Source organism: Lepidochelys olivacea, assembly GCF_965140295.1.
Source record: "Lepidochelys olivacea isolate rLepOli2 genome assembly, chromosome: 6".
NCBI classification, from domain to species: Eukaryota; Metazoa; Chordata; order Testudines; family Cheloniidae; genus Lepidochelys; species Lepidochelys olivacea.
The window spans coordinates 18,894,614-20,048,046 of NC_140416.1; the positions used below are offsets into that span (position 1 = coordinate 18,894,614).

Here is a 1,153,433-nt window from a genome sequence, read left to right on the forward strand (position 1 = left end):
GCAAACCGCTGACCTCTGGGGAAATTCTGGCTGGGGCTGCAGCTAGCCTGGGACTTTGAGGGTTGGATTTAGCTCCCGTTGACACCAAGCTACCAAACACCAGTGGGTTAGGGCCTGTGACAAATGCAGAGAGCTCTGCAGCCCTTTTGTGCCTGAGGATATGTGGCCGCTGTCCCGGGGAGACGCCTGTCTGTCCCTTGCTGGGGGCAGCTCCCGAATAGCTGAGGAGGGGGTCACCTCCTGACTCCTGAATAGCTCTAGTTGTTATCCCTATAGAGCACACACCTGGGACTAAGACGCTTGTCCCCTGCTTCAGGTACCAGTGAAGCAGGAGCCGCAAGCAAACAAGAGGCTTGCTGTGTTGCAGTTGTGTCAAAAGCCACCATTGACACGTTTTGCTTCCACAGGCTAATCAAAGGATCGGGCGCTTGCGTGTTCCTGTATTTCCAAGTCATGAATGGTTTCAGTGGGAAGGGTGGGCTCTCACAGGTGTAGCTCAGCATCATACAGCGAAGGGATGAAAGAACAGGGAACATTTTCAAGAGCGCTTTGGCGGTGGCCCCATTTTACAAAAGAGACTTAGGAGCATAAGCCCCCTTTCCATTCAATGAGACTTAGGCTCCTCAGTGCCTCAGGTCTGCGCTGCACACTGGTTTTGTATCACAGTAACTGCATTGGTTGGGGCGGGGAGGAGGGGAGCTCGTTATTAGTACACACAAATCAGTATAACTCCTGGTATGGTCCCAGGTACGCTGGGATAAAGGTGCTTATACCACTACAGCTGTTCCCCTTCCTTTCCACGACTAAGTTCTGCTGGTTTAAAACCTTTATCCTGGTATAACTGCGGCCACACTATGGGGGTGGGTTGTACCACCTTAAGCACGAGAACGGCACAGCTTGTGTGTGTGGACAAGGACAAAGTCACTTTTGACAATGGCTCTCAGGCTCCTAAATCACTTTTGGAAAATTGACCAAACATGGCTAAATCCAGAACTCAGCCTGCCCCCAGCGGTACAGAACCATAATACGTTATGTGCCCCCAAAGTTACAGCTTGTGGTTGTAATATCTGTCACAACCACATCTTTTAAATGTGATGTATAATAACAACAAGCCAAATCAGCCCACCCAAATGGCCCACCTTGATTGTCATACACATTGTAGGGAGAGTGGTCAGTTTGGATGAGCTATTACCAGCAGGAGAGTGAGTTTGGGCGGGGGGGAGGGGAGAAGACCTGGATTTGTGCTGGAAATGGCCCACCTTGATTATCATGCACATTGTGGGGAAAGTGGTCGCTTTGGATGGGCTGTTACCAGCAGGAGAGTGAGTTTGTGTGTGTATGGGGGTGGGGGGGTGAGAAAACCTGGATTTGTGCTGGAAATGGCTTATCATGCACATTGTAGGGAGAGTGGTCACTTTGGATAAGCTATTACCAGCAGGAGAGTGAGTTTGTGTGTGTGGTTTTTGGAAGGGGCGGGGGGGGGGGGGTTGAGAAAACCTGGATTTGTGCTGGAAATGGCCCACCTTGATTATCATACACATTGTAAAGAGAGTGGTCACTTTGGATGGGCTATTACCAGCAGGAGAGTGAGTTTGTGTGTGGGGGGGGGGGAGGGTGAGAAAACCTGGATTTGTGCTGGAAATGGCCCAACTTGATTATCATACACATTGTAAGGAGAGTGATCACTTTAGATAAGCTATTACCAGCAGGAGAGTGGGGTGGGAGGAGGTATTGTTTCATGGTCTCTGTGTATATAATGTCTTCTGCAGTTTCCACAGTATGCATCCGATGAAGTGAGCTGTAGCTCACGAAAGCTTATGCTCAAATAAATTGGTTAGTCTCTAAGGTGCCACAAGTACTCCTTTTCTTTAAGCCAAATCAGGGCAAGCTAGTCCACCCCACTTTGTAGGGCGACACAGAAGTTTTGAACTCACCCTTTGTCTTTTATGTTTCCATCTGAATTTTACTAGTGCATCCTGCCATGTTCTTAAAGTCACATCAGGGATACCAACAGAAATGCACTGAAATAAAAACAACAACTTTAGGAGGCCATTCCTCTTCCCCTAGGATACCCTGCTTAGCCAAAAATTTCATATTTATTCTGTTCCTTCAAAATCTTTTATTATTTTATTCCACATTGGAGGGTAATTTGCCTTTAAAACCTTTTCATGTGTCACCACAGTAGTGTTTCCTAAATATTGTAAAGATTCCCTTTACACATTGAAATGTGTGCAGCTGACATACATTTGACCCTTCTGGGAATATTAAGTCCAAAAATTTCAGATGTATCATAGTTTATTTTGAAGCCTGATACCTGATCTTTGTTTTGTTTCCCCTCAACAACCTACTTCGATTTAGCTCTATGCAGTCAGACAGAATAATATTAAACAGGTAAACTGGGGTGTAGATGATATTCATAAACAATAATGCAGCTGTCTCCCTCAATCTCTACAAGGCACATCCTGCCAGGCCCATGGTACACAATAAAGGGTGGATTGGCTGCCATTAAAAGTGTGTCACTGAGAAACCACAAGGCAGAACAGTGCTAAGGAAAATACTCTGGAAGAGGGGCAAAGGAGGGTCCTCCATTATGCTGTTATTATGGTGCCATTGGAAAGACTCCCACTGGCTTTGTTAGGCTTTGGATCAGGCTCTAATTTCTCAAAGGAAATCCAGCCTTGATTTGCCAAGAATGTAGCTCACTAATTCCGTATGAGAAAATGACTTTTCTTAGCCATCAGCCCCAGTGGCAACGTTAGATTTCCACTTTTTAATTAGCCTAATGAAGCTTTCATACTTGTTGTGTGCTCTGAAGGCTGTTTACAGCCTGTAGAGCTGTTGCTCAGAGAATCGAAGCTTGCCCTTGTGCTGCTAACACTCATTGTTTTGTGACCGTTCTTTGCTGCTGTTAAATAACACAAACTGATCGCACTTCAGGCCTATCCTTCTGTTTCCTCTCTTCCTGCCTTACCCTTCCCTTTCCTGGAGATGTGGGAACTGCCCATCCTGAGTTATTAGCAGCTCTGAAAAAAATCTTACCAAGCAGTAGAAGATCCTGGTCTTATGTCTTGGTTGTTGTGACATTTTAAAACTTAGTTGGTGTGTGTAATGAGTCTTTTCAGTTGTGAAACTTACTTATATAGTGAAACGTGCTATTAGCACACTTTGGGCCTGGACCTTGCTCTAGGGGATGGAGAGAAAGGGGGTTCTAGTCAGATAGCATTCATGTCTGATCTAATTTCTCAAATCTTTGTTTCAGAGAAGCAGCCGTGTTAGTCTGTATCCGCAAAAAGAAAAGGAGGACGTGTGGCACCTTAGAGACTAACCAATTTATTTGAGCGTGAGCTTTCGTGAGCTACAGCTGAATGCATCCGATGAAGTGAGCTGTAGCTCACGAAAGCTCATGCTCAAATAAATTGGTTAGTCTCTAAGGTGCCACAAGTACTCCTTTTCTTTTTTCAAATGTTTGTGTGGTGGACTCTTCCCTTCCTCTTCCGGACTGCTCCGACCCATCTCCCCTCCCACTCCCATTCATAAGCCTGTAGCATCTCTGGAGTGACCATTGCAGTGGCTGATGTAGAAAAAGCAAGGTAAGGAAAGTGTTTTTTAGCTGCTTTTAGTACAAGGTAGCAGCTAGAAACAAGGCTGAACCCAGCACCATGTGACCAGTCTGTTCTCTGCAGATCACCAGCAAGTGTTTCTGTTTAGGGACCACACATCTAAGAGTGAAGCTCCAGCTGCAAGGGACCTTTCTGAACAAACTTAAAGGCTCCCTTACCAGGAGGCCAACCAAATCTCCCCTTCTATAAACTTTAAAAATAAATAAATGCCTCAGCCCTAATATTTGGTTGGCCTGATAGCTTCCTTGCTAATGGCCTGATCCCTCCCACGCCACGGCAATGACTCAGGCTTCTGTGGTGACTGCTGGTGATCAGAACTCCCCAGGAACGTCCTGGGTGGGGAATGCCTTCTGAGTCACCTACAACACAGCCGCAGAACAGGCTTTCCCTAGAAACATCTCTCTGCATTTGGATTCTGGAAGGAATGAGAACATTTATCACTAAGGAAATGGAAGCTGTGACTTGAGGGAGTAGCCAAACATCTAAGTCTGCTGGAAAAACAACGAGGAGTCCAGTGGCACCTTAAAGACTAACAGATTTATTTGGGCATAAACTTTCGTGTGTAAAAAACCCCACTTCTTCAGATGCATGGAGTGAAAATTACAGATACAGGCATAAATATACTGGCACATGAAGAGAAGGGAGTTACCTTACAGGTGGAGAACCAGTGTTAACAAGGCCAACTCAGTCAGGGTGGATGTGGTCCACCCTGGGTACCTCCCTTCTCTTCATGTGCCAGTTTATTTATGCCTGTATCTGTAATTTTCACTCCAGGCATCTGAAGAAGTGGGTTTTTTACCCACAAAAGCTTATGCCCAAATAAATCTGTTAGTCTTTAAGGTGCCACCGGACTCATTGTTTTTGTGGATACAGACTAACACGGCTACCCCTCTTAGTCTGCTGGGTATTTTCCCCACCTCACTGCCAAGGGAATTCATGCTGTTTACTGAATACACTGGAACTTGGGTGCCGTGGCACTTTGATAGGCCAGGTGTCCCAGCTGATGCAGTGAGCCAGAGACTAGTGGTGCAGTGACCACTAGGGTAGCAGCTACTCTGTGCTCAGTAATAGCAGTCCTGGGGCCCTCTCTTCATCTTCAAAAAGCATCTAATAGCCTTAACTGCCTCCCCGATGACCTCCAACAAGGAAGGTCTCCTCCAATAGGCACCTGTAACCATGTAGTACCCCCTTGTGTGGCACTGTATAATGATCCATGGCCTCATACACAAAAACAGCCATCAGGTTCATTAGCTGACCCACAAAGCTAAGTGGCTTTGTGAGTGGGGTGAGGGGGGGAGGCTAGAAACCATGAGTACATAGTCAAAGCCCCTTACCTGAGCTGCAGGAGAAGCTCCCTTAGCTGTTGTCGGTAATGAGACTCGGAGATGCCTTTTTGATCAGCAGCTGGTACATGATACAGTTACAGGCTGATCAAAACTTGAGGAACTCTTTTCTGTCTCATCCAGCACAGAGCATATATTGCAGTATATTGCAACTGCAGTGTGAGCCTGTGCCATGGGGCAGGATCTGAACCTGGGCCATTCGCATTCACTACCAGTGGAAAAGAGCACGTCGCAGATTTGCTAGCAGATAATGAACTTACACCTCTTGTGCTCTTTGTACAGAATCAACAATGTAGAACAGAGCTGAACACAGACTGCATGTACAAAAACATGGGCTAACACATTTACTACTTACAATATAACATTGTTACGAGAGGGATCACCACCTGATGCTGTTACACAGGGTCTTACAAGTTCTTTTTCCTTTTGCGGAAGCAGCGTACGGGCTTGGTGGAAATGCTGCATTGTTGGTAGCTTGGTGAAGTCAGTTCTTTGGGAGAGCTGTTGCAAACAGCAGGGGCAATTTCTCACAGCCTTAATCTCTCTACTGATTCCAGTCAACTGGAAGAAGGGTGACAATACATGATATATTGAAACTATTTATACAACTGTATATTGGTTATTCCTCTAGCTGTGAGGGCCAGGATAGTTCTCCACTCCTAACTATAATAACCAGGATTTTCACTGGTATTGTAAATGAGCTATAACCAGCCAGAAATGTAATCATTGTCACTATCCTGCACCTCAGCTGCTTGAGGGTTATAGCAGAGATCGAGCCCAAGTTCTCCTGATCGCCCCACATAAAACAAGACCCTACCGCTAGAGTTAAGAGAAGCTCCATTACCTGTAACCAATATCAAGCTTCTAACACTCAGACGAGTGGTTCCATTTCCATCCAGTAAATAGCAGTGGCGAACTAGTGTGTACATTACCAGGTGGAAGGGGTCAATGCCTAAGAGGCCGTAAACTTATCTGTCCCATACTATGTGTAGGTACATAGAGCCCTCAAGCTCTGTTGAGGCCTCTAGTGTAATACTAAATAATAAGAGGCGGGTTAGTGACAAATTTAGTTTGGGGAACATTTTCAAAGAGAGCGTCCTTTTTCTTAGGTGTAGAAGAGAATGTTAGGTACGAGAGCGGTGGGCTCGGTGCTGGAGACGGTCTCAAAGGCTCCCGACAATGCCAGCCCTTTGAGTCTGGGCTCATCTTGTTTCCAGGTGAAGTGAGAAAACCCCATATCGTTAGACTGGAGAGTTTAGTTTGCCTCTGACTCTCATGTGGCTCTTGCTGTATTTCAGCTAGAATCCCAAGCAGCTAAAGTATGGGGGGAGAAGGAAAACATAGACGTACCTCAGCCCAGTGCTATTTCCCAGAGATTTACCAGCTGTATTTTGCCCTCATGTTGTGGTCCCTAGAGGGGAGATGTGTTGTATAGAAGGCTAACGCCATGCAGCTGGGCTATGACAGCCTGGTGTATAAGGGGGTGAACACACAATCCTGCCATTACAAGCAAACTGCACTTTTCCAGCTGCCAGTGAGGGACCGAGCAACTCAACGGCCTCTCCCTGAAGCACAAAAGCAGACAGTGGGGGGGGGGGGGGGAGGGAGGAGAAAACCTGGATTTGTGCTGGAAATGGCCCACCTTGATTATCATACACATTGTAAGGAGAGTGATCACTTTACATAAGCTATTACCAGCAGGAGAGTGGGGGGGGGGGGGGAGAAAACCTTTTGTAGTGATAAACACCCATTTTTTCATGATTTGTGTGTGTAAAAACATCTTCTGTATTTTCCACAGTATGCATCTGATGAAGTGAGCTGTAGCTCACGAAAGCTTATGCTCAAATAAATCGGTTAGTCTCTAAGGTGCCACAAGTACTCCTTTTCTTTTTGCGAATACAGACTAACATGGCTGTTACTCTGAAACCTGACAGTGACAGAGGAACTTAGGGACCATACAGGCAAACCTCTACCCATATCAGTCCAAAGGCGCCCAGACCCTTAAAATTTGGCTGCCCTAGGTAATTGCCTGTGTGATAGAGAGCAGCCAAATTTTAAGGTTTGCCTGTATGCTATGCAGGTTACATCCTCTGGAATGGAAGCTGAGAAGTTTGCAACTGGTGGAGCGATACAACCAGGTGGCTTTGAAAACGCGTGGAGGGTTTGGCTCAGGACACTCATCTCTGAGGCAGTACAGGAATGTTGGGTCCCGCACATTCATCTTTAAAGGTTAGAAGTCATGGTTTAGATCATTAAGAGGGGCAGACCCTATTGTGGTGTTAACAGAGCAAGACCCCCAGAAGTGTGGAGCAATTTATTGCTTCATGCATGGCACGTGGTTGCGTGTCACCCTTGGGTCTAGTTTTAATAATATTTTAAAAATCCCATGCATTCTTTTGACAGGAATTAAGACATGTTTTTCATAGTGCCCTGGCCAAATTCCAGCTTGGTTATTTACATTGTGTACCACACAGAAATTCCGTCTGTTATTCAAATGGAGACGTTATTACTCACTTCCATTTCTAGTGCAGGAAATGTGTTAATGGGTCTTTATCACATCCTAGCATTCAACACAGCCAGGCAACATTGTCATGTCAGACATTGTGAGGTGGCACTGGGGCTGTATGAGGCTGCATAGGTGGTGTAAGTACCAGGGAGTGTTTCACACTGTGTATGCAAATACAGCTGGTTGGAAAATGGATTCTTTCTCTGCAGAATTTCAACTTTTGTGGTGGGGGGGAAACAACAAAAAAACCCACCCCATACCTGTTGAAAACTGTAACCTTTTTTGTTTTTTTGCTGAAATTCTAAAATTTGGAGGGAAATAGACACTTTACACAAAATCTCTAGTTTCACCCAAAACCCAGATTTTCATCAAAGACATTTCAATGGAAGATTTTCTACCAGCCCAATTTGCAATCTGTTACTGGAAGCTGCAGCACAAACGAATGAAAAAGGGGATGACCCCAATTTTGAGTGACACAAATGGGGATCTCTGCCCAGAGCTGTTCCACCATCAAACTGACTGCATTTTCCTGGTAGGGGAGTGACCCATGCGCACAACCTATAAGGCATTTTAGGATCATAACACTAAAAACCCTTTCTCCTTCAGGCTGGGAAATATATGTTGTCTCTTCTAAGAGTGCAGTTATGTACACAAGTACAGGCAGAGAAGCATGAGGAGAAAATACAGTAGCTCCAATGAATAGACAAGGTCACACAAACTTTTGTACATTGGCAAGAAGAATTTAAGAGTGTTCGGCTTCTTCCAGTTTAATAACCTGATGATTAAAAAAAGAGGATTATCCTGACAGCATCCGTTTGAGAAACCAAACCAGAGGTTAAGAAAAGGCCCCAGTTTTTAAATTTAAAACTAGAACTTTCCCATGAGACAAAGATCATCATCCCGAAGGTTTGGGAAATTTTGTTCTCTTCCGTGGATAAAAATGATGCCGGAGAGATGCAGACTAAGCAACCCCATCTTGGGAGTTTGGGAAATGGTGGGGAGTAGAGGGCTGTATTTACTACACTAATGTGAAACAGTGCAAACACTGTCCCACGGGCCCTGATTCCCCAATGCCAGCACCTGACACAGTCACGTCCACCTGTGCAAAGCAGGTGTCACAGAGTATCATTCTGACATAGCAACATTCTACCTCCCTATCACACTCACTCTGCCCCGGGGGTACGTGGAGTGGAGACTCAGGCCCCAGATATACTGAGATTCAGTCCTCTCACTCTGAAGTCAAAATAATTATTTAGAGAGTGCGGTTAGGTGGATATAACTCTTAAAAAAATAACCCTGTCCAAAGCAGCTTAAATCTAAGCTCCCATTCCTGCAAATACCTGCATTCATCTGATTAGTCCCTCTGAAGTCAGTGGGACTAGACATGTGTGTAAAGTTATGCATATAGAATCATAGAAATGTAGGATTAAAAGGGACCTCAAGAGGTCACCTAGTCCAGCCCCTTGCTGAGGCAGGACCAAGTAAACCTAGACCATCCCTGACAGTTGTTTGTCTAATTTGTTCTCAAAAACCTCCAGGGACAAGAAGATCACAGCCTCCCTTGATAACCTGTTCCAGTACTTAACTGTCCGTATAGTTAGAAAGCCTTTCCTAATCTCAAACCTAAATCTCCTTTATTGCAGATTAAATTGACTACTTCTTGTCCTATCTTCATGGATATGCAGAACCATTGATCACCGTCCTCTTTGTAACAGTCCTTAACATATTTGAAGACTGTTGTCAGGTCCCCTCTCACTCTTCTTTTCTTAAGACTCACCATGGTCAATTATTTTTAACCTTTTCTCATAGGTCAGGTTTTCTAAACCTTTTATTATTTTTGTTGCTCTCTTCTGGACTCTCTTCAAAAAATCCACATCTTTCTCCAAGTGTGGCCCCCAAAACTTGATGCAATGCTGCACTGAGGCCTCAACTGTGCTGAGTAGAGCAGGACAATTACCTGCTATGTCTTAGATACAAAACTCCCATTAGCCTTCCTTTTCATGGCATCACATTGTTGGCTCATATTCAATTTGTGATCTACTGTAACCCCCAGATTCTTTTTGGAAGTACTACCACCCAGCCAGTTATTCCCCATTTTTCATTTGTGCATTTGGTTTGTTCTTTCTAGGTATAGTACTTTGCACTTGTCTTTATTGAATTTCATCTTGTTGATTTCAGAACAATTATCCAATTTGCCAGGGTCATTTTGAACTCTAATCCTGTCCTCCAAAGTTCTTGCAATGCCTCCCATCTTGGCGTTATCTGCATGTTTTATAAGCGTACTCTCCAACCCATTATCCAAGTCACTAGCAAACATATTGAATAGTACCACACCCAGGACAGACCCCTGCAAGACCCCACTCAATACAGTCTCACAGTTTTGACAGCAAACCACTGATAACTTCTTCTTTCCTAATCAGCAAATTGACCAGCTCAGTCTGGGATTTTTAATGTTTTCCTCTACTTACCATCTCCCTTTACCTCTCCTAGAGTTGTGGGGGATGAATGGATAGTCAGTAATCCAGGTGCTGGTTTTAGAAGTAAGTATTATGGAAGTGGTGCTAATGAGGCTCTTACTGGTGAGAAAGTTAAAAAGGACCAGCTGCAGGCTACTACTTGAAATATTTGTTGGCTCAGAAACAGGCTGCTAGGAGGAAATGGTGTGAAAACCTTAGAGGTGATATATTGGCTTATTCTTTTCTTTTGTATGAAGGAATTGTGCTCTCTGGGGAGAGGATTTCTGTCCTGGGGTAGTATGATGTTGGGAGGGATTTAATAAGTAACAGGAAAGATCTAAAGAAAAGGATGTGTAAGGGGGACAGCAACTGCTGTGGATTGCTATAATATTCTTTGTTGCCAAAGGGGGCAGGCAAAGCATTCTTCTCTAAACTTTGACTTGGGATATGGCTGTCTCTCTCTAGCATGAGTTTAGGCTGTTAGTGTAAGTCTCCTGGGTCAGACAGAACTTCACCTCGACACTAGTGAACCAGTGTAAGTGTGGTATGCATAAAGGTGAGTCTGTATGGTGGCTGGAGAGATGGTACTAAGTGCTTGCTAACTGACCAGCTATCTTGCACTGAGTCTGCATTTCAGACTTATGCTCTTATGTTGAGTGCCTAAATAAGTGGCTTGGCTCTGTCTTTCTGTCTACCTTCAATTAATTCTCTTTGGACCCAGTGAGCTCTGTATAGGCAATGCCTCTAATAGCCTGTAATTCTCAGCTCTGCTTATGAGTGCTCGGAGTGAGGTGCTCAAATCCATACAAACCTGAAATTTTCACCTTGGTTCATACTGAGTATGCTCCCTGGCTTAACATAGGCCTTCACAGAGGTCCCCCCGCCAAACACAGAAATTGTTACCCATCTTTATCCTATAACTAGTTCCCCATGTACTAGGGGTCTCTCTGTCACTACAGCAGATGTCAAATCAGCAAGGCCCTGGGGGCTTTCAAATTCCAAGGTGTAGGGTGAGACCATGGTTTTTAATATTCAGTCTCATGGTGCCCCCTCCAACAGGTGTTAAGCTGATTAGTGGCTCCTAATGTCTGCCTCTGGCAAAGTGAGAGCCCCAAATATAGGTCTGGAGCTCTGCTCCAAGACAGTGTAAAGAGTGGCACCCCCAGGTGTCACAAATGAGCCTTGGTGTGGTTTCACCTTGCTCATTGCTGGGTGCAGCAGCTGAAACCCCTGAAGCATCTGTCCCCCTTCCATAGCAAAATTAGGCTACTGATAAAGAGAGACCACGGGGCAGGGGTACCTCTTCTCAGGCCATCTGCTGTAATGGAAAAGCCCCCCTTACCCCAGATGGGTCAGCAAAAAGCACTGGAAGGCCCAGTCTACAACTTTCCAAGAGCTGTGAGTCTGAAATAGCCTTAAATATGGCTTGTCTGGCTAGTATGGATCTGGGATGGGGAGGGATGTAGGCCCTTGGCTCATGGGAGAAGGAGAAAAACAGATAAAATCTACAGGAAGAGCCTAACCCCTCAGCTTTCTGAGCAGACTCTTCCACCGCTGTGGCTTTGTTGTCCCTGCTGATAGCCTGTTTGCTCAGCCACATGGGAAACTGTCCCCAGCAAAGGGGAAGGCCTTCAAAGTATGAACGTCACAACCTAGCTGGGCTCCTCTACAGGAGAGTGGTGCGGTAGGTGTTCAGAGAAGCTGTGAAAAAGAAGGGTGGGGGCAGATTAAACTAGTTCTCCTCTGCAAAGGGCACAGACCAGAGAAGCAATATCTGTTCCTTCACATACTGGACCAATAGCTGGCACCCAGCCTTGGACACCAAAACTTCTCTAATGCAAGCTACTGCCCAGGACGCTTACCCTTTAACTTCCTGTGCTATTGACCTAGGCTCTCATTTATTGCATAGGCTACAACGAGTTGTGACCAACATGGTGTACAACATTTTTCCAGCTTCCAAGGTATAGAGCAATCGTAACTGTGCTGCTACATTGTCCTTGGCTACCCCTTTCACCGTGTTTAGAGTGTTGGAATGCTGGTTTGTTCCTACTGGGGCTTCTATCTAGCTTAACACACGTGCTCGCAAGTCTCCTGGCAAGGGCAGCTGTGGGTGACTGTTCCCTCTTTCTTGTAGCCTCGTGACAGAATGTCTGGACGCAGCAAGAGGAAGGCAAAGCCCTGGTCTTCAAGATCCCAGTCAAAGAGGGCTGGCTTGCAATTCCCTGTGAGCCGTGTCCATCGGTACCTGAAGAAGGGGCACTATGCCGTGAGAATAAGCCCCAGTGCTGCAGTCTACCTGGCCTCTGTGCTGCAGTACCTGAGTGCCGAAGTGCTGGAAGCAGCAGGGTACGTGACCCAGGCAAAGGGCTACCACCGCATCATGCCAAGGCACATCCTGCTGGGCATTAAGTGTGACGACGAACTGCATAAACTCTTCAACCAGGTGACTATTCCACAAGGAGGTGTCCCGCCCAGAATTGAGAAGCCGCTTCTGATCAAGAAACCCAACAAAAAGTCTGCAAGTAGAAAGAGAGCTTCCCCTTGCTAGCTCCCCTCCAGCTGCAGCTGAGCCTTGCAATGAGGGGTGAGGTCTGGCTCACCGAGACTGGGTTCTGTGCTACAGGCTTCACTTGGTGCACTTGGTTTGTGTATTGCTGCTAAAGAATATTTATTCAGACTGGTGATTTGTATATGCTTTTTGGTGTATGAAATACAGGTTTATTAGACTATCTGGCTCTTGTGATTCCTATTTATGCAGTAGATTGTAATAAGGAATCCAGCTCTGGTTTGTATGATTTAGAGAAAAATGGTCTTCTGCACTGGTCTAGTGTCTTAGCCACAGGAGACGTGGTTTTAGTCCTGATTCTGATACAGGCAGAGCAGTCCCTTGGGTATGGCAAATTGGGGTGACTGCTCTGGGCCCCCTGTTTTGGGGGGGGGGCCCATGGGCCACCAGTGTGATTGCCCAGCACTGGGCGTGCTTGGTCCCAGAAGTGACAAATTATCATTTCTGCCCTGGATCCCACACCTCCCTAGGTATGGCCTGGATACCGGCTTCATTGTGTTATCTTGAACGAGTCATTTAGGCCCAGATCCTCAAAGGCATTTAGGCGCCTCCCTCCCTTGAGGATCTGGGCCTTAGTTCCTCCCCCATAAAGTAGGGATAATTCTTCTTCTTTTTTTTTTTTGTCTACTTAGATAAGTGTCTTGTACAATGGGGCCCTAATCTCAATTGCTCCCATAATACAACCACTAATAGGATTTGGAGGAAGGGAGGCCCTTGCAGAAAACTTCCCTTCCACAATCCTACAGCAGGGGAGCAGTGAGAAGGGCAGTCCTGATGCAAGGCAGGCAGAGAACAGAAATGCCTTATGTGAGAGGCGTCGTGGTGGTCTTACCCCCGCAACTAATGACATCAATGTGCTACCCCAAACCTAGGGGAGAATGTTCAACTGGCCCAGAACTAGGCACAACTCCTATGTCCCCAGTGTCGAGACTGAACCATGTGGTTACTGCCTTAAGGGAGTCTGGTGTGAGATTAGGTTGTCTCCTCACTGCCTTGTCCTAAGCTTGTACAGAGGGTGTATTATCACTACCTGTTCAGTCTGCTGTATTCAAGTATCACGGCTACCTCCAAAGCGGACTGGATCTGACCTTACCCAAGTACTGAAATATCTGTGTGCTCCTCTTTCCAGTTGGACCTAGTGTACCCATTTATTTATTCATTATTCCCCCACTCTTCCCTTCTCCTTCAATTTCTTCATTTCATGCTCACTTCTGCTCTGGCCCTAGACTCTGACCTCCTCCCACAGTGCTCTCTGCTTTATTTCAACACTCTTTTCCCGCCCTCCTCCTCCTCCTCCTTCTCTCCCCCTTCCACCTAGTGCTGATCTGAAAGAAATAGAGGATGGTTCTTTTCTTCCTGTCACATACACAGTGATTCCAATAGGTTGGACAGGAAGGGGACTCTACCTGAATCAGGAAAGGAGGTGAACCTGGCTCCCCCAAGCCAGGGAGAGGACAAGGAACTCTTCCTCAGTTCCCTCCCCGCATCTAAGAGCAGTTCTCCCCCCTTACTTTGACAAGTGCGTGTACACTTAAAATCTGCCTCTTCCTTCCCAGTCATCACTTCTTCCTTACATTTTACTACCCCTTTGATATGTGCATGGAGAAGGCTCCCTCTTTTCTCTCCTGTAGACCACTAAGACCCTAATGTGCAAGGCTGCCACCCTCAGTCACTAAGGGCTGGTCTAGTGTCTGGCTGGCAGCCAGTTTTCCAAATAAATATCATCCCATGGAGATACTATATGTTGAAGAATGAATAGCAATGAAGCAAACCAACTGGATTTATTCTTTTACAAATCTAGGTAGGTCTTGATAAGATGACTTGGGCCATTGCCTTAGGTCAAGTGTAGTATGAATTTATTCCACTCCTTGTTGGGAGGAGGGATACCTCTATTCTGACTCAGAGGTGGAGATCCAGATAGGAGGTGCTCCTTGTACGGAGGCATGTCCTAATGCTGAGGCATTTAGGTTAAAGCTTATGGGAAATAATGGAGGGATGAGGCAATCTACTAGTCTGACAACTTCTAGGCTGCACTGTAGAAACCTCCTTCGTGAGTGTCTCTTAAACAAAAAGTATACCTGCGACTAGAGTCTCGAGAAGGGCACAACCTTTGGCTAGGCACTATTAATTTTGCTGATGTGATGCAAAGGGGGATGGTGCTGTAACTTGTATGTATGACAACAATGCCTTTACAGTATTGGCAACCCCAAGCATCCAAAAATCATGCTTTAGGGCCCCCCTCCCCCGCCCAAAATCATGCATGCCTTTTTAAAAACTAAAAGAAATCATGAAACTGTTTTGCTTGCTTGCTTTGTTCTTCTGGTTTTTAGCCTTTAGGGGGCACTTGAGTAACCTCTTCAATCTTTTCTATCTAACTGAGAGGGCTAGAAATCACTTGGTAAGGGAACTCCCATCTTTTCATGTGCTGTGTATTTATCCCCGCCTACTGTATGTTCTACTCCATGCATCTCATGAAGTGGGTGATAGCCCACAAAAGCTTATGCCTAAATAAATTTCTTAGCCTCTAAGGTGCCACAAGGACTCCTCATTGGTTTTGTGCTTTTTTTTTTTTTTTTTTAATAAAAGGTGAGATTCTCTTGGAATCCCATGACTTTAGGAGCTGGGGTTTTAAGAAAAGCACCAAATAGCATAAGATACAGATACAATAAAATACAGGAAGTTGGCAGCCACAAGCCTAGGAAGGGAGAGAAGGGGTGCAATTGTAGCAGGACCCCCTACCCCTAAGAGCTGGGAGTTGGTGAAGATCCCTTGGAGAAGCAGAGCTACACTGAAGGATGGGGATAGCCAGCATTGGTGTGGGGGCTGCTGGGGTGTGAGGTTCCCCTCTCGTTTTATCTGGACCGATGATCTGCTAGGTCACTCCAATTTTTGATGCTGGGAGCCCGCCTTGCTCTGCTGTGAGAACCCCCATTCCTGGGCTGTTCACGCACAGTCTCTGGCATGTAAGCTGCTCCCAGCTACTTGCAAGTGAATGACACTAGCCAATATCTCCGGTCCCAGACACAACCCAAGGAACTTCTGTCTTGCAGTGTCTAGGTATGGATGCTGCAAGCTTATATAAGTTTGTCAGTTTAACAAAGAAACTGATATGTACCAGGCTTGGTCTACAAAAGGGAGCCTCCGACACACTTCAGACCAAAGGCGCTGCTTCAGGTAGAATAAACAAACAGATTTATTAACTATAAGGATAGATTTTAAGTGATTATAAGTCAAAGCGTAACAAGTCAGATTTGGTCAAATGAAATAAAAGCAAAAAGCATTCTAAGTTGCTCTTAACACTTTCAATGTCCTTAAAAACTTAGATGCTTCTAACCACAGGCTGGCTGGTTACTTTTCAGTCAGGCTCTCCCCTTTGATCAGCATTTCAGTCCCTTGGTGGTGGTGTCTGTAGATGTAGGTAGGAGAGAGAGAGAGAGCATAGCAAAATCTCTCCCTTTTATCGTGTCCTTTCTTTCCTCCTGGCTTTGCGCGCGTGCCATGCTGCCCCCCTCCCCCCCAGAGGCAGGTGAGCATTACCTGATTGCAGTCCCAAACTGACCAAAGGAAGAGGGTGATTCCCTCGAGGGTCTAACCGATTCTTTTGTTGCTGCCTAAGCCAGTGTCCATTGTTCCTGTGAGGCTGAGCTAGGTTTGTCCCATCCATACCCTGACGAGGTGTGAACTGCCTCCCTGTTCTTGGAGACTTTTTGCATGGGCTTACTTTAAGCCAGGAGGATACATTTTCAGCCTCATAACTATATACATGAAATTATAACCTTACTGTAACAGTTACTATAAAAACCATGCTCAGTGCATTATGAGCCTTCTGAAGACACCCAACATGACAAACTTTGCATTGGATACCACATAATCATTTTATAAAGATGAACATGGGGGTATAGGGTGTCCCCCTGAGGTACAGAGCATCACATGGGGTGAATAAGTCTTGGGGTGCAGAATTAACTGGAATCTTGAGACTTGGGGAGAAGTAAGGAGCCCTACAGGCACACAGGGAGGAGAACTGTGGGGTGAGTGGGTGTGCATATGTGTAAAAATTGTTACTCTATAAACTTTGGGAGAGTTGGCAATACTGTTCTTGCCAGGCCTATGGGGAAGGTCACTGGACAGACCCCAAACCACAATCTATCTCTTTAAAAACAATAAAAAACAACTCTCAATTTTGGGGGCCTGACTCATGACATTTGAGCTCCTGCAGCTGGCAATATTGCACACGGGAGTATATAGGTTATTAGGTTCTTACAGGGTTCAGAAACTTTTCTGAAGTGCTGAATGCTGACGGCTCCAATTGGGCACCCACAACTGCCGTCAACGTGTGTCCAAAATCACAGGCTAAGCATTTTCCTCCCACCTCTTCTTTATCTCCTCCTGCCCCTCCCTTCTCCAGCTGTTTGGACGGTTACATCTGATCCTCAAAGTGTTCTGGCCACTTAGGAATGTGGCAGAAAAGTGTGTACAGGTACACATGTGCACACACACACAACTCAGAACAAATGTTTTGTTGTACAGCTGACTTTTCTTGAGGCTGAAGTAGCTGGTAACTTTCAACGACCAGTTTGCCTTGGTCTTTTGAATAAAAAAATAAGTTAAAATTAAAACAGAAAGAGGGGGTGTGTCTTATTTGATTATTACCTGGTTAGGTTCACTCCCTCTGGGGCACCTGGCTTTGGCCACTATGGGAAGACAGGCTGCTGGGCTAGATGGACCTTTGGTCTGAGCCAGTAGGGCCTTTCTTATGTTCTTATTCGCTGACTCAGGATTCACTGTCTCTGTGGTGCTGAGTGCAGTGTTGTTGCAGCCACGTGAGTCCGATGAAGTGAGCTGTAGCTCATGAAAGCTTATGCTCAAATAAATTGGTTAGTCTCTAAGGTGCCACAAGTCCTCCTTTTCTTTTTGCGAACACAGACTAACACGGCTGTTACTTTGAAACTAGGCTATTAGAGAAACAAGGTGGGTGAGGTTATAGCTTTTATTGGCCCAACTTCTGTTGGTGAGAGAGACAAGTTCTCAAGCTTACACCGAGCTGCTCTGCCTCCAGATCACAGTAGGCTGCACCCGATGAAGTGAGCTGTAGCTCAGGAAAGCTCATGCTCAAATAAATTGGTTAGTCTCTAAGGTGCCACAAGTCCTCCTTTTCTTTTTGGGAATACAGACTAACAGGGCTGCTCCTCTGAAACTAGGCAGTTATAGTCCCTCTGCCCACTAGGGGTCTCCGGGAGAGAAGGATCAGAGTTTATTCAAACAGTTAAGCCTTGGAGCAGCTGCTGGCTGGAACTGCGGGGACTGGGAGGGGTCTGGAGCAGCGGCTGCGGAGCAGGGCTCGCGCTGCCGGGTCTCACTGCGGCGGCAGCTCTGCCGGAGGGAAGGTGGGACTCGCTCTCCTGCCCCAGGGGTTCGGGACTCGGCTCGCCGGGACCAGGTAAAGGGAGGCGCGCGGGGCTCTGCTCAGCCTCTTCGTCTGTCTGCAGGGGAGAAGCGCGCAATGGCCAAAGCAAGGAGCTGCTGGCGCGGGGACCGGCAGGGGGACGCGCACCTGAAACAGCAGCAACAAAGGAAGCCCTCTGCCCCCCTCGCCCCACCCCTTCCCTTCCCAGGGCTAGCAGAGGAGGAGCGGAGCCTGGGTTTGCCGGGCTGAGTCAGCGACGGGCACATGAAAGCATGCCGGGGATTTCCCCCGAGCTGGGTATTGTTAGAGAGGGGGCCCGCGGTACAGCACGTTCCCGTGGGTGTCCCCTTGCAACCCAAGGCGCGTTTTGTTTCCACGGGGGTGGCTAAACTCTTCTTCCACCCCCAGCTCCTCGCCTTGCAAAGGGTCTCCAGCTTCTGAAAGGGCTGGTTGGGAAGGGCCGAGCTCTCCCTGCTGCAAGGCAGCTTTCACTGGCGCTTTAAACTGCAACAATCCCAAACTCGGCGAGGTACAAAAATGCCGTGGGTTGGGTGGTTTTTTTTCTTTTCTTTTCACCACTGCGTGACTCAAGAGGTTGCTGGCTCAGACCGTGACTTCAGAGCGTCCCTCGCCAAGAGCGGCCTAAATCCCAACCCCCTGGGGCAATGCCCCGCTGTTCCCTGGAAGGCCACGAATTTCCATGCAGCCTAGGCGGTGCCTCGTGCGAAATCCAGACGTCTCCCTTTTCATTTCTCTAGAGCCATCGGAGGCATAGAGCAGTTTGGGGACTTGCCCCAGGGCGCACACGTTGTCGGTGATCTCCTGTGGCCAGCTCTAGGGCTTTAATCGCCAAACCCTTTTCCTCCCTACTGAGAGGCCAGTTTCCTGAGTTGTGGTTGCCTTTTTTAAAAACGCGACTTCCTCTATCGCCAGCAGATCCCTAGGGATCGCCTCGCCACAGGGCTTCTGTGTCCTCTCTTGACTTAGTTGCACAGAGCTTCTCTCTCTTCACTTCTGGCTTGTCTGAGGCTCCCCTTCTGGATAAATAAGATCTGGGCTTTAGGTTGAAATACTGGTGAAATCCGTGGGGTGGGGTGGGGAAGAGAGAACATATTTACCGGGAAATCCAATCAACTGTTCTGCTTGTTCTGCTTCTCTGTTCTCCCTGTCTCCCATTTTGAAACTGGCAGGTGCTGTGCTGGCTGGGTATTACTGTAGCTGCACCACCCTGTTCCTTGACATGCAGAGCCTTCCCCAGCAGGCTTTGCTTCATGGCATCGAGTGTAAAGGGTAGACAGCCTTCAGCATGTCTTGATCATAGAAGCCCTTGATCATGAATCCATCCCATTGCAGCAGCTTGTTGGTATTGAGGAGGAGTATATTTAACGGAGAAACCTCTGGATGCCCTATTAAAATCCCTGTAACTTATTCTCCTTCCCCCCCTTCTTGCTCTTGGGTTTCACAAGGTGCTAAAGATCAGCCCTTCCCACGGATCAAGGGTTTAATGAAAGGTTACAGAGGTGATGCATGGTGGCAGAAGTTTTGGTAAAGTTATGCCATACAAGACAACCATTTGGGACCCCATTTCAGAGTAGCAGCCGTGTTAGTCTGTATTCACAAAAAGAAAAGGAGTATTTGTGGCACCTTAGAGACTAACCAATTTATTTGAGCATGAGCTTTCATGAGCTACAGCTCACTTCATCGGATGCAAAAGTGAGCTGTAGCTCACGAAAGCTTATGCTCAAATAAATTGGTTAGTCTCTAAGGTGCCACTAGTACTCCTTTTCTATTTGGGACCCCAGTTCAGAAAACTGACTTCTACAGTCTATGATGTTTTAACAGTGGCCTAGGTTCTGAGGGAGGCTTCTAGCGTGACAAATATCATCTAGTTAACATGCAGACCAAAAGTTCTCTCAATCGTTTAAATCAACATGAAGATAGAGCTGAAAGGTCTGCCCGGTCCCTGGACTTTGGCATCACTAAAACTGGTTGCTGCAGATGGAGGAGACTCTGAAAAGCCCTTTCTGAGTTAAAACCTCAGCCCCTGGATATTAGTTTGCAGTGAAAGTAGGAGGACAACACCTTATAGCACCTAGCACATAGTTTGCCTTTAGGCTCTGTGGGTTACCATAGCCCTGCTGTCAGGGTGGATTTGATTTAGTGAGGGAGACTCGATTTAATCATGGATTTCTACATAAAAGTGAATTCTGGAATATGCTGCTCAAACAGTTTCACTTTTGTTTGTACTGCCTGTCCCTCCCTTCTCACATTTATCTCCAGACTTTTTCTCCTTGTCCAGATCTATTCTGCCCCCAACAACCTTCTGTTCATTGAACTTTTTGAAACTTTGCACTTTTAGAGAGAGGTAAGGGATTGACTCTGTGTACACAAATTTGCACAGGGACAATAGGGTTAAGGTCTGTTATTTCTCACCTCTATATATTATTTATTTAAAAACATTTTTGCTCTTAACAAGTATGTTATCTCTGGAGAGACAAATCCACAGTTTGAGAACTGCAAACTAAGCGTCTCTGATGGTATCTTCTAGACTGAGCCCCATTGGTCGATAGAAAGATTAACCTAAATAATCTGTACGGAAGCCCTTGGCACCCCATAAGATTGGGTCCGTAATCCATGAACTATTGGAACTCATTTACAAAACTTTTCTTAAACATGACATGAATATATTGTCTCATACTATAGAATTTATAATTCCTATTCCATATTATCTTTGAGCCATAATGTATCTTAATTAAAACTGTCTTTAGATTGCTTTTTGAGGAAAAAACCTTTTTATCCAAAAAATCCAATTTAAATAAAAAAAATCAGATTTTTAAAATTTTTTTTTTAAATAATTAATTTTTATCCACCCTGGCTGCTGATAACCTGCCTCTTACCATAGGCTAGGGAAAGTGGAGTTCAGGGCAAAATGGGCGCAGCTTTTGTGTGCTGTGACTGATCTGCTGCTCTACTTGATCTAACAAACGTAATAAGGTTTCATACACTTTGATCACAGTGGTGCCTTTTTGACTTTAAGCTATGCTGACGTAGGCTATCAAATGTCACATCTTCTACTACTGTGTTTATACGTTGCTAGCCCAATGGGGCTGCGTTCTTGGGTGGCACTTTTATGCACTACTGTAAATCAACATGATTAACAAACCCAGTGCCTCCAGCAGGAAAGGGAATTGTACTTTTCTGTTACGGAAGTGAACGCTACTGAGCTCAGCAGATCCCTATGGTAACAGACTACCACACTGTGACCAGGAGAGCTAAGCTGTTTTTTGAGATCTGCAGCTTCTGACCCCTCTCATACCACTTCCTTTTCCCTCCATAGTTTCAATATTCTTCACTGCCTCACCTGAAATTGTTGGGTATTATTGGTATAAGCTTCTGAAACAGCTTCTGAGCTTTCTCTAGCTGGCCACTTTACAGTGCCAGATCAATTAGTCCATGTCTCCCTGTGTTTGGTGTCTCAAAAGGCAAGAGAGAAGTCCAAAAGAGCCTATTAGTTCAGTCTCCCAGAGTCACCATGAGACTTTCCACTCCCACTGGTACAAAGGCCTTGCAGCCCTGCTGTAGTTTTGAGATAGGTTACTCCATGTAACAGCCCTCCCCACCTCATTCTCCTCTTCTCTAGGCTCTTCCTCTGAGCTCTTCTTACGGTTCTCAGACCGGTTCTGCATTCACTCATTCCTGCTCTGCTCAGTTCAGCTGCACCCCTCGTGCTCTCTAATTCCTACCCCATGCCCTCTTTGCCAGAATGGGTGGGCATCAAAGTCTCTCTTCCCCTAGGTGTTGTTTCTGCGGAGGCCAGGTGTGTTTCAGAAATGCTTGTTCTAATGGTTTCATCTCTGTGCAGCCAGTATAGAGGGAGCAGAGCACTGTTTAGGATGAACTCCCTAATAGCAAGATTGGCCTGATTGCACCCTGCTCTGGGGGTTGTGGGGGTTAAAGGAACCACCTTATGGGTATCCCGTACTGAGCATTTGTATGGCACTTGCCATCTTCAAAACACTTTGCAAACACTTAAGCCTGCTGACGCGCCTGCAAGATAAGGAAGTGTTGTTGCAATTTTATGGATAAGGAAAATGAGGCAGACAAATTAAGTAACTTGCCTAAAGTGGCTGCAAAGTCAGTGTTAGAACTAAGATGAGAACAACAAAATTCCTGGCTTCTAGAGCTGTGCTCAGAGAACATCTCTGAGACGACATTATCGTGTAAAATGTGTGGCAACAGCGCTCATGGTCACCAGCATCCTTGCAGTGCGGTGGCCGGAGGGGGTGATATTGTATTGCTCTCATGAAACCAGTGGTTTTTTGGACTGTGGGTGTCTCACCTCCGTCAGGCTCTCTGGCAGGCCCAGATCTCCCTGCACTGTCTGCTCTTGCTGATCAAATGCAGTAACTGTGGTGATGACCTTTGCTAGCACAGACTCTCTCTCTCTCTCTCTCTCTCTCTCCCTTGCCTAGATGCAGCCTGGGCTGTTTCTCTGGGTGTTATTTCTCTTCCCCCGCCCCCATCTCACCAGGCTGGAAATGATTACAGAACCGGCCTTAGTGAAGGCACGCTCCCACTCAGCCTGGCGCTATGCTGACACACTGAACGTTGACGGGTTTCAGAGTAGCAGCCGGGTTATTTAACATTGCCTCTCCTGAAGTATAATAAGGTGCTTCCTGTCTAAATCCTGGCTCCACAAGGGACATTTCCAGTGTGGCCTTCCTAGGCTTAAGTGAGAGATTCTTTGGGAGGGGATGGAGAGAGGCTGCCACCTTTCTTTGTAGAGCAGAACAATGTTTCTGCCTTGGGTGGCTGATGCAGGGCTAATATGGCTCTTGAGGCAGATTGGATTATACGAAGCTAATAATAATTGTAGCTCGACTGCTGTAGCTGCTCACTCTGTGAGAATGTTACAGAGTCTGCAACTATGTATTTGCTCACCCTCAGAAAAGCCATCCCCTTTATGATGTCCCAAGCTAGGTGGCCAAAAATCAAGGTACCTAAAAATCTCTAATTAGTTCAGAAAATGTTGGCCCTTGCTTGCTGCAGGGAGCTACTTCCTTCTTCCTCTGGCTAAATATGCATGTGTTATGGTAAATGTGAGTGTTACTTTAAAACTCCCCTCAGTGAGAGTTTTTGGGGAAGGAAAACAGCTGGATATCTCTACCCTCCGTGCATCTTTTAGCAATATTAGCAGAAAACAAACTGTCCTGTCAGATCTCGCCATGCATCTCATTGTAGCTTCTTCACCTGGCTTCCAGCTGTGGTGCGGTCCCCACTGCCCTCACCCCTATCGCATGTTAGTTTCTAGCAGGTAGAGTCCAGTGCAGCACTTCCCATAGGTAACACACACAAGCTGAAGAAAGAGTGGGATCAGAAAGGAAAAGAGTGGCACTTACACGTCTCCCCTTTCTTGCTCCATGCCCTGCAAACCTCTGTCGGCATTTCTGCTATTCTCTCTTTGCTTTTGCTCCCCCATCTCCTACCCGCCCAATTACTTATGGGAGTCAAGAGCCTTCTACTCTCTACCTACTTCTAGTCTCCATGCCCAGTTATCTCCGGGGGAGGGGGCTGCTGCTGCAGCTGGGCCATGTGTCCCAGACAAGTTAGATTAGAGGACTGGTGTCAGCCAGAATGAATCAGGGTGCTCCACCAATAAGTCAGGCCCCTCCCTATCATAACAGTCCCAATGGGCTCCCACCAAGACCAGGAAAGTAAGTTAGTCTTGATAGTTTCAAAACTTCAGGAACCTGAGGGTTGATCTCCCTCCATCTCTTGCATTCCCTGACACCCCCTCCTCCGCCCCTCCTCCGTGTCCTCTCAGCTGTTGGGACCCACCGTACACCTCTTAATCTCTTACACCCCATGTGTTCCTTTCCCTGCCGCACCTTCTGACTGCAACCAAGCCTAATAAACGAAGCCAGTCCTACTTTGCAACATGGCCATGCTTTCCCTTCCTCCCGCGTACGTCCTTTCTGGGAGCCTGGTGACTGTGTGTGCATAGCCATCCTGGATGGGGGTTTGCAAACTTCTCTATCTGGGGAAATGCCCCCCTCCCCCCTGCCATCATGGTGCCCTGAGTTGGGGTTCACTCACATGGAGGGTGGGACGAGGCCTGGAGGGGATGGGGAACTGCAGACTGAGAATGAGGTTCCTTGGCAATAGAGCAGGTAGAGTCTTAGGTCTTCCTTCCCTGTGACGTGAAGGGAGTTCACACCCAGCCCCTGTTTAGAAGCGTCAGAGCTCTGTTAAGAGTAAGTGACAGTATGTTCTCGTTTCCTGCTCCATCCCGGTGCCTAAGTCTTTACCAGTAACCTGCTCGTACCAGCATGTTGGATTGTTCTGTTCATGATCTCAGCAGCTTGACATGCAGAGGAAGCTACTTCAGTCAGTCACATTAACCCCGTGCCCTGGCTACTGTGTAATAAACTACTGCACAGCAAAGGAAAGACAGCAGGACTATGATTATTAAAGTATTGCACTTTTTGCAAGAGTCATGGCCTTCACTTTGGTGTCACAGCCACATTGCGCCATCCTCATTTCCACCCTAAATTCCCCTTGCAGGTCTAGGTGATGGGATTCTTCACTTTCTGCTGTAAACTGTTGTGGGATGTTGCTGCTTGGTTCTACTCTAGCAATGGTTACATTTCAGCAGTTGGTAAAATAATCCTTGTGGGTGACTGAAAGTGCTTTTGGGTCTTGGAGGCATATAATAAAATGTAGCTGTCATCTTCTGCTTCAGGACACACGCCAGCCACTATCTACATGAGCTAAGGTTATTCCATTCTTGCATCTTTCTTGGATGCAGCTGGTCCTGTCCAGCATAGGCTCCAACTCCGGGGGTTCTCTGGGACTGGAGCACCCATGGGGGAGAAAAATAGTGGGTGAGCAGGGGTCGGAAAGGGCGGGGCCGTGGGGCTGGGGCCTTGGGGTGAAGCATCCCCGGGAAAAGTAAAAAGTCAGCACCTATGCTGTCCAGTATGGGAGACAGGATACTGGACAGGATGGGCCATCAATCTGATCCAGCAGGGCAATTCTGGTATAGGATAGTACGTACTATGGAGGCTAATAAGAAAGTTGCCCCTTTTGCCCAGTGGAGTTGGGTCACCCACCTATACCACTGTCAGCTGTGTGTTGCACCTTGGCCACTGGGAAAAAACGGAATGAGACATACAGTAAGTGCAGCACCAGAGCGGGTGTTAGCCAGACCTGTGGGTTGATCTTGGCAACAGTATCTATGATCTGCAGGAACAAACAGAGCTGAAAGCTGGGAACAAAGTAGCTGCTTGGCATTAGATGCTGGGTTTTTTTTTTTTTTTTTTTTTTTTTTAATCTGGTGCTGGAGCCTAATATTAAACATGCAAAGTCTGCTTTTGTTTTCTCTTTTCTCCCCCTCCCCCCCACCCCAGATGCGTAAGATATTCAGTGCACTTTTCTCATGTCCCCCAAGGGGGCTGAGTGTGCAGAGCGCGTGTACTCAAGGGAGGAAGGGCACTGAAAAAGATGTTGGCCTGTGTGCGTCCATTCATTCACTGATGCTGCTCCGGGAGGGGCAGCGTGAAAGGCTCCTGTTCTCAATAAAGATGTAGGTGTCAGTGTATGCTGTTGAAATTACAACTGCGGCGCCCCCCTCCTGGGTGAGTCTTTGCAGGGGCAGAGTGGGCATGGAAGAAGAGAAGAACTTCGCGAGACGTTGTCACTAATGTATTCGAAATCTGAGTCTGAGAAATGAGCACAGTGAATGCGGCTTATGTCAGCCAGCTCTGTTACAGGCCTCTGCTACATCACGGTGCCACATTCCTTGTCTGTATCTGAAGCCGGGTTTGGGTTGTGTTGAATGATACTGAGCCATGGAAAGCTGGGGCAGGGTTGGGTCCTGTGTGAGTTGAGGACCGTTCTCCCTGGCAGAAGGTCAGCGCCATTAACAGACCAATCAGCATCTTCTCTGAAAATAATTAGCTGCTGTAAAAGGTTTTTAATAAAAGTGGGAGTCTGTAAGCTGCGGAGACTCTTGTAAATGTAATGACTTAAGCTGCTGTGAGATGCAATCAGAACCTTTTCCTGGGCCTCTTTGCTCCTCAGTTACCAAAGCATTATCCTGCACTAAATCCCCTTCAGTGTACAACGTGTATACCTGCAGAAGGGGATGTGGTTAGATGTTTGGCTGCATGTGTGTCTGTTCTCTGTGTGCTGTCACAGCTCTGCGCAGCGAACTGCCTAATGACCACAAGATCCATTAAGGTACGAAGGCATCCAACCAGGTTTTTTGCCAACAAAGCATGTTCCTAGCTCCCCGGATCAATGTCTACCGTTACACTAGCCCATGTATGCCCGTGACAATGGACACAGCTCAGTCAGTGGCGGTTCTTCCCACTGCCCCCTCAGGAGGCGAAAGACGCTCCCTCTGAGATACATCTTTATACACCAATACAAACAAATTACGTATTGCCCCATACGTATCAGGGTGCCACCCTCTGACCTTTTAGGTTGCCACCCATTACCTTGTACCTGTAGATTTGATCAAAACATCTCTATCCATCATGCTGTCATCCTGACCTTATCCTTAAGATGGGTCAGCGTGTTCCTGTTATCTTTGGGGAATGTGTTTGGTATTGAGGTGTTCTGGTGCCACCTTTCTAGAATGTGGTTGCGTATATATTCTTGTGCCTAGCACTACTTAGGAATGTGTGTTTCTGCAATAGCAGCCCTGTGCTTGCCAAATTCTGTGAGCTGGGCCTGCCTCTTGTTCACAACTTAACTTTGCTTTATATCAGCAAAGTTTTCACTACTTTAGCTCAGGCCTCTGATACGTGTTTCAGGGCCTCTTCTTATTATAGGGGGGCTGAATTGATGATGGGATCTAGAGTCTTTAGGCCATTGGTTCAGATCCAGTCCAGGTGGCATTATTGGCACTCTCAGCAAATTAGCAGAGAGGCTGAGCTCCCTTCTCAGAGCTAGGGGTGATCTCTCCTGCTTATCACATTACTGGGGGCAGAGGGTATCAGTCTGATACTACTGCTTATATTGTATGTGTTAGTCTGGGACTCGGGAAATCTGGGTTCAATTTCTATCTCTGCCACAGACTTCTTGTGTCACCTTGGGTGAATCACTTAACCGCTCTGTGCCTCAGTTCTCTGTCTGGAAAACGAGGATAATAATACATTCTGTCTTGTCTATTCGTACTGAAAGCTCTCCAGGGCAGGGACTGTCTCTTACTCTGTGTACAGACAGCACCCAGCACAATGGCACAGTGAGCTCAGATACCATATACAAATGATAATAGACTACTGATGTCAGTTTAGCACATTTAACCCACACAGAATGCAGTGAAAATTTGGGACAGGAGGAACTGAAGGCAGGAATTTCTGGTGACTTTTTAAAATTGTGTGTGTGTTGTGGATCTTTTTTTTTTTTTAAGTGGCTGATTAGTAACCCCTAAGTTCTAAAAGCAGATGTTGCCTTTGGTGTGTGCCGAGCTGTGTTTCAAAGGTGCTTTTGTCTCCAATGAAGGTAATGCAAGAGTGGAAGAAATATAGTGGAAGAAAGACTTCAGCAGAATCTCCATGCTGGGTAGGCCCAAGCTATGCAAACAAAATCATGCCAGGATTTTGGACATGCTGTCCAGCCAGCAGCATAGTTTAGGTGCCAGGAGCAGTGGGAGTGAGTCATGGGTTGTGAATCTCTCTTGGTATCTTGCATTGGCCTCTGTGGAATCCGTAAGGGAAGAATTAACATCCATTTCCCCTGACAACAGTGCCTTGCCCCATGTTTAATTGTTTACTTTCTTGCTTGAGGGCTGCACCCTGAACTCCCCCAGATGCCAAGGGGAGCTGTGCATGCAGTCACAGAGCAGCGTCTGGGGCTCTTAGTTTGTGCAAATGCTTGTGTTCTTAGTGCCATCGCTGAAGGAGGTGCTTTAGATAGAACTGATAACACAGTGGATTGAGGTGCCACAAACATTCTGAGCCGTGTTGTCTTTAAAAAAAACCAAGACCCTGTTTGGATTCCTACCCTGTTTGGATCCCCACCCTCTTCCCCCTGTTTGGTTCTCTGTCTTCTGATTAGGTAACTGCATAACAACAGGAAAACATTTGCCTTTGTGTTTGCAGACTTCTCTGCAGTGGCAGTAAATCAAGCCCTGGAGTGGGAAGGGATGAATTCAAAGGTGTATTGAAATGCAGCCTAGTAAGAGGCGGAGCTGCCCTCTAGACTGAAGCTGTATTTTGGGTTCTGTAGCCCCACTGACACCAGTCACCTTGTAATCCCAGGAAGCCCACACCGTGATATGCAAGGGAGTTTAGGAACCTCTCCTCCTTCAGGGGGCACATCAGTTTGAGTCCTCTCCCACACTTGGCCTTGCCTACACTGGGGATTTGCCAACCACTGAGGCAACTGCACCAGTGCAACCCCCCCAGCTTCCCATGTCTACTGTAGGGGTATCAGCTGCTCAGATGGCTGAAGTCAGGGCAAATCCACACTGTAGACAAGGCCTTTCTCTGTGTTTGGGGAGGAGAAACCATTTGACTGCTTTCCCTTGAGTCTGTGGCTGCTGTGTGAGCCCAGAGGTTGGGTATCAGTACTGTAGGAAACCTGCTGCTGTAGTGGCTGGAGAAGGGTGCAGGTCTCCCTGTGCCTGGTCCTCAGATGCAAGCTCTGGGATGTGTAGCAAACACTACCCGTCTTCACCATCCACTCTTGAGGGATTGTTCGCACCGGGAGTTACACTAGTGTAACTCTTTCAGTGTAACTATACTGGTAAAATTCTACCTGTATAACGGGTGACACTGTCCAGTATAGACAAGCCCTGAGAGTGTTAAATATCTCTGGCCAATGGGAGGGGAGCCAGCACACAGCCCAAGGCCATTAATATCGCAGCAAGGTTGTATTTCAGCCCCCACCCCCCTTGGGCCAGCCTGTACTTGTGTTCCTTGTAGCTCCCTGTTCAGATTCTTTCCTTCTCTGTGTTTGTGCTGCGATAATTAGAGTCCAGGTTGATTGTATGGGGCCTTCTAGCGAGATGCTGTTTTGTAACTCGTGTGAGGCTGATGTGAGGAGTTTGTTCAGTTGCACTCGTACGGCCCTGATCTTGCTGCCTTTGCAGTCAGTAGCAACCTACCCGTCAACTCATTTCAACAGGAATGGAATTAGAGCCTAGTGAGGTCGTCATGGCTACTTTCAGCATGACGTTTAGATTTAAGCCAACCTTTGCAGACATGACTAGTGGCTTGGGGTTGTTGTTTTTTTTGTTTGTTTTTTATGAGCCTCATTTTTCAGTTGCTCAACTTAAAAGGGCCTGACTTTCAGAAAGTGCTGAGCTCCTGCCCTCTGAAAAATAGGCCCCTTCAAATTATCACCATGTTGGGCACTCAAAAATGGAGGCATCTAAAAATCACTGGTCACTTCTAGACACTTTGGCCGTAGCTTTCCTGAAAATTCTCACTATTTCTGTTAAAAACGGAGGACTGGAAAGATCCCATTCTTAGTGCTGAGATCTTAAAGGTCGAATTTAAACACCACAGCTCTGGTTGTTCCCCCAACCACACTGATGCCATGGGGATGATTTGGGAAGCAGATGGTGAGCCAGCGATACCTCGGACAGTTGTCACATTGGCATCTTCCCTTTGAACTCTGCTAGTATTGAATGAACTTAAAGAAGCAGGCAGAGCCATCTGCAAGAGCGGAACCGTTGGAACAAGCTACCAGGCATGTGGTGGATTCTCCATCTCTTGATGCCTTCAGGAAGGCATCCAGTCTTCACTTGGAAGATTATGCTTTAGTCAAATCAGTTATTGGGCTCAATAGAGGGTTACTATATGAGATCATCTGGCCTGTGTTATACAAGAGGTCAGACTAAATCAATAGTCTTCAGCCTGTGGTCCACGGACCCGTGGGGGTCCACAGACTGTCTTAAGTTTTCCAAAGGGATCTGCACCTCCATTTGAAAATTTTTTTAGGTGTCCGCAAATGAAAAAGGGTTGAAAACCACTGGGCTAGATGATCTAATGGTCCCTTCTGGCCTTAAACTCTATGGGGAGAAAATAGAGGGAGTGAACCCAAAACTGCTTTTATACTTCGTCTGTGATGAGGCTACCTCCTTCCTTCTGGGGTAACCAGAGAGATGGAAGGATGGAAGAAACCCCATGTCGGCTAGCTGCAGAAATCCAGTCCAGGATTTCCCAGCCATAATCAGAGTGCTGACTAACAGACAGCGCTGGAATGCAGTGGATCTCTTCTCTCAGCTACAGATCAGTGGTGTATTAATTCTCAGTAAGGATCGTGATTCGCTGAGGTGGCTTCAGAGTCTACTTTGCATACTGCTAAAACTGCATCCGCTCTGCGAGGCGTGGCACCACCTTAACTGTACCGATATAGTTAAAGCAGCACGAAGTTGTGTGTCGACAGTTCCTTAGTGACGAAGCATTCACTGGTACCTGTAGGGACAGTGGAGTATGAATGGGGGCAGAGAAGGAGTATGGCATCTTTCAGAGGAACCTGATTTACAGCTTGAATGGTGCCAAGTATCAGAGGGGTAGCTGTGTTAGTCTGTATCCACAAAAACAATGAGGAGGATGCCTCTGAAGAAGTGGGTTTTTAACCCACAAGAAAGCTTATGCCCAAATAAATCTGTTAGTCGTTAAGGTGCCACCGGACTCCTCGTTGTTTTTGATTTACAGCTTGTTTGAGTGTGCTGTTCCCCCGCCCCTCCTAACATTGGCACTCAGCCAGCTTGTAATTGCCTTTAAACAGCCCATGCCTTCCCCTTGTTTATTCACATGCTGATACTTCCCTGTGATGTTTGCAGGCTGCTCTACAAACAGCTGAGTAAATGGTTTTGTCGATCCATTAAAGTTTGCTGCAAAAGAGAGGGGGAGGGAGGGATGGAAGGAACTTCTATTTCTAGCAACGGGGTGTTAATTTTGGTTCTAAGGAGGATTATTTTAGAGGCAGCTCAGTCCTGAGTTTGCTGCACATAACATGTTGCTGTTGCTACAGCAGCAGAGAGAGAGGCTCCCACTGCTTCAAGAAATGAACTATCATTTAATTTGCCCTTGAACAGGCTCAATATTTGATTTAAAATTTTTTTTTTTTTTTTTTTTTTTTTTAGTAAATGATCTCAACTGTGGAAAAAAGAGAGAGAGAGAGAGAGAGAGAGAGAGAGAGCTACTCAAAGCCTTAATCATAGCCGGAGATACTCAGGCTTCAAAAACGGAGCCCTCAGAGAAATGGAAACCAGAGACATGTTGGGCACCTGCGAGTCTATCCAGATAGGAGCAACTTTAGATTGCTTTTGGCATTCACAGAACAGCGCAGTGGGTAGACGGTCGCTTATGGGCTTGGGGAAACAAGCACTGAATGGTCGGATTGTGTTATCATGTGGGTTGGTATGACGAGCAGTGGCTACAGCACTTCTGGATGCGGAAAGCCACCTTTCTGGAGCTGTGTGTGAAGCTCACCCCTGCACTGCGATGCAAGGACGCCAGAATGAGAGCCTCCCTATCAGTAGAGAAGCGTGTGGCAATCGCTGTGTGGAAGTTGGTGACTCCAGACTGCTACCGGTCGGTCGCGAACCAATTTGGTTGGAGTGGGGAAGTCAACCATTGGGGCTGTGTTAATGCAAGTGTGCAGGGCAATAAATTGCATCCTGCTACAAAGGACTGTGACTCTGGGAAATGTGCATGAAACAGTGAATGGGTTTGCATAAGTGGGTTTCCCTAACTGTGAAGGGGTGATAGATAGCACACACATTCCAGTTTTGCCACCAGACCACCATGTAACTGAGTACATGAATAGGAAGGGGTACTTCTCCATGGTATTGCAGGTGCTCATGGTTCACCATGGGCATTTCACTGACATCAGTGAGGTGTGGTCCGGGAAGGTGCATGATGCACGCGTCTTCAGGAACACCGGCCTGTACAGAAAGTTGCAAGTGGGGACTTCTTTCCAAACCAGAAGATTACAGTGGGGGATGTTGAAATGCCCACAGTGATTCTGGGAGACCTGGTATACCCCTTACATCTGTGGCTCAAGTGGCTTACACGGGACGCCTGGACAGCAGTAAGAAGTGGTTCAGCAACAGGCTGAGCAGGTGCTGGATGACAGTGGAATGTGCCTTTGGCAGATTAAAGGCACGCTGACGTTGCCTTTAGGGCAGGTTAGACCTTAATAAAGATAATATTCCCCTGGTCATAGCCGCATGTTGTACATGGCATAATCTCTGTGAAGCTAAGAGTGAAAGGTTTGCTCGGGGTGGAGTGCTGAGTTAGACTAGTTAGCTGCCAGATACCAGGGCTATCAGAAGGGCCCAGAGGGGGGCAGTTCGAATCAGGGAGGCTTTGAGGCAACACTTTGAAAATGAGAACCAGTAATATAGATCTCTTTGATGGGTGCTGCAATGTTACATTACGTGTAGTTTTCCTAGGAAGCAATGGTGACATTTTGGGCTTTACATTCTAGTAAGCAAATGATTAAACTGTCTGTGTATGTACTGGTAGTGCCTACTATCTCAATTTGTAGAGATCAAATAAAGATATTATAATTCAAAAACTTTGCTTTTATTGCACAAGAAACAGCACACACAAACACCCAGATGTCTGCTGGGAAAGGAGAAACCAAGGAAGGGCAGACTTTCATAGCTGTGTGTAGGTCCAGCCGTCATTGGGAAAGTTCTCCAATGGGGTGTAGTGAAGGGGAAACCTAGAAGTCCCAGATCGTGGAAAGGACTGTGTGGGTGGAGTTTGGAGGGGGTGGGGGGTGGCATGGAAAAGTTCTGAATGTGCTGCAGGGGAGGGCGGGCTCAGATCTGCTCAGTCTGCAGCATTATTAAGGACTTCAGCACCTGCGTTTTCTACTCCATTACTTTAATCATCCACTCAGTAGCATCCTTAATAAACTCCTGATTCTCTTTTCTGTCCTGCTGTTTAGCTTCCAGCAATCCTGGTATTCCCTTTTCTCTGCATTGGAGTAGTGCAATACCTCCCAGAACATGTCTTCTTTGCTGCATCTTGGGCACTTTCTTATCTGGCGGAGACGCTCAGCAGGGGTCCGTGGGGTGCTCCTGAAGGCCACATCTGCCAAAACACAAGGGACAATGCACAGAAGTGGGATTGTTAAACTCACACACAACATTGAAATATTTCAGTTAAATACATCTTTTGCAACATAACAGTCACTTTCTCACTGACCCTTGGCAGGCACACATCTCTGTGAACACCCAAAGCACGGTGAGTGTTGGCGGGGGTGAGGGGGAGTGGCGCTGCACATGGGGGGGAAAAAAGCACACACTCTGCAAGGGTCGTGGTGCAGCCGACTAGGGAAAAAATTCTAAAATTCCCCACACTTTTCCACAGGCGGGGGTCATTGTAGCAGATATCTCGCTGCTAAAGGGAAGCAGGGAAATGAGGGCACATCTACTCCACGCTTGTGGCTTCCGCCCTGCTCCTTATGCTGCTCGCCTGTGTGCCGCTTTGGTCCTTGCACAAGTGATTGCCAAATGGCGCGGGAAAGTTTCCTGCAACAGGGGAAGGAACAAAGCAGCAAACCTTCGGCAGAGGATTGCTAGTACCTCCCGGAAACTTTCCTGGAGACCTCTGGAGGATTCCCGAGAAATGTCAGTATGCATCAACACCCTGTTCCGCCGTACTGATTAGCTACACAGGGAAATGTCCAGCTCACAGAAACACAGCTAGCCTCCCACATTTCTAGACCCTGAACCCACCTCCACACTACACAAACCACAGCCACTTACCAGGCCTCTCCTCTTCTGCTTCTTGCTCGCCAGAGAGCAACTGCTGAGACTGGCTAGTCACCTCTGGAGTGGAGAACCATTCCTGGCTGCCCGTCCCATCGGGCAACCCCGCTGGGAGCTCCACATAGTCGTCTAACTCCACCTCTTCATCAATAACTTTGTCCTCCAGGTTAGGTCCTCTTTCCGCCACCTCCAGGACCGCCGAAGTATCTACGGGGCTCTTGGAAGTGGAGTCGCCACTGAGGATAGCATCTAGTTCCTTATAGAATCAGGAGGTCTTAGGTGAAGCACTGGAGCAACAGTTTGCCTCCTTTGCCTTATGGTATGCCTGCCTCCATTTCTTTATCTTTACTCTGCACTGCAGCATGTCCTGATCATACCCTTTTCGCGCAAGCCTCGAGAAATGTGCCCATTGGTATCCAAGTGTCTACAGTTCAAGCACAGCTGTGACTGCACAGCCTCCTCTCCCCATAAACTGACCAGATCCAGCAGCTGCGCAGTGGTCCAAGCAGGAGAGTGTTTGCTGTGGTAACCTGCCATGGTCACCTGGAAAGATGTGATGAGACTTCTTGGAATTTCAAAAATTCCTGGGGCTTCTAAGGGGGAGGGACAGATGGTTGTTTATCTGGCTGCAGGGCAGTGGAATTCAAACTGCTGACCAGAGCAGTCGCGGTGGGCATTGTGGGACACCTCAGGGCGGCCAGTTAAAGTGATAAAATCAAGCGTGGTGTCTACACTGGCACTTTGAGAAAAATGTAGAGGAAAAAGATTTATGTCTCTCATGGGGGTGGGTGTATTTTGTTGCCAAAACCGGGCATTTTTCCCGACAAAAGTCACATCGCAGTGTGTATGCGTTCATTGGGGGGAGCGATAGCTCAATGGTTTGAACATTGGCCTGCTAAACCCAGGGTTGTGAGTTCAACCCTTGAGGGGGCCATTTAGGGATCTGGGGCAAAAATTGGGGATTGGTTCTGCTTTGAGCAGGGGGTTGGACTAGATGACCTCCTGAGGTCCCTTCCAACCCTCATATTCTATAATTCTTTTGTCAACAAAACTTGGTAGTGTAGACAAGGCCTTAGTCTGCCTGTGCCTTAGTTCCCTTTCTGTTAAATGGGGACAGTGCTGCACTACCTCACAGGAGTGTTGTGAGGATAAATACACTAATGGGGGTGTGGTGCCCTGCCCAGTTGCTATGACGACTCTGGGGGCTATAGAAGCACCTTAGCAGCTATTGCATCTTCCAGTGGTTCTTGAAAATATGTTTTATTGCTCTGGTTAAAGTCTAATAACTGTGAATTATCACTGCATGATAACTAACTGCCAGCATTGGCGTACACCTAACACTGCATGTAGATCCAAAAATATGCCTGGCTTGGGGACCACCCCTGCGTCTCCCGCTGGCGCATCTGGGAATTAGCGCTGTCCATTGTGGAGCGCCCTCTGCCGGTGGTGTCCCGTCCATCATCTGCTCCCCCATTGGTACCCGGACTCGTGTTGCTCCCCGCTCGGCAACATCTACTTCAGGACACTGCCCTCCGGCAGTGCCCCCCTTGTCCATCCTTACCCCTTTAACAGCAGGTTTAACAGCAGTCTTCCAACTTGCCCCTGCCGCAGTGGCCAACCACAACCTCCAAAGTCTAGCCCCTCTGCTCAAGAGCCAGTTGCAGTCTGTCATGGCCACTCTTTCATGGCCAGGTACAGTACCGGGGGGGAAGGAGGGGACCCAGGCCTGCCCACTACTCTGAGTCCCGACCCAGGGACCCTCTAGTGGCAGCCTCTCTGCCCTCCTTCTCTCCTCTTGTCTGTCCATCCTCCCAGGGTCACTTCCCTGCTGACCCCTTGCACCCTCTAGGCCCTTCTAGTCAGGGTCTGCAGTCTGACAGGTATGGGGCTGGAGCTTTCCTCTGCTCCCCCAAGCCTGCGCTGCGCTGCGCTGCGCTGCGCTGTCCGAGGTGCTGGTCCCCTTAGCTCCCTCTGAAGGTCTGGGAGAAACTGACTGCTTCTCTCCTGGACAGCCTTTATATAGGGCCTAGCCTGGCCCTGATTTGCTGCCCTCTGCTCAGCACTGATTGGCTTCCCCACAGGCCCTCTCTGATTGGCTGCCATTCTGTGCAACCGCTCTGGCCAGTTGTAGCCCAATCTTGCCTGGGGGTGGGGCACCACCCCACCACAGGAACTAAGATGATGATGAGGGATCTGTGAATAATAAATAGAAAGCACCTTCTATAAGAGCTCTGTGGACTCAGTTCAGCTAACAGTGTTTACCTGCTGAGCTTAAAAGTTACAATGCCGTTTGGCTAGCCAGTGTCGATGAGGTGAAACTGTCTTGTAAAAAGAGCTTGATGTACACTTGAGAAATTCAACTGGTTAAGGCCCTTAGAATATTCGTTGAGCACTGCACCCACACACACACATTCCCCTAACTGTCTGCAGGTCTGTTACAAACCGTCTAACCAGTTCAGTTTGAACTGATTTAGTGCCATCATGGACTCAGAGAAGCTGAAAGGATTCAACGAGTCCTACCACAGTCCACCGGGGACCTTGGGGAATGGCCCCAATGCGTCGTCTGTGGGAACTGAGTGGGAATGATCAGGGAGTTGATCAAGACAGCATCAGTCTCGTATGGAGGGGCGCATAACTTCCATGGATTCAGCACGGTCAATGCAGATGCACTAAATCGCTTGTGATTAAACTGGCATAATGCACTGGATCCAGTTCTCGAGTGTAGACAAGAGCCCTGCTCTTTAAATAAGGGCTTTGAGTGGAGATGGATAGCATGGTGTCGAAAACACCAGAGGCCAGACTACCTAAGTGCTCCCTGTCTAGGCTACCACTGCCACCACTGCGGAGCTACACCAGCAGTAGTAACTACGGGGAACTTGGAGGGGAAAAGGAAGTGTCCTCACAGCAGGTTTGTGGTGTCTGTCAGCTGAGACTGACCTAACTCATCCACTGTTCCTCAGGTCCGGATCTCAAGGAGCTCTTTGCAAACACACAGCAGGCCCTGAGCTCTGGCACTTCTCGTGAAGAGTGAAAAGCCTTTTATTATCCCTCTTTTCAGCTCAGTGGCTGGTGAAGTGGTTCCTGTGTATAAATAGTATAAAGTGCTCTGAGATCCTTCTGGATGAAAGGAGCTTTCTTTCAGACATAAGGATGCGGTTTGCATGGAAGAGCTTTCATTAAATCCACGCGTGGAGTGCCCATCTCCAAACCTGCTCTGTCTGCAGCCCTGTATTTTTGCACTGTGTACCACCTTCAACTGTTTTGGAATCTGTTTTGAGGGACCCATTGCTTTTCAGAGGATCAGGTTCAGGGAGCTGTGGCCTGTAGCCTCCTGGCCTAGGGTTGCCAATCCTCCAGAATTGCCCTGGAGTCTTCACAAATTGAAGATGAATCTTTAACTAAATCTTTAACTAAAGGCTATGTCATGTGATGAAACCTCCAGGAATACAGGAATATGTCCTGCCACGGCAGCCGCCAGGAGCTGGGGCTGGGAAGGAGGGGAGTCTCTCCCTGGTGGCCGCAGCTCTGGAGCTGGGGAAAGTCACCTCTTTCTCTGGCCGCTGCAGCCCTGCATGTCCCAAATTCCCTTCACCCCCTCTTCTCACCCCACTGCCCCCTCCCACCTACCTCCTATTCCCCCCAAGGCCACCACCTCACTTTCCATGTGCGTCTTCTTGGGCCAGGCACCTAATTAGTGGCCCTTCATTCTCTCGTGTTCAGCCGCCCCGGCTTGCACCTTAGAGCGAACTATCTGTAGACCACCTGAATGGAGCTTGTGGACCACTGGTGGTCCGTGGACCACAGTTTGAGAATCTCTGCACTAGAGCATGCTTCCATTCAAAAACCAAAGAGGAATCAGAAGATGGGGAGGGGAGTTCAGCTCCATGTCCATTCCATACGCCTGCCCTTGAGTAGCTTCCTTGTCTCATATAGTTTAAGGTTTTGATCACACTCATGCTTTTCACCACCCCATTGGTGGTTTGACTTTCAAGCGTGTTCTAACTGGTTGAAATGAAAAACGCATTTTGCATCCTGGGGACAATTCTCCTCTTGCAAGGGGAAAGGGCATGGGGGCAGGCAGCACCATGATGAGCTTCAACAAAGGGCAGAACACAGCTGAAGTTCCTGAAGATTTCAGGCCCAGCATGTCATGGGGAGGCAGGACTGGACATTTGGCTCATGAGTTGCTGCACTGTCTGAGCCTCAGTTAAGAGTCTGAGAGCTCTTAGAGCTAATGAGCGCTGCCAGGAGTGCAGACAGCCAGGGGAAAGATCTGGTGGAGACCTGTGTACACATGTAATGACTCTGAATCTGGCTGAGCTAGACTGAAGGGCTGGTCCTAGGAAATCAGAGCCCTTGTCTGGAGTGCTGGGCTTTGAGGCTGGCAGCTTTACCTCAGGGAGGAGGAGAAAGCAGACAGTGGTGCTCTGTCACTCAGTGTCGGTCAGCTGGTGTAGAGTGTGTCTGGAGAAGAGGTTGGCAACCTTTCATTACTTTTTTTTTTTTTAAACATTGCTGACGTTGCCCATTTGTTTTTAAATGGCTCTCCTAGGAACACAGACAGTAGAGGTAGGAAGGTCCCTCCTAGCTCACCCAGCCCAGCTCCCTGACAATTCTAGCTACTCTGAAACCTGATTTATATTCCAGTGCTTTTCCCAGGTGACTTGCAAGCATCTTAAATGTTGGGGCTCCTCCCACTTATCTTGGGAGACTGTTCCATGATCTAAGACTTTGTCTATATTACTGATTACTTCGGTATAACTCATTTTGCTCAGGGGTGTGAATAATTCACAACCCTGAGCAACGCAAGTTATACCGACCTAAGTACTGGTGTGGATAGCACCAGGTCAGTGGGAAAGCTTCTCCCACTGGCATAGCTACCACCTCTTGCAGAGGCTGCAGTTACTAAACTGACAAGTCTACCGTCCGCTTAGATCATCTCCATCACAAGCGCTCCAGCCTTGCAGCTGGGCCACTGTACATGCTGCATTGTAGATGTGGTCTAATAGACTCTTCGCTGCCAGGAAGTTAACTCTGCTTCTTCCAGGGTTTTTTTGTTTTTGGCAGAGAGGGGGAGGAGGAGAATAAGGGATGTTGGAGGTACCTGAGACTTTATCCCTTGTACTTCCCTGTGGGCCATATTCAAACTCCTAGCAACTTCAAGGGGCATCTGCCTGACTAAAAACTGGGTGAGAACCTGGGGTTTTGGCCTTTGGGTAATACTTACCCCTTTTCTTCCAGGTGTGTCACAAAGACCAATCCTTATAACATCCCAGCAAGGCAGGTTAGTCAGTATTAATGAAGACCAAGAAGTGAAGTGACTTTCCCCAAGCTTCAAAGTGAGTTAATGACACAGCCGGAATAGAATGCAGGGAGTCCTGATCCTGTGCTCAGACTGCTGGATCACACCACCTTTGCAGGGGATAAATCAATGCCAAAGCCCCATCCTCACCCCCAGCAGCATTGCCAGCAGGGGCAGAGATTTCAGGAGAGAGAGAAACTCTTGCATGTGGAATCCGCATGTGTCCAGCATTTTGAGAAAAATCTCAGACTCACTTGTTTCCTGTTGTTCTGCAGCTAGGAGTGTGACTTTAAAGACAACAGAAGTAAACAGTGTTCTATTCTGGGGTGGGGAACAGAAGCAGTGGGAGTAGAAACAAGTCAGCTCAGCCATTAACACTATACTTCTGCTCTCCTTTAACTCGCAGAACCCCAGACAATATTTTTGTTTGAGGGGGATGTGTGCAAACTGCTTACAAGTAGGAATTCCAGTTCCCCAGCTGAATCTCCACAAGCAGCTAAAGGGCAAGGCAAAGGGTGGGGTGGGGTGGGGTGGGGGGAAGAAACTGTAGCATTCACACTGGGAGGATACATTAATGTTAGCTTTTCAGAGAGGCAGACTGATCATGGGAGGATGGGGATTTTTTAATTCTGTGTTTTGTACGGTGTTTATCACAGGGGGGTCCTGGTCTGCAATATAAATAAGTGGCTTTAGGTGAATTCCTGCCCCCTTCTCCCCTTTCATGTCCTGCGGTTTGTGACGAAGGATTCCCAAACCTTGCCAAGTGCAGATTATCGGGAGCCTCAGGGCTGCACCTGATTTGGGCTGTAATTAGTTGTAGCCATTCTTAGTCTTTCTGTGAAGATGCAGCCCATGGAGACTTCAAGTCCCCGCATGCAGTGCTCTCTCTGGAGAACAGGCAAGTTGTCTAAACTCCTCCCCATTTCCTCCCCTTCCAAAAAAAAAAAAAGAAGAAAAGAAAGAAAAGTTGGAGCTGGCTACCCATTTGACTTCAGCGAAAGTCCTGTAGGGTTTCATTGCGAAGACTCCAGGAGAGGGCTACAGAAATGCAATAGGCTTGTATAGAAATTATTCTCAAAAGCCTGTAATATTTAGTGGAGAATGAGATCCTTTCTGTAGGTTTGTTTTTAACCCGGAGGGCTAGTCAGTTCACAATTGGGGGAAGAGGCCTTAGGCAGGGTGGGGAGGCAGTGGCAGGTAAATCACAACGGTGACCTATGTCCAGGCAGTACTGCTTGGGCTTATGTCAGGTTTGAGGGGCCTTTTCAGCTGAGAGAGACACTGTATTGCTGAGCATGATACAAAAACCTAGACAGGCAGGGGAAGTCAGACAGGAGCCAGATCTGGATCAGCTGTTCTGGGCTGTCATTAGCCTGTTAATAAGATCACTCGCTGATAACTCATGGTTGGACAGGGACTGGCTTGGCATATAGGCCCGAATTCTTGGTCCCCCAACTCCTGTGCTTGGGACAGAGCTGGGGGCTGGGAAAAGGTGACTTAAAACCACGGTTGTGCGCTGCATGTTTTGGAGCAAAGCTGGGGGCCCTTCCTGGCTCTGGGTGTCAGCCTCAGAACTGTTCTATCTCTGTTGGTTTCTGGAGCTCCTGATGAGCTCTGGCAATTGGTGAATAATGGTAGAACTGTGAGCTCTGGCCATGTGCCCCATTTCCATCCCTGCTTGCCCACTTCCGCCCACTCCATACCCCTGGCCCAATCCTGACATGCCCCCTATGCCAGGGGCTGGGAGCAGAGCTGGCTTGGAGTCCTTATGCCAGCTCTACACTGGCTGGGGTGTCTTCCCGGGCAGGGCATATTCTCCATGGGCTTTCTCAGGGAGCCATTTCCACCCCTTCTTAGGCTCCTTTGTGTTGCCAGAGTGCACCTGTGCTGTGGTTTAGGCAGCCTTGACAGAAACAATAGCTGGGTTTACTTGATGTTACAGACATGTGAATATAAACCCAATGACTGGCTGCCCCTTTCTGGGAGCTTCCGACACTAGAGGGCTACCTATCATATCTCCCAGAGCTGCAGCCTGGGCCTTCCTCTTTTCGTCCTTCCAACGCACACATGTAGCATGCTTTGTGAGCAGACGCTCTGATGTTACAGAATGAAGGTTTGATGGAGATGCGTGCTATTAGCTTTTTAATATAGGGAAAGGGAATATTTTTTTGCTGAGGGCTGTCTTCCTTCTTTTTCAGTTGTTCTCTTCCCTGTATCCCATTGAAGACGAGAGCAGGTGAAAGAGAAAGACATCCCCGTGGAGAACTGAGAGGTCTCATTTGTGTTCCAACTTTTCCTCCCCCTGAAAGGTGAGTGAAGCCGTGTTTGTTTCCCCTTTGAGCATCCCCTTTAGGCAGATAATAGCACTTAGCATTTATGCACTACAGAGCACTTCACAAGCAGCCCTTACAATGCAGCTGGCGGGAAGGCTGTATTTAATGGTTCATAGCTGTTTTCAGTGTCATAAAGCACCCAAGGGCAGAGGTGATAAGCAGCAGGATGACATTTTTTAAAATAAATCCTAGCTGGTAGATCGGGGAGTGCTAGTGGGATTTTTGTTTGGCACAGAGAGGTTAAGGGCTGGATTTTCAGAAGTGCTGAGCACCTGTAATTGCCCTTCAGCTTCTCTGAAAATTAAGGCCTTAAGTGATTTATCCAAGCCCAGCAAGTGGTTGGCAAAACCAGAACTAGAATTTAGTTCTCAGGTGAGACTATCTTGTGCATTACATATGTGGGTGAAGATGGGCTGTGAAGTCCACTATGGACCTTACAGTACAGCTGCACTGCATCTGTCCAGCACTTAGCTACTGTGGCCATGGGTGCCACCAAAAGGTTGAACAGCTATGAACTCTATTTTCTGCCTGACTTGTGTTTAACTGGGGAGAAAATAAAGACACATCATTGGGCACACCCTGGATGCTGCTTGCCTCCTAGTTGCTATTCATTAAGTGTTGCCTTTTATGGCCTGGGAGTTATTTAATTTACTTAGGTTAAGAAACAATGCCTTACCTCCCCATCCATTAGACATAGCTTCAGGGCAGGTTATGCAGAAAAGTCTTCAGGACCGGCTTGCTTTCTTTGCTGTCTAATTGACTCCTGGTACGGGGCAGGTAGAGGCAGATTCATTGAGCCACTTTGTGTGTGTGACTAGACAAGTGCCTATAACCTATTTGAATGCAGGAGCATGTGCTTTCATAGCCTTGGCATGTGCACATACATAGATGAGCTAACAAAATCCAGTGGGCTGGGGTGGGACCCCACAACAAGATCTTGAGACGCAGGTGCCTCAGCCCAGGATAATGGATGCTACAGTACCATGTTTAGGGCTGGACTGTCAAGTGCCACAGTTGGGGTTATTTTCGAAAGTGCTCAGCTCCTACTGTGTTACTTAAGCTATGGCTACACTTGCAGATGTAGAGCGCCGGGAGTTGAACCAGCCCTCGGAGACAGCAGTGGGGAAAGCACTGCTGTGTGTTCACACTGTGCTCCTTGTGACTGTGGAGCGTGTCCACATTAGCAGCTCTTGCAATGCCACAGACAGCAGTGCATTGTGGTAGCTGTCCCAGCGTGCAAGTGGCTGCAGGGTGCTTTGGGAAGGGTTTGCAATGCGTCATGGGGCAGACACAGCGTCACATGATGCCGATTTCCCAATCCCCTTGTTCCATGGGCATCCGACTAGATTGCCAGCTGCTTTTCAAATGAGGGAGTGGGGAGTGTGACAGGGAGTGTGTTGTGTGTATGTGGGGGGAGAGACAGTGTGTTTTCGGGGGCTGAGTGTGTCAGCATGCTACCTTGTAAGTTCAGACAGGGGGAAGGGGAAAACCCGACATCAGCCCCCACCCACACTCTCTCTCTCTCTCACACACACACACACACAAACACACACACACCTCTGCAGCAGGAGCATTCCACAGTAAGGGTTTGCTTTGTGTCCCTGGGCTGTCAGAAACGAGCTTTGAAAGGGGATATCCGCATGCCTGCAGTCAGAGTTCAAAACAATGACCAGAGTGCCCACTGGACTTCAGGGGATTATGGGACGTTTCCGGAGGCCAATCACAGCACAATAATGCCACACGTCCTCCACACTCACACCCCTGTGCTCCAGCCGGGGCGCAGCAAGCTCTATGCTTCTCATGGAGGTGGATTACCAGGAGCGCTGCAGCGTCCAGGCGCTCGAAGTGCCTTGCCAATGTGAACACCTCAGGAGTTATGGCGCCTGGGCCTGATTTAATGTGCTCTAACTTGCAAGTATAGACAAGGCCTTATGGCCATATTGTCGGAGGAGCTCAGCACCCAGCATGCCGAGGCCCCAAAGGATCATTTTAATGCTCCACATCGCTCCAGGGCTTTTCCAGCAATGATGCAGTTAAACATCATGGAAGGCATGGATGCTTACCACTGCTCAGGATCAGCTTCTTAGGTGCTTGGGCAAGGGGTTCAATACAAATGTATCTTTCCTTTGTCTATTTCCCTGAAGATGGGTGTTGCTCCCTACAGGGCAGCCTGGAATAGCCTCTCGCAAAGAGCTAGTCAACTCTGTGTGGTACAAGGAAAAGAAAATGCATTACACACACAAGGGAGGGTCCAGAAAGAACCACGTGTTTCCATGAATAGTTTCCTTGGCTAGTCACCAAGCATTCAGGAGCAGCCTGTACTGGCTAGGAGGAATAGATCAAACGAAGACAGCCATGATTGCTCTGTGATTCATTGGCTACCACCCTTCCATGAATCATCTGTGCTTCATAAACCTGCAGCTGTTCTCTGTCTGCTCTTTGAAAACACACAGAGAGGAGGACCTCTTGTGTGCTTTTACTGCTCCTCTTGTCAGAACAGCTGAGCTTAGTTCTGCAAGATCCTCTGAAAAGTCCTTACCTGAGGCTTGTTAGAAACATCTGTGTGTGAGAGAGGGAATTTCCCAGGAGGCCTTGAGCAGTGGCAGAGGTTTTGGTGTAGAGGGTATGTAGTGACTGCCTCACCCAGGGTTGATTAGAGCCTAAGTTGAAAGTCCATTGCCCACCCCCCACACCAATGCACAAGATTATGGCAAGTCTGACATCTCCCACTTTAAATACATGGGACCCTTGGGAGGTGTCAATCAGCAGGGGATCTGGCCCAGGGCAGGGAGAGTGAAATACTAAAAAGGCAACCCAGCGACAGTAACAGGCTGTACTTTTGCTGTTTGGCAGTGAAGATGTCATCAAAGAGCCCCTATTTTTTGTGGGGGGGGGGGTCAGGGGGGATGGAAAAGTGCGGTCACCTAGTTAGACTGGGAGATTGGGTGAAGTGAAAATCTGATCCCATGGAGCTTAGAGGAAGTGGGTGCATTGTTCAAGATACACGGCAGATCCTCAGCAGGTGTCAATCAGCCAAGGGAGCTATACTGATTTACACTCACTGAGGATCTGGCTCACAATGATAACTTGCCGGTACTCAATAATGACAAAAATCAAAGTCGCCAATCCAGATCTCATTATTAATTATTGGTGTTACAGTAACACCTAGAGGCAGCAGTGAAACTCAGGGCCCCATTGTGCTAGGCTTAATGTGTGTGTGTGTAGAGAGAGAGAGAGAGTTTACAATCTAAATAGACAAGACAGGCAAATGCTGAGAGGAGACACAGAGACACTGAGCATGACTTGCCCAAGGTGTCCCAGTAGGACCGTGGCAAAACCAGGAATAGAACCATGGTCTCCTGACTCCTAGTCCAGTGCATTAGCTACTAATCCACAACACCCCTCTTCAAATTATGCTCTCCTCAGGGCAGCCCAAAACCATAAGCCGCTGTGTTATTCCTCTGCCTTAGCCAGTGTGCTTTGTGGGCGATTAGACTGTGTCAGCTCCCTGCCACACCAGTCTGTCCTCTTCAACCACAAGCTCCTTGAAAATCCTCCAGTCTTAACCTTGCTTTGCAGGTAGAAGTCAGTGAACCCCAGTAATTGAGTTCCCCAGAGATGTCTGTCTGTAGTTTCTAGTCCCTCTCACTGGATACTCGGAAATTACTACATTTGCTGCCCCGAAAGAGACAGTGTATACACCAGCCTGCTAGGTTAGCTGTGTACTCTCTATATTTAATATAATAGCACTGAGATAGTTTAGAGTAAAACTAAGAATAAGTTTATTAATAAAGAACAGAGATTTAATTGATACTAGGCAAGTATAAAAGAGAGAAAAAAGGGTTAAAAAAATACCATATTTTCTAGAGCCTAAAATGTAATTCCTTAAAAGTTATACCTTTGCTTAAAACAGTTTCTCACTTAGAGCAAGTTAGCAGCAGCTCCTGGTCTTCAGGCCAAGAAGATCTACCATTCACAGGCTCAGAGGTTGCTGTTCCCCTAGTGATGAATGACTAGAATGTCTTTTTGTTTCCTCTATATTTTCTGTTGTTCATTGTCTTTGTCTCAAGAGCCAGGAAGACTTCCTGGGCATGCAGACTCACTAAACTGTTTCCTCCTCTACTTGATTGCTTTGTTTACCTTATATGTAAATGTACTTTCATTGTTCTCTGCCTGTAATCAAGCCAGTCAACAGTGAAATCCCCATTCCTTTGGCTAGGGCAGACATGCTGTATACACTGCCTCCAAAACACATTTGAAGAATGTGTTTCTAACACACACATACCACACACCTTTATATACAACCTCTACATACATCACACAATGATTTTTGGGACCAGCGTGTCACCAGTTTACATGTGATACCTTACACAGACATCTTTTAATTATATATCATCACAGCGTGTGGGGGTAATGAGTGTGTCAGGCCTGACACAATTTATGTTATATTGGGGCCTTTACCAGCGAGTATTGGGGGCTCTTAGGGTCACACCTCATCTCCCACTCAAGCTTATCTCTTCCAATGATATCCCGTCCTGGGGCATCTGACTGTCTCTTGGGAAGGGAGGGGAAAGGCTTGCCTTTCCCCCGCCTCTTCTCTTTATTAGTTGCTGTACATACGTTATAAGGATACACCGTAAAGTGCTGTATGGGGTGAGGACACCCTGCTGCGCCTCTCAGGAATCTCTTACTCCCAATATGTAGCAAGCAGAAGAGCAATTCGCCGGTACCGTTTACACTGAGCGCTCAGCATAGGCTTTGGCTTCAGAGGGAATTAAGAGCTACACACACCCCCTTCCTGGAGACACCTCACTGGGGGTAGGATGCTGATGAGGACAAAGAACCAAAAGGCTCCTCCTCGCTACATGTTGTTGTCATAGTGGTTTGGATCTTGCGGGGAGTGTAGGGGAAATCTAGTGCTGGTGGAAGTAAATCACTGGTAGCTTGATCCAGAAATAGCTGGGATAATTGCTCAGCAAGCTTCCCTCTCACACAGATCTGCCTGCACCTAAACCTTAATCCACCACGCCCTGCTATTTCATTCCTGCATCCCCTTACACAGCTCAGCCAGTTCACCTCAACTTTAACTCCTCTTCATCTCTTACTCTACTGTTTCTAGTTTCTCTCCTTTCTCCTGCCCCCACCCCTACCCCCCGGGTTGTGTTATTAAACCTCAGACCTAGCCTGCTGCTCCTCCTCCTGTCTTTGGTTTGGATCTTCTCTTGGGGAAAAATAGCCACTTGTGTTGCCTCATATCCAACTGTTGGGTGGATTCACAATGTGAATAAATATCTACTAGGGACTAAGACGTATTTCCATCACTGATTTAATGTACACTTACATCCAGGTTGCTGTATGTGAAAGACCAATGCACCAACCTACCGTGGTTGCACTTTCTAACTAAAGCTGATGCAGTGTCAGGTGACTGCATAGTGCGGTTCTTTGTGGGAGCAAGAAAATGTTGCGGGGGGCATCTGTATCCTGGGATCCTATGAGGGTAGGAGTGGGCTCCAGTGTTGGGTGCTGGATGGTTCAGGGGATTAGCAAGGGTCTATTGTAGACTTTTCACATCTAGGTTGCTAGTTCAAATCCTATACAGCTTGGCAGTAACGGTTACAATTTCCTGGTTATTTAGTTAAATGAGTTTGTTGATCTCAGGAGGGTTCACATCACAATTTGCACTCCATGGCCCCCTTCCTGGCAGTCTTGGGCAATAGGTCAAGGACAGCATGGGCCCTAGAGACTGAATTACGTAGAGATTGTCTAGGAAGGTGTAGGCTGAGCCACACGGATAGCACAGTGTGTAGAAACTAGCCCCGCTGCTGCTGCTAAGTGTCCTGTGGTTAAACAAAGATTTTGGGACTTTAAATCTGTCACCTTCCAGGAACCTGAAATTCATAGGACCATTGTTTAAAAGGAGGGAAAAAACCCTCTGATATTACAAATCTGTTCAGAGCAGATGACGGCACTATCATCCGCTCCCTCATGCTTTTGCTCAGCAATGTGGTAATTAATCTTCTCTAAGGGCATGTCTATGCTGGCAGAGTTACAGCGCCGGGAGTGACAGTGCCGCTCAGAGAGCGCTGAAGGGAAACCGCTGTTGTGTGTTCACACTGTCAGCTGCCCGCATAATAGCGTGTTCACACTTGCAGCACTTGCAGCGGTATTCGGAGTGGTGCACTCTGGGCAGCTCTCCCACAGAGCACCTCTTCCTCTTCTGCCGCTAAGAGTTGTAGGAAAGCGGAGGGGGTCGTGGGGCATCCTGGGTCCTGTCCCAGTGCCCTGTGATGCATTGCTTCTCATCCCAGCAATCCCTGTGCTTCCGTCTGCATTTGGCGCCTTCTTTCAACGGTTTCTGTATTGCGCGCCCTGCCTCTTCGGGCTGCAGGAATGGATCCCGAACTATTGACCAGTATGCTACTCGCTCTGACCAACCTGTCACGAGTGGCAGTGGAGTTATACCTTAAACTACAAAGACAAGAGAAGTGTGACATTGATCTCACCACACGTAGTAGCTATGACACAAGATTGCTTGTGGCATTCACAGAGGTGCTGACCACAGTGGAACGCTACTTTTGGGCTCGGGAAACAAGCACTGAGTGGGGAGATCACATCGTCCTGCACATCTGGGATGATGAGTAGTGGCTGCAGAACTTTCAGATGAGGAAAGTCACATTCATAGGACTGTGATGAGCTCACCCCAGCCCTGCAGTGCAAGGACATGAGAATGAGAGCTGCCCTACCATTGGAGAAGCGTGTGGCGATTGCATGTGGAAGCTGGCTACTCCAGACTGCTACCAATCAGTCACTAATCAGTTCAGAGTGGGAAAGTCTACTGTTGGACTCGTGTTGACGGAAGTCTACAAGGCCATTAATCGCATCCTGCTCCGAAAGACTGTGACTCTGGGCAATGTGCGTGACATTGTAGATGGCTTTGCACAGATGGGCTTCCCTAACTGTGGAGAGGCGATTGATGCTATACATATTCCAATTCTGGCACAGACCACCTAGCCACTGAGTACATTCATTGGAAGGCGTATTTCTGTATGGTTCTCCAGGTGCTTATGGATCACCGTGGGCGTTTCACAGACATTAACGCAGCCTGGTCCAAAAAGGTTCATGATGCATGCATCTTTCAGAACACTGGCCTGTTCAGGAAGCTGCAAGCAGGGACTTTCTTCCCGGACCAGAAGAACACCGTAGGGCAAGTCAAAATGCCCATTGTGATCCTGGGAGACCCCACCTACTCCTTAATACTGTGGCTTATGAAACCATACATGGGGCAACTTGACAGCAGCAAGGAGCGGTTCAACAACAGGTTGAGCAAGTGCAGAATGACTGTTGAATGTGCTTTTGGCCGCTTAAAAGCCCGCTGGCGCTGCCTCTGTGGGAAGCTGGACTGATGACAATATTCCTATGCTTATAGCCGTGTGCTGTACGCTCCATAATTGTGAAGGGAAGGGTGAAAGCTTCACTCATGGCTGGACCGCAGAGGCTCAGCACCTGGAGGCTGAGTTTGAACAGCCAGAGACCAGGGCTATTAGAGTGGCACAGCGCAGGGCCATAAGGATCAGGGATGTCTTGAAACAGCAATTTGAAGCTGAAAGACACTAATGCTCGTTGCTATGCTCGGGATTGCAGTGCTTGTAATGCTAGGAGGTGATTGGTGCAGACAATGTGGGTTTAACGTAATTGTATGTTGCTTTGCAGTGTTCTTTTTGCTTTCAATTAATAGAATAAAGATTGCTTTCAAACCAACACAATTATTTTATTAAAAAACGACAACCGGAGGAGAGAGTCAAGCCAAAAAAAACATAAGCAGTGAGGTGGATAAGGGAAGGGAAGGTTCCAGGAGATGGAGGGGTCGCAGGATGGCTAAAGATTTGTGTATGTCCAGGGGTCATATCCAACCTTCTCCTTTGGAATACAATGCAGCGGGTACTGTGCTTCAGCTGGGCCAAATTGCAGAGGGACAGGTGTTGAGTGCCGTGGGTAGTGGGAGTCCGCAGTGCTGGGCTGTGATGGGGGAGGAGCGGAATGCCGCGGGTATAGACTGGAGTCAGGAGGTTGATAAGAGTGTGTTGGTGGTGTCTGGGGGGAGCATGAGAAAGAGTTTTGTGACAGCGGCTGCAGGGGAGGGCAGGCGCAGAGCTGCTTGGTTTGCAGTGCTAGTAGCACCTGGAGCGTGTCTGCTTGGCGCTCCATAACCTTTAAGAGCCTCTCCGTGGCTTCATTCTGGTGCGCTGTGTTCTCCTTTCGGCCCCTCTTCTCGCTGTCCCGCCACTCCTTCAATTCCTGTTTCTCGGCACTAGAGTGCATCATGACATCATGCAGAAAGTCCTCCTTAGTTCTTGGCCGCTTTCTAATTCTGCACAGCCATTCAGCCGGTAACAAAGGGGGAGGCTGGACTCCCACGGTCATCTCTGTGAAGTTTAAATGCAACATTTTACAGAAGCAATATTGTTTGCAACACATAGAACACTAATTCAGGGATTTAAAACACAGTCAATACTCTTACACCTCTCACTAACTGGCTGACTCCAGGCAAGCACACATGAGCCACAAGACCCCCAAAATGATGAGTAGCGGCAGGGCCAGGGTAAATCATGCGTCCCGGACCCTGCTGTACACTGGGCACGTGGCTCTTGGGGAGAGCCAGCACTGTAGGGGGTCTTGATAATCATTTCTGTCCCCACACTTTCCACAGGATGTGATCGTTATGGAAGAGGGTGAGCAGGGAATTAAGGGAGGGTCTTCTCCAAGACTGCATCTTCCGCCCTGGCCCTAATGCGGCTCGCCTGTGTGCAGTAATGGTTCCCCCACTCCCTCTCGTGATGGCACAGTGGTGCGGGAAATTTACCGTTAATGGGGCAAGAAACAAAGCAGCTCTGCTGAAGAACCTGCAGCAGTGGATTGCCCAATATCTCCACAAGAGTTTCCTGGAGATCTCTGAGGGAGATTCCCATGAAGTGACGGAGTCAATCAACAGCCTGTTCCGCCACTCAGACTAACGTGGTGGGAGACATGCCTGCTTTCTGCAACCCTCCTTCCCCCCACATCTCGCTTCAGCAATTCCCAAAATCAAATCCACTTACCAGGGGCCTCCTCTCCTGTTTGTGCTTCACCAACAACTGACAGCTGTGACTGGGTAGTCTCCGGGGTAGAAAAGAGCTCCTGGCTGCATGCATCTCTGACCTCCGAGTCATCCTCTGCCTCTGGGTCATCCCCCATACATCCTCATCTAAGATTTCCTCCTCCTGGCTTGGTCCACTTTTGACTGACACGTGAGCCACTGAAGTATCCACAGTGGCCTTCGCAGTGGAGGTGGGGTCACCGCCGCGTATCGTGTCCAGCTCTTTGTTGAGCCGGCAGCTCATGGGCGCAGCACCGGAGCGGCGGTTTGCCTCCCGTGCCTTGTGGTAGGCGTTCTGCAGCTCCTTCACTTTGACCCTGCACTGCAGTGTGTCCCGGTCATGGCCCCTTTCTGTCATGCATCGTGAAATCTGTCCGTAGGTATCATAATTCCTCCGGCTGGAGCGCAGCTGGGACTGGACAGCCTTCTCTCCCCAAATGCCGATGAGGTCCAGCAGCTTGGCATTGCTCCAAGCCGGGGATCGCCTGGTGCGTGGAGCAGGCCTGGCCACTTGGAAAGGTGCACTGAGACCACTGCACGAGTCAGCGAGCAAGCAGGAAGCGGACTTTCAAAATTCCCAAGGAATTTATAGGGTGGGGATGATGGTTGGTCACCTGAGAACAGGGCAGCAGAGTTCAAACCGATGACCAGAGAGGCAAGAACAGGCATTGTGGGACACCTCCCAGAGGCCAATTGCAGCACTGTAACCGACCACGGTGTCTATACTAACAAGAAGGAGTCCGGTGGCACCTTAAAGACTAACAGATTTATTTGGGCATAAGTTTTCGTGGGTAAAAAACCACTTCTTCAGATGCAACACTGGTCTACACTGGCACTGCAGCGTAGTAGCCCCGGTGCAGGAAGCTGCACGCCTCTGGTCGGGGTGTTTTTTTTTTTTTTTAACAGCGCCGTGCAATTTCCGCACACGAAGTGAGTTGGCAGTGTGTACACCTCAGGCATTACAGCACTCAAAGCTGCTTCACTGTGCACAAACTTGCCAGTGTAGACAGGGCCTTGGTGACAGTGGAGTTGCCCAGAGGCCAGGGGAAAAGAGCCTGATAGTTATTCTCCCCGATAAATACCTCCATCTCAGAGCCACTCCCATCCCACGTGAAGTGACTTTCTCTTGCCAGCTATGGTGTCATATCCTCTTCTGGGCAAAATGTTTCCTTGTAAAATCAGGACAGGCTGGGGCAGATCAGCTTTGGGGATGGGTGCATTCCCATTACTGCATTCCTATGGCTGATTTGCTGGCTCCTAAAACACTGGCCTATCCTGGATGTTTGCTGACCAGAGAAAAGCAAAGGGAAATTTCTCCCTGCAGTGGGCTGACCTGCCTTTCCGAAGGGCTTGTCTACATGTACAGCGCGATAGCTGCACTGCTGTAGTTCTTTAGTGAACACACAACTATGCTGATAGGAGAGCTTCTTCCATCAGCATAGTCAATCCACTGCCATGAGAGGCAGGAGAAACCCTCCTGTCGACACAGCGCTGTCTACACCAGGGGTTAGGTCGGTATAACTGCGTCGCTCGGGGGTGTGCAATGACCAGCAGATCATATGAAACCAATTTGCATGTGCTCTCCCTCCTAGTATTCGTTAAAACTGACCTTGGGAGCCAGAGCTGGCTCATGGAAAGGGCTTAGGGCCTTCATGATCTATAGAAGTAAGGGATAACATACAATTAGTAAGGCTATGTTGTAGTCACGGGTATTTTTAGTAAAAGTCATGGACAGGTCACGGGCAGCAAAAAAAAATTCATGGCCTATGACCTGTCCATGACTTGTACTATACCCCTCACTAAATCTTGGGTGCTTGGGGGGGAGGGGCTGCCCAGGGGCACCACAGGCGCTCTGTGGGACGGGGCGACCCGTGACCCCCGCTGGTGCTCGGGGGGGTGGGGGTTGGCGGGCTGGCAGGCTCCCTACCTGGCTCTGTGTGGCTCCCCGGAAGCAGGGACATGTCCCTTGGTTCCTAGGCTCAGGGATAGTCAGGGGGGCTCCGTGTGCTGCTCCTGCCCTGAGCTCCGGCTCTGCAGCTCCCATTGGCTGCAGTTGCAGGTGGAGGCAGCGCACAGAGCCCCCAGTCCCTCCACCTAGAAGCCAAGGGGCATGTCTCACTTCCGGGCAGCCCCCTGAGGTAAGCGCCACCTGGAGCCCTCACCCCTTCCCGCGCCTGAGCCCCCTCCCACACCCAAACTCCTGCTGCTGTTGTGGGGGGGAGGGAATGGTGGCCCAAGACTGCCCTGAGCTGCTCAGGTGGCCCCCGGGCCAGCCGCACTGGCTGCTGCAGAGGTCTCAGAAAGTCACAGAATCCGTGACCTCCGTGACAGACTCACAACCTTAACAATTAGCCATTGGAACCCATTGCAACAGGATATCTCTTGGGCCAAATGCTTCGCAGGATTCCAAAAAAGAATTGGATATTTGTTAGGCTAACAAGTCCAGAGTTATAATAGTCAGGATTAAAAATAGGCAGGAGTTTGGAAGGATTATAAACTTTCCTGCTTAAGGGTTTAAGGCAACCTCTATTAAGTTATGGAGGTTAGGAGGGAACTTTTCTAGGGGGCAGATACCCCACAATTGTGAACTGCGGGATTTCTTGCTCCTTCTTCTGAAGCAGCTGATGCTGCCTGCTGTTGGAGACAGGATACTGGACTGAATGGACCAGGGGTCTGATCCAGTTTGGTGATCCCTAAGAGAAGTGTTGACATAAAGGATTTAGGCTCAGGCAGAAGGGGAAGTGGTTGGTACAGGAGTTCGTGCTGGTGATGGTTGTTGAGTGTAAGGAAGAATTTCAGGGAAGGGACTGAGTGTTCTGGACAATGTCTAGGATGGGAGGATTTTTATCCTGAGGGTGAATCACACTTGTATAGCGCTTACTCTTTCCTGTCCACAAAACTCCTCTCCGTTCCCTGATTTCTTCTCATGGAGTGATTCCTGTTTGATCTGGATAGTGGATGTAGTTTTGAACAGGCCTGGGACTTGCATTTCTTTTGTTCAAATAGTGGGGTGGTAAAATGAAAAGGGGGAGAAGCATGTGTCCATTTTCTTCCTGAGATGTTTCCGTACTGTGATGTTTGGGATTGCTATTATAGTAGGCAGTACAGTGCCCCAGTCAGGATTAGGGTCCCATTGTGCTAGGCTCTGTGCAAACATGTGGGTAGCCTGGTCCCTACCCCAAAGAGAGTACAATCCAACTGCAGATGAGCCATAAGAAGTGTGCCTAAGAAATAGCGGGAGGAGTGGGTGGGTGATAACACAATAAGATGAGATGATTACACAACCTCTCTCTGATTCTGTCAAGGAGCGATAGAATGGCCATCAGGATGCAGGGGGTTCATTTTACAGCAATGAGACTCTTTCTGGAGTCCCATCACTCACCATGCTGGGATTCCTTGGTTGGCCACCTCAGGGCCACCTCAGCACAGGCTTTGAGGAGTGGTTGCTGTTTGCAAGAGGAGAGCAGTGATGCCGCCCTGCTGGGAGACAGGAAAACTAACAGGCTTTTCTTCTTTGTGTCACGTTTCAGAGACCTGCTGAGCCGGGAAGATGCGCGAGTACACGGAGAAGAAGGAGACGTGCGGCACTATCTGCCTCAAATACCTGCTCTTCATCTTTAACTTCTTCTTCTGGGTAATGTGCCAGCTTTTGTGTGCCTCAGCCCATTTGTGTGCCTCACTACATCCCTCGTCGAGGGTTCCATCTGTTGTTTCAGTGGCCAGGGTGGTGGGATGGATAGCATGGGTGAAATCCTGGCCCCACTGAAGGCAATGGCAAAAATTCTGCTTGACTTCAGTGAGTCCAGAATTTCACCCCAGGTATCTGACTAGACCCATGCTGCCAACACTGGGGAGAAGGACTATAACCTGCCTAACCAGGAGTAAGCCCTGAAGTGATCAGCTATCGACAGCAGTGGGTGGCCTGAAAAAGTGCTTTTTGCCCACTTCAGGGGATGGTGACCCAGGGCACAATTCTTAAGGCATCAGATACTCCAGGGCAGCCCATAGACACAGGACATCATTCAGTTCCTCTCTCATTCTGCCCAGCAACATAGCACAGGCTGGCAGTGGAATGAAGATGGCTAGGCTGGGATTATGGGGGTAATAGCTGCGGTTATGTCTACACTAGAATTTTTACCTCAAGTTAACTGCTGGCCAAGGGATCAGACTATTGTCAGCCACAGACATTCGTGGGCTGGAAGAAATGATTGGGGAGGGTCCAGACTAGCCTTTACAGAGGAATGAATTATGAACTGCCTCAGTGAATTGGCAACCAGGTAAAAACCTCTAGGGAACACAAGGCCCATAAAGAGGAAGGGGAGCCTGAAGGAGAGATGTTGGTTCACCCAGTGTGCCCCGACTGCGGGGGTATTCCTGTGCTAATGTTCATTCTCACTGGAGTTTAGCTAACCAGGATTCCCACCTTTTACAGCCTTGCCCCGCAGTGGTTCTGTCCTGGAGGGAGGTAGACACAGCTGTTGTTTAGAAGCAGTCAGTATCACTCCTGGATCAGCCAGCAAGGGTGCAAAGCAAAGCATCCCCTCCCTCTCCTCATCTTCATTCCCTGCCTCTAGGCGGCGCTCAAGCAATCGTGAGAGCCAAGAGCCTGGTTAAGGTTGGAAACTTAGAACTCCAGTTACAAAGTTCCCCACTCGGTGTGGGCAAACCCCCAGCCAGCTGTCATCCCCTTCCAGCTGGAATATTGTGCCTTGACGCCCTGGAACCTCCCAGGGCCCTTGAGAGACTGGGGAGAGAGGAAGAATCTGCTTCATTTAAGGCCTGATTCAAAGCCCATTGAAATCAGTGGGAGTCTTTCCATGGACTTGAATAGGTTTTGGATCAGGCCCTTGGTCAGCGAGCTGAAATCTGATCCCTGTGGCCCAGCAGGGGATGCCACTTCTGAAAAAGAGGAAGTGCCCACCTCAGATGCATCTCACCGGCTTGCCTCTCTCTTTATTAAGCTGGCCGGTGGGGCGGTGATGGCGGTGGGGATCTGGACTCTGGCCGAGAAGAGCGACTACATCAGTCTCCTGTCCTCCAACACGTACATGGCGACCGCCTACATCCTGGTGGTGGCGGGAATTGTCGTCATGATTACTGGCATCCTCGGGTGCTGTGCCACCTTCAAAGAGCGGCGGAACCTGCTGAGAGTGGTAAGGTTTCCTATTTGCCCTAGGACAGCACGGGGCACCGAACGTCTTGTGTGTATGAGGAGAGAGTTGCATCTCTGTTCCTCTGGACCTGGGAGAGCTGTACCAGTGACTTGCCCGCTCTCCCTGTTGGGAATGGATGGCCTCTATTACAGAGGAGACTCCTTTCTTTCTGTCCCACCCAGAGAATTTATTGGTTTCTGTGCATTTCAAAAGGTGCTAAATAATAAATATACGGTGTTTTTCATCTGAGCATGTCAAAACATTTCCAAGCAAAGGAAAAGTTCAGGCTGGTAGGGAAAAAATGGGAATAAATTCAGGAGAGAAGGCAGGGTGGGACAGTTTAAAACCAAAAAATAAATAATTGTGTTTCCACTTGATTCAAAGCAAAACATTTCTTTTGATTGGTTTGTTGAGCCAAAATTTCGAACCGTGCAAAAATTTTCACACATACATCCAATTTTTTTTTTGGCCCAAAAAACAAACAGATGAAAAAGCACTTGAGATTTTTGACCAGCCCTCATAAATCTCAGTTCTGGGCTAAATTGCAGACCTATATAGGTGTAACTACGTCGCTCAAGGGTGTGAAAAATCCACACCCCAGAGTGACATAGTTATACCAACCGAACTCTCCATGTAGACAGCGCTATGTTGGCAGGAGAGCTTCTCCTGTCAATATAACTACTGCCTCTCGGGGAGGTGGATTAGACTAAAGAGCTCTCTCCCATTGGCATAGAACGTCTTCATTAAGATACTACAGCGGCCCATCTGCACCGATGCACTGTTTTAAGTGTAGACTTGCCCTAATTCTCACTCGTGCTCTCTCAAATCTCCTTTGCGGTCCGGAGGGTGGCAGTGGTTCATTAAGCAGCTCATCTGCAATGGTGAGTGTAGTGACTGAAAGCAAAGGGCCATTAATTGTCATTTCATAGTAACAAAGGGGGACACTTCCACTCGGGCCTTAAGCATTCCTTCAGTTTTACAAGCTGCTGCTGGCCTGAATGTCCCATCCCCTTTGTCCGAGTGGAGTGGAGACTGGGGTGGGGATAGGGAAAGGAGCCATGATGAACAATACCTTCTGACTGTGATCCCACTTTGTGGGGAGTGGCTGTGAACTGAAACTACAAGGTGGTGGAAAATGCCCCTAAAAGGCCTGTGATGAGCACTCAGGAGCTCTTGTTAGTGGTTCATTCATTTGGTTCTGAGGGGTGGTATTTGGCCCCTGGCCCTTAGCAGTTCATTTTGGTATAGCACAATTACTCACTGTTCTAAAGAGCTCTATTCATCTGCCTTTGTCTCTCTCTCTCCTCCCCCGCCCTCCTGAAAGTTACAGATGAAAATCTGGTGGGGTTTTCTTTGTTATTCTGACACAGAAAACGAACAGTTGTCTCATGGAAACAAAAGGTTGTTCTCTGTCTTTTCTTTCCCCCTCTGAGTGGCTGCCTGTGACAGATCTATTGTCTCGTCCCTCCTCTGGTTTATCTGATACTAAGTAATCCACAAAAGAAATATTTTGTGCTGGGCAGGGCTGAGTTGGTCTGGCTGGAGGCTCCTGCCAGCTCTGAGCTCAGCCAGTAATCCCAACATCTTCACAACAAAGACAAAGGTGTCTGTGCCAGTCGGTCCCAATTTCTCTCTGTACCAAAGGGCCATGTATTATACAGAGAGACGCTGTGATAGGGAGTGTCCTGTAATTTTCCAAATCCAGAGGCTCTTTAAAGCAAGTTGCAAGAATAATTTCAGATGGGGGGTGGGGATGTATGTGCATTGGGGGGGTGGGGGTTTGAGCCCGGAAGGTATATTCTAGCTACTTTTATAGCTACTGGTGAGTTTTCACTCCCAGTTCAAGGCTTTCCCCTGTGTTTTGTTTCTCATTGCTGATTACCAGGACATTTGTGTGTCAAGAGCATTTTTCCTCTTTCGCAGCCAGCCTGATTCACTCAGGGATGCCACAGTGATCCAAGCACTTGTGATACCACAGTTGCTTCTGTGGGTTCCAGGCCTGCAGCCTGTTGACTTCGGTGAGAGACACTCCCATGAGCAAGAGCTGCAGGATCAGGCTTGTTATAGTTCACCCTGACTCTGAGTTTCAGACTCCCCACCAATGGCACAGCAGGCCAGGGAATCGTCTGGTCCCTAGAATAGGCTGGAGCAATCCCAGGGCCTACTCTAACTGGAGCTCAGATGCTATAGCCATTCTAACAGTAAAGAACAATCAGGGCACAGGGATGGTGAGGTTGCACACCCAACACACCCTGAGATGTCCCTATCCTATGGACTGCAAAGGTGTAGGGTTGCCACCTAGGATCCCCCCTTTGCCAAGGAAATGGCCGTTAAGCCAACTTTCATCATACTTTACACTGCTGGGATAGCATAAAGTAGGGAGAAACATAACTGAGAATCAGGAACATAATGTATATGTCACTGTTGGTGTACACAGCTCATTACAAGCAGGTAGGGTGATCATGGGTCTCTTAACAATCACGTGGAAACAAACATAGTGCACATGATAAAAGCAGGAGCCAGTCGGGGGTCACCAAATGAAATTAAGAGGCAGTGGGTTTAAAACAAACAAAAAGAAATATTTCTTCACACAATGCACAGTCAACCTGTGGAACTCCTTGCCAGAGGATGTTGTGAAGGTCAAGACGATAACAGGGTTGAAAAAGGAACTAGATAAATTCATGGAGGATAGGTCCATCAATGGCTATTAGCCAGGATGGGAAGGGATGGTGTCCCTAGCCTCTGTTTGCCAGAAGCTGGGAATGGGTGACAGGGGATGGATCACATGATGATTACCTGTTAGATTCATTCCCTCTGGGGCACCTGGCACTGGCCACTGTCGGAAGACAGGATACTGGGCTGGATGGACCTTTGGTCTGACTCAGTATGACAGTTCTTATGTAGGATAGAAGAGCTGAATATAAAAGATAGCCCTTGTTTTTCCCCACATACACATGCCTCTCTCAAATATTTACATACATTGGAAAAGAGAATTGGTGGAAAGCATTTTGTTGTTATTATTTGGATTACAGCTCTGTCCAGAGGCTACATCTAGGCTGGTGGCCCATTGTACGAGGTGCTGTACATACAGAGTAAGAGACCGTTCCTGCCCCAAAGAGCATAGTCTAAATAGATAAGATGTGACAGGTAAATGAAACAGCCAGGCAGGGCTAACAATAATAACAAGATGTTTTAGCACAGTCTAGCTGAATGGTAGCTGTAGTAACCTTCACTCTATATAGGCTTTGATAAAACCTGTTTGCTAAAACTTGGGAGGGCTCTTTAAGATAATATGGTGAGCTGAGGCCTTGTGATACATGCCAGCTGCACTGGAATGCCTTTGACATCAGTGCAGAAAATACTCTGTATGTAGAAAATAGATGAAGGAAAGAGAAACTTTCCAGTTAATTGGTTGTTTTCTTTCCCCTAAAACAGCAGCCTGACAGCACCATGATGTCAGAGAGGTATTATGTAACCAGGCTCCAACAAAAGAAAGAAACCTTTTGTTTAGGAGTGTTCCTCTCCTTTTCTGTCCCTTTCAGCCTCCCATTAGTGTGGTGCCCAGCCTTTGGTTATCCAGCACTCTATCGGGTGACTCATTCCCGTGGTATGAATGGGTACCTTGTACAAGCATGTGCAGACACTTGCAATGTTCAGCTGAGAGCCAGTGGGGGGAGTTTAGGGCTGGGAGTGAATGCCTGAGATTGTACACTCCTATTAAAGCCCAGCCTGCAGATAAAACCCAGTTGTCCCTCACAGGCAGCTGCTGAATCCTAGCAGAGGGTGAAAGAGGAAATCTGACCCAATGGACAAGGATTCTGATTTGGCATAATCTCACTGGGGCAAGACGTTTTGATTACCTGTGTCTTCTGACAAAGAGGGGAAGCGCAGTGAGAAATGGAGGTGTCGCTCAGCAAAAGACAAGCTGTGATGCAAAGGCAAATTTGTTGTCTCCAGTCCTTTGCTTTTCCTAGCAGGGTGTTGTGGTGGTCTATTTTTTGTAACATACAGATGCATTTATTTGATGCCAACCATGGATTTTTGGAGGGGTGTGTAGCTCCTTTCGTGGGGCCAGGGTTGTAATAATAGATGGTGTGCTGGTACAGCTAGATATCAAATCCGATAGTGAGTGTGTTTCCCATGCAGAACCGCATGAGGCTGCAAAGAGAACAGCCATCATGGGTGGGGCAAAGATGGGACTTTCCAGCATGACTTCTTTCTGTGAAATAAGCTTGTGTGCATGGGGCAGTGTCTCTCTCCGGTTCCTAGTGGAGTAAATCACCATCAGAACTGACGCTACCTGACAGTCTTTGCAGAAGAGCCACAGTTAGAATGAATATGGAGCCATGACAGTCCCTAGAGGTGGTGTCTCCAGCTCTAGGCAAAGTTCTCTGGTGGGGCAGTGTGTGGGGAAGACGGCATTGCCAAGTGCTGTGCTGTGATGACCTAGAGTATTACGGGATGAGCCCGAATTTAGGCCCTTAGAGCTGTAGAATGACCTGGCCGTAGCCGCTTAGGTGACCATCACCATGTTGACATGACAGTCAGGATAGTAGCTTAAACGAGGACAGGGCATAGCCCTGTTTTCTGAGAAAATTGTACATGATGCGTAGATCCTACAGCACTGGATGCTTTAGAAAGAGAGCATTGGGTGGTCTTCAGGGATGGCAATTTGATTCCTTCACCAACTTTAAAATTACATTAAGAGCATTTTTTGAAATTTTAAATAGACACAAGGACTGCAAAAGATTAAACAATATGCCCAGATTCAATTCATCCCTTCTGTATCTCAGTGGACTCCACAGAGTTACCCCAAGGGTGGAGGTCAACTCTCCATGGTTAATTGTTGTGGGTGAAATTCACTTCTCGGGCTTACGTACCACTGTGACCAGTACAATGTATGCACTGCTTAAGGTGAGGCTCTCTTATGAGGGTTACTTGGGACCTGTGTGGTGCATAGGGATGAATTTCACCCTGTGTGAGTAACAGGCACATTTCAATACAGAGCTCCAGTGCTGACGTTGCACTCTGCATTCTGCTTGAAGGTCCCCAGAGCAGGGAATTTCCCACCCCAAATCAGGAGGCATTGCAATTGCCAAATAGTGCCACCTTGTTGCATTGTTTCCTCCTTTGAACAATTGGCTGACTATGGAGTACAAAGTCCCTGCACTTGCTGTCTGTACTGCAGCCTCATCCTTGGCTTCTACTCAGTTTTGAGAGCCGTCCCCATAGGATGCATGGTTATTCTGGGACTCCCACCGCCTGGTGCAGTCAGATGTTCCTCTCCTATTTAACAAGCTAGTGTTGAGTTTCTACACAGGAACTGGTGCAGCTGCATTTTGTGGTGGGTGGCATCAGCAACTGAGCTGTTGTATCCATGGAATCTAGTTAGTTGCATTTCATTAGTTATACGTGACGGCTCATATGAACGACCTTACCAGATCACACCCATGGTCCAGCTAGCCCAAAATCTTATGTCCATCGCTGGGCAGTACAGGCTGCTTCAGAGAATGATGCAAGAGCCCTCAGAGAATAGACAATTATGGATTAACTTGCCCAGAGTGATAGTTTCCTCCTAACACCTTTGAGCTATGCCCTGAAACATGAAAATTTAGTTCTCTTATACATTTTCTTTATCCCACCTAATGTGACTGGGGATGTTCTTAACCAAATCAGTGTCCTGACTCTTTTGGAACCATGCTGAACTCTTGCCTTCATGATACATTGTAGCAGAGAGTTCCTCCCGCTAAGCGTGCATCATGTAAAAAGAAAAATCCTGATATCAATAAATGTTACTTTTCCATTTCATTGGATACCCCCTTGTTCTTGAAGTAGGAAAAAGGGTAAATAGGAGCCTGTCTCCTCCAGTTCAGCTGTAATTTTTGTCTTGCCCTTCACTAGATACATTTATATCACTATTACTCTCATCTGTCCTTCCTCCTCCACTTCCTACTCTTTGATAAGCCCTCTTGTTGCTGCCTGTCTTAAATGACATTATAACCTTTTCCATGCCCAGCACCCAATACAATGAGCCCCTCATACCGATCAAGTCCTTTGAGAGCTGCTGTAATACAAACAATAATACTGACAGATTTAAGGCTTTTTCCTGATAATCTAAATTTAACTTCTAGGACTTCTCTCCCACCCTTCCTGATGCTCTCTTTTAACACAGACAATTTTACCATTGTTTTGCAGTACTTCATATTGCTGCTGTGCATTTTCCTGCTTGAGATCATTGCGGGTATCCTGGCCTATATCTACTACCAACAGGTAAGTGGATGTCGAGCTAAGAGGATCAATCCAGAGAAAGAGGGAGCAGCTACTTATCACCCAATTTGTATTTAGAGATGGGGCCTAAACCAACATTTCAAGGGCTTTGAATCCGTTGTTGGGTTTGGGCCCATCTATTCCTCACCCCAGCTTGATCCCTCCTTACTTACATCCCTCCATATACAAAATGCATGAGGTTATAAGCCATATTTGACAAGGTATTAGTCTGTTATGTGTGTATTTGGGAGTCAGATACAGTTCAGCTCCTTCCTGCACATCCTCTTTTCTCCCCCTCCCTCTGTGATGCCTTATGAAGAGAGCTGCTGGAGTGAATCGTCTTGTTTCTAGTACAGAGGGTCAGCCTGAGGATTTTTCTGACACCCAGGGAGGTAACGGAGGCAGTTGTAATGACAGTTGTGCCATCTAGCATGTCCATGAAGCAGAACATAGGAATGGCCCATCGAGCCCAGTATCCTGTCTTCTGGCAGCGGTCGTCAATGGCGGCTGCTTCAAAGGGAATGAACAGAACAGAGCAATCATCAAGTGATCCATCCCCTGTTGATCGGTCCCAGCATCTGGCAGTCAGAGGCTTAGGGATGCCCAGAGCATGGAGTTGCGTCCCTGACCATCTTGGCTAATAGCCAAGCAGAAACGCTCCCTGCTAAATCCAGCAAGCTCATAGACGAGAAATGGTCTAACTGGGGATAGAGCACCACCGGCGTAGCTCAGAATATCTCTGAGGGTCTGCGGCAGTCGTAGACAGCTGAGCTTGAAATCCCCATGAGGGAGCGATGGGGGGGGGATTTGATAGCTGCTTTCAACTACCTGAGAGGTGGTTCCAGAGAGGATGGTTCTAGACTATTCTCAGTGGTGGAAGAGGACAGGACAAGGAGTAATGGTCTCAAGTTGCAGTGGGGGAGGTTTAGGTTGGATATTAGGAAAAACTTTTTCACTAGGAGGGTGGTGAAACACTGGAATGCGTTGCCTAGGGAGGTGGTGGAATCTCCTTCCTTAGAAGTTTTTAAGGTCAGGCTTGACAAAGCCCTGGCTGGGATGATTTAATTGGGGATGGGTCCTGCTTTTGAGCAGGGGGTTGGACTAGATGACCTCCTGAGGTCCCTTCCAACCCTGATATTCTATGATTCTATGGCTTCATGTTATCACACTGGATATGGCCGATGAGAGGTATACCGCTTGGGAGGCTCCCTCAGACAAGGCTGCCCACATGTCTTCTCTTCCCCCATCCTTTGAGGAAGGCTGGGTGTCTGAAGAGGGCAGACTGTTGGAGATTGTCTGAGGAGGTGTGTCTGACAGGGAAGTGTACATTGCAGAGGGCTGCAGGCGTTTTCAGTGGCTCTGTGTTCACATACTGTAGGCTTCCCTGGATTACACCCTTAAACTGGGAATTTTCATCCTGCCTCAGGGCTCCCAGGCTTTGCCCCTCCTCCCCCAAGGGTGGCATTAGCAGTTTGCCTGTAGCCAGAGAGCTACGCCTCATTTGTATCAAGTGGAATACATTCCAGCTGCCTCCATCTTTAATATGGAGGGATAGGCCCCATGGAGGCTATGGGACCCAGAAAGCCATGCTCCATGTGGACCTGAGCAAAGACTAAAGTAACACTTGGCAATCAGTGAAATGGTGGAAACTTCCTGGATTAAGGTGGAGCGTGGCATGCTGGTATTGTAGTCTGTCTGGCAGAGCCGCAGGCTGCTTTGTAGATCACCCACTGGCATTTGGCTTACTAGCTGCACTGATCCCCCCACGCTCTTTTATGTAAAAGTCCTTCCTTCCCTGGGCTCCGGCTGCTTTCTCTCTTAGCAGTTGGTTTTCTTTCTCCCCTTCCCTTGCTGTCCTGTCCAATGCGTGCGTGTATATAAACTGTGTGTTTCTTTTGCTGTCTTTGTTCCATGCTGCAGTTCTTCCCCGTGAGCCTGCAGGTAACTGCTTTTCTCCTGAGTAATATTTCCACCAGTAGACTCTGTCTCTTTGTTTGCCTTTGGTGCCCATGAGCTCCCAAACTTTTCTTCTTGTCTTTGCTCCCTAAATATTTTGCGCTTCTAAAGAGCCTCCCATCCCAAGATCTCAAAGCACTTTGCAAACGTTAATGAATGAAGTCTCGCATCACCTCTGCGAAGTAGGTGTTATCCCCATTTGACAGAAAATTAAGACCCACTGCTACATTCAGCAGATTTGAAGTGGGGGAGGAAAACTCAGGCCATATTCCCCCAAACCAGTGTAACCGAAATTTTCTTTTCCTGCATTCCACCCCACAGTTATTGCTTATTAGTAAGAAGTACATGTACATAGAGAAGCTTTTCCCTATCTGGCCATCTGGCCTTTCCCCATTTGGTTTATTCAGTGATGCCATTTACACCTGTGACGACATTGTTCAGGAGCATGGGAGAATTGTGATTTCACAGGCACTGGATTATGGCATCATTACTGAATGGATCAGGCAGGAGGAGGCTGATTAGAAAGGAGGCAGACTTCAGCTATATTTTGTGTATCAGCAGGGATGGGCAGGAAAATACCAGGAAAGGACATAGCAGTCGAGTGGTGCATCAGCCAGCTCAACAGAGAGAGACAGTTGTGGATACATTAGTGTGTGTGTGTCACTGTAAAGGACACTTTTATGCTTGACATGCTCCAAATATCAGACCCTCTTTCTGAGCAATGTCATTCTTGCTTTCTGAACCTATCTCTAGTATCACAAGGGCTGCAGCCAGGGAGGCAAGAGTCTTAAAATCCCTCCTCATGCTCTCAATCTCCTTGTGCGACGTCCCATTCAATGATATAAAAGGTATTTAGACTGCACAACTTCAGCCCAGCAGGCCCAGGGCTCTGAATTCCTAATACTCCTCGCCAGATCCTTTTGGATTTAGTGCTTCCAGAGGCATGAGAGCCCCTTTGATCCTAGAGGCAAGAATGAGATTTTTAGAGAAGGGCAATCCTGTTCTGGGGCAGGCCTGTCCCTCTGGATGGTATCCCTTTCAATGTGGAGGCAGGCCCATGCTGGGACCATTGCAGTGCAGCATGCCACAGACGGACACAGATTTGGCCCCGTGAGAGTCTTTTGCACTTTAAAATGGGAGAATGATGTTTAAAGAGCCAGGAGAAGCAGAAATAAGCAAATGTGCTTTCTTGGAACCAATGGGGTCTACATTGGAGGCGGGGTTATAGCTTCCACAAAGTTCTCTGCTGTTCTCCAGGAGTGAAGATGATAGAAAATATAAAGGGGTGATGATAAGGAAGGTGTCCGCCTCATGATTTCACCCCCAATGCCCCTTTTGTTTAGCTGAGTATGGAGCTGAAGCAAAACCTGAAAGAGACCATGACCCAGAAGTACCGGAAGGAGGGAGAGGAGGGCGTGACCAGCGCGGTGGACAAACTGCAGCAGGAGGTAGGCTTCAAAGACATGGGGAGAATTAAACCTATGATAGAGATAAAAAGTATACCATCCTTAGATCACTGGCTCTTTATCATTGAAGAGATAAAGGTGTTCCCGATGTCACACTGTCTGGAGTGGTCCATGCACACCAGCCTCAGGCAGACTGTCAAAAAGCAGGGCAGAGACCCCAAACTTGTGGTGTGTTCTACAATTGGATTTCACCAAAGCAGTAACAGATGTGAACTCCTGGATCACTGTGCTAGTCTTACCATGAAGTAACAGATAGTCACCTTGGGCACTCCAGTCTGTCTTGCCGCCCAGGCAAGCCAGACTTAGTGACAAAAGGTCACTTACACCAAAAGTCACAAAATATTCAGGTTGCTTCCAGTCCCAAGAGAATGCTTTTGTTTCCTAGGTCCAGCCCTTGCGAAAATCCAAACAGCAAAGATATAACCATTTTTTCTTATGAGCATCTTTATATGTCCTTCCCCCAGAGTTCAAACTGATGGGATGAGCGCTCCTGCACATAACTTCTTCATGGGTGGATGGGATGATCAACAAAGTTTTTGTCCTACATTGGCCCATTTAGTCTTGATAGTCCTCCTTGATGGGCGGGCGTTTCCTGCCTAGGTTCACCTGTACTGAGCAGGCATTTTTATAATTATAAATCAAGACTTTCATATTACCGTATAGCATGGGATACAGGCATTACAAATAAGATTAATATATGCAGCAACTTACAAGCATTCTATTGAGTCCAAACATTAAACACATCCTTTCAAGTCTAACGCCTACCTTGAACAATATTAACATACAAGATGCGCTGGTGTGGTTTCCAGCTATGAATTTGTCAGTGCTCAGCTGACACCTCCAGCCTTGGCAAGAGCTGGCACCTGGCTTACCAGCATCACACCCCACTTCCCCCAGCTCAGACAGGATGGATGTGATGCTGCGTCTGCTGTCATAGAGACAGGGACTCCTGCTCTCTGAGCAGTGTGATTGCTTGAAAGGGGAAGGGGGACATTCACATCACTTGTTGAATGAACTAGTGCTGGCCAGTTCAGTATTGATAGCTGCTTCCAACAGGTTGTCTACCAGAGGAGTTTGGGAGGAATTACTAATGTTAATTAAGCTTCCCAATACCCTGGAGAGTGAAGTATAATAACTGAAGTGCCCTGTTGCTCCAGGCACTGCCAGAGAGTTGGGGGACTGAGCCATCGGAATGGCTGAATAGTCCTGATAACTTCATAATCCAGTACCTCTCAACCCCTCCCCAGGAGACATGCCCTTTGCTATAGACCTGAATTTACCTCCAACCCACACCAATCTGATGTCCCACTGCCTGACTCTCACTTCTGTTATGATACATGTCCATGAGAAGTGCAGGATCACTGACGTGACATTCTCGGGAGGGTTGTACAGGCTTTAGAACTGACTCCCACGTCGCTGGGGTGGCCTGCCATGGCGCTTTCTCACGTTCCCCATTCTGCTCTGCTTTCTCATGCCCCATGTTAAGGTGTTGAGCGTCTCAGTGTGTATTCTAGTGCTTGGTGTCTCCTGATTCTGTTCTCAAGGTACGGAATCCATAGAGCTGAGGGCTTGTGGCTTGTTTAGGTCACAAATAGAGAGAGGTCCAATCTTCAGCAGTCAAAGCAGTTCTGTTTGTAAATGAATAATACTAACCGGCAGCTCTGTAGTGCCTCCTGTCTGAGGACCCCAGAGCAATGCACAAAGGTTAATCCGGGCCTTGTCGCTATCAGGTGAGTATTTTACAGATGAGAAAGCAGAGGCAAAGTGCAACTAACAACGCAGTGCCCTCTGTGACGGAGATCAGAATTGAACTCTCCTCTCCTGATTCTCAGTCCTTGGCCACAAGCCCGCCTTTCCCCTCATCATTGCCAACAGGATCTGAGTGTGCCGAGGGCACACGGATGCAGCCCTTTATGGTCTGAGGGCATGAGTTGTTCCCAAAAGTGGGATGAGAGACAGACAGCTGTGCAGGGACCCACACAGGGAACAAGCTCATTCTGCCTACTACAACTACCCCCTAGGCTGTGGGTGTGCTGAACAGCTAAGTTGCCCACAGTCGTCTGTAATTTGATTCAACGTGCGCATGATTGGTGCTGTTCAGTTTTGTTGTCAAGACCACAAGGAGCTGCAGACGAAGCCCATCTCCGTACAGAGAAGTAAGTGGCACTGAGGCACTGCAGATCTTTAAGGGACATTTTTAGGAACCTTAGGCACAAAGGTCGCTCATAAGTAGAGCAGCTCATAAAAACACAGGCAGACATAAGCAGCTGGACTCGCCGATCGACAATGCTCTGCGGGGAGTGTCACTAGGAGCTTGGTGCGGTGAGGATGGATGTAGGGGATGGCGCTGTGCTTTCTGGTGACAAACTGCAGGCTCACCCTTTGCTTTTGTGCGCATACAGTTCAAGTGCTGTGGCAGCAACAATGCTACAGACTGGAGCGAGAGCATCTGGATCAAATCCGCAGAGGCCGGAGGGCGGAAATTCCCAGACAGCTGTTGTAAGACGATAACAGAAGGGTGTGGCCGGAGAGACCATCCTTCCAACATCTACAAGGAGGTAAAGAACAGGCTGACGTCAACGTTCCCAGGATCACACTGGGGGGACCTGCTGGCAGGACCGGCTCTAGGCACCAGCAAAGCAAGCACGTGCTTGGGGCGGCCCATTTCCAGGGGCGGGCACATTCATAGGCGCCAAGTTTACCCGGCGCCGGTGGGTGCTCGCGCCGGCCCTGCCCCAACTCCGCCCCTTCCCTGCCCCTATTCCAACCCCTTCCCCAAATCCCTGGCCCCGCCTCCTCTACCAGGCGCGCTGCATTTCTCCTCCTCCACCCTCCCTCCCAGGCTTGCACGCAGGGAGGTGGGGGCTGCAGGAAGTAATCTTTGGTGGGGGGCAGAGGAACCGCTCCCCGCCCCAGCTCACCTCCATTCCGCTTCCACCTCCTCCTCCAAGCGCGCCACTGCTCCACTCCTCCCCCCTCCCTCCCAGGCTTGCCATGCAAAACAGCTGTTTCACGGCAAGCCTGGGCGGGAGGGAAGGGGGAGAAGCGGAGTGGCAGCAGTGCACTCAGGGGAGGAGGGGGAGCGGGGTGGGGAGCTGCCAGTGGGAGCAGAGCACCCACCAATTTTTCCCTGGGGGTGCTCCAGCCCCGGAGCACCCGCGGAGTTGGCATCTATCCAGGGGCGACATATTTCTGGGGGCGGCCAAAAATTTTTTTGCTTGGGGCAGCAAAAAACCTAGAGCCAACTCTGCCTGCTGGGCAGACTGGTTTGGCGCTTCCGTAGTGCTGAATACAAAGCCTGTGGAAGTCAGGGGGTGGGCAGGGACTTTCCATTGAAGACTTGAGTTCTCGAACTTTGTTCCCCACCTCCAATCCCAAATGCTGTACTAATCACAGCTGTCATGGGTGTGGGATCAGAGCTGATGTCCTGAGTAAGCGTGGTACAAGTTACCTAGGCAGCATCTTGCAGATGGGAGTGTGGATTGGGCAAGTAGTTCATTTAAAATCAGTGCAGAAATCGCCTTCCAAAGCTCGAGGAGCATGTTAAAGAATCCTGTGCAGCAGACAGCAATATCGACTCGCAGCACAAGGAGCAGGAAACTTGGTTGTGGGTGGGGAACGTGACGCTGACAAGAAGTGCACCCCAGGAAATGGGGAAGGGAAGAGTAGGAAGCATGTTGCTGATGGGGGAAAAGTGAGGCTAGCCTAGTGCTTCTCCTCTTCAGTTCTGGGCAGGAAACCTGGGTTTGAGTCCCACAATGCAAGTGGTATCTCAGCAGCTTTGGCAGGCTTTGAATGGAGTCTCATCCAGTCCTCATCTGAAAGGGTGGTAGGATGGTAGGGAAGATGGATTTAGCCTCCAGCATGAAGGAAAGAGGTAGGAAGAGGAGGGAAATGGGGTGTTGTAGAGTCAAATTAGTAGAGTCCCCGTTGGCTAGAGCTGGGTTAGGCAGTGTTTGAGTAGAGGGGAAACCCCGCTTTACTCAGACAAACAAAATGGGTAGCTAAGCAGTCATTTACCTGACTTGAGGAGGGGTGAGGTCTTGCAGGGGGAATTGTGGCACCCACCATATTGTTGCCCTTTTTGACTCGAGCAGCTAGTCAAATTTTGGGGCCCTGAGGATGTTCCAGTTAGAAGTGGGAAGCAATGGAGTCCGGTATTCTCTTTAATGAAATCTTATTTATTTTCAAGGAGCGCACCAAGTCCTGCTTCTCGGGAGGAACCAGGAACAAAAGGAGCCATTTTTTAGTTAACCACACCAAGAGACCCCAAAGCTCTCTCTAGCTTTCCCCAAGATCACACAAGCTACTGCTTGCTTGGATTTCTTGCTTTTGGCCTCTGCTTCCCTCTCCATTCTTGTTTGTTCTCAGTTTCTATTTTTTTCTCAGTACCGAGTGTAACCCTGCTCCCACGTGGGGCTAGTTTCTGGGCAGGCTCTAGAAGGCCTTGTTTTAGGTGTGTTCCCTTAACTGTCTCTTACAGCTATTGTTCACACATAGGTTGAACAAGGTTTTAACTAAGCCTATAGCAAAGTTTCACCTGACTCATAACAGTATAAATACATTTGCCTCAACCAAGGGACTGTTCACTGGCTTTCTAGCCTGATCTTCCCAGCAGCATAGCCAGCGCTCTAACCTGTGGAGTCAGCACCTTGCCTGGCTGCCTTGAGACTGGTAATTAGAGGGGTGGGGAATGCCTGCTGGAGTCTTTTCTTTGTTTATAATTTCCCTCGTTAGAGACACTGCAAATGAAGAGGTGGCCCCTTTAAGTCCGATATTCCTCTCAGAGGGCATGTGCTTTCAGCAGGGCTCACGTGAGGATTAGACAGTTTTAGGAGCTTGAGTAACATTTGCCGCTAAGTTGAGCAGATCAGACGGATATAAGGGAAATCAGCCCTCATGCCTCTGGGCATGAATAGTGAGAGTGGAAGCGGAGACTCTCTGGTTCAGCACAGTCGCCTCAAGTTCAGCTGCGTAGCCAGACTGCTCTGAGCTAGGAATGTCAGGAGAAAAGGGCGAGCTCAGGAGATTTGTGGCTCTGGGCTGGTTGGCTAGAACTGGGTAGAGCCTCTTGCCTGGCACTTCCCCCACATCTGCTCCTGGCCCCAGCAAGGAAGTGCAGAAGTGAAACCAATGATGGAGGGCCCACAAGGCAACCCTGGGACAGTGTAACGGAGGAACCCATGTCAGAGATGGAGTTGGGGGCTGCCTTTTTTGCCTCTCACTGCCCACACAGCTGCCCATTTGACCTACAAGGTGGGTGCGGTGATATCTTTCATTGGACCAATTTCTTTTGAGCTACACGGAGCTCATCTTGTCTCTCTCACCAACAGAAGTGGGTCCAGTAAAAGATATGACCTTAACCACCGTGTCTAACACCCTGGGACCAATAGGGCCACAGCTGCACTGAGAGTGAGCGCCCAGGGCTTGGAGGCTGGGTTAGCTGGCAGGAGAGCCCATCGGTGGTGGGGGCCAGGTAAGCTGTGGAGAGCAAGAGACTGTGGGATAGCGGGGGGCTGGGTTAGTTCTGAGGAGAGAGAACCTATGGGGTTTCAGTGGCTGGGTTAGCTCTCGGGAGAGAGAGCCTGCACGGTGCCCCCCCAGGGTTTGGCTAAGAGGGGGTAGTTCAGGCAAGATTTTAGTGGTTTTGAAAAAATTAGACAAGGGTTGGGTAATGAAGGTAATAATGGCTCCAGAATGGGGCAGCTAGGGGTAGTTTAGATTTTGAAGTCCAATCACGGAACAAGCAAGGTCTGGGCCTCTCCACCCCAACCCCCTCTGCCTGTATGTTACACTCCTCTCCCTTCCCTCTGTCTCTCTCTGTAGGTTGTAAGCTCTCTGGGGCAGGAGCCTTGTTACCCTCTGTTTGGAAGCTGCCCTTCCCCACAGAAGATCTGCCTCGCTAGATTAACCCACTTAATCATTTAAAGACCCTTGGATCAATATTCAACCAACCCTGTTGCTGCTTCTGTGTCAGCAATGGCTTGGCAGGGCTGGGAGGGGAGCAGGCTGCCAACCACGGACACAATTACAAGATGAAGGCGGGCAGTGCCTGACCTTTTTGGGCCCATGCCGCCCCACCTCATCACTCTTAGAAACAATCCTACATGGAGTTCTCCTTTAAAGGGCTTCTGCTGTTTTAGGAGACCTTGTAGCTGGTGCAAACTGCAATTCCTGGAGACCCGGCAAGGGCTTCCATGTTCTTTTTCAGGTCAAAGCCGTTACAGTCGTCGGGTGGAGCCTTTGGGGTCACTGGGTATCGATGCAGTATCCCCTGCAGGCAGGTTCTGGCAAGGACGAGGCTTTCCACATAGCTTGGGGTAAAATTTCCTCCCTGCCACCAGAACTCAACTCAGCCCCAGGCGTATGGGAGGTCATGGTCTCACCCATCTCTGGCTGCAGGGCTGATGTTAGTTTCTGTGAGGGCACTGCCTCCCCATCACCTGTGCCCAGCTGGGCTGCTGTCTTAGCCTAAGCTCTGCGGTCACTGCCTTGCTCGCTTGCCATTTGTAAGTCTGTTGCCCTGGACCTGTTGAAGCCTGCTTGCCATTTCTGGGGAGCTGCCAGGCTCCCTGCTATCACAGTGGTTACTGTCCATGCTGTACTGTTACATTTGGTATCTGTAACAAGGGTGGAAGTTTCAGAGTAGCAGCCGTGTTAGGGTGGAAGTGTAGATTATGAGCTCTCTGTGTGCTGTCTGTACAGCACCTAGCACGATGGGACATTGATGCCTGACTGGCGTTCCTGGATGCCACCATAACACAGATAAGAATAAGTTGTATCAAGGAATCCATCCTGTTAGTTTTCACTGCCATTCATTCACCCGCTTTACAGGGTTACAAACGTTGTAATGCACGAGGGGCAAGGGATTAAACCAAAACTAACTCCCATCTATCCTTCCTGTTCTCCCCCCCACACCCTTCCAGGGCGGCTGCATCACTAAGCTGGAAAACTTCATTCAGGAACACCTGAAAATTATTGGAGCGGTGGGGATTGGCATTGCTTGTGTTCAGGTAAAGGGACTGACTGACTTCTCGGGATTGGGGAAGCTTGGCTCACGTTAGAAGGACCCTAGGCCAGTGAAGCACCATCTGCTGAGCCCAGAGCATGGCTAGGGAGTTATGGCACTGACTCATTGGAAGTATGGTGTGTGGGTCTCCACAAACTGTGCTAATCTAAACTTGTGGGATCCAAGGTTCAGATGCCCTGAGCTAGTTCCCTTTCCTTGTGTCTGTGAAAACGGAGGCTTCAACTATGCTTCCGAGAGAGAAATTCTGATGCTAAAACCCAGTGCAGTGGGCTGGGGAGAGCTGAGTTACGCGTTTGCTCTGAAATGCGGACATAGCATGGGTTCTGCTGTTCTCTATTGCAGACTGAGGGAGACCTCTAGCGGGGACCCCCACAATTGCCAGCATAGATGTTGCCGATCTGGAGTAGTTTTGTGCCCTGATTTTTCCTTTTGCTTTGTCACCAGAGGTGAATGGTGCTGTGGTCTTGATACCTCTGTGAGGATAATGTGAAAAAGGGACACACATTCCAGGGGCGGTACATGTCGTCTTAGCCTGCCTGTATCTTAGAGGAAAGGTGCAGGGTATTCTCTCTGGTTCAAGATTCAGGCTTTCCCAGGGGAACGACAGCGGGATATGATCTCAGTTCCCTTTTTTTCTGGCTAGTAACTCAATGGCACCAATTGGATGTCTGTGACTGGTTGTAGGGGGAGACACCCTGCTTTGCTCATCATCTCTTCTGCTGTTTTATTGAAACACAGAGCTTGGGTTTCCCAAATGCTCAGCTCATCCATTGAGCACCCATTGCAATTAAGGTCCGGTAGGAATATTACAAGCTGCTTTCTCCTCATCCTCTCTACATCCAGAATGACCAGCTCCCCTTCCAGAGCTCCTGGAAGTACAGTAAATTCTCAGATGCTTTAAATCCTAAGGGGCCTGATTTTCTGGAGGTGCTGAATACATGCAGCTCCCAGCGACTTCAGCTGGAGTTGTGGGTGCTCAGCACTTCTGAAATCAGGTCCTGCGTCAGATAGAGGAGTCAAACTGGCCTCTGTGAGAAGACCCAACTGGCGGATAGCTGTTAACCCATTAGGGTACATAGACCCATCTTTACACAGCTGCCCCTAAGCACATGTCATGTTTCTCAGTCTCTTATCTCCTCACCCTTTAGATCTTTGGAATGATCTTCACCTGCTGCTTGTACAAGAGTTTAAAGTCAGAACCGTACTAGGAGTACCAGGAAATCCATCAGATCCCCCTCTACCACCACCCTCAGTGTCTCAACCCCACCAGCTTCTACCCAGCAGCACAGAAACATCAGTAACCCGAGGACTTGCCTTCCTTATGAAGTGACTCTTGGATCATCCAGCACCTACCCTGCCTCTGCCAGAGAAGGCCACCCTCCTTAAGGTGGCCCAGGACGGCCAGGAGTTCAGTGGGTTCCCTGTGTGTTCTAGAGCAATTCAACTGCAGATTCCACTCCGCTAGAAGCTTTAACAAACCAGGCCCATGTTGCAACCTCAAAGAGAAATCATCCAAGCCCTGCCGTGAGATATCAGGATTCCACACAAGAACAATGGTTCGCTCTGGCTGATAGACCACTCAGCAGCCTGTGCACCGACCATGAGAACAGATGATGTCTCTGTGCTGGGTGGGAGCCCACACCAATTCTTACATCCAGATGGTTCTCCTTGCGCCGTGCCCATGCCCTGACAGAGCTATACTCCATCTATACCTGCTCTTGGCAGTTGCTGCCATCACCTCTCTCAATCTCCCCAGCAGGAGGGTGACCTGCCAGAACTCTGATCTTGCCTGAGGTGTGACCGGCTGGGGTTACACAGCAACCTTGCCCCTTCTTCCTCAAAGCCTCCATCCCCATCAGAGCCCATTGGGGGCACAGGGGCTTTTTGCCTTCAGTGACTGGAGAGGGATGTTCAATCATTTTCTGATTCTCGCGATTTATATTTTATTTACAAAAAAAAAAGGAGGACTTGTGGCACCTTAGAGACTAACCAATTTATTTGAGCTTAAGCTTTTGTGAGCTACAGCTCACTTCATCGGATGCATTCAGTGGAAAATATTTAGTGGCTTCCAGTGTAAATGGGAAAAATTAACTTGTCCCCCCTCCTGCTCCCTGTCTGACAGGCCCTACAGTGGGCCATGAGGGGAATGTGTTGTACCTTGCCACATATGGGTGTTTAAATCCTTTGCCTTTTCAGCTGCGGGAACGGCCTACTGGAACACCACTCTCCAGAGAAACCCTCTTATGTGACAAGATACTCCCCAGCCATATGGATTAATTCTTGCCCAAGAGAGACAGATGTGGAGGCTGCAAAGGAAATGCACTAAGGGTTTTGTACAGGCCTCCCCGGATCTCATTAATCAGTTAGGCACTCTCTGGCGCTAATTAAACCTGTAACCCTGCTTTTTCATTCCTCTCACCTAATAACCTGCAGAGTCAGTTTCATGTGATCGCAAAATATACTTGGTAAATTGGTAGTACCAGGGGATGCTAGTTAACTGTCTGGTTAGTGTAAATGCATGGTGACTTCACTAGTCTCCATGGCACTTTTCAGGGCAAAAGACGTCTATTGCCACCATAGTCTCTCCCTATGGCTGTGGACCATGATGCCAGCTGGGTGCTAGCCTGAATTCCTGGCAGCTGCTGTGCCGTCCCAGGTATGTTACTCTGAATTGCCAGTGTTCCATCAGTGCTTCCAAAGGATAGACCTGGCACATGGGCATCTGGCAGGCTTTGCACACACAAGTTGGTGCAGCTGTGAAATTTACATAGCGCCTTTAGAGACACATGGGTGAAAATTTGGTCCTCGAATGCCTAAACTGGCAATTAGCTCTGAAGTGAAACTAAATCAGGATTGGATGCCTTTCTAAAAGCTTAACCATCAGAGATAGGTTTGATGTAGGAGTCACTGGGTGGAGTTCTCTGGCCTGTGTTATGCAGGAGCTCGGACCAGATGATCAGAATGGTTCCTAGTGGCCTTGAAAGCTAGCTCAGGTCTGTAGAGTGGGTGGCTAGTTCCTGAAGGGAGCAGCGTGTTCTTGAGGCTGCAGTATGAGAAACATCCATGTGGGTTATGGGAAAGTGCTTTTAAAACATTCCAGGCCTAGGGGAGTCGGTGAGCTCATCCTTAGGGGTTGGTGCAGGGCATTGTGTTGCTCAAGAACAGCCTCTTTGGCTCACCGAGAAGCAGGTGGGATACTCAGAATTGTGTGTGGCTGGGTCCTGTCCAGCCCACTTTGGTGCAGGGCCCTGAAGTATAGTCCTTGTGGGAGGGAGGGCTTCCCATTCTAGCCACCTTTGTAGAAATCCAAACTCTCCTTGGGCTTGCCCCTGAATATTCCTTTCCTTTCGGAGCCCTCCAAGCTCTGCAGGGTGACCATGATCCTGGTCCTCCCCAGATGCTGCAGTGCTGATCCCTGTTTCACCACCAGTCACTCCTGGCTCCTTCCCATCATAAGCATTGTCAGTGACGCCCTTCCATCCCAGGAATTCACTATACGCACCTAGCACAGCGTCCTGTCTATGGTGACCCCTGCTCCAAAGGATTTACATTTACAGCAATAGATTCATGGGATTCCATGGAGCTGGATCCTATACCCTTCCATGCTCTGATTAAGTTCTGCTTCACAGAGATCTCTGTGGTCCTGGTGATGGAGGGGAGAAATCACAAGCTACTAAGGCACGTAATTTATCCCTGATGATCAGCAACTGCAAATCCCATCCCCCAAACTGATCATACTCCCCTCTCAGTCCCTTCAGAAGTTGGCCAAGGACAGCAGATCCAGGGTAAAGTGTTGACTGAAAAGCACACGTTGGGTTGTGCAGTGAAATGAATAACTCAGGGCTGCGTGGGTTGGCTTTCTTGAGAGTCCCAGCCAAAGAGTGTCTGAGGGTCCTTGGAGATGCTTCCTTTGTCAGTAAGAGTGAACAGAGGTGGGGTGTGGGTTGGGAAAGTCCGTTCACTGCAGGAAGACAGTATAAGCTGAGTGACTTATTCCCTTTGTTGGCCTTTATGGAGTTTGTTGTCACTCTGGGCACATACTGAGCCCGGCAGCCAGACAGTTAACAGTTCTGGAATCTCCCAGTGTCCCACAGGGCCTGTTACACCATCAGGAGGCTTTGCTCCACATACCAGAAGCCTCCCAGTAAGCGGTTAAAAGGTGATGAGGTGAAAAAACAAATAAGGGCAGGTGAAACTGGGAATCCCCAGTGCAGCAGCATAATGAAATAATTCTCGATGCTAACACAGGCAAAGAGTGTGGTGGAGGGGCATTTTTGCCCCTGGGGTGGTGGAAGGGGGAAAGAGAACCTAAATTATTACAGAACGCTCTAAAGGATAAAACTCTAAATTATTGCTCGTTTTACTCTTCAGTTCCTGAGAAGTTGACTGTTAACAAAAAGGAAAATACTGAGCACATTGCTTGAAGCAATATTTTTAGTTACTTAAGTGTGTATTGCCAGTTGTCTGTACCCGCTCCCTGGAAGACGTACTGTCCAGAGGGAGGGAGTGACCAGGCAGAATGGCCAGGCCTTTGTCTTCTGAGCTGTTTTATATTTCCCCCATGTAATATTCATGCTTTTTTTTATAACTCAGTTTAAGTTGCTGGTCAATAGACAATAAAGCTAGAGACTCTCTACTTATCCTTTGTAACCATACCAACGAGATAACATGCAGTAGTGGTTTAGCAGGGTTGCAGCGACAGAAAGGGTCTCAGAGAAAACAGGCCAAAGCTGGAAAGCAGAGGTTCTAAGTCTGGGGGTTCACGATCCTCAAAGGGGTTGCAAACAACTGTGAGGAAATCACAACGACCCTGTCCTTCCCATGTTGCTAAGTGGGAGTGGGGGTCTCCATATGGAAAAGCTTAAAAAGCGCTGATCTCCAGGAACTGGTTTTCAGCGTGCTGAGCACCCGCGGGTCCTGGGAGCTGTTGATGCTCAGTACTCCTGGATAGCCGATCCTGCAAGATGCTGAGAGCCATTAAGCCCCATTGAAGCCAATAGAAGTTTAGGGCATTTGACACCTCCTGTTCCCCAACAAGAGGCCTGATCCAGAGCTCATGGACATCTATGGAAAAACTCCCATTGGCTTCACTGGGCTTTGGATCAGGCCATGCTGAAGCCTATGTCTCAGGGCATGGGCACGAGTGTGCATAGTATACAGTACATAGTGTAAATAAATAGCGAGCATGGGAGGGAATAAAAAATCCCGCTGGACCCAGCTAGTCCTTCTAACCCGAACAAGTTGATCTGGGAGAATAGAGTGGGAAGCAGGAGACAAATTAGTTCCTTGGCACTGTTTAGCCAGCTTTATAGGGATCCAGACCCACAAGGTGCTGAGCAACCACAGCTCCTATGGTAGCTGAGGACCCAGGATCTTGTGGGGTCAGGCCCTGAGTGAGCGCACACAGAGGTGTTTACACACAGTGTGCCGCACCATGTGTATTACAGTATTTTTCAGGAGGCTCAGCTTCACGTTCATTGCCGGAGTGGGAAAGGCCCTGCTGGCCATGACACGTGCAAAGAGTGGCAGCTGAGGCCTGCTCAGTATGGCTCCCACAGGCTCTGCCAGGGGGCAGCTCCTATCCAGCCCAGCTGCTAGTGTTGCTGCCTCTGGCCTGCCAGGGGCTGTGTGTTCAAGTCCTGGCAGCAGTAACAGGCAGGATGTGCGTGAACAGTGAGTCCAACCCCTGGCCGGAGAGCCCGGTTAATTCTGCTCTGCTGTCTGCCTACCAGTTGCACCCACGCACCCTAAACTTAACCGAAGTCCTCCACATCCAGTACAGGGGCTTGCACTAGCTACTGCAGGGCAATGGAAGGCAGTGCCAGGGTCGTGCCATATGATGAGCTCTACTTCTGTCCTGGGGCCTGTGCTGCAGGGATGCATTCCTGTGTCTGTGGCCTGGGCACACGCGTGCCCTTGGCGTAGCTCACAGCAGTCGAGCCTCAGCCCTGGACGTGTGCACGGAGAATGCCGGAGCGGATGAGTCTGGCAGCCTCTCTGCAGTCCAGCTTTGAGCTCACTCTGTGTTTGCCTTAGGAATTAAAAATGACAACCATAAACACAAGTGTCCCCCTTATTAGCCCTGTGCCAATGTGGTAGGAGCAAAACCCTTGGGGGAAATGTCCTCCTGCCGTCAATATATCTGACCACAGAGTGGCACTCTGCATGCCACAGACAGTGCGGCGTATGAAGCATTGCTGCATCCCAGCTACCTGAGCTGGGCCTAATGCAAGTGCAGCTTTCGGGGCGGGGGGGGGGGGGGGGTGCATGCCAGGTGTCTCGCCGGAGCTGAGAAGAGCCTATTGCATGTAACTCCAGAAGAGTCGAAGTGGAGAGGCCTCTGCTCCCCTCCTCTGACGGAAGGAAGTTAGTCGCAGCTCTAGAGAAATGTGCATTTTCACATCATATGGTAGATTTTGTTACCGTAGACTGCGTTGAGGTTGGCCTGGGGAGTGGGGAAATGTTGCAATGTACTCAGGCCTAAAGCGGGGATGTGAGAGCAAAATCCTGTTCAAACCACCTTATGTAATAAATGCAGTTCTTGGTTCATCCTCTCCCTGTCCTTCCCTCCTGTTCCTAGCTTTGTTTCCTCCCTTGACAGTTCACATGCATTGGTATGGGTCCAGCCAGAAGTGTCACACAGCACTTCCTCCACTGAGCACCATCGGCTTGGGATGAGCTCATTCACTTGTATGTCCTGAGCTCACTGCGGGCCAGTTACACTTTATTGTTACACCCATCACGGTTCTAATTGGCTTAGCTTTTGGAGCCCAGTGGGCACAGGACAAAATCTCTGGTCCCTTTAGAAAACACAGCACTCCTCCTGGGATAGTCCTCCTCACTTTCACACCTCAGGATAACCCCACTGCCCCCTCCTTATTGCCGTATGCTTCACACTAACCCAACTGCCCGTTCCCCAGCCCCATTGCCCTCTCCCCATTGCTGTCTGCCCCACACTAACCCAACTATCCCCTCCCCATTGCTGTATGCCTCACACTAACCCAATTGCCTTCTCGCCATCTCCAAGGAGATGCCAAGCCAAGAACATGCATTGGGATCTCTGCAGAGAGCCCCATTCCTCCCATGTCTCCTATTTAATCTGGAGGGTTTCCCATGAGACCTTTGTTTCTTTTGCAGCCTGTGAATCCCCTCCTTGGCATTGTTCCTGGCTGCTGGTTCCCCTGGCGCCTGTGCACAGACCCCGTGCCCATCCCCACTTACTCCCTCTCTCTGATCATGGGGCTGCCCATAATATCGTTCATCCCCTTGATCAAACAGGAATTATTTTGTGGAAGTCCAAGGGCTCGTGTTATACAGGTCAGACGAGGTGATCACAGTGCTCCCTTCTGGCCTTCGAATCTATGAGTCTGCCTCATGCTGCTCTGCCCTCCTCTCAGTGCTCTGAGCGGGGTTCAGCAAAGCACACTGCTTCATGGAGAACATAATATTTGCGAACGCCTTAGTTGCAGAACGGTGCTTTTAGCCATGACTGATTTTTTTGTATAACTGTTTTTGTACTAACGTGGAGGGCGGTTGACACTGAAATTGGGATTTGCGAGATGTTAGCCCATTACCAGGGCACCTGTTAGCGTTTCGTTGCCAGCCGCCTGTCTTTGGTTCCCAGTGCCCTGGCTAGCATGGCTGGTGCAGAGACCGAGGCGCTGCACGCACGTCACGCATTGGTTAGCCCTGGCCAGGTGCGTGCCGGTGAGGTGCACATGTGTTGCTCACTGCACCGCTGGCTAACGTTGCTCGCACGCGGCCCTGGAAGCTGCTATAAGATGCTAAACAGCAATTGGGGTTTTACTATTCTGCTATTTGTAACTTGGCCTGTTTCCATGCTATTAAAGTGCAGCTATTATAACCTCCAACTGTGTCACGTTCCTCTTTGGGGAGAGGTTACTGCAGGAAAAACACCAGCTAATAAAGCTGCTCTGTTTAAAAGCCGCGTCATGACTAGGGGCTGTGGCTGTGTTGGTGACATCTCCTGGCTTGCGGGGAGGGTAGGAGGAATAGACAACAGAAAGATCAATGCAGAGTCCCTAGAAAAGGTAAGTTGGAGGGGAGGGGGCGGATTATTCACTCAAACAAGGTATAATCATGAACAGCAGGGATGGCTGGTGCCCAATGAATGTATTCAGTGAATCATTGTTCAACCATTAAGCATACAGGGGTTTAAAACCTTCTTATTCACTGTAAAGGACGCCTGTCCCCTGGCATCGTAACCAGGGCCTACATTAACAGAAAGTAGTTCACACACTGAGCCTATTAAGATCAGTTGCTGTCTCTCTTTATAACTGCTGCTCCTTGGTAACGACAATAGCTTTTCAGTGCTCGGCATTTCCAGCACTCATTGCTAGCAGAAACCGCTATTATTCGCACTGAGGGAAAGATTCCTGTATGGCCGGGAGAGTGAGCTATCTTCCCCGTGTGAAATGCTGGTCCCTCTCAAGTGCTAACACTCTTGCAAACATACCCCGGGGCAGGATTTCCCAAACTCTGGACAGCTGAGCCAGCACCAGGAAAACAAATCCACGAGCATCCCCTGTCAGTTTGGCCAGGTGCTGTAAAAGGCCTATCCAAAACACCAGCTCACCGAAGCAGCTTGTGTAGGTCTTCACAATATACGTCCTCTCTATTGTTACACGTTTTGGAGAGCAGTGATATAGTTAACAGTGGTGGTATGTAAAGTACCATCACTGGATCTGAATTAGAACCCAGTGAGGTGAACAGAACAGCTTGCTCTTCAGCACTGTTGTTTCAGGCTCTCTGCAGACTCTGGCAGATATTGCAGCATCGGTTACACTTAGGTTATGTGTTGAAGGTTTTCTTTGCAATTGTAACAGCTGGAGATGCACCCTTTTTTTTTTTTTTTGTTTAAATGCAAGCTGAGACTTTGGAGACAAATTGAGAAGCAAGACTCACCCAATGTGCCTTCCGGGGAGGGAGTGCCCTTAGTGCCATGCTGGGGCATTTACTCAGTACTGACTAAAGAGGGAAGAGTGCCCTGGACTGATTCACAAACGTTATTTCTTGCAGCACCTGGTGTTCTTGAAGGTCTCCATCCAAGCACTGGCCTTCCTTGACCCTGCTTAGACAAGGAGGTACACAAATAAGATATGCAACGTGTAGCCTATTTCCGTCCCCCAAAATGCTTCCCGAGTTAATTGAATGAGCTGGCTGGCTATGCTGTCCTGATTCAGAACTGCTCAGCTGTGTGTCCTAGGCCATATACTGGTAGCAGCTAATGGAGATTCTTCTTCAATATGGGGAACACAGTCCTGTGATTTGAAAACAGGCGGAGGATCTGGGTGAAATCCCTGCTGCCGTTGTGAAATGCTTGTGGCCATGGTGTGCAGCGGAGTGACAACCACGCTGTCCCAGGCCGCCACAGATTTGTGACAATACAGTAGCAGAGGCAAGAGGGGAAAGCGACGTTTTCAGATCAGCTCTTCTCCTTCTTCTCACACATGCAACGCCGCCAGCTCTCCTGCCATCCAGCCCAATTTTCCTTTACTCTGGCTGGCCCATCAGCAGGGGCAACCCACACCTGCCGTGCTGCTGCGTGAGGAAGCTGGGGGAAGGAGTTTGCAGTGGAAGCAGAAGAGCAACTTTTACAGATTGGATTTTTGTTTCCTAATTTGCTCAGAATGAAGGTTCCCACTAAAATGGCTCCCCACTAACTGGTCACCATAGAAACCTGCTCGGGTTCTCAAAGAAGCACTGCTCCCTGCAGGGAGAGGGCCTCTCTTCTACTTGACTGCCCCTGGAGTTTTAGCTGACCTGTTCTCACACATTGGCAGCGACAAAGCACCAGCTGCTCCCCTACCTGAGGGACGTCTAGGCCGAGTGCCTCTCCCAAGAACATCCAAGCTTGTTGGCAGGTCATTCCACAGCACACAGATTGCTTTCTCTACAACCTAGATGGGCCCAGTTTAATTTTCAAGTCAGGGCTCTGGCCGCTCTGAGGCACTACAAGTAATCCTGCCCTATATCTTTATATTAAAACCTTTCACACTGGTAATGGTAACATTACCCTAGCTGCTTGCCGAAGCCCTTTCATTGAAGGGAATCTTATACTCATGTATTAAGGCTCACAACTCCCATGTGAGGTATTATTTCCATTTTACTGATGGGGAAACTGAGGCAGCAAGAGGCCAAATCTTGTCAAAGACCACACAGCAAGTCAGAAGCAAAGCAGGCAATGGAATCCAGAGGTCCTGAATCACAGCCGTATGTGTGGATTTTCTGAATTTCCAGTATTATAAAATGCTGTACTCAGTGGACCACATGCCCTCAGAGATACTGAGCTATTGCTTAGCTTTAGTATGTCTCTCTGCTCCTTTTCCTTCAAAATCTGCCTATTTAAGCCACACTTAGGCCCCTCTTCACAGTTAAGATCTTCTACACCTTTAACCTCCTTGCTTTGGATTCTCTTAAGTTGTTAATGCCTGTTCTGTAATGTGGGACACCAAAACGTACAATGAGAGGAATGACAGTCTTATGGGTGAGACTGAGCTGGGACTCAGGAGATTGGGATCAGTTCCTGGCCCTGCCACAGACTCCCCTGTCTTGTCTATTTCGAGTTCTGGTGTCTATCTGTATGTGTACGTGCAGTACCTGGCAAGCCGAGGCCGCTAGGCACTACTGCAGTACAAATAATAAATCCTAGCTAATCAAGGTAGTAAAAAGAGCCATCCTTACCCCTCTATTCCTACAGGTGCTAACCCTGGTTATATACCGCAGAAGGGCATTGTTATCTTTTTTTTCACCTGTGTCACATTGCAGGCTACTCCCCCTCTTCCCCCCCCCCCTTTCGCTTCCCACATTGTTCCTCTTGAGACAGCACTCTCCTGTTATATGTGTCTACGCTTGTGAGTCACAGAGTATTTTACATTTAGCTGAATCAGACCGCATCCCATTTAGACTTGTCCGTCTCTCCTGGGCACGCTGTCATTTCCATTCATCCTCCTGTGTTTTTTTCAGTCCCTTCTAGTTTTGTCTGATTCGCAAATGTGATCAATATTGTCATTTACTCCCTCCCCATCCCCCAGGCCATTCATGAAAGTTTTAAATAATATTCCAGCCCAAGACTGATCTGGTGCTACTTTGCTTCATACCTAATGCTATGTTGAAGGGGTTTGGCTCAGGGTTAATTTATTTATGGTCTGTCAGGTCTATATCCATGTGACAATCATCTCAAAAGGAATAGTTCAATGATTTATCCAGACTTCAGAATCATACAACCCTGAATCAAATAGAATGGAGCTGGATTTTTAAAATTCAAACCTCCCCCAGTAAAACTTTTTATTTAACTGTGGCTAAAGCACTGGACTGGGAGTCAGGAGACTTGAGTTCATTTGCCAGCTCTGCCACAGATTTGGCCAAATCAAAAGAGTTCTGTGCCCATTTATGCACCTAGAAGAAGGGGCCAGATTGTCAGATGTGCTCAGCACTTGCCAGCTTCCTCTGTTTTCTATGGAGCTGAGTAGGGTTCAGCACTTTAAGCATCTAAAGCCAGATTTTCCCAGATGGGAGCTAAGCTCACCCAAAAATCTGGCCCCACTTGTAGATGCAGCTGGGCCCCTTTGAAAAATCCAGTCATTAGTCTTTCTGTGCCTCTGTTTCCCATTTGTACAAACAGGGCTATGAATATTTCCTTTGGCTTGTCCCTTTAGCTTGTAAGGTTTCTCTTACCGTGTGTATGCACAAGGCCGAGCACAACTCTTATTCATCTGGGGATCTGAAAGTGCTCCTGTAACATAAATAATAATAATAATAAAAATTATTGCACCAAAGTGGTTATATGTCCATGAAAATGCTGAATGTCAACAGCATTTCTATTACATTGATTTCAATCGGGAAAACAAATCTAGTTTCAGCAAGTATTTCAATTTTTGTTCGGTGGCAAATATAATTTTGCTTTGAGGTAACTCAGTTCTGTTTGTTTTATAGGCAGAAGGTTTCTGGAATTTGTATATGAACACAGATAAGCTGTATTCTCCACACACCCTTGGAAAGTGCTTCTCTTTCTATTGCACTAGCACTAGTCCTCAGCTGAGATGGGGTCCCATTGTGCTAGGTGCTGTGCACACATATTGTAGCAAAGTGTCATCTGCAGGTATCTAACAGGAAGTCCTGCAGGTGTCTAACAGGAAGTAGGCTAGAGACAGAGTAGCAACAGTTTAGAGTTTTTCCGAGGAAGATACTGACTCCGTCATCATCCATTATGTTACAGATGCAATTGTTAAAGAAAGGAAATTGCATTGACATCTGAGACTCATTGCTTCTCAAGAACTCTACTGGTAAAGCAAATGACAGTCCATACCCCAACAGCTTACAGTCTAAGTTAACTGCTTTCCTGTTATCTAAAGGTGCGAGGGGAAAGTAGAGATCTCCCTGTTCACCTGCTTGAAAACAGGCTAAGGAGAATAATATTCCAGGTGTGGCACATTCAGGTGATTAGCTTGTCTTCAGTACCCTCCCAAACAGGAAGTTTCTCCCAGCCAGTTATCCATATGCTCTAATGAGCTCCACGCTGGGGCAGGGAAGGGCCTGCTTATGTTGAGCTCATTGCCAAGGCTTGGGAGAAGAATAGAGTGAAGAAGCGTGTGTGTAAGGAGCATTGAGGAGGCAGGAGGGAGAAGAAGAGGGGATGTAGGAAAGGGAGAGTAGGACTGGGACGTGACACAAGCGACCTGTGTGATTAGAACATCCAGTGAAATGGGGCCATAAAGGGGCTTTTCTGCTGTGATGTCCTGTGGTGCTTCCCAGAACCAGGGGGAATGAGTATGTGTTGCTTTTCCTTGGGAGGATGATTTTATTATTCTCTGGATAGGTGCTAATTCTGTCTTCCACCCCAAGAGCAGGGTAGGGGAAGAAATGAATCTTTCCAGTGACTCTCTAAACATCTCTGGTATAAGGTAAGTGCCTTTAAGCCCTCTCTTTAGAGACGGGGATGGGGGTCTAGAAACTTTCCTCCACGGTTCAGCTATGTGATGACTTTGCAGCCAGTCTCTCCCATGGAAGTGTTGAAACATGTACTTGGATCTTCTTAGTAACTTGTTTGTTTATATGACTATTTCTCTCTACAGCACTGGATAACGGGAAACTCTCCAATGTCTTCTGATTAGAAGACATCTCATCCCAATCTGCTATTTTTCCACTAGGGACTCTGCCTAAAGCCTGTCTTCATCTAGCTATATTAAATTCTCTTCTTTCCCTTTGTCAGCTAAATCTGCAATTTTGTCGAAGTAGGCAATCAGGTTTGTCTGGTACAATCTGTTCTTTATGAACCTGTGTTGCTTATCGCTTATCGTGTTGTTCTTTCATAAGGGGCTGACACATTGATTCCCTTACTATGTTAGCGCGTCTTGAAAATGCACTTGCTGACAACAAGTGAGTGAAACTGACAAGTGGGTGTGCAGACCTTGCCAGAGATCAGTGACCCCCGCTGGCAACACCGTTGGCAGAGTGAGGAGAGAGCTGTTCGTGTATCGGGGGGAACTCTGACTTCCTCTTTATTAGTGATCGCTTCTAAGGGCCTGATCCAAAGGCCCATGAAGTCCATGGAAAGATTCCCACTGACACCAGCGAGCTTTAGATCAGGCCCTAAATCCCCTAGTGCCTCGCTTCTTAACTATTTAAAACAGAAAAGGAGGACTTGTGGCACCTTAGAGACTAACAAATGTATTTGAGCATGAGCTTTCGTGAGCTACAGCATCCGATGAAGTGAGCTGTAGCTCACAAAAGCTTATGCTCAAATAAATTTGTTAGTCTCTAAGGTGCCACAAGTCCTCCTTTTCTTTTTGCGGCTACAGACTAACATGGCTGCTACTCTGAAACCTATTTAAAACAGGGAATTTGTTCTCTTAGCAGTTGCAAGTCTTGCCCTATTGTTTCTTGTGTGTTCGTCGGTAGATGTCCTGGTAATTAACACACCACCTGTGAGCAGCTTGTCTTGAGGGCAGGTCATACATTAAACGTGGTTCATCTTTAGCTTCCTTCCACCTTTGTGGTTTATAGGATGCCAACTATTAATTCTCTTCCCTTTTGCTCCATTTCTGCTCCACAGAACTTCACGGCTGACTCCGCTGCTGTTCTCGGTCTGTTTTCCACTGCCAGCATCAATATTTCTCTGGTACAAGGCCCATGTGCAGGCTATTGCTGTATAAAAGGAGAAACGTAAAGTGAGGCAACATCGGCAACTGCAGTATTGAAGCAGTTCTTAGACCAATCTAGGAACTTTTAATAATATCTTAGCGGTGTGTAGTGCTTCAGAGCATGATGGGCCCACTTTTTGCAAGGATAAAGCACATTGGGGGCTGTGCTTTCAGTGCGGGGGGGAGGGATAGCTCAGTGGTTTGAGCATTGGCCTGCTAAACCCAGGGCTGTGAGTTCAATCCTTGAGGGGGCCATTTAGGGATCTGGGGCAAAAATTGGGGATTGGCCCTGCTTTGAGCAGGGGTTGGACTAAATGACCTCCTGAGGTCCCTTCCAACCTTGATATTCTATGATTCTATGACCATCTGGCGACGAGCATCACAATGGGAGCTCCAATAGCACTCAGTGCCCAGAATGCCTGGCCCTGATTTATGCGCCTCCACGGGAGCGGAGATCTCTTGACTGTCAGGCCCTAATTGTGAATGATGAGCTCTTGGAAATCTGGCCCCCCACGAACACTGAATAACAAGTCTCCCGACATCTCCGGGGAGGGAGGCAAATGGATGTAGTCCCTCCATAGACTGGAAAAGCTGATGCAGAGATAGGTAAAGTGACATGCCTGAGGCAACATTATCAATCGGTGACAGAGCCAGTTTTAGAATGCAGGGGTTCCCGTCTCCTATGCTTCAAGCATGCCACCTCTCGGATCAATTCACAACCATGCTGCACCTTAAATTCTGGGTCTCTTTTTATGATTTCTTTCCAGTTACTACAGCCCCCTTCTGCACGCCACCCTTCCCGAGTCAGCAGCTGTCAGAAGCTGGGCAACTCAGCTGCTTTCTTGTCAGCTGGTCCTGGCCGTGCCATGGGACTAAATCCAATCTGTACAGCATCTGTCTACAAGTGTCTCAGGGACCCAGGGCTCAGTCACTGCCTGAAGTAGCGTCTCCTGGTGCTGGTGTAATTTGGTCACTGACATGACTTTAATACAACTCTTAAGTATGCATTTGTTTCCAGAAAGCCCTTGAGTACTGCCAAGTCCTTTTTATATTGAAATCCAGGCTCCTCCATAACACTTTATTATGAGGTTTGCTATTTTGGGAGCTGCAGTTACCCTGTTATGAGCAAGGCACATAACATCTTTTGATATGAAATTATTAAGGGCACAGCAGAGTTCATTACAGGGGCATTTCACTGTATTAAGAACAAATCAATACCACGGACTAATATAGCAACAGGATACCTGGCTTCAGTTATGAATAGTGCAGCTAGAAATGGAGACGATATTCTCTTGGCCTCAGTGTGCTCCCCTTCCAATATATTACCTGTTGTGTTTTCCCTAGTTGTTGTGATGGGTTTATATTTGGACATGATCCAATAGCTGTTTTTTTTGAGAGAGATCTGAACACTATATTTTTAAAGCATAGAAGAAAGATGTATCCAATGTAACTTCCTGATCAAGCAAGGATGCATGTAGACCCCACATTGATTTCAAGTGAGCTGCATGGGGGTCCTTCCAGAGAGAGATCATTGGTGCTTTGGGCCCCAATGCTCCATCTTTTCATGCTTGGCTCATGCACGTTTTCCTAAGTAATAAAAAGTACAGAACAAGCATTAGAAACTTCAGCCTAGGAGAGGATTTTGAAGGGAGGGAAGAAAGGAAGTTATAAAACATTTTAAGCAGAAAGGAGGGCACTGCTGACAGCAAATTCTCTGGAGGGTCACTTTCCTTTGGAATGATCTGCCCTGGATCAAGATCTGAATTAGCTGTCCTTCTGGGCATGCTGCATAGCCTATCTAGTTGAGTCGGCATTGGTGGAGGGCTGAGGTGGTACAGGGTGGGCTTTCTGTCTACTGGGAAGGTGTTTGTGGGGGTGGGGCAAGGGCATTCTAAACTATTATTAACGTGACTAAATGATGGGCAGAATTCTTTCCAAGGAAATCAACAGTGAGTCTATCCCATAAATAGGATTGGAACTCTGGCCTCCCCCAGCGACCTGCCTTCCAGAGCTTCTCTGTAACCATCAAGCCCTGCTCTTGTGCATCTTGAGACATTCCCTTTTGCTACTGACCTGGTGATTTCCCCCTCCCTCCTCACATTTCTTGTGCCCATCACAGTGTCTGATGTTGATGTGAATCTCCTTCAGCAGTAACTTGGTTGGGGTAACTCAATAATCCCCAGAGGATGATAGGGGTGGCTTTGTTTGTCTGGCAAACAAACAATTATTCAACTGTGGATTTTAATTTTTTTTTGCCTCTTGAAGTTATGCCTAATGGAGAAGAACAGCCATTTGTCAAGGCCACGCTTAACACTGACTGGAACCAAAGGGGGTTTTCTTAAAGCCACGCTGACAATAAAAAAATCAAGTTAGCAGTGCTTGGTGCTGTAGGCTTTCTCCATAATGATCTGACTTGCTCAAGCCATTATTAACTTAATGCTTTCATTTACTAGATCATTCCTGGAGGAAGCCCTCCTGGTCTAACTGCTATTGCTAGTTAGAAAAAAGTACAGTTAATAGCTTGAGCTGCACTGGGAAAGGCCTACAGCTCAAGACAAAGTGAATTCAGTTTCATTTTGTTAAATTTCTAGCATGAACTTAAGCAAAGCCTCTTGTTCTACACTTCAGCCCAGGTGTTAAGTATTTCATTATTGTGAATTCGTTTGTAAGCTTAATTATAAAAGTACTGAACTTCCAACTTTTCAGGGCACAGCTAGCTTTAGGACTTCTGTATATTAGGAAAATCCTACTTCATTTAAAGACAATTGGTAAGAGTCGTGTTAGCTGGCATGGTACTGACTGGTCAGTGTAGACAAAGACAAGTTCTGTTTCAGCAACCCAAAATGTAATCGTGAGTAGCTGACACAATGCTGAACATAGTTTGCCCTGTTCTGTGATGACTAGTCAGTTACATTTAGCACCACTCATCTTGTCTCATTTCTATCTGAACAAGGCTAACACTAGTAATATAGACAGGCTTTAGTGGAAAACCCCCATAGCTTGTAGTAGTCACAGCAGTCTGTGAATAAACAAGTTGAGATCACTAGACTATAACTTGATAGATTTTAGACTAGCAAGGACTACTGTGGTGATAATATAATCTGAAATCTTGCATAGACTTTCAAGCACAACAACTACTCATTGAACTTGAGTATCTCTTCTAGAAAGAGATCCCATCTTGATTTAAAGACTCCACCTGTTGGTGAACTTATGAGATTTTTCTCCCTTCCCACTAGCAGTTCTTGAACAAGTTATTTAATAAGGGAAAGCAGGAAATATAGCTAGAAAGTGATGGTTAAAGTGGTTAACCTACCTGTTGTGTTCTGCTCTGTGTGACTGTCTGTCAGTCCAGGGTAGGGTTTCTGTACACAATTAAATTCCCAGTAAAAGCTCCATCCAATATTGCAGGAGTGCACAGTACGGTGCCCGAGGGCTAAACGCAACCCATAGAGGAATAATAGAACCTAGTTCCTGGCTGTGCTGTCCATGTAACTGCAGAATGAGTATGAAGCTGATCAATTTACTGCAAGTGAACTGCGGTCTCCAAAAAGCCACTTCTATTTATCAGTCTAGAAAGATAGAAGTAGAAGCAAATGTTAGGGACTATTACATCATCTGAAGACTTTTCTATGGTGCTTGTCACAATGGTGTCTGAAAGCCTCATTAGCTAGCTAGCTGTCTCACAAGTGGGAGAAACTGAGGCACAGAGAAATTAGGTGATTCGCCTAAGCCCACTTGGGAAATCTGTCCTTGGCTCTGCTACTGCACTCAGATCTTCTGAGACCCAGCCCAGTACCTTACCTACAAGCCTGTCCGTCCTTCTCTATAGCTGTGCATATTTACTGCTTGTTTTTCAGCTGTGCAAATGAGTGTGCTAATTAGGTGGGGTCTTTCTGCTTCTGGGCAAGTAGTTAACGTGGCCTTCATTGGGGCAGAGATATGGGAAACATCCCAGGTAAAGCAATGGGAGTCCTGCCTGTCAAGGGAGGATCAGATGGGGCTGTTGGGCCAGATTGGAAGCTCATTGAGTTCAGTATCCCAGATCAGGTCCCTAAAGAGAGGTATAGATGGTGATTTTTGTTTAATACACATGGCATATTTAAAGCATTGAGATAGCATGGTATTAAGAAGAGCATAATACTGAGGTAGAAGACATTCAAATCCAGGGGTCTAGTGCAGGCCCTTGTCTAGTTGTTAGTTTAAAGTAGTCAGGGTGCTGATACAGAGCAAAGTGTGGATCCTAACTTTTTCGCTCAGGTCCTTCTTGTTTAAAATCACAGGCCTATATTTTTCAGAAGCAACTGGTGACTTTTGGGGTGCCAAACTTAAGACGCTTTGTAGAAGGGTCTGAAATTCAGAAAGTCCTGAGCGTCTGCCCTCTGAAACCCAGACCCCTTCAAGTTGCCTCACGTTGGGCATGCAAAGTCACTTCTGGAAAACTTAGGCCATAGCCCATAACATACATACTTACATATATTTTTAGGAGTGTTAACTATCTTTATTCCTTACACGCCCAACAGCTGATGAAATGCTTCCTTTGATCACCATTAGGTCTGCCCCCAAAAGCAGAAAATAACCAACCGGTTTTATTAAAGCGCTTACTCTTACATTTGGGAAGGATTTTCCTGCATCTATTTCTGATTCAGCTCTTACAAGGCATTACGATTACATTCAGCACAGCACATGTAGAGTAGGTACCACAAAAAAAGTGGGTCAGGCTATGGAAATCCTGTGCACTGCTCTGGGGTGCTGCATCTTAGCTATAGTTATAGAGAAGGGCATTATGAAAGGAGGTGTCTGACTGGCTCACTGAGGCTTTGACAGTGTGTATCACTCTGTAAATAGGGTGCCAGATCCATAGCAGGTGCAAACTCCTCTACAAAGTGCTGGTATGTAGAGATCATCCTAGGAATGCTCCCGTGTTAATCTCTGAGCCAGCGGAAGCGCAGATCTCTAGCATAAAGGGCCATGTTGTATCTTCATTCATCAACAGTATTTGAGTATCAAAGTCCAGGTTGAATTTGCAGGACTGGTAGCTGGAAAATCCAGTAAACTCAGGATCTGGAGTCACTGACGAGACAGTAAACATGGAACCCTCCAATGGGATCTTTACAGGCTCACTTTTCAGAGAACTGCCCTTGAAGGTCTGAGGCCCAAGATTTTGTGAGCATCTGCACTAAACGTGTTTCAGTTCATGTGCCGCAAAAGCGTGATCAACATTATCTTTGTAAAAATTGCTGTTTCAAAGAACTATAAAAAAATGTTGCAATAATATTGATGCCCCATTGTGCTAGATCCTCTACAAAAGCATTAGACACAATCTCTACTCCAAAGAACTTAAATATCTGTCACATATTGCTCACTCACCATTTTTGTTAGTCCTAAAAACCCAGTCAAAGATCAGGCCCCGTTGTGGTAGGCACTGAGCAGCCGCCTATAATTCAGGTTGCTTCTAGTTGTTTAATTCTTTCTATTAAAGTTTTTTTTTTTTTTGATTTTGTGTCTGTTCTAGTTTCAGGTTAGTATCATCTCAACCACATCCTTCCACCATAGAATTCCAAACTCCACTTGAAAAATAAGAATGATTATGAAGCAGGTAAGCGGCTATGCTGTAGCGAAATCTCTGTGATATCTACAGGTCCCCGTATCCAATAAGATTTCTGCATTTAGTTTAGTGTTGCTCCAATAGCATGATCTCTTCCTGTAGTGTGTTTCTGAGTAAGCTAAGCTGAAGTGAAAAGTTCTCCTTTTGTGAAGATTCTGGGCGGATGAGGTTTGCCTAAAAAAACCCCGAACCCACCATCTTAGCTTTCAAGGGTAAATATTGATGATTTCTGCTGTCCTGTGCATCAGTTTGATGACTCTTTTCAAATAGACTTGGTGTCCTAGAAAGACAACCTGATGTGCTCATGTTAGCCTCTAGCCTTTTTCCCTTTTAAATTTTTTGGGGATTCAGAACTGTATTCAAGAACTCAGGTGTCCTGTTTACGTTTAAATTCACTTCTGTGTAATGACAACAGCCTAACACAAATGCTGACTACGTGCAACAATAATACAAGATGTGCGGGAGATTCAAGTTCTTGTAAACACATGACTGCCTGCTAAGGCCCTGATTCTGCAAGGAGCACTATGTGGACACAGGCAGGGGAGTTTCTTACAGGTTTGGGATATTTATTCTTTAGTGCAGATAATTTAATATCTACTCAGTAGCACACAGAGCCAGCGCCAAATTCTTCTCTACTACGTGGGAGCAACCCCAATGAAATCAGTGGCAATGCACCCATTATCCCAGAATGATAATTACTTCCATAGCCTGTAATGGGTTGTGCACTGAACACTTAGAGGGTTTTTTTTCTAAAACCCACCCCTAAAATAAGAGAGACCACTGGATTAATTAAATCTGTGCTTTCCCAGTGTAAACATCACTCTTTCCACACAGCTTAAAGAGATAAGAATGGGGGGAGGAGGGTGTTCTTGAAAAACCTGCATGTTGTATTTTAGAAATAGAAACATGCCCTCAGATGCTTAGAACTCAAATTACTGTGTTGTTTTGATTACTGGAATGAACTGAAAGCATGCTATACACCTATTCCACACTCAAAAGATACAGACTGTGTTGGTTTTTCATCTCACCAGTGCCATGGAAGGTTTGACATTCTGTTTCTGAACTCCAAACACACATTACCCGACATATTTCAGAACATGTCTGTCCCTATGTGGGTACACAAGTGTTCATCATACAGTCTTGGTCCAGCTCAGCTGACGTAAATTGGCATAGCTCCATAACCTGTCATTCCAGTTTATACCAAATGAACAGCCAGCCTTTGGACTCAATCCACATTATCCAAAATCTAGGGTTTGGGGGGAGAGTGAGTGTATGAGTAGCCTAGTGGTTAGGGCATCCACTTGGTAGGTGGTTCAGTCACTTTCCAATTGTTTATCCCCAGTGGAACAACTTCAACAGAAGAGACTGAGGGAGCCCCACATCAGAAATCCCAGAGGTCAGTTGTTAAAGCATTAAAGAGGTAGGATCTGAACAGGGGTCTCCCTTTCTCCCACTCAGGCAGAGGAGGGACTTGAACAGCTGTGCTCAAACAACCTCCTCTGGCTGTTTTCTGTGGAGCAAGGGAGGTGCCTAACTCATTCCTGCAAGAAACTCTTTAGGCACCGGATTCCTCTCTGTGGATTATTAAATAGATTGGGGCCTCCCTGCACCCCAGACTTCGATACCTGCTGCTTATCTCAGAAAGGGGCAGGGCCTAGCGCACACCCCTGTTGTCAGCATCTCCCATTGCCTAATTTAGGCAGCTCCCCACCTAGCATGCTAGCCTTTGTGGATCACATTCTAAGTCACCTCTTCTCTCCCCATTCACTGTATAGGGAGCCTAGGTGTCTAACTGAAGCTTTCCGGATCACAGCGTTGTTCCTGTGATTCCCTCCCGCTGTCCCTAAAAGTTAGGCATGGGGATGCTCAGTGTGGCACCACCTAAGTTCCTTTGTGGTTCTGGGCCTTAGTGTCTATGGCACAACTTCACAAGCTGCTGCTGCATTATATTCTCAGTCTTTTTGCTGCCTCACAGTCCTCTTATTGTCTTGTCTCTTACATTTTTTTTTTTCATTTGGCTAGGTCCAATACAACCTTAGCTTTCCTTCCTAAAAAGCTTTGCTTCAGAGGGATAAAAGCATGTCTTTGTCTGAGTAGCTAGGAAAACACTACAGACGGCTCTCAGGCCACAGACTGTATTAAGAGCAATATCAGAAGAAAGTTGGAGAACTCTTTTTCCTTATGTTATGGCTTTGGTTGTATTTCATAAGGACTCTGTATACTAGTTTCTTGATACCGATGAGATCAGCCTCTAGGTTTTCCAACTAGCTAACTAAATACAGATTTCAGAGTAGAAGCCATGTTAGTCTGTATTTACAAAAAGAAAAGGAGTACTTGTGGCACCTTAGAGACTAACCAATTTATTTGAGCATAAGCTTTCATTCAATGAAGTGAGCTGTAGCTCACGAAAGCTTATGCTCAAATAAATTTGTTAGTCTCTAAGGTGCCACAAGTACTCCTTTTCTTTTTGTAGATACAGATTCTTCCTTACCTGTAGTCCCCAAATTAGCCATGTATAGGTTGAGAGATTGAGCTAAGACTTCAATTTTGTAGCTAAGTACTTCATGTGCCTGTTGCATCTTCTAGTGTTTTGTGCTCATTCCTGCTCAGCACCTTCCACTTTCTTTTATTCCTAAAGCTCTTGGGTTTGTGGTGTTGAGGCGAGCATTAGCCTGTTCCAGTACATTGTCCATTTGTGTGATCTCCTGACGGGTCATTTTCTGTGCTGATATCAACTCTCAGGATGGTTGACATATCCAGGACCTTAGCTAGGACTCTGGTGCGGATAGGTTGTCTGATGTGCTGTATTTTTTTTTTTTTTTTCCCCCCAGTGCTTGTTTACTGTGACTTACCATTCCCCCACTTTTTTTTTGTTTAGCATAAGGTCCAGTCTCTGACTGGAAGACTCAATTTGGAGTCATAAGGTAGGAAAGTCCAAGATCTAAGCACAAACACAATGGGAGCCCGAGAGAAGCATGTCTTTTGAACTAGATCTGTGGTTTTAAGAAATAAATTACTACTTCCATTGTAGGACCTACACAGAGCTCTAGAGCTACTGCTGCTATTGTCACACTACCCTGTGTTGCATCTGTTCTGAAAGAGAATACACTTGTGTCCCCAAGATTACTTTTTTTTAAAGTGTGTGTAAAACAGGGCACTTGCTTAATATCATGGAAATTACGACCTGAAAAAGCCTTTAGCTCATCTAATCTGGCCACCCCCAACACAAGTGTGCAGGATTGCTCTCTAAGGGAAGAGTACTTTTGAAAAAGTATCTAATGTATGTGACAGTGTCCCTTTAACCATGAAGCCTTAAACAATGTTTTTAATGCATTTTCCTAGATAATGTGGCAGATGTGCAGAACATAAGCTATCCAACTGTGACACACAAATGCCAAACTAATCACTTAATGCCCTTTCCATTAGGATAAAGCATGTGTTTTAAAATACAACATTCCGCAGTTCATTTGGAAAACTGTCAGTAATAAACTTAAAGGAAGTTTAAACTATAAAGATTCCTGGGACTGATCAATATAGCTAGAAACTTGATAACTTTTTTATAGAAAATTGTTAAAGCCCAATGAAAGGTACTGTGGCAAAACTGGACCACTGTATAGAGAAGCAGTTGTGCCCAGTAATAGTCCTAGTTATTAAACAGCACTCATCTAGAAACCAGATTTTGTTTAACCCAACTTTGCAGTTTTCTTTATGGGGAAAAAAATCCAGTTACTACTTGCTCAGCAGCTGAGCTCTATGTGCCAAGAAAGTGAATGTTGCCAAGGAATATGGTCTCCAAATTAGAGAATTATTGTATAATCTGCTCCAGTTTATCTTCTAGCAACACTGTGGCTACGAATTATGTCTAAAATTTGCATGTAGGCTGAAGCTGCATTCTCAAGGGGAGAGTTCTGGGCATGTACACAGTGCAGGACCTGTGCCTCTTACTCTTTGTGGGTGGTGAGGAGGGGAATTGCATGTGGAAACTAACTCTTTCAGCCAGTAGAGATACAGGTACCACATGTTGGGAAAGGTGCAGTGAGAGAAGTATAGTCCTTCCTTTAGCTATAAGACTAAATTGATGTCTCTTCTAACAGCACCCAGAAGTTAAGGGGTGACTATCCTCCAGACTTGTGGTGGAAAGAGTCTTACCTAACACACACTCTAATAGCCAAGATTTATGTGAGAGTAACTGCTGAGGACCTAGTGTTCAGTCCTGCAAGCTGTTGAATATTCTGGCTCTGAGCCAGGAAAGCAGTTAAGTACATATGTTACATTAAGATGTGAATAGTCCCATTGACTTCAATAGAACTGCTCACGTACTCTTAAGTTGAGCGCCTGACTATGTGCTTTGCTGAATCAGGTGGAGGGTGCTCAGCATCTTGCAGGATCAAGGCTATAGACCTCTGTCCTGCCAATACTAACATGCATGCTCAACTTCACTTAAATTGTTAATTGGCTTTAGAGGGACAGCTCACAAGTTAAGCATGTAAGTGTGTACAGGACCAGGGCTATAATCGCTGCTCCCTTTGCTTTTTCCACAGTCAATGTTCTAAACTAAGTTCTAGCAAAAGTCATCTGCTTCATTCCCTGAGGTAGGAAATACCCCCTACTATCACTGACCATGAAGAGGAATATCTGCTCTTACAAAATGACCTCTCTTCTTACATAGTAAGGAAAGTAGATACTATGTTGGAACTCAGAACTTCAGACCCAGCCTCTTCCCTGTACACTAGTGTAGACAACTGTTCAAGAGAAGGAACAATTTCTTTTCAGTATTGACTGGTCTTTTAACTTTAACACCAGGAATAAGGAATTTCAAGTTTAGTGGACACTAAAACCCTATCCAGCAACTGAAATTGGATTGGGGAGAGAAAGGGGACAATACAAATCTGTAATAATCATGAAACAACTTGGCTACATTTCATAAAAAAAAACTTTATTAAATACTGTTACTGGGTGAAAATTTCTTAAAAGTACTGAAGGAAAGAAAAGAGGGAAGGAAAACTGCCTACTTGACTGTCAGGCTGCTGCAAAAAAATCTTCCGTCCGCATTTTAATTAAATTCCAATACTGGACTGTAAGTGGATTTCATCTTTCAAATGCTTCCTTGGAAGAGATCAGTGGCTGGGGCAGTACTGTGGCTGGAAAGTGAAATCCTTCATTGGCTGGTGTATGAATGGCTTGCATCTGTCTAACTCCTGAACAGTACAGTTGGAGGCTTGCTAGTGGTGCCTTTTTGGCCCATATGGCTGCAGTATGAAACCTTCCACCCACTGCTTATTTCTCCAGAGGGGCATAATTCAAGAGCTTCTCAATCAGATCCACATGGGCTAGCAGCATGCGACGGCAACAGTATCTCTTCAATCCTAGGGCGTCCAGGGCATCCCTGACAATGAACAAATGACACAGTGAAAAAGCATTCCTTAGAACAGTAGCATTGAAAATGGTCGTAAGCAACATACTTGAGACTTTAAACTAGAGTGACAAGAGAAATATAGGGGTAGTCGGCAGCTTTTAAGAACCCCTGCTCGGTCCTGGATGGGTATCTTTATTTCTGTTAATGTTCTTTTCCAGTGTTGTTGCTGAGCAGGATATGTAGCTGAAGCCTGCTCTTCCTGTCAGATTAAATCAACAAGGGGGTCCCACTCTTTCTGTGGAACTAAAGTTAAATACAGAATCAAACTGACATTGATATTTCCACCTTGTTCTTACAGGTGGTAAATCTGACTCTGCCTAATTCCCATAGGACACAATTAACTGCTTTTGGAAATCCAAAAGCTCTATGTATAGTTCCGAAGGATTCTCTCCACTATGAAAGACAATGTCAAACTCAACCCATGACAAGTAAGCTGAATGCAAGTTTATCCAGCTAGGAAACCTGTTTTTAGACTTCATGGTTGTGAACATGACTTTTAACTAAGCCCATGCAGCCTGTTTAGGCCCCATTTACATTATTATAACTGAGAAAGGGGACTTGGTTTCACCATTGTTGCAACTGGTACCATAGAGGGGGACCTACTCCGGTTTAAAAATCCGGATGACCAGAGATGACAGCCTGGTAACAGGATGCTGTTTTGAACCTTGTACTGTAACAGCATCCCCACTACTGTGATAAGTCAAACTGTCCAGGATTTTAAGCCAGTTACTTGGATATAGTCTGGTCACATCTATACTAACTAGGAACCCTGCTACTGTTACAGTGGAAGAAAGGACAAGTGTGTGGTTAAGGCACTTGAAAGATGTAGATTAGTTTTCCAGCTCAAAGAATCTGCCAGTTTTCTATCTGTAAAACTGGGGATAATGCTTGCCCACCTCTGAGATGTTTAAGGGTCAATACATTAAAATATGAGGCACTCCTATTGCAAAGATGAAGGCCAAAAGTTACCTGAAAAGAAGCATAGACAAGTCTGAAGCTATCTTTTAATGGGTCACAAATGTGAACTACCTCTGTTCATAAATGGGATGCTTTAGTTGAACCAGATTTTCTAATAATTTAAGCATATGCAATTGCATGTGTGAATTGGGTAATAAGGCAAATGGCTCAAACAATACACACACTTAAAAGTGCCCTGTATTATTTTCCACCTTTTACCTACTCTTAAGTGATGCTAAATGTAATTACAAGTTTGGTCACTACCTGAACCATATTCTACCCTCACTCACTGTACACATCTCCCAGTGGATGTAGAGTAGCATCTGAACATTGTAGCCCCAACCCATGGATTATAAATAAATGTAGTTCAGTTTTCTTCAAAACTGGTTTATCCTCAAAATATATGGACTGAATCCTAGTAATCTTTAGACTTGCATTATTCAGTGCTGTAATAATCCAGTATTTGATTCCCAAAATGAACTTAAAACAAAACTGTGACACTGTATATGGGATTGAATGGGAAGAGCTGCTGTTCATGAACTCTTTGTAATCACTGAACAAAGTCCAGGAAGCTTTTACATTAACTGGATCTTGGTCAACTGTTTGGGTGGATGTGATAAGGACTAAACAATGTTCTCAGAATCATAAGTTCCAGAAATTAAGTCAGCTAGTCCTTCCACCTGTTGGCTTAGGATTGCTCCTACGGTTTTTGCTAGTACTTTATTCAATTTATTTTAAGGTTTTAAAGAGGGGGGCTTCAACAGCAAGTATGTTTTCCAGTGCAAAACAAGTATGTGCAGAAGTTACTCTTCAAGTAGTACATGAGACAGTTGTTATAGTAAATGCATATTTTTGTGATAAGGGCACAGGAAGTGTGGTTTTTATGACTAACGCATCACACTGCATCTTCATACTTTTACAAAGCAGAACACTTTTCAAATGGGAAGAGTTTAAGTCTGACAAGTAACAGTTACTTTGGAAAATTCTGACCTCTCAAGTCATACTGTTCTGACAGTCAGAGCTGCAGAATACAAGAATGAGCTACAAGTTTAGAAATAGTATACACTGTATAGTTTCAGCTAAATCAGTACTCAGAAGCACCAGTTCCTTAGATGTTTCCCTCTCTTCTTCAACCTTCCACAAACCTGTGCTTACAAGGAAGGAAAACATTTTTTTAGTGAGACACCGCAGTTTCTGCCACTACACCAGGGGTGGGCAAACTTTTTGGCCAAAGGGTATGGAAATTGTATGGTGGGCCATGAATGCTCACGAAATTGGGGTTGGGGTGCAGGAGGGGGTGAGGCCTCTGGCTGGGGGTGTGGGCTCTGGGGTTGGGCCAGAAATGAGGAGTTCAGGATGTGGGAGGGGGCTCCAGGCTGGGGCAGGGGGTTGGAGTGCAGAAGAGGGATCAGGACTGGGGCAGGGAGTTGGGGCATGGGAGGGGGTCAGGGGTACAGGCTCCGGGTGGCACTTACCTCAAGCAGCTCTTGGAAGCAGCAGCATGTCCACTCTCCGGCTCCTATGCAGAGGTGTGGCCAGGTGGTTCTGCACGCTGCCCCATCTGCAGGCGTCGCCCCTGCAGCTCCCATTAGCTGAAGTTCCTGGCCAATGGGAGCCGTGGGGGTGGCACTTGGGGCGAGGCAGCGCGCGGAGCCCCCTGGCTACCCCTAAACATAGGAGCTGGAGGGAGGACATGCTGCTGCTTCCGGGAGCCTCGGCACATGCGCTCAGAGCGGCCTCCAACCCCGCTGCCCCAGCTGGAGCGTAGGAGTAGGGCAAGCCCCAGACCCCACTCCCCAGCGGGAGCTCGAGGACCAGATTAAACAAGTTGGAGGATTGGATGTGGCCCCCGGGCTGTAGTTTGCCCACCCCTGCACTACACATTGTTCCATTTTCCTCACTCATTTCTTAAGTTACAATAAGTGATTTCCGTTGCATCTGACATTTATCTGCCCAGACGATTGTCAGAAGGCTGCACACCATTACCTAAAATTGTATGCAGTTTCATTGCTCATGGCACAGTAGAGAAGAGCTTGCAGAAACTCTCCTCACCTTAGGGGATACAGGAATCCATACACCGAAATGGTACAAAAAAAAAAATCAATGTGCGCGCCTAGGGCATGCTCTATTTCAGGCTGCATTTATCATTTGAGCTTCTTTGTAACTCTAAAGCTATGTTTATGCTACAGCTTATGTCAGCATAACTTATGTTGCTCAGGGGTGTGAATAAACCACTCCCCTGAGTGACATAAGCGCCGGTGTGGAAAGCACTATGGCAGCAAGAAAGCTGCTACCACCACTCATGAGGGCTGGAGTAGTTAAGTTGCATCAGTGCAGCTGTGCCACTGTAAGCTCTCTTGTGTAGCTGTAGCCCAAGTTTTAGTGCCAGAAGCCTTGCTTCTGATATTACAATGGTGTAACTTCACAAAGTTGAATTGCTCCCGATTTACACTAGTGAGCTCAGAACCAGGTCCACAATATGTCAAAACAATCTTATCAAGTCTCAAATGTACATTTCTGCCACAAATAGTTCATGGCTTTGGCATTCCTCTAAGTAGAGTTACTTAAACTAAAGACTGAAAAAACAAATACCCTATCTAGGAACTGAATGGTCGTTAGCAAGCTGCCACTGAAAACAGCCATGATAAATAGCTATTAAAATGAGCATTACAAAAAAAATTCTTAGAACCCTGCTCTGTATTGTTACTATAAGCTATAATTAACTCTATACGATGAAGCTACAGCACAAATTGCCATAATTTCCTTCTTGGACCTGCAGTATCTGAGCTCAACAACATCCATTGGTGTGATCTTTCTGGAAGGGCACTTACAAGTACGCACTCCAGGACAGCAATGGGATTTAGGAAAAGTAGTGACTGGGTCTCACTGCACATTCATCTAACACAACTGACAAATGAGAAATAAAATCTCAGTTGTGAGATAAGTCTTTTCTACAACCTTGGCAAAAAGCTCTGAAGAGAATAAAGGGGTGGATTATGAATCCCCGTGTGTTTAAAGCTAGGCAAGGGAAGATTTTAGTTTTGTTTTTTTTAAAACTAATCTCGGCTTCATAGTCTGTCTGGTAAAGCTGGGAGTCTTAAGCCCCAAACCTCATAGAAAGCTGGATTTGTTATAAATTGCCTTAAAGGGAAACTGACTGCAGAATAAACACTGGAAGTAGCAATACATAATGAATTGTCAAATGCACAATACATTATTTTTTTCTGATCTGCCAATTGTACATAACAGTTGGTAAAAAAATTACAAATGATTTTGTGATTTACTTTTAAATGACTTATGAAAGGAAAGCTTATTTCAACGCACAGTGTTATGCTTCCTAATGTTCAAGCAGACACTTAGGATCTGTCTGGTGCATAACTGAGATTTATAGTGTGACTTGAGAGAAATTTCCAAGTTACAGGATAATTCTAGTTCTTGGGCAGCTCCAAGTAGACTATGCTAAATGTGGAGTAGTGTTTTGGTTATCAACCAAATATTGAGGGACAATTATGTGATTAATCATTTCATCTGAAGGATAGAACATACTCCCAAAAACCCCTCAGTCATCTCTCCTAGATGACTAGCAAATTTGGGTGCCCAACCTGAGACACCTTAAAAGGGACTTGACTTTCAGAAATTACGTGCTCTGGCACACAGCTCAAGTGGGTAGGTACCCAAAATTACTAGCTACTTTTGACAATCTTGGCCTCCACTTATAATCCCCTCCTCTTTCATGTATTTTCCAGTTGCAGTCCTGATGTAACAAACTGCTGGCAAAGTTGAATTCAGTTTATTTTTCACCCCTACAGTGTTCATCTAAGGGCATGGCTACACTAGCAAGTACACAGGGGCGCTAGTGGCTGTAAATGTAGCCGCTCTACGCCAATGAGAGAGAGCTCTTCCAGTGGCTTAACTACTCCTACCCCCGTGAGTGGCAGTAGCTGTGTCGGCAGGAGAAGCTCTCCCGCTGACATAGCGCTGTCCACACCAATGCTTATGTCGGTATAATTTATGTCGCTCGGGGGTTGGTTTATTCACACCCTGAATACACTACAGCTTATGTTGGCATAACTTACGTCAGACAGCCTGAGATTGTTTGGGTCTTTACTCAAGCCTCCGATCATCCCTTTGGCGAGGTGATATAACGGCTTTTTTCTGCCTCTATAGCTGAAGGAACAGTGGTGCAGGCTTTGTGGTGAAGTCTCCCCCCTTCAGCTATTAGAAAAAGCGCTGGACAGAAAGGGTAGTTTTTCTAAGTTGCTGAACACTTACTGGCTTCAATAAGAGATGTGAATGCCCAGTACCCCTGAAAAATCAAGTGGTGGGTGCCCTTGCTCAGTTTACAGACAAGACGTAGGGGGTAGGGCTGGTGAAAACTCCTATACCCCTGCGGGAAACTTAACAGGCAGCGAAAGCAGTCAAGTGGCAAACGAGGGCCTGTGAATATTTACGCACATACTTAAGGCACTGCCCCAGCGAAGTCAAAGCATGAACACAGAGGACCTGTCTACACTACAAAATTAGGACAACCTACAGCCACCGCAGCAATTAAATCGGCTCTTGGTGTCCACGCTACCCTCCTTCTGCCAGTGGTGCACATCCTCACCGGGAGCGCTTACTCCGACTGCAGTGGGGCATTGTGGGGCACTGACAGCTGGAGCAAGGGGCATTGTGTGCCCAGGGTGGGGATCAATTTCACAGCAGGGAGCTTACCAGAAGCGAACTGACATTTTTATCAGTTTCATGGCTGCTATTTCACATTTCTTCTCCAGTTCCCATTGAGTCCAATGCCCTGCTGACAGTGCTGGGGGCACGGGAAGAGCTGTGAACCTGGTGGCCGACTGTCTGTGATGGGGCCGGGTCTCCAGTGTCTATATAGACACTGGGCTACCCTAACTTCATTGACCTAAGCACTACATCTCTCATGAAGGTGGCGTTATTAAGTCGATGTAGTGGGCAATTTACATCCGCGGGAGCACCATTGTAGTGTAGACAAAGACAGAGTTAGGTCAATGTAAGATGTCTTACATCAATCTACCTCTGTAGCATAGACCAGGTCTGGCTAAGTCTTTGCAAGATCAGGGCCAAGGAGCATAAAGAAATACTTACCCTTCTGTGTACTCTGCTTGCAGAAGGCCAAGATATGCCTCCCACTTATTTCCAACTATTTTGCCGCAGGTGAAGCATCTGACTGGGATAATCATTTTCTTGCAGTAACTGTCAAAACATTAACCAAATAACGTGCTTGCTGCTTGCGTTTACATGTCGGAATGCATTTGATGCATCTATAAAATATCACAATGGAAGTTCTTCACATAGGGCAAAAGGGAGGTGGGAACTCCAGGACTGCACCACAGCTGGAAGGGTCAGCTCCACCACCCAAGTATAAACATTCTCCTTTTGTTTATTTTAATGATACTACTGGATTGATTAACTTATTATTAGTATAGAGCAGCTGTACATTAGCCTTTCAGTTCAGACACTTATGTTTTGTTGCTTAGAAGTTTCAGTCCACAAGCAGTTTTAACACAACCCCCCTGAGGCTATGTCTGCACTTACCACTGCGTGCAGAGTACAGGCATTACACATCTAGCTCCGCACTGCTGTGAAAAGCAGGCTGTATCCCCATTCCTCACTGTGGTATGTATGACAGGTTTCAGAGTAACAGCCGTGTTAGTCTGTATTCGCAAAAAGAAAGGGAGTACTTGTGGCACCTTAGAGACTAACCAATTTATTTGAGCATAAGCTTTCGTGAGCTACAGCTCACTTCATCGGATCCGATGAAGTGAGCTGTAGCTCACGAAAGCTTATGCTCAAATAAATTGGTTAATCTCTAAGGTGCCACAAGTACTCCTTTTCTTTTTGTGTTATGTATGTATGTACGTACGTACACAGCGCAGTGAAAGGCTCTGGCAGCTTCCCTGCTGCTGGAACATATTCCTATTGCAGGAGAGGAAAGGCTCTGGCAGCGGGATGGTAAACTTGCTAAAAAGAGCCATGTAGGAGACACTGTGGGGCGCCTAAAGAGCCTGTGTGGGGCCCTTTAGGGTACATCTACAATGCCCATGTTACAGTGTGGCCATAGCAATGCTGTGACATGGGCAGCGTAGGGTATGTCTATGCTACCCACGTTACAGCGCGGCCACTGAAGCGCTGTGACGTGGGCAGTGTAGACGAGCTTTATCGCTGCGGGAGAGCTCTCCCGGTGATAAAACCGCCCCACCCCTAACGAGCAGTGGTAGTTTTATCGCCAGGATAAAGCGCTGTCTTTACTGCCGCTTTTCAGCACTAAGACCTTTGTTGCTCAGGGGTGTGTTTTTTCACACCCCTGAACGTCTAAAGTTTTAGCGCTGAAAGTGGCATTGTAGACACAGCCGTACTCGTTTGAGCAGTTTACACCGGTGGCAGCTAGGGAGCCTTGCTCGACATACCTTGGATTAGAAATTAAAAAAAAAAAAAGGGGGGGGGGCGCAGGCGCAGCAGCTGAGTGGATCAAGTGCCACCGAACAGCAGCTCGGCGCTGCAGCCGTGTTAGACCCAAGGGCGGGAGGCAGCTGCTGGGGGGCTGGTTTGCTCAGAGACAAGGTGGTTCACTGTGGGGGCCCGGGCTGCAGCGACGGGGGGAGACGCTATTTCACTGGGCGGGGGGTGAAGCCCAGGTATGGGTTACCTAGGGAGGTGGGGGAATCTCCATCCTGAGAGGTTTTTAGGGCCCGGCTTAGCTCGAATGATTTAGGTGGGGCTGCTCCCGCTTTGAGCGGAGGGGTTGCACTCGGAGGGTCGCTCCCAACCCTGATCTTCTCGGATTCCGCGGGACCCCCGGGCCCTTCAGCTCCGCGCCGCTTCGGGACAGCGCCTGGGCCCCCGCCCCGGCCGCGCACGGGGGCCGGGCCCCGCCTCACACTCACCACGCCGATGCGCTGGCCCAGGACCGGCTCCCCGCCCCGCCTGCTGGGACGGCGCGCGCCGGGCGCGCTCGCTGCAGGGGGGGGCTCGGGGCTCCCTGGCCAAGCACTGGGCGAACTGCGCGCGGGAAGCCGGGGGGGGGGGGCGGCTACGGGTCGCGCGACGCCGGGGCGGGGAGAGACCCCGGTGGGTGTCTCCAAGGAAGAGGCGGGGGCTCCGAGCAGGGGAACCGCTGCTGGGAAGGCGGCGGTGACTGAAAGAGGGACCCGGGTCGGGGCAGGGGCCCGTTGGGGCTCTCACTCGCCCACAGCCCCCCCTCCCGCCCGAGTCACTGGTTCCCGTTACCTCAGCAGGGCCTGCACCGCGCCCGGTAGCTTCACCCCCCACGCGCCGCTACCGCTGCTCCAACGGCAGTTGCCCCTCTCCGTGGGTGATACCACTATACCTGATTTGGCGGGGGGGGAGGGGAGCAGACACAAGGCGCAATGCAACCGGTGATGATAGCAATTTACGGCCTAGCGCGCGCGCGCGCGCGGGGAAATAAATAATTCAGCCCCACCCCGGGCTTCAGGATGGTACATCCCAAACCGACGGCGTCTCGGTTGGCTCAAGAAGGCCTCGTTCAGGGTGGGTTCGCGATTCGCGTGCGCTGAGTGACAGCTGGTGCTCTGGGAGCGTAGAGCGCCCAGCAGCAGCAGCTGGAGCAGCAGAGCTCAGAGGCTGGAGGCAGCTGCAGTGGCGGTGCAGTGTCAGGTACCTCTCTTCACTCCTAATGATTCCCAGGCGCTCTCTGCAGACACTTGTTGCTTGGGCTTTACTAACGGGATTTAAAAGAAGTCCGATTTCACTCCCCCCCCCCCTCATCTCCCACCCCAGTTAGTGCTTGGGTTTGTGCATGAGTGGAAAGTGCAACTGGTGGCTGCAGCTCAGCACCAACAAGTTGTGCTTGCTGCGGGGGGAGCAGGGGGGAGAGGCAGAGCTGAAGAGGGGCTTCTCTCGGTTGCTTGAGGGCATTCACCACCTACTGTTGTTTGGCGGGGGGGGGGGTGAGGTAGGGCAGGGCACGGGTGGTTTCTGTTCTGGGCACCGCTAGTTGTGGATTCCTTTTTTGCAATGCAAGAAATGCCCCTAGATCTCCCGTAGTGGTTTGCAAGGACATGCCCCCAAGGCTGCTTGGAAGCCGTAATGGCCAGCTGAGATTTAGAAACAAGCAAACAAACAAACAAAAAAACACCCCAGAGTGCAAAATCCCGTATCCGAACGTGGAGAGACTTAAAAGATACCCACACAGAAACTGCCCTTGGAAATTAATCCGATCTGATTTCACAGTGCTGTCTAATACTTGGTTAATATAGTGCTTTTGATTCGAAAGGGAGGGAGTCTCTATCCAAGTGAGTGAGACCTGAGAGAGCTGATACTTGATGTACAAAAAACTTACTCTGTACCAATACAAATCTCTCACGCTGAAGTAACCATCTCAAAGGTCAATGGAGGTGCGCCCCAAGGCACCATACCTTTGCAGGAAGGGAATTCGGATGTACTGCTATGCATTTTAATAATTTTTCTATTAAATGTGAAGTTTCTGAATTTGGTTGCCTGCAAACAATTGTGGAGGTATTTGCACAAAAAAGGTCACATACTCTGCCAATTTAAAAACAGACATCAATTATTGTTTGCAAGCAAATATATTTATCTGTGACTAATAGCACATACAAGTTTTAAAAGAGAAATCATTTAAAAAAATCCAAGTTACTTGTCATTCTTTGTTTAGTTTTTACACTTCTCTCCACTTGTGTGAAGAAAATCACTGTGGTTTGTTTTACTTTTGTTTATTGTCAGTTTCACTTCCCTGGTCTCAGTGGTGAATTTCTCATACAGCAGGGGCATGTTCACTGGTTTAAAACAACTGATTTCATTGAAATTAAAACAAAATGGGGGGAGTTCTAATTATTTTAGATTGGTAAGAGAGTTTATTTTTACATAATCTAAACTAGAGCCAAATTAAACTTGAAAATGGCCTTGTAAGGGACAGATGTTAATGTGACTCATGTTGTTAATGTAAATTTAAAAGACAATGTGTGGCCAAAGCAAGAATGTTCCAATTTAACATTGGCACTACTCACCAGTGTTGGCTCATTTCCTTTGTGCCAAGGCAGTAGAGCTCCATCATACACTGTTAGAAAGGCGTTGCAATATCTAGGGAGAAGGGCAGGGAAAGAAAGGGTCATGCCCCACTGAGAAGGAGTTGAGGGGTTGCTGTAAACAAGGTGACAAATGATCTCATTGCGTACCCCAAAAACTAAGAGAATTTTGGTAATGTGTAAATATGGATCTTAAATTGTTTTGTTGTTGTTAGAGGTATTTCATTAGACTAAGTTAAAGATGTGAGGAAGTGTATGTGCTTAAAAAATGTAAACAGGTGTGGCTGCTACCAGCTTTGGGGGCACATCTAGTTGTTTTGGGGGGTGAGGATCGTAGGATAGAGAATCAGTCTGACTCTGGACAATTCTTATTGTTCACTTGTTACAACATTAACATTATGCTAATTTTCTTTATTTAAAGTGGTAATTTTCTGAAGTATCTGAGATTTGATACAATTGTAAGCAGGGGAATAGTCCCGCTATTGTGGGGAACTTTCCTGGCTTCTGCACTACCTCGGTGAAGTGGGCCAAGTGGGCTAGCGAAAGGATCTGAGTCCTCACTCCTACTTCCTTTACCCAGTGGCCTCCCTGCCCTTAAGGACTCCCCTTCCACTCTCCTGTCTGGCAGAGTCCTCGTGACCCCAACAAGGCTGGGCCCAGGATTCCTGGGGGGCTCAACCCCCAACCCTGCTGTGGTCACCTAGGACAGGGGCTAGGGTGTCCCCACTCTGGGGTACTCTCTCTGCACTGGGCACTTCTCTGACCCACTGACCATTACATACAATTTAAAGCAAATGCAAGTTATTTAATCAACAATTAATTTTAAAAACAATAAGGAAAAATGGGAAAGGTTAAAGGAAACACATCAACCCGTTCTGTGGCAGGGACCACCACAAACAGTGTCTCTGGAACATCAGGGCCATTGACAGTCTGTTCCTTGTAAGTCCCAGGCCTCCTTCTCCGGCCCTGGCTGTGCTTCAGGGATGCTGTGGGTTGGACACTTGCTCTGGTAGTGGCCACACGCTCTCAGACTCTAAGTGGTAGGACCCTTCTTCCCAGTGTCGCCCCTGCCCTGTCCGGGTTACGATCCATGTCTGGCCTGCAGAGCCTCTTGGCTGAGGTGTCTCCCTGTACTGGGCCCGCTGCCCAGGATCCCCCTCGCTCTCTCCAGCTCACCGCACCCAGCTCCGGACTGCTCCAGCCCCAGCTCCACCACTTTGTCTCAGCGCTGCTGCTGCTTTGCCTCCAGCTCCCTGGGCTGCCTCTTTGGCCCCTCTGCCTCTGGTTGCTACAGCTCTGCTCCCAGGACAGGTCTGCTCTGCAGGCTGCTGCCCACTTTGTCTGACCCAGGCGATTCCAGCTCACACGGAGGACATCCCTGGCCTCCTAACTCCCTGATGAGCCTGCCCGCCCTGTCATTCAGGCTGACCTGGAGCATTGGCCTCTCCCCATTGTTCCTGGGGACTATCGGTCTCAGGGTCCTGATTTCCCATCAACGCTTCCCCTTTGAGTACTGGGAGCTAGCAACTAAAACACTCCCACTGAATGTTAGTAAGGGGGCAACAGTCCCCTTACACAAAGGAAAGCGTGGAGCCATTACTGCCCGGCATATAAATAATTGTCTTAATGCACAGCTTATGTTAATACATCTTACATGACTCTTATTTTGAAAACACAGATTATTGACCCAATGCGCAGAAACTCCAGACCCAGTTTGAACTGTAGAAGAGCAAATACTTCCATTATAACAAATGAGGTTTGGGATTATAAAACCACTTATAAACAATTCTAAGCACCAACGAAACGACTATGATTTTTGCTGTCCCAGGAACAATAATTATCTTTAGCTGTGAACAGAATGAATTGACTTGGCATCAATGGCAGATGAACTGCTGTGAGTTGTAGATTCTGAGGCCAATGAGAACTGTGTGCGTGTTCATTATTTATTTTTCTCCTTTGATTTTTTTTTTTTTTGGTGAACTTCGAGATTGTGATTTGATACCTGTTCAGCGAGAGAATTTCTGTAGAGCCCCAGTCCTGAACTGCGAAGTGAAGTGTTTGTATTTGCAGGCAGAAAGTAGGAAGTGAGAGTGAGAAAGGGAGGTGCTGTAGCTGGGGGTTCGTGACAGAGAGGTAACCCTACAGGTAGATCAGGGCTTTGCTGTTAAGTTGTGGAAATGTGTTTATTAATTTTAAGGAAGACAAAACTGAATTTTAACCTGACAGCAACTTTCAGACCTAAATTCTCAGACATTTCTTCATTTGTATCTTCATCAAGAATACATTACTATGCTTTAGACATGGTATTAATTTTAACATCTGATCTGTCCTGTGTACACAACCTACCCTGGCTGGGTGAGTGGCTTAATGGTCTAATAGATTTTATGTCCTTTTTTGATCCTGTGAAATTTAAGGATTGTTATGTTCTGGGAACTGCAGAGATTGTTACATCTGAGAACATTTTATGCTGCCTGTTGTGTATCCTGTTGTTCTGAGCGTATTTTCCTGCCAAGCCACAATGGGCTGTTTAAACCATTTGTGTGTTTTAAGAAGCAGAGTTAGTAATTTATGAACCTTGGCACATTCTTATTAGGGTGATTCCTTGCTACTTCATTGGGTGGATAGCTGCATCCCATGGGATTTCCAGCTTCCAGCTTCTCTACACTTAAATATTTTATACGTTCTAATACCAACCCATGCTCTTTGGCACTAAATTGAATTGGGTCCTACTTGTAAAATATCTCCTTTTGCAAGTATTGGAGTTCTCTATGCCCCTAGAAGTGTGTAGTTATATCTCACACGCCAAGAAGTTTTCACACTATACCATTCCCCAGGCCTTCCACCACTTTCAGTAAGTGGCAGCCCCCTGATCTTTGTGTCTTTGAACAGTTATTAGAGGTTGCAGGATGCTTCATATGGCTCACAGCTAATGACCCTATCAGAGTGCTCCTCAACAATGAGCATAAGAGGGTCGTCTAGAACAGAGGTGGGGAAACTACGGCCCGTGGGCCACATCCGGCCCACTGGACCCTCCTGTCCGGCTCCTGAGCTTCTGGCCTGGGAGGCTTGCCCCGGCCCCTCCCCTGCTTTTCCCCCTCCCCCGCAGCCTCAGCTCACTGCGCCGCCGGCGCAATGCTCTGGGCAGTGGGGCTGCGAGCTCCTGGGGCAGCGCAGGTGCAGAGCCGTGGCCTGACCCGGTGCTCGGTGCTGCACGGTGCGTGGCTCACTCCAGTTGGGTTGGGTTGGGGCAGTCAGAGGGAGGGGAACAGGGGGATTGAATGGGGGCAGTCAGGGGCGAGGGTTCTGGGGGGGTATTCAGGGGACTGGGAGAAGGGGGGGTTCAATGGGGCAGGGGTCCCTGGGGGGCAGTCAGAAAGGAGAGGGGGTTGGATGGGGCGGCGGGGGGCAGTCAGGGGTGGGGGTTCCGGGGGCGGTCAGGGGACAGAGAGTGGGGGGGGGGTGGATGGGGCAGGAGTCCTGGGGGGGGAGGCGTCAGGGGGATCGGGGGCCAGGCCATGCCACGCCTGGCTGTTTGGCCTAACCGGACCTCCATACAATTTCCAAAACCTGATGTGGCCCTCAGGCCAAAAAGTTTGCCTGCCCCTGGTCTAGAACTAATGGAATTGGAACAGGTGGGGGGATTGTGGACTAGTTTCTTATTTTTGTTTGATTCGATAAGTTGCTTCACTATGATGAGTAACAAAGTGTGACGACCCTCCCCCTAAACACATTTTTGGAGGGGCATCTCTTAAAGCAAACTTTGCCATTAGTGCTGCTTTGTTGTGAAATTGCAGCCATCTGTATAACGCACTCTCCGATTAATGCACTAGACATTAGGTACGTATAGATTCTCTTTGATGCTGGCGTAGCTTTCGAAGGCTACTTGTACTTACCTTGGTGCCGACACTGTAGGGGTTGAACACATCTTGAGGACTTGGGATGGATGTAGACCTGCAAAGTACAGCTAGGCTTAGGGTATAAAACAATCATAGCGATGAATATTTATATTGTACATTTTTGTTTAAAAGGCAGATGCTCCTTCCTACTCTTTTGCATAAAGTACTTTCTGTGGAATACTGTAGTCTGTTGTTCCAGCAGCCGCTCTGTTGCCCTGGGGCACCTTTGCCTCTCAAGTAAGAGGGTTAAGTATATTCAGCCAATTAAGTGACCTGCCTGGCTGAACCATCCCCAAAGTGTTTTTATAACGTGTGAGGGCAAGTGACTTTCTGCATCTAGCCATGTTGAAAGGCTGCGTCTCCTGTGACCTTCTCCTTTTGTAGTTTGTACTGCAGAATGGTGGCTTGATAGATGTGTGCTCCGCCTGCAGGTAAAGCTGAGAAACTGAAGGCGTGTGTCTGGAGGCTTCCTTTTCGTAATCCCCTGAGGAGGGAGGGAGGGTGTGTGTGTGACAGAGAGATTGTGCTCTCTCTTGCAGATAGAAACTGATTCTCTGCTGCATCGCATGTTGTGTGAACATTTATACCTGTGCAGTGAGGTTGTATTTCTGAATTTACATTTATTTAACTCGGGGTAAATGACCACAAAAGGTGCAGAGCAGTGGTGAATACAGCCTGTTGTGACCTGATTTGCCCAGGCGTGGGAAGCTTTGATTGTATCTCCATCACAACTCACGTTTGGTGAAAGGCAAAAGGAATCTTTTTTGTAAGTGTTCCTTTGAGAGAGGTAAAATTTTAGACCTGTTAATCTTGACCGGTATCCTTTTTAAAACCTGTAGACATTTGGCCCCTTGTCTAGTTAGAAGCAGAAGCTCCACTTCCTGCTTTCTCCGTTGGTCCTTCAGAGAAGAAATATCTTTATTGAGGTGCTCGGTCCATCTCAGGGAGAGTTGGTTCATCAGAAATCTCAATCTGATGCCTTAAACACTGGTGGTATCCTCTCAGTGCCACGCTACTGACCCTTAAATGAATCAAGGACAGTGAAAAATCATAAAGGAAAAAAGTGTGAATTTTAGGAATCGGAGTGAATGGGAAGATTTTATGGATCAGAAGTTGAGGACAGAGTGGTTGAGGGGAGAAAAGGAATTGCTGGTTTCTTCTTTCACTCTCCCGCCTCTGATTTAAGCAAGTTGATCTTGCATGTCCACACTACACTCATTGTGTCGGTGGAGTGCATCCTCACTAGCAGGGCTTGTATTGATGCATGGAGCACTGCACTGTGGGTAGCTATTACCATAGTGCACATAGCCAAGTGGAATTTTGGGTTGGCTTGCAATGCCTTATGGGACCAAAACATTGGCGCAGGTGGTTATGGGAACATGGTGTTAACCTCCCATGATGCACTTACCTCCCTCCCTGAAATCAACGACAAACAAACCAAGCCTTTTTCACGTCTTTTTTTCATAAGCCTGGGTTACCCGTGCAGATGCCATAGCACAAGAAGCATGGACCCCGTCAGCTGTACACTGTTGTTGTAAGCATTACAAACAACTTGCGCCTTATCCTGCAGTATTTACGCAGCTGATACATGAGCTGCCGCACAGAACAATATGATGCTACGCAAGCAGCCCTGCTGGAAGACCTAGAGCAGAGCAATTCACAGTTGTTGTCGGCCTCTTGACATGGTTCAGCACAGTTTCTAGGCCTGGGAAACCAACACTGACTGGTGGGACTGCATCATTATGCAGCTATGGGATGACGAGCAGTGGCTGCAGAACTTTCGAATGCGTAAGGCCAGTTTCCAGGAACTGTATGAAGAGCTTTCCCCAGCCCTGAAGCGCAGCAATACTAAAATGAGAGCTGCTCTGACAGTGGAGAAGCAAGTGGCAATAGCTGTGTGGAAGCTTGCAACGCCTGACTGCTACAGGTCAGTGGGGCTTCAATTTGGAGTGGGCAAATCTACCATGGGATCTGTTGTGATCCAAGTTTGCACGGCCATTAACAGACTTCTGCTAAGAAGGGTAGTGACTCTGCGTAACGTGCAGGACATAGTGGATGGTTTTGGCACGATGGGGTTCTCTAACTGCGGTGGGGCTATAGACAGAAGGCATATCCCTATCTTGGCAGCAGACCACCTTGCCAAAGAGTAAATAAACTGAAAGGGGTACTTTTCAATGGTGTTACAAGCGCTGATGGATCATCGGGGCCGTTTCACCGACATCAGTGTGGGATGGTCGGAAGGGGTGCATGGTGTGTGCATCTTTAGGAACACAGGTCTGTTCAGAAAGCTGCAAGCAGGGACTTTCTTTCCAGACTGCAAAATAACCATTGGTGATGTTGAAATGCCAATTGTGATCCTGGGAGACCCAGCCGACCCCTTGCTCTCATGGTTCACAAAGTCATACCACGGCAGCCTGGACATCAGTAAGGACTGGTTCAACCACAGGCTGAGCAAGTGCAGAATGGTGGTGGAATGTGCCTTTGGATGTTTAAAAGGTCGCTGACGATGTTTGTGTACAGGTTAGACCTCAGTGAAAGCAATATCCTCTCTCCATTGTTATTGCTGCCTGCTTTGTGTTCCATAGTATCAGTGAGCAAAGGGAGAAAAGTTTCTGCTGGGGTGGAGGATTGAAGCAGATTGTCTGGCAGCCAATTTTGAGCAGCCAGACATCAAGGCAATAAGAAGAGCACATTGAGGGGCTCTGCGGAGGCTTTGAAAGCCAGTTTCAGCAATGAGCCAGAGTATTGTGACACTTATCTGTGGTGTTCCTTGCCAAACTGTCCCCTCCATTGCATTTTCTCCGCCTGTAAACTCCACCCGCACCAACCAAACCTTTTCTCCTCAGTCCATTAAGTTTTCTATGCACACAAACACACTGAGACAGCAAAGAAAAGTAAGATAACACTGTGTGCGGGGGGAGAAACAAATAAAGCTTGCTTACTGATGCACTGCAATAACACTCACTCAAAGATGTGGGAATGGGCACCTTCTGGTGCTTGTACCGTCCCCTGGTGTTGAGTGCAAGGGATACCGAACTCCGCCCTGCCTCATAGGATGTTTGGGGAAGGAGGATGTAGAACTGGGCAAAGATGGCTACAGAGGGACTCTAGTGGACGAAATAAGGCAGCCCTTCCCAGAAATCTTCTGCAAAGGATTGCAGAATACCTCCATGAAAGCTTCCTAGAGATCTCCGTGGAGGATCCCCATGCACATAAATAGTCTTTTTCAGAGAGCACCCGCTGTGTAGCTGGAGTGGCCACCAATACCCACTACACCTACTTTTTTTGTTCAGATTAAATATAAAAAATAATAGAAGGGACTTGGTAGTGTAGACAGCTACATTATTAGATCAACTTAAAGTGGCTTATATCGACCTAAGTTTGCAGTGTAGACCAGTCTCTCCCTACAAAGGATTTACCTTTGGTTTCCACTAGTCTTCCTGTACCACACAGTAGTGCCTGTCACTCACTGACATTCCATCCAAGCAGGGATGCATTCCGTCCAGTGCACTGCATGTGACTTCTTCTGCAACTAGTCAACATTGCTTTGGAAGGAGCCAGGAGAGTTTCTGCACAGTAAGTACCTTCCCCGAAAAGGGGTAAGAGTACTATTTTTTTCCCTCCTCCTAAGCACTCTGCCCTCTTCTGGTTAAGGGGGCTGAGCTGAAATCTTCACTGGCTGCCCTTTACATCAATGGCTGAGTGGGAAAATTGCCCTTTTTGCCCTCACTTGATGTACCTTTTGCATCCGACAATGGAGAGGTGGCAGAAGGTCAGAACAAAAGAAAGGGACGATGATAGGATGAAAGAATGGTCTACTCTTCCGGGCTGCTTAATGCATTGCATTGTTTAACAGCTCCATCAGCCCTGCAAGTGCTGTTTAATACCTGTCCAGGCCCCTGGATTTAGTGAAACAAATTCAGAAGCTGCTGAACCGGTAGAAATGAAGGGAAATATGACTTTAAGCTAGGGAACGTAACTGCAGATTTCACAGTGATACAGAAAAGCCTGATACTGCTGATTTCATTAAAAGCAACATTTGCAGCTTCAAAGCAGGGTTTAATACTTAGTGTATTTTTAAAAAATGTGTTGACCTTATCTGGTAAGCCTGTAATATTTGTTGCAATGAAGAGCAGCTGCTGAATAAATACGTATAATATCCATTGCCAATTCTGAAAGCTTTGCCGAGACCTTGACTTGTTTGAAGTGGGGCTGCTATTAAAGGCAGGTGGCAGGCTGTTTATTCTACACCTTGCTAATTGCATTTTTTTCCCAGTGTAATTGGCTTTCTAATGGGGGCGGAATGAACTCAGTTTTGCACCCATAGACTTCATTAGTGACGACCGATGGAAAGGATTCAAAGAGTTGCTTTCTATTATCGGCATAACGTCCTTTTATATACAAATATATGTTGAGTAACAGATGTTTCTTAAAATCCCCAGTTTTTAGGAAAATAAAACGTGTGACAGTCCCACCAACACATCCCAAATACATATACAGTATTTCACCGTAATACTGTGTAAAACATTGTGCTGGATGTAAAGTTTGTTCTATTGTTCATGTAAAGATTTATTTTATTTTTAGATTGTAATCTCTTTGGGGCAGGGAGTGTCTCTTTTTTTATTTTTATTTTTATTTTTTGTCATGTTAGTACAGCACCTAGCACAATGGGGTTCTGGTTTATGACTGTGCCTTCTACGTGCTACTGCAATACAAATAATTAATACTAATTGTTCGTGTTTTAAAAGATCCCTTTGGAAAGTGGCAAGAATTGCTGCATTTCTTGTCTATCTAGTCAATCTGTGGAGACAAGGGTTCTGATTTGGGGCAGGAACAGAGGTGGGGAACAAAAGTGGCATTTAGCTGTGTTCTGTGGCAAGTTGTCGCCTCTGGTGTAAGTCCAAGCTGCCTGAGGGCTGCTGTAATTTGACTTGCTTCCCCAGGCCCACAGTGGGTCTTGGCCCTGGAAGTAGAGAGTAGCTATAGAGCCGTATACTCTGCCCATGCCCCTCCCCAATATGTCCCCTCTGCTGGGAGCAGAGCCCTTATGCCAGCTTTATTCTGCCTGGGAACACCTTTTGCACAGGGAGCATTCTCAGGGAGTACTTTCCATTCATTTTAATAAGACTTTTTTTTTATTTTGACAGCGTCGTAAAGGGGCCTTAGCATAACTGAGAATCAAGAGATGTCCATTGGACATCTGACATCATAAAGAAGTTTGTCTCACAGAAACTATTGTTGTATTGTGAAGGGGCACCAGCAAAAAGTGCCATAGATAGAATGAGTGTGAGTGTATGTAATATATATAATTCTAGACCTGCCTTTCCCTGCAATGGTCTGTCATTTCTCACAGAAGAAGTGAGATGGGAAAGGACACAAACAGAACTCCATAAGGATCCCACCTCCACTCCTCAATTTCCCCAGGTGCAGATATGTAACCTGTTAAATGCTGCATTGATCTGATATGTTTGGTTTCAGCAAGGTTGTTTCAAGGCAAAACTAATTTTTGCCTCTCTTGGTCCTGTTTATGCAGTGAGCTGATTGACCCACCTCACGAGAGAAAAGTCTTGATGACATGAATATATTGCTAGCTAATTGACCATTTCATGTAAAAAACCCACAGACAAAATCTCAGTAATATCCCATGGCAGCATTTTAATCAATAAGACTGCACCAGCTGTCTATCAGCTCTGCCATTTCCTGCAAGTGTCCTCAGATGTCATAATAATTATTCTCCTTCTTGGGGTTACTTTGTTACATTTTCCTTCAAAAGGACCCAAAAGTGCTTAGCAACTCATGGTCTTGGCTTCTGCCAGGCAGGAGTAAGTGTTTGTAGGATTGATCTCCAAGAGCTTGATTGTGTTCCCGGTTAAAGTCAGAAACACATCCAATAGAAGCAGAAACATTCATACAGCACCATGGAACCATGGCCATCTTCTGAGTGGAAAGATCCTAGCCACATTAATAACCAGTACATACAGTACTGAGGGGAGAGAAACATTTTGGTTAAGGATACTGCAGCAAAACACGGCTCTTTTAAACAGGTGTTCTGGTTTTCTGAGTTCATTAATGACTACACAAAAGATCAAAGCTTTGCTGATTTCTTTCAAGATCTTATATGAGAGACCCCTACACGTGATAGTGAATTTGTGCCTTGGAATGATGAATTACTGAGTCCCTGATGGGATTGAACCTTGTGATTCCAGAGCATTTTTGTGGTTGCATTTCAAGTCTGATTTTAGGCTGTCCTCTCTGCATATCTTCTGTGAAGGATCTCTCTTGCTCCTTGCAAGACTGCATAGCAACATTAGGAGTAGGAACTCCAACTGTAAGTAGGAGTCAGTTTTGGCTGAATCCATGGATCTGGGATTGGGGGAGGCCCCTGAACCCTAATATTTGGATTCAAGCTCCCGGGACTAGGGAAGAAGTAGCAATGGTAGGGCAAGGAGCTAGGTAAGCAAATTCCCCTTGTTAAATGTTCACATGCCGTGCTCAGATTGTGATGCTGTATGGAAGGTAAACATTCTAAAGCAGCCCTTCCCTGCAAGAGGCCTGTCACATCTTGATGAGAGACGATCCTCTTTCTAAGCAGCCATCCCTGTCGGGAAGCAGAGCCTGAAGTCTTGTGGTGAAGTGGGATTTCAGCAATTGGCATGAAAAAAAGGTGTAAACACAGAGGAGATAATGTATCACTTGGATGAAATGGGCCATTGCACGTCCAGGATTGTTCCATCTAGAAGGAGCGTGCCGTCTCTGTTTACTGAGTTGCTGTTTTGTTTTTTAAATTAAAAAACAACCAAATGGTTCATAAAATATTGACAGGCACTGCTTCGGCATCACTCATCAGATTAAGCATGTTACTTTGTGTGCCCTTAGGGTGATAAAGCTGCTCAGTCTGGTGGTTCTGTCACTTTAAGGATGCATTAAGGCGACATGCTTGGTCTCACAAGCGGCGCTGAAGCTATTGCATTGCAGAAACAGTAACTGTAGGGGTCCAACACTTAAAGTGCAGATATTAAATTGTAATTTAGCAGAGAGTTCATTGAATCACTCTTTATTATTATTTTTTTTTTAATGAACTTCATGGTATTCAAGTGGTGGCTACACATGCACAGTAACTACTCTGCAAAAGGGTTTTTATTGCACTTATTTATATGATGGGCCAGGAACTGTTATGTTCTAATGGGTAAAGAGGAGGAAAAAAAGCCATTTAATCCTTCCCACACCTTTATAAATATGGATTCCGAAGCTGGTTTGGTCTCTAGTGAGTTTCTCTCCCTCCGCCCCCTTTCAAGTGCCACTTCCAGGATTTTGTTCACATTGTAATAGTGGCACTGGTGTAACAGAGGGCTGCAGGTCAGGATATGAGATGCTCTGGGAGGGGAGAGGCCCTGGAACTGTAATAGTACAGGGAGGGAATTTGACAGCCTACTGGTGAGCTGCATTTGGGGCCTCCGGGGATGTTGCATTAGGGATTGAGATGCATTGGCAGAGCTGTTCAGGGGAAGCTTTCACAGAGCTTTCCAACAGCGTCATCAGCTTCACCCAGTGGTACACACCCTTTTTTTGAACAAGTGTGGTGATATGGTAGGGGGAGGGAATGTGCTGAGTTATATACAGTACCTTGGGTAACTGTGTCAAGTATCGGGGGGTAGCCGTGTTAGTCTGCATCCACAAAAACAACAAGGAGTCCGGTGGCACCTTAAAGAATAACAGATTTATCTGAGCATAAGCTTTCGTGGGTAAAAACCTCACGTCTTCAGATGCATGGAGTGAAAGTTACAGATGCAGACATAAATATACTGACACATGAAGAGAAGGGAGTTCCCTCACAAGTGGAGAACCAGTGTTGACAGGGCCAATTTGATCAGGGTGGATGTAGTCCAGTCCTAACAATAGATGAGGAGGTGTCTGTTAGGGGGCTTATTCCTTCACCCACTTACTTCCCTGGTCCTTCTCGCATGAACAGAGAGCAACAATACCCGAAGTCCAAAGGTGCAAACAATTCGATGTTTATTGGGATAAACTTCCAGCAAGCATGTTCCAGTTTCCTTCCTTAGTGTCCCCCTTCCCAGCTCTGACACCACAGAGACTTGCTTACCTGTGTCCCTGTTCCCATTTCCCCCTTTAGCTAAACATGATTCCAATTTCCCCACCCACTCACTTCCTGATTGACTGTAGACTATATAGTAAAACTTGAGTTCTGCTTAGCTATACCTTAACCAATCATTTTACTGAAATTTAACTAACCAATCCTAACATATTGTAACATGATTATTTAACCAATTATATCCCACCACCTTAATTAGTTTACACCCAGCAAAATTAATTATACAGCAGACAGAAACCATCACAGAACCGGACAGAGATTATACAGACAAACAATAGGGAAATGAGGACTACAGTGATAGAACAACACAGAAATGAGGATTTCACATCCCAGCTATTGATAAGTGAGTTCTTGCCAGACAGGATGCTATCAAACTAAGTTTCCTTTTACATCTTCTAGGCACTTCCCTTTCTCTGGAGGTGATAGGCATTATCAGGACAGGATTGTATTCCTAACAGCCCCATCGCACCTTATTTCAATGTGACTAGTTTGGAATGTGAGGATCTGACCGTTCACTTCCCAGCTTATGGCTGCCTCTACTGCTTAGCCAAAGGCCTTAGCCTAAGAACAGGGCCTCAGACTGTCACAGTAAGAGAAGGCTCTTACACCAGCAGACAGTGATTTTGATTCTTTCTTTTATACCTCTATAACTAGCCAAGTGATAAGAATACACCTAAATTCTTAGAGTATAGGCCTTTACAGACAGGCCTGAATATCTATATCCTAACCGTGTCAATTCCAGGAGAGGCAAAGCTGCTTCTGTAATGAGCCAGCCACTCCCAGACCCTATTCAAGCCCAAATTAATGGTGTCAAATTTGCAAATGAATTTTAGTTCTGCTGTTTCTCTTTGAAGTCTGTTTCTGAAGGGTTTTTTTTGTTCAAGCATAGCTACTTTCAAATCTGTTATAGAATGTCCAGGAAGATTGAAGTGTTCTCCCACTGGCTTTTGTGTGTTGCCGTTCCTGATGTCCGATTTGTGTCTATTTATTCTTTTACATAGGGACTGTCTGGTTTTGCCAATGTACATGGCGGAGGGGCATTGCTGGCACATGATGGTATATATCACATTGGTAGATGTGCAGGTGAATGAGCCTCTGATGTTGTGGCTGATGTTGTTGGGTCCTCTGATGGTGTCACTAGAGTAGATATGGGGACAGAGTAGGCAATGAGGTTTGCTACAGGGATTGGTTCATGGGTTAGTGTTTCTGTGGTGTGGTGGGTAGTTGCTGATGAGTATTTGCTTCAGGTTGGGGGGCTGTCTGTAAGCAAGGACTGGCCTGTCTCCCAAGGTCTGTGAGAGTGAGGGATCGTTTTCCAGGATAGGTTGTAGATCGTTGATAATGTGCTGGAGAGGTTTTAGCTGGGGGCAGTACGTGATGGCCAGTGGTGTTCTGTTATTTTTCTTGTGGGGCTTGTCCTGTAGTAGGTGATTTCTGGGTACCCATCTCCTTCTGTCAATCTGTTTTCTCACTTCCCCAGGTGGGTATTGTAGTTTTAAGAATGCTTGATAAAGATCTTGTAGGTGTTTGTCTCTGTCTGAGGGATTGGAGCAAATTCAGTTGTATCTTAGAGCTTGGCTGTAGACAATGGATCATGTGATGTGTCCTGGATGGAAGCTGGAGGCATGTAAATAAGTATAGCAGTCAGTAGGTTTCTGGTATAGGGTGGTGTTTATGTGATCATCACTTATTTGCACTGTAGTGTCCAGGAAGTGGATCTCTTGTGTGGGCGATCCAGGCTGAGGTTGATGGTGGGGTGGAAATTGTTGAAATCCAGGTGGAATTCTTCAAGGGCCTCCTTCCCGTGGGTCCATATGATGAGGAGGTCATCAATGTAGCGCAAGTAGAGGAGGGACACTAGGGGATGAGAGCTGAGGAAGCGTTGCTCTAAATCAGCCATAAAGATGTTGGCATACTGTGAGGCCATGCGGGTACCCATACCAGTGCCACTGACTTGAAGGTGTAAGTTTTCCCCAAATCTGAAATGGGGATAACTGTGTTGTATCATATAATTAATTCTAAAGGAACTCTTGCCTGGTCGAGTGAATTAAGGACTGAGAGTCAACTTTGAATTTCCTGGCTGTCAGTGTATGTCACCTCTTTAAACATTCTAAGTAGTGTTGTATGTGTGGCATGTTCTGACTCTTGCATTCCCAGGGTGTGTGATTAAATCACATATCCCGGCACATCAGGGAACAATTATTCAAGAGTTTGTACTGAAAGGCAGCCTCTACTCCATCTGATCTGATATGCTGCTGCAGCCTGTGGTGAGTGGGAATAATAAGAGAGCCTTTAATCATATGATCAGAGCATTGTCTGTAAAGATTGATAACCCCTTTCAGAACAGTAGGCTGCTAGTTGGTAGCCAGCTATGCTCAGGAGCTGAGTATTTTGCATTCATGTTTGGTCTGAATAAACATAAAATTTGATCAAGGTTACCGTTTTGTCCGTTAGCTGCCTTCCCCCCATGCCTGGCCGAAACTGAGGCAAGATCCCTTTCTTCTTCTCACCTGCCCCTTCCAAAATTAAATATGAAAAGCCATTGAAATTTCTTTGGAGAGTATTTTCTTCATCTCCACCCAGGATATACCGGGCATTGTGAGTAACCCTGAAATTCTTTCATGTCTTAGTCAATTTATGCTAGATCAGTGAAACTCAGACTATGGCTCACAAGCCGCAAGTGGCTCTTTAATGTGTCCCCTCAGTGCACGATATTAAAACAATGTGATTTAATTATTAACTCAACAGGATGCTTTTACTCTTAACTAATTAAGTTATGGACTTGTGCTAAGTTATTAATTTATTTGTTGTCAAAATAATATATAAATAGATATAAACTAAATAATTTTCCTGTCATTCACACTACTGGGGCTCTTTTGGGTAATGTTGACCATTAATTTGGCTCCTGAACTACTGAGGTCTGAGTATCACTGTGCTAGCTAGACTGTAAATCCAAGGCAGCCTAGGTCAGTTTTTTAAACGGAGGCAGTGGGTATTCTAATGAATAGAGCCCTGGACTGGAAGTTGAGACCTGGGTTCTGTTCCTACCGCTGCCACTCACCTGCTTGCTGTGTGACCTTGGGCAAGTCACTTCTACTTTGTCTTGGTTTCCCCAACTCTAAAAGGGAATAACATTTACCCTGTAAAATGCTTTGAGATCTAAGGATCTAAGTATTAATAATAAATACTGCTTTAATATAAAGAGAGGATATTTTCAATATGTGTGTTGGTTAAAGATCAACAATGTGTTGGTTTTTTCGGCACTTTATTCTCAGACTAACTATTGACTTAATTTTTAAATAACTGAATTGTGCAGTGGGTTAATTTGCTGTGTGGAATAAGAAGCCTTTTTGGGAAGTATCTGGTACCCATGTGCAGTAGATACCTGATATGCTGGTATCTCCTCACGGCTGGAGGGCAGGAGCAATCCCCCTTACAGGTTCATTTAAAGCAGGCTCAGGAAGGAAGGAAGAAACCAGTTCCCAAAGGGGCTCAGTTCAAGGCAGCAATTTTCAACCTTTTGTTGTTTGGCGGCCCACAAAATAAAAAACTTCCCATATCCCACAATCCTCTATGGCTGCCGAAAAGTGTAGGATATGGGTCACAAGATGATTTTTTTTCAGCCATTTTGTTGGAGGGGCTTGCAGTGTAGGGGAGCTGGAGGTGATCCTGAGTATTGGGCCATATCAAGAGGCTGCAGAGCCGGCTCCAACGCCCCTTGGAGCATTGTTTCTCCCAGTCTAGAGCTGAACTGTATCGAAGGGAAACCTCACCCCAGGAGAAGGGGGCATTTGGATGACTGGGCATCTGAGAGCCAGAGCCACCTGAAGGGCAAGGTTAGCCTGACTACAGCAGGAGGGGATGTCGTTTGGATAGCCACTTGGTCTCAGATCAGGCTCTGGAGCACAGTTTTCCTCTCCTGAACACCATGGTACACTTTTGAAATCCCTGTGATTCTTGGAGCTCATCTGCAGGCTCTAACTGTTCTGTTAGAATAGTTTTGTTTGCTTTCAATGTTTGTAAATGGCTGTTTTTGCAGCATCCTGCATTTTTAACTTGTTTAGGGCCAGGTAGTAGGGCTATGTTTCGGGGCAAATTACATCTCCTATCCACCATTATGCTCTGCTACAGAGTTGCAGTTGCACTGCCTTCTGGGTATCCCGCTCTCCGTCCTTGGCACAGCTCCTAGAAGCAGTTATTCTGTGAGGCTTCAGAAGGCCTTTGGGAATTCCTTGGGGAGCCCAAGAGAATTGTAGGAGAAGAGGTCAAACTCCCATAAGTCCCTGGGAAAACTCTCTCTTAAGCCCATGCATGCTATTGCCATATTACATCCAAGTCATTTTCTTAAAATGGCAGCTAGGATGAGCTCTTAGTTATTGCTCCTTGCTCAGCTGGGAAGGTTTTATGTTGTTGTTGATTTGTATTGTGGTGGCAGCAAAGATCCCCAGTCAGCGCCCGGGACCCTGTTGTGCTAGTTGCTGTAAAAACACAGAACAAACAGAGGTCCCTGCTCCAAAGAGCTTCCAATCTAAGTGTTGCTTGTTTTCCAGCTCCCTTCCCTGTCCCCTCCAATCCGGCTAATCCAGGCACAATCCGGGGATGTTGTTTATTTAACATTTATATTGCTGTAGCACTTGCAGAGACCTCAAGCAGGCCACGGCTCCATTTGTTATGTGAGATGTTGGTTCTGAAGTGGAGCTGTGTTACATACCAGAGCTGACTGTGTTTTACGGACTCACTGGTTGGTGGTTAGGGTGAGGAATGTTGATTTGCTGGCCTCTTGTTTGTTTTTAGCTGCCTCTCTCATAGGTGATTGGTGTTATGAGTCAATTTTCACATCTCCCAGAGAGGTCAGCTCTGATCTCTTGTTTGTACTGTATCTTCAAACTAGAGGCTGGTTTCTTATTCACTTTTCTGCATGTCTAGTCAGTGGTGCGAAGTCAGAAGGGGATTATTTGAATCACAACAATCCGAGAAAGAGAACATTCACTAATTTTCTTCTGCTGTCAGTTCAGGGCTGTTCCCTTCAGCATACTGTGTGGGTTTTGTCTAGTCTTATTCTGAACATCCAGCGATGAGGCTTTCACTTCCCTTGGCAGGACTATTCCACAACTGAATGATGTACATTCTTTGGATGTCTTTTCTTGGTAACTAGTCCAAATTTTCCTTTTATTAATTTCTTCCCATTACCCCTAGTTATAATCCAGTGATACTTCAGACTACGGCTCTTTGCAGCGCATGATATTAAAACACTGTGTAACTTAGTTATTAACCAATCAAGATGCTTTCAGTTTCTTATTGACCAATTAAGTTATCAACTAGTGCTAAATTATTAACTTCTTTGCTGTGGGACTATAGATATATAAACTAAATATTTCCCCTGTCATACTGTTTAAACATGGATACTACTATAATAAATTAAACAATGAATTCGCGCTGCTGTGGCTTTTTTTTTTTTTTTTTTTTGTTGATCGCTCATTTGCCTCCTGAACCACTGAGCTCTCACTGTTATAATCCATTGTAAATCTAGAGGGGTTAAAAAAATTTCTGATTCTGAATAGTTGATGATTAAAAATCATTTGAGTGTGCATTTAAAAAAAAAAAAAGAAGAAGTTGGTGCACGATACATCTTTCTGTCCGTCCTTGGGGATTCAGCTTGGATCAAATCCAAGCAAAGCCACGTGAGATCCCTGTAGGGAAAAGTGCAATGTAAATTGGAGGTAGAAAAGTTGGTCTAAGCTTGAGCTTGGCTTTGGCTTTGACTTTGACTTTGAATACATGCCAGCAATGGATGAGCAGAACTATGATAAACATTTAGCTTACTGCCATACAGTCCATGGAGGAAAACTGCAATCCTACTGTGACAGATATGGCAATTTCCTGCAATATCTTTGGGAAATCTTACTGTATTAAGTTTATGTATCATTGTGGGCCAGGGATTATATGTAATTCTGTAGGGGAGGGTGACCACAGACCTTCCATAAACTAAGCACGGTGGTGGTGGTGGGGCATTAGGCAAACTCACTTGGGTTGTAACAGCTCCGGAGAGGTACCATTGCATGGGGAAGCTCATGTATAGAAGTTCAAACTGGATTCTCCAGAGACCAACAGACACAGAGGGACATTTGGATAAATAGCATGAAATTAAACACACTCTGGGCCTTCTTTCTGATCTAGAAAATGGACAGAATCTTCTGCCCAAGGGTGAGGGGTTGGGGGCAATCCCCATGGAAGGGGTAGAAGGACTGACACTGACCGGAGCCCTACTGGAATCGGGGATGGTGGTGGTTTCTGGTAAACTTTTTGGCGTGTGTAGTTTCTTTCACGATTTTAATGTTTTTCTTTGTAGTGCTTTCACCTTAGGAATAAATATGCTTACTTAGAAAGGGTTGTGTTGTAGCTTACAATTGCTGGCAGCTGCTTGTAGCTTCTGAAGAGAAAGCAAAGTACAGATGCAAGCTTGTTTAGACAGCCTGGCTCGCTGGGCATATCACAGTGTAGACCAGAAACTGTGCAGCCTGGAAAAACATCGGGAGGGAGGGAGAGAGATTTGGGTCTTCCCCCTCACACCACCAAGAGGTGATGGCTCAGGAGCCTAGGGGGGTGCCCTTGAGGGATCATGGAAGGGGAATACAGGTGCAGTTGCCCTGAACTGTGGTACCTGTGACATGTATTGCAGCTGTCAGTGTTGGAAAATTGGGTGCCAGTTGCAACCAGGCTGTGCGGTTCAGCAGCATCATTCTGCCAGCACTGTAATGACTCTGCTCTTGCTTGCAGGGAACTCGTTTGGCCCCAAGGCTTGGTTCTGCCTGTGTCCCACATTTCTCTGATATAGTAGCAACTATACTTGAAATATTTAAAATCCAAACAAAGTTTCTAACTTTTTGGAGACTTACTTTGCGTTCGGGCTACCATAGTGATAAATAAGGGTTTGCTCAGTTAAGTGAACATGAACAGCAAAGCTGTATGTAGTTCTGAATTTCTGTTCAGGACAAGGAGTCAGGAATTGATTTAAGAGCAAGAAACGGAAGTGAAAACTTCAGAGAATTTGTGATGCCAAAAACCTGAGTTGAAATCTGAAGTATGGTTCTGCCTGTCATGGAAATATGGGAAAGGAAGAGAGAATCAAAAGTCTGGGAGAATGCAAAACACCAAACCAGTGTTGAACTCTTCTTTGGGAGGTAAATAACAAGAGCAGATCATGTGTTGTGATTAGCCCCTAGATTCAGTGGGTACAGTCCTACGGGGCACTGAGCTCACAATGGGGGATGCAGGCAGAAAGGGGCTCCACATCTGTCCTGAACTGACTTGTAATGGCCACTTCTGAGCCATTGTGCCAACAAGAGTCACTGGAGCACAGTGCACTTTGATGCCAATTTCTGCCTTGCTGTGATGTTATTGACATGAATTGTGACCATATAGATCATTGTTGCAACCAAGGTCCTGTAGTGGCACCAAATCTTGCACAAAGGAGGTCAGGTAAGGTGTCTGTGAAAAGGTTATGATTTGCTGGTTATGATTATGCTATCTGTATGCATGTATCACTTTTGTATTTAAAGTTATAAGTATTGGCTCTGTACTGTTTGTATTTCAAACTTGGGCTATGCTTCTGGGTGACACCCCAGTCAGTTTGTCATCAGCACTGCCTAGCCTGCTTGATGGCCTGTTAGGGACCATCAGCTATACAACTGACCCATTGAGAGAAGGCAGATACACCTTGTGACTCAGCAAGACATGCAGGCACATGCCTATGGACAAAACTCTAAGGTTTTTCCATGCCATGTGCTGGGCAACTTGTGTTTGGAACAAAGGAAGCACAAGCCACATGGCAAAAGGACTATAAAAGGCAGCTGCATCATCTCCATTTGGTCTTCAATCCTGCTTCTTATCTCTGAAGAAACTTTGCTACAAACTGAAGCTCTGAACAATGGACTGAATGACCCATCCAAGCTGTGGATGTACTCCAAAGACTTGACTTAAGCTAGCAGTTTATTCCATCACTGCTACGAGCCTGAACCAAGAACTTTGCCATTGCTGTATGTAATTGATTACTTTGGCTAATTCTAACTCTTATTCATAAAAAGAAATATAGATGAATCTTTAGATTTTAGATTCTAAAGGATTGGCAACAGCATGATTTGTGGGTAAGATCTAACTGGTATATTGACCTGGGTCTGGGGCTTGGTCCTTTGGGATCGGGAGAACCTTTTTTCTTTTACTGGGGTATTGGTTTTCATAATCATTCATCCCCATAAGAAGTGGTGCTGGTGGTGATACTGGGAAACTGGAGTGTCTAAGGGAATTGCTTGTATGACTTCTGGTTAGCCAGTGGGGTAAAACCAAATTCCTCTCTGTTTGGCTGGTTTGGTGTGCCTTCATAGTGGAGGAACCCCAGCCTGTAGCTGTAACTGCCCTGCTCTAAGCAATTTGTCCTGAATTGATACTCTCAGTTGTGTCCCACCAGAGGCCGCATTGTTACACATGCCCCCTATGCTGCTGAGTGAGAAGCAGGGGGGCACAGGATGGGCTGCACAGAGATAGCTATGCCAGCTTGACAGCAGCCGAGAATTCTTCCATGGCTGGGGGTTTCCTTTACTGCCCACATTTAGGGCAGCTTAAAGTCCCTTTGTGCTGCTCTGATGCTATGAAATGCCATCGGGGCTGAGGGTCTGGTCCTGTGTTTGGAAACCCAACCAGGATCACCCAGTTCAAGCTTTTCCTTTTCCTGGAGAGTCAAATATGCTTGTTGGCCTTGAAATTGTCAGGTGCCAGGGAGCTCCAACATAGTCAGGGCCATCCCTACCCATACGCAAAGTACGCAGCTGCATAGGGCGCCAGGAAATTTGGGGCACCAAATTTCCTGGTGCCCAACACAGCTGTGTGCTGCTCCAGCCCCAGCCCCAGCCTCTGCTCTGCCTCTTTCCACTCCTGCTCTGCCCCAGCCCTGCCCCCACTCCCCTGAGGACTGCAGCAGGGGTCGGACCTGTACTCACCGGCAGCGGTAAGAGTGACCTGGCCTCAGCTCGCTCCGCGCCGGCACTCCCAGCCGCACCACTGGTGAGTGCTGGGGGGCGGTTCCCAAGGCGAGCAGAGTGGAGCAGGCTGGTGCCAGGTCACTCCACTTCCTGCCACCCTGTGAGTGCGGGGTTGGGCCTGGCTGCCCTGCACTCACCGGGCAGCAGGAAGTGAAGCGACCTGGCTCCAGCCCGGTCCGCTCCACTGGCTTGTGCTGTGGGGCAGTCCGTCCCCCCCCCCCCCCCCCAGAAGCCTGGGGCCTCGGGTGACCAGACGTCCAGATTTTAGGGGACTTGTCCCGCGTCCCTATCTTACATCGGTCGGGACACCCTTTGTCCCGATATCGGGACCGTCCGGACCGCAGCCACGGCGCCGCTGCTCACCGCTTCCTGGGGCAGCTCCTGGCGCCCGCCCACCGGCAGGAGCGCCACGTGCTGCAGGCGTGGGGCTTGCAGGCGCCGGGAGTGGGCAGAGAGCCCTCTGCCCCCATGACCCTAGGAGCCAGAGGGACCTGCCTGCCGGATGCTTCCCAGGGCGGGAGCCGCCCCATGTAAACATTGCCGGAACTCCCCACCTCGCCCCCTGGCCGGTCCCTCTGGCTCTTAGGGTCGGGGCGGGGGGCAAGGGGCTCTCTGTGCGCTGCCAGCACCTGCAAGCCCCACTCCACAGCTCCGGCAGCTCCCACTGGCGCTTTTCCCGGCCAATGGGAGCCACGGAGCTCGCGCTTGTGGCAGGCGCAGCACGTGGAGAGTCTGGTCACTCCCCATGCTGCTCTCACCCTAGGAGCCAGAGACCTCCCAGCAGGGCTGGTGAGTACGGCCAGGGAAGGGGTCAGGGTGTGAAGGTGAGTGTCTGGGAGGTGTGTGTGGGGGTGCTGGGCTGTGAGGGTGTGGAGGGCGCTGGGCAGTGGGGGAGGTTTGTGTGTTTTGGGGTGCTAGACAGTGGGGGCCTGTTGAGGGGTGCTGAGAAGTGAGGGAGATCTGTGTGTGTCAGGGCACTGGGGGTCTGTGTGGGGCATTGTGTAGTTGTGATGGTGGGGCTGTGGGGAAGGGCACTGGGAGGGAGGGGAAATCTGTGTGTATTGGGAAACTAGGGAGGGGGGGTTCTGTGTGGGGTGCTGGGCAGCTTTGGTGGGGCTGTGGGCAGGGGGGCTCTGGGCAGGGGTGTGTGTGTGCACAGCACTGTGCATTTGTGGTGGAAGGGTTGTAGGGGGGCTCTGGGCATAGTGGGTCCAGGGGGCGCTGGGCAGGGGAGCTGTGTGGCGCCGCATGGGCCCACCCCCAACAGGAAGGGGCACGCTGGTAGCACAGGGCCTGGTGGACCAGTGTGCCTTTGGCTCCAGTCGGGCCTGTGCACCTGTGTCTGTCTCTTCTCTACACCCCCTCCGCCCCGCTCACCCAGTGTGTCCTGATATTTCAGTCTTGTGATCTGGTCACTCTACTTGGGCCACACAGCCCCCCCAAGTGGCTAGGGACGGCCCTGAGCATAGTCCCCCAAAATGGGAGGTCTCTGATCTGTGGCTCTCCTGCCAAAGGGGGTGAAATTACCCTCCATCTCCCATCCCACAGGCTGAGAGTGGGCCAGAGTGGCTTTCACTGTCTGCGCCAATGGAGAGACATTGGACTGGCCCCGTACGGGGAGGGGAGGCGAGGCAGTGTTTTGTAACCTTTTACATAAGGCTAGTGCTGTTGAAAACAAAGTGAGGCACTTCTATAGTGTTGGATGCTGCTCGTAGGCAGATCCGAGAGTGAGTCAATATGCGAGGCAGCGAAATTGAGAATGACGTAACTCCCTTACAAACCTGTTTGAAAGGGAAGGATCTAAGCCAGAGGTGGGCAAACTGCAGCCTGCGGGGCCCTCCTGCCCAGCCCATGAGCTCCTGGCCCAGGAGGCTAGTCCCCTGTCCCTTCAGCTTCAGCTCACTGCGCCAGTGCTCTGCGCCAGTGCCCAGGGGGGCTGCGAGCTCCTGGGGCAGCGCAGCTGCAGAGCCTGGCCTGACCCGGTGCTCGGTGCTGCGTGGTGCCGCCAGCCACTGGCACACCAGGCAGCACAGTAAGGGGACAGGGTGGGGGGTGGTTGGATAGAGGGCAGTTCAGGGGGGGCGGGGTGTGGATAGGTGTCAGGGCGGTCAGAGGGCAGGGAGTGGGGGGGTTGAATGAGGGCAGGGGTCCCGGGAGGGGGGGCAGTCAGGAAGGAGGATTGGATGCGGTGGCGGGGGGCAGTCAGGGAGGAGGGGTGGTTGGATGGGGCTCAGGTCCCGGGGAGCCATCAGGGAACAGGGGGGTTGGATGGGGCAGGAGTCCCGGGGGGTGGTGTCAGGAGACGAGAAGCACGGGGGGGATAGGGGGCAGGGGCCAGGCCACACCTGGCTGTTTGGGGAGTCTCAGTCTCCCCTCACTGGCCCTCCATACAATTTCCGAAACCGGATGCGGCCCTCAGGCCAAAAAGTTTGCCCGGCTCTGATCTAAGCCATCCCTCTCTTCCCTGCCAGAACGGACAGGAATCCCATCCCTCTGTCTCCCCTCCAGTATGTTCATAATGTCATGGGCAGCGTGCAGCAAACCCACTTGTTTTCAGTGAGGGAAGGTGCTGTTTTCTTTGCACTGCTCATGGAAAAGGAGGAGAAATCGTGCACATCTGTTACTTTGCCCCAGAGACCCTTTGGGCCGCCCAGTCCCATTTCTCAAATCTGTCTTTGCTTTTTAAAGCCTTCCCAGCATTCAGACCAATAAACAAGCCAAAAGACAGGGCCCTGGCGCCGTGTAGAAAGGAGCCTTCCCTTCTCCCATTCTTTGCTGCTCACATTCCACTGGCGAAGCAGAACGGGGGCTGTCAGGGGAAGGGTGTGCACAGTGGCAGAGAGCAAGTGCCTCAACTTTGTGAGTCACGGAGTGTGGTTGATAGAGATGGCTCAGTGAGGGCTGACCCAGGGAAGCAAACATGAGTGCAGAGAAACATGCTCTATAAACAGCTGGAAAGGGAAGACATCAGGCAACCTAGCCCTTCCTCTTTCCTGCTTTTGCTTTACCATTAGCAGCTGCAGAAGCAGATTGGGCATGTGATTGAGGAGGATTAGCGGGAGAGATTGCTCAATTGGTTTTTCTTTTCCGTGCTTAAGACAAGACTCCCTTTAGTGACCCTGAGAGGTCTGGGCTGGCTGTTTACTTTCTCTCCCATCTCACTTCAGAGTCATGTGGTAAGTTGTCACGAGACAGCCTGTTTCACTTCTCTCTCACACATTTTTTTTGCCTTTACTTTAGTCCCTCCTCTGTGTTTTATTAGATTTATACAGCTGCTGCTATCTCTTGCTGTGAGTTTTCAGCAGTACACTTTCATCTTTCTTCACTGGTTGCCCAGTAGAGAAAACGAGTTCATATGGGGGAAGGAGAGAAGAAATATGAAATCCTCAGTGGCTTTTCCCCATGTTGTCAGCCAGACTTAGCCAGTTCATATAAAAGAAAAATTATACCTAGCTTTTGTATTGCACTTTTCATTTATTTATTCATTTATTGAGGTAAAGTGATTTAACCAAGGTAACCTAGCAGGCCAGTGGCACAGCCAGGAATAGAAACTCGGGTCTCCTGAGTCGCAGTCCAGTGCTTTTATCCACTAAGTCACACTGCCTCCCTTACGTGGTCGTTCACTGATTTCCTTCCAATCTATGTATCTGAGTTAACTGCAGGGTGAACACAAGCAAAATACTATGCTGGTGCTTGGGTTACTCGCAATATTGTACTGCTGAGCTTTCTAGTGTAGGGAAGCAGGAAATGAACCTTCTTAAGTCTCCTATGATAGAAAGATCACGGCAAGGTCATTGATTCATGTTAGATCTATTGTTTACCTTGATGTTTGTCCCTTGCTGTGATGCAATTGCAGTTTCCCAAAACCCTTGAGTAAATTACATCAGCAGCAAAAAACTAGACTTAGCGCTGCTGAGACTTGGCTGCAGGGCTGGCTTTGCTTCTGCATAGATGGCATGCATGGGTTTAAAACAAAAAGGTTTTTCCCACTTGCAGGAGTAGAGGGGCCAGAAAGGTGCTCAGAGTGTTGGGCATTTCTGTATCCATCTGGAGGTGAATGTGAATTGTGAAGGCAGGATCATTGGAACGAATAGCAGCATTCAGAACATAACAAATCCCCAGCTAAGCAGGACAGTGTTACATTGGTATTAAACATCTGGCTGTATCTAAGACCTGGTCTACACTATGAGGTTAGGTCAAATTTAGCCGCATTAGGTCGATTTTTATAAGCAATGCGGCTACACAACCAACCCCATTCCACCGACCTAAAGGGCTCTTAAAATTGACTGCTGTACTTCTTCCTGATGAGGGGAGTAGTGCTAAAATCAACCTTCCTGGGTCGAATTTGGGGTAGGGTAGATGCAATTCAATGGTATTGGCCTTTGATTGAAGCCTGGTATTGAGCTATCCCAGAGTGCTCCAATGTGACCGCTCTGGACAGCACTTTCAACTCTGATGCACTAGCCAGGTACATGTAACCCTTCTGCCCGTCAGAGTTGGCAGCAACAAGGGCCGGGTTCAATATCTAGGGGTTCCATTCCAATAACACAATGCAAACCGGCTCGAGCCCCCACCCAGTGACCTGGGACAAATATATACCACCCCCCGCTGGGCGCCTCCAAGAGGCAATACTTCCCCTCTCGCAAGCACATAGTCTGAGTGTAGCAAAAGTCTTTTAATAACAGAGAGAAACAATGTGGCATTATGTTGGGGAAACACCACCAACCGGATTCATAACACAACCCATGAGCAAAAAACAACCCCACCCCAGGCAAATTGGGGCATGCCCTTTTCCCTTTGGTTCTTGAGTCCAGCAACCCCAAAAGTCCAATGCCCCAAAAGTCTCTGTCCCTGGTCAGGGCAGCCCCAGAGTTCGAAAGTTTATCAGTGGAGCTTTACCTCCCAACCTGGGTGGAAATGGGACGGGGGTAAGAGGCACCTTACGTGATCTGAAGCTGACCGCCCCATAGCTCCATAGCGGCGCTCCGCTCCGCCAGCCGCCCCACGAACTCCTTCGCTCAGCTGCGCTCCGCTCCGCCAGCCGCCCCACGAACTCCTTCGCTCAGCTGCGCTCCGCTCCGCCAGCCGCCCCACGAACTCCTCCGCTCAGCTCCACGGCCCACAAGCAGCTCCTGCCATCCACACACTGCTCCGTGTTGAACTGCTTCACCAGCCGTCCCGCAAACTGCTCCACAATATATCTTCAGGCTCCCCCACTACTTAACACAACACTCAGTGATTTCAGCGCTTAGGTGAATTCAGCTTATAGTAGGGGAGCCCCAGTGCTGGTGCACTGTCAGCCCAAAGTGAGCTCAGCAGCCTATAACTAGACTTCTAATGAAATCAAAATTAGCTCTGATATTCCACAGTGGAGAGAGGAGGAAGTGCAATCAGCATGTAAGGCCCTCACCAAGGGGCCCATGCCACCAAGTATTAATACTTGTCCCCAGCCTCTCTCCATTCACACAGTTTTGGAACCCATGACCCTTGCCTAGCGAGTGCTACTTAGATGATGGTGAATCCCTCCATCGTAACAAAAGGCCACGTACAGTTCCAAGCACAGTTCCCATAATCAGGGTAATAACAATTTATTCTTCCTGCCCCAATAACAGAGACACTGGGGATCCCACAGCAGCCAAAGTGACCATTTGGGCAGCTGTGGCCTCATTCTAGGCGGGGTGGGTGTGCCTATGCAAATGAGATCGGCCCCTGAAGTTCTTTTCCACAACTTGCCACACCTCACCACCAGATGTCAGGGTGGAGCTCATCCTGACACTGCTTACATACACAGGAAAAGCACGGGGAACTTCTGAATTTCATTTCCTGTTTGGTCAGCATGGTGAGCTCAGCAGCACAGGTGACCCTGCAGTCCCAGAATCACGAACAAGCTCTAGCATGGAGCAAATGGAAGACACTGGATCTGATTGCTCTGTGGGGAGAAGAATCTGTGCAGGCAGAACTCCGATCCAGCAGAAGAAATGTGAATATGTATGCCAAAATCACACAGGGCATGGTGGAAAGAAGTTACACCAGGGATGCACAGCAGTGCCGCATGAAAATTAAGGAGCTCAGGCAAACCTACCAAAAGACAAAGGAGGCAAATGGTCGCTCTGGGTCAGAGCCCCAGACATGCCGCTTCTATGATCAGCTGCATGCCATTCTAGGGAGGAACACTACTAGTACCCCAACACTCTCCGTGGACATCTGCAAGGGGGGAGTCTCATGCAACACGGAGGAGGCTTTTGTGGAAGAGGAAGAGGAGAATGTGCAGCAGGCAAGCGGTGAATCTGTTCTCCCCAGCAGCCAGGACCTTTTCCTCACCCTGGAGCCAATACCCTCCCAGGACCTATTGTTCCCGGACCCTGAAGGTGGAGAAGGCACCTTTGGTGAGTGCACATTTGTAACTACAGTACAGGGGTTAAAAGCAATTGTGTTTAATGTTTGATTTGCCCTGAAGAACCAGGATGCATTCGTGGTCAGTACAGCTACTGGAAAAGTCTGTTAACGTGTCTGGAGCGGGAATACTCCAGGGACATCTCCATGAAGCTCTCCTGGAGGTACTCTGAAAGCCTTTGCAGAAGGTTTCTGGGGAGGGCTGCCTTATTTTGTTCTCCACGGTAGGACACTTTACCACGCCAAGCCAGTAGCAAGTAGTCTGGCACAAAGCATGGCAGTGAATGGTCCTGGGTTTTGGTCGCATTCATGCAATGTTCGGTCTATATCTTTCTGTGTCAGCCTCAGGAGATTGATATCATTCATGGTTACCTGGTTGAAATAGGGGAAGTTTTGTAAGGGAAGAGTAATCCCCTCTGTTTTGTGATCCCTGACAGATTAGACGCCTGGCATGCTGGGCTGTTTGCACTTGGCTAAAAGGGATCATACCGGAGAATAGCCATGGGGAGGGGTGTGCTGCACATCCACCTCAAAACTGCAGTCCCTCCTTTTAAATGGCAAATACAACCGGCACTGGTTGCTATGGGAAAGGAGGGCGTTGCAGTTTGAAACCATTCCCACATATTAAATGTGGAAGAAGCCAATCCTGTGTACCCTTTGGCTTAGCATGGCTGCCTGGAAACCGAATTCTGTTGCCCAGCCATGTGTGATGTGTCACCATACCAGCAGGCGCTCAATATAAAAGGCAAAATGTGATGACCTTGTACCTAAAACACATGTGCTGTCTGATGTGAATTGCTTGATTCACTGTGAAAGAGTCTCCCTTTTGTTCTCCGAAATGTATCTTCTTAAAAGTCTACTCTCCTTTTTTTCCTCCCTGCAGCTGCAAAAGCTTCTATGCTCCCCACATCAACTCCATTCCTGAGGTTATCATAGATTAGAAGGCGAAAACCCCCCACTCGCAATGACATGTTTTCAGAGCTCATGCAGTCTTCCCGCACTGATAGGGCACAACTGAATGCACGGAGGCATTCTGTGGCAGAGGCTAGGAAAACATACAGTGAGTGTGATCGGAACATGCAGGAGGAGATGCTGAGGCTAATGGGGGAGCAAACTGACATGATGAGGCGTCTGGTGGAGCTGCAGGAAAGGCAACAGGTACAGGCCCCCCGCCCGCATCCATTGTGTAACTGCCTGCCCTCCTTGCCAAGTTCCATATCCTCCTCACCCAGATGCCCAAGAACACAGATATTATGGAGCACACAGCAAGCAGCAATAACAATGGGAATATTGCTTTTGCTGAGATCTAACCTAGTCAGCAAGCAGCGCCAATGCCCTTTTAAATGTCCAAAGGCACATTTTCTATGAACAGCTGGAACAGATTTATATTCTGCACTTGCTCCTTACTACTGTCCAGGCTGACTGTGTACGGCTTCATGAGCCATGAGAGCAAGGGGTAGGCTGGGTCCCCAAGGATAACTATTGGCATTTGAACATCCCCAACGGTAATTTTCTGGTCTGGGAGGAAAGTCCCTTCTTGCACCTTTCCCAGCCATCCCACACTGATGTCAGTGAAACATCCCTTGTGATCCACCAGTGCTTGCAACACCATTGAGAAGTACCCCTTGTGGTTTATGTACTCTTTGGCAAGGTGGTCCGGTGCCAAGATAGGGATATGCGTTCCATCTATTGCCCTACCACAGTTAGGGAACCCCAATGCAGTGAAGCCATCCACTATGACCTGCACATTTCCCAGAGTCACTACCCTTCTTAGCAGAAGAGTATTGGTTGCCCTGGCTTCTTGGATCACAGCAGCCCCCATGGTAGATTTTGCCCACTCCAAATTGATTCCTGACTGACTGGTAGCAGTCAGGCATTGCAAGCTTCCACAGGGTTATTGCCACTCACTTCTCAACTGTTTGGGAAGGTCTCATCTTGGTATTCCTGTGCTTCAGGGTGGGGGAAAGCAACTCAGAGTTCCATGAAAGTGGCCTTAAGTGGCGGAAGTTTCACAGCCACTGGGAATCATCCCATACCTGCAACACTATGCAGTCCCACCAGTTTGTGCTTGTTTGCCGGGCCCAGAATCGGCATTCCATTGTATCAACCAGCCCCACTGCCGCCATGCTATCCCAATTGCCACATCTTGTGCTTTCAGGAATGTCTGTGTCCATGTCCTCCTCACAGTCCTCCTCGTGCTGGCAGCTCCTAGCTAGGCTCTGCACATACTTCAGGATAATGTGCGAGGTGTTTGCAATGCTCACAAAAGCAGTATGCAGCTGAGCGGGCTCCATACTCGCCATGCTGTGGTGTCTGTACAGATAACCCAGGAAAAAAGGCACGAAATGATTGTTTGCTGTTGCTTTCAAGGAGGTATGGGAGCTAGGGAGGGGAGACTGATGACATGTACCCAAAACCACCCACGACAATGTTTTTGCCCCATCAGGAATTGAGAGCTTAACCCAGAATTCCAGTGGGCAGCAGGGACTGTGGGATAGCTAGCTACCCACAGTGCACCATTCCATGAGTCGATGCTAGCCATGGTATTGAGGATGCACTCCGCCAATCTAATGCGCTTGGGGGGACATGCACGATCAACTGTATAAAATCGCAAAAAGAAAAGGAGTACTTGTGGCACCTTAGAGACTAACACATTTATTTGAGCATAAGCTTTCATGAGCTACAGCTCACTTCATTGGATCTATAAAATCGGTTACTAAAGATCGACTTCTATAAAATTGACCTAATTTCATAGTGTAGACATACCTTAATATCGCTGTTTCTAATACACCTACTGCTCTAGAATCTAGGTGACATGCACAGTATATACTGTCTGACTGCGACTTCTCAATCTCTGTGGAGTGCAAAGCTAAAGGAAAGCTCACTTATGCTTAAAGGGGCATGTTCAAAGTCGATGAGTTCCAAATTAACTCTAGTTATATAGTAGAGCACCATCTAGCTACACGGCTGGTAAAGTGAAACTTGGCTCTATCCCCTGTGTTTTGCAGGCATATCTCACTAAATGCTGGGATTGGACACTTGGAGTCCTTTAAGCCTTCTGTACATTAGGAGACTTACCTGTTGCTGACTGACAGCAATGAATGCTGATGAACCAGTGCTGAAAACTGTTCATGGCAAGTGTAGACAGGACCAAATTGCATTCTGCACCGTTTCAGAAACTGCACTTGAGTGTTGCCCTGAGCAGAGCTCAGTCACAGACATCAGATAAGCCAGGGTCTTATCCAGAGGGGCTTACATTATAAATGGGGAAAAAACTGAGCCTAAGGGAGTGAGATGAAGTGTGGCGTGTGGCTTATCAGATTTTTTTTATTTTCCTTTCTCTACATCATCTTGCCATCTGTCCTTGATCCACCATACTTCTCAAATCCAGCATCAGTTGTCCTCACCTCCCTGTCCCTCTCCCCCATCAGAGATCACAGATCTTGGGCCCAAGAAGGTTATGTCAGGAGGGATTTAAAGTAAATAGATAATCAGGAACAGTTTTTGGCATTTCCAAATGTCTGGAGTGTCTAAAGGTGGTGGGGCTACTGGGGGTAGGGCTAAGGCTCTTATGCCCTCCCTTTCCCTACATTTTAATGATATATGCTAGTGATTATATTATTCAGCTATTAGATGTCTCTGTTCTGTATAGAACTCCAGCCAGGATATGGTTCCTGGTAAACAAGGGCAACAAAGCTGGGGCTAAAGCTATGTGGAAGCCTGCTTGTTTGTCTGTAGTTTGTAGCTGTTCTGTTTAATAAATGCCTCCTGTTTTAAAAAGGTCTGTGGTTTTCTATATCATGACAACTCCCCAAGAATCCCAGTGGGGCTATTTCCCCACTCTTGGGTGTGGGAGTGGTTAGCTGTGTGGTTAGGTTATCTAGGGGCAAAGCAAATAGTCTGCTCTTGGTGAGTATTCTGAATCCTACCCCTCTCCTAGTCTTGTTCAGAGGAACCTGTATTACCCTGCCTTGGTTTGACCTTAGCATTGTTTCTGAATACTGTACATCCATCTTCTAGCACTGAGCTGTGCAGAAGTTCCAAGAAAGTGGAGTGTTAGCCTAGCAGCTTTGCCACCTTCCTCTAATTGATTTTGCTTTTCTCTTTTTCTTTAAACTGTGACAAGCTGGCTCTCGCATGCAGCCTCGAGTAGATAATTAATCTTTCTCTCAACTGGGCTCAGTTGGCCACGTTATTTTCCTTGATTGTTTGGAAAGAGAGGTGCTTTTCCATTACATTCGGAGAGGTAGAAGGCTACCTGTGACAGGCATCCCGTGCTCTGCCTAAGAAGTGCCACAGCAGATGGTAAAGCGTTCCTTACAGTTGCCTGACTGTATCTGTACACTTAAGATAAATTTCTCACGCACTGAACTGCAGCTAATATCTAATTAAAGAGGGGGGGAAAGGCTAGCTTTCAAGGGCAGCATTTTGTGTGTGTGTTGTGCAGTCTGTACAGGGAAGAGTTGGACTCTCACTTCTTCACATTCATGCTGAGGAAAACATAAAGGCCCAGCCCATGCTACAGGTTTTCAATGATTTTTTTTTTTAACCATTTAGGGGCATGGTGGTCATAGCTGTTTACAAGTAACATGATTTAGTTTGACTCCACATAGTGGTGTTTCCTGCCATTACAGTTGTATTTGTGGTCAACAATGAACATGCTGCCTGACCGTATTGTATTAGTGCATTCTGGGGAAATCAGGGCCACCCTCCCACAGTATGTCATCTGAGAGTAAAGGACATGCAGACAATGGAACCAGCAGAGCATTCTGGGATGTCCTATCACACAGTTGGAAGGAAAGAAGATTGGCCAGACTTCTTGCACATGTGATTAGCAGGTCTGCTTGCAATGCAAAAAGAAAAAAAAGGCAAAACAAAAAACCAGTATGTAGGACTGATTGCACGCCTAGGCTTCTAGCAAGAGTGACACACTGTCAGGTGCCATGGTTACTAACAACCATGTGTTGTGTGGACTCACACCACATTTAGAGATAGCCATGCGAGTCGCTGCTTACAGGCTCAGTTGAAAGTTGAGGACAGAGCCATAACGTTTGGCATGGATAAGTGTCTGTATGTCTGGTGGTGGTAATTTTTCATTCTTTATTTGGATAGACTGGTTCTTGGACAGAGGTTCTTAACCTGGGGCAAATGACCATTGTCCCTGACATCTGATCTGCCAGCCATTTCCATATTACAGCATGAGGAGGAGGAGGAGTGGGGTTCCTGACTAAATGACAGGTTTCAGAGTAGCAGCCATGTTAGTCTGTATCCGCAAAAAGAAAAGGAGTACTTGTGGCACCTTAGAGACTAACAAATTTATTTGAGCATAAGCTTTCGTTAGCTACAGCTCAAGCTCACGAAAGCTTATGCTCAAATAAATTTGTTAGTCTCTAAGGTGCCACAAGTACTCCTTTTCTTTTTTCTGACTAAATGCGGTAGTATTCCTGGGGCTCCCAGTATGGAAAAGATTGAAAACTACTGGTTTGGAACCATGGTCATCAGAGTTTGTTCCTGTTGTGGACCATAGAGACAGATTCCTTGTCATGGGCCCCTCTGAATCTCTGTCCCATCCCTTCCCCGTGGAAACTCTTAACACTTGATTGCATGAAACTGTAATAGCAGGACTAGAGGAAATTGCCTCAGTCCTTGCGTGGTTTCCCTCTCTCTCCCATTTTGAATCTGCACTGTTTATTCCCTTTCCATGGATCCAGGAGTTTATATTTTAATAGTACCAAATCTCGCCTAGCTGTCTGCAGCTAATGAACTGGTTGCAGTGTTGCTAAAATACTTTGTGCCACCACCCTGTCTCAACTAAAGAAGTGGTTTGGCCATTGAAAGGCGTAATGTAAACTCATTAAAATTCTTTTGTTTTTATGGTTGGGGGAACGAAAAGAGACATTTACAAGAAAAAATATATGATTTCTATAGCATCCGCCAAATACATGGTGACCGCAAGGGAGCTGTCATGGATATAGATGGAAATTATAAAACCCCCTTACCCATTGTTAAGGAGGGGAGAAGAATGGAAAGCCAGAGGGAAGAAGCTAGGTGGGGAAGAAGGGAAGGCTCATGTTCCCCACTCTTTGTTATAAAAAATAAGTACCCGGCTTTCTGATGATCATGCAGCTGGTGAATTGTTTTATCACTCGGGCTTCTATTCAGAAAGTGCTTCAGCACATGCTTAGCAAAGCACTTGGGGTCAGATTTGCAAAGGCATTTAGGTGCCTAACAATGAAGATAGGCAGTGAGTAGGATTTTCAAAAGCCCCGAACCAGGTTAGGCACCAGGCTCTCATTAAAGTCAATGGAAATTAGGTGCCTAACCTGCTTAGGGGTTTTTGAAAATCCTACTAGTCGCTTAAGTACCTTTGAAAATCTGGCCATTAAGCACTTGCTTGCTTCTGTCCCTATTTAGCAGAGCACTTCAGCACATGATTCAGTGCTTTTCTGAACCATGGCCCTTTTGGGAAAACAACTGGCAGATTGTAGGATAAGAAATATGAAAATATGGGGTCCATATGTACTACCTGGAAAATGAAGGGACCGTTGGGCTTAGTAAGTGCTTTGCTGAATAGGGATGGGGAGCTGCTCATTCGGAGCCATGGGGCCTGGTCCAAAGTCCATTGACGTCCCTGGCAAGACTCATGTTGACTTCATTGGGCTTTGGATCAGACCTACGGGGACACTGTTCTTCAAAGCACTTTGTGGCTCACGCGTTCTAGTGAAATGTGCTCTAGAACTTGAAGGTGTGGTGGTGATGATGATCAGATAGATGGGCTCTTGAATTACAACATATCATCATTGCATTGCTAACATAGATGAATCGGGGAGGGACTTGGTGGATGCCACAGTGCCATTTAAGTTTTACAGTGGAGCAGAGCTGTTGTGAGCATCATAGATCATGGGTAAGTGGAGCCTCAGCTAATGAAGAGCTCTGTTTTATTCCTTTCCCTCCAGTGTTTCCTTCCAAACTTAATTTGCTTTGATTCTGCATGTTATCTGTCATTTATATTTACTGAGGGCTTGGAGTTTTGTGCTGGCAGGTGGCTGTTTTAGTGGATGGTGGTGGTTGCTACTACTTTGTGTTGACATAATGCCTGGAGGCCCCAACTGAAACCAAGTCCCATTGTCCTTGGTACTGTATACAGAGAGAGAGAGAGTGTGTGTCTCTGGCTTCAAGAATGTACAGTCTAAACCAGGGGTGAAAGTAACATTGAACACTTACTGGTACGGGGGCGTGCTGCCTGGCTGGTGCCACCTGGGGCTCCAGTGGTGATTTCAAGGGCCCAGGGCTGCTGCCGTGGTAGCAGCAGCCAGAGCCCTGGGCCCTTTTAAATTGCCAGCCCTAGGGCAGCTGCTCCTTTTAGCCCCTCCGTCCCCCTCCCTGTCGGTGGCGGCAAAAGGGGCAATGCAGTGCTTTAAGCTGGGTCCTTAAAGCGCTGCCATGCCAGCCGCTTTAAAGTAAGCTGCGTACAGGCAGGGCCTGGCGGCCACTTTTTACTGGTACACCATGCCGGGCCATACCATCTTACTTTCACCCCTGGTCTAAACAGGCAAAATTTGGGTGCGGAAACAGGCACACAGAAAGAGATGAGGTGACTTGCACACAGCAGGTGAGTGGTGGAACTGGGACTAGAACCCAAGTCTCCTGAGTCTTAGCCCAGTGCCCTGTTCACCGGGCAGTGCTGTATCCCAGCTGTGAATAGTAAATCACAGCTGCTAGGAGAGGGATAACTTGAGAAGCAAACATGGCACCGGGCTTTTTTTTTTGGTGGTGGCTGGCCAGTTGATCTTGGATTTCTGGCCCCTGGTCTCAGTGTGTAGCTGGTGAGCACTCCATGGGAATGAGTCAGAGGATCTGTGAACCTGGGCCTACAAATAAATTTAAAATAAATACGACTATAAATTACTTCATGCCCCTCTTAGAATCTGGGAACGTATCCAGATGCTTGTGGACATTCCAGGAATTCACATCAACAAAGTTTGGAGGAGGAATGCTTACAACTATCCTGTTGAGGTTTCCAAAATTGTGCCGGGCTCTGGATCTGGTTCAAATTAAAGAATGTCTCTCTGTGTTTACTTCTTATATGGAAGGGTTGTTAGTGCAACAGAAACCCATTTCCCCCAAACTATTGAATTAGTTGAGGAAAACCAGAGAAATGCTACATGCAAGTAAAGGGATTACTTCACCATTGGCTTCTTCTTGCCCTTTTAACCAATAATCACTTCTCTTTGAAAAACAATAGCTCCACATTCCTCAGAGTGCTGCCATGAGTCACTTTTCCCCAAGGGGTGGGGGGCGGGGAGGATTTGCTGCTGCTTGGGCTTACAATTGGATGAGGCCACTTGAAAAATAGCTTTCCTAGCCATCGGTGATCTTCCTGAAAACACCATCCTGGCCACTATGGATGTAGAAGCCCTCTACACCAACATTCCACACAAAGATGGACTACAAGCCGTCAGGAACAGTATCCCCGATAATGTCATGGCAAACCTGGTGGCTGAAGTTTGTGACTTTGTCCTCACCCATAACTATTTCACATTTGGGGACAATGTATACCTTCAAATCAGCGGCACTGCTATGGGTACTGGCCCCACAGTATGCCAACATTTTTATGGCTGACTTAGAACAACGCTTCCTCAGCTCTCGTCCCCTAATGCCCCTACTCTACTTGCGCTACACTGATGACATCTTCGTCATCTGGACCCATGGAAAAGAAGCCCTTGAGGAATTCCACCATGATTTCAACAAGTTCCATCCCGCCATCAGCCTCAGCCTGGACCAGTCCACACAAGAGATCCACTTCCTGGACACTACGGTGCTAATAAGCGATGGTCACATAAACACCACCCTATACCAGAAACCTACTGACCGCTATGCCTACCTACATGCCTCCAGCTTTCATCCAGACCACACCACATGATCCATTGTCTACAGCCAAGCTCTACGATACAATCGCATTTGCTCCAACCCCTCAGACAGAGACAAACACCTACAAGATCTCTATCAAGCATTCTTACAACTACAATACCCACCTGCGGAAGTGAAGAAACAGATTGACAGAGCCAGAAGAGTTCCCAGAAGTCACCTACTACAGGACAGGCACAACAAAGAAAATAACAGAACGCCACTAGCCATCACCTTCAGCCCCCAACTAAAACCTCTCCAACGCATCATCAAGGATCTACAACCTATCCTGAAGGATGACCCAACACTCTCACAAATCTTGGGAGACAGGCTAGTCCTTGCCTACAGACAGCCCCCCAACCTGAAGCAAATACTCACCAGCAACCACACACAACTCAACAGAACCACTAACCCAGGAACCTATCCTTGCAACAAAGCCCGTTGCCAACTGTGCACACATATCTATTCAGGGGACACCATCATAAGGCCTAATCACATCAGCCACACTATCAGAGGCTCGTTCACCTGCACGTCTACCAATGTGATATATGCCATCATGTGCCAGCAATGCCCCTCTGCCATGTACATTGGTCAAACTGGACATCTCTGCGCTAAAGAATAAATGGACACAAATCAGATGTCAAGAATTATAACATTAAAAAACCAGTTGGAGAACACTTCAATCTCTTTGATCACTCGATTACAGACCTAAAAGTTGCAATTCTTCAACAAAAAAAATTTCAAAAACAGACTCCAACGAGAGACTGCTGAATTGGAATTAATTTGCAAACTGGATACAATTAACTGAAGCTTGAGTAGAGACTGGGAGTGGATGGGTCATTACACAAAGTAAAACTATTTCCCCATGTTTATTCCCTCCCTCCACCCGCCCACTATTCCTCAGACGTTCTTGTCAACTGCTGGAAATGGCCCACCTTGATTATCACTACAAAAGGTTTTTTTCCCCCTGCTCTCCTGCTGGTAATAGCTCACCTTAAGTGATCACTCTCTACAGTGTGTATGGTAACACTCATTGTTTCATGTTTTCTCTGTATATAAATCTCCCTACTGTATCTTCCACTGAATGCATCTGATGAAGTGAGCTGTAGCTCACGAAAGCTTATGCTCAAATAAATTTTAGTCTCTAAGGTGCCACAAGTCCTCCTTTTCTTTTTGTGAATACAGACTAACACCACTGCTACTGTGAAACCTTTCCTAACCAAGTCTCTCTTAGTCAGGAGCTTCTTTTTGCCAACAGGTTTCCCGTTGCTTCTCAAGGGCCATTTCTAGATATCCTTTGACAACGGTCATGACTGAGCTTGGGATAAAAGAGGGATTGTGTTGGTCACCAAATGGGACTTTAAATACATTCTGGGGATCCTTCATCACTTAAAAATCACCTCCCTCTTACAAGGCACGTGGACCAGATTTTCAAAAGGGCTCTGCTCCCATTTAGTAATAATTTAGGCACCTAGCTAAATGGCCAGGTTTCCAGAAGAGCTCGGTACATTGGGTGGTGGGTTTTTTGTTTAAATCTACCCATAAGTGTCTCAATGGGAGCGGCTGGGCATTGAGCATCTCTGCAAATCTTGCTCTTGTTGGGGAGTTGTATAGTTATAGGTTCTCTAGCTATGTAATTCCCCTGGGCAGACGCTTTCCATGGAAATTTTAGATAGACTTAACACCGGCTGAGATTTCAGACTAGTGTGGGAAGCTTTAAAAACACTTCCCCCCCCTATACAGTGTGTTCATTTTCATTTACTTGAAACAATAAGATAAAACCCAGCCTTCGTCTTAAAATAGCAAAGTCTTTTTGGCAAATTTTCCTGCAAAGAACCCAGGCGATGTTGCTAGTCGGAGAGAAGCCAGAAGGCAAGATCAGACTCCATGCATGCTAGAATCAAAGTCTTTGTGCTCATTATGCCATTACTAGCTTTGCAAATAAAACTTCACAGACTGGGCCCCAAAGACTTTTCTTTATTCAGCCTGGTTTGTTTTGTTTCTTGCCCACCAATCCCTGGGTCCAATGTCCTAATTTAAAGGGAGACACTCAGTTTAAAAATAATGCATGTTAAAAAACAAAAATTCTTATGTGTGTTACCAATAGTGTAGATTAGTCAGAAGTTATTCATCTTGAACAATGGAAAATATGCTAGTTCAGTGTCCCTTTTTAGGGTCACTTTAAGTTTTGGAAGGGATATAAGTCCTCATGCTTCACGGTTTAAACCGGTCTCTAACTATTTGGAATTGGGATGGGATTTCCATGGGGGAAGATTATCCCACATCTGCCTTCTGCAGGGTGTCTTGAACCTTCCTCTGAAGCAGCTTGTACTCACTTGCAGCAGCGATAGACGATGCTGGACTAGGTGGACTGTGGGTCTGATCAGTATGGAGATTCCTATATCCCCTTTCGGTTCTCATGAACTGTTACAGAGCTGAAGTGTCTTGGATGCTGTTGCTACAAGGCAATGTTTAAATACAAAGTTTAAACCACCCCCCCCCCCAAACACATCTGTTTCCATTTAAACAAAAACAATCAATTCTAGTAACAGGTTTTTGTTTAAAAACATTTTGCAGATAAAAGGATTTAGAAGCTGTATATACATACCAGACCAAAACAGCGGCATATCAAGGCCAGTGTGAAGAGTATGATGTTCATACTTAGCCCTGGTCAATACTGTGGGGTTAGGTCGAATTTAGCCGCATTAGGTCCTTTTAAAACTAATGCGTCTACACAACCAACCCTATTCCATCAACCTAAAGGGCTCTTAAAATCGATTTCTGTACTCCTCCCTGGCGAGGGGAGTAGCACTAAAATCAACCTTCCTGGGTCAAATTTGGGGTAGTGCAGACACAATTCGATGGTATTGGCCTCCGGGAGCTATCCCAGAGTGCTCCAATGTGACCGCTCTGGACAGCACTTTGAACTCCGATGCACTAGCCAGGTACACAGGAAAAGCCCTGGGAAATTTTGAATTTCATTTCCTGTTTGGTCAGCACAGGTGACCATGCAGTCCCCCCAGAGTCGCAAACGAGCTCTAGCATGGAGCGAATGGAAGATACTGGATCTGATTGCTCTGTGGGGAGAAGAATCTGTGCAGGCCGAACTCCGATCAAAAAGAAGAAACGCTAATATATATGTCAAAATCGCACAGGGCATGATGGAGAGAGGCTACAGCAGGGACACACAGCAGTGCCGCATGAAAGTTAAGGAGCTCAGGCAAGCCTACCAAAAGACAAAGGAGGCAAATAGTTGCTCTGGGTCAGAGCCCCATACATGCCGCTTCTATGATCAGCTGCATGCCATTCTAGGGGGGGACACTACTAGTACCCCAACACTCTCCGTGGACACCTGCAAATCAACCTAATTTCGTAGTGTAGACATACCCTTATTAGTGCATAACTTTCTTTTAACATGTACGTTTTGCCTATAACAAACCTGTTGACGATGTCTCTCTAAAGGAAGATTGAGCAGTTTGTACCATAGGCTCCTATCCTACAGTGAGCTCCCTGAGAGTGGATCCAGTGCCCAAATGGAGTGCTACTGAAGTCACTTGCTTTGGCAGGGTCTTAGATGTTATTTACTGATGAGAGCATATAGACGGTCATAGAATATCAGGTTTGGAAGGGACCTCAGGAGATCATCTAGTCCAATCCCCTGCTCAAAGCAGGACCAATTCCAAATTTTTACCCCGGATCCCTAAATGGCCCCCTTAAGGATTGAACTCACAACCCTGGGTTTAGCAGGCCAGTGCTCAAACTACTGAACTATCCCTCCTGTACAGGAGAAACTGAACTTTCAGAACTTTCATCAGCAATAAGAATATCTACCTCTGTTTTAATATTGTCATAATGCCAAATCATCCTTGTGCCTCTCCTTGGGCATTATCTTCTTACTGCTGTTTTCCAGCAGGAAAACCAGTTTGCAATTTGAGACAGAGGACATGTATTTCCAGGGTCAAATGTAGCAATGAGGCTGAAGACTTTCACAGTTGCTAGGATGAATTTATATTGTTACACAGACAGAGGAAATCTTGTCTCATGAGTGTGGGAAAGGTCATGTGACAAATCAAAATGTTTCTCTTGTTGTGGTTTGATGTCAGCAATAATGAGGTCTTAACATAGTTGTTGGATCAGATTCTATATATAAATTTTTGCATTGTGATTGGCTTCGGCTGAATTCAGTGAAAAATATTATTTCCCTGTCAGCCAATCAGATAGCATGTGGCTCACTCATCAGAGATGAATAATTTTTATGTGAGGAAAATATAGTCCTGATGAAAAAATTATAGCTTTCTTCATGAACACCACTACTTGCAAATAAGTTTTATTAAATGAAACAAATTGTGTGCTTCAGGGAGGAGACATCTAGCTCAAGATTTTTTAAAATATACCAAATACCCTATAAAATATTGTGTGTGTACATAGAATCTTTGATGTTCTGCCAGTCTCTGATGCAAGTGGATTAATCTTCCATATGAATCAGCACAGAAGTCTCTTCCTTGAGCTACTACCTCTATTGCTGCTTTTTATCTTTCTGCTCAAGAATTTTGGACAGAGATGTGAGGCAAAGCAGCTTCCCTTATCTCTTAGGGGATGTTGCTGGAGCGCAGAAAGGGCAAGGAGTTGTAAAACTTGTCTTCTCTCTCGGGATTCTACCATCTGCATGCCAGGTTTCTAGACAATCCATTATGTTTACTAGTCAGTAGACTCACTAGGGGCTAATTGTCTGCATTTTGTGTCTGGAGTAGTGTACAGGACATCCTATTTTTCCCCCAGTCCAAAAAAGCCACCCCTTCTTCAAGAATTTCTCTTGCTTGCAATTTGAGAGAGTTTGCGACACTATCCAAACTTAACTCCTCCAGCGGCCTGCCCCCCGGCACAGCTGTCTTTCCTCTCTAGTACTCTGGAAGATGGCAGTACCCCTATTGCGTGTTTTCTTGTGTTGCTTTCATTTCAGCTATCACACACAGTCCTGTCATCATGGCATCTTGTCAGCTACCATACATTTAAGGCAGAAGTTGCAATGGGGCAGTAACTAATAACTTAACCCACTGAAATGACAGCAAATTTGCCTTCAATCTAACGTCTTTTATGGAGTCAAAGTCTGTTTGTGATCCCCTATGGTTCCGGAAAAAGTAATCTGGCAAGATGAAAGTGACATGTCATCTGATTTGCATGTGGGCAATTAAAATGCATAACAAGCTATACTCCTTTCTTCTTCCTGTAGCTCTTCATCCGCGTGGTACTTTCTTGCCTTCAATAACGTCACTTGGCTTCGAAATACAGCTCCAGCCTTGCAGTGCACAGACTTATTGGGTCCCTCACATTTTTTATTTCCCATGGAACTCCCATGTACGCTTTGTCTAAAGAGTGCTTGCAGTGCCCTTAGGGTTTTGAGCCTGTACCCTTGCATCTCTCTCAGACAGTGTGCCTTAAGATGCTAGTTCATTTGGACTCAGACGGGCCTTTGCTTTGGGTGGGGGCGGGGGAGGAGAAGTCATTTTCAAGGCTGTTCGGATCAGAAATACAGCAACCCAGAGATGGAAAAGAAAAGCTCTTAGGTAGAGTGATGATGAGAGTACATTTGATGGGTATAAAGGAGTTCTGCAAAGGGAAAACAAATTGGCTTTTTGTACCTTTTTAATGATGTAAATATAAGGTCATTTTTTTTTAAACAGTTGGAATGTAGGTCTTGCCTATGCTGTTTTTCCTAGAAGACTTTGTGGATGACACAAACTGTTAGGATTATAAAAGTACAGAGATCATGCAAGTGATCTTTATTTTAGGCTATTGGGAACTAATTGCTTTTATTAACACATATCTAACTCTAATGCCTAATGAACCATTAGGAGAAGAATTATCATTGTTAAAGTTTGAATATCCCTGCTTATAGAATCATAGAATATCAGGGTTGGAAGGGACCTCAGGAGGTCATCTAGTCCAACCCCCTGCTGAAAGCAGGACCAAGAATTCTTGGATTAAGGGCTGAGAAAGCTCCTAACATGCATCTCCAAGTCCTCTAATGAATACCATGGTAAAAGGAACTTGGCATTCTTGGTATTTTGAAGGTGAAAACAAAGAAAAACTTTTTATTTATTAAAAATAAAGAAAGAAAGAAGCAACAAACAAACAAAAATGGGGCGTGGGGACACACAAACCAGTTTCTTCCCATCTGTTTGAGGACATGAGTGGTGGTTTATTTTCCAAAGAGCACTCTAAGGATGCAGATCTTTGATCTACAAAAATGATATCTTGATAGACAATGTTTTCATAATTGGTTTAGTTTGACTTGCTCATTTGCATGTGTTTTGGGGGTGGAAAGAGAGGAAGGGGCTTTTTGCAGCTAAGGAAATGGAAAACAGTGAAATTTCAAATAAGTTTGCTGCATATAAAGGTGGCCAGCTGCTTTATATCCCTACTTTGTCATGAGATAATGGGGCTGAAGAAGTGTTAATACCTACTGCCATTTACAGATTTGTTTTCAGTTACTGTAACATGTAAGGTCACTGGAGCTCATAATTGAAAAATAGATTCCTTTTATGAACCATAAAAGCAGAGTCCACAAGTGGTATTGCTCTAAGGCTACTGCTGTATATACCAGCTAAAGAAATGTTAGGACTTCAGTCACTGTTTGCTTTTCTTTGGAATCACTATAGTTTGTTTCAGTAGAGGTCCAATGGTAAAACATTGGCCCACTGTTGACCCTTTTAATTAGTTGATCAGTACAACACATTGGGAATGGCAAGGCAACGCCCAAGTTCAGTAACATTACAGTCTTGCTGTATTAAAAATATACAGCTTCTTAGGCTGATCTGTCTATAAAAGAACCGGTTGTCATTATAATGACCTAAAGCGGGTGGGATTATTTCATATGCAGAATGAAAATGCGTGATTTAATGTTTTCATTCCAGTTAACTTTCTGTGCAGAGAGAGATTCTGGAATACAGCTTTTGCTTGCTCATTCCACCACCCCTTTCCATTTTAATAATGTGCTTTGTGCTTCAGTTAGTTACCAATTCTCTAGGCCCTTCAGTTGGACAGACCAACTCAACAGCATAAGCAGTGTGCACGGCTATTATTTCATTGTTTTTGTACACAGGAATTTTGAGCTGGTTGCCATTTTAGCTTGGTACCTACATTCAAATATGCATGTTTTTAAAAATAATTCCATTAGCTCCTCTGATCAGAGCCAAAGATGCCACCTGGGGAGTTGTTGGCATAGAAGAAATTTTTGGCTCCTATTGTTTGGACTGTTCATAGTCCATTCCCCTCATTTCCAAGTGATGGCAAAGTACCAGGTTTGTTCAAAGGCTTCACTGGTCAATGAATTTGTTCTTTTATTTTCTTAAATGGTAAGCTAATTGAGTACTCGCAAAGAGCACCAAATTGACGGCCCGGGAGACTCAAGTCTTTAAATCCACAATGCAGGTGTAGTATAGGCGGCTGCAACAGTGTAAGCTCCCCAACGCTGCCCTGCAAAAGTGCTTCAACCCTGATACAGGGGGACCCCCGCCGGGTGTTAGGGACAGTACAGTGTGCATGCTTTTCTGCTCAGAGGTTCCACGGAGGATGCCTCCTTCTCTCCCCAGTTTTAATGTGGACACCTGATTGGTAGGAACAGAACTGAGACTAGAGCTGGTCAGAATCCTCCCAATATCAATTTTTTGACAATTTTTTTGTCACATCTTTGACTTTTGAGGAGGGGAGAACCCTCAAATTTAGATCCCAAGTTTTTTTAAAATTTTGAGTGTGGCGGCGGGGGAAGAGGGGCTTTGACCTGCTATTGGGCTGTTGGAATTTTTTTTTTAATTTGAATTTTGTAAAACCAGTTCAAACAGCAATTTGCACAGGTTCTTAACCCCCCCCCCCGCCCCCAGCTGTAATGGAGATCACCAAACTTGTTTCACGTTGACCACTGAACAGTAGTCAATATAGTGACTTTTTGTTATGGGTCTGAACTGGTGATTCACTGTCCCACTATCAGTCCTCTGAGCTTCCCAGTTGGAGCTAGAGAGAAGCGTTAGCTCAGTGACCAAACTGTTTAGTTTTAAAGGTATATAGTGTTTACCATGGTAATGATGAGTGCAGTGTTGTTGTAGCCATGTTAGTCCCATGTAGCAACTTAAGTCCCCTTTGGCCCCATCCAGTGCGTAGTCAACCAAGGAATTGATGGTGGGGTATATGATGCAGCACACTTGTAGCCCTGTTCGAAAGCAGGTGCCAAATCACACCACGATGGAGTCAAAACCTCCCCGATGGTGAGATCTGTTTCTTTGGCCCATAGGATTTGCTCCATCACAAGCTTTGTGGGAGGTGGAGGGAATCTCTGTTTGCTTTTTTCTTGTAATCTGGCATCAACTTCCAGTTCAGTCTTTGGTGGATTCTCTGCAAAAGATCCTTCTGAGCCCAGGACATGTTACTATAGGACCAGGATTCTGTCACCTCTGAAACTGAAAGGTGACCTGTTCTAGTCCTCTTTTCTTTCTCACTTCATCTGCTGCTGCTCTTTCTGTTCCCAAGTGTGCATTTGCCCAGTGGAGGGAAGAAAGCATGGCTAGATTTTCACAGTCTTGAGGGTTTGCCAAGAAAAGAAGGGAGTTTTTTAAATAAGCGTCTTTCCTCTAGAGCTGTTGGCATATATTCAATTTCCCACAAACAGTACGGATCTCATGAGACCTGCAGAAATTTGTTCCTTTTATGCTGTATTTCCTTTTCTCCCGCTAGCTGCAAAATTGAATCTTGTTTTGCCTTTGTGCTCTGTACAAAGTCTGAACTGTTGTTTTTTCTGCATCTGATGTAAAGCCGTTCTTTTACTGGATAGTTTACTACTATTATTATTATTACTTCATGCAGGCTTGAAAAATTTGTATAGTTCCTACTTGCCTAAAGACTAAACCTACAAAATCCTGCTTCGCCACATCCTCCCCAAACCACACCACTGTAATTCACGTTGCTGTATCTTCACTCCCCCACCAATAAATCAATTCTAGATGCCCTCCCCGCATCCAAGAAAAAAAAAAATCTGCTGAAGCCCCTTCTCCTAGGTAATAATTTCTGGGCTCCACCTCTTAAATATGGCCTCCCTGCTATTAAATTGTAGGCTTCCTCCCCCCCACCCCATACCATGTAATGAATTTTTGGCTTTGCCCACTGATAAGTTCTGGGCACCCCCAATCTCTATTAAATTCTGAACTCTTTCATATCCTCTGAGAGAATGCACTGAAGGCCCTTCCCGGCTATTAATGAATGCTAGGTTTCCATCCCTCTTTGCAGGCCACTTCTGGGGTTGCCACTCCTGAGCACACAGGAGGCGGTCTGCCTTCCAGTTCTTCCACCCAGACCACTTTTCTTCTTGTTCCCCTCTCCTCCAGGAAAAGCAGTGGTAGCCCCTGTTCCCTCCTTTCTGCTCCATTTCCTTGCTGCCCCCTCCCCTCATGAAAAGGAGCATGTATTTCTTTGTGCTGCTTCCTAGCGGGGAAAATGGAGGGGATCTTTGAAAAATAAGAAAACCGGTCTCTTGAGGCTGTAGTGTCTGGTGGAGTCACTTTGCTGTGCTGCAGGAATTCTGTTCTGCAGGGCTAGTCCTGTGTCAGAGTGACCTCACCGGTAAGACATCCAGATGTTCAAGAGACTGACTTGCTGACTTTGCCCAAGTTTCCTTTGTTGTCTTTGACTTTCACCTTCCTCTAGAGCAAATCCACCACTGCACCTGTAACAGGAAGGGATGCAGGGAGCAGAGCTGCTCTTTCTCTTTCAGAAACTAGTGCATCAGAGACATCACTTTTCCTTTGAGAGAAGGGGAGAAGGAGCAGAGCTGCCCAACATGCAGGCAATGCTGTGGAGATGCTTCAGTATGGCTTTAGGAATGGGTAGGATGCGTGCCTGCTAGAGGAGCATATCTTCCCAGCTTAGTGTCAGAAAACTGCTTCAGAGGAAATTACTTTCCTGACTTGCACCCCAGATAAGTGTTGGGGGTTGACTGGGCCTTCAGGAACAGGATGGAGAAGGTTATCAGGAGGTGTTGCTGGCATGAGGCAAACTGAGAAATAAGTCTCCTTCTGGATCATCATTTCTTTCTTTTCAGTCTGTATTACTAGCAGCACCCGAGTTTGTCACCCCCTGCTCTTCATCTGACCTCTGCACACCTCCTCCTCTGTCTGTAACATTGCTACCCATACCCGTGTTCACTTTCACCAATGGCATTGTGCAACTTGTCTGTATGCTGGCTGATCTATGCTTCCTTCCAGAGACCCATGAGCATGGGTAGACTTATGCCATCTGAACGCCAACATAACGTTTTTAATTTCCTTGGGGCAATATTTATTATACTTTTTTGCTGGTTCTTCATAAAACCTTTTATGAACACATTCCTGGATCTCTCTGGCGAGCTGTCCCAGGTATGTTAGTGGTTCTGTTTGGTCAAATACTGATCTTGGTTACACCAGAGCAAACCCCACTCATGTCAGTGGGGTTGGATCAGTGTAATCGAGAGCAGAATTTGGCCCATTGTATATAATGCCACATCTACTGTGTGAGATTATGGTTCTGTTGAGAGCAGAGGGCAACGACAGATTGGCCATTCTCGGTAGAAATATTACATTGCTTGTTTCATGGTTATCCCCCAAGGCAAACAAGCTGTTGCATGCCATCTGACCACTAACCCAGCAGGGGAAAACTGTTGATGACAAGTGTTGATGTCTGTGTTATTACAAAGCTGGGAGAAGAACCTGCCCATCACTCTAAAAAAATGTTGCCCCAGGAAGCTAAAAGTAATATATCATGATGGCATATATGGGGTAATACTTGGCTACCACCACCAGTGTAATAGATAGTAAATGACACCACAAAAATTATGGCTTTTTGAGGGGATGGGATATGAAGCAGGACTGATGAACTCCTAAGAAATAAAGATCCTAGGCCCTGATCCAGAAAAGTACATCCTGCGAATATCCTTAGTGCAAAGAACAAGGGAAGAAAACTCCAGGAAAATGAGCTGTCAGCAGAAATCACAATATTTGTTTTAGTTTTCAGTTTTTCTGATGGGATTAAAATAATACAGGATGCAAGAAAATAGTCAAGCTATTCATTCAGGCCCTTACCTGAATGGTCCTGTTTTAGATCATATATAGAAGTAAATAGAGCCCCATATTCTGTCAGCTGGACAGGATATGAAGACCTTCTCATATTCAGAAATCTGAATCTAAAAATACTTGCCACTCACATAAGTATCTTTTATCTAGGCCCCTCAAGGCAAAATCAAAAATGGGTTGCCATTAGGACGTAAAGTTTGTTAGATATTAAACAGTATTTCTGTCTGAGAGAAATAGGTCATTAAACCTGAAGTAGAATTATGTCTCATCATTTCTAAAGGACACAGGGAAAAACTAGTTGCAATACAGACCTGAAATAAAACTCTTTTTTATAACTCTGAGGCTGCTGTCATATTTACGATACTGTAATTTACCTCTTTTTGTCCTCTGCCTCCTCTCTAGAGGTCTGTTGATCTACAGGAATGTGTTTGTCTGGAAGAGGAAAGGGGTTTGATTTACTGAGGTACCTTCTGTCTTGGAGCAAGAAGCAGTTCTCCATTTTCTTGCCTTATACCTGAAAAGCATTTCCTTCTCTTTGTTATGGCTTTCTCTGTCTCAAGCTACCCTTCTGTTCTGGCACCCGTTTAGAGACAAGCATCCAAATTATGACCTCCAAGCAAGCTACATTGCGGAGTCATAATCAGGTTTTTCTTTAGAATTGTAATTTTCACAATTGACCATTTGAAGGCTGGTTACTTGAGACCTTAGGATGATATGTTTTGATGGTCTACCCTGCAAAGGTGATGGAACTGTGGAGTCTCCAGAGAGAGAATATTGGGTTATCCACAAACTGCTCAGGAGGGCTTAGAGAATTTGGCAGAGTGTAATTGCCCCATGATCCAGGGCTAATGTGAAAGTGGTATGGAATCTTTACTAACCAAGTGGCAAGGGCTTTGGTCTTATGTCTTCCTTAAAAAACAAAACAAAAAATTCAACCACCAACAACAAAACCGGCATGCCCAGTAACATAGTACCCTCAAGACCAGCCTTGGATATTGGTTCAGCATTGGTGGTTGTTTCCTGAATAAACACCACTCCTTGAGGGTAGTGACTAAGCCAAGTCCTGGCTAAGATGAAAGATGTGATTGTTCACCAGTGGAGATAATCAAGGCAATGCCTTGATCAGCAATGTGGGGATGGTGAGGACTGGCCTGATCCTGATGGTATAGTGATTAATGCTCTATATCGGCAAGTTGGAGAGTCAAGTGAGATTGTTTTTCAGACTCTGGTTCATGGGTTTGAGAGTGCTGCAGCAGCATGGTACCACCAGGATGGAATGCCCTGTGTCAACCCGCAGTGGCTGTCTCTGTCTGATTGAGGAAATTCCTTAACATTGGCCTCTTCTGGGAGTCCCCCCAGAGTCATCAGCCAGAAACATAATAGCCACAGATTGCAATACGTGGTCTTGAAGACTGGGGAAGGAGGCACTAAGGGGGTGTCAGTGAGCAGAAGGGCCCTTCAGGGTTCTGCCAGGAGTGTTGAACAACCCCCTGAAGGGGATATGAGATAAGAGACCCCTGTGTGGATATGAGAATTGCACACTGGGCCAGATACTCCTCTGGTGTAGCTTCATTGAAGTCACTGTCTTGTGTAGAATGGTATTCACCTTTCACCAGTTCTAGCTGACTGAAAAATATGCCATCACAGACTAGTAGAACTTGGTACACAGAGGCCAAATGACACGTCCTTTATTTAATCCAGCTAGATAGAGTAAAAAGGAGGGCCTTGATAAGGAACAGATACCTCCACATTAAATATCCTGAGTACACATTACAACTAGGCTGACTTTGGTGTTATGGGGGAAGGGAGAACAATGTTTACGCCCCACTGGAAAGCCCCTTGCTCAGATCTTGGGGGAGGAAGTGACTTGTGTTGCTGTGTGTTGACTTCTGAGGCCAAGCAAAGGAAATGCTCATCTACTCAACCCAGTTAGGCCAACAGAAGACACTGTGATGGCTAGGTTAGGCTTCATGTTTTGAGGGAACTTAGATGTCCTCCTGTTTTATCTTTAACTTCCAGGCTAGACACACGCTCATTCTAGTTGGTGTTGTGGATGTGTGTGAGAGAGAGATCTCTCAGGAATTCTGATGTCATGGTTGCTATGACAGCCAAATCTTCAGTGGTTTGTCATGTCCTAGGAATCCTGAAGATGCGGGCAGAATCAGTTGTGGTATTTTTATATATTTTGGGGTCACTGAAAATTTTACAGGGAAAACACTTGTATTATTTACATGATAATTGTAGGACTGGAAGGGACCTCGAAAGGTCATCTAGTCCAGTCCTCTGCACATTTCATAGCAAAGGATCCCAAAGCACCTCGTACATAAAGCACTACTGAAACCCAGCTGCCTTTGAGGTGGAAGGCAGCAACCAACCAACTGTAACACAACACAGCAATGGGTGGAGGAAGGGGAATTCTGACCAGGAACACCAGGGCACAATTTCCTATAATTGTGGAAGTGTTATGGGATCTTCCCTGTCTGCTCCCTGCATAGGCAGTACTTTTTTGTTTTTGTTTAAATGTAACTTGATTTCACTTATGTGCTACAGTCAGATCAAAATTCATGATGAATTCTTCTCATATTTCTATCCACTTCTCTCAATCTTCCTGAATGTGTTGCCTGACCCCATCATGTACTACAGTTTGTGTTCTCCTCCAGAACAGACTCCACCAAGACTTTTCTTGGAGAGGGAGAAAAGTTGGGTGAGGTGGTATCTTTTATTGGAGAGGGATTCATTTAATGAATACCACAGTGGTAGAGGCAATGTGAAGGGCAGTACATCATGGACTTGTCACCTGTGCAGATAAGATGGTTACTGACAGTGGACCCGGTGGGTAGCAGATGTTTTAAACTGTAGAGCTTCTTCAGTGTCTTTTGTGCTTAATGGCTCAGGGCAGAGGTCTAGACCTCCCATGGTCTCCCACTTCCTGCACTTACAATGCCAGTGCCGTTCATAGGATCTTTGTGCTCCTATACAACAGAGATAGTAGATGTGCTCCTGTGAACATCTTTTCTGTGAAGTCAAGTCCTTAAGTTTTCATTGTCAATGTGTTTTTTAAAAAAAAAAATTATCTAGCTCTGATCTCCCTATGGAGTTCAACTGTAACTTTAAAAAAAAATCTTGTTAATGTTAAATCTGGAGCCAGCATTAAAACTGCTGGAGCCCCAAGGTCTTTTCTGGCTATTTCTTTCCATCAGTAGGATGGGTCGATATCTTCCATGTAGTAACTACATCACCTGGCAAATGTATCCTACAGTCACTTATGCATACTATTTCTCAGGCTATCCACTGCAGGCCTGGGGGGTTCTAAAGAAGTAGTATGTTCAATAGAGCTTGTTGTAATTTTTTACCCCTGTGGAAAATTTCAACTTTTTAGTGAATGTGGCGGGGCGTCGACTAACTGGCGCAGCACCTCCTGCTGGTTGTCCAGGGAATTAGCTCCTTCCAGCTCTGGGATGCCTCCTGGTGGCTGGTGTCTTGCCTGCTGCGGGCCCCTGTGTCCCTTCCGGACCCCAGTACCCTTCTAGATCAAGGTTCTGCCCCCAGCAGTAACCCCCAATCTGGGTCTCCCCACCCGGGGAACCCCCTAACCCTCTATCTTCACCTTGCCTCAGTCTTTGGCTACAGCTAGATGGTGACTGGGAGCGGACTGCAGTATAATTGCCACTCATCAGCAAGGAGGGTCTGGACCTGCTGCTTCTGCCTACCCTTGGGCTGCCCTCTGCAACCCTAGTACCCTTTTCCTAGGCCTTCATCAAGGCCTGCAGCCTGGGGGTTTCTCAGGCCAGAGCTCCACAGCTCCTCCGGCCTTTCCCCAGCCCGGCTCCACTTTAGGTACCCTGCTCAGCTCCCAGCAGTCAGGCCCCTCCCTCTCAAAATCTAGAGAGAGACTGGGTCCTCCTGGCCCACTGCCCTCTTATAAAGGCAAGCTAGCCTGGCTGGGGCATGGTCGCAGCTGTGGCTGTTTCCCCAATCAGCCAAGGCTTGCTGCTTTCCCTAGCAGCAGCCTGCTTGCAGCCTCTGCCCTCTCCCAGGGCTGATTTCAAGCCCTTCAGGGCAGGAGCGGGTGACCACCCTGCTACAGTGAAAAACTGGAAATTTCCAGCCGAACACTGGAAATTTTCTGTCAAAAAAAAGAGGTTTTGGTGTTCAAGTTCCTGTTTTTTTTAATGAAAATTTAAAATTTTCCATGGAGCGCAGATTTTCTTTCCACAAAAAAATTTGATTAATTGAAAATCCATCTATCACAGAACAGTTATGATGGAAAATTTTTGACCAGCCCATGTGTTCTGTTCTTGGAAGGAAGTGCATTGTGTCCATCAACAGTGCTAGATATTGGGACATCATTTGCTATTGACACTTCGTAGGGCAGGAAATATTCTAGAAGCTCTTTAGAATTGACTGGCCTGTTTATGCTGCAAAAATGGATTTATATTTTTTACATTTCATACGAGCATCCTTATATTGTTTCATTTCCCATTTTTAGAACTTAATTCTTTATTTTACAGTCTAGATTGAGGATTTTCATTTTAAAGACCTATTGAAAATCCTGGTTTACATGCACAATCTAATATTACACTAAGATACAATCCAACATTTAATTTAACTTTTAAGAAGCATTATATGCTTGTCTGCCTCAAGGCATGAATGTGGGGATAAGGATGTGAGCAGATGGGGAGCTGAAACAAAGATAGATAAAGACAACATTATGGAGGTGGAGAAGGGATAGTTCTAGGTCAAGGAGAACTTCAGAGTTTGGTACACGTGGCAAGAAAATCAAGAGATGGGGAGAAGAAATTAAGTGGAGGGAAAATATTGATGTTACATTAATAGTCTTACCATATAATATTCCTGTAGCCTGTCCAAGGATCCCAAAGCATTTTGCAAACATTATTACATTATTTGTACTACAATAGTGCCTAGAGGCCTTAAAAACAAAAAGAAACAGACTTGACAAGCTCTGGAGTGAGGACTGTGGTCAACAACTCTGCTCCTCTGGTCCAGTGGAACTCCTTGCCACCAGGGAGGGTAGAGCTTATCTGTGCATGTCCCACAGGAACTAAGAATCATCACAGTAGTAGTAGTTATACCAGCTACCTCTTACATAGGGCCTTTCATCTGCACATCTCAAAGCACTTTACAAAGGGAGTGCCAGTATCACCCCCATTTTACAGATGGGAAAACAGAGGCATGGAAAGGGGGAGTGATTTGCCCAAGGTCACCCCACAGATCAGTGGCAGAGCTGGGATAGAATCCAGATCTTCTGAGTCCTGCAAATCTCACCACCATCATGGCGAGTGCCAGGTGAAGTTCTTTGGTCTGCCTTCTCCAATAGAGAGACAGAGCGGATTTACATTTAAAAACTAAAACCCAAAACTGTACCAAAACACCACAACAAAATGCTCCGCTGCATATACAATTCTTCCCCTGGGGAGTGGAATAAAATGAACCACACGTGTCAGATGTTAGTCATGGCACTTAATGCACTACCAAGAGATCCTTGGATACTACAGTGATGTGAGCACAGTGTAAGAACCTGTATAGAGTAGAACAGACAGGATTGATGTGCCAGCAGATTACATGTTTGATATTCAGTGCAGGACGTCTCGAAAGCATAGAAATGTATAATCCCTGGACCAAAGGGATCAGTGCGTAACGGCCTGCACCATATTTATACATACATAGAGCATCTTCCAGCTCTGTACAACACAGCTCCTAGGGATCCAGCTGCAGGGAGGCAGCTCCCTTTTGGATTGCCTGACATAAGTGGCCTGTCACACAGCCCACTGCAAAAAGGATAAGCAGTTGGTACATATCTTCTCTCCCCACTTTAGTCACTGATCCTCGTTTTTCTTCTTCTGTGAATAAAACTTGTTTTAATATAAGATAGAATTTTCAGGGAGGCCTATGGGGTTTAGGCACCACAATGTTGACTTTCCTTGGGATTTGAGCACCTAACCTTCAGGCTCCTTTGAAAATCCCAGCCATAACGTTTTGTTCTCTAGCACCTTTCATCTCAGGAGCACAGAATGCTATAGGAGTAACTTCTGAAGCCTCACAGGTAAGGGAGATGCATGGCTCACTTCATCTATTGCTGAAGAGTTGCTGTCTCTGTAGTTGGCTAGTGCAGCTGTTCAGCAATAACAGAGAAATACTGTGTGACAATGTAGGACAGGAAGTGGAGAATACTGTATCTAAACTTGGGCTGAGGAAGCTGGGTATGCAGAACGTAATTACTAGGGTTGGAATTTGCCCAGGACCATAAGATGAACATCTTTTGCAAAAAGTGCTGTGGGATCTTTAATAACCCCAGGCGGCCAGAATCTGTGTTTCATATATCATTCACTAGAAATCTATTTTATATGCTTTTTCCATGTTTAAATTGAAATTAATGTTAATTATTCGTGTGCTGAGGGCTTCAGTGCCAGGTAGGTCAAGTTTGGTCTCGTCTAGGAAACAGGTTTTCTGTCCCAGTTTTCCCTAACTCGGGCAACCATGTTTACCTTGTGGTTGTGTGTTTTAAAAAATGGTTTCCTGAGGTATGGTAGAAATGAATGGAAGTTTTATACTGGAAATGAATGGAAGTTTATATATTTAATGGCATTATATTGGGAAAACGCTGAGCTGCCACAGTTCTCATTAAATTAATGGACTTGGGTTACTTAGCATATTTGAATATCAGGCCAAAAATGTCATCTTGCTGTCACCTAAGCAGGATTTTTTATTTAAATAACCATTTTGGTACTGAAGAACTTGTAAAAGTGGCAATTAATGTAGGTCCTGTACATAAAGGTGAACACATGCCATTTATGCCCACAAATGGCACTCACAGCATACCTGCACCAGTGATCAGACTGTGGTGTGTCATAGCCGTTCACCACACTTGTTCCATCTAAGTTTTATTATGAAGTGTAAAGGCCCACCCTTGGTGCTGTAGATCATGTCCTATTTGGAGAGAGAAGAATCCCATGGTACTCTTTCTGCAGTGATATTTCATCTGTCATGCCTCTCCTAATATTCACCAGCAGTTCAGTTCTTTTCCTGCGGGGCTCTGAAGAGCAGAGATATGTGCTAGGGCATGGGATAGGGATTCGGGAGACATCCATTCTAATCCTGCCTCCAGCATAGACTTGCTATGTGATTTTTGGGCAAGTCACTTCACCTCCCTGTGTCTTTCCTTTCCCTCCTATCCTTTGCCTGCCTTGTCTCTTTACGCTGTAAGCTCTTCATGTCAAGGCCCCATCTCTTACTCTATGTATGTGCAGTGCCTAGCATAATGAGGCCTCAGTCTCACTTGAGACCTCTAGTCACTGCTGTTATAATAATATCTTAGCACATATAAATTTGTGGAGGCTCTTTGAAGAGAGCTGGCTGGTTGTTTTTTTAATCTCCTGCACACCCGGAGAGAAGGCAGCAATATTGTACGTAACTACATTGCACTCTGTTTGATCACTATTTGATGGCAGGCTTCCTTTAAAGGTCACTGTCACACATTAGGGCTTGGGCACATTGAGACTTGTTCTACTGAAGGTCAGTGAAAAGATGACAAAGGCAGTAAGATGAGACAGAAGAAATAACTGGTAAAGCTTTATTTAAGGCATCAAACAAAATGACAGAAGGTAAAGTTTTTTTCTTTTAAAAAATGAACAAAGAATTATGTAGGTAATCTTTATAACTCAGTAAAACATCACAGTATGCTGAAATAGGAGTAAGAAACTGGGTCTGACACGCCAATCTAAATTGGCATCTAATCTTAGTCACTACGATAAACAACATTCAAGGATGTTGTTTATAGTGATTGCTTTTTTTATCATTCAAAAACAAAGTGGTGTTTTGAAAAGCTTTGTGATCTGTAATCAGACAAGGTAATTCCAGTAGCAACCCACTTCTTCAAAGATCAAGGAAACTCTCCATACGATTATTTATTTGTTGAGTTAGGCCAAAGAAACCAGCTACATCCTTCTAGGACATAAGTGACCTAAACAATGTATCTAATGCTTCTGATTTTAGAGTCTGGGAGTCAACTCTGGTTCTTCACAGCAAGAATCAAACCTTTTACCGTGTAAGAGCGGTTCATGTATTATCCAACAGGCTCTCTGAAAGTCTCAGGTTAGTTTTCATCCACGAGAGAGACTCTGCAGTAGTTGGGATGGTTCCTGTAGCAGTAGGCAACACCCCAAAGTGAAATTCCCACTCCTTGTAGCGTGGAGTCATTTTTCCTGCACCATAATAGACATTCTTCAGCTGTAATACAGACTGTGTCTGTGGCTTAGACCTCTACATCAACTACCCTGCTCCTCATTACAGTGGTATGGAGGGTGTCGTATTAATTTACTGCTAGGGACCCCTCTAAATGTACTATTAAAGCAGCCAAGAATGCCACTAGCCGTCACCGTCAGCCCCCAACTAAAACCCCTCCAACGCATTATCAAGGATCTACAACCTATCCTGAAGGATGACCCAAACACTCTCACAAATCTTGGGAGACAGGCCAGTCCTTGCCTACAGACAGCCCCCCAACCTGAAGCAAATACTCACCAGCAACCACATGCCACACAACAGAACCACTAACCCAGGAACCTATCCTTGCAACAAAGCCCGTTGCCAACTGTGCCCACATATCTATTCAGGGGATACCATCACAGGGCCTAATAACATCAGCCACACTATCAGAGGCTCGTTCACCTGCACATCCACCAATGTGATATGCCATCATGTGCCAGCAATGCCCCTCTGCCATGTACATTGGTCAAACTGGACAGTTTCTACGTAAAAGAATAAATGGACACAAATCAGATGTCAAGAATTATAACATTCATAAACCAGTCGGAGAACACTTCAATCTCTCTGGTCACGCGATTACAGACATGAAAGTTGCGATATTACAACAGAAAAATTTCAAAACCAGAGTCCAGCGAGAGACTGCTGAATTGGAATTCATTTGCAAATTGGATACAATGAACTTAAGCTTGAATAGAGACTGGGAGTGGCCAAGTCATTGTGCAAGGTAACCTATTTCCCCTTGTTTTTTCCTACCTCCTCCCCCCCACATTCCTCAGATGTTCTTGTTAAACCCTGGATTTGTGTTGGAAATGGCCCACCTTGATTATCATACACATTGATTATCATACACATTCATATTCTCTGTGTATATATAAAGTCTGCTGCAGTTTCCACGGTATGCATCCGATGAAGTGAGCTGTAGCTCACGAAAGCTCATGCTCAAATAAATTGGTTAGTCTCTAAGGTGCCACAAGTACTCCTTTTCTTATTGTAAGGAGAGTGATCACTTTAGATACTCTATTACCAGCAGGAGAGTAGGGTGGGGGGAGAGAAAACCTTTTGAAGTGATAAACACCCATTTTTTCATGGTTTGTGTGTATAAAAACATCTTCTGTATTTTCCACAGTATGCATCCGATGAAGTGAGCTGTAGCTCACGAAAGCTTATGCTCAAATAAATTGGTTAGTCTCTAAGGTGCCACAAGTACTCGTTTTCTTTTTGTGAATACAGACTAACATGGCTGATACTCTGAAACCTTTTAAATGTGGCCCAGGATTACGAACAGGAACACATCTTACAAATAAAACTGACTTCCAACTGGTAGGGATTCTACTCCATGGATCTTAGAGGTTGGGGGTTAAAACTAAACATTTGCTTTTATTTTTAAAATGCCATTTGTGTGGTCCAGTGTTTTCTGAAATTTATTGCCCTTAATCCTCTGACTGGCACTTTGACAAGATGCCTTATCCTTCAGTTGGAAGAGTGGTACATATAGGAGCTGATAGTCATCCTCCTGTATTTGCTTAGAGGAATCTGTCCCCAACATTGATCCTGTCTAACACAGCCAGTTGAAAAATAGGTGGGAGGCCATTCATCAGATATCTCTTGCAAATTCAAAAGCATTTTCTGTCCTGTTTTGTGTTTTGAAATGGCTTGTTCATATTCCAGTGTTTTTCCATAGATTTGTTTTCATAACTGGGATTTTTCAATTTTGAAATTGTGAAAATGTCTGAGAAAAATCTCTTCACTCTGCTGCAGATTGTGTGTGTGACCTTGAGCAAGTCACATAGTATCCCTCTGCCTCAGTTTCCCATTTGTAAAGTGGGGTAAATAGCATTTCACTACCTCACAAGGGTGTTGTGAGGATAAATGTTAATTGTGAGGTGTTCAGATACTAAAGTGGTGGGAGCCATATAAGTACCTAACAGGAAAGATAGTGGAATATTTCTCTGTAGGTAAAATAGCCACTCCGACGTTATGTAGTGGTAGTACAGAAACTAAACAGACATTGAGTGGAACAACCAGCCAGCTCTCTTCCCCCCCTCCTTTAAAGTTTGTTTGAAATTTTTGAAGACAGTAAATATTTCAATGTCTTTAAATAAAGGCCAGATTTTGACAAAAAAATTTTTTTTTTAATTTAGAAAAACTTGGACCAGCACCACAGCCACATAAGCTGCTAAATTGACAAAAGAAGGATCTGTGGGAGCAAGAGTTTCCCCAGGCAAGTTTGCTGCCTTCATGCTGGGTTAGGATTGTGGACTGTTTGTTTTTGTTTTGACAGCAACAGAATAGGAAAACTGGACTTTTGCTCAATTGGTCTCAGCAAATAGGTCCAGTGTGTGGCCTGGGATAATGTAGTGAGTCTTGCTCTCAAGTTGCATCAAATATATATGACAGGCATGGGGTAAATACTTCAAAGTGCCTCAGTCAAGTGCTGAGAAACTTAAGTTTAGTACAGAAATGGCCAGACCCATAAATTTATTTGCCTAGTGCCTGAGATAAAGCGCTCATCTCCCTTCACTTATTTTTTTTGATGGGTGAATTGAATGTCTAAAGATCTTCAGGCTGGACCTATAATCTGTCTAGTCCTCCTCTGTCCCTCTGCTCATAGATTGCGCCTTTCGATCGTTGTAAAGCTAAATCTGCTTTTCTTGTGGATAAGAAGTTGTGCTGAAGTTGCACCAGGTCATTGGCTCCATTTACCGCTGGGGAGCTGGTATTAATGTGTTCCCCTCTTAAAGCCTATTATAATTCCTTCTGTTTGATTAATTTCATTGCAAAGCTCTTTACTCTGCTTAAGATAAAAGTATGATCAGTAATGAACACTTCTAATATCTCTCTCCCTTGGGGGGGGGAGAGGGGGGAAGTGAGGTAAAGGGACTATCAATTTATATAGAAAATGAATTTACAAGGCTTAAAGATAGGGCCTGCTTCAAAGCTCATTGAAGTCTGGTATAGGTGTGTATCCAGTAACTTGTTGCTTTGCTGCACAGCTGCTGTCTGTGTAGTGGTGGTGTTTTGTTTTTGTTCCTCATTTTTGAAAAACAGCAATTGCTATCAGGGGTGGCAGGTTTGTAGAAATTTTGGTGGTGCCCAGAAACGCACCCCCCCCAAACTCTGCACCCCACCTGCCTAAGGCTCTGGGATGGAGTTTGGGTGCTGGGTTCAGGCTCCGGGGTGCGGGTGCAGGAGGAGATGAGGGTTGCAGGCTCTGGGACGGAGTTGGGGTGTAGGCTCTGGGCTGGGGCAAGGGGTGCAGGCTCTAGGCTTGGGGTGGAGGCTCTGGGAGGGAGTTTAGGGGTGCAGGGGTGAGGGCTGAGGATGAGAGGGGCTTAGGGCTGGGACAGAGGATTAGGATACGGGCAGGGGTGAGGACTCCGTCTGGGGCTGGGGTTGGAGAGGCTCAGGGCAGCCTGCTCTGCCATTAGTGAATGGGGGCACTAGGACCCTGCGGCAGCAGTTGATGTGGGGAGCTGGCAGAACTCCGGGGAGGTGAGCGGGGGCAGCAAGTGGGGGCCAAGGGAGGGACAGGGGGTAGCAAGCAGGACCAGGTGAGAGACCTGGCCCCAAACATTGGTGGAGCCAGGCCCCCTGGGCCCTGAATATTGCTGGAGCCCGGGCACCACAAGTGTATATAACTCGCCGCCCCTGATTGCCATATGGAGCCTCCTAGATCTTACCCAGTTCTTGCCTCATGTGATCATTGCCTACCATAGCTCTGAGCCTGCTGAAGCTCAAATGTATAATAAAGACTTATGGTGACCATATTTCTCAAAGTGAAAATGGGACACCATGTGGCACTCACCTGAGCCTCTCCACCCCCCACATGAGGTGGGCGTCAGTGCTCGCCCAAGCCCCCTCCCCATTGAATGGAGCTGGTGTTGCCAAGCTCCCCTTTGCCCCCCTCCCTGCACAGGGATGGCCCAAGCTGCTCACCTGAGCCCCTCTATCCTGTGTAGGGCTGGCCCAAGCTGCCTGGCGTTGCTGCTTGTCCGATCCACGCCATGTGGGGCTGACATTGCCGCTTGCCACCTTGAATGTTCCTCTGCTCACTACAGGGAAGCACACCCCACTTTTTTGGGCAAAACTGGGCATTTATCCCGTTTGGTTTTGCCACCTGATCATCAGTTGGGAAGAGCAAACAGGACAAATGCCCAGTTTTGCCAAAAAAGTTGGGATGGCCGGGACAGGGCTTAAAAAGCAGACTGTCCCGGCTAAAGCGGGACGTATGGTCACCCTATAAAGACTCATAATGAGAAACATAACCCTAAATAGCAGAGGGGACAGCTTTATGAACACTAAAGGAATAGTCACTGCAAGCTTTGTACAACCTCCTTAACGAATCAGCATTTTAGATAAAATATAGTAACATCTGATTACTGTAACAGGGAGATCCAGGTATCGTATGGAGACCTTGGAAACAGCATGGAGGTAAATTTTGCCTCTAAAATTAATGACCTAACTCTCAGTAAGGAGATACATCTCCCATAATTTTCTTCAAAGCCAGACCAGTTCCGTCCAATGTTGATTTCCCCCCCCCCCCCTTTCCTCCCCATGACTTCTAATTAACTGGGACTCCAGATCAACCAAGCTTGGCTACTTCTCTCCCCCCAGCCCCGTTGCATGGCACTTCAGATCTGTGGCACTCCTAAGTGCCGCAAGGCCAAAGCTAAGCTTGTAGTGAGGTCAAGACTCACCGGTGCAGCACCTCCTGCTAGTCATCCAGGAATTAGCTCTTTTCAGCCTTGGCACACCCTCTGCTAGCCGGTGGCTCATCTGGCTCAGGCCCCTGTGCCCCTCCCAGACCCCAGTGCCCCTTTGCCTCAGGGTTCTGCCCCAGCAGTACCCCCACACTCTGGATCTCCCCTCCCAGGGAGCCCCCAACCCTCTACACCCACCTTGCCTCAGTGGCTACTGCCAGTCATCATCTAGCCCCCTCTCACTGAGGCAAACTGCAGTCTGTAAAGGCCACTCATCATTGGCAAGGGGGTCAGACCAGCTGCCTCTGCCTATCCCCAGGCTACACCTCTTTAGCCCCAGTACCTGCCTTGGGCTTTTAACAAGGCCTGCAGCCTGGGGAGTTCCCCAGCTCCCCTTGCCTTTCTACAGCCTTGCTCTGTTTCAGGTACCCTTTTCTCCCAGGCAACTAAGTCCTTCTCCCTCCAAGGCTGGAGAGAGACTCTGACCCAGTGCCTCCCTTAAGCCTTCTTATACTCGCAGCCCGGCCCTGATTGGCTGCCTCAAGCCCTCTCTTGACTGGCTCCCAGGGCTGTTTTTAACCCCTTCCACACCAGAGTGGGGTGACTGCCCCGCTACAAAGCTGTACAGGAGCTGAGCTCTTCTACACACTTCTCTTGCAGAACTTACCTTTTTAGACTGCTTCCCTGCAGAGTGTAGGGCTCAGATGTTCATCTGGAGTAAATTGGCATGACTCCATCAAAGTCAGTGTAGCTGTGTCCATTTACACCAGCTGAGAATCTTGCCCACAAGTGGGGGAAGGGGGAGAGAGATGTTATGTACACATTTGATTAATTTTTTTCATGTTTTAATTAACATTTCAGATGTCTGCAAGACATTTGTAAAGCTGGGGTTTATTTGTGCAGAGCGAGAATAAAGCAGATTTTCAGAATTAAGGCTCTGGTACTTTTTGGAAGTCACTTTTGTTTGTCAAAAGCACAGAGTACAGAATACAGAACGTTGGCTTAATTTTTAGAGAATGGGCATAAAGAACTGTTCTGCTGTGTTTAAAAAATGGAACCATTTAAAGTAATGGAACAAATAAAGCATCAGTGATAAATGGGAATGGGCTCTACCTAACTGCTCCTTGTGAAATTATTCATCCATTACCTTTTGTTTAATAGTCATTCTCTTCTTTTAGTGTATATGTGCTAGCTATCCCCACAAGTCTACTAGCAGAACTGTAAAAACAACAAGGAGTCCTTGTGGCACCTTAGAGACTAACAAATTTATTTGGGCATAAGCTTTCATGGGCTAAAACCCACTTCATCAGATGCATGGAGTGGAAAATGCAGTAGGAAGATGTATATACATAGTACATGAAAAGATGGGAGGTGCCTTACTAATTCTGTGTTCATCCAGATGAACTTATTTTCTTCCAAGGGCAAACAAGTGAAAACCTGCAGGCCAGGTGAACTCCCAGCACAGTGGCTGCTGAACCACCTCATTACAACTCAAGAAGCAGCAGCTGTGTTGGGGAGGGGCTGAGGAACAAGCAGCAATGCTGAGCTCAGAGCAGGAGAGCACATCACAGGTCTATGTGATGGCACAATTCCCAGGTCTGCCTAGGGATTGCATTCACGTTCCCCCAAAGGGTGAGTAATGTGGGCGTCCAAGAAGATCTACTTAATCCTGAACATGCTGGCAGTATTCAATGCCAGAACAGCCTTCGTCGCTAGGAAAGTGTTGCAACTCCTTCATCCTGCGGCTCTCAGACCTGCTGAGGATCTGAGACTGTGTGTGCTCCAAGCAGACTGACTGCTGGGTGAGTGCTGCCAAGGTATTTTACGCTTAAACACACATGGATTTATAAAAGGGCCCTGTCACTTACTAAGGCAAACCACTCATTCACAGGAGTCAGAGGCTTGTCCCTTCTCCCCTGGGTCATAACTACTGTAGCCCAAATCCTGCCCACCTAAAGAATAAAATGTAAACAGTTTTATGGACTACTAGATCACTCAGGACATTTGGACATTCAAAGTTTGTAGAGCCCAGATAATATATTCTAGGCATTGCCAGTGTCTGATCCTCTTACGCTGCTGCAGCCAGTCTGTCTGGATTTGTAATGTTTGTGTGGTCAGGCCAATATGCATACATTAATGGATCATTATAATATGCAAATATGACAAGGCAGGATGTGGTCTAGAAGTCTGTCTTAGTGGTGGCTAATGTCTGAAAGCTTGTTTGTAAGGAGACTGCGCTCTTGGGTACTCTCTCCTGAGTGGTACCTGCACTCTCCAGGGCCCATACATGGCAAATGGAGCCTGCATGCATAGTGAGGGTTGCCAGGTGTCCAGTTTTTGACCAGAACACCCGTATGAAAAGGGACTCTGGTGGCTCGGGTCAGCACAGCTAACTGGGCCACTAAAAGTCCAATTGGCTGCAGCGGGGCAGGCAGGCTCCGTGCCTGGCTCTGTGTGCTGCCCCTGCCTGCAGGCGCCACCCTGAGTGCCAGCTCCGCAGCTCCCATTGGCTGCGAACTGCGGCCAATGGGAGGTGCGGGGGCGGTGCCTGTGGGTGGAGGCAGTGTGAGGAGCCCCCTGGCCACCCCTCTACCTAGGAGCTGGAGGAACATGTCGCTGCTTCCCGGGAGCTGCCTGAAGTTAGCTCTGCCTGGAGCCCGTGCCCCAAGCCTCTGCCCCAGCTCGGAACCCCCTCCTGCCCCCAAAGTCCCTCCCAGAGCCAACACCCCCTCCTGCACTCTGAACCCCTCAGACCTAGCATGGAGCCCCCTCCTGCACCCCAAACCCCTCCTCCCTGGCCCCACTCCAGAGCCCACACCCCCAGCCGGAGCCCTAACCCCACCCCACCCCCCAGTCTGGAGCCCCCTCCGAACCTCTTGGCCCCAGTCTGGAGCCCCCTCCTGCACCCCAAACTCCTCATCCCCAGCCCAGTGAAAATGAGTGACTAAGTGAGGGTGGGGGAGAGCGAGCAGTGGAGGGAGGGGGAATGGAGTGAGCAGGAGCAGGGCCCCAAAGAAGGGGCAGGGGCGGGGCCTTAGAAGGGGTGAAGCAGAAGCGGGACAGGGATGTTTGGCTTTCTGCCATTAGAAAGTTGTTAACCCTAGGCCAGCTGTGTTTACACAAACTGAGCACATAAGAGGTTCTCACTTGTCAGTAGATGCAAAGTGTCTGCTTTAAAGTAGCATGTTGCAGTTCTAAGGAACCTTGTAGCAGTAACTGCTTTCGAGTGAACAGTAATGTCAGTTTCCATTATAGCTGTGTGTGTCCTAACCCCTTCCTCCTCCTGACAACTTTGCCTTTAGCAGGCCCCCCCTGTGGAAATAGTCATACTTGGCCCAGAGAGTCGCCTCATGAGAGGATTGTGAGAGAAAAGAGGTGGAGTGGTGGAGCTTCTAGATCCCCAGCAAGGCCTTGTTTCACCCATTAGGAAGCCCTTTGCAGGAGGTACAGTGATCAAACATGGTGCGGACCTGTGCCCTGCAGCAGTGAGGAGTCTGGCCTGTTTAACTTGTGGGTCATACTGTGGGGCTGACTGGTTCAACTCAGGGAGTCCACCCCGCTGCACACTGCCATGTCTGTAGAGCTGAGGAAAGGAGAACCCCTGGGGCAGGGATGAGCCTGCTCTGCCTCATTCTTATTGGGGTTGTGGTAGAATGGTGCTTTTATACAGGTAACAACACTAGGGTTGGAGGCAGAGGGTGGAAACCTTAAAACGAGAAACTGAAACAACATCTAGGCCTCCAAAAACGCCAAAGCAATTCTTTGCCTAACCATTGTGCTGCTTGTCTCTTGCTCCTGGAGGGAACCTACTGGTTGCTGAGGCAACGGGAGGGAGAGAGCGTCTAGCACATACAGGAATTAATTTGGATTTTGCTCCAATCTGATATTGTCAGGACAGCGAAGTACTGTCTATTCCAGCCCTGCAATGTAGACCATGAGGTTCCTAGGCAGCCTGTCCTTTCCACAGCAACCATTGTAGTGCCTTCAAACACTCCACAGCTCCAGGCTGTCAGTGGGTAGCATCCATTTGAAATGGTCCAGGGCAAATGGACCTGTCTGTGGACTTTGGCTGAGGACTGCATAATTCAACAGACTGGTATCTGGCAGTATGTTCCTCGCCAGGATATGTTTCACATGTCTGAATGAGGGATCATTTGACCTCCATTTCTAGCCACACCAAACCCTATTTAAAAGTTTATCCCTCCTGCCCCCAGACTCCCTGCATCTGTGGTACATTGCTGAGCACCTTCTCCTGAGGTGCTGTATGGTTGGTGTGAAGTTCAGAAATAAGTACCTCTTCCATGGGAAGCAGACAGCATTTGAGGTGTAAAGGTAGATTTTAACAATATAGGCATATCCGTTCTGGCTGTCTCCTCCCTGTTCTAGTATTTGCAACTTTCAGCCAGCGTGGGGTTAAGACTGTCCTTCATATTCATCTGTTTTTCATCCACTTGTGCCCAGTGGTGAGGTGCTCCTTCACATGTGTCCTTTCCAAGTAGATGGGAAAAGGGTGATATGACACCTGGAGGTGCAGGTGAAGAGGAGTGTGCCATATAGCTGACGGTTATGCAGAAACTCCTGCTGGGTGTGCAGCCAAAACTTGTGTGAACGACCATGCTGTTGCTATTTTGGTCTAATTTTCCAAGTGTCTAGGTGCACACACAACTTTTTGAAAACCTCTTTTTGTAGGCCCCTGGAGAGCTCCACTGTGAGCCATGGCAAGGGTCTTGGATAACTATGCCCCAGATGACTTGCCCAGTGTCCAAGTGAGTCAGTGGCAGAGCCAGGAATAGAATTCAGAATGCCTGTCTGAGTTTTAGTCTGCTCTCTCCACTAGGCCATACATTTTATGAAGGCTTCTTTGCTAATCTGGTTCTGGAACTATAAGGTTGCTAGATAGTTGGATACATCTAAAAATCATTCACTTGTGACTTGCAGTATTCATATGCACACTTTTTAATACCTGAAGGAAACAGGCAGGGAAGTGCTTATAAATATGTGGTTGATTCCCCCCCCCCCCACACACACTTAATATGCACCATCTAAACAACGCATCTTCTTAAAAACAGTATTATTCTTTTGAGCATTTACGGGTCAGAAGTAAATTAAATTATATAGGAACCAGAGAGAGCTTCACTTTTTTGTTCCCCTACAGTTTGTAATGTACATCTATTTCCTTGCCATCAAAGTCTCTGCATTAAGAACTATGTCGCAAATCAGAATTTATGATAATGATTTGCTTGTTTAAAATGAAGGAGATGGAGAAAATCAACCAACAAAATCCTGTTTTTTTCACTCTGTGGCTTTTCTGTAATTTGTTTGATAAATAAATTTTTTGACACAGTTCTTTCATTTTGATGTTTTAGCATTAATCTGATAAGTGTTAATGAAATGGTTCTTGGAATTATCATGTAAAAATCATTTCACAGGTAACAGTTGCTGAATATTAAATGCAATTGTATAGATATTTTTGAAGTGTAAGAAACTTTAAAACATACTAGGGATAGGGTGACCAGATGTCCTGATTTTATAGGGACAGTCCCGATATTTGGGGCTTTTTCCTATATAGGCTCCTATTACCCCCATCCATGTCCCGATTTTTCACGCTTGCTATCTGGTCACCCTAACTAGTGAGTGCCAGTGTTGGGACATTACCTTAGAAAGGACATGATCAAACTTAAAATCCTTAACCCTGTCTTGTAATAATGCCCATTGAACTCAATAAAAAAATTAAATTGGGCACTAAAACAGGAAAGAATTTTTAAAATCTAATTTTCTGGTATCATTAATGCTGTGTATATATATTTTTGCATATCGCTCACTTTGGACAGTGAAACCAATCTGGCCCATTTAACTTTAAAAAAAAAAAAAAAGCGCTTCACTTTGTGGGTTTTTTGACACTTTCACTACATTGTTTGAGTTTCCAACATGACAGGTGTGTCTGTGCTGGATAATCCTTTAATCAACCTCTTTTCACTGTTTTTATTTCATTTTGTAAGCCGGTGACATTTCTTTCTTATAACAGGATTTGCAAAACGTTTTCCTTCATACAGTTGATGTTTTGTATATAAACAATTGGAATGTCCCTTTAAAATTAGCCAGGCATGATGCAAACACAAAATGTCCCATAGTGTACTCACACATGAGGGGAAGCTTTGGTCATGGCCAACTCTTATGGTGGTTGGGATGACTTGGGGGGTGCAGATGGAGAAGGTTAGGTTCGCTTCCCTTGTGACTCATGTCAGGCTCGACTATGCAAGCTGCTGAGTGCCCTCGACTTCATTGAACTCGGTGGCAGTTCAGGATTCTCTGCACCTCCAGAGAGGATCCAGCAGAATGTTAGATGAAGTCTTTAGTCACTCGGTATTTCAGATGCGTCAGTGAGCTTTATCACAGCAAGGATGGTCTTGTGGCTAAAGGTTTGGCTGTAGGGTGATTCAGTGAACAGCAAGCTGGGGTGAAAATATACAGCGCACCAGCCTGCTGTGCAGTTCGTGGCACAAAACGTTCCCTGATGCACTTTGATCTATTGCTGTTTCAAACCGTATAATTGCTGTGTAGACAAGCCCTTAGGCCCTGGACTGTGACTTCAGAGGTGAATCCCTGACTCTCTCCCAGACTTCCTCTATGACCCTGGACAAGTCACTTCCCCTCTCTCTACTTCAATTCCCTCTGTAAAATAGGAAGTATCACTATCCCGTTTGCCCACTCTCTCTCTTTTGGCTGTAAACTCTGTTGGGCAGGGACTGCCTCTTACTATATGTTTGTACGGTGCCTAGCACAGTGGGGATCTGGTCACAATGGGGCCTGTATAGATAAAAAATGTTAGTATAATATTTTTAAGAAAGATAAGGGTTTAGGCCAAGAATATAAAAAATAGGAGCTTCACTTTGACCTTGCTGGGTGCTCAGTGCTTTTGAAACTTGGGCAAATATCCAACTATTGATTCAGGAGCCTAATTTTAGGTTCCTGTTCTAAATCTTAATCCACAATATATCTGGGCATTTTTTTCAACTGTGACTCAATCCTTTTTATTTATGCGTGCAAGTTGGTGCCACTTTGCTGCAAAGTTTCAAGGATAGGCACAAAAGGTCAAGAGTTTAACATTTGTTTACTCATCTTGGGTAGAGCATCTTTCCAGAAAGCTGCTCATCCCTGTGGGATCATTTGTTGGCCCTTATTGGGATCCAGGATCCACTGCTAAAGGATCCCCCCCCCAGCCTAAGGGGGGGGTGGGTGGGTCCACAGGACCTGGTTGGCAGTAGGCAAAAGGCTCAGCTCTGTTTCATCTGGTTAGGAATGTAACTTCAAAATATCATGTAGTAAATGAAGCCCTGATTCTGCAAAGCACTATCCATGTGCTTGACTGGAGACAATGGTAGTTAAACATGTTTAAGTGTTTTGCCAAATCACAACCTAAATGAACTGTTCTATTACCTGAGTGACACAGCTTGAGAACCTCTTAAATGGAAAATGGTTACCTTTGATTTTAAGGACGGGTTTATTTGAAAGAAATAGAGAGAGAGCATGAAATCCTGGCTGTATAGAAGTTAGTGGGGGCCAAGATTTCACCCATATTCTTTTTCTACATTCTGTTTTGTTCTTGCTATACTACCCCTAATCACCATAGAGTCTGAGTGCCTCTAGGGAGTGCATTAAACTAACATCTGTTTTGTGTGTGGTTCGTTCTCTCTCATCCTCTTCCCCATATCCCTTCTCAGTTAGCAATGGAGGAGGAGGCAAAACTGATCCTTACACCAAAATGCTGATTGTTGGAGTCAGTCCCCTGTAAAATTTGCTTTGCTCTCCCCTCGCCATGGATTTTGCACCAAGTATCATCAGAGAGGCTAGAGTGTCAGCAATGTAACATTAGTATTCCCAATGTGGAACAACATAACAAAAAAATGAAAGTGTATCTTGTAAACCCTGTCTTTGAACATCAGAGATGATATTTTTCTCTTGTCTCTGAGACGAACATAAAATTCTTGTGACTACGTGAGCTTGAATAAAAGAATTCTTGTCCCAAGAAGAAATGAGAGGGCCAGATCTTTAGCTGGTGTAACTTGATGGAGGTCCATAGAAATCAGTAACGTGCTTGACTGCAGCAAGGCCATGGAAGTGCATGCTTAATTTTAAACATCTATGTAGTCCCATTGACTTCAATATGTGAGCTTCAGCACATTGCCTTGCTTGAATTGAATATGTGTGGCCAGATCTTCATGTTGTCCTGGGAATTTGAGGTGTAGCATAACATATACAGTATTGGCTAAAAAAGCCAGAGTGGGTCGAGAGAGCTTTGGAGAAGACATAAGGGACATCAGAAGAAGTAACAGGAGCCCTTGTCTTTTGCTTCTGAAATGAGTCCTTTTAGCTGTGCTCTTCCTTTGAGAGGAAAAGGTGGATGTTGACGTTTTAGACAAACAAGGGGACAGAGGTATATTCAAAGATGGGAAAGATGAGGAGATGAGAGAATGTATATACCTATATCTTATATTTTAACAACAAACATTTATTGGAATAAGCTGTGTGTGGCAAAACTTTTTTTTTATTCTTCCCAAACAAACACAACTATCCTTTCTTAAAATCAAAGATACTTGGCCAAATCAATCTCTATTGCGACACCATTCAATTCTGTGGAATGAATTTGAACAAATCTGTGGTTTGTAGTTGGTTTTTGTTATTCTGGAAATCAGGGAATGAATGTATAATTTACTCCTCTCCTCAAGGCAGAACTATCTGATACTAAAAGCCTGCAGCTTGCCAAACTGCATTGACCCATATTTGAGGTAGATACATTGGACTTGAAAAAGGATTAAGAATGCATCTTTCCTTCCACTGCTTTCACGTTTGGGAATCTCAAAGAAGAATGTTGGAGTTTTGTGGTTGAGCTGGCAAACATTCCCCTCTGAAGATTCTCCACTGGTATTTTAGAGATGAGTCTATACCTGGCTACAGATGCGAATATCTCTGTTCATGGAAGCTTCTTTTCACAGGAGTTTGTCCCTTGTCAAGACTTTTTTCTCACATTCTGTCTGTTTTATGAATGAGCTGAGTGGTGAGGCTATACTTCCCATAGATATATCTATAGCCAGAGTGGCCATCCATTGCAACCTAGGGCCTCCCAGTTGGGTCAGGTAAGACAATATTGTGTAATCTGACATACCGGAATCTGGTGCCTAGGTGGTTGTGCATATTGCTTAGGGCTTTGTGGACTGTTAGGAGCTCCAGCTTTTCTTATACTGTAAATAACCTTGGATTAGTCCACTAATGGTCTCTGTTGCATTTCTGGAGAGGCAGCTCCAGGAGGACATAAGTTGGAGGTGATTTTGGCGTCCCATCATTACAGAGGGGATTAGCTGTGGTGTTTTGGGGTCAGTTCAGTCAACAAGAGTGGACTCCTCTCTCATGTGAGAAAGCTGGTTAGATGCGTGGAACTGGCAGGGGGATTCAGTGACAGGGTGAAAAGATTTGCATCCCATGTGGTCAAAGGCATCCAGTGAAGAAACCAGTCATGAGGAGAAGGTAAGCCCTATATAGAGCAGATCCCAGCAAGCCTTCTGGCACAAGGATTTTCTCTATCTTACTTGACAATGTAAGAGCAAAGTGAACAATGCAAAGATAGCAGAATTGGCCCAAATCCTTGGCTGGTGTAAATTGGCATGTCCCCATTGAAATCGGTGGAGCAACAATTATTTAAATGAGCTGGGGATCTGGCCCACCATGTGGCTTTATTGCCTGCTTTATTAAAACAAAGGGCACTGATCCAAGCAAGGTCTCTCTTTAAGATATTTATTTTTCTGAACAAAAACAGGCTCTGCTTTAACAGGATTGATTAGGCAGGCTAGTTAGACATTTGACTCTTATCGATGTGTCTCCCTCTAATAAAATCTGGAGCAGGAAACCTATTTTTAATTTTGTCTTTTTGTCTTTTAAGAAGCAGCCTGTTTCCAACAATAGCTACTGCTGCTATAACGCTAATTTAAGCTCTCTAAATTAACCTATGTGCAGATCATAGACCGAGCCCTGGTCTACACTAGGAGTTGAGGTCGAATTTAGCAGCATTAAATCGATGTAACCCTGCACCTGTCCACACGACGAAGCCCTTTTTTTTTGACTTAAAGGGCTCTTAAAATCAATTTCCTTACTCCACCCCCGACAAGGGGATTAGCGCTGAAATCGGCATTGCTGGGTCGAATTTGGGGTACTGTGGACGCAATTAGACGGTATTGGCCTCCAGGAGCTATCCCAGAGTGCTCCATTGTGACCGCTCTGGACAGCACTCTCAACTCAGATGCACTGGCCAGGTAGACAGGAAAAGGCCACGAACTTTTGAATTTCAATTTCCTGTTGGCCAGCGTGGCAAGCTGCAGAGGAGGGCAGAGCTCATCAGCAGAGGTGACCATGATGGAGTCCCAGAATTGCAAAAGAGCTCCAGCATGGACCGAACGGGAGGTACGTGATCTGATCACTGTATGGGGAGAGGAATCCGTGCTATCAGAACTCCGTTCCAGTTTTCAAAATGCCAAAACCTTTGTCAAAATCTTCCAGGGCATGAAGGACAGAGGCCACAACAGGGACCCGAAGCAGTGCTGCGTGAAACTTAAGGAGCTGAGGCAAGCCTACCAGAGAGGCAAATGGCCGCTCTGGGTCAGAGCCCCAAACATGCCACTTCTATGATGAGCTGCATGCCATTTTAGGGGGTTCAGCCACTACTACCCCAGCCGTGTTATTTGATTCCTTCAATGGAGATGGAGGCAACACAAAAGCAGGTTTTGGGGACGAGGAAGGTAGCTCACAGCAAGCAAGCGGAGAAACCGGTTTTCCCAACAGCCAGGAACTGTTTCTCACCGTGGACCTGGAGCCAGTACCCCCCGAACCCAACCAAGGCTGCCTCCCGGACCTGCCAGGTGGAGAAGGGACCTCTGGTGAGTGTACCTTTTAAAATACTATACATGGTTAAAAGCAAGCATGTGAAAGAATTAATTTGCCCTGGCATTTGCGGCTCTCCTGGATATACTCCCAAAGCCTTTGCAAAAGGTTTCTGGGGAGGGCAGCCTTATTCCATCCACCATGGTAGGACACTTTACCACACCAGGCCAGTAGCACGTACTCAGGAATAACTGTAGAACAAAGAATTGCAGTGTATGTTTGCTGGCATTCAAACATCCGTTCTTTATCTCTCTGTGCTCTCCTCAGGAGAGTGAGATATCATTCATGGTCACCTGGTTGAAATAGGGTGCTTTTCTTAAGGGAATGTTCAGAGGTGCCCATTCCTGCTGGGCTGTTTGCCTGTGGCTGAATAGAAATGTTCCCCGCAGTTTGCCACAGGGAGGGGTAAGGGGCTAGCCACATGGTGGGGGGAGGCAAAATGCGACCTTGGAACGAAAGCACATGTGCTATGTATGTAATGTTAACAGCAAGGTTTACTGTGAAAGAATGTACCCATTGTTCTATAAAATGTGTCTTTTTAAATACCACACTGTCCCTTTTTTTCTCTCCACCAGCTGCATGTGTTTCAAGGATCACAGGATCTTCTCCTTCCCAGAGGCTAGTGAAGATTAGAAGGCAAAAAAAACGCACTCGTGATGAATTGTTCTCTGAGCTCATGCTGTCCTCCCACACTGACAGAGCACAGACGAATGCGTGGAGGCAGACAATGTCAGAGTGCAGGAAAGCACAAAATGACCGGGAGGAGAGGTGGCGGGCTGAGGAGAGTAAGTGGCGGGCTGAAGCTGAAAGGTGGCAGCAGTGTGATGAGAGGAGGCAGGATTGAATGCTGAGACTGCTGGAGGATCAAACTAATATGCTCCAACGTATGGTTGAGCTGCAGGAAAGGCAGCAGGAGCACAGACCACCACTACAGCCCCTGTGTAACCAACTGTCGTCCTCCCCAAGTTCCATAGCTTCCTCACCCAGATGCCCAAGAAGGCGGTGGGGGGCCTCCGGCCACCCAGCCACTCCACCCCAGAGGATTGCCCAAGCAACAGAAGGCTGGCATTCAATAACTTTTAAAGTGCTGTGTGGCCTTGTCCTTCCCTCCTCCACCACCCCTCCCGGTGCTTCTCTAATCCACCACCCCTCCCGGGCTACCTTGGCAGTTATCCCCCTATTTGTGTGATGAATGAATAAAGAATGCATGAATGTGAAGCAACAATGACTTTATTGCCTCTGCAAGCGATGATGGAAGGGAGGAGGGGAGGATGGTTAGCTTACAGGGAAGTAGAGTGAACCAAGGGGCGGGGGGTTTCATCAAGGAGAAACAAAGAGAACTTTCACACCATAGCCTGTCCAGTCATGAAACTGGTTTTCAAAGCTTCTCTGATGCGCACCATACCCTCCTATGCTCTTCTAACCGCCCTGGTGTCTGGCTGTGCGTAACCAGCAGCCAGGCGATTTGCCTCAACCTCCCACCCCACCATAAATGTCTTCCCCCTTACTCTCACAGATATTGTGGAGCGCACAGCAAGCAGTAATAACAGTGGGAATATTGGTTTCGCTGAGGTCTAACCGAGTCAGTAAACTGCGCCAGCGCGCTTTTAAACATCCAAATGCACATTCTACCACCATTCTGCACTTGCTCAGCCTGTAGTTGATCAGCTCCTGACTACTGTCCAGGCTGCCTGTGTACGGCTTTATGAGCCAGGGGATTAAGGGGTAGGCTGGGCCCCGAAGGATAACTGTAGGCATTTCAACATCCCCAAAGGTTATTTTCTGGTCTGGGAATAAAGTCCCTTCCTGCAGCTTTTGAAACAGACCAGAGTTCCTGAAGATGCGAGCATCATGTACCTTTCTCGGCCATCCCATGTTGATGTTGGTGAAATGTCCCTTGTGATTCACCAGTGCTTGCTACACTATTGAAAAGTACCCCTTGCGGTTTATGTACTCGCTGGCTTGGTGTTCCGGTGCCAAGATAGGGATATGGGTTCCGTCTATGGCCCCACCACAGTTTGGGAATCCCATTGCAGCAAAGCCATCCACTATGACCTGCACATTTCCCAGAGTCACTACCCTTAATATCAGCAGATCTTTGATTGCGTTGGCTACTTGCATCACAACAGCCCCCACAGTAGATTTGCTCGCTCCAAATTGATTCCCAACTGACCGGTACCTGTCTGGCGTTGCAAGCTTCCACAGGGCTATTGCCACTTGCTTCTCAACTGTGAGGGCTGCTCTCATCTTGGTATTCATGCGCTTCAGGGCAGGGGAAAGCAAGTCACAAAGTTCCATGAAAGTGCCCTTACGCATGCGAAAGTTTCGCAGCCACTGGGAATCATCCCAGACCTGCAACACTATGCGGTCCCACCAGTCTGTGCTTGTTTCCCGGGCCCAGAATCGGCATTCCATGGCATGAACCTGCACCATTAGCACCATGATGCCTGCATTGCCAGGGCCCATGCTTTGAGAGAAGTCTGTGTCCATGTCCTCGCCACTCTTGTCACCGCGCTGACGTCGCCTACTCACCCGGTTTCGCTTGCTTCTGGTGCTGCATATACTGCTGGATAATGCGCGTGGTGTTTAATGTGCTCCTAATTGCCAAAGTGATCTGAGCGGGCTCCATGCTCGCCGTGGTATGGCGTCTGCACAGGTAACTCAGGAAAAAAGGCGCAAAACGATTGTCTGCCCTTCCTTTCATGGAGGGAACGGGGGCCTGACGATATGTACCCAGAACCACCCGCGACAATGTTTTAGCCCCATCAGGCACTGGGATTTCTACCCAGAATTCAAATGGGCAGCAGAGACTCTGGGAACTGTGGGATTGCACCCACAGTGCAATGCTCTGGAAGTCGACGGTTGCCTTGGTACTGTGGACACACTCTGCCGATTGCATGCACTTAGAGCATTTGTGTAGGGGGACACACAATTGACTGTATAAAAACGCTTTCTACAAAATTGACTTCTATAAATTTGACCTAATTTCATAGTGTAGACATACCCCCAGTTGCTTTTTGTCAATGCTTATTAGCTGAGAACAGCTGGGCATCCGAGGAGACAATTTGTACTGGGTTTTCTGTAACTGGTGAAAGGCGCTGACTGTGCCCCTGGGCGCCACTTGAAGTTCATTACAAACCCAGACCTTTTTATATAATATGCACAAGAACAATCTTAAGAAGAGGGGACATTGTACGTCTGGTTATTAACTATCTTCCCCATTGCTGCTACTCAGGAGGACACTGAAGGTATAATTCAGTGCTCAGAGTAGGAGACGGACGGGGTTGGGGATTCAGACTGATTGAGCTATTGACTCTCACTGTGTAACATTGGTGCCTCATTTAACCCAGCTGGAAAGGAGGGTAAGAAACAGCAAAGACCACACTCTAACCCTGTGGCTGCAATGGAGCTGAGCCCTGACAATAGATTGTGTGACAAAGTTCCTGCTCTACCTTGGTGATTCTTGCGCTTATTGGCGGATTTGCTCACCTTGGAGCTTCACGGCAGCCCTCAGCTTGGCCGTTTTTCTGAATTCACAGTCCAGGTCTACTCTTCCTGTGTCTGACCGGGAGTTGGGAGGATTTGGGGGGAACCCGGCCCCGCCCTCTACTCCGGGTTCCAGCCCAGGGCCCTGTTGAATGCAGCTGTCTAGAGTGCCTCCTGGGACAGCTGTGCGACGGCTACAACTCCCTGGGCTACTTCCCCATGGGCTACTTCCCCATGGCCTCCTCCCAACACCTTCTTTATCCTCGCCATAGGACCTTCGTCCTGGTGTCTGATAATGCTTGTGCACCTCAGTCCTCCAACAGTCTGTGTTCTCACTCTCAGCTCCTAGTGCTTCTTGCTTCCAGCTCCTCACACGCACACCACAAACTGAAGTGAGCTCCTTTTTAAAACCCAGGTGCCCTGATTAGCCTGCCTTAATTGAGTCTAGCAGCTTCTTGATTGGCTGCAGGTGTTCTAATCAGCCTGTCTTAATTGTTTCCAGAAGGTTCTTGATTGTTCTGGACCCTTCCCTGTTAAGGAGCCGGAATCGTTCTTCACTCGCTCCTGAGCTATTTGCTTTCCTTTCTTTCCTAAAGCCCCCCGGCCCGGATTTTTCACACTTTTCCCTTTGCTTAGTTTCCCCCCCCGCGTTTGGGCCGGACGCTTTGTTTTTTTGGTTTCGTTTTTTCCCGTTTTTTTGAGCTGCGTCAGTGTGCTGGCCGGTCGCCAGCACCCCCCCCCCCGATGCCTGCTTTTGGATTTTGCTCCTTGCTTACTTGAAACCCTCGGAGGAGGGGGGGAGGACTGCCAACCTGCTGTCCGGAGAGGGGAGTGGACCCCCCCAGGCCCAGCTGTTTTGCTTTTTGCCTGGACTTTTTCCGAGAGCCTTGGGACAGAGCCAACAGCTGTAGCAGACGCCAGAGGCCGGAGAACTCCCGGGCAGCTATGAATCATCGTGGAGAGAGGCCGTAAGACTGAGGGATTTCTTTTGAATTTCTACCCTCGGGGGGGGGAGTTGACTGCATTTCAGCTGCGCCTGCGGCGGCACAGGGGTGTAGCAGGGAGCTACCCCCAGATCCATCGGTGCCCCCAACCCCCCCCACCACTATTACAACTATCACGGCCCCCGCTGCTTCGTCCCTGCTGGCAATCTGCCATCTGCCTTCGGATCCAGCTGTTTGCTTTGGACTTTGCCTTTTGGACCAGGCATAACAACCAACCAAGCGAGACTCTTTGGACACTTGTGGTGGGTTGTCCTTCCCCCACCCCCCCCCCCGGATTGTTTACCCCATAGCCTACCCCTACTACCGGACCCCGATTTTTGCCCCCCCCCCCTCCCAGTGTTTCCCTGTCTCTCCCTGCTTACAATGGCAGAGAAGGAGGGACGCAAGGCCCCTCCACCGAAATTGGTTGCCCCTTCCCCATCTACCCTCCTGCCCACCCCTCAAGATTTCCCCACCGCCTCCATTGTTAGAACCCCTGCCACCGCCCCCGCTGGGGCATCGGCAGTGGGAGGCACCGGGGCGATTACTACTGCTGCTCTGGTTCCTGCCCCACTAGATTCTAGGAACCACCCCCCAGTTAGACGGAAAAATCGAAGCGGGCCAAAAGGGAAGGGCCCCGCTAATGCCGCTGGACCCTCCGTGGCAGAGGCCGCCCCCACCACAGTGGCCTCGTCATCGATCGCGGCACCCCTCCCAGCTGTTCCCTCCACCAGCTCTGCGACCATCCCTCCCCCGGCCCCCAGGACGTATGCCCGGGTGGCGACAGGCCCCCCCTCACCTGCCGCCTCCTCATCTCGCCCTCCCACTGCCTCCGCTGCCATTACTAGTAGTCGGGGCCCTTTTCCCGCCCTGACCAGGAAGCACGGTGTTCGTTGCCTCCTAGTACCCGCCTCGCCCCACGTGGAGGCATACGTGCAGGCGTTGGCGAAAGTGGTAGGACCCATGGCCATTGTGGCGGCCTCCAAGATGTATGGGAAGGTCGTTCTCTTTCTGGCCTCGGAGACTGCCGCCCAGGAGGCGGTGGAGAAGGGCCTAGTGGTGGGGGGGGTGTTTCTCCCCCTGGAACCGCTAGAAGATCTGGGCGTTCGCTTCGTCCTCACCTCCGTTCCTCCCTTTTTACCTAATGTTGCCCTGTTACCTGCTCTTTCTGCCCTGGGGAAGCTTGTTTCTGTTATTAGCCCACTCCCGTTAGGCTGCAAGGACCCCGCCCTCCGTCACGTCCTATCGTTCCGCCGGCAAGTGCAGATTTTACTGCCGGCGGGGGTGCGTGACGGAGAGGCGCTCGAGGGGTCCTTCCTAGTTCCCTACCAGGGAGCCCGCTATAGGGTCTTTTATTCCACCGGAGAGGCCCGGTGCTACCTCTGCCGCTCGGCAGGGCATGTCCGCAGGGACTGCCCTTTGGCCCGGGGGAGAGGGGCACCTGAGACCCCCGAGACCCGGCGGGATATCGGCCCTGTTGTTGCCGACACCCCTGGCCACCCGGCACCCGACACCACCCCCCCTCCCACCCGATCCACCGCTGCCCCCGTCCGGGCCCAAGAGGCACCCCTCCAACAACGCCCGGGCGACCACGGGAGTCCCACTCTTGCCGTAACCACCTCGGCAGAGCCTATGGAGGGGGGTGTGGCAGAGCTTTTACCGGGTGCAGGAGAGGGCTCGCCCCAAGGAGAACCCCCCGCCCCTAATGCTGCCTTACCGCTACCCCCCCAAACCCCTGAACCTCTGCCTCCGCGCCCCGCTCCGTCCCCTGCTACTCCACCCCCGGACGACGCCATGGAGGGCTGGACTGTAGTCCAGGGGAAGCGAGGCAAGCGGAGGGCTCGAGCTCCGCTGCATTCATCTGACGCGGAAGCCCCCCGGAAGACCAGGAAGGGAGGTACCGACCCTGAGCCTCCCGCCTCGGCCACGAGTGAGATCCATTCGCTGGTGTCGGGAGGTGAAGATAGACCAGCATTGGAGGGTGGAATCCCCCCTCCGCGGGGGACCCTCCCCTCCGAAGCCCCGGGGGAAGCCCCTTCTAACCAGATACCACCTGAATTCCCAACGAACCCCGACGTGACCGCCGAGGCGGGCCCTAGCGGAGAGGCCCCTGGGGTGGTGGGAGTCGGCCTCTCCTCTGTGTACGCAGAGATTGAAGCCCTGGATTTGACCCCGGTCACCCAGGGAGGGGATGATTTACTGCCGGCCGGCCTCGATTTGGGCAATCTCACCCCAGGCCCCCTCTCCCCATGCCCTTTCCCCCTGACTGCCTTTCCGGGTGAGCACCCCACGGAAAGTGGTTTACCGCCTGGGGCCATGGCTGCCACGACCACCCCGGAGCCAGTACCTAGCATTCCTCGGAGCCCCCTCCCTTGCCCCTTCACCCCCGACCCTGCTCGGGAGGCGCCTTCTTTTCGCTGTGCGCCTCCTGAAGCCCAGGGCCTTACCTCTGCCCCTGCCCCCACCCCTATTCCGGTTCAGTCTCCCTCCTCCTGCAAGGCTACCGCCGCCCCTGGGGTTATTTCTTTTCCGCCTTTTGCAGATTCCCCCCAGGGAGCAGTCTTTATGTTTTCTAGTTGCGACTCCCCAGGAGTTGCACCTTTCCCCCTGCCATCCCCGTCCGCCCCAAGGCACGAGATGGAGTTAGTAACCCCAGCCTGTCAGACACCCCGTCGGCGGTCCGCACCCTGCCTACCCGCCTTAGCGGACCACGAAGCTGCATCAAAAGCCCCACCAGGGACTGCTCTGGGAGTTGTAACCCTACCCCCCCATGAGCTGCAGCATGCATTACGGGAGTTCTTGAAACGATGCCGTGGTGCCCGCGATAGGGCACAGCTGGCTCTCCAGCAATGGGGGGACTTTGATCGACTCCTTCGGGCCGCGAGAGCCCTTATGAGGGAGGGTAGAGGGCAAGGGAAGGGCGGTGCCGCGGCCTACGAGCGGGCCCGCAGCTTCCGGAAAGAGTTACTTACTCACGGGATGGGACACGGGTTGCTACGCGACCCGCCGGGGGCCATGAGTACCCCCACCCCTGAGAACTCCCCACCCCCCCAGCCCTCCGCATGACACCTCTCATCATTGTAACCCTGAACACCAGGGGCTGTAGGATGGCTCTCCGCAGGTCCCAGGTGCTCTCCTACCTTCGGGAGGGGAGGTACTCTGTGGTTTTCCTGCAGGAGACCCACACGGACCCAACCGCCGAGGATAGGTGGCGGCTGGAATGGGGGGACGGGGTATACTTTAGCCACTGCACGGCTTGGCAAGCTGGAGTGGCGACCCTGTTCTCCCCCACCCTGCGGCCCGAGGTGCTCGGAGTCACTGAGGCCGTGCCGGGCCACTTGTTGCACCTCCGAGTTCGTTTGGAGGGGCTTGTGGTCAATTTTGTTAATATCTATGCCCCGCAAGTGAGCTCACAGCGGCCGCAATTTTACCAGCAGGTGTCCGAATTTCTCGACACCCTGGATTCACACGAGTGCCTGATCCTGGGAGGGGACTTTAACACCACCCTCGAGGAACGGGACCGCTCGGGGGCCGAGCCGAGCCCGGCCGCCGCGACCATTCTTCGAGACATAGTCGACTATCACTCCCTAGTGGACGTCTGGCGTGACCATCACCCAGATGATACTTCCACGTTTACCTTTGTTCGGGTGGAGGCCCGTCGGTCGCACCGCTCTCGGTTAGACCGTATTTATCTATCCCGTCTCCATCTTTCACAGGCCCACTCCTCCACCATTCGGCCGGCCCCTTTTTCCGACCATCATTTGGTTGCCGTCACGGTCTCCCTCCGTGCAGAGGGACCGGGGCCGGCCTACTGGCATTTTAACAACAGCCTGTTGGAGGACGAGAGCTTTGTGATGTCCTTCCGGGAGTTTTGGCTGGCCTGGCGGGAGCAGTGGCGTGCCTTTCCCTCGGTGCGGCGCTGGTGGGATTTAGGGAAGGTGCGCGCCAAGCTCTTCTGCCGCAACTACACTCGGGGCACCAGCCGACGGAGAAATGCGGCGATAGAGCAGTTGGAACGGGAGGTCTTAGAGCTAGAGAGGCGCCTGGCCGCCAGCCCCGGGGACCCGTCCCTCTGCGGAGCGTGCCGGGAGAAGCGGGAGGAACTTCGAGCCCTCGAGGACCACCGGGCCCGAGGTGCCTTTGTCCGGTCCCGCATCCGCCTCCTTCAGGAGATGGATCGCGGCTCCCGCTTCTTCTACGCCCTGGAGAAAACGAGGGGGGCCAAAAAACACGTCACCTGCCTTCTAGCGGAAGACGGCACCCCCCTCACGGATCCGGAGGAGATGTGTGGGAGGGCCCGTGACTTCTACGCAAATCTTTTCTCCCCGGATCCGACCGATCCTGGCGCTTGCGGGGTGCTCTGGGAGGAACTCCCCACGGTCAGCGGGGGCGACCGAGACCGGCTAGAGCTGCCTCTCACCCTGGCCGAGTTCTCGGACGCCCTCCGTCGCATGCCCACCAATAAATCTCCGGGCATGGACGGGCTGACCGTGGAGTTTTACCGCGCGTTCTGGGACATCCTTGGCCCAGACCTAGTCACTGTCTGGGCTGAGTCCTTGCAGAGCGGGGCCCTCCCTCTCTCGTGCAGACGAGCGGTGCTCGCCTTGCTGCCGAAGAAGGGGGACCTCCGCGATTTACGAAACTGGCGTCCCCTCTCACTCCTTAGCACGGATTACAAAATCGTAGCGAAAGCAATCTCGCTGCGGCTAGGGTCCGTGATGGCGGACGTGATTCACCCAGACCAGACCTATACTGTCCCGGGTCGCAGCATTTTTGACAACCTCTTTTTAGTCCGAGACCTTTTGGAACTCGGGCGGAGAGACGGTCTGTCGTTCGCCCTCCTGTCTCTCGATCAAGAGAAGGCGTTCGATAGGGTGGATCATGGGTACCTCCTGAGCACCCTGCGAGCGTTTGGATTCGGACCTCAGTTTGTGAGTTTTCTCCGGGTGCTGTACGCCTCCGCGGAGTGTCTGGTTAGGCTCAACTGGACCCTGACCGAACCGGTCAGCTTCGGGCGAGGGGTGCGGCAGGGGTGTCCCCTCTCAGGCCAGCTGTACGCTCTGGCGATCGAGCCTTTCCTCTGTCTCCTCCGCAGGAGGTTGACGGGGTTGGTGCTGCGGGAGCCGGAGCTGCGACTGGTCCTGTCGGCGTACGCCGATGACGTCCTCCTCGTGGTCCAGGACCCGGGCGACTTGGCGCGAGTGGAGGCATGCCAAGCCATCTTTTCGGCAGCCTCCTCCGCCCGAGTCAACTGGGTCAAGAGCTCTGGCTTGGCGGTGGGGGGCTGGCGGCAGGTAAGCCCCCTCCCACCCGCGCTTCAGACCATCCGGTGGAGTGCCGGCCCTCTGCTCTATCTCGGCGTTTACCTTTCTGCCACGCACCCTTCTCCGCCGGAGAACTGGCAAAATTTGGAAGGCGGCGTGATTGAGCGGATCAGGAAATGGACGAGGCTACTCCGATGTCTCTCCCTTCGGGGGAGAGCACTGGTGCTTAACCAACTAGTCCTGTCCACGCTCTGGTACCGGCTCAACACCCTAGCCCCGGCCCCGGGTTTCCTGTCCCACCTCCGGAGATTGATTCTGGAGTTCTTTTGGTCAGGATTGCACTGGGCCCCTGTTGGAGTTCTCCACTTGCCCCTGAAGGAAGGAGGGCAGGGCCTGAAGTGTCTGTACACTCAGGTCCGCGTTTTCCGCCTCCAGGCCCTGCAGAGGCTCCTTTATAGTGCAGGTAGTTCGCCGTGGAGCATATTGGCGCATGCCTTTTTACGCCGCTTCCATGGGCTCCGCTATGACCGACAGCTCTTTTATCTTTGTCCGAGAGGTTTTCCGCGAGACCTCTCTGGGCTACCGGATTTCTACCAGGACCTCCTCCGGGCCTGGAAACTGTTCTCAACGACCAGGTCCGTGGCGGCCATCGTGGGGGCAGATCTCCTCACGGAGCCCCTGCTACACAACCCCCAACCTTGTGTGCAGGCGGCGGAGTCCCGCACGGTGCGCCAGAGGTTGGTCCTGGCGGGAGTTACGAGGGTCGGGGACCTCCTGGACTACGACCGGGGGGACTGGCTGGATCCCCTGACGCTCGCTCGACGCATGGGGCTCTCCAGCCTTCGCACCCCCCGGCGCGTGCTTCAGGAGGTGGGGGCCGCTTTGACCCCCGCCGCTCGGGCTTATGTTAGCCGAGCCTTGTGCGAGGGCGCGCCCCGCCCATCCCTTACCCCAGGCCCGCCGGACCTTTCCATCGGGCCCCTACCCTGCCGATCCCAACACACCCCTCATCCTTTCACTGCGAGCCGGCTGCATGAACTGCAACCGGTCGGTTTTCAAGTTGCATCACGGAAATATTTATATACACTCACGCTCCATACCCTTCATGCCCGCACCCTGGTGTCCCGCCCCGATACAAAGTGGCGAGATCTCTTACCACCTTTGGAGGGTGAGCAACCTCGGTGGGCCAGCCTGTACTCCACCTTGGTCCCGAGGCCCGTCGGGGACATCAGTTGGCGGCTCCTTCACGGGGCTGTGAGCACGGGCGTGTTTTTGACACGTTTTACCTCCCTTCCGGAGACTTGCCCTTTTTGCAACGTGAGGGAAACCCTGGCGCACGTCTATTTAGAGTGTGCCAGATTGCAGCCTCTTTTTCGGCTCCTCACAAATATTCTTTTGCGCTTTTGGCTTCATTTTTCTCCCCACCTCTTTATCTATACACTCCCCATCCGTGGCCCCACCAAGTCGCGGGATCTCCTGGTTAGCCTCCTCCTAGCCTTGGCTAAAACAGCCATTTATAAGACCAGAGAGCGGAGGTTGGCTCATGAGGCGTCCTGCGATTGTGAGGCCGTTTTCCGACTCTCAGTACATTCACGTATCCGGGCGGAGTTCCTCTGGGCAGCGTCCACCGACTCCCTTGACACCTTCGAGGAGCGGTGGGCGCTGTCCGGGGTTCTCTGCTCGGTGACCCCGTCCGGTTCCCTCCGTCTGACCCTCTGATTGAGGGAAAGAGCGAGAGCCGCCAGTCACAGCCGTTAGTTGCTGTGAATACCATCATTACTGTCTTCTAGGAGGGGTCCTATAATACATGGGTGTACCCCCCTCCCTCCCAACCACCCACCCCGCAGCCGTGCCCATCTTGTCGGGCACTCTCAGGAGAGGGAGGGTCGGTGACCCTGGGCGCGGCACTAGGTAACTCGAGAGGGTGGAAGACCACGAGTGTCGAGGAAGCCCCCCCGCTCTAGGCCACCAGGTAACTCAGGAGGGTGGAAGACCACGAGTGTCGAGGAAGCCCCCCCGCTCTGGGCCTGGGCTAACCTGAACACCTCTCCCTCCTGAAAGCTGTTGTGTTATACCTTTTGATTGCGTTGTTTTGTTGCTAAGTTTTTTTTTATCCTTTTGTATTCTTTGTAACTGTTACAAATAAATTTCCTTTCTGTTTCAAAAAAAAAACATTCCCTGTTACCTTACCCAGGGAAAAGGGACCTACTTACCCTGGGGCTAATATATCTGCCTTCTATTACTCTCCTATAGCCATCTGGCCTGACCCTGTCATACTAGATTTATCAGAAGAACCTGTAACCTCCTTGAAATGTGGTGCCTTCTGGATGGCCTGTCTGATACAGATCTTTTGATGGATTTTCCTCTAAGGCTTTTGACAAAACATCTAACAATCAGGATTTCTGGTGCCTTATCTGGAGCACTTGGTCCCGCCACTGTCACAGGATCCTGTACTAGATGGTGCACTGGGCTGATCCCACATGGCATCTCCTATGTTCCTAATCACACAGATGATAGTGACAGGTAGATAGATATAGGACAATCTTGAATGGATGGAGGGTTTTCACTGTTCTGTTTGTAGATTGTCGTTTCTCATTTTTGTCCAGGGCAAGGAATCGAATTAAACTTTTGTCCCTTCCCCACAGAATTTTGCATTCATGACAACAGCACTTGCCTGCTGGTGCCCCCACCATAGGACAACATCTTTCTTTCTTTTTTTCTTTGTGTTTCTTTCCTAGGAACATCATGCCACAATACTGCATCAGATTCATGTCCTGATGTCAGTGTAGGACGTTGCCGCCACATGTCATGACACACACACATTGCTTGCTGACACAGTATCAGTATGCAGAGGCACAATAGTTGTGATGCTGCATAAGGAAGTCTATCATATGTTGTGGTATTGATTAACTTTCAGACTGGCTTGCAGGACACGGGGAAGCCCTGTGAAAATGGGGGCTGTCTATGAATTTTATATGTGGGAACGCCTCCCATCCTCTTCAACTCAGGCAGCCACTTCCATGCAGCCATCAGTCCTTGCTTTGTTTGGGAGCTCCTCCCATAAGATGGTAACGTGCTGCACTATTGAGTGGATCTCTTGGCTGTCACTTTTTTAATGCCCGTCATTGTTTGCTAATGCACCAAACCTGCAAGTTTCTATGCATGGTTGCCAGAGGCTCCCTGCCCAGAGGAGTTTGGAGGCATGAGGCCTAATTAAGGCATGTAATGGATGTAAAGAAAAGGAGGATTTGTGGCACCTTAGAGACTAACAAATGTATTTGAGCATAAACTTTTGTGAGCTACGGCTCACTTCATCGGATGCATGTAGCTCACGAAAGCTTATGCTCAAATAAATTTGTTAGTCTCTAAGGTGCCACAAGTCCTCCTTTTCTTTTTGCGGATATAGACTAACACGGCTGCTACTCTGAAAACTATAGAGTATGAGACAGAATCAGATACAGGTCTATCATGGCCACAGAACCAGTTACACAGAATGTGTGCGTTTTATGCCAGATGAATTTAAGAAAATCATAAGCTTCCCACATGCTTCCCAGTGATCCTATTTTGTTTCATGCTCGCAGCATGCACCCACTAACATAATGGCTGAAATTACTTTGGCCTTTGACAGGATTCAAGTTATTTTATTACTGTTGGAATCCTTCTGCTGTGCATGTGTTAATACCCATCAGCACAAAAGGTCCCATCTGAAAGGCTATTATTGCCATCATAAGGCCTGTATAGTCTGAGGCATGAACAGTTGTTATTATTCATGAGGTTTAGAATGCTTCTAACAGGAGGCATTCAGCATTTAAGTAGTAAACTACTCCCAATATGGTAAAAAAAAACAAAACAAAAAAAAAAACAACCCCCCAAACCTGTGAGGGAATTTACAAACAAAATATGCACAATGCAGCCACATTTCTTACAAGCCCCAGATGACCACATCCTCAAAATGCTTCTAAAAACACTGGCTGTTTACAGATGTTAAAGCACTTGCTTTGGAGAATCTGGATTCATGTTCAATATAATTTAATTAACTTTCAACCATCTTTTCCTCTATATGAAAGGGTGACCTTTATAAAATGCCAAAGGCACACCTTCAAGCCTGCTGCTTGCATATTTTTGTTTTAAAAAATGATTAAATACGTACAATGTATGATTTAAAGACTCTACAACTCAAGGGCTGATGCTGCATATAGCCATGCATGGGAAAACTCTCAGCAAATCCTCCAAAAATCATTCAATTAACCAAACTTGCAACAGGAGTTGGGGAGGATTTGGGAGGCGCGGCCTAGAGATTGATGGTGGTGGTGAGGGGGCTGGTCTGCATTTTTTGTTTGTATTACATTAGTTCCAAGAGGCCTTAACAGAGATCAGGGCCCCATTGTGCTAGGCACTGTACAAACACATAGTGAGAGACAGCCCCTGCTCCAAAGAGTTTATAATCCAACTAGACATACAAAGGAGAGGGGAGGGTAAATGGAGGCCTAGAGGGTATGTTTACACTGCAGCTGGGGGCAAGTCTCCCCGTGTGGGTAGACAGATCCCCTGGTAGTGGGGCTCAAGCTAGTGCACTAAAAATAGCTGTGTGGATGTTACAGCCCATCCCACTCCCGGGTCCAAGCTCAGGTGGCTAGCCCAAATTACCACCCCAGCCACGCTGCTATTCTTAGCGGGCTAGCTCAACCCTGCTAGTGGGAGTCTGTCTACCTGGGTTGGGCACTCACTCCCAGCTAAGGTGACCAGATGTCCTGATTTTATAGGGACAGTCCTGATGTTTGGGTCTTTTTCTTATATAGGCTCCTATTACCCCCCACCCCCGTCCCGCTTTTTCACATTTGTCATCTAATGTAGACCTATGCAGAGGGAAGAAGTGAATCCCTTCCCAGATCACAGCGCACGCCAGTGGCAGAGCTGGAAATAGAACCCATGGCTCTTGAGTTCCAGTCCTGCGTAGTGTCCACTAAACCTTGCTGCTGCTCATAGCTTCTTGATTACCAATGACTCCTATGAACAGCCTTCCCTATGCAGATTGTGTTTACTCCTGGTAGATTGTGTGACAAAGTTCCTGCTCTACCTTGGTGGGTCTTGCGCTTATTGGCAGATTTGCTCGCCTTGGAGCTTCACGGCAGCCCTCAGCTTGGCCGTTTTTCTGAATTCACAGTCCAGGTCTACTCTTCCTGTGTCTGACCGGGAGTTGGGAGGATTTGGGGGGAACCCGGCCCCGCCCTCTACTCCGGGTTCCAGCCCAGGGCCCTGTTGAATGCAGCTGTCTAGAGTGCCTCCTGGAACAGCTGTGCGACGGCTACAACTCCTTGGGCTACTTCCCCATGGCCTCCTCCCAACACCTTCTTTATCCTCGCCATAGGACCTTCGTCCTGGTGTCTGATAATGCTTGTACTCCTCAGTCCTCCAACAGTCTGTGTTTTCACTCTCAGCTCCTAGTGCCTCTTGCTTCCAGCTCCTCACACGCACACCACAAACTGAAGTGAGCTCCTTTTTAAAACCCAGGTGCCCTGATTAGCCTGCCTTAATTGATTCTAGCAGCTTCTTGATTGGCTGCAGGTGTTCTCTAATCAGCCTGTCTTAATTGTCTCCAGAAGGTTCCTGATTGTTCTGGAACATTCCCTGTTAGGAAACGGAACGTCTTTTGCTTGCTCCTCAGCTATCTGCTTTCTATTCTTTCCTAAAGCCCCCTGGCCCGGATTTTTCTTACTTTTTGCACCTGCCTTAGTCCCCCCCCGACCGGGCCAGACGCTTTTTTGTTTTTTCTTTTAATTTTTTGCGTTTTTTTCCGTCTACGTCCTTCGCCAGCTACCCCCCCCCACGCCTGCTTTCGGGCGCAGCTATTTGCCTCAGCTGAGCCCCCGGAGGAGGGGGGGGAAGATTGCCGATTTTGCTGTCCGGAGTGGGGAGTGGAAACCCCCAGACCCAGCCGTTTCGCCGGTAGCTCGGACCTTATAGCATTCTTAACATACCGGAGGACTTGGAACACAGCCAACACAGCCGGAGACGGAGATTCCATCGGACAGAAGAAATAATATAAATCATCGTGACGGAGGCCGTAAGACTGAGTAACTTTCTGAATTATGCTCTCGTGGGGGGGAGTTTGACTGTGATTACTTGCGTTTGTGGCGGCACAGGGGGTGTGGCGTGGAGACCCCCACCCCCGATCCATCGGTGCCCCTACCCCCCCCCCATCGTTATTACAACTGTCACGGCCCCCCCGCAGTCTGTCCCTGCTGGCAATCTGCCATCTCCCTTCGGATCCAGCTGTTTGCTTTGAACTTTGCCTTCCGGACCGGACCTAACAACCGACCAACCGAGACTCTTTGGACAAACGTGTGTGGGTCTGCACCCCCCCCCCCGGATTGCTTATCCCACAGTTTGCCCCTTTTACTGGACCCCGATTTTGTTCCCCCCCTCCTCCCAGACCCCCTCCCTCGGCATTTTTTCCCTTCCCGTCCGCAGCCAGCGGAGGGAGGGGCTATTCTGCCTCCCCCTCCCTCCTTCCGGTGTCTCCCTGTCTCTCCCTGCTCACAATGGCGGGGAACGAGAGGGGTGAGACTGCTTCAATAAAATTAGTTGTCCCTTCCCCACCACCACCCCAGCCCAATCCCCAAGGTCCCCCCCCTACTACTATTGTTAAGGTACTTGCCACCCCCCCTGCTGGGGCACCGGTAGCAGGAGGCACCAGGGTGATTGCTGCTGCTGCTGCTGCACCCATCACCCCCCCAGATTCTAGGAAACCCCCCCCGGTTCGCAAGAAGGGCCAGGGCGGGTGGAAGGGAAAGGGCCCCGCTAAAACCACTGAGCCCTCCATGGCGGGAGCTGCCCCCACCGCTGCGGCCTCGTCATCAACCGTGGCGCCCCTCCCAGTGTTTCCCTCCACCAGCTCTGCGATTGTCCCTCCCCCGGCCCCCAGGACGTATGCCCGGGCGGCAGCGGGCTCCCCGCTGCCTGCCGCCTCGTCATCTCGCCCCCCCCCCCGCCTCTGCCACCATCACCAGCGGCCGAGGCCCTTTCCCCGCCTTGACCAGGAAGCACGGCGTCCGTTGCCTCCTGGTGCCCGCCTCGCCCCACGTGGAGACATACGTGCAGGCGTTGGCGAAGGTGGTGGGACCCACGGCTATTGTGGCGGCCTCCAAGATGTATGGGAAGGTCGTTTTCTTCTTAGCCTCGGAAGATGCCGCCCAGGAGGTGGTGGAGAGGGGCCTGACGGTAGGGGGGGTGTTTGTCCCCCTAGAACCGTTAGAAGACCTGGGCGTTCGCCTTGTCCTTACCTCCGTTCCTCCCTTCTTACCCAATGCTGCCCTGTTACCCGCTCTTTCCACCCTGGGGAAACTTGTTTCTGTCATCAGCCCTCTCCCGTTGGGCTGCAAGGACCCCACCCTCCGTCACATTTTTTCGTTCCGCCGGCAAGTGCAGCTTCTACCACCGGCAGGGGCGCGTGACGGAGAGGCGCTTGAGGGGTCCTTTCTAGTCCCCTACGAGGGAGCCCGCTATCGGGTCTTTTATTCTACCGGAGAGGCCCGGTGCTACCTCTGCCGCTCAGCGGGGCATGTCCGCAGAGACTGCCCTTTGGCTCGGGGGGGAGGGGCACCCGAAACCCCCGAGACCCGGCAGGACATCGGCCCCGTCGCTGCCGACGCCCCTGGCTGCCCAGTACCTGAAACCAACCCTCCTCCTACTCGACCCATCGCTGCTCCCGTCCGGGCCCAAGAGATACCTTCCCTACAATGTTCGGGCGAGCAAGGGGTTTCCACCCTTGCTAGTACCACCCCAATAGAGCCCATGGAGGAGGGTGTGGCAAGGATGTTATCGGGTATAAGAGAGGGCCCTCCCCAAGGAGAAGCCCCCGCCCCTCATGTTGCCCCACCGCTACCTCCCCGAACCCCTAAACCATCGCCTCCGCCCCCCGCCACGACCCCTGCTAACCAACCCCCAGATGATGCTATGGAGGGCTGGACCCTAGTCCAGGGGAAGCGAGGCAAGCGGAAGGCTCGAGCTCCGCTGCATCCACCCGACGCGGAAGCCCCCCGGAAGACCAGGAAAGGAGGCACTGCTATCGAGCCTCCCGCCACGGCCGCGAGCGAGATCCATCTGCCGGTGTCGGGAGGGGAAGATGGACTGGCATTGGAGGGCAGAATCCCCCCTCCACGGGAAACCCTCCCCTCCGAGACTTCTGAGGACACCCCTTCTGCCTGGACGCTACCCGAACCCCCCGCAGACCCCGAGGCGGCCGTTGAGGTGGGCCCTAGAAGAGAGGCCCCCGGGGTGGCAGGAGTTGGCCTCTCCTCCGTGTATGCGGAGATTGAGGCCCTGGATTTGACCCCGGTCACCCAGGGAGGGGATGATTTGCTGCCGGCTGGCCTCGAGCTGGGCAGCCTTACCCCAGCCTCCCTTTCCCCATGCTCCCTCCCCCTTTTTGCCTTTCCGGGTGAGCACCCTGCAGAAGGCGGTCCACCACCTGATGCCGTGACCGCTAAAATCACCATGGAGCCAGCACCTAGCATTCTTGGGAGCCCCTCCCCTTCCCCCTTAACCCTTGATTTTGCTCAGGAGGCACTTTCCTTTAGCTGCTCGCCTCCTGCACCCCAGAGCCTTACCCCTGCCCCTGCCCCCACCCCTGCCCCTGCCCAAGGTCCCTCCTCCTGCAATGTTAATGCCGCCCCTGGGGTTATTTCCTTTCCGCCTTTTGCAGACTCCCCCCAGGGAGCAGTCTTTGCACTTTCTAGTCGCGACCCGTTGGGAGTGGCAATTTTTCCCCTGCCATCCCCCTCCACCCCAAGGCGTGAAATGAATTTAATAACCCCAGCCTGTCAGACGCCCCGTCGGTGGTCCGCACCCTGTCTACCTGCCTTAGCGGACCACGAGGCTGTATTAAGAGGCCCATTAGGGAATACCTCGGGAATTGTAACCCCACCCCCCCATGAGCTGCGGCATGCGCTACGGAAGTTCCTAGAGCACTCCCGTGGCGCCCGCAATAGGGCACAGCTGGCTCTTCGGCTATGGGGGGACTTTGATCAACTCCTCCAGGCCACAAAGGCCCTTATGAAGGAGGGCAGGGGGCAAGGAAAGCGCGGTGCTGCGGCCTACGAGCGAGCCCGCAGCTTCCGAAGCGATCTACTCACCCACGGAATGGGTCATGGGTTGCTGCGCAACCCGCCGGGGGCCCTGAACCCCCCCGCCAATACAAGACCCCCACCCCCCCAGCCCTCCGTATGATGCCTCTTATTATTGCGACCCTGAATACCAGGGGCTGTAGGATGACTCTCCGCAGATCCCAGGTGCTCTCTTACCTTCGGGAGGGGAGGTACTCTGTAGTTTTCCTGCAGGAGACCCATACAGACCCGGCCGCCGAGGACAGGTGGCGGCTGGAGTGGGGGGACGGGGTATACTTTAGCCACTTTGCGACCTGGCAGGCTGGAGTGGCAACCCTATTCTCCCCCAACCTACGGCCTGAGGTGCTAGGGGTCAATGAGGCTGTGCCGGGCCACGTGCTGCACCTTCGAGTCCGTATGGAGGGGCTCGTGGTTAATTTTGTTAACATCTATGCCCCGCAAATGAGCTCCAGGCGGCCACAATTTTATCAGCAGGTGTCCGACTTTCTCGGCACCCTGGATTCGCACGAGTGCCTGGTCCTGGGAGGGGACTTTAACACCACCCTCGAGGAACGGGACCGCTCAGGGGCCGAACCGAGTCCGGCCGCTGCGAATATTCTCCAAGGGATAGTTGACCATCATTCCCTAGTGGACGTCTGGCGTGACCATCACCCAGATGACACCTCCACGTTTACCTTTGTCCGGGTGGAGGCCCATCGGTCACACCACTCTCGGTTGGACCGTATTTACTTATCCCGTTTCCATCTTTCACAGGCCCACTCCTCCGCCATTCGGCCGGCCCCATTCTCCGATCATCATTTAGTCGCTGTAACGGTTTCCCTCCGTGCAGAGAGACCGGGGCCGGCCTATTGGCACTTTAATAACAGCCTGTTGGAGGACGAGAGCTTTGTGATGTCCTTCCGGGAGTTTTGGTTGGCCTGGCGAGAGCAGTGGCGTGCCTTTCCCTCGGTGCGGCGATGGTGGGATCTCGGGAAGGTGCGCGCCAAGCTCTTCTGCCGTGACTACACTCGGGGCACCAGCCGACGGCGAAATGCGGCAATAGAGCAGCTGGAACGGGAGGTCTTAGAGATGGAGAGGCGCCTGGCCGCCGATCCCGAAGACCCGTCCCTCTGCGGAGCGTGCCGGGAGAAGCGGGAGGAGCTCCGGGCCCTTGAGGACCACCGGGCCCGAGGTGCCTTTGTTCGATCCCGCATCCGCCTCCTTCGGGAGATGGACCGCGGCTCCCGCTTCTTCTATGCCCTGGAGAAAACGAGGGGGGCCAAGAAACACGTCACCTGCCTTCTTGCGGAAGACGGCACCCCCCTCACGGGTCCGGAGGAGATGTGTGGGAGGGCCCGTGACTTCTACACAAGCCTTTTCTCCCCGGACCCGACCGATCCTGACGCTTGCGAGGTGCTCTGGGAGGAACTCCCCACGGTCAGCGTGGGCGACCGAGACCGACTAGAGCTGCCTCTCACCCTGGCCGAGTTCTCGGAAGCCCTCCGTCGCATGCCCACCAATAAATCTCCGGGCATGGACGGGCTGACCGTGGAGTTTTACCGCGCGTTCTGGGACATTCTCGGCCCAGACCTAGTCACCGTCTGGGCTGAGTCCTTGCAGAGCGGGGTCCTCCCTCTGTCATGCAGGCGAGCGGTGCTCGCTTTGCTGCCGAAGAGGGGGGACCTCCGCGATCTACGAAACTGGCGTCCCGTCTCACTCCTTAGCACGGATTACAAAATCGTAGCGAAAGCAATCTCGCTGCGGCTGGGGTCCGTGATGGCGGACGTGGTCCACCCAGACCAGACCTATACTGTCCCGGGTCGCAGCATTTTCGACAACCTCTTTCTCGTCCGAGACCTTTTGGAACTCGGGCGGAGAGATGGTCTATCGTTCGCCCTCCTGTCTCTTGATCAGGAGAAGGCGTTTGATAGAGTAGACCATGGGTACCTCCTGAGCACTCTGCAGGCGTTTGGATTTGGACCTCAGTTTGTGCGTTTTCTCCGGGTGCTGTATGCCTCCGCGGGGTGTTTGGTTAGGCTCAACTGGACCCTGACTGAACCGGTCAGCTTCGGGCGAGGAGTGCGGCAAGGGTGCCCCCTCTCGGGCCAGTTGTATGCTCTGGCGATCGAGCCTTTCCTCTGTCTCCTCCGTAGGAGGATGACAGGGTTGGTGCTGCGGGAGCCGGAGCTGCGGCTGGTCCTGTCGGCGTACGCCGATGACGTACTTCTCGTGGTCCAGGACCCGGGCGACTTGGCGCGAGTAGAGGCATGCCAAGCCATCTATTCGGCAGCCTCCTCCGCCCGAGTCAACTGGGTCAAGAGCTCTGGCTTGGCGGTGGGGGACTGGCGGCAGGTGAGCTCCCTCCCACCCGCACTTCAGACCATCCGGTGGAGTGCGGGTCCACTGCTCTATCTCGGCGTTTACCTTTCCGCCACGCATCCTTCCCTGCCGGAGAACTGGCAAAATTTAGAGGGCGGGGTGATAGAGCGGATTCGGAGATGGACGAGGCTTCTTCGATGTCTCTCCCTCCGAGGGAGAGCACTGGTGCTTAACCAACTAGTCCTGTCCACGCTCTGGTACCGGCTCAACACCCTAGCCCCGGCCCCGGGTTTCCTGACCCATCTCCGGAGATTGATTCTAGAGTTCTTTTGGTCAGGAATGCACTGGGCCCCTGTTGGAGTTCTTCATCTACCCCTGAAGGAAGGAGGGCAGGGCCTGAAGTGTCTGTACACTCAGGTCCGCGTCTTCCGCCTCCAGGCCCTGCAGAGGCTCTTTTATAGTGCAAGTAGTTCGGCGTGGAGCATACTGGCGCACGCCTTCCTGCGCCGTTTCCAAGGGTTTCGATATGACCGGCAGCTCTTTTATCTTTCTTCGAGGGGTTTTCCGCGAGACCTCTCCGGGCTGCCGGTCTTCTACCAGGACCTCCTCCGGACCTGGAAATTGTTTCTAACAACCAGGTCCGTGGCGGCCACCGTGGGGGCAGATCTCCTCACGGAGCCCCTGCTACACAACCCCCAGCTCCGTGTGCAGGTGGCGGAGTCCCGCTCGGTGCGCCAGAGGTTGGTCCTGGCGGAAGTTACGAGGGTCGGAGACCTCCTGGACTACGACCGGAGAGACTGGCTGGATCCCCTGATGCTCGCTCGGCGCATGGGGCTCTCCAGCCTCCGTACCCCCCGGCGCGTACTTCAGGAGGTGAAGGCCGCCTTGACCCCCGCTGCTCGGGCTTATGTTAGCCGAGCCTTGTGCGAGGGCACACCCCGCCCATCCCTTACCCCAGGCCCGCCGGACCTTTCCATCGGGCCCCCACCCCATAGATCCCAACACACCCCTCACCCTTTCACTGCAAGCCGGCTGCACGAACTGCAGCCGGTTAGCTTTCAAATTGCTTCACGGAAATATTTATATACACTTACGCTTCACACCCTTCACGCCCACACCCTGGTGTCCCGCCCCGATACAAAGTGGCGGGATCTCCTGCCACCTTTGGAGGGTGAGCAACCTCGGTGGGCCAGCCTGTATTCCACCCTGGTCCCAAGGCCCGTCGGGGACATCAGTTGGCGGCTCCTTCACGGAGCTGTGAGCACGGGCGTGTTTTTGACACGGTTTACCCCCATTCCGGACACTTGTCCTTTTTGTAATGTGAGGGAAGCCCTGGTGCACGTGTATTTAGAGTGCGCCAGATTGCAGCCCCTTTTCCGGCTCCTCACAAATATTTTATTACGCTTCTGGCTTCATTTTTCCCCCCACCTTTTTATCTATACACTTCCCATTCGTGGCCCCACAAAGTCGCGGGATCTTCTGGTCAACCTCCTCCTAGCTTTGGCTAAAACAGCCATTTACAAAACCAGAGAGAGGAGGTTGGCCCATGAAACGTCCTGCGATTGTGGGGCCGTTTTCCGCTCCTCAGTACACTCACGTATCCGAGCGGAGTTCCTCTGGGCGGCGTCCACCGACTCCCTTGAAGCTTTCGAGGAGCGGTGGGCGCTGTCTGGGGTTCTCTGCTCGGTGACCCCGTCCGGTTCCCTCCGTCTGACCCTTTGATTGAGGGGAAGAGCGAGAGACGCCAGCCCCAGCCATTGCCGCTGTGGATACCATCTTTCCTGTCATCTAGGAGGGGTCCTATAATACATGGGTGTCTACCCCCCCCCTCCCTAAACCGCCCACCCCGCAGCCGTGCCCATCTTACCGGGCACTCTCAGGAGAGGGAGGATCGGTGACACTGGGCGCGGCACTGGGTAACTCGAGGGGGTGGAAGACCACGAGTGTCGAGGAAGCCCCCCCGCTCTAGGCCACCAGGTAACTCAGGAGGGTGGAAGACCACGAGTGTCGAGGAAGCCCCCCCGCTCTGGGCCCAGGCTAGCCTGAACACTTCTCCCTCCTGAAAGCTGCTGTGTTATACCTTCTGATTGCGTTGTTTTGTTGCATAGTTGTTTTGTTTTCTTTGGTAATTCTGTAAGCGTTACCAATAAACTTTCTTTTTGTTTCAAAAAAAAAAAAAAAAAAAACCTTCCCTGTTAGGAAACGGAACGTCTTTTGCTTGCTCCTCAGCTATCTGCTTTCTATTCTTTCCTAAAGCCCCCTGGCCCGGATTTTTCTTACTTTTTGCACCTGCCATAGTCCCCCCCCCGACCGGGCCAGACACTTTTTTGTTTTTTCTTTTCATTTTTTGTGTTTTTTTTCCGTCTACGTCCTTCGCCGGCCATCCCCCCCCACGCCTGCTTTCGGGCGCAGCTATTTGCCTCAGCTGAGCCCCCGGAGGAGGGGGGGGAAGATTGCCGATTTTGCTGTCCGGAGGGGGGAGTGGAAACCCCCAGACCCAGCCGTTTTGCCAGCAGCTCGGACCTTACAACATTCTTAACATACCGGAGGACTTGGAACACAGCCAACACAGCCGGAGACGGAGATTTCATCAGACAGAAGAAATAATATAAATCATTGTGACGAAGGCCGTAAGATTGAGTAACTTTCTGAATTATACTCTCGTGGGGGGGAGTTTGACTGTGACTACTTGCGTTTGTGGCGGCACAGGGGGTGTGGCGTGGAGACCCCCACCCCCGATCCATCGGTGCCCCTACCCCCCCATCGTTATTACAACTGTTACGGCCCCCCCGCAGTCTGTCCCTGCTGGCAATCTGCCATCTCCCTTCGGATCCAGCTGTTTGCTTTGAACTTTGCCTTCCGGACCGGACCTAACAACCGACCAACCGAGACTCTTTGGACAAACGTGTGTGGGTCTGCACCCCCCCCCCCCGGATTGCTTATCCCACAACTTGCCCCTTTTACTGGACCCCGATTTTGTTCCCCCCCTCCTCCCAGCCCCCCTCCCTCGGCATTTTTTCCCTTCCCGTCCGCAGCCAGCGGAAGGAGGGGCTATTCCGCCTTCTCCCCTCCCCCCTTCTCCTTCCGGTGTCTCCCTGTCTCTCCCTGCTCACAATGGCGGGGAACGAGAGGGGCGAGACTGCTTTAATAAAATTAGTTGTCCCTTCCCCACCACCACCCCTGCCCAACCCCCAAGGTCCCCCCCACTACTATTGTTAAGGTACTTGCCACCCCCCCTGCTGGGGCACCGGTAGCAGGAGGCACCAGGGTGATTGCTGCTGCTGCACCCACCCCCCCCCCCCCCAGATTCTAGGAAACCCCCCCCGGTTCACCAGAAGGGCCAGGGCGGGTGGAAAGGAAAGGGCCCCGCTAAAACCACTGAGCCCTCCATGGCAGGGGCTGCCCCCACCGCTGCGGCCTCGTCATCAACCGTGGCGCCCCTCCCAGCGTTTCCCTCCACCAGCTCTGCGATTGTCCCTCCCCCGGCCCCCAGGACGTATGCCCGGGCGGCAGCGGGCTCCCCGCTGCCTGCCGCCTCGTCATCTCGCCCCCCCCCGCCTCCGCCACCATCACCAGCGGCTGAGGCCCTTTCCCCGCCTTGACCAGGCAGCACGGCGTCCGTTGCCTCCTGGTGCCCGCCTCGCCCCACGTGGAGACATACGTGCAGGCGTTGGCGAAGGTGGTAGGACCCACGGCTATTGTGGCGGCCTCCAAGATGTATGGGAAGGTTGTTTTCTTCTTAGCCTCGGAGGATGCCGCCCAGGAGGCGGTGGAGAGGGGCCTGACGATAGGGGGGGTGTTTGTCCCCCTAGAATTGTTAGAAGACCTGGGCGTTCGCCTCGTCCTTACCTCCGTTCCTCCCTTCTTACCCAATGCTGCCCTGTTACCCGCTCTTTCCACCCTGGGGAAACTTGTTTCTGTCATCAGCCCTCTCCCGTTGGGCTGCAAGGACCCCACCCTCCGTCACATTTTTTCGTTCCGCCGGCAAGTGCAGCTTCTACCACCGGCAGGGGCGCGTGACGGAGAGGCACTTGAGGGGTCCTTTCTAGTCCCCTACGAGGGAGCCCGCTATCGGGTCTTTTATTCTACCGGAGAGGCCCGGTGCTACCTCTGCCGCTCAGCGGGGCACGTCCGCAGAGACTGCCCTTTGGCTCGGGGGGGAGGGGCACCCGAAACCCCCGAGACCCGGCAGGACATCGGCCCCGTCGCTGCCGACGCCCCTGGCTGCCCAGTACCAGAAACCAACCCTCCTCCTACTCGACCCATCGCTGCTCCCGTCCGGGCCCAAGAGATACCTTCCCTACAATGCCCGGGCGAGCAAGGGGTTTCCACCCTTGCTAGTACCAACCCAATAGAGCCCATGGAGGAGGGTGTGGCAAGGATATTATCGGGTACAAGAGAGGGCCCTCCCCAAGGAGAAGCCCCCACCCCTCACGTTGCCCCACCGCTACCTCCCCGAACCCCTAAACCGTCGCCTCCGCCCCCCGACACGACCCCTGCTAACCAGCCCCCAGATGATGCTATGGAGGGCTGGACCCTAGTCCAGGGGAAGCGAGGCAAGCGGAAGGCTCGAGCTCCGCTGCATCCACCCGACTGTAAATGCTACTGTAAATAAATCTGATATTTCCAGAGAGACATCTTTTTTGCTGTCTGCATCCCCAATAGCTGTAAATAACTTCCATTGGAGAATACTGATTGCAGTGCCAGTATGAAAGTTGTGCACTAATTTAGTCTCGAAATCAAACTCTTTCAGTCACATATGATTTGCACAGATTGCTCCCCTTTAAGGTGCCAGTTGATGTACTGGGATACCACTGAGCCCTCCTGTTCCGCCAGCCTGGGCCCCCTTTACCCTGTTTTGCTAAGCCAGGCTCTTAAGCCTCCTCTAGTGCACGCAGAGTCAGGGCCACACCCAGCTGCAAAAAGACACCAACACTGAGATCAGCTCTGGGAAGACTCCTCTTAAGGAATGTGCCCCAGCACTTAGGTGCCCACCTCCCTTGGAGTGCAGACCCAAAGGTATATTGTCTTGCGCTGTATAGAAAAATCTATACAGCACAAACTCCATAAAAATTCTCCCTCTCCCTCAATGTGAAGAGAGATATGCACACCCCACCCCAGATATGGATTGCACAAACTGGGTTATGTTATAAACAAGAAATAAGTTTATTAACTATAAAAGACAGATTTTAACGGATTATAAGGGATAGCAAACTGAACAAAGCAGATTACTAAGCATATGAAACAAAACACACAAACTAAGCTTGATTCACTAACGAAACAGGTTACAAAATGTAATTTCTCACCCTAAATATTGAATTAGGCAGGATGCAGAGTTTCTGTAGCTTAGAGTTCCAGTTATCTCTTCTTATGGACTGGACCCCTCTCTCAATCTGGACTCACCCCTGCCTTTCCCCTCAGGAACTTTCAGCAGTCTTTCTTCTTGGGTAGGCAGTGGAGGAGAGTCCAGATCAACCTCCTCCTCAGCCCTTAAAAAGGATTTACCTAAGGTGGGAATCCTTTGTTTGATCCCCATCTCCCTACAGTGGCAAAGGGGGGACACCAGCAGTGTCCAAGGGGGTATTTTCCATCAGGTGACATTATCACCTTACCTTGTAGTGTCAATACAGCATCCCAGGAAGGTGGGAGATTTGTATCTTCAGAGTTCTATTGCCCTTCTTAAATGGGTCATTCAGGAGGATTGCCTACTATCTGGAGGGCATTTCCCTCCACCCCACTGCACACACAGTTGTAATTGTTACATAGTCAATATTCCTAACTTTAGATACAGAAATGATACATGCATACAAATTGGATAATCTAATTTAGTAAATAATAACCTTTCCAGTGATATCTTACATGAGCCATCTTGCATAAAGTATATCTTAGTTATGCCATATTTGTATCATAACCATATTTCTGTGAAGAATATGGGGTATAACGTGTCACTGTTCTTTTAGGATGGGGAGGTAGAATCTATCTGGTTGCTGGGAAAATAGCAATGAGCAAGATGCAGGTAAAGCACTGTGAATAGTTTCAAGTAGTAGAAGTAAGTAATTTCCTCCCCTACAAAAAAGGTGCAGGTTCAGAATATTTTATGTATAGTTGGGACTGCTCTTTTTAGGACCTGATTCAAAGCCCACTGACTTCAAAGGGCTTTGTATCAGAGCCATAGAGTATGGTAGTAAACATAGAAGGAAAACCACAGGGTAAACAATATATATATTGGAAGTTGGTTTGATCACTGGGAACTTGTCTGTTGCATTAGGGAAGCCACATCTTGTCTCCAAAGCAGCCCCACAGCTGAGCTGCCTTCCTCATTACTGAATACCAAATGATTTTCTTTCTCCTCCAGTAAATGAATGGGTATAATGTCACCCCACTAAGACTGTTGAGGGAATTTTAACAAAGGTATTGTGTGTGTGTGTGTAAAATAACTAACTGTATAAAGTGATTTTTTTAAATTTTAAATGGAGTTAAGGACTAAGATGTCAAACAGAGGTTGTGTAGATAAATCTACTTTAGAAAGATAATCCACCAATTCACTTTTGTTTCGCAAAACCAGCAATGATGTTACTTTGTTTTCCTAGGCATGGTTGTTTTTTTTTCCCCTTTCTTTTTGCACTTCATATGGCTTGAGGGGTATAAGAAGAAACAGCTGTTTGACCTATGCTGCGAAACCCTGCAAATGATAAAATGATTGCTAGGAAATAATTGCCATTGAAATTTGTACCATTAGTTATAGTGTTCCTGACATTTTCTCCATCATATCTTACAAGCCTTTCTTGTAGGAATGAAATTAAACTGAGTCTGCTAATAGTAAAAAGTAATGCATTCCTTGTCCAGAACATACACTAGATAATTAAAGGAGGAGGAGCCTTTTCATGGGGACTGAATTCAGTGACACTTGAATTTTTATTTTCAAAAAAGGCTTCTTTCTCTTTCTGAGCAGACAATACCATAAGTGTCTCCCTCAGTTTTGCCAATACTACACGCCAATTCTGATTCACATGATCCTTTGTTCTTTCAGCACTTGGCCTCCTTGAGCAAAAAGAATGTTACTTGTGCCAGATTTCAGTGAAGTTAAAGGGCCTGAGCCAAAGCTCATTGGAATGGAATCTTTCCATTGACTTCAGTGGCTTTGGTCTGTGATGACATGGAGGTCACCCAGGTGTGCCCCCTTTTGGTCAGGCATGGCGCCATAGGTAAGCTTTACTTTCCATCACCTGGGTTATAAAAAAGTCTAGACAGATCTATTTTTTTTTAATCTAAAGCCCTCACTCTTTTTTCCCAAAGGTCTCATTTATTAATGACAGCCATAAGCATAAGAAGGACCTTACTCAGATATACCTAGGACATTTGTCTTCTCTGGTTCCTTCCTTCTTCCATATGTGTGGAAACAGCCTTTGTTTCTGGAACCCTCCCCAGTGCCTTTTCCGGTTTATTCCTTTTCAGTCCTTCCTTAAGCAGGAGTCCCAGCTCTCCTTCTTGGAAATGGACTGTATTAATTAGTCCTTCGCTTCCTTCTTACGCACGACCCCTCAGCTCTCCTCTCTGGAGCTGAATAATGGATTAGCCTCCTTTGGCTGACCCCTTTTCCTTAATCAGGCTGCTCAGCAGGCTAGCCTTGCCCTGCTGATGTCTTCTGGTGTCTGCCTTGCTTTGAGGGAAGAGGCAGTATTTATGCTGGTCCCCTTCTCCGAGCTCATCCCCAGTTATGTGAGGGAGGGGCCCTGCCCCATCCTTTCTGCATTGCACCTGGCCCTTTGCCCTTAAAAAAAAACAGTAACAGGATTCTCCCCCTCCCGCCCGAACACATTTTTCTACTGAGACCACTACCTCTCTCCTCAGTATCTCCCAGGTCTGTATATAAAACCTTTCAGACTCTGAAAGAGCAATGGCACATGACTGGGCAGGCTGACCAAGAGGCCCCACTACCCTTCAGGAGCAGACTACCCCCGGCGCAGAATGAGGCCCTAAATTGGGAGTAGGAGGAAGCTATCAAACTCATTTTTTGTGTGTGTTGCAGAAGGTGGGATTTGAACCCCTAACTCCTGCTATAAAAGGGTTTTGGACTATGCCATTGCATCATCTGGCCTTACTACCTCCTAACTACATATGTCTTATTGTTAACTAAATCAATAAACTGTCTTATACTTATTAGGACATGTGGCAGTTCCTCAGCATGGCAAGAATTACATGTAGCTATTATGGAGGCAGAGGGTGTAAATCTGATGGGAAGGGGAAGGTAATAAATGTAAGACAGTGGTGTGAGGGCTGTGAGTATGAGCGTCTGAGAGGCAGGGAAAGGTATATAAGGAGGTTGATTGTATCCTTTAAGTGACCTGGGGAGTCCTGGATGTACCATAAGGCAGTATTATCAGATCAGAGCCCTGGGAGTAACTCAATCAGAGCTTATATGGAGAAAAGCCCCTGTACCTTAAGTTGCAGCTGTGTCCTCCACCTCTCACCAGATTTGTGGTGATCCTACATCCTGTTTCGGTACTGTCATTTTGCATCTCTTTATTCTCTTGCCTTCTACTGTGTGTGGTTTTATTGCTTTGTTGTGAGATACAATTGCAAACCAAATACCTAAATCATGATCCATTCAGGCAGCTGCACAGTTGTCCTGTTGTTGTTCTTTATGCTGCATTGTGTCTTAAAGCAATTGGGAAGCATGTGGTACTTATTTAATATTTCTTCATTGGTCAACTACAGTCATGACTCTTTCATGGGCCTGCGGTGATGAAACTTATCACAATATCAGCGGTTGCCAAAGCTGACCTCTTTGCTGAGTGGGAATCGGCCAGCTTTTCCTTCTTTGCAATTGCAAACATCAGTCCCAGTGACTTGAGAGAACAGTGCAGCACACTGTAATTTGGGATGCTTAGGGTTGATTCTTGTTTCCACTCTTAATGTCACTGCTGGGAATGTTGCAGAATACTGGAGGCAGTGTGCATTTAACCCCTGGGGAAGTGGAGGTTGTCTATACCTTGTTACAGGAGATGAATGCCTGATTTTAAAAAGTAGCAATGACTGAGTCTTAAAGGAGCGTCGTTCTTCCTTCCCTGCAGTAAAAGGCTGATGCCTGCAATGTGGAGCAGGGGGGATTGATTTAAATCTGACTCTAATTATGATTTAAATCAGTAGGCAGGAAACTTTGATTTAAATCATCTACTTTAATCTTGTTTTGCTTTTGTACTTTAGTTGTATTCCTAAAGAGGGGTTCATTCTCATTGGTTGGTATAACCATTCAAACACACCAATTTTCAGCTATATATAGCCTTTATAGTAAATTTGTTACTTTTTTGTTAACCAGGCGGATACACCATATCTACACACACTGACTTATTTAAGCAATTATATAATTAACATACATTTATTTTTCATTTGATGAATGATTAATTTCTTATTTACTGAGTGATAACTTTTTTCCTCGTGATCTGTGATGAACTGTGTTTGGATGAAAATGGGAATTCAATTAAAAAGCACAAAAACAGTATTTTAAAAATAATGTTGATTAATTAAACGAAACTACCTTAAATGGTAGAATACATAAATTTACTTTTTTCCCCTATCAAAACACATTAAAAATTAACTGATTTATTAAACAGCTGTTAACTGAATGTTTCTGGTCACTATGGGCCAGATTTTTAAACTTATTTAGGTATCTAAATATACAGATAGGCACTATGAGGGAAATGGGCCTATTTCAGCAAGGCCTAGTCTATAAAGTTCAATTTTCTTGTTCTGCAAACTCTTACTATTTCTTTAGCTTAAATAATTTTAACAGAATTTGACAGCTGTTTTGCTTAGAGATGACCCTTTCCAAGTCCAGAATAGACCATTCTGATCCTCTTTTCTGACCTCCCATATAACATAGGCCATAAACTTCCCCACAATAATTCCTAAAGCATGTCTTTTTTAGAAAAAAAAAAAATCCAATCTTGATTTTAAAAATTGTCAGTGATGAAGAATTCACCACAACCCTTGATAAATCGTTCCAATGATTATTTACTCTCGCAGTTATAAATTTATGCCTTATTTCCAGTCTGAATGTGTCCATCTTCAACTTCCAGCCTTTGGATTGTGTTATACCTTTCTCTACTAGACTGAAGAGACCATTATTAACTGCTTGTTCCCTGTGTAGATACTTGTAGACTTAACCTTTTCTTTGTTTGATTCAAAAAGTTCAATCTATTTAGTTTATCATTGTAAAGCATATTTACTAATCCTTTAATCATTCTTGTGGCTCTTCTTTGAACCTTCTCCAGTTGATCAACGTCCTTGAATTGTGGGCACCAGAACTGGACACAGTATTCCATCAGCGGTTGCACGAATGCCAAATACAGAGGTAAAATAACCTCTCTACTCCTACTTGAGATTCCCCTGTTTATAAATCCCAGGATCACATTAGCTCTTTTGGCCACAGAGTCACATTGAGAGCTCATGTTCAGCTGATTATCCACCAGGATCCCCAAATCTTTTTCCGTGTCACTGCTTCCTGGGATAAAGTCCCCCATTACATTAGTGTGGCTTACAGTCTTTGTTCCCAGATGTATACATTTATAATTAGCCGTATTAAAATACGTATTGTTATTTTGCGCCTAGGTTGCCAAGCAATCCAGATCATTCTGAATTAGTGACATGCCCTCCTCATTATTTACCAATCCCAAAGTTTTTGTGTCATCCTCATATTTTATCAGTGATGATTTCTGATGATGTTTTCTTCCTGGTCATTGATCAAAACGTTCAATGGCATAGGGACCCCACTGGAAATACATGTGATAGACGATGATTCACCATTTATAATTACATTTTGAGATCTATCAGTTAGCTAGTTTCTAATCTGCACAGTGTTAATTTTATATTGTTCTCGTTTTTTAATAAAAATGTTGTGTGGTATCAAGTCAAAGTATATTACATCAGCACTATTGCCTTCATCAACCAAACTTGCAGTCTTATCAAAGATATCAAGTTAGTTTGACGGGATCTATTTTCCATAAACCCATGTTGATTTGTTTTAATTACATAACCTTCCTTTAATTCTTTATTAATTGAGTCCCATATCAGCCGCTCTGTTACCTTGCCAGGGATAAATGTCAGGCTGATAGGCCTATAATTACTGGGTCATCCCTTTACTCATCTGTCTTCCAGCCTTGTAGAATTTCTCCAGTGCTCCAAGACTTAATGAAAATCAATATTAATGGTCCAGCAAGATCCTCAGACAGGTCTTTTAAAATTCTTGGAAGCAAGTTATCTGGACCTTCTGATTTAAAACTGTCTAACTTTAGTAGCTGTTGTTTAACTTCATCTGGGATACTTGTGGAATAGAAAGAGTGTTATCACCCTATGATGAGACTATATAATCTGTTTTTTCCTTAGAAATGGAACAGAAATATTTTATTAAACACTCTGGCCTTTCCTGCATTATTATTGATAATTCTGCCATTTCCATGTCATAGTGGAATAATACCATTGTCTGGACTCTCTTTGTCCCAAATATATTTTTAAAAATACTACTTATTGTCCTTAACTCTGCTGGCCCTAAATTTCTCTGTCCCTTTTCTTCTCTTATCAATTTTCTACAATTCCTAACTTCTGATTTATATTCATTACTATTAACGTCCCCTTTCTTCTGTTAGTTATATATAATTTTTTTATAGCTGTCTTCACTTCCCTTCTAAAGCAGGTTGTTTTTTTAAACTAGTATGGCCTCCTTTCTCAATTGTGGCTTTTTGGGCATCTAGTAAGGTGTTCTTAAATGATTCCCAATTATCATTCGTGTTTTTCTGATTAAATTTTTCCTCCCAGCTGATTTAACTTGTAATTGTTTTCAGCTTTGTCAAATGGGCCCTATTAAAGCACCAAATATGTATCAATTACCAGTCTGCTTGCGCATAACATATGTGATCAAGTCATGATCACTTGTTATCTAAGCCAGGGGTTCTCAATCTTTTTCTTTCTGAGCCCCCCTCAACATGCTATAAAAACTCTAAGGCCCAGTGGGATGGCGAAGGGGGGTTGCCTCTGGGCTTCAGCCATTGGGTGGGGGAGGCTTTGGTCTTTAGCCTTGCAGGGAGCTGGGGGGCTTGGGCATAGGAATAGTTTGACTTCTATTTTGGGGGGTGGGACCCAGGGAGGGAGCACCACATCCATCTCCTGACTCACCTCAGCAGGCACCCAGCCTGTCTGGTTTGGTGGGAGGGGGGGATACAAATAAAAATTATAAATCAAAGCGGGGGCTCAGCTCACAAAGTTTAAAAACTGCTCAGGGTGCAGGCAGGATGGTAGCTAGGGGCTGTGGGCAGTGAGGGGTATAGCTCAGGGTGCAGGCGGGGCGGGGGTAGGTAAGGGTGCATGGAGGGGAACGCTGCTACCTGCTCCATGGCACCAACAAAAGCAGCCGCCCTGGAGTGCCTGGCTCTGGCTTCCTGCCTCTGACCTGGCCAAGGGGCGGGGCCTTAGGGTGGGGAGGGAAGGGGTGAGGTGGAGCTGCCCCCAGGATTGCCCTGCCCTGGCACTGCAGTTTGGGGGGTACAGCCCCTCAGTATCCTCCCAAATCCACCCATGGGCTTGGGGCTTCTGCCACACATTGATCCATAAGCATTCAAAATTATTTTCTTTCAAGTTATCAGTGACTCGGAAAAAGGTAATGCTATTTTTGACATAGAGTGCCACTCCCCTTCCCTTTTTGCCCACTCTATCCTTCCTAAATAGGGTTTATCCATTGATTTTAACATTCCAATAGTGTGAATTTTCTCACCAAGTTTCAGAAAAACTAACTAGACTGAATTTATGCTCATAAATGAGCAATTCTCATCCCTTTTGTTTTCTACCCAGAGTCCTAGCATTGGTGCACAGGCAATTCAGGAATTTCTTTTCCTCTTGTCCTTTGATTCCGTGGCTAATTTTGTTCTGAACATCTCAATTTTGTGCTGAGTTCTCATATCTTTCCTCATATTGCTCTCCCTCTTTGATATTAGTTTAATGTTCTCCTGATTACTCTAGACAGCACTGTCCCAAGGAGATTGGTCCTCCTCCTACTGAGGTGGAGACCATCCAAACTATATAGCCTCTTCTTCTTCTTCTCATAGAACAGAGGTGGGCAAGCTATGGCCTGTGGGCCACATTCGGGCCACGGGACTGTCTGGAGCTCCCGGCCGGGGAGGCTAGTCCCCATCCCCTCCCCCGCTGTCTCCCGTCCCCTGCAGGTATGCCACCATGCGGGTAGTGCAGCTTGTTCCCGCCCACCTCCCAGGCTTTCCAATAAGCCTATCCTGCCGCTCTGAGCGGCCTGGTAAGGGGGCGGGGGTGAGGGGGAGTTGGATAAGGGGCAGGAGGTCCCGGGGGGCAGTCAGGAGACAGGGAGCAGTGGGGGTTGGATAGGGGGTGGGGGGTTGGAGGGTCCCGGGAGGGGGGACACAGGGAGCAGGGGGTGTTGGATAGGGGGTGGGGTCCTGGGGGTGGTGGTCAGGGGACAAGGAGTTCGGAGAGTGGATGGGTTGGGGGTCCCGGGGGGCCTGTCAGGGGGCAGGGGTGTGGATAGGGGTTGGAGCAGTCAGAGGACAGGGAGCAGGGGGAGGTTGGATAGGGGGTGGGGTCCTGGGGGGACGGTTAGGGGCAGGGTTCCCAGGAGGGGGTGAACAGGGGACAAGGAGCAGGGGGGGGTTAGATGGGTCAGCAGTTCTGAGGGGGGCAGTCAGGAGGCGGGAAGTGGGAGGGGGCGGATAGGGGGCAGGGGCCAGGCTGTTTGCAGAGGCACAGCCTTCCCTACCCAGCCCTCCATACCATTCCACAACCCTGATGTGACCCTCGGGCCAAAAAGTTTGCCCAGTCATAGAAGGTGGTCCAATGTTACACAAAACCCAAACCCAACACCACTTATCTAGCCAGCAGTTCACTTCTAGACTCTTCTGCCTTCTTTCGCCCACAGGAGAGGAAATTCCTTTGACAAATCGCGTGGACAGTCATCTTCTTCAGCATGTTTTCGAGGTCCCTTAAGTCATCTCCTATCTGTGAGATATCCTTGACACAGTGTTGTTAGGGCTCATATGAACCATCGCCAATGGATCCTTGCCAGTTGACTTCAGAAGCCTATCCAGCCTTAGAGTGAAATCTCATGTCTTGGCTCCAGGAAGGCAACACACCATCCTGTTGTCTGCCTGTCCCTTGCAGAACGTTCTTTCGAGTCTTCTGACTATTGAATCTCTGACAAGGACCAGCCATCTTCCTTGGATGGTTGGATAACTCTTTGCAGGCAAGCTGGGTTTTGCAGGTTGCACCACGCTGCCATCCACATGTGTGGCCTTGCACATCTCTTTCCCTTTGGACCTGCTGGATCTTGAGCGGTATCTTCCATAGTTTCCATTTTGAGTATCTGGTATTGGGGAGGGAAGTGGTTTGAGCATTGGCCTGATAAACCTAGGGTTGTGAGTTCGATCCTTGAGGGGGCCATTTAGGGATCTGGGGCAAAAATTGGGGATTGGTCTTGCTTTGAGCAGGGGGTTGGACTAGATGACCTCCTGAGGTCCCTTCCAACTCTGATATTCTGTGATTCTGATTTGAAACTTCTAGCTGTGTGCAATTCCTCCTCCTTCTCTTCTCTGGTGGACACACTCTGCCTGTCCTCATCTCTCTTCCCCTTCACCTGGTCAGACTATGAATGGTTAGTTCTTTGATTCTTTACCAGTAAAAAGCCGAGAATATTTAAAGAAGTGCTGAGAGAGTGAAGTATGGATGAGTGGAAGTATGTGTGAAGTAACAAATAATAATTGGGTCATCCATCATGTCTGGAGCATGTAGGGACCTACAGGAACTTGGATCATTTGTACTCTGTAAGTACCCCAGAACCTCATCCAGGGAGTCTTCTCCTCTGAATCCCATATTTTCAAAGCACATCTGTGTTTGTGGTCTGCTGACACATATTGTTACAGAACTACCAGTAAGAGATGGGACTTACCAGACTGACCAAAGGTCAAGTTTGCCCACCTTCAACCTGGAGTGGACCATGTTATTGGATACTAGACCTGTGATCCTCTGATTTGCTCAGATCATCTCTGGGGAGGTGCTAGGGGGTGAAGCAAATCAAAATCATAACCTTGAAGATCCAGGTAAACGCAAAAGAAGGTGCAATCCTCCCTGGCCACCACAATGCCAAGAAGGGACGATACCCCTCCCTCCCTCAGGAAGGAGGAGACAAAAATTCCATTGGCTATGCCAGCCTGACCAGCCAAATGTCCAGAGGAAACTCACTGGCCAGCCTACAGTACCCAGCAGAGATACCATCATCTGGTTTCCTGAACAGCAGTCTTGACACTAAAACCTGAGCCCCCAACTAAAACCTCTCCAGCACATCATCAAGGATCTACAACCTACCCTGAAGGACGATCCCTCACTCTCACAGACCTTGGGAGACAGGCCAGTCCTCGCTTACAGACAGCCCCCCAACCTGAAGCAAATACTCACCAGCAACTACACACCACACAAAAAAAAACACTAACCCAGGAACCTATCCTTGCAACAAATCCCATTGCCAATTCTGCCCACATATCTATTCAAGGGACACCATCGTAGGACCTAATCACATCAGCCACACCATCAGGGGCTCATTCACCTGCACATCTACCAATGTGATATATGTCATCATGTGCCAACAATGCCCTTCTGCCATGTACATTGGCCAAACCGGACAGTCTCTTGCTGTGCAGGGGGAGGAGGGGCTAATGTCAGGGTATCCCCCTCCCCCCTGCTCCTGCACCCCACTTACCCCTTCTTACAGTCTCTACGCAAAAGAATAAATGGACTCAAATGAGACATCAAGAATTATAACATTCAAAAACCAGTTGGAGAACACTTCAACCTCCCTGGCTTAAAAGTGGCAATTCTTCAACAAAAAAACTTAAACAGACTCCAACGAGAAACTGCAGAACTGGAATTAATTTGCAAACTGGACACCATCAAATTAGGCCTGAATAAAGACTGGGAGTGGATGGGTCATTACACAAATTAAAACCTATTTCCCCAAGCTAATTTCCCCCCTACTGTTACTCTAGGGTGACCAGACAGCAAGTGTGAAAAATCGGGACGGGGGTGGGGGGTAATAGGAGCCTATAAAAGAAAAAGACCCCAAAATTGGGACTGTCCCTATAAAATCAGGACATCTGGTCAATATGTTACTCACACCTTCTTGTCAACTGTTTTGAAATGGCCACCCTGATTACTACTACAAAAGTTATTTTTCCTTCTGCTGATAATAGCCCACTTTAATTGAATTGTCTCATTAGAATTGGTAAGGCAACCCCTTCTTTTAATGTACTCTGTATATACATCTTCCTACTGTATTTTCCATTCCATGCATCTGATGAAGTTGGTTTTAGTCCACGAAAGTTTATGCCCAAATAAATTTGTTAGTCTCTAAGATGCCACAAGGACTCCTCGTTGTTAGTCCTGACACTGATGTTTTGAAGATCAAGTTAAACAGCCAGTCTCTTCTCTAAGTAACCCTTTTCACCTGTTCACTTTTTGGAACCTTCCTATGAGGGCATCCACTGTATTCCCCCCAACCCTTAAGGTGTGTGTGTGTGTGTGTGTGCGCATGTGTGAAAGAAATAGCACATGAATATCCAAATTCTAAGTAAATCCTATTTTAAATCATCACGTGTTACCTTGGGTTGTAAAACTGTTTAAAGAAACCACTCTCCCCTAATAAGGGATGTTAGAGGTTGTTGATCACTTGTTACAGTAGCAGAGAGAATTTACTCGGTGAAAGAGTCAGTTGTAGAAATGGCCTAGTAAATGTCAACCAGGAAGGCGGGTAAGTACTGCTTCATAGGGCTGAGAAGTAGACTATGCTTTCTTAGGTTTCCAGGGCTAGTATGTATAAGAATTGATCATGTTGTGACATTGAACTCCATACGATTTTATAAAAATATGCTAATGAGTGAGAATATAATGTAACTGGAATATGCTTCATGCAAATGGTCTCTTGTAAGGTATCATTACAAAGCTTATAATCTACTGAGCATGGTCATCCTATTCGTATAAATGTATCACTCTTGTATCTGAAACTAAAAATATGAAATATAACTCTGAGGTCCTGCTGTAGTTCTGCAAAATGTGGGCCATTAATGGTGGTTTGGAATCTTAATGGCTCCCATTAACCAGGACAATTACCTGTAGATGGCTCTGTTTACTAGTAAGTCTTCCTGTATACGTGTGTTCTGGCAAGTGGGTAATGAAGTCTTACAGGGACATGTGATCATGTCATCTGAACTGGAATCCGTCTTGAACCTGGTGCTTTTCCATTGAGAAGAGGGGTGGGAACCCAGAGGGACAAAGGATTCCCACCTTATGCAAAAGATATATAAGTGGGTGGAACAGAACAAAGGAGGGAGACCATCATGAGAAATTCCCTAGCTACCACCTGAGCTGGAACAAGGGCTGTACCAGGGGAAAGGATTGTGCCCAGACTAGGAAGGCGTCCAGTCTGTGAAAGAAACTTTTATTGAAATATCTCTGAGGATGAGATTTTATCTGTATTCAGTTTTATTACTGTACTAGACTTAGACTTGCATATTTTATTTTATTTTGCTTGGTAATTCACTTTGTTCTGTCTGTTACTACTTGGAACCACTTAAATCCTACTTTCTGTATTTAATAAAATCACTTTTTATTGATTAATTAACCCAGAGTGTGTATTAGTACTGGGGGGGTGGGAAACAGCTGTGCATATCTCTCTATCAGTGTTATAGAGGGCGAACAATTTATGAGTTTACCCTGTATAAGCTTTATACAGGGTAAAACGGATTTATTTGGGGTTTGGACCCAATTAGGAGTTGGGCATCCGCGTGTTAAAGACAGGCACACTTCTTAAGTTGCTTTCAGTTAAGTCTGCAGCTTTGGGGCACGTGGTTCAGACCCTGGGTCTGTGTTGGAGCAGACTGGTGCGTCTGGCTCAGCAAGACAGGGTGCTGGAGTCCCAAGCTGGCAGGGAAAGCAAGGGCAGAAGTAGTCTTGGCACATCAGTTGGCAGTCCCAGGGGGGTTTCTATGATCCAGCCCGTCACACATGTATTTAAGTCTTGCTTGTGTTCATCCGATGATTTGGTCTCTTGTTGATTTTATTCCATAGTGTTGTCAACTCATTGATTTATTATCTCAATTGCAGTTGTAATCTTGTTTTGATAATTGTGCTGTTTAATTCTTAATTAGTGTAAAAGTTATAGTAGTTTTAGTGAGAATCTAAATTGATTTTAAATTTGCCTTTTAATCATGTATTTTTTGTTTTGTTTGTTTTTTATTACAAAAGCTTTTTTTTCTTTCAAATTTGCAAGAAGGGTCACAGCGTTCTCCCTAAGGGCCAAAGTGAAGTATTTCAGAGGGACTCAGGTATTAATTTAGGGTCAGAACTATGTTCCTCATGGCACTTTCCCACTGGACACCTATCTGCATCTGTAGACACCTAACTACTTTTAAAAATCTGGCTCCTGTCCTTCATGTTTTTAGAATTTGTAGATCTTAGCCTCTCCCACCTTGCTTTTATTTCAGGTTGGAAGAGGAAAACAAGCTTCCTTACTTTGTCAGTGTCTAGCTGATTTATCAACTAAAGTACTGCAAATTGTAAAAATGGAAAATCATATAGATACATACTTAATGAAGTATATGACATTGTGATGTATTTATAGAGCTTGAGTTGACCTAAAAAGTTAATTCCCCCGCCCTTTAACTCGTTAACATTTGTGGGCTCATTGATGCAGCAGAATTTTTGTAATTTAAAAAAATTATTTTAATAGATTATAGTTAGACATACCATAGTTCGTCATAATTTCATATTTTATTTTAATATGGCTGATTTTTAAAAAGAAAATGTATTTAATTTCAATTTAAAAAAATCGGATTAAATAAAAACATCTATTTTTAAAAAAATACATTGACTTTTGTTCACCTTGTTGTAGAGCCTTGACTTCTTCCAAGATGCTAGTGTCTATATAGAAGTGCTGAAGGAGCATCATATACCCCTCACTCTGCTGCGCTCCAGCAAGATGTGTAGTGCCAGGTTTATAGCTGTGAATCTGGATGAAGATCCCCATCAGATTATCATTCTTTAAATAAAAATATCCAACTCTGCAACCCAAAAATTAATAAGGGGAATCCAGTACAGCAATAGCCACTATTTATGTAGGACCCACACAATTTTTTGTGCTCTATGCTGCAGAGCCAGTAGGGGGAGAACAAGTTAACTAATAAATAATGAAACACAGATTGCTGATGACTTTCTGCAATCAAGGAAAGTAGTAAAGTGAGATGACAGCATTCAACTCCTTGCTTTGTTAAAAGCTTTGAGGTACCTGGAATTTGAAAGGCCCTGCATGCAAACAAATTCAGGAGGAGTATTGTATCCATTTCGGAGCATAGGGAAAACCAAAAACCCAGTGTGTGCCTCAATGGTAAATGACCCTCTCAGTAGGGAAGGAATTTTTCCTGCAAGCATCTGAGAGCATGTCATGAACAACTGCATTGGTAGGAAGTAGCATGGAAAAAACTTTCTATTAAAACAAGTAGATTGTGCTTCTTATTTAATGGGGCGCCTGTTAAAGGAATACAGTAACTTCTCGCTTAACGTTGTAGTTATGTTCCTGAAAAATGCGACTTTAAGCGAAACAATGTTAAGCAAATCCAATTTCCCTGTAAGAATTAATGTAAATGGCAGGGGGGGGGGTTAGGTTCCAGGGAAATTTTTTTCACCAGACAAAAAACATATATATACACAGTATACGCTTTAAACAAACAATTTAATAGTGTACACAGTGATGATGATTGTGAAGCTTGGTTGAGGTGGTGGAGTCAGAGGGTGGGATGTTTCCCAGGGGATGCCTTACTGCTGAATGATGAACTAGCTTTTGGCTGAGCCCTCAAGGGTTAATGCATTGTTGTTAATGTAGCCTCACACTCTACCAGGGGGCACGAATGGAGAGAGGGGAGACAGCATAGCAGACAGAGACATACACCCTGTGTGTGTGGGGGGAGAGAGAGAGAGATGCACATTGCCCCTTTAAGTACGCTGACGCCACTCTTAAGTACATCGTCTTTTTAAGTTGATCAGGAAGTTGAGACAGCAGCTGTTGCCCCAAGCTCTCTGTCTTTGTCCCCATCCTGCTCTATATGGAGAAGGGGTAAATGGGGTGCAAGAGCAGCGGGGAGGAGGACACCCTGACATTAGCCCCCCCTGCACAGCAAGCAGGAGGCTCTGGAGAGCAGCTCCAAGGCAGAGGGCAGGAGCAGCACATGGCAGTGCGGGGAGGGACAGCTGAACTGCCGGCAATTGGTAGCCTGCTGGGCAGCTGCTGCACAGGGAACTTAGGGGAGCGGGGAGCTGACGGGGGGGCTGCCAGTCCACCCTGGTTCCAAGCCCCCACCACTAGCGCTCCAACGGGCTGCTGTTTCTGCAAGCAGTGGACAAAACAGGCGGCTGCCAAACGACGTTATAAGGGAGCATTGCGCAACTTTAAACGAGCATGTTCCCTAATTGATCAGCAACGAAACAACGTTAATCGGGACGACTTTAAGTGAGGAGTTACGGTATGTTGTCTCTGCCACACGGTTTTTCATTTAACAGGCACATGCCATAGTAAAGCATCTGCTCCCTGAGTTATTTCAGCTAGTGCTTAGCTCCCGGGAGGCAGAAGTTCAGTTTCCCTTAAACCGTTTGTTTTGTGATGATCATGTAATCCTGAGCTCCCCATAGCATGGAACAGCTGGAGACCTGGCTGCAGTATGGAATGGAGAAGTCTCAGTTAAAGGCTTGCCCTTCATGCCCTTGTGTAATTTGCCTCCAGTTAATGGGAGTCACGCAAGTGCATGGAGGGAAGGAATAATTTGAGTGACTGAATGTGAGGATTTGGTTTAGTGAAGCTTTCTGTGCAAGGTGATGGAGAGGAGGCTCTCGGTAATGGAGAGAGCAGGTCCATCCTGTCATACCAGCTTGCAAGCAGCACAGTGTTGGTTTTTGTTTTGTTTTTAATTGTGCTGAGGTCTCCACCACCAAATGGGATCTGGAAATGATCAGGCTCACCAGATGTGGAACACTGCAGCAAAGTGTTGTGAAAAAAGGTGCTGGCTTCAATCATCAGCACGTTCTTTGGTCCAGTGTCATAGCCCCAACTTCCTGCTGCTATCAAAGGTAGTGACTCTGGGAAGTGTGCAGGTCATAGAAGATGGCTTTGCTGCAATGGGATTCCCAAACTGTGGTGGGGGGCTATAGACGGAACACATATCCCTGTCTTGGGACCGGACCACCAGGGCAGCCAGTACATAAACCGCAAGGGGTACTTTTCAATGGTGCTGCAAGCACTGGTGGATCACAAGGGGCGTTTCACCAATATCAACGTGGGATGGCCAGGAAAGGTTCATGATGCTCACATCTTCAGGAACTCTGGTCTGTTTAAATGGCTGCAGGAAGGGATTTACTTCCCAGATCAGAAAATAACTTGGGGATGTTGACTAAGAATTGTTCGTGCTATTAAAAGCTGGGCTCCCAGTGGTACATCACTCCTTGCATAAACTAATCTTTATTATTATTGTTTCTATTGTGGCAGTGCCTAGGAGCCCCAGCCATGGACTGGGACCCCATTTCATTGTGCTGCACTCTGTCCAAGCACAGAACAAAGAGACTCTCCTTTCCCCAAAGAGCTTACAATAGCACTCTTCCAGGGATCTCTCTGACCCTTCAAAATCTTGCCTCTTTCCAAGTTAACAAGTCATATATGTAAGATCCATACAGGTACCTTCTAACCATACGATATAGGCGAGGCCAAAATAATCCCGTGTTTGGCTAGACGTTAGGGGAGTAAATCTCACAGGTGTTTCCCTTAAGCCTCATTTCTGCACCTACATATATTCAGCAAACAGGTGTAATTTGGTGACCAGGCTATAAAGTGTGTGTTGCTCTCTGGATGGCCAACAGATGTATAGTAATAAAATGGAAATGAGAAAATCCACCTACACTACTAAAATGGTTTCACGAGATGAAGGCTATTATACTTCCTGAAAAGGCCATTTAGGTCTCCAGAGGGAAAAAGCCAATTTTGACTTTACTGGGACTTACTTATCAATGTTACACATGAAGTGTTAACAGAAGGGAGAGATTAATCTGAAATGGACTTAAACTTTCTGCCTTGCAGGGCATACTCTGACAACCACAGCTCCACTGTAAGGATGTGCTCTTTAAAGTAAGGAAATGAAGATAAAGAACACAAACACATTCTCTCTTCTTCTCCCTCCCCCCCCCCCTTTTGGGAGAATAGCTGTTCATACGCATGCTCAGCCTTCATATGTCTGGCAAGTTTCTAAGGGTTAATACCCCATAGTGCAGTGCTGATGATTACATTTTTGATCTAAGGATCTCTTTATCCTTCATGGAATGGGTGCGGCTGAGCCTTATTTGGGTCTATATAAAAAAGCTGTATGGCTCTACTTAAACCGGTATAGTTAAAGTGGTTCGCTTCCCACTGTGGATGCAGTTATACTGGTGTAAAGATACTCATACCCATATAACTTATTCTGTAGGGGAAGGAGAATAAGGTCTGCTGGTATAATTGCATCCACACTACAATTGTATTGGTATAAATACTAAGGTAAAAAAATCACCCCCCTAAATGACGTAGTTATACCAGTGTAGGCCTGGCCTTGCTGGTTTCTTAACTGAGGTTAGAGCTTTATTTAAATATTTGAATATGTGGCTAGAAGGGCTGGCAATGAAGGGGAAGTTTTCCCATTTGAACCCTGTCCTTTTATCCTCCTAATTTCTAGTTGTGAGGAGGTTTTATATCATCTTCCAAGCACCTCCTACATGTAGTTCATTTCTATAACTAACCTGGCTACGAAAATGTTCTGTCTGCAAATATTCTTGTTCCTCAGTAAATCTGGCTGAGAGCTGCTCCCTTTTGTGTTAATGCCCTGCCAGGTGCCACTGACCAAGCTAAATACAGTTCATATGTTATAAATAAAGGGTGGGAGAGAGGCAGTGATTTGTTGTAAACATTATTGATTCTCTGCCCCCACACTGCTTTTTAAATAGACAGCAGTGACCTAGATTGGGGACCGGGGGAGGAATGTCAGTCCCCCAACTAGGTATTTTGCTTAAAAACAAACAACCCCCCCCCCACACACACACACTACCTAAAATTCCTGCATTCTCCTCTTAACAAGTTTCTTTGGCATCTCTGTCATTTTTATACAGGTGCTGAGAGAGTAGCCCTTGAGCACCCAGGTGATGAGTACAGTGCAATGTCTGGGTAGGTGAAGAGTGGAGGGCCCACTACTTCCAGGAACAGGGCCTGCCTATTGAAGCAGACTGCTGTGCCCATGCAGTGCCCCCATTTAAATCACTGGGGTTCGGTGCAGGCACAGCAGTGAGGGACCACAGCTTTAGTTAGTTTTCCTTCCCCTCCCACAATATGTAATCTTGCACAGATAGCGAGCGTCACTGCAAGGACTTCATGCCTGTAGTGGGGTTGGTCTCCTCTCGTGCACCCCTCATGGCCTAAGCAGGGTCATGCTACAGGCAACCTGCCTCTGTTTCCCTCTCCTCAGGGCCCCTTGAGAACTTGCTCAGTTCAAAGGTAGTTCAAACATGCTCTCCTGGGAGTCCAATGTATTGAGTCCTCAGGTACATACTGGCCCTCTAGGTCCCAACCCTAGTTCAGTCTCTCTCTTCTGGTAGCCCAAGATAATGTCTTTTGAATAAAACACAGACTCCCACATCCTTCATCCCAGTTGCAGTTGGGCACAGCCGCTCTTCTCTGAGGGACTGTCTTTCTGCTTCCCAGCACCTTCTGCCTGGAGTTTGCCCTTCTCAAGCTTTCTCAGCTGGGGCTTTCCCCCTGCTGACTCAAGGTCCTGCTGGAGACCTTCTTCTGGGCTTTCCCCCTTCTCTGCCACTTCCTGCTCCTTTTCTACTGGAATCACCTGATTCCTCTTAGGTGGGGCTCATTCTGTAAGCAGGGTTGGTTTAGCCTCAGGCTCTTCAGGCCCTGCGGCATGCCACCCTGTTACTATGCCGTTTGTCTTAAGCATCTGGCATTGGCCACAGTCAGAGAGACTATGCAAGGCTAGATGAACCATTGCTCTAGTCCAATAAAGCAATTTCCATGTCCCTATAAGCATTATAATAAAGTGGAGATGCTGGGGATTATTTTTTGTTTGCTTTTACCCTTCATTTGTCTTTTGCTTACCAGCCTGGCTGCATCCTCCATCTGAGATGTTATCTCCCTTAAGCTGCCTGCAGGTAGTTTCTGCCAGTGGATAAATCCATGACCTGTTGGGTGTTTGCTTTGCTTTATTATCCCCACCTTCTTTTTCCTGGGCTTGTTGACCATGAGATTATTATATTTTGCAAAGATACAATTGAAACCGTTTTCTGGAGGGGATTGGCTGTCAGGCACTAGTCCTCCTGCCAACCTCCCCATTCCTTTTCTTGTATGTTTTGTACTGAGGTTGGCAAATGTGCCTAGCGTGAAGTATATTAACAAGCGATGCTAAGCCATTAATTCATAGTGCCGAGCAGCAGACTCAACTGCAAGATCTGGGGCTCTATTAATACATATTTTTTTAAGAGGAGGGAGGTTTTCATAATAATTTATCCCCCAAAGGTGCATTACTACAAGTCCATCTCTGGCACAAATGCGTGAATTCTATTTGATTGATTGCAAAAAGAGCTGTATATGTTTGACAGTGATGGAAAGAGTGGTGTTTTCCTGAGCTTTTGGATAAGTCTTAGGAGAGAATTTGGTTGGGGGGTGGGGGAAGCACCACTTTTCCCCAAGTCCATGATTCTTTGCTGGGGAGGGGAAAGGGAAAGGTGGAGTAGGTTGAGGGTGGCTTTGCCTGCAATGAGAATTTTTCATGACTCCTTTTAACTGTTTTAGATTTGCAAATCTAAAATCCCAGGTAAGGAATGACTGGAACATGGAACTGATTCCAGGCCTCCTGTGTATTAGAGCACTAATTCTTGAAAGGAAGGATGGTCTTGTGGTTAAAGGAGTGGACTGGGACTGAGGCTTCAATTTCTGATCTGGCTTCAATTTCTGTGTCTGTCACAGACCCCCGATGTGGCCTTCTACAAGTCTCTGCGTTCTCTTGAGTGATAATTCCCCTTCTGTAAAATTGAGTTAATTATCCTTTCTTTCTCCCACCCTTTCTCTTATCTGTTTGGCTGTAAGCTGTTCAGGGTAGGGTCAGTCTATTTCTGTTTGTCTTAACGGTGCCTGTGTCAGTGGGCCCAAGTGATGCTTTCATTGCTGTGACATGATGAGGAAGGGAGAAGTTGCCCCGAATATTTGGCTTTTGAGGCACCTTGATGATGCTGAATGTTCCTGTAACCTTTAACATCTCCATACATTCATCCCTCTGTTGCTTTGTCTGCCTCCTTATTCATGTCCCTTGTGAAAAGGCCGAGAGTTAAAGGCAGCATCAAAAGGGCGGAAGGGGGAATCAGACAGTGAGGGGATGAGTGAGGGTGCCTGGCTTTGGCCATGGAGGGAGGGATGAGTGTGATAGGGCACGTGGTGTTGCAAAGGAGGGAGAAAGCAAGCCGGGGGAGGGGAGATGGTGGCATTAGGGGGGTGTAAGTGAGGAAGGATTATTGTTAGGTGACTCTTTAGTTCCATGGGAACTAGGGATATGTTGGGGAAGATAGGAAGTATTGATGGGTTTGCTTAGATTTCATGCAGCAAATCTAATCTAATAATCTGTATTAGCAAAGCCCTCTCAGCGCAAGCATGTCAGCTTCTTAAAAGCTGGGAAAGAACATCATTATGGGCATTTGGGGACTGCTTGAGAATACAACTTTGAGTACAGTGCAGTGATCTATAAAACTTCTTTGCTTTGTGAAGAGCATGGTGTTTGCAGGCTACTAAAGCACAGGGGAGAGACATTTTCAAAGCGTATGATTTGAAGCGGTTTTACTGTAATAAAATGTCTGGAATAATGGAAGAACGTTTTACTGCTTTGGCTACAGCCCCGTCTTTCACTGGAGAACAAGGTGGATGTGTTGGCCATACAATCCGCTTATGTAGAAAATCAGCCCAGCCCCTTGAAGGTGAATGAAGTTACACCCATTTCACGCCAGCTGAGAATCTGATTGACAAAGTTTTAGGACAGTGGAGAAACTGAGGTTCTTGTTAATTGTAGCACCAGGTTGGAGTTATGCAGCTGAATCCACAGGGTGATTCTCACTTTCCCTAGTGAGAGTGTCTTATCTTGCACTTGGATTGTAAGATCTTTGGGGCAGGGCTCATCTTTTTTTTTTGTGTTTGTACAGCGCCTAGCACTGTGCGGTCCTGATCCATGACTAGTGTTCGTAGGTGTTATGGTAATACCCATAAGAAATAATGGTGGCTCGAGTCCCAAGAGGCATAGTTTGTTCCCCAAAGGGCGTGTGTGAGAGGAACACGATGTGTTGCTTGTGCAGGCAGTGGTCACTGAATGAGATGCTGGTCAGCAGCATGCTAAGGAAACTTCGTGGCTTGACAGGAGGAAAGGTGAGCATGTTACCTGCCTGCTTGGCCATATGCAGTGTTGGTCTTGCTGACAAGCGTGCCCTGTTGAGGGAGAACCCAGTGCTGTATCAGGAACTTAGATGTAATTTTGGGCACCCACAGCATCTTAACCATTTAATCATGTGAAATGAGTCTGGGTGGGGACAGGTGACAGTTGCTGGAGGTCACCTTTCTTCTATTAAAGAAATAAGGTGCAGGAAGAGCCACATGGACCAATGATGAGCTGTTAGGCAGGAACTGAGTTGAGTGGATATGGACTTCTAAGTCTCAGCCACTAACACTCACTGCAGACTAGTGAGATGAATTAACTTCTGAATAACACTGTTGGGAATCTCCCGGTGTGACAGGTCAGATGCACGAGAAACAACCCATAATTTAGAGGTCAGAAGGTGGTTTCGTAAGTCTGGTTTCCTGCTCTGCTCAACCTGAGAGAGTGACTCCTAGTAGTTCACTCTTTACAGCCTCTCCTGAGGGACTAATTTCCTTCAGCCAGATCCCAGTCTTTGTCTGACTTCCTGTGGTAGATATTCTGCTCCTGCTTCCTACTAACTGTGAGTCTTGATCTGTACAATCCGCCACACGTGAAGAGTCCAATTATAGCATTCACCCTCTATTCTGTTCTGTCATATCCTATTGTTTTCAATTTGCTTATGCCTTAAAGCCGAGATCCAGCAAAGCACTTAAGCACATGCTTAACTTTTAAGCATATTGGTAGTCCAACATCACTTCTCAGATGCTTAAAAGTTTTAAGCATATGCTTAAACGCATTGCTGGCTTAACACTTTTTAGAGTGTAAACTCTTTGTGGCAGAGCCCTGTTAAGAGTTTAGCCGCAGGTCAGCCACAGCACAGTGCTATGTGGACTTATGGCACTGTATAGATAGATATATTCACACAGCAGCTACAGTACTTGGATTCTAGGTAAACTCAAAGGAGAAGTTGTGTTGATACCACAATTCAGCACTATGGGATACAGAAAGGGAAGCATGTTCCTTTCACTGCTCTTTTATAATCATAAAAATGCTCTATTCTTGTTATGCATGAAGGCGCTAACGCAGGACAATATTTATGCAGGTACTTAAGTGCTGTCTCGAGCAGGTGTGTGTTCTTGAATCGAGTACTTGATCACTGTACTGATTCCCACGCTTTTTCTCTTGTCTCCTATGCAGCAGAAACTGAGGTATGCTGGGTGATCTGAGTTCATGCTTATAAATGACATGCATCCGACGAAGTGGGTGTTCTCTCACGAAAGCTTATGCTCCAATACGTCTGTTAGTTTATAAGGTGCCACAGGACTCTTTGCCGCTTTTACATGCTTATACAGTCATTTTAGCAGCTCCCTCCATCCCTGTAAAGCACAAAGGCATTTTATTTTCATTTGAGCTGCGTGTGCAGGTTTTCGAAAGCTGGCATTAAACCAAGCTGCCTGGGAAGTGTTTGCAGGACAGCATGACGCTAGCTGTACAAAGTTAGTTATCAAGAAGGCTCAAACTGGGGAGCTGTTTCGGAATAGAGAGTGAGGCAGACTGAAGATAAAATAGAGAGGGAAAGGAAAGTGGCTGGGGTGGGTAGCTGTGTTATTGGAACGACACCAGTGTCCAGGAGTTAGCAAGAAACATGGAACTATTACAATACCAGCAGACCTGTGAGTGACCCTTATCCTTCCCGTTTAACCTCCACTGGCAGTGCCTCGTTTCCTTAGCCCTGGTCTACACTAGGACTTTAGGTCAAATTTAGCAGCATTAAATTGATGTAAACCTGCACCCGTCCACATGATGAAGCCCTTTATTTCGACTTAAAGGGCTCTTAAAATCGATATCCTTACTCCACCCCTGACAAGTGGATTAGCGCTTAAATCGGCCTTGCTGGGTCGAATTTGGGGTACTGTGGACACAATTCGACAGTATTGGCCTCCGGGAGCTATCCCAGAATGCTCCATTGTGACCGCTCTGGACAGCACTCTCAACTCAGATGCACTGGCCAGGTAGACAGGAAAAGAACTGCGAACTTTTGTATTTGTTTCCTGTTTGGCCAGCGTGGCAAGCTGCAGGTAACCATGCAGAGCTCATTAGCAGAGGTGACCATGATGGAGTCCCAGAATCGCAAAAGAGCTCCAGCATGGACTGAACGGGAGGTACGGGATCTGATCGCTGTACAGGGAGAGGAATCCGTGCTATCAGAACTCCGTTCCAGTTTTCGAAATGCCAAAACCTTTGTCAAAATCTCCCAGGGCATGAAGGACAGAGGCCATAACAGACACCCGAACCAGTGCCGCGTGAAACTTAAGGAGCTGAGGCAAGCCTACCAGAAAACCAGAGAGGCGAATGGCCGCTCCGGGTCAGAGCCCCAAACATGCCACTTCTCTGATGAGCTGCATGCCATTTTAGGGGGTTCAACCACCACTACCCCAGCCGTGTTGTTTGACTCCTTCATGGAGATGGAGGCAACACGGAAGCAGGTTTTGGGGATGAAGAAGATGATGATGATGATGAGGTTGTAGATAGCTCACAGCAAGCAAGCGGAGAAACTGCTTTTCCCGACAGCCAGGAACTGTTTCTCACCCTGGACCTGGAGCCAGTACCCCCCGAACCCACCCAAGGCTGCCTCTGGGACCCGGCAGGTGGAGAAGGAACCTCCGGTGAGTGTACCTTTTAAAATACTATACATGGTTTGAAAGCAAGCATGTGAAAGGATTACTTTGCCCTGGCATTCGCGGCTCTCCTGGATGTACTCCCAAAGCCTTTGCAAAAGGTTTCTGGGGAGGGCAGCCTTATTTCGTCCTTCATGGTAGGACACTTTACCACTCCAGGCCAGTAACACGTACTTGGGAATCATTGTACAACAAAGCATTGCAGTGTATGTTTGCTGGCGTTCAAACAACATCCGTTCTTTCTCTCTGTGTTATCCTCAGGAGAGTGAGATATCATTCATGGTCACCTGGTTGAAATAGGGTGCTTTTCTTCAGGGGACACTCAGAGGAGCCCGTTCCTGCTTGGCTGTTTGCCTGTGACTGAACAGAAATGTTCCCCGCTCTTAGCCACGGGGAGGGGGAAGGGTTGAGGGGGTAGCCACGCGGTGGGGGGAGGCAAAATGCGACCTTGTAACGAAAGCACATGTTCTATGTATGTAATGTTAACAGCAAGGTTTACCCTGAAAGAGTGTAGCCACTGTTTTATAAAATGTATCTTTTTAAATACCGCTGTCCCTTTTTTTTTCCTCCACCAGCTGCATGTGTTTCAATGATCACAGGATCTTCTCCTTCCCAGAGGCTAGTGAAGATTAGAAAGAAAAAAAAACGCACTCGTGTTGAAATGTTCTGAGCTCATGCTGTCCTCCCACACTGACAGAGCACAGACGAATGCATGGAGGCAAATAATGTCAGAGTGCAGGAAAGCACAAAATGACCGGGAGGAGAGATGGCGGGCTGAAGAGAGTAAGTGGCGGGCTGAAGAGAGTAAGTGGCGGGCTGAAGACAGGGCTGAAGCTCAAATGTGGCGGCAGCGTGATGAGGAGGCAGGATTCAATGCTGAGACTGCTGGAGGACCAAACCAGTATGCTCCAGTGTATGGCTGAGCTGCAGCAAAGGCAGCTGGAGCACAGACTGCCACTACAGCCCCTGTGTAAGCAACCGCCCTCCTCCCCAAGTTCCATAGCCTCCACACCCAGATGCCCAAGAACGCGGTGGGGGGGCCACCGGCCAACCAGCCACCCTACCACAGAGGATTGCCCAAAAAACAGAAGGCTGGTATTCAATAAATTTTAAAGTTGTAAACTTTTAAAGTGCTGTGTGGCATTTTCCTTCCCTCCTCCACCACCCCTCCTGGGCTACCTTGGTAGTCATCCCCCTATTTGTGTGATGAATGAATAAAGAATGCATGAATGTGAAGCAACAATGACTTTATTGCCTCTGCAAGCAATGATCAAAGGGAGGAGCGGAGGGTGGTTAGTTTACAGGGAAGTAGAGTGAACCAAGGGGCGGGGGGGTTCATCAAGGAGAAACAAAGAGAACTTTCACACCATAGCCTGTCCAGTCATGAAACTGGTTTTCAAAGCTTCTCTGATGCGTGCCGTGCCCTCCTGTGCTCTTCTAACCGCCCTGGTGTCTGGCTGCATGTAACCAGCAGCCAGGCGATTTGCCTCAACCTCCCACCCCGCCATAAACATCTCCCCCTTACTCTCACAGATATTGTGGAGCACACAGCAAGCAGTAGTAATAGTGGGAATATTGGTTTCGCTGAGGTCTAAGCGAGTCAGTAAACTGCACCAGCGCACCTTTAAACATCCAAATGCACATTCTACCACCATTCAGCACTTGCTCAGCCTGTAGTTGAACAGCTCCTGACTACTGTCCAGGCTGCCTGTGTACGGCTTCATGAGCCATGGCATTAAGGGGTAGGCTGGGTCCCCAAGGATACATATAGGCATTTCAATGTCCCCAACAGTTATTTTCTGGTCTGGGAATAAAGTCTCTTCCTGCAGCTTTTGAAACAGACCAGAGTTCCTGAAGATGCGAGCGTCATGTACCTTTCCCGGCCATCCCATGTTGATGTTGGTGGAACGTCCCTTGTGATCCACCAGAGCTTGCAGCACTATTGAAAAGTACCCCTTCCGGTTTATGTACTCGCCGGCTTGGTGCTCCGGTGCCAAGATAGGGATATGGGTTCCGTCTATGGCCCCACCACAGTTAGGGAATCCCATTGCAGCAAAGCCATCCACTATGATCTGCACATTTCCCAGAGTCACTACCCTTAATATCAGCAGATCTTTGATTGCGTGGGCTACTGGCATCACAGCAGCCCCCACAGTAGATCTGCCCACTCCAAATTGATTCCCAACTGACCGGTACCTGTCTGGCGTTGCAAGCTTCCACAGGGCTATTGCCACTCGCTTCTCAACTGTGAGGGCTGCTTTCATCTTGGGTATTCATGCGCTTCAGAGCAGGGGAAAGCACGTCACAAAGTTCCATGAAAGTGCCCTTACGCATGCGAAAGTTTCGCAGCCACTGGGGATCGTCCCAGACCTGCAACACTATGCGGTCCCACCAGTCTGTGCTTGTTTCCCGAGCCTAGAATCGGCGTTCCACAGCATGAACCTGCCCCATTAGCACCATGATGCATGCATTGGCAGGGCCCATGCTTTCAGAGAAATCTGTGTCCATGTCCTGATCACTCACGTGACCGCGCTGACGTCGCCTCCCTGCCCGGTATCGCTTTGCCAGGTTCTGGTGCTGCATATACTGCTGGATAATGCGCGTGGTGTTTAATGTGCTCCTAATTGCCAAAGTGAGCTGAGCGGCCTCCATGCTTGCCTTGGTATGGCGCCCGCACAGAAAAAAGGCGCGGAACGACTGTCTGCCGTTGCTCTGACGGAGGGAGGGGCGACTGACGACACGGCTTACAGGGTTGGCTTCAGAGAGCTAAAATCAACAAAGGGGGTGGCTTTACATCAAGGAGTATTTCAGGCAGGACTTCACGGAGGGTTCCAATAAGAAATGGTGCACCTAAGTTATGGTTCTTATTGGAACAAGGAGGTTAATCTGGCCTCTGATTGATACATGGCTAGATTTACCTCGCTGCACCTTCTCTGTGAGTGACTGCAGTGTGACCTAGAGGAATGAGTCCCCTAGATGGGGGAGGGGGGGGAAGCAAATGAGTACAAAACAAATCTGGTCTATTTCTTGTTTTGATCCACTCCATCTATCTTTTACATCTTTGGCTGGCAGCAGACGGTGCAGAAGGATTGTATGCCATCCACATCTCATGGCTGCCCGGCAGAAGATGATGCAATAGGACTGCTAGCAATCCGTATCGCCTGCCTGCTCACCATGAGACAGTTCAATAGGACTGACTGCAGGACTAAAGAGAATGACCTGGTCAAGTCACTCCAAATTTAGACCCTGCGCCCATGTCTGCCCAGGCACTCCTGGCCAACATGGCCAGGAGCACCTCGGACATGACGATGACGGCTACCAGTCGTACTGTACCGTCTGCTGCCACAAGGCAAGGGGTTGATGCTGCTGTGTAGCAATGCAGTACCACGTCTGCCAGCACCCAGGAGACATAGGGTGACGGTTATCTGAGCGGGCTCCATGCTTGCTGTGGTATGGCGTCTGCACAGGTAACTCAGAAAAAAAGGCGCGAAACGATTGTCTGCCCTTGCTTTCACGGAGGGAGAGAAGGAACGGGGGCCTGGCGATATGTACCCAGAACCACCCGCGACAATGTTTTAGCCCTATCAGGCATTGGGATCTCAACCCAGAATTCCAATGGGCAGCGGAGACTGCGGGAACTGTGGGATAGCCACCCACAGTGCAACGCTCCGGAAGTCAACGCTTGCCTCGGTACTGTGGAAGCACTCCACCGAGTTAATGCACTTAGAGCATTTTCTGTCGGGACACACACAACTCGAATATATAAAACCGATTTCTAAAAAAACGACTTCTATAAATTCGACCTAATTCCGTAATGTAGACATACCCTTAGTCAGCATCTGTGTGATTCTAAAGGGCTCTGATCAACCCCCCACCCCACATCTTCCTCCACTCTCCCCCTACCCCCAGATGAAAGGCGAACAGGGAAATGAAACACTTTTTATTTAATTTAGATTGTTTTGAGAGAGCAGCCGCTCTACCTTGGTATGTGACTCTGTCATCATCAGTGACAAGTACTATTGTCATCGCCTTCTTTCAGTTATGACCCCCCAGAAGGGATCCTTTTTGCCATAGCTAGGGCCCTACCAAATTCAGGGTCCATTTTGGTCAATTTCACGGTCATAGGATTTTAAAAAAATGGTAAATTTCATGATTTCAGCTCTTTAAATCTGAAATTTCACAGTGTTGTAGTTGTGTGGGTCCTGACCGAAAAAGGAGTTGTGGGGGGGTCGCAAGGTTATTGTAGGGGCGGGGGGGGGGGTTGCAGTACTGCCACCTTTACTTCTGACTGCTGCTTTCAGCACTTCTGCCGTCAGAGCTGGTCAGCTGGAGAGTGGTGGCTGCTGGCTTGGAGCCCAGCTCTGAAGGCACTTCTGCGCTGCTGCTGGCAGCGGCTCTGAGGGTGGCATGCTACGGTATTGCCACCCATACTTCTGAGCTACTGCCTGCGGCGCTGGGCCCTCAGGCCGCAGCCGCCGCTCTCCGGCTGCCCAGCTCTGAAGGCAGCAGCAAGGGTGGCATGGCACGGTGTTGCCACCCTCACTTCTGTGCTGTTGCTGGCAGGGCGCTGCCTTCAGCGCTGGGCACCCAATCAACAGCTGCCGCTCTCCGGCCGCTCAGCTCTGAAGGCAGCGCAGAGGTAACGGTGGGAATACTGCTTTTGCCCAGGGAAGAGGTAACAGGGAGGTGAGTATTAGTTTCCCACAGGGCTACAGTGGGCACTTGTGAATAAATCAGATTGTTTAGTGAGAGCCTCAGTAGTCTGTGTGTGTTTTAAAAAAAAAAAATGAAGAAAAAAAGCTGCAAAAGCACCATGAAAATGTATCCGCTTAGGCAGGAATCTACTTTTTGACCCTTAAGGCCTGACCTGATGCTCATTTAAGTCAATGGGAAGATGCTGATTGACTTCAGTGGGCTTTGGGTCAGGCCCTGAGGAAAAGTATCATCATTATCCTGTCTGTCAAAATTTCACTGGCTCTAGGAAAAAAGAACCAAGTCCGACTGCTGTAGGAGACCTTTAGAGCTTGGTTTTTAGAGGTGCTGAGTGCCCGCCCCATCTATCATTGATTTTAGTGGGAGTTGTGGGTGTTCAGCACTTCTGATAATCTGTCCCTAATTCTTATTCATGAGTAGTTCCATGTTATAGCCCCAGTGCAGGTCTCATAGGTAAGTTTTTTACATTGTACCGTTGCTACGGTTACCAGGTTAACTGCACCGCTGACCCCTCCGGGTCTCTGAGTGCACCCCCCCTTCAGTTCTTGGGCTTTGCGCTGTCTTGGGATGAAACACATGATTCTCCTACTCAGACTGTACCCTGGCTTGCAGTTCTCCCTGTATATCAACTGTAATTACCTCAACAGGTTATTACCTGTAATTACCTGCAAGTCTGTTTTCTTTGGGAGCAATGACAGTGTTAAGTAGCAATCAAACAGCAAAGTCTTATTTGTTTAGAACAAAAGCATGTAGGAGAAAACTGACTTTAAAGCAATGAAACAGCCTATATGCATGCCTGCACCTCCATAAGGCTTGCCGTTCCCTTCAGACTACTTGTGTAGTCCCTCTTGGTGTCAGTCTGTCCCCTAGACAGCGCCTGGCAATCAACTCTCCTTCCTCTACTTGTCCTAAGAGGGGTTTAACTGTTGCCTGGCAAAACAAGGTTTGTGTCTTCCTTGGAGACAGGATAAAAGATCTTGGGAACTAATAGCTCTTTCCCCATTGTTCTTCAAATGTGTGCTGGAGGTTGCTTATCTAGGGGACCTTGTGTTGCTCTCCTGCTTGTTCTTCCAAGGGGTTCCTGTTAAGTGAGATCAAGACACTCATCCAGGAAATTCTAATGCCCACTTTAGTTATACAATAACTTCACCTCACTGACCAGGTTGCATGCAGAATCCGTACCATTGTTTCACAGCAGTATTTTCAGTAATTACATTACGGTATTTATGCCATTATTACATAGCAGTATTCTTAGATTATGACATAGCAGCTCCATGTCAGTCGCACTATTCATCTTACAATGCTTGCCAGAACTGCAGCATCTTATGGTGATTCTGGTCAGGAAAGATAATTTCATAAGGCTCCGTGTTATTACAAATAGATGTCTGCTGTGCTGGTGTGTGATAGCTCATTGTGCTGTCATGCAGGGGTCCATGTTCAGGCCCATTTACTCTCCGAGCAGGGGAGCATCATGGAAGTGTCTCAGTTCTGGAGTGAAAGGACCTCCTTTCCGCTGGCTGGTTTTGGTGAGAAGCAGGACTCCCAAAGCTGCTTTAAATTGGGAGGTGCTGCCTCAGCGCTGGCCTGATTACAGGAAGGGGCAGGGATAGAATGATTATATCCTTGCCACCTCTTGAGGGGTGCGTGCTCTGGCAAAAATGTTGCAGTGCAGTTCACCACGGTTGCATCTGGCTTTTGCTGGTGTGGATGCCCTAAGGGCGGTAGCCACTAAGGGCGGTAGTCAACATGGTTTCTGTAAAGGGAGATCATGTCTTACTAATCTATTAGAGCTCTTTGAGGGGGTCAACAAACGTTGACAAGGGGGATCCAGTGGACATAGTGTCCTTCGATTTCCAGAAAGCCTTTGACAAGGTCCCTCACCAAAGGCTCTTACGTAAATTAAGTTGTTATGGGATAAGGGGGAAGATCCTTGCATGGACTGAGAACTGGTTAAAAGACAGGGAACAAAGGGTAGGCATAAATGGTAAATTTTCAGAATGGAGAGGGGTAACTAGTGGTGTTCCCCAAGGGTCAGTCCTAGGACCAGTCCTGTTCAACTTATTCATAAAAATGATCTGGAGAAAGGGGTAAACAGTGACGTGGCAAAGTTTGCAGATGATACTAAACTGCTCAGGATAGTTAAGACCAAAGCAGACTGTGAAGAACTACAAAAAGATCTCACAAAACTAAGTGGTTGGGCAACAAAATGGCAAATTAAGTTTAATGTGGATAAATGTAAAGTAATGCACATTGGAAAAAATAACCCCAACTATACATACAATATGATGGGGGCTAATTTAGCTACAGCTAATCAGGAGAAAGATCTTGGAGTCATCATGGATAGTTTTCTGAAGACTTCCACGCAGTGTGCAGCGGCAGTCAAAAAAGCAAACGGGATGTTAGGAATCATTAAAAAAGGGATAGAGAATAAGACGGAGAATATCTTGTTGCCCTCATATAAATCCATGGCATGCTCACATCTTGAATACTGTGTACAGATGTGGTCCCCTCATCTAATGCCAATATATCTTTTTTGAGAAAAAGTTCAGAAAGGGCAACTAAAATGATTAGGGGTTTGGAACAGGTCCCATATGAGGAGAGATGAAAGAGGCTAGGACTTTTCAGCTTGGAAAAGAGGAGACTAAGGGGGGATATGATAGAGGTGTATCAAATCATGAGTGGTGTGGAGAAAGTGAATAAGGAAAAGTTATTTACTTGTTCCCATAATTTAAGAACTAGGGGCCACCAAATGAAATTAATGGGCAGCAGGTTTAAAACAAATAAAAGGAAGTTCTTCTTCACTCAGCACACAGTCAACCTGTGGAACTCCTTGCCTGAGGAGGTTGTGAAGGCTAGGACTATAACAGGGTTTAAAAGCAAACTGGATAAATTCATGAAGGTTAAGTCCATTAATGGCTATTAGCCAGGATGGTAAGGAATGGTGTCCCTAGCCTCTGTTTGTCAGAGGGTGGAGATGAATGGCAGGAGAGAGATCACTTGATCATTACCTGTTAAGTTCACTCCCTCTGGGGCACCTGGCATTGGTCACTGTCGGAAGACAGGATACTGGCCTGGATGGACCTTTGGTCTGACCCAATATGGCCATTCTTATGTTCTAGTCTCAGTGTAAGGTGAAAAGGGGTCTATAAGGGTAAAAATATGGCCTGTCCTAATACTGGGAAGTTAAATACTTAGTATATTTCTACCCTGGCAAGTTTCTGCACCACAAGTTACACCACTTTTATTAAAATGCTGGAATTAAACCGCTGTTGCATGTCCACACTCTGTTCCTTGTTATGCTGGAGCACATCCACATTAGCAGCTCTTGCAACAGCAAAGACAGCAGTGCATTGCGGTAGCTATCCCACTGTGCAACTGGCCGCAGGGTGCTTTGGGAAGGGTTTGCAATGCGTCATGGGGCAGACACAGCGTCACATGATGCTGGTTTCCTAATCCCATTGTTCCATGGGCATCCTACTACATTGCTGGCTGCTTTTCAACTGAAGTGGGGAGGGGGGAGAGGAGAAGAGTGTGTGTGTATGAGGTAGGGAGAGAGACAGTGTGTTTTGGGGGACAGAGTGTCAGCATGCTGTCTTGTAAGTTCAGACAGCGGCAGGAAGCAACCAGTCCTGAGCCAGGCGGAGGGGGAAACCCCGACATCAGCCCCCACCTCCCGCCCTGGGTGCTCTGCACAGCTCACTCACTCACACTTGCCTCTGTGTTCAACAGCAGGAGCGTTCCACATTAATGGTTTGCTTTGTGTCCCGGAGCAGATCAGCACAGCACCAAACTGCTGTCAGAAACGGTGCTTTGAAAGGGGAGGGGCGCATGTCTCCAGGGTGCATGAGTTGAAAACAATGAGCAGAGCGGCCACTTGGGGCATTATGGGACAGCGCCAGAGGCCAATTACAGCGCAGAAAGCAATCAAGTGTCTACACTGGCAATAGAGCGCCGGAGCCTGTGCGCAAATAGCTTTACGGCTCTCGCCGAGGTGGTTTTTTTGCAGTGCTGCAACGGAGGAGTTTCTGCGCACAGAGTGGCTTGGCAGAAATGGGCGCAAAAAGCTGCTTTACTGCGCAGAAACTTGCCGGTGTAGACAAGCCCAAAGTCATTAACCAGCTGCCTAAGTGCTGTGTGTGATTGCCTAGTTAGCATGTTGAATGACACAAGGATACAAGGTGGCTGTGATTGTGGGACTGGAAGTCACTGTGGTGAAGGTGGGCTGTTTTCCCTCTTTCCCTCTATCAGCACCCCAAATTGTACATGTTCCTGGCTGCGTGTGGATTGCACCTAACCTACTTCTGTCTGGGGTAATGTTGTGCAGCAGAGCTGGCTGCTCTCTGGTATCTAATAAGAGCCTGGTACTTTATTGTAATGGAATGAGAGAGCAGCTGCCTACACACTTCTCTTGTAGGCTCAAGCTGTCAATCTCCTTGTTTCATGAGCCCCAATGCTCGCAAGGCATAGACAGGGAAATGTCAATTAAAGACACAAGTGGGAGACGGTTCTCGGCTTGCAAGCGTAAATTTATTTTCCTTGGGGTGATGAACGATTCCTGGGACACCCATGTGTACCCCGTGTGTGATGTGCAGAACTTTCCAGCTGTCATTCAGTTGGGTATAGGAGGCCTGAGTTACATTTTCAGTTTCTCCTGATTTCTACCTAAAAAATCAGCCTAGATTAACATAGAAAGTCTGGAAAACTTGGCAAAGCTTCTGGCAAACCAGAAAAGTAAACATAAATAAGATGATTTTTTTTTAAGGCCAGAAAAGGCCACTCTGATTATCTACTCTGATTTGCTGCCATAGAATATCACACAGCAGTTCCTGCACTGAGCCCAGCCATTTGTGGTTGAACTAGCTGAGAGTAAGAATGGTCGGTGGTTAGAAAGCTAGCCTGAGATTTGGGAGACCTGGGATAAGTCCCCTGCTCTGTCCCCAGACTTCCTGTGTGACCTTGGGCAAATCTGTCTCTCTCTGCCTCAGTTCCCCATTAGTAATATAGGGATAATAATACTTTCCTACCTCATTCATTGGTAATCTGTCAGTGGTTAATTACCTTCATTGTTAAAATTTGTGACTTATTTCCACGTATTGACCTGACTTTGGAATGGCCGTATGAGTCATGAGTGTGAAAGTTATGAGTGAGTTGTGCTGGTCATCATCTCAAACAAATGCCAACATAACCATTATCCCACATCACACTGTAAAGTTTTGTTTATGCCATGTGTTCGAGACAGACCATTTGTATTGGTGGTGTGTTTCATATTCCTTACCCAGTAAGGCCAGGCTCGCTTAATGCTATGAATCTAACTGTACAGGGCAGGAGGAGAGAGAAATAGCTAAAAATGTTTAGACACTTCTAAAAATGATCTAGAGCAGCTTGCCGTGATTGTTAAGGTCACTTAACAATCCCTGGCCCCCAAATGGATCCTTCCTCCCTTTGCCCACACTGTTCTCCATGGTTTTCTGACATTCTTCTCTGGATGAGGAGAAGGGGGCGGAAACTCGAGCACCCATGGTGAAAAACAAAGGCTCATACAGACAGGATGAAACATAACAAATGCCTCAAAGCCTATGCTGAGGCTGTATTGCAGGCCAAGAGAACCTTCCTATCAGCCTTCATTGAAATTGCCATATTCTATCCCAAGGAGCTATCCAGAGTGATTAAAATACTTTCAACTCCAAGTGCCTACAGTCTGCTTTAGAACCGAGCACCAACCACTGCAAAGAACTGTTGTCTCAATTTGCTGAGAAAATCACACATGTTCGGGAGGCTTTCTCAAATGACCTAGATCTGCTCTGCCTATACCTACCCACCCACCCATCAAGTAACAGCCCACCTGCATTCACAGAGTTCTGTAAGTTCACTCATCAAGGAGTTCTGAACACCCAAAAGGAGTCTTCATGCAAGGCTTGCAAATCTGACCTAGGCCCTTCCTGGCTTCTGAAAGAGAGTCCTGGACAACTGGTGCCACTCCTGACTGAAACAGTCAATGCATCATTCAGAGAAGGAATCTTCACTTCCTCCTTCACACTGAAGAAAACTATTCCGGGTACATCAGAACTAGCCAACTACCACCCTGTGTCAAGCCTCCCGTTGGCTGAGCAAATTCAGAGAGAAGCAAGCTAGCCAAAGGCCAACTACGTGCTCATCTAATTGAAGTTAATATTGTAGAACTGGCACAATCTAGATTCAGCTTAGTACATGGAACTGAAGCCGCTTTGGTGGCACTGATGGATGATCTTCTCCTGTCAATGGATAGAGTATAGACTGTCTGTGCAGACATTTAAGACTGTTGACCATGAGGTACTGCTATCTCACTTGAGTGAAGTGGCAGGGGTCCATGGTACTGTGCTAAAATGGTTTGAATTCTTCCTGGAGGGAACTCTTCCGATGAATAGTAGTGGGAAACTGCTTAACCACTAGACTACTAACTTGTGGATTCCCCTGACGATCAATTATTTCTCCAGTCATTTGCAATATCTACATGTAGCCATGAGATGAACTTGTCAGACAACATGGACTCAAAGTGCCATCAATATGCAGATGACAGAGCTCTACTTATCCTTGTCTACATATGACCATACCGCTACCACCAAGATGGCCCTGTGCTTGAACAAGATAGGCTGATGGATAAACAGCAGCTGGCTGAAGCTGAACCTGAACAAGATGAAGGTGATATTGGTGAGTAGAGGAAAGTGTTTTGAAGAATTTGCCGCCATGGTGCAGTCTCCTTTGGTTGAAGGTACACACCCACAATTCAGTTCTGTCCATAGTTTAGTGGTACTCTTGAATTCCTTGTGGATGCTAAGCTTTCACAAAGCAGCATCCCTGAGTAATGTGTTCCATCATCTCCCGGTCACTAGGAGACTCCATCCCATCCTGGCGGATGACGACATGGCCTTGGTTAATCATGCCTTCGTCATCTCTTGGCTGGACTACAGCATTGCACTATACTTGGGTATGAAGCCTTCAGCTCTTAGAAAACTCCTACTAGTACTGAACTCTGCAGTGCATCTCCTCACAAAACACAGGCTACTGCAAGCTCATCAAACCTCTCCTTTACACTGGCTTCCTGTAGAATTTCAAATTAAGTTCAAGGTCTCAGTCCTTATCTTTAAGGCATACCAAGGCCTGGGTCTCTAAAAGATTGACAAAAGCTCCAGGCTGAAGATTGTGGTCAATATCTCATGCTTCTCTGGTGCACTGGAGCCTTCTACAATAAAGGTAAAACTCTTTTGTGTGGGAGACAGAGCTTTCTCTGGGGCTGGTCCAAGACACTGGAATGAACACCCCCAGAAACTCAGGGCTATCACAAACCTCACCACCGCCCACTTCAAGTGCAAGGTGCTTTGCTTTGACCTGCCTTTTTTAACATAAACACAGAGCGGTGTGTATATTTTCAAAAAACATACCTTACTAAAACAAGACACTCCATTGTACACACTTCTCCCTCTGAGGAAATGATGGGAGAACAAACAACAGATGATAAATGTTAGTCATGTTGCTTAGTGGACTGCTGGAAGGCACTCTGATACTACGGTGGTAAGGGTGATATAAAACCTATATAGAACAGATTAGATATCTCATAATTTGCCAAGTCTATCACTCTCTGTTCTGGGTCAACTGCTTTTGAATAAACAGCAGCACTAGTCCATTCAGATGGTTCTGTCACTGTAGTGTGGTGAAGCAAGACTAGGTGAAGAACGTTGTTCAGTAACCATAGTCACTTTCATTTGCAGTTTTGTGGATTTTGAACGAGAATATAGCGTCCCAGTGAGCTAATAGCTAAGTGAGCCAGTGTTTGCCATGTTATTGGGGATGTAGTTATGAACGATTGGAGCCTTACTAGATCTGCTGTTCACCAAGGGCTTGATCCACCACTCACTGAAATCCATGGAAGTCCTTCAATTGACTTCAAGGGTCATTGGACTGGGCCCCACTTTTCCCACTGTGAGTTGAAGAATGGACGTACAGTGCAGCTGGTTACTCAGCGCAAATTAATAACTGAGCTTTCAGCTGCTCTTGCACTAGCTCCATGAAAGCTCAAACCCACTACTCCAGTTACTAACAGCGGTACCCATGTATATAGCAGATGATTCTAGGGTTCTTAGTCATGAAGTTTGAAGTTCAAGAACAGTCCGGTGTCCTCTGGAGATACTGTTGAGGCAGATGTTGATGGAATTCGGCCGTTTCCACAGGTGAGGATGGGATGTGAAAGGCAGAGAGTTCAGGAAGTGTTGGAAGAGGTGAAAGATGAGGGAGCATCAGTGCTGAAGATGGGAGAACCCAAGAGGATACTTCAAGTGCTGAAGCAGATGTCAATGGGAGATAGCTTGTCTGTTATGATGCCAATTCTATAGCACGTGTTGATGGGACAGTTTGGCAGACAGTGAAGCATTGCATGTCTTAACCTTCTATTAGGGCAAGGTAATATTTTGTAGCATTCTACGTGAATTGAAGGAAAATAATTTGAAATAAGCAGCCTGGAACCAATTGAATTCTCACTTGAAAAAATATACAGGCAACAAGTAAAATGTCCCTTTACCAACAAACTACATTGAATTTTTTTTATTATTTCCATTTAAAAAAAAATCCTGCTCACAAATCTGCTTTTATTTTCCTCTGAGCTCCACGTTCAGCAGGATGTCCCAGACTGGACTTTCCCACGTGCCTCTTTTTGTGTATCTCTGGATACTGAATCCCCTATGGAGGCCCAAGTGGTGAGATGACCGGATTTGTCCAGATGTGCTAATAAAGACCTGTTCAGGCAGTATGTCAGGCGCAGAGTTACAAACATGACTGTGATGGCGGGAAAGTGGGAGGCAAACTGAACCACGTCACTTGCAACTAGTTAAGGCAGTTGTGTCTGATCTGGGGGTGAGAGATAGCCACCTGCCTACCTTCCAAGACCATCACTCTGTGTGCATGCTCACAGATAGGACTTAATAATGCCACTCACCAGCTTTCATGGGAGGAGTGGGGCCTTTTAAAATGGCCTCTGCTAGTAGACCTTGTCTTCTGGCTAATAGAAGTCTGGTAAATGTCAAACCATGAGTGTATGTCAGATCCTGGGAAGGAACATTGCTTTACGATGGCTTCTGCCAAGAGATGCTCAGTGAAGCAGTAGGTTAGCACTCCAGCCTTTCTCTTCCTGCCAGGGTCACACAGCTAAATGTATTAGGTGATCTCATCCCACTCAGGAATGTATTTCTGCATCAGAAAGTCTCCACATAGTTCAGTGCAACTTACTGCATATTTTCCTGAGAGGCCCAGAACTGTAATCGCAGGGTGGCTGGGGTTATTTTCTGGTCAAGATTAGGATGCATTGCCAGAGTTGTGTTTGTGGAAATCTAGCACAACAGCAGCGCACATTATTCAATGCGGACCAGTGCAAAGTACTTCACTCAGGAAGGAAAAGTCAAATGCACAGCTATTAAATGGGGAATAATTGGCTAGGTGGTAGTACTGGAAAGGATCTGAGGGTTATAGTGTACCACACACTGAATGTGAGTCATCAGTGTGACACAGCTGCAAAAAAAAAAGGCTAATATCATGCTGGGGTTTATTAAGAGGAGTGTCATATGTAAGACATGATGGGTAATTGTCCTGCTCTACTTGGCACTGGAGTACTGTGTCCAATTCTGGGCGCCACATCTTAGAAAAGATGTGGACAAATTGGAGTGAGTCCAGAGGAGAGCAACAAAAATGATAAGATTTAGAAAAAGTGACCTATGAGGAAAGATTGAAAAAACCTGGGCCTGTTTAGTCTTGAGAAAAGAGGACTGAGTGGGGAACTGCTAAGTCTTCACATATGTTAAATGGTTTAACAGAGAAGATGGTTATCAGTTTTTTTCCCATACACACTGAAGATAAGACCAGAAGTAGTCAGCTGAATCTGCAGCAGGGGAGATTGAGAGGTTAGATGTTAGGAAAAGCTTTCTAACTATAAGGTTGTTGAGCTCTGGAATAGGCTTCCAAGGGAGGTTGTGGAATCCCCGTCATTGAGGTGTTTAAGAACAGGCTGGACAAACACCTGTCAGGGATGGTGTAAGTGTGGGTCTGCTACAGCGCAGGGGACAGGACTCTGACTTCTCACAGTCTCTTCCAGTCCTATATTTCTATGATTCTGTGCCTCTGTTTTCGTAATCCCCAGCTTTTAAACATTCCAGCAAGCAGCAACAAACGATGCTGGGAAATGTAAGCTATGTTGCAGGTGGAAACCAGATTCCTTACCCCAGTCATAGAGAAATAAAATGCAGGTTCTGACAACCAAGATTTTGGAAGAAGGGGGGGAAAAAGGGATTCCTGCTACCTGTCTTTTTAGTTCAAGGTGTCCTGGTTCTAGAGAACTGGTCTGTCAGTGACATGTCTGTAATCTGCCATTTTGAATTAAGGTGCCGGTGCTCAATTTGCTATCTCACTCCAGGATGCAATTCCTCCACTCCAGATCATGTCTGTGAATAGGCTAAATAACTGTGAAGTGAGCCAGAGGAAATCTGCTAAAGAGTTAGAAATTGTCAGAGATTTTCCGTTAGAGCAACTGGAGTGCACTGGAGTGCGACTGTATCTGCAGGGCACGCCAGAGGAAGAACAGGAAACATTGAAAACAGACCAGAATCACTGGAAAATAATAAAATAAAACACACCTCTGGTCTGTAAAGTAAGATATATGGTATTAATGAGTTATGAGAGAAACCCTATAGTATTAATCTGAGGCATTGTGTAGTTTGTTCTTATTACTATTAGTAGAAGCATTAAAATAGCACATAGAGTCCCTATTATGTTAGCCAACTGTACAAACACATGGTAAGAGACAGTCCCTGCCCCAAAGAGCTTACAGTCTTAAGAGGGTAGACAGACAAAGGGTGGGAGGGGAATCAGAGGCATAGGGAGGGGAAGGGTCTTATCCAAGATCTCACAGCAGATTATTTCCATAGCCAGGAAAAAACCTCAGGTTTCCTGAGAAGTTTACTATATGAACTTCAGTGGTGTTACACCTGTATGATGGGAGATTTAGGCCCAATGTGTGTGAGAGCTGATTCCCTGAGAGATCGGTCATAGGTTTGCCACCATTCAGGGCATGGGGGCAGATGATGGCAGTCCTGTATCGTCTGTTTGTTTTTTTAATAAATAAATAAAAGCAAGGGAGAGGAAATCAGAAATCCCTTCATCCATGATTCCTGTGACACTGCCCTTGCCTTGGGAAATGTGTTTCCAATGTGTTTCTGGTCAAGAGGAAGAATAGACAGCTCTCTGAAGCCATTATTTAGCCCCACTGGTTTCACTGACTGCTCCTCTCTCTTACTCTCCCAGTCAAACACCTCCACTCCCTGTCCCCGCACCCCCGAAAAATCAGAGCTACAGACTTCAGTGCTGAGCCTTGAAGCCGCATATCCAGTCATATCCATGTTAATCCAAAGGGACAAAACCCACATCAGCTGACTTACTCCAGCTGTCTAAAATGTTGAGAAAAGAGGGATCCTTTCTCGTCCTTATCACACAGGCGCCTAACTCATTCTTTCCCAGCCAGTGAATTTGTTTTTAGTGAAGGGCTCTCTGTTATGACTCAGGCATGCCTAAAAACTAGGGCTTGGTTTTCAGCTTCCTTCTGCCTTAAAAGGTGCTGCTGCTCCTTGTATTTGTCATTGTAGGGTTTTTTTTCTTTTAAAGACTTCTAAAAACCATCAGACAGCTATATCTTCTCAAGAAACACTTGGTGTCAACTTCATTAATTCTCAGTTTAAAAATAAAGCAACCTCTATGGAAAGTATTACTGATTCTCCTCTGGGCCAGGTAGCTTTATGTGCCAGTGAAATGTCAGACAGAAACATTCCTTCACATAGCAAGGATCTCCTTTGTTTTGCCTGATTTCCTTTTTTGCTGGATTTGGGGCCCATCTGGAAATTATTGGCATTCAGCACCTGGAGCCACTAGCTATAAATGTGAGTTAAAGTATGGTAAACCAATCTGAGTGGTGGTGACAGACTACCCATGTCCTGAACAAACCTTATGGAATTAAGGTAAAGTTCGCTGAATTCAGTTAAACCGTATCAAGTTAAGGTTAATACCTTTTGGGTACATCGTATTAAAACACAATTGTGTGTGTGTTGTTGTGGCATTGTGTGTACTTTTTCTGCTAGGGAAGGGGGACACTTATGTACTTCCTCTGTTATCAATCTTTTGAAGCCATCCCCCTGGAGAGGTCTGCATATATTACTTCAAACTGGAGTCTCCGGGAACCATTGGACAAAGAAAGGGTTTTTGGATAAATAGTCTGGTTTTAAATTGTCTCAGAGCCTTTTTCCTGGTCCAGAAAATGGACAGGACAACTGGGTAGGGTTGGAAGGTCTCGGTGCTTCTTCTCAGCTGAAACTATGATGAACTGGTAACCCCCTTGGGTGGGGTTTGAAGGACTGTTCCTGATGGAATCCATATTAACATTGGGGGTTAACACTGCTAATCTTATTAGCATGCGGGTATGTTCTTTTATTGTTTTTAAATGTTTTCTCTCTAATGCTTTTTACCCTAAGAATAAAGTAGGCCTGCATAGGAAGTACTGTGGAACCGTTATAACTGTAGCAGTTACAGCTGTTAGCCATCCCTAAGGACAAAACAAGCAGGTTCTGTTTGGGCAGCCTGTCTCTGTTGGGGAGAACACAGCGTAGTCAAGGAACTGTGCAGCTTGGAAATACTGCAGTCAAAAGGGGGAGGGAGCAGGTCTCCATCGAAGAGCAACGACAGCTGGGATCTGGAAGCCTGAGTGTAGGTGCCCTGGCTGATCCCTGTGGGGAAATAAAGGTGCAGTTACCCTGAACCGTGATGCAAACCAACCATCTTTCAAATGTGATGTTAAACCAAGGTTGTGACCGCTGGTGGTGAGTGAAGATGCTGTAGAGCTTTCCTAGGAGTTGTCATGTTAACTCTGATGATCTGGCCAAAGTACTGCTAGGATGATTGGATTGTGCTTAACTAAAAACCCTTTGCATTGCCATATGGATACAGCACACTTCTTCTTTGCTAGGGCCACATCTGTGCTGGCAACAAAGTATTGACCACCTGTGGTAGCAATGATGGAAGCTGTAGTGTAGGAAGCAGAGCTTGGGTACTGTTTGTGAGTCCTGTCTACACTACAGCTTCCATTGTTGCTACCATAGGCAGAACTGCATTGTTGGTGAGTTATGTATGTGATTTTTGCCAGGATAGAGATGTTCTTTCTTCTTTAAACTGTGGTGCAGAGTTGCTGTACAGTAGCTGTCATGTTCCATACAGAGGATGTCTGTATTTTGCTAAGGGATGAACTGATCACAGTAGAACCTTTTCCCCACTTCACACGCTTAATCCATTGAGGTTTATAAAACCCTTTGAGCAACTCAGATAACTGGTCTTAGAAAAACTTCAAATTGTTACTGTTTCTGGCCATGATCATCCTCTACAGGGGGCATATTTGCACACTTGGGTTCCTCTTGCTGGTTTTCCTGTGTATCATTCACTGGGACCAATAGCAGCTTGTATCTTGGAAGGATGGCAAACCTCAGTTACTACTTCTGTAATTCTGGGGTCTGAGATATGGCTGGAGTTGCTGCCGCTCCCCCACTCCTACCACCATCACATTTCCACAGCAGTTTTCTTATTTTATATACAAATTTGCTTAGACAAGAAGGTCTTCCCTTGTCTGATAATGAGTGGGAAATCAACCAGCGAGGTCCTCCCCTCCATCTGGTCACTCTAGGGTGATTTTTATAGTATGAATTTTGCTTTCAGTAATTTATTTTGGTACCAAGCTTTTACTGAGGTTTTAAATATGTGGATAGGAGCAAAGATGAGGGGTTGGGAGCTATGGGGTAAGGTGTTAGGCATTGTTTAATTTGTGCCAGGGCTCAGCCCTGGCACCACTAGGTTTGGCAGTATATTACCCCAACACCTCAGGGCTTGCGGCATCAGTCATGAAAGTAAAGAAACTGTTCGAACCCCAGCACGTCTTTCATTACAGATTACGCACTGGTGTTAGGGTTTTAAAAGTGACTGGATTGAAAAGAAATCACCTCTCTTGCACTTCCTGCATTCGTGAAGTGTCTCCTGAGTCATCATCTGTTTAGTTTACTGATATGTATGTATGTATGTTTGTTTGTTTTACAGTGGCAGCACTGAAAGGCCATTATTGCTGTGGGAGATCAAGGTTTCATCGTTGTCCATCGTGTGTGGCATCAGCAAAACTACCAGCCCCGGTAAGTTTCTGCACTTGGAATCCTTTTGGGTGAGGCAGCGTGACGCAGAAAGCGTCTTTGTGAAAACCACCTCTTGGTTATTCCACATTTATGCTCCATCAATTTGATTTTCTACATGAGAAATTGTTCAGTTTGCCAGTCTCAAACCCAGGGGCTATATTTGTTTTTTCCTGAATGTAAGCACTGGAAGCTCAGCATGATGCCTGGAATGTTCAAGCAGCATTGTCTTCTGACTATATCCACACTTTAAACTGAGGCCAATTCAATGTGTGCGTATTTGATCCTTCTCTTGCTAGCAAAATCCAGCATCAGGTATATCTTTCACCTTGAGTCGTGCCATTTATCCTTTGCATCGAGATGCATTTCATTTGAATCATGAAGGAGAAGAAAACATTGGTGGGGAGAGCTGGGATCAGAGCCCTGTAGTGAGAGATGATTCCGTTAGATGCTTTGAAAGTGGACTGGACCAAGCACTCAAGAATATAGTATAGGGTAACAAACCAGCCCTAGCATGTGGGCAGATTAGATGCTTTGATAGGCCTTTTGCATCTCTAGTGGTTCTATTAATGCTTTTGAAATTGATGCCTGGGATAGTCAAAGGCATCTAAGGGTGCTAGGTGCTTCAATGCAGGTTGGGTGCCTAATTCACTCCATTAGGCCCTTTTGAAAATCCGAGCTAAAAATACTATGAAGAAAACATTTTCCCCTTCCAATCTCAGTACAATCTTTTCATGACTTTGCTGCAAATCTTCTGCTTTCCCTCATCAGTAACTCAACAGAACATGTTCACCTGATCGTGGAGTTTGAATACCTTTTTAAAGTAGGGTGTAATAAGTATTTGCAACAGTGCTCCTCTTATCCACGAAATGAGATGCCTGCATGTCATTCCAATCTGGAGAGCTCAATGCATCTATGGTGTGTCTCTATATGTTGGGCACATATGGGGAGAGCGGTGGCGGTGGAGGTGGAGCCCTGGAATGAGTCTTGTGTATAAGCATTTGTTTTCAGGAGAACCTGAGAACCCCACCGACTTGGGATGGAATTTTCAAATGCTCAAATCCCATTGAATTTCAGTGAGATTTGGGTGCCGAGCCTGGATTGTCCTTGTTGGGTCAGGGGCAAGAGAAGGGAACAATCTGTGTTCAGACTGCTGTTGAGCTTCCCTTACGTATATATAATACAACAGACGAGAATGGGAAAACGAACAAGTAGCACTGTTAAAAAGCCAAGAAACTTCAGTTGAAAGGATTTGACATATGAGCACGGACGCAGTATGTCTTCCTAGCCGTTGTTGGTATTGTGAATACATAAATAATATCTGATTTGGGAAATAGCAGAAGATAGCCCTTGCAAACGAGTGAGCTTGCAGATTGCATGGCAGATGATGGTGCTGTACCTGTCACAAAGGCAGCATTGAGCAAAAGTGATTACTTTAATTAAAAATAATTAAAACAACGGCTCAAAGTCAAAGAAAACACAGCTACTCAGCTTGAAGGCTAGTTCCAAATGCCACACACAGCTAAGCCGTATATTTGAAGTATTAGGAATACTGATCAAGGCTATGGCTGCACGTTGTATCAGTGCTGTTCTTCCCAATCAGCTTAACTGGGATTTCTGAGCTCTTTGGATACTGCTGGTTCCTTTTCTTTTGCGAGCTGGAATGTAGAGATCACTTGAAAAATAGGAATGGTGGAATGTAGGGGTCTGTGCAGTGTGCAGTGCTTGGAGCCAGCTAGCTGGGCACTTGCATTTCCTTTGATTTTGTATTGAACATAAGTAATTATTTTATTCACAGGAAGTTAAAAAGGAGGCTCAGTCTATGTGACTGATAAAACACTCTTCAGAGATCCTCTGCTATGTACAGAATCCGAGAGTTCACTCTGCCTTTTCAGGAGACAACAGAATCTTGTCATGGATGTTTCCTTTTGTTTCTCCCCATTAATCTCACAGATTGTAGCCTTTGCCTATAGAGAATTCACTTTATAAGCAGACTTCAGTGTAGATTATGAGTTTAGGCCAGGTGCGCCCCAGGAGGAGAGGCCAACGGTATGAGCGAGAAGGATCCTCTGTTAACTGATAGACCACATCACCTGGGACAGAGGCTTCCTGACTTTTTATGTGGCTAGTTCCTCAGCTGATTTTAATCAGTGTCACTCCAGAGGCTTCAGTGGAGCAACACCAATGCTATTCAACTTATTCATAAAAATGATCTGGAGAAAGGGGTAAACAGTGAGGTGGCAAAGTTTGCAGATGATACTAAACTGCTCAAGATAGTTAAGACCAAAGCAGACTGTGAAGAACTTCAAAAAGATCTCACAAAACTAAGTGGTTGGGCAACAAAATGGCAAATTAAGTTTAATGTGGATAAATGTAAAGTAATGCACATTGGAAAAAATAACCCCAACTATACATACAATATGATGGGGGCTAATTTAGCTACAACTAATCAGGAGAAAGATCTTGGAGTCATCATGGATAGTTCTCTGAAGACTTCCACGCAGTGTGCAGCGGCAGTCAAAAAAGCAAATGGGATGTTAGGAATCATTAAAAAAGGGATAGAGAATAAGACGGAGAATATCTTATTGCCCTCATATAAATCCATGGCATGCTCACATCTTGAATACTGCGTACAGATGTGGTCCTCGCATCTCAAAAAAGATATATTGGCATTAGAAAAGGTTCAGAAAGGGCAACTAAAACAATTAGGGGTTTGGAACAGGCCCCATATGAGGAGAGATGAAAGAGGCTAGGACTTTTCAGCTTGGAAAAGAGGAGACTAAGGGGGGATATGATAGAGGTATATAAAATCATGAGTGGTGTGGAGAAAGTGAATAAGAAAAAGTTATTTACTTGTTCCCATAATTTAAGAACTAGGGGTCACCAAATGAAGTTAATGGGTAGTAGGTTTAAAACAAATAAAAGGAAGTTCTTCTTCATTCAGCACACAGTCAACCTGTGGAACTCGTTGCCTGAGGAGGCTGTGAAGGCTAGGACGAAAACAGGGTTTAAAAGAGAACTGGAAAATTCTGTGGAGGTTAGGCTATTAATGGCTATTAGCCAGGATGGTAAGGAATGGTGTCCCTAGCCTCTGTTTGTCAGAGGGTGGAGATGGGTGGCAGAAGAGAGATCACTAGATCATTACCTGTTAAGTTCACTCCCTCTGGGGCAACTAGCACTGGCCACTGTCGGTAGATAGGATACTGGGCTGGATGGACCATTGGTCTGACCCAGTAGGGCCGCTCTTCTGTTAACAACAGTTTACACAATCTGAGGATCTGGCCCATAACATTTAGCTGCCCAGCACTATTTTAAAGAGGATTCAGATTAGATTCTGAGTGTTTTTGTTTGCAAATAGCCTGAAAGGTCAGGGATTAGCACTGTAAACCAGCCCATGGTTTTCACTCCCAGCAAACTAAAATCCCACGGCTGTTCTTTTGACATCGACCTGTATGATTTCTCATGTTGATTGCAACATCAATCCCCCACATTCATCTTTGATCTTAAATCTGTCTTCTGAGACTGTTTTCAGAATCCCTTCCCCCTTTGGCCCTTAGATGCACCAGGATTGTTGCAGGATTGGGAGACCTGCTGTGTCACCAAAGGTATCTCCATCAAAACTAACTTGGGACAAAGTGTGGCTTTGTGGGAGGCGAACATCGAAGCCTTGTCTACATTACAGCATTTCACCTTTGCACCCCCCTAGCAACTCTTTAACACACCACCCAAACTCATTCCCCACCATTCACCCGGGGAGAGTTCTTCTGGGCAGTTTTCACATACTCCTTAGATGACTTTGAGAGCAGTGGGTGCTGTGGTGGGGGGGAATTCTCTGCTCTGTCCCCTTCAGGTTCCCTAATTCTTAACCTATGAGCTCATTCCATTTCTGTTTTTCTCATTTATTGCCCCACAAATTCTTTTGTGGTCTTCGTTTAATGGTCCCTCCTTCTTGGTTGAAGGTGTGGGGCCTTTAGTTCTCAGCGGGCCCAAGCCTGACTGCCCCAGTACCCACAATAGATCACTTTCATGCAGAGGCATTCACAGCTTCATTGGGATTGCACTTGTTCTGAGCAAGGCTCACTAGAGCATCAATCTGCACTTGTGCAGTGCTAAAGTAGACAGCAGGCATTGCTGTCTCAGCTGCCCCACTTCATTTGGTCTTACCCCTAATATAGTGCACTGGTCATTCTTCCATGGTTGACCTCCTCTACTCTGTAGTTCTGGTAGAAAGTCTTCTAAATGCTCCACACAAGTACAATCTGGACTGCATGCATCCAGTGGTTAGAGTCCTAGCCTAGCACTCAGAAGACCCATTTTCAATTCCCTGCTCTGTCCACATACTTCCTATGTGACCTTGATAAAGTCACATAGCCTTACAGTGCCTCAGTACCCCATACGTTAAAAGTATCACCTCTGCCATGGCTTTCTGCATTAGCAAACATTGAACCTCCATATATCCGCCAGCATATAGCCACAACACAGAACTTAAACGTTGTGAAGACTACCCAGAACTTCCCATCTGGCAGATTATGGATAACATACCCCAGCAACACCTGGAATCGCAGAAACCACTCTGGACCACACGTGACCAACTCATGTCTCTGTATCTGGCCAGGGAATGGCAAAGTGTCCAGACCTCATCTACTTCTCCAAACAAGCATATTATTACACACCCAACAAGCCACCCTCCTGGTTTCAACCTGCCATGCAGACTTTGGATCGTGTTGAAGTGTATCCAAACAAACCATGGAAGATACATCTACTTGATGCACAAGTGGAAAATCAAAGATTCCCCTTTGTGCGACTGAGGTGAGAACATCCAAACCATTGAACACATAACACAGTGCCCCAAATAGGGTGTCAAGGCTGATTCCCCATTTTGGCACTTAGAGTGCGGAGGCCTGCAAGGATTAAAAATTAATACTTGCCACTCCGGGCTTGTATTAAACTCCCAAGGTTACAGCTTTTTCTCTGACCTTGGCTTGGTAAATGTTGCCACTACCCAAATGGAAAACCCCTTTTGGAACCCAGGAAGGTGCACTAAACCCAGGGTTGTGAGTTCAATCCTTGAGGGGGCCATTTGGGGCAAAAATTGGGGATTGGTCCTGCTTTGAGCAGGGGGTTGGACTAGATGACCTCCTGAGGTCCCTTCCAACCCTGATATTCTATGAAATTACAAGGGGATTCCTTCGTGTGGGGTGCCCTCAAGCCCTTCAACCTCGGGGAAGAGCTGAGAAAGAAAACAAAGGCAATTACCTGTTGCCACCAGCTAATTAATATATGCACAAACCTCTTAGGACACCAAAAATCCAATCCTCTTCTTTAAAAAAAAAAAGGTACCTTTTATTAAAAACAAACAAAAAAAGAAACGTAGGTTTTTGCTAGGTTTTAAAAGAGAAATTCCAAAAATTAAGCACCCCAAATAGCTTTCTTGCGGGTTCATCTTAAAGGTTACAAGCAAACAAAAGCATCTGGGGTTAGCACAGAGGAGTCCACTAGCCATAAGAAATAAACAGAAATACACCTAATTGCGTCTTTCTAAACATTCCTGATCTACTTACACATTTGGGAGTTCCAAATAAGTAGCTCTGGGATCTGATGATTTATGATCATACCTGGCTTAAAGCTTCTCATAGCGTAACTGCTCCCTGTTCCCCTCTTTCCCAGAGAAACAACAACAGAGAGAAAGGGGAAGTTTTTTCCCCATTTTAAAAAGTTCTAGCCTTCCCATTGGCTCTTTTTTGGTCAGGTGCCCACTCCCTTTCCTTTTACTGTGGGCTTGTTAACCCTTTATAGGTAAAGCAAGTAGAGACCCGGTTCTAACAGGGGTTTTTAAAGCTAACTGGTTGGCTGGGTGTCCATATAAGGGAGCTCCCCCCTTCCCTCCCATTTATCACATATGGAGTCAAAGATGATTGGATGATCTCCAGTGTCACAGAGGAGGCCTTGAAATGGTGTATGGACCTGCAGCTACATTGATATAGCGTTGCTGTACAGATGCCATACGCGTGTAAGAGAGAGTACTCCATTTGTAAAATGGGATAATAACACCTCATTACTCTCACGGGTGTGTGTTAAAGATTTTAAGGCACCTAAATGCTATGATGATGGGTGCCATATAAATACCATAGGTAGATTGAGTGCATTTCTTCACAAGCATCTGTTTCTGTACAATTGCTGTGCTTCAGTGCTGGCTTCCAAAGCTGCTTTTGGATCATAATTAGAAGAAGACTTCGTATGGGCATGCCTCAGGCTGGCCTCAGTGAGGGTGCCTGCCCAGTTCTGGGGCAATGAGAAAACTTTGATACCCTAGATTTGTATTACTTGGCCAGTGCCTAGGAATGGACAGTGATGTGTGATTTTCTTGGTTTCTTTGTTTTGTGCCGTTGTGCTTATGTAGTGCAGTAGGTGTGCATATTTTGTGTTGGCTTTCGGCATGGATCTCTTTTGTCAAGAAAATTCACTAACTTACTGAGACCACTAAAATCTATTCAGTGTCCAGCTACTTCACTGCCAAATAACCTTCTTCAAAACAATCACTTGCCCCAGATGGGTGGGTGAGTAGAGTTGTGCCAGGGCGACAGATATAAAATTCTCTCTCAGCCCTGAGAAAAGTGATGCATTTGCTCTTTCCTTCCTGATTGCTCAATCGCTCCAACAGCCACTGAAGTGATGTATAGCACTGGAGTGGGAATTTTAGCACAGCAGAACAGCACTCTCCATGCCCGCTAAATAGAGGACCTACACTTTCCTTTGTCTTTCTCTTGCTCCAAATGTATTTAATGAACCTTCTCTTATTGCCTTTTAAGTCCCTGGGAAGGCACAACTCAGTTTGTTCTTTAGTCTTTCTGATTTTATCCCTATATTCTTGTGCTGCTCTTTTGTACTCCTCCTTATCAATCTGTCCATGTTTCCACTTTTTGTATGATTCCTTTTTGATTTTCAGGTAATTAAAGAGATCCCAACGGAGCCATACTGGTCTCTTACTATTCTTCCTATTTTTTGTTGCATTGGGATAGTTTGCAGTTGAGCTTTTAATATTGTCACCTTGAAAAACCTGCCAGCACTCACTGACTCCTTTTTCCCTTAGATTTTTTCCCCCATGGGAGCTTACCTACCTGTTCTGAATTTGTTAAAGTCTGCTTTTTTTGAAGTCCGTTGTCCTTATTCTGCTGGTCTCACCCCTTCCTTTCCTTAGAATCATGAAATATATCATTTCATGGTCCAAATTGCCTTCCCCTTCAGACTTGCAACCAATTCCTCCCTGTTGGTCAGAAGCAAGTCTAAAATGGCTCCCTCCTCCTCACCCGGGTTACTTCCTCCAGTTTCTGAAACAAGAAGTTGTCCCCAGTACATTCCAAGAAGTTACTGGAAATGTTGTGCGAGCAAACAAATGGAGGGAAAGGCAAATGTAATTAATTTGATTCTATACTGGATAGAATAGTATAAGCAACTCGTCTGCCATTCCTCAACTCTTTGCTGCAGTTGGGTGAGCAGGACGGGAGCGGAGTAAATTAGAATTTGACTTTAAGGTTCAGATTTCAAGTATATTCCCCAGAATTTGGCAAGTGAACAGGTCAGCTGCATCATGCAGGGGACCAAGCTAATTGAAGGAATGTATTTGGCTCCACATTGCAAAGAAAAAAAAAAAGTCTCACTTTGGATCCCAGCCCGGGGAGACCTGTATGGCTGATCACCCCTTCCTCGGTATCAGCCGCTGTTGTTGTCAAGGGAGAACTGTGACTTGCGTCTGTGCTGTGGGTGAGATGTGTGCATTTTGGGGGTATTCCAGGAGAGAACATGGTTTCTGTTCCACAAATGAAGTGGAGGCAGAGGGAATGAACCACAAAGGGCGATGTGTTCCCCTTTGCATGTTAGTCTTAGCAGCTTTGGTGTTGGTTTGGGGAACATAATAAGGGGAATGACTGAAAGGTTCATAGGAATATATGAATAGGATAGGAATGTAGGAACTGGCAGATTGGATCAGACTCATGGTCCATCCAGTCCACTGTCTTGTCTTTGACAGTAGCCATTAGCTGCTTCAGAGCAGGAAGGTGCAAGAAACCCTGAGGTTAGAGAATAACCTGCCCACAGGGAATCTTTCTTCCTATTTAATGTTTCTGAAATGTTTTTAAAAACTGAACAGGGAAGCACTGTAGCAATTCAGTGGTCAGATTAATCACATTACTCTTTCAAACGGTTTATTCAAAGCTTTGACTTGTTGGAGGCAAAAATCTGGATTATTCTTAGCTTTTTATTAACCCAAACACACTTCCCTTCTGGGAGGTGAGTGGGACTGTGAGGCAGGAAGGGTGGGATAGAAATGGGTTCAGTAAACCAGTTTGGAGATTATTAGCACATAAATCTTAGACAACAGTCCCATGTGCAGCAGAACTTGTGTGTCCTCATCGGCTTTCCAAAGAGGGGAAGCTTTGAGTGCAGAGAGGTTTTCCGAGGTGCTAAAATGGTGAGAGTAAATCTCTGCTTGCTTCTGAGATCAGAGCAGGGGCTGAATTCCCTCCTTGCTTGGTTTTGCTTCCTGTCTCCATTAGCACCTGTTCAGTTCTTTCTGTGAATGTCCTGGTGTACCCCAGTGAGTGTTTGCTCTGTCTTTGTGTGATGCGAGAGCTAACCATGCCCTGCTGAGGGCACATCATGTTGTAGGATGCAGGAGGTTAAAGGACTGATGCAGGAAAGATGGTTATTATTTGTAGTGTAATAATGATCAGAGGTCATAGCTGAGGTCCCCATTGTGGTAAGCACTCTACCCACACCTAATAAGGGACAGTCCCTGTCCTAAACAGACAAAGCGTGGGAGGGGAAATTGAGGCACAGAGAGGTCAGGGGACTTGCCCAAGGTCGCACATCAGGCTAGTGGCAGAGTGGGGAATGGACCCTGATTCTTTTGAGTCCCAGCACGGTGCACAATCTGCCAGGCCACATTTCCTACCTTTTAAAATGTGCTTTAGGTTTTCATAGAACAAGCGTGTGAAGAAATTGCCCTCTGACCCAGAGAGAACAAGAAGGGCTCCCACAGCCTTGCCGCTCAGTGTGTGCACACAGCTTTAGTCACCATTACTAGAAATGGCCTGTACATATTGGGCTTAATCTAAAGCCCTCTGAAGTCAATGGAGAGACTCCCATTGATTCCAATGGGCTTTGGATAAGCCTCGTAGAAGGGAGAATGAACCCTTTAGAATTAATTCAGAATTAAACACCCAGTGCTGATGGGCCTGTGCAAAATTCTCCTGACATTTTGGTTTCCAAAATCTTGCCACTTGCTCCAGATCGGATTCTTTGCTCAATACCTATTAAAATTTCTCCTGCTTGGAAATGGGAACTGCAGAAGCTTTGATAAATGGATTTGATAGATTTTTATTGTTTCACTGGAGCCTCTGACAGTACTGCTGCATTCTTTGAAATGCTGTGTGTCGCTTCTTAGAGCAACACCCCCTGCAAATCTCATCTCTAAGCAAACTTAATAAATATGTTACATCCCTGCAGTCACAAGCATTCTTTCTGTTCTCTTGTCACCTAACAAGTTCCTAGATTTTAATGCCAGGTGGTACCACTTAGTCAGACCTCCTGTACAACACGGGCCACAGAACTTCATCCAGCTATTCCTGAGTCAAGCCCACTATTTCTGGCTGAGCTGGAGCGCATTATTTAGACAAACATCCTGTCTTGCTTTAAAGATTCCAAGTGATGGAGAATCTGCTTCAACACCAGGAAAGTTGTTCCAATGGTGGATTACCCCTTGCAGTTAAAAATGTGTGCCTTTTGTTTCTTGTTTGAATTTATCTATCTTCGCTTTGAGCCATTGGATCGTGTTATGCTCTTGTTTTCTGAGAGCAGAAAGCTTTTTAACCTAGCAGTCTTCTCCCCATTTAGTACTCCTTTTGAGTTAGTAGAGCACAGAAAACAACTACTATACCTGTAGCCATGATTTTTGAATGTGACTACTGATTTTAGGGGCCCGGCTTGAGACACCTCAAAGGGGCCTGGTTTTCACAAAGTTCTGCCCTCTGAAAAATCAGGCCCCTTTATGGTGTATTAAGATGGCTGTCCAATATTAATAGTCCCGATTGAAAATCTTGCCCTCCACCCAGAGAAGAAGCTGACACACTGTACCAACAGTAATTATACAAAGAGTAGTATATATAGTTCATAATTAATGACCTCCTCTCACAGAGTTCCTCTGGTTTGTGTGAAGAAGTGAAACTGCTTGTAAGCTTCTAGCCTCCACTGGGTCTCTGGATTCTTTGAAGGTTTCCTCATTATTGGGAAAACCCCTTGGATGATATGCTTGACTTCATGCTAGTGATGTCGGTCTGTCTGTCATCCACATTCCCTAAGCCCTTGTGCATAATGAAGGTTTTAAGGAATTCTCCCACTGTTGGTCTAGTACCAGTGCAGGTTCGCCAGTGCTAGGGAATGAAGAGAGGCACTTGTGATTTGGGCTGTGGCCTGGGATGCCAGAGATCTGGGTTCAGTTCCTAGCTTTGTCAAAGGCTTCCTGTGTGATCCTGAGCATGTCATTTAATCTCTCTGTGCCTGTCTGTAAAGTGTGGATAGTAATGCCTCCCTTCCTGTCTATTTAGATGATCAGATCTCAGAGACTGTCCCCTTACTATGTGTATGTACACGGCCTAGCACAATGGGGTCCTGGGACTGGTTGGAACCTCTAGACCTGCGTTTCTCAAATGCGGCCACTGTGGCCACATGCAGCCACCAGGGACTTTTCTTGTGGCCACAGCCTCCTGGACTGTTATGCGGGGGAGAAGAGCAAAGTAGCGGCCCCTTCCCCTCCCTAGTGCTCATGGTGTTGGTTGCTGGGGTTGCCAGCAGGGGTTCTCCTTCTCCTGTTCCACATCCCTCCCGAGACACCTTGGACACAAGGCTGGAGAAAGAGGCAGCCGGTGAGTTCCCCACCTTCCCAGGAGTGGTTTGGACTTCAGCCCTGAGGTTGAAGGGGGGCAGGCCCTGGTCTGTAGCTTTGGGCTCCGGACATGGGGCTTCAGGCTGCAGCCCCCTGCTGCCTCCCTTGGCCCTCCTCCCTTCCCATCCAGAGCTTAATTTGTCCCCAGGCTTGCTGGGGCTGAGTAAGTCGTCTGTGAAAAGTGATACAGTACTTGCATGTCTGTTAAGATCACTTTTCACAACAGGCTTATTAGCTAGTCCTAAATAAAAATTACAATGATTTGGAAGTGTATATGTGCATATTTATTTTTTTCCTAAAGCTAATTAAGTATTTTAGGGAAAAGTGTGAGAGCGGCCACCAGCACGAGTTGGTGGCTGTACTCTGAGGCCACCAAAAAATGAGTCCCGAGAACCCCTGCTCTAGGCACAGTTGTAAGATAAATAACACAAGGAATGCTAGTACTGATTGGCTGCTGACAAATACAAACAAAAGCAAAACACGGGCGGCCTGTCAACCAGCACTAGTGCTAGATGGCTGCCTATCCAATCAGTCGTCTGATTGTTTCCTTGTGCTCCCCCTGCCTATTGTATCCATCTGTTGTCTCTTGTCTTAACCTTAGATTGGAAGCTCTTTGAGGCAAGGACTGTCTTGTTGTCCTGTGTTTATACAGAGCCTAGCACAATGGGGTCCCGGTCTATGACTGGGGCTGCTAGGGAGGGCCACAATACAAATAATAGATCAACAGTGAGAGACATTTTTTAAAATTCTCAGTGTAATGAACCTTAACTGTTGAAAAACAATGTAGATGAGCTACTTCAAGATTTCAGCTCAAAACACGTAGCTAGAAAACAAATTGCTCTTTTCTTCTCCCTCTATTAGAGTTCTAATCCAGGGCTAAATGCTTTTGCCAAATTGCTCTTACAGGATTTTAACTTCCATGCTCATAATTTCATTCAGATTAATTTAAAAAAAGCCCTCTCCATTACAGTTTGACTGAGGAAGATTCATCAGAGCTAGATCTGCTGTGTTGCACATCCCATATGTGATTTTTATCAGAGCTATTTTAACAAAGGCACAGATCTTTACATTTAATCTTATTTATTTAGCTTTAATAAACATGGCATCCATTCATATGCTCTATGCACCCGGGGTGTCATTTAAAATATGTCCTAACTACAGCAGTGAAACTAACCTACCACAAACCTGCCTGATCTTGAATAATTCTCCACCTCTGTAATTACAGTTCCCTTCACCTCACTCATTATCAAATGTCATGGGGGGCTGAAGGATGAACATCTACTTTAAATGTCTAGTTTGTCGGCTGTATGAAACGCCTCGTGTGTAGTGTAGCCAAGCTGACATTCCTGTTGCTTTTGTTGCACTGACCCCTTTCAAACTTTGCTGTAGCCCCTCAGAGAAGCGTGACTCGATTTATTTTTTTAGAAGTATTTTTATTTATTTTACACGTATTGATTTTTATTTTTTTACGATGAGGAAAGTTGGGAGTTTCTGTTGCCCTCTCCCATCGTTTATTTTGAGCCAGACGCTAAGCATGGAAAGTCATGGCTGAAACGGCAAATGTTTGAAACAGGTTTTCTACAGTAGAAACTGCTTTCCAATCTTACTATGTATTGGTGCTCCTGTGAGGGTGGTCTCAGAGCATTAAGGAATTACCTTTCAAACCCTGCTCTTATGTGACTTCCATTGTGGGGTGAAAGAATGGCTGATGGCCAGTTCCTAAGGGGTTCAAAGGGTAGCACTAATTACACCATATTGAACCTGTGTGGGGGGCCAACAAATGTCCTTTTATTCAGAGGTGCCCTGATTGTACGCCATTATTATTTATAGTTTGGCAATGCTTGGGGGCCCATGTTATGGATCAGGGCCCCTTTGTGCTAGGGGCCGTACCAATACAGAACAAAAAGAGAGTCCCTGCCCCAAAGAGCTTACAGTCTAATCAGGCCAGATTCACTGCTGGCATAAGTAGGTACAGTTATCATTGCAAACAGTTGCACATGCGTACTTCAGCCGAGGATCTGGCCCATCAAGGTGTATATCATTCAGATTTATTTTGTGCTTTTTTTTTTTTTTTTAATGTATGTCCTTTTTCTTCCTCCTTGAGTGAGGGTGTGTTCTAATAGTTCTGTCCATGCACTGGGAGCCAGGAGATGGCTCTGCTAATGTGAATTGACAAGCTCTGATTTTTGGAGCAGCAAAATTGATGAGAATCTTGTTCCTATCATTTCTCTGCAGTTTTTCAAAGCTATGACCAGCAGCAGAAGCACTGAAGCTGCCAATCTGCAGACTCAGAAAGACAGCCCGGCATCTGTCTGTATTTGGCCCCTATTTGGAAGATTTTCTTTACGGCTGTAAAGGCTAACTCTTAATTTAACTGGACGTACACATTTAGACTCCACCCTCGCAAGTGAAAGCTTTCATTCATGCTGGATGAATAGGCGAGTGAATTTTTCAAGACCTGGTTCTGCCTTTTGAGCTCCAAACTCCATGCTAATATTGCTAGAGACTAGGTGCTCTTCTAGAACTGTTTATTAATCACAGCTAATTATAAGTTACTGGTTCAGATTAGTCTCTGGGTGTTCTTCTACCTCCATGAATTGAGTTTTCCTCCCTTAATTTTTTCCTGCTTATTCTCCCATTCTGTGTTTGGGGAGTGGAAATTTCTCCACCAAAACAACAACGTTGGCCTTCAAAAACCTTCTGTTATCTACACAAACATTTTTCTTTTCTTTTTTTTTTGCTGTATCTTTCTACCAGTGTCAGCCTATCACTTATCCAACTGAGTCCTAGATTAACTTCAGAAATCCGAAGAATGTCTTGTATGGAAGTGCAAGGCACATTTCTCTGTCCAATAAATCAGTATTATAGTTCTCTGGGGACAGAAGAAGAGGTATTCTAATGGAGTCCACACACTCAGGTCCAATTTCACAAGAACTACATTTCCAAGGAAAAAGTATAAATCGTCTGCTTTGCAAGGGGGAGAACTATATGAAACAACAGAGATTTCAGAGCCCTTGTTTTTTTTTCCATTTGTGTGGTTCCCCCTCCCGATTTTACCGTATGTTACTTAATTTCTTTTGTAGCAAGGGTAGCTCCTTTTATTTTTCTGCATGGAACAAATTTGTATTCAGGAGGATCTTTTCCCTGTGTCAAGCCAATATTTTGTTCCTTTTGTAATACTAACCTTCTTGGAACTCGCTAGGTAATATTTCTCATTCTTTTTTTATTGAAATGATGTTGGTACTTGTTCAGTATTCTTTTACCACCCCCCAGCCCCCCACCCCGAAATTTTGGCTAGTTTTGCATGTTATGCTTTGTATCCATAACTTATATATATATTTTGCTGAGTGACAAAACACACACAAATAGGAAAGGGAAGGTCAACCCAGAGGGCCCAAAGGAAGCAATTCTCAGTTCGTTCTGGTTTATTTTAGGCCTTGTCTACAAAATACAATGTACTGTGTTTGTGCCTTATGCTTCCTGTGATCTGGGGATGACCAAGTTTGAACACAGATTCATCTATTCAGGTTTGCTTGAATGGAACTAAAGCATGCTAGAGGCAGTGTGGTTCAGCGGATAGGGCAACGGGCTGGGATTTGGGAGGCCTGGATTCTGTTCCTGGTTCTGTCATTAGCTTGGTGTATAAACTTTAGCAAGTCATTCTGCCTCTGTGCCTGTTTCCCTGCCCATCTCTCTTGTATTTGGACTGTAAGCTCTTTGAGGCAGAAACTTTCACGATGTGTATGTACAGAACATACATTAGAACATAGGAATGGCCATGCCGGGTCAGACCAGTGGTCTATCTAGCCCAGTAATCCCATCTTCCTACAGTGGTCAATGCCAGGTACTTCAGTGGGAATTAACAGAACAGGGATATTAATAAGTGATCCATCCCCTGTTGTCCAGGCCCAGCTTCTGGCGGTCAGAGGTTTAGGGATACTCAGAGCATGGGGTTTCATCCCTCACCATCTTGGGTAATAGTCATTGATGGACCCTATCCTCCATTAACTTATCTAGTTCTTTTTTGTACAATGTGGTAAAATAATGCAGTGGGTCCTGATCAGGACCTTAAGGTGTGACTACTGTTGTTTATGTACTTGAATGTGTTATAACCATATTAAAGTACCGGTGCTGGAGTCCTGTTTGCTTAACATAGTTATATTATTATTTTTGTTTCATTCATGCAGGCAGGACCAAACCTGGTTGTGACACGTATGGCCTCCATATATTTTATGGAAATATGCTTATGAGTGTGATATGATGCAACAAATATGCTTTATGCAAAAGGTCTCTTGTAAGGTATCATAACAAAGGTTATAAGCTACTGAATGTATTCCTCTTATTTGTATGCATGTATCCTTCTTGTATCTGAAGCTAGAAATATGACCTATACCTCTGAGGTCCTATTGTAATTATGCAAAGTGTGGACTATTAATGGTGGTTTAGAATCTTGATGGCTCCCATTGACTAGGACAATTGGTTGTAAATGGTTTATTTATGTGCAAGCCTTCTTGTGTACGTGTGGGCCAACCCATGGGGAATGGAGACTAGGGGTCTTACAGTGACATGTGTCCATGTCACCTGATGGTGAAATCCATATTAAATCTGGTACTTTTCATTTAGTAGGAGAGGTGGGGACCCAGAGAGACAAAAGATTCCTGCCTTGTGCCAAAGCTATAAAAGGGGTTGGAACAGGACAAAGGTGTCCAGTGATGATAAAACCCCTGCTTACCACCTGAGATGTCTGCTGGAACTAACAAGGACTATACCAGGGGAATGGATTGGGCCCAGACTAGGAAGAAGTCCAGTCTGTGAAAGAAGCTTATTGGAACATATCTGAGGGTGAGATATTACCTGTAATCAATTTCTTAGAATATTACGCGTAGACTTGCGTGTTTTTGCTTTATTTTGCTTGATGACTTACTTTGTTCTGTCTGTTATTACTTGAAACCACTTAAACCCTACTTTTTATATTTAATAAAATCACTTTTGTTTGTTAATAAACCCTGGGGGAGCAAACAGCTGTGCATATCTCTCTATCAGTGTTATAGAGGGTGGACAATTTGAGTCTACCCTGTATAAGCTTTATGCAGAGTAATACTGATTTATTTGGGATTTGGATCCCATTGGGAACTGGGTTTCTGGATGCTGGAGATAGGTAACCTGCTGAGCAGTTTTCAGTTAAGTCTGCAGCTCTGGGGGCATGGACCAGACCCTGGGTCTGTGTTGCAGGAGGCTAGTGTTTCCGGCTCAACCAGGCATGGTTCTGGAAGTCCCAAGCTGGCAGGGAAAACAGGCTCAGAGGTAATTTCAGCACATCAGGTGACAGTCCCAAGGGGGTCTCTGTGACCGATCCTGTCACACTTGTTATAAACGTTTAAAAAAAAACAAACCAAAAAAAACTGGAAAAAGAGGCACAATGGAGCATAAGTGGGAGGAGCCTGACAAAGGACTCGCCCACACTGGGAGTAGAACCATGCTAGTTACCAACATGTTTGGACATTTCAAGTATGGCCACCTCATCTGCATGGGCAGGGATTTTTTTTTCCTTGAAGATCATTTTGAGTACCTCCATGGGGAACAAAACTTTGATAATGGGCTCTTCAGTCTAGAGACAATAGTTGGAAACTGAAGCTAGGCAAATTCAGATAGGAAATAACGTGCACGTTTTTAATGGTGAGAGCAGTTAACCATTGGAATGACTTATGAAGGATGTGATCGATTCTCCATCGCTGGCAATTTGTAAATGTTGGATGTTTTTCTCAGAGATATGCTCTAGTTCAAACCGAAATTAATTCAGGAAAGTCCGAAAGCCTGTGTTATACAAGAGGTCAGACTAGATGATCAGAATGATCTCTTCTGGCTTTATAATCTATGAATCATACTTTAGACTCCATAGAAATATGGTTTGGTTATTAGGAGGAGGGATAGTCTAGTGGGTAGGGGACTGAGAGATGGGGGGGTTCCGTTCCCTTCTCTGCCACTGGCCTGCTGGGTGACTGTGGGCAAGTGATTTAGTCACGCTGTGCCTCTGTTCCCTGTGTGTAAAATGGCATAATAATACTTCCCTACCTCCTAGGAGTGTTGTGAGGATAAATGCACTGAAGATTGTGAAGTGCTCAGATACTATAGTAGTGGGCGACAATGTAAGTGGCTAGATTAGTGTAATTATCAGAAAAATATCCTGTTCTCCTTGTCTGGAAAAGCATGCTTGAACCCTGCCAGTAATGTGCATAGTGATTTCCACTCTCTTCTGTCTCAGACTAATGGGCCTTCTCCTCCACCAAATACAGGTCTAGAATGACCATATTTCTGCTGCTTGTAGATTTCTCAATCATCAGAGATAAATTTATTTGGATATTTTCATTTTCCTTACTGCTGCTTGTAGCTTTTGGAAGCAGCAGGGAAACTGATGAGTGGGGGTGGTTGTTTTGTTTTGTTTTTGCTAATTTCACTGGGCAGAGTATAAGCAGCAAGAGCAGATATATTACTTCTCTTCTTTCAAAAGCAGAGAATCAGGTCTTTACTCTGTTGCTGCGTTAATAGCAGCAAACACAGTGCATTATGGGAATCCCTGGATATCATGCATCATAGAAGATGTAGTCCAGTTGGGAAACCCAGCTGTAGAGAACTGGGGGCATGAGGAATCTGCACTACAATTCTCCTGGGGCACTATGGTGGCATTTCTAAATTGAAATATGTTGGGTTTTGGATGTTCAGTTTTTCAACAAAATTGATTTGTGTGTGTGTGTGCGCGCACGCGCAAAAAGCAGCCCTTTTTTGAAAACATTTGTGTCAAAAACCTTTTTTTCTATGGGAGTGCAGTTTTGTTGGAAAATGTTCAGCCTGCCCTAATGAAACATCCTCTTCCCTGAAACAGCTCTCTGCCTTCATTCTGTCTCCTGTTTGTTTTCAAGACAGGAGTGGGAGAAGGCAGCTGACCTGGCGCGCATGAAACTTCCTTGCTTCGTGGTGGTGTATGCTCCAGAGCCAATGAGATTTTTAATTAAGTGGGAACCAGGGCCCAGTTGAGAGGCTGCCAGGATGACTGCATTTCACAATTAGATCCAGAAAGTTAAGGGGATTCAATAAGGGCCTACGAGGGGATTTTGTGGGGAGGAGAGTAGTGGCAGTAACATCCAGGTTGGAGCTCCTTTCCTTTGGGAGTTAGGGAATGGGGAAGGATTTGTTCCCTAAACTTTTTGAATCTCTGTCAGTGCACCTCAGTTTGAGCCACTTTCAACACCACTTGCTTCCTGGCTCTGAGGCTATGCAAAAGGAGGTGCTGAATTTTAGTTGTTGAACTTTTGGGATGATTTTACTTATTTGCATCCTAATCAGATTGAACTTGCTCTTAAATAAGAGGCACATGAGGCTTGGGGATGCTGGAGGGGCAGGTGCTCTAGGTCTAGAATACTATGATGAAGTCATCAAACTTGTGACTCAAGTCAGAATTTTTACCAAGTTTTCTGAAAGCTAGCGGCCAGTTCAGTATACTGGGCCTATGAAGACAAGATGCTTAAAAGTAAAGGTAATATAAATCTGTTGCTCTTCTGATTATGACAACAGAGGATCTGGCTCAAAATCTCAGAATAAGACATTGAGTTCAGTGGTGGAGAGAAAATGACAATTCTAATCTGCATTTCTCACCAGGAAGAGCAGCATCCTAGTACTCGGGTTGTGATTGGCTCACATTTCATTCACCCCAAGAGGCTTAAACAAGGTTCTCTGCAACTGATCAGGATTCAGGCAACCTCACACGCTGTCAGGCATATCGATCCTCTGAGACAGAGCAGTGCAGTGATCCAAGGAGATGGGGACCTGGAAAAGTTAATTTTGGAAGAGGTTTTAATTATATAGGGTGGGGGGAAAGGAAATGGAAGAGGAGACTGGCAGCAACATGTCACAATGTCCTGAGAAGCGGGAGGGAGAATAAATCTAAACATGACCAGCAAAAGAATCTGCTTTATGAGCAAATTCCATTTAAATGTAAATTACCCTCAGTGATTTTTTTTAAAGTAGAACTTTTAGCAGCGTGGTGCAGGAAGGCAGAAGTATTTTTCCTCCGGTTTAAATATGTGACATAGACAGCTCTAGATAAATGTAAGACTCCTTGCTGCTCCTCTTCCTTACACCTACTTCTTTCCTGTGGGCTCCTCAGGGCTATTCCCTGCAGCAGTGCCTCCAGGTGGTGATAGCTAGGATGTTTGCGTCAGTCACCAGAGGCCTGCTGGTGTCAATTAGCATCCAAATGACTGGCATGTACCATCTTGGTAACATTCAGTCTGTGCTTCCCGCCAGGGGACCAGCCTCTAAGAACGTATCTCATCCCCTCTGACCTGGATCAACCGTCTAAACCTCGTAAAAATCTGACAGGGAACCCACCCCCACCAAAGAAAAAAGAAAAAAAAGAATATTCATTCCCTCTCCTGAGGCTCAGTAATTTCTGCAAAGAGCAAATACAGAATCATTTCCCTTAAGCTGGAAAATGAAAAGCACTGAACTGTGGGGGGTGAGAGCTCCGCTGAATAGTTTTGGTGATACATAATGAAGACTTGGGGCCAGATCCTCAGCTGGCATTAATCAGTGTAGCTCCACTGACTTCCATGGAGCTATGCTGAATTAGATCAGCTGAGGATCTCGCCCCACTGCTTTTAACCTCTTAGGATGCTGGTCAAAATCCAGACCACGTTGCTGGCATTTTAGTTTCTGCCATCTGTGTTTGGGTGCGAAATGAGTTTGGTCTCAATCCATTTCCTAGTGGGAAGCATCACTCGTTGCCATTCTTGGATCAGCCAGGAACTGAATTGGCATGGAGACTGAAATATTCCTCTACCTATCAGAGACCCCCTTCACAGCACTACATTGGGTACATTGGTGAGGAGGCATGGGGATGCTTTCCCAGCCGCTTGTGTGTTCAGTGAATACAGAGGACCTCAGCTTCCAGGGCTGTAAATCCATCAGTCAGGCAGTGGTGTTAAAGTTCTCACAAACCCCAACCCTGCTGAACTAGAGAAGGAAAGCTGGACTCCAGCCATTCCTGGCGAAGTTAAATGTGGGTTGAAACCACGTCAATGTTTTTTCTAGAGACAGGAGAGGGGCAGTTTCACAAAGCAGCTGACTGTCAAATCCCATCTTTTGCTCCTAAAAGGCAGTGCCTTCCCTTGTGAATGAGTCATTGAGGTGGAATCCTGCCTTGCCCCTGACTCCATAAAGGTACTTATAAAAGTTCTCATGGTGTCTATGGTCTCAATCTGGTTGTCAGGTGCCACATGATAACTGACCAAACCATTGGACACCCTCACTGACCGGTTCAGCAAAGAGGCCAAGGAATTAATGGTTCTGGGGGACTGAACCCATCTACTCTTCCAGATCAGTTCAGGATACAGCAGATGGCATTGTGCAGGGAGCATGGGGACAAACAGAGGAGTTCAGTCTCCAGAGTGGCACCTTTCACTGGCACTACATTAACATTAAAATATGTATTATTGAAAAGGACACCATCAGGTTATTTAGGCTGAAAATGTTCTCTTTCTTGGAAGGGAAGGGAAATCCCAAGAATTAAACCTGGAGACTGAGCAAGCAAGGGACTTTTAAAGGCGTTAATAAGAAAAAGGATGATCTGAATTTCAAGTAAAAGCCTGGCAAGATTTAGCTATTAAATGTATTACAGTGTTTCTAATAGACCGTATGCACCACGGGGATGTGTTGATAGCACTGCGAGAACTTTCATTCCCTGGCCTTGTTGTGTGTCTTTAAATGTGCCATTTGAATGTTGCAATAACATTGTGATTGCCTTTTTAATTACATTATTTGTTTTGATGTGATCTTCTATGATGACATAAAACAATGGTGGTAATGAAAATTGTGGGTAAGGTTCTGGCTGGAATATTCTGGTTCACGAGCTGGCTATGGAAGCGTATGTGTTTCTCTCGTGGCTTTTGAAGCAACCCTTTTCTCCCTTATAGCTTTTTGGTTTTATGTGTATGACATTTCACTGCATATTGAGTCGCCAACCCCAAACATTAAAAAATCATGAGTCGCCCCTGCCCCCCACCCCCAAATCATGATATATTTTACAAATAATAATTTGCGATTCTTGTTTGCCTGCTGGTTTTTGAGCTTTTAGGGTGTGTTTTTCTCCACAACCATGGGGCTAGAAACTTACTTTAAAAAAGATTCTTCTGTAACAGATTTATCTTCAGGAGCTGGAGCTTTGAGGTAAAACATTAAATACCGTGAGAGTTGCAATAAAAGTGAGAGTTGGCAATGCTGATTGGCAAGTTTCTTCACACTGCTCTGACAGTGTCTCTTGCCTTGAGATGAAGGAAGAAGGGTAGTTCAGTCTCCATCGTCTGTTAAAATCTTGGACTCTCTCCTCCGACTGCCCCTAAAAGTGTCCCAATAGTTTTAGTGATGTGAAAACGTATTCACTAGGAACAGCTTGAGACAAAGATCTTCACTGCCAAACAGTCATAATTTGGTGAAAGCTTTAAGAGGAGGGATGGTCTTGTGTTTAAAACAGTGGTCTAGTACTCAAGAGACCTGGATTTTATTACGGCCTCTGCCACTGACTCCCTGTGTGACCGTGGGCAAGTCACTCAGTCTCTGTCCCCCATTTGTAAAATGGGGATAAGAAAGCTTCATTTTCCCCACCCTTTGTCTAGCTTGCCTATTTGGAATGCAAGTTCTTTGGGGAGGGCCTTTTCTCACTATGTGTATGTACAGCATCTAGCACAGGGGTAGGCAACCTATGGCACGCATGCCAAAGACGGCACGTGAGGTGATTTTCAGTGGCACTCACACTGCCCGGGTCCTGGCCATCAGGCCGGGGGGCTCTGCATTTTAATTTAACTTTAAATGAAGCTTCTTAAACATTTTTAAAACCTTTATTTACTTTACATACAACAATAGTTTAGTTATATATTAAAGACTTATAGAAAGAGACCTTCTAAAAACATGAAAATGTATTACTGGCACACGAAGCCTTAAATTAGAGTGAATAAATGAAGACGCGGCACACCACTTCTGACAGGTTGCCGACTCCTGCAACACAATGGGGCCCTGGTCTCAGCTGAGCCCTACCATAAAACAAATAATAAATAACTATAACAATATAGTGGTGTTGGAGTTGAGGTTAAAATGATGTATTCTGTCACCAGTGCCCAAGTTCTCTGTACAAATAAGTGTTAAAAAGTTCTGTCTGTTTGGAGAGATTGTAACTCAAAATAACATGTGGTCAAGTGAATAATTTGAACAGTCTGTCATTTTCTGTAGTGTACGACAATTCCCGGAAAAGGATGAAAAATTGAAATTCTTCCCAGTATCAGACGTTTGAAATGATTATGCAGAGATGTGCAAATAAATATTTCCAAAGGATATATTCTCTGCGCACTTCAGACTGTAACTAAGTGATGAATTACCTTAAACTAGAAAGTGAACTACTGTCCCCATGTCAGGATGGATTATAATCTTAAAGGTGACCTGAAATGAAAACAAATTGGGTTGTGCCTTTTTGCTTAATGATGTATGTGTGGTGGGTTTCATTAAGCTCACACCCAAAATTTTTACCGTAGGTGTCATCTGAATTTAACATCAACCAGGTTATCCACCTTCCAGTTTTTTCCCCCAAGCCTCACTGGTCCAGAGAGGAGGCTGTTTACCACACTTCGGACGTTAGGACAGCATTAACCTTTTTATTTGGAAAGAACTAAGTAATTTTAACAAGTCACCCAGACAGTTCATGACTATTAGTGACTCTCCAAGGTAGATTTCTGATTGTATACGGCCTCCCTCTAGGATGTTGGCCCATTCCACAAGATCACTGTCTACTTCTGTGGCATTACTCAAGAATGTTCCTATTCTGGACATTAGTAGGGCTGCCACTTGGTCTTCCATATATGCCTTTTCCATATATGCCTATGTGCAGTGGTCCAGTCTCAGATGCTGCTGTTGGAAGTGCTGTGTTGTCTTCAGTCTTGGATTTGGCTCCAAACTCCTGCTCTCCCTTCCCCCAGCTGGGGGTACTGCTAGGAAGTCACCTGAAGTGGAGCACTCACAGGGACAGTGGTGAGCTGGAGCCAGTTCACAGTGGTTCGCGTGAACCGGTTGTTAAATTTTGAAGCCGGTTTAGAACCGGTTGTTAAAGGGGTGGGCAAACTCCAGCCCACGGGACCGTCCTGTCTGGGCAATCTGAGCTCTCGGCTGGGGAGGCTCCCCTGAGAATGCCTTTTTAATTTTTACTCACCCGGCGGCGCTTCAGGTCTTTGGCAGCACTTTGGGTCCTTCAGTGCTGCGAAGACCCGGAGCGACTGAAGGACCTGCCGCGGAAGTGCCACTGAAGACCCGGAGCGACTAAAGGAACTGGTTCTTCAGCTTTTGGCAGCTCATCACTGCATAGGGACACTACTTAAAGAAGGAGAGGTTACTCACTTCATGCAGTAACTGTAGTTCTTTGAGATGTGTCCCCCCCACCCCCCATGGGTGTTCCTAGAGGTGGGTATGCTGCTGCAGCCATGCTATTTTCAGTGCATTTGCTTGATCAGAGGTAGCGCATGTGTGTCTGCTTGAGCTGTGAATTACACCTCCCTGCTACGGTGTAGATATATCCTGTAAGACTGCCCCTTAGCATAGTCAGTGGCTATATGAGCCTATATTCTGCTATAAGACTCCTGATTACTATGGCAGACAGGAAGTTCTGCTGGAGCCGCAGGGGAAATTAAAAAATGGAGGTTTTTATGGAGTTAAATATGAAACAGGCAGTGCAATACAGTAGCCTGGTGTGTTATTTCTGCTGATATTCAATTCCCTTTACTTTACCTACTGTTCCAACTATTTTCAGTTGTCAACTGCCAGCAAATCTGTGTACTGACAGCTGTAGTGTGGAAAATTTTGGAGGCTGGGTAGGGGACCCTGGCACTTTTTGCACCTGGGGAGGCAGTTTGGATGGTGGGATTAGCATGTTAGCTGGCTGTCTCTGCTAAAATCATCAGCAGTGTTAAGAGTGTTGCCATTTAAATTCTGCTCTTCTGGTTTGTGGGTTAACAGCTGTTGAGATAGGACCATTCACACCTCTCGCAGTTGTTGGGGCAGATCCTTTGCCCTTTTTTGCTGTCTTTGTGCCACCTAAGCCAAATTCCCTGCTGGGTATTCCTGTGGCATGGGGGAGAGCCCAGCAGGTAGAGCCAGGGTAGCCAGCTCCTATGTGCCTCCCTTTTTCCAGCCTCTGTCACGGAAGCAGACCAGGAGCAGGGAGGAGGAGTGGCCAGAGATGATCCTTGAGGGCTGTAGTCAGCTGGTGCAAATTAGAGGAGAACAGTTTGGGTGCAGCTCAGTACTATGAGGCTGGGGCAGAGAATCGGGATGCCTTAAAGTTTTGACGTTCTTCTTTGTGACCTTGGGGGCTCAAAAAGCAAATTTTAAAAAAGGGCTCAGGTACTTCAGCAGAGTTGTGCAGCAAGAGGCAGTTCTCGAACAGGCCCTGAGGAAGCTCTGTTTCCCGCACAAATTATCTTTACCATGTCCAAAATATGAAAATAAGAACATAAGGACAGCCATATTTGGTCAGACCAATGGTCCAACTAGCCAAGTATCCTGTCTTCCAACGTGGCCAATGCCAAGTGCTTCAGAGGAATGAACAGAACAGGCAGTCATTGAGTGAGCCATCCCCTGTGTCCGCTCCCAGCTTCTGGCAGTTCGAGGACACCCAGAACTTAAGGCTGCATCGCTGGCCATCTAGGCTAATAGCCATTGATGGACCTGTCCTCCAGGAACTTATCTAATTCTTTATTGAATCCACTTATACTTTTGGCCTTCACAACGTCCCCTGGCAACGAGTTCCACAGATTGATTGTGCGTAGTGTGAAGAAATACTTCCTTTTGTTTGTTTTAAACCTGCTGCCTATTAATTTCATTGGGTGACCCCTAGTTCTTGTGTTATGTGAAGGGGTAAATAACACTTCCTCTTCACTTTCTCCACACCAGTCATGATTTTATAGACTTCTATCATAGTGCCCCTTAATCGTCTCTTTTCCAAGATGAAAAGTCCCAGTTTTTTTAGCATCTCCTCATATGGAAGCTGTTCCATCCCCCTCATCATTTTTGTTGCATTTCTCTGTACTGTTCCCAATTCTAATATATCTTTTTTGAGGTGGGGTGACCAGAACTGCATGCAGTATTCAAGGTGTGGGCATACCATGGATTTATATAGTGGCGTTATATTTTCTGTCTTATCTATCCCTTTCCTAACGGTTCCTCACATTCTGTTAACTTTTCTGACTGCCACTGCGCGTTAAGTGGATGTTTTCAGAGAGCTGTTCACAATGATTCTAAGATCTTTCTTGGGTGGTAACAGCTAATTTAGACTTGTTTCTGGCTTGTTGCTTTGAACACATCACCGTCTCCCCTCCACTGGATCCCCTTTGTCCACCACATAAAACACAAAGGACTTTTCTTCACTTTTAAAGCCTTTCACAGCTTATTCTCACCCTTCCAATCCTGTCTTACATCCTACTGAGATATAACAAGGAGTCCAGTGTCACCTGCAAGACTAACAGTTTTATTTGAGCATAAGCTTTCATGGGTAAAAACAAAGCTTATGCTCAAATAAATCTGTTAGTCTTTAACGTGCCACCGGACTCCTTGTTGTTTTTGTGGCTACAGACTAACAAGGCTACCCCCGATACTTGATCCTATTCAGATGTCATCCCCATCTCTGCTCTGCTGATGGTGCTAGTCTTGATTGCTCACTTGTCAAATTTTCCAACAAGCTCCTTTGCTTTTTCTCCCACAATGTCACGTGAGCATGGGAGGCACTTCTGTAGAAAATCCCCAAAGCCACTCTGTTGTCATCCTTCAGATCCCCCTCTTAAAGCTATCCTCTGTGGTGGTGCCTACGGAAAATTTCAGCTGTGGTTGAGCAGCAAGTGTGCTGTGACTGCTGCTAGCCACACCAATCATGATTGTCTCTCTGTTACGTTGTGTTCCCCGCATCCGTTTTGTGCATCCAGTGGTCCTATGCTGAGACCATGTCTACACTCAGAGCTAGCTTTTTGCTATTTGTAAGTAGAGCGCTTAGCACAATGGGGCTGGAGCCTTAGGCACGACTGCAGAACAAATCATAGATAAAGACTACAGACTTTCTCCATTGGCCACTCTATGCCAGCTCATGACTTCTGTTGTATTACCCCCAAATAAACCCAGTTAATTTATCGTTGCTGTATTATATAAAATGTAAAATTACATTTAAAAGCTAAAGCACATATCTCATGGAGGACCTTTCTTCATCAGCAAAAGAAAATACAGCTCAATGCATTTTCAGTGTGTCTATCAAACAAAGCCTCCTTAAAAGTGAATTTGTATTTTCTCCCTGGCTGATAATTTTGTGGACTTATTTTGTCTCCTCTTGCTTTTGTGTGGCTCAGTTGTTTATGTATTTTATAAAGCTTGCAAAGCTGGAGATATTGTATAAACACACTGTAATATTGGTCCATGTGTTTCTAAGTGCTGGCTTCACACTGGCTCTATTTTTTTAATCTTTCTTTCGCGAGTCCAGTATGTAATGCCCTGTGGGATGCTCGTGACAGGGTCTAAACTGTAGGCCTCTTGTTTTGGGCTTTACACTGTTTGTTTTCCTTTGGCTGACTGCAGCCTTTTCATTGCCCCGGAATTGACTTTCTGCTACTGCCTAGCAGTGAATCCAGGTGTGCTAGCCACACATAGACTAATGGCCTTTCTCAAAGTCTGTAAATTCAATGCAAGTCTTCCCATTCAATAGGCTTTGAATCAGGCCCTACCAGTTTAACGTTCCCAGTGATCCTACACTCTACCAGTTTCACTGTAGGAGGTTAGAGAGGTTTCTTGGGGGTGGTGGTGGAAAACATTTTATATGTATATGTGTGTGCATGCCAAATGTACAGTTTAAACTCCCCACCAACGTTTCCCTTCCAGGGGAAACACCCTCATGAAAATAGTTGGCACTTCAGCAGTGAGAGGGATGGTAGAGTAGCCTCTCACTTAAACCTGATCAATAAATCAAAACTTGTTTACAAACCTACTTTTCAATCTGGGTTACTATTTAACTACTTGCTTTCTGTTTTTAGAGACATGATGCTCGAATAAATACTGTAGGTCTAGCTGTGCTTTAGAGCTATTAATGGGTGAGCTGGAGAGAGTAAAATATACTGTAGGTGCAGGGGGGTGAATTCCATTTTTAGTGAACCAGGGTATAAATGTAGGACTGTGTACTGTTCTCCACCCAGATTGGAGCTCCCACTGAGGTCAGTCTCAAGGGTAAACTGCATGTCAATATGGCCTTTAGGTAGGAACGAAAATGTTTATTTTTACATTAATCATCACTCAGTGCTCACGGTTAGGATGCCTGGTTTTTGAGCCCTGTCTTTTTCTTCTCTCTCTCTCTCTCTCTCCTTTTCTTCCTCCCCCTCTTTAGCAACACCCAAGTACTCCTGTGAACTTCAGTCTCTGCCTTTCCCCATTCCATCTGTTAAGTTGGTCAGCAGTGAAATAGTTAATGTTGACACTTAAAGTGGCGTCTGGGCTTGGGAGTAAACACCCCAATGATATGAGTGAAGGGGGGGGGCGGTGTTCACCCCTCTCAGAGCCATTGCTCCAGGCTCTCTGTTTGCAGACTGTGGCAGACAGTACTGCATCATTTTGTGCTTGGGGTCTGTCAGGGTTCCCTCCCCACTCTGAACTCTATGGTACAGATGTGGGGACCTGCATGAAAGACCCCCTAAGCTTATTTCTACCAGCTTAGGGTAAAACTTCTCCAAGGCACAAACTCTTTGCCCTTGGAGGGTATGCTGCCACCATCAAGTGACTTAACAAAGAATCAGGGAAAGGACCACTTGGAGTTCCTATTCCCCCAAAATATCCCCCCAAGCCCTGACACCCCCTCTTGATTTGAAAGTATCTTGTCCCCTTATTGGTCCTTTTGGTCAGATGTCAGCCAGGTTACCTGAGCTCCTTAACCCTTTACAGGTAAAAGGTATTGTGCCTCTGGCCAGGAGGGATTTTCTAGTACTGTATACAGGAAGGTTGTTACCCTTCCCTTTATATTTATGACAGGGTCACATTTGGATGGCTTCCTATGCAACCATGAGGGCTATGAAAACTTTTTCAAAGGGAAGCTTAGCTTCTTCTGAATCTGAATACGCTATGTTGGCCCCATTAATAGCAGGCAGGATTTAGGCTGATGCCCCCTATCTGGAGAGATGGTTTAAAAATATTAAATATCCTGGATGGAGATTAACACCTTTTTTGGTCAGTATTTAATATTGCTTTGCCTGCATTGAAAATGGAAACTACAGGTGTTGAATAAAGTAATCGAAAGTTTCCTAGTATAATTGTAAGAGTGTTGCCTACCTGTGACACAATCAAAAATCACAAGTCAGGGCCCTCAGATCATGAGGTTTTCTTTTATTGAAGTAATGAAATTTAAAAATATATTTTGGATTCTTTTTGCCTTCTGGTTTTTGAACCTTTCCAGTCATTTCCAAACTTTTCTCTACAACAAGGAGGGGGAGGAACTTAATTGTGTTTTTGTCTTAAAAGAAAGCTGAGATTCTCTTGTATTCACATGACTCCAAGAAAACAGCATATCAGAAGATTCCTGTTAAAACAGTGCGAGCTGGCCGACCTTCCGTAAATGCCAGAGTACCCTTTTCTTCCATTCTAATTTGAAACTCCTTAAAGCAACATCTCCCTGTGAATAGCGACAGATACCTATCGCTTCAGTTTCTTGGAGCAATTATATGCTTGGGGGACACTTTTTCTACTCCTCCTCCTATGGGGAAAGCTTAACAAATCCAGAAGTTGTGTTACATAAGGATTTGAGCCCTCTGTAGACTAATCCCAGTAGATTCTGATCTTAAAATGGGGCGCGATCTAGTGCTCAGGAAATGGGAGTACAGCACAGTCCAAAACCCCAGAAACTTTCCCTATGGGCCAGTTACTCCATAATCGCCATTTCAGTTTCTTGCACTTTCCCCTGAATCATTTGATACTCATCACTATTAGATCATTATTACTAAGATAGCATCTCCATGCCACAACCGTGAGCTGAGCCTCATTGTGCTAGGCACTGTAGAAACACACAATGAGAGAACAGGCTTGCCTTACATAAACTTACATAAAATAAGCAACCAAAAACAAAATGTATCTGGGCTACCTGGGTGCTATTACCAGTAAGGTAATAAACAGCTCAGTAGAGTATTAATAGGTATATATGATGTTTGTCTGGCTTTCTTCTCCCAATCCCTCTATAGAATTATATGGTGTATATTTTATTGATTTGAATTAACATTTTGATACAAAAAGAAAAGGAGTACTTGTGGCACCTTAGAGACTAACCAATTTATTTGAGCATGAGCTTTCGTGAGCTACAGCTTCTGATGAAGTGAGCTGTAGCTCACGAAAGCTCACGCTCAAATAAATTGGTTAGTCTCTAAGGTGCCACAAGTACTCCTTTTCTTTTTGCGAATACAGACTAACACGGCTGTTACTCTGAAACCTGTCATTTTGATACAAATGGTGTTGTGAGGGGAAATCCATGGAGATGCAGTAATAAGAATCTCCCACTAGTTGTCACTCAATCCCCATTTTAAAGCTGACTTTGTTTAAAAAAGACTAAAGCTCTTTTTAGCTTCTGCAATATATTCAGACCCAGGATAACAAATGTCATTTACAAATGTTGCTATCCACTCTTTCTAGAGGAGGGGAATAGGAGCTACAACAGCCTTCAGTCCAAGATGTGGCAGCCTCTGCATGCTCTGGTCTTTGAGTTCCTGCGTGGTTGGATATTAAAATTCATTATGTTCGTTAGTCGTGCCTAGGAACCAAACAGAATTGTGGTAGGTGCTTATACAAACACAAAGTAAGAGACTGTTCATGCCTCAAAGAGATTAATCTAAATAGACAAGACAGACAAAGGGAAGGAGGAAGGGGCTGAGCAGGCAAGCAGAGTGATGGTTTTCAAATGTCATGTTGGTGCCATGATTTTTTGTTTGTTTTTTTAATTTTTGGGTGAGGTTTTGTTGGGAGGGGATGAGCTCAAAGGAAAGATCAGGGAAGGGAGGGAGGGCGTGATCAGGACAGGGCCACTGGGAGGAGGTGGGAAGCTTGTTCCTAGCACTGTTTTCTGTCTCTTATTTCTTTCAGTTGGGCACGCATGTATTTATTTGCTATACAAGTAAATGTTTCTTACAGATCAGCTTTGCCCGAAGCCTCCAGGTGTCTGACAGAAATGTAAATAACCCCCCCCCACCACCACCACCACACACACACAACCTAAAAGGTAGCCTAATGGATTTTTATTTGTATTGGATTAATGCCCAGAAGCCCTAGGTAGGAGCCCTGCCCCTTTGTGCTAGGTGCTGTAGAGACCTACAGTCAGAGAAGCTCCCTGCTTGGACAGTTTTAGTCTACAGAGACCAGAAAGCGAGAGAAACAAAAAGGCACAAGCACAAGTCTTGTTAGTCACCTGCTTTTTAAGCTAAGCTGCGCTGATCCATTCCCCCCTAGCCATTGGTCGGGCACCGCAGCCAGCCTGTTACACCATTGCTGAGCCAACCATTGCTTCCTTCCATCCCGCCTCGCCCCACGAGAGAGGTACAGGGAGATGGTACCCTACTCACTCATCTAACGATGACCGCAGGCCTCCGCCTTCAGTCCAGGCAGCTCTAGGCCCTCCTTCCCTTAGAGGGAGGAAGTAATGGGAGGTTCCTGTCCCCTTCTGCTTTTCCCTGGGGGTCCAGCAGGGCGTTTTCTGCTCTGTTCACACTGTGTTTCCCCCAGCCACTTTCTCCCCTGGGGGAAGGGGAAAGGCTGGTGTGCAGAGGACAACTAAGATGTGTGCTGTAACCACGTCACGTACGCACAACTTGCCCCTAAATCAGATACTACGCTCCAGCCCACCCAACCCAGCACTAAACATACACAAGGCTACACTACAGCCGTGCTCCCGGCGATGTGAGTGTCCTACTACAACAACATTAGGGAAAGGTTGCACTTTACTTCCCTGCTCGGTCCCTACAAAGTCTATTGACTTATTCCAGTCAGCCCTAGAAGTACAGCTAGAGCAAGCCTTCAAGATGGGGACCAGAGGAAAATAGGAACAGAAGGCCCATTAAGTTCACACCAGCGGGAAGGGCATATGTACTCAAATCCCAGTACTTAGCAGGATTCATTTGTACTGATCTCAGATCAAGTGAGATGTGTATTTTACTTTGCTGTTTTTATGGATTGCTTTGCATTAAAAATGTATGCCTCTTCACTCATGTATCTGTCATGTCATTCTGTTATCCACGCTCTACAGTGAGTCTTTACCACATATCGCTTACTGCTTGTCCAGTGTTTTGTTGGTGCTTCCACAAAATCTCATAAACAAACAAACAAAAAAACCAACAGCCCCTTAAAAGGGAGGGGCGGGAAATGTAATATCCTACAAAAAGGTATGTTATGTAAAAAACAAAATGGGGTGGGCAACAGAAAAAACTATATTGCCTTTAATTGGCTTTTAAAGACTCTGCATGTAACTAAATCTTAATATGCTATATAAAAAACATCTTTCAGGAAGGATTTTAATAAACTTTCACATGCAGTGTCTGTGCATTAGGAAGCTCTAGGTAGCAGCTATTTGGACAAAGAGCATTTTCTTTACGTAAGTAAATGGTACAGGACAAGGATTGCTGCTCTGCCCTGCCCTCATATATGCAAGCCTTGAGGGAGCTATGAGGCGGAAGATGGAAAGCCAAGTGTTTCCACCACCTAGGAAATGAATACATGATGCTGGAGCAGAACAACCTGGAGGATATTATTGTGCTCTTAAAATGGCTCTTTTAATATTTCATGCTTACACAGCTCAGAATCTGTATTAACCAACTCAATGGCTTCCTTCACCAAGTCATTTTATAATTAAGCCATAAAGACGTACGAGCCAGTGGTACTTTCTAAGAGCTTAAATCATGATGACTCTCATGGTGTCATAAGGCTTGAGGCCAAGGACCAGTACTGTATACTGCACGATGCATTTAGATTGTGTAGACATACAGATGTGAGGAAGGCTGTTCTTATAGTTAAGACACTGGACTGGAACTCAAGAGGTGTGGGTTAAGTTTTTGCCCCTGCCACAGACTTCATGTGTGGTCTCAGGCAAGGCCCTTAATCCTGCTGTGACTCAGTTCCCCCTCTGTAAATGGGGATGCTAATTCTTTTCTCCCACGCTTCATCTTTTCTATTTAGATTGTAAGCTCTCCAGGGCAGGGACTGTCTCTCACTAGGGATGTGTGTGTGTGTGTGTGTACACAGTGCCCAGCATAATGGGGCCCTGATCTCAGCTGAGGCCTTCCTGTGTTATTGTAATACAAGTAATAATTAATATTAATTAAGGGTGTGGGTCACAGCACTTTACAGTAAAATAAGCAAATCAGGAAACTTCAGCTGAGAGCAAGGTTGAAAGAGAGCTACTTAAATGAGTCTTAAAAATGGAGAGAATTTCCAGACTGGGAAGATTCAAGAGTAGAAGATTTTGCTAATGAGGCACACAAATAGTGACGCAAGCTAACATTTTCAAAAGCCCCTAAGTGACTTAGGAGCTTGTTGTATTTTCAAAAGTGACTTAAGTGCTTAGGGGCCCAAGTCCCATTGATTTAAGAAGAGCTTAAGTCACTGATATGTTTTTGAAAATTTTATCAGTAATGCTTTAAATTACATAAAGGTCCAAATAATAGTCCTAGCTCAAGGGAGTATAGTGAGCATGAAGGAGAGAACACAATATGATTCATTACAATATACCTTGGTGCCCCAGATCACAAAGTTTTTTAGAAGTAAAAACAAAAACCATTTTAAAGTCTAAGTGAATTGATACTGGAAGCTGGTGCAAAATATCCTAAGATTGGAGTTGTAAATAGTGCTGACTTGTCCTAGCTGATATTCTGGGTATTCATTATGAATAAACTAGAGACCGCCAATGAATTAATCAGGGAATGCAGCAAATGAAGAACTACAGTAATTAAAATCTTGATATTGTAAAATACTGTTGAAAATACTTAGGACTTATAGTGTCTTTCATCCAAGGATCCCAAAGCACTTCACAAACCTTAAACCTCCTAATACCCTGTGTGTGGTAGGTAAGTGGCAGTATCTGCTAATTTGCAGATGCAGAGAGGTCTAATGACCTTGACTCAAGGTCACATAGTATGAATTAGAGTCAAAAATAGAGTTCTATAGTTCTAATAGATCAACACTTCAGCTCAGATGCAGAGACCCTTCTCCAATACAGTAGCACTTTACTCCAAGGACAGCCCTATTTGCTTCAGTAGATCTACTTGTAAAGCATTACTCATTGTGAGTAAGGCGAGCAGAACCTGGCCTTTTGTGAATCGGTTTGCCTAAGTGGAGGGCCACTGCAATCTTGTTGGCTCTTTCTCGTGGGAGGGCAGAGTTGGTAAGTGTGCCTTTTGAAGAGAATGTTTGCAGCAAGCACAAAAAGTTGAACAGCGCTCTCCCGCCATGAGAAGAGAGAAACTGCTGGGATTTAAATTCACTTGTTCCTGACACAGTATTTTTGCAGAGCGGGAAAGCAGAACTGGTGCAGTTAGACTTCTGAAGGGAGAAGGATGTTTGTTTCTGAATCAAAGCTATAAGGGAAAAGTCTTTTTGGAAAGAGGGTAAATCCTTGCTTAAGAAACACTTAAACCCTGCTGGAACACTAAGTTAATTAGTTTATTGCAGCAGGAAGATGCTTATAAGCTATCAAATAGGTAATAATCTGTAATTGGACCAAAAGTTGGCAGAAAAGGATACAGTATTTGTAACACATCATAAAGAATGACTAGGAGCCAGCAGGCACACACCTTCGTAAAAGTTTAACAGTATTTCATACAAACCTCTACAGAGTTGTTCCAAGTGCCGCTGCATACTATAAAACAAGCATCAAAGCCTAGGGATGGTGCCAGAGAAAGGGACTTGAAGGGGATTGTGTTGTGTAGCACAGAACTGCTGTCAAAATGTGTGAGGAACTGGTCATTGGTATGGAATATTTTGAGAGGCTAGGTGAACCAGGGCCAGACTACACAAAAATAAGGATGCTAGTTAAACAGAAATTAAAAGGAACAGTCACGTGTGAAATGCCTGCAAGCTGCATGTAAACTATATAAACACACTATAATAAAGGCTCAAACTAAACGTGTATCTTAAATTGAAAAGAAAGAGGACCAAAAAATATGCACTATGGCTAAACAACAGAGTAAAAGAGAGAGAGGGAAAAAGGCATCCTTTAAAAATTGGAAGTCAAATCCTACTGAGGAAAAGAGAAAAGGGCATAAACTCTGGCAAGTGCAGTATAGAAGTATAATTAGGCAGGTGAAAAAAGAATTTGAAGAGCAATTATTAGAAGATTCAACATTTTTTGATAAGAGCAAAGTAATGCATGTTGGAAAACATAATCCCAACTATACATATGAAATGATGGGGTCTGAATTAGCTGTTACCACTCAAGGAAGAGATCTTGGAGTCATCGCGGCTAGTTCTCTGAAATCACCGCTCAGTGTGCAGCGGCAGTCAAAAAAGCTAACTATGTTTGGAACCATTAGGAAAGGGATAGATAATAAGACAGAGAATATCATAATGCCACTATATAAATCCATGGTATGCCCACACCTTGAATACTGCATGTAGTTCTGTTCACCCACCCCATCTCAAAAAGATATATTAGAATTGGAAAAAGTACAGAGAAGGGCAACAGAAATGATGAGGGGGATGGAACAGCTTCTGCATGAGGAGAGATTAAATAGACTGGGACTGTTCAGTTTAGAAAAGAGATGACTGGGCGTGGGGGATATGATAGAGATCTACAAAATTGTGAGTGATGTGGAGAATAGTGCAATTTACCCCTTCACATAATATAAGAAACAGAGGTCTCCCAATGAAGTTAATAGGCAGCAGGCTTAAAACAAAGATAAGGAAGTATTTCTTCACAGAGTGTGCAGCTAACTTGTAGAACTCATTGCCATGTGAGGTTGTGAAGGCTGACAATATAACTGGGTTCAAAAAATCAGGTAAGTTCCTGCAGGATAGGTCTATCAATGGCTATTAGCCAAGGTGGTCAGGGACGCAACTCCTCCCTAAGCCTCTGACTGCCGGAAGCTAAGACTGGACAATGGGATGGATCTCTTGATAATTGCCCTGTTCTATTCATTCCCTCTGGAGCAGTTAACACTGTCCACTGTAGGAAGATAGGATACTGTGCTAGATGGACCGTTGGTCTGACCCAATATGGCCATTCTTATGTTCTAATTTGGCTAGAATACCAGTGCTAATACCTGTATTATAAATTTTTATTATTTTTTGTATCTTTCTGTAATATTCCCAGGTAGTTGAATTTTAGGAGATTTGGGGCCCCTAAAGAATTCAGTCTGGAAATCAGGAAATGTGTGGCCATGATCCGTCAGATGTAGTAATTGCCAGTAAATTTTTGACCGCTGCAATCAGGGCTATGCACCTTAGGAACATTTTTCTTAACCACGGGTCAACATCCTTTCTATTTATTGAGAGCTGTTTCCTCTCTTGAAGTAACAAATGGTGCAGGACAAATATTTCAGAAGTAATGTCGATTTCGGTATCCGTGTCAGGAAACATTTTCACGTGAGGTGAATGACTGTGTCTGTCATGACTGATCTCCTGAACCATCCTTCCTGCACTCCTTAATTTTTCTTGTCTTGTAAAATAACATACATTTGCAAAAGAGTCTAGCCAAGGAATGTGTTTTCTCATCAAGCCCATGGCAAACGTGAGACATCTCAGCAGGCACCCTCAGGAATTAGCAATTGATTGATTGTCTCTAGTAATTATCTTTTCAGCCATCCAAAAGCACAAAAAATGATTTAGTGTTGATGACTGGAGTTATTTAAAGTAACTGTGTTTAAAACACTGAGCCTTTGGGGATTGTGTTGATTAAGAGAGAGATCTGCCAGATGTTTCAGGTATAGGGGATGTCGAGAAGGGATTAATTAATATTTTGACAAAAATTGTATTTTTCTGTATCTATGGGTTTGGGGCATGGAAAAGTCAATAATTCCTAATGAGAAGGGTTAGAAGAAAAAAGCATTGCTGGAAAAGTTGTATTAATGACTTTGAACAGCACAAGGTTTCGGACTCTAATCAAAGCGATGACAGGAGTTAATTTTCAAAGTACCGTGTGAGATATCCTGACATCACACAGCATCTTTCCCTACTGTGTATCTGAGATACAGATAGGTCCCCCATTACCGCAATATATGAGCACGTCACAATCTTTAATGTGTTTTAGTCCCAGCATCCCTGGGAGGTAAAGAAGTTCTGTTGTTCCCATCTTGCAGCTGGGCACAGAGAGATTGTGACTTCCCCAAGGTGACACAGGAAGTCTCTGGCAGTTCCCAAGTTCCAAGCTAATACCCCTAACCACACATTACTTGATGGACTTACTATGTGGTGTGATGTGATATCCTGTGATAACCTGCACTACCTCCTGCCATCACTCCCCATCTCTTTAGTTGGATTCTGGGTCTCAGTGGGAGAACTTAGGTGCTGCATTTTCAGGTGTCCCTGTATGTGTTTGAACGATGCATGTCCATGCAGTGTGGCTGTTATTAAAATGTGCACTATTAGCTACAACCATAGTTACTCAAGATCTGGTACTAAGATTGATCTTTGAGATGGACTGACTGCCACAGGACACTGGGAAAGGTATTTGAACTTTAAATCCACCAGATTAATTTGCTGGGTATTCTTTTTTAAGCCTTCCTTCTTCTATGTGAAGTGTTCTCATTTGACAGTTGCCAGTCTTTTGTGTATGTATGTGTGTGTGTGTTAAATATCACATTCCCCTGCTGAGCTTTCATAGTCTGGGAAACTGTTCATAGGCTCTTGGAGTCTTTTGAGTCTAGACATACCTCTTTGGTATGCAATGTCGTTGAGTCCAGTGGTATCATTAGGGAAAGTCACCCTGTGATGGTGGATTTCTTAAATGCCTCCTCAGTGACTCTTTGAAAACTGGTGTTACTTTACCTCTCTGTCATTTGTCTTCACTTTATCTGATGCAAAGGACTATTCTGCAGAGGGCAGAAAATGTGTTTCATAAAGGATTTTGAAAGTTGGTTTCATGCCAAGTTGGAATGAAACCCAAAAATTTTTAAATCTTCTGTGATCAAAATGTTTTGTTTTGATGGAATTGAAATGTTTCATTTAGATTTTGAATTTTTACAAATGTATTTTATAACTTCAAATGTTTTAAAATGGAAACAGTCATTTCAAGACAAAAATATGAAATAATTCTTTCTGAAAATGTCAAAACAGGAGGTTTTAATGTAGTCAGAACCTTTTTCCCAACACAAAATGATGGCGAATGTTTTATATCAGCGGAACTGTATCTGCCAATGGAATGTGGTTCAGTCAATTTTTCTCCAACCAGTGCTAGCTGCTATTTATTTATTTGTATTATGGTAATGTCTAGAACTCCAACTGAGATTAGAGTCCCATTGTGCTAAAACAGGCCTTGACCCAAAGAACTTATCTAACAAGACAAGATAGCTATCCCGCAGTTTCGAATATCAAAACATAGAGGGTGAAGTCCCAGCCCCATTTAAGTCAATGACTGAATTCCTGTTGATTTCTGTGAAGACAGGAATTCACCAGAAAGTAATTAACTTAATCATATTTCTTGATCTCTTCTTAATCAGAGTTCTGTGTGTAGCCCCACAAAATAATTAGACGCTGTTTTGTTTAGTTTCAGAGTGGTATCTGTGTTAGTCTGTATCAACAAAAACAACGAGGTGTCCTTGTGGCACTTTAGAGACTAACAAATTTATTTGGGCATAAGCTTTTGTGGGCTAAAACCCACTTCATCAGATGCATGCCTACTGTATTTTCCACTCCATGCATCTGATGAAGTGGGTTTTAGCTCACGAAAGCTTATGCCCAAATAAATTTGTTAGTCTCTAAGGTGCCACAAGGACTCCTCATTGTTTTGTTTAGTTGTGGTCTTTGTTTTAAGCATGAACTTCATGCATCTCTTACATTCCTTTTTTCCTTTTCTTATATGACATCTGTCAGTGGAGTTTCTGGGCACAACATATGTGACTCAGGAACTGACTGAAATAATAGTTACCCCCAAACATGTATCTCATCCACCTCCACTATGCTGATGGATGCAGTTTTCCCTTCGGAAATCAGTCTGTTTCTCTGAATGAGAGAGGATTCTTTTGCATGAGAACAGCCCCAGCCGTCAGCTGCACAAGCACTACCCACAGGACAGTGTCTTAAAAATAAATCTCTTACAAGGCAACACTTTGCACTCTCACTGGACCACCTCTTTTTAATATTTAGAAGCTGTGGATATTATTTCTCTAGCACCAAAAGCATGTTGGTGCTTTTCAGACAAAGTCCCTGCCCCGAGGAGCTAAGAATTTTAATAGCTACCATAGCTATATAATAAAATTCTTTTAGAGCTACTTGCAGTTGATTGGGTTTCTGGTCACCTGTACTAAATTCATGACTCACTTCATACTTGCTTACAGCTCTCATTGAGATCCTCTTGCGCAGGGGACACTATTAAACCAGAGTGCCTTCTCGTTGGACTTTGGAAATCCAGCACAATGTTTAGCATTAACTGGCCCCCTTGTTGGCTGTCTCAGAAGAGAGGCCCCAAGGGGGACTGGGCTATGGATTCTGAACTAGCCTCTTGCCTCTGGAGTTTCACATTAGAGAGAAGAGCTTGTTGGACGGGCCACTGTAGTGACAACTTTACTCCTGCGCCAAAAATTAAAAATTCTGCGCCAAAATATTAAAAATTCTGCACACAATATTTTAAAAATTCTGCAAGTTTTATTTGTCAATAATTAAATGCAGAGGCTCCAGCATGGCCGTAGGGAGTAGAAACCACTGGCTGCAGAAAGTTGGGAGATCACCCTGCAGCTCCCCTACCCCTGGGACACTGACTCAGTGGTGAGGCTGCACCCAACCCTGACCTAACACAAAGTCTGGGCCTGCCCCAGAAACACCGTGGGGCCCTGCATCTCTGTGCCAGGCACACCAGGTGTGGGGCAGGCAGACTCAGCCAGGCAGGACCCAAGTGTGGACGGGCTCAGTGTGGGGGGATCCAGGTGTGGAGTGAGAGGATTGTGTGTGGGACAAGCTGGGTGCAGGAATGATGTGCAAAAATGATGTACCTGTGCTGCTAGGGAGTGGCACATGACTACTCTTGCAGCTTCCCATTGCCTCCCAGTCAGAAAGTCATTTTTCTGTAGGCAAGCAAAGAAATCTGTGGAGTACATGAATTCTGCACATGCGTAGTGGCGCAGAATTCCCCCAGGAGTACAACCTGCACTTGCACTGCCTGTGCAGTACCTGTTCCATGTACAGCAGACATCAGTCTTCAGGAATTAGCAATCTGGCACCTTTCACCTGTACTAAATTCACATTAAAAAAAATCATTTTCAACTGTTCTCTCGTTTGCTAAGACCCTGTCTGCCTGAGGCTTTCAAACTTGTTTAAGAGCTGTATTTGAGTAGTAAGTACAAGTAGTTTAGAACCTGTTGGCAGGTGTACCTGGTAGTGACATGGGCCAAACAATGTTGCATTTAAGTTTAAAAAAGCATGCTTGAACACTCAACTCAATTTGGATTTTGGAAAGGAGATAAGCTGGCTGAGTGCTAGGGTGAGGAGGAGGTATTCATAGGGAAGAGTGACTTGTGTCTGAGCATATGAGTGATCAAAGCTGGTCCTTGATTTGTGCAACATATGACAGTGGTGAAGCAGATCATTTTTATAAAGACAACATTCCGACTCCCCTAGCATGCTGACTTCTGCTTACTTGTGAAAGTAAACACAATGAGAAGGTGAGCTCTCTGCTCTAATCTGTGCAGGGCTGTGTGATGGGGTGTTGGCCACACACAAGGTAGAACAGGTTAAATTAAGCTAATTAACCTGACAGCCGGCACCTGGGGCAGGGCCAGGGATTGAAAGGCTGATGGATGATGGAGAGCAGCTGAGAAGAAGCAGACAAAGCTGGCATAAAGCCAGGAAGTTAGCATCAGACAGGTACTGCAGGGAAGGTAGTCTGCAGTCATTTTCTGGGAGAAGGGAGTTAGAGCTGAAAAATTCAGGGGGTAGGGCCGCACATAAGAGCAGAGAAGTAGGAAGGAGTCTAGGGAAACATCAACAAGGTCTGGGTACAAGCAGACCATAGTTGCTGGACATATGGTCCTTGGACTGTAACCGGGAGTAAAGAGTCGACCCACGTTCCCCTACCAGCCCCTGGGAAAGTGGCATAGACTGGACAGTGGAGCCAAAGATGGCCTGGGATAGTCAGCCAATGGAAGGGGAGAACTGTACAGTGACCTGGCCGGAGGGCTAAGTGACAAAGGAGGAGTACCCCAGGTACCAGAGAGAGAGAGACCATGGGGCAGGGAATGGGACATTGGACTGGAGCGAATACCCAGGTGCAGCAACAAGGAGGCACCCTATCAGTGAGTGTACCCTGTGACAGGCTGAAAAAACCTCACGGGGAAATAGGGAAGAAACATTTTGCATGGAGATCAAATTTGCCAAAGGAAAATGTAAGTTCTGCTGGATCTGACCAATAGTCCCTCTCCTCAGGGATCCAGGCTCTGACAGTGATGCATGCCAGATGCTTCAGAGGAATGTAGGTGTAAAAGCCCATTAATGCACCACATTGTATCACAGCATCTCATGGAGAGTACACCTTTCTGGCCTCAGATGGTAAAAAGCTTATGCCCTGAAAGAGGAATCATAACCATTCCCATGTTTATCCTAGCTAGCATAACTGCAGCTACTTTACTTATTCATATAAATGTGGTATATGATTGACAGTGTTTTGTGATGTCATAAATACATACTTATTGGGCATCTGTTACTTGTATGTTCATGTAGACTGTAACATTTTATATAAATCCTCATAATTACTAATTTCTAACTCTGGAGCTGTGAAGGACCCACCTATAGTAAATTGCATTGTTTGTGTTCTTTGAAACTTGTTTAGAAAGGTTCTGTTAGAGGCATGTGAAGTTGCTAAATTGCATTCAGTGAGCTAAATGAAGTTGCTATACTTGCTGATGCTTCTTACTGTAGACACACTTAAATAGAAACAGTTACAAGAGGGTTGGCTTTAATTATCTTACATATTTTCTATACCTACTCTCATTAAGTGTCACTTTTTTTTTCCTCTTGAGAAGTACCTCAGTTTTTTATAGCACTGCCATTGAACAACGCCCAGTGCATTACTGGGGGTGGTGGTGAGGGTCTCGTACTGGAACTGTAAGTAACTGTAAGTTGTTCAGACGATCAGATTCCTGGACTATCCAAACACTCCTACAGGCATAATTCAGCATGTGAGGGCACGGGTGGGGGGAATCTCATTCCATTGTAACTATTAGCAACTGTTCTATCATAACTTTACAGTTACTATTTTTCACTTGAACAGCTCAACTGAGAAGGGCCCATTTGGCTAGGCTCTATAGAGACATAACGTAAGAGACCCCGTAACCCTTAGCAATCCACATAGACAAGACTGAAAAGAAGTATTACAATCTCTTCATTTTACAAATGAGGAACCAAGGCACAGAGCTTAAGTAATTTGCCCAAAGTCACACATGGGGTCTGTGGCAGGGTAGAGAATTAAACTTGGATCTCAAGGTTCCTAGTCCAATGCCTCAACCATAAGACCATCCTTCCTTTAGGGCAGCGGTTCTCAAACCATGGGTTGGGCCCCCATTTTAATGGGGTTGCCGGGGCTGGCTTAGACTTGCTGGAGCCGGAGCCCCGCCACCCAGGGCCAAAGACAAATCCAGAGAGCTTCAGAGAGCCCTGGGTGATGGGGCTCAGGTTACAGGTCCCCTGCCTGCAGCTGAAGCCCTTGGGATTTGGCTTTGGTGCCCCCCACCTGGGACGATGGGGCTTGGACTTTGGCCTCCGCTCCTGGGGTGCTGGGGCTCAGGTGGGCTCAGTCTTCTGTCTCCCCCTCCTGGGGTAGTGTAGTAATTTTTGTTGTCAGAAGGGGGTTGTGGTGCAATGAAGTTTGAGAATCCCTGCTCTAGGGAGATGAAGAGGAACATTCATAATTTTGTGGAAATAAAGATGTTGTCATGACATTGTTCTTTCATGTTATAAAACGTCAAAGTGTATTCAGTCAGTCACGTTGCTTAATGTGCTGGGCATTCAATGACCCTTCTGTTTAGTGATGTCACTGTCTATAGCGGCAATGAAGGATCGTTCCACTGCCACTTTTGTTGGGAGTAGAGGGGTTGGAGGTATTAAATATGGCTTAGAGATTGGAAAAAATGGTTTCAGATCCAAACTTTATTTGACAGTACCTTCTTTACCTCCTGCCCTCTGGGAGGGCTTGTTCAGACACCCCTGTAATACAGTTTATGTATCGTTTCCCAGTTGTTTGTTTTTGCTACTGGATTGCAAAGTATATCCCAAACCCATTCACATATTTCTCCTTCTTCCTCCTCACCTAAACCTCCCTTTTGATCTTATGGTCGCAGACATAAGCAGGAGGGAGAAGTTCCTTAGAGATAGCCTGTTCAAGCTGCTCTTCAAATGGCAGGAGGGAGCTGAGCATGTTGTCAGGCAATGAAAAGACTGGGATCAGAATTCAAGCCACAGTTGTCATAGGCAGGAAGGATGGTTTTGTAGTTAAGGCCTGGATTCAGTTCCTGTCTTTTGCCAGTCTTCCCTTATGGTCTTGGGCAAGTTGTTTAATCTCAGTAGCCCTCAATTCTCCCTATGTAAAATGGTGCTTAATCTTTCTTACCTCACATGGGTGTAATGGGGGATAAATTCATTAGTAGCTCAAACACTATGAGGATGGAGGTCATATAAGCACCTACATTTATCACTAGCCACTAGGCCACGTGCTTAGGCCACATTTTCTAAGGGACCTCAACTTGGCCTTTAAACTTATGCCTGTAGTCTCTTTTTTATTATTATTGTTATTTACTATTTGTATTGCAATAATGCTTAAAGGCCTCAGGCCTGTAGTACTAGATGGCATGCAAATGCATAGCAAGAAGACTGTCTATTCCCTGAAGGATTTACAGTCCAGGTGTAAGATGAGAGACAACAGGTGGATTCAGCAACCAGCTCTGGGGAGTACAAGGTAACAGTGAGATGGTTACAGTCAGTGTGGTTAGCGGGGATCCCAGCACAACAGCTCTCCAGGCACTGTCAAATTTTTTTTTTTGTAGGCATCTCAGCAGCAGAGAGTTTTAAGGAGAGATTTGAGTGAGGATAATGAAGTGGCCTTGGGAATTTTACACAGAGCGGCATGGGAGAAAATGTGAAGGAGGAAAATGTTGAGTAATCGGGGCTGGTATTGTTGTTAGAGTAATGTTGGGGTTTATTATCTTGATAACATAGACATGAGGATTGATAGGGTGGGACTAAACCATCAAGGGCCTTAAAATGAAGGTGAATAACTTGTGTTTTATGCTGTGGGGAAGTGGAAGGCAGTAGAGGAATGCAAAGAGGATAATGTGGTGGAAGGAACAATCTAGGTAATGATATTTGCTGCAGCATTTGGAATAGATGTAAGTGTGACAAGATGGCACGTGTCAAGGGGAGAGAGGAGGAGGTTGCAGTAATCAAGATGTACAAAGTGGATAGTCTGATCTTTGCCAGATTTGTGTGCAGAGATCTGGCTTTTTGTGAACTGCAAAGTGTTTTTCCTCCCTTTAAATTGAATTATTTTAACTGTCAGTGAGCACTTGATAATATAGTGATATGTGCTCCAGAGATTCGCTCTTCATATTAGCATGCTGTTGCATTCGATGTTGAGGCTAGACAGAACCACTCATCTTTGCCTTACAGCCCCTATGGACTCACTTAACTCGCTTATGAGTGGGTGATTAAATAAGAAGAGAGACCTTGTCAGCTGCAAATACTAATGTAAATCTCAATGCTTAGTATTACGTTTACAAGGGTCACTGAGGGTCCCTCTAAATTTGTAGTAGACTCTCATTCACAGCTTCTCTGGGATAGAACTACTTGGTTTTGCTTCACTGTCCCCTAGCCTGAACCCAAACTGTCCAGGAGGTACCCTGCGATATAGTTTTTTGGCACGTAACCTGTCAACTTAGAAACCCCTATTACCTACGTCTGTATAAAATATTGCCTCGCACTCTGCTGGGGAAATAATGAATCGTGATTGTGATGTCATTGATTCTGGGCTCGTTCACCTCGAATGAGCATCTCAGGTTGGTAGCGACTGAAAGCTGTTACCATCTAATGACTCTTGGCCTGTGTGAATTAAGTTGGTGGTCTCATTTCAGTTCCTAGTGAACATGTGTCCCCATCACAGAATCCACAACTACAGATGCTACTTGGTGTAACAAACGTGTGTCACACACAGGAGTGCAGGTAAGAGACTGCACCTTATTTCTTGGCGCAGTCACATGCTGTGGGGCAGGATTACAAAAGTTTATACCACTGTCACGTGGCATAGGATAATCTCCACAAACTCTAGCAGCATCCCTTACACCTGACACTTCTGAATGGACCATGGAAACCGAATTATCCTCTCACCTGAGAGTAGGTTTCTCAATGACACGTTGGAGGGGGAAGATGAAAGGAAGTTTGTACTTGTTGCCACTTGCACTCTTTTCCCTGTATATAAACAGAAGACTTCAGTCTTCTGAGTTGGCGAGCCAGTGCCTTTAACCAACACTAAATTCCTTTTATTTAAAAATAAACAGAGACCGATAAGCATGAATGGGACTGAAGAGTGTTTTTCTAAACGTTAGAAATGATACAGTGTATCAGTCTTTTGATTGTTAAAGATTAAGATCTCTTCATATGTCCTTATGGAGGCAGAACCATTGGTTTTTTTCCCCCTCTCTCTTTCTCCCATGTTAAGAAAAATGCCATGAAATAGTTCTGCAAACTGTTGGCTTGGAAAATTGGGGGCCAAAGGCTTAACCCTAAGTCTCTTATATTGGAGCACATTGAGCTGCCACTACGCTGCTAGGCCAGCTCTCTGGTATTCATGTTTAAAGCCAATTTTGCCTTTAAGACTTTTTACTCTTAAAATGGGGAATTTTGGAATGATCCATGCAGGAGGCATGGATGTGTGTCTTTAGTATAGAGGTGTTGTGAAATCCAAAATATGTTTGTGATCATGTCAGTGAAATTGAATACTGTTAGAGAATGTCTCCGCTGCTAGATAAAAAACACTGCAAAGCCTTGATGTTTATTTTTAAAGCAAGAGACATTGATCCTGTGACAGTATTCTGATAAGGTGATTTTATTTCTGCTCTATGAAATGACTTGTGTACATTTCTTCACTTCTTCTGATGAATGTTGGTGCAAAATAAGAGATGTTGCCCACTGTGTTTTCATTGATGCTATGTTCTGACACATTTTGAGAACAAATTTATGGCGGGTGGCATTCAGTTAATTACTGACTAGCTGATCGTGACAGTACAGGGTTCCTAGATGTATGGAAACTAGCCAGTTTCTGATGGGTTTTGTTTTTAATATAACTTTTATCAGTGAGGCATCCATTGTTCTGAGTGGCTGGCACAGATAGTCTGTATGTGGGCTTTAGGCCAATTTCTGGCCTCATACGAGTGTGCACAATTCATTGTGATGAAGCTCGTGGAAGTTGCACTCATGACTGTAAAATTAGAATTGCTTCTCATGTCTGAGCTAAAGCAAGTAATCGGTGAATGGTGACAGCATTCTGGTCCCTATTATGAGTCTCTTTCCTTCCACCATCTTAATATTGATTCTAAGTAGAATTCTGTTATAAGTGCCACATACAATCTGCTGAAGCCTTCAGGGAAAGTGAGAGAGCAAATGCAGCGGCTGCACTATAAATTCAAGGCACAGCATCAAAGTTGAAGACCATCCAAACTGATGTAGGATGTGTGTGTATATACCTCTGTTTCCTAGGTGATATGGTGGACATGCACTGACTGATAATAGCCCACCTTCATCGATTGGTCTCGTTAGAGCTGGTACGGCAACCCCCCTTGTTTCATGTTCTCTGTGTCTATCTCTCTCTTCCTACTGTATTTTCCACTCCATGCATCTGATGAAGTGGGCTCTAGACAACAAAAGCTCATGCTCAAATAAATTGGTTAGGCTCTAAGGTGCCACAAGTCCTTCTCATTCTTTCGACTGTCTGCTGTTTCTGTTATTATAGAGGCAGTATTTACCTTTGGAACTTTTAATGTAACACACCCATGATCCTACAGGACTTCAAGGTTGTCGCTACGGTGGATACTTTGACCTTTTGAATCTTCATGGTAGCAGCATGCATAGGGCTCTGGCGTAGGTCCCTAATGCTTTCGGTCACACAGAATCTGTGTGTATTCTACTGGGCCTTTGACATACTGTTGACAGGGCCGGCTCTAGGCACCAGCCTAGCAAGCAGGTGCCTGGGGCGGCAAACGGGAAAGAGCGGCACTGCGGCGGCTTTCGGCAGCTCCTCCTTCTGTTTCCTGTTAGGTGGCACGCTGGCGGCAGCTCCTCCACTTCCCTCTTTGGTGACATTTTCCTTCGCTGCTTGGGGCGGCAAAAAAAGGTAGAGCCGGCCCTGGCTGTTGAACAGTTCTGATTCTCTCTGGTAGAGGGTAATTGTGCATGTACACGCTGACTGGTTAATTGCAAAATAGGTTCTTAACCTAGGGTTCATGAACAGGTCTCGGGGGATCATGACTGCTCTGCTCTTCCCATATTTATCTGGTTTGTAAAAGAGGATCCTACTATGGCAAAAGTGGAGAACCCCTTGCATATATTAAAAAAACATTAGTAAGGTTGCAAGGTCAAGCACTGAGGAGTTAGAAAAAGCCAGATTAAGGTTGCCTGTGCAACCTTAATTTGGCCCGCTTGAATTCTGCTATGGGCTTTAATTACATGATCCCATAGCCCTGGTCTACACTACAGGGTTAGGTCAAATTTAGCCGCGTTAGGTCCATTTTATAATGAATGTGACTACACAAGCAACCCCATTCCGTGGACCTAAAGGGCTCTTAAAATCAACTTCTGTACTCCTCCCCAGCAAGGGGAGTAGTGCTAAAATTGACCTTGCTGGGTCGAATTTGGGGTAGTGCGGACACAAACCGACATTATTGGCTTCCAGGAGCTATCCCAGAGTGCTCCAATGTGACCGCTCTGGACAGCACTTTGAACTTCCATGCACTAGCCAGGTACACAGGAAAAGCCCCAGGAACTTTTGAATTTCATTTCCTATTTGGTCAGCATGGAGAGCTCAGCATCACAGGTGACCATGCAGTTCCCCGGGAATCACAAACGAGCTCCAGCATGGAGCGAACTGGAAACACTGGATCTGATTGCTGTATGGGGAGAAGAATCTGTGCAGGCAGAACTCCAATCAAAAAGAAGAAATGCTAATATATATGCCAAAATCGCACAGGGCATGGTGGACAAAGGCTACAACAGGGACACACAGCAGAGCCGCATGAAAGTCAAGGAGCTCAGGCAAGCCTACCAAAAGACAAAGGAGGCAAATGGTTGCTCTGGGTCAGAGCCCCATACATGCCGCTTCTATGATCAGCTGCATGCCATTCTGCAGGGAACCCTACCACTACCCCACCACCGTCCATGGACACCTGCAAGGGGGGAGACTCATGCAACACGGAGGAGGCTTTTGTGGATGAGGAAGAGGAAGAGGAGACTGTGCAGCAGGCAAGCGGTGAATCTGTTCTCCCCAGCAGCCAGGACCTTTTCATCACCCTGGAGCCAATACCCTCCCAAGGCAGGATCCCCGACCCTGAAGGCAGAGAAGGCACCTCTGGTGAGTGCATGTTTGTAACTACAGTACAGGGTTTAATAGCAATTGTGTTTAATGTTTGATTTGCCCTGAAGATTGGGATGCATTTGCGGCCAGTACAGCTACTGGAAAAGTCTGTTAAGGTGTCTGGGGATGGAGAGGGAATTCTCCAGGGACATCTCCATGGAGCTCTCCTGGAGGTACTCTGAAAGCCTTTGCAGAAGGTTTCTAGGGAGGGCTGCCTTATTTCGTCCTCCACAGTAGGATGCTTTACCACACCAAGCCAGTAGCAAGTAGTCTGGAATGATTGTAGCACAAAGCATGGCAGCAAATGGTCCTGGGTTTTGGTCGCATTCAAGCAACATTCGGTCTTTATCTTTCTATGTTAGCCTCAGAAGGATGAGAATCCCATGCCACTGCTGCAGCCCCCTCTGCGGTCTTCTGAGAGAGGCAAAGTCAGAAGTGTGTTTTGTGAGCCCAGACTCGGGTTGTTAATGGCCAGTTCAGGACATGGGGATGGGAGGTCAGATCCTCAGCTGGTGGCCTGCTGATTTACTGCTGGGACTGATTGGCACCAGCTGAGACTTAGTTTTGGGGTGGGAGTGCAAGAACTGGGAAAAGGTTTTAATCTCCATTCAGCCTCCATATGACTGCAGACAGCCTGCTTAGTGCCTGCTTTCTGGGGCCAGCTGTATTTCACATACGTGCCTGCCATGGCTGGGGAGACCTATGTTAGAGACCAGCAGCCAGTTCTATACTGAAAAATACTTTTTGTTTTAATCAGAAACCCTTCTCCCACAGACAGCTTCTCAGCTAAGTGAATCAACAGTGACCCTTAGTGGCTGAACAGATTCAGTACCTGCTGGTCTTCACTGCACAGCCCTCGCTTTACTAGGATTTTAATTTCACATCAGCGCAGATTAAGATTAAGGATGAAAAGATCCCTCTCCCACTGCCATTTATCTGCCAGTTTTTAAACGTGGTCATCTTAATAGGATGCTCAACATTTGCCTGTGGACATTTAGATAAGCACTCTGGCGTGTAAACGGTCATGGTGCTAATCTAAGCATAGATATGATGCATGGATATCCTCATAAGGGCCCCACACTTGAAAATCACCCACTCCGCCAACACAAAAGCAAATATTCCCCCTTTAAAAGGAGAAATAATATGGAGGTCTTAGACTCGCACCTTTGTCTTTGTTGACATGTAAATTAAGATTCTTGGGATCCTTGAAGTTTAGCATCTACATGCAGCCTATCAGTGTATATGGTGCACTTTATATGCATCACTGCAGCATACTTTTGTCTATCCCTGTGTCTAGCTGGAACTGAAAGCCAGAGCTCACGACTAGAAGTAATTATGATTCGTATAATTGATGATGATGTTGTGTTTTTTATGGTTCAGCGTTCATCTGTGTTTGCTCTTGAACCAAGGCCATGCTTCAAAATAGGTTTTAAGTAGAGTCCACACCTGTTCATTTTTCAGCCAGACAATCTGCTTTTTTGTGTTTTTATGTTTAATAAAAGAACCTATTGGCAGAAGTCAGTTTATTTTCTTGGCTGGCATCTGATTTCTGCCTGGTTTTCTAGCCATATGGCATCTTCTCCTCCCACTCTTAAGGTTTGCACTCCCAGCTGCTCCTCATAACCCCTTGGGCATGAAGTGGCACCCCCGGAAGCTGTGGGTAGGTCATTTGGGCCAGGGCAGTGTAAGAAGAGGGCTGAAGACTTGTTCTAAGAAGACAGGGTGGGCAGGGAAGAGATGTTTTAATTAAATAAATCATCGACTTACGCCTGTTCCTAGCTCTCTTTTGCTAAAATAAGTTGATGTATCTTCTGTGACGTCCATCTTTTATGCGTGTGTGCGTGGCCTAAATTTTCAAAAATGAGTAGTGATCTTGACTGCTTCAGTTTTTGGGTGCTCGATTTGACACACCTTCAAGGGTTCTCACACTGGGAGTCAGGACCCCTCGTGGGTCATGGGGTGGTTATGTGGGGGTCACGAGCTGTCATCCCCCAGGCGACAGAGCCATGCCTGGCAGGGAGCAAGGATCACACTCAGAGGCTTGTCTTGTGAAAGGGTCACCAACATAAAAAGTTAGAGAGCCGCTACCTTAAAGGGACCTGATTTTTCAGAAAGCGTTGAGCACCTTCACTCTGAAAATCAAGTCTCCTTAAGAGTTTCATGTTGGGCACTCAAATCACTAGTCACTTTTGAAAGCGTGGGCTGTACTGTGTCTGTACAGTGGGAGGGAGCTGGACAGGATAATATAATAGGTGTAATCCATCCATAACTTCTGTAGCGCAGTAGCTGCTACCTGTATGTTGACTATATATGGCGATAAAGAAATGGGGAGGTGAGGGTGAGAATCCACTTCTTTTCCCCAAACTCAATTATTGGTTGATTTTTGTAGTAGGAAGTCCTGGTGCTGAGCTCTGTGCATCTACCCTGTGAATAGGTTGCATTAAAAGAAAGAGAAAGGGGAAAGAGAGAGAGAGAAGGAAGGTGTTTAAAAAACACTTTGAGTCAGGTGGCTTTTGGAGTAATGTTTTGGAGAGCTCTACCGGGAGCCCATTAGGCCCTGGTGCCTTGCCACTTTATAATTTGCACAGACCTCCATTACTTCTGTTTCTGAAATTTCTCGATCTAACCAGTCTCGGCTGGACCTGGCTGCAGCCGATTGATCGTTGGGAGAAAATTATGAGTTTGGGGACTTGGGTTCTTGAGATTTGTATCGTGAGCTGAAATTTACAGTGCTCCATAAAACGCAAGCTTATTTCATGCGGCTCTGAAACAGTGGTTTGCAGAGAGCTCTGAATGGGTAGGGGCCTGTGTTATGACTTGAATTGTGCTTTCCAGTCTTGTCACTTGGAGCATGTAAGTTTTTTATATATGCTGTGCTGTCCGTACAATAGGAAAACACTTGCTCCCTGCTGAATGCTCTCAAATACATCACCTCATTGAGGTGGCACTTAGAGCACAGGACTACATTAAGGTAGAAAGGAAATAATGTGCTTTCACTTGAAATTAACCAAAATAAACTTTAGAAACCCTGCAGTGGTGACAGATAAATCCTCCAGGTTAGGGGTTTTTTTTTTGTTTTTTTTTTTTGTGGTGGTGGTTTGAAAAACTTATATGAATGGTGCCACATGTTAATAATAATAAAAAAAATACTTTGGACTTGCGTAGTGCCTGTTGTCTGAGGATCTAAAAGCACTTTACAGAGGTGGTTAGGTATGATTACTCCCACTTTATACGTGGAAAACTGAAGCACAACAGGAGGTTGTAACTGCCCAGGGTCACGCAGTGAGTCAGTAACAGAGTTGGGAACAGTCAGCTTCTCCTGATTCTCAGTCCCTTACTCCTACCACTGAACTAGACTGCCTTCATATTAGTGACATGCAAATCCCCTTCCACTGCATACCCTGTTAGTTCAAGAGCTCTGGGCAAGTGTGGATGAATAGCCAATGTAACAGCTATCAAATGGGATGGTTCTGTCGTATTAACTTAAATAGAATAGTTAACAGTGGTAAACAAGGTCTGGGGCTTGGTATACAGACCTCAGCCTGCTTAGCACCAGGGCAAACACATCATTAAAAATCTTTGTAATCTTTTATTAAAGGTACAGAAAAGAAGGAAACACAGTTAAAGCATTTGAAATGTAAAGTACTAAATAAGACTCTGATTTTAATAACATCCCTTGTTCCTTTTCTCCTTAGCTGTAGACAAGTTTTAGTAGGAACTCCCTGTTGCTCCCCCAATTGTTTGTCTCTTAGATGGTATCAAAGATGGTAATAACATGGTGTTTGGGATTCTGCTGGAGCCAGTAGGGGTGGTGATGTCATCCGGGTTGGTCTCTCTCTCTGGCCCCTCTTGGTCAGGACACCTCTCAGGATCAGTATGATGAAGGCCCGGAGTCGCAGGAAACAGTGAGAGTGGCAGCAGTGATGGTGAAGCTAACACCAATAGCCTTTGTCTGTTCTTACTTTCTGTCTTTTCTTTTTGTTCTTTCATACTCTTCCCCTCCCCCTCCTCCCCTCCCCCCACTTCCCCAGTCTATTCTTTTAAGGACCTAAAAAGGGAGCGATGAGTGGAATAGCCCACCCCTTATTATTTTGTCTACTGATTAGGCCTAATATCTACCAATTTTGGCTCATTAACTTCTGGCTCAACATCTCCTGTTTTAAACAAGCATAATTGCAGCACAGTCCTTGAATCATATTAAGTTGGCCTTTTTGTTTAGACTAATTTGGTTATTCTGTCTCACTTTTGTATCTTTTCCCATCAATATTTGTTGTCATGGGTTATTGTAAAATCTTATAAACTTGTACATGCTTTTTACAGGCTCGGTCACAATTCGGGTAAATTTGTAGGCCCAGTTGTCACAATAGTTCACGTTTAGGCATTTATGCTCTGTAAGTCATCCTGTAAATTTTGGAACTCTCTGGCTAAATGATTAGAGCATGCTGCTGCCATGTGAAACAGGTGACTTTGAGGAAAAATCACCAACTTGGCCTCTTGCCTCAGGAATTATAGGGACAAACTGAACGAAGGGCAATTGTAATATGGATATTTTACCCTTGAATGGTCACTGTATTTAGGGGTGAGATGTCATGAACTGTTCCAATTGAGTCTCAAGGTCTTCAGTTGAATGTGACTGGATGAAATGTGATGAAAGAGAAGCTTCTTCAGGGCACCATTTCTATTCATTTCAAGGCACTGAAGTAAAACATAACAATACTATAATTGTCCATAAGTGACCCATATCCTAGGTGAACATCCATAAGCATTTTAGCACAAGGGTCGTGATCTATAAGGAAAGAACAAGATCTTATTGTTGCTGACCAGAATAAATGAATAGTCTATGGGGCATAGTATTTTCTCACCTACTGACTAGCAATTTTGGGTGTCCAAGTTTTTGAGGGCCCAAGTACGACACCATAGAGCATCTACCCTTTGAAAATCAGGTCCTCTTCAGGTGTCTCAAGGCGGATACTCATCACTAGCACTTTTGAAAATTCAGGCTTTTCATCCTTATGTGTTGTGACTTATTAAAAGTGGGAACATCAACTGGGTTTTTCTTGAACATAAGATATTAAATAAACACAAAAGCAGAATATGAGATTGCGACATATGAGAGCACAATTCAGACTAATGACTAGCTGTATCACCCCTACACTGTAGTCTGGGGTGCCCTTTAGAATGCTTTGCTGCTGTAGCCTCCAGCCTGAATTACTCACACAGAGCCTCCAGCATGCAAGTCACTGCCAGCTATGTCTGTATGCATGCTGCAGCTAGCCAGCCACACCTTGGCTCTTACCAGCCTTGTTTATAGTGCAGGGTGACCCCAACACACTCCGTCTTAAATTTCCCCCCCAGAAATGTATGTCCTACACTGCCCACCATCTCCTGGACAATACAAGTTTATTTATAAAGTCCATTATTTCTTTAATAGAAATAATATGCACACAATTTGGCACCCTAAATGGAGTTTCTCAGATCCTTCAATTTAAACACACTGGATTAGATAAAACACTTTTATTTACTACAAAGTGAGATTTTAAGTGAGTACAAGTAATGAGGCATAAAGGTCATAAATGGTTACAAGAAAAATAAAGATAAAATGCAACTGATGCCTAACTTTGCTTTGAATTTAACATAGTTTGTTTTCTCACCACATGCTTTCAGCAGTCTTACTGACCAAATTTCTTCAGTCAGGGCCCTTCTCCCAGAATCCAATGAATGCTTCCTTTGTCGTTTCAGGTGCAGTGAATTTGAGGGGCAGGAAGGTGGTATGGCATAGGGTGATGCCTTGGGCTGTTTGTCCCTCCTTTTTATAGTGTGCATACTCCTCTTGAAAAACATTTCCAGCTGAGATTCAGGAGACACAAGGTGTATGTGGAAGGATGTTCCCTGCTGCTTTTTCCTCACCTGTTTGAGCTTCCTTTGTTTCCCTTCCTACTTCAGGACTCTGTTTACTGCTTAAATACAAATTAAGCAAGCACACATTCCTTCAAAACGAACCTGTTTGCTAGCCTCAGTTTGGATGTGTTAATAACACCATACAGGGGAATCATATAGCTTCACATACAGTGTTGCTCCACACATTTTACCAGGACAATAATGACCAGCAAATTATGAGTTTTCAAATGATACCCCACAAGGCATACTTTGTACAAAGGTTATTACCATAGGGTGTGGAAACCATAGGGTACATTCTGTCACAGAGGTACAGAAAAAGCACATCCATCCATTCAAAATAGAGACATGCTGGATCAGAAACAGCTGTCCATTACAGCTCCCAGGGGAAAGAGTGGGACGGGGAGAATAAAGAGATGGGAGGAGATGGTAGTGGGAGGGAAGGAAATAGCAGTGATTATTTGTCTCAAAGAGCATCATTCAGTGGACCAACATTAATGATTCTACAGTTAGGTGCCATTCCTGGCTCATCATTATTGGTCCATTCATATTTGCACCGAGACACTAAAAGGAAAATGAAAGGAGTAGGGGACCACTAAGCAGAAAATGTTCTAATTAGTATGTTAATGTCTCAGCACAAAGTTGGTCAATATCAGCATGAATAGTTTCACTGGTGGTTTTTATAATACACTCTTAATAAGGGTGGCACATCATCAAGATTGTAAAAAACAAGCATAGGATCATGTATCCCCTTATAAATTAGTCCTCCCATGGTGGAAGAAAATGGCATTTATTCTTCTGTGATTCCTTTGCTATTTCTCCCTGTGGTTCTTTTCTTTTTCCCAGTGGGAATTTGTAAAGGGATTTTTTTTCTCTTTTTTTAAATGAACATGTTATGTGTATACGAAGATGCGTGTTTATATTAAGAAAGGCAAAAGTGACACATGGTACATCTTGCCCTTGCAGTGGAAGGTTGAGAGGTTTGCAGTGGCTCTTAGGGCCAGTCTACATAACAAGTTACTATCCGGCAAGTCAGTGTATGAATCTACAGAGTTCAGAGTAGCAGCTGTGTTAGTCTGTATTCACAAAAGAAAAGGAGTACTTGTGGCACCTTAGAGACTAACAAATTTATTTGAGCATAAGCTTTCGTGAGCTACAGCTACAGAGGGCTAGCTTACCATGCAGTAACTCACTGCGTGGTCACAAGTGTCTACACGGGAGTCCTGGAGTGTGGCTTGGCATATGATACTGTCATGCCACACACTGGGACTTTTTTGGTTCTATAGCAATGTCCATGCAATATATTACAGTACAGTGTTGGTGCGCTACAGATTCTCACCCTGGCTTGCTGCACAATAGTCTGTCCTATAGAGAAAGTCCTCAGTTGTGTCTAATGACCAGTTGCCTCTGTGGAAGTGTGGGAGAATTTTGCTTTTCATTTCCTTGCTGAGTGCCTGGCTCTAACCAATGCTCGTTCTCTTTGTTCGCTAAATTCTTTCAAGAATTTTATGCATGAAATGGTGGAGTGGTGATGGTGGAAGGTTGCATTGCATTGCATTGAAACAAGTGAATTCCCTACAGTACCACTAGATTTATTACTGCTGGGACCTCACAGAGAGAATGTAAGTCAGAGCAAGGTTGCCAAAGACAAATAAATCAACCAGACACACTGAAATTTATGGTCCCCTCCAGAGAACAGAATGGGAGCTGTGATTTATATATTTATTTACTTTAATAAATATAAAAAAATAAAGTGTGACATTATTTATAGGGGATTTTGGCAGTGAGCGATGACCATTCAATTTCTTCCTATCTACCCAGTCAACAAGTCTTTCCCTGGAAGAAGCTCTTGTAAAATGGGCAGGATTTTAAAAATACAAAACGTACGTGTGTGTGTGTGGCGGGGGGGAGGGGGGGATGAGAGAGAGAGAGAGAGAAAAAATGCTGTTTTGAAAGTTGGAAGAAGTGATTGATCAAAGGATCAATGAGAGGCCATAAGACAAACAAAAACAGACTTTTTGCCATTTACTATCAGAAGACCAATTTTGCCCCAGGAACTATAATATACACATGTGATATGCACCAGCCCACCAACGCTTACACGTAGGACGGGAGAGTTCAGAGAGAGTAGTTGGCTAAATGGGATGCTGGAAGGCTGGCATCCAGCTGGTGCGCGGGGAAGGTTTTGGGGTGTGGTTTGTAGTCTGTAGTATCTGTGGCATGTAGTGATATGGTGTGTTCCTCTTGACAGAACAGCAGAGAGATATGCACTGTGAAATAGCTTATCTTATCCATTCCTTGCTCTTCTGTCAGTTTTGTTGTGTGAAGCAAAATGAACTGTTGCACAGCAAAGTTCCTTGTGTATGACTCCTTACTAGGAGACTGTCCATGCAAAGCCAACAGTATGTTGACCGTGTTGCCTTATTGCAGTGCTGTCTGATTGTGAGTGCAGGGATATGTGTGATATAATACCCTGAGAAAAAGATACTGTAGTCTTCCTCTGTGACCAGCATTTTGGAAGGATATTCTTTCCTCATCCTTTTCCTGTTTTGTGGGACAATCAGTGGATTCAGCATCACTGGAGAATATCTTTCGCATCCTTACCTTTCTCATGCCTTTGGTTTAACTACTGATGGCCGATAAAAATACCTAGAATAGGTTTGCCAACCCTATTTAGAGTGACTTTCCCAATATATAAGAGGCTATAGCATTTCTCTCCGCTCTTCTGCCTTCATATCCATTCTGTCTGAGAGGGAAAAGAAGGGCAAGGAAGCCCAAAGCTGCATAAGGAGGTGGCTGAAGAAAAGTTGGACGCCAGGTGCCATTTTACAGGGAAGCATTAGGTTTTGAATGAAATCTTGGGCCCAGATGCTCAGCAGATGTAAATCAGCATAGCGCCACTGAAGTCAATGTAGTGATGTTGATTTACACCAGCTGATAATCTGGTCCCTAATTTTTTTTTTTTTTTAAACAAGATCTCCCATTTCTTTAAAGGGGAGGCTGTTTTGGTTAAAGTGGGTGGGATGGCTAAAGGCCGGCATCTCACACCCATCTCTGGACAACCTTTGATTTTCGTTTTCAGGCAACGAACACAGACAATCCCCTCTTAGCTTTTCCAGCAGCTCTTTCAGAGAGCTGCCCATTATTGGAGTGCCTTCAGCTGAGAAATTAAGCAGCATAACGTATGTAGAGACGGTGCAATGCTCCAAATGCTAATACTCTGCTGATATGGTTCAGTGGCAGGCTTGATATAATACTCAGCCCTGTCTCTCACTCAGAACATGTAACGGGGGAAATATAACTATTCATTAGCAAACAAAAGGGAGGGATTGATACTTGGAGAACAAATCAGGTCATGGGGATGGTTTCTTTCAGTTGTGAGTCAGCCTTCAAGTACTTATAAACCTTCTACTGGTACACCACATGGTTCTCTTTAATGTGCATAAGAGAATTGTGTACTCGGCTCTTTTTTCCTCTCCATGTGTTTCTTCTTTTGCTCTTCTGTGTGGTTGGCCTCCATCACTGTGCACCGCTTACCCTTCTGACTTCTGAGCTGAGAGAGAGAACTCTACTTCCTTTCCCGCTGGGGTAAAAAGCGCTTGTTGCACAGGCAGTTTCCATTGCATCGTTGGGTTCCTGGTTTAAGGAGGAGAGCGTGTATGTTGTTTGCTCACTGAATTCTAATGGTTTTTAAGCCTGGTGGTTTGTACCACATGCCACATACAAAAAATAATAATGAGGGCATGTCTACTTTCTCCAGCCACACCCAGGCTAAGAGTGTATTCTCTTCTTACAGCATTTACTTCCTGGTTACCTATTTCCATTGCCTTGATGGTTCTTGTGGTAATTGGTAATTAGGGAACAACCCCTAAGAGCATTTATTACATGCAAAGTATCTGACAAATTGCAGGGAGGGGAAAATGGACCCTTAGCTAGAATTTTCAAGTGACTAGTATGTTTGAATGACCAGCTTGAGGGCCTGATTTTCAGAGGGCAGGTGCTCAGCAATTTCTGAAAATCCTTTTAAGGCATCTCAAGTTAGGCACTCAAAAATCAATCATCGCTTTTGAAAATTTGGGCCTATAAACTGAGGCCTATTCCTGTAGCTACGTAAGCATGTGTCACTTTGCTCACTTGAGTAGACCTATAGAAGTATACTGGACTGCTCCCCAGAATAAAGCAATGCAAATGCTTAAGTGCTGGTAAGATTGAGCTGTAATCCATGTGTACAGTACATGGTACCTCCTGCTTCCGTCCTGCCTGCTATAGCAAAGTTTTTAAAACCTTGAGTAGACCTGCCCAGCTTCTTTCTCTGTATCTTAATCTGATGGCAGCTTGTAAAGTACCTTCCCTTTTGCCATGGAGCTTACAAAGTGATTTAATGAGACATTTACAATCTCATTTCTTTTTGTCTCTTAATTTAAATGTTCCTTATTCAAATATTCACAGCTTGATGGTCCCGCTCAAGGCAAAAATCCACCATAAAACCCTAGGCAAAGATAATGCTAGACAAATGGGCCTTTTGGAATGGTCTGTCATCCTTTTTCCTGACTTGTCACCAATGAGGCCTTTATGTATTTCAATAGATTTTAAAGTCTACGTTCCTCATCTCCTTTAATCGTCTCTTATATATCTTCCATTCCGCTCTCATCTGTCCTTTATGTTGCTCATCCCTGCTGTTGTCATAGTTTGAAGAATTAACCAGAATCTCTAAGGGGTGGGGACAAGGGCAGTTAAGGATTGATCTGTTTTCACTGCTAACCCTGGGCCAATACCCTTATTCACACTGTGTCCTACCTCGTTCCTCAATTGGCCCGGTTGACTCCAATGGGACTATTCCTGGTGTAAGGTACCGTGTAATGCAAGTAAGAGCATTGCAATCAGGGACTGTGGTTCTTGGCCAATGGGAGCTGTGGAGGCAGCACGCAGAGCTGCCTGGTCATGTCTCTGCCTTGCAGCTGAGTGAGGGCGTTGTCGCCGCCTCCAAGGAGCCCCACCATGCAAACGCCGCCCAGAGCCTGCCTCACCCTGTTCTGTGCCACCAAACGCCTCCCACACCCAAACTCTGCTGCTGCTGGGAGCAGGGTAGGGGGCGCGGTGGCCTGAGACTGCCCCAGCAGCGGCCGGTGTGCCTGGTGCAGGGACTGCCTGAGCTGTCCCTCAGCCAGACACACTGGCCGCTGCAGAAGTCACTGAAAGTCACGGAATCCATGACCTCCATGACAAACTCGCAGCCTTACTGATTATCCATTGCCTTTCGCCTTGTGTGGTCATCTGTGTGTGCTAAGTGGGTATAAAATGCTACCATACTGATTTTGCAGCTCATAAAGATGTATCTGACTCTCGGGATGACAAGAAAGTGAAAAATCGGAGCCTGCTGTCAACAGCTCTATTTTTCATGACTCCCTCGCCCTCCCAAGGCTGTTCTTGTTGAAAATGAAATTGTGGCCACGAGGCTACCATCAGATTCTGTTACACAGTGGTACAGCAGGGTATATACATAGGCCAAAATTGTCAAAAGAGAGGTTACATGATTTCCCCAAGGTCCTACTGCAAGATTTTGGCACAGCTGGGAATAGAACCCAGATCTCGTGACTTCTCATCTAGTGTCTCACCCACCAGGCGCTTGTTTAAGGCACTGCCCTGTAGCCACTTAATATGAGGGATTCCTCAAATAGGTTCCCTCCCTTTGGCTTTCGCAAAGACAGTGCAGATATATCATTTTGAGGTGACATTTTCCTAAGGGAGTGATGTGCTCATGTAAAGGGCTTCATTAGGCACTTGCCTCTCTACCTTAGTATTTTTCTTCTGAACTACTGTCTCCCCTTCCTGTCAGTGCAGCTTTGTCTTCACTAAACCGTGGCAATGATGACTGAATGCTCGTTGCTGTGGGATTTGCTAATCCTCCTCTCAGAACCAGTGTTGCCACTTGTGCCTTTTGGGTGAAAATGGTGTGGTGATACCATTCAGTCTGGTAAAAAAACAAATGATCACGGTTCCCCAGATTTCCTCCTGGGCAGCATTATTTGTGATTGTCTAGACTCTCAAAGGGCACAAGTACTTAACAGCCCAAGTAATGGAAGGACATTTTTTAAATACACTGCTCCTCATGAACATGTTAGGGCTTTGGCTCGTAGTTCAATGACTAATTTCCACACTCTGCTGTTCTTCTTGAGGGGTTGCTGTTTATCTAGCCACACAAGTTGTTTTTCATTGACTGCAAAGCTCTATCCTGTGCTAGGAAAACAAACTTGAAAAGGAATCCTTCCATGGTAGCTCTGGAAATTTTCTAGAGTGCACTGCGTGGAGATCTATATGAGGGGACAAGACAAAAAGAGAGAAAATAATGAGTGGCATGGAGAAGGGAGACTGGGAGCTTTGGTTCACCTTAGGTTATAACACAAGGAGGGAACAGGCACTAAATTGAGATGTGGCCAATTTGAAGATGATAAAAGGAACTCCGTTATTTTCAGAAAAATACCATTAGTCTGTGAAGCTCATTGCCACAAGATATCATGGAGGCCAAATGCTTTGGAGGATTCAAAAAGGAATCAGACACTTATGTAGATAACAAGGACATCCAGAGTTGTAGCAGTAAATACTATGACAACCGCAAGAGTACTAGAAGTACTTCATGCCCTACAGCTTAATTCAACCTTTGGTATTTTGGGTAACAAGGGGAACTTTCCCTGGGAGCAGGTTGTCACATAACTGCAAAGTGCAGGCTTCTTTGCCCCTTCCTGTGTAGCCCCTAAGTGTTGCCCACTGTTGGATTAGACAGGAGCACTGGTCTGATGCAGTGTGGCAATTTGTATGATCCTCTGTTAGCACGGGTGAGGAGTTGGTTGAATAAACCTGAGAACAACTCTCATCTCTGACACAAATACTCGTAACAATGTAGGATCCAGGCCTGTAGTTTTGCCTGAGATAGTATTTTGAGTTCTGTTTGCCTGTTTGATTTTTGATATTTGTACATTTTTACTAATATGTGTGAACAAAGGGATTCTTACTAAGGACATAGATGGACACTGTAAATGTTGCTTTTGCCTAAGCCAGATGGGTTTGTTAGTATAATGGGAACAGATAAGAGCAGCTGAAGTGTTACTGAGCATGGTGGGAATGTAATGGTGTCAGATGCCATCAGGTGGTCAAGGGACATCTACATAGAACACATCACCGGACATCGGAAATACCAGGAGGGATGAGCTGGAAAGCCGATGAGAAGCACAGTGGGAAAGTGAGATACTGAAATACTTTCCTCATGGATTGTACTTTCTAAATGGATAACCTATCCTAAATTCTCAATGACTGAGGGACATTCTTCACTCATTGCTATGTTTGCTTTCCACAGTCAACTCTCTATCACTTTTCATGAGTGATGTACCTGAATTCTTGGATGCTAATATCTAAATTGTATTCTTACAATTATTCACCTAAACTTGGGTTATTGCTGATTATGCATTATATGTATCTTATGACTTTAAAAACAAACTTTGTATTTGTGGATAATCTAAGCACTATACCCAGATGTACAGACACTCTTTTCTCAGCCTGTGTACTATATAATTTTTTAACATTAGCTTTAATAAAAATTTTAAATATATGAGCGCACACTTAAAGACTGGGTCAATTTCTTATCTTAAGGCAAGGTCAAGCAACCAGTTGGAAGGGACAAGGGAAGATTTGTGTGGGGGAGGTAAAACACTAAAAGACCAGAGAAACTCCTGCCCATGACTGGAGCACAACCTCACTCCTTACCCCTCCCCTGGGGTACAAAAGGGGTGGGAATGAAGACCCCAGACCCACGACCCCCCAGAACAGAACATGATCATAAGTTGTAAGGGGTGGGACTGTGGGCATGTATTTCAGGCATAATTATGCCTGCTGAGGAGGGGGGAGTCGGAACACTGGGAAACAAGGCTCTGCAGCATCAGAGTTATGGGACACATTTGCTGGAAACTGACCCCAATAAACATCGCGTTGTCTGCACTTAGGACTCCTGGTCTTCTGCTCTCTGCTTGTGTGACAAATTCCAGGGGAGAGGGTGAAGGGAAAGCCCTCTAACAATCTCTACCACCTTCTGAAAGTGTATCAGGGAAAGAGGGCCTCCTTTGAGTAGTCTCCATGCTGGGCACCAGAATTTAGTGCTTTGCATTCTGTGCTGCCTGCACGGCCTGTCAGTTTCTTTTAGTCCTGCGCTTGGCAGTTATGGGATAACCTGCCCCAAGAGACTGTTCCTTCCTAAGCCCTAAGAGTTTGAGATTGGCAGCTGCCATAAAGCAGGAGAGTTTTTATCCCTGCCCAAACTCTTGTTTTAAAATTTTTTTACTGCTATAGCTCAGAATAGTGTCACTATCCATATAAATAGCCAATACTGTTTTGCATCCTACTAAGCTCTTTGCCTCAATAATATCTTGTGGCAATGAGTTCCACAGACTATTTTTTCATTGTGAGGGGAAGTTTCCTTTTATCAATTTTAAATTTGCCTCCTTTCAATTTCATTAAGTGTCTCATTATTCTTGTGTTCTTACACTGGTTAATCTGAGCTGTTCTCCCTATGTGTTGGTTTGATTTATAGTTTACAAGGAGGTAGTGGCTAGAGGCCCTTGTGTGTTAGGTGCTGTACAAACATATAGAAGATGAAAGTCCCTCTCTCAAACTGCTTATATTTGAAAAGACAATACATGCCCTGGATGACACAAGCAAAAGTGTGTCAATGTGCGAGGTGGGGGAGCCAGGGTACAAAAGTAATAGTATAGGCATAATTCTTAGCCAATCAGAAGCCATAATTCCCTATTGATGCTCCTTTTTTTTCTTTTTGCCATTTTTCCTCCACCTTTGCATTTTATCTACTTTTTCTCTGACTGATTTGTCCATATTTGCCACCTTCTGTGACTTCACCTCATCCTTCATACTTGTGTCCTTCATACTTGTTGTTATCTTTGCTACATTCTCCTTTATCTTCCTCCTCCTCCTCTTGCAGTCCCTCCACTCTCTGTATCCTCAGGAATTCTTCGGCAGCTCCTTCATCTTCTTTGCAGTATGACAGCCAGCTCCCCGCAGCCCGAACAGTTCCCTGCTCACCTCTTCTGCTAACTTGAGCTTCTTTTTATTATAGCCAATAAAATGTATGGGAGGAATCCTATTCACCTTTGGAAATTACTGTGGTCTATAAAAGGCACGACTGCGTAATTTTGGCTGGAAATAGAGACCTGAGAGATGTGTCGTTCCCAGAAAGGAGTCTGTCTATGGAAGCAGCTAGTATGTATGTTTAAGTAGATACCTTTTCACTGGATGGTGAAAAACTTTGGGACATTTTCTCTTGCTGCAGCATATCAAGATAATATGCAAAAGCAATGAGCTAGATTCTCTGCTTAGTAACACTGGGGTAAAGGTGCAGTATTTTTATTTAAACCGGTAGAGTTACTTGGGTATAAATGAGCTCTGAATACAGTCAGGTATATTATGACCAACATTTCCAGTCTTAGATGCCTGCCATGACTCTAATGGGGAGCTACAGGTGCTTAGCACCTCTCAAAATCAAGCTTCTTATTAGGTGCCTAAATGTATATTTGGATGTCTAATTTTAGGCACTTGAGTTTCAAAAGTTTGGCCCTTCTTTCTGCTTCACACCACAGAAAATAAATGCCTCTCAGTCCATTCCTCCCACAACAGCGCACTTCAGCCTGTGACATAGTGTTGCAGCAAATCATGCCACACAAAATAGGTTACGTACTCTTGGTATGTTGCATGATGGCACATTTTTCTGTTGTAAATCGGTATAATCAGCCTTACAGTACCCAGGTTACCCACTGTATAATAAACACACAGCAGAAAACAGGTAGCTTTTCAACAAAGGTTTGAAAGAAAAAAAAATTGGCCTTGCTGAAGGTACATGTGCACTGATCACAATCATGACTGAGAGCGGATATCTATTCAGTTCTTTCTGTGTGTGCACCAGGGGAGAACTTGACAATGGTTTTCCTGCATTGAGATTCTGAACCAGGCTCACAGCAGTTGCAAATGGATGATCCTAGTCTCTGACTGTGCTGGCAATGATGAATTGAAGCCCTTAAGATACAAGACTGAGCAGATGCAAGTGACCTTAACTGACACAAAAATGAAGCCTTATCTGCATCAGAGGGGATGCTCAGCTTGCCAACCTCTCCTGTCTAGAACGAGAGAAAAGCCAGAGATTCTGGCACAGGTTGTCATAAGAAAGCAGCTATGAAAATGCCTGACCAATTATTTATTAGGTTTGCAGAGCACTAGCAAATAATAAAAATGTCACATAAGTAAATATTATTTAGCTTTCCTTCCATCAGACAGCCCTTCCCCCATGGATATTCCTTGCTCTTGGAGCCAAAATGTACTTGTCTGGGCTCTGTGCTTTTCCTTTCTTCCTCCCATCCTCTTTGAAATTTACACTGTATTCCCCTTTCACCCTAATATTCACCAGGGATGTGCTCTGAAATCCATTTCTGAATGGAAAGGGCATTCTTCAGGATTTTCTGGGTAGCCGTAAATAACAATCAGTTAATCGATGCTGGAAGCTGAAGACCACCTTTTATTCACAGAGAAACCAACTACCCCATCATTCTAGACCTTACCTGTAAAAGCTGGTCCTGCAGCTTTTAGCAGGAATTCAACCACATCTTTTCAGAGACCAACACTCAGGGTCCTGCTCATGTTTGAGGCCTCTAGGTACTAATGTGATACATCAAGTACGTATTTATTTTTATTTGTATCCCCTTCCCATCACCACATGCTTGGATATTTTCATCTGAACTCCAGCTCTGTGTGTAGCACAGATGGACATGAGTAGTATGGTTTGCTAAGGAAGCATTTTGGAAGAGGGGATGGGTGGGCTTGTGGTTAAGACACTGGACTAGTTCTTGGGTGATCTAGGGTCAAATCCCTGCTCTCTACTGGACACTGTGGGTATGTCTACAATGTGAATAAAAACCCATAGCACCCAGTCTCAGAGCCCGGGTAGCTGACTTAGGCTCACAGGGTTCGGGCTGCAGGGCTAAAAATAGTAGCGTAGATACTCAGGCTGGAACTTGGGATCTGAGACCCTCCCCCCTCGTGGGGTTTCAGACCCTGGGCTCCAGCCCTAGCCTGAACATGTACGCTGCTATTTTTAGCCCTGCAGCCCGAGCCAGCTGACCTGAGCCAGCAGTGACCCTGCTGTGGGTCTCTTACTGCAGCGTAGACATACCCTGTGAGGCCTTGAACACGTTGCTTTCTTTCTTTCTCTGCCTCCATCTGTGAAATGGGGGTGATACTTCTGTTCTCCCACCCTTTTGTCTCGTTTGTCTATTTAGACTGTGATCTCTTCAGGGCAGGCATGGGTGCATACAGCACCTAGCACAATAGGATGCTAGGAGCTCCTGTAATACAAATAGTTGTTGTTAACAATAAGTATCACCATTTAGGCCGGCGATTGAGTCTACTGCTACCATGACACGTGTGTTTTTAGGAGGAGGCTGGATGCTGTTATTTCTTCCACTAGGTACTGCTCCTAATCTAATACTGCCCTCAGCTCTAATAGAAATGTGCTACCAGGGATTCCCATGGGAAACCCCATAGGAAAGAAAACACAGCCTCAGGCTGGTGAAGGATGGATGGTCCAGTGCTATGTGGGATGCAGGAGTCCCAGGTTCAGTTCTCTGCCCTACCAAAGACTCCTTATGTGACCTTGGGCAAGTCACTTAGCCCCTCTGTGTTTCAATTCCCTATGCGTAAGATGTGGATAACAGCACTGCCCTACTTTACAAAGGAATGATGAGGACAAATGCATTAGCAATGGTGATACCCCAGTAAGGGGGCATGTAAATACCATAGATAGATAGATGTGCATCTCACCCAGTCTCCACCCCCTCAGGAACTCCAGACTCTGCGGAAAGTGTCAGGAAGGTGGCTAAGTGCTTTGTGTCATGTTCAGCTTTGGGCACATGATCTGGCTCTGAAAAATTTAGGCGAAGATAATGCACTAGGGTTTCAGGACACGTTGGGTTCAAATGTGGATTGTCACAAGCAACTCAGTCCAGTTTGGATATTCATCCACCTCCCAAAGCCCATCACACAGCTGATAATATCCCCAGTGAGATTTAGGGGAGCAAGTTGAGTTTTGTTGCATCATCAGGACTGAAGTTCAGTGGCATGGTAGCAGGGAAAGTACAAAATCAATACTGAGATGCATTGATGGAGTGGTCTGAGGATCTAGGACTGAAATAGTGTTTGTGATGAGGGTGTGGATTGTTGCAAGTCTGCAGTGAAATGTTTTGGCAGAGCTGCATGGTAGGCCTAGGATTTGAATAGTCTGTCAGGGTTCCTTCCCCACTCTGAACTCTGGGGTACAGATGTGGGGACCCACATGAAAGACCCTCTAAGCTTATTCTTACCATCTTAGGTTAAAACTTCCCCAAGGCACAGATTTCTTTCTTGCCTTGGGATTGCTGCCACCATCAAGTGATTTAACAAACAATCAGGGAAAGGACCACTTGGAGTCCTATTCCCTCCAAAATATTCCCCCAAGTCTATATACCCCCCCTCCTGGGGAGGCTTGAGAATAATATCCTAACCAATTGGTTACAAAATTATCAAAGACCCAAACCCCTGGGTCTTGGAACAATGGAAAAATCAGTCAGGTTCTTAAAAAGAAGGATTTTATTTAAAGAGAAAAAGGTAAAAGAATCACTTCTGTAAACTTAGGCTGGTAGTTAACCTTACAGAGCAGCAGAAAATTCAAAGAGCACAGAGGAACCCCCTCTAGCCTTAGTTTCAAAGTTACAACAAAACAGGGATAAACCTCCCTCTAGCAAAGGGAAAATTCACAAGTTGAGAAAACAAAGATAAACTAATACTCCTTGCCTGGCTATTACTTACAAGTTTGAAATATGAGAGACTTGTTCAGAAAGATCTGGAGAACATGGATTGATGTCCGGTCCCTCTTAGTCCCAAGAGCGAATGGCACAGAAAAACAAAGAACCCAAAACAAAACCTCTTCCCTCCTCCCCCCGCCAGATTTGAAAGTATCTTTTGTCCCCATTGGTTCCTTTGGTCAGGTTCTTAACCCTTTACAGGTAAGGAGGAATTTAGGCTACCCCTATGGTTATGACACAGCCTCTACCATTTGTATAAAAGATCAGGTGCATTAGTTAGAGGTCTGTAAATTGCCTCTTATAAACTTCTCTTTGTGGTTTAGCTACTAGAGAGACACAAGTCACACTGTGTTAGTTATACATTCCCCATCCTTTGCTTCAGATGCCTATGGTAGCTCAAATCCCCATCCCCACTTTGTACTGATTCCGCTGGTTCAGCTGTCTGCAGGGATGAAACCTGGGCCCTCTGAATCTTAAAGCGGCATGAGCCTCTCCTTTCTGAGCTAACAGACTAGACCTGTTAGTTGAAAGGTAGTAACTGAGTCATAACCATCTACAAGTGGTCCAACCACTAGAGGGGGACAAAGAATTGCACTGTGGTTAGCATGGGTTACAATGGCACCACTTTTTGAGATACAGTTCTAGTAAGTATGACCCCTGAAATAGAAGTTGGGTAGGAAAGGAGGTATAGGGACCCTGTAATCCCTAAAGAGGGATTAGGAAAAGTCACTCTGGCAGTATATCATCAGGAGCAACTGTGAAGATATCCCACATAAATGAACTTCCCTCTTTTTCTCTCCCCTGCTGTGGTGACGTTTGGTGGCTGATAGCGTGACAGCCAAAGGATAAGACGAGCCCAAATGCAGAGGGCATATTGCATACATACACAGCTTGTTGAGCCTATAAATCATTTGGTAGAAAAACAAAGTCCTCATAACCCACCTGAATCTTTTACTCATGTGGAACATTTCCATTCAGTGCTGGGGCTGCCAGCGTTCAGTCTCTGGCTGCAGTATTATCAGAAGACTTGGGGATCTTACTAGTACATTTCTACACAGAGAAGCTCACGCCCTTGATGGGGAAGCACTGGTGAGGCAGTGTGGTCTATTGGCTAGGGCACTATAGTGGGAGGCAGGAGATCTGAACTCTATTCCTGGCTAGGACATTGATCTGCCATGTTAACTTGGGCAAGTGCCTTCATTTGTCTATGCAGCTTTTTCTCCTCACCCTCTTTGTCTTGTCCATTTAGACTGTGAAGTCTTCAGAGAATGGAGAGTATCATACTTTGGTTCTGCAGTGCGTGGCACAAGTGGAGTCTTGATGTCCATTGGGGTCTAAGAAAGGAGCCTGTCAGAAACCTCCCTACTTTTTTAGTTAATATACTTTCTTTTCTGTCTTTGAAGGGGAAAAATAAGTTGCTATTTTTTTTTCCTTTTAAAAGAAATGAGGCTTGACAGGTCGTGGAAATCAGTTTTGTGGAGTTATTTGGTGTGCTGAGGGGCCCTGCAGGCTCATTTATACACCCACATACTCCACAGCCCAGATATTTCATTAGTTCCGCGTATGTCTTTTGTATGCTGTGACAGACACACGAAAGTATAATGGCAACAGGGCTGGGGGAGAGATGAGGATGGGAAACGCTGCCTCCTGAAAAATCTGTCTAAATGTTTTATTCCTTGTATATTCAGAAGAGACAGACAAGTCTAATCTTATTTTTACTCATTACTGTTTGTTTACGGTTTCTTTTGTGGATGGGAGGCTAATGCGGGTTCAGATGGCTCTCCTCAGAGAATGCACTGCAGCCTGGGCTGCTGAGTATGCTGCTTGAACAGGTTTCATCCATTGTCTTGGGAGATAAAGGGAAAGGAACCGGCAAAGAAGTCTCTGGCAGGGAGTGGTGTGGAGGTCCCACAGGTCAGAAAAGGGATGTGCACTCAAGGTGGGACAAAATGAGAAACATTTGTTTGAACCCCCCCAACTTTTATCTAGTTGCTGGCTTTGGGGCAGGAACCAGGAGGGAGGAGAGACGTGTGGCTTTAAGTCACTTTTGTGTGCTGCATTTGGGCTCCAGGTGGACCCACAGCAGCCTCCATGTTGTTCTAACTTATGCTGTGTTTCCTATGGCCTTCTTTGTGCCCTGGGAAGCAGAAAGTAGCCACCGTACAAAGCATTCTGGGCACACCCTGCTCCTGACAAGCCTCCAGCATGCCCCATCTGCCAGCGTCTGGGAGCTGGGAATTCAGAGCCCTTATGCTAGGCCTGCACTTGCAGGGGAGGGCTCCTGCCCTGGGAGTATTCTCGGGAGTTGGTTTCTACCCACTTTAAGGTGCCTTTACGCTGCCAGAGTGTTATTAGCCTGAGAACCTGATGGGTCAGAAGCAAATCACTCCCGGTTTAGCCCATCTTTAGGATGTGTATGTTTTCAGCTTGGCTGCCTACACCCTTCTCTGGGAGTGAGCTCTTGCCTCCTGCTAGATCCCCAAGTGGATTTACCCCTCCCCAGTAGTGGCCAGTCCCAGGAGAGTGCACTCAGAGCTGGGTGTGTATGTAGAAGCTGAATTGTTGCTGGGGATTTCAGAAGAGCAGAAGGGTATTTTAAACATGGAATAATAGCTACGCCGCCTCTCCCGAGCCTCAGCCCCTCCCCTGTTATGGCTCCCATTGGTGCTGCATGCTGAGCTTTCCAGGAGGTCCCAGCCTTGCTAATGCAGACCTGTGTAGTCCCTGACCCTGCACACCTTCAGATTTTCCTTCCTTCATTTCCCAGGCTGCGAGGTTTGTCTCCTAGGTGATCGGCTCTGTTCCCAAGCTCATTCATATACCTGCAGCTGGATGACCCTGAACTACTCTCCATTTTCAGAGGTGCAGAGCTAGGCCTTCTGCCAATGCCTGTGCCCTGCTCCCTTCTCTCAAGTAAGCCTCTTAGTTCTGTAGGAGGCAGAGGCTTACAGATGTCTTTGCTTCTGCCTGTGTCCCTGCCCCATCCTTAGAGACAGAGAATTCAGCACAGACTGATGCAGTTCGTCTGATGGGATGGACCCAGGGTCAAATGAGGGGTGTGAAAGAAATATGAGTACTCTCTCAATCTCACGCCCCTCCCCACCAACCTTGAGATGCTAAAATGAGGCGCACTCACAGTATATTGTGCAGATCTTCATAATACGATCCTCCTTGCATATTCTGCATGCCGTGAAACTAGCTCATCATTGTCACTCATCTCATGTGCTTTGGTCAGCAGTGAAACAGTTAACAATATAAACATTTAAGCAACCTAGGCTTTAGGATTAACATATCACTGAGAGGAAGAGGGACAGCTCACACCTGTCAACACACTGTAGGGATGACTGCCATCTTAGTTGTCATTGAGAATTGAACCGGGGACCTCCAGAGCTAAAACATGAACTGCCCCAGCTTGAGCAAAAAGTTTTGTAGCAGAGAGCTGCCAGGAAACTCATTCACTGTGGATCGGGCATGGAGGGGGACACATGACATGCAGTCAACGGTGGGTTGCGCTGTTGTTTCAGGCTTTGTGCAGGATCGCTGCAGCGGTTTACGTTGGTTCAGTTTGCAACCAGAACTAGGGTAGCCACCTGTCCACAGGGTCATCTCTTTTTTTGAACTTCTGTACGCACTTATTTCAAAACATTATGCAGTAATCCATGATTCAGCTTTGGATGCTGCTTTTGGGACTGCAGTATTATCTACAGTATTCAACTCAACTCTGAAGCTCCCTCTTCCTGCTGCGGGTAATGCTTGGTAGTCCCCTGAAGTAGAGCACCCAAAAAGACACTATTTGGAGAAGTGCAGTAACCGCGGTTCTTTGAGACGTGTGTCCCTATGGGTGCTTCACTACCTGCCCTCCTCCCCCTCTACTTCAGAGTTTCCTTTATGGGACTTGGCGGTGGAGAAGAAACTGAGGCTGATTCACTTGCGCAGCACTGTCTAAACTTGATGCAGGGCAGAAGGATGTGTCAGGCGCATGCACGGACTGAATAGGCATTGCTACCAAAGTCTCCAATCAAAAGCACATGGGGTGCAGTGCAGCAGAAGCGGAGCACCCGTAGGGGAAATCCCCAGGTACTGCACAGGGGATAAGAGAATTAATGAATGTTGTTATATATGCAGGACCACAGATTATTTAAAGTGGTCATGCCTCTTTAAAGCCATTGGTAAATTGAATGCCAAAGAGAGTTATAGGCTTGCTCTGCTACACACAAATGGTTTGATAGTTTTTATTTATTTTACTGGTTTAGATCTCTGCCTCTGGTCATGTTTATTGGATTAGTAGCTAGTTGGTTGTTTTACATTTGGTAGTTAATTTCCTGTACTACACTAACTGCAATGGGGATAGATGGCATTTTTAAAATGCCCCTCCCTGCCCTGCACAGCTTTCTGTCCCCCTCCTGCACTCTAGTGGCTGCTCATTCGCTTCAGTGGACTCATTGCTGCGGGGAGAAGTGTGTTCTGAAGATTTAAGGCAGTGTTGAACTGGAGCATTGCTGCTGCCTTTTGGTACTCTTTCTTCATGGAACTAGGCAATGGTACTTAAAACACGGCACAGAGAGTACACTTGTAAAGTTTGAGGATGATACAAAGCTTGGAGGCGGGGAGGGGGATTCAAAGTGTTTTGTAGGAGAGAATGAGAATTCAGAATAACCTGGACAAACTGGAGAAATGGTCTGAAATAAATAGGATGAAATTCAATAAGGACAAATACTAAGTACTGTACTTAGGAAGGAGTAATCAATTTCACAAATACAAAATGGGAAATGTCTGCCTAGGAAAGAGTACTGCAAAAAGGGCTCTGGGGGTTACAGTGAATCACAAGCTAAATATGAGTCAAAAGTGTAATACTGTTGCGAAAAAAGCCAACATAATTCAGGGATGTATAAGTCCAAGTGTTCTAAGCAAGACACGAGAAATAATTCTTCCATTCTACCAGTCAGCACTGATAAGGCCTCAGCAGAAGTCTTGTGTTGAGTTCTGGGCACTGCACTTCGGGAAAGATGTGGAGAAATTGGATAAAGTCAAGAGGAGAGCAACAAAAATGATGGAAGGTCTAGAAAACATGACCTATGAGGAAAGGCTGAAAAAAAGCGGGTTTGTTTAGTCTGAAGACAAAAAGACTGAGGGGGGACAGAACAGTCTTCAACTATGTAAAAGGTTGTTACAAAGAGGAGAGTGATAAATTGTTCTCCTTATCGATTGAGGACAGGAAAAGAAGTAATGGGTTTACATTGCAGCAAAAGAGATTTAGGGTAGACATTAGGGAACGCTTCGTAACTGTAAGGGTAGTAAAGCACTGGAACAAATTACCTAGGGAGGTTGTGGAATCTCCGTCATTGGAGGTTTTTAAGAACATGTGAGACAAACATCTGTCAGGGATGGTCTAGATAATACTTATTCTTGCCTCAGTGGAGGGGACTGTACTCAATGACCTATCAAGGTCCCTTCCATTTCTACATTTCTATGATTCTATGTTCAGGGAGAGATTTTCAGAAGTGCCTGAGTGATTTAAGAGCACAAATTGCATTGGCTCAAAAAGCACCTCAATGTTTTAGGAACACAAGTCCTAGTGAAACCACCCCATTAAATGTTTTGCTGAGTCCATCTCTCTTAGACCCTCTATGTGGGCCCTAGGATGAAAGTATCCGAGTGTCTGTCTTCAATGTATATATCTTCACAACACCATTTTGAAGCAGGTCAAAACGGTTATCCCCATTTTACAGATGGGGAACTGAGGCAGAGAGAGACTAAATGACTTGCCCAAGGTCACCTATGTCAGGGGTTCTCAAACTGGGGTTTGGGAGGTTATTACATAGGGGGTCGCGAGCTGTCAGCCTCCACCCCAAACCCCGCTTTGCCTCCAGCATTTATAACGGTGTTAAATACATAAAAAAGTGCTTTAATTTATTAGGGGGGGGTCTCACTCAGAGGCTTGCTATGTGAAAAGGGCCACCAGAACAAAAGTTTGAGAACCACTGAGCTAGGTAGTCCGTGGCACAGAAGACACTTTAACCCAGGGCTCCCCAGTCCTGGGCTAGTGCCCTAACCAATAGATCACCATTACTCTATATAGGGATAAATAACGGTGGATTTAATACCTGCTGAAATGCTTTGCTGAATTAGGGCTCTGGTCTCTTCCTGACCTGGCATATTGGCATGCAGGCAAGTGTCTGCCCATGAGCAGGTTTAAGTTTTTAAATCAAAGCATTGCCATGGACATGTGTGCTGCTGTCAAGAAGGTGCAGCCCCCAAGTCATAAGGATGGGCAATGCACAGGAGATTATGAATGGGTTTGCATTGTTAAGGTTCCTGAATTGTCTTGGGGCCATTGATGGGAGCCCAGGTGCCTACTCTTTGCCTGCCATGCTAGGCTTTGGCATTTATCCGCAGAAAGAGAGATTTCTCCATGGTGCTTCAAGGCCTGGTTGATCACAGTGGAAGGTTCACCAGGATTTATGATCTGTATTATCATAGCGCCAGTGAGCCCCAGTCACGGACCATGTGCTTGGCACTGTACAAACTCTGAACAAAAAGACACTGCCTGCCCCAAAGAGCTTACAATCTAAGTATAAGACGAGACCACAGAAGGATACAGAGAGATCAATAGGGGAGTACAGGGAAATAATGAAAGTGTATTGGTGAGTAGGATAGGTAGTGCTTTCCACACACCAGGCAGCAGGATCTTTAGAAACTTTGGGCTGTTTTCTGCAATGAGAAAAGGAATTCTTGCTCCCATGGTCTCTATGGAATTTGATGGTGTTGCCATTCCTCCAGTCATTCTGGGAGCCCCAACTTACTCCAGCTTCCCTGGCTTATGAGGCCTTTTCCTGGACAGTTGGGTAGCAGAAAGGAACTGTATAACTTTACCCTGAGTAGTTACAGAAAGACCTTGGAATGTGATTTGGAAGATTAAGAGCTAGGTGAAGGAGTCTGATCTCAAGGCTGTATACAGGTGAAAAATATCTGACTCTTCTGATAGCTGCTTCCTGTGCTTTGCATAACTTTTATGAGAGTAAGGGAGAGAGCCTTGCAGATGGATGGGAAGAGGAAGCTGGCAGACTTGCTGACCATCTTAAACAGCCAGACAAGGGACCTCTATATATTGCTGCAACTCTTTGGGAACAGAGTCAGGGATGCATTGTGCTCCTACTTTGAAGATAAGAGCCACTTGTGAGCAATGTATATTTGCTTTTATATAAGGCTTTAATCAGGATCACTGTAAATGTCCATATGCAGTGGTGCAAAGTTTTTATCATGCTTCATGTGAGGATTTTAGTATACTTTATGTGGAGATTTTAACATAGTGCATGTTTGGATTTTATTGTAGTGTATTTGAAGATACAGTGAAGGTGGGCATTTAATTGAATTAGTATGGGATATCGCAGTAGACAGAAGTGCTGACAAAGCAGTAAGAGTAGAGGAAAGAGAGTGTAATCTGTAGAAAAAATGGGAAAAGGGAAACTGCACAGAAATCAGACACGAAAGACAAGTAGTGCGGTGGCTGAATTATGGATGCCGGTGTTAATAGATGAGACATTCTCTTTTCTGAGAAATGTTTTGAATTGTGCCTATCTGGATTAAAATCCTAGTGCTTTCAGTTGCATTCCCAGTTGAGGCATCTTTTGAAGCTTATCGTTCCTAAATCACTGCTTTCCCTGTAATTTCACTGCCTGTATGCATGATGTGAAAATGCAGCATGGCCAGTCCCTCTATGGCAGGGGCGGGCAAACTTTTTTGGCCTGAGGGCCACATCGGGTTTCCAGAATTGTATAGAGGGCCGGTTAGGGGAGGCTCTCCCCCCCCCCCCCCCGCCCCCTGACAGTTCCCTCGGGACTCCTGCCCCACTAACCCCCCCGTGCTCTGACGGCCCCCCGGAACTCCTACCCCATCCACCACTCCCTATCCCCTGACCCCCCCAACCCTGACAGCCCCCTGCCGCCCCATCCTACCCCCCTCTCATTCCTGACTTGCCCCCCAGGACCCCTGCCTCATCCAACCACCTCTTCTCCTTGTCCCCTGGAACCCCTGCCCCTGACTGCCCCCCACCGCCCCAACCCCCCCTTCCTGAGTGCCCCCCCGGGACCCCTGCCCCATTCAATCTCCCTGTTCCCCGCCCTCTGACCATCCCGCCCCCTATCCACACCCCTGCCCACCACCCCCAACTCCCCTGCCCTCTATCCAACCCCCCCTGCTCCCTGCAGGGGGGGTCTGCAGGCCATAGTTTGCCCACCTCTGCTCTATGGGTATGTTTAAAAAGCTTTTAAAAAAGGTATTTGATCTGGAAAGCAAAAGTAACATCAAGTTGTTGTATTTATTGAAACAGCTTTTATTCCTAAACATAGAAAATTCAAAGGAAATTACAGAAAGAGGAAAGCATGAATGTAGTTTAATTTACGTCATTGCAGTTGGGAGCCAGAGTTCCATAATGTGTCCTGGTTACTTTGAAAACCCAGCATATTTCCTTTTCTCCACACACGTAAATTGGAACGATATGAGGCAAAGAAAATCACCAGTTACTAGTCCCTCCCTCTGTGTCTCACACACAATATGTCTGTGGGTTCAGGACAAATGTATGAATTAGTAGTAATAGAGTAGTGCCTAGCTAGAGGCCTCAGCGAGATCACAGCCCCATTGTGCTAGGTTCTGGACAAACACAGAGTAAGAGAGTCCCTGCCCTGACGAGCTTGGTCATAATAGACAGGTCAGATAAGGGATGGCAGGAGGCTTTGAGGGATAGTGATTTTCCCACAATTACACAGCAGTTCAGTGGTTGAACCAGGGATAGAACCCAGATCTCCTTAATCCTAGTCCACGCCACATTGGGTAGGTCTGCACTGTCATAAGAGACCCATGGCATGGTGGCAGCTGGCCCAGGTCAGCTGACTTCGGCTTGCAGGACTCAGGCTGTGGGTGCTGTAAAATGGCTGTGTAGACGTTTGGGTTAGGGCTCCAGCCTGAGCTCAAACATCTACACTGCAATTCTTAGCTCCATAGCCCCATGAACGTAAGTCATTTGACTGGACCTCTGAGGCTCGGTGCTGTGGGGATTTTTATTGCAGCGTAGACGTACCCACTGTGTCTCAGCCATGGTAGTCTCTGAATTCCTCCTAAAATCACCAGTTCACAAACTTGTTGGGAGCCACGTGGCCACATGGTGCTTCCCTGTTTCCAGCTGAGAGAACTAGAAATTATGAGCAAAAGAAGAGTTTTTTTTCAAACAAGACAAAATACCTGTTGCATTGGAGACAGCTCAGTATCCATTAAACATTTTCCCAATATTGCTTTTCCATGGGTAATCAATCATTATACTTGCCATAGGAATGTTTTTCGATCAGCAAATGAGAAGGGAGGTAGCCCTGGCAATTGTGAATGGGATGGGATGTGGTCTGTGCAAATCACAGTTTGGAAGGGATGTGTCCATCAATAAACCTCTTTATTGAGATGTGGGCCACACTATGCAAAAGTTTGGGGACCCCTGTCCTAGGCTACTTAAAGATGAAGGTTGTGCTGTACGTCATTGCAAATATCATGGTCCCTGGATTGACAACAAGGTCATGAATTTGATCTCTGCCCACAGCGCTGTGAGAGGTTAATGATACCCAGGCTGATGTACAGCTAAAGAATGAGCCGTTTTTTGTGGAAGATTTGATTGAATTTTATTGATTTACATGCATACGGTCAATTAGTAGATCCTGCTAATTTCTAAAAATTAGTTTAACTCTCAATGTTATTGGTGCCTTCATTAGTAATTCATGTAGTATAACATCACATCAGCAGTAATGTACCCTTGGCTTTGGATTATAGAATAAAAATCCATTATGGGCCAGTTTCCCAGTTTGAGTAAGTTGGTATAGCTCTGTGGACTTCAATAGTGCTATGCTGGTTTACACCAGCTGAGGTTCTGCCCCATCAAAAGAAGTATACTTAATATATAATATAAAAACAAACGTGATAGATTTCAAGGCCAGAAGGTACCACTAGGGTCATCAAGTCTGACCTGTTGTATAATTCAGGCCAGAAAAATTCACTCAATGATTCCTGCATCAAGCCCATTACTGCTGGTTGAGCTAGAGCGTATCTTTTAGAAAGACATCCAGCCTTGAATTAAAGTGGTGCAAATCCACTATATCCCTTGGTAATTTGTTGCAATGGTTAATTACCCTCTCTGTTAAAAACATGTGTCTTTTTTTACTCTAAATTTGTCTAGCTTCAGCTTCCAGCCACTGGATCTTGTTCTGCCTCTGCTAGTTTAAAGAGCCCTCTCTTATCACAAATCTTTGCGCTGTGTACGTACTTATTTGCTATAATATAGCGTTTTGGCAATTTTGAAAATCTCCAACAAAATAACTTTCAATAGGACTGCTTCTCTTTAAATCAGGGGTGGGCAAACTTTTTGGTCTGAGGGCCACATCGGGGTTCCAAAACTGTATGAAGGGCCGGATAGGGAAGGCTGTGGCTCCCCAAACAGCCTGGTCCCTGCCCCTATCCGCCCCCTCCCATTTCCCACCCACTGACTGCCCCCCTCAGAACCCCCAACTCATCCAACCCCCTTTGCTCCTTGTTCCCTGACCGCTCCTTCCTGGGACCCCCTGCCCCTAACCGCTTCCCCCACCCCCCGAACTCCACCCCCATCCAACCCCCCCGACTACCCCGACCCTATCCACACCCCCACCCCCTGACAGGCTCCCCGGGACTCCCACTCCTATCCAACCACCCCCTGTCCCCTGACTGCCCCCCGGGACCCCTTGCTCCTTATCCAACCTCCCTGGCCCTTTACCATGCTGCTCAGAGCACCAACACTGGCAGCCACGCCGCCCAGCTGGAGCCAGCCACGCTGCCGCACAGTCTAGAGCACCGGGGCAGGCCAGCGGCTCTCGCAGCCATGCTGCCCGGCAGGAGCCAGAGAGCTGGCGGCATGGCAAGCTGAGGCTGCGGGGGAGGGGGGACAACAGGGGAGGGGCTGGGCCTAGCCTCCCCAGCCAGGAGCTTAAGGGCCAGGCAGGATGGTCCCATGGGCCGGATGTGGTCCGCCGGCCGTAGTTTGCCCACCTCTGCTTTAAATCCTCCAGCACACCTTTGAAAATCTCCCCCTTTGCTTTCAGTACAGTGGATATACCCCTTGAGCTCCCTTCTTGTGGCTTTTAATGTCACCTCCTCATGGAGCATTACCCAATATTATGTGGTTGATTATCCACTTATTTTATAGTTGTACATTGTGAGGTGTCGTTCTCCAAACATCCCTGATCTTGCTCGGGACAGTCACAGTTGTTGTGAAACTGTTGAGCAGGAAATGCACTGGGCACCATTGACATGTAAAGGCCTGGTTGTTTTAAAACCTCTTCTGCAGCCAACACACCAGGTCTTATCTTTCCAACTCAAAGAAAGATATATGGATGGGAACTCTAAAGAAAGAAAATAAATCCTCTGACTCCACATCCCCCATTTTCTGTGCTGGGAGCTGCTTTAGTTATTGAAGGTGGTAAAGTCTGTCACCTTATAATACAGTGTAGAATCTTCTCTCTTCCTTTTTTTCCACTTTGACATTTTATAATTATTACCTTTCTCAGGAAAACAAACAAAAGTCATCTGGTTTCCTTTGCACTCTCTATTACCTGACAAGTCAGTGTAACTTCACCTGAAGCGAGTAGCCTTATTCCGAAGGAAGTGTTAGTTCCTTTAGTTTGGCACCTTCCTTTTTCTTTTTACGAAAGTCTTCTGTGTTAGGCATAACATGTACTTGGAACTAACCGGTCTGAGTGCCCCAAAGATGCTTGGGAAAGAACTTTCATTGTGGATGGCTTGGGCTCGTATTATTAGGAGCAGACTAAGCTATGGTGAGGCTGCTGGAAACTGATGTGTGTTACCAGGTGGGCACAACTGGTGGAAGATTTGGAGTGGGGAATGAGAGGGATTTAAAGCTATAATCTCCACCATGGCCAAGCTCTGCTTAGGTGCAGAGGAGATGGGAGCTACAAGTGAGCAGTTTATGGTTCGGGGATTGAGCACTGGCTGGCACGGGTGGAAGTTAGAGCAGCTGAGAGTCTGCTCTCTGAACTATGCCAGTAAAGGATAGACATAGAGGGGCTCCACTCTACTATGATCCCTGCCTACCCCTTCCAGCTCTCCCTCCCACCCCTAACAAGCCCTCTATGCCAGGGTAGGATGACTGCCTTGCTCAGGAGCCAGCTCTGCCAGCTTTACACCAGCAGAGAGATCCCCCGTGCAAGGAGAATTCTCCAGCTACTGCCTGAATCTGGCTACTTTGCACTGCCTGAGCAGCAAGGCTAAGCTTCACATTTTCAAGAGACTAATAAATGTGGATGACTCATTTTTGGGGTGCCTGGGTTCTGAAGCCTGTGAAATCTGATGATTATTTATTCAGGTGCTGAGCACCCACTACTCCATTTGAAATCCATGGGAACTGCCCTTGCCCTGCATACCTGAAAAACTGGGCACCAATAGCCTTTCTGTAAATAATGAGAAATAGGATATTGATGTCCAAAGGTTTGAGGCTGGTAAGAAGACAGACAAATGAATTGGTTAGATAACTGTGGTAGTCAACACTGTGTTTACTGGGCTTAATTTTGCCCTCAGCAAGATATATATTGCTGTCACATTGAAAGTTTGATAGGAATCCTACCATAGGAACCAGAATGTCGTCTTATTTCACCCCTTGGATTTGGAGTCTTCGTTTTATAGGCTGGACTATGAGGTAGCAGGAAATATGGAACATTCTGTTTTGAAAACCAGTGTTTAAAATGGTTGGATCTCTCCCAGACAGTAACGCTGATTATGAAGAGGTTTGTGACACTTGGATTCTGTGTGTGTTTTGTTTTTTTGTTGGGTGTTATTAAAAATAAAATAGAAACAGCTGCACAGGTGGAAAAATCCTCATGAAATTCAAATGTTTTTAAATGTAGTAAAACTGTATTGGGAGAGGAAGGAAAAGTCAACCCACTGGTATTTGTATTAGGGTCTGCATCTCCAGGTCCCAGCTGAGATCGAAGCTCCATTGAGCACGGTGCTGTACAAACACTATCTCCACCCTGAAGAGTTTACGGTATAAAGTCCTAATTTTGGAAAGCACTTAAGAATAGATTTAGGTATGTGCTTATTCAAGACAGTGATGTCCCGGACAGGCATGGTTTCCTGAACTGGGGTCTAGACAGACAGGACAGAAGAAAAGGAAACAGAGGCCCAAAGTCACATGGTAGATCAGTGGCTGAGCTGGGAATAGAACCGAGGTCTCTTGCATCCAAGTACACTGTCCTATCCACTGCTTCCCTGTGCCCCACTGCAAACATCATCTGTTGTATCGTTCCCTCCAGGTGGATGCTAATGTTGACATCAATTTTGGTTTGCATGGCTGAACGAGCCTAGCAGTCAAGGGGTATTGGATATTTTTGGCAGACATACTTGGTGACAAGGAGGCCTTTTGATAGGGCAGGACATAGAGGAGGGGGGTCATCATCTGGAAAGCTTCTGCACCGTCGTCATGCTTAGGGAACACAAAACAGGTGGGCTTGATTGGTGGAGCAGGTGTGAGCAGTGTGTGTGTTAAGGAGCAAAAGTAACAGATTTCAGTTTCTGGACAAATCTTGTATAGTTTTTTTTGCCTCAAGCCAAAGAGTGGTAGGGCCATCAACACCTTAATCTTTTCCCCCTTTTAAAGAAATTAGGAATGCTCACAGCCCTATTAAATCCCACATTTAACTTCATTTCTCAGACTTTTAGTCACAGCGATGGTGAGAGGGACAGTAATGGTCTATTTAGTTCTGCCAAATGGATTTTCTATTAGATTGACAGTCGCTGTCAGCGTGTAATTGCAGATTAATGGGATGTAGCATGTCATCATGGCAGCTCAACAGTACAAGTACTGGAGCAGCACAAGAGTCTGAGGTTTCATTTCTCACTGGGGCAGGTTACTTTGACCTGGCTGAGCCCTGCATTTTCACAATTCTTCTCCAGAGCTCAGGTGATGAAGAGTAATATGTTTACAGCTCAGATAGTTAGTGATGCTGGGAATACGTTGCGTGAACTAACAGTGTAAAAAAACCAAACAAACCCAAAACCAAATTGGAATGACAGAATCTAATAATCAGCGAGGAGGTGTCTAATGTATTCAAACAGCGTCACATTCTGAACGGCTTATATTTTGATATGCAACATCCACTAGCAGTTGCAAGACTTCAGGTTGTTGTCATTACCCAATGAATAAAATAGTTATTTGGAGACTATTTCTTCCCCCATGTACGCTAATATTTATTATCATGTATTCGATAGACTGTTCTAAAATTGGCTTAATTGCTCTGGGGTACAATAGACACCCCACCCTTCAGTTGGCCTTGAACTTCAATGTCCCTTTGCTAATTGGAGAGCATCTCAGTGCTGTTTCCCTGAATGCTGTACTTGGTATGTACTTGGGACCCACGTGTCCTTGGGACTTGTGAGAAGTGGACCTACAAATTTACCCTAATTGTGAACTCAACTGTGAAAAGTGAGTGAATGTTTATGAAGTTACACCATAACCTATATTAATAAGTGTTTGATGGAAAAAGGTGCTAAAGGGTGACTGACTGAATTAGTACAAACAAAAAGGCCTCCAGATATAACTCAAGAACTGTGTTAAGATCATGCCTGGTAAACAAGAGATGTGTGGGACTGGAAATCAGTCAGCCACAATTGTTGTCTTGGAAATTAGGCCTAATTCATCGACAGAATAATTAAGGGATGAGCTCCCCCCATCACTCCCCCCTGGGGTCCTTCAAAAAAGAGACCGGCTATCGCAACACTGGGTGACTGAAAAGTGGAAGGTGTGAGCTTCATCATCATTGCTGCTACCCCCGATGTCTTCTGAGACTCCTGGACCTTTTTTGTCCTAATTTTGAGAGAGGTCCTGACCAGACCGGGCCAGTGAGAGGGAGCCAGATGATACTGCCACCTCCACCATCTCCAGCTAACTCCTGACAACCACCTGGGATGCGAGACTTTGTCTGCCTGACGCTCCCATGGGTCCTTTTCTTTCCCTATCTTATTTCTTCTCTTTCATAGCTCTCTAATAAGAGTCTGGCTTGGCTGACTGAAATTCTTTTTTGCAACACTGCTATAAGCCTGTGACCAGAAAGGCTGCTAAAAGCAGCGTTCTAGACAGCCGGATGCTGGTACCAGTTTGCCAGGGTCTCGGAGTGGCTGATAAGATTGTGTGCTGTGCCTATGTTTTTCCAGCAGTGAGATTGGAGGCTGCATTTTGCTTTCTTGTCTTTCCCATCTTCTGTGTGTTTGCCTAAAAGACAAAACAAGACAATGAGATTGGACTCTAACAGTAACAGCACTGATAGCTCTTTTCACCAAAAGGACAGTTATTACCATCTGTAATACCACCCAAGAGACTGTGAAACAATGGGAATTTTCCTTCTAGAGACTGCCTACAGCTAAAGGGAAAGGGATGTTGTTAAAATGAAAGCTGTACTTAATACTTTACATTTCAAATATCTTAACTGTTTTCCCTTCTTTACTATAACTTTAATAAAAGGTTGTTGTTTTTTTAACGGTGTGTTTGCCACGGTACTAAACAGGCTGAGGTCTCTGTATCCCAGCCCTCTTGTTTAAGACACAGTCCAGTGTTGGACAGTGACAGGGTCCCATTAATACCTTTGACTCTTTGGGCCCATTTATTCCATCTAAACTAGTGCAACAGACTCTGTTGCTGACAAGTTCACTACATTCATTAGTGTGTGCGGTTGGTCTGGCAGGAACGTGCCTGTTTTTGCAGAAGCAGAAATGGTAAATTAGATCTGCATCTAGAGTCTTCGTAGCTATCATCTCCCCAGGTGGCACTGCAAAATAGTACTGTACATGCAGTAGCTGTGATGATTAGTGCTGGTGCCAAAATGCACCTCCTAGCTCTCCCTATGTGTTCCTGATCCAATGTGTTTCAATCACAGCAACCTCCTGCTCTGTTCTCTCTTGCATCTGCCTTACATCTCCTAGAAAGACATGGTGAAGAATTAGAGTGGCGACACAAAGGACTAACATGGTGCGATTTAGATGGGGGGCAAAAATTGCTTTTGAAATAATTTAAAAGTTTTTATAGAAGCTTCCCGCCTCTGTAGGGTTTTTGGATTAAATTTCAGTTTTAAACTAAATTTAATTTTGTGCAGGATTATTTTGTGTGCAACATGGAAACAATTTCCATGTTGCACGCAAGATAATCCCAATCACTTTCATCTGACTTTGATTAGGCAAGTGGTGAACTGAACTTTCTGCTTTTCTATATGTAGTTCCCCCTCTCCACCCAGTTACCTTCTTTAATGCTAATCTGTTTACCGGTTTTGATGGACAGGTCTGGGTTCTTCTGGATCCCGCCACCCACTGAGCAGGGTGTATCTTCTTTATTTTTTCCTATGAATTTATTTGGCGGTGCCTCCAATTCTCCCCCCCCCCTTGCTCCTTCCTGGCAGGGTCACCAGGGCAGCTTGGGAGGAAAATTCTAACCACAAGGTAATCCTCACTTACTTATCTCCCAGATAGTTGGAGACGTCCAAGAAATAACACAAATACATACAATATATTCAATACAATAATTATATTAAACAGGAGACAAATGTAACATAACAGGGTAAAACACTGTTTTTAGGTTTACCAGTGCCCACGCTGCTAATATCTGTTAGCAGTCACGTGACTTGATATAGCAAATGTAAGATTAGTGACCCATTGGTATGCGTACTTTGTTGAGGCCCTTGATGACCTATGACCACAAAATTCTTCTCTGCAGTGGTTTAGCAGTGTGGCTGACTGGGTTCAGTACAGCCCAAAGGACTCTCAAGTGGGAGAAGGTGGTAAAATCCCCCCCCCAGGTTTAATATGCAGCAGGTTATAAAATTCCAAAATCCATACTCCCTGGTTTGAGGACACAGTTCAGGGAGTAGGGGGTCCCCAAAACAAATTCCCTGACTAACTAAAAGATGGTGCACTCACAAACTCCATGAATGATCCTCAGGTTCAGAGATGACTCTGGACTCTTCAGTCACTGCAGAGGGGCCGATCTCTGCTGGCAGGGATCCCCTTCAGGCAGGAGTCAGGCTGCTTCGGTCCCAGGATTTACGCTCACCACAAAGGGGTGCAGAGCTCAAGGTGCAGATTACACAACTGTACTAAAATCCAAACTGTAGCCTCCTAGCCTTGCGTCCAGACACACACAGAACAGGCAGCAGCCCTGAACTAGCAGACAGAGCAGAGCTGACCATGTGGTGACTGGTCTCACCTAGGGAGCTGGGGGGCTAACTCAGTCTGGTTGGGGAAGTTTCCCATCAAAAGTCTACAAACTGGGAATCATCAGTGGAGAAGGAAAAGCCCAGTTTGAGGGATCTTGCTTTCAGGTCCCTAGAGGCCAGTTCTCAGGGGGAACCCTGCATGCAGGCCTGGGACTTACTAGATCCCCACACAGCCAGTCCTGCCCTTGCCCTGGCTGGCTCCAGACTGACTCAAAAATGGCTTCTCCCCTTTCCTGAGTTCTTTGGGAGGGGCATCTCATTCCCTATTGGCTGCCGGGCACACTCTGAGTTTGCCTTGGCTCCCGCTCCCTACCAGGGACATTGTGCCTCTCCCTGAGCTGCCAGCAGACAGAGCCCCAGGAATCTAGGTCATCTCCTTGGGGGTTACATATACAATGTTTGCTTTATTGTTACCACATCCTCCCAACCTGTCTGCACTCTATTTGTCTGTTTCATCCACACGTCATGCCCTGTCTGTTGTGCAGATCAGTGGGGCATGGGGGACTGTCTTTTTCAGTCCAGGCCAATCAGTACTTGGTACAACGGAGCCCTGATCCTTGATTGGAGAGCCTACATGCTACTGTAATAGAATTAAATAATAATTAATCTTTGGTGGCCTAATAGCACTGCCTCCTATGCTCCTTTGGATGACCAGATATTAAAGGGGACAGGAAGTTAATGTGGTACCAGAACCGTTGCTGCACCTGTATAGTTAGCATGCAGAGGGAGACGTTTTTAAACAAATGACTCATTGAGAACGAAATATTCCTTATTGTAAATGAGAATCCAAATGTCCCTGTGCTTTCGCGTGTGGAAGTGAGCCTTGCACTAGAAGGTGCATGAGGTCTGTGGTGGAGCTTAGATCCTATGGGAATTCATTCTTCTGCCTTGGGCCAACCTCCAAGAAAACTCTGCCTCCTCGTCACTTCTAACTTTACCTTTATGATACACGGTGTCATCGTGCCAGAGGAGGAGTGGAGCTATTGACAGTTGTCCTCGTCCCAGGAGCTTTAGGTACCTTGGGCCCAGACTGTTAAGGACTGAAATCCTTAACTTCATGTGATAGTCTATGGGCAGCCAGTGTAGCAAGCTGGGGACAGGCTGGCGGGACTTGCTGTAACCCATCTCACTGAAGAGTCTTTTGTCAACTCCTGAGGGCTGCTGGTCTCATGTCCAGGCAGCATTGTATTCAGCATATGCAGCCCCTGCCATGAGAAGGGGAGTATCCATATCACTCAGCATCCCTGTCATCTGTCAATGTAGGCATTTGTATGCGCCTCATCACCCTGGGATATGAGTGCCTCAGTCTTTAGCGGATTTTATCCTTATCACATCTCTGAGGTGTTGTTCTGCATCCCCCCCACCTTTTTTTTTTTAATTAATGGGAAAATAAGGCCCAGGGTAAATTAAGTGATTTAACTAAAGTCACACAGAGAGATTGTGATTGAGCTGGGAATTGAACCCAGATATTCTGAGTTCTAGGCCAGTCCTCTATCGATTTGTCCAGGCTTCCTTCTTAGTGGGTATTAAAAGGAGTTCCACCCAGTTCTTCTTGGCTGGCAGAAAGGTGGTTGGTACAGGGAAGCCACCAGTATGGTGCAGTCACAGTGAGGCACATAGGGGATAGAGGTGTGTGGGTGTGATCCTTACAGGTCTGTGAGAGTGATGTAGAGGAAACAAGGTGGGGAGGGAAGAGAAATAAATCCACCTTAGGATTTTTGTGACTAGACTACAATGGCATCTTTAACACTGCTTCTCTGTGGATCCAATCACATTGATCCAAGTATGAGAGGGCGGGGGAGAGACGGATAGCGATCCATGGAATACAGTACAATACAATAAAATGGAATCTCTTCTCTAATGAGGTAGAAAACATTTTTAAAGTGGAATTGCACAGAAAGGATGTCTCTCTCTCTCTCAGTCTGATCAGGGTTGAGTGGAGGAAATATTGAATTTCATAGGGTGAAAGAAACGGATTGGATTTCTTAGGATGACAGGCTCAGAACTATGTCTTTCTTGACAAGTTTCAAAGTAGCAGCTGTAGCACTGATTGAAAGCAATTGAGAAAAAACAGGAGAGCCTGTAGTTGGGGCTCTCCAATTTACCCAACATATCCTTGGGGGACTTTTCCTCTCATGGTAAAAAGCCTGGCTCCTGCCATGTTTGCTTGTGATGCCCCATATATTTATGCTCCCTTCCTGATAGCAGCATAGCGACTGGGATAAATATTTATTATTTCAGAATGGCAAGAGAGAGATGTTCCCCTTTGTTGTAAAACTGAATGCTGGCAGAGTTTAACAAGCATTTACTTAGAGGATACCAGATCTGTTGTTGATGGTACTGAGTTAGAGAATCAGGGAAGATTTTGAGGCAGAAAAACTAACTTCTGGTGGAATAACAACAATGGACCAGATTGGGATTGTGGCTTCGTTCCCATTTCTTATTCCCCTGTGCCAACCAACTGTATCATAGGTAGCAGCACAATGGGATAACAGCCTTTCTGGAGGTGCTACTCCCTCTGCCACAAAGTGGCAGGGTGGGGAGTGGGCAGGCCAGCAGTAGGAAGTGACCTAGCCAAAGCTCCTACACCTGGCGTATTGGCCAGCACAGCTAAAACAGCACACTGGGAGAAGTCTTCTGAGCTAGGTATTGGACTGAAGCAGATTATGATGTCCCTCTTCCTGGAGCAAGGAGAGAACCAGGTTGGGACTCAGAGTCACAATTCCTGATCTCTTCCTGGCTACAATTGAGCTATATATTTGCACATATATAACACTGCTTTTCTGAGAATATGTTTATAAATGCTTTCAAATAGACCAATATGATGATAAATACCAAAGAATAACTAACCTACTTAAAAAGAGTTGCAAGATCCTAAAAACCTTTTCATTTAAATGCAACAAGGTGCAAGTTCACCCCTAGAATTGAAAAGTATTTATCATTTGCAACAGGCTGCCAGGATTAGCATTATGAGAATAATGCAAACGCTGTCATCTCTAATGCAAATGTTGATGTGCGATTAATAGAGAAAATAAGATGAACGATTAATCCACTGTGGAATAGATCATCATAAATGTAAATTAGATCATCAAAGGATAATCCACACAAAAAGAAAACTACTGGAAAACATGATTAATTATTGAAATTCTAGTAAAAAGAGATCTTCAACAATAGGTTCCTTGGAGGATATGTCGTGCGCTTCATTAAGATTCGGAGCGGGGTTATTTTACAATAAAAAAATTGATTAGCTTCATTATAAACATAATAAAGACGCTTATCCCACCCAAGAGATAATATGCTGTTCTGAGGGATAGAATACAGAAGCCCTTGCACTGAACTGACAGATCTGATTTATGCACACCCAGTTTTTGCCAACATATCAAGTTTTGCTTGGATAAGTCAGGAAACATCTGCGTGCAATTCTCTGAGGAAAAAACAGCTTCCATATTAATCCTTAATTTTGCCTAAACATGATCTTGATCTCTTAGGAATATGAAGATGGAGGAAGGATTGTCTTGTGGTCAGGGCATACAACTGTGTGTGGTTTATTGAGTTTCTCTTCCTGCTTCTAATATAAACTTCCTGTGTGAGCTAGGGCAAGTCACTTCACCTCTCTGTGCATCCATTTCTCCATTGTGTAAAAAAGGGGTCCAAAATTTGTCAAAAGTGATCTTGAGTTCCTCAATTTTTGGGTGCCCAACTTGAGGTGTCTTAAAAGGGCCTGATTTTCAGATAGTGCTGAGCACTTGCCCTCATTGTAGTTCTCACCCAAAATCATTAATCATGTTAGAAAATCTTGACCATGGATATTTCTCTTTCCCAACTCAAAGGGGGCTTGGGAGGCAGTACATTTTATGTGCCAGTATAGTATTGTCATGCTCGGGGCTGGGTGAAACCTCACTGAAGCTGACGGGCACTAGCCATCCTTCATTCAGGATAAATGTATGAAGTCATTATATTCCTTTATGGAATAAAGTGGCTGAAAAAATTGGAGTTACTGCACCAAGCCAGGCCACATCCAAGGCTGGTCAGGCATTTGAGCTATGTTCAGCAGAGGGGTTTGACTGGGGGCTGAAAGCAAATGGAGGGGCCTAGGTATTGTTTGAGGGAGCTGTATGTGTGGAAACAGCAGGAGAAAAACCACAGAAGTAGACAGAGAAGACAACAAGGAAGCCCAAGAGAAATCTAGGGAAGCACTTGGGTTTGGTGATCCTGAGAAAAAGTTGGGAGAGCTTTTGGGCAGAATGCTGACTGGAAAGAGGCTTAGAACTTTGAGCAAAGAAACTGGCACCTGCTATGTTCAGGGAAATGGGACCTTGTAAATAAAAAAGATTGCATCAAAGAAATGTCTTACTGCATCATCAGTTTCTCCTCCTAATAGAAACAACATGCAAGCCCCCAAATATTGGCTACTTAGTATGAATTGTGCATATTATTTTATTTAGATTTGATGTGTTTTGGGCCTGGGTCAACATCTTTTATTATACATGTTTGTGAATACAGCACCTAAAAACCTGGCCCTGATCTCTGAAGGGGACCTCTAGGTGTTACCACTATATAAATGAATGATTCTGACAATCCTATCCACTCTTTTTATGTCCTTCACTTCTTTTAACTAGATTATCTATAGCCTCTGCTTCCCTGGGGTTTGATAATTCAGATCAGTGAGAGGGGCTGTCTTTTATGAAGAATTGCTCTTGAATCACCCAGACTGATGGCAGACTTTCAACACTGTTGGAGCTCCGTATGGAAAACCAACTTTTCAGTACTGATTTGAAGAATTTCTCCAAAAGTTTTGCATTCAGTCTGATCTAGTTTCATTTTTCTGGCTTCAGAATATTGATTCCAGTGGCAGCAGAGACCACTTGATGATAAGGGTTCCTGCCTCTTGAATGACTTTTCTGATAGACTTTCCTTGCCGGAATGTAATGGAATGTTGTATTATGCATCTTTGGGCATTAGTGGCTCATCAGCTAGATTTAGCTGCTGTCGAACATGCAGAGAGAACCCAGTGAATGAGAAATAAATAGCTGCCTTGAGAAAACAATTTTGTACCAGGAGTAAATGTATGACTCAGATCCTGTAGCATATATTTACTCTTCCAAAACCAGCCCACTGGCCTGGTGCTTAGGCACTGCACTGCTGTCGGGGAGACTTGGGTGTGACGTCTGATCCTGACCTCTCATTTTCTGCATCTGGGACTGTGGTGGTGATACTAAACTATTTATGTTAGCTGCTGGAGACACCTAACATTAAAGAATAACTCCTCTGCCCTGCTAGGAAGCGAGTCACAGCTAGTTCTCCTCAGCCTGAAGACTGCTGCGTGCATTGCTAAAAGATAGGGAGATGGGGGTTAAAATGGAGGGGGAAAGGTGTGCATTTCCTGGGCTCCATCAAGGATGTGCAGAATGCCCTGGGGAGAAAGGCAGCAAGAAGGAATGAATCTTGGTAAATAGTACTAAGAACTAGCAGAGGAAGATATATTAGTGCTGGAGAGAGATGCCTGTTAAATGAAGGAACAAGCTGTGAACCCAATTTATGCCTGTGGCATGAGGAATAAAACAGGAAAGGTGGCACTCCATCTATTTGCTCAGCTCCTCATAAATTTCAAGGTGTCTGCCTTTCCTTTTTAAGTAGCCTATAAAATGCAACCCTGGGACCATTAGAAGACACACTGCTGAAGGTGATATGAAATTAGAAGAAATGTCCTCGCCCCAGCCTTCTTTCCCCAGATCTTTTAATGATTTTTCATTCAATTAATTGGAGGTCACATGTATGAAGGCAGTTAAAACATCACACTCCAGTAAACCATGTTATCAAACTCCTCTGGTCAGTTTCTCCAGAGATGGGAATGGGGTGGTGATAGTTTTTGAGGGTGGATGTCGTGTGTTAGGGTTACAAACCCTCAAGCCTGATTTGTGTAGAATGACACCTGTTCTTTTTAATGGAAAAGAAAAGAAACGTTATTTGAACTAGTTGCTGCGTTTTTTGTTTGTTTTTGGTTTTTTTAAGGGTCAACTAATTCTGGAAAATCATTTCGGAAAGAAATGGAGCCAGTTTTTAGTATTTCCACTGTGATCAGTTGAATTAACAGCTAGGCAGCTGGCGTGTTGTGACTGCTGGTTGATACACTGGTCATAATCATCTCCCCATCACTTTGTGCTCCCTCCATTTGTTTGTTGAAGCCACCTGTTTCTTGTTACATATGGAGACTGTAGGTAGTTTGGGGCTTTGGCTGTCTTGTAGTTGTGTGTGTACAGCTCCTTGCACAGTGGAGCCCTGGTTCTTGATTGGGGTCTCTAGGTGCTCCTGCAAAGCAAATTATGATGATAACCTACCATTGGTTGCAGGGAGTTGCTTCCCAAAGCAGGGGATATGCATTACTTTTGAGCTTTGCCAATCCTGGAAAGATCTTCATTGACTAAAACTGCTCTTCCAGTTTTCCCCTCCTTACTTATGGACTGCTGTGTTTTCCCCTCCTTACTTATGGCCCTGTAAAAAATTTTTGGCTGGCTTCTTCCGGGTGGAATTCTTTCGATTTTAGTAGAATTACACCAGGGGTGAATTTAGCCCACCGTCATTTTAATTCTTATCACACACTCGAATGTCTCTGCTTGAGAGGATAAAGGGAGGGTAACTAAAGCCCCGTGGGTTTATTCTCTTCCTGCAAATCTATAAATATAGATTCTGCTTGTTTATTTGGGGGTGTACATTTTGCAGAATTTTGACTGTCATCTTGTCCCTTTCCCAGTGAGACTCAGCATGGCTTTTGTCTCAAACAAGTTTCCGTTACTGCCAGATTCCAAGAAACCATCTGACCATACGAGTTGTAACCTTTCTTCTCCTTGCCTACCTACAATCTACACCGCTGCTTCCACTCTTTACAATGTACCGAGATGAGGCCTCAATGCTTTGACCGTCTGTACACTGTACTGTCCATAACACAAGTGAAACCAAAAGCAGAGCCTTTGGCTGAATGTTTTTGACAACTAGTTTGAGCCAATGGATTTTATTCATACTCTTTGCCCCACTTTATTTAGGGAGCTGTATTTAATGTTGTTGGTTCCACTTCAGACTATGGAACGGCATAGTCAATGGCACTAATAGGAACGGAGGCATTGGACCAAATCTTAGTCCCCAGTGAAGTCCATGGCAAAACTCTCACGGACTTCAGTGGGACCAGTTTTAGCTCTGATTTCACTCTGTCACAACACCATCTGGTTTACTAAGGGTTGCCTTTGGGGTCTGTTTCAGTGCTTAGTAGCATGCTGTGTTTCACTTGGGAAGTCTAAATTCAGTGATAGAGTTAGAATCACGACTTTCACATTGATGATGTCAGGGTGGATCCTCCAGTGGAGGAACAATGGAAAAGAGAAGAGAATTTTCATACCAGCTGGTTAGGAATGATGTTCACATTAGTCATACAGGCATTGGTATATGTTGTATTGGTAACAGCAGGACTGATCGGAATAGAACATCAACAAGCTCTTCAGGACAAGAAGCTGGGATTCAGGTCATCTGAGTTCAGTTCCTGGCTCTGCCACAGACTTTTTGAGTGACCTTGGGCAAGTCATTTAATTTCTCTGTGGCCCAGTTCCCCATCCTTAAAATGGGAATAATAATATTTCCATTCTCCTGCCCTTTGTCTTGTTTAGTTAGATTGTAAGCTCTTCAGGGCAGGGACTGCCTCTTACTCTGTTTGTTCAGTGCCTAGCACAATGGGATTGTGATCTTGATTGAGGTTTCTTGGCTCTACCCTAGCAATAATAATTATAATAATGCCAGTCAGTCATTCGTGGAAATGTTTTGGTTTTTTGTGTGTAAAGTGCTGAGACCTCCAAACTAATTTTATATAAATGCAGGTGTTTTAAAGTTATGAATGTCAACCCATCTAACTTTACTACATTAGCACCTTAACTTTCCAAAGGTGAAAGTTTGCACTGCCTAGAGATTTTTATGTTGGATTTTTAATGCTTTTGTAATGAGTTGTTGTAAAATTCATCAGGTAAGTGATCTATGTACAACCCAAAATATCCTAGCCAGGGTATGCAGGTGAACAACAATTAGTAATAATTAAATGATTGTTTCCATTAAACCGAGCATAATTAATGAGATTTAGATAATGCCACAGAGCAGTAGGTTTGCAGTTTAACCATTTGTGGGACTTGGATATAACTTGGAATGGTTTATTTTGGCAGCAAAGAAAAAGTAAAATGATAAAATATTCCCAGACAACTCAAATGCAAAGGGATTGTTCTGCAGTTGTCTGCTTTAGATACTTATATCACAAATGCGTGCATGGATTAATATTATACTTGTGATGAGATTTTGTGTTGCACTTCAAGATCATGGAATGGCTTGTGGTACATACTCATTGTGGCTTACAGTAAACTTACAGATGTGAACTGCATCCCAGTGTCCTATAATAGCAACATTAAATTGTCTCTCTAATCTTTCCCCCACATTTCCCATGCACAGAGTAAGATAACTTTACCTCTCTGTTCTCCCACTCTTCTCGAGTGGCCTGTATACTTTAGGCAAAAATGTATTGTTACAAATCATTGGATGGAGCTCCTTGATCTTGAAATGCTTATATCCCCTGTCATGCCGTCTGGTGTGACTCACGACTGAGTGCCTACAACAGGACAGACACCCCAAACTAGTAGTATGTTCCATAATTAGATTTCACCAACCCAGTAACAAATGTGAACTCTTGGATCACTATAAGAGTCATACCATGGAGTCACAGACAATCCTATTAGACCAGTGGTTCTCAAACTTTTGTATTGGTGTCCCCTTTCACACAGCAAGCCTCTGAGTGTGACACCCCCCCTTATAAATTAAAAACATTTTTTTATATTTAACACTATTATAAATGCTGCAGGTGAAGTGGGGTTTGGAGGTGGAGGATGACAGCTCACGACCCCCCATGTCATAACCTTGTGACCCCCTGAACGGTCCCGACCCCCAGTTTGAGAACTCCTGTATTAGACTCTCCTATCTATCTTGGAGTTCGTGATAAATGGTCACTTACATACAAAAATCACAAAACATTCAGGTTGCTTCCAACCCCAAGAGACCAGTCACTTACCCCAGATCAATTTGTATCGTAGATCTCACACCAAAGACACCTGTAGCCAATCCTGTAATAAACTAACTTAAAGGTTTATTAACTAGGAAAAAGAAAAAGTTATTTACAGGTTAAAGTAAGCAAACATATACACAAATGAGTTACCATCTAAATCCCAAGAGTGACAGTGTGTCTTTCTGGGCAGACCCAGGGGTAACCCCTCAGGATCTCTGGTTTCAGTTTGGTGTCCCTGGCCCTGTGAAAGTTCAAATAGCAAAGAGATGGACAATGTTCCTCTGTCTTTGGTTTATTTCCTCCATTCAGTCTCCAAGTCCATAGGACAAGCTTCCTTGCACATACCGTTTCCAATGTGTGACATGGCCATTCGTCAATTCTTTGTATTGCCATGTTCCTTGGTGGCCTATCTGATTTTGATAGTTCTTCTGGATGGGTGAGGGGAAACACTCTTCTTATCTGAGTTCACAAGTTTAGAGCAAACATTTTCAAAGTTTATAAAGCAAAATGTACATATTTTCTTCTAGCACGGAACACAGACATTACAAGTGGGATTCATGCATGCACCAATTTACAAACATTTTATAGAGTTTAAACACTAAATACATTCTTATAAAGGTAATAGCTGTTTTGAGCACCACTAACACATAAATGAACTGGTCTGGTCTCCAGCTATGAGTTTGTCATTTTTTAGCTGATGCCTGCAGCATTGGCAAAAGCTGGCACCTGGCCTGCCAGTGTCACACCCACTCAGAGTGCATACACAAAACAGCTAAACCAGGTGTTAGTTGCAATGCATGAAGTGGGATGAGCTCTTTGTCTCAGGTCCAGTTGAACTAGTGCCATCTATAAAGGTGTCTTCCCAGTTTGGACAGGAAGTGTAGCAACTGCACTGGTTCATCAATGTGCCTAACTCCATTTTGCAATGCATTGCCTTGTGTTTGGGGAATTACCAAAAGCCCCTGCTCCTAGCAGTGGTGCTGGGCATTCTGGAATAGATGCCTCAGGAGTCTCAGAATGCAGTGGTTCTGTTTCTCATTTGTGTGAATGCATCAAAAGAATTCGGTCATAAAGAGAGTTGCAGTGTGGAGATTCTACACCATGGGAAGGAGTACTGGGCAATCTATTTCCTTTCACTGGTTTTCTTGCTTAGTTTCACCCGCCTATTTCTCCCTGATGTTGGCAGTCTGAAGTTCTGAAGTCTGCATTACCTGCTCATGTCCTACGCCTTCCCATCACCAGCACCAAGTAAGGAACAAAACAAAACAAAACAAAATCAAATTGCTCTGACGTTTTATAGGCTTCTTGTTTTCAGATATCTGAGGCATGTGATCTATTGCAAAAATCTCCTGTTATTTTTTGGAAGAGTGTTTTGCTGCTTCAGTGATGCAGGGATTGATGTCTTAGGACACTCACAGTCGCCTTTCTGTATCTGTTCCTGAGACTTCTGTATGGCTGAAGTAAGCTTTTGTTTTCCTCAGGATTGCGCTGGCTCCTAACCAGTTTTGACATGCCCTTTACTAAATTATATATGACCAGAGAATACGAAAAGATCAAATAAGGTTTTAATTCTCTGGAATTATCTGGAACATGAGCTGTGTCAGGAGGGAGCTGGGTGACTTCTGGATAGACAATACTGGCCTGTTCTCCATGGGGCCATAGCTTATCTCCATCTGATGGATTTTATTGTTCTTGCAGTGAATTTGGCAGCCTTAGCTTATACCATGACTAGATAGTAGTCAGCAGCTCCGATGCAGGACACAAATCATTTCAGGACAAAACTAGTGTCTGGTGTAAGGGGGAAAATGACAGAGATTAGCTTGGCAATGTCAGTAAGGCTCTGCCAGATTTTTGTCTGTCTGTGAAGCCTGCACTTCTGGCCTCTTGGTGTCAAGTTGCCAAGGGCAGCATTCTTGTGCTACATGGTCTCTAAGGGGCAGGTGTGCTTCCAGTGCAGACATAGCTAAACCACTGGCTCTTCCCTCATGCCCTGTAGCTATGCAGGAGGCCTAGAGATGAGAGTTGAAGATAGTAGTAAGTCAGCAGAGGGTACAATAATGATGGTGAAAATGAACAATAAGGAGGGAGGGAGGCTTTACCATCAGGGCACCCGCTGTTGTGATAGCACTGGAGTAGGACAGGACACATACCATAGCTTCTCGTGGTCTCTCTAGCTGACATTCAGGAGGCATGTCGAGAGCTCTGTCACTCTTGGCTGGCAAAGGGCATTAGGGAGGCCTTGTCTCTGCTCCTGAACAAAGCCGCTGACTCTCCACTACTTCCTAGATCAGGGGTGGGCAAACTTTTTGGCCCGAGGGCCACATTGGGCTTGCAAAACTGTATGGAGGGCCGGGTAGGGAAGGCTGTGCCTCCCCAAACAGCCTGGCTCCAGCCCCCATCTGCCCCCTCCCACTTCCCGCCCCCCGACTGCCCCCTTCAGAATCCCTGACCCATCCAAGCTCCCCCCCACTCCTTGTCCCCTGACTGTCCCCTCCCGGGACCCCCACCCCTAACGGCCCTCCCAGGACCCTACCCCCTATCCAACCTGCCCTGCTCCTTGTCCCCTGACTGCCCCAACCCCTATCCACACCTCCGCCCCCTGACAGGCCCCCAGGACTCCCATGCCCTATCCCACCCTCCCTGTTCCCCATCCCCTTCCTGCCCCCCCCCCGAACCTCCGCTCCATCAAACCTCCCCCTGTCCCCTGACTGCCCCCCCGGGACCATCTGCCCCTTATCCAACCACCTCTCCCCACCCCCTTACCATGCTGCTCAGAGCAGCAGGAGCTTGCAGCCCAGCCGGAGCCAGCCATACTGCCGCGCTGCCTGGTAGGAGCAGCGGGCCAGAGTGCTGGTGGCGCGATGAAGTGAGGCTGGGGGGGGAGGGGGCGAGCCTCCCCAGCCGGGAGCTCAAGAGCCGGGCAGGACGGTCCCGTGGGCCAGATGTGGCCCGTGGGCTGTAGTTTGCCCACCTCTGTCCTAGATGCCGGGAGCTGGCTGCAGCCCCTGCTCCTCGGTCGCCCAGCCCTTAGAGTAAGTAGCCTGCTGCTCCAACTTCCTCAACCTTTCCCCACTGGCATGTGGTCTGTAACAGGTCTTACATCAGTAAGGTTCAGGCGTAGTGGAGCTCCATTCCACTGTGCTCCCTCCTGCCCCCCTCCTGCCCCAGACATAAACCACCCCCCCCCTGACACTGGGGGTAGGGGAGGAGGCTGGTATGAGAGGCAGTGAAGACCTCTGCCAGTGGAGGGCTCCTTTGCTGCCCAGTGTTCAACGCCTGATTCAGAGAGGGGGGTTGGGTTTGAGCACATGCACGAGATAGCTCTAAAAAGAATCTCCTGATATGAACATCCAATCTAGTCTTTAACCTCCCTGGGGTTTTGGGGGGGATGTGGGGGGGCGAGAGCTGATGGCTTGACACTCCAGCAATTCTAGATTCAATCAGCTGATTTTTGATACCTCATGTGCTAAACTATCTCATGGCACTGAAATTGCACTCGCTCATATAGATGATAACGGTGTTCTAGCAACGGACAGCACTGAGCTGCCCTTGTTGAAAGTGAAGAGCACCTGGCCTCCTTCCATACCAATGACAATCCAGTTTTAGTGATGAGTGTCATCCCTTGGTGGGGGGTTGGGAAGAGGAGGGGAGGGTACTCTGGTTGTGCTCACTCTGGGAACGGAGTGGAAAACAAGGTTCAGAATACATGCTCCCTCTACACTTAAAGGGTCCTCACTGTGTGATGCTGCAGTATTCCATTCTGTCCCAGGATTCGTCTGCTCAATATGTTTCTGAGATTAGTGTGGGAGATCACGCAGAGAAATGGGTTGCAATACCAGTAGTGTGCTAATGATGGAAAATCAAATTGCTCCATTTCAGAGGAATCATTGGGGACTGATTCTTAACTATTAAGGGGTCTATCCAACATTTTTACTCAGATGAAACAATCTGGTTAAAACTCAGACCACATAAAGTGGTAATGTTTGTGTGTCAGGGAGAAACAAATTGAGGTCCCTGGTGGTTTATGCATGCCTATTTTCCAAAGATGGCCTTTTTCACACTGAATTTTTCTCAGTCTCAAAATTACTGACATTTTTATTTCTTGCAAAATGTTTTAATTGAACTTTTAATCAGTTATAGAAAAAGTTATAGAAACTTTTAATTGAACAAAATTTGGATAAGCATTTTGATTAAAAACAGACCTGGAAATATTTTTCAAGAAAACAAAAAATGGATCAGTTCTGTATCCTGTGAAAAGAAAAATAACTTGGAAATTTCATATTTTTTCACAAAGTTTGTGTTCTCATTTTTGACCAATTCTGTTCTTGAGATTAAGTCCCAAATTGCAAGCATAGTTGAGGATCTATTACCATTCCTGTGCTTTTGTAAAATACACCTTGATAGACCTTATCCTTCTCCTCTACACCATTGTCATCCGCAGGCTATGCTACTGTGTGATGCTCCTTGTTGAACTAACTATAAACACTGACCCAGAAGCTGCTACAGCTTCTTACTTAGTACTCACAATAGGAATGAAGATGTCTCTCTTATGCCTGCTCTACATGATCTCCACCAGCTGTCAGGACAGCAAGAATGCAGCTCAGGTTGTTAGTATATAAATTCCGTCGTAATTTAGGCTCAAAATACTTGATCCCTCTCCTCTCACCATATATAGTTGCCTGGCTGTCAGGCCTGCTTTTAATTCCAAGTTTCAGTCAAGAACAGGACTTGGGAGAGGGGTCGCCTCCTCCACAGGAAGTTGCCTGACTCCCTTGGTGGCTGGTTTTAGGGCATGATGGAAATCTTATTTATTTAATCTGGTTTACGTCTGGTCGTATTGTGGGCCCCCCTCTGTGTCTTACTTTTCTATTTTGTATTTATTACCCTTGTGTCATCCCTGTTCTTTGTATTACATGGAAGATGACCCCTGTCATCTCCTGGAGTGGCTACCTGAGGGCTATGAATTTTGCCCTTGTGGCAGCCATGCTTGCAGAGATTGGGTCTATATCTGATCTGGTTGGTTCTTTAGTTTGGTTTCACTGTTGAGTTTCACCTTAGCTTTGATTCAGAAAAGCACTTCAGCATATACTTATGATGCCGACTGATAGGCACCATTGTATAATGTATTAAATAAAACCTGTCAATCTGCTTATGAAAACCTCCACAGCTCTCATTTCAAGACGAGCAAACCTATAATAAATACTGAGCAAAGTGAGGTCCTGAGCCTGCGAACACCTACGTACGTGCTTAACTTTACACGCTTTCATAGTCCCATTGACTTCAATTGGGACTACTCACAAATGTTAAATTCCGTGTATGCATAACTGCAGAGTTGGGGCCTTAGTTTGCATTGAGAATATCTAAATATCTAAAACAAAAAATGGAGCACCTGCAGCTCTTACTGACTTCAGTGAGAGTTGTGGGTGACCAACCCATCTGAAAAATAGCCACAGAATCAGGAGATCTGGCACTTTCACCACTTTTTAGTGTGGTGCTCTCCCCCCCCCCCCCCAACCTTTTAACATTCATCTGGTTTGGGAAGTCTCTGCCTTTTTCTTTTTCTTTTTTTGTTTCACACGAAGAGTGAAACTGCAAGCACAATGACTATGCACCATTTAAACCCTATTTTGAGAACTTAAGTAGGACTTAAGTATTGCCTAGCCCTTGTGCTGGCTTTCTACAAAGGGGAAACTTTCATTTTTGGTGAACAATCAACAGCCTTATGTTCTGATCAGTGGAATCTGAGATAAAGTAATAACTGATGGCTGTCTTGGCTAAAAAAGAATTCAGGATTAAAAAGATGATGATAACAGGTTTGTTTGTTTTTCTTTGCATGTTTTGAAAGTTTGGGGTGAAATGTTAACACAGCAAATATTATTTTTAAAATGTGGCAGTTTTGCAGCAAAACTGTCACTGGACATAGCCCATCATTCTAGTGTCCAGGGGTGCATGCAAATAGCACATCCATTAGGTCTGAAAGAGCAAGGCCATGAAAGGGCAAGAAACCATTCCAGCAATTTTGTGATTCATACGTTGCATTAGCTGCAATGAAGCAATTAAGAAATAAGCAATACAGCTGTTAGCTCTTCTGATTCAGGCAAGAAAGTCCCGTTTCCCCCCCCCCCCCCCCGTCCCCCCGTTACTTCTCTGATCAACTCTATCTCAATTTGGAGATTTCTGTGCTAAATGCACAAGGCATTTATTTCCTTTTACTCAGCCTTCCCCTCTTTTATTCCCACCTTCCCCCTTGCCAATTGAAATTGGAGCTCAGTTGTAGTTTCACAGCCATGGTAGGATTGAAGGTAGGCTAAAAACATTTCCCCTGTTCCTGTGAAGTCCTCCATGTGCCTCTAAAATTCCACCAGATGTTCTTTCTTTTATGCTGCTTGTCCACAAAATCTGCGGTGTTCCTAGATCTGGGATTTAAGAATCAGGCCTGGCTTCCTTGGATGGTAGCACAGCCTCTGAGCCCAATGCAATGTGCTTGTTTAACTGCAGAACTGTCCAACAGTAGCTAAAGATTGATTAGGGCAGTCAATTGTTCATTGTGTCCTTTCTCTTAAAAATTTAAGGTGTATCACCTCTTTGAAAGACTTTTTACTGTTGTGCTTAAATTGTTTCATCTCTGCCCCTACTCATCCTAAACTGAGAATGTGCTTGAATGGGAAAAATGTCCTTATTAGTCCTTATTTCTTCTCCCTCTTTCTGTCTATAGATCATCATCATCATCATTATTATTATTATTACTACTATTATTATTATTGATTAAGATTTTTTGTCACAAGATAGAAGGAGGCTGTAATTCTGAGTGGCTTCCTTTGTTCTGTAGAGACATTTGAATAAAACGTCCTTTGGAGCAGAGGACCAGAGAACCCTCCTCACTTGAAACAGGGGTTTGAAGTTCACCTCCTTGGGTAACTTTGATTTTGACCTGAAGACAGGGAATGCCTGATGGGAAGATAAGGGCTAAAGGCCTAAAAGAGTTAAATCACTTGAATTCTTGAAAGCATTAAATCCCTCTGTGGGTTCCCTTGTTTCAGACAGGACATTAGGTATGTAAGTATCCTGCTTTTGAGGATTAGCCTGAACTGTAACAGTCCATTACTAATGGCTTCAATTGGCCAAAGTGCACTAATCCTGCTCTGAACAACAACAGCTGCTGCAGCAGCCAGTGCGTTTGCATCAAAACTTTCAGCCTTTCCTGCCACCCTGCTTTTAAAATCTTCTTTCAGAAGTTTTAGCTGCTCAATGTTTCATGTCCTCCATAGCAGGGCAGATGGAGGTAAGAAGGGCAGGGACTGTTATCACTAGGTTCATGAATCAGTAAAGCCCTGCTTTGTTCTCATGCGCTTTTCATGACCATACCCTCTAGTCTGTTGGGAGGAAAGGAAGTGTCACCAAGCCCTATTTGTACTACATGCTGCTAACAGGTCTGTGGAGAATTTAAGATTCATTGATTCCTAGGCTGTCTGGTGTCTTATCAGGGTGTAACATCAGCACATACCAAATGTTCCACCGCCTCTGAAAAGATAGCTGTTTCTTCCTTGTATTAGCAGGATTGCAAAGAAAATAGATTAGGAGATGAAAGGTGGAGCATAGTTATGACTGGGGTTTTTAAGCTGGTCTTTAGACTTGACATCTTCTTTATCTAGAAATGTGTAGCTTGGGTGCTGGAACAATTTGTATAGTGGGGGAGCTGAGAGCCATTGAACCAAACTGTAAATCCTGTATATGATGGAAACCACTTCAAGCCAGGCTGTGCGGTAACACCCCCAGCACCCCTCGTTCCAGCACCTGGGATATGAAGTGTTACCGTATGTGGTTCTTTAAAGTTTGCATACACACACGTAGCGGTGTGTTTGTGTGGGTGTGTAAGCATCTATACATCTGTTTGCAGAAATGAAAAAGCTGCTTTTATTACAAAGAATATGACATGCAATAAACGAACTGTATGGCATGTCATTTTTATTCTCCTTCATCATACAGACCTGAAATACACTATTGCCTGAAATTTCTCTATCCTTTTGGAAAGAGTGATTCATTACTAGTGTAGAAAACACCTTTCTTTATTGAACTATGAACTTATTTTGTATTGTTTGGGTCAAGGAATGTTTTTCACTTCCTGTCCTCCTACAATTATTTTCACTTTGTGAGGTCTGCCTTCTTCTACCTTCCTAACCCCATGGACTACTCGGTATGATCATCCTTCCCTTCTGTATTGTGTAGTCTCAGCGTTGCCACCTCTTCCAATCCTGTTGAAAATCTCACGGTATTTTTTTTTAAAGCCCCAGCTCCTGCAGTTGTATGATAATGGGATAATCTGAGCTTTCCTTATACAAAAAAATATAAAAATTCTAGTTCTTGTGGTTGTAGAGAGAAGCTGGGGAACCGACCCCCAAAAGGCTGAAAAACCAGAAGGCAAAGAAGAAGACCCAACATCTATTTTCTGTAAACCTCTCATGATCTTTGAATGCTTTGGGTTGGCAATACTGTAATCTGCCACCCCTTTCCTCCTTGGCTGACCAGGTCTTTTATGCAGAATAATGGATTAGTAAAATGAACCTGTGTAATTTTTAACTTTTCTGTTTAAAATAAGTAAAGGACTTGTATCCGGATCAAAGTTTAACGTGACTCAGGTTATACAAAGAGGCTGTTAATATTTCCCTGAGTCAATGAAGCATTTAAACATGCGCTTAATTTAAAGCACATGGGGTGGGATTTTCAAATGTACCTATGAGACTTAGGAGTTTCAGGTCCCAATGAAAGTCAATGGGACTTGTGGTCCTGAACCCCTAATGTGCTTTTGAAAATTGCACCCATGCCTAACTTTCATTAATTTCAGTGGGACTTAACGTGCTTAAGTGTTTGCCCAGTCTAGCAAATTGAACACTTTTCCCTCTTCGGTAACACTTCTGATAACTTCTATCCCCTCCCCAGAATAAGCAATATTCTTTCTGTACAGGGGCCTGATCCAGTACCCTTTGAAGTCAATGGGAGACCTTCCGCTGGGCATTGGATCAGGCCATTGGCCCTTCCTTCCCGGCATGGAATTGTTACAAAGTAGCTTTCCTGTTTTACAAATGACACCTGGCATCTGACACCCAGACTTTAAATTTTTTTTTCCAGTGTCTTTTTCCTGAGACCTTGCCGGCCACTTCATCTTTCGGAATCTCGTAGGCTGGTGTGAGCGCCCATCCCTGTGAAAGGTACTGTATTGATTGATTTATAGGTTCAAATCAGAGTTCAAAGTGGGTAACTGGACTTGTACTTAAAGAACCCTTACAGAATTTCCTAGGGAGAGAAAATTCAAAGCTATTACAATTAAAGTCGTGAATCAGTGTGGCAAGCTAGTTGTGCTGTCCACTGCCACACTGGAAGATCTAGCTTTGATTTTCTGTCCTGATCTTTCTCTGCTTGGGCTGGTTAATGCCAGTTAACACTGTGAAGGCAGCCCTTTGGACAAGGAGGTGATGGGTGGGGGCACCTCACATCATTTGAGTATCCTGTATGGCTGATTTAAAGATGGGTCCCAAAAGGAATCCCCACCAATGCTCCCCTAGGAGAATGATGGCTGCAACACAGGCCCTGAATGCTGGAGCTATTAAAATGGAGGAATCACCAGAACACAGGAAACCTTCCATTCCCTCCAGTATTATTCTTGGGCAGAACTGCAGAATAATAAGAACCATAGCTCCACTTGGGGTGGAAAGTAAGATTTCCCACTAGTGGGTAGTAATCAAAGGTGAGTCTGAGGTGAGATCGCATCTCATAGCTTCCCAGTGCCGCTGGCATAGGCTTAACATTAATGCTGACAAAAATATAGTATGGGTAGTTGTGTGTAAGGGGGAAACGGGATTCTGAAATCAATGTGACTTTTATACGTGCAAAGATCAGGAGCCGTCAGTTATTAGGAAACCTGTTAGGCTGCCATACCTTTTGGAGGATAAAAGGAGATGCTAGCTGACGCTGTTCCTTCAAAGGTTGCATAGGAAAAGGCTCCCACAGGCTGGTAGAGCCCAGGAATGTTGCAGAGTCTCAGTTCCTGGGTAGAGGTGAGAGCACGACCCCCTCACTCAGAGGTGGTGGTGGCTGGTTTTAGATGGTGCAGCATCTAGTCCTTCTCAGCCAGAAGTGCCCACACCTGGAGGAGAGCCACGAGGGGATAAAATGAATCGAAAAGATATTGAGGAGAGGGGCAAGTGGGGACATGGAAGATCCTACCTGACAGCAAGTGGGGGAAATTTCTCCCCTGTTCTCCAAATATTACAGATAATTTGCTGTATTACTCAGCCAAGGAACATATTGGCACACTATGCATGTGTTGACCGCAGTTGAAAGAAAACATACCACCTGCCTAACTTTTCCCATCCAAAATACAGAGTCTACTAACACTGGGAAAACTCACCCACCAAAGGAAACAAAGACCGGGGGCTTAGTGGTGTGGCCACCATTTATTGAATATGTTGAGCAACTCTGCTGTCCAGCAGCCAAAGCCTTTCTCTTCCCCGCTCTTTGCAAATTGACGCACCCTGACATTTCAGGTAATGAAAAACCTGTAATTAATACTGTCCAAAAATGAATGCCTGAAAGTAATCCATCCTGAGAGGCTTTGAGTTGTACATGGTTCCCTCCCCCTGCCTCACTGCATCCTCTTCCACATTCTTTCCTTCCACGCTGCTTTTTCTTGTGTGTATTTTGACTAGAGAGAAATGTAATGGACTCTACTTAGACAAGTGGTCAGAGAAGTGGTGGGAGTCAGTGACGGGTACTGAAGCTAGGGAAGGGTAAAGTCAAAAAATGGAAAACATGCCATATAGTGATAGTCTTAAGGAGCTCAACCTATGTAGCTTAACAAAGAGAAGATGAAGCGGTGATTTGATCACATCTTATATGTAACTACATGAGGAACAAATATTTGATGAAGGGCTCTTCAGTCTAATAGACAAAGATATAAAAAGCTCCAATGGCTGGAAGTTGAAGCTACACAAATTCAGACGGGAAATAATGCGCAATTTTTAACAGCGAGGGTAATTAACCATTGGAACAACTTATCAAGGGTTGTGGTGGGTGGATTCTCCATCACTGGCAATTTTAAAATCAAGCTTGGATGTTTTTCTAAAGATACGCCTTAATCTAAACAGGAATTATTTTGCGGGAGAGCTGTGGCCTGGGTTATACAAGAGGCCAGACTCGATGATCACAGCAGTCCCTTCTGGCCTCATAATCAATGAGTCTATAAACAAATTAAAAGTAAGAGGCTGTTGGTATCCAACAGAGTTGCAGTAAGCATCCTGTTAATCTCCTAGTGATAGATGACTGAAACGTCTGGCTATATATAGGGTAATCTCACAGAGCAAAGCCCCTCAAGTATGGGGAAAAGGAAAAAAGATTAGATGGTAGAGTTCCTGTTCTAACATTTTCTAGAGGGGACAACATTTATGAATATTCTGAATGAATAAAAACAGAAGTTGGCAGAGCAGAGAGAAAGGTCTGAGCAGTGAGATCATTGGAGGGATAAGAAGAAAATAAATCTTTTATTTCTTATTCATTTAAATATTTCTTCCTTAAACAATTACAATGAACATGCTGAGCAAACACAAGCTCCAGTTTAAAGAAGGATTTGGTCAACTATCTAGAAGAAAATATAAAGCAATTGCTGATGAAGTTTGTAGATGTCACAGGATTGGTGGGGTGGCAAATGACAACAAGGACAGGTCACTGATACAGAGCAACCTGGGGTCACTTGGTAAACTAGGCTCAAACAAACAACATGTGCTTTAATACAAAGAACTGCAGGGTGATTCATCTGGGAACAAAGAATGGAGACCACACTTAGAGTGACGGACTGTATTCTGGAAAAGCAGCAACTCTGACAAGGACTTGAGGGTCATTGTAGATTATCAACTGAACATGAGCTCCTGGTGCAATGCTTTGGCAAAAAAAGGCTAACCTGGATGTATTGACAGGAGAATACTGAGCAGGAGGTAACATTACCTATGTGTGTGGTAATAGTGAAACCACTCCTGGATTACCATGTAGGGTACTGGTGATCATACTTTAAAGAGGATGTTGAAAAATAGGGGAGGATTCAGAGAGAGCTACAAGAATGGCATGTGGTCTAGAAAACATCGTATAGTGAGAGACTAAGCCCTGGTCTACACTAGGACTTTAGGTCGAATTTAGCAGCGTTAAATCGATTTAAACCTGCACCCGTCCACACAGTGAAGCCCTTTAATTCGACTTAAAGGGCTCTTAAAATCGATTTCCTTACTCCACCCCTGACAAGTGGATTAGCGCTTAAATCGACGTTCCCAGCTCGAATTTGGGGTACTGTGGACACAATTCGATGGTATTGGCCTCCGGGAGCTATCCCAGAGTGCTCCATTCTGACCGCTCTGGACAGCACTCTCAACTCAGATGCACTGGCCAGGTAGACAGGAAAAGAACCGCGAACTTTTGAATCTCATTTCCTGTTTGGCCAGCGTGGCAAGCTGCAGGTGACCATGCAGAGCTCATCAGCACAGGTGACCATGATGGAGTCCCAGAATCGCAAAAGAGCTCCAGCATGGACCGAACGGGAGGTACGGGATCTGATCGCTGTTTGGGGAGAGGAATCCGTGCTATCAGAACTCCGTTCCAGTTTTCGAAATGCCAAAACCTTTGTGAAAATCTCCCAGGGCATGAAGGACAGAGGCCGTAACAGGGACCCGAAGCAGTGCCGCGTGAAACTGAAGGAGCTGAGGCAAGCCTACCAGAAAACCAGAGAGGCGAACAGCCGCTCTGGGTCAGAGCCCCAAACATGCCGCTTCTATGATGAGCTGCATGCCATTTTAGGGGGTTCAGCCACCACTACCCCAGCCGTGTTGTTTGACTCCTTCAATGGAGATGGAGGCAATACGGAAGCAGGTTTTGGGGACGAAGAAGAGGAGGAGGAGGAGGAGGAGGTTGTAGATGGCTCACAGCAAGCAAGCGGAGAAACCGGTTTTCCCGACAGCCAGGAACTGTTTCTCACCCTAGACCTGGAGCCAGTACCCCCCGAACCCACCCAAGGCTGCCTCCTGGACCCAGCAGGCGGAGAAGGGACCTCTGGTGAGTGTACCTTTTAAAATGCTATACATGGTTTAAAAGCAAGCATGTGAAAGGATTACTTTGCCCTGGCATTTGCGGTTCTCCTAGATGTAGTCCTAAAGCCTTTGCAAAAGGTTTCTGGGGAGGGCAGCCTTATTTCGTCCTTCATGGTAGGACACTTTTATCACTCCAGGCCAGTAACACATACTCGGGAATCACTGTAGAACAAAGCATTGCAGTGTATGTTTGCTGGCATTCAACCAAAATCCGTTCTTTCTCTCTCTGTGTTATCCTCAGGAGAGTGAGATATAATTCATGGTCACCTGGTTGAAATAGGGTGCTTTTCTTCAGGGACACATTCCTGCTAGGCTGTTTGCCTGTGGCTGAACAGAAATGTTCCCCGCTGTTAGCCACGGGGAGGGGGGAGGGTTGAGGGGGTAGTCACGCGGTGGGAGGAGGCAAAATGCGACCTTGTAACGAAAGCACATGTGCTATGTATGTAATGTTAACAGCAAGGTTTACCCTGAAAGAGTGTAGCCACTGTTTTATAAAATGTGTGTTTTTAAATACCGCTGTCCCTTTTTTTTTCTCCACCAGCTGGATGTGTTTCAATGATCACAGGATCTTCTCCTTCCCAGAGGCTAGTGAAGCTTAGAAAGAAAAAAAAACGCACTCGAGATGAAATGTTCTCCGAGCTAATGCTGTCCTCCCACACTGACAGAGCACAGACGAATGCGTGGAGGCAAATAATGTCAGAGTGCAGGAAAGCACAAAATGACCGGGAGGAGAGGTGGAGGGCTGAAGAGAGTAAGTGGCGGGCTGAAGAGAGTAAGTGGCGGGCAGAAGACAGGGCTGAAGCTCAAATGTCGCGGCAGCGTGATGAGAGAAGGCAGGATTCAATGCTGAGGCTGCTGCAGGACCAAACCAGAATGCTCCAGTGTATGGTTGAGCTGCAGCAAAGGCAGCTGGAGCACAGACTGCCACTGCTGCCCCTCTGTAACCAACCGCCCTCCTCCCCAAGTTCCATAGCCTCCACACCCAGACGCCCAAGAACGCGGTGGGGGGGCCTCCGGCCAACCAGCCACTCCACAACAGAGGATTGCCCAAAAAAAAGAAGGCTGTCATTCAATAAATTTTAAAGTTGTAAACTTTTAAAGTGCTGTGCTTAAAGTGCTGTGTGGCATTTTCCTTCCCTCCTCCACCACCCCTCCTGGGATACCTTGGTAGTCATCTCCCTATTTGTGTGATGAATGAATAACGAATGCATGACTGTGAAGCAGCAATGACTTTATTGCCTCTGCAAGCGGTGATTAAAGGGAGGAGGGGAGGGTGGTTAGCTTACAGGGAAGTAGAGTGAACCAAGGGGCGGGGGGTTTCATCAAGGAGAAACAAACAGAACTTTCACACTGTAGCCTGGCCAGTCATGAAACTGGTTTTCAAAGCTTCTCTGATGCGTACCGCGCCCTCCTGAGCTCTTCTAACCGCCCTGGTGTCTGGCTGCGCGTAACCAGCAGCTAGGCGATTTGCCTCAGCCTCCCACCCCGCCATAAACGTCTCCCCCTTACTCTCACAGATATTGTGGAGCACACAGCAAGCAGTAATAACAGTGGGAATATTGGTTTCGCTGAGGTCTAAGCGAGTCAGTAAACTGCGCCAGCGCGCCTTTAAACGTCCAAATGCACATTCTACCACCATTCTGCACTTGCTCAGCCTGTAGTTAAACAGCTCCTGACCACTGTCCAGGCTGCCTGTGTACGGCTTCATGAGCCATGGCATTAAGGGGTAGGCTGGGTCCCCAAGGATACATATAGGCATTTCAACATCCCCAACAGTTATTTTCTGGTCTGGGAAGAAAGTCCCTTCCTGCAGCTTTTGAAACAGACCAGAGTTCCTGAAGATGCGAGCATCATGCACCTTTCCCGGCCATCCCACGTTGATGTTGGTGAAACGTCCCTTGTGATCCACCAGAGCTTGCAGCACTATCGAAAAGTACCCCTTGCGGTTTATGTACTCGCCGGCTTGGTGCTCTGGTGCCAAGATAGGGATATGGGTTCCGTCTATAGCCCCACCACAGTTAGGGAATCCCATTGCAGCAAAGCCATTCACTATGACCTGCACATTTCCCAGGGTCACTACCCTTGATATCAGCAGATCTTTGATTGCGTGAGCTACTTGCATCACAGCAGCCCCCACAGTAGATTTGCCCACTCCAAATTGATTCCCAACTGACCGGTAGCTGTCTGGCGTTGCAAGCTTCCACAGGGCTATCGCCACTCGCTTCTCAACTGTGAGGGCTGCTCTCATCCTGGTATTCATGCGCTTCAGGGCAGGGGAAAGCAAGTCACAAAGTTCCATGAAAGTGCCCTTACACATGCGAAAGTTTCGCAGCCACTGGGAATCGTCCCAGACCTGCAACACTATGCGGTCCCACCAGTCTGTGCTTGTTTCCCGAGCCCAGAATCGGTGTTCCACAGCATGAACCTGCCCCATTAGCACCATGATGCATGCATTGGCAGGGCCCATGCTTTCAGAGAAATCTGTGTCCATGTCCTGATCACTCACGGGACCGCGCTGACGTCGCCTCCTCGCCCGGTATCGCGTTGCCATGTTCTGGTGCTGCATATACTGCTGGATAATGCGTGTGGTGGTTGATGTGCTCCTAATTGCCAAAATGAGCTCAGCGGCCTCCATGCTTGCCTTGGTATGGCGTCCGCACAGAAAAAAGGCGCGGAACGATTGTCTGCCGTTGCTCTGATGGAGGGAGGGGCGACTGACGACACCGCTTACAGGGTTGGCTTCAGGGAGCTAAAATCAACAAAGGGTGTGCCTGTACATCAAGGAGTATTTCAGGCAGGACTGCACGGAGGGTTCCAATAAGAAATGGTGCACCAAAGTTATCGTTGTTATTGGAACAAGGAGGTTAGCCTGGCCTCTGATTGATACATGGCTAGATTAACCTCGCTGTGCCTTCTCTGTGACTGACTGCAGTGTGATCTAGACAGGGGAGGAGGAAAATGAGTACAAAACAAATCTGGTCTATTTCTTGTTCTGACCCACTCCATCTATCCTTTACATCTTTGGCTGGCAGCAGACAAAAAAGGCGCGAAATGATTGTCTGCCCTTGCTTTCACGGGGGGTGGGAGGGTGGGAACGGGGTCCTGACGATATCTACCCAGAACCACCCGCGACAATGTTTTAGCCCCATCAGGCATTGGGATATCAACCCAGAATTCCAATGGGCGGCGGAGACTGCGGGAACTGTGGGATAGCTACCCACAGTGCAACGCTCCGGAAGTCGACGCTTGCCTCGGTACTGTGGAAGCGCTCCGCCGAGTTAATGCACTTAATGCACTTAGAGCATTTTCTGTGGGGACACACACACTCGAATATATAAAACCGATTTCAAAAAAACCGACTTCTATAAATTCGACCTAATTTCGTAGTGTAGACATACCCTAAAAGAGCTCAATCTGTTTAGCCAAAGAGAAGATTTTAACATGTGGCTTGATCATGATATATCAATATACAGGGAGAAGATATCTGATAGAAATCTAACAGGCAAAGGCATTATAAGATCCCTGTTGGGTTTTTTTGGCAAAAATAGTTCCACTTCTATTTTCCAATCTGGTGATTTTTGTACCTCGTTATTTCAAAGATTTATGTTCTAAAAAGGAAGGTTAGGAAGTCTAGTGTGATCACTTTCGCTGAGAGAGACCATTCCGTGCAACGGCAGTTTATAGTCAAATGAGATAAAGATTAATTTGGTGGTTGCAGAATCCAGATTTAATTTACCATCTGATACAATTGCTGCAAATCTCCCGTGGTACAAATGACTTCTGAGATTGAAGCCCATGATTGTCTTAACTCCATGAAATACAAAGGTTCCTGAAATTCAGAATTGGTTTCTTTTAGTGCCTTAAAATTGTTAGCTACATGTACATATACAATACTGGTGTAAGAACACACATACCACTAAAGGTTTGATTTTGTTTTCTAAATTACTCACCAATACCTGACCAATTTTGCCTTCACTTCTGGAACTGAGTTTTAATATTAGGACAAAGAGCTTTAGCGGACACAGAAAGTGGCCTTTATGTGTTTGAAGCAACCCGCTTTTTTTGCATTTCAAGTGTTGCTTGGTTTTTGTTAATATGATTATGTATTTAACTCAAGCAGAGCCTCTTGTAACCAAGGAAAGGAAAACAGGAGACTCCATGAAGTCCATTAGTGTCCTTGCTATGTAGATGTAATTTACCTGGGAAGTATTTAGACATTATTGTGATGGACCCTCTACAAAACACTAAGGTAGATAGTTTATTATGCACTAGAGTCTTGCAGTAATGATGTAATACCAAGCAGCTGGGTTGAAATGATCCATTATTAATAGAAGGGCCATCCTAATGGTAGTTATTATCTCCAGAATGCTTTGTTTCATGGGGCAGGCAGAAGCAATAGAATGAAAAACAGAAAACAAGAGAAACCTACTATCAGATGGAAGACCCTTCTGGAAATCTTTGGGGGGGCAACGTGAGTCACAGCAAAGAGATGAAGAACTGGTCTCCCTACCCAGGGGAAAGAGGGAGAGGAGAATTTTTCCTTTCAAGACTGTGTTCTAGGACTAGGGAGGAGAGTTAATGTATAATGTGAAACTCTAATTTGAATAAAGGCATCTCCAAAGCAGGGCTGGAAATGGTGGGTAACAAGGGTTCGAACCAGCTCTACTTTTGGTAGAAATGAGAAGCGGGTCAGGAGACTGAGCCTAAAATTCAAACTGGACATCAGGGTGATGGTCTTCTCTCCACTGCTGATTTAGAAACCCTGCTGTCTGTACCCCTCTAATGAGTCGTAAGCTGACAGGTGCGATGTTTAGTTCAGACTTGGATGAACCTAATAGCTTCACGCAAGAACAGTATTCAGAATGCTTATTTACTGGTGCCAGCTTCTGATGTAAAACTCAGAATAAATGGCTTTATTCTTTTCCTACCACCAGCATCACATTACTACGAGACTGGTAGGGGTCTGTTTGGGATCGTGCTCTGGGGGCCCAGTGTTCAAATGTGGGCACCTAAATTGGGCATGTAGTTTCTGCATTTGGATGCTCAAATGAGCGTTGATGTGTTCAAATACCTGTCTCAAGGCCTTGATCCAGTGCCCATTGAAGTCAATGGAAAGATGTTTCTTGACTTCAGTGTGGCCTGGATCATACTTTTATACTAAGTGTCCCCTTGAGTTTGATGATGTTTGAGTACCTGATTTAGGTATTCAGGTTTAAAAATTGGTCTCTGAGTGTTTATTTCTTCCTCTGTCTTCCCTTAGTTCTTCAGGACCCTTTAGAAAAAGGTCATTTGAAGAAAGCTTCTGCTTTTGATAACTTTTACCCGGGAACAACATTTCTGCTTGGAATGGTTATTGTTTCCTCCCTGCCTGTGGCTTGTTACACTTTCTTGCTCCTTCTTGCCTTTAAATTAAAGCATGTTATATGGATTAAGAACTGGCTAACTGACCTCAAAAAGTAGTTGTCAATGGGGAACCATTATCGAATGGGGGTTCTTCTAGGGAGGGTGCTGCATAGGATGGTACTAGGCCCAAAGCTATTCAACATTTTTGTCAGTGGTCTGCAAATCAATATAAAGTCACCGCTGATAAAATTTTCAGATGACACAAAGGTTGGTGGAGTGGTAAATGATGATGAGGGCAGGGGTGTCATATGGTGAGATCTGGATTGGTTGGGAAGCAGATCTCATGCATACAAAATACATTTGAATACAGCAGAATGCAATTATACATCTAGGAACAAGGAATGCAGACATACATACAGAATGCTAGTCTGTATCCTGGACAGCAGTGATTCTGAAATGGATTTAGGGTCATAGTGAACAAGCAATTCAACATGAGTTCCCAGTGCAAAGCTGTGGTAAAAAAGGCAAATGCAGTCATCGGATGTATAAAAAAGGAAGTAGTAAGTAGGAGCAGAGAGGTGATTTTACTTCTGTGTAGGGAATTGGTGAGACTGACACTGGAATATTACATACAGTTACAGTGTCTGCATTTTAAAAAAGATATTGAAAAGCTGGAGAGGATACAGAAGAGAACCACAAAAATGAATGAGGGCTGGAGAAAATGCCTTACGGTGAGAGAACCTAAAGAGCTCAATCTGTTAACTTGTCATAAAGGAGTTAGAGATTACAGTATATAAGTACCTTCATGGGGTGAAAATATTGGGTACTAAATAAAGGGATAGCAAGAAGCAATAGCTCGAAGTCGGAAGCCAGACAAATTCAAATGAGAAATAAGGCACATTTTTTAACAGTGAGGGTGAACAGCCATTGGAACAAACTACCAAGGAAAGTAGCAAATTCTCTGGCTCTTGATGTTGTCAGATCAATATTAGATGTCTTTCTGGAAGACATACTTCAGTTAAACACGGGTTACTGGTCTCAGCACAGGGGAAACTGGGTGAAAATGAATGGCCTGTGATATTGGGGAGATCAAACTGGATGATCTAATGATCTCTTCTGGCTTTTAAGTCTATGCATCTATGAAGTTAAGCTCCAGTTTCGCAAACACTTAAGCACATGTCTAAATTTACTCACAAGAGTAGATCCCATTGACTATGTGTCTGATTAAGTGCTTGCAAAATCTAGGCGTTAGGACCTGATCCGCCCACTGAAGTCAATGGAAAAACTCATATCAAAACAACGTGCGAAAAATGTTTCTGAGCAAAAGACTTTTATTGCCTGACTTCATGAAACTTGTGTGCCAGCAACAGCACCGATGCTTTTGATCAGTGGTGTCAGGACAGTTTGCAAAGTTACTGTTAGAGTTGATGGAACATAGTGAGAGAAAGCTCAGGACACCTATTGGGATGCATGGTAGATGTAATTGAGTTTGAAGGTATGTAAATGGTATATGGAGTGAGAGTGGGGTTCCCAAACAGCACTGTACTATTAGACATGCAGTATAAAATTTCCTATTACATTTTAAATTCAGTAAGGGATGTGATTTAACCAAAATGTTCAGACTCTGCTATGGTGACTGTGGAATACGAGCTAGAGAGAAAAGGAAGAAATGGAGAATATTTGGATCAAGAGATAACATCTATTTTTTCTTGATGGGAAGTCCATATGAGAGATGCTTAAGCACAAGCAAGTTTTCTAGCAGCTGCCAAGGTATAGGACAGCTATAGGATTTAAAATGCTCCCTGGGCTGTCTAGAGACCTTTTGCCTTTATGTAGGAGGGGTAAAAATTGATCCACTATGAAGGTGAATAATCCTCTTTGTTCCCCACCCCCACATATCCCTGTTCTTCAACTCTTGCTGCTTGTGACAGCAGGCTGGCATTCCATATTGAAGACCCCCTGGCTGACAAAAGGGAGTGATCTGCAGGCTCGTTTGACAGCAGTCATCAATAAGAAACAGAAATGTCACTCGAAAATCCCTTTTTTTCTGCCTACAAAGGGAAACAAAACTTGTGAAGGTGAAATGCGGATGAGAGAGAACTCTGAAAATATACGAGCAGCAATTTGAGTCTATGTAAGAGCTTTGAGAACCAAGCATTTCCCTCTGCTGCCTGCGGCATGCTTGCCTTCTGAATAAATGGACACAAATCAGACGTCAAGAATTATAACATTCAAAAACCAGTTGGAGAACACTTCAGGACTTCAGTCTCTTTGGGCACTCGATTACAGACCTAAAAGTTGCAATTCTTCAAGAAAAAAACTTCAAAAACAGATTCCAACGAGAGATTGCTGAATTGGAATTAATTTGCAAACTGGATACAATTAATTTAGGCTTGAATAAAGACTGGGAGTGGATGGGTCATTACACAAAGTAAAACTATTTCCCCATGTTTATTCCCCCCCCCCCACCGTTCCTCAGATGTTCTTGTCAACTGCTGGAAATGGCCCACCTTGATTATCACTGCAAAAGGTCCCCCCCCCGCCACCCTTTGCTGGTAATAGCTCACGTTAAGTGATCACTCTCGTTACAGTGTGTATGGTAACACCCATTGTTTCATGTTTGCCCTGTATATAAATCTCCCCACTGTATTTTCCACTGAATGCATCCGATGAAGTGAGCTGTAGCTCATGAAAGCTTATGCTCAAATAAATTTGTTAGTCTCTAAGGTGCCACAAGTACTCCTTTTCTTCTGAAACTGGTGTCAATACTAAATGCTGGTAATATACTTAGAATCTTAGAATATCAGAGTTGGAAGGGACCTCAGGAGATCTAGTCCAACCCCCTGCTCAAAGCAGGACCAATCCCCAATTTTTTTTGCCCCAGATCCCCAAATGGCCCCCTCAAGGATTGAGCTCACATCCCTGGGTTTAGCAGGCCCGTGCTCAAACCACTGAGCTATCCCTGGCACTGATGGTGCCTGTAAGTCTCTAGGGAGACTCCTTGTCTCATTCCGCCCTCTTGCAGTCTATAGTGTCAAGTCACAATGTTGCTAGTGTCCATAAACAGTGTTTCAGAGAGGCAGAGAACAATATGGTCATAAATTTATTTTGGGTACGTAGCACCTAGGTAGCTCAGTTATGGATCAGAGCCCCATTGTGCAAGAGGTTGTATAAACAAGTAATAAAGAAGTTGGTCCCTGCCTCAGAGAGGTCACAGTCTAGGCCCCGGTCTTGTGCTGATCACTTCTGTGCTCTCCCAGTGAAAGATTAGGGCCTAGGCAAATGCTTTCACTGATTATCATGGGACTTGCTGTGGGAGGGTGCTGATTGCCTCCTGAAGGATGTTGAGCACCCTCAGCTCCCATGGAAGGGAAGCGGAGATGCAGATAATCAGTTCCTCACAGGATCGAGCCTTTAATCCTCTGTCTTAATAGATATGCAAAGGAGTGAGCAGAGTTAACTTTTTAACCTAATCAGACTACGGATGTTGGCTTTATTTATTTTTAGGAACAAATAAATTCATCATTTCTCTAAAAGAAATAAGTCATTATTTTCCAAATAGACTTCACTGCCCACATGTCTTTATAGAAAATAGGAATAACAATGTTTAATTATGATTAAGGATGGACTGAAATTCCCATAGCACCTATTTAATCAAAAGTAGATGCTCTCTGTGCGGTGCAGTGTTTTCATGCTGTGTTATAGTGACAGTAGCATGTTATTAACAAAACATAATAGGAAAAGTTTTATGTATAACTAATGCACCCTTGTTTTGTAGGTTACAAGGCTGGATAACTATTGGAATTGGCTCTTACTAGCATCATTCTGCAAGAAGCAATCGTATAAATGTGACTATAGTGTGTATTGCTTTACTCACTCTTCAGCTTCTACTGTGGCTGAACACCTCTTCCAATTACTCACTATGTGGCTTGATGCTATAACAGGGCATTTCATAATAATAATAATACCTAGTTCTTTTATAGCACTGTTCATCAAGAGAGCTCAGAATGCCTTACGAAGTATCATTAACCCCATTTTACAAAAGGGGAAACTGAGGTATAGAGAAGCAAACTTTGTCCAAAATCATCTGGCAGGCTAGTGGTAGAGCTGAGAATAGAAGTCGTATCTCCAGAGTCCCAGCCCAGTGCTCTGTCCACGAAGTCACACTGCTTCCCATTTGGTTCACCTCTACTTGGGGTTCATTAGTAGTGCTTGCTTTGTCTGTGCATGTGCCAGAGGGTTTTCATATCAGTGATGTTGATCAGGCACCTTCTGCCAGAACTAAATTAATTTTAAATAAGAGATGCACAAATATAGTGTCTTTTAGGTTATCAGATTTCTTCTGGTAGCATCTTTGCCAAATGCATAAAAGTCTGCAATTAGTGGCAGCACATGAGATATAGTCTGTTATTCTGAATAGTTTATTTCTAAAGTAGCTTGACATTGTATTCATTTGATTTATCTGTTCTACAAATATTTTGTTTCATTACCCTTGAGAAGAGTGAAATGTTAGTGAGAAATATTTCATTCCTTTTTTTCCATAAAATGGGAACTGCATAAGTGAAGTGTCATGGTAGAGAAAAAAACGTATTCTTGTGGCGAAGGCACAGGGATGGTGCTTAGGAGATCTAGGTTTGATTCCCAGCTCCGTCTCAGACTTTCACTGGTAAGCTACTTATGGCTCTATTCTGCAAAGCGCTTAAGCCCTGCAAGTTCAGCCTAGAATCTGAAGGTCAAGATGCACTCTATTCTGCCCCACCAGAGGCAATCAGAGTTTAAAGATTCTGTTGATGATGAGTGAAGCAGAATGCAAACCAGCTCTGTTCCCAAAGCTGTATTGGCTGTTAAGTACTAACAGGAGTGAAAAGTAGCAAAACCATATTTCTGTTAGATGGATACTGTCACAAAAGTGAGCAGATTTGACGCTAAGTAAGCAAACAGAAAGCCTATCGAACTGATTTTTTCATTTTTACATAGTCTCCTTTCAAAGTAGGACAGCAAGTTAAGTGCTAGGTGTCTTTCAAAATAAATTCTTAGCCTTCTAGTTGCCAATCAAAAAATGTGTTCCTCACTGATCCAGTCTAGATGTGCCATACACCAATTAAAAGGTGCACCAAAATGGCTTTGGTTTTTCAAATTGGTCACTTGGTGTCCAGTCCTTAGGAAATGCTTTACAGCTCCTGCTAGGAGTCACCCAGCCTCCACATGTACAAATCCAGGGAATGTTAGTAAGATCATCCATCTGATGACGGTTGTTGGGATGAAGCACAAGGTGCTCTTTGAGGTAGCCATGAGCAAGCCACATGAGGGCTTACAGATCAAACCCAATACTTTGAATTGCCATGAGGAACAAACTGGAGGTGGAGGCTGAGTTTACTGCACAGATGTAGTATTCTCCATGCGAGAGATACCTCTGTCATTCCGCACTATCTGAAGTTTGAGTGATCTCCAAGGAAACTGCACTTCACTAATCCAGTCTAGAGGGGAGGTCACGAGCTGCTGTGGTCTGCAAAGGTCGGTAATGCACTCTGTGTTACCGGTACTACTGGGGAATTACCTTTGAGTAGAGAACTTGGTCAGAGTTTTCAAAAATGGGTGTCCAACGTTTGGCTTCTAAATTTAGGCACCTCATTATGTGGTCTGACAGTTCCTGCTGTAAGGGGGGTTGCAACAACAGCAAATTGTTAAACTTCTAAAATTAAACACATTTAATGAGCTCCAGCTGGCTCCTTTCCCTCATGGCATGTGGAATTGATACTGTTCCTTGTTAACAGACCCCAAATGACCAAGGCTTGATTTCACCAGGCATCACTGAGGTCCTTGACAGGCTACAACCCAACATACTCTGAGGATCTCTGCAGGCAAAACTGGTTGTACCATCTGAAACTCACCTAGAAAGCACCAATCTCATAGAGAAAAATTTCTAATAGGGGCCAATCAAAGTGAATCATTTCCCAAATTCCACCCTCTTCCCTTTTTTTTTTAAATAGCTGTGAGAATTCGGCCCCATTGTGGTTCTTACACTGTGCCCATCATGGTACCTAAGCATTTTCCAGTAGTCAATTCAGTTCTTTCCATCTTTCTCCATTCTTGTTGGAGGAATATTGCATGTGGATTTTTTATTAGTAGCATTATTTTTAGTATTTTATTTCATTTACATGCACCTTGTTGCTTGTTCTTATTCGTGGAGGCCAGGTTGAAGTGCACTGGATATTGCGGGGGTTCTTATGTCCGGAAGGATTTTGCTTGAGAATCTTGACCCAGGGCCTTAGAAAACTCTCATCTCCAGCTTTCCCTCTTTGATTGGGAACAACCAGATGTGTGAGGCAGGCATCCCCCAAATGCTGAGGGCACAAATTTACTAACTACTGATTCTATAAATAAATTAACTTACAAAGTTCAACAAGAGAAGTGTAAAATGGGGAGCGCTGCAAAGACTTATCTCGTCAAAGCTGAGGCAGTCTACAGAGTCAGCGCGGTGGTGACTCAACAGCACCCAGAGAATCTTTTCTTCCTCGGGAGAAAAAAAAAAAAAAGCAGGGGAAACTTTAGGCCTTGAACCAGCAAAGTGCTTAAGCACATGCCTAATTTTAAGCGCATGTAAAACAAATGTAAGGGAGAAGAATATCAGTTCAGTATTATGGATTCTCAGCTTCCATTTACACATATAAATAAAGTGCTCAGCATGTGGGGTTCACATTGGGTGCTGTGAAAATCTGGCTCTTGGTGTTACCACAGGAGCGGCTGCATATGGAGCATGTTTAGAAACATGTCCCTTATTTAGTTGCCCAAATGGCAGCGGAGCTCTTCTAAAAATCCATCCCCTATTGTGAGCGATGAGCTGTTTTGAAAATCTGTGCCCTAGTGCTGAGACGTGACATGGAGAGCACCAAGAGGCAAAATTCTGAAACCTCACCTCCCAGGTCACGCATAGGTCAATTTGTCTCGGCTGACTTTGCTCCATCCATGCAGAAATACATTAATTTAGTAGCAGGAGAGGCTACCTGCTCTTTAAACAGTTTCCTAACCTACAAAGAAGTGTGATTATGCTGAACACACATGAAAAATCTAAGAAACCCCTAGCCCCTTCAGCCGTGTCTTCACTAGAGATTGAGCTCGAGGGCTGCATCAGTTGTTCCCACCCCCATCCAGATGCCAACCCCCTTGATGGTGTGTTACTCATGGTATTAATTAAGGTAGCATGTTGGTGTGGCCTAGGGCAGACTTTGAGTCAAGCTGCCTTGATTGCAGCTGCATTGTGGTCTCAAGTTAGTCCTGTGACAGAACAGTCTCTGGCCACTAGTCCTTCAATGCCTCCTCCACTATCTGACTGAAAGTGGGATGGAACTGTAGACTTGGAATGGAAAGGAGATGGGGCCTACTTTTCCCTTTGGTGTTGGCCCCACGGCTCTGAACAGGAACCTGTATAAGGATCTGATCCAAAAATTATTGGAGTCAAATAGACTCTGTTGTCTTAAGTGGTCTTTGAATCAGGCCCTAAGCCCAGTTACTGTTTAAACCGGTTTATAACATAGTTGGCTGTCCAGTCTAGAAGAAAAGGATTTTTAAAATGACTTTTATATGATGTGTCCCTATCGCATTTTAAGTCTAGCTTAATTAGAAAAGTGCTTAGTGGATACTACTCTTATATATGGCTTATACATGCTTAGTGGATACTGCTGTTCTGCATGGCTGAGTGGATACTACTGTTATGCATGGCTTATACGTGCTCAATGTGTACTACTCTTCTGCTCCACCTCATCTAAAAATGGACTTCACCGTTTTAAACTTTGCTGTAAGGCGATGGGTTAAAACAAAGCAGGAGCAAGAGGCAGTGCACCTTCCCTTCCTTCGCTGAAAGCAGAGGGAGAGCTCCCTGTCCTCTCTTTGGCTTTGGGAAGCAGCATACCCGTAGGACTGTTAATTAAAATTAAGCTTCAAAGCTCCACTGTGAGGTAGGTCAGTATTATTATATCCATTTTGTGCATGGAGGGGCAGGGGTGCTGGGACTAGCGGTGCTGGGGGTGCAGCAGCCCCTCCTGGCTTGAAGTGGTTTCCATCATGTACAGGGTTTGCAGTATGGTTAAATGGCTTTCACTACCCCCACTACAGAAATTGTTCCCACGCCACTGAAGGGCGAGGGGAAAGGAGGCGGAGTGAGTCACACAGTAAATGTCGGAGGCAGGAATAGGGCAGGCTTCTGGGCCCTGTCACCTGGGCCACACTTGTGGAGGCAGCACACATAGCGGCCTCTAGATGTTACTACATCAAAGGATCCACCCAGAGCTGATTGAACAGCCTTACTTTTACAGTGTTGTACTTCCCCTTCCCCGGGGATACATACTTGAGGCGCGGCTCAGCACCTGACTTCTGTTGTTTCCGGGTTCACTGCTTGCGGTTCTAGTGAACTAGTGCGGTTCACTTGGCCTAGAGCTGCACTAGCTTGTGTGTGTGCACAAGTGCCCTTGGCTGAAAGCTAACAGACCTGCTCTGATTCCACACGGCAGTGCCTTCTACTAAGGGAGCTGGTGAAATTCACAGGGAACTGACTGCCTTGGATTTGAATGGCACTTGCTTGTCTGCTTGAAGCCAATGGAGATGATCATAGATGGTATCTGGAACAGTGCCCGATTAAGCTTCAGTGGGAGCCCCTACCCCTTCCTCTCCATGCCTTCTTCCCAGCATCCGGGAGGGGAATGTAGGGTGTTTTCCTTTTCTCTATCTCCTGGTGTGGAAGGAGGGACTTTGGTAGCTATAGTTAATTGGCTCATCACCTTGTGTGCTCCTGCAGTTGGCATCCTACTTTGTGTGAGGTCAGGCTCATTTCAGACATGGACTCCAAAGAGGTTTGAGAACCTTTAGAGCCCCATACTGAGGTTCGTTATTCAGTGCAGTAGTCAGGGGCCAGCTACCATCCCGTTGACTGGGGGAGAGAAAATTAATGTATCTTTGTGTGCTCCTGATAATGCCGAGAGGCCTCTCGGATACCCCATGGTGATGGGCACTATATAAGAACCTGGATAGGATGGGGCATGTTGAGAAGCCTTAAGAGTTGGCATCAGCTGCCAGGTTTTTGGTTGTCAGGGATTCACCCACCAAGTTACAGGAACTTGGTTGGGTTTGTGAAGAACCAAGCCATTTATAATCCCATACACTAACTTGGATGGAGAAATCTTTCACAAAAACAGTTTGACCTATAAGCCTGTCCAAATTCTACATGGGCATGATCCCAGTTCCTATCAAAACCTACTGAAGATTCCAAGGCTTAAATTTGGAAAAGCAACTAGGGGAAGAGAAAGTGCAGAAGCAGTTTGTCTGATGCATGTCAGAGACCATGACATTTTGGATGTCCAATTTGAGGCACTTTAAAGGGGCCTGACTTTCAGGAAGTGCCAAACACTTGCCCTCTGAAAATCAAATCCCTTTGAAGTGTCTTAAGTTGAGCATCCAAAATCAGTAATTTTTGAAAATAGAGGCCCCATTTACTTTAATGGGAGTTGGATCAAGCAATAAGTCACCTTTCATTGCCAAGAAACTGGCCACAATTAGTCTTGGGGTAAGTGAATGCAGCTGCTTGTGAAATCGGTGGACGTTAAACCTGCTGAATTTGGTCCAAGGTGACTGTCATCTATAATTTTGTGTTGCCATGTAATAAAAATAACCACTAGCAGCTAAAAACAGCTTCCATACAAGGAGAGATTAAAAAAAATGGGGACTCTTCAGCTTAGAAAAGAGATGACTAAGTGGGGGTATAATAGAGGTTTATAAAATCTTGAATGGAGTGGAGAAAGTGAATAGGGAAGTGTGATTTACCCCTTCACATAACACAAGAACTAGGGGTCACCCAATGAAATTTACAGGCAGCAGGCTTAAAATAAACCAAGGGGAGTACTGCTTCACACAAGGCACAGTCAAACTGTGGAACTCCTCACCCGGGGATGTTGTGAAGGCCAAAAGTATAACTGGGTTTACAAAAATTAGGTAAGTTCCTGGAGGACAGGTCCAACAATGGCTATTAGCCAAGATGATCAAGGAAGCAACCTCATGCTCCAGGTGTCCCTAAGCCTCAGACTTTCAGAAGATGGGACAGGACTACAAGGGATAGCTCACTTGAAATTGCCTTGTTTTGTCCATTCTTCTGAAGCATCTGGCATTGGCCACTGTCAGAAGACCAGATTCTGGAATAGATGGACCATTGGTCTAACCCAGTATGGCCGTTCTTATGCTCTAAAAAGCAGAGTAGGGGATTCTGAGATCTATCCCTGTTGTTGCCATGAATATCTGAATATTTGATCTATAAGCCTATCCAAACTCTCCTCATCCTGGAAAAGTTCTGCGTTGAAAAAAAAAAATCAGTTTTACTATATGTTGCCTTTAATTTTTCTCTCAGAGGGCGAGGTAACTTTTACATCTTCCAGTGCAGGCTTTAGAATATAATGACAGAATCCTTTCGTCATGGTGAAGTATTGGTAATTTAGTTCCTAGCTCTTGTATTCTTCTCATGTCCTGTTGTGCTCAATATTCTGGATGGCTCAGAAGCTGCAGTATAAATCCTTGACTTGGCAACAGAAGTTCCATCCAATTATCTCACTGACTAGTCTTTATTACACTTCATCTACTTTTCTGATTTCATTTCAGATTTGCTATCATCTGTTCCACAAGTGGTAAGGACAGGCATAGGTGTTTGTAGATACAGATATATGTGTTCATATGTATACATATTAAATATGTACACAGCTATGCTTTACTGTGAAGTACAAAGCCCACTTGTCATCCTCTGCGGGAGTGGGCTGCCACTGCTTTTTCCATCGCACCCACTCTCAAGGTGCCTCAAAGAAACAAACAAACAGAAATAAATGGATTCAGAAAGCATGCATTCCTGCAATTGTTCAGAAGTGAACCGGTTGACTTGACAAGTTCAATTTTGAAAGCAATCTTTTTCGGTGAACGGAAAGATAACGAGTGAGAAATCCAGCACGGGAAACAAAGGAGACTCAATTTACCAACTGTCAGACATGTGGCATTAACTTTGAGCAAAAGGAACACCAAATTCTGTGATGCTTGAGACTTCAGTGGATCCCAGAAGTGAGATACACGTGTTGGAAGGAGGAAGAGGAGGGGCCCTTGGGCTGCTAGATTTTGTTTAGCTCCTTTAAAAAAAATTTCTCCATTAAGGAGACTTTTCTTGCATGGAGGGAAAGCTCACAGCATAGACATAGGAACAAACAAGTTAAAAAGGATGGGGAGCAATGAACCTTAATGGAAGAAATTCTCTTTCTCTCCTGTTAAAACCTCCTACTGGATTGAAGGCCCATTTCGCTCCAAGTGCTGTTCCTTTCAGAGAAAGTTACGCTTGCTGATTCCTTCCAGTCTTGTTTGGAGGAAGAAGAGGGAAATGATGGGGAATGGACATGGTTCCCATTTACAGTTCTGCTCCTTTTACCTGTTCTTGATTATTACAATTCAAAATGGCATTTCCCTTAAGAAAAGCTGGCAAAGTTTACAAACTATGGAAAAAAAAAAAAAAGAAGATGGACTACCCACTGGCTTGTGTACAGATTTGGCTGTGCATAGCAACTGTTCAGCCACACCATGCCATATGCCATTTGTGACAAAGTTCCAAGCCTGTAATTGTGGGTCCCGCGCTTCCTGGCGGATCCAGGGGCCTCAGATACTCACTAAGGCCCCAGTGTGACCTTCCTTTAACAGTGTAGTGGCCAGTGTCACAGCCTATTGAGTTACTTTCATCACAGGCCAGTATGGGAGATGGAAAGGGAAAATACCCCACAGTCTTTGTGGCTCCACAGAGCTCAGTAGGCACAGTTTGCCCTCCTGAATGGACCGAGTCTTGCTTCCCCTCTCAAGGGGATTTCTGTAGAGTATTGGGGCAGGGGAACCCAGGCCTGTCCTCTACTCTGGGTTCCAGCCCAGGGACCCTAAGGGTAGCAGCTGTTGGTGGCTTTCCCTCCACTGCTAAATGCTGCTTTGATTCCCTGGGCCACTTCCCCCGTGGTCCCCTCTTCCTAGCTTCACCCTTACCTCAGGATACAGCAATGCTTCCTCCTCCAGCTCCTTTAACCTGGGCTCTCCTGAGGGAACTGGAAAGGAGAGCTTTTAAGCAGTCTGAGTGAGACCTTGATTGATTCCACCTGTCTCCATTAGCCTAAGACCTTAACTGGTTAATTGGCATCAGGTGTCTTGATTGGCCTGGAGTAGCCTTTGTTTGGCTATCCAGGGAACCAGGGACCTGCTCATCCTGAGGCTGATATACCTGCCTTCCACCACTCTCTTATATACCTGGTGGGCCAGCCTCTATTCCACCTTAGTGCCGAGGCCCGCCGGGGATATCAGTTGGCGGCTCCTTCACGGGGCCGTGAGCACGGGCGTGTATTTGGCGCGGTTCACCCCGATCCCGGACACCTGCCCCTTTTGCGGCGTGAGGGAAACCCTGGCGCACGTCTATCTGGAGTGCGCCAGGTTGCAGCCCCTATTCCGGCTCCTCACCAATCTTTTGTTACGGTTTTGGTTGCACTTTTCTCCTCACCTTCTCATCTACGCACTCCCTGTCCGTGGCCCCACTAAGTCGCGGGACCTCCTGGTCAACCTCCTCCTGGCCCTGGCTAAAGCGGCCATCTATAAAACCAGGGTGAGGAGGTTGGCCGATGGAGTCTCCTGCGACTGCGGGACCTATTTCCGCTCCTCTGTCCGTTCACGCCTCCGAGCGGAGTTCCTCTGGGCGGCGTCCACCGACTCCCTTGACGCCTTTGCGGAGCGGTGGGCGCTGTCCGGGGTTCTCTGCTCGGTGTCCCCGTCCGGTTCCCTTCGTTTGACCCTTTGACCGCACTCCCGTCCCTGTTTTTCATTAGTTGTCCCCCGTAATTAGTTGGTTCTCCAGGCCCTGTGGATCTCCCCCTTAGGCTGTGGGGGGATCCTTTTGTAGTGGACGAGCTCTGCCCGCCCACGTCCTGGATTCCCAATAGGACCACTCTCTTATATACCTGGTGGGCCAGCCTCTATTCCACCTTAGTGCCGAGGCCCGCCGGGGATATCAGTTGGCGGCTCCTTCACGGGGCCGTGAGCACGGGCGTGTATTTGGCGCGGTTCACCTCCATTCCGGACACTTGCCCCTTTTGCGGCGTGAGGGAAACCCTGGCGCACGTTTATCTGGAGTGCGCCAGGTTGCAGCCCCTATTCCGGCTCCTCACCAATCTTTTGCTACGGTTTTGGTTGCACTTTTCTCCTCACCTTCTCATCTACGCACTCCCTGTCCGTGGCCCCACTAAGTCGCGGGACCTCCTGGTCAACCTCCTCCTGGCCCTGGCTAAAGCGGCCATCTATAAAACCAGGGTGAGGAGGTTGGCCGATGGAGTCTCCTGCGACTGCGGGGCCTATTTCCGCTCCTCTGTCCGTTCACGCCTCCGAGCGGAGTTCCTCTGGGCGGCGTCCACCGACTCCCTTGACGCCTTTGCGGAGCGGTGGGCGCTGTCCGGGGTTCTCTGCTCGGTGTCCCCGTCCGGTTCCCTTCGTTTGACCCTTTGACGGCACTCCCGTCCCTGTTTTTCATGAGTTGTCCCCCGTAATTAGTTGGCTCTCCAGGCCCTGTGGATCTCCCCCTTAGGCTCGGGGGGGATCCTTTCGTTGTGGACGAGCTCCGCCCGCCCACTTCCTGGATCCCAACAGGACCACTCTCTTATATGCTTCTGGTCTGACTCTTCACACATTGTAAATCCATGCCCGCCTCAGTTGTTTGCTGGTGGCTTCTCAGATTTACACCAAGTCACTTCCAAAACTACCCACTGGCTTACGAATCTGGGACCAACGCGGCTACAACGGCACTACATACATGATCTGGATTTGGTCATTTGAATGTTTCTAATCTCCTCGCTTGTCATACGACAGAAGCAGCAGCAGCAGCATGACAGACTCAATAGCCGCCGAAGTTTACAGAGCACTCTTTGGGAATACAGGTGCGTGTTTTCCGTTAACTCCAGTGGGAGATTATGCCACAAATAGCTCTACCAAAAACAGTAATTCTGCTGGTTACTTCCTTTGTGGCACAACTTCTGTGGACAGCTATATGGAGAAGTAATAGATTTACATGCAAAGGACTAGATCCTCAGCTGCTGTAAATAGGCATAGCTCCATTGAAGTCAGTGATTGTATGGAAATTTATACCAGCTGAGGATCTGGCCCAAGAACTCTAAGAGGTGGAATATTACTGTTCGGGTTATAAAGAAAGGGTTCCCTCTATATATGGTACAGATATTTTTGATTGCACTCCAATATTACTTTGAAAATGACATTTCCAAAAATTAGGTTTTATTTGTTTTTAAATGGGAGAGAAGAGGCATCAAATGAAAGCTTAGATTTGACCAAAATTGAAAGCTTAGGTCTCTGTTCTCAACAGGAGATGCTTCCTACTCACTGTGAGTAAATGTATTTTTCAGGCCCTGCCCTGCATGTTGGAAACCTTGAGACAACATCATTTGGATGTGGGTGACACTAAGAAAGTGAAATGGGACCTTAAACAACAAGGGAAATTGACCAGAGTAAGTTCTGCCCTAATTGAGCGATGTGCAAGGAGGAAATGGCATGTTGCTTGGTGAAAAGTAAGACCCTGATCCTGCGAATTGTCCATGGATCTCCTCACCAACAGAGATCAGTCCTTAGATATTATAACTTTTGTATCAGATTAAATCTTATGGATTTTTATTCATGCTTAGTAATTAACAACAACAGCAACATAAGATTGTGCCTCATATCAGCATTTCCAGTTTTGGTGTGGCAATAGGAAGTACAGAACCATTTTGTCAGATGCACGTTAGAGACATGGCATGTAGAGAAGAAGAGGAGAATTATTAATTTGTAATATACAGAGAGTGGCTTGGAGAGGATTCTCTGATGTGGTTTACAAACAGTTAGTAGTGTGCTGGCCTTCCGATGGAGGCAGAAATGCATTTACAGGGCAGGAGCAGCCAGAGCAAATCAATAGCAAATTCACGGCAAGATGAAAAAATGAAGTGTTAAAATGGTTAGGGTTTCTGCCTGCCTCTCAGAGTAGGTCTGAGTTGAAGACTGTGATAAGCGTAAGTACTGGGGAGGTATTTGGACTAGTGCTAGTAATTCATAGTGGCACTCTGAAGAGCAGCTCCTCTAATGTGGTATTGAAATTTGCATATGATGCTGCTGAGAACAATCGTGTGTTGGGAAGGAAATGGACTGTAGGAGAGGTGAGGAGTGTAGCTAAATAAATAAGAGACTCTTCTGGCGCACGCTGTCTTTTCTCTCTGAGATCCTAAAGACAGACTGGGTACTTGAAATGTAATTGGGGTGATAACAGGCCAAATTCTTAGCCTTACAATAAGGGTTTTTTTTCTTGTAGCAGGTCCATGCCATCCAGTATCGGGGCAAAACTCATCATTATTCTGTGTTTGTACAGTGCTTAGCACAATGAGGCCCTGGTCCATGATTGAGGCTCCTAGGTGCTACCATAATACAAATTATTATTATTATTATTATTAATAATAATAATTAATAATGTTTTGTGATGCCACATACAAATCTCTCTACTTCGGCTCTGCCACCCTGACTAACATTTCCTGAAGTCTTGATTTGAAATGATTCTTTTCACAATAGCACCTTGAGGTCCCAGCCAAGATCAGGGCCCCATTGTGCTAAGTGATGTAAGGCATAGTCCCTGCCCCAAAGAGCTTACAGACTAAATAAGTGAAGGCAAAGTTTTCCAAAGCACTTGAGTTACTTAGGAGCCCAGGTCCCACTCACCTTCATGTACCTAAGTCACTTTTGAAAATGGGACTTAGGCTCTTAAGTCACTAGGTGCTTTTGAAAATTTTACCTTAAATTTAGGAGAGTCAAAAGTTGGAAACAGAAGCATAGAGAAGAGAAGTGATTTGCTCAGGTCACACAGCTGGAGAGCAGATGAGCCAGGAAAAGAAGAACCCAGGTCTCATGGGGTGCAGTCTAATGCCCTAACCACTCGGTTATGCTGTCTCTCTGTAGCGTTACCCACAATTCCTTTGCTCAGTCAGGCACCTGATTCAGTGCTGCACACATGTGAGAGGATTTAAGAAGCTAGGAAGCAGATTTCTTAAATAAGGAGCAGACACTGTACTTGTATCTATGACATTGTAAGTGTGAGGCTTTTTCACCACTCTTACTTTGCATTTGTCATACAAGTGCGGTAATTTCATGATCTAAAAGATGTAGGAGGTTTGTGTATGTAGATACCTTAGCTCGGTAGCAAGTGGCACATAGGTTCAAAGGAGAATGTGGTATGATGACTTTGTGAGAGGAGAAAAAAATGCAAATCAAATGGTGGGAGGATGTCAGTGATATATATGGCCAGTGAACCAGTACAATAGCTTTTTCAAACTTAAGATACCCACAGCCAGTCTATGTACTACATAAATCCCCTAGAATACAGTCCCTGATCCAAAAACTTCTTTCAATGTAGTGGCCTAACCCTGCAAACTCTTAAGTATACTTCCAAGTATCAGGGCTTCTTTTAAAGTTCAGTCCTAAAACTGAATTTCCCGGATATCTATTATTTGTGAAATTGTGTTGTGTTGCTCTTTTCAGTAAGTACTACATTATTGTATTTGGGTTTTGTTTTGTTTTTTACACACTCAAATTACTGTGAAGGAACAGCGAAAGTGTGATGTCTGTATTTGGATCCTGCTAGAGTGCAATACAGGTTATATGAAAGATTGTGGTTCCTGGGAGGAGGGGTGTGTGTGATCCATTTTCAATGTTGTGTTGTGCAGTAAAAGTTCCAGATCAGCCATCATGCTTTGTCCTCCCCCCACCCCAGCCCCATTTTCATTTCATTCATTCATTCATTTATTTTAATATCTGTTTTGAGAGCCCATTGCTCGTGCAGCCCCATGTCACAGCCATCTATTTAAAAAAAGAGTGCTTTTACTGCAGTGGCAAAGGAAGAGATGTGGAAGCTGATGGAGTAGGGTTGAAGTGTGAAAACACCTCCATGCCTCATAAACCCAGGTTTATTATTAGCTGGCTGAGTTAGATCACAAGGTGTCAGCTGGGGAACTGGAGAGTCATTACACCTTAATTCCTCTTTGCATTCTCCCGCAGAGAAAAGAGAAAAACCTGGTCAGCAGTTTTGTTAAATTGTTTTTTAAATAAAGGAAACACACCGAGAGATTGAGAGTGTGCATTTTCAGGATTATTCTCAGAAATAAATTGTAATGTATGCAGCTCAGTTAATCAGTATTTTTACGTCTAACCACATTATAAAAGTAAAAAGCCCAGCACAGAAATCAAGATAGATTAGTACAAAGTCATTAGTGAGGTGAGAACCTGTTTAATATAAATTGGCTCAATATCAGCAGTTTTATGGCTTCCAGACCAAAGAATCTTCTTCTTCTTTATTTATTATTAAATGAACATGGAGGGTGTATGGCAATTTTGACATTGTATCATGAAATATAATTCCTAGACTTCTAACCTTGCCTGTGAAGGGGGGAAAAATATCCAGCCAGATTTATGGGAAAAATGCCTAAAGCTGTGGGTGACATTAGCAATGAAAATGTCAAGCTCAGAAGTGTCATACATAAGTGTGCTGTAATTTCACTGTATTTAATGTTATGGGACAATAACCAGGAGATGGGCACTCAGCCATTTGCAACACGGCATTTGTGACAGCGTTGAAGTTTGATGTTTATAGAGAACAAAGCCCGCAGCTGTGTCATCTCTGTGATCCTTGGTCCTCTTTCCTCGCTCTGCAGGAGTGAATGGGATTTATTCCTATTCTGCAAAGAAGAGTAGGGCCCCCAGGATCATCTAAGGTGGGAATTCTCAGTGGAAAAAATGAATTTGATGGTTTCAGCTTGGTTCCCCTTATAAGAGATGTTCCTAGCACTTCTGTTTAGTTACCTGCCGGATAATCTCTTTCATGTTCCTCTTTTCAAGGGATAGTGCTGATTTTATCCCCAACGTAATCTGCGTTCCCTGCAGAAGTGTTGTGTCCCTCCACTTTTATTATTGACTGTTATTTACATCAGAAATGAAATCTGATGACACTGCAGCTACAGGAAGTGTGTTTTACACTAAAGGAAAGAATCCCACAGCATTCCTGCATGAATTATTATTTTGTGTTGCCCATTTTGGTGCTTCATTCCTCATTTGAGTCCCACTCTTAGGTCTTGGCAAGCTGAAAGGTATGCTACTAAATACCCCTGTTAATATGCAGCTGATCAACAATAATTGATGAGCCAAATAAACCTCCATTTCCCCTTACAAGAACCTTTCCTGTTCCTGAGCAAAGCTTGGAATAGCTGGCATGAAGAAAGCCATCATAGAATCCATCCTACATTTTATATAAGACCATGGTTGGGACTGGCCACTTCAGCAATTTTACTTTGAGCATTACCTCCAGCAAAGCTGGGTATACTCAGTAAAACTTCTAGTCCTTTGTTTTTAATACGGAGGGCCAGACCTTCAGGTGGTGTAAACTGGTGTAGCTCCATTGAAGTCAGTGAAGTTAGACTGTATAACTATTGTGGGAAGGTTTATGCCTTGTTTGGTTTAATATTTTTCGTTCAGGTGGCTTGCTGAGTCACCACTAGATTTGTTTTTATTTCTGCTTTAATATTTGCACACTGTTTCAGTTCTGTTTATTCATTAAACACAAATAAAAGCCAGGAGCTCAGTTCTAAGGAGCAATTTTCCTGATGCAGTAGTGAGCACATTTTATGGAGGGGGCAACAAACCTTTGAAACAGCTTTCAGTTTCAAGCTGCCCAGGAATTATCCTTTAAAGATGTTTAAAAAAAAAAAAGAGAGAGAAAGAGAGAGAAATGTTGTGACATTTCCCAGTGGGTATCTGTGGAAACTCAGAGAAATGCGTGAATTATTTTTTATGAAAAGCATTTGTGCCTCAGTTTGCCTGTGTGATATTATCCTGCCTGACTGCCAGGAGTTAAATCAGAGGAGGCTGTAGGGAGGAAAACAAACAGGAAATGAAAGAATGGCAAAGATAAGACACCTGGAGTAAATCCTTTCAAAGTGGTTAAGATAACAATGGCTGGGCCATCAGTTGGGAAGGTGCTGGTTTCCAGGTGCCAGGCAGAGTTACACAGTTGGGGTGCCAAGGCTGCAAATCTGGAGATAGAAAAGCCATACGCTATTGAAGAGCCCCATAGAACCTGGAAGGGGGAGTGGGTTGTCAGCAGCTGCCCAGGAGGTGAAATCTCTAACAGAGAACATGCGGCAGCAACTCTTTCTGTCTTTTGCAACCAGAAATGGGAGATAACTGAGGTGAATCCAACTTACCAAAGCTTGCAAGGAAGGATTAATGTTTGTGTAAGGAGAACTATTCATACTGGGCTGTATTGTTTTTAGCCGCCTCTCTGCATGCTACATATCCTTTGGGTGAAAAAATAATGCTTTCTTTTGAAGAAGCTGTTTGTGAGTCACTGAAACAGCTCTCTGGTCACAAGACTCCAGAGGAAAAGGGCTTACAGGTGCTAAACCTAGTTGTGCTGTCATAGTAACATGGTTGGTAAACAGGGGGGCTGCCACCCAGAGATCCGGTGTAAGGGTGGTGGGACTGGGAGGTTTGAGAGAGGTGCAGGAAGTCAGGCCTTTGGGGTTGTCATAAATATAAAGGGAAGGGTAAACACCTTTAAATCCCTCCTGGCCAGAGGAAAAACCCTTTCACCTGTAAAGGGTAAGAAGCTAAGACAACCTCACTGGCACCTGACCAAAATGACCAATGAGGAGACAAGATACTTTCAAAGCTGGAGTGGGGGGAAAAAAAGGGTTCTCTCGGTCTGTGTGTTGCTTTTGCTGGGACCAGAGCAGGAATGCAGGTCAGAACTCCTGTAAAGGGTTAATAAGCAATCTAGTTAGATATGCATTAGATTCTGTTTTGTTTAAATGGCTGATAAAATAAGTTGTGCTGAATGGAATGTATATTCCTGTTTTTGTGTCTTTTTGTAACTTAAGGTTTTGCCTAGAGGGATTCTCTATGTTTTGAATCTGATTACCCTGTAAGGTAGTTACCATCCTGATTTTACAGAGGTGATTCTTTTACTTTTTCTTTAATTAAAATTCTTCTTTTAAGAACCTGATTGCTTTTTTATTGTTCTTAAGACCCAAGGGTTTGGGTCTGTATTCACCTATGCAAATTGGTGAAGAGTTTTATCAAGCCTTCCCCAGGAAAGGGGGTGAAGGGCTTGGGGGAATTTTAGGGGGAAAGACATTTCCAAGCGGGCTCTTTCCCTGTTTTTTTTGTTAGACGCTTGGTGGTGGCAGCAAAAAAGTCCAGGGGCAAAGGGTAAAATAGTTTGTACCTTGGGGAAGTTTTAACCTAAGCTGGTAAACATAAGCTTAGGGGGTTTTTCATGCAGGTCCCCACATCTGTACCCTAGAGTTCAGAGTGGGGAAGGAACCTTGACGGGGTGCACTCAGGAGGGACTGAAAGAGGTCTAACACACAACTTGCCTGGTAGCTGTAACAGAGCCTAAATCCTGTTTTCAAAGGGACTCGGACAGAGTTACAAAGGTATTTATCTGCCAAAATATGCAGATAGAGGCCTAATGCTATTTGCAAAAGCAATTAACTAAGTTCAGCGCCAAATTCCCATTGGCAGTTAGGCGCCTAACATGCTTACGTGCTTTTGAAAATCCCCTAGGCATCTACCTGTGTGTGGGTACCTAAATACCTTTGTCAGTCTGGCTCTTAGGCATTTAAGAGCCCAAATCTTATTGAAAGTCAGTGTGGCTTAGGATCCTAAGTACCTAAGGCCAAGATTTCTAAAAGAGACTAACGATCTGACTGCCTAGCTTGGGGCACCTGAAAGGGATCTGATTTTCAGAGGTGGTAAAGAGCACTTCCTGAAAATCAGACCTCTTCAAAGTATCTCAAGTTGAGAATCAAAATTTGAGACACCCAAAATCACCAGTCATTTCTAAAAATCTGGATCTAAGTCCGTTTTGAAAATGAGGGCTTTTGCACCTAAATCACTCAGGTGCTGTTGAAAATTTCACCCAGTTGGAAGCAGAATTAGGCTCAATCAGAATTCCCATGGACTTCAAGGGCAGTAGGATTGGTTTCACTGAAGATGAGATGTGGATGAGATTTCCTCATACCTCTCCCTCTAAATCACAGGGATTTCATTACATGAAACCAAATGTGTTTGATTTTTTTTTAAATGGACTTTGAGGGTGTTTTCTTCTTTGTTTTGAGCTCAAAATATGCAGCATAACCACTAAAAAGGAAAAAAAAAAGTAGGATAATGTAAATGAGGGAGCCCTCCCCCAAAGAGCCTTTTGTAGCCAGCTCATATAAGCATTAAAAGAAGAAATAAAGCAGATTTCAGAGGTTCACTAGAGCATCCAGCAATGAAAACCAATCAGACTGAACCAGACTCCGAATATAAAAACAAACTATCAAATTTTACTGGGAACTAAAACGGAAGCTGCAACATTGACAGAAAGAGAGTACGAGAATGAGCGAGCAGATTAATGGGAACATTTTTAATGTGATTTTTTGTGTGTGCATGTGCTTTCATTACAAGGGTAAATCTACTCTATAAAAATTAAATTTATATTGACCGGTAGTAGTCCAGTCACTTACTACATAGTGGGAGTGTTGTTTAAGTGGTTAAAAGCAGAGGACAGGAAGCCAGTGTTGTTGTTCTTATTCCCAATCCGACCTGCAAGTCATTTAACCTTTTTGTTAGTTCTAAATGATACTTATCTGTAAAATGGTGATAATACTTAATTAGGGCCTCATCTAAAGCCCATTGGCGTCAGTGAAAAGACTCCATTGGCTTCAACAGGCTTTGAATCTGGCCCTAACCTCACAGGATGGTTATGAGGATTGATTAATTAACATCTGTAAGATGTGCTGTGAGATATTCAGATGAATAGTGCTACATATAGACATATAATGTATTATTTTGTTTGTTGTTTACTGTATGGAGAGCCTAGATTCTTTACCTTGGCTACTACAGGAGACAGACTTCTTTAACAAATCCATTTGATTTCCTGGCAGAAGTTAGCATTGTAAAATACACACAAAGTTGCCCAAGGGAATTTTGTATGCAATTCCCATTGAAATTAGTGTGAGTTGTGTGTTGAAAACCTAAGCCAATACGTATATAGCATACACACATGGAAAATTTTTTTGCACTGCCTTGTTCTGGACAGTAATGCACACTGACATTCTGCACAACAAATCTCAGTATATCCCTTTGCAATTACGTATTTAGGGACATATCTCCCACACAATAAAAACACAACTCTTACACAGCAACAAAAAACAAACCCTCATCTCTTAGCCTGCTTTCCAAGCTGTTGAAAAATGGCAGCAATTTTCCTGGCATATGCTGGAATTCCAACATCACTTCAATGGACTGAAAATCACCAGTAAATTCATCTCTTGCCACTGAGTTTTGTTTTTTTTTTGGTCTGTTACTTTGCAATGAGAGAGCTGAATGGAAGTGTGTGGGGGGGTGGGCTAGGCCCAGAGGCCCCTTGCTGGAGGCTTCAGGATCTTGCCACACCCTGTCCCAGAGAGGAGCAGAAGAGAAGTCCTTCAAGTAGTCTAAAGTGACTGTAGGGGAGGCAATCAGAGTGGCCAATAAAAGGAGCAGCAGAGACAGAGTTAGTTGCTGCCTGGAGCTGGAAGAGAAAGAATCGTGTTTCTGACTGGCTGAAAGAGCAGCAGGGCCACGGGTAGATCAATGCAGGCAAGGACTGCGGGAGTTAAGAAAAAAGAAAAGGAGCACTTGTGGCACCTTAGAGACTAACAAGTTTATTTGAGCATAAGCTTTTGTGAGCTACAGCTCACTTGGAGCGTCTGGCTGGCTGCTGGGACTGAGCAAGGACTGAGCACAGAGAGGGCTGCAGGAAGACAGAGAGGAAGCCCTGGGTGTATAGCTCCATACCAGGGCCGGAACAAGGGGTTTGTTCTGTTCTACCTACAGACAGCATGTGTGACTTGGGCAGAGGGCTGAGTCACTGAAAACCTGCTGAAGAAACCATTGATCATGGTGTGTGTGTACTTACGAGAGGTGGATGCCACCCTGTTCCACGAACTGACTGATTGCAGGCACGCACTCGACCAAGGGGGTGCTTGCGAGAAGCAGGTGCCACCCCATTACAGGAAGCTTCCCATTGTTTCTTGGTTTGAATTAAGTAATAGTTTAGTACCCACTGTTTTGATTGCAATGATGAGATATTCACCCCCCAGCATCTAACAGAAGCTGAAGTCAGTTTGATCTCTTCCCCCAAATGTAACTTTTAAATTTTAAACCATAGGCTTTGGTTACTCCTTTGAATTTGAATTACTCCTGATCTTTTTCAGCTTACATAGAAATGTTACCCTGGGCCTAAATGTATAAAAATGACTCGTGATCTTTAGTCCCTCCATTTTTGGACACCCAACTTGAGACACCTTAAAGGGGTCTGACTTTCAGAGGGCGAATATGCCATAACTTTCTGAAAAACAGGCTATATTTTAAGGTATCTCCAGCTGATCTCTCAAAATCACTAGTCCCTCTTGAAAATATAGGGTTTGGTTCTTTGTATCATAACTGTTTCTACAGAATGGTAGTTGAGGTTTTTGGTCCACACGGAAATGTGCGTGAGGCAGTATGGTGGCTGGATGTAAGGTGAGGATAAATGTACAGGCAGGGAATAGAAATTGACAAATATTCAGAGTGAGATTGTTTCTGGAACCTAAACTATGAATTTCCTGATTTTTGTTACAACACTTCTGTTCTTAAACTTTAACCTTAACTTGGTTTTTAAATGTTTGAATTTTTTCCTATAATTACAATGTTCTAATAAAGTTTTTACTTGAAATGATATCTGCTTCCAACATTAACTATATCTTCATTAATATTCTTGTATTGGAATTTGATAAAAGTCTGTAATAAACAGGGGTTGGTGTTAGCCTTTATTGAGTAATTCTCACAATGCTGACAAATATGGAGCCATTGAGAGCTAAGAATTGTCTTTGTATCATATCATTATTAATGTCTTATTCTTGCATGCAGGAAAGATTTGTGTATTTTAAAGTCGATATTTCAATTTCTGTTTTCACATTTTCCATTGCCTGAAACAGTTAAGTAGCACAGTGAACCTTGGACAGGATATTTATTGGCAATATTGGAGAAGTCCTGTAGTTCTGTGTAGATAAACACCATTCCAATTGCCTTTGAATGCCCTCTGTGTGTCAGAGGTAGGTAAATAAACTAACTATATTAATTGCTTCTAAGTCACTTGGGTGCCTCCATTCACTGGATTGTACACTAAAGTTAATGTAGTGTAATCCAATATTCTCTGCAAAATTAAAACTTTCTCCTAGTGCATAGGACTGCCACTATTAGTTCTGAACCTCTAATAATGCATTTAAAGAGGGACGTAATAAACAAAAGGAGGGTCCCCCTGGAACAGTATAATTTCAGTTTTCATTGTGCCTTTTTCTGCTGGGGTGGGAGAAAAGGAAATAGTATATGTATGTAAGGAATCACACGGCTAAAGGGAGCGTACAAGATAAGGCAGCGAAACTTCTCTGTTGTGGTAGTTGTTGCTGTTAGGTTTAGGGGAACAGCAAGGAGGAGGATAGATTCTGTCACTGCAGTGATGAACTGAAGTCAGAGGTTGAAATTCCTCCAAACTAGTTGCCCTCGGGTGTGTACTTCTTGAGCAAGTCTCATGTCTGTTTCAGAGTAGCAGCCGTGTTAGTCTGTATCCACAAAAAGAAAAGGAGTACTTGTGGCACCTTAGAGACTAACAAATTTCTTTGAGCATAAACTTTCATGAGCTACAGCTCACTTCATCGGATGTATGCAGTGGAAAATACAGTATGGAGATTTTATATACACAGAGAACATGAAACAATGGGTGTTATGCACTGTAAAAAGAGTGATCAGGTAAGGTGAGCTATTACCAGCAGGAGAGCGGGGGGGAAAAAACCTTTGTAGTGATAATCAAGGTGAGCCATTTCCAGCAGTTGACAAGAACATGTGAGGAACAGTAAGGGGGGAAATTAAACATGGGGATATAGTTTTACTTTGTGTAATGACACATCCACTCCTAGTCTTTATTCAAGCCTAAATTAATTGTATCCAGTTTGCAAATTAATTCCAATTCAGCAGTCTCTCGTTGGAGTCTGTTTTTGAAGTTTTTTTGTTGAAGAATTGCCACTTTTAGGTCTGTAATCGAGTGCCCAAAGAGACTGAAGTGTTCTCCAACTGGTTTTTGAATGTTATAATTCTTGAAATCTGATTTGTGTCCATTTATTCTTTTACGTAGAGACTGTCCAGTTTGGCCAATGTACATGGCAGAGGGGCATTGTTGACACATGATGGCATATATCACATTGGTAGATGTGCAGGTGAACGAGCCTCTGATAGTGTGGCTGATGTGATTAGGCCCTATGATGGTGTCCCCTGAATAGATATGTGGACACAGTTGGCAACGGGCATTGTTGCAAGGATAGGTTCCTGGGTTAGTGGTTTGGTTTTGTTGTGTGGTGTGTGGTTGTTGGTGAGTATTTGCTTCAGGTTGGGGGGCTGTCTGTAAGCAAGGACTGGCCTGTCTCCCAAGATCTGTGAGAGTGATGGGTCGTCCTTCAGGATAGCTTGTAGATCCTTGATGATGCGTTGGAGAGGTTTTAGTTGGGGGTGAAGGTGATGTCTAGTGGCGTTCTGTTATTTTCTTTGTTGGGCGTGTCCTGTAGTAGGTAACTTCTGGGTACTCTTCCGGCTCTGTCAGTCTGTTTCTTCACTTCAGCAGGTGGGTATTGTAGTTGTAAGAATGCTTGATAGAGATCTTGTAGGTGTTTGTCCCTGTCTGAGGGGTTGGAGCAAATGCGGTTGCATCGTAGAGCTTGTCTGTAGACAATGGATTGTGTGGTGTAGTCTGTATGAAAGCTGGAGGCATGTAGGTAGGCATAGTGGTCAGTAGGTTTCCGGTATAGGGTGGTGTTTATGTGGCCATTGCTTATTAGCACTGTAGTGTCCAGGAAGTAGATCTCTTGTGTGGACTGGTCCAGGCTGAGGTTGATGGTGGGATGGAAATTGTTGAAATCATGGTGGAATTCCTCAAGGGCTTCTTTTCCATGGGTCCAAATGATGAAGATGTCATCAATGTAGTGCAAGTAGAGTAGGGGCATGAGGGGACAAGAGCTGAGGAAGCGTTGTTCTAAGTCAGCCATAAAAATGTTGGCATACTGTGGGGCCATGCGGGTACCCATAGCAGTGTTGCTGCTATGGGTACCCACATGTCTGTGTTTGAGCAAGTACCTGCCCAGTGGGGCTCCATGGCTGAGTCATCCTCTCAGGAAGAGGGATAAACAAGGAGAAATGCTGAAGCAGAGGAGGGAGCGGGAAGGAGCATGGAGAAAAAACTGGCAGTGGCGCCTGTCCTGTCCACTTTTCGCTGGGGGAGACCCCACCCTCTTCCCCCTCCTCTTCCCGCCGGGTCACCATCCCCTTGGCTAGGCCAGCTGGGCAGTTGTGGGAGCCCTGTGGACCCTCCACCTGCCCATGGTGTGGGAGGCAGGGGGAAGCAGCACCCAGCCCATGTCCCCACCCCCCTGGGCTTCCCACCTGGCCCAGGGCAGGTGGAGGATCCACGACTCCACACCGGCTCACCACAGCTGCCCACGCAGCTCTCCCCAACCCGGCTCCACCTGGGGGCGGGGGACTCGGAGCTGCAGCCCGGCCATGGTAAGAGCCACGCGGGCAGCTGTGACAAGCTGTGGCACAGACCCTCTACCTGCCCTGGAGGGGGCAGGGACGTGGGCCGGGGGCTGCTCTCGGCGGGCCCCCTGCACCGCGGGCAGGTGGAGGGTCCACCGCCGCTCCCCCCAGCTGCCTGTGCGACTCTTATCATGGCCCAGCTGCGTCTCTGAGGCCTCTCCACCTGCCCTGGGCTGGGCCCCTGCGGGGCAGGGACCCGGGTAGGGAGCTGCTTTCAGTCTCCGCACCCCAGATGGAGGCCGGGCTCCCCGCTCCCTTTCCAGTTTGGCTGGAGGCAGGGGCCTCGGGCAGGACAGCCTGCCTCTCTTGGGAAGGCTCCAACACCCTTGAAAACTGGAGTAAGCAAAGAGACCTCCAAAGGTCTGAATTGTCCCTATCAGGCTCTGTGCCTCTTGTCACTCCTCAGCATGCTGTGTGAATGGGGGCTGTGTGTGTCCCCATCTCTCCCTGCCCCTTTTGGGTGCCAGAGGGCATGAGCAGAGAGCCATCCCCGGGCTTGTGAGAGGGCAGGGACTATGGTTAGGGAACAGCCATTGTGGTGTCATCTGGTGTAAGAATTGCCTGGCCTTAAGGAGAGGAATGGAGTGAGGGAGAGAACAAAACAGCTGATAGGGAGGGTAAAGGGGCAATTGCCCAAGTGGTGGGAGCGGGAGCAAAGAGGAAAATCACTGAGTGGAAAGAGAGGGAGACGCCTGCTGAGACCCACAAGGATGAGGGGGAAAGCAGGATAGCAGAGGGACTGCTAATGGCCGGGGAGGGGCCCACAGCACGAGGGGAGGCTGCTAGTCTTTAAAACCGTGCAAGGAGGAACTCGGCAAGAGAATTTGAGAGGGGCCCAAAACAGAACAGGCGTGAAAGAGAAGCAGGGGAGATGGAGTGAGAGAAGGAAATGAAGAAGGTGAAGGAAAGCCTGGAGGGGAGCAGGGTGTCACTGAGGGAGGGGAATGTGCTTTATTTACCTCGGGTTACATTGGGCTGTGTCACCTTGGGGAACTCCACCCCGCTCTGCCAGTACGGCTGGAGGGGAGGTGAAGGTTCGTCAGCACCTTCATGGCCGAGGAGACTTCAGCCTAATCGGCAGTCCTGTTTTGTTTTTTTTTTTCTGGGACAGTCTCATTTCCCTCACCGGGAAATCTTGGCACCTTAAAGCAGAACGCACAGGTGTCCCATTCTCTACTCAGCAGCTCGCCTCACTCATCAACCCAGCGGGGGCTGCTGTGGCAGGCTCTGGGGTGCCAATCTCCACAGCCCAGGGAAAGCAGCTGCAGCAGCCGTTTTCAAGCAGAGGCTGGCTTTACCAGGGCAGCACTGCCACTGGGCCTGGCAGATAGTGCTTGTAAGAGTTTGGGATTCAGCCAGCAGCGGCAACACTGGCCTCTGAGGGGAGGGAAGAGAGCGAGTGTGTGGAATGGACTCTCCACTGGCTAGAGAGTGTCAGATGTCCTGTTGTTTCAATCTGATAATCTACTCACTTTAGCCTAATTGCCTTTCTCGTTCTGGCTGAGTAGGCAGATTAAAAAGGCAAGAATTTAAACCAAAAATTGCATGCCACCGTGGCTGGCAAAGTTCCCTGTGCCGTTTCAAATGTTGAGCCCTATTAAATGCGTTGGTGGGATCCTCGTTTCAGGAGGTGGAAAAAATTAACTCTGTTCTTATCCCTGTTTGTGGGAACTAGCTGTGTCAGAACAAATGTAAAGGAGGAGGAGTGGAAGTTGCAGCATATAATTTCCCTGCTGTCACAGTCACTAAACAGAGAAAGGGAGGGAGGATGTGTGTGTGTTTGTAAGAGAGATAATATTGTGTTCTAATATACATATTTATGCATGAAAATTAGGTTTGATTTGACTTGCTGGTTTCTGAATGGTCAGGGACTCTATCCCTGGTATGCTTTCTAGAAGGAGAGGATTCCAGCCCACAGTTGCTAGGGTGGCTTCAAGGCCTATGACAGAAACGTAAAATTCAGTGGTGCTACTTTGCTGAAAACTTGAAACCGTTTCAATGAAATAAGAGCAGTTTCTTTAGTTGCACAGATCTAGAGATGCACATTCCCAGAGGGACAGAGATCCCCGCTGGATTTTGTTACTTTCATCACCATCTGACTCAGTTGTTCCATCAAAATCCTTTATGGAAGGGACTGGGTTAATTATTTATAAGAGTTATGTAATCTAGTGGTTAGAACAGAAACTAGAATTCTTTGCCTTGGGCAAGTCCCAGTCCCTTTATGCCTCTGAAATGGGCACAGGGTTTTGTGGGGTATAATAAATGTCTGAGTTGCGAGGAAGAAATGGTACCGTATAAATGCAAAGTACTATTCATTTATTTCCTGCTTTTTATATCATGGTGTGTCCTCATATGTATGTCAGGGGTCAGGCTGCATGGTAGTTTATTGGGCCATTGGTATTAACAACAAGTTGTGGAAAGGGAATGGTAATAGGCAAGAGTTGATAAGTTGTACATGATTGCTGTGTGGGTAGAGAAACAGAAGCGTGTTTGTTGATCGTAACTGGGTATTTGCTAGCTTTTCAACAGTCTAAGGAAAATGCTATTTAAGCAGAACAGAGCAAACTAAATGAACATTAAACAAAGTTTTCCTGTGGGAATAATATCAATATCTGAAAATAAAGACTGTAATGACGCCCTAGAAAGTAATGCTACAAAAATACACACATACTTTGCTACTCATGCTCTGCATTCATAAAATCATCAAATGCTGCTGGTGCACTATCATCATCTGTTTTCTGAGATCTTATTAGTAGAAGCTGATCCACATTTAGTTACATTGTGTGTCTCACTTCCAGAAACCTTAGATTTCTGCTCCTTTGAAGAATGCACCAGCAATGCTTTTGATTTCAGCACTGTGCTTTGCAACTCTAAACAGTATCCCTCTCCCACTCCCATACATATGCTGGAACTTGTTTCTCCCAAGTGCGACAGCTATGCTTGGTTTACATGCTTCAACGAGGAGTAGCATCATGGAGATTTTAGATAAAGGGAATGCTTAAAATAATGGGGCTCTAATTTGCAAACTGAGTCTATAAAAATGACATCCTGGGGTTCCATATTTATTCTTTTGATGGCTACTTGGTTTTTCCCAGTGAAAAAACATATTTGGGCCTGATACCATGTTATACCATTTTTATGCCAGCGTAACTCCATTGTATTCTGTTGATGTAAAAGAAGTGTAATGTAGTGCAGAATGAGGTCTGTTATTCCTATGTTACCTGGCAAACTTAACCTGCAATCTGAGTGTCAGGCTGGGAGCTTTCTGTCTGAAGCATCACCAATGATAAAGATTCTGCAATTAGAGCTTAATTAATGATTCTGTTGATTATATACAAGATGTAATAGAATCCAAGACGCTCCCGTAGCTGTGCTGATACTAATAAGATTACACTACGAGTAAGTAGTAAAAACTTATTTTAAGTAAGTAAAGGCAGCAGATCATGAATTCATACAGGGAACTAATCTTTTCAGTAAGTTGGTAGCATTTTTGGATAGCGACTTTCTGAAGTAGAAATTTTTAAAAATATTTTTTATAATATACAGTTGGTTTCCGACTGAAATCCAACTCTGGAGGCTGTCGGGCATAGGCCAATACACTAACTTTTCACCTCTGAAGACATGGGTTTGTTAAAGTAAGGCCATGCAAAATTGTAGAAAAGATTTCACCAAATCTTCAGTGAGACTTCATTTTGCCCATTTCAGCATCACTGAAATTTCAAATGAATGGTTATTTGATTGAGCAAATCTAGAAAGATATTTTTATGGTTTTGAAGCAAAAATAATTTCACTCAGTGGTGATCCTATTTTACATGAACATTTTGTGAAAACTGAACCAACTTTGAATTTCCCACAATATGCAGACATGCTCAGATTTTGAGTATTTTGTTTGAAATCCTAGCACTGCTGAAGTTAACAACAAAATTCCCATAGACTTCAACATGCTTAAGATTTCATCCTTTAAGTTTTGGGTTAGTTTTAATTCTGATTAGATAACAAATGACAATTTAGATTACTTTGCCTGTGCTGAATCTATTCTGTGGATAAATAGGTCAACTTTGCACCTTCAGTTGCAGTAAATTACCTTTTAAGAGCAGTGAATTCATTTAATTAATCTCTAGAACATATAAATGTCATTTAGCGTGTATCAGTTGGTGGTCTTTATTTGCCTGTGTACAGTGGGATTTTTTGCAGGTTATGTGCAGTGTTCTGTATTTGTCCAATAGAATAGAATTGCATGAATGTTAAAATCCCATTGCATTCATATAGTGATATATATTTAAATTGCTACACAAAGATTTGCTTAAAAATATTAAAAAAGACGGGGAAAAAACACCACCATCCTTCTGCCTGCTAAGTCCACCATCTGGTCATGTAGCATGTTGGGCCTTGATTTGTATTTAGTCTCTTGAAGGCCCAAATCCTACTTAGGTCAGGTCTACTTTAGAAACTTTTGCCACTGTAGTAAATTTGGTCAGGAGTTGGATATTTTTATGACATTTCTATGCTGTCAATAGCCCTAGTGTAGATACAGTTATACCAGCATAGAAGAGCTTTTGCCCATATAGCATATTTTGCTCACTGAACCATTGTAAGCTGTATCGGCAAAAGCATTTTTTTTTCTGTATAAGGTGCATCTATGCTAGGAGAATGTGCCTGTATTGTTATACTAGAAAAAAAAATTCTTCTTTTAAACAATTTTATTTATTTATTTATTTTGGAAGTTTTAACAAGTTTACAAATCCTTGCCATGTAAATATCTGAGATAAGCTCGCTGTTGTAATGATTCTTGTTTTCTATGTAGAGAAACATTAAACAGTAACATAATCATTGGATCTCTCCATTTAACAGGGTGTTCCGTGTTACAGAATGAGCATCTTTACTCTACCTGTGACATGTCATTTCTAGTGAGTGAAATCTCTAATAATATGTGTGGTCTGCTAAATATGTATAAATATTCAAAGAAATAATTGGATGGATGTGCTGGAGTTTTTGAAGGTGAATGTATTTTGTCTGCATATTGAATAAATAGTTACCAAATATCTGAGTATCTATTTGTTCTCTGTTTTGCAAGGTACATAATTGGTACATTAATTTTTCCATAACAACAACCTCATATTTTTCATAAAATATTTTTTCATGTAGACCTGGCCTTAGTTATGTGCTTAACTTTTTTCGTGGTGTGAATAGTTCCACTGACTTTCGGAATCCTGGTTCCACTGAAGACAATGGCAAAAATCCCACCAATGTGGGGGGTCAGGATTTCACCCACCGTGCATAATGTTAAGCATTCACAGAATCAGGGCTACCACTTGTAAATTCTTTGGAGCAAGCACAATGTTTCCTCTGTTTTCTCTACAAAATAATTATTACTGAGTTGCAAATAACATGAAAACATCTATAGACAATATTTATAAAACCTGCATCTGTGCTTTTGCTTCTTATCACTTCCACATTACTCCCTTTGCTGTTCTGATGATGTGAGCCTTGCCATTTATATCTTTTTCTTCTCCCATTTTCCTCATACTACCCCCAAGTCATAAAACAACCTCCCTATTCCAGGGTGAAAAGCAGGACTCTCCTAAATTCAAAGCCTTCTTGAAAACCCACGTAATCTGAGAAGCCTATATATGCTAATTTAACACCATCACCATTCCTTTTTAAACCTAATATAGAAGTTCTGAGTTTAATACCATTCGGTGCCAGTCCTACTGTGTTCTAGTGTGATCGCCATCTGGCTTTTGTGGCAAGTTTACACTACAAAATTTAAGTCGATTTAAGTTACGTCGACGTACAGCCATCACAATAATTAAATCACTTTAACATGTCCACACTACGTTCCTTGTGTCGGTGCGGCGCGTCCTCACCAGGAAGCGCATCAATTTAACTCACAGTGTGGGGCATTGTGGGATGGCTTCTGAAAAGTGGCAACAGTCGATGTAAGCAGCGCAGTGTCTACACTGGCACTGCATTGACCTAAGTACTATGCTTCTTGCAGAGGTGGAGTTATTAAATTGGTGTAGTGAGTCAGGTACATTTTAGTGTAGATGCTCAGAGAGTTAGGTCAACATAAACTGCCTTAGAGTGTAAGGTCCTTGGGGGCAAAACCTGTGTCCACACTTGTCTACTATAGCTCCCCAGCACACTGAGTCAGTGTTTAATTGATAACTATTTAAAATGACTGTCATTGAACTTCTTAGAGCCTGTGCTTTGTTCCCTGCTGTTCTGAGTTTTAAATTGTGTTATATAAATAACATAGCTGGGGAATTATGACAAACGAAAAAGTAAGTCTAAGATTAGTACACAAACTGAGTGTAGCTGAATGTATCTTAGAAATGTGTGTTATTGGGCTGATTTGCATAAGATGTATGGATATGACTTCAGTAAAAAGCTGCAGTATTAAAAATAATTTGAAGTGACTGAATGCAATAGTAATAATAATCAAACTCAAAGTCTTACAGTATATAGCACTTTTAGCATTTTCAAAGTATTATGATGCAGTCATTAACTAGTGAGTTCTCCACGTACCTCTGACAGGTAAGTAAGTAATACAATCCCTGTTTTACAGATAAACTGTCTGCCTCAGCATCCTTAAGCGATTTGACCATTGCCATGAGTCAGATTCTCAGCTAGTGTGAATCAGTATAGGTTTGTTGACTTCAGTGGAGCTGCACCACTTTATACCAATTGTGAATTTCGCTCTGTGAGTCTCTCTTGTGGTTGGTCCATTTTGAGAAAATCTGTGTGTAGTTCCTGGTACATTTAGAAGACACTTATAATGGTAGAAGGAATGAATGGTGGAAATGTACACATGAACCTTGGGGTTGAAGAGGAGTTAGAGGAGTGCATTGCTGATATCATCCATCAAATATCACACCGCATTCTGAGCTGCTGTGAATGCCACATTGAACTAACCCAGCTGGGAGCTATTCCATCTCTTTCTGGTAGCTGAAGCATGCATTCCTGTCCTAGAAGGCATTCGTTCCTGTCTTGCTCTGTGTCCCAGAGGACATATGCTTTTGATCCTTCACAGTCAGAGCCTCCTGGTACTATGTCTTTGTTGCAAGTTTTATTACTTGTTTTCTGTTTTTGTCATTTTGTTTATGATTTTACAGTTATTTAGCCATAGATCTTGCTGCCTGCTAATGTAATCAGCTTGCCTTATTCATGTAGACCAGCTGAGGCATGAATTAATGCAGATACAGATAGGGACTTGTTGAATGATGTTGTAATTGGCACCTGTTTCTCTTCCATTTCATTTTCTCCTAGTGAACATGGTAATGGACTCTCCCTGAAGGTGTTGGAGGAAAATTAAACAGCATGTGCTTCCCTCCCCTACAACCTAGTGTGAAAACAGTGGCTCTGTTGTCTTCCTTTTTGTGCATGCTCAACTCCCATTAGCATTAATGAGAGTGAGGCACTGCCCATGCTTGTGTGGACACGTGTTCAGCGTACAATGTACCCCTTAGCCCCTGGGTGTTGCGAGTCCTTATCTTTCATTTCCATATTGCTGGGGTTTAGTGAAAAGTCATTTTAGAATCAAATCCACTCCTCCTCTCATGGGTGTTTTCTGTCTCTCACGTCTCTCTGGATGAACACTGATTTACAATGAGACAGCCCTGAACTAACAAAGGAGATGCTTTGGGAATTTCTGCCCTCTGAGAAGGAGGAATAGACTTCTCATCCCCCACATCACCCAGCCTGCCCTTTCCAGGTTTTAGCTCTGATGTCTGCAAAGTTAGTATGGTAAAAATCAACTATCCTAAAAACTCCATAGTGTCTCCGTGTAACAAAACCATCAGCCAGGATTGGATCTTACCTCCCTAATTTATGAAAACTTGCAGGTTGTGGATAGTTCAGAGCATTCTACATTTAGTGAGGCTTTCATAAGTTAGATGGAAGTAAGAACAGATAATCAATTATTTAACTTAATGCTACATAATTCCATCGAGGGATGCTAATGACCTCCTAAATCATGAGAGCCTCCTGATTCAGGGACCATATCACTGACAGTCCCTAGACACAGATTTAAAACCCTAACTCTGAACTTCCTTTTGGTTGTGGATTGAAGCCCAAACTCTTCTGTTGTAACATGACTTTCTCTGTGAGAATGCCTCTATTTTTCAGTTACTCTTGCAGCTGGTCTCTGTATCCCCAGTGGCTGAGGTCAGAGTGTCCCTCTATGCCTGTAAGGGTTCCTTACAGTCATTTGTGGTATGTTTTAGGTCCCTGGTTTCTCCCATGCCCTCTTTCTGTGACCTTGGCTTGCCTAGATTGGTGGATTTTTTTTCTCTTCAGAAGACAGAGCCTGTATAATCATCAGGCAGTACATGTTCCTTCTAATATTAAGGCACAAATCCAAATTACAGCTACAGGTTACACAATGTGCTGTTTATTTAAGGAAGAGAAGAAAGGAACAAAGAAAATTATTTACTCTATGTTCTTGTGGGTACGTGTATGGGGAATAGTACTGCTATGGGTCAAGGAACATAAGTGACAAAGGTTAAATTGTGGTAGCTGTATTTTTCACATGCAAATCCACTTCTGCCTTTTCCTTGGTCCTTTCCCTACATCCCGGTTCATAGCAGGCTGTCCTCGGAAGAGCAGTGTGCTCTAGTGTCCCAAAACATCTGTGTCACTTCTCTCAACGGGGTTGGTCTCTCTTGTTCTTTTGCCCCCACATCATTTAGTGCTGGTCTCACAGAGTATTGTCTCCAATATGTGTTATGAAAGCGTATCTGAACTTGTTTCTTCTACCCTTTTGGAGAGTGTGCCTTAGGGAAATCTTACAGTTTCTCCCTATAGTGACCTCATAGCAGATTTCATGAGATTATGAATATTTTCAGACAATGATAATTTATATATTTAGGTGTATCCAGCTGGGACAGTTACCTTAACATGTGAAGAGGATATATCTCTCTAGCAAAATACATGAGAGGCAGATTGTTCATAAAATGCATGTCAGTTGCCCTTCATGGATCCATTATGGAGTGTTGCCAACTTTCATGATTTCATTGCAAGTCTTGCAATATTGGATAAGTTACTTAAAGCCCTAGCTCATGGAGTTAAATGATTACATGAGAATTTCAGCTTTTATTAAAATGCAGATTTCTGACCTTTGTGGTTGCAGAGAAAAGCTTGAAAAGGTGATCCAAGTGACCCCTAAAGGCTCAGAAACCCAGAAAGCAAATAAAAATAAACCCAAATTTATTCTTTTTAAAAATAATCCCATGGTTTTTAAGACAGATTCTATGGTTGGGGGTGGGGGTGCTGATTTATGGCTTTTAATGTTTGTGGTTGGCAAAACTACTTATCATCAACTGTTTAGTAAGTACAAACATTGTATTGTTACCTATCAGCTTTGTGTTCTTGGGGAATCAGGGCACAGTACCCAGCTTGTCTGACTCACAGAAGACCTCCCTCCCTCCCCTCCTCTGCTTGAACCAAAGCTGATCAGAAGAAAGACTTTCAAAAAGCAATGAAAAGGCAGTGGAAGGCACACTGAAACCCCTCTGGACAAGGGTGACAGGATTAAGGAAACTCCCCAGCCTTATTTGCATCAAAGATGGGACAGGGAGGCATCTGCAGCATCATGCAGAATGGAGAACAGAAATTCCAAGGCAAGAACTGCACTGAACTCTGGGACCAGGAAAGCACTGCATTATGGGCAATCTCTGCTCCAGATGTTAATGAACCCACACTTGCACACACTCAGCTCAGTAGTTATCAGACTAATTCTAGTAATAAATCCTTTATTGGTATCCAAAATACTGAAGCTGCCTAACTGCATTTTGAGCTCCCCTGAATGAGCAGTTCCTATTGTCTAGCCTGAACAAAGCAACTTTGATATACGCCCTTGAGCCATCATCAGTTTACCTATAAACAAATCTAGTGTTCTCCCTTGAACCATTGTTCTTTCCCTACAAAAATCCCTACCCATGCTCAAGAAAGTGTTCTGATGCTGGATCCAAAATCTGCATCAGTTTCATTGGGACTTCATCTTCTCCTGACTGATCGTGGTGGAGGCTCTGCCTGTCTCCAGCACTCCGGACCTTCAGCTATCACCACCACCTGGGAACCCCGATCGATTCAAGCTTCATGGAGTGGTGAGAACCCAGCTCTCTCTCTCGGTACAGCCTCTGACCCTGACTTGTGTGATCAGTTACAGTTTTCTAAAACTAACTTTTATAATCAAATTTAAGTTAGATTTAATATAACTGTTTTGTTTATTTGGGTCCCCTTGTATGGTTATTACCTGGCAAAAAATAACTTTAATGGTTAAGCTGGTTATTTCTATTCTCTTCCTCCCCCTGCCCCCGTGGGTGTTTTCTGGCTTCCCTATTCGCTCTGCAGCAACGGTCCTCGTACCTAAGCTAAAGATCCATGCAGCGCCTAAAACTCCTGTGGGGTTTGCTCATCTAGTGGGTTACTACCAGAACAGTTGTAATGTGAATGTGGGGATAGGGACATGCTGAACCTGGGACATATGAGGGTGACAGCTTGGAGGTGCTGTTCGACCCCGGCCTGCTGTGTCCAAGGGCCTATGAGGGTGACAGCTTGGGAGTGCTGATTAACCTGGTCCTCTTAGATGCGCTCTGTTAATGTGTGTGTGTGTTCGTCTGATTCTGGGGCTGAAAGAACCCAGCCCTAGGGAACACAGGTCCTGCAGGATAGCTCCATTGGGAGGGAACTTGCAGAAGGGAGAAGTAGAGCTCCGTATGAGGATACAAGTGATACAAGCAGTACATTGATAGAATTGCAGATACCCCCCCCCGAAGAGTAAACCTCATGAATGAGTGTACCCCAAAGTAACAGGCAAATCTGGTAATTGGTAGAGGAACGCAGGCAGCACGTGACCCTAATCATGTGGTACTTGTTGAGTATTTGCTGTGGATTGGGGAAACTGAGGCACAGACCTGAACAAACGGTCTCTTCCTTTTTCATACTAAGCTCCTTTAGCAAGGGGTCTCTCTCATGGAATATTTGGTAATGTCCTGTAACTTTTAAGTTAAGAATTGTGCTTAGAATAACTGTAGGACCGTGCAATAAGGAGTTAAGAGTTGTGCCTTAAAAGTAAAGATTTTAGCTCAGTACTGTGACTGCGTGACAGGGCTTTTGGTAGGGATCATTAGTGAGATAAGGGAAGTAGAGATGCTGAAAAAAACAACAACTGTAAAACCCGCCTTGGCTGGTGGCTTGAGACAGGAGAAAACCAACTGGTTAGAGAGATGGATAATGAAGAAAGGGAAATGCCTCTGGGAAAGGCGGTGCTCTAAGGGAACCAACTCCAGGAAACAGCCCCAGGATCGGCGCTGCCAGACCGTGGCACTCCACTGGTGGCACCAAGCAGAGGCTGGAGTCCCCCAGATGAACCTGAGCCTGGCTGGCCATCAGGAAGGGTTCATCTGTCTTGTTGGGAGTGGGGAGCATTGTGTGTATGGCATGTACATTCTGTTCTGGTGGTGGTTGTTAGGTGAAGATTGAGTGGGGTATTGCTGTGTGAGGCTCTTTTGCTGGTGGGAGACCCCATAAACCTGCAAAAGATCAAGCCCTGAGTCCACGGGGAAAGAGTGTTTGCTCTGAGTCCACGGAGGAGTAGATCCCGGAGTCCACGGAGGAGTAAAGTTAGGTGCCTTTCGCCTGGAGTCCTATGAACTGGGAAAGGGTCGGGGGTGCCTAAATTAAGAGGGTTACGCCTTGAGCCCTAGGAACTGGCTAAAGGTGAGTGCCCTTAGAGTGGGTGAGTAACACAGAATTTTGTGCAGATAACAAAGGTACTGGATAGTCCCCAGCCAGGTATGGGGGGACCTGATTCAGTTTGTGCATGAGCAAGGGCATAGAGGAAAACAGGATACTTTAAATAGGGTTAACGATACAGGGTGGTGGCCAGGCATGAAAGCGGATATAGATCAGTGGTGTGATAATTATCTGCAGTGTGCCATGGTTAATGCTGATCGCCAGGTTAAAAAAATGCATTGAGGCACCAAAGAATAGAGGGTTCCTGGTCCTGGCTTCAGACACATTACATAGGCCGTTTACCCACCATCAATAGAGGGAATAAATACTGCCTGGTAATAATAGATCCCTTCTCCAAATGTGTGGAAGCCATCCCCACTAAAACCAACATTGCCTCGGTCACTGCTAAGCAGCTGTTTAACGAAGTTTTCTCAAGAATGGGAATTCCCAGAGTAATTGATTCAGATTTGGGATCCCATTTTGTGGGAGGTGTTATGCAAGAACTATGTAAATCTTTAGGCCTTAAGCAACGTTTCCAAGTAGCTGGGCACCCTGAGTCCTCTGGACAAGTTGAACGAACCGATCACACACTAAAGGGAGCTTTGAAAAAGCAAGTAAATTGCTCAGGGAGGGATTGGAATGAAAAACTACCAACCATCTTAATGGCCCTAAGAGGCTCTAAGGCGATACATGGGTACACTCCCTTTGAAGTTATGACCAGAAGGCAAATGCGCATTCCTGAAAGTTGGTGGTTGGGAGTGGAACTGCCTAGTGCCTGGGAAGGAAAGGGGGTAACAGATGAATGGGAACAAACCTTAGTAGAGACGATAGCTGCTCTACACAAGTAAGTGGCAGCACAGCTCGGCATAGTACAGCAACAACTGCACAAAAAACGAGGCTGGGGAAAACCTCCTTGGATATGGGAATTAGGCCAACCAGTAACTTACAGAAGGTTTTCAGCGAAGAAGCACTCTTTCACACACACACACTTACTTTATTGTGAATCGGGCTAGCCCCAGTGTTTATTAGGTAGAAATCCTGAATGGGAAAAATGGGAAACCTTGGCGGAAATGGTTTCATTCCACAGAGTTCGAAGAGTGGAAGGGTAAACCACCTGACCCACAAGGAATAGTATAACTGTCTTCTCCATCCTGCCAGCCACCCTTCTTGGCTCGCAAGAAGGAACGGCTTCAGGCCGTTGGAAAATACGCGTCCGGTGGGCTTGTCAGTGCCTACCCAGATGTTGAGGCAGGAAAAGGCCAGAGAAATCCTCGAGTTGTTATTATGGCCACCCTCACGTAGGTCACTGCTTCATGTTCACCCTGCAATATTGGTCCCAGATTCTCCCAGTATATACGGTGTGTGTGTGAGTTTGTTCTCTCTTCTCTGCCCCCTCACAGGTCCCGAACACAAGCCATGACATCCCACTGTTGCACCAGCACCCTGCTTTTCATAAGTGTCTGGAGTCTGATGCTATCCAGGCTCTATGCTGAATCTGTGATCCCTCTGAACCTCTGGAAGTGCTTGCCAGCTGGAGCCCAGGAAGTAAAATTGCTGTGCCACATGAATGCATTCTATGGGAATGGGAGCAATCCCCTGGCCCTGCAGTGTCGCTACTAGTCCTATGCTGTTGGCAACTCCTCGGGTTGCCCCTGGAAAAGCGTTGCCAATTGCACGCAGAGTGCCATCAGGGAGTCATTCAAGTCATGTTATGAAACTAAGACCACACTAGATTCCATCCCGTTCTTCTGTAAGCCGTTGTGGTCTCAAAAGGGATGTACACCATCAAACAGAACCAGTGACAGCCTCCTGGGTGGCGGAAGGTGCAGGATAGTCCTGCTTTCCTCCGCTGTTTGGGGGGCAACCATGCCCCTAAGTGTCATCATTGTCATAGGAACCCAGATGCCTCTGTTACCCGCAGATGAACTGTAGCGGTCTCTGATCACGCCAGCAGGCAAGAATATCACGCAGTTCCTTGTAAACTGGGAACCACTGAACTGGACTTTAGCTGGACACAACCTGATTCAGCAAGGTTCCCCAGACTGGGTAGTTCCACTAAAGGGCACACATTGTGACAAGCTCATGCCAACAATTTGATTTAAATTCTGTAGGCATGTTGCCATTTTGGAGAGATTCCATGAGCCCGGATTGTACAGAATGGAATTGGGCCAACAGGAAAAAACAGTTTTCAGTTTTGACCCTCTGATCACATACCTCACTCCCCTCCGACGTTTAAGAGCCCCAATTTCAGGACCCCATGTTTTGTAATTGGCTCCATAAGAACATTTGGTTCTCCAACCTCAGACTTCTCTGAAGGAGGTTCAAATCCACTTAGAAGGCATGAATATTTCTCACATTGCACCTATATGCACTCCCTTGATTGGAACTAGTCATAAGAGTTGGGATGAATGGGTAAGAATGTGGCAAGGGGCCGACCATGTCAATAGAGTAAAAAGGGAATTAAGTGATTGGATTGCACCTGTAGGAACAGGAATCTCTTTAGTTGATGCCGCAAACATAGAAGTTCTAGCTAATAAACTATCATATGCCACCAAAAATATAGGAAAGATGGGAACCCCATTAACAGCATTTTTGAAACAGTTAAGTGAGGAACAGCAGTTAATAAGTAAGGTATTTCCTGGGTGGGAAAGACTCATAGAAAAAGATGAAGAGTTAATGATGTCTGGTGTACAGTCCCTCCAGAATAATTTCTCATTGACCTCAGCATGTGAGCAAACTCAGGCTCTCACCCAGAACGTAATCATGGGAATGATTTGACAAGCCATAGCAGGACAAATTCCCATAGAGGCAATCAACTTGATTCGACCTCATATAACGGAGGAAGAATTAGTCCTCCAGCTCTGGTAGAAACTAGTTAATGCTTCATATGATCAACACCACCAAAACTTGCAGTTATTCCTGATAACTGTGGCAGGCAAAGAAATCAAAGTAATCCACCTAGTAGTCCCACTGGGCATGTAAAACGGTTTAGGAGAAAAGAAGGTTTGGGCTATATCTGTGAAGACCAAGCATTGGAGGAACATGATGAATACTTCTTCCCACAACCTGGGAATAAGTCTCACCGCTCCTTCGATGTTATCCAGGAAGAGGGGTCTGTTATTGTCTATGTTGATGAAGCAGGTGTATGTGTAAGAACAATGTGTAATATTGTATTGATTAATGGACATTGGATTCAACCCATGGTGCCTAACTTTAATCACTGTTTCTGTAATGTAACCACTATTGTTAGTTGTGATATTAAGTTTACTGTGCCTATTTGGACTGTACAACATTTAAAAGCCTTTCTTGAGCTCTACAAGTAGGTTTCCCCCATTTCACTGGGAATGGGTCTCACTGCCATTAAGGGACTATTAACTCATCCCTCATTACAAACTGAGCTGCAGAAGCGCCAAACTGTGGTGGAGAATGGCAAACTTGAGATTCAGCACCACAACCAGGAGATCTCTAGGCTGGCAGCAACCGTTAAAAACACAGGCCATCACTCCTGGTGGGAGACTTTGCTTGGGTGGAACTCCAGTGCAACAGGTCTTTTGAATATCATGCTTCACCCCATTGTGCTGATCGTTGGCTTCCAAATTATACTAGCAATTGGTCTGGGTCTACTGGTTTGCTGGATCCAATGACTGATGCAGGCGCTGCAATGGATTGAAGATCAGACCTGGTACCATGGAGTAAGGGTGTGATAGGGATACTCTCTCAGTGAAAGCACCTCCTGAACGAGGGGACTTGTTACCTATCAGCTCTGTGTTCTTGGGGAACCAGGGCGCAGTAGCCAGCCTGTCTGACTCACGAAAGACCCCCGTCTCCCCCAGCCTTTGCTTGAACCAAAGCCAATCAGAAGAAAGACTTACAAAAATCAATGAAAAGGCAGTGGAAGAGACACCTAAACCCCTCCGGACAAGGGTGACAGAATTAAGGAAACTCCCTTAGGCTATGTCTACTCTATGAAAGTACGGCGATGTTACAGAAGTCGATTTTTGGGAACAGATTGTATAAAGTCGACTGCATGCGTCCACACTAAGCACATTAATTTGGCGGTGTGTGTCCACAGTACCATGGCAAGTGTCGACATTCCGAGCAGTGCACTGTGGGTAGCTATCCCACAGTTCCCGCAGTCCCTGCTGCCCATTGGAATTCTGGGCTGAGCTCCCAATGCCTGATGGGCCCAAAAATTTGTTGCGGGTGGTTATGGGTAAATGTCATCAGTCAACCCTCCCTCCCTCCATGAAAGCAACAGCAGACAATCATTTCACGCCCTTTTCCCTGGATTGCCCATGCAGATGCCATAGCACGGCAAGCATGGAGCCCGTTCAGCTCACGGCAGCAGTTATGACCATTGTAAACACCTCACGCATTATCGTGCAGTTTATGCAGAACCAGCACCTGAAAAACCAGGTGAGAATGCGACGGCAGCGTGGTGATGAGGACATGAACACAGATTTCTCTAAAACTGTGGTCTCCAGCAATTTGGAGTGCATGGTATTACTAGGGCAGGCTCATGCCGTGGAACGTTGATTCTGGGCCCGGGAAACAAGCACAGAGTGGTGGTTGCAGGTTTGGGATGATTCCCAGTGGTTCTGAAATTTTCGCATGCATAAGGGCACTTTCATGGAACATTGTGACTTGCTTTCCCCTGCCCTGAAGCGCAAGAATACCAAGATGAGAGTAGCCCTCACAGTTCACAAGTGCGTGGCAATAGCCCTGTGGAAGCTTGCAACACCAGACAGCTACCGGTAATCAATTTGGAGTGAGCAAAGCTACTGTGGGGGTTGCTGTGATGCAAGTAGCCAGCGCAATCATTGAGCTGCTGATATCAAAGGTAGTGACTCTGGGAAATGTGCAGGTCGTAGTGGATGGCTTTGCTGCAATGGGATTCCCTAACTGTGGTGGGGCGATAGATGGAACGCATATCCCTATCTCGGGACCAGACCACCAGGGCAGCCAATACATAAACCGCAAGGGGTACTTTTCAATGGTGCTGCAAGCACTGGTGGATCACAAGGGACGTTTCACCGACATCAACGTGGGATGGCCGGGAAAGGTTCATGACGCTCGCGTCTTCAGGAACTCTGGTCTGTTTAAATGGCTGCAGGAAGGGATTTACTTCCCAGACCAGAAAATAACTGTTGGGGATGTTGAAATGCCTATAGTTATCCTTGGGGACCCAGCCTATCCCTTAATGCCCTGGCTCATGAAGCCGTACACAGGCACCCCGGACAGTAGTCAGGAGCTGTTCAACTATAGGCTGAGCAAGCACAGAATGGTGGTAGTGTGTGCATTTGGATGTTTAAAGGGTCGCTGGCGCAGTTTACTGACTCACTCGGACCTCAGCGAAACCAATATTCCCATTGTTATTGCTGCTTGCTGTGTGCTCCACAATCTCTGTGAGAGTAAGGGGGAGACGTTTATGGTGGAGTGGGAGGTTGAGGCAAATCATCTGGCCGCTGAATATGCGTAGCTAGACACCAGGGCGGTTAGAAGAGCACAGCAAGAAGTGCTGCGCATCAGACAAGCTTTGAAAATCAGTTTCATGACTGGCTAGGGTACTGTGTGATACTTCTGTTTGTTTCTCCTTGATGAAAACCCGCCCCCTTGGTTGACTCTAAATTCCCTGTAAGCCACCCGCCCTTCCCCCTTCGATCACAGCTAGCTTGCAAAGGAAATAAAATCACTGTTGTTTAAAAAACATGTATTCTTTCTTAATGGATTATAAAAATAGGGAGATAACTCACAAGGTAGCCCGAGTGGGATGTGGGAGAAGGGAAAGAAAAGGCCACTTCAAAACTTGTTGAATGACAGCCTTCTGTTGCTTGGGCTGTCCACTGGGGTGGAGTGCTTGGGTGCTCGGAGCCTCCCCCCTCCCCCCGCATTCTTGAGTATCTGGGTGAGGAGGCTATGGAACTTGGGGAGGAGGGAGGGCAGTTAAACAGGGGCTGCAGTGGCAGTCTGTGATCCTGCCTCCACCATGAACCTCCACCAGATGCTGGAGCATGTCCTTTTCATCCCGCAGTAGCCACAGCGTTGCCTCATGCCTCCTCTGATCTTCCTGCCACCACCTCTCCTCATGTTCATCAGCCACTTTCCTGTACTCTGCTATTGTGTCCCTCTACACATTCTGCTGAACTCTGTCAGTGCTGGACGACTGCATGAGCTCAGAGAACATTTCATCGTGCATGCGTTTTTTTCACCGCCTTATCTAAGATAGCCTTTAGGACGGAGGAGGGAGGCTTGAAACATTTGCAGCTGCTGGAGGAAAAAAAGGGAGTGAAGTATTTAAAAAGATACATTTTACAGAACAATGGCTATACTCTTTCATGGTGAACAATACTATTCACATTACATAGCACATGTGATTTTGGTACAAGGTCGCATTTTGCATCTTATATTGAGTGCCTGCAGCTTTGGTGTTAGAGATCACACACGTAGTGCTGGGCAACAGAATTCGGCTTGCCAGCGGCCATGGTAAGCCATAGTCTTTTGGCTTCAGCAACCTTCATAACAGGAGTGCCCTCCTCTCCCATACCAAGCAAAGCGCGTTGAGTTGGCTATTTAGTGCTGCAGTTTTCCTGTTAATGTGCAGCAGCAGAAACCAAACTAACCCCCCCTCCCCCCAATCCAATTCTCTGGGATGATGGCTTTTCCCCTCCCCTCACCCCCTGGCTGGTATCAGGGAAGAACCCAGCTAGCCAAATGCAAACAGCTCAGCGCCAATGGACCCCCCCCCACTACCACGTGGCTAACTGCAGGGAGGATTTCTTTTCAGCCACAGGCAAAGAGCCCAGTAGGAACAGGAACCTCTTAATGTCCCCTTAATTAAATTCCCCTATTTCAACCAGGTTACCATGAACGATATCAATCTTCTGAGGATAACACAGAGAGATAAAGAATGGATGTTGCTTGAATGCCAGGCTTTGTCATGCAGTAATACCAGATTACTTGCTACTAGCATGGCGTGGTAAAGTGTCCTATCATGGAGGATGGAATAAGGCTGCTCTCCCCAGAAACCTTCTGCAAAGGCTTTTAGAGTACCTCCAGGAGAGCTTCATGGAGATGTCCCTGGAGGATTTCCGCTCCATCCCCAGACACGTTAACAGAGTTATCCAGTAGCTGTACTGGCCACGAATGCATCCCAAGTCCTCAGGGCTACTTAATCATTAAAAAACGCTTGCTTTTATAACATGTATTATATTTTAAAAGGTACACTCACCAGAGGTCCCTTCTCTGGCTTGGTTGGGTTGGGAGGGTATTTCAGTCAGTGATAAAAAGATCCTGGCTGTCGGGGAGAATGGTGTGCTGTGTGCTCTCCTCAAGCTCGTCCTCCTCCTCCTCATCTTCCACGTCTGCAAAATCCTGAGGCATGGCGGAGAGTACCCCATCATCGGAGTCCACAGACAGGGGTGGAGTAGTGGTGACGGCCCCCCCCTAAAATTGCATGCAGCTCATCTTAGAAGCAGCATGTCCGGGGCTCTGTCCTGGAGCAGCCGTTTGATTCTTTGGTTTTCTGGTACGCTTGTCTGAGCTCCTTAAGTTTCACATGGCACTATATTGCATCCCTGCTGTAGCCTCTGTCCCTCATGGCCTCTGAGATTTTTTGAAATGTTTTGGCATTTCGTCTTTTGGAACGTAATTCTGATAGCACTGATTCCTCTCCCCATACAGTGATCAGATCCAATACCTCCCGTTCGGTCCATGATGGAGCTCTTTTTCGATTCTGAGACTACATGGTCACCTGTGCTGATGAGCTTGCCTGGCCAAACAGGAAATGAGATTCAAAAGTTCCCGGGGCTTTTCCTGTACACTTGGCCAGTGCATCCGAGTTCAGAATGCTGGCCAGAGTAGTCACAATGGTGCACTGTGGGATAGCTCCCGCAGGCCAATACCTTCAAATTGCGTCCACACTAACCCTCATTCGAAACGGCAATGTCGATTTCAGCGCTAATCCCCTCATGGGGGAGGAGTACAGAAATCAGTTTTTAGAGCCCGTTTTTGTTGAAAAAATGGCTTCACTGTGTGGACGGGTACAGAGTTAATTCGATTTAACGCTGTTAAATCCGACATAAACTCGTAGTGTAGACCAGGCCTTAGCCTCATCTGCATCAAAGATGGGGCAGGGAGGAAACTCCATTAGCATACAGAATGGAGAACAGAGATTCCAAGGCAAGAATCGCACTGAACTCTGGGACCAGCAAGGCAGGAAAGCATTGCATGATGGGGGATTTCTGCTTCAGATGTTAATGAACCCATGCCTGCACGCACCCAGCTCAGTAGTTATCAGACCAATTCTAGTAATAAATCCTTTATTGGTATGCAAAATACTGAAGCTGCCTAATTGCATTGTGAGCTTGGGAGTGCTGATTAACCCAGTTCTCTCAGACGCTCTCTGTTAATGTGTGCGTGTGTTCATCTGATTCTGGGGCTGGAAGAACCCAGCCCTAGGGAACACGGGTTCTGCAGGATAGCTCCACTGGGAGAGAACTTGCAGAAGGGAGAAGTAGAGCGCCGTATGAGAACACAAGTGACACAAGCAGTACATTGATAGAATTATAGAACATCCCCCCCCCCCCCGAAGAGTAACCCTAATAAATGAGTCTGTCCCAAAGTAATGGACAAATCTGGTAACAGTATCCACCTGTTGACCATAAACTCTGTGGGGGCAGGAACTGTCTCTTATTATACTGGTTTGCATGTACAGCACCTAACACAATACGGTCCCAATACTTGATAAGAAAATGTAGGGGATCGGCAAAGCAAGTAAGCAATGGCTATAATAATCCCATCCACTCTTTTTTTTATTACTTGTATATGCAGCACCAAGCAAGAGTGGGGCCTGGATTGGGGCCTCTAGACACCATCAGAATACATCTACTAACTAGCAGTGTCTAATAAATAACTATGCAGGTACTTTTAAAATGCAGATTTGTAATGTAAAGTTGTCTGTAACTGCATCTTTTGGGTACATCAATGCAACTGCAGCTTCCACATCGTGGAAGGTGCTTTCTTCACGGATGAGCTGTAAAACTAGAATTTTTCAGAAGTATCAGACTTAATCTATTTACCTTTCACTTTGTCCTCAGAATGTTGTTGCTGTATTTATACTGACTGAAGAATGGGTCCTGTCTATTACAAATTCATGGGCTGGCGGAATTGTGACATCAGAGGTAGCTTCCTTCCTTCTCCCATTTTTTCTTCTCTACCAGCAACCTGTAAAGAGATCATAGATGATTGGCATCATAGTTATAGGACCTAACGTTTTGTCCTTGCTCAGGATTGTTTTCAAATGTTTGAGGGTATACTGGACTTTGAATTCTAAATCCAAAGATAAGATCTTACTGCACCTATATAGGCATTGGCAATCTTTGTGTGTAGTAAGTAAAAATTGTTGCAGCAATGGAAGAACATTTCAGTGGAAATGTAATTTATTTCTGGCAGGTTTGAGGATATTATAATACAGGTATGTGTTTTTAAACAAGGACTTGCCTTTCCTAAACATCTTCTCCTATTTGATTATTAAATAAAGTGTCTAATGTTGAATTTGCAATTAGGTCGAAATGGTGAATTTGAATAACAATAGCTCCATGCTATTACAGATGCAATTCTGAGAGTCTTACTGAAAGATACACAGGGAAGAGACTCTGGGTGTTGTGAGAAAGTTCCTCCTCTGCTTTGGTGGGTCCTGCACTTATTGGCAGATTTGCTCGCCTCAGAGGTTCACGGCAGCCCTCAGTTTGGCCACTTTTGTGGCTCAAATCTGCTGTTCACTCACTCAGTTAGCCTCATCACTGGCCAGCATGCGGAAAAGGAAGAAGAACAATTCCCGCAGTCTCTGCTGATCCACTAGTGGATTGGGGAACAAGCCAGAGACCTTTCCCTCTGGTGGTACCCACAGTCCAGGTCAACTCTTCCAGTATCAAGTAGGGAGTTGGGGAAATGGAGGGATGGGGGGGGACCTGGGCCCACCCTCTATTCCGGGTTCCAGCCCAGGGCCCTGTGGATTGCAGCTGTCTATAGTGTCTCCTGTAACAACTGCATGACAGCTACAACTCCCTGGGCTACTTCCCGGTGGCCTCCTCCCAACACCTTCTTTATTCCCACCACAGGACCTTCCTCCTGATGTCTGATAATGCTTGTACTTCTCAGTCTTCCAGTAGTACTCAGCTTCTTGCACTCTCAGCTTCTTGCACCTCTTGCTCTCAGCTCCTCGCACGCACACCACAAACTGAATTGAGCTCCTTTTTAAACCCAGGTGCCCCGATTAGCCTGCCTGTCTTAATTGATTCTGGCAGCTTCTTGATTGGCTACAGGTGTTCTAATCAGCCTGTCTGCCTTAATTGTTTCCAGAAAGTTCCTGATTGTTCTGAAACCTTCCCTGTTACCTTACCCAGGGAAAAGGGACCTACTTAACTTGGGGCTAATATATCTGCCTTCTGTCACTGTCCTGTATCCACTGACTCCCTTGACGCCTTTGAGGAGCAGTGGGCACTGTCCGTGGTTCTCTGCTTGGTGTCCCCGTCTGGTTCCCTTTGTTTGACCCTTTGACCACACTCCTGTACCTGTTATTTCATTAGTTGTCCCCCCTATTTATTTGGTGTCCAGGTCCTGTGGATCCCCCTCTTAGGCTGGGGGAAAAGCCCGCCCACTTCCCAGATCCCAATAGGATCACTCTCTTGTAGCCATCTGGCCCGACCCTGTCACAGTGTCTGTTATTACAGTTGAATTACAGTTGCTTCTAGAGGCCCCAGTCAAGATCAGGGCCATATTCTTTGAAGTGCTGTACATGGATCTAGGAGTACTAGTGGCACCTTAGAGACTAACCAATTTATTTGAGCAGAAGCTTTTGTGAGCTACAGCTCACTTAGCTTATGCTCAAATAAATTGGTTAGTCTCTAAGCTGCCACTAGTACTCCCTTTCTTTTTGCGAATACAGACTAACACGGCTGCTACTCTGATACATGGATCTAGTAAGAGCTAGTCCCTGCTCTAACAAACAAAGGTGTGATAAAGGAAGTGCTATTATCTTCATTTTACAGGTGAGGAAGTGGGGCAAAGAAAGATGAGGCAAGTAGCTTGCTCAGGCGGACACACAAAGCCTGTGCTGGAGCCAGGAATTGAACTGAGATTGCCTGAGTCCCAGTCCTGTGCCTTAACACCAAATCATCTTTCCTTCCTTGAATAAGAAAAGCTTTTATTCACACAGAAATTACGTCAAAAATAATACAGGCATAGGGGAAATGATTGGCCATATAAATGGCATTTTGGGTGAATAGTCTCCGTTTTTAAATTAGCTTCTGTGTGTAAGAGAGGCTGTGAAATGTTCCAGTGGATTGACGTTCAATTTAGTTTCTCAGTTAAAAGTCTGTTACCTAAAAGTTTGCAACACTCCCATGTTTCTCCTCACAGCTTGCGCAATGTGGCACAGACAAATTAGGGTGATGTCTTTAAATGTCAGAATCTGCTTGTGTATGTGTGTGTGAAACTCTGCAATATGATAATATATATTATACAATATGACAATATATTTCCTTGATTGCCATCACTCTTTAAGATGAACTTATGGCTGTCAAGAGAGATTTGCACTTATACAAATGCCTGAAACCTGAAGAGAAGGCTTTATCAGTACTCAGTTGGAAAACTTATTGCATCCTTTTTGGATGTAGCAGGGCTGATTTTAGCACGTGCTTTGGAGTGCCCTATGTTGCTTGATGAATTGTGTACTGGGAGTTATTTCATGCAGTCCTTTATTTCTCTCATTTTTATGAGTGAATTTTAATGCTCATGGAAACAGAGAACTGTTATCATTGGCTATCGATAACAGTGATGCTCTAGACTGTGTGTGCACGATCTGTTTAGGAACTCTATCTCTGCAGTAACTGAGCACCATGCAAACATCAATGAATGAATTGTCATAACACCTGTGTGCAGTTGGGAAATCGTGTTATTTCTATTTTAGAATAGGGAACTGAGCTGCACTGTTTTAACAGCTTTAACCAGCTTAACACACATTAAAGGCACACTGCCTTGTCTATACTGGGATGTTAACACGTATTAGTTAATATCTTCCAAGTCCTAGATAAGGACAGAGAATCAAAGTGATTTGTCCAAGATCAGTCATGAAGTCTGTGCCAGGCCAAGGAATTGAACCCAGATCTCCTGTGTTCCAATTTAATTCCTTAAACATAAGCTGATCTTTCCTCAGTGCTAGCATGCTGCATCACTGTTATTTCAGTCCCAAGCAGAAGCTGTCAATTGTACCAAGCTGTGTAATGGCATTTTGTGATATGTGGAATTGTCTACTGGGTCCACTAAGAGAATTTTCCCTTGTGACCAAAGACAGTAATTTGAATCCAGGCTGCTAGAGATAAAAGGACAGTACACCAACTCCACACACAAATTACACTCCTTAGTGTTCTTTAAAGTGACACTTTCAGTCTGACGAGTAGCTCAAGTCCAAATTTTGGCCTTCCCTCTGCTCCAGAGGGTAGAATCTGATGGGGAAAAAAAATCTCAATTTTTAAATGTATTTTTATTGCTGTTTTGTTTTTAAAACTCAGTATAGTTGCCAAGAAATTAAGAATAAAACGGTGTCCTCTGTTTAGGCAGCACAAGTATAAAGACACAGAATTTAACAGAAAATATCTGCTATATTAAAAAAAAGATTCTTTGCCAAGCATAAAAGGTCACAACTGGTAAGGAAATGTCTTTTGCTCTCACATATTTGAAAGTAATAAAAGAATAAAAACAGAATAGTGAAAACAAACTGTGAAAGGTGATTAACGCCCAATTAATATTTAATCAATAGAGTTATTTTTCCAATAGCAAACAAGAGAATGTGAGTTCTTTCTTTATGGTGTGTGGATGTGTGTGGTAGGAAAAATGTGATGAGAGGAACATGAAAATGAATGGATTCAGGGTGATGAATGACGAAGGCTTGGAGTTATCAATCTTCTGGTGGTGCCACAGTCATTTTTGGGTAGCCTCTCTGTTCGTGGGGCAGCATAACACCACTGCTATATTATTCCTAAGTTATATGAGTGCTGATGCAAGTCAACATGGCAGTTACGGTATACACTGACGGACATAATCATGGTTGCTCTCAAAATGGAGGCTGAAATATAGCACACTGAGGTATAGCCCCCAAATTGTCACAATTTGCTCAAGTCCCATTGACTTTGTAAACAAGGTTAAACACATGTATTCGTTGGTAGTAGCTGGGCCTATACGAGTTAAATAACCTTGAAGTGATATTTCTTTTGCATCTGTGGAGTTTGCAGTCACTTCGTGGGCACGCTTTTCTTATCTAGTGTATGTATTTATGATTTCTGTGCTCTCACAGCTTTCTCGTATTTTAACTTCAGATTGTGGATAATGTTTTTTTTTCTCTCTTTCCCCTCCTCACCAGGTTTTCCTGGGAAACATCATAAGACCTAAACAAGCAACAGAAGTGAAGGTGAGTGTCTTCTCTCTTCATTGATGGCATAATCTCTCTAGTTTCTGTCTTGTTTTTAAACTGCTTTTATCATCAATACTGGTCTGAGTTAATGCACTGTGTATATTGTGATAGACCAGTGTGATGTAAAGGCTGCCTTGTAAGGCATTTAAAGGGGTAACATGGCATCTGAAAGTATGCATCTCCCACATACTAGGAACTGCAAGTACCATGGAATCGAGTCCCTTACCAGAGCATAAGTGGATTGTTTAAATTCATCAGGAATTCATAACTGTTAAAAAGAAATCTGTGCACTAGGCATGACTGTCCAATGAATAGCTGTCTGCAAAAGATGCAGTGGTTGAGCTAGGGTACAGACGTGGGGACCCGCATGAAAGACCCCCTAAGCTTATTTCTACTAGCTTAGATTAAAAATTCCCCAGGCACAAATTCTCCCTTGTACCTTGGGTTTAAGTACCGCTGCCACCACCAAGTGATTTAACAAAGAACCAGGGAAAAGGACCACTTGGAGTTCCTCTTCCCCCAGCAATCCCCCCACGCCCTTATACCCCCTTTCCTGGGGAGGCTTGAGAATAATATCCTAACCAATTGGTTACAAAATGATCAAAGACCCAAACCCCTGGGTCTTGGAACAATGGAAAGATCAGTCAGGTTCTTAAAAGAGGGATTTTATTTTAAAAAGAAAGAAAGAAAGGTAAAAATCATCTCTGTAAAATCAGGATGGAAAATACTTTACAGGGTATTCAGATTCAAAACACAGAGGATTCCCCTCTAGGCAAAACCTTAAAGTTACAGAAAACAGGAATAAACCTCCCTCTTAGCACAGGGAAAATTCACAAGAAAAACAAAAGATAAACTAATCTGCCTTGCCTGGCTTACCTATACTGGTTGCAATACTGGAGACTTGGATTGGGATGGGTTGGAGAAGATGGGGATTTCTCTCTGGCCCCTCTCAGTTCCAAGAGAGAGTCCCCACACAAACAAAGAGTAAAAGAAAAACCCTTCCCTCCTTCCCCGCCCCCCCAAGATTTGAAAGTATCTCCTTTCCCCATTTGTCCTGTTGGTCAGGTGCTAACCCAGTTATCTGAGCTTCTTAACCCCTTACAGGTAAGTAGGAATTCTAGGCTACCCTTAGCTGTATGGTTATGACATTGCTATTAGCATTTTATTAAACTGCTATATGGAACTATAGGAGGAGCATAAGAAAGGGAGTTATGGAATAAACTGAGGCCAGTTAGAACAAAAATGTGATTATCTTACTTCAAATGTAAAACTGAATGATTTCTGGCTAAGACAGAGAGAGAATGTCTCCAACTGTTCTGGGTAACTTTCCTACATCTTTTCTTGGGCACTTTTCTTCTTTGGTTACTTAATACCTTCTCACATACTGCTCATATCTGAAGCCACATAGGAGATGTTGGTCACTTACCATGATTTAAGACACTAATGTGGGGAGACTGGAAGCATCAGCTCCGGCATTAACTTCTTCCATCAACCTAATGTGCAAAAGCTCAAAGCCTCTCCTCAAACCCAGGCCTCCGAATACAACAGTTTGTGTTTCCAGTTCAGGTATGAATTCACTGCAGCGTTTGCAGTAGGTTAATAGAAGCTGAGTGACAGCTGTCAATAAGTTCTCCAGCACAAGACTGCAACATCATTTCAAGGTTCTGTTTAGTATGGACCCTGTCAAGGTTAGTCACTAATGCAAAAGAGTATGTTGCCAAAATCAAAGATTGCTCTCTTTTCCACCTTTCAGTTTATCCACTGTGACCGAATGCACCTCTGTATTCACATCCTACACACTATTGTTATAATATTCGTACACAATATGCCTTGCGAGGTATCATTTAAAATCTAATATCTCATTGGTCAATAATATCATGGTGAAATGTGTGTAGCAACATTATATGTAAAGTTATAAACCTAAGCTAAAATTAGGTCTGAATGTGTTTACCAGACAAGTCTGGGTAAACCATTTTCTAATAGACAAAGGACAAGCTGATGCCTCTAGCCAGGTGTCATCAAAGCTAATGGGCAATCACCTATCAAATGGCCATTCTTTGGCAAGAAACGGGCAGAAACAAACAGATCTGCATCTTAGCAAACAACAGCATGGAACCTCTTTCACCACTGGACTTCTTGTCTCTGTCCTCACAGTGGAAATGAACTTTACTTAGGGGTAACCCTCAGGAAAATACATTTGAAAGGGCAAATGAATGATAAACGTGAAGGGCAAAACACTGCAAGTTATCTCTTCCTATCCATCTCTCTCTCTCTTTCACCAAAGAAGACAAAAAGAAACAGCTGTTGGATTTGGGAGCACATCTTGGCTTGAGAGTTTGGTCAGCAGTGTTACTGGGAACATGGGGTAAGGGACTTCACCTTGAACCAAGTCTAATTTGTTTAAGTTTTAGTACTAGGAAGCATTTTATCTTTATTTCTTTTGTAACCATTTCTGACTTTAATGCCTTATACTTGTGCTCACTTAAAATCTATCTTCTTGTAGTTAAATAAACTTACTTTATTCTTTAATCAAAAGCAGTGTTGTGAACTATGTGGGCAACTCCATTTAAGGGACCAAACAGTTGTATATTGATCCCCTTAGAGGGGCAACAAACCTAATATATCTGGACTGTCCAGGAGAGGGCTGGACAGTGCAGAAAATACTTGTTGACAGAAAATCTGGATCTGGGAGTGTGTTCCGGTCACAAGTGGTAACCAAGGCTGGTGGAAGCCAGAGTGTCTGTGTGGCTGCATGCAGCAGCTAAACACAGACACTCAGGGTGTGACCAGTCTGCTATTAGACTGTTTGTGAGTGGCTAGGTGGGAGCTATGGCAACAAAGCATTGTGAGGCACCCAAGTTTGCAGGGCAGGGGTGACACAGCCTCTCACCAGTCTGAATTGCACCCTGGAATGTAATACCCACTTCTCTAGAGATGAAAACTATGAAATAAATGCCAACCATAGGAAGTATGCAGTGGTGTTGTAGCTGTGTCGGTCCCAGAATATTAGAAAGACAAGGTGGTTGAAGTATATGCTAACTACTTATGCTAAGCTATCTGTTTGATCTTGTATTTAACTGTGACGCTCTGAGTACCTTTCCCAGACCTGAAGAAGAGCTCTGTGTAGCTCAAAAGCTTGCCTCTCTCACCAACTGAAATTGGTCCAATAAAATACATTACTTCATCCACCTTGTCTCTCTAACCATTTATGGGTGCATATGGTTGTCCCATTTATCTCCTTATTCTTCCCATATATAAAATGATGTGCTAACAAACTGGTGGCACACAGGTGAGTCTCCTGCTTCTTTGGATGAGTGTCAAGAGACCAGCTTTGATTAAAATGCCGCCAGAACCACTGATGCTGTAATATTAATAGCCATGGTGGCATCTACAAAAATAGCTGTTAAATGGGGAGTAAAAAGCTTTCTGTGTTGCCAAAAATGTAATGAAAATGGAGCTGTCAAGTATATAATGTTAACCAGAATGATTGTGACTTTACAATTTTCCAATGCATTGGGTTTATGTGATGTATGGGATCGGAGTGTTGTAAAAGGTTAATGTAAAACCTTGACTGGGAGGCTTTAAAAGTGACAGCCATAGGGAAGAAAGTTTTCACTCATCCATGCACATGCAGGAATTACAAGGTGAGGTTCTTTGGACATTGCTATACAAGATGTCAGAGTAGATTATCATAATGGTCCCTTCAGCCTTAAAAATATATGAACCAGTTCCTCAGCAGGTAGAAATTGGTGTAATTTTATTGAAGTGAATGGAGCTATGCTAATTTACATCTGCTGATCATTGGGCTCTCTAAATCTCTGGTAGCATTCATGCAAATTATTGGTATTAAAAATAATACAGCATTTACAAGGAATAAGTCACACATGGGCTAATCCCAAATGATGAAGAAAGGCCAAATGCTAGTCTGTCCTCTTTGAGAGATTACAATCAACCTAAGGGCTGTTGAAATATATACAGTGGTGCTGGAACAATTTTTATTGTGGGGGTGCTGAAAGCCATTGAACGAAACTGTAAACCTTGTACATGACGGAAACCACTTCAGGGCAGGGGGTGCTGCTGCACCCCCAGCACCCTAGTTCCACCACTTATCAATATATACCAACCCTTGTGAAAGCAATGGAAGAATACCATTTGAGGAAATGTACAGGACTTTTTTTTATTCCGGATGACAAATGTCTAAGGTGGTTCATCTAGGGTACACACCGCTGGAAGATATGTTCACTACAGCACAGTCATTATCACAGTTTGTGCTTTGGTTTACTAGCAGAAACGTTATTACTGAATGCCACAAGCTTTCATTAATTGTGGACTTTACTCCTTCCCTGTCTCGCCGAACAAACAAAGCAGATGTAAGTTCCTTGCCACACTTTCACTATCCCTTGCATGCTTCAGAACTGGAGGGACAGATAAGAGTTCTGCGAATTCTCATTGCCTCTTACTGGCCGAGGAGACTAATGTTTCCCTTTTCAGCTTCCATGTTCCAGACAGAGCAGTGTTTACAAAGATGACTAAAGGGGGGAAGCTGTTCAGCATTGGATCGTTGAAGTGGTTTCCATCCTGTACAAGGTTTACGGTTTTGTTCAATGGCTTTCAGCACCCCCACAATAAAAATTGTTCCCGCACCACGGTATATATTTCAACAGCCCTTAGGTTGATTGTAATCTCTCAAAGAGGACAGACTAGCATTTGGCCTTTCTTCATCATTTGGGATTAGCCCATGTGTGACTTATTCCTTGTAAATGCTGTATTATTTTTAATACCAATAATTTGCATGAATGCTACCAGAGATTCAGAGAGCCCAATGATCAGCAGATGTAAATCAGCATAGCTCCATTCACTTCAATAAAATTACATCAATAGCTGTACGGACACCATTGTGGCTTTATGATCTGTGTGACCTGAATATAGAACTCAGTGTGTTGCTGATATCGTTTGTGTTTAACTCCTTGCTACTGTCAGAGGAGATGCTCTACCACTGGTTCTAGAGAAGAATCTCCATTAGCAGTCAGTCACGGTAGCATGAAATATCCTCCGTCATCTCTTTGGGAACTCCTTGTCTTATTTTTAGGGAAAAATGCAGAATAGCATTCACTAGCTATGCAAGACATGACTAGAAAGGCCTCCATCTCTGGCCCTTATTCAGTAAGGTACTAAACACGTGCTTAAAGTGGACCTACTCGCATGTTTAAACTTAGGCACATGCTTAAGCACTTTGCTGAATCCTGGGTCCTTTGTGCAGATTACAGCTCACGCTGTTTAGTGAAGCCTTGTAAATGCCTTTTCCAAAGGAGATCAGAGTGTATCCAGACAGGACAATTAAGTGGGTATTTATTTCACCAACCATTCACGGTCGGATTTTCTAAAGCGCCCAAATCAATATGATTTAGATACCTAAGTTGCTTAGGTGCTTTTGAAAAACCCCTGCTAAATCCATTGTGTTGCAGACAGATGGAGTTTGACAGATGAGTGGGCAGTGGGCAAATACACACAAATATGCACGAACTAGCTGCCATATTTTATTGATATATGTCTAACTGGTGACTGATTCTCAAACACAAAACCATTTCTCTGTCTCTGTCTCTTCTCTTCTCACTTGGGGGCGGGAAGGGGGTGTTGAAAAATATCTTATCCAGGGGAATGGTCTTAAAAGTGAACCTTGTAAGAAGGCAGACATGCTAGTGCTCTTCCACACAAGCCATGTGGCTTTATTTTTATACACTGCTCAAAATGTAATTAAAAAGGCTGGGGAAGTAAGGGTGATTTATCTTGTTGAGTGGTGTTGTGTGCATTGCAGTTCCATTTAGTAAAGTTAAAACACTGAACATCTACATTAGTCTGGTAGATGTAGTGTACAATCCTCCTGTTCCTACCCGTTTATCTACTAAGGGATCTGACCGGGAATTTTTACGTTAACAGAGGAATACAGGAGATTTATTTCTCTCAATAACTTGTGGTTTCTTTATACACATATTTTTGGTGGAGGTTGCTGCCATTTTAACCCCATGAATACAGACGGATATGAATTTCCATTTCATACTAGCAACCAAGGTGCTGCCTGGGATGAAGTACTCTACGACTTTGACTTGGGGATTCTCTGTGGGAGGATTAAGGAAGGATCCTTGAGATGTGGGCCTCTCAGAGGACCCTGACAAGAACAAGGAGTCATTAAGAAGCAGGCAGCGTGACATACTGCTGAGTTCCACTGGCTGGCCACAGGCTGCCGATGGAGGAACCAGAAGGAGCAAATGAATTTTGGATCCAGGTGCCATCCCTCAGTTCTGCAGGTGACATTGCAATGGATATGGCATGGGCATAATGAGTGAGTAAATTAGGAGGCCTCACCACACCCAGAAATTTTGAACAGAGCTGGCATTTGGTATCATGGGCAGCTACCCGTAATGCCAAATTATTTGCGGGCACTATTCGCCCATCTTGTCCTCCTCCTGTTCTGGTGAGCTGCCCTCATGCAGCCCTGGAGCTGACCTGGAGGCACCAGCATTAGCTGTTTGGGAGCTGGAGCCGCTGTATGGAACCCTGATATACTACTTCCTCTTCCCACACAGGTGACACTGTGTCCAACAGATAGTCCAATAGATCTTCCTTACTGAATATGACATTAGCAAATCAGAGCAGAGAGGAGAATGACTCCTGTATGCAGGAGACTTGCAATGAGAATGGGGGTGGAGGGAAGGGAGTAGTTTGAGAAGGAAGGGATAAAGAGGAGAGAGACAGGAACAGATTGGGTAAGAACATGGGGCTTAGAGAAAAATTAGAGTTTGTACAAGAAATGCCAGTTTTCGTTGCATGTTGCATTTTTCAACAAATAATAAGTAATGATACTGTGGCAAAGGGACTCACCAATTGGTGCCCCTCCTTGTGGTTAGGTGTGGTGTTTCAGGGTGTCTACAGCAGTGGCTCTCAACCTTTCCAGACTACTGCACCCCCTTTCAAGAGTCTGATTTGTCTTGTGAACCCCCAAGTTTCACCTCATTTAAAAACTTATAAAATCAGACATAAAAATACAAAAGTGTCACAGCACAATACTACTGAAAAACTGCTGACTTTTCTCATTTTTACCATATCATTATAAAACAAATCAATTGGAATATAAATATTGTACTTACATTTCAGTGTATGGTATATAGAACAGTATAAACAAATCATTGTTTATGAAATTTTAGTTTGTACTCACTTCGCTGGGGCTTTTTATTAGCCTGTTATAAAACTAGGCAAATATCTAGTTGAGTTGATGTAGCCCTGGTTGAGAACTACTGCTCTACAGTCCAGCTGGCCAGGTCTGCTGGTCATTCCCCTTTCTCTTGGCCCACCAGCCAGGTCCATCTTTGGTCTGCAGGCATCATAGTGTCTGGAGTGGCTCACAACCATGAGTGCCTTCCTCATGGCAGACTGTTTTATTTCCTTCATTCAGCCCACAATGTGATCGTCCTTACACGTAACATTTCCCAGGTGGGATAGGGCCATTAACCAATCCTTTGTATTTTGATTCTCCTTGATGGCCCATCTGATTTTGATTGTCCTTCTGGATGGAGGGGTGGGATGATTCCCATGCCTGAGTTCATGAGTTCAGAGCAAACAGTTTCAAAGTTATAAAACTGAACTTTCCTATTTCCTTCTAGCATGGAATACAGATGTTACAAGTGAGATTAATGCATGCAGCAACTTTCAAGCATTTCATAGTCTAAGTATGAAATACATTCTTATAAGACTAATACCTGTTTTGAGCAAAACTAACATGGAGGTGACCTGATCTGGTCTCCAGCTACGAGGCTGTCAGTTCTTAGCTAATGCCTGCAGCGTGGGCAAGAGCTAGCGTCTGTCTTGCCAGCATCACACCAAGGTTTTCACCCAATGGTCCCAGGTCCAATAATCTTTCTGGCCCCTTGTATCTGGAGTCTTCTGGCTAGTCCTACCGGTGTGGCTGTAAGGGAATCCGTCCCTCCCTCTACCCTGGGTTTCAGCCCAGGGACCCTTGTGGTGGGTGGTTAAGGTCTGTGTGGCTAGAGATCTTGCTCCTCCCCTGGGTGACTTAACTACAATGTGTCCATCTTCTCATCAGGAGGCTCATGTTTTCAGCAGGACTCTGTCCTGGGGCCCAGCCCTTAGTCACAGTCCACAAGGTAATAAAGGAAAAGAAGCTAAATTAATAGAAGCTCCAGTTTCTCTGTCCTACCCAGCTCCTCCAGTTATCGGTCCTACCATTCTATATTCACAGTTAGCTTAAGGTAGCTTGGCTTGTTACAGTTCTCATCTCTGGGAGCTGAGTGTGAGAGGTCTGACTTGGGCCTTTTGAACTGAGCAGCTTCTTGAAGGTTCTTCCACCAAGATTGGCATGCCTCACAGTTGTGGTGGGGCAGAACTGCCTGAGTCCAAAGCTGCTCTTTAACCCCTTCTTGCCTGCTGGGTTTTTTTAATACTCTGTCACAGATACAAATAGACCAGAACTGAAGGCAAACCCATCAGGAGCAGTGTTAGAGTGTTGAACCTAAGCTTCTGGGATCTCCTGAGGTTGATTTCTCAGATTTGACTTTAATGCTAGGATTTTCAGGTTTTTGTTTTTCATGGAATTTTATAGATGTTTTCTGCCAAACAAGTATATTCATATGTGACAACTCCACACACACACCACTCCAGATTTTCATTAATGGACAACATTTTGGCGCACACAACAATTTGTGCCCATAATGTTATGAGACCAGTTATCAATGGTTAAACGTCGAATGGTTTGTGCTTACAAGTTAGATAACACTACTAATTACTGATGAGCCTGATCTTGCAAAAACTTAAGCAACTCCTGAGATGCGCCGTGTGTTTTTTCTGTGCTTGGGATTCAACAGTCAGTGACCAGCAATCGGTGTACCTGCTTCGGGGCAAGCCACAAGCAGAGGCTAGAAAAGGCACAATTTGCACTGGGTGCCCTCACTCTTTTTTGAAACTGAAGTTCAACTAGTGCAAATTGCGGCTTTCCTTGTCTACCCTGTAGGTCTGCATAGGGGCAAGCTACACCAGTTCCTGGACACTGACTGCTGAACCATGGCTAATTCCAAATAGTCAAGGCCTCTAAGAAGTCAGTGAGAGTAGAGGGTACTCAGCACCTTGCAGAATTGGGCTCAATAGTGGCATCTTTGTGGGCACAGATCATGCCCACAGTACAGAAGCTGGCTCCCAGAGTCGGTTTGAAAATCTGCCCCACTATAGTGTGCTCTCTCTCGCGCTCTCTCTCATGTTTGTCACTTCAATATATGTGTATTTTTGATGGGCATTGTTGACAACTAGTTGCGGGCACTGGACCTTGAGTCTACCTTTCCCATGGGGAAATGAGTGCAAGTGTATGAGTACCTGTGTGTGTTTACATTTGTATACGGACAAAAATCATAGAGATTATAAAACAATTAATTTGGGGACTAAGCGTGGAATAAAGCTCCCGTTTTGGAATCTGTGCTGTTTGGTTTTTTTCCTCTCCACTTTTGTTTTCAATTCCTGTGAGAGATGGCTGTGCTGTGTCCTCTGAGCACTGTTTGGAAGTTGTGGGAACTAGGGTAGCTGTCAAATCTTTTCCCTCAACCCCTCCTTTGTAGCTGGAGCCCACAGCTTTGCCATGCATCTTAAACAATGAAAGAAAACAGTAGAAAAACTTTCTGGGTTTGGGCATTTGCATTATGTTGTCGTGGGTTGAAATTTTTATTGAACATTAAAAACTAAAATTTTGTAAACCAGTCTCAAATTCTCTACCTGTTTCTTTATGTTGGTCTCAAAACAGTGGGATATTATTCAATGACATGTAAGGAAGATACGTTGTTTTATTATATCTGTCCCTTTCTACATAAAAATATAGGCCAAGATTTTCAAAAGCAACGCACGATTTTTGGGTGCCCAACTCAAGATGGCTTAAAAAGGCTTGATTTTTAGAAGGCAGTCTGTCATTATTTTCTGAAATCCAGATCCCTCTTTAAGTTGTCTTAAATTAGGCACCTAAAATTACTAATTGCTTTTGTCAGTTCTTCCTTTCACCCCTCCCCCCCGCCATCTCTGTTTGATATATTAAAATCTCCTCTGGTCACTGAAATTATTCTTACTGCATGACATTTGTGGATTTCTTCCTCTTTATTTTGAGACTTAAAAGCTTGGGGAAGAAACAGTTGTGTGTGGGTTTGGGTATTTTATGTTTTCTTTTTTGTAAATATTATTTCTAAACCATTGCTGTCTAGTGATTGGATCACAGGCAATTTCTTGATCAACTGGGCTGTAAATAACAGAATAATAACTGGTTAATAATACTCCTAAGCTGCTACTTTACTTTCATTAAGGCATAAAATTTATAGGGGGGGAAAGATTTGCTTTTAACTACTGTGTTATTATTTTTTTAACCTTCAGTTTACAAGGAGTTCAACAGACTTTGTATAGCGGTAACAGACAAGCTATTCTTAAGAAAGCCAAAGCCAGTCTGGTATCTGATCTCTCACCTTGATCTCTCACCCTGATCTCTCACCATGAAGAGCATGATAGACAAATGTTCTCCAGCACAAACTGCCTTTTGTATACCTTGTTTGTTTCTTGCTTAACATAGAACATTGTTTGGTGCTTTCCCTTAACACCTTCCCTGCCCAGCTGATGCTGACTATCTGGATGCATAGCTTCGTACGTGCCCAATGTTGGGTGAGAAGTTAGACCTCAATCCTGTATTGGGAACTGCTGGTGTAGACCACTGTGCCCATGTGGATGACCAATGAAGTCAGTGGGACTCTGAAGATCTGGTTATAAACCCCATTTTAGGATATCTTTCTGTGCATCTTACACTACCACAGAAATTGAGCATCTTTGTTACAGAACTTAGGTGCTGCAGGTCACATGGACTTCGCATTATAAAGATTAGGCATATTATCCTTTCATTAAACTATTACCCATTCCAAGGGGGAAGAAAGTTTCTACTCCGATTCCTCTGCATATCTTGGAGGACAGATCTCCTTCTCTGGTGATCACAGCATGTGGACACACTGTAGCCACCAATCTAGCCTTATTGCGTGATGTCACAAAGGCTTCTCAAATGAAAACAAAAATACTTGCTGTCCTTGGGCATCCTAGGTATCCCTAAATATCTAGGAACTAATTCACCACTGCCTTATTGCAGTTATACTCCATAGATTTAAAGTGAGTTACACTGAGGGAACAAGAACTGGAGTAAGGTAGGAGTGAAACAGACAGCAGGGGTCTGATTCCAAATCCATTAACTTTCAGTGGACATTGCATCGGGCCCATAGTGATCAAATTAGACAAGCCTATTATTTGAACTTTGCTACAGTCTATTTAGTAGAATACGACTGAGACCCAAGAGTTGCCGCAGAGCACAAATAAGATTTTTTTCGGTGCCTCTCTTAACCTTTCTCTTTATTGTGGAAAGTCAGTAATTTGAGACATTGTTGGTGCCATCAACAGAACCAGCAGGTGATTATTGCTTGAATGCCTTTTCTTCATAATTCTGATTATAGAGAAGTGGCACAGTTGCTGTAATGCTAGTTGCGTACGGTCTTTTTTAGGCGGTCTTATTCTCCTCTAGATTTCTGCAGCTCACTGAGTTTCTGGTGGCTCATTGCAATTTAGAAAGAGCTGCTGGAGAGTCAGCTCATTGTAGAAATAGCAGGAGTGTGCTTACTAGGAATACTCCCTCATGGAGAGAGACATTTACAGTAACAGCATTTCTTCCACTTTATTTCCCACAGCACTAGGTTAAAGTGGCACGAACTTCAAGACATTACAAACTCACATCATTCCTTTGTTTATTTAGTGCCCTTTCCAAGTGCTAGGTATTTGGTGTCAGATAATGGGCCCACTGAAGGTATGTTTCATGTTCTCATGCACAGAATCGAACTGGAACTTGCCCCTTCTCCCAAGGTGCAGCATGCTCTCCTCTCCCCAACACCAATCCTTCATTCCTTAACCAACATACTGAATGCACTCAGCCAGCAGGGGGTAGAATTCTGGCACCAGACTTACTTAAAGGGGCCACATCCTTCTGTGCTGCAGAAACATTGCATCCGGTGCCTGAGGGACTCTGCTGAAAAGCGAAAAGAGGTGTCCCTATGAGCCAGGATTATTCTTTTGCCTTTTTGTGTTTCTTACAAAGGTCACACTTTTGCATCTTCAATATGTTGGGTCAGGCCTACATCACTGTGTCACAGGATTGCATTTTATGTCATTAAACCAGGGCATTATAGGTCGCATTGCAGCTGCTTGTTGAAGGGACACTTCAGGGTTGTGGTACCTAAAATTGTCCCAGAAGCTGGTAGTTTGTGACAGCTGCTTATTAATGCTAATCATAATTGCCTCCCCGGTAACTTGTGCTTCCCCCTTTCTGTTTGTTGTATCCACCTGCTGTCTTTCCTCATAAGATGAGAAACTCTTTGCGGGAGGGACCATCTTCTTAACTGTGTGCATAGCGTCTATCACAGTTGAGTCTGGACCTCTTACTAGGGTCTCCAGGAGCTTCCATAATACAAATAATAATGATTTTAATAATATTTGATCTTTACTGACAATTGTCCTACAATTTTGGATCTCACTTTACACATTCTGTGTGTTCCTTATAAATGCTTACAGATTTTTGCCACTGCCTAAAAGGATCTGAGCCAACCAAGGCTTTGAATTATTGAGCTCCCAGTGGTGAATATGACCCATTGTGTGTGTCCAGTTACGCAATTGTTTATTTGTATGCTGTCCTCTACTAAAGTACAAATGCACAGGTTTGAGTATAGTAAGTTATGCAGTAAGTAGGTATTTGTTTTCTTTTTGTTTTGTGCTGTATTTCCTTCTGCCTCAGAGAGATTTTATTTTCTCTTAAATACATGGCTGGAATCCTTAGGAGGTAGAACCACCCAATGTGTGCCAGCTGCTAATGTTTATTCCTTTGAACTTCGACATAATGGCCAGTGTAATCTTTATGATTTAGCTCTTGTAACACAGTCTGACTGTGATTGGATACTGATCATGAATCTGAGACAGTTCAATACGCTTAGCAATGTCCTTAATAAAAGGTCAGACAGCTGAGATTCCCTGTCAGTTTTGTAGGATTTGTGTGGGACTTGTGGTTGGGTTTTCTTTTAAGAACAGAGCTGAGAGATGTAGTGGTTTTATCTGCGACCAGAATCTGAAGGTCAGCCTAAGTTGTTGTTACATACCTGTTAAATACAGGTAGTGTGTTTGGTGCTGTACAAGATAGACAATATGGCTAGTCCCTGCCCAAGTTAATCTTGCCTCCTGAAGTGCAGCACTGCTGAGGAATTTCTCATTTTGACAACAGAACTCAAACGCTTGACTTGTCAGGGCTGTCAATAATGTCAGGTTGTGAACTGCTTTTTCTTGTTAATAGCAACTGTGCAGCTTAAAGCCACATTAAATGCCAAGCAGCCAGTGCTTAATTTGTAATGAAAGAGGAGCTGGGGATCAAGCAATATTTTTACATTCATAACTGATGCAGCAAGCCCAGAGGTGCTGGGGCTATGAACTGCCAAGCCTAGAGGTGCCGGGGCTCATACGTGGCAAGCCCTGGCACAAATTAAGCACTGGAGGCAGCCATAGATCCTAGCTAGTTAGGAGGGTGTGTATCTGTGTGTGTGTGCTTAGAGTAAGGCTTTATCTTTAGAAGTCTTTATAGGACAGAAATGCTGCGGCTGGTTAAGGGTAAAAATAGTTCTGAGTTTTCAATGGCTGCATTCCATGGCTGGAGCCTGAAATCATGAATCAGGGCTCAACGCTCAGTCTGTGTGAGACCAAGTGTGAGAGCTCTGCAACTGGAGGCAGGAGGGGAGCAGCTAGCTGGGATGAGTCCGACCTCGGCATCACTAATATTTTGGGAGGGACCTGTGCTGCTTGTACAGTCCCAACAAGGTACCGTATGTTAATATCTTGGGTTCTGGCAGTTTATCTAATTGTTTTCCCCTGTATAATTAAAAATGTGCCAAGCCATGCAAAATTTCTTGCTGAAGAGAGAGCGAGATTTTTTTAAAAGTGGTTCTACTGTGTGAATTCATTCTGTCAATGGTCTGTAGCTGTATACGTTAAAGCTGCCTGAGATCTAGGATGTCCTGTATTGATTTGAGGTTTGGTCGCAACTTCTGGCTACTCAATCCCCATCAGAATACAGTGTTGGTCCCAGGATTGTTCCTGGTTCTTTGGAAAAAAATTCTCCTTTTGTGTTTCAGAAATTTTCCAACATGCATGCATATCCCTGCCTGGAACGTACAGGTATTTAAATAATGATTGCTCTCTTTAAGTCATTCTGCTGAGAGTCATTTTAAAAATGTTATCGAGCACATGGATGCTTCATTCATGCATCCTGTCTCAAGACTAGAGCTCGGTGACAGTGAAGCATAGAGTACGTGTGAGTCAATACCAGATCTGACTATTCTGAAAGAGAGAGTAATTATCTACTAAATACACTGTTTCACAGGAAGAATCATTTTGTTCTCCAAGCAAGTTCATTGAGAGGGCCATTAGGATGCTGTCCAGGTTTCAGCCCCAGCATTTTCCCTTTAAAGCTGTTTTCTCTGAGAGGCTTTAACCCTTACATATTTCGTAGGCCCTTGTTAGTAGGACCTTGAGAAAGAAAGTTACCATTTTTTTGGGTAATTCTTGACATGATGCATAAATCGAGTTGTGCGTATGTGTTCTCTGCTGTCATTGCACCTTGGGCAAAGCTGTGCATTACCCACAAGCCTCGCAGCCGTGCACAACCGTGCCAGTGCAGTATCCTCCTGTTCGCTAGCGTCCTGGATACAGCTGTGTTCACCCCCCCCGCCCCGCTACTCATTGGGTGCCCTAAGCTATGCTTGCAATCCAAGAACTGCTGTTTGTCTGTGCTATGCCATCCTGGCACCCTGGGTGCTGCTGCATGGGCGTATCCTATAATATCCTAGCACCCTGACACAGCTGTGTGCCCCTATGCTGCGCCGTCCTGGTGCCCGAGGAGCTGGGGTTGCCACCTCTGAGGCAGAAAAAACTGGAACATCAAGGGTGATCCTTAGCCCATAAAACTGGACCGCTGGCAGTGTGTGCAGAGCACCCTTACAGATTTCACAGGACAGCTGCCTCCAAAAAGGGACGATCCTGGGAAAACTTAGACAGGTGGCATCCCTAAAAGGTACTGGTGTGTGGGTCTATTGTATACTATCCTCGGACCTGTCCTTAACAGAGCTGTGTGCATCTGTGCCATGCTATCTTAGGCCATGTCTACACTCACTGGGCATTGACGCTGCTGCGATCGATGCAGCAGGGGCCGATTTAGCAGGTCTAGTGAAGACCTGCTAAATTGATGGCAGAACACTCTTTGGTACTCCACCGGAACGAGAGAGGTCAGGTAAGTCGACGAGAGAGCATCTCCCATCGATGTAGCACAGTGAAGACACCGCAGTAAGTTGACCTAAGCTACGTCGACTCCAGTTACGTTATTCATATAGCTGAAGTAGTGTAACTTAGGTCGACTTACCCCGGTAGTGTAGACAAGGCCTTAGCAATCGTCACACAGCTCTTTGTGTCTCACTTATTCCTTCCTAGCGCATTGCTTCTCAGGAGCTCTTCTGACACTCCAGGTGCATCATGTTGTTTTCATCTGTAGTTCCCAACTTGTAAGGATGATTTGCAAAAGTAACTGGGAACCGGGAGGTCTGGAAGATAATTCTCACAAGCCAAAACGACTTTTAATGTAAAAAGCATTTTAGTCTAGAACTTGGGTCCCGGGGACCTTTTGGAGTAAAGTTTTAAAAATCAAAGTAGTTCCACTGCAGTACGTAGTCTCTTGTTTGGACCTGGTGAGCAAGGGGTTCAGGTACCTTGGTATGTAAAACAGTAAGCATCTTGGACTATGAGGAGCTAATTGTTTTTATTTGAATCAAGAAGAAAATACAGTAGTGGGAAAATCAGGGTAGTACCTGGGGCTGAAATATTTCACAGCTTCTACTTCTCTTTATCCATAAGACAGGAAAATGGCAGTTCAAAACTACCCTTGGTGGTCATGTTGCTTGCTTGTAGCTTTGCTTGGCCACTGCTCAGAACTGCCTGGCCACCCTGGTTGTATGTGCCAGGAGATGCCAACTCCAATTGCTCAGGGGTTATCAGACTTATTGTCACAGACCCATTTACTGTCAGGCCATGTCCGACTTCGGAATCAGAAGATCTGCTAGGAGATACATAAAATCTTATTATTATTATTCCCCTTTTACAGATGGGGAGAATGAGGCACAGGGAATCTAAATGAGATAGCTAAATGTCACAAGAAGTCAGTAACAGGGACAGGAATAGAATGCAGTAATCCTGCCTCCCAGCGCCCTGCCTAGCCATATGCTTCCCTTTTGAAAAGTTCACTAGGAGTTGAATTTTGCCTAGTGGGTTAGGTTAGTCGTCATCATGCTCTAAAATAGTTTGAGGGATGTTTTAAGAAGTGACATGGCAAAACTGTTGGTGTAAATGTATGAATACCACTATTGAAAATCTCAGCAATGTGCTGCAGTTATTTCCAGTAACTGCAGTTTAAATGTGATACATTTGGCCTACTGCAGATAAAATAAATATATGCGTATGAAGCACCAGAGTGATGGGCCCAGCTACTGTGCATTGTTTGTGTTAGCTGTTAGAGAACCGCAAAACGGGTTTTGTTCAGCTCAGAGATACATCCAAAGGGTCAGATGCTGCTCTGAACTATCCAAACCTCATCATCCTGAAAAACTGAATTGTAGATAAGCCTTAAGTGTGACATGGGTTCAGAATACCCTCTCAGCACCCCCCAGACCCTAAAAAAAAAGCACTTTGGAGATGGTTGAGATCCAGATTCGTGGCCCTGTCCATTTCTATAGTGTATATTGTGTGATTGGGTCTTCTCCAAGAAACTCCACGTTAGCTTGAGATGATCTAAAATGTTCTATTAGGGTTTTGAGACTTGGCGAACTCAAGACTTAGAAATAAGTAGTGTTCAGCCTTGGTCTGATTTTCTTTTTAATTTGGGGGAGTGAATTGGGGAGAGGAGGAGGAAGGGACCCTCCTGCGTGTTGCTGTGTAAAATGAGGCATTTTTGAACAGAGGCCAGCTTCCTTAGTCCTATGGTGATGAAGCGCTGTTGAAGCCCCACGGCAGAACTTGTGTTCACACTCTCAGTGCTGATGCTGCAGTTGGGTATGTGGGTCAGTAGCAGGGAAGAGGTTGGAAGTAGGCACTATCTTTCAGATATATTCAATCGAGGACACTTCTGCCTTATATCTCTTGTACAAGTTAAGGATCCTACGGTGTGTTTGAAAAGAATAGGGAATAATTATCTGCTGGTTTTGTGGCAACCCTTTTGGGTCAATCTATTGGTTGTTATGAATGGAAATGGATAGTTGAAGGTGAGAGGTGAAGCCAGAGCTTACTCGAGAAGGATATTCTCCTTCTCCATATTCCAAAGCGTACATGCTGCCTGCGGGAGTCTTCCTGACCCTAGTGTGTTAGGTAGTTTTTTGCCTGCCACAGTCACAGGGGGATCCACACTGGGTTTTTTCTGTGCCCGTCTAAAGTGGATTCTTGGTGCTTCACTTCTCCTCAGCTTAGAAGTACAGTGGAAACAGCTGCTAGCAAGAGAAGAAGCATAAAAATGAGAAAATAAACAGTATCAAACTGAGACATCAATTGCTCTCCCATCCTCACTGGGAATTCCAGAGCACGTGCTTCCCAGGCTATTTCCAGCGAGCATAGCCCGGCAGAATAGCAAGTCACTGTTACGGATCATGAGCTAAGAAGCCCATAATGTGAGAGATGCATGCACAGTACATTTCTAAATACAAGGCTTGGCACAGCCAATAAGTGGAGGTTCTTGTTCCAAGGTGAGATGCCCAGCAGCTAATATTAAAAAGCAGCAGACTATTTCTTTTCTCATCATGGATAGTTCTCCTTGCTACCCATTGAGTTAATGAAATGTTAAGTTGCAGGAGATGAGCTTTTCTTGAGAGGATGAATAATTAATAATGGTGGTGATTTTGCCAAAGTGAATCAATCACATTTCAAGTTTAAGTTGCAAGCAGAATTGAAAGTTGATCCCCTTTGTGAAAAGCTCATGCAGAATCCTCTCAAAGGGGATGCTCAGTAATTACTTACGCTCCAATCATAAAAGGCCCCATAAAATCGGAAACATGAGCATCATAAATCTAGAAAGCTGGTAGTAAGATAAATAAAATCTTTACAGGGAACTTATAGGATAAGACAATGAAATGCAACTAGCCAAAAGATGTGTGCTCAAGGTGAGACAGAGACAGAGTTGCCACATGTCCACATGTTTTGGCTTTCCCCAAGATCATTTTTTTAGAAGGAGTACTGGGGGCAATTGTCATGTAGTTGGTTTCCATTTTGTTTCCCATCTAGAATGAACCATACAGAGAAGGTATTAGATCAAGCAAACGTAAATAATTAAATATATAAGACCACCTGGTTAGGTTTGTCAGCAGAGATTGAACCCGCAACCTCTAAATTTAAAGCACAAGGCTCTACCACTTGAGCTAAAGGACGAAGTCCATAAGCAGGGTGCAGTTGGAGACAACTGACCTGGGTCAGCCACAGTGTGAACATAGTTTTCTCAAATTAAAGATTGCATACTGGCATTGGGGCAGTGTTACTTTGATAACAACATGCATTTCTGTAATGCATTTCATTGCAAATGATCCCAAAGCACTTTACAGAAAAGATTCTCTTCAACCAGCTGGGAAAAGCATGTTTGAGGTGAACTGTAGCAACTGTTTAAAAGGGTAGATAATAGGCAGGATACAGGAATTGCCATACCAGAGCAGACCAATGGTCCATCGAATCCAGTACCTTCTCCCTGACATTGACCAATACCAGATGCTTAAAAGAAAATCTCAAAATAGACAATTATGGAATATCCTGCTCACAGGGAAAGTTTCTCCCTGACTCATTAGTGGTTGGCTTAAGCGTCAAATGATGGGAGTTTATATCCCTTCCTAAAAACATTTTTAAAATCCTTCCTTATATAACTGGATATTCTCATTATCCATATACATTTCTAATCCTGTTATGAATCTGGCTGAGGTCCAGAGGAAGAAGTGAAGAATACCCTATTCAAGTGAATATGCACATGGAATGCAAGGAAGCAGAATATAGTTTTCTGAGTTTGAATTTGGCCAAGCAATGGGATTGTAGTGCTCTGCTGGTGCAGTGCTTCGGTACTGACTCAGAGGGAAGGGTGACATCTGTTGAATCACCAGTACTCCTTTCTACCACCCACCACCCCATCCTCAGACTTAGCTTATTTACCTGGAGAACTGACAGAACTGCAGCACAAGATGGAAGAGCTACAGCTAATAGGTCCCAAACCTCTTGGGCTAAATCCTGAGCTGTAACCATGGTCTGCTCTAAGCCACCCTTCTACTCCATTGATCCTAGGATTGAGAGAAAGTCATTTCAGCCCCCTCCATAACTTTGCGTAATCTATGGGCTACTTTAAATTATGCCAGCTATAATGGAATGGCCTACTTGGTTCTGCCCCACTGGTTATGGATTGCTGTAGCATAAGGCATTTGGCTACCTCCTCTCCTGTCCCTGGCATGCTCCCTCCTTCCTTTTCCCTGCCCCCGACACTACCCACACCAGATTTGTGCTACCTTTGAATTACCTTATGCAGGAGATTCCCTAACTGTATTTTTGGGGCAATTTTCCAACTACATTGTATAGCATGGTTTCAGAGTAGCAGCTGTGTTAGACTGTATTTGCAAAAAGAAAAGGAGTACTAGTGGCACCTTAGAGACTAACCAATTTATTTGAGCATAAGCTTTCGTGAGCTATAGCTCACTTCATCGGAATGCATCCGATGAAGTGAGCTATAGCTCACGAAAGCTTATGCTCAAATAAATTGGTTAGTCTCTAAGGTGCCACTAGTACTCCTTTTCTTTTTATTGTATAGCATGAGCAGCACAAAAGAACTAGATGAGGAATCAAGAATCTGGCCATTTGTGTTGGATAATGTATGTCTCAGTTCCTGGAAAACTCACTATGAAGGTAAAGAACTAGCATCTTCATTAAATACATCCAGGTGTCCCTTGTGGAAGTGACTAAAGCATACTTATTAGTGCCTTGACTCCGCATGGACAGGCTATTGTATATAATTTAGGATGGGTTCTCCAGTGGCCGTTTTTACTGTAGTTATTCCAAAATCCTGGACAGAATCACAGAAGTCTTTCCTGGACACTACATCTGGGTCTCACTATAATTCCCTCTGAACTTTGGATCTACCTCGCTGAAATGGAGCTTTCCCCAGAAGAATCTGCCATGCAGAAATCTATCTAATCTAATGCATGCTTCCTTTTATTTTAAGGTACTTGTAGATATTGAGTGCAGCACAGCTGGGATGTTGTTCAAGTGAGAGATTTTGCCATTGTGAAATGCTTGTTGAGAGAGATGAGATTACTCTGTTTTCATGCTGTTTTATTTATCATTGTTTTAAATGTAATGTTTCCATTCAAAATTAATGACAGACTTTTTTCTATATTTAAAATGCAAACAAATCCATCCGATTTCCCCATTTCATTAATGAGATTTCTATTAAAACATTTTAAGGTTTTTTTAAGCCTCTCTGAAAATGTTCAATCTTGAGTAAAAATGGTGTTCCAGATGCGAAGAGAAATATGTAATATCACGTATCTGTGGCCATGCCGTCTGCTGTATAGACAGATGCCTTTTAGTTCACCTTGTACATCTGTATCCTTAGCAGCAGGTGCCACTGCCAGACAGCTGATCAATGCTGTTGTGATTTCTGAGAAACACCAAGGACTTTCTTTTTTTATTGCAATGAGAGGGGGGGTTGAAGAGGTGAGCCGGAGAGTAGGGAGGAGATCATGCTGACAAGCAAGCAGGAAAGGTGGACCTTTCAACTCTACTTGTTGAGGAATAAAGACAAAAATAAAGGAAGATGTCCTCCCTGCAGCTTGCTGTAGGAATGGAGTGTGGGACATCGTGTCTCATAAAGAGACAGGAGCACAAGTTCACACTGAAAGGGGCCATCTGGTAGTTGTTATGGAATACGTTTAAGGAAGGAATGGGGGTGAGGAGTGAATAGGGATTTCTCCAGTTGAAATTCTGCCAACTTAATCAGTCTGTCAGCAGAGGTCATACGTTTGAATTCTTTCCTTAGCATGTGTCGTCAGCTTTAAAAACACAACCTGCACTGATTCCCAGACTATATCAGGCAGCTGTACCAGTTTGTCATACTAAGACTTCAGCTATACCACCTGGTGCCTGCTGCCTCCTTTTAGTTATTATCTGGATTTGCATTTCATATCCAATATTTGGTACCTGAAAATGGTGAATTTATCACTTACCATTGAAATACGTAAGAAGTTACTCTAATCAGTGTATACTGGTATACTGAGACAGAGTCCAAAGTCCACCGAGGTCAATGGAAAGAATCCCACTGATTTCAGTGGGCTTTGGATGCAGGCTCTTGATTACAGCATTTTGCTACCAAAGTGATTTCTCATTTGCATTGCTAACCATGTCAACTATATCAAGACATATTAACTTCCAGATATGCCCATCAGAATTGCAAACAACAGCCATCCGACTTTCAATTAAAGGAAAATTGTACATACACTGTGTACAGACTCCACTGTATATGGTATTATTTCTTTATATTTTAAGCTTGATCTCACTTGATTTCCAACAGACAGAGAAAAGAAGACATGTTGGCAGGGACTCTAGACTGCCCTAGAGCTGGTGACTCTCCAGACTACAGTCTTACATTGACAAGGCGAGAGCTTGTAGACCGGGGTCTATGGTGGATTAGATTATGCACAATTGAATGGGAAGCAGTAGTGTCCCATGAGAAACAGAAGCTAATCTTTAAGGCAGGAAGGGAGTGGGTCTAGAGTTCTAGTCATCAGAACCCTGAAGCATATGTACTGGTAGATGGGTGTACAAGTAGCACACACAGCCACTGGTTTATTCCTATCAATGCAGCAACCAGGGTGTGTCTGTCTTTCTCTTTGGATGGGTTGTTGCATTAGGGAGGGAAGTCAGAAAGGGAATGGTGAGTTTCTCAGCCTGATATACAGCTGCTATATCTAGCCCATAAATAATATGCAGTCCTGCTATATAAATAATCTTTACTTTTGTTTTAACTGCTCTTGTCAAAAGGTTGGCCCTGAGAGTGATGTCCTCAAGAGAGGCTGAGATCTCCAGATATGTAAGGTATATGGGCTGATCAGTCAAGAACCCTCTTCCTTGTTTGTTGAAACTCATGACCAGAAATACAGGAAGTGCAATTAAGATACTTAGCCTACAATAAGTGGAATGAAGTTTGGAGGCTTAATTTAAGTTCCCCAAAGAAAAATAAAATAAAATAAACCAACAGCAAAACCCCATCATCTAGTTCACATGAGCCTAGCAGATGTTTGGCACTGTTCAGCATGGCGGACATTCAGTCTGTGCTTATCATAGATCCAGGACTATATGCATCAATGCCACATTCTTCTATTTGCCTTCATCTCAGAGAAACTAATCTTGTCAAGAAAAGGAAAGTGGGAGGGGGGAAATGTATCATTCCAACACATGCCGGATAGTGGTGGTGTGCTTGATAGTTTGTTAGCATGGGTAGGGCTGGAAGAGTGCCTTATATTTTACAGACTGCCTATTACAGATAGGAATTTCAATCTGTCTTATTTTATTTTTTTACATATGTATGAATTGTAGGGCTGTTTTCCTCTGCACACCAGAATCAGGACTGTTTTGCTTCAGAGCCTCTCTCCTTTGTGGGGGGTAACGTCAACAGTTTGTTAACCACGCAGCCATGACTTCTATTTTATCTCAAACAAAGGAGAGAAGGGGAACATTTGGAACAGAATCTGCCTATAAGACAATCTATCCTGCCACTTTAAAATGGTAATGAGAATGTGTGCATTGGCTCTGGAAGTTGGTTTTTCTTTGTCTTCCTCACAAATGAAAGAGTTTGAGTACTGACCATGGAGTAACATTGTGCCAATGTTCACTGACTGACTGACAGCTTTGTTACTCTGCACAATATTTAACTGACCTGCTGAGGTAGGTGGGGTAAATGATAAATCCCTTTATCCTACCACCAGGAATAGACGTGGGAGAGCATGTGTGCAACAGAGCGGGGAGGGCTAGCTCAGTGGTTTGAGCATTGGCCTGCTAAACTCAGGGTTGTGAGTTCAATCCATGTAGGGGGCCATTTAGGGATCTGGGGCAAAAATTGGGGATTGGTCCTGCTTTGAGCAGGGGGTTGGACTAGATGACCTCCTGAGGTCCCTTCCAACCCTGATATTCTATGATTTGAATGGCTTCCTGTGGCTGGGGAGGGGAAATCCATCTATCTTTGGGCTGATTCTAGCTTGAAAGTAAGGAAAAATGTGGAATGTCAATAATGGTCTGGGCAAACTTTGGGATTGCAGAGAGCCCCAAAAGGATATGGTGACAAGAAAGCAAAACATATTGGTCATGTTGAATGCTAAGGCACCAAGGGAGGGAAGGTTTAGTTATAAAAACAAACTTTCAATGGCAAATTAATATTCTGCTACTTTCAATGGAGATTGGAATGGCTGAGTACTGCAGAACTCATGGGTGGAATTTTCATATGCTTTCATCATTCACCTAACTGTGCTCCCATTGAAGTCAAAAGTAAAACTTCATTGACTTGTGGAGCAGAGTTTTACCAATGGCAACAAGTACTTTTGAAAATTCTACTCCATACAAATATTGGTTTATGCCATCTCATAAAAAGGTGGGTGGGCTATACCAGGAATCAGAGTTGGACTAGACAGACCAATTGTACATTCCTCCTATCATGGCTGTGGACGGGGGGAGACTCTGAGTGAATAGGAACAAGTGTAGGACTCTTACATAAAACCAAAAATATACATATATATTTTTGCCCTGAATGCAGGGGACTGGACTAGATGACCCATTGAGGTTCCCCTTCCAGTCCTATACTTCTATGAATCTATGAAATATTTCATCATCATACCCATTTTTTAATGTTTTCCAGGTGGAAAAAGCTCCATTCCCTCATGTTGAACAAAAAGGTTTGACTCTCCAGAAAATTAAACTCTTCACTTCAGTATTGCTGGGGCTGTTGTCAGAGCTAAATGCAGGAGCAAGCTTATGAATATAGTATGTACTGTGTGGGAACTATCCCCATGCCCCCTTTTGGCTTTTCTGCTAATTGCCTAGCCCAGGGAGAGCAGCTAACCAATCAGAACTTCTGAGGGGCAGTGAGGCTGCAGGGGTGGACAGTTTGAGGGCAAGCCTCCATCGCCTATAAGAAGGAGTCTGGTATTAGACAAGCAGGTGAGGTCCTCTAATGTATATGTAAATTAGGTGCAGGCCTTGGACTCCTGGGATGTTACCTATGAAGTCTTCTGTGCCCCAAAGTTTGGAGTGTCTTGTGTTGCGTTAGAAGTACTAAGGCCAAGTTGATCTGAACTACCTAGTTAGTAGCCTCCTGTGTCAGGGCTCTTCATGTTTGTGTTGCATCATAGAATCATAGAATATCAGGGTTGGAAGGGACCCCAGAAGGTCATCTAGTCCAACCCCCTGCTCAAAGCAGGACCAATTCCCAGTTAAATAATCCCAGCCAGGGCTTTGTCAAGCCTGACCTTAAAAACCTCTAAGGAAGGAGATTCTACCACCTCCCTAGGTAACGCATTCCAGTGTTTCACCACCCTCTTAGTGAAAAAGTTTTTCCTAATATCCAATCTAAACCTCCCCCACTGCAACTTGAGACCATTACTCCTCGTTCTGTCATCTGCTACCATTGAGAACAGTCTAGAGCCATCCTCTTTGGAACCCCCTTTCAGGTAGTTGAAAGCAGCTATCAAATCCCCCCTCATTCTTCTCTTCTGCAGACTAAACACCTAAACAGGGTGCTGGAGCAGGAGCACCACATCTGTAAACCTCACACTTCAGTGGGTGCTTGGTTCTTGAGGCTGCCAAGTGAGCCTGTCTGCAGTGATTTGAATGCTTGATTAAAACTTGATTTGATGCTGATACTTGATCTGAATATTCAGCTAAGAATCTGAAGGCTCCTGATGGGCTGACACAAGGGATGATGTGGCAAAAGGGAGAGAGAAGTGCGGGGGGAAAGGCAGCCGTTACATTGCCAGTCTCTCCGCAGCTGCTTGGAATTGCAGCTTAAATTTAGTATCATTTCAAAGCTCAGAATAATCTTGTGCACGACTCTGAGCTTAAGCTCCATTTCCCATGCAGTTGTGAATAATATTGCTTTTTAAAGAGATGTCAGCATATCTGAGGGAATGGAAAGTGAGTTGTACAGAAAGTGCGGAGCTGGAGATGGCCAGGGCTGTGGTAATGTACAAATCTACAGAACAGGAAAAATGTTCTTTTAAAAAATATGATTATCTTTCAAATTTTGACTTTGAGAAATGTTTTAAAGTTCCTGCCTTCATGGCACAATTTCTTGGTAGTGTCTTTCCTATCAGGCTGACTTGTTCTACCAGTGGTTTTTCCACTCTCTTTTTCTTGCTTTCTTGTTTTATGAGTGTAGAAAATAAATAAATGTTTTCGTTTAAAATTAAAGGCACGCTGTTGGAATCAAATCATACATTTATTAAAACACCCCAAAAGCTCTTCCATTCTTGTTACTAATTACATGTCACATTGATAATTGCAAGGGATTTTTTTTTAAATCTAATATTTCTCATGTCCTTTGGATGACAACCTTGGGTCTAATCCTCACTCACATTAATGCCTCCTTTATGATTCTCTTCTGCCATAAAGGGCCTTTAAGAGGGCGGAAAAAGCCCTTTGACAATACCCCCTGCAGACGCTGGTTTTAATTTTGTTTCTAGCCATTTTCACTTTCTAGCTCCCTTGCACTAGTGCAGTGTTGGGCTGCCTCCATCAGAGCAGGAATGTATAGATCCCAATGAAAAACCATTTCCATTGGAAATAAAAAAAAATAATCATGCAAATATTGATCTTGGTCATAAACTTCGCAAAGTTTTGCACTTGCAAAAGCGTGTGTGTTCCTCTTGAACAGATCTGACAGAGCCCCTTTAGAATGGGTATTTCTACATGGATAGCAAAAAATAGGATCCTCAGACCCCCAGATGAAACAAACTGGAGTAAGGGAGGCTGGGAAGTGCATTGGTGAGGAGGGTTTGCCAGGGGAATGAGGAAAAGAAGAGAGGAGTCGGGGGGCTGAGAGTGGGGCAGGAGGCAGTGGGGCTGGTCAGTGGTGGTGGGGTGAGTGGACAGTATTGGCAGAGAGATGGTCTCAATGAGCCGAAAGGTCTCTTCCACCTCTAGCATTTGTGATTCTGCGAATGCACAGTTGGGGAGAAAGAGATTGCACAGAGCAGCTGGGGGAGAGAGGAAGAGACGGAGTGGCCTGCAGTGTGGAGTGCTGTGGTCAGCCCAGAGGACATGTGCTGAGTATGCTCGTCCTCAGTGTGGCACTTGTCCTCCATCTCAACTCTGCGTTTCCCCTCTGGTTTTGCAACCAGATCCCCAGCTCCTGTTTCCTTTATCTGACCAAAACAGAACCCGTTCCCACTTCCCTAGCCCTTCCATGAGCAGGGAGCGTTATACTGCTTGCAGCTGCTAGCTTCACTTTGTGTGTGAAACTGACTTGGCTTTTTCAGCCTGGGCCTCAGTTGCTGATGCTTGCCACCTCCCACTCCAGCATTAGGGGTAGGCTACACAGGCAACTACCTATGGTGCCTAAATTTTAGGGGCAGCTCCCATCTAGCTTGCCCATTCCTCACTAAATTGGGACAACCTAAGGGGAGTCTGCCCTTGTGTAGGTCCTGCCACCTCTACAATACTAGATAACAGCAGCCTGATTGTCATGCACCAACCTTTCCTGGTGCTGAAGAGTGGTTGGGAACTGGCAGCCGGAGGAAACAGATGTTGCCAGAAGAGCCGTGATGGGGAAGAAGACAGTGATGTAAGCTCCTTGTGGCGGAGGCCATCTTTTTGTTTTGTATTTGCGCATCACCTAGAGCAACAGGGCCCTGGTCCATGACTAGGGCTCCTAGGCGCAACTGAAATACAAATAAAAAATAATAAATAAGGCCTGGTTTTGGACTTACTACTCCAAAGAGCCCATGCTGTTGTGAGAAACCTTTCCTGCTCCTTAGCCCGGCACAGTGCTACAAAAACAAATAGCAACCGGATGGAAACGTAGCCAGCTCCGAAGTGGACACTGCCTGGCAAGGCGCTGCTTTCCAAAGGGTTAAGGGAGGAGTGGGCCATTGCATGTGGTGCACCGGTTGTGAGGCATGCAGAATGCTCTGATGATTCGTTATAATGTTGTAGAAAAATCCCAGGCCTTTGGAGCTGATATTAATGAGCAAACAAGTTAGAGACATTACACCTATAAAAGATTTAAACTGTGGGGCTCCTTGCGGTCTTGATGCACCTCAGATCTTTGACTTTTTGAGTTTATGCACCAGGGAGTTTATGCACCTTTGTGAATTAGCTCCTAGGCCTCTGATTTTCACTCTGCTGTGGTTGAAGTACAGTAAGCTGAGTCCAAATTAGCTGCCTGCAAATGGCTAGTGGAAAGGGGCTAAAGCGCCAGTGTGAAATCCTGTAACACCATTAGCAGTGAGCCTGGAGCACCATGTCTAAGCCATTGTGCTGTTCACATCCCAGAGCTTCTGTGAGCCATCCCAGTAACACTCTTAGTCAGGCTTTGCTGTGCGTACTCTAAGGATCAAATCTAACTCAATCAGCCCTGATAGTATGTACTGAAATTTCAGCCAGCAGCACCAGGAGTTGCAGTTTCCCTAGGAACTTGGATATGTGGGCAATGTGGCATTGATGCTTGGGGTAGCATGGGAGGGTATGGGGGTACCATCACGTCTCCCAGATCCTTGTCTCATAACAATAAAGTACAAGAGCCAGGACAAAGAGCGCATTGGTGAGCACCCATTGCAGAGACAAGCCAAGAGTCTATTTTCTTAACTCCGGCCATCTCTCTCCCTCCCTCCGTCCCTATCATGTAGTGAAGGTGGCAGATGGGCTGCCCTGTAGATGACGCACACTCACCTGTGGGAAAGAGGAGCTCCTGCTCTGAGTCCCTGGTGGAAGCACTGCTGCTGCTGGCAGGCTGGCAACTCTGTCTCTTGGCAGTGGGCCTCCGAGAGCAGATGACTTTGTCCTTATTCCTAGTTCCACTTGCCAGGTTCCCTGCTGATTACCAGACTGGTAATGCATGGGGGAGATAACCCTGGTTCACTTGACAGCAATTCACTCTGTCATCAGACAGAAAATACTGGGATGAAATTAACAGAGCCATGAAATCAACTAATTCGATACCGGGTTGAACGGGACTTTTCCCTTGGCAAAAAAATAAAATACAAAATAAAAGTACAGTAGTCATTTCAGCACAGGAACTCTCTCTGTCCCCTTCATGCCTGTGCACAAGCTAAAAGCAGGCAGGGCTCCCCAGTCCTCCCGCTTGCCCATCAACTCTGACACAGGGTTCCCGTTTCTATTCCAGTTTCTAATCAGGGTTCCTGTCTGTGCTCTGCTCCCCTCCCCACCAGCCCCCTTCTCGTCAGCCTCCACGGTAGTGAGGGAACTGCTTGTGCTCCCTTTGCTGAGCTTCATGGGGACTCTAGGATTGTTCCTCTCCCCCTCACCTCAACCCTTGAGCTTGTGAGCAAAACAGATCATGTCATTGTTGCTGGTTGACTGAGGTCCCTTTATGGAAACCTTGTGGAGTTCGTGAGGCCGCACATGGAAAAGAGAAACACAGCTGACTCTTTCCACTCCCTCTTCCCACCTGGTTACCCATTTCACTTGAGCCTAATGATGGCTGTGATCATGCCTCTGAATTACTGCTGATACCAAGAGGTAATTTACCAGGAATCTGGTCCTAACTAACCTGGACTAGATTTATGTGTTTTATCCCACCTGGGCTCTGTGCCTTGGTGCAAAGTTTTCTTGGACATCCAAGAGAGATTTACTGCACCCTACATATGCTGTTGGACTTCAGTGTATGTAGAACCCAAGAAATGCAAGTGCTGTAATCAGTACTATAACCAAGGCGTGATCACATCTCTCTTGCAAGGACAACGTGCATCCTTTATCCCTACCTTCCTGTGGCAAATAGTGCAGGCTGCAGGTTTGTGGTCCATTGCCTTTACAAAACACTGCCTGATAAATGCTTTCCTCCCCACAACCTCTCCCCACCCTGTGAACACAGCATGTGAGAGACATGCTGGCATTTTTCAAAGGGTTTGTACAATATGTGTACAGAGTAATGAACTGTTCCGATCTTGCTGGGTAAATTACCTGGTACAGTGACCATGTAAAGACATGGAACTTAACTAGGATAGCAACACACCAGGGGTTTACTGCATAGTAAGTATAGAAAGAGCCACATTTCTTTTTTCTCCCCCTCTGATTTGGATGAGATTCCAAGATAAACATTTTCTCTGGACTTTTGATTTAAGATACCATTTAGCCAACACTACATTCCTGAAGGAGTTAGCCTTCTCCTCTACCCCACTCAAAGGAGCCACCCTCCAACTCCCACCCAACATACTATATGAGATTCTTCATCTGATATATCAGTGCTGGCTACTTGAACATGACACATACTTGTTCAGTGGCAGCTACTGGCCTGAGTAGCGTTTAGCGAGTTCTTGTCAGAGACCTTTTCTCAGCCAACACTGACAGTGCCTGTGTGTGTATCTGTCCAACTCAGGACTTGATTCACTAGGCATTTGTTCAGAGTAGAAAGGAACAAATGAAGGACATGGCATAAGGGGAGGAATGCAAAACGGTTGTGATGGCGGCATTGGGTGTGATAGGCAACAGCAGAATTCCAGAAAGAGAGATGTTTATAACACAGAATCATAGAAATATAGGACTGGAAGACACCTCAGTAGATCATCTAGTCCAGTCCTCTGCATGGAGGCAGGACTAAGTATTACCTGGACCATCCCTGACAGGTGTTTGTTAAACTGCTCTTAAAAACCTCCAGTGACAGAGATTCCACAATCTCCCTAGGTAATTTGTTCCAGGGCTTAACTACCCTGACAGGAAGTTTTTCCTAATGTAAAATCTAAATCTCCCTTGCTGCAATTTAAGCCCATTACTTCTTGTCTTGTCCTCAGTGGATAATGAGAACAGTTTATCACCCTTTTCTTTATAACAACCTTTTACATACTTGAAGACTGTTATCATGCCTTCGCCCCTGCCTCCCTCAATCTTCTCTTCTGCAGACTAAACAGACTCTTTTTTTCAATGTTTCCTTGTAGGCCATGTTTTCTAGATCTTTAATAATTTTTGTTGCTCTCCTCTGAACTTTATCCAATTTGTCCACGTCTTTCTGAAATATGGTGCCCAGAATTAGACACAATACACCAGTTGAGGTCTTATCAGTGCTCAGTAGAGTGGAAGAATTACTTCTCGTGTCTCGCTTACAACACTTGCACTAATACATCCCATAATGATATTAGCTTTTTTTGCAGCAGTATTACATTGTTGACTCGTATTTAGTTTGTGGTTCACTGTAACGCCCAAATCCTTTTCTGCAGTATTCCTTCCTAGGCAGACATTTCACATTTTGATTTTTGTACAACTGATAATTCCTTCCCAAGTATGTAGTACTTTGCATTTGTGCTTATTGAATTTCATCCTGTTTATTTCAGACCAGTTCTCCAATTTAAGATCATTTTGAGTTCTAATTCTGTCCTCTAATTCTGCAATCCTTTCCAACGTCGTATCATATAAGTGTACTCTCTATGGTTTATGCCATTATCCAAATCATTTGTGAAGATATTGAATAGAACCAGACCCAGGACAGATCCCTGCAGGACCCCACTTGATGTGCTTTTCCAGCTTGACTGGGAACCATCGATAACTACTCTGTAAGTATGTTTTTCCAACCAGTTGTGCATCCCTTATTGTAGGTTTGTCTAGGCTATATTTCCCTAATTTGCTTATAAGGTCATGTGAGACATTTCAAAAGCCTTACTAAAATTGAGATACATCACATCTACAGCTTCTCCCCATCCACAAGGCTTGTTACCTTGTCAAAGAAGGATATCAGAGTGGACTGACATGATTTGACAGCCCAGCTGCTGGCTGCATTATTCTACAAGTCCAAGCCTGGGTGGAAATCTCACAGTGCTTTTACCACCCTCATTGCTGCTGAACTTTAGAAAGACAGCATGATCACAGTCACTTTATTTATATACGCATACCATGCATTGAGAGTTGATGAAGTTGCTAATACAGCGTGGGTGTATTAAAACAGATTTTGCCCTTCTAGTTCTCCATCCTTTAACAGATTGATAGTGGGGTTTATTTTGTTGTTGGGTTATTTTTTAATCATTTGTTGCTGGGTAATTGAGATTCCCTGGTGCTATTAGCAGCAGCAGGATCTTTAGACACAGTGGTGCTGGGAGTTTCACTCCAAATGCCATCCAGGGGCTAGTCTACACTGATAACTTACATTGGCATATTTGCGCCTCTATGGGGTGCAAATTCTACCTCCTCTCGGGGGCATAAACTAGCTATGCTGAAGCACTGCAGCTGCACCCCTGTAGCATTTTAAGTGTAGACATACCCTACATTAGCCCACATTTGCCTACCACATAGCTAGGATTACACGTGATAGAAATTCCCCTGGGCAACAGAATTCCTTTCAGCCAGTAACTTGCTATTTTGGCTCAAAACAAATGTAACAAACCAGCATGATTCCACTCTTGGGACATTGGCTATAATTGGCTCTCTTTAATATACGGTAATAACTGTGAGCTCACAGTGAGCTTGGCCAATATCTACAGAATGCTATTTTATTCCATTACAGTGTGTATTTATATATCGTATATACTGACCATACGATTAATTCCTGTCAGAGAAATCCCAGGGCGTGGGAGTGCTTAGGCTTGGGAAATTGGATATTCTCACCTTTTGTCAGAAATGGTTTGTTTTCCCTCAAGTGTTTTACCAATTCCTTGCAGCTACTGTTGATTTGCTATCTCCACCAAGCTATTTATTGAAGGGTGACATAGACCTGTTACTTTGACCATGACCTTAATTTATTTGTGCATCTGAAAAGAAATGCTATGTCAGAGGTAATGGATAGGCTTAGGGAGCTGCTAATGAGATATGGAGCCTGTCACTTCAGCTGGTTTGACTCTAGCATGGATCAGCAGGGGCTGAAAGTTTTAACATCAGATGACTTTTCAGGAGAGTGTGTAAAGGTAGTCCCATCATAGTAGGGTTAGGGCATGTTAGGAGATGTGGGTTTTTTGGGGTTTTTTTGAACAATGTTATTTAAAGTTAAATGTCCTACTTCAGGTAATACAACAGCAAAGGGAGAATATGTACAGGTACACACAGCTCAGTGTTTTCCTCTTAACGGTCAGGGCATTGCTTCCTCTGGAGTGATTTCCTGAGAGTAAAGTTCTGTAAAGAGAGCAGCCAGCCAGTACTGAGATTCCCCTGGAGCTTGTGTGTCAAGCCAAGCCATGACTTCCTTCAGCAGGTGTTCAGCATGTTCCATCTCCCACTTTAAACTGGACTTGATCTCGCTGACCGTTACATACCTCTTTTTCTTGGCCAGCTGCAAAACCACTGTGTGATCCATGTTCAGTTCAGCTGGTACAGACTGGATCAGATATGTCCCTCCAACAGGAATAATCCCAAAGCCACTGCCCAGAACTTTCAGCTTCTTGATAGCTCGGATGAGATCGTCCTGGCTGACATCCTGGGCAAACTTCCCTCTTCTCTTTAGCGCTTGCTGATGAAGTTCCTCTAGGGTTATGAAACCTCCATTTCTGTGTTTCAGAGCCAGACAAACTTCAATAATCTGAACACCCAGCTCACAGTAGAAGTCTTAGTGGGTAGGGAACTTTCACAGCAATTGCCTTTACCGTATCTATTCTGTGTATAAACATAGAAACCAGTAGGTCCTTATCTGTCTCATGCATTTGCACTATTGCTCTGAGCCAGGTCAGATGACATGGTGGTTAATCACTAGTAGCTGGTCTATGTTAATTTTCCCACTGTTGCTACTGCTGGTAGAGCTTCACTAGTGGCTCTGCAATGTTGAAATTGTGATAAATCTACTAGTCAAGGACTTGGGCTGTCAATCTGTCACTTTTCAACAGTAATACATTCAAATTAAATGTTTACAAATGTTGACTTTTTTTAAAGTATCTGAGACACAGAAAACAGCGGGGAAATGGATTGAAATTCCAGAGGCTGCAGTATCATTGAATTGAGCAAGGGAACACAACAGTGGGACTTTGACTGACTGCTTCTTGTCTACACCACCTAAACTCCATCTGCTGCTCACACACCTGTTATGCCAAAGAAGGGTTTCCCCTTGGCACCAGTTTCCTTGGAACCTAGAAAAGAATGGTCACAGTCTTTGCATGATGACATTGAACCAGTTCAGATTCATCACAGGTAGTTATGAATGGTGAAAAAAAAGAAAAAAAGTGTGGCAATCAGCTGATGCTCTGAAGCATGGGATTTGCTCACCTGCCAGGGTCAGAATACGTACAGAATACACTTGGACATTTGCATTATGGTTTTCTTTCCACTTTCCTTGAAGCAACAGGTAGTTACCAGGCTCCTATGTAGACAAGAAACTTGAGGGATCAGTGGTCTGATCTAGTATGGCAAATCCTACCCACCCAGAGTTAGACAGAGACACCACCACCGTTGGTAACTAACATCTTGCCCCTCTTGGGCTCCTCTCTGTTCAGGATTGTGAGGTCAAGCTCCAGTTACTAATGCACCTAATTAAATATTGCCCTTTGTGTCCCAAACCGGGGTTTCATTTAAAGCACATCCTTTCATAGTCTAAATGTCTGGTGTTTATCCACCATAATCCCTTTGCCCTTTTCTCTGTTTTCATTCCACTCGTTATTTTGGCCATCAGACTTCTACAGCATCTGCCACTCTGTTTCTTCTCATTGATGCTGTTACCAAGCAGATGCTATACTTCCCAGGAATGTGAAAGCATCACCTCTCAGAAGTGCTTATCCAGGGGTATGTCTTTCTGTCGTAGTATTGGAAGGCCCCTCCCAGATGCCACATACCTTCCAAGATGTCTCTTCATGGTGATTACTCTGGGGGGGGGCAGGACATGCTGCACATGTTGCACTGATTTTACAGTAAAAGGTGGTTCTAAAATGTACCAAACTGTATAATGCTTTGGAGCGTGCAGATATACATATAAACACTCATACTCCTAGACCTCCATTTTGCTTCCTTGTAATGGAAAAAGCTTGTGTACTAATGGTAAAATAAGAAAATTCCTACCATGAGCAGGGTGGTGATTGGTGCATTTCCTCACCCTGGCAAATTCTCTTCCTTTCCAAATGCTAAACTCAGAAACGTCACTATGCTCCCACCCTATTGGCTTACACTCTGCCCTGTATTTGAACATAGGGATGCAGAACTGGCTTCCTGCCTACTTCAGTTGCTGTTATAAGCATTTGTTTTAAAAGTCATACATTTCCCCCCGACTCAGATTGTTATTTCTTTAATCGGGGATAATGCTGCAGAAGCAAATGCTGTGAATGACGCAACCTTTTTTAAAGTCACTTTTCTGACTAGAGGATCATCTCCCTCATCAATCAAAAGATAAGCTGGTGGGGTCAGTAAAACTCCTTGCTTTTAACAGTGACCCCATCTGTGTGTGGTGGATATCTATTATTCTCTTCTCCATCAAAGCATAGGGGATTTTTGTAAGTAGTTCCTGCTGGCATCATAGAAGTTGCTTATATAAATCCCCCATGCATTAATGAGACAATAGAACTAAATGACAGAAAAAGCATTTTCTGTGCCTTATGGACTGGTGGAGGCTCGGAGGTGATACTTTGAAGAGTTAAAAAGAAAAGGAGTACTTGTGGCACCTTAGAGACTAACCAATTTATTTGAGCATAATCAAGGTGGGCCATTTCCAGCACAAATCCAGGTTTTCTCACCCCCCCCCCACACACACACACAAATTCACTCTCCTGCTGGCAATAGCTCATCCAAACTGACCACTCTCCTTACAATGTGTATGATAATCAAGGTGGGTCATTTCCAGCATTAATCCAAGTTTAACCAGAACGTCTGGGGGGGTGGTAGGAAAAAACAAGGGGAAATAGGCTACCTTGCATAATGACTTAGCCACTCCCAGTCTCTATTTAAGCCTAAATTAATAGTATCCAATTTGCAAATGAATTCCAATTCAGCAGTTTCCACAGTATGCATCCGATGAAGTGAGCTGTAGCTCATGAAAGCTTATGCTCAAATAAATTGGTTAGTCTCTAAGGTGCCACAAGTACTCCTTTTCTTTTTGTGAATACAGACTAACACGGCTATTACTCTGAAACCTCTCCTTACAATGTGTATGATAATCAAGGTGGGCCATTTCCAGCACAAATCCAGGGTTTAACAAGAATGTCTGGGGGTGGGGGAGGGGAGGGAGGAAAAAACAAGGGGAAATAGGTTACCTTGCATCATGATTTAGCCACTCCCAGTCTCTATTCAAGCCTAAGCTAATTGTATCCAATTTGCAAATGAATTCCAATTCAGCAGTCTCTCACTGGAGTCTGGATTTGTAGTTTTTTTTGTTGTAATATCGCAACTTTCATGTCTGTAATCGCGTGACCAGAGAGACTGAAGTGTTCTCCGACTGTTCTATGAATGTTCTAATTCTTGACATCTGATTTGTGTCCATTTATTCTTTTACGCAGAGACTGTCCAGTTTGACCAATGTACATGGCAGAGGGGCATTGCTGGCACATGATGGCATATATCACATTGGTGGATGTGCAGGTGAACGAGCCTCTTATAGTGTGGCTGATGTTATTAGGCCCTGTGATGGTGTCCCCTGAATAGATATGTGGGCACAGTTGGTAACGGGCTTTGTTGCAAGGATAGGTTCCTGGGTTAGTGGTTCTGTTGTGTGGCATGTGGTTGCTGGTGAGTATTTGCTTCAGGTTGCGGGGCTGTCTGTAGGCAAGGACTGGCCTGTCTCTCAAGATTTGTGAGAGTGTTGGGTCATCCTTCAGGATAGGTTGTAGATCCTTGATAATGCGTTGGAGGGGTTTTAGTTGGGGGCTGAAGGTGATGGCTAGTGGCGTTCTGTTATTTTCTTTGTTAGGCCTGTCCTGTAGTAGGTGACTTCTGGGAACTCTTCTGGCTCTATCGATCTGTTTCTTCACTTCCGCAGGTGGGTATTGTAGTTGTAAGAATGCCTGATAGAGATCTTGTAGGTGTTTGTCTCTGTCTGAGGGGTTGGAGCAAATGTGGTTGTATCGCAGAGCTTGGCTGTAGACGATGGATCGTGTGGTGTGGTCAGGGTGAAAGCTGGAGGCATGTAGGTAGGAATAGCGGTCAGTAGGTTTCCGGTATAGGGTGGTATTTATGTGGCCATTGTTTATTAGCACTGTAGTGTCCAGGAAGTGGCTCTCTTGTGTGGACTGGACCAGGCTGAGGTTGATGGTGAGATGGAAATTGTTGAAATCATGGTGGAATTCCTCAAGGGCCATTTACAACACACACTTTGCTTCTCTACAAAAGAAAAAGGACACTAAACTTTCTAAACTATTACATGCCACAAGGGGCCACAGCAATGGTTCCCTCAACCCACCCAGCAATATTGTTAACCTATTCAGCTATACTCTTAGCCCAGCAGAAGCAGCTGTCCTATCTCGGGGCTCTCCTTCTGCCCCTCTACCCCCACGAACATGATACAGTTCTGTGGTGACCTAGAATCCTATTTTCGACGTCTCCGACTCAAGGAATATTTCCAACATACCTCTGAACAACATACTAATCCACAGAGACCTCCCTACCAACACTACAAAAAGAAGGATTCTAGGTGGACTCCTCCTGAAGGTCGAGACAGCAGACTGGACTTCTACATAGAGAGCTTCCGCCGACGTGCATGGGCTGAAATTTTGGAAAAGCAGCATCACTTGCCCCATAACCTCAGCCGTGTGGAACACAATGCCATCCACAGCCTCAGAAACAACTCTGACATCATAATCAAAAAGGCTGACAAAGGAGGTGCTGTTGTCATCATTAATAGGTCGGAATATGAACAAGAGGCTGCTTGGCAGCTCTCCAACACCACTTTCTACAAGCCATTACCCTCTGATCCCACTGAGAGTTACCAAAAGAAACTACAGCATTTGCTCAAGAAACTCCCTGAAAAAGCACAAGATCAAATCCGCACAGACACACCCCTGGAACCCAGACCTGGGATATTCTATCTGCTACCCAAGATCCATAAACCTGGAAATCCTGGGTGCCCCATCATCTCAGGCATTGGCACCCCGACAGCAGGATTGTCTGGCTATGTAGACTCCCTCCTCAGGCCCTACGCTACCAGCACTCCCCGCTACCTTCAAGACACCACTGACTTCCTGAGGAAACTACAATCCATCAGTGATCTTCCTGATAACACCATCCTGGCCACTATGGATGTAGAAGCCCTCTACACCAACATTCCACACAAAGATGGACTACAAGCCGTCAAGAACACTATCTCCGATAATGTCACGGCTAACCTGGTGACTGAACTTTGTGACTTTGTCCTCACCCACAACTATTTTACATTTGGGGACAATGTATACCTTCAGATCAGCGGCATTGCTATGGGTACCCGCATGGCCCCACAGTATGCCAACATTTTTATGGCTGACTTAGAACAATGCTTCCTCAGCTCTCGTCCCCTAACGCCCCTACTCTACTTGCGCTATATTGATGACCTCTTCATCATCTGGACCCATGGAAAAGAAGCCCTTGAGGAATTCCACCATGATTTCAACAATTTCCATCTCACCATCAACCTCAGCCTGGTCCAGTCCACACAAGAGATCCACTTCCTGGACACTACAGTGCTAATAAACGATGGCCACATAAACACCACCCTATACTGGAAACCTACTGACCGCTATTCCTACCTACATGCCTCCAGCTTTCACCCTGACCACACCACACGATCCATCGTCTACAGCCAAGCTCTGCGATACAACCACATTTGCTCCAACCCCTCAGACAGAGACAAACACCTACAAGATCTCTATCAAGCATTCTTACAACTACAATACCCACCTGCGGAAGTGAAGAAACAGATTGATAGAGCCAGAAGAGTTCCCAGAAGTCACCTACTACAGGACAGGCCCAACAAAGAAAATAACAGAATGCCACTAGCCATCACCTTCAGCCCCCAACTAAAACCCCTCCAACGCATTATCAAGGATCTACAACCTATCCTGAAGGATGACCCAACACTCTCACAAATCTTGAGAGACAGGCCAGTCCTTGCCTACAGACAGCCCCGCAACCTGAAGCAAATACTCACCAGCAACCACATGCCACACAACAGAACCACTAACCCAGGAACCTATCCTTGCAACAAAGCCCGTTACCAACTGTGCCCACATATCTATTCAGGGGACACCATCACAGGGCCTAATAACATCAGCCACACTATAAGAGGCTCGTTCACCTGCACATCCACCAATGTGATATATGCCATCATGTGCCAGCAATGCCCCTCTGCCATGTACATTGGTCAAACTGGACAGTCTCTGCGTAAAAGAATAAATGGACACAAATCAGATGTCAAGAATTAGAACATTCATAGAACAGTCGGAGAACACTTCAGTCTCTCTGGTCACGCGATTACAGACATGAAAGTTGCGATATTACAACAAAAAAACTACAAATCCAGACTCCAGTGAGAGACTGCTGAATTGGAATTCATTTGCAAATTGGATACAATTAGCTTAGGCTTGAATAGAGACTGGGAGTGGCTAAATCATGATGCAAGGTAACCTATTTCCCCTTGTTTTTCCTCCCTCCCCTCCCCCACCCCCAGACGTTCTTGTTAAACCCTGGATTTGTGCTGGAAATGGCCCACCTTGATTATCATACACATTGTAAGGAGAGTGATCACTTTAGATAAGCTATTACCAGCAGGAGAGTGGAGTGGGGGGAGGTATTTTTTCATGCTTTGTGTGTATATAAAAAGATCTTCTACACTTTCCACAGTATGCATCCGATGAAGTGAGCTGTAGCTCACGAAAGCTTATGCTCAAATAAATTGTTTGGTCTCTAAGGTGCCACAAGTCCTCCTTTTCTTTTTGCAAATACAGACTAACACGGCTGTTACTCTGAAATTTGTAGAGTTAGGAATTGGGGGTGGTGGTTTACTCCTGGAGAAAGATGCTGTTATAGGATGAGGCATTAGAATAATATATCCAGATGGAGAAACCAAGAGGACAGAATAATGTTCTTCACACCTCACCACCTGCCCAGCTATTGTACTAAGTCACTGCCTCATGTAGGTGACAGACCCGTTGGCGTGTGTCCTGCATTGCTTTGGAGGCAGGGAACACACCAGGTGTAGCATCTGATGTACGCCCAGGGGATTGCACGGCCCCAAGCTCCTGGAGGGCTGGTCTGAGAAATGAGTTGCCTTCCCCTCTGATCCTGCTGTTGGAGGGGCAGATTAGACCCCTGTGTCGTCACTTATGCTTAAGACCAGATCAGTGCATGGACAAATCATGTTTATCTTTCATGGAGGGGGGCGGGCAAGTGTGGAGAAGGAGCTCCGTTAACTTGAAATTGTGTGAAAGAAGATGTTATAGGAGAAGCGTTAAATGGAACTGTAGGATGGGCATGTTGTAGGACAGGGGTGGGCAAACTTTTTGGCCTGAGGGCTGCATCTGGGTATGGAAACTGTATGGCAGGCCATGAATGCTCACGAAATTAACAATTCAGAGATATTCAAAGAAACTCTATTTAATAAGTATACATTTTAGTGGAAATAAATATAAAACCTTCATTACTCTTGTAAATGTAGCATCATAACAATGCATTACAATAATTAAACCAAACTTAACCCCTTTCCATGCCCTCTTTGATTAATGTGAACAATGCAACTGGTCACCCTTTTTTACAATGGCATCAAAGTCCAGTGTCATTCTTGTTGTGGAAATCTGCAATACCAAGCTGAGATGCTGGTCAGTTAACTGGGATCTGTAGTGAGATTTGTTGTAATTCAGCAGGGAAAATGTTTGTTCACACACATAGGTGGAGCTGAACAAAACAAGGATTTTGTGTCACCTTGCGGATATTTGGGAACTTTGTTTCACTCAAGGAGGCATAAAACTCGCCCAGTTTTTCTGAATTGTACTTTTCCTTCAAGGTGGAATCACACTGAAGATCAATGAGCTCCAGTTGTAATTCTTGCAGGGCTCTCTCGTAGTCAAATGACACTGGGCATGACACCAGCTCCAGTGTCTTCTCTATCTTCTCAAAGTCAGAGAATCAAGAGAAAATTCTCCATGCAAGTCACTCAAAATTTTGCTGTACTTTTTTGTCTGCTCTGGTGACACTTCCAAGTATTTCAGCATTGGAAAGTAAACGAACACTTTGTCCTTAATTTGTTTTGAAAACAAGACTAACTTGGCTTTGAAAGCTGTCACCCTAGAATACAATTTGTGTACGAACACATTCTTTCCTTGCAGCTTTACATTTAGTTTATTTAAATGTGCCAAGATATCCACACCAAAAGCGAGGTCTCACACCGTTTGAATTCTTTAATTCAGGGAACTCATTTTCTTTCCCCTGCACTTCCAGAAAACTGTGAATTTCATCTCTGAACTCCTATACTCGCTGCAATACCTTTCCTAGGCTGAGCCAGCAGACATTTGTATGATAAAGTAAGTCCTGGTGTTCAGCTTCAGTGTCTTAAAGAAGGAATGAATTGCCAATGATTAAGTCCCCTCGCTCTTACGTAGTTCACTATTTTCACTACTGTGCAAACAACATGATCAATGTCCAGGACATTTTTGCAGAGGGCCTCCTGATGTATAATACAATGCAGAAAAATCACCTCTCTATCAGGGTCATCTTTTTTACTTTGTCCTGAATTCTTTTTAAAAGTCCTACATTTTTCGCAGTTAAATTTGTTGCTCCATCTGTGGTTACATTTGCCAGTTTACTCCAGGGGAGCTTCAGATGTTCAAGGCAGCCAGACACCCTCTCGTATAAACACAATCCCTTAGTTGTGACTTTCATTGATTCCATTGATAAAAATCCCTCTGTGATTTCAAATTTGTCGTCAATTCCTCTGACAAAAATCAGTAACTGTGCTGTGTCCTTAATGTCAGTGCTGTCATTGAGAGCTAATGAACACAACGTAAAGCCCTGTGCTTTCTTGTTCATCTCAGAAGCCGAATGTTCATCAATCACTTTTACATGGCGAGTAACAGTTCTTCGTGACAAACTAACGTTCTCAAATTTGTTTTGGTATTCCGGGCACAGCATGCCAGCAACATCAGCCAGGCATTCTTTCAAAAACTCCCCTTCAGCAGAAGACTTATTTTGTTTAGCGATTTTAAACACCAGAACATAACTTGCCTTTGTAGTGGCTTCCTGAACTGCAGCTTGTTTTGCACAAATATTTTGCTGAGTTTTTAAGTTGGTGGCGAGTTTCTCAGCTTTTCTTGCCCTTTCCTCAGTTGTTAAACTGCTGCCATAATTAGGATGTTTTGTTGAAAGATGACGATTCAAGTTATACTCCCTGAACACCACGATGGTCTCCTGACAAATCAGGCATACAACCTTCAAGTTCACCTTTGTGAAAACATATTTTGCATTCCATTCTTTGTTGCAAACCCGACACTCACTGTCCACTTTTTTTTTCCCCAGCACTCATTTTTGAGAGGGAAAAGAAAATCCGAACTGCTGCCCTTATTTCAAACTGCTGTTTCACAGGATGGCACGCACTGTGAAAAAACCGGGCCCTCTCTCGAGCCTGGATTTGTCGGGCGTCAGTGCCCTGACAATTTTGAGCCATGGTGCTCTATCCCAGAACCCATGTGGACAAGAAGAGGCAGAGGCAGGTGTAAACTCACCTGTAACTTTAGGCCCCGGCCTCCTCCCCAAAAATGTTCTTACTGTTGTATTTTGAGTTCTGTTTGCGCTGTTGCGTTCATTAAAAGTTTGTATATAGTAAGGGATGTTACCAAGGCGGGGCAAGAGGACTCATGAGGTGTGGCACGCGGGGGGCTCTGCAGGAGCGGTACCAGGGACTCTTAGGGGCCCTGCTGGCAGTGTGAGACCAAGGCAGCTGTGCCACGGGCAGAGGCACCTAAGCTAGGATGGGTGCAACTGCGGCCCCTGGGCAGTTTCCCTCCGCTTGAGGCTCTCAAGGGTGGGGCCATAGGAGACCGGGAGGGGATATGGCGCACTGCCACTTAGAGGTGGTGAAGTTGTGCCTGCACATTGTGGCTTTTCTGCGTGCCGGAAGAATCTTTCAGGAAGATGGTGCTCAAAGTCAAACTCCTCATCACTGGGAGCGCTGGGCAAAGCACGGCAAGCCCCCGACCCCACTCCCTGGCGGGAGCACTGGGCAAGGCACAGCAAGCCCCCAACCCTGCTAACTGGCGGGAACACCAGGCAGAGCACGGCAAGCCCCCGACCCTGCTCCCTGGTGGGAGCTTGAGGACCGGATAAAAATGTCTCATGGGCCGGAAGTGGCCCCCAGGCCGTAGTTTGCCCACCCCTGTAGTAGGGTGAAGACAAAAATAGCACGTGCCACAAGGTGCACAGAGAGACAAAGGCTGGGACTCCTGCATGGGTGCTCCACCCTGACTGCCCATTTAGAACCTTGGGGGTTTGACTTTGAAGGTTCATCAGTTGGCTCCTGAGGGGAGAGGGGGCAGGATCCGACGGGGTCGGAGAGCTAGACTGTGATGAGGAAGGGAAGCGCTGCAGGGCCCTTATCAAGTTAGGCATTCTCTCTGGGAATAAGTACAAGGGTTACTGAATGCTATTGTTATCCTGATGTTACTTTTACTCTGGTTAAATAAGAGTTTTAGTGGTTTTTCAAACCCAGAAGTTGATGGGACCCTTGAAATAGAGTTAGGGAAAGCAGCCAGGATCACCTGCTCTGCACAGGTAAGTGTCCTGAGAAGAGTAAAGGGATGTACTAGCGACCCAGACACTGGTGCTGGACAAGGTGTGTGCCCAGGAAGGGGCAGGCTGTGACAGGGTTAAAAAGCAATAGCCGTCACAGAGATCACAACATCAAGCCCACCCACTCTGAAGAACACATAAAGAGAAGATGGACTAGACTGCTGTGCTGTATCACTTCTTGTCATTGCATGGAGCACTCCGCTGATTCAGCAGCCACGCAGGCAATCCCAGGAATTAGCATGTTAATGTGATTTGGCTTATGAAGAAAAATAAAATAAAAATAAGCAATTTATTGCTCTAGTCACCGGGGAGCCTTTCTCCATCAAACACATAACAGCTGATGGTAATGGAAAGAGCCTACAATCAAATGGGAGATAACGTCAGGTTGGATGAAATGGCAATTCTGAAGAGCCCAAGTGGTGTTCTCTTATCTTGGCCTCCATCTGAGTTTCCTGGAGCTTTTCATCTTGCCCTTATGTGGTGCTGAAATCAGTACAGCTGCGCTCTGAGCACTCTGCAGTTCTATGGCAGTGACGAAGTGTGGAACAGTTTGTGTGACAAATTATAGCGTGAAATGTGCCATACTTGTGGCCTAGGGAATAGGGCTCTGGACTGGGACTTAACAGACCTAGTTTCAGTTCCCAGCTCTGCCATCGGTTTACTGAGGGACCTTGGGAAAGTCACTTCCATCTCTGTCCCTCAGTTTCCCTATCTGTAAAATGGAGGTAATTATACTGACTTCCCTTGCAAAGTGCTTTGAGATTTATGGATAAAAAGAACTATAAGTTTATAATAAAAAGAATCTAGGTATTGTTATTTTTATTCACACCACCACAGAACAAAGATATTGTGCTAGTCTGATAATCTTCTGCTTATAATAACAAAGTGATGTACTACTGCTGGTTACTGGTGGGCACTCTTCAAGAGGTCTGGGAGGTTCAGAGAAGCATTCAATGTTGCCTAAATTGTTTAAGGTGCTTAGTGATTTTGGGGTGCCTCAACATTTGAGTACCCAGCTTGAGACAACTTAAAATGACCTAGTTTTCAGTACTTGTAAAAAAAAAAAAAAATCCTGGTGGTAGAGCATAGAATCTCTAAGTTTTTACTGCTATTATTACTGCAGAACCAACACAACTAAAAGTGAGTGAGCTAGATTCTGTTCCATCTCATTATTTATTCATAGAATTTTTTACTAAATTCTTGTCCCTTATTTCTGTGCAAATCCATTGAAATTTGCACAGGCGTAACTGAAGGCATAATTTTGGCTTTTTATTACCACCAGTGAGGTGTCAGAACCATGCTTTAAGCAAATTCTTTCTAAAGGGTTTGGTTTTGGTTTCTGTTTTCTTTGAAATGGTTCATTCCAGATCCATACCATTACAGTAACTCCTCGCTTAACGTTGTAGTTATGTTCCTGAAAAATGCGACTTGAAGTGAAACGATGTTAAGCGAATCCTATTTCCCCATAAGAATTAATGTAAATGGGGGAGGGTTAGGTTCTATGGACATTTTTTTTCACCAGACAAAAAACTATATATATACACACACACACACACACACACACACACACACACACACACACACACAGTATAAGTTTTAAACAATTATATACTGTACACAGCAATGATAATTATGAAGCTTGGTTGAGGTGGTGAAGTTAGAGGGTAGAAGAGGGTGGGATATTTCCCAGGGAATGCCTTACTGCTAAATGATGAACTAGCATTTGGCTGAGCCCTCAAGGGTTAACACATTGTTGTTAATGTAGCCTCACACTCTACAAGGCAGCACGAATGGAGGGAGGCGAGACAGCATGGCAGACAGAGACACACACCCTGGGTGTGGGAGAGAGAGAAAGATGTGCATTGCCCCTTTAAGTACACTGACACCACTCAAAGTACATTGCCTTTTTAAGTAGATCAGAAAGTTGAGACAGCAGCTGCTGCCATCAAGTTCTCTCTGTCCTGAGCCCTGTCATGTCCCCCCCTGCTCTATATGGAGAAGGGGTAAGTGGGGGGCAGGAGTAAGGGGGAGGGGACACCCTGACATTAGCCCCCCTCTTCCTTCCTCTCCTGCACAGCAAGCAGGAGGCTCCCAGGAGCAGCTCCAAGGCAGAGGGCAGGAGCATCACATGGCAGTGGGGGGAAGGACAGCTGAACTGTTGGCAATTGGTAGCCTGCTGGGCGGCTGCCGCCCAGGGAACTTAGGGGAGCGGGAAGCTGATGGGGGGGCGGGGCTACTGGTCCACCCTGGTTCCAAGCCCCCAGCAGATAGCTGCAATGGGCTGCTCTTCCTGCAAGTAGTGGACAAAACAGGCGGCTGCCAAATAACGTTATAAGGGAGCAACTTTAAATGAGCATGTTCCCTAATTGATCAGCAATGTAATAACGAAACGACATTAACTGGGACGACTTTAAGTGAGGAGTTACTGTACTATAATTCTCTGTCTTGTCCCATGGATGCAATTCTAGGAAACTCCTGAGATACCACAATGGTTTGAAAAAAGTTTGACAATAGCACAGCTTTGCAGCTGAGGAAAAGCATGTTGTTTTGTATTAAAGGGTTTCTTAGAAGGTGGTATTATCTTGCTTCCCCAGTGCCTCACTTACTAAAAGGGAAATGGTACATATGTGCTAGACAGAAGGAGCATTGCTCTTATCTGAAGGCGTCAATTTCTCCCCGCCTATTTCCGTGTCAGAAAGTAAATGCCTTCCTAATGTGATGCTAATGGCTGCTGATTATAGGTCCTATCTGACAAGAATGTGAAGGTCAAGTTAATTTCCTCCGCAAGCAAGGTAAGATGTGAGTTTCTATGGCAACCAGAATTCTCCCACCACCCCATCCCAAAAGCACTTGAAATGTGAATATATGAAAAGATCACAAAGTTAAAAACTCTCATTCATAAAATGTTAAACTAATATAAAATGAAAGAATAAACCCCATAGCAATTGTATCTATTCCACATAAGTAGCAGTACAGCTTTTCAGGGTTGCCCTGAGTTTTTTAAACTGTTCTCCTGTTGGTCTTGTGTCACATTAGGTGTCTCCGACCCAAATGTTCAGTAGCAGTACTAGAATGGCCTAAAGCGATAGTCTGTTCTAAATTTTGGAGCAATTGTAGTCTGAGGATATCCATCATAGACACAGCCATTGGTGGAATTCTAATATTCAGGTGGAGATCTTCCTATAGCTGTGTCTACACTGATAAGTTAATGACCTCTAATTCTCCGTTGACACTGGTAAAACCACTGGTAATGTTAGCAGTGACTTAGTTCAAATGGTGAATGATGAATCCTCAGTTTGCCAGGGTAGCCGCAGTCGTCAGAATAGCAATTTAGCATCACCTTTCCACCAATGGAGTATGACCATAATGGATAGCCATAAACTATTGTTAGCCCCACGATGTGCCAAGTTAATATTATAGCTAAACCTTGTTAAATTAGGAACCTTGTGGCACCTCGGCTGCACTGTTCTACAGAATATACTTTGGGTTTATCAGATAGAGCCTTAGAGCTTCTGATCTCCTGAGTGAGATTATATGATAGGGCCTTATATGGGTACAGTGGTGGATTTTTAAACAAAACAAAAGCTGCCTTATTAAGCTTGACTTCAAAGAAAGGATGCCAAGAGAGGCACATCGTCTCATTGATAGTCAGCAGAGATCTGATTAATGCAATCTGCCTGCATGTGTAGCAAGCTGGAGGGATCTGGAACTGTGCCTCTATTTGGTTAAAAAAAACCAACATAGGCAATAAGTATATGCCAGTGGGCTGAGACTGATTTTAAAATTAACTGCTTTGATCCTGCCTGAAATAGCCGATGTATCACCAATAATATGCCAGTATTCTATTCTTCTTCTGCAGAGATACTGCATTGGGCAGGGATGGTGTCCCTAGCCTGTTTGCCAGAAGCTGGGAATGGGCGACGGGATGGATCACTTGATGATTACCTGTTTTGTTCATTCCCTCTGGGGCACCTGGCATTGGCCACTGTGGGAAGACAGGATACTGGGCTAGATGGACCTTTGGTCTGATCCAGTATGGCCGTTCTTAAGTGGTTAACATGAGAGAAGGGAGTAGTTGCTTCTTTTGTGGGAAACAAGTATACTCACAACATACTAGCCACATGAATGTGAAGTGGGTTTTAGCCCACAGAAGCTTATGCCCAAATACATTTGTTAGTCTCTAAGGTGCCTCAAGGACTCCTCATTTTTGCTGGTACAGACTAACATGGCTACCACTCTGATACTTAACACCCAGGTACCTCATGCAGTTGCTTATTCTTTGTCTCCCCAGACTAGTCTGGTACCACCATTGTCTCCATCAACCATTAATTTGCATTATTATTATTTTAAATAGGTCAGATTTTTATGGCATTGTCCCTTTCGAAACACTGGAAGGTTTTTCTTTTCCCAGATTCATCCCTTTATGAGTTATTTATTTAAAAGGCTTTCCTTTGGGGTTCTTGCCACATGGAAAATGCATTGTTTTGTCAGGCCCGTACCTCTTCAGCTATTACTAAAAGTGATCTCTAATGTGTCACTATACATTTTGTCTCTTTCTAGGACCCCAATGTTCCAATCTGCAACCTGTGTCCTAGATTTACAACATTAATTGTTTTTCCTTTCTGGTGCAAAAGCTTTGTTTGTTTGTTTGTTTGTGTGGACTTAGATAAATGCTACAATCAGTGCCCACCCTCTAGGTGTAACTTGATATAACTTAAAAATATCATTGAAAATAATTTCCCAGCATAACTAAAACTCTCTAGGAAAATTCATCATAACTGAACACCAGCAACTTAAACTTAAAAATTCAAATCTCCCTTTTACTCTAACACTGCCCACCAGCACCCCTCCCAATTTCAACGGTGGTAAAGGCAATAGGATTTGGGCTGTTTTGGACCAATGAGGTAAACAAATTCCACAGCTGCGGGGCACCACAGAAAATGCCCAGCAAGCAGCTTTTCCTCATTTATACCAATGGGTCTCTAGCTCAGGTGCCCCTACTGATCTCAGGTTGCGATAGTATGACCCTGGTGAGATAGGAGAAGAAATCTTCTTGCTAGGTAGTTCCTGGATTTGATTCTAAGCTATATTTTGGGTCACTACAGTGGTGTTCTAATGGCAGAGCTGCTGAGCAATAGGCAGTGGCATTGGAAGATAACCCAACACTGTTAGCAGTAGTGAGTTGTGACCACAAATCACTGTTTTCAGTGTAAACTGAGAACTACCGCTGCAAGCTAGTGCTGGATCTCACCGGCTGGTGACCAACATGTTGCTCCCATTGTATCTGGTAGGAAAGCAGGCAGAGCTTCACAGGTGCTGCACAGTGTGAGGGAAACCAAGTGGCCAGAAAATATAGACATTGTGGTGTGGATCCTTAGGTGAAAACTTTATTCGGCCCGTTCTCCAAGTGGACACAGACACGCACACTCTTGTTCTCACTTGTCTCCCAGTAAGCGGGACAGCGCAATTGGCAAAACAGATCACCCTCAAAACAAAAAAAGAATGGTGTGTCGTTCTGTGAAACAAGCTGGATGAGGGATTATCTTTTATTGGACCAACTTTTGTTGGTGACAGAGAAGCTTTCAAGCTTACCCAGATGAAGAGCGGCTCTGCGTAGCTCATAAGCTTGTCTCTCTCACCAACAGAAATTGGTCTAATAAAAGGTATTACCTCACCCACCTTGTCTTTCTAACATCCTGGGACCAACATGGCTACAACAGCACTGCATAAAACAATGGAAGATGTCATTCTGTGCCAAAAGAGTAGTTAGCAACAGAGTGAAATTCTTAACAATACCAATAGGTGCCACCAAAAGGCTTTTGGAATGTTGGCTTTGCTGCTTATTTGTCTTCCTAACAATCAGATTTATGTATAACTGCTGTGTGAAACTGATGTTCGCAAATCAGATTGCTGGCTGTTTGTATTCTGATATACGTCTGGGGGAACAAACCAATGTCTATCAGACAAAATGTTGCTACTGAAACACTGGTATATAACAGAAATATCCAGACATGAGCTATGTAGCAAGGGTCTCGGTACAGAATAAAATGGATTCCCCATAATTTCTGGGATAATTATTGCAAATGACTGATTTTCATAACTTATCAGGTAAGTGAGCAAACACAATAAAACATAAGGGCATTAATAATACTTTGCACTGTGTGGGGCAAGATCCAAAGCGCACTGATGTCAATGGGTATCTTTTAGTCAGCTTCATTGGGCTTGGATCTGGCCTCTATAGTGTCTTCCCCACTAAGGATCTGAAAGCACTTTAACCCATAAAGTATGAAGGCATTAGATTTGAGTATTTGATATGGCCACTTCTGCTTCAGTTTTACAGACTGAGTCTCAAAGAGATTGTGACTTACTCATTTGGATCTAAAGCCCATAGAAGTTAATGGGAGTCTAATACTAGATGGAAATGGTAGAATTGTCAATAATAATGCAGAAAAGGCAGAAATGTTCAATAAATACTGCTTTTCTATATTGGAAATAAAAACCCAGTTGGCATAGTTACATCCTGCTGAGGACGATGGTGATGAAACACTTTGCATTCCACTAATAACTCAGGAGGCTGTTAAACAGCTACTAAAGTTAGACATTTAAAAATCAGCAGGTCTGGATAACTTGCATCCAAGAGTTTTAAAACAGCTGGCTGAGGAGCTTGCAGGGCTGTTATGTTGATTTTCAGTAACTCCTGCAACATTTGGGAAGTGCCAGAAGTCTTGGAAGAAACTAATGTTGTGCCAATATTTAAAAAGAGTAAACAGGGCGACCCACGTAATTATAGGACTGTCAGCCTGACATTGATCCAAGGCAAATTAATGGAATGGCTGATATGGGATTAATAAAGAATTAATGTAATGAATACCAATGAGCATGGGTTTATGGAAAAATAGTTCCTGCCAAACTAACTTTTTTGCTGAGGTTACATAGTTTGGTTGATAAAGAGTTTGGTTGATAAGAGTGTTGCAATATTCTTAGACTTCTGTAAGGCATTTCACAAGGCATCACATGACACTGATTAAAAATGAGAATGATATGAAATTAACACAGTAGAGCACATATTAAATGGATTAAAACCAGGCTAACTGATCGGTCTCAAAATGTAATTGTAAACAGGGAATCATCATTGAGGGGGTTTGTTTCCGGTGTAGTCCCTAAGGTATCTTGGCCTTACGCTGTTTAACATTCTTATTGATGACCTGTAAGAAAACATACAATCATCACTGATATGTGTGTGTAGAAATTCACTTCACTGAAACAGGGCTGAAGTTTCATACAATTCTATCTTCTGCTCCAGCTGATGTACTATATGGGCCAAGTAGAAACTAATCAATGTTAGGGTGACTGGTAACATGAAATTGCTCTTCTAGTAAAATCACGAAGCACTGTAATTAAGGCTGTGAGTTGTTATAATGGCAATTAGCAATGCATCTGACCTTTGGCTCAGGAAAGCCCTTTGCTGGGACCTATTGGTGCTGTTATAAAAGCAGCTTCAGACCAATTCTGTCTTGGCAATTCACCTGCACAATGTTAGTGGCTCCAAGTCCTTTTCCTCTGTGTCTTCACTGAACTCTCAGATTTGTAATGGTACTACTTATCACTAACTATATTGCAGGAGTGCCTAGAAACTTCTGCTGAGATGGACTGTGCCCACTATATGCATATCTAGCGAGGGAGTACCTATCCCAAAGGACTTGTAGTCTAAGAAGATTAGTCAGAAAAAGGTGTGCGGGGGGAGGAAGTAGAGGTTCAGAGAGGTGAAGTGACTTGTCCAAGGCCTCACAGCAGGTCAGTGGCAGAGACAGGAGTAGAACCCAGGTCTTCTGACTCTAGTGTACTAGGCTACACACTTCTCAAGGGAGACAGCTCTCATCAGTCCCAGTTGTTTCCCACCCCACTAACCAGGCACATACACCACTTGTTAGCTGCCTTTGGTGAGAGTACAAGCCAGAAGGCACCATTTCCTTAAATTCAGTGACAGCAGACAGTTTGGGTTTTCCTAAACACAGGCGGTTTGTTCTCAGGCACACTAGGGAGGGGAGGCTGTCAGGGGACGGTTGCGGATCCTTGATACCCAGCTGCCCAGCCCCAGCGCAGGAGGCAGCTTTAACTGATGCCGCTGACATGAGTTCCCTCAAGGCCTGTATGCCACTGGAGATTTAGGCATAGAGGATCTTCATGCTGTCCCAACCCTTCTCCCTCCCCACCTCTGTCCCCATATGGCAGGGTGTGGCAATTCTAACACAGGAGGCTGTAAGGGCCATTTACACCAGTTTTGTGCTGGCAGAGATTCCTCCTAGATGGGGAATTCTCCAGCTGGAATCTCCGTCTGCTTTAGGTTTGCTTTGTGCCATATAAACAATAGTACAATGAGGGGAAGTGGAGAATGAGGGTGGGGCTTCAGGAGGGATCTAGTTATATGTGGTAACTGCTTAATAAGACAAGCCAGGAATAGGCTGCTAGCACTCAAACAGTACAGCCTCGGCACGTAAGACTGGCCTCTCAGTATGCTCAGTAAAGATCTCTGTCCTACAACTATGCCATGCCTACCTCATCGCTTATTGCTAAGGAAACCTGGTGATGGAGATTTGGTAACGGAAGAAAGCAAGAGCAGCGCAAAGTGAACTTGACGGATCAGAGAAACCACCCCACAGGGTCCAATTCACCACTGCATTACCCTAGTGTAACAGCCTAGTGTGGTATTCTCATTTTTGCAGAGCCCCCATCTGGTGCTACCAGGGAGAAGGCTGCCAGGGGACAGCATTTCTGTGGAATCACCAGGCCTCTGTACACATCATTCATGGTGGTTTGCAAGCGGGTGAAGGGAATCACTTAATGGGAAGATGGGTGGGGAAATTTTCTCCCTTTAGAGCCCCTCAAGCACATTTTACAATAGGAGGCGGGACCTAGCCCTAAGTAGCTTTTTGAGGACTACATGAAACATTGTAATTTACCCACTTTGTTACTTTGATGCACCTCCACATTTCATTGGTTTATCTCTTAGCTCATTTTCTTTCTCTCCTCTCCTTGGCTGGTGCTCACCTGAGTGTTTAGGGACATGACAATACATGGTAGGATGGTTTGGCCATTTCTGGTCCACCAGGCCTTGACAATTTGAATAGCTGAGTTAATCTTGCAACTCTCTGTGTGACATGACCCAAGCATGAAGGTTCTCAGCAAATTTACTGTTGCCAGCTTTTGTGGGTTGATCATGAGCCTTGTGATATTCGGTATTGCTTTTAGAATCCCAGTGGCTGTGATTACATGGGAATCTCAGCTTTTTTTAAAATTTTTTTTCTTTAAAGTAAGTTTCTAAACGTCCTGGTTGTGGAGAGAGGCTGCAAAACCAGAAGGCAAATAAAAGGAACCCAAAAATATATTTTTTAAAAGATTATTTTTAAGCCAGTCTCATGATCTTTGGGGCTGACTCATGATTTTTAAATGCTTGCGGTTGGAAATGCCACAGTTTATGATACGACATGAAGAAACAGAAGCAGCAATTAATTAGAATGGCTTCATCACAGCATACATCACCCAGGGTACTTTTTGATTTTACTTTTAAAGGAAAACTTCAGCATGGTATGGGTGGATGTGGGTTTTTTGTTGTTGTTGTTGTTAAAGGTCATCTAGAGTCTGAGCCGACACCCATCAAAAATCAGTGGTAAAGCTCCCATTTTTAGTGGATGCAGGATCAGACCCATAGACTAATAAAATATAATTCAGATTCCAAAACAAACACGAGCTGAGTTAATAAATCCCAATACAAGCTGCAGCTGTTTCATGGTCGTGGGTTGCTCTGACCTTGCTTCATGGAGCCATGTTGTCCCTTCATCTCTTTCCCTCTCATCCAGACTCTTTTGGCCAGAACTCTATGCAACATTCTGCTGCTCCCTTCACCCACCTGGGCCTCACTCAATGAGGATCTCAGCCTAAAAGGTGCATTTTAACCCTCCCCCCCCAAAAAAAGCCAGCTGAAAGTGGGGTTATAATGAAACTCCTGACAGAGTTAACTGCAGTGTTCAGTACCAAGCAAAGGCTATAATAAAAATGTAATTGGCAGCAGTATCCTGCTACCCATTACTGCTGAGAAGGAAATAGTAAACCTAAAACCTGGCTTCTGTAGTGCAACTGGCTTGCGCTGTATGGATTGACAGGCAGTAGATGACTGTAAGGTGATCTCTGGCCTGCATCGGCCGTTTGCCTTTGGGAAGAGAGAGGCCAAACTTGGTCAGAGATGCAGCTTAAGAGGGCTCCTTCAGAGTCCAAACCCCCTGAGGTTCCCTCACATCCATTAGACCAAAGTGAAATGAGGAGCTGCTGCTGCGAGGCTGGCTAACGGCTGAATCGTCTGTGTGGCTGGTGCCAGAGCTGAGGAAGGATGCCTCGCCTGCTTCTTCTTCTTCTCACCAGTGTGAGCTGCATGAATCAAGCCTCTGCACTTGCCACTGAATTGAAGAAGGGAAACAAAACCCACCCAGAGGAAGAGAGAAGGCAAAATCTACCTAAATCTAATCTGAACTCTAACTAAAGCAAATGCTGCCGCAGACGTTTTTCAAGGTATCAGCAGGAATGAAAAAGCCAGTGTACCAGGGTGCACACAGGGGAAAATATATCCTCAGTGTCATTGTTTGTCTGGCTTTCTGAAGCCTGAGCAATTTAAAGGCCCGTGGCTGGACCCTCACCTTGTGTAAAGCTGCATAAATCCATTGCCTTCAGTGGTGCTGTATTTATTTACATTGCCTGAGGATCGGGTCTATAAATCTGAAGCACGACTGAAAATGTGCGCATCTGAACAGTTTATTTCAGAGCCTGATGATTAATCAGCGTGTGGCATTAAAGGTAGATTTGGGTTAAGCAAGTACCACTCTGGTGAATCCTGCCAATCCATCCATCTAGATGGATAACTGGTCTCTGTCACTGTAGTATCAGAGAGGTGCCAACTTACAGCAGATGGGAACTTGGTCATGATGTTCTTCTCACTGAAATTCAAACCCGACAAAAACAGTTTTTAAAAATAAACATGTTATTCATCTTTCACCAATGTTTGTCAGTGAAATTCTGTTCACCAGAATGCTTGCGTGAAGAGACAATACAATGAATGCGTTCAGACACACATGCTCATGCAGAGCTGTATTCACATAAGTATTTGTACTGGTAACATTCACTTGGCCATCTTGAAACCACTTGATGGACTTGGGAGTCTGGTCCAGTCAGGGAGTAAGAAAAACACTGTGTGACTTAGGGGAGCAAACAAGGTGAGAATAGTAAATTGGAAGGTGAATACTGAAAGCAACAGTCACAGTGAACAGTTTACAAGCTGCTATGGCTGAAATATATTTCCATTAACCAATAATGAGTTAGAGGAAGATTTTCAAAGGTATGAAGAGCAAGTAGGCACACAACTTCCATTGAGTTGGGTGCCTAACTTCCATTTGAGCCTTTAAAACACTTCTCTGTATATTTTTAATAATGGCTACGTTTGTAAAACTCAAAGTCAGCTCGAAGATGATTTGCAAAGCAATTTCCTGAGCACTGAAATGCTTTAGTGTAATTGAAGTCTTTGGGCTTAATATAGTGGTAGCTGCAGGAGAATTAATGTTCTGTAATATACAGGAAGTCAGATAACATGATCTAATTCTTCCTTCTGGACTCTAAACTGTGAAAGGGGGATAACTTAATTGACTACATGAAAATTTGCACAGCTGTAGAATAAATACAGCTGTATTTTTCTTTTGCTTCATTAAGAGGTAGATAAATTGTTCCCAGTGTCTCTTCTGCCCTGCCCCCACAAAAGAATGACCATTTAACTCACTGAATCCTGTATCTTCAAGTCCTTTTTGGTATTTACCATCCTTCCTCATGACCCCTTGATCTCTGCCTCTTTTTGCATAGGCGAAACCTTTTTGAAGGCATGGAGTTCCTTTCTTAATGAAAAGATGCCAGGTTTATGAGAATAAAGTATTGATTTCTACTAGCCCTCTGCTCTGCAGAGCCAAAGAGGGAACTCTGTGTGTGCTGTGGTTATTGCTAAAGTTATTTGCCAAAAAATCCATTAATTGTAGTGGGGGAATAGCATCACTTGTGGCTGCTGCCGCTAATGGACATTGAGTGAAGAGCATGCCTGTTTTGCAAGAGGAGGCTACTAGGTCCCTGGGAAGAAACCCCACTACCTCGGCTTCTACTACAGAGGTTTATCTTGGAGCAGGAGGAGATAAACTACTGCATTCATTTGGCAGCTGGGCCTGGTTAATCTGCCATTTAGAAACTATTAACCTTCTGCCTTTGGCCCAAGAACACAGAGACAAGTCATGAAGCCCACAAATAAGGACTCTTGGAGATGCTCTCCCCTCACATTGCTCTGCTCATCCGAGTCCTTGCAAGGAGGAGAGGGAATTCCAAAAGAGCCGTTAACTTTGCTATTATTAGGGAAGGCAGAATTGCACCCTGCTGCCCTCCCCCTTACTTTAATCCCTATGTGTGAAGGTTTTATGAGTCTGAGTTTGACATGGCTGCATTACTAACCCTTACTGACATGTGACCATCTCTGGGTAACACCTCCACCCAGATGGGAACATAGCTCTGTGACTAACGCCTGCCTATACTGAAGTGTAAATATATCCCTATGAAGACCTCTACCACCACACCCTCTCCTTTACTGATGTATGTCTAGCTCTCTCCAAACTGCTGAGGTTGGAATAACCCCCAAAGAGCCTCATCCATCTTGCAAAGAATGAAAGTGTAACCCACCCCCCCCACCCGGGAAAACTGCCATTGTGCTGCCGCTGGTTTGGGGCCATTGCCCTCCAAGGTACGGTCTACTGAGTTTTTTTGTTTTTAAAGCTGTATTATTTTCCACATGGAAAGTGTTTTTTATTTGCAGTATAACAAAAAAAAAAAATCATGTAAGCCTCCTTAGTGTTTGAATGTTATTACTGCAAAGTGTTTTGCTTTGAAGTGCTGTGTGCTACACCTCTGTTGCCCTGAGCCATCTTAGGGATTCTGTGTAACATCTGATGGCAGAGCAGAGCATGTCTCTTGCTGGAGCCTCTGTCTCCTGACAGAGCTTAACATGGTCAATAAATTAAATTAAATGATGGCAGTGATGTTGATTTCAATTCCTTTGGTACGTGTCTCCAAACTGGGATTAAAGTGGTGCTTTGGCACTAGAAAGCCCAGTGTTTTACCATCTAAGGAGTCATGGTACATCAGAGAAGATAATCAGGATGGAGCAGAGACTGAAATGGATGGTGGTGTGTATTTCTGCTGTCGTTAATACAGACACATGCACCATGCACACTGGATGCAGGAATGGAAAGGAGCGATAAAAAAAAAATTAAATTGGTAAAATGTGACAGCACCATCCGAACCCAGCAATTTCAGTTTTTATTACATACTCATCCCTTGCTAAGTCACTGCTGTCTCTTCCTCCTCTGTCTTCAGGTCTGTATGTTTCCCCCCCGCAACTCCTTCTAGGATGCAGGATCCTCTGCTGGAAGAATACTGCACTGCACCCCCCTTCTCCAGTTACTCTGCTTCAGGGGGCTAAGAACTGCTCTCTGTGGCTTTCTCCTTCAAAGCCTACCTTCCTTTTCCTCCTCCTCCTTCCTGTTCTTGACTGCTGCTTAAGGATTTCCAATTGGGTACCTTTCAGAACAGCCTGGCGACACTTTGCAATTTGTTGTTGTCCATGTTATTTGTGTAAGGGCTTGTACGCTCAGTGGGGTCATGTGCATTACGCATGTGGGATTTCTAAAGTGCACTAATGTGATGCACGTTATTTGCTCCCTGTAGACACTGCTGGCGCACACTAAAGATTTCTTAGTGCACTATAAGGTAGCTAACGTACGTTCTAGCACACTAGGAAATCATTAGTGTGCATCAGCAGGATCTACATGGACCAATTAATGTGCATCACAGGAGAGCGCTTTAGAAATCACACCCCTGTAGTGCGCATTACCCCATTGTGTAGACAAGCCTTTAAACAAGCATCTAGAGGGCCCAAACAAGATGTGGGCCTCATTATGCTGGGCATGAACATATGGAGAAGAAAAAGTAGAACCTGCACCAAAGAGCTGACAATCTAGGTAAACTATGTGGAGAAAGAAACAATTTGTGTCCCATTTTACCCCTGGGAGGAGCTGAGGCACAGAGAAATTTAGTGACTTGTGTCTGTGGCAGAGAAGAGAATTGAACCCACATTTCCTGAGTCCTAGCCAGGTGCATTAACCACAAGGTCATCCTTCCTCTGTCTCCAAGGCAGCCTGTCCAGTAACAGGGGAGCAGCTGCCTTGATGCTCTGCTATTTTCCCTGTTCCTGAAAGTGTTTTCCCCTTTCCTTCAATGCTCAGCATGGATCAGTGGCTTAAATCCCTCTTAGAGCACTTACCAGCCAGCTCTTGCCCAGCCTGCTCTCTCATTTGCATGGTAGAGTTACTCTTTGGGATGATATTACATTCTATTCATTTTATTTTTTAATGAAAAAGAACCTTTAAAATGTTGTCTGCTCTGATCTAGAAGCACTTGGACTCTGCAAACAGATAGGTCCAACAGAGGCCTGGCCAGCCTTGAGGTTATCTTTTTGACAAGGTGGATCAACCCCGACCTGCTTTTTTGGCAGGAGAAGTGGAGAGCTACAAGCAAGTGTGTGCCAGGCAGGCTTGCTGGGGAATGCAGCCATGGGGGAATGTTGCCAAGTTGAGCTAAAGTCAGTTATCTTATTACTGGGAACCACTAAGACGACGAGAAGAGAAGAGGTTGTTTTGAAGTCTGTCTGTTGCTGAGCTTGAATAAGCAGCTGAGACCAGAGTATCCCTAGGGCCAGAAAAAGGGGAACCTTCTGTGTAATTCCTCTGATTTGTGGTTTTTGTTATGTGGATTTTGTGATTTGTAGTTTGGAATTAAAAAGACCAGAAGACATGTAAAGTGTGCATTTCTTTGTGCCGATTGTGCCGCTCTCCATAGATTTGGAGCCAACCAATGTGTGATGAACCCTTTATCATCTAATTGACTCCAGAGTTGTCAAGCTGCAATCAATGAATGTCTAATATTTAAAAAAAGAAAAAAAAACCTCCCTCTGATTTGAAGCTGTGGTACACTGGCTTCCAATGAGACGACACACTAGTTTATAAGGTATGCAAATAGCTATGCTCAGGGAAATCAGATAATCAGTACATTAGCCTGGGCCAAGGCTGACTGTGGCATGGTTCCCTTTTTATCAGAGTTTGACACCCAGGAACTGGTGAGGCTGAGGAGAGATCATGCCAGGACCCAGAGTGCTTATGGCTGCATTCGGAGTTGCCAAATAGAGCATGTTGCAATGGTGAAAAGATACCAGGGTGAGAATCCTTGGAGCAATTTACCCATGTAGTGCACGGATTGTGGACTTTGTGCCCTAGGTTTGTCAAGGAAAATGAGGTTTGTGCCATTAGAGCAAGTTTTAACCATAAGGAATCTTGTATGATAAGGTGAATTTTAATGGGGGTATGTTTCTACTGAAGCCTTCCATATGGTTTTTATGCAGGGGCTGAGGGGCGATGCAGCTGTCATCCTAGTACAGTATCTTACATCTGGCTGAAGCGGGAGGAGCGGACACATGGCTCCTCTGGGAGTGCTGTCAGTTCCACGCTGTCGGCAGGCCATCAAAGAGCACTCACAAATAGAGTAACAATTCCAGCCCCTCCTCTCCTTTCAACCCCCAGGCTTAAGAACTTGTCACGTCTGTCACATGACTGCCGGATGTTCACCAGTCCTGTGAGTATCCTGATTCTGTGGCAATGGGGTGAGCCTCCAAACTCATTCCTTCTGCCCCCAGGCCACATGCAGAGGTTATACCCCCAAATGGAATCTTGGGAGCAGACGACTGCCCTTCCTGTTGAATTACAAGGCTTGTTAAAATGCTGCCTTTATCCACAGTAATTTAACTGCACAGGCATCCCTGGGGCTGCCTGACTGTTATAAACCTAGTCTGATAGTTGTGTAACTAATCCCAGTCTGATACGCTTATACCACACCCTGGCAGTGAGATCTGAGTGTCTAACTGAGGGGAGAATTCTGCTAAGGGGGTTGCACTGGTGTAACTGAAAGTTGAGTTGATTAAACCTGATCTAGAGCCTGTTGAGGTAAATGGATAGACTCTCATGGACTTCAGTGAACTTTGGGTTGGGTTCCTAGTACAGTAGGTTTTTTGTCCTCTGTGATGTCATAAAAGATAGCCACTGTCCCTCAATTCTAGATTGCTAAGAAACCAGGGAAGGTTTGTTCCTAGCATCTCTATAGCTGGGTCCTCAGAGAACTGGAACAATTGAGATGGTCTAGAGGGCTATTTGCTGTGTTTTTTTTATTCCAGAACAGATGGACGCAAGTGAAGATCAGTTTTAGCTGATTTCAAATTGACTTTGGCCAAGGAGTTCTCATCATATCAGCACTTTCACCAGTCTTGTGTTGCCTAAGAAATACTTTCCAGCCTTTGCCATAACAAATCTCCTTACACAGAGTAGGGACAGCTGTAGCTTTATGATAGTTTACCATGGGCCCAGATAAAATGCGTGAACATTAACAAATAGTAATTTAAAGTAAGCAGGTCTTCCCCCAAGCACAGGCTTGGGTGGCCCTCAGAAAAGGCCATCAGGCCATTAAAGATTAATAGGCTCACAATTATACACCATTTTATAGCAATATTATTGGTACTGCTAGACCTATATGGCAAACTTCAAAGGTCTGGAGATGGTTATGCATATTAGGTGCCCCCAATCAAATCAGAGATTCTGTCTTGCCCTAGTAAAAACACCTGGGCACTGTAATAAGGAAAGAGATATGGTCTGAATCTTCTACGGAGAGATCACTATCTCCGTTTTTATATTTCATATACCAGCTTGATATTCTTAGAAGTTATTTTTAGATCATCCACAGTTTTATGTCCCTGCCTTCATTAGTTTCAGATATAAGGATCAATCATCAGATGCACCTGAGCTAAGCTTGCTGAAGTTTTCCATCCCTTAGCAATCTAGGGGCTAGTCAGGAGAAGATGTAGCCCCTGGCATATTTTAGAGCAGCCTCAAGTCTGCTGTATTTTGTGGTAACAGGAACGTCTCCCTAGGAGATGGGCAACAAAAATGATTAGGGGACTGGAACACATGACTTATGAGGAGAGGCTGAGGGAACTGGGATTGTTTAGTCTGCAGAAGAGAAGAATGAAGGGGGATTTGATAGCTGCTTTCAACTACCTGAAAGGGGGTTCCAAAGAGGATGGATCTAGACTATTCTCAGTTGTAGCAGATGACAGAACAAGGAGTAATGGTCTCAAGTTGCAGTGGGGGAGGTTTAGGTTGGATATTAGGAAAAAACTTTTTCACTAGGAGGGTGGTGAAGCACTGGACTGCGTTATCTAGGGAGGTGGTGGATTCTCCTTCCTTAGAGGTTTTTAAGGTCAGGCCTGAGAAAGCCCTGGCTGGGATGATTTAGTTGGGAATTGGTCCTGGTTTGAGCAGGGGGTTGGACTAGATGACCTCCTGAGGTCCCTTCCAACCCTGATATTCTGTGATCCTATGAGCCATTTTGCTGGCCGAGGATCAGCTGGCTCTCACTCCTTCCCACTCCTGACATGCCTCTTATGCTAGAGGGTGAAGAAGTAAGTGGCATCAAGCTATACCAGGCTAGGATTCTCCCACTTTGAGGAGTTCTCATCTGCTTCATGGTCAGTTCGTGCTGCTGTGTCAGTGCAATGTGAATTTACAGGGTGCCAAGAATCAAGCCCAAAGTGTTGTATGGGTGTTTAATTGTGAAGGATGGAATTACTGTTCCACAAGGAAAGATGAGAACATTCAAGCAATCCAGCTGGTTGAGCGCTCCTAGTTACTTGCTTGCTTTATTTATTTATTTTAATTCTTAAAAAGCTATAGGAAAGCTTGCCTACAAGTTTGAGAACAGTTAGAGAAAAACTCAGAATTACACTCCTTAGGCCAAATCCACTGGAATCCACAGAGCTGACTTTGCATTCATTGGCATCAATGGAATTATGCTATCTTATGCCAGAGATGGATCTGACCCATAACGTTTAACTTTCAGAACCATTACTGCGATGTCCTGACTGCGTATTTTGCTGTGGGAATTTTGGGAGACTTGATAACATATAAAGTTAGAGAAGGGAAAAGTTGTAGATCAAGGAAGTGAATGGGTGATCACTGTGCATTCTTCAGTCTCCATTCCCTGCCATCCCTGAAAACTGATAGTGAAAATGTCATTTTCAGGGAAACAACCTCGGACAACTTCCTTGTTTAATTCATAATGGTCTGATGAAGACAAGTAATAAACCGACCTACGTATGGCCAGCCTGAGGAATGGCCATACATATAACAAAGTAACAACTGTGGTGTGGTTGGGGGGTTGACCCTGAGAGTGCAGTGGCTTAGTTTTATATACGCTACGTTTGTTTTGTTTTTCTATCCAAATTCAGAATTTCAGCAAATACTCAAGATGGGGGAATATTTTAAAAATTGAAAATTCCTCTTAGACACCTGTTTAATAAAAGCATAAATGTATATGCTTTAGCTCTTCTCTAATCAGCAAAGCATTTACATATGTGCTTAAGATACACTGACTTCAATTGATACTTAAGTCTGTGCTTAAAGTTAAACACAGGCTTAATGGCTTGGGTGAATAAGCATGGACATAGTATGCATTTTATTTAACTTACATTTGCAGAATTGAGGCCTCATTGAGTAACAACATAAAAGTCTTTAGTGTCTAACAGTCAGGTAAGAAATTTCAACAGGGGAGTATAAGGTTAAAGGTCAGACTGTATGCTGATGTAAAGAGGTTGATGCTGATCCAGTGATTTAAATGTAGCTGGGTCTGTTTGTTTTGTTTATATTTTATTGATTTTTTTTCTCCCAAAAGGAGAGGGAAAGACAAAAAGAACAATAATAATAATAATTAATAAAGGAATGGAAAGAAAAGGAAGGAAGGGGCAAGGAGAGTGACATCTCAGCCTCCATCTGATAGGAATCAATTAAAGATTTCTAAAAAGTCAGACCAGATCTTTTCAGATTTGCCTGAGGAGATACTCCTGTTGCTTAGGTGGTAGAATACATTGCCTCCAGGGTCAGAAGCTGGGCTCAGCAGCTTGGCTGACCTGGCAGCTAGAGAGTAGATTACATTTAGGAGAAGAGGGACCTCAGTTGGGTCAATTTACACCAGCGGAGAATTGGGTCCTAAATATCTTTGTTATAATTAAAACTAAATGTTTTGTGAATTTAAATGTTAGTTTTCATTTTTAGGCACTTACATTGTGCAGTGAGTTGCAATATTTTATTCTGAAGCTTCTCTGCTGATTGAGTCTAAAGCCGAATCTGATTTCTCACTGTTCTGTGTGCTAGGTATGGGGAGTCAGAAGACAAAAGCTTGTGCCCCTGCCTGCACATAAAATTTCTCAAGTAGCAGGAGTTCCCCCTTTTTGGCTCAAGTGGCTACAGAGATGTCAGGGAAAAAGAACCCCTGCTGTTTACTGTCAGTGTTTTGGATGAGATAAGCCTCCATTGTTCCTTATACATCAAGAAGAAAGGAATAATAGCTGATGGCATTGTATATATCTGGCTAGTCACATTTTCCTTAAACAGGTGCATTGCCTTTTCATATTAAAATTTAATAGTCACCTAGTGTTTTTGTTTATTATTCCTTTCCAAATACTCTGTTTAAGCCATTTAATTTGCTGCAGATTTCAATTTAATTTTAAACACTCTGCAGTGAAGCTTGCTTTATAAGGATTACATTTTGGGTAGGTGCTGTCGAAACTCCATAATATTTTGGCTTAGTTTCCTATAAAAAGTAATGTTCTTTTACTTATCCTCAAAAGGTAATGTCTTTCAAATGGGAAAGACCGAGTTAAAAAGAAGCTGCAGCTCCCCACAGGAGTTTGTCTTTTCAAAAACAGAAGTTTATGTTTATATTTCAGCTGGGATTTTCAAAGGAACCTAAGGGAGTTAGGTGCCAGCTGGACTTTTTTGAAAATCACAACCTCACACCCCTAAATATGGCCCTGGTTCAGAAAAGCATTTAAGCACACGCTTAACTTTATGTACACAAGTAGTTCCACTCATGGGCGGCAGGTACCATAGACTGGGGAGGCTGTGCCTCCCCAAACAGACAGGCGTGGCCCCACTCAGGCTGTGCCCCCAGGTTCCCACTTCCTGCCCGCTCTGTGTGCGGCAGTATGGCTCCAGTCTCCCTGTGCAGTGGCCCTGGTGTGTGAACTGCAGGCTGGGAGAGGCTAGCCCCCAGCCCTACCCCTTCCACTTGAGGCCCTGTCCCTTCTATGCACCTCCCCCTGCCGGAGCCAGGAGCCCCTCGTCACCGACCCCCCGCCCCAGGCTAGCCCCCCCACTCAAGGGCTGGGGGGGCTAGCCTGGGGCAGGGACCAGGGGCCGCAGTGGGGAGGGGCTTTGGGCTCCAGCTCTAGCCTCCACCAGCCTGCAGTTCACACACCACCCATGGTTCCACTGAATTACAAATTAAGCTCATGCTCAAGTGTTTTACTGAATTGGGGGCCTTGTAGCAGGGCAGTCACCCTGCTCCGGTGTGAAAGGGGTTAAAAACAGCCCTGGGGAGCCAATCAGGAGTGGGCTTGAGGCAGCCAGGGCTGGGCTGGGAGCATAAGAAAGCCTAAGGGAGAAGCTGGGTCATAGTTTCTCTCCTGCCTTGGAGGGAGGAGGACTTAGCTGCCTGTGAATAGGGTATTAGAAGCAGAGCTGTGCTGGGGAAAGGCAAGGGGAGTGGGGGAGCTCCAGCCTGGCAACACCCCAGGCTAAGGCCTTGATAAAGGCCTGTGCAGGTACTGGGGCTGGGAGGTGCAGCCCAGGAATAGGCAGAGGCAGCTGGTCTGATCCCCTTGCCAATGATGAGTGGCCTTTACAAACTGCAGACTGCCCCAGTGAGAGGGGGCTAGATGATGACTGGCAGCACCCACTGAGGCAAGGTGGGTGTAGAGGGTTGGGGGTTCCCCTGGGAGGGGAGACCCAGCATGTGGGGGTACTGCAGTGGGCAGAACCCCAGGGTAAGCGGTCCGGGAGGGACATGAGTGCTTGAGACAGGCAAGACGCCAGCCAGCAGAGGGTGCTCTGAGGCTGGAAAAGAGCTAATTCCCAGATGACCAGCAGGAGACGCCACTCCGGTGAGTCTTCCCTCTGCTACGGGGCCTAGGTGACCTGATCTTCAAAAGTGCCAAGCACCCAGCAACTCCCATTAAAATCAGTGAGAACTTCTGGGTACTTATTGCTTTTGAAACTTATTTTAGGAGCCTGCGTGTGGATGTAGGAGCTTAACTTTTGGCTTTTCAAAAATTTTGGTTTAAAAGTAAATTTTTGAAGATGTGTGGAAGCAAACAGTTAATTTTGAACTTATTGTTCTGCAGCTGGAGTATTGAGAGTAATAAAAATTAGATGCTGGCTAAGATACAACAAATGATTATCTTTGTTAAAAACCAACGGTGTGTCTTTTTCCCTTTTCACAGCTGCTTTAAAATATCTGCTATCTCAAGTTACCATGCCTGTGGGCAGTTACAGTGATTTTTAGGGCTGATCCATCACTTTGTCCTAGACAGCAAGAGCATGTGTACTGGCTGTGTGTTTGAAGTGCTATTTCTTTGAACCTCAGCTGATCTTTCAGGTTCGAAGATGCAACCTAATTTTAAGAAAGCTACCACATAAATCACACTGCTGCGGTACGGTGCTGCTGACTCTGCATGGAAATGTCTGGCAAAGATTCTCTTTGGGCAACAACTCATCTTATACAGAATGTCACATGTGATCTGCATTTCTATTCCTTTGTTCTTTATTACTGAGGGCATTGGCAGTTTAACTGGTCTTTTGCTTCTTAAGAGTTCATCTGCTAGAGCTGCTTATCCCTCATCTGAAGCAATAATCCGCTCTGCTCATGGCATAAAAATAAACAGTTATTCCTAGGGAAACTGTGGAAGCTCCTCACTTGGACCACTAAGTATTATACAGGACAAAGCACTAAAACACCCAGGGAAAAGTCCTGTGTTAACAGAGAAAGGTACAACAAACTTAAAGGGCTCAATATGGAATAGGAGGCCTCCAAGTTGTGCACGTAGAACTTTGAGCCTGATCCAAAGACAGTCTTTGCAGTGATTCCACTGGGCTTAGGAGCAAGCACTTTGCTTGTGCACACACACATCAGCTCCTCTACTTTCTTTGCACTGCTGTTGGGGTTTGCTAGAACTGTCATGAGCAAATCCCCTGTGCCCAGCTGAGTTTGTGTGTGTAAATTCCATCACATTTGCACTTCACCTTTGCACATAGGTGAATGCGCATAAAAAGTGGGCCCATTCCTGCAGATGCAACTTTGCACATGCATAAATAAAGGCCACTGCACATCATGCCCAAAATATCTTCTCTCTATCTATGATTTTATTATTTCCATAGCAACTAATTATGCCATCTATGTGGAAATCTATGTGGGAGAAAGGGAGGAGAGGGATCATTTGAGGACCAGTACACCCATTAAGGCTAGCGTACTATGACAGTGATTCACCAGATCCTCGACTTCTTGTCCTATAGATGGGTATGCTGCTCTCCAAAGCAAATAATTAATAATAATAATACAGCTGTCTGTCAATATGCTCCCATATGTCTGATGTTCACAGTAGAGAGCTCTCTGCCTTTTGAACAGAGACTATGTACCTTAAATGGCTGTGTTCCACCATTAATGTTACAAGTATATGGTCAGATCAAAAATCATAGGCCTGATTCTCTGTTGTCCTACACTTTGTAAAATCATTTACAGCTGTGCAAAATGAGAGTAAAATGCTTCCAAATCAAAGCATGCATGTTGTCCCCACTTTGCCTCAATGTAAACGATTGCACACCGTGCAGGTCAGTGGAACACCAGGACTCCCCATATTGTGAAAGAAGTTAGTTACTTGTGATTTTGATAGCTGTGGATTATTAACACCAAAAGAACTTTAAAAACCTCAAATGCATCTTTCGCTGTTGATATTCTTTGGTTACTTTTTGCATTTTTCTAGGCTTGGACAATGAAAATACACTAGTCAGCTTCATGAATTTTTTTTTTCTTTTTCTTTTTCCAGTTTCACTCTCACAGTAGTGGAGTTGCAAACTGGCCAGAGGAATGCTGGTTTAGATTTTTTTTTTTTTTTTAAATTCTGTTGTAACCTTTAAAAATATAATGGAAACATTTCTATTAGGCTTAGCCTTTGGAAGAGCTTGTTTTTACAAAGCCTTACATTTTTGGGCCAAATTTGACCTCACAGCAGCTCTTAAGGTGTTACATGTGCATTGGAAAAAACAGCAGAAAAGAGGTTTGTTTACTAGTTTTCTTGTTGCAGAGAGAGAAGCACTGCAATCAGTTTTAATTAATGCTTTAATGTGAAGCACTGAAGGTCTCTGTGTATGTATATTTAATTAACATGTTTAAGTATTTACTGTGTATTAATAAACCCATAATTAATTTATCATCATACTAAGCCATGGAACCGTCACAGTAACCTGTGAAAGAGACTTTCGTGTGGTAGTATTAGATCTTAGAACCACATACGCTTGAGCACGTCATTTTCGATCTAGTAGAGTGCTGTGCTGCATGTACACATGGTGCAAAAATAGAGGGAGACACCTAAATATACTATTTTTTTGCAGTGGTTTGCCATTTTTATTCAGTGGGCCCACTTTGTAATAGATTTGACTGCTCTGGAATTGTCATCACAATTTAAAGTGAAAATTATTGGAAAGAAAGACAAGGTAGGATTCTTGCAGATGAGCAAAGGAATATTGTGTCATATGCAGGTGGCAGCATGGGAGAACGCATGGTAGGGTTTATGCGAGAAGATCACAAATGGGCTGTTGAGGGTAGGAACATTGCTAGAGCATAGGAGAGGGGGTAATGCAAGTTGAGACAGGTTGATTAAGGACAGGAACAGTTATCTAGAGCTTTGAAGACAGTGACAAGAAGCTTAAAGATCCAGCAATAGTAAACGGGGAGCCGTTGGAATGATTCAAAGAGTCCAGCAGGAGAGTGGGGTGTGGGGAGGTATTTTTTCATGCTTTGTGTGTATAAAAAGATCTTCTACACTTTCCACAGTATGCATCCGATGAAGTGAGCTGTAGCTCACGAAAGCTTATGCTCAAATAAATTGGTTAGTCTCTAAGGTGCCACAAGTACTCCTTTTCTTTTTTCAAAGAAAGGAGTGACATGAACAAACTGATGAAGAAAGAAGATGAGTTAAGTGGTTGTATCTTGTATGGATTGAAGAGGGAAGTGTGTGTATGCGTTAGAGAGAGGTCATAGAGGAGGGAGAATGTAGTAGTGAAGGTGGACACAATGAAGGTGATCCAAAACCCATTGGTTTCAATTGACTTCAAATCTGACTCTGCAAGATTTACCCATAGTGATGGAAAGGAAAGCATAGACCTTGGAACTCTTGAGGAGGAAGAGGGAAGAGAATTTAGAGGTGGCCTGGATATGGGCCAAATATAACCAAATATAACCCCCATGTGGCAGGAAAGATGGTAGTTTGGTTAATCATGATAGAAAAAGGGGTAAAGTTGAGCAAGTTTCGGAAAGGAAGATGAGGAGTTTGGGTTTCACCTTATTAAGGGTAAGCAGAGGATGAGGCAGCTAAGAGGAGTTGTCAAAGAGACAGACCAAGACGTGGGGTTGGATGGAAGGAGACAGATTAGGAGTGAAGAGTTGTTAGTGTGAGTTGTTAGTATAGAGATGATATCTGAAGCCATGTAAATGGATGAGATTGCTCAGAGAGGATGTAAAAGGGTAATGGAGTTGTTACAATTCTGCCTTTAACATCTAAGCCTGTTACAGTATCGATCTGTGGCCAGGACTTTGTTTTACGTTATTACCGTGCAATCTCCTTTACTCCATGGGCCAGGATTTTGTGACGCAAATCTGCTCCACCATGACATGACACTTCCACTCACACCAACGTGGACGGAGCTATCACAACACAAATGTTAGTGTACCACTGAAATCCACACCAACTGAATCTCTGTTAGTGAGACTGCACAGTGGTTTCTTTCTTGTATGTGAGAATCAGTATGAACTGGCCAAAGGATAACAATGTGCAGATGCAAATGAGAATGTGGAAAGTGGATGGGTAATAAAGATTAATGTGGGCTGGTTTGGGATTCCTTCTCTGTTTTTTCCTTGCTCGATGGGGGAATTAATTTATTGCTGGCCTATATCAGCAGAAAATTACTACATCCCTCCTGGACTGGTTCAGCTACTCTGGCTGGAGACTAAGGCTCTGCCCATTCCTTGCTTTTTCCTGCCCACTTGCTCCAAGGAGGGAACAAGTGAGTAACCCTGTTTACTCATAATCACCCATATCTAAAGTCCAGGTAGCCCTTGGATAGCAGTTAGGAGGGTTTTGATTGCCTTGCGGGCACATAGTCCAAGTCAGAATCTAGCCCTTTGTTGGCAATGTTGTTTCTATAGGGCTCTGCATTTGAGGTGCAAAACTTCTTCCCGTCTCCTGCAGGAATTTCTAATTTATAACAGAACTGATCAAAAAGAGGTGGATTCTATATGTGCATGTTATCAGCCACTGAATTACTGTATATTGATAGTGAGCAACAGATAGATATTAGATGGAAGAGAGAATAGTAAGCTCCCTGCCAAAATGATGCCTTAAAACAGGGGTTCTCAGGACAAATTTTTTGGTGGCCTCATTAAGAGTTGGTGGCCACTCTCACGCTTTTTCCTAAAATATTTAATTAGCTTCAGGAAAAACAAATAAATATGCACATATATATGTCCAAATCATTGTAAATTTTTTATTGCTAGCTAGTAAGGCTGTTGTGAAAAGCAATACTTGTATGTCTGTTAATATTACTTTTCACAACAGACTTACTCAGCCCTGTCAAGCCTTGGGACAAATTAAGCCCTGGATGGGGAGGTTGGGGGAGGTAGCAGGGGCCAGGAGCAATGGGGATGAGTGGGGGGCTGGAACCCAAAGCCCTGTGGCCAGAGCTTACTGCCCCACCACTCCAGGGTTGAAGCCTGAGCCCAACTGCCCCGGGAAGTTGGGGAACTCAGTGGCTGCCTGGTTCTCCACCATTGTGCTCCAGGTGTCTCCAAAGGGGGGGCAGGGCCCAATCCCTGCTGGTGCCCCAGCCATCAACGCCAAGACAGTGCATCCAGGAGCAACAGTGAGGGGGAGGGGCCACTCGCTACTCCCCCACCCCCACCCCCACCACCTCCCCATAACAGCCCAGGAGGCTGTGGCAGCAAGAAAAGCCCCTGGTGGCCGCATTTGAGAAACACTGCCTTAAAAGAGCTACCATTACTGTGAGCCATATTGTCCCTGGAGTGGTGAAGGTTGAGGTGGAACCATCCTTCATATGGGGGTGCACTGGAGCCTCCCCATGTCTGGCCACCTCAGTGTGGAAAGACTCCTGTGTGAGAGGTGGCCTTGTATGTTGTTTTATTATTTATTACCCAGGAGCCACTTTTAGAAACTCTTTCTTCTGCTTCATGTCTTGGCTTTATAAATAAATCCACACATGTGCATTAAGGACTGATTGTGTGGCAGGTTTTAATATCTGTGCTGTACCATCCTCTCAAGAGTGTCAGGTTCCTTCCTGTTCCCCGTGACCTGATGGGGGAAGGGGGGGAAAAGGTGGAGGAGGGAAAAGAAGCTTGAGAATTTTCTGTTTAATTTTATTGGGCGATTGATTTCTTGCCATGAGGGAGGGTCAGTTCTGTTTTAGTGAATGGCATTTGCACATAATGTGACATCTGGAGGCCAGTAAAAATGAACTAGTTTTGAGCCCCTCAGAAATAGGGTTTATAATGGAGATGTTAAACTGATCCCTTTTGCACTCTGGAAACACTGTGGGGCACCATTGTTGTTAATAAATGGTGACATGAAACTATTTCAGCAGAGTATGAGACTCATTATATCTAGTGTTTCTTTATATTGCTTCATTTATAATCGTGTGCATTTCTGTAGGCTCACAAGGGGTGTGTGCTAAATGGTGTGAATCCTCTCTCACATCGTACATCCTGGAGACACGTGGGTTTTTGCTGACCCCTAAGGAAGGGGCAATGGTTAGCAACCTACATACACCACTCCATTCTTTTAGTTTGCTAGTTCTTTTTATTTGCATATTGTGAGGGGCTTTGTCACTCCTGCCCTGCAACCTGGGGTGCCTCACAATGCTTTGCTGCTGTATCTCCCAACCTGTGCTCCTCCCAGGCAGCATGCAGGTCACACCCTGAGTGTCTTTGTATAACCACAACCACAGCCCTGGTCCAGCAACTCTGACACTAGCAGCCTGTCAGCAAACACCAGCCACACTCTGGCTTCCAGCAGCCTTGGTTACTTGTTGCAAGATGACCCAAACACACTCCTAGTCCTGGATTTCCCCCCAAAAATGTGTGTGCAGCCCTCTCCTGGACAGTCCAGATCTATTAGGTCGGTTGCCCCCCTAAAGTGCTGAAAGAGGTTCCATGCTGTTGTTTGCTAGGATGCAGATCTGTTTCCATCTGTTAGGTGATTGCCTACCAGCTTTGATAAGGTGTCAGCTTGTCCTTTTGTCTTTGAGAAGCAGGTTTACTCATTCTCCAAGTGGTGAATGCACTTTGGTCATGATTTTAATTTATGTTCATAACTTCACATATAATGTTGCTACACACATTTCACCATAATTATATTGACCAACAAGTTGTTACTTTTCAAATACCTCACAAGGCATATTTTGTACAAAGGTTATTACAGTAGTGTGTGAATACAGGGGTGCATGCGATCACATATATGTGGCCCCATCATAGCAGTAGCTGAGTGCCTCTCAGACGTGATTTTAATCTCACAGCACCCCTGTGAGCTTGGGAAGTATTGTTACCCCTGTTTTGCAGAAGGTGAATTAAGCTACCAAATGACTTGTGCAAGGTCACACAGGTAGTCTGTGGAAGAGCTGAGAATTGAACCCAGATCTGCTTCTCAGTCCCCTCCCTTAACCACAAAGCTAGTTTTTCCTCCGTCCTACCCTACTCTCCCATCCCCCTGTTTCGGTAGTGATGGGGATTGTTGCAGAAGTACTTCACTCTTTCCCACAGACTTCTTTTTGGGCTGTTTTAGGTGAAGTCATGGGTTTCCCTCCTTGCAGAATGGAATTTGCTCTATGCAGCAAGGAGATGGGAAGTAGGGGAGATTTAATGATTAAAATCCGAGTTTCCTCAGGACCCCTGTGAGGATAAACTTGGATTGCATGGGCAGAGGCACAGAGAGCCTGCTTCTAAAATGAATGGGGAAATTCCTTTTTGGATTATCATTCCCTTCATTATCCTCATTCTGGGATATTGAGAGATGCCAGGTACACTGGGCTGCACCAAGTGGATGTGTGCATCAGAGGCACCTACCTATGTTTGGTATGAGCAAAGTGGTTTAAAAAGAAACAACCAGAACTAAATGATGATGCAAACAGTGTGTGTTGAGATGGCCATGCAGAGGCTGTTATCATACTTAAGTCCTCTATATCTTAAAAAAAAATCAAACATTAATTAATCCCTATCATCCCTTTGTGAGGTGGGTCAGTCTTGTTATGAACAGGGTATACTACCGATCTGTGTCTTAAGAAGACACTGGGGCCACCTCATAGAAGTCAGATAATTCAATTTTTCATCCTCTCCTGGGCTTATCTGCAGCAATCAGGGGTCAGGTAGGGAAGGGTTAAGGTTCTGTAAGGTTGAGGCAGCTGAGCTCATCAGCTAAATGGGTCTGCCTGCCTTACGTACCTAGGTGGAGGCGGAGAGGGAAGCTACAGAAGAAGTAAGTGGTGAATCAGAAGCTCAGAACTGGAAGGATGGATTGTTTTGGACTGTGTTTGTATCCTAGATGAGAAGGACTTTGTATGGGGGATGGGAGTTTGTATCTGGAAGGAAAGGGAAGGACAGCTGCTGTAGGCCTGGAAGAGCGCCCCCCTTGTGAAATATCTTTGTTTTTATAGAAAAGGAAACTGGGGTACAAACAAATTATGACTTTTAAGCAAGGCTGTAGAAGCATGTGGGCTAAGAGCCAGAGTTGGAATGTTCTTAGAACCTAGTGCAGTGCTTTCTCTCTAATACTAGCAGCTGGGGTGTGCTGTATATTTATATATTGGGGAAGATGATGAATGAAAGTCTTAGCAATTTATAAATGAACTGAATCAGGTTTGTTTGCAGGAATGAACTTAGAAAGGCAACTTTGCTGTTAAATAAATTGATTGCTCTGTGGGTGTGTGTGTATAACACCTCTTCAGCCTGCCCCAATATTCATAGTAAGAGACAGTCCCTGCCCCAATATAAATTGTTAAGACAGACAAAGGATGGCAGAAATGAGGTGTTAATATTATAGATGGGGAGCTGAGGCAGATGGAAATCAAAAACATCTTGCCAGGGTCACACAGGGAGTAGTATGTGGGAGAGCCGGGAATTGAGTCTAGCTCTCCTGCATTCTAGTCTAATACTTTAGCTACAAGCACATCCTTCCTCTCTGAGAAAGTTGCGTTGTATGAAAGATTTTTCTACTAGTTGCTGAAGTGTTAGAGCAGCTTGGGCCAGTTGTGGGGAGGTGAGCCCCACACGCAGAGCGTGAAGCCAACCCAATAGATTACATGGTATGGAAAAACAGATAGGTAGGGAGAGAAGCAAATGTAATGAAATAGCATTAAACCGAGTGATGATACTGATTTGAAAAAAAGGAAAAAGAGAAGTCCCCACAGTGAGTAAACATAATAGATAAGTCAGACCAGTCTTCAGGCAAGTGAATTTCAATAGCATCTCCTGCAAAAGCAAATACATGCATGGGACTGTTATGATTTTTTTGATCTAAAATCTGATTGATAGTCGTAAGTGGATTAATTACTACATTTGCTGTAATCTATAGCACTCTCTCTGTGTATGCCATATGCAGCACATTCTATGTGTGTGCCTGTGAATCTGGATGTGTAATGTATGCCTACCCAATCCTTGCAGGACCAATTGCACGTCAGACCAAATCTAAATTCAGTTGCTCTTTGCTGAGAACTGTAAATCTGAGGAGCCACTAGCAGCTAGGATGATTAAAACCCGCGCCAAGCTTTGATGTACACAGGACTGATTGAGAATAGAACTACCCAGGGGAATGGGCCTGGTTAAATCTAAGATAAATTCTGTAGCCCCTCCACCTGTGCAGTGATTGGTTAAAAGCAGCTTATGTTGGATTTGCTGAGAAGAAACCAAGGGGAGGTTTTTATTTTAAACAAGGTAGTGGTGGTGCGGAGTAATGTTGTCTGAGGGTAATTTTGATTGGCTGGGGGAGGGCAGGAGTCAGAGAGAATGCTGAGCAGGCATTCATGAGATACAGTAAGAACGCTCATTCTCTCTGTCGCTCGCTTCAGATGCAGGGATGGACCACAGAGCTGTGACTGTATACTAGCAGAGAGCATGATTGGACTGGAGTCTCAGAGGAGTGTCAGCAGCACTGTGAATGAAGCTTCGTGGCTCACTTACCATAGGTTCTGTCTGTGTGAGGAGAAACAGGGATCTTTAAAGTGAGCTGAGCATCTCAGGGCAGAGCAATGTGGCAAAGAGGAATGGGGCATGGGAGCTGCTTGCCTTTTGGATAATTTCTGTTCTTGCCCACAAGTCTGTGCACCATCCCTCTTGCGTGTGTTTAGCATGTGGAGCCAGGGTTTTATATGGCATTTGCGACAAAAGCGAGATCATACATCCTTTTTTTAAAATTAATTGCTTTGGGTACAGTATATCTCTGTCTCTTCTTTTGTTTTTTGGTAGTAGGGCGGGCTGGGGGGGGGAAAGCGTGAAACCAAAGGGAATGTTTACTTGTTCAGAAGTCTCTCTCACACGGAAGCACGCTGTTCCCTAACTCCTGGCTGAGCAGACTCCAGTTTGCCAATCTCTGCTTTTCAGCACACTTAACTCCTTGACAGAATGGCAGACAAAAGAACAGCTGGTGCAAAGCAATAGGGGGATAAGGAGACAGGAAAAAAATAAATAAACATATTGCCCCCCATCGCCAACATCCAACAACATCACATCAGTAGTAACCGTGGAACAATCGGAAGTCACCATGCGCAGGTCTAGCACCGATGAATCGACCTATCACAGGAGTCCTTCTTTGGACAGCAAGGATTACAGTTTTCCAAATGGCGCCTTCCGTCGCTACAGCAGCATGTATGGCGGCCAGTTTGGGGCCGCCAGCAACTCGTTTTTCGGATTCCACACCAACCCGGGCCCTAAAGCCACCAAGGCTAAGTACACATCCCCCAAGGGGAACAAGTACGTTGTCTTTTACCTGGATCTCTCGTTTATTTTTCTCCTAGAGCTGAAGAGGTGTAGCATGGCTCATAACTGCCTGCAGTGCATCAAGTACCTAATGTTTGTCTTCAACCTTCTCTTCTGGGTGAGTACGCACCTGAGACCGAGAGCTGTTTGCCTTTGCGCCCCCTTTTTTAGTAAGAGGTGGGGGGAAAACATTGGGTTTTGAAAGTTTTTTGCTTTATTGTTTCCTCCAATTTGTGAGCACTGAAAGTTGGATGTAAGCGAGGTCTAGGCCAATCTTTCTTTGGGTGTGCTAAATCAGGATCATAGGTACCCTCCCGTTTCCCCGTGCTCTACACAGGTAGGTTGCAATCCCAATATAGGGCAAAATATACCGAACAGAAGGTCACTTGTATGTATGTCTTTGATGACCTGAGTACAGTGGTTAACGTTAAGTTCCTGAATAGAGTCATTGAAGTCAGAGGGATTATTCACATCGCTAAAGTTAAGCATACGCTTAAATGTTCTTTTAGATCAGCACCTTGCAGCATTAAGCCCTGTATCAGAAGCCTGCAGGTGATTTTTCTTCCCCGGCAGTTGTGAGTCCTTGTGTGACTGTCTCTGAGCTGTGGGTATACTGCAATACCTGCCTCACCTAGTTTGGATTATCTGAGGTTGCTATTCTGTGGCCTGGATTTACCCAATACTCATGCGTCACCAGAACACACATTATGACATGTACGTGCATGCATTTCTACGTCATCATTTTAATAGATAAAGCAGCTGGTAAAAGCCAGCTAGTGGGTGTTTCTCTGCCAGGCGCAGGACAGTGAGGGGTTTGGAGGCTGATTGAGGGAGCACGGTCAGGGATGTGGATCATGAATGCTGTTACCCATGTGAAAATGAAGTGACTTGATTGGCAAGGCAGAAGAGAAAGGGAGTTCCTTCTGTTTCAAAGTAGCCCCATCCAGATCTCTGCATGGGAAGATGTTTTGTTGGAGTGCTTATCTTCAGTAACTCAATCAGAATTTTCCCAGGGTGGAACATCAGCAGGGAATGGAAGGATGAGGTGTTGTAAAACGATGGCAGCACCATGTTGGCATTTGGGGGTGGTTGAGGGGGGCTGTGGTTGGAAATTATGCTTTGCTTACTACAGACTTTCCATTCTCTCATGCGTTGCCAGAGATGTAAGGAAGGGTGTGTGTGTGTATGTATGTGACAGTGTTATTCTCTCTATCAAGCACTACTGTACAATTGTCTGTTTCATGCATGGTGCAGTGCCTTGTGCATCAGAAATCACTGAGTGTAGGTAACCTGCTCCGGCACTAGTCCAACGTTCTGATACCAAGAATTCAGGACACGATAAACTAATGCGAGTCTACCGAGTTGGCCTCGTACTAAGAGGCGCTATGAAATACACAGAGGGTTCCCTTTTAAAGCTTCAGCTAAGCTGATAGAAAGCGTCTGAGTAGGACTGTGGTCTGTTTTCCAACTCACATTCTCACACACACTGCTGGGGGCAGAAATATCTCCTCATGTCTATCCCAGCTTACCCCCAAAGCTTCCTGAAAAGATGGGAATGCTGGCTCTCTTGCCCTTTTAAGCCTTTTGCTTCTTCTAAGGCTAGCATCCGTCTCCGACTGAGATTATAGCGCAATCAGCCAGCGGAAGCCTGTGCTGGAGAAATCCCACAGAATGTTGGCATGAACAGCCCTTTGTGAAACTAGCCATGGCAGCCCCTCAAGGGATATTCTCTGTGTGCTGCTTCCTTTTATTCCATTCATCCTGCACTAATGCATATACGAATATTTTACAAGGTATTTCTGCATGTAATGTGCATGCATTTACAATGGGCTGATGGCAGACTGTTTCTTTGGAGTGTTTCACAAAGGCAATGCCTTAGCAATCGTTCAGAGAGACAGATAAAGAGGGTTTGCTTTTCTCCCCTGAAGACATCAAAGCTTTCCCAAGCATTGGCTGGTGGTGATGGGGGGCTGTTTGAAAAGAGAATACCATTGAGCCAGGAAGGCTCTGAACTAACTCAGCCATGCAAGCAGGGGGAGGAGGTGGTGTCGAGTGCTGCAGTGCATTTTGTTTCCCTTTGACATGCTTCCCGCACAGGAGGGATGATTGACGATGACAGTGTCCAAATGAGGTTTGCATGGAATGGAGCTGTAACTGTTGCAGATCTCCGGCTTCTCATGCTGAAGAGAGTAAATAAATATAAGCTATTAACAAGCATATAGGTTTAAGTGGGTTATCGCTAAAGAAAAGCAAAAAGGGTCTATTTCCAACACTTGGAAATTTTGCAATTATTGTGGATTGATGGTTTGGGGTTTGTTTTTAAAGCTGTTGCCAGCCGTATGGCTACTGCATTTGCTGAGAAACCAAAGGAAAAGAGTTTTCAGAATGTCTGTGCAAGCAGGATTCAATTTTGTATGAGTACCTGCCAAAGCTTTTGCTATCCCCTTATGCTGTTTCTCTTCCCTCAACTTTTCTAGATGGTTATCTAGTGGCAGGCAATAGAAAGCCAGAAAAGAAATAGTATTTTGATATCATTTGCCTTTTAAATAGAAACGGCAGGGTTCTTTCCAAGAATAAAGAGAAGACATTGCATTAAATGACAGAAACCTCATGTCTCTAGTAGACTGTTCTCATTTTATGTTCTGGTATGAGCAAATGCTTAGATTCTCTTTTTCTAAGGTATAATGCTACGCTCTTGTACCTTCCCTCTGTTCCTATTGATAGGCTCCATGCCCGCTGTACCTCTCCATTCACCTGTGGTGATCTCCCACCTAAAATGGGGGAAAGGGGAGAATGGTACACCAGTGTGTAGCTCCAGTGGGTTCAGGATTTCCTATCTCAGAGCCATTCTTGGTTCTAACTGTGGTGCATATATAGAAGAGGAAATCCCAAAGGCCTGGATTTTAAACATTTGTGGCATGCTTTGTTGGATTAAGTGTTGTACTCGCATTGTGACAGTACAAGTTGTTGCACAGCTTGTGAAATTAGAGTGAAAATCTCCCCTCTCCCATTGCTGGGTAAAATACTGGGAATTTTTGCAGGTGTCAGTGACTGAAGGGCCTGACCAATGCTGGGAACGTGAACCACTCTGCTGGTAGTTTAAATGCTATTAAACTGTGCCAGAAGTTATTTACATAGGGCTAGATTCTAATAGTCTGAGTCAATAGTTCCTTCTGTTTGAAATCAGCCCTTACTCATAAAGTAGGGTACTACTAAGCTGGACTTCACGTATCAGAATCTGGCTTATAATTTATTAGAAGGCATCACTGTAAAGGAATTGCCATAGTGTTATCAATTCCCTGAGAGTTGCTACAGTAATTATTGTATCACTTCATTGGCTTGTAAATGCTCCCAACTTTGGGCAAGTGTTACATAGCATGTGTCTACATATATTTTTGCTATAGAGACCTGCTTTTTCCCCAGAATCTCCATAACTCTGAAGTCTACGGGTCTCCTTCTGCTACTGATCACTAGGCAGAACATTCTCCTTGTGAAATATCCAGGGAAGACCAAATTCTTTCCCTTCTGCCCTTCTCACTCACTAAGTTTCCTCATGAGTCAGTGAAATGAACAACTTGCTTTTGTGCTTATAACCCCAGACACTGTTGTGCCTGTTCCTTTCGCAAGGGGCTCTCTCTTGTTTTCCAAGGTTGGATATGTTCTTAAGGCAGTATGAACGCTGCTAAAAGATGAATATGGATGCTGTTTTACCCTCTGTAGCTCCCATGTTCCCACCTTCTTTTCCCAAAACTCATTTAAGATGTATGGTTCTGTGTGTTTCCCTTTTCTGTTTGTGTTTTCAGCGTCTCTTGCTTTTCATATAGAGTCCTTTGCTGGAGCAGGGACAGGATTGGTAGCACCTCTGCCATCAGTAAAATTAAGAGTTTTCTTTGAAGCAACAGATAATGCACTAGCCAATATAAAACATCAATAAAGAAAAGAATCTGCAAAACCAATGATTTGGAAGAAGTCTCACATAGAGAACAAACTGGCAAAAACCAAAGGAAGAAGGTCAGAGGCAGAGAAGTTTACTCGTTATCATGGATGATCTCTATGGAAATGTCCCCATGTTTTTAGGTCATTTCTAATATTAGTTCCACGGCTTGAAATCCCTATCTTGTGAACATTTTCTCTTGGACCGGTGAGAACACTGGGAGGGGTGGGGAAGTACTGTAATTTGTGTTACTGGTAGACTGGCACAGTGCTACCTACTGGACACATCTGAGCTGTGATGAGTAACTGGGAAGCCTCAGAGCAAGAAACTCGGTTTGCTTTGCTAGTGCTGAACAAATCCTCCTTTCGTTTCAGTTTCTAACCCATATAAAGTTTTTTTTTTGACTGATACGGTTCTGAAAAGTTTGGCACTGCTTCACCGTGGCTTCTGAATCAGAAAAACGCAGTTCTTTTAAACACTGAACTGCAACAACCCGAAATATGGTTTATCTGATTGGCGTACAGCACTGTTAGACACTGTGTGACAGCTGCGGGGGTCACTGCTTTTAAAAAAAGAGGTAATTGTTTAAAACTTCCAGCATTGCACCACCCATCTCTCTTTGCTGGGTTGCCACATTAGCCGTTCACCTCTGAATAGATTAATTCCAATTCTAACGTAAGTCATAAGTTTAAAAAAAAAAAAGACACTTGGCATCACCTCCTAGTGCTTAGAGGACACTGGCCCATGTCAGAAGTCAGCATAGTTTAGGGCTAGATTGCAAGGCTGGCTGCACCCCTATGTGGGGTTCTAAGACCCTCCCCTTAGATCTCTGTACAGGATGTCTGGAGCTTTCATCTGGGTTTGCCTAGGTAAAAGCACAGCACAAGCTTGCCCCCTGAACATGCGCATGGGCACATACACACAAGAGCAGATGAAGAGATGGGTGGAGCCTTTGTTCTGTCCTCTTCATGCACTAGCCAGCATAGCCGAGCTGGTATATCAGCACCCCCTAGGAGCAACCAGGGAGGAAGAGGAGATGGGAATTCAGCAGCAGTTCCCGCCTTGTATAACTCCTTAGGAGGCACAGTGATGCACCACCCTTTATTAAAAAGTGTGTTCTACAGCAGTGCTTCTCAACCTATTTACCATTGTGGGCCACAGGTTGGGAACCACTGCGCCAGACACACATTGGCTTGCCCAGCCCTGCACTGCCAGTCTGCCCCTTCCCCTCAGGGGCAGATCCGCACCACATGCTCCCCCCAAAGCCCTCAACTCCCTATACCAAGCGTTCCCCTGCCCAGGGACCCCCCCCCCACACACAGACCCCTATGCCCAGTGCCCCCCACCCAGAGACCCCTCCACAGAGCAGGGCCAGGAGCTGGGACCCCACAACGTGGAGCCAAGAGTGGAACCCCAAGTAAAACCTGGGGGGGGGGTGCTGCAGCATCCACCCTACACGCTAGTTCCCAGGCCTATGCTGCCCTGCACCACCCACAAACCCTCCACTGCCCAGACCCGTGCCCCCCACCCCCATTGCCTGCCCCTCAGCTGGCCCTGCCCCCTGCCAGACCGGAGTGGCAAATTTTGAATTTTTTTAGCACAGTTGGACCACAGCAGTGCACTAATTTGGGCTGTGGGTTGAGAACCACTGTTCTAGACACACAAGTCTAGTCCTTGGCATGTTATGTCTGGAAGAGGAAAATATTCCAAATGTACAGGCAATCCTGTATGGCCCCAACAGTTGCAAACGAGATGGAAACAAATGTAGTATTGTGTGGCTGCTGTGTAAACATTTCAATCTATGCACATTGACCTCCCCTAAGCATGATCGCTGACACATTTCTTAGATTCTGAGCGAGCACCTCACCAGAAACCTGCCGACAAAATTAAATTGGAAGGTGCGCTTTTGGCTGAACCCAGTTTGCTGCCCTAGTTGTGAATGCTGAGAAAAGGTGATATTGCTGAACCAGGCTCCCCACCCCTCTGTATATGTCATTCCCTAGAATGGGACTGAGAATAACTAAAATGTCCAGGAATCTCACTGAGTGTTAAAGGCTGAGGATCAGCAACATTTCCCAGTTGTCCTAGGCAGCCAACCTTAAATCACTGATTACCTGGCAAAAAGTTCCCCCTTCTTCCACTAGTATCAGCTCAGGCCTTGTGTCTTTATTCCCTTACAGAATTTCTTGTAGCACTAAAATAGAAGGAGGAATGCTGCTGTTGCAGCTCTTATGTCATAAGGGAGTGTTATGTTATTAATACCTACTTCTAAGGGGACGGAGTCGGTAGAGAAATTGGTAGAAAACTAAGGGTTGGATTGTGGAGCTGTTACGCAGGCTGGTGTGAGCCCTTATGTGAATAGGCTCATTGATTTGAACAGGATAACGTGTGTAAGTGCGCATCCAGATGAATTAAGGGGTGCAGCTACTGCCATGAACCTGAGATCCTGCAATCGGGGGAGTTGTTCCCTTTTCTGGTAAAGGGATATGGACACTTATTTACCACTTGTGGTCTTGCCCTAAAATTGAACCTTTGGGGCAGAATTTAACTGGAAAGAAAATTAGGCTTCTTAACAGTAGAGAAGGATTTGTCTTTATATCCAATTGCCTGTTTGTTAGGTACCTTCTTCCCTTACTCATGATGAGTAGTGCCTTACTCCACGAGTAGTCCCATTGCTTTACATGGGACTGCTTGCATAATGAAGTACTCTTTAACATGAGTATGAGCAAGGGCCAAATCTGGCTGTATGGGTAGGGATGCCAGATTTAGTTGGACATATTCCTGGAAGTTTCGTCACATGACATAATCTTTAATTAAAGATTAATCTTTAATTCCTGGAGACTCCAGGACAATCCTGGAGGGCTGGCAACCCTATCTACTAGAATTGCTATCGGGTAGATCCACCACATCTCATTTTGCCTGATTAAAAAAAAAAATAGTGAAAAGAATTGGGAAATCCCGGTGACTGATGGAATGGACTGTAGAATATGGCATGGTTTGGTTATGGAAAAGTTGGTATGCCTAAAATGATCGGTATAATGGTTACTGCATATTTTCTGTGCAGGCCAATGAAAGATATAAAATTCAACACATCTGGGCCCCATAATTGTATAGAAAGGGAGTCAAAAATCAGGATGAGATCGTTTCCAGTCCCTTCTCTCTGCTGTACTAAATTGGGAAATTTTGGTGGTAGGCCTGTGCTTGCAACTCATGTATAATTTACAATCCATGGAATTGTAATTCATCCGAGGGGAACATTATGTCATCTGCCATCACATAGTTCACTCTGTTTGTGTTATACCCCTTTCCTCCAACCTGGGCCTGCGTTTTTGCTTAGTCCCTACCTAGAAGAGTTAACAGTCTTTCTGCCACTCTGTGTTTGTGCAGTGCCTGGCACAATGGGGCCCCATTTTGGGGTGATCCTTAGAAATTATTGTGCTAAACATGATTCATAATAAGAACAGTACTGCTATTTGATTGCTTTGTTTTTATTAAATACATAATTTTTGGATCACATGGCATATTTGTATAAGAAACATTGTGGATGGTGCTGAAATTATAAAATGAGCACTGTTTGGTCTATAAAAAAAAGAAAATACGGAACTATATGATATGGCTTTTAACCGAAGAATACCCGTGAGGATTGCAATCAATAGATTATATTTGTTAACATTGTCCAACAATTGTTTCTGCTGAAAATGTCAAACTGTTACAAGATGCCATAGAAGTAAACATAATTAAATTGTGAGCTGTAATTGGACTGTGAGACTGTGATGCATCTTGAAATCTCTTCTAACTAAAAAACCAAAAACTTCTTTGAAACACACCTGGGGAAAAAAATCATATTGTTTGACAAAATTTAGAACAATTGTCTGAGATTGGCCTTAGACTCTGTGCAATTGAAATAGCAATTGTAGGGAAATAAGGGGTTTATATGTTAGGACTGAAGACCTGTGATCTAAATCTTGCCACTTCTTCCACTCCGCATGTCAGAAATATGATCTTTTCTTTCTATCCACAGTCACAAAACTCTCATCCAAGCCCTGAACATCTCTCACCTTGTCCTTTCTCAAATCTATTCAAAATATTGCTGCTAAGATCATCATCCTAACCCACTGCTGTACGTCACCCCTCTCTTTGCGTCCCCCTTCTCCCTCACCTCAACCATAAACTTCTTGTCCTTACCTTCAAGTCCCTTCCCAATTCAGGCCCACCCTATCCTCCTATCTGATTTATTAATTTTTTGTAATGTCAACCCCCATTTTTACTCTCAATTATGCCAGCTTTGATCACACTCTTATGCTACAAGCCTCTTTATGCTTTATCCAATACCATCCCGTACATGTTGGGGGAAAAACTCGCCATCAAGAGCTGTACCACTCCCCCACTGCCACCTCACACACAACCCATATCCTCCAGATCCCGCCTTAAGACTCAACCTCTGCTGTGTTGTCTCCCCATGCTGCTATCTGATTACAGCTAGGCAGATGGAGGGTAGTGGTTACAACTACTGATTTGCTTGTTACACCTATTAATTGTGCATACCGAAAATCTACGTTAGCTCGTATAACTGCGCCCCCTCCCTTCCAGGTTTGCTTGTTTGTTTCACCTTCTTGTTACATCGTGTCTTGTCAATTGTAATTTCTTTGGAGTAGGGACTTCCTTTTCTATGTCTGTCTTGCACCCACCAGAGTCCACCCCTGACGTCACTGAGGCCTATAGGCATTACAGTAATGCCTATCATTGTTTGCAGTGAGCTTGCACGATGTTGAACTTCACTTGCTGTTTGTCCTATGCTTTCATTAGTACCACATTCATACATCAAACTTATAAGTGCCTGATACAACTCCTATTGAAACTAAGGGGAATCTTTTTTCTCTGACTTTAATGGAACTTGGTTTGGGGCTTAGAAAGCAAGGGAAAAAAAATGAGGAAAAAAATCATTTAGATGAATGTTCTTACTTGGTATTTTTGTTTTTGTTTTGTTTTTTCCCTGTAAAAATTCACCGTTCTTCTTTACAAGACTTTTCTGTGTCGTACACTCTTAGGGATATTAGTTATCAAACACTAATTTATTAATTAGTTATCAAACACAAACGACACAATTTTCAAAAGCACCTAAATGGCGAAGCCTCTCTTGAAAATGGGACTTAAGGTGCTTTGGAAAATATCTATCCAAAATGTTTATAATGCTTAGTACTTAACAGCAAAGTGTTTTTCAAACACTAGCATTCAAGTGAGGTAGGCAGTTAAGTATTTATGATTAATGTGGGCAATTTTTTTTTCAATTTCTGCAAAAAATTTCATGAAAAATATGACACCTTTCTGAGTCAGTGTGGGAGGTGGGATTAGAACCTGGGATCCTGGCTCCCAGTCCTTGTGCTCATCCTGTTATATCTGTTAACATGAATTTCTTTAATGGAAGAATAAACTCTTGAGAACATGAACTAGTTAGGTTTTATTTTTAAGCAAATTGTAAACTAAAATTCCTATGGAGTTCATGTGTTCTTTATGAGGATACAGCCAGATCTTTTGTTGATATGATGTTGGTTAGGGGTCTGATTCTTTACAACATTTTTAAACCAACAAAAATCCCTAGTGGAGATTCAGTTATACCAGCAAAGAAGTCCTTTTGTTGGTATAGCTTATTTAGTTTTGGAAACTGGTATGAGCATTACTGGGGGGGAGGAGAGAGCGGGGAATCTCTTGCCTGTATAAGCTGTGTCTCCATGCCATGGGCGGGGGCGGGGGGGCAGTACAGTTATACTGGCAAAACCTTTCTTTTTGTAGACAAGGCCTAAGAAAAACAATGCTGTCTTTTTTCAGAGTAGCAGCTGTGTTAATCTGCATTCACAAGAAGAAAAGGAGTACTTGTGGCACCTTAGAGACTAACAGATTTATTTGAGCATAAGCTTTTGTGAGCTACAGCTCACTTCAAGTGAGCTGTAGCTCACAAAAGCTTATGCTCAAATAAATTTGTTAGTCTGTAAGGTGCCACAAATGCTGTCTTTGTTCATTTCAGACAGTTCTGAAACTGAAGAGACAGAATTTGATTGATACTGGGGGAGGATTAATTTATGGGAATTTAGAAAAGTCTGGTTTAGTCTTCTCCAAAGATGACTTTGAACCCTTTGAGGTCTTTGTATATCTGAAATTTGGGACTCTGACTCCAAGAGTTGTCTGGACTAAGAGGTTTCACCGCTTTGGATATTAGCTACATGAAAATGAAATGGAGAAGGCTTTTTGGTGTGTGTGTGTGTGTGTGTGTGTGTGTGTGTGTGTTTAAATGATGAGACAGCAGTAGATGGCACTACAAACTTAGCCTTCTGCACAGACAGGTTTCCAAGTTGCTGGCTGAGAAGCTGGGAGTTTAATCTCCAGGGAAAGATACCAGCTGATGGCTGAGGCATAATGAGATAATGGCTCCAGAAAGAGCTGCAAAGATTGTCTACTGGGAGTGCAGGGAGAGGCAAACACCAATTTTTTTTTTTCAAGCTCCTCAGCTTCAGGAGAATTTTTGGGGTGGACATTTGATCATTTTGTGAGAAAAAGACAATGTTTGAAAAAGGGCTTTGGGCAGATCTGCAACACAGAAACACCTTGCATTCTTGGGAAAACCGCCCAAAGCCCCAAACTATCCTAACTTTGTGTTTTACAAAGAGAAAAACAATTGAAAATTGACATGTAGTCTTCCATTGTTTCCTCACACTGGCCTTTCCTCCTTAGCAAACTCTCCAGTAACTCTTTTTTGCAGGGGCAAAAACTTCCCTCACTCCCCCAAAATAGTTCAGCTCCCATTTAATAAACTCTTAAGGCCAGATGGGACCCCACTATATGTTTATCTGGTCTGGATTCCTGCATAACATGGACCATAGAATTTCACTCAGAGATTCCTGCAGTGGAAGGAATTATTCTGCCCTGCTATGCAAGTAGGGTTGCCAACTTTCTAATGGCACAAAACCGAATACCCTAGCCCCGTCCCTTCCCCGAGGCCCCATCTCCCGCTCTCTACATTCCCCCTCCCTCGGTAGCTCTGTCTTCCCCACCCTCACTCACTTTCACTGGGCTGGGTCAGAGGCTTGGGGTCCGGGAGTGGGTGAGGTCTCTGGCAGGGGGTGCAGACTCTGGAGTGGGGCGAGGGATGAGGGGTATGGGCTGGGGCAAGGGGTTGGAGTTCAGGGGGGGATGAGGGCTCTGGGGTGGGGCCAGGGATGAGGGGTTCAGGGTGTGGGAGGGGGCTCTGGGCCGGGGTTGAGGTACAGGAGGGGGTATAGGCTCTGGGCTGGGGGTGAGGGCTCTGGGCTGGGGCTGGGGGTGAGGACCTTGGGGTGCAGGAGTGGGCTCCAGGTTTGCGGGGGGCTCAGGGCTGGGGCAAGGGTGCAGGAGGGGGTACAGGCTCTGGGCTGGGGGTGCATCCAGGGATGAGGGCTTTGGGGTACAGGAGGGGGCTCTGGGTTGGGTGGGGTCTCGGGGCTGGGGTAGGGGTTGGGACTAGGGGTTGGTGCACGGGCTTACCTGGGGCGGCTCCCAGTCAGCGGCGCAGCGTGCCCAGAAGCGGCTAGCAGGCCTGACGCCAGTAGGCGGGGGGTGGGCAGGAGGTTCCGTATTCTGCTCTCACCCACCGCAGGCACCGCTGCCTCTTTCCTCCCCCCCTCAAACTCCTGGCCGGTTCCAGGGCGCAGCGCAGTGCCAGCAAGGACAGATAGGGACTAGCCTGCCTTAGCGCCGCTGACCGGACCTTTAACGGGCCGGTCGGCAGGGCTCACTGGAGCCGCCAAGGTCCCTTTTTGACTGGTTGTTCTGGTTGAAAACCGGATGCCTGGTCACCCTATCTAAGTGATCACAGTCGAGTCCAATAACTTGCGGTCGAACTCATCTGTTTAATTACCAATTAGCAGCCCTTCAGAAGGCGATTGTGCATGTCATATAAAAGATATTCTTACAGCAGTGGGGGTAGGAGGCTAGATATTGTACCTCTGCACTGGATGAGGAATCAAGGAAGCAGACTAACGGCAATGCAGAAAGAACAGGGACACATGAAACTGCCAAGCTGTAAATGTGCAGAGCTAGTGAGATTAAACTAGCTGTAAAATATACTTCCCTTTCTGCGCCTCTTGAACACTGTTGTAATACCCTCCTTTCTTCATTCTCTCCGGGCAAAGCTTCCACCAGGAAGAACAGAAAGAGGACTGTTTAATCTTAGCTGGGACTCTGGGGTCCTTTGCCTGACATTGCTGAGATCAGAGCACTTTGTTCTGAGCCTAGAGCTGAGTTTGCTTTTATCTCTCAAGAGGGTTAAATCATTTCACTGAGGGGACAGAGGGCTTTTGGAAGAAAGTACAGTTCCTTTCTTACCCCAGAAAGCAGAGCAAACCGGAGAGCTGAGCTTGGTATCCAGGTTACTGAGAGTTGAAATGATCTGCCCTTCTCAGTAGGCATCAGTGCAACCACTGGGAAGAGCTATTGTGGATTGCAGGGAATAATTGAAGCCGTGAAGGCAACAGAGGAGGGACAGGCAATAAAACCAACATAAAACAAAAAGAATCAATCTAAACTCCATCAGAGGCCAGCTGCATTTCAGTAAACACCTATGGTACCTATGTTCTTGTAGCTTAATCCCACCTCTTATTGTGTTACCCCCTTGTGATGCCAGCCTCCACACCCTCTTGTCGACTTCTCCCACAAACATGCTAGTCCTTTGTAACATGTAAACCCTTAATGCACGAACACTGCCCCTTAACTGATCCCGGAGGCCACTGAAAGCAAATGTGTATTTGTACCTAACAATTTGTGTGTGTATTTTTTATACACACACACACACACACACACACACACACACACTTATCTCCTATTCCTCTCACTGTTTGCCTGCTTAGATGATGAGTTCTACACTGTTTCTGCCTGTGTAACTGTACAGTGCGTAGAACAATGGAGCCCTGTTCCAGAATGGGAGTTGGGGATGCTAATGAAAATACAAATGGAATATCGTTGTTTTGTTTGTCCTTGTCCATACAAATACAAAGAAGGGATCTCAGAGGGATGGTATGGATGCATGGCCTATTGTCATATATTTCAGCAACATTTGTCATCAATGGAAGAACCCAACAGCGAATGCAAATCCAGTCAGCATGCTGCTCTTTCTGACACATTTGGCCTCATTCATGAACATTTTCAAGAACTGCTGCAATGTAAAGGTTTAATCCAAAACCCACTGAAATCAGCGGAAGGACTGCCATTGACCTCAGTGGGCTTTGGATCAGGCCCTAGTGGAGATGTAGGAAAGAATGTAAGTGTATGAGTTAGTGTGGGAATGTGTGTGAGTGGTATGGGAACACACAAAGGGATGTTTCTATGTGCAGAAAGGTAAAGGTAGGGTTTTATTGAATAAAGCATGGTATGTAAGAATGGGGGATAATGGGCAACCTTTGAAAGGTTTTCAAAGGCTTGGGTGCTTGTTCTGCCAGTTGGAACCTGATCAGCCCTGAGATCAACCTAGTTCCACTGAATGCATCCGATGAAGTGAGCTGTAGCTCACAAAAGCTTATGCTCAAATAAATTTGTTAGTCTCTAATGTGCCACAAGTCCTCCTTTTCTTTTTTCATAGAATCATAGAATATCAGGGTGGAAGGGACCTCAGGAGGTTATCTAGTCCAACCCCCTGCTCAAAGCAGGACCAATCCCTATTTTTTGCCCCAGATCCCAAATGGCCCCCTCAAGGATTGAACTCACAACCCTGGGTTTAGCAGGCCAATGCTCAAACCACTGAGCTATCCCTCCCCCTTCCATAGCTCAGGATTGTGACAAATGGCATGAACTGAGCATGCCAGTGTAGATGCAGCTAGGTTGACAGAAAAAAATCTTCCGTCAATGTAGCTACTCCCTCTTGGAGAGATGGGTTTACCTACATCAATGGAAAAACCCCTTCAGTCCATGTCGGAAGTGCCTATACTACGATGGCATAGCTGCAGTTCTGCTGCTCTAGCATTTGTAACATGGACATAGCCTCAGTCTATCAAGTTTCTCTGGAAACCTTGCAAGGACAGACTTTCTTGTGATATGTTATTTCTTCTGGTTCTGTCCAGAACCAGGAAAAGCAAGAGACTGAAAAAGTGAAAGAGATTTGAAAAACTGCCAGCCGTCAACAAAGAAATGGGGTTCAGCTCAGATGTAGTTTGTGTTTTATGTATACTGTAGAATTGGGCTGGTTGTTTTATCCAAATGGTTCCATCACGTACGTGTGTGTGTGAGTGAGAGAGAGAGCTGGCTTTTTGTGGAGTGGGTGTTCAATTTTGGCTAACAAGATTCTGCCTCAGTTAGAATTCTAAATAACAAGCGACAGCTGTCGGACTTAAAAATGTGCCAGGTTTGGAAGCCATGTTATGAGGATTACATAAGAACAGGAGGTGTACATGTTGAACAGACTGATTTTGTCCCATGGCAAAAACATATACCTCAGGTTGTACGAGGGACTTGAAACGCATGTTCAATCAACTCTGTTGAAATAAATACAGATAGATAAGAGCCAGAACTCAAACAACACTGTGCGAAGAGCAACTTAATGAAAATAATTAAATCTCCAAGACCCACAGATGATAAAATAGAAACCTCTTGTGACTTTTTTTTTTGGGGGGGGGAGGGGAGGAAGAAGGACAGAATGTCTTCTGAAGAGAGAATTCACAAATCAGATTGTTTATCTTTTGCAGAACTATATTTGAAACCGCTTTTGAAAAATAGCAAATGAGATCTAACGTTGTTGGGGAGGTCTCCAGGGGGTTGAAAAACCAATTCCCTTTTATTATCCAATGTAAAAAAAAAAAGCAGCTCAGAAATAAACACAGTTGTGCTAAGAAAACCACTTGAGCATTAAAACAATAGCAGCAGAGCTAGTCCCCTTCTCCACTCAATTGCTTTATCACAAATTCTTAGGGCAAGTTCCTGGGCTAGAGATTGGCTTGACAGGGATGTAATGAGAGAACTCTCTGATGACGAAAAACCTAGTGCATCAGAATGCATAGTAGAGGCACATCTGCCTGGCCCTAGTTCAGGCTGCGCCAGAGTATCCATTAAAACTTCCTTTGTTTAAAAGTTCATACTTCAGAAGTAAAAAAACATTCTTTGGCATAAGAGGCCTAAATATCTGTTTGAGGGCAAATATTTTTAAGTTTTTAAATATGCAAGTGTGAAAAAGAATAGCTTAGGGCTGGTTGGTGTGAACCCTTTATATCTAACAATGGTTAGCAGTTACTCGCATAAGTAGTCTAACTGCAGTCAATGGGACTACTTGTGTAAGTGACTGCTGGGAGTCATGGGAGTCGGAATCATGGGGGGTTTTGTGCAATTCTAAACAAACTCCATGTATGTGGAAAGGGGAATGAGGTTAGTTCATAACATGGTCTAAGTGCAGTTAGTTTTTTAAAGGAAATTAATTCAAAGCAGTGGGGAGACCAGACAGGCTGTTCTGACTTGATCCTGCTCCCTTTGAAGTACCTGGGAGTTCTGGCACCATCTTCAAGGGGAGCAGGATTGGGTCTTGAATTCGAGTTGTGGCTTTATTGGGAAGTTTCGCAGGTAACCAATTTAGCTTAAAGTGACACTCAAAAGTTGCACTTTTCACTGAAACTTTCTTTGCTATTATAATCAACACCCAATATTACAAAAAACATTATTTTTCTCTATTTTTTGGTGTTCATTTGTCAGCCCTTTGTGTGCAATCATTTTCACCATTTACTCCTTTTGTATTGTGTGACAGTTTCTCCTATTGTTTGTTTGGGTGCTCTTCATATTTAATTTTTTTCTCCCTTGTTGCTGTGTAGAAGTGATTGTAAAAAAACGTAGTAACTGGCAGGGGGCCCTGAGGCAGATGCAGTAGCTGAAATTACTTTTGGCTAACCTTTTCAAAATGGCACTTAGGTTCCTAAGTGACTTAGGTGTTTTTGAAAATGTTACCCTTGTATATAATTTGTCAACTCAATTTTAAGCTGGTATCCCATTAATGATAGTGAATGGCAATGACTATTGTTTAACTGGGACAGTGTTAATAAAAATACCATGAAATGAGGGTATATTTAGACTGTCATATAGTGATGTGGTTTTTAACTCCATGTGAAATAGATGTCCAATTCTAAGCCCCAGTCTTCTGATACAAAAGTTGCCAAACAGAGGTTAAGGGGAGAAGAAATAAAGATGAAATGCAATGATTATGGTATTCTTATTCCACAAACAGTTTTAAGTCTTAGAGAATTTTTTTTTTTAAAATAGGCTCTTCATTTAGTTGCGATGGCTGCTGTATCAGGACAATAATCAGGATTTTAGGGTGTCCTTAATTACCAATATTCTGCACTCAAAACTAGCTACTACAGAAAAGCGCTAGTGACTATTATTAAAGAATTTCAGCATGCATTTTCAAAATGCATCCTAAATATATGTACTACACAGTAGAGTAGCTATTATAGCCTTTGTTGTAAACAATTATTTGCATACTTATTTATCTAATCTATGCTATTCCAGTCATTTAAGTACTTAATTCATTAAAAATACTCCCCCGCTCCCATATATTTTTAGCTGGATGAATTCCAAAGGAGCTGTTTTGGATCTCTTGGGCAAACAGTACACACACACACATACATATTTTGGGGCATAAAGGCTAAGGTTGGATAGACCAGGTGACTGGTAATGGAGTATGAATTCTTCCTCCTCTAGGTCGTCAGTTAAAACATATCCAAGGCTGACTGTGACAAAACCACCTCTGTTGATGAGGGTTCTGCTCTAGAGAAAGTACTTAAGACTAGGGTTTTCAAAGGAGTCTGAAAGACTTAGGTATTCAGCTTCCTTTGAATTTCAGTGGGAGCTGGGCACCCTAGTTCCCTCAGGCCCTTTGAAAAATTCCAGCGTCAAGCTCTGCAAGGATTTTTCTCTTTAGCATCTTGCAACAGTTATCTTCTTCCAATATGTGGCCCCTGGCTTTGTCCACAGGAGCTCTGAAGAGCCTTTGCCCTTTGGATGGGGTGAGGGTGAGAAGGATCCAGGTGTTTTTATCTCCCTTCTAGCTCTGAGCCAAATTATTCTCTTGGTGAATATAGAGACTGAACAGAAAAATGAATCGTATCACATGCAATGTCCTCTAATGAATAAATTACATGGAAGTCTGGAGGTCGGGGTGATTTTTGATAAACCGAGCACTAGCTCTGTCTCTAATCATCTGATATAGTCTCTTGACCCAGGTAAGTGAAGCCCGAGCAATGATAATACAGGACATGAATTTGTGTAGGGCTGCAGTAATCCTCCTGTGAATTGCATTTGGTGTATTTATCTGCTTGCTCGTGGAGTGCTGCAGCACCCTTCAGTGAGTTTTCTTGATGGGTGAGGCATCTGCCTTAAGGACAGCTTCACATGGTTTCAGCCATGACTTTATGTACCTTGTGTAACTTGAATCAAGTATTTTTTCTTTACATGGTGAAACCTGTCTGAGGTCTAAACTGACTAGTGGTTTTGGGGTCCAATTTGAGACACCTTAAAGGGGACTGTTTTTTAGAAAGTGTTGAGCAGCTGCCCTTTGAAAGTCAGGCACCTTCTCAAATAGGGCTCCCAAAATTGTGGCACTCAAAATCACTAGTCACTTGTGAAAATTTAATCACAATTTTTTTTAATAAGGACTCAAGCATAGGGAATCTGTGATCACGTTTGGATTTCTTTTCCTTGTCTGATGTCTTTCTTTTAACTCCAGCATATAAACAGTTCTTCTATTAATCAGTTTTATCCTCAGAAAGGTGCTCGTGCTTTTGGAGTGAGGGAGATGAGGAGGATGAACTGTACTGATACAACATGGACACCTTAGAATCTTTACGGAATAATTTTTTCTGCTTTTTGACCATGTTTTTAACCTTCCCTGGGCACTTTGTTTAAAATTTGCTGAGGCTGACCAGGTGTTTAGCTATGGACTTTAGTTCCAGGATTTTGGTCTAGGAGTCTGTCACCTCCAACGCAGAAGGAAATGGACAGAAGGTTGTTCTGTGCAAAAATCATGGGAAAGGGAATGGGAGGCCTGTGTTGTAGGTAGTGGTAGAGCTGTGAGCAAGCAGTTTCCTTGGGTAGCTGCTGAAAATCCTGGTATAGGTTTTAACAAGTGTTCAGAAAAGATTCACTGGTCTCGGAGCTGATCAGCCGTGGAGATGCTTAAATCCAGCTCAAGATTTTGTAAGGCTGCCGTCTAGGCATCAGTTTACTTCTGTTTTTGTTTGGATGTCCGGTTCTTCAATCTGTTGCTTCTCTTTGTGCCCTAATTGTGTCCAGCCCCCTGTTTTGGCACAAGGACACTCCCCACCCTTGTTATGCCCCTGGATACCTCTCCTGAGGCAAAGACTGCTCCAGCCTAGCACCCCCATAGGTGTGAGTCTCCTAGGGGGAGGCAAATAGGACATGTTGGTCCCATTCATCCCGTCCATGCAGACCAGTAATGCTGGACCCATGCAGACAAACACTGCACCTAGCTGTACTGTCTTTCCGTCTCCTGCTGGGGCCGTGTGTATCCTCATCACCCCTTCCAGGCTTAGCACCACAGGGGAACCTTTACTCCCTTGCTTCACTTTTCACCCTTCCATTGCTGTCTCATTGCTTGTTATGTCCCTGGAGGGCTTATTTTCAGATTGATGAGTGCACTCTACAGGTGAATGTAGCCATTTGGTGCGTGGATGAACAGTTAAGACAAATTGGGGGAGGGGATTATTTCTGTTTTGTTTTCCCTTTCTCTGTTTGTACTGACTTTACCTTCCCTGCATTTGCCAAGTCCCTGAAAGCATCTCCTGGGACCACAAGACAAATTGACCTGCTTATTCCCAGGTAGATTCAGTGCCAAGCTGAATGAACTGCCTGCATGTACCCATGTACAACTGATTCCACCGAACAGTTCCTGACTCCTGACTGCCCTGTTTTTAGGAAGCCCAATTTACAAACTGTCTGCTTGTTTTGGAAACCTCATTAATTAGCTGCACAGTCTTCTTGTGGGTCTGATCTTTGTTGCTGCCTCGGTACTCGAAGGGGTTTGTGCGATGACCTGAACGTTGTTCATATGTAGCAATCTTTTGTGTTTCATAACCCCTGTTGCTGGATGTGTGACTCTTCCCTCTAATAAGATGCATTGTGAGTTTGACAGAACAATCACATAACCAGAAGAATTTAATCCAGCGCTGAGTATGCTATAAAGCTGTTTGATAATCTATTATTTGACCAAGTTCATCAAATCTGAAGGTAGCTTTATCATTTGCACAATTAAGATCAGGATGTGGCATTTATTTAGCAAACCAGTTCTCTGCTGCCCACTTCAAATGCAGACTCTCAAAGGGCAGATGTCTGGAAAGTCATCTGCCATGGTGTCAATGATCCTGTTCCGATGGGGGAAAAGTCAGTGGAAACCTTCTCTCCGTGTCTAGTGCTAGTATCTCTAATGGGTGTGTCATAAATATAAAGGGAAGGGTAAACCCCTTTAAAATCCCTCCTGGCCAGAGGAAAACTCCTCTCACCTGTAAAGGGTTAAGAAGCTAAAGGTAACCTCGCTGGCACCTGACCAAAATGACCAATGAGGAGACAAGATACTTTCAAAAGCTGGGAGGAGGGAGAGAAACAAAGGGTCTGTGTGTCTGTCTATATGCTGCTTTTGTCGGGGATAGAACAGGAATGGAGTCTTAGAACTTTTAGTAAGTAATCTAGCTAGGTATGCGTTAGATTATGATTTCTTTAAATGGCTGAGAAAAGAATTGTGCTGAATAGAATAACTATTTCTGTCTGTGTATCTTTTTTGTAACTTAAGGTTGTGCCTAGAGGGATTCTCTGTGTTTTGAATCTAATTACACTGTAAGGTATCTACCATCCTGATTTTACAGAGGGGATTTCTTTACTTCTGTTTACTCCTATTTCTGTTAAAAGTCTTCTTGTAAGAAAACTGAATGCTTTTTCATTGTTCTCAGATCCAAGGGTTTGGGTCTGTGGTCACCTATGCAAATTGGTGAGGCTTTTTACCAAACCTTGTCCAGGAAGTGGGGTGCGAGGTTTTGGGAAGTATTTGGGGGGAAAGACGTTTCCAAACAGCTCTTCCCCAGTAACCAGTATTTGTTTGGTGGTGGTAGCAGCCAATCCAAGGACAAAGGGTGGAATATTTTGTACCTTGGGGAAGTTTTGACCTAAGCTGGTAAGGATAAGTTTAGGAGGTTTTCATGCAGGTCCCCACATCTGTACCCTAGCGTTCAGAGTGGGGGAGGAACCTTGACAGGGTGTTTGATTTGGCCCTCTTCGCAGCTCTTGAGGTGACTGACCATGGGCTGTTTGTGGCTTCTGCAACTAAAGGAAGTTGATGGTATGTTTGGAATTCCCCCCCAGTGGCTTCAGGAAATCCGAGAAGACAAGAATCAACTGGTTTTGATGGACAATTGTGTCACTAGCAAGGGGTTAGAAATGCAGATTCCCTCAAATATCTCTCATGTTGCCTAGTGTCTCTGAAGTATTTTTTGTGAGATGAGTCTAGATAGGAGTATCATCCTAGGGTACTTAAGGAACTAGCTGAAGCAGCCTCGGAGCCATTAGCAATTATTTTTGAGAACTCCTGAAGGACAGGAGAGGTCCCAGAAGACTGGAAAAGGGCAAACATAGTAACTATCTTTAAAAAGGGGAACAAGGAGGACCTGGGGAATTATAGACCAGTCAGCCTAACTTTTGTACCTGGAAAGATACTGCAGTAAATTATTAAACAATCAATTTGTGTGCTCTTGAAGGATAATAGGATTACAAGGAATAGTCAGCATGGATTTGTCAAGAACAGATCATGCCAAATCAACTTCATTTACGTCTTTGATAGTATTACTGACCTAGTAGATAGGGGGAAAGCAGTAGACATGGTTTACCTTGATTTTAGTAAGGCTTTTGAGACAGTTCCGCATGAGAGTCCAGGGGAATGTGATCGAGAGGAATTTACTATAAGGAGGGTGGACAACTGGTTGAAAAACTGTACTCAAAAAGTAGTTATCAATGGTTTTCTGTCAAATTAGGAGGGCATATCTAATGGGTTCCCGCAAGGGATATTCAATATTTTTCCTAATGACTTGGATACCAGAATGGAAAGTAAGCTTATAAAATTTGCAGATGACACCAAGCTGGGAGGGGTTGCAAGCACTTTGGAGGACAGGTTTAAAATTCAAAATGACCTTGACAAATTGGAGAATTGGTCTCAATTCAACAAGATGAAATTCAGTGCACGTGAAAGACAAGTGCAAAGTACTTCACGTAGGAAGGAAAAATCAAATGCGCAACTACAAAATGGGGAATAACTGTCTAGGTGATGGAACTGCTAAAAGGATGTGGGGGCTATAGTGGACCACAAACTAAATGAGTCATCAATGTGCTGCAGCTGCAAAAAAAAAAAGGCTAATATGGTTCTGGGCTGTATTAACAGGAGTGCTGTATGTAAGACACAGGAGGTAATTATCCTGCTCTACTTAGCACTGGTGAGGCCCAGCTGGAGTACTGTGTCCAATTCTTGGCACCACAATTCAGGAAGGATGTGGACAAATTGGAAAGAGTCCACAAGAGGGCAACAAAAATGATAAAAGGTTTAGAAAACCTGACCTATGAGGAAAGGTTGAAAAAACTGAGCATGTTTAGTCTTGAGAAAAAGAAGACGGAGGGGGAGCTCATAACAATCTTTTACTATATTAAAGGCTGTTATAAAGAAGACAGTGATCAATTGTTTTCCATGTTCACTGAAGGTAGGACAAGAAGTAATGGACTTAATCTGCAGCAAGGGAGATTTAGGTTAGATATTAGCAAAACTTTCTAACGTAAGAGTAGTTAAGCTCTGGAATTGACTTCCATGGGAGGCCGTGGAGTCCCCATCAGTGGAAGCTTTTAAATACAAGTTGGACAAACACCTGTCAGGGATGGCCTAGGTTTACTTGGTTCTGCCATGCAGCGGGGGACTGGACTTGATGACCTCTCGAGGTCCCTTCCAGCCCTACATTTCTATGGTTCTGTCATCAATACATCTGTGGTACATAACTGTACATCTCTAGCTCCATGTAACCTGCCAGTTTAACCCCTGATTAGGAGAGCATGGCCGATGTCATTGGCTGGGTGTTCTGGAGCTCCCTCGTACTCGTCACAGAGAAAAGAGAAGTGTTTGCTCCTGCCTTGTCTGATGGGACATATTTTGAGCTACTGAGGCAGGATAAGAAAGCTGGCATCACTTTCTGAAAGCCACGTGCATCAGACATGATAGGAAAGTGTTATTGTCAGTTGTATATTTTGTGTCAGCTGCACCCTTATGTATCCTTCACTAACCCGTAACACAATAACATATGCACTTGTTATCATGAAACTGGATCATGTGGCAGCTTCCTGCTAGCAGAGCACCTACACCCCTTGCAGTTTGTTCAGAATGTTTGCTCGCTGATTTGAGTAACTCTAGTCCTATTGCTCTCACCTCGCACTCGTCACACTGGCTTAAAGTTGGCAATCTAAAAATTTTTCCAAGTGTGGGCTCTGGCTCTGAGACAGCTTCTTGCAACTTAGTCCTGATGGGTAACTGCTCTGGCAGTACCCACCTTTTAGGTAGGCATCTCGCCATCCCATCTCAGGTTTGCCGGGGATTACGTCTGTGCAGTGGTGAGTTGTAGACCTGAATATTTTTTTGGGTGACATCCCTCTTAGTCCACATCTTCCAAGCTTTAAAAATCGTATTGCAGGTGGGTTTATTACGATCACTCTTGAGTCCGTACTTACTACCTGCATCCCTGCCCCATCTCTCCTTTTTGCATTGTATCACTTGATTTGGAACACAATTTGCCATATTGGGTTAGACCAATGGTGTGTCTGATGCAGTATCACGCCTGCAAACAGGCAGTACCAGAGACTTCGAGAAAGGAGCAGGAAACTTATAAACCTCTCCCAATGGGAGAATTTCTTTCTAATCTCCATTAGCTTGTGGTTGCCTTATGCTTTGAAACCCGAAGGTTTATTTCTGTTTTTTTTTAGTTTTATCTGATGCAATGTGTATGTTCTTGTTATCCAGATAAATGTCTAGGGTGGCATCCTGATTCCAGCCAAGTCACTAGCAAAACTCCCATTGACTTCAGTGGGGCCAGGATTTTGCTACAAGTCTTTTTTCCTGCTCTGGAGTTTTGTGCATAACCCTACTAATAGATCTATGTTCTTAGGACTTGGGCTTCGTATCCATGCAGTTTCTACTGTGTAGTCCCCTCCACTCGGTAACCTTCTCAGTAGATGCTATGGAATTTTTCAGATATAGCAATGTTCTCTTGTGCTTGTGATCTATTCTGTCCTTTCTGTATAGTGTCCCATTGCTTTTTGTCACTCCACTATGTTTAGGAAATGACTGTTATGTCAAAGTCCTCTTCCATTGCCAGGCATTCCAGTTCTACCTATTTTAGCTTTTAAGCTTCTCGCATTATTATATAGACATTTAAAACATTTATTTTTGGCTGCATGTCTATTTTTCTTTAACTCCCTTGTCTGATATGCGAATACTATTCCAGAATGTATCTCTTTGATTTCTGCCTGTCTTTCGTCCAGTTCATCTGTTATTGATTTATCCTTGGCTACTGGGTACAGAGTTACCTTTTTATGAATGTTTTTGAATGTTAGAAGGTGGTTTTTAGTGTAGCCCAGAGTGTCTTGGCAAGGAGGATGCTTTATCAGTAATATTATCACTACCCACCTCTGTTGATTTGCTTTACAACTTCCTGCCAATTTGGCCAGCAGAAGTGAGGTCCCATTTTAGCAGGAATTTTATTGACCCCTAAATACCATCTGTTTTGTCTTCAAACACATAAGTCAGTATCTGAAGCACTAAACTATCAGGCACAAGTGCTATTCAGACAGTGCCATTAATCACATGATGCCTTGCCTCAAGTCTAAGGATCTCAGACCTGATTTGCAATAAACTTTACATAGCTGGACCTGAATTTGGGATGAATTTTTTAACTCCAGTAAGGATGAACAATCCTGCCTATCCAGGCTTTAGCTCTAATATGGACTCATCATCTTTTTCAGCACTGTTCACTTCTTAGCAGTAGACCCTGAGCAGTATCAATCCAGGGTAGAGGCCATACCAGTTAGCACATCTCCCTGTTTATCAGAGAGCTGGTCTATCACAGCCATTTACTGCTTGATCTTTTTTATAGTCGGACCCCTCCATATTATCAGAGGCAGGTTTTTTTTAAACTGATGTCAGGGCCCATAAAAGGATGGTTTTGCCTAGTGGTTAGATCTGGGGGGGTGACCTCAAGGTTGCAGTCAGAAGTCATGCCAAGGGTCAATCCAGAGTCAGTAGTCCTGCCAAGGGTCAATCCAGAGTCAGTCACTGGAATCAGGGTGAGGAAGAAGGAACAAGGAGCAGTAATGGGAGCAAGGAGTGGGAACCCAGGCAAGGAGGGAGGGACTTAGTCTCAGAGATCTGGTCAGTAGCAGGCCTAGCAACTAGTTGCTCAGACATGGGATGGGACAGGAGCAGGAAGGTGAGTCAGTGGGTGTAGCTTCTGGCAGTGGGGTGTTAGCTGCAGTTTCTTTGTCTGACATTGCAGTGTGATGGTGCAGAGGGTGAGGCTCTAGCCTGGTAACCCTACAGGCCTGGATTCAAGACCCACAGCACCTGATCAGTACAACAGAAGAATATCTGAATGATTTATTCAGTCCCCAGTGTTATGTTTGACATTGTGCAAGAATCAAAGTAGCTTAAAATCTAGTCAGGCTAGTCATCCATCGTGGTATCAGATCGCATACCTTAATCCCTCCAGCAAGTATCCCTGATATGTACGCACCGCAGCACCCCATATATGTACGCACCGCAGCATGTATTCTACTAGGCATATTGGGTACAGCTTCATATTTACAGCTTCATATTTGGTAAGAAAATTAGTTGCTAATAAAGCACAGTGGTGTGCATATCTGCAATGTGCCAGGCCACGTGAAGACAACCACTCCCTATAACAGCACCCCAGGTTATGGTCAGGTGCTGTCTGCCACTTTGACAGTCACAGAATACCACTCCAGAGCTTGCTCTTATTTCCATTGGCACTCCTCATTCCATCTCAGCCTATTGTGCATATGAGAAACTTGGGCTCCAGTGTGCACAAGAATGTCATGAAGTTGAAATGTTACAGGACATATGTTACAGGACAAATGTTACAGGACAAATGTTGCAAACATAACTTGAAATGTTACAGGACAGATAAATCCCATTCACAGTGATGCTGCCTGTAGCCTTGACATGCTGAATAATTAAGGCTCCCCTTGCGGTGATGCATTATTGTTGCTTTTCCATAGCAACAATTCCATCCACTTTGTCTAAGGAAGCACAATCCTTCCTCTCTTCCCCCCTCCCCGCCCTATTAAAAATGCAGTAGACGCACAAATACCTGGTGAAGTGTCATAGTTGGACTTTGACCTCATTGTCAGAGTTTGGTGTTGTATGTTTGTTCTTAAAATACGCCTGTGTGTATTTGTATAAAACTGACAGTAATGCGCACTCACTACTGTAAAACTAAGGTTGTATGGAAAACACTTGGAATTAATCCTTGCTTGCCAGGAACACATTTTACAATATCCAGGGAAAGCAGTTACCTTCTCCTTTCTCCCAGTTTAATGCCTGAAAGGTGACCCAGGAAGAACCTAGCAAATGCTTGCTGCATTAAATAAAGAGCTTACCCCATGCCTTTAAATCACCTATAGCTCACTTTTTATGATGAAGCCATGAATTTTGTTCATTTTACATTTTGTAATTAGAGGGCAGAACAGATGGTAAAGCTTGCACGTAAAGTAATGTGCCCATTAGGGTAAGCCACAGTATGTGCTACTTAGTGCCTGCTCACTAGAATGTGGAGGTTTGTTCCCATGAAAAGCTTTGGAAGGAAATGGGGCAGGCAGCCACAGATGTTCACCATTTATCAGGGTATGTCCCACTGTGTCCTCCTGCAGCCTGGGCTGTGGTCAGATTTCACAAACTAAGCAGGGTTTGGGGTAGGTGGGGAGAACATCATGGAACGTCTAGATTCTGCAGAGGGTGATGGTGCTGATGCAGGAGTGCCACTTTTCCTTCTGAGGTGATGCCAAACCAGTGGCTCAGCCCAGCATTAGGGAGCATTGTGCTGCCGGAGGTGAAGTCTTTCAGATGAGACATCCAACAGAGGTTCAGAGCATCTGTGGTCACTTTTAGTAAGAGAATGGTGTTAACTCTGATATCCTAATCAAATTTAAACATGCAGTAATTATAGTCCGACAGCCTATATTTCCCCTGCAGTTTCAATTGGATATGGAATCCTTCATTCCTGTCTTATTGCTGTGCTGTTTGCTTTGTGCAGAGGTGACTTCATTTCATTTATAAGTGAGGTACCTTTTTCTACTTCACAGCCTGTTATGAGACTTCTTTAATGTTTATAAAATAATTGATGTTACTGTAATGAAAGTCTATAGAAATGCAAAGTACTATTATATTTTTTTACTTATAAAAACTGAAAGGTAAAGTAGGAGAAACAAAAGGAGGAATATTAATTGATCTTAAGAATATGCAGTAGATTTCTCAGGTTTCCTTGATGTGAAAATCCCCCTTCATAAGGAACATGTTCCTGGAAGCGAAGTGAGTGAACCTGCTGTGCTATTATCAGAACAGAGCTGGATGGGAATGAGATGCCGCAGAATATTGGTTTTGCTAGATAGCGAAGCTGCCGGGTGGACACGCTTTCCCTTTTAAAGTAGGTAGGAAAAATGGGTGGAAAATACGTCTATTGTAGAGTTCCTTGTTGACTCTCAGGCTCATTTCACACCTCACCCATTTGAAGAGAGTTTATCTGACTTTTGCCCTACATCTGGACAGGTGAAAGCACCAGCCGACAGGCAGAAGTTATTACTGAGGACGCTTACAATTCAGAATTTACCTGCGAGACACAATAATAGAACAGCTCAGAGCTTTGTGCATGCGTGCTTTCTCTCTCTCTCTCTCTCTCTCTTTCTTTGAATTCCCTCCATGAAACCAAAATACTTCCCATACTTATGATTAAGAATCTCCCAAAGAATTCTCAGCCAAACATTTCTTGTTACATCACAGCCCCATCCTACTTAGTACCATCATTCATTCTAGAAAATACGTCCCTATGTACTGCTTTGGTATTAGACAGAAACCTTTTAGAAAAAACACATGAGGGTGAAGATGTTAAATGGGAGTCAGTTGACTATCCCCCTGCTCCCATTCCCAGCAGAGCTGCTGTACAAAAGTCACAGTGCTATAATTGTATGTTCACATGTTGCATTGGTGCCACCAAGCTGATATGCCTTTTCCCAGCATTGCTACACTCACTGTCCCCTTTTTTGTGGGGCAGAGAGGTTGAAAAGGTTAGCAGCATTTCAGACTGGCATTTGTGCTGCATTCAGAGCTGTGTTATCAACTACTTTCTGAGCTGCAGTCATTTTGCATAAGAAATCCACAAGTTCAGAGGGGATGAGGGGGAGAGGAGTGTTTCAATGATTAATACCACTGCAGGGCACCAGGATGTCAGATCCCAGCTGCCGAAGAGGAAGAAATAATACTTTGCTTTTAGGAGAATAAAGAGGAAAGATTCAGACCAGCTTTCTACTGCATTACCCTACAGGCTGAGGGCTGGATTTTTAAAGATATATTTAGGCACCTAAGGATGCAGATGGTTGTTGAGTGAGATTTACAAAATGCTGAACTCACATTTATTACAATGGGAGTGAGGTGCCTAGGTGCTTTTGAAATCCCAGTAGGTGCCTCGCTGCATCTTTAGGCACATAAATACCTTTAAAAATCAGCCCCACAGCCCTTATTTATTCCTTTTGGAAGTCATTTAAGCAATACAGCAGCTACAGAATTTGGGAATGCCTTTGACTTAAGAGAAAGATGGCCGCATTTGGTGGTGAGGATTCAGCAGCGACCACTGGATATTTCATTGCCATAAAAACAGCATCACAAAAATCCAGCAGAGTTACCTGGAAAAAAGAATAAAGCAGGGCAGATCTTTGGCTGCGTAAATTGGAGTGGCACTAGGGAAATCAATGGAGCTATGCCTTGTTACACCTGCTGAGGCTCTTGCTTACAGTAGGAGTGAAAGGAACAGACCTGTCTAAAATTATAGACCTGTGACAGCATTGATTTAAACAAATACCTCTTTGTAAGTATAGTCAGCAAGTCAAAGAGACAGGAAAGGGCTTGTAAGTTCACATTTCCTTTGTACCACAGCAATTTTCTCATGAAATAGTTGGGTCAAAGGTTAAATTTGTGAGCTGCTAGGACCTCAGAGTTACCTCTACAGATTCTGCTGCCCTCCTCAAAGCAGCAAATCTCTTCCCCCTACTCCCCTCCACGCATGCAGCTCTCCAAATAGCCCCAATTATGAAACGTTTTGCTGCTTCCTTATACGTTGCAGGCTGTTTCACAGAGCCAGCCTTTCTCTTTAACTTATGTTGTTAAAAGAATCAACCAACCAGATTTTGGATATGGAGAACCAGATTAATTAGTGTTGTGTAAGAGGGTGTAAGTTAGACTTCTTGAGACAATTTCTGCTTTCTGTTACATTAATATATTAGAGAGTAACACCACTGAAGTCACTAAAGCTACTCCAGATTTCAATCAGTGTAAATGAGAGGAAAATGTGGCTCCCTTACACTAGATTTAGATCTACTTATGCACACTAGCTATGGGAGTCTATACTAGTTAAACTTACGTGCCAGTCAGAAGGTGTACTCTAAAACAGGTAGGAGACTGTTTTTAATGTACACTTCCTTCCATCTTCTCAGCAGGTAAGATTCAGCGGTTTGGACTCCTTTACAGTCAGGAGGTGGGAGTAAGTAGGCCAAAGGGAGGCTAAGTGTAAGGGGAGGTAACATATGCAATATTGCCAACCCCAAATGTTCAAAAATCACAAGTCAGGCTCACCAAAAATGAGATTGGCATCACAATCATGAGATTATGTGAAAATAATAGATGTGGGGATCTTTTTATTTGCCTTCTGCTTTAGGGCGCACTGCGGTCTCATTTCGAAGCTTTCTCCACAGCAACGAGGGCTAGAAACTTGCTTTTTCTTTAAGAATAAAGGCTGAAATCATCATGTATCCGCTTGACTTTAAGGAAAACAATAATTGTCATGAGATTCATGACAAAATCATGAGAGTTTGCAACACTGCCGTGCACATCATCCCTGAAGTGGGCCTGGAGCTGCATTTATTTAACGAGTTTTGTGCAGTTTCCATTGGCTATGGACAGGCTCCGTGGGCTAATAGACGATGTTGCTATAACAGGGGCAAAAATTGGTGTGTGACATAAACCCAGCTATGGTCTGAGCCACAAGAGTCTTTCCCACTGGCACCTTTTCCCCAAGACACTGTTCTTCAAATTGGACTGATCTGCTGAACTCTCAGACATAAAATCTCCAGCCCGCGTTAGGAGAGCCTTGGGGTTTTTTGGTTGATGATGAGTCTTTTTCTTTTAATGGCTTGGTTACTCATTTGATGTCTGCAGGCTGTAATGCACCTGGGTGTTTCTGTTCCCGATTCCATGGGCCATCTGAAGCTGTTCGTGGGTGGGATAAACGCAAAACCAAACAGCTGGCTCTGCAGTTCTGCATGTACATAGATGCAGTCTGCCCAGTTTGCTGGAAAGGCACAAATTCTGTTCTTTGTTAATTCATTAAAACTCCACTGCAGACCCTGAGCATCTGCAGTAACATTAGAGACTCAATTCCACTCTGCACTTTCTCTGCCAGGGTTCTTTTTCTGAGCTGTAGTTTACGCATAGGGTAACGCTGACCCAGTCCAAAGGGGAAAAATAATTAATCTGCCCCTCGCTTTCCTCCCCACATCTCCATCCCTCCATGCTAGTCATAAAGACAAACTTTATTTGCAGATTAAAGATGAAATGCAAATAATATTTCTCTTGGAATTCAGCTGCTAGAAGATGGAGATGGGGATAGATTTTATTTAATCTGGCCTCCCATCCTGCAGGATACTGGACTCCTTGAATTGCCAGGATTTGACCCTGGCATAATTTTAGCCCTCTTCTCCCTTCCAAGCCCCCAGCCATATACCAAATTGGAAAGCTCTTCACTGCCATGATAAATATTACTGCCCACAGGCTACAGCTTTCCCCTATCCATCTAATAAGTAGTCACTTAGTGCTAAAGGCAGGAAAGCTGCCTAAAGAAATTGATTGCTGGTGAGGGCAGCCTTCTTCAGGGGAAGGCAACAGTGAATACAGATGAGGAGGAGGATGGGATTTCCATGTGGGGAGAGAATCCTTCGATGTACAGGGGATTTACCGGAGGTACATGACTCACAGGTGCACCTTGAAAATAGCAGGCTTGAAAGAGGCGCTACACAGGAAGCGAAGATGGGAATATGGATTGTTAGCAGGTGGAAGGGGTGTGCAAACACAAAGGCAATGTAGACATTATGTTACTAATCAGCATGTATGCCATGCCATGTTTTATCTGAGGATTTCAACATGGGAGATGACAACATTGCATGTGTACATGTGCATTAGTGTTAGGACCCTGGGCGGGCTGGCTGGACTTATTTTATGGGGGTACGTTCTTAGCAGAACCGCTCGCGTTTCTGTCATAATCTGAAGGTCTTGAGTTTTGCCTTAGAGAGCACAGCACTTCCCCCACCCTGTGTGTTATGCAGGAGATCAGACACTAGATGCTAATGAACCCTTCTAGCCCCAAACCAAAACTATTAATTTAATTGACAACAATTTTTAATACTAGTTAACTACTGGGTGGGTCTGGATGGAAAGCACCAGTCAGCTCTGATTGAATTATTTCCATCGATAGTCAGGTGTCATCTAATTAATGACTGTCCAACCAGACAGAAATATCCGAATGAAAAAACTTCTATTTTTAGCTTTCCGAACTCTCCACAGACAGATGTGCTCAAAACTGCTTCTCTTTGAGCTCATACCCAGCTACTACTCCAATCTTGACCTCCTTTCATTCCACTTCCCTTGACTTTCCCTGGTGACAGAGCTACTCTTTCCCCTTGTGTTTCCCTGTTATACATGCTTTCTCCCTCCTTCTCACTAAGCAAATTCCTCTCTACTTATCTTGCCTTAAAACTTTACTGTTTCATTTTTATGATTGACTCAAGGCATAGTGTTTTATAATTCTCTGCGGTGTGGATTTTATTTAAAAATTTACTTGTATTCTTTACTCCCCTCTGACTTTTGTCCCTCCCCCCACAATTTTCCATTTTGTTCCTTGACCTTTTAACATATTCAGTTGTACAGAAATAAACTCCAACCAGAGTGTGCATCGTGCACTCCAGATAAGATGATATGGACTTTTTTTTTTTATCTCTAGCAAACTATTCTTACATTCTGTGCAGCATGGATTGATTTTGTTATCTTTTGCTTCTCTTCTAGACTGCTCCTTGACTTTGGGATCAATCTTATCTCCCTATAACTTTTCTGGTACTCTATATTTTTTTCTAGCCACTTGATTGGATCTGACATGGGCATTGCTGTACAGTGATAGTGTAATTTCATACTCTCCTTTCAGATGCAGCATAATTTTCTGTGAGATTTTAAGTGTTTTCCATGCTGTGAGCGAATAATTCAGATGGAGATAAGAATGCCCCAGTTTAATTCCTAATAATGCATGTTATAACTACCAGAAGGTCCCGTGATGTGAGGGTAGGCATTTTAAACCACTCTCCAAATGTCAGGATGAGCACTCTCCCATCACATGAGTTATTGTCTGCAATGCCGCCCCACAGTCACTTAGCGGGGAGGAAACCAGGCAACGCTGGTGCCTGGTTGTGGCAACTCTGGAAGAGCCAGAGAGGAGCCTGGTCCAGGCTCTATGATGACAAGGAGGCACGGGCAAGCGATGGACTCGTTAATGTATTTAGTTTGTTAGACTCTTTCTCACCAATGCTCCCTCTCTGTAAGGAGGTAGCTTTCACTCCCTGGCAGCGCTGATCATCTGTGTGAGCTATTGCAAGTTATTCCTTGTAGGCCAATGGTTTGGTTCATTCAAGAAATGATTAGCTATCGAAGCTTTATCCTGCAAGTTGGGGAGAAAATCAGTCACCTTAAATGCCTCTGCAGTGGCCTTCCACAAGGGTCACTCTTGGTTACTCTTTTGTTCAATATATTATACATATACAACCTTCCTGAAAAGCAGGCCAAGAAGTATGTGTATGCTGATGACATCTGTATTGCTGACACTGGAAATACTTCCACAAGATGGAAGGGAATCTCAGCCAAAACATGGATACTTTGACCACTTACTTCCAGCAACGGAGACTAATTCTCATTGAAATCAAGGAAGAGGCACTACTTTCTCTCTAAACAGTCGTCTTGCCAGTCAACCCATCTTGGTCCATGCCCAAGTATGGCTACTGCATTCTATCTGGCTGTCACATACTTGGGAGTAAAACTCGACCATAGCCTGACACGCTGGCCTCACCGGGAACACTTGAAAGTGAAGATCTATAAATTTAGCTTGTCAACACGGAGCTGAATTCAGCCACTTGTATTGTTACTGGATGCTTGAATTATGCACCAACCACCAGTCAGTATGTGTTTGTGCACATCGCTCTGTCAGACCTACTATTAAGTTTGCTTGGAGAGCTGTTACAGATGAAAACAGCCTATTACACCTCTGATTGACTGATGTCCCATTCTCAGACAGAAAACAACACTCAATGCCAACTTGAAGGTCTGCTCTTAATTCAGGGGGAAATCCTATTCCTGCAGATTGGAGTGTCATACCATGGCTGATCTCTCAACACCCCTTTCCTATGGCACCTCGCACACTTAGATAAGAGGACTACTGGCACTTTCCCATGCGTGGACGATCAGGGATGTGTGGTATAACCATAGGATATGTTCTGCATTATGCTTTAGTGACTGGAAATCATGTGGCCTAGGGTGTCAGGTTATATGGGATCTTTTAAAACAACTGCAATACAAAGTTTTGGTCAAGGGGCCCAGTGTACCTGTCTAGCTGTGCTATGTTTAGTACTGGAGTGGGGAAGGCAAAAATGGCTGTATTTCACTTTATGCCCTCTGCCCCTCATCCTCAGGGTGTCTCTAAATTATATGCAGCTGCAACAGCCCCTTAGTGGCTGTTCTGGCAACTAGGGCTAGCCAAAGCTCAGCATTGCTCCAGCCACATCCCCTTTCCTCTGGCCATGCAGGAAAAACAAGACTCAGAGTGAAAATAAACAATCTTTCCATCCTTTTTCTAAGCATTTATAGTTCCTGTTTCAAGGAAGGTAAAATCAATAGTATGTTGTTTAAGAACTGAAGACAGGGCCTGAGCCAAAGCATATTGAAGTAATTGGAAAGAATCTAATTGACTTCAGCAAGCTTTGGATCAGGTGGTTCTTCTGCATCCAGAACTACTAAGTAAAACGTGGGAAAAGGGACCAAAAAACCCAGTGCAGATTGTTTGGCTCGTCAGTTGTGTTTTTCTTTTTCTTTTGATACGTCTTTGCTTTAGCGGCACTGTTTTTAGTGTGTGCCCAACCTCCACCTTGCCATCAGCATCATCTATAAGCCATCATGTGCTATACCAGGCTTGAAGTTAAGTTAGGCTGGAATAGCTTGTTACTTGTGCTGTGCAGTTGGACTGCAATGCAACTGTAACACCCATAAGATGTGCCTTCTGGAGGAAATGCTTTTCCTTTCCTCCTTCTGATGGTAGGAGGATTGCAGCATTTTATGCCTACTTTGTGTTTACTGTGTAGTGGTGCAAAGCAGACAGGCCTCTAATGAACATGTGTGGTGGGGCAGATTTTCCAAAGCTCCCAGCATTGGCCCAACCCTCCTCCCACTGAATTCAGCAGTAAGAATTAGGTCAGTGCTGAGCACTTTTGAAAATCATACCCATGGTACATATAAGGTTTGTGTCAGGTTCTCAGCTGTTGTACTGGAGTAGTGCTGATTATGGGGCTTTTGGGGCTCCTTTATGCCTCTTCAGCCCTTCTACATGGTGTAAAGGGGCTGGAGTGGGCGTGAAGATCTCACCTGTGCTCTAAAGAGATTACGGTCTAATTTTAGACAAAACAAGTGATTGTAACAAACAGCAAAGAGTAATATGTACAGTAATGTGATCATTTGGTGTATAGACACTTGGATTCCAGTACTGTTGTATTATGTTTGTGCTTAAACAATAATAGTAATAAAGATTCTGCAGTCAGAATTCTGCTGATAATTTGGTTGATGACATGCAAGGCAGAAAAAAATCCACTGTGCTCTTTGATAACTGTACTTGGCTGTGCAGTGTAAATGAATAAAGACATGTTTGTGTTAGTGAAGTAAACAGATGTGCATCAAAGACACGCAAGGAGAAGATACGTGGAACAGCTTTACATAGCAACTATGAAGAAACTAAGGGGATCAGAATCCAGCCATTATTTAGTATTTGTAAGCCTCCCAAAATGTGCTCGACATCAGATATACAAAACTAGATTGACACACTGCTATCTCTGGTGACAACCTTACTACTGTTCTCCCCATATTCCTTTGTCAAGGGAAAGATGTGTTTTTAAAAATTCCATATCATAGGCATGGCCATTTAAAAGTGCTGCATCATTGTATATATCAATCTACCACTTGGATCAGTGTCACTGGCCAAATGTTTTAGGAAAAATGAATGGGAGTGGCACTGGCAATTGGCTTCAGTATGGAATGAACATACTATCCAGGCTTGTAGTGAATCCTACAAAGGTGTCTGTTGGTCACAGTGGGTTGACTGTCATGCGAGATCATGAAAGAAAAATTGCCTGCGCAATGCACACTCAACTTCCAGCAATGGTAGTTTTTCAAGATGGGTAGAAAGACTGTCACAGATAGGTGGGGGGACTAGCTGAATGATACGGATGTCTCCAGTGGGACTGGATCGGTTGTCCATGCTGCCTGAGAACTGGTTCACTGACCCCAAATATCACCAGGTAGTTCCCCTAACAAAAGTAGAAAAACAAAGAAGAATTAAGTACTATACAGAGTATTGAAGGAACAAGTATTATGTAGAGCAATAGTACTGAAAATCCTACAGTGATCTGCAGAAAGTATCAGTGCATGTGGGGCCTAATCCAAAACCCATTGAAATCAGTTGGGAGCCGTTCCATTGACTTTGGTGGCCTTTGCATGAGGCACTTATTCTTCAGAGGAGAAGAATAACAAAATCACTGGAGAACCACCAGAGAAATCATGTGCAGGCTAGAGAAGTCGGGCATTTTCCTGTTGGCAGGAGTGGCTGTAGGGACATCTAGGCTCAAATTTTCCAAGGTGCACCCCAAACTTCACATGAGTTGTTGTGCTTGCCTGACATAGGACTACACACAAAAAATGATGCACTTGCACAGCCCTGATTTGTGTGCCCACATCAAGGGTTTTATGCATCTAAGTCTGACCATATGCACTTAATTGCTCACCCTTTGCAAAGTCTGGGCCCTAATGGGGAAGGATGATCTGCTTTGTATTTTTACAGGAACCATGGTGTCCAGCAGATCTAAAAGGACTGGGCTAAAGGAGATGAAGGTGATCAATAATACAGCCTGGAGTGGTGATAAGAAAGAAGGGGGTTAGACCTAGGCAGAATAGATTAGTTATCAACGACTCCATTAAAAGAAGGATGCGAAGCAGATGCTGATGGTAGATAAGATGTTTTGCACGTGTCCTCACTCAGCTGCTTAGAGACAAGAACTTGTGACTCTCTGATGGAATCTAATTAAACCAGTGCTCTTAAATGGAATCATTTAGCAATTTGATTTGAAATCAAGGAACTGGCAACAGCTGTGTTTTGTTTTGTTTTAAAAGATTGGAAACCACAAAATGCATACGTATTCCTGGCATCATTAGCAATTCCCTCAGCTTTGTTTTCCCTGCCACCTGTAATGAGCAATGAACCAGGCTTAAGGAACTATTGCTTTTAAAATTACAAAATTGTTTCAATACGTCCCTCTCTTTTTTTTTTTATTAAATTAATTTTAAATAAATCCCATTTTGGTAGCTGCCTTCCTGCTTCGTAATGCATTTGCATCATGTTTCTGCTGACACAAGCAGAATCCTCTCTGGTGCACTGAGCAGACCCTCTGTGTTACCAAGTCCCATCATACAATAAGAAAATGCACACTAGGAAATCAAAGCACAGGAAATGTGGAACTCATGAAAGGAAATACTGCTTTATGAAGTGAATAGTCAGTCTGTGAAATTCCTTGCTGCATGAGGTTATTGAGTCAAATACAGTGACTGGATTTTTAAAAGGACATGACGACTCCAAGGCCATAAATAACATTTGTATCTGTGCAGGCTAAGATAAAGAGAAGGATAAGTTAACCTTATGCCTCCAGGCATCATGAAGAAGGGTTGCTTCTCTCCTGATCTTCCTTGAAATCATTGGGTTCTGACCATTTGTGGAAGCATGTTACCAGGGCTAGCTGGATCACTGGTCTCATCCAGTTTGGCAATTCTGTACTGGTCACCCTATCTCAGAAAAGGAGGGGCCCATAGATGGGCAATGTGAATTACTAAGAGGCCTGGAAAAAGTTTGATATGAAGAGTGATTGCACAGAGTCAGATGCGTAGTTTGTAGGGGAGACAAATAAGAGGGAAGGTGATAAGAGGTCTACTTAGATTAAGTCACTTTTGAAAGTGGGCCATAGGTTTCTAGATCACTTAGGCACTTTTGAAAATTTTACCCCAAGAGCTGTGTAGGATTCATGAAAACTTCCATGACTGCATCCGAAAGAATTCTTAAAATGTTTTAATAAAGATACAAATCCTCAGGCTTCCAGGCTTAAACCAACCAGTAAATGATAGGGACAAGGCAGAAATTTCCTGTATGGAGCATGTTATTCCATAATTGTTACGTATGGGTTGTTTTGCACCTTCCTCTGAAGCATCTGGTACTGGCCACTGTCAGACTGGATATTGGATTAGATGTATCAATCGTCCTATCTGAGGTGGCAGGTCTCACGTTTCTATCTAAATAAGTGGTGGTGGTGACAGTCTGAAAAAAACTATGGCATCCTCTCTCTCTCACTCATTAATCTAAATACATTAATTCATGGTCAAGACATTCAAAAGTGACTTGTCCTTTTGGGCGTCTCAGTTTTTACTATCCAACCTGAGACACCTTAAAGGGCCCAGATTTTCAGAAAATGCTGAGCTCCCAGCCTCTGAAAATCAGACCCATTTGAGATGTCTCAAGTCAGGCACCCAAAATTGAGCCCCAAAATCACTGGTTGCTTTTAATCATCTTGTCCTTAAGATTATAAAAGGCCAAGTTTTGTTGCCTTTACTCACATAAAGAAGCACTTTAGCCTCATTTATTTTAGTGGGACAGCTTGTGGATTGAGGAGCTACTTGACATGAGAGTACAGGCATCAGAATGTGGCCCTCACATTGGTTGAAAAGTAGAAGAGTGTATGCTAATTGCCCTTGTGGTCTCAGTTGTTCCATTTTGTTCTCAGTGTGAGTGTAAGAACAATTCCACCTAAATACAGTTTTACATGACACAGCTCCAAAGAGGAATTATTGCAGTCTATCAGGTAAATAACAGCTATTTAGAGGGAAAACTCCAAAGCTTGTGTACATATTTACCTGATGCTTTAGTACATGTAGGCAGAGGAGGGTTATCCTGTCAGGATTCCCATGCTTCTGTTGTCAGTGTGTTTTCTGTTCCCTTGTGTACATATTTAAGACTTTACACAAAAGAGCTATTGCAGGCAGAGGTGTGTTTTCACTCCTAGGTACCACGCAGCGCTTCCAGCAGAAATGTCTGTCTTGAAATAAAAGCACTTCCCTTTAAAATATTCACAGCACAAACTTGTTTTGTTTTCACACATATAGGTGAATGTGAAAGAGGAAGGTTGGGTTGTTTTTTTTTAAGTTCTTCTTGGGGTCCCTCCTGGCTTCTCACACTCCGTTGAGCCTAATTTAATGGAGCTTTCCCTGCTTATTACTGAGCAGTCTGAATACTTACGCCGGCTCTGTAGCAAGGACTGCACAGCAGCCACTGTTCTGGAGAAAAGCCCTTCGACCAAAGGCTTCCTCAAGGTAGGTCTCTGTCGTTGATAAGGTTTTGAAGACTGGTAACGAGACAGCATTTCTCTGTTCAGAAGCAACTGACTAGTCAGGCTGTAGTATCTGACCACAGCGTAGAGTGTTCAGTGTGTGCAGAGGTTGCAGGGGTAGAAATGACGGAGAAACTGGATTCTAATTATTTATTTGCACGAGGGCAGCAGAGGGATGCCCCATCTGAGATTGGGGCTCCATTAAGCAAGGTGCTTCACAAACGCATAGTAAGAGAGTATCCTTGTACCTAAAGAAATTACAATCCAAATAGACAACAAAGACAAAAGGTGTGAGAGAGAAAGTATTACCCCATTTTAGAGCTGGAAAATTGAGGCAATTGAGAGGTTAAGTGACTTGCCCAAGGGCACATGGGAAATCTGTGCCAGAGCCCGGTTTACTACACTGTATATGTCAGATAAAGCAAAGGCATGCTCTGATTTCTACATGTTTGTCATTTGGGTGCAGGCAGGCTAAGCTTGCTGCCAGTTTGATAGCACCACCACCAATCTAAGCGTCAGCATTTGTCACAAATGAACTGAGTTCTATGGACTCAACACAAGTCCTGGTGTCCTCTCCTGCACGCTACACATGATTATTATATAGGTTGACATGAGTGGCAGTCTGTGTTGAGATGGGCCCCCATACCTGGAATAGCAGGAGGTGCTGCAAGCCAAGACTGAGGAATATCAACCAAACTGCCTGGAGAAGGCAATGCTTGCTAGTACAGAAAAAATATATACATTAAACAATGAAGAGTGTAAATAGGTAGAAATATTCTAGCTTTGAAGCTGCTGCATTGCTGTATCCACCATGCCACCTCTCAATCCAAAGGCTGTATCAGATTGAATTTGTAAGCACAATGCTGCTGCTGTGGGACAGCAATGAAAGCAATCGGTTGTGTTGCCTCACAGGAAACGCTGCTGTTGTAAGGGGCTCCGACATGGACACTCCAGCTTCAAACCAAATTGTCCAGTGCTAGTTCAGTTGTGTCTGCTGTACTTGAATAATAGGGGAGATTTCAAAGTTTTTCTTCTTTTTGTTTTCTTCCCTGTTGTCATAGGACTTCACTGACCTTTGTTTATTGACTTTCTGTACTGCACAGACATTTGCATGTTGCTCCACTAACTTTGTACCACTCTTGTCCCTCATGAGCTATTTGCTGTCTTTCCATGAGTTTTTTAAAGCCAGGAAATGTATATATGGAAGTGTGGTTTTGGTCAGAGAGGTGACTAAGTGAAAACGACTCCGTCCATATGCCTGAATCTGTCCCCAGTGTGTTTTCAAGTCATCTGCGTATTTTGACAAATACAAGTCTTTCTTCTTCTTCTCCCCGCAGAGCCCATAAAACTAGGGAAGAGCGAGCTGGATTCTTTTCTGCCTCGTGCATCTTTAACATCAATCATCAGCTGAGTCCGGGATATGAAATCTGAGTCTTTATTACCCTGTGGCCCGGTAATAGGCAGGAGGAACACAACATGATTTTTCCACTTCTTGGATGAGCTGGGTGACGATGGGCTGACAGGAAAAAAAATTGCTATCTTGAGTTACAAACTGAGCACAAATTCGGTAAATGCAGGGCCCACAATGTCATTTATATGGTCACTATGCTGACTGGGCTCAGTGATGTCTCTGGGGCCTAGCCCCACAATGAAAGATTGGGACTGGAAACACGGAGGGGCAGCTGCTCCTACAGGAGCTCAAAGCAGAGCATAGCTACTGTGTCACACTGTTGCAGTATTTACTTCTTCCTGTATCTGGTCCTGGCCCTGCTATCTCTTTGTTCCTGGTGTAGAAGGTAGTATTTCTGTGCGTGCTAGTCTTAATTGGTCTTTGTGCTCCTGGAGCAAGCTCTGCCATTATGCCCAGCCTCTGGGCAGGCAGAGCATGGGGACTATCTGTACCCACCATGCCTATGCGATGGCTGGGCACAACTTGGCTCGGTAGTTGCATTTTCAGTTGAAGATAGATCTGAAGTGTAAAACTTGGGTTGAGATCTACATTTGCATTTCAGCCCCTCCTGACATTTGAGACTGTTTTGATTAAGAGTTTTGACCGTTATATAAAGAAGGCACAGCTGTAAGATTCTGATCTGGATTCTGCACCTTAGCACCTTTGGAAATCCCAGGGTTTTTTAGATTCATGCTTTTGGCTTGGTCCCATTTCTACCTTTTATGTAAGGAGTGGGATACTTCTTTTTGAGTCATTGACAAATGTAGGTCCATAGCATCCTGTAATTATAATGACAAATACTCATTCTAATTCCATACATCTAATGGAAGTTTTAGGCCTTTCACTTCTGATTTAGCAGGCTGGTCCTACTGTTCCTGAAGATTTAATGGAGACTAGGAAAGAAAGGATTATGAAGTCCTAAATCCTGTTTAGAAATAGAGCAGACTCAAAACTGTAACTGAGGGTATCTGGAATTGGTAGCTGGGGGAAAGCAGTGTTAAGTGAACATAGGGGGCTGCTTATTTTACTCTTACCTAACTGGTTACTTCTACTTTGCTGGTCTATCTGATCCGCGAGCCTTTGACCTCAGCAACTGATTGGCAAAGAATGCTTTTGTTGTTTGGAGACTCAAATAACAACATCTTCCCAAGCTATACATTTGGGAGCATCTCGCTGCCATCTCCAGGGGTGGTACAGTTTTCATGCCATGCTCATGTCTTATAATTTTCCAACATCGTAGGATATGGTTTGTTGTTACGCCCAGTGGATCCATCAGGTTTCAGAACAGGAGTGAAATTGACTCTGCATTGCTAGTGTCATCTTTTGATTTGAAGAAACAGGACAAAGAAGGGAATTGATTTGCATCTGTATTAGCTGTCACGCTTAGTGCTGCTGAACAACCTAAAACAGCAAAACAAAACTAGGTGCAATCACACAAAAGGACACAGATTCCCCAGAGAAAATTGACACCCCACCTGCCCTTTCTGCTCTGATGGGCCAATTATTCAAAGGTGTTTTCAGGAATGGCTTTTTCCCCACCAGTGAAAAATTTCAGCCCAAGCAAAAAAGTTTTTAATCACAGATTTCAGAGTGGTAGCTGTTAGTCTGTAACAGCAAAAAGAATGAGGAGTACTTGTGGCACCTTAGAGACTAACACATTTATTTGAGCATAAGCTTTTGTGGGCTAAAACCCACTTCATCAGATGCATGCAGTGGAAAATACAGTAGGAAGATAGATATATACACAGAGAACATGAAAAAATGGTTGTTGCCATACACACTAGAACGAGAGTGATCAATTAAGGTGAACTATTATCAGCAGGAGAAAAAAAAACAAAAAAACCCGAAACCTTTTGTAGCGATAATCAGGATAATCACAGTTTTCCAGCTTATGCTCAAATAAATCTGTTAGTCTCTAAGGTGCCACAAGTACTCCTTTTTTTGAGAAAATGTAAAGTTTTGGGGGTTTAGCTGAATTTCAGAGTGGCCAAAAATAGTGTTCTTTATCATGCAAAAAAGTTTTGGCTCCAAAAAACCATGAGATTTGACTCTAAAATGATGGAATTAAAACATTGAAGTTGGGATCTTTAGTTGCTTTTTGGGTGCACTCAGGTCATGCTTTAATGCTTTTCTCTACAACCATGAAGACCAGAAACTTCCTACAAAAACGAAAGCTGAAATTGTCACATAATCACAAGATTATGATGGGACTTTAAGAAAAAGCCCCAATATCTTGAGATTTGTAATAAAATGTTGAGTTTGCAACACTGCAGAACAAAATGAAGAAACCCAAACCCCAATGATGTGTAATGCATACACAGGCATTTGTCATCTGCCATGTAGCAATTTGTCCTTTTTGTTCACAGACTGTTAATTAGTGTTGTTTTGTTTTTGTTAGAAGATGCTGCTTTAAGTGCAAGAGATTTGACATGCAGATAAATGCAGCTAGTCACTTCTTGAAGGCTGGAGTTCCATTTTATTATAGCACAGGGAAAAGTGTCTCCATAAATTCACACACTCGTGCACACTTGAAAACACGTGTTTGTGCTCTGTCACATACATCCACACGCATGTGTAAACACACATATATTTATACCTGCATATTCATCCAAATGCATATCTATGTTGAGAAGTTATGGAAGTCAAAAGCAGACAGATCCACTAAGCTAGAAAGGTTTCAGAGTAGCAGCCGTATTCGTCTGTATTCGCAAAAAGAAAAGGAGTACTTGTGGCACCTTAGAGACTAACCAATTTATTTGAGCATAAGCTTTCGTGAGCTACAGCTCACTTCATTGGATGCATAAAGTGGAAAGTACAGTGAGGAGATTTATATACACACACAGACCATGAAAAAATGTGTGTTTATCATACACATTGTAAGGAGAGTGATCACTTAAGATGAGTATTACCAGCAGGAGAGTGGGGTGCAGGGAGAGAAAACCTTTTGAAGTGATAATCAAGGTGGAAGCTGGAGGTATCAGGTTTCATAAGTGTAAAATCAAAAGTTTTCCTCTTCCTTTGCCCTTATTCATATAGGGCACCAATTCGGCAAGCACTTGAGCACATGCTTAACTTTAGACACTTAAACTAATGTTAAAGTTGAGCATGTTGGTAAGTGCTTTGCTGGATCAGGGCACTAGTTAGACACTCTCTCCTATGCACATTCCCTGTCTTACTCATACAAACATATGCTATTGTCTTAATACTCTTATGTCTATACTTTCATGCATAGATACGTTTCCATCTCACGTAGTTATGCATATCATGCGCAAACTTGAAAGTATACTCATCATTTGATAGTTCTTGGCTTCTACTCTGCCACAGGAAGTTACTAGAAAATCTTTCTCTGGTAGGAGGTTTGCAGGTTCCAGCACTCGGACAGCTTCATCTACACCAAGGGTGGCCAATCTGCGGCTCTGGAGACATTAATATGCGGCTCCTGGTATAGTCACCGACTCCGGGGCTGGAGCTTCAGGTGTCAACTTTCCAATGCACCGGGGGGGGGCGCTCACTGCTCAACCCCTGGATCTGCCACAGGCCCTGCCCCCACTCCACCACTTCCCGCCCCCTCTCCTGAGCCTGCCATGCCCTTGCTCCTCCCTCCCCCCCCCAAGCCTCCTGCATGCCACAAACAGCTGATTGGGAGGTGTGGGGAGGGAGGGGGAGGTGATGATTGTTGGGGCTGCTGGTGGGTGGGAGGCATGTGGGGGAGCTGATTGGAGGCTGCTGACTTATTACTGTGGCTCTTTGGCAGTGTACATTGGTAAATTCTGGCTCCTTCTCAGGCTCAGGTTGGCCACTCCTGATCTACACTCCAGTCCCTTGGGACCATTGGTTCAGCAAAGGGGCCTTGCCCTCATGGACAACAGTAAGTGCTGCACCCAAACTGCAAACTTCCACAAAGAGGAAAGATGAAAAATGGAGGCCAATATTTTCCAAAGGGGCCTCTGAATTTAGGTGCCCAATTCAAACCATTTTGGGCTTGATTGTCCACTGGCTTGAGCATCAGCTGCTCTCATGGACTTCAGTTGGAATTGTTGAGGCTTAATGAGGTTCTATATGTGTCACTGCTGGGCCATCAAAATTAGCAGGTAGTCCTGAACATTTTGGCCTCAAGTCACATCTTTTGATGAAGACAAGTGGTTGTTTCTTTATTTCTTTATTTTTAATACTTCCATAGGACATGAATGCCCAAATCCTTATGCAGGCCTTTTCTGCTCAGTTCGTTGTCCACTTCTGACATCTTTTTATGCTGAATGACACCTGGCGAAAGGGTGTAATTAGACATCTGGACGTCTGGGAGCACACACTGCGAATGGTGAAGGCCAATTGCCAAACAGATAGAAAAGCTGTAGAATTTTCTCATTTCCCAGAAAGGCTGCTGAGCCAGTATCTTTTGAAGGTATTTATGTAGCTCCCAATACCATCGTATCTGTCATCCTCACAACACCACTCTGAGATAAGGAAGTACCATTATCCCCATTTTACAGGCAAAGAACAGAGGTAGCCAGAGACTAAGCGACTTGGCTAACATCACGCAAGAAGTGTTTGGCAGAGCAGAGCACTGACCCTGGGTCTCCTAAGTCCCTGGCCAACACCTTACCCCTGGACCACTTGTCTTCTCTGTACATTTTGCTTTCCTTATGTACTGTTTTGTATTGTGGATAGCGAAAATGCACAGGATCGTCCCTGTAAGGAAAAAATAAATTTGAAAGAGACTGTGGCTGAGTCTGTAGGTGCAGTCTGCCTCAGCTATTTTAGAGTGTGTGTGTTTTTAGAGTTGTACTTATCTCACTTTGTTAAACATAATCAGAGTGATTCTGATAGTAAGCAATGACCCTCCTGCAGTGTGTCCTGAGGAATAGACTAGACCTTAGAAAGACCCTTCTGGCTAGAGTTAGCCTCAACTATGGGAAGGAAAAAGAATGATCTGAGGAGGGTTACTCATGTCATGTGATAAATATTAAAGGGAACCTTGGGAGATGGTTTCTGGAAACAAGTCCCTGACACCTCTTGCTTTCTGAAGACCACTGAGCACAATGTTCTGTCCGACTGGCCTCTCACAGGGATATGAGGTGGGCTGACGGGGCACAAATAGCCCAGATGCGCAAAGGCTTGCAGCTGGGAATTTCAGTGGTGTTAGCATCTGTCTAACATCCTGCATGCCAAAATGCTGTGCACTCTTAAACCTTGCCTGCGCTTAGGGCAGCATGGGGTACGGGTAGCTACATGCCACAGTGAAAGGCAGGCTCCGTACACACTTACTACAGTGTGGAGCTATACGCAGCAGTGACAGGCTGTGGCAGGAGGGAGGCAGCTCTGCTGACAGAGCCTTTCCTCGCAGCCTCCCCCCTTCCAGAGTCTCTCCCCACTGCTGGAGCCTTTCACTGCAGTGGGGGAAGGGCTGTGGGTGAGGGAAGTTGCTGGAGCCTTTCCCCACCACAATGAAAAATAGCCGTGGGGAAGAAGCAGAAAATTCTGGATCACTGGAGTGGGAGCTGCCACTCATGATGTAGCCCTTCCAAGAAGTGAATTTTATTACAAGTACCAGCTAGTATATTTTTATCAATAAATAGTTTCAGCCTTATGTTCACTGTATAGTAGGGTGGTGCCATGAAACCGAGGCAGCCAAATATACTGGGTATTCTGTGGGGTTGGTTTTTTCCAGAACAAAAATGAGAGAATTTAGAAAGCAAACAAAACTCACCTCGAACCTGTTTCTTCCCATTATTATTAATTCATTATTTGTACTTGTTTGTATTGGTAGCATCTTCAGGCTCCAATGAGGGATAAAGACACCATTGTGCTTTGTTCTGCGTACACATATAGCAAAACCACAGTCCTTGACTCAAAGAGTTCACAATCTCAGGGCTTGACGACACTTAAAACACAACAGCGGCACAGCTACGTCGCTGCAGCTGTGCCGCAATAGCACTTTGGTGTAGACACGACCTGTGCTGATGGGAGCTGTGAGTAGTCAATATCGCCCATTTACTGTCCGTCAACGAGAGCAGCTGGTGCTCAAGTCATTGCACAGTCAAGCCCAAAGTGATTCTCATTGACTTCAGTTGGAATTGTGAATACTTAGTGCTTTTGACAAAGAAGCCCTGCGTGTATCACTGCTGGGCCATCAAAATAAGCCACTGGTCCTGAATATTTTGGCCTCAATCTTTTGATTAAGACTGTAGGTGTAATTGTGGGAACTTACCACCTCTGGAAACTAGATCCTAGATTGCTAAAATTGGACACCCAAAGTAAGAGGCTACTTTTGAAAACCCCGAGTCTTTATTTTTTGCATTTTCCACATTCTAATTTAATGTTAGTGAACGTGAGGGGCCAACAACCACTGACTTAGTGAGGAGAGCGGGGAAGGAGGAGTGACCAGCTACATAACTGCTACATGCTCTTGATTCGGCTTTTCTCTGTCGCTGGCTTTTTGGCATTGCAGTTCAGGAAATAATTGGAATTGAAAGAAAAAGACCAGTGAAATGGGGTAAAAATCAAGTAAGGATCTACAGCCATAAAGTGTTGAGTAATACCAGAAGCAGGTGGGAAAGAGGACACTGCAACCTGAGCACTTTAGTTTACTCAACCAATTAACTGACAGCATTAATGGAGAGAAGCATCCATTGTATATTTTCCAATAAACCAGAGCGCTGAAAGCTCTTAGTTCAGCTATTTGGATGATCAAAACAACTTAAGCCCGTTGCTCATAGGTTGAAATTTATGAGTGTAAAATAGATATTAGCAATAAGCCCTAACACGTCGTGCAATAAGGGCCAGATCCAAAGAACATTAAAGTCAATGGATAAGAATTCCCTTGATTTAAGAAGGTGCTGGGTTGGACCCCATATAGCTTATGTCTGTGCTGCTCTGCTGCATGCATTGAGTCATGAACTTGAAGACCAAGGGCTGGATCCTCAGCTGGAATAAGTCAGCCTAGCTCCATTGAAGTCAATGGATCTGCTGGTTTACAACAGATGAGGGCCTGGCCTCAAGTGACTTTGATTAACAAAAGTGTGCAGCTTGTAGCTATTTGATATAACTGAACTGATCAGATGGTTGTCGCTTTTATCATTTTTATTTTTGGTTGCACTTCTGAAAAGTTGGCGGATGAGTCCCAACTTGTGCAACTGTTATACCAGAGACCTGCACAGTTGGAACCTCTGCTCTTCAGAAGGAGGAATTCTTCCTAAAGTTCAGCGAGGCCACAGGGGATCTGTAATGAAGCCACAATGTCTCCAAAGCAAGAGCAACCTTTTTTGTTGCCAATAGTGGAATCTGTCCTGGCCTGAAGTAGCTGAGGGCAGCCTCCTCAGCTGTCTCCAGCCCAGAGAGCAGGAGATGTTTTTGCACAGTGGCTCAGCAGGGGATGCATCTCAGGGCAGAGTAGTTTTGCATTTTTTTCTCCTAGAATAAAATTCTCTTCTCTGTTTCAAACCTTAGTGCTCCCCCCGCCCCTGTGGATCTCTGTTGTGCAGGGGTGGCCAACCTGAGCCTGAGAAGGAGCCAAAATTTACCAGTGTACATTGCCAAAGAGCCACAGTAATACGTCAGCAGCCCCCCATCAGTCTGTGCCCACCCTGCTCCCAGCGCCTCCCACCCACTGCCTGCCCCACCAATCAGCGCCTCCCCCTTCCTTCCCACACCTCCGGATCAGCTGTTTCGTGGTATGCAGGAGGTTCTGAGGGGGAGGAGCGAGGGCACGGCAGGCAGAGGGGATGGAGCGGGGGCAGGGCCTGTGGCAGAGCCGGGGGTTGAGCACCCCCCGGCACATTGGAAAGTTGGCACCTGTAGCTCCAACCCCGGAGTCGGTGCCGGTACGAGGAGCCGCGTATTAACCTCTGAAGAGCCGCACGTGGCTCCGGAGCCACAGGTTGGCCACCCCGACTACTGTGTTTCCTGTACTTATTCAGCATGTGGAAATCTCATTGTAAGAGAGAAACGCAAGGCCTGATGCACCATTGCACTGCACTTTAGGTTGATCACTTACACCGGGCTACTATATCAGAAAAATACTGTTTCATGATCACTTTGCTCTAGAGCAGCGGCTCTCAACCTTTCCAGACTACCGGACCCCTTTCAGGAGTCTGATTTGTCTTGCCTACCTCAACTTTCACCTCACTTAAAAACTACTTGCTGACAAAATCAGACATAAAAATACAAAAGTGTCACAGCACGCTATTCCTGAAAAATGGCTGACTTTCTAATGTTCACCATAGGATTATAAAATACGCCGATTGGAATATGGTGTACTTACATCTCAGTGGGATACTTGAGCCTGTTTTTCACTCGTGAGCCTTGTCTGAAGCCGGAGCCCCAAGTGGCAGGGCTGAAAGCCCCGCCGCCCAGGGCTGAAGCATGTAACTTACTTTCTCTGGCCCCCCTGTGGTGTGGGGCCCTGGAAAATTGCCCTGCTTGCCACCACCTAACACCAGCCCAGCACTTTCAACCCCCCATAACCTGTCACGCAACCGCCAGGTTGAGAAACTGATCTAGATGTGTTGAGTACCCCCTGCAATACCTCTGCGTACCCTCAGGGGTATGCATACCCCTGGATGAGAACAACTGCACTAGAGTAAATGACTATAGAAGGTGCAGGGCAAAAGAGAATCAGGACTTTGCAGTCAATAAGAGATCTGCAGTACAGATCAGAGAAGAAATATTTACTGCCAGAACTGAAGCGCATCCCCACATGTGGCTTGTCTGCTCACTACAATCTCAGGCAAAGGGAAGGGCCCTGTTGTCTGACTTGAACCTTGTTCTCTGCTTGAATTTTCATATCAAAACTCCTCCTGAAATCCTTGCTGTAGGGACCAGAGTGTGGGTGGTGATGCCTAGTGGTCAGAACTGGTGTTGGAAGCCAGGAACCAAAGCCAGAGTGAGAGGCAGAACCCGAGTAAGGATCGTGCCAAGGGTCAGGGCCGGAGGTGGGCTCAGGAGTCAGGCAAAAGGTTGAGCTGGAATCTGTGCGAGGAGTCATTGTGAATGTCAGGACTGGAGTCAAAGTCAGACAGTTGTGCCAAGAGTCACGCCAACATCCTGGACTATGATGGTCATGCCAGCTGGCTTTGAAGGCTGACAGGTTTTAAGGGGGCCAAACTAGTTTGTGTTAGTTCAAAACCATCTGGCATTCTCATCCAGCTCATCCTCAGGGGCGATAATTCAACTTCAGTTAACTGGAGTTGTATTGTATAGATCCTTAAAGAGAGATCAGCCATAAATGATTTGATTTCCCTTTAGAGAGAAACTGCTTTGTGTAAAGCTTTCTAACCAGCTTGGAATGGCAGCTTTGGGCAGAAAGAGAGAGGAGGAGGGGAGCTTTTCTGCACAGTTATTGCAGCAGAGAGACATCTTGCCCTTTTCAAGACTAAAATGCCAACTTGCATTTCATTTTGCATCATTCAGGAACTATCTGCATGACTTGCAAGGGCACAGTGAGGGAAGGAATATACATAGGCAGCTGACCTTGAAAGAGTCAGTTTGACATCTCCTTTGCCTGTGCCAGCTACATGCTTGTTGCTGGGCCACATTTCCTGCTTATCGTTACGCGTATGTCCTTTAGGGCCCCTGACGGATCCCATTTGCCTTCAGGGCTTTGCTAGGTGGCAGCCTGGAGGTGGAATGAGTACCGGGGAGAGTGGGAGCTTGATGGAAGAGAAACCAGATGCCATATTATCATCTGTGCATGGAGGGCGAGTGTTCAGGTGACAACACTGGAACCAACAAACTGACTTTGCCTTGGACAAGGAGCTCAGTGTCACTCCTGAAATGTTACCATTGAACCAGAACATACTGGTGGAGCCCTACAAATCCGCAGATATCCACGGATCATTGTTACGGATTGGATGCAGATACAAATTTTGTATCCATGCAGGGCTCTACGTATTGGGCCAGACCCTCAGCGGGTGTAAATTGTACAGCTCCATTGAGTGAAATGAGCTCTCTGTGTGGATTTACCCAGCTCAAGATCTGGTTTATTTCTAAGTGTTTGTCTGATATGAAGTTATTGTATGGTGTAGATGTGTAAATTCATAGTATAAATAACCTTTAATAATGATAGCTGTATTTAAGTTCATTTACTTAATAGCCTTTCTCCTCACTAAGGGATTCTGTGTCCCAGCAGAAGTTGTGATAATCTCCTATCTTCCTCTGTTGTTCTGTATCACACACCTCAAAGTTCCTCATTCCAGCCAGTCAGGGCTAGTTAAGAATGAAGGGGGTAGCAGTTGCATTCCCACAGCTGGGTGTGCAGCCTGTATAATAGGCACAGTTAATACTAGCTCCAAGAAACAGGAGACTCTGTGGCAGAGGACTGAACTCCGTGTTTTGCACAGCACTTCATAGAATCATAGAATATCAGGGTTGGAAGGGACCTCAGGAGGTCATCTAGTCCAACCCCCTGCACAAAGCAGGACCAATCCCCAATTTTTGCCCCATATCCCTAAATGGCCCCCTCAAGGATTGAACTGACAACCCTGGGTTTAGCAAGCCAAAGCTCAAACCACTGAGCTATCCCTCCCCCAACCACCAGTCCCCAAATTAAAACCCATCTCCTCCTTTAAAGTAGACACTGCCAAGGATTATTTTTAAATCATCATTTCTTTACCCTGTTGATACTTATCAATTTGTTTTCCTCCATCATGTGCGCACAGGCCCCCCCGCGCACACCCTGAGTTGTTGCTGTAGGGTTGCTTGCGAGCATTCTCCCCACCAATAAGAAAAAGGAGACACTGAATCATGTTTCTAAAAACCAGTTGGATCTTAGCGAATTAGCACACGGGCTCTGACAGGATGAGAATTAAAGCACCACCCTACAAAGCCCCTGCAATTGGGGTGGCTCTGCAGGTGGTCTTTACAGGATTGCTGCTGCTGCAAGTTGGCAGCGGGCCGTAGTTAACTGAGGGACTTACTTAGTGCTTCTTTAGCTTTCTCTGTCCATAGATATCTCAAAAGTTTTCACATAGGAAAGGCAGTATCATTAGCCCCATTTTACAGATGGGGAGACCTGGAACAAAGTGAGGTAAAAGGACTTGCCCAAACTCACCCGGAGTCAGTACTGGGCCGTAGGCATCCGGAGCACCCTGGTCAGCTGCTAAGTTGTGATCGGGACATGAGTTGCGGATCAGGAGTGAGCCAGGCCAGAATGCCAGGAATTCAGGGTTAGGCACCAAGTTGCAGGTCGGAGTGCAGCCAGGTCAGGATACCAGGAAGTCACGATTGGGCGCCAGGTTATAGACAACCATTGAATAGCCAAGTCAGGGACAAAGAAGGGTCAGAAGCTGGAATCTAGCACCTAGTAGAAGCAGACAGGTAATCTGTGTTGTTGCTCAGATAGCGCCTCATGAGAGCTTCCTGGTTTAAATACTGGCATCAGCCAGTCAGTGGGCTGTGAGCGGCCACCACTCAGACAATGCTGGGTGGAATTTCCTGCCGCATCTAGCTCCATAGGGTCCTCTTGTGGAACCCAGCGTAAGCCTCCAGTGGTGATGTAGGGTTACCAGGTATCCGGTTTTCAACCAGAACGCCCGGTCAAATAGGGACCCTGGTGGCTCCAGTTAGCACCACTGACCAGGCTGTTAAAAGTCCAGTCAGTGGCGCAGCAGGGCTACAGCAGGCTCTCTGCCTGCCCTGGCTCCATGTAGCTCCTGGAACCAGTCGGCATGTCTCTCCCGCCCCTAGGTGGAGGCGTGGTCAGGCGGCTCTGCGTGCTGCCCCTACCCCGAGCGCCAGCTCCGCAGCTCCCATTGGCCAGGAGCTGTGGCCAATGAGAGCTGCAGGGGCAGTGCCTGCGGGTGGGGGCAGCACACAGAGCCGCCTGGCCCCGCCTCCACCTAGGAGTCGGGGGGGGACATGTCGCCACTTGGGGAGAGCTGCCTGAGATGAACGCCACACAGAGCCTGTGCCCTGCACCCCCTCCTGCACCGCAACCCCTGCCCAAGCCCAGTGAAAATGAGCAAGGGAGGGGGGATGGTGTGAGCGGGGGCGGGGGGGCCTCAGGGCAGGGAAAGGTTCCGTTTTCTGCAATCAGAAAGTGACAACCCTATGGTGATGTGTAGGCAGCCGCAGCCCAGAACCCCCATGGTCACAGGTTCTATCCTTGCAGGTTCATACACCCAGCATATCCATGGCAAAGACAGGAATAGAAGCTGACACCCAGTCCAGAGCCATATCACCTGGAACATGCTACCTGGAGAGACCCACCTCTGCCCCCACATAAAGATAGTCCACTATTTGATGATTCAGTCATTGGTGCCCCTGCTGAAATTGTCCTCAAGGTTGCCATGATAATTCATCATGTGGATACCTGTCAACTAGAAACTCAACCCGAACGAACAGCTCATTTCATGTAGGTACCTTACAGCAGTCAGGTGATAGTAACTGGAAAGTTACCATCAACCCCACCTGGATTCTAATAATCAAAACTAGAAGGAAAAGGCCATGGTTCTCAGATTTTGGCCATTGATTTCACCCTAAAAACAACGAGGAGTCCTTGTGGCACCTTAGAGACTAACAAATTTATTTGGACATAAGCTTTCGTGGGCTATAACCCACTTCACCAGATGTTCATCATTACTATCTATTCCCTGTAAATGTAAATTTCCTGTTATAATGTGCTTACTCCATTATCACAGTGAAGAGCTGTTGTCAGTGATAGGTACTTTCATAAATAGGTTATACAAAGCGTTAAGAACTTCCAACTATAATCTGATCTTGATTAGGAGTAAAGATCAAACAATATTATTCATTTAAAAGCTAAAAACTAAATGCATTTTTATATAGAAAGGGTTTGTGTATGGGATGTTTTTATACTGTCCACATTTCATCAGGCCTTTTAAATTATTCTGGGTCATCTGAGTAATTCCTTTGGGGTCCACTGCTTTTATCATGGGTTAATGTTTTTAAATGAGTAACAGTTGCATGGCTATCGGGTTTAAATTGCCTGATTCAGGATGGCAGGCAGGCTCTTTGCTGTCCTAACTCACCATCATAGGAACATAATGACTCTATGGATTTAAGTTTAGTAGACACAAACTATTCTGTTATGTTAGCCATTAAGGAGAAAATCAAGATGATATTTCTGGATCCCTTTTTGCAAATGACCAGTAAAATGAGAGGAGATATATAAGAATATGCTTCTGACAATCTAAAATGCAAAGATTTAGATGCGGCAAAGAGTCCTATGGCACCCTATAGACTAACAGACGTATTGGAGCATAAGCTTTTGTGGGTGATATCCACTTCCTCGGATTTAGATGACATTTTTCTCATTGATTTCAGAAACATCCTGAGTGAAGATTAAATTAAAATTACCTGCCTCGTACATGATTTCACTCGCTGCACGTTTGTAGAGTGCTAGACATTCTGTACTTATGGGAGGCTCCATTGATACAAAATTTAATAGGCTAGGCCTGTATTTCTGGAAGTGGATGTAATAGTGAGGCTTATCAGTAGAAATGCAACATCTTTTGGGAAAGCCTCTTTAATGCTTCAGTGATATACATTTTAAACACTGGCTGCTTGTGTTGTTTTTCTTGCTTTGTAGCGTGTGTCATTTGAAATTGGATGCTGAGTCTTTGACTATGTATGGGGACGTTCCTCTGAGTTTTACACACCAGCAATAACTATTAGTATCCATATGGAAAATAACTCTTATTTTACTTAGGGTGATCAGAGTCAATGCAAGGAAAAGTATAGTGGTACATTGAGGGGAAGGAAAAGGACAACAGGAGGTATTTTGCTTGAAAATGGTTGGATTAATGTTGTGCACTGGCTGCTATGAAGTTTGCCTGAGGTTGCCCACACCTCCAATTAGTGAGCAGTAATATCTTCCTTTTCGGGGGAAGGGCACTGTACCAGTGTGGTGCTGCCATTTCCTGTGGAGCACAGAGCCAATTTCTGGAAGGAAAATAGAGACGGTATCATGCTGTGTTTGGAGTCTTTTGGATACAAAGCCTAAAGGACAGACGCTGTATGCCTCTGGTGGGTGGAGGCTCTAAAACCAAGGACTGGTGTATAATCAAGGGGCGTGCACTATCCGTCCAGCATGGCGCTTAAACAAGTGTAACTTTAAGCACGTGAATAGTCTTATTAAAATCAATGAGAGTGCTGTCATGTATAAAGTTAAGCAAATGATGAAGTGCTTTGCTCGATCAAGGCCACAGTGCGGAGCACCTTGCAGGACTGAGCCCTTACAGACAAGCACCTCAAAACTCTCTGCAAATATTAACTAAGACTCACTAGACCCTTGTGAGATAAACGTTATATAAGGGTAAACTAAGGCACAGAGAGGTGCAATGATTTGTCTTAGTGAGTCAGTGACAGAGCCAGGAATGAGACCCATGAGTCCTGACTCCCAGTTTTCCTCCTCTAACCTTATGCAAATTACTGTTGGGGACCAGGAGGCTTCAGGCGAAGGAAGCTGGCTATATATAGGAAGGGGACATCTAGCTGTTCAAGGTGGTTCTTTGAATCTATTGGTGGACAATACAAAGGTGTATTTCTTCTTTGGCATCTTTCCTTTGTTTAGTTGATACACTCCAAGGTCATTGCTGTCTGCCAGATAAGACATCGTTAAAAACCACTCAGCTATAAATAGACCATTGTAAGACAAGACTCTCCCAATTCATCTCTCATGCCCTACTTTCACCTCTCACCGGCAGCTGTCCTTTTCCTTTTAATTAAAAGTTTTTTTTGTTGATTTCATTTCCATACTATAGGGCTGGAGTTTTTCTGGGCTTGTAAAAATAAGGAGTTATTAGCTGATGCATAGTGATTCCCAGTGGCTTTGATGAACCACAGTCAAGGTCTGATGTACTCTTTAAAGTTTTCTGAGCCTTTTTGCTTCTTGAAACTTCCAAGAAACTACATGGTTCAGGAATAGAATGAATGACATCCTTCTCTTCATTTTAGCTGGAGTGCTCAACTATTTAATGATCAGCTATGACTAGCTCTTTCAGCATGAAGCAAAATGTGTAGTCATCTGTCAGTTAGACTCTTAAAGTGCTTTAACAAATAATTTTCCTTGGTTTAACAAAAATACATAGGGCCACTTTCTGAGCTGGCGTAAACTGGCGTAGCTTCATTGACTTCAGTGGAAATATGTGGGTTAAAAAAAGTAACTTTCTTTAGGTCTGCACAGCATTGTGCAGGTACATTGTGAATGGTTCTAAAACCAATTAATAATGGTTGCAGTATATCTTTATTGTAGTGAAACGTTTGGTACAGTGCCTCAGGAAAGCTTACTTGCAAAATTAATTCCAGTTGGTTTGAATGTGAATGTAGTCACTCAGACTGAAAACCGGACAAAGAACCACGGAAAAAGGGAAGTAGTAAATGACAATAGAGGGTCTGATCCTGCACCCCAGTGCCTTAAGTGAGATTTTTATCATTGGCTTATTGAGTTAGGTAGGAGGTGTGTAGTGGAGTAGCACAGGGATCAGTATTAGGGTGTAGTCTTATTTAATATATTTAATTATCTGAAGGGAGGAAGTGGTAAAGAGAATATTAATTTAAAATTGCATTTGCAATTAAATTGGGAGGTCTTGTGAATACCAGTAAGGACAGAGAAATATGACAAAGGCACCTGGAAAGTTTAAAAATAGGAGGAAATTAAATGAAATTCAACCTTGAATTATGTAAGCTAATAATTCCAGTAATATAACTCACATCAGAAGTATTTGATGGAAGGATGGCACTTGGAAAGCTGTCACAGTGATGGGAGACAGGACACATTAGATTAGAGAGGATTAGATTTGCAGTGTGGTAGGGCAGTAAAAACACCAACGTGGATTGAGGCTATTTTTGCAGAGATATCGCAGGAAAGTGACACTCAGTCTCATGCATACGCTTCAAATAAGATTTCACCAAAGTACCAGGTTTAGTTATGGGCACTTTGATACCAGAATGTTGTCAGCACACTTGAGTGGATTCAGAGATGACAGACAAAAATTATAAAGAGGCTGGAGAAAGTGACTTAGGAGGAAACTATTAGATGGGTTAACTGCGCATCTTGATTAAAGAAACCAACAAATTGTGGCAGATAGGGGTCATGATAAAAACTACAAGTATTTTAATAGTATACATGCAAAAGAGGGAGAGGAATTAGTTTGATATCAGGAGTGTGTAACTAGAAGTGAATGGATGAAATTCAGAAAAGGAAGACAATGTCAGGAAAGGTCTCCTTTGTTAAGTGGTGGAAGTCCTAGAAGAGTGGTGAAGCACTGGAATGGGTTACCTAGGGAGGTGGTGGAATCACCTTCCTTGGGGCGGGGGGTCTGAATGGAAAAGAAGGATCTGAGTAAGTGAAAAAGAAGGAAGTCTGGATGTAGGAATTGTTAGTTATTGATAAGAATTGGCTGTGAGGTGAGTCAACTGACGTAGGGTTTGTCTACATGGTGTGGCAATGTGCACTGGGGCGTGTGAATTCTAAGGCACACCAATGTGTTGCACAATAACTGGCCAACATCAGTCTTGCTGGTGCACACACTGAAAGTTCCCTAGTGCATGTTAACGTAGTCCTCTTGAAACAGTAACATGTGCTAGGGAACTTTTAGTTTGGGGTAGACATGGGCCAGTTACCAGGCAACATGTTGCTGTGCTTTAGAATTCACATCCTTCTACAGTGCAGTACACATTGCAGTGCAGTACACATTGCTGCATTGTGTAGACAAGCCCTTAGTTAGTTAGACTTTGACTTTGGGCTGCAGGGTTTGCCTTTTTCCAGTAGAAGGCAATAAGAGTTGAATGAGAGTCATTAATGTGCCTTTCAGATAAAGTCCTTATTCCAGTCTGTAATGTTCTGAACCACTTCAGGATTTGACAGGTTTAAAATGGCTTCCCGTTCATTGTGTGCTTTTTGGTGGTCACTGGTCCTTGGCTAGGAGTGTTCACCCTTATCTGAAACTCCTGCAAAGAGAAACTTGACAGGCTAGATGCATGCATTGACCTTAAGTTCTCTGACAAATTTTCATGCATTGGAGATTGTCTGAGGAAGTATCATTGGACTAGAAGATAAAAATTCTTTAAAAAAAATAAATCGCTCCAGCTTTGCTTCCATGATAAATTTTCCCTTATTGTTTCCTGGTTTGTGGTGTTTACAATGAATCTGAAGAGAAATAATAAGGATTCACCACTTAGTCTTTATACTTTTTGCAGGCACTTTCTTTAGATTATTCAGTCTCGTTTTCCTTCAGTCACATAGAAGGATCAGCATACTTCATTCTCCCCTGGAAACTGTGTCCTCTGGTGGCTATAAGGGAGGAGTCAGAGATTTAAAATTTGGGTCCTGATTATGTGCAGTGCGTGCAAATCATTTCACAATTAGGGGTTTGATTCTGATTCTACAGCTTGGATTTCAATGGAGTTGCTCCTGATTGACTCCAGCGTAAGGGAGAAAATCAGGCTGCATGGGACACAACATCATGGCCTTATTCAATGTGTTGGGCCAGATCTTCATCTCGTGTAATTCAGTATAACTCTGTTGCAATAATGGAGCTATGCTAATTTACCACATCTGAGGATCTGGCCCTCAAGTAAATACAGAATAAAAATGAAACCAGGTTGATTTTGTAATATATCATATCTTAGTCCTAGCTTTCCAGTGCTTTGGTTCTTTGAATTAATAGTAGGAAGATCATAAATTTAACCCCTATACTAAATAATGTGATTTCCTAGCAATGGCTTTCACAGTAGTCTGGCACAAGGAGGCACTCGTTTTAATGACTTGCAAAACCTAATTCCTCCTTGCCCATCTCCGGGGCCTGTTAATGGCTTCAGTCTTGTCTATCGAAGTCATTGAACGTTTTGCCATTGACTTCAGTGGCAGCAAATTCCATGTTTTGTTTTATTTAGGGGCAAAATCTTGGTCTGACTGAAGTCCGTGATAAAGTGTTTATTGAGTGAAGTGGGACTGGGCTTAGGCCCTTAAAGCATAAGAGGTAACCTCAGGGCCCTGACAAAGCGCTGTTCTGTTTGCCTACAGCAGTAATTGCAGTGCCAGCGTCCAGCTGATTGCTTAGGGAAATGCTTCAGGATACCTTGGGTCTGAAAGGCACAATATAATATAATCACATTCTGTTCTGTGTCTAGTCTATAAATGTACAAGGGGAAAAAAAGTGATGCAGACAGAGAAGCTTGCTCTGAGATGTTGGAAAGCCTAATGAGAATGGAATGACTTTTCTCTCTCTCATCATTCCCCTGGTATAAACAAGTAGTAACAAGCTGGCTACGAGGCATTGTGAAATGTCAGAATATTATTATCTTATGTAAAAAGAAAAGGAGTACTTGTGGCACCTTAGAGACTAAAATTTGTTAGTCTCTAAGGTGCCACAAGTCCTCCTTTTCTTTTTGCGGATACAGACTAACACGGCTGCTACTCTGAAAATTATCTTAAGTAACTCTTTGCTGTAAAATGATTTTTCTTTTCCACATCATTTGGCAGTGGGGAAAAATGTGTTTGGATGATGGTGACAGTCAGTGTTTTACTTTCCCCTCCCACCCCGCCCCCCAAGGATTCATTTATGCTGGGAAAGGAGAGGGGGTGGACAGGGGAAGGAAAGAAGATGGTTTGGGGCCAGTGCACATAAGTTGGAGTCAGAGGCCTGGGTGCTGCATTCCTGACCCTGCCAGGAACTTCTGTGAAACCTTGGGAAAGTCACTCAACTTCTCTGTGCTTCAGTATCCTCCTCTGCTATATACAGATAAATAGCACTTCCCAGCGCTCTTGTGAAGATTAGCTCATTCATTATTCACAGTCGTAGATTTTTAAGGCTGAAAGGGAGTGCTTGACCATCTAATCTGAACTTCTGTATAATACAGGTGACAGAATTTCACCCAGTTGCTCTTGCATTGAGCCGCAATATAATATAATCAAATTTCTTGTGTTTGACTTTGAATTCTTTGTGAAGCGCCTTGCACTGTTTTCTGGGAATCACTGTAGAAGTTCTGAATATTTCCCTCTCTAGAACATACTGACAGCACTGCTGTGTGTGCTATCCTAAGATCTTAAATGTGATAATCTTTTTATTATTCTTGCTTCTCCATTTCTCACCACTCTCTCTCTTTACCCCTCCTTTGAAAAACTTTGGAGCACATTCCCTCATCCCTTACCCTTCCCCATATGTAGCTCCTAGACTTCCACAGGCTGTTCATCCTGGGTCAGTGATGTAAAATTGACTGATTTCCCCACCTCCTTCCACACAGCTTGGAAGCGATCTGCATACATATTTGGGGAACAGTTGGTCGATAGTGTTGTGAGTCTATTGTTAGCCTAGTAGATTGGGTTCAGCATGTAGTCTCCAAGTTGGTATGCTACTATGCCTGACTGGAGCATGATGGACTTTCTTTTACACTTAGAGAGACTGGGGGAGGTGGTGGGTGGTAAGGGTGGGAGGTAATATCTTTTACCTCCCCCACCTTCTCTCTCTAATATTCTGGGACTGATATGGCAATAACACCACTTCCTTAAGCTATACTATTTATCTTTGTTGTCTGAGTCAAGGAGGAACTTGTACTTTTATGGACAAAGATCCAGTAATGATTCCATGTGTGATTCTTCATGCTTATTGGCAAATTCCTAATTAGACAGTGACCGGAAGCCTAGATGCCATTACATAGGAGAGGTGAATCTTGACAGATAAGTGCTTCACTATGACATAGATAGCATGTGACATAAATGTGCCATATGGGAACCAGATGGCCGTGGTTGCTACTTAGGAAGTTGACGGTGGAAAAGCTAGTGGGGAGCCCTGCGAAGATTCTTAGATACCAGGTGTCTCACTGTTCGGTGTGAGGAGAGGATTCAGTGAGTGATATAAATAGGAAAATGAAGAGCCATTAATTAAAACCAATAAGAAAACAAACAAAGCCAGTCTCTCTGTTGGAAATTAAATAGGTTTTCTTAAAAAATATATATTATTTCTAGGATTTCTCTATTATCCTTACCTTCTACATGATGAGTTTTTCTGAGATTTGCATTTGGAATTATCTTGTCCATGCTTCTCCCATGTGCATGTGGAGAAGAAAAAGTATTTAATGCCATGGCTGGTGATGTCTGATAGTGGTAAGGAAACAAAAGGCCCTGACTATTTGGTTTGATGTTGTTTTCTTGGTGCCTGTTCTCTGCTAAAGTCAAACATTCTCACATGCGGACACAGGGAGTGTTGGTGAAAGGGAGGCTTTCATAGATGTGACTTAGAGTGGGATCAAACTGTGCTCTCTAACAATCCAGGGTACTGTGATTTGGTTAGCTGAAACTCCAGGTTAATTTACATTTCAGGTATGCTTTCCCTGCCCAGCCTCACAGAGCGATGAGATTGTCAGCTAGGTGTAATAACAGGGCTGTGCTCTAACTCTTGTGGCTTCTTGAAAATGTGGTTCTGTTCTGAAAAGTGGCTATGTACAAATGAAAAGGAGTACTTGTGGCACCTTAGAGACTAACCAATTTATTTGAGCATGAGCTTTCATGAGCTACAGCTCACTTCATCGATGAAGTGAGCTGTAGCTCATGAAAGCTCATGCTCAAATAAATTGGTTAGTCTCTAAGGTGCCACAAGTACTCCTTTTCTTTTTGCGAATACAGACTAACACAGCTGTTACTCTGAAACCTATGTACAAATGGTACCACCTTATCCTTCCGATCTGGTTCCTGTATGTATTCAGACTCTGAGGTGCTGAATTCAGGGACAAATAGAAGATTTTACTTCCTTTTGCCCTATTAGCCCTGCAAAGCCATCATAGCTAAGGGACAGTGCGACAGTTACCAATTCTTGTAGTTTTAGTCAGAGTCTTGCTCTTTTTCTTAAAACCCTACCTGGAGTCATGTCATTACTTCAAATCTTAGCTTTCGTTTTTTAAAACCATACATTTTTAGCCTTCAAAGTTGCAGAGAAATGTGAGTCAATAGTACCTTAAAAGTTCAGAACCAGAAGATTAATAAAAAGAACCATATATTAGTCATGATTTTAAAGTAAATCTCATGATTTTGAGGGGCCTGACTCGTGGTTTTTGTGTGCATGAGGTTGGCAATACTATATCGAGCTGGATTTTGTTCCTTAGTGTGCTTCATCATCAGACTTTAATGTTATGGAATTCCAACCCATTATATACCTTGGCAAACCGAGTAAAGCCAGTGTGGTAGCACAAGGTTCATTCAGGGCATAATTTGGAGACCGTGGGACCATAGAGGTGTCACTGAGGGCCTAATTTGGCCCTCAGGAATGTTTTTCTCGGTGATGTTATGGGAGCTGGAAGGAGAACAGCTTGGTTCTCAGCTCCTTGCTTGAGTTTGTAGGACTGGCAGTTAGGAGGGGGGAAAGCATCTCTTGAAATCTGAGCTCATTTGTAAACTGGTCTCTGACTGGAAATCATTCACACAAGCATGCCCAGGTTGCCATTTTTCCAGCGTCACCTTTCATATCAGAACTAGATTTCAAAGCCAGCTGGTCTGCCCAGCCAGCGCACATTCTCTTCTAGAGTGCAGAGTGAAGCTCTTTCAAAGCCTGCTGGCCATTTCCTCCATTATCCGAAACCCTTCTTAACCCAAACTGGTAGTTTTAAGCATCCCTCAAGCTTTGTGGCAGCAAGAGATAGCTCAGGGGTCTACTGCCATGAGGAACTGAAGGCAAGAGCCCTTTAAAGATTCTGTTGGGCCAGCTCAGCTGCTGCTTGTGCTGAAAAAAATAAGGCTGGAGAATCTTTGTCAAGGGCAGAGGAGCAAATGGCCAAACAAGCTGCACTTGTACATATGCAATTTCTGTTTGCATACAGGCTAAGGGTTTGCTCAAGCAAAACTGAGTCATGCATGTACACAGATATCAGCTTTGCCCTGGGCTGGACATTTAATGTATTTAGCTCTTCAACAATAGTTCAACAACTGGGCTCTGCAAGCACCACTCAGCGATATGCAGACTACATCATACGAGAGCAGAGCAATCCGAAGTGATAGGAATGTAATAGTAACATAAGTTACCATGTATTTAAAATGAATTGTTTGGCACTAATTTGCCAGCATCATGTTGTACAAAACCATCCATGAACACGTATATGTAGTTTTAATTGCACGGTTAAACAATAATAGAATACCAATTTAAATGTATTATAAATATTTTTGGGTGTTTTGCTACATTTTCAAATATATTGATTTCAATTACAACACAACTGCAATGTGTACAGTGCTCACTTTATATTATTTTTATTACAAATATCTGTAAAAAAGATAAACAAAAGAAATAGTATTTTTCAATTCACCTCATACAAGTACGGTAGTGCAATCTCTTTATTGTGAAAGTGCAACTTACAAATGTAGATTTTGTTTGTGACATAACTGCACTCAAAAAATAAAACAATGTAAAATTTGAGAGCCTACAAGTCCAGTAGGTCCTACTTCTTGTTCAGCCAATCACTAAGACAAACAGGTTTGTTTACATTTATGGGAGATAATGCTGTCAGTTTCTTATTTACAGTGACACCTGAAAGTGAGAACAGGCATCCACATGGCACTGTTGTAGTGGGCCTTACAAAGTATTTACGTGCCAGATATGCTAAACGTTCATATGCCCTTCATGCTTCAACTTGTAGATTGCTCTATCTTTTGTTTATCTTTTTTACAGTGAAAATATTTATAATAAAAGATAATATAAAGTGAGCACTGTACACTTTGTATTCTGTGTTGTAACTGAAATCAATATATTTGAAAATGCAGAAAAACATCTAAAATATTTTTAACAAATTTAAACTTGTATTTCATTATTGTTTAACAATGTGATTAAAACGGCAGTTAATCACAACTGTTTTTTAAATCGTTTGACAGCCCTACAAAAGGTGAAAAAGTTATTTTTGCCTGATTTCATTGCAAATCTACTTTTGTTTAAAGATTGACCTAACTTCCCAAAAAAGTCATTTTCAACTGCAATTTCATGCTCTTTGGCTAGAAAATGGGTCTGAAAAATGCTTATTTTCAAATGGAAAATATTTTTTCATTTATTTTATCAAAAATGGGGTACTTTTCAATTTTGTAGCAAAATGCAAACAGCACAAAAAATTTAGGATTTTTTGAATTTGCAAAAATTTCCCAGTTCTATTAATTAAATGTATCTTTCTACTATGGCCCCAATCCAGCAAAGGAATGAAGTGTGTGTAATTTTAACCATGTGACTCATCCCAGGAGTACTCACATGGTTGAAGTCACACACATGGTCAGTTGTTTTGCTGGATCAAGATATATACTATTTCTTATATTTCACTTTTCTCGTCCTTTTTCTTCTTGTAAATTTTTTGCTGCATTCATTCAACCAGAAAACTCCTGTGTGCATGTGATACGCCCAGATATCTTTGGCTTTAGCCATTTTCTAATAAAACAAAACAATAATACTCATGCTGCATCTCTTCTCCTACCATGTGCTCTCCTGCTCAGAGTAAACTGGCCCAGAGCTGGTTTTGATCTCCTGCAGAATAGTTAGCATCCCTGAAAGTCATTAAAACAAATTAATCTCTTGGATTAACAACATGCCTCCTTGCTTTTGTCCTGCCTCATCTAACAAGTTTTGACAAGCAAATTATTGGGTCAATAGCCCTTGTAAAATGGGTTGGGTTTGAGAAGCTGGCATAACATAGCAGATCTGTAGGGACGCTGAACCGAATTATCTGTACCCTCCTTGGGTATTGCCAAGCTGTTGCAGGCTAATTACCTGGAGTGTTGCCAGGTTCTAATCAACTTTTTTCTTTGGCTCTGCTCATCTCTAATGCAGCGAATTTCACTTCTGCATTAGTGGTTTTCATTAAATTGCACAGCACCAGTCTAGTTGGTTAGCTTGAGAATTGATGATTAATATCTTCATACTGTATATTATTAGTGCTGTTGTTTAGTTTTAGGTGATAAGGGAATCCAGGAGATTATCTCTTCGGGCTCTCCATCTTCTGATTCAGGTTCAGTCTCATATTACTTATTGCCTGATCCAGCTGCTGTGAAGGTCTGTAGAAAGACACCTACTAACCTGAATGGAGAGCTTGATCAGACTTCTACAGAGACACTGATTTAGGTCCCAGTCTAGCAAAGTTGTTACGCGTGTGCTTACATCCCACTGATTTCAACAGGACTTAACCACATGCTTAAGTTCTTTGCTGAATCAGGGCATGAGAGTGGATCATTTGTTCAGTAATCTTTTCATTACTGGGAATATAAACAAACAAAACTATTCCATCCTTGCTTTAGAAAATGTTGAACAATTTTCAGAAAGAGCTGAGATTTCAATAGCTACTTTTTTCTTGCCATTCTGGTTTTGAAACCGTGTCTGGTTCTTCATCTGCCAGAATTGGTGATGGGTGAACCTCCAATTTCAGTTTCAGTTTGGACACTTCTCTATTCTACAATAGCTTGAATTTTTAGGACCGGATTCTCACTTACACTGATTTTTCAGCCATTGGATGAAATTTTGGCTCCATTGAAGTAAATGGGAGTTTTGCTCTGTGGAGCTGAGATTTAGCCCATTGAATTCAGTGGGTTACTCTTGGTGTGCATTGTTGTGAGATCAGAATCAGGCTTCTCTGAGGGATCAGTCTAAAAGATGATGAGCACCCTGGCTCCATCCATCAAAGCACTTAGGCCTGGATTCAGCAAAGCACTTAAGCACCCGCTTAATGTTAAATACATCAGCAGCATCATTGAAGCCAGTAGGACTAGTCACATGTTTAAAGTTAAACACATGTTGAAGTGTTTTGCTGGATGGGGCCAAAGTACTCAGCATATTGTAGGACTGAGTTCTAAATATGCAAAGTAGGCTGGAGACCAGCCCTTCTCTTGACACTTCTGATGCTCCCTGCTTCTGGTCATTTTGAATTTTAGAGTGATGGTGGTTTCTGCCTGTTCCAGGATTACCCTAAATGGTTTTTGCTGTCTTTTGCCTGAATCAGTCAAAATCAGTCCTCATTTGACTGTAGGAAATCCCAACAAATGTCTTTTCTGTGGCTTTGAGTATGCTTATGCAACTTTTATGGAATTCAGCTTGTACAGAGCCTGTCTTGACTCAGAAAAGTTTCATGGATCAATTTCTAATCCGTTAACCTTCCTATCTCTCACTGTCCTTCAAATCAAGTCTTTTTCTTTCATCCTCATAATTGTATTCAAGTTCCAGCCACTAAGATCTTGATTTATAGGGAGAACTTTTCTTACTATGATTCAGTGAACTATGTAATGGTACTTTATATTAAACCATCTGAGATAAATTCTGCATTTAGTTCTTTCAGGGCATTTGTTTTTAACTAAAGGAGAAATATAACGACAAAGTTGCATTAGGCCAAACCATATACCATAATAATTTGGGTCTACACAGCAGTCAGGGCTGTAACATAATTAATATTTAGCATTCAATAGCTGTGTTTTGAATTCATTCATAATTATATTTGGTTTTGGGAACTATATTTTAAAGTTTCATCCTGGATTTCTATGGTTTAAATGGATATTGCGAAGATAAAAATAATTTCCTTAAATTCCAGAATCATCCCCTGTATTACTAGCAATATCTTAGGTTATTACAACAGAAAGTTTAAAAAGTTCTACTTTTATTTTCACCATTTGTGCTCAGTTTATTTATTTGCTGCATTTTGCTTAGCCTGGGATGATGAAACCGAGTGGATCACTTTTGGTCTGTAGTTATTTTCACTTTATGGTTCTCATTGACTAACACAATGCTATTAAATTTGGATTTTCAGTGCTGGAAGAGACTGTTTACTTTTTTAATAATCCTATCATCAGTAATTGGAAAAAAGTTAATATTTCTATTCATACTAAGTTGAATACAATTTTGCATTGAACCCCATCTTCCGCCTAGAGCACACGAGAAAAGTTAAAATTCAGGGCTGTGATAAGGGGCTTTTAGCCACCTTTGTGCTCCCCCTCTCCTTGGCGTAAGTTAAAGTTAGATGTGGCTGGTCCCCAGAGTAAGTTAAAACTGCTCTAAATTACATTGATTACCAGTCCTATGGCAGGTTATGTGGGTGCTAGAACTGCTTTGTGCCAGTGATGTGGCATGAATACAGGGGAGAATGTGAGCCTTATATTCCAAACCTACCTTCTGGGTCTAAACTACTTGATACTATCCATTTAATACAATCATCATAATGGAGAGTGTATGAAGCCAGGCTTGCAAATACTTTCAGGTGTTTTCATTCTGATTTCTTGCTATCTAGGATCAGATGTGGTTAAAATAAAAAAGCAATTGAACTGAGCTGCCCTCAAAGCCGTGATTGAGTATTAAAGATGACTATTTAGCATTTTTTTCATTTCTCTCAGAAGTACAAATAGACTGGTACACATGAGATATAATGCTGCGCTGTAGAGTTATTTCAAATAGGGGGAAATATGAAAGACTAAATTAAAAGTTCTATATAGCCAAAATGGCTTCTCTCAGACATCTCATGTCAGGTAATTCTCTGTAGCAAATGCAAATAAATCCAGATTAAATGGTGATCGGTAGTTTATTGAATGGGGCATAGGGCACAACTGGTTAGCCTACAGATAAAGCATCAGTTCAACCTCAGGAAATTTGCAGCATGAGTTAATGGGCAGTTAAGCACATATCTATAAGAAATCCATGTACAAATATGGGTTTCTGTTAGAAACACAGGTGCACCCAATATATCCAGGTCTGAAAATGCGGATATACTGTGAAATGGTTATTATATACATATATGTGTATGCATTCTATTTATAGTATAGATATTAGGGTTGGTTGAAAATTTCCCTTCAAAAGTTTTTTTGATAGGAAATTGGGGATTTGATTAAATGAAGCTCTTCACAGGAAGTATCTCCTTTCCATGGGAAAATTAGACTTTTTGCTAAAAAAACCAAACACCTGAAAACAAAATCAATCCAAAACGTCAAAAATCCGAATTCAGAAATGTTGCTGCGGTGCCTCATGGATGTTGTCGTTCAGGTGTGTCATTACCCTATTCCCTCCTCTATGGGCCAGGTCCCGCAGCTAGACTACATCTCTCATAGTGCCCTGTGTCTCGGCACTCCTGTGATGTATGTAGTTGCGAGCAAGAGGGCAGACATGGTGCATCATTGGTTTTCAGCCCCAAATTTTCCACTTTCAGTGTTTTGTGGAAAATGTACTTTCAAAGATTTTTATTGAAAATCAGCACAAGTACATAGATGTCCTTTGCAAGCCACCTGTTAATGACCAAAAGCCAATATATACAGTAGGAATGCATCTAAATCAGTTGTGTTAACTGTTAAAATGTTTTCTAGAGGATGGGTTAGGAGGAAACCATGCAAAATTCCATAACCAGTGAATCACAGATGTAAATATACACATTGGAACTGACATTGGGGTCCCATTGGATTTGTACAGACATAGAAGGAGACAGTCCCTGCCTTGAAGAGCTTACAGATACTGAGCTAAACATGGTGATTAAGTGACTTTTCCAAGGTAACATGTCTGTGGCAGGGCTAGGAATTGAACTGCAATCTCTTGACTCCTAGTCTAGCCCCTTAACCACACAACCATCCTTCCTGTCATTACATTTTGTTGTCCATTGGGTACTTCAGGAACAATCCCTGGGTTAGCTGCATGCAGCATCAAGGGGAGTGAAGTCCCCCTCATTTCGTGTTGAATGTCTTTTTCAAAGTATAATGTTGGTAGGAAACAAACATAATTTTCACCACAATTGCAAATTCAGTGATATTGCTTTACATTTCATTCAGCCCTAATTTGTATTGAATTAGAAGAAAAGTTGAACCATTCCCCTACCTTTATTTTCTTCTAGTATAAAGCAGCAGCAGCAGGTATAATACATGTGCATTGACATTTAAAAAAAAAAAAGAGGAAAATAAACCATTGATGAAAGAAACAAGCCACTACGGAATTTCACGCCAGGCTGAAAATCCTGTAATTCTGCAGTTATTCTAAATCAAGTCAGGTTTATTTACAAGGATTATTAAAATAGCAGATAGAATAGCTTCTTGTGTGGCCTTCACAGCTTGACACTGTTTAAGAGTCAGAGTAATTATGGACATAAATATTAAGCATGATCCTGTAGGGTGAAAGGAGGAAGGAAAGGTAGAAAGCAAAGAGTTTTTAGAGTGTTCAGGAATGCACCCTATTATATTATGGGGCTTGAGGGTCTGACCCAAAGCTTGTTCGAGTCAATGGAAGAACTCACTGACTTCAGTGGGCTTTGGATCAGACTTTGAATGGAAAAGCCAGAGTTGCATGGAATGTGATTGCTATATTTTTCTTTTTTGAGGGGTTTTGGAGTTGGTTTGGGTAGGGGTGACTTAAAGTAGTAATAATAACCAAAGACATGGTTTCCATCATGTACAGGGTTTACAGTTTTGTTCAGTGGCTTTCAGCACTCTCACAATAAAAATTGTTCCAAATCCCCTGGGTTTGGGGAGCAATAATTCCTCTGTTTGGCAATAACAAATGGTGTATTGAATCATCTTATGATTTAGGTTTAGCATCAGCACTTGGGATTGTTCTTCTAAGCCAGATGCTTAGAACTTAAAAGACTGGGCCAGCCCCTTGGATGTAGTGGCAACATGCTGCCATTTATGAGATCCAAGTTGTGGTCACAAGTTGGGCTCCTGGCCTCCATGCCAGTTGACACTTGGAGTGCTGGGGTAGTTGTGCGATTAGCCCTTAGGATTTTTTTTTTTTGAGGAATAAGAACAACCTTGTTATTGGCAACTTTTTCCCAAACAAGTGACTGAAAAAGCAGTGCTTAGCCTGTTCTGAAGTAAGCCATGTTCCATGCTTTTTTTAACAGAGAATTTTGCTACAACACATGTAATTTAAGCATGGGAATAGACAGTAACATTTAGGGGGGAAATGAAAATCTCTAGGACTTCATGGATTTAATAGAAGAAATAAAAGTCTTATATAAAAAGTAGCAGTTTGAGAAATGTGGCACTGATCTAAGAGTATGGGTTGTCCAATGGTCCCAAAAGGTGGAGTGTGCAAATCAGAGTGGTATACAAGTGTCTTGCATCTCCTCCTTGCACCACTCAGATCCCGATGCTGCTCTGTGTGTGGCCATTCCCTCTGCACTGTATTAGTGCTGCCTGATAGATACTCTAATGCCTGACAGCAACAGCTGCAAGAGTCTGAAAATTTAGCCCTAGATTGGCATGGCAGATGAATAAAAAGACCATGCTGCCTTTTCCCTGTTACATAGACAACAGAGAGTCTGTATGATGTATGAGCTTCTACGTTGGCTGAATGCCATTGCAGAATCACCCACATACTGGAGTGAGCCTTCCCTGCACCATGTTAAAGAGTATCTAGTTCTATAAATCTACAAAGACAGGATATTGAGTGGTTCCGGGGATAGAGGTCTGGAGTCCTTCATCAGTTTTCATTTCAAATCCAGGCCAGTTCATTAGAGATCAAAAGTTGTCACCATAAGATGGCTGTTCGGTGGCCTTTACAAAATGAGTTAGTGGTCTCAGTCCAGTTCATATTGGACAAATGTAAACACTGCAAAAATCACCATTGTTATATTTGGACCTAGCAGAGACCAAGATAGACACAGGTGGAGCTGACAGAAACACAGCTGTCTGCTGTGGTAGCTTTATTGTTCCAACAGCAAAACAGAAACCAAAATCATAGTGAGGCTCTGTGACTGAGAGCAGAATGACCAAACCATTTAAAGGCTCAGGACATCGCGGTACTCCACACTACTTTAAAATACTTTCCAAATATATATACATTATCGTTTACATGGCTATCATAAAACACTGTGTAACCTAACTAAAAAGTTACAGGTGGACAACTGCAGACTCTGAAACTGCAAGGGATTAATCTGGTTTGGAATAGCAACTCACTTAGCTAAACAATTTATAAGTTCAGGCGTACCACGGGTTTTTGCAGGATAATGTGGTTATACGCCAGTGGTGCTGAGTGATAAGAGCAGTCGCTGGTAAGGCATCAACTGGATCTAGTATGGAATCAATTGGATGTGGTACCAAAAGTTTCTTCCAAGTGGTCAAATTAGGAGTTGTAATGGAAAGAAGTTCTAGCAGAGGAACAAAGTCCTACTGGAACATCCCTGGACCCTGGTACTTGTCAAGGCTGCAACTGATCCATGTGTTGTTTCTATAAAGTACTGCCAGATAGTTTAACCATTAATGAAACAGATCCCTGGCATTTTACAAGTTCTCCAGGTACCCATTTCACTCCACAACCAGAGTTGCAAGTCCATGCAAAGTTTCCTACTTGAAAAGAATGATGACAGCTTGGGATTTGGCTACATGTGAGGCAACATCAGGACATAGTAGGTCCCAACAGGTATGCAAAGATCTCCTCAAAAAAAGAGTTGCAGATGACTCCTGTGTAATAGCATGTGGTATGTTCCTGTAGACAAACAAGAAAGGATGGTATAGAGCAGAACAAATGTGCTGAATTCCGTTTGAAGCTAGGAACCTCTGACATTCTTCAGAACAGAACTGAGGTCCATTGTCTCTTACCAACTGTAATGGTAGACCAGATTGGTTAAAGAAGGTGTGAAGATATCCAGTGGTCCTGGTAGCTGTAGTAAAAGTTATTTCTGAAAACTGCTGGCCATTTTGAATGGGCGTTGACTATGACCAGAAATGTACAAACTTCTAATCACATGGCAAAGTCCATGTGAATTTGTGTCCATGACCAAGGATGTGGACAAGCAGGGCCAAAATCATGCTGAATTTGCTGACATATAGTACAGTACTTCGCCTTTCTCTCAATATCTTATGTCCATCCCCAGTCACAACTCTGGGCTATATATTATATTATCTGTGAATCAAGGTTACATTTTATGGGGAATGCGATCATTCTGAAATCAGTTCAAAGTCAGTTTATAAAAGCTCTTCATAAAAGGTCATTCTGGCATTGTGTGTGTGTGTGTGTGTATATATATATATATACACACATACAATGTATATATAATGTATATACATATATATATATATATATATATACACACACACACACACAATGCCAGAATGACCTTTTATGAAGAGCTTTTATAAACTGATTTTGAACTGATTTCAGAATGATCGCATTCCCCATAAAATGTAATCTTGATTCACAGATAATTCACATTGACATGACACAAATTGTGTAAACTGGGGAATCTTATGATCGAGCATGATAACTTGTTGTACTATTTCCTTCACAAAGAAAGCACATCATCCTTAGTGGTTTTCTTGTTGATGTCTGTGCTAGTGATGGGTAACATGTCCATCAAATTGAGATGAAGTACTTAATCTGAAGTTTCTGTGGGTTGATGGGAGCTTGGGCATGGCATCAGCATTGCCATGTTGAATCCCTTTATTAAATTGAATAGTATAGGAATGAGCTGAAAATAGCAATGCCCATCATTGCATATGAGCAGCAGCTATTGATGGAATTCCATGGTTCAGTACAAATATTAAAATTTATTGTCAGCAAGGTAAAATGTCTACCATACAGATAGGTATGGAACTTATGAATTCCAAAAGTAATGCTGAGAGCTGCTTGCTCTATTTGCACAAAGTTCTTCTCAAGGGTGGTGAGTGTCTGTGAAGCAGAGGTAGTTGGAATCTCTATGTCATCAAGAAAAATGTGTGAAAGAACTCCACCCATTCCAAGTGTTAAAGCATCACAAACTCACTGCCAAAGTAGTGAGATATCAAAGTGTGCAAAATGTTGGCTGATGTCAACAGTTTCTTTGCCTCTTTAAATGGACATGCAGATTCTTTAGTCCATTTCCATTTTTTCTTTGCTAGTAACAGATCATGTAAAGGTGCCAATACTGTTGCCAGATTAGGCAGAAATGTACCATAGTAGTTAAGCAGTCCTAAGAATAAATGTAACTGTGACGTGTTCCCTGGTGGCACTCAAAGAACCGCCTTTTCTTTCCCTGGGGATTTCCTTAAGCCTGTGGCATCAATTACATGCCCAGGGTATTCAGGTAAAGGTTTGAAAAACTCACATTTGTCTCAATGTACTGTCAGTCCGTGGTCTCCTAAACATTGCAAGACTGTATCCAGATTTCAAAACTGATCCTCTTGATCCTTTCCTGTAATAAGGATGTTATCTGAATAGCATTGTACTCTGGTCAGTTTCTTCAGACTCTCACTCATGGCTTTCTGGAACAGAGCAGATGCTGATGTGATACTAAAAAAGCAACCTGTTGTAGCATAATAAGTGTTCTTGTGTGTTGATTGAGATATATGTGAGGTGCTGGATCAATCGCCATTTGTAGGTATGCATTGAGCAAATTGAATTTACTGAAACACTGCCCTCCACTAAGAGTAGCAAACAGATCTTGAATATGAGGTGGTGCATACTGGTCTGCACATAAAACTGGATTCAGTGTCACTTTGAAATGCCGACAAATTCAGATGGAGCCTGTGAAGGAGCAGAGAGACAGCTGCCCGGCACAGCAGGGGCTAATGAAAACGTGTGGGTTCAGCTAGCCCCGCCCTGTTATACCTGCAGCCAGTGCCAGGCCTGGAAGGGGGAGAAAAGAAGTGAGCCTGGCTCAGTCAGGGGCCGACTGACCAAGAGGCAGGAGCTGTCTGTGTGTCTGCCTGAAGGTACAGGCTAAAGGCACAGGCTATAGGCTGTCTCTCTCCCTATCTTGCATGAAAACAAATATGGTTGCTCTCTCCTCACTGCTTAGTCTCTGGCAGCTCAGCAGCAACAGCAGAAACCCTTCCTTTGTTCTGCTTTTAATTGCCTACTCCTTCGCTCATGCTGTCCCAGCAGCAAAAAGCAGCAGTCTGCCACTTTTTGCCTATAGATGAACTTTTCTTGTATATATAACACTTACTTTCTCATTTTCTGCATTCAGGCAGTGGGAGCACCTGGACACTCATGGTCCTCATTGCCAGTGTTATAATTGGACTCAACAGAGAAGGAGGTAGATATAGCTGATAGAAACACAGCTCTCTGCTGTGGTAGATTTGTTGTTCTGGCAGCAAAACAGAAACCAAAGTGAGGCTCTGCAAATGAATGCAGAGTGACCAAACCATTTAAAGGTGCAGGGCATCACATCCACCAAGATCATACTGATTGGTATGTGGCTGTCAATCTCAGCAAAGACACCATGGATCAAATGGAAGTGAAGAATGATCTACCCTTACATTCAGGTCAGGGCTGAAGCACATTCGCAGGGTGGAATGGGAAAACTTTCACTGCTGATACTTAGCTGCCTGTGTTGTACCTGTCCTGTGAACAGAGACTTCAGTCTCCAAGACTGTCATTCTATCACCTCCCTATACGAATGCCAGTGCTACAGTCTGGGGGTGAAATCCTGTCCCCCACTGAGTTAATAGGAATCTGACCATTGACTACAGTGGGCCCATGATTTCACCTCAGAAGTGTTATTTTGACTAATCCATGACTAGCACTGGTTGAAGGTTTTCAGACAAAAATTTTTTTGTCAAAATTGGCCTTTCTCCTAAAACAATTGTTTGCCAACTTTTTTCATTTTTCATAAAAAAATAAGTGCCTTTTTATCAATTTTTTTATTTTGTTTTTATCAAAAACATTGCTGAAAGTCTTGTCAAGAGTTCTCAATTTTTTGTACTTAAACTGGTTTTGGCAAATGGAAATTTCTTATAACATTTTTGATGTTTTCAATATTAAAGAAAATAATTTTAAAGGGGGGCAATGTGACTTAGGGATAGAGCACTAGACTGGGACTCAAGAGACTAGATTCTTTTGCTGACTTTGCCACTAGCTTGCTAGATGACCTTGAGGAAGTCATTGCACCTCTCTGCCTCAGTTTCCCCTTCTCTAAAATGGTGATGATACCTCCTTTGTAAAGCATTTATATCTGTTAATGAAAAGTACTCTAGGAGTTAGGTATTATTATTATATTTTTTTATTAAATACATTGAAAAAATGAGACATTTTGGGGGGAAAAGATCCATTTCGAACACTTCGAAGTGAAAGCAAGTTTCAAATGTTAGTGTTTTTCACCAAATAGTTTTTCATACTTTTGGCCACTTCTTTCTATGATATGTTTCCAGAGAATCTTTCTGTGACCACCTCATGTGCATTTTGGGAGGTGAAGCAAATCTTTGTCGATAACTTGTTTCAGAAGTACAGTACTGCATAACATCGAGGACAAGGTAGCAGGTAGCTGACATTTGGTGCTCTGCAATGTAGTGTAATTTCCAAGACAGGCACTTAATTCTGTAATGGTTGAAGGTAACTATTAAATTACTGAGCAGCTAATCCAATGGCTACATTTTTGCTGTTCCTGTTGCTCTTCTTGTTGCCAGTTCTTAACAGGATCCTCCAACAAAGGTAGCTCATTTTAATATAACAACAGTGAACTTTGGTCAGACTATATCAGTATAAAATGGAAACAAATTTGAATGTCTCCCTGTCCATCCTGTGCTAAACCTGAATCCCATGACCGAAAGTTTCTAGAGATACCATAGAATTATAAGGGTGAATGAGACCTCAAGAAGTCATCAGGCCCAGCCCCTTGCCCTGAGGCAGGACCAAGTAAATCTAGACCATCCCTGACAGGTGTGCATCCAACCTGTTCTTTAAAACCTCCGATGTTGCAGATTCCACCGCCTCTCTTGCAGGCCTATTCCAGAATTTAACTACTTTTATAGTTAGAACATTTTTTCTAGTATGTAACCTAAATCCCCCTTGCTGCAGATTGAACACGTTACTTCTTGTCTGACCTTCAATGGATGTGCAGAACAATTGATCACAGTCCTCTTTATAACAGACCTTAACACATTAAAGACTGTTATCAGGTGCCCCCTCAGTCTTCTTTTCTCAAGACTAAACAGGTCCAGATTTTTTTAACCTTTCCTCATAGGTCAGGTTTTTTAACTCTTTTCTCATTTTTGTTGCTCTCCTCAGGACTCTCTCTAATTTGTCCACATCTTTCCTAAAATGTGGCATCCAGAACTGAATGCAATACTCCAGTTCAGGCCATTCCAGTGCCAAGTAGAGTGCAACAATTACCTCTTATGTCTTACACACAACACTCCTGTTAGTAGATGTCAGAATGATACTAGCCTTTTATGCAACTGTATCACAGTGCATTTGTAGTTGTGCATTTGATTTTTCCTTCCTAAGTGAAGTAGTTTGCACTTGTCTTTGATTAATTTCATCTTGTTAATTTCAGACCAATTCTTCAATTTGTCAGTCATTTTTAATTCTAATCCTCTCCAGCAAAGAGTTTGCAGTCCCTCCCAGCTTGGTGTCATCTGCGCATTTTCTGAGTATACTCTTCATTCCATTATCCAAGTCATTAATGAAAAAAAAAGAATAGCGCCAGACGACCCTGCTAGATATGTCCTCTCAATTTGACAGGGAACCATTGATAACTACTCTTAGAGTTTCAGAGTAGCAGCCGTGTTAGTCTGTATTTTCAAAAAGAAAAGGAGTACTTGTGGCACCTTAGAGACTAACCAATTTATCTGAGCATAAGCTTTTGTGAACTACAGCTCACTTCATCGGATGTTGGACCTGTAGCTCATGAAAGCTTATGCTCAAATAAATTGGTTAGTCTCTAAGGTGCCACAAGTACTCCTTTTCTTTTTACTCTTAGAGTATGATATTTCAATCAATTATGCATCCACTTTATAGTAAATTAATCTAGACCTCATTTCCCTAGTTTGCTGATGAGAAAATCGTGTGGGACTGTCAAAAGCCTTACTAAAATCAAGATATATCACATCTACTGCTTCCGTCCTATCCACTAGGCTAGTAACCCTGTCAAAGAAGGAAAGTAGATTGGTTTGGCATGATTTGTTCTTGACAAATCCTTGCTGGCTATTCCTTAATCCTGTGCTTTACATGGTTTGTATGTTGTTGCTAATAATACAGAAAACCTGCTGGAATTAGCAAACCAAGGGTCACCTTTGTCAAGCTCAATAAACATCAAATTTAGAATACATCAGGTGATCATAGCAAACATCCTGTGTATATATATGAGACCCAGATTTTTAATAGGCTTCAAATCAGGAAAATTAATGACTTTGTATTCTTGGCCTCAGATTCTTGGCACCAACTGGTATGACTGTTTATAGCATCAAAGAACATTATAAAAGATGATAATCAACTACATTTTGAAGCTTTGGTCTAATGCTATTGATTGTTTTCAGAAGAAAGTATTTTACAGCCAGTTGCCAGGAATGCACAGCTAGTCAGAATAACATGTCTCTGTGTCTTTGAGGGAGCAGTGGTTTCAGGGAATCCAGGGAAACACCCTTAAAGAAAGAACATTCAATACAAAGGAAAAACAAAGGCCTACACTGCAAGCAGCCACCAAATAAGAATTTCTGAAAGAGGTCAGCCTTTGTGGGTTTTCTTTCTTGTTTTGTTGTCCCTATAGTTTTGCTGTAGCTGGACTGTGTGACAGCTCTGTTGTCCTAATATGAATATTTGGTTTGGCAGGAAACAAGTTTTCCACAATGTATTGCATATTAATAACATAACTAGGGAAGCATAGGAAATTGTAAGGAGGAGAAATATCCATCCAGTTCAACACGCTTGTTGGTTTATAGCCTCCTGCTTTTTCATAAGGATCTCCTGATCCTCAGTGCGTTGAAGTTAATGGGAGTGTTTCCATTAACTTTTTTATCCCCTCATTCAGCTAAACCACATCTACATCACATAAGCTTTATTATAAAGTACTCATTCAAATCACATTCCTCAGTAGCTTTATTATGTACTTATAGTCTGAATGAGGCATAGAAGTTTTGGCTGTTTTACCCCCTTTACTTGTAATATATTTGAATGAACCAAAGCTTAAAAAAAAGTCCTCAGTTCAGTCTCTTACTACAATCATATTTAACTTATGTTTCCCATTTCCTGCCCTACGTTCCTTTTGAATGCCTTCCTTGGTGCTTTTTAAGCTATTGTTGGAATTTATTGGCTGGAGCTGAGAAACATTAAACATCTGAGTGCTGTGATATGTGGAATTAAACTTTTCTTGTTTCCTTGGTCTTCAAAAGATGTGAAATGTAACGTTAATTTCATTTGCTTCGATCCTGAAAGTTATCCTTCTTTTGCCTGTTAACTGTATTCCTCTTGAGACTCTCGCTGGCATACATGAAACTATTCTTCCCTCTCCTTTCCTTTTAGAGCAGTGGTTCTTAACCTTTATTGCAGCCTGCACCCCTGTGGTTCTCAAAATATGTTCTCGCATCCCTTATCAAAAATCAAAATATGTTCTTGCACCCCTTATCAAAAATCGTTGAAGTAGGTCGGTTCTTTAAACCTAGATATATTTTTTGTTTGTATATTACAGTAATTGTTAAAAAATGTATAATGTTAATAAATACGTAGGTTTGATGAAACAAAGTAGTTGTACTTACATGCCTGTGCTTAATTTGTGTTTTCGATGATTTACCTTCTAAAAACAATCTGGCATGTCTCGCACACCCAGAAAGGGCAGCTCGCATCCCCAGGGGGTGCATGCACCCCAGGTTAAGAACCACTGTTTTCGAGCCAATTTCTTACCCCAGCACACAGATTGCTGGACTTCTCTGTGGTTCATATGCATGATGCAATGGGCACTGGGACTACTGAGCAGTTGGCAGGTTTTGGCACTTAATTCATTTAATTTTTTGAATGAAATAGATATGTATAGACTGAAGCAGTTCTGGCTTCCCCCGTGATCCTCTGCCAAGGTGTGGCAGCCTTGTTCTGGAGGCACCATTATTCTAGGGGTTTGAGGATGGTTTAAATTCTGTGCTCATTTAGGATCAGATGTAAAGCCCATTAAAATCAAAAGAAAGACTCTCTTTGAACAGGTGTGACAAAAATTGGGAGAGAGGTAAATAATGAAGAGGAGACAGGTTGCTGATTCTGGTAAACTGGAGGCAAGCAAACACTGTATTTTAATATGTCTAAATGTTAATATATACACCTAAGAGCAAAAAATGTAGGTGAGACTTAAAGGATGGCGGGACTCTATCCTGGGAAGCAGTGACTGTGAAAAAGATGTGGGTGTCATGATGGATAATCAGCTGAACATGAGCTCCCAATCTGACTTTGTGGCCAAAGAGCTAAAGTCATTCTGGGATGCATAAACAGAAGAATCTCGAGTAGGAGTAGGAGTAGAGAGGTTATTTTATCTCTGTATTTGGCACTGGTGTGATTGGTGCTAGAATACTGTGTCCAGTTCTGGTGCCCACAATTCAGGAAGGATGTTGATAAATTGGAGAGGGTTCAGAGAAGAGCCACAAGAATGATTAAAGGATTAGAAAACATGCATTATAGTTATAAACTCAAAAAGATCATTCTGCTTCTCTTCATAAACGGAAGGGTAAGGGCCACTTAATTACAGTTTATAAGTAACTACATGAGGAATAAATATTTAACAATGGGCCCTTCAATCTAGCAAAGAAAAACATAACATGATTCAATAACTGGAAGTTGAAGCTAGACAAATTCAGTCTGGAAATAAGTTTCAGAGTAACAGCCGTGTTAGTCTGTATTTGCAAAAAGAAAAGGAGTACTTGTGGCACCTTAGAGACTAACCAATTTATTTGAGCATAAGCTTTCGTGAGCTACAGCTTACTTCATGAAAGCTTATGCTCAAATAAATTGGTTAGTCTCTAAGGTGCCACAAGTATTCCTTTTCTTTCTGGAAATAAGGTGTACATTTTTTTATAGTGAGGGTAATTTAACTATTGCAACAATTTACCCAGGGTTGTGGTGGATTCTCCATCACTGACCATTTGTAAATCCAGATTGGATGTTTTCCTAAAAAATCTGCTTTAGGAATTATATTGAGGAAATTCTATGGCCTGCGTTATACAGGAGGTCAAATTAGATGATCACAACAGTCCCCTCTGGCCTTAGAATCTATGGATCTGTGACTTGATTAGACATTTAATTTTGGTTTCTATAGCCACACTGTAAACAGAGGTGCTAATTTTCTGCAACACTTAATTCTAGCATTTGGTGCCTGATGATGCATGCATTAGAGATTAATATAGAAAATTTCATTGTAATTAAATATGGACACTAATCCTTTAAGAACTGAAACCACTAACCCATTTCACAGAGACCACTAAATAACCTTCAGAGAATAATGACTTTCAACTACTATTGACTGGGTTGGGTTTGAGCTGGTGATGGTAAGTTGAAGGGCTCCTACTTTCCGTAGTCTGATTCATCCATTTCCTGTCTGCATTCTATAAAGATGGTGAAGAACCTCCTGATGTTTTTGTTCTTACTAATTGAAGGCCTCCAGCTTCAATTTATTGATACTCTTATCCTCCTATGGCTGATATCAGTTTGTGGTAGATGTTTTTGCCTTAAGATTTATGTGGTCAACATGAAACAATTGGGCTACAAAAAGGAATAGATGGAAAATTTCTGAAATAATGTTCTTTCTTGTGGTATTTTCTGAGAACAGCCTATCACCAGAAATTGGCAAAGGGGAACCTTCCATATAGCTATTAAAATCCTGAAAGGAATTTCCTTAAAACCAGAAGAAGAGTCTTCTCTAGACTGCTAAGTGTGTGACAAGCTGTTAATGGCTTTATCCCCTCTCTGATGATGCAGACTTATTGAAAACTGCAAATCTTAGCAGTGTAAATTCTTCAGGGCATAAGCTGATTAAAAGCTACGATCGGGTGGAACTTTCCCCATAGGTTAGTATTGTACAGTTCAGTGCTGAATGAGGGTTTTACATCCTTCTCTGAAGAATCCCACATTGGTGACAGCCAGAGACTGGATTCCAGGCTGTATGGAGAATGGAGCTTTTCTGTTATGTTACCATGGAAATGTTCAATCATGGAAATTCCCATGAGGATAGTCCTAAGGATACAGCATTTGACTCACCAGTGTAACCTGGGCACTTTCCCCTATTCCAGTGCACAAAACCACTGCAAACTCTGACGGCCCCCAGGATTCCTTTTACACTATATAGGAAGCATAGCCAGGCAAAGGTGGATGGGGCTGGAGTGCCCTTGTGATCACCAGAGTTGCTGCCTATGGGATGGGCAGCCTAGGGCAATGTTTCTCTCTCATCTTTTTCATTTCCTTTGTACATGGCTGCAAACCAGTAATGCTGAGAGAGATTAAAAATGTCACAACATCTCCTAAATCCCTGTGGGTAGCAATTCTTTTGGGGGAGGGAAGTGGGCCATTGTGCACCTACCTCACATAGGTGATCTATGCATGAAGACTAGTTAAACAGAGTCCCTGTGGTGGTGCTTGGTATTGGACTAAGGCTGGCTGTGTCAAATTGTGGGGCTGAATCCCCCTAGACAGAGGCTGAATAGGGCCTAAAAGTTTTTATTCACAATTTGGAAAATAAGAAAATGCAAATGGCTGCCTAGGATATTCTGACTCTGCCAGCTCTGACTGTGGTCTCTCATTAAACCAGCCCAGCAGGGTTCCCCTGAAGAGACTCCTTCTGGCATGTAGAGGCTGCTGTGGTGTCGGCACTGAGGCAGGGAGACTGTCTCTTCTCTTCCTCACTCCAGGCTGCCGCAGCTGGTACCTAGTACGAGTGTACTGTACAAATGCCAGGGGGATGGTGATCTCTGGCTGCCTCAGGGTGCTGCTGGCAAGGAGATGAGAGGAAGAGTGAGGGGACAGGCTGGGGAGACACGGGTTCCCCTTGAGCCCTTGTCCACCCCTTCCATGTGTGTTCTCTCTTGAGCCAAAGGGAGATTGGCAGGTCACTCTCCAGTTTCAGTCTTGGTCATGTCTCCAGTCTGGATAATCTCTCTGTGCACCCAATAAGAAGAGCCCCCATTTTAGTGGAGTGAGCCAGGGTAACTGTGGGCTGGTATAGCTACTTGCACTTTAGAATTCTCTTTCCTCATCAACAGCTGCTCTGTATGAACGTTGTCTCCAGCGTACAGGAAAGTGGGACCCTGAGCTCACTTGCTGTCATAACAGTGTGGGCAAACAATGGTAAAAAGTTTTGAGAAGCACTGGACTAACGTACAGCCCAAGGTTTTAGCACTTCAGCCCAGGAAGAAGAGGATGCTAACATTTGCCTTTTTAGATAATCTGAGATTGAATGTGTCACCTCTAGAATACCTGCAGATCGAATAGAGGCCAAGAGAGAACTGTCAACCTGGAGTTTGGGAGGAGCAATTTGAAACATATGGTCCAGTAGTAGAGCTCTCTGGCCCTTGCTTAAAAGAAAAAATCATAGGTTGTCTCTGGAAATAATAGAATCTGACTGTTCCAGCCTTTCTGCTGGGAAGTTTTATTTCACACTAAAGAGGCGTTTGCTGTTAGTAGTGTGAAGTGCGGAAAAGATTAGTGACTGGCTTGAGGAGCTGGCATCTCTCCTTACTCACCTGTAAGAAACATGTAATGCCACTTCTCCTCCCTGAAATCAACATATAAATGTTTCATTAGGAACAGTCAGAGCTTTTCATACATTCCACAACTCCCCTGCAGCCACTGCCCTCTCCATAGCCATCCATTTGTGCTTGATTGCCTGTCACTGAGATTTACTCAGCCCAAGTCATTGGGCATGTGATTGAATTCACATATGTACATGATGGCAAAAGGGAAAGGACTGTTTTCCTGTGTGTCACAGGATGGAAAATGATTTCATGTCTCATTGCATGGTGGTGCATACACAGTTCAGAATACAATAGGAGAGAAAAAGGTTAGACTACGTAGCAGTTTCATTCAAAAGCTGAAGAAATTTCTTTTTTCTGCGGTGCATGAGGTCAACATTTTCAAATTTGGGTGACTAGAGTTGGGCACCTAGATCAGTTTTTAGGTGTCTGACTAAAAGTAGTCTGATTTTTTTGCACAGTTTTTGGTCTTCCACTGGGCTCAATGTCTCTAAAACTCTAGCCACTTTTATTTAGGAGGCTAAATAATGGATTTAGAAGCTTAACTTGAGGCGCATAAGTTTGAAAAATTCGCTTTATTTTCTAAATAAAATTGAAATAAATAGATAACCATGCACCTCTGCTCCCAGGTTCACTATGCCCAGGGGCTAAAATGGGCAAAAGAAAAAAGTAGTGGTTAGAGCTGAGTGAAATTTTGAATTTCCATCTTGTCAGAAGTTCCAGCTGTTCAACATTTGATGATCTGGGGGTACCTTCTGGCATTAAACTCCATGACTATTTGGTTTTGTTCCAAATTGTGATGAAAAGTTGACATTTTGAAGTTTTTCACAGCAGAGAAATTCTGAAAAACTTCAATTTGGAAATGTCAAAATGTTTCACTTTGATGTTTTTGACTGGAACAAAAGATTTTGACATTCCCCAAATGGAAAAGTTTTCCTTTTTGTTTATTGAAGTGACCCAAAACACTTAGGTTCAAGTCAGTTCAGTATTAAACTGAATTTTCCCATGGGGGACTCATGAGAGCTGTAGTTCAGGAACCTGATGCCTCCAGTCTCCCCTGTGGACCAGGCTCCCCGGCCATCTCCCATAATGTGCACAAAAACGTGGCTCCCTCGATGCGCCATGCAAATTGGTCAGAGGGAAATCTGCATTGCATTATGGGAAAAGTAGCTCTCCAGGTACCCAGCCAATAGGAGAGAGTAGGGGCTTGTCGACATGCATTACTCTGCACTAGAAGGGTGTAAATTCCAGTGCACACTAGGGCATTGCATACTAACAGGCCCATTTGGAGCTTGCCGGTGCACATTAAACATTCCCTGGTGCACACGAATGTAGTTCTGTTTGAAATGGGATTTTATTAATGTGCGTTAGGGAACTTTAATGCATGCCAGCAGGGCCCAAACAGGCCAGTTACTGTGCAAATGCTATTGTGAACTAGGATTTACTCCCCGCTAGAGCGTACTAACACACTGTGTAGACAAGCCCCTAGGCTGTGAAGTACACCTCCCACGCTGCAACACACTGATAGGAAAATGAAATGGTTCAAGTTATTTCCAATACCCAAAACATAAGGATCCAACTGATCCAAAATGGAATAGTTCATTTTGGTTTCCCTGACAGAAAATTCAAAGAAACTGCATTTCCCATCAGAAAATCGTTCTGATAGGAGTCCCATCCAGCTCCAGTAATGGTAGTCCTGTAAACTCCATCCCCTAGTCAAGCCCCACCCACTTGAAATGCCAACAAGACAGCCACCTTCTTATCAAAGTTCTTATCAAAGTTGTTCTCTAAATCCCGTCCCTACTCTTTTTGTGACCTTTATGCTTTTGGGGGTAACCTAGGGATATAGTCCTTTTTTGGTAAGACAACAGTTTAGTGTTTTTGAAACCAGCACACGACATAGAGGCTCTCAACAGGGTGCTGAGACACTGGGGACATTCTTGTCTACTTTCCCTGCAGGTGGAATGCAGGTTCAGCGTATCATGTTAAATGAGCACCCAGGGTCAGGTTGATGGGAGGGAAGGCACAAGAGCAGCAAGTTCAAACAGAGCTTGCTTAAGTTTCTGGTAACCTCTAGTTCATGTTAGGCTTGCTGAGCTTAGCCACAAGCATTATAATAGTCTCTCCTATTCTAATAATGTGGGGTGGGATTTGTGGACATCTGTGAAATTACTTCGGCACTTCTGAATATGCCACCCTTGATATCCATTCTTAAACTAGGTGGTGGCTATATCATGGGCGAAGGATGGTGAATAAACATTTAGTAAAAGTCTTTCAGACTGTGTAAATAGCTGGGATGAAGCTTCCTTTTTCTGACTGTTCTGCAGTACTGCCAGACTGAAACTGACTTCCATCGTTGTCCGGACACTAGTCTTCAAGTGAGAACAAAAGAGAGCCTTAATCTGAAATGAAATATCTGCAAAGAACTCCCCCTTTGACTAGTCTGGTCTCTCGCCTCAAAATGTGAGCTTCAGTAGTTAGAGATGTGTCTCAAGGACTGTTAGGCCAGAAATGCATGCTCTTGATGGATAGTTATTTTACTTCAAAGATGTCCAAGGTCATCAATACCATAGAGCAGACCAAATTTTGCACTCTCCCTCTCTGTTGTAATGTCTTGGGGAAGATGATGAATGTGTTCCACTCTTCACAGGAATATAACAGCAAACATGATGTTATGGGAACATAGAATTTGTCCTCACTGTATTAGACCATTGGTTCATGCAGTTCATGTGAGAATATACAGTATCTAACAGTGATTAGTACCTGACCCTTCAAAGCAAGGTGACCGCAAATCCCTTTCAGTAATGTACCTAACCACTTGTACAGTACTGTCTGTGGTGTTGTGGCTGGGAGGGTTCTTTCCTGGCTTCTGAAGCTGGCAGTTTACACCCCAAAATATGACTTTTATTTTCCTATATTATCTTCAGTTACATAGTGACTTACACTGTTAGGGGCCATGAAAATTATCCAGCCCTGTTTAAAATCCATGCCCTGCATCTGTCAGGAGGAATTCCGGCAGCAGTGAATTCCACATGCTGGCTATATGCTTAAGTTTATGCTTCCTTAACAAGTCTTTCTTTGTATTGATTTTTAATTTGCTGCCCTGTAACTTCATTGATTGTGCTAAATATTTCAAATTATGGAAATGCAGAATAAAGGCACCAAACAAACGTAGCATTGCCCCTGTAGCAATATCCTGAGAGAACTCAGAAACACTGTGTCAACCTTATCCATCCATGATAAACAGCGTAATTTCATCAGTGACCACAAAACTGGAACACTTTGCCCTTCATCCGATAATGGTTGCAGAACTCTGAAATTCTCCATGGCTATGCAGAGTCCACAGAAAAATATGCTTAACAAATTCCTGATTACGCAAGTATCAAGGAATCATTCCTTAGACTTCATTAAGATTCCACATGCCACCAGTTATACAAGTGTTATTAAACCCAGAGCCAGTGTATCGACTTGGACAAGCCTCCTACACTAAGATAATTAAGTTAAGGGCACTTACACAAAGGCAAGAAAGGTTAGTGAGCTACAGAAACATCACACTCAGTCCCCGGGACAAGCAGGTATGAAAACAATGCTTTGGATTGCATATTTTCAATATTCTGTGCTCAAGTATTACAAGTACATGAGTGCTTTTTCTTAATACAAAAAGTTTGCAGTCGTACGCTGTAGACTTTTTTTAGAGATGTAATGAAAAGAGGGAATGTGAGGATTCTGATGTTCTGTTTATCCAACCAGTACAATGCCTATTTCAAGTTTAAGAAGTCAAACTAGTTGTTGAAGACTTCTTAAAGCTCTTAGAAGAAGTCCTTGATCCAACAATAACCCATTTTACAAAGTAAGTCTGATGGGAACAAACGAGATAATATTGGGCTCTAGTGTTGTTACAAGGAGTGGTGTTAAGTGTGTTTTCATTTGGGTGTGTTAACAGTGTTATACCAATAAAATAAAAATCAGCAGGATCTTATTAAAGGGGAAAAGGCAAAATACCACATTTATTGTGAATACAGAAAGAATCATAGTAAGCAGTTAGTTATAGCTATAACATTCCATTCAGTTTCATATTTATTAACACCATTTATTCATTCATACACACACACACACACACACAGAGGTTCTGCAAGGTTGTTATCATAGTTACCAGCCTTAGAGTTGCTCATGCCAAGCCACTGGCCAGGTGGCCTGGACATGAGGAGGGAGCAGGGCCTTGTCAGATGCTCATCTGATGCTCCTGGAAGTCGGTTTGCAGAATCAGACCCCAAAGTTCTCACTTTCTAGAGTCCATTTTTATAGGAATTTCTTCCTATGCCAGTCTATGGGAATTGCTTCATCATGCTATTGCTGAATCAATCAGCAGATAGCACATTCCTGACGGCTCTGTGCTGCCAGATGTTATCTTGTTCTTTGGTTCTCCCATTCTTGAGGCTGTTGGGTGGATTCCAGTCTGCCCTCCGGGAGCCCTCTGGTTATTTCCACTTGACGCCTTCTTCAGCCAATGGACACTGGATTCTTAGGCTGGCACCTCCCTGATCATTCAGTTATTATCCACACCAAGCATCCATCCACATACATTCTCTATCTCTAGTTTAATCACAATTGTTAACAAAGCGAGGTGAATACAACAAAAGGGCGGAGAGTCTCTGGGTGCTGTTTCTGTTGTTACAGAGTAGTGCTTTGAGTCTCTCTCTGCGTGAGTAGTTGTTGTTACAAAGAATTGCTTTAAGAACAGACTCTGTCTTAGAATGTACTAACACAATTAGCAGCTTGCAAGTTTCACACATAGAGGGAGAGAAACAGTACCAAAAATCAAGAGACCTCTTAATTAGTAATACCCTGGAATTTAAACTGTGGGGAATCAAACTCATTTGTGATTTTAATACAGAACTTCTTTAATATGATCCAGCAACAGTGCACGTCCATATTTATAAATGTTTGGGTTTTCCTTAAATTTAACTTTATTTCTGAATTTCCTGGCTGTCTCAAGGTTGCTTTTGGGTAATTGCAATGTTCTTCTAATTTCCCCCCCTCTTCAATTAGCGTAATCTGTCTTAAAAAACTTCATTAAACTGGAATTGTTTTGCCTTTGTTTTTCATCTGTGAAAACAACACTTTGCACTTCTATAGTGCTTTTAATCTGGGGATATCAAAGTGTTTTGCCAACATTGATCAGGCCTCACGGATAGCTGTTATACTCACTTTATAGATGGGAAAATAGAGGCACAAAGATGTTAAGAGACTTGTCCAAAGGGGCCCAATGACTGAGTCAGTAGCATAGGCAGAATAGAATCCAGAAATCCTGAGCCCTAATCGTATGCTCTAATTACACTTTCTTTGGTGACCTTCTATTTCTATATGTTGTGCAGCGCTGTTTCGATTTCTTCTGGCCAATAATCTTCAGGGTGTGGGTGTTGTGTGTGCAAATATATCATAAAGCTTAGGAGGAAATGATTAAACAGCCATAGCAACATGCAAAAACATTACAAATTACTAAGATTGTTGGTAGTATAAAAGCTCTAGAAATTATTATTGTTAGTGGGTGACTTGTATTTAATGCCTTGGGCTAGTTTATCATTTCTACCAAGAAAAATTGGTTATTTAATTTAAATCTTATTCCTTCCCCTCCCCATTTCTGCAACACAGGATCTAAGATGAGGAGTCTGGGCAAGATTAAAGTCTTTTGTTCTTTTAGAGAATTCTGAACTGATATCTTGTAATATATGTGGCTTCCAAAGGGAGCAGATACTCAGCACAATCGTACAAGGTCTCTGATGCTGTCCTCTCCACTGTGTACAAATAACTTACCACAAGACAATGTACTGTTGTCATGAGCACAGTCCCTCTGTGGCTTAATTGGTACACTGTGGATTACAAAGGTATATATATATATATATATATATATATATATATATATATGAGTACCTATCAAGTGCAGGACTGTGCCAGTGACAACAGTAGGTTGTCTTGTGGTGAGTTGGTGGAGCACCATGGAGAATATATATACGATTAATGCTTTAAGTTACAATGCCCAGATTTAATACAAGAGCTTCTGCTAACCCAACATTTCCCATCAGGTGAGGTGCTTCTTCTTTAGGGAGGATGAAGGGGTGTGAGCACAGATGTGTAAATAAAGATCAGTAGGCATTTAATGATACCTGGTATGGGAGCACAAGTTGCTTCATTTTCCTGAAATGGGGGCTCAGTTGTATGAAGTTTACAAAAAACTATACTAACCCTTTCCCCTGGTGTCTTCCTTGGCTTTGATCCCTCCAATTATTATATGTAATGGTAAAATGAAAAATAAAACCAGGAACTAATAAGATCTGTGTGCCGCAAAATCAGTTTTTTACTCCTTTCAACAGCTCTAACCCTTCTTACGCAATTATGTCTGATTTAAATTGGAGCTTTTGCCTTTTGAATTTTTGAAACTATGCAGATGTATGCAGTCTGCAATAAACAGAAAAGAAAATGCATGATTGTGCCACATTTCCATTTCTGGGATGGTCAGAGGTGCTGGGCTGACTCTGAGACTGATGCAGCGTTGGGAATCTGTTAGTGCCTTGCTGTGCACTTCTAACGTGCTCCCATTCTCCCATTACAGCCAACAGTGAAGGTTATTGTTCGTGATAAACATTAGCCTCTCACTTCCTTCCTCCTTCCTTCCTCCTCCTAAAGGCTCCATAAAATGCATCTCATCTGACCAGAATTTCTCACACCTGAGGCATTCATTGACCTCTGAGAGTGAAGGATGCTCAGATGCAGCTGTCTCTAGCAGCCCATATAACTAATAGCAACATTGATGCCATGCAAAACTCTGCACAGACGGCATCTCTCTCCCGTATCTCCCCCTTCTGTCTTCCATCACCCACAGCTTTCTGAGTGTTTAATGAGCATAGGATCTAACCAGAGATAGCCTCTGTGCGTTCACTGAAGCTAAACAGCTCCTCTCTAATCCAATCCAGCTTTGATTTAATTTGGTTCTGACAGTATTGGGGAACAATGGCTTTCACCATCAGAAACAATTGGCTGTTAGAGGGCTCTGCCCATCAGTGTTGTCCCAGGGAAGACCTGCTTTGGAATATTTCTATCAAGAGGTGAACAGGGTCACGTCAGTTTTACATACTATACTGAAAGGGCTCCTGTACCTGCAGGTGGACAGTGGTTAAAGATATCAGTGGAAGGACTGCATATCTGGCTGTATTAGAAGCCTGATCACTGAGCGGTATCCAGGTGTGTATCTGCACTCTGACAGCACCTACTTATTAGAGGTTTCTCTGTCACTGCTGTGCCAATTTCTAGAATGTAACTTTTGACTCCCCAGATTCCATCTGTCTCAGTTTGCTTCTCCCAACTTTTAAAATACCTTTTTGTTGTTATTGCAATTAATTAGTGTTTTATGGTAGTGCGTTCAGACCCCAATGGAGAACAGAACTTCATTGTGGTACGCACTATGGACAAACATGGTCTCCCAGGGTAAGAGAGAGTCTCTACCCCAATGAGCTAACAACCTAGTATATGTAATAATAGTATTAATGTGGGGTGTGACACAATACCCCATATTTGTCATGGTGATATTATTATGATATGATTATGGCATAATTATGGTGCATTTTGTACAAGATGGGTCATGTAAGGTGTCATTGGAAAAGTTATAATGTGCTGAATACGATTATCCTATTTATATGCATGTATCATTTTTGTATCTGAAGGTATAAATATTGACTATGTATCTGTATTTCAAATGTGCTTACTCTGGGAACACCCACAGCTAGTCTTTCAGGTACAACAATGAACAAGCTAAACAATGCTGAGGGCCCATCAGCAAAGACAATGGGCTATGGAAGAGTTTAGCCTTCCTGTAAACGTTTCAGCCAGTCTTTAAGTAATGGCTGCTATGACTCAGTAATGGTTGCTATGACTCGTCTGTGACCAGACCACATGATACTGAACTCCACTTTGTATACCTGTATTTTTGCACAAACTGGGCTGGGATCTGTTTTTGGAACAAAGGGTTCGCACCATATGTTAAAGCTATATAAGGTGGAGTCTGACATCATCTAGGGGCCTCACTCCCCAAAAAAGAACACTCTTGAAAACATCTTAGGAACAAAGACTGAACTGGGGGAAGCGCTGGTCCCAGGCTAAAGGAATTTCTAGCCTGTGTTTGGAAACCTAGTGGACTGCTTGTATCATCAGCCAGAGTGAGAGTTGCTAATTCATATCCAATCGTCTAGTATGTTAGGCTTAGTTTGTGGTTTTGTTTATTTGCTAAGTAATCTGTTTGCTATTACTTATCACTTAAAATGTATGTATTGTAGTTAATAAACTTGTTTTTTGCTTTATCTAAACCAATGTGCCTTTGAGTGAAGTGCCTGGGGAAAAATATCAGCTTGGTTAACACAGGCTTGTTGCATATTCCTCTCCACATCGAGGGAGGGCGAACTGAGTAATACATTCATACTGGTTGGGGTTTTGACCAAGGCAGGATGGTACAGGGTCTTAAGCTGGGGAGCTGGGGGTTATCTTGGCTGTAGCCTCTGTATTGTTGGTTCATGCAGTGGCTGGTCAGAGCCTTCATGTAACTGCAGCTGGGTGTGCCCCAGTCTGTTTGAATGCTGGTGGGAATTGTGACATTACACCCCATATTCTTCATATAAATATTGTTATGATATGAATATGGCATAATTAAGATATGTTTTATGCAAGAGGGGTTATGTGAGGTATCATTGAAAAGGTTATGATCTACGGAATGTATTTATCCAATATGTATGCATGTATCATTTTTGAATCTGAAGCTAGGAATATTGAGCATGTAGCTGTATGTCAAATGTGCTACTTTGGGTGACAGCCACAACTAGCCCTTCAAGTACAACAATGAACTGTGAAGGAGCTTCGTTTTCCTGTGGATGCTCCAAACAAGCTTGTGAGTAATGGCTGCTATGACCCTGCAGAGACATGTGACTGAGTCACCTGGTACTGAACCCCACCTTGGAATGCCAATGTTTTTCCACTGGAAGACAAAGGGTTCCCGCCATATACAAAAGCTATATAAGGCAAGGAATTGACGACATTGTGGTTCTCCTCTGCCTCCCCGCCCAAGGAGACACGGGGAAACACCTGGAAACAAGAACTGAATTGTGGGGAGAAGAGCTGAGCCCAGGCTGGAAGTGTGTCTAGCCTGTGAGTAATAATACCTGAAGTTTCAAGCTGCAGGCCAATGCAGTTCGCTTTCAAGAATCTTTGAAATCTGCCTGAAACAACATTTAGGGTGAGAAATTACTATTTGTAGCCAATTTCTTTAGTGTATTAACTTTAGTCAGCGTGTTTTGTTTTATTTGCTCAGTAATTTGCTTTGTTCTGTTTGCCATCTCTTATAATCACTTAAAATCGCCCTTTTACAGTTAATAAATTTGTTTTGTTTTTTATTAAACCCAGTTTGTGCAATTTCTAACTGGGGGGAGGCAAGAAGCAGTGCATATCTCTCTTCACATTGAGGGAGAGGGTGAATTCTTTTGAGCTTGTGCTGTGCAGATTTTTCTATACAGTACAAGACAATATACCTTTAGATCTGCACTGCAAGGGAGTTGGGCATCTTAGTACTGGGGCAAGTCCCTTAAGCTGAGTCTTCCCAGAGCTGATCTCAGTGTCTCTGTCTTTCTGCAGCTGGGTGTGGCCCTGCCTGTGTGTGTGCTAGGGGAGGTTTAAGAGCTGGGCTCAGCAAGACAGGCTACAGGGGGCCCAGGCTGGCAGAACAGGTGGGCTCAGTGGTATCTCAGTACATCAGGTGGCACCTTAATGGAGTGGGCAACCCCTCACAGGCTGAAGGATTTGGAGCGGTCTACAGCTTGTCACAGCAGCACAGTGTGAGAGGGAGCCCAGGCTGGTGAGGCAGAGGGCTCGGTGGTACCCAAGTTCCAGGTAGCACCCCGGGGTGACAACCCGTCACATGGGTTTTTTTAAATTGCATTTTAGTATGTTTACTCTTTAAGACACATTAAAAGTGATATGGGCCAGATTTTCAGAAGGGCTTTAAATTAATGTCTACATCATTTTTTGCTCCTGTTTGTTAATATTGCGGTAGTCCCCAGAGGCCCTAGTCTCTTCCAAGGCCCCAGTGTGTGATGTACTGGATAAACACATGGTCCTTGCTCATAAACACAAACTGTCTGATAAGAAAAAAGCAGACAAAGGGTGGGAGGTAGTACAACATATGAGCAAAGTGATCAGGGTGGTCTTGATCCTATGATGTTTATTACATATTTAGTTGTATGGGTTCAGGGGTGAGATGAGGGTGAGAGGCAAGAAGGGATAAGCAAATAGGAGCCAGGGTGTAGGAAAAAAGAAGGGAGGGGAATGGAGGGCTAAGAGAGTGAGGCTGGTAGCGGAGGGACAGTGAGGCTGGAGAGTGGGAGAGGGTGGGGCAAACAACAAATCAGCAGACAGAGTTAGACTTGGGAGCAGGAAAGGCCATCAGTGCCTGTGGAGGGTGTCGCCCCCATAAAAGGTTTGCATCCAATAGAGTCTCGGTCAGGGGGTCTCTCTCCTACCTGCTGCTCCAGGCCCTTTTCATGTGAAACCCTACAATACCTCTTCACATGTGGTGAGCACTTGTGAGGGCAAATTGAGTAGTTAGCTCTTTGGTTTACAATTGCAGGTGCAAATTCATGGGTTTTCTTGCAAAAATTGAGGGTCCAAATTAAATGCAAGTTCCGCCGCACTGTCATGGATCCACGGTGCATCCCATAGAGCAGCTTGCAGGATGGGGGCCTATGAGGCTGTATTTCAGAATTTGGCCTTACATTTTCAAATATAATTTAGAAATGCATAAATTGTATTTTAAGTGCTTCAAGACTGGCTGATTTCCATTAATGGTTTAATATTTTGAGTCACTCAAGGGGAAACCGAGCACCAAGCATGTTATCTTGCTAGCTTGGAGTACACTTGGAAGTTTTGGCATTTTCATTGTCTACTTGTGATGTGTGTATGGGGAAGAGCAATGTGTTTGCATGATCAGAATATAATGGGAGGATTTCCACTATTCTGTTACTTTAGGATCTTGATACATTTAAATACCATATGTGAGAGTAGAGACTGCTTCAAAATGTTCTTATACATTAACTATTATGGTTGGTATTTTCAAAGGAGACTAACAGAGTTAAGGGTCCAAATCCCATTGAATTTCACATAACACCCTTTAGCTCCTTTGAATATCTCAACAAGGGCATGGGTCTGTCAATCCTCATGGGTTTGTCGGTCCTGCTACATGTTTCATTGGGGGGTGATGATGATTTTACTCCTAATGGATCAAGGGATCATTCACTACATGAGCTATGTGTTGGTGCAAACTAAACCTTGGAATTAAAATAATTGCCTGTAGGATGGAAGTTGAGATGCAAACACCCATGTGTGCTTTTTTTTTTTTTGGCTTTTTTTTTTAACAGTGAGCGATTAATTATAGGATTATACTAAATAGACATTTTGTTTCATTTTTATGCTGAAAGACTCCCAATTCAGTCTTCAATGCCCTTAGCTAGGCTGCCGAAAGAGGAAATACAACTTACGCAACGTACTTTTCAAACTGAGACATTAGCAATTTACTTGATTAACTACATGTACTACTTTTTGTTCTGCCTTTGAAATACTCACAGTAAAAGGAATTTTTTTTAGAATTAGCTCTGCAGTGGCAAAAGAAGCCAAGAATTTATCCTGTGTTTTTGTGGAATTGAAGGCTAGTTGTGCGATTCCTGCTTCTGTTTAGTTCAGTTGATAGATTTCTCTGAGCAAAGTGTGTTCCTGGTCTGTGATAGAAAGTTGCTGCCATCTACATACCTCTTTTTACGATGGAAAAGATCATTGTCATTTGGTTGGTTTCTTGGATGCCATTTAGATTTTTCTCTTTAATTAGTTCCATATTAAAGTGTTACAAAAAATCATGTCTCCCATGTTCTTAAGCTCACATTTGTGTGGGATGCTGAGGATTTTTAGTTTTTCTTCCTCTCCTTCTCTCCTCCCCATGTTTGCCAAGGATGTTTCAAAGGCAAATAGCATTAAATAGAAAAAAATACACTGGAAATATTATTTTAAATATATCAACAGCAAACTGAAAATAAATACAAGTTCAAAAACACTCCAGTATATTCTGCTAGGGATCAGTTTTGCTCTGTGGGGTCTCTGATCTTGCAAAACTATTCTTGAGAAGCAGTCAGAAGTGGACACATAGCTAGTGCTCAGATATATAGTGGGGAAAAAGTGGCACTGGACTGTATTGACCCTTGGATGCTCATGTCTGTAGTTTTATTTTCCTTGGTCAGGATACTTGCAGATTTTTGAATTACAAGAGATTGGTCTGGAAGCAAAGCTTAGAGTTTTTAAAGGGAGCTGTGTTTTCACTTGGTAAACCGGATCTAACCATGATCTAGATTCTGCTATCTCTATCCCAGGCAGTGTGCTCCAGTGGATAGGGCACTGGAGTGGATCTCGGGTGACCTGAGTTCTGCTTTTGGCTGTGCCACTGAATTACTCTGTGGCCATAGAAAAGTCACTTCATCTCTCTGTGCCTATAGTTTGCCCCTCCCATGCTTTGTCTGTCTTATCTGTTAAGACTGTAATCTCTTTGGGGCAGGAACTGTGCCTTTCTGCAGTGCCTAGCACACTGAGGACTACTGTAACACAAATATTAAATAGTGGTAAGAGTATTTTCCAAGATTTAATGAGTAATGATGCCATGAGAATCTTTGGTTTCAGAGTAGCAGCCGTGTTAGTCTGTATTCGCAAAAAGAAAAGGAGGACTTGTGGCACCTTAGAGACTAGCCAATTTATTTGAGCATAAGCTTTCGTGAGCTACAGCTCACTTCATCTGATGCATAAAAGTGGAAAATGCAGTGAGGATGTTTTTATACACATAGACCATGAAAAAATGGGTGTTTTCTCCCCCCACCCCACTCTCCTGCTGGTAATAGCTTATCTAAAGTGATCACTCTCCTTACAATGTATATGATAATCAAGGTGGGCCATTTCCAGCATTATCAAGGATCTACAACCTATCCTGAAGGACGACTCATCACTCTCACAAATCTTGGGAGACAGGCCAGTCCTTGCCTACAGACAGCCCCCCAACCTGAAGCAAATACTCACCAGCAACCACACACCACTCAACAGAACCACTAACCCAGGAACCTATCCTTGCAACAAAGCCCGTTGCCAGCTGTGCCCACATATCTATTCAGGGGACACCATCACAGGGCCTAATCACATCAGCCAAACTATCAGAGGCTCGTTCACCTGCACATCTACCAATGTGATATATGCCATCATGTGCCAGCAATGCCCCTCTGCCATGTACCTTGGTCAAACTGGACCGTCTCTACGTAAAAGAATAAATGGACACAAATCAGATGTCAAGAATTATAACATTCATAAACCAGTCGGAGAACACTGCAATCTCTCTGGTCACGCGATTACAGACATGAAAGTTGCAATATTACAACAGAAAAACTTCAAAACCAGAGTCCAGCGAGAGACTGCTGAATTGGAATTTATTTGCAAATTGGATACAATTAACTTAGGCTTGAATAGAGACTGGGAGTGGCTAAGTCATTATGCAAGGTAACCTATTTCCCCTTGTTTTTTCCTACCCCCCTGTTCCTCAGACGTTCCTGTTAAACCCTGGATTTGTGCTGGAAATGGCCCACCTTGATTATCATACACATTGTAAGGAGAGTGATCACTTTAGATAAGCTATTACCAGCAGGAGAGTGGGGTGGGGGGAGAAAAACTTTTGAAGTGATAAACACCCATTTTTTTCATGGTCTGTGTGTATAAAAACATCCTCACTGCATTTTCCACTTTTATGCATCCGATGAAGTGAGCTGTAGCTCACAAAAGCTCATGCTCAAATAAATTGGTTAGTCTCTAAGGTGCCACAAGTACTCTGTTTCTTTTTATGAGAATCTTTGCTGAACATTTTTTAGAAACCATGTTTATCCAATATCCCGCATTAGTATCACAGTTCCAGGGTAAATGCACCTGCACTTCCCCTCCCTGGTCCCTCAAGGGCACCCAGTTAAAGTCTCCATACATCTGTCATCACCTGTTTTTGGGTATGGACCCTTGTCCCATGCTCCTCTGATTGGCGTTTTTGTAAGGCTTCACAGCTACTGTCTTACACTGTGATATCCGTGGCAAGCCAGTCTGCCTAAAGGCCAGTACCTGTGCTTAGCTTTCTCTCTCTGAAAGCTGTGAACAGTGTATTGCCAGAATTTACAAGTTAACACAGAGCTCTTTCTAAGCCAAGCACCTTTATTTTTGGGATAAAAGCAATACAGAGAATACCTAATAAAAACAATAAATAGATTTAAACACACACTAAACATGCCAGGAGTCACTAGCAGACCAAAGTCGTTCCAACCCATCTTCAAGGGTTGGGGGTCCCCATTGGGACAGAAGCTCCTGTCCATAAGCTGAATCAGAAAGAAGTCCTGTGTCAGTTCAGGCTCATCCCTTTTATACCAGAAGCTATTTCTTTGTCTTCTAGTCTCTGGAAAACCCATCACGAGCCAGTATATGCAATCCACTCTTGAGGATGATACCTTTCTAGGGTTGTTTAGGGTGAGTCACTGAGACTAATCACCCACCACTGCTTTTATTTCCTGAAGGAACTGTCGTAACACTCTGTCATGGAGTAGAATGTGATCATACATAAACCATTCATAAATTTAATACAGTGCCCCCCAAAGATACTGTATGGAATTGTAGTGTCTGTCACACTTAGTTTCTCTGTTTCTCTTCCTTTACTCTTTCCTGCTAAGGATATTTCAGGAAAAATAGCCTTTATATCTAAAGTGTTTGTGACGTTGCACTCTACATGTTTTATGAAAACACGCTTATGATAATGAATATGATGTAACTAGAATATGCTTTATGCAAGAGGTCTCTTGAAGGGTATCATTACAAAGCTTATAATCTTATAATGTTCATCGTATTTGTATGTATGTACCATTCTTGTATCTGAAGCTAGAAATATGAAGTATAACTCTGAGGTCTTTAAACCACAATTTGAGGACTTCAATCGCTCAGCCAGAAGTTAGGGGTTTGTTACAGGAGTTGGTGAGTGAAATTCCGTGGCCTGCATTGTGCGGGAGGTCAGACTAGATGATCATAATGGTCCCTCCTGACCTTAAAGTGTATGAGGTCCTATTGTAATTATGCGAAGTGAGGGCCATTAATGGTGGTTTAGAATCTGGGTCCCATTGATTTATTTACCTGCAAGCCTTCCTCTGTACGTGTGGGCCAGCCCATGGGTAATGATGAATGAGGTCTTACAGTGACATGTGACCATGTCACCTGGTAATGAAATCCATCTTAAATCTGGTACTTTTCCATTTAGAAGGATGGGTGGGGACCCAGAGAGACAAAAGATTCCCGCCTTGTGCCAAAGCTATAAAAGAGGATGAAGAGAACAAAGGAGGGCAGTCATGAGAGAGCCCCTGTTTTCCACCTAAGAGGTCTGTTGGAACTAACAAGGACTGTACCAGGGGAAAGGATTGGGCCCAGACTAGGAAGGAGTCTAGTCTGTGAAAGAAGCATATTGGAATATCTCTGAGGGTGAGATATTATCTGTAATCAGTTTCTTAATGTATTAGGCTCAGACTTGCATGTTTTTGCTTTATTTTGCTTGATGACTTACTTTGTTTTGTCTGCTATTACTTGAAACCACTTGAATCCTACTTTTTATACTTAATAAAATCACTTTTGTTTATTAATTAACCCAGAGCAAGTGATTAATACCTAGGGGAGCAAACAGCTGTGCATATCTCTCTATCAGTGTTATAGAGGGAGGACAATTTATGAGTTTACCCTATATAAGCTTTATACAGAGTAAAATGGATTTGTTTGGATGCTGGAGGCAAGTAATCTGCAGAGCTGTTTTTAGTTAAAATCTGCAGCTTTGGGGGCATGGACCAGACCAGCGTCTATGTTGCAGCAGGCTAGCATGTCTGGCTCAACAAGACAGGGTTCTGGAGTCCCAAGCTGGCAGGGAAAACGGGCTCAGAGGTAATTCTAGCACATCAGGTGAAAGTCCCAAGGGGGTCTCTGTGATCGAACCTGTCACCGTGTTCATTTGTTCCTTCTGCTTATATGCCTAGTTGAAGGTCCTGCTTATCTACTTGTGATGTCATAATCGTATATAGGGACACATTTTGCCACCATTTACAGACCTTAAGTAGTAGCTTATTCTGTGGGTAGTCTCACTGAGATCAATGACTAAGGGTGGCAAAATTGGACTCATAGTCAGTGGAAGAACCATGGGGCCTGTCCAGTTTTACCCCTACATATTTATGTTTTCAACCTACAGGCTCTAATTTAAATAATTTATTCAGGGTATTATTCCAGTTTTAGTACCCTCACAAGTGGTGGTGGTGAGAGAGAAAGAGAAGGAATTTTAGGAAGTTTTTGTAGAGCTTTTTTATTCTGTGTGATATTAGACCTCTGAACAGTTCTAGAGCACTTTAGAACTTAGAATTAACAAAGGTTCTTTCATCTTCTCCTCACTATCTCAGAAAAATAACACCATTGTTTGAGGAGGGTGAGGCATGTCCTGCAATAATATTACTCCCTGGAGGAGGAATATTTAATATCACCTAACTCTGAGTCTCTAACTTTAGCTGTAGTTGAGGGTTATTTTTTGTTGTCATTCATTTTAATGACATAATGTCATTTCAGCAGAATAAGAAGAACTAAGTGCCTCCACTTTGAAAATCAATAGCAAATTTCGAATCCTATCAGCAAGCATGCAAGAAGCTGCTGTTGCTCAAATCCCTTTTATTTTCACCTTTAATGAGGTAGAAAGTCATCCAATTGATATAGTATGCCCTAGCCTTTTTCTGGTAATTGACCTGGACTTCTGGGTCATGCCTTAATAAACCTGTTGTTCGAAGGGAGAGGAAGAAGAGAATGTTTGGTCTAGATCCTCTCCTATGAACCTTGATTCCCTTTGGTAATTTCAAAGGTCCTTGTTCCAATTCTTTGCTAGCTGAACTAGTTGCTGTTGTGGCACCAAGATATGATTAAGAGATCTTTTCATTTGACATCTGGGATGTATTTCTGCTTTTCCTAACAACTGTTGCCAGAGACCTCAGCCTTAAAGCACTTCTTCATGGCTTTGTGAAGCCATGGCAATGTCCTATTCAGTTCTGGTACATAGTTGTTGGGCATTTCCCATGCAACTGACTGCAGAACTCCTTATAAGAGAGGATACTGTGGTCCCTGATTTTTTGACTAAGGATCTTGAATAGGTAACTTCCTACTCTGTCTCCCTTTCTTAGAGTTCATTCTGAGGTCTTTTAATCTCTCTGAGATGGTCTATATGTAGTCATAGACTCAAGCCACCTTATTTGTAGTGAACCATTATTTATTAAGAAGAAAGAAACAAACTCAGAGACGACATTCATCCAGTGGACTGATCCTTGTTCTGTTTCAGGGTGCTGGTCAAGGGATCATCAAATAGATGCAGCAAATCCTTCCCTGTTTCCTCAGTAATGTGTAGTATTTGCTCTGAGAAACTTCATATTTGGACAAATACAGCTGTTCTTGTCAGGAAAGAAGCTGCTAAGAAATAAGCAATTAATGGGAGCTCCTGGGTGCTCAGCACTTTTGAAAATCAAGTCACTTACATTTAGATATCTACCGATGGGCTAAGCAGCTTAACTATTGGCATGCTGGCTATAAATTTCAAAGGTGCCTGAGGATATGTCTACAGAGCAATAAAACACCCGCAGGACTGTAAAATTGCTGTGTAGATGTTCAGGCTTGGGCTGGAGTCAGAGTTCTGGGATCCTGTGAGGGAGAGGGTCCCAGAGCCCAGGCTCCAGCCTGACCCCGAATGTCTACACAAAAATTTTTAACCCTGCAGCCTTAGCCCCCAAAGCCTGAGTCTGCTGACCCAAGCCAGCCGTGGGTGTTTAATTGCTGTGTAGACAAATGCTAAGTGACTTAGGAGCAAATCACTTAGGCGATTTTGAAAATTTTATCCTGTTTTGAAAATCTTTGTGAGAGAAAGAGAGAGTATAATATATAATTTATATAAGCAACATGTGGTTTGACTACTATGTTAAAAATAAGCAGTCTCTGTGGCTGCACGAAAATTGTCATTGGCTGTTTTGTGCACAGCTGAGTGCTGAAAAATATTAACTCAATGCACTCGCAAGTTCTCATATACTATGGAAGCCATATAAGTATTTAGATGACAGAACACAGATTTGATAGCTGCAGAAAAATGAAAAGCTTGACTTCTTCAAGTCTCTTCTGAAAGTTAGTGTCAGTGAGTCTACTGTCTCGTTTTTTAAAAACCAAATGTATACAAGGCAATTACAGGATGTGATATTTTTACTGTTTCACACCTTCTGCTCTTATAAGAGCTTTCAGCAACTGCATCTTTCACATCAGCGCCAGGTGTTAGAACCATAGGGTGGGTGAGTGCATGTGGCCAGCACACGAGAGGAATTGGGTGCTAGACACCACCAGATGAGCTTGAGATAAGTTTGAGACAACTAGGTTTCCAGTTCTGTAAACATGTGAGGAAAATGTTCAAGAGGATGTCCATATTCCTTGGCCTGGAATTTAACTGGGAAACAAGTTCTAATTCTCTGGAATATTTCCCCTTTTGTAAGGTGCTTATGTATCCCGGTTTACTGTAGTATCTGAGCACCTTGCAATATTCAGTGTATTTATTCTCACAACACCTCCATGAGATAGGGAAATGCTATTATCCCCCTTTTAAATATGGGGAACAGAGGCGCAGAGAGACTAAATTACTTGTCCAAGATCAAACAGAGTTGGTCTTAGAGCAGGGAAATAGAACCTGGGTCATCTGAGTCCCAGGCGAACATTGTATCTACTGGGCCATCCTTCCTCTCTTTGGTTTGTTTGTTAGACGTCATTAGAACTAGAACCCTGATGACGTGCATGGTTTTTGTGAGTTTGCCCCTTGGATATTTAAGTGTTCTCGTTAGCAGCATAAAACCCCACATAAATAATTTAAATCACACTCTGTGTGTGTTTGCATTTATATACATATTACATACACAAATGGTTAAAAACGTGTTAAGTCAAGCACTTAAAACTTAGGAAATGTCAGAATTAAGGTTGCCTGTGCCACCATAATTCAGCCCCCATGTGTGTTTATAAGTCAGTCTTTAATTACACGATCACATATTTTTTCCACAGGATCCCTGCCTCATTCAATTCATAGGATGGACTATGCTCACTTAATGAGCATCTGTTCAATATTTTGTTTTATCCGTATTTTTCAATGTGTGGCCCTAGCCTTTGTTTACTACACATTATTCAAATCCTGCTCTGAAGACAAGCAGCTGTAATTCTGGCATTTTCTAACTTTTGACTGCTTGACTTTGAAATCGTCTTAGCCCTGGTCTACACTACGAGTTTAGGTTGAATTTAGCAGCATTAGATCAATTTAACCCTGCACCCGTCCACACAACAAAGCCATTTTTGTTGACTTAATGGGCTCTTAAAATCGATTTCTGTACTCCTCCCCGATGAGGGGATTAGTGTTGAAATTGATATCACCCGGTCGAATTTGGGTTAGTGTGGATGCAATTTGACAGTATTGGTCTCTGGGAGCTATCCCACAGTGCTTCATTGTGACCGCTCTGGACAGCACTCTCAACTCGGATGCACTGGCCAGGTAGACAGGAAATGCCCCGCAAACTTTTGAATTTCATTTCCTGTTTGGCCAGCATGGCAAGCTGATCAGCACAGGTGACCGTGCAGATCTCATCGCAGAGGTGACCGCAGAGTCCCAGAATCGCAAAAGAGCTCCAGCATGGACCGAACGGGAGTACTGGATCTGATCGCTGTATGGGGAGACGAATCCATGCAAACAGAACTCTGTTCCAAAAGATGAAATGCCAAAATATTTGAAAAAATCTCCAAGGGCATGAAGGACAGAGGCTATCACAGGGATCCGCAGCAGTGCGTGTGAAACTTAAGGAGCTCAGGCAAGCCTACCAAAAAACCCAAGAGGCAAACGCCTGCTCAGGGTCAGAGCCCCAGACATGCTGCTTCTATGACGAGCTGCATGCAATTCTAGGGAATGCCCCTACAACTACCCCACACCTGTACGTGGACTCCTGTAAGGGAATCTCACACAACAGGGATGAGGATTTTGGGGACAAGGAAGATGATGAGGAGGGAGAGGTTGAAGATAGCGCACACCAGGCAAGCGGAGAAACTGTTCTCCTCGACAGCCAGGAACTGTTGATCACCCTGGGGACAGTACCCTCCCAACCCTCGCTCCCAGACCTTGAAGGCGGAGAAGGCACCTCAGGTGAGTGTAGCTTTGTAAATATAATACACGGTTTAAAAGCAAGTGTGTTTAATGATTAATTTGCCCTGAAGACTTGGGGTGCATTCACGGCCAGTATAGCTAGTAGAAAAGTCTGTTAATGTGTCTGAGGATGGAGCAGAAATCCTGCAGGGACATCTCAATGAGGCTGTCCTGGAGGTACTCCCAAAGCCTTTGCAAAAGGCTTCTGAGGAGGGCAGCCTTATTGCGTCCTCCATGGTAGGACACTTTACCACAGCAGGCCAGTAGCATGTAATCTGGAATCACTGCATAAGAAAGCATGGCAGCGTGTGGTCCCGGTGTTTGCTGGCATTCAAGCAACATCCGTTCTTTATTTCTCTCTGTTATCCTCAGCAGAATGATATCATTCATGGTCACCTGGTTGAAATGGGGAATTTTATTAAGAGGACATTCAGAGGTGGTCGTTCCTGCTTGGCTGTTTGCCTGTGGCTGAAAAGAAATCATCCCCACTTTTAGCCACGCGGTGGGGGGAGGGGTGAAGCGATCATCCCAGAGAATTGGGGGTGTGTATGGGGGGTTTAGTTGGGTTTGTGCTGCATGTTAACCTGAAAACATCAGCCCCTCCTTTTAAATGGTCAATGTGTCTTTTTCAATTTTACTCTCCCTTTTTTTCCTCTCACAGCTGCAAATGTTTCAACGCTGCCACTAGTATCTCCGTCCCAAAGGCTAGCGCAGTTAAAAGGTGAAAAAAACGCACTCGCGATGAAATATTCTCTGAGCTCATGCTGTCCACCCAACTGAAAGAGCCCAGCAGAATGCATGGAGGCAAACAATGGCAGAGTCCAAGAAAGCACAAAATGAATGCGAGGACAGGTGGCGGAATCAAGAGGAAAGGTGGTGGCAGCATGATGAGAGGAGGCAGGATGCAATGCTGAGGCTACTGGAGGATCAAACTGATGTACTCCGGCATATGGTTGAGATGCACGAAAGGCACAGACCGCCACTACAGCCCCTGTGTAACCAACTGCCCTCCTCCCCAAGTTCCATAGCCTCCTCACCCAGATGCCCAAGAACGCGGGGTGGGGGGGCCCCTCCGGCCACCCAACCACTCCACACCAGAGGACTGCCCAAGCAACAGAAGGCTGGCATTCAGTAAGTTTTGAAGTGCAGTGTGGCCTTGTCCTTCCCTTCTCGCCACCCCATCTGGTGCTTCTCTCCTCCCCCTACCCCTCCCGGGCTACCTTGGCAGTTATCACCCTATTTGTGTGACAAATTAATAAAGAATGCATAAATTTGAAACAACAATGACTTTATTGCCTCTGTTTCAGAGTAGCAGCTGTGTTAGTCTGTATTTGCAAAAAGAAAAGGAGCACTTGTGGCACCTTAGAGACCAAGCATCCGATGAAGTGAGCTGTAGCTCACAAAAGCTTATGCTCAAATAAATTTGTTAGTCTCTAAGGTGCCACAAGTACTCCTTTTCTTTATTGCCTCTGCAAGCGGTGATTGGCGAGGAGGGGAGGGCGGTTGGCTTACAGGGAAGTAGAGTGAACCAAGGAGGTGGGTTTTCGTCAAGGAGAAACAAACAGAACTGTCACACCGTAGCCTGGTCAGCCATGAAACTGGTTTTCAAAGCTTCTCTGATGCACAGCATGCCCTGCTGTGCTCTTCTAACCGCCCTGGTGTCTGGCTGCACGTAATCAGCGGCTAGGCGATTTGCCTCAACTTCCTACCCTGCCATAAACATCTCCCACTTACTCTCACAGAGATTGTGGAGCACACAGCAAGCAGTAATAACAATGGGAATATTGGTTTCGCTGAGGTCTAACCGAGTCAGTAAACTGCGCCAGTGTGCTTTTAAACGTTCAATTGCACATTCTACCACCATTCTGCACTTGCTCAGCGTATAGTTGAACAGCTCCTGACTACTGTCCAGGGTGCCTGTGTGTGGCTTCATGAGCCATGGCATTAAGGGGTAGGCTGGGTCCCCAAGGATAATAATAGGCATTTTGACATCCCCAACGGTTATTTTCTGGTCCGGAAAGTAAGTCCTTTGCTGCAGCTGTTCATACAGACCAGTGTTCCTGAAGATGCATGCGTCATGTACCTTTCCTGGCCATCCCACGTTGATGTTGGTGAAATGTCCCTTGTGATCCACCAGTGCTTGCAGCACCATTGAACAGTACCCCTTTCGGTTTATTTACTGGCTACCTTGGTGGTCCGGTCCCAAGATAGGGTTATGCGTTCCGTCTATCGCCCCACCACAGTTAGGGAATCTCACTGCAGCAAAGCCATCCACTATGACCTGCACATTTCCCAGAGTCACTACCTTTGTTAGCAGCAGCTCAGTGATTGTGTTGGCTACTTGGATCACAGCAGCCCCCACAGTAGGTTTGCCCACTCCAAATTGATTCCCGACTGACCGGTAGCTGTCTGGCGTTGCAAGCTTCCAGAGGGCTATCGCCACTCGCTTGTGAACTGTGAGGGCTGCTCTCATCTTGATATTCTTGTGCTTCAGGGCAGGGGAAAGCAAGTCACAAAGTTCCATGAAAGTGCCCTTATGCATGCGAAAGTTTCGCAGCTACTGGGAATCATCCCAGACCCGCAACACTATGCGGTCCCACCAGTCTGTGCTTGTTTCACGGGCCCAGAATCGGCATTCCATGGCATGAGCCTGCCCCATTGCCACCAGGTTGGCCAAATTGCCGGGGCCCGTGCTTTGAGAGAAGTCTGTGTCCATGTCCTCATCACTCCCGTCACCGTGTTGCCATCGCCTCCTCTCCTGCTTTTGGAAGTTCTGGTTCTGCCTGTACTACATGTTAATGCTCCAGGTGTTTACAATGCTCATAACTGCTGCGGTGATCTGAGCGGGCTCTATGCTTGCCGTGGTATGGCGTCTGCAGGAGAGCAGAGTTGCAGGGGAAGCGGTGGTTGGATGACCAGTTTTGCAGACCTACTGCACCGTCTGCTGCCAGGACACAACAGCTGAGCGAGCTGCATGCTTGCCGTGGTATGGCAAGACAAGAGCAGCCGAGCAGAGTTGCAGCGGAAGTGGCCCTGCGAGATCACCAGGAGAGCAAAGTGCCAGCGGAAGTGGTGGACAACGACAGTCATATAGAGAACCTGCGAGATGCATTCATAGCATCAGGAGAGCAGAGTGGCAGCAGAAGCGGTGAATGACGACGACAGTTAGCAGTCCTACTGCACCGTCTGCTGAAAGCAGTATGGCGCCCGCATGGAAAAAAGGTGCAAAATGATTGTCTGCCATTGCTTTCATGGAGGGAGGGGTGACTGACGACATGTACCCAAAACCACCCACGACAATGTTTTTGCCCCATCAGGCATTGGAAGCTTAACCCAACCATAATGGGCGTAGGAGACTGCGGGAACTGTGGGATAGCTACCCACAGTGCAATGCTCCGAAAGTTGATACTAGCCTCGGTACTGTGGATGCACTCCGCCAACTTAATGCGCTTAGTGCATTAGCGTGGGGACGCACACAATCGACTGTAAAAAATCGCTTTCTAAAAAATTGACTTCTATAAATTCGACCTAATTTCATAGTGTAGACAGACCCTTAGTGTTCTTTTTAATTTAGTGTTTGTATGTGTTATTTCCTAGGTTTTTTTAAAAAGCAAACCTAAAAAATAGAAATGGCACCATATTGACACTCACATGAGTCATCAGCATAGTTGGAACCTTTAGATCCACTGTTCAGACCTTTGCCATTTGAGCTAATAGAGTAACTGATAGCAATAGTAGGTTGTCATCCTCTATGTGTGAGATGAAAAAACACACTTTGCCAGTGGGTTTCACAGATATTTGCTGATCATAGAGGAATGGTGATAATTATGGGTTCCATTTCAGGCTCTGGAGGAGAGTTTGCTTCAGTGGGTGCTTTAGCACTGACTCCCCTGCCTGACTCCCCAGAAACTTGAACCTCTGTGCTCATCCTCTCCAACCGGTCCAAGTCCTGTGTGTTCCCCATTCCTGTCTCCACATTCTAGTCCCATTTTTCTCACCTATCCATTCCCTGAGGCAGATACCTGGCCTGAAAAATGTCAGCCTGAATGGTTTAAGTGTGACAAAGTTATAAGCAACTGAAAACAGGATCTTATAATGGGGAAGTGTCAGGTAACTTTAAAAATAGATGGTACTACCATCCCTCTGTGTGTGTGTTTGTTTATGTAATATTAGACATACATATATATTTTAAAGTTATGAATTTGATGTTCATGAGATTGAAGGACTAATAGTACTAATGCCATGCAGACAGGCAAGGAAGGTCTTAGATCCCCCCCAGACTTGAACAGTTCCCTGATGCTTCCTGCTCTTTCTTGGACACCCATACAATACTTGATGTGCTGTCTGATTCTCCTGAGACCTTAGCCCTCTGATGCTATTCTCCTGAACCACCAAACATGGTCAAGTGAAGTCCCTGGCCCTCTGTACCTGCACTGCCAGTTGCTTGATTGATTCTGTTTCACTTGTTGAAATGATGGCCTCAATCTGGCCCTCTCCTTGGGACTCAAGAATGACTCTTGCAACAGTGGTGAAAATAGTGTTGCCCTATGCATACTAGCCTTTAAACAGCTTTCAGCATTGGTTCCTCTTGACCAGTTGCTGATGCAGCTTGTCAGCAATGAGTCAAGTTGTTATTGCAGATATGGCTTAATAGAACATGATGGGTTTTAGATAAAGTTGTTACTCACGCTACTATAGGCTTTTCTATTTCGGAGGTTAAATATCACATTGCCCTTTCACAGAAAGCTATAATTTTGGCCTTTATCAGTTCTCTATTCCCAGGCTGTTAGCTTGACGTACTGAAGGTTTTGCAGAGGATACAAGCAGAGGGATTAAAAGGCAACATTCTGACTGCAGGACATTGTTCACTACAGAGTCAAGCAGGTTTTATTAGATACCAAAGCACTAAGCTAGCAAAAGGACAATCACAACTATTAAGAACCAAGTACAAGTCCCTCCCTCCTGCTCCTATTCATGTAACTACATTCTCTGTGGATCCATTTTTTAAGCATTGCATTTCAGTAACTTTGTGTATGTTTTCATTTGTTTCTATTCTATTTAAATTATTATGCCTCACTCATCTCCATGGTATGTGAATGTCTTTATTGGCTTATATTGTGATGTTGTTCATAGGGGATTTGTGGTTTTCTTATACCAATGCCCATTCTTAAATGTCAGCTATAGAAATTTTTTTCCTCTCGACATTCTTCTGAAAGGAACTATGGCATATAAATGTGATTGAAGAAAGGACAGTGTTAGTGGGGGAGCAACTGGGGCAGAAACTTATAACTTCAAAATATACACCAGCCCTTGGGCTCCTATTCATTTCTCTCTCTCCAGCACAGTCCCAAGTGTCTGAGCATGTGTGCTGCACTGTTACTTTGAAGTAATATTAAACTGAAGTCCAGTCTGTCCATTGCTGGATGTTTAAGCTCCTATGGCACATTTAAAATTGGAAGGTTTCATCCTGACCAACACTTCCCCTCTCAGTAAAAGAGATTCCATGCTGATGAGTCGGCTCCTCTGTTACCATAAATTGGTGTAATTCCGTTGACTTCAGTGGAGCAAGGTATGCTTATTTACACCAGTTGAGGATGTGGCCCTATGTTTTTATGTCGGCTATTGCTGAGTAGATAATGGTTTCAAAACTTGTCTGAACAGTTACTGCACAAATTCTTAACTCATTTTGAAATACATTACTTTGAGTTTCAAAGGAACAAGACTAAGTAAAAGCAAATTTTATTATATTGTATAGATATGACTGTATTCTTTAAAGGGATAGATATGCACATAACAAGTGCCTGATCTATTACCCCGGGCATTTAGTCTACTGCATGTTTTTTCTCAATTCTGTCCTTCAAAGTTGTTGTTATATGTGTGATTGATAGTTCTGTGGTATAATATATATATGAAAAGGACAAGTTTTAGTCTTTATGGTCACATAAATTTTGCCCAGATACTATGATGAAGGCCTTATAAATGTGTGTAGCAATAATAATAATAATTAATACCTATATTCATTAAAAGGTGAAAGTAGATGAATAACAAATGCTATTGTTGATAATTTACTGATTTTTGTAACTTCATGAAAACCTGCCCATAAGGTAGATATTACAGCATTTTAATATTTGATGATAGAGTGTTCTGTAAATAAAAAAAATGTGAGAATTATTGGTAGAACTATTCTACTATTGGTAGAGCTGAGCTATTTTCAAATTTTAAGAAACAGGAATGCTAATGTTCTTAAAAATGGGAAATAATTGTGTGATCCTCTTTGACTCTAGCTCATAGAGGGTGAAGGGCAACACAAGGCCCATGTGTCAAGCTGTTTGGGTGGCTCACGAGCATGAGTACCAACCTCAGGGCAGACATTCAACAGCACTTTTATATTGCTTTGGTAGAAACAGCAGCAGGTTCACATGTCTGTGATGGTGCGTAGAATAGACTTCCATCTTGAACAGTCTTTTGCAAGTCTTCTCCTTTCAGGAAGAGTCAGTATGGGAGGATTTAGATTTCTTAAATCCCTCAGAATTGCTCCCTCCAACCTCATTTGTGGTTGGTCTCGTGCTCTACTTTCTTCAGCCTCAGCTCTACAAACCTTCTGTAATAATGGATATGACCCCACCATTGTAGTCATTGTGTTCTTAATTGGTGCAAGACTGCAACTTCCCAGGATCATATAAGTATCTTCTTGTTTGTGACAAAAATCAAGCCAATGGATGTTAAGAATACGCCGTAACTTTTGACACTGAAAACTGTTTCGCTTTCTCTCTTCATGTGTTTTTAACAGCCATGTTTCTGCTCCATATAACAGTGTTGTCATCACTACTGAGTTGAACACTCATATCTTTTTTAAAAAGGGATGATGCTCCCCCTTTCCCAATCTACTGGAATGTGGCCATTTCCCCAAACTTTTAAGACAACTCTGTGAAGCCAGTGAACTAAATCTGCGCCTCCACTCGTTAGCAATCCTGATGAAATATTGTCAAGATGCAGGTGCTTTATCATTTTGTAGCTCTTAGAGAACGTTAGACTTACAGTCAATCACAAGCTTGTTTTCTGTTGGGTTCATTTTTGGATTAAGTTGTCTTTTACACCTTGGTGAGATTCTGTTCATTAATTCACAAAAATGCTCACACCAATGCTTAAATTGTGCATATATCCTGGCAGTATTTTCTATTTTTATCCATTACTGGCAGAAGCTGTGAGAATGGACATCCAGCTGGGACCTTCAAAGTCTCAAATACACATTGCTGGTTATGTCTTTTAGAGGCTTCCTCAATACTCTGCACCATACTTTTCCACCACTGATTATGATCATTCCAACAGGCCCTTTTGACTGCTCATCCAAGACATTTCTTTTCCTCTATTGCCTATGTCCTCTTCTCTTCAATGACTCTACTTTGACCTTCCAATGCTTTGATAAAAAAACATGTTTTTATATCCCTTCTTTGTTAAAACATATACAGGTCCTTTGATACCCAGAGAAAACAAAAGGAGTGTGTAAGAAAGAGAGAAGGAAATAAAAGTTTGGTATATTTCTGATATGTATTGTTTGTACAGGTTTCAGAGTAACAGACGTGTTAGTCTGTATTCGCAAAAAGAAAAGGAGTACTTGTGGCACCTTAGTCTCTAAGGTGCCACAAGTACTCCTTTTCTGTTTGTACAGGGAATCTCGCAAGAAAATTGTATCCTGAGGATTTTCAGATTTTTCTGAGCTGTGAGTTTGTCCTGCCTGCCAGTTAACACTACCTACTGTTTGTAGGAGCAGGCAGTGTGAGCATCAACTTTGTGTTTTTACAAAAGTTTCTTAAAAAATTAATTTGAGACAAAAGGTTTCTTAAAATAAGAAAAAAGGGCTTTACAGAGATAATTAAAAGTAATCAGTCCCTAGAGCCCAAAGAATGTAAAACCTGAGATTATTAGTATATGTCACACAGTGCTGTTTAGACATATTCTGCATAACAAGAGCTTTCTAAATCTATTTAATCAGTTTAACCCAGATTCTAAGTATTTTTAGCAGTATTTTTTTTAACATGAAGATTACTTTGTATTTTGTTATTTCATTGTTCAGTTTGTTTTCTTCTCTCTGCTTCCTGCAAATTTCAGATAATATTGGATGGGGAAAGGGTATTGGATTTTCAATATATCGTGGGCTTCTGTCCAGTTGGAAGTATCTTGTGATGATTATTACTTTGCTGAATAATGGCACATAGCCTATTTTTGTGGGGAATGAAGGCAGTTTTAAGGCATCAGCTGCCATAAAGATACTGTGCTTGCCTGCACATTATAGAAGTCATCAGCATGTCTGACCTGAGTTTTGTCCATTTTATAGTAAACCTGCTGTATGTGAACATTGTAATAAAAAAGGACTGAGCTTGTTATGGGGAATAGATATGAAATTTGCAATGTTGTTTGGATCTAGATTTTAAAATAGTCAGTACCCTAGTGATTTATAATCCAAACATACAATTACTGTTGTGTGCATCTAGATTACAACTTCTGTGCATTGGGTGTTTACTGGTTTTAATTCTGAATTAAATAAATAAGTGCTATGTAAATGCTAACTTATGAATTCCCCATGTGCTTGTGCTGTGCCAATCAGGATTGTGGATTCTGCACGTGCTAGCAGGGTAGCAAAGAATTTTGCCCCTGACATCTCATTTATGCATTTGTATGTTGGTGATGATAATACCTCCTCCCCTTACAGGGGTATCACGAGTATAAATCCCTCAAGGTATGTGAGGCGCTCAGTGATGGTAACAGTTACAGCCATATAGAAGCCTGATGCTTTCTCCAGTGCAGGGGCTGGATTGTGGGGCAGTAATGAGATATAGGGCCACACCTTGACCAATAAAGTTTAAAAGGATATTGATAAGATGCCTGTCTTACTCAGCAGAGTCCATCCTCTGCACTGAATGAGAGAGGCATCCTGCAGAAAAAAAAATAGTTTGTGATTGTAACAGGGTTTACTCACTGTCGAATCGCCTCCTTGTGGCTGTATCTCCTAGTGGCTCTTTTCAGGTCAGATGCTCCCATCCACTGGTTGCTCATACTGCATCCCTCCTTATTCTACAGGACTCACAGACAGTGCTCCCTCTTTATGACTCATCCGTCCAGCCAGAACTATGGTCCTCCCCTTCCAGGGTTTCAAAGTCCCCCTGAATCTGCTGTTCACATGCTGTTCCAGACAGTCTTCTGGTCCAAGGCCAGGTCCTGTGCCACTTTCCCAGAAGCTGATAGGAGAACCCGGGGCCGCCCACTGCTCCAGGTTCCAGCCCAGGGACCCTGTGTTCAGCAATTATGGTCTACTTGCTCCAGAGCCTGTCACTATTTTCCTGGACTTCTTCTTATTTCCCTTTTCTATCTTCTCCTCCTGACTGGGTTTACCGACCCAAACTCCCTCCTCCCAGGGAGTAAGTGTAGACTGCCTCCCCTCTTTGATGCTTTGCCAAACTCTGTTGCCCTAAACAAGCCTCCCTTCTCCCAGGAAGTGACTGCAGACTACTTTCCCTGCAGCCCCTTTCTGTTCGCAGCTTTATCTCTTTACACAAGCCCAACCTGCTCCTTCCCACCCGTACTTCATCTTTGGTTAGGCTTTATTGAGCTCTGGATCTCCTCCAGGTGCTGCCTATAAGGTTAATTGACCTAATTTGACCTAGTCTGCCTCGTGTGGGGTGGACACCCCATCACAGTGGTCAATTAATTAAATTATTCACAAGAGGGCAGACTGGCACAGGCAACCTTCATTGTTTTCTCTCCAGACCCTGGAACCTTACCATTCTGTAAATGTATTAGTTGTGTGTACTTTGTATTCTAATTCAATCATGGATTATATTATGCTGTTATATTATTTAAGCCTGCGTTTCACGCGACAACAGTTTGTCAAAGAGAATATTCCGTAACCATTTCTGCTTTCGAAATACAGTCTTATAGAGCATCTTACAACTCAGTTCTACAGATATATTTTGAACTGAATCCAGGTTTTTAACTGATATTTTGATTCATGAAATCTAAGCTTAACCATGGGGTCCTTTCTGGAGCCCACATTGGAGTGTTTAAAATCTACATACTTCATATATCCAACTTTTTATTAGTGCTAATTCTGATTAGAAGAGATACAGGCCCTCAGAGTACACAATCTCTTTCTGAGACTTATTAATTGTGCCCCGTTTACACAGCTTGATCTGTCGTTTTGCTGGAAGTAATTTTGGCTGTTTCAGTTAACTCTGAAATTTAATTATTAAGACCCTTTTCCTAAGACTTTGTACATCGACAAATCACAGACTAAACAGAACAGACTGTATTTGGATTCAACACAATGTTTCAAGGTGGTAAATAATTAATGTCTTTGGAAATTGGTAACACTGGAATTGCCTGTTTCGAATCATATGTTAGCTAGATGGATGGTCTTGAGTTTTAGAGAAGCTTATCAGGTTCATAATGAGTCATTCCTCCCCAGCCTCATGCCATCTTAACAAGAGAAGTAATATTTTTGCGAGCTATGTTCCCTAAAGTCCTGTTATTTAACATCTGCAAGGGCACATAATGGCAATCCTATAAAACGGGTATTTATGTTCTAGAATTCCTTTGGCTGGTGCAGAATCCTTAGTGGTTGTCAAAACAGCGCCTCCTGCTCCCTAGACTGTATGACAGGATGTCTCAAGTCACCTAAAGACATGTCCTTTGCAAATCCACCCACCAGTTCTGCATGAGAAATTGAAGATGATGGAAACATGTCTCTTGCATTTTCCCCATCCTAGAGCATATCTACCTCAGCCACCCCACACCTGCTCTCCTTTGTCTGAAACAGGCTGCAGGATGTCTCCTTTGCCAAACTCCTGTCGAGCACGTCACCCTTTCTGAGCCATTATGACCTTGTCATGACTCAGGGCAGGGTTCCTCAGTGTTTTGTCCTTCTCAAGGCAGTACAGCCTCAGTCATGCTGAAAAAACTGCTCTTGGGAAAGAAAACTAGGACACCTCCATGGTAAAGAAACCTTGATTTAATGGGACTGCATCAGCAGTTTTAATGCATTAGTATTTTTATTGGACTGTATCATGAAGTAAGTGCATTAGTGTGGATCAGCGGTTCTCAGTTATATTTGTATTTTATACGGGTTATCAACAAGTCAGTGTGTTGAAAGCTCTCTTGGTCTGGATCAGCAAGTCAATGCATTAGTAGTTCATCGAAATGCCTAGACCCTAGAATCCAGGAATGCTAATGAAGTGGTGTTGTGTATCAGTAGTCTGAGTATTAGCCTTAGACTTTGGTTAGAAGCTAAGGTTCTGAACTTTGATGAGTATTGATTATCAGACAAGAAGATTATCTTCTGTGTAATATGTTCAATAGTGCAAGGAGGGGAAGAGAGATGGCAATGAGTTGGTTTTTTTAACCTGTTCCAAACTTAATGTATTGAGGAGGTCTTTTCTGTGGAGGGTAGATTTGACTTCAAATAGCAGCTATAAAATCCCATTCAGATTTTAATGACAGATATATGGCACAGTATCAGCTGGAATGTAGAACAAATAATACAGGGAAGAAGGGCTTACAGATGCTGAGGAGTCCGTGTAGAGTCCTGGGTTTTGGCTCTTTTCTCTGGGCCCCCTCTCTGGCTTTTCTGGACTTCCCTATGCAATGGGCTGCTGTAAGCTGGATAGGCTGCCTGTGAAGCTGTTCAGACAGGCTCTCTCCCTAGCTGCTCAGAGTTCTATCCCCTGGCTTCTCTTGGCTCTGCCATGCTTTCCGTGGCCTTCCCAAATCAGTGTCCAAGAGCCTTCCGAAGGTTACTGTGGCTAGGGCTAGTTAAAACTTTTCAAATTTCAAGAGAAAATTTCATCAAAATTTCAACAGGACAAAAATGATTCCACTCATTTTTGCTATTTTTTCTTGTTTCAGCAACTTCATTTTTAACATTCGTCTGCCCATGTAGCATCTGCACATTTTGTAGTTTAAAGTTTTATTTTGTTGTCTCAACACAGCAGCACAATTTCACCTAGGTCCCAGTTCAGGAAATCACATAAGCATGTGCTTAAGTCCCATTAAAGTCATGGGACTTAAGTACATGCTTAAATTTAAACACATACTTAAGTGCTTTGCTGTATAGGAGCCTCTCTTCCTACATTGCTCACCCCTAGTTTATTGTTACTTCCATACTTCCTTTATAAATACCCAGAGAAAATGGGATATGTTGTTTAACTTGTCATTTATCCATATTCCAGTACAGTAAGCAGGTGAGAAGTCCCTGAGTTGCCTACTGATAGAGGTGAAATGAAAATGTGTAGCGTTTATAGCTGTCACTGATCTCCACACACTGGAACCCATAGGGGATATCATCAAATGATTACAACATATATTTGATGGGCTCCCCATCTTGAAATAAATATTTCCTGAACCCCCTTTTCTGGCCTTCAAACCAGTGGCTCTCAACCTTTCCAGTCTACTGTACCCCTTTCAGGAGTCTGATTTGTCTTGCATACCCTCAAGTTTCACCTCACTTAAAAATTACTAGCTTATAAAATCAGACATAAAAATAGAAAAGTATCACAGCACACTATTACTGAAACACTGCTGACTTTCTCATTTTTACCATAGAATTATAAAATAAATCAACTGGAATATAAATATTGTACTTACATTTATATGTACACAACATGATTTGTGTGGAGTAAAAGAAATGCACCAGCCAATGAGCTCACCAGCCTGATGAAGAAAAACTCACATGCATGTGTTCATACACGTATACTCCACACATGGACATGCCCATACAAGCTTACACAAACTAGATAAAAGCCAAAGGATTTTGTGAGGGCAGACTAGAGTTAGTCCTTGCTAATAGATCAAAGAAGACCATACTACTCCAGTCTGTAGGTAATGATTCTGACCCACAGGCAGCTGTGGGACAGCAGGCTATAGAAGAGTGTAATCCTGTGGGACCTATGTGGACATCCATGGTTGGCATGCATGATCTGAACCATAGAAAATGATGTTGATCTTTAACTTACCTCCTTGCTCTTCCCAGCTCCTTTCTAATGGAAAGAGGATAAAAGTCCCCTTGCACATTCTTGTAAGCCAAAAATGCTGTGTGATTTAAGTCTTGAAGCAGCAGATCTTCAGTACATATACGAAAACCTTTTCTAATCCAGTAAGCTGCCTCTGCCCCCCCAAAATAGTAAAGTCTTGTATATTGTTGCAATTATCTATCTCAACATAGCCTGTTCTCCATATGGTCAGTCTGCAGTAGGTGGACCTTTAGAACTGGAGTAGGCAGAGCCATTGTTACAAAGAGCATAACAAATTTGAAGCACAGCTTCAGATTTGTTCTGAATGCTTCAGTCTGTGCACTAAAGAAAAAGGATATTTTCACAAAAATGTCATATAGGTCATGTTATCCTTTATTATTTAGGTATTATTGCAGGAGCCAGACGGTGGGGGCAGAAGAGGGATGGAGATAGGGTGGGTTTGATTAGAACAGGGACATGATCAGGTCAGGGTGAATAGGTGCAGAGGAGAGTTGGCGGGGGGACTATCCAGAGTAGGGGTAGAGAGTTGGATAGGAGAAGACAGGAGGGGGGGGCAGAAATCAGAGTGGGGGTAGTATATAGGAGCAGAGGGGGACAGTGACAGCCTGGGGGACAGGGGCAAAAGGGTCTATAACAACTAGGACATAGAATCTTGAATGGAACCTCGAAGTCCTGAGTCTCTACATTCTTCTGCTCTCAGCAAATAACTGAAGCCCACTGGCAGCGTATATCTCATTCCCCAGCTAGTGACTGGTCCATATAGCAGATAACAGCCTACTACTGCTACCATTTACTTTATTAGCTTAAGTGTGCTGTGGATCTAAAGGTTGGAACCTAGCTGGGGGTCAGTTGGGGGTCAGTGTGGTTCCAAATGATGGAATTTCAGTTTTTTAATAACTGAGGGGCTGGAAATAAGAGGGGGGGGGCGTGCTGCACCCCCTGGCTTGAAATGGTTTCCATCATAACAGGGTTTACAGTTTGGTTCAATGGCTCTCAGCACCACCACTATATAAATTGTTCCAGCACCCCTGAACTCCAGTGAGCTATTAATAAATTTCTCAGGCAGTAGGAGGACAGACATTCAAGATTCAGTCCACATTAATTAAAAAAACCCGCGACATTAAATAATGTTAAGGTTGCAAAGTCAAGCACTCAGTTGTTAGGAAATTTCAGAATTAAGGTGCCTGTATAACTTTATTTGGCCCATTTGTACTAGAGCATTATGATGCAGTCTTTTGTGATTATTAATTTTCATAAAGAAACAAATGAATTCCAAAACTTAGACAACTTACAGCTTGTATATGTTACTAAATGCCATACATTTCACAGGATATCCAATAAAATTATGCAAGTACACAACTTTACAAGTTGGTGCTGTGTAAGACCAGACAATACAAAATCAGACAATATTACACAGACACTACATGTCCGAGTATGATGCAGTTTTTCATTTCGTAGTCATGTACTCTTTTTTTCCCACAGGACCTCTACCTCATTCAGCACATAGTATAGATAGTGCTCTAGGACTCAATCAGGGATGTGTAGTTAATGAGGCTGTGTCTGTCGAACCTCTGCCTCATTTGCTGCACAAATTGGAAGGCGTGTAATGAATGAGGAAGGATATTGCCAGAAGAAAAAGGATGGTCTCCTGGTTAAGGAAGTTGATTCTATTCCTGCCTCTGCCATAATGTTCCTATACGATGGTAGACAAGTCACTTCCAGAAAAATGTTCATTTGGCCACTAATTGTGTGTGCTTAATTTTCTGGGTGCCCAACTGGAGAGACCTGCGGCCAGATGTGCCTATGCGCTGAGTGCTCACTACTGCAACTGAAGACCCTGCATCTTCATAATACCCAGGTGATAAATTCATTAATGTTTGTCAAACACTCAGCTACTGTGGTGAGAGCATCATAGAAATGGCCTGGAGGAAAGTAATAATGCTGCAATGAGTGTAGGGTTCAGGTGGTGTGCATTAAATAAGGCCACACATTGCATGTGGAGGATAAGAAGAAATATTGAACACGTTCATTAAATGAGTCAGGAGTTCTATGGAAAACAGTATATGGCCATATATTATAATGCATGTGCACTAGGGGGCAAATTAAGGTTGCACAGGCAACCTTGATTCTGGCATTTCCTGACTTTGCAACCTTAATGTTCATTGAACATAGGGCTTTTTTTTTAAGGTAACCTGAATATATGTCTCTTTACTGCACTGGCTAAGTGTTTGAGAGGAAGCAAAGACAATTGAGTAATTAATGCCTGAGGCAGGCCAGGTTCAGCTGGGAGGAGGTGATATTTCTCCATAAGCGTAACAAGTCATTAAGGGAGATTACTATACACACTGCCATTCAACATCAATGCTGATGCCTCATGGAATTAATAACACTATTTATATCAATAAGATTAGCAGCAGATAGTCTCAGTGTTATTAATAGTATAATTAGCAACACTAATTTTTTTCCACTGTTGTGGTATCTGCCATTTTAGTATGTCTTGAAAGCTATCAGTGTTATCAAGTGGATGGCAGGTGTTGATTCAGAGAAATATCTGTCTCCAAATATATTCATTTAACCAGGCACATTTAATTTTGCAGGTAGGGTGTTTTCTTTGTCTTTTTCTTATTTTATTATCGTTGGGGAAATGTTTTGAGACAATGCTGCACAGCCCAAATTTTTCATGATTCTCCTGATTTCAGTGGCATGATTTTTACATTCTGCACGTTTGGCTTGTAGGGCTAATGCAGCATCCCGAAAATTGTTTGGGGCTGTTGCATCATTAGGGAGTATGAACACACAGTGCCAAAGTACTGAGATGCAAAACACCCTGATGATTGTAGAGGAGGACAAATGGCAAAAAGTAGCAGCAAAATACTAGTTGAAGACTTGAGAGAAGGATGGAAAGGGAAGACCTAGTAACTGTGCTATTCCTTTAGGCCCCAATTTAGTAGACCATTCTTATTCTTCAAAACACTTACGCATATATTTAACTTTTAAGCACTTGCTTAAGTACCACTGAGCATGTGCTTTAAGTTGAACATACACTTGAAGGCTTTTCTAAAGAGAGATGGACTGCAGCCTATGCTTAAATGTTTTGCTGAATTGGTGTCTTAGTGTCCTCTGCTGTCTGACATGTGAAGCTAAAAAGGCACTGGTTTCAGAGGAGGTTGCTGTTCATAGTAGTTTACAAGTAAAGTAATAGATGTCTGCACATTTTCAGACATGCTAGGCTCTCACAATGGTTGACTCAGCACACCTGACTTTGTTCAAGAGAACTCTCCATGTAAAATTTACCGCAGAGTGTAAAGTAACTTCTTGACCCATGGCTGTTGTACAATATTTCTTGCACGGTAGAAGAGTTAACTCAGTTGTGTAATAATCAGCTTGGTGGAATAACTACTGTTATAATCTCGGTAGTTTCATTGTCCCTCAGGCAAAAACAACTATTGCTGTGAAAACCATTCACAATCTACAATGTTCACACGGAATAATGGTTGGTAACTGCCCCAATAATTTATATGGTGGTGGTTTTATTATTGTAATTTAAAATAAAAGGCCAAGGATCAAAATGTTGAAATAAAGACCTTTGGTCTTGTCAGCTAATTCTTTCAGTATGGTGTAGGTCCTCAGTATTTTGACTGGCAACGTTGTCCCCCAACTCACTATCAGGGCTTGTGCTTTAAGGGTTGGACTGAGTGGTAGGCCAGAAAGGGCCAGATTTCTGATTCTATACAGCTTTTATGACTGGTGTTTTATCAACATTAGAGAGAGAGAGAGAGTAAAAAAGAGTCCTCTTGGGGTACTGTTGCCGGCACCCAGTGCCGAGAGGCTGTACAACAGCTTGAGTGGTTTGTTACCCGGTTTGCTACACCCAATAATCACAACGGGGTGGAGAAGCAGAAAAGTTTATTTGAAGTTTCAAATAGGTACAGGGAGATTTGAATCTCAAATCCTGTACCCAGAGCAGGAAGTTACACAGGCTTTTATACATCCTTTTTCCCAGCATACTTATCCAATAGCAAGCTGCCCTAAGTATCCATATAGCCAGCCAATCCAGTTCCCAGCTAGTTCCCTGGTTCTCTGTATCATTTGTTAAACTATACATAAAGCTGCTTTATTCAGCATTGTTCTTCCATATCTGCCCTGTGTGGCCTTGCTTAGTTTCAGGCAGTCTGACTCTGCAGCATATTGTTGCAGATTCTCAGCATAACTGCTGTGTGTGCCTCCAGGCGGGGGGGGCCAAGGACACTTGGGCCTAGTACGCAGAGCTGCTGCGAGTGCCTCCAGGCGGGAGGGGGGGCCAAGGACACCTGGGCCTAGTGTGAGGGGGCTTCATCGACACTTGTGGTCTTCCATCCCCTCGAGTTACTTCGTGGCCATGTCCCAGTGTCCCCAACAGTACCATCAATATAGGGATATTAGTTGTGATTCACTGAGAGGATATTTGGAATTTCAGCAGGGGATAGAGAGATACTTACAGAAACTACAGTGAAACTAGAGAACCTCTCTATTTATTAGTCAAAGAGCTTGCAACTCCCATTTAAAGGCAGATGAGACACAGCATATTGAGCCAAAAAGTCAGTCCATGTCCTCAGAACATTTTAATCTATAAAGTGTTGCAAAGAACAACTACTATAGCCCCTCTTGATAAATCTTGTAATAGCTCAGGTTTTGCTGGAACGTTAATCTTCATTTCTTTAGGGATGAGTTGTCACAACATACAACTGAGTGTACGCATGAATGCTGTTGTCATCAGCACATAGTTAAGTGTAATGAAGAGGATAGGCAAAACATACATCAAAAACAAACGTGACTCACCCTGTGGACTTCCTCTATCGTGTATTCATTTATTTTCTCTGTTGCACTACGTGTGTGCTGATTCTGAGTTGTGCCACACAGAATTGCCTTCATAGGAAAGAGACCAGTGAGTGATAGGATTCCACAGGAAAAACACCTGACAGCAACTAATCTCCCCTGGTGTCTTGAGCACATGTAACATGACATAACAGAGTCTCGTTCTATGTCTAATACCTTTCAAACAGCAGTGTCACAACACTTCCCAGACAAGAATGTTCTGTGCAGACAAATGTTTTATTTTTAATGTTGATGTTTAAAAAATGCACTGTGACCTACCAAGGTACAATCGAGACTAATGACCAGCTGTGTCACCATGCCCTGCAACCTTGGGTGCCTTACAGTGCCTTGCTGAAGTAGCTCCCACCTGGGCCGCTCACAGTCTTCCAGCATGCATGTCACATACTGCCTGTCTGTGTGTAACTGCACACTTGGGTTACTGTCTGGCTCTCACCAGCTTTGGTTATACTGCAGGGTGACCCCCAACAAACCCCTAGTCTCAGATTTCCCCCCAGAAATGTATGTCCTGTAGTGCCCAGTCCTCCCCTTGACAGTACAAAATATTTTGTTGTTCCTTTAAGAGAATAAAAAGCACACAACTTGTTATTCCAAATAGCGTTAACCAGACATTTCAATTTAAATACACTGGCTCAGATAAAACAATAAAACAAGTTTATTATCTACAAAGAGAGAGATTTTAAATGAGTAAAAGTAATAAGGCATACAAATCAGAAATGGTTACAAGAAAAATAAAGATAAGACATTTACTAATACCTAACTTAATTCTATCAGATTCAAGCAAAGTTTCTTACCGCATGCTTTTAGCAGTTTTACTGACCAAACTCTGTAGGTCAGGACCCCACCCAGAGTCTCTAATAAATGCTTCCTTTGTCATGTCAGGTGCAGCGAATGCAACGGGCAGGGAGAGGAAGAGGTGTCCTTTGGGGTGTTTGTCCCTCCTTTTTATAGTTTCAGTCCCCCTCTTGAAAAACATTTCCAGCTGGGTACTAGGAGACAAAGAATCCATATGGAAGGATATTCCCAGCTTCTTTTTTCTCACCTGTTTGAGCTTTCTTTGTTTCATTCCCTGCTTGATGACTCTGTTTGCTGCTTAAATGCAAATTAAGCAGTGCACACATTCCTTTCTTAGGACAGACCTGTTTGCCAACCTCAGCTTGGGCCAGGCTGTGGGGTTTGGAACATGTGTTAATAACACCAGAGAGTGGACTCTTATAAACGTTGCCACAAATTTTGTCAGGATGATACCGACCAACAAAATATGAATTTTCAAATGATTCTTTACAACATATGCATTGTGCAAAAATGATTACAGTAGTGAGTAGGGTGTGAACAGAGAGGCGTATACAGTCACATACACCTTAACCTTTTTTTAAGACTGCCTATCCTTACACCTCTCCGTTCAAATACGTTAGCAAATTTTACCAATATTAGAAACAAACATTTTGATCTCTCTATCAGCCTTCCCCTCATCAAGATTAATACAGACCCACCATCCCTTTAACAAAATGTCCCTCTTCAGACAAGCCTGGGAAAATAAATGGACTTTGTCGCATTCCCTGAAACTCAGCTGGGAGTCGGTAAGGGGGCATTTGAATTCTAGAGTTAAGGGCTCCTTGCTGAAAAACAGTGAAACAATGTACTTGTGCTGTCTGATTTGGGAGATAGTGATGCCACAAATATTAATTTATAATTTTTGAAAATCTAACTCAGGAAAAAAAGGGGTTGCTTCTATTTTTTATAACTGCACTTTGATAGTACATTCCAACATTTTGATTGCATTTCCAGTGGAGGACCTTAAGGGCGAATAGGACATAAAATGCAACATGTTGAAAATTAAGTCACCTGTATTTAGAATACACTCGCTTCTGCTCTGATATCCTAGGATGCAGTGCTCTTAGCCATGGGATGTTTTTTCTGAAGGAAGTTGCAACAGTAGGGAGTGCCCATCAAAGTAGCAGGCCAGCGCAGCCTGAAAGAGAGGAGCATTGGCTAAGGAGGAAGGTACATGGTGATCAACCAAAGGAGGTGGCAGTTCAGTGCAGTCCAGTGGCAGCATTCAAAAGCAGGGCTCCTGTGAATCCCCAGATGCAGTTTAAAGCTGCCTCCCCTTGGCAGCAGCCCTGGGCCTGGTGGTAATGTGCGAAGGGTGCTCTGTCAGCCATCCACCCACACACACACCAGAAGAGGTGAATCAGGCCCCTAATGTCTATTTGTTTTCTGAGCCGATGGAAATGTTTGGCACGTTGTAGCTTTCTTCTTGCCTTGTGATCAGAATTGCCTTTGTTCTCATACTGTCCAGCGTTAATATTTCCCATAGTCACACCTTACACAGAGAAATACTCTATGGGATATTAGCAACACGAGTGTATAACAGTAAATGACCATATACATAACAGAACATGGTCATTAGCCAGCTGTGCACATACAGCATCAAATGGAGGCAGCAGTACGCAAACCCAGGATCTTCAGCTCCTAAGGCACAAGTCTTTGCACAGTGGTCTAAGGGAGCAGATCTTCTTCACTGTCTGTTTTAATAGAGAGTGCTGTCACATGAGCCCATCCATCCCAAGAGTATTTTATAGAAGCTCAAATGTCTGTAAGCCTTAATGTAGCTCTGTGAGAACAACTAATTGCCATAGCAGGCAACAGCTCTTGTATGATAATCACAGATATATTGGCCATAATCATTTTTAAACCTCCCTGATTTTACTGCTATTTGGATTTTGACTGGTTTATGTCTTCTGATGCATCTAACTTAGAAATGGGAATATCTCATCGATGTCTATGTCTGTTCATCACATTATTTTATTTCTATCTATATAATTAGCCACTGAGAGAGAATACTTAAGGGCATGGCATAAAAGATTTTTATTGCCATGAGTTTTATTGGCAAAAGTTTTATAGTAATATCAAGTTATGTATATCATCCCAAACAAGCATAAAATCTTTATAAGGTACTACACTAAACTATCATGTATTCTGCATATGCCTCATATTTTACAGAAGAACTATTTTAGAAATATCAGAGGTTTTTTTTCCAAAATACATACTTTTTTATACCACTGTGCCCATACATCCAAACTGCTATAGGTACCATGAATCTAACTATATAGTTCTGGGCACTACATTTCCCAGCATGCTCTGCTGTCTTGCTCTGGTGAGATGGAGACTGGCTGGAAACACACTAGACCAGTTTGATTGGATACCACTGAATGGGAGAGGGGAGTTTCCAGCCCATCATCTAGCTTTAGATCTTACACACACAGCTGTCTAGGTTTCTTTCCAAACTCTCCACCTCCTCTCCTTCACCAACCATGTCCCCTCTTCCACAGATTTGCCTTTAATAGGAAAAACCTGTACTGAGAATAATAGTGTCCTTAAAGCTTCTCATAAGGGCTGGCATGCCACCTTTTTCCATTCTTCTAAATGCCCCTCCCCCATCAACAAGCATAACTGCTGGTGGTGGTGGTGGCGACAGGGGTTTTGGGGAGTGGAGTTGCAGGCTGTCAGTTTAGGAATGTACAATTTACCATTCCCTGCTAGTAGCTTGCGACAGACAGACAAATAAGGAATGTGTGCCAGGCAGGTTGGTCAGCAAAGTAATCCCCTAGTGGCTTCTAGGTGGCAGAATTCCCACTGATATGTTCAAAGGGAAGACTGGCTTTGCATGGATGAGGATGAAAGAGAAATAATTTTATAGTGAAGATGCTTGGAAGTGAGATGAACAGAATGCACAAGTAAGGCAAACTGTGGGGTGGGGGGAGGTTAATTTTTTAAAAAGGAATTTGGGGCTTGTGAAAGATGTCAGATTGAAAGCCTTAGCGAGTGAAGTCCTCTATTGATCTAGGGGACACATACAGCATAGGCAGCAAGCGTATCAAACTCCCTCACTTTTCCCCACCAGTATGCCTCACCGCTGTCATGAGGGGCCACCTTGGAGTGAGAAAGTAATAGCTCATATCTTGTGCCCATCTTTGACTTCAAACAAGGATGTGATGTAGTGCCCAGCATGCTGATGGATCTTGTGTTATGCTCTGGACCAAGACCACTAAAACCTATTGCACATGGGTCACCAAGCAGCCATCAGATGGTAACTTTTGACTAGGTTGGTTTCAGATCAGTGAGAGAACTATCTATCGTAGGTACCTTATGCTCATCATTACTGTAGTGTCTGAGTGCATCACAATTTTAATGTATTTATCCTCACCTCACTCCTGTGAGGTGGGGAAGTGCTACTATCCCCATTTTACTGATGAGGAGTCAAGGTGCAGAGAGGCTTGCCCAATGTCACACAGGGAATCTGGCAGAGCAAATAATTCACCCCAGGCCTCTCAGGAGCCGAAAATAAACCAAAGTGTAGTTGTTTCTCCTGATTGTTTGCAGTTAATTATAAACACTGGCAATGCTTACATACCTTTTCACCTTACTCCCATGCATTAAGTCCACATATAGCACATAAGTTCTCCTCAGCACTTTCCTCCTGTATCTGTGATGATGATGATAATCTGCAATAGTCTGATGATGAAACAGGTTTCCTAGGACAAGGAAATAAGAGCCTTTATTAACTAAAGGAGCTTGGAAGTTACACATGCACTCCAGCCTGCTTACATGCTCTCCCTGTTTCTCCCTATATTCACGTGTATTTTACAAACAGAGTAATAATGATGATCATGAAAAGCAAGGGACCGTAAAGCAGTTCTCATCTTATGTGCTGTGGGTCAACAGGGCTGACGGTCCATTATGCGTGACTGCAGCACTGATAACCCTTTTCTGTCTTGCTGAGCAGAAGCACTCTCCATTGGAGCATCATTAAAACTACTTAAACATCCCACCACTGTCTTTGGATAACAATGACAGCTATCTAGGACACTTCCATACCAAGTAGTTTACTAGGGGCGCAGTAACTGCATATGCTAAAAAGAAGCCTAGCTAGCTTTATATAGAAAAAGAATAGAATTTATTTAAAGATCCACATATACTTTATAACAGGGATCAGCAACCTTTGGCACACAGTCCGCCAGGCTAAGCCCCTCTGGCAGGTCACGTGCCAAAGGTTGCCGATCCCTGCTTTATAAGAAGCTTTGGAAAAAATTCTGTTTGAATATAATGTAAACTAAGTCATATCTTCTCAGGGTTTTTTTTTAAAATGTTCTCATTTGTTGTTTTTTTTAAATACGGAGGATGTCTTCCTATTCTTTGCCTGAGGAGATGGCCCAAAGGTTTGGGTTTATTTTATCATTATGTCAGGTGGTTGGCATTCATTTATTTCTGTCTCATGGCAAAATGAATAATCATTGACTAATGAATAATCAATATCTTTATGCACATGAGAAGTTTCATTGAATTTGTGACACTAGTCACATGTGTGAGGGTCTGCATGTTTGCAGGCTCAGGGGATTAGATAGTTTTATTTGTGTTGTGTATTTTAATTTATGCAGAATCTGGTTACTTTATTCCTGCTGCTTACAATTGAAGTTGTAATGTGCTTTTGTTGACAAAATTGTTTCTGCAGCTACCAGTGCATGTCAGAAAGGGAACATTATGGGGTTGCGGGGAAACGGGACTTGTCTGAAAATAATAATGGTGGACGTGTTTTCTTTAGGTACCAAGCCCACCTTCTGTAGTGGAACATTCATGGCTGTGGTGCAGTGGACTGAAGCAAAATCCATTTCAGGCATATGGCTTAAAGGGAGCCAGGTGACTTAAAGGGGAACAGAATCTGACTTTATATGGGTAGATACCAGAACTAGATGAGTGCAAATTAGAAAGTGGGCAAAAATCACACTGGGGAAGAAAACTACTAGCGCCTCCCCTGTGATAGTGCTTGGGGTGTGCTATAGACTGCCAGGATCTAATTTGGATATGGATAGAGCCCTCTTTAATGCTTTTAATGAAGTAAATACTAAAGGAAACTGCGTGATCATGGGAGACTTTAACTTCCCAGATATAGACTGGAGGACAAGTGCTAGTAATAATAATAGGGCTCAGATTTTCCTAGATGCGATAGCTGATGGATTCCTTCATCAAGTAGTTGCTGAACTTGACAAGAGGGGATGCCATTTTAGATTTGGTTTTGGTGAGTAGTGAGGACCTCATAGAAGAAATGCTTGTAGGGGACAACCTTGGTTCGAGTGATCATGAGCTAATTCAGTTCAAACTGAATGGAAGGATAAACAAAAATAGATCTGCGACTAGGGTTTTTGATTTCAAGAGGGTTGACTTTCAAAAATTAAGGAAATTAGTTAGGAAAGTAGATTGGACTGAAGAATTTATGGCTCTAAAGGCAGAGGAGGCCTGGGATTACTTCAAGTCAAAGCTGCAGAAGCTATTGGAAGCCTGCATCCCAAGAAAAGGAAAAAAAATCATAGACAGGAATTGTAGACCAAGCTGGATGAGCAAGCATCTCAGAGAGGTGATTAAGAAAAAGCAGAAAGCATACAGGGAGTGGAAGATGGGAGGGATCAGCAAGGAAAGCTACCTTTTTGAGGTCAGAACATGTAGGAATAAAGTGAGAAAGGCTAAAAGTCAAGTAGAGTTGGACCTTGCAAAGGGAATTAAAACCAATAGTAAAAGGTTCTATAGCCATATAAATAAGAAGAAAACAAAGAAAGAAGAAATGGGACCGCTAAACACTGAGGATGGAGTGGAGGATGGAGTGGATAATCTAGGCATGGCCCAATATTTAAACAAATACTTTGCCTCAGTCTTTAATGAGGCTAATGAGGATCTTAGGGATAAAGGTAGCATGACAAATGGAATGAGGATATGGAGGTAGATATTACCATATCCGAGGTAGAAGTGAAACTCGAACAGCTTAACGGGACTAAATCGGGGGCCCCAGATAATCTTCATCCAAGAATATTAAAGGAATTGGTACATGAAATTGCAAGCCCATTAGCAAGAATTTTTAATTAATCTATAAACTCAGGGGTTGTACTGTATGACTGGAGAATTGCTAACATAGTTCCTATTTTTAAGAAAGGAAAAAAAAAGTGATCCAGGTAATTATAGGCCTGTTAGTTTGACATCTGTAGTATGCAAGGTCTTGGAAAAAATTTTGAAGGAGAAAGTAGTTAAGGACATTGAGATCAATGGTAAATGGGACAAAATACAACATGGTTTTACAAAAGATGGATCATGCGAAAGCAACCTGATCTCCTTCTTTGAGAAAGTAACAGATTTTATAGACATTGGAAATGCAGTGGATCTAATTTACCTAGATTTCAGTAAGGCGTTTGATACAGTGCCACATGGGGAATTATTAGTTAAATTGGAAAAGATGGGGATCAATATGAAAATTGAAAAGTGGATAAGGAATTAGTTAAAGGGGAGATTACAGCGGGTCATACTGAAAGGTGAACTGTCAGGCTGGAGGGAGGTTACCAGTGGAGTTCCTCAGGGATCAGTTTTGGGACCAATCTTATTTAATCTTTTTATTACTGACCTCGGCACAAAAAATGGGAGTGTGCTAATAAAGTTTGCGGATGACACGAAGCTGGGAGGTATTGCCAATTCAGAGGAGGACTGGGATATCATACAGGAAGATCTGAATGATCTTGTAAACTGGAGTAATAGTAATAGGATGAAATTTAATAGTGAGAAGTGTAAGGTCATGTATTTAGGGATTAATAACAAGAATTTTAGTTATAAGCTGGGGACGCATCAATTGGAAGTAACAGAGGAGGAGAAGGACCTTGGAGTATTGGTTGACCACAGGATGACTATGAGCCACCAATGTGATGTGGCCATGAAAAAAGCTAATGTGGTCTTGGGATGCTTCAGGTGAGGTATTTCCAGTAGAGATAAGGAGGTGTTAGTACCATTATACAAGGCACTCGTTATACAAGGCACTGGTGAGACCTCATCTGGAATACTGTGTGCAGTTCTGGTCTCCCATGTTTAAGAAGGATGAATTCAAACTGGAACAGGTACAGAGAAGGGATCCTAGGATGATCTGAGGAATGGAAAACCTGTCTTATGATAGGAGACTCAAGGAGCTTGACTTGTTTAGCCTCACCAAAAGAAGGCTGAGGGGAGATATGATTGCTCTCTATAAATATATCAGAGGGATAAATACCATGGAGGGAGAGGATTTATTTAAGTTCAGTACCAATGTAGACACAAGAACAAATGGATATAAACTGGCCATCAGGAAGTTTAGACTTGAAATTAGATGAAGGTTTCTAACCGTCAGAGGAGTGAAGTTCTGGAACAGCCTTCCAAGGGAAGCAGTGGGGGCAAAAGACCTATCTGGCTTCAAGATTAAGCTTGATAAGTTTATGGAGCAGATGGTATGATGGGATAACACGATTTTGGCAATTAATTGATCTTTAACTATTCATGGTAAATAGGCCCAATGCTTGTGATGGGATGTTAGATGGGGTGGGATCTGAGTTACTACAGAGAATTCTTTCCTGGGTATCTAGGCTGGTGAATCTTGCCCACATGCTCAGGGTTCAGCTGATCGCCATATTTGGGGTTGGAAAGGAATTTTCCTCCAGGCAGATTGGAAGAGGCCCTGGGGGTTTTTCGCCTTCCTCTGCAGCGTGGGGTACTGGTCACTTGCTGGAGGATTCTCTGCACATTGAAGTCTTTAAATCATGATTTGAGGACTTCAATAGCTCAGACGTAGGTGAGAGGTTTATTGCAGGAGTGGGTGGGTGAGATTCTGTGGCCTGCATTGTGCAGGAGGTCAGACTAGATGATCGTAATGGTCCCTTCTGACCTTAATGTCTCTGAGTCTATGGTCTAAGTTGCAAATTTCAGATCCAGATTTCCAATGCCCAAAGTTTGAGAGTGTTTGAATCTCAGGTGTTGGATCAGTCCATTATAAAGATAGGAAGCAGTTTTGAAACTCTGACTTGGGTACAGATTTGGTTGCAGATACTGGAATCTCACCCCAAATCCAGGGATTTAGGTCTGAGGTCTTGCTTCACATTCATCTCTAATACAGACCTCTCTACACAATAGAAACAGCTTGGAACTACTGTTCCGCACTACAGTTCTTTGGTGCATCTATGCTATGTGAGGTCATGTCACTGCTTCCGTTATAAGAGAGAAGAAGCCATGGTAGGAATTGGAATGGAGAGAGATGCAGCAGCAGGCTGCCAAATAGCTATTTCAGTGCTGCAGCTACTTGTCTTTGAAAAATTTCAAGGGCCAGCTATCAGAAAAGCATGCTGGGAAAGGTTCCTATGAAGAGGGTGAATCTGTAATTGGAATTTCAGTCTGCAATAGCTGTGTCTTTTTGTTGATGCTATGTTTCATTACTACAAACTGAGATGCAATTATATCAAGCGCTTTTTGTATTTTTCATGCCATCGTTGTATCACACTTCATATATTGCTCCTATTTAGCTTTATCTTCTGAAAATATGTGCATAACATCCCTAATAGCTCTATAGAAGCCAGAAATGAAGTGCATTGGGCACACACTATATTTTCAAGTCAACAGTCTTTTCCCTAAAAAATTAAAGTAATGCAATGAGCAGTGAACAGCTTCACAATAGAGAAGCTGCTGGGCATGCATAATGAAAATGGAAAAAGACAACCAGCAAAGGAGGAAATTGGTTTAAGCTTCAAGCTTGCAATGGGCTTAATATAAAACAGCAGTAAGTAAAGAAAATTAGTTAAAATAATTAATACAGTATCCTTATGTGCTGATAAACAGTGTCCACATTGAATGAGAATTTTTTTTGTTGAGATGAATGTTGGCTAAGTTATGAATAAGTTCTCTTTGAAAGTTGGTACTTTCAGTTCTCAGCAGTTTGCAAAATTTTTGTTGTTGCATGTTAAGCCCATGCACCCCCCAGTTTGTCTTTGAGTTTTATGCTCAAGTGAACAAAAAAAACCCTAAGCAAACAAAAAAAACCCACCATACATAGGCATAGGCAGATCCGCTATGTTTCACACAGTGCATCCAAAGTCATAAATCAACCTCAGTTCACTCATATCTTGACTTATGCAAGTCTCAAAACTCAAATCCTTGAAATGAACCCAGAAATTGGGCTCTCCTAACTTCTATTCTGTTCAGGTTCTGACACTTGTTCTTATCAACCTAGTTTCAGGCAGTGTACCCTTAACTAGAGCAGAACTAATGCCCGTGCTTTGCTCCTGGTCATTTTACATTTAAAGTAACTCATAGCTGGAGAGGTTGTCATCATACAACTGACTGTACAATGTCAGGTAAATGTACATTCCTGGAGACATTATCTTACCTGTCTTAAAGGGGATGAGTCTCTCTCTTATTTTATTTTTTAATGTACAGGAACCCATTGCACTCTGAGGTCAATACACCCATTGTGAAAGGACTGAAAACTACTTTGTACTTCAGGTCCAGTCAGTGGGTTTTGCCCAACCCAGCTCATTTCTCAGGGCTCATCTTCACTGCAGAGCTAACTTGAGTTATAACTGGAGTGTTGCCACTAATTCGAGTCCTGGCCCCACACGTGCACACTCTCAGATTTGGAAGTACTTTTAAGTCGAGTTGGTTGGTGCATCAGGGGATACAGGCTAACCTATAGTTCGAGTTAGCACAACTCAGCAACTGCTAATGTAGTCACTCTGTACTGCTAATGCAGTCACTCTGTGCAGTAACCGAACCACTTGGTGAGCTCCAATGTCATTTCTCAGTATGGCTGCTTTCACTCAAGGTAGGCTAAGGCCAAGTCTGCACTACAGCTACAAAGTCAGAGAGGTGAAGAAGTGTGTTTTGTGACCAACAGCCCCTAATGTAGGTCAGCAAAAGCCTCTAATGTAGACACAATTATATCGGCAAAACTGCACTTTTTCTGCTTTAACTTATTTTGCTCACTTATGTTAGGTAAGCTGCATCCATTTCCTGCTATAGCATACTTGTATAACTATATAGGAAAAATATTCCTTGTGTAGACCTCGCCTAACTCGCGAGGAGTAAACTTTAATGAAGATAACTTGAGTTAACTGAAGTGAAAACATAGCCTCAGCGTATGTCTATGCCTGCAAAGTCTCCTAGTATGTATGCAACCTGTACCGACAGAAGGAGTTTTTCTGTCAATGTAGGACCACCACCTTCCTGAGCAACATTAGCTGTGTCGACAGAAGCCATCGTCTGTTGACATAGTTGCGTCTACACTGGGGGTTTTGCTGGGTTATCCATACCACACCCGTGGCTAGTGTAACTTTTTAAGTTTAGACCAGCCTCAGTAGGGATCACAGCCTTCATTTATAGTATTGTTACTAAAATGCAGTGTTGTGAACACTTTCACGTACAAAGCAACATTTCGACAAAAAACTACCCTGGAGCTAAGTATATATATGAGTGACTTAGAGCAAAAAAACATTACAGTGGAGCTTCAACTGTCCCCAAAACAATCACTATAAACTCAGGAAATTCAGAGTTAAGGTTAAACATAAAAAAAAAATCCAAACGCATTAAGTTATGGAAATGCACAGTTCAGATTAGGGAACCTGAAGAACTTTAACTTGGTAGTGACACCCTGATACAACTGTATACTTATGATTAATACATAATAGTGTTTGTAGTTTCAGATTAGATTAAACTGTATTTCTACAGACATTTGATTTTTTTCATTTATTTCCTGATGGTGTCACTGTAGGGCAATCCCTTTTATCCTATAGTAAGGATGTATATTTTCTACTAAACCTTATAGGATGGATCAGAAAAACCTATAGTGGGGAGGTTTCCAAACACACAAATGGAGGTTAATATAGGAATCAGGTGACTGCCTTTTAAAATCTTTCCTTAGAAATGGTCTATTGTAGAGGGGTCTGTTGTACTCTGTAGGATTCTACCCTGCAGGCAGGGCTCTGGGGTTTTGAAAACATTCCAGAACCACGATGTTTTGTGCTGCCCCTGCTGGTTCTACCTCAGCCATTACTGTAAATTCACTAATGTTATTCCCAGAACTATATAGGCCCGCTGTAGTCAGTTATTATGCACAATGTAAACAAAAGCTGCCAAGTGAATTTCAAGTTGCATTTTTTGGGGAGGCGGAGGAGTACAATCAATGACCCTGATTTTCCACTCCATTGTTAGGGTTTTATGCAGGTATTTGTTTACCTACTACAGTGACTTTAGTGGAATTCCAGTGGCATAAAAACTGTGGGGTAGAGTGGAGTATCAGACCCAATATAGCAAAAGGAAGCAGATAAAGTTGTGAGCAGAGGTAAATTTTGTTTGCAAGTTTCTGAGAGTCAGGGAGTCGTATGTATTACATAATACTGTTAAAGGCATTGTACACTGTCCCTTCAGATTACAGTTGAAAAGTATTTTGAAGGCTTTGCTTGAGAATGTCCAGTTTCTGAGACTTTATTCCTCAGCTATCCCTGCTTAAATGCATTTACTGTCTGTTGGGGGACTAAATCCAGCTGCTTAGCACTGGTGCTTTATTTCTTCTGCTTTTTTTTTTTTTAAATGAACTGGAATCTCTGTTATCCAGGTCATCCATAGTTTACTGAGGGGTGTGAGTTCATCCCTTGTCAGTCTGTTGTTTTAAAAAAATCCTTCTCACGTGTGTTTTTGATCAGAGCGAGAATATTTAGACTGACCCTTGACATTAATTTTCCTTTCCATACAGCTCCTACACATCAATTTTGATTGAATGAATAAACTCTTCTGTCTAAAAATTATTCTGATAATTATTCCATGTCATGTTCTTTTCCTGGCACAGGACCAATAAGCAGTTTTCCTTCTTTGTGCTTGTACAAGGAAAAGTGTTTCTATAGCTGCAGAGAAAAACCCTTCTGTGCTTTGTTATGGCTTTTAATTTGACCCTGTCGGAATGACACAGGCATTGTCCACATACCTTCACAAAGTGTGGGGCTTCTGTGCCCCAGTGATGAAAAGCAAGGCATGAACCACTGCTAATAACTGTCTCTAGGACAGATTTCATCTGCAGACATAACCCCAGTGAGCAATTCACGTGAAATGAACTTTTAAAGCTGATTATGCACAATGGGGAGGAGGAATAGAGGCTGAAGTTAAAAGGAAATAGCTACCATATGTTACAGTGTCCTACTAGCAATGATCTCACGCATGTTTCATTCTCAGTTGAGAGAGTTTCTTGCTCTAAATGTTTTTCCAGTAAATTAATCCATGACTGAATTGTCATATTAAAATATACAAATAATCAAGAATTCATTCCTGTGTACAGTCACAGGAGAAGACATACAGTACGTACGTATGTATGTATGTCTAACATAATAAAAATGGAGTTCAGTGTACCAAATCGTTGTGTCTCTCACTCTCTCCCTGTAGAGTGGTCATGGGTCTGATCCAAAGTGAAATGGCTTCCACGGACTTCAGTGGGTTTTCGATCAGGCCCCAGGAAGTAAATAAGTTTAGTAAATGACCAGCAATGGTAAACAACCCCAAAAATAGAAGGCTTACTGTATGAAAACAGAGGAAAAGAAGAGGATGGGAAACAAGGTTGGGAAAGGATGTGTGTCCTTCTTCAAATATGTCCTTAAATCTCTCCTTTGCTATGAGTAGGGCCCTACCAAATTCACGGTCCATTTTGGTCAATTTTATGGTCATAAGATTTTTAAAATTGTAAATTTCATGATTTCAGATATTTAAATCTGAAATTTCATGGTGTTGTAACTGTAGGGGTTCTGACCCAACTCTGAAGGCAAGAGTGCAGAAGTCAGGGTGGCATGGTATGGTATTGCCACCCTTACTTCTGTGCTGCTGCTGGCAGGGCACTGCCTTCAGAGCTGCATGCCTGACCAGCAGCCACAGCTCTCCGGCCACTCTGCTCTGAAGGCAGCGCAGAAGCAAGGGTGGCCCAACCCTTGCTCCCCCCATGACCCTCTTTTGGTTCGGGACCCCAGTTTGAGAAATGCTGGTCTTCCCTGTGAAATCTGTATAGTATAGTGTAAAATACACAAAAGACCAGATTTCACGGGGGAGACCAGATTTCACGCTGTGTGACATGTTTTTCATAGCCATGAATTTGGTAGGGCCCTAGCTATGAGTCCTGCAAAAAACTTGACAATGGTTAAGCCTTTGGTATGATGTGAGTGCTATCATGCTGACCAATACTGTCTCCTTGCTCCCTACCCCGTCTATCTGTCTGTCTCCACCTTTTACCTCTTGTCTTATTCTTAGATTGTAAACTCTTTGGGGTATGAACAATCTTTTTGTTTTGTGTTCATACAGCACTTAGCATAGTGGGGTCCTGGTCCATGACTACCGTAATACAAATAATTCATAGTAGTAATAGTAAAGTGGAAGTGTAGGTGGCTGTCAAGAGACAGTCTGATTGACACACACAGTAATACTGAAAGTGGCTGTAACTGCTATTACTGTGCCTAGTACTGTTACCTAGTGGAAGATCGTAGGGGAAATAGAAGACCCAGATTAGCATTTCTGTCTGAGGTCATTTTTTGTAGTCATCTTGTCTTTCCATTCACTGGGATCCTGCAGCAATGCAGGAGGAGTCTTGTTAAAAGAGCTGAGTACACAGCAAAACATTGGTATGTGAGTCTGTGTTGTTTTTGCAGAGGGGTTGCCTAGGATGCCCAAGGTGTCTTCGTAGGTTTACTGGGATGCATGGCTGATGCACACTGCATGCATATTTAAAATTACTTCTGTGGAACTCTTTATAGGCTTCACTGAGGCTGCAGATGGGAACAGAACAGACTTTGGATTAAATAACCTAACCAAACATAGCTCAGGGCATTACAGAATACTGACAAGTTTTCAAACCCAATGTCAGGAAATCTTTGCACTAGTCACCTACCATTTGTGTGATATACTGAGTCCAACTCCCTAACCTCACCACCACCCAGTAAGGTTCCAAACTCAAACAATGACACAGGTGATGGTGTGTGTGGAGTAAGGAGCCACCAAGTATTTCACTGTGGTCTCCTTTTCACCGACTGTTTTGACCATTGACATATGCCAAAGAAACCATCACACCTCTGAAATTCAGGTGAAAGAAGTTCATCCTACCAGGGCCATGGGAGTTCTCTTGGGTCTGGATCAGGAAGCAGATGTGGGGTTCACGGGACCCCAGGCAGTCCTCATATTGCAGCCACCATCTGGCAGCTTGCTGGTACCAGCAGAGAGTGTGGACTGGTGGACTCTTGCTCACCATAGGCATCTCCCACAAAGCTGCCGATCAGAGCAGACTTCTGGCTTCTCCAATTGCCTCAGACTCCGTATTTAAGCCAGAAGGAGGCACAGGAAGTTGTCCAAGCAACTATGTGAATCTTTAGCTGGCTGATATATCGGATCCTGCCTTCTTGCCTGACTCCTCAATCCTGTCTTCCTGCCTTGTACCTGATTCCTGCCTTCCTGTCCTGTTCCTGCCCTTCTGCCTTGTTCTAGATCCCTGCTTCTACACCCAACTCCTGGCTCTGACCCTTGGCTTGACTCCTGGCTCTGGCTCCTGGCTCTCAACTCCTGCTCTGACCACTAGGCCTAACCACCACTGCTGTGACCACTAGGTCTGACCGCCTACCTCCTGGTCCATGACATTGGAGTGCTCAGCACCTTGCAGGACTGAGCAATTAGACCCCAGCTTCATGGACACGTTTTGTAAAACTAGTCTAAGTGCAACACTACCATCCCCCTGCCTATGCAGTAGAAATGTATGTGCCTCAACACAGCGGTCTGACAGGTAGTTTGTAGCTTGTAGATGCTTTTCTTTTAACCTGTACCCAACGTGCACCATGGCATCTTGATTAGTGGGTTTCCACTTTGTCTGCTGGTGTCACAGTACCAAGATGATGAATTATACTGACAGTAAACACTAGCAGGGAAGGCCACACTAATTAGGCTGAAGCAGTGCACATGTATTATCATAGGCTATACTTCAGGGTTAAAGATGAAGACATCAGTGAGCTGCATTTTTGGATTCCATGGGCCATATTTATTTATTTCTATTTTTACTACTATGCAGTAAAAGTTCCTATGGAATGCTCAGGGAGCCCATGACTGTCTTTTAGAAACACACTAATAAAAAACACAGACCCATCAATTACCTCAAGATCAAATCAAATAACTGAATGACAACACAAGTATAACAAAAATGAGTGGGCAGATGCACACACGCAATTCCCATACCACTATTCCTAGCTCTACACAGGTGAATTTACTGAAGGACGGAGTAGGAGGCATTTGGGGGCCCGATCCTGCAAAGACTTATAAACACTTGAACTTATACTGAGTCACTTCATTGAAGTCTGTGTACTGTACCTCAATACTCTAAAGTCCATGGGACTACTTACAGTGTGCAAGGTTAAACATGCATGCAAGTGTTGCAAAATCAGACCCTTTCAGTGCAGAAAGATTATCCTACAAGGCTAGTTTAAAGACCTGAGTGGAAACACCAGTGATCTCCATGTTCCTTAAGCATGTGCTGCTGAGACACAAGCTTGACCCTAAGGCTCTTTAGGAGTTGCCAATATGGTCATCAGCTGTACAAAGTTGCCTGCACTGTACAGGGATGTAGGTGTTTTTAATGGTATCCCACTTGTTTAGGGGAACATGGAATCTTGCACTCAGCACTTGGTAGGTACAAGAAAAAGAAACTGGTATTGTTTTAAATGCAAATGTATTAATAATTGTGAAGTCTGCACAATTATACCCTGGGAACTTTTAAAACAGAGGATTAAAAAAACAAAAGAAACAAAACAAAAAAGCAAAACAAACAGAAACAAAACAAAAATCAAAGCTTTGCAGCTTCCTTTTTCTGTTATTTTTTTAATCTCTAAGGGATACTGCCTTCCTACTCAAAGCACCTTGAGTGTGATGATCTACTGTAACATAAAAGAAGTGTAAATATTTGCAATACATCTTTAAAGAGTAAACAAAGCACTTATGATGTACAGTTGTGCTGTTCTAATTTAAGAATGAAAAAAGGCAAGTTAGACTGACAGTTTAAGTACCAACATCATAATAAACTTAAATGCAAATTTTGTGTCCAAACCTCATCTGTTTTCAGTCCACAGTGGGACACAGTGTTCCAGGGCCCTTACTACATTTGTCTTTCTTGCTGGGAATTTGGAGAGCTTCCAGCCTTTTAAATGACCTCATCTTTAATTTTATCCTGCTTTTGGTGTTCTCACTCTAATATATCTAATGTTCCCCAATATTTTTCCTTGGTCTTTAAGACTCTAACTTACCTGCCAAAATGTTTCAAATACAACCATAGCTTACCTTTGTGATTACATATAATTTTATTAACTATGGGTGAGGGGAGTAGAGGAGGGGAGGAGGACTTATGTTTCATGAGCATTTTCAGTAATTTTAAAGACAAATGAATTTCCCTGTTACCAAGATACTTTTTAGCAGAATGCTGGAAAGGTCCAGCATGCTTAATGTAACCTATACTTGGCAGAAAAATGAACAAGCTACTGTACCTTAGGGCTCATGGACCTCATGGAGCTGGACACAATTCAGCTAAATAGCTTTGCTCCCCAGGAGATGATTTTTTTTTTTAAGAAAAACTTTGGGGTGGGGAAGAGAAAAAGGGGATATAAGTGAAGACACACAGGATTTTAAAGTGTCAGGATTTAGCAATATAAGGCTAGATTCTTATTTCCACTAAGGTTCTTTTATACTACTCAGGCAGCGCAAAGGGAAGTCAGTGGGAGGAAATTACTGTTGCACCCACTTTGAGGCCCTTTTTCACAGCCAGAATAGTTTAAAGCAGCCTTAATGTACATGAGAGTCAGGCTCATAGTCTTATTTTCATCCCTGTGGGACTCAAACATGCACTGCTGGACTATATGAACAAAACCCACCTGTGTCAGTAGCAGAGCATCCCATACCGTGCCCACGCAAGGGTACGAAATGACTTGGGGAACCACATCTTAACAATGTGTCCTGTAGACTGCAGCAACTGACCTGTCCAGGGTAAATCACTGATTCTGGAGTCCTGCAGGCACAGCTCTGCGGACTGCTTCATCTCTTTTTGTGGCTTCCCATGATTGTCCCAGAGCACATGATTGAAACAGATCTCTTCCAGCATCTAAGCCTGATATCTTTTCTAGGTGCTTTTGCTGTTATCTTGGCATTACAAAGAGCAGGCTTGGTAGAAAAGATTAGCCAGCCTGCTGCAAAGCATGCTAAAAATACTCTGTTCATCACCCACCAATTTCCAGTAATAACAGACGCATAACTCATATAAGAGTCAAAATGGAATCTTATTAAAAAACCAGCCTGTGACTGACACAAGAGTCCACAAAACCTGAGAGAGAATTAACTTTACTTAGTGTCCATGAGCTACTGACTTTTTTTATGGGAATGGGGGTGAGGAGGGACAAAATCTGTGCCTCTCCTCCCATAAGTTTGATTCTCAATATAGTCTTATATAGCATCACAAATATAACACCCATGTGCTGCATATGTTTTTCCTGCAAGTCATTTGAGCCTCTCCTCCTCCTCCTCTTGTTCTCCAGAGAAAATAGGGGGTGATCTGGATAAACTCCAGTTCTCCCCTCCTGGAATGCCATATGTGCTCTCATGTGCATTGTGATGGGGGCGCTAGGTTATTCCAAACTCTTAAATCATTTGTGAAGGCAGGAATTCACCCAGGAATCCCAGCAATGCACAGACCTCTCCCATTGCCTCTATTAGCATGGACAGATGCCCACTGTCATTGAAAAGAACAGACAGTGGGAGTAGGACAGTCAGTGGATAGGTACTCGCTTGTGTCCGCCAGCATGGAAGCCTGCGCTGCAGCATCCTCACTCCTGGTTGCAGTGAGCTTAATCCCACGGCTCTTTCTTCCCGTTGGGCAGCAGCTGATTCGTATGTGTGCTGCCGACTTGGAGGGACCATGTGCGCAGGCTAGTTCAGACTCTCAGCCTACAGTGGCAGCACGTCCTCCCTCCCGCCACTCACCCGTCCCTTCTCAAATGGCATCCCCGCATCCTCTGATTGGAGGAGAGCTTGGTAGCAGGACGTAGGGATGGGATTTCCTGCCAGCTTCTCTAGCTAGCCAACCAAAGCTGTGTGAAGGTGAAGAGGCCAGCTCCCCCTCTGCCAATCCCCAGCCAATCAGGGCTCCATGGGTAGGGTCAACCCCCACAGTAGTGCTGCAGATCTCTGGAGTAGGAGCTCCACAGCAGCTCATGAGAGACACGTCTTCACAGCAAGCTTGTCAAGAGCTGCTCTGATTCAGGTGGAAGACCCTCTCTTCACCACAAACATGCCAATGTCTGGTTCAATATTTGAACAGAGTTTTCCAGATGTCTCCCATGCACTAGGTTTTTTTTTTAAGGAGCCTCATAGTCCTTTTCTAATCTCACTCCAATGACCCCAGTGTTCCAATAATTTATAGTGTTTCATGTAATTGTTCAGATCAATGCAAAGTAGCATTGTGTCTCAACATGGGACTCCTTGGGGCGCACAACTTTTAATAGGAGAAAGGAAATAAAAATAACTTGTAGAGCACTTTCCATTCAAAGATCTCAAAGTGCTTTAACAAAGATGGATGGTGCATTATTGTGATCATGTTACAGATGGGGGAGCAGATGCACAGAAATGTTGAGGGCCTGATGAATTTAGGTGCTGAGCTGTCATGTCCCACTGAGTTTAACTGGAGTTTTAGGAGCTTGGTGCTTCTGAAAACCAGGACTTGCTCTGTTTGAAACATGGAGCCAGTGACAGAGACAGGAGTAGAGCCCATCTGTCTTAATGCCATTTGGTGTGCTCTAGCCACTAAATGACTACTGCTCCTGGAGTATCATATATTCTCCCCTTCAGACTAATGTTACAGCTGATGGTGTAGAGATAGTGCTTCACTCTCCGTGTTGCATCTAATTGAGTGTTAAATGGGAAAGTGTCAGATTGAGGCCTCTCCTCTATGTATGGCGGGGGAAGGAAGGGGGAGGAAGAGAAACAAAAACAAATTAGCTAGATTTTTATGGCCAGCCTCAAAGCCAAGCTGCTTCTATTGTTCTCCGAAAGGCCAGAGTGAAGGGCATGTGATCCTTTGCTGCTTCAGTAAACAGTGAATTTTTTGAAAAATGTGCTTCCTTCTTGTGCTCCTGTGCAGTCGTGCTGGTGCCCCTTGGTTTGGTCAGTTCATGTTAGCCAGTAATTGTTTCATTACTGTAAAAATAGATGTTGCGTTATTTTTGTGGCCAACAGTGTCCGTGTTTTCTGTGCTGTGTTAGAGGGATGTAATCCTAAATAGGCAGTAACTGATGCATTGTCTGTACATGGGCTCAGCTCTGCTTTTAACTATCAGTGGCCAACAACAAGTAGAGCTGCACCAGTACAAGCCCCAAGAGTAGACAAGGACAGACACAATTTATACTGGTGAGTTTGTCTTGGTGTCTGTAATAGGTAAGCTCCCCTGGAGCAAATTTACAGCTTTCCTTGTCTATACTTGGGGTCTGCCCTGATGTAGCTACACCAATTGCTGGCTACCAGTGTTTGAATTCCAAGTATAGAGGAAGCCAGTGTGTTGGTGAGGACAGTTACATAGGTTCCCTGTATTCCTCCGTCTTGGAAATGATATATGATACATGGAGATCTATTAAGGGCTTTTTAACTTCAGTATGACAGTTTTGAGTCAACTGGAAAACCACATACATTTTAGACTTATGTGATTAAAAACATTAGGTTACGAGGTTTCTTTAAAGCTTTTACAATGCTTCAGGACAGGCCCACTGACATTTTTCTGCTTTTGTTTTCAATACCAAAAACTACATTTATGATACAGTCTTTAATTACAGGATCACATACTATATTTTCTATAGGGCTCCAGCCCACTTAGTGCACAGGATGGACCTGCTTTGGGAGTGAATCAGGGTTGTCCGTAGAACCCCAACTTCATTTGTTGAGGATGTTGGAAGCTGGGGAGTGAATGATGCAGGGGATTGTGGGAAGAGAAGGGATACTTGTCTCATAGTTGCATCAGCTGGATGCTGTCTTGGAGAATTAGATTCAATCCCTTCTTCTGCTACAGAGTTCCTATGTGCTGCTGGGCAAGTAATTTAAACCATAATTTTCATAGGTGCTCAGTAATTTAATTAGGTGTTATTCATTTTCTGGGTGCTTGTCTTGATATGCTTGGGTTTGATTTGAAGAAGTGCTGAGCACTCTCAACTGCAATTCATGTCAGTGGTACTTTGGACATATAAAGTGGTGTATAATGTCACATCCTCTGAAAAATCAAGTCCTAGGTATCTCAAATTGGGCATCCAAAATTCAGTGACTACTTTGGATCTTAATCTCTCTGCCTTGGTTCCCCATCTGGAAAACGGGGTTAATGAGACCCCCTTATCTCACAGGGGTGTTGTGACATTAATTTTATGAATGTTAATAAAGTGCTCAGATACCGTATTAATGAATGCCATAGAAAAGCCCATGATAAAATGAATAATTCTGTCCATAGAGCACAGTTTGAATAGCGTTACAAGAAATAAGGCCGAGGGCCAAACATAGAATAATGAAGGAAAAACAAAATTTTAAACAGCTGCTCATTAACTGAGTATCATTTGTTCTGTGTACTGAAGGAGGCAAGGTTCCCGTGGAAAAAATAGTATGTGATCACATAGGTATCGAGTGTATCGAAATGCATATACACAAGGGGGCTGACTGAAGGTTGCTCAGGCAACCTTAATTCTGGCAATTTCTTAACTTTTTAGTGCTTGATTTTGCAACCTTAAATGTTCTTTTAACATAGCATTGTTTGTTGGTTTGTTTATATATATATATACACACACACTTATAAAAACTGGCTAGCCTCAACTGCCCTCAATCCAATATTTAATTGACTAATTTCTTGTCAGCATCTTGGTAGAGCGGTGGGCCTCAAAAGATTTGAAGGAGAAGGGTATGGATCAGTTCATAGAAGCATCCACTTGTAAATGCAGTGCAGAAAGGCCATTGTGATCAAAGCAGACAAATGGGAGAGAGAATCAAGTTTGGCATTGTCTGCACTAGGCATTGGCTTTCATAGATCTTCAGATTTTAAGATCAGAAGGGATCATTATGACCCTCTTGTCTAACTTCCTGCATAATGCAGGCCACAGAACCCACCCAGTGATAGCTTTCTGTCAGCTACCCAAAATGGCATGCTGGTAAGGCATTTGTTAGTTATCACTCCTAAAATATACTAGGCAGTTCAGTGAATATATTCAGAGAAGAGACAACAAATAGACGACAGGAAGTGTATTGGAAAGTAGGAGGCAATTTGGTAATTCCACCTCTTTCACTTAGAACTGTTTAACATCTCCTATTGCTAGTCACCGGAGACGGCTAGGATAGTTAGTCCTTTTGGATGAAGTCTGTTTGAAGGAGGAAGAATATGGTGTCGTGGTAAATTAGGACAGAAGTGAGGATCCAGACACTGGGGCTGTAAAGAAGGTGAGGGAAGGGTTGTGGGAGAAGAGAATGATTTGACACGTGGCTTGGATGGATCAGGTGGGTGGAGTAGAATCAGTGTTGGCAGAGCATCCGTGGATAGCAATTGTGGGTCGGATACTTAGATGGTGCACTAGTGTCCAGCTGAAAACTGGGACTCTTCGAAAGCCTGAAGTTAAGCCTGGAGATAGTTAAAAACCTGTGACACCATTGCAAAGGGCTTCCGCAAAATGTGCAGTGCCAGTTCCCTGAGGAATTGATAGTGCTCCCAGGAAGCAAGTTTCTCCATTACGTTCTGGGGGAAATGTGGTGCCTGCTTGGTGGGAGTGCATGGCTCTATTCTGTATCTGGCCCCGCGTGATGGTGACAATACAGAGCTTCAGTCTAGTGCTTTCCTGGAGCATTGTTTGCAACTGAATGAGTGCCCTGTATTACAACCCCACCTGCAACATAGTGCATGGGCCATTTGTTCTTGCTTCCATAGCTCTGCCATCACCCTCAGCCTCCTGCCCTGCAATTACTTGGATATCTCCATTCCCTGATGCTGTTTTGTTGTTGTAGAGGCAGGCAGTGGGCCCCTTAAAATTCACTTTTCACGTGGGACCTGATTTTTATGGCTAATTCTTGTGTAAAGAAATGAGCTGCAGAGAAGAGCTTTGCACATTAAGGAACCTGATGAATTATGTATGAGGCACAGCAGTCTGGTACCGGCAGTGTCTTTTTTAGGAGAGAAAGAGAGCAATATTAACAATTTACGCCATGCACTACCTCTAATTTTTTATAGGGAAGCAATAATGTTGGCTGATAGGTTGGGAATGAGCCATGTGGCTCCTCCTTTGGGCCCTTAGGGTCTATAAAAAGATATTTGGTAACAGGGAACGGAAGACCAGTTTGAGCAAAATGCAGGGGAAAGGAGGAAAAGGGATGGACACAGCAGCTCTGCAAGTCATTTGGCAGAGCTGTGCGAAAGAACAGTAGGGGCGGGGTCAGGTTGACGGGTCTGTGCATGTGCATTAATCTCATCCACGTAACGGGCTGTATGGCTGACAGAGAAATTGGCGCTTAGACGTGCTTGATTCTACCACATCTATCAAAACCGTGGGCAAAGACGAAGGGATAAAAGGGACAATGAGAGGAAACAATTGATAATACGACTCTGTAGGGCCACGTTGATTAAAGAAAATTAAAATGACACAATCCCACCACAGTGCTTCCCTGATCAGCATGTTTTGTGTGTGGCAGCTGACTGCTGACAGTTCCTGGCTGCTGCTGAGTTCATTTTTTGCGGGAGGCAGCTAGATGTTTCCTGCAGGTGATGCTGTATGGGTGACTAGATTAGGGGATTTACCATAAAATGAAATGACCTAGAGGTAAATTCTCCAGTCCTGTGTGACCCCACAGTACAAAGAGATTAGTTTCCTGCTTGGTAGCAAGTCACTACTGCATACCTGCCAGACTTTCCACACATTGGCAATACTAGAGTGTGGGAGCTCAGTTGCCCACATAACCGTTCACGGTGTTCTGTGTCTCCAAGGCAGCACCTCTCCTTATTTTAGTTGCGGCTGCTTCTGGCTAGAGGTAAATTAAACACCTTGCTAGGAAAAGGCCACCTCTGACAGCATTCAAAGGGGTTTGTGTCATGGAATCACCCCTTCATAGTAATAATCATATTTTGCACTTCTATAGTAGCTGTCATTCCCCAGCTCAAAGTGCTCTGCAAAAGCAATTATGCCTCCCAATACTCCAGAATGGAAGGAGAATATTGTTGGACTGTGTTTATGGATGGGGAAACTGACACACACAGAGGTCGTTTTCTAAAGCTTTAACTGACTTTGGGAACCTCTGTTTGTAGGTACCCAGCCTGAGATGCCTTAAGACTTAATAGTGAGAGGTGCTGAGCACCTGCTTCTCCCAGCTGATGTGACTTCAGCTGATGTGCTTGGCCCTTAGAAAGCCAGAATATCTCTCACGTTGGGTGCCAGGCAAAATCAGAGTCTACTCTTAAAAATGTAGGTGGAAGCTTCTCCAAGCCAAGTGAATCTCTGGCAACACTGTAAATTGCCCTGACGCCTCCTCCCTTGCACATGGCATGAGCTTGTTTCCCATATCCCACTCTCCCCTATCTCCACCTGCATTCCCTCCCCTCTTCTTAGGGGTCCAGTACTGGTACCTGTGTTTGTGTTATATACAAGTTGTTTTTCTAACTTCTCAATTCCTGTCCGGTACAAATAGATCTTGCTTTATTTTGGCCCCATAAATGGCTCCCTGATGCAGAGAAAAATGCTGCGGAAAAACAAATACAAAACCAGAGAGCTGTTCAGGTTTATTTAGGTTCTTGCAGATCCATAGTGCACAGCCCTCCTTGATATTAAAATTCTGATTTGAGTGATTATAAACCAGTTAAGAACATTCATCCAATTAGAGCACTTTATTGGCTATAAGTTGCCAAAGTTTAGATTCAGGATATAAAATGCCTCCTGCACACGCAACATAAAAATATCTCGCTACTATCTTTTCTGCCAGAGCTCACTGAATTGTTCCACTTAACATTTACCGCTGTGTATGTGCAAAGAATTAAACCATCCTTCTTAACTGTAAACAGTAAACCACACAGTGTTCTCTAATTGTTTTTCTTTTTGGCAAAACTGCTTTATAATGTAATTATGCATGTGCCCAGGGGTATATAGAATTGAATTATAGAGTTTGCTTCCCAGCACTCCCACCTCTGCTCAAACACCTCATAATTCAACTATAGGCCCCCCTGGGGAATCATATAATTATATAAGAGTAAGATAGGAAGAGTTAGCTCAAGATGCTCACTTATCTCCAGAGCCCCGTCTTGTCTGGTTGAGGGTTTTTTTAAAGATAATTATTTGTCCCTTTCCAAGATGGAAGGAATTCAAGTGAATTCCTATGCATATGGATACCGGTCTCCTCTCCAGAGATGAATTAATCATGACATCTCTCTGCACACCAAGAAATGAGGCATAGTGTTTGTGGGAAATGTTTTTAAAGGTAGTTTTAGAGTAGCAGCCGTGTAAGTCTGTATCCGCCAAAAGAACAGGAGTACTTGTGGCACCTTAGAGACTAACAAATTTATTAGAGCATAAGCTTTCGTGGGCTACAGCCCACTTCATTGGATGCATAGAATGGAACATATAGTAAGAAGATATATATATATATAGAGAGAGAGAGATACATACATACATACATACAAAGAAGTTGGAAGTTTCCATACAAACTGTAAGATGCTAATTAGTTAAGATGAGCTATTATCAGGAGAAAAAAACTTTTGTAGTGATAATCAAGATGGCCCATTTAGACAGTTGACAAGAAGGTGTGAAGATACTTAACTTAGGCCTGGTTCACACACAAAGTTGCATCAGTGTAGTGAAACACGCTTTTACAAAAGGTTTAAGTTAAGCAGAGGCAAAACTGTGTGTGCACAGTCTTAATTTAATTCATACCTGGCTGATATCATTTTCCCATGCAATCTGATCTATTTAAAAACCTGGCTTATAATCAATTTTAGTTAAACCTGTGCAATGTCTGAGTACAGACAAGGTCAAAGGCTTTCATCCTTTCTTCCTCACCTCGCTCATACCCACAGGTTCTATAGCTCACTGAAGGCTAAGGGCACAATTCGTCTGTAGTCATTCACACTAGTGCATAATGAGTGCAGTGCACTATCTGATCTTTGCCTGGAGTAAGTGACTGAACATGGAGAAGCAGAACAACAATGAATTTGCCCTAAGGGTATGTCTACATTGCAGTTAGACACCAGCTGACTCAGGCTTATGGGGCTCAGGCTAAGGGGCTGTGTACCTACCCTGCACCAGCCCCGAAAGGGTTAACTGTGCTTTGTAGGCTGAGGAAGCCCCGCCCCTCAGACTCTGATGGGCATGCTCAGCCTGGAGCTGGAGTATAAAAGGAAGCAGCCCAGCTCAGTCTAGGCAGGGTGCTGAAGGGAGAGGACATAGACTGCAGGCTTTCCACAGGAGCAAGGCACGCAGAGGCCTAGACGGACTCCAGGCTGCCTGATAAGCCCTGGGAAGAGACTGCACCGGTGGGAGCTCGGCCATTAGAGGACCCCAGACACCCGGGGAAAACGTGGAGCTTCACTGAGGGAGAAAGGGGAGGAAGCAGCCCAGGGGGCTTAGAATCTTCTCCAGTGAGTGGAAGTGGGAACCGGTCAGCGTGTTTCGGGAGGATCCGCGCTGACTTGGTGGTGAGCAGGCTGACCACCGCCTGGCCCAGGACTTGGGCCCACCCTGCTCCTGTGAGTCCCCCTCCCCTGGGCGCCATACCCCCTAAGTGGTGTCCCACTCCCCCAGAGGGGCAATAGGCCACACAACCCCACAGAGGTGGGCTACCCTATTGACTCCGGCCATTAGGCTGTGCTGTCTGAGCTGAAGCTCTGTTTATTGGCTCTGGCCATTGGGCAACGCTGCCCTGAGTGAAAGGGCTGTTTATTGACTCTAGCCAGTAGGCCATACTACCATCTTTGTAGTCAGGGTCACAAACATAGGACCTGACAAAATGCTGTTCAGCTCTTTTTCCCTTCTTCACCCCATACATGACCCAGTCCCCATGATGGGGTGTACCTACCCCGCGACAGGCTGTTTAATGGTGGTGTAGATGCTCGGGGTGGATCCCAAGCTCTGGGACCGCACAAGAGGAGCGGGTCTGAAAACTCAGGCACCTGCCTGAGCCCAAACATCTACACGGCCATTAAACAGCCCCTTAGCCCAAGCGAGTTGGCGTGGACCAGCTGCGGGTTTTTAACTGCAGTGTAGATATACCCTACGTTTCTATTGGAACTGAGAAATGGAGAATGCATCTAAGTCAATTCTTCTTGATCCAGAGTGGTACCCAGATTAGTTCTGTGTGTCCCTTTAGGGTCATTCCAACCTGCTGTTCCTGTCTCTGTTAAGTGGCATTTAGGGCTTTTTATCAGCTTCTGAAGACTTTATTCCAAACTCACCCACCCCCACACTTTTAACCAAATATATTTATTTATTTACTTCAGAAGCTGTGCCTAGAGGAAGCATATGAGATCCTTGTATTTTACCCAACTAGACTGGCTTAGACTTACAGTAATCTGGCCAGACCCTAGGCAAAATCCTTCCTTCCCTCCCAAGCATGACATCAATCCAAAATAAGGTCCCCATCATGTCAGCTACTCCAAATGGGCAGACTCCTATGTACGTGCAGAGCCACATTGATATCAGTGAGGGGCTCCCTGTGGGCACAGAGGTTCACCTACATTGAACAGTTTACCAGATCAGGTCCTAAACATCTTCCCCCTCTGGCATAAAGGCAAATCAAAACATAGCTCCAAAATACATGGAACCAGTCTGCCTCCCTCATCTACAACAGCCAGCAGGCTTCCTTTATCTTTTCCAATTTATAAGGCAGTGGTTCCTCATTGCCTGATACTTTCTGGTTGTCTGGACATCCCTGCCTGGTCCAGGACTTCTGTAAATCAGAAAAGATTTATTTTTTCATAGGTTACCTCTGCTTGGATGAATCTCCAGTACCCAGACGGTCATGCCACCAAACTAAACGCCAATGCCTCATGCAAAATGGGAATGCCCTGCTCTAAGCATTAGTGTGCACTTCTCTTGGAATCTGTTGGACCCCGATGCAGTGTCTTAGGAGCCTTCTTCCCCTGCCCCCCATTAGTGGGGAGCAGCTCCCAAAGACAATACAAGTCTTATTATCTGCTGAGAAGCAACCTGTTCCGCTTTCTTTCCTTTGACTGTAAAGGAGATGAATTCAAACAGAGAAGTAATAAAGTGCTTTCCGTCGGAGGCACTCCCCAAAGCGCCATACACAATTCAAGTTATTAAAAAAAAATCAAAGAGAGTGAACTGCTATAAACTGTGCATTGGAAAAAAAATGTCCAGGAAAGGAGAAGATTTACATTTCATATCCACAATTATAAAAGCAAATACATCTTCATGGAGGGTATTTCAAAGTCAAAAAGAAACGTACAACATCTCGTGGCTCCTGGCGAGTCAATAACTGGCTCTCAAGGGGTACTGCCACTATGTGGCAAAGAATCCCCTACCCCACAGGATACTTCCATCAGCATACAGTGGTCTATATTGTCTGGAATGAGTGGGCTAGCGAAACCATGTAATATACCAGAGTTAATCCATTGCCATCGGCTTTTGAAACTTCCCTGTTGGAATGCATTGACATCCCTGTTTAAGGCCTTGTCCACATGCAGACTTTGCGCCAGCTTTAACTAAATGTGTATGTCTGACCTAATTTAGTTAAACTAGTGAGAACTCCTCTGTAGATGCTCTCTCTAAAATCAGTTTTAAAATGCTTTATATTGATTTAGTTTCAGGCCTTTTCTTCACTAAGAAAAAAGGCATGTTTTTTGCTCATGTTAGGCAACACATGGTAAGTAACGAGAAGTAAAATCCTAGCGAAGACAGAGTAGTTTATTTTCACATGTGTTAGCAGGTCGGGGTCAAGATTATGGGGGAGCCTAGGGTTAACCTCAGTTTGCTAAAATATGTGAAAACTACTAACTGCCTTGTCTTCTCTAGGATTTTACCTGATGTTAGTTACCACTTTAGCTACCACAAAATACACCCCCCCCCTTTTTTTTTCCTAGTGTGGATGCAACCTCCATCAGCAAGGAATCAACTCAAGCTAAATCAATATAAACCAGTTTTAAAACAAGTGTCCACTCAGGGGTTTGTACCAGTTTAACTAAATCAATTTAAAAATCAGTTTTAGTTAAACTGGTGTAAGTTTCTTGTGTAGACAGCACCTAACTTCAACACTGGTGCATGCCACAATGTTAACCTACATCAACATGACCACCTATTACCACGGAGATCATACAATCTGAATTGCTTACTTGAAGCTGGTGTTTCTGTGGATACTGGGGTAGTTGAATGTGATGAGGCAGTACTTCCTCATTCGGAGCAGTCCCGTGTTAACGCTGCATTGAGGAAGGAGATAGTTTTTAATTAAAGCACAAGGCCAGGAGACATGGTTTCCATTCCTGGCTCTACCAAGAGACATCCTTCCATTTCACCTCTTCTATATGTCATTTTCCTATCTGCAAAATGGGGATAATGTTACTTGCCTCACACATTTTGTGAGGCTAAGTTAATTAATGTCGGTGAAGCACTCAAAATTTAAACTGCAATAAAAATGCAAAATATGCTATGACTTGTCTATGACTTTGTCTATGACTTGACTTTGTCCTACTGTGGTAAGTCAACCTAAATTATGCTACTCCAGCTACGTTATTCACATCACTGGAGTTGACCTAGCTTAGGTCAACTTACCCCCGTGTCTTCACTGCACTGCATCAACAGGAGACGCTCTGCTGTCAACTTACCTTACTCCTTCGTTCTGGTGCAGTACCAGAGTCGACTGGAGAATGCTCTGCTGTCGATTTAGTGGGTCTTCATGAGACCCACTAAATTGACACCTGTTGCATCTATTGCAGTAGCGTGGATTTCCCCGGTAGTGAAGACAAGCCCTTACTCACAGCAGTTGCACCCCTGCAGTTGTGGGAGCAGTAATGCAGCACTTTAGCAAGCCCTTGCCAGGCTTATCCTTATTCAGCTCAGATCAGGCAAGTGAAAATGCTAGGGCTGCTTTTGTAGCACTTGTGCCTTAACAGGGAAATCCCTTATTACAAAGCCAATTCCTTAGCAAGTGCCTTTGAAACCTGGGATTCCGCTGCAGCAAAGATTCTTTTTGGGTAATGGGGACATTTCCGCCATATACAATCTTATCTCCTGTATGCTGTTCAGTGATTTAAAAGACTTCTGACTCTTGCTGTGCTTTCCACTGCTATGCTGATTTCACAGTTCCAGAAACAGGGCTGCTTCCATGAGGAGCTGAGGTTTGCAGAACTTGGAATCAGGTCACATCACTAAAGCTTCTGCTTTCTGGCATCTATTTGCTGAAAAATTCAGGGGCAAGAGATATTTTCATACCATATTGGACTATAAATATTCAGGCAAGTTTACTCACCATCTTACATTATATTTGCTCCATGCTCTTGAATATGCACGAACTCACTCACTCACTTCCTCCCCCCCACACTCCTTTTCCTGGCAATCAGCCCAAGCTACTCTCCAGCCCGCAGTTGTCTAAAAGCAGCATGCAGCTGGGGGTGTAGAAACCAGTAGCTGGCATGAATAATTGTTGTGCTGTCTTATATTGTAATTCATGCACACATCCTCTCTTCTGAACAAACTTATGTGATAGTGCTCTGCAAGAAAATCAAATCAGCCCACAAAGGGCAATAAAAAGTTAAACGCACTTCATAAAAATTTGGTGCATTACAGTAAAGAGGACACCAATATCCTATTTTCGTAGGCTAAGCTAATGATCAAGCATTGGGCTGCAATAGAAAGCATGGTGGGACTCTGGTTCAGAGAGTTTCCCCTTCTCTCCCTGCCCCCCCCCCCACCTACATACTAAATCTGGGCTTCCTTATTTGCGAGTATTTAGTTCTTTACTATGTTTTTAGTTTACACACACAAGGTCTGCTTCTGCAGACCTTATTGGTGTGTGTTGTCCCATTGACTGCTTGGAAAAATAAGGGCTGCAGGACTGAGCCCTTACAAAGGGGCCAGACTGAATTTTTAAAATGTTCAGCCAGGATACCAATATTCTCACCTAGAGTTTTCAGAAAGCGCAGTCTGTAACTTTTAATTTCCACAGGTCCCTGTTGGAGTCCTGGAGGAAATAACCTATTAGGGAAGGCACTTCTAACTGTGCAGTGCACCCCCCCGCCACTGCCCCACCATGCCAGCAATACTGACGCTGGTGACTTGTGTTCTTTGCACCATCGCAGCATCATGTGCTGTAGTGATTTGAGCTTTTACATTAGTATAACACAGCCATAACCTTTATTTCCAGTGGGCATAATGAGTTGGTCTACTGAGATCTTGAAACAGGTGTGAGATTAACCTTTGCCGCCTCTGTTATTATGTTAGCAAATAGAAGCTATTAAAAGACAAGCAGCTTTACATGGGGCAACAACTATAATGTAGCAAACAGGCTTTGAACCTGTTGGTCTTCCACGATGCAGTCAAGTGCCTTGCTATCAAATAGCAGGTGAATGCTTCATCAGCAACTGGGGAAGTTGTCTGGGAGACAGCACTGTGCCCTGTATGCATTCTTAATCAGTATGCTCTGGTGAAGATTTCTATAATATATATGCAATATCACTAGGGATGTGACTTTAGTGGAACGAAGTTCATCTGCTTAAAATAATTCTCACGGCCTAAAAAGCAGCTGTAACATGGCACAAGAAGAGAGTTTGTTGCAAAAAGAAAAGCTCAGGAGTAAGAATTGCTCAAAGTATCTGCATGCTTGGCAAAACCTTGGGTTACCATAAGGCTGCTAATTCATCAGGTCTGTCATAGACCATGCGCTGGATTTATGCAGCTGTCTGGTTCCTGTTGGAACTTGAGCTGCAGGATTTTAAACCCCATGGAGGAGGCTATCAAAGTAAAGGGAACCAAGGTTTACATCCCCTTAAATGACTGACTCTCCCAGCACAGCTATCAGGTGCTGGCCTCTGCGGTTCAGGCAAACACCTTCTCTGTTCTGGAATGGCTGCTAGGGAACTTGCAAATGAGTTGAGAAGGAATAAAATTGGTAGGACCTGAGAGACTTACACAGCCAGAAGAACAGGGATACTAAGTTTCTTCATTATGAGCCCTCTTGCCCTTTTCCCCCATGAAATATCAAAAACTCACAAGTACAGGACGTATTGGGACAGTCTGTTTTCCTCTCCAATGCAGACACATGGATCCCACGGACATTAACAGGAGAGGAGAACAGGCCACTGGTGGAACAGTATCTCCCCTATGACCTGTCACAGTGTGTAGGCCATCTAGGAGTGGCATTTCAGAACGGGTGTGAGGTTTGTGGGATGTGGGTTGCTAGTGTGAACAAGAGTTTAGATTTACCACAGCATAGCATTACGAAACCCTAATGGAAGACGAGGCCTTTTGCCTTGGGCTTCTCTGTTTGAAATGCCCTAGAATGTCTCTATCAAAGTAGCATTCCCTTACATCTCACACAGCGATTTATGAAGAACATCATTATCATCTTTCAGATTTGATTGAATACCTTCTGCTGCCTCTTTTATTACTGTTAAAGTGAATCAGACTCTCTGTGTTGCTTCTTCCATGTTTCTCTCTCACACATTAAGTAAAAATCTTCAGATACAGAGCTCTCTGGGGTGGGCAGTGATTTTTTTTAAAAAAAGCAAAAACACAACATTATTTATGGTATGCCATCGGAACATATGATTCCTGCTCCAAGGGGTTTCCTTAGTAATTTAGACAGGCAGTACTTTTTAAAAACACTGTACAGTAGGTATCTAGATGACAACTCTGTCATAAACCAGTGCAGAGGGATTTTTAAAAACAAACAAGCCAACAATATTTATCTTCTTTTGGTGGATTGTGGTTGAAAGGCTTTGAGAAGTGAGAGTTTAAGGAAGGATTCAAACCAGGAGAAGGGCAGGAGTTTCAAATGTAAAAGGTGAGGAAAGGAGCAAGGAATGGCAGAGGAATATGAAAAAGGGTGTTTATGAAGGAGAAGGAGATGAGCAGAGCTATAAAGTACACACACAGTTATACTCTGTCCTGAAGCTGAGAATGAGACGCTCAGACTCGATGCAAAATAGAAAAGAGTCCAGTAGATAGATTCAAAGAGGGGAAGGACATGAATGGGAATGTGGCAGGGGAAGCTTATTTTAGCCAGGAAATTTTTTAGATTAGATGAGAAAGGTGAGTGTAGGAGTCCACAGTAGAGGAGGTGTTGGGAGTTGAGGTGTTATATGACAACACCAGACACAGGTCTGTTGAAGTCAATGGAGCTATGATGATTTACACCTGCTGAGGATCTGTCCCATTAGTCTCCCTTTTTCTCTTATTGCACACGTGGTAATATCAGTTAGTATTTATAGTATCATCGCTCTTTTTTTTTTCTGCCTGCTTGATTTTTCTTGGACATTTCCTTTAAGTAATTTTTAAAGGGCATGTCAATTAGGCTAATATTAGTAATGTTCCACTGTGCGCCATCAGACGTTTTGAATACATGGCATTTAATAGCTAGAACAGTAGCAGAGAACTTTTAATGAGACTCTCAAAGGAGCCCTTGGGTTCAGCGGGCTGTTGAATCTTTCTTCACGTAAGCCCCCCCATACTGTGGTACTTGCTGCTTAAAGACATTCAAATCTGACTTCAGAAAGAATTGTAATGGAAAAACTTGCTCACACTTGAAAAGAACTGCATCTCAATTCTACTTTTGCTGTATTCTGATGCTTTATTTTCTTATAAGATTTTTTTTTTGAGCTTCTGGTAGAGCCTTTGCTGGCCAGACGGCCTAGTGGCTAGATTGTTGGTCGGAAGGGTTGAAGGGGGACCCCGGCCCTCCCCATAGTCCTGTGTAGTTCAACCACTTAACCAGGGGTTGATGGGTCAGCCTCTCTGCCGGAGGGGAGGGGTTCAAGACCCACTTCCCTGGGCTACTTCTTATTAGAGTCTGTTTAGTTTGGGGTGTGGCCCTCTGTTAGTTCAATTACCCCACAGTTGGGGCTTAGCTGCAGGTTCCCCTTAGCAGGGGAAGGCTTATTTGCCTCCAGTGGCTGTGTTGGCTGGCCCGTCACTGATCCGTCCCTTCAGGCAGGCAAACAGAGAGCTCCTGCTTCCCTGCCAGACAGCCTGCAACTGAGCCAGGCTCCCTCCTTTTATCCCCCCTCCAGGCCTGGCATTAGCTGCAGGTATAGCGGGGTGGGGCCGGCCGAGCCCACAGGGTTTTTTTTAAAACCCTTGCTGTGCCAAGCGGCAATTTCTTTGCTCCTTTACAGAGCTGTTACGTGAAATTTAAAAAAAATAGTCGTTGTGGCAACGAAACGAAAAGCCATTCTTACTGCAGTTTATATCTTACAAACGAGAAGTCAAATAAATATTAAACAAATCGACACCAAAAAATGCAATGGCTGTAATAAAACCAGCCTTGTTCTGGCTTCTTTTGCTTCCACGCAACAAAAGGAGAAAAGACATAGTCAAATAAAAGGGAAACAGACCCTTCCTATGGTGAGGCTGCACAGAAGGGTTCTGTGAGAATCCACCTGGAGAGTGCACATTACAGAAGGCTTTTGCACACAATGAAGAATAAGCAGTATCCATCAGACCGTGTCCTTTAAAGAAGGCAGTTGAGCCATTCGAGAAACAGAAAGCACTCGAGAACCATGCATATCAACGTAAATAAATGAGATGATTATCCATCAAAGACAGTGCAATACATACATTGGCCAAAATTATCAAAAATGACTGGTGATTTGGGGTGCCCATCTGGAGACACCTTAAAGGAGCCTGGCTTTCAGAAAGTGTGAACGACCCATCCAGGGGCAGTCAGCCCCCTGTAAGGTGTCTGAACTGGGTGCCCCAAATGAGTGCTCACTTTTTAAAATATTGGCCATTTATTTTACAAGTTAGGGATAACTGGATATCTCAGAATGGGGGAAGTAAACTGTGTTTGTGTAATCCCCACCCAAAATTAATTATAAAATGGGCGGATCCTTCAAAAAGTTTTATCTTTGATGGTAGTTGGAGTCCTCTTATGAGTGCGGAGTTTTTTGGGGGACTTTTTGTACGAAACAGTGACATTGGGACCATAAGGCATTACCACTGACCGTGCTAAGGTTTATTGACTGACAGCCTGATCCAAAGCCTGTTGAAATCAATGGGAGTTTTGGATCAGGTCTAGAGAGTGGCATGGTCTGACTGCAAGACTGGCAGCTAGGAACTCCAGAGTCCCGCAGCAGGTTTCAAAAGGTATCTGAACGCAGCTATCTATGTAACGTTTCTCTTCCAGAACCTAAGCTGACTCAGATAATGATTCAGTGAGAGGCACAAAGGAGAGGAGAACTAACAAATTTCTTTCTACTAATTCTCACTGGCCTGTTATATCATTGATTTGTACATCCTTTGTTCCAAAGCAAGGCTGTGGCCTCCTCGTGGCCCATGCAGTGTGGGAGGATGTTGGAGAAAAGAAAACCCTGCAAGTCCTATCCTTCCCTTTTGTACCGAATCCTCAGTCTAATCCCAGCAGGATTCCTTCAGAAAATACAACTTTAAAAAGATCTGGACTCGCTGTGCCCCAGCACTTCCATATGTAGCATGTGTTGCTCTGCCTCTTTGTTTGAAAGAATCATATTCTCAGCAGTTCAGACTTGGAAATGAGAAAGTTTAGTTAAAGAAAAAAGGAAAGAGAAATTCTCTCATTACTCTTGATGTTGCTCCTAGCACTGAACGCACTATAGAGGTTCTATTACTATTCCAGATCATCTTTTCTTTTACATGAAATGTCTTTTCCTACCCCACTGAAGTCAATGAGATCATTCCCATTGACTTCAATGAGTGCAGGATAAAATCAGTGGTTCAAATACTGTGGTCTACCACTGACAGTCTGCCAAATATTTCTTGCTAATCTGCAGCGAGCTGCCTGGTCACATGGTATTTCCAGCAGCTACATTCAATTAGACAGTGGAGCATACATAAATATTTTCCTTTTCTAAGTACTTGCAGTGTTTGCCACAAGGATATTATGCCATCTCATATGGAAGAGGGAGGTGGGCCACAAGACAATCCAGGATCAAGTCTCAGGTGGTGTACATTGGCATAGCTCCACTCAAGTCAATGTGGCTACATTGACTTTCCCCAGCTTAGAATCTAGTCCTCTTAATGTTAAGTTGTGGTCAATGCTATGAAACCTTGGGAACATTTCGTCAGAGTTTTGACCTGCATTTCGTCAGAGTTTTGACCTGAGAACTCTGATACTCTCCAAGAATTTGCATAATATATTCTCTCTCTGTGTGCATACATGTTTATGTATGAGCATGTATAGTTTTTCAATAGATTTTCTGTTTAGCAATTCCTTTCCCTTCACCTTAACACCTACTGTATTGAATGTGGAATTATTTGATATGATCTGAAGCACAGAGAGAGACTGCAACGGGTTTGTTTCTCTCTCATCTGCTTTGACTGAGTGCAGGCTCAACTCATTATAGTGTGGAGAGCAGAGATCATTTGTAGCAGATCAGGTGTGGATAAACTTTCCTGGGCATTTTCAGATTCCACCACATACCCAACATAAAATAGCTGTAAGCCCCGGGAAAAAGCAGTTTATTGATTAAAATCCAACTAATGGGCTTGCAGCTCATGGCATGTATCTATATTAATGCCCCAATGTTGCCAGCTTATGGATAAGTCTAAGCAGAAAACATGGTGTGTGAATGCAAAGAATTTTTCATGAAGAAGTCATCTACAGTCAGTCCAGAGAAAGGGATACTGGAGAGGAGGAGAAAAGTGATGCGGAAGAGCAACCTGCCTGCAATTTGTCTGTGAATTACATGTTTGTAAAATACTCTGACTTCAGCAGAGTAGGCTTCATATGATATTCAGAAAATTGGGTGTGTAAGTGAGTCTTCCCCCACAAGTATTTCTGTGCACAGCCACTGCTCTCCTCAGTAATTGCCTACTCCCAAACCTAAATCCCTCAAAATGTCTCAGACAGGATGGACGGAGTTGGAATTGCCTCAGTCTCCACCGTATCGGTTGCCTGGCTGATATTTTCTCCCAGTCAATGCCTGGATGACTTTGGCTGTTCTCACATCAGTCTGTTCTCAATAGGACAGGTGGTCGCAGGGCACTCTGGTTCTCAAAGGTGACCTTTGCAATGGCCAGGGCCATCCAGAACGCACACTGTAGTGGGTATTACGATGAAGTACAATGTAATGCTAAGGCCTGGGCGTTGCACATGATGCTGTGAAATGGTCCTGTAAATTCCCCTAAAAAATCAAAACTCTCTCTGAGGAGTGGCCACAAACACACTGACTGCTACTTTAACATCTGGGCTGGAATAGCCTCCGCTTCTCTTAAGCTTTCACTCCACTGAGGGCAATGGCTGGTGGTTCCACAGAGCAGGAGATTCACTGGTTCTACCCCACCTCCAAACCCTTCTGTCTGCCCCCCATAGAGCTATGCTTCACATAGAGCACATACGGTGCACACCTACTGGACAGCATCTTGAACTCCAGTCCCTGCTCCTTCTCTATGTACTTGCAACAGAGCCACACAATGCCCACTCTGTGTGGGGCCCTCTGCACCCATGGTGTAGGAGGGGGCTCTGCTCCTCATAACAGATTTTGAGCGTCCTCACTTTCCATATAAATATTTCCATTGTTTTATTCTGCAGAGAGTACTGGCAATAGCACTAAAGTCATTGAGCAGAGGTTCTCAGGGCAAAATGATTATATACTGTTGGAATTTCTCACCCTATAGCAAAGTTTCATTGTAAGCCAATTGTATCTTTAATAAGACTAGCTTGTCTAGAGCTGCACTTGGTTAGGAGATGGCAAGTTTTACTGCAAGCCCATTGTCCCCTTGTCAAAGTTAATTTCTCCTCTTTCCCCCCTCTAGCCAGCTCTGAGGTAATAGTGTGCTTGTTTTGTCAGTTTAATAGAGAGAGAGCGAGAAGCCAAATGCTTTATTTGTTGAAAATCCTTTTCGGGGAAAGTCCCAAAGTCTGTTGAATGAGGTAATTGCCAAGAGCTGCTGGAATTTTTGGTTTGTTTTTACTACCTACACTCGCTGCTGTGTTGATACACAGATTGCCCTGAATTTTATTGATATAAGGGGAATGATCCAATTTTGAAAGAATTCAAAAGAAATGGATGGTGATGTGTAAATAAATAAGAGTTCTCCAAATCAGAGCAAAAGAAAGCAGTGCTGTTTTTACAAACAGGCAGGGGGCCACTGGGAATCGGGACAGAGAGAAGAGTATCTGGGCAAATTCTCTCCTCCCCGAAGAAGAAATTATTTTAAAGGGGCATGGTGGTTGAGAAGTTTTCTCTAAAAAGGTAAAAGGTTTGCTTTGGATGTATATACTTAATAGGTTCCACTGGGCAGCAGGACGGTCAGCTTGGTGCCTTTCCCATTCAGTGTCTCTTACGTATTTGTGTTTGTGTGTGTGTGTTTGTGTGTGGTCAAGGTCTGCTAGACATGTTAATTCCACTGTTGATTCTTGTCTTTTCTGTTTTCAAACACTTTCTTGGGCTTGAGAGAGCTGGACAAGATTATACACATAACATCTGAATAGAGCTGACTTTGATGCAGGGATCAAGAGCATTGAGAACATGCAATGTTGCCCTTTGATCACAATTCCTTGAACGTCCTCTCAGGAGTATCATCAATCTAATCTATCCTTCTCGTATTCTTTTCAAAACCACCTCATTAATCCTGGGTGCTTGCATTGGGTATGGATATTACGACCTACAATTAAAGATACTGTATAAGAAGTAGGCTTTACTGGCCAGAGCTGCTTCAGATCATGTCAGTAACACTCTAGTAAGGCTTGAGGATTTCATCATGATCATTCATATTAATGCTGCACAGTTGAGCAAGTCCTGTAACTAAGACCTCTGGAAAACCTAGAGAAAATAGATGAGCTTTATACTGTACCCTGAAAGTCAAGACACTTGGGATTTATTGGACCCAAGGAGGGAAGTGACTTCCAGAGTCAACAACTTCCAGACCCCTCAAGGCAACATATTGCCAGCAGCCCGTCTTTTAAACTGGCAGAGCATTAACACAACTGCTTTTGATCATCAAGATCTCCCATTGTTCCTCCTTTCCTGCCACATTCCCTTGTCACTGTAAATGCTTGTCACAAAAGACATGCTTTGTATATTGTTGATGCAGGTTCAAAGGTAGAGAGCATGTGGCAGGGAGAGGCTGGACCTGGTTGAAAATTCTTCGGATTTAGCAATTTTTGGATGCAATTTCAAAATTTGACTAACAGTTGAGAACATTTTTGACCAAAATTATTGTGAATTTGTCATTCAGCCCTAGCGACGGTCTGGCCTGAAGGTGAATTGGTACCAAGAGAGAGCTAGGATATCTGGAGGGTGAGCAGTTGATTAATACAGTTAAGGTATGCCACTAGGAATGCCTTTGGGGCCAAAGGCAGGAGTTGTTTTAAAGAAGTGAGTGAAGCATAAATTGGACAGTGGAGATCGCATATTAATCAACATTGCAATGTTTCTCTGCCCGTTTCCTTCCCAAACACAACCTTCTCTTCCCCCAAGCAAAGGAGTGTGTGCTGTGGTGACATTGGGTAGATACCTGGTAGGCCCATCTCCTAGTTCCAAACATGCTGATGTTTAGACTTGACCAGAGTTAGACAGATCTTCAGCATAGGAAAAAAATTAAAATAGGAAAGCCCAGGATTTCTCCCCTGGGAAATGCTGAAATGCCGGATGCAATTTTCTGCATTTCAGCAGATTTATAAGACATCTCAGAACAAAAACACTATGCAGAATATGTAGGCACTTAGCTGGCATGTATCAATCTGGACTTCTACAGTAGAGTAACAGGCTAGTGACAAATTATATTTTATTGAGGTACCGGCAACTGCACACTAACACTACTGGATTCCAAGCGCGTGTGTATATATCTCTTCTCAAATGACAGGCACTACAGTGCAGAGGCGGTGTGGGGTTAGAGAGACATGAAAAAAGGTGTTTTTGTCCCTGTTTATATAGGACCCTATCCTACATGACTGTGTTGTGTCAAACCTCCTGGTGTGTGCATGGTATGGTAATTTGGGGGAGGTTAAAATTTCTATAAAACATGCACATAGAAAGGGAAAGAAGAAACAATAACTCAGATCTTCATTGTGTCTTCTTGTTCTCTTTGTTCTCTCTCCATTTGTGCCTGCCTGTTTCATTTGCTCAGCCCCACAGTTTCAGACTTAAATGCCTAACGTCAGGCACCAAAACCAAGAATAAATAGTGAGTTTGGGAGCCCAATTTGAGGTGCCTTAAAGGGGCCTGATTTTCAGAAACTGCTGAATACCTTCTGAAAATCAGGCCTCTTTAAAAAAGGGATCCAAAATCACTAGTGTCTTTTGAAAATCTTGGCCCTAAAGCAGTATATAGGCACCTCAATGAAAGGGGTCTTCAGAGGTGCTGAGTGCCTGCAGCTCCCATTGACTTCAGTGAGAACTGTAGCTGCTCAGCACCTTGAAAATCAGGCCAGGATTATTCACTTGTTTTATTTTAGCAAAATTTGAATTATTACTCACCTCTGGCTCTGTTGTGCAATAGCACCACTGAGCCTTTGCTATAATCTCAGCAGGACTATTTATACGCCATCTACAGTGATAGCTATAGATGGATTTAGGTGCCTAACTTTAGGTACCTACATTTGAAAAATTTGGCTTTTCCACTGTTGGTTCCTTCTAATTGATTTTTCTTTCTTTGCTAAACGTTTCCCCATGCACTCACATTTGTCTCTTTCTTCCCCATTTCCCCCCAAGTCTTCTCCATCTATGTTCCCTGACATCTTAGGCCAAGATTATATAATGAGATGTTCCACTCTGTTTAATGCCCCTTGGGGCAACAGTGCACCACTGATCAAGGAGTAGAACTTGCTGCTTCTTCCCACTCAACAACCGATTGACATCCAGCATGGAGCATCCATCACAGGATATAGCTGGTGCTCTGTGCTTCTGTTGAGAATTATTTCAGGAGGGTTGCATACAAAAAATAGGGACAATCAGTGCCTCTGAATGATCACTTGCAATAACATTCCTAAACCTGTGAGCTGCTAGAGAAAGTGGCACCGTTTTAACAATTGAGCAGCAAGTGATCCTGCCCTGTCCCCGGGTGTGTGTGTGTTATCATCTGAGCAGGGTGGATAAGAGAACTAGGAAGCAGTTTGAATAGTTAGCAGAAGCCTTTCATCTCTCAGCATTCCAGTCAGCCTGGGGCCTTAGAAACATAGTGGAAAGGTGAATTGCAGATCTCTTCATCAGAGGTTAACTTTACCAGTGGTTTCCCAATTTGCAAAGACCTGCAACCCAAAACAGAGAAATTTATGATGACGGTCTCAGAGAACTGGTCCTATGGGAGCCATTTAAGCTTTCTACTGGGTAGTAGCGCTTCAAGCTTTCCTTACCCAAATCGATGGAGATGAGCTTCTTTGAACCACAAAACCTCTGCAGTGGATCAGAGGCTATGGCCGTTGAGTTGAAAGTCTTCCCATTTTAGTATGAAAGGGAAAATCTTCATGTCCTTGAGGAATAAAGCGCTCTTCTAAAGTAGCAAAACCACTGAGATTCCATATTTCAGAATTAACGTAGAGGGTGATGTAGTGGAAAAATTCAGCTCGGTCAGTGAAGCAAGGAACATTGGTGAGGAGAGTACACGATTTATACAGGGGCATGTCACCTGATGTTACCTTACTTTAGATTTACTCATTTTTTTTTAAGCTTCTCAGACTCCTGATCATCCTCACTCCCTCACAACAGCTGCAAAACTAATTCTTGCAGCCATCCTCCATCTCCAAAGAAAGAGGACCGGCTATGCAGCCCTCCCAATCAGTCTGCAGGACCTAGGCTGCAGAGGAGAGGGAAACTGAAGTGAATGTGAGCCCCTGAAAAGCCGTGTTTCTTCCACATCGTCTTCCTCTGTGGTCAGGAAGCCTTGAATGAGAACTATTGGTATGCAGGTGGCATGGAGTTCATTGTGGAATTCTTGCATTGCTACTTCTAGATTAGCCAGCAGGCCTTGCCGTTATCAGATATGTGGCTCACTTGCCCTTGAGAGAGTGAGAGACTGAACTTGGAATTGAAACCCTAGTGTCTCACTGCATGGTGTGTAGTTACTACCACTAGGCAAGCCCTTACTCAGGGATTTTTAAAGGTTTTTGTGGTAGGCCCAGGCAGAGTATTGAAGTTGGTGCCCCACAGAGGACTCTTAAGTCATCTGAAGGTGAGTGGTTAGAAGGAACACTATTCAGTAAGAGCTTTCTTCCCTTTTACTGCATTTCATCTGTTAAATAGTTAATGTGATTGGAGTGGAGACCTTTTAAAATCATCAGGAGATGTTTTCTCATTACTGGTCTGTTCCATACATGTACCATTTGAAATCAATCATTTAGCATTAGGTGGCCAAAGGTCATTAATTAGCAGCAGCTTCTCTACAGTACAGCTGCAGACTCTAAGTGTCTAGATGGTGACATGTTAGTGAATCAAAGAGAACATCTTGCTGCTGTTTCCACGTATGTTGTTTTTATAGTGATGTCAAATAAGAGGTTTCTTCCAGACAGTTCTCCTTCTCTTTGCGTTTTCTCTTGTGGGCAGTTCCACATGCTAGGTAAAAATTGCCTTAATTCTGAGAGGTCTGTTGATACAGAGCTTATTCAGCTGCTCCTCAAATGTAATTCCTAAATCCATTTGGGATGATCCCTTTGTTTTTCTAGAGAACCTGGCTGGGACTGGGACCATTGTGCAAGGCACTGTACCAACAGTGTCAGCCCCTACCCTAAGGAGACTGCACTCGAGATAAAAGACAAAGTGTGGGGGAAAAGGAGGCCCTACTGTATTTTTACACATGGGGAAATGAAAAGAAGAGAGGTGAAGTGACTTACCCAAGGTCACCCTATAAATCTTCAGGAGAGTCTGGAATTTTGATCCCAGATCTCTTGAGTCCGAGTCCAGTTCCACAAGACCATCTTTCCTCTCTTTCTGCTTTTTTTTTTCTGCCTTTAAAAAGTGATCTTTGGATGCTCTGTATGACCTTATGCCATGAGTGTTGCTGTGCTTTTCTGAATTGTAGTTTTTATCAAAAGCATGAGAATAATGCTAATTAATTTATATGTTAGCACTTTGTACCACAGAACTCCCAGTTGCTATATGTGAGGAAGGGATACAATGTCCCACAAAACCATCATGCTGTGGTTTATTTTAAACCCATGCAGGGGTTACAGTACTCCACTGCAATATTTTGTGGCACTGGATTTGTGTTCAGTGCTCAACATGGTACATAGGACTTAGCCCTGAAACTGCGGTAAACATGGCTAAATCCTACAAACCTTGCCAAACGCGTACCTTTGCTTTTTTCTGGCCTTCTAGGTAAGCCATAGATATAGCACAGTTGCACTGTAATCCCATTCAAAATGCTGTACGTGGACAAGATTTTAGTACAGGAGGGTGGGGTGGAGTGGAGTGGGCAATACCACTGTGAAATGGCCTCCAGGGAAGCTGGAACAGGAGCCTAGCCTGCTGTTCCCCTTCAGGAAACCAGGACCTCCCACTAAAAAATAAACAGAAACTTCCACAACAACCAATCAAACAGAAACAACACACACCTCATCGCTTCAGGCTTCTCCTGTTTTCCTTCTGTTACAGCCCTTAAGTGCTGCCTTTGCATTTGTCTGTGTGTCTCACGTTGTATTAAAGGAATGCAGTCTTTTGATGGGAATCAGTTCAGTTTGGGGGTGATAAACCCCATTTAATTTACACCAAAATCTCCACCTTTCTGTTCTGTTTTGGTGGGAATCCTGGGATTGCTAGACAGCCTAGTATCACAAGAGCTTTCCGCAGGTGGCCTCTCTTTTGTGAAGGCTGTTGCATTTGTGTGAAGGCCTCCACCTATGGCATCTGAATCACAGTATCCCCTGGGACATTTCAGCTTTTTCCGCATGACTATTGTTAAGCTCCTATCATTCATCATCACTGGCAACAATTTTGTACTTTTATTTTTTTTAAACCGCTATAGTGGAACATTTATTTGTGAAGTGCTGTGAGTTGCAAAGGCTTTAGAGATATAATTTATAAAGGCATATTTATGTAATGATGCTTCCTGTTGGAAAGTTTTATGCTGAGAAAGCATTTGAGGTGTTGCTTAATTTTTACTGGGGCTAGAACGCGCTTTTTCCATCTTAGGCAAGAGCACAGAGTGATTGAGACTCTCCAGAAATCCAAATCCCCTTTCCCTCTGATAGCAAGGGAGAGCATGTAAATAAAACTGACAAACATAAAAAGTGCAATAAATTACAGCTGCATCAGGAATGTATAACATGAGGGAGCAAAGCAATAAAAAACTACCAGTTGGTGTCAGTCATACTCCTTCATCAAGTTGTGCTAAGCAATATGTACACCAGGCAATGCAAGAACAGAAGCAGAGCTCCCTAAACACATTCCATAGATATCAATTGGAAAGTCCTTATTAAACATTTACATAATCTGAATTCCACATATAATGTACATATAACAGGATGCTAACAAACCTCCTATTCCTGTCGGAATGAAGAAAGCATGATACATTGTTCTAATTAAAAAGACCAGATGAGTTAATTGTTGAATTAATTTGGTGAGTATCGTGGGATCTCACGATACGACTCCAGAAACGGCATTTTCTGTGTTACATTACGCCATATGCCAGAGGATGACATATTGCAATAGGTCACAAGGTAACTAGGAAGATAAACCCAGTCATCCCCTCCTGGGGCTCAAATGACGTGGCAGCAGTTATTTGGCCAAAGGAATACTATTAGCTACCTGCCAGTCAAAACTCCCCATTTAGACCATCCCAATGCGGATGATTTGATTCTGGTTTTACTTCAGGAGCTTTGTGATACTCCCGCTGATTTCCAAAAGAAATGCAATCCAAAAGCAAACAATTCCATGGGCTTTTCTTTAATACGTGGCTAAGGAGTTGCTGATCAGATACACATCTATATGCCATATAGTAGCAATGTCCCCATCCCAGTTGTTTGCATGATGAGAAGACAGGAATGAACTCTTTCCTTTGGACATTGCAAGTGCAAAGAAAGGTTTATTTGAGGGGGTGCTTGTGGCACACTGTCCGTGTCTGCAGGTAGCTCAGGAGATGGTCCATAGTGTATTAAGAGCACAGCTAAGAGTGTGGGAAAACGTCAGATATGCTAGTGCACAGCAGAGCCTACGATAAATAAGTGATTATTCAAAAAGTGCTAAAATGAAACAAAGGGATGGTCTGTGCTCTCTCTCTTACCCCAGCTCATGTAGGAGAGCTTTTTACAGGCAAAAAATCTAAGTTATAAAAGCAAGAGATAATAAAAACAATTTTATTATAAAGGGTTTCTCACATGGTGGTATTATGTAATTAGAATAATAATATTTATATAAGAAAATGAACAGTACACTTAAAAGAAACCCTGAAAGGATTCTGACCCACTTTCTCTCAGCTTCTGTTTAATTTCAAAGCAACCAGATAATGCTTTTGCTTTGTATATTTTCCGCTTGTCATTAGAATGTGATTATTTTTCGCCAGTCTGGTATAGATCAGTGGATCAATGCCACGTACTGGGGGATCCTGTTGCTACAAGTTTGGAATGCCACACATTGATTGAAGGATACATTTAAAAGGAGTTTCCCCATAGAAAGCCCAGTTTAGAGAGACACATTTGCTTCCTCCCTCCCAGTGAAGGGGCTAAGCTTCAGAAAGTGAAGTCCTTGTCTGCATCTTTATTTATTATACATATTGCATTATTATTGCTGGGCTTCCTCAGTTCCAGTGACTGAGACTCAGTGAATGAGCTTCAAACCATCCATCTGTCTGCTGGGGAAGGGTTCAGCTCCTTGCGGAGAGAAGTGGGGAGAATAGGAATGTACCCAGAACTGTGTGTGATATCAGGGAATTGTGGGTGGTAGTTTCCTGTCAAACAGGAAGAGGGAAGACCCTACTGTGCATCCAAGCCAGGGCTATGATATATCACATATATATTACTATCAGCACAGAGCACACAGTCAGAACAAAGTAGCTCATACTCCACACCGTGTGTTGCTGGATCACATGCAGTAAGCATCACACTAGCATTTCAACCTGTTCCTGACTCTGGGTCCCTTTTCGGGCTGCAGAGTTAGCGGCATTGTCTGAATTTGCCCTGTGCATTATCTTTATTGCCACTGTGTCCTTTCTAGCAGCACGTTGGACTGCCAAGCAAGCTATTAAGCTTCAGCAGCTTGAATCTGATGGGACATGCGGGACAGCAATATATGTATTCAGTGAGTTAGAGAAGACCTATTAGATCATGCATTCTATATCTTTGCAAATACAGGTAATGTCCCTGTGATAAGGGCTCAAGCAGTAAATCCACAGTAAAATTATGGGACCTTACATTAGAAGATGGCAGCACTGTGCAAGTTAGGAACAATGGAGGTTGCTCTTTAAGTCATCTGCAGATTATTAAGGTTCAAGTGTATGTGCAGCAGTGGATCATGCTGTCAAAACCCCCTCCTATATTTCAGCACTAAGGAGGGCAGCATGCTAGTTTGCTTTCTACTTCAGGCCTAAGCACAGCAGCATGCCCTTCTGCCTTTTATTCAGACATATTTGCAAATCAAACCTTGGTTTATATTTAAGACTCTTTTTGAGGAGGATTTCAGAAGTTGTTAGCGTGCTCTTTACAGTGGTAATATCTTTTCTTTTTTATAGTTAAAATCAATTTTGCTTTTTAATTTTTTATTATACTTACATCCAGTATTAAAGTTTTCTAAAGCCCTCAGTCTTATAGTATCTAAGTAATTCTGTACTGTGTTCTATGATTGTGCATACATCATAAATTAACATTTTCTTCTATTTGTTCAGTATATGCTGCCTTTAAAAAAATAATTAAATCACTACTTACTCTTATATTTTGAGGGAAGGTAAAAAGGAGGGACTGTGTCAGTTGTTCCTGTACCCTTCATGATTCTCCATCTACTGACCTTAGGAACTTATGTGTCCCCCACTGTCTGAGCACCTTATAATTTTAGTGCATTAACCCTCTCTTTAGCCCTGTGAGAGAGGAAAGTGCTATTTTACAAATGATAATGAATGAGTTGCCCGAAGTTTAGGTCTATATTATGAGCTAGGGGTGTGATTCCCAGCTCATCGACCTATATTCATGCTAGCACAAGTATAAATAGCATAGCCACAGTAGCACAGGCCCGGCTTAGCGAAGCCCAGTATGGACCTAAAGTGGTCAGGTGGGTGTGTACTGCTAACCTGTGCCACTGCTGCTGTGGCTACACTACTCTTTACACTCGGACTAGCGTGTGTGTGTGTGCAAGCTGGGAATCAAACCCCTTGCTCGTAGTGTGAATGTAGCTGAGAAGTCTGTAGCGGAATAGGGATTTGAACCTGGGTCTCTTGACTCTCAGACTGGTGCCCCAATCACCGGACCATTCTTCCTTTCAGCGTACTGCAGGATCCTGTAAGTAAGTCCCCTCTAGTTCATCTCCTTTGCAAGCATCATGCTTTTTGCATTATGTGTAAGTCCATCTCGTACTTTAAATCCCACAGTTTTCATTTCTCTTTTCAATCTCCTCTGCGATGGCTTTTTTAAAGTAAGTGACTAGAACTGGGGACAGATGTCCATATGTGGCCTTGCCAATATTTGCAGTGGTGTCATTACACTGTTTTGTGTTATTTTAAAGACTGTGTTTGAGACCCTTTTGAGATCACTTTTCAGAACATAGGAGCTCCAGACCACAACCTTTGCCCTTCCATTCCTGTTTTCTTTTTCCAAAGGATTAACTTCCTCTGTTGGATTCAGATTTCAGAGCTTGTACACATCTCTCTCTTTCCAACTATATTGATTTTATTATGATCATCCCAGGTGGATTTGGAAATGACATTTGAGGAGCAAATGAATAATCTTTAACATTTTCAATTTTGCATCAGTTAAAACTAGAACCTGAAGCAGATATCTAATCTTTTTCTCAACGCTTACGTATTCTGCTATCTCACTCTAATACATGCATTTGCTTTGCATTTTCAGGTAAGTTGTTATTAACTCAGTGCTTTACTTATTATACCTCCATGTGAATTAAAGTTTAGGCAATTTTCCAAATTAGAAACTTGTGGCATTGATAAGTATCAATTTCAAACCACTCTGAGATTTTTTAATCTTTCATGTCTAACACTGCCATTGTAGGCCATCTTCATCTGTTACCTTTCTGCATTTTTGCATCCTCCATCATTGATATGCCCTTTGCAGTATGGTGCAATTAAGCATACTACAGAAATTATTAATTAAAGTCAATGGTACTTAAGATGAGGAAATGTTTTGCTGAATAAGGATGGACTTAAGCATGTGATTAATTGCTCTGCTGAATTGGGGTTGCTGAGCCCCAAGAAAGACCGCTTCAATAAGATTTTGTGCAAGGAACACAGCATACATTTTTGGATTGGATATGATTAAGTTACAGGTGGTGTAGTTTTGTTCTGCGATGAATATATCTTAGAGGAATGAACCTACCTCAGAGGAATGCTACTAATACAGCACCAGAGATCAACCTAATAACCTCTGGTGCACTTTCCCAATGGGAACATAAACACGGCATTCTAATTTCCTTTCCTTTATTCTGATGTCATCATTTGTACTCCAGTATACTTCTTTGATTACATAGGAGTGCAACTTGAAAGGTTAATTAGGTAGAAGAAGAGTAATGAATTTCTGGAGAGGACATTACTTCACCAAGGGAAACTAGAAAAGTGTAATTTTAAATGTGGCTGTTGTTGATACCATCAAAACAAAGGCCTTTTTAGTGGCCTGCTGAATTATTTGTAGAATTTTTAGGACTGGCAAGAAAATGCTTTGCACAGTGCATTAGCCTGGCAAATACCAAAGCTCCTGAAAGAGAGCCTATCTTATAGGCTACATTTGATTCAAAGGAAATAAAATAACAATATAAATTGCAGAGATGCATTGCTTGGAACAGGTGACAACTGATTACGCTGCCAGAGAGGGCACTGAGGATCGAGGATGCAGAGAGCAGGATGTTGTTGTGACAGACTGGATACGGTTCAGGATCACAGGAATTAGTAGTCGGCACACTCTGCAGCAAACTTCAGTTAAACAAACAAACAAGCCCCTCCACTCCACAGACCTGAAATGAGACACATTGCACTACTATGAGGGATAATAGATTTCAGGACCATGGATAATGACCCACTAACTTCCCTGTCAATTAATGCTTAGCACAATGGAAAGCGCCAGATTGCACTGCTGGGAAGGAGATTCATTTCAGAAACAGGGAAAGCAGCACATTACCCTGCCATTCAAGGTATTGGCATGTAAGACAACACCATGGGCCAGATCCTCAGCTGATGTAAATTACTGCAGTGATTTCATTGGAGCCACACTCATTTATACCAGCTGAGGATCTAAACCAGTCACTTTTGAAGGAATTTGTCTGGTGTTTATGTAAATAATGGCCTATGTTTCAAGCTCAGAGTTTTATCAGCATTGCAAATTGTAGCTTCTTGTTATAAATTCATTTTTCAACCAGATGAAAAGGAAGTGGGATGGCAGGCCAAAGAATTAGTTTCATAGAGCTTTTAATTTTTAATCCCTATGCTCTGTTTATCATCTGCAGAACTGCAAGGAGTGGCAGCTATAATGCTCTGTGCCTAACTCAATCCTATCCATCTGAAAGCCCTTACCTAGGGGTTGCAGGAATCTCAGTGCAGCAAGACAACAGCAAAATAAAATGACAACCAAGCAAAATGAAGAAAAAAAATCCGGCAAGAAATATATTTTGTTTTTAAAATGAAGCCCTGAACCTGGTAGTAGAGACGTATCTGCATTGTGATGCGTTATTAACATGGAGTTATCAGCTCCATGCCGGGTGGAATTGGCACTTTTGTTCTGAGCTAGGCAGAACGTGTTTTGGAAGCAATAGAAGTACAAGCTGAAGTGAATTGGATCACCCAGGCTACGGTCCTATTTAGAGCAGCCTTGCACACTGCAAAATTTCCCACACAGCTCTAGTGGTACATCCTATTGTTGCAATCCTGGGCTGAAATACACGAGTGACATTTATGCTTTGTTGTGCCTCTAGACCAATAGTTTTCAACATTTTTTCATTTGCAGTTTTTTTGACATTTTTTGAATGGAGGTGTAGACCCCTTTGAAAATCTAAGACATAGTCTGCGGACCACTGGTTGAAAACCACTGCTCTAGATAGATGTTCACCAGGAATTATATTGAAACTACCAGACTCCTTTTCATTTACAAACATGGTGGATGTTATTGTGGAAATGGGGTAGGCCTTTCATTCACTGTGCTCCACCAGCCCTTCTGAAGCATTCCTGTTCACGTGAGCATTAACATCGCTCCAGAAAGGCTGCCCAATACTTCAAAATAAGAGCACATATCTTTATAACTGCCTAGAGGATTTGGATAACCACTTCCCATTGATTTTAATAGGAATTGTGGGGCAGATCTTCAGGTGCAATGGAGCTGTGACAATTCACATTCACTGAGGATCTGCCCCATGCATCCAGATCCCTTAAGCAGTTCTGAAATGTTCACCCAAGGGGTTGAAACAGGGGAGACAGCAGTAGAAAGGAGGAGGAATTGTGTGTTTCGAAGGCTAACAGTTAAAATTCCTTTGATCTGTTCAGTGTCTCATGACTCGAGTGCAGAACACATTTGGTGTAAGTATTGTTTCTAGTTCAGAGAGTGACCCTCAGAATCAACAAAGAAACTGGAATCCATTTCTGGTAGGCACCTCATCTAGCATATGCCTGCATTTGTCACAGATCAAAAGTGCAGAAATTGTAATAAATAGTCTGCGTGTCAGGCCAGTAGCGGACTCCCTCACCACTGGTAATTCTGGAGTAAGACAAACCTCCACTGGATTCCTGTGCCCATCTGTAAGGAAATATGGTTTATATGCCTACTGGATCTGAGCAAGAAAGAGAGATATTTTGATTTGTAGCTAATTACATTGGGGATTTCTGCTGTTTGATTTAAGAAGAGCGGCATTCTCCCAGGTACAACAGTCAGAGCTGAATTACAGCTAGGTGAGAAGCAGGATTAGGAGGGGTTTAACTAATTGCATGTCTGCATCCCCCCACCCCTGAGAACAGGCTGGTGCTAGACGAATGAAGCAAGAAATTAAAATTGCACTAGAAAGTTCATATTAAAACTGGTGGTGGGAAGGGAAGGAGGACAGGGCTTGTATGATCATTTGTCTCTGAAATGGGAGAAGATGGAAGGTTTAGCATTTCAGAATAGTGAATGCTCAACTCAGTGAAGTGACACCAGTTTACACTAGCTGGGGATCTGGCCCATTGTGTTCATCTCCATGGGTTACCTTAGTCATTTAGATATGCTAAGTCACATAATGTTGGAGATCTTGAAGAGTTGTCTTCTAGTGGCTACAAATCCTTCAGAGGCTCCCTCCAAACATGCTGTCATTAGTAAATAGTTACCCGATGCAGGTAAGAGAAAAATTCAGTGTCTTTAGTCCCAGGTATTGTAAAACACATAATGCATGCTTAGTGATGGGGGTGACACATTCATTCAGTTTACAGCAAAGATGTCTCCTTCTAGAGTGCCCTGTTTCCCATTAGTTTGTCACCACATAATAAGTTATGTCTGAAATATTCAGGCTTTTATTTTCCCCTAAGATATCTATTTAAGCCTTCACCTCAAAATGGCGCTTCTGCTCTGTGTGAGCAAGGCAATTGATGATACCTTTAACCGTTCTGCTGTAGTGGTCTTTCCAAACCAATTCAGTCTCATTACAGCCAACTCTTTAGACCCAGATTGTCCCTGGCCCTTGTGGAGATGCCCAGAATGAGAGGGAAAGGAAGAAAGGAACCTTACACAAGGGCCAGGGGAACTGGACTCTCTGAACCTGGGAAGCACAAGGGACTGCTAGCTCCATGCAACCACAAGAGCATGAAAGAGACCTCAGAAGCCTTGCTCCCTCTTCCCACGATTCTGTAGAGCACAAGAATAGGTAGAGCCTGCACTAAAGGAGATAGTATCACGGAAAGGCATTCAGATGACCTAGTGATGAGCATGGTCTAAGAACCTGAATAGCATAGGATGGAATTGTCTGAATATCAGGGAGTGAAGACAGGTATTATGCTGGTTTGAGAGACAGTCCCTCCCTGAGCTCCTTCCCAGGCAATGAAGTCCCCCACAACTCCCTATTCAGGGCATTATCTGAATAGCACAGTCCAGTCCTCAGTCTGTTACATGGAGAATTTTTCTCTAGTATGGATGGTTTAAATGAATTTTGATGCAGCCAGGAAATAGTTGCAAGTTGAACTCTGCAAAACAGGTAAGGGCCCAAGCTCAGGGAAAGGATCATGTCCCCACTAACCAAAACATTTTCAGAACTTTTTTTCTAATTTTATTTATTTATTTTTATTTTATTTTATTTATTTACTACTTATTATTGCTAAGAGCCCCAGAGAAGACAGGGTCCCATTGTGTTAGGTACTGTAAATACACACAGTAAAAACCAATCCCTGTCCTGCCCTTACAGTTTAATTAAACAAGAGGTGGGAGATAGGATTATTATGCTCATTATATAGATGGTGAGTCAAGGCATTGAGAGATTAAGTAATTTTCCCACAGTCATTTGGTGGAAGAGCAGGGAATTGAACCCAGATCTCCTAAATCTCAATTCATAGCCTTAACCATATGACTGTCCTTCCCCTCTTTTCCATAACATTTGGTGAATTTTCAGAGCTTGGAAAGTAAAAGAGACATAGCATTAGCTGCATGTAGGTATGGAGGCCTGTATGTGTTGTCACCGTCCCCAACAGTTCTGCGAAAGCATCCCATTCATGCCATATTGACACGCTCTGCTCTTTCAGTCCTAGATCCACACTGAACAAACAAGTGCCACACTCTAGTGATTTTTGTGGTGTGGACAAATGTCCCCAAGGCTCTCTCACTTACTCCACCCGACATAATCCCCATGTGATTAATTGCTGATTTGAACTCCATTTCCCAAAGGGAAGAGCTAGTCAGTTATGTGTGCCCCCGCCTCAAACCCTTACTCTTCCATAATAGGTAACCTCTAAAGTGTCAGCTCATCTGGATGAACCGCTAGCAGGTCCCCCACATGTACTTCTATAACGAGCTGTGATCAGCATAGTGGAAGAAGCTGTTTTATAATGAAGGGTTCTCATTTCTTTTGAATATGTCTGTTTGACACCCCAGAGCTGTTGGAGGAATAAGAGGAACAATAGCTTAGGTATGCCTTACTTTATTTAGGCCAATAACTATTACTAACAATGTTAATACTATGACATTACTTTTATTCTGCTTTGTAATTAAAGTGGTAATAGCTTATGCATATAGGAAATTACTTTATAGCCAGTGTGATTCTAAGAGGCTAACATGATTCGCCTGTTAGTTTATAAACAGAAATAATAATATGTGAATTAGTTTTACTGCAAAACCAAATAATCTGAGTGTAATGTATGGCCAATATCAGTTGACTTTTTTTTAAATGCAAAAGAACGTCTGTCTAAACGATGAGGTAGGGTGTGCTGATCCTAATCAGATACAACATGAAAATCCTTGATTAGATGCATTTTCTATGCAATAAAACCAATAAAAAATCACTTAGGGACACCAGGGCCATTATGATGAACAATGAGGCAATTTCTCCCTCTATATTGTAAGCGAGTAGCTGTAGCTGCAGAATTAATTCCTCCAGATGCATGCGTGTATCTGGGGTTGCTTGGGATTACTTTGTTTACAATGCTGTAAGATCAATTTTAAATGTATGCATTGAAGTCTGAATAATTTATTTTCTAACCCATTAGAATTATTCTACAGGCCATTTTTCCACCCAAAGTGAGTGTTTGTGTGTGTGTCTGAGAGCGAGAGAGAGATTTCATCTTTGCTTGGTTAGTGAGATGCTACTTTTAGTTTTGAACCTTGCTATAACTGTCCATGCCTTTGTCACCACCAGAGTAAACTGTGCACGGTACGTGGAACTAAAGTTGAAGACCACTTGGAAACTTCAGCTGGTACTGAATGCACCTGCGTACGTAGGGCTCAGTTATAAACCCTGCTGCATTCCTATGCAGGGGAGGAAGGGACATAAAGATCCCACTTATTCTGTTGCATGGTCTACCCCCATCACTGAAACCTATGCAGCAGGGAGAGCAGTTGCCACCAGACTGTTGTGTTCTCTCTTCTGCAGGTTGGCAAGGAGTGGGTGGCTATGGCCAGGATGCGGGTAGAGATTTGGTTCCACCCCTATGCAATGCAACAGTCCATGCACCAGAGCTGGCGCAGAGGGGGAGCAACTTATGCCTGCAAAAGGGCTGACAGAAATGACTTCGCTACCCCAAGAGCATGGGGGAAGCAGGGAAGGGACTGTGACTCTGAGTCACAATATGCTGGGCTCTGCTCCTAGGGAACTGTGGTTCCTTCCTCAGGATGGATTACAAGATTTCAATCCAGCCCTTACTTAGCAGTGCGTCTTGCAGGGAACACAGGACTCTGGTTCACTAGAGAATGCACTAGCTGCCAGTTTGTTTCTAGGTGTGTTCATTGTTATTAGTTATGGTGCTGATTATTTCAGGGAGCACTTTTCTCCCAGCATTTTAGCCAGGTAGTTGAACCTGCTGGACAAGTGAAAGTCCCTATGCTTACATAATTGTGGGCTGAGTGCTGGGCATGTTCAGTGGACGGCTCTTCACTCTGGACTTTGCTCCTGACAGAAGCTGAGTCTATTTGTCTTCTGTATGTCCTGCTGTGGATGTTCCTGAGGGTCTAAACTGAGAGGGGGGAGTCTCTCAGTTGGGATGAGGTGGTCCTTTTAGTGTCATATAAATTTAACATAGATGCTTCTAGTTTCTGATTGTGCATGCACCTCAAGAGAGGGGTTTTGGCTGGGCATATGCTAAGGCTCCAGGCAAGAAACTGCTCTCTGCTATTTTAAGAGGAAAAGGAAAGCGGGGGAAGCGGGTGTCAAGAAAAGGGACTTCTTACTGATTTTTTTTAGTATTTGCTCCTCCTACAACTGATTATCATACATCTCTGGTTCCCTTCAAAGAGGCCAGGGAATGAGTGCAGTTGGAGCCAACTCGGAGGAGCCTGGTACAGACATAGCTATTGAGCTCTTCCTTCTATTTTTGCTTATGCACAAAAGGAGAACACTTAAACCATTTTCTCTTTGTTCTTGCAGTTTACACAGCATGCAAGACTCCCTGCACAAACACGCGACACGCGGGGCCTAATTCTCCTTTCTCGCAGGCTCAATGCGCTTCCCTAGAACTCCACTGACTTCAGCATAATTGGTACCTAATGTACGTGGGTTGGATTGGTGAACTGGGCCCACAGTTTGATATGTGGAGTCTCCCAGCAGCATTAGCCATTTTTTTTAACAGTGGGCCTATTTTGTATTAAAACATAGGTGTCTCTCTACAGGCATTGCAAACCCTATAGCTCCTGAACTAGGCTAGATACTTACTGTTCATCTAGTCCTAATATGTATGCTGCTTCCAAGGACCTATTGTGGGCTGTGGGCTGCAGGCACACAAAGAGTTAAATTCTATTATTAGTTTAGCAACACACAGTGAAGAGACCACAGCATGTTCTCTCATGCAAGGCATTGTTAAAAACTGAGAGACATAATTATCAGAGCCCAATTTGGTACCATGTCTCTCAGCTGAGATCTGGCGAGTAAGCCACACTGAAGATTGGTGCCTGCCACCTGGGTGAAGTTAGTAATTATGCATTCCTGGTCCAAGGATGGCTGAGATCTCGTGGCCGGGACTATTGGAAGAAGGTGTTGTCTAGCCATTTGAGCACAGGAAGTGAGAGTCGGGACTCCTAGGACATGTCTGATCACATACACAGCCAGATTTACACTGGTGAAATTTTGTTCAGTGGAGTTTCTCTGGATTTTCTCGTGGGGTAAATGAGAGTAGATTTAAGCCCCTTCATTTCCTTCCTAGGTCTGCTACTGACCCTTGGACCACGGTTATATCATTTAACCTCTCTCTTCAAAGGTTACCCTTGAGGATAATAACTAGGTAGTAATAATCTCTATTCCACTTGGGGTGTTGTGGAGGTTAGCTAATCTTTGTGAAATGCTTTATTATGTGTATTATAGTAGTGCCTAGAAAGCCCAGCCAAGATCAAGGCCTAGTTGTACTTGTCATCGGCAGGATTGTCATCCCCAGTTTACAGCTGGCAAACTACAGCACAGAGAGATCAAGCGACTTGTCTAAGATTCCCAGCAGGAAGTGTGTGGCAGAGCCAAGAATTGAACCCAAATCTCCTGGGTCCCAGTGTCAGGTATAATTTTTAATTCAAAGGAGAATGAGTGAAGCCATAATCAGAAATCTGGCATATGGCGTCATCTTTGATAAGCAAGTTCTGTCTCTCATCTGCCACATGAACTCAATACGGGCTTATATTTATTTGCCAATATATCACACCACTTCCACAGTCTTTCTGCTGCTCTTTTGTTTCAGTGATTAGTGTCTCCTTTAGCCATGACAATTTTGGAGCCTTCTTGGACACAGGAAAGCTGATAAAAGCAGCCCTGTTAGTGATTTTGTTTTTGTTTTATTTCACATCACAGCAATCCCTGAAAGCTGTCAAGAGCTATCATCTCATCACTCTTCCTCCAAGTGTTTGGCACAAACCAGGAGGAAAAGAACAACATAAATAACAGAGTAAAATTATCCATAAATTGCAGCTCCTTAGATGTCAAGTAGAAATCAAAACAGACAGGCAGGCAGCAGGGAATCAACTGCAACAAAACTTCTACGTTAGTCTCTCTTTGTTCCAAAATCTATAATGTAAATAAACAAGGTCTCTCAAATCCACAGGATGGCAGAGGCAGCCGCTTGTGCTCAGAGAATGGTAAGGGCCAGTGTATCTCAAGTTGCTTAGCAACGGTCCATTTGGTCACTTGGGACCAGACTCAAAGCCCACTGGAAGACTCCCATTGACATCAGTGAGGGTATGTCTACACTACGAAATTAGGTCGAATTTATAGAAGTCGGTTTTTTTTAAATCGGTTTTATATATTCGAGTGTGTGTGTCCCCACAGAAAATGCTCTAAGTGCATTAAGTGCATTAACTCGGCGGAGCGCTTCCACAGTACCGAGGCAAGCGTCGACTTCTGGAGCGTTGCACTGTGGGTAGCTATCCCACAGTTCCCGCAGTCTCCGCTGCCCATTGGAATTCTGGGTTGATATCCCAATGCCTGATGGGGCTAAAACATTGTCGCGGGTGGTTCTGGGTACATATCGCCAGGACCCCGTTCCCACCCTCCCTCCCCCCGTGAAAGCAAGGGCAGACAATCATTTCGCGCCTTTTTTGTCTGCTGCCAGCCAAAGATGTAAAGGATCGATGGAGTGGGTCAGAACAAGACATAGACCAGATTTGTTTTGGACTCATTTTCCTCCTCCCCTGTCTAGATCACACTGCAGTCAGTCACAGAGAAGGCGCAGCGAGGTTAATCTAGCCATGTATCAATCAGAGGCCAGGCTAACCTCCTTGTTCCAATAACAACGATAACTTTGGTGCACCATTTCTTATTGGAACCCTCCGTGCAGTCCTGCCTGAAATACTCCTTGATGTACAGGCACACCCTTTGTTGATTTTAGCTCCCTGAAGCCAACCCTGTAAGCCGTGTCGTCAGTCGCCCCTCCCTCCGTCAGAGCAACGGCAGACAATCGTTCCGCGCCTTCTTTCTGTGCGGACGCCATACCAAGGCAAGCATGGAGGCCGCTGAGCTCATTTTGGCAATTAGGAGCACATCAACCACCACACGCATTATCCAGCAGTATATGCAGCACCAGAACATGGCAACGCGATACCGGGCGAGGAGGCGACGTCAGCGCGGTCCCGTGAGTGATCAGGACATGGACACAGATTTCTCTGAAAGCATGGGCCCTGCCAATGCATGCATCATGGTGCTAATGGGGCAGGTTCATGCTGTGGAACGCCGATTCTGGGCTCGGGAAACAAGCACAGACTGGTGGGACCGCATAGTGTTGCAGGTCTGGGACGATTCCCAGTGGCTGCGAAACTTTCGCATGCGTAAGGGCACTTTCATGGAACTTTGTGACTTGCTTTCCCCTGCCCTGAAGCGCATGAATACCAGGATGAGAGCAGCCCTCACAGTTGAGAAGCGAGTGGCGATAGCCCTGTGGAAGCTTGCAACGCCAGACAGCTACCGGTCAGTTGGGAATCAATTTGGAGTGGGCAAATCTACTGTGGGGGCTGCTGTGATGCAAGTAGCTCACGCAATCAAAGATCTGCTGATATCAAGGGTAGTGACCCTGGGAAATGTGCAGGTCATAGTGGATGGCTTTGCTGCAATGGGATTCCCTAACTGTGGTGGGGCTATAGACGGAACCCATATCCCTATCTTGGCACCGGAGCACCAAGCCGCCGAGTACATAAACCGCAAGGGGTACTTTTCAATAGTGCTGCAAGCTCTGGTGGATCACAAGGGACGTTTCACCAACATCAACGTGGGATGGCCGGGAAAGGTGCATGACGCTCGCATCTTCAGGAACTCTGGTCTGTTTCAAAAGCTGCAGGAAGGGACTTTCTTCCCAGACCAGAAAATAACTGTTGGGGACATTGAAATGCCTATATGTATCCTTGGGGACCCAGCCTACCCCTTAATGCCATGGCTCATGAAGCCGTACACAGGCAGCCTGGACAGTAGTCAGGAGCTGTTCAACTACAGGCTGAGCAAGTGCAGAATGGTGGTAGAATGTGCATTTGGACGTTTAAAGGCGCGCTGGCGCAGTTTACTGACTCGCTTAGACCTCAGCGAAACCAATATTCCCACTGTTATTACTGCTTGCTGTGTGCTCCACAATATCTGTGAGAGTAAGGGGGAGACGTTTATGGCGGGGTGGGAGATTGAGGCAAATCGCCTGGCTGCTGGTTACGCGCAGCCAGACACCAGGGCAGTTAAAAGAGCTCAGGAGGGCGCGGTACGCATCAGAGAAGCTTTGAAAACCAGTTTCATGACTGGCCAGGCTACAGTGTGAAAGTTCTGTTTGTTTCTCCTTGATGAAACCCCCCGCCCCTTGGTTCACTCTACTTCCCTGTAAGCTAACCACCCTCCCCTCCTCCCTTTAATCACCGCTTGCAGAGGCAATAAAGTCATTGCTGCTTCACAGTCATGCATTCGTTATTCATTCATCACACAAATAGGGGGATGACTACCAAGGTATCCCAGGAGGGGTGGTGGAGGAGGGAAGGAAAATGCCACACAGCACTTTAAGCACAGCACTTTAAAAGTTTACAACTTTAAAATTTATTGAATGACAGCCTTCTTTTTTTTGGGCAATCCTCTGTTGTGGAGTCGCTGGTTGGCCGGAGGCCCCCCCACCGCGTTCTTGGGCGTCTGGGTGTGGAGGCTATGGAACTTGGGGAGGAGGGCGGTTGGTTACAGAGGGGCAGCAGTGGCAGTCTGTGCTCCAGCTGCCTTTGCTGCAGCTCAACCATACACTGGAGCATTCTGGTTTGGTCCTGCAGCAGCCTCAGCATTGAATCCTGCCTTCTCTCATCACGCTGCCGCCACATTTGAGCTTCAGCCCTGTCTTCTGCCCGCCACTTACTCTCTTCAGCCCTCCACCTCTCCTCCCGGTCATTTTGTGCTTTCCTGCACTCTGACATTATTTGCCTCCACGCATTCGTCTGTGCTCTGTCAGTGTGGGAGGACAGCATTAGCTCAGAGAACATTTCATCTCGAGTGCGTTTTTTTTTCTTTCTAAGCTTCACTAGCCTCTGGGAAGGAGAAGATCCTGTGATCATTGAAACACATCCAGCTGGTGGAGAAAAAAAAAGGGACAGCGGTATTTAAAAAGACACATTTTATAAAACAGTCGCTACACTCTTTCAGGGTAAACCTTGCTGTTAACATTACATACATAGCACATGTGCTTTCGTTACAAGGTCGCATTTTGCCTCCTCCCACCGCGTGACTACCCCCTCAACCCTCCCCCCTCCCCGTGGCTAACAGCGGGGAACATTTCTGTTCAGCCACAGGCAAACAGCACAGCAGGAATGTGTCCCTGAAGAAAAGCACCCTATTTCAACCAGGTGACCATGAATTATATCTCACTCTCCTGAGGATAACACAGAGAGAGAAAGAACGGATTTTGGTTGAATGCCAGCAAACATACACTGCAATGCTTTGTTCTACAGTGATTCCTGAGTATGTGTTACTGGCCTGGAGTGATAAAAGTGTCCTACCATGAAGGACGAAATAAGGCTGCCCTCCCCAGAAACCTTTTGCAAAGGCTTTAGGACTACATCTAGGAGAACCGCAAATACCAGGGCAAAGTAATCCTTTCACATGCTTGCTTTTAAACCATGTATAGCATTTTAAAAGGTACACTCACCAGAGGTCCCTTCTCCGCCTGCTGGGTCCAGGAGGCAGCCTTGGGTGGGTTCGGGGGGTACTGGCTCCAGGTCTAGGGTGAGAAACAGTTCCTGGCTGTCGGGAAAACCGGTTTCTCCGCTTGCTTGCTGTGAGCTATCTACAACCTCCTCCTCCTCCTCATCTTCTTCGTCCCCAGAACCTGCTTCCGTATTGCCTCCATCTCCATTGAAGGAGTCAAACAACACGGCTGGGGTAGTGGTGGCTGAACCCCCTAAAATGGCATGCAGCTCATCATAGAAGCGGCATGTTTGGGGCTCTGACCCAGAGCGGCTGTTCGCCTCTCTGGTTTTCTGGTAGGCTTGCCTCAGCTCCTTCAGTTTCACACGGCACTGCTTCGGGTCCCTGTTATGGCCTCTGTCCTTCGTGCCCTGGGAGATTTTCACAAAGGTTTTGGCATTTCGAAAACTGGAACGGAGTTCTGATAGCACGGATTCCTCTCCCCAAACAGCGATCAGATCCCGTACCTCCCGTTCGGTCCATGCTGGAGCTCTTTTGCGATTCTGGGACTCCATCATGGTCACCTGTGCTGATGAGCTCTGCATGGTCACCTGCAGCTTGCCACGCTGGCCAAACAGGAAATGAGATTCAAAAGTTCGCGGTTCTTTTCCTGTCTACCTGGCCAGTGCATCTGAGTTGAGAGTGCTGTCCAGAGCGGTCAGAATGGAGCACTCTGGGATAGCTCCCGGAGGCCAATACCATCGAATTGTGTCCACAGTACCCCAAATTCGAGCTGGGAACGTCGATTTAAGCGCTAATCCACTTGTCAGGGGTGGAGTAAGGAAATCGATTTTAAGAGCCCTTTAAGTCGAAATAAAGGGCTTCACTGTGTGGACGGGTGCAGGTTTAAATCGATTTAACGCTGCTAAATTCGACCTAAAGTCCTAGTGTAGACCAGGGCTGAGCTTTGGATCAGACCCTTAGGGTCCTGTTCAGAAAAGTGCATAAGCAAATGCTTAAGTGCTGCTGAAGTCAAGGAAACATAAATGCATGCTTAAAATTAAGCATATACCTAAGTGCTTTCATGAATAGAGAGTGTGCTTATGTGCCTTGTGGAATCAGGGCCTAAAAGAGCTGCATTGCTTAGCTCTAAAGGGAGTCCCTGCCTTTCAGGACAGAGATTGCCATGTTGTGGTTTTGATGTGGGGCACTCTAAGCGGGGAACGGTTTGGAATGTGGGAGGAATGAGCATAACTGGAGTCAGAAGGATTGGGCACTGTTGTCATTTCCCATGAGAAGGGCTTTGTGAAATCCCCTGTTGTGGGTCAGAGTGAGTTAGTTGGGCCTATTGCTGAAAGAGTCATTCCCAAGACACTGGAATGCTGGTGAGATTTTCTCCAGACTGCCAGCTTTGGTTAATCAACTTTTCCTTTTAGACGTCTAAAGCCTCTGTGCCTGATCGTCAGCTCGTATAAATTGATGTAGCTCTATTGAAGTTAACGGAGCTATGGTGATCTACATGGGCTGACAAACTGGCCTTAAGTTTTCAGCTCTGGACTAAATGGGTACACCCGCAAACCCCAGCATTTGCATGTACACGTGCTTCTGTTTGAACATGCGTTGGTGTGGAGTGATTTTTGAGAGCAGGATCAATGTACTCATAACTAAATGTCTGATGCTAGAGGTGTCTTTGGGGAAATCTAGGATCCTAGGGGCAATGGTGTTGGAAGGACTTCGTATAGCTTTATGCCCTTCATATGGCAAAGAATTTAAGAGGTGATGCTGGAATGGTTGCTGCAATCAAATCTTTCAGCTGCCGCATGAATAATAATGCTTACTAGTGAGACGCACTTCATGCAGATTACAAAGTACAGTCATATACATTCCGTATCAGTCAAGGCAACAAAATAACAATGATAAGGACTCTGATACGGGGATGACATATGCTGCATTTTATTGGTGCTTTGGAATTTCATAAGCACTGTATTAAAGATAATAGCTAAATGGATTGCAAATGGATACCTCCGGTGCTCCTGGGGATTTGCACTCGTTACTGCCTAATTGAGACATTTGTGTAGCCTTGTTGTGCCCAGTGCTCAGAGGCTGATTCTGAGGTATAGAATCATAGAAATTGGGGAGAAAGAAAAAGCTATGGGGTATTTGCGCCTATTTTCCCTGCTAGGGCAGGAATGTCCTGAGAGTGTATTTCAGTTGTTTTGACCAGTCCAGTTGTAGCTGATTCCAGCCTTGGGATTCTCTGTAGATGCTGTTCCACAGTATAATAGACGTTTATGCTTAAGAGATTTTTCTTAAGCTGTTGTTTCCTTTGCTTATTTTCATTGCTCCTTGAAGCGCACTAAACAATGACTAAGGGGAAGGATGGTACCTGAAGCATGAACACTTAAACAAATTGTTTAGTTAAACTACACCTCTTTGGAAATCTTGGCAGTGACCGCATGATGCATGGATTGGTTAGTGTGTACATATATTGTATATAATTGTGGGAATCATATGGGCTGAATTGTCCCTGGCTCTTGTGCAAGATGTGTGGCAGGAGATAGAATCATACAAATGTAGGGCTGGAAGGGACCTTGAGAAGTCATTAAGTCCAGCCCCTTGTGCTGTGGCAGGACCAAGTTAACCTAGACCATCCCTGACAGATGTTTGTCCAACTTGTTTTTAAAAGCTTCCGATGATGGGGACTCCCCAACCTCCCTTGGAAGCCTATTCCAGAGCTTAACTACCCTTGTCATTGGAAAGTGTTTCCTAATATCTAACCTAAATCTCCCTTGCTGCAGATTAAGCCCATTGGTTCTTGTCCTACCTTCAGTGGACATGGAGAACAATTGGTCACAGTCCTCTTTATAACAGCCCTTAAAATATTGGAAGACTTATCACCCTCCCCCCCCCCCGTCGTCTTGTCTCTGAACTTAAAAGGCCTGTTTTTTTAACCTCTGCTTGTAGGTCAGGTTTTCTAAATCTTTTGGAGCATAAGAAGCTGTTTGACATGCAGGCATCCCACATAAGGACAATTGTAGTCCCTATGTTTGAAGGAAACACAAGGACTATTTCCTCTATATGACAATCGGCTGATCTCATGGGGCTGGTGTGAGGTATTGCCGCAGCCCTTTACCACCCTGCCAAAGATGTTGGGGAGCAATTGAGGGAACAAGCTAAAACATACTAAAAGATGGTGCAGTCTGTGCACCTTTCCTCAGCCTTGCCTTGAGCTGTGTGGCTTTGCGCTGGCTCTCAGAGGGGATGGGGGCAGCGCAGGTGCACAATCCAGCCCTAAATAACTGATTAGAGTTATACAAACTGAGTGATTACTTTGCAGTTTCCTTGGATTTTTTTCTCTCTTTCATTTCTGAGGTCTAATGCCCGAGTTTGCGGCTAGCTCTTTCTCTTTCCTTTCCTAGTTCATGATTTGCCTTATGTTCACCCACTTTATGCAGACATTTAATTGATATGCATCTGAAAGAGAATGACACATGTGACTTATTACTATGTGAACATGGTTTCCTTCCCAGCCTTTAATTGATTTTAGATAATAAAGTGCAATTATAAAACTCAATAAAAAATCAGTTATTTTAAAGAGAGAGACTGAAAGAAACCTAAGTGATGCTCTGCTGTGGGACTATTATCAAATGAAATCCCCTTTGTTTAAGTCTATTTAATTTCACAGCTTTACTTGAATTGCTACAGTTCTGTGGGCTTTCTCACAATTATAAACAGCAGGCTGATAAATGAACACATTTTTTAAAAAGTCCCAGTGAATATAGCCACCCTAGATGTTGTTTTTGTGGTGGAGCCTGCCCACACCTTAGTGCAGCCGTTCCACTTTTTATGTATCTGGGGAACCGTGTACTATTGCTTCTCACTTGGTCCTGTTTTAGACCAGCCTAAGGAGTCTTCAAGTTCTCTGCTGAGCATTGAATTATCAAAGTAACTAAGCCACAATACGGGTGATCAGTGTCATTATTTGCAATACTAGTGGAGGGATCCTTTCTCCCACTACAGCCCCTGTATGCGGTAACCCTCCCCCCTTAATTGGCCATGGAGAATTTCCCTAGGACAGGCACTGCCTAGGATAGCCATAAGGAGCACTATGCAGTCCCTCTTGCAAGCCTTGATGTATGCGGCATACCAGGAGTGGGAGATTGTGTGTCATGGGTAAGAGGCAGAGGGGGTGTAGCACACACTACTTTATGTGCAGTTCTCTGAGCTGCCTAAATAGTGCCTGGGGATATTTTGGCCCACAACCAGACCAGAAATTATGGGAGTTTCACCCTTGCCTCCCAGAGTGCCTGCTTTTCCCTCAGAGAAGGAAGGAAGAAGAGGTTGCCCTTGTGGTTAGGACACTGGACTGAGACTCAGGAGATCTGGGTTCTGACTCTGCCACAGACGCAGCATGTCTTAATCAGGTCACATCATCGTGCCTGAGTTTCCCCATCAGTAAAATGGGGATAATACTGATTCTTTCCTCCACCCTTTGTCTTGTTGTATTTAGTCTGAAAGCAGTTTAGGGGAGGAATGATCTCTTACTCTGTGTGTGTGTGTGTGTGTGTGTGTGTGTGTGTGTGTGTGTATATACAGGGCCTAGTACAATGGGACCTCTAGAGACTACTGTGATATAGATGATAAAAATTATACTAATAAAGGATGCTCTGACGGAGTTTCTTTGTTTTCCCAGCTGGGAGGCTGCGGGATCCTTGGAGTTGGTATCTGGCTGGCTGTTACCCAAGGGAACTTTGCTACCCTCTCCTCTTCTTTCCCATCCCTGTCGGCTGCCAACCTGCTGATTGTCACAGGGACTTTTGTCATGATCATCGGCTTCGTCGGCTGTATAGGTGCCATCAAAGAAAACAAGGGCCTCCTGCTGAGTGTGAGTATGAAGACATGCGCGGTCAGCAGTGGTGTCCATTGTTTCCTGGTTCTGGTGCCATTGCAATGCACGTTAGAGTGATGTACGGTATTTAAGATGCAGACTGGTCAGTTCTGGGCCGGGACGAGGCATGAGTCATGGTTCAGTCATTCTCTGATCTCCCAGGTCATTCCTGACCACACCTGCTTCTATTAACACTTTCGCCAAAGACGAGACGCTCACAAGAAGGGAGGGCTTAGCGATGGTGGTGATGCAATTGTGTGCTTCCTGGGGACTGAGGGATTTGCCGAGATGGCTTTTGCAGCACACCCTTGAATTCCTTGTCCTTATTCAGCCAACTTTAGCAGCTACATACCTTCAATAGCTACTGTAGTGGGGCTGGTGCTATGAGGGCCTGAGGTGGGGATCATTGGCGAGGGGAGACAGTGCAGGGAGAAGTTATGAGTTTGGCCTAAACTGGAATTGAGATACCACCATTGGTTTTTGCCAGTAGTTAACTTTTAAAAGGTTGGGATGTTGTTTATGCTGTTAAATGAGGTTAAGGGTTAATAAGGTGTGGACGGTCCAGATTTAACTGAGGCCACGGATCTTGCTTGTGTTTTACTGAAACCTGATTTGATGTCATTGCTTTGGTTTACCACAGTTGGTGCCCGTTACAGTTAATGTTGGGTGAATATTTTGTGTAGCATGAGGCTAAAGGGGGATCAGTGAGGTCATGGCATTATGGCCACGCTGTTTATTCAGTCTTAAATATAGGTAGTTTCTCACCTCACAGATGGATTGAATCCAGTGTCCCAGGGTGGAGTGAAGCTGGGACTAGGCCTGGTGAAGTGATTTCTTGGCTGCATTGCAAAGTCTCTGTGTGAGCTGAAGTTGTTCCCCACCACACACCTCAGCCTGCCAGGGCTCAAATGTGGGGTGAGGTGTGTGAAAGTGACCAGAAATGAGGGACACACAAATTATTCTGTAAAAATATTTTTAGTTCTGTAAAATCCCTTTCTTTAGTGTACAGAAGGCTTTCTGTAGCCTCTGTTTCATGATTCTTTGCTTCTGGTGTATTTTTTAACAATAGAAGTGAGGGGTGACTTTGGCACTAAAACGAGTGATGTCCCTTGAAACCAAGAAGCCTCTGGGGCCTTTTCACCAAGGTGGGATGTAGGGACTGAGACTGCTCAATGACTTTAATAGCCTTATGGGTGACAAACTTTCTGAATAAGTTACGTGGCTATCATGACAGCCGTGTGGCTAACCCACATGTTTATTGGCTCCATGCTCATGCAACTCTATCCTGCAAGGTGCCGAGTCCCATGGGATTGCTCACATGCTTAAGATGTTTGCTGGATTACGGCCAGAGTACTCAGCTTGCTGTGGGACAGAGCACATTGCTCTTTTGGGGGTCATATTGGGGCAAGGCAGCTAGAAATGTGCCAGTGTCAGGGAGTGATCATTACCACCTGTGGGCTGATAGTGGGTGTCCACCTATGCTGTTGGAGTTGGGGAAAAATCTTGATCAGCTTCCAGTTAGTGGAAGCATCAGTGTAGAGTCTAGGTGGAAATCCTCTGGATGGACTCTCAGATTTGGACCTTACTCCCCCCCAACCTTTAATAGCTTTCACCTGTTGGCCTTCAGGGTGCCATATACGGATGATCCCTTTACCAAGTCTAGAATTTTCAGGGGAGCCTAAGTTAGTTACTAGCTCCTGCTGACTGTTCATGAGATTCAGAACTCTCATGGGTGCTTTTGACAATCCCACTGTCAGCCCTTTTGGGGAGGGACAGGGATGACAGGGGCTGCTGCTTGTGGGTGAGATGGGGTATTGTGTGGGTCTGCTTCCACTTTATTATTATATTCTGGTTCACACTGCTGGTTTGGTTTGATTAAATTGTAATTTTAATTAATCATAGAAGTGCCTATAGCTTGGGACAGGTGTGTTTTTTCCTAGATAAATTATAAATCAAAATAAATTCATGAACATCATACCCCCAAGATGATCTTCTACCAAAAAAGGGCTGGAATCTCTCTGGGTGCCCTTTAAAAATCCTGACCTCTTGCCCCAAAACACACAAAGTGAGGTTTGTTCAACTTCTCTGCTCTTAGTTCTGTGCCTTCCCTTCTGTGCCACTTTTTAAAGGGAATGTTCCTGTGAAATCAGTGGTTTGTCAGGACATGCCTGCTAATTTTGGCAATGGGAAAGCAGTTAAGAGTTGGAAATCTTCTCTGCACATGACTCACACTGTGTTTAGCAATCATGAAAGGGGCGAGTCCTTAAACTCCCTTCGATGTCTCCCAGGGCATGTCTTTACATCTAGCCTTGTTTCTGGCCTCAAGTCTATTCTTATTTAAACCTAATTCCTTTGACTGTCTGCTTGGTCCTTTCTGAATGATGTGACATCACTGCAGATAGAGGTTTGTCGTGGCTGTGATGTCAGTGACACATTTCTTAGACCGTGCACAATATGGTAGAATTTTGTTCTGTTAATAGCATCTCTCATGCTAACTATTTTTTAAAAAGTCAGTCTGGGATTTCCAAAGGAGCCTAAGGGTTTTAGGCATCCAACACCCATTACATTTCAATGAGATCAGAGTACCTAACTCCTTTAAGCCACTTTGGAAATACCAGCCTAAAATAATAAATAGTTGCAGTGGGGGTGAAAAGGTATATTTAGGGTGGGCTGATAGAGCTGGTTTAATACTATTAATTGAACACACTGCTTGATTAAATTGGCTGCTTGTCACTGAATAACGTATTTGACTAATTCATTGTTCTGAGAATTAGCCAGCTCTAGTGGTCCATGAGAGAGGAGGCAAATATGGGGAGGTAGGTGGGTAGCAGAGATTGGCAAGGTCTTTGAAGGAGGCTGGAGCAAGTTTATGATGGGCTTAAAAACAAAGAAGAAATTATTCACTGGATTCTGACATGAAAGGGGAAACAATAGCGTTGTTGGAAGATGAGGGTGTATTCCTTCTTCATGGCTCATGTCAGAAATGAGGCTGTGGCATTCTGCCAGTGTTGGAGTCTGGAAAGGTGGAATTTGGGGAGGTCATAAAGAAAAGGCGTTGCGATCATCAAAACTAGAGGAGTATTTCCAGGAATGCTGTAAGGGTATGGCATGTTGGCAGGTATCCGGGTTTCACCAAGTATCCATGGAGAGATGCTGATTTCACTCAGTAGAATACCTGCACATCTCCAGTTAGCACTTTTCATTTACCTCCCTCCAGTCTCTTCTCAGTACAGTATGGGAGTAAGACGTGATCATGAAATACTAACCATAACCAGCAATAAAGCTCCCCTAATGGTACAGTCATCTTACTCTCCTGCTGCTCTGTCCATGTGTCTCTCTCCTCTAAATCCTTCGCTGTCTTCCTCTCATATTCCACATCAAGATAATTCCCTTGAAGTCTCCTTCAAGAGCCTCATAACTGCACCTAGAGATGAGCTTGGGACTATGCAAACCGTGAAGACACATGCGGTATTCCCGAGACCAAATCAGAGTTTCTGCTGCTGTCACCTGCACTGCATCCCCTCAGATTGCTCAAATGGCAGATCTGTTTCCTCCTGCTTTCCCCTGCTGGCCACCTCTAGATCTGCATGGATTGGAGAAGGCTCCTATTGTCTTGATTCCTCCTGCCGTCCCCCACGGGCTCCCAAGAGCAGCTGAAAGGGGAGAAGTCAGCACCTAGAGGTTGGGCAGAGGTAGGGGGACAGGAGCTGCACAGGGGGTTATAGTATCTGTGGTGGGGGGAGGATTCTAAGGTGCTGTGGGGGTCAGAAGCTAAGATGGATGATGCCAGAGAGCAAGAACTTAAAAGGCTAGGAGCTGATATTGAGCAGGGAGAGGTGTTGGGGAGCAGAAGATGGAGAATACTGGGATAAGAGGTGGGAGTAGGACCTGGTTGTGTGAAGGAGCAGAAGCCACATGGTGGTGGGCAGTAGGGGGCTGAGTAAGGGTCTGGGCGTTCAGAGCTTATCCTATTCATGCACTAAGGGAAGTGGTACTGGTTAGTGGTGTGGCAGGAGATGGCGTTTTTGTGAAGAGCAAGGAGGTTGGAGTGCCGGGAGAAGTGAACGGTGGGAGAGGGCATGCTAACCCATTTATATGGTGTATGCTGGGTTGGAGGGAGGCCCAGAATCTGACCCTATATCTGCATGCCCTCTGACATGTGACCTGGGCATTGCATTTGTCTGAATGCGATTGTGAGCTCTTCAGTGCGAAGATCCTGTAGTGTTCTTATATGAATGACAGTAATGGCTGGGTCTGGCATGTGTAACAGTGCCAGGGAGCAGGAGAGGGGGGAATCTGTAAGTGGCAGAGAGGGGAGGGAGCAGAGAGATCTAAACAGAAATAAAACATTAAAACAAATGGGGTTTGTGAATACTCAGAAATAATCCATACAGACATACTGAGCCAGATGCCCCGCTGGTCTGAATCAGCACAGCTTCAATGGAACTGCATTGATTTCCACCAACCCAAGGATCTGACCCATTTCTTTATTCATCATCCTGACCAGTCCTTGTGACTGCCTCACTAAACAAACACATTCACATTATTGAGCACTCTGAGGAACCTTATGGAAACCTGAACTAAAGTGAGAACAAAATTCTTTTTGTAAGGAAACCTTGAGCCTGGCCTACATTCTGCATTCATATGAAGACGGGGTGAATGCGCACATGCCATCATGTCAAAATGTCATTGAACAAATAGCGGATACCGACAACGATCCTTATATGCTCCAGCTCTGATGTGAAGGAAGATAAACTCTCCCAGCATTAGGTTTCCCTAGGGAAATCAGAAGCATGAGTATCTCGTGAAATAAATAGACACCCCAGCGGTGTGTAATCTCACAACTGAATGCAGAGGCAAGTTGATGGCTGAAGCTGGGGAACAGCTCTCACTTGGTTTCAGAGAGAGACATTCCGTGGCATTGCCTTTCTTTGGTTTCTGAAAACGTTACAACAGAAGCTCGTCTCTTTGCAAACACTGTTGGGTCTTGGAAGCCGAGTGCCCCTAATGATCATCATGCTGCAGTGTAAGGGCAGCAGTTGTTGACAAGTGAAATTTGGTGAGCCCAGGGCTCATTGAAGGCAATAGAACCACTCCCACTGGTTTTAATGGGCATTTGATCAGGATCTAAGGGGTGATCTCAACATACAGCAAATCTTTATAAACTACTTTGCGGTAAGATGGGAGTGCAGTTCTGCTTCCTCCTGGGATTGTGTCTGTTCTCACTGTGAAGGCTTTGAGCACCAATGCTCATCACCGTCCATGTGTTCCATCTCTCCCTATAATCTCTACGTGGCATGCTGAATCCATTGTAACATACTGGCAGGTGTGTTTGTGTGTGTGCCAATGCACACATGCCTATGTGCTCGCATACACAGTTGTTCTTTGCTAAATAGAGTCACACTTGCTCAAGTTCTTGTGACTATGTTTCCCTATGGTGGCTGACCTATAAAAATCTCTAAATGAGTAGCAGCCAATGAAGCTCAAGTGGTAAAGGCCTGTGTTTATGGAAGTGAACTGCCTGAATTCTGTCAGTATCCTTCATATAAGTGGTTAGCGGGAATCTATCGTAGTTTTATGTTTGCAACCATGAAGTCATTATACCATGCATAATGCATGGTAAAAAAAAAAAATCCCAGCTGTGGCTTTTAAATAATGATTGATTTATATTATTATTAATTTGTATTAAAGTAGTCCCTAGGGACTACAGTTGAGATCAGGGGCCAGTTGTGTTAGGTTCTGTACAAACTCTTCATGAGAGACAGTCTTGCCCTGGAGAGCTTACTATCTAAATCAGAGGTGGGCAAACTATATGGCCTGCGGCCCCCCCGACCCCTCCCCTACTGTTCCCCTCCCCCACAGCCTCAGCTCACTGCGCCGCCAGCAGAATGATCTGTGTGGGGGGGCTGCGAGCTCCTGGGGCAGCGCAGTTGCAGAGCCTGGCCTGACCCGGTGCTCGGTGCTGCGCGGTGCGTGGCCGGCTCCAGCTACCGGTGCTCCAGGCAGCACAGCAAGGGGGCAGGGAGCGGGGATGTTGGATAGAGAGGAGGGGAGTTTGTGGGGGGTGGGGTGGTCGGGGGCAGGGGTGTGGATAGGAGTCAGGGTGGTCAGAGGGCGGGGAACGGGGGGTTGAATGGGGGCAGGGGTCCCGGGGGGAGGTTGGATGGGGCGGCAGGGGTTCTGAGGGCAGTCAGGGAGAAGGCGTGATTGGATGGGGCAGGGGTCCCTAGGAGGCAGTCAGGGAGAAGGGGTGGTTGGATGGGGCAGGAGTCCCGGGGCGGGGGGGGGTCAGGGGGCGAGAAGCAGGGCAGGGACTGGGCCACGGCTGGCTGTTTGGGGAGGCACAGCCTCCTCTAACCAGCCCCCCATACAATTTCCAAAACCCAATGCGGCCCTAAGGCCAAAAAGTTTACCCGCCCCTGATCTAAATAGTCAAGGCAAATGGGAAGCAGCATTATCCTCATTAAACAGATGGGAAGCTGCAGCATGCTGAAATTAAGTGACTTGCCCAAGGTCACACAAAGAGTCTTCAGAAGAGCTATCAGCTGAACCCAAATCTTTCAAGTCCCAGTTCAGTGCCTTAAACACAAAACCATCCTTTCTCTGTTTAGGGCAGTGTGCTTCTAGAGGCTCAGTCTACTGCACTAGACCTTAAACAAGCTTTTAGTTTTCTAAAAAAAGTCATTTATCATAGAATCATAGAATATCAGGGTTGGAAGGGACCTCAGGAGGTCATCTAGTCCAACCCCCTGCTCAAAGCAGGACCGATCCCCAATTAAATCATCCCAGCCAGGGCTTTGTCAAGCCTGACCTTAAAAACGTCTAAGGAAGGAGATTCCACCACCTCCCTAGGTAACGCATTCCAGTGTTTCATCACCCTCCTAGTGAAAAAGTTTTTCCTCATATCCAACCTAACCTCCCCCACTGCAACTTGAGACCATTACTCCTTGTCCTGTCCTCTTCTACCACTGAGAATAGTCTAGAACCATCCTCTCTGGAACCACCTCTCAGGTAGTTGAAAGCAACTATCAAATCCCCCCTCATTCTTCACTTCTGCAGACTAAACAATCCCAGTTCCCTCAGCCTCTCCTCATAACTCATGTGTTCCAGTCCCCTAATCATTTTTGTTGCCCTTCGCTGGACTCTCTCCAATTTATCCACATCCTTCTTGTAGTGTGGGGCCCAAAACTGGACACAGTACTCCAGATGAGGCCTCACCAGTGTCAAATAGAGGGGAACGATCACGTCCCTCAATCTGCTGGCAATGCCCCTACTTATACATCCGAAAATGCCATTGGCCTTCTTGGCAACACGGGCACACTGTTGACTCTCGTCTCTTTTTGCTGTTAGGCTAAAAGATGAGTAAATACCCCAAAACAGAGCTATGACTCAGCTTTTATCTTGCTGAAAGTGGCTAATTGGCTCAATTACCTAATTACCCTGAGCCCTGCTCCAAACTGGTAGCCAGTCAGCCTAATAACAAAACTACCTTCAATTAACTGTGAAGCAGGAGATTCACAGAAGCCCTGTGGAAGTAGCTCCTGACCATTATTTTATGCAAAACCTTTGAAAACAGGAATCCATGCTCAATCCCCATAATTAGAGCCATTGGTAAAGTTAGTGTTCTTTCCTTGGAGAGTTTTTGTGGTTATTTAACACACACTCCAATATCCATGATACTTGAAACCATTTTGTGTTTTAAGACAAATAATAGCCATCCTCCTGGAAGGAGGCAGGGTTCATAAGGAATTAGAACCCTTTTTTAGTATCCTCTTTCATGCTGCCCGTTTGTTCAGGGTTTGGTGCAACGAACCAGATCCTTGGCCCCAGAACTGGCCATGGAAAGTGGCAAGTCAGCTGATTGAGAGGGACAGCCAAGGCTTCTGTTTTTGTACGGAAATTCTTTGGGGGAGGGGGAAATAAAGGCAGCATAGTTGGCTCTACACCACCAACACCCCCCTCCGCTGCATGTGTGTCAGGAGTGGGCAAGGCCATGCTGCACAACCACGTGGGACACCAATCTTTATCTGGGGCAGCCATCTCTAGTGAGCCATTGCAGCCAACATCTAAATTACACTGTGACGTAGGAAATGTCTATGCTGTAATTGGGAGGTCTGATTGCAGCAGGTGTAGACCTCCCTGAGCTAGCTTGAGTAATAATAACAGCGAAGCTGTGGCTGCAAAGGTGGTTGCGTGAACTAGCCCCACCGTCTGGGACCCTGGGTAAATACTTGAGCGGCTGACACCCGTGCTACTGCTCCTTCCCTGCTGTGGTTTCTTGAGCTATCTAGATCAAAGCTAGCTTAGATATGTCTGCACGTTTTGTAGTCTCACCTCTCAATTGCCTTAAGAAGCTATTTAATCCCCCAGTCAGACTGAGGAGGAGTGGAAAGGTGGGTTAGATCCATCTTATTTCTCCTTCCCTTGAACTGCGCCAAAGTGAGGCTAGGACGAGAACCAATGGGCTTAAATTGCAGCAAGGGTAGTTTAGATTGGGCATTAGGAAAAGCTCCCTGTCAGAGTGGTTAAGCACTGAATAAATTGCCTAGGGAGGTTGTGGAATCTCCATCCTTGGAGATTTTTAAGAGCAGGTTAGACAAACACCTGTCAGGGATGGTCTAGTTATTACTTAGTCAGGCCATGAGTGTACGGGACTGGACTAGAAGACCTCTCAAAGTTCCTTCCTACAGTTCTATGATTCTAAGATGGAGCCCAGAATATATAGAAAAAAATTTACCCATTCATTCTATCCTGTACAGGATGTATGCGTTTGAATAGTGCTCTATTTGAAAGTGCTAATAGGGCAGCAATGAAGGGGGTTCGTGGAGCAAGAGGAGCTGAAGAGTGGTTAATTAGAAGGTTAATAAAAGAGAAAGATCATTAAAAGATGGAACTACATGATCAGTTCCATTTAGTAAATGAGAACCTCATGTAAATAAGGAATAATTCCAATAAAGTCACTAGTGTAAACAAGATCAGAATCAGGCCATGAGACTGTTTGCTCAGCACTATCTGCAAAAAGATCCTGGACCAAGCCTTATGTCTACACTACGAGCTAGGGGTGTGATTCCCCAGCTCACATCCACATACTCCCGATATCTCGATGAGAGCTTCAGGTGGGTCTGTACTTGGCACTGCAGCTACTATCTGTGCTCCCACGGCTACGCTATTATTTATGCTCATGGTGACTCTCGTCTACTACCATGCGTATGTGTACATGAGCTGGGGAATCACACCGCTAGCTTGTAGCATAGAGGTAGCCCAACAGGCAACTGCTTACAAATGGTCTCATACTGCAGAATATCTTATCTATGGAATAGCCTCTGTGGGGAAACTGACTGTCCCTCAGGTTTTGTACTGTGCATTCAGGGTTTCTTTATACTCAACCCCAGCTCATCTGTGAGCAGAGATAGAAATGAAGAAAACAAGGAAGAAAGGTAATGACTGGGAAGAAGAAGAGAACCAAAAAAAGTGCTTTCCAGCAGCATCATTGCAAAAAGCTACCCTACCAAAAAGCTAACAGCCAAAACTCTATCGGTGACCGAATTTATCTTGGCTCAGATAAATAGGAGAGCAAAAAGCACCATGAATGACTTCCTTTCAGTAATATTCTGCCACAGACCAAGTAGCAGATATTAAGTCCCATTTAGTATTTCAGCCTCTTTTCCATTAATGGCCTGAGACAGGGCCAGTAACAGAGAAAAATCCTGGCTGCAAATAGAGCTATTGGTGGACAAGAGATGCAAAGACCCTCAGAGGATCAAGAAGACAAAGAGAACATAGATCTGTAGCTCCAAATGTAACCTTACAATGTCATTCACCATAGACTACTCCTTCTACACCAAATTGTAGCACTTTCTTTCTTAATATAGATCAATATGATATCAATACTAGCAGATATGCTATCTGACCATAATAAACATAGAGAGGTTTCTTTTGTTCCATTACCAAGAAAGTGCTTTGATAGCAATCAAATGCTATAATACTGTAATGTACAGATATCAATGGAGCTACGCTGATTTATGCTAGCAAGGGTCTGGTCCCTTTATTTAAGTGACTGGCTGGTGATATTGTTCCTGAGTGATGAATTTTTGATAATCTGTTTGCTGCCAGTTGCTGGCAGGCTGTAATTAATATAGGCTTCTAAAACATTATAAATACATCCAGAGAGCTCAGTGTTGACTTCAGTAGAGCTAGGCTGATTTGCACTCGCTGAGGATCTGGTCCATAGAGTCACTTCCTTCTCCTTCCTGTCTAGCTGCTGAGCTCAGTGTTACTTTTCTTGTATTAAAATGGAAACCTGGGCCCCACCCATTTTATCAGGAGGCACAGAAACTCAAAGTCTGGGCTTGCCCCAGGGCTATGGCACAAGTTAAAACACGTCTCACTAATAAAGCCTAAACTGGCTTCAGACAGGCAGAAGGATTCGCTTGGCCTTTTAAGGAGAGGGAAGAGCAGAGCAGGAAGCGCCTGCTCTGAAGGAACTCTTGATTTTGCCTCTGGAAATGTCATTCTAGAAATCTGTTCAGACCTGAAATATGGGTGAGCCCTGGCAAGCAGTCAGAACTCACTGCCTGACAGTCTGATCTGAGAGAGAGACTCCCACTGACTTCAGTGGGCTGAAGTCAGTGGGAGAAAACTGAGTTTTGCCTACCCAAGGCTGGCAGAGCCAGATGGAAACTAGTCCCCTTCCATTTTAAATCCAGCCCAGAACCAAATTAATAGGAGTGGATCCTGAGATTTGAATCTAACCCATATGCACCTCACCACCTCAGAAGTTCAAAGCAGTTCAGGTTTGAGTTTATGGAATTGGCCCATCTCTAACAACAGGATCGTAACAACATTTCTGTTCGCATCTAAACCCTCTGTTCACCATTTCTGCTATGTTAACAGCACATTGTAAACTACAGAGATCATTTAGTTCCTTTCATCCCAGGATCTGAATTACCTGAGCCTTAGAATGCCCGTCAGTTATCAGAGTAGCAGCTGTGTTAGTCTGTATTTGCAAAAAGAAAAGGAGTACTTGTGGCACCTTAGAGACTAACCAATTTATTTGAGCATAAACTTTCGTGAGCTACAGCTCACTTCATCAGATGCATTCAGTGGAAAATACAGTGAGGAGATTTATATACACACAGAACATGGAAAAAATGCGTGTTTATCTTGCACACTGTAAGGAGAGTGATCACTTAAGATGAGCTATTACCAGCAGGAGAGTAGGGGGGGGGGGAGGGGAGAAAACCTTTTGTAGTGATAATCAAGGTGGGCCGTTTCCAGCAGTTAACAAGAACGTGTGAGGAAGGGGGCGGGAGGGAGGGTAGTTATCTCTGTTCTGTAACAGAGGAAACTGACAGGTTTCAGAGTAACAGCCGTGTTAGTCTGTATTCGCAAAAAGAAAAGGAGTACTTGTGGCACCTTAGAGACTAACCAATTTATTTGAGCATGAGCTTTCGTGAGCTACAGCTCACTTCATCGGATGCATGCATCCGATGAAGTGAGCTGTAGCTCACGAAAGCTCATGCTCAAATAAATTGGTTAGTCTCTAAGGTGCCACAAGTACTCCTTTTCTTTTAGAGGAAACTGAGATACAGAGAGGTTAAAAATCGCCCCTTGGGAGGGCAGATTGGTGGCATTGCCATGGGAAGGTGCCGGTGGAGTTTCTCTGATGCTGCAAGGCTTTTGTATTTCCCTGTATGAAAGCAGATTCAGCTAAAAGAAATAAGCTGCTACTAACTTTTCTATCGTTAATTTTTGTAATGTCATGGTGAGATTGCCCGTGAGCATGCCTGACTCAGCACTCCCTGAGCAGCTTGTTTGGAACAAGATCTAGCATGGACAGGGACAGGGCATTGGAGAGAAATCAGACAGTTTTGCTAAGGAGAAATTAGCATTGCTATAGTGGGGCCTTGGTTTGAGTAATTATGGGAGAATACTCCTTGCCCCTCTTTCCCATCTCAGCCACCTCCCCCTTTCCCTTTCCTTCACTTGCAAATGCAAACATTGCCAGCACTCCTTCAAGACCCTGTTTTCTCTCATTTATTTTAATTAGCAGGCAGAGTCATTTTGGAGGGTACAGATGGGGGCGGGGTGTAAATTTAAGATGAAAAGCCTGACAGTTTGGGAGTTGTTTTTCTTCATCTCGTCTTTGTCAGTTCTCTGAGACTGTCAGCTGATCAGCACTCAGACCTTTTATCGAAAGAATTAGAGGAAGAGGTGTACCGGCTCTGCTATTCCTGACAGAATGGACACCCAGGTGTTAGAACTCTGTATAAAGTGGCTAAAGTTCTGTTGACTGTGGCTCTTGGTAGAGAGGACACAAAACACAGCTTGACTAACACTTTCCTGATCCCATAGGACCATGCAGAGCCCTCCAACCGCATTTCACTGAGGAACTGCTAGGGTTGCCAGGTGTCCGGTTTTCGACTTGAATGCCTGGTCGTAAAGGGACCCTAGTGGCTCCAGTGCGCACCCGACCGGGCCGTTAAAAGTCTGGTCGGCAGTACTGTAGGGCTCAGGCAGGCTCGTCCATACATGTCCTGGCACTGTGCTGCACTCCAGAAGTGGCCAGCAGGTCCGGCTACTAGGTGGGGGGGAGGGGGCCACAGTGCTCCGCACACTGCCGCTGCCCCGAACACTGGCTCCACGTTCCCATTGGCCGGGAACCGCGGCCAATGGGAGCTGGGAGGGCAGTGTCTGCAGGCGAGAACAGCGTGCTGAGCCTCCTGGCCCCCCCACCTAGGAGCCGGACCTGCTGGCCATTTCTGGGCACAGCATGGAGTCAGGACAAGCAGGAAGCCTGCCTGTGCACCCCTGCTGCGCCGCTGACCAGGAGCCACCGGAGGTAAGCCCGCGCACCAACCATGAACCCATGCCCCAGCCCTGAGCCCCCTCCCACACCCTGAACCCCTCATCCCACACCCCCACCTCAGAGTCCACACCCCCAGTACAGAGCCCATACTGCCTTCTGAACCCTAACCCCCTGCCTTAACCCACAGCCCCCTCCCGCATTCTGAATCCCTTGGCTCCACCCCCCATCGTGGAGCCCCCTCCTGCACCCCCAACCCCAGAGCCCGAACCCACAGCCCATATTCCCTCCCACTCCCCAACCCCCTACCTCAACCTGCAGGCCCCTCCTGCACTCCGAATCCCTCTGCCCCATCCCCCAGCCTGGAGCCTCCTCCTGTACCCCAAACCCTTCATCCCCAGCCCAACCCCAGAGCCCACACCCCATCCAATACTCCAACCCCCTACCTCAACCCGGAGCCCCCTCCCACATTCCGAATCCCTTGGCACCCCCCACAGCTTGGAGCCCCCTCCTGCACCCCAGAGGCCTCACCCCCTCCCGCACCCAAACTCCATTCCCCAGCCCGGAGCCCCGTCCCACACCCTGACCCCCTCATTTCTGGCCCCACCCCAGAGCCCACAACCCCAGTTAGAGCCTTCATCCCCCCCGCACCCCAACCCCCTGTCCCAGCCCAGAACCCCCTCCCACACCCTGAACCCTTTATCCCTGGCCCCACCCCAGAGCCCGCAGCCCCCTCCCACACTCCGAATGCCTTGGTTCCACTCCCCCATCCTGGAGCCCCCTCCTGCACCCCAAACCCCTCAAAAACTGGGGCCGGTTTTGTTCAATATCTTCATTCATGATCTGGAGGATGGCATGGATTCCATCCTCATTAACTTTGCAGATGACACTAAACTGGGAGGTGTGGTAGATATGCTGGAGGGTAGGGATAGGATACAGAGGGACCTAGACAAATTAGAGGATTGGGCCAAAAGAAATCTGATGAGGTTCAACAAGGATAAGTGCAGAGTCCTGCACTTAGGACAGAAGAATCCCATGCACTGCTACAGACTAGGGGCCGAGTGGCTAGGCAGCAGTTCTGCAGAAAAGGACCTAGGGGTTACAATGGACGAGAAGCTGGATATGAGTCAACAGTGTGCTCTTGTTGCCAAGAAGGCTAACAGCATTTTGGGCTGTATAAGTAGGAGCATTGCCAGTAGACCGACGGACATGATCATTCCCCTCTATTCTGCATTGGTGAGGCCTCATCTGGAGTACTGTGTCCAGTTTTGGGCCCCATGCTACAAGAAGGATGTGGAAAAATTGGAAAGAGTCCAGTGGAGGGCAACAAAAATGATTAGGGAGCTGGAGCACATGATTTATGAGGAGAGGCTGAGGGAACTGGGATTGTTTAGACTGCAGAAGAGAAGAATGAGGGTGGATTTGATAGCTACTTTCAACTACCTGAAAGGGGGTTCTAAAGATGATGGACCTAGACTGTTCTCAGTGGTAGCAGATGACAGAACAAGAAGCAATGGTCTCAAGTTGCAGTGGGGGCGGTTTTGGTTGGATATTAGGAAAAACTTTTTCACTAGGAGGGCGGTGAAGCACTGGACTGCGTTACCGAGGGAGGTGGTAGAATCTCCTTCCTTAGAGGTTTTTAAAGTCAGGCTTGACAAAGCCCTGGCTGGGATGATTTAGTTGGGGATTGGTCCTGGTTTGAGAAGGGAGTTGGACCTGATGACCTCCTGAGGTCCCTTCCAACCGTGATATTCTATGATTCTCATCCCTGGCCCCACCCCAGAGCCTGCACCCACAGACCATATTCCCTCCCACTCCCCATCCCCCTGCCTCAACCTGCAGCCCCCTCCCACATTCAAAATCCCTTGGCACCCCCACCCTAGCTAGGAGCCTCCTCCTGCACCCCAAACCCCTCATCCCCAGCTCCGCCCCTGAGCACTCACCCCCTTCCTCACCCCAACTCCCTTCCCCATCCCAGAGCCCCCTCCTGCACCCTGAACCCCTCATTTCTGGCCCCACCCCACAGCCCACACCCCTAGTTAGAGCCCTCATCCCCTCCCACACCCCTGCCCCCACCCAGTGAAAGTGAGTGAGGCAGGGGGGAATGTAGTGAGCAAGTACGGGGCCTCGGGAAAGGGGTGGGGCAGTGGGTGGGGCCTCTGGGAAGGGGCAGGGCTAGGGTGTTCAGTTTTGTGTGATTATACAGTTGGCAACTCTAGGAATTCCACGTAGGAGGAAAACTTTAGGGATCCTAAGTTCAGGCTGAAGTTCATGTGGTGTTACTGCTCAGAGTATCTATTAAAACCAAACCTGAAGAAGGGTGTGAGTTTGGATGTTCATTCAGGGTCTCTGTGCTCTGTTGAAAATGTGGTACTGGATCCAACCCAATCCAGGGGCCTTTTAGCTGCATGACAGATTCCAGTTAGCTATGTCAAATGGACTAGAGCAGCTACTGTTTCATACTTGGGAACGTGTTGCGATTCTAATGCCCTTGCCCATGTTAAGTAGCACCTCACTCCACAGAGAGCTGCATTGATTTCAGCAGGATATCCATGGAGTGTGATGCCATTCAATATGAGTTAGGGGTATCAGAATGTGGCCCTAAATGAAGATCTTGGCATGTTCATTGACTCTCAGCTAGGAAAGATACTTTGAAACTTAGTCTTTTTACCTGCCTGTGGTGTGGAAGGGGAGTAGGAGTAAGTGGGACCATATTTCACCCCATCCTTCGTCGAAGGAACTTTTGGAAACAAAGGTGCCTTTAGGAAAGATGATGATGTGTCAGAACACAGCAGAAATGCTGACAGGTGTTATGATGCTCTCAGAAATACCCTGTCTCGGGGACACTGATTTTTGTCATGCAGTGAGTTCAGGTGGCACCACTTTGAGACCCCCTCCCTCCCGAAATATTATGTTCTGAATATGCCCTTTCTCTTGCTACTTGGGACATTCATTCCACCATCCAGAGTGCTGTACAACTCTGCTTCTTCCTTCATAATTGCTCTTCTGTCCTCCTGCAGCCAACACTCCACCTGACCTTCCCTCCTGACTGCACCCTTTCTCTCCTCTCACACACAATGTGGCCCGTTTTTTTTTATGTTGCTCCATCCAGCTGGAAAAAGCTCCTAATTAATGTTAACCAGCAGCCCCCCTCCCCTGCTCTTTCAGAAGAAACCTTCTGAAAACACCCTTGCTCGTCACTGAAACCCTTCCCTTTGTCTCTATCACTATTAACAGTACTGTACTTGAATGTCCCTTTAGCTTGTAAGTTCTTGAGGCATGAATCTTTTCCTTTTCAGTTTCCCTGCTGAAAAGTATCATGCACAGTTACAATATTATCAGCCCAATCCTGCAACCCAGCATGCATGGAACTCTTACTGACTTCAGTGAAAATTCTGTTAGAACTCTGACTGGCTAATTCTGAAAAGAACATTGTAAACTCACCTCTAGAGCCAGCTCTTCAGCTGGTGTAAATTCGCACAGCTCCATGGAAGGGAAAGGAACTACACCAGTTTGCCCCAGCTGAGGTTGTGGCCCTTAAATGTTGTTATGGGGTAATGCCACAGCTTCATCATAGTTAAGATTGAGTGAAACTTTTTCTTTAGAGCTTATTTTTCAAAGTGCTCTAAAATCCACATATTCTACTAAAACCCAGGACTGGGACTTTCAAAAGAGCCTTGGGCAGTGAGGCTCCTAAGTCCCATTGAAATTCCTTTGGAACTGGGCACTTAATTCCCTGAGACACATTTGAAAATCCCAGTCCAAAGGTTTTGAATGGCTTGCACATACACTGATCATTGTGATTCCAGTCATACTTCTCTAGCCTGTGTCCACCCCACACAAGGCCTGCAGGAGCTCAGATGGCTAAGTGGGCCAATTAACTGCCTAGGTTGCACCTGGAGAAGGAGGTCCCTTCCAACCGTGATATTCTATGATTCTCATCCCCGGCCCCACCCCAGAGCCCGCACCCACAGATCATATTCCCTCCCACTCCCCATCCCCCTGCCTCAACCTGCAGCCCCCTCCCACATTCCAAATCCCTTGGCACCCCCTGGGTGGCAAGCCCAGAGAAGAGGGAGAGCCAGAGAGGAAGACAACGCTCGGGAAAAGCAGCAAGCTATGGGGCAAGTCATATTTTGGCTGCTGATGAGAGTGCCCCTGAGCTGGCACCCAGAGTAGAGGGTGGGCCGGATCCACCTACCAGCCCCTGGAGGAGTGGCACAGTGGATCAATAAAGGGAAGACTGCCATTTTGTGTGGAGGGACTTTGATACAGCCCTCCCTTCCTCCCCGCCGCCTGGAAGGGGAAACACGTGTAGTGACCTGCCTGGAGGGCTAAGTCACTAAGAGGGAGCCCCCTGAGTGGCAGACAGTGAGTAAACAATGGGAGAGAGACTGTTGGAGGAGTGTTCAATGCCTGGCCAGAGCTAATCCGCAGGATGGCCAGGAGGAGGCACCATTAGTGGTGAGTGCACCCCATGACATAACTCAAGTGGGAACATGACATTAGAAGTACGGTAGATTGCTGCATAACACATGGTAGAACTTTATTTTGAAGGACGAGGGTATAACTCCGGTCGTCTCTTACCTGTGCTTTCCCTTAGGGCAGGGGAAGTGATAACACCAGAAGAGAGTGAAAAGCCAGTGAGATCTTCCTTTAGGCCATAGTGTAATATTCTGCGATCATGTTTAGCTGCGGTTGTGCTGAGCATGTGCTTGTGATGTGGCTGATGCATGGTGTTGGTATTTTATGATATTTCATTGATTTGGAATACGGTTTTTTTTTTTTTTTTTTTTACAAAAGTCATAAAATGATGAGAGAGGCCACAAAATACCAATTGAAACTGCCGTGATATACGGTTCAAGGAATAAATTCTAAACTAATCAGATTGGATAATTTAAGTAGAAAGTGAGACTAGAATAAAAGCCCTCTGAAAAATTCTATATCTAAATTGAGTCTTTTCCCTCTTAACTCCTTGAGTGCTGGTATATTTTGTACACTGTTGCAACCGCTGTATTTACCACGGCTGACCTTTAGTAAGTCGTAGTGCAGTCCTTGTGCTACATCATATGACTCTCTTCATTCACTTAATTGCTGCCTTGCAACACCTCCCCTTCCTATTCCAACTCTACAGAAATCTCTCCTCGTGCCCATCAGTCCTCGCTTGTATCACTTCGGTCAATCCATTTCTGTCATTCTGGTTTGGTTTTGTAATGAGGACAAATATTTGCAAATAGCTAGGAGGGCACCAAAAGGTCTAGTTTCACTTAGGACCTAAGTCAGGATTTGAAATTGGTGATGCTGTGCTAAGGGCTAACCAAGTGGTGGTCCTCTCCAACAGAATGCAAGAATGGACAGTTGGGATCGTATGGCTACTCTCTGGGGCACGCAAGTCCAGATATTCAAACTGGCCTGTAAATCTTCACATGCAGGTTTTATGCACAGCCATTTCCATGCACAAATTAGATGGTTTAGCTCAGGGGTTCTCAAACTGGGAGTCGGGACCTCTCAGGGGGTGATGGGGCTCTTACATGGGGGGTGGGGGTCACAAGCTGTCAGCCTCCAGTCCAAACCATGCTTTGCTTCCAGCATTTATAATGGTGTTAAATATATATAAAAGTGTTTTTAATTTATAAGGGAGAGTCGCACTCAGAGGCTTGCTATGTGAAAGGGGTCAACTGTACAAAAGTTTGAGAACTACTGGTTTAGATGCAGAATGGTGGTATTTGATTTGCTGAATAAATGAGTCACGTTATCCTCCCTGTCTAACAAAGGAAGGCCACCTTTGTGACTGTACTCTAGGACTTCTAGACCATGCAGCAAAACATGGTGCTTCATTTGATATCTCCACGCAGATAATGACTGCAGATTCCTTTCAACCGTATTGGATCAGGATGGACGACTCTTTGTGCACATAAATAGAGTATAAACATACACAGATCTGTAAGAGGTATCCGGCAGGCATCAAGCATTTCAAGTCTTTGTCAGGATCCCAGTGGATTAACTATTAAGGCTTTTACAGAATAATAGCTGATGAACCAAATTTAGATACATGCTGTTTTAATAATGGAGTTTCTATTCATAGGGTTGCTCATAAACTAAAAATGCAGTAATGTATTTGAGCAAACTTATCATTTTTATGTAGCAAAAAATGATCAGGGGGCTGGCAAGATTTACTTTTGAGGGAAGATTAAAAGAGCTAAATACGCAGCGCTTGGCTAAGAGAGGACTCAGGTGGAACATAAATCTACAAATATTTCAGGAGTATAAATACTATGGGCAGAGAGGAATTATACAGTGCATTACAAAGGGTTATAAGTTGGAGCAATGGGAGAATTTAGTTTGAATGTCAGCAAAAACTTTCTGACAGTGAGATGTGGAATAGTCTCTAAAGGGAAGTGGTGGAAACTTCATGGCATAGGACTTTTAAAACTAGACCAAAATAAAATGGAAATTGTACTGTAGTGGACAATCCTGCATTGGTCTGGATGGCTTTATAGCTATTTGCTCTCTCTAATCTATATGTTTCTCCGTTGGGTGGTGGTGTGAAACTACAGTCCGTGCCTTTTCCGGAGGCTGCCAAGTGCCTCGTACAAAATCATTGGTTTAGCCTGGTCTAACTGATCCTTTTGTCACGCCTTGGTATGCAGTGCTGGTTGGTGATCACTCCAGATTATGCGGTGCTGGTTGGTGATCACTCTAAATCTATTCTGTCAAACCACTTGTTAGCTAAAGACTGCATCAGGAAGCTCAGAAAGTATGCAGGACAATTAACCTGGAGGTATGCATGGAGAGGGGAAACTGTTAATGTGATGAAGACCCCTCCTACCCTGGCTTCCAGCTTGGTTAGGTATTGATCTAGTTAACCCAGACCACAGATAAATTGTTTGGCTATCCACTGTGAATTTGGCTAGCCCATGTTAGATCTATATTTTACAACAATGTGCAGGCCTAGCTTCTAGAACATGTCTTTTAAATAGCACTCCATGGTGACTCAGTAATGGAAAGAGGTTTATCAGGTGACAGTGCTTAAATTATGATTAGTTGCTGGTCTTTAACTTGTGTAAACCTAGTATAGATTACACATGCACAAACTGCATGAAAAGAACATTATTTAAGATGCAAAGTAAGCACTCAGAAGCTAGGGAATGCCAGAATTAGGGTTGCTTATGTATTGACAGCAAAGGAGAGACAGATTTCCTGCTATCCATCCCCAGCCTGACCTGCAGCAGACCAGAACAGCAATTGCCCATTGCAGGTAGAGTCTTCTGGGAATTTAGCTGTGAAGCTGTAGAAAGTCTTTACTGAGTATGTATGAACTGTTGCTTTTCAAAGGCTTATAATTTGGCAAAAATTGGGTGGATTTTGACGGGGATGCAACAACCAAGTCCTCTTGCCAAATTTCAAATCTTTGCTTCAAAGAATGGGGGTGGTAGACCTTTTCAGAGAAAAGCTATCCAGAATTTTTTTAACATGGTCTACACAATATAGTTTTCCCTAGCCTCTTCCTCAGAATTTCAGTTAAAATTTCAAAAATCAACCCCCTCCCCCCAAAACAAAACAACAACTCCTCCTCAACCTGATGCTAACACTTGGCATGGAAAATGTCAGCCCAAATAGTTAAAGTTTACAAGCAACTGAACACAGAGTCTTATAATGGAAAATGTCAGGCAATCTCAATAATAGAATAGAATATCAGGGTTGGAAGGGACCTTAGGAGATCATCTAGTCCAACCCCCTGCTCAAAGCAGGACCAATCCCCAATTTTTGACCCAGATCCCTAAATGGCCCCCTTAAGGAACTCACAACCCTGGGTTTAGCAGGCCAATGCTCAAACCACTGAGCTAAATAGGTGATACTACCAGTCTCATCTACAATAAGGGCAAAGACACCCTCTCTGCTGTTGAAGGCTAGAAACATTTAGTGTGGTTAGAATGATATAATGTAATAATGGTATTTATACCTGCTCTTATATGGCTCTTTTCATCAATAGATCTCTCAAAGCACTTTATAAAGGAAGGTAAGTATCCCCATTTTACAGAAGGGGAGACTGAAGCAGAGAGAGGCAAAGTAATTTGCTTAAGATCACACATTAGGTCAGTTGCAGAACAGGAAATAAAGCCTAGATCTCCTGACTTAAACGGTTTACATTTAAAAAAAAAACAACTGCAAAAAGTAATATTTCTCAAAACATACAACTTGGAAATCTTGTAGTGCAGCATGCCATTGCTTGCAGTGCTGTGATCCCAAAATTACTGTAATCGTGCTATTTAAACAGTTACATTTTGAATCTTTCCATTTAAAAAAAAGTCATGTTATGCTATAGCAAGGAGCTCCAGTCAAGGTCAGGACCCTATTGTGCTAGGTGCTGTAAAAACATATAGGTAGATCTAGTACCTACCCTGACATGCTTCTAATATAGGGCCGTGTCTACACTGAAAGACTACAGGGGTGTGAATAGCAGTGGGTACCAAAGTGCTGCATTGTAACTCCCCTGTGTGGATGCTGCAGGTGCAAACTAAAAGGTTCCTGGTTTGCATTAACATCGTCGTCCTCTTCATACAGGAGTGTGCATTCATGTGAATTAGGAACCTTTTAGTTCGCACCTGCAGCATCCACACAGAGAAGTTAAAGCACAGCACTTTGGTGCACGCTGTTATACACTCACTCATAGTCCAAACCGCAAGGCAGTGTAGACCCGTCCGAAGACACTCCTTTACTCCTAGATCATTATTTTATTGGCTGTTGACTTCAGTTATGGTTATTGTTCATGTCTTGGGCATCTTTTGTTATCGTCTCCTGCCCTGACTTTGGGGGGAAGTTTTCCAAACAGCAGGAAGCGTCATTTCTAAGGTGCAAGTGCCATTCCTGCCGCATCTTTTCCTCCTCCCCCCTTACTTTGGTATTCATAAAAAATATTATCCAAGACAATGTAAAGAAATAAGTAAACCTTTCATAATGTTCCTATTCCCTATTAACATATCAAATCAAGATGCCTTCTGGGAATTATGCAAAATAAGACTTTTTACGAGACCAATTAAATATTAAAAGCTTTTGCTTTTAAAAGGGGGGGGAAAACACAATTGATTTTTTAAAATGAGCATTGATAAAATCTTTATACTTCACCACTCCACTTTGTATTCTGCGTATGACACGTACCATTATGTTACAGAAATATTATTTTTAGAGATTTTTAAAACAAATGTATTGGGATGATTTTTGTATTCCTCTACCTGTAAGGGCAGAGCTAACATTTTCAAAAACTAGTACCTACAGATAAGCACCTGAATCCATGTTCAGGGCCCAATCTAGTGCTCAGTGAAGTCAATGAGTGCTTTTATTGATTTCCGTGGGTGCTGGTTTGCCTCTCACATACCTAAATAAAAGTGGCCTCATTTTTAGAGGCCTGGATCCCATATAATTTCTAGTGAAATTAATGTTAGTTGTGGGTGCTCAACACCTCTTAATTTGGCCACTTTAGCTGCCTAACTTTAGGTACCTAAGTTTGAAAATATTGGCCCAGCCTTACTTTCCACAAGTCAAACTGTACATGGCTGAGAAGAGAGTCTTAAAATAAAAATCCAAAAGCCTCTAAACTTGACCTCCAATACCTTTCCTACACATACAAATAGCACAACTTAACAGTCTGTTATCTTAGTGTCTAGAAATAAGTGACTAGAAATAAGAGTCGTGCATGCCAGTGAAAGGGCAGAAATCTCCACTTTCCAGTGCAGTAAAGCTCCTCTCCAACATTCTCAGAGTGAGTAGTGAATTTGACTTCCTCAGTTTTGGGTACCCAAATGAAGTCCTTTTAAAGCGTTTCTCCTGGGGATGCACCTAAATATTACTTATTTACTTTTGAGAATTTTGGCAACTAATTTTTTTTACCCTGTAGAGTTGACAGGCCTTAAATCCATTTTATTTTATTTTATTTTATTTTATTTTTTGGCGGGGGAGGGGAAATTTCACATTGTGGGAGAGGGAAATGTCGCAGGTTGATTTAAAAAGGCAGAAATTTGAAGTTGAACAAAGGTTTGGAACATTAGTAGTCTTGGCAGATGTGTATTAGATAGCAAAAGGCTGATGAGGGTAGTGTAGAAAATTGCTATTTATTATTTGTATTTTCCTAGTGACAAGGAGCCCCAGTTTTTTGCGAGGCACTCTACAAACACAGAACAAAAGAAGTCCCTTCCCCAAAGAGCTTACAATCCACGTTAGATCGGTGACCTTTTGGTAATGCACGATTTGATAGAAATGTCAAATTTCTTTTCTTTTTCCCTCCCATAATGAGGTGTGTAACGAATGAGTAAACCAGACTTCAAGATCTTGGCTCAAAAGGCTCCTGTGAATGGTTTAAATGCAAGAAGACTTAAGGCTTTTTGGTGACCTCTAAGGGAAAGGTCATAGTTTAAATGTGGGACCTGAGATGTTGTAAAGGGAGAGAGGATGGCAAACCATAATGAACAATTGCTTCACGTTTCTAGTTCGTGTCTTACAGGGGCATTTGAAAGGTTGAACTCCAATTAAAAAAAAAAAAGAAGATGGCTGACCTGCTGACCTCTGATGGAAAGGGCGAATATTGTTTTGAAGGAGAGTCTACACTCAGTCGCCTAATACATGTATCAAGTTGAAGATTCTCTGTTTTATTTTGTGTATTTATAATGGGTGGGTGTAGGTGCATATCTGTATTGTTTTTTTTTTAAATGCTTACACAAAGAAATGCAGCAACCTGCCACCATAAATTGTTAGCTCTCTTCTGTGCCCTGATCCTGCAAACACTTAAGCTAGTGCAGGAGTCTTTGAAGGATAGGAGCCTTAGAGTGTAAGTTCTTTGAAATAGGAACAGTCATGTTCTGTGTGTTTGTAAAGTACCTAGCACAATGGGCCTCTGTCTGGTTGAGGCCAGTTGGTGATATTTCAGGATAAATAATTAATTAAATTAGTGTATTTGCTGACAGGAGAATCGCTTAGTGCACTAATACAGGCTACAATTCTTAGTTAAGCAAAGCTTGAAACTCATGGGGCCAATCCTTAGTTGGTGTAAATTCTGATGCAATTCTGTTGGCTTCATTAGTACTATGTGTTAGGGGGCTTATTCCTTCACCCACTCACTTCCCTGGTCCTTCTCACATGAACAGAGAGCAACAATACTCGAAGTCCGAAGGTGCGAACAATTCGACGTTTATTGGGGTGAACTTCCAGCAAGCATGATTCCAGTTTCCTTCCTTCGTGTCCCCCTTCCCAGCTCTGACACCACAGAGCCTTACCTGTGGCCCTGTTCCCATTCCTGCCCTTAGCTAAACATGATTCCAATTTCCCCACCGCCATTCCCTGTTCCCATTCCCCCCCTCCCCCCACGCACTCCCTGATTGACTGCAGACTATATAGTAAAACTTGAGTTCTGCTTAGCTATACCTTAACCAGTCATTTTACTGAAATTTAACTAACTAATCCTAACATATTGTAACATGATTATTTAACCAATTATATCCCACCACCTTAATTAGTTTACACCCAGCAAAATTAATTATACAGCAGACAGAAACCATCACAGAACCGGACAGAGATTATACAGACAAACAATAGGGAAATGAGGACTACAGTGATAGAACAACACAGAAATGAGGATTTCACATCCCAGCTATTGATAAGTGAGTTCTTGCCAGACAGGATGCTATCAAACTAAGTTTCCTTTTACATCTTCTAGGCACTTCCCTTTCTCTGGAGGTGATAGGCATTATCAGGACAGGATTGTATTCCTAACAGCCCCATAGCACCTTATTTCAATGTGACTAGTTTGGAATGTGAGGATCTGACCGTTCGCTTCCCAGCTTATGGCTGCCTCTGCTGCTTAGCCAAAGGCCTTAGCCTAAGCACAGGGCCTCAGACTGTCACAGTAAGAGAAGGACCTTACACCGGCAGACAGTGACTTTGATTCTTTCTTTTATACCTCTATAACTAGCCAAGTGATAAGAATACACCTAAATTCTTAGAGTATAGGCCTTTACAGACAGGCCTGAATATCTATTTCCTAACACTATGTACTTTTATATTTTTTTAAAAAATAAAACATTGCCCTATTAATAACACCCTAGGTTATTAAAACTGAAATAGTTCAGAAAATCTGATTTACTTTCCCTCATTTATGCTTGTTGTCTCCTTTTTTGCATTTTACTGGTCTTGGACAACGAACTCCGAACTAGTCATTCTAGCCTTTCTTTATTGTCAGCTGTTGGCCACTTTCACTTTATATAGTCCACCAGGCTTTTGTTAACACGTGTTCACATGCAAACATATGTATGTTTTAGCACCAGGTACAGTAATAAACCTAGAAGTACACACCATGCTTCAGATACTGTGTACTGAAAATATACTGCTGTATAATTTTTATGAACATGTACCACGAGTGGAGGGGAACCTTGCATGTTATATGAGAGTCATCTTGTGTTTTGGTATGGCTGAGAGAACTGTGAAGTGCAACAAAAGCATTCTGGCATGAATCTTCAGATGAAAGACCACTAGTACCATAAGGGTGACGGTGACCTCACATGTAGAAATACTACTCCTACTTAGCACTTCCCATGTTCCAAGTTCTATACAAACGTCACTGTACTAAATCCTGGTGAGGTAGATAAGTATATTAATTTTTTTTATTGTTGTGAAAACAGAGATTGTGACTCGCCTAAGGCCACACAGCACCAAATTAGTGTCAGAGGCAAGATTAGGCTGTAGGTCTCTGAAGCCCCAGTTCTGTGCATAACAAACCAGACCATGCTGCACCTCTCTCACTGTTATAAAGTGCTTGTGACTGCTTTTGACTGTCTGTCTGATCTAACTTATACACTTTAAAAACATCCTACTTCAGTGTAGTTTTCTATCAAAGGGCAAATTAAAATCCTTGCCAGTCAATCAAGACAACTGCGTTCTGAGAACTAATGTGAGAAGGCCAAAAGGTGTAGTCGAATAGGAGGGCTTCCAAATTTCAGAACTGTGCGTGCGGGGAAATTAATCTCTCAGAAGGAAGCTGTGATGCATAAACTGCGCAGTCAGGATTTGTTTATCCAGAGTCGTTTGCAAGCTGCCTTTCACCTGGACTTAAAGGTTTAGAACCCCGACTGCACAAAGGTCATGCTCAGTGCAGCTGAAGAAAGATGACTGTAAGTCCTGTTTCTGTTTTCTTGATCCTTGGGCTGCCAGAGGCCAAATCTGTCCCCAGCACAATTTTAACTTCCTGCTGGCTGGAGCAGTCTTGTAGGAGTGCCTCAAAAACATTCCTTAATTTACCCTCACAACACAACATTTTACAGATTCGTCCATGAGACACACAGAGATTGTGACTTGCCCTAGGTTGGACAGAGAGTCTGTGGCAGAACAAGGAAATAAACCCACATCTTCTGAGTCATAGCCTGGTGCTGGATGAGGGGAGCTGGCACCGGCTGGGGGTGGGGTTGCAAGTGGGGATCTTCTTCCTTTTGTTTTCTCCTTCCTCCCCACACACACTGGCTGTGCTTAGTTTTGGGGGCTGCATCAACTCCAAAGTATCCTCTTCAGCCCGTTGAGTGTCCTTTTCTCTACTCCCTCAGCTGAGCTCTATGTGGAAAAGTGGTGAGGGAGGAGTGTGAAGGAAATGGAGGGGAAGGGCTGAGAAGTCGTACTGGAATTGGATTAAGGGTGGAGCAGGAGCAGCAGCAGCAGCAAGGTAGGGAGGGATCTCCTCTCCTCCCCTTCCTTCACTCCCACTAAAGTCCCACTGAGTCCTAAAGCCTGTGGGATTATTTTTGGCTTAACCCCTCTTGTCAACATGCCAGAGGTTCACAAGTGCTGTGGTGAAGTATCACTAACTACAAGCTTAGATCAATCTTCTTTATGGAGTTCTACATGAACACTTTGCTTTGGGATTGGTTTTTCTCAGCACATAAATCTTTATTATATCAACAGCCTGTAGTCTCACAGGACAGCAGCAAAGTTTGTTTTTTATTCTTCTTATTTATCACCCGAACTCAGGAGCTCACTTAATAGGGAGCTGCAGAAGAAATGGTGAGGGTTTTCAGGGGGCATGCAGGGGCTGCATAGGCTCACACTTGTCTGCTATATGCCAATCCTGCCTTGGCTCTCATGTTTGACTTAAATTCCACCTTGAATGTTAATGAAAAAATCAGGTCAGTTTGTGGTGTTAGGTTCTAGGGAAATGGAGCAGCATGGTGGAGCAGTGCATGGGTCTGAGATTATGGTCATCAGGTTGGTAAAATGTGAGAGCGTGTGCAGGGTTAAGCTGTAATACCGCTGCACCTAGGGGGCACTGAGGAATTGTCTTCACTCCTTACAAAGGTGTCTTTTTACAGTGAGAAACACACAATAGTTATCCTTCTGTAAAATCCTAGGTGGAGACAGGGTACTTGCCGTGTTTACCACAGGGCAGGTAGGTGAGGTGAGCACTGCACCTCCTTCCTGAGGTTGACCTCACCTACATAGCAGTCAAACTACAGTGCCTTGTCTCCACTATATTTTTACAGCAGGATAGCTCATGCATGTTAGTTAACCCATGGTAAAAATGTACCTTGTTTTGTCAGTGGAGACAAGCCATGAGAGACATAAGGCTGACGGCCTTGTTTAAAACAATACTGTTATTTTGTGGAGAAAAGAAATCATCGTCTTGTTTTGTTTGTGGCTTTGGAGATGGAGAGAAATCCTAATATACCATGGTTTGGAAAGTTCACAGAGCTATTCCGTTCTACATACGTTTTTATGTTGACCTCATCATCATAGTATCTGGGCGGCCGCCTTGGGACTAATTTACAGAAGTGCTGAGCACACAACTGCAGAAAATGAGGAATACACAATTAGTAGTAGTCATTGAAAAGTTTGGCTTAAATGACTTGCCTGGCATCATATGAGTAAGGCTACATTTTAGTCATGGGTATTTTTAGTAAAAGTCATGAACAGGACACAGGCAATAAACAAAAAGTCATGGCCCCATGACCAGTGCATGACTTTTACTAAAAATACCTGTGATTAAATCTTACTTGCTGGGAGGGGGCACTCCTGAAGGCTGCCACTGGGGGGCTGCCCAGGGCCCTGCTGCTTCAGGGCAGTGCTGAGGACCAGTTGCCTGATGCTGCCAGAGCAGTGGCCGGTGAGGCTGGCCCCAGGGCTTCCCCACCTGCTGGGGTAGTCCTGGGGTCAGCCGCAGCAGTGCTGCAACATTCACGGAGGTCACGGAAAGTCACAGAAGCCATGACCTCCATGAATGATTCGCAGTCTTACACATGAGACCTCTGTGGCAGAGGCAGAAATGTAAACCACTCCTCCAGGGCAACACTCAGCTTCCTACCATCCTTTCTCTTCCTGCAATCCCCTGTCATTTCACTACACGCATTGCAACTTCAACAAATGAACCTGTAGACAATGCCCTCCTTTACTACGCAATCCCCTGTTCATCACAAGAGCAGGTCCATCATGTGCATGGAAAGTAGCATGAGTCCTGTATTAAAACAGTATGTGATCCTGTATTTAAAGATTGTATCATATTGCAGATGCATAAGGAAACTAAATTAGATTTCCACAGACAACCTTAATTTGGACATTTCCTGTCTTTTGACTGCTTTACTTTGCAACATTGTTAATGGATTGTATTTATTTATTTTAAAGCAAACTGAAAGAACAGGAATTCCATCAGGTCTGCATCATATTGACACCCACATGGGTCGTTAACAGGGTAGGACCCTTTGGATCCACAACCCACACCTCTGCCACTTGAGCTAAAAGCGTAAATGATGACAATAGTAGGTTGTCATCCCCTGTGTGAAGCAACCCTAGAATGGGATGAGACACACACTTTGCCAGCGGGTTTTGTAGACTTTTGTTGAAAGCAGAGGAACTCTGAGACTCGGGAATCTTGGGTTCCATTCCAGGCTCTGGAGAAGTGTGGTCTAGTATACACAGACTCTTCTGCCCATTTCTCCCAAGCTTGCCCCCTTCTGCCCCATTTCTACTGTCCTGTCTCCTTCCCCACCCCCTTCTGGGTCCTTTCCTAGTCCCATTCTCTTGACCTACCAGGCCAGTCTCTACTCTTCATGCTTCTCATAGCAGTGTCTTTACTCAGCCCATCCTAGTCTTCCCCTCCAGATTCCCTGTCTGAATCCGAATCTCACCCCTCAACTTCCAGTCTCCTCCTTCCCTCACGTAGTCCCAGTTTCTCTCTTTACAGACACCTTGTCCTAGTCTATTCCTTCCACGTCCCTGCCCCCCTCCTGCCTGGCTTTTATCCTCGCTGTATTCGAATCAGACAGCTGCCTCTGCCAAACTGCCTGTGTCCCAGCAGAGAGGTCACTGAGAGCACAGGAGGAACAAATCGCTTGCTCTCAGTGATGGTGCCTGGCTCCACTACAGCCCGGCACAGCTGGGAGGAGCCATTATAAGGAAAGTTCTTCTGAATCTCTGTACACCTGGGCTAGAGCATACACAGTCCTGTGACGCGTAGGATCTGTGAGGGGATGGGGCATGATTATTTACTCTGTGGAGGATAGCACATGTGCAGTCTGGTCAGCACTAGGAGCTGTGAAAGGCTGGAGCATGCACAGTTGCTCTGGGGAGATGGCAGCCTGAGCCAGAGACCAGGCATGGAAAATTTCAGCCAAAACAGTCAAAGTTAAGAAAAGTTATGAGCAACTGAAAACGAATTCTTATCATCAGAAGTGTAGGGCAACTTTAAGAGGAAGTGTCTATAATATACCTGTTCACCAGCTTTGGCCCGGGGACCCCGACACTCTCAAAAGGAAAGCACAGTTTATGGACATACACAATGTAATTCACATACATTTTATGGATTCTCTGGAATCTCTGAGGGGTCACATGTCCCAGGGGAGGTAGGTGTCAAGGAACAGAGGTGTTCTTGTAGTACCACGGCATTCAAGTAAACGGTGATATAATTTGTCCTTGCTCACTGAATACTGTGTTGCAATCTGGAATCGCAATATTGCAGACCAATGACACATGGGCTGGTATTCACCAGTTCATCCAGTTTCTGGATGATAATGACAAGGAGGTCGGCCTGGGAGGTTGCTGCCATGAATGGGTGCCCTAACCCAGAATTGGGTGAAAGTAGATTCTGGTACTAGGGTCACTCTAGTCTTTAGATTCCAGTGAAGAGGAAGTGAAAATACACCATAATTGAAGACTCTTGGGGCCAACTGCAACAAAATGTGTGCCATTGGACTGGTGGAAAATTGTTTTCTGTCTCCAGATCTCTTGCCCTTTATTTTATCACAGAAATTCATAGGTACAAAGGTTTGACTTCCATTCATCAGGCAAAGAAAAGCTCTGATCAGGCTTTTTTAGCCATTGAAGTTTTATAAGTTTGCAGCTGAGTGGCTGAAGTAAAAGGAGCAGTAGATTTTTTTTTTAATTCCCCCCTCCCCCCTTTCTGAAACTGAGGTTTCAATCAAAGCAGTTACAGTTCAGTTATAACATTCTAATCTTGCAGGTGGGTAGGTGTGTGGAGTTGTAGGGGGCAGGGGATCCTGTGAGCAATCTTACGTCGTCCTCCTGATTTTATGTGATTTCTAAATAATCCTCTTTTCATAACACCATGAACTGTTAATTAGGGCCTGTTCCAAAGCCCATTTAAATCAATAAGAGTCTTTCTGTCTACTTCAATGGACTTTGCATCAGACCTGTTTATTGCAGGGAACTGTCCTGCACAAACCCTTGGAGATAGACAAAGATAGCTTAGTAGCTCTCGTAAGTCTCTTAACTCTACTGTGCCGTTCTGCCATGACTGTACCACAGCCTGTCTAGCGTTGGAGTGGCAACATTCTTTTCGTCATCACAAAACGTGAAAGGTGGGATTTTCAGAAGTGCTCAGTGTTGGCCTACCTCTGTTCCCACTGAAGTCAATGAGAGCTGAGCCCTTTTGAGACTCCTACCTGAAATCCGTAATCCAGGAACTCCATGTGCTTTTATAAAGCCCGTTTTTTGGCATTAGATGGGATGTTTCCTCAGAACCAAGAAGCTAAGCTGAGCAATTTTTTTTAATGCTATAAGTATAAATGAGACACCTTCCAGTTCAAACTTTTGAGAAGTTTTTATACCTAGCCTGAAGAATGCTTCACACTAACTTTGTACACAAACATTTAAATGTTCCTTTCACTTTCCCAGTAGCCATAATGGAGTGACCTGTGGCTTCCTTGTTCCACAGAGGGAAGTACCCTGTACAGAATGAGAAGAATAGAGATGTCTAAGCCAGTTCATTAACTGCAAAAATTTGGTTAAACAAACAAAAAAAAAGCCCCTGCTCTCACTGAAGTTAGTAGAAGCAGAAGCAGGCGCTGTGTGTGTCTGGACACACTGTGTCCCTGACTAGTCCTGTGTGTGCTTTCCAATGCTGCATGGTGCATACACCTCGCTTGGTCTCAAAGCAGTAACTCTGTATCCTGCCGTCCATAAAACAAAGCCCCCTTTTCATGCATGACCTGCTGAATGTAGTTATTGTAGAGCAGGAGGAAGATGAAACAGATTTTGATGTTTCTGGGTTTTTGTTTCTTCCCCTTTCCCCTCTTCTCTTGACAGTTTTTTATCATGCTGTTAATTATATTCCTGCTGGAGCTCACCATTGTGATTCTGTTCTTCGTCTACACTGACAAGGTAAGTCAGATTTTTCTCTCTTCTTTCTCCTTTAGCAATCTTTTTTTTTTTATGCCCTTCCCTTATAAATAAGTCATGAAGTGCTCGCCTTGGCATGCACATCATGCTTCCCTCTTTCTCAAGTCACCCTCTCTGAAGATGTGCTCTCAGAATACATAAACAGATTTCCAGGGCTTGAGTTGTGTCTCTCTTGCGTGCGTTCTCTCTCTCGCCCTCTCATGCACAAGTCAAGGTCAGAGGTATTACCAAAGCAATCACCATTTAGATATAAAGGGAACTCTCAGCTGGGAAGGGATGGGAAAGAGAAAGGTACCTCAGAGGTGGATGCTAATAGCAATTGCATATTTTTTTAATATGTTTACATTTCAGAAGTGACTTTGAGATTGTTAGAAAGTCTGGATGGCAGGGATGTAAAAGGCAGAGGCAAATAGGTTGTCATCTGTCAAACTTGTTTCTGAGAGCACCTCTGGACAGTCTAATGAAATTCCAGCTAACTGCCACAGTGACAGTGTTAGGGATTAGTACAAGATCCCTTAATTTTTTGTGTTCAGATTTTACCTTGATGGACCACTGGTCTGATCCAGTATGGCAATTCCTGTGTTTCCACCGCAAAAGGGCACAGTTGTAAGGATAAACTGGGTGTCTCTAACCCACTAGGGTTTTTGAAAAGAGATAATAAAATAACGAGTCCAGAAGAACCATTAGATTCAATATTTTTAGGCGTTCAGCAGGCTTCTATTGAAAGTCTCTTACAATAGACTGTTATGGAACTGTGGATTGATGGTAAAATTTTGCCATGAATTAAAAACTGGTTAGGAGCTGGGAAGTGAAGAGCAGGATAAATGACTGTTTCTCAGAATGGAAAGACATTAATAGCAAGGTGCCTCTAGGATGAGGAGTAGAATAGTGAATAACAAGATGGCCACCATTTATTGGAAGGCCCAAACTTATTTACAAGAGTAAAAATTGTGGATGATTGTGAGAGAGTCTCCAAAAAGACCTAAAAGAATTAGTTTATTAGGCAACAGCATAGCAAGTAAAACTCAGAATTGACTTGCAAGATAATTTACATTGGAAGAGACAATTTAAAACTACTCATGCACGCTGATGGGTTCTGAATTAGTTGAGACCTCTCAGGAGAAAGGTGTACACGTCACAGAGAACAGTTTAATGAGGGCATCTGCTGAATGTACAGCAGTACTCCAAAAAGCAAATACAACATTTGGCTGTAGAAGAAGGGGAGTCATATGGGAATTTTATAATGCCATTATGTAAATTGATGGAATGACTTCACCATGAATTCAACATTGAGTTTTGGTCACCTCATTTCAGAGAAGGGTAATGAAAATGATTAGAAGCACTGGGGGAGGGAACTTTCATATGAAAAGGGATGAAAAAGTCTAGCATGCTTTAGTTTGGGAAAGGGACGATATTAAGAAGAGAGATGATCGAGGTACCTAAAATAATGAGTAGTATAGTGAAGACCAACCACGCTTTCCTCTTAACACAAGCACAGGAGGTGTGCTTGAAATGTAAAGAAAGCATGTTCAGAAGAGAAGAAACACTTTTCATGTTGTGTATATAATCAACCCACAGAATTCCCTGAGGTGAATAGTTTAGTAAAATGTGGGTGGGTGGGTGGAAGGGAAAGGATTGGATGTTTACATTAATAAATCATTCAATGCTGTTACACTGGCTGAGTTAATAGTTACAAAGGATAATAATCCTTATTCTTCAGGTCATAAATTGGTTGCTAGCAGGAGTCAGGAAGGAATGCCATGTGCCGTTTCCCCGTGCCCTGTACATTTGCAGAATTCTTGGCTATGCTATTGATGAGGAGAGGGAGGAACTCACTTTCCTTTGAATCGTTTTGTATAGAGCAGTGCTGGAGCCATGACAAGGTTGACCTCAAGAACGAATCTCATTCTAAAATGTATGATCTAGTTCAACCACAAGTTATTGGGCTTGCTTCAGGAATCACTGGGTGAGATTTTTATGGCCTGTGCAATGCTGGTGATCAGACTAAATGATCATAATCCCTTAATCTATTAAATCTAGAATACTAGACTAGGTGGATCAGTGGTCATTGTCTGGGTTGCAGTTCCTGTGTTTCTGCCCTATACCAGACTTACTAAAAAGAAATAAAACATTATCAGTCTAAAACTAATATTTCCCTACAGCAGGGTGAGATTAATGTCTGAAGAAAAATATTGTTATACATACTGTTGTGAGAAATGTGGCTAAATCAGAGACGTTTGAGCCTAATCACCGGGGTAATCCAGTTAATGCAGTTTGTTGGAATATCTTTTAATGAACACTGTATGCTAACATCCGCACATCAGAAGAAAACAGCTTTTCAAGCCTTTATCACAAATAAATCAGACTCAACAGGCTTCTGTGTACTAAACATATTCAGAAAGCAGCAGGTTTCTGTAGTACCCAGAGGCCTGCTGTTGATTGGCTATGTGTATGTAAGTGTGCACATACACATGTGTGTAAAAATTCTTCCCAGTATAAAATGGGGAATGATCATTATTTCCTGTTGGCTTAAGAGGAGGCTAAACGGAGAAGGAACAGGATCCCCAACGGCCCTCCATCACCCCTTGCTTCTTTGACAGTGTAAAGTTCGTGAAGCCAATACTCTGCTCCCTTATTACAAACATTAATTAATCCTCTCAGCACTCTGTGAAGTAGGGCAGTATTACTATCCCCTCTCAGATCAGGAGTCTGAAGCAGAGAGGTTAAAGGACTTGCCCAGGGCTACGTAGGAAGACGGTATCAGCACTAGGACTAGAACCTAATGCTTTGCCTTAACCACAAGACTAAAAGAAAATAAAAATCTACGGAAGAGTTGAAAGGCTGAGCTGATTTCAGGGCTGTTTTCAGTTGTTGATTTAATAGTGTACTTCTATAGACCGACGTCTCTTTTTCATTCCTTCGGCTGCAGAATGTTCACAAGGATAAACTAGAGAGTGCAGCGCAGTATTAGCGAGGGAGTGAATATGCATCTGGCTGCACGTTTACACTAACTTACAGTTGTCTCCTGGGCTGCAAAGGAGACTATTTCTATGTAAATCACCATGACGCACACTGTAAGAGCATGTTCACTATTCTATAGCACCAGCATTTTAAAAATATTTTTTATTTGTCGTTTGTTTTTTTTTTTATTTTACAGTCAGTCACTTATCAGGTTTTTGTTTTGTTTTGTTTTTCTGTTTTGGTAAAAGAACTGCCGCTCCTTTTGCTCTGGAAGAGAATGCTGCTATGCAGATGAGCAAAATAACTCCCTGGAAAGCTCATCAGCTCAGACTGGGCTATTCTTATTAGCCAGGCTGGAGGGGGGGGGTGGTCAGAAATTATTATGGTATCCAGTCTAACTAAAAGATGCTTCTGAGTAATGAATTATTGCACATTGCTCATGCATTAGAATGGATGTCTTCCCCCGACCCCATGTGTGAAAGCTTGTCTCGATCTCAGGTTGGGTGAGAGAAGCATTCTGCTTTGCTTTATGGTCCTCTCCATGAACTGCTCATGAGGTACGATGCTCTAAAGTGAGAGAGGCTCGGAGAACAACCCATCAATATGTAGCATTGGAATGAAAGGGGAATGAGAGTAACGTCTCAGAGCTGCACTGCGGATCTCTCTTTCATAGCCTGAGCTCACTTTCTGCACACCATTCCTCCTGATGTCCTTGCCACTCACCCTCCATGACTAAACCCTTGAGTGCTGCAGATCTAGTGGAGTGTTGTGTGTAGGTGCCACCTGGGGAGGGGGTAGGGGGGACTGGTTGTGATGGGGAGAAAGGGAGGTGAAACTCTTCCACCTGACTCTGGGTCCTTCAAAAGCAGTGAAGAGGTTGATCCAGAGGCCCTGCACAGCAGTAGCAGAAGTATGTTTTGGGGTGGCATGACAGTGCACCTTACGTTTGGGCATATACATCCCTGAGCTGGCAGTGGCACGCACATACACATCATGCAGTTTCGTTTGCCCTGGGGCAAGAATAATCTGTCTAAAGGGAGCAGGTTGTGTGTGCAGCTGCTGCTATCAAGAGAATTCCTATTCACATTATTGCCACTTCTGTAGCATGAAGGCTCAATTCAGCCCTGGGGAAGCAGCCCAAACGCCACAAACATCAGAGGAGGTCTGTCCACTGACATATGGTTTGAATTTGGCCCTTAATATGTGTTCATTTTGCTTCTGTCGACACAGACCAGCACTTGACCTACAGTACATATTCAGGCCATTTTTATGAGTTAGCTTTTATGATGTGTGGCTGTTTAGGTATTATAAGAGGCAATAATGGAGAGGTTAAGCTCAATTTTACACTGACAGAAGCAGAGCATTGGGGCTCAATCCTGTGAGGTATTGAGCTGCTTCTGGGAGATGCTGAACCCCATGAACTCCCAGTTGAGCTCAGCACTTCAGAGGTTTGGGCCCTTTAAGAATATAAGCAATGCAAATAAGGTGCATGGTGATGTACCAGTAATAACTTTTCAGTCCCTCTGTTTTTAACATCTGTCCTTATTTTTACTATGACTGTTTTCCCAGAGGCACAGAAAAATGTCTAGATTTACTGTCTTTTGTAACTATGATAGATCATTTTTCAGTATGTTTGTTAATTCACATGTCCCCTTTTTCTGACTTATAGGTAGTATTATATACTTCTGCTATTTGGCACCCATAAACGGAAAAGCATAAATAAACAAACATTAACTTAATTTTTTTAAATGACAGCCTAAATAATACGGGGCAGTTTACAGAATAGAAACAGTGAAGGCTCTTTGAAGGGGGGTGGGATTGATTATGGGAGCAGTTAGTACCCTTGGAAACTGAGGTTAGGACTGGGATTTTCAGTGGGAATTGGGCACTTAACTCCCTTAAACACATTGAAAATTGCCACCTAGAATCCCGGCACCATTAGCTGTGTTGAACATTACCAGCACAGGTAAGTATGTGCATATGTGTTAACTAATCTCTGCTACACACCTGTGAGGTAGATTAATGTGAGCAGATGCCTTTACCCACCTGCTCTCAAATATAATATGTAGAGGCCGCACTCACCTTCTCCTTGGGGTTTGGCTTTATTAGCAAAGGTCCAGATTGTCTTACTCACATTCTTGAGCAGTTACTCCCAGGAATTGTCCCTTTGTACCCAGCTGCTCATCAGTATGAGGAAGGGGTTCACAGTCTGATGAAAGAAATTAACAACAAAGTTCAGCTCAAGCCTCCTATCCATACTGGGCTGCTCCCAAGATTCCTCTCTCCAGACAGCTCAGCCCATACACTCCATCCTTTCCTCTCTAAAAAGCCACTTTCACCTTCCACATGTCTACAGTAGAGTAGCATGTCAGCAGTACCATTAAAACAGCAGAATCCACTTAACATTCCTCTCAGCAGGATCAAGACCTGCTAGTGCTTGGGACGCTTTAAAGCAAACATGGCCAACCTGTTACAGTTAACACCTTTTCAGAGATGGGGAAGCGGAGGTGGATTAGGAGCTGATCGTGCACCCTACACAAGAAGTTGCTAACAGAGGGCTAAAGTTATTTGGACCCTGTCTACGCTACCAAGTTTTGTCGCCCAAAACTGTCTTTTGTCAATCAAACAGTGAATGCGTACACACTGCAGTGCGACTTTTGTCGGGAAAAATGCCCGTTTTTGGTGACAAAATACAGCCATCCTGATGAGAGACATACATCTTTTTCCTCTAAATTTTTCTTGGCAAAGTGCCACTGTAGACACCACATTTTAATTGGCCTCCAGGAGGTGTCCCACAATGCCCATTCTGACGGCTCTGGTCAGCAGTTTGGACTCCAGGTCCTGCAGCCAGGTAAACAACCAGCTGCCTCTCCCCCTTAGAAGCCCTGGGAGTTTTTGAAATTCCATTTCCTGCTGGCTCAGAGTGGAGAGGTCTCCTCGCATCTTCCCAGGTGACCATGGCGGGTTATGGCACCAAACTTTCTCCCACTTGGACCACTGTTGAGCTGTTTGGATCTGATCAGTTTACGGGGAGAGGAGGCTCAGCAGTCCCAGCTGTGCTTGAGCTGTAGTAATTGGGATATCTATACCCACATATAAAGGGAAGGGTAACCACCTTTCTGTATACAATGCTATAAAATCCCTCCTGGCCAGAGGCAAAGTCCTTTTACCTGTAAAGGGTTAAGAAGCTTAGGTAACCTGGCTGGCACCTGACCCAAAACGACCAATGAGCGGACAAGATACTTTCAAATCTGGAGTGGGGGGGGGGAAGGCTTTTGTCTGTCTGTGTGATACCTTTGCCTGGAACAGATCAAGGATGCAAGCCCTCCAACCCCTGTAAAGTTAGTAAGTAATCTAGCTAGAAAATGCATTAGGTTTTCTTTGTTTTGGCTTGTGAAATTCGCTGTGCTGGAGGAAATGTGTATTTCTGTTTTTGTGTCTTTTTGTAAATTAAGGTTTTGCCTAGAGGGATTCTCTGTGTTTTAGATCTGACTGCCTGTAAGATTATCTTCCACTCTGATCTTACAGAGTTGTTCTCTTATCTTTTTTTGTTCTTCTAATAAAGTTCTGTTTTTTAAGAATTTGATTGGGTTTTTTGGGTCTTAAAAATCCAAGGCTGGTTTGTGCTCCTCTTGTTTATTCTCAAACCTCCCCAGGAAAGGGGATGTAAGGGCTTGGGGGGATATTTTGGGGGAAGACGTCTCCAAGAGGTCTTTTCCCTGATTCTTTGATAAATCGCTTGGTAGTGGCAGCAGCGTACCAGATTTTAACCTAAGTTGGTAAAAATAAGCTTAGTGGGGTTTTCATGCGGGTCCCCACATCTGTACCCTAGAGCTCAGAGTGGGGAAGGAACCCTGACAACACATTATTGGAGGCTTGTGTGAAAAGTGATCGGGGGATGCTGCCGTGCAGAGTGAAGATAAAGGAGAAGAGGCAGGTGTACCATAAGGTGAGGGAAGCAAACTGTCACTCCTGTGCTTCACCTAAGACCTGCTGGTTCTATAAGGAGCTGAACGCCATCCTTGGTGGCAACTCCACCACCAAGAGCCCCGTGGACACTTCGGCGGGCAGGGAGGCGGACCTAACTTGGAGGATGAAGTTACAGATGAAGAGGTAGAGTTAGACAACGATGAGGAGCTCCCAGTGGGGTCACCCAGTGGGGCAGGCAGCCAGAAACGGTTCTCCACTCCAGAGGTGTCTAGCCAGTCTCAGCAGTTGCTTTCCAGTGAGTAAGAAGCAGAAGAGGAGGAGCCTGGTAAGTGGCTGTGGTTTGTGTAGTGTGGAGGTGAGTTCAAGGTCTAGAAATGTGGGAGGCTGGCTGTGTTTCTGTGAGCTGGACATTTCCCTGTGTAGCTAATCAGTACGGCGGAACAGGGTGTTGATGCACACCGAGATCTCATGGGAATCCTCCAGAGATCTCCAGGAAAGCTTCCTGGAGATACTCAGCAATCCTCTGCCAAAGGTTCCTTGGCAGAGCTGCTTTGTTCCTTTCCCCCATTGTAGGAAACTTTCCCATGCCATTTGGCAATCACTTGTGCAGGGACCAATGCAGCACGCAGGTGAGCAGCAGGAGCAGGGCAGAAGCCACAAGCATGGAGAAGATGTGCACTTGCTTCCCTGCTTACCCTTAGCAGTGAGATGTCTGCTAGAATGACCCCTGCCTGTGAAAAGTGTGGAAGAATTTTAGAATTTTTTTTCCTAGTATGCTGCACCACGACCCTTGCGAAGAGTGTGTGCTCTTTTCCCCATGAGGAGCGCCCCCAGTTAGGGAAACCCATTCCTGTAAAACCGTCCACTATTTCACGCACATTTCCTAGTGATTGCCCTGCACACTTGCATTAATGCAGCCCCAATGGTCAACTTCCCTACTCCAAATTGATTTGCGACCGACTGATAGCAGGCTGGAGTCACCAGCTTCCACACAGCGATTGCCACACGCTTCTCCACTGATAGGGCAGCTCTCATTCTGGTGTCCTTGCGCTGCAGTGTTGGGGCGAGCTCTGCACACAGTTCCAGGAAGGTAGCTTTCTGCATCCAAAAGTTCTGTTGTCACTGCTCTTCATCCCACACCTGCGTGACGATACGATCCCACCATACAGTGCTTGTTTCCCAAGCCCAAAAGCAATGGTCTACCGTATGCAGCTGTTGTATGAAAGCCAAAAGCAATCTAAAGTTGCTCCTGTCCATATCACGCAGCATGTCAGGTGCCTGGGAGTCTTCTTCAGTTAGGAACTTCACGATTAACTGCACTGCCATCCACAATATCTTCATGACAGTTAACAGAGCATAGGAGAGCAGCACGGGATCCATCCCTTCTCACAAAGATGCCAGGGTGCACAGCAAAGAAGGACCGTTGCAAAAATGCTGGGAAAGAAAGCTGGAAGCCCATGGAGTGATGGGACAGAAAACAGTACATCACGGGACAGAGATCCTGCTCCCAGGATGCGCCACGATCCTCTCCGCCATACCACAACACCTAGCAACAAAGTGTTGAGCTGGACTGTGGGATAGGTACCCACAGTGCATTGCTCACACTGTCAATGATGGTGCCTCCACTGTGGACGTGCTCTGCTGACAGAGGGAGCGAGTGTGAACATGTGATTCTGACTTTTTTATTATGTCGACTTTCGGGTGTCAACATCACTTTTGTCGACAAAACTTGGTAGAGTAGATGTGGCCTTGGAAAACACTTGAGTTTCCATTCTCAGAGTTCCCAAGACTCCATCCCATTGGGGTGGACAGGATTTGTCTCACTGTAGAGCAGACACCGCACATGGACCTCAAACCTCCCCCACCAGAGTCCTTGGAAAATCCTGCAAAACTGAGGGGCTAGGTGGTCACTCTGCAGTACTCCTTTGGCTCCGCATCCTGCCTTTACTCACCTGCACCTGGCCTTCTACGCCCTTCTCAGGCTTTCTCCACATTGGCATTTTTCTTAAAAGCTCTTACTATTGCAACTCCACCGTTGGTACTGCTAGTGCAGCCTGGTTGCTAGTGCCTGCTGGCACTTTTACCACCATACCATTTGAACGTATTAACACAATATGGCGGTAAAGACACTGAAGCGCTGTCTGCAATAATCCTCCCACTGTTGCTACAGCTGGGGTGACTACACTCATTATAATGCAATGCTGGGAGAATTTCAGAGAAACGCTAGTGTGGTTAATGCCAGAGGTCGTTTGACAGTGTGCAGCAGGAGCCCCTGGCAATGAAAGCTAACAAGGTCGTCATAAATTCCTTCAGGTATTTCTGCCTGGGTTTGCGGTGGTAACATGCCATGTTTTAAAACTATTTCAGGTAATTCTGGTTTTAATACCTGTGTGAATGGCTTCTGAGCAGACAGCTTATTTCTTAACATGGCACTTCCCAGTTAAAACTCGCTTTGGTTTACCTTAAAAGGAGTGTCACATGTAGCCCTCATCTTGCTGTTAGCACTTAGACTCCCTCATTTCAGAGCACTACTGAGAGCCATAAAAGTCTGGAAAGTGTCCGTTATAACCAGTGAGTAACTTAACAATAATAAGCAGGTTGGTTTGCAAGAATTCTGTATTCTGTCCTCTGTAGAAATTTCTCTGTGCTTATTGTCTGTTATAAGGGTGATGTATTAGACCTTGGTCAAGCACTTTACATACTTCAGTGACACAGAATAGTGTTAAAAAGGATGAGATAGTTAAAATGGAAATGACAGCTGGGGTGTGTGTGTGTGTGTGTGGTTTATTTTGCATGGTAACACCATTTATCTTAACCAAGCTATTTGTGTTTCAAAGGTGATACCCTATTTTAGGAGTTGCAGCAACATTGTCACAAGCAGCTAATTGTACCCAATTCATTTTGTCTCCAGTTCAGCAAAATATTTAAGCACGTGCTTAAGACCATGTACCTAAGTCTCTCATTAAAGTTTAATTGCCTTGCTGGGTTGGGACCTCATTGAGGAAATTCTACTCTTGGTGAATTATTTTGGTCACTCTAATGGGTGTAATGTATAATATTTAATTCCATAGGGAATCTGATGGCATTTAATTAATTCTGATTAATTATAAAGATCTATTGGTTGTATTTTCCCTTTCATCCTCTATAACAGCTCCCTGCCTGGAGTCTTGAATCCCTGTGTTAACCTTTTATTTGAGGCAGAGGAAATCATTGCCTGTGTGTTTGAAATAGCAAACACAAAAAAGAAAATCCTTTACTTCTAATTCATTTGTTAAAGCAGGAACTGGAAGTGCAACTGCAAAATGCTGTTAGCATTGGTCACTGGGGGATACCAAAGTACCGATGACAAGAGTTAAGTGCACACTCTGAATTAGGTGTTACTCAAAAGCAAACTAAAACAATAACTGCACATAAAATACATTAGGGTTCCCCAATGGGAATGCCTGAACTGTGAGGCTCAGAGCTTAATGGAATCTTAGAATGAAGTGTTAGGGGGAAAAAATCCAACTCTCCTCAATAAAAGGGAAGCATGACTCCACACCAAATGCTAGTACCCACCTGTGTGAGGGTTAGCTACTTCAGTGGTCTGTTACCTTTACAGATTCATTGTACATTCACAAGTGAAGGTGAGTTTGGTGTGTCTTGTCACTGTCACCACTGGATATTTATTCATATTGCAAAACCATCATACAATTTGGCATAGAGCTTCCACTCAGGAGAGACCCAGGGCTGGACTACTAAGTTGGGTGGCTGGAAGTGCATTTCCAGAACTGTATGGGGAAATCCTTCATGGTTGCTATCTGCACTGTGCCTGGCTCAAATCAGTATGACCAGTCCCTTACTTTCAGGAACATGAAATTTTACTTTTGGGTTTCATTTAAAAAGTTGGTACCATTCAGGTAGCATACAGCAGAGGGTAAATCACCTATGCTGCCTTCTTGCTAGCTGAGTGCCTATATAATACACAATCGAGGGAGTGGAGCACATCTTCATACTTTTTGTCATGGGAAGCTTTTCCATAATTAGATCAGCTGTTTCCCAGGCTTGTAGCTTGAACTAGAGCTTTTGCAATAGATGCTTTTTCAAAGACAGGTGAGCTCTGCTGTTTCATGCCCTATCTCTTCAGTTGGCTTCTCTCAAGGATGCTGCTGCAATATGAAAATATTAATAATTAATATTTTGTACTAATGTAACAGCTTTCATCCAAGGATCTCAAATTACATTTCAAAGGGTGGATAAGTAGATGTGCTCCTATTTTACAGATGGAGAAAATGAGGCAGAGCGAAATAAAGGGCTTGATCCTGTGTGGTGCAGAGTGGCGCCTGAGAAGTACTGACTCCCAGTAAAGTCAATGGGAATTGAGAGCTCCCAGCACCTATCAGGAGGCACTCAGCATCTCCCAGGGTCGAGCTCTAAGTGACTCGTCCATGCTCATTCAGGAAGCCAGTTCAAGTCTCTGGGTAGACCAGGAATAGAGGACAATGGGCTAGCTCTTCACCTTGGTTGAAATTGGTTGTACAATACCAGTTTATGCAGTTGAGCTACACTGATTTTAGGTGATGATTTAGCCCCATAGCTCCTGCTGCCCAGACTCTGCTCTGACGATTAGTATATGCTGCTGCTGCCCCCGCACGCGCCCCCCCCCCCCAGGCTTCTGTCTCAAAAAGAAAAGAGCAGCTGAAAGGAGAAGAGAGATTTCAAGGGTTGAGATAATAAATAAATAACTGAGGCAGAACAAGCCATGTAAAAACAAACTGCAGCCAATGTAAAGGAATGACTGGGGTGGTATATTGAAACAGACAGCACATTTTTATTCATTCTAAGAACATTTTTGTAGTGTCAATATATATTTTAGACAACTTAAGTTGACAGTAAACGTTTAGTATTTTTTACATATACAAACGAGCGAAGAAAATGACTTGTCGTGTTATCTGATTGTAGGTTGTCCAATGGAATGCACCCTTCATCTTAGATTTGCCAGCTGCCACTGAAAATAATGTTGGGAATAGACCACTTTATTAGATAAAATTTGCAGATGAAATTCTTCATCTTCTCCCTTTTATTTAACCCAGCAGTGAGGTACCTGGAATAGCATCTAGTTGAAATTGTTGGTCATGCATCTCTCACACCATTATTAACTGGTTTGGAGCCTGACAGGCAGAAGTGTCAGACCATGCTTCTAATAGGTAATAGCTGATCTGTTTGAGCTTTAGGATTAGAATCCAGGCACGGGGAGGTGACTTCTGTCATCTAGAGCACAGGGAGGTGACTTCTGTCATTCAAACCCCATTTTGCACATAAAAGGACATTGTGTTCTTTTACAAATACCAGATCATGCATATAACCACACGGTGAGATCTCTTTTTTCCTTCCTATGTATGTGCCTTGATTCCTTGCCATTGGTGTCAAAGATACCATGGATGAGATCTTACAGTGCTATAGATACCAGCCCTCTAAACTGCTTGGAAGCAGGAGCTAATAGGTGGGCGGGGTGGTGACCCTGGTCCCCTTCCAGCATCCTTTAGGTGTATGTGTAGTGCCTTTTCAAGCCAGTAGGTATAATTGAAGGTAGCACCACTGATGACCCATCACTTTTCCTGGCTCCACCACTGCTCAAAACCTGGCTTCACTATTGCTGGGAAGCAAACTAGCTGGAGATCAGAGGTAGCTGGACCAAGTATATGAGTAGGGACTGGAGCCAGTAAGACACAGGCACATTTTTGAGGGTATATAGTATCGGCAAGTTACTTTAATTCACTTAAGATCCTGGACCCAGTGAGTCATAATGAAAATAAGCATCATAGCCCAGCAATACTTGCTGATCAGTGATCTCCAATGGTGAAGGCCGAGCCAGTGATTACATACTGTTCACCTAAAGCAAAGAACTATTAAAAAGTTTTCCTCCAGAGATCAGTGAAAGTTCAAATCATAAAACACAGAAGAGAAAAGATCTTATGGCTGGAAAACATGTTGTTTAGATCCTTTACTTAACCCATTAGTCTTTTCTTCAAAGATTTGGTACCAAAAGCGTTACAACACCACTTGAATGAACCAAAAGTGCTTACAGAATATGGAAAAGCTAGGAGAAAAAGCAACATTATTCTTTATGCAAACCCTGCCCCCCCCCCCAAAATCCTACTGTTTCCTTTCACCTTCTTCTTGATGAATTATAGTTGGCAGAAGAACAGCTCAGTATATTCCAACAAAGCAAAGCAATGGGCTTTTCAAGGTCAGACAGCTTGAGGAAAGAAGGAAATTGATTTTCTCTTTGGAGGGGGGCACTCAGGAAAGCAGGAGGAAAAAGTGTCACAAACCTCCAAATCTGTTGAAAAGATCACCTGGTATTTAAGTAAATGTCAGTGGGCTGCTCCTGCTGCTACCACCAACAATACCGGCCATTCAGCAGTCATGTGCTAATTCACATGGCAGGCTGTGCTCAATGGAAAGCTGGCTCATTGTCGCTGGAGGTTAGAGCTGTGTTTGACACTGATTTATATACAAGCAGCAGAGGCAACCTTTTCGTAATGACTGTTATCACAGACGAGCACTGAGCAGCAAGTGAGGATTGCTTTTCTGATAGCTGATCGTAAGTCTCCCCTCTCCCCCACCTCCAAGTGTCAGTTTATATGTAAGAGACTATTATGTAAATAGGGCCAGGACAGCGGAGTGGCTCTGTGCCTCAGGATATTACAGCAGTTCTGTGGTGTCCATTTTTGGACATCCTCAGGCAGCAGTTACCAGGTACTGCATCAGGCATCAGGGAACATGAATGTGGGTGCGCGGGCACGCACCACACAGGAATTAAATCCTGGTCCATTGAAGTCAATGAGTGTTTTTCCATTGACTTCCATGGAGCCAAGACTTTTCCGCTTGTGATTAACTTCTTAGTATCTGTCTCCCACTCCCGAACCCGCTTCCACCTTCTCTGTGAACTAACTAGCACTTCAGAGCACAAAGTACTGTGTATCGCAATGTTACAGAGGATCCAAGTTTATGGAACTGTTGCAAGCATTGTGTGCGGCAAAGACTGAGTCACCTGTTCCTCTGTTTCCTTTGTCACCAGGAGGTAGAAGCGGCTGCTACTCTGAAACCTGAAATATTTCAATCAGTTTCAGTGGCTCTGCAATGTGAAATGATGATTTGAGTAGGAAAGTACCATTCTAGCTTTCCTGTGAGTTAGTTACGCAGGCCTCTCTTTTTCCTTCTTTAGGTAAATGCTGTTGTCTTTAAAAAGGCTGTTTAATTTAGAAGTCAAATACAGTATTTCACAGCCAGCTAAGTGAAATGCTATTGTTATGAGACTCTAGTTTTGGTGTATATGGTTCTTTCAGTGAGGAGAGAAGTGTTTTATCACCATTGCAAGTATTCAGTACTTGTGGGAACAGCACTGTGACCAGTTCAGGTCAGCAATGACTTTTCACCATGTTAGATGTCCAATCACCACCAACCTTCTTGGTGAAAACCGAAGCAAAGAAGTCATTAAGTACCTCTGCCATTTCCACATTTTCTGTTATTGTCTTTCTCCCCTCATTGAGTAATGGGCCTACTCTGTCCTTGGTCTTCCTCTTGCTTCTAATGTATATGTAGAATGTTTTCTTGTTTCCTTTTATGTTCCTAGCTAGTTTGATCTCGTTTTGTGCCTTGGCTTTTCTAATTTTGTCCCTACATATTTGTGTTATTTGTTTATATTCATCCTTTGTAATTTGACCGAGTTTCCACTTTTTGTAGGACTCTTTTTTGAGTTTTAGATCATAGAAGATCTCCTGGTTAAGCCAGGGTGGTCTCTTGCCATACTTTCTATCTTTCCTTCACAGTGGGATACTTTGCGCTTGTGCCCTTAATAATGTCTCATGTGCCAAGGAGCATGGAAGGGTAGATGTAGATTTGTCCCTATTTCCAATTGACCTACTTTCTACCACACAAAGGGCTCACAAATTTAAATTTATAGCTCCAGAAACAGATAGATGGGGAGTGGGGTTCCCTTATATATAATACACACACAGTCTAGGCTAGAGGTTCATATGGTGTGAGGCTGTCAGCTCACAAGTGGTATGGGTGAGACAACTACAAAGTGAAGTAGAGTGGTTACAGCACCAGTATTGCACATGAGAATTAATTTCCTTAGCCTATAAAAGAGGCCAGAAACTTGTGGGGGGAGAGAAGAAACCAAATAAATTGCTCCGAAGCCTGCCTGGATTCCCTCAAAGCTCTGAACACGGGAGGAGACTCATTAAAAAGAGAGGTTTGGAGTTTTAATGCATGATGGATGGATGGTGAGGAACCCATGATTGATCTTTTAAAATTTTGTATGTGTAAAAGCTATTTAATGTAAGAAATATTTAGAGTATTTAAATGTGGAACTTCACTGGGTTTACAGTAATAGACCAATGGCTAGACTGAGTCTAGCCCTGGGCAGGTATGGTCAATCAGTCATAATGCCTCCTCTGTTCCCCTCTTATTCTGCAGAGGCGAGTTACTGCCACCCGTTACAGAATGCAGCTCACTTCCCCTCATATGTGGCCAGCTGCTCTAGCCAGTGAATAGTGGAGTGGCATAGATTCCACCCACTTGCTTGCAGTGGGGAGTTCCCAAAGAGCAGAGTTTGCCTCCCCACATCATACCTGAACCCTGCATCTGGGTAGGCTGAGGAAACTGAATGGAGCTTAGCAGAGTCAAAGTAGGGTAAGAGCTTCCCTATGCTGGGAACAAAGATTCCAGTTTTTTTATTTTTTCATGATTAAAAAAAATAGTGACAGCTAGAAAAAATTGTTCAGAATGCTAAATGCAAAAGTTGTTACATTAATGTGCCTACATCGGTAGGAACGTGGACCGACAGCACACGTAATTTTGTGTGATTAAAAACCAGCTCCCAGAGAGAGGAGTGATTCTTTACTTATTCCCCATTAGGCCTGAGTGGATATGCTCATGAATCCCGTAACCTTGGCAGCAAGAGATCCTCTACTCCACAGGAAAATGAATTACATGAGCATTGAAATTCATGCATGGTGAATATTGCAATTAATTTTGTTAAAGTCTCTCTTTATATATTTAGTTTGGGACAAGGAGGGAGGGGGAAGCGTATCACCAGTTATGAGTCTGAAGCCACAAATCTTGCACAGCCTTTGCTTTGAGATAAAAATGAACCTATAACGGAATCCCAAAAGCCTTTGTTTATTTTGTATATTACAATAAGGAGAATTGATGAAGGCAGCAATATAAAGTACTGTTAATATTACAATCCCCATGTTAAAATGACTTAACATGGAGAAAAACATTAATAGCATTGTACAATGCTGAAAACTTTATAACGGTATTTATTAGAAGAATTCATGGTTGTCAGTGGAAGCCCCCGCTACTGTTATATGTTGAGCAAGTACTTCAGTTGAGCAAGTACTTCAGTTGTCCTAACACTACTTTAAAATAAAGGCAGGCCGTGAACTTCCCATACATCAGTTTTGCCCTTTTATTTGCACATACTAACCTTTTATTTGCATGTACTGATTAGGTAACCACATTTGCAGATGAAAAATTAGATGCACCGCCATGCGTATTTGTGTGTGCAAATGCGATCATTTATGGGCACAACAGGTGTGTGTGAATTTTTAATCAGCAGAACCATTAAGCTCCCAGCTGTAAATTTAGCCCCAAGCATTCTAAACGTATTTTCTTTGCCTTTAATTTAGATCTAATAAAGAAGATGTGTGTTTATTTAAAATGCTTTGCATGGCAGCTTATTTAATATTCTTATTACAACAACTACAAACTGACTCAAAGTGAACAGAGCAATTCTTTTAAAACAGACCCAACCTTTTCCATAAGTAGTTTAGGCCCTGATCCTTCAGTGAGCTCTTCTCAGGTGGACTCAAACACACCCCCACTGAAGTCAGTGGGGTTCTCTGTGAGTGCAGGGATTCACCCATGCAGAGCACATTCATTTTGTTTTCTAGCCCTTCTCTTCAGTTTTTCAGTTTGCTCCAAGCGTTCATCGTTTTCATGCTTCTGGTTCCTCGTGTGATACCAGCATGGGGGGAAGCTGTGGCGCCTTTTCAACTTTCCACCTAACCCTTCTTGTGGTCAATAGAAATGAATTTTGCTGCTATCAGATGTGCAGAGATTTCATAGATACTAAGGTCAGAAGGGACCATTATGATCATCTAGTCTGACCTCCTGCACAACGCAGGCCACAGAATTTCACCTACCACTCCTGCGAAAAACCTTTCACCTATGTCTGAGCTATTGAAGTCCTCAAATCATGGTTTAAAGTCTTCAAGGAGCAGAGAATCCTCCAGCAAGTGACCCGTGCCCCATGCTACAGAGGAAGGCGAAAAACCTCCAGGGCCTCTTCCAATCTGCCCTGGAGGAAAATTTCTTCCCGACCCCAAATATGGCCATCAGCTAAACCCTGAGCATATGGGCAAGATTCACCAGCCAGATACTACAGAAAATTCTTTCCTGAGTAACTCAGATCCCATCACAGGCCATTGGGCCTATTTACCATGAATATTTAATTACCAAAACCATGTTATCCCATCGTACCATCTCCTCCATAAACTTATCGAGTTTAATCTTAAAGCCAGATAGATCTTTTGCCCCCACTGTTTCCCTTGGAAGGCTATTCCAAAACTTCACTCCTCTGATGGTTAGAAACCTTTGTCTAATTTCAAGTCTAAACTTCCTGGTGGCCAGTTTATATCCATTTGTTCTTGTGTCCACACTGGTACTGAGCTTAAATAATTCCTCTTCCTCTCCGGTATTTATCCCTCTGATATATTTATAGAGAGCAATCATATCTGTTTTGTTTTGTTTTGGTACACACTCAGTGGTGTTAACCTGGTTCCCATTACCATCCCCTGCTACCACAGGGAAGAGGAGGAGCAGACATCTGCCTGACTAGTATAGAAATTTCCTGGTCAACCATTCCTTTCTTTGACAACATGGTTCTTACAACTACCTTACCTAGTGTCGCCTTCAGGGTTACTGGTTATCTGTAAAGTATGTTATTTATCATACCCATTCAGAACATATGACCAGCAAAGACAACAATTGCTGGAGAAAGTAAGTAGCTATATTTTAAATAAGGAGTAGAAGATTAGAGTGGCTGGCTGGCTAGCTGAATTTTTTTTTTTTTTAAATCCTGTTTACCTAGCTACCTATGGATAAGAGTAGCACAAGGGAGGTTATGGAAATATTTGAAAGAGACTTTCTTCCTAGTGGTAGATGCACATAGGCTGTGAATGCATGCACTGGAGTTTCTCAGAAGGCACCTGCATTATATTATTTGAAGGTTGTATGCCTGGGAGAGTTTCAGCTAGCAATATAATAGTTTAAAATGTATTCAGCCCCCTCTTCTGCCCCATGTCTCCTGCCAGATCCGCAGATCCCCAGTTCAATATTCTGAGGAGATGGGTTGACGTGATTTGTTGACTTCACCATCCTATTTCACCTGCTTCTGGAATTTTATTTACTCCCTTCTCTACGAGAGGAAGGTATTTCACCTTACTCCCTCCAAAAATGGGTCTGATTCAGCATCTCAATCAGAAAACATTATTTTCTGAGCTCTGCTTGTTCCTTTGTGCCTGGGTTTTAGAATGCAGTTCAGTAGCAGCTTACAAGCTCTCCTTAGTGTGCCAGTCAAAAGAGCTAAGATTTCCTCTGCCTGATTCTCCCTGCAAAGATCTTGTGTGGAAGCTGGGAAAGTTTTCCCCACCCTCATCCCTTCTTATCTTGTTTCATCATGAGTCACACTCCATTAGCGCCCTAATGTTTCTATCAATAAATGATGGATTTGCCGATGGTGATTTAAGTTTAAAATTACTTGTGAAAACTTAATGAAGCCTGCAAATCGTGAATTAGATTTCAAAGAAATTGCCTCTGACAGTTAAAAACTACAGGGCCAAAGTAATTTCAAGGGTGGCATTTTCCTCATCCATAAATTATGTATTGGGTCAAAATTAAGGTGTTTCTTTAAGAATTACTATTATTTTTTTAAAAGGAATTACAGTTTGCCTCTTCCTGCAATAAAGCTCTCCCCTTTGCTGTGTGTGCTGGGATGGGTAACCTATTCTTCCAGGAAGGTCCAGCGTGGATGCAGTAACTGGTTTTGAGAGAGCGCCTCAAATTTTAACTGAGGTTTCCAGTTGGTTGACTGAGGCAAAAGAAGTTTAACAGCTCGCCTAGGCCAGTGACTTAGCCAGGACACCGTAGGGTTCCCAGTCTTGTGCTCCGGACTCTGGACTGCTTAATATTGCCAATATTGCTCACCAACAGAAGTTGCTCCAATAAAAGATATGACCTCACCCATCTTGTCTCTCTAATATCCTGGGACCAACATGGCTACAACAACAATACGTAGAACGTTGCCCCACACTCAAGAATTATGGAATAAGCCAATTGTATTGCCCCAAAAGAGGTTTAAGGATTCTTAATAGATTTAAATGGTCACTTTCATCAGTGTGCATGGATGGGGGAGAAAGGGAGTCTCTGGACTGTTTAGCAACTCCATGAAGAAGAGAAACCCTTTCCCCTAAGGTGCCTTTGGTTTGATGTGTTGTTTGCTGCTTGGGGAGTATTTATTTATCTAGCTTTGTACAAAATAATGAGAAATGCCTATCCCAAAATCTTGGCTTCCCTGACAGTGACTTAAGATTCAAATCTCAGAATTTCACCTCAGCCCCCATTACAGGAATAAACTAAACAAGCAAATAACCATCAACACCACATCTATTCTCTCTGGTCTTCTGTCACCAAAGGCCTGGACTTTCAGGAGCTGTGACAGTGATGGACCTTCAGGGCATTCTGCAAAACCAACAGATGAAGCAAGCAAGGGAGGAAGCTCTCATAGTAAAGGGTTCCCACTGATTATAACCGCAGCAGCATTGCACAGGAAAGAAGTGCATGAGTCATAAGCCATTTACGGCACTATAGGTCACACCCAAACACCTTAAGTCATTGCAGTTCCTAGAGAACTGGTGCCAGATGTTCACAGTGAGATGCACAAAGTTGGCTGCTGCATTTTGTGCAGGCTTTGGTTTCTAGATGGATTTAAGGTAAAGCCCCATATGCCGTGCATTGCATTAGTATAATCTCAAAGTGGACAAAGTATCGATGCCAAAAGCAAGGTACAATTCCTAAAGAAAGAGTTGCAACCGGCTGGCCAAATTTAATAGATTTTAAGGCCAGAAGGGACTGTTATGATCATCTAGTGTGGCCTACATAGCATAGGCCTAGAATGTCAACCGGTAATTTTTTTGTCACGTCCATAACTTCTGGTTGAGCTGTAGCATATCTTTAAAAAAAACCAAAAACCAAAACCTCCAGTCTTGATTTAAAGACAAGTGACAGACTCCACCAAATTGTTCCAATGATTATTTACCTTCACTGATAAAAATTTGCACATTATTTCTGTTTTCAAACACTGAATCTCCTTATGCCTTTTTTCTGTTAAAAAGCCTTCTATGATCATAAATCTCTTCCCCATGAAGGTACATGCAGACCAGCACAGTCACCTCATGCAGATCAAGTCACCTCAACATTCTCTCAGATTGAGCCGCTTTCTCTCTCACTATAAGGCATACTTTCCAGACCTTAAATCATTCTTGTAGCTCTTTTCTGTATGCTTTGCAATCTTTCTACATCCTTTTTGGAGTGTGGGCACCAGAACTGGACATGGTAATCCAGTAATGGTCTCACTAATGCTGTATACAGAGGTAATACCACCTTCCTACTCCTATTTGATATTCCCTTGCTTATACACCCAAGGATAGCATTCACCATCCTAGCTACACATTGCTCTGGGAGCTCATGTTCAATTGGTTATCTACCAGGACCTCCAAGTCCTTTTCACAGCTTTCCTGCTTTCCAGGATTCAGTCCCACATTTTATAAGTGTGACCTCCACTCTTTGTTCCTAGATGTATGCTTTTGCATTTGGCTTTGCTAAAACACATGTTGATCAAGTGAGGCCATCTTACCAAGTGATCCAGGTGGCCTGTATAATTTGCATGTTCACATAATTATTTACAGCTCAACCAGTTTTTGGGTCATCTGAAATTTTGCCAGCAATGATTTTATATTTTCTTCATGAGTAGTGATAAAGTTACTGGATAGCACTGGGTAGAGCCCTCTAGAAACACCTCCATTGGATAATGATTCCTCACATACAATTACATTTTGTGGTCTACAAGTTAACCAGTTTTAAATCCATTTAATATGGGCTGCATTGATTTTGTTTAGTGTTATTTTTTATCAGACTGTCCTATGGGAGTAAGTCAAATGCATTGCAGAAGTCTATTATGTCAACATAGCCTTTATCAACTAAACTTGTGATCCCATCAAAATCAATATAATTTGTTTGACAAGTTCTAATTTCTATTAAACTATGTGGACTGCCATTAATTTTGCCACCATACCATAACTCTTTACTGATTGTGTCCCATATCAGTCTTTCCATGATGTTGCCCGAGATCAATGTCAGGCAAACCCTCCTATAGTTTCTCAGGTCACCCTGTTTAACATATTCAGAGAATTTGGACCCTAGTCATCATCCATCGCCAAGAAAAGATAATCGGCCAGTGCAGCCAGAACAATACCCCAATTGGACCTGGGATGGCAGGAGTCCAAGAAAATTGATGCTACTAGACACTCAGCCACAAACTTTTCAGTAGTCTTAACTAAAAATCATGTATTAGACACAGAATGAAAATTAGTCAAATTATCAGCATGAAAGACTGAATTTCTTGAGTAGCAGTCGTTTCTGAACTAGTAACCATGAGTAATCACACCAGGAACCTGATTCTAAAAGTTACACTGATCCACGTGGGGAACAGAAAGTGACTAAGCATAGCCAATCAAAACCGCTCTAAATTGTGAGTACTGCATTCACTATTTCAAGGAAATGAGGTGTGAACAAACTACAGATCAAAATTATTTACAGAAATTATTTGGTAAATCATTTCAAACAAGTGCATTGGAGACCGTTGTGAACTGATTGCAGACAATTTGTGAATAGAATAGAAAAGTGAAATTCACTGAATTAAGTGATTTTTACTTTTTTTTTTTTTTTTTTGCCAGCTCCAACATTGGAAATTGAGAATGAGGTTTAGATTCTTAAAAGGAGCCCTGAATTTCAGTGGGAGTTGGGCACCTAACACTGTTAGACTCCTTTGAAAATCCCAGTGTGAATTTCTTTTAAACAGGTGTGCAAAATGTCCTTATTGCTAGTTTTGTTTTCAGTTATGCATGTAGTCACGTCCCCTTTATTTTTGTTTTGTCTCTAATGACAGAGACATTCCCACAATCTTGTGAATTCCACATTATAATCCTGTCTTACTCTGGCTTCATTACTCAGCAGTTTGTTTGGTGAGGAATTCTGTCTATCATCTGCATTAACAGAGAGGCTGTTTTTTCTGGATAACACTCTTTTTTAACATGTTAAGGGGGAAAACAAAAGCAAGTAAATGCAAAACAAGTCTGAGGCAATCATGTGTAGTACAATCCATGGAGGCGTTCCTGATACCCTTGTCATACATGATGGACCTGACCTTTTGTCTCCGTCTCTGCTCAGCCATGAGAGACGAGATAGCTCACCATTTGTGACTGAGGCCATTTCTGAATAAACTTGACTATAATTGACAGTGTCGCAGCCTGCCTGGATTACTGTCAGGAGCCATTCAATGCAATTTCTTGGGTGCAGCATCTGAGCTGTCCCAGCAAGATGACACTGAGTCCAAGTCTTCTGCCAGTGGCTATTATATCATTCTTTTGCTATTGCTCTGTGCTGGTTGTGGTCATTTAGAAGAGTGCTATGTGGGGGTAATATACTACCAAATTGAAAAGCTAGCATTTCACTCCTGCCACTTTGCACTGGGGTAAATAGTCAGACTCAGTGGATATCAGTGGAAAATCAGGGCCATAATATATGTTTGTGTATGCGCGGATCATCTGATTCCCCCACAGCTTTACACTGAAGAGCCATTATGCTAGCCAGGGATTGCCATAGTGTGGCAGTACTCCAATCATGCACTCTCCCTGCATGCCAGTGTTGCAAGGGAGAGCAGTGTAGGGCTAGCGTAGCCAAGCTCTATGCCACCCAGAGTTTCCCCAACACTGTGAGAATCTATGACTGTCTGGCCAGCAGGAGCAACACAAAAGTTGAGCAGGAGTACTTGTGGCACCTTAGAGACTAACCAATTTATTAGAGCATAAGCTTTCGTGAGCTACAGCTCACTTCATCAGATGCATCAGATGCATCAGATGAAGTGAGCTGTAGCTCACGAAAGCTTATGCTCTAATAAATTGGTTAGTCTCTAAGGTGCCACAAGTACTCTGATGAAGTGAGCTGTAGCTCACGAAAGCTTATGCTCTAATAAATTGGTTAGTCTCTAAGGTGCCACAAGTACTCCGTTTCTTTTTGCGAATACAGACTAACACGGCTGTTACTCTGAAACAAAAGTTGAGATGAGTGGATAGTCCTGCGATCAGAATCAGGCTCAGTAATTCTCTCTACCTCAGTATCATTAGAATTACATGCTGTGCTTTTCTATTTCAGCAGAGAAATCCAAGCGATATCCATTCCTATTTCTGTGTGATAGCAGATGTACCTCCTGTTTTGTTTTTGTTTTTTTTATGCCAGAGTCTCATAGGATTTTCCAGATGGTGCCCATGAATTCCATGCTGTTGGTACTGCAGGTGATCACACAAACATCTATTTGCTTGTTAGACCTTAGGTGATTTGAGTCTCCATGGCAAACATTAGTACCACGAAACAGACTAGAAGATGCACTTGTGACATTCACAAGCTGACCCAATATGAGCTGTGACCTTCCAGCTCTGATCATTTGAGCTCCATTACTAATTAATCCTGTTTGCAAGAGTCTTCTCAGAAGGGAGCATCCCTAACTGAGCAAAACCAGAACCAGGCATGTTAGGGGTTCGCCGTGCAATTTCTAATAAATTTGCTGTAGTTGGTTAGTTTCCTGCTACTATTTCAGATCTGCAAGGGTTAATTGTTTGGGAGCCTAGCAGACATCGAACATTTCCAAGAGAGACAGTGGCCTGATTTCTGCCAGATAGGTTTTCTGCGTTTCATATATCGATCTCTCCTCCTGGTTGTGTCACAAGCAATAGTGTGTTACTCGGCAGCATAGGGTACCTGAGGCATCAGAGAACAGCATTAGCAGTTAGCATAGAATCACAGAAATGTACGACTGGACAGTGCCTCAGTAGGTCATCTAGTCCAGTTTCTGGAACTGAAATAGGACTGAGTATTATCTAGACCATCCCTGACAGGTGTTTGTCTAATGTGTTCTTAAAAACCTCCAATGAAATAGATTCCATAACCTCCCTAGGTTTTGTTCCAGTGCTTAACTACCTTTACAGTTAGGAAGTTTTTCCTAATGTCTAACTTTATCTGCAATTTAAGCCCATTTATCACCCTCCTCTTTATAACAACCTTTTACATTAATACTGTTATCATGTTCTCTCCATCCCCCCCCCCCAACCAATCTTCTCTTCTCTGGACTAAACAGTCCCAGTTTTTTTTTTCAGTCTTTCCTCATAGGTCATGTTTTCTAGACCTTAATTTTTGTTGCTCTTCCTCCAATTTGTCCACATCTTTTCCAAAGTGTGCTGCCAAGACCTGGACACAGTACTCCAGCTGATTGGAGCGGAGTAGCATGTCTCTTGCCTTGCTTACAACATTCCTGCTAATACATCTTTTTTTGCAACACTATTACATTGTAGACTCATATTCAGTTTGTGATCCACTGTAACCTCCACATCCTTTTCTGCAGTACTCTCTCATGGGTGGTCATTTCCCATTTTGTGTGTGTGCAATTGACTGTTCCTTCCTAAGTGTAGTAGAAAAGTCTGACAGAGACTGGCAAGAGGCAGCTTAAGGGCTCGTGCTTTAAGAAACGGACACACATGGCTGGCCATCCCAAAGAATTCAGAGCAGTCAATGGCTATGATATAAGACGGTGTATTTTTATTGCCATCATTAGGGTTAACCTGGCAAACTTTTGGTGATGCTCTGAGTGTGGAAGGTCCCTAAAGTTCTCCCTGTACGTTTTAAGAATTTTTTAAATAATGGGAGAGAAAAACTGGTAGACCAGAGGTCCCCAAACTGTGGTCTGCGCCCCCCTAGCGAGGCATGGAGGAACATCGGGGGCGGGGGGGAGGTTGGGCCGGGGTGGGGAGGGCTCCATCTCTGCTTTGGTCCTGCCCCCAGCCGCGTCCCCAGCTCCCGGCCCTGCGCCTGGCCCTGTCCCCAGCCTTGGTGCTACTCCACTCCTATCCCTGCCCCCAGCCTCAGCCATGGCTCCATTCCCAGACCAGGGCCAAGGCTCGGGGTGGGAATGGGGCTGCACCTGGGTGCAGGCCCAACTGCCGGGTCTCGCCGCAGCCTGGCTGCAGCTCTGCTCCCACCCCCATCCCAAGCTTCAGTCCCTGGCCGTGACCCTGCTCCCATTCCCAGACCCACTCCCAGCTGTGGCCCCAGCCTTGGCCCCACGCTGAGGGGGTCTGGAGGGCATGGACGGGGTAAGGGTAGGATTGCCAGGTGTCCTGTTTTCGACTAGAACGCCCAGTTGAAAAGGGACCCTGGCGGCTCTGGACAGCACCGCTGACTGGGCTGTTAAAAGTCCGGTTGGTGGTGCAGCGGGGCAAAGGCAGGCTCCCTGCCCTTGCTCCGCGTGGCTGCCAGAAGCAGCGGCATGTCTCTCCTCCGACTCCTATGTGTAGGCGCAGCCAGGGGGCTCCACACACTGCCCCCACCCCCAGTGCCAGCTCTGCAGCTCCCATTGGCCGGGAACCGCGCCCAATGGGAGCTGCAGGAGTGGCACCTACAGATGGGGCAGCACGCAAAGCCACCTCACCGCACCTCCATGTAGAAGTCAGAGGGGGAACATGCCGCTGCTTTCAGGAGCTGCTTGAGCTAAGTGCTTCCCAGAGCCTGCACCCCCTGCCCCAGCCCTGATCCCCCTCCTGCCCTCCAAACATCTTGGTCCCAGCCAGAAGCCCCCTCCTGCACCCCAAATCCTTCATCCCCAGAGTCTGCAGCCCCAGCCAGAGCCCTCACAGCCCCCGCACCTCAACCCCCTGCCCTAGGCTTGGAGTCTCCTCGTGCATCCTGACCCCCTCATTTCTGACTCCACCCAGAACCCCCAACCCAGAGCCTATACCCCTTCCCACACCCTAACCCTTTGTTTCAGCCCCCTCCCATACTCCAAACCCCTTAGGTCCACCCCCTCTCGCATACCAACCCACTGCCTCAGCCCAGAGCCCCCTCCCACACCCTGAACTCCACATTTCTGGCCCCACCCCAGAGCCCACACCCCCAGCCGGAATCCTCACCCCCTCCTGCACCCCAACTCCCTGAGTCAGCCTGGTGAAAATGAGTGAGTGAGGGTGGGAAGAGCGAGCAACAGAATGGGGGGGGGTGGAGTGATTGGGGCAGGGCCTCGGAGGAGGGGCGGGGCAAGGGTGTTTGGTTTTATGTGAGTAGAAAGTTGGCAACCCTAGGTAAGGGGGAGCACTCAACCCTCAAAAGTTTGGGGACTGCTGTGGTAGCTTGCCGTGGTGACTCTTAAGAAATGGAACTAGTAGACTTCATTCCCCCCTCAGAAACACTTTCTCAATACGCGAAAGTGACCTTTCTAGCCCTGTACAGTCCCTCAAAATTAGGTCTGTTTCAAGACACGTATCCTCCAAGGCTAGACGCGCTCCCTCCTGTCAGAAGACGTTCTTAGGGCTGAATTAAAATAAATTAAAAAGTGGGCATGGGGGGGTGCGGGGGCTAGCTTAGGCGACTGCTAAATAGGGTATGGAATCTTCCATTGTAAGCGTGTATTCACTAGAGTATTGTTTTACTAATCGCTTGAGGTGTTTAGCACATTTGTATTGTCTAGTCTGGACACTCCCCCAAACGATTGTGCCAAGCTAACATTACTTTAGTTTGATACCTGGGGTAAATCACGTCTCCTCAGACTAACCTTTACAAACATGGCAGGTAACTGGCAGTGAGTTAACTCAAAGTAAAATCTCTGGGGTAGGCATACCCTTTGAGGACACTGATTCAAATGCAGCCAGGGTTCAGAACTGATTGAAAGTGACTGCCAGCTGAAGGTGGCGTGGTGGCCTCTCCAATTTGGTTTGCCAGTCTTGGTCCATTTCAGAGTGATCAGGTGTTCAAATTCTATTTGACGCACCCTTGTTGAGTCTCCATAAAGAGGCCATTAACTAAACTGGGTCACGAAGAACTTTCCCATTCATTCCTAGCTGTGGCCCCTCCAGGTCAGGGTGACCACGATATAAATAAGTGGGTATTGCTGCTGGCGGGAGCTGTTTTTCTTTTGGCCAGGCAGAGCCTTTCAGACTCTGGAGCTGTCAAGCTGGTGCCCTTTATAAACATAAAAACTCAATAAAAGAAAAAAAAGTTTTAAATTGCAAAGTACAGCGTCATTTTTAAATCAATATATTCCTTCTTCCTGTGTAACAAAGTGGTTTGTTGATGGATGAGATTTATGACACCAGATTGTATCTTTGCCTCCCTTCTCTTTGGATGAGATCCAGAAACTCCATGAAATCTTTACACATTATGAAAGTGAGCTCCAACTTGTCTCTCTGCTGGAGCCCCTGAGAAGAGAGAGCTGAACACCCTCCATGGCAAATGCTGACTTTGATATCTAAACACATGGGCTGCACATTTCCGTTGACACTCTGATGCTATTACAAACGGACCTGGCACTACCATGTGTAATTCTAAAAGCAGCATCTGCCATTGTCAGGAGGCACTGCTACTGTCTTTTGCTGTCCTCCTTGATGTTGTCTGGGATAGGAGCCAAACCTCGATCCAACTCACAGTTGTGTATGGCAGCCATAAAATGCACATGCCACATTCTGGATTACAGATTTTCCAGCAGAATCAGCTTGATATTTGGCTTTTTCCTCAAGCTTTTCAAAGTTTCTTTCTTTTTCTAAGTTTACTGCTGCTTAGTATGGTTTCTGTTGTTTGCACAGCAAATGCTGCTCTAGTGATAGGGAAATACAGCCTACATCATTTTGCTCTGCTGCAGACTCTTAACATGTACTGTCCACATGGGGAAATTGCCACCTGTCCCAGTTTATTATCCATGAGCTACTGAGAAATGACTCCCTTCTCTTCTCCAGTCACCACCTAGCATCTTCACCAGGACAATCTCCAGGTGGAAAATGCAACCTTCCAGTGGAAAAAAAAAACAATTAAACAATGGAGGTGGTGGAACGTTTGTTCCAGATACCATTCATCATTTTATATATTCTTGTCATGTCCCCTATTATTCATCTGCTTGCTAAGGTCAACAATCCCAATCTTTTTTCATACGAATTTTTCTAGGCCCTTGATTATTCCACTGCTCTCCTCTGAACTCTCTCAAGCTCTGCTATATCCTTTTTGAAATCCAGTGAGCAGTACTATACATAGTATTCCAGATGAGGCAACACCATTGATTTATATAGAGGTATTATAATATTTTTGGTATTATTTGCCATCCCATTACTTATGCATCCTAACGTCATTAGTTTTGACCACAGCTGAACACTGAACAAAGTTCTTCATTGAGCTGCCTACAAAAGATGCCTACATCCCCTTCTGGAGTTGACATAGTTTATTTAGAATCCTGTAAGATGTGGGAGCAGTTTCTTTTTCCTTTCTATGTGCATTACTTTGCATTTAACAGCATTAATTGGTCATCATGTTTCCCATTCACTTAATTTGGTTATGTCCCTCTGAAGTGCCTCGCCGTCTTTTCTGGATTTGACTAACCTAAAAAACCCCCACACTTAATCATTTGGAAATTTTACTACTTTATTGTTCATCCCCCCCACACACTTTCCAGATCATTAATGATTATATTAAACATCACTGGATCAAATAGAGAACCTGGAGGCAGTCCGCCATTAACTTTTTGTCATGATGAAAATCAATCATTGATTCCTACTCTCTGTTTCCTGCCTCTTAGTCTGTTTTTGATCCATGACAATACTTTGCCTCTCAACCCAGGCTAGTTAGCATCTGTAGTAGCTTCTCCTGAGGGGCATTGTCAAAACAAAGAATTCTGAGAGAGTAGTCAGATACTATTTTCCTTTGCAGAAACTGTGCTGGTTAGACTCTATTGTATCATGATCTTCCAGGTGTTTTATTATTCTATATATTCTATATTCTATTCTATTTTAATTACCATTTCAACCTATTTGTCTTGTAAAGCTTGCTGGTTTTTAACTCTCCAGATCACCTCTGAAGTCTTTTTATTTAAATACAGATACAATGTTTACTACCCTCCAAACCTCTGGTATAACAGCTGTTTTTAATGAGAGAGTGTATATTTTTGCTAGCAGCTCAGCCACTTAATATGTGAGGCCCTTCAGAGCTCATGATGTGTACCATTGGGGCCTAGTGACTTACTGGTTTTTTAAATTACCAATTTGTTCCAGCACTCTTTCTTCTGATACTTCAGTCTCTGATTGCACATTAATTACCCCAGACCTGATATGAACCAGTAATCTCCCTTCAAGATTCAATTCCTGGTTCTTCCACAGACTTCCTGTGAGGAAAGTCATTTAATCTCTCTGTTCCTCAGTTCCCCATCTGTGAAGTACTCGCCTATTGCGATTGAGCTTTTCAGGACAGGGACTGTCCTATTCTGTTTGTATAGCACCTAGCAACATGGGGGCCTGATCTCGGTTGGGGCCTTTAGACATTACCATAAAACAATATTGCCATAAGAGGGGCGAGGGGAAAAGTCAGCTCTTGCCAGCAGATGTCCTTCTAAATATAGGGGTAAACTGCAGTATCTCAGATATTACTGTAGTAAGTAGTGGGCAAATTACCTTTTAATGGTACTTATAGGTTGGGATCATGCACACAGGACAATACCACGTTTATATTGTGCCTTTTGTGCCATGCAAGTGATTTACAATATACATCATTCTTTACCACTAAGGCAATGCTGAGAACCAAGCAGGACAGATACTTACTCAGTAGAGCTGAAGTGTGACTGTCTGGAGTGATTTCAGGGAGAGATTTCCACCTTTGAAGTTCCTAGCATAGAAAAGCTCTGTACCCAGAAGCCTTACACTGGTAAAAGCCATTTTCACCTGCATCAGAAAAAAAACTAATGAGAAGATAATTGAACTGAAAAGAATCAAGTAGCTGCAGTGCCTTTTATATTAAAAAGGCTGACCTGAAATCGAAAGGCATGGTTGTCAGCCTGGCTGTTGCTGGGCCAGTATTTTTGTACTCCAAAATAATTGCTGGTTCTGTCATTGTCACTTGGACAGAAGCACCTTCCTGTGCTTACATAGCAGGTACCTAGATCCCTACCTGACAAACAGTTGAGGACACAGAAAAGGAAGCCAGTTTTTGAAAATCCATTACCCCAAAAGGTACAAACTGATACTAGTAAATACATTGGTTAATCCCAATAATGGCTTTAATGGCCTTTTAAAGGATTGCATGGTCCATACGCTCAGGACTTGTCTATATGGCAAGTTACTGCACAGCAAGCCATGGTGTGAATTTACTTACAGTGCACCAGCCTGCTAACAGTACCATCCCATGTGGACACTGCTACCGAGCAGTGAAAGTCCCAGAGTTCAGCTGGATGTTCTAACTGGCTTCACACAGTAACTTGCTATGTAGACAAGGTGTTAGATGCAGCCAACCTCTGAAAGTGGTGAGACAAGCAGGTCTGCAGGAGTCTGTCATCCTACGGCTACAGAAAGAAGATTGAGATATATCCCCCACTGCACACTTCTGTCTCTTTCACAAAATGATACCACAGAAGGAGCAGTCTGAAGCGCTTTTGTGCTGTCAAAACAACAGCTTATACCAACTATGTGCTTCAGGATTCACAGTTGTGCAATACACATTAGGATTCAGTTTGCAGTGGAAATGGGTCTGGATATGCCAGGCAATGCATTAGACTCTGAAAAAGCCTCAGAATTGATTACAATAAGACGTTGGAACAAGAGAATCCCAAAAAGGACGTCAGTTCCATCATTGTGCCTTAAATCAAACTGGATTCTATCTGCCATCAGCAGTAACCAAGAACAGGCTGGGATTGAAACGGCATCATCACGGATTCTGAGTCCTTTCAAAAGGAATTGCATATTGGAGCTGGTGAAAGCGTGACAAGTTAACTGGATATATGTACATTAGACTGCTGGATATAAGGGATAATGAGGCTAGGTGATGTAAGGACAAACTCAAATGGTTATAGCAAACTATGCCTATTTTGCTCAAGTTGACATCCTGAAAGTCCAAGAGATAAGAAGCATTTTAATTGCTGTAGATACATATTTAAATTAAAATTGATCTTAAGTCTCCTACTGGTGGTAACTGGTGAAAAGAATCACATTTTTGTGACAAAGAGTACAGGACAATATTAGACAGTATCTTCATAGATTTTAAGGCCAAAGATGATCATTGTGATCATCTAGTTTGATCTTCTGCATAGAAGGCCATAGGATTTCACCCATTAATTCATGCATCAAGCCTAATTCCTTGTGGTTGACCACAGCATATTTTGCATCAAAATTAGTTCAGAAATGTAGGCGTCTGATTTTCAGTCTGTTTAGGGATGCAACCATGCATGTCCCTCATTTCTCTACAAAATTACTAGAGTTGTGCGTACCTATCAGGTAACTGTGTGCAACTGCCTAATTTAAATGAATTTTCAAACACAGTTAACTGATTTTGTGTAATTGTGTATGTATATGTGTTCTTAAATTGGTCCTAGATCGCTCTTAAAAAATCTTATTTATATATTTGTGGTAAACATTCAAAAATCTTCCATGAACAGTTATCCTTGGCTCACAGCTTACACATTACAAACAACTCCACAGTTGCAGAGACTAGGAGAAAGGGATGGGGGAAAAGAGACAGGGAAATAAAATCAATTACACATGCAAGAGGCCAAAGCAGCAAATTAATTACAATTATATCAAGTCAAATATTTCTCCCGCATTCATTATCATGTTGATTAGGGGGAAAAAAAATCGAATCTGCATGCTGGGTGAATTCTACACTTGTAAATATTTAAGGTGTATGAATTGATTGGAAAACTATGTATGGCCAGCTCCTCAGCTGATGTAAATTAGTATAGCCCTGCAGATGTAGCTCATACTGTTCATTATTTGAACAAAGGGCTTCCTATGTAAAATATAAGGAACTCCTTGTGATTATTAAATCAGGTGGGGAAAACAGTACTTGACAATTGTCAGTGCTGTATTGGGAGACTGCAGCCTAGGGCCCAGTCAGTGTGGGAAAATCATGGGATTCCACCCCAAGAGAGAGGTGATGGCTCAAGGCCTGAGGCGGTTGTGCTCAAAGAGACCAGGATGGGATCAGAGGTGCATTCATCTAGTGACTGACAGTGTACTGTCTTTCAGGCACGATGGAAAACCAATTTAACAAACCATTTGCAGTCATTAAATATCACATGGGATTGTCTTCAAAGATAAATGAGTTACCTCAGTGTCCTGGCTAATCTCCAGTGGGATTAATTACATTCTTACCTATATTCACTCTCCAGTCTCTGGGGGAAATAGTCTTTTCTTCTTCCTATCCAAAACTGAGGTGCAGTTACAAAAAAAAAAATCACAGCTTATGCCAACAAACTATTTCCCATCTGTATAGTTCACAGTAGTGGGAACAATGAAAAGGAGAAGAGCTATAATAGAGGGGTAAAAGGGAGGGGCAGAGGCTGGGTGGGGAAAGATATCTAGGCAAACAACTTTGTTATCCTGGAGGTGAAAAATGAAGGGATATTCAGGAAATTTATTTTCTTAGGCTTTAAAAATTATAGGACCAGGTTCCTAGCTAGTACAAATCTGATTTCAGTGGAGCTCCTTGAATTTATATCAATTAAGGATCTGCCTGATAATATCTGTGAAAGCTCAAAGATGCTTCCACTCACATTGTTTATGCAATTGTAAACCCTTTCCCCTTGAGAGCAACATCTCAAGCATTGTGGAAATTCCAAGCTCCACCACCAGTTACTATGTGTTATTCCTGATGTAACTGCATTTCAAAGGCAGGTGAAGAGTTTATAAATTGGTTTGGAAGACACATTGGGATCCTTGTGGACGAAAGAAGGAACAAAAATGAAAGTCATTGCTGTTAAATGCCCCCGTCCCCCTTTGTTTTACTGAAGGAGGCCAGTACAGCTCTTCACTGCACCTGATAGAAAACAGATATGCTCTTGCAGGGAGTGATGCAATTTTCAGTAGTTGAAAATGAATTAACTAAGTGAAGATTGTTTAGATGTTTCCTATTATTGCAGTAAAACACGGCACTATAATGTGCTGTTGATTACACTGATTTGAAACAAGATACTGCAAGAATAACTTCTGTTCTCCTTATCTCACAACACAAGAATGAGTGGACAGTCAGTGAAACTGAAAGGTTCCAAATTCAAAATTGATAAAAAGGAAATACTTTTCCCACATAGTACATAATTAGACAGTGGAACCCATTGCCACAGGATGTCACTGAGCACAAGAATATAATATTATAGTCACACAATATTAATGAGGGATTGAATGTTTTAATGAATACTAGTATCCAGTGTTGTTATAATTAATGCAAAAATAAAAGGGGGTGGGGTGGGGATGGAAGAATATAGAATTTTGCCTTAAACTCTGAAACAATCTTTATTGGGGTGAAATTTTTATGGGGTGGGCAAAATGCCTTCTGCAAGGTTTCTTGCACCTTCCTCTGAAACATCTGGTGGTCCATTAGGACCAAGGTTCTGATCTAGTCTGGCAGTTCCCATGCTTGCTGCCTAGGGTAAAAGAAGGCTAAAGCAGAACTATCTGGAGTGCCAGCTTTACTCTGTAGGGAGAGGTCCAGAAATAAAACCCCGTCTCATATGCATGAGATACTCTGGGGCACAGTTGACCAAGTAAAGACTGTATGTAGACTAGAGTGTGGCATCTCAGACTGCACTTGTCAGTGTGAACAGGATAAAACACAGTGACATTTCCAGCACAAATAGGGCAGGTATATGAGGTAGATTGACCTCTCTGGCATATAGGCGGATGACAGATGAGAGAATGCATGTAATCACCGGACCGCATATGAAGAACAAGATGACAAATGCTGTAACCTCTGATTCATAGCGGGAGGATGCAATAGATGAGTTTTGAGACCATGGCCCATGTATCTCAGGTGGATGAACAGTTGGTTTGTCAGTGTTTAGAGCGTGTATTGGGGTAATGGTATCAAATGGCCCATATTGCATATGAATTTGCTGATATCATGTGTGTGCCCAGGAAAATTATGTAAAATACAGTTTATCAAAACCGTGTTAATGAAGGGAAAAGTTATTAGAGCTCTGTTGCCCAAGTCTAAATAATTTCTAATATAAATATGTATAAACACTTAAAAAAAAAAAAAAAGTAGCACTCTTGGATGAAGTCTGCCTGTAGTATTTGTGACAATGGTTATAAGGTATCTCTAAAATATTGAGTTTAGTCTATACAACTCCCAGAACAGCTTAAAAATTCTAGCCACAACACACAAAGCTCTCCAACCAAAATATATCAATCCTAGTTTGCTTGTAATAAATTGAATCAAAATAGTCACTTGTGAAAACATGTTTGTCAAAAACTCCTTTTGGCAGGTTTATGGTATCTTCTCTGCAACACTCCTCTGTGGCAGGGAAGAATGATTATCCCCATTTTACAGATAGCGAATGGAGGTACAGAGAAATAGTGACTTTCCAAGAACAGACAGGAAGTCTATAGCATAGCTGAGAAATTGTGGCTCAATAGATCCAAGTTAAACTAGCATCTCAACCACCAGGCCATTCTTTTCCCTGCAAGTTTTCCCAGGATCGTCTGTTCTCGCTTCCTCCTTTGCCCTGCAATTCATAAAGCAATGCCAAGGTGTCATAATAAATCTTCCTTGGTGTCTAAGGACTGTTGGGGGCTAATAGCATATGGGTGAACCTGTTAGAATTTAGGGAAGCATTAAGAAATCTGGCGGTGCACGTTTTTCCAGCCAACACGATTCTAAACATGAAGGTACGACCAGCTGGGAAGTGTTATGGAATGAGCTAAAGTAAAGCAATTCACACAGTGAATACTCCAAAACAAAACAAAAAATTCTACTCAATATTAGAGATATCTCAAATTTGGACAGAAACAACCACTCCCCCCCGAATCCTACAAACCATAGCATGGAAATGCAGTGTTAAACCAATGCTAGTAACAGGAGGTATATACCAAGTAAGCAATGGCTAGTGGTCCATAGCATGTTCTCTCATTCCCCACATAGGATCAAATAGCTCCTAAGAGCCTGATCCAATTAAATTAATGCAAAGCCTCCCGCTGACCTCACTGGGCTTTTTATCAGGCCCTACATGATTTTCATTCTTTTGGCAGATGGGGTAACGAGGGTTTCAATAGCCAGCATGCGGTGCAGTCCCCAACGCAAAATAAGCCCCTCAGATTTTCATCCTTACAGCCAACCCAGGTGCTGAGTTAAGTCCTGCCCAATTTAAGGGGAGACTTACCTATCAGTACAATCAATCGCATCTCTCCCTAGCAGGCAAAAGAGCTCTCATGAATGACCTTATAGCTTAGGGACTTTCTGTTTACATTCAGTGTCTGTCTCCGTGCTAGCTGTAAAGAATGATTATCAAGGCATGAAATTAAAAGTTTCATCCAGTGGGAAACAATTGGATATATTGTCATTTCCTTACAGCTTCTCCTCCTTTGGTGGGGAGGGAAGATGGCAGGGAAGCAATCACCAGAAAGGTCAGGAACATTTACTTACCAATATTGAAATCCTGCTTAGCAGCTTTGTCCCGTTTTATAATTGCTGTTTGGAATCACAGTAATTTGTGGGGCTTGGTGCAATATTTTGTTCACGACGCTGTAAGGAGCAGTGAGGCTTGAAATTAAAATTCTCTATTCAGCTGCAGGTTAGAAACCTGGGGAATGCTGACGACAAGTTCCTTGGGGACTCTCTCTAAAAGCTTTTCCAGGGACTTTAGCACTGACTCACGTAACAACAAGCAAAACAACATGGTGAGGTAGGAACACCACATGCGGCCCCTAGTGGCCCTGCTCACACATGAAGTGGCAATAGATACCCTCCTCCCCTCCCAGAGAGGCAGGGACAGCAGTATACGGGGTGACAGGAGGCAGCCTCCCCTCCAAGAGTAGCAGCAGAGGTCCTTCTCTCTTTGAGTATTAAAGACTGCTCCCTCTCAGAGAGCCACCTGCTACTTACCCCAGCACTGGAGTATAGCAACTTGGGTTGGAGGACAGGTAGGCAGGCTGGGTCCTCTGAGTCCTCTGTGAGCATGGTATTGACGTAGTCTCCCAGAGCAATGCGTCTTGGAGTGAACACCCCATGGAAATGCATGGGGCAGTTCACCAAGCCATCATACAGCTCAACATATGGGATGACAGAATGAGGTACGAGGGCCTGATGCAGTCATACCCCACATACATAACCAATGCCAGAATTGTGACTGCAAAGCACTAAGGCCCAGATTTAAGGCTCCTAAATCACTTAGGCATCTCAGTGCTGAGAAGAGCAGTGCTTAAATATCTTTAATCTGGGTCTAAGGGCCTAATCTAAACCCCACTGAACTTCAGTGGGGTTTGAATCAGACTTTAAGGCTCTTTAGTGCCATTATAACTACATTTTATCAACTCCCGACTACTGTAAAAACTGGGACTAGCTGATTGCTCTGCAAACAGATGCAGCATATTGGTTCACCCTCTTTAGTCCTTGGAGAGCTACCGGTACCTTGTGTTATCTCATCTGGAGCAAGAAGTGGAGGTGCAAGGCTCTTCCATGGGGCATTCCCAGTCTCACACCTCAAATCACAGCAGGAAGTGCACACACTCCAGGTCTTCCTGGGGGAAACGTCAAATTGATTTCAGTGGGACAGGATCTGACCTTAGAGAAGGTCCTAATATGTTGTTCTAGCAAGTGGTTCTCTAACACAGTTTTAAAATAGATTTACCTGGTCCATACCAAACAGGCAAGCCATGTTTAACCCATGTTAGCAGAAACTGCACTGAAATCTGGTATTATGGATGGACATGGATATGGATAAGATTCCCCTGGGTATGGAGCCAAAGCAGTTATTGTAATTCACACTCTGACTTGCCATCTGTGGGAAACTGTTGTCTCCTATTCTTTGCCTGATGAATCCCAAAGAGAGGGAGTTTGTTTCTGTTCTAGTTCCAGGGTAATGGTAGAGTCACCCATCTTGGCCATTTCAGGTAAGGAAACCTCTGGTATTCCACACTGCTAAAAACAGGTGTCTTATTTAAAATCTCTCAACAATATTTTATTATGCTTCCTTGCATCTAGTCATTAAATGGAGTCATGCATTATGAAAGACATGACTCACCTGAAGATGAACACAGCAGATTCATGGTGCAGAGTATTTGGTTTGTGTTAGGCATCTATCCCGGTTGTTAAAAACCCAGTAAGCTGGTAGCACAGAGACAAACAAGTACAGCTGGCAGACTAGGTGGGAACATTTTCAGCAGGGTTGGATGATCTCTCTGCTATTTGTTTTTTGGTAAATTCATTCCTGAACAGCCCAAACAAAAGGCATAACGAGGAATGTGCGAGAAGTTCAGGGTTGTTTTGAGTACACTGTGAATTTTTTATTTAAGTAAGATAGATTAGATATCAAGGACATTTTAAACAGTTTCTGGTGTTCTAAAAATATTTTGATGAAGGAAACAAACTTGGTATTAGCACAAAATGAGTGCCTTCTGGGGAACATCTACTGCTTACACTTTCAGAGCGGAATTGTGATTTAGTTACACAAAGCCCTTTGTCAAAGTCAATGAGAATCACATGACTAGAACCTCAAGCAGACCTTAAACATTTAGGGGGACTTCAAACCCCAAAAGGTAGGTAATTCACAGAAAAGGATACAGTGCTCAAGCAAGGTAGCATGTGGCCACAGGATTATTCATAGCACGGTTAGCAGTATTACCTTTGTTAAAAGGAACAGCTATCCAACAGATGCTCTGAGGTCAGCAGCTCCTTCTGCCCCAAGATTATGGCAATACAATCCATTAATTAATGCAAGATGTTATTTATTAACAATGGGCCAGACTTGGCTTGAATCAGGGCAGCCATGCGTGGCACATAGCCCTTGTTCCCCTACATGGCTTCTGCACATCTCTGCTGCAGGCACAAGGGCTATGTGCCTAGTAGCCTCTCTCCTGACATAGGGGTGGGCCACAATTTACATTCTGTTCTACAAATGTGTTTCTAGTCTAAAAAATAACTCCACAGCCTTCTTCCTGCTTTGTCTCCATATCAATTTTGCCTGGCCTCTGAGAGTCAAGTGGGTCCCTTACCTCATGCATCACCACTACCAAGAGATTCTGCAGGTCAAAACTATGCCCTCCAGGAGCAAAGATTAGGCTGTCCCAGGCACTACTCTGGTGGGGGAAGTCCCTGTGGCTAGCAGTGCATCCACTGGCTTCAGGAAATTGCATCATGGAGGTACATCATTGATATGTTCTGAGATGGGAGGGTACAGGACAGTTGTGTATCAGTGTATGGCCAACTGGCCAGAGCCACTATAAATGAACCCTATTACATATTAAGCTGTGGGTTACTAACACTTACTATTAGTTGCACCAACCTAATCACCTGTGCATACAGAAGAAGAGAATGCTGATGTAGGTGTATTCAGCTAACAGCATTTGACTTACCACTTACCTAGAGTTGTCACCAATCTACAGAACTGTAAGACAGTATCTCTGGTATTTTTTTGGGCAGTGACAAGCAAAAGGAGAGAGACACACATAGACATGAGACTACACAAAGTGCTTACTTCTCCAATGAAAAGCAAACCGGCACTCTCCCCTTAATCCAACAGATAGTGTAAATAATCAATAGCACACAATAGGGGTAAATTGGTTGACTGGGGCTAATTTTTGGTGCAGTGCACAGGGATTTAGCCACACAATGCCCATTAACCTTAGTGGGCAATGTGCTGTTAAATCCACCTCTGAAGGCAGCCCTGTGATGTCAGGCAGATTCATACAGCTCTTTTTTTCTCCCATCCAGGGAAAAGTGGTAATCTCTCAGAGATGTCTGTTCTTTTTTGCCACTACAAGTTGCACATTAGTGAATCCGTTACATGTAAAATGTTGAGCAGGAATGCATGGTTAAGCAATCTATTATGATAAAATGAGAGCATGTTAAAGCACACCTGGACTAACAAAATATTGCTTCTGATCTTTCAGGCACTTTATAAATGCTGACTGGGTTATTAAAAATTATTGATCTGAAACAGAGCATGAAGATTACATTAACTAGGGTGGTGTCTGAGTCCTGGTAAAACAGATTATCATGCTGTGCTGCTGTGTCAAATGGTTTGCGAAAGCAGAATTGATTGAAGAAAAGGAATCTTGGCATTTTGTATCTTTCTAACAGCACATCATTTGCCTTTCAGGCAAACACCTTGCTCTCTCATTTGACCTGGGCACCCTTGTTCCAGATTAGGGGAGATTTGAACTTTAGGATGGTATATTGGTCTCTTAATTTCAAAGATTAATTTTTAGAGCCTGAGAAAATCAATTTCCTGAATATCCCTTCATTTTTCACCTCCAGGACAACAAAGTTGTTTGCCTAGATATCTTTCCCCACCCAGCCTGTGCCCCTCCCTTTTACCTCTCTATTATAGCTCTTCTCCTTTTCATTGTTCCTACTACTGTGAACTATACAGATGGAAAGTAGTATGTCAACAAGTCATTCACCCCATCATCCCTGAAAGATTTAAAAATGTTATTAAAGCTAATGTTTAAAATCAAATTTACACAAGTTAAGAAGGAAGGTACTGTACATCTGGGGTCAGGCTTGAGTTATGAGAGGTCACAAGGATCAGTTATAAGGTTCACAAGATATATACATAGCACATAACCAGCACAGACCCAGATTGGGGTGCGGGAGTTTTTAAAGCATCAGTGAATAAGTGATCTCGGGTACGCCACCCATAGGACGTATTTAGTCTAAGTCAGTGTTGTTGTAGCAAATAGGTACGTGGGTGGGGTGGGTCCCTTGGTTCGTCAGGGGAGGAAGTGGGTTATTTCCCTGACCAGCGGTCTTGTTTACTTGTCCTAGTACTGACAGTGTCCCGTGATGTGCTCTGTGTAGATGTCTCTGGACCACTTGATGGTGTCAGACACCATGATCTGTCTCATGAGCCAGGCGTACTAAATAAAGCACCTATCCAACTGATCAGCCACATGTTTCCATTCTATCTGGTGGCTTCTCCTCCACATAACAGTGGTTCTAGATAAATTTAGAGGGAGGGAGGGAGGGAGGGTAGGCAGAGAACATGAAACCCAAGTTTAATCTAATTCTGAAAAGAGGGGTGAAGATCCCCTGCTCCTGCAGATGTTCTGTAATTTACCAAAAGAATCCCAAATGTACTGATAGTTCTCACCTTCAGAACTCTCCTGTAACTAGGGTGCCAGGTATATGATCCTGACTAAAATCACAAGCTGCTTACATGCTAAATATAGTGGAGTGCATGGAAGTCACAGCTGAGGAAAGTGTTAACACGGCAATTACAGGGTTGGTAATCAAATACGACTCTCTCCTACACAGCATCACAGTGGCCTTTTATCATTGGCTCTCATTAATATAGTGCCTCTTGTGCAGCTAAGTTTGTTTTCAGAGAATCAGAGGAGTAAGAGAGGGAAGAGAGATCCAAGTGTAGCCTCTGTGCACAGTGGAGATTTCCTGATGGAGGATGTCCTAGACTTTTGAGGCCCAATTCCACACTGCCTTGCACGTTATGCAGTCGTTTTACTGTTGCTTTATACAGATGTCAATGCTACCAAATTAAAATTCTCCCCTCACGCCTCTGGGAACATTTTAGACCCACTTTGCCCAGGTGCAAGTGATCACCCAACTTGCAAGGTAGTGGAGAATCAGGCCCTCAGTGTGTGCTGGAGCTAGAAACCCCTTGCAGCTTATGGTAACTAAGAACTAGCTTCACTCAGTTCAATCCCCCTCAACTGGAAGAACGACGGCGGCCAGAGGGGGAACCTCTAAAGGTCATGGACTGTATTTCCTTTGTCCTGTATTGACTATGACACTGTACATTAGGTGGCATTGTGCAAATGCAGAGTGTTTGATTTTTGCATTTGTGTTCTTGTTGAGAGTCTCAGCAAGGAGGTTTGAGAGTGACTAACTAGCGGCTCTGACCGGCTGTTCCCCCTTCTCAGGTAGGATTAAAGCAGACTGGTGGGGCAGAGTATAACTGTGCACTCATCGTGCTATACCTATCCTAAACAGGCTACTTCAGCTGGAAGGACCATTAATCAGAACTTTTCACTTGTACTAACTCAATATGAATGCATCTATTCAAGAGCACCTCTGCTAGGCAAACTGTATCTCAGTTCCCTGAGTGTTCATAATCTTTCTACATTACAGAGCTGTTCCCTGCTCCTCACCACGATCCTGATCCCTTTCTGTCAGTCCCACAGCTGCTATAAAGAAAAAGCTGAAGCATGGGAATATGATACAGGTGCTTGTGCTGACACCATAGGGAAGACACGAGAGAGGCTCAGGAATATTTTTTCTATAGAGAACAAATAGCCAGCTAGAGAGAGAAATGTGAGTTAGAGAGTGGATGTGATCACTTCTAGGCCTCCTCTGAAGAGTATTGTAACTAGAACTAGTCCAGACCCGCTTACCTTAGGGGTAGCTGAGAGGGAAGGAAGATGGACCCCGTGGTGGAAGGGTCTGTGACAGAAGAAAGGATAGACCATCAAACTGACTGCCCTGTTAGGTATCCACTTAACAATTGTTTTAGAGAGAGCAGGAACGAGTTCTCTATGCCACTCAGACACTGAGTAGCATTAGATGATTAATTCCCAGTGTGATGCTTCCCCACCCACTTTCTATATCACTGTCACCCTGGCTTCCCAAGGGAGCTCATCTGAGAGGTGGCATACTGAACATTTTAATTTTCAGTGCACTTATATGCAGTGTTATTTGTTCTGTTTTCAGATTGATAAGTATGCTCAGCAGGATCTGAAAAAAGGTCTTCATTTGTATGGGACAGATGGAAATATTGGCCTAACTAATGCATGGAGCATCATTCAAACAGATGTAAGTCTAATGGTTTTTTGTTTTGTTTTTCCTCTTAATTTATTTCTGGTCTCTTCAGAGGTCTCTTCTGGGATTACACATTAATGTGCTACCAACAACACCATGTCTCTCTTTATTTCTTGTCTGACCCTCCCCCCAAGCTAGAATTTTCCACACCTACAGACAGACCCACCCACCTGGTCACAATACCCAGTGGAACCCCTCACCCCCACAGTGCTAGTTTCTGTGCAGACTCCATTATGCCTTGTTTTGTGTGTGGCCTCTTAATGAACTCTTACAATTATCTTACATGAACAGCACGTTTGCATCAGTTCCCTTGAGGTTTGAACATAACAAGGTTTAACCCAACGTATAATAGTACAGAGGAGCGGCACATGAAAGGTAATTCGCTTCTGCTTCTCCAAGATGAACTATGAAGGCTTTGCAGTCATTTTCCAGAGGGTGGGACCACCTCTTTATTCTTAACTCCATTTCCCCTTTAGCAGCAACACCCTGGCCATTACTTCATCGTGGAAGGGCCCTGAGGCCATTTTTTCCAAAGTCACTTACGCCACAACTGGATTGTTGTGCAAAAAAGGTCGATCAGTAGATGAGCACAGCCATTGTGCTGCCCTGCTTTTCTTCCCCCACACTCTCATGTAGCTCTCCCCCAAATTGCCCTCCAGAGAAGCTGGCCAGGATATAGGTGTGAGTAGTCTCCCCTCCCCCATGTGGCTGCTGTACCTCATTACAGCACTCTATGAGTGGCCAAAGGGGGGCACCAACTCCAAGGCTATCCCTCACGATTATATAAGCTATCCAAACTGACAGATGGGCCATCACATTTTTTCCCCTTTTTGCTATGCAACCAGACTATCCTGTGATAAATCATCCTCTTCACCCTTGACATCCCTTGGTGGAATCTGGGTTAAAATCTTGAATTATGCTTTTTGTTTTGGTCCCAGTCTAGACTCTCAGATGTTTCACCCTATACAACACAAGTCATAACATATGGTACACTGTTTAGGAAGGACCTAGGCCTAGAACAGTTAAGGATCATTGGCAGGACCCAGAACTGGGATACCAGAGGATGCTACAGGTTAGAGTTAAAGTGTGTTGTCAATGTTGCATTGGGACCAAGTTCTAGACACCAGAGGATGATACAAATTAGGATCAAGGTGCATTGACAGAGCATCTCAGGAGTGGGATAGCCGTGAGTGCTATGGATGGGCCTTGGCTGAACTGTGTGTGAAAAAGGGTAGAACAACTCCAGCAAACATTCTCTCAGTTAGCCAGCGTTTTATATCTCTGGCTTTCATGAGCATGAAAATTCTCATCCATATTCTGAGGAGGAAAGGTAGAAGAGATAAAATTCAAAGTTGAATATGTGCAATTTCTAAAAGTTTGCTACCTGCAGTCACAGTACCTAGATCATGAATATCTATATTACTAAATGTCATATACAATTTCAAGTTGGAATGTTGTGGAACTTTGAAGCCTCATCTTTTAAAAAAAATACAATAGAGCAGGTTTCAGTGCCGTAACCATTTCATTTGCTGTTCGTTTTTCCTGGTGGTAACAGCACATATGGAAAATAAATATCATTTCACTCTATTGCTGAGAATCAAATGTTTGGTTACAAACAGTTCACTGACTTGTGATTGGGGGGAAAAAACTACCAAGAAACAACAGATATGGGAAAAACAGAAATTGATTTTCTTGCCAGTGTGATTTTTCCCTGAATATGTCTTTAGTTTTCTCCTCCCTGATGCCAAGAACTGACTGTGGGAAGGTCATCCTGTTACAGCTACAAAGGTTTCAGTGCTACATGTCTGCTATCATTTCACTTTGAAACTCTATAATGACCAAATAAAGACTGGGTATTAAATGCTTATAAGGTAAATTGATCTTCAGTTGCCAGCAACATTCAGTGGGCAGACTAGACTGTATGAAATACAGGCGAACTTCAGAGTTATGAACACCAAAGTTGTGAACTGACCAGTCGACCACACACCTCATTTGGAACCGGCACTACAGAATCAGGCAGCAGGAGCGATTAAAAAAAGAAAGCAAGAAAGAAAAAAAGCAAATACAGTACAGCACTGTGTTAAACATAAACTAATAAAAAAATAAAAGGAAAAGCAGCATTTTTCTTCTGCCTAGTAAAGTTTCAAAGCTGTATTAAGTCAATGTTCAGTTGTAAACTTTTGCAAGGACCACCATAGTGTCTTGTTCAGAGTTATGAACAACCTCCGTTCCTGAGGGGTTGGTAACTCTGAGGTCCTACAGTATAAATTAAAGGTTTTAATATTTTTTATTTTGAGAGGTATTAGAATATTGACTCTGCTTAATTCATCTAAAATTAATGAGTAAAATGTATGGAAACCTTGCGGGGTGTTTCCCTGGCTAACAATAAACTTTTCTGGTAAAGGTTAAACTGGCTGCAGTGATGTTTCAGGAAGTGTTGGGTGTCAAGGCTAGGAGAATGAGTCCTGTTTCTTGGTGTTATGCAGGGCACCAAGCAGTCAAGATTTCTGGGTTGTTATGTGATCTTTGGGAGCCCATAATCTATGCCTCTACTTCCCCATCTAAACTAGGTGTTTTGAGGCTTAACACTATGTCCAGTTCTGGGGTTCACTTTTTAAAAGAATATGTTGACAAATTGGAGAGAGTTCAGAAAAGAGCTACAAGGATATTAGAAGCCTGGAAAACCTGTTTTACAGTGAGAGACTGAAGAGGCTCAATCGATTTAGCTTAACAAAGAAATGGTTAAGAAGTAACTTGTCTTTAAGAGTCTACATGGGGAGAAGGTTTCTGAAAGTAGAGGACTCTTAAATCTGCCAGACAAAGGTAAATACTGAGATGCAATGACTGGAAACTGTAGCTAGACAAATCAGACTAATAATAATTTTTAACGGTGAAGGTAATTAACAATGGGAACAACTTACCTAGGGAAATGGTTTATTCTCCATCACTTGAAATCTTTAAAACAAGACCGGATGTTTTTCTAAAAGGGCTGTTCTAGCTTAACTAGTAGGGATGGGCTTGATGCAGGAGTCACTGGGTGAAATTCTATGGCCTGTGTTATGTAGGAGGTCAGATGAGGTGATCATAATCGTTCCTTCTGACCTTAAGATCTACTAATGTTTGGAGAGTCTGGAGATCTTCACGTGAAAGGTTTATTAGTTATTATATTTAGGGAAAGAGCACACAAGATAATAGGAAAATTCAGACTTGCACAGCAAGACACAACAGTGTTAAATCTCTCACTTGCTAGCATGGTAATGGTGAGATTGTGTCTGTGCTCTAGTTTTTAAATGTGCACAAGTCTCAGTGCTGGGCAGTAGGGCGGACAATAAAGAGCTCTCCCAGAGCAGTTTTTAGCACTCTGTCTAATTGCTTCTCATGCTTATCCTTCACAAATACTTAGTAACAGGCTGTTGCAGTGATGCAGCAACAGCGAATCCCAGTATAGTTAATTATGTAAAGCACTTGGAAGATTAATAGCATTGTATACGTGCCAGTCTTTTGTTTGTTTGGTTTGTTTTTTTGTTCAAGAATAATTATTGCCTTACTTTCCTAATCAGTAGAGTGTAATCACCTATGGGGGAATTAGGAGTATATAGGGGACTATTGTATGAGAGATCCTGGCTCTGGCATTATGTTTGTATTCCTGTTCCTTAGTGGTTATTGACAGAAAAGCCAGCAGAGCTAATCACAGTGCCATATGGGAGACTGGTTCTCAGTATTCCTTTCTCTAGTGGACCCAGTAAAGATCAGTCATTGGTTGGGCAATGGGCCATGCACATACATAGATGGAGAACAGCATCCTCAGGAAAAAAAAACATATGAGCAATAGCAGGAGCCTTAATGGAGTTTATCTTCTATCCCTACTCTCTCCACCCCCACGGTCCCCATCTTTGTGAAAATACCATTCTAAGGCCTGGCCTACACTGGGGGTGGAGGGGGGAGAGAAGGAGGGGGAAGATAGATCTAAGTTACGCAACTTCAGCTACATGAATAACGTAGCTGAAGTCGACGTACTTAGATCGACTTACCATGGCGTCTTCACCGCGGTGAGTCGACTGCTGCCACTCGCCCGTGGACTCTGCCTGTGCCTCTTGCTGAGCTGGAGTACAGGAGTTGACAGGAGAGCGCTCGGGGGTCGATTTATCGCATCTAGATTAGACGCAATAAATTGATCCCTGCTGGATCGATTGCTGCCCGCCGATTTGACGGGTAGTGAAGACATACCCTTAGCTTGAATAGAAGGATGGCCTTCTGGTTAAGGCTCTGGACTGGGGACCCTAGCAATTGTGGCTCTGCTACAGTTCATTTCTCCCTCCCTTTGTCTATTTAGGGATGGGATGGTCTCTTAGCAGGAGTTTGTACAGCACCTAGCACAATGAGACCCCCCTAAACTCAGTTTAGGCCTCTATATTATACTGTATATCTCTCTACTCTCTCTCATACTTCACAGGAGGAAAAACAATTTAGCCAGAAACAGAATCACATCCAGCAGCTGGTGATCTGGAGTCCCTGACTGATCCCATATTGGAGAGGAATTTCATCAGGCAATGAAGATAGTATAGATGAAGTCACCCCTGAAGGGTGGTTATTGTTTCTCTTTCTCAAGTGTGAAAATCATTAGCACTCTTCACAAAAATAATTGAGTTCTTTCTTCAGTATAGGGAGGAAAAACTCTAGCAAATATGATGAAATTTCGAAGCCGGATAGACCGTGATACGATTTGTGTCATGGTCATTTTAAGTACTTAACCTGTAAAAAAGACACACTGTGCTGCAGGTGGGAAACCTAGGCAATCCCGATGGATATGTTAAATATGCACATAAATGGCCTGAGTTTAGATATTAACCAACACAGGATAGAGACCCCCCCCCCCAAATGTGGAATTATTTTTAACTTGAAAAAAAGAGCTAGCGCTAGTGAAGGTGATCTGAACCGCTTTGGAGCCTGCAGTATTTTGTTAATCCATCGGAAATGAGAAGCACTGGCAGCAGGAGTACAAATGGCCACCATAGGCTCTTTTCTCCACTGCCTTGCATCTTGTGTTAGTCTCTTAAACACATGAACAAGGGTGTACAATTACATCATATCAGAATAGTGGCATTTTATATCCTCTGTGAATGACCACACTGGGTGCCAAGCAATGGCCATTCCCCTCCCATCCTACCTCTAGGGTGAGATGTTAGGTCACTTACTCTGTTATTCAATCCTTGACTGGTCTGTTCGGATTGCCAATAAAGAGATCAGCTTTGACAATGCCTCTTGTGATGTAGAGACACATCCACTGGCAACAGGACAGAGAACATACACCTTGAATCTACCTGGATTGCAGTGAGGCATTTGATACAGTTCGACGTGGGAAATGATTAGTTAAATTGGAGCTGATGGGGATTAATATGAGAACTAAAAAGGTGAGTAAAGAACTGGTTAGAGAGGAAACTATAATGGGTCATACTGAAGGGTGAACTGTCAGGCTGGAGGAAGGTTACTAGTGGAGTTCCACAGGGATCAGTCTTGGGACCTATCTTATTTAAGATTTTTATTAATGACCTTGGCACAAAAAGTAAAATTTGTGGCTGGAACAAAGTTGGAGGTATTGCCAATATGGAGGAGGACTGGAATATCATACAAGAAGATCTGGACAATATCGAAAACCAGAGTAATAGAAATAGGATGAAATTTAACAGGGCAGAGTGCAAGGTCATACACTTAGGGACTAACAACATTTTTGCTATAAGCTGGGGACTTATCAGTTGGAAGTGACAGAGGAGGAGAAAGACCTAGGTGTATTGGTTGACCACAGGATGACTATGAACTGCCAATGTGATGTGGCTGTGAAAAAGGCTAATACACTTCTAGGATGCAAAGTATTACTGTAGAGACAGAAAAGTGTTAGTACCATTCTATAAGACACTCGTGAGACCTCACCTAAAATACTGTGTGCAGTTCTGGTGTCCCATGTTTAAGAAAGGTGAATTCAAGCTGAAACAGGTACAGAGAAGGGATCCTAGGATGATCTGAGGAATGGAAAAATGTGCCTTATGAGAGGAGACTCAAAAAGCTTGGCTTGTTTAGCCTAACCAAAAGAAGACTGAGGGGAGATAGGATTGCTCTCTATAAATACATCAGAGGGATGAATACCAGGGAAGGAGAGGAGTTAAGTTAAGCACCAATGTAGACATAAGAACAAATGGATATAAACTTACAATCAACGAAGTTAGGCTTGAAATTAGACAAAGGTTTCTAAGCATCAGAGGAGTGCAGCTCTGAAACAGCCTTCCTAGGGAAGCAGTGGGGGCAAAAAGGCTAATTGGCTTCAAGACTGAGCTTGATAAGTTTTGGGAGGGGATGGTATGATGAGACTGCCTGTGATGGTATATAGCTGATCTATGAGTGCTATTAGCAAATGTCTCCAATGGCCGGTGACGGGACACTAGATGGGGAGGGCTCTGCGTTACTAGAGAGACTTTTCTCAGGTGTCTGACTGGTGGGTCTTGCCCACGTGTTCAGGGTCTAACTGATCACCATATTTGGGGTCAAGAAGGAATTTTCCCTCGGGTCAGACTGGCAGAGATCCTGCAGGGTTTTTCATCTTTCTCTGCAGTACGGGTCACTTGTAGGTTTAAACTAGCATAAATGGTGGATTATCTGTAACTTGAAGTCTTTAAACCATGATTTGAGGACTGCAGTAACTCAGCCAGAGGTTATGGGTCTGTTACAGGAGTGGATGGGTGAGGTTCTGTGGCCTGCAAAGTGCAGAAGGACTTACATATTAGGACTTGGTGTACTACACAGATGTATATAGTTACTTGAATAAACATGACTTAAATCCCACTAATTTAGGACTCAAGTATGAGCTGAGGTCAGTGGAGTTACAGGTGCAAAACCATCAGGCAATGAGAATTGGGCATTAATTTTTAAAATATAGTTTTATACTCAACATCTTTGCAATCAAGATCTGAGCACTTTGTTTGACCACCTTGTAAGTAATTAGGTAAAGTATTTGAGAAATATGTGGAAAAAAGCAGGACGAACCAAATTCTGCTCAGTTTTACTTGTGTAAATCCAAAGTAATACCATTCATTTCAATTTACACCAGTGTAACTCAGACAGAATTTGACGCTATGTATTTTTTTCCCCTGAGCGATGTACATTTTCTGTATTTTCCTTCCCATTACTGACATGTAATGAAACTTTCTCTTCAGCCTCGGTTTATTCACTCTGAGTGATTGCTTCAGTGATGTCTCAAATTTGTGCTCATGATGTCATTTAGTGTCCTCAAACTACGATGTTACTGAATTGTTCCATAAGAGGGGGAGGAAGGGAAAAAAGCTTTAATTGAGGAACAAAGACTTGGAGAGTCAATCATTAGTAATGAACAACAGAGGAGGACAGTGTGATGGTGACTCTAATCAGGAGACTGTCTGCTACAGTGTTCAATACAAAACACAATCCCTTCGCCACTTGGAGGGTGGCAGACAAGCATCTCAAGGTCATGACTCCTGGCAGCAAGGAGTAAAACACCACTATAGTCGCTCTCAGGCAGATTAAATTCTTTTAGGCAAAGTGGGAATAATCCTAATCCATGGCTGTGATTCCTGAGTTTCAGATCCTTCACTGTTTTGCCACTACAAATGTTTGGTTTTGCTTAGTGATTCTCCCATTCAAGCTGCTCATGGGACAACACTCTTACACAGCATGGGAGACATGCAAGGGAAGGGGGGAAAGAAAACTATAGCTGCTTTACCTGAGCAAAGTGGGGAGACAGGAGTTTATTTCTTTACTGTCTAATGGATCCTCCCCTCCCTGTTAGCCTAATCCCAATACACAGAGTGAGGCAGTAGGAATAAGAGAATGCTTGTGCCCAGCAAGAGGTGTGGAAGATTCTTCCATTTCCTCAAAACAAGTAAAAATGCGGCATTATGTAATGAATGATGTCTTTTGCCCATAAATCCCAGAGCACACTCACACTGTCATCCTTGCTTTTTCCTCCTCCAGTTCAGATGCTGTGGGGTCTCGAACTACACTGACTGGTTTGAAGTGTACAATACTACACGGGTGCCAGACTCGTGCTGCTTGGAATTCAGTGAGAATTGTGGACTCCACTCCCCGGGGACCTGGTGGAAAGCTGTGAGTATTCCTCTCAGTCAGCTGCAAGGGCAGTTACCTAAGCCTTGTTTTAATTCAGTCGACATAAGGTAGGTATGGGGGATGGCCACCAACAGGTCTACAGGAGGCAAAGGTGCACTGGAGACATTAAAACTTGATCATCATAAAATGGCCTCACAGAGCTGCCAAGGGCCATTATTTCACATTGTACTATGCAGTGAAGCCAGCACCTTGAAGAATTTTCCAGAGGGCTGAGGCTTCCTCCCTCCCAAGAGACAGCACGGGGCTCTGGAAGTCACATGCATCTCTCCGGACACATGGCTACTGCTGACAATGATCTCATTATTATGCTTATAAGAAGCACATGGAATCTTTTTTAAAAGGGGATAAGGCAATATGCCATGTTTACTGAGAGTACAATTTAAGCATTAAAATCAGCATATGCAGCTCCGATATTGATGCAGAACGAACCCAAAGTCCCATGGCAATACACCCTTCTTTTATAGTAATAAGTTCCCATACAAGTCTCTGGACTTTGCTGTGTCACACCGGAGCTGTCAATCATGGGGTATTCAGGGTTGCTCTTAATTAGCAGTATTTTGAGTTGTTACTGGGAGAATCCACAGATGTTTCTTATCTGCCCCTTTGGCTCAACTCCTTATCTCGTTCTTGGGGTATATGCCTCTGCTTTAGGGTTGTCAATCTGCCATCCTGGTGATTGATAATAAATTGCCATCCGACCCAGGTGTCCTTTCTCAGTTAATTGCCATACATTCTTCACTCACACCAAACAGTAAATAAGGCAATTACAGCCATAAAACTTCTATCCTTCTAAGAACAAATGTTAACACAATCTGCAAAAAATAAACTCAGAACAATTTCTTCTTACTAATTCAAAGCTAGCAAAATAAGCAAAATGGAGTACAATTTTACTTGAGACAATTTCTTCCATTAGGCTTTTGACCTACATCATGAGCAGAGGAGCACCGACTGACTAGGAAAGAGACAGTGCCTTTCAGTTTAGTGTTGCATCTGTAGGGGTGGAACAGGATGCAGCCAAACACATACCCTCATGAGTATCAGAGGCCCTGATGTGGAACACAGTAGCAACAGGTTGGAGTGGCACGGACATTCACCAGGCACTAGAGCTGTGTAACCCTGCAGAGTTCAGTTCCTGACAGGGAGCTTGATCCAAGTCCCACTGAAGCCTTTCTGCTGACTTGCGTGGTCTTTGAATCAGGTCCAGCATTTGTGAGCTCAACGAATAAACCCCTGTAGTTTGCTTTTATCAGACTGAAGCCTCCAGAGGTAAGCCCCGCTCCCAAATCCCCACCCAGCTCCTCCCTGAGCCAGTAGCCAGACACCCTACCCATCTCCTAAATGAGTCCTAAGACCCTCCCTTTATACCATAGATAGCTGTAGGGAAGGTCTTGAGGCAAGGGCAGCTACTGAGGTGGAAAAAGGGAGTTTTGCTGCTTTCCAAGTGAAGCAAAAAAGAAATTCAATTCTCAGCCTGAATTCAATAAAACTTCACAAGCATGGGCTGAAATTTCTAAACAGAGGGTGGACTCCAACCAAAGCTGGTTTGGTTCTAATCAACACGTCTCCCAGCTCTACTGTACAGCCTCCAGTTACCTTTACATAACACTTCGGATAAAGAAAAAACAGCTTTTCTTGTTCTTGAATATGGGGATGAGAGGCGGCGAGCAGGGCCAAACACCTAGTCACTGCTGTAGATTAATACCTTTTTCCTTACACATATTGTGAAAGCAACGCAGACTAGATGTTTAACTACGCAGTCCATCAGCTGGGGCTGGGACTGGCACAAAGGAAGCAAACCAGCCACTTCAGTGAATGCGCATAAGGACTTAGCACTCTCCTATTTCTATGTCAGCTGCACACTCTAAATCCCTTTCTGTGCCATGTGAATGGCCATCTGGGGACTTGGTGGAGATCAAGCCACGCAGTGGTTGAGGAGGCTAAAGGGAATGCAGGCATCAGGGGAATGCATTCATAGGAAGCACTTGCTATGGAAAATTCAGGCAGAGTTCATGAGCTCCACTAGTCAAGCACCTCCTCTTGAAAAGCCAGCCCTGATAATATACAATTTCATCAGCTGCAGCCCTCTTCTTTGGGTGGAGTTTTCAAAAACACTTAATGCAATGGGTGTTGTGCTCCTAAGTAACTTTCAGTGAGACTTATGTTCACCAGTTACTTAGGCAATATTGAAAATCCCACCCAGGCCTGACTCTCAGGAGCCTGCAATCCTGCTCCTGGCTGTCTACAAATTCCTGGGGGGTTGCTTAGTGACAACTTATGGCAGCAGGCTGGGGGAGGGGGGAGTTCTATATCAGGCTAATGAGGAAAGGGAGATTCATGACCATTTATGTGAGCTTGGGGGGTGGTTGCCACTGTTGTGAAGCTGCCCACGTAATTTATGCCATGCTGCATAGCAAAAGGGGCTGTGACCATGCGTGAGGAGCAGAAAGAATAGATAGGAAAGGTTCTTCCAAACCTTTCCCCAAACCAAAATTTTCAGCTTTGGGAAATATTCTAATGGCAGGGAAAAGGTCCATGAAGAATTAAATATTTGTGGCCTCAGACTTTAACAAACTAATTGTCCAATAATGATCCCGAAAAACAACTCATTTTTAATACAGGCTATTCCCACCACCTTCTCAATAGTCACATGGAACCGTACTGCATGTTTGACCTCTTACTACAGTGCTGCTAGAGCTCTTGAAGGGCTGGGCCAGTAACATCAGACCATGGTCTTCACTGTAGACGATGTGAGAGATTCCCAAGCTGAGTTATTAATTTTAGGTGACAGATCTGAGGAACTGTCCCAGATTGAGGTGTCAGTAAAGGAAGTATGGGAAAACATTGATAAATTAAACAGCAATAAGTCACTAGCACCAGATGGTATTCACCCAAAAATTCTGAAGGAACTCAAATATGAAATTGCACAAATAAATGTGGTATGTAACCTGTCGCTTAAATCAGCATCTATATCAGATGACTGGAGGAAAGCTAATGTAAAGCTGATTTTTAAAAAGGGCTCCAGAAGCACTCATGGCAATTACAGGCTGGTAAGCCTAACTTCAGTACCAGGCAAACTGGTTGAAACTATAGTAAAGAACAGAATTATCAGACACATAGATGAACACAACATGTTGGGGAAGAGTCAACGCAGCTTTCATAAAGAGAAACTGTTTCTCATCAATCTATTAGAATTCTTTGAGGGGGTCAACAAGCTTGTGGACAAGAGTGAGCTGGTTGATATAGCACACTTGGACTTTCAGAAAACCTTTGACAAAGTCCCATACCAAAGGCTCGTAAGCAAAATAAGCAGTCATGGGATAAGAGGGAAGGTCCTCTCATGGATCAGTAACTGGTTAAAAGATGGGAAACAAAGGCTAGGAATAAGATTATAAGATGGAAAATATAATGCCCCTATATAAAGCCATGGTATGCCCACACCTTGAATATTGCATGCAGTTCTGGTCGCTCATCTCAAAAAAGGTATATTAGAACTGGAAAAGAATGGTCATGAAAATGATTAATAGTATGGAACAACTTCCATATGAGGAGAGATTAATAAACTGGGACTGTTCATCTTAGAAAAGAGATGACTAAGGAGGGATATGATAGAGGTCTATAAAATCATGAATCGTGTGGAGAAACTGAACAGGGAAGTGTTATTTATGCCTTCACACAACACAAGAACCAATGAAATTAATAGGCAGCAGGTTTTAAATTAACATAAGGAAGTACTTCCCACAATCTACAGTCAACGTGTGGAACTCCTTACCTGGGGTGTTGTGCAAGCCAAAAGCATAACTTGGTTAAAAAAAAAAGGAGTTAGATAGGTTCATGGAGGATAAGTCTGTGACCAGTTGGATCACAGAAACCCCCTTGGGATTGCCAACTGATGTGCAGAGACTACCTCTGAGCCCATTTTCCCTGGCAGCTTGGGACTCCAGTGCCCTGCCTGGTTGTGCCAGACACGCTAGCCTGCTACAAACACAGACCCAGGTCTGAACAAAATCCCCCAAAAGCTGCAGGCTTAACAGATCGAGGGACATGATCATTCCCCTCTATTTGACATTGGTGAGGTCTCATCTGGGCCCCTCACTACAAGGAGGACGTGGAAAAATTGGAAAGCAACAAAAATGATTAGGGGACTGGAACACATGACTTATGAGGAAAGGCTGAGGGAACTGGGATTGTTTAGTCTGCAGAAGAGAAGAATGAGGGGGGGATTTGATAGCTGCTTTCAACTACCTGAAAGGGGGTTCCAAAGAGGATGGCTCTAGACTGTTCTCAGTGGTAGCAGATGACAGAACAAGGAATAATGGTCTCAAGTTGCAGTGGGGGAGGTTTAGGTTGGATATTAGGAAAAACCTTTTTACTAGGAGGGTGGTGAAGCACTGGAATGCGTTACTTAGGGAGATGGTTGAATCTCCTTCCGTTGAAGTTTTTAAGGTCAGGATTGACAAAAGGATGATTTAGTTGGGGATTGGTCCTGGTTTGAGAAGGGGGTTGGACTAGATTCCCTCCTGAGGTCCCTTCCAACCCTGATATTCTGTGATTCTATGAAAACAGCTTAAGAAGTGCTCCTGTCTCCAGCACTCAGATGCCCAGCTCCCAGTGGGGTCCAAACCCCAAAGAAATCTGTTTTACCCTGTGTAAATCTTATACAGGACAAGCTCATAAATTGTTTGCCCTCTATAACACTGATAGAGAGATATGCACAGCTGTTTGCCCCCTAGATATTAATACATACTCTGGGTTAATTAAGAAGTAAAAGGTGATTTTATTAACTGCAAAAAGTAGGATTTAAGTGGTTCCAAGTAATAACAGACGGAACAAAGTGAAATATCAAGCAAAATAAAACACGCAAGTCTAAGCCTAATGCAGTAAGAAAGTGATTACAGATGAAATCTCACCCTCAGAGATGTTCCAGTAAGCTTCTTTTACAAACTAGCCTCCTTCTAGTCTGGGTCCAGCAGTCACTCACACCCCTGTGGTTACTGTCCTTTGTTTCAGTTTCTTTCACGTATCCTTTGTGGGTGGAGAGGCTCTCTCTTGAGCCAGCTGAAGACAAAATGGAGGGGTCTCCCAGGACTTTATATAGTTCCTCTCTTGTGGGTAGACACCCCTCCCTCCCCCTGTGTAGAATCCCAGCTACAAGATGGAGTTTTGGAGTTACATGGGCAAGTCACATGTCCATGCATGACTCAACTTTACAGGTGGCAGCCATTTTTCACATACTACCTTGAACATCCTCAGGTAGATTTATGTGGATTGGAGTCTTCCGAGGTCCATTGTCTGTGAAGTGTTTCTTGATTAGGCACTTAACTTGCAAATTCCTTTCTTAAGAAGCTGACCAAATGTCTTACTAAGGCTAAGTAAAATCAAACAAGTACACAGCCAATAGTCATAACTTCAAATACAAAAATGATACATGCATACTAATAGGATGAATATATTCAGTAGATCATAACCTTTGCAGAGATATGTTACATGGCATATGTAGCATAAAACAGCGCTTCTCAAACTATCTGATGTGGCAGACCAGCAATTTTTTTTCCCAATGTGTTAGGGACCGGTACCATATTTGTGCCATATTATTAGCGTATTTGCATAGGCACGTAGCACATCAGATCGGAAAAACTAACATTCTTCACTGTATTAATTGGAATGGGAGTGTGGCATACTCGCGGAGATGTTCCCATTTAAATACATTGAAGACTGACTGAAAGGCTGTGCGTCTGTGCGGATAGTATAAAATGACTATTATTCATTTACGATCCAAGAAAATATTATTGGAACATTCATAGTAATATTAATTTATATCAGAAACAATGTAATAAAAGTTGGCAGACATTTTTAGGGGGCTTAGACACTGCAGCAGGTTGTCGGGTGGGAGCGGATTTTTCCTCCACCAGCTCCGCTGATCAGTGCAGATGCTGTCAAATTTCACAGAGCAACAACACCAACAATAATAATTAATCTTCCTCTCCCCAAACCGGTGCTAAACTGTCTTCCAGGATCAAGGGGCTACTTGTTTTGTTTTTTTGGTTTTTTTTGGAGTGGGGTGGCGGGGTGAGGAAAGGAGAGGGGGTGGCAGCCAAGCCCAAGAAATTGCCAGAGATTAAGGAGTACTTGTGGCACTTTAGAGACTAACCAATTTATTTGAGCATAAGCTTTCCTGAGCTACAGCTCATTTCATCGGATGCATCCGATGAAGTGGGCTGTAGCTCACAAAAGCTTATGCTCAAATAAATTGGTTAGTCTCTAAGATGCCACAAGTCCTCCTTTTCTTTTTGCGAATACAGACTAACACGGCTGTTACTCTGAAACCTGCCAGAGATTAATGAGTCTTCTCCTTATTAGTGTGTCCATGGGCTTTATCTGCTCGGGGCTGGGCGGGGGGCAGCATGAATGGATGGCACAACGTGCAGGAAACACACACATACATTACACACGCTGCAGCTCAGGCAGCGCCTCTCCCTCTCCGCGGTGTAAGGGTGAGGGGAGGGGGAGCGACCCAGCCAATGGCAGCAGCCGTGGCAGAGTCGCTGGCAGCTGTGGCGGCTGGGGTCGAGCCAGCATGAGCCGGGGCAGCGCGCGGGGAGCGGAGCCGGCACGAGCAGAACGCACTGCCTCAGGTCCCAGGTGCCGTGGACCATCAGCCGATGATGCCGGTCCACGGACCACCACTTTGAGTAGCACTGGCATAAAACATATTCCAGTTATGTCATATATACATTCATAAGCATATTTCCATAAAGAATTATGGGGTGCAACGTCACAAGGTCCATCAATGGCTATAAGCCAAGATGGTCAGCGATTCAACACCATGTTCCTAAACCTCTGTTTGCCAGAAGCTGGGACTGGACAATGAGATGGATCACTTGATAACTGCCCTGTTCTTTTTAATCCCTCTGAAGTGTCTGGCATTGGTCACTGTCAGAATAAGCTAGATGGACCAATGGTCTGACCCAGTCTGGCCATTTATGTTCTTAGATGTGCCCCATGCCTAGTAATTAAACTGGGAAGAAACTAATCGAGGAACTTCTGTAATGCAAACCTAAGTTATGCAGAATGGTATAGAGTGGATACATATTGTAAATCAGGAGGCACCACACAACGGCTCTTACTAGAGACTCTGATTAACTGTTTTCTTTATAGAACATTATTTCAACCTTCTCACATATTTCCATGTTCCAGGAAAACAGTAAAATTGATTTTGAAATTACAAAATGCTGATACTTAGCTCTTACAGGGCAAAAAAAAACATGCCAAAAATCAGCACCTGCTCACTTTTAGTACTGTATTTGTATCTTTTAGAGCAGCAGCACCTCATGCCCACTGCCCATCCCATATGGCCATTTGGATGCACAGCCTTCTGTGTCATTAAAAATCAGTCAACGTTATATTCAAAGTCTCAAGCCAGAAAGTCATTGTGTTCGTTACAATGCTGAAATGACAATTCTAGCTACCCAGCAGCTCAGTTTGACCTGTCTCAGTCTTATATGTGCCTTCACGTTCCCAGTGGACTAGAGGCTTATGCTTGTGTCTAATATAAACCTCTCTCTTTTCTAGCCTTGTTATGAGACGGTGAAAATATGGCTCCAGGAAAACCTGCTCGCAGTGGGGATCTTTGCCCTGTGCACAGCTTTGGTTCAGGTGGGCTCTTATTTCAGTTTCTTACTGCCTGAGTAATTGCAGTTGGATTACGAAGTATGGAAACAAACTGCTTTCTGGCTTATTTCTTCCCAGGCTATTGTTAACAATTTCCAAAATATTCCATTAATCTTCCTTGGATTTTTAATGTAACCAAAATATCAGAGGGAAACTGCCATAATAAAAATTACATACAGTATATGTTACCATGAATAGCTACACAAACACAGTTTCCTCTTTTTAACGCCCTAAATGATTAGGATCTGATTTACTTTTTGTCACTGAACACGGCCCGCAAAACCAGACAGGTCGGTTTCATCTTCCGGTTCTCTTGCCTTAGTGTAAGACTGGGTTTAGCTTGCAAAACAAGCAGGGGAATGTGTATATTAAATTTTAACAAAGCACTTAAACAGAAGCCTCAATCTTGCATACACAATCATATACTTGATTTTCTGTATGTTAGTATTCCCATTAACTTCAATAGCATTTGCACATGAATAAAGTCAGGCATGTATTTTATTTCATTTCAAGGATGGCTCTGACCAGAAACATGGCTAAAAATTAACAGCATGCTGATGCCTTATGTCTAGGTATGCCTATGCTGCAATCAGCGGCATGACTGCAACACATGTAGACATACCCAGTCTGGCTTTAATCCAGCTAGCAGGAGTACCAATAGCAGCACGGGCTTCAGTGTGAGCTGTCCAAGCCTACCCAGGACCATGCATACTTACTTTGGCTGGCTAGCCCACCCTAAAATCAGTGCTGCTGTGGCTTCACTGCTTTTGGTAATCGCGCTAGCTAGATTAAAGCTAGACTGGGAATGTCTCTATACGCTGCAGTCATACATCTGACTGCAGCATAAACATACCCTTCTTTTCTAGCAGTGACTTTCATATCTCATTCATACTCCGCACACAAGTTGGAAGTATGAGTACTCTACACTAACTGTGCAGTAACTCTCAGTTAAGATGTGGTTTTATGCTTCGCATGCCTCCAGCAATAGAGAGTCTGGAATCAGAACTGGCTCATGGTGTTGCTGCATTAGGCAGAACCGCGTACCCCTGACTCTTCCCTAGTCTTCGACTGGCACTGCAGTTTATGGTCCCTCTTTGGTAAAGCACATATTTGAGTTGGGAACTAAAATAATGAGAAACTTACTTTCTTCTCAAACAGAGGTGAGTGAAGATGCTTAGGGTAGTAAACAGAGCTTGACCCTCCCTATTTGGTCTATAACCACACTTTAGAGGGTGGCTGTTGGGCACACACACCGTATTTAGGGAGTCTTTAAAAGATGTATTACTTACACTATTCATCAGATCATATCATCCATCCCCAATAGACAGTGTTTATATGTAGAGCATTTAAAATCATATTGTATACATCTGACCAATTGTAATGACTTGTTTCCATTAGGGAAACAATTTTTTAAATGTTTACTGGAGGTTGTGGTGAAAATTATGAAATGCACAGAAAATACTTCAAACCTCAAAAGCTTTTGCCAGGGGTCTTCCCCCCACCCCACCTGTTCGAACCTAATTATTGACTAAAGATCCAAAACTCATTGTGAGTTAATGAGATTCTCTCCATTGACTTCTGTGGGATTTGGATCAGGTCCTAATTGCTTGACAACTTTTTTTGGCTAGCGCTTTTGAAGTACAAGGAAGTGCACTTGTGAAAGGAAGCCATATACAAGTAACCCCTTTTAAAAAAACAAAAACAACCATGTACCTAGTGTTGTAGGAGAATCCTCTCAGTTGGTGCATGCTACGGGCCTCAATAAACAAATGTACAAAATTAACCCACCCTATTGGAGACTGCCACATGCAGACATCTTCTGACACGCTCATTTGCTTTGAGTCAGGAAAAGGTCAGTGTTCTCATGAATAAAACAGCTGCTTTAATAGCCAACAGAATTCCATTCCGTGGTATAAAAAGCCAGAGCAAAGTCTGGAAGTTAGAGATCAAGAGCCATTTATTTAACCTAAAAGTGTCTGTGCTCAGATAAAACTACCAATATCATTGCTCAAAGTCTGTTTAAAAAATAGTCCTTGTAGTGAATTGCCATTTAACCAATTGATTTTAAAATGGCCAAACTAATCATTTCAAAGAATATATATATAAAGAACTGCTACATGATAAACATTTAACCCTGAGGAAGTGATTACAACTGAGCTTTGGCAGAAATAGCAGCAGCTACACTTAGTTCTTTTATCTAAGTATTTTACAAATGAGGGTGAGTATCATGATTGCCATTTTCCATATCGGAAAACTAAGGAAAAGAGATGAGCCCCCACATCCTCAGAGGTATTTAGGCACCTAATTCCCCTTGAGGATACTTACCATAGGTCAGTGGCAGAACTGGGAATAGAAACTATTTCTCCTATCTCTCAGTGTAGGACCACAGCCTATTGATTAAGGCTTGATTAATCTCAAGGCTTTGCTCAGGCCTATTGGGAGCAGGTGCACTGTTGATGGAGCCTGCTTATTTTTTGGCAGAGATGGACTCTAATGATTGTCAGCACTCTTCCCTGCATGGATGTGTTCATGAAATCACATCGCTTTGGAAAAAAGGGAAGAACAGCACTATCCTTAAGTTTGAGACAAAAACATTTTCTCCCATAAAGAAAAGGAGTACTTGTGGCACCTTAGAGACTAACCAATTTATTTGAGCATGAGCTTTCGTGAGCTACAGCTCACTTCATCGGATGCATACTGTGGAAACTGCAGCAGACTTTATATATACACAGAGAATATGAAACAATACCTCCTCCGACCCCACTGTCCTGCTGGTAATAGCTTATCTAAAGTGATCATCAGGTGGGCCATTTCCAGCACAAATCCAGGTTTTCTCACCCTCCACCCCCCCACACAAATTCACTCTCCTGCTGGTGATAGCCCATCCAAAGTGACAACTCTTTACACAATGTGCATGATAATCAAGTCTGGCGATTTCCTGCACAAATCCAGGTTTTACCAGCAGGACAGTGGGGTCGGAGGAGGTATTGTTTCATATTCTCTGTGTATATATAAAGTCTGCTGCAGTTTCCACGGTATGCATCCGATGAAGTGAGCTGTAGCTCACGAAAGCTCATGCTCAAATAAATTGGTTAGTCTCTAAGGTGCCACAAGTACTCCTTTTCTTTTTGCGAATACAGACTAACACGGCTGTTACTCTGAAACCTGTCATTTTCTCCCATAGTGATGGATACTGTGACAAATACAGACCCACAGCCATCTGGGTGGGTCGCTACTGCAATGTAAAATATCTTTCAGCAACTGATGCCTCATTATTTCCCAGCAAATAAGGGCTGTTTTTATAGCTGGCACCAAAACTGAGAGCAGGGCCATTGTCTGCATTCATGGGTGCCAGCAGGAAGACATGGACAGAGCAAGAGTGGTGTAGATGGGAGCAGAGGGGCAAAGCAGAGCAGGAGCCTGTGATCACGTAAAGACTATCATAAGACATATGCATTTCGGGACAAAGTCATGTTGCATGAGTAATCTTAATTCTGGCATTTCCTAACTTTTGAGTGTTTGACTTTGCAACCTCAATAAGGTGGATCTAACCTTTTTTTTGTAATACCAATGTCTGTCAATTTAATTTTTGTTTTGTTTCTTTAGATTCTTGGATTGACCTTTGCAATGACCATGTATTGCCAGGTAGTCAAAGCAGACACCTACTGTGCGTAGAAACCATCTCAAGCCTCTATGCTTCTCAAAAGGACATAGGAGAAAGCTCCTTCATGTTCATTCATCTGATCTTTTTTCTATGTAAGATAAACTGTGTATAATCCTATATCTCTGAAGATTTTGTAAATTACCCTAGTTTATTGAGGGAGGAATAAAGGTATGGGGGGGAAAAAAAAGCCAAGGGAAGATCAGTACTTGGATTGGCATAGGCAGGAGGAGGAAGCGTTGTCTTTAAAAAAAAGAATGCTCCAACATAACAAAAGAAAAGAGTTCCCTTTGCATGGACTGTGGCAAGACTGAAGATGCTGCTTAAGAGGAGCTAGTCTGCAAACCCGTGCTAGCATAGTCTGCAGACACTGAAAAGAGCTCCAGGAATCCAGAAAGGTTTCCTTCCAGAATATATCATGGGCTGGTGTGGGGGTGGGTGGGGGAAGAGTGGAAAGTTAAATATCCTTCAGTATTGAAAAAAGAAGGCATGGAATAGCTAAATTGATGGAACTGTCATTTTACTACAATTTGTCTTTGTATGCAGCTAGTGTCACAGCAAGCCTCCAAACTGTCTCAAGAAGATTTTTGCAGCCAGGAGCGGGTCAACTTCAGAAGTGTTTTTAGTCTCATGTGCTCTGAAGTCAGGAGCTAATCAGGATCTGAGTAATGAGATCTGTCTGGTAAGGGAAAAAAGTCTTAGTGGACATTGTGTCACTTATTAATTTTTCAATGGTACAGAACCAATAAGGGTGTGCGTGTATGATATATTCATAGACACTTACCATTCTGAAGGGAGGTGAAATAACCCTGCATCTCCCCTCAGAAGATGGAAGCTTTCTACCCCATTTCACATTCCAAGTGAACAAATACTCAAAGGGAAATAATGGAGTATTATTTCTTGTAGGAGACACTATCACTATTACCTCTGGGGAAACAAGTAATTACTTTCAGCTGTATCTTCATTTCTGTAAACAACTTGTGAGTAGGCTTTCTCTGTCACTCTCCTGTGGTTTTATTTTTTCCATTCCTGTTTCAAGTCAGTCTACCAGCAACTATCACTCATTTCTGCACTTAAAGAGCTGTCAGCTGTTTCTTCACTGAATGTCATTAATTTACCCTGGGACAATATCATCTGCAGATAGTATACGGTTTGCCTTGTCAAAGAAACATGTGTTACACAGTGCTTAGCTTAAGACTTGAGATGTTTTCCTGCTTAGAAATGCTAAACTACTTATTTACATCATCCATGGAAAATTGTTCCCAGTGGGAACTGGAGTCAACTTTCAAGCTTTTTTCTCCCCCCTTGTGCAGGCTTGCTCAGTAGCAACACCTGCCCCCGCTGGAATTTGCAAAACAAGCATCAGTCACAACTCCTCATTGCAGGAAAACAAATTTCCTTGTGTGTGTGTTCCCCCATTGTCATAATTGAAGAGAATGTGTGAATTGTGCTTTGAGGGAATTTTCATTGAATTGCAAGAAAACGTTTCATCCAGCAAACTTCTACATTGAGGGTATACCCAATACAGCCTATGGTGTTGTGCAATGTACATACAGCTTTGAGTGACTCGTCTGCTGGAAGAAAAGGAGTACTAGTGGCACCTTAGAGACTAACCAATTTATTTGAGCATAAGCTTCCGTGAGCTACAGCTCACTTCATTGGTATGCATCCGATGAAGTGAGCTGTAGCTCACGAAAGCTCATGCTCAAATAAATTGGTTAGTCTCTAAGGTGCCACTAGTACTCCTTTTCTTTTTGCGAATACAGACTAACACGGCTGTTACTCTGAAATCTGTCTGCTGGGTCATGCTCCATCTCAATCCTGGTAGCCAAGCCATGTATCCATTAGAGAAAGGTTGCTACAATCTATGGTATTTTATAGATGTTCTGTACCACGCTTACCCTTCTGCCATTACATAACAAGTAAGAAAACTGTGATTTAAATGAACCCTCTGTTTAACTCTGTCAAATCCTGAGGTGGTGATATAAGTTATCAGGCTTGGCAAAGTTTTCAGAGAGCTGCAGCATTATGAACAGGGTTGCTGTGGTTGGAAGGAGGGGGTCTAACTGGGCCTAGTGAGAAGAACCATCCCTACAGGCAAGAGCTATGGTACCTGCCCAAAGCAACACCATGCGGCTCTGCAGCAACCCTGAGTAGTGGCAATGGCGGTTGCTCGCCTTCTCCTGCTCTGACTTCCAAAGCCAAGTGTATGTAGTTTGGTTTAGGCATGTTGATTCCAAGCTACTAAATATCCAAGGTGGGTGACATAATATCTTTTGTGGGCCCAATAAAAGATTTACCTCACCCACCTTGTCTCTCTAAAGAACACATGTATTCATCCTTTAGTTACTACAGCTAGAGCAGAGTATCCAGACTCTAAATGGCTTAGTGCAGGTTCTTGCTGTAGTGTGGTTCACACACATGAGAAATAGGCTTCCTTACCACCTCTCTAGTGGGCACTGACATCTATCAACATTAATGGGCATTTCACAAATGCAGAAAACAAGATGATGAGGTCTTGAAGTCAAGCACCAATAAAGAGCTCCAGGGTATGTGTCACAAATCAGGTCTTTGTGTGAAGTTAGCTGGCACGATGCAGAAATTCTTCCACATGTGAGCAGGACTGAGACTAATTCTGTTCTTAAAGCACAGTTTTTGTTTGGTGTGCTCCTCTATTCCTGCCGCACCCTCGCTTAACTACTCCAAAGTTGAATTGTACAATTAGCATAAGTTCTTGCCCTGGCTCATTAGAACAGCTCTACTCACAGGGATTCCTGCTGACAGCTCTGGGTTCCATCTCTGAGGAGCAGAATAATGGAGTGAGGAATGCATTAACAAGACATCGATTTCAGCTGAGCCATTGGGACTGCTGCCTGCATGATCATTTTTAATGACAGACGAGTCTATTTGTAGCAGTCCCACTTATCGTTTTTAAAACAATGCATCATCCTGTGGCAGAGCTGGACTGGAGGTTCCCTCAGAGGCTCTACAAAATGGTCTCAAGTGTAGGGAGTACAACCCATTCCTCATGTGAATCCCCTAGTTCACATGTCGAGCGCAGTGGAGACTGCAAGGTTTTGGCCAAGTCCATTGAAGGAACGCAGGAAGAAAAGGTAAAATGACTGAAGGCTAGATCACTCCTTCTGATTGTGCTTAAATCATTTGGCACAGTTTGTGCTGCTTTACAATAATGTAAATTGCCTCTCTGGTGTTTAGCCTCCTAGGAGATAAAGTGTGAGCATCTCCTTGTAATTGGGGGCGTGTAAAGGCAGAAAAGCATTAACAGCAGTGCAACAAGACTCCGTTATTTGTCTAAGCTGGGTCTCCAGCATGGTGCCAGTGCAGATATTGTTGAACTGGAGTCTGCACTCGCTGCTCTTGACTATTTTCACATAGGCTTACAGACACTACCAACAGAATCTGACTTCAAACCATTGCCCCGTATGACAATCCACTTAAGCACCTCAGGTTTTTTTAAAATGAGATATTCTGAGTAAGAGAACTGGTTGGGTGGTATATCTGTAACAACCACCACACCTTGTAGAAGACATTTCCTTAGTAGACATTTAACTTTAGACTGGTTCATTACAATCATCATATAGCACACCAGGCACATGTTAAAAGGCTCTATGTCTCCAGAGCAGCACAGAAGTCATTCCAATTCCTCTCCTAAATCAATGATTTTATGGATTGGGGGGGGGGTAAAAAAAGGAGGACTTTTAAAATGTAAAACAGGACCAAAGCCAGGGAATCCAGAGTTAAGGTTTAGACTATGTCCCCAGTTAAAAGAGTCATGCCCTTTTTGATTGATTTTCACTGTACAAGGCCCAAGTTTGATCCTATTAAAGTTAGTGGGACCAGGATTTGGCTTTAAGTTTCTGTCTGCCCTACTTTTAGCTTTGCTATCCTGTATCATAATTATTAAATATATTGATAATAAGGTTTTATTTTCCTGTAGCTGTCCAGAGCAGCCATCTTTTATTGCCTATTCAATAGGATTACTTAACTCTACATCCGGTAGGTACCACAGGCTCAGTAAAATTCACTCCCATTTCTGCTCTATATTTACCTGCCAAAAAACCCTGGACACAGTATTTCTTGATTCTCTTTGGACCTAGTAATAATGGATAATAGTGAACTGCATAGATGTTGTATAAAAACATTAATTTGGGATCAGTAAATGTGGTTGCTACACAAAACGCCTCTCAAAAAGTTCATGCAATTGAATATCTCAGGGGTTGTGACCCCCCCCACCCCCTCCAACATTACTAAATGTGAGTGGTCCCAGCTTGATGGGAGGGGGCTACCAGCATGAGGCATACCTGATTATAGAACAGCTGCTCTATAAACATGGCATAAGAGAAAGTGGTATCGCTGAGCTTTAAATGAGTACTTTCGTTCACAACAGTATTAATGAATTTTATACACTGTACATTAGATTGTTCACAGTAATGATATTACCATGAAAAATTCTGTTTGGAGTTACATTGTGAGTTCAGTTTGAATCTCATCTGTACAATATCCCATTGGACAGTTATTTGTTACTTGGATTTTGTCGTTGCAACAGAAGGAATGATACAGTTTTGTGCACCATATAGAGGACAACAAAATTTAAAATATACATTTTTAAAAAGTTATTAAATAAATTTTACAGCTAAATGTCTTGTTTTCTTTATAATGTACATACATATGCTGTAATATATACAGTGGATGCTTACAGACATATGTACACATGCACTAGAAACTGCATCGTATGCTTCCATTTCCTCATCGCCCATAGCCTGTCTTTAATTTTAATCTATTTTATCTTACCTATTTTTTGTATAAGAAGATTGCCAATTCCTCCTCCCATTTCTTTGTTTAGGAGAAAATTATTTTATAGATGTCACAAACCAGTATCCCTTTAAAAAGATAATGGATTCATGTCAGTGTACTTGTTTATAGCCGCACTAATCATGGATACACAAATCGTTTTATTCTGCTCGAATTTTAAATTTAGTTGAACATGATTGTGATAATCAATTTTGAAACACAAGGGCTTTTTTTTTTTTAAGACAGAAGGAGGCTGTCAATAATGTTTGGCTATATGTTAAAACGAAAAATAGGAATTGCCATGGCAAATCAAAAGAGAGGTCCATCTAGTTGGGTATCCTGCCTGAGCCCATGTCTGCACTGTGAATGCTTTACCAATATAGGAATACTGGTATACTATACTGATAAAGCACTCCTAGCAAGGACAACAATGCTTTTAATTTTTATTCCAACCCCGCCCCCCGCAAAACAAGCTATACCAGTAAAAGCGCTTTTGCCAGCACAGCCATGTCAATCATATATCACACCTCTTCACCCTCAATCCCCAACTGACACAGCTGTGCTGGCAGAAATCTGCAGAGTAGACATTGCCAGGGAGTGGACACAGCAAACTGTTTCAGAGGAAGGTGCAAGAAACCTCATAATGGAGAAGCTTGTCCTCATGGGACATTTCTAAGTAGAGCACAGGATCTGGTTCAAGAGGTGAACATAGCTGGACCACTTGGTAATAGTGACCACAATATAATTAAATTTAACATTCCTGTGGCGCGGAAACAGCAGCCCAACACTGTAGCATTTAATTTCAGAAAGGCGACTACACAAAACTGAGGAAGTTAGTTGAACAGAAATTAAAAGGTACAGTGCCAAAAGTGAAATCTCTGCAAGCTGCATGGAAGCTTTTAAAAGACGCCATAATAGATGCTCAACTTAACTGTAAACCCCAAATTAGAAAACATAGAGAACCAAAAAAAAAAAAAAAATGCCACTGTGGCAAAACAACAAAGTCAAAGAAGCAGCGAGAGACAAAAAGGCATTCTTTAAAAAGTGGAAGTTAAATCCTATTGAGGAAAATAGAAAGGAGCATAAACTCTGGCAAATGATGTGTAAAAGTATAATTAGGAAGGCCAAAACAGAATTTGAAGAACAGCTAGCCAAAGACTCAATAAGGAATAGCAACATTTTTTTTTAAGTACATCAGAACAGGAAACCTGCTAAACCACTAGTGGGGCCAGTGGATGATGGAGCACTCAAGGACGATACGGCCATTGTGGAGAAACTAAATGAATTATTTGCATCAGTCTTCACGGCTGTGAGGGAGATTCCCAAATCTGAGCCATTCTTTTTAGGTGACGAATCTGAGGAACTGTCCCAGATTGAGGTGTCATTAGGGGAGGTTTTGGAACAAACTGATAAACTAAACAATAAGAAGTCACCAGGACCAGATGGTATTCACCCAAGAGTCCTGAAGGAACTCAAATGTGAAATTTCAGAACTACGAACTGTAGTTTGTAACCTACAATTTAAATCAGCTTCTGTACCAAATGACAGGAGGATAGCTAATGACATGCCAATTTTTAAAAAGGGCACCAGAGGTGATCCCAGCAATTACAGGTCGGTAAGCCTGACTTCAGTACCAGGCAAACTGGTTGAAACTATAGTAAATAACAAAATTGTCAGACACATAGATGAACATAATTTGTTGGGGAAGAGTCAACATGGTTTTTGTAAAGGGAAATCATGCCTCACCAATCTACTAGAATTCTTTGAGGGGCTCAACAAGCATGAGGACAAGGGGGAACCCGTGGAGATAGCGTACTTAGATTTTCAGAAAGCCTCTGACAAGGTCCCTCACCAAAGGCTCTTAAAGCAAAGTAAGCAGTCATGGGATAAGATTGAAGGTCCTCTCATGGATTGGTAACTGGTTAAAAGATAGGAAACAACGGGTATAAAATGGTCAGTTTTCAGAATGGAGATAGGTAAATAGTGGTGTCCCCCAGGAGTCTGCTCTAGGACCAGTCCTATTCAACATATTCATAAATGATCTGGAAAAAGGGGTAAACAAGGTGGCAAAATTTGCAGATGATATAAAACTACTCAAGATAGTTAAGTCCCAAACAGACTGCGAAGAGCTACAAAAGGATCTCACAAAACTGGGTGACTGGGCGACAAAATGGCAGATGAAATTCAATGTTGATAAATGCAAAGTAATGCACATTGGAAAACATAATCCCAACTACACCTATAAAATGATGGGGTCTAAATTAGATGTTACAACTCAAGAAAGAGATCTTGGAGTCACTGTGGATAGTTCTCTGAACATCCACTCAATGCACAGCGGCAGTCAAAAACGTGAACAGAATGTTGGGAATCATTAAGAAAGGAATAGATAAGAAGACCGAAAATATCATATTGCCTCTATATAAATCCATGGTATGCCAACATCTTGAATACTGCGGGCAGATGTGGTCACCCCATCTCAAAAAAGATATATTGGAATTGGAAAAGGTTCAGGAAGGGGCAACAAAAATGATTAGGGCTATGGAACAGCTTCCATATGAGGAGAGATTAATAAGACTGGGACGGCTAAGGGGGGATATGATCAAGGTCTATAAAATCATGACTGGTGTGGAAAAAGTAAATAAGGAAGTGTTACTTACTCTTTCTCATAACACAAGAATGAGGGTGGGTCACGCAATAAAATTAAATAGGCAGCAGGTTTAAAACAAAGAGAAGGAAGTATTTTTTCCACACAATGCACAGGGTTCAAAAAGGAACTAGATAAGTTCATGGAGGATAGGCCCATCAATGACTATTGGCCAGGATGGGCAGGGATGGTGTCTCTAGCTTCTGTTTTCCAGGGGCTGGGAATGGGCGATTGGATGGATCACTTGATGATTACCTGTTCTGTTCATTCCCTCTGCAGCACCTGGCATTGGCCACTGTCAGAGGACAAGATATTGGGCTAGATGGACCTTTGGTCTGACCCAGTATGGCCGTTCTTATGTTCTTGAGCTTGTAATGGAAAAGCCTGTCCTCATGGGACATTTCTTCCATCATTCAGTAGCTAGTTTGTGCCCTGAAGTGTGAAGGTTTACATCCCTTAAATTTTTCTTCATCCTATCTGACATACCTCTTGACAATCTCATTAGCCTTGTCAACTTCTAATTCTGTTCAGAATCTTATAAAGCTTTTAACTTCAATGATATCTTGTGGCAGTGAGTTTCACAGATCAAGTATGCATCATATTAAAATACCTCCTCATGTGGATTTTAAACTTGTGACCTTCCCATTTCACTGACTGTCCCCTTAGTTCTATTCTTTAGAAACGTTATTGTATTGAATTCCATAGAAACTTAAAGACCCAGCATAACTCCCTCATCTCTGCAGCCTAATTTCTCTTCCCCCTAATTGTTTATACCCAGGCAATAGAGTATCCTGTTGATTTGGGGTGTTTTTTTAACCATGTTTCAAAATGCCTGTCATGTCAAGTTTCTCTTTCCCTTCCAGACATTCTAGTTAACCAATTTTAAATTACACATTGGCATAAAAATTTGTAAGTGGTCCTGTTATAGTCATCTTTTAGCCCATACCATCATCAAACATCATGATACTGAAATGTTACTATTGTCTCAACCTGCCCCCTTCTACAATTCCCATGTCATTTCTGTCCTATCCTTTACCACCAGACATCTTTGCGTTGCCAACATCTCTACTCAAGGTCTTTGTCAAATGGATAGTGACCTCCCTGCGCCCATTTGGGTAATTCACTTGGGCTTAAGATCAGTAAGTCAACTGAATGAGATTTTACTAGGTGTCATCTTTCCTGAACACTACACTCAACTCAAGTTTATGGGTAGCTTAAAAACTTGAGCTCAGCAGTTAGATTCCAAAAGAGGAAAGAGGGGAAAACAAAACAAAAAACTTAACTACCCAGTTTGGAAATCCATATTTTACAAGTGTAGAAAAGGACAGAAGAGTGCATGGTTAGAAATCAAAACCCTCCATATTCTTTTGTTACTGATTTTCCAATTACTTTCTCTCAATTTACCAAGTTAGAACAAGCTAATACCTAGCATGCCATCTGAAAAATCAAGATGTGAGAAACTCTGCTTCATACCTCACCACCATTAGTAAAACCCATGGAACCCAAACCTACTTGACAATATTTTTAAGGTAGAATAAATAGTTTGTATTTCTGTGGCCTGCCAGTGCTGAGGTGAGATGATATTAGAGTAAATTTTCCAACAGGCTTCAACCCAGCCTTTAAAACTGCACCCAAAAATTTTGGACTGACAAACTGCAAGTAGATTTGGGTTTCATAGATTTTACTAGTGGCGCTGACATGGAAAAATCAGGTAACTACACATTACATAGCAAATGCAATTTGAGAGGTATTTTTTTTTTAAAAATAACAACCTGGCCCATGGTTGCATGTATTTGCCATTCTTACACCATCGCTTTTCTGCCTATGGCCATGCTCCTTACTGTATAAATACTTCCCCATATAACCAACACCGGTTATTCTATTCAGTAGAAAATGTTACTTTTGTCTTCATGGAAGAAGAGCTTGGTTTACACTTCCTCCAATAGTTGGCAGACTGTTAATAGGCTTATATCCACCAATGCCTAAATCAATATAAGCCAGCTAACTATATAGGTTACCTTACAGCCATCAATCCCCAACACTGTATGCTCCTTTAATGTGGAAATGCTTTATCAGTTAATACGGTTTCTCCGTCAACCCATGGGTAAAACTGCTCTCTTTGGAAATTGTTGGTCTATAAGTGGTTATGCACAACCTCTTTTGTTAACACAGAGGTGTTTAAATAGAGGCGTTCCTGTATTTGTGACTAAAGGAATGAGATCCTTACTCAATATGAACCTTCCAATACGTTCTCATGGAACTGTTAGTATGTGACTTTATTCAATGACAGCCAACAAAAAAATATAACTATGTATATAATTATATATAATACAAAATTAGTTTTTGTACAAGGTACAACATAAAAAAGAGAACGTTAAAATGTATTGTTGTTTCTGTATTTATTTTATCATACTGGCAGTGATACAAGTTTTAGGTGTAAAAGGACTCATTCTGGAGATACTAATGACTACCACTGAAATAAATGGATTTCAGGAACTGGTTTGTTGAGAGTCTATTCGGGTGCACCTCATCTTGCTTTTCTAAAAATATGCTTGACTATGGTGCTTATGCACATAGCTGCTTCAACACTGCCTCCTGCCCCAACGTTGTTTACACTTGCCTTCACAACAGACAAGCATCTAGATTACAAAGGGCTCAGACATGCCAGGCACCAAGTTCCCTCAGTAGCCACTGATGTGAACATGTGAATTGCTGTATATGCACCAAGTATTATTAACTAGAAGAAATTATCAAGACTTGGTTTACCTTTCTCCAGAAGCTAACTGAGGAGGGGTCATCTCTTTACCCAATTAGCCAGGAACCTCACCCACGGCAAGTGCATCATATACATATGCAGTTATCTTGCTATGAAGTTAAATCATAGTTCAGACAATTAACACCTGTGATACAGAATATCTGAAAAACACCACAGATCAGAATTGTTCCCGTAGGTCTTATTTCAAATGCATACGTGCACTTTTGAGGTTAGTGGAATAGGGTGTTCCTAGTTTTTACCTGATGTGATGGATCTAGGGCAGGGGTGGGTAAACTCCGGCCTGTGGGCCGGATCCAGCCCATCAGTGCTTTGGATCCAGCCTGCGGGATTGTCCCCCATGGTGCCACAGACCCCACGCCGCTCTCAGAAGCGGCCAGCACCACGTCCCTGGGGGCCCGGTGGGAGGGTAGAGGGCTCCATGCGTTGCCCTTGCCTCCAGGAACCGCCCCCCGCAGGTCCCATTGGCCAGGAATGGGGAACCATGGCCAATGGGAGCTTCAGGGGAGGTACCTGGAGGCATGGCAAGGGCAGCATGCGGAGTCCTGTGCCCACCCCCCCGGGGCTGCACAGGGACATGGTGCTGGTCGCTTCCTGCCCTGGCCCTGGTGTGCGCTGCTGCAACCCCGGAGCTGCTTTAGCTAAGTGGTGCCGGGCTGGAGCCTGAATCCCTCCTGCACCCCACCCCCCAACTCCCTGCAACTTGCACCCCAACTCCCTGCCCTGAGCCCCCGGTGGCACCCCAACTGCCTGCCCGGAGCCCACTCCTGCGCTCCTGCACCCCTGCCCTGAGCTCCCTCCTGCACCCCTGCCCGGAGCCCGCTCCTGCACCCCTGCCCGGAGCCCGCTCCTGCACCCCTGCCCGCACCTCCCTGCCCTGAGCTCCCTCCCACACCCCTGCCCGGAGCCCGCTCCTGCACCCCTGCCCACAACTCCCTGCCTGCACCTCACACCCCTCCTGCACCCCAACTCCCTGCTCCACCCTGCACCCACGTGCAACCCAACCCCCTGCCCTGAGCCCCCTGCCGCACCCCTCCTGCACCCCTGCCCTGAGCCCCCTCATACATGCTGCACCCCTCCTCTGCCCCAATCCCTTGCGCTGAACCCATTCCTGCACACCACACCCCCTCCCACACACCGCATCCCCTGCCCAGGCCCTGCATACAATTTCCCCACCCAGATGTGGCCCTCAGCCCAAAACGTTTGCCCACCCCTGATCTAGGGTTTGAATGTGGCAGCACAACTTACCAAGATAGGTGGAGTCTGCAAGGAAAGCAGTTTTTAGCTGGCTTTCAGTTGTCAAGCCACTGATTTTCCCCAGGGCATTTAACCCCATTTCCAGACTCAGTTAAGGTAGAGTAGCCACAAGTAATCCAGGAAAAGAGACGGGGGAGAAAACAGCTCTTCAGTGCTGTCAAGATTTCCAGTGCTTTCTTGAAAACTCTCCTCTAATACTATGAGCATGCAGCACAGGTGGGTTTATGATAATACAAGCCACAAAGAACTTCTCTATATCCCTTGAGAAACCACCCATTTCCCACGCATGGCCACCACTCTTGCAACCAATTCAATTTTAAAGTCAGGTTGGCACTAGCCAAGTAAAGAGAGCACTCACTATGGGTCAACAATGTTTGAACATGTGTGGGGAGGAGTTGTGGACACACAGCTCTTTGAACTATGAGGACAACTGCAACATCTGGACACACTGAAAGCAAACAGCTAGGCTAGAAAGAGAAACACTGAAATTTTCCACAGCAGCCATAGGTAAGAAAGGCTGTTAGCCTCCATGTGAACAGCTGAATTATGCTGCTTTGGGGTGTCGAGAGAGAAAGAGCATCAAACCGAAACCTTGTGATAGATCAGACTTGGATCGGGCCCTAAATATCATGGGAAACTTGGGCTCAGACTTTGGGAAACTCGGGCCCACATCTAGGTAAAGCCCAGTCTATGTGGGAATTGTACATTTGTAGATACAAATAGATGAGAGTGCATATGCTGAATTGCTATCCTGTACATTATCCCACGCACTCTCCTCTAAATGAAATATCAGGATAGTAGCAAAGCCTGTAGTCATGGAAACTTGCTAATTGGTACTACCTCAAACCCTGAGGCTTTAAATCCCACTTTGGGATAGGTCATCTGAGTTCAGGCTCTTCCCTGTTACATATTTGGCAACTAACTCCCTGGCTGTGCTCCAAAGCTCATTACCTCAATACAACACTCCCTTCATCTCTGAAACGTAATTTTAGATAAGTGCTCACTTGGATACAGAACCATTCTCACCTGGAAAACTGGCATTTATTTAAAGCTATGTACAAATCAGTCTCTCTTCTCACAGGCAGATTGAATCTACATACATACATTTACTTTTTTCAGAAATATAATGGTCAAATGCACTTGCCTGGTATGGATGACAAAGAATTCCAGTTTGTCCACAAATCCTGTTGCTTTGAATCTATCTATCACAGAGAGTGAAGAAAGGAAGAAAAAGGAAAGAATCACAGGAATGGAAGATACAGATGAGGATGCAAAGACAGGGTGAAGGCAAATGGAGAGAAGTAGGGAGGATAATACTTAGCAATTAGAGAGCATGTTTCCTCTTTGTGGTCTGTAGGAAAAAGGTAGTATTCTGTTCAATAGTTTGTGAATCCTCTAGTGGCTGGCACCATGTTCTACATTTTGGAAGCTGCCAAAACCCCGCCAGAGCAGCAGTATGGATGTAGCTAGGCCTTGTATGTTTGCATTTATCTAGTAAGAAGTTATTTGGGACCCCACTGTGCCTGTGTAGTTTTTCAGATTTTGTCGTATGAAGTCAGAACAGTCTTCAAAGAGCTTTACAAACAATTCATCTTCAGAACACACCTGTGCAGTACGCAGGTGTCACGGAGTGTGGGGGAGTCCAGGCCCTGGACCCCTCTTCCTGGGATTCACTGAGACTCTCAGCCAGCCAGTAAAACAGAAGGTTTATTGGACAACAGGAACACAGTCCAAAACAGAGCTTGTGGGTACACCCAGGACCCCTCAGTCAAGTCCTTCTGGGGGAGCAGGGAGCTTAGACCCCAGCCCTGGGGTTCCCTGTGTTCCTCCACCCAGCCCCAAACTGAAACTAAACCCACCCAGCAGGTTCCCTGCTGCAGCCTCCATCCACATTCCTGGCAGAGGTGTTACCTCCCCCTCTCCCTCCCCCTCCTGGCTCAGGAGACAGGCTCTCAGATCTCCCATCCCCAGGGCACATTCCCAGGTCAACACTCCCCCCTCCCTGCTGCGTCACATCGTCACATCAGGTCAGTAAATAAGTATATTCCCACTTTACAGGTGGGGAAAACTGAGGCAGTGATTAACTATTGAACTAAGGCCTGAGAAGGACTCTGTGTCAGAGCTACAATGACTACTCAGAAATCTCTAGGTCCCATGTCCTGTGCTAGTCCCACACTCTTTTTCTCTCTTCCACTCTCAAGAAGGGAAAGGGAAGTGAGGAATTGGATAAAGGAGGAAAGATGAAGTGGATAAAAAGGATGGCATAGTGGGCAGGGAAGTAGACTGACATGGGGAAGTGTGGATGAGAGAGATAAGAGTAAGTTGTGATGTGAAGAGAAGAAAGGGGGCAGTTGTGAAGAGAAGTGACTGGGTGAGTAAAGGAAGTGGTCAATGAGGATAGCACAGTGAGAGAGGAAATGGAGAGGGAAAACAGCAAGATTTGACACCTGGGGCAGATCTGTGCAGAACAGTGAAAATGGAGAGTGAGAGATGGGGTGGGTGCATGAGGGAAGGTTGCAGTCAGGATAGACAGACCAGAAAATGGATGATGGAAGGCAAGGGTGTAATCAGGGGGATGGAAATGTGAGAGGGTTAACTTGGAAAGGAGGGAAAGAGAAACCCAATTCTCAACACTGCTCTTTCCCCTCCCCCTGCCCCACACCATTTTTTTCAAGCTTTCAGTAAATTCAGAGATGGTGGGTTCTCTCAGGTTTGACACAGACACGCTCCCCCAATCCACACAATGCTCAGCACTGTGGTATCCAAACATCTATTATTTATATCCACACAACGTCAAGGGTAGTGATGTGCTCTGGAAGGTGCCCTGGTTTTCTAGAACTGCAGCCCATGGCAACTAATCCCTTAGACACAGCCAGCATCTCACAATGGGCAGACACACAACTTGCCTGCAGCAGCAACTGCAGAATGTGACAGGCAATGTCTGGAGAAAGGCAAGCAGTCTCAAACAATGTCTAGGATTTAAAGACTCTGCACTACAATATTGCTCATTTGTTCTTCCCTGCACTCTGCTTTCATCCTGTTCCCACAGCTCTCCTGCCCCCTCTCTAACCTGAGAGTGAAATCCCCGGTTACTCCTCTTCCTAGACAGCTCAAGCTCATGGCTGTTTAGATCCAGAGATGTGGAAATGGTTACCAAAGAGTGAGGGGAACAAGAGGTTTCCTCCTCTTAGTTTCTACAAACCTTTAATACTTCCCCAGCCAGACACAGCATTCATGGCCAATGGAATGTGACCCTGGGAACAATGGACGGACTTGTGTGTAAGTTAAGTGTGAGGGGAAAAATTCTGGGCTCCAAGACATTTGAAAAAAATTCAGTGCACCACAGACTCAGAGTTTAAGGTCAGTAGGGACCATGTGATCATCTACTTACGAGGAGAGCCTGAGGGAACTGGGGTTATTTAGTCTGCAGAAGAGAAGAGTGAGGGGAGATTTGATAGCAGCCTTCAACTACCTGAAGTGGGGTTCCAAAGAGAACGGAGCTCAACTGTTCTCAGTGGTGGTAGATGACAGAACAAGGAGCAATAGTCTCAAGTTGCAGTGGGGGAGGTCTAGGTTGGATACTAGAAAACACTATTTCACGAGGAGGGCGGTGAAGCACTGGAATGGGTTACCTAGGGAGGTGCTGTAATCTCCATCCTTAGAGGTTTTTAAGGCCCAGCTTGACAAAGCCTTGGCTGGGATGATTTAGTTGGTGTTTGTCCTGCTTTGAGCAGGGGATTGGACTAGATGACCTCCTGAGGTATCTTCAAACCCTAATATTCTATGATTCTATACTCTGACCTCTTACATCGCAGGCCACAAAACCTCACCCACCCAGTCTGTAATAGACCCATAACCTTTGCTGAGTTACTGAAGTTCTCATGGTTTAAATACTTCAAATTACAGAGAATTCATCATTTTCACTAGTTTAAACCTGCAACTGACCCAGGCCCCATGCTGCGGAAGAAGGTGAAAACCCCCCAGGGTCTCGGCCAATCTGACCTCGGGGAAAATTACTTCCCTGACCCTACATATGGTGATCAAGTTCGACCCTGGGAATGTTGGCAAGACCCATCAGGTAAATACCCGGTCAAGAATTCTCTATAGTAACTCAGAGCCCTCCCCATCTAGTGTCCCATCAGACAATGTGTCACCAGGTCACAGACATACATGGAGCACAGATGTCCTGTAGGCTAAAAAAGTTGATCACCAGGAACATAAATGCTATTACAGAGCACCTAAGAACATTTGGTCAACGTGATCTATTATTGACTAGCTGAATGCCCCAGCGCCATGTTTACAAGAAGAGCTATGCAAACTAGAATACTGGATGATATTCTCATTGTAATTGCTGATGGTGCAAGGTTATTTCATTTTCATGCCGTGAGATCTCCCTTAAAATTAAAAGTTTCCCTATGTGTTTAAGAGCACATTAATGGCGAACTGAAAAGTTAAACTGAAAATAGAGATAATCCCCATAAATATGTGCACAATTCCCCAGTAACTTAGCTATCAGAGGCACTCTGCATAGTGGTTAATTGTCTTTTAAAAATATTAATTGATCTCCTCCTGTAAAATATTGTGGTTTTCTGGTTCACTTGATAGCATCTCAGAATGCTGTATGTTGTGACCACATCAACACTATGGGTAGATAGGGCTGGTATTATTGATGTCAGAGAATATTGTAATGCTGGAATGTTTAAGTGAATCAGAAAGTGCCAGAGGATCTTACAGAGCAGGGTGGGGTGAATAGTTTTTAAAAGGCAAGTTAAAATTCATCTTCATGCTGAACGGGGTTATTGTGGGCACACATCTCTAGGCTTGACTCAATTATTATTTTATCTTTGCATTCACCTTTAATATCTCCATGCAGCAATGTTTGTTTATTTTAAAGTATGAGCAAGTTCTCTGTTCAGGTAAGAGAGTTGCTCATCTCCACCCTACAACTCCTCTGGGTCTCCATAAAATTGATCTGGGGTCAACACTAATATGAAGAGAGACCTCATGGGGTGAAGGTCTGAATAAACAGACACGCCCAGGAGGAATCCAAGCACCAGTACAAAAGCTGTCCCAAAGAAACCACGCCAACAGGTAAGGTTGTACAGAAGTTTCAGTTATGTTTTAAATGCAGTTTTTGAAGCAGAGAAGAAGCTGATTCCCCAGGAGAATTGCAGAGCTACAATGCCTACACATATTTAAAAATTATCATTTGGGGATTTAAATCCAATTTTATATTTGTATTAATCCACTGAGCTGCCAGCCCAATCGCAAATTGCCACTGCTCGCTCTCTTTCTCTCTCTAACAATAGAGAGCTTATTAAACATTAAGGTTTTAATCGTAAGTACTTGGGTATGACTGAAAAAAATCCTAAAAAGTGCACAGAAGAAATATTTTCTAACTACCAAAAAAAATATCTTCCAGGGAGAGATTAGATAAAGGCAAACGTCCCTGGACTAGTAGGAAGGCTATATCATAAATCCATTTACGTTAAAAGAAGCCACTATGTTTCTTTAGGTCACATCCTCCCCTGTCTAGACACAGACTGGCCAGTGTCCTGCTTCTGAAGGACAAAAACTCATATTCCTCCCTTCCTTGAAATACCAACTTTGCAACTGGAAAGAGGTTCACTGTAGGATTCACAGTGCACTGACAATTCTGATGGGAGCTGTTGAATAGGGAAATTGATAGAGATTGATGCCTGGCATGAAGTACAAGGCACATCAGCAGGTCTGATGCTTATTCAACCCTTCCCCTTATTGCACAGTGCTAGAGATCACCTGAGATATTCTACAGTTCAAAAGCAAAGAGACAAAAATACAGATTTTTTTTTTTTTAAACACAAACCTGGCCCATTGGTGAGATTTCCTGAAAAGTCTTTTTTCCACCTAACAAAACAAACAAACCACCCCACCCCAAGTAGCTATATCCATTATTTTTCATTCTGTTTTTCTAGCTGTTTCATTTCAGATGTACCAAAACGCTGAACTAACTGGGGAAACAACACCGGGATGAAATGTTTTAGCTGCTCTTATTGTTACCTGTTGTTGACATTTGATCCAACATTAAACAACAATGGGTCAGATGGCCACATAGCTTCCAGGACAAGATCCCTTTTCTTTCCTTGCAATAGTTCTGTGAAAAGGGGGTAGAGTTTATGCTACACAGATCCTGAAAGTCTGGCTGGCCCCCAAGATCAACAGCTCTGAAATCCACACAACAGGCCTTGTGACTCCAAATGACCTCCCATGCCCGACTCCCATTCTTACATTGTTCTCAGTATGAGCTGTGTGCACTCCTCACTGTTCCTGAACTCCTCAGTTCTACTACTTTCCTTGCTCTCCCCGCACCTTGCTCTCCTCAACCCACTCTACATAGGTTCTCAACCCTCTCAAGCAGGAAAAGAATTTAGGGGTCCCCTGGCTGTCTCCCTAATGGAGAACACAGAGGGAGGTCCTGTCCACATCTTTACCAAGTCCCAGGCTACCAGCTGTCCACAATCAACCTCTGCTCAATGCATGCAGTTGGCAGGTTTAAATCCCTACTCCCCTCCTGACAGGGAGAAGGAGCAATATGTTCGTCCACATGTACACTCCTAAACTGGAATTTTCCCTACCAGCACCTAGACTTGTGTAGGCCATCAGAGTAATGGGCAGCTGCCCACCCTTCAACCAGCAGGCAATATTTGGGGGTCACACAGCTTTAAATGAAACAAATAGATGGTTTGGGGTTTTGTCCATACACCCTCAAACTAGGGGTTAACTGGACCTAATGTATCACAGTCTTAGTACAGAGGGAAAACATGGTGAGAGCAATACTTTGAAAGGAACAAGAAGCTCTGCAGAGCTACTGGCATTAGCACTATTGGGAGCCCTAGTGTAGACTGGCCACCAAACACACTTTTAGGCACCTGCTTTGAGAAGGGTTAGACAACACTGTGTGTGCAGCCAGACTGCTCTGTAGCTAACACACAGGTGAAGCTGAACTGCTTTTGCACCAGATACATTTTTCAAAAAATTCCCTAGCATAGGCAGGTCCTATAATGCAAAGGTACAGTGGAGACATGGTTGTTCGGTGGTTTGATTTTGGGATGAACCTCAAATTTACCAGACCTGTGTCACGTATGTGCCTGGTGACTACCCATCGATACAGAGTAAACAGTGGTAATTCCTCATTCATAGAAGACTAACATAACTAACATTTCATAAAAATCAAGTTAAACTACATGTACCGAAGTGGCCAGGAAATAAGGATACGTTAAGGACTAGAAAATATCTAGGGCTTCCAAAAACTAAAAGATGCACTGTGCATTGCAAGGGGTAGACTAGCACTCAGGATCCTACAAGCATTTATTCACTGTAAGATATACCCCTTATTAACAAGGGTTAGAGCATCATCATCACAATATCTCACTATATACAAACCCACACACTAACTGCTTACATGCAAAACTCAACGTTAAGTATAGAAACACGACCAGTTCCTCCATAACACACACATATATGGTGTATGTGCATTTTATTTAAAAGAGGGAATTTCTAGTGCTGCTATTGCCAGCCATTCTACTCAGAGTTTTAAAACATTTTAGTATGCAATTGGTTGTCCCATTATCCCACTCTGTTGGCAGTTCCAATCATTCTGGGTGACAACCTTTCATTGCCACCAGAGAGGCAATACAAATGTAAGTGCCTGGCGTCTGCCTTGCAGAATACTGATTGCTAAATTCAAGGTTTGTTGGGTTTTGTTTTGTTTTTTGTTCTGAGATTTAGAAGGGAATTCTTTGAAACTCAAACACTGACTGTCAAAACTGCCCCAAAGAAGTGATGCAACGATGATAACCAACATACCCTAAAAAACAAAGGAAAACAACAAAAAAGCATTACTCAGAAAGCAGCAGAATCAACAAAAACTTATTATTGCTATGTCACCATATAATGGAGACCTACTCTGAAAAGTGTACGTAAAAATGGCACTTCCTTATACAGCATATCTGCTGTCTGTCTATTCCAAAACATGTCTTTATTTTGTGGGGAAAAAAATACATTTTTACTACTTTTAATTCCTGCTGGCACTGCAAAGCTAGTACAACTATGGGAGAGTGTGCTGGATTCTATTTTGGCTTGAGATTCATCAACAGAACTACTACTAAACTCCAGTTGTATGGCCAAATTTTCCTTTGGTTATGTCTGTTCAAATCCGTTGAAGACAATTTTCTCAGTGTAATGTGGGTGATAGGGTATTTCTTCCCTCCTCCTGGAAACCATCAGCGAATGGCCTAGAGTGTGAGCCTCAATTATCCTTACTTTATGGTTTACAATCATACAATTAACTGACCAATGTTCATGATATGTCAGTTACTCAGCCCTTTTTAAAATCTAGCAACCGTCTTTAACTCTATGACCTCTTGTGGCAGTTAATTCCTCACCCTGATTGCACGGTGTGCAAATAACTATTTCCATTCACACTTTCTAAATTTGCTTGCCATCACTTCCATCGAGCAAGCTTCTTTTATTATATAATGTAGAAGGGAGGGACTGATCAGTTGTTATTATATAATTCAGAATTTAAGTATGTTGACTTTGCTCCGTGTTCTCACACCAAAATATACACGGATGCACATTTCATCACAGGGAGATTAGTTTTCAAGTGAATGATTTTAAGAAGATCATCACAATGTCAACACAGCTCAAAAAGGACCAGATGCTCTCTTCTGCGGTGGGGGGTCTAGTGGATAGGACATGGGACTGGACATCAGGAGACCTGGCTTCTATTCCTGATTCTGTTACTGACCTGCTGCATGACCTTGGAAAAGTCACTTCATATTGGTCTGCACTATCCCCTTCATGTCTATTTAGACTGTAAGCTCTTTGGGGCAGGGCCTCTCTCTTATTATATGTTTGCACAATGCTTAACACAATGGGTCCACACCCTCAGTTGGGCAGTTTAGGTGTTATTGCAATACTGCTATTACTCCTACAATGGTGAACACCTATAGCTCTTTGCTATAAAAAAAAACCCATTTCACATATATATGATGAATTAGTTAAATATTGTAAGCATTTGAAACTCAAATTACATATTGGTATGAATAGCTGGGCAGGCACTGAATATGTACAACATTCACTCAATGGTAACTTTATTCTCTGCTAAAAAGTTTCACGTGATATAATCATAGAATCATAGAATATCAGGGTTGGAAGGGACCCCAGAAGGTCATCTAGTCCAACCCCCTGCTCAAAGCAGGACCAATTCCCAGTTAAATCATCCCAGCCAGGGCTTTGTCAAGCCTGACCTGAAAAACCTCTAAGGAAGGAGATTCTACCACCTCCCTAGGTAACGCATTCCAGTGTTTCACCACCCTCTTAGTGAAAAAGTTTTTCCTAATATCCAATCTAAACCTCCCCCACTGCAACTTGAGACCATTACTCCTCGTTCTGTCATCTGCTACCATTGAGAACAGTCTAGAGCCATCCTCTTTGGAACCCCCTTTCAGGTAGTTGAAAGCAGCTATCAAATCCCCCCTCATTCTTCTCTTCTGCAGGCTAAACAATCCCAGCTCCCTCAGCCTCTCCTCATAACTCATGTGTTCCAGTCCCCTCATCATTTTTGTTGCCCTTCGCTGGACTCTCTCCAATTTATCCACATCCTTCTTGAAGTGTGGGGCCCAAAACTGGACACAGTACTCCAGATGAGGCCTCACCAATGTCGAATAGAGGGGAACGATCACGTCCCTCGATCTGCTCGCTATGCCCCTACTTATACATCCCAAAATGCCATTGGCCTTCTTGGCAACAAGGGTACACTGCTGACTCATATCCAGCTTCTCGTCCACTGTCACCCCTAGGTCCTTTTCTGCAGAACTGCTGCCTAGCCATTCGGTCCCTAGTCTGTAGCTGTGCATTGGGTTCTTCCGTCCTAAGTGCAGGACCCTGCACTTATCCTTATTGAACCTCATCAGATTCCTTTTGGCCCAATCTTCCAATTGGTCTAGGTCCTTCTGTATCCTATCCCTCCCCTCCAGCGTATCTACCAGTTTAGTATCATCCGCAAATTTGCTGAGAGTGCAATCCACACCATCCTCCAGATCATTTATGAAGATATTGAATAAAACCAGCCCCAGGACCGACCCTTGGGGCACTCCACTTGATACCGGCTGCCAACTAGACATGGAGCCATTGATCACTACCCATTGAGCCCGACAATCTAGCCAGCTTTCTACCCACCTTATAGTGCATTCATCCAGCCCATACTTCCTTAACTTGCTGACAAGAATACTATGGGAGACCGTGTCAAAAGCTTTGCTAAAGTCAAGAAACAATACATCCACTGCTTTCCCTTCATCCACAGAACCAGTAATCTCATCATAAAAGGCGATTAGATTAGTCAGGCATGACCTTCCCTTGGTGAATCCATGCTGGCTGTTCCTGATCACTTTCCTCTCATGCAAGTGCTTCAGGATTGATTCTTTGAGGACCTGCTCCATGATTTTTCCAGGGACTGAGGTGAGGCTGACTGGCCTGTAGTTCCCAGGATCTTCCTTCTTCCCTTTTTTAAAGATTGGCACTACATTAGCCTTTTTCCAGTCATCCGGGACTTCCCCGGTTCGCCACGAGTTTTCAAAGTTAATGGCCAGTGGCTCTGCAATCACAGCCGCCAATTCCTTCAGCACTCTCGGATGCAACTCGTCCGGCCCCATGGACTTGTGCACGTCCAGCTTTTCTAAATAGTCCCTAACCACCTCTATCTCCACAGAGGGCTGGCCATCTCTTCCGCATTTTGTGATGCCCAGCGCAGCAGTCTGGGAGCTGACCTTGTTAGTGAAAACAGAGGCAAAAAAAGCATTGAGTACATTAGCTTTTTCCACATCCTCTGTCACTAGGTTGCCTCCCTCATTCAGTAAGGGGCCCACACATTCCTTGGCTTTCTTCTTGTTGCCAACATACCTGAAGAAACCCTTCTTGTTACTCTTGACATCTCTGGCTAGCTGCAGCTCCAGGTGCGATTTGGCCCTCCTGATAACATTCCTACATGCCCGAGCAATATTTTTATACTCTTCCCTGGTCATATGTCCAACCTTCCACTTCTTGTAAGCTTCTTTTTTATGTTTAAGATCCGCTAGGATTTCACCATTAATCAGAATCATAATCAGAATATTCTTTTTATTTCTCACAAAGCTATTGGCCAGAAGCACCACGTCATCCTATTCCTTGGTGCTGGAAAGGAGAGGTTCAACAATGCAGGAGAAAACTGTAGGGAATTTAAAGGATTTATCTTTCTCACCACAGAAGTCATATCTCAAACCAAACACCAAAGAGGAAGTTGAGAGGACAGCATGAAGGGAGATAAGAATAAGGTGTGACACGGTCTCACTCGGTGAAAGTGACACTCGGTGTTTTGAAGAGTTCATTCCCATAGTAAAAAAAGACACCATAAAGGAAGAGAGAAAGTACTTCACATTATGGATTCTATCACTCTTAAGAACATAAGAATGGCCATACTGGGTCAGACCAACGGTCCACCCAGCCCAGTATCCTGTCTACCGACAGTGGCCAATGCCAGGTGCCCCAGAGGGAATGAACATAACAGGTAATGATCTAGTGATCTCTCTCCTGTCATCCACCTCCACCCTCTGACAAACAGAGGCTAGGGACACCATTCCTTACCCATCCTGGCTAATAGCCATCAATGGACTTAACCTCCATGAATTTATCCAGTTCTCTTTTAAACCCTGTTATAGTCCTAGTCTTCACAACCTCCTCGGGCAAGGAGTTCTACAGGTTGACTGTGCGCTGAGTGAAGAACTTCCTTTTATTTGTTTTAAACCTGCTACCCATCTTGAAGTCTCAGCTTCCACAATGGGTGAGCCCCAGCAACAGAAAAATCGATACACATGTACATGCATAGTGTATCCTCTGGCTACAATCTGTTCTGAAGAGCTAGCAAAGGAGAGAAATGGACAGAATACCTGCCCTAACTTCTTACAGGTTTCTATCTTAGGCCAGCATACAACAACAAAGCCGTAAGAGGCTGCATTTGCATTAGACAAATTAATACCTTCAACATAGCATGAGCCAACAACAGTGCAGCTGCAGTAATACTAACCTATTAGTGTAGACAGGACTTGGGCATTATTACTGCAGTATCATGAAAATCTGCTCAGAGCCGGGAGTTCTGTCTACACCAGCATTTGCCCTATTGCTACTTCAATACAGCATTGCTTGGTGATAGCTGTTATAATCCAGGTATTAATTTGTCTAGTGTATACAACGTGAGGGAGTGCATTTACTGATGCATTCCTCTTCACATAGTTGCAGACATGTATTCCATTCAGGGTTGCGCACATCCAGTGCACTGAAGCTAGAGAATTTTGCTTAGCAGTGACCATCGGGGAGGTGCTCAGTTCCAAATCCCCCACTCAGTTCCTTCTCAACACTTGTGGCTTGAGTCGGAGCGTACAGCATGGTGTCCACCTCATGTTCATTACCACAGTGTTTCTGTGGTATTTTTCCTTTAAAAAGTTCGCTTAGTAGTACTTTAAGTGTTAGTTTGATGTAGTGTAGTTATTAGAGCGTAGGCCAGGGTAATGCCTTCTCCGGGTTTCAAACATTGTCCATTGTGTGGGGTTGCTATACCAACTAGTGACCCCCCACCACCACTCAATGTTTATCATGCCTTAGTGAAAGGACACACTAAGGAAAGGTGCTCTATTTGCAAGCTCTTTATGAAGAGAACACAGGTGGCAAGGGACTTGTGTTTAAGTAGCACCTTATGGAACAGGCCATGAGGCCTGCATTGGTGTCTGGGACCTCTGCAGATCATCAGACCCTCCAGAGAATACTTGAGCCAGTATGGACTGGGGTGTACATCTACACTAAGATTCTTCGCCTAAGAGAAAGAGAGATCATTCCCCTTCCTATAGTCCCCCAAGGAAGAGATAACCCATAAACTAGACTGGACTGCCCCTGTCATAAATATAAAGGGAAGGGTAAACCCCTTTAAAATCTCTCCTGGCCAGAGGAAAACTCCTCTCACCTGTAAAGGGTTAAGAAGCTAAAGGTAACCTCGCTGGCACCTGACCAAAATAACCAATGAGGAGACAAGATACTTTCAAAAGCTGGGAGGAGGGAGAGAAACAAAGGGTCTGTGTGTCTGTCTTTATGCTGTTTTTGCCGGGGATAGACCAGGAATGGAGTCTTAGAACTTTTAGTAAGTAATCTAGCTAGGTATGTGTTAGATTATGATTTCTTTAAATGGCTGAGAAAAGAATTGTGCTGAATAGAATAACTATTTCTGTCTGTGTATCTTTTTTGTAACTTAAGGTTTTGCCTAGAGGGATTCTCTATGTTTTGAATCTAATGACCCTGTAAGGTATCTACCATCCTGATTTTACAGAGGGGATTTCTTTACTTCTATTTACTTCTATTTCTATTAAAAGTCTTCTTGTAAGAAAACTGAATGCTTTTTCATTGTTCTCAGATCCAAGGGTTTGGGTCTGTGGTAACCTATGCAAATTGGTGAGGCTTTTTATCCAACATTTCCCAGGAAAGGGGGGGTGCAAGTGTTGGGAGGATTGTTCATTGTTCTTAAGATCCAAGGGTCTGGGTCTGTAGTCACCTAGGCAAATTGGTGAGGCTTTTTACCAAACCTTGTCCAGGAAGTGGGGTGCAAGGTTTTGGGAAGTATTTGGGGGGAAAGACGTTTCCAAACAGCTCTTCCCTAGTAACCAGTATTTGTTTGGTGGTGGTAGCGGCCAATCCAAGGACAAAGGGTGGAATATTTTGTATCTTGGGGAAGTTTTGACCTAAGCTGGTAAAGATAAGCTTAGGAGGTTTTCATGCAGGTCCCCACATCTGTACCCTAGCGTTCAGAGTGGGGGAGGAACCTTGACAGCCCCAGAGCGTGGAGAGATTCCTCCTCCATGTCTAGGAGGGTGCAGATTAGCATTGAGTCTTCCTGTATGCAGGACAGAACCAGGTCATTAACCCACTCGCTGGTACCAAGGCATGATCAATAAGACTCCGTACTGTTGACTCTGCCTAGGGGCATCTGTTGAGTCCAGTACCAATGACAGTGATGTTGGCAACAACAGTCTCCACACTATCGATATACCAGGCAGCAGTGGACTAGTCAAGCCTTTCTGCTCCATTCATTCAAGAGCATTGGACTGTGGTTACCTTGTCTTTGATGTCACTGATGGCCCTGTACCACTGACGACTGACTTACCAGTGTCGACACCATCATCTACACCACCTCATACTCAAGGCCCTGGGTTTCAGTTGGCTTCCTGTTCAGTAATGAGGGGACTGCCGGCGCAGATACTAACTTCAGTACTGACGACAATTCCGGCGCAGACCACATCTGCGGGTCTGGTATCAACTTCATCTTCAGCACTGATACCCACTTCAGTACTGTAAGCAAGTCTGATGCCTTCAACTGTTCCATAGTGGTGCTGATGAGCACGTGTTGGACTGTGGATGATTCAGGCCATTTGTTAATTCCACCTGGTGTGGCTCCTCTTCTACCACCAAACTACTTGGAAGAATCTTCAGGATACCGTGCAAAGATGTCTCCCTCTCCCTTCACCTTCCTGGTACTGTTTTTGGAGCTAGTTGAGGCCACCTGGAGATCAACCATCGCTACCAGGATGGGTACTGCTCCCACAGTAGGGACAAAGATTCCTGACGCAGCTCCTGCTGGTCACCAGTGCTGCACCTCTACCCACAACAACTTCCTTGAAATCCCTGGGAGGCTCCTTAGTCTCTGAGATCCCCATTGTCTGCTCATTCCTGAGTCAGATCACCTGTTCTTCTGGTTGTGCCTGCGCCACCTGTGGGGGAGGGCCTTCCTCTGACCTCATGCAACCTCTACCCTTGAAGAGGTCAGATATATTCCCCAAAGAGGTTCCACTTCCCCCTTCTTCCTCTTTACCAGATGCTGCTGTGGTTCCTCAGTCTTCATTTCCAGTACTGGAGGATTTAAAATCATATCATGGCCTCCTGAGACAAATGGCATTGTTAATGGGTATTCAAGCTGAATTTGTTCTGGAGAACACCCATGAGTTAGTGGACATTCTTCAATCCTCAGCCTCCAAGAGTCTCTTTCCCCCGCCATAAATGAAGCAATACTGGAGCTTGCAAAATCTCTGTGGAATACCCTAGAGTCTAGAACACCCACAACTAAACGTACTCACAAGAGATGTTATGTCCCCATGCACAGTTTCTAGTTTTTTCCTCTCACATCCACTGCTCAATTCCTTGGTTGTGACAGCAGCAAATGAGTGTGAACAGCAGGGGAGGTATAAATCTACGCCTAAGGACAAGGAGTCTAAAAGGTTATACTGGGGGAGAGGGGAAATTTATTCAACCTCCTCACTACAAATGAGCTGAAAGTCATTGAACAAAACTGTAAACCCTGCATATGATGGAAACAACTTCAAGCCACAGGGTGCTGGCACACCCCCAGTACCTCTAGTTCCCGCACTCCTGGTATCATTAGGTGGGTAAGACTGCAAAATGGTGAATAGCTCCAGGTGGCCAGTAGAGAACTTTTTCTTTTAATAAGGTGTCAGATGCCTCTATTCCAAATCCTTTAAATATAGATTCCTGCTAAGGAATGCAAGAGAAATTTACACATGGATCTTTCCATAATTATTAGAAACCCTAGAAAGTACACAAATGTCTTTCAATCATAATAGCCATTTGACATTTTGTGATCACAAAAACATTGCTCTGTTACGGAAATACACCATTGTTAGCAGTAAAATGTTTTTTCTGTGCATTAATACACTCTAGCACACCCCATCTAATATCTCACACACGTGCAATAATTTCCTCTGACATCAAGTATACACATCAGATCTTTCCTCTTTAATACTTGCAACAAGCATAACGATGCTATTTTAGTCATGTAACATACCTCTCATATCCCAACATTGTCTCCCTCCACCTCCTCCTCAGTTGCAATATACATTTTCTTCCCATTTTATGTGTATAACAAATCTCCACTTTCATTAAAACGCTTGATGCATGTGCATAAGGGGAAGTCAGACAGTCTGTTAAAACTTACTGCACATTCTCTCTTTGTATCACAATCCCTGGATCTAAAACAAATAATACTAAGGGTATAGTTCAGTCCTTGGGGTTTTTAAATTGTTAATAACCTTCTTAAATTGTTCTCTCAAGGTATGAGATTAGTCAATCTCCTCTGTGGAGCTGCAGCCTTGTATTCAGCTACAATCTCTGAATTGTTTTAAATGTAGTAAGAAGGAATTAAATGGAATTTGAAACCCTGGCACATTGCTTAAAAATGAAAGTCCATAAAAAACAATTCCAAACCAATAGCAAAAGTCATTTAATTCCAATAAAAAGTTTTGAGTTAAAAAGTGAAAGCAGCATGAAAAGGACTGATATAATAGATGACCATTTAGTGTTATTTTAAAGAGGTAATTGAATAAAATGCTTTGTTACATTAACTTAAGCTAATGATACCAGCAGGTTACCGAGTTCTTTGGGGGAAAAAAAGTCTTTGCTCTTGGGCTGTATCTATACTAGAACTGCAATTGCAACATCCTAGAGAACCCATTACGCACAGTGTGTCCAAACAGAAGTGTTTGCAGTGGGGCACAGGAGCGGACACCACTGAGGTGTTTGCATTTGCCAGCCTTGTCTACACTGACTTTTCTGAAAATCTCCAGCTGGTGCATCTCCTGTTCTGGGGCTAGCACTAGTGCACGCTGGCCAGGGCGCCTTAACCTCTGTAGAGTCCAATCCTGCTCACAGCAGGCCCTGATAACAGTGTAGTACCACCACCAGTGTCTGGTCTACAGTATTGCTCCCACCATCACGACAGAAATGGCTGGAAATAGACAGAAAAAAGGTCAGCGTAGATGTAGCTGCTCTGAGCAAGGCTAACCTGGAGTACTGTATCCAGTTCTGGGCAAATTGGAGAAAATCAAAATGTGGGTCCTTGGGTTGCTAAAGTTTGAGAACCGCTGGTCTAGATAATACTTAGTCCTGCCCTGAGTGCAGCGGACTGCACTAGAAGACCTCTCAAGCTCCCTTCCAGTCTATGATTCTATAACCCATCGTTACATCCACCACCATACCACTGCAGTGACAGGTGGGACAGGAAAAGCAAACACTGCAGAGGCAGTGGTACAATCGCTCCTTCCAGCGTAATCCCACAATGCTCCGAAATACTTGAACAGCACAGCATAGCGGCACTCTGACTACCAAACCACTCAGCTACTGACTGCATGCAGACCCGAGAGAACCAAAAGTATTGCACGGATTGTCCTGACTTTGTCAATATTCCAGTACCCAACCAGAGGACACAAAGGTATAATAAAAATGAAATTTTAATAAGATTTCCTTAAAACTTCTGAACCCTTCTGTCGCACAAGGATTCACCCCACCCCAAAAAAAATCAAAGGATCAAATCACTGGTTAGATGAGGACAGAGATTCAGCCCCCAATACTTTGCTGTACATTGCAGAGACTGCCAGTTTATTACCTCAGCAGTATCTCCTACACAATTAATTCAGCTCTACAGCAAGGCTCATCTCCCCCATTAACTGCAAGTATATCCACTTATCTCACAATGATGCCCTGCACCCCTCAGAATCCTTTGCTCAGCAATATACCTGACTCAAGGCCACACGGCATTAGGTGGGGCACAGGAGGTCCCTGGGGCGTATGGAAGGGCATGCGCTACTCCCATCTCTACATCATGAGAAATACAAGAGAAAAAAAATCCATTAATGCAACTGCAAACAAACAAAACCGCACAAGAAATTCAAAATAAAAAATGACAAATGTATTGAGTAATAGTGAAAAAGTACAGATTCAAGCTTACCTCCTTGAGCAGAATGGATGGCAGTGCTCACTACAGTGCCTCTAAGTTTCCAGATCCAAAGAAGCTGCTGGTGAAGATGCCACAGTATCTGGCAGGGCAAGAATATAGCCCCAGACTTTTATAACGTGTACACAGATCTTTGCACAAGGCAGAGTATTTGAAGCAGCCAACCCAAACAAAAAAATCACAAACGGGTACAAGCAGACAACACACCACGGATATCAGGTACCTGCGCCAAACAACTGTACTGACGTAACTCATGTCTGCTTGGTGTGGTGCTCTGTCCCCCTCTAGTGGCGGTTAGATCAGCCAGAGATCGATAAGCCTTGGCTAACAGAGGTGTGATTTTTAGCTCAGGCAGCAGAAGCTCATAAATTAAGCTCAAGAGGTCCCAAGTTTGATCCCAGTTGCCAACAACTGGGGTCTAACGCCATTACACTTAGAATGACAGAATAGGTGCAACAACCCACATATTTTCCATTGTGTTCACCAGAGATAGTGTGGCTAGCATGTAGACACACTATTCTGCAATTATTTCCATTTCTTTAATACCAAAGAGCTTTGCGTAAACAAAATCAGAAGAGTTAATCATCTAGGGCATCAATACTCTGAAAACGGTATTAACATTTTCACATGAGCTCAAGTGCCTCTCTCTTCAAGAGAGATATGGGTAGGTAAAACCCTGGAAATGTGGCCTACAAGGCTTAGAGAGCTGAGCATTCTTATGCAGAGATGCTGTTTTAAAAATTAATTCTGTATTCTGTGTTCCTACACAAAACAATTGCTAAGTCTTACCATGATTGTGTCCTTCCTTTAACTGAGCACATTGACTGGATCAAAATTTGGACATCCCAGTACCATGTGTAGGTAACTGACCAGTTGATTCCTGGTTCTCTTGCAGATACTGAGATTTGTATCCAGGTACAACACTGATGCCTATGTTTGAATTTGAATATTTCTCATCAATGTGTTAAACCACTATTGTTAGTTTCACACAAGTTTTGATGACAAGGGTCAATCATCTTTCAGGGATAAGCCTGCAGGTCATCAAGTTTCAAAGAATTCATTAGCAGGGATTTTGCTCTTGATGGAAAGACGACAGCTGGCCAAAAGATATTCTTTCATGAATTCTGCACCAGCAGCAAGCGTTCCTTGGGGCAGAAGTAAAAATTTTTTTTTTTTTAAAAGAAAATGCTAAGACAAAGATACAAGTGCTAAGACAAAGGTACAAGTGCACGAGGGGAAATTGCCTTGGAGATATTTAGGTTCCAATGTAAATGTAGTGGTTCTTGAAATTTGCTTCCAGCCAATTCCTCAAAAATGTAATCACCAGACCAAATAAAAAAAAGGTTCAGTACATTTTAATAAAAGCTGGTGCTTACACGTGAGAAAGCGCAGAACACAGGGATTCTAGATGCTGGAAAGTCAGTACAGGTTTATTCCACCCATCGCTTTTACTAAGATCTGTTTGATTCACTATCAAAATATTGCACATATTTTTCTATTAAAGACATAGTTTATTTTCGTTTTACTTGCACCCAAGTACATATTAAAATATATCCTGAAAAACCAAGGGATTGATTGGCAAAGACTGACACAACACAGTTCATTGGTTTGAATATAACACTTACCTTCCATACATATTTTTGTAAAGTAACTTTTTGTAAAGTTATAGTCATAATAAGACATTCAAGTGTCTACTTGTAGCACTTAGGTTTAGGTTAAGTAGGTGGGATTGAATATTCTATTTACCCCCTGGTCACTTTCTGCATAAAAGCGTTAACTGAACGCTGCTTCTTTTTTTCTATTGAAGAAACAATTGACATACAGGTGATAGCTGTTCCAACACAGCCAATCTTGAAATGACAGTAGATTGCCACTCACTGAGACACAGAGATGCACACTTACATAAATGTTTCTGCCGATAGGTTACACAAGGCCCAATTTTGGCTTTGATGGCAATCATCTTTGCTTCACAACGATATCAGAAATTGTTGAAGAACTGTTATGTTGATGACTCAATGAAATAATTAAACTTGGGGTAGTCCAAAAATTGACTCGATAAAGAGAGAGGCTATAAAATATTTAGGCTGCGATCAGTCTCTTAAGCTGCAGGAGAAGTGGAACCCAGCCATATTGCGCTGCTCTTTTGTTTGACTGAAGGCAAAAACAATTGCACTGTATACTAATCAGAATTGTAATCTCTAATGACAAGACACTCCCCAAAGTCCTAAGGAAATAACCAGAAGAGATTGTAGTTAAGCTTCCAATGAACAGTCATTATAGACAGATACAAAAAAAGGCTGACAGCCCACAATACAAACTGCAAAAGCTATTCTCTATCATCATACAAACCCTAAAAAAAGATAATGACATTTCATTAAGTCTTGTTTAAATTTGAAGAGTGGTTCGAAGGTTTTTCTCCTCCCATCACCCTTCGCTTCACATTGTCCCCTTCCCCCCTCCCAACTTTCTTACCTGAAGAATGGCCACTTCACCTTGTAGTGCAACAGATGTTACTTATTTTAATGGGAACAAAGGATTTCTAAATTGGGTCAACCACTGATTCTATAGGTCCAATATCCCTGCCCCCACAAAGCATACGTAGCCAATACATGCTTCCAAGAAGGAAGAACCATCTATGCCCCCACAGAGCAAATAGTGTTTAATTCTATACATGTGGAGGAGGAAATCCCTCAGCCACATTAGGAGTCAGTTTACTTGTTGCCTTTAAAATAAAAAGCAAACATTCATTCATTTAACTATACTGCATGGGGGTAAATTTTAGTACTGAAAAGACGTTCATATTAATGAAAGATTGTACCTTTGCCTCCTTCTTCTGGTGTATTATTTATAAAACACCATAAATGTGCAAGGCACCTTAGAGATAAAAGGCAACATCTGTGGCCTGAAGCACTTACACTATGCATAGTTCTAACTACAAAGTGCACTTCTCTTCTGGTGTTTATTTGTCAAGATATAAGCAGGGTTAGTTTGATCTTTCTGTCAGGGAGAGGCGTTCATTCCATCTGCAAGGAAGGGGAGGACAGTTCATCGAAACATGCAGCTCAGCTGGAAGACAGATGTGACACTTGAGCTTCACAGCAAACAAACAAGGAATATAAAAGAAGGCAATGAAAAGAATGTGGGAAGAAAAAAATATATACATTGACCATTGCCATGAGTGGAGCTGAAATATTGTTTACTTCCCCATCCTCCAATTTTGAAAGTTCTAGCTAACTAGCCTAAAAATATTGCATCCTCCAATTTTGAAAGTTCTAGCTAACTAGCCTAAAAATATCCGTGCATCTCACAACCTGTTACAATTTTTATTTATCATTTGAGTGCTGCAACAAAACAGCTTTGTAATCCCTTTGAAAGGAGGGAAAGAGTGGAATTAAATTCATTTGCTATTCTAGATCCTATTGCCAATATTACTTTAAATTGCTTTTGACTGAACCAGAAAGTTCAGGTTAACTGAACAAGAGGATTCAAAAAGCAAATTACCTCGGTACTAATGGCAAGGAAGAAAGATCCCTGATTAGTAAACCCTGTTGGATTCTTTACAGTGTGAAGAGTTGAGAGATGCCAGAACTAAATCAGAGAGGTGAAAATCAATAGGGTTTTAATCAGTGGTGGATTACAGTGGGATTTATTTCCTTGAAACCAGCGGGAGTAGATAAATCCCACACTGAGATTAATTACTAGCAAGGAAGGTGATGGGGAAGTAGAGCAGTTATCTTTGTGAGAGCTATGAGTGGATCTATAAGGATCAGTGGATCTATAGGGATCTCTACAGACAATCAATATTCCCCCTTCAAATTCTCAGCACTCCCTTTTTAGCTTCTTACAAGGCATCTCACATTAGTGCATGTTTTATTAAATACGCAGGACTTGTGAAACTTGTAAGTGTGAATCACTATCTTGGAAGGGGAAGGGGTTAAATAAAAAAGATCAATTTTTATGTCTTTTAAGAAGGTTAGGTGGTCAAGTATTATAGCAAAAGCAGTCGCAACGAACGGACAGATCATATTTTAAGAGGTCCCCTCTGCAGGCATCCCAAAGCACAAACAAGTTGGATTAATGATTTACAGCCTTATTTTGAAAGGGGTTGAGCGCCCACTGAAGTCAATGGGGGACACAGAGGTGCATCTTTGAAAATCACATCATGAGTGCTTAGCCATTTAATTTTATTCACTTCCCAAGTGCATTTTTAAGGCCTTTGGTGCTAGAAGTTAGGATTTCCTCAAATTAAGGACTAATGCAAAACACGTTACTACAAAGTGACCCATCCAGCAGGTTAAGACAGCAGTCAGACAACCCTCTGGTGAACAACATGTAACTTTAGAACCAAGTCCAGAATAAAAAAATACCATGGTTTTGAGCTACTTAAGGGATTTGCTAAATACAGAAAACAAACAGAACAAAGTGCTGTTAGTCAGTGTTTGATTCTCTACCAGCCTGGCAGAAATGTATTAATTTTTTCCCCTTCAGTTTTATGCCTACCTTGCCATTACATAAAGACCAATACCTGTTTCCAAATGAGTTCTTGTACAAAATCTGAGACACTACATTTGCCATGCACAAACCAGACAGGTAGGTCCATTCACTTACTTCTCCGATTACCAATGATAGATGAGACATCTACATCTTAAATATGGGTCACAAGGATTAAACTGTCGGTGTTATTTCCTTCTAGGAGATAGTCCATGAAAACTATGAGAAGTCTAGTGTTCCCTTGATGGTGGTCTATTTTAATGACTGTATAAAGCAAAAGGTTAGAGGCACAACTTTTGCTTCAGTACATTTTCTCAAACACAACCATGTGTTGCAAGCTGTACAGTAATTCAGAACAGGTTCTTTATTGGGAACATACAAATTCCATACAGATTTCATATAAATTACAAAAAAAAAAAATCATCTTCCCAGAAATACCTCACTTAATTGAATGTGCAGTCTCTGTGAAGCAAATGAAGTCTCTCCAATTAGTCTGCAATTTTAAAGCAGATCATAAAAATAATCCAAGCCTTGTCCCAGCTCCCAGATGGCTATTCCAGTCCCCAGTTCCTTTGCAAGTTCTAAGCGCAATTGGATGGACTACGAAAAGGATAGAGAAAATATTCAGTTTTTGCTGAATACAAACATTAGGAACTGCATGCAGCCCTCTCTTTTTAGCACTAGATACAATGCATAACAAATTTTTTTGTTTAATTATTTATTTCTTAGGCCCAGATGCCTGGAGACTATAGTTTCAAGTATTCACTGGTCAATAAGTGCAGAGTCAGTTTAGTCCTACCAGTTAGGGCATTTTTTAATGCATCAGCCTAGTATATGCTGACTAACTGGACATACAGAACAGCCTTGAAGTAAACAATATTCTGAACTATGCACTGAAGTATTTTTATTTGGGCTATCACTTACACAGTGTACTGCAATGCACACTTCGAAAACTGTGTCACCAGGAATTTCAACTCTCCCAGAAGTCTTAAACCAATTAACACAACTTGCCACGTAGCAAATATTCTGTGTTTACAGAATGTCATCTCCAACCCAAGGCCATTCTTTTCATCTTTCAGGGCAAACTCACACAGAAAATTACATCTTAAAGGGATACTGTCAGGCTAGTATTTAAGAAAAAAATTATAACAAAAACCCAAACCAAACAAAAAACAACAACAACAACAACAAAAGATTCCTTATCTATGTTATAACCACAATTTTACATTATTACAAATGAAAGAATTTTAGCAATTTTATGTTTGGTATTTCTCTCAGCCTGGACAAATCAAGATAGTATTTTTCTAGTCCACTTTCAGATTCTCTTGCACTAGTGCAATGCTGCAAAGTTTGAACTGCAAACACTACAGGAAAGTGTTTAAAACTTGTTCTCATTGGAATTGGAAAAATCAGGAATATATCAGTTTGTCTTGGGGTTTGTGGCTGTTTTTTTACAAAATCTGAATGAGTCAAAATTTGAGCGGACAAGATACCTATCACTACCCAATTAAGATGAAGATGAAGAAACTGGGTTGTGAGGGGGGAAGCTAAAAGACAATTTGGTGTCACTAGCTGATTTAACTGCTTTTATATGAGTGATTTTTCAGCTTTGCTTCAGTGTAGAAATCTCTCTAAACCTTTCATTACAGCCTGTTAAAAATGGAAGGAAAATTCTATTTACACGTGTATAAATACACCAATTGCCACAGTACAGCATCTACTATTCAAAGATGAAAGAATACTCGAAAGAATTCTCCAAAAAAATTAGAGGAATTATGTTCAAAACCCAGATGGAGTCTACCAATAGTGCGATAAAAGCATTCTGCAAGACCCAGGAAAATGTAGCAGGACAACTTCCAGTGCAATCTGTCTTTGCTAAGGTGCAGCTACCCTGGGGTTTACAGCACTTCCCCCCGTGGCTCAACCAGTACTAGCAAGGAAGAATTTAACACAGTGATAAACACTTTCACATCCGGTCTACATTAGGGCCAATGGTGGGAAACGTGCTCATGAGGCTGAAAGGAATATTCCTCTTCCACTTATATAATGCGGGCTTCTGATGCATTCATAATGGTTGAGTCACTTACAATTTGGCACTCTCTTTTCTAAGCTTAATATACTTTCATTATAAGCTCATTTTCCATTCCACTTGATTCTTCAAGTCCTGTCTCTAAGGTTTGTCCACATATAGAATTAATGCACAGCAAGCTGGGGTGTAAATCTATAGCGCACTAGTCTGCCACGTGCACTAACTGGTGGTGCGTGGAGCCTGATACTGTGCACTAAAAGCTCCCTAGTACACTTTGAGCTACATTTCTCTCAGTTTAAATAGCAGTAGAGGACAAAGCACTTCGGGGAACTTTTAGTTCGTACAAGCAGGGTCCACAATAGTGACTCAGTGTGCAGCAGGCTAGTAGACTGTAGACTTACACTCAGCTAGCTGGGGACTAACTCTCCACATGGAGAAGCCCTAAGTTGATGTGGGAGAATCTAGTGACAGAGTGGCCTCTTGTACCAAAACGCAAGGAGGCAAAGCAGTACCCACCATCTTCCCTCTTTTTCTCTTATCCCCTTCTCATCAGAAGAAGGGACATAGACATACCTTTAATGTTGGGTAGAAGACAACATGCTTCCCTCCTTTACTTCTGCAAAGCACAAGAAGAAAATAGTCACTCACCTTTTTGACATTGGGGTGGGTAGATTTTATGAGGTTTTTCAGCTGACAGAGGTTAAAGTTAGTTTTTTTTTTCCTCCAGAAAAGATTTGAGAAACCTGAGTTTTTATTGTGAATTCTATTGGTGCTAAAAATGAGAGAACACAGTACTATTGGCACCCAAGAGCTAATATGAAAATAGAAAGTCAGTCCGAGGAAGGGAGCTTTGTATAATGATTTGCAGAAGTAACCTTTGATTCTTTGCATGTTACACAAACCATCTTCAGGATATGTGCACTGTTTAAAGATTTATGATGTGATACAGTATTTCAGTGTCTTTCCATGTAGGTTGGTCTCTTCTTAGGCTATGTCTACATGACAGCTGGGATCAATGCTCTGAGATCGAGCATTGTCGAATTAGCGGGTCTAGTGAAGACCTGCCAAATCGACAGCAGATCGCTCTCCAGTCGACCCCTGTACTCTACCCCCAACGAGAAGAGTAAGGTAAGTCGATGGGAGAATTTCTCCCATCAACCCCACGTGGTGTAGACCCCGTGATAACTCAAACTAAGGTACGTCAACTCCAGCTACGTTATTGATGTAGCTGGAGTTGCGTAGCGTAGGTCAACTTACCGTGGTAGTGAAGACATAGCCTTAGCAACTGAAGACATGCAATATATTCCCAGGTGACATACTTCACTAGTGAAGCATATTTTCTGCTCTGGATCATATTAACATTCACCCTAGCTAAACCTCTGTAAAGTGGAAGTGGGGATGGGAAGATGCTAATTCTTTCCTGTAGCTTGGCTAAACCAGTGCAGACAGGATGATCCTCACAGTTGTCAATCAGGCAGCTGGCAGCAAGTCAGGAAGAGAGGGATTTTCAGGCACACTGTACTCTCTGATTGATTCTCACTTCCAAAAGGCTCACAGATAAGAACGTTCAAAGAACAGATTCCAAAGTTAGGTTATGTAGTGTTGACTATATTCCCCTTGACTCAAGTTTGATTTGCCAGGGGCTGCCCTGGCAGGGTAACTGTACTGAGTTAAATAATGCCATTGAGCCAACCATTCAAGTACAGGATCTCAGATTTGCCTTTTGAGAGCAAGTCTCCATCTTCAGGTGCCAAAACTACTGCAAAAGAAAGGACTTCTATACAAACATTTAGTTAGAGGCATGCTGGGGTTTATTATATCCCATGCTAGTCTGCTGCAGACTAACCTCAAAGCACATTAGCTCAAAGCACATTAATGACCTGTTACTACCCTTCAACAGGGTCCACACAGAGCAGATTCACACCCCAGCATCCACAAGCTAGTTTTCATGGAGACAAACCCTCAGTCTTCAGTTGGACTTTGCACGCAGAAGTTGTAAACACAGATCATTGTTTAAGGATTTTTTACGCAATACAAAGAAAAATGTAACTGTTTGACATACACAAAGTAATTTCAAAACAGCATACCAAAGAGTTCAAAATGAGAGATGATAGATCAGAGGCCTTCTCTTACAGAGTTACAGAAAAAATTCAAAAACTAGTCATTTAACTATTAAATATTGTTAAACCTCCTGCATGGTGTCCTTTTCAAAGAAAGTATAACCAACAAAGGCAGAAGATTATGTATATATCTATTTGAGCAACACAAATCCACATCTATATATTATTAATTTATCTTATATCAAAATTCCTCAAGAGGGAACAATTTTGTAAGCTTCTTTAAATAAGGTAAAAAAACAAAAAAACTTTACACTCCAGTATGGCTGCACAGTTGCAGAAAGGCTGGGACAGGGCATGGATGATAGTGGGGAAGAGGTGCTGAAGAATGGATTAAGTTCTGGTAAGGGGTGTATGTAGTCAGAAACCAAGCAAGGAAATACACAAGGAAGGCTACTGAGCCAGGTAAGCAATACCTGAGAGCTGAATTAGCTGATGAATCGCAACAATTCTGTCAGCTTCTCCTTGAGCAGCTGATTTGAGTTATGAAAAATATGGGGAATAATTCCTCACAGTTAAATGCAAATTTGAAAAGTATCCTAAGTCTAAAAATGTGAGAGCAGTTTGTGACAACCCTGGTGATTTAGCTTAAAAAAAAAAAGAAAAAAAGTCAAACTGACAGGGCCACATTTAAAAAAAGGGAACGTTTTAAAAAATGTTTCGCCCAAGAAGTTTCATGGGGAAAAAAAAAATCAATTGTTCACTGAAGAATGAAGATGCTTTTTTAATGCGAGGACAATGCATCACAAAATTTGCTTCATTCATTTATTTGGATTAGTGCATCTTATATAAATTATACTATATTAGAAAATATACTGATAGAATTTTGTAGAAGTAATGACATTTTGGTTATATCATCTTTGCCAAAAAGAGAGGATACACATGCAACTGATGGTCTATTACAAGGTTAACAAATTGGGGTTTAGCAAGATTTTTCTATTATTCCTTTTATCTGCTTAAAATGGTTTTCTTCTACTATCAAGCACTTATTTATTCCTTTATTATGACAAAGGACAAATATTTGTCCAAATAGCCTTATTTGTCCTCTACAACTTTTGTTATTTTGTATACCTCTTGATGCTTTTTTTAAGGCAGTTGTCTTGGTCTTTTTAGTTTCTCCAAATCCCTTTATGGCTCCTCATTTTTATTGCTCTTCACTGGGCCCAGTCTATTTCTGAGTCTGCTGTTCGACAGATCTTAACACTAAGGCTGAGTCTGCCAGGCTCTGTTATTCCTAAAGGTGTTGCTTGCATATATAGATATATATTTGTTTGTCAGACTTATGGCAAACCACTCACCAGTTCAGAGGTTGCATCTCAGACTTTTGGTCTGACTGAGGCTTGACAGATAACTTAGGTAGGGATGTTCTGTATACCCAAAATACTTCTGAAGATCCTATCCACCAGACTTAAGTGCTAAAGTTTGTTTTAGCTACGTCTGTTACTTGATTCACCCTTCCCTGCCTTATCTCTCTCCCTGAAACACTCTTTTATGTTCCTATTCACGGCTGACATAGCTGACAAACTGCAGACTCTCAGCATGCTGAATTCAGTCACATATTATAGAAGTAGTAATGCAGTGTTTATGGGACCCAGGCCCAAGAATATTCACAGAGCAGTAAGTAAATGACTGCCACTCACTTTTTGTATTCCAAAGAGTGTTCAGCTATTTGTTCATCCCAAACAATTTTCGGTTTGTTTTCCTTCAGGGTTTCAATGTACCTATAAATTAAAATCACAGGTATAAAATTAGTTTTATAATTATTCTAGAGAAAAGTTTAAACCATTAAAAGAATGTTAAAGCTACTTATCCATCCACGTGGCATATGTATAGAGCAGGCTGAATATTTATTAATAGTTTACTCAACAACATCCTTCGTCAACCGTCTAATATATCCTTTCCAAACCAGTTTTTTTTCCAGCCCATTCAACCAGCTAAATAGATAGCCAAATATGCCATTTTTTAAAGCAACTGTTGAATTTACTCATATATGTATTTTCATTATTCAACTATTATAGCATACCCACTCTGGTACTTGAGCACATTTGAGGTCTGTTTCTAGGACACTGACACCAGGGATTTGAACCAAATTCTCCCCAGCTAGCAGTACATACTATTTACCTATAGGCCCCTACATCAGCAAAAAGATCAATCATTTAAGACTGCTACACCCTGCAGAAAGCCCATTTCCTAAAAGTGTAAGCTAGTTCTTTACAAAATGAGCTGCTTGTATATGTACTGTGCTTCCTGTTAGCACAGAGTGCCATGGAAGACATTTTTCAAGTTTTGTTTTGTTCGATTCACTTGTTTGGGTACCATCCTTCAGAGAAATGACACACTTGCCATCTGTCACTGTTGGTGTCCTTCCAAGACAGGCAGAACCTAATCATGTCAAAATCTGAATGTGGAGTCCAAATCAAACCTGCTTCTTCAGGAAGGATTTATTTTATTCAAAAAGGGAGGATGGTCCGGCAGTTTGGGGGTTAACCTGGCACTTGGGAAACCCACATTAAACTCTCTACTCAGCCACAGACTTCCTTCCTATGTGACCTTGGGCAAGTCACTCAGTCTCTCTGTGTCTCAGCTCCCCATCTGTAAAATGGGGATATAGCATTCCCTATCTCACAAGGATGTTGTTAGGTCAATACATTAAAGACTGTGAGACATTCAGATACTATGGTCATGGGACCTATATAATTATAATAGATATACATTTTCCTCTTGTATATCATCCTGACTCTTTTCAGCATGAATCTTCTTTGCCCAGAAGGCAGAACGTAACTTTTTAAATATATTTTCTGACTGGACACTGGAGTTGTTATTGACTGATAGTTCATCCCATTTCCAAGAGGCACTGCCTTCTTTCTACAGACAATCACAGATTTGAAATCAAATCCCCGCTTGCCAGTGCATCACCTTACAGTGGTCCCTGCAGATTAACCGAGTAGGCAACAAGAGAGCAGAAAGGTGATGTTAATAAAGACTACTCTTATCCTAAATTTCTATTTCTGCAAGGTTGATTAAAACCATCTCTTCCATAACATAGGACTCATTATAGCAGAAATTTCTCTGCTTTGAACAACATTTACAGGGAAAAAATAGACTTTAAATCTTTTTATTTTTAAATACAAAGTTTCCATCACCCAAGTTCAAGATGGCATAACTGATTTCCATCAACCATTATCCTGACCTGTTAGTCCTGAAATCCCATCAAACTATACATTTAAAAGAAGAAAATGGTTCTTATTTCTGAGCTTGATAAAGATTTATTTCTCCCCTTTCTTCCAATATTATTCCAAATGCAATTACAGGATTCACTATCACACAGAATATTTCCATCTCTCTGCTGTGGTTTTCTGCTCAATTGTGCGTTAGTACATAGCCGGTCTATGATTCAAATGGCATTTTTACAAGAGAAGGGAATTTAGTTTTGTCTGGTGCATTTCATGTTGAAGCGATCTCAAAGTGCTCCACAACATGACTTAGAGTGTGCTAGTTCAGGAACTGTCAGCAAACATACTGTAGTAGCTATTGTAAGGTCAGCAAGGGCTGATTTATACGGTAGTCTTGAACATTTAGTTTTTCACTGACAGGTAACATAGGACTAAAATCCTTGTTCTTTTTTTGAAAAGTGCCATAGAATCTTGAACTTCCATTTGGATGATCATTAAACATGGGCATCAGAGAGCCAATTTTTCATATTTAAATTCCAGGACAGCACTTAGCACCTTGCCCCATTCCAGAACTGCGGCGTTAATAGTTATAACAGCACAAGTTCTGGCTTAGGACTTGGACCCATGAGGATAAGACCCAGAGACAAGTGCTACCATTTAAGCCATGCTGATCCACATGGGTCTTCTTTTGTACATGTGAAGCTAGAATAACAAATTCTAATTTCTTTGCTAAAAATTCCAACAGCATTAAAGAGAGTGGTAAACACGCATGATTTTTTAAAACCAGAAATGTAACATATAGCAATCTTCGCAGCCTCGTCTCTGTGTGTGTGTGTGTGTGTGTGTGTGTGTGTGTGTGTGTGTATTAGGGCTGTAAATCACAGTTAACTCACTTGATTAACTAAAAAAATTAATCGCAATTCATCGCCATTTTAATCACACTGTTAAACAATAGAATACCAATTGAAATTTATTAAATATTTTGAATGTTTTTTTACATTTTCATATACATTGTATTGTGTGTTGTAATTGAAATCAAAGTGTACATTGTTTTTTATTACAAATATTTGCACAGTAAAAATGATAAACAAAGGAAATAGTATTTTTCAATTCACCTCATACAAGTCCTGTAGTGCATTCTCTGTATCGTGAAAGTGCAGCTTACAAATGTAGAATTTTTTTGTTACATAACTGCACTCAAACACAAAACAATGTAAAACTTCAATGCTTACAAGTCCACTCAGTCCTACTTCTTATTCAGCCAATCGCTAAGACAAACAAGTTTGTTTACATTTACAGGAAATAATGCTGCCCTCTTCTTATTTACAATGTCACCAGAAAGTGAGAACAGGCATTTGTATGGCACTTTCGTAACCAGCATTGCAAGGTATTTACGTGACAGATATGCTAAACATTCGTGTGCCCCTTCATGCTTCGGCCACCATTCCAGAGGACATGCTTCCATGTTGATGACGCTAGTGAAAAAAATAATGTGTTAATTAAATTTGTGACTGAACTCCTTGGGGAGAATTGTATTTCCCCTGCTTTGTTTTACTTGAATTCTGCCACATATTTCATGTTATAGCAGATTTGGATGATGACCCAGCATGTTGTTCATTTTAAGAACACTTTCACGGCAGATTTCACAAAACGCAAAGAAGGTACCAATGTGAGATTTCTAAAGATAGCTACAGCACTCGACCCAAGGTTTAAGAATCTGAAACACCTCCCAAAATCTGAGAGGGACAAGGTGTGGAGCATGCTTTCAGAAATCTTAAAAGAGCAACACTCTGACACGGAAACTACAGAACCCAAACCACCAAAAAAGAAAATCAACCTTCTGTTGGCGACATCTGACTCCGATAATGAAAATGAACATGTCAGTCCACACTGCTTTGGACTGTTATCGAGCAGAACCAGTAATCAGCATGGACGTATGTCCCCTGGAATGGTGGTTGAAGCATCAAGGAACATACCAATCTTTAGCTCATCTGGCACATAAATATCTTGCGACGCCAGCTAAAACAGTGCCATGCGAATGCCTGTTCTCACGTTCAGGTGACATTGTAAATAAGAAGTGGGCAGCATTATCTCCTGCAAATGTAAACAAACTTGTTTGTCTGAGCGATTGGCTGAACAAGATGTAGGACTAGATGGACTTGCAGGCTCTAAAATTTTCCATTGTTTTATTTTTGAATGAAGGTTTTTTTGTACATAATTCTACATTTGTAAGTTCAACTTTCATGATAAAGAGATTGCAGTGCAGTACTTGCATGAGGTGAACTGAAAAATACTATTTTTTTTTACAGTGCAAATATTTGTAATCAAAAATATATATAAAGTGAGCACTGTACACTTTGTATTCTGTGTTGTAATTGAAATCAATATATTTGAAAATGTAGAGAACATCCAAAATATTTAAATAAATGGCATTCGATTATTGTTTAACAGTATGATTAATCACAATTAATTTTTTTAATTGCTTGACAGCTCTAGTGTGTGTGTGTGTATCTATATACGCTATATGGTTAGCTATATAAGCCAAATGAGACATACAATCCCCCTTTTTTTTTTTTTTAAACACAGTTGCTCATTAATGTGCTGCATTTACCACATACAGTGCAGACCTGCACTGAACATAATACTCCTGGGCTTCTCTGGGATGCTTATCGCCACAGTATGCAAGACCTTCAGAAAAAGTAATGAATTTATCTTCACAACAACAGTAAGGTAAGTGGTATTATTCCCATTTTAGAAACAGATCACAAAGATTAAGGCCAAAATTGTCAAACCTGTCCACTAGTTGTGGGTGCCCAACTTGAGAAACACAGGACCTGATTTTTCACAGTATTTATCAAGTACAATAGAAATGCTATGTTCAAAGTACAGCTATGACTACCTTCAGTTGCAGTTGAGAGTGCTCAGCACTTCCACAAGTCAGACTTCAGATGTCTCAAACTGGCCATCCAGAAAATGAGATCATCTATGAAAAGTTTGGTTTAAAGGACTTGCGCCGCACCAGATAGAAACTCTGACATACAGACGGATATAATCCAATTCTCCAAGACAGATTTCAACTGCCCTAACCCAGATACCATCCCCTCTCTTCCTGCAGCCCCCTGCCTCATCTGCTACTCCACTTGTGCAACAAATGAGGCAGAGCTTTTTGGGGAGGAAAGGTTGTTTTTATTTTTTTTATATATATATATATATATATATATATATATATATATATATATATATATATTTTTTTTTAAAGAGACAGCTTCATTCACTATGCAAACCTGATTTATCCCCAGAGCCCAGTCCATCCTGTATACTGAATGGGGCATGGGTCCTGGAAAAAAAAAATTGTGATCTGAAATTAAAGATTATCATGATTCACACACACGGGTCACAGTTTTTTAGTATATGGTTTTCAAAGTTAAAAAAACTGAAAAAATTAAATTCCATGATATGGAATCAAACTGACCCCATATGGGTCAGCAGCAGAGTTGGAACCCTCAGATCCACAGCATATACCTATCTACCACTTGAGCTAACTGAATATCTGGTAGAGGACAACAGCCTACTATTGCTACCTAGAACTGCCACTAGAAGGAGGATGAGAAAATTTGCCAATAGGTTTCTCGACTGTTTTCTAGCCAGCAGCAGAATCCTGGATTCTGTTCCAGGTTCTGGAGGGGAGTGTTCTCTAGTGGGTAGAAACATTTCTGCCCATCCCTTAGCATGTCTCTCCCTGCAGCCTTCTATCCTTGTCCCACCTGTTCCTTTCCCCACTCTCACCTCTGGCCTGACGTCTCTCTGTTCCTATCCCCCCAACATGCTCCCCTTTTGCTATTCCCTCTCTAACCTGCTTGAGTTACAGTGCCTGGCACCAGAGCAGCCCCTGGAAACCATAGGAAAATTACAAAGTCCCATTCAGCTGCTGCAATCCTGATCTGAAGTACGCTCAGTGCAGACTGAGCAGCCAGAACTTGGAGGGCAACCTCTAACAAAGCTCTACTGAACATGTGCAAATGAAAAATGTGGGTGGATTTTCATGGAGACAGCAAAAGACATCTGACCCCTTCATGAGCACCTTGCAAATTTCAAGTGCCTGCTCCAAAGCATGTTGCTGCCAGAGTGCCTTCCCAGCTGTAAATTTAACCTTAGCAAAACAGTGCATTTTCCCCCCAAGCCTCGTTCTCTGAAATGAACTGTTAAAAGATCAGCGTACGGCAGGCCCTGGAATGGAAAATTTCAGCCTGAGCAATTAAAAGCTTTATGAAGTTACAAACTACTCAAAACACGTTCATATAATGGAATGTTGGGCAGCTTTGAAGACAAGCGTCGCTGCCAGCTGCACCTATAATATGAGAGACTCAAAATGCACAGTGAACGATCTATAAATTACGGTCAGGCGCAGATGCCAAAAAAGAGGTGGTCACACAGAGCAGTTGCAGACACAATCCATTATTCTTACATACCGTTGACACTGCTTGGTTACAGAGCCTTATGGCAGGGTTGTGTTGAAATATTGTTCCCTCAGCATTGCTTTCTATGGAATAAATGAGAAGCCAAAGGCTTCATGATCGAGCACTTTCAAGTCAGTCCTGTCAAAGCTGTGGACCTATGAACAATACCAATATGGCTAGGCCCACACATAGTGTGCTTTGCAGCACATTCAGCTATCAAATACAGGGTCCAAGGGAAAGATTCCCAGGATTTATGGCAGTAGCTGTGCACTTCTTACTGGTGTGTGAAAAATAGCATGGCACTGGAATACCTTAGGAGAAAAAAAACTGGTGATCTATATCTCCCAAAAGAAGATATTTATCTTTAAGCATAACATTTTTAGTCTGGAATACAAATATATTTTAAAAAATTCTAGTACCATATTTTTTGATAAAGAACATACATATAGGGGAAAATATATAGTTTCATTTAATTTTGAAACCAGAGGTTTTTTATTTGATATATCTATTTGTTTGTTTATTTTTGTAATGTTTCTAGTTCTTAGGGGCTTTTAGAAATGTTTCCCAAGTGACTAAGCACGTAAAGGCTCCCAAATGCCTACGTCACTTCTTAATAAAGTCACTCCCCAGTTTTTCATTTTCTTCTGCTTAATCTTTAGAGAAAGAGAAATGAACACTGAACTTATTTCCCATGTCTCTCCTCTCTTCTCCTTTGAGTCCTCTTCTGAAGTCTTTGTGCACTGGGAATTACGGATGCATCAGGAGGTCAAACAAAACCAGACCCTTTGTCATCTTTTTAGTCAATACAAGTACTTGACTGATAAACACTTATCCTCCACCCCAGTTATAGAAATGGACAGACCTGAAGACTATCCCCTTTTCTACTGCTCCAGCAAAGAATGCTGTGCTGAGGCAGGCTCTGTGCAACACCAAAGTGATCTGGAAAAAAGTATGTAAAATCTACATGAAGCTATTAAAAAGCAAAAGTGCAGCAGTAGCAGCAACTATGTGCCTAATTACAAAAGTAATCAGACAAGCAAGTAAGAAAAACAAATTACAGGCTCATCCCCTGCTAAATCTGAAATATGCACAGACGCATTAAGAGTATCCACATGTCGCATTTTATTTTAAACTGGCTGAAGCTATACCGAGCCCCTCCTATGTTATAAAACCTCTACATATCAGCAATTATATACATATGCCTCTCAACATGCCAGACAACTGCACCTATGTATGGTTCAACTTGTAGAAGACAAGTTTTGGATTGCAATAATCCACACTAACTGTACTGCCTCTTCATGCCACATAATTAAGACACAGTTTGTTCTTTAAATCGAAAAATCTAGATATCGGATGACAAATAAAACGTACAAAATACCTTCCAAAGAATGTTCAGTTCAATGCACAGGACAACTCACGTACAGGACAACACTGGTTATTTTGGAACTATCAGATGATGTATACTTGGATCACTCCAGAGAAAAGTGCAACATATGGGAGGCAAAAGCATACCCATAACAAAAGACCTCTTTCAGTGAGGGTATTATACCATGGGCTGGTAATACATAGGATTGCTAGGGATCCGGTTTTCAACTGGAACACCCAGTCGAAAACGGATCCTGGCGGCTCCGATCAAAAGTCCGGTCGGTGATGCAGCGGGGCTAAGGCAGCCTCCCTGTCTCTGCACTGCTCCCGGCAGCACCCGGCATGTCCTTGCAGCCCCTAGGCGGAGGGACAATAAGAGAAGGTCTGCGTGTTGCCCCTGCCCCCAGTGCCGGCTCCACAGCTCCCACTGGTTGGGAACTGCAATCAATGGGAGCTGCAGGGGCAGTGCTTGCAAGCATGGGCAGCATGTAGAGCTCCCTAGCCCCTTCACTGAGGGGCCACAGGGACATGCCGGGCACTTCTGGGAGCAGAGTGAAGCCAGGACAGCCAGGGAGCCTGCCTTAGCCCTGCTGCATCATTGACTGGGAGCTGCCTGCCTGGCCGGAGCCTGCACCCCAATCTCCCTCCCCCAGGTCGGAACTCCCTCCCGCACCCTAACTCCCTCCCAGAGCGTACACCCCAACACCCTGCCCCAGCCCTGAGCCCCCTCCCACATTCCAAATCTCTGCCCCAGCCCTGCACCTCCTCATGCACTAACTCCCTCCCAGAGTCTGCACTCCTGTCACAAAGCCTCCTCCTGGAGCCTGCAGCCCGTACCCCCTCCCACACCCAAACCCCAAGCCCCAGCCCTGAGCCCCCTCCTGCACCACAAACCCCTCATCCCCAGCCCCACCCATAGCCCGCACCCTCTCCCACATCCCAATCCTCTAACCCAGCCCTGAGCCCGCTCTCACACTCCAAACCCCTCAGCCCCAGCCCAGAGCGCCCTCCTGCACCCCAAACCCCTCATCCTGGGCCCCACCCCAGAGCCCTCACCCTTCACATACTCCAACCCCCTGCCACAGCCCAGAACCCCCTTCTGTAGCCTGAACCCCTCATTTTTGACTCCACCCCAGAGCCTGAATCTCCAGCTGGAGCTCTCACCCCTCCCACACCCCAACCCCCTGTCCCAGCCCAGTGAAAGTGAGAGAGGGCAGGGGAGAGCGAGCGAGGACGGGCGGGGGGGGGATAGAATGAGTGGGGGACAGGACCACTGAAAAGGGGTGGGGCAGGGCAGTGGTGCTCGGTTTTGTGCAATTAGAAAGTTGGCAACCCTAGTAATACATTCTATTTAATGTTGAATTTCAATGTCAACTATAACTTCCTCCTTTTTTAATTGCACATAACTTTCTCAAACCAATCCCTTTCTTGGGGGGAATTTCAATGCTTGATCTCAGGATGGGGATGTTTTTTGTTGATTTATTTTTTAAAACAAGATTGAGCAAAATAGATTCTACTATAGAGAAAAAGGATACAGCCTTCCTAAAGTGTGTGTTGTAGCACAAGATGATGGGATGAGCTATACAAAGAAAGAAAGGTAGAGGCTAGAAGGGATAATGGCAAATGTTTGATGGCTACACCACATTTGTGAAATTGTTGTCAAAGATGAGTCTTGCCCCCGAATGTTCCGTTTTACAATCACCACTAAAATGACTGGCACTTCACAAACAAAGTGAAGAAGTGTGCCCAACAGTATAAAGAACTGAAACTGCAGAGATCAAACAAAATATGGGGAACAACCTGAAGAAACTGCTCCCTACTCGGCAATCAAGTCCTACACTCAATGGAATCTTTCGCTTAACACACCCATGATAGCCCCTCTATAGCTCTGAATGCAAATGCATGTAATCAGTTTCTTTCTTGCAATCACATACTTTTCAACTTTTGGTTTATGAGTACAAGTGCCTGCAAAGGAGAAATTTCTACTCTGCAGATGCAGTAGCAAGCTACAGTCAAGCACTTTGCCCTGCTCTGTTCCAGTTTGTGAAGGAAGGTCTTTATAAAAGTAAACAAAACAAAAACAGGTTTAAAGTAGTGAGGTAACTACACTTAGCTCAGTCTCAGAAGGTACAAAGATCCTCAAGAAATTTTGGAAGAAAATGTCTGCAAAATTACTGAATATATTCATAGCTATTAAACTCAGCTTTGAGACACTGAGCACTGTTGATTAGCAACCTCTTCAACTGTAACATTTGAAAATAAAATACGAAAGTGAATTGGTTAAAATAAAGAAAAACTATACAAAGAATGTTAAGTCTCCCTCACCAGACCCTCCAAAATGTAACCGGCTTGTAAAATTGCAGGTACAGAAGGCTTGTAATTTATCTTTATCACATTTTACATATTAGTCTTTAAATATAGTATTTCAGAGCATCCCTCAAATCAACCAAGAGCCCTGCTTTATGAAATAATAATAATAAACATTTAGATGATTTTTTTAACGCAGAAATCCAGTGCAGCTGTGATTGTTAGATGCATTCCCCCTCCAGTTTCTCAGCATAAAGCTTCCTATACTCAAATATGTCACTATTAGGATGCCAAACTATAAATTACTAACTTTTAAAGGAGGCAGAGTTGTATCCCACTGTACCACTTTCTTATGCATTGTAGAATCTAGCATTTATTTCCTCAGCTTTTTAAAGCTGGATATAAAACAGACAGAACGTCCAATAAAAGGATGACAAGCACAGAGTGTCTTGGGAAAGAAATGGCACAATAATAAAACTGCAAATGAAACATCAAATCAACTTTTACTCCAAAGATTGCGGGGCCAGATTCTGCAGCCCTTATTTAGCTTGCATAGTACCTTACTCAAAGAATATTCCTATTAAAATCAACAGGATTACTAGTGAGGTAAGATAATATGCAACCTGAATAGGACTTGCAGAATCTAGCCCTATTCATACACAACAGTTGGTACATGGGGTACATACACAACACTTATTTCAGAGGCACACTTTTCATTTCTGTGTATGGTCCTGTGTATGGCTGGTGAAGGATTCACAAAGTGGTCTGAAAACAATCTATATAAAGCAGCCTCTTCCTATATTAATCTTCTCTCTGTTGTTGTATGCTTCTTTATTAGGTCAGTTTTTAAACAGGCAATTATAGCATTTTGAAGATTTCCAACAGGGTGGCTTCACTGTTAGTGTGTGTTTGTTTTAGTGGCTTTATAAAATCATCTCATTGATTTTCCCACAATGCTTCACCACTGTCTTGATGGATAAGGCTTGTTAACACAGCCCTACTTCCTGTCAACCTGTCTCTCTGCTCTAGAGATGAAGGTATTGCATGTTTTACTCGTAGCCATGTTGCAGTAGCTGAATAACTCACCAGTCCACTAGCAGGGGTACCAAACAACATTCCTTCCTATGACTCTGCACTTAAAAAGCACCTTGTTTAGAGTTCTAAATATACTTTAGAAGCATAAATATTTTAAGGCACACAACTCCAAGGAATCAGGCTGGTATCCCATTTTGTAGAATGTTACAGAGATAGGGGCCGAGGTCAAGATTTTCCAAAGGGCCGTTTGATTTTGGGTGCTCCTTGAGAAGTTTCAGGATAGAGACCCAAAATGGAAGTCCCAAAGTTAGTGGACACTTTAAAATTTGGGCCTGTGACTTGCCCGGTTTTTGATGGGAGTTTGGGTGCAGGAGGCAGCTCAGGGCTGGGACAGGGGGTTGGGGTGTAGGAGGCAGTGCAGGGTGTAGGCTCCGGCCGGGAGGCACTTACCTCGAGCGGCTCCTGGTCGGCATCACAGCAGGGCTAAGGCAGGATCCCTGCCTGCCCTGGCTCCGTGCTGTTCTGCTCCCTGAGGTGGCCGGCATGTCCAACCCCTAGGCAGAGGGGCCAGGTCACTCTGTGCTGTGCACACTGCCCGTGCCCATGGGTGCCATCCCCACAGCTCCCATTGGCCGTGGTACCCGACCAGTGGGAGCGGCGGAGCCGGCACTGGGGCAGCACACAGAGATTCCCTGAACGCCCCTCACCTAGGGGCTGCAGGGGCACATCGGCATGCCAGTGCTTGCGGCTCCAGCCCCAGGAGGGGGGGTGGGAGGTGGGTGCCGAGGCTCGGGGACTGGTGTCGCATCCGGCTGCATCCGGCCCGCTGGCCCCCCTTAGCCTGAGGGCTGCAACCCCTAAAGCCCCTGCATTAATCCGGCCCAGCGCACATGAAATTCTGATATTTTGACATTTGTATTCACCCCAGATCTAAACAACAAGCAGAAATACCAAAATTTTCACAGAACAGTACGATGCGAAAAATTCCGATATGGAAGTGTTGAAATGAAATATGTTGGAACAATGATACAACATTCAAACAAATCAAAATGTTTAGCTTTGGCTTGGTTATACACTGAACTACACTGGCCTCATGCCTCCGGTCTCCTACGTAGACCAGGCCCAAGGGCCAGATTAAATATTCCATAATGCACCACGTACATGGGACTCTCATGATGCCCTTGGGAAGTTTAGCCGGGGGGGGGGGGGATTTGGTCACAGTACATCATGGGAGATTTAGTTTAGCTAGGGAACCCGGTCCATAAAAAAGAAAGGGGGCATGAGGCACCAGGAGTACAACTTCCATGAAGCACGAAAACAGCTCAGGCAGATGCAGTTCCATGTCAAATGGACTGAAAACTAAATGCTACCAGTCAAGTCAACAAACCAAAATGTCTAGACTTGGGTGGACATACAACGAAACTTAGTTCAGAAAAATAAAAAAAATTGGGACAAAAATCAACATGTCAATTTTGCAGAAACTACCTCTGCCCCGGAAAAAATTCTTGACAAAAAGTTCTTGACCACTCTAACTAATACCACCCAAATAGCTTTTCCTTTACAAAAGGGGGGGGGGAAATGCTGCTTTTAGTCTTGAGTCAAAGAAACTGGAATCATGCACAAAGCCAGGCACAACAGAACAATGAAATGTGTCAAAATGCATATGTTTAAGATTTTTAACTAATATGACAGCTGTGTTAAAGAAAATATGAAAACCTGCTCTACAAAAATGAGATCTTTATATCTAAGCTGGGATATGTTTCCCAACCAATACAGATATGATGGATTGATACACAGGCTCACATGCCTGTTTGTTATACTTAATGGAACGCGGCTGTTAGTTCAGCAGTTCAATTTTACTTTGTGAAGATACAGATTTCAATTTGTTCATTCACTGTTTTGCATTTTTCAAGTCTTCTATCTGCAGCAACAAAATTTGAACCATGTTCTTTAGCGCCAGTGCAGATTACTTGTGACAATGGCTGTTAATTAAGGGATTTTTTTGTTGTTTTTGTCATCTGCAGCATCTCCATGTAGTTTACTGGTAAGAGTTTCTGCTCTTCTAATCATAACCTAAAACTGAACTATCTTCTTCCACCTAAAACATCAGGCAATCTTTCTCCTATATTTGCTCAGTTGACCATGAATTTTTCTCTTCAGTTTATCCAATCTAACACTTGACAGGTCACTATTTGCAGTGGGTTTGGTTTTGACAGCTTGGGCTGCCTTAACAAATAAGCCATTTGCCTTTAAAAGCACAGTGTATGGTCTAGACAGCAATGTCTGCTGCAAGCAAAGAGGGCACCTTCCTGTCAGACAGCAGACAAGTTAATGCTAAGGTAATTTACTTCACCTATATAAAAATCATGATTCAAGGAACCCCACAAAACCAAGCAAGCACCTGAGAACTGAGTGCAATAAACCTGCACAGTGAGTTGAGAGCACTAGTCTCTTTACCTACATTTTTAAAATGTTTACATGGATTACTGAGCCAGACTCTAGCTCCTTTGCTGACATAAAAATAATCCACAAATGGAGAATTTTTGTTTGTTTGTAATTCACTGAGCATCTAATTCTATCCGAGGTCTCCAAAATACACCTTTAATTGGTATCAAATATGCTTATACATAAAATTGTATTCTAGCATTTTGAAAAACTAAGCTACACTTCCATAGTCTCAACTGGTTATTCCAACAAAACCACTCCTTTGTAGGATACAGATCCGTTCAGAACATTGTTTCCTGAACCGGAAAAGTGGCTGATTTCAGGGGATGAGGCAAATATATGAAGGAATTTCAATTTTTTTGCTAGATCACTTTTCCTGAGAAATAAACAAAATAAGAACTTTCTGCTGCACTCTCTCAACATTCAAGTGACGATTTTGCGCCAGTCTGGACAACACTTCGTCGACGGAAGATGCTCTCCTGCCAACAAAGCTACTACCCACCCCTTGTTGGGGGTGGTTTTATTTTGTCGGCAGCAGAGTTCTCTCCTGCTGACAAGAGTAGGTACACTGCATACCTTACAGCAGCACGCACAGCTATGCTGCTGTAAGGTGTGCAGTGTAGACATAGCCTAAGAAAAATTTGAGAAGCCTTCATTTAAAGCAGATTGCTTTTAGCACCTCTATACTGTACTATATGTGAAAGTTAATTAGTAGTGGTCTAGCAGTTCAAATTGTAAGATGATTTTTTTTTTCAGATTTATAAAATCCATCACCGAACATACTAGGCACAGATATTAACAATAATATAGAACTGAAAACAAACTTACAGCCAGAAATTTCCTGAAAAATTATCTTTGCCCCAGTTGCCAAAAATCACTGCTATCTGACATCTGCTAGACTACATGACTACCAAGAACACCAGCTATCAACCTATGTAGATACTACTGGTATGTTGGTACCCTTCCCCGCATTTGTTGAGTCACCTGTTTATATATTTTCTAAATCCTACATTCTAAGTTCTCTGGTGCATGGAATGTCTATTTCTTTGGAAAGTACCTAGTACAATGGAGTCCTATTGCACCACAATACGGATATTATTATTAAGTTCCACTCAACTTAGCTGTCTCCTTACTCTATGTACTCTTTCTCCTTCCTCTGAAAAACCCCAGGGAATAGATAGGCCTTAAAGTTTCCCCTGCAATTCAGGAGACTGACACTGACAAGTGAAGGTGGGAAATATTTCCCAGGCACCTCTTGTTGAAACCAGGGGTTGTTTGCTTGTACACCTTAGCTCTAACTGCCACAATGGCACAAGAGAGGACACAAGCCCATTCAGGCATAAGACATTCATGAGCTATGTACACTTTTTTTCTGAAGGACTATAGGAATCCTGGTAACCACATGCTTACTGATGCAACCAAAATATTACCCAGATAACAGTGGCGCAAAGCTACAAGTATTGTCATAGCTAGGGAAGAGTAGAATGTCCTTTCTTCCGTACAAAGTTCACTGACAAAAATATGATGAGCTACTGAAATTAGTAAATAAATAAATTAATTAAAAAAAATTAAGTCTCTTTTGTCAAGAAAGTCCCTAACCTTCACACAAGATGTCAATTTTTAAACAGAATTTAGACTGTTTGGATAAGGCTCTAGGTTAAGAAAAAATTGTGATTATTTTTTATTCTTTTCTACCTCTTTCCTCCCCTTGCTTTCCTTGCTAGAGTCTTCTAAATCACATTCCTTTTATCTGCATCAGCCCCTCCACCCATGCAGGATGACAGAACCTGGTCAGGTCATTGAAATCCATGATTTGTTTGAAAGGAGAAGAGAAAGAGGAGAATACTGAAGTCGGGGGTCAAGCTGACACTGTCAGGAAAGCCTCATTATTTGCCCCTTTATAGGAACTTACTTCCATTATACAGATCACTGCACCTCACCACAGCTATCCTGTTGTCAGGACCAGCTCAAACTATCAAATCCATTTCTGAATCACCATGCCAGAACATAGCTCCGTGAATCAATGCAAAACCAGAACTTACTCCACAGGCAGTCAAAGCACTCCCAGCTCCTACCAGCCAGAACAGCAATACCTCCACAAGCCTGAGGCCAGGACTGGCTCAAGACCAAGGTTTTCAACATGAAATATGTATTGCTTCTGGAGACTAGGAATAGAAGATCAAAGATTAAATAATTGATGTCAAATAATAAATAATAAATCTTATCTTCAAAATCAAACATTCATAATGCATAAGTTAACTCTTGTTACAAACGTCAACTAAATAGAAGAAAAGAAGCAGAGTCAAAGAAATAAAATCTGAAGATGACTAAAATTTGCTTCCAAGTTTCTTCTGTAGCAAATCTGATTGTGTACGAGGGAGATAATTTGAAATGCTTTGTTCCTACATACATTGACACTGCTAACCCAGCAGGTTACACTTTTACCTGGAAGTCATAGCAGCTGGTGCATAACTGTAGCTGACTGCCCAGAACTGTCTTTTATGCAAGACATAAAGAGAGTCCTGACAAATTGTTAAAGACGTTAGACCAACTTGCAATGGTATAAATGTTTGTCCTACTGTTCCAGTTAAATTCAGATTCAAAGAATTACAGTACATTAGGAAGAAGACCTGGTCTAGTAGACTGAGTCTCAGAAAGCTCAAGTTCCATTCTCAGAGCAGCCACTGACTGTCAGTGTGGCCTCACGAATGTCGCATAGTCATTCTGCTTCAGTATCCTTATTGGTATAACGAATACAGTAATACGTATCTTATCTCACAGGTTTGTTCTCAGAATCAGCCAGTTAATGTACTAACCAGCTAGTCAGTAAAGTGCTTTGAAGGTAAAGTGCTAGTTTAAGAGTAAAATTTGCGGACATGCTTAAATGACTTTGGACCCTAAGAACCACTTTCAAAGTAACTTAGGCACTTAGGAGTCTAAGTCTTACTGATTTCCAATGAGACATAAGCAGTTATAAAAATTTTAGCCTGATTATTACTACGCTGGTATACTTAAAATTTACCCTAATAAAAAGCTATAATGATGAGTTAAATAAAAATTTGTTTCTCTCTAAGCCTAGATCAGATCTCAACATACACTGTATGCAGGTATTATATAAGGAATATCTGGGGTTTCAAAACTAAACATAATTTAGATCCACCATTAAATATCTGTGGCATAAATCCAGTCATAAATTTAAAAAAGCTGGCAGTACTATGTTATTTTCATCACATCAGGTTAGTTTTTTGCCTTCAGATTCTTAAAAAAAAAAAAAAAAACAGTACTTTTCTTCTCCCTCAAGACACGCAAAGTGGGGTTAAATTTATTAAAGTGCTATCACATCAGGCTCTTGACTTTGTCTCATACTGGATTTGAACCCTCACAGTAGAGAATTTTGGAGGTCTTAATGCAGTGTGTAGTAGACAGTTTGTGATCACAATTAGGCATTAAAACAGGGTGGAAAAATATTCCAGATTGACCTATTTTAAGGTTCTGAATTCTTCTGAACTTCTTTTCATTTTTAAAAGCCATTGTACTTCTTGTTTCCAAACCTGAGTCAAAGGGCAGAAACTTCCTCTAGTGGCTGTGCAGTCATCATCCTTGATAACTCTTCTAGTTAATTCCTGCATTTCAATCTCTGATCTTATCTCATTTTAAAATCTTAGTCAGTTTGCCCTTTGCTATTGTTACCAGCTGGGTCTGATCTGATTGAAAATTGGTGCTGGAGTACCAGTGTATTAAATACACCTGAACTTATGCTGACTCAGTAACTCTCTGAAATTTAACTACGCCTCAGACATATCAAACAGTATGGGTGACAAAAACGGACCTCTGTGGTATCTCACAGATGATCTCTTGGGGAAAAAGACTAATTTTCCCAAACCACTGTTGGGACCCCCCCCCCCAGAAAAGTCTGGCAGAACTAATGAAGAGCAGCTTTGTTAATTTACAGACCACAGACATACCTATAAACCTCATGATCAACCGCATCAAAGGCATTCAACAGATTTAACAAACGAAAGACAGACAACACCTTTTCCTCATCCCCTGTTAAGACAGAAGCCAGCACAAGCAATTCAGTTTCTCCCAAGCCGAGATCCTGGCCCTCACTGACCTGGATTTTAAGAGACTAAGGAGTCAAATATATGGCTAGAGTTGACATGCCACATCCCTTCTCAAGAAGAGATCTGATATAGGTCAACAGTTGACAAGACTGACAGAGTCAAATGATGATTTAAGCAAGTGCCACATAAAAGATACAAAGACAGCAGACACCATGCCTTTTCCCCCTCTCCACCAATAATGATGTACTTTTATGCTGGCCTTCATCAGTCATGTAAGGACACAGAAACAACTCACAGAGCCTCTCTTAAGACCCAACAGAATTTCTAAGCAAGACAGGTCGAACACACAGACAGCTTGCATGGAGAGCTGCAGGTTCTGTTCCATTTCCAGAGTTGGAGAAGTCAATCCAGATCAAAGCCATGATCTGAAAAGTAGTTTGAAAACATAAATGAGAAACTCAACTAACTGACTGAAGGTAGCACAGATTTACAAAGCTGACAGTCACCTGGAACCTGCAGCTGCGTGAGATACTATGGGGAAGGCAAAATAATATTTCTTCTCCTCCCACACAGCCTCAGTGTAAGACTTGAAAAATTCTGTGTGATGCAAACATATTCCCTCTCGCACTTCTGTGACCAGCACTCTAGCTATTACCACTCTTGCTTCATCCATCATGAGTCCCTCTAAAATATGACCTATGGGGGCAAAGCCAACTGAAAAGTTAGTGGAGGATAAAAAAAGTTGCTATACAATCCTGCCACACCATCAAAGTGATCTGATTGCTGAATAATCTTGCCTCAGCACCATCTGGAATCTCAGTTTCCTTCCACCTCTTGAGGGGAAGCCATTAAACAAGATCTGTCTTGCCTCTGCAACTATGGTGTGCCCTGTCCTCAAATTGCAGGAAGCAATGGCCCACCTACAACAAGGATGTAACTTTCACTTTCCCCACCTGCAATCTCATTCCAAATACTAGATATCAAGGGTGATCAACTGTGTGAGTCAAGTCAAAAGCCGTCCAAGACAATCCCATGGTCAACATGGCAACAACAAAACCCTGAAATACTTATAGTATTTCCTGCTGCATGGATACTGCTGATGTTTCACTGTATCTTACCCCAGCCAACTAGAGTTTTCATTGCTTCTGTGCTAAATAAAAGCAAGACAGAAACATTCAATTAGTTCCACTTTAACTAGTTAGGACAAATATGCTTGCAAAGGAATACTGGCTTTCAACACTTCCTTATGCCTGTCCGTACTTACTGGAAACACTCAACTCAAATAAGAATTTTAATTCCCTACACTGCATGTAACAGTAAACATTAATTAATCATGTAATCATCACTAACAAAATATTCACTTGAAGAGTCTGAGAAATGACACAATTACTAAGATCTCAGCTGTTACATTAATGTGTTATTTTAGTTCCATGGTAAATGTCACCATTGATCTCCTAAGGCTCATGCATTTAAGAAGTATTACAGGTTAGGTTCCTAAATGGAAGCATGTAGTGATGGAATTATAGTGAAGACCAAAAGAACCTGATCTTGCTACTAAATCTGGCACTGGACTGCCAAACTTTCCTGATAATCCTGATTACAACAGAGCTACCAGGTTATATATGTATGATATGTAATAGTTAGCAGGACTCATTTGTTTGTTTAAATTTGCAATTTAAAAAAAGGGAATGTCAGTCAGATGCAGATAGGAGAAACTTCTGTACCTTACACAGAAAGATCATCATACTTCATATCTCAAGCATGGAGTCACAAAGCAGAATAATGTTTCAACTAAGGATTACAAAGCAGACTAATTTTTTTTCCAATCTCACCCCATAGCTTTTAATATCACAGTTAAGAAAGCAAATATGTATTTCAATTACCAACCTCCTCCCTCCCACAGAAGCCTCTTAGCACTCTACACATTATTTAACTCAAAACTATTATCTGATTGATCAAACTGAAAAACTTGAGTTATAAGCAAATTCCGTAGTCTCCTCTGAACTCTTATTCAGATAAGACATCAACAGACCCTACATATCAAATGCATTCTGTAAAAAAGGGTTTTTTAAAAATTATCAACTAGTTTGTATGTATCTTTAATAAGTGTGCTATTTTATAATTCCCAGTATAGCAAGTTGTTTACCTTTATATTAAAGAAATCACAAATTCAATCCCTGAATTGCCTTACCTTGAGATGATCCTAATTAAGAAAGGTAGCTATGCTAAAATGAAAACCTGTGATTGGTCAGTATACTCAGTGGGTGTCTCCAACACATTATGAAGCTATAAAACTGTATAATGCTGTTCCGTCTTCCAGGACTGAGTGAAATGGAAAACCAAGAGCACTTCTGCTGCTTTTTCAGTTTGTTTTTCTCAAAATGTTTGAAACTACATTTCTCGCTTCACAGTGGGCCAGATTTTGACCTCAGTTAAATGGAGCTGTTCTGGATTTATACTAGAATAACTAATATCAGACTCTGGGCCTTTGGTTTTGAAAAGACAGAATGATGACAAGTCTAGGCAAATGAATGTTAATGTCTCATAAATAATGCAATTCTCATAGGATTGGCGCCTTGAAACACTATTTAGAACAATCTGGAAGGGTTGTAATTCCTCCTCTTTTGGCATGATTTGAATTACAGAGAGGATATGAAGTAATAAATAATAGCAAAATATATTTTCAGCCAATGAGAGTGGGAATGTGTACATTTTTAAAACTTCCTTCACTGTGGAAGAGAATGTTAGTACTTCAGTACATGGATTTTACATATCTTTACATTTGCTTTTAATTAACAAATATGCACTTGGTGGTGATTGGTTTCAAAGAAAAATTCCACAATTTTCCACAAAAAAACAGCTGTACACATTCTCTTTAACTGCTATGATGCACACAAACACATTTGTGTATTTTTTTGTTTGTTTGTTTGTTTAAAATGTACTTCAGATGTAATTAAAGTAAAAAATGGGCACAGACAGGTGGACGTTTTTTAACATTAAGATTCACTTTTAAAGTAACTATTTCATTCATTTGAAAGAGCTTCCAAAACAATATTTCTATTTACACCAAAATGACAACCATCTGAAGCCCAGATTAAGGACAAATGACTGCAACATTTCAATCTCTTTTCTGAAATCAACAGTACTTTTAAATGTCCACTTCCACACAAAATGCTGCAATCTTTCTCCTTTCAGCTATGTATAATTATTTCATTATCTTTACTAACTGCCTTATTAACTCTAATCTGCAGCTCTTGATCAAACATACGTAAAGTTACTTGTATGCAAAGAATCTTCAGTTCTCATTTAAAGTTGTTGCTTTATTTAGAAGGAAAGCAGGGGACTTTTCTATTTTTAGGCTATTTGGGACCTTTCTCCATCTTAAAACTTTGTTAGTCTCCGAGAAATTTGACAGAGCATTTCCTTCTTTCCACTGTTTAATGCCAGAAGATTCTCTCTCTCCTAAAAATAGATTCAACAGGAGAGAATCTGGCTGAGAATGTTCATATACATATTTACCCTAATTATACTGGGAATAATAAAACTACAGTACATATATGCACCTTACTTTACTTTCAGTAAGTAAATACTTGGAGCTACAACATCCCATTTACAATATTGACTGTGGCTTTATGTCTTATACCATTCACCAAGGTGTGGAAAAAAACACCTAGAAAATTGTTTCAGACAAGGCAAAAGAAAAAAAAAACTTTTGCAAAATATTATTCTAAACTAAGAGTAATAAACTTGGAGACATGCTCTATAGAAATCCAGTCTAAAAAGCTGTATGAAAAATACAAATGCAAATACAAAGGCTCTCTAGACAAATCAGGCACTAAGGTTTAAAGGAACAGATGACTGAAATAGGACACATTTCGTTATGGAGTGATCAAACAATGTCCTCTTGATTTTCTATAAATACACCAGTAAGTTGCATGTCTTATTGCTTTGTTATAAACCACTGCATATGGAGACAAAACCTATACATTTGAATGTAACAAAGGTTTTCTCGCTTTCAAAATTGAAAACTGTGTATTAAGATTTTTGTTGTGCACTTCAGCAGTATTGGAAAGATTGCACTGTACTACCCACATTGTACTTGTTCTGTGAATAACTTCAGTATTCTGAGCAATTAATCTAGCACCTTTCTTGATCAGTACATTCAATGATGGAGCTAGAAGAAAATGAATTGTCCAGAGATATGAAAGATTAAATTAGAGTAGATCACTTGGGCCTTACAAACTCTAGTTCTCTCTTTCCCTTTCTTTTTACGCTGATTTTTTCCCTCTATGCCTTCCTCAAACTACCAGTTCCCATCATTAGTCCTCCACCTCTCTCTGTTGTGTTGAATATCTATTTCTGGAAGCAGCATGAGAGCCATGATAGGATTAGAAAAGCATCTTTAAGCAGTATTAACTTGCCTGTTGTAGTGAGGACAGCTGGAAGGTCCTGTCAGATTCCTAGTAGCCATGGCATATACCATCCCAAACCTAACTTTAACCCGTGCACGTTCTGGTACATGATAAATTGTCCAACATTTTTCTTACATTCGATGATAGCTGAGTGCAAGAAAATGCATGGAGACAAGTGTGCAACGACACCTTTAATTATCTCAAAGCATAAAACTATCTGGCCACAGAGATTCCCAAAATGCTAAAGGCTTTTTCTTTCCTAATTACTTCACCATCCCCACAACTAGACACTATGTTTTCATGACTCTCCTTCTGGACATGGAGGCTGTTGAAACTCCATCTGGAGCTCATCAAGGGAGCTCTGAGCACTAGCTTACAAGTGCCTACTGAGAGCAACAAGACTTTCAGCCCACCAAGGGATTGAGCATAGTGTCCCTGAGGTGATCTATCCCCTACTGGCCCAGGAAGCAAGGACCTGATCTTGGAATTACAATTAATCCCAGGTGTGGCAACACAATATGCTTCCTTTATGCAACCAGGAGAAGTTCCTAATGCTTTAAGATGAAATGCATAGCTAAGATTAAAACAGGCAAAGTTGTCAAAAATGCTTTCAATGAGCCTCTAAATTTGCATATACAATTTTTCACTTCCAAAATATGTTTATGCATATGGAATTAGAGCTGGGTCATTTGAATTTAAGCACTGGTAGGAATTTGGATGCTAAAAGTTGCAGGTACAGTTTTGAAAGCATCTTTCAATCTTAGCCTGTACGGTCATCTGCTACATACTAGATTTCTATTCTCTTTTTCACCAGAGAACAAAGATTTTTCTCAAAGGATCAAAGAAGTTATTTTCAGGTATTACTGTCTAACTGCAAAAAAAAAAAAAAAAAGGAGGGGGGGGATTCCAATGAACTAAGCCTGGCAAGGTACTAAACAAGTTCACAACTGTATAAAAATCAACTTGTGTAATTAGAAGAGGGGCTAGGGGCAAGTAAAGCTTTACTTTTCATTACAAACTGCCATTTCAAAGCCATATGGCAGGGGTACCTTCTGGGAATTCTCTCTGCCCACGATGACTAATTGCCACAGCTCCTGCTACAATTATATCTATAGAGACAAGGTAAGAATGACCTGAAGTGGGGAAAGCACAAAAGAGGATGATATTGTAGCTAGATGTTGAAGAGAAACAGATGGGGCTGTCAGATATAAAAATATCAGCTGCCCAACTTTAAAGGTAAGAATCTGAACAATTTAAGGAAAACATTGCTTGGTATGGCTTGAAAATTCATATTACAATAATTAAAGGATTGACTGCCCTATCCACCAGGGTTAGTAGCTTGTCTCCGAGGCTGTGGGGGGTGGTGTTTTTTGTTTTGTAATTGTAACTGTGTGTATGCATAAGGAGATGGGTTATAATTTGTTCCCCTTTCATTCTCCCTAGTAGCTACTGTCTCAGCAACATAATCCCTAGTATCACTTAAACACAGGCATTCTACAATAGTGGCATAATATTGCTACTGCTAATGGAAGCTGTAAGATTTTGATTCATTTCTGCAGCATAGCGTAGCTCCAAGTAAGGGGCTATCACTGTTAGATGACAGATTCTGTACTTATCACCAAAGTCTCCTTCACATGAGTCAAATCCAAAAGTCACGAAGAGAAACAAAAATCACATCTTCAAAACATTCCAGAAACTAATATTACTGGCATCACAAGGAGCCTCTGGTATCTGCAGTGGGAGACTGAATTGGTTCCTCAAAGTGTGATTTCAAGTCAGTAACTGCCAACACTGGCTGCTGCTGCTGTTCCCATCAGCCAGCTCTTTTCAAAGCTATTAGATTGAGAGGTAATGAGGTGAATTTTCAGGATTGCTCATTTTGACTGAGTGCTTGTGAAATTTTGATATAGGAGAAGAAACTAGAGAATAAAGTGACGGTGGTGACATATGATCAGCAGCTAGAGACTGGGGAAACATACTAGAAGGAAAAAAAAGGAGTACTTGTGGCACCTTAGAGACTAACCAATTTATCTGAGCATGAGCTTTCGTGAGCTACAGTTCACTTCATCGGATGCATGCTGTAGCTCACGAAAGCTCATACTCAAATAAATTGGTTAGTCTCTAAGGTGCAACAAGTACTCCTTTTCTTTTTGCGAATACAGACTAACACGGCTGTTACTCTGATACTAGAAGGAGCACAACAGATTTTATTAAGGTGTTTATCTAGGTAGTTGCCAGTCTGAGAAAAGGGAGATGATTTCTGTCCCTGGACTCCTTGGGTAAGTAACAAAGTGAAACACGTTGTTACTTGATTTGGGTTACAGGAAAAGAAGAGGTTTTTTTTTAATTGAAATCAGACAATCGACTTATTGGTCTTATTCATTTTCTTGACATGAAACAGATTTCAATTACAACTGGGGTCCTGACCCTATTTGTTTGGTCTGCTGACCGAAAAGCTCCATTGTAACTATAGTAGGAACGTCTCTAATTATCTGCCTCATTTGCAATCAAATACAATTAAGTAGCACTAATTATTTGCTGTAATAGCTAAAGTGTGGAAGAGGGTAACCAATCTCTATAATAACCCAATTAATAGACCTGATTGGTGTGCTTTGTACCTGCAAGAATATAACTGAACCTCACATGCTCATAACTGGATCTGACTGGACACCCAGCTTTTTTTTTTTAAACTGGAAGGTAAAACCCTCATTGTCACTTCTATGAAGTTATTCTACGCATGTATCCAAATGAGAACACAATGGGAAGTTCTCGGCTCAGGATAAATTCCCCAAAGAATTCACACTCTTCAGATAATCACACACAGTATTTCATACCTCCAAAGGGCTTTACAAACATTAACTAATTTGGAGAGGGATGTGCAAGTAATAAGATTAAAATAAAATAGCCATTTGGAAAAAGTTACTCACCTTGTGCAGTAATGGTGGTCTTCGAGATGTGTCCCTCTATAGGTGACTCCATTGTAGTTGCACTTGCATCACTGCGCTGCTGATTGGAGAACTTCAGTAGCAATGTCTGTTAGACCCGCACATCTCTCCTCATGCCCCACCACGAGGCCAGCGAGCACGTGCGGGCTAACCCCCCTCAGTTCCTTCTCTACCGCAGAGTCATTGGCAAGAGCGTGGAAGTAGAGAGGAGGAGGGTGGATTGTGAAGCACCCATAGGGACACATGTCGAAGAACCATCGTTACTGCACAAGATGAGTAACTTCTTCTTCAAGTAGTGTCCCTGTGGGTGCTCCACTGTAGGTGACTCCGAAGCAGTACCCACCATTGGAGGGCTGGGACTTTGGAGTTGGGTCGGTTACAGATGACAGCACTGTGGAGCCGAAGATGGTATCAGAGGCGGAGTCCCCAGTGATGGTATAATATTCTGCAAAGGTGTGGACTGACGCCCATGTCACCGCTCTACAGATTTCTGAGACAGAGACATTCTTGAAGAAGGCGAGGGATGAGGAGATCGACCTTGTGGAGTGTGTATGAACAGTATCTGGAGGGGTCCTATTGTGAATTTGGAACACTGCCTAATGCAGTTCGAGACCCACTTCAAGAGTCTCTAGGCTGATATTGTTGAGTCCTTGGATCTTTCCGCCAGGGGGAGAAAAAGCCCTGGGGACTTCCTGAAAATTTTCATCCTATCCAGATAGAAGGCTAGGGCTCTCCTGACATCTAGCGTGTGTAATATAACCTCCCTGTTGTCTCGGTGAGGCTCGGGTAGAAGGTTGGAAGGTGAATCAATTGATTCATGTGAAATGGAGAAATTACTTAGGGAGTGAATTTTGGTCGGAGCATAACCTTCCCCTGAAAGAATACTGTCCGGCGGGGGGTGGGGAGAGAGGAAGTGCCTTCAGAGCCACTATTTCCCCTATTCTCATAGCCAAGGTAATCGATACCAGGAAGGATGTTTTCATTGACAGGTTTGTAAGTGAACAGGTGGCCACGGATTCGAAGGGAGGCCTACTCAGTCCTTTCAATACCAGGTTTAGGTCCCATGTGGAAGTAGGAAGTTGAGGTTGTGGGAAGAGTTTTACTATACCTGTGAGGAACCTGTTAGTGGTCAGATGTGACAGCACCGAGCATCCCTCTACTGGTTTGTGGAAGGCTGCTGTAGCCCCAGCTGGACTCCGAGAGCTTAGAGATAGACTATGTACTAAAAAGATCGGGACTAAGATCTGTGTAAGAGTCACAGACATCAGGGAGGTTTGATGGGAAGTACACCAAATCCCAAACCTGGACCATTTTTGCAGGTATGTACATCATGTCGAGGACTTTCTACTTTATAATACCTCGTGTACCTCCTTCAAAACAGGAGCTTTCTAGATGTTTCTAGATATTCTAGATGGAACCAAGAAGGAGCCATGCTTTGAAGCAGAGAATCCCCAGGTTGGGATGTAGGGTATGTCCTCTGTTCTGTGAGAGGAGGTATGGAGTGACTGGGAGAGGGATCGAGGTCGTGAGCTGTGACAAGTAAGAGTACCAAGTCTCTCCCGGCCAAGTGGGATCAATCAATATGACATGTGCTCCGTCTCTTTTATTTTCAGCAGGACTTCTGACAGTAGGGGAAAGGAAGGAAAGGCATGGAGAAGATCCCTATCCCAGGGGAGGAGCACATCGCCCAGGGAGTGTTGTCCTATCCCCCTCTGGAGCAGTAGAGTGGACATTTTCTGTTCAGGTAAGTGGCGAACAGGTCTGTGGTCGATATTCCACACCGCCTGAACAGATCATGAAGTACTACTGGGTCTGGCTCCCACTCTTGGTCACGTGGGAATCTGTGATGGAGACTGTCCGCTATGAAGGTTTGTGCGCCCAGGAGGTAGGCTGCTGATAGTGTGATGTCATGGGAGATGCACCAGTTCCATAATCTCAGTCTCTGCACAGAGGGAGGGCGACCTGGCTCCTCCTTGTCGATTTATGTACTACATACATGCTATGCTGTCTGTTAGGACTCTTGTGTGCTGTCCTTCCATCAGCAGAAGGAAGTGAGCACAGGCAATCCTGACCGCCCTGAGCTCGAGGAAGTTGATATAACTAGATATCTCTCTGGGTGACTACTTGCCTTGTGTCATGAGGTCATTTAGCTGTACGCCCCATCCTATGAGCGATGTATCAGTGGTGAAAAGCAAGGATTGGGGGGGCGGGGGGGTTGCAAGAAGGGGATACCTTTGCAAACATTGGCTGGGTCTTTTCACCAGTCTAAGGAGTTCTTGATCCTGGTGGGTAGTGACAGGGGTTTGTCTAATCTGTCCCTGATTGGCTGTAAACTGAGCTGAGACACATTTGGAGGCATCCCATGTGATGCCCGGCATGTGGTATTACTGCTGCGCCTGCTGCCATACGACCCAAGAGTTGGAGGCAGTATCTGGCTGATATTTGTCGGATGTTTTGAACAGTCTCTATGAGCGTGGTCATGCAGAGAAATCTGTGTTGAGGTCGACGACCTTTGGCCTGAAATGAGTTGAGGTTGGCCCCTATGAATTCCAGATATTGCACTGGAATGAGGGTTGATTATTGGCCATTGATCTGTAAGCCCTGGTTTGTAAAAAAGTGCATTGCAGCTTTGGTGACTCGGTGAACTTCTTGGACAGATTGGGCTCTATGGAGGCAATCGTCCAGATAAGGGAAAATCATGATCTCTTGGGAACACAGGTGTGCGGCCACTACTGAGAGAACCTGAGAAAATACTCTTGGGGCAACCAATTGTACTGGTAATGCTCTTGTCCTAGAGTGAATCTGTGAAATTGTCTGAGAGTTAGTAGGATTGAAGGCTGAGGGCTGAAAACCAGTCTCCCTGTTCCAGCATTGGCATGATCGTTGCTAGAGTGACCATCTTGAATATTTGAGTTTTGACAAACTTGTTGAGAGCTCTGAGGTCTATATGGGTCTCCAACCTCCCTTCCTCTTGGGGTATTAGGAAATAGCAAGCCCTATAGATGTTGACTACTGGTTCTAAGGCTCCTAACTGGAGAAGAATATCTACCTCTTGTCGTAGTAAACTCTCATGAGAAGAGGGCTGGGGAAGGTGGTTGTGGAGGCGACAGGGAGGTCAAATGGATAGAGTATCCACTGTGAACCATCTCTTAGACCCTTCAGTCCAATGCTGTGTGCTCCCAGGTGCTGCAGAATGCTACCAAAAGATAGTCAAAAGGGTGGATAGCGGTGGTCGGCTGTAGCAGTTGGGGAGGAGTGGTCTATCAACCCCTCAACCAACATGTCAAAACTGGTTTTTGCACATAGACGCCTGGGATGAAGAAGGTTGTGGGCCAGATGGTTTACGTCTCCAAAATTTATTCTTTTTCCTCTGTGGTTTGTAGTAGCATTGAGCGAGATATTGAAAGGTGTGTGGTTTGTGCTGGGGCTGCGGACTAAACTTCCTCTTTTGTCCTGGTGTGTAGATGCCCAGCAAATGGAGAATGGCTCGAGAATCCTTCAGAGCGTGAAGACAGCCATCAGTTTTTTCTGAGAATAGTTTAGTGCCTTCAAAGGGAAGGTTTGAGATGGTCAGCTGTACCTCCTGGAAGCCCGAGAGATGGAGCCATGATGCATGTTGCATCACCACTGCCATGGAGATGGAACTGGCTGCTGTACTGGCTGCATTGAGAACAGATTGTAGCATTGTTTTTGCTACTAACAGTCCCTCATAAATAATGGCCTTGAACTGGTCACAATGTGACTCAGGCAGCTGCTCAATAAAATCATTCAGTTTTGAATAATTTATGTAGTCGTATTTCGACATTGGGGTTTGGTAGTTGGCAATTCAAAACTGAAGTGTGGCCGAAGAGTATGTCTTCCTCCTGAAAAGGTCCAAATACTTCCACTCCCTGTCATAGGAAGCAGACCTCATCTTGTTGTTGACCGCCATGAGAATTAACAGTGTTCACCATGATGGAGTTGGGGGGAGGGAGGGAGAAGAGGAACTCAGTCTGTCACGCTGGGACATAATATTTTTTGTCTGCCTGCTTGCAGGTAGGTACCGCCAATGCTGTGGTCTGCCAGACGATTCTTGCCAGGTCCACAATAGCCTCATTAATAGGTAGGGCAATCTTTGAGGAAGAGGATGAATGGAGCATGTCTAGACAATGATGATGGGTATCCTTGACTTCCTCAAGTGATATTCAGAGTGTCTGCCACTCCTCACTAGGTCCTGGAGGAGGCAAAAGTCATCTGCCAGAGATGCCAGGGGAGGAATAACGGCCTTATCTGGGGAGGAGGAGAATATGGTCCTTGGGGGTCACTTCTTTCTCAATGATTTCTTCTGGAGGTTCTGAATCTCTGGAAGCCACAGGTGACGGGGTGTAGCTGAGGGTTCTTGAATGAGGCTAGAAGCTTGAGAGGCTTGGTGGTGATATACAGCCCAAGGGTCCCAGTATGGCCACTGAAGTGGTGGTGGAATAGAGGTTGGTGGTGGTGCCCATGGGGTGGGCGTACCAAGATGGTGGTGATGGGGCTAACTGAGGGTATGCTCATGGACCCTGTTGATATTGGGCATCGTAAGGAGCCTGGGAGGAGTATTGCAATGCCAACTCCTCAAGTTTTCTATCTGAGCCCTCACTAGACAGCAGGGGAGCATGACAGGGCAGTGGGAAAGACTCCTGTGCCAGTCAAAGACTCAGTGTGGAGGTTGTGGCACTGAGAAGAGAAGACTCCAGTATGTCCGATACATGGAGGTCCTTAGAGTGTCGGAATTCTGGTGGTACCAACTAAACTCGATGCCATTGGTGGTACTAGGAAGGATGGAGATCTTGTATGTACAAGTCATTCTGATGCCAACTGAGGCGTCAGTGACGGTACCAATGTAGGATCACATACCGGCAATATCTTTTTAGAGGAGTGCTTACTCTTGGTTCTTGTCCCTTGCTGCTGTTGACTCTGTGCCATTGGGTCCATGGGTTCGCCAAGGGTACCTGCTGCTGAGGACCTCCATGAGCCATGGATACTGGTCTGAGAAGGTCTCGGTGATGATGGTACCGAGGATACCAAGCATGCTGGAGAGTGTTTGTGGCTACCTCAGGGCTCACTGTGGGGACTTACCGCTCTCTTTTTTGATGATTTGTGAGAGGGGTCAGCAGATCGTTTCTTTGACCTACAGCCTTTAGATGTTGACAGTTGTGGGGAAGACCCACATCTCCCAGGTAACTCGTGGCGGGGGGCTTGAAAGGGTTGGAGAGGCGCCTCCATGAAGACAACCTTCTGTCCGAACTCTTTGTCCTTACAAGACCGGGCCTGAGTTGCTGGCAGACACCACACTTTTGCTGAATGTGGCCTTCCCTGAGGCAGCAAATGCACTGGGAGTGCTTGTCTGTGCAAGAGAGGCACTTCTTGAAGCCCAGCAAACCAGGCATACCCCACTGAGGGAAGGGTCCCCAACAAAATAAAAAGTGGGGAAAAAATAAAGGCTTTTTTTTCCAGGGAGAAAAGATAAGAAAACAGGAAAACCTACCACTAGAACTACAATTAAGAACTAGGAGGCTAGCTATCTATAGAGATGCAAATTGAAAATAGTGGTGGTTCCTGGCTAATTGGAGCTGCAGAGCCAGCACTTGGGGTGGAGGCAGCGCACAGAGCTGCCTGCCATGCCTCTGCCTAGGAGCAGCAGGGACAGTTTGCCACTTGTAGGAAGCCCCCTGAGTTTAGCGCCCCCCCCATCCAACACCCCAAAACCCCTCCTGCACCCCAACCCCCAGCCCCCTCCTGCACCCAAACTCCCTCCCAGAGCCCAGGCCCCATTCCCACCCCCCCACACCCCAACCTCCAGCCCTGAACTCAAACTCCCTCCCTACCTCTTCGTTAACCAGAATTTTTCACTTACCGGCACCCCCCATTCTCCTAACATGCCAGATAAAAAGGCTTTTACTAGATTAGGGAATCATCTTCTGGCAAGAGATCTTGCAACATTAAGAGCACTTTGCTATGACTTATACCTTCAGCAAATTAATTTTTTTCACAATTTGAACAGTCACCAAGATTGTGGTTTTTCCATCATCAAAAAAAAGCTAGCCATGAACAGTTCGTGGGAAACTCAGAAGACTGCCCAGATTTGCCAGACATTGAAACACTATCCAGAAAAGAAACAAAGTTCTTTGTGTCCAAGAGCAGACAGACAATTCTTAAATTCCATACCAAAGGACACAGTAGTCGTTTCATATCAGCATATCGGCAATAAAGATATAATTCAAATATATAGTAATTCAAGTAAAAAGCAAAATAGGAAGCTTAAGTGGTATCTTTAAGTTTTGTTTTTATTCGGAAGCTAGAATTAGCCCTTTAAAAAGTTTCAGCACAAACAATTAAAATTTATGCCAACCACTGGAACTTTTTGATGTCCTGTCCTGAGTTAACTTCAACCTCAAGCAAAGCAAACAAAACCAACAAAAAACCCAGTATGATAAATGGTTCCATCTTGGCTCATTTCTTAGGGTCTCCTTTCCTCATCCCCTCAACATTACGAGTTCTCATCAAATGAGACAATGGAACTATGATCAAAAATCATACTTGGCGCTGGTTTTGAAAATCCACCCCTACTATTTTTTCAACTCTAGAAAGTAACAAACCAATCATTTCTTCCATCCCTGAACAAATGCAGAATTGTTCCGTACAGTATTGTCTGTGCTCCTTTGCCTATCTAGTTTAAATGTCTCCAGAGATGGAACTTCTATAAAATTGTTGAACTGTGGCCTGAAGGAATTTTTATTACACACCTTTTCTCTTTCTTAATTTCACCACATTACACCTAGGGAATATGGATATCACAGGCTGAATTATGCCCTTCCATACTTGGCTTTCAGAGCTGACAAATATTTGTGGTTATGATTCTACAAAACACTTAAAATACGTACAACTTGGCTAACTGAAGAAAGCATTTGGAAAAGAGCATGACTTTTTGGTAACCTGGTGACAGAATCCATTTTGTAACTTGCCAAAGATGCCAAAGGAGCACCAGTTTGTCAGCGAAGCAGTTACAAATACACTGTGAGAAAAATGAAAGCTGTAACAAAGCCACTCCATAGGACTAAAGAGGTTGCATAGACCCAAAACTAGCAATGGTGCCTTATATGGACAACAGGGCCTTCCCATTAATTCTAAGTGTCTCAGGGAATTTCTGGACAAAGTTGCCTTTTTGTCTCTGAACAAATTTTCATTCCATAATCAAAGCATGTTTGAATTTTTGTTTAATATTCACAAATTTTAAGCAATTTCATATATTGAAATCCATATTACTGTGTTATGTTTTATCTGAGGAAAACACCCAGAAGATGCATGAACTTTGAAATATTAACTTAAAATCTAAGAGTTATTTTTATAAGAGTACTTAGTGTTCTCACTTGAGGTTTTTGAAGAGAACAGGTTATAGTAGCTATTGTATGTAACAGCAAGATAATATCACCTTCTTAGCCTGTTCCTGCACTAATCTGAAAGAAGTGGAAATGGGGAAAGAATGATCTCAGTGTTGAACATTTACAAGATGGGCAAAATGCTCAGAGAAGCATGTGATTAGGAAAAGGCACAGATCAGGAGAAAAACCAGCCCAGAGGCATATTCAAAAGGATTGTGAAGTCCTAGTTCTGGTCTGATTTTTAAAGCTACTGTCAAAACAAGACATTAAATTAGAGACTGATGTCACTTCAAAAGTTACACCTTACGAGCAAGAGCCTGGAAGAATATGGCACTACTCATGCTATGACTAACTTGATGTTGAAAGAAGCAAGTTCTCAAGTATACAAGTGATCTTTCTGAATAGCCCACCACTGAAAAATGAACCTGCTGTATTACAACTGTTTCTGGAACTAGTTAACATGACAGCTTCCATTAGCACAAGCAAACTCAGAATAATTTAACTCCAGCATCTTTTGAACTTAATTAATTGGTTGCTTAAGTAACATTGCTTTCAAAATATACTTTAATGTAATCACTGTACATGGTAAGTACTAATAATGTTCAGGACTATTTTCAGAGTAACAGCCGTGTTAGTCTGTATTCGCAAAAAGAAAAGGAGTACTTGTGGCACCTTAGAGACTAACCAATTTATTTGAGCATGAGCTTTTGTGAGCTACAGCTCACTTCATTGGATGCATACCGTGGAAACTGCAGAAGACATTATATACACACAGAGACCATGAAACAATACCTCCTCCCACCCCACTGTCCTGCAGGTAATAGCTTATCTAAAGTGATCATCAAGTTGGGCCATTTCCAGCACAAATCCAGGTTTTCTCACCTTCCGCCCCCCTACATACAAACTCACTCTCCTGCTGGTAACAGCCCATCCAAAGTGACCACTCTCTTCACAATGTGTATGATAATCAAGGTGGGCCATTTCCTGCACAAATCCAGGTTCTCTCACTCCCTCCAAACACCACACACACAAACTCACTCTCCTGCTGGTAATAGCTCATCCAAAGTGACCACTCTCCCTACAATGTGCATGATAATCAAGGTGGGCCATTTCCAGCACAAATCCAGGTTTTCTCACCCCCCCACCCCCATACACACACAAACTCACTCTCCTGCTGGTAATAGCTTATCTAAAGTGATCATCAAGTTGGGCCATTTCCAGCACAAATCCAGGTTTTCTCACCCTCCGCCCCCCCCCCAAACTCACTCTCCTGCTGGTAATAGCCCCTCCAAAGTGACCACTCTCTTCACAATGTGCATGGTAATCAAGGTGGGCCATTTCCAGCACAAATCCAGGCTCTCTCACCCCCCCCCCCCCGGGAAACACACACACACAAACTCACTCTCCTGCTGGCAATAGCTCATCCAAACTGACCACTCTCCAAGTTTAAATCCAAGTTTAACCAGAATGTCGGGGGGGTGGGGGGGAGAGAGAGGGTTAGGAAAAAACAAGGGGAAATAGGCTACCTTGCATAATGACTTAGCCACTCCCAGTCTCTATTTCAGCCTAAATTAATAGTATCCAATTTGCAAATGAATTCCAATTCAGCAGTTTCTCGCTGGAGTCTGGATTTGAAGTTTTTTTGTTGTAAGATAGCGACCTTCATGTCTGTGATTGCGTGACCAGAGAGATTGAAGTGTTCTCCGACTGGTTTATGAATGTTATCATTCTTGACATCTGATTTGTGTCCATTTATTCTTTTACGTAGAGACTGTCCAGTTTGACCAATGTAAATGGCAGAGGGGCATTGCTGGCACATGATGGCATATATTACATTAGAGGATGTGCAGGTGAACGAGCCTCTGATAGTGTGGCTGATATTATTAGGCACTGTGATGATGTCCCCTGAATAGATATGTGGGCAGAGTTGGCAACGGGCTTTGTTGCAAGGATAGGTTCCTGGGTTAGTGGTTCTGTTGTGTGGTATGTGGTTGTTGGTGAGTATTTGCTTCAGGTTGCGGGGCTGTCTGTAGGCAAGGACTGGCCTGTCTCCCAAGATTTGTGAGAGTGTTGGGTCATCCTTCAGGATAGGTTGTAGATCCTTAATAATACGTTGGAGGGGTTTTAGTTGGGGGCTGAAGGTGACGGCTAGTGGCGTTCTGTTATTTTCTTTGTTAGGCCTGTCCTGTAGTAGGTGACTTCTGGGAACTCTTCTGGCTCTATCAATCTGTTTCTTCACTTCTGCAGGTGGGTATTGTAGTTGTAAGAAAGCTTGACAGAGATCTTGTAGGTGTTTGTCTCTGTCTGAGGGGTTGGAGCAAATGCGGTTGTATCGCAGAGCTTGGCTGTAGACGATGGATCGTGTGGTGTGGTCAGGGTGAAAGCTGGAGGCATGTAGGTAGGAATAGCGGTCAGTAGGTTTCCGGTATAGGGTGGTGTTTATGTGACCATTGTTTATTAGCACTGTAGTGTCCAGGAAGTGGATCTCTTGTGTGGACTGGACCCGGCTGAGGTTGATGGTGGGATGGAAATTGTTAAAATCATGGTGGAATTCCTCCAGGGCTTCTTTTCCATGGGTCCAGATGATGAAGATGTCATCAATATAGTGCAAGTAGAGTAGGGGCTTTAGGGGACGAGAGCTGAGGAAGCGTTGTTCTAAGTCAGCCATAAAAATGTTGGCATACTGTGGGGCCATGCAGGTACCCATAGCAATGCCGCTGATCTGAAGGTATACATTGTCCCCAAATGTAAAATAGTTATGGGTAAGGACAAAGTCACAAAGTTCAGCCACCAGGTTAGTCATGACATTATCGGGGATAGTGTTCTTGACGGCTTGTAGTCCATCTTTGTGTGGAATGTTGGTGTAGAGGGCTTCTAAATCCATAGTGGCCAGGATGGTGTTATCAGGAAGATCACCGATGGATTGAAGTTTCCTCAGGAAGTCAGTGGTGTCTCGAAGGTAGCTGGGAGTGCTAGTAGCGTAGGGCCTGAGGAGGGAGTCCACATAGCCAGACAATCCTGCTGTCAGGGTGCCAATGCCTGAGATGATGGGGCGCCCAGGATTTCCAGGTTTATGGATCTTGGGTAGGAGATAGAATATCCCAGGTCGTCTTCTGCAGTTTCCACGGTATGCATCCGATGAAGTGAGCTGTAGCTCACGAAAGCTCATGCTCAAATAAATTGGTTAGTCTCTAAGGTGCCACAAGTACTCCTTTTCTTTTTGCAAATACAGACTAACACGGCTGTTACTCTGAAACCTGTCATTATGCAAGGCACTGCATTTAGCTGTATGGAGTGGAAATCTATCAACTGCATGAAAAAACTTGCACAGACACAGACAGACATCATCTTCCTTTCCAAATGCAAACAGATGGACATCGTACCAAAAAGGACTGAAGGTAAAAAATCCATTACAATCTACATACCACACAGACTATGCTGACAGCTTGTGCCACACGCTCTCAAAAAAACTGCGGAATCACCTGATCAACATCCTCTACAGCAAACAGGGAAAGATTAAGAATGAGCTCTCAAAAATGGATACTCTCATAAAAAAACAACCTTCCACACAAACTTCCTCGTGGCTGGATTTTACTAAAACTAGACAAGCCATTTACAACGCACACTTTGCTTCTATACAAAAGAAAAAGGACACTAAACTTTCTAAACTACTACATGCTACAAGGGGCCACAGCAATGGTTCCCTCAACCCACCCAGCAATATTGTTAACCTATCCAACTATACTCTCAGCCCAGCAGAAGCAGCTGTCCTATCTCAGGGCCTCTCCTTCTGCCCCTCCACCCCCACGAACATCCCAGAGCATGATCAAGTGTAATGAACCTTACTGCTGATTTATCACACTAGGTGACCAAGTCAGAAAAAGTCAGTCATTAAGAAATGATTTCCCACTTACTACAAAATGCAAAGGCTTCGCGAGAGGAGAAAATAGCGTGAAATGCATGATCTTATTGATACCGAAACATCAATTTATTAATTCAAGATTGTTCTATAAAATTCACAGATTTCAGAAGTGTGAACAAATCATTTGACTAGCTACTACTCAAGCTCTGCTGGGCCAGGTGGGAGCTGATCTGTAATAATGCTTAGCATTTGACATTCTCAAAGCACTTCACAAGGATTATCCAGTTAATCTTTTGAACATCCTAGTTTCCAAATGGAGAAAGAGGCAGCGACATTAGGTGACTCTCAAGGTCAGCAGTATATATTCCACTCCCCCTCGAAGTCATCACTGAGACAGTGGTTGGGACAGATACAAAAAAGTGGTTCAAGTATGATTGACAATCAGGGATTGTGTACTTCTAGCTTCTTCTAGTAAACAGGGTTTGTTTAAATACATTATTTTAATACCATTGCAACAATGAAAATAACTGGTGGGCAAAGGGCCCTACATAATTAATCCATTTCCATTTGACAAACTGGGATATTTTCCCTGAAAAGAGGTACAAACAGTACAACTTTTGATTACTTCCCAACTCATACACCAGTATTGCAGAGAAAGTATTATCTTTGCAGATAAGATTGTAGATTTCAATTTAAAAAACAATTTGTTTTCTTCCATCAAAATGAAATGGCTTAAGTTTTACAGGTACAGTCTATCAGGGAAATTTCAAACATTTGGGGTTAATTATTTGAGGCATATGGGAGATAGGAAAAAGTTTTTTTTAAAAGGACTGTTCACTTTTTAAAAAGCTCCTTAACTTTTATTTGCTGTCCCTTCTCAAAAATGCATTTAGCATACCAATCTTAAAATGTGTTATTTTCTGCTAGCCTCAGAGTAGCACCTTTAACTTGTTTTGGTAAGTGTGCTAATTAATTTTTGACAGCATAATCAACTGTACTCCAAAATGTTGCTGTAAGTGTATACCACTCCCTAGCTGTCTAGTATCGTGTTGAGTATACCATGAGCTCAGAGGTAAGCGCTCTATACCCTCCAATCTCTAGCCTATGATAGGTTCCCATAAATACTCCCAGCAAATGACTCCTTTACTAAGGCTGCCAGAAATAAAAGGTGCAAACACCTTAGACACAATTGTTAAAACAAAAAGATAGGAGTGAGATAACCCAGCCCCTAAAGGCAGCCCCATCCAGTCCAATAGTATAAAAGGTAATAAGGTCCCAGTGTAAACTCTCCATATCATACTCTTGCCTGAAGGCTGCAGCCCTTTGTATTGTTGTCCCCTGTAAGCAACAGGATGCACCTTGGCTCAGCAATTAGGCCCTCCAGTTGCAGCTTTCAGGCTGCCTGCTCTTCTGACTTTTTCTGCAGACAGTTCACAGGCTACAGCCTCTTGCCTATTTCTAACTGTTAACACTCAGCCTTTGGCTCCCTCTGGAGCCTGGTCCTCTCTGACCTCAGGCTGCACTTTCCTGTAGTCTGGAGATTATGGAGCATTCTGGATCCTGAATTGGAGGTTAACAGTGCTCAGTAAGAAGTCAACAACAGGTTCACTACAGTAAGTTATCTGAACTTTTAACAAGCCCTCATAGTTTGAAATGTCCACAGATACACTGCACAGAGTTTGAGAAGTCTAGAGGCCAGTCCACTGGTTTCTTAATTTAACTGTAGGTGGCCAACATACAATGTTATAGACACCTTCAGAGGATTGCTCCAAAAGCTTGACCTACCACCACCACAGAAAGACCTGTATAACATCTGTACAGGAGCCCCCACTCAAGATCTTCATTACAAAGATGACTGTAGTGACTGCCTTTGCCTCAAATCACTGCATGTCAAGGTTAAAACTTCAAGAAAAACACTAAGGAAATTCACAAAAAGAAAACTAAGTTAAAAGAGAACTAAGGTTGCAAGGAAATCAGTTGCTCTGAAAAACACGCTTTCACAACACTGTAGTTATAAAAGTGTTTTTGATTACTAGAAAATTTTAATTTAAAATATTTAGGAAAAAAACATTTAAATCTGGGAGTCAGAGTTTTATTTCTTCAGAAAATCTTAACCCTTCCTCCTCCACTTTCTTTTTAAAACATGCCCACCATACCGCTCCAACATATTTGATGTCCACATACTTCAACAACATCCCATGATGAACATACTGATGCTGAAATGATGCTTTCATTATATAAAGAGCCACTTACCTAAGGTCTTAGATTACACAGTATTAGGTGTTATACGAATGGCTACTTACCAGATCCTCCTCCAGCTCATCCCCTTTATTAGCTGACTACACTAACAGCTTGTCTTTTACATTCCATACCTCTCTATAATTGTTGCAAGGACCACTTGAATCAGCATCCATCTCCTGATGTGAACCGATACTGAATGCCACCCTAATGCCAAATGATGGCCCACAGATCAGAGTGTATCATTCTCCAAAACAAACTGGACGGGGCAGACTTATCTGTATCACAGGGAAGTTAGAGGGAAAAATCAGATTTTGAAAAGTAACCATAGTTGTGTGTGGAACATGGCACACACTGTGGTGTGGGCACAGCAACAAGTTTGAGATTATTTGTGGAGCCCTGCTTTTGAGTTTCTAGACTTTCCCGTCTTTGGTTTTTTGAAAGCTTTTACATACATTTATAACTGTAAAGGACATTTCCCAACAGAGTATGATAATTTTAGACTTCGTGTAGTTCAGAATCTTCGTACAGAACTCATGTGCAAGAACAAGTGGTAGCTTACAAAGTTGAATAAAGAGACTTTCATTTCATCACTTATCTACAGACTCCATCCAGAAGAAAAAAAAAATTCTATAGCAGTAACAAGTCCTGACTTGGATCAAACAAAAACTAGGTAGGTTCTGTGTAACCTGAGACACAATGATGTGTATTTGAACTTTTTGACTCACCCTCCCTGTAATATTCTAATAGATTCTGAACACAATAAATTAATGACAGAAAGATATAGCTTTTCTTCTTCAGAAGGCAAATATCAAAGAGAAAAGACTTTGTAGTGAAGGGAACAAGGGAGTTTGTGAATGAAAGGGGTCTTGCACCCATGAAAAGGAAATTCAGTTTCTATTGCAGCAGCTAAGGATGCAGGCAAGGGCTGTAACACACTTGGGATCATATTCTGATATGATTGCATCTCCCAGTGACTTCAGTGGGAGTTTTGTGCCCTTGTTCCCAAAAAGGCCAATGGCATTTTGGGATGTATATGTAGGGGCACTGCCAGCAAATTGAGGGATGTGATCGTTCCCCTCTATTCGACATTGGTGAGGCCTCATCTGGAGTACTGTGTCCAGTTTTGGGCCCTACACTACAAGAAGGATGTGGAAAAATTGGAAAGAGTCCAGCGGAGGGCAACAAAAATGATTAGGGGACTGGAACACATGACCTATGAGGAGAGGCTGAGGGAATTGGGATGGTTTAGTCTGCAGAAGAGAAGAATGAGGGGGGATTTGATAGCTGCTTTCAACTACCTGAAAGGGGGTTCCAAAGAGGATGGATCTAGACTGTTCGCAGTGGGAGCTGATGACAGAACGAGGAGTAATGGTCTCAAGTTGCAGTGGGGGAGGTTTAGGTTGGATATTAGGAAAAATTTCTTCACTAGGCGGGTGGTGAAACACTGGAATGTGTTACCTAGGGAGGGGGTGGAATCTCCTTCCTTAGATATTTTTAAGGTCAGGCTTGACAAAGCCCTGGCTGGGATGATTTAGTTGGGGATTGGTCCTGCTTTGAGCAGGGGGTTGGACTAGATGACCTCCTGAGGTCCCTTCCAACCCTGATATTCTATGATTCTATAATTTGGCCTAAATGATTAGATATCAACTTCGCTATGCAAATAGACCCCAGTTCAGTAAGGGACTTGAGTTCATGCTGAATGCTTACTTATTTTATTGAATTGATGTCTTAAATGTGTATCCACGACATGAACCCTATATAATCATCCAATCACATGCAAAAGCCAGGAGTGTATTTTGGGTGTTCCACAAAAGAATGAAGAGCACTACACTGCACAACCACTGCAATCATTAGAGAGGCCCACTTCTGCACCTTTCCTTTTCCCATCACTTATTTTAAGCAAATTAAAGGAAGTTCCAAGTCCCACAATTCTAGTTATAATTTACAGCACTTTGTAAAAATGTTAGCAAAGCTCTGGTGAGCAGAGGAAAATCTCCCTTAAGCCAAAACAGTTGTAAGTCTTATAGTTCTAAAAATATTTTCATGACCTATTAAGGTCAAATAACCTTGTACCTGAAACTCCTGATTTCTTATGTTGAATTTCACAGATTACTACTTATTGTGTTAAAAAAAAAAAAGTTTGGAAAAGCATTAGGAGATAAGCATGTGCTAGGAAATACTGCACTGCTACTGTGATAGAATTATTTTGGGTAGGTATTATGTCTAACTCATCTTGAAGAAACATATACCCTAAAAAAATAACAGTGCATAGGTAGCATCATTATATTTTTAGTAATCCAGGAGGGATTACTAGCCTGCAATCAAGCAGAGAAGGAGATCAGAGAGGGCGATTAGAGAAGAGGAAGAGGAGGAGAGGGAGATCAGGGAAGGATAAAACAGAGAGATTTAAAATTATAACAATGTTATGGACATAAGGATAATTTAAGGAAAGATGAACTGGTTAAAAAGTTTTAAGGATTGACGAAAAAGATTAGGAATGTTAAGAAATGGAAAATAATTAAAATGCTAATGACTGTTACCACTAAAGTAAAAATATTGTTAAGGAACAATTTAGGTCTCCAAATACATTTAAAAGGTATACAAAAACCACAACTTCTCTCTCTTTTGGGTGGGGTTCAAGTGAGACTTGCAAAATTCTACTTCCTTGTCACACTGGCTGAGATTTGTGAGGACAGGAGGCGTGAAATAGCTTTGTAATTACTCTCATTATAAGAGTGGATAAACAGGTTGTGTGCTTGGGCTGGTAGACGTTTATGATGATTTTACAAGGAATGCATGTTGAGAGCACATATCACTAGTCAGGCATGATCTAGTATTTACAGCAGGAGACAGCATCAAGGCTCTGAAGTTCTAGTGCTGGTCACTGACTCTCTTTATGACCCTGGACAAGTCACTTGCACTTCACCTGGGTTCCCCCATTTGTAAAATGGCGATAATTCTGAGCCACATTTGTAAAGAACTTTGGGATTTATATGAAGTATTATGCAAGCTTCCTAACATAATCTTGCAAAATCTTCTTAGTTCTAACCTTTTTTTCCAATGTATTTTGTGCAGAAACTGCAATTTTACCACGTAGGGAAACTCTATCAAGGGTTTGGTTGTGATCCTTGCATGATTAGAATCAGATTTTATCCCACACTTCCAGAAGTGTAAGACGAAATAACTTAATGCTCCTTGCAGTTTGCAAATATCATGCTTCAACTTGTTAAAAAAAATACTTTGTTACCTACAAAATATTTTCAGCTGAGAATTTTTTGAAAAGAATATTCCACAGTATTAAGTATATTCCTTAGTTGATTACTATATATGTCTTTGTATCCATAATGCCTTTGTATCTTGTCATGTTATCAGCTACCTCCTTGAAATCCAAGACTTCAAGATGTTGGATATAGCGCTGAAGTCAAGACACACAGCTTAATGAATGCCAATATCAACAGGTCTCTTCAGAAAGCACTGAAAGAACTGACAGTAAGAAGAAGAATTTGGATGACTTCTTGGGGGACTTTAAGTTTTGCCTTTCTTATTAAAGATATATTAAAACATTTCACTATTTGTAGTCAAATTTAGCCAGCTATCAAACCACAGTAATTATTTTTATATTTTTTCAAACTTATTAAATTAAAGTTATAATAAAATGTTAACATACATCATCATACAGGACGTATTACTTATTCAGAATAAGGTTAATATTCAAAGAACCCAGCTAAAGATTTTGGCTTGCTGGCTGGGAAGCTGTCCTCCTCTGAGTATGCTAAAAAGGGTGACCAAATTTCTAAATACCTATCCCCCTTTTTGGCGTTTCTTTTGTGTAGGTATTTGGTGTGAAAGCTTTTCCATTAGGAGGACAGACCATATTTTACTATACCACAATTCCATAGTAGAAGTCACATTTTCCCAATAATATGGAATACAAAGTCTTGCCACTAACAATGAAAAGGATATTAACGTGTTGTTCTGTTTAAAATGTAGATCCTTTACTGAAGCCAGTGGTGCTGCCGCACCCCCCTGGCTTGAAGAAGTAACAACAAACACCAAATACATGATTTCCATCATCAGCACTCCTGTGACATTCTGTACCTTGGGGGAGCACCCTGTAACCCACATATTCCTCATTTATATAGAATTGTGATCTTGCATATCAAGCAGGCCATGTGAGGTATCAGGGGAAAGGTTATGTTCTGCTGAAAGTCATTTTTCTATCCATATGTTTATATCATTAATGCATAAAGTTATGAGCATTGTGTTGTATGGTTGTCACTAAAACAAGCTGTAAGTTGGGGAATCACCAGATATCAGCTCCACACAGACAACAGCAAGGAAAGAAACCAATGCCCTGGCAGGGTGTCAAACAACCCATCAACAGCCATTGTCCAGCAAGGGAGCTACAATTCAGTCACTCACCTGCATGCGGCAACACCATGGGAATTGCTCAATCTTTCCTGGAGACTGAGGCCTTCTCTCCACTGGCAAGTTTCTGCACAGTAAAGCAGCTTTCTGCATTGTAACTCCTGAGCTGTACACACTGCCAAGCCATTTAGCGTACAGAAACTGCATAGTTTCAGCGCTGAAAAAAACCCCACCCTGACGAGTGGCGTACAGCTTTTTGCGCCGGGGGTACAGTGCCACGGTGCCAGTGTAGACACCCTGGTAAATTACAACACTGTTATTGGCCTCCGAGAGGTGTCCCACAATGTCTGTTCTCGCCCCTCTGGTCATCGGTTTGAACTCTGCTGCCCTGCCCTCAGGTGATCAACCGTGAGCCTCAACCCTTAAATTCCTTGGCAATTTTGAAAGTCCCCTTCCTGTTTGCTCAGTGACACATGCAGTGGTCTCAGCGCATCTTTCCAGGTGGCCCATACCTGCTCCATGCACCAGGCAATCCCCCGCTTGGAGCAATGCCGAGCTGCTGGACCTCATCAGCACTTGGGGAGAGGAGACTGTCCAGTTCCAGCTGCGCTCCAGCCATAGGAATTATGATACCTACGGACAGATTTCACGATTCATGAGTGGGTCTGGAAGCATTCATACAATCTAGCTGGCTGCTCCACATGCGATTGTGCTGAGTGATAACAGAACCTGAAGGGGCTTGCTGCTTGTCACTAGCAAGGCATTGTGAGAGACAGCCCAGGCTGGAGAGAGTTAAGGAGGTACAGCGGTCCCAGGCTGCACTCCAGGGATCCCATCACAGAGTGACCAAATTTCTTGCCACTAACAATGAAAAGGATATTAATGTTTGATCCTTTACTGGAGCCAGTGGGGCTGCCGCACTCCCTGGGCTTGAAGTAGTAGTAATAAAGTAGTAGTAACAACAAACACCAAATACATGATTTCCATCATTAGCCCCCCACACACATTATAAAAATTGTTCAAGCACCCAAGACTGGAGTACTGTGTCCAGTTTTGGGCCCCACACTACAAGAAGGATGTGGATAAATTGGAGAGAGTCCAGCGAAGGGCAACAAAAATTATTAGGGGTCTAGAACACATGACTTATGAGGAGAGGCTGAGGGAGCTGGGATTGTTTAGTCTGCAGAAGAGAAGAATGAGGGGGGATTTGATAGCTGCTTTCAACTACCTGAAAGGTGGTTCCAAAGAGGATGGCTCTAGACTGTTCTCAATGGTAGCAGATGACAGAATGAGGAGTAATGGTCTCAAGTTGCAGTGGGGGAGGTTTAGATTGGATATTAGGAAAAACTTTTTCACTATGAGGGTGGTGAAACACTGGAATGCGTTACCTAGGGAGGTGGTAGAATCTCCTTCCTTAGAGGTTTTTAAGGTCAGGCTTGACAAAGCCCTGGCTGGGATGATTTAACTGGGAATTGGTCCTGCTTCGAGCAGGGGGTTGGACTAGATGACCTTCTGGGGTCCCTTCCAACCCTGATATTCTATGATTCTATGAAATACTCACCAGTAACCACATACCACACAACAGAACCACTAACCCAGGAACCTATCCTTGCAACAAAGCCCGTTGCCAACTGTGCCCACATATCTATTCAGGGGACACCATCATAGGGCCTAATCACATCAGCCACACTATCAGAGGCTCGTTCACCTGCACATCAACCAATGTGATATATGCCATCATGTGCCAGTAATGCCCCTCTGCCATTTACATTGGTCAGACTGGACAGTCTCTACGTAAAAGCATAAATGGACACAAATCAGATGTCAAGAATTATAACATCCATAAACCAGTCGGAGAACACTTCAATCTCTCTGGTCACTCGATTACAGACCTAAAAGTCGCAATATTAGAACAAAAAAACTTCAAAAACGGACTCCAACGAGAGACTGCTGAATTGGAATTAATTTGCAAACTGGATACTCTCCTGCTGGTATTAGCTCATCTTAAGTGATCACTCTCCTTAAAGTGGGTATGATAACACCCATTGTTTCATGTTCTCTGTGTATATAAATCTCCCCACTGTATTTTCCACTGAATGCATCCGATGAAGTGAGCTGTAGCTCACAAAAGCTTATGCTCAAATAAATTGGTTAGTCTCTAAGGTGCCACAAGTACTCCTTTTATTTTAAATGCAGAATCTCTCAATACAACTGAAAGCAAAATCAGCACAGACCTATTGTCTCTCAACTCTTCTTTGTGTACTAATCTAGGTTTGAGGTTTTTGAACACATTATTATATACTTGTAAAATGCCAGATAAATTTACAAATGAACTAAGGTGCTTGGTGCACTAGTGAAGTTTTTCAGCTTGTTTTTGGTTAATCATTCGTAATAAGTAGTTTGCAATGGCAAAACATGGAACCTCTCAAATGAACAAACAAGAACCTTTCAGTTGCTGATCAAGTCATTCTAGTTGGAATCCTGCAATCTGGTTTAGCACCTCTTTTGGGATGCGCAGTGAGTTTCATTCACTTTGATTTTTTTAAACAAACAATGAGCAATATCCATAGAGGGAAGTCAAATTCCCAGCACGTGCTCCAGATGAAGCAATATAGAACTGGACATCTAAAGTGAAGCTCCAGAATTTTAAAGTGGCCCAACAGATATTCATTAAACATTAAATGTCAAACTTCATTTCAATTAATTTACAGAACATTAAATACACCGAAGGAAGGACTGATGAGTGACATTAATGCACCGACTGCCTCAGTGAGACATGTGGGCTAACTGAATGAAGTAATTTGTGGAACACTCATTAGCTTAGCTAGGTCAAATAAAAAGGAGGACTTTGTAACGGAAAAATATGTGTCCTGCCAAATCTGAGATGTCAGTTGGGATAACGGCTTAATTTAAATATGATTTCAGAGGGAGTGAGGAAATACTTGGGGAATAAATGGTTTCTAATGACTAAAATGTGTTTAAAATTTACTTCTGCTTTGTGATACTTGAGAGCATGACAGTTGATATATTTTAGCTATTTATACAACATACTATAAAGCATTCTTTGACATACCGATGCACAATCCAGATTAGTGGGGAGCTGTCACTCTGCCCTGCAACCTTGTGTGCCTTATGGTGGTAGCTCAGACCATGGCCACTCGCAAACAGCCTTCCAGCATTCAAGCCACACACTGAATGGTGGTGTGTAACTGCATCCTGCCAGCTACAGCCTAGCTGTCACCAGCCTCAGTTATACTTTACAGTGACCCCAACACACTCCCAGTCCAATATCTTCCTTCAGAAATGTATGTCCTGTACTGCCCTGCCCGCTCCTGGACAGTACAAATATATTTAGCCTGTTATTCATTTAAGGGATAATATGCCAGTTTATTATTTTAAATAGAGTACCCAGACTCTCCAATTTAAACACACTGCATTAGATAAAACAATAAAACAAGTTTACTAACTACAAAAAGATAGATTTTAAGTGAGTACAAGTAATGAGGCATAAAAGTCAGAAACGGTTACAAGAAAAATAAAGATAAAATGTTACTACTGCCTAACTTAACAAATCTATATTCGTTTCAAGCAAAGTTTCTCATCACAAGCTCCAGTAGACTACTGACCAAACTCTCAGGTCAAGACCCCTCCTACCGGAGTCCAATTGCTGTTTCCTTTGGTCTTCTCAGCTGTAGAAAATGAGGTGGGCAGAGGGGGGGGAGGGGCAGTGCCTTGGGGTATTTGTCCCTCCTTTTTATAGTTTCTTGAAAAACAATTCCAGTGGAGACCTGCAAGACAGAGTGTATGTGGAAGGATATTCCCTATTGATTTCTTTCACCTGTTTGAACTTCATTTGTTTCTCCTCCCTGCTTGATGACTCTGCTTACTGCTTAAATGCAAATCAAGACAAGCACATAATCCTTTATCTAGGATAAACCTGACTTTGGCCTGGGCAGGGTTGTGGGATTTGGAACATGTGTTGACACCATACAGGGGAATCTTATAACTTCACATACAATGTTGTCACACACATTTTCCCAGGATAATACTGACCAGCATATTCTGAGTTTTCAAATGATACCTTAGATGGCATACTTTGTACAAAGATTATTACAATAGCGAGTAGGGTGTGAACACAGCGGTATAGTCTGTCACACGCTCCCTTTCTACAGTGCTGTTAAGATTTAATCAAACCATGTTCCATAGGGGACTCTGAAAGTCACAAGCAAGTCATCAGAGTTCACACAAAAATACAGTACTATAGCTATAGCTACGGATCTTTGGACACAGATGATAGCCTGCTTTCTACTTTCTTTCCCCTCTACCGATTGGCTACTTGATCCAATCCCACCACCCAGTCTAACAAACGTCTACTAACCTCCAACTTCTGTGTTTCTCTTCCAAATCCTCCTCTCCCTTCAAATCCCAGCCCCCCAAAATTAAAACTAAAGCAAAAAACATGGAAATAATACTTGCAAGTCACATTGTTCTCTCTGCTTAAATCCACAGGTTAAATCCACACACATTCAATTTGTCCCTCTTGTCTATTTAGATTGAAAGTTCTTTGGGGGTACGGACTACTTATTGTTCAGATATACAACGATTAGCACAATGGGCTGTAATACAAATACAAATAAATAAATACATACACTCACCCAAACTGAAAACAGTGCCTTTAAATATGGTGTTAAACAGTGTTATCTGTTGGCCATACACATCCAAACACTTCCAAACTTGAAGAGAAATAGCTACTTAGCCATTCCACACGAGTTCACTAGTTTTTCTAGTACTGCACAACTTGTAGTATTGGTGGAGGTACGTTTCCAGTTGCTCACTTGAAGAAATCTTGTTCTTTTTAAAAGTTGTCCTAGGATGTGCAGCAAGAGAATGCTTATTTGAGACATCACAGGAGGCAAACATTTTCAGTTTGAATGGGTCAGGCAAGTGGCACAGCGGTTAGCTAGTTTATAAAAAGAACGAACAGCAATCTTTGAAATTGAATTTAAGAAAACCCAGGACAAATGTCTTCTGAATTCACTGTTTTGCAAAGCAACAAAATCATGGGGGAAAGAAAATGCTTGAAGGTAAGTTCTAATTCCTTCACAATGCTGTTTGAGTAGCCAATGTCACTGAAGGCCATCCAAAAGCACAGGGCTGTCTTACTCTGATTACATCTTCCTCATCACCGGCAGCTCCTCTTTCACACTGAAGTGAGGTTGCTCTCATGAGGTTGTATTAAATTAACTTATTTAAGACCAGTTTTCCTAAACTATCAGCAATCACCCCTGGCTTGTGCCTTCACTTATTTGTTTTGCATGGCATGCTTAAGCACATTCCTCTCTTACAGATGTTCCAACAAAATGGGAATTCTCCTCCAGGGGTAGAATGTGAATGTTCTGCCCAGGTACAGCAAGGTAGAAGCATTCCTCAGAAGAGACAGAAATCCTCAGCACAAGGAAGAAACCTAGAATATTTTCCCCTTGTTTCAGACTTCACTAAAGAAAATGGAGTAAGGAACCACTGCGGCCTGAAATCTACACGAGGGAACTTCACATGAAGTTGCAGAGTGACCGACAGAGCGATTATCAACCCTCTACTGTCAGCTCCACAGCACTGAGTGGGCCAATGTAGAGTGATTTGAGAGACTTGCTCTGAGGCAAGAATCTGCAAAAGACTCACTAGCCAGTAACACTCATTTTTGGTGGTCTCCGAAGGACTTCCTACCTTCAGTTACAGAATCACTGGAAGCTCTCATCCCATTTTTGTCCTGTTATCTTCAAGTCAGGTTTCTCTTCACAGGTGACATAAAAGTGAAGTATCACACTTCCTTGTCAACCTTATGTAGAACATCTTTTATTGACTGAATTAAGCTCATATCTCACACTGAACTGTGAGTATTTAAGATTATATAACTCCTTCATACAAAATTTCCTCACATTTCAATTAGTTATTTTGACATGGCTCTGATTGCAAAATGCCACCTGTTCCTGGTTACTTGTCATGGGAGAGAGGGGTTGCAAGGCATCTTCATCATTAGCTCTGAAAGGCTGAGAAACTCTACTATAGAATTTAATAGAGGACTAAATCACTTCTATAGAAAAATAGCATAGGATGGCTTGAGAGACGGATAGAAACAATAAATCCCTAGTAAATTCTGTAGGTTTTTAAAATAGTTTCTGTTTAACCCTATTTCATCCCTATTTCATTCTATAGAACATCTCCATAAGAGTGATCCTTTGCCGTGAACAAAAAGGAGAGCCTCGCCTGAGAACTTCCCAAACTTAATCTCTTATTTAGGGGGTAGGGGCGGAAGGGAGAAAAATCACACACCAGGAGTCTCTTCTCTTGGGAGGAGCTGCTGTGAAAATCTGCCTACTTGAGTCTCTCCTTCAGAAAGAAGAACAAGGGGAGGACTGGGCTTGAAAGAGCTGGGCTTGATAAGTCAGACTCTTCTTCCTTTCACGTGGGTATGAAGTAAAGAGGGCAAAGTCACAGGGCAAAAAAAGGCTGCTGCTTTCCCCCCACAACAGGTGGAAAGAGGGACTGAGAGAAGCTCCAATTTAGGAGAATCTGGCCACAGGAAGTCACTCCCATTCCTATAGTTTAGTAGGAAAATCAAATGAAAAGGCCATCCCTCTGGTGATATGCAGGTGGAGTGACTATGCATGGACAGAAGACTGCCTTATGGGAGGCAGGTTTCAGAGTAGCAGCCGTGTTAGTCTGTATTCGCAAAAAGAAAAGGAGTACTTGTGGCACCTTAGAGACTAACAACTTTATTTGAGCTCACCTTAAGTGATCACTCTGGTTACAGTGTGTATGGTAACACCCATTGTTTCATGTTCTCTATGTATATAAATCTCCCCATTGTATTTTCCACTGAATGCATCCGATGAAGTGAGCTGTAGCTCACGAAAGCTTATGCTCAAATAAATTGGTTAGTCTCTAAGGTGCCACAAGTCCTCCTTTTCTTTTTATGGGAGGCATTTTTCAGGAACATAACTACAACATTACGCGAGGAGTTACTGTATTTCCTTGACCCCCTTCCCCAACTACTTTATGGGAGGCAGTATCTCTTAGGACCTGATGATGTACATTCTGCAGTTTGGGTGTATTATGGAAGACGAAGCCTACATGAGGGAGGCAGGTGTCCTGCAAGGTGCATCTTCACTAGGAAAAAAAGGTGTGTTCTTACCTGGAGTTAAAATCCTAGTGAAGACAGTCACCAACACTCCCCTAATAAGGCTGTCCTAATAAAACAAACTTCTTTGACCCCCTCCCAATGTTTCCTTTCTCTTGTGAAGGCCACTTCTCTGCCATCCATTCTTCTGTGGTTTTCAAAAGAGAAAGCAGACAGTGTGTGGAGTTGGGGAAGGGGGTCAAGGAAGTACAGTAACTCCTCGCGTAATGTTGTAGTTATGTTCCTGAAAAATGCGACTTTAAGCAAAACGATGTTAAGCGAATCCAATTTCCCCATAAGAATTAATGTAAATGGAAGTGTGTGTGTGTGTGTGTGGGGGGGGGGGTTTAAGTTCCGGGGAAATTTTTTTCGCCAGACAAAAGGTATATATAATATATACACACACACGCAGACACATACACAGTATAAGTTTTAAACAAACAATTTAATACAATACACAGCAATGATGATTGTGAAGCTTGGTTGAGGTGATGGAGTCAGAGGGTGGAAAAGGGTGGGATATTTCCCAGGGAATGCCTTGCTGCTAAATGATGAACTAGCACTCGGCTGAGCCCTCAAGGGTTAACACGTTGTTAATGTAGCCTCCCACTCTACAAGGCAGCATGAATGGAGGGAGGAAAGACAGCATGGCAGAGAGAGACGGAGAGACACACCGTCTGTGTGTGAAACAGAGAGACACACCGTGTGTATGAGAGACAGAGAGACGCTGACCCCACTCCAAGTACATTGCCTTTTTAAGTAGATCAGCAAGTTGAGACAGCAGCTGCTGCCAGTAAGCTCCCTCTGTCCTGAGCCCTGTGGTGTCATTCATCTTCCCCCCCTACACACACTCGAAGGAGATGGAGTACAGGAGCAGCCTCTCCTTCAAACTCTATTCTAAGGCACTATTAGTAGTTATTACAATTTTGCAGGGAATTCTATTGGGAAAGTCTGAGTTGGGCTCAGACTGATAATGAAGAGACAGTAGTAAGTATGAAGGAATGGTCACTTTCTTACAGACTGGATTCCACCCCACCACAGGAATGATTCATGCTTCTTTAATTACGAGTGCTTTCCTTAATAGTAAAATCCACAAACAATGCTATTCTTATCTATTTTGTATTTCAGACATTTATTCATCCACAAGCATGTTATTTGTAAATAGACTGGGTGAAAGTCAGCAATAGATTTTTCATTTTAGCTAAAAACTGGAAAAAAAAATTGAAAATACATAGGTTGCACTTTTTTTAGTACTTTCCATCCAAATAGCTTAAAATGTTTTATGAACATTAATGAGTTAAGTCTGTGGAGTACGGCAGTGTCAATGTGCCTATATCATCCCATTCTACAGAAGAGGAAATGGAAGCACAGAGAAATTACGTGACTTGAGTGAGTTCACACAGGACACACACGACAGAGCCAGGAATAAAACAGAAGCCTCCTCACATTCTCAGTCTTATGCTTTAGCCATGTAATCTCAATTCTCTTATAAATCCATCTTAAGTTAAACACATGACATGCTGCATTTGTAGACAACTGGTGCACTCTATCAATCAATATAATCAATTAAGAAATTAAGGTTATGAACAATGTTCACCAAATATTATGAGCTTTAATCCTTTATGTGTTTCCACTTCAGTTATCAATAATTAATGTGATTTTTTAAAAACTCATCAGGCCAAAAATTGTCAGTAAAGTTAGAAAATATTTGGGAACAAGCAGTTATCTATTGTAACCCCTAAAAATACAAATTGAATTCTTCCAAGTCTGATGTATAAATGGCACAGCAACACATCACCTGGATGTAGGGCCCAATCCTGCAACATGCAGGGGCTAAATAATTACAGGTCTTATTAACCCCCGTGATGATTTTCAGGTTCTTAACATTCCAAAACCACCACACTTCATTTCAAAGCCCACTAACTTTGTTAAGTGAACATGAACAGTTAAGGTCATAATACACCTTGCTCTGCTCACAGAATTAATACACATTACCTTTATCAAATATAAAGAAATGTATATTTTATCACTAAACCACTACAGCTCTTCTGTGGACTGGCGGGGGGTGGAGGAGGTGGGCTAGGCTTATGCATTATTTGTCAACTCGATGTTACTATGTTGTTATAAAGGATACCGTAAATATTGACGGATATGTCCTATTTATCAACTGAGTTGAATTTTGGTAAAGTACTTGTTTCTTGAGAAACGTTTAGTATATGTAATGAACAGAAGAGAGTAGAACTACTGATTAGATATTTATGAGGGCTGTATTTAAGACATTAATTTTGTCATTAAACATGAACATGTATAATATGTTTCTTTCAAAATGGATGTGTGCCGTGTTTAGAATTTAACATTACTGATAAAATAATAATTATTTTTATCAGAATTATGATGATCTTCCAGCAACTGAACAGCAGGCAGAGACAAGCTACATTTTCTTATCTTTTGCTATTTTTCTATCTTCTCCCCTTTGTGTGCATTTATCTAGTCTTAAAATAGGATCAAATCCACAGAAACTGAGAGCTACTACCTAAAACTTCCTTCCTGCACATTAAAAAGAACATTCAATGCTATTTAGGAGAGTCAAGCAAGTGTTTCTCCCTTTAACAAATTACACAAAGAGAGTTTGTTAAAATTTACTTTCAGGTTTTAAAATGTTTGGACTTTTCTCCCTTATTACAAGAGACAAAGTAAATGTTTTACACTATCAGCTAGGAAGTTCTTTTAACAAGAGAGAAGTCCCAGGGAACAGAACTTCATACACAAGTTACCATAAGGGTAACTGAATTACAACATTCTAAAAACCCTATCTATTTTTTACAACAGCATGAGCAAAGTCAGTATTATAATGGTTGAAACTGTAAACTCTAGGAAGGTAAAACATACCTTCTATCTGGGGACTATATTAACCCCTGCCTAGTGGCTCCAAAAAAGCCACAAGCATCTACCAAAAGAGTTGCATGAAAATCTGTTCACTTGAGCTTCAGAAATATGCTTATGTCCTTTCTAAGTTGTAACCTGCTAATAGAGGGCAACTTATTCTCACAGTGTCTGATCCCGCTCCCACTGAAATCCAAGTAAAAATCCAACCCTGACACTAACTGGAGCAGGACTGCGACCACAACTTTCACGGAGATCAATGGGAGCAGGACTGGGTGCAAAATCTAGCCAAACAAGTCAATTTAGCATAACTACTGCCTATTTTATTCAAAAATAGCTGCCACATGAATGTTCAAGGAGATTTAACTATATGGAAAGTGTAGAGGCACCGACAAGCCACTAATGAGCTAGAAGGAGATGGAAACAGATCAGAGTCAACCTTTCATATCTAATTTCTTTTTTGTTTTTAAACAAATAGACTATAACTGAGTTTGACAAACTCTTCCTAGAAACACCCTCTTTTGCCTTCAGAGTAAGAGTGGCAATTTTCATGTTGCGTCAATTTCAATCCAAAGTTATATGGGATATAAAACAGGGTTTTATAATAGAAACTGACTGGACCAAGCCCCTTCCTGTCTGTTCAGATAGTATATTGCAGTTGTATTGTTGGGTACGCGTCTGAACCAACAAGCCCATTACTTGAAAGAGAAAAGCCCGTCAAACACTGTGAATTCTTGAAGCTCAAGGACAATGATCTGTAACAATAGCTCTTGTTCTGTCCACAATACTTGGGCTCACAAAGTCGCTAAATGTGCACCCCAGGCTATCACTGAAGCATCAGTAACTATAGTCTTGGTCCGGTGGGATGAGCAAAAGGCTCAACTTCACATACATTGCTCTGATCTGGCGACCACTGTAGGACACTCCACAACTGCAAAATAATCAGGGTCAATGTCCAGAGGAGGATGATTCGGGCACTAAACTTCAACCATCCCTGAAGAGTGCAGAGGCACAACCTTGCATGCCATATTACATAAATACATGAGGTCTTGTGACCTAGCAGTGTAAACATACTCAGACTGAGGTGACAATTGGTGAGTTGCCTGAAACTGGTGTTGAGGGAGAAAAGCCATTGAATTCAAAGAACTGAGTGGGGCCCCAATGAACTCAATTTTCTGTGTTGAATTAACATGGACTTTCCCTTGTTCAGCCTGAGTCCCAGAAAATTGAAGAGACATAGTATGAACTGGACATGGTAAAGAACTTAGTCTTCTGCACTAGCCAATCACCCAACTATGGGAAAACATGAAACCCCTCTCTCCTTAAAAAGGCCACCACTATTGCCACACATTTGGTGAATGTTGCCGAGAAACCAAAGAGTAGTACTGTGTATTGATAATGTTGGACTGTGACTACAAATCTGAGGAACTTCCTGAGATTTAGCAATGCAGACACATGGAAGTAGGCACCCTGAAGATTGAGGGCAGCAAACCAGTTATCGCAGTCTAATGACGGAACAGTTGTCACTAAGGTTACCATGCAAAATCTCACATATTTGATGTACCTGCTGATATTTCAAAGCTCAAATATGGGTCTTAGAACCCCTTTGGACTTGGGGATCAGAAAGCACCATGAGTAAAACTCCCTCCTCTGATGTTGAAGGGACTGCTAGACTCAATGGCCATTCCACTGATGGTACCATAACTGATGGTACAGTACCAATATGTTCTCTCTGCAATACCAGAGAGATGCCAATCAATGGCCAAGCTCTACCCTAGGTACCTGAGGAGCCCCAACAGTGCTCTGAACTCTTCTTGGAGGAAGAAAAAGTGTCTCTCTTTGACCAGGAATGGCTCCAGTTGGACTTATGGGTCCTTTTTCAGGGGAGGCAGATTCGTCCCTCCTTCTCAGAGGAGAAGCATCAGAGTCCAAAAGCCTGTCAGAGACCTCTGCTGCCCACTGAGGGGCCAGACAATTCATTGAAGGCTTCACAGCTTGCTCTAAAAGTGCTGTTTGAGGTGCAGAACTCTGGCAAGCTGCATTCTTTTCTTGAAAGAACAGCAGATACTACACCTTTCCTTAGTATGCCCCTTGTCGAGAAACAAAAGGCAATGTGTGTGTGGGATCACTATTTGAGATAGCCCACCTACATAATGGACAATGCTTAATGCCTGGTAAGCACATACCACTGGGCTTTGCATCAAACTAACAAAAACTAATAGGTACTAACTAATTACAATTGCTTGCTGTGATGCAGTAACCATGAGGTAAACCACACAAGGAGCACCGACTCAGGCCACAAGTATTGAGAAGGAACTAAGGGGGCTGCAGTGGTGCCACCCTTATACAGCCTCAGGAGGGGCCAGGAGGTGGCACAGGGGCACATGTGCCACCTCAACCGGTACTGCTAATAAAGCTCTCTGGCTCAGACATGCTGGGCGTATGCACACCTGAGTGGAGTACATATCTGAAACCACTTGAGGAAGAGTAAGTCGCTCAGGGTGTCAACATGTTAAACTCTATTGAGAGGATGAGCAGAAATGAGACAGGGTACTGTTATTCTGGAAGGCATTAAAGGGTGCCATCAACTAGTTGTTTGACCTTTAGACAATCGTATAAGTGCTTGACGCTGTGGCTCTGCTAATCAGATGTCAGGGGCTCTCATTTATTGTCCTTTTTTCCCTTTTGGGTTTTCAATTTTCCACAAAATCAAAAGGGTTTCGTTATCACATTACATACAAAGAGAAATGCTGTTGAGCATAATGCCTTTGCAAGCTCAATCAATGGTACACCTTCATGTGGAAAACTATGGGCGGGACTGGTCACCCAACCTCTAAGAGGGTACTGTAGAGTTGGAGGTGGTTCAGAGAATGGTGACAAAATGATTAGAGGCATAGAAGTCTCATGTGAGAGACTGAAAAGACTTTGAAAGGTGACATGATAGAAGAATATAAATAATGTTTTTTAAAGAATGTAGATATGGAAGCATCTGTTCTCCCTGTCACAGAACACAAGAAAAAGGGGACCTGTAATGAAATTGAAAGATGCCAAATTAAAAAAAAAGAAGGAAAGACCTCTCCAATGTGTATAACTATGCCACGGAGAAAGAGAACTTGGGGTATTTATATGAACAAAAATATCTAATCCCTCATTGAATCTTAGAGCTTTTCTACACGGTGGGATAATGTACTCTACAGGAGTGTTGATTTCTACAGCCCACTAACGTGCTGCACATTAATTGGTCAGTGCAGACCCTGCCGGTGCACACAAAAGGCTCCCTGGTACACTTCAACATAATATAGATATTGCTGGTGCGCACTCAAGTTTCTCTAGTGTGCTTTAACATAGTGTGGTTTGAAAAAATCGATGTTAAAGTGCACTAGGGAACCGTTAGTGCACACCTGTAGGGTCTACACAGACCAACTAATGTGCAACATGGTAGTGTGCTTTAGAAATCACACCCCCACAGCATGTATTACCTCTCTGTACAGACTAGCCTTACTGAGTTCTAACTGTTAATGCAAATGAAAATATTGGATGAATTTTGGATTTTCCTCTGAAGTATCTGGTTCCAACCACTGTCAGAGTCAGGATACTGGACTAGATGGACCAGAAGTCAGATCCAATAAACCAATTTCTATGTTCTTATAAAAAAAACAAACATTCATAGGATGCATGCTCTATCATAGAGCTAACGTGACACATCTCCTTTGAAGTCCACAGCTTCTTTATGACTCATTCTTAAGCGCACACGCAATGGGAGCCTGCCTGAACACTCAGTGCAGTCACACTGGAGCAGGAAATTTTTTGTCCAGAGGCAGACCCTTTAGTTAGTACGTCTAATATTTTCAAGAGTTAGCAATAGTAAGCAGGAACTGATTAAGCTTCTTTAAATATATGTGTCTCAATCTTGACCTGTAATAACAATTCCTACGCTAAGTCATCAAATTTGTGGAGTTTGTGCGATGTGGCCAAAGCATCTACTAGGGACTAGGAAGAGATCAAATTTCTTTATCTGTAAACAAAAGAGAATTTCAATACAGATCTCCAAAGGTAAAAAGCTAGAGCACAAAGCCAATGTCACCTTGTAAGGTTTAATACAATCAATACAACATGAAAATAGCGAACTGTGTAACGTGGTAAATTTTCAAGTTTATGAAAACCGTTTAATGCTTTTGATGTTCATTGCTTGACACCTAGCATGATGTCACCATCATTGCACATTTCACTCCTTAGATAGTAAAATGATTAATTTCTTCTAGTGTTTCTCTATCTACTCTGGTGGTTGCTTTTGGGACATTGATCGCCATATATTTGGTCTTTCCACTTGTTTTGCTGTGTCTGTCAAAAGCCGGGTCTTTTCTTTCATTAAGTCATGTATTTGAATTAAGCAGGAGAAAGTCATCAGCAAAAAAACGAGGTCATCCAGTATTGCTTTATCATTTGTCCATACAATTACAAGTGCAAACAATACTACGGACATAATACACCCTTGCCTTAATCCAGCTGTCACTGCAAACCATTGGCATGGCATCATGTCTGTTCTTTATGGAGCAGAGTCATGGAAAACTATAATAAAAATGGATAAGAACAACTCATTCCAAAATAAATGCATCTTCAGAGTCCATTGGAAAGAGTTTCTTGCAGCATCAGAAATTCTAACTAGTGCAAACAAACCTAAAACATCACATATAGTAAGATGATGATGATGGACATATTTAGGACACGCTTTAAGAATGCCACCAACACAACTTTCACATCCAGTGGTAATAAGGACACCACCTGGGAAGAGGACAAAGATAGCAACCTAAACAAATATTATACAGAACAATAAAGAAAGAAGCATGTGACTGGGTGGACTAGGTCCTGCCTCACTGTGCCCCAGAAAAAAGCAGAGAAGTCCTCCGGGTAGCTAATCAGAGGGGCTACTAGAGTAGCCCATCAGGGGCCAAAAGGGCCACATAAAATGAAGCAGCAGAGGCAGAGCAGTCAGTTATTGCCTGGAGCTTGAAGAGGGAGGCTGGAGTGCCTGGCTGGCTGGAAAAGCAGAAGGACCATAGACAGGTCAGTGTGGGCAGGCTGAGTCCAGGGCACTGAGCCCAGAACCTAGCCAGAGCAGGCAAGGATACTGTGATGAGCCCTGTTGGTCTGGTTGAAGACTGAGCCCATGGAGGGCTGCCAAAAGGACGCCAACTAAGGGTACTGAAATGGGTTCCTGTTGGACTGTTAACGAAGGTAGTGTCTCCAGGAAGGAAGCCTTGGGGCTATGGCCCCATACCAGAGCCGTGAGAAAGAACTAGGGACTGTATACCCTGGAAGGGGGCACAGTGTGTGAGACTCTGCCAGAGGTCTGAGTCACTGAAGACCCACCGAAAGAACCACTGGCTGGGGAGGGGGACGGCGCTTGCGAGAAATGGGTGCCACCCCATTGTAAGAACTGAAAAAAAAAAATAGGTGCACACCAGAACAGAAAAAGGGCACCCACAAAAAATGTGTGTTGCCCTGTTCAAAACTTGAGTGATAGCAAGCATGTATCAGCCAGAGAAAGGGGGTGTTCACAAGAGGCGGGTGCAGACGCTGTTACAAAGCCAAATCCATCAACATGACACTCAGAAGCCTGTAGAGACCAGCAAAAGACTGAAATAAAATGGTGAAAACCACTTAAATGAACGGCAAAAATGGACACAAACTTGACGGTGCAGGAAGGCAAAGAAAGAAAAAACATCTAACGTGGAAAACTAGAGGGAGATTTTCAAAGGCACACAGAAGGTCAGTGTGGGTTAAGCGCATAACTGCTCTTTCTGCCATTGAAAGTCTCCTTTCTCTGTTGTTGTGAGCACACATTTACCGCTTAGGAACAATAAGACTATGAGAAGTATGTTAGTATGATTACAGAGACAAATGAAAGCACATTCCCATGGCTTAGGTTCCAGCAGCCTGGCAACAGACTTGCATTAATAATTTTGAGTTTTTCAACAGAGTAGTACACACAATGGTTTTCATTTGCTTCTGTCACATCCATGTAGTTGTAGATATCGTACTGCATTTAGTCACATTAACACGATTATCTTTGCTCTGTCTTTCCATCTTTTTGCGTTTCCTCAAAAAGCAACATCACAATAGGATTCCTGTTGCTTTTTCTCATAACTTCCGCAATGGAAGGGCATGAAAAGGAAAACCCCAAATCTTTTAAATCTTAGTTCTTGTCAGGAATTTATATTGTCAACATTGCAGCAGTTTAGCAATAGATTTTTTCCATTTTGCTTTTGTCACGTGATTAATTCTCACTTGCATGGACAAATTTTTTTTCCATTAAGTCCCCACAAAAAGTCACACCATTATCAGAATAAGATTCTTAGTGCCACCTAAATTAAAATCACTGTAAAATTGAACTGAAGCTTCTTCTACTTCTCAAAGAGCAGCCCCTGTGAGATACTTTGGAAAAATGTGTGTACTTTCTGGTCTACTTGATAGTAACACACTTTTAAACACGTATTTCCTCTTAATCAAGTAATAGCTTAAGTTCAATACTTCTTAGAAAGCATGTTACAGCTTAATAGCCTAGAAATGGTTTACATGTAGAGTGTGTAAGGACTTGTCCACACACGAAATGGAACAAAAACTTTTATCAGCTGTAAATCACACCCTTCATTATTTCAGGTTAAGTCTGTGGATGGATGCTAATTTCAGAATAACAGTACCCTATTATGATATAACTTACATCCATTCTTTAGTAGATGCACTAAATTAGAGCTGTTCTACACTAGGAACTTACTTCAGTGTAGCTACGTCTCTCAGGGAACATGAAAAATCCATATCCCTGAGAGACATAGCTACACCGACCTAACTCCTTGTGTAGACAGTGCTAGGTCTGTGAAATAATTCTTCATTCAACCTACCTACCACTTCTTGAGTAAGTGGATTACCTACACCGACAGGAGAACCTTTCCTGTTGGCATAGATAGTGTCTACACTGATGAGCTACAGCATAGTAGTGTTTTAAGTGTAGACATACACTCAGTATAAAGGCATTCTTATACCAAAGTAAGTAAGGATGTGAATTAAAATCAAATAATTTATTTCAGTTCTATTAATTATGTAGATAAGCCTTACATCTGTTTCATTAACTGACTTTACCCTAAGGTCTTATCTTCCCTAGATTTTTTTTTTTTACTTTGAGTTAATTAATTGTCAATTAACTTGAGGGTTCTTTACTTTGTAAAACTAGTCTGGGCACTTCCCAAATGTTTGTTTCAGGATACAAATGTTTGTAGTTTACTCTGGGGATCAGTCTAAGGCCAGGTCTATACTCGAAACACAGTGTTGGTTAAGGGGTATGATTTTTTATGAAATTTCTAATATGTCAAGAGCTGTACCAGCAGCCCTCATTTTAGTTAAACTTCACGTATTTGTTAGTCTGGAACAAACTTTTGTCAAGTGCCCAAACTAGCCTTTAATAAAGGAGTTTGAGATCAGAAAACTTGTTATGCTATGTAAAGACAGTATCTTGTTAGTATGCTGTACTGAATTGCGATATGGCAGATAAAAAGACGTCAGGCCAAGAAGCAATTACATATAGAGATCCTCATCTGCAGCATAACATGAAATTAACATCTTCTCAAAAAGAGAAAGATGATTCAACTATTGAATGTACAGTTTTATATTACAGATTGAAATTTCTAAAACTCTGCTGCTTTCAACTTGTGACTCAGGGGCTGGGACTTTTAAGATTGGTTTAATGCAGGTTTAATCACATGCATGCCTTAAAGAGAGTGCTTTTCAAATGGATTGTTTTATCAGTTGCTGTAAATCAAATATTCCCTAACCAGCAGGAATTTATTAATATATGTGGAATAATGTCTCCCTTCTTTAAGTTTGGAAGACAATCCCGTTACTCCCGCCTTACAAACAATAATGCTGTTAGTTAGAATTAATAAGTACTGGTTATGATTCAGCCTCCTAATACCAAGATGGATCCATGGGTATTTTATGGCTTGTTAAAGTTTATTAGCCATCACAGATAATAAGTAAAAAAATGTTTAATTGACTAATTACCACAGCTGTTGCTGTTAGAGGTGTTTAAGATTATTGCAGGGCTCACAGTAACTCCTGAAAACCACTTACTGACATTTATTTTATAGGAGAATTTTATTGTTTTTTGAATTGTATGTTATACTTAGCAGCTTTTACTTTGTAACATGATTGTTGAGGAAGACTACTTAGGCCAGGGCTTTAGCCACCTTTCCCTGGTAACTATTTAGAAAAGGGAAAAACTATAAATAAAATGCCTTTCAACATTGTTATGAGATTAACTAAACCTTGTTATGGTTTGAGTTAAAACCTTGTTGGAACTGATCTGTGAACATGCCCTTCATTTAAGATAACTGTAAGAGGCCACACCTAAAATAAACTATAATGGAATCTGCCCAGAAACTAGCACCATGTGGGTGGAGAGTTCTACTGAGTACCGTTCTGACCAGATGGAGATGTGTGTCTGTGGGTGGAAACCTCTAGGTTGGGATGCAGGGAGGGGACAGACAAGAAACGGAGAAACTGAGGCCAGGGCTGTGTCTATACACCCCTGAGCAACAAAGGTTTTAGAGCTGAAAAGTGCCAGTAAAGACACCACTTTATCACTGGCTGCCGCGCTCCCGGTGATAAAGCTACCACCGCTCGTTCAGGGTGGTTATTTTTTTATCACTGGGAGGACTCTCCCCCGGCGATAAAGCGTGTCTACACTGCCCACAGCTGCCGCAGCTATGCTGTAACATGGGTACTGTAGACATACCCCATGTCTACACTACCACTTATGTTGGCAAAACTTATGTTACTCAGAAATGTGGGGGGGGAAAACCCACCACCTGAGCGATGCAAGTCTCGTGGGCATAAGCGCTTGTGTACACACCGCTAAGTTGGTGAACAGGCTGCCGCCACTTGTGTAGGTGGTTTTATTACGTTGACAGGAGAGCTCTCTCCCTTTGCTTGTGCAGCCACTCTATGCCAATCAAAGCGGCGCAGATGCATCAGTACAGCTGCATCGCTGTAAATTTGCTAGTATAGACCTGGCCCTCAGGGAAAGCAAGAAAGCCAAGAAGGAGCCTGTGAGTACCATGCAACCTTGGCAGAAATCTAGAGAGCTTCTGGGTCTGGTGCTGGCTAAAGAGACTTGGGTCTGAAAGCAAAGAAGCTATCTCATTTTTGGTTCCTCCTGTATTTGGAGAAGCAGAACTTTGTACATTCCTTGTAAACAAACAAGACTGCACCAAAGAAAATACCAGACTCCATCATCAATTTCTGCTCCCCACCGGAAAATCCACAGTGCCCCAAACTTTTTCTACCTACTCAGGTTGTAAAGAGACAGCAGTATCTTGACATCCCGCGCACTGACCTAGCAGAGCTCTAGCTATGAGACCAGTGACTATGAATTACAGTACCACTGACTTGCTGTGAAACTTCACCATTTGTTTTTTGAGTTTACACTATTTTATAGCTACTTAGCAACCTCACATGATTAAAGAAAGTATTTGCATCAGAAAATATTTATCAAACAAAAATTGAGCCATTAGGAAGAAAAACAACTATTGTACTTCCCAACTGGTATGAGCTAAAAATTTCCCTTTACTTACACAGTTAGGTTTATTTGAATGCGACTTCAGGGGATGAAAAGGGCATCAGTGACTGAAGGAACAACTTTCAGTTTCTCCACTAACAGTTTATTGCAAACAGAATAGTTGCAATAGAAAAGAGCTTAAAAAAAAAAGAAATATCAAGAATGTATTTTAGTTACTAAAAACAGCCCTTATTGACCCCCTGTTGTAAGAACAGTGAACTATCGTATCGTACCTTATGGGTCTATATGAGTTTATTGATTCTTCCGAAGTTCTGAGAAGCATCTTTTAAGAGCAGCCAAAAAAGTCAATACCACATTAGGAATGTCATACAGATTCAAGACTTTTTTTTACATTATAAACTGGCATGGAATTATGCTTGCTGAATGTCATATGTCATAAACCCAGAGCTACTTTACATACATTTTGATACGTAGTTCCCAAATCAACACCATTAATGACTTAGAGCCAAGTGCTCTTCTGGGATAATGCCAGAGTCACAGAAAGAGGGAAAAAGAAAAGGAGTACTTGTGGCACCTAAGAGACTAACAAATTTATTTGAGAGGTAACTGTTTTCTGTGCATGAGCTTCACCCCACATGGAAGATGTCAGAGACTAAGGCTCTGCTCATGTATGTTTGCAAGGCAAGACAACCCCACTTGTCCTTGGTGGTTCAGCCAATTGGGCAGACACCAGCAATTGATGCACAGGTAAAGGGTGCAACTCAGAGGTCAGTAGGAAAGATGGTCAAACATAGCAATCCTATTCAGAGCAGCTGGTTGTGCGGAAAAGGTAAGGTGAACTGGATTAATGATTGCTATGAGAAGGAAGTAGAGTGAGTTGGAGGTTTCAGTGGGACAGTGAGGGCTCGGAAGGAGTATTGGGAAAAACAAGGAGTGGGAACTACAAGGTAGAAAAAATCCCAACAGGCTCAGAGGGTGGAGGAACATCAGGGCTAAGTCACTTCTTTGTCCATTCACTTTGCCAAAAAGCAGCAAACCTACATACATCAGCTACTGCCTCCACTCAGCATGCTATCGCTCAATACTCTGAATTTTTCCTGAAATGTGCTGTGAGTCTGGCAGTCTGAAGAGATCTAGACAAGGTTCTACAGCACATTTCCTGCAAAGCTCTGAATGAAGAACACCAGCACACCAATCCATTTTCTCCAGATCATGCCTATAAATTTTCCTCTGCTCTTACCAACATGGAAGGGGAAAGAAAGGGGAGTTCCGCATCTCCACAATGGAAGCAACAAGGTGCAGCAACAGGTAAACTTCTCAAAATCCCCTCTGGATTTTCCATTGTGTAGTAGCTTTTTACAAAGCAAAGGGTGTCAACAGCAGTTAGCAGAACAAAAAAGGAGGTCTTACTTATTTCTTCAGGTATATCTATAAGCCATTTTAAGATTAATATTCAAGGATATACACATTAAACAGTTGACAGAACACAAGGCATACTGATTATTCACAGAATAAAATGTGATTATATATAGCACAACCTTCTTACTTGGTTTTGCAGTAATAATATGATGCTGATATGAAATGCAAATATCATACAGTACTCTGAAATCCACTGACAAATTATCTTTAGTTGTTTAATGCACACAATGTGGTTATGACAATCTTTCTCTTGCTCCCTTCATCTTCACTGGGTTTTGTACATCATGAGTGGAATAACTATGCTTAGACAGTGATATGCTGGAAGATTGTGGCATCTGCTTGCTAATTATATACAAATTGTTGATCAGTGTTGAAAATGAATTAATGGATGATATATGCATGGCATTTATCTTAAGCTATTATAAGTCTATATTCATATGAATAATGAATGAAGCACCACAGGATTTTGCCTGCAGTCCTATAGGATAATCATATTAAATCAGCATTTTAACAGTTTATTCTAGTAAATTAAAATGTTTTCAAAACAAATGTGAGTTATTAAACCAGCTCCGTTACAATACCTATTCACTGTTCACGAATGTTTGTTATTGTAGAATGCATCTGCTAATAAATGCAACAATGCAAGAATATTAGATTCCAGTATTTCTAATCCTTCAAAACTTTACTTTTTAAGCCTATTCATGTGGGAGGGGAGGAAGGAAGAAGAGAACAGCCCAGGAGATCATACATCTGACAAAAACACTGACTGTTACCTCTAAGGTGCAGTAAAACAAAAACATTTTCCATCCTAAACCTCAACCACAACCTCTATCACCACCATTTTATTTCTCTGCTCTGATCACTTCCAAGGAACACCATCACTGCAGATTATTAACTTCTTAAAACTACCCATGTAAATGTTTTTATTTTATAAATGTTCCCTGTCATTCTACTTCTCTGAGGGTAAGTACTGAGGGTTTTCTGGGAGTCCCAAGACCGCTTTGATACAAAAGCTGCTTTTAACCTGGGGCTTCAACAGACACATGTTGCAGAACTGCAGGCTCTTCAATGCTTCCTGCCTTACCTTCTTCTGTGGAGGCTCTGCCTCAGATAAAGAAGTGCTCACATCCCTGTCTTCAAGCACTGGACCTTAAGTAGGTTGAGAGGCCACATCTTGGCAGAGGCCTTTGCTTCAAAGGTGGCACGGTATGCTTTGATGAGGCAGATCCACTAGCTTACATTGATACAGGCTGAGCCTACAGTAAGCTCCAGTGCTCAGCTGTCTTGGCTCACTCAGGTTTTTGTTTCGTGAGTTTGGCATGAGACTGGCTTGGAGAAGTTTGAAGGGCAAATTTAAGGAATTTTCCATGGGGTAATTCAAGGAGGGCTTAGGTGTACTCCCCGTGTTTTCTTATTGCTCAGTGTGACCGTGCAAAGCATGTTTGGCACTGTTGGGTATTGTAGCTGGCTCAGAGGCCAATTCAGTGAAGGCATTTGTCCTTCATGGTTGTGATTCCACCATGCTAAAATGCCTGGAAGCAACCTTCTTCCTTAGTTGTAGGCATTCCCTTTTGAAAGGAAAGGAAAATGATAGAGGGACACCAAAGCACGACGCACACATACATAGCACCCGAGCATGCACTGAGGAGTGAACACTGAAACTGCTGGCACTGAAACAAGTGTCAAATAATCAAAGTGCGAGAAAAAACACTGGTGCCAACACAGGCAGTGAAACACTAAACCACAAACCCCACAAGTGATAAGTCCCAGAAGCTGGAAGTGGATGACAGGGGACAGATCACTTGATGATTACCTGCTCTCTCATTCCCTCTGAAGCACCTGGCATTGGCTACTGTCAGAAGACAGGATACTGGGCTAGATGTACCATTGATCTGACTCAATATGGCCGTTCTTACATACTTATGCCAAGATAGGCTCTGATGTGCCAGATTACAGGTGCTGAGTTGCAAAACCAAGAAGTGTTGAAGTATCAAGGAAGATGTTTATCTTCCTCTTCTACTTTGTTTATAAGCTCTTTGAGGAAATGACTGCCTTTTCATTGGGACCTGTTAGTGCCACTGGGATACAAACAACGAACAAGTTCTGAAGTCCTGGAAAAATGTAACAAAGTGCTGGATCACTAAGGGCATGTAAGTACCCAAGGCAAAAGCCACAAAACATTTACATTTTTGAATGGAGATGACTATATAACAGGGCTGAATCTAGAAGATACCCAAATGCTTTGCAGGGACCTGGGGATAGAAGGGAAATAGTGACTGAGGAGGTGCAATCCTGCAGAGAGCTCCTTTATCAACTATGGTCAAGAAGGATCTGACTGGAGTGTTCCAAAGGTGGTAGTTAAACTTAGGTGGTGCAGAATGTTGCCCATTAGGATCCTGACTTGTATTCCATCCCACTACTAGTGCCATCACAGGACAAAAATCTGTCAAGAGTTTGGTGAGTTCCACTAGTCTCCTGTTTGAAAACTGAAATCCATACACCGGAATCCTGGCAGATAGTAACTGGAAAACTACACAGTACAACTAGCCTTTATGGTATGTGTCAGAATCTTACTTTTCTCAAACTTAGGTGGAGTTTAAAGTCAAATTTAACAGCATGTTTTGTTAAATATGAAATTATGCAGAGAAAATTTGTTTTTAAGTATTATGAATCACAGCAGTCAACAAATCTCACAAAAGGCTTTGCTATTATAAAACTTTATAATTCCATCTGTTAACACCAGATGAACATAGAAGTGCTGGGCTTACACTACATTAATTAGCGTGTATCTCAATAGTACCTTGATAAAACCTCACATTTTGGTTGATCATACAGACTATCTGCAAAGCACTCATTAGGTCCATCTGGGCTGACTAAGAAAGCCCAGAGTGAAGAGATGGCCTTTTGTATCACTGCAGGCTTTAAAAGGCTTCCATTTTTCTCTGAGCAAAAATCTAACACATTTGCAAGACTGAAAACATGCATAATGATAATGAAGCAAGATCTTCAATTACATGCACACCAGGCAATAAGGGACTCCTGTGATTATCTGAAAGACAGCTCTTCACTTAACATTAAACAAGTGTGCCATAAGGACATAAGAATGGCAACAACAGGTCAAAACAATGATCCCTCTAGCCCAGTATCCAGTGGCTGGTGCCAGATACTTCACAGGGAATTAACAGAACAGGGCAATTATCAAGTGATCCATCGCCTGTTGTCCAGTCCTAACTTCTCGCAGTCAGAAGTTTAGGGACACTCAGTGCGTGTGGTTGTGTCTCTAACCATCTTGGCTAATAGCCATTGATGGACCTATCCTCCATGAATTTATCTAATTCTTTTTTTAACCAAATTATACTTTTGGCCTTCACAACATCCCCTGCCAACCAGTTCCACAGGTTGACAGTCCATGGTATCACGAAATACTTCCTTATGGTTGTTTTAAACCTGCTCCCTATTAATTTCATTGGGGGACTGCTGGTTCTTGCATTGTGTGAAAGGGTAAACAAGACTTCCCAGTTGTATACAAGACAGTTCCATGATCAATCTTTTGCCAAGAACTCAGCTCATTACTGACCAGCATTGTGAGATGGGCTTTTGTTTGCTTTCATCTAAAGAAAACCAAGTTGTACATTTTGTTACTGTGAGATTCTAGCATAATTCACTACAAAGATGCTTTGCATTTAAGCAAAAATGGCTCTGGAGGAAGTGTGCAATCTACTTTAGAAATATTTACAAACTATTATTGCACTATAATTTTAAGGCCCTCTCCACCTCTTTTCATGTTTGCACAAACACTGCAGTAATTAGGCACATAAAAGCATTTCTGTAAAATTAAAGGCGCAGCATACTATCCATCATCCAACAGGAGTCTCTACTGCAGTGGAATCCTGTGCTTTAACCGGACTACTGAGATTCATTTGTTCTGTAAGAGTGCTGCAAAAGCAATCCTCAAGCTGCTATCAATAGCTCTGATTATGAGGAGACTGATGAAGCAATGTCAAATTGCTGTGTCATCTGGCGCTGCTGAAGTGCTGCTCTGATGCCTGCAATTCAAAACCATGCTGAAACAAGAAGAAAGGGAAGATTTGAACTCATGGTGGACTGAAGTTATACTGCTCAGATCTGCTTGTTATATAGCAATGGGTTCTGATGATCTTTCCTATAAACCAACAGAGGACTGGAAACAGCAAATGAAGATTAGGCTTGCTGTTCTTTTATACTGAACAGCAAGTTTCACCTTATTTCAATGACTAGTATGTTTACAAGACAATGGACAACCCTCAGATATCCACCCCGATCACATCACCAAACTCATCCATCTCATCCTCACCATAACAATTTTACATTCAACCACATGTCCAAACCATGGGAAGAGCCATGGGTACTAGCCATGGGTACTGCCAACCTCTTTGTGGGCCACCTTAAAGAAGAATTTCTGGACAAATGTACCACAAAGTCAATGATATACTGAGATACATCAGTGATATTTTCAACCTCTGGGCAGACAACAAACTCCCTCATAGATTTCCACCACAACTTCAACAACCATCACACATTCATTAAACTCTTTCCTGGAACACTCCCAACACTAGCATCATCTTCCGGGACATCACAATCAGCTTCAGCAATGGAACATTACAGACAGCCATATAAAAGACACCCATGGATCAACACACCTCTCTACATAAATCCAACACCACCCCAAACACACCAAGAAATCTGTTTTCTATGGTCAAACACCTCTGATACCACAGAATATGCTCAGAGCAGAAAGTCCAGGATAAAAACTTTAACACACTTAAAACCACTTCTCCAAAGAAGGATACTCTACCAGACAAGTGGATCACATCATGAAACGGGATATCCAAATACTCGGACAGATCCTGCTTCAATTCAGAAATAACCCCCACCCCCTCTGACTGCATACCCCTAGTTGTCACCTACCACCCCATACTAGAACCCATATGGGGTATCAAACAACTACAATCCGTACGCAATGAGGACCCCAACCTTAAAAATCTTTCCTGAACTCCCACTTCTGGAAACCACCACCCAACCTCTCCAAGCTCACCATCAGAAGCAAGGTCCCCACAGACCAGGACACACCAACATAAAGTGGCACCAGACCATGCCAGAACAATGGATGCAAAATCTGCAGACAGATCTCCCCTGCTACAATGATCAATACCTCACACAACACACCTTTCAAGATCCATGGATCCTACACAAGCCTATCAGAACACGTATACTTCCTCCAATTCATTAAATTCCCCAACAAATATGTGAGTAAAACCAGACAATCATTAAACTCTTAAATGAACACACATAGGAAAACAATAAAAGAAAAAAACACCCTACCATCTGTCGGTGAACACTTTTCAAGAAGTGATCACCCTATATCTGACCTTTCAGTCCTCATCCTCAAAGAAAACCAGCACAACACTTTCAGAAGACAAGTCTGAGATCTTAACTTCATAACTCTGCTAGACTCTAAAAATCATGGACTAAACAGACACACTGGATTTATAGCTTATTACAACAATCTGTAACCCACTAACCCCCTCTTTTTGTCCTATGACTACTGCGGTGTTAATGGGCCACTCTACCCTGAATGGTCGCTTACAGCATGTGCTAACTACTTATGCTAAACAGTCTGTCCCACCTTGCATTTACTTGTGATACTACCTTTTCCAGACCTGAAGAACAGCTCTATGTGGCTCGAAAGCTTCTCTCTCTCACCAACAGAAGTTGGTCAAATAAAACATATAGAGAGACAAGGTGGGTGAGGTAATATTTGAAATGCAATTTTTTTGTAAAGTGAACATGCTGCGGGAACTTGCTTCCTAAAAGGAGGGTAGGTATGGCTCCTTTACGTATTGTACTGTTTTGTCTCTAAACAATACATCTGGCTAAGTTTGGTCATTTGGTCTCCTGAACATTTTAAAGAATGAACTGTGAGTGCAGTCAAATAATTGGCTACATCTTTGAGTCAGTCGGTGCCATTGTTTATTACCAGTAATATTTACCAACTGTCTGCTTATATTTAAGATTAACTTAATTCTGACTTTCCCAACTCGTAATTTCACTGAAGACCAGTCTTGATCTACCGCAGGCTCCTCTTCAGCAGCGATCCATTAGCTGGTCCTTGTTCTCTGAGTGTTAGAAATGTAGAGAGATGTAGTGCATGTGTGGTTTTTTACACAATATGAGGGAGAAAGATGGTGGGGAACCCCACTTCGTTTTCAGATGTCAAATGCATATCTGGTACATAATTTCCACAAATTAAAGTAATCTGAGTTGGTTACAATTCCCTGTGCAAGCATACAATTAATAAACACAGGAATAAACCTTGTCATGCAATTTGTGCTAGCGCTCACTCTAATTTCCCAGACAGCCACAGCCTCATTACCTCCAGATTTGTGCATCTCATTATGATGCTGACACTGGCATTTGTGTGATTAGTGCTGAAATTACAGATTCATCCTCATTTAGTGTGGTCTTTATTGCTGTTAATTAGGCAACAAAATGTGAAAACTGTTACAACACTTTAATTATCTGAATGCAATGAGATTTTTATCCAAAAAAAAAAAAGTAACCATTTGGTAGAAACAGTTGCTGGTTCCAATAGAAGCAACTGATTAACAAAAGCCTGATGATTTGCTGTGCCATTAGCCAATAGTTAAGATGACAATATTTTCACTCATCCTATCTGCACCCGCCAAGCTGTAGTTTTATTTTCTGTAAGTTAGCAGTCTAATTAAGTGAGGCATAATTAATTTTTTTAAAGGAAACTGGGCAATTAATGTGGTGTGATACTTGGTAGCAAGTTTCACTGATATCAAAATTGCCATATCTGTAAACAGCTAAATGTTAATGTTGATACAATATCACTACAAAGAAGGGAATGTGGATTGGTAACTAGCTTCAATTATGTGAATTTACTCCATGTTATTTATGGATTAATAGGAAAAGGAGACGTTGATTACCTTGTTCAGTAACTGGAGTTTTTTGAGATGTCCCCCGCTGTGGTGCTTCATGTCCGGATGAGCGTTGTGCCTGTGCACTCTGGATCGGAGACACCCCATGCTCTGGTATGAGGCATATAGGGAAAGTCGGACCTACCCCCACTCCAGGTCCTTCTCAACCACGAAAGTCCAATGAGAGACTCCAAGGCAGAAGGGAAGGGAGACAGGTAGTGGAGCACCCATAGGGACACATCTAGAAGAACTCCAGTTGCAGTACAAGGTAGGTAACCTCTCCTTCTTTGAGTAGTGTCCTTACTGGTGCTCCACATCAGGAGACTCTGGAGCAGTACTTCTACCACAGAGATTGGTGCCAAGGAGGTGGATTAAATTGACTGCACAATAGCATTCCTGAAAGCCATATCATCTTTGGGAGCAGTCACAAGAGTGTAACGGGAAAACATGGATTGAAGAGCAGGCGACTGCCCTGCAGATGTCTGTAATAGGTATGTTTCTCAGCAGGGCAACAGACATAGATTGAACCTGACGGAGTGAACAATAACTCTCCGAGGATGCTGAACTCCTGAGGCTTTGTAACAGATTAAGATGCAACCCATTTCGACAGGCTGAATGGAAACTGCCTGTCCTTTCAGGCATTCTGCAATTGAGATAAAAAGTCTAGGTGAAGCCCTAAAGGACCTAGTTCTGGCTAGGTAAAAGGCAAGGGTTCTTCTTATGTCCAGGGTATGAAGGCTCATTTTTTTTCCCTCGAGAAGAGTGAGGCTTGGGGTAAAACACCAGTAAGTGAATCTCTTGGATGAGGTGGAATTCTGAGGAAACTTTAGGAAGGAAGCGAGGGTGGGTACATGTGTCACCTTGACACGATAGAACAGCGTGTACACTGGATCAGCCATCAAGGCTCCAAGCCCCCCTGCTCTCTTGGCCAAGGTGATGGCTATGAGCAATGAAGGTTTTATGAGACAGATGGAGGAGGGAACAGTTTGCCACAGGTTCCTCAGCAAATTGAGGACTACGTTGAGGTCCCCATGATTGAGTTTGTTCTTTAAACGGGAGGGAGGAGGTTGAGGAAGTCTTTGAGAAATCTCATCATGGGTGGGTGAGTGAAGACTGAAAGTCCCTCAGTGGGGGAGAGAAGGGCTTTTATAGCAGCTAGGAGAACTTTAATTGAACTAATGGATAATCACATGGTTTTTAAATTAAATAGGTAATCAAGAGTTTGTTTTAGATGAGGCTCAAGAGGAAGTATACATCGGTGACTGCACCAAGTCTGGAATGTTTCCACTTCTGCCGGTAAGTTTTTCTCAGTGTAGCTTTTTTTTGCTATGAAGCAGCACTGTTAGTAATTCTGGGGAGTAGTCTAGTTCTATACCAGAAAGCCACCTATTAGTCACACCTTGGGGTGAAGTGCCAAGAGGTTTCCTGATTCCTCGGTGAGAAAATTCACTGTCAGAGGAAGGTATAGAGGCAGTTGTAGAGACATGCAAACCAGCTCTGCAAACCACACCTGTCTTTGTCACTACAGTGCTACAAGGACAGCTACTCTTTGTTCTTGTTTCAATTTGTTCAGAACTCTGAGCAATGTGTGTGTTGGAGGGCTGGGGGGGGGGGGGAACACAAGCATGGAGAAGTATGCAAGGACAAAGAATGATTAGGGCATTGCCTATCAAGTTGTGGCCATGCCCTACCTTCGAGCTCAATCATCTACACTTTGCAGTGGATGAAGTTGTGAAGAGATCTATCTGCAGATGGTCACAGGTATGACATCGCTCTTGGAATACCTCATTGTTCATTTCCCACTTGTGGTCAATTCTGAAATGTCTGCTGAGGGAATCCACGACTATGCTCTGTAGTCCGGTTAGATAAACCACTGCTGAGGTCTGTGTGTGGTGTGATATTCACCAGTTGCACAATTATCATCGATTTGGCACATAAGGACCAGAAACTTGCTCCTCCTTGCCAATTGATCTAATACCTTAATGCTAGACAACAGTGCAGTGTTTTAACTGAAGCATCCCTAATGTGTGGAAGGAAGTGCCAGCAAGAATAACAAAGGGCTCTGAGCTCTAGTACGTTGATAAGAAAGATCACGCCCTTGAGGGAACCACTTGCCCTGAGCTGCGAGGTTTTGAAAGTATACACCCCATCCTATCAGAGGCATCTCTAGTGATGATCCTTGAGGGAGGGGACTGTAAGAACAGAACTCCTGCACACAACTTCTGTAGACTAGTCCACCAATTTAAAGAATCAAGAACCCTTCAGGGTATGGATACATGCTTAGATAGGCTTTCTTTGTTGAGGGTGTAGACGGTTCTGAGACAGGCCTTAAAACACCAGGAGTGTAGTCTTGCCAAGGGTTTCACAAATGTGCCACCTGCCATAAGGCCCACAGGTTGTGGGCACTACCTTGCTGCAGTTTACAGGCTCTGTTGTATTGTTGAGACGAGTGTGAACATCGTATTGAACCTGCCCCAGGTCAAGTATGCTCAGGCAGTAGAGGAGTCCAGAGTAGCTCTGATGAAGTCTATTTGTTGGATGGGTGTGAGAGTAGACTTTCTGGCATTGAGGCAGAGGCCCAGTGAATGGAACAGAGATAGGGCTTTGCCATCTGTGCTTTCACAAATGACTGACCTTCCAGTGGCCAATCATTCAGGAAGGGAAAAATGATTATTCCCATCTGCCGAACTTTGGTAAAGACCCTTGGAGCAGTAGGAATGCCAAAAGGTAGGATGCAACTGGTAGTATCTGCTCACCACAAAACACAGGATGTCTGTGTGAAGAAGGCTTGGCTATATGGAAATACACATCCAGGAGGTTGAGGGAGACAAACAAATTCCTTTCTGCACCTGGAAGATTAAAGAGTTAGAGGTGTCATTCTGAACCACTGAGCGAGGACTGAGCTTCGTGTCCTGAGGTTCAGAACTGGTCTCCATCCGGTTTTACTTGGGGACCAGGAAATACCCGGAATAAGAGCCTTTCCCAACTAAGTCCGGAGGGACAGGTTCGATAGCTCCCAGTGTTAGGAGGGATTGTACCTGCCTCAAAAGACTCTTGTGAGAGGAGTCCCTGAAGACGGAGGAAGGAAAATGAGGGGGCAGAAGGGAACTGAATTAGATGGAGTAACCTGTAGGTGTCACTTCCAGGATCCATCTATCTGAGATGAGGCACTCTCAGGAAGGTAGGAAATGGGAATGACAGTCCCCATGGGGCTGGAGAGGGGCAATATGTGCAGCATAAAATCTGAAGCAGGGGAGAGTTTGTGACCCTCAACCAGTTGTTGAGGTTGTTTTGAGGATGTCACTGACTGGGATGTTGCAGTAGTAGACAGTCCTTTCTGAGAGAATGTAGAGACCCTGGGCTTCTTCCTGTGAGGCTCAGCCATTCACATGGACTCAGTGGACAGGGTGAGACAGTTCAGCTGTCTATGACCTACTGTGCTTTCTCTTTGCCACAGGCATATAGATGTCCAGAGATCGTAGCATTGTCCAAGAGTCCTTAAGAAAGTGAAGGGACCAGTCCGTGGTATTGCTGAATAACTAGGGTCCCTCAAAGGGATTTTGCACCTCCCAAGGCAGACCAGAGGACTGCGACCAAAAAGCTCTGTGAACAACTACTGCCGTAACCATGGAGTGAGCAGCTTCATCAGAAGCATTTAGTGAGGCTTGAAGAGATGCCTTGGCAAATGTCTGGCCTTCTTTTATGAGGGCTTGAAATTGCTCCCTTTGATCCTCTGGCAGGTGTTCAATACAGGATGAAAATTTGGAATAGTTTGAAAATTTTTATTTTACCACCAGGGCTTGGTAATTGGCTACTCAACTGCAGCATAACAGAGGATTAGCTTTATCATCCCAGAAGGTCCAGTCTTTTTGGTTCTTTATTGGATGGAGTGGAACCAATGTTGTCTGTTCCGTTCATTGACTGCCTTCCCAACCAGAGAGGTGGGTGTATGATGGAAAAAGAAATATTCTGATCCTTTGGGTGGGATGTAGTACTTTTTGTACACCTATTTCACATGTAAGTGGTATAATAGCTGGGGTGTGCCACACTGGAACATGCAGGGGCCAGGAGAGCATAATTGATGGACAAGGCGATTTTGTACTGAAGAAAAGCATGAAGAATGTACAGCAAGGAGTGTTTCTCTCTCCTCCAAAAGGACATGTAGGGTCTCCGCTATACGCTTTGTAAGGTCTGGAAGGCTTTGAAATGGTCGATATAAGATGGTGGGGGAGGCATGACAGCCTTATCTAGTGAGGAGGAGGATTTGTGGGAAGGTGATGTTTCTTCTTTCACAGGAGGCTCTGCTCCATGCAAGATCCTGCCAGGAAGAAGAATCCAAGAGTGGTGGTTATTGCTCTTGATGTGCCTTCTTATGGATGGAACTCAGAACAATGAGTCACCAGGGGTTCCAATAAGCCCCCTGTGGTGGGGCATTAAGGGAAAGGAGCAGGACCCCGCTCTTGTCCTTGCCAGGGTTGGATGCATACCCTTCTAGGAGTTTCATTGTCAGGGTGTACCCAGAGTGAAGGAGGTTGAAAAAGGGAACCCTGCACAGACACTTCCAAATCTGATGAGGTGGCAAGTGGCATCAATCCTGGTGGCTGAGTCAGTACCAGGACCCGGAAGAGGTCTTGTAATTGCATCGGTACTGGAGGCTGTTGATATGACACCAGATGATGTCAAGACACCAGAAGTGTGTCTATGTATCCTCAGAGAGTTATGAGGATTGGACACTATGACAGAATCAGTGGGTTAGACATTATTGAAGATTGCAGCAAAGAGTAAGTAGGCTCCAGCAGGTGAGACGGTACTGGTGGCCAGTAGGCACTGGAGCAAGACCATCTGTCCTGACTGCAGGAACAATGCCGATCTCAGCACTGATGGTGATCTGAGTATGGTCTCTGGCACCTATCAGGTGATGATGATGGGGAGGATGACCCCAAACTGGATCTCCAGTGACAATGGAGGAGCCAGTCCTAGTGGGGTAAACAAATGACCGGACTCATCTGAAGCCTAACATAGGTGCCGCATCGGTGTTGAAGAGGAATAGGGAACTGGCACCAGCAGTACAAAGTGAGACATACTCCCACCCTATACCAGACGAGGCACCAGCATTGAGGCCAAGGACAGTACTGAGCTGAATGACGGGATCTGCTGCCTGGCCAATGGTGGTGCCTGGTGCACACCTGCATTGAGGGGTCCTTCAGTACTGGGCATGGCACCAGCCTCTATTCCACTGCCTGGGATGTGGGTGATGCGAGTCATGGTGCCAACAAACCAGGAAGCTCTGCAACATGGCCAGAAGATGCCAAAGGCACAATGGAGGACTAAGTGCTAGAAACTACAGCACCAGAAAAACACCTGAGAGAGTCTAGACTCTCCACTAGACTCTCCTAGTGGAAACTCAGGGACTGAGAGGCACAGTAGGTCTGAAGCTGCCTGATATGTCACCAGCCTGGAAACTGTGGGCACTTGTGCAGACGTCATTGGTACCAGTCTCAACAGACGCCCCATGGCTGGAACCGAAATCAATGGTATAGGCTCTCACTGATCTCAGCATGGTAACAGGGAGCAGTTAGATGGACCTGCTCCATCCCATGTGCCAGAAGGAGTACGGTGCTGGTCAGCACTCCTCATAGGAAATGAGTCTCCAGGAGCTCTGAAGTGGTCCCGATTAGTCTTATGGGACCTCTTCCTTGCCACACCAGAGGACGGAGAATGACTCCTCTTCCTCTAGGGGGAAACAGCAGGGTCCAAACATGGAGCAGCATCACTTGCTGGTTCCAAAGGCAACCGCTGATCAGACAAGGGCCTTGGTGCCAAAACAGGCCTAATGGCTTGCTCCAGAAGGTGCTGTTTCAGCTTTACGTGTCTTGCCACCCGAGTCCTCTTTTTGATTGACTTATCGATGGAGCATCATTCTTTAATGTGTACCTCACTAATAGGCAACAAGCCCCTTCTGTGGGGAAATTCAGAAGTTAAGGCCTCCAGAGCAATGTTAACTCAGATGCGTTTATGTGTGAATATATATACTGAATGCATCCATCAGTATCCACAATATTACATATTCACAATATGACATTACAACCCCACTGTATTATTGCTAATACAGTGTTAGTAACTAAGCTATCTGCCATTTAAAATCCCTGTCTACCTTAATCCACGTGGACTAAGCAGCAGGAAAGTATCTATTCTATACCTGGAGAAGACAGAAAGTTGAGGATTTTCAGGGAAATTTCATTAGTGTCTTGTGTGATGTGGATAAAGTAACGGCAATCCTTTTGAGCACAGAATTAAATGGCTTACACTTGAATGCTGAGTAGACAGGAAGACCTACTTCAATTAAAAATAGAAAGTGATTGCTTGAATATTTGGTTTAAACTTCACTGAGCATTTCTAAAACTAAAAAAATTACTAAAAATCCAATTTAAAAAAAAATTCCTCTCACTCTTGATGTAAGAGGTGCAATTTCCCAGTATAGTCCTGATGTTTTAAAAAAGACAGTTACCTTTTCCGTAAAGGGTGTTCTTCAAGATGTGTTGCTTATGTCCATTCCATATTAGGTGTGTGTGCTTGCCACATGCACTGGTGCCGGAAGGTTTTCCCCTCAGTGGTATCTGTAGGGAACTGGCTCTGGGCCCCCTGGAGCGCCACACACATGCCATGGTATAAAGGGCACCGCCAGCTCCCTACACCCTCAGTTCCTTCTCACCAGAAACTCCAACAGTGGGGAAGAAGGGCAGGTTATGGAATAGATATGAGCAACAAATCTCGAAGAACAGCAGTTACGGAAAAGGTAAATGTATTTTCTTCAAGTGCTTGCTCATGTCCATTTCATGTTAGGTGACTCCCAAGCAGTGCCAACGGAGGTGGGTAGGAGTTCACAGATATGTAGATTGCAACACAGCTCTGCTGAACCCAACGTCATCTCAGCCTTGCTGAGTGATGGTGTAGTGAGCCGTGAACGTGTGAATGTCCTGGATGGGAACGTGTGCCAGGAAGGCCACCGAGGACACCTGAGCTTTGGCCGAGTGGGCCCCCACAATTGGCGGTGGCAGGACCTGTGCCAGCTCATAACAGGTCCGGATGCAGGAGGTGATCCAGTTGGAAATCCTCTGTGATGACACCGGAAGGCCCTTCATACTGTCCGCTGTCACAATGAAGAGCTGGGTCGAGCTGCAGAAGGGGTTCGTTTGCTCCAGATAAAACGCCAAGGCACATCTGACATCCAGGGCATGCAGCCTCCTTTCCTTCCTAGTGGTGTGTGGCTTGGGACAAAACACCGGGAGGAAGATATCCTTGTTAACATGGAAGGAAAACACCACCTTCGGCAGAAAGGCTGAATGGGGTCGCAGTTGAAATTTGTCCTTGTAGAACTCCGTATATGGCGCTTGTCAGGGCTTTACACTCCGACACTAGTCTCACGGATGTTATCACCACAAGGAAAGCGACCTTCCATGACAATTAGGAGAGGAAGCAGGAGCCCATAGGCTCAAAGAGCAGGTCCATAAGCCTAGAAAGAACCAAGTTAAGGTCCCATTGTGGGACAGGAGCCCAGGCCAGTGGGAAGAGTCTCTTGAGGCCTTGAGGAATCAAGCGAACATGTTGTATGAAAACACCGTCTGACCTTGGATTGGTGGGTGAAAAGTGGAGATAGCCGCAAGGTGTACTCTGATGGAAGAGAGGGCCAGCCCCGGTTCTTAAGATGGAGCAGGTAATCTAAAATAGATAGTAAAGAGAAGCTTGTTGGAGAGACACTACGCTCAGACGCCCAGTGGGAGAACCTTGTCCATTTGGCCAGGTAGGTTGCTCTAGTGGAAGGCTTCCTGCTTTCCAAGAGGATTTGCTTAACCTCGTTAGAGCAAGCCCATTCCTCCAAATTCAACCATGCAGCATCCATGCCGTGAAATGGAGGGGGGCAAGATTGGGGTGCAGGAAGTGCCCGTGATCCTGCGAGAGCGGATCCAGTCAGTCGGGGAAGGGCCAGGCAATGGCCACCAATAAATCCATCAGCATACCGAACCAATGTTGGCGCAGCCACACCGGGGCGACCATGATGACTTGGGCCTTGTCTCTCTTGACCTTTGACAGGACTCTGCTGATGAGCGGGATTGGCAGGAATGCGTACATCAGAGCCCCAGACCATGATAGGAGGAAGGTGTCGGAGAAGGAGTCTTTGCCCAGGCCTTGTAGGAAACAGAGGCGATGACATTTCCTGGTGAACAAGTCCACTTGGGGAGTTCCCCACCTCTAGAAGAGGGTCTGGGCTACCTCTGGATGGAGCGACCGCTCGTGGTGAGAGGACAAGGATCTACTGAGGCGATTTGCCAATGTGTTCCTGATGCTGGGGAAGTGGCAGGCCTCCAGTTGGATCCTGTGGTTGATGCAGAAATCCTACAGTCAGAGGGCCTCTTGGCGGAGGGGCAATGAGCGTGTTCCCCCTTTCTTTCATTGAGGTCACATTGTCTGTCAACACTCTCACCACCTTGCCTGCCAGGTGCAGTAGAAAGACTCCGTAGGCCAAGCGTACCTCTCTGAGCTCCTTGACATTTATGTGCTACGTCATCTCCTCTGGGGACCATATGCCCTGGTTCTGGAGGCCGCCGAGATGCGCTCCCCAGCCAAGGACAAGGGCTGTCGAATGGAATTCCTTCCAGGACTGCCCTGGGGTTCAGTCCACCATTGTAGCAAGGTAAGTATCATCAGTAGGATGGTAACTACCTTTTTCAGGTGATCTCTGGACTGGGAATAGACCGTCACCAGCCACTGCTGTAAGGGCCACATCCTAAGCCTGGCATGGTGGATGACATACGTACATGCTGCCATGTGTCCCAGCAGTCACAGGCAAACCTTGGTCGTGGTCAGGGGGAATATGGAGACTCCTGTGATGAGGTTCCTCCATTGTTTGGAACCTTTCCTGCGGTAGAAACGCTCTGGCACAGGTGGAGTCAAGCATCGCTCCCATGAACTCTAGCCTCTGCACCAGAACTAACGTCAACTTTTTGTTGTTTACCAGCAGGCCCAGTGATCTGCACGTGGCTTGCAGCACCACAACATCACTCTGAGCTTGGGACCTGGAGCAGCCTTTGACGAGCCAGTCATCAAGGTATGGGTAGATCTGGATGCCTCAACATCTGAGGTAAGTGGCTACTACTGACATGTACTTGGTGAACACCCTCCGTGCTGTTGTGAGGCCGAATAAGAGGACCACAAACTGATTGTGGTCAGGTCCCATCGTGAAACGCAGGAAGTGTCTGTGACCTTGAAAGATGGCTATGTTGAAATATGTGTCCTTCAAATCAAAGGCGGCATACCAGTCTCCCGGATCCAGGGAGGGGATGATGGAGGCCAGGGAGACCACGCGGAACTTCAGCTTCTTTAAGTATTTGTTGAAGTCTCGCAGGTCCAGGATGGACCACAGACTGCCCTTGGCCTTTGGGATTAAAAAGTACTGGGAATAGAACCCCATGTTCCTGAACTCGCGAGGAACTTCCTCCACCGCTCCCAGCTGCAGCAACCCTTTTACCGCTTGCACGAGAAGACTCTTCTGACAGGGATCCCTGAAGAGGGATGGGAAAGAGGGTTGAGTAGAAAGAAACTGGAGGGTATAACCCTGTACCACAGTACTGAGGACCCTGCAGTCCAAAGTTATAGTGGTCCATGCAGGGAGGAAAAGAGAAGGTGGTTGGAAAACGGGGAAAGATGGTTCCGGGGTATAGTCTGGTAGGTCACCCTCGAGCGCACCCTCAAAACACTCGCTTGCCCCCTGCTTATTATGGGTCAAGCCCGATGGGAGACAAGGTGGAGGCAGGTGGCTCAAACGGCACTTGTAGCCCCTACTCTTCTTACGGAGCGACTCCTGCCAGGATTGGCTCCTTTGACCCTGAGATGGCTGCAGTTTGAACAGCTTATGGGCTGGACAGGGGATGTAGAGCCCTACAGTTTTCAAGGTAGTGCGGGAGTCTTTCAGTCCATGCAGCTTACTGTCCGTCTGCTTTGCAAACAGGGCCTGGCCGTCGAACAGGAGGTCCTGCATTGACTTCTGAGCCTCAGTCGACAGACTCGAGAGGAGCAGGCAGGACACCCTCCCCATGGAAATGGCCGAAGCCGTGGTGTGAGCCGCAGAGTCTGCCGCATCCGAAGCTACTTGGAGGGCCACTCTGGCCGCAGCCGTGCCCTCTACAAGGATCACCTGGAACTCCTTTCTGGACCCTTCGGGCAACAAGACCTCGAATTTGGCCATGGTCTGCCACGTTGTAGTCACAGCAGCCAAAGAGTGCTTGGTGATTGGCCACTCTCAACTGAAGACTGGATGCCGCATACATTTTTCGCCCAAACAGATTCAGTCTCTTTGAGACTTTATTCTTGGGCATAGCCCCGGACTGACCCTGCCTCTCACTCTGGTTAATGGCCTCAACTACAAGGGAGTGCTCCGAGGCTGGAGCACCCATGGAGAAAAATTAGCAGATGCTCTGCCTCCACCCCCCTCCTCGCCTCCTCCTCCCCCAAGCGCACCATGTCCCCACTCCTCCCCCTCCCTCCCAGCACTTTCCTCCCTAACAGCTGTTTGGCGGTGCTTAGGACTTTCCGGGAGGAGGGGGGAAGAGCGAGGATGCGGCGCGCTCAAGTGAGGAGTCGGAGAAGAGGCAGGGCAAGGGTGGGGACTTGGGGGAATGGGATGGAATGGGGGTGAAGGGGACTGGGAAAAGGTGGGATAGGGCAGTAAGAGGTGGAATGGGGGTGAGGTGAGGGTCGTGCGGGAAGAGTGGGGCAGGGGCATAGCCAGGGGCAGAAGGGTGTCAAGCATCCACCAGGCAGAGGGGAAGTCTGCGCCTATGCAGTTGAGTATACAGATACTCATGGGCTTTATAGCTGGCACAAAATATTTGCGCTCAGCCCTTTTTGAAATGGATGGCAGGGAGGAGAGGGTTTGCCATAGGGCATTAATAATTTTCAGTACCCCCTCATGTAGGGGTAAAGCCAACCTGGTGGGTGCCGTGGACCAAAGGTCATCGAATGGTGAGTCTGATGGCTCCTTGAGTTCCCCTGCCTGGAGCCCCAGGTTGGAGACTACCCTTTTCAAAAGCTCCTGAAGAGCCATGGCATCATCTTGCGGAACTGCATGAGGGGGACCCATAATAGCTTCGTGCGGTGATGATGAGGACGAAGCTGATGCCAAGGTATCTACCACATCCCCTGGTGGTCCAGCTGACTGCTCCCCTATGTCCTCATGGGCCGGAGGGGTCTCTCTCTCTGGAGCCTCCACCTCCAGAGGAGGGCAGGATGCTGCGGCCGATGGCCTATCTGAGGCCCCCACCATTGGCCGGGCAGCCTCAGAGGGCTGGGTAAATCCCCATGGGTTCCAGGGTACCACGCCACCGGCCATTGGCCAGGAGGATACGGGGTTGGTTGCGGTACCGATGATGTCGATGGTACTGCTGGTGCCAAGGCTTCTCCTGCTGACAAGGACTCCTGTTCAATGCCAGAGTCATAAGCGGAACGGTCGCTGTGGAGTGACCAGGACCTGCTGGACCGGCGGCCTTCCTCCATGCAGTGCTGGCTGCTGTGCCTCAACATCAACCTGTCCAATCGAGATGAGTTCCTCACGTGGGCCCTCGGGGATCTTTGGCATTTGGTGGATTGGCACCGGTAGACCAGCGATCCATGCCTTACACTGCTCAACCAGTACCAGGACCTAGAGCGGAACTGGGAGCTGGAACAGGCTGGTCGTCAGTAGGATCTCCCTGACCATGGGGATTTGCGTCTCAGTGACAGGTGCCGGCAGGTGGTTGACTGGTGGCTCTGTTCAACTGATCGGTGGCGTGATTGGTGCCAAGGCATTGGAGACACGAAGGGGGGCACATGCCTCCACAGGTCTGCGCCAGGTTACCGGCAAGCCACGCCTCAAATCCTACCATTGGTGTCCAGGGTCCAGAGACCGAAGAGGGCTTCTCTGAGCCTGCCTCCCTACTTCCGAGGCATGACGGCTCCGTGCAGACAAGCGCTGGCAGGACGTCCCCCGCGATGGGGAGCGGTGCTGCTGAGGCAGGGACACACAGAACGGTCCCAAGGCGGGTTTACCCCTGGACTTGAGTACCGCCAGAGCCAGTGTGGGCAGCAGCAGTAGTGTCAGGATCTCCTATACTGCCTGAAAGGCCTCGGGCATCGACAGGACTTCAAGTTGATGGAGGCTCTCATCACTGTCCAGCATGGTTGGCGTAGTACAGGAGGGGCTAGACCACTCGACTTGATTGACTGGGGCCCAACTCTCTGACAGAGACGTAGAGCCGCCCAGCATAGGTCTTGGCTCTCCTCCGGCCCTCTCCTTTCCCTTATGGGAAGTGGGAGATCTTCCCCTTGTGGTCCTCTTGGGCTTTTTGGCTGGGGCCGGGGATCGGTGTCGGTTCGTAGACAACACCGGCGGGGCGCTCTGCACCGACACTGCACATGCTCGGGGCTGAGTCGGACCTCCACTCCAGTGCCGGGGTCAGTACGGACTCCATCAGGAGTGCCCTGAGATGGATGGATGTCCTTTTTTGTTCAGGGTTTGAATAATTTACAGGTGCAACACTTGTTGTTTATGTGTCCTTTGCCTAGACAACTTAAACAACTAACATGTGGGTCACTGATGTGCATAGGCTGCTTACAACGATCACATGGCTTAAAGCAGTGGTGGGAAACCCAGTTCCTTGCTGAATTCACTAAGTCACAATTCCCAAAATCATTTATGTGTAGAAAGAGTAAGAGTAAGAAACACTTATTATCGTGCAAGATGATGCGCATGCATATTTATTCCACAGCAAATATATAAACAGCACACGTGAAATCATTTTCCCTCCTTTGTGAACCATGAAAAAACCTCCAAAATAGGAACAATTTGTCTCTTGCTTTCTACTCAAAGACATTTCCCAGCTTGTTACTTTCTCTTATACTCTATTGTGATCACGCCTAGTCTTTTATGTCACTGTGTCATGGGATCTATCCTCTAAGTCCCATTGAGGAGATGAAATAAAGACAGAACATGAACTGGTGCCACATGTATTCTTAATAGACTTTCCTTCTTCCCCCACCCCACCCCACAATAACAATACTGCATTATAATCTGTTTACTTGGCACAAATCTTGCTTAGTCCTCCATTTTTCTGTTTTGGCACCAAAGCAGTAATGAAGCATCAATTGGAAACACACATGTGGTACTAACATTGTACAGCTGTCACAGAACAAGGACTTCCACCAGAAGAGATGTTGTTGGTACCATTATGCCAACTGTCCATCTCAACTCATCTGTCCCCAGTGAAGATGGCATATCCTCCTACAATGTGTAGGCATGGTTCTTCCCTAACTCATAAGCATGAGCGCAGGCAGCTAACTAGCCAGTTAATGCAAAGTGGACATGTTAATGAGTTAGAGTGCTCAAGGCAAAATTCCCAGCCATGAACATTAGTAGAGCTGTCTCTTCTATTAGGACAACCATGTTTAATGAGAATGGTCACTCTTCAATTTCATACTTGAATTAACTCTAAAAATGAATAAAATATCTATCATTCATAGATACCTACAGCTTTTGCTTGCAATTAGGGAGAAGAGTATCAGCATAAATTCAATCTCGTTGGTATTCCTGAAACCTGGTGGGAGGATTCACATGACTGGAATGTTAAAAGCAATGGTTATAATCTATTAGGAAAACTGAGTCGGCAAAAGCGATGGGAGAGTGTCCTAACAGATAAAGAACAAGATGGCAACAAATAGCACTCAAGATTGTGTACTAGTTGTTGTCTGCTGACCATCAAATCACACCAGGGGACAGAATGATCAGTTCCTTATACACCTATCTATACTGTGTAGGGGAAAAAATGCTGCATGATTATGGGAGACTTCAATTTGAGGAACATATACTGGAGATCTCATGCTGCCAGCACTAAAACATCCTTGGAATTTCTAAATATTATAGACGACAATTTTCTAACTCAACAAGTGTTGCATCTAACATGGAGGACTTCTAATTAAACCTCATTGTGACATAGAAAGAGGAACTGATCACAGCACTAAAAATTAATGGTAATTAGATACAAGTGCTCATTACTTGATTACATATATAATATACAGAATCAAGTCCAGAACAGTAATTTTTATACTTGATGCTTCAGAAAAGCTAATTTTATAAAGCTGAAAACGATGAGCCAAATCACTTGGGAGGAAGAAGTTAATCAGAAAAAATGTGAATGATAATTGGCAATTGTCTAAGAACAGCTTTACCAGATGCCCAAAAAGCCACAATCCCACAACTGAGAATGAAAGCCAGACTGAAAACAAAAACTACCTGATTTAGTAACATTGAGGAGATTCCATGACAGAGGAAGAAAGCGGATGCTGTACTAATTTTTAAAAAAAACAAAAACTACCTGATTTAGAAACACTGAGGAAATTCCACAACAGAGGAAGAAAGCGGATGCTGTGCTAATTTTTAGCAAAGAAAAACAGGATGACCTGGGTAATTATAGACATTGGTCCTGGGCAAGATAATGGAGTAGCTAATACAGGATTTGATTACAAAAGAATTAAAGGAGGATAATATAATTAATGCCAATCAACATGGGTTTGTGGAAAACTAAATTGTCAAACTAAATTAATACTTTTATGAGATTACAAGTTTGGTTGAAAAAGATAATATGTTGATTTCATGTACTTAGACTTCCATAAAGCACTGCTACCACGTGACATTTGGATTTAAAAACTAGAGCCACATAAAACAAACATGGCAGACATTAAATGGATTAAAGATTGGCTAATTGATAGGTCTCAAAATAGAACTGTAAAAGGGGACTCATCATCCAATAGGTGTTTCAAATTGGGTTTCGCAGGGATCGGTTCTTGGCCCTACGCTATTTAACATCATCATCAGTGACCTGGAAGAAAACAAAATCATCACTGATAAAGTTTGCATAGGACACAAAAATTGGGCGAGTGATAATTAACAAAGGTCACTGATACAGAGCTATCTGAAATACTTGGGAAACTGCGTGCAAGCAGACAATATACTTTTTAATACAACTAAATAAAAGCGTATACATCTAGGAACAAGAACATAGGACATACTTGCAGGACAAGGGACTATCCTGGGAAGCAATGACTCTGAAAAAAAGTTGGGGGTCATGGTGCATAATCAGCTGAAATGAGCTCCCAGTGTGATTCTGAGGCCAAAACAGCTAATGTGATTCTTGGATGCATTAACAGAGCAATCTCAAGTAGGAGTAAAAACGATATTTTACCACTCTATTTGGCACTGGTGCAACCGCTCCTGGAATACTGTGTTCAATTCTGGTGTCCATAATTAAAGAAGGATGTTGATAAATTGGAGAGGATATAGAAAAGTGCCACAAGAATGACTAAAGGATTAGAAAACATGCCTTATAGTGAGACTCCAGGAGCTCAATCTATTTAGCTTAACAAAGAGATGGTTAAGGGGTGATTTGATTACCATCTATAAGTACCCACATGTGGAACAATATTGGATAATGGGCTCTTCGATCTAACAGAGGAAGGTATAACTTGATCCAAAGGCTGGAAGCTAAACCTAAACAAATTCAGACCGGAAATAAGGCATACATTTTAATAGGTGAGGGTAACTAATCATTGGACCAATTTACCAAGGGTTGCAGTGGTTTCTCCATCAGTGACAATTTTTAAATCAAGAATGGACGTTTTTCTAAAAGATACATTCGGAATTATTTTGGGGAAGTTCTATGGCTTGTATTATACAGGAGGTCAGACTAGTTGATCACAATGGTACCTTCAGGTCTTGGAATCTATGAACTAATTCCCTTTTGGTTCTCCATGCAAAACATGCCACAAAAAGGTGGGTTTTTTTTTGGTGAAAAAGTCAAAAGTTTGCCTTTGAGCTCAAAAATGTGAAAGAAATATCCATATAACATTTCCGCAGAGGAGGGCCCTACATTTTCATAATCCAGAGGACCAATAGGCAGGAATATTTTCAATACAAGCTTTTCTAATGAGTGTGGGTGATTTCTCTAACAATACTGAAGTTGCACAGGGCTGGGAAGTAGTTAAAATGGATCTTAAATAAGAGCACTAAAATCCAATACAACAGTTTCAAAAGAATGACCCTATTTGGCCAAATTACACATAACTCTAATATTCTGTTTAATTTTTGTAAGTGTCTTAGTGACACTTGATATAATCATTTGATATTGCAATATTTTTAATCAACTTTTAAAGTTCTACTCCCACATTGCTAATTTAGAAAATTTGAAATAGAAAAATGACTTCCTTCTCTCACACAGTCCTTCTTGTACAGAAAACATGCACAAATGTGAACTCATACTTCGGTGTTAAGACAATTCAAGACTATCCTTTTCAGAAGAGAGGAATCACTTTGGGAAAAATCTTAGGAATGAACGGCAAAAAAGCTCTAACTCACTAGCTGGTCTGTGCTAAGGAACTACCCCATTTCAGAGTTATGCACACTACATTAGGCAATGCCAAAAGGGTTCAGTCCAAAACCTGCTGTCGCAAAAGATGACGCACTGAAACAAAGTGACTCTCACACGTGGACTAAAATGGGAGACTCCAACACTTAAAAGTAATTCCCATGTAATTCACAATCTGCATAAGTCAATAAAAGTAAAGAGATAGTTTCATCATGAATAACACCATTGTTATTCAATATTTAGTAGATGGTAATGACCACTACATTGGATATAAATCAATTGAATTGAATATTGGTCAATTAAAGTGTTAGTTGACTTTTTTTCAGGTTCAAAGTTAACCACACACAAATCTTCAGTTAACTACTAAAGGAAACAATTTTAATCATCTAGTGTACTTCTGTGAATAACTTACAGTGGAGTCACATCCTATGCGGGGGTTAGTTCTAAAATCAGGGCGTAAGGTGAAAATCGCATATAGTCAAAATTACCCTTGAAAATCCCTTAAATTGCCCCTGAAGTACAGAATACTGTACATGGTTTTGTGTATATAACCCTGTACAGTAATGTATATAAATGTATAATGTATACAGTAATGTACAGTATATAATAAAGAGTACATATACAAAATATAATTTTACAAGTACTGTATTTTTAATTACAGGGGGTCATCAGGGCTTGATGTCAATCCAGGAGATGGAGGTGACTGAGAGCTTGGGAGACAGAGAGTGAGTTGTAGACGAAGTGGTTGGCTCTGGTTCAGCTCGAGAAGTTGATTGTGTCGGCTTATCTGCTGCTGGTTGTTTTTCCTTGAAAAACATGGTGATCGGCAACTGTCACTGTTGTCTCTTGAGCTGCTCAAACATTTCTTGATATGGTCTCAAATCGTCCGTAATACTACATGTGATTTTGAGGCATTGTTCCATAGAGGGATTGTATTCAGAAATTAAATCATTCAAGTGTTTCGCTGCCTAGAACACTTCAGCAAATTTATGAAGATTCCAACTTGCTGGTTCTTCCTGTTCGTCGTCATCATCTTTGTGTTCTGTAGACGATTTTATCAGTTCCTCTAACTCTTTGTTAGTCAATGTTTCTCTATGGCTCTCAATTAATTCTTCAATTTCTTCCTCAAGAATGTCGAAGAAGCCATCACCACCCACTTGCCTGGCCACCTGAACAATGCATTTCACTTCTTTGTCAATGGTCAGAAAACCCTTAAAATCATTCACACATTCTTTCCATAGGTTTTGCCAACATGTATTGACTGTTTCAGGCTTGATTGCATCACTTATATTAAACAGGCAATGGATGCAATCAGCAATGTTGAAGGACTTCCAACACTCCATCACATTAAGATTGGGATCAGCATTCATAGCGCTACATATCCATGAGAACGTAAGCCTCATGTACGTGGCCTTGGAACAGCGAATCATGCCTTGGTTGAGAGGTTGGAGGTGGTATTGTGGGGGAAAAAGACTACTTCAAAGTCGTTATGCACAAACCGGAGTGCCACAGGGTGGCCAGGAGCATTGTCTATGATCAACAACACTTTAAAGTCAAGTCCTTTCTCTTCGAGGTACCGCTTGACCTCCGGAATGAAACACTTGTGAAACCAATCCAGAAATAAATCTGCCGTCACCCGAGCCTTTTTATTTGATTGCCAGAACACAGACAGGAGATTTTTGTTCTTGCCTTTTAGGGCACGGGGATATGCAGCCCTGTAAAGCAAGTCCAGCTTTATTAAATGCCCAGCCGCATTGCCATAAAATAACACAGTCACACGGTCTTTAGCTGCTTTGAAGCCAGGGGCTTGTCTTTCTGATTTCGAAGTGTAAGTGCAGTTGGGCATTTTTTTCCAGAAGAGCCCAGTCTTGTCAGCATTAAAAACTTGTTCCAGAAGATAGCCCTTTTCTTCTATGATTTTTTTAAATTGTTCGGGGTAGGCTTTTGCTGCCTCTTCATTGGCAGATGCAGCTTCACCAGTAGTCTGCACATTTTTGAGGTTGAAGCAGTTCCTAAAACTGTTAAGCCAACCTTGGCTGGCTTTGAATTCCTTCTCAAAAGACGGCGGGAGGTTTGAACAGCATGTAGAGGCTAAGAGCCTTTTCTCGCAACATTTTGCCATCGATAGGTTCATGTTTACGGTTCATGTCTTCAAGCCATAAGTTTAATACCTTTTCAGTCTTCACTAAAGTCTTATCATGCACCTGGCTCATCACCTTACCAGTTACTGGAGCACTTGATACCACGGCTTGACAAATTTCTCTCGCTCGAATCTTGATGGCACAGACGCTAGATTCGTTGCGGCCATATTTACGCGCCATGTTGGAGACCGATATACCGTCTCTCAATAAGTCCAACACAGCCAGTTTTTCCTCCAGCGTTGGAACAGATCCCTGTTTCCTCAGTTGAGCACCAGATTAAGTAGTTGGCTTGCGTTTAGGGGCCATGTTCTATGAAAAATATGTACAGTATCTTTAAACACTAGAATCACACTCAGCGCGGCGAGATGCTCATACTATGAGAGGCACGCGGGAACCGAGACCAACTGAGGAAACAGCAGATTCACGTCTCCCATCTTACGCTCAATCCAGGGCATACGCTCATTGAGTGGAATGGTGGGTGGAATCGCCCACACTATTTACGGGTATCTTGTTATTTTTCTTTTTTTTGGCCAAGCGCGTATATTTGAATTCGTGGAGGTTAAATTCACACATGATGTGACTCACCTTGTACTTCTGTCTAAGCAGCTCTCCAGTTAGCTGAAGTACATAACAGGTCTGTTTTTTAAGCTAATAAGAATACAGCAGATCAATAGTACAGCTATCATTCACACAAATGGATCAGCAGCCATCAAACAAAAATACTACATCTACATTAACCATTGATAGACTAGTAAAGAATTTATTGTGATAGAACCAATGACTCCGGCCTTCAATAAATTCATCAGTATTGCAATGGTTATGAATAGAAGTCAACTATAAGAAGCTCAGATCTCTGGATAACAAACTTTTGGTTAATGAGAGTTCAGAAGAGCAACTGGTAACTTGAAGGACTTCAGAATATTGCATAAGGAAGACACCTGCAGCTCTTCTTTACGGACTATTCAAAATCAACCAGAAGGTAAGATTTTTTTCTCATTTAATATCCACAATCTGCTTTTGTTTTAATATCCTTGAGCTTGCTAGATTGTGGTATTTACAGTAATTTCAACACCAGAAGGGCAAATATCTATCTTACTACTAAAACTGTAAAAATGAGCAAGACATGGGAAAACTATATTGGCTATGTGTCAGACAGGATGCCTGGCTGTTGTGAGGCAATTAAAATAAAACAAATTAATAAAGAGTGACTGGATAGCTATGGAGATATACCCTATTAATTAAAATCCAAACAAAATCAGTAGTGACCAGTAGATGTTATGATAAAGGCTATTTGGTTACCTCCCAGTAAGTCATTTGAGTTTAGTAGTTTCTATCCAGATTCCACTGGATTCACACACACACAAACCATAATTCATTCCATCTCTTGCCCTTTGTCTTTTCTAATTAGTTCATGATCTCTTCAGAGCAGAGACTGTCTTTTACTATCCCTTTGTACGTAATGCCTAGCACAAGAAAGTCCTGATCTCAATTAGGTTCTCTAGGCTCTATCATAAATACAAAAATATAGTCAATGGAAGCTCCCAAAAGGGACTATATCTGTATCCTTTATTCCTTAGTAGTTCAATTCACTGTGGTCAGAGAGCTACTGTCTCATCTATGCTTACAGATAATGGTGATGGCTTAAGAAAGAAGCTTCAGTTTTCACTCTATGGGCCAGATCCTTGGTCTAAGCACTCAAGTCTAAATCACCTTCCATTACCCTAATCCTGAGGTATATTCACTTTGAAACATAACTTAAAGCAGCACTCAAGCCAGCTCTAACTTGCATCAGCAGTTAGTCTCCTCGTAACCCTTTTGTCAGATGGGGATTACCAGAGTACAATGCACTCTTGCCCCTCTCCACTCTTATCATAGAATATCAGGGTTGGAAGGGACCCCAGAAGGTCATCTAGTCCAACCCCCTGCTCGAAGCAGGACCAATTCCCAGTTAAATCATCCCAGCCAGGGCTTTGTCAAGCCTGACCTTAAAAACCTCTAAGGAAGGAGATTCTACCACCTCCCTAGGTAACGCATTCCAGTGTTTCACCACCCTCTTAGTGAAAAAGTTTTTCCTAATATCCAATCTAAACCTCCCCCACTGCAACTTGAGACCATTACTCCTCATTCTGTCATCTGCTACCATTGAGAACAGTCTAGAGCCATCCTCTTTGGAACCCCCTTTCAGGTAGTTGAAAGCAGCTATCAAATCCCCCCTCATTCTCCTCTTCTGCAGGCTAAACAATCCCAGCTCCCTCAGCCTCTCCTCATAAGTCATGTGTTCCAGTCCCCTCATCATTTTTGTTGCCCTTCGCTGGACTCTCTCTAATTTATCCACATCCTTCTTGTATTGTGGGGCCCCAAACTGGACACAGTACTCCAGATGAGCCCTCACCAATGTCGAATAGAGGGGAACGATCACGTCCCTCGATCTGCTCGCTATGCCCCTACTTATACATCCCAAAATGCCATTGGCCTTCTTGGCAACAAGGGCACACTGCTGACTCATATCCAGCTTCTCGTCCACTGTCACCCCTAGATCCTTTTCCGCAGAACTGCTGCCTAGCCATTCGGTCCCTAGTCTGTAGCGGTGCATTGGATTCTTCCATCCTAAGTGCAGGACCCTGCACTTATCCTTATTGAACCTCATCAGATTTCTTTTGGCCCAATCCTCCAATTTGTCTAGGTCCTTCTGTATCCTATCCCTCCCCTCCAGCGTATCTACCACTCCTCCCAGTTTAGTATCATCCGCAAATTTGCTGAGAGTGCAATCCACACCATCCTCCAGATCATTTATGAAGATATTGAACAAAACCGGCCCCAGGACCGACCCTTGGGGCACTCCACTTGACACCGGCTGCCAACTAGACATGGAGCCATTGATCACTACCCGTTGAGCCCGACAATCTAGCCAGCTTTCTACCCACCTTATAGTGCATTCATCCAGCCCATAATTCCTTAACTTGCTGACAAGAATACTGTGGGAGACAGTGTCAAAAGCTTTGCTAAAGTCAAGAAACAATACATCCACTGCTTTCCCTTCATCCACAGAACCAGTAATCTCATCATAAAAGGTGATTAGATTAGTCAGGCATGACCTTCCCTTGGTGAATCCATGCTGGCTGTTCCTGATCACTTTCCTCTCATGCAAGTGCATCAGGATTGATTCTTTGAGGACCCAATCCATGATTTCAGGGACTGAGGAAAATCTTGCCCCAACCCACACAGGACTAGAAGCAGGGGCGTAGCTATGTCAGCTTTATACTATTCAGTGATTCCACTTTACATTATTCAGTGATTCCATCATTCAGGACAGCTTTCTGGCTGTATCAAGGTATCTGAGCAACACAAAACATCTGGAAGGTGAAGACAAAAATGATCCATGATTCCCAATCCATGATTCCAGGGACTGAGGAAAATCTTGCCCCAACCCACACAGGACTAGAAGCAGGGGCGTAGCTATGTCAGCTTTATACTATTCAGTGATTCCACTTTACATTATTCAGTGATTCCATCATTCAGGACAGCTTTCTGGCTGTATCAAGGTATCTGAGCAACACAAAACATCTGGAAGGTGAAGACAAAAATTTAGCCTTGAGTTATCCAGAGGTCATGATGAAAATTAGAAAGCATGTGTTGCCAACAGTGATACACAGGGCAATTCAAGTTGTCTGGAAGCCAGACAAATGAAAACAAAAGATGATATGCTGCTGAACAAAGATGCTACAGCCAACCTTGCTTCACTTTCAGTGGGCCTCTGGACATAAAATAATGATGTGTAATGGAATCCTCATTTCCGAAGATGGTACAGCACAATATAGTCTACTGCACCTAGGCAAAACTTCCATTGTGTAAAGAGCCAAGACAGATGATACAGCCTTCCAGGTTCATTTTTAGGATCTACTGCCCTTTTACAGAACATTTTGCCAAGCTTCAAATATATCTTTGTTATTTAAAAGCTTTTGTACCAGAATTTCTAGAAGATTGATTTACTTCACATGAAGAAGGAAAACAAAAATCACATTTTCATTGAAAACTATAGCAGCCCTTAAACAATGGTGGAGTTCTCTTCCCCAGTGCCAAACACAGGAATAGAGTATCCAAAAGGTGTGTATGCATGTATATGGTTAGAACTTGAGACTTCTGAGAGTCATGCAATCTCCATAAATAAAAATGCCATTCAGCTTCAGAGATCCCAGAGAACTTTACAAACTACATTACAGTACCACTGAAATGAAGTTTGGGATGGAAGATACGTTAGCCCACGGAATAATAAACCACAGTGCAAGAAAGACATTTTTCATCAGTGACCCTGGGCCAAACCCCTGCTCCTAAAGAATCTTCAAAGGATCTTCAATGTTACACAGAAAGGACCTCCATTTTCAAGGTCTGCTGTCAGCCTACCATAACCTGAAAATACTAGCAAGTTTGCAGATATTAAACAAAGATACCAAGCTACACAAATAGGAGACAATTAATATAGTTTGGGAACACAGGATTTTTCTGTAACATGATCAGTTTTTGACAATGCGTTATATTGTTTAAAATACCAATGGTGTTAAGTGGATAAGATCTTTAAAAACAGTGTGTATCACAGTTCCCTTGTCAGTTCTACTCTTTCAGTTTGGGTATATAAAGGCACATGTGACAGATAGTAACTGTCTATGAATGCAGTCCAAGAATTTCACATGTTAAAAAAGAGTACACTTAATTAAGAACCAACTTTACAAAGAAGGACCCAGCCTCCTTTGCAGATACTTCACCGAAAGCCTGCTTCTCAGTTTAAAACCCTAGTAAAAGGTTTTGACTTTTTTTTTTTTTAAATCAAGAAGTCAAATCACACTGAACCAAAAATCCAGTGGGCAAAGGTTTTTATAGGTTCTAAGTAGTAGAAGATAAATCTGTGGCTAAACAGCAAAGGACAATTGACATAGTATTAATTTGGGACAGATGCAAGTCTATTTTCATGTACATCACATGATTTACCCAGTCTGAAGAGTCACAAAATATTCAGTTCAAGCTTTAAGTATTCTGTTGAGAAATCTTCCCTAATGGTTTATAGGATCGTATAGCAGAATCCCTGCAATACTAACATCTGCGTCCTCAAAATTATTCCTAAATTTACACTGAAACCTAAAGCGTCTGTAGTGGGAACTATATACTAGAGAGAAACACCTTCCTCATGGGCATGATTCTGCCACTTACCTCAGGTTCCTTAAGACAAAAATAGGTATTGCCATACTGGAACAAACCAGCGGTCCAAGTCTAGTACTGAACAATATCTTTAAGGTGCCATGCTATTAACCTCTTTCTATTCTGTGAAATGATCATTTATTCCTATCAATTCCTTACTCATTTACCTCTTCCAAAGAAATTCAGGAGGTAGAAAGGCACAACTTACTCTGGTTTGTCTCACTGTATTATACTTCTATTTACTTGGAGACAGTGGAACAGTGCTGTTTCTTTTGAAAATATTTCTTAATGTCCACCCTTCTTTTTTATGTTTTTCCATCCAAAAAAATATTCAACTGTTTTATTTTAATAAAGGGAAAAAAGACTAGTGAGAAAAGCTGAGCACTAATAAACAACTCTACACAGAATGAAAAGGAGTACTTGTGGCACCTAAGAGACTAACCAATTTATTTGAGCATAAGCTTTTGTGAGCTACAGCTCACTTCATCAGATGCATACTGTGGAAAGTGTAGAAGATCTTTTATACACACACAGCATGAAAAAATACTTCCCCCCACCCCCCTGCTGGCAATAGCTTATCTAAAGTGATCACTCTCCTTACAATGTGTATGATAATCAAGTTAGGCCATTCCCAGCACAAATCCAGGTTCTCTCACCTGAAGGATGACCCAACACTCTCACAAATCTTGGGAGACAGGCCAGTCCTTGCCTACAGACAGCCCCCCAACCTGAAGCAAATACTCACCAACAACCACATACCACACAACAGAACCACTAACCCAGGAACCTATCCTTGCAACAAAGCCCATTGCCCACTGTGTCCACATATCTATTCAGGGGACACCATCAAAGGGCCTAATATCATCAGCCACACTATCAGAGGCTTGTTCACCTGCACATCCACCAATGTGATATATGCCGTCATATGCCAGCAATGCCCCCCTGCCATGTACATTGGTCAAACTGGACAGTCTCTACGTAAAAGAATAAATGGACACAAATCAGATGTCAAGAATTATAACATTCATAAACCAGTCGGAGAACACTTCAGTCTCTCCGGTCACGCGATTACAGACATGAAAGTTGCAATTCTTCAACAAAAAAACTTCAAATCCAGACTCCAGCAAGAAAGTGTTGAATTGGAATTCATTTGCAAATTGGATACAATTAACTTAGGCTTGAATAGAGACTGGGGGTGGCTAAGTCATTATGCAAGGTAACCTATTTCCCCTTGTTTTTTCCTAACACCCCCCAGACGTTCTTGTTAAACCCTGGATTTGTGCTGGAAATGGCCCAACTTGATTATCATACACATTGTAAGGAGAGTGATCACTTTAGATAAGCTATTGCCAGCAGGAGAGTGGGGTGGTGGGAGGTATTTTTTCATGCTTTGTGTGTATAAAAGATCTTCTACACTTTCCACAGTATGCATCCGATGAAGTGAGCTGTAGCTCACGAAAGCTTATGCTCAAATAAATTGGTTAGTCTCTAAGGCGCCACAAGTACTCCTTTTCTTTTTGCGAATACAGACTAACACGGCTGTTACTCTGAAATCTACACAGAACAATAGTTGTGATGGAAAAGCTTATTTTGGAAAAGGGAATTAATGCAAACTTTATGTACCTTTAAAAAAAAGTTATGCAATGCTAGAGGCTGTGTCAGAGAACTATTACCCCCTCTAGAGTTATAAAAGGCAGATTCCTGACAGAATCCATAGGCTTTCACAGGGCAATCTGGGCCTCCTGAAAAATTGAATGTTTAAAGATGAGCACTCCCCTTCTGTCCCACATCCCCTTGACTAACAGGGTGTAGAAGTCACTTTAAAACATAATAATACATACATTTTTAATGTATAAAGCATATTTAGAGAAAGTGCTCAGTTCTGAAGAAGCGGGAGTGACAGAAGTGCACAAAGTCCCCAATCTCAGAGCACAAGCAGCAATGGTCATCCCATGATCCAGGTCTATGTTCAAGTTGCCAAATGTACGATGGGTACTGTTTCTCCATGAACATATTATGATGTACATGGTACTGTTTGTTCACACAGAGCAACTCAAATGACAACTTTTGCTGAAATAATTTAAAAGTGGTTTTTGAATGCTTTAATAAAAAGGCAATATAATCTCAAATAGTTTGGAAAAATCACATACTTGAACTTTAGTTTAAGCCTTCTTCCCTTGTGTGTGCAGGCTATGGCTTCTGCGCTAGGTAAAAACATGAAAGTGATCACTAGAAGGAAAAAAACATCCGATGAAGTGAGCTGTAGCTCACGAAAGCTTATGCTCAAATAAATTGGTTAGTCTCTAAGGCGCCACAAGTACTCCTTTTCTTAGAGCTCTGAATGTGAGCCACATTGGAAAGAGTGTGATAAATGTCTTTCTCCTCTTTAAGACTGAACATTTTTCTTTACAGCTCCAGTAATCAAACTGCAATTTAATTTCATACATTGAAGCACTAATCCATAAGAAAGTTAATAGCCTGAGAAGCCTAGTTTTCCTATGGTAATGATCCATTTTTAAGGGACTGTTTCTTTCTACAAAAACACATATATTGATCTAATAGTTTTGGTTTTGACATTATTGGCTAGACTCAGCAGGACTGCAACAAATGAAGAGACTATACTACAAAAACTGGCTATCTGAAAAGAATGAATGAACAATGTATTTCTCAGAGAAAGTTTTCAAAAGAATTCAAAACCTAGTAAAACACAGCAAAAACAGAGCTGTAGCCACTGTAGTGCAGCTAACCTAGGAACAGAACCGGTCTACCTCCAGGCACTAATGCACCCCTACAATACAGTAACTTTTAAATCAATCGTTTGATTTTTGCTGGGAAAAAAGAGTTTATAAAAAGGTAGGAAAGGCAAAGTATCTTTAAATTGGCATTTTAAAATCACCTTACTCTGCCCTGGAGAGCAGCAACTAGAAAATTTAAAGTATTCCACATTTCTTCACTGATTTACGAAGAAAACTTTTTACACTTTTTTCTTCCTGTTTACTGGAAACATTAGAAACACTTCTTCACATGTGAAAAACTCAGAGTAGCAGCAATGGCACCTCAAGAGTAGTGATTAGAAGCTTGCTGGAAGCAAAAATCACTTTAGTACCTTTATTCAATTGTTCTTCCCCTCATTTGTTTTTACTTAATAAATTATAGATTCCAAGTCAAATCACATACATTATGTTTACAAGCACACACACAGCTGAAGACTAATTAAATGCATCAACAACACAGCTATACAGCAATAGCTTCAAGGAATCTCATTTCAAAGATGTACTCAGGATCACAAATCCCAGGGATCTGAACATTGTCCTCATGACTGAACAGTTACATTTAACTTTTCAATGAAGGACACGAAACATGCATGGGGTAATAAATATTCTCTATTTTTTTTAGGGAGTATTTGTTTTCTAAAGATGAATTCTCACTCAGGAAATCTCATGAACTACTCTTTCAAACTAAAAATGCTAATTTTTTAAATCATAAGTTGCAAAACAGAAATGATAAATATGTTTTTTTAAACCTGGAAGTGCAAGCAGAAACTTCCTTAGCTATTTTACAAACACATTAGTTCAATAAAACAAGTTTTGAATTCTAGTTCTCTTTTAATACAGCTTTCCATATATCAGATTAGACAGCAAAAACATCCATATTTCATTTTGGTTTAAGGTTCATTTCACTTTAATGTTCTCATGCACCATACTAAAAGTGTGTTGAAAACACTACAAAGTGGTGTTTTGTTAAGATTGTTTTTATATAACTCTAGTGGAAACAATCATGGAAACCATTACTAATTATTTTAGGTTTCAAAGATGATTTTTGAAAAACCTACCTCTGGAACCAAGTATAACCTAACACTATCCTTTTGAGGTGCCTCATTTTCCAGTATTATTGTAATTATTCTTAGAGCACTTTAAGTGAGCTTTAACATCCAACACCAGACTAGTGTGTGGCAGCAAACTACCTCATCTCCCAAAATAAACTTATACCAGTCGGGTTCCTTTTGGACGATGCCAGCAATCACTAGCCTAATTTGTTAAAAGTATTCTGTCAAGGCTGGGATGTGAAGTGCACTCAAGTCCCAATTCCACAACCTGGCTATGGAATGGTATCTTTCAATTAATGACCTATATGGATTGCACACAGTATACTTTAATCTGAATATTTTGTGTAATTAGATTTTTGTAACACTAGCAAAATAATGGATTAGCATATTAATACACAATACATTGGCACTGAAACAATTATACTGATTGTATTTCCATTAAATATTCTTTATGCCTAAATTTTACCCCACACAGTGGTACAAAATTTATTTACTGAAAATCAGTTTGTTTTCTACAGGACTGTCAACGGATCCACTTTTGAAGGGCAGCACTATGGAGGTATCTATCTTTCCACCCCATTCTGCCAAATATTTGTCACCTGTATTTGAAGGGTGAGCAGGACCCTTTTTTCTGGAATGCAAATAGGATCTCAGGGTAGACTAATGGAGAAAAAAGATGAGAACACGAAGATGGCAACAGAAATGGAGAAGATATAGGACCAAGCAGGGCTGATGAGGCACGAGATGGAGGAGGAGGAGGAGAAGAGAGAGAAACTTCTGAAAGTAAAAATATGTGAAGTGAGAAAATTTAAAGAAAACTTGAAAGAGCTTTGGAGAAAAAACACATCTTAAGAGGATTAATTATTATAGCAAAGTTATCCTGAGGACTGACATTGCAAAAACTTTCATTAAGATATTTTGTAGATGGAAAGGAAGAGAAAATAAAGGAAGAAAGAACCAGGGAAACATGGTTTCGACTCTGACTTAAGAGTGGTTTGTTGATTTTGCCCCAGAAAATTGAGAATTCCCAGCTTTTGACAGAGGGGAGTGAGAGCTCCCCTCTACAGTAAGCATCATCTTCCCTATGTTATAATCCGTTGTAACTTCCTGTCATATTTTGCAGAATCCATGCTTCTTCCCTCCCATTGGACTTTCCAGTAAAGTCCAATTCATATGAACAGCATGCAACATCCCAAGATTATGAGTTTCAACAGAATACCAAGCAACCCTCCTTTCTTTCCTGCATTATACTTCCATGAAGTAAATAAAAAACAGAGTTGACAAGATCCTACCAGCTCCTTTTGATTGTTTAAATGTATTTGTTTAAATAATTTAGGTATAAATCAACCTTTGTTCAATATATATTATTGTTTCTACCTATCCTGCAGTAGAAACAAAGTACCCTGGTAAGGGGGAGGGAGGCTGATAATGGTAACTATGAGCAGCATATGGATTAACTGCAGCTCCTGTAAGCAGCCCTGTAACCTTTGTGGAAATTTTTTTTTAAACACTTCCAGCCCTGATACTCAATGGATCATAACTGTTATTTCATGCCTCTTCTGACAACCATATAATAGGGTTATTTCTCTTCTTGCTTGGTGTGATAAATGAAGGGGGGGAGAATAGCTCCCTTTTATGGACACCCAGCAGCTATAAAATCCCTCTTAGTAGCTGTTCTCTAATTGCTCCATCTGTAAAGGGTTAAAAAGTCTCACTGCTATGCATAGGTAAAAGGAAGTGAGTGGGCACCTGGCCAAAAGAGCCAATGGGAAGACTAGACCTTTTTAAAATTGAAAAAAAGACTCACCTTTTGTCTGTCTCTCTGTATTGTTCTCCCAGGGAAAGGAGACAGGGCAGCAGCTACGCTGGAAGAAGCTTGGGCCAGGTATGAAAAAATCATCAGTATCATACCTAGAAACTACACATTTAAAACCCCAGATATGTACGTAGATCATGAAATGTCTAGGAACATGTGATTAGGTTTATCCCTTTTATTTCGTTATGGCTTGTGGATTCCTGTGCTAACCCAGGATGCTTTTGTTTGCTTGTAACCTTTAAGCTGGACCTAAAGAAAGTGATTTTTGATGCTTACTCCTTGTAGTTGCTCTTTTTAAATCTAGCAATAGGCTGAGTTCCCAGATGTATCTTCTTTTTTTTTTATTAATAAAATTTACTCTTTTTAAGAACAGAATTGAATTTTTGTGTCTTAAGAGGTTTGTGCACATGTTGTTTAATTAGCTGGTGGCAACAGCCGATTTCCTTTTTTTCCGCTTTCTCAGGTGGGTGGGTGAGAGAGAGAGAGGGGGGGGGTGTTTGAGGGTACCCCACGGGAAGGAATTCCCAAGTGCACCTTCCTTGGCTCTCAAGTGCACTTGGGTGGTGGCAGCATCTACCAATCCAAGGTCAGAGAAAAGCTGTAACCTTGGGAGTTAATACAAGCCTGGAGTGGCCAGTATTTATTTTTAGAATCCTTGCAGGCCTCCGCCTTCTGCACTCCAAGTGTCAGAGTGAGGAATTAGCCTTGACACTTGGTTATTACTCTTCTTCGGTGGAAAGACACCACTACACACAAAGCTGTATGGCTGTACAAGGGTATTTTGCTTCTTCTACAATATAGGCCAATTTGTGGATTTAAGCCACTTGCTGCACCAAGGGAACAGCTTAAGTAGAACCTATACAACAGGAGGAGCTCCTGGATGAATTCTGGCTAATTGTTTTCTCAGCCAGAATGCCTATGGGTGGGAGACGGAGCTTCTCAGGTGAAGGACAATGGAATGGAAGTTACACCACCCCTTATGCCTTGACTCCTCATGCCAAAAGGGCTAGTCGCAATCTGGATCTATACCTGCAGTTAAACATCTCTCTAAATATTTACTTATGCTTCGGTGAGTTAGTATAGATATTGAAAATCCTTCTATAAAATCTTATAAAACCCATTTATTAAAATGCCTTCACTAGTGTGGAGATATCTTCTACATTATTAGCGTGCTATCCACACAATTGTGTTTTGCAGAATACTGTACAGAAGAACATTCTATTTTCTTACTGTAAGTACAGTACTTGTATTCATATCTAGATTAATACAAGTATGTTTACCTCTAAACGAAGAAAAACAAATCAAGTTACCCTACCAATGTAGGAGAACTGGGACAAATGAGGAAGCTGCTATTAACTTTTGGACGAATAAAAGCTAATGCTTCGACATTAACTGGTCTTTTAGGATTTCTAATAGCCTGACTCTAGCCTACTATGTGACTGTCGGACTGACATGTTTCCAATGAGGGGTTAATTAAACTAATCTCTCATACCACTGTGAAACACAAGATCGGGATTTGGGGAACCTTCTCTGATAACATCTGGCTGCATTCCAGTTTACTTTCCTTATTTATGAACAAATTTCCATCTAGTGTTCCATTTCTTATTGCAAACGTGAAGCGATTAGGGAGAAAAGGTCTCAGTAGTAGCAAAGAAGAGACAGTCAACAGTCAAAACTGCAGGAAAAGCCCAAATTAAAATTAAAATTCATTAACCTTAGCATCTGTCAAGCAGACAGATCGTAAAATAAAAAGTGACTCTTAAATACAGAGCACTGCGAGATGAATACTACTGTTTCTTTACTACGCAGCAAATTATCTTGTGAATCAATTGTCCTCACTGCTTGAAAAAGGGACATTGTGGATGCCAGTGACACCTGACAAAGTGGTCTGATGCTGATGCAATCCAGCTGGGTACTATTCCTCACTAAAGCTCTCTTCATCAACCTGTATTTGATATATGAAGAAAACACACTTTCTTTAGTCCCTCTCCTAGTTTCTTCCCATAGAGATTCAGTCATTTCAACATAGTTATTTATGTAGAACAGAGACAAGAATCAATCTTGCAGTCATATGAGGCAGAGATCTTGTGGAACAAACCATGGCAAGAAGTTGGAGGACTATATGGTTCTGATGGAATCTAGAGGGCAAAATTGCTCGAAATTTTTAAATATTAAGTATTGAAAGGTGTTAGGGGCAGAGAGTCCTTTTGTTTTATAATTTATAACAGCACCTAGCACAATATGCTTTCTCTATGAAATTCAGTCCCAACCCACTTCCTTTCTCACTACCTTTGTAACTGATTTTTCTTCAACACCTTCATAAGCTTCCTTTTCCTCTCTCCATCCAGTATAGCGCCTTCCCTTTCCCTACATCTCACATGCTGTTTCTTTTATCTGGTTCCTCACTACATTCTCCCCTCTTCGGTTTCCCTTCCATCCTGGCATCAGACTGCATCCCTGATAGGTAACCAATATTTACAAAGCTTCCACACAACAGGACCACTGCTGCATAGCATTCTTCCAACCTGTTGTCAGAGTGGAGAGGGAGAGGGCAGGGCCCAGAGCAGGGTACACTCATCAGCACTTTTCCCATGTACTTCAGTCAGCAGAATGTCAGACACACTGCATAAACACTTCCAGCAGTGCAGGAAATCAATAAGCTGCACTCCACCATCATTAGCCACTGAAATCAATGGATGCTAATCCCTGCAATGTAATAGGGAAGGAAACCTTTCATAACCCCGGTTCACGTCAGTCGACTAAACTAGGAAATAACCAGTGTTTTACCAGCATCGTGTGCTGCATCTTTAATTCACATCACTGGACAACCTAACTGCAGAACTGTCTTTGACAATCTGGGCATGACCTACCAAGTATTAACCCTTCTTTGGGCATCAGTGCCCCATTCGGACACTAGTATTGCCCTGCTGCCAAGCAGCAACAGATATGCAAGGTCTTGCACGTGAGCTTTCCAATGCAAGAGAAGTCACTGATGCAGAGCGTGGGTATATTCTGAGTGTACCTTGTTTTATATACACATACAAAACAGTCCTAGAACTGACAGGTTTCAGAGTAGCAGCCGTGTTAGTCTGTATTCGCAAAAAGAAAAGGAGGACTTGTGGCACCTTAGAGACTAACCAATTTATTTGAGCATAAGCTTTCGTGAGCTACAGCTCACTTCATCTTCAACTTCACTGCATCCGATGAAGTGAGCTGTAGTTCACGAAAGCTCATGCTCAAATAAATTGGTTAGTCTCTAAGGTGCCACAAGTACTCCTTTTCTTTTTCCTAGAACTGAAGTGATCAAACAGCATGCAGGCAATCCCTTTCTTAGGGAATGTGAGCCAAACACTAATGCTCAGTTCCCAAGGAGCAACTGTGCCTCAACAATTGAGACTAATCAGATACCAAGGTAGAGAGCAAGGTATCCTGGTGCTCGCACCACTTTCTTTCTAAAGACCACTGTTTACACAGAACCTTGCCCAAACCACCACAGCATGTCTTCCCAAGACTGAATAGTAATTCTCATCCTAAAAAGAGGTTGGAATATTAATAGCACCACCAGTGGCACTCGCCATAACAATACTATAGAGTAAATCATGAACAGATGTGGCTTTAGGATGCACGATTGAAGTAAAAAAATTACTTTTTTTTTTTTTTTATTACTTCTATCCCAGCTGAACACTGAATGAAATCCTATAATGTTATATGGTGCTCTGAGGGATCTCTTATTTGGTTGTTCCTTTTTTATGTTTTAATGCTTTAAAACAAATAAAATGGTCAGTATTTGAGAGAAAGAAATATTTATGGCTTTTACAATGATCATATCAATCTCGCAAACAAGATTACATCCCAGAGAGAGAAAGAGAGTCAAGAGTTGTCTTCGGGTTCTGTATATTATCCATTACCAGAGTATCTAATCACCTGCATTAAGGATGCCATGGTGATTAACAAGTTCACAGAAAGAGCAAGCACAAGCCAAACTAATATATAGTTCAAAAACTAAGATCTTTACCACAGGTTATGCTAACTGAGACAGACGGCTACAATAAGACAGTTCTTGTAACAAAAAAAAACTTATGAGCAGCGCCACACAGAACATGAGATACAGACAAAGAACAAATATTTTATTAAGTTTAGAATAGTAATAGTGACCTTCAGTCCAGGTATTTCCTTGCAGTTATTGACCAGTTGAACTTGAGGCCCCAGGGAGCATTACTGCTTAAATATGAGTATTAAACATTGATTTATATTGATTCATTCTGCATCGGAACAAAACAAACTTTTCAACATGTTTCAAGATATGAATGATGCAAATTAGATTGAAGTACGTAGGAGAGAAATTTAAGGCAAATGAAAATGTAGAAAAATAATCCTAGAAATAGCTGAACTACTGGTATATGGGAAGAGGGCAAGATGGGGGATAATAAAATGTATTAGGTACAGAAGATATTATAGTTCAAGCACTTCCTTGTGTTTCGTTTAGTTTCTTCCAAAGGACTAATATCCATGTTAAAATCAGAAGTTTTCCCTCCTCGTTCAAGATTTAAAACGTTTTGCTAACCATGCTGCAGCCTATCAATTCATACTTTCTAAACATCTTAGTAAGTTATCTCCAAATGTAATGGTATTCCTGTTAAACATTAATGCACAACAATTTCTCTCAAAGATAATTTCAGCTGAATTGCATTTCTCAGTGACAGAAGTATAAGCTTACAATCTGGGGCCTCGCACACAGCATTCTGAATGAATCTAAGTATTTGAATTGCAAAATCTAAATGGAGGAACCGAGTTAATTGTCTGAAGAGTGGTTACCATGCTTTTGATGCTAATAAGCAGCCTAGGTTGGGGCCAGGCTCAATAATTTGGCAATGTGTCTTTAGAACATATTGGTATGCAGATAAAGATTCTCTCACATTAAATACTCTAATTTTCATATGTGCAAGCTTAGTACTCATAACATCCTTAGTTTGATGGGGTTTATCCAATTTAAATTAAGATAATTTTCAACAAGTCTTCACTAAAATGGGGAAAAAAACTTAGCAGGAATTTCTATCCTTTTAGAAAATTGTATTTCATAACCCTCAAATAATCCTTTTTGAAAGAAAAGTGATCTGTACCTTTAAGCCCTCCCTTCCATCCCCCCAATACACAGTAAAAGAAAATAGTGATGCAAGGTTTAAGCATGGTGAGATCAAATCATAACTGATTTTCTCAACTCTAATTCAAGAAGTCAACCTAGCTTTTCTTTGGTCTCAGCTTTGCTTTTGTATTACTAATGCCTTCTGAAGAAAGCAAAAGATATGAACTTCTGTATAGGGTATTTAAAAAACATAATTAGAGTTATTCAGCGGTATCCCAGACAAAGGACTCAGTGCAAGATTTTTCCCTACAGAAGATTCCTGACAGTGGGACAGACTGGATAATCAAATTCTAATAGAACTTGTTCCACAATCCAATAGTTTTATAATGTAATTCCAACATCCAAAAAGCCAGCATTCTGACTAGTGTACTAGTGGTCCTTTTCACTCAGATGAATATCTGTACCGGGGGTGAGGTGGGGGGTTAAAAGGCGCTTTTAGCTTATTAAAAAAGCAGTAAGACTATAACTGAGAAGCAGAATCACTTGATTTTATTTCCAACAAACATTAACACTAACACTGCACATGATGGAGCAAAAAATAAAATCAAAGATTGGAGTTAAATATTTTTCTCTCATTTATAGTGATGATTAGGCAGATACTTAACATTCCAATATCTTTATCCACCAGATGATCAATTGCTAGGGTCTAGTCAACAGCTGTGAGAAATAAAGAACAATTATAATAAGTGTTATCATTTAAGTGATGTTCACTGATAAATCTACATGGCTTCATCAAATAGCCTGCATTGCTTTTAAGCAGAGTTTTAATATTGCCTATAATAGTTACTTTGTTCGCTGCTTGACCTTTTATGTGGGTGAATCACTTTTGATCAGGCGGCATACCAAGAGAAGCTGAAAGAAGCGCTGTGTAAGGCATCCTTTTCCTCAGAGGGCAGAATGAATTAGTGTTAGCCATTGAAAGATACAGTGCAAGTCTGGGCTCACTTAGCATGAAACGGGGAAAGTTTTGAGGTCATCTTTAGAAGAGCAGTTTACCCACCCCAGTTTCCATTCAGGATGTGCTTGCACATTTAGGATGGCATTTATCCTTATCAGTAACACACAAACAAAGGTACATATTTCTTATTTTCAGCAGAACAATTCTGCTAACTGACACACTCAGGTCCAATAGCCTCCATATGCAAGTCCACAGTAACCAGGTGAGTTTTTTTGTCCTTTAGATCATCACATTAATATAGTCATTTTTTTTCTTTCTTTTTGCAAAATCTGGGTCCTCTCATGTGTACAGTCAAGCCCAAAGTTATCCCTCCATGCAAGACTAAAATCTACACAATAAAAGTCTAAAGAACCTTTTAAAAAAAGTAGTGTTGCATATGTACTTAGATATGAAATCTCTATCCAAAGAATCACAATATTGGAGTTGCAAAGATACATGAAGCTCCAAAACAATTAAATATATTAGCACACACTAATGTACCAAACCCAAACACAAGGAGCTCCAACATCTGACATGAAAAAATTTCATATTACTATTCTCCCTGGGATATTTCAAGACATGACAGTTAATGTCAATTCCAAGCTGTACAGTTTCAGTATGGAAAACAAAACAAGCAACAACAAAAAAACCCACGTTGCTACCCTACAGATTCATCTTAACACTCAATGGCCACGTCCACGTCCATCTAAGTGTGAAGTTAATGTGACTTTGTTCTGTAAACAGTACCCAACCCTTGATAATGCTGGAAGTGGCAGCATAGACCGACTGCCTTCCTACTTTTTTTTTTTTTTTTTTTTTTTTTAAAAACTGAACAGCCCTAGGATAAGGTTCTGGAGCAGAGGGGTAGGAGGCGGGGAGTGCAATAAAGATAGGAACCACATCTTGAAAAACTCCAGTTACGGTACAGGTAAGTAACCTCTCTTTTTAATTTGAGTGATGGTCGCTTTGCGTATTGCTCTTGAGGTGACTCACAAGCAGTATTCATTGAGGAGAGGTGTGTACGGAATCTTGCTCTGCCTCTGACTGGAGGAATGCTTTGCCTATGGATTCATGTGCTGTATAAGCTTATATCAGAACGTAATGTTTGCAAAGATGCGAACAGAGCTCCACAGGTCTCCAGAAGAGGGACATCTCAAAGTGAAGCTATCATTGCGGCCTGGATGTGGTTGAGTAAGCCGCCAAACCTTACAGGGGAGGGATTCACAGTTACCTTGTAACAAAGCAGACACAAGCCAAAATCCATTTGGAAAGTCTATGTGAGCAGATTGCTTCCCCTCTGTCACCAGATCTATAGTTTGGATACAGATTATAATTGATTGCTTAACACAGAACAGCCCGGCAGGGTTCAGCCAGATCAGCTACAGCATTAGAATTGTCATTAGGGTGAGAATCTCTGTGAGCAGATGAGAACCACTTAAAATTTAGGAATAATTTTTGAATCAGCAATAATTTTATTAGCACAGCGCACAGAACCACAAACATAGCACAGCAAACGAGTTAGAAATAATGCACAACGTAGAGAACGTGTATTATTTACACCATCCCTTGCAGGGAAACCCCAAGTGTCAGTCATTATCCTCATTATCATCACTAGTGCCTCCCACAGCACACAGGCCAGGTAACATCTTTTATAATGCGTTATGCTAACACCCCTTGTATCTTAAACATATTCATGAAAGTTTCAGCCCCTTTTTCCTTATCTGAACTTCCACACTCAAGTTTTGCTGAAGTCCCCCATTTCCTATAGGCTAAGTAACCATTTAAATCAAACTCATTAGCATTTATGTCAATTAGTTGCCATAAAATCATGACTGGTGTGCAAAAAGTAAATAACAAAGTATTATTTACTCTTCATGACACAAGAACTAGAGGTCACCAAATGAAATTAATAGGCAGCAGGTTTAAAACAAACAAAAGGAAATATTTCTTCACACAACGCACAGTTAACCTGTGGAACTCCTTGAAGAGGACGTTGTGAAGGCCAAGACTATAACAGGGTTCAAAAAAGAACAAGATAATTTCATGGAAGATAGGTTCATTAATGGCTATTAGCTAGGATGGGCATGGATGGTGTCCCTAGCCTTTGTTTCCCAGAAGCTGGGAATGGGCAACAGGGGGTGGATCACTTGATGATTACCTGTTCTGTTCATTCCCTCTGAAGCAACTGGCATTGGCCACTGTCAGAAGACAGGATACTGGGCTAGATGGACCTTCGGTCTGACTCAGTATGGCCATTCTTATGTTCTTATAGGAATATTACAATCAAACCTTGTGAGTTTCAGTTATACATATTGCCTAAAAATATCCTAAACTGTAACCTGCGTTTGTGGTTTCTTACTTAACACTAGCTGACTAATTTTTAATACTTCCATGCTGTTGATACTTTACCTTGTGACTTAAGGTCACCTGCCTATCATCTAACCATGTCAAGCCCAATCCTTAGTTATGCTAAGCCATCCTTACCTTATATGCCTTCGGCCTGTTGATTCACTACTTACATTACAGCATTAAATCAATACCTTTCTTTTCACATACATATATGCATGCAAGTCTACACTTCTCTATTCCCCAGCAAAGGAGACAAATCGTTTAGGGTCCTAAAGGGTTTTGCCCTCTGCACGTAGAAAGCCAAGGCTCAACATATATCCAGAGTGTAGTTTTTTGTCCTATCTGGTAGCATGTGGCTTCAGAACGTGACAAGTAAGTGAATAACATGATTTAGAGGAAATTACGAGGTTACCTGGGAACGAATTTGGAATTAAACTCCAGGAAAACTTTGTCCTTATGGAAGACTATATGAGGTGGATCAGCCACAAGAGTTCCCACTGCCCTTACCCTTTTGGCTGAGGTTATGGCAACCAGAAAGGCAATCTTCAAAGATAGATAAACAAAGAAATACAAGGCTAAGGGTTAAAATGGAGCCTGCACTAATGCCAATAGGACATAGGTTGAGATCCATGTTGGGTTAGGTTTCAGTATCGAAGGAGAGGCTCTCACAAATCCATTTAGAAACCACACTGTAATAGGATGGGGGAAGATGAATGGCTATCCACCAGTGGTGAAAGGCCCTCATAGCTGCCAAGTGGACCTGCAAGGAGCTGAGAGATAGTTCTGACATTTTTAGAAAGAGGAAATAGTCCAGAATAATAGGGCTCTTGGCTCCCTCTGGCAATGCTGGATCTTTTCCATTTTGCTGTGTAGCATTTCCTTATGGAATCTCTTTCACTATTGCTCAGGATGGATTGTATCACTTCCAAGCATGATTTTCTAGGTCCATTGCTCATACAAATACCACGCTGTTAGATGGAGGGATGCTGGACTGGGGTGTTTCATCTTGCCTCTGTCCTGAGTCAGTAAGCCTGGGAAGATCTGAATATGGATACATAGGGATGTTTGGAGAATGCTTGGGAGCCAGAACTGCCTGAGCTACCCAGGAGCAATCAAGATCACAGATGCTCCATTCTTTCATCTTCCTCAGAACTTGAGGCAGGAGTTACATGGTCTATGACTGGAATGTAAAAACATCACACCACCGCATGGCTTATATGTATTTCAAATGAAAGCAGTAAAGTCATCACAGTATATTTAAATGTAGACAACGGAGGCAAGAACTTGGCCCTTCTCCCCATGAGTACCCAGTCATCTAATAAGCTAACTAGAAAAGACATTTTTTTGACTAGGGTTATTCTGGAACTAAGCACAGTTCAGTAAATAACTGGTGTAACTGTACCTACCTCACTACCATATTAATTGTTTACCTTCTTGTGACAGACCACAGTTAAATATAGCACATAACTGAGAAATTCATTCTCAGTTGATTTAATAAAGGAGCAAATAGCTGTATGAGCCAACCAACAGTTACTGACTACTGTACTTTTCAGCAGCTGTTCAGAATGCAAATCCCTGTATTTTGGATACTAACCATTCTTTAGCTTAAGCATGCAAATTCCTGCACTCCGATTTGCTACCACCATCAATATAACTTCTACCACACTTTCATCAGAGGATTCAAACATGTTTTACAAATAGATTTGGCTTCAATACCTTGAGAGAAAGGGAAGTATCTCCTTTTTATAAAAAAGGGGAAAAAGACAGGCTAAATGATTTGTCCAAGGGCACACAGAAGAGCTAGGACTCTAAGCCAGCTGATCCCACTTTAACCATTCGGCCAAAGGAAAAAAGCCTCAATATTTTAACAATTATATATCACAATAAAACAACTTCATTGCACTTCCTGTTAATGCAGTAGTAGATTATCTTGAGCTAACATACCCCACTCTTCAGCATTTAAGTTAGCTTAGATATGTTTATCAGGTTGGTTATCTTGGATGCAGGAATCACTTTCAAATTATACACGAAAAGGTATTTAATTACATCTAATCTAAAAAATTTGTTTTTTAACTTGACTATAAAGGCAAAAGGACGAGTATCAGAACCTCATGTCTCTAATGCAATTCATGTATCTGTGGCAAATCACGCAACCCAATATCTTTGAAACATAGTGGTCACTCACAGTTTAAGTTATGTTATCCTTCTAAGAATATATTCTACATAATAACCGCACAAGTAAACCCTACAACTCTATGATCTTTAGAGTGAATATATAGCAATTAAGAGTCAAATCAGGCATCTGACCTGACTGAACTCTGGAAATAAAGAACTATATTTAAAAGACTTCATTCTCCCGAAATTAACCATTAGGAGTTTTAAAAATCTATGTTCATTGCTCTACTTAAATGCTCATTAAATGTAAATTCTATTTTCCTTAACATTTTATTTGGATATCTGATACCACTGAATTACTAGAGTAATGGAAGAAATCTGTGTCAGTGACAAACTGTAATGGATTTCTTACATTAGTTACCACTTTGCTTTTTAGATAAAAACTTCTGATGAGTTGGTTTGCATTATCACCTGACCCTCAAAGTCTGAAAATTTACTGTAATTTTAAAAGGTCAAATCACACCAATAATGCCTTATAATTTGCAGTCTAAAACCACTGGCTGGCAGACAAACAACTCTTACATCCCAATAAACAGAGAATATCTGCACAGTTTTGCCCTGCACCCATACCAGTACTCTGAGTTTCCTGGGACAGATCCTGGAAACAGTGCAGTGTGGGAAATTTTCAAGATGCATGAGATACCTCTAAGAGCCCAGAGGAATTGAAGGAATAAGGTCAAGTTGCCACATTCCCCTGGGACAGTCTCATAATTCCCCTGGGGCTGATGGCAATTCTAAACTGATTTTGCAATATGGAGGTCAAGAAGAATATACAATTTGGTTAGTGGGAGCTGTTGGTTCTTAGCATCTGTGAAAGCGACCCACTTCTATTTACTTTAGCAAAACAGGTTTTAAATATTTAGAACCATGGAGACTTTTTCTCCATATTGTAAAACTTAAAAGGTGGTCATATTTTGATCTCTAGAAATAGGATAATTTTATTAAAAAAAAAACCACTTCAGAACTGATCAATTAAACAGATCATGTGTAGAGTGAATTTAGCTCTAGACAAGTATAAATGGATTATGGTTTAGCAGCAGCTTTAAGTTCTGGTTACACGGCAAAACTGGATCATGTATCAATTAGTATATGCCAGGACAAAACACTCTGCTCTTATTGCAAGACTTTTACAGCACTTAGTCTGACAATGCTATTATACCTCTGCTCGCAACTATGTAAAATCCCATTACAATGACCGTCAGAATGAATATTACAAAGTAGAATTAACATTTTGACTGTCAAGGATGATCTTAAGAAAGGGAAACATTCTAAACCTTCACACTTACATTGAATGGGACATGCAACTTGGACCCTACTTAAATTACAGGCAGTTAAAGATAGTACATTTGTTCCTGACTCTCCCTGCCAATATCTGATTTTACAGACAATCTTTTCTCCCCTACAAAAAGTGCAGCCTCCCTTCCCATTGTTCTGTGAAAGACCACCACAGTCTTTCAATTCCCCTGAATATACAGGGGGGGAAATGAAATGATACAAAAAGTGCTGTCAAATCCACAAAGTAAATATGGTGAAAGAGAAAAGTAACAAATACTAATTAAAGTCACCATATTTTCAAAATCAAAACCGGGACCCTATGTGTCAACATTCTTCAGGATCTCACTCTCTCTTTCACATACACACACACACACAAGCCAAATGCTCTACATTCCGGCTCCTTTCTTTGATGCGCTCTACCTGTGTCAGAAAAATCACTCCTGGAGTCATGCAGCAGGTCAGAGAAAGGCAGTGCTCCCCTCAGTGTCCTTCCATTTCTCTTCTCTTTATGGTCCCAACCACTATAGACAGGATGGAGTTGGAGGAACAGATGGAGTTCCAGGTCTTCATTCCCTCCCTCCCCACATCTCTACTAGATGGCTGGAGCAAGACTGATTAGCCTGGATGATCTCATGAAACACATCTTGCAATACTGCTGCCTGATGAGTTATAACAAGCCTTGACCTTGGCCAACGGTTGCTGTGAAACACACACTTGCTATGTGATGAGTTCAACACACTTATCAGTGCCAACTCTTGCAATTTTATAGCCAATCTCATGATTTGGAATTACTTTTTTCAAGGTTAACTCCTGAAGTTTCCTCCTTATCTAAAATTGCCATCATCTACCATTTCTGTCAACAAAACTGAAGCTACATACTGACCTTAGCCAAGATTCTCCTGTAGGAAAATGGCAAAGAGTCTGCCCCATCTAAAGATGGTGTCCCCTTAGTCAGACAGTGAACCAGTCAGGGAAAGGAGAATGTGGAGATGCAGGGAATGAGACAGCAGGGAGGGAGAATGGATTAAGAAGCGCAGCAGAAAACTTAGGAGTCAGGGGAACTTGAGGAGACATTTTGATTGGAATGAGTGACGTATGATTGGAATGAGTGACATTTAATTAAATGAGTGACGTAATTCATTTTAGTTCTTCCAGGGCATATATAAACCAGAGACTGTGCCAGTAAAGCGAAGACAGTCTCTGATTTCAGATAATAGCGTAGATGTCATGTTACTTGTAACAAAAGGTAAATAATTCAGACCCAAGTGTGATTTTTTTTTGGTCAGACTTAAATGACAAGTTTCTGAAACTTGGTGTTACCTACGTTCACACTAGATCTGGAGACATCCATAACCCAATTTAGCACAATTATACAGCCTCTTTTTTATCTTTAGCTAAAGGGTGCCAATGGTCTCATAATGGACAAACTAAAACTCAGTATCCAAAAAGTTAGCTATAAGAAGGTGCATACTGTACTAACAGGAACAAAATCTAAACCTTTGGATAAGCTAAAACAGAACGCTTTTAAGTGCACTCCTGGAGGAAAGGATTATACAGTACCTACTTTGTCAATTTTAGGACCATAGGTCAAATGACTTGCTCAAGTTCACAAAGAAAAAAAAATCAATAGTGGACAGGAAAGCAACCTAGGAGTCTTAAATCCCTGTTTCCCTCTCTAACCACTAGTCACCCTTTGTACCTTTCAAAAATAAGAACCGCCACAAAAACCATTACATTCTGTATAGACTTGATTTTACAGCAACTTCTTCAAATGAATGATGGATCAAATCAGACAGAATCTTGTCTGTGGAATTTTAAACGAGCTATCCTCACTCCTGCTCTGCAGGTGGTATGTGATCTTTGATCTTACATTCAAGTTTGCTTTGTAGTAGGTGGGGTTTTTCACCCTCACTGATACTGCAGTGAATTACTTGGCATATTGATTGGAAATATAGATTTAACAAGAAGGTCTCAAAAGTGTGAATAACACGGAAGAAAAATCTTTAAATGTTCATGTTCACCTCAGTGTCCAGGTTCGTTGTAGTCAGTGGTGAAAGATAGGGACTTTAATCCAACAACTCAGGAAAAGCGGGTTCTGTGTAATGAGGGATGGCTGTCTGAAGCCACAGGCTTCAAAATCTGAATGCCAAAAGTTAGAATCATGAATCCAGATTTAGAAGTAGGTCTATTGAGGTTGATTAGTATTTCTGAAAGCTAGGACATGTAGGTGTCTAAATATGGATTTAGGAACATAACTTTAGGCACCCAAGTTTGAAAACTGTGGTCTCAAATGATAATAGACAAGTGCATCTATCCCATAAGCAGACGTCTCCTTCGGGATATGTGAAACTGTGATTGAAGTGTTCAAACAAAAGGGGCTTCTAACGTGGGTTTGGGGGACTCATTTTTAACATACACTAAAACATTGGGCAATGGCAATTGACAGAAAACTGGAGGCAAGAGATCCATCATGGTGAAACTTTTGTAGAATGGCAACAGCCACCAAGGCAGAGCCATCTAAGGTCAGTAGTACAGCCTACTGTCCTTTTTGTTCTATTGTTGTTTGCTTTTAATCAACTGCTTTAAATTATAATCACATGAAATGATAAGGTTTAATGACTGTGTGCTCCCACCTTACACAGGGACCTAACAAATTACAAACAAATATTCCTTGCTCACTATATAGACATGAGCAATTTAACAAAGTATAATTCAATTAAAAATTGAGCATATTGTGTCATCCATTGGTTAGTATAAAATACAATATCTTGGGCCACATTTTTTACATTTTCTATTTCTTCCTTTAAGAACCACTATACATTTAGAAGCTACAGATTTATTTTTCTAAATACATCTGACAGGAATAAATATTTCTGCACATCTGTAGTTAAATATCCCTCTTCAATTTTTCTATCAACGGCTACCAGAGAAAACAGTAAGCTTGTGAAAAATAAAATTAGATTTCAGTTGACAGAATAGCTATGTACAACTGAATTATATTTTAAAATAGATTGATTCTAAAGGATACTATTAAGGGTTGTAATACATTTTCTGAACTATGAATGATGAAAATGAAGTTCTCCTATTAGGAATTTAATGTGAAGATAAGAGTAACTGGATTAAGCTCTACTGTGTTTGTATCAATTTTTTTTTTTATTAATTGTGTACCCATGTTTTAAATCATCAACTCATTTATATTGACAGATCTGGCACTTTCTCATTACTAATGAAAGGTATCTAAAAATGAAAGCACCAGTGGTAAAGTACAAAAATATTTGTATGTGATCATGGAGACTAGAGCAATCATGAATGCAGAAGCAGACTGAAGTATTCAAAGACATTCAAAGCAGCAGATAAGCAAATGATAATATCCAAGACAGACTGAACACTGATCTCACTTTAAACAGCCAAGCAGGAACTGGGATGACTATGGAGATTGTGACCTGGGTTAGTCAAGACAACTAGAGTGATCTGCAAACAGCTGTGGAAGAGAGAATATTGAAAAGGTAGAAAAATAGCGTAATGTACGAAATACTCCCAATCAGCAGTATTTCCATTCTCTTGAAACCTTAAAACTTCTAAAGATATTAACAGAATGAGGTAAGCATTGCTTCAGTGCATCCTCTAAATTCACTGTACAGAAAACAGAACTAAAGACATCTTTAAAACACCTAACAGACCCCCCAGTATCTGACCAAGGTGAATCTTTAAGGTGAACACAAAGCTCCACAAAAGTTCAGATGATAGAAATCAGTATATAGACCATAGCCTGCACTGTTGGTCTGTGTATATTACTGAAAAGAGAGGGCAATAAGCACATTATCTGAGGCCTGCTTTCCAGTTCTGTCATAGTAATATAGGTAGACTCAATCTGGAGAGAACCACTGTGGTGGGTGGCAAATTAAAATTTACAGCTAGATCAGATTATGAGAGACAGAATAGCTCACCAGCAAACAGAGATGTGTATAGTGATAGTATATCTAAGCCAAATATTTTCATGCCAGCCCCAGGATAATACAAGCCTTTCCAGTCCTCCAAAAGTTAGCAAAGACATTTTTCTTTTGCTTCTAGCAACCAAGGGGACATTTTTATTTTTATTTTTTTTATTTTTTTATTTTTTTTTTAAGAAAAGGACCATGGTACTTAAGTGCAGAACAACCTACTGGAGAACCTACTTCTTCTGAAGAAGAAGTTCCTTGACCTGCACTCACAGCCTTTCCCATCCCTTAAATCCAAGTCCTCATTGTATGTGTATGTATTTTAAGTTTATCTGCCTCCTGTCCACATCATAATATTACTAACTTGTACCTTCCTCCTCCCTATTTCAGATTGGATCCCTGGATCAAGTTGCTACTTGCTGGGGAAGAATTTACTGTGCATTATGAAACGTGACCCTGTTCCTCTGTTGTACAAGTTTATATTATTTGAAAATTCCACCAAAGACTAGTTACAGATAGTTACTTGGGAAGATACAGGAGCTTCATTCAAAATACTTTAGCTTCCCATTAGGCAACATCCCTGACCATGTACTGTTAGGTTCACAATTAGTGGACACTGACTTTCTGTACCCTTGTGTTCACCCTTTTTATGGTAAATCTTGTACAAAGTATTCCTTCTGAGGTATCATTTGAAAACTCATAATTTGCTGATCATTATTCTCCTGGTAAAATGTATGTGGCAATAGTGTATGCAGAGTTAAGATTCTACTATATGACATTGCTGAGACATGCGCCAAGTTTAGAAAAGCAGGCACAGACAGGTCCTCAGAGACAAAAGACAAACTGATGCCTCAGCCACACAATCAAATGAACTATCATCTGATTAAGTGGCTATTCTTTGGCAGGAAGAAGAGTGTGAGCAAGAAATTTACATCTTGGCAATGAAACAGCTTGAGGGTTCCCATGTAAACAGACTGACTATTGCCTGAAACCCAGTGGGAGATGATTCTCAAAGAGGAGAAAATGATATAAAAATGAAGAACAGAGGACATAAATCACCTCTCTCCTCTCATCTCTACTCATGGCATCAACAACATCTGAAAGACAAACAAAGCATCACTGAACTGGAGCAGTGGTCCTGGCTGAAGAAATCCAGCCAGACTGCTGTAACCATGTGGTGTAAGAAAACTTTTGCTTTGAATTCACTTAGTTTGATAGGTTAGATATTAGTTTGCATTTTACCTTTTATTTCTTTGTAACCAATTCTGACTTTTCTGCCTCATTACGTGCAATCACTTAATATCTATCTTTCTATAGTTAATAAACTTGTTTATCTAAGCCAGCGTATTTAGATTGAAGTGTTTGGGAACCTCCATTTGGGATAACAGGGTTTATGCATATCATTTTCTATTAATGAAATGATGGAATTTCTATGAGCTTGTATTGTCCAGAAGGAAAGAGCAGGACTGTAGAAGACACACATTTCTGGGGACAGGTCTGGGACTGGGAATTTGCTGGTGTCACTCTGCAATATAATTCAGGAGTAGCTGGCTAGAAGCACTCATATAACTCAGCTGGGAGTAATTTTTATGCTAGAGGCTGTGTATAAGCAAGGCCAGGAGTGGCTGCTCTCATAGCAAAGCCATGTAAAAAGCACCCCAGATTGGATAATTTAGGGGACAACTACTCTGGGGAACATCACAGATATAACAACTTGAGATTTGTCATATAATCTCAGATAATTTTAATTAAAGCCATTTTGTGGCTGAGCAAAAAAGAAGTTAGTTGAATTTTGCATTATTTAAATAAGATTGTGATAACCAAATGCAACTCTGCAATTACTATGTTACAACCATGCAACAAAGCTAGTGCTCAATATTCTGCTTATGGATTTCCATTGAGAAGATTTTAATGCTAAAGACTGGAGGAAAACCTATTCATGTGTAAAGAGGTTTCAGGTCTGGGTTGAAATAGGTCAGTGAGGTTCTGTGAGTAAGCCTGAGATGTCAGTGCCTATAGTGCAATTGTTTAGGTTTTGTCTCGAATAGAAACAGTGGTTGCACTTGGGTCATACTTTGCTAGCACGTTAGCTAAGCGTGACCTAAACTCAGTTATTTTTCTTGTCAAGACAAACCCTTAGGGATAGAAAATTGCAGTCTCCAGTGTGGATCCAGACTGATCTTTCATGATTACATTCACTTAGGAATCTAAAGTAAGGCTCGTGTTTGAAATTTTTAACCACTATTTTAATTTTTCTAATTCCATATTTAGGCATCTAAGGGTGGGCTTTTCAAAAGCAACAAGTTACTTATCAGCATTTAGGCAGTTTTGAAAATCCCACCTTTAGGAACATCCTAAAGTTAGTCTCCCATTTTCAAAAAAATTAGCCAGTGCCCTTTCACCCATTAGTGAAAACTTTCATGCCAAACACCCTGGTCTAAGGGGCTTGTTTTGCCACTACAGAAACAAAATAGCATTCTCCATTTAGAGTCCCGTGTTAGTAATGTGCACCTTTCCTTTTTCCAATTTAAAATATTTTACTTTCCATTGTTATGCATTATATGAAGTAATAAAAACACAAGAATAAAAATATATCAAACTTAAAGAATAAATTTAGCTCTTTAATATAAGAGAGAGTGACCTTTGGGTTTAAGGGCCCATTAACTACAACAATGGGTATTTCTTTTGTGTACAAAAAAACCATACAGGACATTTTCTCCTTATCTGATTGACATTGGGTTAAAATATCCAAAAAAAAAAATCACATTTTTAAGGGAAAGCCAGATAGGTTTAAAATTTATTTTCTCATTAAAGAGAGAAATGATTGAGAGCACTGATCTATCGAGTAATACAGACTGAATTTGTGGAGCCTTCCCGGAACAGTTGCCAATATATCTCAATCCAGATATTTAAAACTAAATACAAGTTGGCATCCTGTTTGTTGTAAAATGTCAAAACCTACAATCTACTAAGACAGAGCATCTTACCTCTGCCTATGTAATCCACATACTTGCATTTCACCAATTAGTGATATAAATACAGAAAAAAAGTGGGGTGAACTCCTAGCTCTTGATTTGTTTCATGGTACTTTGTGTACTTCAGTATTTATTGGAGCCAGGCCAGAATCATCCAGAAATTGGATGTCACAGGCAGTAGGAATGCTCATTAGCTGTTTGAAGCTACTTTGGTGATTTCCACTGTGGGCAAGCAGCCTACTAGGACATACTCAGAGTCATTCTCTCAGACTGGAACCAATGGGAACTGAAGGGCAGGGGAAGGAGTTTATGAATATGAGGAGTGGGAGCCAGACTGGAAAATTCAGCAGTGGAGCAGCTCCAGGACCAGAAGTGTTTTTGTGTTCAAGGGACTTTGCCAGTTTTGTTGGATTTAGATTGCAGACTCCCTCACCCCACAGGAGGTGGAGAAGACAACTACAATTGCTGCAAGCTGTGCAAACTGAATAGTGTAACTGCAGACACTCAAGGTGAGTTTTATGAAGCAGTGCAGGGCTAGCACTTATTTTCCAGGCTTTAAAAGGAGCTTGCATGCCCTCTACAGGCTTTGGACACCATTCCACAGAGACAGAGAAGGGTAGAAACCCCCTCCTGGAAAAGTCCCCTTGGGAACTGTGTGTATTTACAAATGAATAATTATATTTCTCATTTGAACTTATGATAGTAACAAGTACTAAAACGTGGGAGGGGAGGAACCTGAAAGTGTTACCTTTAGGAGTTACTGACAATATTCACAATTGTTTCAAGGGTTCAGCACAGCCCCAGCAGCTTTTCTACTCTTGTTGCACCCAAACATTGTAAACAAATCCTAGTTTTTTAAACGATGGGATTCCCAGCCTGTGCTAACGATTTCTACACAAGCAGAAGCCAGACAAAAAGTAACACATGGAGAAAGTTCCCCACTCCTTTTGCTCTTATTTTTTCACTCTGGCATTGGCTCATCTGCAGTTCCTGTCCAGAAAAGCATTCTTGCTCTTGACATGCCCAATTCCCTTCCCCCCCCCCACAAATGGTGTGGTGGTTGAAATGTAGACAAAGATCCATTAGGGATATAACAAAGATAACTAAACATAAAATAAAAATCTGGTTTAGCACATAAACTAACCCATGTCTTCTGTGGAGAAAGTCTAGCACATTAATCCATGCTAATCTATTTAAAATTTCAGTATTGCGCTCTGCAGTACTGTCAGGCTAAGCACACAAAACATTCAGTGAAAAGGTCACAAATTGAAAATCAGATACCTTGTTGAAGCAGTGACATTATAAATGAGCTAGAGGAAATTATAATCCTATCAGAATTAAATAAAAGGTACAGATTTATTCAAGCTTGAAAAAGGGATGATGTTTGTCATTCTAATGTAGATGTATATGCAGAGTGAAAGTGTATATGCAAATGTCAGCATTTAGTACATGGCACTTGAACAGAAATTCTAGCATTTCATATTTTCAATAAACAAAGAAGCAAAAAATAAGACTGGAATATTCCATATATGTACCACTTAATGTGTTTCATAGGCGAGAGGTAAAAATTCACCCTGAACTTACAACTCCAGCCAATGAAGAGTTAATGGCAAAGTAATTATGAACTGTAAAAGAAAAAATTCTCTTTCTGATTTGAAGTCCATTCAAGATTTCCAGTTTAGACATCCATCACCAACTCCACAGACTTAAAAGCAAGGGAAGCTTGCAGAGTTACATTCCTATGAAAACTGTTCTGTGAAGAGCTGCTTTATCGCAACTTTTGAATAGAGATTGATAATTAGAGCTCTATACAAGGTTACTAAATGACTACACACAAAAAAAAAAAGGTGTTCAGGCTATGCAGTGATATTCAGAGAACAGACTTCAAGTTCACAGTCTATTTCTGCTCTACCTATCCTCTCTTGCAGACAGATTCCCACTTCCACTCCACCAATGATGTCAGCCTCGATAGCTCTTTTGGAAATTTTCTAACATGCATTGTATAAGGAACAGAATAGGGAAAGTACAAGTGTCAAGGTTCCTTCCCCACTCTGAACTCTAGGGTACAGATGCGGGGACCTGCATGAAAGCCTCCTAAGCTTATTTTTACCAGCTTAGTTTAAAACTTCCCCAAGGTACAAATTATTTTCCTTTTTCCCTTAGACTTTTTTGCTGCCACCACCAAGCGTCTAACAGATATATAACCGGGAAAGAGCCTGCTTGGAAATGTCTTTCCCCCCAAAATCCTCCCCAAACCCTACACCCCCTTTCTTGGGGAAGGCTTGATAAAAATCCTCACCAATTTACATAGGTGAACACAGACCCAAATCCTTGGATCTTAAGAACAATGAAAAAAACAATCAGGTTCTTAAAAGAAGAATTTTATTAGAAGAAAAAGTAAAAGAATCACCTCTGTAAAATCAGGATGGTAAATACCTTACAGGGTAATTAGATTCAAAACATAGAGAATCCCTCTAGGCAAAACCTTAAATTACAAAAAGACACAAAAACAGGAATATCCATTCCATTCAGCACAGCTTATTTTCTCAGCCATTTAAACAAACAGAATCTAACACATATCTAGCTAGATTACTTACTAAGTTCTAAGACTCTATTCCTTTCTGTTCCCAGCAAATGCATCACACACACAGACACTTTGTTTCTCCCTCCCTCCAGCTTTTGAAAGTATCTTGTCTCCTCATTGGTCATTTTGGTCAGGTGCCCGAGAGGTTATCCTAGCTTCTTAACCCTTTACAGGTGAAAGGGTTTTTCCTCTGGCCAGGAGGGATTTTAAAGATGTTTACCCTTCCCTTTATATTTATGACAACATGTAAGGAGCTCCCTATAAAAACAGAATGCCCACATAATTCTCCTTTAAATATCTCCTTCAAGTCCATCTATGCTGTCATGCCTACAAGGCACTTCAGAATGACTAGAAGTGGGTCTAGTGGGTGTCTAGACAGTGGGGACTAGACCACTGCCACCTTGTGCTCTCTCCTCCCAAATCTGTTATATTCACTTGTTGTCTAGTTTTAAACTTAGATGGTCAACTTTGAGAAGGGACTGCCTTATGCTTATGCAGTGCCTAGAACACTGGAGCCCTAACCTCTAGGTGCTACCACAATAATAGATGTATGGAGGTCGCTACAAAGAAAGTAATAAAAATTTCTTTGTATCTTTTACATTTTGGCTTTTCCAACTTCTCAAATGATCTTTTGAGAATGGATTTTATAGAATGATTCCCTAACTCCAACAAATAAATGAAGGTTAAAACCTGCAATACTCATCTCTCTAAAAATGATACACTAAATCTCTCCTACACTGGTAAAAATCTATATTATGACAAACTAAATTTTCAGTCTCTGGGATCCGCTGTTCCAGAGAATTGTTCTAGTTCAAAAGAAACTATTCCTCATGCACTACACTACAGAAGAAAGCAAACTAAACTATCTGGAACCTCCTCCTTGCAACATGAGGAAAAAAGATTAGTAGGCTAGAATATTAAGAACTGTGACAGGGTCAGGCCAGATGCTATAAGAGAGTGATCCTGTTGGTATCCAGGAAGTGGGTGGGCAGAGCCTAAGGGGAGGATCCACAGGTCCAGGAGTCCAAATAATTACAGGGGACAACTAATGAAATAACAGGAACAGGAGTGAGGTCACACGGCTAAACAAAGGGAACCTGACGGGGACACTGAGCAGAGAATCCCACTGCTCCTCGAAGGCGTCAAGGGAGCCGGTGGACGCCGCCCAGAGGAACTCTGCCCAGATGCGTGAATGGACTGAGGAGTGGAAATAGGCCCCACAGTCACAGGAAACACCATCAGCCAACCTCCTCTCCCTGGTTTTGTACTATAGGAGAGTGATAGAAGGCAGATATATTAGCTCCAGATTAAGCAGGTCCTTTTTCCCTGGGTAAGGTAACGGGGCGATTCTAGAACAATCAGGAACTTGCTGGAACCAATTAAGGCAGGCAGGCTAATTAGGACTCCTGGAGCCAATTAAGAAGCTGGTAGAATCATTTAAGACAGGCAGGCTAATCAGGGCACCTGTTTAAAAAGTCAGTGAGGAGTGCACAAGGAGCTGAGAGTGAGAGGGTGTGCTGCTGGAGGACTGAGGAGTACAAACGCTATCGGGCATCAGGAAGAATGTCCTGTGGTGAGGATAAAGAAGGTGTGGGGAGGAGGCTCTGGGGAAATAGCCCAGGGAGTTGTAGCTGTCACACAGCTGTTACAAGAAACACTGTAGACAGCTGTGATCCACAGGGCCCTGGGCTGGAACTCAGAGTAGAGGGTGGGCCCAGGTTCCCTCCATCCCCCCAACTCCCTATTGGATACAGGAGGAGTTGTCCTGGACTGTGGGTCCCACCACTAGGTGGATCAGTAGAGACTGTGGGGATTGTTCTCCTTCTGTTTCCCTATGCTGGCCAGTGATGAGGTTAGCTGAGTGAACAGCAGGTTTGAGCCACTAGCAAAAGTGGCCAAACTGAGGGCTGCCATGAACCTCTGAAGTGAGCAAATCCACCAATAAGCGCAGGACCCACCAAGGCAGGGGAGGAACTTTGTCAGAGAACATTAAACAATCTTTCATGGTTCTTTATCAAATAGTAAAGTACATGAGAAATTTCACATAGATGGGTTCATTTTTAACTAAGTGGAGATCAAGGGTATGTCCAAACCAGGCTTATAACAGTAAGCTACAACCTTCACTACGGAGGAACTCTACTCTCTGTAATGTTTGTTACACAAAGAATACATATGATAAAGATTTTAACAGCATGGGTTAGGGAGGATCATTATCACAAGCTTGGCATGGCAATTCACCATGGCAATCACAGCTCTCCCAACCCAATCAGTTCTAAAATGTATTCTTTCTGTGTAACTAGTCATTTTCTCAATCCTTTACCTGCCTTATTACTATAAACTGCTGAATTTAGTGAAATTTTACTCATATCCACACTAATTAAAGCTAATTAAAGGCAATGTAAGAAAATGCAGAGTGACAGCTTAATTGACTTTACTTTTTAATCCCGAAAGTTCAAAGTGACCAGGACATTAAGCTCTTAAAGTAGAAACAATATAAATAAAAAGTTATTGGGACTCCCAGACAGTAGTTACTGACAACACTGTTTTTGCTGAAACATGAAACATCTTTAAAAAAAAAGACTGATGTCTTCAGTAACAAGTCTACTACTACCAGTCACATACTCTTTGAAAAACTCCTTCATTGAAAATTACTGGATGTTCAGTCATATGGAGAAGTTTTAAGTTTTTGTTAGCCAAGTTCAGTTTCATATGGAAATGAGAAATACCACAGCTGGGATGACAAAAGTCAAGTTTTACTTGAACATGGAATGGATAAATAGCAACTGGCAAAAAAACATGTAACTGAATTTAAGATAGAACATTAGTGATGTGCATGAGACACTGTGTGCACATAGATACACACTGTATTCAATTTCTGAATCGAAGTGTAACAGTTTTGTACTGGAGCATTTTTTTCAGAAAGGCAGCCAAAATTTCCTATAGTCAAATATAAAATGTATCAGGTATAGTTAGGATATAGAGGTGAAATGCAAGTATTAATTAATGTTGTAACACAGGACCTACAGGCTTCCAGTTCTGTAGCATATTCCTGCCTGTCAGAGTGCATATTCTTCTACATTTTGAATCTTGGTAAGGTCTACTCCTTTCCTCCACTTATCTTAACTGCACTTTAACTCAATACAATATTTTTAGGATGACTTACAGTCTGACAGAAGTTGTGAATGTTCACAGCTAAATGGAGATTGAATTTACTTGTCTAAAAGTAGCAGGATACAGCAACGATCACTAAGGCCAGATCAAATAGGGCCTTACTCCATCAAAGCTCCAGGGCTTTTGCATCCATGCTATTGGAAAGCCTTCGAGGAAGAGCAGTTAGCTGCTGACAGAGCCACTGATGTAGGTATATCTTTAAAACTACTGGCAGCTACTACTGGTGTCTGTGCTGTGCACATAAACACTCAACCTAAATCACTCAACATTCTACCACAAGTTTCTGCTCCAAGACATCATTGCTCCAATATATTTCTGAATTGTCTTCACACACTTAAGAGATCTGTAATTCACCACCTAAAGGTATTGCATTGTCAAAAATCTTGAAACAGATCAGAAAGTGAAATTGGCTTAAAAAAAAGGGATGAGTATTTGCTTGCAATTTCATGCTGAAATTCAAATCGTCTGAGGAAAAGGCTTCCTCCTTGATTGCCAAGGACATATTCTATTTCCCCCTAACTCACACCTCCATGCAAAATATTCCACAGTCTCTAGCCCTGTTCCCCATTGGAACTCTGTAGTTCCAGCCTCTCAACCCTCTCCTAGCCTCTCTTTTCATGCTTTCCCCTTTTGGGGGCTTCCCATGCATTTTCCTTCCCTGCATCCCACTCAGTCACCATAGCAGGGGAAAGTAATGCCAATGGGTCTTGGCCCAGCTCTGTAGTTCCCTCCCCTGTTTAAGGCCTCGTCTACTATACACAGACTTTGCCAACTCAGCTATACTGGCAGACTAGATACAGCTTATGCCTACAGAGGGAATTTTCTGAGGGCATCGTACCACCTCCCCAAACAATATTAGCACAACATTCTTCTGGTGGCAGAGTTGCATCTACACCGGGGCTTTTGCTAGCATAGCTATGTTACCTTGGGGAGTTTTTTCACACCTCTGACTGACACAGCTATGCCGACAAAACTTTGTTATGTAGACCCGGCCAAAATTAGAAGACTCCTTGTTCTATAAGCCATCAGAGAGCAGGGGGAACACAAGTAACCTATGGTTAGAAGAGGGAAGAGCACTCAACTTTGTTCTCCCAGGCTCAGGTCTACAATATCATCTCCCCACCACTGAAGGTCCTTGCTCACCCATTAAGTTTAATAGTAGAAGCAATCAGATGAAGATGGATTAGGGCAGCACTAGCCCATTATGAGATCAAAAAGAGCGAGCTGTTGGTGTACATGCATAAAGTACCTTTACTGCACAAAATCTATAACTGACTAATTCATTCCAACAGTGGAATAATAAATTATCTTATCCAACTGCTGATCACTATCTGGGTCAAGCCTGAAAGTGTCTCTCAGACCAGATGGAATTCAGTTCTGACTATTCTGGGCTGCTCTTTTTTGCTCTCATTTATTACTGCCTTAGTTCAGATATTGATCTGCTATGCCATCCAGCTCCAGGACCAAGATTGTTGCTGAGAGTGCACATCCCTTGCCTGATTTTAGAAGTAGGACTATATCAGCTAGAGGAAGGAAAATAACCCCTAAAAGATAAAGATAACATCATATACTCTTTTTTACTTTGAATAGCATGTAGCTCTACTACTTTACATCCTGAGCAAGTGTGGAAATTCAATTCACTGAGTAGATTAATATTAATATTAAACTTTAAGAAATGCATATTAGAAAATCAGTTTATTAACATTAGAAAAACTGAGTTGCTTTCTTTTAAGCCTTAAAAGAAAATCCTCTCTGTTCAAAAAGCACCCAGCATTACATCAAACAGCAACCCTCTTTAAGGAAATACAAATGATCTCATTAGTGCCAGTTTGCTAGTAAAGAGAACAGGCAGTTAGAGTCTGGTGCTATTCAGTCCTATTCTGTTCTACTGTATCCTATGATAAACAAGTCCTTCCTTACAATAGCTGTATCCAGAAACACACATCATCAGTTTATTTTTAAACAGATCATTCTCCCCCCGCCCCCCATCACACATACTAATCAACAGCAGGTCTTGTCTACTGAATCAAAATCAATGGGGAAATAGATTAGAAAGTGACATTTACCAGAACAAAGGAAGTGCCAGTTTTAGGGGTGAGATGGAAGAGGGAAACAACAGCTGAAAATCTGCTCTGCGCAGTCACTGTATAACCCACTCTGTGATGCACTGAACCCCCTCGAGTTGTGGCTGGGCCAGAGAGGTTGATGAGGATAATACAGCATTGTCTAACAAAGAGAAGTCTTTTAGCTCAAAGAGCAGAGAAACTTGTGTTTTTAGAACCATAGGTTCCAAGTTCAATTCCTGCTGCAGACAACCCCCCAGGGGCACGGTTTAACAAGAGCATTTGGCCAGTACTACAGCTTCCTCAAGGGCTAATCCTGCAGGATGCCAGGTGCTTCCTGGAGGCACTTAACATACCCATCTCCAATTGATTTCAACTGGAGGCTGAAGATGCTAAGTGTAGGCCTAGATTGACCTAAGTAAGGCACATGGCATGAACTGACCCTTAAACTGCATCTTTTCAAAGCCACACATGGTATGGGAAGAGGCAGCAGAAACCGATCAATTAACTACACAGGGATCAGGGTAAGCAGCAAAGTTAAGCTTCCTGCCATTCCCTTGAGCCTACCCAACATTACCACCAGCAAATCACAACCTGCACTCCCTACAGTCCCAACTTCCAAAATCCAGCAGCATTCACTTAGTTACACACTCACTCACCAGCCCCACATCCCTCCTTTAGCATCTTTCCCCCGCCCATCATGCACACATTATCAAATATCCTTTAGCAGCACAAATCCAGCACATCCTGAGCCGTCACCTCTCTTGGATAGAGACCCATGTCTCCCCACACTGCTGATGGGGTTTTTCTAGGCTGCATAGTTCCCTGCTTACATGGTGATATCCCAACCAATCTAGATTGTCTAAACAGGCCAGAATCTGGCCTTTGCTTTCTCTTCAGAGGCTATAAACAGTCTAATTGCCAGTGGCTAGAAGTTACCACTCAGGTCTTTCTAAGCAAGCACATTTATTCTTAAGATGAAAGCATTATTGAGAAAACATATTAAAAACAATAAAACAAGCTACACACATGTGAATAAGATTACCAGAGATCATCCCACAACTCCAGCAAGGGTCAGGGTAGGAGTCACAACTTCAAACCACCCAACAGGGCTTTTTGTAGTTTCAAGTTCATAACAATCAAGTTCACACAACCATTAATAGTTCAATGTTTCTTTCATACAGCTTCAGCCTTTGATCCTGACCTCATGTAACAGGTAATCAGATGATAATGGTCTGCTCCTCCAGGCAAAGCTTCAAAAGGCTGTGGCTATGCATAACTCAGAGAGAGGAATTGCCTTAACCTCTCCCTAGGCATTTCTCCCGGGAAATCCACTTCACACGCATTGTCCCACAAGACCACTCTTATCTGACACATTGTTCAATATAGCTCCTTGATCATCCAGGCCCACAATACTATATAGCCTTTCCATTTAATACAAGAGACTCCAAAGATACTTAAATTTAATTCAATAAAGTTTTTCAAGAATACTGCAGGAAACTGGCATACCTATCACCCTTCCCTTTAACAGTATTGTACAAATTAATGGTTCAACATACACACAGTATATTAAGTTTAACTGGGACATGATAAATCAGGACCACTGATTTGCTTAAAGCTCTCCCAGGGAACAGAGTTTGTGTTTCTTAGTCAATGAGTGGGTTCAAATCCTGATCCCAAGGCCATCACAACCACACTTATATTATGGTAGTACCCAAAATGCACTAGGAATTGTACCGACAAAGGAAAATGGTCCCTGACCCATCTAGGAAAAACCTTACTTTGTAGGAAGAACAAGTTGGCAGAGAAAGGGAATACAGACAAAAAAAGTGATAAGGATAATGTTTGGCACAAGTAGGTTTTTATATCTATATAAATGTATGTTTATAGAAATTTTAGATTTCTCTATGGAATAAAAAGCAAATGTTCTCATCTGCTCTAAGCATCCTTGATATCCTTTAAAATGGTTGTCCAGACATCTTCATTACATTAGCAATTTCATCTGAGCCCCAAGCAGCCAAAAGATATAGAAAGCTAAAAATACTACTCCCCCACCCTCAATTCTCCTCAAAAACTAGGAAGGAAATATTAACTTTAGAGCATGCTGTAGAGATCAGCAAATTTGGATTATTTAGGCTGCAGCAAGTTCTAAAGTTGAGGGCCTTCAATCCCCATTATCCCCTTCACGAAAAGGGTGTTCCAGCTTAAGCACATCAGCTGTGGCAGTACAGTACGAGAGGGGCTGTTTGACAAATGTCAATCCCAGGCCATCAAGGTCTTTACAGGTCAATATCACCATCTTTAATTCTATCCAGACACCAGAACCAGTGCAGATCATGGAGTAGTGGGGTAATGTACTCACAGTATGATTCTCCACTTAAGCAGGCAGATGTGTTTTGTGCCAGCTTCAGTGTCCAGATGGATTTAAAGACAAAGCCTCTTGAAGAAGGCACTGCAGTAATCTTTTATATATAAATTTAAAAATATTCCCTACCGCCCCATGACATCCCAGTTAAGGAAAATTTTATTGTATTTTCCAAAAACTCTGGAGAGCAATGCCAAGTATCCATAGATTCCAATGCCAAAAGGAACTATAGTGATCATCTAGTCTAACCTCCTGTATAACACAAGCCATTGGAATTGTACCTCTAATTAATGCACAAATCAACATTACATTAATATAAACGGAGTGAGTGACACTGTTTGCACATGATGGACTTTAGTGACCCAAGTTCAAATGTATTCTAGTTCACAAGCAACAATAAAGTTTACTGGCCTCCATCTTTTCTATATAACAAAACCAACACATACTTCACAGATATTATCCACCAAGGAACAGAGTAGCATCGGTGAACTGGAAGAGCCACCCAAAGTAAGCCAAGAAAAAGGAGCATGTACTATTGCCAGTAAAACGTAAGATGAAAGTTCACAGGGCTAAGAAAGTTTTTGAAAAGCAAACAGCCAAAGGAAAAATAAATATATGGGAAGCAGAACTTAGCCTGTCAAAGAATAAATGGGCCTCCTGGTCTATCAGAGATCTAAGGGAAGCAATAAAGGGTAAGGATATTGCAGATTTTTCAGTATTCAGAATGTATTAAGGAGCTACTCACCCCAGATCTACTCTTTTCAAGTAAGGATGACGTACTGTCAGATTGAGATATCAATAGATGAAGTGCTGGAACAAATGGGTAATTAGATCAGCAAGTCGCCAAGACCAGATGGTTAAGTTTGACAGGATTTTAATATAGTGGCACGTTTTAATGACTGCATGTTTGCAGTTCAGAACTTCATGCTTGAGGACCGGAGCGCAGCAAATACTATACCTCTAAAAACCAGATTACATTACAGATCCACACGTCTTATTTCAGAAACTGGGCAAAAATTGTTTGAGGAAAAAAAGGAGAAGCTAACACGGCTTCTGTGAAGCAAAATCATGCTGGTACTTGGCTGATTTAAGTATCAGAGATGTCCTATCACTGTGAGATGGACTCATTAAAACAGCAAAAAATATATTTACAGAGCTGCACTGAGATATGAACATATACTTATTGCAAAATGTAAGCAGCTTTACTACTAGTTTCTAGTATAACTACTCCCAATGACAGATAGCATTGTGCTGTAAGAGAAAAAATGTTTTCACTTCATTTAATTATAATAAAATATATACACATTACTTTTTTATGATGGACATAAAGGCAAAGGATATCATACAGATATACTGTATGTCTATTTGGACAAATTCTGATTGAGTACTTATACCTTCAGATTACATTCGACAATAAAAACCATTGGCTAGATATTTTATGCAAATAGAAATGTTACAGAAAATTATTTTGTGACCTTCCTGATTAGAAAATATTCAGTGCATGAAGTCTGCCTCTGCTCACAGCCTCACTCCATTCACTGCTCACTATACTGCCATCAACCATCCCTACCATGGAGGAAAACACAAGGCCAGCAAAGGTTTCAACACTTCTGCACATTTTATAAAATTAAATATTTAGATGCAACAAAATCCTTCAGTGCATACTATATTTAAAAATCAAACAGCTTGCACACAGACTCATTGCCTATGAAAGGCTTAAGACATATTCCAACTGTATCCACTTACCACTTGAAAAAAAAAAAAAAAAAAAAAAAGATCGGACATTCCCATATACCTGCAGGCAAAGACCTATGTAAGTGTGTGCCCTTGCAATATGCCCAGGTCAATATTGAATTTTGGGAGACATTGAAGACAACAGTACCAGCCACTCTGGACCTACATGGGACGACTATTAACAAAACACTTCATGTTATTCTACAGGAGTTGACAAGCTGAAGAGGCTGTCTTCGAGGCAGCCAGGACTCAAGTCAGCGTACTGCTTGACCACTTTACAGGTGAAAGCAAACACTTGGGATTGTACCCAGAAACAAACTGGAAGTCAGGGCAGACTCAGGAACACAAGTACTTGAAAAGATCATAAGCAAGCCATACACCGTTTTACACTAGGTAAAGTTACAGAGCTGCCTTCAAGGGACTGCACAGCAGAAGGCAGACACTGAAGTGGGAGAGCACAAAGGGGTAACCCAGTCACACAGTTTGTGCACACCAAAGGGGGCAGCAGGAATAAAAAGATTACCAGAGAAGCAGAAAAGAACTAAATGTGCAGAGCCTTAATGTCTGAGGCAGAACAAGAGGGGAAATTTTATTCTTGGTGGGTTGCGGAGGATAATTAAATGAGCACAGTCAGTGGTGACATTTGTATATACTAATGAGATGAGGTATACAAATCCCAGACTGGAGAACAAGGGGTTTATGAGCAGCTCTGGGCCGAGGCAGCCCTGCCCAGCCATACCTATAAAGCCTGTACAAGTTGGAGGAGCTTAAAAGGGAAAGCGGAGCAGCTCAGAAGGAGGCAAGCAGGAGAAGGGAACAGATCTCTGCTCTGGGGAAATAACAGCCCAGGAGCTCTTGTTGCCTGAGACCTGACCACACTTGGTCCTGCCCAAGCCAGTAAAGGAGAGAGACTAGAGACTGTTTAGGAAGATCAGAAACTTTATTTTCAGTTCAGTTCTTTAATTTAACCTGCAGGGAAATAAAAACAGGGAAACTCAGATGGGAAGTGATGCAAGGATGCAGCTATTTAGCACCCTACAGTACAGAACTTAGATCACCCTGGACTGGAGCCTGATGGGGACGGTAGGCCTGGGCTACCCTACCAGCACTTGAAGGTGGGACAACAACAGGAGTCTACCGCTTGGTGGGGAATCCAGCTGGGGAAAACCCTGAATGCAGAAGGGACAAGACACCAAATCCTGGAGCTAAGGAGAAAGTCCCAACACCCTACTGGACACCAAAAGACTTCTCCATTATTGTTTTTTTCTTTCTGTATATCCAGAAAGGGGCGGAGTATAGCGCATGACTTGGCCGGAGGACTGAGCCACAAAAGAAGGGACTGATCCCATAGGACAGAGTTGTAAAAGAAAGGCGGACCATGAGCCTGACCACTAGGCACCACTGCTGGTGAGAGTCACCTTTCACAACAGCTTTTAAAACAAATTATTCACCTGTTCCAAGAGCTCTGGAAAGGTGCAGTTTTACAACAGAATAATAAAATTAGACAAAAGGAAAGCCACTAAGGGGTTTGAAGAAATTGGTTGTAGTCAGCAGTGGGCAAGATGGATTTTGTGGCAAAGTTTTGGATGGATTGCATGGGGCAGGAAGAGAGACAAAGGCAGGAGAGAAGGCTGCAATAGTTTTCAGTGACAGCTCCCTCCTCTCGCTGCATCTACAACTGAATTCACTAACGCCATCAGGATAGTCCTTCAGTCTTTTCCTACAATATAGTTAGTGCATTGCCATTTAGGCTTCCTCCCACACTCTCCAGCTCATCTGACAAGGAAGGCTAGAGGGTAAGGAAATAAACCTAGCCAGATGACAACATGTTGAGTTCCTCACCCTCTTCCCACACAGGGAAAGGAGAAGAGTCCTTCACCTCAAAACCAAGGCAGAAAACATGAATGAACTTCTGCCAGACCCCTCCTTTTCCTTTCTACTGCTCACCACAGGCCCCTATACTTCATTGAGATGACTTCCATTTTCTGCAGCAGAGCTGGAAGGAGAAGGAGCAAAGTAGCAAGCCCAAGTCACAATACTTAATGCTGACTGGAAGAAAGGTAATGAATATGTAAAATGGAAAGGTATAAGAAACCAAGTGAACACAGACTCAGGTTGGAGAATACCTGACCACAGACTGAGACAACGAGGAGAGCTTCCCAGTACCCCAAAAGTTAGTAGCTTGAGCTCCTCGTTGTTCTGTCTTATCTATTTATCACCTATCAAATAGATTATCAGAAACTACAGATGACAGAGATTCTGTTTGAAATTTATAAATAAAGGCCAAAATTGATTAAGTCTCAATTAGGCTGACTCATGCCTCACCTTGCACACCCCACAAGCAGCAACCCAGAACATCTTTTCTTGTAAACTGAAGTTTATGTATCCTGTGATTCACTGTAACATAATAGTGTATTAATCCTATTCTTAGTACATTTTCTTCCCCCGAAATGGTGCTCCAGTAATCAGATCTTAAAGATTAAGTATAATAAAATTCTTACAAGTATCTACAATATTTAAAAGACAATTTATACACTGACTTATTGTCAGTGAAAATCTTAAGACACACTCCAACTCTCCATCTATTCCCTTAAAAGAAAAAGGATCAGACCTATCTCAGTAGGTCTCAGGCAAAAGCCTGTATAAGTAAATGGCCCTAGAAAAGTGTCCTAAATAAAGGTCAACCTTTGGCTCTGGCAGAAAACCATGATGAACAAGTTCCATAGCCAAGGGCATATTCCTTACCCCTTGTGTATCTGTAAACCACCAGTAGGGGATCTCTCCTCTGAAGTGCTGCAAGCAGTGAGGGTTCATGTATATGTATCAGATGCTGTGTACCAATTTCCCATATTGGCCTGCAGATTCAAGACACCCCCAAGTCAACAAATACAGCACTCCCACTGGTTGTGCGATTAATGATTTTCACAGACACGCAAGTGCTGGAGCTTCCTTTACGAACAGTTTATTACCAGTTAAAATAAATAAAATTAACTTCATTGTAGAAGATCATCAGTCAGTGTACTTTTCAATAATAGATCCAGATTCAACTTCTAAGTGTTTATAGCTGAGATTCCAGAATTTAACTATGCATCCTCAAAATACAACCCTGGAAAAAAATTAGCTTAAACCGTGAATCTGTTTTTTATTAAATAAAGCAGAAGCACCAATTACAAAGCTGCATACATGAACAGAAGCAATTGTTTAAAACTGAAAGCCTACTAAGTTAAAAAAAAATTATCTAGACTGTTGTTTCCAATTACTTTTGCTAACTGAAATATGACAATACTATGCACTGCCACTGACTTCAATGGCAGAAGGACCATTCCCCTGCTTAATAACTACTTTAACTGCATAGTATTCACTGCGAACTCCCTTACATCTCTAAATGTATCCTCTATTGGAAACAGATATAGTAATTTTCTATACCACTTAACTAGAAGCGGGTTTTTTTGCCACTAACTCAAAGACAGCATGATTGGGTCCCATAACATACTATAGAATACACTATAAAAGTAGATACTATATAGATATACAGTATAGTTATTATTGGAAACTTCACTACAGACAGTGCAGTATCATAAAAGCCAGAAGATAGTATACCTATATTCGTAGGTTTCTATACGTCAAGTATTGTAATGGAAACTATATTAATTATATTAATTACTAGAGTAAATCTAGAAAATACAGAAGTGCTTCAACACCGTAGGATTGTTTCTGCAAAACCAGTACTGCACATTTTACTATTGCAATATGATAGATTTACTGTAGACGAGGTGGGCAAGGTAATATCTTTTATTGGACCAGCTTCTGGTGGGGAGAGAGACAAGCTTTCGATCTACACAGAGCTCATGTCATTTTGCTACCCACAGCAGAATCCTTTAATATATAAGCTTCTGTTCCAGGTAACTGTTTCTTCTTCCCCATCCCTTAGTCAATGTCATTCAGGCCCCCATTATTCAGCTAGAATCAGGAATGATTCATCACCTGCAATGAAATGCATCTACAATTTTGCACTATAACATACTGCCAGAAAAAGGCATGAATAAAGGGCAGATAAGGAAACTGTGGGAGCAATTCATGTGGGCAACAAATGTCTGCACAAATGAAGGCCAAGACAGAAAATCAGACCCTCAGTTTAGAAATATTTGCCCAGCTAAGTTGTATTTTACTGCTTAATGGACAAGCAATAATAATTATCCTGGGTGCACTGGTTAACTAACACATCTGGCCTACAGTTGAAAATGAGAATTGTACTTTGTGCTTCAGATTCTTATACTTGCATACAAAACTGCTGAACAAAGTTTATTTACCTGCCAAAAATCACTGGTATTTTGTTCCTTCTCTGGCTCAGCCAGCTATATCTATACTGTATTTTGGAAAGAGGACAAATGGCTAATTATGTGTCGGTATCACCCAAAATTGGAACAGCCATTTTCTTCTAAAAACCAAATTGGAGTTCCAGGTTATGTTTGGTAAAGTTGCCTTGAGAATAAGCTGATAAAGAGAAATAAAGGCAACTTTTTGTATCTTTTTCTTTGAAACACCACTTACGAAAGCAACTGTATTGTGGCGGCATATTCTGGCTGTAAAACGAATACTGAAATTAGTTTAACAGATAATTTCAGAAGCTGAAAAAGCAAAAGGGAAAACAATGCTTCTGAACATTTTAACAGAATTTCTGGCTTCCAAAAACACAAGCCAGTCCCTTTGCATACGAAGTCCCTATTCTATTTTCTATGGCTGATGAGAGAATTTCTTGAAGCTACAACTTAATTTAAAGCCTTGATCATTTTTGCCACTGCCATTATGATTGCAAGTCAGTATTTCTAAACACTAATTATTAAAACTGTGAAAGACATCAACTTTAAATAAAAGTTCACCATCTGTAGACATTTTACCTGTTACCAAGGATAGGCTCTCCAGAGGCACCCAGTGCTGAATAGTCCATGCCATAGAAATTCAGCCCCAGCAGAATTTTACTCCTCCATTTGGATTCAGGATCAAGCACCTGAACACAGGCCCGTACCCAGGGAAGAGGGGAGTTTGGGCCAGGCCTGTTGAGTCAGCAATAGAATAAACAGGATGTCAGAAACAGTAAGTGTTTATTTTCAGATAACAGCAGCTTTGTATTCTTGAACTAATTATAACTTGATGAGTGAACTATGGCACATGAAAAAATTACAAAGGCTAAATGGGCAGCCGCTTGTAGTCTGAACTCTAGCTTGATGCACAAAGCACACAACCTGATTTTCAGATGACATTATGATCCCTTCCTAGCACAAAAAGGCAAAGAAACATCTCACATAAGTCAGAAGAGAAGGCTTCCACCTAGCATTTTTCCACTTCACTGGGCTTCGGATAATGTCCACAAGAGAATTCAAAATCCTCAGTGCCTTGAATTGTTTAGTATACCATTCTGACATTTGCTGTTACGTTGCAACATTTAACACACTGGACCTAATCCTGTTCATTTTACTCACACAAGGAGTCAACAATTGGTGAGCAGGATTTAATCCACTGTTGCTTAACATTCCTACCTTGTGGTAATAAATGCAGAATTATCTGGATGGGCAATGGCATCATAAGGAAAAGCCATGTTTGTAAAATGAACAATTGGACCACACAGACTGACTGTCATCATGTGCACCAAGACTCAGTAGCCTAACATAAGGAACAACATATTCCAGTCTTGTGAACAGAGGCTTTCACCCTCTGGTGACTATCTACCTCAAAGTGTTTTGGATATCTGTACAATTAAGAATAAAATCAAAATAGTAAGCATACTGTTCTTTTAGCAAAGAAAATACTTTGCTAAAAATTATGAGTTGTTCATCTTTAAAGGTAATGGTGTAGTGTCAAAATGGGTGCAGTGTCCTATAGTTCATATGTTAAGACTGGGTGTGGCAGAATTTGATTTTTTTTTTTAATAATTTCAACAGATACCAATGTTTATTTTTAATCATTTTTTTCCTAATTTCATCGATTTAAATTTCACAGTTGCAGGAAATTATAGGGAGTCAGACAATTATTTAATGATAGTTGATGTAGAAATTCAAATATTTAAAGCTTTATATCCAGTAAAACACTCATTTTCAACATCGTATGTTGAAATATACAAAGTACATAGCCTTAAATCAAACTCTAATAAGTTCTCAAGGAGCATTTTTCTTACTTTGTCTAGCTGTAAATTTTGATCACCAATGGAAGTATTTTTCATTGGTTTGTGCATGTACAGTAAAATTGATGCTTACTTACATTTACCAATTTTTAAAAAAACTAATCCTCCCAAGCCTAGATAAGACCTATCCAAGGAAATTCAGAATACAAGGTTAAAACCAGTCAAAAAATCCTGTCTCAAGATAAGGTACTACTATAAAATCACATTTCTTTTAATAATGGACATGACAGGTGTTATTACAGACTCTAAAAGAAGTGACTCCCTGTGAAGAAAAAAGACAATGAGTACTTGTGGCACCTTAGAGACTAACCAATTTATTTGAGCATAAGCTTTCGTGAGCTACAGCTCACTTCATCGGATGCATGCTGTAGCTCATGAAAGCTTATGCTCAAATAAATTTGTTAGTCTCCAAGGTGCCACAAGTCCTCCTTTTCTTTTTGCGAATACAGACTAACACGGGTTACTCTGAAACTTGTGAAGAAAGAGCAGCTGCACTGCAGCAACAGCAGATTTAAGTAACTGTATGCATCAGTTAAAGAACTGACTCAAAATGTCTCCATAACACTGCTTAAAACCAAAGTTGCTGTTCCACCAAAATTCCACCTCAGATTAAAATGGTATCTTATAGCTGTTTGATTTTGATACCAAGCTCAAGATCAAACTTGTGCAATTCTTTAATGCTGTTTTTAAGGCTTTGTTTATTCAACTAATAATTTATCGCTTGCTAGATTCTCTATCTTGAAAGTGTCTATTCACTTAGTATATATAGATGATAATGATGCAACATTAAACATTTTAAGAATACAGTCTTAGCAGTATTGTGTTCCATTGCCAGCTACGAGTAAATAGCAGTTGGAGATTCTAAGCAAGAACTGCCGGGGTCTCTTTGACAAGCTTCCCGTTTTGTCACTATTTTTCATCTGATTGTGTAGCCATAAGAAACCAGCTGCATATGTGGCTGGGACTGGAACATGTTTCAGCAAAGAGAATGTAAAAGAAATATGTTCAAATCTCAGTTCTCATTCCCAGCTATTTTTTTATTATTATTCTAGGGCTTTAGGAGTGGATTTTTGAGAATGAGTGGTGGAAACTGAGAAAGAGGAGTAGTAGAGGCAGGATGTGGGAAGTTTTGGGAGTGAGGGACTATATAAACGCTTTTCCAAAAATAAAGACAAGCTTCTTTTAAACATTTGGGTGGAAAAACAAGCACCAAACACAAACCTGTCTAGAGGTTATCAAAATGCTAAAATACTAGATACAACAAAAGTCCCTTAGGAGTGCTGCAGATTAGTACAAGTGAATGGTATGATATTCCTAATGGCAGGGAGATGTTACTAATTCACCTCAATACTGACCTTGGGAAACCAAATTTCAGCTATATACTGTAAATTTATCAGGAGCTTCAGAAGCATATTTTTAGCAGGAAGTTAAGTTTGAAGTCAAGCATGGCCAGTGGGAATGAAAGTCTTTAGTATAGCATTTAAAAACAATTTCCGAAATGCTAGAGTCTACTCTAAGACGAAATTAGGCAAGTACAAACATCAGTTGTGCACAGTACCATTTTTCCACAGAATGAAAGTACACTTGTACATTCATCCCATCATGGGTTTTGAAACTGCACCAACTAGGGTCTGGAAGCAAAGCAAAGATCATCTTACATAGAAGAAACTGATGTCCAGTTACTAGCAAACAAACTCTTGAGCTGAGGTTCAAAACCCTTTAAGAGATCTGGACATCCAATTTCCATTAAAGTTAATTAGAATAAAGTATCCTAATCTTAGACATCTTTGAAAGTCTCAGCCTTCATCCATAATCCTAACTGCTAACCTAAAAGCCCTATCTGGTGTAGTTGGAACAAACTATCCACTCTTCCTGTAATCAGCCAAGGCTGTAGTTTTCACAGCTACATAACTGACAACTAATTTCTGGTTATCTGTGCCCAGCCATGGATCCTTACCGCTGTGGTGTTGAATAGTCATATGTCATGAGACTGAAGCTGTCCATTACTGGGGCCAATTGATCAAATTCTTTCTTTGTGAACATTCCCAGCTGGTTGGTCCTTTCAACAAACAAACAAACAAAAAAGAAAGTATAACATACTTTGGGTTGCTTTCTCTCCTAGATTTGAAGAATTAAATTTAATTCACTTTTATCACATAGCACAAAACTTTCATTTTGGGATTGCAGCAAGACACCTCGGGTGACGTTCTTAAAATGAATCTTTAAGACAAGATATTGAGTACTACTGCACTGCTTATGGGAAAGTGTTAAAGAACTGGACATTCATAATATACTTTTAAAGATATATTTGCAAGATAAATATAATTAATATAAAAACTATGTTCTAATCAAATTTCTTCACGTAATATTGGACTGAACCAATACACTAATAGTCTTTGACAAGCCAAGCAATTAATTGTTTTTAAAGTTGCTATTTACATTTAAAATGCTAAGCTGTTTTGAAAAATAAAACAGATTTATAAATAAATGAATTGAGCTGTTCCTACAAAAACATGAAACATAACTTCTTGAGAAAATGCCCTCCCCTCATATTCATGTATAGGAAGGGGCAAAAGAAGTCTTCGCTGTGCCAAGGTAACTATTTTTTCAACATGGTAAGCCCATTTTGTTTCTTTTTACCCACTGCTAATAAAACCACAAAGTCCCAAATAATGGAATGACAACAAAGGGGGTGCTTTCAGCAATAAATGGGGGTATGTACACTTGCTTTGAGGTTGGATATAAGTGCTGCACTAAGAGAAATAAGGATTACTTTAACTCTGAGAAGGTGTTGCAATTACTCAATTCTGAGATTTAATTTATCGAGGTCAAGCAGTTTGACACCATTTAGCAAGATGTATAGCTTAGAGATCCAAAAGACTGTTTTTCCTGTGAGATCTAGTATTTTTGTACAAGCCTATATAAGGGGATGAATGAATTCCCTTATTAAAATTTAGCCATTTTCCTCCAACTACTGACTTTAAGCAATGACCCATGATCCTACATGAAGGAGGATGGGAATCTAAAATCTGGAGAGTGTGACAAAGGGAGAGAATGAATAAAGAGGAGTGGTTTGTTTCCTGGAAGATTAGTGAAACCTGGAATTCAGGTTAAACTGAGTTGGTAGAGGGAAAAAAAATGGCACAATACTATTCTATAAATGCCTGCCTTGAATTTTCTTGACTTCAAGGACCAATGCATGAGTTTCTCTACTGCAGGGATGAATTTAACAAATTTCTCTTCCAAAACCAACAAAAATCTTTCAGGCTTTTTTGTTATTTTTGGAATGACCCTTACTTATATAACCAAGTGTCAAGTCTCCAACCCAACTTCATGTATTTGGTTAGTTCTGGACATTTAGAGGCCCCTGAATTTCTTCTGTTTTCTTTTTAGGTAAATTGGGACATACTCACTCGGTACTCTTTGAAATTTCTTCAAAGAGCAATGGTCATAACATGAGGGCAAGTTAAAGTAGCATTATGCCTCTTCCTACCACTCTCCCCAGGAAATATAAGACAGCCTTGATAAAAACATACCCCAAAGAGGGGACAGGTATGGGAGAAGACATTGGAAAGAACACCTATGTCCCCAGCCATAGGGATCTGGGAGAGCTGGGGGAGAGACAGAGAGAGAAAAGGAGAAACAGCTCACTCCCTCCTAAAGCAGAGCTAAACACGGAGAGGAATTCTACAAAGAACAATGTGCGTGGGTTGCTACAAACTCCATTTTACTTAACAGAAAAGAGCAAAGTTATGTACTTGCAAACATGTGTACTGCTATTCTGTGTGTCACCCACGGACAAAATGTAGTGAACGTAATTCCCATTAAAGGAATTAGAGGGAATATATTTCAGAGTTCACAATTTTTCCTGACCAATAGCTTTATAGGAACACACTTATTAGGGCAAAAAATGTTACTACTATCCTTTATCGAGAAATGCTGCAAATAAAACGAACTCCTGGCTCCATCACTCTGGCAAAAAGTTAATGAAGCAGAAATTAAGAAGTGGTGTGGAACAGTCATTTTCCATGTGCGCACGTTGACATACGTGGACTGAGTATGAATGATATTTGTCAGTCAGGTCACTTTTGATCTGACAAAGCACATATTAGAATCAGATTATTTACTTTCAGTATAGATAAACATGTTTGCAACTGGTTTGTTTTGATATATGCTATGGCAGCCTCGTGTTCCAAGAACCAATAATTTAGTTGCCACATTAAGGAGTCCTTCTCTTCTTCTCCCCAAGGCTTCAAGCACAAATTAAAAACCCGATCTCCTCTTCTGATACCCATGTGTGAGCCTCAGTTTTCTCAACCGTGATCTACCTGCCATTTTATTGCAAATTTAAATCACAAACTTTCTACAAGAATAAATCAAACAGAGTGTCTTTGTTACAATGTCATGGTTACCTGAATGCCTGTAGGCAAAACAGTTTTCCTTCCTCAACCCCAGCAAAATGCATTTTCTGTAAATTGATTCTGATTATTTCTGGGGGGGAATCATAAGGAGTAATTATAGCAAGCATTAGATTTTTATGGTATGTTGCATTGCTTGGTAGATTAAGCAGGGTAATACTTTAATGAAACTCAGTGATGCAACTTACCCCCCTCTCCCTTTTTCAAATCAACTGCCAAGGAATGGGGAAAAGACATACAAAACACTGTCATCGTCTCACACACAGAGGCTTGTAACTGAACTGTTTCAAATAAGTGTAACCCTCCGCATGCTGGAAGCGGTGCTCTGTTCCCCTCTGGCGGTGGCTAGACAGCTAAAAATTGATGAGCTTGTCTTTTAGTTCATGCAGTAGCAGCTCACGCATTTAGCTCCAGAGACCCCAGGTTTGATCCCCACTGCCAACACCTCTGTGTGAGGCGGCGTTCCATAAGAAAGGACGATTGGCCAGGAACAAAGGCCTATAGAAACATGCTACATCAACAGAGGGTGTAAACATCTAACACTTTCAATTCAACAGTAGTCAATCAATTCTGCACAAACAATTTGCGAAACCCCTCAGCTGGGCGGTTGGAGGGAGTCATTTTGCCCAATGCAGGGCCTTTCAGAAATGTTCTCAGTAAAAGAATTGATACTTGAGGATAGAATTCTAATTTTAATTTTTAGATTAATTTTAAAAAAATAAAATTAAAAATGTAATAATTTTTAGAATTCGAAAAGAATTGATACTTGAGGATAGATGCTCAGACTTTAAGGCCAGAAGGGACCATTATGATCATCCATTCTGACCTCCTGCACGTCACAGACTACAGAACTTCACCCACCCACTCCTGTAATAGACCCCTAACCTCTGGATGAGTTACTGAAGTCCTCACATCACCATTTAAAGACTACAAGTTAAAGAGAATCCGCCATTTAGACTAGTTTAAACAGGCAAGTGACCCATGCCCTGTGCTGCAGAGGAAAGTGAAAAACTCCCAGGGTCTCTGCCAACCTGACCCAGGAGAAAATTCCTTCCCAACCCTAAATATGACAATTGGTTAGACCTGAGCATGTGGGCAAGACCCAACAGCCAGAAACCAGAAAAGAATTCTCTGTAGTAACTCAGAACCCTCCACATTTAGTGTCTCATCACCAGCCATTGGAGATATCTGCTGCTAGCAGTCGCAAATCGGCTCCACGCCATTGTAGGCAGTCTTATCATACCATCATCTCTGTAAACTTATCAAGCTCTGTCCTGAAGCCAGTTGGGTTTTTTGCCCCCACAGCTCCGCTGAGAAGGCTGTTCCAGAACTTCACTTGTCTGATGCTTAGAAACCTTTACCTAATTTGAAGCCTAAACTTGTTAATGGCCAGTTGATATCCATTTGTTCTTGTGTCCACATCGGCGCTTACCTTAAACTCCTCTCCTTCCCTGGTATTTATCCCTCTAATGTATTTATAGAGAGCAATCATCTCTCCCCTCAGCCTTCTTCTGGTTAGGCTACACAAGCTCTGTGCTGCTAATGTGCCTTTCAGCTGAGGATCTCAAATCACTTCAAAATTTAAGTTAATCCTACACTCCACTCCAAGGCAGAAATTTCCCCTAGTACGCAGCTGAGGAAATTGATATACAGAGGGCCAAGAGACTTGCCTGATGATACATAGCAAGGCCATGAGAATCAAGGGACTTGCAATCCTGTGTTTTAGCCAAAAGCCTGTCTTTCATCTAGGCTTTGAATATTAAGCACGTATTAGAGTCAGTGCAGTTGCAGTGACCCCCATCACCATTTATCAGAAATATGTAATGTGCATACTGGAGGCAGCTCGTCATTAAATTCTCAGTTGACTGAAGGTGACTTGATCTGTTCACAGAAGTGCAACTATTAAGGGGGAGAAGCTAGATGTGCAAGCACACATTAGGAAAAAATCAGAATATTTAACAGAACAATGTCTCAAGAAGTTCTTTGTGTGGAATTAACTTTGCCCCCTGAGCTTACCTCAGTACAGTTAAAAAGGTGACTGTGCAATTTGGGGCCTAAACAAATATGCATTCTTTTTAAAAGAAGTGTGAAATGAAGCACTGAATGTGAGAGAAATGTGATCTTCCATAAGGAAGATAAAAATAGAAATCAGTTCTTAATGTGTGCAAACATATGGTAATTATGCAATATCCTCTATAAATGACATAATTCAGTATCAAGAGAAAGTACCTACAAAAGAGGAGGGGGAAGTGTTCCTTTTACATGTCAGGCCGTGTCAAATCCTTTTACTCCATTCTAAAAAGCAGGCATGACATACATTTGCATCTGGGCTTTTCTCCCCTCTCCCACAAACAAATGAGGCTCAGTTTCCTTAATATTCTACTCAGACACATTCGGGCAGTCCCACTTGATTCTTTAAGTAATCAACTGTTCAATGCAATTATCTCTAAAATCCTATTCAACACCAACAAATTCCAGGCATCCAGTTTTGGAAACAGCCATCCAATCTAGATTTAATTTGAACGCACACACCGTGCCAAAGGCATTGGCTGACTGGAAGTTCATTGCAGAAAATTTTCCTTTGATATTTAGCCTATCTTTATTTGCTTATTCATTACATCCCACTCCTAACTATATCACTTTTTATTAGGCTAAGTAATTCCTTTAACTTGCTATGGTTCACACATTTAAATATATAAGTTTACATCCCCACTTGGTCATTGCTCAGACAAGCTATAGATTCAGGGTAAAATAGTTATTTCCCTTCAATCCCCCAGGCCACGCTACCTGTTTCTAGAAACTCCCTCAAATTTGTCAGTATTTTTCTGATGAGTCCAGAACTAAGCATAGCATTCCATATGCAATCATATCACAACCCTACAGAAAGAAATCACCTATTTCTTATAATATATCTGCATATGCAGTCCAAAACTGCATGGCCCATTTTTGCTATTCTGCTGTCCATGTTAATTCTAAAGCTAAATATGATTCTGAAATTCAGTAAAGTCTTTAGCATTACTGATTTCCATGTTTCCCTTCCCATTAAATAGCTTATTTTCAGTGCTCAGTGGTGTTATCAAATACTCTTCATTTACTGTCAACTTCAAATTAACATGTTCTACTGAAGACATATCTGATATTTAACAGCTGTCTTAAACGTCTCTTGCATTACTCCAATTCCTACTTCTACCAACTTGTTATTCTGCCATTTATCATAACTTTGTTTATGGCACTTTTTTATTCACAGGTCAGCATTTATATCAAAACCTGTATGAACTGAGTACCAAGTTTTGAGGTACTGTCAATAGTTCTTTTAAAATCATATTACAATGCATCTACCACTCACCACTTTTTAAATTTCTATCACAACCAAGTTTGTTTAGAGTTATTCTTTAATCTCATGATGCTTCTTGCTCATGGTTCTATTAACCTCCGCAAAATTTGGAATTTGTTCCTTTACTAGGAAAAGGAGGCTAGACTTACGAAATGGCTATTGCCAGGATTACTTGTTCAAAGTTCCCCTTTATATTTGTTTTTCTCCCATCTTATGGTCCCTCTCCAGTTTTTTGTCACTTTAGAAGTAATTGACAGTGGTACAGTACATTTGCTACAGCAATTTCTTCAGTATCCTAGGATGCATATCATCTGGAGTTTTAAAATAGTTTATGTTCAGATATTCCAAAAAAACCCATCTGGGCTTTATTGGTAAGTATTTTTTACAAGGTTCTCACTTCATGACCACTGATAACATATTTCTTGTTGAAAAATAGAAAAAATATTTGAGCATATCAGCCATTCAATCCACTTTCATTTACTTTTAAATGGACCTACTTTCTCTGCCATTTGTTGTCTCATTATACTTACTCTGCAAATGAGGCAAGGTAAATACAAAGCTTCCTATAACTCATTTGGCTTTTGTCTGCAAGTTTAAACTATGTTCTTGTTTGGTTACCTCATCTCTTTTCCATTTACAGTACAGGGCTTTTTCTCTATCCTCTGGTCTTTGAACACTCCTTCATGAAGGAGACTGCTGGCTCCTTATTCACTATGCTTCTATTTCAGACGTCATCTACTCAGTAATGGCTTAATTGTCATATCTTGTATAACCCCCCGATTTCTCCCCACATCAGATCTTCCTTACTGGATTTCATATTTCCTCAAACTTAGGTTCCCTGAAATTTAACACCATTGTACTATTGAATTTTGTGATCTCAATGCACAGAATTCAATTTGCTCATGGTCAGTGGTTTCAAGATCCCTTTTTATTCTTACATTCAATCGGTTCTCCTTTATTTTTAAGGAGTAGAGGTTGGCTGCTTTCATTGAAATTTCTACCTTTTGGGTCACACGAATGTAGACATGGCTAATGCTAGCCAAATACACAAATAAGATATACAATGGCTCAGATATTTTATTTCCTAGAAAGAATCCTGGTGGCAGCAGTCATTTTGGTAAATGTAGCTGCAACAATAAGCAGAAGTGTCAAATTCTGGCTCACCAAGTCAAGGGCAGGGATAACAGCTCCCTGAAGCACTTGTTGCCTAGTAAAGCAACTTTTTGAAATATAAGTAATCTGTGCTTGTGATAGCATTGGATGTAGCAGCCAGGTCAATGCCATGGCCTTGACAGGACACTGCAGTAAAGAACCATGAATGATAATTACTGACATAGTTCTTGCTGTCAGGAAAGCACATAGACATGCTGAGTCAGGGTGCACAAAGGGAAGACTTCCAGAGAGATAAAAGCAAACAATACACAGTGAGTTCTGAGTTATATGTAGGTTGATGGGGACTTTAAAGAAGTGCAGCAGCATCTCCTGCTCTCCTTGCCAGTGCTAAGGGGTGCAAGGCCAAGGCTACAGGCACCCTCCCTTTTGGGCCATGCAGTTTTTGAACTCAGATGGGCACAAGAACTGAGACTGTTGTTCATTCCTACATGTAAGGGTGGAAGGGAAAATGCTCGTGCTATACCTTCCTGCATACATGTGCACAGGCCAGATGAAGTCTCTCCTTCAGCATGCACATAACATGTCAAGGCTCCAGTAGAGCCCTGCCTCAGAAAACATGCATGCTTAATATTCAAATAAGTTGTTGTGCATTTTGCGATACAGCCTCCCTTTGCTCATATCTTTGGTAAGTGCTGAAAACCATACAAGAATTCAGAGACTGATTCTGGGGTTGGAAATCTCACTGCATACACGTCAAAGCTACATTTTCACCAGAATACTCAAGGGGTTTCAATGAGGGCTATTTTGCCATGCCATATTAAAACTGCCTGCCTCCAGCCATTACAGCTCTACAGGCACCGAGCATGGGAAAAAAAGAAAACTGTTGCTCTTTTGAGAAGTCATTTTGGAGATTTGCAGCAAGTCATTTTGTTGCTGGAGAAATCAGTGATTCTGAGTCTAGAGTAGTGTATATTACTTACACTTATTTACACCTCTGCATACACGAGTACTGCTCATCTTAAACAGCAGTAAGCCAATTTGCACACAGAGACAATTCCCGAAGGCCAGCTCAGTCACCACAGCTCAGCTATAGCTCCCTCCATTGTGGTCCCCTCCAGCTCTCGAACCACCCCGGAACACTCTCCTCACTATTACACTGGCAATTCGGGAACACTGTTGTCCTCCCTTTCCCAAGCCCCTGGGTTTGATACCTGCAAGACCTCTTCCTAAGCTTCGGTCACGACCCCACTTCTGCTAGTGCCATTTTTATTTTTTACACACATGTGAACACGCATGTATTCCCCCCACCCGCAAATACAAAACCTTGTTTTTGTCAAATTGCCTGATTGCCAAGCCATTTTTGCTCAAACGACCTAAAAGCCTACCTTCAGTAAGAGACAGTATATCTGCAAGAGTTCATCACAAAAGCGGGCGGGAGGGGGGATTCTAATGGAAACACAAAAAGCTTTCCTTCCAGATCTAATGAGTAGGAACTTATGATGGGTATATACAACCCCACATCTGTAAGGAAAAAGTTAAGCAGCTGTTCTGGGCCCAAGCAGCCCCAACCACGACGCCTGCAAAGCATGCACAACTTGGAGAAGGAGGAGCTCAGAAGAAGAACAGGCCAGCTCAGTAGGGCAGCAGACAATCGAGGTGAACTGACCTACATGCTGAGTTCCTAGAAAGGAGCACTGCAGGCACTCCTGCTGCCTGAGGCCTGGCCGTGTAGTAACGTTACCAAACCCAAAGGGAAGAAATCTGTCACTCTCAGGAAGTCTGAGACTTCATCTTTGATTCCAGTTATTAACAGTCTTGATCTATTGTGAAAAGAGGGGACTGGTAGGAAGTGATCCAGAGAGGCAGCAGTAAAGCCGCTACTTCCTGCACTCCAGCGTGCTAACCACTGGGCCCTGGATCAGAACCCAGTGAAGGGCTGAGCCCAGGTTCCCCCACCAAACCCTAGGAGCACCAAAGACAGAAATCTAACCATGATATGAGCAATCTAGATAGATAAGGCCCTGAAGACAGAAGAGTCAAGATCCTAAGACCCTGACCTATATGCCCCTCACTTTAACTAAAGGGCTACCCATTGCTGGACTGTTTATATACCCTGAAAGGGACAGAGCTCAATGCGTTACCTGGCCAGATGGCTGAGCCAGAGAAGGAGAAGACCACTGCAGAACCGGACTAGCTGTCAACAGGGGGGGTGCCAGCAAGGAAAAGAACCTGCCACATCATTGTGATAACTGAGACTATTACCCTAATAGCGGGCTCAACGGTTTAAAAAAAAAAAAAAAGAAGTACTTGAACAAATTATAACTTCATAAGACATCACATAATTTATAATAAATGTTGATGGGAAAAGGTATGAAAGAGATGAAAAGACTGAATAAGTCCAAACAAAAAGGCCTACTGATATAACTCAAGAACTATGTTAAGATCATGCCAGGTAAACAAGAAAAGTGTGAAACCAGAAATCAGTGAACCAGAAATGGTGTGTCAGAAAAAAGGCCTAATTGGTGGACAAAATAATGAGGAGATGGGCTATTACATTTCCTTTATGGGTCCTTAAAGAGTGTTTGGGGAGAAAAATTGACTATTGGAGCAAGCTTCACCATCATACCTGCCAACCCCCACTGTCTTCTGGGACCCTGGGTCTTCATCATCTTGATCCTGAGAGACATCCAGTCCAGACCAGGCCAGATCAAATAGGAGGTCCCAGATGACTTCGCCACCCCTACCAGCTACAGCTGACTCCCAGCCACCACCTGGGATTAAACGGACTTTAACAACAACTGCTCCAACCCATTCCATCTCATTTCTTCTCTTTTCCTCTTCTGCCATCCAAGAGATGATCACACAAGGGGCTTTTCCCCTTATAGAACTCTCTCCATCTAACGGGGAAAGGGAATAAGGGATGTAGTTAAAATGAAAGCCCTAAGACTTTACATTTCAAATGATTCAACTGTCTTTTCTTCTTTTCTTTATCTTCAATAAAAGGTTAAAAGGATTTTTAATGGTGTCTTTGCCATGATACTAAGCAGACTGAGCTCTCGGTATATCAAATCCCAAACCTTCTTTAACACTGTTTAAGGTTGGACATTAAACATTATTGGGTTAACACCTTTGGCCCACCTATTCCATCTAAATTAATACAGCCCCTCCCCCTCCTTGGGCAGCACCTGCGATGAAAGATCTTCACAGAATTGCTTGAAAATCCCATGGCAATTATTCGGTTGGATAGTATAGCTCAATATATCATCTCACTAACTGGGTAGTTTGCACAAGCTAACAGTATTAACTGAAGATTAAGTCAGACCCAGGGCCACAGGAGAATATGTACAAGTAAGTCACAAAAGTGCCTAAAAGAGGGAGAGATCCATGATATCAGGAAATTGATATCTGAAAACAGAGGCAAAACTGATATAGTTTCAGAGTGAATTGCCAATAAATAAAAGAAACACAAGTGCTAAACTGTCTGGGTCTAGGAACATGCACGCCTTTTTTTTTTTTCCCCTTTCTTATTATTCTTGAGGAAATTCCCGTAATATGGAAAAAAGATTCTGACATGCATATATATTAATACCTGAAATGTTAACTTAGCAATTTATTCAATGATAAAAACCCGCACTGCAACTAACCATGTATATTAAAACAGTAATACCAACAATAAGGAACATTTAAATCTTGCACTGAAATAGATATCTATACCAGGCACCCTTTGTATTATAAACTCTTCCTTTTCTCTATAACAGTTTAAAATGCATAACAGTCACTACCTGAAAACTGAGCTTTGCACAGTCTGCAGCATAGATTTGAACTAATTATTTATACTGAGATGCTTTTAATGTTTCACATATCTATCAGTGGGGACATCTTTTTGTTCTGTGTTTATACAGCACCGAGCACAATGGGGTCCTGGTCCATGGCTAAGGCTCCTATGCAATACAGTAATACAAATAATTAAACCTGTCTGTATAAACTAGGAATTTACTGTTTGCATAGTATGTGTGTGTAACCAACTGACTTCGGCTGGTGTCAGGTCTATAGTAATATTTACATTAACTGTATTTCCAGTCCCAAGCTTCCAAAAATCAGGATTGAAATGGGCAAAAGAGGGAATTATTTACCACACACAATAGCCGTTTTGGACTATTGTCTCCAGAGAACAATTCAATAGGCATTGTGTGTCCAAGCACACACAGTTACAGAACCTAACATTTTCAGAAAGGCTTTGTTCTTTCTGAATAGTAGCCAACAGCTCCTGTGTTTGTATACATAGCATGACCTCCCCAAGGTAGTTATGGAATTTGATAAGAAAACAGGCAGAGAAACTGACTTCAGATGAAAGTCAGAAGCTTTGGATGAAGTGCAAAAAAAGCCTTGTTTTTCTGAAAGAGTATAAGATGGACTAGCTGTCAGAGCCTTTACATCAAAGACCCTGCTGGACAAGATGATTGCTACCATGAAAGAGAGCAGCAAAAGGTGGAACAGAGCAAAATTCCAGGGGCACTTTTCGTAAGTTTGGAGAGCATCAAATGCTTTTCCCTGTCCATCACCGTCTTCCTTGGGTATATCTTCAACCAGTCATTCCTTATCCATGAGCTGATCTTGTCCAAGCACTGAAATATCTTGATAATATGTGGTAAGTAGAGCTGTGTCATCTATGTATTGCTGGCACTTCAGTCCATGTTGTCTTATAATTTCACCCAGTGGTTACACGTAGATGCTGAATATGACAGAAGAGAGAACTGATCCTTGTGGTACTCCACAAGGGTCTAGTTGTGGACGTGTATCTTCCCTATCACTACTCTTTGAGCACATCCCCTCCAGGAAGAAGTCATACCATTTTAGCACATTACCCAGGACCCCTGACACCTCTCTCAGGTGAGAGAGCAGTATCTCATGGTCAATTATATTGAATGCCTCTAGTTCCAGGAGGATGAAAATGGATGTCTGCCCTCTACCCATCAACAGCAGGAAATCATGCACTAGTGCCACTAAAGCAGTTTCAGTTCCATGTCCTGATGTGAATCCAGAGGGTGCAGGGTCTAGAATACTAGCTTCCATGAGATGAGCTTGAAATTGTCCTTTGAGTAGCTTCTCTACGAGCTTGCTCAGGAATGGACAAGCTTAACTCATGTCCTTGCCAGCCTCCATATATTGTTCCCCCTACATTATGTTTGAAGCAACCTAAAACTGATCAGCTTACACTGGAAAAAAAATTCAAGCTACTTATGCAGTTTTAAGGCCCTTTAAATTTTAAACTGTAAAAACTACATTCCAAAAATCAATCAACTTTTGAATAACAGCAAGAGAGTGAGGTTCTGACCAGGAAAATGCTTCTTAAAAAGACAACATCTTAAAGTGTGTACTTTAAATTATGTACATACACATGTATGGAAATTGCTCACACAGCTTACAATACTAAAGGCATGGAAAAAGTACTTGGCCTGGAGGCATTGGTTGATTTGTCCTATAGTTAGTAGCAAACATATTATGGAAGCCACAAATTGGAATTGGGATCCCAATATGCTGAACAAATTATAAATCATCCAAGGAAGGTATTATCTCTACTCTAAGACAACAGCAGCTTGACATACAGATGAAAGGAAAGCCATACAAGTAAAGCGAGCGATTTCTTTGAGGTTCACACCAACAGACATCATATAGGCTGAGCTATAGTTCAAAATATATGGTGGTTTAAATTCAGAAGCAGAAAAGTTAAAGTGTCTACCCTGTAGTTTCAATACCTTCAGCTGCTTTAGCCACAGCTTCAGTTACTCCAGAACAGGAGACTAACATTCAGATTTCTTCAGAGACCCAAAGTGCTATTTACCAGTTGTTCACTAAGGATGCCTAGATTTGCAATATCAACACACTTGCTGTCACACTAACACACATCCTACTATGTATGCCCAATTTTCTCCACTTGCCGTGGATTAGCATTCTAGGCTTTTTAAACTATTCAAGTATTTTAAATTTTTTGAAGGCAAGAACCTCCTGACTCACTTCTTGGAACAGAAGAGTGTGCCAATTTAGAAAACTAACATAACAAGCCAGTTGGGAATGTCAAATGCAAGAGCTGAAGATTCATAAAGTAAGAGTGTTGTCAGAGGACAGTTCACAAGGCAAGAGTGCTTCAGATCACTGGGGAATTTTAACAGCTGACAAGCTGACAAGTAAAGACTTACTGCATTTTGATCTGGAAACAACATAGTACTTATGTACCAAATTAAATTTATGCAGATCAGTGAGGGCTGGCATTTTTCCTTGATACATATCCCCCCTCCATCCCAGCTGTTGCTTTTGCAGTACTTGCTCTCCAAACAGAAATGAGCACATGATCTGCTCCTGCTGTGCAGTGTCAACACACTTTTCCAAAAGCCAAAGTCATTACCTGTGGCCCATCTGGTCTAAACCAGAAAAAGAAGTCAAGAAGTAGGGAGTTTGCCAACAATGTCATGTCCTGAATAAAAAGTATGTAAATGTTAGTCAGCAGACATCAAGGACTGAATGGGCCTGGAGCTGTCATCCTCTTCCCACGACAGGAGAGTAATCCGGGTCAAGGTTGAGGCATGTAGGCAGGGCATACTGGACTGCCACTACCAATGCTAGTATTTTGTGAATAATTTGAAATTTGTATCCAGGGCTGGTCAACCAGCTTAAAAAGATTCACATATGATCACAAATAAAGGGCATGACTACTGGTTTGGAAAGTTTCTTTCTCCACTCCTTACTGTATCGCCTTAACCCATTTTAAGGGTCCAGCTCTCTTCAACTCCTTTGCCTCCATCCCTTTTGATAAGTTAATTAAGAAAGATTACACAGAATGAACATCTGCTCCTCTTCCATTAGTTTCTCAAATTTCCAAAACTATTCCAACACCCTTGATGCCAGGGCTCACTGCCCAGGCAAGCCATACTCCAAAAGCAAAGCTTTACACAGGGTAAGCTTGTATCTCAAAGCATATGAATCTGATTTGAAAACACTAACATGCCAAATGTAGGATTTACTCCTCCTTACAAAGATTAATGAGTCCCTTTTTTTTTTTTTTTTTTTTTTTGCATAAAACTGTCCAGTATCATTCCAAAAGGTATCTATTTCCCCTACAGCAGTTGGTTCAGAATCAGGAAACCTGCAAAAGTTAGGCTTGAGAAAGCATAAATTTCAGATATTGGTCTGTACCAGGTCAACTGACCTACAGATTTGCTCACTGTCTTAATAAAAGGCATTGAGAACTTATCTAATAGGAATTCAAAGCCGTGTCGACATTTACACCAGCGTCAGTATTTGGAAGTGCAGCCTGATGATAGTTACATTAATTTTAAATAGCAAGGCATAGTCTGAAAGCCATTGATCTCCAAGAATAGATTTGTTTCTGAGCTCCTCTAAAGAATCCATACAAAATACGTCGAACCTCCAGTGTCTGCAGTCATTCCCATGCCGCAATGAGTTGGCAGCCCGACAAACAGCAGCAAACAAGGGCAGTCACTGGTCTGAGCAGCATGCAAGAGAAACACAGATTCAGCTTAGTGCCTTTGTTCAGATATCCACAATAACAGTAGCTATTAGAATAAGGTTATCAAGCACAAGTCTGATCAGCAGCAGGGCTACACTAACTTTTTATATAGAGGAAGAAATCCAGTGAGGATGATGGGAGTGTTTATAACTTGATGTTTGGCCCTGTGTTATTACCGTTCCTTTAATAGGTTATTACACATTTACCAAGGACAGTTACTCTGAAGCAATTACCAGAATCATAACCTATCCATTTTGCAACTCACCTCAAATGACCCTCACTTCTGCAACTAATAAAAATAAAGTTTAAAAACGAGACTTGTAAAAATGTGAAACGGTACCAACCACAAGAATGGAAAAAGTAACCTCATCAACCTATTTTATTTAGGTCTCATCTTTCCCAGACTCATCCCGTATCCTTCATCTCTCCCTATGCTTAGTGGAATAAGCACTTCAGCACAGAGCAGATTTTAGCTGCCTACAGTTGTGCATACCTCGGTGCTATGTATTAATAAACATTAAGCTATTTCTGCATCAGTGATGATAGCTATAAAGTCAAAACGTACCTATACTCATAATTCAGAAGATCACAATATTACTGTTATACAAGTGTAGAATGCCGCCCAAATATTTGACAGTTGCCACCTGCTTGGCGTCCCATCCAGACAGGTGAATACTGAGCTGACTGTAATCTGGAGCTGGAGGCTGCCTGATGGCAATGTCTAGGACTTAGTTTTATCTGGACTAGTAGCCAGACCAATGGGCGTTACTTCATCCACAACCAGATCAGCCATCAGCTGCAGGGATTCACCAAACTGAGCCAACAAGTCAACGTGTATTCAAGATCTCAAAGCTCTACACCACCAAGAGCTGCATGCTCAAGCTTATCCATCAACCAGTCAATGGAGATATTGAATAACAATGATGACAGAACACAGACTTGCAAAAACTTCCATGGAAACAGGAAAGCAAGATTTGTATCTGCCACTGACTCAAACCCAGCTTTCTGTTCCATTATGGAGCTCTTCTGCAAATAACACTATCTTCCTAAGGACACCGAGTCACCTCATTAGATCCCACAAACATGTTCCATGCACTGAAGCAAAGGCCTAATGAAAAATCTATAAAATATACTTTGCCCATTTATCAAACTCAATCATTTTCTAAAAAAAGTAGCCTCAAGGTAAAGATCTTTGTGGAACCACCAGATATCAAGCTGCACTGAGTACCCAGACCTTTGCCATGAAGTGCATTGTTGTTTGAGATATTAACACAGAAGCGAAGACTTTCCCTGGGATCGACAACAGTGTAATACCTTTATACTTATATATTCGGCCTATCAACAGTTTTGAACAGAGGCAGAATAAACACCCATCTTCCGGTCGCTGGGGATGATATTTGTGTGCCAGATATCTGGAACAGCATATGCAGCCATGATGCAATAATATTCTCACCTGTCTTCAGCATCTCAGGAGTAATGTCACAAACCCCTGGTATCATCCCAGTCTTAAATTTATGGACTGCAATCCAGACCTCTTCTTGGTTGAAGGAAGGTGGCTCTACTGGAACTTATCATAGAGTCATAGAATATCAGGGTTGGAAGGGACCTCAGGAGGTCATCTAGTCCAACCCCCTGCTCAAAGTAGGACCAATCCCCAACTAAATCATCCCAGCCAGAGCTTTGTCAAGCCTGACCTTAAATACCTCTAAGGAAGGAGATTCTACCACCTCCCTAGGTAACGCATTCCCGTGCTTCACCACCCTCCTAGTGAAGAAGTTTTTCCTAATATCCAACCTAAACCTCCCCCACTGCAACTTGAGACCATTACTCCTTGTCCTGTCCTCTTCTACCACTGAGAATAGTCTAGAACCATCCTCTTTGGAACCACCTCTCAGATAGTTGAAAGCAGCTATCAAATCCCCCCTCATTCTTCTCTTCTGCAGACTAAACAAGCCCAGTTCCCTCAGCCTCTCCTCATAAGTCACGTGTTCCAGACCCCTAATCATTTTTGTTGCCCTTCAATGGACTCTCTCCAATTTATCCACATCCTTCTTGTAGTGCGGGGCCCAAAACTGGACACAGTACTCCAGATGAGGCCTCACCAATGTCGAATAGAGGGGGAATGATCACGTCCCTCGATCTGCTGGCTATGCCCCTACTTATACATCCCAAAATGCCATTGGCCTTCTTGGCAACAAGGGCACACTGTTGACTCATATCCAGCTTCTCGTCCACTGTCACCCCTAGGTCCTTTTCCGCAGAACTGCTGCCTAGCCATTCGGTCCCTAGTCTGTAGTGGTGCATTGGGTTCTTCCGTCCTAAGTGCAGGACCCTGCACTTATGCTTATTGAACCTCATCAGATTTCTTTTGGCCCAATCCTCCAATTTCTCTAGGTCCCTCTGTATCCTATCCCTGCCCTACAGCATATCTCCACTCCTCCTCGTTTAATATCATCCGCAAATTTGCTGAGAGTGCAATCCACACCATCCTCCAGATCATTTATGAAGATATTGAACAAAACCAGCCCCAGGACCGACCCTTGGGGCACTCCACTTGATACCGGCTGCCAACTAGACATGGAGCCATTGATCACTACCCGTTGAGCCCAACAATCTAGCCAACTTTCTACCCACCTTATAGTGCATTCATCCAGCCCATACTTCTTTAACTTGCTGACAAGAATACTGTGGGAGACCGGATCAAAAGCTTTGCTAAAGTCAAGAAACAATACATCCACTGCTTTCCCTTCATCCACAGAACCAGTAATCTCATCATAGAAGGCAATTAGATTAGTCAGGCTTGACCTTCCCTTGGTGAATCCATGCTGGCTGTTCCTGATCACTTTCCTCTCATGCAAGTGCTTCAGGATTGATTCCTTGAGGACCTGATCCATGATTTTTCCGGGGACTGAGGTGAGACTGACTGGCCTGTAGTTCCCAGGATCCTCCTCCTTCCCTTTTTTAAAGATGGGCACTACGCTAGCCTTTTTCCAGTCATCCGGGACTTCCCCCGATCGCCATGAGTTTTCAAAGATAATGGCCAATGGCTCTGCAATCACAGCCGCCAATTCCTTTAGCACTCTCGGATGCAACGCGTCCGGCCCCATGGACTTTTGCACGTCCAGCTTTTCTAAATAGTCCCTAACCACTTCTTTCTCCACAGAGGGCTGGCCACCTACTCCCCATGCTGTGATGCCCAGCGCAGCAGTCTGGGAGCTGACCTTGCTCGTGAAGACAGAGGCAAAAAAAAGCATTGAGTACATTAGCTTTTTCCACATCCTCTGTCACTAGGTTGCCTCCCTCATTCAGTAAGGGGCCCACACTTTCCTTGGCTTTCTTCTTGTTGCCAACATACCTAAAGAAACCCTTCTTGTTACTCTTAACATCTCTTCCTAGCTGCAGCTCCAGGTGCGATTTGGCCCTCCTGATTTCATTCCTACATGCCCGAGCAATATTTTTATACTCTTCCCTGGTCATTTGTCCAATCTTCCACTTCTTGTAAGCTTCTTTATTTATGTTTAAGATCTGCAAGGATTTCACCGTTAAGCCAAGCTGGTCACCTGCCATATTTACTGTTCTTTCGACACATCGGGATGGTTTGTCCCTGTAACCTCAATAAGGATTCTTTAAAATACAGCCAGCTCTCCTGGACTCCTTTTCCCTTCATGTTATTCCCCCAGGGGATCCTCCCCATCAGTTCCCTGAGGGAGTCGAAGTCTGCTTTCCTGAAGTCCAGGGTCCATATTCTGCTGCTTACCTCTCTTCTCTGTGTCAGTATCCTGAACTCAACCAACTCATGGTCACTGCCTCCCCGATTCCCATCCACTTTTGCTTCCCCCACTAATTCTTCCCAGTTTGTGAGCAGCAGGTCAAGAAAAGCTCCCCCCTTAGTTGGCTCCTCTAGCACTTGCACCAGGAAATTGTGGAAACTTCCTATACCTCTTCAAATGGAAAAGGGACTGCAGGTGATCAACAATTGAGGAGTATCTTGAAATGATCTTTCCAACTGATCCTGAAGATTCTTGCTGTTGCTGACATTCAAATTCTTTACTGGACAAGTTGGGGCCACCTTCCCCCACAACCACCATAAAGTTGAACAGTGGGTATGGAGACTGCACCTGGCAGCATCTTGGTCTAAACTGACTGCCAAAGTCAACCACCAGGATTCCCTGTCTTTCTTACATGATGACTTGATGATGTCCGCAATCCAAGCCATTCAGCCTTTGCTTTTGCATTCAACAAACAATTCAAAGACTCAAATGGTAGCCTTGTTTTTAACTTAGCTCTAACTGCAGTAAGCATCTCCTCGCTGATCCAGAGTTGATGTTTGAAGGGCTGAGGTCCCCTCACTGAACTGACAACAGTCAGCACAGTTGATCTGAAAACGCCATTCTTCATCAGATGAGAGAAGGAGAGTGCCTTCAGTCTCTGATGCTTTGATAGCCTTCAACAGCTCAGAACAGAAAGATATCTGGTTGAATTTAACTAATTTCAGCCCATTAACTGATTGTCTTTAAAGTAAGAGGCACACTTTTGCTGGCAGAAATTTATGTCCAATGTCAAATTCAGCACCTCTACAAACTTGTACATCCATGACCATTGAGCAATGTAATTGTTAATGAGGGCATGACGAATAACAGTCCCAGTGAAACCATCTGGGCTGTACCAGGTCTGCTTGTGAACCTTTAGGTGACAGAAGTGTGAGTCCGTGATCACCCCATGTCACTGGCAGCCACAAATTCCAGCAGTCACTGCCCATTCCTGTTCTCCTGCCCGACACCAAACTTCTCAAGCATACACTTGACTACATGTCATTAGTTTTTCCTATTAGCACATTAAAGTTTCCCTGAATCACGAGGACATCTCATCTCAAAACATGAGCTGTTGTTTTACTGTGTTCGATGTGAAACAAAAAACTAAATGTATTATTGTATCAATAGCAATGTAAGGGGTTTTTTTTAAAATATTGCAGCTGGTGCCAGTTTTAGCCCAATATTCCCAGAAGGATGTAAACTACTTTCTAAAGATAAATTAACAATCTTTTGAAGTTTAGGGGAGGCGGCAACATATGTTCACTGAAAGCATATAAAAAGCTTCTTTTGAAATAATGTATTTATTTTTCCATCTCACTGTCAACCATACCTCAGTTAATTAGACTCAATTGCTCCTGGGCATAAAGGCTGCTTAAGTTCTGGGTGAAAACATCATGTAGCTCTCAGGCAATATGTCATAATGAATGGGGATGAGCGATTTACTGAGTTTTAAAATGCCATGCAATTTTTATGACAACTTTAGAAGTCATTGTGCTCACACCACACAACACTTAAATTATGAACCCAATCCTACAAAAGTTGAGTAAATGCATAGCACCTTGCAGCACGTCCCCTGGGTAAACACAGTAAAATCGGTTTTTCTTTTCTCATGAGTGAATACCTGCAAACACAGTGATAGGACTAGTTACACTGAAAAGAACTCACTGTCAAAAGAGCAATTTCTGAGCATCAGCTGGACACAGACCACTCAGTATGGTATTTTATGTTTGGGTCCCTTTATAAATTTGGCTCAGTTTAATACTTTGCTTTATTGTCAGGGTGGATAAAAATTGATTTTTTTCTGACAAAATAAAAAAAATGTTTTTATTTAAATTAGATTTTGTTATTTAAATAATGAATGATTCTTTTTAAAAATAAGCCTGTTTAAAATGAATTCTGAATTTAATACAAAATATATCTAAGACCTAAACTTATTTATAATCTCTTAAAATATTTAAATACAAAATAAATATGCTAAAATCCATGAACCTCTATCAAAAAAATTGAGTTAAAGGATGTTTTTCTATGTAAAAAAGACTCAGGGGGAAAAAAAAATCTAACTTTTGAGGTCTAGCCTTATAAATATGGCACAATAGATGGCGTACTTTATTAAGGGCTTGTTTGAATATAAATCAGTGTAATGTGCTGTTTTGTGTGTTTAAGTTACCATACTAATACAGCTTGACACAAAGTTACCAGTTAAGTTACCAGTTACCATACTAATACAACTTGACACAAATCATGAGCAAAAGGTTAATTATCTAATAAATAAGCAATAGACCATTCACTATTTTCTAACATACTAAAAATGTACAATTTAATACATTGAAAACATTAAGATTAAATTGCTTAAATAACTGCATATAATTATAGTGTAACCTCCCAATTAACAAAAAGATGTACCAAATCTAGTGTAAAGGCTCTATTTAGTTGTAAAGCAACATGCTTTAATTGTTATGTCAATCAACAAGAACGCAACTTTCTTTAGAAAATAACTGCAGTACAAATGGAAAAGTTGACTAAAGTCAATTATTTAAATTGAAGCCTTTCACTTCGTGATTTAAATCAATCCACCCTATTTACTGTACACTTTGACATCATCTTAGACTTGAACAGCAATTAGTGACTAAGGGTATGCCTATGCTGCAATTAAAAACTCATGTCTAGCTTGTGCTAGTTGAATCAGACTCACCGGGCTTGGGCTAAGGGGCTGTTTAATTGTAGTGTAGATGTTCAAGCTCGGGCTCGAGCCCAAGCTCTCGGACCCTCCCTCTCGTGGAGTTCAGCCTCCAGACCGAGCATCTACACCACAATTAAACAGCCCCTTAGTCCAAGCCGCACAAGCCTGAGTCAGCTGGCACAGGCCAGCTGCAGGTGCCTAACTGCAGGGTAGTCATGCCCTAAAGGGCTGAGTCCACTGAAATGGCTGGCACGTAAACTCTCATGGACATGAATGGAAGTCAGAGTACTTCAGACCTCATGCAACTTTATTCCAACCCCATTGTGATGAAAAGTCTTTTGAGACTAATATTTGGCCAAGGGATTTCACCTACCCCTTGCTCAGTTTGGTTAAACAAACCAGCAATGACATGACTCCAACAACATTTTATTTGTTGCTTTCTGTTCAGAGAGAATTTCACCTAGACCACCCTACAACTATTAACGCCACTTTTTCATCTGGCTTGAATGTGCATCAACAACCTTGAGAAATGAACCTGACACCTTAGCCCAAGGACTAAGCCTACTAGTCCTACTAGTGTGCTGCTATGCCCCTTTAAGTAAAGTACCTTCCTACTGCATTCCTTTTAAGCACAACATGCTCAATCAAATTTCTATTTAATATAAGTTAATAACCTCACCTGCATTTGCTTTTGTACTCTTCCTGGCATAAATATTTCCTGTGGCAGATCTTGGTGCATTATCTTCTTTTCAGTTCCTTATTTCTCTACACTGTGTTCCACCTCCTACTTTCCACTACTCCCCACCAACCTTAGTACCATACTCCATTTCCAGAGTAGGCTGTCACCCTCATCCCTTCCTACAGTTCTGAACAGCAGCAGTGAAGATTAATGAAATTCTGATCACTTTCCACTCTGCTACAGCTTTGGACAGAAAATGCTCAGGCACTTGAGCTGTATAAGAGGATTTTGTGAATAGAAAGGCTCTTTGCAGCCAGAACAGAAAATAAACTGAAGGACTAGAAACTTAATTTTAAAAAATAATGAAAGCTTAGATTTAGCAATTAAGGAAATTCTCAACCTCCAGGAGAATGGATTTTTCAAGCCTTATGCATCCCACCTCAACCATCTGCATCTGTGGATACACAAAATATTGTATGCAAGGAGTATACATTAAGTTCAAATATTTGAGGGGGAGAACAGTGTTTTTAGTTCTTCTGACTTTCAAATATAGCCAGCAGCATTGTTGCTGTGCATTTCATGAAACTAATAAAAAGGCTAAAAATCTGATAAGGATTATTTTCTGAGACAGCAGAAGCTTTAATATGCTTCTTTCTAAGTCTGGGATGTAAACAGGTAAAGATGAAAGACACATGCTCAATCACAAGTTTAACTGTGCTTGTTCTGCTAGCAAGTAACACATGTGGACAATTCTATTCCTTAGTAGATAAATATTCCAAAAATGTTATAAGGGAGTAGGAGGACTGATATCAGGGTGTACTACAGATGTGATCCTGTGAAGAATGTGAAGACTTATTTGCTGTGGCAACTAATATGTGAAAATGCAAGTATGAAAAGAGATACCCCAATACAAACTAGTGAATACAATTAAGACTTGCCATTTCAAGCAAGTTAGTAAGTGAGAAGTTTAACAAGACTAGATACCGTCCAACTCTGGTACTGTGACTCTGGGTACACCTAAAGGATAACTGGAAATTATTATATGCAGTTTAAATGCCAATTCCATTGTTCAAGGCACTATGGAACACACAGTGCTACCAGGACACCTTCTAAGCTATGGAACTAGGACGAGTAATTAATATGTACATTAATTTAAGCTACTTTAATGCCCAAAGGTTTTCATAGTAGACTTCCTCTTGCACAGATCTAGGATCATATCTTCGAGAGGAAGATCCAGTGATCTAAGCAGTCAATGAAGCAGAAGACAGTAGAGCACCATCATTAACCCAATAAAGGATGACTGGTGTCTGTCCTTGATGTGAAATCCAGGTTACATCCAGAACTTTTCAGACTTACAGCAACAGTTACAGGAAACAAGACAAAATAAAATTCATTACAGCTAGGAAATCAGACTTCCTGGTAGCCAAAGACGTCTGGGCTACCAGGCTTCAGTAGGCACAGACTTTCCATGTCTTATCTCCAGGAGAAACCAATCTCTCACTGTGTTCAACTTCTCCCAGTAGAGAATGTCTATTTGTACTGTGGTAGCACCTAGGAGCCCCAGTCATGGACCTGTTGTACACAGATGATTCTTGACCCAAAGAGCAAGTAAAAGGTAAGAGACAACAGATGGATACAACAGACAGAGAGAGCATAAGGAAACAAGACAATGTGGGTCAGCAAGATAGGCAGCATCACCAGCTGCCTAACCATTATCAAGTTTTTTATAGGTATCACAGCAATGGCAAGTTTCATCGAGGGTTCTGAAGGAGAACAGCGAGATGGTTTTGCAGATTCATTGGAGCACAGGGACTGGAACCTGTGTCTCCCACCTCCCAAATGAGTGCCCTAACCCACCTGGGCATACAGTCATTCTAATAGTCCCTCTCTCTGGCCCAATGCACATGTAATTATTTATGCACAGAATAACAACTTCAATAGGAGAGACAGAGACCTGCCCCAGAGTAGCCCACTGTCCAGTGGTCAGGGCACTCAGGTTCAAATCCCTTCTCCACATCAAGCACAAGGGGGAATTGAACTCACGTCCCCCACATCATGGGTGAGTGCCCTAACCACTAGACTAAAAGTTATAAGAAGGATGGCACCACCACCTCTTCCTTCCACATGTACCACTCCTTTGGGGGTTTAGATGTGTTCAGAGCATACCTACCACATCAGTACCCATAGGCAAGATAGGCAGGGAATGCCTAGTTTGAGAATCCCACTGGGGCTTAGATTCAAGTTAAATGGTGAGCTGCTGGGGAGCAGCAGCAGGACTTATGGGGCTGTGTGCATGCCCACCCACCAAAATTTAGTCTCTTAGGGACTTTAACAGAGGAAACTTAGGCATCTGGAGACTTTAGGCACCTACAGGGTAGGTAGCAGCTGAGCAAGAGTTCTGTGAATGACAGTGTCACCTAAATGTTGGACTTAGGCACCGACAGTGGCAGTTCAGCACTTAAGTGATTCCTACCCAAAAGGTGCTTGCTTGGCTTGTCTCAAACTTTTTCTCCTTATTGTTTCTACTCCAGTGGAAGAGCCATCCTTATCAGGACACTTCCGCATTTCAGCACAACTCTGTTTTCTGCTGGGAAGAGATCCAAGGTAGCATCTGCTCAAACAACAATTTTTACCATGCTCCATTAGCTCTGTGGTCCCAAATACAAGAGTGGTAGGATCTATACACCCTTAGATGTACAGGCACCCCTTCTCAGGAGGCTATGTGTTTGGCTAGCTCACTGTTAACCCAAGGATATGGTGCTTGGATAAATTTCACTGCTTGCAGAAGTCTTAAATGAAGTCAGTCTAAAACTGAAAAAATGTTAACCCAGTATTATATGTGGATGGGGGTTTTTGATATAAAGTTGATAAGTTGTGTAGTGGGACTAATTTTGTGTCTCAGGTCTGGAGTGGCTGATCTTTTGTGGCACCAAGCACAGGGTACCTGTGTTAAAGTGGAAATCCATGAAATAAATAGATCAATTGGTGGCTTTCAATTAAGCAACCTTCATGAACCCGAAAGATATTACAGTTTCAACTCTTGCTGTGGCCACATTCAAGATCACACATAATAGTCTCTTCTGTATTCGTAAAGTAACAGACACCAAACATCAGCTACCCATAATCTGCTTTAACTTAAGTGAGAAGTATTCCGCAGATTTTAATTTATTAAAGACAACAGTTGCTCAGAAATTTAATAGATACTATACTGAGGCTCATAGACGTATTCATTTACAAGGAGTGTTTGTATATTCATTTGTAAGCACTCATGCAAATGCTAAGCACATGCCAGCAAAGAGCTGCAACACAAACAAAGTATGATACAAAACAAAGCAACTCTGGCTTTTATGGATTAGGAATACAAAGAGAATTAGATGTAAGTGTTCTGAAATTTAGTGTTTGTTAAAGTGTTTAAGCTTGTAAAAAATGGTTGCCTGTGTCCATTTTAGTTTAATCTCCCACCAGAAACAAGATTAGCTCCATGCTTTCATGCCTTATCATGGCACACCAAATGAGGGGTCATCATTCAACTAGTAAAGAACATACATTTTTGAAGTTAGTAACTAACAAAATGAGTCTAAGCCAGGGGTGGCCAACCTGAGTCTGAGAAGGACCCAGAATTTACCAATGAACATTGCCAAAGAGCCACAGTAATTTGTCAGCAGCCTCCCATCTGCTAACCCCCGCCAGCCCCCCAGTGCCTCCCGCCCACCAACAGCCCTACCAATCAGCTCCTCTCCCTCAGTTCCCACACCTCCCGCCTCCCGCAATAAGCTGTTTTGCAGTGCACAGGAGGTTCTGGTGGGGATGCAGGAAGAGCGAGGGCACGGCAGGGTTGGGGGAAGGGCTGGCAGGACCTGGGACAGAGCAAGGGGTTGAGCAATGAGCACTCCACAGCACATTGCAAAGTTAGCATCTGTAGCTCCAGCCTCAGAGCCAGTGCCTATGCAAGGAACCGCATATTAACCTCTGAAGAGCCGCATGCATCTCCGGAGCCACAGGTTGGCCACTCCTGGTCTAAGCCAAACAGTACAGAAGTTCAGTTTCTCTTTTCCAAAAAGAAAAGCTACAGAGCATTGTCTCAGCAAGAAGATCAGGAAGTCAACATTTTCAGCTGCTGGAGAAAAATGTAGGTTACAATGAAAATTATGAAAATACTGCTAAACGCCATTAGAATGTACGATGCACTCTCTTCAATAGCCTAATAAAAAGGCACATTAGAACAGAGAAGAGGAGAAGTGATGAATCACAGTAAAACAGTATCAGGTTTTATCATCTCTCTGCTCTAAGAACTATACAGGAATGGCTGGTGAGATATTTCTAATCTCCCTTGAAGTTCTTTGTCTTATAATGCATATGTAAAGGGGAAAAAATCCCCTGCCACCAACTTCTTACTACTTTTTAAAATGGAATGTCAAGAATACATACCCTCAGCATACTACAAATGGGTTGAGAAATCAAGTTTTAAGGCATCAGACGGTTTGAAAGGTAGAAAGTGCTTTTATGCTTTCAACTTTTTTTCGTCAAATAAGAAATCATCCACACTAAGGAGCAGAAGTAAAAATCATGTCTGGGACATAATCGCACCTAGCTGAGAATGGATGGGGAGCAGAAAGATAATTTGAAATTTTGTGCTTAACATACAGATATGGCAAACTGCTCAGAGCAAAGAAACCATAGAATATTTGCCAGAGACATGAGTCCAGACAGAACATGTAAATTCGCATCACGTTACAAATTTTAGTAGCATTTAGTAGCATGGACTTTTTCAAAGTCTTAAACCCACTTTGGAAAGGTTCGACTCAGCCATTTTAATTTGCTTGGGCTGTAAATTCTCCACCTAGAAGCATATTTCAAAAATTTGTTCTAATAACCTCAGCCATTTTTTAATTAAAAACAGGGCTATGAAAACTAAACTTCTTTCAGCTTGCAGCTTACTTCAAACTTTTGCAGAAAGCCTCACTAATCAAGGGATAGAAAAGTACCATTTTAATCATTCAGATACAGATTGAGCCTTAGCACTAGGCCCTGCATAGCTGCAGACGGAACTCTGGGAAGGAATTGAGACAATTCTCTCCTTGATCATGGGTAGAGAGATAAGTTACTGCAGCCCTCTACAGGCTACAACTTACTTTCTCCATCCATGTTGACTCAACTTTTCTAGGCTGCACCTCCCTCCGCACTCAGATTTGCTGGGCATTAATACTCCCCCTTCTTCCCTTGCACAGCTGTATTAGGCTGGCTCACAGTCAGGCTCTAAATGTATGCCATCAAGTTTAAGTTATTTACTTTAAATGCTAAGTGGTTTTATTGCTTGCAGAGAAGTACTAGTGGAGCCTTAATTTCATAGCAAATGAGTAGGCACACTTCATGCATCTACTAACATTTACCAATCCTTCTTGAGAACCCTGCTAAGCCTGGGTCTCTGGCAACATCCTTATTTGTCCCTCTGATTGTTTCCCTGATGTAAAGGTCAAGAACATCTGTTTTTAAATTAAATACTACTCTGATAGTTTAGTTGCCAGTAGCCTAGCACTTTAACTATTTCAAGGCTTGCTGGAGGGGGGAATTTCCCCCAAAAAAGCTGGTTACAGTAAACTGGGAGAAAACACTTGTGGAAAATTCCTAAGTCAATAGAACTTGATATGTACTTCTATTATTCTGACCCCATGCTGAGTCCCATAAGGGAAAATGAAAACATACTGTTTGAAGATTTCTGTTTTACACTAGTAAGCACATTATTGAGACATAGGTAATAGAGAATATTTTTGTATAGCATGACTTGATCCTTGGCTTAAGTAGTTTCATGCACCTCCAGTATTCTTGTGCTATATTTGTTACAAAATAATGAAGTGTAAAACCCCACAAATCTTTACTTGTGTTACTAATACCTCCTTGGATTTTTGAAAATGAAGTTATTTTGCAAAAATCTATTTTACTTTAGACCATTTAACAGTTTATGCTCAACAAAGATAAGCTTCCAAACTTTTGGAGGCTTAAAGAGTTTCCTCTTTTTGAGATTCAGCAGTTCTACCAGGCTCTCCTCTACAACTGGAAATTCTTGATTAAAATAAAGTTACCATCTTTAATAGTTTCAGTCTGATATGGTATAGAAGATATAAAAGCTGACATTTTAATAGTGATCTTCCTTAAAAAGATGAGCTCCCTTGGCTAAGCCAAAAATATACGTTTAGAAGTTTTACTTGTTCAGGTCCCATAATCCACTTTACTATTCCATAAAAGCTTCCAGATGAAAGGAAAGGAACCTATTACCTGTTACTCATCAACCAGGCACCCTCCCTGCATCCTTAAGACTGATGTTACAAAAGAAAGGAGGTTCAATGTGTACAGCATAATTTGCTCAGTGCATATTCTGACATATTATAGGCAAATGAAGGGCATGATGCTATTAGATTATAAAGTCAGTGACCCAACAAATAGCACTGCTTTAATAGTGTATAAGGGGAGGTTCTGTTTTAGGAGACAATAAAAGTCACATTAAAGTGACCACAGATTAAGTTATTTACCGCTATGCTTAACAGAAATAACGGCTTTTAATGCCCTCAGTGTCCAGGAAACCAATCCACAGCACTATTCTACCACATACCTAATGTCTATTATAAATTACAAACGCATCCCTGCTTCCTGACATAGCGGGATGAACTACTGGACAGACTAATTTATTAAGTTGTCTTCAAAACTGAACTCTCCCTTATAGATAAAACCATCCTAGAGGAGCAGATGTTAAAAGACAAAAGCAATACACCCAAAATTCCAGGACAATATAAAAGGGTGCTTTTTCAGTCTGCTTTCTCTAGCAGCATGGAGACTGCATATAGGGATGTCATATTTCTGAATGACTATTGGGCCAACAGAACCCTTAAATTCAGCAGCAGCAGGGAACTCTGCTAAATGAACCAGCCATACTTCACAACTCTGCTAACCAAGGAGGGAGTTTCAAAACACTCAGCTGATCACTGGTCCCCATTTCAGTCTGTGACAAAGCAGAAGCAACAGCGGAAGCTGGTACCTACATTTTAGATTGCCTAATGCTTTCCTGGATAAAGGTCTCTTGTAAGTATTTCTCTGAGCTTGGACACCTTGATTTGCAGAAGGACTTGGACATTCAGCTGGGCAAACACCCTCAAGCTACAGCAGTGCCTGTTCTTTACCCTCCCATGAAATTCTGCTCAGCTTTTGCTGAGATATAAATTCACTTGCTTTCTTCAAGAAAGTTTTGGCAACATGCTAAAAGTAAGTAAACAGAAAAGTTGTGAGGCTAAGCTGATGCCACTACAACCAAAGCAGCCACTGTGTGCTAAGGGTGCAGGGGAGCAGCCAGAGCAGCGGTAAAGGTGCGTGGGCAAAAGCAAACGGGCGCTCTTTCCCACAGACCTGCACATGCACCTGGTAGTCCAATGCCTCCTTCTGGGTCACATCATACAGCGAAAGAACAAAATTAGGCTCCTCTCCCATAACACCCACATTTGGCCCACTGCCTGAATCATTGGGGCATCACATGGGTCGGAGCTCCCCAGCTTCCAGGGGATGGGGAGGCTGTAGAGACTTTGGTCAGACTGGGCTCCCCCTCCAGAACACAGCAGTATATTGCCCCCCCTACCCAAAGGGATAATCTTCTGCTGCCAGCTAGTGTAATCAGTCCTGTAGCTCAGGTGGTAGCAGTCTGCTCTGCAATGCTCCACATTTAAGATTCAAACCATGCCGATTACATAACCTGGAGTGCTGTTCCGTTAATATTTGTATATAATTTCCTAGTCTCTTTAAGGGGGGGGAGGAGAATTAACATTATTAAGGTTACAAACCAAGCTCTGAAAAATTAGGACATGCCAGACTGACTGTTCCCTGTACAACCTTAGTTCTACCTCCTTGTGCCTATCCATTGAACTCCTTTGTTCAGTGCACATGATAGAACCACAAGAGAGGGTAGAATTGAGGTTGCATGCGCAACCGTGAATGTGTTGGGGGGTTTTAAGTTTTCAAATGCTTAATTTACAATGTGAATACCTCTCATATAGCGCTTCTCCTCAGTGGATTGGTACAGTCATTTCACAGATAGTATTAATAGTATTTTTGCTACCTAAATAATATTCTAATGTAGTTTTTGGTATATACATTTTTCTTCAAGTTAGTAATGGCATTCAGCATATATTAGTAGGTTATGTCTTAGATCAGCAGTTCTCAAACCCCACAGTGAGTCATGACCCCGTTTTAATGGGATTGCCAGGGCTGGCATTAGACTTGCTGGGGCCTGGTGCTGAAACCCAAGCCCCACCACTGGATCCCAAGCCCAAGCCCCACAGACTGGGCTGAAGTCAAAAGGCTTCAGCCCTAGTCAGTGGGGCTCGGGCTTTGGCTTCAACCCTTGTCCGTGGGGCTCAGGCTACAGATCCCCCACCCGAGGCTGAAGCCCTTGGGCTTTGGCCCTCCTACCCAGGGAAGCGGGGCTCAGGGGGGCTCAAGCTTCAGTCCCCCATCCTTGGGTCACGTAGTAATTTTTGTTGTTGGAAGGGGATCACAGAGCAATAAAGTTTGAGAACACCTGTCTTAGACCAACAGTTAAACCTGGGAAACAAGATATATGCACATTGCAGCACAGAGTTGCCAGTACCAACAACGAAGAATTGGATTCATACACAGTGAGAAGAGAGTGAAAACTACAGTTGATCCAACTTCTCAATGAAAAGACTGGCCACACCAGCCAACACAAAAGCCCATCACTCAGACGTTACACTCCAGAAAGGAAGCAAACCTGTGACAAAGCAAAGAGGGGAAGTTGGCTATTGACAATACTTCTGAGGAGAAACAAGTATTTTAGACTGAATTGTGGAGAGAAAAATATAGTACAAATGCCTCTGTACGCATTGTAAGAGTCAGTAACTTCATGAGAGGGTTGGATGTCATAAAGGGACTTTGAGCAGCCAGAAGTGATTGGGGCGGGGGGAGGGCGGGGGGGACTCTCTCAAGTACAGGGCAACAGAGAATAGACAGACTGACTCAGATATGCTGTAATATCAATGTTTGTAACCTGAAATTCTTAGACGAGCAAGCCAAGTTTTAGCATTCTCCATAGACTGAGCCTGGTTTATTGTGTTATATAAAGCCTTAAGGTAATTTGAATTGTATTGATTTATAGGACTAATAACTGAGCCATTCCCACAGGAAGAAAAACAAATCTCTGACACTAATGAGAAACTGAGGGCAGATAGGGGGGAAAAGGCATGTTGATGATCAAAGGCAAGGGACCAGAGTGGGTAGTGGTACTGGAATAACTACAATCAAACTGGTGCCCAGAAATCCCGGAGACTGCAGCAGAAATTAGGAGACAGGAAGGTAAATTTTTTTCTGGAACCGATCTTCCTAAACGTTACCTCATTAGCGTTGTGACAGCAAAACTCAAATTAAGTCTCCCTAATCTCAAACTGGTAAGTATATCATATATTAAACCAACCAAGAGTAGATTGCTTAGAGCAGGGATTGGCAAAATTTGGTACGTGGCCCGCCAGGCCGAGCTCGCTGGCGGCCAGGCCTGTTTGTTTACCTGCCGCATCCGCAGGTACGGCCAATCGCGGCTCCCACTGGTCATGGTTCACTGCTGCAGGCAAATGGGGGCTGCGGGAAGTGGTGGCCAGCACATCCCTCAGCCCACGCCACTTCCCGCAGCCCCCATTGGCCAGCAGCAGTGAACCATGGCCAGCAAGAGCCGCGATCAGCCGAACTTGTGGACGTGGCAGGTAAACAAACCGGCCCGGCCCGCCAGGGGGCTTACCCTAGTGGGCCACATGCCAAAGGTTGCCAATCTCTGGCTTAGAGCTAGCCTAATTTTTGCCTTGATAAATACCAAATTAAGCTAGCCCCACAAAAGACACATGTCTAGAAACATCTGTACCCATTTAATCCTTTCTAGTATTTAAATTGCTTCCCAACATAGAGAACAGCCAAGTCAGTGACATTATTACAAGGAAGCAGATTTTATGTCTTTCCCTAAGGAAAGATAGATGGAAGCTTTGTTTAGAAAAAACGAACTCTGAGGGACATGAGGAGGGGAGAAGAGGAGAGAGAATCTATTGCTGTACCTAGGAAAAGAAGAGTTACTGCTGACAATAGCCTCCCTCCAATCCTCTTGTGAAAGGCATCCAAATAGTACAAGTGAAAGTTACTTTTAAGTTATGCCTTGCGTTTAGGGGAATATTTTGAGGGTTAATAGTAATGCTAATAAAATGTCTACAACCTTGTCACCCATTAGTTTTATGATTTCCATCAGCATCTCCATGTGAGCACCAATGATACTGCCAAGAATAACCTTGAACAGGTCACTGCAGACTATGTGGCCCTGGGAAGAAGCATAAGGGCGTTTGAGGTGCAAGTTGTGTTCTCATCCATCCCTGTTGAAGGAAAAGCTCAGGTAGGGACCATTGAATTGTGGAAGTAAATGTGTGGTTAAACAGGTGGTATTGGAGAGAGGACTTTGGATTCTTCGAACATGGGATGTTGTTCCAGGAAGAAGGATTGCAAGGAAGAGATGGGATCCACCTAATAAAGAGAGGAAAGAGCATCTTCACAGGCCGGCTTGCTAGCCTAGCAAGAAGGGCTTTAAACTAGGTTTGCTGGGGGATGAAGACCTAAGCCCTGAGGTAAGTGGGGAAGTGGAATACTGGGAGGAAACACAAGGAGGAGGGTGCAGCAGGGGAGGCCTCCTGATTCATACTGAGGAAGCAAGACAATCGGCTAGTTATCATAGGCGCCTTTACACGAATGCAAGAAGCTTGAGAAATAATCACAAAGAATTGGAAGTCCTGGCACCGAGACTTGGTGGGGTAACTCACATGACTGGGGCACTGTCATGGATGGGTACACACTGTTCAGGAAGGACAGGCGGGGGAGAGAAGGTGGAGGAGCTGCACTGTATATATAAGAGAGCAGTATGATTGCTCAGACCTCCAACGTGAAACTGGAGAAAAGCCTGTTGAGAGTGTTTGGGTTAAGTTTAGAGGTGAAAGCGAGAAGAGTCATGTCATGGTGGGCATCTGCTATAGACCACCAGACCAGAAGGATGAGGTAGACAAGGCTTTCTTCGGACAACTAACAGAAGTTTCCAGATCACAGGCCCTGGTTCTCATATGGGGCTTCAATCACCCTGACATCTGCTGGGAAAGCAATACAGCAGTGCACAGACAATCCAGGAAGTTTTTGGAAAGTATTGGGGACAACTTCCTTGTGCAAGTGCTGGAGGAACCAACTTGGTACCATGCTCCTCTTGACCTGCTGCTCACAAACAGGGAAGAATTGGTAGGAGTAGTAGTAGTGGGTGGCAGCCTGGGCAGCAGTGATCATGATATGGTCGAGTTCACGATCCTGACAAAAGGAAGAGAAGAGAGCAGCAGAATACAGACCCTGGACTTCAGAAAAGAAGACTGACTCCCTCATGGAACTGATGGGCAGAATCCCCTGGGAGGCTAATATGAGAGGGAAAGGAGTCCAGGAGAGCTGGCTGTATTTTAAAGAAGCCTTATTGAGGGCACAGGAACAAACCATCCCGATGTGCAGAAAGAAAGCAAATATGGTAGGCGACCAGCTTGGCTTAACAGAGAAATCTTCAGTGAGCTTAAATACAAAAAGGAAGCTCACAAGAAGTGGAAACTTGGACAGATGACTAGGGAGTAGTATAAAAATATTGCTCCAGCATGCAGGGGTGTAATCAGGAAGGCCAAAGTACAACTAGAGTTGCAGCTAGCAAAGGATGTGAAGGGTAACATGAAGGGTTTCTACAGGTATGTTAGCAACAAAAAGGTGGTCAGGGAAAGTGTGGGACCCTTACTGAATGGGGGAGGCAACCTAGTGACAGATGATGTGGAAAAAGCTGAAGTACTCAATGCTTTTTTTGCCTGGGTCTTCACAAACAAGGTCAGCTCCCAGACTGCTACACAGTGCAGCACAGTATGGGGAGGAGGTGAGCAGCCCTGTTGGTGAAAAAACAGGCTAAGGACTATTTAGAAAAGCTGGACATGCACAAGTCCATGGGGCCGGATGCAATGCATCTGAGGGTGCTGAGGGAACTGACTGATGTGATTGCAGAGCCATTGACCATTATCTTTGAAAACTCATGGTGATCAGGGGAGGTCCTGGATGATTGGAAAAAGGCAAATATAATGCTCATCTTTAAAAAAGGGAAGAAGGAGAATCTGAGGCACTACAGACCAGTCAGCCTCATCTCAGTCCCCAGAAAAATCATGGAGCAAGTCCTCAAGGACTCCATTTTGAAACACTTGGAGAGGAACATGATTAGGAACAGTCAACATGGATTCACCAAGGGCAAATCATGCCTGACCAACCTGATTGCCTTCTCTGAGGAGATAACTGGCTCTATGGATATTGGGAAAGCAGTGGACATGATATACCTTGACTTTAGCAAAGCTTTTGATATGGTCTCCCACAGTATTCTTGCCAGCAAGTTAAAAAAGTATGGATTGGATGAATGGACTATAAAGTGGATAGAAAGCTGGCTAGATTGTCGGGCTCAATGGGCAATGATCAACAGCTTGATGTCTAGTTGGCAGCCGGTATCAAACGGAGTGCCCCAGGGGTCGGTTTTGTTCAACGTCTTCATTAATGATCTGGATAATGGGATTGATTGCACCCTCAGCAAGTTCGCGGATGATACTAAGCTGGGGAAGAGGTAGATACACTGGAGGGTAGGGAAAGGTCCAGAGTGACCTAGACAAATCGGAGGATTGGGCCAAAATAAATCTGATGAGGTTCAATAAGGACAAACGCAGAGTCCTGCACTTAGGACAGAAGAATCCCATGCACCGCTACAGGCTGGGGACCAACTGGCTAAGTGGCAGTTCTGCAGAAAAGGACCTGAGGATTTCAGTGGACAAGAAGCTGGATATAGCTGCTTTCAACTACCTGAAAGGGGATTCCAAAGAGGATGGCTCTAGACTGTTCTCAATGGTAGCAGATGACAGAGCGAGGAGTAATGGTCTCAAGTTGCAGTGGGGGAGGTTTAGATTGGATATTAGGAAAAACTTTTTCACTAAGAGGGTGGTGAAACACTGGAATGCGTTACCTAGGGAGGTGGTAGAATCTCCTTCCTTAGAGGTTTTTAAGGTCAGGCTTGACAAAGCCCTGGCTGGGATGATTTAACTGGGAATTGGTCCTGCTTCGAGCAGGGGGTTGGACTAGATGACCTTCTGGGGTCCCTTCCAACCCTGATATTCTATGATTCTATATGAGTCAGCGTGCCCTTGTTGCCAAGAAGGCTAATGGCATATTGGGCTGCACTAGTAGGAACATTGCCAGCAGATCAAGGGCAGTGATTATTCCCTTCTATTTGGCACTGGTAAGGCCACATCTGGAGTATTGCGTCCAGTTTTGGGCCCCACACTAAAGGAAGGATGTGGACAAATTGGAGAGAGTCCAGCGGAGGGTGACAAAAATTATTAGGAGCAGAGGCTGAGGGAACTGGGCTTATTTAGTCTGCAGAAAAGAAGCGTGAGGGGGGATTTTATAGCAGCCTTCAACTACCTGAAGGGGGGTTCCAAAGAAGATGGAGCTAGGCTACTCTCAGTGGTGGCAGATGACAGAAAAAGGAGCAATGGTCTCAAGTTGCAGTGAGGGAGGTCTAGGTTAGATATTAGAAACAATTATTTCACTAGGAGGGTGGTGAAGCACTGGAATGGGTTACCTAGGGAAGTGGTTCAATCTCCATCCTTAGAGGTTTTTAAGGCCCACTTGACAAAGCCCTGGTTTAGTTGGGGTCAGTCCTGCTTTGACCAGGGGATTGGACTAGATGACCTCCTGACGTCTCTTCCAACTCTCATCTTCTATGATTCTAGGAATCTCCTTCCCAATCTGTGCATGTGGTAGCACATCTCACCAAAACTCAAAGCAGGAATACAATGCTCCAGCCTCAAGTCTTCAGCAGTTTGACTCTTCATTAGGAAGGTTTTGTTTTGCATTCAGATAGTCTACAAACTTGCTTCACATCTTCCTTATGGAAAGATACCCTCTTTTCTGCCCTCAAACACTTCTATTCTCAGTATTTTCCTGCCCTCCTCCTCAAGTGTCAAAATCCTCTCTCTTTCCACAGGAAATAACACAGTGATTCTCAAACTGTTGTACTGGTGACCCCTTTCACATAACAAGCCTCTGAATGTGATCCCCCTCCCCCTTGTCAATTAAAAAGACTTTAAAAATATGTAACACCATTATAAATGCTGGCGGCAAAGCGGGGTTTGAGGTAGAAGCTGACAGCTAGTGACCCCCCACCCCATGTAAGAACCTCGCGACCCCGAGAAGGTGAAGGAGAAGGTGGAGAACCCCTGAAATAATAGATCCTTCTACCAGGCCACTCTATTGTGTGATGCTTGTAAATCCTTTAGCCTACAGTTCAAGCCTTGTTTTTTCACATCCCACCTCTACATGTGATATAACAAAATATAAAATTCTGCTCCCAAGTCTCAATTTCTTCATGCTCAGTAATTTCTTGGAATTTCTCAATTTCTTTCTCAGATTATGTACCCCTAATTTAGGATATAAGAGAAATACTTCTACCACTGTCAGTTGTACTGTAATGATTTGCCTGTAGAAGATGCAGTTGGACAGAATGTTGTGGGTAATTTTGGGCAACAGTAGAAAGGAAACCTTTTGTTAAATACAAATCTGTTCAGGTAAGCAGTGGAGGGAAAAAAACCCAAAGCTAACCTATGAGATTTTCTACCAAAAAAATTGAACAGCAAGTGTATCTTTTTTGAGTTAATACACAATTAAATAGTATATCAAATCAAGAAAACGTTTCCTATGCACAGCAAATAGAAAGATTACTATTCCAAAAGGAAGAAGGATGATAATGGAAATAGAGATTACTTGTCTGTAACTGGAAGTTCTTCAAGATGTGTGGTCCCTAGTCTGCATTCCACTACCTACTCTTCTTCCCCTCTGCTTCAGATCATAACTTGATTCTCAATAGAGAAGGAACTGGAGAGACAGTTGGTCCACATCTTCCCTTATACTCTCTATGCAGAGTACTAGCAGAACCACGTCACAGGCACAGACTAATGGACACTACTTGCAAGATTTTTTCTGGTCTCAGGTATGTGGTATGCATGCATACTCAACGTGTGGACTATAGGTAGGGACTAAGCATCTTGAAGAACTTCTAGTTACAGACAAGCAAACTCTATTTCTTCAAGTACTGGTCCCTATGTGCATTCCACACATGACTAGCAAGCAGTACTCAAAGGAGGAGTGGGGAATGCAAGGATGTAGATGGTACAGATGCTTCTAACACTGTAAATCTGAAGGCTGTGCCAGCAGAAGAGGCTTGGGCCAATGCACAATGATATACAAAAGCATGGATGGAACTCCAAGTTGCAGTCTTACAAATGTCCAGCATAGGCATTTCTCAGAGAGAAGCTATTGACATTGGCTGTGCTCTAGTGGAATGGACCCTCATCTCATCTGGGTAAGGCAGATGTGCCATCTGATAGCAAAAGAGGATGGATACAGCCAGAAATACACTGACTGAGACAATATCGCTTGCCCCATGCTTGCTCTGCTATAGCCAACAATAGCCTAGGTAACTTTCCAATAAATTTCATTCTTTACAGATAGAATGCTAGCATTCATCTGACATGGAGAGCTCAAAGCCTCCTCTTTTTGCTAGAGATGGGAGGCTTCGGGAAGAATACCAGTAAGTGAATCAATTGTGCGGAATTTGGGACTAATTTCACATGAAGGCAAAGGGATACTTTACCTTTGCAAAATATAGCATATGGTAGGTCAGCCATGAGGGCTTCCAGATCACCCACCCTCCTAGCCAACATAATGGCAAACAGGAAGACATCCTTCACTGATAGGCGGGACAGTGATCACATGGCCAACAGTTCAAAAGGTGGCCCAGTAAGCATTCAAAGTACATAACTGAGGTGCCACTGCTGCATTGGCTTTGCTACTAGTGGAAAGGTCCTGGTCAAGCCATTTAGGAATCTGGTTGATACCAGGTGAGTAAAAGATAGAATTTCTGCTATTTTAGACTGATTATACCTGGCTCTGTTGTGCCCATGTAGAGAAATGCCTCTACTAGGCTAGATAACATTTTCTGATAGCATCTTTTCTGCTGTTAAGAATAGTTTGTATGACCTCCAAACATGAATGCACTCGGTTTGATGCTCATGCAAATACCAAGCCATCAGGTAAAGAGAGTCTGGGTCAGGATGCCTGACCTTGGAGCTTTCCTGAGTTAGCAGGTCCAGAAAGAACTGAATGTTGATGGCTTGATGGAATGGCATTCAGAGGAGGTCCAGAAACACGAACTGTCTGGACCACTTGGATGAGACGAGAATGATTAGCATTTTGTTATTATGAATCTTCCATGGAATTTGAGATAGTAGGATGGGAGGAAAGGCATACCTCATGTGGCCTGCATAGAATAAAAAGGCGGCATCACTCCTGGAGTCCTGACCTTGTGCTGCTCTGAAGCAATATACATTGAACTTTGTGTTAATCTAGTAAGCAAACAGATCCCAAGACAGGACTGAGTGAAGATGCTGTTCAGTACTGAATTCTGTAATTTCTACTTGTGATAGGTGGTAAAATGCTTGCTAAGACTGTCCACCAACAAGTCTTGGACACCTAAAAAGTATGTTGCAGAAACTCTGATGTGGTTATGGATACACCAGTTCCATAAATTGACATCCTCAATCCATAGTGGAAAGGTGTGACAGTCTGTACCCTTATGTTCACCCTTTTTACAAGACTATGATAAATTTTGTATGAAATATGCCTTATGAGGTACCATTTGAAAACTCAATTTGCTGGTCATTATTGTTCTGGTAAAATGTGGTCGCCGCACATCTTGATGCAGTATTGGCCACATCCACTGCAGCTTGCACAAAGTTTTATCCACATGTCTACCTTCCTCAACAAGTGCTTGGAATTGAACCCAGTCCTACAAGGGGAGCTTCTCTCTGAACTCCAGTAACTTTGTGTAGTTCATAAAGTTATATTTCACTAACTAGGCCTTGTAATTAAAAATTCTGAACTGGAGGCTGGGGAATACATATACCTTCCTCCCTAAAGGTAAAAGCATTCAGCTCCCTTGTTCACCGAGGTAGTCCTAAGGTGTTGCTACCTGGATCTTTCTATGTGTTTATACTACTATGGAATTAGGGGCAGGGTGCATGAACAAGCATTTTGCCCCCACTGCAGGCACAAAGTAGCTCTTCTCAGCCCTTTTCAAGAGTAGGAGTATACACTGCCGACACATGCCATACCACTCTGGCTGCATAATGGCCTCATTCACTGGGAGCACTACCTAATTGGGTCTGGTGGCTACAGGATGTCCAAGAGTTTGTGCTACATATATTTTGAACTCTACTGGAATTTGAAGCTCTACTGCCACACTCTGCAATAGTTCTTGACATTGCCTATGGTCATTAGGTAGGGGCAATGAAGACGGGGAACTGACTCTCAGGTGAGGAAAAAGATAAGTCTGTTCCAGTACCAGAGGATTCAGTTAGTCGTCACCCTCTTCCATATACTCCTGCTGAGCCAGCGGCTGCTGTTCTGGAGGACAGGGATGGAGTGACTCTCTGGTAGAGTGCATGGACCCAGGATGTTGTGTGTAAAGGTTCCATGGACTCCAACAGGGTGAGTACAAAGGGTTGAAAGCTGGTTAGGGTGGACCCTAGGGCATTGGGTACCAGTGCTCTCTTGGAATGTTAACCTGTTGGGGTGAAAGATGGGTCCAAGAGACTCAAAACCCTGCCAGAACTACCATCCCAGTTGAGGAGGTGATGTTTCATTTTGGGCATTGGTTCAGCCAATGAGAAGGCCAGAGCCGTCTACATCAGCAATTCCATGGGGAGGAAACTCCAGCTTGCAGACAGAATAGGAAAATGACTCCTTCCTGAAGTGGTATCCTCCTCTGGGATCAATATGTTGCTCAAAAGGACCAGGCCCGAATGCAGAGGAGACCGGAGATCTCAGTTTATCCCAGAATATGAGGGATCCCAGTTATCAGTTCCGCTGTATCCAGTGCTGTGACAGACTTAGTGGTCAGCAGGTTCTTTCGGGACCAGGTTTGGGAACAGGAACTGGGGAGAGAGGATCCCATCTGGAGCTTTGCTTCAGTACTGGTGGCTGATGATTGTTCAACTTATTAGAGGTGGCTGGCGTCATTGTTAGTACCAGGGGTGGTATCACAGGAGCTTTGCTCTTGCATGCTTTCCCTGGGTAGGTTGGGAACATTAGGCAAACCTTAGTCCTTGGGATCCACATGCAAAGACTCACCCGAATCGGAAGGTGGTGGACAGGGATCCCTTCTCCTGGAAGTAGGCTTAGCGGGGTATCTGTGTTTATGCTCGTACAAGTGCCCCTACTCTCAAGAGATCCATGAGACAATGGGTCTATAGATTTCACTGATGCAGCCTCTACTTCAGAGTTTGTGCTCAGAGGGACACTGCTCAAGGTCTCCAATCAATATATGGGGACGGGGGAAGTGGGGTGTCTCCCTAGCCTGGGTTTGACTGGCGTCTCATGGCTTTCTCCATGAAGTATTTCTTCAGTTAGACCTCATCTCTTTGAGGTCTGGGGTAGAAAGGAGCAACAGATGCTTCACTTGGCAGAGATAATAGCTTCCCCAATGCAGTAAAGGCAGTGCTGGTAGCCATTCATTGCTGACCAAAAAGGAGCAAGACAAAAGAAAGTTTTTGAATCCCAGAAACCTGGGCATAATCCTACTCCCAAAGGGGAGAAGGAGAGGGTCTCCAGCGTGGGGAAACTAAGCTACACTAGCTATACAGAAAATTATAAAACCACAAACTATATACAATTATATTTACAGAGATGAAGATAAACTGTGAGGATAGCTCTGCACAATGGATGATTCCAATTCAGGCCAGGCCGTAGTAAAAAAGGAAATGGAGAAGCAGGTCAGCCCACACCACCCCTTATGTTCTCGGTATCGAACATGAGGGGAACCAGGCATATGATGTGCATGTACACTCACATGTGGAACACACACAGGGACCGGCACTCAAAGAAGTCAGATGTGTTTTATTTCTTTGCTAGGACAGGATAGACTTACATGCTCTAAACTGTGAAATGGAAAGCAACAGGTTTTTGGGTTTTTTTGCTGCCTCAGAATAGGTTTAAATCTTGGGAGACAGAAAGTAGGCAGACTAACAAATACCAGAGGCAAATCAGACACTCAATCTTGAATGGTAGAGGAGACCGGAGATCTCAGTTAGTCCCAGAATATGAGGGATCCCAGTTAGGCGTCACTCAAAGTAGTCTAGATTGAAGGAGAAGTCAGGATATAGAAAGAGTAATATTTGTTGCAATACAAGATCAACCAAAAACATATGTACATGAACTTAATTACCTCTATAATTAAAACAACAGTGGTTTGCCCCTTTTGGCCTACATGGAATGCCAAACAGCATGCAGTTAAATGAAAACAGGGAAACACATTTGTCCATGGTAAGCAGAAAACGTGAATGAGAAAACGAGCCAAGTTGCTAGCAGGAAAGCAGAACATTCCTGGAGCTTTTGCAATTTTCACTGAAGAAAAGGAATGAGGAATGTATGGGTAAGATAGAAACTGAGGATGAATTATGAAAATTTCTGTCCTCTAAGAATGTTGTAAAGAAGGCAAGACCCTGGAAGGGAGAGCAGAAGAGGATGTACAGCAACAAGTCATTGCAGGAGAAAGGGAAGCTAAAAAAAATGTAGTGGGGGGACACAAATTGTAAGTGGGCAAAAAGGAGTGAGACTTTCATTGTAAACTCGTTAACTTTTCATTTAGAACATTTTTAAGGGAATAAAAGGCATGAGTACTATGTTTATAACATGTTTAAGTTGCAGGGTAGGGCAACTTTTTCACCCTGGCTGGAACGTCTATTTTCAAACCAGCTATTTTGTAATTTTTTCAAGCATTAAAATTAACCAACTCTTTATAATTGCAACTTTGAAGAACAAAAGATGGGAACTATTCAAACTTCATGATCTCCATTGCTTCGTACTACAAAAATCCAGTTTAGTTCCTATTGCCTTTCCCATCATGGTTGATTTACTACCTTGGTAAGTGGAATCACAGAATAAATTCACTCTTTAAGTGTCTCAGAATCCAAATAAATATTTCGCTACCTCTTTGAAGGCCCAGGTTCTCATCCCTCGTTGCATTTGCCATCTACAAGTTGCCTTTTCTGATGTCCTTTAAAATGTTTTGATAATGGTGTTGCCTATCCCTAAATAAGTTTTTCCTTCTCTATCAGTTGTTTTTCCTCATTGCAAAGAGGAAGCATTGGGGACAAAAGAGATATCTAAACATATACAAAATATATGCTAGTCTAGTCAACAGATTAGATTTGGTTTGTTTGCAGATAAATAAGAATTATTGCTCAAGTTCAAAACCTTCACATTTTGTATTCATGTATCTTGAAAAATAAAGGACAAAACCCAAAAACAAATACATCATGTTCAACTTACTCAGTCTGATATCTTTAAGACCATGAGGCATAATCAACAAGGAAATATTTAACTAAATACCTTTGATTTACAATTACACACACTTTCCTAAAACTATGGTGGTAAAATTTTAATTCTGACCTTCTCCATCCCTTCTGTCTCAAACTCCCTTCCCATCTTTCAGGTCTCCTTCCTAATTCCATTTCATTCTATTTCCTCAGCACACAACATTTCCAGTAAAAAGAGAACCTAAACATGACGCTTTATTTCGAATCTCCAGTATGTAGCTTTTGTATATCCTTTTCTGCTCCTCTACCTTCTAAGAGCTTGTCTAAACTGGAAAGTTGCTGTGACAAAGTTCCTCCTCTGCCTTGGTGGGTCTTGCGTGTATTGGCAGATTTGCTCGCCTCAGAGATTAACTGCAGCCCTCAGTCTGGCCACTTTTGCTAGTGGCTCAAACCTGCCGTTCACTCAGCTAACCTCATCACTGATCAGCATGGGGAAATAGAAGGAGAACAATCCCCTCAGTCTCTGCTGATCCACCTAGTGGGTTGGGGGACAGGCCAGGGACCTTCCCCTCTGGTGGGACCCACAGTCCAGGACAACTCCTCCTGTATCCAATAGGGAGTTGGGCCCGCCCTCTACTCCGGGGTCCAGCCCAGTGTCCTGTGGTTCACAGCTGTCTATAGTGTTTCTTATAACAGCTGTGTGACAGCTACAACTCCCTGGGCTACTTCCCCGTGGCCTCCTCCCAACACCTTCCTTAGCCTCACCACAGGACCTTCTTCCCGATGCCAGATAGCATTTGTACTCCTCAGTCCTCCAGCAGCACGCCCTCTCACTCTCAGCTCCTTGCGCACCCCTCACTGACTTTTTAAACCAGGTGCCCTGATTAGCCTGCCTGCCTTAATTGGTTCCAGCAAGTTCCTGATTGTTCTGGAACCGCCCACGTTACCTTTCCCAGGGAAAAGGGACCTGCTTAATCCGGAGCAAATATATCTGCCTTCTGTCACTCTCCTGTAGCCATCTGGCCTGACTCTGTCACATAGCACCACTAACTATTGAAGAGATACAGTCACCCTAGTGTGGGCAGTTATTTTGGCATGAAAGTTACCTCATGCCAGCACAGCTATTTCCACTCAGAAAAGAGAATAATTACACCAACATAAGCCATCTTCTTACTGGTAATAACTGCATCCAGATTACGGCTTTCACTGGCATAGCTATTTCAGTAAAATAATCATGCTACTAACCTAAAACTATACTGATAAAAAACAAGTTTAGATCAGCCACCCCCCAAAAAAACCCACACTGTTCACAGCCAGACTTTTTACTAAACCCAGGAATGGTCAGCTCAGGCACTATATTAGGTTTTGAAAGCAGTCCTGACTTATACTCAGTTTTACAGTTTGGGTGAATGGTGCACAAAGAGAAATGGTGGACTGGCCAAGGTCCAACATGATTTACTGTCCTATCGGATCAGAACCTAGGATATTCCTAGCTCCCAATCCTTTGCTTTAGCTACTGTACTCATACAACCTATGCATACACTTCTAAAATGAAGCAACATTTAACAACCAAGAGAAGATTAGTTGAAAACTTTGCTGGAAGTCTCCTACTGCTCAACTGCAGACATATACATGACACTTACAACACAGCAATCACGAATCCCAGCAGGTCTCTTAAAAAATTACATCCAATCTCAATTCTGTCATCCCAAGAGAGAGTCACGGCACAACTCATTTGCTTTTTAGATCACAAGATACGATCTTGGTGCTGGCTAGTTTACGTAGAAGTGTGAACATCTTCCAGTTCAGAGTTACAGGAAATTCATGTAATAGTGGCACACCTGGAAGACAGACAAATTCTGACGCTCCGAATCTGGGCCTGCCACCAAATAGCACTTGTCACTGGAGGGTTATTCCTTCCAATGCGTGGAGATTTAACACGCAGGCATGGGCTCACCTTGAGCCTACTATTGGCAAGAGTTGTTTATGCCTTTTTAATACATGCATCTAGCTATGAGAGCAATAAGTAAAATAAAAGAATGTTTCACCTTCTGCTAAAAACCTAATAAGTAGCTCTGCCGCCTCAGTGTCAACACCTGAGCCACAGTGCTAGAAATGCTGGCCACAGGGGAGCAGAACATCACTGTACAAGATGTGTAGGACAGATTCCCAAGTGCTTTTCATTTCTGTTGGGAACCATTGTTTCTAGGGAGTTATTATAGCCTCTTCTTATGTGCAAGTTCAAGCTTCAGACTTTACATGTCCGGCCAAATTTCCATCTATATATTTTATTCCCAACAGCAGCTTTTATTTCCTCATTTCACTTTAGATCTCATTCATGACCTTTGAATACATGAGCTGTCAACTCAACGTAATGACGCGACACATTTACCAAGTCTGTTAGTCTGGCAATGCTACTGGGGTATGGTGAGCAAAGCAAAAAGCAGAGGTTTCAAAGGACAGTTTAAAGTAGGCTTCAGCTACTATTCTACCCTTGTCTAGTTTGAGTTCTTCACAAAGTTTAATGTAGGAGGTTAAAAAGGGGATCAAATTTGGTGCCTTTCCATATCATACACTGGATCTCATATAGTAATATATTTTTATTGGATCAATTCTTTGCATTTTCTAGACTGGATTTTTTCCTAAACCATCCAGTATTTTTAGCTCTTAAAAGTGTTTCTTTGAAGATCGCATTTGCTGCTAGACTGCTTTGATCTTAATGAATACAAAAAGGAGTATAATAGCAAAACCTTAAATAAACTACTTACATTTAAGTATGGTCTCCCTTTAAAATTTAATCAGGATAGAACACAAGAGGAACAATGTTTCAGCTCCAGGGGCCCAAATTCAAGAGAGGCGTATTTGAGAAACATCTCTGTGTCTGTTTATCACTCTTTTAGTAGCTACTGAGCTCTAAACTGTTATTTGATTTTTATGGTATTTATTTCTATGACTTTTGCTATATTTTTGATTAACAGTCTACAGTGATGCTAACAAAGTGCATAAGATCCACTAAAGCACATTTATAGGAGGTTAGAACCCAAACTGATTTTCAAGACACAATGAATTTGAAAATATGAGATATTGAATATGCCAATGAAAAGCAGTTTTTAATAGAAACCCAGTTACCCTGTAAATTTAAATTGGCAAGAATTTCCAGTATATGGAATTAAAATAAGGCAGGAACAGAGTTTAAGGACTCTGCCTATGGAAGTCATTCCATCCAAAACATCCTTTAAGATTTAAAGTACATTTGGACTTTGTGCACATTTTAGGGCATATCCATTATTTGTGCTATAAAACCTTATGGATGCATTTTAAGCTGCTTACTCCATTTCAGCAAGAAGTCAAAATGTCCTAAGTAAAATTTATTTTTTTAGTTAATACAGCAGCAAGACATGTAATAATGTGAAGACAAATTGGTTATTTAAATAACAGCACTGATCTAACAGCATCTGAGTTTAACGGCTGTTATTGTAAGCAAGTGCATTTTCTGAATAAATCGCAGAGGAGCAAAGTGGAGAAAAATGAGACCAGATACAAAATGCAGATTATATAGAGTGATCCGCAATCCTTTTAGATTACTTTACAGACCTCTGAAAAAATGTTGTGTATTTCAGAAAATATAAGTATTTCACTACCTTTATTTCTGTTAACTAACACATATATGTTAGACATAGTATTACTATAAGTATTGGGAGTTCACGTTAACTGAACGTAATATACTCTCCCCACAATTCTGTTCACCTATGTCAAGTATCCCGAAACACTTTGCCTTACCAAATGTAAGCTTTGGCTTATATAAATAGGAAAACTGTCAGGAACAGGGCACATGCATATTTTACCATAGCAACAGGTAGAGAGAACGAGGAGTACTTTTTGCTGATACAGACTAACATGGCTACCACTCAAACAGGGAGAGAGTTACTCTCACAGGCCAGTACTGGAATGACTCAAAGGAAAAGGACAAGATATATAATTGTTCTACCTGGTACAAACCCAGGAGGTGTCTTCATGTCCATTGGTACCTGGAATGACTTTGTTCAGAACAAAGAGATAAGGGGTATGCCATGGTACCAGAAAAACAAAGTAGAAAGCTGATTGGTTAAATCTTGTTTCAGATGATGCATTCACACAATACCTTTTTATTTGTAAACAGGATGGGTATTAACAGCATTGCTTTGGGAGTGTAACTTTGGGAACACACCTTCTTTGTAAGGTGAATTTAACCTGGATGATGCACTGTACAAGATGCACTTCCTGGAAACTGGAATTATACTGAGCCTATCTTCTTGTACTATACTATTATTAACATTGTGCAATAAACCCGACTGATGTTATTGCATCTCAAATACATTTCTTAATGAAACAAAGTGTGGTCAAGCAGTTGACTTTTCAATTTATCAGCATTTTAATTATCACTTGGATAGGTAGTTATTGTTCCCCATATTTTGTGGATAAAAAAGTTGTATACAGTTACTTCAGGGTTCTATTCCCAACTCTAAAACATCAGACCCAGTCCCATCCTCTTAGCCACATTGGTTTTGGATTAGCAAACATATTGGCTATCCTGTCAGTATCCACTGCTTCAGCCACCAGATGGCTCTCTTCTCTCAGGGCCAAGAATAGACTCCAGGAAGCCCTATCTTTGCTGTCTATCAAAGTCCTCAAATTCACTGCTGGAAAATCCAGAAATAGAACCCAGGTGCCTTATATGGCAAAATAAACTTTTACCCACTTTACATATTTTTTCATGTTACCCCAATGAATATGCTACTTGGCTATGCTGCCTACATAGTAGAGATACTCATATTCATCTCTACAAAGTAACAAGACATATCATTTGCCTGGCAAGTAGTTGCACATGGTGGTATCTACAGAGAAGGGGAATCCCATTTGTTATTTCTTTGCTAAAAAAATTCTCTGCATTCTGGTATTTCTGATGTATCTTCATGCTCCTTTGTTTTGCTCCCTCGGATAATTTTTAAAAAGGAGATTTTTTTTTCCTTTTTTGTATAAAATACATTTTTAAAAAGTTTAAGTATTTATGACAGTGGATGACAAACCTTCTCTTGCACTTTTAGTGCAGAGTGCTGTTATTCTAGATGTTCTACAGCAAGTCTTAGGGCATTGGAAGATACCAACTAATAGTTATTTTTCAGTTGCTCGAGAAGTGAGACTCTTTTGCATGTTTATAGTTAGAGAAGAACTAAACAAGTTAAATGGTTGGCTCTCATGTTCAAAGGGCAAAGCTATCTTGGTCTCAAAAGGTCTTTCTACAATTAATGAATATTGTATCCTGCAAATCCAACTTTCAGTCCAAGAAAAATAAGACAACAGATTCATACTGTGCGAGCTGCAGAAAATACACCAATTCCAAAACAAGCAGTTTTCTTCGACAGAAAAGAGGTCAGAGTTTGAGACGCTTCAGTGAAACTAAAGCATATTCCTGACCTGTGTAGAAGCTGTTAGTCATCTAAGTTATTTGACCATATTACAGTTCCAAATAAAACAATTATATCAATGTTGGGATCCTTTAACATCTGACAATCAAATTTAAAAGGTAAATCAAACTTCAAACTGATAGAAGGAAACACTTTACACAATGCATAATTAGCTTAAGGAATAACTCACTGCCACGAGGTGTCATTGAGACCAAGAACATCATAGGATTCAAAAGGCGTTTAAAGTAGTACGGTGGCCTTTACTGCCCACCAAGGGCCCCCTCATGGCTAGGGTTGCCTCTGTGGCTGTCCTGCCTCTATTTCCCTTTAAGAACTCACCCAGTCTCCAGTGACCTACCAAGCTCAATCCTTTAATTCCACCAGTTCACATCAGGCTGGCAACAGAGTCAAATAACAAACTCAAAAGTCCAAAACAGTTTTTTAGTTCATCTTCCCTTCTTTAACTCCTGCTCACAGGAGTTATCTGGCTAGGGCTCTGCAGGATCCAAACTTGCTTCTCAGAGCTACTCCTTCCACCAGCCCCAGCTCCACAGAGTCTCCTGAGCATCCTGCCAGGCCTCCAGCCTATGGCTGTCTCAGCTACTCTCTCCCCCACACAGCTTCCTGTTGCCTTTTATATTAATAACTTGATTCCTCTCAGGTGGTACTCACCTTGTAACCAGAGCTGGCTTAGCACCAGGCTCTCCAGCCCATAGGCAAGCCAGCTTATTACAGACATTTTATATGTACAGCCACAGGATATATTTTAGCTTGTTAAAGAGATAGGAACCCTCATTCTTCTAGGCATGAACCACCACTAGTTGGAGAAGGATTTAAGTAACTTCCTATGGATAGGTGTGATGGGGTATACATGTCCCGCACTGGACAGGAAGGGGTTAACCCCATACTGTGGGCTGAGGAAGCCATGCCCCATTGCCCCTGCTGGGTAGGCTCCTACTGGAGCCACAGTATAAAAGGGCAAAAAGAAAAGGAGTACTTGTGGCACCTTAGAGACTAACAAATTTGTTAGTCTCTAAGGTGCCACAAGTACTCCTTTTCTTTTTGCAGATACAGACTAACATGCCTGCTACTCTGAAACCAGTATAAAAGGGAGCAATCCAGCTCAGTCTGGGCTGACAGCCGAGGAGAGAGGATATGCGCTGCAAGCTCCTGCACCCAGGAGCTATCGGTGCCCCAGACCACAGAGGCCAGGCACACCAAGACTGCCCACAGAAGCCTCCAAGGGAAAGGCGTCTCCAGGAACTTTGCTGGTCAGCTACCCTGGAGAAGTAGAGAACCTGCAGACTATGGAGAAGATAGGCAAGGTAGAAAGTGGCCCAAGGGAACTAGACATTGGTCTGGCAATGGAATCATGAACCAGGTCAGCATGTTTTGGATGGATCCCTGCTGGATCCCCTGTTTGGATGGATCCCAGTAGTGAATACTCTTGCAACTGACAGGGCCCTGGGCTGGCACCCAGTGGAATAGTGAGGCCCTGGATCACCCTGCCCAAGCTGCCAATCCACTCCTCGGTGGCAGCCCACTCCCTTTGCCTGGCTGCCTGACCACACTGCCCTGCAAGGGAGGGCAGCCCCTAGTGACTCCTGCCACCCGGCCACACTGCCCTGCACAGGAGGGCAGTTTCACTGCCCAAGAACAATGTCAGACACTGGGTCTGCAATGGGAGCATGCCAGAGACCCAGACCAAGGAACAATGATCAGTCACTGTTTATACCCAGGGGCTTAAAACACATGAGATTTAGTGGTTGGATCCAATCACAACATACTGGTGTGTCCATCCAGAGTGTGGTACTGGACCCAGTTCAGATAACTACTAAAAGGGAATAGGAATCTTATTGCTTTAATGATTCTCTACTCTGTTTACGACACAAAGGAGTGAAAGCATTTTACTATAATCCATAGTTGGCAGCAATTACTTAAGATCTTTACAAGCATGCATTAGCCTAATGAAAAGCATTTTTGTAGAGAAATGATTGATAATCCATTGCAGAAAAATGCTACAAAAATGTTAGAGCAAATGAAAATGCTTAATCTGTAACAGACAACAATTAGCCACAGTAGAAAACTGCCTTAAAAAATGAACTACCAAATGGGATGAAATTTGGCTCACAGGAACAGTAGTGAACTTCTTCGTATGAAAGATCAGAAGAAAGCTGCAGACAAAAGTGAAGACCTTTCCTGTTGTTGCTCTTCATTTAACCAGAACTGCTGGAACTGAAAACATTTTTAACATTATGTTTCAACACCCCTCTGAGGTAAGGACATACTATTCCCATTTTACAGGTGCAAAAAGGCAGGCTGACAAAAGGTAGGATTTGCCTAATATAATAAAGGAAGTATATGGCAGAATCAGAGATAAAATCATCAGGACCTATCTTCTTAGCATATATTCTTGAAGAAGTTTTTATAGTTTCCTGCGCTGTTGTGTGACATGTCAGCACTAAGAATTATCCAGAAGAGACACAGCAATTTGTCTCACTAGAAGTTACGTTCAGACCACTTCATTTCATGCAGTCACTGCCAGAAGTGATGTTCAGTTATAGGGGCCTGATCTACACTATAAAGTTTTACCAGAAAAACCTTCCTTGCGTCAGCACTTTATTGTATGCTTCCATACTTAAAATTGAGTCCTGCCAACGAAACCCTCAACCACTTATGACGCTCAAGTTAAACCAGTTCGGTGAGCAATATAAGCCCTCTGTCAGTATAGTTCTACAAGCACAATGCCTGCATGGAAGCAGAAGTACCTGTACTGATGTAAGCAGTCCTCTAGCAACAAGCAATGATTGCTCTGGTTGAGCTTTTGAACTCTGCTGCCTAGTTAAAGCCGTGCAAATCTGCAGATATCCGCTTTAGATCTGTGAATGCAGCTATCCACAGTCCATGTTTGCAAATCAGGTGCAGATACACATTTTGTATCCACGCAGGGCTCTAGTCACTGTGACTGGAAGTCTTCCTCCTGTTTAAAATCCCCAGCCCTGGAAATGCCTATTTTCTGCCATTTCTACAAGCATGACTCCAGCTCACCCACCTGCTGCTGCATGACCCAGGAATGAAGTCCTAGATTTCCTCAGGTTGTGGGGAGAGGAAGGTGTGCAGCAACAACTGCAGCATTCCCACCAGAATAAAGATGGGCACGCTGACACCGCAAAACTCCATGGAGATCATGGGGTACAGCAGAGATGAGGATCAATAATAGGAAAAGGAGGAGGGGTTGCAGCAGGTTTATCCTAAGTCAAAGGAGCAGAGCCTGCAAGACCTGCCCCTATGATGACCAGCTTGATGGCATACTGAGTGGGGATCTCACCAACACCTTGAGACTTTGGACACCCCGAAGACTCCAGGGGAAGACCCTCTGGAACTGGCAACCCAGGAGATCACTGAGAACGGGGATACAGATTGTGCTGGGATAGCCAAGATCTCTTCAAGTCCGAGCTGGACCCGCAGAGCTAATCAGTGAGGAAGTGGACTCCGGTAGGTGCAATTTAATAGGACTCCCCATAAATGCAGGCCATTTTGTTTATCTTTTCTAGGTCCCCCAAATACACTTTGCTACACCTTTCCCCCCATCAAAACGGTGACCAATTGTGCGTGGGGCCAAAGGAAGTCTGTCTTCAACTAGCTGCCTTATTTTAAAAGCATGAAGTGGCTGTACTATGCAATATGCAGTCAAAAAGACTGTAAAAACAGCCAAAAAGCATTACCAAATACATACTTTTACAGAAAATGCTTGCTTAAAACCCACAGAAAGCCACATTTAATGGACACAAAAACAGAGCACTTCCACGGATTTCAAAGTGAAAGTCTACATACAACTTACAGATCTTTCAGAGAAAGCAGTTACTAAGCACGTCCAAGTGTGTACATTTACAGACCCGGGTTACATTTTAAAAACCCCAAAGAAGGTGAAAATGTGTGATCAGCTCAGGTTTTGGCTTGGACAGGCTAACTTCACTAGCCAGCAGTCACAGGGCACTTGTGCTGCTGTTGAAGAAGCTGGTTTACTTTAGCATATGAAACTTTTCAGTCCACTGGCTCATCACGGAATTTTTCCAGCAATTAGCATTTAACTTTTGCTAGGACATTTTTAGGCAGAGCTGCCTTTGTTTCTCCCACCACAATAGGTAATCTTCCCACAACACTCTGTAAGGACCTCTTCAGGTATCATTGCTGAGAAGAGCTCAGAAGCATGACTCCAGGTGACAGCCAGAACTCTAAAGCAGTTCCCGTCTCTGCCCTCATGATTAATACATCCTCATGGCTCATGACTGCCTGTAGTAAGTGTCGCAGTCTTTACTACACCTGAAAGTGTACTGTTAAAAATTAAAGAAGGAGTAGCGATTGTGAACCTGTTTGTTTATTTTAAACAGCCCAAGGGAAGAAGTACAGAGCTGAAGTACTTATCTTCTGTCCTACCTCCCCACCCCACACCTAACACTCTCTCTCTCTCTTTATCAGTGACCTCAATGGCAGTATACTTAAAACTATGTCCTTTTTACACCAGCTGACAGCCTAAGCATGATAAGAAGGAAAAGGAAACTGACAGGGAAGACAGTCTCCAAATTGGTGCAAAGTGCTGAGTCTGGAGCAAGTAAGACTGGTGAATGGAGGAAGCATATGCTGGAGGGGATAAATACAGACAAAGAGATGCACCAAGACACACTGCAGCTGTTGAAACAGACTCGGCTGCTAGAGCATATTATGGATCAAAGCACCCGAAGATCAACTCCACAGCAGCTACTACACAGCACGGAGAACCACCTGGCAAGAGCATGAGATACTGGGGCCCACATTTGTAAAATTTCAACTGGTATTCTATTGTTTAACAGTTTGATTAAAAGTGTGATTAATTTTTTTGAATTAGCTGCGATTAATTGACATCCCTAGGCATTGCTGAGCTCAGAACCTACTGCGCTCAGCACCAACTCTAGCTCAGGCCAAACACCCCTCTCCTCAAAACTCCAGTCCCCCCAAACAGCATTATCCTTTCATTTAGCTCCAGTGGACAATAATGAGAACTGATTAGGCTACACCAACTGCAACCTCTCAGTCATGCAGTTGAGTGTGGACAGTACCTTGCACTTACTTTCTTGTAAGCGGTACCTAATAAAAACCCAGATTTCCTGTGTCTTACAATATAGAGATGTGGAACCCCCCACCCAAAAAATAAATTGATAAACCAGCTAAATTACTGTCTGGGTACTGCAAGATGTGTCTTAAAGCTTCCCTTACCAGCACAGAACTTGCAGTGGCCTTAGTAATTAGCGTGGTCTCAAGCTACTCAAAAGCAACAGATGGCCTGTCCACCTCATCCCTCCAGCAGCACCTGGTCAGCTTCTCCGGTGATTTGTGTGGCATCCATGTTTTTGGCAGTGAGATGGAAAAACAGCACAAAACACAGTAGATTATAGGAGGGAACAGAGTGATTTGTAGAAATTTGTCCCCAAGTTCCTGTAATTCCCTAGAGAAGTGATGGTATCAATGGCAGCAGCCCCAAAATACTCAGCAAAAAACATCCACAAGGTAGTGCAACAGACCGGGGGGGGGGGGGGTAGAGAGAAGAGAGAGAAACAGCTGTCTATCCAGAGTGATAAACATCTTTTGCCATTACCACCTGATGCTGTGAGGACACACTGCACTGGCAGAGGCTGCCAAACGTGAATGCACTCTACCAAAATACCTATGTTGGCGGCAGTATGCAAGTGGAATTTTGGAGCGTACATAAGGAGTTAGGTCTCAATTTGAGCTGGTGACTGTGTGGTATAAAGGCTCAATCTTATTACCAATGCCAAGAACCACCTAGTACCCAACTTTCATCAGTTTTAGTCATTTACATTCAGATAAATAATTAATGACTAAGTATATCTAAAATCCAGAATGCCTAGCAGTCAAAATTAATCATATGAGATACATAAATATTGCTGTTATATTGGCTGCCCATAGGGACAGATAGAAACAGTACATGCAGACTTGGAACGGTTAGTGGCATTTCATATACACTGTCAGTGCCAAAACCTGAGCATAAAGTGCTTTGACTCTGTGCAAAATGTCAGTCTCGCAGAGATCTGACCTTCCTTCTATCATTCGTTATAGTCAAAAGTGGCATTACATGCTTTTTGGCCAAGTCGTCAGCTAGACAAAACCACCCCAGCACACAATGCTCTCATACTCTTCACTGCCATGCAAAGGGTATGCATACCCTGACCCTACCCGGCACCACCCCAGAGATTCACAAGGATTGAGCCAGATCTGGGAACTTCACTTCACAATACCTGGTGTGATACCATCAACCGTGGTCAGTCTGGCTGGCCCAACGGTCTCCAGCATGCACGCTCTTGCTCTCACTGTGTGTGTGTGTGTGTGTGTGTGTGTGTGCGCGCACACACGCGCGCAGTACTTAAAGATTACAGCTTTTGTGGACACTGGTTTAAGAGGGTTTGAGGTTCACGAAAATAAGAAAGGGAGACCAATTTCCTTCCAGATCTGTTGAAATTTACATTCTGGTTTACACCATGGTGACTGGCTTCCACTTTTGAATGAGTAACATTTTAGGAAGTAAAGATCCTCCCTATAATATTTATTGAAAGATAGAAACCGACAATTTTTTACTGCAGCTGAATCAGAAGTTCCTGTAAAACTGGTGAACTTGTATTGTGTGATCTTTTCAAGTCAACTTTCTGTCTCTCAGCTATTAGTGCCATTAAGGCCAAGTCCTTACTTTGCCTGACTGTATATATAGCAAGACCATGCTGTATCTATTGCTAGGTACTAGATGCATTTCACACGCACGTGAAAGTCAAAGCAAAATAAAGCTCAGTTACCATAGATTTCATACCTTCCCCTAGCCCCGCCTCTTAAACACCATTTATGACATTTTGAAAGTGTGTCAGAAGCCTTAAAGACTCTCACATACTATCCCACTCTTGGTGATGAGTCACAAAGTTTCACAAATGTGTCTGCTTTGTTTTTCCAGGCAGTTCTGCCCTGATATTTTGGGCTGATGCACCGTGTGAGACCTTAATCCAAGCTATTTTGAGAAAAAAAAATGTGAGTGAGCTTAGTGTCTCAGAATACACAGAGCGCGATGTGCAAAACCATGTGATCACAGGCATCGTACTAAAGTAAGTTCCTGCTCCTGCAAGCCACACTTAGTTTTGAGAAAGCTGTTCAATTTATTGTTGATGAGAGAACAAAGTAGAATTTCTCATTAGGAATCTCCCCCATCAATGCAGTACTCACCCCGGTGTGACAGCAGGTGGGATGACCAGTATTAGCTTAAATTGGGCTTCATGGAGAGCTTCCGAGAGGTGAGTGAGCAAATGAATCAGCTCCCTGTAATACACACACATTGTTAGGCGACAGGCAATAGATGTGGCAGGGTATCTGCATGAGTCATTTTAAAGTAAAACTCGAGGTAAAGACATGTAACAGGTAGTACACCCTATCTCGAAGATTTGTAGCAAGTGAAACATTCTAGGCAGATTTGTCAAGGCATGCCCCTTTTCAGCATCATTAAGTGTACAACACTGCTGGAGGTACTCCTATACTTATAGTCGGTTATAGTGGAGCTAAAATTTTGCCATTTTTAGTTGTAATTTTAATTTTTCCATTTTCACATGTAAATTCTCAGCTGAAATGTACATTTTGGAATTTTCCCCTGGGGCAGCTCCTGAAACACAAAGACATTGGTGTGCGTATGTGTATCAACTATATTCTCATCAGAAGGGTTTCAGAGTAACAGCCGTGTTAGTCTGTATTCGCAAAAAGAAAAGGAGGACTTGTGGCACCTTAGAGACTAACCAATTTATTTGAGCATAAGCTTTCATGGGCTAGAACCCACTTCATCAGATGCATGGAGTGGAAAATACAGTAGCAGGTATATATATACACAGTACATGAAAAGATGGGAGTTGCCTTACCAAGTCGGGGGGTCAGTCTAATGAGACAATTCAATTAACAGTAGAATACCAAGGGAGGACCTTGGTGGTGGGAATGCAGCATAGATGGAGTGAGGAGAGCAAGAGAGGGAGCAGGCAGGGCCGAGAGCAGAGAAGGGAAGCCAGTGAAGGGGTCCTGGTGGGCGGGATGTGGTGAGGGGGATGAGGGAGTCAGCAGCAGCATTTTGGACACTCTACAGGGGAGTGAGGTAGGTGTCTGGGAAGCCAAAGTGGAGGGGATGGACATCAAGGGTTATGATGACCAAAAACCAGTCGGAGAACACTTCAACCTCCCTGGTCACTCAATAACAGACTTAAAAGTGGCAATTCTTCAACAAAAAAACTTCAGAAACACACTCCAACATGAAATTGCAGAACTGGAATTAATTTGCAAGCTGGACACCATCAAATTAGGCCTGAATAAAGACTGGGAGTGAATGGGTCATTACAAAAACTAATTTTACCATACTAATTTCTCCCTACTGTTACTCACACCTTCTTGTCAACTGTTTGAAATGGGCCACCCTCATTACCACTACAAAAGTGATTTTTCCTCCCTTGGTATTCTACTGTTAATTGAATTGTCTCATTAGACTGACCCCCCGACTTGGTAAGGCAACTCCCATCTTTTCATGTACTGTGTATATATATACCTGCTACTGTATTTTCCACTCCATGCATCTGATGAAGTGGGTTCTAGCCCATGAAAGCTTATGCTCAAATAAATTGGTTAGTCTCTAAGGTGCCACAAGTACTCCTTTTCTTTTTTCATCAGAAGGGGTTATCCCTTCAGTTCATGTTCAGTAAGAAGAGAGTTAAGCCAAGCAATAAAACTGAATGCTGTTCTGGAACAGACAGCCATTGAACAGATTCAGATGGTCATTGTACTGGTGAATTTAAGGTTAGTGGAATATGTGAAGATGCCTTCAGCAAGCCATGCAATCTTCAAAGCGTTTTGAGGCCTCAAGAAAACGTGGATGTTTTTAGAAACCTTTCTACCTATATATTTTCTGTACTTTTTTTAAAAAAGTCACTCTGTATGCACAAAAAGCAGATTTTTGTTTCAAAAGAGGTCACTGACCCTGCCGTACCTGAAATTATCACCCTCTATTGTGGCACAATTTAAAGGTTTCCACAACAGCCATTTCTTATAAATGAATCACTAGGAGTGTGAGGTGGAAAATAAAGTTAAAGAAACAGGTAAACTCTTAGGCCTGGTCTCCACTACACAGTTAGGTTGACGTAAGGCAGCTTACGTTGACCTAATAAAATCAGTGTCTACACTACAGCCTTGCTCCCACCAACATAAGTGTCCCACTACACTGACATAACAACTCCACCTCCACGAGAGACATAAGACTCACATCAGTATAGTTAAGGTGACGCTTGGAACGTTGGTAGTCCAGCTCCTTGTGGAACGGGGCGCTGAGAAGCCCCAGATGGCTCCCCTCCACAGCTCCCAGCAGCAAATGATGAGCAGAGGGGTGGCAGCCCACCAGGAGCCCGGGAGCCTGTAGGTCAGCTGCCATCGGAGCTGAGCCTGGGCTCTCAGCTCCCCCACTAACCTAAAAGAGGCAGTGTGAAGCACTCCTGGTGAGGATGCAAACCACTGACCCAAGGAGGGTAGTGTAGACAAGCACCACTGCAGTAATTACTGCAGTGGCTGTAAATCAACCTAATATAGGTCGACTTAAGTTTCTAGTTTAGACATACCCTTAAAAGATCCTCTTTTAGAAAGCTGCTATCACGTATAGAAGCAGAACTGTTGTTTTGCAGATACATTTGTTTTATTCTTCAGTTCTCCCATGGAACACTGAGTGCAAGGATCAATCAGCTATACAGGCAGTGTCAAAGAATCTTCTAATACTGAAGTTATGCTGTAATTTTCTCACTGTTAGGTGAAGTGGATGATTTATCAGTAAACTACATAGAGATAAGATGTAGAAATTAAGTTAAATGACTTTTAGCAGCTCAAGCAGAGTCCTTTATTACTTTCACTTCACAAATTAAATACTGTCCCTCTGTGTGTGTTCCTTAAGTCTTCGGATTCATCAAAACAAAGTCAACTTCCCTATTAGCAATAGGCAAGGTGGAAGCAGGCAGATGAGCTGAATAGGGAATTTAAAGTCTCTATAGTTACACCGCAAACCTACAGTGAACAAGTCAGAGGAAAAAGAAAATTCCTCAACCATAATACTATCTAAGAACACAGACTTCTAGAAATTGTGGTGCCAAATGGTTATTGCCGGAATCAAACCTAAATTACGCTGATACAAGAGGCACTTTGATGGTGCCTGTTTACTTATTTCGCTTACGTTGAACAAGAAAAAGATTCCTACGATTTGAAGGTACACGAGTGGGAGGCAGGTCATTTAGCAACGGCAATCCTAAACTTCATTCCACTTACTAGGTTACATTAGAACTGAAGTCCCAGAAAGACTAATTTTGTGTAGAGTAATCTGCTCCAGCTGCATGATGGGAGGGGAGGAATCCACTCCTCCCTCCCCCACCCACATGTTTTTTTGTTTTTGGTTTGTTTTTTTAAGTCAATCATCCTCTCTATAGTTAAGATTTTCACTTGGGGGTAGATTGGCTACTGTTGCACAGTTATATGCAGGAAGAAAATCTCAGCACTTTTTCAGACAGCATGGCTAAAACTGCCTCTGGAGTGGCAAACAGGACATTCCTACTTTACTCCCAAGAGCCTAGCACACTGCTTCTGCAGCATCCCCACTCCTCTGGAGTTTACTTGAGACCTGGTTGCCTCTGGGCAAAACATTGCACTGAAATACCACTGAACCATTCCACTTGTCACTATCTTACATATACTCCCGCTCCCATCCAGAGGGAAACACTAGATTGCAAGGTTTCAGAGTAGCAGCCGTGTTAGTCTGTATCCGCAAAAAGAAAAGGAGGCCTTGTGGCACCTTAGAGACTAACAAATTCATTTGAGCAGAGTGCCAGAAGGCCTCCTTTTCTTTTTACTAGATTGCAAGTAATCATGAGTGTCAGTTTTCTTCATTTGCCATATTTACCATCTCCATTCTCATTCTGGAAGAGTAAGAACTGCCTTTCCCATCCCTCAGTGTATGTATTCCACATTTTGAGCACCACTATCTTGTCAAAACAAGTCATTGATTTAAATACAGCATAAGAGAATCCCTACTCCAAGCTGTAGCCACCCTTTCCAAGAGTGACATTACCGCCACATCTTCACACACAAAAGTCAGAAGCTCCTGCCTTTTATATTCCTACCAACCAAAACATCTCAATCCCCCGTACCTGCCTCATCTCCCCCAAATACCTGTTAAGACAACTGGACTTTGCAGCATAGCGGAGAGGTTAAATCTGGCCAGTTTTGAACCAAATATACTGGTGGAGTAGGGGAGATGGGGGATGATGCAAGTGAATACAAAAGCGAAAGGGTTCCCACGTAGGACACCTTGCCGGCAGTTCTCAGAGGGGCTGCAGCTCACGGACACCTAATAACTGGTGCAGTGTGGTACGCGGAAGAGTTGATCCATCAGGTAATCAAGTCCCAGATCATTTACTGTTTTATTGTGGAAAAATCAGCGCCTTGTCCGTCACCTAAATCCTGGAGTTATGTGCTTTTAATTTCCACTTCCAAATGGATGTAGAGGTGTAACCAGTGGTGAGCTGGACCAGGTTCACACCGGTTCACTAGAACCGGTTGTTAAATTTAGAAGCCCTTTTAGAACCGGTTCTAAAAGGGCTTCTGTCAAAGTTTCTTCCCGTCTCTGAACTCTAGGGTACAGATGTGGGGACCTGCATGCAAAACCCCCTAAGCTCATTTTTACCAGCTTAGGTTAAAACTTCCCCAAGGTACAAACTATTTTACCTTTTGTCCCTGGACTTTATTGCTGCCACCACTAAGCGTCTAACAAATATAACAGGGAAAGAGCCTGCTTGGAAACGTCTTTCCCTCCAAAATCCCCTCAAACCCTACACCCCCTTTCCTTGGGAAGGTTTGATAAAAATCCTCACCAATTTGCATAGGTGAACACAGACCCAAATCCTTGGATCTTAAGAACAAATGAAAAAGCAATCAGGTTCTTAAAAGAAGAATTTTAATTAAAGAAAAAGTAAAAGAATCACCTCTGTAAAATCAGGATGGTAAATACCTTATAGGGTAATCAGATTCAAAACAGAGAATCCCTTTAGGCTAAACCTTAAGTTACAAAAAGACACAAAATCAGGAATATACATTCCGTTCAGCACAACTTATTTTATCAGCCATTTAAACAAAACAGAATCTAACGCATCTCTAACTAGATTGCTTACTGACTTTTTACAGGAGTTCTGACCTGCATTCCTGCTCTGGTACCGGCAAAAACAACACACAGACCAAGAGAACCCTTTGTTTCCACCCCCTCCACCTTTGAAAGTATCTTGTCTCTTCATTGGTCATTTGGGTCAGGTGCCAGCGAGGTTATCTTAACTTCTTAACCCTTTACAGGTGAAAGGGTTTTTCCTCTGGCCAGCAGGGATTTAAAGGTGTTTACCCTTCCCTTTATATTTATGAGGACTTCTAAATTTAACTACAGGCCAAAAGTGGCGCCTTCGGTGCCGACTCCATGGGTGCTCCCGGGCTGGAGCACCCACGGGGAAAATTTGATGGGTGCAGAGCACCCACCGGCAGCTACCCGCCCCTCCCTGCCTCCGGCCCCAGCTCACCTCCGCTCCGAATGCACCGCCCTGCTCTGCTTCTCCGTCCCGTCCCCCCCCCGCTCCTGGCTTCCCACGAATCAGCTGTTCGTGCAGGAAGCCTGGGAAGGCTGAGAAGCAGGCAGTGGCTTCGTGCTCAGGACCAGGGAGGCAGAGGCAGAGCGGAGGGGAGTTGGTGTTGGGGGGATGCAAGGAGGGCTACCCGCGCCGCAGCAGGTAATCTGGGGCGGGAGGCGCTCAGGGGAACCGCTTCCCACCCCAGCTCACCTCCACCTCCCTCCGCCCTCCCAGGCTTCCCACGCAAACAGCTGACTCGTGGGAAGACAGGGCGGGGGGGAGAGGCGGGTGGCAAAGTAGAGTGGAGTAGCGTGTTCAGGGGAGGAGGCAGAGGTGAGCTGGGGCTGGGCGCGGGACGGGGAGCTGCCAGTGGGTGCTCTGCACCCACCAAATTTTCCCTGTGGGTGCTCCAGCCCCAGAGCACCCACAGAGTCAGCGCCTAAGGTTCCACTTTTGATGTGATCAGTGAGGGGAGCAGCTGCTCCCCCTGCTCCCCCCCAGCTACGCTCCCCTGCCCCTAGGAGCCAGAGGGACCTGCTGGATGCTTCCTGGGAGCTGCCCCAGGTAAGCACTGCCAGGAGTCCTCAACTCGCGCCCCCAGCAGGTCCCTCTGGCTCTTAGGGGTGGGGTGGGCACCCACTACGGTAGCCCACGAGACCCTCCTGCCCAGTTCTGGGGGCAGTCAGGGGACAGGGGAGGGGGTTGGATGGGGCAGGGGTCCAGGGGGATGGGCGTCAAGGAACGCCAGGGGGTTGGATGGGGCAGGAGTCCCCGGGGAGTGGGGGTGGGCCACGACCTCCTCGTGGGTGGGGAGGGAACCGGTTGTTAAGATTTTGGCAGCTCATCACTGGGTGTAACCCCCTGTAGAGTGCCTTGCAGTAAAATCCAGTCTTCAAATGTGGAAGGCACAAAGCAACATACTTAGGTCTGGATCTATGAGGGAATGTCGCAGCCTCCTGGCCCAATACATGGAAAAAAGTGGTCTAAATCACTGCTGTTATTTGGTAGTCAGCATCTGGAACACTAACCAGAACCCTGAGTTATCAACTTAAATTACAAGTGCTGGCAAAATACCATCGATCAAGGTTCCTCCTCTCCCCCCACCATTAAGATGGAGTCACAGCCTGCCAGTTTGTAGCAGTAATATAAGGGCCAACATTTCAGAGAAGTTGTAATACTTTATTTAGGGAGAATTACAAGCCCTAGAAATTCAGAATTAAGGTTACACTAAAACAATTCCAAATATGTTAAGAAAGGTAGTTAAGGCACCTAAACAATCTTAACCCTGTCCTGGAGTGACAACTTGCAATAACCAGGTGATTATGATTAAAGCATTTTTATTTGCCATTGCAGAGCAGAAGAAATGGATTTTTAAAGTCATGTTAGTTTTTCATAGATTCATTAATTCTAAGGCCAAAATGGAACAACTGTGATCATCTAGTTTGACCTCCTGTAGAGCACAGGGCATAGCAAATCCCCAAAATAATTTCTAAAGCATCTTTTAGAAAATCTTGATTAAAAATTATTATTAGCGTCTTCATGTTCAAAGTTTTACCTGACCATTGATCCCCTAAACATTTGGCCTATCTATATAAAAAAGCTGAGTAATGCCACTGCAGATTTCCTCAAAATGTCAGATCATCTCGGGGCCCCAAGCAACTGGGCTTGTTAGAGCCTCACTGCACAGATCAAAATGACTTATGGCGAGTCGGGGAGGAAAGTAACAGCAAAAGAGTTGCAGCTTCATGTGCAAAAAACAGGGTTTACAAACTGTCCCACTAACCTGTCAAGCCATCTCTCTAGCCCATGAGAGATTTATACTGAAGAAGACAGGATTAATGATGAACGCTTAAAGACTTCATTTAGGCACACTCCCATTTGTCAACCAAGATAGATTATTTAAATCAAGTGTGCACTCTCTCATCTTCCCCAAACAGTAAAAGTCCATTTACAGCATGCTATAAATTAAAACTTTACTGTATCCCAATAGTGCTCTTCGGTGTCTTAAAACAGTATTTTCCCATATTACCACTGACAATTTTGAAAGAAAAACTGGTGTCTCCCATTTTAAAAGTTATAATGAGGTACAGTGTGGTGGGAACAGAATCTGTCTTTATGCAAAGACTTTATTAAATATTTATGATCTATTTCACCATTGTCAAATTTAACTTCAGAGATGCCTCTAAAGCATTGGGAGTTTTAAGAATCTACCTACCATTTCCCTACTCTTCCAAGGCTTCCATTATCCCTGGTATAATGAAGGTCTATTTTCTAAATATCCACAGTTTGAAACTCTCCATTTGCCCCCTATAAAATTTAAGTATCTGTCCACACACTTTGGCATCTGAGATTTTTCTTTATTACTTTAGTTCATAAGGACACGGACCTTAGAATACACAGTTGGTCTTAATGCACAGTATTTTCACTTCAGCATATTTGAAGTCTACCATGGGGCATGTTATCAGAAGCCTGTTACGTCCTCCTCTATACTTATGTGACCCTTTGAAACTCAGCAAGTTTCTAACTTTAGCCTTTCTATAAGGTTGGTAAGTCTGTACTCCCTGAAATTAATGACCTGTCTGGGAAATTGGACAGAATAAAGCTGTCTACTTAAAGAAGAAATGGTCCTTTCATGCCACTTCATTCCCTAGTTAATACCAGGAAACTGGAGTGCATTATGGCAAATCTTTGATTAATAATTATTCTTCCAAGGATTAACCTGAAGGATGTAACTGCCAGCACAGGTTTTTGTTGCTTTACTCCCACCAACAATTAATAAGATGCCTGAAGGAAGCCAAGCTCCTGCAGCACATTATAAGAAAAGCATCTTTTCCAGGCAACATCCGTGTGCTGGTGATGCCATCTATCAGCAAATGCCTGCCTGAATGAGAGGAATAAACTACACATGGTGGAATCTCCAAGTCTAGTTTGACACTGAGTGGTATATTCAGGCCTCTACAACAAACTAATTCAGGACCTTTGGGGAAAAGAACAGAATAAAAAAGTAGTGAATTTTTAGGTTAACAGATTAGTGAAAGAATCTGTCCAGTGACACTGCAAGCAACTGCCTGAATAGAGACACAGAAAAGAGTGCCACTCTGCCCTCTTAATAATCTTTACCTTGTTACATTTCTCAAGCTAAATGCTACAGGATGAGAAGCTTGTGGCATTTTATTCCTCAAGCCTGTCACTATTGTTATTACTATTGTTGAGTGATATAAAGAAAGACTGCAATTAGGAGTCACTCTTGATGGAAACAGTTACCGTTTCAGAGAACTAGGTTTTCCTCCACATTCCCTACCTCACATGAAGAAAAAGAATCTAGTATTAGACCAAAGATCTGTCCATTGTACTGTAGAGTTCTGCAGAAAGACTAAACGCAGAGTAAAAATAACCACTCATTAACAGAAACAGGAGTTTACTTGCTGTGTAGGAGTCTGAAAAGAATAGGAGATTAGCAAGATCCCTCCCCCCCCCATTTTTAATTGCTTCTAGCGGTTCTCAGCACAAGCATGTAAATAGGCACCAAGTGAGTGCTGCAAGAGGCTAGTTTGCATAAAGAGCACAGGATGACTGAAGGAAAAGAAAATCCTTAGTTCACAAGTAAGTAGCAGGTGGGCATGCTGTGGAAAGAATGTTGTATTACATCATATGGTCATTTGTGGAAACACTGGGTCTTGCAGGTAAAACTTGTACCCTTGAATTGAGGCAGTTTGCACACCAAATGGACAAATGCAGATCTGTACAACGTTTACTTCACAATTTACCTTTTTAATCTGATTTTATTTAACTTAACTGTTTCAGTTAGAACAGTGCTTTCTTTTCTATAGGAAAATAGAAGTGGCCCCTTTAAAGGCAATTCGCTTCAAGTTTTTCAGATAAAAAAAGGTTCAAAGTGTACTAAAAACCAATATAGTCTTGGGATGCACAGGCAAAGAGTAAAAGTCACTGAGAGTTGAAGGAACTGATTTAAGATTATAATAGGCTAAACAGGGGCAGGACCTCTGAGCAAATAGCCACAGCTTGAGCCAACATTGGAATATTTACATTAACTTTTTGCTCTCCAAAATAAATTAAAGATGACCATGTTCAGTCCATTTTATAAGAGATAAACAGAAAACATGATTTAAGGGGAACTTGAGCAGTCAGAATTTCAAGCCTTGGTGTGGCCAAACTAGTGCACCAGCAACCTTCTTTCTCCTCAACCAGCTTTTCAGAAGAGCAAGGAGACTCCAAGCTTTTTATAAATAGCTATTTTTGGACTCATCAGAACTCCACACTTCTTGCACTCTTACTGATGACAAGGTGGTGGTGTTTGGTTTGCTTTAGTTTAAAGTGACATCCCTAGATTCAAGAGTTTACAGAAATGAGTAAGGCGTGATGAACTGGGAAATGTCTTTTTTTATTAGTATGGTGCATACATCTGTGTTTATGGTGAGTTATTTGCAATGGAGTTACAGTAAAAAAGGAGTCTTAGGGGAACCAAGAAGGAAAGGAAGTACAATGGCCTAGCTAAGATGCATCCCAACACACAGAGACACAACAGCTAGATTTACAGCCATGAAAAGGCAACTCCTCGGTCTCAATGCTGGTGACATAGCCCTTTTGCCAAGGCTGAGAAAAGAGAGATCAAAGGGAACACTAAGCCATTACAGGTCCTCAGGCCTAGAAAACGGATGGGGTTCAGGTAAGCTAAGAAAGGCTGCCAGGGACTCTCAGTGAGAGCTGATAGTCTGGCAAGGACACACACACCATGCTGCAAGGAGGACTGCCTGTTTCTCCTAGTCAGAGATGGGGCTCAGCTGGGCTCAGAGGAACTTGTAAATGCTTGTAAGGACAGATTAAGGTGTACATAAGGGGAAATATGCAATTAGAGACCTTTATCATTTTTATTCTTTTCTCTGCATGCTTTGTACCTTTGGATAAATGAATGAATAAAATAAATAAATAAATGTTTTGTTTTTTGAAGATGCTGGTTTTTTGGCACTTTAACCACTATCGCTAATCATAGGTCCTTGGAGCAACAGGGCTCACACACACCCAACAAAAGCAGTTGGGTCGATCCCATTAACACAGCTGGGAAAAGGGGGTGGGAGTGCCTGTTTGGACCCAGAGTGAGGTGGAGAAAGCAGGCTGGTCACCTATGGGGTACACTTGAGAGGAACTAAAGAGGTCCAAAGCCCAGTTCACCCCGTAACCATGACAATAAGCCATGCAGACATTGATTCTAAGCAAAGCAAACATCAAGCATTTAAGCTTGCAAAATTATTTATTTGTATTATGGTAGTGCCGAGAAGCCCCATTGTTTTAGGCATATGAACACACACACACACACAATATAAGCTCTTTGGATAGGGACCGTCTTACTATCTATACTGATACAATCAAAGGGAAAACAGAGGCACAAAGAGATGAAAGAACTTGCCAATGGTCACAAGATCAGTGGCTGAGCTGAATGTTTCAGATGCTTACTTCAGAGTTCTACCTACTGGACCATGCTGCTGTTTTAGGTAGCAATTATTTGCTGGAGAGAAAACTGAAGAACTTGAATTAAGTCAGTTGTCAAATATCCTTAACCTTGGAATTCTAGCTACAGAGAAACATATCCCTAAATTCCTGAAACTAGACATGCCACATACACTGGATCACTGAAGAGTTCTAGGATCCCTTCACAAAAAAACAGGAAGACAAGAGATGCAGCACTATCATTACTATCCCCTCTGATATGCACAGTTAGCGGCAAATCCTTGAAAGCAGCTAAGGCCATAGGGACACTTACTCAAGGCTATTATACATTTTATCCTTAGAGTGCCACCACATAGACAAATAAAAAGTTTGTGTCTCAAAAACAGTTGTACTAGTCCCAGAAAAATTCAGGATTACTTATCAAGAAAATGCGTCTCTCTGGGATATTTGCTCAAATAAAAACCTTACTGGAAGACATGGTTTGTACCAACTAATCCAGCTTGGCTGAAATGTGGGCCAATTTTGTGTTGAAATCATTGTCCTAATTATGAGTAGTTTTGCATGCTAAATCCTTTGCTTACTAGGTTCCTTACCCCTAGTGAACTATGGCCAGATTTACTGTATATCTTGCACTGGAGTGTCTAATGTGGCAAGGCACCGCCCCTATCTCGCCAGACTTAGCACTCTCCCTTTTGGCAAGTGGAGGGACCTGGGGTAAACCAGCCCCACTCTGGGCAGTGTTTGTTCCCCCCCCCACCCCATGTTTGCTTATCACTATTTTCAAGGTAGGACTCGGGGCAGGCCCAAGGAGTGCTCCTCCACCATACAAAAATAAATCAGTTTACAAAACACAAAACAAGAGGGGATACCTTTCCCTGCCCCCTTGCTGAGGGGGGATGACCTGTTGTTGGCCCCACGGTATCAGTCTTTCCCCTAAACAGGCACTCATTTTTGGTTTTTTACCCTATGGGGAGGAGAGCAGCCTCTCACCCTAGTGAAGCCTATCTCCCTGCTTCCGCTCTTGTGTTCTAAAGAGCCTCAAGAGGGTCCAGGACTCAGAGCTGTTGTCTAGGAGGACAGGCAAGTGGAGGAGGAGGAGAAAGGGGTAGAGAGCGAAGCTGAATCTGCCCCCATAAATGGAATTCCAACCAATTGCTCCTGACCCTTATTTCTTCTGTTTCCTTTTCCCTCTGTCCATCTGCTTGTTCTAATTGTGCCAATCAGCTGGGATGAGACTCAGTTACTCTAACTCCACTAGCCCAGCAGCAGTTTGTCTCCTCTCCTCCCTCTCTCACCAGAGGAGGGGTTTTAAAAGGTCTCAGACAGCCCTCAGGCACCTAATTGGACTCAGGTGTCCCTAATTGACCTGAGGTATCCCCCTTCTCAGCTTGTAGGGAAAAGAGCCTTTATCATCCTAAGACTAACATACCCAATTCCACCACCCTCTTGCAGCCATCCAGCCTGACTTTGTCATACTAAGTAATTTTAGTAAGGTACCAGTGTACAAGTCATGAGAGCTATTAGAACTTTAATGAGCTTTAGGATTGGAGTTAAAATACATACAGTATCAAGTAGTCCTGGTTAACATTGTTTTGTTGCTGATCAATTAGGGAACATGCTCATTTAAAGTTGTGCAATGCTCCCTTATAACATTGTTTGGCAGCCGCCTGCTTTGTCCACTGCTTGCAGAAAGAGCAGCCCGTTGGAGCTAGCTGGTGGGGGCTTAGAACCAGGGTAGACCGGCAACCCCACTATCAGCTCCCTGTGTGGCAGGCACCCAGCAGGCTATCAATTGCCAGACAGCTCAGCAGTCCCTCCCCACACTGCCATGTGCTGCTCCTGCCCTCTGCCTTGGAGCTGCTCCCCAGAGCCTCCTGCTTGCTGTGCAGGGGCAGCCGGCTAATGTCAGGGTGTACCTCTCACCCTGTTCCTGCCCCCCACTCCTTTACCCCATCGCCATTGAGGTTACAGGGACAAACCATCCTGATGTGTCGAAAGAATAGTAAATATGGCAGGCGACCAGCTTGGCTTAACAGTGAAATCCTTGCTGATCTTAAACATAAATAAAGAAGCTTACAAGAAATGGAAGATTGGACAAATGACCAGGGAAGAGTATAAAATGTTGCTCAGGCATGTAGGAATGAAATCAGGAGGGCCAAATCGCACCTGGAGCTGCAGCTAGCAAGAGATGTTAAGAGTAACAAGAAGGGTTTCTTCAGGTATGTTGGCAACGAGAAGAAAGCCAAGGAAAGTGTGGGCCCCTTACTGAATGAGGGAGGCAACCTAGTGACAGAGGATGCGGAAAAAGCTAATGTACTCAATGCTTTTTTTTGCCTCTGTCTTCGCGAACAAGGTCAGCTCCCAGACTGCTGTGCTGGGCAGCACAGCATGGGGAGTAGGTAGCCAGCCCTCTGTTGACAAAGAAGTGGATAGGGACTATTTAGAAAAGCTCGACGTGCACAAGTCCATGGGCTGGACGCGTTGCATCTGAGAGTGCTCAAGGATTTGGCGGCTGTGATTGCAGAGCCATTGGCCATTATCTTTGAAAACTCATGGAGATCGGGGGGAAGTCCCAGACGACTGGAAAAAGGCTAATGTAGTGCCAATCTTTAAAAAATGGAAGGAGGAGGATCCTGGGAACTACAGGCCAGTCAGCCTCACCTCAGTCCCCGGAAAAATCATGGATCAGGTCCTCAAGGAATCTATCCTGAAGCACTTACACGAGAGGAAAGTGATCAGGAACAATCAGCATGGATTCACCAAGGGAAGGTCATGCCTGACTAATCTAATTGCCTTCTATGATGAGATTACTGGTTCTGTGGATGAAGGGAAAGCAGTGGATGTATTGTTTCTTGACTTTAGCAAAGCTTTTGACACAGTCTCCCACAGTATTCTTGTCAGCAAGTTAAAGAAGTATGGGCTGGATGAATGCACTATAAGGTGGGTAGAAAGTTGGCTAGATTGTCGGGCTCAATGGGTAGTGATCAATGGCTCCATGTCTAGATGGCAGCTGGTATCAAGTGGAGTGCCCCAAGAGTCGGTCCTGGGGCCGGTTTTGTTCAACATCTTCATAAATAATCTGGAGGATGGTGTGGATTCCACTCTCAGCAAATTTGCGGATGATACCAAACTAGGAGGAGTGGTATGCTGGAGGGTAGGGACAGGATACAGAGGGACCTAGACAAATTGGAGGATTGGGCCAAAAGAAATCTGATGAGGTTCAAGAAGCATAAGTGCAGGGTCCTGCACTTAGGACGGAAGAATCCAATGCACCGCTACAGACTAGGGACCGAATGGCTAGGCACCAGTTCTGCGGAAAAGGACCTAGGGGTGACAGTGGACGAGAAGCTGGATACGAGTCAACAGTGTGCCTTTGTTGCCAAGAAGGCCAATAGCATTTTGGGATGTATAAGTAGGGGCATTGCCAGCAGATCGAGGGACGTGATCGTTCCCCTCTATTCGACATTGGTGAGGCCTCATCTGGAGTACTGTGTCCAGTTTTGGGCCGCACACTACAAGAAGGATGTGGATAAATTGGAGAGAGTCCAGCAAAGGGCAACAAAAATGATTAGGGGTCTGGAACACATGACTTATGAGGAGAGGCTGAGGGAACTGGGATTGTTTAGTCTGCAGAATAGAAGAATGAGGGGGGATTTGATAGCTGCTTTCAACTACCTGAGAGGTGGTTCCAAAGAGGATGGTTCTAGACTATTCTCAGTGGTAGAAGAGGACAGGACAAGGAGTAATGGTCTCAAGTTGCAGTGGGGGAGGTTTAGGTTGGATATTAGGAAAAACTATTTCACTAGGAGGGTGGTGAAGCACTGGAATGGGTTACCTAGGGAGGTGGTGGAATCTCCTTCCTTATAAGTTTTTAAGGTCAGGCTTGACAAAGCCCTGGCTAGGATGATTTAATTGGGGATTGGTCCTGCTTTGAGCAGGGGGTTGGACTAGATGACCTTCTGGGGTCCCTTCCAACCCTGATATTCTATGATTCTATGATCAGGTCATCTCCACAGAGCAGGGTGGACAACAGGACAGGGCTCAGGATAGAGGGAGCTTGCTGGCAGCAGCTGCTGTCTCAACTTGTTGATCTACTTAAAAAGAGCAAAGTACTTAAAGTGGGTTCAGCGTACTTAAAGAGGCAATGCGTGCGTGTGTGTGTCTGTCTCTCTCTCACCCACACACACACACGCTGTGTGTCTCTGTCTCTCTCTGCCATGCTGTCTCCCCTCCCTCCATTCCTGCTGTCTTGTAGAGGTGAGGCTACATTAACAATGTGTTAACCCTAGCTCAGTGGTTTGAGCATTGGTCTGCTAAACCCAGGGTTGTGAGTTCAATCCTTGAGGGGGCCATTTAGAGATCTGGGGCAAAAATTGGGGATTGGTCCTGCTTTGAGCAGGGAGTTGGACTAGATGATCTACTGAGGTCCCTTCCAACCCTGAGATTCTTTGATTCTATACAAACCCTTGAGGGCTCAGCCTAATGCTAGTTCATCATTTAGCAGTAAAGCATTCCCTGGGAAATATCCCACCCTCTTCCACCCTTTGACTACACCACCTCAACCAAGCTTCACAATCATCATTACTGTGTACTATATTAAATTGTTTAAAATGTATACTGTGTGTGTCCCTATTTACATTAATTCTTATGGGGAAATTGAAGTCGCTTATCATCATTTCGTTTAAAGTAACATTTTTCAGGAACATAACTACAACGTTAAGTGAGGAGTTACTGTACGGCAAAAAGCTACAAGCAAAAAAAAGCTACAGCAAAAAAACTATAAGAATCTTTGCTAAATAGGGTAACTAGTTATGTCTACAACTCTTACTGGTTGCATTTCCCACCATATTTTTATGATCTATTCTGAAAGAACTATTACAAATGCTAAATGAATACTAGGCGGTTGAATAGGAGAGCTGGGAAGTCTACAGATATTTGAATGGTAGAAGCAGAAGAAACAGAGTTTGTTGTGCCATGGGGAGTATAACTAGGAGTAATGGGATGGAAAGATGGAATTGAGAAAAAGAAAATTTCTGACAGCAAAGTCTATTAGGTTGTAGAATAGCATACCCAAACAACCAACAAGCTGTATCACTTAAGGGATTTTAATTTGGAATTGACCAAAATACTACAAAGTGTAATGTATGGACTAATCCAGCATTGGGAGCAGTACTGAATGGTCTATGAGCTTTTCTCCATAATCCTATGATAGAATATTAGGAAATTTAAGACATTTCCATAGCCAATCAACTTCCTCCTTACAGCTGACATACCACAAGTTCACTGGAAGGATCAATCTGAAAAGCCAGTTTTGTCATTTATCACATTAGTATTCAAGCGTTCGTGTATTTAGGTTTAGAACTGTTGTGTTCTTTGTTACAGCTCCGCAACCCTGATCCCTTTTCAAAAAGCAGAATTTTACATAACTTCAGCAGATCCTGTTGTCGGGTAATTTGTTTGGACACACCTGCACAATTCCTGCTGGTCAGATGTTGGCTAATATAGCCAACAGGGAGTGGTGCTTAAAGTCAGCAGGCTAATTTACTTTTACAACATAAGCAGATTCAGACTAGAGTGTAAAAGAACAAATCACATAAGGAAGCCAGATCTCCTTGTTGTCTTGCCATCTGACGGCTTAGGACATTGGTTCTCAAGCTTTTTTACTGGTGACCCCTTTCACATAGCAAGCCTCTGAGTGCGACCCCCCCTTATAAATTAAAAGCACATTTTTATACATTTAACACCATTACAAATGCTGGAGGCAAAGCGGGGTTTGGGGTGGAGGCTGACAGCTCGTAACACCCCATGTAATAGCCTTGTGACCCCCTGAGGGGTCCCGACCCCCTAATTGAGAATCCCTGGTTTAGGAAGTAATCTGATGGCAGAAGCTAGCTGTTCCTAGGAGCACCACTATGATGGTACAGATTCTTCAAGGTCAGATTCCAAAAAGCAGCCGACCCTACCCTCAGGGAAAGTGATGAATTGCTGGGAAATCTGTACTAAGTACTTAACAGAATTAATATAGATCCTATATATAAAGCATACATAATTACTGTTCTGTCAAGGACCTACATCTCTACAAGACAGGGATTCATTCTTGTGCCAACATCCAACTTCAGTTCTCCCTACCTTCTGATGTTCTTTCACTTCTGAAATGCAATCCCTTGAAAGTTAGCTGGTGTACAGTAGGAATTATGTTACAATACTGCCACCATGTGGACTAACCAACAAGGACACGGGCAGCTCTAACCCTGTACTTTTCTGGGGAGCAGCAGCAGACAACTCATGCATACTCATGACAAATGAACATAATTTTACCCTGATGCTTGACATAAAATTAGTGGACACTAAAGCAAGACACTATGAGCAAAAACCAAACCAAGAGCAGGCTTGTCTGAGCACTGTGTCAGCTTAATTCTGCAAGTTAGGTTAGGACCAAAATCACTGATATAGCTGCAAACTGCTGAAAGTCCACCAGCCCCAAGAAAGGTGGAACGAAAGTCTACTGTAGTACACAATACCTGGGCAGAGTGACCTTAGATCTATTACTCCTGATCAATGGTGGCATTAAATACGGTGAATTGAATTCCAGGGGTAAAATTAAGATATTGGCCCCACAACTTAGTGCCTCCCAATTATGCCTGTGATCTTAAGGTGGAGAAGGGTGTGTCATCTCATGGCCAGAGTAACAGCTAAGTTCTTATGGCTACTGCACACAATCAAGGTTAATGAAAAAACAGATTAAGTGGCCCCAATAAAATGCAGTGGGGAAATGCATAATGAAGGCTACAAGTAGGGGTTTTGAGTGGAAGTCTGACAAAGGAGAGCCAAGCTCACTTGCCTGGAAACTCCAACACCAGAACTGTAAAACACAAACCCACTAATTTGTGTACAATTAGAAACTTTTTATCAGAGATGTCTTTTGGACCATTTCCACAGAGAAGGAGAACTGCAATCCATTAGATCTGCTCCCTCTTATAGCTTTGCCAAGGTCAGTGAGATCTATTTTAAGCCTCTTGATCAGCATGGCTAGCAAAAATGGGTAAGCATTAAAGATATGTAAAGGTGTTTTAACAGTCAACTTCATAAATAAAAAAACCTCATAACAAGGCAGACAAATAGCTTCTGTTTCTACTATGAGGAGCTTCCACTCCTCTTGAAGTAACGGAATAGTACTTACTGTATCAACGTGGAGAATGCTGGAGTACAATGAAGGCAAATCACACCTACTTTAAGAATTAAACTCCATAAATTACCCAAAAATCTTACAGAAGTGTAGAGAAAGCAAGCCTCATTTTGAAAGCATACACATAAAGTATACTCTCCCCCTGTAGTTTAGCAAACAACATCCTCTGTAATGTTTAATCGTGTGCTGTTGGCAATTTAGCCCTTTGAGTTCACGTTAATATAGTTAAACTGGTCTGTAGTTGGTATTAAAGCTACTCAATGAAATAAAGTCAATCTTACTGTTTACACAACCATAAGAAATTTACTGATACACGAAACACCAGCTGTACTAAGTTATCAATGTGTTACTGACAAGGGTAAGACTAACCACTGTGTCCCCCAGATGTTGGGAAACCCACCCCATTTTAAATTAACACAATACCTGTGGGGCTGGTTCCCTGAATCATCCCTTCCCTGTCAGGTAGCCCACCCAACAGTTAAATTCTCCTTTGTTGCCACCTTAAAATCTAGAAAGTAATTAGTGCATGTTTCAAGTCATTATTTCCCACCACCACCCAGAACAGTCCGATTCAATCCAGACTAGACTAAACAGTGTATGTTTACTAAGGTAATGCAGATCAGAAAACACAAAGTTTAAAACTTAGCTGCAACACTTTGCATCCTATTTAGGACAGTGGAGCTCTATTCTCCTGGGGATAGATCTTGCAGTCTTTTATCAAGGCTCTCACCAACTTCAATAAGAGGTTTGCCAAGTAAGGTGCAGCATTTGGTCACTTAAAGCAAGAAAATCCAAATGCAACCCAAAAGGTTAACTACGACTTCTCTTTGAGGAACCTATGCATCCACTTTTTAAAATACAGTGTACTCCTATTTGCCTTGGGACATCCTTTTCAATTTGCTGTAGTAGCCAAGGTAATGCAGAGCTCCACAGTCTGTCGGAAACGAGATTAAAGCCCTCTTCTGTCTCAATTAAGAAAAGCAGTTGACACTAGGTCAGGAATTCCGAACATGCTGGATAACCTCAACCGTCTTCTAACCTAGACGAACTAATTCAATGACTAAGAGTTTTAGTCTGCTCACACTGTGAGCCTCTCAGTAGTAACTCCAAAGTGAAGGCTGTGTTGTGATTTAAAAGACTAAAATCCTGTTTCAGCAAAGTCAGTCTCCAAATTAGACACAAAAAATGTTGGAAGGAAAACGGAGTTTAAGCAATTTTGTAATAAAGATTTTGTAACTTAGCACAGGAAGCTTTTAGAAGTTCTTTTTCAAATCTTTGCCCATCTCAGATTTTTGGCGGGCTCTTCTTACGAATCATAGGACTGGAAGGGACTTCTAGAGGTCATTTAGTCCAGTTCCCTGCACTCATGGCAGGACTAAGTATTATTTAGACCATACCTGACAGGTGTTTGTCTAACCTGCTCTTAAAAATCTCCAATGATGGAGATTCCACAACCTAGGCAATTTATTCCAGTGCTTACCTGTCCTGACAGGAAGTTTTTTCCTAATGTCCAACCTAAACCTCCCTTGCCGCAGTTTAAGCCAATTGCTTCTTGTCCTATCCTCAGAGGTTAAGGAGAACAATTTTTCTCCCTCCTCCTTGTAACAATCTTTTATGTACTTGAAAACTGTTATCACGTCCCCTCTCAGTCTTCTCTTTTACAGACTAACGCAGTTTTTTCAATCTTCCCTCATCGGTAAGGCTGCGAGTCTGTCACGGAGGTCACAGATTCCATGACTTTCCGTAACCTCTGACTTCTACAGCCACTGGTGCTGGCTCAGGGGCTGCCCGAGCCAGGCAGTTTGGGTATGTGGGAGGGGGCTCAGGGCTAGGGGCGGGGAGAGGTGCTTACCTCAGGGTGGGGGCTTCCCAGCTCTCACAGCCCTGCAGCTCCTAGGCAGGCTGAGGTTCCCGGCCAATGGGAGTTGCAGCAGCTGGTGCTTATGGCAGGAGCAGTGCGCCAAGCCCCAACTCCTTTGCCGCCTAGGAGCTGCAGGGATGTGGAGGCAGGCAGGGAGCCCCTGCCAGCCCCACCAAGGTGCCAACGCCGCCACCCCGTGCCACCAGCAACAGCGGGGTCCCCCAGCCACCTCCCACAGCACCCGCATTGTCCCCGGACCTCCCTTCCCCGCAAAGCACCTGTGGCCCACCACCCAAGTTTTAGTCATGAGTATTTTTAGTAAAAGTCACGGGCCATGAATTTTTGTTTACTGCCCGTGACCTGTCCGTGACTTTTACTAAAAGTACCTGTGACTAAAACGTAGCTTTACTCATAGGTCATGTTTTCTAGACCTTTAATCATTTTTGTTGCTCTTCTCTGGACTTTCTCCAATTTGTCCACATCTTTCCTGAAATGTGGCACCCAGAACTAAACACACTACTCCAGCTGAGGACTAATCAGGGCAGAGTAGAACGGAAGAATTACTTCTCATGTCTTGCTTACAATACTCCTGCTAATACATCCCAGAATGATGTTTGCTTTTTTTGAAACAGCATTACACTGTTGACTCATATTTAGCTTGTGATCCACTATGACTCCCAGATCCCTTTCTGCAGTACTCCTTCCTAAGCAGTCATTTCCCATTTTGTATGTGTGTGTTCCTTCCTAAGTGGAGTACTTTACACTTTGTCCTTATTGAATTTCATCTTATTTACTTCAGACCATTTCTCCAGCTTGTCCAGATCATTTTGAATTATAATCCTATCCTCCAAAGCACTTGCAACTCCTCCCAGCTCCATACTTCCAAGTTTTTCCCACTAACTTATATCTGTTAATATGTTTGACTCGAACATGTACATGTTTTGTCTATGTTGTACGGTGCAGTGTTTATCCATTTTTTGTGCACTGGGATTTACTGTTGAACTGAATAAAGTTTGAAAGGTGGTTATTGTGGTATCGAAGTCTCGTAACAATGGGTTACAGCCTGAAGAATAGCAGTGTTGAGTGGAACTTATTTAACTTGCAGTTGCTTTGTTTTTCCAAGGTTTCCATTCTGAGGAAACAATTGAGCAACCTTAACTGACTTTACAAAGAATTTATTTGAAGTGAGCTGTAGCTCACAAAAGCTTACGCTCAAATAAATTGGTTAGTCTCTACGGTGCCACAAGTACTCCTTTTCTTTTTGCAAATACAGACTAACACGGCTGTTACTCTGAAACCTTTACAAAGAATGGGTATATTCTCACTGCAATCAGGAGGCGACCCAAGACTATGCCTGTGCCATTACAGATATACTGCTATTTTGAGCAAGCTAGCTTAATCAAAGCTAGCACAGGTGTGTCTACACGTGCTGCAACCATGCCTCCTAATTGCTGTGTAGACACTCCTACATGGAAATTATAAGGCAAAGAGGATCCTTGACGGTTACTGGCATTCAGTTAGAAGAGCAACAAGTGGGTCAGGACTTGTGTACAAATAAAACATAACACCAACAGTGCAAATATAAAATTAAAATCTATATGGATTACAACAGCTTTTATACAATTTTTTAAAAAGATAAGTTGTTTTTTTTTTACTGAAGAAGCTACTTTTTCAATCACTGCATCCTAAAGGCTCATACTTACGCTTGCTTTTGATTTCCCAGCTGACTCCACACTTCAACTACATATCCGTCAAAATTTTCTTCCTAAAGTGAATTGGGAACAGTTCAGTGTAAGTTAGAAAGCTTCAGCTGTCACATTGTTATACTAATACCATATAGGTTAATACATTAACTGGTAACCAGTCTCTGTAAACATGTATTTTATTCCCCTGTCCACCCTCCCAGTCATATTAGTTTGTACATGTAGAGCAAAGAATATGTTCACATGCTGCATACAAGGTATGCTGTGTAGAAATATGTAACTGGTCATTAATGAAGCAGAACTTACTTTAGAAACATATGAAAGGCCAAACAATTCTCCTAAACTGTTATAAGGAAACCTCATTAATGGATAATTAACACAGTAGATTAGTATCAAATCACTAGAACAAATCTCAACATCACACTCTGCTAGCTACTTTAAATTTAGTCTTAAAGTATTTGGACATATAGAAATTATACCTCTATGTATAAGTAACTGATGAGCTATTGCCAGCAGAGGTGCACATTCAAAACTTAGAAAAATTTGGTCTTGATCCACCATAATTTGCCAAATATACTAATGATTGCATATATACGGAATCCCACTATTACATATCTCCTCCATTTTTATAGTCAGAGGGGGTCACAGAATCCACTTCTCTTCAAGCACAGAATTGTTCCCTATTGCACATTTGCTATCTTTCCTATCCTGTTCCATCAGTAGACACTGAAGACAGCCCAAGTTTAACTCCTTTCTTAGTTTTCTTTTAGTGTTAGACAGTTGATTTTTAGTTTTTTGTTAGAACATGCCTGTTTCTAGGGTTGCTCACTGTAAGACCTCTCTGTCCCCGATGCTAGAGCCCTCTACTTCAGAGAATTCATTTAATATCCTGTTTGAATCTTAGAATACCATAGTTGGAAAGGACCTCAGGAGGTCATCTAGTCCAACTCCCTGCTCAAAGCAGGACCAATCCCCAATTTTTGCCCCAGATCCCTAAATGGCCCCTTCAAGGATTGAGCTCACAGCCCTGGGTTTAGCAGGCCAGTGCTCAAACCACTGAGCTATTCCTGAGCTATTTACAAAACAATGTAAAACTTTAGAGCCTGCAAGTCCACTCAGTTCTACTTCTTGTTCAGCCAATCGCTCAAACAAGTTTGTTCACATTTGCAGGAAATAATGCTGCCCGCTTCTTGTTTACAAGTCACCTGAAAGTGAGAACAGGCGTTCTCATGGCACTATTGTAGCCAGCATTGCAAGGTATTTATGTGCCAGATGCACTAAAGATTCATATGTCCCTTCATGCTTCAACCACCATTCCAGAGGCTGAGTCCATGCTGATAACGGGTTCTGCTCAATAATTATCTAGATTCATAGATATTTAGGTCAGACGGGACCATTATGATCATCTAGTCTGACCTCCTGCACAATGCAGGCCACAGAATTTCACCCACCACTCCTACAAAAAAAACCTCACACCCATATCTGTGCTATTGAAGTCCTCAAATCGTAGTTTAAAGACTTCAAGGAGCAGAGAATCCTCCAGCAAGTGACCCGTGCCCCATGCTACAGAGGAAGGCGAAAAACCTCCAGGGCCTCTTCCAATCTGCCCTGGAGGAAAATTCCTTCCCGACCCCAAATATGGCGATCAGCTAAACCCTGAGCATATGGGCAAGATTCATCAGCCAGATACTACAGAATATTCTTTCCTGGGTAACTCGGATCTCACCCCACCTAATAGCCCATCACAGGCCATTGGACCTATTTACCATGAATATTTAATTATCAAAACCATGTTATCCCATCATACCATCTCCTCCATAAACTTATTGAGTTTTATCTTAAAGCCAGATGGATCTTTTGCCCCCACTGCTTCCCTTGGAAGGCTATTCCAAAACTTCACTCCTCTGATGGTTAAAAACCTTTGTCTAATTTCTAGTCTAAATTTCCTAGTGGCCAGTTTATATCCATTTGTTCTTGTGTCCACATTGGTACTGAGCTTAAATAATTCCTCTCCCTCTCTGGTATTTATCCCTCTGATATATTTATAGAGAGCCATCATATCTCCCCTCAACCTTCTTTTAGTTAGGCTAAACAAGCCAAGCTCCCTGAGTCTCCTTTCATAAGACAAGTTTTCCATTCCTCGGATCATCCTAGTAGCCCTTCTCTGTACCTGTTCCAGTTTGAATTCATCTTCTTAAACATGGGAGACCAGAACTGCACACAGTATTCCAGGTGAGGTCTCACCAGTGCCTTGTATAACGGTACTAAAACCTCCTTATCCCTACTGGAAATACCTCTCCTGATGCATCCCAAGACCACATTAGCTTTTTTCACAGCCATATCACATAGGATGACTATGAGCCGCCAATGATCAACCAATACTCCAAGGTCCTTTTCCTCCTCCCTTCCTTCTAATTGATGCGTCCCTAGCGTATAACTAAAATTCTTGTTATTAATCCCTAAATGCATGACCTTACACTTCTCACTATTAAATTTCATCCCATTACTATTACTCCAGTTTACAAGGTCATCCAGATCCTCCTGTAGAATATCCCGGTCCTTCTCTAAATTGGCAATACCTCCCAGCTTTGTATCATCCACAAACTTTATTAGCACACTCCCACTTTTTGTGCCAAGGTCAGTAATAAAAAGATTAAATGAGATTGGCCCCAAAACCGATCCTTGAGGAACTCCACTGGTAACCTCCCTCCAGCCTGACAGTTCACCTTTCAGTAGGACCCGTTGTAGTCTCCCCTTTAACCGATTCCTTATCCACCTTTCAATTTTCCTATTGATCCCCATCTTATCCAATTTAACTAATAATTCCCCAGGTGGCACGGTATCAAATGCCTTACTAAAATCTAGGTAAATTAGATCCACTGTGTTTCCTTTGTCTAAAAAATCTGTTACTTTCTCAAAGAAGGAGATCAGGTTAGTTTGGCACGATCTACCTTTTGTAAAACCATGTCGTATTTTGTCCCATTTACCATTGACTTCAATGTCCTTAACTACCTTCTCCTTCAAAATTTTTTCCAAGACCTTGCATACTACAGATGTCAAACTAACAGGCCTATAATTACCCGGATCACTTTTTTTCACTTTCTTAAAAATAGGAACTATGTTAGCAATTCTCCAATCATACAGTACAACCCCTGAGTTTACAGATTCATTAAAAATTCTTGCTAATGGGCTTGCAATTTCTTGTGCCAATTCCTTTAATATTCTTGGATGAAGATTATCTGGGCCCCCTGATTTAGTCCCATGAAGCTGTTTGAGTTTCGCTTCTACCTTAAATATGGTAATGTCTACCTCCATATCCTCATTCCCATTTGTCATGCTGCCATTATCCCTAAGATCCTCTTTAGTCTTATTAAAGACTGAGGCAAAGTATTTGTTTAGATATTGGGCCATGCCTAGATTATCCTTGACCTCCACTCCATCCTCAGTGTTTAGTGGTCCCACCTTTTCTTTCTTTGTTTTCTTCTTATTTATATGACTATAGAACCTTTTACTATTGGTTTTAATTCCCTTTGCAAGGTCCAACTCTACTTGACTTTTAGCCTGTCTCACTTTATCCCTCCATGTTCTGACCTCAATAAGGTAGCTTTCCTTGCTGATCCCTCCCATCTTCCACTCCCTATATGCTTTCTGCTTTTTCTTAATCACCTCTCTGAGATGCTTACTCATCCAGCTTGGTCTACAACTCCTGCCTATGAATTTTTTCCCCTTACTTGGGATGCAGGCTTCTGATAGCTTCTGCAGCTTTGATTTAAAATAATCCCAGGCCTCCTCTACCTTTAGATCCATAAATTCTTCAGTCCAATCCACTTCCCTAACTAATTTCCTTAATTCCTGAAAGTCAGCCCTTTTGAAATCAAAAACCCTAGCTGCAGATTTATTTTTATTAATCCTTCCGTTCAATTTGAACTGAATTAGCTCATAATCTTCACTTGAGCCAAGATTATCCCCTACAACCATTTCTTCTATGAGGTCCTCACTACTCACCAAAACCAAATCTAAAATGACATTTCCTCTCGTCGGTTCAGCAACTACTTGCTGAAGGAATCCATCAGCTATCGCATCTAGGAAAATCTGAGCCCTATGATTATTACTAGCACTCGTCCTCCAGTCTATATCTGGGAAGTTAAAGTCTCCCATGATCACACAGTTTCCATTAGTATTTACTTTATTAAAAACATTAAAAAGGGCTCTATCCATATCCAAATTTGATCCCGGCGGTCTATAGCACACCCCAAGCACTATCCCAGGGGAGGCTCTAATAGTTTTCTTCCCCAATTTAATTTTTGCCTAGACGGACTCAGTCATATCCACTTCATCTCTTCTTATTTCTTTACATTCTATCTCATCATTGATATACAGTGCTACTCCACCACCTTTACCTTTATTTCGGTCTTTCCTAAACAGCAAATACCCTTCAGTAGCCCAGTCATGACTACTATTCCACCATGTTTCTGTTATCCTTATAATATCTGGTTTCACTTCCTGCACCAGTAGCTCTAGTTCCTCCATTTTGTTACCTAGGCTCCTCGCATTAGTGTACAAACATCTTAATTTTTGCTGTTTGGCCTCACTCACATTCTGTACCCTATTAGGCACGGTCATTTTACTACCAGTATAACCTATTAGACTTGTATCTACACTGCCCTTCCTCCTACCCACAGCTGTATCCATTCTTACTCCGTTTTCTTTCCTCCCAATGCTAAATTCTGGGGTGGAGATTACCTGGACATCTCCCAACCATCTCCCCCTAATTCCTAGTTTAAAGCTCTCTTAATCAGTTGTGCCAGCCTCCATCCTAGAAGTGTATTTCCTTCCCTACTCAGATGAAGTCCATCCCGAGAGAACTGTCCTCTATCCATGAATGCCTCCCAGTGGCCATACATCCCAAAGCCCTCCTTATAGCACCATTGCCTAAGCCATCTGTTGATAGTCATAATCTTGTCACACTTTTGTTGCCCTTCTCTAAGAACAGGCGGAATCCCACTAAAGATCACCTGAGCCTCTATTTCCTTAAGCGTCTTCCGCAGCCTAGCATAGTCTCCCTTAATACTTTCCAGCGAGAATCTAGCCGTATCATTTGTTCCCACATGAAGGATAATTAGGGGATTCTTTCCCGCTCCCTTTAGAATCCTTTTCAACCTCAGGTCTACATCCTGTATCTTAGCACCTGGAAGACAGCACACCCTCCTATTCTCCGGATCAGCTCTGGTTACAGGTCTATCTATTCTTCTCAGTAAAGAGTCCCCAATCACATAGACCTGTCTTGTCCTAGCGACAGTGCTATTCTCCAGTCTATCCCCTGTTCCCTCTGGCTGCAAGTTCTTTCCACTCCTATTCTCCCTTGTAATCCTCTTTAACCCATCCTGTATCCTCCTGGGGCTCATATTTGGTGTAATCTCCATTAACTCTTCCCCTTTTCCTATAGGGCTAGCCGCTCTTTTCTTCCTTGCCCTTCCACCTTCAGTAACTACCTGCTGAGCCCCTTCTTCATTTTCCAACTCTGCATACCTATTCTTAAGCTCTATCTAAAGCAGTGCAGACCAACACGTGTTCATTTTCATCATCCGAGTCAGATGCCACTAACAGAAGGCTAGTTTTCTTTTGTGGTGGTTTGGATTCTGTAGTTTCCGCATCGGCATGTTGCTCTTTTAAAGATTTCTGGAAGCATGACCCACACCCTGTCCCTCTCAGATTTTGGAAGGCACTTCAGATTCGCAAACCTTGGGTCAAGTGCTGTAGCTATCCTCAGAAATCTCACATTGGTACCTTCTTTGCATTTTGTGAAATCTGCCGTGAAAGTGGTCTTAAAATGAACAACATGTGCTGGGTCATCATCCGAGACTGCTATAATGTGAAATATATGGCAGAATACAGGTAAAACACAGAGCAGAAGACATACAATTCTCCCCCAAGGAGTTCAGTCATAAATTTAATTAAACCATTGTTTAATGAGCATCATCAGCACGGAAGCATGTCCTCTGGAATTGTGGCTAAAGCATGAAGGGGCATACAAAAGTTTAGCATATCTAGCACGTAAATACCTTGCAATGCTGGCTACAAAAGTGCCATGCAAACTTCTGTTCTCACTTTCAGGTGACATTGTAAATAAGAAGCGGGCAGCATTAGCTCCTGTAAATGTAAACAAACTTGTTTCTCTTAGTGATTGGCTGAACAAGAAGTAGGACTGAGTGGACTTGCAGGCTCTAACGTTTACATTGTTTTGTTTTTGAATGCAATTATGTAACCAAAATTACAAATGTAGATTTTTTAGTTGTGCTTTCACCATGAAGACATTGCACTATGATACTTATATGATGTGAACTGAAAAATATTTCTTATTTTTACAGTGCAAATATTTGTAATAAAAATATAAAGTGAGCACTGTACACTTTGTATTCTGTGTTGCAACTGAAATAGCTATATTTTAAAATGTAGAAAAACATCCAAAATATTTAATAAATTTAAATTGGTATTCTATTGCTTAACAGTGCAATTAAAACTATGATTAATCGCGATTAATTTTTTTTAATCGCAATTAATTTGTGTCCATCACATGAGTTAACTGCAATTAAAATCAACAACCCTACTTTTTTCTGGTCCTCTAGAACTGCTGCAGCATGCCAAGAGATTCACTGAACAGCTCAGAAAGCTCTTCAGCTCTTTTAGAACTCTTGGGTGCAAGTTGTCTAGTCCCGCAGATTTAAGATATTTAAATTTAGCAAAAAGAAAAGGAGTACTTGTGGCACCTTAGAGACTAACCAATTTATTTGAGCATGAGCTTTCGTGAGCTACAGCTCACTTCATCGGATGCATGCCGTGGAAACTGCAGCAGACTTTATATATACACAGAGAATATGAAAAAATACCTCCTCCCACCCCACTGTCCTGCTGGTAATAGCTTATCTAAAGTGATCATCAGGTGGGGTGCTGGAAATGGCCCACCTGATGATCACTTTAGATAAGCTATTACCAGCAGGACAGTGGGGTGGGAGGAGGTATTTTTTCATATTCTCTGTGTATATATAAAGTCTGCTGCAGTTTCCACGGCATGCATCCGATGAAGTGAGCTGTAGCTCACAAAAGCTCATGCTCAAATAAATTGGTTAGTCTCTAAGGTGCCACAAGTACTCCTTTTCTTTTTGCGAATACAGACTAACACGGCTGTTACTCTGAAACCTTAAATTTAGCAGTTACTGTTTAACATCCTACCTAATTACTGTTTGAATAGAAATGTCATTGTCACTATAAGATGTGAAGGTATCATCCAGCTATGAGGGACAGATAACTGGTATCCCACTGGTTAACTCATTTGTATTAGCAATGGTTTTACCTTGGCTATTTGCACCATCGTCTTGGAAAGCTCCTCTATCTCATCCTCACTGCCAAAAACACTCTCAAAATCTTGGTAAGTCCAGCCATCAAACAAAATCCGAGGAACTGAGATGAAAGAAACAAGTAATTATGGAAATTACAATTGCTCTGATTACACTGATAAATTCATAGGAAAATCTCCCATATCTAAAGGTTTTGCTTCTCTACTTTCTAACTCCAGTTAGTATAGATAAGCAAATTGCTCATGCAATGTTGTCCTTTGTTTCAAAAGTGGGTTACTAAAGAACGTTGACTCAAAGTAGATACTTTGAATGGAGAACTGAGTTATTAGTAGGAGCTGTAAAATCAATCACGGGGCGGTCCTGGGGCCGGTTTTGTTCAATATCTTCATAAATGATCTGGAGGATGGTGTGGATTGCACTCTCAGCAAATTTGCGGATGATATTAAACTAGGAGGAGTGGTTGATACGCTGGAGGGCAGGAATAGGATACAGAGGGACCTAGACAAATTGGAGGATTGGGCCAAAAGAAATCTGATGAGGTTCAATAAGGATAAGTGCAGGGTCCTGCACTTAGGACGGAAGAACCCAATGCACCGCTACAGACTAGGGACCGAATGGCTAGGCACCAGTTCTGCGGAAAAGGACCTAGGGGCGACAGTGGACGAGAAGCTGGATATGAGTCAACAGTGTGCCTTTGTTGCCAAGAAGGCCAATAGCATTTTGGGATGTATAAGTAGGGGCATAGCGAGCAGATCGAGGGACGTGATCGTTCCCCTCTATTCGACATTGGTGAGGCCTCATCTGGAGTACTGTGTCCAGTTTTGGGCCCCACACTACAAGAAGGATGTGGATAAATTGGAGAGAGTCCAGCGAAGGGCAACAAAAATGATTAGGGGTCTGGAACACATGACTTATGAGGAGAGGCTGAGGGAACTGGGATTGTTTAGTCTGCAGAAGAGAAGAATGAGAGGGGATTTGATAGCTGCTTTCAACTACCTGAGAGGTGGTTCCAGAGAGGATGGTTCTAGACTATTCTCAGTGGTAGAAGAGGACAGGACAAGGAGTAATGGTCTCAAGTTGCAGTGGGGGAGGTTTAGGTTGGATATTAGGAAAAACTTCTTCACTAGGAGGGTGGTGAAACACTGGAATGCATTACCTAGGGAGGTGGTAGAATCTCCTTCCTTAGAAGTTTTTAAGGTCAGGCTTGACAAAGCCCTGGCTGGGATGATTTAATTGGGGATTGGTCCTGCTTTCAGCAGGGGGTTGGACTAGATGACCTCCTGAGGTCCCTTCCAACCCTGATATTCTATGATTCTATGATAATCTTAAAGGGATGCCAGCTCGAAAATAGTGTCTCCTTCTGGAAGTTTTGTACCTATTATTGACACAATGCTTAAGATTACTACACTGGAAAGATGAAGAATTTCACTTTTAAACTTTAGTTTGTTACCTTTGTGTGTTTAGCAGCACTGAGTCTAGTCAGTTTCACTATTTTGATTATTTCTAGCACTCATGACAACATTCTTGTATTCTGTCCTTTGAGGAATCTCAGACACGCTCTTCCCAAAGCTCCATAAGACTGTTTACTAGTTCTGCCCCCATGTTACTAGAAGTGAAGAAACAAGCAAGCAAGCAGGAAAGAGAGCTATTAGGAAGGCTGTCATCCAAGGTGGACTAGAGGAGGACGTGCCACCTGGTGGAAAACTATTCTAACCACAGAAGCAGAAAGGCTTAGAATTGTTTTAGGTTAATAAAGAGAATCAGGACATATTTAAAAAGAAAAAAATTCATATTCATCAGAAAGTTGTATTTTAAAAGACAGTTAAAAATTTCAAGTTGAGGGTTCTTTTAATTTAAATGAATTTCATCCTTCTGCAATCCACTCTTTACATTTTGACATCTGCATAAAGCAAGCATGTCAATCACTGGCAGGATCATGGAGTAGGTAAGGTGATCTGTTTAGCAGATGTGTCTATATCAATGTTTTCCAATTTTTCTAAAATAGGAAACTGTTATAGAGACCTCAGACTTTCAGGTTAAGAGGAAAATGCAGTAGTCTGCTGCATCATCATGCTAGACACTCTAGCTGGATCATCAGTTTGATTCTCCAACCAGATCTTATGGGTACTGTGGTCACAAGGCCAACCTCTCCCCACAAGAACATGGCAATCAGCTCTGAAGGAATTCTCATCCAGAAGGAAGATGGCAGGAACAGAGTCCAAGAGTCTGAACCAAGAAAAAAAAATGGTGGTGGGCTGGGGGTATTTCTCAGGTCAAAAACCTCAGGGCACCAACAGGCATGGTAGCTCAATTACTGAGCCACCAATAATTAATTGACCCAAATAATGCTAGATGCACTCTTTTATACTTTTTTTTTCTCTCCAGTCTTTTCTCTTAAAAGCCTGTGCATGAGGACTATTTTGCTCAGCTAACATCGCCCATCCACATACTCCTGAAATAAAGGCTTCCTTGCCTGTGCCAATCACCACAAGCAGAAGACTACAAGAAACTTAAAATGCAGCCTCACCTATTTTGATGTTTTTAGAGTTTTTCTTGACATCTTTTATCCAATCTGTCAAACAATGAAACAGATGTTAAACTAAGAGCATATCTAATATCAATATCTATAATGTCTCTTTCAAGAGACGTCTTCAAGTAAAGCATGTAGTTACATTGCAACTTTCTTCCTCCCATAAGAGAAAGTATTGCTTGTTCACAGGTCATTCTATTGTGAGTACAGCCTTACTGATTTCTAGAGAATAAAGCTAGTTGCCCCATTCCATATGGAAACCAGTGGTTCAACATTTTTACCTTACAAATTTTCCCCGGCCTTTCACATGAAATGCAACTGCATTTGTTCTGGCTCATTTGTCACAACAACCGGATTGCAGCATATTGAGGCTTTGATTTTTTGGGGGGAGGCTTCAATCATCCTTTGGGATGCACAGGTTTAAATAAGATGGTATTTTTAGTGGCCTGTCCCATTTTCATAAGGATCATTTTATTGAATCATTATTAGTGTCTTTCATTCAGCCTATGGCAATACTGACTATATATTTCAATATTTCATATACACATCCAAACACCACACGCAATGAAAATAAAGAACCTTGGTCAGCATCATGGAGCCCTGTGAACTGGAACATCTCCTTTCCCTTTCTTTTCACCTGTAGCCAGACTGGGGAGATCAACGTAAATTTGTTTCCAAACACTTTAGCAATATCGTAGCCATGGTTGTTCCACTTGCAAAAAGGAAAAAGAAAAAAGTCATTACAACAGGATCTACAGCAACCTTTACTACTTGCCAGATGACAATTTTTCTGTATATTACAAGGAAAAGTGTTGGAAGGATCACTGCAGGTCAGTTTGTGGGCTTCGGAGGAAGTGTTTTAGCATGTTTGTAGAGCTTCATTACTTAGTATCGACTATGGAATACACACGAGAAACGTCTAGCAAAGGTAAATGCACAAGCCCATCTTAGCTACCGATTTTACTGAATTTAAGAGAGACTCCAGTGCGGAATGGAATTAATAGGTTATTTAGTCCATTTTTTTTTTTTCAATGGAAATTAGGAATTGTGAAATTTCACACACCTGCTTTTCTTGTAAGGGATGGAAGAGCCAGACAGTCACAGGATATCCAAGTGGAGTCTGCTAGAAAGCCTAGCCTTCCCGTGACTATACTTTCCCTCCTTAATAAGTGATAATGCTTCCAACAGAATCTACTGTATTCAAAACACTTGCTGTAGTGAAGTGTGAACAGAGTCTGCTGAATTTTGCCATATTCTAAAAGAAGTTTCTAGAAAAGCTGCAGGGAGACCTGTAGTATTTTGTTTTTAATCAAAACAAGTTCACTCCAGATACTTGAAACTGTTAAAAATGAAAATTTTGAAAGATCACTGTTGTATCTGAATATTTAAAATTCCTTTTTCTTAGGGCATGTCTACACTTACAGCTCTGCAGCGGTGCAACTGTTCCAGTAGACATACTGTAGATAGTGTAGACATAGCTTTAGACCAAGACTTGTTTAAAAGAAATTATCCCTCAGTCCCCCACAACATATTCTCTTCCCCTCTAGCCAACTCCTATGTTAAGGGCCAAAACATGTGCTGCCAAATGTGCACCAATTTTTGCTTTAGCACTTGCATCCTTACTCTTATGCAAGACCTTTAAAAAAAAAAATGACCTTTCTTAATGCAGCACATTTCCTAGAAATTTCTACTGAAGTGATGAGCAGTGTAATAGCTAAAGATGAAAACTAAGTCATTATGTGGCTTTGCAGTTGACACATGGAAATAAGTGGTCCAGTTTTCACCCTCCAAGCCACCATTTCAGTGTGTAGAAGACTCTGAAAATACCACTACTTCACGTTCTAAGTATTTTTGAAACCCCAAAATAACAGGAACTTCAAGGGATAGGTTTGAAAAATGCTGAGTCTTAAAGGCTTTAACGTGTTTATATTTTGCCATTTTTAAATGCATATTCATGTTTAGTTACAACACTGTGAAATTTAAGACTTAAAAATCTTGAATTTCATGGATTCAGATACTTAAAATGCTACGACAACAAAATTTACAAAAATGGACAGGGAATTTGGTAGGGCCCTGCTAACAGTAAAAGCAAAGTTGGTTTGGGAGCCTGAGTGACCCTTCACTTGGAAGTCAACTTTCACCAAGCTTAACTGGCAAGTGGACACAGCTGAATACTTGTCAAAACAAACTCCTAGCCTACAAAGGGAGGGAAATAAGTCCAGTTATGTGTTTGTACTGAGTCAAAGGGGTAATATTTCCTCATTGTCCTTCAAATCCCTCCTTCAAACCTCTACTTAGCCATCCCTACAAAAAAGTCAACAGTTTGGCAACTGATGAGTTGCAGTTCGTAGTGTTGGTATCATTAGCAATTAATTTTTTTAACTGGTTACACTTTTTCTTATTTGTTTACACAGCCCTTTACTATTCTCAAAATGTGTGTTCATTATTCTAAAAGGGATCTAGGGAGATGTTTTGAATACTAGTGAGCTTGGAAATAAAAGTTAGTTTAGTGTCAGCAGAAAAAGTTTTGCTCTGTATTGAAATTATTCAAGTTGCATTGTGCAGCTACCCATAGTACATATACAGTCCCCATTGCTCTAGTATGTGACCACACCACAATCTCATACTACCCCTGTGAGACAGAGAAATACTATTATCCCCCTGGGAAATTTGGACGGACACACACACACAGAGGGAGAGGGAGAGGGAGAGAGACTATGCAACTTGCATGAAAGTCACACAGAAATCGGTATCAGAACAGGGAAACAAACGCAGGTTCAAGTTCCAGACTAGTACCCAACTGATGAACCATCCTTCCTCTCTTGGGTGGCTATTTGACCAAGCATCAGAAGTAGCTATAATAAGGAAACTGAAGGGATAGGTACAATATTATACCTGGTTCTGGGCTGAATCTGCTTACCGAGGCTGCAAGAATGGAGAAACCTGGTATATTACTAATCTGCTGTGTATTCAGCAGAGACTCTGATTTGTATTTTATTACTTACAGGGGTGATATATCCCAGAACATCTCCCAAGAAGTGTCTCTCCTTCATTTTCTTGGCACAGTAACTTTTGTGTTCCAACACAATATCTTTTGCCTTTGGATCAGTGACTACCAGACCCCGGTCTTGTACAATTTTGTCTGAATGCCATATCTAAGATGGAAACAATTTTTAGAATTAACTTTCATTAACAGCATTTATACAATTAACTACTTTGAGTTAATGTACACTCTAATCACATCATTACACTTTTAGTGTTCCCTATAAATGATGCAGTATAGCTTAGTTAAAAGGAACAGGCTAGAGCTCAGAAATGCTGTCAGTATCAGCAATATTTAAAGTCTTTATACACACTTCCTCTGCAAACAGAAAAAAGGAGAACACCAATTTACTATAGGAATAGAGTGTGCCAGTCTCCACATATGAACAGTATGACATTCATTCAGAGGTTAAAAGACAATTTTGCAATAAGTTCATAATGTATTCTAACATGTTTTGCTTTTTGGAAGAAGACCCTGAGACACTTAACTCTTGGCAATTATAGTCAGACAAATCTAGGACACCATTAGCAAGGTTTAAGTGCTGTTCTACAATGAGTAGTGACTAAAGCAGTACTGTGGGGTTCATGTTTGTGTCTTATGATTTGTATACCCAATATCATACAAGTTTTTTTTTTTCTAGCTGCCAGTTTTGCAAACCCAGCATGGACTCTGGGAGTCAAGCTAAGTTTCCTCACACCAGTAATAAAGATTCTGCAGGGCCAGTTCTCTAAGTACAACCCCACTGTCTCCTAGTTTAGGTTTACACAGTCCCAACTGATTGGCAATGTACTAATTTCCAGTTTTGTGAGGAATCAGTACTTAAAACTTACCACAGTTAAGTGATCTGAGTTTTGTAGTGTTCATAGGAGTGAAAGATAAGATTACAGACACACAGCAGATCAGCTGAATAAAGCGATGCATAGTCTCTTTTCAGAGTATAACTGTACTCTCAAGTATTACATCAAAAAACAATTGCAAGCGTGAAGGGTTCCCAGTCTGGCGTGTTGGTTAAACACTTTAAGGAGGCCATTACATTTAAGACATTTTGTATTGAACTTCCATTGTGATTTGGGTTTTGAAGGTAGAGACGCTTCATACAGCTTTTACCACTAGCGAAGTGTCCACAACCATGAACGTATCAGAGGCATCAGGAGCAAGAGTAAGGACCAGTCAGAGTTCTAGTAACCAAAAGCAGAGCACTAAGGCCTGACAAGGTGCACACTTAGTGGACAATTGTCAGCATTTATTGGTTGATGTTGTTGACTGGAAAGAAAAGTCAAATCAATGTCCCACTATTTTTAACCATATTTGATTGAGTACAGTCTCCTGAGGTGGTATGAGTACAGATATGGTGCCACTTGCTACTGTACCCAGTTTGCTTTGAGTACAGAATACATTTGGGAGCCAGGGACTGTCTTTTCCGAGCGGTACCTAGCATATCTTGAACACTACTGTAAAACTAACTACAGGTTTGTTTTCTAAAGAACGCTTTTAATTTTGCGCACACCATTTTCAGCATCGCCCATCAGGCCCCTCTATCATGCCCTGTCACTTGGTTTTCCATGATTACCATTCAGCATTGCCCCTCTCTGCTGTCAGTAGGTCCATCCTACCACACCACCAAGCCCTGTTCACCCCCTACAATCACTTCCTTCACTCCTGCTCTCACACAGCAAGTGTCTTTAGCAGAAATCCTGGAACCACGCTGAGTTCCTCCACTACAAATTCATTCTCTCCTCCTTCACTTCTGCCCTCTTCCTAGCTAGAACTATTTTATTTTACCCACTTAAATTGTATCCTATGTCTTCAACCCCAACCACCTTTGACTGACTCCTTAAGTCTTCCCCTCCTCCTGCCTCCACTTTTCTCCCAGCTCAGAGGATTGAAATTTCTTCCAAGAGAAAATGGAAAAAAATACATGACCTTCCTCCTCCCCTCAGATCATTTAACCTTCCCCTCTCCTACAACTCATCTCCTTTTCCTGTCACAGACAGTATACTTGTCTGCTCTCTTCCTCTAGCCCCTCCATTTGCCCCGATGAACCCATCCCATCCCCTGATCTCCCTTGTGCCCACTCTTTTCCTTAAACTCTCACTGTCCTCTGGCTTTTTCCCCTCATAAGACAAGAATGTTTTAGTCTCTCCCATCTTAAAAAACCAACCCTTGATCACTGATTCTCCAGCTACCATGCTGTCTCTTCTGTCTCAAAGTTCACTGAACATGTACAAAGTGCTTCTCCTCTAATTCCATCCTAGACCCTCTCCATTGCAGTTTCTGCCCCTTGACTTCCACTTAAACCATTCTCAAACTCTCAGATGAGCTCCTTCTAACCAAAGCTCAGAACCAATAGTCCATCCTCAACCTCCTTCTCCCGTCAGCTACCTTCAACAATGTCAACCACATTCCTCTTCTTGAAATCTTACCCTTCCTTGGCTTCTGTGACTCTGTCCTTTCCTGGTTCTTCTTCTCTCTTTCTAATAACTCTTTCACCATTTACTTTGGAGAATCCCTGTCATCCTCACCTTCAACTTTCTATGGGGATTCCAGAGGGCTCTTGGTCCTTCTATTTTCCCTCTGCACCTGATCGTTGGGAAATCTTGTTTTACATTCAGTGTGCACACCCTTTCCCAGACTCTGCATGAGGACATTCACTAGTAGCAGCAATGCTAAAAGTGAAGCAGCAGAAGCAGGTACAAGAAGTTATGGCAGGATTGAGGATGTCTAGTCCTGTTGCTCTTAAGCCTGCCCGAAGCACTGTTTTTAACATTAAAGGCAGCCAGAACCACCCTTGCTTTAAGCAATGAGTTCAGGATACTAAAAGGTGCTTTATCAGAAACTTGACATTTTAGCTACACAGTTCCAAAATTTTAAATGTTCCTTTAAGCAAGACAATTTACACCTTTATGTTTTGCCATGTAGTGAACTTAACACTGTGCATGTAGTTATTCTTACAAGTTCAATATCAGCTAAACAGCTTGTCTTCCTTGGTAATGCTTTTAAAATTGTGACTTTTCAATTTTAAAAAAACCCATGATCCAGCTGTAGTTAAGACTATTCAGTATCAGTATACTTTAGTTATACTATTGGTTTTGTACTAAACCATCATAAATTAATTCCAGAAGAAAAACGCTTCAGCATCTGCCAATATTCTTTGTTAACTCACTTTGGAGTACAAGTTGTCATGAACAGCTAGTTCTCATACCTTTTCCTCCAGCGTTTCTGAAGCCATTTTCTTTGCATCTGTCTTTGATAACGTAGCATCAACCAGCTGGTAAATCAAGGCCAAAGAAAGTGCAGTACAGAGAAGTCTCATGGCAATTTCCACTATGCCAATCAGCTCTGCTTAAAAGAGACTAGACTTTTGATTCTTTCTTCTGTGAATACAAGAATACAACAGTTAAAGAGGAGTCAAATTTTCTTGTTTAAGACTTTGAATGACAAACAGTTGACTGTATTTAGCAAATCATTCTGTCCACTATACTTTCACAATGTCTTATTCAGAAATTTTTGGTATAGTGGCACCTTCTATCATAAGGTCAAGCAAATGGGATAGCCCGTTTACACAGAGGTCAGCTCCACCAGGATTACTGTAACCTCCAATGGCCACACATCATTTAAGTGTTCCCAAGATACTACAACCAAAAAAGCCTTCCCTTCCCTTCCCAATCCAATCACCACTGGTTGCACTTGTGCCCCCATCCACTGCATTAAACTTTGCATCCTAACTTTAGGACCTGCACACCTACTTCCAATCTACAATTCTGAGATTGTTTTGGATTGCATCCCTACTCTCCTTTTATAGTTCCAGCAAGGTCAGTCTTGAAAGGCCTCTCCCATTCCAGTCATCCCACTATCTTCCAAGCTGCCCCCATGGGCTGAATACCCTCTGAACTAGGAGCCCCTTCCTTTTGTCATTTAAAACCCAAATCAATGCCCAAATCACAAAGCCTTTAATTTTAAAAATAAAAGTGATTTAAGAGATCACCCTCCTTCAGGTCAACCCTTAGATTTAGACTCTCCAAGGCAGGACCTGTACTTTTTGGGTCATGTACAGCATTGATTACATGGCTGGCCCTTAACTATCATTGGCACAAAGAAAATAAGCAGCAAGGGCACATGAAATAAAGCAACATACATCCTGTCTTGAGCATTAAAGAGAAAGGGAAGTAATATCAAGATGAGGACATTAGATATGAATATTTTACAGTTTCTCATGTTCTAAGTTTCTTTGCTGCTCTGTAAAGTTTAACATAGCTATCTCCTTCCATAAGACATGATTTTATTAGTCAGACTATATTAAGGTTCTGTTTATCGCTAGTTTGAATAGAAGGTTTATAAAAAAAAGAGATAAAGCATTTACTAAAGACCAAGAGGTCAAAAGATTGCTTATAACCATAGCTCATCTATACCACCTTCTAGTGATGTGCTTATAACCATCTAACCCATACTACTCACGTCCATAACATGCTTATAACTTCCACTATTTTTTTATTTAATTATAAATCGTTTGTAAAATGAACTTTAATAGTGAGTCTGACCTCCTTAATTTGAATAGATTAAATATTCTGCACTTGCTAGCCTACTGTATTCACTCACATTCATACATGACTGTCACATGAGCAAATACTTTTGAGCCAGTATTTTCAGAAGTGATTAGTAATTTTGTGTGTCAGTTACATGTCAAACTTGAGACTTCATATAGGAGGCCTCTTTAGAAAATGTTGATCGTGCTCACCCTCTGAAAGTCAAGCCCCTGAACTGTCTCAAGTGTGACATGCAGTTTGTGTTTGTTTCAGTTTTTTGTAAAGTCCCCACCTATGCCTTTCCTTGAATCATAAAAGCAGACAATAAACTAGTTCTCCATAGAATCATAGAAGATTAGGGTTGGAAGAGACTTCAGGAGGTCATCTAGTCCAACCCCCTGCTCAAAGCAGAACCCACCCCAACTAAATCATCAACCAGACATCCTGTATTGATGAAAATACTTTGGCTGCTCAGTAAGTTTTGATTATGAAAAATAAATAAATTTTGAAATGCATCTATACTGATCAGTTTCACAACTGGTTCTTACTAGGTCTTTTAGAAATAATGATGTAACCACAGACAAACAAATACAGCTCTTTGCCTTTCACAAGTGACATTCCATGGCAGCATAGGCAGCCATCTACTGACACGATATCACATAATTCCAAGAATAAACTAGAATCCCAGTACTGGCTCTTCCCATGATTATGTAAATGCCAGTTTAGGGACTAAACTATTGCTATTTTGAAGGTTGAAGCAATAGATTTACAAGAAAAAAAAAACCCTAAGAGAAGCCTTTACAGTCACCAATGTTTATAAAATGGATATCAGGAAATTCTGACTGGAGGAAATGGGAGACACCCCCAAGTGGCTAGTAGTTTCTTGGCAGAGAGAGTTGGACTTTGTTTGAAAGTCAGAACAGCATCCAACTTCTGTTTTAATCACTACTGTCAGTTTAGATTTTTAGCCATCCTACAAATAGTTATACAAGAGTGCTTCTGATTGGGGAAGCACTTTAACTTCATAAAGGAGGGAGAAAACAACAACAACCCCTGCTAAGTTTACATAGAGAATTTTTTATTTTGTCACGTGTCAAAAACAAAGCAAGTTCACAAAAGTGTCTATGGCCCAGTCTGAGGGTGAAATGCAGCCTCCAGACCCCTAGAATGGAATCCACCACCCCATGTGTTTCTTGTAGCAGTAGAATATGGGGAAAACCTATCCAAATTCAGGTTTTCATTCCTGGTGGACTTAGCCTTTAAGTTTCAAGTCAACCAAGAGAGATACAGGTTTAACAAACAAATATGATTGTGTGCATTTATTCTTAATATCTGAATTGTCGCACTCAAGCTTCTTGCAAGACAATGATGCAACACAGTGGTGGCAAATTATGGGCACTTGTGGTTTAAAAAATAACTAGGGATCTTTTCCAAGCTCCAGATGATGGGTTACCTGAAACAGTACTGAACAGAACGGTCCTATCCACAGACCACATAATATTGAATGTCAAGTTATTCTTTACACTCACAACAAATATAATCAAAAAGAGGTTCGAGGAAAAGTTTTCTTTTCCACAAGTTGGGCTGGTATTCCTCTGTGTAATTCCCTCAAGTGGTCACTGAGGAAACCAAGTAGTCAAGGCATGAGGAGTAATATGATGACATTAATTTAATTAAAAACTGGTTAAGGGATGGAAGTGTAAATGATCAGTTTTTAACATAAAAAAAAAGAGGCTAAGAGCAGGATACAGGGATTCATATTAGGAACAGTGTTTTAATTATGAAGCAATAGCTGTTCTATAGTCAAGTTAAACTGACTTCAATAAAACTGAGATCCCACAAAAATCAGCTTCTTCATACATTATGCCCCAAAATTCACATTTTATCACAAGGTAGATTTTGTACAGATTTGAACGGTTTTCTAAAATGGCATTTAATAAAATCTCTGCTATTGACTTTGAAGACTAACTTTTATTGGCTCACACCACCAAGATTGCTATGCTTACAGACCTCAAGTTGGTTTTGTTGATCTTGCTGAAAAGTGTGTTTTAGTATTTCAGAATTAAAAGCATATTAGATGTTAATAGGGTGTAGATACCATCACACCAAAGGCAGGCAAGGAAGATGTTAAGAGGATCAAAAGGAGTACTCAATGAGTAGTGAAATGCAGGGGACGAATTGAAAATGTCCCCTTCCCTGGGAGAAAACAAGGTCAATAAATTAACCATCTTGTTTACAAGAGAACTATTACAGTAACAAGTAAATTAGGACTGCTTGTCTCCCTCATCTGTCCCTCTACCCCATGTGAAGAAAGCTGCCCTTTACTTCTACTTCTCTGTTTTAACTTGGCTAAAAAAAGCCCCAATCCTCCAAACACTAGTCCAGTGCAGAGAAGCTCTCCAAGGTGTGAGTGTCGAGAAATGTTTGCATATTTAGTGTATGCCTGCACTACAATTACATGGGAGGGGGCAAAGGTGATTTCACTACATGTAGACATACTCATGATAGCTTTAATCTGACTAGTGCAAGTACCAATAGCAGTGAAGCCAGAGCAGCACAGAGGGCCTGCATACGTACTGGGAAAGCCAGCCCACTTTGAACTCTGGGCTGCTACATCTTCACTGCTATTGGTACATGCACCACCTAGATTAAAGCTAGCTCAGGTACATCTTTAGGCGCTGCAATCACGCTGCCAATTGCAGTGAAGACATACCTTAGAGTGACATGACATAGTATTTGTTTGTTTTCCCACTTCCTATTACTTGGAGCTATGGACCCAGGCTACTCCTATAGCTATTTTGTAAGTACAAAGCAAAATGTAAGTTACTAAGAAAAAAATTATAGAAGTTAAGTCTCCTGCCGCTGACTCCAGACTGTGTTGTTGCAGCTTCTGAATTGAGCCAGAAATAGATTATTAAGGCCCAGTCAAGGATCAGATGCATAATAAAGAGTCCATGCCCCAGAGACGTCTCAACCTACATGTCAGGCAGGACACAATGGGTGGATGAAACAGGCAAATGAAGTGAGGGTGGGTGAGGAAGAGGTGGGAAAAGTCTAGCAAAAAGCATTTGTCTAATCTATGCTAGACAGAAGCCATTTATATGCCACATGGCAAAAATGTGTTTAAAGAAGGATTAAAAGAGGATAAGGTGAAAGCTTTATGAATTATGACAGGAAGCTTCCCTACACCGGGCAACCTGGAATAAAACAAAAGTGCATGAGGGTGAAGCTGGCAGTGGTAGAGCAAAGATTGGGATGGAGAACTCAATAAGCTAGTAGATCTGATACGGTGGTGCTAAACAGTGAAAGACCTCAGAGGCAAAGGCAAAAATAAATTTGATACAGTAGAGGGGAAGCCAGAGGAAGGATGCAGAAGGAGTGGTGATGCTGGAGTCACAAGCCACAAAAGTGATCCTTGCAGCAGTGTTTTGAATAAATTAAGGAGGCAGCGTGACTGGCATCAAGGCAAGAGCAGACTTCAGTAGTCAAGAAGATTTGGTCCTGCTTTGAGCAGGGCGTTAGACTAGATGACCTCCTGATGTCCCTTCCAACCCTGATATTCTATGAGACGAAGGCCTTGAACAAAAGAAAAGATCAAGTCGTAGCAATGCTATGAGCCTCAGGAAGCTCAGTGAGGAGCCCCTGAAAAAGCCCACCCTCTGCAGGCCTAGGTTGGTTGGGGTCAACCAACATCCCCACAAGACATAACAAGCTGATGGGGTCTGCAGCTGCCATCCCTGCAAGCCGTAGAGCAGTGGTTCTCAAACTGTGGGTCAGAACCCTAAAGTGGGTCACGACCCCTTTTTAATAGGGTCGCCAAAGCTGGTGTTAGATTTGCTGGAGCTTTCAGCCCTGGGTCACGGGGCTTAGGTTACAGGCCACCTCCGGGCTCTGGCTTTGGCCCCCCAGGCCAGGGCAGCAGAGGTTGGGTTTCGGCTTTGGTCCCACCTCCTCAAGTCGTGCAGTAATTTTTGTTGTCAGAAGGTCGTCATGGTGCAATGAAGTTTGAGAACCCCTGCTGCAGAGGCTAGCCAACCAACCTTCCCTCCTACTAGCTAAAGACAAACCATTAACCTCTGTGCACTTAGCTAGAAGCACAACTCTTTTCCCAAGCTTTCCCCTCAACAGTACCTCATTCTCAGATTCTTTCCAATAAGACACCAAAACCTCCCTAAAGCCTGCTTTTCGGTAGCAAAGGAGGAAGAGCACCATGTTTAAGCTCATGGGAGGAGGTTCCTAGGTAAAATGGTGATGAGGATCATTTATGTACCCAGATAGTTAATGCAAATCTGTGAAAACTATAGACCAAATACCGGCTCCACCAGAAGCTGACAAACATTGATCTGAAGAGGTTTCAGAGGAGCAGCCGTGTTAGTCTGTAGTCGCAAAAAGAAAAGGAGGACTTGTGGCACCTTAGAGACTAACCAATTTATCTGAGCATGAGCTTTCGTGAGCTACAGCTCACTTCCACTGAATGCATCCGATGAAGTGAGCTGTAGCTCACGGAAGCTGATGCTCAGATAAATGGGTTAGTCTCTAAGGTGCCACAAGTACTTCTTTCCCTTTATTGAACTGAAGAGGTTCACTACTAGTTTCAATATCTGGAACAGTTCCTCAGCAATAGCACTGCAACTGCTGAAGATGGCAAGTTCCAAAGAAACAGACAGGAAAGCCCTTGCTGAACTGCAGTCAGATGGCAAACGTGTTCTGAAAGTGTTCACACTTCAGCACTTCCTCACATCCAGGCATATGATATCCACATGCCAACTTTATTCAATAAACATTTGCTCTTGAATATGCAGAAGGCATTTTATGCTGGGCCAGAGTTCTGCAAATAGCAGTTCAACTGACAGCCAGTATTGGAACCTTCTTTTTAATATTTTGTTCTTCGGCTACAGCAATGTTGTAAAAGTTGAGTAAGATAACTCAGTAGTAGTGACAGTCCAAGTGTTGAAAAACGCATTAACTGAGCTATAAATGCTTTTTTAAAAATACCTAAAACTGCAACAGCGCACGTTTTCCAGCAAAGCTGTAGCTTTGTAAAACCGATGTAACCAATGATTCCATAGAATCATAGAATATCAGGGTTGGAAGGGACCTCAGGAGATCATCTAGTCCAACCCCCTGCTCAAAGCAGGACCAATCCCCAATTAAATCATCCCAGCCAGGGCTTTGTCAAGCCTGACCTTAAAAACAAGCCCAGTTCCCTCAGCCTCTCCTCATAAGTCACGAGTTCCAGACCCCTAATCATTTTTGTTGCCCTTCGCTGGACTCTCTCCAACTTATCCACATCCTTCTTGTAGTGTGGGGCCCAAAACTGGACACAGTACTCCAGATGAGGCCTCACCAATGTCGAATAGAGGGGAACGATCACGTCCCTCGATCTGCTCGCTATGCCCCTACTTATACATCCCAAAATGCCATTGGCCTTCTTGGCAACAAGGGCACACTGTTGACTCATATCCAGCTTCTCGTCCACTGTCGCCCCTAGGTCCTTTTCTGCAGAACTGCTGCCTAGCCATTCGGTCCCTAGTCTGTAGCGGTGCATTGGGTTCTTCCGTCCTAAGTGCAGGACCCTGCACTTATCCTTATTGAACCTCATCAGATTTCTTTTGGCCCAATCCTCCAATTTGTCTAGGTCCCTCTGTATCCTATCCCTGCCCTCCAGCGTATCTAGCACTCCTCCTAGTTTAGTAGCATCCGCAAATTTGCTGAGAGTGCAATCCACACCATCCTCCAGATCATTTATGAAGATATTGAACAAAACCGGCCCCAGGACCAACCCCTGGTGCACTCCACTTGACACAGGCTGCCAACTAGACATGGAGCCATTGATCACTACTCGCTGAACCAGACAATCTAACCAACTTTCTACCCACCTTATAGTGCATTCATCCAGCCCATACTTCTTTAACTTGCTGACAAGAATACTGTGGGAGACCGGGTCAAAAGCTTTGCTAAAGTCAAGAAACAATACATCCACTGCTTTCCCTTCATCCACAGAACCAGTAATCTCATCATAGAAGGCAATTAGATTAGTCAGGCATGACCTTCCCTTGGTGAATCCATGCTGACTGTTCCTGATCACTTTCCTCTCATGTAAGTGCTTCAGGATTGATTCTTTGAGGACCTGCTCCATGATTTTTCCAGGGACTGAGGTGAGGCTGACTGGCCTGTAGTTCCCAGGATCCTCCCTCTTCCCTTTTTTAAAGATTGGCACTACATTAGCCTTTTTCCAGTCATCTGGGACTTCCCCGGTTCGCCCGTTAATCCAGCATTTCTCAAACTGGGGTCCGCAAGGCAGGCCCTTCACTCCAGGGGGTCCGCAGGCCCCACTGATCAACTCAACTCTTCCCCCTCCCTCCCATCGCCTCCTGCACGCCAAGGAACAGCTGTTCAGTGGCATGCAGGAGGCACTGGGAGGGAGGGGGAGGAACGGGGGACAGGGCGCGCTTGGCAGAGGGGGCAATGGGAAAGAGGTGGAACAGGGGTGTGAAAAGGTAGAGGGCAGGACTTTGGGGGAAGGGGTGGAGTGGTGGCAGAGCCTGGGGCTAAGCAGGGCGGGGGGCTTAGGGGTCCGCAAAAATATTTAAATTGCTAAAGTTTAAAGTCCTCGGGGTTGCTAAAGTTTGAGAACCGCTGATTTAAGTTGTTCTACCTGCCTGGAAAGCCTCTTTCAAATTTGTCTGCAGCAAACTTCTCTGAGATTCCAGCTTGAGAAGGGCACAAAGAGGATTAAAACCCAAAAGTTCTTTAATGAACTCAGCAGTGAGGTTTTCCTATATTGCATGCCACTGTAGTATCCAAATGAGATCTAACACCCCTTTGGCCTTTCCCTATATTCAAAGTTGCTCTGGCTTAACTAAATCGGTTCAAAACACCTTCAGTTAAACTCAGTGGTGAGCTGGAGCCGGTTCGCACGAACCGGTTATTAAATTTTGAAGCCGGTTTAGAACCAGTTGTTAAATGGGTGGGCAAAGAGTGCCACATGTGGCCCGCAGGACGGTCCTTTCCCTCCCGCCAGAGCTGGGGAAGCTCCTTGAGAATTTTTACTCACCCGGCAGCAGCCCAGGCCTTCAGCAGTGGGCCCTTCACTTGCTCTGGGCCTTCGGCAGCACTTCGGCGGCAGATCCTTCAGTGCCGCTGAAGACCTGGAGCGACTGAAGGACGTGCCGCCAAAGTCCCGGAGCGACTGAAGGAACCAGTTCTTCAGCTTCTGGCAGCTCATCACTGGTTAAACTGATGCAAAACTAGATGCTAATTTGAGTTTCAGTAAATCAGTATAAACCAGGTTTAAGTTGAATTAAGAGTGTCCACACATGGTTTTGCACTGTTTTAACTAATTTGGTTTATTACACTTATTTTGAAGAAGTGCAACTCTGGAAATAAATGGGGCCTTTAAGATGTTAGTTCTGTCATGACAAGGTGGTCAATACGATTAACTTCCTTTCCCATGATGCCAACACTCAGTAAGATTTAATAGGTTTATCCTCTCAGAATTTGTTTGAATTTGGAACTTGCATTCATCTTTGAGACCCTATTGAAGAAATAACGGAGATGTCCTGAAGGTGTATCATCAATATAATTCATGTGGAAAAGGACAGCAAGAAGCAATAACAGTTTAGAGTAAACACTGAAACTCTCTTAAAAATCCAGTTTACTTATATGGTACAATTAATGCTCTGTGTTTACTTTCAGCATTTCGCTTTGCTTCAGAGAATTGCTCCAATATAGGCAAGATATTTGAAAACAAATGGATAATGGAGTTCTACTTTTTAAACAAATAAGTAGCCAACATTACACAAATGTTGGTTTTTTTAAAGCCAAGTTTCCATTTAAGTGTTATAAATGTTTTTTTAAACTTGTGTTTTGTAAACCAATTTAAGAGTATTAACACAATGACTATAAGTGTTTATAAATTTAAATTCAGATTAAAGGTTTGTTTAAATTCCATATTGGAACTACTTCAGAGATGAAAGTAAGGGGGTACGGGCTGGTACGGCAAGCCAATAAAGGGTAGCTGCCAGTACCGGCCTGTACCGCTGACTTTAAAGCGCTGTAGCAGCAGTGCTTTAAGAACTCTGATTAAAGCACTGCTGCAGCAGTGCTCAAACGCCACTGCCCCTTTCGCGCCCCGGCCACCGACAGCGGGGGTGGGCCGGGGCTGGGGGAGAAATAGTAGTAGCTGCCCCGGGGCTGTGATTTAAAAGGGCCCGGGGCTTCAGCCAGCGCTGCCACTACTGCAGCAGCGCCAGCCAGAGCCCCGGCCTTTTAAATAGCCGCTGGAGCCCCATGCAGCAAGGGCCGGGGAGCGCAGATGGACTGGCTGGGGGACCCTGACCCCCAGTCCTGATCCTTCCACCCGTGGCCCCACCCTTTCAGGGGGCCTGAGCAGTCCTGTATCGGTAAGACCTGCATTTTACTTTCATCCCGGCCTACTTCTAGTTGCTAGTGCCTCTAGTTATCCCCCCAAAATGGCACCCCTTTTCTGACAACTCCCAAATAAGGAAATGTTGCCCTAAGAACTTGCATATTGTTTGCAGCTTATTTGTCAGCTGAATAAGTAGTAACCCCATTATGTACTTGTCATCAAATATGAAAATATTTACAAACCCCACCAGAGTGGCTACTTGCTACCTAAAGGATGAAAGTGGAGGTTAAGCCTTCCTGGGAGGGGTGAAACAGTCGGAAGGAGTCACTGCTCATGGTGAATAGAGCAGCTTAGGTAGAGTAGACCCAGGAACCCGCAGATGGGACACTAAACCGAAAGGGCACTGAATTACAGAGAACTCTTTTCTAGGTGTCTGGCTGGTAGGTCTGACCAACACGCTCAGGGTCCAACTGACTGCCATATTTAAGGGCCGTAAGAAATTTTTCCCCAAATCAAATGAGTAGATTTTTCCTCCTTCCTCTGCAGACTTTTGGAGGGCGAGGGGGTCACTTGCTGGTTTAAGCGAGAGTGACTGGCGAATTCTCTGTCACTTGACATCTTTAAAGCAAAACGCCAGCATTTTCAGTTACTCAAGCAGGGGTGATATGCCTACAACAGGAGCGAGGGGGTGAGGCTCTGGGGCTCGCAACCGGTCATGATGGCCCCTTCTGGCCTTAAAGTCCCGAACACCAACGCAGCAGGGGGACACCCACAGCCACCCTCTCCAAATAATTCCCACCACCTCTTGGTGGAGAGACAGCCGCAGGGCAGCCGAGGACTATCCCCACAGGTCCACTGGGGGAAGAGGCCACCGGGTAAAGGGGAGAAGGAGAAACACCAGCCACCCTGTCCCCACATTTCTCCAGCATGCTTGGGCAGCAGAGGAGACCGCCAGAGAAGTTATTCACCGCGGGGGGGGCAGGGGGAACTGAGGGAGAGGGAGCCCCACCTCCCCCAGCGACCGCTACGGGCCGAGGGGCTGAGCCAAACGCAGGGGAAGAGCCCGACGCCGTGCGCGCCGGGACCGGGGGGAGCCGCCTCCAGGGCCGGAGCTGGGGCCCGGCCGGCCGCCCGCCCGGCGCTCGCTCTCCCTGCCCCGGCAGCCAGGCTGGCGCAATCGCCGCCGTGACGCGGCCGAGTCCCCACCCCTGCCGCCCACCCGGCTGTTACCCCGGCCGCCGCCGCCGCCGCCGCCGCCTGCTTCCCTCCGCGGCCCGGACTCGGAAGTGGAAGCGAGCGGGGAGGAGGGGCCCACCCCCGCGCTCGCCCTCTTAAAGCGGCCGCCCACGCTCCCGGCGCCGTGGCCGGCAGTGCTCGGACTTTCCCCAGAGCCGTCAGGGTGCGGGGCCCGCAGCTGGCCCGCTTCTCCCCGGCGGCTCTCGCAGATTAACGGGCAGGGCAGCAGCGTTCGCTAGGGAAATTTAGTTTGATTTCATCCGCTTTCCCGCCCTTCAAAAATGGAAGTAGGCCTTATTGGGCCGGTCACAGGTGCAAATAGGGTTGCCAACTTCCTAATGGCCCACATCAAATACCCTTGCCCTGCCCTGCCCCTTCCCTGAGGCCCTGCCCCCGCTCACTCCATTGCCCCCTTCCTCTGGCCCTCGCTCTCCCCCAACCCTGGGCTGGGGGCTCCAGGGTGGGGCCAGAAATGAGGGGTTCAGGGTGTGGGCGGGGGCTCTGGGCTGGGGCTGAGGAGTTTGGGAGAGGGGTTGGGGTACAGGGTGTGGGCTCCAGGAGGGGACTCAGGACAGGGGGTTGGGGTGTAGAAGGGAGTGTGGGCTCCAGGAGGGAGTTTGGGTGCAGGAGGGGCTCAGGGCTGGGGCAGGGGTTTGGGGTGCGGGCTCCGGCCAGGTGGCACTTACCTTAGGCCGCTCCTGGAGGTAGCCACCATGACTAGCTCCTAGGCTGAGGGGCCAGGGTCTCTGTGCGCTGCCCACGCCCATAGGCACCATCCCCACAGATCCCATTGGCCAGGAACTGTGGCCAATGGGAGCTGCAGAACCGACACTTGGGGCAGGGGCAGTGCGTGGAGCCTCTGTGGCCACCCCTGCACCTAGGGACCACAGGGACATGCCAGCCGCTTCCGAGAGCCACGCAGAGAGGGCAGGCAGCCAGCCAGCCAGCCAGCCTGCCTTAGCACTGCTGTGCCTCCGACCAGATTTTTAACAGCTGACCAGAGTCACCAGGGTCCTTTTTCAACTGGGCGTTCTGGTTGAAAACCAGGTACCTAGCAACCCGAGGTGCACAGTACCCTCCAGACCATCACCTAATGTTACAGTCTGCGTTTCCTTTTAGTAAGAGCAGGGCTTAAATTCAGCCGCTGTCTAGAGCAGAGCTGTGATAAATATTTTCAAAGAGCCCTGAGACTCCCGGAAATACTCTATGATAGTGGTTCCCAAACTGGGGTTCACCAAATGTTACAGGGGGTTCTTGGGGGAAAAAAATTCCCTAATGGTGGACAGAGCTGTCCATAGGGACCCTGGGCAGCACCGAGCCAGCAGCCCTGAGCCTTGGGGACTTCCAAGAGCTAATCAAAGCAAGCATATCTATCGTACTGAGGAGATTTAAACTTCAAGACTCCTTATATGAAATAGAAAGGGAGGTGGATTTTTTTTTGCTGTTTTTAAAATTAAATCGGCTGCTCGTGTTGTTTTTAAATTATTATGAAGAACAAGTTTAAGCATAAAAACAAATGTTATATTTCCAAGATCACTGCTTTATAATTTATGTTGAGGAAAGGGAGAAAATCCCTGGAGATATTCATTTTTAGGAGTGGGTTCATGAGACTTGACATTTTAGTGAAAGGGGTTCACAGGTTGTTAAAGTTTGGGAACCACTGCTCTATGAGAATGTAAGGCCTGAGTAAGAGTGAATATGATGGAAACTACTTCAAGCCAGGGGGTGCTGCTGCACCCCCAGAACCACTAGTTCCAGCACCTATGAGCAACACACAACATTTAGGCCTAAGATACAAAGGCAAATGTTGCCTTTATAAGTGTGGCAAGATGTACCAATCAGTGGTCCCTGAAGGTGAGCCACAACGCTCTCCTCAGAGCAGCATGGGTTTTGTGGGATAAATTAGCGTTCTAACTGGTATTGCTTCTCTGAATAGATAGTTTCAGATGCCCCTCCTCCCCTCTCCCTGCCCCAACCCTAAAAACCCAGCTGGTTACTCATGAGGGAGATGGTTTGCTGTTCCTTAGCTAGTAAGGGAATAAATTCCTTTTTGAGTCTTTGAATTGAGTTTATATAGGAAGGGAAGTTGCCCAGACACTTAGGGGGTTCTTATTCACAACATAACCAACATACTGTATTGCCAATCCAAAGTGTTCAAGAAACAACCAAGGCCCAAAAGATTCATGAATGGCTTAATAATCAAGGGATTTTTAAAGAGTTGGGATTTTTTGTTTTCCTGTTTGAGCCTTTAAGGTTCATGTTTTTAAGCTTATCTGCAGCTATGAGGGTTAAAAAGTTTTAAAAATTAACACTGAATTCTGGTATAATCACAGAATTTCAGAAGCTTTAGGGAAAACATTATTATAAAACTTGATAAAATTGAGGGAGTTGACAAAACTACAATAAAGTGGAAAACAGAGAGGGTTATGTTTGTGGTTTGGTCAAAGCTGGACCTTCCATGAGCCATCTTGTACCCTGAAACAGTGTCAGAAAAGTTAAGGAATAAGCTACTTTCAAAAATTATCTTCCTTTTCACCCACCTATACTGGTTCTTTACAGGTGTGTACTGTAGTTAAGATACCCTTCAGCATTTGAAAGAGAGATAGGTACATTGCAACATTGCATCCGATGAAGTGAGCTGTAGCTCACGAAAGCTCATGCTCAAATAAATTGGTTAGTCTCTAAGGTGCCACAAGTACTCCTTTTCTTTTTAGGATGAAGACTGTCGTTGATGACATCACTTCTCTGGCACAATGGAACTCTCTGCAAGGGTAAATCTCATCTGTGCAGGGGACAGAACTTTCTTGGGGGCTGGTCCAAGACAGTGGAATGAACTTCCCCAGGAACTAAGGATCATCACAAGCCTCACCCCCTTCCACTGCAAGTGCAAGGTGCATTTCTTTGCCTTGCTTTCTCTAACATAAACACAGAGCAACGTGTGCATTTATAAAAAACAAAACAAAAACACAAAGAATCAAAAACAACAACAACAAATCCCACAAAAATGAAACACCTTACCAAAACAAGACATTCCACTGCACACACTTCTCCTCCTCAGAAGAGGATGCAAGAACAAACAATATATGACAGATGTTTGTCATGTTGCTTAATGCACTGCTAGAAGGCTCCCAGATAGTACAGTGATGATCATATTATAAGAACCCACACAGAATAGAATAGTATGGTGTTTGCATAACTGTAACTCTATTTCCTGGTTTTCAGAGGTTTAATTATAGGTGCATTTGATGTTCTGGAAGGGTACAAAACACTACCAGTCAATCTGAACTCTATGTTAACAAAATTTTTGGGCAGTGAATTTCCCTTGTTTTGAGGAAATGGTGGTAGTGAGGGGCGCATGACTGAAGGGCTCCTCTGGGGGAGAATAAAGGGACTTCTTTCTGGAAAGAACTCATCAATCAGCTACCAGCTCTTACCTTCTTCTGGCCCATTCATGCCCCCAGTAGGGCTGGTGGGTCCTGTGGAGAAGAGCAGGTGGAGTTGAGGGGCTGTGAGCTAGTGAGGGGAAGGGAATTCTCAGACACTGTACTCCACTTCAGAGACTAGTGCAGGAGGAGGGGGCTCTGTACAACCTTCTGCAGCACAGGAGGATCAGATGTGAATTGGCTTGTTCTCATCTCAATGGTATGTTCTCAGAAGAAAGAGAAGAAGCCCAGAATCACTGAGCTGTAAACCACACCGTTCATTTCAATGTGTTCTCAAATCCTGCCCCTCACACAGGTCTCAGTGCCTGTATGCTTGTGCCATGCACTGAGCATGCCAGTTTCCAGTCTCAGTGTTTTGTGCCTTATGAATACACCAAGCATGCCAATTCCTATTGCCCAGCATAGATCCAGTCCATCATGCCTAGTACTGCATGGCAGGAATTCAGTGAGCCTCTCTCAGCAGAGAACCAATTCATCCGGGCTGGGTCTCTTTCAATCAGCCTAACCCTACACAGCCACACCAGGTTTTGTATTCCACACACAGTGCTGCCCACCAGACTGTCCCAGGGTGGGACTTAGGCAGATAGGTAGATGGCATTGAGGATACATTTGTGAGATACTGAACTTCCTTAGTGGACACACACCACTAGACCCAAAAGGCAGTTTGAATGCAGCACACCAATCTCCCAAGGAAAGGATTTGTACTTATGATCCCTGGGGTCAAAGACTTGTACTGCTTCTTCAACCAAGCCACCATGTGAGCATATAGCTCTATGTGTAACAAACAAGAGAGTTCTTGAGGAATCAATAGCTCCTATACATACAAATAGTCTGTAAGCCAATACTAAAGCTTTTGTAATGCAATAAGTTTTGAAATATTTCTAAACTGGTCCTGGGTACTGTTCAACAGCTGAGCTCAGGGGTAGTCCAGTGATATATTTTCTATGAGATTTATAGCCTTATTTTCCCTGCCTCTTTACAAAAGTGTCATAAGAATGTGAAAATGACAAAAACAGATACTTTTCATGGGCTATATATTGGGAAACCCTTGACATACGTCCTAAAATTTGTACCCCAAACTCTTCCTCATCTCCTGTCTCCCTATGTGTGTGGATGTTAGAGCAAATGGAAGTATTTTAAAGAAAAAACTCTGCTCCTGTGGTGAAATTTCCAAAAGAAGCTCCTAACCCAAAGCAGAATGCAGACAGGGATCAGTAACATGCACAGCAAACTTTCAGAAATCTGCCAGCAGTATTTTGATACTGCTCAGATCAATGACTACAGCATGTTACCCTGAGCTAGCCAGTGACTTCAACATAAGGTATCCTTATGCACTCATCCTCTCCAGAGCCGCAGTCCTACAGTGCCTGCATGTACAAACCACGGTGGCATGTCATCCAGGCTCAACACAGTTGTAGAGCTAACTTGAACTCCTAATAACTTTTAAAGTGTTATTTAAACTGAAGTTGCAGTGGGTACCAGAAACGAGCAGAGATCAAACCCTATCAGGTAATATTGGTTGGAGTGTTTCAGTGCAATAGTTTGAGCCCCAGATGTGCACAAAATGTGCACTACGAAACAGAAAATGATACTGTCACATTTTTAGAGGTTCTGTGCCTTGAGAACCCCTTGTTCAAGTGACCACTAACTGCACTCTAATGTGGCACAGCAATTTTCCAGATAATCTGAGTGTCTGGGGATTTTGGAGCACTTAGAAAAAATCATCTGTTTAACGGTAGGTTCAGCTTAACCTTAACTATAGAGGAGCTACTACTGCACTATCATATAAAGCCAGTGCAAAATGCTACTATTTTGATTTGGCTGTATTTCACATCCACTGTGCAAGGTGAAAGTGACAATGCAAGCTGCAAGGCACATAAAGATGTGACCCATGACATTCTATGTTGAGCGTCAGACACTGGGGTAAGGAAGTGAGAAATAAAAGATAAGATTATATGACTATTTTGGTTTGTTGTCTTCACTACTTGATGGTAATCTATGTAAGCTTCATTACAATTTTTCTTTTCCCCTCATTGCTCTGTATTGTGGGCCTCATGAAAACTGTAAGTTGAATGAACAAAGGAGACTTGTCTGTCTGGGTGTGGGGGAGTATGGGAAGGGGCAGCATGAAAAATATGGGAGTGGCAAAAGCACACCAAGAGGGTATGTTAAATTATTGTAATCTAATAAGCACTTGAGCCATTATATACCTATTTTGTTGCTTGAGGAGATTTTTGATCACATTGACCATTGGACTCATTGCTGTGAAGTATCCTTACCTCTCTCCCAGTCCATCATCATGTTCATGTTTTATATTTGCTTTATTTGGGGATTCTTTCAAGTCATGGAAGCACAAAAACTATGAGATTCTAATTACTGGAATTGTATTATCCTTATCTATTCAGATGCATAGAATAGCTCTACACACAGCTTCCAAATCAGCATTTCATATGAAGGCAATACAACAGTCCTAAACTAGCAAACAGAATCACTGGTATTCTTGGAGCCAGTTCAGTCCTCTCACATGGCTGACTCCCACTGAAGCTAGTACGCATGCTACGTTTGGAACAGAGCAGTAGTCTTGCCAGCAAAGTCAGAGGGACAGACCCTCAGTACCACAAGCCCCACTAAGGTTCCCAGAAATACAAGTTCTCTTCTCCATCCCCACCAATAAGTTTGTGAACACCTCTCTCTTCCCATATATTCTCTGCCTCATCCTCCTTCCAAATTTCCAGTCTCTATTATCCACACCCACTCAGTGTGGTTCTCTGTCCCTCTTTAATGGTGGCTGGGTCACACAGAGATTGATGAGTCTGGCACAGTCTTTGCTAACAGCACAGTTTTTATCAGTACAGGCTCATGCTTTTAGAACCGGAGGTCCCAGATTTACTTGTGTTGGACACAGGGCCCATGGGTCAATTTCCTTTCTTCAGCCAATGCACCCCCTCTCTGCCAGGCTGGACTCCCCACATTCTGCATTCAGAGCTGGCAGGAATGGAAGGTACTGAGCCAGCACAAGAGCAGCCTGCCCAGGAAGGATCAATGCAGCTCCCAGTAGCAGGAGGCTGCAGCTGAAGGTCAGCTCAGCTGATCAGCAAGCCTCTGAGTGGGTTTGCTGTTGTAAGTTTCAGAGTTGTTCTAGCTTACTCCTGGCTGTTTATGGTCCTAAAGGACCTTTTGAGCAGCCAGGGATCTCTGGGATGTGATGACCCCAGCCTCACCCCCAAGGCTGACCTAAGGGAAAATGTTGCCCTGGATGAACTTGTATATTGGTGCCTCTGGCCTCCGCTGCCTCCCCGGGGTCTCCACCAATCCCCCCACTGCCCCTGGCCCCAGCTGCCTCCCCATCAATCCCCCCATCATTCTTGGACCTTGTTGCCTCTCTCCCCTCCATTGCCCAGAACTCCTTTCCATGGCCTTGCACGCCAGAGCCGCCCCACTCCTTGCCATTTGACCACAGTGTGCCCCCTCCCCTGACTATAGTGCCTTGGGCAGTCATCCACCCATAACCCTGCTCACCCCCTACACTGGGAGTGTGTTGTGTACGAGCTAGCCACACTGCTGAACAAGATTTTCCTATGCCAAGGGAACCTTCTATTCACTGGTTTCAGTTGTTTTGCGCTATGAGTGGTAAAAAGCAGCCATAACAGGGCTGAGGATCTGGCTGTTTGTCTCCACAACATGCCATCAAATCAATAATTGTTTGAACACAAACAAAAGATTTAAGATGACTCATTTCAAACCTTTGCCTCACTGTGCCTGGTTTTGCTAGATTTCTCCTCTGAGTTTTCCTGAATCCTAAGGATTTATGACATTTAGGAAATTTTCCAGATTTTGAGATTTTTAGGCTGCACTTACATTAGGTCATTTGAAATATATTGTAAGCCCTTTGGAGCACGGCCTCTTTTTTATGTATTTGTACAGTGCATGCCACAATGGGGCCCTGGGCACTATGACAACACAAATAAATAACATAGTAGGAAGGTTTTGAAGGAGCAACTTTAAGTATTTTAAGTTTTTGAACTCTGATTCACAGTAGTACAGCAAGATACAGAGGCTGATTCTCCATGGTCTTGCACTTTGTGTAGTCAATTACACTTGTGCAAAGTGAGCACAATTCTGTTTTGGCAGCATTTTACACCCACTTTGCATTAGTCCTAATGAACATATGGTGCAAGAAACTGTAAAGTCATATTTTTGGTTCACTACCCCAACTAATTGCCACTTTCCTTGCTCTGATTTTGTACATTGGGTACAATATGCAAGAGTCAAATTCAATCTGCAGACATAGATACAGAACTTCTATTGAGTCAAATTGTACTTGTGTAAGAGATTAGAAATTCGTCCTAAAGAAGTAGCTGAAAATGTCATTTTAAAAGAGACAGATAGAAGGCCTAATCCCACAAGCACTGCATGCCTGAACTCCCATGGATAATAATTCAGTGTTACTTTGATACATGGAAGGTATCAGTTTATCTTTTTATAGATTGTATCCTTATTTGTCCTATTTAATATTAAATTTGTCTGGGTAAAAGTCTGCATGTAATGCATCACAGTTAAATTCTAGCTAAAACAAAAATTTCCACGCATTACTCAGAACTGAAAACAAACTCCGACCGGCCTCAGTAGAGGTGGCTTGCAAGTCTGCTCATAGCATTGAATACTAAAAGGAGGAGGGGAACATTTCTTGGTGAAGCCTGAGTTTATATTAATAATATGTGTGGTGGTACCAATATATTCTCCAAGGGTATTTTGACCCAAAAGCAGTAAAGAAACTTAATACAAAAAAGTCACACAGTTAGGGATGGTGCATTTGGCCACCAGGTGACACTGTCTTCTTATGAGTGGAAATTAGATCAAGACATCATTTTGGCCAACCTGCTTAAAATATTATGGAGTTTATTTCTTGTGTAACTGGAAATTAAGTAGTTTAGTCATAAGCTTGAAGCTTCAAAGGGAATTAGGCCTGTTGTCTTGTGTCAAGGTCTGATTTTAAAATAAAATGGTCTTTGATCTATGGAAAATGACAGTTTCTTCTCTCTGTTTAAGTTTGCAGGTAAAGAGAAACCAAATTGCAGAGGAGACTGTCTGGATGTAATAATCCAGAATATAAAATACAGCCCTTTGAAGTAGATTATGTCGATTAGCATTTCAGAGGATCTCAGAAGAGGGAGCTCTGGAAAGTCTAGACTTCAAGTGGCTAGCTAAGAAACATAAGAGATGATGACTTTCTCACTAGACTGGACTCTCAGCATCATCTTCTATAATTTAATTCAGCTCTTGAATCAAGGAGGATTAAAGACACAAGGGGAAGAAGCAAAACGTCTTAACAAATTTGGTGAAATGAATATCACCTGGAAACAGCTTTGAGACTGCAAGGAAGATTCAATGAGCTAGCAAGACAGACAGAGGAAGCACTGCAGAAAAGTTTTAGATTACTAGGAGGGTTGAGTTCGTTATAGTCTGCCTTTTACTTATCCTGTGAGATCAGGCAAGCCATTGACCAAGTAAACCATGGGCCAGCTTCTGAAAAGTCTTACAGGAATACCAAGGAGAGGAGCATAAATTCAGCCCCAGCACTTATTGTGCCAATGTTGCTTCTCTGTCCATCCCTTTGCAGGTACAGCTCCCTAAATGAAGAGACATAGCCAGGAATCCCTACCCTGCATTACCCTCTGGAACAGCGCTGGTGCACAGTGTTCTGCCACCCCACAAGGAGGTGTTGTTGTGGACTTTCCAGTTTCTGCCTTCCCAATGACTCTCTGGTACAGGTCTGCACCAACCCCAGTTGTAGTTCTGGTTTTAATAAACTGACTGGAGCTCAATGCTATTGTCCTATTTGCTGTCACAATTGTAAACAATGAAGCATGTTGCTAGTTCTACTGATTCAGTGGGGTATGTGTAGCAAGACTCTAGTTTCAGTCGGGGCAGATGTAGAGCCGATTGTAAAATCACTACAATGGGCATGGTTAGCCTTGTCTGTGGTCTCAACAGAGAAATGAAGGAGTGAAGTGGTTGGCAAGACTTACATGATTCTTTCGCTCCTGCAGGTGCTCTGTCCGTTTTAAGGTTGACTTGGTGAGGTTATGTAGAAGAGGCTTGCTCTTCTGCCTGTGCTGTGTCTATATGGAGGACTTCAATCTGCAGGGTAGTCACACCGGCCAGCATAACAGATATTCAACATAAACAAATTTCTTTAGAGTTAGTCAGGAAATATAGGTTATTATTTCCTTTATCCTGTGACATTAACCTGTAGGTAGGATGAGCCAAAGGAAGTATCTAGCAGTCAAACAAGAAGGAATTGTAGATCGTTTGAGTTGCTTTCATTTACTGTTTGAGTTTGACCTGTGTTAAGAGCTGATTTAATGAGCGGCTCAAAGGAAGCCATTTCCAGTGCACAACAGCAAGTATTTGTATTGGGTGTACAAATCCCAAGAATTATGCTGCATGTTCTTGAACACCGTCTATCACTTTATCTATTCAGTAGCTATTTACATATATTAAACATTCTTGTAACAACTCATGTTTCACTGTGGCCCATTGGATTCTGTAGTCCACACATACTTGAAGTTTTGTCTTTTCATCTTTTAGACCTGAGCCTGGGAGGCTTTGACACTCTCAAATTCTGTTACTTCAGTGGGATTGAGTGCTGTGTATTTTGCAGGGTCGGACATTTATGGACTCGTCAAGAAAGTTTAAGATCATTCCTGTAAGGAATGGTGACATTCCAAGGCTTACATTGCAAGTCCTCATGGTTACCAACAAATCCCTGGACACATGTTACAAGTGTGACCAATGCAGTGACATTTTCCTGACTCTAAAGGAAGCCTTTAGAAGGAAAAAAACAGAAGCCACTAAAACCAAGCAAGAAACCATCTTGACCCATACTAGCAACCACAGCAGACCCAGCCATTGCTCCTGCAAAAAAGAAGGGGGCTATGACTATTAAGCTACCCTCCTCCAGGTTGTTGACATATAGGTATATACCTTTGACCTCACTCATCTTAATCCAGACATACGGGACAAGTTTTATTACAAACTGCAGTACATGGTTAAAGTACATTATCTTTGCAAATTACATTATTCTGAAAACTACGTTATATTTGAAAACTACAAACTACATTTCAAAGTACATTATCTTTGAAAACTCATGGTGATCGGGGGAAGTCCCGGACGACTGGAAAAAGGCTAATGTATTGCCCATCTTTAAAAAAGGGAAGAAGGAGGATCCTGGGAATTACAGGCCAGTCAGCCTCACCTCAGTCCCTGGAAAAATCATGGAGCAGGTCCTCAAGGAATCAATTCTGAAGCACTTAGAGGAGAGGAAAGTGATCAGGAACAGTCAACATGGATTCACCAAGGGCAAGTCATGCCTGACTAATCTAATTGCCTTCTATGACGAGATAACTGGCTCTGTGGATGAGGGGAAAGCGGTGGATGTGTTGTTCCTTGACTTTAGCAAAGCTTTTGACATGGTCTCCCACAGTATTCTTGCCAGCAAGTTAAAGAAGTATGGGCTGGATGAATGGACTATAAGGTGGATAGAAAGTTGGCTAGATTGTCGGGCTCAACGGTAATGATCAATGGCTCCATGTCTAGTTGGCAGCCAGTATCAAGTGGAGTTCCCCAAGGGTTGGTCCTCGGGATGGTTTTGTTCAATATCTTCATAAATGATCTGGAGGATGGTGTGGATTGCACCCTCAGCAAGTTTGCAGATGACATTAAACTGGGAGGAGAGGTAGATACGCTGGAGGGTAGGGATAGGATAGAGAGGGCCCTAGACAAATTAGAGGATTGGGCCAAAAGAAATCTGATGAGGTTCAACAAGGACAAATGCAGAGTCCTGCGCTTAGGACGGAAAACCCAATGCACCGCTACAGACTAGGGACCGAATGGCTCGGCACCAGTTCTGCGGAAAAGGACCTAGGGGTTACAGTGGACGAGAAGCTGGATATGAGTCAACAGTGTGCCCTTGTTGTCAAGAAGGCCAATGGCATTTTGGGATGTATACGTAGGGGCACTGCCAGCAGATCGAGGGACGTGATCGTTCCCCTCTGTTCGACATTGGTGAGGCCTCATCTGGAGTACTGTGTCCAGTTTTGGGCCCCACACTACAAGAAGGATGTGGAAAAATTGGAAAGAGTCCAGAAACACAAGGAAAGGTAATATATTTTATTAGACCAATGTTGGTGAAAGAGACAAGCTTTCCAGCCACACAGAGCTCTCCTTCAGTGCTGGGTACCACACTTGGGTACCACACTCAGGTACCAGTGTTATGCTCTGGTGCCCAGATCCTGCAATAGGCTACCCACACCTTGGGGGTGGCAGGGAGAGCTGGTGTTATTAATAGGGCTGTCAATTAATCGCAGTTAACTCACGCGATTAACTCAAATAAATTAACTGCGATTAAAAAAATCAGTCACCATTAATTGCACTTATAACAATAGAATACCAATTGAAATTTATTAAATATTTTTGATGTTTTTCTACATTTTCAATATTGATTTCCATTACAACACAGAATACAAAGTGCACAGTGCTCACTTAATATTATTATTTTTGATTACAAATATATGCACTGTAAAAATGATAAACAAAATAAATATTATTTTTCTGTTCACCTCATACAAGTGCAAACTCTTTATTGTGAAAGTATAACTTACAAATGCAGATTTTTTTTTGGTTACATAACTGCACTCAAAACCAAAACAGTGTAAAACTTTAGAGCCTACAAGTCCACCTAGTCCTACTTCTTGTTCAGCCAATCGCTAAGACAAACAAGTTTGTTTCCATTGACGGGAGATACTGCTGCCTGCTTCTTATTTACAATGTCACCTGAAAGTGAGAACAGGTGTTCACATGGCACTTTTGTAGCCGGCGTAGCAAGGTATTTACATGCCAGATATGCTAAACATTCTTATGTCCCTTCCATGCTTCAGCCACCATTCCAGAGGACATGCTTGCATGCTGATGATGCTCATTAAAAAAATAACGTGTCAATTAAATTTGTGACTGTACTCCTTGGGGGGGGGGGAGAATTGTATGTCTCCTGCTCTGTTTTACCTGCATTCTGCCGTACATTTCATGTTATAGCAGACTCAGATGATGACCCAGCACATGTTAGTTTTAAGAACACTTTCACAGGAGATTTCACAAAAAGCAAAGAAGATACCAATGTGAGATTTCTAAAGATAACTATGGCCCTTGACCCAAGGTTTAAGAATCTGAAGGGCCTTCCAAAATCTGAGAAGGAGGGGATGTGGAACATACTTTCAGAAGTCTTAAAAGAGCAACACTTCAATGCAGAAGCTATGGAACCCAAACCACCAAAAATGGAAACCAACCTTCTGCTGGTGGCATGTGACTCAGATGATGAACATGAACATGAGCCGGTCCTCACTGCTTTGGATCATTATCAAGCAGAACCCATCATCAGCATGGAAGCACATCCCTTGGAATCTTGGTTGAAGCATGAAGGGACATATGAATCTTTAGCGCATCTGGCACATAAATATCTTGCAATGCTGGCTACAACAGTGCCATGCGAACGCCTGTTCTCACTTTCCAGTGACATTGTAAACTAGAAGCAGGCAGCATTAGCTCCTTCAAATTGTAACCAACCTTGTTTGTGTGAGTGATTGGCGGACCAAGAAGTAGGACTGAGTGGACTTGTAGGCTCTAGAGTTTTAATTGTTTTATTTTTGAATGCAGGTTTTTTTGTACATAATTCTACATTTGTAAATTCAACTTTCATGCTAAAGAGATTGCACTACAGTATTTGTATGAGGTGAATTGAAATATACAATTTTTTTGTTTTTTACAGTGCAAATATTTGTAATCAAAAATACATATAAAGTGAGCACAGTACACTTTGTATTCTGTGTTGTAATTGATTAATACACTTCCAAATGTAGTAAACATCCAAAAATATTTAAAATAAATGGTATTTTATTGTTGTTTAACAGCACGGTTATTTTGTGTAATCGTGTGATTAATCGCGATTAATTTTTTTAATCGCTTGACGGCCCTAGCTATTAAGCATATAACCCCCCTTCACTCGCCTTCCCCCTTCTCCACGCAGCAGGGGGCGCTGCGGGGCCCTAGCTCACCGCCTCCCCCCCGCCCCCACCTTGTTTTGCCGGCCGGGCGAGCGGGCGGGCCCCGCGTGCGCCTGCGCAGACGGGCGGAGGCTGAAGAGCCCGAGTGCGGAGGTGGTGGCGGTTGTAGCGGGTCTGTTTTGCTGACGGCCCCGGGCTCAGCTGCTGGGCCAAGATGCCGGCCGTGTCGAAGGGAGACGGGATGCGGGGCCTGGCGGTCTTCATCTCCGACATCCGGAACTGTGAGTGCGGCCGCGGGGCCCGGCCGCGCTGGGAACGGGGACGGGGGCGGCGGCTGCTGCGGGTCCGCTCCGCGGGGGGCGCTTCGGAGCGGGGCCGCGCTTGGACGGGACGTCGCGGGGGCCAATCCGGGAGGGGCTGCTTGGAAGGGGGGAGCGGGGGCCGCCCTGGGGGAGGGACTGCTGCGGGGGGGGGGAGAAGCAAGGGCTGTTCTCGGAGGGGGGGCGTGCTGACGTGGGGAGGCAGGTTGCTGGGGGAGCTGGGAGGGGCTGGGTTTGTATGGGGAAGGGGGCTGTGGGTGCCTTGCTTTAAATGCGGTGTCTTGGGGAGCCTGTACGGTCAGGGGACAAACAGTATGGGTGGGCTGGGACTCGGGCTTTCTATTATGATGGTGTCTCTATTTCAGTGGGTGTCTGGCCCGTCCTCCCCTTCCCCCCCCCCCCAATGCTCGCTTTGAGATCTCCAAGCGCTGCTGCGCCCTGGGGTTTCTTTCTTAGTGACTTGTGGTGAGGGGGACAGTCTCATTGCATGATGGCTAGTACCTAGTTCTTGGTTGTGTGGATAAAATGTGGATTGGGGTGGGGAGTTATTCCAAGTCCTCGATTGTCATTTTAGCCAATGCAAAGGCATGCAGTGTGTGTTAAGGAGGAAGACTCTGGCCTTGTTCCAGAGAAAACGTTTTGGTAGTGGAACTGATCTCTGTCCATCCCCCAACCCTTCTTCGTGGACACACTTAAATCTACTTTACAAGAGGGTTATATCAATTTAGCTTAATTCGGGATGCTACTGAATTAAGCTAAATCCATGTCCGTCGTAGGCCCGTTTAATTTTGCCCAAACAGGGTGTTTGTGCCACTCTAAATTGTTTAAAAAAAATTTGTTCGTTAGACAAGTGTAACATGTGCAGTCAGAGTTTTTGTCCCTGATCTTTGAGAAGCTCAAAGGTGAGGTGAAAAGAGTAATGAAAAGAAAACTGTGTGGCTGAGGGTGATGGCAAGGGAGGGGTTGTATGTGTCAGAGAGAGAGTCAAACACACATACTGTGCTGTGTCTGATAAAGGGAAAAGGTAGAGGAGGAGGGGCGCATGCTAGAGAGAAGCCTGAATTCTTGGAGTTCTTTGTGTGATCTTGGGAATTGGATTAATATTAAGCACAATGATAACTCTTCTTAAAATGTTTCCAACCAAACACTGCAAGTTCATGAGAACTCCTGAACACAAAATTAGTCATTGATCAAATGTCACTGACTTTCAATGTGTTAAATAAACTAAACTAACACTGAAGTGTTAACTTAGGTAAAACTCTTATAAAAAATTACCCAACAGTGTTACTTTAATATTCATCCATGATACTGATGAACTAATGGGATCATTGAAGCCATTTGTCATTCTTTGAGTATATCTAATTTGCTTGGATACAAAACATGTAGGGATTGTGGCTTGTGCTACATATATACAGACTAGATGAGAGGCAATATGATTTTTCACAATCAGAACTGCGCAAAATAAAAATTCCATGGCTGGAAGAAATTAAATTTTTGCTTGCAGTTGAAGATGATTGGGACTCTTGGAATTGATAACTAAAAAGGTGGTGCTCATTTCTGGAGCGGTAATGGTTGTCTTAGTGTTCCATATTGATGATTGGCATTATACAGTTTTCCTGCCTAGACACAGTATAAAAAAACCCCATACACTTTGTACGATGAAGACAAAATGCAAGCAGTGGTAATGGAGGCAGAGGTAGAAGAAATGACTCAGCTGGAGTGTGGATAAGGATGGAAATGGGGGCAGCATGGTCTTTAAGTAATTTTTGGATGTATCTATTATATAAACAAGGCAACAAGCAACCTGTTGTATGGTGGTGACATTAAGGATCTCTAGCCTGCAACTGGAGAAGAAAGATGGTCCAGTGGTTAGGGCACTAGCCTGGGACTTGGGAGATCCAGGTTCAATTACCATCTCTGCTACAGACTTCCTGTGTGACATGGGGCAAATCATGTAATCTCTCTGCTTCCATTTCCATTAAAATGGGGTTAACGGCACTTCCCTACCTTACAGGGTATTATGAAAATAGATAAACGGATTGACCGTGGGGCACTCAGATACTGTGACAATGGATGGTTAGGCAACTAGGAGGGAGGTATCTAAGATGAGCCAGAAGCAGATTTTCTTATTTTTTCATTTGGTGGGCCCAGCTATATTACAGATTTCCTGGTGAAATTCAGAGTCCTATGTAAACTCTGGGAATTCAGTGACATTTAACATGAAATATAACTGCTATCATGCTTAATACTGTAGTGACTGCAACCATCGATTGTTTTCAGGCAGTTGCCCAAGAGTACTGCTATTCTGTTCTTCATAAAGATTGGTTATGCTAGCTCACACTCTAAGAACACATAGCATGTTCCTATTATTTGGGCTGAATTAATGGACCAAGAGAAAAATCAGGCAGGTGATAATGGAACCCGGAACAGATGAAACATACAAGAGAAAATTAATGGTCACACCAGTTTTTCCATAAAAGCTAATTTGGGCTCTTGATTTAGCCCTGTTAGTTTTGCACAAGGACTTGAATTTGGAGGATATATCACATAGTAATAAGTTGGAGAAACTTAAAACGTGTAAGTGTCTAGTAATATTGTGCATCAAGTCTAGGCTCAGTGTGCCAAGACACTGCTAGGATGCTAATAGGCAGACATCTGAATGTCATCAGCCTTAGAAGGATCCAGCTGAAGAGAAATAAAAAGGCCTTGCTTGTATTTGCTGCATGAACTAGGTTGGCAAAATGTAATTTTGTAATAAAATCAATAAAATATTCACCCTCTCATTCTTCAGACAAGTTTTTTCTTACTATACAGATGCTGCTATAAAACGAAAATAATTGAGCTCATTGTTTATATTTAATTCATAGCAGCAACACTGATCCTATATGAAGACTCTCGTGACTTTCTCTCACATTTTTCTCTAGTATATCCACTGTCTGCCTCTGATAGACATTGTTTTCCTCAATTCATAATATAGAACCTGGTATTATTTTGTTTTATACTAGTAAGCAAAATGTAATATAGAATTAAGTGCATAAATAAAATGAAGAATGCCTTGACAACTAAAGCAGAGCAGTAATGATCACTTTAAGTATTTCTAAGATAGCACCTACCACTGTTGAATAAAACAGAAGTTGATTCAATAAAAGATATAACCTCACCCACCTTGTTTATTACTTATTGCTGTCCTTTACAGTAATGTTTACATAGTGGACTTTGTTCTTCACCTCTCTGGGGTTTTCCAGCTTTGCGTACTTTTTCTTTTCTTGTAATCCTCGTCTTTGTGGATATGACTGCAAAAAAGTGGCCTTGTAATATGTTATGAAAAAAGCAAAACTCAGGTTCAGCCTTGTTTTCTGGAAGGCAGTTAATGCAATCCCTAGATTTTTTTTTTTTCTTTTGCCCGGAGAGAGGGAAAAGCCCCCTATTGTGTGCACCAGTACTGTAGACAGTTCCAGTAATCATTAATTTCTGCTCTAGACTTTATTCCTAAGTTTCAGAGCCACTTCATTGAAAATGTTGGTAGACCTTTTAAATAGCAAAGGCAGCGGTGGAGGTGGGAGAGCGGGTTGCTTATACTGAAATCGAGCTTTTTTTTTTCTTAATGTTGTCATTTGTTAAGGTTACAAAATGGCACTGAAGCCCTTTTAGGGCTAGCTTCTGCTCTCAGACACAATGTGAGATACATCCAACAATGCAAAATTGTAATGTGGTAACTTAGTAGAGCTACTGATACTAACTCTTAGTACTTCTCCTCAGACTCCAGCTCTTGCACCTTTTTCATCTTCTCCCCCATACACCAACCTTTTTCTCTTGGGCTCAATCCTTGGTATTGCAAAAAGTTCATTTTGTCTTCTGTTAGTGATGTGATTGCCCCCTTCAGCATTCCCCAGTTGCATGGAGATATCTTACAGACTACCTTTTCCCCACTTTGTTTCAAGAAAACAATCTCTATTTAAAAAAGATCAAGAATATCTCTTACACATTGTAATAGCGTCAGACCTTGGATTTATATTAGAATAAGCCAGACAAGATACTGGATGTTTTTATGTTTTTCTGTATTTTAGAAATCAAAAACAAATTATAACTACAGGCATTTTAAGAACTGTTTTCAGTTGCTTATAACTTTGTCAAATTTAAACTGCTTAGGTTGAAATTTTCCATGCAGGATGACTTTTGGAGAAAACTTGAGGGGAAAAAACTAAGCAGTCTTGATGAATTTAAGGACATTTTTTTGCCAATATTAAATGTTTAAAATATTTCTGAGAAACCCTAGCACCTTCATGCTTGGGGGTGGGGATCGGCACTGACTTCAGAGATGCTATTTATTGTCTCTGCAATCCACTCAAACTTTATATCAGCCTCTGAAAATTTCTGTTAACACATGCACAAAATTTCTATTTCTTGCTGTTTGGGCCACTGTGCTCCCCGCTAGGTAGCATGGATGAGGAAACTGGCTAATTAGAATGGAACGGGATAAACTCCAGAGGCAGAAGGGGTGCCCTGTGTGGGGAGAATGGGATATAGGCAAACAGTATGCAACCATCCCTAGAGGGTATTCCTCCAGAACCTGATTCTGAGCCCCAGCCTTCCTATGCTGTTAGCAAATAGCATGAAACCCATCCCCAGCAGTGTCTCATACCCCTTTAGAGGCTGGTCCACAAAGGATGGAAGTCTGCTTGTGTTACCAATTACTTAATTAGCTCAAGTGGTACAGGTTTGTACTATGGATCTAAAGGTGCCAGTCCTGCCATTGACTTATGGAAGGGTCAGTATGATTCCATATGATATTTTGTGTTTTCAGTTTGCTTCTTAAAATTTTTAAAGAAATGTATACCAGAAAACCACATTAAGACAAACATGGAGGTAGCAAAATCAGGCACTAAAGATTAGAAAAGAATTAAGGTTGCCTGCAGCCTTAATTTACCTCCTTATGGATATGCGTTATGGTAGTATTTAGTTGTGGCCACCTACTATTTTTTCCAAAGGACTCCTACTTCACTCAGCCCCCAGGATAGATGGTGCTTTCTGAATGGTTGCTCTTCAGTATTTTCTAGACATAAACGATGGGTATGTAGATCAATGCACTGAGCTTCTCAGAAGCTAATTCTAGGCAAACTCACAATGCCTAAAACACTGAAATTATTAAGTGTTTAAATTAAAAACTTTGTTTACTATATCTGTTAAATGTGTTCTGTGCACAACATCAAATCAAAATAGTTCTTGCAACATTACAGCCCTTTTACTGGAGTAGGCTGGCCAGTTATTTAAAAAATAAACAATAGTTATGTTTTTCACTTGGTAAACCGTGACACAGCTTAATCCCTAAGGTCATAGTCTGTGGCATAGCTATGAATTGCACTTGTCTTCTGAGCCCCAGTTTAGTGCCTTGGCCACAAGAGCATCTTGCCACAATTAGTTTATATTTCTGTATCCTACCATCTTCACCTTAGTTACTGTAATCTGGAGTCATTCAATTGTTCTTGCATAATGAGGAAACTTCTCCTCTGTTAACTTGTTCTGTATCCTACTCTTCAGAGGAGATGCTAAATCTCCTGTTGTCCTAGCAACAGATTTGAGGCCACCATGGCTATTCAAAGATCTCCATCTTCTCCCGGGAAACCAATGTATGTGGAAGTGTCACATGAAAAATAGAGCCTTTCTATACAATTAACTTCCAGAGGATCCATTTTCAGCATGATTGTTCACTGTCAGTGTACAAATGTAGTTTTGCAAGGGAGGCCATTAAACTACGAAATGTCTCCCTACACTTGAGAAGGGGCTCCTAGTACACAGTTAATGATCCTTTACAAGTGATTAACATGATGTACAGAATTATTTTGATTCTCCTCCCCCCTTCCCCCCATGACATTCTGGGGAATAAGAAGCTGAGTCTGAACTGAATTTCAGACTTTCATGGGATATTAAACCTAAGATTACCAAAGCTGCTCACAGTGGAGCCTTCTAAATTAATAATTGAAATGAAAAATAAATTTACTGGTTAAATGTATTGAGTTCTGTATAGTAAAAAAAAAATGCATATATTGGAATAAAAGATCTAAGTTTTATAGATGCAATGATGCTTTAAGGATTACTGAATTGATTGCAAGCGACAAATCCAGGAACAGTTTAATCTCATGATTGTCATTTGTTGCTTAAGTTTTGGAGTGATAAGATGAGCTTTATCTCTGTCAAAGTAAATTGCTGCCCTTAAAACTAAGACATCCCTTTCTAGAACATGGCATAATGCAATCTTCTGATATAATCCTGACATAGAGCATGCCTAGCTCCTCTCTTGATTTGGCCAGTCAGTTTAATTTTAAACTTGACATAAAATGATCCCATCAAATGTGCTTAAATTGTGACCTTATCCAGATTCAGACTTTGAATCAAATGAGAAGTTACAACACTCCAAAAAAAAAATATTTACATCTGTTTTTCTTCCCAAAATGGTAAAACCAGAAACTCAAGTTATGCAAGTTATTGACACAGTCTTACTGTCTTTGTCCCCTGCAGATGTGTTTAACAGTGCAATTTTAAATCTTAACTTTTGTTTTGATTTAAATTTTAGTGGCAGTGTTCTGGTGACAACATCTACAGAAGTTAAACATAAGGATGATTTTGTTCTACATTATAAAGCGGGGGAGGGTTCTTAAGAGGATATGTGTACCTATTGGTATCTTTTGTATGGTTGTAGCCGTGACTCCTCGCCCCCTCTTGATTGCTAATGAAAATGGAAGTTCAAGTTTTCTTTGGAAAAAATAAACCATTACAAGACATGTTGCCCAAGAAATGTTTTAAAATGCTTCTACTCTCTCCCTTTGTCTGATTGGTCTTACAGAATCTATTTTAACTCTGGATGTGGTAGGTCTTATGATTTAGCTGATGCAAGGTAATGAGTAAGAAGCTGTGAATAGAATAGTGCTACATCTTCATTTCATTAACAGGTTTAACAATAGTAGACAACAAATTATGTCACATCTAAGAAATCCAGCTTTAGGTCACATGGCCTCTGAAATGTGTGTTTTACTAAGTTTTGGACCATTTCATGGAGACCAAGATTTCCAGTTCAAATGGAAATCAACCCATCTGATTTCAGAACTGTGGGATAATGTAGCAGTTCTTCAGAATCCAAATACTTTGAAGGTGTTTTAAGGGCTTGTCTACACTGTGGGGTAATGCACTGTATGGGAGGGTGATTTCTAAAGTGTACTAATGAGCTGTGTTTTACTTGGTCCATGTAGACTCAACTGGAGTGCAATAGATGTTCTCTAGCACGCATTAATGTAATATTGTTTCAAACAGCAGTGTTACAATAGACTAGACTAGGGAACCTGTAGTGTGCTCCAGTAAGGTCTGTGTGGACCAATTAATGCACAGCATGTTCGTGCTGTTGAGAAGTCACTTCCCCCTTACCCCACTGTGTTGACAAGCTCCAACTCTAATATGTTGTTGCAACACTCTGTACTCTTGCCTCAACCATCTTTGCAAATGCTTGCTGTTGTTATTGCTGCAGTTTACTACTTGCTGCAGTTTCCACGGTATGCATCCGATGAAGTGAGCTGTAGCTCACGAAAGCTCATGCTCAAATAAATTGGTTAGTCTCTAAGGTGCCACAAGTACTCCTTTTCTTTTTGCGAATACAGACTAACACGGCTGTTACTCTGAAACCTGTTGTTACTACAGTGGTCTCTGAGATGTAGGCGTTTCTGTCTTCCAGTAGTACATTGATTCTGTTGCTCAGTTATCAGAAATGAGGCACAATTGGAGAAAGTAGCATTTCAGCTTCTGTACTTAATCTTGACAACTGGATCTCACATGTTTTTCCAGCAAAAGCAACATTCTATCTGTTTGGTAAGGGTGCTAATGGTAAATGGTGAATAGTGGTGCTGAGAAGAACTGCTGGAGGGTTTTACCTTAACTGATCTGAATAATGTAGGTAAAATAGTTAAGTTTGAGTTAAATTTCTTCCTACTGTCTTAGACCTATTGGGCTTCGGCAACATGGGGCTGCACAGGCCAATGCTTTAGAAATAGCTGTTAGCATTTTAAAGGCACTCCTGGGGAGTGGGGGCAGTATTGCAAGACTGGCTTCATGCTTAAATCTTTCTCTGTATGGTTAACGACACTTACTTATCTCCCAGCAACACAACTCTTCCAAATGGAGGTATGAAATAACTTTATTTTTTAACTACGAATCTCCACCCTGAAAATGAAGACCGTTAACAGCCATTTTTGCTACGGAAACCTATATGCCATTGCACTTCTTTAAAGTACGCACTGATAACTCAACCCAAATAAAGTATCATCTTGATGGAATGTACCTAGAGAAGAAAGTGAGAGCTGCTGCTAGAGACACAGGAAACATGAGACTTCCCCTGAACATTTTTAAACAAGTTTCTCTTGAATTTTTTGCTTAATGTAAAATGCAGAAAAAATGCCAACAGCCTGTTTTTAGGCATACTTTTTATCTTCTGATGCTATTCCCTGTGTCTCCAGATGCTGCTTATACTTTTCTGTCTTTTTTCAGGCATTTTCTTTCAAACTTCTCCCCAGCATTTAGTTTCAAACCTAGATTATCTGTCCCCCACCAAATTTCATAGATGCATTTTCCCCCTACCGTGTGCTGAAATGGGACAGGTGTCAAATCCCTCGAGGGTACTGTTTTTATACCTACTGTGCCTTGAGAATGGTGTTCCTCTGTGTCTGGTTTGCACATGGGAAAATGGGTGCAATGTGGAGGAGAAGCAGAAGAGTGTAGATTGGATTAGGGGAGTGCACACTGAATTTTCCCTCTGGCAGAAGACACAACCCCACTGTGTATCCTTTGTGGTACTGACCCAGGGGCTACCACAGTCAGTGGAAGTCATTGGTAGAACTGCTTTTAAGGAGCTGGCAGTGGGGAACAGTGTGGAGGTACAAGCTTCCCACAGGACTCTTGAGATTGGCCAGTTTGGGACCAACCTACTCCTTAGGTGGAAAAAGAGAGAGGAACTCATTGAGGTGAGTAAAACTAGTAAGTCTCTTGAAGAGATTTCACTCCTTCCTGTGAAATAGCATGCATAGGAGGAACAGGGCCTTAGTGATCATGTAGTTCTTTAATTAACAAAAGAGAGACTTTGGCCATATTTCAACTGCAGAGTTAACCTAGGTTTACACTTGAGTAACATTGGTCGAGTGAGAGTTGCCACGCTGCAAAATAATGTTCTACCTGTTTTGTGTTAGCAGCTGACAAGTTGTGCTAACTCGAGCTGTAGCTTATGCCTCCTGACAGGCTGGCCAATTCACGTTAAAAGCACCACCACACTGAAGCTGCAGGTTCTTCTGTGTGAACAGGACTCTAGTTAATATGAACACTTAAGTTGCAACTCAAAGTTAACTTTGCAGTGAAGACAATCCATCTGAAAGCTTTCCCAGTTTTTTTAATACTATATAATGTCTATTAAATGACTACATCATTTAAGGCACTTGTAAAAGATCACTTTTTTGCTTTTCTCTCTTCCTCAGTCTATCTTTTTACTCAGTTTTCCTCCTTTTTCCTTTTAATGTGTTCTCTGCTTCCCTTTCTTCTCCTAGTACTACTGATTTAAGTTTTAGTATAACAGTACTTTGCACAGTCTAGGGGTCTAGCAGAAGCAGTAAAAATTAACTAAAGCTCATTTCGCGCTGGAGCTGCAAACAGCACTAACGAGGAACAGCAAAACTAGAACTTGAACGATTCTCCTTGGGCAATTAACCTGGAGAGGATATCTGAAACATAACTTGTATTTCTGAACAATAATCTTCAACTGTTATGATCTTACCCTCCTTTTGTCCTTTCCTCATGAATTCTGAAGATTTTGTTTCTCGGTGGACGCTTACTCATTAGGGTAACAATGTTAAGAGCAAGCTTTGAGCCTGAATCACCAGCACCTAATTTATAACAAGCCTAAGGATTTATAGGGGTTTGATGGACCTACTATGTATATCTGACTCCTCTGCCCCGTCCCCCCCAACTTTGTTGCAATAAACTGTTATCATTATCTACCGGCTTTGAAATATGAGGCCTGATGGACCAAAATCTGGGCGAAGTTAACAGAGGCTTTTGTGGCTTGTCACTGAGAAAGTGCAGTTTAGCTGTATCAACTTCTGTTTCAATCATGTCTGAGCATGCTTATTGTCATCCCCAAATCCCTCTGAAATAAGCAAGTTTAGAAACTGCAGATGAATAAGGAGACTACGTGGGCAAAGCCAGACTACTTTTCGTAGGTTCAGCTGGCATTCTGTAAAATCTTTTTAGAATAGTGTAATAATATAGCATTGATCTTCGAGATGTTGCCATAATCTTATGAATGTGTTCACATTGCTTCAGAAATATGACTACTTAATTACTGATTAGCGAGGGGGGGAAATAATTTTTTGGTGAATAATGCAGAAGTGCAAGAGTAGAAGCTTTAGGCTATTTTCATCAGGGTATTTTTTTCTTGAAGCTGTAATTTTTGCAGTAGGAATTAATGTCTCCTTAAATTTACCAGATGAGGTTCAGATGTCCTAAAAGTAGCCAGATTTGAACTTCTTGTGATAAATGGTTTATCTGGATTTTGGGAAAGTTGTACACTTAAGTATTGGGTGTGGGTGTGGGAACATTATATTCTCACTGGAACTAGGAATTCTGTTACATAGACCAGATTTTGGCATAGTTCACTTGTGATGATGCACTAAGTACCAAAACAGTAGACATTTCAACTAACTCAGGAGTAAAAACAAATACTCTGTTTATAAGCTTGCACTGAAATATTAAGTGGGTAATAATTTTCATATATGGATATCTTTGTGTCACTCATGTTTAGTTCAGTTCTTGCTGTCTTTCACTGGCTGTCACAAAAGCAGACTGGAGGTTATTGGGAATTCACTGGAAATAATATGGATCAATGTAAAACTGAGAGCTTTCTATTGATCTAAATAAGTTAGCATGCTAGTCCCCATCTGTTCACTGAAGTGTTACCCAAAAATGAAGTGGAAGACATTTGGCAGCACATTTGAGGAAAATAGGTTAGAAAAAGGGGAAAGGACTCCTCTTATTTTGGTCAGAAATTCATTGTCATGTAATAGCACATATAAAATGCCCATCATCATAGTATCTATTACATTAAACACGATCAGCAACTATGTAACTACCCTACCTATGAATTCTACCTGCTCAGGGCAAGATTTTCAAAGGCACGAGGTGCCCAACTACCTATTTTGCCTTTGGAAGATCTGCCCTGTGGCTGTTCAGAAAAAGAGGACTTTTTTGGTCAAGGCTTACTCCCTGCAAGGGCAGGATGTAGTCTAATGATTCAGGTCCTAAGATAAGCACCTGGCAGGCAGCTGCTACGGGGTGCTATAAGTCTGTGCAGTCCGTTTGTTTTCCCCCCTTCCCCCACCCCTTCACCCTGCTGTTCCAGATAACCAGCTGCATGTCAGATTAGGGAGAGGAGGAGGGTGGAATTGGCATCATACTTCATGAAGCTAATGACATTCTCTGTAGGGAAGAGCTAATCCTTACTGTAGTTTTGGCATCAGTGTTCTTCCATTGCTGATTAAAAGGAATAGTTTTCAGTGTATTGGTGCCAGAGCTATTCAGAATAGCAGTTCAGCAGAGCATACAATAGGTACTTTAACTACAAATTTACATGAACCTTTCCATCAAAGTGAAAAGTTGCCATTTAAAGGCAGGTGAAATGAGTAAAAATAATTTGTATTTATTATACTAAAACTTAGTATAATAACCATGCTGATATCAATGAGTTACTGCAGGGGAGTTTTTAAAGCCTGCATCCACTGTCAGTGGGGATCAGGAATTCAGGACTTCCTTGTTCTCAGTCCTATGCTTGGTTCACTAGACCATTCTGCATCATACTTCTGAGTGCCTTTCCTTTGGCCCAAAAATCACATTAATTGGTCAGCAGAGTATTTAGATGAGATGGAATTAGTCTGGGAGTGTCTAATTCTATGGGCAGATTGATAGAAAGGAAAGGGGGGGGGTCATTTAATTCTTAAAAATCTGTGGAATCATAATTTCAATGGTGTCATTCTGCAGTGTGCTGCGGCAGCGGGGACTTGCTGCCCTCCTCCTCTCTTCTCTCTCCCCCCACGGCCCTCTAGTTGGTGAAAATTTTGATAATATAATTTCATTGGAAATGGGCCGAGTTGTGTATCATTCGAAAGTCCTTTTTCCCATGAGTACAAGGGAACCAAACAAGACAGACCTAGACCAATTATGTAGATGTTACACATTTTCTCAAATATACATATTTTTAATTATACTTTAACACAGGTGTGTCAAACATGTAGCCCTCACAAGTTAAATTGTGGTCCTCCTCTGACAGCACAGTTACCAGTTAATGCTCACAACATGATACCTGGTGAATTTTTTTTTAATATTACAGATTACTATAAATGGAAGGAGGGCTTCAAGTTGATTTGCCATCATTGGCAAAAAGGAAGTGTATCAGTGATTTTGATTATCACTTTGTTTGTTATGCCAAACAAGTTGTAATGAGGCACTGGATAAGATGTCAGCACCCAGCCAGAAATTAGTGAAATCCATCTGCAAATGGTATGCACATACATTACATAACATAATTGCAATCCCTAAGTAATTTATTACAAAATCCTTGTTTTTACTTTGGTCTTGATCATTTTTAAGGCATCAGTGGGGAGACAGAGTACCAAGTAGTAGCTAAATCCTTGGAGAGTACTGCTGCAGAGGCTTGGTTAAACACAGCGCTCAGTGGCACCTTATGTGCACCCATAAACTGAATTTGGCAAAGTTGGAGAGGAAGTACATTAAGTATTAGGAAAAAATTGAAGATGCTGGGACAAGTGCCAGCTGTGCGCAAGACTTGTCTTATGCTATGTTCCATGGCACACATTTTGAGAGGAACACCGGCTTCTTCTAGGGTAAGCTGGAAGTGCAGAAGCATCCATTAATCACAGTTTCAACACGACAGGTGAGAATTTGTATGACACAGTCACACTTAGTGAGAACGACGTAAGTGGGTACGTTAGCCCAAAAGAGGCCCAAGCATATGACATTGCATATTATATTGAGTGCTACAGCAGTAATGCATGTAATGTGTTGTGTCAACAGGTAAAATCAATAGAAATAAATACAGACTTTTCTTTTAAATTTTTACTGCAAATTGTGGGACTCTGCTAGAGTTCTGAATTGTCTTGTCGTGGCTCTAATGGATGGGAAAGTGGTGGGGATGGCTGAAGTGGAGGCTAAGTACTAAGAGCTAAGAATTATGTGCTTTGAATGGGATTGAAGAGGAACAAATGTTGAATAAGACAGAACACTGCATATGTGCCCAGCAAAAAGCAAACTAATGCATATCCTGCATGGTCTTCCTAAACCAGCACCTACTGACAACATGGTCAGTACCTTATGCTAGCAGAGGCCTTTCAGCATAGCAATCGTAGATAGTATGGCTGAGATGCAAGTTCTTAACAAACCAGAAACTGTTAACATTTGGTTTCAGAGCATCTGATGAAGTGAGCTGTAGCTCACGAAAGCTCATGCTCAAATAAATTGGTTAGTCTCTAAGGTGCCACAAGTACTCCTTTTCTTTTTGTTAACACCTGCTGAGATTTGGCTGAACTTTTCATTATAAGGCTACCAAGAACATACTGGACCTAGGACAAAGTCCATCTCCTATGGACACATGTGTAAAGGAATCAATTAAAAATCTTACCAGAAAGAAGAGACTCCATGGTATTGCACCTGTCCAGTATAAAATCATTGACTCTACAAACACCTCTAGTGTCAAAATGAAGAAGCTGGTGTTTTGTAATTGCAGAAAGGATGGGTTAACGATGTACTTGAAGGAAAAAAAGAATTGCTCGAGGAATTTCATCATCACATGGCATAAAGACGATGCTACCTTGCACTCTGTGTAGTTTCTTCATAGCTCCCATGAGGAAGCTGACACTAAAATGATCTTGCATACCATCAATGCCATAGAGAGGTGCTACGAAATGCTAGACTTTTGTACGTGACAGAAGTGGTCGTGCTTTCTGTGAGATGCTATCCAAGACTTCTGCAAGGTTCTGTTTTTGTGCCTGCTGCTGGGGAACAGAATTGCTGTTTCTGTCAGAGATGATGTGTTCCCATCACTCGCACCATTAAAAGCTAAGAATATAAGAACATAAGAATGGCCATACTGGGTCAGAGCAAAGGTCCATCCAGCCCAGTATCCTGTCTACCGACAGTGGCCAATGCTAGGTGCCCCAGAGGGAGTGAACCTAATAGGTAATGATCTAGTGATCTCTGTCCTGCCATCCATCTCCATCATATGACAAACAAAGTCTGGGGACACCATTCCTTACCCATGACTGTGCTGCCAGGTTTCTGGGCCCTTTCAGGATGTGATACTGCTGGAGGGTTGGTTGTAGAGACCAAATTAACTTACTGGAAGGTATTTGATTCAGCCTCCAAGACACTCTCCTAGCTTTGAAGGTACTCAGAATGGCTGAGATCTCACTGATGAGGTCATAAATGCACTGGAGGTGTGCATATACTGAGTTTACTGTTTGAAGACTAACATTGTGACACTTGCAGAGCTACACTAATGGATATTTTCCAAGAATCAGACAAAGGAGAAAAATTTATATCTGCTATCAAGAGGGCAAATTATCAAGCAATGGAATAGCTCTGGGATGATTGAGTATGTCCAAAACTACCCTCCGCTATCTGGCATGGAGGGGTCTTGGCAGATAGACTGAGCACACCAGTTATGTGTGAAATACCATGCAGTCCAGTATCAGTCCTTCAGCTAATCAAATGCTTGTGAACAAAGACCAGATGCACACCACCCTGCAGATGTTTGGCCAGCAGCCTGCCTTATACACAGATGTGTGGAGTGCAGACAAGGATTGGTGAGAACCATGTCTAGCAGCAGTGCTCTAGATGGAGATGACACTGATGACTTTCGATGAATAAATGTGTTCATTCCTACGTGTCAAGGCTAACTTCCCTAGCATTACCAAAATCAGTATCTTCTTTTATGTAAGCAATGCATCCCTGTATAGAAGCATAATTAACAGTTCTAGGTTTGTCATGTTTGGTACCATTGTGTTTGGGAGAAAGGACTTTCAAGTGATATTGAACTTGACCCATTTCCAACAAAATTATATTAAAATTGCAGCAACTGTTGATCAGGTGATTCCGCAGTTTCTTTGAGAGCGTGTGGCACAAGCTGTCAGCATAGTCTGTGTGGTATGTAGATTGTAATGGATTTTTTACCTTCAGTCCTTTTGGTACGATGTCCATCTGTTTGTTTGCATTTGGAAAGGAAGATGATGTCTGTCTGTATCTGTGCAAGTTTTTTCATGCAGTTGATTTCCACTCCATACGGCTAAATGCAGTGCCTTGCATAATGACAGGTTTCAGAGTAACAGCCGTGTTAGTCTGTATTCGCAAAAAGAAAAGGAATACTTGTGGCACCTTAGAGACTAACCAATTTATTTGAGCATGAGCTTTCGTGAGCTACAGCTCACTTCATCGGATGCATACTGTGGAAAGTGTAGAAGATCTTTTTATACACAAAGCATGAAAAAATACCTCCTTCCATCCCACTCTCCTGCTGGTAATAGCTATAAATGCCTATAGTTATCCTTGGGGACGCAGCCTACGCCTTGCTCCTATGGCTCATGAAGCCATACACAGGCAGCCTGGACAGTAGTAAGGAGCAGTTCAACTATAGGCTGAGCAAGTGCAGAATGGTGGTAGAATGTGCCTTTGGACGTTTAAAAGCTCACTGGCGCTGTTTGCTGACCAGGTCAGACCTCAGCGCAACCAACAGTCCCATTGTTATTGCTGCTTGCTGTGTGCTCCGTAATATCTGTGAGAGTAAGGGGGAGACCTTTATGGCAGGGTGGGAGGTTGAGGCAAGTAGCCTGGTGTCTTGATGGTGCGCATCAGAAAGGCTTTGAAAACCAGTTTCATGACTGTCCAGGCTTCGGTGTGACAGCTGTGTGTGTTTTTTCCTTGATGTAAACCTGCCTGCTTTGTTGATTTTAATTCTCTGTAAGCCAACTACCCTCCCCTCTTCGAAATAAAGTAACACTTGTTTTGCAACCATGCATTCTTTCTTTATTTCTTAAAAAAAGAAGAGATAGCAGACAAGGTAGCCTGGGTGGGGAGTCGGAGGAGGGAAGGACAAGGCCACGTTGTTTATTGTAGCCACGTTCAAAATCAAACTGTCGGTTTGAAAGACAGCCTTCTCTTGCTTGGGCCATCCGCTGGATTGGCTGGGTGCCTGTAGCCTCCCCTCCTCCCCCCTGCACGTTCTTGGACGTCTGGGTGAGGAGGCTATGCAACATGGGGAGGCGGTTATACAGAGGATGCGGGGGGGTGGCGGCTGTGCTCTTGTTGGCTTTCCTGCGGCTCCAACAGATGCTTCATCATATCTGTTTGCTCCCCCATTAGCCTCAGCATCGCTTCCTGCCTCCGCTCTTTGCGCTCCCTTAATTCTTTCCTGGCCTCTGCCACTGAATGCCTCCATGCATTAAGCTGTGCCCTATCAATGCGGGAGGACTGCATGAGCTCAGAAAACATGTCATCGCAAGTGCCTTTTTTTCACCTTCTAATCTGCGATGACCTCAGGGAGGGAGATAAGGGGAGCATAGAAACATTTGCACCTGGGGGGAGATAAAAAGGGAGAGTAAAATTGGGTTGGCTTCTTACACCTTCATAACATTTCGGAATGTTTTCAAACTGCAGCACCCCCCTTTCCCAGAGCAAGCAATTGGATTGGGCTTCACATTTAAAAGGAGAGGCTGCAGTATTCGGGTAGATGTCCTTTTACTGTTCCCTTACAAAAATTCCCCTATTTCAACCAGGTGTCCATGAACACTATTGCTTTTAAACCCTGTACTGTAGTTACAAATGTGCAGTCACCAGAGGTGCCTTCTCCGGCTTCAGGGTCGGGGATCCCGCCTTGGGAGGATATTGGCTCCAAGGTGATGAAAAGGTCCTGGCTGCTGGGGAGAATGGATTCACCGCTTGCCTGTTGCGCATTCTCCTCCTCTTCATCCTTCTCCTCTTCCTCATCCACAAAATCCTCCTCCGTGCGGCATGAGACTACCCTCTTGCAGGGGTCCACGGACAGTGGTGGGATAGTGGTAGGGTCCCCCCCTAGAATGCCATGCAACTGTTCATAGAGGCGCATGTATGGGGCTCTGACCCGGAGTGACCGTTTGCCTCCTTTGTCTTTTGGTAGGCTTGCCTGAGCTCCTTAACTTTCACGCGGCACTGCTATGTGTCCCTGGTGTATCCTCTGTCCAACATGCCCTGTGAGATTTTGGCAAATATATTTGCATTTCTTCTTTTGGATCAGAGTTCTGCGTGCACAGATACTTCTCCCCATACAGTAATCAGATCCAATGTCTTCCTTTCGGTCCATGCTGGAGCTCGTTTGTGATTCTGGGACTACATGGTCACCTGTGCTCCTGAGCTTGCCCCACTGACCAAACAGGAAATGAAATTCAAAAGTTCCTGGGGCTTTTCCTGTGTACCTGGCTAGTGCATCGGAGTTGAAAGTGCTGCGCAGAGTGATCACAATGGAGCACTCTGGGATAGCTCCCGGAGGCCAATACTGTCGATTTGCATCCACGCTACCCCAAATTCGACCCAGCAAGGTCGACTTTAGCACTACTCCCCTCGTCGGGGAGGAGTACAGAAGTCTATTTTAAGAGCCCTTTAGGTCGACGGAACGGGGTTGGTTGTGTGAACGCGGTTATTTTTAAATTAACCTAACGCGGCTAATTTCGACCTAACCCCGTAGTGTAGACCAGGCCTTTGTTTGTACAAGCTATTTCCTAATCTGTGGAGAACTAAATGGCAAAACAGCCTCCAGATAGGCCGTGTGTGTGATTCAATCATTAATCTTGATTAATGAAGCCTTTACCATATATAGTGTATATTCAAAGCCAAAGCTGCTTGTTGGCACCCCTTTCTTCTGAGCAACAATATTAAAGCAAGCAAGTTTGGATTAGAATCTCTATCTGCAGCACGTGGACAGTTTTTTTTTTTTAGATAAAGTACTGGCTTCAATCCCAGTGTTTTTAGCCTTCTCTTCAGGAAAGGAAAATGTGCATCTCTTTGAGAACTGCAGGATAATAGCTGTTAGGTTGTGTAAGCTTCCTCTTAGCAGAAAATGAGCTGCCAAGTCAGGGTTAAGTGAGTACTTAAAGTTGCAACTCCTTGGAGGGTTCCATCTCTGCAGATATCTATGGAGGAAGTTGCCTGGGCACTTAATTAGGGGAAAACTGGTTCCAGTAAAACCCATAGGGTGAGGAAAAAAACTCCCCGTGCCTCCTAGAATAGTATACTGCAGAGAGCAGTATCTTGGGTTCCTAATCAAGGTCTTTGTTCTCATTTTTAAACCACACAGAACGTTCCTCTGTTACTTCTTAAATGCTCTAAAACTTTCTGTAATTAGCTCTAATTGAGACTATTACAGTTCCACAGTATGCATCCGATGAAGTGAGCTATAGCTCACGAAAGCTTATGCTCAAATAAATTGGTTAGTCTCTAAGGTGCCACAAGTACTCCTTTTCTTTTTACTGGTCACTGAACTCTACTTTCCATACTCTGGAGTTTATCTACTTTTTACTTTGTTATATATGATGCATTTAATGCCATATCTAACCAAATTTGGGTGTTGAGACTTGCACTGTTCAGCTTTACAGCCCAGTTTATTAAATTCAGTAGCTGGAGCCATCCCTGCACAAGATATACCTCCTTGAATTTGGTGGTTAAAGAAAGCATTGCAAGGAAAAGAGCTGTCCTTAAACATTCTTAACTCTTAAGGTCCTGAAATGCCTTGCAGCTAGATGAGCCAAACCCAGTTGGAAAAACAAAGGAAAGATCATAAGAACAAATGGCTTTGTGCAGCTGAGAATGATACATCTGTATTAAAGCCTGCATGTGTGTGCCTTGCGCATCAAATGTAGCATGAGCGATTTGCATTTGTCCATGAAATGCATGCATTTACTTAGTCTGGCAATGGCAGCAACTTATCTTACTGGAGCAGCTCACTTATTTAGTAAGTATTGAATAATGAACAATCAAAATATATTAAATACTTGGTCTCAGAACCCTGGTTTCTGCCAAGCTGATGTCATAGATCTGAAATGTCCTGTAACTGAACAAACCAAGAAGGATCAATTAATCTCTTGTCTTTAACTCCTCTCTCTCTTGTATCTTTCCAAAATGCTCTTCTGCTCTACTGGTTTCTAGTAAATCTAGCTAGTTCAGATTAGGCTGTTTTAGAGAATTATAATATTTATCTGATTGTGGGCTTATTTACTGTTAATTTTTTATCAGCTTACAATAATTTTCGTTCTCAAAAGCATTGTTTTTGACTGCCTGTGTTCTTCATCGGTTTTGTAATTACCCTGCAGCTTTGGGAAACGAGGTGTGTTGATGGAGACTGAACACATTGTACATAATGAAGGAGGGTGGGTGGCAGGCTGTAAACTGTTAAATTCTAAGGGCATGGCTACACTTGCAGATGTAGAGCACTTTCAGTTAAACCAGCATTCGGAGAGCACAGTAGGGAAAGCGCTGCGTCTGTCCATACTGACAGCTTCAAGCACACTGGCGTGGCCACATTTGCGGCACTTACAGCAGGATTGGGAGTGGTGCATTATGGGCAGCTGTCCCAGCATGCAAGTGACTGCAATGTGCTTTTCAAATTGGGGGTGGAGTGTGACTGACAGGGAGTGTGTTGTGTGTATGGGGGGAGAGAGAGTGGGTTTTGGGGGGGCTGAGCATGTCAGCATGCTGTCTTGTAAGTTCGGACAGCAGCAGACACTACCCCCTCCCCCCCCCCCCAGCATTCCACACGGATGGTTGCTTTGTCTCAGAGCAGATAAGCAGCCGTCTGTCAGAAATGGAGCTTTCAAAGGGCATATCCACATTTCTGCAGCAATTCAAAAACAATGACAAGAGTGGCCACTTGACTTAAGGGGATTATGGGATGTTTCCGGAGGCTGATCAGAGCGCAGTAATGCAACACCTCGTTCACACTGACGCCCAGGCATTTCAGCCAAGACGCAGCAAACATGAATCTTCTTGCCGAGGTGGAGTACCAGCAGCGCTCTAGCTGTGGAGTCAGAGTGCTCTACGTGCCTTGCCGGTGTGGACGGTAGTGAGCTAGGGCACCCGGGGCCGTTTTAATGCGCTCTATCTCTCAAGTGTAGCCAAGCCCTAAGTCTGGTAAACTGCCAAATCCAGTTAAATAACTAATTTGAAAATGTAAAGGATGCTGTTTGCCCCTCTGCTGACTGAGGAGCTTGAGTTGACTAGTGTTAGTTCTCTCAGGTACTGTTCTCAGGTGTTTTGAAGATGTGCGGCCTCAACAACACTCCTGAAACTTCTGGATGGTTTCCTTAGGCAGTGAAGCAAATGCTGAATCAATGGATACTACAGTAATGAAACAGCAGGCCCACTTATATAAAACAATTTGATGTATATGGTTAAATCACACAAAGCTCACTTCTAACTTTCTGATAGTAATACCTAAATAAAAGAACGAGGAGTACTTGTGGCACCTTAGACTAACAAATTTATTTGAGCATAAGCTTTCATGAATAAATGTTGGTCTCTAAGGTGCCACAAGTACTCCTCATTCTTTTTGCTGATACCGACTAACACGGCTACCACTCTGAAACCTAAATAAAAAGGTCTCAAGCTACCCTTGGTCTCATTGGTTGGGTTGGAGCTGTTTCGGTAGCTTGTCCTCCAGAGAAATGGACCTTGGTGAACTTGAGCTTAGAGGTACCATCTAACCACTGGATCACCCCATTCAGCAATTACTTACTGTGATGTTGTATCCATCTTTTGTCCATGACTTGCTGGCCTTCCTTTTCAGCCTCAAGTCTTGTGGTAAACCTAGAAAGACTGAAGTAGCTCAGTCTGAGGGAGAGGATGTACTCTGAATTGACATGGATACCCTTTACATTCCTGCTCTGGCTGTGCTTGAGTCTATCCTTTTCCTGCACAACAGTATTTCCAAAGCCCATGTGATCATAATTCAGCAGTTCTAACTTGCTTGGCTTTGCAACACTAATATTCCTGTAGTATAGTTCTTGTGTGCAATTTCTCTCTCAAAAAAGAGAAATTTAATGGCAACTATAGCGACACGTTTCCATGTGGCATTGGTAAGGTTTGAACTCTGGGCCTTCAGCATTGCAGCACAGCTTTCTCTCATGTGAACTCAAAAACAAACATAAGCTGGCATCAGGAGTAGGTGGTCAGCTGCCGCCTCCTCTCTAGACCAACTATAAGCAGATGTAAAGCAGCGGGTTAAAAAAGCATTTTACAGGAAGTATAATTAAATGCACAAATCTGGCAATTCTGTGAGGCAGCGTGGCTAAGTGCAGAGACTTTGATCTGCCATGTTAAAGGTGTGTTTTACTCCCAATCCTATTTAACGTTTGAGGCATGAGACCCTGCTCACTAATTAAGAGTTGCGATGGGCACCCAGAGGTTGTCAAAACAATGCAGAGGGTTAAATGCACTGTACTGATGAAATGTTCAAGGATTTCATTTAAATTATAATGTCTTCACTTTGTCAATTTTAATCTGAACAGTAGCAAGATCTTCTAGTTCTGAATTATGTGAACCAAAAGTGAAATTTGATTGCAGTAAATTTAGAAAACTCACAGAAGGCACAACCTGCTACCTTTTAGTCTTGAGCCTAGTAAGCAAAAGCAGCATATTTATGATCTTATGGCTGTTCTCAACCACAGCTGAAGCTGAAATAGTGGTACAGCTGTAAAAGGAGTAATGCCAGGCAGACACTTACTGTAATCAGCAGCAGGGGAGCCACCACTTTCCCCTGGAGCCACAATAATTTACTGTAAGGAGTCCGGTGGCACCTTAAAGACTAACAGATTTATTTGAGCATAAGCTTTCATGGGTAAAAACCCCACTTCTTCAGATGCATGGAGTGAAAATTACAAATGCAGACCAATATACTGACACATGAAGAGAAGGGAGTTACCTCACAAGTGGAGAACCAGTGCAGACAGGGCCAATTTGATCAGGGTAGATCAGAGGGGCATTGCTGGCACATAATGATATGTGTATAACATTAGTAGACGTGCAGGTGAATGAGCCTCTGATGGTGTGGCTAGAGTAGATATGGGGACAGAGTAGGCAACGAGGTTTGCTACAGGGATTGGTTCCTGGGTTAGTGTTCCTGTGGTGTGTGTAGTTGCTGGTGAGTATTTGTTTCGGGTTGCCTACTCTGTCCCCATATCTACTCTAGCGACACCATCAAAGGACCCAACCACATCAGCCATATATAATGTTATATATACCAGCAATGCCCCTCTGCCATGTACATTAACCAAACTGGACAGTCCCTATGTAAAAGAATAAATGGACACAAGTCAGACATCAGGAATGGTAACATACAAAAGCCAGTAGGAGAACACTTCAGTCTTCCTGGACATTCTGTAGTAGATTTGAAAGTAGCTATGCTTGAACAAAAAAATTTCAGAAACAGACTACAAAGAGAAACAGCAGAACTAAGATTCATTTGCAAATTTAACACCATTAATTTGAGCTTGAATAGGGACTGGGAGTGGCTGGCTCATTACAAAAGCAGTTTTGCCTCTCCTGGAATTGACACCTCCTCATCTATTATTGGGAGTGGACTACATCTACCCTGATCGAATTGGCCCTGTCTGCACTGGTTCTTCACTTGTGAGGTAACTCCCTTCTCTTCATGTGTCAGTATACTTGTCTGCATCTGTAATTTTCACTTCCTGCATCTGAAGAAGTGGGGTTTTTACCCATGAAAGCTTATGCTCAAACAAATCTGTTAGTCTTGAAGGTGCCATCGGACTCCTTGTTTTTGTGGATACAGACTAACACGGCTATCCCCTAATTATTTACTGTAGTAGTCTGAAAAACAATATATTCAAAAACAAATCCTGTGCCTGTTTTGATCCCAGGAATACAGGGGGGCCCCGGTATTGATCCCCCCCCTTATCTGTTTGGATATCCGTCACTCATCCATAGGGCAAGGTGTTCCAGTTTACGTTGGTCCAGATATCTGTCATTTGCACGGATCAGGACCGACATGAATCGGAACACTTTCTCCTATTGTACAGTACTGTATTTGCATCCGCTGACCACATTCAAGGCTTATTACCTACCAAGGGCGTCCTCCATGCTGATTAAGGAGGTGGCAGGTGAAGGAAAGCCCAGTGTAAAGGAGTTTTGGAAGTCCTACAATATCTTGAACGGCTTGGAATACATTGATGTGTTGTGGGAAGAGGTCCCTTCACAATGTATGAACGGCGTTTAGCGCTGTGCATGGCTAGATGCTGTCTGCAGCTTCATGGGATTTGATGCTGTTCCTGGTCTCGAGCAAGAAATTGTTAAGTTGATGAAGGATGTCTGCTTTGAGGAAGTGGAGGAGGATGATGTACAGGAGTTGTTGGAGTCTCATGCTGAGCAACTGACAAATGAGGAACTGATTGAGCTGGACCAACAACGGATATCCGAAGAAAGCAAGGACAATGATGTAAGGCTGGAAGCCAGGAATCTGACGACAAAGAATCTCTCTCCTGTTTCTTTGGATTGCTGGATGAGATGATGGAAATCATATAGAGCGATGCTCCTTTTTGTGAACGGTCTGCCAAAGTCTCCAGGGCTCTCAGTGATGTAATGCCTTGCTAAAGGGAGATCTCTCGTTCAGAGATTCACACAGGAGAGCAGATGTTGATAAAATCCTTTTTTTAAGACTTCTGCAACCAAAAAGCCAGCCATGGAGAAGCCAGCCCAAGAAAACCCAGCCGCCACCCATACCTAAATTTAACAAAATTGACATTGTTTTATACTGTGTTACTGTTCTGTATTTACTGTGTTAAAATGTTGGTTCTACATTATTTTATTCAATGTTTTATGTGTAAAATGTGTACTTTATAACCTGTCAGTGTAAAAGGTACACCGTTTAGGCAAAAAGAGCATTGTCATAGGTGAGTGTGGTGAAATGAATGCATCATCCACCTTATTCCATTATTTATTTCTTTAAGGAGAAAAATTCCCTTGTATATGTCGTTTTGGTATCCATTGCCCTTTTCAAAAACGCAACCGCAATGAATACAGGGACCCCCTATATGATACATTCCAGGGACTTGTTCTTTTTGACTTTGCATCTTGCTTGAGGAGGCTCAATCTGGACACTTGAAGTTAATAAAAGGGAATCCTCCAGAGGCAAAGAAAAACTTGCCTCCATGCTAAATTTGACAGTCTGTATTTCTCTGTTGCCCAGCTAGTATGGGTGTAGAAGTTGATGAACTCAAGTGACCTTTGTGAAGATGGCTTTCTGGGCAGTTATTAAATGGTGTGTAGCTGAAAAGCAATTGCCTAGTCCTTATCTGTAACAAAAAACAGGGAAGGGACTTCAGTGTCCTAATTTGCAGAGCAGCGTAACAGCTCATTCTACAAAAATACTACACTAGTGTCCAACAAATTCATGAAATGAAATCTCTAAGCTGTGAAGGAATTACTGATTTTATGTCCAAGGCATTAATGTAGCTGAAATCATCATAATATGTTGACCAAGCAGATGACTTGGGGATCAGTTAAGAGTTTGACTGTTGCTGGCCCTCTTACATGTGGAATACAGTAAATACTGAAGCAGCTTGTTGGCAGTACAGACAGAGTTGCATCAGCTGACTTGTTTGTGTTTGATTAATCTCGGGCTGAGAAGACATTTCATTTATCATACTTTATGGCCTGGAACAATTTATATACTTTGACTTAAGGCAGGTTTTTGGTTATTGTTGTGACAGGGTTTTATACAAATTCTGGACTCTGCTATACATTTGTGGGTACACTGACTTCAAAAGTGAACGGAAACTTTAAGGATTTGGGAGCGTTCTAGCAATGTGTAGACTAGAACGCTGTGTTATAACCATGTTTTCTGCTGAGAATGTAGTCTGGTGGGTTTTTTTTTCTCCCCCTACAGGGGTTGCTGACGTCACAAACACATGGAGTATTTTGGTACAACTTTCCTTATGCTTAGATACCTTTGTAGTCGACTGCCACTAGAGCAGGGTTGGGCAAACTTTTTGGCCCAAGGGCCACATGGGGGTTGCGAAACTGTATGGAGGGCTGGGTAGGGAGGGCTGTACCTCCCCAAACAGCCTGCCCCCTCCATCCGGACCCTGCCCCCTTATTCAAACCCTCCCCTTCCCCGTGCCCTGATTGCCCTGCCCCCTGACAGGCCCCCTGGGACTCTGCCTCCTGGGGCCCCACTCCCTATCCAACCGTCCCCTGCTACCTCTTCCCTGGCTGCCCACCCAGAACCTGCTGCCTCTTATCCAACCTCCCTGCCTCCTTACCACGCCACTCAGAGCGACAGGAGCTCTCAGCCATGCCGCCATGCTCCCCAGCAGGAGTGGTGGGGGCGTGGCGAGCTGAGGCTGTGGGGAAAAGGAGACAGCAGGGGAGGGGCAGAGGGCTAGCTGCCCTGACTGGGAGCTCAAGGGCCGGGCAGGACGGTCCCGTGGGCTGGATGTGGCCCATGGGCCATTGTTTGCCCACCTCTGCACTACAGCAATAAAAACCAATTCCTAGGCAAGAGTCCCAATAGGTAGAAAGCCTTTTTTGAAGTATTCTTTAGGGACAAGGAAGGGTAACTTTTTGTGGTTTAAAGGATCATACTTGAAACTAAGATCCTGACTCCATTCTAGGCTCTGAGTGAGACCTGGAGCACATAAATTAAACCTCTTGTCTCAATTTCTGTATCTGTGTAATGTAAACCCTCCCCCCCTCACACCATTTCCCTATTTTGTAATGCTGATGTTAAATTCTGTGTTTAAAGTGGAGTTAGAGAGTTTAAAGATGTTATAGAAAGTGTTCAGTTTCTCTAATCTTAATTACAAATATTCCTAAATATTCTGTTAGTCTTTATTTTGCACTTCTCTTTTTATAAAAGTGTAGTAATTTGCCTACACAAGAGCTAGGTATTTATTTTTCTTCCTGCTGCCTCTCATAGAAATATCAAGGTTACTTAAATATATTAAATACATAACCGAGTTAAAAGTAGTGATATACCAGACTGATGTCAGCGTTCAGTGGTGCTTAGTAATCTAGATGAACTTTCAAAGGAAGTGCAACATCTCTTGTGACTCAATGATGCAGGTCTTAAGGTCAGCATTTTATTCTTCCCCTTTCTAAAAGATAAATGGAGGGGCAGCAGCTTTTTCAATAGTAGCTGAAATTTACATGAATGCTAGCTCTGTTTTAACACTTCCCACAATTTTGGTCATATAGAAACAAGTGGATTGCTAAAATAGGACCAAGTAACTAAAGACCAAAAGCCTTCTCTACAGGAGGGTTTCTTACTAGAGAAATTTCCACACATTTCAGACTTCAGTACGTAAGCCCTTAAAATATTCTCATTTGTTATTTGCCATATTGTAAAATTAATGTAACCCCAGTTACTTCATCTTCCTCTCACACCATCCTGTCTTTATTTTGTTCTTGCAGTACAAAACTCCCAAGCCTTTCTTAAAGGTAATGAGTAGGTAGGGTTGCCAAATTTCTACTCGTACAAAACTGAATTTCCCCCCCCCCCACCCCATCATTCACTCTCTCCACCCTCACTCACTCATTTTCACCAGGCTGGGTTAGGGGTTTAGGGTGCAGGGGAGGGGGTGAGGGCTCCAGCTGGGGGTGCAGGGTCTGGTGTGGGGCTGGGGATGAGAGATTTGGGGTGTAAGAGGGTGCTCTGGGCTGGGACCGAGTTGTTCACAGGGCAGGAGGGGGATCAGGGCTGGTGCAGGGGGTTGGGGCATGGGAGGAGTCAGGGGCGCAGGCTCCAGGTGGTGCTTACCTCAAGCAGCTCCCAGAAGCAGTGGTATGTACCATCTGGCTCCTATGCAGAGGCATGGCCAGGCGTCTCTGCATGCTGCCCCATCCTCAGGCACTGCCCTGCACCTCCAATTGGCCACCGTTCCCTGCCAATGGGAGCTGCGGATCTGGCGCTTGGGGTGGGGGCAGCGTGCGGAGCCCCCTGGCTGCTGCTATGTTATGAGCCAGGGTGGGAGGGGCCATGCTTCTGCTTCTGGGAGCTGCACAAAGCCACTGCAGGTGGGGAGCCTGCCTTAGTGCCGCTGCACCACTGACTGTACGTTTAATGGCCCAGTCAGCCATGCTGACCAGAGCTGCCAGGGTCCCTTTTCTACCAGGCATTTTGGCAACCTGGCAACCCTATGGTTAAGCCATTATTTTGGCCTACCTAATTGTCCTGCTGCATTGTTGTACTGCTTAAGGGAAGCATTCTCTCCCAACATATGCCTGGACTTCATTAGGATTTCAGTGCATAAATGGGGCTATGTGTATCTTACAGAATGAAAAGCCAACATAATAATTCTCACAGCTACAACTGTTAAAATGACAAACAGAACCTTCAGTGGGACAAGTCATGTTACCTAGCTGTTGGTACACTTCGCTTTCTTTACTTGTGTTTTGTTTACCCTTTGTTGGTACCGAGTAGGAAAGCACCAGTGCACCTACTCCTTCTGTGCTTTCCTTATTCCAGTGTAATAGGGCCATCCATAGGCATTGTGGTGCCCTATGCAGCCACTCCGTGGGAGGGGCTGGCCCCAGGGTGGCCTCCGGCAGGGTGGGGGCTGCACCCAATGTCTGTGGGGAGCAGGAGCAGGCTTGGGGAAATCACCCCCCAGCACGAGCCGGCGGAGTGGAGTGGGTTCTGGCTGGGTCGCTCCACTTTCTGCTGCCCGGTGATTGCAGGGTGGAACCAACTCCTACTGACGGGGCACCGGGAAGTGGAGTGACCCGGCCCCAACCTGCTCCGCTCTTCTCCCCTGGCTCCCAGCCTTGCCCAAATTGCCCCAAACTTCCTGGTGCCCTACACAGCTACCTAGTTTGCATATGGGTAAGGACGGCCCTGGTAATAGAAGTATTGATGGCAGAACTGAATTTTCCTTTAGTCTTAATCACTTTCCGGTATTTGCAGAACCTGTAGTAAAGCTCCCCAACTTTTTCAGTTCCTCTGAACGTTGCGTTTAAGTAAAAGTTTGAATTGTATTGGCCCCTGGGATTCTACTAACCGCAAAGGCAGGAGTATCATTGGAAACCTTCCCCTGGCCCTAGCTCCCTCACCTGCACAACCAGTTACCCTGGGTATTTCCCGTCCATCCGTTGTCTGGCTACGTTCTTTTGCATTACTGCTTATTGCCTTCCTTGCTGCAGAGGGAGTTTTTGATGCTTCACGTGGTCAGCATTAAATTTGTGGCACCTTGAAAATTAATGAATTATGCAATGCAATGCAATGTGACTGCATAGAAAGCATGATCCCTTGGTCATGGCGTTCTAACTAAATACGGAAGAGTGAGGGCAGGGGTAGTGTTGGCTACTGCTGATATCTGGAAATCTAGAAGCAGCTGAACACCCAAGCAGCATCCTAAATGTGAATTTACTATATGAATTGTTGGCCCACGTCTCCAATGAAAGGAGTTGAAATGGTCTTTGTCATTTTTTCCATTTTGCTTTCCTCCACCTGCAAACATTACCTCAGTCATGCCTTGGTTAAGTCTCAGCCAGTTGATCATAGGGAGTAACTAAAGTTGAAGTGAACATAGTACTATAACTCCATGTACTTTTTGATATTGCTGAAATACCCAACCCAAAAACTAGTGTGTGCTGATTGCTGTGTAAAGTTACTTGTTTGTGAAGCTTAAATTATTTTGTTTGGGGTAGGCAAATGTATCATCACCTAAATGTCAAAACACAGCCACTTCCTCTGAATGTCTGTGTGTATTTTTTTTCTCCTCTAAGGAGAAAATACTTGACTCCTAGCTCCTTTTTAAAAAAAAAAAAAAGGCATTACAAAATGAAAGCTAAACACTCCTTTGACAGCTGGTAGAGCAGTTTCCTATTGCTAGTGTGTAAATGCAAGTCCTCTCACATCTATGCCTTGCTGCTTTTGTAGGCAAGTAGTATATTGGCTCATCATCAACATGCTCCTTTTTAAAGTTCTTTATTCCTGTTCTCATTAAGCAAGTAGGCTGATGCAGAGCAGAAAAATGCTGTGCAAGCTCCAAGGATAGTAGAGCAAACTCATGAACTTGTAGTGTAATTAGACTGTAAGGAACTTTAAATCTTATTTATTTATTTATGGTATAAATGTTTGATCAAAAGAAAGGGCACGCAAGCCTACTGATCATTAATGGCCACTTAAACCATTTAAACTTCAGGAGTAATGGTAGAAGGTTTTAAGACGGCAATTGTTTGGTAACTGAATTGTTCAGGGAGAGTTCAGAGGGCAAAATCAAACTATTGACTAGATTTTAAAATTGAGTTAAAAGTTTTGTTATATGTATCCTGGAGTTCACACTCCAATTTGTTTTTTACGATTTCATTTTTCTATTCCTTACATGTCTTATCTCCTTTCCTCCCCCCTCCCCTTTTTTTGTAAAAGAGCAGCACACACATGAAAGATATATGCAAATAAACCATAGGTAAACCTTTAGAAAGCACTGACTTATTTTGAAAATTATGCCATGCATGATTTTTCTTCTAAGTAATAGGTTAAAAATCAGACTTTTTATTTTTTTAAACTTTTGGCTATTTGTCAAATACTTTAAAACTTTGTTCTCCGGACATTTTAATGTGGGAGAGCAGGGTGATAAGCCTTTTTAATTAAAAAAGAAAAAAAGGCTTTCCATTTCCCCAGAAGATGTTAATGTACTACACTTGGTGTTCACTCTGTAGTCTTTTGTTGCTCGGGGGGGGGGAAGGTTCTTCCAGTGCCTCCACTTTTAATGAGTGGTGAATTGAAAAAACTGTGCTGAAAGAATTATAGACAAATTAGGAGCTGTTTGAAATGCTGAACCTTGATGTAAATTCTTTTGATTTCAGGCAAAAGCAAAGAAGCCGAGATAAAGAGGATAAACAAAGAACTAGCAAACATTCGGTCAAAATTTAAAGGTAAGCGTATTTTAAGTACCTTCAGATCTTTACCTTGTCTTTTACCCTATACTCCATTCTCTCATCTCATCATGTGATCGTTTTCTTTCTTTGTCTTTTTTCATTTTTCTTCCTTATTCTGGTCTCAAGTGAGCAAAATGCTAGTGTCATCTGTCAAAATATAATACTGAAAACTGAGCAATTGTCCATTCTAAATGGTCTGTCAGCCTGTGGAATTCCTTGCCAGAAGATGTTGTGAAGGCCAAGACTAGAACAGGGTTCAAAAAAGAACTAGATAAATTCACGGAGGATAGGTCCATCAATGAACTTTTAATGGAACTTCTAAAATTAGGTTCAACATAAGCAGTTTTAAATTTTAATATAGTAATAAAACATGAGCAATACTAAGCATTCTTATAAAGTGAAGGCTAGAGAACACTTAGCTTCCATGCTATGTAGTGTTAAAACTATACCTTGAGTATATATTTAATACATCATATATACCTATAATTGTAATCTCATCCAAGGTTCCTAAACGTTCTGAATTTAAGTGTGTGGTTTGTGGAGTTGCTAGTGGCTGCTGCCATTTCCTAATGCAGTGTGAAAGTTGTCTGCATCTCCGAATTTACTATATGGTAAACCTGTTCTTAAGGCTTTTCTCAAAAGCTCCCAAAAGTCTTTCATTCTCTGTCAAAAATAGTGCTATTTCTAATCAGAGTAATCACTTGTTCACTTAAGGTTTGTCTTAAAAACGCCCCCCTCGAACAACAAAAGTTTTGTTGATGAAAAGCACCAGTGTGCTCCCAGCATAGAATTTTCATATGCCGCAGGCCTCAGTGAATATCCAGGAGATCCTGGTGTGCACATTTTACTGCCTGCAGTATATTTCAAACTTAGTAGCTACAGCACTTCTGGGCTCTGCTCTCTTGATAACCTTGCAATAGTCCAAAGTTTTGGTGTGTTTAAAACTGTAAAAGCAGTGGACTTCAGATTTGTTTAGCTGGGTTGTTTTATCAGGCAAAGTCTCTGGACATGAAGCATCTTGTTAGTAAAGCATGTTGGGGAGCAAGCAGACTCTAGTTGACATGCGAATTAACAGACTTCTTTTGAAGAAACAAGTGTCTAGGCAAAAAGAAAAGGAGTACTTGTGGCACCTTAGAGACTAACCAATTTATCTGAGCATTTGTGGCACCTTAGAGACTAACCAATTTATCTGAGCATAAGCTTTCGTGAGCTACAGCTCACGAAAGCTTATGCTCAGATAAATTGGTTAGTCTCTAAGGTGCCACAAGTACTCCTTTTCTTTTTGCAAATACAGACTAACATGGCTGTTACTCTGAAAACTGCAGTGACAGTACATCAGTGCAATAATTTTCTTCAATGAGAAGTGACAGTCACAAGATTGTATTATATTAGAGCATCAAACCTTTTTATCAATGCTAATATGTTCTGTACGTGCTCAGACCTAGAGGCAAAGGATATCGGTATAATTGGAGCCAGAAGTGATCCTAAGCATTGTCTACAATTGTTGATAATGGGTGGTGTTTCTGTAGACTTGGCTAAACAGTCTTATACTTATGCTTTGAACCTTGTCTGCAGTAATACTACCATAGTCCGCCATAGCACTGGTTATGGTGGTGTTGATGCAGGTACAGAATGGTGTGTAGGCAAGGCTCTGAGTGTTCATGATTGTATTTCTCCCCCTTGTAAATCCTTGGTATTGTCCTAATAGCCACTTTACAAACTGACTTGCAGCAGGTTCTGTGCAGATAATGACAGGGTAATAGAAGTATGTTCTGAACTTCATATAATTACTAGGTTATACAGTCCAGATAGCATGGTTGGATGCTTGGCTTATTCAGTTCTTTGACAATCTGTTTAGTGTTGGCGTAAATTCTGTTTGATGTGAGGTTTTGCATAGCCCACCATATTGCTGATGTAATCTCATCCAGTTCTATTTGTGCCATTTCTGGAAAAGTCACATTAATGTACATCTTCTCAGCTCTTAACCATGTCTGCAGAAGCTGGGGTGATCAGACATATGGTGTTGGCTCATGCTTGTTGCTAATACCGAAATATGTAACACAGTGCTAATCAATGGCCAAATTTTCCCTAACAAGTTATTTTTAAAATATTAAATTTTGACTCTACTTAATTATCGTTAAGTTAAGATTAGTGTGTCTCTTAAATTTTTAACTATTCCAACATTTTAAAACGCAAATTAGAACTCAAATCATGGTTCTAAAATCCACTCAGCACCTATTCTGATCATGTATCCCTACTAACCTTCTACCAATGAGCTAGACATACTTTTACATGCTTACCCTATTTCCAGTATGGGCCACAGGCTGCCACCATCTCTACTCTCTACTGTACACTGCCAGCTGAACAGTCCACCTGCTATTTATGGGCCCCAGTCTCATGTCAGAACCATTGCGTAAGGCATGGTAACTTCTTTCAGATTATCTATCCTTCATTCCAAACACATCCTTCTTTATCTGTCATCCCGTGTGGGCCATAGAGTTCAAGAACCTGATATCTCCTTATGTGGCTGGAAAACTAGCTCTAGTCAGTGTGCTTGGCCTTCATTCTCCTCCTAGTTCAAAGATCTATTTTTAGCATGTTTACAATGGTACTATTCGGACCCTGGAATATCCTGTACATTGAAAGGAGAGACTTCTGCTTTAGGGCTAGAGGCTCACTTAAGTATCTCCACTTTCTAAGAAATAAGAAATGTCCTCAGTTTCTTTTAGAGCTAGTCAAGAGTTTTTATCAAAATGTTAGACTTTCTGGCCAAATCAGTGTTTCCTGCAGAGGACTAAATCTATAGGTGAAATTTACAAACATATTACAAATTATTTTCATATTCTTTGTCATGGAGCCACATAAATGCAAGTCTTCAGAAATAAGCCAATTACCCACAAAGCTCAAGTTAATTTGACTGATTTTTTTTTTTCAAGAGTGGCATTCAAAATCCTACATTGTTACTCCTTGCAAGCTTGTTTAATCACAAGAATGAGAATTTAAAAGTTGCTGTTTTGATATTTGAAGCTGGGTCCCAACCCCCACTTTTCTCTACATAACTGACTTTTTTTAACAAATGAAAAACTTAGAGCATATGTAAATAGATACCATATGGGATAACTGTACGCTTTGCAGGGTACCAGATTACGCTTTGTTAGTACGGCTGCTTTCTGCTAGTAGAATTCCACTGAGTCATTAGCATTGAAGGTCATTACATAAACATTTACAATTCCAGAATGTTAATGTGTTGAATTCCTTATTTTAAAAACCCCTTCCCTTGTAAAGCTGACTTTTCCTCAGTTGAAGATTTTTTGGGGCTGCAACTCTCTCCTTTCCCTAATAACAGCTTCTTAAAAATCTGCCATATTTCTGTGCAGATTGAGGAAAATATTAGTGACTTGCCAGGAAAGCGTGAGCATTGGGGCTTGTGTGTGTGTGTGTTTTTTAAAAGCTATTTGTAGGCAAGTTGTAGTTCCACAGCTGCTTGTATGGAGCCAAAATTTGTAAGTATTCATCAAATGTTAAGCCTTCCTCTTGTTGCTGTTATAGGTTTTTCATGTTGGCATTTCCCAAACATTGAACAGAAGTGGCTTTCTAAAATTAACTTGAGTTGTGCAGTCTTCACTGGAGTTGCCTTCAGCTAGCCCTGATCCATATTATTTATACATTGTAATCTCCCCTCCTCAGAGACATTTTCTGCTGGTTGACAAAAGTGTCTTTTATTCTGAAAGCGGAGCTTGTTAATTGAGGGAGGGGAACATAGATAAGTGAATGTTGCTGTGGAACAGGGCTTAAAATTCTTAAAATCTTTATCATCACTGTGGCACTTTTACTTGGTCATTAGATCTGCTTATACGCCCAATGTTAAGGAGCAATTTGACTCTGTTCCCATTAGCAGTAACCTGTTGTCTCCCCAAGCCAAAATTGGTGGTACATCTTCCAGTGAAATAAACTTCACAGACCTAAATTGTGTGCTTGCTTTATTTCACTATCTCTCTTTGCTACGTTTTTTTAGCATCCCGTGCTGCTTGTTGTGTCCTTCTTCTTTACAGCTCTTTATTTCACAGGTCAATAAACTACATTTCCCTTTTGTATATTCTCCTCTCTTGGTTGTGCCTCTGCCCTTGCTTGGCAGCTTTCCATATCTGGAGGGAAAAAATCCTACTGTCATTCTAGCATCTATTTGATCACCTGTCTTGTCTTTTTTTTTAAACACACTGAAATCTGTCCCAAGACCCCAATTAAGAATTTTGAACTGGCTGAATATAGTATATCCAATATTGTGTACAAAGTGTTCAAATCCTTTATAAAGCAACATATTTTAAACACTGGTAGGGTCGTAACTGGAGGCAAAATTGGTAGCCATTAAGTACTTGGTGACTTGTGCTGCTGTAAGCATGCAGAGGCCTAGCTGTTCCAATGCAGCTGCGGCACTGTAAGATCGCTTGTGTAGCCGCTTTGTGCTGATGAGAGTGCTCCCGTCGAGATAATGAAACCACCTCCATGAGCGGCAGTAGTTATGTTGGTGGGAGGCATAAGGCTGTGCACGCTACCATTTATGTCGGCGAAACTTATGTTGTTCAGGGGGCTGGTTTTTTTTCTTTTTTTCCCCCACACTCCTGAGCGACATAAGTTTTGCTGCTATAAGTGATAGTGTAGTCATGGCCTTAGAGAATGCATAATGGCTTAACTGTGTACCAGTACAGAAAAGTTGTTTTGCAAATAATGTATGCAGCACCCTTTTATTATAGGGATTACTGTTAGCTCCCCCATATTTAAGTTGCCAAATGCTTTCATTATAAAAGGTCCCTGTGACCTTTTCTCAGAAGATCGAGCACTTCCATTGTTTCCAGTGAGTCTCTGCCCTGTAGCAGTGAGAAAAATGGCCCAAAGCCTTTTCTTTCAAATGATATTACAGTTTTAGCCAAATCTGAATGCAAACTTCTGGAAACTACAATTTCTCTGCTTTTGTAAGAATGCTGAACAAATTTTGCTGACAATTACTGAATATACACATTATAATTAGAAGCTGGGCTCATACCACCACCACCAAAGCAGCAGTACACACTGCATTGGGAGCCCTGGGAGCAGGTAGCCTGTCTTGGGACTGTAGTGTGGAGCAAGCGTCTTGCTGGGCTTCTCTGAAAATCCCTCTGGATTTGCACATAGCTCCAGTGGCCCATAACCCCCCTGAAAAGTGAAAATGGGGAAGGCACTCCTCCACTTTCTGGGGAGAGCTGGGCCATGCTCCTTCAGGCCTAGTAAGTGGCCTGACAGAGTCCCGTCCCCTTCCCTTCCCTTCCCTTTCTCTCTCTCCTTGCCGCCCCCCCACCCCCCCATGGAAAATGACCTTCTCCAGCTAACATAGGTAGCTCTGTAACACCAGCTGTGTTGCAGTGCTGAGTGTTCAGGGTTCAATCCTTGCTGATGCATAATGAGATTCTTATAGATCACATAACTTGTTTTTAATCTTCATCCCTTTTTTAAAAACAAAAGCAAACTACATAAGCTAAAGAACTCTTTTCTGTGTTACAAAGTCAAGTGCTTAAAAATTAAGAAATACTAGAATTTAGGTTGCCCGTGATACCTTACTCCTGTTTCCTTGTGCCTACGCATTATGATGATTTTTTAGCTATTTAGGAAGATTTAAGACTAACAAGTTCTAGCCACCAACATGAAAAAATTCAGCCTGAGGGCTAGGATTTCACTCTGAATTCCAGCCTGAGTAATTTGTCAAAAGTATAATGCATCAAAGCCAAGGTTATAACAAAAGTTTGCGCAAACATGACTAAGTATTACTGTGTGCTCTGCCTATGCTTTGTTTAATGTTCTGTGTGACTTGTGTGTTCACTGCAGAAAAGCCTCTCTCCAGTTAGCTTACCATGTGTACTTTTTCTTGCTTAATTTTCAACCTAGAATCATATTTTAATTAGAGAGAGAATTACTTTATCTTCACAGTATAATCTGATATTCTGCATTGTGATAGTAAGAGATGAAATGTGATTTGTATGGTAGTTGGAAATACAGGAGTTCTTGGGGCATACTACTGTCCCAGTCTAAATGAAAAGGAGTACTTGTGGCACCTGAGAGACTAACACGTTTATTTGAGCATAAGCTTTCGTGAGCTACAGCTCACTTCATTGGATGCTGTAGCTCACGAAAGCTTATGCTCAAATAAACGTGTTAGTCTCTCAGGTGCCACAAGTACTCCTTTTCTTTTTGCGGATACAGACTAACATGACTGCTACTCTGAAACCTGTTCCAGACTGTGTTTACAAATGCTCTGGCTAGACTAGAATTTTGGTTGATGTAAATTGAGTTAATTGCCAGCTAGTTCCAGTTAACTAATCCGATTGGAAATATTGGCGCTGTAGGGAGAAAGTTAAGGTGAGATGCTTACTTGTTGGATACTGACAGGTTTCAGAGTAGCAGCCGTGTTAGTCTGTATTCGCAAAAAGAAAAGGAGGACTTGTGGCACCTTAGAGACTAACCAATTTATTAGAGCATAAGCTTTCGTGAGCTACAGCTCACTTGTGAGCTGTAGCTCACGAAAGCTTATGCTCTAATAAATTGGTTAGTCTCTAAGGTGCCACAAGTCCTCCTTTTCTTTTTGTTGGATACTGTGTAAATTGCCTGAGGGCAGCCTTTTGAACAATGCAGAGCTTACTGATAGCAGAGCTGGGGGTGGGCAGAGAGTGGTACTAGAAAGCAATGCTGGCGGCTGCCTTTATTTTTTCCCTCTCTGCAGTTTAGTGTTATATTCCTAGCACACCTTTGACTACCTGCTCTGGCGTAGCTCAAATCCAGTTATCCTCCTCATTGCTCTGCAGCCTCAGACTCTATTGGCCCACATAGCTGCAGTACTCTGGCTTTCACTCCTACTCTTCCCCAACCCAATGGACCCATCATGAGTTCTTTTGTAATTATCTTGTAGGAATGAGTGAAGAATTCCTTGTGGCTATTTCTCAAGGGTGGCACGCTGGCCCCAGACTCGCATTCTGTGACTGTTCCCATCCCACTGCATGCCATGGCATGGAGATCTTTAGAAAAAAGGGAACTTCCGTACCCAGCTGGTGGAGCCCAGGCAGCCCAAGTGCATAGACCTGGGCTCTAGCAGTGCCTTTATGTCAGTCTCGGGAAGCCCTTCCCCCAGTGTGTTGGAATTTCCCAGTGGTTAAGGGTCTATGCTAAATATGGACTTGGATTTTTCAGTACAAGGAAACTTGGCCACTAGGATTGGGGCTTCCTTGACTGTTGTGTACAACAGAGTGTTTGAAACAAATCAAAACAAAATACAGGCCAAGGACACAATTAATGTTGGTGTGTAAAGACTGAAATCTAGGGGTCTTTGTCTTGAAAGAAAATTCTAGTGTAGCCCTTTTATTTAAATATCTAGAAACATTGTGCCTTTTTTCCCCCAGTGGTAAATTGTAAGCATGGCTGTGAAGATATGAGTACTAGCAATTTTAATGAGACTCTTTACCTGACTGCTTCTTAAGGAAATTACTGGGTTAATAAATCACTTTAATCTGAAGATCTCAAAGCACTCTTTAAACCCTGAAGCTGTGAAACACCAGTCTCAGATGCCAGCTATATGCTGATTCTACAGGCAAACTGTGTCTGTCTTCTCAGTGTAGTAAGTCAGTGGTAGAGCTGGGGAAAGAAAAGAAGAGTTCTAAATCCCAGTTGCCTGCTCTGATAACTCACTAAACTGTTCCTCTACCAAAGCTCAGACACTCTAGCCTAAGAGGCTTCATTTTTATCCTTCAAATGTTTGTGGTTTAACTTGTGCTATTGAAAGATCCTGTAATTGAAATAGTCTGTTCTGATTTCTTATCAGAACTGAAAGTCCTGTCACTTCCCTTCCCCAAATTGCGTGCAGAGATGCATCATAATGCACTTTCTACCAAATGATTAAAAAAGGGCTATGGAGAGGATGCGGGACAGGTGCTCGATGATTATACTAAGGAATAAAACAGCAAGTTGCTTGTATTAGCATAACATGAATACTTATTTTGTCTAAGCAAAAATGTTCATACCAAAGGCTGATCTTAGCAGACAGGTGACTGACTGACACACATTTTCTGTTAATGCTTTTTGAAGCAATATTTCTTTAGAGAGTTTATTTAGACCATAAGTATAAATACTTTAATTTAAACATTCTTGGAGGGGGTTAACAGATTTTACTGTAATCTGATATTTAAATCCTGATTTTACTTCCTGATTTGTAGGTATCATAGTAAGCTTTCTTCTGCTAGTATGCTGGCAGCTAGGTACTTGAGGATTTGTAACTGATATTGTAAAATAACTCCTGGAGACTTTTGCTTATTCACTTAAACTATTCAGTTAGGCTCCTTTCTATAATTCCTGCTACACTTGCTGGCAGAAGTACATAAATTACTCTAAAGTTTATAGATGTGAACATAGAAGCTACCAAAACTAGATAGCACATTACAAGCTGTGATATGAGTGCTTACAACCAGAATACTTATCTGCTGGTCCATTGGATTGCTGGAACTAGTGTACTAACTACACAAAAGCAAGTCATACAGAATTTAAAGCTAAATCACTGAACTGCACAAACTGGCAAGCAAACTTTTTGCACCAGCATGTGTGCTTGCATCCATTTTCTCTCTCCTCAATGTAAACCATTACCCCCTTAACATAAAATTGAAATCTTTACATTTCAGTTGGTTACTGGAAGTTGGAGAAGCATGACCCACAACTGCAGTTCCTATTGGTGTGTGCACAGCTCTATAATTTGGTGTTAAAATCTCTGAAGTGGTGGGAGAAAACAAGAAGAAATTTGAAAGTATAATTTGCCCTTCTTTACAACAGTGGAATTTACTTCATCAATGGATAGTAATTCCCATCAGATGACAAGAACACCAAGTTTTCTAGGGAAAGAGAAGTAATTTTTGTCCTGTTTGTTGTGGTTGAAACTGCTGACCAGAATTCTTTGGATCCTTCCTGTTTCTGCTGAATTTCAAACATAAGTTGTTACAGAAACTTATGTATATATCTTTCATTGAGGAGAACCTGATCAGAAGAAAAACATTTCCTGTTGCTTTCTGTTTCCTGTGAGCAACAAAATACGAACTTGCTGTTGGGGGTTAGAGGAAAATATATAATGCTTTGTCACTAAAACACTTGGTTTTTTGTGTAGTGAGATTCATCATGTACAAGGGATCTTTGTGCAATTTCAGACTACAGTAAACTGTACAAATCAGAGTAAGTGCTAGGATGGAGACTTCAGTTGCACAAATTGAGGTTTCTTCAGCATACATAAGTGTGTCCAGGCATGTGTGTTTGAAGTGGGGCGGCTGTTGAGTTCTCACGACATAGTTTAAACACAGCTTTGTTATTTTAAGTATTAGTAAGGTTGTTTAAACAAACTATACACAGTTCAATTTAGTCCTCGGTATTGGAATCCATTTTAGATTTTATATTGTAATATAAAATGAAACAAACTAGGGCTGTCAATTTTAAATGCCATTAACTCACGTGATTAACTCAAAGTAATCACGATTTAAAAAATTAGTCGTGATCGCAGTTTTAATCAACTGTTAAGCAATAGAATAACAAGTGAAATTTATTAAATATATTTGGATTTTTTTCATCTTTTCAAATTTATTGATTTTAATTACAAAACAAAATACAACATTTACACTGCTCACTTTATATTATTATTATTTTGGATTACAAATATTTGCATTGTAAAAATGATAAAAGAAATAGTATTTTCAGTTCACTTCATACAAGTACAGTAGTGCAGTCTCTTTATCGTGAAAGTGCTATTTACTAATGTAGATTTTGTTTAGTTAGTTTTTGAGTTCAGTTATGTCACAAACAATGTAAAAATTCAGAGCCTACAAGTCTACTCAGTCCTACTTCTTGTTCAGCCAAGTAACTAAGACAAGGAAATCCGTTTACATTTACGGGAGATAATGCTGTCTGCTTATTATTTACAATTTCACCTGAAAGTGAGAACAGGCATTCACATGGCTCTTTTGTAGCTGGCATTATAAGGTGTTTACATGCCAGATATGCTAAACATTCGTATGCCCCTTCATGCTTTGGCTTTCATTCCAGAGGACATGCTTCCATGCTGAGGATGATCTTTTTTTTTAAAAAAAAAAACAAAAAAAAAAAACATTAATTAAATTTGTGACTGAACTCTTTGGGGGAGAATCGTATGACTCCTGCTCTATTTTACCCAAATTCTGCCATATATTTCATGTTATAGCAGTCTCGGATGATGGCCTAGCACAGGGGTCAGCAACCTTTCAGAAGTGGTGTGCCGAGTCTTCGTTTATTCACTCTAAGGTTTCACGTGCCAGTAATATATTTTAATGTTTTTAGAGGGTCTCTTACTATAAAATGTAACTAAACTATTGTTGTATGTAAAGTGAATAAGGATTTTAAAACATTTAAGAAGCTTCATTTAAAATTAAATTAAAATGCAGAGCCTCCTCAGACCGGTGGCCAGGACCTGGGCAGTGTGTGCCACTGAAAATCAGCTTGCATGCTGCCTTTGGCACACGTGCCATAGGTTGTCTACCCTGGCCCAGCACATGTTGTTCATTTTAAGAACACTTTCACTGCAGATTTGACAAATCTCAGAGAAGGTACCAATGTGAGATTTCTAAAGATAGCTACAGCCCTTGACCCAAGGTTTAAGAATCTGAAGTACCTTCCAAAATCTGAGAGGGACGAGGTGTGGAGCATGCTTTCGGAAGTCTTAAAAGAGCAACACTCCAATGCGGAAATTACAGAACCCAAACCACCAAAAATCAACCTTCTGCTGGTGACATCTGACTCAGATGATGAAAATGAACATGCTTCAGTCCACACTGCTTTGGATCGTTATCGAGCAGAACCTGTCATCAGCATGGACTCATACCCTCTGAATTGGTGGTTAAAGCATGAAGGGACATAAGAATCTTTAGGGCATTTGGCATGTAAATACCTTGCGACACCAGCTACAACTGGGCCATGGGAATGCCTGTTCTCACTTTCAGGTGACGATGTAAACAAGAAGTAGGTAGCATTATCTTCTGGTAATGTAAACAAACTTGTTTGTCTGAGCAATTGGCTGAACAAGAAGTGGGACTGAGTGGATTTGTAGGCTGCAAAGTTTTACATTGTTTTGGTTTTGAGTGCAGATTTTTTTGTACGTAATTCTACATTTGTAGGTTCAACTTCCATGATAAAGAGATTGCACTACAGTACTTGCAATGGTGGGGATTGAAAAATACTATCTTTTGTTATTTACAGTGCAAATATTTGTAATTAAAAATAAATTGAGCACTGTACTCTTTGGATTCTGTGTTTTAATTGAAATCAATATATTTGAAAATGTAGAAAACATCCCCCAAAAATTAAATACGTGATATTCTATTGTTGATTAATAATGAGATTAATCGCGGTTAATTTTTTTAATTGCTTGACAGCCCTAAAACAAATTACTCTTCTTCCTCAGATATGCATCTCTGTTGCCTCCTGTAGAAGATGAGTAGATAGCGGGGTAGATTTGTTTTAAATCAGTTTGATTTAAATCATGATTTAAATCACTAGTCAAGAAGACTCAATTTAATCATGGTTCTCTACATAAAAGTGTATTCCTGTTGGTTGTTATAACCTTAATCCATATTCTTGACAATTCAGAGATAGATGTAGACTTCATTTTTAGAAGGTACACACTATACATTTTTTAAATAGTGATTTAGTTTGAAAACTTTTCAGATTATGATATAGCTGTAAAACTAATGAATGATTGTTTGGTTATTTCATTTACTAAAGGTAATTGAAGCAGGTATTTATGAAGTCATTGGGAGGTGAACTGTCTCCAGTTCAACAGGTTAATCATTAATATTTGGAGTATTTTCTTGCCATGTTGTATTAGAAGGAGAACGTCACCAGACAGACATTTGTAAATAGTTTTATTTAAAACAACAACGTTAAGTATTCTGGATTTTTTTCTTTAACAGCAAACATATTTTAACAAAACAAGCATATGTCCCTTGCTTCTCACATTTATCTCCAGACTTCTTCTCCTTGTCCAGATCTATTCCGCCCCCAACAATCTTCTATTCATTGAACTTTTTGAAACTTTGCACTCTTAGAGAGAGGTGAGGGATTGACTCTGAGTACACAAATTTGTAGAGGGACAATAGAGTTGAGATTTGTTAGTTCTCACCTCTATTTTATTTATTTAAAAACATTTTTGCTGTTAACAAGCATGTTACCTCTAGAGACACAAATGCACAGTTTGAAAACTGCAAAACTAAGCATCGCTGATGGTATCTTCTAGATTGAGCACTGAGTCCCATTGGGTGGGTAAATTAACCTAAATAATCTATACAGAAGCCTGTGGACTTCATAAAATTAGGTTCCTAATCCATTAACTATTGGAACTCCTTTACAAAACTTTTCTTAAACATTACATGAATATATTGTCTCATACTATAGAATTAGAATTTATAATCCCTGTTCCATGATGAGATATCTTTGAGCTGTAATGTATCTTTAGATAGATTTTTTTTTTTCCCTCAAAAAGCATTTTATCAACAAAATCAGATTTAAATTTAAAACTGTTTTTGTGGGTTTGTTTTTTTTTTTAAATAATTGATTTTTATCCACCCTGATAGGTAGCTGCTGCTTCTCTTAAAAGCCAAGCTGGTAAAAAAGGAGAATCTCCAGTCTGAAATTTTCTCCCCAGTACTTCATCGAAGAACAGTGTGGTAGATGCAACATCTTTCAGGACAGCTTTTAAAAGCTTTGTTTTCCTAATCTTGTTTTGAAAGATGAGTAGAAGTGCCAGGAGGGAGGATAACCAGTTTCCTTCCCTTCTCAAAACTGCAAGTGCTCTGGCTGTGTTGGCACATGAGCCTGCATCACAAGAGGCTTTAGCTTGTGCTTTGGTCGTTCCCGCAGTCTGATGGAATTGGTTTCTGGCAGCAGAACAAAATATCAGTCTGCTTCATTGCTACTTGAAGCACAGCTTCAGGGATGCCTCTACCAATCCTAGAGGGCAAACTGAAGAAAAAGAGCCCGAACACCACAGACACCATTGTTCGTTTTCTCCATTTGGAAGTGTCTTGTGAAACACTGACAACTGAGGTTAAAATTTCACAGCTGTCCAGACCCTTAACATACAAACAAATCTTTAGGAGCAAGCACTTGGCAAAGCCATCATTCCTGTGGCCTTTCCCTGGTTGACTGCAGTTGTTGGTAGGTTTGCCTGTTTCCTTAACCAGTGGATGCCAACAGTCTAAGTGGGTGTTATCTGTAGTAAGGGGTACTGTTTCATTCCCTTTCCTTTGTCCCCAGATCATGAAGGCCCTGGGTGTGTGTGTAGGTAAAATTAAATTTGCATTTAAAGAAAGGCTTAACCATTTAATTATGTACGTAGAATACACCATATTCTCCTCAATTACAGCACTTGCAGTGTTTTCTGAGAGTTTACAAATAAATTAAACAGTTAATATTAATTTAAAGAAATTTAGCACTGTCAGATTTTCTTGTCCTGAATTTATCTCAACTCGGATGTTGTCCATTCCCACAAATTCACAGGGAGGTGAATCTTGAGTATGCCTTGAATAAAGTGAATGTAGATTTTTTTTTTTTAAACCCTTTAATTATAAGTTGTATTTTTGTTGTTTAGCTGAGGTAGAACACCAATTTTCAGCAAATTTTAATTGCTCTCTTTTAAAATGGCTGGCATCTTTTGCTCTCATTGGGAAGGAAGCCATGTGTTGCCCTTGGCAAAGATGGTCACGAGCACCTGCATTCACTCATTCCTCACAGTGCTCTTCTGCTTTCTGCACAAAATGTCCTTGAAAATCAGAACTTGTAATCTGGAACCACAAACATATTTATTAGTTACAATTGTATGGTTATTGCATGATATCACTGCAAGGCAGGATTATGATTGTTTGGATGCCTTAATTGTGTATTTCTGTAACTTAATGTGTTTGGGTTAAATTTAATCTTAAAAGAAATCCAGTATCCTTTGCTTGCTTGTTTTAGGGATAGTTAAAACATCCCCTGTAATACCTTGACTATAAACTACTGCTACTCAGGGCTTGTCTATACTGACACTTTACAGCACTGCAACTTCCTTGCTCAGGGGTGTGAAAAAACACCCCCCTGAACGCAGCAAGTTTCAGTGCTGTAAAGCACCAGTGTAGACAGTGTACCAGCGCTGATAGCTATGCCCCTTGTGGAGGTGGGCTTTTTTTAGAGCGCTGGGAAAGCGCTCTCCCAGCACTCCGCTGCGACTACACAAGTTACGTTAAAGCGCTGCCGCCAGTATAAACTAGCCCTCAGCTTTAATTTCACCTTTTTAAAGTTTTTTGTGTAGCATTGGAATACAAATGGTTTGCCTATTGGGGTTGACTGGTTTCATCTTCTCAGTGGGATCCTTCAGCAGTTCTTGCAGAGTCCAGATGGTCATTTCTCTGACACAAGAAATTGGTTCCTGCAAAGCATGGTAAACATTTTTTTGGGACCAAGAAAGAGCATTTGAGTGTCCACTGTTCTGCAGCTGAGAGAGAACAAGGGGATTATTTAATTTCTCCTGGTTCCCAAGATATTCTCTTCCTTTCTGTTTTACTTAGGGGGAGGTTTTCAAATGCACAAGAAGGCATTTCAAGTACAGGAGAAGGAATTAACACCCACTTTCCATTTGACAGTCAGTAGGAATTTGGACTATTGTAATCCATTCTAGTTAGGCCTACTCTGGAACATTAATTGAAAAGTTCCTCTAGTACAGAAAGCTGTGGCAAGTTGACTTAATGAGTTGCATGCACATGACTGCAATACTGCACCTATGCTCTGAACTGCACTGGCTTCCCATCTGCTTCTAGGTGTAACTGAAAGGTGTTTTCAACCCATAAAATTTTAAGAGTTGGGGATTACTCTAAAAGGATTATTATTCCACATGTACCAATATCAATGCTATTTAAGTACAGTATCCAGCCCTTAATTATGAGGGTTCCAGACACTAGAGAAATCCAGGTGAACTTAGTCAATTTTTACAATACTCTCCAATCACCCAGCTTTGAGACACCCATATCTGATTAAGCTATTAAATATCAGATTGCTTCTTGATCAGTGGCCTAACCACAGATTGTTTAAGGTTGGTTCGTGTCTTTGTCTCCAAATTAATAAACCTAAATTTCCCCCTCCCTTTTTCCCCTTCTTCCCCCCCCCACCCCCCCACAAACAAACAAACAAAAAAAACCCTGGCTTTTATCAATCAGAAGTATTCTTCCTTCAGATCACAGTGAACACCCATCACGTTTCCAAGTGTTCTACAGGAGACCTGGAGAAACTTGCTGGGGGCAAGTGATTGAAGCAGCCAAACTGCTGATCTGCTGACATCTGATTAAAGTTGAAAGCTATTAATTCATCTCTTCCCTTGGTGTGTTTTGAGGCTCCCCTTTTCAGTGGATTGCAGGGTTCTGTGTATGCTCCCTATTCCCATATGTCTAGGTGATTGAAAGAGACTCCTCTAGTTAAATCCTATATTAGTCTACTAGTGAGATAATAGTGTCGTGTGAGGTGCTTACTAACCGTGCCTTGAGTGCAGAACTATCACTCTTGCTCCTTAAGTTTGACAGAGACTAAAGACTGTAGCAGACATCTGTCCTAGATTCATGTTGACACTGCAGTATCCATCTGACATTTTTTAAATCCAAGCTGCCATCTCTCCCAGTTCTCTCTCCTTTTCCCTCTCTTCCCAACAATCTCATCTCCCACTTGCTCTTTAGTATTGCCTTCTGTTGTATTCCTCCCTCCCTTTGCTTTTTGCCTCCTTTGGTTGCTTGCCCTGACCTGAAGGTACTGTTGTTCCTTTTTCACTAAGTGACATGAATCTAGTGGATTTTCACTTCACTGCTGTTGCTGATAGTGCTATCTTTCTGCAGAATCAGCAGAGTTGTAAACATGATTCATTGCTGAGGGAATGAGAGATTTATTTGTTCTTTTCAGTTGCTTCTTTATAGATTGCCCCATCAGCAAAAGAAGATCCTGTCTGGCTGTACTGCTGTTGCTGTAGTGCTTCCGCAGCAAGAACAGCATAGTAAAATTGACTATTTTGTCAGTTGACCTGTGTTGTTGCTTTTGTATTAGTCCTGTGGGAATACTGCGCCAAAACATTGAAAACTCTGCCACAGTAATTTAAAATTCTGCATATTTTATTTGTCAAAATAACACTATATAATCATGCCATTTTCAGTTATTTTTGGTAATTTATTTAAAAACCAATGTCCGCAAGTATGTAACAATAAAGACAAGAACAGATTTCCCCCAGGAATAAAGAGTTAAAGAAGCCTCTATTTTATGCTTTTTGTTGGGCACCTCAGTATGGGTGTGCCGCACATCTTGGGGGGGAAAACTCTGCCCCTTTTGATCTCAGACACCCGCACCTACTACCCCTCAGAGCCCAGCTGTGCGGCACCCTCTTCCCCCACCCTTCCCCCCCAAGAGATCCAGAGGGAGAAACAGCCTGATGCTGGGTCCCAGGCTTATACGGAATTTTCTGCACGCCACCGCCTTCCTTCAGGACCTGCTGGGAACTGCAGCTGCCCAGAACCCTCCAGCTCCCCCTTCTCTCCTCCCCTCCTCCCCCACAGTGTCCTGTATTTGGGAGCTGGAGAGCTGGGCTCTGCTGGATCCAGCAGCCCCTAGTGGCAGCCAGCAGCTCTGCAGCATCAATTCTATAGGGAAAAATGAAATTTGGCACAGAATATTAATTCTACATTGTGCAGTGGTGCAGAATCCCCCCCATGAGTACTATATGCAGAAACACAGGCATGGTTCATGGATAATTTAAATCCTTGATCTAATTGTTCTGGCACTCATGGTCTCTAGAAGTCAAGGCAATCTTGTTTGCCTTAAAATAAATATATTTTTAGATTATGTAAAGGGATTTTCTTCATGCTGGTCATCTGGGTTTTTTCCTGTCAGTTTGTCATATCTACACTTGTCTGATATAGGTTAGAAAACGGTTTCTTCCCATTTTTTCCACAAGTCTAGTGATATTTGGTATTTTCTTCAAGCCCTAGCTCCAGGAATCAAGTGATAACATGAAAATCTTCACTATAATTTAAAAATTTGTTAGCCTTCATGCTTGTAGAGAAACTTGAAAATTTGGATTCTCAAAGCAGAAATAACAAAAAGCAAATACCTCCCCCTTCCCTCCCACCCACTCCCTATCCCCCCTAATCTTATGACTCTTCGGAGCTTCACCCAGTTTTTTTGGCAATATTGTAACCGGTAGGCATAATCTGCAATATGCCAGGCACTCTATCTGACACTTTGTACAGTCACTGAGCTTGCTAGGTCAACTACAACTGATTGAATTTATGTAATAGCAGTGCTTAAAAATTTCTGAAATCTTCATAGAAGTGAATGCTGAAGTTCCTCAATATTTAGGCACCAAGTTAAATGGCCTGATTATCAATACATGTCAGTGAGTTGTGGGTACTTGGCACCTCTGAAAATCAGGGTCACTTCTTTAACTACATAAACATGGATTTGTTAACCTAGCTGTAGACACCCAAGTTTGAAAACTGGCCTATTGATTCAGGTGCTGTAGATTAAGCTGGTCACTTCTCAGCCTGTTAAATACATGCCATGAGTTGGGTTTTGTGGCTTTTTTTGATAAGAACAAATATGATTTTGGGATAATGTAACCTTTCATATAAGGCTTTATACCATACAGTCCTGTGCTGACTAATGCTGCCCATCAAAAAAATTGGTCATTGATTTGACAGATATCTGTTCCACTCTGAGTGAGGCAAAAACAGTTGAAGAGTTTTTACAAGCTTCAGGGAAGAAGCTTCCCTGAAATTTTGTTACACAGACAGAACTCTAGGAAACTGTCTGATCAGTAGACATTTCTTTGTAGGCTTGAATGGGGAAAGGAAGAGGCTGTTTGCCAAAAGGCACAATGTTCATGTTTCTCTACAAGAAAATAATTCCTATACTGTAACAGATCATCTGCCGGAAAGATTGCACTTGTTAGGGGGCTTATTCCTTCACTCACTTACTTCCCTGGTCCTTCTCGCATGAACAGAGAGCAACAATACCCGAAGTCCAAAGGTGCAAACAATTCGACGTTTATTGGGGTGAACTTCCAGCAAGCATGATTCCAGTTTCCTTCCTTAGTGTCCCCCTTCCCAGCTCTGACACCACAGAGCCTTACCTGCATCCCTGTTCCCATTCCTGCCCTTAGCAAAACATGATTCCAAATTCCCCAACCCCCATTCACTGTTCCCATTTCCCCCCCCCACCCACACACTTCCTGATTGACTGCAGACCATATAGTAAAACTTGAGTTCTGCTTAGCTATACCTTAACCAATCATTTTACTGAAATTTAACTAACCAATCCTAACATACTGTAACATGATTATTTAACCAACTATATCCCACCACCTTAATTAGTTTACACCCAGAAAAATTAATTGTACAGCAGACAGAATCAATCACAGAACCAGACAGAAATTATACAGACAAACAATAGGGAAATGGGGACTACAATGATAGAACAACACAGAAATGAGGAAATAAATTGGTTAGCCTCTAAGGTGCCACAAGTACTCCTTTTCTTTTTACAGAAATGAGGATTTCACATCCCAGCTATTGATAAGTGAGTTCTTGCCAGATAGGATGCTATCAAACTAAGTTTTCTTTTACATCTTCTAGGCACTTCCCTTTCCCTGGAGGTGATAGGCATTATCAGGTCAGGATTGGATTCCTAATAGCCCAATAGCACCTTATTTCGATGTGATTAGTTTGGAATGTGAGGATGGGATCTTTCGCTTCCCAGCTTATGGCTGCCTCTGCTGCTTAGCCAAAGGCCTTAGCCTAAGCACAGGGCCTCAGACTGTTACAGTAAGAGAAGGCTCTTACACCGGCAGACAGTGATTTTGATTCTTTCTTTTATACCTCTATAACTAGCTAAGTGATACGAATACACCTAAATTCTTAGAGTATAGGCCTTTACAGACAGGCCTGAATATTTATATCCTAACAGCACTTACAGCCAGATGGCTTTGGCTGTACTATTCAGTACATAAGAATTACCATACTGTGTTAAACCAACAGTCCATCTAGTCCAGTATCCTGTCTTCTGACTGCGGCTGGTGCCAGATAATTCAGAGGGAATGAACAGAACATCCATCCGCTGTCATCCAGTCCCATTTTTCTGGCAGTTGGTGGTTTAGGGACACACGGAGCATGGGGTTGTGTCCCTGGCATCTTAGCCACTGATGGACCTATTAGCCATCTTCTATGAACTTTTTCTAATTCTTCTTTGAACCCAGTTATACTTTTGGCCTTCACTACATCCCCTGGCAATGAGTTGCACGGGTTGACTTTGCGTTGTGTGAAGAAGTAATTCCTTATGTATGTTTTAAACCTGCTGCCTATTAATTTCATTTGGTGACCCCTATTTCTTGTGTTGTGTGAAGGAGTAAATAAAACTTGTTGTTCATTTCTCCACAACATTCATGATTTTATAGACCTCTATCATCTCTTCCCCCCCCCCCCTTTTTAGTCATCGCTTCACTACAATAGGATTTTAACAAAAAAAAAAAAAGGTTGGAAAATAATGCTGATGAACTTTCAGAAATACATATTTTAGAGTTCTGTACTACAACCATAAAAGGTAAGCTGTTTTAGAGCATGTCCTTTTGTTTAAAAAATAAAAATAAATAAAAATGAAACCTCTTAACCTTGTAATCTAAACCATTTTGAAATTTGACTTGTAAAGCTGACTGGATACTGGGTATTTAAGAGGAACTTAATCTTACCTTATGGCCTCTACACATGATAGTCAATGTAATGTTTTAGACTTTATAAAAAGGCATAATCAAAAATTTTTTTGTCAGACTATTCCTCCACTTCCTGATGTGTGCATTAGCCGTTGTAGAATACTTAAATGCTTTAATCCAGAGTATTGGGGTTTTGCCATTTCCACGGATTGTGGGGCAAAACTGACATTTGTATGTTCTAGGGCTGTCAAACGATTAAAAAGATTAATTGCCCGATTCAAAAGATAATAGAATGCCATTTATTTAAATATTTTTGGATGTTTTCTACATTTTCAAATATATTGATTTCAATTACAACACAATACAAAGTGTACAGTGCTCACTTTTTTATTTATTTTTGATTACAAGTATTTGCACTGTAAAAAAAAAATAGTAATTTTCAATTCATCTAATAAAAGTACTGTACTGCAATCTCTTTTATCATGGAAGTTGAACTTACAAAGGTAGAATTATGTACAAAAACATTGTTTTATTTTTAATCAGTGTAAAATTTTAGAGCCTGCAAGTCCACTCAGTCCTACTTTTTGTTCAGCCAGTTGCTCAGACAAACAAGTTTATTCACATTTGCAGGAGATAATGCTGCCCACTTCTTGTTTACAATGTCCTCTGAAAGTGAGAACAGGTGTTCTCATGGCACTATTATAGCCAGCATTGCAAGATATTTACATGCCAGATGCGCTAAAGATTCATATGTCCCTTCTTGCTTCAACCACCATTCCAGAGGACATGCTTCCATACTGATGCGTGATTCTGCTTGATAACAATACAAAGCAGTGCAGAGCGACGCATATTCATTTTCATTATCTGAGTCAGATACCACAGTCAGAAGGTTGATTTTCTTTTTGGTGGTTCGGGTTCTGTAGTTTCTGCATTCGAGTGTTGCTCTTTTAAGATTTCTGAAAGCATGCTCCACATCTTGTCCCTCTGATTTTGGCACTTCTGATTCTTAAACCTTGGGTCAAGTGCTGTAGCTATTTTTAGAAATCTTACATTGGTTCCTTCTTTGTATTTTGTCAAGTCTGCCATGAAAGTGTTCTTAAAATGAACAACATGTGCTGGGTCATCATCCGAGACTACTATAACATGAAATATATGGCAGAATGTGGGTAAAACAGCAGGGGACATAAAATTCTCCCCCAAGGAGTTCAGTCACAAATTTAATTAATGCATTCTTTTTTTTTAATGAGCATCATCAGCATTGAAGCATGTCCTCCAGAATGGTGGCCAAAGCATGAAGGGGCATACAAATGTTTAGCACTTGCAGTGCCGGCTACAAAAGTGCCATGCAAATGCCTGTTCTCACTTTCTGTTGACATTGTAAATATGAAGAGGACAGCATTATCTACTGTAAATGTAAACTTGTTTGCCTTAGCGATTGGCTGAACAAGAAGTAGGACTGAGTGGACTTGTAGGCTCTGAAGTTTTACATTGTTTTGTTTTTGAGTGCAGTTATGTAACAATAAAAAATCTACATTTGTAAGTTGCACTTTCGTGATAAAGAGATTTCATTATAGTACTTGAATGAGATGAATTGAAATACACTATTTTTTCTTTTATTTATCATTTTTACAATGCAAATATTTGTAATAAAAATACAACACAGAATACAGTATATATGAAAATGTAGAAAAACATCTGAAATATATTTTTTATAAATTTCAATTGGTATTCTTATAATTTAACAGTGCGATTTCACGATTAATTTTTTGGAGTTAATCACATGAGTTAATCGACAGCCCTAGTATATTCCATTACTGGTGTTCTGGTGCCAATGTTTTGTAGACACATCTGATCAGCATTTGCTTGCTTTGCAGCTTAGTTCAAAAGTATTGTAAGCCACTTTGGGTTGTTTTAAATCTGAATGTATTAATGGATATTTACAGTCAGAAGTGTCCGTCAGAATATCTAGTCAAGCTACCCAATAACTTTTTTGTATTGTGTAATAAGCACTTGCATAGATTCTCTCATCTAATGGATCAAAAGAACCTTAAACATAAACAATGAAACCTGACAGGATAAAACTAGAACTCTTGAAAAAACATTTAGCACATGCTGCAGTACTTGAATGGTACTGTGCAGTACTAGAATGCTAGTGTGGGGTCGTACAGAGATATACAAATGTTGGCCTGTGCTGCATTTCAAAGAGTCTTGGTTTTCAAATATGCTTTTTCTTAATTGTTTACTAGGTGACAAGGCTCTGGATGGCTACAGTAAGAAAAAGTATGTCTGCAAGCTACTTTTCATCTTCCTCCTGGGCCATGATATTGACTTTGGCCACATGGAAGCTGTAAACCTACTGAGTTCTAACAGATACACAGAGAAACAAATTGTGAGTAATTTCTCAACCCTGAAGAAGGAAATATCTATGAAATGTCATACTGCCTAGTTTCCTATCCTGTCCTGCCTCACTATATAACTAGCTGCTTAAATAAATTGTGGGGTTTTTTGTGTTTGGTTTTTTTGTCCCCTCCCCACCCCCCCACCTTCTTTCTGCATGGTCTTAGCTTGGTTCTAGCTGGTATTGCAAAGTAACGTTTAGCTGTACAGATGAGTCCTTTACTTGTTTGGATAAGTAACTTTGAAGGATTTTGTTGCCTTTTTTAACCTCTAAAATAAATGTTGCACTAACTGCAACAGAAGACTAGTCATGTTACATTTTTAATGTACCTTACGAAGACACACACATTCCATTAGACAAGGTACTTTCTTTAAGTAGAACATTAGACATTTTATGGAATCCCACTCAGAGGAAAACCTATGTTTAGGGGGTAACTGAAAGGATACAGTCAAAGCTTAAAAAAAAAAAAATCAGATACTTAGGACCTCTGTTTAACAGCACATTTGGGGGTGAGAGGTAGGGAGGGGGAATAAACCAGAGTGAGTTTAGTTAACCGTCAGAATCTAGAAGGTTTATTCTCCTTTTTAGTGTCCCTAACAGGAGAACTAACATTTACTAGGAGCATGTGAAGTGATGGTTGTGACAAGTACTGAGCAGAGCACAGGTCTTTGAGGAGCAAAATTTATGATTTGGGTGGAATGTACATGTGATGGGTTTTTTGTTTGTTTTTTGTTTTTTTCCCTTCTGAAGACATTGCTGTTGTACTCTGCAACTCTGGACCTCTTTATTCTATTATTGGATTGAAATTCCAGGGACTTATTTACACAGAACTCTTGGGAGAGCTGTAAGGACAAGTATTGCTGGAGGGGAACTACATGAATTCATAGAATACCTTACAATATTAGCAAAAGACAGAAAATTAGTTTTAGCAGGCTTGATTTATCAGAAATACTTTCTTATTCCTTTTCTGAATCACAGGGATATCTTTTCATCTCAGTGCTAGTGAACTCCAACAGTGAGCTGATCCGCTTGATAAACAATGCAATCAAGAATGACCTGGCCAGTCGCAACCCCACCTTCATGGGACTAGCTTTGCATTGTATAGCCAATGTGGGTAGCCGGGAGATGGCAGAAGCATTTGCTGGAGAAATTCCAAAAATACTTGTAGCTGGGTATGTATTGTGTTTGAAACGACTGCACAGCAATAGGTAGTACTAGTGGTTCTCAGCATGAAATTAGGGGTCGAAAGCCATATTTAGGCACCTAAGTGACCTGATGTTCTAGAGGTGCCAATTGCCATCATTAAGAACTGAAGGTAAACCGTGCTCAACACACCTGAAAACCAGGTTGCTTGCTTAAGTGACTAAACATAGATATGGAAACTTAACTTTTTGCACACAAGTTAAAATATTTTGGCCTAATTACCTTGTGTCCTCTTTGGCTAATAACCCAAATTGCATTTTTGCAGATTCTAGTTCATTACCCACGTATCTATGAAGAATTTTTAAAAAGTATCTACTTTTTGTCCCAGAAGTGTGATCCCAAATATTTTGCTTGGGAGAACAAAAGCTGTTCCCTTTTTCCTGTTCAGATAAATCCTATTAAAATGGGCAGTGAATGAATCTGAAAACACCATACCTCAACTACAGATTTCCTTATTAGAAATGTACTCCATTGAAAACTCATTATTGCTGTCTATGATTTCATTAGGAAGGTGAAAACTTTTCTTGCACCGTATATTCCAGCTTCCTCCAAAATCCACATTCCCTTTCTAGGTGTACATAGGGATAGGCAAGGTTTTATATCCACAGGAAATCATTTGAGTGGCTGTTTTCTTTTAAATTGCCACTAATATTTTTTCCCTGTTTTGCCCAGCAAAACTGTGGCCAAAACAAAAGTTTTGCAACTATTAGCTGACTGGAGTTCACCCAATAACTGTGTAATGAGAAATTATGATCATAGGACTAGGCCTATGTACATGAGAATTCTCAGGACTTAAAAGAAATGAAAACCTCCAGGTAGTAATTCAGTTCAGTTCTGCTTTCTTTATTAGTATTAAGTATTCTTAATTTGTATGGATCCTTCTCATACATTTCTTTGAAATACTAACTAGAGTTTTGGTTGCCTCATTCACCTCTCATCATTGTAATAGAAAAATAATTGAATGTATTGCATACTAAAAAGACAATTGGGTTGTAAAGTCAAGCCCTCCAGATAGTGCCAGATGTACTTGCTTGTGCAAGATTAAGTCTGGCTTTGTTCATTCTGTGCACTGAATACGCCAAGGATCCTGTGGAAAAAGTTGCATATGATCATATAACTAGAAATTGCATCACAATGCACATGCAACCCTAATTGTGCACATGCAATTGTAAATCTGTCATTTTCTAACTTAAGAGCTTGACTTTGCCACTTAAAAACCATTCTTCCAAAGATTCTTTGTATGCAACTTCCTCAGTGGTTTTTTTATTATTATTATTTTTTATTTCTACCTATTTTCATTGTGTGCAGCTAACAATCCCCTATCATGTATCTTCATCAGGGGATTCACCATCCTTTCATAGGCGGTCGTTGAGCTTCTGCCTCATGTGTTGGTACCCAAAGGAGGATGGGACACTGAGTCATTTACTGGATCTGAAGGGAGCAGGCTCTGCAAGGCTCTCTTCTTCCTTTTCCTCTCCCTGGTCACTTCCACACATGCTCTGGCATTTTCCAGTTGCTCCTAGAACAGTGTTGTGGTGATACTGTTGTTGTGGCAACACCAGCATGGGGCTGGCTTGTTAGAAAAATCATAGTCAGTTACTTTGACTTTTCTGATGTACACAAGCAACAGAAGCTAAATAAATGGTGATTGAACATTGCAGAGCTCAGCCAAGCCTGAACAGAATTTCATGAGACAAGCAAAACCCTCAGGGTTTTGTCCTTGCTGAATTTCAAAAGTTATTCAGATTTTCATATTAAATCATCTAAATTTAGGATTCGCTACCAGCTCCCCATCAGATAAAGGGCTGCATTTAATTTTGTCTTACATCATGTGGCTGAAAGGAATACCTTTAGTTCCATAATATGTTATCAAGCAGGATACCACTACAGAAATCAAGTAATGCCCTAGAAATTTAAATGTATTAGCTTGTTCATGAATCACTTTTCCTAAAGATTTGTGAGTTATTCTTAACGGACAAGGCAAATTAAGTATATGAAGTTTGATGGTGCTTTCCAGACAGAATCTTTCGGTATCTCTTCTCTGGGAAATAAAGGTCATACAATATTTGTAAACCATTTTTCAACTACGAACATCTACCTTGAGATCCTGGTTTCACTCTCATCCCTTCTCTAATTTCAAATGTATTCTGACTGAATATCATTGGTATTGCTTTACCCTAGACTTATCACATCTCTAACACTAGTGTACTTCCAGCTGTAGAGTGAAGAAAAATCTCCTATGTACTGTTGCTTTAGAAGACGACGGAGTGTTGTCTCACTATTGCTTTTATGTTGCCAAATAGTGTTTAGCAAAGGATACAGAAGTTAAACTAGGTAGTTACACTCGTGTAACTAGCCAAATTTTTAAACCACTTATCAAAGTACTTAATAACAAATTTAAAGTAGTTGAAAGTAATTTAAATAATTAACTTGGGGATCTAATACTTTTAATAAAAAAACCAACAAAAACCTTGTGCTGGTTTCCATTCTTGTTTACTTCTGGATAATAGTGTTTAGCGGCCTGTGAAAAGCATGACCAGATACTGGTCCATTGTACCAAGACTCTTAATTTGGGCTGAAAAGAGGTGTTATCTTGCAGAGACACCATGGATAGCGTGAAGCAGAGTGCTGCCTTGTGCTTGCTGCGTTTGTATAGAACTTCTCCTGACTTTGTTCCCATGGGAGATTGGACATCCAGGGTGGTGCATCTTCTCAATGACCAGCATTTGGTAAGCTTATCATAGCATTATTTCTTCTGGGATGCCAAACATAAATAGTAATCATTTCAGCTTTTGGCCAAAAGGGAGGGTTACCAATTCTGGGGCCATGTAGTGGAGTTAGGGTGGATAAGAGGGAGTATCCAAGAAGTCTCACTTCCTTTTCTTTTCCTACTTGGAAAAAAATTGATAAAAGCCAGTTAGCTTATTTTAAGGTATCACTTACAACTATGGATTAATGCAAACTGAATTTTGGCTTTTAGGCTTAATAGTATAGTATAATCTTCCTTAGTGTAAACTTAAGGATAGATTTGGGTGTCTGGTACATAACAAATGTCCATCTTTCATTCGACGCTTTTAAACAATTGCACATGTTAAATATTTGAACAAAAACATTAGTAATTCTGTTTTCTTCCAGGGTGTGGTTACTGCTGCTACCAGTCTTATCACTACTTTGGCACAGAAGAACCCAGAAGAGTTTAAAACTTCAGTATCTTTGGCTGTCTCTAGGCTAAGCAGAGTAAGTCTCATTAAACAGCCGCAGAGAAATGTAACCAGGGCCGTTTAACTTTCTTGATCAGATTCACTTGGACTGAGTTAACAGACTTGGGTTACAGTTTACTCTGAAACAAACTTGCTGTATTGCTTCTGCAAGCGATTTCAGTCTCTGTTGAATAGTAATGTTTGCAAAGTGCTTGTATAGCCCTTCTTACGTTAATATTTTATTGGTCTGTTGCTGATGAAGTGAACATCCATAAACATTTCCTCTTGTCGCCTATGTCCTTAAATTATGCACCAGTGGATTTCTTCATCTTTAACTGTAAGCAGTGACATATTTTATTTTACTATTTACTACAAATTATTTCCCCTTCATGTCCAGCCAACTTCACATAAGGAAACGATTCTATTACAGTATGTGGAGACACATCAGACTTTTGAGCTGGTTAAGTACCCACTCCTCTAAAAGAATTGCCAGGAATTCTGTCTCGCATAAGTGGCAGATTTCAGATCTCCATTTGTGCTAGTCTTTCAGTGGACTTCCCAATATTTCTGGGTAACTTATTTGCTGATTTTTCCGGTGTGTTCTCTTCTCAAATGTTAATACCTGTCTCCAACATATAAACCCAAACCTCTAGAAAGAAACACTTCAAGTATGCTTACATGGTCTTCAGGACAGCCTAGGGGACGAGCTAAGTGGCTAGTTCACCTCCAATCACAAGTGGGAGATCAGACTCACTTGAAAATGGAATGTTGCACCAGATAATTGATTGTTTGGTGTTTTGGATTACAGCTACCATTGCGTGGACCTGTTTGTGATATACCACAGTACACAAGTGTCAGGTCTTCTGTTCTAGAAAGATTTATCATCCCAGGCTCTCTTTTGGTTGCTTTTCTAACTTGGTGCTCAAGGACCCAATATATACAAACCCACCTATTCTGTGTTTATTCCTGAGGGTCTTACACAAGATCAGGCAGTACTGTGCAAAGATTATATTAATGGTACCAGGTAGGAGATACAATTTTGGTTCACTGAGATACACAATCTGCCACCTAAGATCATTGCCTCTGATTCCAGATCTCATGTTACCAAATAAAAGGTCAATTTTGCACCAGATCTGAATTCCCTCTGTCTCCCAGCCTTGCTGTCGGATGGCGAATGAACCGAGAGAAATCTTGTTCTACATAGGTTCAAAATTTTTTGAACAACAGTAGAAAAGATTCTATAGTATAAACTTTCTTGGGAAAATGGATGAGAGGTCGTGAACTCCACAAGGCACTTCTGTATCTGATATTTAGGGCTTCTGATTTTAGGTTTTAATTGCTGAACACTGATAAAACACCACTAATGCAAAAAAATGAAATTGGTGTTTATCCAATAATCACCAGAAAAATACAAGAAACGATTATTTGTATCTATGGTTTTGTCTACACAGAGCAGTAATGTGGACTTCTAAAGTGGCTAACGTGTTGTGCATTCATTAGTCCGTGTAGACCCTGCTGGTGTGCACTAAAGGTTACCTAGTACATTTTAACATAATTCTGTTTTAAGTAGTACTACATTCAAGTAGACTAGGGAACATTTCAACGATTACTGTGTAGGTAAAGAGAGCCCTGAAAAACCTGAATTTTGAATAACTAAAAAAAACCTCAATTGTCAAAAATTACTCTCTCAAAATGAAATTAATAAATCCTGAAAAAGAAGCGCTGCTGACTTTTTGCAATATCAATCTGAAGCATATGAATTCATTAAGGGTTCACTTTGCCACTATCTGTACCATCTGCTGGTGCATGGGTGCGTGATTTTTTTTTCCTCACTCATCTGTTTTCAAACAAACACTTCTCAGCCTTTATTAAATTAGGCTTCTTTAGTCCTATAAAACTAAATATAAGACCTTTCAAATTGGCAGAGTTATTGATTACTGATATTGGTACAACTGATATTTTTCAGTGTCTTATTTAGATATATTGATTTTTGAATTACTTGCACATTAATCCTTTAGGTGATTTGTTCAGCCTACTAAAAATGAAACTTATACTTTGCCTTTATATATTATTAAAATTTGTTATGTCTAACTGTAAGTTCATTTACACATTGTATTGGTACTTAAAAGAACAGTGAACATTTTCATAATATCAGATCTTATGAACTTCTGTCATTCAGATGCTGATTTTGTGTTTTTACAGATTGTGACATCTGCATCAACTGATCTGCAGGATTATACCTATTATTTTGTCCCTGCTCCTTGGTTGTCTGTAAAGCTTTTGAGGTTGTTACAGTGCTATCCACCTCCAGGTAATGGGGTAAAGAATCATGTTAGTTGCCAACACTGTTCCATGCAACGTTGGGAGTCTTCTAATTCCACCCTTATGTTCATGGAGTTCTTCTGTAAACTTAGTGCTGACACCAACAATTTTCTTCTCAGTTGGGGAATAACTTCATCTTACGGCAAGGATGGGTATTTAATCAGTAGTGTTGAGCAAAATGAAGTTGTCCAACAGTTTGTCTTGTTTCCTCCAGAAGATGCTGCGGTGCGAGGTCGTCTCACAGAATGTCTGGAAACTATCCTTAACAAAGCTCAAGAGCCCCCAAAATCTAAGAAAGTGCAACACTCAAATGCAAAGAATGCTGTGTTATTTGAGGCAATAAGCTTAATTATACACCATGACAGGTGAGTCGGTGAGTCTACTACTTATTGTGGAACGCTTAAGGCTACCACACTTGACGTTGTCCTTCACATTAATTTACCTTCTAATACAATGCAGTTTCATTTTCTATTACCAGCTCCTGAAAATTACTACCCGTAACCTGCTATTTTATGATAACTGTCTCCGTTTAGATTTTAAAGAGTACAGTTGAACCCTGGTCACTTGAAAGAATATACACAAAGGACACGTGAAATATAGAAAATCCTATTCATTGAGCAAGAGTATAGCTTTCTCCTCATGTAAATGTGTACCCGTAGGGTTATCTTGTAAACTTGAAAAAATAAAAAATAAAATTATTTTTGCAGTCTGCTCAGTTTGATGATAGACTTGTGCTTAAGCTGCCTGCACACAGATATTGCATGCTCACTGGGTTTGAGAATGGTTTTGGCTTCAAAATGGGCCATCATTTTAGCTTTTGCTTCTTGTTCGCCTTTGAATAATGCATAACCATAACTCTGCTGAAAAACACTATTCAGTTTGTACAAGCTGAGTCCATGTTATCCATAGTGGAAGCAAAGTCTTATATTCACCTTTTTTAGCTGTCTTTGCTGCGGCAAAAATGCTAAAATGCCAAGCAACTACAGCAGGTCTACTATTTCTGAGTCCTAGTATAGATGAAAATCCATTCTAACACTTAATTGCATGAATATCTATGTGGAGTCTTGACTGTTTATGCCAGATGTGGGCAAACTACAGCCCGCGGGCCACATCCGGCCCACGGGACCGTCCTGCCCAGCCTCTGAGCTCCCGGCCGGGGAGGCTAGTCCCAAACCTCATGATCTTTAGGTTTCACTGAAAACTTAATCCTCCTTACCATTTTCACTGGAAAGTTGGGGGGGAGGTGGGAGGAAGGATGTTAATTGTAGGGGTGGAGAACTGTTTAAGTGGGAAGCAGGTTTGTGGTAGGTTGTCCCCCCTCCCCGCAGTGATGCCGCCGCACAGGCAGCGCTCTGGCCTGCCGCTCCTACTGGGCAGCGTTGGGAGCGCGGCTGCGAGCTTCTGGTAAGGGAGCTGGGGCTCCTGGGGGGCAGTTGGGGAGTGTGGGGCGTTTGGATGGGGCGGAGGTTCTGGGGGGGCAGTCAGGGAATGGGGAACAGGGAGGGTTGGGGGTGGGAGTCCCGGGGGGCCTGTCAGGGGACAGGGGTGTGGATAGGGGTCGGGAGGGCAGTCAGAGGACAGGGAGCAGGGGCGTTGGATAAGGGGGTGGGATCCTGGGGGGCAGTTAGGGGCAGGGGGTCCCAGGAAGGGGTGGTCAGGGGATGAGGAGAAGAGGGCGGTTGGATAGGGGATGGGAGTCCTGGGGCGCTGTCAGGGGGCGGGGGTGTGGATAGGGGTTGGAGCAGTCAGGGAGTAGTAGGGTTGGATTGGTTCGGGGTTCTGAGGGGGCAGTCGGGGTGGAAAGTGGGAGGGGGAGGATAGGAGGCAGGGGTCAGGCTGTTTGGGGAGGCACAGCCTTCCCTACCCAGCCCTCCATACAACCCAGATGTGGCCCTTGGGCCAAAAAGTTTGCCCACCCCTCGTTTATGCTATACTAAATTTCTTCAGTAAATTTCAGATACTTAAATTGTACTTAATTTAAAAACTGAATAACTGCTTGGGGGCCAACAAGGCTTCAGACAATCTGGGCTGGGCTGTATCTTGGATAAACTTCTTTATTTGACAATAAAACTACATTGGTTTCTGCTTCAATACCAAGATATATCTATCAGGATTATGCTTTTATGGTAGTCTGAGCAGCCCTGTGTAGCCTCCTGGGATCCATATTTACTCACCATCACAATAAAATACAGGTTTGATATTTTTTTAATGTGGAAACTGCACAGGATGCCTCCATGAAGGAGGAAAACAGTTTTTAGTCATCTGGTAATGAATGGGAGGAGTGGTGTATCTGTGTGAGTCCTGCATTCATCTGCATAATGCCGGGAATTACATGCCTTAGTTGGGGGCAGCTGGATATATTTCGATTGGAACAATACTTGGGGGGTATGGAATGGTGCACCGGAGAATTGATTGTTTTGGTGTTTCAGAAATAGCCCCTGAGTTGGTGGATCTGGGCCCTGTTTGTAGTCTTAACCCACTTCTATAATCTAGAGAGAGGCTATGAATGTTTACAATATCTGAAAACTTAATTACCTTCTGCAGTTCATAGGTGTGCACTTACTATCTCCATAGGGACACTTGAGTAGTTTGTTGGATTCTTATCCCTTTATCATTCCAATTCTGATGCACACTCCTCTTGTGGAGTAATTACCTAGCATTCTTATAATATTTTTCTAATTTGTTGCTTTTTACCCTCTTTCACTTTCTCTCCTGTTCTGTGCAGTGAGCCAAACCTGCTAGTCCGTGCCTGTAACCAACTAGGTCAGTTCTTGCAGCACCGGGAAACTAATCTGCGTTATCTAGCACTGGAAAGCATGTGCACGCTTGCCAGCTCTGAATTTTCCCACGAAGCCGTGAAAACTCATATAGAAACAGTTATCAATGCATTGAAGGTAAATATCAAGGTTTAAGAATTCTGGTATATGTTCTGCATCAGTTTTGAATCTCTTGCCCTTGTGCTAAGCTCATCAGTGCTCTTACTTCTCAGAGTAGTCATGTCATTAGTTTTCTTACTTTAGCCACACTACAATAACATTCAAATGTCAGGAGACAAGACTTGAAAAGGAAGGAAGCAGTAGTCTGTAACGTACATTCTTGCAGGTTTTTATCGGTGGACGGATGTTTGTGCCTCAAACCCCACTACTCTAGGCTCAATTGCAATTCAGACATCCACTGAGTAGAAACCTGCTAATGAATTCAACACACGGGCAACAGATTGAAAACACAGTACAGAATTGGTTTTTATCAGATATCTTGATTTCTTCAGAGTTCTGTCCAGTAGCACCTCTGAAGTATATTATTTTCTTCTAGATTCATAAGGTGGGCTACATGCCTCAGTTTGTCACAACAAGTGCCCTTAATGCATTTAACTGCAACTTCCATTAATGCTGAATAAGTCTGATTTAAAACCTCCAGTTAGCTAGTTAATTTCCCATTGTTCTGACAGCTTGACAATCTTAGTAATGCTCATTCATGTCCCATAAGGTGGCAAATGCTTAGTTCTATACAAAAAGGTAATAGGCCATAAGGATTAAATGAATCAGTACTATCTCTGCATTACTTGGTAGGGTTTGATATGTCATTTTATACTAAGTGCCTTTCCCGTCCTCCAGGCACTTCTACATGTTTTAAAATATACAGTAGAAAAACAAAGTGCACTAACTATGATATAACTTTTACACAATCACTCTTGCCCAAAATAGATAAATAGACCTCCGCTAATCCCTTCCCTTGATGCTTGATGGAGGTAGGAATGAAGCAAGCAGCTTGTATTACTGGAAATACAGTGCATTCCTAGGTTCTTGGTTGCAGAATGAACTTGCATAGTATTTCTGTGTAGGAATAACACAGATAACTGTGGCAATTGTTACAATCAATCCTTAACAGTAATTCAGTGTTCAATATGGAAGCTGCATCTCTTCAGTAAATTACATAAATTGCAAATGGGAGCTGAAATAATTTTGGATTCTCTTGCCTGTCACATGATTTTCCATAGAACTTCTACTTTGAGTGAACATTATGGCTTCTCTTACAGACCGAAAGGGATGTGAGTGTAAGACAAAGAGCAGTAGACCTCCTGTATGCTATGTGTGACCGAAGCAATGCCCAGCAGATTGTGGCCGAAATGCTAAATTACTTGGAGACTGCTGATTATTCCATTAGAGAAGAAATTGTGAGTTATTTATGTCCCCTTTGCCAATCTCAATTAGCCTGTGTTGGAAAACGCAGTATGCTGTTGGATGTTGTGTAATTGCTCTCTATTAAAGATATTTTCAAGGTAGCAAAAACTAAAAATGAGATCTGAAAGGTGGTTGTAGTCTAATAATTCAGCTTTTTATCATTAGAATTGTGTGTTTTGTCCTTGGGAGGAGTGTGATATTAAAAATGAAACTTTGTTCTCAAATTCTGGATGTTGTAGAACTGCGTTCTGTACTGTCAAATTTCCTTCACTGGCCTCAAGATTTTGTATTTGTTAGATTAGTGTTAAATTGTATGATATACAGCAGAACTCTAGTTTGATTTAATTACACTAAGTTTTTAAACAAAGTGCTAATTTGTATAGTATGTCTGTATGTAATACTCTAATTGTTCCAAAACATAGAACTGTCTTTCAATCCAGAGTACTTCCTGGAAATCAATACTTTATATGAGGTGAGAGTTAAAGTGGATAGGAAGTGCTCAGGTATATTTTCTTAGCACCCTAAACATGCTGGGAAGATTTGAGTGAAGATTAGTAATTGAAATATCTATTCTTGGGTACTTGATGTAGTATTAAGTAGTGGCCTCCAGAACCAACTCACAAGTATAACCCTTTAAGGCAGAGGTGGGCAAACTACTGGCCACATTTGGCCCGCGGGACTGTCCTGCCCGGCCCCTGAGCTCCTGGCCAGGGAGGCTAGACCTCAGCCCCTCCCCTGCAGTCATGCCGCTGGGCAGCGGGGCTGCACGCTTCTGCAGGGTGGCGCGGCTGCCAGACATGCTGCTCTGAGCAGCATGGTAAGGGAGCTGGGGTTGGATAAAGGGCAGGGGGTCCTGGGGGGCAGTCAGGGGATGGGGAACAGGGGGAGTTGGATAAGTGTGGGAATCCCGGGGGGCCTGTCAGGGTGTGGGTAGGGGTCAGGGCAGTCAGGGAGTAGGGGGGTTGGATAGGGGGTGGGAGTCCCGGAGGGGCCTGTCAGGGGCCGGGGGGTCCCTGGAGGGGGCGGTCAGGGGACAGGGAGCAGTGGGGGTTGGATGGGTCGGGGGTTCTGAGGGGGGCAATCAGGGAGCGGGAAGTGGGAGGGGTCAGCCTTCCTTACCCTGTCCTCCATACAGTTTTGCAACCCCAATGTGGCCCTCGGGCCAAAAAGTGTGCCCACCCCTGCTTTAAGGCTTTACCCAGGGTATGAGTGTGTTTTATATGCTGGTAATCTGGGAATATTTTTTCCTCTGTACAACTGCAAAAAATTGCGTTATCTGATCAAGAATCTTTAATTGGCTGGTTTAAATTGATCAAAGATCTCACTCGTTCTGTCCTATTCTGACAGCAGCTTGGATTAATTTATTAATTATACAGCTCAAGGATACCATAGTCTGCTTTAACTTGTTTACTCTTCTCTCAAGAAATGCTGTTACAGATACCTCATCCAGGTGCTGTGTGTATAACAAATGCCCTCTGATTTTCAGATACATAGGTCTTAAATGGTTCAAATCTTATTAACTATATTTTTCTACGTTGTTTGGCCTGCCTTTGCTAATTGCCCAAGCGTATATTCAGGCAAAACTGACACTAACATCAATAAGGATTTTATTTGAGCAAGGATTTCTGGAACCCTGTCATTAGATATGCTGTTTGCTACATTCCTCCTCGACTCAACGCTTATTTCAGTGAACAGCGCTTCACAGTAACTTCTTGGCTTGGATCATGCCTTTTTGCTAAGGATACCCATTCACTGTAGATTTCTTTAGGTTTACTTCAGTTTCTTGTTTTGCTCAGGTGCTGAAGGTTGCAATTCTAGCTGAGAAGTATGCAGTGGATTATACCTGGTATGTGGATACAATCTTGAATTTGATTCGTATTGCCGGAGACTACGTCAGTGAAGAGGTGTGGTACAGAGTTATTCAGATTGTGATTAACAGGGATGATGTGCAAGGATATGCAGCAAAGACTGTCTTCGAGGTAAGAATGACAGTTTTTACACTTCCAAGATGGAAAGACCCCCTGCTTCTGTATGGAAGTGCAAACTACACACAATATTATCTAATTAAAAACTCTGTTCTCATTAACCATTCCCATGATATGTTGATGGCAATTAAATGGCAGTGCTTGAAAAAGAAGAATGACTTCAGTCACGCACTGCTGAAGCTTTGTGTCTTGAATCAGTGAATGGTCTTGCCAGAGACCAAAGTCAGTAGGAAACCTTTTTCTGATTTGGTTTTCATAGGTAATGCCACAAGACCTGGAGGATTTGTTACTTCGAAAGCTTCTATTTTCAAACACCTTTCTGGTGATATTGATAGTCCATGCTCTTTAATCAAAGTACATAGTACTTCTGAAGGTATTTTATAAAGGTAATATCTAGTAAAAGTGAGACTTTAGCAAGTTTAATTCAAGCAGTGGATTTCCTCCATTATATTAGATGGTATTGACTTCTTATCCCTTTTTTACATACAGTCAGATCACACATACAGAATTGTAACCTTGAATTGCTTTTTTGCTTTTCAGAAATGTTGTGTTCATTGTTGTACCTCACCTATTCCTTTCTATGATAGGACACAGCATTAGGGTGCTGCCTGCTTGGAAGCGAGGAGACAGTCATGAACTTGCACCCCAGATTGCATATGCCGCAGACAGATGTCTCGCAGCTTGCTTTTCCTCCTCAGCTTAGAAGCATAGAGTCTTCGCATTCTTTCCTGCTGTCTTCCTCCTGCGTCTCCTTCTCTTCATGCTGCCCTGTCAGGGCTCCATGAAATTAGGGAAAAAATAAACAAGGACAGAAATGAAGTCTGAAGCAGCTTCCAGCATGGGGACTGAGCCACCACCGCTCCTTGCTGACTGTTGTATCAGATACTGTGACTCTCACCTCCTGGTGGGTGTTGAGATGAGATGCTGAAATAGCAGTTATGATTTCACTGGCTCTGTAGCGACTCAGTTCCTATTGGATTTTAAATCTGATGAGCTTAGTGGTTACCCCCCGCTCCCATTGGACATTGCCTGAGATTCCAGACTTGTTCTTTCTGGGACTTGTGTTCTGCAACCACCTTTTGGGTTGGGCTTGTCTCATGCTTAGTCTCAGATCTGGAAGATCTTTATCACTTGCTGTGATACCAGGGATGCTGCTGCCTTGTCTGGCTAACTCCAGTATGCTGGGACTTCATAGACAATTTCAAGAACAATCTCAAAGACCTGTAATGCATTCAGTGATACCTTAATGGGATCTGACCATCCTCCTGCAGGTTCTGATGGGTGTCTTGTTTGAGTTCTGCCTTATTGCTGTGACCTTGTCCAAATGAGGTGGTTGAACTTTCCCATTTCTTCTTGCCCACCTTTCGTTTTAGAAAGGTGGATTTTCAGGATCCTTGGGGATTCATTCCAAAGAGGAATACTGGATTTCCCCCTTTACGAAGTAGTATATTCACCCTTATCCCTATGACACAGTGCTGGTCTTGTTTGGATATTGAGCATGTTCTCAAGTTCAGAAGAAGCTGAACAACTGTTTTAAGGCTGTAAGAAGGGAAAGGTTACAGATTAATATTTTTAGGTGGGTCTGAGGTTGCACTTAGGCTGGTATGCCTCATCCTGAGTTTTAGAGGCCATTTAACTAGGGAAGCCTTCACTACTTCACAGATGAGAACTTTCACAATTTTTTTAGCTCCTTCCTTCCCAGTAGGTGGCACCATAGAACACTATCCTATAATTCACTACTGTAGGATAAAGGAGTACTTGTGGCACCTCAGACTAAAATTTATTTGAGCGTAAGCTTTCCTGAGCTACAGCTTACTTCATCGGATGCATTCAGTGGAAAATACAGTGGGGAGATTTATATACATAGAGAACATGAAACAGTGGGTGTTACCATACACACTGTAATGAGAGTGATCACTTAAGGTGAGCTATTACCAGCAGGAGAGCTGAGGGGGAAGGGAGGGGAGAGAAACCTTTTGTAGTGATAATCAAGGTGGCCCATTTCCAGCAGTTGACAAGAATGTCTGAGAAACAGCGGGGGGAGGGGGATACTTTGTGTAATGACCCATCCCCTCCCAGTCTCTATTCAAGCCTAAGTTAATTGTATCCAGTTTGCAAATTCATTCCAATTCAGCAGTCTCTCGTTGGAGTCTGTGTTTGAAGTTTTTTTGTTGAAGAATTGCAACTTTTAGGTCTGTAATCGACTGCCCAAAGAGATTGAAGTGTTCTCCAACTGGTTTTTGAATGTTATAATTCTTGACGTCTGATTTGTGTCCATTTATTCTTTTACGTAGAGACTGTCCAGTTTGACCTATGTACATGGCAGAGGGGCATTGCTGGCACATGATGGCATAGATCACATTGGTAGATGTGCAGGTGAACGAGTCTCTGATAGTGTGGCTGATGTGATTAGGCCCTATGATGGTGTCCCCTGAATAGATATGTGGACACAGTTGGCAACGGGCTTTGTTGCAAAGATAGGCTCCTGGGTTAGTGTGGTTGCTGGTGAGTATTTGCTTCAGTATTTCCATCTCACCATCAACCTCAGCATGGACCAGTCCACACAAGAGATCCACTTCCTGGACACTACAGTGCTAATAAGCGATGGTCGCATTGGAAACCTACTGACCGCTATTCCTACCTACATGCCTCCAGCTTTCATCCAGACCACACCACACGATCCATTGTCCACAGCCAAGCTCTATGATACAATCGCATTTGCTCCAACCCCTCAGACAGAGACAAACGTACAAGATCTCTGTCAAGCGTTCTTACAACTACAGTACCCACTTGCTGAAGTGAAGAAACAGATTGACAGAGCCAGAAGAGTACCCAGAAGTTACCTACTACAGGACAGGCCCAACAAAGAAAATAACAGAACGCCACTAGCCATCACCTTCAGCCCCCAATTAAAACCTCTCCACCGCATCGCCAAGTATCTACAAGCTATCCTGAAGGATGACCCATCACTCTCACAGATCTTGGGAGATAGGCCAGTCCTTGCTTACAGACAGCCCCCCAACCTGAAGCAAATACTCACCAGCAACCACACACCACACAACAGAACCACTAACAGGAAACTAACAGAATTACCAGTCAATAACTTTCCCTTGCCCCATTGCTTCTATTTCTTGTGTGTGTACTGCTTACATATGCATATTCCACTTTGTACTCATAGGAGATAATGTGACCTGGCAGCTCTTTGCAAACCTGTGCAAATGCTTTGTGGTTCATGCTTGAGGACCGTTTTCCTAAAATTTGTAGAGTAATGTAGCATCACTATAGTGATATTGTCTAGAGTAGAATAATAGTCTTTCTTTTGTTGTATCATTGATTCTTGATTGATTTTTTCTTTGTCCAGTGGTTTTGACTGAATGGTCTTTTACAGGCCCTTCAGGCACCAGCATGCCATGAAAATCTGGTAAAAGTAGGTGGTTACATCCTGGGAGAATTTGGAAATCTAATCGCTGGTGACCCAAGATCCAGGTGAGAACACTTTGTTCTAAAACAGACCACTTAAAATACTATAATTGTTTATCATGGAATCTCAGTGCATCTCTTTACAATGAGTTCTCCTCTCTCTCAAATATTATGGTCACATACAGCTGAATGTTGAACTGTTATTAAATAATGCATATGTATTATGATATCAGGAAAATGGAACTATATTTTTTTTCCCTTAAGTCCTCTGATTCAATTCAACTTGCTGCACTCCAAGTTTCATCTGTGTAGTGTCCCCACCCGTGCACTGCTTCTGTCTACCTACATCAAGTTTGTGAACCTATTTCCGGAAATCAAAACTACCATTCAAGACGTACTGCGCAGTGACAGTCAGCTGAAGAATGCTGATGTTGAGCTACAGCAGAGAGCCGTTGAATACCTGAGGCTCAGTACCATTGCTAGTACTGATATCTTGGTAGGTACATAGAGTTAAACATGGAAAAGTCTTTGCAAGTGAGTGACTTCTGTCTGGGCAGGATTCCACTTAAATGTTGTAGTGGATGTTGTTCAGTAAATGGACTGCCCAGAACTTCGTTAAAATGAAGTTAGGGTTGCCCAGTACTGTCTTATGCCATTCCAGACAATCGAGTTCTGCTACATTCCAAACTTCTGAAAATCAAAAAATGAACAGATATGGTATAATGCAAATATAAATTTCTGAAATAGAATAGAGTTAAGATGCATGCCACCCCGACAACCCAGCTTTAACCCTGCTCCTGGGATCTGGCAGTAGTCGTTGGAATGGCTCACTAAGAGTGGCGCTATAGTAGGTAGACTTGAAGGGGCTATGGGAAAGTGTGTTGTTGTTACGTTCCACTGATACAAATTGCAGCATTTATCTGCATGTACTCCAGAAGTGTTCGTTGTTCGGTGTAGCTGTTTTGAATGGTGGGAGGGATTAGTTGGAGCAGGTTGACAGAGCTGCCACGGTAAGATGAAGAGAGCTTCATGTGTACCTTGAGTTAAATATGACTCTTCTCAGATTTGAGCTCTTTAGGTTGTGTCACTAATGATGCACAGAAGTCTTGTCATGGGGATTGTCAGCAGTCTGGTGACATAAAGTCTCCAGGACTAAGTGAGATGTAAGTGAAGACAAAGTCTGTGATGTAATCCTCATGACAAAGGTGAGGAAGTGGTAACAGTTAGCAATTCTGGGCTGATTTGTGGGTGGTGACCTCTGTGTATGAGTGCAGACCAGGTGTAGGTAGCTCTTTTGCTATGATTGATCTAAACCAGAGTTTTGCCTCAACAAAGAGAAGGTTTAAACTTTGTCTTAGAGTGATTATGATCTGTTCCCAGACTGTTGGGTAACATCTCTAAGGGTATAGTGGTGGTATGTGTTATGGCATATTGAGACATTACTCAGAGTTAATGTTGGTTTGCAGGAGTGGTGTATACCTTAACTCTGTGTGTTTCTTAATTTTTAGAGGTTTTAGTGCAGCTGAACTTGATGTCCTAGAATGGCTTGAGGCAGCGCCAGGCAACCTTAATGTTGCATCAAAGATTTTAGACAGATAGAAGAAGAAGAAGAAGCAGAAAAAAAAAAAAGGAATTTGTTTCTGCTCTGTCAACATTTTTGAGCTCTTAAAGAGCAACAGTTAGAGGTGTGGAATTTCACTGAAGGATCATAGTAAAAATATTTTCAGAAACTCAATTCTTCATCAAAGCCCTAGACATTGCACTGTGTTTAAAAATCAGTGTCTGGATAATCCCTTACATTAAGGGGTGATCACACTGAAAAGTTATAACAGCGTAGCTACCTCTCTCAGGGGTGTGAAAAACCCACATCCTGAGAGATGTAATTAAGCCAGCCTAACCCCTGGGGTAGACAGTGCTAGGTCAATGGAAGAATTCTTCCGTCTACCTAGCTACTGCTTCTTGGGGAGGTGGATTAGCTGCAGAAGAGGTTCTGAAACTGGGGGCATGGAATGTATTCTTCGCGGGTATGGGGTGAGAAACCACTCAGTCTTCAGAGAGGGGGCGATGAGAGTGGTGGTTGCTGAACCCCTCACGTTGCTGTAGTTAAGTGTCTACACTGGAGCACTACAGTGCTCCAGTTGTGCCACTGGAGCATTTGAGTGTAGATGTAACCTAAGGGTTTTTTGTCTTGGTGTGTGCTAGCCCCTCAATAGTTAAGTCAGAGCACAGCCCTAATGGGTGAAGGTTGTTAAAAGGGTAGAGCCCCTGTGTTGCTTCAACACCCCTTGCACTTTCCACCTCACAGCTCCAACCCCATTCCCACCCCATTATACTCCCTTGCTACACCAAAAAAGTTAAGAATCTGAATGTTAGCATGGCTATGTATTAAGAAGGTGTTGAGCAAATATCCAGTGACAACTTTCCTTTGATCACACTGGATTGAGGAGCATAAGTCATGATGATTACATTACTCCAAATGCTTACTGCACAGTCATTATCTTCTATATCACTAGTGCTTATATCACTGACAGCTTCTAAAGTAAAATCAGAATCTGCATGTGGATTTTGGAGCACTTTAAAATATCTTAAACCAGAACAAAACTTCAAAAAGAAGCCTCCATAAAATGCAGGCAAAGAACAACTAATTTACATAACACATTCTCCAAAAACTGCCACAAGTAGAACTTTAACTCTCAGTGCATGAGTGTTGCTTAGATTTAGTGTCCACAGCATGTCACCATGAGCCACCCAATTACGTCTGTGATGAAAAACAACCTGCAAACCCTCTCGTCTTGGTGCATGTGTGTATTTCACTGTTTTGTCAGTTTAGGTCAACTTGACCTGGAGCTGTAAACTTACTAACTCTCAGTACTGCTACTCCAAAGGCACATGGGTGCTCTGCACTACTGAAATGAATCATAGAATCATAGAATATCAGGGTTGGAAGGGACCCCAGAAGGTCATCTAGTCCAACCCCCTGCTCAAAGCAGGACCAATTCCCAGTTAAATCATCCCAGCCAGGGCTTTGTCAAGCCTGACCTTAAAAACCTCTAAGGAAGGAGATTCTACCACCTCCCTAGGTAACGCATTCCAGTGTTTCACCACCCTCTTAGTGAAAAAGTTTTTCCTAATATCCAATCTAAACCTCCCCCACTGCAACTTGAGACCATTACTCCTCGTTCTGTCATCTGCTACCATTGAGAACAGTCTAGAGCCATCCTCTTTGGAACCCCCTTTCAGGTAGTTGAAAGCAGCTATCAAATCCCCCCTCATTCTTCTCTTCCGCAGGCTAAACAATCCCAGCTCCCTCAGCCTCTCCTCATAACTCATGTGTTCCAGTCCCCTAATCATTTTTGTTGCCCTTCGCTGGACTCTCTCCAATTTATCCACATCCTTCTTGAAGTGTGGGGCCCAAAACTGGACACAGTACTCCAGATGAGGCCTCACCAATGTCGAATAGAGGGGAACGATCACGTCCCTCGATCTGCTCGCTATGCCCCTACTTATACATCCCAAAATGCCATTGGCCTTCTTGGCAACAAGGGCACACTGCTGACTCATATCCAGCTTCTCGTCCACTGTCACCCCTAGGTCCTTTTCTGCAGAACTGGTGCCTAGCCATTCGGTCCCTAGTCTGTAGCTGTGCATTGGGTTCTTCCGTCCTAAGTGCAGGACCCTGCACTTATCCTTATTGAACCTCATCAGATTCCTTTTGGCCCAATCTTCCAATTGGTCTAGGTCCTTCTGTATCCTATCCCTCCCCTCCAGCGTATCTACCACTCCTCCCAGTTTAGTATCATCCGCAAATTTGCTGAGAGTGCAATCCACACCATCCTCCAGATCATTTATGAAGATATTGAATAAAACCGGCCCCAGGACCGACCCTTGGGGCACTCCACTTGATACCGGCTGCCAACTAGACATGGAGCCATTGATCACTACCCGTTGAGCCCGACAATTTAGCCAGCTTTCTACCCACCTTATAGTGCATTCATCCAGCCCATACTTCCTTAACTTGCTGACAAGAATACTATGAGAGACCGTGTCAAAAGCTTTGCTAAAGTCAAGAAACAATACATCCACTGCTTTCCCTTCATCCACGGAACCAGTAATCTCATCATAAAAGGCAATTAGATTAGTCAGGCATGACCTTCCCTTGGTGAATCCATGCTGGCTGTTCCTGATCACTTTCCTCTCATGCAAGTGCTTCAGGATTGATTCTTTGAGGACCTGCTCCATGATTTTTCCAGGGACTGAGGTGAGGCTGACTGGCCTGTAGTTCCCAGGATCTTCCTTCTTCCCTTTTTTAAAGATTGGCACTACATTAGCCTTTTTCCAGTCATCCGGGACTTCCCCGGTTCGCCACGAGTTTTCAAAGATAATGGCCAGTGGCTCTGCAATCACAGCCGCCAATTCCTTCAGCACTCTCGGATGCAACTCGTCCGGCCCCATGGACTTGTGCACGTCCAGCTTTTCTAAATAGTCCCTAACCGCCTCTATCTCCACAGAGGGCTGGCCATCTCTTCCGCATTTTGTGATGCCCAGCGCAGCAGTCTGGGAGCTGACCTTGTTAGTGAAAACAGAGGCAAAAAAAGCATTGAGTACATTAGTACATTGAGTTCATTAGAATCCCAAGGGGTGATATCAGTTTGGGAAGGATCAAAACCAGGTGATTTTATAAATGTAATGGGTTTTGTTAAGCGGATTGCATCTCAGGAATCACTTGCTCAAATGACCCTAAATTGGGACCACAAACCCGACTGTGCATCCCCATGGGGCACAGCAAATAAAACCGAGTCAGCTTATGGCTTTAAAGCACTTGCTTACTGTTTAAAAGAAGCAACTCTCAAACTTAACTATAGCAGAGCTATTTCTCTACTATAATGTGCTGCTGTCTGTTACATAGGTGGTGTATTTCTGTGCTCTGCAACAAGAAGCAACTCTACAATGGTGTATGCCTTGAAAGGTTGGGGTGATCTGTTTTCTTGAAAGTGTCTACCCGTCTGAAGACACGTGTTGTATTGAAAACTAATATTCGCTTATTTCATGGCAAGGCAACTGTGCTAGAAGAAATGCCTCCATTTCCAGAGAGGGAGTCATCCATTCTGGCTAAGCTGAAGAAGAAGAAGGGCCCCGGCACAGTTACTGACCTAGAAGAGATCAAAAAGGAGAGGAACTCTGATGTGAATGGAGGCACTGAATCCACCGCTGTTAATGCCAGTACTGTGGTATGTTTCCTTAAGTAATTATACCACTTGTGATAACCAATCTAATACCAATTATGATTTTCTAGGAGGGAAATACAGAGATTCCTTAACATTTTGCTTGTTCAGTGGCTTGTATTGTGCATTCACTGTTTCTTAAATTTGAGGCTCCTGATGTTTGTATAAAGTAGCTGGAAAAGTTGGATTTTAATTCCAGAGGGGGGGGGAAGTAGTGGGTAGAATTTGCAGAAGTTGAAGTCAGTGGGGCCAAATTAGACCAAGACTCTGTGCTTTTGATAATCTGCATATAGTTACTTTGAAACTGTTAAAATACGTATAACTAACATTTTGAAAAGAAAATGTTGACATCCCATTCTTGGGATAAATTTTGGACAAAGTGTGTTTGAATAATCAACTTCATTAACACTCTTAGAAAGAAGCTAATTATCTGTAATGGAGTTCTGTGAAACATTTTAAGTCTAGATGTTCTAATTTTCTTTACTATAGACTGACTTTTGCCAGTTTATTTTTCTGTTTCAAAGCATTCAGGACACTGCTGCACTTTTTTGTATTTAAAGTAATCTAATGTGGATTTACTTTAAACTGATTTAACCATTACTTATATTCATTTATATAAAGTCATAACTTGAGTTAAATTGCTGCACATTTTAAGGACTTACATTTTAAGTGTAAACAACATCAGTCCTGGGCTTTTCCGTATCTCCCAATTATGCTGAATTGCAAGGTGGTTTTGTGATGGAATGCTGTCTACTCTCCTAAGATGAGATTCATCATCTCTTGTGACTAAAAGCAAAACCAAAATCTGTAACTATTAAGATTAATTTTCTAAGTTTTTTTTTTTTTTTTTTTTTTTAACGTCTTGCCTGATTCTCCACTTCAGGGTTCACTGGCTGAACTGGTTACTGGGCCCAGACCTCGCCCTTTTCGTCTGAATTCTTCTCGTTTAGCCATCCACAACCTTCAGACAGGAGTTCCTTGTTTGTTTAAAGGATTCTTCACTTCTGAGGTCTTTTAATTAGTCCTGTTGCAGGCATGAAGTCTTAAAACTTTTTGCTTTTTGGTGCTTGCAGTTATTCATGACAAGGCCTGCGCTACTTTGGGAAGTGGTTTGGGAGTGAATTATTAACATGCATGCCTATTTCGGTTTAACTATCCAGTTGTCTTAAACATTGATATAGAGACAACTCAGAAATGCAAACTTTTTATGAATAATCAGATACTTTAGTGAATTGTTTCTAAATCCTCCTGTTGCTGTAATTTCTCATGTTCCCCTGCTCTCTGTTATTTGATAGATGTCGCTATAGTTTCATGGGTTTCCCTCATAGCTACTCTGCAAATACTAGAAATGTCACCAAACTAGAGTCCATCCCATTCAAGACCACCTGTTCTCTTGCTGCATGAAATTTGCACAATAGTTTAAAACCTTGGTGTTGCTAGGCTACTTTTATTGTTTGGTAATTGTAATTTTCTCTTGACATAAGTGCATTTGGATATTTCAGAATTCCCAGTAAGGCAGGATCTTACTCTGCTGTCTCATTTTTTTTCATTAGTACATACCTAATACTAATTAACAATCACTTGCTGCTTTCCTTCCCATGGTAAGGGAAGTAATAAACATTTAACCCAAGCCAGTAAATGCTTTGCATGCATATCTTTAGCACAGCATTGATATTACTTTTTCCTGTTGGTGATGTTAATTCCCTTCACATTTTTAACTGTTTTTTTTATCTTTAAAGAGAAGCAATAACATGGAAATTTTTCCCTAACTTCATCTTTACCTGTAATGGGAGTTTAATTTTAAGCACACTTCTTCAACAAATTAGCTTTTCATAGTGGATTTAGAAGACCTCTTGTGACTACAGATATATATTTGCATTGATTTTTTTAAAATATATTTTTTAGGGGTGGTACCTAACTTAAGATGCCTGATCTAACATAATTCTCAAAGTGAGCAGCCACACTCAAACTGAGGCACCTTTAAGGTGTCTCAACTTGGGTACCCAAAATCACTGGTCACTGCTGAAAATTTTGACCATCAGTGGTGATGAAGGGTATGAGAGGTGTTGTCAGTACTGTGCATATATGTGGTAAGGTTGAAGTTTTTAACCGTATTAAACTAGATGGACCTGAAGAGCAGTTGTTGGTTTGATTCTCCACTGCACCCAGGTTCTGCTTAGGAGGCTGAGAGCAAGTCAGTCCTAGCTTGCCTGGTTCTCATCTGCCAAGCCCCAACATAAATTAAACTTGCAGGGGGTAGTGTAGACTTATGCTGCTGGTGAAAGACCAAGGGTCTTATTCCAATGTAGAATTGGGTGCCGTGGTGCCTTGTTCAACTATGCCATCTCCTATGCCGCACCCTTGATGTCCACTTTACCTCCCATTATGCTGGAAGGGGTGTGGTTCCAGCACAAAGGTGGTAGAGCTGCCAGTGTAGATGGAAATCTCCAATGCAGATCTTTAGCTGCTTCAGGTTTGCTTTGTGCACCAGAGAATCTGTCCCAAATAACCATTGCCGATTTAAAAAATGGTCACTTTTAAATGCTTATGACTTTTTTTTGAACTTTTCAGTGGAATCACTTAAAACTTTAGGAAAAAAAATAAATCTAGCTCTGTTTAGCACATGTTGTAAAGTTCTGCGAGAAGGACAATATTTCCTTTCCAAATCAGTATAATAAGGCCCCAATTTAACTTTCATTATCTTCACTGTGGAATCGCAACTGGCACGCCTGTACACATTGTGTCTGGGAGTTTACGTAAGTAGAGTAAATTGTTCCGATATGTCCATTTATTAATATCTTGCTTTTCCAGGAGAAAGTTAACTATCTTTCCCTCCATCTCCTTCCCTTTGAGGAAGAAGAAAATTCCCAACCAGCAGTCCAAGAAATACAAGTTCATCAAACTTTTAATGCCAGATTCTCCATCCACTGGAACTCCTCATTCATTTTACTTCATTTGTGACTTAAGTGTTGTTACTCTTCTTGTGTTGGGGAATCTTATTCTAGATTTTATTTCCTTTCTTAACCAACTTTAATTTTAGGAGCACTCTGGTTTCTGGCTTATTAGTCTCAATACTTCTCTTTTGAGTGTGTGCATGGCTTCAGAACTGAACATTCAAGTGTATGAGCAAAGAGCTATATTTGTTAAAAGGAAAGGGTTTTTAATATTCAGGAAAAGATCAGTTTTAGGCGTCTGGGTTTGTCAAAATATCCTGAAATTTAGGTTTACACAATAGTCCGTGAGGTTGGGGGACATAAGTATTTTGGATTAGAGTTATGTAAAGTTGGAGTTTTCAGAATAGTACAGATTGACCTGTACTGCTTTTAATGTTCAAAGGTGAATGAGGGAGGTAACGTAACGCACCCTAATTCTTCATGGTATCTGGTTTAAAACTGGCTTTATGGGAAGATAAAATCTAGTGATGGGAAACTAGCAGCTTTTTGGATATGAAACTACCTGTCTGAGGCCATTTAAAGGGCAAGGTGATAGCCACATGTGGAAGATGTCTTTATTTCCTACAAACAAAACTATTTTAAAAATCTGATCCAGTCTTTATTGGGGACTGGGAGGTGAGGCGCAATTTGGGATTTGTATTAGTCTATATGAGTTAAATGCAACTTTAAAGTGTTCCATTTTATCTTTTACAGTCTACTCCTTCTCCATCAGCAGACCTTCTGGGCCTCGGTGCAGCTCCTCTCACCAGCTCTGCTCCTCCCCCTTCCTCTACTGGCAGTTTGCTGGTGGATGTATTTTCAGACTCTGCTTCTGTGGTTGCACCTCTTGCTCCTGGCTCTGAAGATAATTTTGCAAGGTAATTAAAATAATTCTCAACTGAGTTGGGAGTAGGTGTTGCCTCTTATCTTCCACCTTTTTCCATCCTACCCTAATGAAGGGTACAAACAGATGAAACTCTCCCTCTCTCTCTAAGCAACCCCCCCTCCCCCCCGGTTCCCCCTTAAGAACAACATGGCTTTGTCAGTCCTACTTCTACGAATATGTTCCTTAATGTCATGTGAGATGAATTCATTTACTGATATAATCACCTATGGGCAAATCTAGAGCTTGTTATTTTATGCTTAATATCCAGATTATATTGAGTACAGTAAGACCTAAAGGCAATGATGAGGTCAGTGGATAACTTTGGACCTGGCCATAAACAATTTCTATTTTATTGCTTTCAGTTTTAGGTGCATAAGGTAAGCTGTTCTTACATTAATACCTACAGCCTGAAATTGAAATGGATGGATTAGTTTGTAGTAGTGAACTGTTATTTTACTTATTCAATTTAGGCTAGATAATCCAAAATAATTCCTTTCTTATTCCTGTGCCATACAGGACTCTAGCAATTGTGTCCTTGCATCTGTAACACATTCCTGTTGTTGGCCTGGGGTGGGTAGGTTATTGCTAATTTTTGTCTCTGTGACAGCAGATCTCCTAGAGCTATTAAACATAGTCTATCCGAATGGATTAAACCAGTCGCAGACCTGAAGGCATATTTAATTTGGATTTTATATATTGTTTATGATCTAACTACAGTCAATGGCCTCATTGTATAAAGGTATTCTTGCTTCTTCACAATGTCCCTTGTATTTAAAAGTACGTATTATCCTACATTCCAGCATGCCTTTTTAATTCAATGATCAATAACTGCTTTTATTGATTACCAGCATTTTAGGTGAAATTCTCAATCTAAAGCTTTCAGGCGCTGTTCACAAGACATTAAATTCTTGGGTGTCAGTGGGTATATATCATGAGAGGCTCCATCTTACTGCTAGCTTTTTCTAGCAGAATTCTAGCATGTGAGGATAGCTAATATTAAATAGAATATGTAACCTGAATCTCTTGTCATTGAACACTTAGCTGAAAAACATTTGAATATAGTTAAGACTGCCTAGTCAACCAGGGTGTTTAATTAAAAAAAAAAACAAAAAAACCAGAAACCTCCCACTGTGTCAGACCTCTGCTTATAACATCTACTAAACAAGATTTAATACTACTATGGACAAAGTCTTTAAAGTAATGGAGGGCAGCTGAGCCGTTGAAGTATACAGCAGTCATGCTTTGTGTGTTCTTGCTGCCTATTAAGTATAGGGATAAGTATGTGCTCCAGCACAGCTCTGTAAAATTGCCAGGAGAAAGTACCAGCCCAGACACAATCTACTTGCCTGCTGTTTGCTATAGTTGAAAAATTTCATCCTAAAACATTTCCTTCTTGCAAGATAGTGGATTGTGTGAGACAAATATAAGTGACTCATACATGGTAACCTTTAGTGTGTGGCAGTAAAGTTAAACAATGTTTTAGAGCTGGCATCTGCGTACCTCTTCTCTGTCCTTTCTCTTCATTTAGTGTTAGGCTAGTAGTTCAGGAGTGATCTGCAGGGGTGAAGAATTAATGCTTTATATGTAGACATTTGCTGCAGAAAAATGACCGGCCTTGCCGAGAACTCTATCCTGATTGCAGTCATTGCATCTAGTAAAGTGCTTGTCTAAGGTAGTTACTACCTAAGCGTCTTCTACAGTAACCTTTGCCACTTTTCCATAAGTAGTAAGGTGGGACTAAGGAGGAAATCTGTTACTTGGTTAAGGGATGTTCTGGACAGTCTACCAGTGTATTTACTGTGGCATGATTGTTGTAAAATGTTTGGGCAATGCTTGTTCTTTCATTCAAGCAGTGCAGTTTTATTAGAGTTTGAGAAAAGCACAACTGTAACTAGAAATGCTGCCGGTGCCAATGAGGGCCTGGCATCCATATGCAGACTAATGAAAGTTAATGGACGTTCTTAAATGTGGACTTAATCCAAATTTTTTGTACAATGGTGCCTGGACTTAGATGTCTAAAAAGGATTTAGAGGCCTAAAGTGGTATGATTTTAAGTGCTGAACATTTCCACTCTTATTGACATCAGTGGGGACTGCAGCCCCTCTGAAAAATCCAGTTGCTTAGATGGCTAAAGTATTTAGGTACCTAACTCAAGGTGTCTTCGTTCAAAAATGTAGGCCTTGTCAAATCCCAAAGTGCTGTTCTGAGGGAGGAAATAAAGGAAATGACTAAGCTCTCTTTTTTTCTTTTTTCTTTTTTTTTTTTTTACACTAATTTATAACTCTTGCCATCTCTGTTGCTACCTCCTTTCTTCCTTTGTGCTGCTTGAATTAGCCCTGACCTGGCTTCATCTGAGGTAGTTTCTGAGGAACCAGCTGATACTGTGCATGATGCTGATGAGCTTATTCACAAGTAAGCAATACTAAAATCTTGCGAAGATGGGCGACTTCCAGAGCATTATCACGAAATAATCAAAAATCACAAAGCAAGGGATTAAACTAAGTATTAACCCACTAGTTTTCAAAGTGGCCAGTGTTTTTTCTAGACATGCAGTAAGACTGGTAATGCACAGCGCTGGTTATAAATGCTGTGTTGCATATGCTATATACTCAGTCACAACTTTGCCAGTGCAGCTCAGTGCTCCCCTGCAATACCACATGCTGCTTTAAAGTTAGGCCTCTCTTCATCAGTGTTAGTTGTATGCCACGTTTTGCAATCATTTGGGGTTGAGAACAAATGTAACTGGGGATTAGATGGGCATAGCCAAGGGTATTGGTATTGCAAGTGCACTTTGTTCAAGTGCTTCGTAGGTGAAACACTGAATTGAAGTTCATTAATCCACTAGACTAATGCTGGATTGAAAAATCTATTGCCTGGTCCTTGTATAGCATGTTTGCGTGTCTTGGTTTCCTCCTGTTTTCGTTTTAAGCATAACATTGAAATAAACTTGAATAGTTAAAATAATGATACATTGCAAGGAAGGTGTGGGCTAGAATATAAATTCATTTGCATTAAATTTACAATTTTTCTGTTGTCTGTCCTTTTTACTGACTACTTCAAAGCACTTGGGCCCACAGTTCTCTTCTTTATGCTGACCACAAGACCTTTACATTCCATGGCTTTGATTGCTTTGTAATAATTTGTCTTGCAGTTAAAATATAAACTCTTATCTTTCAAATGTGCCTATCTTTCTCTAGGTTTGTATGTAAAAATAATGGAGTTTTGTTTGAAAATCAGCTGCTACAGATTGGACTGAAATCTGAATTTCGACAGAACTTGGGTAAGACCAATAATTTTATATGTTTTGAATAGATCTGGTAGTTAACATGGTGCTAACTTCCCTGTTGTATCAACAGCAGTGTCAGCACAGAATTGGGAATAAACCTTGTTAGTTAAAAATGGTTATTTTATTAATTTACTGGTGACAAATTTTCTAAACATCTAAAGTGGATCAGATTTGAGGCCTAACCTTCTTAAGGAACCCTTTTTGTGTTGATGGTGGAAACCAGTTGTCTTAGGCTATAGAGTAGTCATAGCTTATGTCAGCAAAAGTTACGTCACTCGGGTGTGAATATACCCCCCCCCCCCCGGGCAACATAAATTACACCAACATAAGTGCTCGTGTATGTGCATGCAACTCTGTGTTGGCAGGAAAGCTTGATGCTGACAGGAGAGAGCTCTCCCGTCGGCGTAGAGCATCTTCACCAGACGCACTGCAGAAGGACAGCTGTATCTGTGCAGCTGCACCGCTGAAACACTGTACATACAGACACAGCCCTAGACTTTTGCTCCAGATATAGTCAGTATACTTACTTAATGTTCTGTGCTATACTTGAGGATTTTATAATGAAATGTTTTTACCTATTTTTTTCCAGGTCGGATGTTTATATTTTATGGTAACAAGACTTCCACTCAGTTCTTGAATTTTACTCCAACACTAATCTGTTCAGATGAACTTCAGTCAAATATCCTTGATTTAATTGATCCGCCTCATGCAAGTAGTACTGTATGCACCTGACCATTACATATATCAAATGCAAAAATAAACAAGAATAAAGAAATATTTTGGCTAATGCAATAGCTGCTAGATTCAAAATCTGATACCTCACAAGATGAGGAAGTTGGCACTTCTGTGTCTTAAAAATACAACCTTTTGGTGTCAGATTTTGCTGAATTAATTTTTTACACTATGGCTCTAGAAAAAATACTACACATTGTAGTATTGTGTAGGATTTGTATAGGGATATCTTTTTGTTGTGAGAAGTTACCTAATACGCTTTTGACAAGATACATTGTATTGCATGGGCAAAGTTGCAAAGTACCAGCTTCCAGGAGAAAAAAGGAGCATATTAAAACCAGATATTTGATTAATTTACCACAGAGCTATTATCTATTGCCAACTTTAGTTTAGGCCTCTCTGCTGGTACTAAAGTTGAAATGGTTTTAACTCTTTGGTACCAACAGAGTTAATTAAAATTTAATCACAAAATACACTGCGAGTTAAAAGGGAATAAGTCAAATTAGACAAATGCAAACTAAATGAGGATTTTTAAACTATGCAAGCTAATGTGGAGAGATTGCTCACTGCTCTTTAAAATATTTGTTGCATGACCAAAACAATTACTTTTAAGCAGTTAGCAGAAGTCTAGCAATGGATTTTGAATATATACCTGATAGTATCAAAGAAAATAAGGGTGCTTTATTAAAAATTCCATGAATATAGCATGTGGTAAAGTAATCAATTTGCACATCACAACATTGCTTGGTTAGTTTGCTGAAGTCAACTTGGAAGCTACAAGAAATGTAGTTAAGCCTTTGGTTATTAACTAAAGACCTTGATGCTAAAATATATATTTTTGGCAGGCAAACTCTTTAAAAATGTGGTTGTAATTAAACCTCTTCATTCTTCAGAAATGGCTAGATTAACTTTGACTTCTTCCTTGCTTTCCCCATGAATTGAAAATATTTGTTTTGCTCGGTCTAGCTTTTCTAAGTGGTAACTTCCACTGAGACCACTTATGCTTGTGGATACAATGAAACAATTCATAAATCCTTTAAAAAAATTAATGGAATTTTAATGATAGAGTTTAACTGACGAGGCTTAGTGCATGCACTATTTTACAGACATTAACATAACACTGAAATTGTACTTACGTCTTAATGACCTACCACTATTACAAGTAATGCCTAAAATTACTAAACTCAAAGATTATATGGAGAGAGGTTTTTTTCAAATTACTTTGCACCCTTGACATCACTGTAAGGTTAATTTACTGTTTCACCATAGTCAGGTGCCATTGTTCTTGTGAGCCTTTGTGGTAACGAAGGGGAGGGGCAACAAATGAAACAAAAATTAAGACTTTTCTTTTCTTTTAAATGATTGCTGATCCTCTTAGTGTCATGTGTTGTGAAAGCAATAGGGAAATCAGAGAAGTCTCAAATTTTAGCATAAATTGAAACAAGTCCATGGTATTAACATTAGTCCCAGCAAATATATTCCAAAATAAAATTTAAATTTTGTTGGAAAAAAGCTTCATAATGTACTTATGAGTCTGCCTTTCCTCTCATGTGGAAAGACAATATGGTGCAAATTTTAGTGCCTTTGTTAAAAATTTTTCAGGCAGGTGAACAGTACTGTGCATTAGTAGAATCATATTAGTAAAAATGAAAAAAAAAGAATAAATGCATATTAGTAAAGACTGAATAGCTGAATGAGAAATGCAAAGAAATTGGATAGTTGGATAAAGAGAATAACATGAGATGTATCAAAAGATAAGAGCCTTCAATTAAAGAAAAAAGGTGACCAATACAACTGTTAAGGACAAAAATAGACAATATTTGACCAACCCTAAAGACAAGAACAAGAGACAGTGAGAATATATCAAGGGACTATATGGTGCGATAGGCCTGAAAAACCTTTGCTAGAGATTAATTAAGTCCATGAATAATGGATGAAGAAATCTTGGCATCAATAAAAAGACTTCAGAATGGAAAAGCACTAGATTGTGATGGAAGACTGGCTGAATTGTTAAAGCATAGGGGATGAAGACTTGAAAGCCCAGTCAGAGGTAATGAAGAATATATTTAAGACTGGAGAATTGCCAGAATACTTCAGGTTTCAGAATAGCAGCCGTGTTAGTCTGTATTTGCAAAAAGAAAAGGAGTACTAGTGGCACCTTAGAGACTAACCAATTTATTTGAGCATGAGCTTTGCTCAGATAAATTGGTTAGTCTCTAAGGTGCCACTAGTACTCCTTTTCTTTTTTCAGAATACTTCAGTACCTTACATATCCAAACTGCAAAAAAAAAAAAAAAAGACCACTGCTATGGATAGTAAAGACTACAGAACAATCACATGCCTCTAAGGGGAGAAAAGAGCAAACAAAACTCATGGCAGTGTGTCTGACTCTGGGACTACAGACGCTACATACCCTGATGGTATGTCTACACTGCAATGTAAATCAGGTCTTTGGGCCCTGGGCTTGTGAACATTGTGTTTCCAAGCCTGCACTTGAGCATCTACACTGCATTGTAAACCTGGGCTTAAAGTTGCTTGATCTGGGTCGCACATCCATACTGCACTACAGACATTCTGACTTGGGTCTGTGGCTTGAACAACATTCATGCTGCAAAATGACAGGCTTTTGACCTGAGGCCCAGTGGGGTTCCTGAGTCCTTGTTGACCCAAGTCAGTGATTTGTGTGTGGATGGAAGGGGAGCTTGACATCAAACTTGTGCCAGAGCCTGGGCTAAGTGTGCAGTGTAATTATATTTCTAAATATTTTTGTGAGTTGTTCAAGACCTAATACAAGAAAAAATTGAAAAGGAAAAGTGACCAATAATACTGCTTCAGACATGGAAAGGGCATGATAAACAGCATTATGAACTTGAATCTCATATTAGAAAGATCATTTGAAATGGGGAACACAGTATAGTTGTATTTTATTGACTTCCAAAAAGCATTTGACAGAATCTCCTGCTACAAATTACTCAATATATTAAGATCTGTAGGGATTGATAGATACAAAATGTGAGTAAAAATGAGTATCCCTAGCAGTTTAGAATTACCATCTACAGCATATAAGACTTGTTTGGACATCTTGTGTTTGCATACATTGCATGTACTCTATGCAGTGTTTAATACTCTTCAAGGGTTACTAGCAAAAGTGGTCTCTTACTATCTTGAATCTGTACATTGGTATGGTGCTTGAAAAATTATCCATTTAACATCTTGTTAGTATTGTGGTGTTTCACAGGGACATTTAACTTACCGGTGAAAGTCTCTCTCCCCCCCCACGGTGGCCAGTTATCCGTATGAAGGTATAAATCTATATTTAAAGCCAATGGTAATGATTAAAAGCACAGTCAATTTTTTCCTCCTTAACAACCTCTCACGACTGAACCTGCAAACAAAACCAGTCGACCCGACAGTGGATGGGGGCGCTCAGGTGCAGCAAGTTGTGAATATTGAGTGCATATCAGACTTCATGGAAGCTCCAATCCTAAACATTCAATTCAGGTAAAAGGTGTTTTGTTTTTGTTTTGTTGGTTTTTTTAGTTGAATTTGTTTGGTGTTTGAAGTAAAGCTTAGCACAGACATGGACTTCGGCATGGACTTCTGAATCCAAAAATGTATTGGAAGCGCAGAAGAATTAAAAGGTACTCTGGACAGAGGAATTGCCTTAGGGCTTGTTCTAACAAGTTGCTAAAGACCTTCAACTTAGAAAGACAAGGTGGGTGAGGTGATATCTTTTATTGGATCATCAGCTATGGGTGAAAGACAAGCTTTTGAGCAACACAAAACTCTTTCAGGTTTGGAAAAGGCACTCAGTGTCACAACTAAATACAAGGTGGAAGAGACTGTTTAGCATAAATAGTTAACATATACTCAGAAACCCTTCAAGGTGGAGTGCCCTGCTAAACCTCTTCAGCTATATGACCAAAAAGAAGGGTTAGTGGGTTACAGATTGTTGTAATAAGCCATGAATCTTTAAAGGTGTTGCACAAGTTTTCTCTGAGGACAAGGACTGAGGGGTTAGATGTGGAAAGATCGTTTCCCAAGTGGTGTTTGCCCACTGGGGATGTGGGGTTTTGTCTTTTATCATTTTCTGAGATAAGTTATTTGAGAACATAGAGATTGTCTGGTTTCACCCACATCGTTGTTACTGGGGCACATAATTCACTAGATAAAGTATACCATATGTTGTGATAGGTTTGTGTAGGACCCAAGGATTTTGAAAGGTGTGTTGGGGGGGGGGGTATTGATCATTGTAGCAGTGGAGATATGTCTGCAGATTTTGCATCTGTTCTGGCAGGGTGTGGTGCGACTTTGAGTTCGTGAGTCCTGGTCTGTGGGGAACTTGCTACTGATAATGAGCTTGGTGAGGATGGGAGATTTGTTTTGAAGGCCAGAAAAGTGGGTTTGGAAAAGATTTCTTTCAGGATGTCGTCCACACACTTGATCGTTACTGTCACAAATATAAAGGGAAGGGTAACCACCTTTCTGTATACAGAGCTATAAAATCCCTCCTGGCCAGAGGCAAAATCCTTTCACCTGTAAAGGGTTAAGAAGCTAAGATAACCTTGCTGGCACCTGACCCAAAATGACCAATGAGGGGACAAGATACTTTCAAATCTGGAGGGGGGGACAAAAGGTTTTGTCTGTCTGTGTGATACCTTTGCTGGGAACAGGTCAAGGATGCAAGCTTTCCAACTCCTGTAGAGTTAGTAAGTAAGTTAGCTAGAAAATGCGTTTGGTTTGCTTTGTTTTTTGGCTTGTACATTCGCTGTGCTGGAGGAAATGTGTATTCCTGTTTTTTGTGTCTTTTTGTAACTTAAGGTTTTGCCTAGAGGGATTAACCTGCAAGATTATCTTCCATTCTGATCTTACAGAGTTGTTCTCTTATCTTTTTTTGTTCTTCTAATAAAGTTCTGTTTTTTAAGAATCTGATTGGGGTTTTTTGGGTGTTAAAAATCCAAGGCTGGTTTTGTGCTCATCTGGTTTGTTCTCATGCCTGCTCAGGAAAGGGGGGGTAAGGGCTTGGAAGGATATTTTGGGGGAAGACATCTCGAAGTGGTCTCTTCCTCTGCTCTTTGTTTAAATCGCTTGGTGATGGCAGTGTACCAGGTTTTTAATCTAAGCTGGTTCCCAAGGCAAGAAAGAAATCTGTGACTTGGGGAAGTTTTAACCTAAGCTGGTAAGAATAAGCTTAGGGGGTCTTTCATGCGGGTCCCCACATCTGTACCCTAGAGTTCAGAGTGGGGAAGGAACCTTGACAGTTACATTGATTTCTTCTGGAAAAAAAATTGACTGTGAAATCCTGAACAAAAATCACATCCACCACAATCACTCCACCACCATAGGACAGCAATGTGGTCCCTGAAAACCAACCCCAAGACAAAGGGGTCCCATCATACTTCTCAACCATGATAACTATGTCAGCGAGGCCAACCAACAACTCTCTGACACCACCTACTACAAAGAACTTGAAGACCCCACACCACAGTTCACCCAGGAATTTAAGGTTATCATACAGTCCTTCTCCAAACAACTCTAAGAGAAACTTACAACCTCATCCCCCACGAATCTACTCAAGGGACCTCACAGGCTCCCAGAACTAGGCTCAAGCCTGAACCTGAATATTTACACTGCAATTAAACGGCTCCTTAACTCGAGTCAAATGACACAGGCTAGCCGTGGCTTTTTAATTGCAATGTAGACATATCCTCGGAGTACCTTTCCCAGAAAAAAGAGCTCTGTGTAGCTCAAAACCTTCTCTTTCACCAACAGACATTGGTCCAGTAAAAGATAACACCTCCCCCAGCTTGTCTCTCTAATATCATGGGACCAACACAGCTACAACAACACAGTATTCAACTCAAATAGTCATTCTTTGGAGCAGCGTGGTAGGTAACTTCTAACTGAACGGGCGACCATAGTTCTCACTTATCTTTCCATTTTATTCAATAAGGTTGAACTCTAGATTGCTGTTCAATACAGAAAGGAAGTTTCCCTCCATGAAAGCTGAAGATTAACTTCTTGTCCAGAAACATTTTGTGATACAATGGAATTTTTTAAACTGGTTTTCTACAGTACTTACAGCCAATACATGTGCTCCCAGAATATTCCAATGACAATCTAAAAGTGAAACTTAGTAGAAGCTGTCTGCTATTTTTCTGGGTCCAAGCTGAGTGAAATGCAAAACAGTGACCAGGCAACATGAACTGTAAAGTAAATTCAGTTTTAATAATTCCTTGACTTACCCAAGGTGATGGTTCTTAATATAAATGAGAATGTGTTAAACATGATTAACCTGAGTGTCAATTTAAGAGTTGCCCTGAAATGACTGTATGCAGTTCATTAATTGAGATGCTGGCTGCTTGGAATTGTTTAATAAAGGAAGGTGTCAGTTTCTCCTCACCTAACTGTGTAATCTTCATATAAGCAAATATCAAAGCAAGAAGGTATATTATAGGTGAGTATTTCGACTCAGGCTTTCCACATTTCTTAAAGCGTCTTTTTAAAAAATACAAAGAACAAAAACTTTTATCATCAGAACTGTTGGGGGAGCGGAATTTAAAACCGTTGCCTGTTACATCTTGATGTTGTGAAATTTTTTTAGGCAATATATCCTGTTCCCAGTTTTTAGTATTTAAGAAGAATGTTAAAGATGCCTGGAAAAGAAATGCACATGGTAACAGTGTTTAGATGGCTGTTTTAGGCAAATTGTTCAAATAAGGAATAGACATTGTTCAGTCATGCCTACTTAGTAATTTAAACATTAAGATTATCAGTCTTATAAAGGCGAGATGCTAGCTTTGAATTATCTTGATCTAAAATGGTGGTATTTTGCATTGGTGTATTTATTTCCATAGAAATAAATCTGTTCACCCTCTTGTGGTTTATAGTGAGATTGTACCTTTTGAAATGTCTACATGCATGTTTCCACTAAAGCGTAAACCTGATTAATGATTTATCTATTGATTATTTTTGTACAGGTTTGCTATTGTTCCATTCATTCTGTTGCTGTGGATGAAAATTAATATTTTTACATGTAGAAAGCCACAGTTTTAAAATAAGCAGTAACAGATACTACTGTTGCTGTTTACTTTGCTTTTTCTCCATTACAATTGGGCTTAATACATGGGAGGCTGCAGATGTGAGTCCATTCTCAATGTTTATTTGGATGGCATTATCTAAAATGAAAAGGAGTACTTGTGGCACCTTACAGACTAACCAATTTATTTATCCGGGGTTCCCCCCTCCTCAGACGTTCTTGTTAAACCCTGGATTTGTGCTGGAAATGGCCCACCTTGATTATCATACACATTGTAAGGAGAGTGATCACTTTAGATAAGCTGTTACCAGCAGGAGAGGGGGGGGGGGGGGGAAGAAAACCTTTTGTAGTGATAAACACCCATTTTTTCATGGTTTGTGTGTATAAAAAGATCTTCTGTACTTTCCACAGTATGCATCCGATGAAGTGAGCTGTAGCTCACGAAAGCTTATGCTCAAATAAATTGGTTAGTCTCTAAGGTGCCACAAGTACTCCTTTTCTTTTTGCGAATACAGACTAACACGGCTGTTACTCTGAAATTATCTAAAATGGCAGCACTCTAAATGTGGACTTATACTCCACCTTCAGATTCATGGAATTCTTATTGAGGTGTGGATTCATTTAACTATTTCTGCCTTCATACGCATCTAAAATGAGTTATTTCTAAACTTCTATTTTCATAAGTACAAATTAACTAGCAAGAGATGTTAAGAGTAACAAGAAGGGTTTCTTCAGGTATGTTGGCAACGAGAGGAAAGCCAAGGAAAGTGTGGGCCCCTTACTGAATGAGGGAGGCAACCTAGTGACAGAGGATGTGGAAAAAGCTAATGTACTCAATGCTTTTTTTGCCTCTGTCTTCACGAACAAGGTCAGCTCCCAGACTGCTGCGCTGGGCAACACGGCATGGGGAGTAGGTGGCCAGCCCTCTGTGGAGAAAGAGGTGGTTAGGGATTATTTAGAAAAGCTGGACGTGCACAAGTCCATGGGGCCAGATGCGTTGCATCCGAGAGTGCTAAAGGAATTGGCGGCTGTGATTGCAGAGCCATTGGCCATTATCTTTGAAAACTCATGGCGATCGGGGGAAGTCCTGGATGACTGGAAAAAGGCTAATGTAGTGCCCATCTTTAAAAAAGGGAAGGAGGAGGATCCTGGGAACTACAGGCCAGTCAGCCTCACCTCAGTCCCCGGAAAAATCATGGATCAGGTCCTCAAGGAATCTATCCTGAAGCACTTACACGAGAGGAAAGTGATCAGGAACAATCAGCATGGATTCACCAAGGGAAGGTCATGCCTGACTAATCTAATCGCCTTCTATGATGAGATTACTGGTTCTGTGGATGAAGGGAAAGCAGTGGATGTATTGTTTCTTGACTTTAGCAAAGCTTTTGACCCGGTCTCCCACAGTATTCTTGTCAGCAAGTTAAAGAAGTATGGGCTGGATGAGTGCACTATAAGGTGCGTAGAAAGTTGGCTAGATTGTCGGGCTCAGCGAGTAGTGATCAATGGCTCCATGTCTAGTTGGCAGCCGGTATCAAGTGGAGTGCCCCAAGGGTCGGTCCTGGGGCCGGTTTTGTTCAATATCTTCATAAATGATCTGGAGGATGGTGTGGATTGCACTCTCTCAGCAAATTTGCGGATGATCCTAAACTAGGAGGCGTGGTAGATACAGTGGCAGGTAGGGATAGGATACAGAGGGACCTAGACAAATTGGAGGATTGGGCCAAAAGAAATCTGATGAGGTTCAACAAGGATAAGTGCAGGGTCCTGCACTTAGGACGGAAGAATCCAATGCACCGCTACAGACTAGGGACCGAATGGCTAGGCAGCAATTCTGCGGAAAAGGTCCTAGGGGTTACAGTGGACGAGAAGCTGGATATGAGTCAACAGTGTGCCCTTGTTGCCAAGAAGGCCGATGGCATTTTGGGATGTATAAATAGGGGCATAGCCAGCAGATCGAGGGACGTGATCGTTCCCCTCTATTCGACATTGGTGAGGCCTCATCTGGAGTACTGTGTCCAGTTTTGGGCCCCGCACTACAAGAAGGATGTGGAAAAATTGGAGAGAGTCCAGCGAAGGGCAACAAAAATGATTAGGGGTCTGGAACACATGACTTATGAGGAGAGGCTGAGGGAACTGGGATTGTTTAGTCTGCGGAAGAGAAGAATGAGGGGGGATTTGATAGCTGCTTTCAACTACCTGAGAGGTGGTTCCAAAGAGGATGGTTCTAGACTAGTCTCAGTGGTAGAAGAGGACAGGACAAGGAGTAATGGTCTCAAGTTGCAGTGGGGGAGGTTTAGGTTGGATATTAGGAAAAACTTTTTCACTAGGAGGGTGGTGAAACACTGGAATGCGTTACCTAGGGAGGTGGTAGAATCTCCTTCCTTAGAAGTTTTTAAGGTCAGGCTTGACAAAGCTCTGGCTGGGATGATTTAATTGGGGATTGGCCCTGCTTTGAGCAGGGGGTTGGACTAGATGACCTCCTGAGGTCCCTACTAACCCTGATATTCTATGATTCTATGAAATGATTCTTTTCTTCCACCTATTGCCCCTCCAAAAAGGAGTTTATAATCAATAGTCTGAGGTATGTTTACTTCAGAATTCTTTGTATTCTGTGTGAAATAGTGAATGGACCTTGATAAGGCAATATAATTATTATGCTGTCTGGAGTGGCTCATGACAGAGAATGCTGACCTCAGGGCAGACTGTCGAAAGCAGGGCAGACACCCCAAACTGATGGTATGTTCTATAATTAGATTTCACCAACTCAGTAACAAATGTGAACTCCTAGATCGCTGTAACAGTTCTACCAGAGAGTCACAAACAGTCCCCTGGGGCTCTCCAGTCTCTTGCCACATTGGCAAGCTGGACTTAGTGATAAACAGTCATTTATACAAAAAATCACAAAATATTCAGGTTGCTTCCAGTCCTAGGAGATCCATCACTTACCCCAGATCAATTTTTACCTTAGATCTCATGCCAAAGAAAACACCTGCAGCCAATCCTGTAATTAACTAAAGATCTATTAGCTAGGAAAAAGAAATGATTTATTTACAGGTTAAAACAAGCAAGCATATAAACACAAATGAGTTTCAGTCTGTGATTCAAAAGGGGTCAGATGTAGTAATCTGTCAGCATTTAATGTCTTCAGGGCTGAACCCAGGTCGACCCTGGGGATCTCTGTTTTTTGTTTCATAGCTCCAGCCCTTGCGAGAGTCCAAACAGCAAAGAGATGAAAAATTTTCATGTCATCTGTTTTTATTTCCCTCTTCCAACATTCAAATAGATGGCCGGAGGCCTTCTGTACATACTTGTAGATGGGTGGATGAGGCAATTAACAAAGCTTTTTTTCTATGATGGCCCACTTAATTTTTGATAGCCCTTCTGAATGGGCAGTGGGAGCCACTATTCCCATCTGAATTCACACATTCAAAGCAGGCATTTTTATAATTATAAAACACTTACGTTTTACCTTGCAGGGTGGAATACAGACATTACAAGTGAGATTAATGCAGACAGCAATTTGCAATAATTTCATAGCTTCTAAGCTTTAAATACATGCTTATAAGACTAATATCTGTTTTGAACAAAACTAGTATATAGGTAAACTGCTTTGGTTTCCAGCTATGAGTTTCAGTTCTTAGCTAACGCCTACGGCCTTGGCCAGAACTGGCACTTGGTTTACCAGCGTCACAATTTTTTTCAGTGTTTCACTTTTTTTTCTGAAATTGGTTCTGAAATACAGTCCTGTAATTCATCATAACTTGTACCACATTTTCTCTTTATTCTTCATACAGATATGGGGGAACATTTCAAAATATTTCAGTAAAACTACCAATCACATTGAACAAATTTTTCCAACCTACGGAGATGGCCTCTCAAGACTTCTTCCAGCGCTGGAAACAACTGAGCAAGTAAGATTTGAACCCAGATTGTAAATTTCTCAGTGAAAGGGCTGTGTTGAATAATATCTAGCTTAGTGGTGCTTCATTTCCCATTACTTATATTTACTTATATCAAATACTTCAATATAAGTAAATACTGCTGTTGAACTTCAGCACTCTACCAGCCATGCTCTTGTGTTATATATTTTTATAGCATGATACTAACTTGTATGTTTCTCACAGTCCTCAGCAAGAAATGCAGAACATCTTTAAAGCAAAGCATCCGATGGATACAGAGATCACAAAGGCAAAGGTAGGTAACAGTGTGGTATTTTAACAGACGGATTTCAGATTTGGAGCAGTGGCATTAACAAATGTAATGAATCTATTGATGCTGACATTTTATTTTGTCCCTCTTTTTTTTTTTCTTTGGGGCATTTGAGTCTTGCTGCTTAGGCATGAACACATTGCAAATTAGTCAGTGAGGTAATTGCACTTAGCAGCATGGAAATATCTGTAGGATTTCCATAGGTCTTAATCCAATTTGGTTTATTTCGAAAAGTTCTAGAGCTTGTTGAGAAGAACATTGAAATGGTTTATTCTGAAATGTGAACTTCATTCATGAAATTGAATTGCAGGGAACTTCAAAGCCTACTCTCTACTAGAGCTACTAAAAAAAAATAGATTTTGAAAATGTTTTTCGTGTAAGTGTTTCCTTTTTGTCAAAATGTTTTGACTAAATCTACCTGGTCAAAAAGCAGGGTGAAAACTGACTCTTTGTTGACATGGTGAAATAAGAAAACTTTCAGCCAGCCCCTCCTTTTTTTACCATTCATGCCCTGTTTATCGCTCAACTGTTTGCTGTTATACTTGTATATTCCATGAAATCCTATTAGCATGATTAAATATTCCAGTGAAAACTTCACTGCATACCATCTGGCAACTGGAGTTAAAATCTGGCTAATCATCAGATAGGGTGATGAATATCTGTTAGCCGTTTAGCATGGGAGGTGTGTCAATATGGGGCAGTTTTGGGCCACTCTAGTTCAGTGCCCCTTCACCGTACATCCATTTTTATAATCTTTGTAAAAAAAACGCAACTGACTGGATTGCTTTGTATACTTTCTATGCAAGACTTCCTGTATAAGTTGAAGTTCCTTGTTTGAATTCCCTTATTTACTAAAAGCAAGCAAATTAGTATTGTACATTCAGACATTGCTATCTCAATGATCCATACCTGTTTGCTCAGAAAGAGACCATGTTAAGCTTACCGTGCTGCCAAAGAAATAGAGCTGAACTATAACTCCAGATATAGAATCTGCTCTCACACTTAGGAAAGTTCTAATTCTGATTATTAATCATGTTTATTACAGTACTACCTATGGACAAGCAAGATCAGGACCCCCCACTGTCCTGAACACTGTGCAAAGAATAGCAGACAGTCCCTGCCCTGAAGATCTTACAATTTAAATAAACAAGCAAGCCAGAGGGCAGGGGAAAGGGCTAGAGCATGCAAGCAGAGTGTGATAGTGGCAAGCATCATGTTCCATTGAGTCTTTTGTGGTGCTAAATGCATCAACACCTCAATAAGAATTCCATGAATCTGAACTGGAGTATAAGTCCACATTTAAAGTGCTGCCATTTTAGATAGTGCCGACCAAATGTTGAGAATGGACTCACAACTGCAGCCTCCCATGTATTAAGCCCAATTGTAATGGAGAAAAAGCAAAGTAAACAGCAGTAGTAGTATCTGTTACTGCTTACTTTAAAACTGGGGATGGGGTTTAGTTAAGAGGTGATTAAATGGAAAGACCGTGAAAGGAAGAGGGGCTAGGGGAAATGGAGCAGGTGAGGAGGAGAGGAAGGTATGAGGGACAGGTGTGGAGAAGACTTAAATGTCTGAATCCAGAGAACTCAGACCCCTCATCCTATTTATAAGTGTTGCTACTACTTGAGTGCCAAACAAGTTTATCTTCAAAGTTCAGTTTGTGATATAGGAGCAGTGTTCAGATGTCAGAATTCCTATGCTACTATTGCTGCTGTGAATAGGCTGTTTCATGAGCATTCTTGGACACTTTTTGTATTTTTGTCTTCCTGCCCCTGCAGTGTCTCTAAACCAAGTCTCTGTTTGGGTTTTCTTTGATAGATCATTGGCTTTGGCTCTGCCCTCCTTGAAGAGGTAGATCCCAACCCTGCTAATTTTGTTGGTGCTGG

The 1,153,433-nt window shown here is 43.6% G+C and overlaps 6 protein-coding genes and 1 pseudogene across 24 annotated transcripts in view; 5 read left to right on the forward strand and 2 right to left on the reverse strand.

The window, feature by feature from the left end:
• Positions 1-12,071: 12,071 nt before the first annotated feature.
• On the forward strand, positions 12,072-12,473 carry LOC311521452 (late histone H2A.1 pseudogene; annotated as a pseudogene). Its single transcript has one exon. The product of its transcript is annotated as a late histone H2A.1 pseudogene (transcript).
• Positions 12,474-17,537: 5,064 nt separating this feature from the next.
• CD151 (CD151 molecule (Raph blood group)) lies at positions 17,538-80,154 on the forward strand. The gene is made up of 9 exons (XM_084632550.1): positions 17,538-17,928; positions 41,144-41,254; positions 53,942-54,045; positions 55,373-55,564; positions 61,760-61,834; positions 65,131-65,235; positions 67,656-67,811; positions 72,180-72,266; positions 73,432-80,154. Exons 3-9 carry the CDS (start codon positions 53,962-53,964, stop codon positions 73,489-73,491), a joined length of 759 nt encoding a protein of 252 aa, XP_084488676.1. The 5' UTR covers positions 17,538-17,928; positions 41,144-41,254; positions 53,942-53,961; the 3' UTR covers positions 73,492-80,154.
• A 16,811-nt stretch (positions 80,155-96,965) lies between these two features.
• POLR2L (RNA polymerase II, I and III subunit L) lies at positions 96,966-105,841 on the reverse strand. Of its 3 annotated transcripts, none has more exons than XM_084632561.1 (3): positions 105,775-105,841; positions 103,533-103,640; positions 96,966-97,436 (listed from the first exon to the last, which is right to left on the reverse strand). In XM_084632561.1, exons 2-3 carry the CDS (start codon positions 103,625-103,627, stop codon positions 97,328-97,330), a joined length of 204 nt encoding a protein of 67 aa, XP_084488687.1. In that variant the 5' UTR covers positions 103,628-103,640; positions 105,775-105,841; the 3' UTR covers positions 96,966-97,327. The 3 variants fall into 3 exon arrangements, with proteins under 3 accessions (XP_084488687.1, XP_084488685.1, XP_084488686.1); XM_084632559.1 differs by having other exon boundaries at positions 105,675-105,820; XM_084632560.1 differs by lacking the exon at positions 105,775-105,841 and adding an exon at positions 105,332-105,459.
• Positions 105,842-105,914: 73 nt separating this feature from the next.
• TSPAN4 (tetraspanin 4) lies at positions 105,915-764,669 on the forward strand. Of its 9 annotated transcripts, XM_084632554.1 has the most exons (12): positions 105,915-106,082; positions 248,037-248,125; positions 350,169-350,248; positions 407,101-407,184; positions 411,423-411,470; positions 485,834-485,913; positions 669,847-670,038; positions 701,414-701,488; positions 743,453-743,554; positions 751,559-751,690; positions 759,281-759,364; positions 762,986-764,669. In XM_084632554.1, exons 6-12 carry the CDS (start codon positions 485,851-485,853, stop codon positions 763,052-763,054), a joined length of 717 nt encoding a protein of 238 aa, XP_084488680.1. In that variant the 5' UTR covers positions 105,915-106,082; positions 248,037-248,125; positions 350,169-350,248; positions 407,101-407,184; positions 411,423-411,470; positions 485,834-485,850; the 3' UTR covers positions 763,055-764,669. The 9 variants fall into 9 exon arrangements, 8 of the variants coding, with proteins under 8 accessions (XP_084488680.1, XP_084488679.1, XP_084488684.1 ...); XM_084632553.1 differs by lacking the exon at positions 407,101-407,184; XM_084632558.1 differs by lacking the exons at positions 105,915-106,082; positions 350,169-350,248; positions 407,101-407,184; positions 485,834-485,913 and adding an exon at positions 202,527-202,605.
• On the forward strand, positions 353,546-363,327 carry LOC311522584 (uncharacterized protein; the record flags this gene model as incomplete). The annotated part of the gene is made up of 3 exons (XM_084632056.1): positions 353,546-354,131; positions 354,708-355,167; positions 363,288-363,327. 3 exons carry the CDS (start codon positions 353,546-353,548, stop codon positions 363,325-363,327), a joined length of 1,086 nt encoding a protein of 361 aa, XP_084488182.1.
• Positions 764,670-796,586: 31,917 nt separating the features above from the next.
• On the reverse strand, positions 796,587-1,062,053 carry CHID1 (chitinase domain containing 1). Of its 4 annotated transcripts, none has more exons than XM_084632252.1 (13): positions 1,061,899-1,062,053; positions 1,033,985-1,034,156; positions 1,030,745-1,030,894; positions 1,028,319-1,028,451; positions 1,027,737-1,027,781; positions 1,025,206-1,025,312; positions 1,017,855-1,017,916; positions 996,198-996,290; positions 941,392-941,493; positions 938,155-938,310; positions 802,661-802,741; positions 799,477-799,519; positions 796,591-797,474 (listed from the first exon to the last, which is right to left on the reverse strand). In XM_084632252.1, exons 2-13 carry the CDS (start codon positions 1,034,093-1,034,095, stop codon positions 797,376-797,378), a joined length of 1,182 nt encoding a protein of 393 aa, XP_084488378.1. In that variant the 5' UTR covers positions 1,034,096-1,034,156; positions 1,061,899-1,062,053; the 3' UTR covers positions 796,591-797,375. The 4 variants fall into 4 exon arrangements, with proteins under 4 accessions (XP_084488379.1, XP_084488378.1, XP_084488376.1 ...); XM_084632250.1 differs by lacking the exon at positions 1,061,899-1,062,053 and adding an exon at positions 1,045,599-1,045,684; XM_084632251.1 differs by lacking the exon at positions 1,061,899-1,062,053 and adding an exon at positions 1,044,907-1,044,955.
• AP2A2 (adaptor related protein complex 2 subunit alpha 2) overlaps positions 1,058,532-1,153,433 on the forward strand; it is a 98,779-nt gene continuing 3,877 nt past the window's right edge. The window contains exons 1-22 of one of the 5 annotated variants that reach the window (XM_084632246.1): positions 1,058,532-1,058,694; positions 1,088,674-1,088,742; positions 1,110,778-1,110,920; positions 1,111,908-1,112,101; positions 1,114,732-1,114,861; positions 1,115,268-1,115,369; positions 1,117,535-1,117,643; positions 1,117,869-1,118,019; positions 1,120,380-1,120,548; positions 1,121,691-1,121,828; positions 1,123,632-1,123,814; positions 1,127,209-1,127,306; positions 1,127,505-1,127,736; positions 1,132,295-1,132,468; positions 1,136,110-1,136,273; positions 1,138,616-1,138,693; positions 1,139,479-1,139,561; positions 1,140,157-1,140,246; positions 1,143,677-1,143,800; positions 1,151,133-1,151,249; positions 1,151,463-1,151,532; positions 1,153,366-1,153,433. The exon at positions 1,153,366-1,153,433 is cut by the window's right edge and continues 67 nt beyond it. In XM_084632246.1, the coding sequence (XP_084488372.1) occupies positions 1,058,628-1,058,694; positions 1,088,674-1,088,742; positions 1,110,778-1,110,920; positions 1,111,908-1,112,101; positions 1,114,732-1,114,861; positions 1,115,268-1,115,369; positions 1,117,535-1,117,643; positions 1,117,869-1,118,019; positions 1,120,380-1,120,548; positions 1,121,691-1,121,828; positions 1,123,632-1,123,814; positions 1,127,209-1,127,306; positions 1,127,505-1,127,736; positions 1,132,295-1,132,468; positions 1,136,110-1,136,273; positions 1,138,616-1,138,693; positions 1,139,479-1,139,561; positions 1,140,157-1,140,246; positions 1,143,677-1,143,800; positions 1,151,133-1,151,249; positions 1,151,463-1,151,532; positions 1,153,366-1,153,433 (2,753 nt within the window). In that variant the 5' untranslated portion in view covers positions 1,058,532-1,058,627. Of the gene's footprint in view, positions 1,058,695-1,088,673; positions 1,088,743-1,110,777; positions 1,110,921-1,111,907; positions 1,112,102-1,114,731; positions 1,114,862-1,115,267; positions 1,115,370-1,117,534; positions 1,118,020-1,120,379; positions 1,120,549-1,121,690; positions 1,121,829-1,123,631; positions 1,123,815-1,127,208; positions 1,127,307-1,127,504; positions 1,127,737-1,132,294; positions 1,132,469-1,136,109; positions 1,136,274-1,138,615; positions 1,138,694-1,139,478; positions 1,139,562-1,140,156; positions 1,140,247-1,143,676; positions 1,143,801-1,151,132; positions 1,151,250-1,151,462; positions 1,151,533-1,153,365 lie in introns of all 5 variants that reach the window. The other 4 variants (XM_084632247.1, XM_084632245.1, XM_084632248.1 and 1 more) reach the window with 4 other exon arrangements.

Coding starts and splice junctions, on each gene's coding strand:
- CD151 (XM_084632550.1), top strand. CDS start 53,962: ATGCGCGAGTACACGGAGAAGAAGGAGACGTGCGGCACTATCTGCCTC. Junction 54,046..55,372: donor TCTTTAACTTCTTCTTCTGG/GTAATGTGCCAG, acceptor CTCTTTATTAAG/CTGGCCGGTGGGGCGGTGAT. Junction 61,835..65,130: donor CCTATATCTACTACCAACAG/GTAAGTGGATGT, acceptor CCTTTTGTTTAG/CTGAGTATGGAGCTGAAGCA.
- CHID1 (XM_084632252.1), bottom strand. CDS start 1,034,095: ATGAGACTTCTCTGTACTGCACTTTCTTTGGCCTTGATTTACCAGCTG. Junction 1,030,895..1,033,984: donor CAGAAACGCTGGAGGAAAAG/GTATGAGAACTA, acceptor TTTCCATCTTAG/ATATGGCATTCAGACAAAAT. Junction 938,311..941,391: donor GACTATTCAACACCACAGCG/GTAAGGATCCAT, acceptor CTGACTCAACAG/GCCTGGCCCAAACTCCCCTC.
- POLR2L (XM_084632561.1), bottom strand. CDS start 103,627: ATGATTATCCCAGTCAGATGCTTCACCTGCGGCAAAATAGTTGGAAAT. Junction 97,437..103,532: donor CAAGCAGAGTACACAGAAGG/GTAAGTATTTCT, acceptor GTTCATTGTCAG/GGATGCCCTGGACGCCCTAG.
- TSPAN4 (XM_084632551.1), top strand. CDS start 485,581: ATGCGCAGGTCTAGCACCGATGAATCGACCTATCACAGGAGTCCTTCT. Junction 743,555..751,558: donor GGAGCATCATTCAAACAGAT/GTAAGTCTAATG, acceptor TTCCTCCTCCAG/TTCAGATGCTGTGGGGTCTC. Junction 759,365..762,985: donor TGTGCACAGCTTTGGTTCAG/GTGGGCTCTTAT, acceptor TTGTTTCTTTAG/ATTCTTGGATTGACCTTTGC.